This window comes from Natator depressus, chromosome 2 (genome assembly GCF_965152275.1).
Source record: "Natator depressus isolate rNatDep1 chromosome 2, rNatDep2.hap1, whole genome shotgun sequence".
Lineage (NCBI taxonomy): Eukaryota > Metazoa > Chordata > Testudines > Cheloniidae > Natator > Natator depressus.
Genome location: NC_134235.1, coordinates 82,954,168 through 84,082,121, shown reverse-complemented (window position 1 = coordinate 84,082,121; position 1,127,954 = coordinate 82,954,168). Strand labels below are relative to the sequence as shown.

Sequence of the window (1,127,954 nt, the reverse complement as noted above, 5' to 3'; positions counted from 1 at the left end):
TAGTTCACTCCTTATGCTGCAGACGATGCAAATATCCGGCACATTTCTAATCTTTTGCACAAAAATCATTTGTGAGCCTCAAAGATTCCTTTAATTTTGCCAATAATAAAAGAAAAGAACCCAGGGTATTATACAGCTGCCTAATTCTTCCTCCAGTTTTGCAAATTCATGTATGCTTAGATTTATAATAACTAATAGAATTAAAATAGCTAAAATATGTAAAGCTTTTGAATTTATGAAAATTCAGGAAGTTGAAAATACACTGAGAATAAATTTTGTGATTGAAGACATTTGTTTCCCAATTGCTGGGTCTAAAATGACTTCAACTATTTGCAATTTTAATATAGATTCACATTATATACATGTACACTAAAGTAACACTTTAAAAATGCCCTTAAATGCTAATACCAAATTGAGATAGAAGTGCACGAAGTCTACATGAAAGCCAAATTAATTCAACATAACTTTTTCACTTTGTGTTCAGCTGTTGAATTGTAGGTTGCATTCCGATACCAGTGGAGTGAAGATGCATTTTACACCAGGCAAGAAATGATCTTGCCTTTGCCTCAAATGAATTTCTATAATACTGGCCACAGTGAGCACAAGCTGTAGCACATCTATAAATATTTCACTTGGGGAAAGCAGATGCAGCGTCAGGAGTCTGTGAAGAGGGAGAAAAACTTTCCTAAATTCATTTGCTACTCAGTGAGACATTTCTCAGAGTATTCTTTCGATTTATAGATTAACTCGCTATTACTTGGTGCACCCTATTGCTAGTACTAAACTACTGCCAGTGCTAAACTTCAAGGTTCTTTCTCATGGGCTGAGGTTTAACTCCGTGATAACCACCCATCCTCTAATGTTCTGCTTTGTTTGATTGACTTCTATTGATCGATGCTGATTTAAACCAGATAATGATCTGGCCCAGTCCAAATCCAAATAATTCAGTTTTTCTTAACCCTTAAATCATGGAAAGCTGAACTGAACTGCAATGAAACATCCTCAGCTTACTCACATAGTTTTTAGTTTTTATTTAGTGAATTTCACTAATCAAAGACAGACAAAAACTAAGAGGAGGAAGAAGCTGTTGTGTTGTTGTTTTTCATGGTCATATGACAGATGGCTGATGGGAGGTATCAACCTTGAGCTGAGAGATGGCTCCTGTCTAAACAACCAGCATATCACTAGTTTCTCTGGAAAAGTAGATCGAGAGCAAGGTCCAATTCTGAGTTTGGCGGGCAGGAAAGGGCAATTTAGAATATGATGTTAGTTTGGAGTGACTCCATAGCTGGAGGCTGAGGATGCTTTTCAGCCACTGAAATTCTCACTTGGAGTGCAAAGGAAAGGAGATGCCCATCATCCCTTTAAGGATATTTTTTTCTGTTCATAGAAAACATCCCAGGTTATCCTTTTCCTTCCCAAAGTTGCTTCTAAATTGTCTTTTTAACCCAAACAATCTTGGCTTATATACATAAAAACCTTCAGTGCAGTTTCAAAACCCCTTTGAAATTCTGGTTCTCAAAACTAAAGTGCAGTGTGTGTGTCATGTTCCTCCTTAGCTTAGTGGCAATATGGCCTCTCAGAATTCTAGATCACTTTTCATTATGTTCAGTGCCTTAGCTATTCTTAACACTCTTTTCCACAGGTAAATCATGTCCACCAATTCCATTGTTATGACAGAAGTCTGAGTTCTGGGGAAAAGGGAAAAGAATTCATTCTTTGATCTAGCTGCTTAATTTTCAGATTGAAACTATTCAGGCCTAGGTCACATTAGATTAAAACTACAGATGGGGCATGGAGGAAGCATTGAAAACAATAGTTATCTAAATAGTATAGTTTCTCTCAGAAGTACAGTGTGGGTCTCATATCCATAGTATGTATCTGTAATACATATTGTACGCTTAGTCTCTTCTGTTGACAATGGGAGTTCCCATACATGGGTTGCACTCAGAATATGTAGTTATGATTTGCCCTGTGTGTAAGTGAGCAGCAGTGTAGCTCACGGAAGAAAATTTTACCCTATCTTAATGCATATTCAGTATGGTAAAGAAGCATAATCTGCTTCTTGGTATTTGGTAGGAAGATTATGTTTTTGGACAAAAATAACTGACTAGAAATTATTTCAGATAAAATGGAGGCCTGTTTACCAATACTCAAAAATGGCGGGTGGTGCACATCACTAATGGGTGGGTGTATATCAGCAGCGGCAGAAGAAAAGCTATCTTCACTAGACGCTCTCTCATAGTGCACAGATAGCAGATCATGGGGGAAGTTGAATGCAGTGTTCAACCCAAACACTCATCTTTTAACAGAGTTTGAGACAATCAAAATATTTAAAGTAAGATATAGAATAATTTCTCACACCACTTGAAGAAGAAATAAAAGGAGATATGAATAGATAGAAGTACTCATGTCAGCCAAAAACAAAAATGCTAAGTAAGACTGGGTTCTTTCGTGACTATCCCCAGCCATGCTTATTGATATCCTTCTTGTTAGGTTAACTTCTATAACTTATTTCCAGGTAACTGAGCTGCACTATATTTGTGATCAAACATTTCCTCTAAAGATTTTGGGAAAAATAGAAACAAAGCGTTGTGTCTAATTGCTTGTGCAATGTATGTCCATACTTTTCATCTATAATTTGGAAACACACTTATTTTAATTTTAGTGCATATGCATTTTATTTATGACTTAAATTAACATTGTTGCTAGAGTTCAAACATCTTGTATATCTGTTGGTAATATCACAAAAAGTGCATGCAACATTTTAATTACAGTTACTGTTCACCATTGTGTCTAACTGATTTTCCACTATCATTACAGCACCTGAGAATGGAAATTGTCAATAAGAATAAACATACAAAGCAGTTAAGAGAGCCTCTTACTGAAGGAACTTAACTGAAATATACAGATTGTCCTTTTTATATGTGACATGAAATACAAATGCTATTAAGTCGCTAGGTTTATATTAACAGAAGAAGGAAAAGAAATCTTGGATACACTAGATAATCTCTCATAGTGTACAAATAGGAGATGATGGGGGAAGATGCAGCATTCAACCCAAACACAATAAGAATAAAGCTCGTCTGTGCGGGAGAGAGAACCTTCTCTGGGGCTGGTCCAAGCCTATGGAATGAAATCACCCAAAAAATGACCATCACAAACTTCACTGCTTTTGACTTCCAGTGCAAGGTGCATTTCTTTCACCTGGTCTTATCAAAGTACATAGCAACAGATATATCTATTGAAAAACAACAACAGAACCCTACCAAAACAAGGCACTTTACTGCACGTGCTTCTTTAGCTGGGTGTTGGGGGGGAGGAGGGAACAAACAACAAATGTTAGTCACTGTGACTGGGGTCCCAGGAAGCCACGCTGAAGTCACTCAATTAAGGTGAACTGCAAAGAATGGGGCAATCCCCAGAGCTGGTGAATAGTCCAATACTTAGATTTACCAAACCAGCACAAAACAGCTTCTATAATACCTCACTGGTTACCCAGAATTCAGCAACACAATCCCCTTAAAGCAACCCAGCCTCAGGCCTCCACTGGACACCCAAGTCCAATATGAGGAGGATTAATGAAAATCTTATTCATCATATAAGAAAGTTCTATCAATCCCAAAGGATTGGACACATTACCTCCCAGGTTAATGAATATTCCAGATTTTACCCATATACATGTTTACAGCCAATTCTTATTAACTAAAAACTAAGATTTATTAAAAAAGAAAAGAGATAGGGTATTGGTTAAGAGATCAATATACATACAGACATGAGTACAGTTCTGAGAGCAGATTCATAGCAGAGATGGTGAGCTTTGTATTTGAAAAGAGTTCTCTCAGAATTAGTCCATAGATTATATTCCAATGTCCATATTCAGGGTGATCCAGACAGGACTCCGGCGATCTCAGCCTTATGGCTTAAGCTTCCCCTGCGTGAAGCGTCAAGCAGATCTGAGATAACAGGATCAGGACCCAAGGGGTTTTTATACAGTTCCAGGCCTTCTCTCAACAGCTCGGAGTCCTTAGGCGAACAATAGGCAATCATGGAGACTTTGAGGTAAACCTATTTCCTAAGGACACGTTTCAGAGTAACAGCCGTGTTAGTCTGTATTCGCAAAAAGAAAAGGAGGACTTGTGGCACCTTAGAGACTTAGTCTCTAAGGTGCCACAAGTCCTCCTTTTCTATTTCCTAAGCATCACCGGTACATAGCTACACAGATTAAAGTTTGTGACCAATGGATAAATTGCCTTATGTTAAAGAGACAGATAGACAATGACATTATTTCACCCAAGATTCATCTAAATGTTTATATTCCCTTTTGATCTTTGAATCAATAGCTATAGTGACAGACAGGAACTGTCTGTTTACATGGCTAACATCTAACAAGATACAAGTAAACCCATACAATTAGTATCACTAATTCTCTAACAATACAGGTTTGCACTTCAGAGTTCTAGCCTATCTAAGATGGACTGGCCCTAATTACCATTCATATACTTTTCTAACGTGTCTCTCAAGGTTAACTCTGGGTCATTTATCCTGCAGGTTGCTTAACCCTTTCTGGCCATGCATCATACTTTGTATAAGTTTCGTTGCAATTATATAACAGTGCTAGAAACAATGATTTGCATGGTCATATTTTAATCAGATAATGTCACAGTCACGTTGGTTAATGTGTAAGCAAAAGCCTAATGGGAAGAAATTGTCTCAAGTAAAATTATACTCCATTTTGCTAGCTTTGAATTAGTAAGAAGAAATTGTTCTGAGTTTATTCTTTACTGATTGTGTTAATAAGCGTTCTTAAAAGGATAGACGTTTTATGGCTGTAATTGCCTTATTTACTGTTCTGTGTGAGTAAAAAATGTATGGTAATTCGCTGAAAAAGGACAGCTGGGCCAGTTGGTCAAGAAGGGAGTGGAGGAGTCGAGAGGCGCCATCTTTCACCCGGGTGGCAGATTGATGACCCTAAAGCAAAGGCACATAGCCCAAGGACAAGATAAAGAGTGGAGCCAGAGGGACGAAATAAGAAACAGCTGCGGATAACTCCCAGTAACAATCCAAATAATGCTGATTGGAGCAATCTTGAACAGCTCCGATGTAACACAGCAAGGTCCAGAGACTTGTATGGGAACTTATTACTATAAAAAAAAGGGTGTAGTGTCACAGGACTTTGGGTTCATTCTGGAAGACAATGCGATACTACAGTGATGATTGTGGTATAAAAACCTATATAGAATAGCTCTGCTAAAGGAATATCTTTAAGGAGACTGACCTAGTTGATTTGGAACCATTGGGGATAAAAAAGCTATTCGAAAGGATATGGGACAGACCACATTCGATTGGTTACCCACTCGGGACCCATGAGAGGAAACCCCTTGGCCTTTGCACAGCCTCATGATCTCAACGGGGCCCTACAAGAGTGCAGGGGTCCACATGTGCACAACAGCTTGCAAGATCCTGTACTTAGTGGTTAAGAAGTGAGCCTATGGTAATATATTCTTCCTCACAGTAGTATGGGATTATCAAAAGCAGAGGTTTTACTCCTGTTGTACTCATTAATCAGGTAGAGGTTCTATTTTGCTTACTTAAAAAAATGTAAGGACATTATTCTCCTAGATCCTGCTTATTTTAGAATATTTCGCCCAGTGATTTATTTATTGGGGTTTGTGTATGGACCTGCTAGTCTTAAGACTTAAGAAATACTAATTCACTTATTTTTGCTTATTTTACTGACTAGCACTTCAGTGGAATTATAGGCTGTGCTATGATGTTGTGGGGATTTTTTTCCCCCATTCATCAAGTGTTTATTCAAGTCTAGCAACAGCAATAAATAATATTACAGAGGAAAGGAAGCATTTTTCAACTATCTTTAGCAGGTGATCTCTCAAAATACACTACACACTTCAGGACCTTCCAACTCTTTGTGTTTGTTTTGTAACTATATGATGGGAATGTGTCCTGTTTACGTACCGAAAGAGAGACATTTAAATTTTGTGTGAACATTAACCTAAAAAAGCCTCTGTCACATAGTGATGGGTGCTCAAAGGGGAGATAGATGTAATCCCACCTGTGACTAATCAGTGCTGTGGTGCTAGGGAGCAAGGGATAGCTTGAAGAGCAGCTGGTTCTCATGCAGGCCAGAAAGAGCTCAGATGAAAAGCTGTAAGAAGCAGATAGGCTTCTCTAGTATGTCTAGGGGAAAGAAACTGTTAGGTGATTCCAAGGCATTTGGTTTGGGGAATAAGAGCCATAGGGGACATAGAGTTAGAAGAGAGGTACCTGGAATAGAAACCAGAGCCTGGATGATGGTGCATTAAGGATGCATCCACTGAATTACAGTGTAGTCCCAGAACGAGGGGAAGTATTTTGTGAGTCTAGGCTCACTGGAGTGAGACCACAACCTGGATGTTGGTTATGGTTATGGGGAAGCCTACCTGAATGGCAACACAGCTCCAGGAAGAAGCCCTGGAATCAAGGGGAAAATGTCTGTGAGCTCAGGACTTTGAGGGGATCTTGTGAAAAGACTTCCTAGAGAGGCCAGGGGCTAGACAGGGACTGGCAGAGTGACCTGGATTGGAGGGCACTGGGGACAGCTGGAATCTGAAGTCTTGGAATAAGAGTGAGTTGGAGCCCAAAAAGGAAGGGCTTGGGGATGAAGGGGCAGAAGGTATTCTTTAAGAGCTTAATAAACTAACCCCCCAAGAGTGGGAGATGGCATAGTACTCTGGTTTACGAATGAATTATTGGAAGAAGCAGGAGGGAATTGAGTGCAAGGGGATCTACCATGACAGATGTACTTTGTGGCTACAGTGTCATGGTACGCGTGCCTGAGAAACAGCCTATTTTTCCAACTGTCATAACAGCAGTTGAGATTACCTGATGTAATTGAACTAATACTGACTAGACTTAAAAAATGGGGGGCTGGTGGCAGGATTTTGTTAGTTGCAGCACTTTAGCTCTGAAATGCCATTCCCACACCCATTCACAAAAGTCTGATACTCAGTCCCCTAGGTTTTTGCCTGAAAGGTGATTATATGGATTGGGTTCCGCTAAGTGGTGGATGAGAGGCTTCTAGCACTGAAGCTGAGTGAGGGAATGTAGTTTATCTGGTAGTATTGTTCAATAGCTCCAGACTACCTGATGGGAGGTTTTTTTATTATTTTATTTTAAAAATCAGGATTTTTTTAAAGTCCAGTTTGGATATGTTCAGCTCAGATCTATGGGCGTGTGCTTCTACCTAAACAAAGTGATTTAGGGAGAAATCAGGAATGGTAGATTGTAAATTGTCTGTCATTTACAGATCTGTAGGTATTACAATATTGAAACATAAAAAAATAGCTTCTGCTGTCTCACATTTTCTCTGAAATAGACATGGGAATTTATTTTTCTTATTGCATGGCCCTGTCACCTCCCACTTTTGCCAAAAACCCTTTCATTAAAAATATATTTAGGGTAAAGCAGGTATGTCATAACCAATATAAATTCTCTGTGAGGAATCATTCACTTCTCACGTGAAGAGAAATTGCTTGTAACTGAGGCTTGGAAGTACAGAAAGGGCTCTTGTGAAGAGGCAGACGAAGAAATAAGGCAGGATTGCAAAAAACCCTGACATAATCTAGCAATAGGCCACAGAAAGCCAAATGGCATCAAGCAGCATAATAGGAACACTGAAAAGTCCTGATTAATTAAACACTCCACCATCAACAGGAAATCAAAAAGCCATGGGCTGACTCTTAGAATCCTTATTCAGGCCAAACTTTCATCAAAGTCTCCAAGAGTTTTGAGAGAATAAGGACTGTACGCTCTGACTCAATACTTTAAACAGAGCTTCACATTTTAGGACCAAGTCAAGCTTTTATTCATAGAGAAGATCTTTGAAAACAATTGTCCAATTAATATTAATGTATTTTTCTAGAAAATGTGCATGATTTTTTTTTGAGGCACAAGGATCATGAAAATACAATAAACTAGGGCATTCTAAAATTGTTATTCATTCATTAATAGTCCCAGGTCCAAATTGTGTTCTTGCTTCCATAAGGTTCAGGGAAGGAAAAAGAATAATTGGTGCAACCTCATTCAAAGGAACAGAAGTCTGAGTGGAGAGGGTCTTCTACATCCTACCTTCTTTTCCAGCTAGTGGATGCAGACTCTCCATTACCACTCTAAAGTGAGACACTACATGTGAATGATATCGGGGCATGGATGAAGCTAGCTAGCTGAGACTCAATCCAGAGAAGACTGAGGTGATGTAAATTGGTTTGGAGAAAAAGCTGAAAGAAATGGCAGAGAACATCACAATCTATCATTGATAAGGTTTGCTCTACATATGTGGGGGAGGTGGAAAATCTTGGAGGCTAGTCGGACTGTAAGAGCAGGCAGCAGCTATGGCAACATCCATTTTTTTCTATTCGTACACAGCCAGAAGATTGCATTAGTTTCTTTTGGATGTAGATTTTGCGACTGTTATGCATGTCTTTGTTACCTCTGGAGTATACTGCTGCGGTGTACTCAATGGGACTACATCTCAAGGGGCTATCTGAAATTGAAGCAGTTGCAGAATTAAGAGGTTTGTTTGTTATACAATACCTCTTGCTGGGAGCACATGACACCAGTGCTTTTGGATATGTGCTAACTGCCCATTAAGTAGCTGGTAGACTTTAAAGGATTGGTTTTGGCCTTTAGAGCCCTAAATGGCCTGGGGACTACTGTCTGAAAGACCACAGCTTTCCAGACCATAGTGCCCCAGATGAGATCAGTGAGGGTGCCTGCATTAGCAAGTAGGAGTGAGCATACAAACCAGATCCCTGTTTGATTGCACATAGCTGCCTGCCAGTGAACTGTGCTGTACGATGAGGTGAAAGGACTCTACTGCTGAAAGTGCCCTTCACAGTGTAATTATCTAGTGAAGAAGGTTGGGTAGGCTATATAATGTAATGAATCAATTGTTTCATTCCTTTATAGCTCTAAGAAGAGTGATATTACTATCTAAAGCCAATCCAGCACAGAAAAGGACCTAAACACTCTGTCTGTCCGTGCCTTGGTTGTGGATCTTGGTACATAAAGTTCTGCTGAGCCAGCTTTCCCACAGAACCCTTAGAATCAGCTCCTCACTTATCGTGGTTACTTTCCAGATTATCCTCCGTGCAAATTTCCCCCGTCTGCCATTCTCCCAGCATCAATATGAACATTAACAGAGAGTTGTAATTATTGTACACCAGGCTCTTAACACAGCCTTTCCTGCACACCCACTGTGAGAGTCATGTATAAAACTATGACTGGGGAAAGAGTATCTCAGTAGTAATTCCAGTGACTCTCAGGGACTGGAGGTTCCTTCATATGCTATGAGTGTAATCCTGGCCTCACTGAAGTCACACCAGTGACTTTTGGGGAGCCAGGATTTCACTTAATGACTGTATCCATTATCTGGCCAGCAACTCTAGCTCTATTGATCTGTTAAGGATTGGGTTAATATCAGGGCCGACTCCAGGCACCAGCGTTCCAAGCAGGTGCCTGGGGCAGCAATCTTAAAGGGGCGGCAGTCCATGCATTGTTAGGGCGGCATGGGTTTTTTCACCACGGTGGCAATTCGGCATCAGCTTGTATCTTCGCAGTCCTGTGGCAGCAATTCGGCGGCAGCCCCCTTCTTCGGCTGCCCACGGCGGCAATTCAGTGGCAGCTTCCTTCTTCAGGCAGCAATTTGGCACGCTGCTTGGGGCAGTGAAAAGAATACCAGGGTTGGAAGGGACCTCAGGAGGTCATCTAATCCAACCCCCTGCTCAAAGCAGGACCAATCCCCAATTTGGGCCCCAGATCCCTAAATGGCCCCCGCAAGGATTGAGCTCACAACCCTGGGTTTAGCAGGCCAATGCTCAAACCACTGAGCTATCTCTCTCCCTGAAAAAGTGTAGAGCCGGCCCTGGTTAATATCCACTTTACCCTTTAACAAGTTAGCAAGCATTTGTGTTCATAGGAAAGCTTGCTTTACACATCCACCTGATGGAAGATTTGAATACTATTGGTACAGTGTGAACCCAGGAAATGTGTTTACAGGCTCAGAATTTGGATCCTAGAGAAGGATGACAGGGAGTGCATATGAAGACTTAGGCTTGATTGCATATCGCTCCTGGATCTGTCTGACCTGGAAAAATGCTGTAGGTAGATGTGCAGCAATACACAATTTTTAAGAGATCATGATGTCTCTGCCTGTCCAGGTCACTTGCAGCTTTCAGTGTGTAGCTAGTGATGCTGTCAGTACGTATCAGTCTTCAGTCTCCCAAAGGTCTGTCTCATTTCATTAGGACATAGGTAGGATATGTAGATTATTACATTGTGTTCCTCACCACAGAGGCCAGACAACAGACAAAAAATGGGTTCTGTGTAATTGCTCAGTTCTTTAATATTTTAAGATCACGTTATGTCACCCAATCGCTCCAATCTATAGAACAGAAATCCATAGCTCAAATTTTCAGATCATTTGTGATAAGAAATCTGTCATTACTCAGGAATATATCAAACATTCTGCACAGGGGCAAGGACACCATTAATTTTCAATATGTCTTTCTAGAAGGACAATGTACAAGTCTTGAATGATGATTTAGCATATGTCTCTATGTATCTACATCAAGCTACAAATTCAATTTTGTTTTGTGAGCACCATTTTGATTGTAAGATTGTACAATCCCTTCCCTGTTATCTTTTTGTCTCCAGCTTGGACTGAAAGTCCAAGAAGAGCTGACAAAGGGCAAACAATGCCAAACAATTAAGGATCATTAATACTGAATGACTTTGCCCTGGTAATACAATGCTAAAGAGTGTCCCAAATCTGCAAGAAACCACTTTTTCTGGTCTGGACTTCAGTTGGGTTGTAACAGATCACTTGACAGGGGACAGTGATCACCTGCGGGGTGGGTGGGGGGACTGTGAGGCTGACCAGATAAATCACATGGCAGAGGGGATTGGCCATAATAAAGGATCAGGTCTTCTCTTAGCTGGCACATCAACCAGAACAGAAGTCAAGACTGACCAAGAGAAGGAAGAATGGGGTCCAGGAGAGAGAATTTGGGACCCCTGAAAGCACTCCTGGAAACCCAAAGAACTCTTAAGAGTGGTGAGGACTCGGATGGAGGGAATTCAGTACAGATGTATGTTATTTTGTCTAGATTTATGTATCTCGTGTGATTGTCTATGACTAAGGCTAAGATTTTGTCATGGTTATTTTTAGTAAAAGTCATGGACAGGTCATGGGCAATGAACAAAAATTCACAGAAGCTGCAACCTGTCTGATTTTTGCTGCTGCAACTCCATCATTTCCCCCACCACTATGGTGGCTGGGAGCTGTGGGGTTCCTCCTCTGCCCACGGCAGCTGGAAGCTGCAGGGTGACTATATTTCCCATGTGAGGTTGTCGTGTGTCACTGGAACCCTGAGGAGGGCCCCTTCAGGAGTCTGTCATCTGTGGCTGGAACCTTGAAGGGGGGCCCCCCTGAGGATGCTGTCCCCTGTCGCTGCTGTCACCTGTGACTGGAACCCTGCCGGGCCCCACTGGCTGCAAGTTCCAGTCCCGCAGCCCCTGGAGCTGAAGCAGAAAATGTCACGGAGGTCTCTGGAAGTCATGGATTCCATGACCTCCATGACATAAATGTAGACTTACCTATGTGAAAAGTGTGTTTGGTTTAGAAGTCGCTCTGCAAAGTCTGTGCATTACTTGTGTCAACTGGTCCTGAAGGGTTAAAAACTAGAGTACCTGTGAGGGTGGAGCCCTTGGGTAGGTGTGTTTGAGGGACTGGCTTTTCTTGGGGGATTACTGCTGGTCCTGTGCCCTATGGCAGCTGAGCTGCAGCAATTCATTTCCTAGAAATGGCATCAGACAGAGAGAGCATGCCTAAAAGGCCAGGGTCAGCCATTGCAGATGGAACCTACCCAGACTCAGAGAAGCTTAAAAGCACCTGGATTCACAGCATGGGTCCAAACACAGCTACCTGGTGAGTATCCATAAGGGGAGCTGTGATAAATGAAAGGGGGGGGAGGGATAGCTCCCTTTTATAGACACCCAGCCAGTTAGCTATAAAATCCCTGTTAGTAGCTGTTCTCTACTTGCTTTACCTGTAAAGGGTTAAAAAAGAGTCCACAGTAAAGGAAGGGAGTGGGTACCTGACCAAAAGAGCCAATGGGAAGGCTAGAACTTTTTAAAATTGGGGGGAAAAAACTTTCCCTTTGTGTCTGTTGTTGTTCTCCAGGGAAGAGGGGAACAGGGCAGCAGTTATGCTATGAGAAGCTGAAGACCAGCTTTGAAAATCATTAGAATCATACCTAGAAATTGCTTATTTGGCAACCCAGATATGTAAGTAGATCAGAAATGTCTAGAAAGATGCAATTAGGTTTATTTCTTTTTTTCTGTGAGGCTTGTGGACTCCTCTGTGCTAACCCCAAATGCTTTTGTTTTGCTTGTAACCTTTAAGCTGGACCTCAAGAAGGTTATTCTTGATGTTTAATTTTTTGTAAGTGGGATTTTTAAATCGAGTAAAAGTCTAAGATCCAGATGTATTTTTTTCTTCTTTGTTTTTTAATAAAATTTACCCTTTAAGAACAGGATTTGGAGTGTCTTAAGAAGTTTGTGCACATAGTTTTTTTAATTATCTGGTGGCAACAGCTGATTTCTTTGTTTTCCTTTCTCAGCTCTTCCCCGGATCGGGGAGGGGTGAAAGGGCTAGAGGGTACCCCACAGGAAGGAATTCCCAAGTGCGCCTTCTTGTGTTCCAAGGTGTTTTGCATTTGAGTGGTGGCAGCATCTACCCAGCCAAGGTCAGAGGAAAAACTGTAACCTTGGGAGTTTAATACTGGCCACTCCAGGCTTGTGTTAATTTTTAGAGTCCTTGCAGGCCCCTACCTTCTGCACTCAAAACGCCAGAGTGGGGAATCAACCTTGACAGGAGCTCAGTGAGGACTGTGAACACCTTGCTTGCAGAAAGTAGATGGTTTGTGGATCAGACTAAGTTGCTCATTCAGTGTTGCCTGGTCATTTTTATTAAACCCCGAGGTATGTAAGGTCAGTCAATTTTTTTTTGTGAACACCTTGCAATAGGTGAAATCTGCTCTCTCTGAAGGGTAGTTGACCATATATGACATAACTGGCTATGATGGGATATACCAACCACACACGGGATCTGAGAGGGTTAAAAGGCAATATTGGGCCCAGGAAGCCCTGCCCCTCCAGAATTGCCAAGCATGCTCCGACTGGAGGAGTGGGTTAAAAGCTTTTGACATGGTCTCCCACAGTATTCTTGCCAGCAAGTTAAAGAAGTATGGGCTGGATGAATGGACTGCAAGGTGGCTAGATCGTTGGGCTCAACGGGTAGTGATCAATGGCTCCATGTCTAGTTGGCAGCCAGTATCAAGCGGAGTGCCCCAAGGGTCGGTCCTGGGGCCGGTTTTGTTCAATATCTTCATTAATGATCTGGAGGATGGCGTGGACTGCACCCTCAGCAAGTTTGCAGATGACACTAAACTGGGAGGAGTGGTAGATATGCTGGAGGGTAGGGATAGGATACAGAGGGACCTAGACAAAGGATTGGGCCAAAAGAAATCTGATGAGGTTCAACAAGGACAAGTGCAGAGTCCTGCACTTAGGACGGAAGAATCCCGTGCACCGCTACAGACTAGGGACCGAATGGCTAGGCAGCAGTTCTGCAGAAAAGGACCTAGGGGTTACAGTGGCGAGAAGCTGGATATGAGTCAACAGTGTGCCCTTGTTGCCAAGAAGGCCAATGGCATTTTGGGCTGTATAAGTAGGGGCATTGCCAGCAGATCTAGGGACGTGATCGTTCGCCTCTATTTTACATTGGTGAGGCCTCATCTGGAGTACTGTGTCCAGTTTTGGGCCCCACACTACAAGAAGGATGTGGAAAAAATTGGAAAACATCCAGCAGAGGGCAACAAAAATGATTAGGGGACTGGAACACATGACTTATGAGAAGAGGCTGAGGGAACTGGGATTGTTTAGTCTGCAGAAGAGAAGACTGATGGGGGATTTGATAGCTGCTTTCAACTACCTGAAAGGGGGTTCCAAAGAGGATGGATCTAGACTGTTCTCAGTGGTAGCAGATGACAGAACAAGAAGTAATGATCTCAAGTTGCAGTGGGGGAGGTTTAGGTTGGATATTATGAAAAACTTTTTCACTAGGAGAGTGGTGAAGCCCTGGAATGCGTTACCTAGGGAGGTGGTGGAATCTCCTTCCTTAGAAGTTTTTAAGGTCAGGCTTGACAAAGCCCTGGCTGGGATGATTTAGTTGGGGATTGGTCCTACTTTGAGCAGGGGGTTGGATTAGATGACCTCCTGATGTCCCTTCCTACCCTGATATTCTAAGAAAAGGAGTTCAGAAGACCAGGCAAAGGGTGGTGGACTAGCTGCAGGAGAGAAAAAGTGTTCTCCAGGAAGCCAGTCAGAAGGCTGAGCCTGAGAGGAGACCACCAGCTATGGCAACATCCATTTTTTCTGTTTGTACACAGCCAGAAGATTGCATTAGTTTCTTTTGGATGCAGACTTTGCAACTGTTATGCATGTCTTTGTCACCTCTGGATTATACTGCTGCAGCGTTTTCACCCTTTGAGAGCCACCTGGTCCTGCAGGACCCTTCTCCTTTTGACTCTTTTGTTATGTGATTGATGGTTTGGACTATAGGGGCCATGCCCCAAACTGAAGGGACATATAGGTAGGAAGTAGCATCAGGCAGCAAACTTCGACCCTAACCCTAGCCAAGGCTCAGATGTGGTTGGAGAGCTGAAGATTCCTAGCTTAGGGAGAAGAACAGGCACCTGTACTGGCCTGACAGAGAGGCAAGGGACCAGAAGTCATATATGTTATCCACTATGTCTGCTAGACCACCCAGCCCTCTGAGCACCCTATCACACTGACTCACAAATCCCATGATGCTTTGTGATTCAGACTAGATATCATTTGCCATTGTGGACATACATGGTAGAATGTCAAGACTGTTTCCATAATCTGTAACGGTTCATGGTATAAAGGCCTTATAGAATGTTCTCCTTGGAGGTAGGTGTTATACCTACCTGTTCTGCTGATGGGGCTTCTGCTGGTAGGGCTATTAAAAAATAAAGGCAGCTTTTCTTGTTTTGTGGTTAGAAGAAAACCATTATGCTATGAAGAAATGAAGAAATGAAAAATACCAAATTTTGACTGAAATTGCTAGGGAATTGTGGGAGGCAGAATGTATTTGATCTGAGTTTGGTACATTAGTAGGTCTAGTAATTGTTTTAGAAAAGCAAACATTTATTTGAGAACTGTAAACCTGAGTCTGTTTTGTTAACGCATACTAAAAATCCTTGATTCACAAGAAGTGCACTTCGGAACTAAATGTCCTACCTACAATCTTGCTATCCGTCATCCACAATGACCGTAAAATCTCATCCAAGCAGCTTTTGATTTCATATTCATCTTCATGAATACCTTCCAGAAACAATACAATGCTACGTAGCTGTCACTTTCTATCAAGGGGACTAAAGAGTTATAATAAATTATCTCTTTTTGGAGGCAAGTTGTACCTGTCCTTTTGCAAAAGGACAATCTGCTCAGCCATCCATGATGCAGTAGCCTGTATCAATCTAGACATACCAAAAAAGCCACAGGCACTGGCTGATGTTTAGATATCTGACACATTTAGGTTTTAAGTGTATTAGAAGTATCTGATGTCGCTGTCGGAAAGGCAACTGGCTGAGTACTGTCTCCAGTCCACTTCCCTTATGAAACCCACACTATGTCCATTTTTATTCCAGAAGATTTAATTAAATTGATTAATATTTTGAATAAGATGTAACAGTTTTTTCCACATGAAGAAAATCTTAGCCTAATATAGGACCTAGACAAAGTTAACGAATGAAATCCTAGCCCCACTGAAGTCACTGGCAAAATTTCCATTAACTTAAGTGGGGCCTGGATTTCACCCAATAAAACTTTTATCACTGACTTCAATGAAAGCAAAAATAACCCCTTAACCTAATAAAGCTGCTGCCTGCACACAACGCAAATCCTACTCTATATCTTGGCAGCAGAGGTATGCAGCAACGCAGAATGAGCTCAGCTTAATCTATGGGGGGCACATATGGACCTTGCTAAATTTATGTGGCATGACTAAGGTCAAAAGTTGTGAAAAAGGCTATCATCATTCTGGGTGTACTAATAGGAGTGTCATATGAAAGACACGGGAGCTAGTTGTCCTGCTCTACTCAGCACTGGTGAGGCCTCCGCTGGAGTAACGTATCCAGTTCTGGACATTTTAAGAAAGATGTGGACAAGCTGGATCGAGTTCAGAGGAGACCAAACAAATGATAACCTGACCTAAAAAAACCAGGCATTTTTAGTCTTGAGACAAGAAGACTGAGGGCAGACCTGATAACAGTCTTCACATATGTGAATGGCTGCTATAAAGAGGACTGTGATCGTTTCCATGTCCACTGGAGACAAGTAGTAATGGACTTAATCTGCAGCAAGGGACAGTTAGAATAGATATTAGGCAAAACTTTCTAACTATAAAGGGTAGTTAAGCTCTGGGATAGGCTTCCAAGGGTCCTCTCCCTGCCCCCCTGTGGAGACACCTGGGGCACAATGCTGGAGGAGCAGGCAGCTGGTGGGTTCTCCACCTTCCAGAGGGTGGTGGTACTCGGGCTTCAGCCCTGGGGTGGCAGGGTAGCAGGCTCCGGCCATGGGGCTTCAGGCTTTGGGCTCTGTCCATGGGCCCTGGCCATGGGGCTTCGGACTCTGGCTCCATCCTCTGGCCACAGGCTCCATCCTCTGGCCATCAGGCTTCATGCTATGGCCCAGGGACTTCAAGCTCCTTCCTGGGTCCCTGTCCCCTGGGCTTCGGGCTCCAGCTCTGGCTCCCCACTGCCTCCCCCATCCTTCAGTGCCCCTGGCCCCTGCTGCCTATCCAGTCACCTCCCCACCCAGGGCTTAATTTGTCACCGGGCTTGCTGGGGCTGAGTAAGTCTGTGGTGAAAAGTGATACTTGTATGTTTGTTAATATCACTTTTCACAGCAGACTTAGTACCTAGCTGGGAAGCTGTGAAAAATATTAACAAACATACAGATATCGCTTTTCACAGCAGCAGACTTACTAGCTAGCAATAAATAAATTTAAATGATTCTGATGTGCATATGTGCATATTTATTTGTTTTTCCTAAAGTTAATTAAGTATTTTAGGAAAAATTTTCAGAGTGGCCACCAGCAAGAGTTGGTGGCTGTACTCTGAGGCCACCAAAAAATTTGTCGTGAGACCCCCGATCTAGACCATATATTCCTAGTTTTCTTATGAGAATATCACGTGGGACTGTGCCAAAAGCCTGACTGAAATCAAGATATATTGTGTCTACTGCTTCCCCCATCCACCTGGCCAATATCCCTGTCAAAGAAGGAAATTAGGTTGGTTTGGCATGATTTGTTCTTGACAAATCCATGCTGGCTATTCCTTATAACCCTATTATCCTCTAGGTGCTTTCAAATTGATTGTTTAATAATTTGTTCCACTAAGTTAGCTTGACTGGTCTATTGTTCCAGGTCCTCTTTGTTCCTCTTTTTAAAGATAGGTGCTATGTTTGCTCTTCTCCAGCCCTGTGGAACCTCACCGATCCTCCATGATTCCTTGAAGATAATTGCCAACATAAATGGTTACATACATGAAACAGACAATCAATATCCCAAACAAACCTTGTGGAATTAAGTTAAACCTTTACTGAATTAAATTAAACATTATTGAATTAGGGATAAGTTCTTTGGAGTTCATTATATTACCAATGCAAATGTTTATGTACTATTGTGAGACTGTATGGAATTTCTTTAGTAGAAAGACTAGATTAATGCAATCTCTGGAAGGTATGAGAAAGTTCAAAGGTCTTTTTGGAACAATATGGGTAAAGTGGATTTACTTAGGAAATACCTTGAAGTGAGGGAAATGCAAATTCTCTCCCTCTGAATCCCATCTGTTGAAGATATGCCCTGGGGAGAGAGACCCTTTGTATATTGACTGCCTGCTTTTGGAAACTCCCTTTCAAAGACCCCTGAACCAAGGGCGCTGTAACAATTTTTATAGTGGGGGCGCTGAGAGCCTTGCACCAAACTGTAAACCCTGTATATGATGGAAACCACTTCAAGCCAGGGGTTGCAGCAGCATCCCTAGTTCCAGCACCTATGCTCTGAACTGTATAAAAAGAAACTGAACATGTTATGAGTGTGCTTGTTCTGAGTTGAATGTCTGATGAACTTGTAACCACAATGAGGCCCCCGGGGGGGGGGTATTAAAAGACTGCCCTTGCCAGAGCCCGTGTGACAGTTGGGATGAATTCTGGTAAACTTATTGGCATGCATGTAGGTTCTTTTATTGTTTTTAATATGTTTTTTCTGTAACGTTTTTTACCTTAAGAATAAAGTAGGTTTGCTAGAAAGAGCTGTGTGGTAGCTTATATCTGTAGCAACGACACTGTTATCCGTGTCTGAAGAGAAAGCAAGCAGGTGTCCTAGGAGAAACCTATCTGAGCTGGGAATGACACAATGAAGGCAGGGAACTGTCCAGCCTGGGAATATCCAGGTCAGAAGGGAGAGACACACATCTCCACCCAAGAGAGGTAACAGCTAGGGAGCTGAAAGACAAGAGTGGGTGCCCTTGCTGAACTAGTGAGGGGAAATACAGGTGCCGTTGCCCTGAACTGAAACAATACACACAGCCAAAATTGAAACTAAAACTAGTCTCTCTGAGTCACACAGTGTCTCCACTTAGGAGCTCAGCACCCCTGGCTCATTATTGGCCCAGAAAACTGCTTGCCCAAATTATCCTATGCAGAAGCCTCCTTATTGGTCCCAGCAGAAGTTTCTAGTTCATTCTGTCCCCACTCCTGACTCCAAGCATGCTGGGAAATGGTGTTAGGGGGTCTGGTAGCCATTACAGTTGTAGTCTTTTGTACAGTCTCAGTCTGGCACTCCACAAGCTAGCAAGGTCCAAGTGATGGTTTACACTTTTAGTTAGTATTTGTTAGCACGGATGTATCAGCTGGGGTCTTCCTGTGGTAATTGTTCAATGTTACAAACTTGCATGAGAATTTCAAATCCCAAGACTTTTGGGGCTCCAGGATTAGTCATTAGTTTTCTGTATTAAGATATGTTACTTGGTAGAGATGTAGAAAATCAATATTGTGAGGTTATGGTTATCCCTTTAGGTGTAAAATGGTTAGTAAGGAGAGTAAATTCCAGTTTTAATTAATTACTGGGATGAAAATAATCAACAGCTAAAGCCAGTTTGAGACCTGCAACTACCAATTTTTTATTTGGATGATGTCAACACCATGCCTCTTATAATTTTACTCACTGGTAGTGTGGTCTCCGATATAAAATCTATTGCTCTATAAGGGTGGGAGTAAGTCATGCTTCCCATTGGCTAGTGCTTATTCTCTGTTCTGTCTCTTTTCATGTGATAATTTATCTCAATTTCACCTTCATCCGCTTGATGAAGTTAGCTGAGCTCTTTTCAGTATCAAATTACGCAGAGCACATAGACTGATGATTTGGAGCCCTAAGCTCTCCTTCCCTATGTAAACCTCTTTAATAAAGATTTATTTCATTTGCCCATTGAAGCTAGTGAATTACTTTCCATTTGGAAATTTTGCTAAGGTTATTCCCTGGCAAAAAAGGGAAGCAAAATCAATCTAAGCCACTGAAAAAAAATTCTGATTTTGTCTGTAGCACGTAACCTTTAAAGAAATTTGATTGCAGTCAGGTTTCAGATTACCTGACTCAATATTATTATTTATTATTATAGTTTTAACACTGCTGCAGTTTGGTTTATTTTAGAGCTTGATGGTTCCTCTGATTCTGCCCTTTGGAAAGCTGAAAATGATTCTCTGAGTTTAAACATCTTGCTAGGATCTTTATGGATCCCAGCAAGATTTTAAATTGAGAATTTAGGCTTTGATGTTGTGAATCATCTTCACATGGTCATACTAATGGAAAACTTGATTTTAGTGTTGTTAGCAATATTGCACTGCAGTTGGTTATGGGCTGCAGTACTGTTCAAGCATCCACAGAAAATGACCATTGGCAACCAATATCCTGATAATAGACATCTGCCATAGGTTTCCACCCTCAGACCACTCTTGTTCATTTATAGGAATAACATTGTCTGGGAGGTAGGTTGTGGCAAAGTAATGTTCTCCATGGAGAAAGACCCCTCTGCGAAGCCTCATTGACTTTGTCCTTTAGGGTCTCTCTCTTACCTCTCCCTGCACTCACCTCCCACCCTATCATGGACTTTGTTCCAAGAATCCGACCCCTGTTTTTTCAGTTTTGAGGAGATCTGTTCACATCTTTCTAAATTCAAAAGTAATAATGAGTGTGGGAATCTCGTTCCCACTCCTAGCACTTACATCACAAAGCCACCCCACGATAGCCAGCTTTTGCTCATGACAGGAATAGTGCTGCATGCCATTATTGATGTGAATTAGCAGAGCTATGTGGGCAAGGCTTTCTCAGCATTATCCTGCATTATGTCCGCCTCCATCCAGTGCTATTAGTTTGTACCGTAAGTGCCTACAAAATTATTCCGATTTAGTTTTAGAAAAAAAAGTCTTATCTTTGCAAGGCATGGACCTGAGTCTCCTTTTCCTTGATTTTATAGAGTTTTCTGGACATTCTGATTTGGCTGTGTTTTATGCACACATTGCACAGATGTAAATGACTACACTGAGTGCAATGCAGTGGAGAATCAGACCCCATGTCTGTATCTATGTATGTTGAACTTAGTGTGGAACTTCATTTTTGCCAAGATGCATATAATCTCCAGTCTGTCTCTAACAAAACCCAGTCTGGATTTAACAAAACCCACTCAGATAGATAATTAAAATAAAATACTATCTATCTATCTCTAGTGGGGTGGTTACTCGCTCCTGCCCTGGGAGAGAGCCAGGGCTGAGGGCAAGAAAAGTTAGGCTGATTGGGGAAATGGCCGCAGCTGGGCCATGCCCCACTCAGGCTGCAGCTGGGCCTATAAAGGGGCTGCTAGGCTGAAACTTAGACTCTCTCTTTGTGTACAGAGAGGGAAGGGCCTGGCTGCAGAGACTTGAGGGAATACCTAGATTGGGGTAGGGCTGAGGGGGGAAGGCCAGGGGAGCTCCGGCCTGGAAACCCACAGGCTGCAAGGCCTAGATTAGAGCCTATTAGGTACTGGAGTTGCAAGGGGGTAGCCAGAGGCAGTAGGTCCAAACCCCTTCGCCTGTGATGAGTGGCTGATCCACTGCAGTCTGCCCCGGGGAGCGGAGCTAAGCAATGACTGGCAGTAGCCAAGACTGAGGCGAGGTGGGGGTAGTGGGTGGGGGTTCCCTGGGGAGGGGAGACCCTCAGGAATTGTTTAGATTTACTGCCAGGGGGCAGTACCCCAGTGGGAGGAGGCACTGGGTCCTGGGAGGGCCTGGGGCCGGCGGTAAGACGGATCATCAGACGGCAGAGGGCGCTCCAGAGGCTGATGAGCTAATTCCCAAGGACAACCAGCAGGAGGTGCTGCCGGGTGAGTCCGGCTCTATTACAAGGGGTGGAGAATGCGGGCATGTGTGGTCTCCCCCTGAGACAAGGAGCCAGGGCAAGGACAGCGGGATGGTTGCCTAGAGATGGTGGAGTGACACAGGGTGATGGATCCTGGGTACGTGGGGGTCTACTATGCAGAGGCCCCAGGGGCCATCCCTGGGTGGGGCCCAAAGGCAGCGCCCTGACAGAAGGGAGCCAAAGAGCTGCAGGGGTTCTGGGAAACACAACAGGGACTGTGAGAGGCACTATTGGCCCTCCAAGGACAGATGGCCCAGCTAGCGAAGGAGCAGCGGGCCCTAATGCGATTACTTCGGAGGGAGTTCAGGAGGAACCGCCGTGAGCCGGAGGAGAAGCTCGGGGCCAGGAGGCCCACGGTGGAACGCTGGAAGTGTTATACCTGCTGGAGGCAGGGACATTTAAAGCAGGACTGTCCCTACTGGGCCGGGTGCCTCACCGAGGGGAGAGACAGGGGCAAGCCCTGAGGACAGTTTGCCGGGTGGGGAAGCCCAGGCAGCTGCCCACTTGTTGGGCCTGTGGGCAGAAGGGCCACAGGAGGTGGACGTGTCCAGGTCTGTTGTGGAGGGTCCAGGATAGCCCCGGTAAGGGGACAGGACACCATGTGGATCACGAGATGCCCCGGGCAGCAAGGAGGCAGGGAGCCTGCTTTGGCTGCCAGGAGAGAAGCCACCTAAAGAAGGACTGCCCCCTTGGCGGCGGTCAAATGCAGAGGGAGATGCCTGCAAGCCTGGGTGGGCCAAAAGTGGCGGTGACACCTGAGGCGGAGGGAACCCCATGAGGAGCCGGGACCCAGACCGTCACCGGGCCTGTCGTCCACCAGGAGACCCAGATGGACTGGGCCCAGCAGGAGGCCGGGACCCAGGTGTGGGCGGAGAAGGTGGCTGTGGGAACCCAGACCCGAAGGGTAGAGGGCCTGGGGGACCCAGACCTGCAGGTCGAGCTAGAGGCTGCAGAGCAGGCCCGCAGACAGGCCAAGGCCCAGACCTGGGAGATGGCCCATGGCTGGGAGGCCTCAGAGGCAAGATGGGCGGCCCTGGAAGGGCGGCTCTGGGGGCCTGAAGACACGAGTTCCCCCTTCCCCCAAGCGGCGGGATCTTGGGGAGGGGTAGTGGGTGGTTACCCACTCCTGCCCTGTGGGGCTTAAAAGCCTGCCCTGGGAGAGAGCCAGGGCTGAGGGCAAGAAAAGTTAAGCTGATTGGGGAAATGGCCGCAGCTGGGCCATGCCCCAATCAGGCTGCAGCTGGGCCTACAAAGGGGCTGCTAGGCTGAAACTTAGTCTCTCTCTCTCTGTGTTCAGAGAGGGAAAGGCCTGGCTGCAGGGACCTGAGGGAATACCTAGATTGGGGCAGGGCTGAGGGGGAAAGGCCAATGGAGCTCCGGTCTGGAAACCCCTAGGCTGCAAGGCCTAGATTAGGGCCTATTAGGTACTGGGGTTGCAAAGGGGCAGCCCACCTGTAGCCAGAGGCAGCAGGTCCAAACCCCTTTGCCTGTGATGAGTGGCTGATCCACTGCAGTCTGCCCCAGGGAGCGCGGCTAAGCGATGACTGGCAGTAGCCAAGACTGAGGCGAGGTGGGGGTAGTAGGTGGGGGTTCCCCAGGGAGGGGAGATCCTCAGGGATTGTTGCGGTTTACTGCCAGGGGGGCAGCACCCCAGTGGGAGGGACTAGGGCGGCAGTAAGGCGGATCACCAGACGGCAGAGAGCGCTCCAGAGGCTGATGAGGTAATTCCCAAGGACAACCAGCAGGAGGCGCCGCTGGGTGAGTCCAGCTCTATTCCACTATCTGTTGATCCCTGATAGGCCCACTCACTGATTGAGCTTGTACAGGCAGCAGTAGTGGGATCTCAAGAGGCTGGTGGGGGATTTGGTTGCTGCTCAGGATTTGTCTATAACCAGTTTATTGCATCAAATGGTGAGTTTTGGCAGGAAGAGATAATTACACCCTGATTCTGCAGCTGCCTTTGTGCAGCCGTCCACATAGTTCAGTGGGGCACCACATAGCTGCAGAGGTCTGCAGTTGCAGGACTGGGCCTTTATTTGGGCAGGACAGACTGTCCCTGTATGTTTTAACCATCCCTGAGAAATCAATGAGCTGCTTAGGGGCCACACGGGAGTTCACTGGGGGATAGAGAGACAGTGGGAGGGAGGGAGTTCCTCAAGCTTCCCTAGCTCACAGGCGAGACAATAAGGGAAGAAGCCTGGAGGCCCAACTGATAGACAGCATGGAGAAGATCCTGCAAACCTTCCATCTCCTAATAGAGAATTTGCTAGACCTCCCTGAATATGCCAGAGGGGGAAACAAGCCTGCTATTCCTTCCTGAACAGGCTAGGGAATTGCAGACCATTTAACCTACCCACACTGACAGAAGAACATATGGAGATGGGGACTTTTTGAAGAAGAGGTGATCGCCTGGGGAGGGGACTCCATTGGTTCTGGCTGCTTAGTTGAATGCCTAAGAGTCAGCAGCCTTGAATTGTTCATATCAAAAGAATCTAAAATTCCATATGCGATTCCCCCTCCCACACTGGTCAGCCCTCAAAGTCTCAACTTCTTTTCAGAATCATTTCAGGAATTTAAAATGTTGACAACTATATGAATATTCCTCTTTTCTTGGAATATTTCTTGATTTCCTCTATGATTTACAGTTGTCATATATGTGTCATATATTATCTATAGGTTCTGTCTGTAAGCCTGCACATGATTTCAATGTATAGTGAGGAGAAGATCTCACTTAACATTAGATTTATTTTGACACTATTAAAATGATGATAAATGAGATTAGGGTCATAGATGACTAATATCAACTCTTTTCACTAAGATACACACTAGTTTCAGACAAAGATTAGAGCATATGGGTCAAACTAAAAATATTTTATAGTTTTACGTAAAAAAGAAGTGAACAAAATAAAATACTTCCTCAATATGGAAAAATGCTAGTACATAGCATCCTAATCCCACTTCTTCTCTTAATTAGTCATGATTTAATGTAAATTGAAGCTGCCAGCAGGAATAGTCCAGCAGCTACTCTGGTCAACCTTGCTTTAGGGTCCATAATCAATAAGAGTTTGCATGTTTTAGGCATACAAAATCAAAGCAGAAGTGTCCTAATACATGCATTTAACATTTGCAATATCAATACATGTTATCAGACATCAGTGTGGTGCTCCACTCTATCCAATGTTAATAACAGTCAGCTGCGTGCGTATGTTCCCTCAGTGTGCTGCCCTGGCACTGCAAATCGCTGATACAGCAGACCCCGAGAGAACCCCCAATGACTGCAGACTCCAATAAGGTATGAAGGCACCCAGCCAGGTTTATTGTCAAACAAAGCACATTAATAGTTTCCCGCAGACTCTACCGGATATACTACCAATATGTGCCCACGACAATGGATGCAGCTCAGTCAGTGGCGGGACTCTACGCTGCCCTGTAGGCTGGACAAAGACTCCCACTCAGGGATGCATACTTATATACAGGTATAAACAAGTTACACATCACTTCTGACACATCAAGGTACAACCCCCCTGCGTGTTGGGGTGGTGCCTCTCTCCTGGTATACGTTAGTTCAAACAAACAAGTCTATCCATCATATTCTTTTGACCCTGTCTTTTAGGATGGGTCAGCCTGTTCCTCATTATCTCTGTGGAACGTATTCATACCGGAATGTTCTGGTGCCATCCTGGCACTTGTTTATCCTATTAGTACTTGATACCCTTTAGATATGTATAAACATCCAGTTAGCCTTCTTCTTGCCAACTTTTGTGAGCAGGGCCTGCATCTGGCTCACAGCTTAACTTTGCTTTATGTTAGCAAAGTCTTGACCATTACTTTAGTTCAGGCCTCATACCAGGCCTCTGATACCAAGGGTTTATGTTTCAGGGCCTCATCTTACTACAGTACATATTTGAATAATAGGGGGGAGGAAGGGGATTGAGGGAGCTCCATTTTCATTTGATACAGTTACCAATTTTTAAGGTGAAAAATATTTAACACATTTGGAATATGTGTATATGTTCAACAGTTTATAATAACTTTTATCAAATACTACACTTTGGAATCGCTATAAATGATTACTAATGTTCTGTCTGATTCAAACTACAGCACACTGCCCAAATATATGAGAGAGAGACACTGCTTGTCATAGCTGTTTTCATCTGCAAATGTTAACGCTGATTTTGTTGGGTCATTGCAACACACCACACCTTCTGGGCATGCACAGAATATGGAATATGGTAGTTTGGCACTGTTAGAGCTACATCTCATAGATTTATAACATGCATCACTCTCACAAGACCACTTGATTAACTTCAAAGTATCTGCAGGTGCAAGCATATCACTGGCTGGTACAGGTTTTTGGAAACAGACTTGGCACTGTCGCACTTCTGTCCATGCTGAAGTGGATCAAAGGGTGGTGCAACGGGATCCAAATCACTTTTCCACATGTATGCCTGAAGACATGCTCACTGTACATTTTCTATAAATGCTTCAATTGTTAGTGGTAAGGAGTTGAGCTTTGATGTTGACATGGTACCTTTGCCAATTTTCACTGCCAATGATTTCTGCCGTGCTGCTGACACAGTAGCACAATATGATTATGTGTAGCATACAGTCATGAATTTGGTTGACTATTTAATGACATCAGGCACTGCTTCCTTGATCTCACCAAGCAGAGAGGGAGTATCCAACCCACAAAATCTTCAATGCAATGTTTTTGCAGAGGTTAAAATAGGAAGTTACTGTATCACAGCCTGAGACTACATGGACACCTAATAGTCCTGGTACAAAGTTCTGGTGTTTTTCTGCAGTTGCACAAATGTCTATTACAGCTCTCTTGCACTATGAATTCTCTAATCACTAAAGATGTTAGGCCCTATTCAAGGTAATGGTGCAATGGTAAGACAAGTATGTCAGTGTCAAATGATGATACTGCTATTCACACCTGTTTCTCTTTTACAACCATCATTTGTTGAACAAGGATATTGTCAGCTTCCTTATTCAAGGTGGCCATATTTTCTGTTGATCCTCACACCCTCTGGTTGATTTCAAGGGGTTTTGTCTCTGCCTGTGATGATTAGCTTGTGTTTTAGTATGTGTCGTTGGTGAAACTTCTTGTCTCGAATAAGTTCTGGACAAATGATGTCAGTCAACAGTTTCTGGCTTTAGTAACCATCAAGACTGTTCTGTCGAGGTAGCTGGATAGTTGTACTCATCGGATGCTTGCTTCTGTAGCTCTTCTGGCTCTTGTGATACTTTGTGCTGAAGTCTTTGTACTTGTCACAGACAAGGAATACATTACCTGGTGCTAGCTTGTGGTCAATTTCAGAGTCTACATTGAACACAAAGCCCTTGATGATACCACTTGCTAGTGTACTACCCGAAGAGCTGCAGAACCGTCAATGACTGCAGGTGATGTCTTCTGACATATGTCTAGTTTGACCCCTCTGCAACTGTATCTTTAGGGAAGACTTAGCCTTGGCAATCCTCATGTCACCAGAATCAGTTTACATTGCAGGAGTCGACTCGTGACAATATTCTTGATATCAGCCTCTCATTAACGTCCTTGGAGGTTTATCCATCACTCTTGAATAGATAAGGTTAGTGTCAAAGAACTATGCTGGACCAACTTATATATGCTTTTTTGTCACTGCCAGTGTCTCCAATATCTGTGGTACTGTGCCATAGAACCCTGGGGGCCAGCTGTGTCCAAATTCTTACTTTTGATTAATTCCAATTGTATGGGTGTCATCTACATTGATAGTGGTGCCAGTCTACCACTGACAATGTTTACTCTTCTTTATGGGTGTTTAGTGGGGTCTAAAGACCTATGCACTGCTCTAGCTTCTTATTAGTGGCTTTTCTGGCCACTGCATCTGCAGCAATCCTTCAATTCAGACATGACACAAGAGATCCACAAAGAATAAATGTGTGGTGTGTTTGGTTTATAATCTATTAATGTCTATAATTGTCCAATATTTGAAAATTAATTTTCATAAGTTAGTATGTAAGAATTTAAGTGACCATGCTCTGAGACTACAAGAAGCATGTCTTCGGTATGGCTCGGGGTGGAAGGGATAAGATGAACTAGCAAGGTATATTTGTATCAGCAGTATAACATATATACCTCCTAACTAATTATGTTCAGTAACAAAATATTAGTGTGACATTTTCACTGAAAAGTAACTGGAATTCAGTGTAAGTGGCTTCACTATCTCCAGACTTTCATGAATCAGGAGGCGGTGGTAATTGTTCATATTTCAAAATGCTCAACAGTGACAAGGTGCCATCAGGCAGTTTCCTTGAATGTAGGGACTTGAAATTCAGAAACCACAAAACAAATTGTATGGATACTGCCAAAAACGTGCATTTGACTACTGGACAAGAAGAGCTCTCTAAGGAAATGTGGCTTAGGAAGGGTATTGCTCATTAGGATGGGCAGGGCAGATGCTAGGGGCCCCTCACACTCCTGGATCCATACACCCTGTCCTATTTTTCACTTCAGATTACTGCAGGATAGCTCCAGAGAAAGTTAGGACCCAGCGGAGGACTACTTTGAGCCTGATTTACTTAAGATGTCTGCAATGCGTTTCTAAGAGAGGCACATAAGGAGTGGGCAGGTTCTAAAAAGGGAGCTGCCAGAAGGAAGGGTTTCCATTTTCCCAGAGGTGGTGCTAGTCCATAGGGTGCCTTAAACAGGATTATTTTTGCCTCCTTCCCCCCGCCCCCAACACACACAACACATAAGAAAAAGTAAATGTGGGGCCCTCTTGAGCTGCTCAGGACCCCTATGCAATTGTTTAGTCTGCTTATGCCTAGTGCTGGCTCTGCATTTTCCCCAGGAAGCTTGTGGAGTCTGTTTGGACAGCCCTCCATGGTATGTTGCCTGTTTGTGGATATTCTGCTTTTGTTTGAGTAGCTAACCCAAAAACACGGCACAAAGTTTAAATCTGACTTCCTTTTTTCTGGTGACTGTAAAAATAATGAATGTGGCCTCTGAGAAAGCGTGTTTCTCTTGTTCTTGCAAAAGAGGCACTGGTGAGGGCAGGGTTGGGCTCCAGACATATAATCTCGGCCAGCTTTGTAAGAAGATCTGACTGCATATGCAAGGGGCCAAATTGTAGCTATTAATTGCAGCCCTCTGTTGGGGATTGCTAGTGCTACAGGCTGCAGAAGGGCAAGGATAGTGGAGACTTGGTCCTGAGCTGCTTGCTGAAGAAGAAAGGAGATCTTGTCCAAGGCATCAAAAATTAGGGAGTGGTGAAGTAAGAGGATCAGAAATATGCAGAACAAGGAGAGACAGTAGTGCTAATCTTTTTAAAAAGACAAGGTACTTGAACTTGAATTAAATGTTGCTCTGGTATATTTACAATTTAATCAGATCTGACAGTGCAGATTTTTTTGATAGCCATAATCATAATACTTTTAAAAATGCAATTTACAAACTAATATAGAAAAAATGCTCTACTAATATTACTTGTCTATGTTAGAGTACTGTATTTGTCAAAGTGATGTTGTAGAATCTGGAGCGTGGGAAGGGAGGCCACCCATGAAAGGAACCTCCTAACTACTCTGCACTCTGAAAAAGTTTAAGACCTATAATGTACTCCCCATATGTGGGATTTGAACTTACCTTCACCTATAGCTGTCACGTATGTTTTTGCAGCACAACTTTGGATTTTGAGATCCTTACAAAGTTAACTCAGTAAAACAGGTGTTGTAAAAAAGCCACTTTGGGTAGCTTCATCTTGCATGATGGTCCATAACACAGCGGGTGATGCTGGGTTTAATACATTTTGGCAGCACTACAAGACAGTCTTCATATGAGCAAAAACTGTTCCAAAAAACTCATCAGTGTGTTAGACATGAACAAGCTGCTTCTCAAAATCCAGAACGCAGAGCTTCTTAGTCTTTATTTTTTTCCTCCATTGAATGCACATTTACTTTGAGTGGCATTTTCCTTACTGCGTCCAATCTATTTTAAGTTCCTCCGTTGCAAACCTACTAAGTCAGCGTAGTGATACTGTAGGTCTTGTTCCAAACTCATACCTTAAACAAATTGCTTTTTAAGCCATAACTGTCAGATAAGCAAGGCTTGGATAGTGAACTGTCCACTCTGTGATATAGCAGATAGGCAGACTATCCAGGTAAAATCCATTTTTTTTTTTTTTTTTTTTTTTTTACATCCTGTAGTAAGGCAGATTGGCCTCCCTCCAATACAGAGGGGGGTTAATTCCTGGGAGGGGGGCAGGGTGTGGTTGGTTGCACCCACCAGTGGGAAGTGCAGGGTTGGGGCAGGAAGTATAAGAATGCGGCTCGGCAGTTCATTTGCAGCCAGACCAGGGAAGGAGGCAAACGTTCCGCCCAGGAAGCTGAGCCCTCAGCAGAGCCCGCAACTGGCCGTGGGGGCAAAAAGGCAACCCAGGGCCCCGGGAAATGGAAGATTCCAGGGAGAGACTGGAGGAAGGGCCACCTGACCATGAGACTGAGAGCCGAGTCCCAGAGGCAATGGAACAGTGCCAGAAGGAGCCAATAGGAAGTAGCCCAGGGAAACAAGACTTTGGTCCAGTCGTGCTGCTGGGACGTGAGGCACTGACTGCACGTTTCTCTGCTGACCAAGAGGCAGGATCACCCGCCACTGTTAGGGCTCTGGGCTGGAGCAGGATGGGCCTGGGTCCTCCTATCCCTTAATCTCAACCCCAGACGTGGGGCTGACAGTGTGCTAACCCTTAGGCCAGAAGGCCAGCAATATAGACTGTTTAACTGCTCTGCGCACACCAGAGGGCCAGAGCCCTAGTCTATTGCTGTTGCCCCAGCTGGGAGGTGGAGGGCTACAGACTGAAGTGCTTCACCCACGCCCAGAGGGCCGGAGCCATAGACTCTGCTGTGCACCCCAGCCAGGAAGCCAAGGCTACCAGCTGATTGGTGCTGTGTTGAATTCTCCTTTTGGAAACTGGAACGAATATCTGGGTGATGGTTGTAGCCACAAGGTGGACCACCCAAACAGCTGAGGAACACTGACTCCCCGACACCACCTCCCTGACCTTGAGGGGGAGGATGGTTACGCATCCAAAAAGCACTGGATTTGATACCTTTTTTATTTAGTAGTTTCAGTCTAGTAATAGGTATAACAGAAGTTTAACAATTCTATACTTACAGACATCAACAGAGCAGGCTCTTAGCACTAATTCAGACTTGCCGACGACACTTAGGCAGAGTCAGGGTGGCCAAGCAGTGATCAGCATCGTGGGGCAATACTGGCATTGAAAGGTAACCCTGACAACACAGGTTGTTGGTGCAGCAGTCAGGAAGGGTCAGGGCTCAGGGTGATGTGGTCATATGTAGTGACATAACGCAAGGCACGACACTGGAGCCAAATTAGGTACACAAGGTACTGAACATCTCTCCCAATTAGAATAATAAATTCCAACCTGGGGGCACGATAGTGCTGGTAACAATAAATACTACAGACACCCAACCCACGTTGGGTTTTTAGGAGCATTTTGCCTGGGAAGCTGCTTAGAAAACTAGACACAACATGGTGCATTCTTTTCTACTCTGTGGTATCCGCTATTTCATTTGACCTTATCAAAACCGTTTTCTTGTGTATTGAATACCTTGCAATCTAAAAGGTCATGTTGACTAGTTTTTGAGGCAGCCTTCTGCCCCTGCTCTTGGCTGACAAGTGCTTTCATACAATAGCTGCTGCAGCAAAATCTTGAAGATTAGGGATTGAGAATGCATAGTGTGTGTACAACACAGAAAAAAATAGCTGCCAATAATCCAGTCATTAAAAAGTTCATAAAGTTTACAATTAATTGTAAAAAAAAAATTAAAAACACATGAGGTACTAGATGTCTCAGTCTGGTACAGATTTTTTTTGTCAATAATTCATATTTTATCTAGGGTGAAAATCCTGACAGGAGGGAGTTTATAGTGAGAAGAATGTGTACTGTCTCTTTATTAGCAGACAGTGGGTTGGTTTCAAGGTGAACAGTAGTTTTACTTCCTTTCTACTTCCAAAGGGCTTACCAATTCAAATTTCACACCAAGTTAGCATTGACAGAATATTTGAGTAATGCTCCCACAGCAGACACCTAGATGTGAACAGATCCAGACTCTGGAGGATTATAATATCTTAATCCAGCTCTAATTTTCTCAGCCCCTAGTTCTGTAATTGGCAAAATCCAAAACCCTGATCCACACACTTCAGAACTTTTGGGGTGGGGAAATGTAAAATCAGGTCTGGATTTTGCAGCTTTGGCCCTTTTCTAATCTATCAGAGCCTGGTCTATGAAAAGCAAGCTGTTGGTCTTAGCTTAGTGTAGATGTCCAGAGTGCAAATGGCACTAATTAACTCCCTTCTTTGCAGTTTCAGCTGACATTTGCTAATGCAAATTCTATCTGTCCGCCTCTTCCCAAAATTGAAGCAAACCACAGGTTTTTACTCACTTCTCAGACAGATATATCATCACTGGCAAGAAATCATTTGACTCGAACAGAGTGAATACATGATGCAAGACTTGCCAACAAGTGAGAAGAAAAGACCAGACCCATGTCTCCTCCTTGCTATCACTGCTGTAGTTTGATACCGCTCTACCTTTGCCAATAAGTGGTATTAACCCTTAGAGTGGTAGCTTGCTGTCTATGATGAAAATAACTAGGTTTTCTTACTTGGGTGTCTGTAACCACCTCTCATTCAGATATAAATGGGGAATGCCAGGTTGGAAGAGAGATGATGGATTGTTTTAAAGGAGGCACAGCAATCGGGAGCAATTCCAAACAACAAAAGAGGTGGCTTTATTTAAAATATAAACAAAAACAAATTGTTATCTGTAAACAATAACAGCCAATGGGATCAGATTTTCAGAAATGTTCAATGCCCAGTGGCATCTATTCTCAACAGAATTTAGTATAGTGGTTTCTTCTTATCACTGTAAAAAGAATTAAAAATAAATAAATCTCTGCACCATTTGATGTACAGAGAACATGCTCACATGTTCTCTCAAAAATGTGCCTGTTCAGGTGTGTTTCATATAAAATTTCAGCAGAATGAGAATTATGCTCAATTACCTTAAAAAAAAAAAATTGGCCCATTGAAGAAAGAATGGGTTCTGCGCTCTCTGAATTCTACATTTGATGACACTGATGAGAATTACCACGCTCTGTTACTGAGACTTTGACATGCTGCCTGTTCCTCTGCAGAGAAAAATGGCTTAATTAAACTTCATTTTAACAGTCTAGAATGAACATCATGTTGACAGGTGGATCAATATTGCCAGTCACAATTTGGTAACAAGAAATGGGTTGATCATAGATAAGCAGAAATCTGAGGATTTAAAGCAACTGGGAGAGAGTAAAAAAGTGTATTAAAGTCTCACATAGAGACCTAGGGACAAAGTCGGTAGAGAATACTGAATCAAATATTTATTAAGACAATTCAGCATCAACACAGTCTTTCTATTCCTTAGTATTGCATATATTTATCTTGGGATATTTCAAATCAACATTTTTCCTTTGGTCATATATTGATCACAGACTTTTAGTGCAGAATGTGATGTCTTTATTTTTAACATGTTTTATAGATGAAATACTTTTAAATCTGTTAATAATTGAATATGTGTTTCCCAAATGGAACATGAAAATGTCTGGGATAGATTTAACACAAAAAGCCGTTGCAGCAAGGGACTGATGTTGGCTTTGGCCTAACATTTTTTAACTACGATAGTTTGTCTCTCCACTGAACGTGATTGATGACTCATTTTGGAGATCAAGATCAAAATGTTCGGTCTCTTCTTCAAAGGAAATCTGAGTAGTCAGCTTGCTAGAAAGGTGGAGATTGGGGGAATCCATTAATGTTAAGAGCCAAAGGGACTCTTCTGTAACCAATGTAGATGTGCCCGGGTGCCCCTGCCAATAGCAAGAAAGAAAATTATAGCCCCTTTCGAATCAACCAAACCACTAAGAGTCCAGTCTACACAGGGACCAGAAGAGAAGCTGGCATTTCTAGCAGACATAAACAGTCCATCCAGAAGTGACCAAAGAAACATCTGATCTGAGGAACCCACACTGTTCAGCTAGGGTGTGTATTGAGGAGTCAACACCAGAGTTGATGCAAGTCAGTCAGTATCAGAGAAGCAACAGTGCAACTAGAGTCCATGGCAGGACCAGAGCAGAGTGAGCTGTGCTAAACCACAGTGCAGTGTCATGCAGCGTCTAGACCCTGTGCTGGCCTGACAAACAAGGGCTAATGCAGCAACCACCAGCCTGTGCTGATTGGCAGGGAGAATAAAAGAGCTGAGAAGTGGAGGGGCAAGGTCACAACTGCCAGAGGAGCAAGCAGGCTTCAGAAGGAAAGTCCTGCCAGCAAGCTGATGCGAAGACACCCCAGAGAAGGGACGACTAGACCTACAAGCTAGAGAAGCGTACAGAACCAAGGGAGGTAGGAAGGAGGTCAGGGCACAGTAGGAGTTGTTGTTGAGGCTTGATTCAGCCTGCCTGGTTTAAGGACCTTGAATTGGAACCCAGTGAATTGGGTGGACCCAAGTTCCCCTACGATCCCTCAGCAGAGACCTAAGAACCAAAGTGGTTTCCAGACCCCCTAAGGACTGCATCGCTTACACATTTATCTTGCCTAATTTTAATTCTATGCTCATTCACTTACTACTCAGGAGTTAGCACAGTTTTGTCACTTCAAATGTTTCTATTAAATAAGGCTGCATCTTCCCACTCTACTTGGTTCTGTTCAGAATGGTCTGTAGTTCTATGTCTTAAAGGCAGCCTTACATTCAAGAAAATTCTTATTTCTTTCATACTCACTATCTCCTAATATTGTTGGTGATAGATTTCCCTAATTCCACTTATGGCTCCGCTGGTCATGGCACTTACAAAGGAGTATTTTTGGAGCTTGTAACCAGCCTTTTATAACTTTTTCAAAATCTAACCTGAGACACCTTTTAAAACCACCTGATTTTCACAAAGCATTGAGTACCGGTCTGTTGAAAATCAAGCCCCTCTAGGGCATCTCCAGTAGAGTACCCATAATCACTAGCCACTTTTGAAAATCTTGGCCTAAATTTATACCACCAAAAAAACCAAAACACACAAAAAAACACCCTAAACAAACAGGGCAAGAGAGAAATACTAATGAAAAATAAATGCAGCCTATATACCAGCCTTGTTTCTTGTGGAAATTCTTCCATCCTTATTGTGCAGCATTGGCTGTCCTTTGGCTGCACAGTCTTCAGCCTAAATAGAATCACCACTGAAAAACCATAGTGAATGTTTTGAAACAGGGATGCTTAAAGGTGGGTTCCTAAATAAAAGTGAGATTGTTTGTTTGCAGAGAAGGTGAACGTCTTCAGCTCCTTTGGACGTCCAAGGAAGCTGTGAAAATCGGGTCAGCTTTAGGCATCTGACTTTGAAAGTTTGGGCTCATAGATTTAAATTACAAAGGTGTTGTGGGAAGTCATGTTGCAATCAAGACTTGACTAACCTGTATAAACCCTGAAACTATATCAAGGGTTTCCAAACATCTTGAATTCGTCAAGGTTCCTATTACACTAATATACTTATTAACCTGAACCTGTTTTATTATAATTCATTAAAAGAAGATTCATGAAGTGGGGGAGGTGCTTTTCAAACATTTGATTCATACTTAAGAATGGGAGATCTGAGGCGGTCATAGATGAGGGAAAAACTATATATATCATTACACAAAAAATCAAGGCAAAGTGCAAGGGCAATATTGTATTGAATAAGATAAATGTGAATGCACAGTTTGTGTACCGTAAATCCTTGCAGGGTTTGGGTGGAAGGTATGCTTCAGATAGGAATATGGAGAACAGTTCAAGTCACAATGCATCTGCATGTTGCTTGGTGTTGGGGAAATAGCCTGTATAAAACAATCAGTCTATTGTTGATTAGTACAGCATGACTGAACTGCCTTTTATGAGGCCCCTAGGCCAGGTTGCCAAATAAAGTTGGTCTGATATGCCATTTTAAGGTAATGTTGGTGAATGACTTCATTCCAGTTAGAAGATTACACTGAAAAAGTTTGAGCAGTTATAGTAGCTTCATGAGATAGGGTCGGATAACTTGATGCTTCACAGGACTCCCCATTCACACTGCATTCCTTCAGTTGACTAGGAATTCTCAAACCCTTACTATAATCTTCCAGCCAACAGTTTACCCTCTAGCACCCTCAAAGTGGTTAAGCACACAGAAAACCTTTGTAAATCCTCAGAAGATAACTATTATGTGGGTCAAAACAGAAGACCCCAATAAATTAAGTCATCCTGACAATACTTATTCACAGCAAAAAGGGAGCAGCGTCATTAATAACCAATTTCTCAAACGGAGCATCCATAAATAGCTTCAAATGATTCTTTGTCCACTTATTGTCCCTAAACAATAGACTGAACCCTATCTGGAAACAAATGATAGTTTTATTTCCTCATAGTAGATTATTAAATACTATTAATGCAACAGATCACTCCTCTGATGGTTATCTGAACAGTTAAGTTTTGGAATAGCCTTCCAAGGGAAGCAGTGGGGGCAAAAGATCTATCTGGCTTTAAGATTAAACTCGATAAGTTTATGGACGAGATGGTATGATGGGATAACATGGTTTTGGTAATTAAATATTCATGGTAAATAGGCCCAATGGCCTGTGATGGGATATTAGATGGGGTGGGATCCAAGTTACCCAGGAAAGAATTTTCTGTAGTATCTGGCTGATGAATCTTGCCCATATGCTCAGGGTTTAGCTGATCGCCATATTTGGGGTCGGGAAGGAATTTTCCTCCAGGGCAGATTGGAAGAGGCCCTGGAGGTTTTTTGCCTTCCTCTGTAGCATGGGGCACGGGTCACTTGCTGGAGGATTCTCTGCTCCTTGAAGTCTTTAAACTACTATTTGAGGACTTCAATAGCACAGATATAGGTGTGAGGTTTTTTGCAGGAGTGGGTGGGTGAAATTCTGTGGCCTGCGTTGTGCAGGAGGTCAGACTAGATGATCATAATGGTCCCTTCTGACCTAAATATCTATGAATCTATTGTTATACTGTGGAACCTGAATCGTCAAGGGTTATCTTCGTAAAATGCTATGTCTGTGGAACAAAACTTTGTTTTTCAGCCAATGCTAAGAGAGAGAGAGGTGATGGGGAAAGAAGAGGGAATGGAGGATTTCAACCTAAAAAAACAACAAGGTTGTCATTTAAGCTACTTAGAATAATTGGAAAGGGCATGGTGGGGAGGTGGAAAGAAAGAGAAGGAATAGTCATTCAGGCCTGATGCGGAGGCAAATGTTTGTACCTTAAAACATTGGTGACATTTTTAGAGTAGTTAATGATTAAATAAATATTCCCCCATAATGCAGCCAAGGGGACTTTAGGTTATCCACTATTTAAGTGCTATGACAGTTAAAGCTGTTTGCTTTTGTCCTAAGTAGTATTCAAATGAATATGTCCAACGAAGCAACTTTCCATCAAATTTTTCATGACAGATATGCCACCAAGCAGTAGTGGTAGTGTTCAGCCATAAGAGGCAGACTTTGAGGCAAAGGAAATGTGGTAGGGAAGGTACATTTCAGTCAAGTGATTTGCCCAGACTTATATAGAAAGACTATGGTAGAGATAATAATTTAAACCCATGTCTCCTGAATAGCAGTCCAATGAGTCATGTGAAAAACAATCCTTCCACTTTCCTTTGTTTCTCCTCTATAATGGAATCACCTGATTGTTTTTCCCAGCCAGAAGGAGAAAAGAGACTTCAGAGCTCAGTTCCCTCTAAGCTGTGTGGCCACATGGTTGTGCAGCAGCCTATTAAATACCGGGCAGGCGCTCAGTGCTACGGCAGGGAAAGAGGCCTCTCCCCCCTGCCCAGACCTGCCCCAGCAAGGAGAGCTGCTTCTCCCCACCGGCCCCAGCCCAGCCCCAGACCTGCCATGGCCAGGGAACAGGCGCCCCTCCCCCAGGCCCAACCTAGCCCCGGCCTGGACCTGCCATGGCCAGAGAGAGGCACCTCTGCCCACCAGCCCAGGTGCTGCTGTGGGGAGAGAGCTTGGGGGAGTCTTTTTTCCCTGTGGTAGCCCCAGGGCAGCCTGCACCCCAAACCTCTAAACCCTGGCCCCACTCCAGAGCCCACACCCCAGCCAGAGTCCTCACCCCACACACCCCAACCCTCTGCCGCAGCCCTGAGCCCCTTCCCACACTCCAAACCCCTCGGCCCCACCCCTGCCACATGCATTTTATTTGTGCACCAATATGGAGGTGATGTGTCACACATAACAAAATTCATTCTGCACATGCATGGGAAAAATTAGAGGGAACTCTGCTTCAGAATAGCTTTGACCAAATCTAGCTGTGGCTAAATTTCCTGGCAAAGTGATGTGAGGTGGGGGGGTCTGCTCTCAGAGATTTGGGTTGACCAAACACTTCACAAATTCATGTTGAATTTACTAAATTGTTTCAGTCGGGGGGAGGGACCAAAAAAACCAAAATGTTTTGTTTTGAAAATGTCAATTAAAACAACTTTTTGGTTTTGACATATATTTCAATTTTGTTTTGTAAAATAAATACAAAGCTCAAATGAAAGCTTTTGGGGTTGAACAAAACATTTTGTTTGTTTGGGGTCAAATATATCTTTACTTTTCCATTTGCAGCAAAATTTTCATTTTGGTTTAACCCAAAACCAATTTCTTTGTTCAGTCTGCTGGCCCTACCTCCACAATAATCAGTTATTCACATAGCTCTATCTGTAGGACTCTATTCCTGATATGGCACATGGAAAAGGTCACAGAACTGGCAAATCCCCTAGCTCATGGCAGAATTCTTTAATTCTCAAGAGTAGTATTAAAAGCAGAGTGTGATTTTGTGCAGTGATTGCAAGAGACACCATATAAAGCTTGCAGCCTAGAGGGAAGATGTGGGGCTTTTAATTCCTTTTTACATAGAGCAGCGGGGGAAAAATAAGTATATTTTGTGGAAAAAAATAAAAAATTTTAATTTGGTTTCAAAGTTTTCATGAAATGTTTCAGTGTGTTTATGACAAAATTCATTTAGGGGTAGGGAACTACTTTCTCTTTTTCTTCTTTCTTTCCCTCTTATGGAAAAAGGGAGGGCGAACATTTGTAAAAGTAGAGTGAGATTTTTTTTTTTCCCCACCAAAATGAAATGAAAAATGTCAACCATTTTTTATCAAGAAGGAAAAATCTTCATCCAGAATAAGAACAGAAATTTGGGTAAACAACTTTCTGTCTCCCTCTTCCCTCCACCAACTTTAAGATGGAAAAATATTTGACCAGCTTTCCCTTTGTGCCTTCCAGATTCTGGGCTGCTCTCAAGCCTGAGACTATTCAAGGTGTAACTTAGGGAGCACAAACTAAACTTCCTGTGGGTGGCAGCCCTGCCCAGAATCACCAGAGTGGCATCTGCAATGGCACCACTTCTGGCATACAGTCGGGCTTGCAGAATGGGACCCATAAAACTGTCTACAAGTGTCCTACTCATTTTCTGTTCCAGAGGACTTCTCTTCCAGCTAGACTGGGGGGGTGGGGGTGGGGGTTTCCACAGGCACTTTAGCTGTGGCCACAGCAAAAGGAAGCATCCTTCCCAGAGCTAGGTAAAAACCTCTGTATTCTGCAAATATCCATTCACATAGAAACCTGTACTTGTTTTGCACGTTTGATTTCTGTGAATACTCTAGCAAATGTACAGGCAGGAATGTTTGGAAAAACAGTGAATTTTGCATTTTTTAACGATTGCTTTTAAACAAGAATATTTGCATTACAAAACCTGTCAAGCTTCTCACCTCCACTGAGGAAACAGAAATCCTGCGGTGCCATGTGAAGAACTGCCAATACAGCATGAATTTTGAATATACAATTCTCACAATGTATAGACAAATATTTATTTGTGGAAATGATGTGCAAAATAATTTCCAATAACAAATCTAAGAGAATCATAAGATGCTCATGGGTGGCCTATGAACAAAAATAGAGGCCAAATCACCTGAATAAACTATTCACTATGAATTATTTAGTCATCTATAATTAAAAATGGAATGCAATGTACACATTTAACAAATTATGTTTACACTAATTATATTAAGAAAAAAGATAGTCTCCTGTGTTTTTTTCCGTGACTCATATGCATTTTAAAGTATATTTTATATAAAGAGCATTGGGAGGTAGACTATATAACATAAAAACAGAACAATTGTGCCACCTAATGCCCAGCAACAGAAATGTCAATCTGATTTTTCTTTTCCAAGGATCCTACATATCTTACAGCTATTACCATAAAATATTGCATCACTATATTTAATAATGCTATCACTCAATGCAACACAAGATTATTATTGCCTGTCCTTGTGATGACAGTAAATGACAACGTTAGAAGCAAAGCTCTTCATTTATAATCATTTGCATTTTTATTTTTAATAGAAAATTACAAATGATAAGAGAACAGTTTACAGTAGCCGTGGTTACGTGACCATAAGAATGAGAGAGGACAAAAGCAAAACACAAATGAACAAAGACAAGCTCTGTATCTCATTCAGTGTCCAGGAAGTTATCACCATTTGTTTATTGTAGTAAAAGAAAATTTTATGAGACCATAAAAGTTTTAGAACTATAATATCCTACTAATAAACTTGTTAGTTATCTAGTCTTATCAATTAGCCTGCTCCTTTAAGTTTTGAAATCTTTCTTTTCAATGTTCTTTCATAGGCTGATGTCCTGGGTGGGTGATCAGTTTTACTGATCTTTTGATGAGTGTGAAGTGCCCCGTCGGGCAGTAAAGGATTATTTGTTTTGCTATTTGTGCGTTTTGTAACACACACTCTTCTGGGTAGTTGATATTCACAATGGGTGGGAAGCTTGGAGCTGTGTGCCAGGTGTTTGCCCCCTGTCCCAGAATTGCTTCCTGGAATGTATGCATTTATTTATAGTGCAAAAATATACAAATAAAGTTATCTAGTTCACTTGTACTTTTTCAGTGTATTTGTTGATCTTCATGGCAACTTCTGCATTTCTGAAAGAGTAAATGTAGTCTAGGGAGCATCTTAAACAATTCCAGTGCAGTTAGGCATTATGTAGCTCCTTTTAGTATTAAATAGCTGTACTATAGTTGTATCACAGACTCCAAATGAGAGCCAGACCCCATCGTGCTAGGCGCTGTGCAGACACAGAGTACGAGAGAGTACCTGCCCTGAAGAATTTACAGTCTAAATAGACGAGACAGACACAGGGTGGAGGAGAAGTATTATTATCTTAATTTTACAGATAAGGAACAGAGGTGCAGAGATCAAGTGACTTGCCCAAGGTCAAAAAAGAAGTCTGTGGCAGAGCTGTGAACTGAGCTCAGTTTGTCTCCTGAGTCCCAGTCCAGTGCATTAACCACAAAACCGTCTGTCCTCTTTCTTTTGTCTTCTATTTATGTTAATTCCATTTGCTCAGGTAGTTCTTTTTGTCCCATTTTTAGTTCTAGCATCTATTTAATAGTTTACTGCTTCTCAATTGTTCCACAATCTCTCTCTATTAAATTTCTGCGTGTTGCCTAAAACTGTTCTCCATAATTGTTTCAAATATCTTAAATATTTTGTTAGTATAACCAGAGGGTAGAACCATTCAGTTGAGAGTTCTCTGCACATCAAGAACGGAGTTCTTGGTGTAAAAGAAAATCCCTTTTCTGTTGTATCTTATACAATTTGTGTTCAGGAGTAAGGGTATTAATTCATATTCTAAAATGTAAACAAACGGTACAATCCAATAATGTATAACTAAATATGTCTTTTCCTCATAAATTGCATCACTATTGTTTTGTGATGTTTTTTTGATTCAGACACTACATGATTGGGCTGAAGATACCAGAATATTAAATATGTATGTTTCATTCTGACAGTAACTTCTATTCCTGTCTTTTCTCTTCATACAAGGTGTTCAAGCTTGTACTTCAAGAAGGCAGTGCAGATGTGCTGTCTTAATACAGGATTCTTCTTCATTAGGAAACTTTAGGTAAAGCTGAGTAGTAGTTTTAACCTTCTTTCTCCAAAGAGCTAGACAAAACAAAGCCCCTTTGGTATTGAAACTTCCCAGGCCGGGTATAAGTATGAGGTAAACTAGGGGGAAAAATAGTTCCGTTGTAACATATGAGGGATGAAAATAAACCTCTCGACTATTCTGTTTGCATGTTTATGTCAAATATTTGGGAAGAGAGCCATTCATGTGCCGTGTCTTCCATCTCATTCCTGCCCTCCATTTCAGTCAAGCTCCCTTCACATCTAGAATGCCTGATATCACTGGCTATGGACAAATAACTATACAAAGCAGCTGAAGTGTTAGAGATTCAGAAATATCACACATACCATAATCTACATCTGGATTCTCCTATGCAATTACAGGGTTAAGGTACTGATGTAAACAGAACACTAAGCCATCAGCCTAGCACTAATGAGTTTAATTATGCATAAAATGACAACATTCTTTAAGCTCTCTCTTGCAGTTTGCATATTTCTGTGATTATATAAGTTACATAAGTAGGGAAAACCTCATCTACCCATCCATGTTTGACATGCCTAACATTCTGTACACTATGCTGGTTAGAATGGTATTTAACAAAACAAGCTATTCTGACATTAATCTATTTTCCATTTATCATGGATAAGGTTAAATTTTTGTCACGGATATTTTTAGTAAAAGTCAGGGACAGGTCACAGGAAATAAACAGAAATTCATGGAAGCCCATGACCTATCCCTGACTTTCACTAAGAAATATCCCTGACAAAAGGGGTAGGTGGGTTGGAGCTCCAGAGTTCCCGCTGCCCCTGGGGCTGGGTTGCTGCAGGGTCCCTTCGCCCTCGGGCAGCTGGTAGCTGCAGGGTCCCCCAGCCATTGGCTGCGACTGCAGCTGCGGCTGGGCAGCTGTGGGGAGTGCCTGCTCTGGCTGGGCAGATGCAAGGGGCTGTGAGGTCTGCAGCCCTGGTCCAGCAGCTCTGACTCCAGCAGCCTGTCAGCAACACACCACCCACACTCTGATTTCCACCACCCTACTACTTGCAGGGTGAGCCCCAACTGACTCCCAGGCCCAAATTTTTCCCGAAATGTGTGTTCTGCACTGTCCAGCCCTCTCCTGGACAGATTCGATATTATAGGTCCATTGCTGCTGTAAGGGGTCAATATCCAACAGCCTTTAAATGGAGTTACCAAACAGCTCAGTTTAAAAATTTGATTAAAATATAAAACAACTACAAAGAGGGATTTTAAGTGAGTACAAGTATAACATATTAAAGTCACAAATTATTACAAGAGAAATAAAGAGAAAATGCTTTGTGGGAGCTGAAACTTAAATTAGACTTGGTTCAAGGTAAAATCCTTACCACAGGTTCCCAGCAACATGGCTGACCAAATTTTCAGGTCAGGAATTCTCCCAAAGTCAAAGAGCTGGTTCTTTTGTCTTCTTGGGTAAAAGAGAGAGAAAGATAGATAACCTGGGGTATTTTTTGCTGCTCACTTTTACAGTCCAGTCAGCCTTTGAAATGCGTTTTCCTGAGGGTTACCCCTAGATAAAGTTCCTTCCTCCTGTGAGGATGGAGACATGGAGTCTCCCGGTGAAAGAGGTTCCATGTTGTGGATTTGCATTTTAGCAAGCAACCTGTTCCTGACCCCCTTCATTGCCAAAGAATGGCCACTTGACTGGGGTGATTAACACCAGACTAAGACAGCACCTTGTCCTTTGTCTAAGGCTATGGCTACACTGGCACTTTACAGCGCTGCAATTGTCTCGCTCAGGGGTGTGAAAAAACACCCCCCTGAGTGCAGCAAGTTACAGTGCTGTAAAGCGCCAGTGTAAACAGTGCCCCAGCACTCTAAGCTAATCCCCTCGTGGAGGTGGAGTACCGGGAGCGCTGGGAGAGCTCTCTCCCAACGCTGGCGTGTGACCACACTCACACTTCAAAGCACTACCGCAGCAGCACATCGAAGTTTTGAGTGTAGCCATGCCCTTTGTGAAACTGGTTTGCCCCGTCTTGCTGTCCCAAGAACCCTGTTTACTACTTATATGTAAATTAAGGTAAACACACATTTCTTTGTTTAAGACAGGCCTATTTAACAACTTCTGCCTAGTCAGGGCTATGTGGGTTTGAACACATGCCAACATCATCATACAGGGGCAATTAATAACTTTACACATAGTGTTGGTACATACATTTCACCATGATATAACTGACCAGTGAGTTATTAGTTTTCAAATGATCCCTCACAAGGCATAATTTGTACAAAGAGCATTACAATAGTGTTTAGGGTATTATTACAGGGTGCATTTGATCACATGAATGAACAGACAGCTGGATTGAGTAAGGAGGAGGATAGTAATGGGTTAAAAAAAAGAGAGAGAGAGAGGTTCCAATTAGAGTTCTAGAAGGATAAATAAAAATGTATTAGTTAAAAGGATGTGGGGTTAGTGTGTATGAAAATATACTTAAAACTACCTCATCCAGAAACAGTCTATTCTAATCATCTGCACCTGTTTGATGGTACAAGCCAAGGTATAAAGAATGAGTGTTTAACAACTGAGGGTGGGGGAGAATGCAGGACTTGCATCAGATCAGACTGACATGGATCGGATGATGATCAAAACAATCTGTCTGTACCCCAGGACTGTGTAATTGATCTTTACACTATCCTGCTCTATCGGCTTTATTTGCACTTTATGCTCATGTATAGTGGATTGTGCTTTTCACCCAACAGGTCTGTGGGAAGGAAACGTACCTGTGAGGTGAAGATATGGCCCTATGTCTGCAGAATAAGAAAATGATTGTTTGATTAGGGACGAGTCAGTCACTACAAATGCTGATACATACTGTATCTTAAAACAAATCTGAACTAAACCTTTGAGGGTCACAGGAACTTGGTTTGCTTTCCCTTCCACCTCATTTACTTGCTCATTTGCACTTGCAGGTGCAAGGTTGTGCTGAAAGCAACACTGCACCAATCACATGAGAAGGGCTGTTCTGGGGTTGACAAGAATGTGGATTGTGGGGAAAATGTATTTCTATAAATAATTAAATAAGAGGTAAAGGACGTGAAAATCCCACTATTGAAAAATATAGTTATTTACAAGATTGCATCATGTGCTTGCTACTACAGGAGAATTTTAGGTGACAGATTTCACAATGCAGTGTGCCTTCTTTTAGCCAGGAAAAAGCCAGGAATTCCTTAGGTTGTGGTTAGAGCAAAAGCCAGTCCCAGTTATATAAATGGACATCCTACAGAATGCAGATGCAGGGCCCAACAGGCATTAAAGCTCAAAAATATATAAATCATTGAGGCAAACATAGCCAGGAAAAGTAATTTAGCACACAGCTCCAAATGCCCTGTTGAATGCTTATTAATGGTCAGATTGTGACTGGCTGTAACAAAGTGCATATCGGGGGCTCACCACTTCTACTGTCTATGTAAGGGCCTGTCAAAATAGCAATCTATACACTCAGGGCAACGAAGGGCTGCTCCTTCTGTGCACTTCTTAGGAAACATAGCACCCCAAAAGGAGAAGGATAGAGCGCAGCCTGTTTAAGTCTGATTCAGAATATCTGGTGGTTTGGAGAGGGGTTGTGTCTGCCTCAGGCAAAACACCTCCCTAAGCTCTGGGCCAAGGGTCAGCAAATTAGGCCGTAAGAGAGGAGCCAGAGTGCATCATACAGTGTACATGTAAATCCAATGACCACAAAATGCCCCTCTGCTCTCTGTTTGGGCCAGCTTGTCAGATTTCCGTGCCACCTGCGATAGACCAGTGAAACTGCTTTTGGCTTTCACAGAGCTGCAGTGATTTACAGCAACTGAGGATCTGGCCCATTATAAACAATGGAGTTCTGTAGGGATACAGTTCCACTGGAAGAAAAGCCTAAGTGATTTATGTAATGACCAGAACTCCCTCAATAGAATAACAGCTACATAAAGCACAGTCACCCTTTTTATATGTAACACAGATAGCTGCATTCTATAGTCACTCACACCTTGTCTCAGCCACCGCTCCTTCCTTGCTGCTGCTGCTGCCTCTCCACACTTCTTCTCCATCCTCTTCCTAACCCTTACTCTGTTCACCTTCATAATGTTTCTCATTATTTCTTTTGACTCTTTCCAAATCCTATCCCACCCTGGCCCCATCCCGTCTGTTACACACCCCATACCTTTTCCATGTCAAGTCTAGCAGGTCTCAAAACCAGGCCTGTAGAGCTGCCAGGCAGCAAACAGCACCATATTGCCACCCAGCAGCAGCTGTAACCAACTCACTCTCCACTATCCATGACTCACTGCTCAAAGGGTCCAACAGACAGCAGTCTCGTGGCTCCTGCTTGCCTTCCCTCCCTACATAAACCTAAGGGGCATTCCAGGAAGTGTCCAGGCAACAGTGTGGATTTAGGGGAGCTGTCATGACTATGTCTGCTCTTGCACCCCTGGCTTTGACACATGCTTGATGTGGACCTCGCCTCCTGACCTAGGTCCTGGAGTTAGACTCTGGTACTGACCCCAGCCTGAAACTTGACTGTGAGCTTCTCTGCTATTCTTCTCAGATTTGACCCTGCTCTGACCCTTGGTCCTGACTGCTTTTGTCCGAATCCTAGTGCTGTGTTTCTCCCACCTTTCTTTCCCCATCTCACTGTTACACTGGCTCACTCTGACTGCTCTGTTACTCCAACCCCATCTTTTCCAGCAGAGTAGCCATCATCTACCACTCCCAACCTTCTGCCCAAGGGTTTAGTCTTGTAAAACAGGCTTAGCACTGTCAGGAACTGAGGATTCTTTTGCAAAGTTAAAACATTGCAATACAGCTGTTGCTATGTCCCTCTTTATCTCTGTCTAGAGAGTAGTCCCAATGGTTCCACTCACTCCCCCATTTTTGTTTCAAGTGGAGAAGATGGGAAAGGAGAGGAGGAGAAGGAAAAGTGAAGAGTGAGGAAGGGATTTCTTTTTGCTTGGTTGGTTGTGGCTTTTTTTTTAACCAACTGGTTATAATTTAGCCATATTAATGTTCATTAGGAAGTTGACTTCTTTGAAAACGAGAGAATAGCGAATTATTCAGATTTTCTGTCAGACATTTGTACAGCAAACTCTGTACCTGCAACTGAGTACACAAGTACAGTGAGTACTGCAGTATTTAGTTGGGAGAAAGATGGGTGTAGCTGTGATGAACCCTTTCCCTAGCATTTCCCAGGCCCTGAACTGTGGAGGGGTGACCTACTTCATGAGCATTAGGACTCAGGTTGTACCCTGCTGTCCTGTGCCATGTGGATTTTTGAAACAAATTAAATCCCAAGGACGAGCCAGCCCTGGGGGCCAAAGAAACTGAAGATGGCAGGAGCATATACAGAATCAGCCCTAACCAGTCCTACTGCAGGGACCATCTGGCACTGATGTCTGCAGTGTTTTTTACACCTCTGACTGGATAGTGTCTGCCTGGTGCTGTATCCTCTTACCCCCTCCCTCCATCTTTTCACCTGCTCTCTGTACACCCCTCCTTGCTTCCTTCCCTCTTCTCTACTCCCTCCCTCCAATGTCCCCTCTCTTCTTTTGTCTTTTTGCTTAGCTAACCTCCTCCTAACTAAACCCGAGCCCAAAATTTTAAAAAAATCCTTGACCTACCATGACATTTGCTGGCCCCCACTCTGTTCAGTCCCCTTCTCTGTTCTATCCCTTTCCCCTACCCTTTGTCTGATCTATCTCAGTTGTAAAGCTTTTGGAGGCAAGGACTGTCTACTACTTTAAATGATGCCTAGCACAATGGGGCTCTTCTGAATCTGTTTCTAGGCACTCCTGTAATAAAAAGAATAATGATGCTATTTTATTTATTTTCTAATTCATCATCATTTTCTTCTCTTTAGCGATAGTGTGGTTAATCAAGGTGCAGTCTGCAGTAAATTAATATACACAAAAGTACTCCTTGATTATGCTTTTAAATTACCTAAACAATACATGACTTTGAATTTCTCCTAATCTGTAAGAATGAGGCTTGTATCAAATTGGAGGAAGGAGAAACTCCTCAGGTTTAAGTATTTATGAAATTAATTAAATAAGGAAAAATCACAAAGGAAACTTCCACCTAAATGTTTGCTATTTGTGTTCTGGAAATGTGTAATTAGCACACTTGGCATGTAAGTGTAGAGTACTGATGTCCTTTTATTACAGGACACAATATATGGGTGAAATTCCCATTGAAGCCAATGGTGGCTGCTGATGTATATCAGAGGGCAAAAATTTTGGTATGTTAGTATTTTCATATTGTGCTCCTAGAAACATAGACATTGAAAAACACTGTTGTAGTTTTACTTAATTGTATACAATTACTATTTAACTATTTTTGATACCATTAGCCACATATATTAAGTTGAACCATCAGAATGAAAATAGTCGATAAGATGATTTTTTTTAATAATAGGATTTATATTGATTTTTTTCCAAGCTGAAAAATCAGCCCAATATAAAAAATGAAAGTACAGATTTTCTCTGGCTGGGTGAAATTAACATTCAGTATCTTACCCTCCCAAAGAATAAGCATTTTCTATTTTGTCTTCCAAAAATCACCTCCTGTATTTTAAAGGGTTTTTGGTGTCTGCTGTTAATTTGCTTTGGGATTTTGGGGGCTTTGTCACCCAAACATTGTTTCATTTTGAGAATTAATTGATGCCTTGCATCTTTCAGATAGAGCAGTCTTCTCAAATGTTAACGTCCTTGAACTTGTTAGTTCAAACTGTCTCCTCCAATACACCTGTGAAATCAGTGGGATTGAACAGGAATGTAACTGGGGAGGGGGGGGGGAAATCTGGCTATTGCAGCATGCTACAGGCTTTGGAAGATCATATGATGTCTCATAAAGTATGATTAAATATATGTTTGGGAACAACGTTGCTCCTATTATGTATTGTATGGATGATTCTTCTCTCTGATTTGCATACAACTCCCATTGATTTCAGCAGGAATTGTGCGCAAACATGTCAGGGAATAATCTTACAAGGGCTTTCTAGTTTCTTTTGTTTCTTTTTTTTTTATTGCTAGGGTCCTTTCCGTGACAATGACCTCTTTGTTTCTTAGTAAGTCATCTGCTCTTCCTGTTCATTCAGCACCGGACATTCTAATCCACTTTAAACACAAGTGTCTCCACATTACAATCAGTGACATCAGAAACAGGATTCTGACTTCAGGCATGGAATAAGCAGCAAGAGCAGCTGAAGCCCTAGATGTTGAAATGCTTTCTTTTTATGTAAATATTTTTTACAGTAAAAACAAGGAGGGGAAAAAATACTTCCAATGACACAGAAGCAGAATTGCCCCTGAATAGGATGATAATCAGTCATTGTTTTCAGAGTAACAGCGGTGTTAGTCTGTATTCGCAAAAAGAAAAGGAGTACTTGTGGCACCTTAAAGACTAACCAATTTATTTGAGCATGAGCTTTCGTGAGCTAGGAGATCCTCTACCTTGAAGTCAGTGGAAAGTCCTGTTTAAAAATCAATGGTACAATATGACTTTTGGAACTCATGGGTGCAGTGAAGGATCACAAAACATTTCAGAGAAGGGTTGGGATTAGTCTGTGGGCCAAATTCTGAGAGGAATTTTAGTGAATGTAATTTATGCCTTCTTCTGGACTCCCCTCAACATTTATATTACATATGAGGAAGAGTAAAGGGAGTTTAAATGAGTGTAATTTACATCTATTCTCCTCTGGAACTTGTCTGTGAAGTCTGTTTGCTTAATTCATAGGCCAGAGAGCAGGATGCAGTGAGAAAAGCAGTTAAACCAAGAGTGTAAATGACAGTAGGCTACCCAGACCTTGCAGCTTCTCAGCATGTAAATTACACAGATTTTTTTACACATCAGTGAATTGGTGTAAGCCAGTCAAACTTGCCAATTAATTCTTTGGCCCTGTGAATGCAAGGAGGGAAAGATTCTTTCCTCCCTTTGCCTCATCCCAAAGCTGTGCAGGACCTCATTGTGTGGATGAAGCTTCTGAATTTAGTAGCAAAAAACAATACATGATTGTGAACACTTGTGACAACAAAAGATTAATATAATATGGGCACAACCTCCACTCTGCAAGTTATTATTAATTCACATTTCCTCAGAGGGAAGATGCAGCTTTTGGCCAAACATAAGTCAGTTGGAGCCCCACGTACATATGAGGCAAGAAGTTAGCCCTTTTCACTTTTTAAAAAGTGACTTGCTAGTTCTGCTGAATAAATTCCAAGTGAAATTAATGATTCAGTTGTGATTTATACTTAGAATTAACCACTTTGTGGGCTTTGCTCAAAAGGTAATTATCATTTAAATTATACTGACCTGAAATGGTCTTTTTTTGTTTTTACTTCTATCACTTAGTGATGTACTTTATTTAATTAATGGATTTCTCAGTTGCTTTAGTCATTTGCATTTGTATTATCTCAGCAAATCAGTAATATACAAATGTGCTGGCCAGATTCAAAGTCCATTGAATTCAGTGACTTCACTGGACTTTCAATCTGACCTGTAATACACAAGAGAGAGTTGAATACGTATTACCTAATTTTGAATCCACTTGAACACTGTGCAAAACTATGGAATACTATTGCTATTACATATCTAATTGTTAAGGGCCCTGTTCTGATTCTGCCACCCTTACTCATATGGAATAGTAATTTACTCTGTGGATATTTTCATTGAAATCAGTAAGCTCTCATTGAATAATAAGGTACCTCTCAACATTGCAGTAGCAATGATTGCAGAATTGGATCCTAAATTACTCTACATAATCTTTTTATTAAGCTATTTTGAAATATAACATTTAACAAAATGCAAAGGATTGAAGTAATAAAAGATAACTTGGCACATAAATACGTTGTAATTTTACCTTTACTCAAAATGCTTCGGTTTGTAGGACTATTATTTGCTCTTTCTCTGTTCTTACGGGGGCTAGATATTTTTCATTAACCCAAAAATGTTGAGATTACTGATGGTGGCTAGAAGGACTTGGAAGAATGTGTAGACTTGGACATAATGGGTCAGATCCTCAGCTGGTATAAATTTGGCATAACTCCATTTACAGTACCTGAGGATCTGGTGCAATGGCATCATGGTTTATGGGTTTCCAACAGAGACTGTTACATATGTCCATATGTCATGCATATGTTGTGGCTTATCTTAAGCGTATGTCTTGAAGTCCCCATTTCTTAAACATTGTGCCATTATCTGCAATCTGACAGTGAGGGGAGAGATGATCTGGGATTATAAAAAGTATATCTGAGGAGAATCGAACAATAGGAGAAAATAAGGGGGAAGAAAATAATAGAGATTGGAGGAGGGGTTACAGTAGCCAGGTGCCCATGTATGTGGTCTTTTCATTCTATTATAGCCATAAGAATTAGAATAGTGTAGATAACCAGCAGAGAAGGTTGGGTAGGGCTTTAGAAAATAAGGCATAATTTAAAATAATTGTAATGAAGTGTGCTTAAATAGTACGGGCCGGATTGTGATATTCTTGCTCACATTGAGTAGCACTTTCTTCCACAAGCAGCCTGACTGAAGTGCATGGGACTATTTGTAGCGATTAGATTCTACTCCACATGAATAAAGGTATGAGAGCCTGATCCTAAATGGATTTGATCAAAAATTTTGGGTTTTTATTAAAATGTGTTATTACATTTTACAAATTTTGGGTTATTTTAATATCACTGCTTCTTTGGTCCTTGGAAAAGAGAAAATGAATGTGTCACGCCTGACAGGACATAGACACCAGTGTGAGGAAGGAGAGATCACTTAGCTTAGTCAATTACTATGAAAACTGGAGGAGCAGACAGATGACAAGAGAAATTAAACAAATACCATGTAATTAATTCTCACGATGCTGGCTAATGCTCCATGGCATGCCTTTCACTAACATTGTCAGAAACTATAAGTGAAACAGGGCTGGAATAATTTTCAGGCAACACTAGTACCACTGCATGGTGGAAGAATGCTATTCTAAAATGGTTGGCTCTGATCTTATACACAGCTCAGAGTATTTGTGAAGACATCGAATATTAACAAACTTAAGTTGTTCTATAATGATTTTCCTTTTTAAAATGACATTTCCTTTCCATCCAATAAATATATTTATTCCAGTTGACACACACAAATATTTTTTCTATATTACTTCCCTTGAGGACAAGCTGAAATTACAGTTTTCAATATATGCTTTTGGTGAGTTTCTTATTTTTACAACATTATGCTTCCTTCTATTCTAAGGGATTTATTCTCCCATTAATGCACATGAGATTGATGTAGGCAATTATACAAATTGATAGGAGAATAAATCCTACATTTTCCGATTCATTAAGCACAGCAGAATGCCCACCTCCCATCTTATCATACCTCCCAGGCAGATGTATATACGTAAAAATAATAATTAAAAATTAATGTGCATACGTTCCCCCTTTGTTCTGCCATATCTTCTGGATCTAGCGACAACAAAAACTTCTTTTGGGGAGGCAGTGCTGATTGAAATTATAGGTGGGCACTGGTAGCATCACTGATAGTTAAGGTTGCGTGACATTTTCCACTGTAAGCAAATGAAAACAGGTTCTTACAGCTTTGCCCAACTTTAAATGTTCTCACTGAAATTTTCCATGCCAGATGAGTGCTTCAGGCTGAATTATTTTGGACATCTTCAGCTAAAATTGGTTCAGCCACTTCTGAGAAAAAGGCTAGTGAAAAATGCATTGTTTTGTCCACATTAAAACAACTCTTACAACTTTGTTGAGAAGTTCTAGTGTTTCTATGCTTTGAAGCAAGGACTTGAAATTTGGCAAGGGGGCAGCCTTTGTGACAGGGATGTGCCTTTTGCCACCCCAATGAAAATTTAGTCCAAATTTGGTCAAGTTATAAGCCTTTGAAAAATCTTGGTTTACACAAGGTCAGTAGAGACTTGTAAGGCTTTGGCCGCTCTGGAGATTCTATCTATGCTGGGCATACTCTATCCCCTCACAGCTCCTCCGTGCCAATCAAACTGTGCATGCAGTAGCCTCCCAGAGTGGCTGAGCATTCTCCAGCCCAGGGGTGCGTGGACTGAGCACAAGTTTTCCTGCAATTGCTCATCACAGCTGCCAGGGGTGATGGGGGACAGAAACTGAAAACAGGGTGATTCTCTCTCCTGTGCTGCTGCTACCTAGTCAACAGGGAGAGGGTGGAAATGGCCTGAATTGAATGCAGAGGGCTGATCGGGAAGGTCTGGAGCTGAGGAGGAAGCAAAAAAAGACTGGCCATGGTGGGAGGAAGCAGAGGAAGAGTGGGACAGGAGCTGATGGGGGTGGAGTGGACAGGAGCGGAAAAAAGGGAGCAGGCAGTAGCTGAGTAGTATGTAGACGCAAAAAGGTAGGACTGCAAGAACTTGATCTGCTTGTCAAAGGTACAACATGGTACCACCAATGAAAGGCACAATGTATTGGAAGAACCAGTGTGAGGTAACATTGTAATGGTTGCTACAAAACCTCTGCTACTGTATTCAACTCCCCCCACCTGCCCTGAGAATCCAGGGAAATGCTTAACGTTACCGGAAAGGTTCAAACAGCAATTTGAACTATATATGAAAGCCACAGAGCAAAATAAACGGCAGGATGGGCAAAGAATTGTTCTGCTTTTAACAGGGGCAGCCACAGAAGCCTTAGATGTCTACAATGAATTCCATACAAATTGTGGCAGGGAAATAGAGAAAAATTGTGGAAATAATGAAAATGTTTGAGGATCATTGTTCCTAGAAAAAACATTACTTATGAAAGAGATGTATTTAGGATGAGAACACGGAATGAAAGAGAAATAATAGAGGAGTGTAGCGAGGGGGTATGACGTCCCTCCCAGATGAATGGTGGGACAGCCGTGATTGCCTCCTGATGGGCAGAGCCAGGACACCCAGCCAGCTGAAAGCAGAGAGACAGAATAGGAACTGGAAATATAAAAGGTAGGCCCTCCAGCTTAGCTGGAGAGGAACTTCCAGAGGAAAAGGACATCACCCATCCACTGCTGGAGCTTGGACCTGACTGCAGCCGCTACAGCACCTGAGACCCGGAGGGACTGCCGGAACTGCTGGTTACAGGTGACACCAAGGAGCTGTTGGGGCTGCCTTTAGCTGTTTATCCCAGCAAGATGAACAATGACCCCGCGACCCGGGTTACCCCCCCCACCCCGAATGGGAGTGTTGGAAGTAGCCCAGGGGATCCGAATATAGTTCGACTGCATTGCTGACTGACAGCCGACCAGTTTGTTGTGACTGGATTTCCCGCTGACCCAGTGGCCGACCGCTCCACCACTGTTAGGGCCCTGAGCTGGGACCTGGTAGATTCAGGTGGGCCCAGGTTGCCCTACCTCCTGCAACCCCACCCAAGGGTGGCAGGCTCCCCACTCTAAACCAAAAGGCCTGCGTTTGTCAGCTGTCTGCCAGAGCCAGGACCCCTGACTGTTTGGTGCCCCACCCTGTCTAAGGACCTGGGTTTATAGATGTTGCTGCCCTGCCGTACCTGAGGGCCTGGGCTTATAGATATTGCCGCTCCAGCCTGACTGCAGGCCAGAGCCCTCTAATTGTTTGGTGCTCCGCCCTCTCAGAGGAACGGGGCTCTGAGGTTACTAACTGCTCTACCCAGCTGAGTGGCGGGGGCCCCGCTGCTAATTCCCCCTGAACTGTGCCCCTCCAGAGGCCTTGTAGAGAGGGAGCTTGGCCTCCCTCCCAGAGGGACAGCCGCAACCGCCCTACAAGGAGTCTGTCACAGACTTAGAACTAAATAGAATATGGAATATTAAGATGCTCTCATTAAAGATTGCTCTGGGGTGTAACAGGAAAAAAAAAAGGCCATTAGTGGTTACTAAGGGAGGTGGATCTGAAACTAGAAATGATAAAATGTATACGTCATGCAGCAGAACAGCAAAACAAACACAGATAAAAACCCTAGAGCAGTGTTTACTAATGGTGCATCGTGGGGAGAGTCTAGGTGGGTTGCATGTCCTAGCCCCACCCACTCTAACTTCCCCGGGCAGCAGGCTGCAGCATCAGCATCATGGAGAAAGCACCTCCAGGGCACGTGCAAAGTGGGAACAGGATGCTGATGCTGCCCAGGGGAAGTGTGAGCACAGGAGGGAGTGCTTTTAGGACATGTGGGGGGGGGCACAGGAGGGGGGAGACAGGCTTCTGACTATCTGCTTGGTGGCTCTGGCTGTTTCCTTTGCGCCGCTCCTGCCTAGATCTCGCTCTCTCTTCCTCCAAGCAACAGGCAGTGGCAGTAGCAAGGAGCAAGTGGCTAGAGCCAGCAAGTGGACAGTCAGCAGCAGCCTTGTAGCAATGTGCAGCCTGGATAAAGGAGAGAGAGGCCAGCTGGGGCTTCAGGAAGGGGCAGGGCTGGGAGACTTGGAACAAGGGGGATGGGGCCTTGGGGACTGGGCTGGAAGGCTGAAGTGGGGACTGGGGGCTGGAAAGAGGAGGGAGAGCAGAGGGCTGAGAATGGGAGGAGGAGGAAGCAGAGGTAATGGTGGGTCCCCCCCAAAAAAGAAAATGCAGTCGGTGGGTCACCTTAGTAAAAAGTTTGGAAACCACTGATTTAAAGCATATTCTGACATCAGCTCCAGTGCTACATTTTTTTGACGCATTGAAAGATATCCAAACCCTCAAAAGGAGGGTTGGGAGCAGTACACTTATAGTGTCATGGAACTGATTGGTTGCCAGTCTCATGTGCATTGAGGACTCTGACAGAGAAGATATACTGTAGTGGGGTGGCTCCCCCACTCCTATCCTAGATGGGGCTGCAGCAGGCCAGGGAGGTGGTACAGGTGGGCGGCCAATCAGAGAAGGCCTGCTAGGGAGCCAATCAGAGGCTGAGTTAGAGACAGCCAATCAGAGCCAGACTCAGCCATATATAAAGGCTGCCCAGGAAGGGAGTAAGCAGTCTCTCCTTGGGAGTTAAGGGAGGAGGACGACTGACCCCTGAGCTGGAAGGTAGCACCTTGGACAGAGCAGTGCTGGGGAAGGCCAGAAGGAGCTGGGGAGCTCCAGCCAAGGAAAACCCCAGGCTGCCAGCTTAGGCCAGGCAGGTGCATAGGGCCAAAGGGGAAGTGGCCCAGGGACAATAGGGCAAGGGGAGAGAAGGAGGGCAGAGAGGCTGCTGCTAGAGGGTCCCTGGGTCAGGACCCAGAGTAGTGGGTGGGCCTGGGTCCCCCCCCCTTCCCCTTGCACTACACCTGGCTGAAGAGGAGCATGGCCTGATCCAGGCTGTGGCTGGTCCCTGCGGTAAGGTGCTAGACTTAGAGGCTGCAGCTGGCTGCTACAACAGGTGCAGATTGTGGACTGCTGATAACATCAAACCCCCGGAAGGGGGTGAGACTGGAGCAGGGGGTACTGCTGGAGGGCAGTGTCCTGTAGAGGACGATGCTGAGCAGGGAGTAATGAGGGTCCCTGAAGCAGCAGAGCAGATGAAGGGCAAGGCACCATGTGAAAAAGGTGCTCCATGACTGGACAGAGCTAATTCCTGGAGCAACCAGTGGGAGGTGCCAGCAGTGGTGAGTCCTAACCCCATCACATATACACATACAAACTGAAAAAGAGATGCAAGGTCTGGTGGATGGATGTACAACATTTCATGACTTTCTTGTAGTCATGACTACAAGACAGAAACTGATCACAAACCTCTGACTGCAATACACAGAAAGGGACTTGGAGAAACACCACCAAGAATACAGTGATTACATTTGAAAATGCAAAAGTATGATGTGACCCTGGAATTCTAATCTGGATGCCACTTTGTAATGGGAGATGCACTCTCAAGAACATACACTCTATCTGACAGTACACAGCCTGATGATCTGGAACAAGCAGATGAACATGGTAAATGCATTATGTGCTGTACCTCCAGACATATGGAATGAAGTGGAGACAGAACTAACTCAAGATGAAATGCTGAGATCTGCTATATAAACAATTCTATAAAGTGCGGTGAGGAAACACTTCCTACTTGCATAATGAGCTTTCAGTGATCTCAGGAGTACTTTTGAAGGGAACATAGACCGTGGTTCCCACAGTGATGAGAAGGAAAATATTAGAACAAATACAAGAAGAGTACATGGGAATGACCAAATCCAAAAGGAGAGTTAGAGAAGTTATATTCTGGACACAGAAGAATATTGATATCAAAGAAATGGTGAGCAGGTGTGGAGCATGTCAGAAGTACAGAGATGCCCAGCAGAAAGAACCAATGTTACCACCTGAATAACTCATAATTCTATGGGAGAAAGTTGAAATTTACCTCTTCAACTTGAGAAGATGTGACCTCCTGGCTATAATGGACTACTCGGTCCAGCTGTGCTGGCTGTCTGAGCAGAGCTGGGACAGCACATTGGGAGAACACACACGCAGAGCCAAACATCTGACCACAGTAGTCACACTTCAAAATATCACAGCAGCAACAGTTGAGGCACATTAAATCTGTATTTGCATGTAATGAAATTCCAAGAACAGTAATAACAGACCACAGTTTAAGAATAGGGAATTCCTGGACTCTGCTAAAATATGTCTTTCGTAACATCTAGTACCCTTGACATCTAGCCTCAAGCTAATAGATTAGCTGAATGTGGTACTCCTGGGGGAATTCTGCACCATTGCGCGCACACAGAATTAATGTGCCCCACAGACTTTTTTTTTTCCACCACAGAATATAGATTCTGCTGAAGAGGCACTGCAGTTACACCTTTTGCCAACCAGGGGCTTCTGTGGTGCCAGAAGAGCAGGCAGTCAGCTGGCAGAGTGAGGAATGCAGCCTCTTCCCTCTCACAGCAGAGCCAGGTGAGGAGGCGTGGGATGGAGAGAGCGGGGCACACAGGGCTGCTGGGGGTGGGGGTCACAGACTAGGGTTCAGAAGGGCTAGTGGTAGGGACAGACTGGGACTCAGGAGCTAGGGAGGTGACAGCACTGAGCCAGGGCCAAATTGGGATGGGGAGTGCAGGGCCAAATTGGGATGGGGAGTGCAGGGCCAAATTGGGATGGAAGGTGTGGAGACACACATGGGAATGGAAGGTGTGGAGACACACATGGGAACAGGGGCAGATGTGCCTGACTGAATGGGAGAGGCTAGGGGTCAACCAGGATCTGTATGGGAAAAGCTCCCTAACCCCTCCCCCCCCCCCCCCGCAAAAAACCCTGTTCCATACTTCTCCCTTCCACACCCAACCCAGAGGCTACTTCCCTCTCCCTCTTGTGTCCCCCCCAAGCCTTTGCACTGCTTCTGAGGAGTGCAGGAAATATGTTTCTGTATTATAGTTTAAATGAATTATTACTCAAAGTTCTTTATTAATATGCCTAGTAAGGAATCTATTTGACAAAAACACTTCCTGAATCTTTTTGTTTGTATTTTTACAGACAAACTTGCTGACAAGTATTTTGAAATAAATTACCAAAACAATTGAAACTGGCGTGATTATATTGTATTTTTTTGACAAATAAAACATGGAGAATTTTGCAGAGTGTTAAAATATTGTGAGCAAAATTTTTAATTTTTTTTGGCACAGAATTCCACCAGGCATAATGTGGAATAATTATAGTGAAGAACTTGCTCAGAAAAGCAATGGATGCAAAGAAGATCCATATTTAGCATCACTCAACTATAGAGCTACACCACTGTAATGTGGAAAGTCACCAGCTGAACTCCTCTTAATCAAGTATTTATACATGTTGACCATATATGGGACAAAAACAAAGGATGATTAAGGAGTCTGATAGCAAAGGAAAGACTGGGAAAATACAATCGGACAAAATGTTACACTAAAGGGAAAGACCTTTTCCACAGTTTAAAAATCAAAGACTTGGTGAGAATGGGGCAAAATTGGCACTGGCCAGTCAAAGCTACAGTAAGTGAAGAGTCACTTTTTCATACTCGGTGATCATCTGTGCAAAACTGTACAAAGGAATCGGAAGCATCTGCTCAAGATACCTGACAACTTGGCTGAGACAAGTGAAGTGAAAGCAATTCATGAACTGACCCTGTTATTGACTATGAGGCCAAACAGACTGTTACAGACAAGGATTTGCCTAAAGGGAGTCTGCAATCCTGCAAATCGGGAAGATTGCTGAAACATAGGCACTGACTCTGTGAGTGCTCCAGGGCTGGAGCACCCACAGGAAAAACACAGTGGGTGCTTCCCCCTCTCCCCACAGTGCCTCCCTTCTGCTGGCGGCCCCACCGCTCAACTCCTCCCTCTCTCTGCCCCCTCGCTCACCATGACTGTGGCATGCAGGAGGCACTGGGAGGAGCAGCGCCAGACACACTTGGGGGCAGAACTGGGTGGGAAGAGGCAAGGCAGGGGTGGGAAGGGGTCAGGTGGAGGCGGGACCTGTGTGCTGAAACACCCTCAGAGTGATCAAGACTTATTAAGGTTGTGTTTAAGCAATGTGAAGAGTTAAGTCAGTTATTGTAGTTGTACTAGTGCAAGGGTTTCATTTAATAGTGCTTCAGTTCAGTCAGGAAATTCTAAAAAAGAGAAAATGTGTAATAGAATAAGTCCTCCACAGAGTATAGAGCTGCCACACTTCCTGTACATTCTGGATGCTGTCTTTGGTTTCATGGAACACAGCCCGGTGTACTGTTGCCAGCATTGGTGATTTTTCATCAATTGGGCTACTTCTGAAAGGACTTGGAGACAAAAAATCTTCACTCTGTGACACATGGCTTTTTCAGCTAGGCATGTGATGAAATCTGGGCGATTCAGACACTACCTGTCTCACTGATTCACTTTCAGAATGTGCAGCTGGGCAGGGTATAAATCTGCAAGCGACCCACATGTATGAGTGGTGGCTGCTGCTGCGGCACCTCCATGGAAAGTACGGGTGCAGCAGCTCCTAGCATCTGTTGCTGACAGCACTTTTTGCCCATTCCCCCCTGAACTATTGCTGCCCCCACTCTGCCCTCACTCACCATTGCTGTGCTGCCCAGGGGGCAGGGAGGCACAATCAGCTGAGCGGGCCAAAGCCCCCAACCTCATTGGACTCTCCTGTTCTGTGATATCAGGCACTCTCTCTCGTCTGGCCCCTGGCAGGAAACAAAGCACCAGGCAGGCAGCGGAGAGAGGGTGGCAGGGGGATGCAGATGCTGCAGCCATATGTATGGGGAGGAGTAGGAGGCAGCAGCAGCCTAACCTAACTTCGGGGGGGAGGTGATGGGGCGTCTGCCTCACACTGGGCTCTAAGGGGTTAACAGAGCCCTTGGGAGGCTGTGCAGGAGGCAGTCAATCAGAGAGGGGCTGCAAGGAGCAGCCAATCAGGGCCAGCCTGGCCCTGATAAGAAGAACTGCAGCACAGAGCAACTTCAGTCACTCTGGAGCTTGAGGAGGGAGGTGGACTGGCTGCCTTGCAGGCTGAAGGTGGCAAGCACCCTAGATAGAGCAGTGCTACAGGCAGGGATGCGAGGAGCTAAATGCAACTCCTGGCAGGCTGTAGGGATTTGTAGGCTGAGGCCCTGAGGCACGGGAAAGGAGGGTCCTGGGGCCATGCGGAAGTGGCCCAGGGAGATCTACAGAGGCATTGGAGGAGAAGCAGCAAGTGGCAACCATCTACAGTGTTCTTGGGCCAAGACCCAGAGTAGTGGATGAGCTTGGGTCTCCTCCCCCCCCCACCCGCACTTTGCTGCTAAGGGAACTGGCTGGACTATAGGACTGCAGTACATTTTCCCCCCAGAAGAGGGGAGCACAGAGTGTGAGACAGCTGGAGGGCTGCTTCCTGAACAGTCCTTTGAGTGACATGGGTCCAGGAGCAGAGATGATGGTGGGTGAGACACCATCAGAAGAAGACGCACTGGGTAGCAGAGCTAATCTCCGGGACAGCCAGCAGGAGATGCTGCAGTGGTGAATGAACCTCCTGCTTTCTGAGTCAGGGAGAGTATTACTGTTTGGGGGCGGGGGGGAAGGGAATAGCATATTGCTTCTCCAGGGGCAGCAGGGGAAGAGGGTTACTGCTGGCGGGGAGGTGTGGAAGGAGCAATATTGCCAATCTCTGCAATTTTGAGGGTACTTTTTTGCAGATGATTGGCAAAAACCTCAAGCTATGAGGTTGGCAACACTTGCTGTGGGGCAGCAACAAAGAAGCCCAGGAAAAGATAGTCACAGGCTACAGCAACACAGAGTGATAGAAAGTTTTGTTAGCCGTACATGGTTCCTGTTCATAGTGTAGCGTTTATTTTGAAACCACACTGCTCATCAGAAAGATTGTTTCCTTTTCTGTTGTTCATAATCTCTCTAACTGCCAAAGCAGTCCAAGGAAGGCAGCTCCCTGCACAAAGTGTATACCATTGCTAGAGATTCACAATCTGTGCTAATTTTTGCTCTCACTTGCTCATTAAATCCCAATGTGTTTGAGACCAGAATTTGGCCTAGAAGCTTGAATTCCAGTCTTGGCAGGTTTAAAAGTCTTTTAATTCACTTTTATGGAATTCAACACAGAATTGGAATTTTTGACCCTATGCTAAACTTCCAGAAAGCAATTACATATTGTAAATTAAAAATTGATCTTCATGGCTGAGCATTTGTCAGTCATCCACTGACTATACGCACCTCGGCTGAGTTGAAGGTATGAATGCATAAAATGACTAATAAATGTGCACCTCTCTTTTGTGTAATGACGCTTAGACAATTTTTTCTTTAGAGTCAAAGCAGTTTTAAAATATTGCTCTACACAGACTTTTTTTTAAAAAAGATACATTTAATTCATTTCCCCCCCAATAGGATATCAGTCATTATCAGAAATAGAACTCAATACTTCTACAGTTGTCCCAGTAGCTAGAGTAGCAGTATTTAAGGCAATGTACTGAATTCTCAGCTATTAGAAACTGATCTAACTGCTTCTGAGCAAAAAGTGATATAATTACATTGGTTGAAGAGACTTGCAGTCTGCTAAGCTGATTTACTGTAGCTTAAAAAACCACTATCTATCAATCCAGTACCTGCTCCATGATTGGCAAATGCCAACACAATGGCTGGCTCTATTTGCTTTTCAGTGATAGTCGTTCATAAGGAAAACATTTGTATATCATTTGTTTGACTCCTTTGACATAAGCGTAACAAATCTTCAGAAGTCCCAGTGTCCAGATCTATGGGACAATTGAGTCTACTGGATATTTGAGTTGTAAATTGAGAGTATTGAGTCAGAGAATAGTGGAATCAGTTGAGAGATCAGAAATTGCTCACTATGTAAATTTTACAAGGCTATATAAATGTATCTTAAAATGTAAAATACAAAGCCTAGACTTTTATAATGGTCAATCATTACATAGTTTTGATGATAAAATTAGTGAATGGAACCTTTATCATGGGATCTGAGTCTGGAGGAATATATAACATTTTTGGAAAATACTCTTTTAAAATATTTGCCAAAAAGAGCTCGGGATATTTACAAGCTGATAGCACTGGGATGATTGTGTTGAAACGCATCCTTTTCTAGATCTATATAGGAATACGCTTATATTTTAGTGTTGTGCATGATATGTAATAGAATGAAGTACAGGAACAAAAAATGGCAGCAACAATAAATTGTGGAATGAGTCTGATTCTCCAGTCTGTAAAACCAGTTTTAAGCAGGGCTAACTCTAATTAAGTTAAATGGCCAAATTCTCAACTAGTGTAAGTTGACTTCATTGAGGTCCATCCTTGGAGCAGAACCAACTTACACCAGCAAAGAATTTGAGCCAATGATTAGAAAAGGCCCAGAGTAGACAAAGCAGTAGAAAATGTACTGTAGTGCATTCTCCTGCTAATGCAGGATGCTTTCTAACAGGTCATCTTCATGTCTGTCTATTAATAAAAACAGATACTGACCAGGCTGAAAATAATGCTATGGATTTCAGGGTGGATTTGATTTAAATCACAAGTCAGGAAGACTCGATTTAATCATGGATTTTTACATAAGTGCATTCTTGTTGGTTGTTATAACCTTAATACATATTCTTCACAACTTAGAGATAGATGTAGGTTTCATTTTTAGAAGGTACACACTATACATTTTTAAAGTGATTTATTTTGAAAACTTTTCAGATTTGTTTTACAGCTGTATCGGAAAATGAATGATTGGGTATTTCATTTACCAAAGGTAATTGAAGCAGATATTTATGAAGTCATTGGGAGGTGAACAAGTTAGTTCAACAGGTTAGTCATTAATATTTGGAGAATTTTCTAGCCATGCTGTATTAGGACGAGAACATTGTTTTATTTAACTGAAACTACAATGTTATCTATTCTGGATTTTTTTTGTTCAACAGCAAACATAATAATTTAACAAAACAAGCATTTGAATTTAGTTTAATATTAAAGTTTTTTAAAATAGGTTTGATTTTGTTAACTAAAATAGTTAAATGAGATTTTAAAAAAACAAAACAAAAACAAAAATTAAATCGACTATGTCAGCCAGGTCAACATGAGACACTTAAAATATTGTCTTCTGCAGCTAACTCAGTTGTCTTCACCTTCATTTTCCTGTTTGTTCATAATCTGGAAAAGAAAAACAAGCTTTCCTGCTTTTTCAGGTGCCAAACAAGCTTTCCTGCTTTTTCAGGTGCCAAACAATTTCTCAATTTGGAATGAATTAGTCCAAAGGAAGAAAATATTCTTTCTACACAGGTAGAAGAAGCTACTGCTCTTAAATGAGATTATGACTTCAACAGTCTCTGAATCCAAGTGCTTAAATGACTTCCACCAGTTCACTGGTGTGACTTTCCTTAAAACATAAGCAAACATATATTTCTTGAATGGCTCACCCTTAGCTCTGAAGTTTACTATAGTTGGCGTTATGGAGGGATGATTGCTGGATGTCCATGTCATAGCCAACTCCTCTTCTTCAGCAGTTAAGGTTTGACCCTGGTACCAAGTACTGAGAATATTTGCAAGAAAATGAGCTGGAGATAGTGCTTGTCCCATTCGTTTTTAGTGCTTGTAATTTAACTCTGTCGTTGCATATTTCTCTTTTTAAGATCTCGCTCAGTTCCTTCCAAACGTCAGCAATAAAACAGCTGTTTTCCTGCATTTTGTTCAAGGCTACAGAAATAGGCTTCAGGGTTCTCAGCATGTGTTCAACATTTCTCTTAAGCCCAATGTTGAGAACTTTGGCTATGACAGTGCCATCTATTTTTTCATGGTTTTGTTCACAAACTGTCATCAGATTAGGCCAGTTCTTGATATAGTACTCAAAACAGTCCACTACTGAGTTCCATCGCACGTCTTGTGGGAGAGTTAGCCTGGTTCCTCCCACTTTTTTTTTCAGAGCAGCTGCTGCAAAGTGGTTGTTACGGAAGTATTTTGCAATTTCAACAACATTAGCCTTTATTTCTGGAACACTGAAGTCTTTGGCTAGGAGGTGCATCAAATGAGCACTGCAACCGTATGTTATTAGCTTGGGACTCTCTCTTCTAAATTTCTTCTCATCTTGGATACATTTGCAGCATTGCCTTTGACCAAGCTGCGTACTAGACATCTGAATTTTTTTTTCACACTTTGTTATAGCTTTTACTGCTGCTACTTGTAAGTGTTCTGCTGTGTGTGCATTTCCTGGTGTATCGATTTGTTTCTGTAAGGAAGACATTCTCTTCTTCTTTTGTCACACAAGCACATACAACAGGATCATTGTGGACATTGCTCCACCCATCAAGACTCAGGTTAACAATTTACCCTCTCATCCTTTTGCACACTGCTTAATTTCTTTCATACACTTGATCCAGCAATTTGCCTGCAACATCTGCTCTGTTGAGTGGACTGTATCCTGGTCTTAATGACTGAACCATGTTAATGAAGCGTGGGTTCTCAATCATACGGAAAGGGGAGTTTGTTGCATAAACAAACCGGGCAATTTTTTCATCAATTACCTCTTTTTGTAATCTGCTGGTTCTTATCACAAACTTATCTATGGCTGTTTCTGGATGATGGAGATTTTTTTTTCTTTTTGCGTCATGTGATATACTGTGGCTATTTGACATACATGATGCGACTGAAACACTGTCATTGGCAGATAACTGTGAAACTATAGAAAATGATGGTGAACTTGAAAGTGGATAGTCTTCAGAATCTATATGTTGAGGATAGATTCTCCTAAACAAAATAAGTCAATGCAGTTGTTTAATTATTACCATACTGCTCATTTAGTATTACTCATTGCATTCACTGACACTCAGAACTACTTTAAAGGTGAAATTGTAAAAGGAAGATCTGCCTATTTCAGTTATTTTTTAATCACAACTCCATCCAAAATGATAGGACCATTGTGTAACAACTATATTTTTTGCTCAAACATGAGAATTCAAGAATAGTCCAGAAGGAAGACGGGCAATCCTTAAGAAAGAAGTATAAAATTTAAAAGTTTACCAACCTGAAGATCCTGCATGTTCATACATATTCCTTTCATCATCTTGTAGCCAGACAGCCAGCCCCCCCCCCCCTCTCAGACCAGCATTGCGGAAGCCAAAACAGGGCACTTAACATAAATTCCAGCACAGCCTTTGAAGCTGTGAAAAGCACAGGTGTGCTGCTACAATGTGCCTCTGGGAACATATACAACGATTAGGCTCACAGCAGGCAGAGGCACTGTGACAGACATGGCTCTTAGCCCCTACTAAATAGCATGATGCACACACACCAACATCCTAGGTGGGAAAATATTTACCCTAATAAAAGGAATGTCCGGTAGTCGAAACTTATTGTTTCTCTCCCTTGCAAGTGTGAACTACTCTTGCGAGAGCTGGCGTCACCCAGACAGACCAGCCCCAATTTGGCATAAGAAAGGAGAAAGAGAATAAAGGAGTACAGAGGTATAAGTAGGGGACCTACAGCACCATGATTTTTGAGTGCTTTTCACTATCTATCTGCTGGTCAGATAAGTGACAGCCTCCCAAGGCTTCTGCAGCTAAGAGGGTCCCTAAGCCTTGTCCCTTATTCGTCTTTCCGTGGAATTGAGTGACCGATCCTGGCTTGGCACCGCTGGAATCGAGAGATGCAAGGAGGGTAAGAAGCACCCACACCTGATCTCCTATCTTTAGTGTACACATATTTTGAAATAGAGCTCTATTCTTTGTTTTCTTTCTTTGGGATTGTAGCTTCAGTTTTGTAACTTGTTTGTGTGTGTAACATCTCTACATTTAAATAAGTAGGCACTAGCAATTTTGTAACCACATGATTAGAATCTAGTTTAATAAATTTTGGTAACCATTTGTGCATAAGCCTGACTTGTTTCTCTGGTTTACTGTAAAGCAGCCAACACAATTAAAGAACCTCAGCCGTTTTGGCTATAAAGCCTGGCCATTAGGTGAGAGTACTAAGAGCCTAGCGTTGAGTTGTGCCGCCTCCACGGGGCAAACTCTTGGGGCACCTGTCAGTCAATCCTGACTGCCCGCTGCGAAGGAGCTCTGAGCTCTAGCAGTTAAAGTCACGGGTGGTTAGGACCTTGGGGCATCCATCAGCCTAGCCCGGGCTGCCCGCCGCGAAGGGACAGTGCGTCCTAGTAGTTAAAGTCACGGATGGTATAAACGGGCATAGCTGGCACCTCACCAAACATCCCTGGCCATCGGCTAACACATCTTCAGCGCAGCTTCCTCCTGAGAAGCAACACTTGCCTGAATGAAACAACATCATGACAACCAGGCCTTGCATTTCTTTGTGGCACTTTTTGCATTTTGCACGCATGCCTGTCTTCCTGTACCTGTGGGTAACTTCATTAAACTATTCCCAAACTGGGTCTCTTTTATGGCCTGCTGCCATTATAGGTTTCCCGTTCTAGTGAGAGAATGGGTATGGTAGATTTCAAATTAATGAAGGCTACACTCAAAGACCTCAAGACTTCTGGAATATGCTGCTCAAACAGTTTCACTTTTGTTTCTACTGCCAGTTCCTTCCTTCTCACATTTATCTCCAGATTTCTTCTTCTTGTCCAGGTCTATTCCATCCCCAACAATCTTCTGTTCATTGAACTTTTTGAAACTTTGCACTTTTAGAGAGAGAGGTAAGGGATTGACTCTGTGTACACAAATTTGAGGAGGGACAATAGTGTTGAGGTCTGTTATTTTTCATCTCTTTTTATATTTATTTAAAAACATTTTTGCTGTTAACAAGCATGTTCTCTGGAGACACAAATCCACAGTTTGAGAACTGCAAAACTAAGCATTTCTGATGGTATCTTCTAAACTGAGCACTGAGTCCCATTGGGTAGATAGAAAGATTAACCTAAATAATCTATACAGAAGCCCCTGGGACTCCATAAGATTGGGCCCCTAATCCATGAACTATTGGAACTCATTTACAAAACTTTTCTTAAACATTACATGAATATATTGTCTCATACTATAGAATTAGAATTTATAATCTCTATTCCATGATGAGACATTATAGCTCAAAGATATAGCTTTAATTAAAGCTATATCTTTAGATAGGTTTTTTCCTCAAAAAGCATTTTATCAAAAAAAAATCTGATTTAAATTAAAAAATTGATTTTTATCCACCCTGATGGATTTCCTCCCTAATCCTCTACCATTGACTCCCTGCTGCTGTACTAGAGGAGGGGGAAAGAGACCAGCCTTTAGTGATCTACCATTCCTCCCTCTATCTCTTGAGACTGCCACTGCTCCCAAGAGAAGATGAACATAAAGGCCTGATTCTGTGAATTGCTGAACACCTTGTGGAAAGTGCTGACCACCCTCCTCTCCCACTGCAGCAGTGATAGTAAGGGTGCTTAGCACCTCACAAGATTTGGCTCTATGAGCATAGAGAGCTGCACTCCCCTCCAACATTACCTGTGCTACCTAGTCTCCAAATAGCTGCCACCTAGACCCCTAATCCGGCTGCTGCTGCCAGGAGAGAACAGAAGGGTGGAGGGAGTCAGGCCGTAAGTATTCCAGTAACGTGCCTTTTTTTGTTGTTGTTCTGGCAATATTTATTATTATTATTAAATCTAGTAAAATATTCTTTTCTCTTCTGATGACTCCAGAAAACCAAGAAAAATCACTATGGATATTTTTCAAGCAAAGAAAAGGCCACACATGGAAAATATATTTATCAAAAATGTTTCTGATTGAAACCCTCTTTAATGAAGGAACGTAGGGCATTTTACTGGCTTCTGTGTTAAAGAAGTTGCTGTGATTCAGACGTAGGAGTTTCTAAAGAAACAATTCTTTCCTCTGTCAAGTCTGAGGAAGTCCCATTAGGGGTTCTAGTTAAAGCACTGGTCTGCTCAGACCACAAATCAAACATGATACAATCTTCAGTAAACTGGCTAGGTGTTCAAGATAATGATCTACAATAAACCACAGCTCTTATCTCAGAAAATAAATGAGTTTTCAAAAAACAACCTTTCTTTTTATACACACAAACTAATTTCCAGCTTCTAGGTAGATTGGCTTGAGGAGGAAACTTGAGAGTTTAGAAAATATTCAGAGGAACCTTACATTTTGTTAATTTTCCTCTTATTAGGCCAGAGGAGTCCATTTTGGATATGAAGTCCTATTTATGGTAAATTATTAAACTGTACAGCAAAAAAGTTCCCACTGTTTATGTAGGATTTAATTTCTTCTTTCCACATAAGAACTTTTCTGAGTAGCAAATCAGGATAAACTTTTTGTTGTGAAGCATGGCAAAGATCTCGAATGAAATACAGCTCCATGGAAGTCAATGAAAAATATTTTGATTGATTTAAACAGAGCCAGGATGTCACTCCTAGATTTGGTGGATGATGTTGTTTCTATTTTTAGTTTCTGAGTGTTCAACAAAATCTACCTTGGAATCTGTAGTGCCATTCAGGTATCAGTTGCAAATAGCCATGTATTACTATATTTGCAGTGTTGCCAACTCATAGTTTTATGACCAGTGATATTTGGTGTTTTTTCATTAAAGCCATGCTCCTGATTATGTGAGAATCTTAGCTTTCATTTTAAATGCTATGCTATGAATATCATTTCTGGAGATGAATTTTGCCTGTTTTTCTGTCACTGGATTACCTATAAAGAGGTCACAATTTTCTCTAACATGTCAACATTTTTAAAATTATTTCACAAACATTTTTAACTATCTCTATGAATTCCAGATCAGAATGTCTGAGCTGCTTAGTTGTGATTGGTCATATAATTCACATGATATCGTTTGTGTTTCCCAAATGATGAGCATAAATCATCAGCTTTCTGTTGTAAATTCTTGCAGAAAGCAAATTTTCACAGAAAATGAATACATAAAGCTTGAGAACATGACTGATACAAATTGGTTTAGAAATTACAATGAATATTTAAGAAAGTTTTATTTTACAATGTTAACCCAGTTCTAGTGATAACTTATGATCCCGAGGCTTACAGCTACCTTAGAGCAGGTGCTGCACGATCTTGTGGGACACGCTTGTTACAAGTAGACTGCCAAAAGTTCAACCTACTTTTACCAGATATGTAAAGACCTGTAGTAATCACAGATCAATTTTTATAGGTTCTCCCCCTGCTTCTACCTCAAAGTGCTCACAGAAATCAATACTATAAATCTTTAAACTATTCTTAATTACATTCTAGTGTGAATTAGTTCCCCTTCTTTGCAAAAGCCTTTAATCCTCCTTTAAATTAATCAGAGCACGGAGCAGATTTTCACAAACTCCGGCAGAAGTCCAAAACGGGGAAATATTTTTTTTCTAAAATAGTTCATTGGCCCAAAGAGCCTGTATGTCAGGGACCCACAGCTGAAGCCAGACCCTGTGCATTGCCCTCAGCTGGTCAACTAATGAAGATTCCAGCAGGCACAGTCTTAAACCCTGCAGGGGTACTTGCTCCCTGGCTGCTCAATAGTGTTCTGTGGTGGCTACAGCTGTGTTTCTGGGCCTGTTACTTGCTCCTAGCCCTCGCTCCAGACCTCTGTTCCCACTTCCTGCTCCTTGTCCTTGGTTCTGCTCCCTGTTTCCGACTCCTGGTCCCTGCTCCGACTCTGACCCCTGATTCCTGGCTTTCAGCTCTAGCTTGCTCCCTGGACTTGATAACTTTGCTGCTGACTTGGCCGCTAGACCTGGCTACCTCCATTCCAACCATTAAGACAGCCTCTCACTGTGACCATTTGGAAAGGTTGCCCATGGCCTGGTTACTACTGTATTAATATTGAAGCCATTCATTTCTATCAGGTGTACTGTATATAATGCCTCCAGTATCTCCCCTGACTTGAGATAGCAAGAGTAAACTGTCAAAATGTTAAGAGGCAGATCTGTCTCTTTTGGAAAACAGACCAAACTGCTTGGGATTCTCCCTGGAAGAAAAAAATTGAGACTGGTGTGACAGGATCCCTGGGCTACAACCTGGAACTGGGGAACCGCGGTGCCCCCTTAACTCTCCAGCCGGGGCTGTCTCTCACAGTTCTTTGCTAATGACAAGAAGCAAATCGCTCCAGGTGCTGTTATCATTCAGTACAACAGCATATGAAGCCCCACACCCAGCCAGACTGCATGAATGTTCCCTGAGCCACTCATGAATCACCAGCCAGAAAGGTACCAGCCAATTCCACCCCCAGTTCCCCAGCCTTGCATCCCAGAACTGTACCGTCTTGCCCTAGTCAGAAGCCTGACCAGTGTAAGTTTATTACCCAGTCCACTCCTCCCATGTTATGGGAGGACATACAAAAGCTATTGCAAACTGAGCTGAGATTTCCCAAGCACTTTAATCAAAACACGCTGTTTTAGGTAAAATATAAACAGCTTTAACAATAAAAAGATTATAAGTGGTAGGCACAAAAGATCAGAAATAGTTACCAAAGAAAATAAAAGATAAGTGCACAGTCTAAGGGTATGTCTACCCTACGAAATTAGGTCAAATTTATAGAAGTCAGTTTTTTAGAAATCGTTTTTATATAGTCGATTGTGTGTGTCCGCACACAAAATGCTCTAGATGCATTAAGTGCATTAACTCGGCGGAGTGCTTCCACTGTACCGAGGCTAGCATTGACTTCCGGATCGTTGCATTGTGGGTAGCTATCCCACAGTTCCCACTTGCTTTCCCCTGCCCTGAAGTGTTAGAATACCAAGATGAGAGCAGCCCTCACAGTTGAGAAGCGAGTGGCAATAGCCCTGTAGAAGCTTGCAACGCCAGACAGCTACTGTCAGTCAGGAATCAATTTGGAGTGGGCAAATCTACTGCGGGGGCTGCTGTGATACAAGTAGCCAACGCAATCAAAGATCTGCTGATATCAAGGGTAGTGACTCTGGGAAATGTGCAGGTCATAGTGGATGGCTTTGCTGCAATGGGATTCCCTAACCGTGGTGGGGCCATAGATGGGAACCCATATCCCTATCTTGTCACCGGGGCACCAAGCCGGGGAGTACATAAACCGCAAGGGGTACTTTTCAATAGTGTTGCAAGCACTGGTGGATCACAAGGGACATTTCATCAACATCAACGTGGGATGATTGGGAAAGGTACATGACGCTCGCATCTTCAGGAACTCTGGTCTGTTTCAAAAGCTGCAGGAAGGGACTTTCTTCCCAGACCAGAAAATAACCATTGGGGATGTTGAAATGCCTATAGTTATCCTTGGGGACCCAGCCTACCCCTTAATGCTATGGCTCATGAAGCCATACACAGGCAGTCTGGACAGTAGTCAGGAGCCATTCAACTACATGCTGAGCAAGTGCAGAATGGTGGTAGAATGTGCATTTGGACATTTAAAAGTGCGCTGGCGCAGTTACTGACTTGCTTAGACCTCAGCAAAACCAATATTCCCGTTGTTATTACTGCTTGCTGTGCACTCCACAATATCTGTGAGAATAAGGGGGAGACGTTTATGGCGGGGTGGGAGGTTGAGGCAAATCGCCTGGCCATTGGTTATGCGCAGCCAGACACCAGGGTGGTTAGAAGAGCACAGGAGGGCGCAATGTGCATCAGAGAAGCTTTGAAAACCAGTTTCATGACTGGCCAGGCTACGGTGTGAAAGTTCTGTTTGTTTCTCCTTGATGAAACTCCCCGCCCCCCTTGGTTCACTTTACTTCCCTGTAAGCTAACCACCCTCCCCGCCTCCTTTCGATCACTGCTTGCAGAGGCAATAAAGTCGTTGCTTCACATTCATGCATTCTTTATTAATTCGTGACACAAATTGGGGGATAACTGCCAAGGTAGCCCGGGAGGGGTGGTGGAGGAGGGAAGGACAAGGCCACACAGCACTTTAAAAGTTTAAAACTTTAAAACTTATTGAATGCCAAGCTTCTGTTGCTTGGGCAATCCTCTGGGGTGGAGTGGCTGGGTGGCTGGAGGCCCCCACACCGCATTCTTGGGCGTCTGGGTGAGGAAGCTATGGAACCTGGGGAGGAGAGCGGTTGGTTACACAGGGGCTGTAGCAGCGGTCTGTGCTCCTGCCTTTCCTGCAGCTCAACCATATGCCAGAGCATATTAGTTTGATCCTCCAGCAGCCTCATCATTGAATCCTGCCTCTTCTTATCATGCTGCCGCCACCTATCAGCTTCAGCTCTCTCTTCAGCCCGCCACTTACTCTCTTCAGCCCGCCACCTCTCCTCCCGGTCATTTTTTGCTTTCCTGCACTCTGACATTGTCTGCCTCCAAGCATTCGTCTGTGCTCTGTCAGTGTGGGAGGACAGCATGAGCTCAGAGAACATTTCATCATGAGTGTGGTTTTTTTCACCTTCTAATCTTCACTAGCCTCTGGGAAGGAGAAGATCCTGTGATCCTTGAAACACATGCAGCTGGTGGAGGAAAAAAAAGGGACAGTGGTATTTAAAAAGACACATTTTATAGAACAATGGATACACTCTTTCACGGTAAACCTTGCTGTTAACATTACATACATAGCACGTGCTTTCATTCCAAGGTCTCATTTTGCCTCCCCCCACCGTGTGGCTCACCTCTCCCCCCTTCCCCTCCCCATGGCTAACAGCAGGGAACATTTCTATTCAGCCACAGGCAAACAGCCCAGCAGGAACAGGCACCTCTGAATGTCTCCTTAAGAAAAGCACCCTATTCCAACCAGGTGACCATGAATGATATCACTCTCCTGAGGATAACACAGAGAGATAAAGAACGGATGTTGTTTGAATGCCAGCAAACATATGCTGCAATGCTTTGTTCTGCAATGATTCCTGACTACGTGCTACTGGCCTGGCGTGTTAAAGTGTCCTACCATGGTGGATGGAATAAGGCTGCCCTCCCCAGAAACCTTTTGATAAGGCTTTGGGAGAGCTTTATGGAGATGTCCCTGGAGGATTTCCGCTCCATCCCCAGACATGTTAACAGACTTTTCCAGCAGCTGTACTGGCCGCGAATGCCAGGGCAAATTAATCATTAAACATGCTTGCTTTTAAACCATGTATACTATTTAAGAAGGTACACTCACCAGAGGTACCTTCTCCACCTGGCGGGTCTGGGAGGCAGCCTTGGGTGGGTTCGGGGGTACTGGCTCCAGGTCCAGGGTGAGAAACCGTTCTTGGCTGTTGGGAAAACCGGTTTCTCTGCTTGCTTGCTGTGAGCTATCTACAACCTCATCATCATCATCTTCCTCGTCCCCAAAACCTGATTCCGTGTTGCCTCCCTCTCCATTGAAGGAGTCAAAGCACACAGTTGGGGTAGTGGTGGCTGAATCCCCTAAAATGGCATGCAGCTCGTCATAGAAGCGGCATGTTTGGGGCTGTGACCCAGAGCAGCCGTTTGCCTCTCTGGTTTTCTGGTAGGCTTGCCCCAGCTCCTTAAGTTTCACGCAGCACTGTTTCGGGTCCCTGTTATGCCCTCTGTCCTTCATGCCCTGGGAGATTTTGACAAATGTTTTGGCATTTCAAAAACTGGAACGGAGTTCTGATAGCATGGATTCCTCTACCCATACAGCGATCAGATCCTGTACCTCCCGTTCGGTCCATGCTGGAGCTCTTTTGCGATTCTGGGACTCCATCATGGTCACCTCTGCTGATGAGCTCTGCACTCACCTGCAGCTTGCCATGCTGGCCAAACAGGAAATGCGATTCAAAAGTTCGTGGGCCTTTTTCTGTCTACCTGGCCAGTGCATCTGAGTTGAGAGTGCTGTCCAGAGTGGTGACAATGGAGCACTCTGGGATAGCTCCCGGAGGCCAATACCGTCGAATTGCGTCCACACTACCCCAAATTTGACCCAGCAAGGCCAATTTAAATGCTAATCCCCTTATCGGAGGTGGAGTAAAGAAAACGATTTTAAGAGCCCTTTAAGTAAAAAAAAAGGGCTTTGTTGTGTGGACGGGTGCAGGGTTAAATCAATTTAATGCTGCTAAATTTGACCTCAACTCCTAGTGTAGACCAGGGCTTAATCTTAAACCTTATCACACTAGGCAGTATTTGGACCAAGCAATTTTCTGGATGTTACTGATCTTAACACACAGGCTTCCCTTTTTAAGCCTGGGACCAGTCTCCTCAGTTGAAGTCTGTCTTCCCAGCATTCTTGTTGCTTCTAGCATAGGTGGGGGAGGAGAAAGGCAAAGACATAATGCCACTGTCCCTTATTATATACCCTCAGCCCATGTGCTTGGAAAATACTAGCCCAGACATGTCCTGGTGGGCTTTGCTGAGGCACAGAGTTGAGAAATCCCATGAGTGTGGTCTTGTGCAACGGAGTCATAGAGTTGAGCAGTCCCCATTGTGTGGTGCTTGTGCAACCATCATTGAATTGTTTATCACTTGTTTACAACTCCCTTACCGATTAATGGTCACTTAACACACTCCTGGGAATGGATCACTGCTTTTGTACTAGAGACTCTCAAACTTACAATATATATCACTAACAACCATACAGTAAAATCTCATAACTTCATACACACTAACAATATACATATTTGGACAGCACAATGGGCTTCAGCAGATCATGACCTTTCATATGATAGCTTACATGTCATGCTGTGTATGAAATATAGCATAATTATATGACAGGTGAATAGGGAGGTTCCAGAGTGCTGTTTTAAGGTGTGCTGCTGGTCAGCTAGAGAAGGATATCACAAATGAGCAACAGTATCAGAAGAATGCAGTTGGTCAGTTTTTGTCCCTCCGAAGGACAGATGAAGAACTGTTTGCTTTAAGCCTCAGAAATAGGTTTCTGATGGCATGACAAATGCCATTTCCAAATCCCAAGGTCCACAGCAAGGTTTGACATTCTCCATTCATGTTCTAATCTTTGACCTACTACTTCCAATTTACTGAGTTCATTGTTTAGCCAGAGTGCTCTAATGGAGGTTAGGCTGAAATGACTGCACAACTGTGTCACTGTGGCAATGACAGCAGAAAAAGAAGAATTAAAACAATTTACCAGGTTGTGAACACCCAGCAAATCACACTGCTACAATTCAGAACTCATTTAAAGGAGTAAATGACATTACCTGCTCCATAGGCAGCTCATGGGGTGGGCAATTCTCACCTTTCGAGGATGGATAAAGATCAATAAAATCATTGTATGATGTGACCGTAATATCACATTAAGAGTAATCTTGGTGACAAAGATTAAATTTAAACTTTATCTAATTTTGGCCCTAAAATTTAACAAATTACTAAATTAGAAGCCAAAGATAACTTTAAAGTCATCCAGTATCAAAACTTCAATAGCCAGAATTCTCAAATAGAAATCATTTCTGTTTTATGGGGGAAGGAAAATTTGTACCATTTAAAAATGAAGGACAAGTAGAAAATACTAGGATAATGCCATACTGTAAGGAAAGACAAATTAAAGAAAGTAACCAGTTCCCTCCCTCTGTGCTCTTTTTCAAAAAGAATGGGAACTATAGATTACTCACAGGAACAACATACTCTAAAAATTGCCTGACCTGGCTACTCTTACTATAAGTTCTCTTAAAGTCAAGAACAATATTTAACCAGGGGTTCATGTAACTTCTGCCACCAAAATCCTATGCACAGGGCATCAGTGGTAAAAAGTTTTACCACTGGAGGCTGGAAAATAGCCAGAACCTCCCCACCTATCCCTTAGGAGGCTGAGAGTCAGCAAAAACATGGTGGAAGCATAGCGAAGGTAAGTGGTAAGCCAATGCGTCCCCTCAGCAGCACTGAGCCATGACTGTCTCTCCTGCGAGTGCCCTGCCCGTAATGTAAAGCCACACTGCACTGCCACTGATCTCCTACTTCCCTGGGTTAAGCCATGCTGGGGTGCAGAATGCCAGGCAGACACAGAAAGGTGTAACATATAAGTTCAGTGAATCTGTCCAACATCATCATATTCTGGTTCTTATCTTGTTCCCATAACCATGGTATCTGAGCACCATCCAGTGGTCCATTAAATGACATGTCTTTCACTTGTGGCTCTTTCAATCTTTATTTTCTTCTCCAACCCAGGAGGAAAAATTACATGTGGATTTTAAAAACAAATTATTATTATTATTTATTATTTTATTTTTGTGCAGTGTGTGTTATTGACGGTAAGGTCTTGCACTTGAAATGGCAACTGATGAGGTTTGTGGTGATCTGTTTAACCTTGATAAATGTTTCACTTTTTGAAATGTTTTAATGTTGAACCGAGCCATATAGATAGAGCAGCACAGGGCAGGCTGGCACTTTAAGGGAGTTGGGCTCAGCCCCAGATGATGGGCATTGAGGCTTCCTACTTGAAGTCTGCTGTGGTTGGGCTGGAGGGTGATATTTGTAGGAAATTGAGAGAGAAGGAGACACACATACACAGACCTGTAGAGGAGTAGGAAGGCACTTGTGCAGTAAAGTCATATGGATGTTAGAAAGTGCTCTTAGGCAGTCTGTAGTGGGAAGAAACTGAGTGAGTGAAAGGCAAACATGCAGAAAGCCCTGGAAGGAAATGTGAAAAAGGCCTATAGACAGGCTGGGTTAGGAAGTGGTCCAGAGAGATGAAGCAAGTTGGACCTTTGTTTTCTACAGGACTGGAACCCAGAGTAAAGGAAAGGCTATAGGCCCACCAAGATCTGACACCAGATGGAGGGTGGCAGAACTGGTTAGCTTGGAGTTGGGCTGCAAGATTGTCTTTCATTGGACTTTTATCTGCAGAAGGGGTGGGCTTTGGTGAGTGATCCAGCAGCACTGGGACCTGGAGGAATATTGTGGGAAGACAGCAAATTGACCAGAGTAGGGAAACTGAGGCAGGTGTCTGCCTGGATGCCAAGAAAGCTAACGTGATTGTGACACAAAGACTTCTATGAAGTTTGTTCTGTGTATATATAAATGCTTTTTACATTATTTAATGCAAGAGAAATCTCTTAAACTGATCCAACTTTTGAAAAATGCTTCCCATTAATTTTACAGAAACATTTTGCTTATAGAGATTGTAATCTGAATCCTGATACTAAGACTAATAATTTGTCATAGTTATGCAAGGAGTTTTACAAGAGGCAAAAAGTCCCTATAATGAAAAAAATACACTCTGAAATAAAACTAGAATAGAAAGAGATAATGAAGTTGGTACTAGAGTGACTTCTACCCCCATCCAGGCCTGAGTGCAAAATCTGGCCCTTAGCATGTGACTTCTCTAACTCAATAAGAGAATAAAAAGTAAAATGTAAAAAAAATAGGCCAACAGTTGTGCAAGAAGCACAGTTTCCCTGCTGTATGCATTTGTTAGCAGCAAAAAGCATGCTGCTGAGAGACATGAATAGCATGTTACATTTTTAAAGAATAGTGTGCAGCAGGTAATCTGTGGTGGGGTTTTTTGAGTTCTATCATGTAGAACTATGCTATAGGAGGACGTGGGTGGCTTATAACATGTTATTTATATGCTTGAGAGCACTTGAAAAGAGACAGGTTTCCGAGTAGCAGCCATGCTAGTCTGTATTCGCAAAAAGAAAAGGAGGACTTGTGGCACCTTAGAGACTAACCAATTTATTTGAGCATAAGCTTTCGTGAGCTACAGCTCGCTTCATCGGATGCATTCAGTGGAAAATACAGTGGGATTTATATACACAGAGAACATGAAACAATGGGTGTTACCATGCACACTGTAACGAGAGTGATCACTTAAGGTGAGATATTACCAGCAGGGGGGTGGGGGGGAACCTTTTGTAGTGATAATCAAGGTTGATTATCAAGATTAAAAAAAATATTGCCGGAGTGCGGAGGAGCTGGAGCAGTATAGCAACCATGGCTTGCCAGCTGCCCTGCTCTGAAGGCAGCGCCCCCAACAGCAGCATGGAAGTAAGGTTGGCAATACCATGAGTATGTTTCTGTGAGTATGTACAGTAACTTGCTATCACTTTTCTTGCGGGGGTGGGGGGGGTTGTCATAACAGCCTGAACTATTTTCCCAGCAAAACAAAGTTTGAGAACCCCTGATCCAATGTGTTTAAAGGGGAAGCATAAGGAAAATAAACAGAAAAGTCTACTGAGAAGGGGCCTGACTTTTAGACATGTTGAACCCTTGCAGCTTCTGTTGACTTTATCTGGAGTCGTAGGTGTTCAGCACTTGATGATTAGCCAGCTGTCATTTTAATTGATTTCCAAACAGAGAAAGAAGGTGGCACAGGAAGGAAAAGCAACATTTTAACTCTGTTCGTTGTTTGGCAGTGTATATAGAATTAGAACGACTCTAGATTGTTTGTTTGTTTTTTATGTAGCTCTGTCATTTGTTTTATAAGATTTTAGAATTCAATATAAATAACCATTGATTTCTTGTTCAGAAGGGAGCACACTGCACACTTTTGTGCAGTCTCTTTTTTTTATTTAATGCAACCCAGGATGTTTTTACAGCCTGAAATCCACTTGCTCCAGTGTGTCTCTCTGACCTTGATTCCCCATTAATATGAGAGAGGAGAACATTTTAAAGCTTTTTGCTGCCATCCTATTATTTCCTTTTGTTTTCACTTTTTGACAAGTCCTTTTGCCTTCAGCAAAGAGCCACACTGCCTAACTGATTCATGCCAATGTCCACAGTGAATACTTAGGTTTCAAATTAAAGGAGTTCAGAACAGACCTACCAGCACATACATACTTCAATAGTCTTGCTACCTACAATGAACTGAAAGAAAAAAAAAATTAAAATTGTTCTTACTAGCTAAATTCCTTAGAGAAAACCCATGTTTGTAGTTAGATCCATCCTGGAATAAAAAACTAAACAGAAAATGATCTCAAGTAACCTGAACATAACTTGAAATCAATCAAACATTTTAATTCCCTTTCATTTGTTTACAATTAGATAGGCCTAAACTGCAGAATTTCAATCCAGATCTCGATTTCCAATTCCCTCTTCCCACCCAAAGTTAGATCCAGGGTTTTGGTTTTCCTCCATTTTTAGAAAGAAAGGGTCAGAGAGGTCAACCACAAAATTTTGATCTAGATTGAGAATACCACCAACTTTGTAAGAGGGGAACATACAGAGGTTTTGTTGTAGGACAGTCTCACGTTCAGATATAAGGGAGTGGCAGGAGTACCACATGCAGTAAGGCAAAATGTAATGGCTTTAGCACATATGTGTTACTTAACAGAAACGAAGGTAAATTCTTTCCTTTCAGATATCAACTGGTTTATCTGACAATCTGTAATTATAATCCAGATTTGCCCATAGGATTTGATATTGCCATACTGCAAGCATCATTGCTATAGTGGGGGGCGGAGTAGGGGGAGAAGGGGTTTCAGATAACACAACTCTTCTGCTGAGAGTTCATAGTGTACAGAAGCTTTCACTACACTATGAAGAGGTAACTGGTAGAATAGTTTTCTAGTTTGTGCCTGTGCAGAACGAAAGTATTGAAACTCACTTTTCAAAACTCTTGTCAATTTCATCAGTTTTTCCTTAGTTTTACCACTATTAATTATCACTTATGCAATTGGGCTCCCTGCTGACTTGCTAAAGTCTTGCTAAGTCTGAGCATCTCATACTTCCTTTCTTAGGCACTTCTGAAAACCGTACCCACAATCTAAGAGTATGTCTACACAACAGCTGGCAGGTGTGATTCCCAGTTTGGGTAGACGTCTGCGTGCTAGCTCTGCTTAAGCTAGTGCCTTAAAAATAGCTGTGTGGCCACAGTGGCACAGATGGTGGCTTGACCTAGCAACCCAAGTACAATCCTGCCTAACCTTCAGGGTACATACCTGGGTGGCTAGCCCAAGCTGCTGGCCAGGCCAGCATGGCCACACTGCTGGGTTTTTTTAGGAACTATCTCAGGCAAAGCTAGTACATGTATGTCTACCCAAGCTGGGAATCACACCTCCCAGCTCAAGGTTGATGGACCCTGAATCGAAGCTTCAGACATCACCTAGGCACTAGGTCTTTCCATTATGATGTTCCTCTTGTCTCAAAGTGCTGGGGGAACCTAGAACCTTGGGCCACCCTAGCATGGAAAGTATATCAAAGCCTACTTCTCTTTCCTGTTAGTAATGATAAACTCTGCAACACCATTTTTATGCCAATGTAACTCCATAAAAATTCATGGGAGTATCTCAGTATAAATAGATGTAAAAGAATGGAGAATCTGGTTCATTATATAAACGTTATGTAAAAAGAATGTTAAGGCTGCAGAGTTAAGCACTACAAAGAAGAAATGAGGCTTCTAACTTGGCCAAGTTTGGGCATATTTTCACAAAAGGGCATCCCTGACACTAGGAAGACCCTATTGCTAAATTTTCCCTACTATATTGCAAGTCCCTGCTCCAAACCACGGAGATGCTAGAGCTTCTCAACAAAACAGTTTTAACATGGGCAAAACAACATATATTTTATTCTTGGAAATGAACTGAAACACTTTAGGTGAAACTTCCTACAAATAAACTCAGCCTCAGACAGACCCAGCATGGGACTTTCATAGGGTTCTCCCCCAGCCAAATAAGAACAGAGTAAACGTTTCCGAATTTGGCCCTCTTTTTGGGTTTTTTTTGTCCTCTCTCTTTATCCTGGCCCTCTAAGTGCTTCATCCAATACTATGTTTGCTACCTTACTTCTGTCTGCTTTTTCTGTATCTGTTACACTCCTTCCTTTTCTAGTTGCCTCTTTGCTTTTCCTCTGTTTCTCAGATATGCACTCTTAGGACTACATTCCGCTCCCAAAGGCACATATAGTGGTCCCAGACCACACTGGAAATATTGTAACTGCTTATTCCAGTATCTTCTAACTGAAAACAGCGAGAATAGAAGCTATTGCAATATTTTCAGCAGAAGACAGATCAGTAATAAGGGCCTGATGTAAAGCTCATGGAAATCAGTGGAGGGAGCGGAGGTTCCATATTGGGCCTCTTTCAGTGAATTTTGTAAAATCTGGTACATTCTCCGATATGTAACAGATTATGCACACATACATAAAACACAGAGTGGCCTGATCCTTTAGCCCTTATTCATACAACTTCATTCCTAATGTGAATGCCCCCCTGGCTTCAATATGACTCCTCCATGAGTGGGGTTTGCAGGATCCAGCTCCAAACGATGTATGTGCAAATAAATGAGGTTTTCAGTGAAAAGACTCCTGTATCCCTTGCATAAATATACACAACTTTGAAAGTGAAAGACTTTGCTTAAAATTTTGTAAGTAGAGAGCAGTCTTTATTTCCTGGCTAACTAAATATATAACCCTGAATGTCAAGATGCCAATCTGAAACATCTAATGCAGTAGCATCTGATTTACAGTGAAGAATTGTTACCTTCTAGTTACATTAAAGTAAACTGCAAATAATTAACTGTAATGGCAGTGCACTCAAACAAATATTTGCACCATAAAAAAAGGGCAATCTACAAGTCAAAGCATGAGGGGGCATACAAATGTTTAGCATGTCTGGCACATAAATACTTTGCAGCACAGTCTACAACAATGTCAAGTGAATACCTGTTCTCACTTTCCGATAACACTGTAAATAAGAAGGGGGCAGCATTATTTTCCATAAATGTAAACAAACTTGTTTGTTTTTTAGCGATTGGCTGAGCAAGAAGTAGGACTGAGTGGTCTTGTAGGCTCAAGTTTTACATTGTTTTGGTTTTGGGTGCAGTTATGTGGAAAAAAAAATTCTACATTTATAAGTTGCCCTTGCATGATAAAGATATTGCACTATAGTACTTGTATGAGGTGAATTGAAAAATACTATTTTTTTCTATTTTACAGTGCAAATATTTGTAATAAAAATAATATAAAGTGAGCACTGTACACTTTTGTCATAAATTTAAAGGGAAGGGTAAACCCCTTTAAAATCCCTCCTGACCAGAGGAAAAATCCTCTCACCTGTAAAGGGTTAAGAAGCTAAAGGTAACCTTGCTGGCACCTGATCAAAATGACCAATGAGGAGTCAAGATACTTTCTAAAGCTGGGAGGAGGGAGAAAAACAAAGGATCTGTGTCTGTCTGTGTGATGCTTTTGCTGGAGACAGAACAGGAATGGAGTCGTAGAACTTAGTAAATAATCTAGCTAGGTATGTGTTAGATTATGATTTCTTTAAATGGCTGAGAAAATAGCTGTGCTGAATAGAATGAATATTCCTGTCTGTGTGTCTTTTTTGTAACTTAAGGTTTTGCCTAGAGGGATTCTCTATGTTTTGAATCTAATTACCCTGTAAGGTATTCACCATCCTGATTTTACAGAGGTGATTCTTTTTTTACTTCTATTAAAAGCCTTCTTGTAAGGAAACTGAATGCTTTTTCATTGTTCTAAGATCCAAGGGTTTGGGTCTGTGGTCACCTATGCAAATTGGTGAGGATTTTTACCAAACCTTCCCCAGGAAGTGGAGTGCAAGGGTTGGGAGGATTTTGGGGGGAAAGATGTTTCCAAACTATGTTTTTTCAGGAACCCCGATAAAGTTTTGTGGTGGTAGTGGAAGTCCAAGGGTAAAATAGTTTGTACCTTGGGGAAGTTTTAGCCTAAGCTGTTAAAAGTAAGCTTAGGAGGTTTTCATGTGGGTCCCCACATCTGTACCCTAGAGTTCAGAGTGGGGAAGGAACCTTGACAACTTTATAATCTGTTGTAATTGAAATCAACATACTTAAAAATGCAGAAAAATATCCAAAATATTTATAATTTAAATTGATATTCTCTTATTAACAGTGTGATTAAAACTGTGATTAAGTGTGACTATTTTTTAATCTAGTTAATTTGTTTTGTGTTATGCTTGAGTTAACTGATTAATTGACAGCCCTAGTTTCAAACCTTATTATTTAGGTTTTGAAGTCAAATGCCTGAAAGTTAGGACATGTAAAACTTAAGGTTGCCCATATAATCTTACATCCATTTTGTGATGGGGTGGAGTCCCCATACTAGCCCTGCAAGAGCTGAATTAAGACAGGTGGGCCCAATCAGCTAATTAGGCTGCAAGCAGAAGAGATTTAGGCTGGAGATAGCTAATTAAGGACAGGCTCACCTGTGCAGGAACAGACAGAGCCTGTACAAAGCCAGGTAGCTGGGTTGGTTGCAGAGAGGGGGGCTGCTTATTGGAAAGGCTGCAGGGAAGTAGGCTGTAGTCAGTCCCTGAGTAGATGGAATTGGAGGCTGGCTAAACCCAGAGCTGGGGGAAGCTAGATATATAGGAAGAAGCACAGGGAAACAACAACAACAACAGGTAGGACTGTGGCTGCTTGTTATAGGGTGCCTGGGTTAGAACTCAGGCAGGCCTGAGTTCCCCTATCCAGCCATTGGGGAGTGGCAAGGGTGTTGGAGGTGCTATCCAGACAGCAGGTCTGGACTTTGAATTCACCAGAAGGGGAGTACTTTAGTGACCTGGCTGGAGGACTATGCCACAGAGAGGAAGCTGCAGACCCAGGAGTGAGTGGGGCAGCAGAGCGAGACAAGACAGGAGAAGACAATACTGGAGGGAGAGCGCAAACTGGCAGAACTAGTCCCCAGGATTGCCAGCAGGTGGCACTCCTCACAGTGAGTGGATCCTAAGACAATTCCTTTTGTGCTTATGTATTCTGAAACTGTTTTAATTATATGATTGCATACTATATTTTTTCCATGGATCCCTTCCTCATTCAATGCACAGGATGAACATACAAAGGGGCAAATTTAAGGTTGCACTGGCAATATTATACCTGGCATTTCCTAAACTTTGAGTAGTTGAACTTGCAACCTACATAGCATTGCTTTAACCTACTTTTTAAAAAGAATCAGAATGGCTGGATGATAGTACAGCACAAGCTAATGTCAGTCTTCCACAAGGCTGTGGAGCTGATTTGGAAAAAAAAGAATCAAATCTAGAAAGGCCCTTTCCTGTCACTCATGTACATGAAGTGTTGGCCCTGGAGAGTGAAATCAAGTGTTTCCAACATGGATGGTTGAAAAGTCTTAATCTTTCGCTTAGTTCATGCTCTTGAAAAACTTTTATAGATATACTAGGTTTTTATTGATGCTTGCTAAAAATAGCAGTGAAGCTGTGGCAGCACAGTGGTGGCATTTGTAGCCACCTGAGTACATACCAGGGTCCCCAGTGGGCTTGTACTCAGGTGGGTAACCTGGGCTGCTGTGACTTAAGTGCTGGTTTGTAGCTCCAACAAAGCTAGCTCAGGTATGTCTCCATATGCTGCACTCCGACTTCCTAGTTGCCTGGTAGATGTCACCTTAGGAAGCATGTTCCTGCCTGTGTTCTACGGGTGGTGGTGGTGAACGATATGATTTATTGCAACCTCTTAAAAAAAGAGGCACTGAGGGAGGGGACCTTCTTTGAGGGCACTAGTAGAGCTAAGTTGGATGCTGCACTACAGTGCTCCTACCAACCAAACCCCTGATCCTGCAGACCCTTATACACAGCTGTAGGCCAATGAGTTGTCTGTCTCACTCACAAGTCAGTGGGACTTGTGTTCCTGTGTCACAGAGGTGCTTTGGGAAATCTCACACTTAAGATAGTCTTAGAACCCTACTTTTGGCCAGAAGTTTCAAAACCAGTAGGGACTACTCATGCATGTGCATCGCTTTGCATCAGTGATTGCAGGCTAGGGGCCAAGGGAGATCAATGACAGGCATAGGTAACAGCAGACTCAAACTAGCATATTTGCAGACTTTGATTATCTTTGTTTTAGAGAGGAGGGCAGAATTTAAAAAAAAAAAATTAAAAGCATCCCTCCACCCCCAGGACTTTGCCACATTTTAGGCAAGAGGTAGTAGCATGGTGTACTTGTGGGTTATTTTACATTGAAGTTATAAAACACTTGAGGGTTTATAAAGGATTGTCTCCTTCCTTCCAACAGAAGTGCTGCTTCCAACTGGTGCTCTAAAGATTTAAAAACAATAAACTGGTCCCGGAATATAATTTTAGGATTGATGTTAGATTCTCTGGGCATGTAGATCTAGACTATATGCCCCAATCTACCAAAGAGTGTATATTTGCATAGTTTCTACGTTAATTTTTAATTGGGTGCTAGTCAACACTGCAAATTGAACTGCAGTTGTTCAGCAGCCCTGTGATTTTTTTTTTTTTCTGTCCACCCTAATTAACAAACAGGTTCCTCCTTGAGTAGATTAAAGGAGGTAGTCCCATTACCCAAAGCTATTTCAGTCACGGTTATAATGCACCTCATCAGAGAAGTGTAAAGCAAGGCAGCATTTCAATTAGCTGTTATACAATATCTGCTTTTTAGTTTCTCAGCTATTTTTTAAAATGACTCTTAAGTCTCCTGACCTCTCTCCCCATGATCCCAATGTACGCAACAGAGAATGTCTCTCTCAAATGTCATTTCACCGTTAAAAGCAAAACTAAATGTGATCACAGTCTCACTGTTACCACAGAAAACTCTGAAGTGAAATTCAGTGCTATCCTGCTTAATGTACAGAAGAGGGGCCTCTGGGCTTCACTTTCCATCTAGCATCACCTGCACAAAGTGGGTGTAAATGCTACTACCTGATTAAAATGGCAGCTTACAATCACATCACACTGGTGTAAATGACTATACAAGGGGCAAGGCCATAGCAAATTGAGCTTCTTGTTTGTTCAGTTGCGCATGGCTTTGGCACATGAAAGCCTGACAAAGATGGCAGAACATAGCTTCCACATGGACCTGAGTACCTTCACCTGACATTGAATTTAGTCTTAAACACGGCGTTAAGTCCCAGTAGTAGTTTAATTTAAGTATATGCTTAGCTTAAGCAGCTACTTAAGTGGTTTGCTGAACTGTTTTCTAAACCAGTGGCTCTCAATCTTTCCAGACAACTGTACCCCTTTCAGGAGTCTGATTTGTCTTGCATACCCCTAAGTTTCACCTCATTTAAAATCTACTTGCTTACAAAATCAGACATAAATACAAGTGTCACAGTATGTTACTGAAAAAATGCTTACTTTCTCATTTTACCATATAACTATAGGATAAATTTATTGGAATATAAATATTGTACTTACATTTCAGTGTATAGTATATACAGCAGTATAAACAGTCACTGTATGAAATTTTAGTTTGTACTGATTTCACTAGGGCTTTTTATATAGCCTGTTGTAAAACAAAGCAAATATCTAGATGCGTTACTATACCTCCTTGAAGACCACTGCGTACTGCCAGGGTACACGTACCCCTGGCTGAGAACCACTGATCTGATTTCTCTGTGTTTAGATTTTCCAAAGCCTGCTTCTGTAAAAGAAATAAAAGTTAACTCCCATTTCAGCAAGTTGCTTCCAGCTGCAGCTTGTCATTGACAGAATCATATTTATCAGAATGCATGTGGCTCTGTATGTCCCCTACCCTATGGTTATACGCCCAGGTCTGTCTTAAAAAGAAGCCATTTTGGTTCAGGCCATTCAATAATCTTAAAGAATATACTCAACACACAAAAAGGACTTGTAGTGCTGGTGGACCTGAAAAGGAAAAGGGCTCAAGGACACAAGGGGGGGGGGGAGAGGAGGGGAGAGTGGATCTAGTGGAACAAATGCCAGAATTGTATTCTGTCCTATTCTATTAAAGTTCTCCTCTTCTACCTTATCCATCACCATAAGATCTGTACCAGTTGCCAACTTGGCAACAGGTATACTTATGGAAAGGTGTGAATTCTTCATGGGGAAACTGCAAACAGACTTTAGTTCTTGGTTTTTGGATGGGAAGCAGTTTGAGGATGGTGAGAAATTGATAGCTGATATGGCACTTCCTCCACAGTCAGCCCATGTATGAAGGTAAACTAGATATTAAGTAGTCCTATCAAAAGTCAGAACCTCTGTCTGTTAGCAAAGTGTAGATGTACCTGAGGAAGAAATATACTGTGGATCTCCTAATCACATTTCACTTTTTGTAGAAGTTGGAGTGTTAACTTTGATGTTTTGGACGCATTCAGATGGGGCAGTTTCATTCTGCCTATAGCATTAATTGTGTACAATACTCCTTTTCCTGCTCTGCAATGTTGAGTGGTGTGGCTGTTAGGCAGCTGCCACATTTCACCTCGGTGGCTGAATTTCTGTGATGGGTAAATGAGTACATTCACTATAGATCAATGACTTCCAAACTTGCTTTGGTTAAAGCCCCACTTTTTTATTTTTATTTATTGATGCCTTGGCTTTCATTACCACCTACCCTCTCCATTCCTCTGACTTTTCCTTTTTTCTCAGACCCTGGCATGGGTGCATGTATTGCACAGAGTCCATCTAAAATACCCACCTTTCGTGAGATTCAGAATTTTAAATAGGGGTGGTCAGAACCCATAGTTTCCTTTCCATGGGAAATACTGAATGGAAAAAAAAATTCATTCCACATCAGAACAAACCTCATTTAGAAATATCCCATCAAACAGGAATTCTGAAAGGTAAATTTGAAGTAAAAAGAAAATGTCATGTTGATATTTTCAAAATCCAATTTATGAGGCTCCCTCAGCTTGGGAGATCTGACAGCCCTGCATCCAGACTCCCAGCTGTAGACTGGGGAGGCTAGAAGCCCTGAGAATCCTGGTTCTAGCTGTTGTTTCCAGGCTATCGGCTCAGGAGCAGCCCACCAGGTGGGCTACCAGGCAGGAGGGAGACCTAGTAGGAAACCAGGCAGGTTTCCCTAGGCAACCTGCTTAGCTTCCATTGGAAGATGATTCATTGAAAGTGACATGCTCCCACAGAGCATTCTGATTTAATCAAATTGGCATTTTCCAACAGAAAAATGTTCCATTAGAAAATTTTCTGACTAGTTGAGTTTAAACAAACCCAGAAGATTCTGATGTGTCCCTTCCCACAGAGTGTAGAATGTCAATACATACATTTCACACAGATATTAATGACCAGTTTGTCACCAGCTTTTATATAATATCTTAAAGACACTTTCTGGTTACGTACTATGAAAATGATAGGCCTGACAAACTCACTACACCTGCTAAGAGTTGCTGACACAGAATAGTGAACTGCTGATGGGCCTCTGTCACAAAGGAGATTCTATCCAAGTTGGCTCACTTATCTCAAATAGAAAATCCCGTTCGGGGGGGGGTCTCAAACTGTGGGTCAAGACCCTAAAGTGGGTCACAACCCCTTTTTAATGTGGGTCACCAAGGCTGGCTTAGACTTGCTGGGACCCAGGGCCAAAGCCCAAACCCAAAGCCTGAGGGCTTCAGCCCTGGACGGCAGGGCTCGGGTTACAGGCCACCTGCCTGGGGCTGAAGCCCTTGGGCTTTGGTTTTGGGCTCCCCCATCTCCCCCCTCTTGAGGTTGTATAGTAATTTTTGTTGCCAGAAGGGGGTTGCAGTGCAATGAAGTTTGAGAACCCCTGCTGTACTTAACAGGGATTTGTGTGCTACACACTTGCCTTATTTATACTAGCAAACACTGTTTATGGTTGGAAGAAATGTCTTCCACAGAACTCTGAACAGCAATCATTTGGGGTTCACAAGAAAATGATCAAACTGAACTAGGAACCAGTATAAATAAATTCTAAAGTGAATTCTAATGTTCACTGAAGCATTTCAATTTCTGTCATCACTTATAGGTTAAGCAAAACATAAAGTAATTCTATAAATTGTATTCACTACTTCTAATCAGTTTATTTTATGGTTGAAAGGCCTATCTAAGGATGTAAAGCATAAAAATTCAAAAGTATGAAACAAGCAAGATTTCTCCTCACCAATTTCTTATTTTATCCTTAGAAGGTAGCTTACGTAAATTGCAACTAATAGAGATATACTCAGTATGTTTGAGTACTACTGATTGAGATTAACTTTGTTACACTCTAGTATGTTGTTTAATTTATAAAGTAAGTTTTCCTGAATGTATATATGGAGATTAGGTTCAAAGAGAAGGTTATTTTTTACTTAGATTCTGAGGACTGTAGAAGACTTAAAAGATGATATGGTATCTGTCCCAAGGCATGTAAATCTAGTTACACAGTAATGTAAAAATACACTGGCAGACCTAATCTGAGTGTTTGTCTTTAGTTTTAGTCTGGAAAGTGGCTTCCTATCATAGTTGTTGGATCAGGATTCATGCTGATTCAAATTTGACCTATGAACTTGGGACTTAATAAATAAGGGGATATTACCTTTGCAATGATTATACGATTCAACATTATTTCTTATAAACTCTGGCTATCTGTATAGTCTGCTCAACAGACATCCTCATTTTCATATGTGTTTACTTTTCACTATTGTATAGTTTTCCTATCAGCCAAATAGGGAGAGGCACCCAGGTCCCCTTACAGTTCAGTGGAGTTGAATGCCCTGAGTCTCCTTTGACAATCCCAGATTTAAAACATTAATTATCACCTGGCTTTTTAACTAGTCCTTCCACATTTTATGGAGGATGTGAAGAGTTGCCTAGGGGGTGGCTCTGCCTAGAGCTCAAGAAAGATAATCTATCTCTTGTTTCCCACAAGCTGAGGCTCTTTCATTTTCCCCCTTACCCACAGGCCCAATCCAGCTACCATCTATAAGAATTGTTCCAAAAGTGGAAGGATTCTCACTGACTTCCAAAGGGGTTGGATTGGGCACCAAATAAGGATAGTGTAAACTTTCCTTTTTAAAAACAACAAATGATGATTGGTCTCTGAATCAGCCATAACTTCATTAGTGAATATCATTCAAGTGCTGTTTACACCCTTTTCCAGAGCACTACTAATCTTAAAGAAGTCCGAACTGAACACAGTTACCTCCAGACCACAGTGAACACCTCACTTAACTCGATAATTTTCCACTCATTAGAGTGAAATGAGTGCAAGACATTTCATGGATTCCTGGAACTTTCTTACATCTGCAGTCAATAGAGAGCTCTCTATCCCCTTGTAATTTCACATATCTTGGCACTTACTCTAAAGAAAGCAATATAAAATCCATTACTCAAGGATATCATAAGAATTTTGATACTTTCTAGGGGACTATATAAAATATGACCTGACATAAAACAATGAAAAGATTACACTAAACCCTACATTTTTTTACATCTGTAATAGTTACAATATTGATCTTCATTTAACAAGCCATCCATATATAACTTAAGTTACTAACATAAGCTCTATTTTTAACTTCATTTAACTGTTGGAATGTTTATGGAAACATCTTTGGATTTCTTTATTAAAAAAAAAAACTACAGCTTTTGCATTTGTTCTAGGAAACCCTTCTTTTAAGTTTTCTGCAAAATTACTCAGTTAAGGTGAATACTTTCTCATAGTATCCATTGGGCACATCTTTATTTGGCTGTTTGCAACCATGCACCTGTGTGGAGAGCAGGTTACAGAAAAATATAGTATATTTAATTACAGCATTAAGACTTAGTATTAACGTGACTGACTAGTTTTAGTGAACATAGCTATGCTACCTGGACATGTACACAGCAGTACCTAAAACTCCTGAATCCTGTCTCGGCATGTACTGTGTCCAGTTTAAAATCTGTGAACTACTTGAGTGTTGTCCCTCTTTCTGTTCTGCAGGCCCAGCTTGTAATTTTGAAGGATCTGTTGTGCAGAGGCCTTGGATCAAAGTTGTCCAAGGTAACAAAGGTCCAACTCAGAATGTTTGTTTTTTATATAAAATTGCTTAGGAAAAGATGCAAAAGGGAAGTGGACCAAATTAGTTCAAACAGAAAGATCTACTGATACTGCCCAAGGAGTCTGATCATGTCTGGTAAACAAGAGGAGAATGGGACCAGAAATTAATGGGCCAAAATTGGAGTGGTGGAAGTTAGGATTAATTGGTGGTCAAAGTAATGAGGTGGTCAAAGTAATTCCACCCTTTATCCCCCTTTGAGGCCTTCAAAAAAGGCTTCAGGTGGGGATCAAAATGGCTGAGAGAGGGGTGGACTGAAAGGAGAAAACCTCATGGCTGCTACTGTCTCCTGGGATCCCAGGATCCATCATGACACTGGGGGTTTCATCATCCTGATCCTGAGAGAGATATCTTGACCAGGGCAAGGGATCCTGATGATATCACCACATCCACCAGCTTTGGCTAAATCCTGAACACCAGCTGGAATGTGAGACTTGGATTCCTGCTATCACCTCCTTCCTTGGGCATTCTCTTCCTCCACCCCCACCTTATTTCTTCTTTGTCCAAGCAGCAAGGTTCCAAGTAAAAATCAGCATCAGGGACAGACACTGCACTTGCTATCTTTGCTGTTATTGTCCCTCATTTTGTCTCCAAGGAAGCAGATAAAACTTCAACTCCAACCCCAGATCACTTTCTACTAATTTATTTTCTCTTCCCTAAAAAGGACAATTACTTCCATTTTTAATACCATCTAAATGACTGTCAAACAGGGAGATTCCTCATAAAAACTGTATAGGGAATAAGGGATATTGTTAAAATAAAAGCCTTATTTAATACTTTCAACTGTTTTTTCCTTTTTCTATATCTTTAATAAAAGTTTATTTAAAAAATTAATGGTGATTGCCATAGGACTGAATAGGCAAAGGTCTCTGTATTTGAAACCCTGAACCACATTTAACTCTAAGTGCTGTACAGGAACACAATGTTAACACCTGGAACACTCTGGGCCACTTGTTGCATCAAATGTAATGGTATAGGAAGATCTGTTGCATTAAAAGATAATGCTTTGCAGAGGAAATGCCTAATGTTCCATTGAAATGAACTAGACATTATTTGCATGGGGATTTTTTAAATGGAAGTATAGGAGTGCCCTTATTTTGATCAGTTTACAATGAGGACCAATCTGTGTTTCAGGGTTTGTATAATCATTTGTGGATCTCACTGCCATCGCTGGATGCTAAGCACATGCAGCTATGGGCAGAATTTTGTTTTTCTTTGAACTGCCATTCTCTGGGAGCTGCTACAATTTTGGATCTTTACAACTCCTTCTGTCCTGCAGGGGATTTGATACAGATGAAATTCAGTGAGTTCCTGACTTAAGGAAAATACAGTAACTCCTCACTTAAAGTCGTCCCAGTTAACGTTTCATTGAGTTGCTGATCAATTAGGGAACATGCTCGTTTAAAGTTGTGCAGTGTTCCCTTATAGTGTCGTTTGGCAGCTGCCTGCTTTGTCCACTGCTTGCAAGAAGAGCAGCCTGTTGGAGCTAGCTGGTGGGGGCTTGGAACCAGGGTGGACCGGCAGCCCCCCCATCAGCTCCCCTCTCCCCTAAGTTCCCTGTGCAGCAGCTGCCCAGCAGGCTACCAATTGCCGCAGTTCAGCTGTTCCTCCCGCAACTGCCATGTGCTGCTCCTGCCCCCTGCCTTGGAACTACTCCCAGGAGCCTCGTGCTTGCTGTGCAGGGGAGGGGGGGAAGAGGTGGACTAATGTCAGGATGTCCCCCTCCCCCTTACTCCTGCCCCCCGCTTACCCCTTCTCCATATAGAGCAGGGGGGAGACACAACAGGGCTCAGGAAGGAGAGAGCTGGCTGCGGCTGCTCTCTCAACTTCCTGCTCTTTTTAAAGGCAATGTACTTAGAATGTGGTGTTGGCATACTTAAAGGGGCAATGCACATCTCTTCCCCCACCCACCCCCACGCACAGAGGGTGTGTGTCTCTGTCTCTGTCTGCCATGCTGTCTCCCTTCTCTGTCCATTCGTGCTGCCTTGTAGAGTGAGGCTACATTAACAACGTGTTAGTCTTTGAGGGCTCAGCCGAATGCTACTTCATCATTTAGCTGTAGGGCATTCCCTGGGAAATATCCCACCCTCTAATTTCACCACCTCAACCAAGCTTCACAATCCTCATTGTTGTGTACAGTATTGAATTGTTTAAAACTTATACTGTGCGTATATATATACATACACACGTACGTGTGTGTGTGTGTGTGTCTGTGTTTTTTGTCTGATGGAAAAAAAATTCCCTGGAACCTAACCCCACATTTAAATTAATTCTTATGGGGAAATTGGATTTGCTTATCGTTTCACTTAGTCACATTTTTCAGGAACATAACTACAACGTTAAGCGAGGAGTTACTGTACACTTTTTTCCTGTAAGATGGTGCAACTTGAGGGCTTGAGGACTGTAGCTGTAGGAGAAACTCAGAATACAAGTGACATGGCCTGAATGGAACTGGGGGACTCTTATAAATGAATGGAGGTTTGATTTATTGAAGACCTCTTTCCTGCTATGCTTTGAAATGAAGAGATGACTGCTTGGAGGTACCCTATCTTCTCCTTTATGCAGGCCTACATCAGACATGCCAAACCTGTGGGGGAGGGACACGGAAATTGGGCTTGTTTTTTGTCTTGTAGCTTGTTGCTGCGTTTTTTTTATTGGCTCCTGGAAAGGGAGGCGGGGAGAGTCAGGGGTGCACAGCAGGCCCACCACAGACCCCCCGGGAGTGCAGTCTGGGAATCTAGTCACATAGAGTGTTGGGGTTCTTAGGGATTGGCTTGTTTTGAAATGGGATTAGCTTGGGTTTTTTGTTTTGTTTGTTGTTTTTGCTTATTTACCACATGAAAGTTGGCAACTGTGGCCTACATCCTGTTTTCTTTCCTTGTGTGAAGGAAATGGTGTTAGTTGATTGGGAAGAAACCCCAACAGTGAGCAAGTTAGCCCATAATTAACCATCCTGAGGTTTATGAATGTTCTTATGAATTAGAGAGAGGATGCTGGAGTAGGTGGACCCAGTGGTCCAATACAATATGGTAATTCTCATGTGCCTGCTCTTCCTTCTTATTACCAACTTCATCAATGCTGGTCACCTATAAAGTCCCGTTTCACTACCACTAAAGACTGGAAATGAGGTGTACAGTTTTAACAATGAGAATAATCATTGAAACAACTTACCAAAAGTCATGGTGGCGTCTCCATCTCTGGTGGCTTTTAAATCAAGATATGCTCAAATTCAAACAGGAATTTTTTTTTCAGGCATGTTCTATGGTGAGTATTATGCAAGAACTCAGACTAGATCATAGAGGTCCCTTATGGTATTAGAATCAATGAATCAGAATAAAAAATTAATGAGAGCAACAATTCATCCTTCTGAATATGCTTGGACAGTAAAAGTAGTGTACTGGTACAAAACTCAGCAGGCAGTCTTATGAAGTCAAAAAAATGACCTGGTGACATAAGACTCACATAGCTGCAGTCAAGTTCTTAGTAACTTTTCAAACTGAAAACCAAAGAATATATTCCTATTTATCTTAGTGCTATGGAAAGGAAATCCATGGCCTGTGTGTATGTGGTGGTCCAGTCTTTCATGACAACCCAACATCTTTTTGACCATGCACTGCTATTGATGTGCACACTACTCTCAGATGACCTCTGAAACTGGTCTCCTAGCACTTAGTCATTTCACTGGGAGAGCAGGAGACCAACTCTGAGATATCAATGGGACCTCTGTGTGGACTGAAGACACTATCTGATCCTCTTGTAGTTAAGAATTTATGATTTTGTTGAATCAGGGCAGGTAGCAAAGAATGATGTATGGTATGAAATGCAAAAGACCTATCCAGCAGATACAAACTGGCACTGCAATTTGTGTGGTGCTGCACCATTTGTCAACAGTGTGTGCTTAGTCAGAAACACAGTGAGCCAAGCCTACTACACCCAGAAGTCTCATGAAAGACACACAAGTCCTTTTTAATGCTTGTCACAGTAGAGCTTTTAAACCACATAAAGCTCTTCTGAAAAAGTTAACAGGTTCTCAAGTAGGAAGTAGCAGAATGTTCCTCATCTGCTGCCTTACAGGGGAGATCATATAGGGCCAGTGATTAGAAAAATTGAACTGACTCCTAGAAGAGCTGGAGAGGTAGAAATAGTTTTGGGTTTGGGGGGGGTTTTGTTGGTTTTTTTTTTTTTTAAGTTGTGGAAACTGTTACAAAAGTTCCTTCTTACCATTCTCTAGCTAAGTACTGATATGGCTCCCATCCTGGTAGGATCTGAGCACCTCACAATCCCCCAACAATTGTATCCTTGCATCTCTCCTCTGAGATGGGAAAGCACTATCATCTCTGTCTTACAGAAAGGAAACTGAGGTGCACAGAGATTGTTACCTGCCCTAGATCACACGGAGTCTGGGGCAGAGCTGGGAACTGGATCCAGTTCTCCAGAGCCCCAATCCACTATTAGTCATGGGGCCGCCTCCTACTCCAAGAATGATTTGGACAAGTGTATTTGGTTTCTCTCGCTGTCTGCAGCACAGAAGTGGTACTTAAACTACTATACCCCAAGTTAGACGGAGACCCATGTACAGACTTACCCAGTTTCCATAACCATTTAGGCCCATCTCGAACTAGCTTTGAGTTATTAGTGCTAGCCTGTGCTCAGGAAGACTAAACAAACCTGAACAAATTATCTCACAATAGGGGAAATTCCAGGTCTTTTCATTCATGGATGTAGCAAATGAGCACTACATATTTACAATGGAGCTACAGCTGAACAGTGACTAAAATCTGAAATATGAAGCAGAAAGAATAAGCTTCATTAATCAGTTTTGACCTCGACAGGCAGTTAACTTCAGCGTTAAAGTGACTAAGAAGCACCTATATTTCATGCCTGTATGCCACAGAAATAACCAATTAGGCACAACGTGCAAAGGCTAATTATAGAAATGATGATGGCTCAGTATGAAAGGCTGAACAGAACAGCTCACAGCTGGTATAATGGAATTCTTTACTCCTGAGATCTTGCTGATAGCTGTATCTTGCTATTGTTTTTTCTTCTTTCTTTTGACAAACACATACAAATATTTTTTCAGTATTACATAATAAATTGTTTCAGGGCAGGACCTAATCAAGTGTTCCCTGGTAAACACAGTGTGTGGTATTTACACAAATTAGGTTCTACAACTTATTAAACTGGGGCTGGGTTTCTTTTATTGCCTCTGAATAATTTTTTCTTTCCAATTTCCTAAAGGAATAAATGATCTGTGAATTTTAAAATGGAATAAAAGACCTATTACAACCGTATCTGCCACCAGCCTATCAGAGGGAAGTTAGTAAACCACTCAATTAGAACTGAGCTGTAGCAATCTTACAGCGGGAATGCCATTATGTTGTTTTATAAAGCACTCTTCATCCTGGGATTCCAAAGCACATTGTATAAACTGAATTGCTATGTAATCACTGAAGTACAGTACTTCAGAAGTGCTATATATATGGGGATTGCCATTGTGTGCTGTCACCCTATTAATGATTTAAAAGTTCTTGGAAGATGTTAATTCCCAGCACTTACGTAGCTGGGTGCTGGGCATGACCCACTATAATTAAAATCGCATAATATTTTTTTTATTCAAACTCCCCATTTTTCAGTCATTTGTAATGCTCTCATTTTTTTCGTCTTTTGGACCAATGTCTTCCAACAGCATGGCCTCAGACTGAAGACAATTTTACCCCAAAAAAGTTTGAAGATAAACTATTCAACCACTTTTGACTGAGAAGAGAACAAAAAGGGAATACTTTTCCCATCTGTTTGGAAGACACCCCACCACACACACACAACTGATGTTTGAAACCTGAAATTTGGCATAGCAATGACTTTGGGGAACTGTACACGAGCTTGTAATGAAAGAAACTGGCTTTGATTTCTCAGTCAGGAGTATCTGAAAAAATGCACTTTGAGCAGGTGTGCTGGACTTTCCCCACTGCACTCACTAAATGCTCAGGTAAGGAAAGCTGCCCTGCCTTTGCAGTCGGATCCACAGTAAACTAGTTTTGCCATCAAATGGCTCGTCACCTATTGCTAAATTCAGTAGGGAGAACTGAGGAAGAGAAGATGTTGTGCAGGACTTGAGGAACTTGGATGCAGCAGTGATGGGAGTTAAGCATTTACAGAGCAACAGGACAGGCAAGGGCTCCTAAAGCATCCTTGATTATGCCCCTGTACACCTTGTAATGTGTCCATGGGGTGAAGGAAGTATTCCACAGAGCTCCTAACACACGTGGGGGGGAATGTCTTTCCCTTCTTTTCCTAAAACCCATGTTTTCAGAAGCCCTTCCTATCTGCCTAATACCAGCTTCATAATGTATTTTACTATTTGACACAGTAAATCGTGTAATTAAGCTCTATCATATTGCACATGCAACCTCAGAGTTTGTTTCCTGAATTTCTAATGTTTAAGTGTGCAACAGTGATGTTCTGTTAATGTTTTTATTGGTGTAGTTTTTTGGCCATATGACCCCCTCAGCTGTGCAAATCGAATTGGGTGGAGCACTGTCAGAGATGCAATGAGAAATTACACCAGTACATTCTACTGTCTTTCACCGAGTGACAAGTCAGCGTTTACCATGTTAAGTGTGAAATTAAATATGCTCTAAAAAATGAAGTACACACTCACTGCAAGTCAGCAACAAAATATTACTGGTACTGTATGTAGTTAATGAGAGAGACAGACTTAAGACGCCACACTGTCATTTTTAAGTAAATTTTTTAAAAGGATCATTTATTTAATGCTATGGATTGTGGGACTGGCTCAATAGAGCACCAGTTGGGAGAAGGGGTGTTCTCAACCTAAGAAGACCTGAAAAGTTACTACTTGGGCTGCAGGGGAGAGTGGCCACCCAGATCCACCTGAAAACAATGAGAAGGAACAGAATGGACTCCCCTATTCCTGGAATGGAGCAGTTATTGTAGTCCTTGACAAAATCTGAAGTTCAGGGGTCCCAGAAGCCGACTAGAAGGGGTGGCTACAGAGAGACAGGTCGAAGTTGCTTGTGTAGACTGAAGTTTATGAACATTCTTGGAGCTAAGTCATGTTTGCCAATTGCATAAGAACCTGAACTCACCGAAATTTAGTCCTGTGATAACCAGGCACAGAGCTCTCCTGTGCACCCACCTTTGGTAAAATCTGGAGCGGAACTCTGAATTTGTTGAATTCAGCCTTCTAAATGCCATTCAGTAGGGTTACAATTCAGAGCTATCTGCACCTCTGACCCCTGTTCAGGCCTTTGAGTGCACCTGTTCTCCCCACTACCACTAGTAGAAGACCTCATGCTTGACCTACCTGGGGTAGAATCCCATGACTACCCTATTCTTAAAGGGGGTGAGACAGGTCTAATAGGACCACAACAGGTCCTACTGGTCTCAATACATGTGAATCTTCCCTTTAGAGAGCCACAAAGCAGTGGTGAATGCAGTGACCCAGAACAGCCTTCCTAAAACAAAGATTTGCCTTCTTCCTACTGTTAAGAACAAAGCATAAGAGGCTTTTTAAGCACACGGTCTAGGCAAGATATGTATGTGTATAAAGACTTAGGCAGACCTATCTTACTCTCTTGAAGTCCCGCTGTCCTTCAGGGACTGCCTTTTTAAATCCAGCTCAAGGTCTTTGTTCCCTGCTGTGTTTCCTGAGCCTGGTTAACCTAGTCTGGGCAGTGCAGCAGGAGGTCAGTGGTGGACTTCAAAGTAGATAGCTCTGCATTATCCCTGAAGTGTTTGCCAGGAGCTGGTTTTCATGTGGAGCCATTATCTCGCCTTCCTGCTTATGTGTAGTCAATGCCTGCTTGAAGTGACTCCCTACAACAGTCGGCTGAATAGACAGCATTCCTAAATTATTACAGAAACTCCAAATCTGTCATAAGTATCATAACATTTGTTTTTTACTGGGGAAGAGCCAGGCTGGAAAACATAAATATGAACCTGACAAGAACCAAAAGAAGGAAAATGACCAGGAGCAGGGGGCAAAAACAAAAGCTGAGAGCAGGTCTACACTATAAACATACAGCGGTATAACTACATCTCTCAGGGGTGTGAAATCCACACCCCATGTGACATAATTACACTGAGCCTAACCCCACTGTGTAAACAGGGCTCTGTCAATGGGAGGGCTTCTCCCACCTCCATAGCCGCCACCTCTGGGGAGGTAGAGTACCTACATGGGTGAGAGAAGCTCTCCTGTCAGCACAGGTAGCATCTACACTGAAGCCGTGTAGGGGCACAGCAGCACCAGTGCAGCTTCAGCGTTAAGTGTAGACCTGCTTTGAGTTTCCTTTCTACCGTTACCCCCTGCTCTGCCCTATCCCCTCAGTTCCCTGCCCATACACAGGCACGCCCACGTCCATCTACGGCCAAAAAGATTACACGCTGTACAAGTGGAAAAGCAAACAGCGGAGCTAGATGGTTCGGCCATAGGAGAAGCTAAAGATGAAGCTGTGAAACTGCAGTAACTTGTGAGAGGCAGAGACTAGCACCGCAGATCATCCTACTTCAGTCACAAGAGTCTCATTTCAGAAATCCATCCGCATCAATGCTGGGCTGTCCCTTTTTCTTCTATGAGTCTGCTGTGTAAATGACTGGAGTAAAAGAAGTAGGGAATTAAAGCCCATTAAGATACCTTGCATTAGCTGTTTCTGGTGGAGGATGCACTCCACATTTAGTACTCTGCTTTATGCCTCCTGGCTGTCTCAGCCCTTCTTTTTAACTTGCCATATTGGTGTACTGGATAATGCTGGAACTCCCTGGGGCAGTGCTGATGCTGCATCAGTGGAAAGATGCTTAAAATATAACTTGAGTGCTGAGTCAACAGTGATTCACTAATGGCTCCAGTGGTGTGGTTTCAGTTTTTATTTGGGGACATGGAGCCTGTCAGACTGTAGTTCTGATCCACTAGTGACAGAAAAGATGTTTCCTAACTTAGATACAGGGCGCCTAGGTGCTACCATGATAAGAGCATTAGAAATGCATCGGTATTTCAGATAATTGGACTGAAACCTCAGCCCGTACAAGGGCATTATAAGAGTACATTTGAGCGGTGGTGGTGGGGAGGGGGGTGTTTTAAGGGATGCTTGCTTATTGCAATTCTCCCTGCTCCGCTATAAGGGAAGCCTATTTAACATGACAAAAGGCCATCTTTTCCTGGGATTTTTGTGCAATTGACTGGTGGTAACACTTCAGTCAGTAGGCCAGATTCAGCTCTGATCAAAGCAGGCTTGATTCCACCTGAAGTCAGGGGAGTTATACCCAAGAGGAGTGAGGGAGAAGACCCAGCTTTGCAAGTGACCCATTACTGTAAGTCGACTAGTTGGTCTATCAGGGCTGAATAGTTCATAATGAAGAACAAAACTAAAACTTTTGAGTAAAAGTCCCAGTATTTTAGAAAAAAATCAGCATTTTAGGGCTTGTCTGGGTCATTAAAGTCAATGGAGAACAGGATCTGACCCTTCCTCACACTAAGATTTTGGTTAAATACCCTCCACCCCAAGTTTCTTACAAATCTACACAATCCTATCTACCTCACTTGTCTGTCTTATTTTTCTTTCCATTTCTACATAACCTCTATCAGGGTCATAGCTAAGTGCTACACAAAATTAAAGAATGCAAGTGCTCAGGAGGGACAATCGGTAAGACCGAAATAATAAGAACTTAAACCCTGCAGCCCCAGAGTAGTCATCCCTCGTGTAGTAGATCTTTGCAGGTAGATCATTAAAGTGTGAAGTCAATGAGGTTGCACAGGTGTAACAGAGCAGAAGATGGCCCAATGTGCCTTCAGTTCACAGCTCCATAGTGACAATTATATATACTTTAAAAAGTTATGCAATAGTGTGCTTGAGAAATGATGCCCACTATTCATCTACTTATCTCAGGTTAACAACCTGATATAATGGATCCTAACCACAGCTTTATGTTTAAGCACCAAGATATCACAAGCAATGCTTAGTACCACAGAGTTCTGTAATAAAAATGTTTTGCCAAAATGAGGGCAACAATAATATTAACCTGCAGAATTCGCTCTTTTCTCTGAATATAAATTGATACAAAAGTGGGTATGCTGGCAACTCCTCCCCTAAACTTCCAGCATAGGCATGTATGCTGAATGCATTTGGACAAATATTTCAACCTTCAAATGCTAATCCACCAACTACTCATTTGTGCTGTTATAAGCATTGTAGCCATTTGATATTTATTTGTTATGTTTCACCAGCCACCCTTCCCAATGGCGACAATTGCTTTTACATAGTCGCATACTCTCAACTCCGCCATAATGAACCTACTTCCATAGTATGACATATCCTCAAAACTCCTTTTCAATTGACTACCAAAGAACTGTTTGGCTTTATCTCTGCCTTATCTTCCTCTAGTAATTTTCCAGTCCAGGTAAGTGGAGATGGGCTATGATTGGGGCTTGCCAAACCCAGTTGTTTTTGGTTTTATAGGCACATACTCCACTTGTTTGTTTGTGGGGTTTTTTTATTTGAAGTTGACTTACAACTGAGGAAAATGTTTAAAAAAAACAAAAAAACCCCACAACCCTCCCCTTGTCATTCATGAGTACCTGCCGCTAAATACTTATGATTTAGTTACAAGGGGAATAAACTAAAAATATACACACCCCAGACTCAGCATGGCAAATCTAGATACTATATAGGAGCATGCAGTAAAACAACCTCCAGCATCCCCTGGTATTTTCGACATTCATATTAGAGAATGCAGTAAACCAATGCCGATTCTTGACCACATGTGCACAGACGCATCCACAAAACTAGCGTCCATCATTAGCAAACTTAAACCGAGGTTCACCCAGCAAATCAGTCCATTAACAAAAATCCAGCATAGTAGTAGCAAATGTACATCAGGGCATGGGATCAACCAGCCCTCACCTATGCACTTTTGCTTTGTGAATCAGAAGTACTGCATGCTTCAGTCTGATGCTCCAAACTGGGTGGCTTCAACATAGCAAAATGCAGATGTATGGAATAGTTCATTTTGTGCTCTTGTGTGCATTTTTGTTGAAGTTGCTTTCCTGCATGCTGTTCTGTGCCCTTTTATTAGGACATAGGCGGAAACCGCCTCAACATAGTCAAAATACATGAGTTCAAAAGTACACTGGCTCCTGTGTGTGAGCCTAGGGGTGGGAAATGTACTGGTGTTCATGTTTTCTTTAATTGGATCCAAATCCTACAAACCCATTTCTGGCTTTTTAATTTGTAAAGTCTAGTTCCTGATTGTATCCTCCAAAATGTAAGTTAGGATTCATTGTATTGCGTAGAGTCCTTTTTAATAGGGAAGAAATCAAGTTTGCATGCTTTAAAAGTGTATCCGCTGATTATTAGCCAAGTAAAGGAAGTTTCTTAGCAACCCTTTCTTCTGTGGTATGAATTATACAAATTGTTTAGTCAGTAGATTTGGCTAATGATACCCTGACTTGCCCCATCTATATAACAAAATGTATGAAATAGTACATTTGAAATTCCCCGTAGAAGATTATAAATAATCCATGTAATTCAGAATAAATGAATATTGGGGGGGGGTGTTACACTAATAAAAATGATACCAACAGGATCTTGTAAGAGGGACGAGGCAAATTGCCACGTTTATTGTAAATACAACAAAATATTCCTATATGCAATTTCTATATAGATCCATTCACACACAGGTTCAACATAAAGGTTGTTATAGTTACCAGCCTAGATGTTGCTCATGCCAAGTCACTGGCCAGGTGGCCTGGACATGAGAGTGAAGCCAAGTCGTTGTCAGATGCGCATCCGATGCTCCTGGAGGGTAGTCATAGAACCAGACTCAAAGAACACAGTCCCTGGACCCAATTTTTGTAGGTCTCTGGTTCAATACAAGTCTATGGAAGTTGCTTCATCATGCTGAATTTACAATTGAGATGACCATCAATCGGCTCAATCAGCAGGGGGTACATCCATGATGGCTAGGTGTTACCTTCTTGTTCTTCCTTGACGCGTTTTGGGTGGATTCCGGTTCGCCCTCCGGGGGTCATCCAGTTATCTCCACTTTGCATATTCTTCGGCCCATCGATATCAAGGTTGAAATTCTTAGGATTAGGCTGGCACCATTTACTAACCAATTATTTCCCTGCTTCAGGCTCTCAATTCCATGCACTCATCATTCATTCTTTTACTTAACAACACAATCTATGACGCTTGATTCATTTAACAAATTTTATCCCACTATCTATTTTTCCCTCTTTGGATACCAAGATTTACATAGGCATGACAAGGGGCCCCCGTGGGGGAAGAGCATCAGGGTGTTTTAAAGAACAGCATTGTTTCCTCAAAGTTCTTATCACTTTCCAACACAGACTCTTTGTCCTGTACCGGCCTGAAATAATTAGCACTTTGGCCTTGCATTTGTTACAGAGTGAAATTCAACAGCATGGAACTGATGTTCATACCTTTTTACAATACCTATATACTCTTTTGCCTATCTTTATTTCTACTACTACATAATTATAAATCTATCATACTTATATAACTTTGGCCTTCTCATTCCTTTTGTTGGGTCGCCCTCAAAGAAATCCAATGTAGGATGGAAGATTTTGTTTGAGCTGCTGCCAACCACAGCTGAACAGAGAAACCATGGGACGACTTCCTTCCATGTATTTGTTCCTCCTCTCTCTCTTTCCCCTTTAGGGTTGACTGCATACTAGAAGTGAGGTGCCATATTTTTCAGTGTGTGAAATATTCATATTCATGGGAGGAAAATAAATGCTTATGCAAGAACAGTGCATACACTGCATGCTTCACCTATGCCAAAGTGACAAGTGTGTTATATTGCATAACTGTCATCTGCTAACTGATTTTTCAAAAAGATGTGGTTACCACAGCAACTCCTCTATAGTTGTTGTTTACAGTATGCCACCATTTGAATATTGTACTGAGAAGATTCTCTTTGCACCAAAGGCTAATTTACATACTTTCTGTTCCACTTTAACTGTGGCTTTCGGCACTCACCAAAAAATAAACTGACCCTCAAATCTGACAGAAGATTTGCAGAAGAGAAGCAATTTGTACACTTCAGTTGAATTCTGTCCAGGTCAGGGTGTTCAGAGATTAACTTTGAATTAATGTCCTGACTTAAAGGTTCTGCAGTTGTACTGGTTCCATAGCTTTAACTAACTGAAGAACTGTAGCTGGTAGAGACCAATACGGCTAGCGCACTCCAGTGTTTTGCTTCCAGATGCAGAAGCAGGCAGATCAGATCAACAGCACACAGGATTCAAAGGAAAACTGTACTATCATGAGCAAGCTGGTCTGCTCCAGGTGAACTGCAAAGGATAGTCTCATTACAGCATTCTCTGCCTCTTCTTTTTTTAACATTCTCACAAGAAAGCATTGCATCACTACTGATGAATCTATATCAAACTTCTACCTGTTGGGGGGTGGTATGAACATGTTTTCATTAATGAATGTACATATCCATCGATCTGTCTGCCTACGTTATGTATTTATACATCCCTGTCATTGTGGTATCTTGGTATCTAGCTATGTTGGAGTAGTAAGTCCATGTAATGTAGGTTGTATCTAGACTGTTCTCAGTGGTAGCTGATGACAGAACAAGGAGTAATGGTCTCAAGTTGCAGTGGGGGAGGTTTAGGTTGGATATTAGGAAAAACTTTTTCACTAGAAGGGTGGTGAAGCACTGGAATGCGTTACCTAGGGAGATGGTGGAATCTTCTTCCTTAGATTATTTTTAAGGTCAGGCTTGACAAAGCCCTGGCTGGGATGATTTAGTTGGGGATTGGTCCTGCTTTGAGCAGGGGGTTGGACTAGATGACCTCCTGAGGTCCCTTTCAACTCTGATATTCTATGATTCTAAAAGTAATTAATGGTGGTTGCCCATTTTTCTTCAAACAAATGAGAATCTTGCATGCTGTGTGTCCTGACCTACTTCACTGTCAAGCTTTCCTTAATTAAACGGAGTCTCGGCTTCTGGTTTGGTCCCACAGACTCTACTGACTTTATCCAGAGCATTTATTTGCTGAGAAGCAATGTAGCCTGTTCTGTTAGTTGCATTTTGCTTGAAGACCTAAGATACCTAGAAGCAGTGAAATTATGGACTAGATTCTTCTCCATTGAGCCTTAGCAGACCTTGTGGGGGGAGGCAGGGACAGAGGAAAATAATCAGGAAGCCAGTTCTGAATCCCCTGTCCTGCACTGGTCAGACCAGTGGAAATTAAAGCTGTTAAGGAGTATACCAATGCAAGCTAAGCTGATTGAAGCAAACTGCTGCATTAAGCTCCATCAAAAAGGGCTAAACCAGTTTGAGTGGTTTAAAATCAATTTGTCTGTCTACACTACAAGCACTCCACTATAGACACTTCCTACAAGGATGTAAGGAGGATTTCCACCCTTTCAAGAGGTATAGCTAGAGCAACAAAAAGTCTTCCATAGAACTAGCAGTGTCTATATCTGATCTTAGAACAGCTTAGTTGCATCTCTGAGGGGTGTGGATTGATTGGCTGGCGGTGGTTCTGTTTTGCGCAGAATTAGCCACCAGTACTAAACATCTAGGGAGTACTCACGTACAGCACCAGTGTAACATTGTTACTATAGCATACATCTCCCAGGCTTACTTGTCTCATTACTGGTTTAGATTTCACATAAAATACTAATATGACAAGCTGCAGAGAAACCAGAGAACTTTTATATCACTCATATCTGCCAAGATATAAGAATCCAGGGAGAAATTACACTAATTTTGTGTGTCCTAAAGTTTAATAAATTCTGGCAGCTTTTCCCAAGTCTGCTTTGAAAAGCCTTAAGTCTTAAAGATAATGGTGATGAAATTGATGGAGAAAATTCCCACAAATTTAAGGGAGGGGAGAAAGCAATTGGCATTTTTCACTCTATAAATGCACACTGCCATGTACAAATATTACAAGATATTTATGTAATATTAATGCTTATGCAGCAGTTACGAATCATGAGCTCAAGGCAGATAATACAAGATAAAGCCAGTTCTTATGTACCTTAGATGGAAAATAGGTTGGTTTTTTGTCCTACTCCAAATCAATAGCTTCTTAAATATATTTCCCAATGCAGTAGGACAGTCTCTAGGAATGAGGTAAAAAGACAAGAGGAGAAAAAAATAAGTTATACCAATTGTTACAAGCGAAATGAAATGAATGAGCATTTTATTTTATTTTTTATTGCTCTGCCCTAGCTTCTGGCTTGTGCGGCTGACGTGTAGTATGTATAACCCACATAACGCCTGTTGTCTTCAATGGCGTTATGCTGGATTTAAACTGGTGCAAGTGAGATCAGAATCTGTCTGACTGATTTTGCTGGCATGATGAGATCCCTTCTTTGCACAAGAGTAGACTGCTTCTCCAATGTATTCAATATAAATAGGCTTAGGTCTTTTTTTTCACTTATTCTTTTAAAATGATGCTCTCAATTTAATTCAAGCCCAGTATTTTGGCTTTAAGAAAAAGACATTACAAAATCTGAAGTAAATGGGAAATATTTTCAGTATTTTTATTTATTTTTTATTTTATTTATTTTTAAAAAGAGCTCTCTCTACAGATTTTTGTAGTAAGTGGTCCCTGGCTACATTAACAGCCCACATACAACACCATTGTGCTAGGTATGGAAAAACAGAAGTTGAGTAGAAACAAAAATGAAACTGATCTATTGTCACTGACATTTGTGGGGAAAAATAATGAATTCAATAAATTGTGCAAAATAACTTAAGTAAATTTAAGTGGTGTGTGTGTGTATGTATTGTGTGTGTGTGTGTGTGTGTGTGTGTGTGTGTGTATGTATATATATATATATATATATAAAAAAGACTTGTCCTGGTCTCCTGGGTTGGATAAGTTTTCACACAAGGCTCTTAAAATAGTGTTGAGAGTTTTATATGGGATCTCTGCTCCAAGGAGAAATTTACACATTTCTGAAACACTCCACTGAGCAAAAACTTGTATCTTTATTATATGAAAAAGTAAGCTATAAAGTATTCTACATGTTCTTCTGATTTAAAAATCATCTTTTGAGCAAAATAATTTTTTTATTGCAGTGGAGACTACCACCATTTTTCTCCTCCGAAAAGATTATTTTGAATTTACAGTACCCTGGACTGTCTCTAGTGTAGTGCTTCAATATAGGTGTTTCTCTGTGTAAAAGTTTTAGACTGGGAAAGTACAGACCTGGTGTTTAGATTTGTTGCTAGTTCACTTAACCTTGATGCATGGGGACTGTGGTTTTTCCTGAACCTCTTTAATGTCCTAATTCTTGCCAACAGTAGATGGTTTTTCTTCAAGCATTAATGTACTTTAAGCTAAATCTCACTCATCAGGGTCCTGTGAAAAATGTTTGAAACTGTTAAATTTGATTAACACTGCATAACATCTTTTTCAGGTTGTCTGAAATGAATGTACAGTATGATGAGCCAAAGTCTGCCTTTACGTAGGTACATACATTTAAATTGCTAGGCGCAGAATGAATCTGAGGGCAGAATCTAGACCAAAGATTGTAGAAACTACATTTTTAGTAGTTCATAAATAAAACTATTAGGCCCAGATTCAGCAAGGTATTTAAGCCCGTGCATAATTTGCAGACCCATAGCCGTCTATGGGCTTACTCACATGCTTAAATTTATGAACATGCTTAAGTAACTTTGATGAATTGGGGCCTTCATTAGTAGTAGATGTGCAACTAATGTTAGCAATACCTGGAAAAGCAAGCTGTGTGTTTGTTTTTTACATCCTAAAGCTAGATGCATTATTGTGCTTTTTGTCATTATAAATTCTCCTTATAGGGAGATACTTGGTGCTCTCGGATTGTACCAGCCTTTTATTCTTAGATTTAATCTAGGTGTCAGTTTTAGATTTTGCCACAGCTGGTCTGTCCTATTTTCTTCCCGCTATCTTGTATCCGTTGAGGATCTGGCCCGATTTAGTATCGTGTTAATTAAGCTCTGTTGAAGTCAGTGTTACTCTGGCTGTGGATCTGGTTTATCCTCTGCACTTCAAAGTACCTGCCAGATGTTTGACACACAGTGTGTGGCAAGTCCATCTTTTTGTGCTGCAATTTATCCCTCCACAAAATGTCTATAATAACACTTACCTGCCTCACAGGCATGTTGAATGAATTTTAATTTTGTTAAGAATTTTAAAGAATCTCCGATGAAAGATACTGTGTAGTACACATGCACTTCATACTTCTGCAGGGTCCTGGGCCCCAGGCTCCAGCAGTGAAACAGCCCTGCAACCCAACCCCCATGAGCCAGAGTCCGCACGCACAGTCTAGCCTCAGATTGTTCTTGTCTGTGTAGACATAGAGTTGAAAAACAGTAAGTGCACAAATGCTGCAATACCAAGTGTCCAGCGGAGGCTGTGGTGAGTCAATCCTTGCAATCCTGGATTTGCTTTTCTGCCTTTGTTCAGTTTGGGGGTCAGTGAGGAAATTCTGATATGTGCTTTCAAACTGTGAGCAGTTTCATATCCTCAGTCTTGGTGCATCATGTGTACTTATGTCTTCAACATACCTGATAGACAATGTGTGGCCTGAAGAGCTCTGTGTAACTCTTAACACTTCTCTCTTTCACTGAGAGACTTGGTCTAATAAAAGATATATCATCTCATCCACCTTATCTGTCTAATATCCTGGGACTGACACAGCTACACCGCCACTGCATTCAACATACCTAATAGATGTTTGACACAAATCAAAGTTCTTGATTTTTTGTTGTTGATTATTTATCCAATGCAGAGAAATTGGGTCATATTCATATCTGGCTTAACTCCCTTGAAATCAGTGGAGCTACACCAGGAATAAATATCTCCTATGCTATTTTTATACATGCTTCTTCATTTGCCATTTTACACTTCAGGGGAGTTGCTTAATTTTCCTCCTCGGGGTTGTTTTGCCAAAATGCTTGTCAGCCCATGTTTGCTGCTTGGCAACAGAATGTGTCAGGTTAGCATGTCTTTGATGTGTCAATTATCCCTTTCCCGGCTGCTACAAAAACATCTGTTAACCCACCAAACGTAGTGAAACTATTGGGTAACTATCTTTCTTTCTTGCTGCTGAAGATTGTGCTAATGCACCTGCAATTTTCCAACTCCTAAAGAGTCTCTCTGGATTTGGCAGCACAGAAAGGTTAAAGGCGAAGTACTTTAAGTAGGCATGGAAACTACATTTTTCTCACAGATGCTGAACCATTGCTTTTGTTGTTTTTTTATTATGCAATGAGTTATAAAAACAAATAAGTGTAGTTTATATGACACCCAGCAATACAATACATTGGATTTAATGTACTATTAAATATAATACTTTGGAAAGGGATAAAGGAAAACACCACTCTCAGATAAATAGGAGGTAAAATACTCTTAGTGGTATCTGGAAACTACAGAGGCCACCATTATGCTTGACTGCTGTGTAGGGGGCAAAGAGGCTTCTTGCGCACCCTGGCTGTGGCCAAGTTCATCTCTGACAGCATGACTCCAGTGTATCCAGAACTAATGGGAAGGCATGGGGCAAAATATGGAGGTAGGTCCCGTGGCTAATTCTGGGGTAGGTGTGTGGCCGGTCCTTAGGCACTGATGGAGTGAGCCGGGAAACTGTGCGAGGATTGTGATGCAAGGACCTCTTGCTGACCATTGTGCATCTTACAATCAGATGCCCCATGCCCCCCAATAGTGGGGGAGACACAAAGTGAGGGAAGCTGCTTTCTTCAGCATTACTGAGCATGCTCCGTACAAGCCAAGCAGCAGATCCAGAGGGGCACATGACCCTGCATGCCGCCCTCCCACATGTTGCCTATGCTTACAATAAGTAATGAGTCATGCTAATTAAGAGATTGCAGGGAATTTAGAAGGAAAAATTAACAGGGAAGATAAACAATTGGGAGGGGGAGGACAGAAGAGCGGGTCTAATATACAGAGCGGCACAAAGTTGCCCTGGCATCCTTCATCATGGGAAGACAAGCTACCAGTGAGCTTGGGTTCATGAGAAGAAGGTTTCAGACTTTGGGGTATGCGGTATCTTATTAGACAATAGGGCACCTTGTGAGCTGAGTTTAGGCTCTAGAATGCATGTTGTGGTTTTTTTTATATGTAACCATTTGTTTCCAATATTTATTTGCTATCATTTGAATCTGTTCTTCAATAAATGAACATACACTTGCTTTCACTATAAACATATCCAAGTGTTGTTCATTAACCAGAGCTGTGTTCTATGGTGTAACTAGTAAGCTGTGGAGTATTGTTCCTCTAGGAACAGAGGATCTGGGAATCCTATGAGCCTCCAGTGGGTGAGGGGCTGGACACTACAGGGAGACACTAGGAGGTTGGAATGTGCCTATCTCTCACCTGTGTGAGGGACTGCGGAGCCCACATGGGCTGAGAGGGGAGTGCCTGTGTTGCCTGTGGCTGGGAGAGTCAGGGAGCTGATCCCTGAGTGTTACCCAGAGCTGTGATGAACCTAGCTATCCCCCATGAAACATCACAGGGTTCCTCACTTAGATTGCCTACCTCCGGGTGCCCTTGGTTCACCATTCCCTTAACTCTCCTTCTATTTCAGTTCTGATCAGCTGCTCCCACTGGCACTGAATTGTACCAAATGCTATAGTGTTTTTATGATGCATGTTAGAAACTTCTATCCTAAAAACAGAATGAGACCATGAATCTTGCTCATAAGTGAGCTGTGTTGAATTGAACCGAGGTCTAATATAGGGGAAATTTCTTATGTAATGGTGTATCTGTTTTTAAAGCTGCCATCTGGCCATAACTTAAAGATCCCACCATCAAGGATCAGTGATTAGTACGTGAACGGATGGAAAGCAGGCTGCTGGATCTCTGCTAATAAAATAACATTGGATCTGTTCCTGTGTGTGAATTGATTTTCCCCACTCCCTCCAACAAACTGTTTTTAATCGAAGAAGTTTCCTTCTGTCATTCACACTTCTTCTGAGTCACTGCATTGCAGACAAGATATTTAAAAATTAAAAACCTCCACCATACTGTACACCGTAATGTGAGCATTTGCAGTTTAGTTAGACATTTCAATTCCAACATTAAACCTGACAATCAAGAAGATGAGGAAAATGATCTTAGATAAAATTAAAATGCAGAGAGTGTGTGTGTGTGTGTGTGTGTGTGTGTACGTACCCAAGATTTCCAAAATTGAGAGACCTTCTTTAAAATGAAGCTGCATGTGGCCAATGTACTGAATCATGGGAAGGGAACCCCTGTGCTATCAAAACTAATCACTCTGCAGCCACACACCTGAGAGAGCCAAGTGTCATAGGTTTCTCTCAGGTGGTTATAGTCAGCACTCTGTTATTAGGATGCATTCAACTTGAGAAACCTGGGTCATGGACTGGGGGAGGTAACAGTACTTTCTGTGCATGGGAAAACTTTGCATAACCCAATTTTAGGAAAGATTATTTGATTCCTTTTGAACTTTGTTTTGTGAGAGTTGTGACTTAGCTGCAGATCCTCAAAGGTAATTAGGTGCCTAAATACTTTTGAGGATGTGGACCTTAGTGTTGATCATACAGATGCTGTATGCCCTGGGAGGGTGTGACAAAGTGCTGAGAGCCAGAAGCTGACCCAGCACTCTGGTCACTTCAAACTAACTAGTTTCCCCAGAGAAGCCCTGAATGTGGGGTGGAAGACTTAATTGGTCTGATTAGGTAATGAGCTAAGGGGCTAATTATCCCATTGGCTGAGAAGGTAGTTAAGGCACTGGGAGGACGCGCAAAAGGAGGAGTAAGGGACTAGCAGAGCTCTGTAGTCCCTCTTCCTGGTGAAAGGACTGAGCATTGAAGGACACTGTAGGTAGAAGTGTTGCATGGGGATTTTGATGGTGGCTTAGTGGTGGTACCATAAATGAAAATTCACAGAAGTGTGGACAACCAAAAGGTGTCCAAAATTGTGTGCCATCTCCTGGGGGAGAGTTGCCTGCCCGGTTACCGAGGGGTTATCTACTTTACAGCATTTTAAAACCTCTTTGGGGGGTTTTGTGGCACATCCTTATTTCCTGTTTTTTGTGGGGGGATTTTCCCCCTGTTTATTTCTATAAAAGTCCACAGCACAAAATGTCTTCTCCAGCCTTTTTCTGTGTGGCTAGATAAACTATATTTGTGTGATACTACCTATTTGAGGCCAGTGGGGAGCTGCAGGTGTCTCTGGTTGGGCACCTATCAACTGAAACACACACGTTCTTGGAAAACTTTTACTGAACTTTATGAAAGTAGACTAAATATGTAACTGCATCCTAGAGCTTTTAGTAGAGCTCTCAAGCACTATTCCACTTTGGTTACATGGGGGAGTTAAAGCTTTCAAATAGCAGCCTTGGAAGCTCTTTCTAACAACATGAACATAATGAGATTAATAAGTGCTTGACCTAACTTTGTGTTTCTGAGCATGGGTGCTGTTGTCAGTAAAGTCCATTGTAATGGCAAACATTGCCCTGTCACCTATCGGTTAACAATATGCACAACTTTTTTGTTGGATTTAATATTCCTTTGCAAACTGCACAGTGAATCTCCTTTTGTAGGGGAAATTTCTATGTGGTGTCTGTTTGTTACTGTATTGTTTGTCTGCTCTTCTTGTAGGCAAATACTCATTGGCAAAACATCTATCACCTTCCCATCCAGCAGCATTCTCCTGAGCTCCTTGAGTAGTTATACATTGAGCAATGTGAGGTCTTGCACTCAAGTCAATGGCAGGTTTGTCTTTTGCATGTGTCACCTAGAACCTTCCCTGAAGCTGATCAGCTATCAATGGGCATAACATTGACTGGTGAAAACTGGGAGGGGCCTAGCCCCCCCACCCACCTTGTCTCTCCCTCCCCACAGGAGCCTAGTGTGGCCGCAGTGCCCCCAGCCCTGGTGCTGTTGGCGCCGGGCAGCCAGCCCCGGTGTGCCTGGCAGGCAGTGCAGCACTGGCACCAGCCACCTCAAGACCCTGCAGGAGGCAGGCTGGCCAGCCAGCCCCTGGCAGCCTGGGCCAGGACAGAGCACTGGGAACTGCAGGAGCGGGCCTGGCCTGGGGGTGGAGCATGGGCAGGGCCATGCTAGGCTGTTTGGGGAGGCACAGCCTCCCCCTACTTATGATACCTGCCACCCATGTGGGGGGAGGAACAAAAGGGCACATGAGACACATACAACTCCTGCCAAATGGTTAGCAGAGCCAGTAGTTTCACCAGTGTCAGTCTGTCTAGCTCAAAGAAATGATTGAGGGCAGCCCCCCATGCTCTCTCTTCTCTCCCAGAAAATAAGAAATGGGAATGAGGGCACAAGGAACCCCTGCTGGGGGTTGTGGGGGCAATATGAGGAGAAGAATGCATGGGGCATACAGTTCCTGAAAGAGGTAAAGGAAGAGGGGTGGGGGGAGCCCACAGAGCCCTTGGCATATGGAGAAAATGGGGGACAATCCCAAGGCATGACAGAGGGGTGGGGGAGTTGCAGGGAGTCCCTGAACCATAGAGAGATGGGAGGGTGGAGCACAAGGAGCTTGTTGGGAGCAACTTGAGGGCCCCTGTTGTGTGTAATGTGCTTGGCTTACAGCCAGAGGTGAAACATGGGAGGCGGGCATGCAGGGTCACGGGGCCCCTCAGTTTGCTGCTTGGCTTGTACTGTGCATGCTCAGTAACACTCCTGAAGCCAGCTGCCCTCACTCAGCCCTCCCATCATCTCCAGGTAGGAGTTGTCTCTACCTACAGAAACAACTGGAGGCCCTGATTGCAATCAGGGCCCATTATGCTTGGTACTCCACAAAGTGGGCAAGAGTCCCTGAAGAACTAACAATTAAAACAGACAACGGGCAAAAGGGGAAACAGTCAATTAGAGACTATTTTCACTGTTTCTCCTACGTTGAGTCCTATCCACACCCACAACCCCTTCATGGGAGTGTGGAGATGCTTTTAACACAAGTTGGCTGGCCCATCGGGAAGTATTGGTTACAGCTTGAGGTAGCAACTGACAAGTTTGTGCTAACACAATCCCTCTGAGCAATAAAACAATTATTCTGTGCAGCTCAAGAGTTATTTTGCAGTACGGCTGCAAACTTTGAGAGGAGCTAACTCGGCAATGATTTGCCAGACATCACACACAAGCTCAGAGGTAGAGCCAGGAATAGAACCCACATGTCCTGACTCCCAGTCTAGTGTCCTACCTGGTATATGCTGCATTTAGTTCATTGGATCTAGCTGAATTGGTCCGTTTTTCTAGAACATATTTTCTTCATGTAAGATACCATCACTGATTCTGGGAGAATTTGTATTGCAGGGTTAGTGAGTTTTCACTATTTTACCATGCTCTGTAAAGTCAGACAACTCTTCCTCCTCTTAAATGCTTGAAAGCCCAGTCACTTCAAAGAGCTTGTATACCTATAATTGACATGCTGTGGCTTTCATAAATCTGTAAATTCTGCTATGTTTGTTTCTGACTCCTCCTGGAACTCTCAAAGCTTTGGCTTTGCTTTTGGCATAATGTGGTGGCTTTTGTTTTACACCGTTAGCATCCTTTTCACTAAAATGCCACACAAGCTTGCTTGATTTCTTTTGGTTTTTGGTCTATTTCTGTGAAGTTGTCAAATTTACCAGACATTTCTGGGTGCTCAAAAGATGGTATCCATAGAGGGCATTAGTTTCATTTTGTTCTGACATGCATCAGTGTATGCAGGAAGAAAACAGTTGTTACTCTAATTCACTTCCATCTGCTCATTATGACTCCAAATGGAAGATTTCCTCTGTATAAAAGAAGTCACTCCCTCCATAAGAGGCTGTAGTGCAAAGAAACAGAGATTAATGCAAATGACACAGCACATTCTGTTACAGGCTACAACTCTAGTTTAATTTAGAATGTCAGAAAACAGTCCTGCAAACCCTTCAAACTACCAAGTTTTTCTTAAAGGGAGGCAAAAACTCTTATGTCCAAAATAGTTACAGATTCTCAGATTTTTTGTTCAACTTTCTTGCATTGGGAACCTAAGACAACACTGTTTGTTGCTGATGCCATATGAGTTGCTCTGGTGAAGGTTATTAGAGGATGGTCAGAATTCTTCATAGAGGGTTGGTCTGAGTGTGAGGATTTACTAACTACAGGATAGTTTGGGGTGTCTGTCACCGGTGCCGGTCCACGAGCCATCGGCTGCTGGTCTGCGCGCACATTGCGGGGGAAAAATTGCCGGTCCCCCACATCAGATAGCTTGAGAAGCACTGGTGTAGATAACTGTGAAGGGTAAGAGAACTAGGGAATTCCTATCAAATCATTCTTTTAGTGTTCCTTTCCCTCCCATCTCTTCCCCCAACCTCTTGCCCTATGGAAGAGCTTTCTCTCCCTCTGTTGCTCAGGCCACCTTTTTCCCTTGCAGAAGATGCACTGCCATTACCAAACCACCTCTTTCGGTTATGGAGTGGTATTAGTAGAGGGGACTCTGGGGTAACAAATACTACCCTGAATACCATTAACACCTGCACAGATTCCTAATAAATCTGAGGCAACAGCAAGGAATAATGCCATAGAGCACTTTACTTAAGCTGGTCCCTTTGCTACGCCCCTCTAGTCCTACCTACAAAGTACTGCAGATCCCCAAACTATATGTGGAGATTTCAGAGTCCTAGAAAGGTGGCTAGTGTGGCTCGTGTCCTAGAAAGGTGGCTAGGTTGTCAGACCAGTGCATCGCGGTGCTCTCTACACTGAATGTATATTGCTGACTTTTTTCACATCCTTCCACCTGCAAACCAAGTGCCTTGGTTCCCTTACCACTAACCCAAGTGTACATGGCTCAAAATGAGGGTATAATTTGTAACTAATTTTTAGAAACTTCTGTACATCACCCAGAAATAGCTCTTCCATCCATGGTACATCTTAGAATGGCAATATCTCTGGATCTCCCAGAATTAGAAGCTAGAGTTATGTATTGCTGTGTAAACAGAGAAAAGGTTTATCAAATGTTACAACTTAACTGGGTTTTTTTAAAACTACAACTTGATGGTTCTCTTTCATTTATCCTATAAAAAGGTAGAGTGGAACTTTTAAAAGTTCTCAACTTCCATATACTGTGTTTTTTCTCTTGTGTAAAATCATCTAATGGAGGGAGGGAAGAAATGCTGGAAAGTATCTCAAATAGCATCCAATGTCCTTGTCTGGGGGGTGGGAGGGAGAGCTTTTAGAGACAGGCTCCTATTTTTGTGACACCTGTTTTGACAAATGCATACAAAGGCAACGAGAAAAGAACATAAAAGGAAAACAGAGCTGCATTTTTCTGGGTTACTGGAAGACAGCAGGAACAGTACACAACCCTATCGGCAACTTCTGGACTCTGGCTACAACAACTGACTTGCTCTGGCCGAGTTGCTCTGACTTTTGTGTGTCACCAGGTTGAGGAAGGCAAGGCACTTTTTTTATCAGGGTCAGGCGTCTAAAGCATAGTCTTCAATCCACCAAACTGATCACAGGAAAATGCTAAAGTTAAACTTGTCCTACAGTAACTCACAAAATTGGCCAGTTATTAGACCGGCCCAGAGAGAGGAAAGGACTGAAAATGAGAAAGTACTGAGTAAGAGAGCAGGAAGCTTAGTTTCATATTGCAAGAGGCTCAGAACAGTGGAAATAGCAACTCTTCTCATCGTCGGGCCTACCCAGAACAGATCCAATCCACTGTCCTCCAGGATCAGGAAATATGATAGTAAAAGCTGGTTCGTAGTATGGGATGGTAATGAGTGGTGCTGAAGATGGCAAATGTAGTGGTGTTGCCCCTGAAATTGCCAAGTCTTTCCAGAAAGATGTGCAAAAGGGGTGGCAACCTTAATCAAAGGATTGCATCAAAGTAAGCTTCTGCTAGTACTTTACTGTTGAAAGGCTTGAAATGTGAGGCTGTTAATCATGTTGGTGATCACTTACACAAGGAATCATACTTAAGTGAATGGGGCTACTCAGGAGGAATTGCCTGCACCATGTGTAAAGTCTCCATAAGCTGGCTCTGTTTGAACAGGAACTTGGCTTGTTACCATAATCACTTTTTTCTAATGAGAATATAGCAGTCTTGAAAACTCCTAATAAGCAACTCTTCTAGTGAAGACAAACACACTTCATGCCATTTCTCTGACCACCTACTGTTTCAGCCATTTTACATAAGGTCATTTGAAACCTCTGAATATTCCATCTACTTCAGCTCACATTTTTAACACCTAGCCTAACACAAGTGTTCACCAGAAAATGAAACTTCCCATTCGTAATGTTCTAAAGTTCCTAGTCCTAATGTTTTGCAGGATGTCTCACACTGAACCTGTCACTGTGTAGGACTGAGAGCTGGCTCTCCTGCAGCTCAGATTTGTGCATTGTTGGGGAAGGGAATTCTGCTGTGTGTGTATTTTGTTTGAGGGAGGCAGGGGAAGAAAAACAACTGTCTATACACACACAAAAGGCAGCTGTTTGAAGCTGCTTGGGGAGTTGGTGTGTTAAAAGTAGCCTCAGTAGAGACCAATTAGGGTTTAGGATACAGTTAGGGATGATGGCGGGAGGGTAGAAGGTACATGGCTAATGCAACTTGTCGCATGACTTTGCAATATCAACGCCACATACGTGGGATTTGTGTATGTAGGTTCCCCTCTTGGAGCAGGAAGAGGCTATTGCTTCTAGGAAAAAATATCCTGCCTTAACTAGTAGGGTAATAAACCATTGTATCTTTTTGTATTTTTAATTTCCTCAAACAGTGAATTCCTAACTAAGCTAGCACTAAAATATCAGGGGCTGGCTGTTATCACCATAGCAACCATACGTTCTGGATCCACACTGGAGATGTCTGACTCTTCTTGGATGTTAAAATATGACTCATTTATAAAACAATTTATAGCAGATTAGGTACATTTCTCTTCTTGCATATAAAGGAAAGATTTCTGTAAATCCTGTTGCAGAAAAAAGAGTGGATGTACTGTATATTGCAGTATAGTATGTATACCTTGGCTTAATTCCTAGATGGTCAAATGTGAATTGCAACAAGAGTATAAAATCTATCAAGATCAGGAAAACTGTACAGAAAAAATATTAATGCCAGACATGAGTTATTGCTTTCACAGGAAGAAATTATAACCCTAATCCAAAGATCACTAAAGTCAATGGGACTCTTTTTCTGTTGGCTTCAATAGTATTTGCATCAGGTCCTAAAGCTGGAACTATAAAACTGTTTTTACCACTGCTGTAAAATGGAATGAATATCTTGTTAAATTTCACAATGTGCACAGTGTTTGGTACATCTGTGGGCCTCTTCAACAACTGGAAAATGAAAACAAGCCAAAGTCTTAAATGACTTCTGGTTTTCCATTGAGGAAATTGCCCAAAAATCTGTGTGGAAAATGTCTGGACTAGATCAGCCTGGGGCAATTCAGCATGCCTGTTTATCAGCGGCTCTTATTTGACATTATGTTCTCCTCTATGAAAACAGCCAAACTGATTTTTTTTTTCTTACTGTATTTTAATAGCAGGCTAAATTACCAGGATTAAAATTTTTTTTATACATTGTAAATCCAAGCCTTAAATGGCATGCGGTTTGTCACTCTTAATCCGTTGCTTTTTTGTCTTGCAGAAAACACACCATTTTGCAAGATGACTTTCTTAAAAAAATTGGAGTTGGCGCCTTTTATAGCAGTTGGGTGCACTTGTATTGTATACATGCACTGTGGCCAGAATAATGTCCCCTCTTTCCCTTCTAAACAAAACTGGCACCTAAAATTTCCCCGTGGTCTTTATGAAGAAAGAGTAACTTTGATTAAGGCACAAGACTGCTTTTGGGACCTGACCGCATGCCATTTGTCCAAGCTTTTCAAAGTGGTTACTGATTTTTTGAGTGCACAACTCTGATACCTTGGACCTGATTTTCAGGGTTCTGTAACTTGTATTGATTGTTACAGGTGCTCTATGCTTCTGAAAACTAGGCAAATCTTGAGATGCCTAGGGCCCCTAAAGCCCCTAGTCAGCCTTGAAAATGTTGGTCTTAATCTTTCCCTCACTTCCTTGTTAATAAGGTAGGTAGCTATTATCCTTATCTAATCAGAAGAGGTGACCACAATAACTAATGTTCTGATGGAAACGTTATTTTGGTTTTCATATTGAAACATTAACAGACAGATATCTCTGCAGAGAGGAAAGAGAACCTACTAATCTATTATACACCTTTTCCACAACTGACTCGGGGTTTACAATGACTGGCTAGCTAATCACGCGTCCTAAATTGTAGGGTGTGAAATAGCATTCTGACATCACTTCTTTGTTAGCTGTGTTTTTTCCTTTTTTGAAGTCGCTGACAGCAAGAGGGGATTGAATCTGGCTAGACAAATTCAATCCTGGTGCAAGTGAGCATGACTCCTCTCTGGTAAGTAGGGTTATAGCAAAGCTTTCACCAACTCCTGCTAATGCACCTGCATAGTCAGCGTGTGTGGGAGTGGGGGGGGTTACATGTAGACTATATTAGAGATGTTATACCCAGGCAGTTCGCTTCACTTCCTGCCATGTTTTAGTGTGATTAAACGGGCAAGTTGTTGAATGTCATACCACTGCCTAATGTTTGTACTGACTCCACACTTGTTCTAGAGCTTTCCATGTGTAAATCTTCTAGATAACATGTAGAGAATGGTGAATCTGGAGATGGGATTTTGAGAGGGTGGGGGGAAGAGGAGGGGATATAATCCTTGACTACAACACACTCATTATTTGAACCTATTCAATGAAAAATGGCAAACTTAATATAACTTTTTTTTAATGCAATCAGCTGTACTGATTACCCTCGCAAAAACTGTTGTCTCCCTCCCTCCATGAATGGATTGGAAGCAGCTCCTTCTGCAGGAGTCTCACTCCTACCTGCTCACTCTCATGGGACAGTGAGGAGGGGCAGCCATGGACTAGGAGAGGCTATCGAGGGAGTACAGCCTGGGGAGGAGTGGGCAGGGTGGGGGGGAACTGCATCACAGAAAAGGACGTGTCCCCAACCTTTCATGATTTTGGCCCCTATTGCAGGCAATCCGGCAATGATGCAAAAATCGCTTGATGCCCCATAATTTTGGGAAAGCTAACTTGCAGAGTGTGAGGATTGCTCTTGCACATGACGACCTGTTGCCCCGATGAAGGTGCACTAAACTGCAAGCCTGCAAATCATGAGGTCTAATCCAAGCTCTTCTGCTGACTTATTAATATTTCTGTGCACTTCACAACCCTCATTCTGAGCCAAGGTTTCATAGTGCAATTTTCTTGGGGTATAGCCATCACTTGTCTCAGATAAGATAAGGGAGAGCTCACAGAAGGTCACTTCAAACAGGGCTGTTAATATCACAGAGCCAACTCTCATCTACTTTGTCACAATCTTTCAGAAGAAACATTACAAATCAGATCCTTCTGTAACCCATTGTGATAATGTGGATGTCTATTACCAAGAAAAAAAAAGAGCAGTGAGTCTGAGCCTGGGACTACAGCCTCAATTTCACACTACTGCACTAAAAACAGCACTGTAGACGTTTTCCCCCCTCAGGCTCTGAAACCTGCCCCCCTCACTGGATTTCAGAACCCAAGCTCAGCCTGAGCGGGAACAGCTACACCACTATTTTTAATGATAGGTTTCAGAGTAGCAGCCATGTTGGTCTGTATCTGCAAAAAGAACAGGAGTACTAGTGGCACCTTAGAGACTAACCAATTTATTTGAGCATAAGCTTTCGTGAGCTACAGCTCACTTCATCGGATGCATTTGCACAAGTCCTCCTTTACTATTCTTAATGTAGACCTGGGCTCTGAGACTTGCTGATACAGATGGGTGTCTTTGGTTTGGGATTGTTTTGGCTACATAGCTGTACCTAGCGTGGCTCTGTCACCTTTTACTAGTGCACACAGAGAGGTTTGTGATTCTGTTGCTGCATCCAAGCTAAGAGACCTGCTTCTGTAGCTCAGTGCTTTTACATCCAGTTCAGTCCTCATAGCTGACCCAAACATGGGAATTGTTTCATTTGGCAACGTCTGTAACCACTAGACCGCAATCTGCTCCCAGAACCAGTATTCTGATGCATAGTGTCCCACTGCTATCTCACAATACTTAACCCACTAACGATATGTGTTGTGTGAGCTGGCTTGCACTGAGAAGAACAGCATGTCCTGCTCTCTCCCAAATCAGTTATTCCAAGAACTCTAGTGGAAGAGGTCTGCTATGAATCTGAAGGTGTGGATGGAACACGCGTAAGTTCCCTAGTGTAATTGTTGGGATGTTTTATATGGCAAAACATTGCATTTGGCAACAACAACAAAACTTGTCAATAATTGTTTTTTACTGATAGTCATTGGAGGTAGCACAATCTGATGCTTATGATACAAGGTGAATCCTTGTGGGTTTTGCTGTGCAATGTTGGCAGTCTGCTTCTTTTTAAAACAAATAACCAACCAAAAGGAGAATTTAATAAAATTTATGTAGGATGTGTGGAAAGGTTAGAAAATATCTTTGAGAATGGAATATAGTTTATAAATGGAAAGAGATGTCTATTGCTTATAATTCCTGAGGACATTCTGCACCAAAATATTTAAAAATTCTGCACACTATTTTAAAATTTTACAAATTGTATTTGTCAAATGTGGAGGCTCAAGCATGGCATGGTGGAGCACAGGTCACTGGCTGCATAGAGGTGGGAGGGTCTGGGTATGAGGGAGTCTGGATGTGTGGGGGTTGGGAGGATGGGGGAGTAGCTCCCTGTACAGTGATCCTTCCCCTTGTAGCTGAGCAGTGATGGGTGCAGGAAGCCTGGGGGGTGGAGAGGGAGTTTGCAGAGCTTCCTACAGCCAGGGAGAAGTCTGGGGGTGGCCCCAGATGCCATGCATAGAAAGAGGAAGTCCTGTCCTCCCCAGCCCAGCCAGGACTAGCAGCTGAGCCCAGTGCAGGGTAGGAGCTGCCAGCCGGGTCTTTTTTCCCCCATCCCTCCTCATGCCCCATATTGAATTACCTCTCTGCCAGCTGCTCTGGGTACCTAAAACATACTGCTTAAGAGGGTCGCATGACTGCTCTTGTGGCTTCCCTTTGCTTCCCTGTCAGAAAGTCATTTTTCTGTGGGGAAGCAAAGAAATCTGCAGGGGACATAAATTCTGCACATTCGCAGTGGCACAGAATTCCCTTGGGAGTATTAGAATAGCCCCCCTCATGTTTCCACTCTTTCAAAATCTTCAGACTACTAAAGGATATTATGTAGTCTTGGCAGGGAATGATTGATCATCAACTGTTAATACTATTAAGCAGATGAAGAGGAAATTAGATCCTTTTAGGCATGCCTTCATGCCATCCAGCATCTTTTAGTCAACTGTTATGCAAGACAACAAATTGGCTTGTAGGTGGAATCACTTGTCCAAACAGATCCAGCTGATGCACGTCACATTTCGTTGAACATAACTAATCTTAGCTTCCTGAACATCCCTAAATAAGTGTTGATTGTCAGACAATAGTTCTTGTTGTTTGGTGCCTATAGTGTTAACAGCCTTTGGTGTTCTATGCACTACACAGATACATGAAGTCGTGTTCAGCATCCACAAAGAATTTATAATCTAAATAGACAATTAGGAGAAGGGGATAAAAGCTACATTGATCCAGTGCTGTGGCATGTTTTTTCACTTTTTGGGAAAATGCCCCAGCCACCCCTCCAATTTACCCTCTGTCCCTAATCTGCCCATTCCCCATTGTTAACTCATGTTAACAATACTCTTTCTCCATCTCTTGATTTCATGCTCCAGTAGTCTCTTTGCTCCCAATCCAGATAAAGAGATGTTAGCCCAGGACATGAGTAGGTTTATTGCCATCATATTTTCTAGTACATTTTTCAGTACCGCTACCAAGTGAATGCTACCTAATCTGTTACACTCATATGTGAACTATAAGAACACTCTGATGCATTACTGTACAGTGGAATATCTTTAAGGCAGGGCCTGTGAATCTTTCCTGAATCTCCAGAAGACTTTAATCATGTAGGCCAAGAATAAGTATTACTGGGTAGTAGGTAATACCCTTTTTGTAGTGTCTTTTTTCCAATCTGAAGCATTCTACATGTGGACAAAAAATCTGTTTTGTTTTTAAATAAACCTTTAATAGTGTATGTATGTGTAGGCTTAGTTTCAAGAGTGTGACAATAATGCTCTTGTTCAATCCTGAATTTAGATTTCAAATGCTATGTGTTGGTCACTAAACACATACTTTGGATTAAATGAGCCCTAGCAAAGTGGTTCAGGACATTAGTGGTGCATGCATTAGTGCTGATGGAGCCTCAAAAGGCCTAAGGGTTTGTCTTTTGGATAGATATTTGGATTAGAAAAAATGAAACCTCTTTGGTTGGGAAAATATTGTCAGAATAGACTTTTTTGATGGGGCCTGGTTCCCTGCAGCCTTACACCTGAATAGTCACTTTAAACTCATGGAAAGTGGGTCTGAAATGCTCTAAGGACAGAATAGGAGTTTATACTTTTGGAAAAGTTTGATTATTTTATCTGAACCAGTTACCACTATTCCCTGTACTGACTGAAGTCCTATGCTACAAGACATCTTAATGTTTGTTTAAAGAGAGAAGCTGCTGTTCATTGTATGCTCTCATGCATTTCTTTTCATAGTCTTCAGAAGAGAAGATTTAAGTCATACTTATTTTGGTATAACTACAGAAAAGACACTTACTCCAGCTCTTGTCACCATAACTAAAACAGCAACCACCCACCTAACATAATTAAGCCAGTCAACAAGTACATAATAAAACATCCCCACTTAGGCCAAATCAATAGACCTTTAGAGTATTTGTCCAAATGGGAGAAATCTCAAAGGCCAAACACTCACGAGGAGAGTCCTGGAAGCACCCATGTCCCCTATATATTTTTTTTAAAAAAGGAGGAAAAAAAAGGGGCAGGGGGACTCCTCCTGCTGGAGTACCTCTGTTGATCACCACAGTAGCAGTCTCCCACCAAGGGCAAAGGAGTCTCTTTCTAGTTTCTCTTCTGTGGAACAACGTTCTTAATAATGTTGTGGCTGATGTTATGTTCTTCACTGTACTGGCTTTCCCCAAAGCTCACAAGTTCTTTCGGGCTGATTAGAGCCTAACTCTGTGGTCATTGCTGAAAAGCCTCTGTCTGCAGCAGGAGTAGTTTTATCCAGGAGAATCCAAGATTGTCTCTCTAATAACAAGCGCATTGGAGTGCTTTGAGTCTAGCCCTGTCTCCATTTTTAGATGTCCTCTGACATTCCCCAGCTCGTTGAAGAGCTGTTGAACACAGCAGGCACCTGTGTCTTGCTGGGGCAATTTCCTCTTCAAAGGGCTATTCCTTTGCTGCAGCTATTCAATTCTGTGAAGGGAGCAGAAGCCATAGGCACTGTTGAGGTTTCATTATGTTGATGGCCAAATGTGAATCCTTCCCACACTGACCAATGTCTCTTAGGGCATGAATGAGGCTGTGCCATCCCTGTCTATCATGCTGCTTGCTGGCATGGCTACCTGGTTACTTCTATAACTAACTTGCTTGTTAATACTGGTTGTTGGCCTATCCCTCAGCCCCCAGTCTGGAGGGCCAGTGGACAGCTCTGCATCTGCATCCTACCTTGTAGGATGCCCCTACAAGGATTTAAAACTCCAACCAGCGTAGCTCTCAAGGTTGTTGGAACACACAAGCCTTCCTACTGAATCAAAGATTAGTCACCAGGAACGAGGTGGCCATAACTAGAAACCATTATAAGAGAGTTGCTGAAGATTCTCTCTACCCTCTCGGTCCTCATAATTTAGAACAATTATATAGGAACAAGGATTTTTTAAAATCTAGTTACTGTGTTGCAGAGTTGCATCAGTTAAAAAGGCTCCTATTCCCTACATAGAACCAAGCAGCCATGGCAACAATCTTTGTGAGGAGGTAGCTTTGTCAGTAATGGCAAGTCTCGACTACAAAATTAAATCAACCTAAGTTACATCGACATACAGCCAAAACAGTTATGGAATCTGTTTTACACGTCCACACTAAACTCACTGTGTTGGCAGTATGCATCCTCACCAGGAGCGCTTGAACTGCTTTAACTGCCAGTGTAGGGCATTGTTTTTGAAAGGCAGCAACAGTCAACGTCAGCAATGCAGTGTCTACACGGACACTGCATCAACCTAACTACATCAGTTGAAGCACTACACCTCTCGCAGAATTGGAATTAAGTCGGCGTAGTGGGCAAATTATGTCAGTGGGAACACCATTGTAGTGCAGACCCTTAGAGTTAAGTCGACGTAAGCTGACCTCACTCTGTAGCGTAGACCAGGCCTTAGTAAGTCCAAAACAATACTTTATTTATGTTGTGGACTCAAACTGTCCTAGAAGTGCCACAGAACAGCGGAGAATCTCTCAAGGGAGGGTCCAGACTTAAAACAGCCTGAGGAATTAACTAAAATGAGACTCCTGCCCTGAACACCCCCCTCAGACAAAAGCAGCCACAACTGGGGCTTTTTTCCAGCCCCAGAATTCCTGGGGAGTAGTGAGTGACTAAAGAGGGAAGAACACCTGTGTGGCGGGGGGCACTGTCTCTTTATTTTTCCTCCTGTTCTTTGAGGAATTTTAACTTCAAGACCTTTCTCCTGAGCGTCCTGTATTTCCCCATCCATTCTTTCCCTGCCCTAAAGTGATTAAAACATAGCTGGAATGAGAATACAGAAGAAAAATACTTCATAATAGTGTGTTCTGCTTGCTGAAGAAGCTGTATAATCCTGGCATTAACATCCATTGGGAAATATGATCTCGCTTGAAACTTCACACAGTTGTCATTCAAAGCCATTTCATAACTGTCCTAAGATTAACACTGACAGATTTACCAGGCTGGCTAGCCTCTGCTACAGCTAGCTCAGACTGCATAGCATACTCTATGTATACTATCTTTATGGCCCTTCATGTTTTGTTTCTGTGATTTAATTTTTGGGGGGAATTTATCAGTGTTTATTTCCACAACAGAAACTGCTGAAAACTGGTGCAAAATTACTAATTTTTCCTGTTAAACACTGGGGTTTATTTTGGTGTATGGAAGGACGAGGGAAAAACTATTCAGTAGATTAATGCTTTGATGAACAGCATTCAATGTGGTTTGCTGCAGAACAGCAACAGCACTCAAAACAAAATGTCACCTCTGAGTTCAAGAAAACAATATCTCTCTCTAAGATCCAAATAAAACTCTTCATTTGAATAAACAAATATTGTTGTAGACTTATAACTATTAGCCTATAAATATTTACATTTAATAATTGGGGCCCAATATTTTAAAATATTTATAAACACTCAGTCTTATGTGAAGTCCTTCAGCGTAATTTCCAAAAATCCTTCATAGCGTAGGCTCACAGCAATCTTTTAAAGGAGTCTTTTCGAAGGACCGTTCTCTGTTAACAGCTTGAAATGTGTGCGTGGTGGGAGGGAGATTCATCAGTACATTCAGATGTATGTGCACTACAGACCTTGTGTCCATGCCTATTTGCTGTGTGTATCTTTAAACTAATAGCCTTACTTCAACAGGTAGCTTTGCATATATACACATAGACTAATGTATCCTCATAATACATATATCTCATGCAATGTATTATATTTTCCTAATACGTTATTTTTTAATATATTTGAATGATAGAAAAGTAGAGGGGAAATTGGGGGGGGAGGGAGGAAGGAATAATACTACTTGTAAAACCTGGGATTTTTTTTCAGTAAATCAATTTTAAACTGAAAATGAAGGGGCTTAAATATCTTTTATACAGAAGTTGCTTCCTATTCTAAATATTGGGGAGGGGGGAATACTGCAGTGTCCCAATACCAAGGCTTGGTAAATGTTGGTGTTTTAATGGCAACCACTGTACTTTCTATTTTTGTCTTCAGCAGGTTTTTTTAATTGTATCTGTACTGATTTTTAAAAAATTGGAGCAAAAAGCAGTGTGCAATTTAGAATGCATAGCAACACTGGTGCACTAATTATAATTTTGCCATGAGGAATTGTCAAAATCATAAACTGCCAGTCTGTCTGGTTGTGGGCAGCATTCTATATCATAGACATCTGGCAGAATCAGCAGAGGATGATTGGCTTGCCAGACTACTGGCAGTGTGCAGGAACAAAAAAATTCACTGAGTTTTTGGGAAAACTAGTTGTACTCTGCAGCTGAAATGGTGCTCCCCACCCCTAATCACCACCTCATGAAGTGTCAATTGGCACTAGGCAAATGAATCTGACTGCCACCCCCACAGTGGCTGTTACAAATACTCTTGCTGCTCTCAAACTTCTCCTCCACTCTTTACAGAGGCTTGGAGTATTACTGTATTTGTCTAATAAAGCTTGGCACCTTTTTGTAATATACAAGGGCCAAAGAGCTTTGCTGCAAGACCCATGTATGTGGCACTGCCCTAGGAGAAGAGTGAGGAGCTGTTACATGTGGCCCATTGCATTGTCTTTTTGCATTATTTCTACAGAATATCAAATTAACCATTACAAAAATCAACAACCAGTTTAAATTGCTAAACCGCTTCTAATTGACTTTAGTAGATAAGGTCTTTGGGGGCAAGGATCATTTTGTTTAGGCGCTGTCTACACTGGCAAGTTCTGCACAGTAAAGCCGCTTTCTGCACAGTAACTCCCAAGGTGTACACACTGCCAAGCCACTTACTGCGCAGAAACTCTGCAGTTGTAGTGCTCTTTTAAAAAAAACCCACCCCAAAGAGAGGCGTACAGCTTTCTGCGCCCGGGCTACAGCGCTGCAGTGCTAGTGTAGACACCATGGCCATTACACCACTGCAATTGGCCTTCAGGAGGTGTTCCACAATGCCTGTTCTGACCTCTCTGGTCATCAGTTTGAACTCTTCTGCCCTACCCTCAGGTGACCAACTGGCATCCCCACCCCATACATTCCTTTGCAAATTTGAAAGTCCCCTTCCTGTTTGCTCGGTGATGCATGCAGTGGTCTCAGCGCATCTTTCCAGGTGGCCACGCCTGTTCCATGCACCAGGCAATCCCCTGCTTGGAGCAATGCCGAGCTGCTGGACCCCATCAGCATTTGGGGAGAGGAGGCTGTCCAGTCCCCGTTGTGCTCCAGCCGTGGGAATTATGATATCTACGGACAGATTTCATGATCCATGACAGAAAAGGGCCATGACTGGGACACACTGCAGTGTAGGGTGTTACGAATTACACCTGGTAGGACACGCACACATGTGCTACGAATTACACCTGGTAGGACACGCACACAAGTGCTACGGATTACACCTGGTAGGACACGCACACAAGTGCTACGGATTACACCTTGTTAGGACACGCACACAAGTGCTGCGAATTATACCTGATAGGACACGCACAGTTCGAATCTAGGCTGAGGCACAGAAATAAAGTCCACAACTGCAGAGTTTCCAAAAGGCACTAAGTTTATTACGCTCGAGCGTGGTGCCCCCCTGCTAGCCAGGAGGGGACCCTGAATACAGATTATACAAAGGTTATATACTTTTTAGCAAAGCATGTTGCCCTCGTGCATCGGAAACCTTAGCCAATAAACAAACCCTTGTCTTATCTACCACCTATCCCTGCTTGGTGCATTCCTCGTGCTATACCAGTATGTTAATTACACAGCATGGTTTTAAAGCCATGCATTAGTAACTTTTATTATCAGGATGGGAGGCCTCACATCAAGGCCAAGAGACAGGGAGTTAGAGACTAACAAAAACCAGATACTGGGAGTCAAGGCAGGCTGGAGACAAGGAGGAGGATTTTCACAGGGATTCAGTATCTAAGGATCACTCCTCCTGGTGTATGCTGTGCTGGCATTTAAACAATGGTGGGCCCCAAACCAAAATGGAGTCACATGTGCTAACTTTTCCTTAACAGTCCTCCCTTTCTTTTTGTACGTCAGTAAGCTATATTGGGGCTGAGTAACCGCGCTGCAGGGTTAGCAACTGCCGACAGCACATACTGCAGCATTGTAGGCATACAAAAAATAACACAAAAACAATAACAGTCAAAAAAAGTAAATACAAAGTACGCCGTTCCCAAGTCCCCACATCCGGTAGCCATGAGGTGAGCCAGTCCCAGACCCCCTGGAATCCGGCGCTGGTAGTGTCGAGGCTGACGTGATGGAATAGGGCTGCCTGTTGCTTGAGGATGTGGATGTCAGTTTCCACTCTATGGTGCTGATTTACAAATACACAACAGCTTGAGTTGACTAGAGCACAAACCCCGCCCTGATTTGCAAGGAGATAATCCAGGGCTAGGCGGTTTTGCAATGTGGTTTGGGATAGTTGGGTGACTTCAATTTGAAGGGCAGATAGAGCATCTGCAGTAGCATTTGCCATTAGTTCCAAAGCAGCTGAAATATTAACTATAGCTTTTTTCAGCTCGCTTACTCCCAACCATGGCAGAAACCAACGCACAAAGGAGTGAAAGCCTTTGGGCCGTTGAGAAAGGGGGATTAAAAGAATACTTCGTCGGTCCCTCCATACTAGATTGCGGATCTCTCCCCGGGTCAGGTTCTGGTGTACTGTCACGGCGGGTACTATAGCCCCTAAGGTACATGTACCACGCCATCCTGCTGGGAGAACTTTATAGGCTGTGTGATTGCATAACCAATACCAGCCAGACCCCTCGGGGACTGGCCACGGGGCCCCGGAGTAGGTGGAGGGGCCTCCCGCACCAGAGCTGATTTGGGTGGTGTTCTTGCACCCCACAAAATTCTCTACAAAAACTGTATTTTCTATGCCCTTACATTGTGACACACATAAAGCATAATTACCCTGAGCCACCATATCAATAGACCATATTTGGATTGTAACATTCCAGTTAAATGTAGTGTATGCCCATAGCTTAGCTTGGAGTGTTCGATTAAGGGGGATAGGTACCCCTACCAATGGGACCCCCTGACCTAAATATGTGGGGGTATGAATACCAATCCAACACTGCGTTCGATTTACACCCTGTTTGATAGCACGGGTTAAATTCAAGAAGCTATTGCCCTCCCATCCTTGTACTGGACTTGGGAATAGGGAGAGGACCCCCCAGGCAAACCATACCAATGTCGACATCCTCCCCTGTACCATACAAAAAACACTACCCCCAATGTAAGTCCAATACACAGGAACACAAAAAGTCCTGGTGGGCTGTGAAGGTCCCAGTAGCTGGAAAGCTCAGTCCATGGGTTGGTTGTAGTGTTCATTCGTGAAGTGGCTCGTCCAATGGCTTGTCAGGGTCAGGTGGGGGTCCCAGCGCCAACTTAACGTAGCTATGATGGATCCAGGAACCTTTACCTGCAAAGGAGTGGTGGCAGATGGTGGGAGTAATGTTTGTGGCTGTAAGGCGTTTTTGGTATTTATACTTGCTTACAAGCACAGGTTCCAGCCTCTGGAATAAACCCACCCCACCACTTCACTTCACATTCCCAAGAATACATCTTGCAACTTCCTCCCTGCCAATGTACAATGCTTCGTTTTTGCCATTAAGGCCAATTCTCAGTGTCTCTTGAAGTCAGGAATCCTTGGATTTTGGTGGTTTTAGCAGAGCAGGTGTTTTTTCTTTTTTTTTTTTGGAACAGTCATGGTTTTGCATTATACAGGGGAGAGGTTACTAGCACGTCACCCTGTAGTGCTTTGGTTTCTTTAGCAAATACTGAATGCAGGTTAGCTTTGTCAGTGGACAAGGGAGAGGTTACTAGCACTTCACCTTGTTTTTGTTTTGTTTCTTTTTTGCTGTTTAAAAGGAGGAAAGAAAAAAAAAAACCCAGAAGGAGGGACAGGCTGATCAGAAGTCGAAGTGAAGTCATCTCGAGGTGGAGGGGTCTTTTTGCAATAAGAAGCATGGGTCCAGGAAGTCAGTCTTTGGCACTTCACAGCGGTGTTGTTAGTTAGCAGGACTTAATAAGGGCCTTTCCAGCATGGGGCCAGAGTAGTCTTTTGTTGATGGACCTTTATTTAGACCCAGTCACCTGGTTTTAACAAATGGCAGGTTTGCTCAGGATTCTTGAAGCAGGACTTCTTTTACCTGTAAATACAGAGACCTAACACATTTCATTAATGTCTGGCAGTGTGTTGCAGATCTCACAGCTGCTTGGGCACATTTAAGCCCCCCTCTTTCTTGGCTGTTAGCCAAATCCTAGCTGTGAGTAGTGTCCTTGGGCAGGCCAGCGTCTTATCTTTGGACCGAGCCTGCCAGCTGCAGCGTTGAATTAGCTTGTCCTCCGTTTTATTTCTTTTCCCCTTCTTGGCTTTTATTAACCTGCAAAGGAAACTTTCACTTTCTACTTATACACCTTTGTTTAAAAAGGAACACATGTACATTGCCCATTATACAGCACTTTAGTTCTTATTGTTTAATGTATGCCACATACACCCTTTTAGGAAAATGACTTTTTTACAGAGCTTTGGAGCAACAAGCCAGGACAAGCACACCCACTTTTGAGGAGTCCACTTGGTACAACCTCTGGTGTCCAATAGCTTTCCTCTCTCCCCAGCCCTCTGGCTAGAAATATGAGGTAGCCAGAAGGATCTCATGTATAATATGGGGAGTGGGTTAACCTTTCATGTCCTTGCTTCCAAAGACTGTTGGTGTGCAAATTTTAACAACAATTTTTTTTAATTAAAAGATCTGGCCAATGAAATTTTTTTTTCTTTTTTTTTTTTTTTTAACTTAGGCAAATGTATTAAACTTTAGTATATCACATTTTTTGATATTATCCAAACACTTTGTATTTCAAGTTGAATAAAACAAGTATCTGCATTTTGATTTAACAGTTTTAAACTAAACTGTCCTATGAAAAATTAAACACAGCAATTCTGGCCACAAGACAAACACCACAAGACAGGACATAGAACACAGAACAGAATTCCTATTGTGCCAGTAAATTCATGAGATGTTGAATTGCTTTTCAGCTGGCATTAGTTTTTTCTGATTTTCTGAAAGACAAAAATAAAACACAGATCTACCCCTTTTGGGCAGTCAGTCATTGCTTAAAATATTTCTTTTTTATACAAATACCCTTGTTAATTGCAGGCAAAACAGAGGAATTACCCAGATTTTCTTGTATTTGTTTTATAGGCAGCCCAGGTTTCAGTGGCCTCTACCTTATCAGTTAGGTAATTTACATTAAAACAAATGCTTTCCGGCTTGCTTTTGGATCTACAGGTTAAAGATTTTTACTTTAAAAAGGGCACAATAAACTTTACCAGACTTTTGATTGCCTTTTACTTTTAACTCCTGCTGTCAAAGACACAGCGACCTGAAAAGGAAGACATCGCCTATTGTAGCCCCTTGGAGCCTAATAAGATATTAATTAAGTAGCACTGTATAATTGCATTTCTTTGGAAAAGGGCCCATTTTTTTCTAAAATGGCTGCAAAGAAACTAAGAATTTTTTTTTTTCTTTCCAGTATTTCACAAAGTTCAACTGCTTAATTCTTTCTAGCAACTAAAGAGTTAACTTCTTACTTTCCTTTCTTAAATCACTTGCTTATTTCTCAAAACGACACCCAATTAACTTAGATTTTACCATTTCAAGTATTATTCCGGGATTTACGTTTTCCATTCTTGTAATTCTTTACTCCTCTTTTTTCACTATGACCTTCAAGTTTTCAACCTGTTTTCCAATCTCTCTATCTGTTGCCTGCCCGCTTGGGCCCGATCCTGTTTTTTTTTCTCTGAACTGTTCCTTCCATGAGCACCAGCTTTGTTTCACTACCAAATTAACAAGGAGAGTGGGCTTCTTAACTAGCCCCCAGCCCTCCTGGTCTCTTTTCTTAAATATTTTTACTTATAAGGGCTACCCGAGTCCTCCCCCCATGAGGCTTGTCACCTGGACAGAAAGCACGGCTAGTTGGCAAGCAAGGAGGTGACGGGCATAAGTCAGAAAGTCGAGGGTAAGCCGGAGGAGGGGCAGAAACAGGCACAGCACAGAGCGGGGCTGGAGACCCCTGAGATGAATAAGAAAAGGAGGAGGAAAGAGGACGTCCTTTCGCACGCGCATAAGCCCAGTTGTCCCATACATACCAATAATCCATCTGGGCTGGAGCTTTGTTCTCCAGCCTCCTTCTAAGCACCGTTAATGTATCCCCAGCAAAAGACCCATCCGGTGGCCATTCAACAGAGGTCTGAGTTGTTAGTGCTGGCCACTCAACCTTACACAAAATAACAGCTTTTTTCCTACCTAACCCATGGGTTCCAGAAATATTTCCCCAATTCTCGAGAATTTCAGCCAAAGGGCTCCCCTTACTTATACTCTGCCCAGAACCCATAGTGGGCTACCAAAAGAACACAAAATGTGCCACCTTATCGCCTAAGCGACGGCTCACACCCCCCCCTCCTCGGAGTACTCAAAGGTGAACTCACCCTGTGCCGGCTGGAGCTGTCCGAGAGGAGGAGTGTAGTCTCGCTTGTTGGGGCGAGCCTAGAGTCCCTTCGTGGTCGCCAAAACTGTTACGAATTACACCTGGTAGGACACGCACACAAGTGCTACGGATTACACCTGGTAGGACACGCACACAAGTGCTACGGATTACACCTGGTAGGACACGCACAGTTCGAATCTAGGCTGAGGCACAGAAATAAAGTCCACAACTGCAGAGTTTCCAAAAGGCACTAAGTTTATTACGCTCGAGCGTGGTGCCCCCCTGCTAGCCAGGAGGGGACCCTGAATACAGATTATACAAAGGTTATATACTTTTTAGCAAAGCATGTTGCCCTCGTGCATCGGAAACCTTAGCCAATAAACAAACCCTTGTCTTATCTACCACCTATCCCTGCTTGGTGCATTCCTCGTGCTATACCAGTATGTTAATTACACAGCATGGTTTTAAAGCCATGCATTAGTAACTTTTATTATCAGGATGGGAGGCCTCACATCAAGGCCAAGAGACAGGGAGTTAGAGACTAACAAAAACCAGATACTGGGAGTCAAGGCAGGCTGGAGACAAGGAGGAGGATTTTCACAGGGATTCAGTATCTAAGGATCACTCCTCCTGGTGTATGCTGTGCTGGCATTTAAACAATGGTGGGCCCCAAACCAAAATGGAGTCACATGTGCTAACTTTTCCTTAACAAGGGTCAAAATGAAGGAGCTGTGGAATGCCTACCACAAGGTGCGGGATTTTGGGGAAGGGATGGAATGGGGGTGGGGCGATGGCAGTGCAGGGGCAGGAAGAGGCAGGGCCGGGGCGGGTGGAGTCAAGCACCCACCAGGCAGAGGGAAAGTCAGCGCCTATGAGCCCAATGGTCAACTTTCCCACTCTAAACTGGTTAGCGACCGATTGGTAGCAGTCTGGAGTAGCCAGCTTCCACAGTGCAATCACCACGCACTTCTCCAGTGACAGGGCAGCTCTCATTCTCATGTACTTGCGCCACAGGGCTGGGGCGAGCTCCTCACAGTCCCATGAATGTGGCTTTCCTCACACAAAAGTTCTGCAGCCACTGCTCGTCATCCCAGACACGCATCACTATGTGATCCCACCACTCACTGCTTGTTTCCCAAGCCCAAAAGCCGTGTTCCACTGTGGTCAGCACCTCCGTGAATGCCACAAGCAATCTCATGTGAGATCTCGCCACGCGTGGTAGGTACATGTCGCACTCCTGTTGCCTTTGTAGTTTAAGGAATAACTCCACTGCCACTTGTGATGTGTTGGTCAGAGCAAGCAGCATACTGGTCAGCAGTTCGGGATCCATTCCTAAAGCCCAAAAGAGGCAGGGCGCGCAGTACACAAACTGTTGAAAGATGGTGCCAAATGCGGACGGAAGCACTGGGATTGCTGGGACGCGAAGCAATGCATCACGGGCATTGGGACTGGACCCTGGATGCCCCGTGACCCTCTCCGCCTTCCCACAAGTATTAACAGCAAAAGAGAAAGAGGTGCTCTGTGGGATAGCTGCCCAGAGTGCACCGCTCCAAATACTGCCGCAAGTGTGAACGTGCTACTGCGCAGGCAGCTGTCAGTGTGAACACACAACCGCGGTTTTCCTTCTGCACTCTCTGAGCAGTGCTGTAATTTTGCCAGGGTAGACATGCCCTTACTCTGTACAGCTCCTATCCTAATGTTGCCCTGACCCTGTTTAAGGGCTTAACTACACTGGCAGCGCTTTAACATGGCTTGCGTGGTCATGGCAGAGCACTGGGAGAGCGCTCTGCAGCGCTCTCAAAAAAAAAAAAAAAAAACCACCTCCACGAGGGGCGTAGCACAGCTCCCAGGGCTGGTGCACTGTCTATACTGGCACGTTACAGCACTGAAATTTGCAGCGCTCGGGGGTGTTTTTTCACACCCCTGAGAGAAAGTTGTAGCACTGTAAAGTGCCAGTGTGTAGATAAGCCCTGAGGCATACTGGTGCTATTAATTAATTTTATTGGATTAATGCAATTTGCTAGTTGAAATGAATCCTTCAGTGCCCTCAAAGCAGTTCCCATTGCCATATGCTAAGTGTTGCACAACTCTGCATCAAGTGGGTTAAACTTTGTTTTTCCTCACAACTCAAGGTGGATCTTATGACGTTTACTCACCTGAACATCTATGCTAGCAATAAGTCAATTTTGTTCTTTCCTGGAGATGTGCCAAGGCAACAATATCTACTGCTATCAATGCTTAGTTGTGAGTAGGTGTAAAGACCTTTCCTCCTACAAATTTATTTTGCAGATAATTAACACTCTATCGGTGTGTGTATGTAAGTAATATAGAATATGGTATGCTAGAGATGTGTTTTCATAGCCCTGGTCTACACTATGAGTTTAGGTCGAATTTAGTAGCGTTAGATTGGTTTAACCCTATACCCATCCACACGAAGAAGCCATTTTTGTTGACTTAAAGGGCTCTTAAAATAGATTTCTGTACTCCTCCCCGACGAGGGGATTAGCACTGACGTCGACATCACCGGGTCGAATTTGGGGTAGTGTGGACGCAATTTGACGGTATTGGCCTCCGGGAGCTATCCCAGAGTGCTCCATTGTGACCGCTCTGGACAGCACTTTCAACTCAGATGCACTAGCCAGGTACACAGGAAAAGCACCGGGAACGTCTGAATTTCATTTCCTGTTTGGCCAGCGTGGCGAGCTGATCAGCAGAGGTGACCATGCCGAGCTCATCAGCACAGGTAACCATGCAGTCCCAGAATCACAAGAGTTCCAGCATGGACCGAACAGGAGGTACTGGATCTGATTGCTGTATGGGGAGATGAATCCATGCTATCAGAACTCCATTCCAAAAGACAAAATGCTAAAATATTTTTAAAAATCTCCAAGGGAATGATGGACAGCAGGATGCAATGCTGAGCCTACTGGGGGATCAAACTGATATGCACAGGCATCTGGTGGAGCTGCAGGAAAGGCAGGAGGAGCACAGACCATTGCTGCAGCCCCTGTCTAACCGCCCTCCCTCCTACCCAAGCTCCATAGCCTCCTCACCCAGATGCCCAAGAACACAGTGTGGCGGGGGCTCCAGGCACCCAACCACTCCACCCCAGAGGACTGCCCTCATCCCCCACCCCTCCCAGGCTACCTTGGCAGTTATCCCCCTATTTGTGTGACAAATTAATAAAGAATCTTTGATTTTTGAAACAACAATGACTTTATTGCCTCTGCAAGCAGAGATCGAAGGGGGGAGGGTGGTTGGCTTACAGAGAAGTAGAGTGAACCAAGGGGGCAGGTTTTCATCAAGGAGAAACAAACAGAACTGTCACACCATAGCCTGGCCAGTCATGAAACTGGTTTTCAAAGCTTCTTTGATGCGGAGCACACCCTGCTGCGCTCTTCTACGCGCAGCCAGACACCAGGGCGATTAATCAGCGGCCAGGCAATTTGCCTCAACCGCCCATCCTGCCATAAACATCTCCCCCTTACTCTCACAGATATTGTGGAGCACACACCAAGCAGCAATAACAATGGGAATATTGTTTTCGCTGAGATCTACCCGAGTCAGTAAACTGCACCAGCATGTTTTTAAACGTCCAAATGCACATTCTATCACCATTCTGCACTTGCTCGGCCTATAGTTGAACAGCTCCTTACTACTGTCCAGGGTGCCTGTGTACGGCTTCATAAGCCATGGCATTAAGGGGTAGGCTGGGTCCCCAAGGATAACTATAGGCATTTCAACATCCCCAACAGTTATTTTCTGGTCTGGGAAGTAAGTTCCTTCCTGCAGCTGTTCAAACAGATCAGAGTTCCTGAAGATGTGAGCATCATGTACCTTTCCCGGCCATCCCACGTTGATGTCAGTGAAACATCCCTTGTGATCCACCAGTGCTTGCAGCACCACTGAGAAGTACCCCTTGCGGTTTATGTACTGGCTGCCAAGGTGGTCAGGTGCCAAGATAGGGATATGGGTGCCGTCTATGGCCCCACCACAGTTAGGGAACTCCATTTCAGCAAAGCCATCCACCATGACCTGCACATTTCCCAGAGTCACTATCCTTGATAGCAGCAGCTCAGTGATTGTGTTGGCTACTTGGATCACAGCAGCCCCCACAGTAGATTTGCCCACTCCAAATTGATTCCCGACTGACCGGTAGCGGTCTGGCGTTGCAAGCTTCCACAGGGCTATTGCCACTCGCTTCTCAACTATGAGGGCTGCTCTCATCTTGGTATTCTTGTGCTTCAGGGCAGGGGAAAGCAAGTCACAAAGTTCCATGAAAGTGCCCTTATGCATGCGAAAATTTTGCAGCTACTGGGAATCATCCCAGACCCACAACACTATGCAGTCCCACCAGTCTGCGCTTGTTTCATGGGCCCAGAATCAGCGTTCCACGGCATGAGCCTGCCCCACTGCCACCAAGATGTCCAAACTACTGGGGCCCGTGCTTTGAGAGAAGTCTGTGTCCATGTCCTCATCACTCTCGTCACCACGCTGCCATCGCCACCTCGCCTGCTTTTGCAGGTTCTGCACATACTGCACGAGGTGTTTACAGTGCTCACAACAGCAGCGGTGAGCTGAGCAGGCTCCATGCTTGCCGTGGTATGGCGTCTGCAGGAGAGCAGAGTTGCAGCAGAAGCGGTGGATGACGATGAATGCTACGAGAATAGATATTTATACAGAACGATGAGAGGACCTGTGAGGTGGATTCATGGCACCAGGAGAGCGGAGTTGCAGTGGAAGCAGTGGATGAGGCCAACATGGAGAAATTTGCTATTGAGACTGAGCTCACTTACAAGAGCAGGAGAGCAGAGTTGCAGCGGATGACGACGGTTAGCAGTCATACTGCACCATCTGCTGACAGCAGCACCCAGGACACAACAGCAGCAGTGACGCTGAGCTGAGCGGGCTCCATGCTTGCCGTGCTGTGGTGTCTGTGCAGAAAAAAGGTGCAAAACAATTGTCTGACGTTGCTTTCATGGAGGGAGGGGCGACTGATGACATGTACCCAAAACCACCTGCGACAATGTTTTTGCCCAATCAGGCAGTGGGAGCTTAACCCAGAATTCCAATGGCCGGTGGAGACTGCGGGAACTGTGGGATAGCTACCCACAGTGCACCTCTCTGTAAGTTGATGCTAGCCATGGTAGTGAGGACGCACTCCGCCGACTTAATGTGCTTAGTGTGGACATACGCAATCGACTGTATAAAATCAATTTCTTAATCAACCTCTAAAAAATCGACCTAATTTCGTAGTGTAGACATACCCTTAGGCTATGGCTACACTAGAGCGCTTACAGCAGCTCAGCTGCACCGATGCAACTGTGCCACTGTAAGCTCTCTAGTGTAGTGGCTCTAAGCCAGGGGAGGGCAAAGTTAGTGGCCAGAGAGCTACATCGGGTTTCCAAAATTGTATGGAGGGCCGGTTAGGGGAGGCTGTGCCTCCCTAAAGAGCCAGGCATGGCCCAGCCCCTGACCCCATCCAACCCCCATACCCCCCTGCTTCTCACCCCCTGATGGGCCCCCCCCCAGGACTCCTGCCCCATCCACCACCTCCTGCTCCCTGTCCCCTGACCACCCCTGACTGCTCCTGCCGCCCCATCCAACCCCGCCTCTCCTTCCTGACTGCCCTCCCGGGACTCCTGCCCCCATTCAACCCCACCTGTTTCCCGCCCTCTGACTGCCCTGACCCCATTCCACACTTGAACTCCCCTGCCCTCTATCCAATCCCCCCTGCTCCCTACCTCCTTACTGCGCTGCCTGGAGCACCGCTGACTGGTGTGCTACAGTCGCGCAGCACAGTCAGTTCAAAGCAATTGTTACACAAAGTATCACGCCCAATAAAAATGGTCGTATAACCGCATATAATTGGTGACATTACAGAAGAGGCAAATCTCTTTAACATTCCAAAGCTAGTCTAGATGATGATGCTAAGGCTAGGGCATGCTATAAATGTGGTGGGGAGAGGAGGGGAGCAGAGTTATTGGTGGGTTTTGCTGTATTTTCTATTTTTTCTGGCATTGGGTGGTATAAAGAAATGCAATGAGACTTTGTGTCAGTCCGGTAATCTTCAGTGCAATGCCAGAGAATGCTTTGCCTGCAGTTGAGCACTGTGAATAGCAGGTAGAACAGGGCTGGCTTTAGACTACAGACCGACTAGGCTGTAAACCAAGGCAGAAAAAAATGGAGGGTGTAGATATTCCACTTTGCTGAGAGCTCTGATTATTTTGTAACCTGAATAAAAGGACTTGGGAGCTAAAACATCCTGATGATTTTCTGCTGCTTTTACCTGCTGTAATAGAACAGATTTTTTAAGGGCTTGTCTACTGCTAAAGTGCTACAGCAGAACAGCCGCACCACTGTACCACTTCAATGTAGCCGCTACTTGTGCTGATGGGAAGGATTGTCCCATTGGTATAGGCAGTCTACCTCCCTGAGAGGCAGTAGCTGGGTGGATGGAAGAATTCTTCCATCAGCCTACTACTGCATACACGGGTGCTTAGGTTGGCTTAACTACGCTGCTCGGGGGTGTTAATTTTTCACACCCTTGACTGACATTGTTAACCCAACCTAATTTGCTTGTGTAGATCAGCCTGAAGTATAAGACAATGGAGAGAGAAGCTCTTTGTGGTGCAGGACTGATTCCATTGTTGCCCTATCTGGGTTGCAGCAGTGGGGAAAGGGAAGCTTTGCAGGGCCAGGGAGAATCTTCATAAAAACTTCACCAGAGTGAGATTCTGAGAAGAGCGGCTGGAGCTGAACTGGTACATTCTGAATGAGTGGATTTTTTTTTAAACTGTGTTAGTGGTAGTGGTCTGGTCCCTTATGATAAGCCTCCTTCCCCCATACCAGGTAAATGGATTGCAGACTTTCTGCCACTGCAGCTTGATCCCCGTGGATACCTGCCAGGAGTTATGGTGAACGTGGCCTTGTGTCTGTGATCTCTCTTTAAAGCAGCATACTGAAAAGTGCATTATAAAGAGAGAGAGAGAGATGAATTTAATTCGGAAATTCTATTAAACATTGGCTTCCTGGAATGAAGTATTGCTTGGCATATCAAGTTCCAGCCTGAATAGAATTGTTATCCTGGAATGGTACAGTGCTGTTAGCTAATTCTAGATGGGTGTAAGCTATTCTTTATAATTGAAAAACATTGTATATTCATTCCTTCTCTCTCTCTCTATTTTGGTTTCTGTCTAGTTAGAGGAAGCTTTAAAAGTACCAAATTTGTTGCATTGATCAAACTGGCTTAAAAGCTAGTGACTATGCATTTTGATAGTCTTGTAAACTCACTTTTTTCTAGTCCTTTATTCTTTTAACTTCCTCTCTGATATTTTCAATCAGATTTGTCTTCTGACATTCTTTTTGCTCAGATTTGATAGTCAGATGTATGGGTAGAAATGTTTCAAGAGAACACACTGAGCACATATTGTATATTTGCCTTTAAAGTAATACGCTTAATTCTAAGTAAGCTATTTTCCTTACATTCTTTGTATGTTTAAAGATTAATGCTATTAACTTGCCTTCACAGGACCTCTGACTAAGAATTCAGAGTTATTTCAGTCAAGAACTAACTTTTTGCATCTTATTGCTACACAATCACAAGAGTTTCCCAGGGAGAAAAATCTCCTAAATGCCTTTCCCATTTAGTGTAGGGGGAAAAACTCTTATGGCCTAGTGCATATTGATGAAGGAGGATGTGAAGAAGACTTTAAGCATGCAATTTACACTGGAAAATATGAAAATTACAACTCCAGAGTCCGTCAATCTAGAGATTAAGCTAGCCACTAAAATAGTCTACCTACCATCGGGGAGGTTAGGGATTCTCATGATCCGGATACCCCAAGGGGAGAACAGGGGTTGAATCTCAAGGAATGAGTCAAATCAAGTGATTATATACAATGTTATTGGGCTGTTAAAATATGTTGAGGTTTAATATTGCGCTAAACTTAATCATTGAGATGTATCCAGGCTATAGTTAAGAATTTGTATAGTTCAGAATTGCGCTCTCAAACTTCAGCGTTACCTCACAGCAGGACAATGAGTGATCAGCCAGGCAGAAGCACTTCCCACACCCGGTGTTTACACAAAACCAGACTCAAGTTCTATTGTACAACCCAGGAAAAGATATATGATGGGACATGAGAGTTAATGGAAAGACATTAAGGGCAGGTCTACACTACGGGGCTAAGTCGACCCAAGTTATGCAACTCCAGCTACATGAATGTGGCTGTACTCGATGTACCTTAGGTCAATGTATTGCGGTGTCTGCACCGCACTGGGTCGATGGGAGAAACTCTCCTGTCGACTTACCTTATGCTTCTTGTTCCGGTGGAGTACCGGAGTCAACAGGAGAGCAATCGGCAGTCGATTTAGTGGGTCTTCACTAGACCCACTAAATTGATCCCTGGTGGATCTATCACCACGCATGGATCCCCTGGTAAGTGGAGACAAGCCCTAAGACAACTGGGAATTCTCACCACTCTGAATAACCATGAGTCACCGTGCCAGGAAAGGGGAGACAAAGTCTTTTAAAAGGAAGGCTGGAAATTGAAATTTTCATCCAGAAACTGAGGGACAGCACAGCCTCTAAGCAGGAACCCGGATTCCTCTCTACACACTGGATTCCCCCCTACAGTTTGAGGGTACAATGGTCAACTGTTCAGTGGCAATAGGTAACTTGTATTAGAAAGGCATTTTTTCTAACATAAAAGTGTAAAGCCTGAATATTCACTGTGTAACTTGTAGGTTTGCTCTCCCTCACTATTTCAGCTTTGAATCTGTAGTTTTTCTATTAAATAAACCTTTGTTTTTACCCCAAACTGGTTTCTGTTGTGTGGAGAGTGTGTGCATCAAAGTAACCTGAGGTCTAGAGAGCTGGTTTCACACCTTCAAGGTTGAAGAACCAGAAAAAGAGAAAAGTCAGAGTGCCTGGTAATTCAGAACTCCGAAGACAGATTTGGGGACACTCAGGACTGAAAGGGCTGTTGGTATCACCCTGCCAGGAATGACTAGGCTGCAGAGGCTTTGTGCCTGTGGGCAGGCTACCGGTGTCAGGCATCTGAGCCATAGCAGCACAGTATAAGATGCCTGAAGATTACAGGGCAGGCAGTGAAAGCCTCTTACTGGTCTAGGTGATCTTCAAAACATCAGAGGTGTCTGTATAGAATTATTTTGGTTAGTTGACACTAGAGAGGATTGTAAGAGACTTCAGAGGAGTTTAATAAAACTAGTTGACTGGGCAAAACAATGTAGATGAAAGTCAATGTAGACTCGTGCAAGGAAGGCACATTTGAAGGCACAATTGGAACAGCTCAGACACCTTGACAGGTTTTAAGTTAACGAGGGTGCGGGGGGAGAATTAGGCATTGTTGAGGACAACAATGAGAACATCTCAATGTGCAAAAGCTATACAGATTTTTAGACTGTATTATGAACTGGGTGAAACCTTGTTATGGATTAAGTTAAAACTGTGTGAGCACACCCTTCCCTTGAGAGAGTTGTTGGCCTGTGTATAGTAACACTGATACACAAACTCAACATTTTTGTACAATATCTCCTTAATAGGTCTTAACCCTAAATTATCTGGACCTGTTTCCAGTATAGGACATTTTAATCTTTTTATTTACAAAACTCTATGATATAGTTGGTGGGGGTGGTTTGTTTTGTTTTTTTTTACTTCAGTAAGCAGAACTTTTGGACAGAATTTTAATGGTTGGAGGTTTTGTAATGTTTTTCAATGGCTGCTTCACCGTTCAAAGTAGCTTTATTATTCATAATTAATAATCTGTTAAAAGAAAACAATTTGGATGGTACTTTTGAATAGGATTTTGGTGTTTGGGCTTTACTGTTGTTTACTGGTTTTGTTTGGATTTTTCCTTGATGCTGGGTTGGTTTTTGCTTTCAAAGCACGCAGCTATCTGAAAAAGAGAACACAACATATTGACTACTTTTTTCGAGCCCTTATAGGATTTTAATTAAGTAGCATGGCTTGTTTACTTTTTTACTGTACACATTGCATGTTGCATGGGAATGCACACTTTTCTGTATGTTTTACTGTTTATTTGCTGTAACATATTATCCATATGAATTTAATTATATAATACCTTTTTCAGCTATTGCTTTCTTACTGAAAAAGAGAACCAGGTATTTCCCAATATCCTGGTTTTGGTCACCCTTTTACTTCCTATTTTTATTTACTAATTTATGTTTAATGTTTAACTTAATTAAAAAAGTTAAACTTTGTAAAAGCACTGAGACATCCAAAAGGCTAACTAACAAAGTTAACACTGTATGCAGTATTGTGTAGCCATGCCAGTCCCAAGATACTAGAGAGAAAAGGTGGGTGAGGTAATATCTTTTATTGGACCTGTGATGTTGCACCCCATAATGCTTGATGGGAATATGCTTATGAATGTAAATATGACATAACTGGAATATGTTTTATGCTACATATGCCACGTAATATATCTCTGTAAAGGTTATGATCTACTGAATCTATTCATCCTATTTGTATGCATGTATCATTTTTGTATTCAAAGTTATGAATACGGGCTATGCACTTGTTTAATTTTAAGTAGCCTCAGTGAAGCAGTTGGTCAGCTTCCTGAGAAAAGACTATTCTCAGTAAGTGCCCAATCAAGAAACACTTAAGCCAACAATGAACTTGGAGACACCAATCCACATCTGAACTTTCCCAGGAATGTGGCCTAGCTGGTAAGGAACTGTCATTCATGGACATGTGACTTGCCCAGGTGACTCCAAAACTCCATCGTGGAGCTGATTTCTGGATAGGAGAGAGGAGGGGACCAGCCACGAGAGAGTCTATTTAAGCCCCTGGAAGCCCCTCCATTTTGTCTTCTGCTGGCTCAAGAGAGAGCCTCTCCACCCCCAAAGGTTACCTGAAAGAGACTGGAATGAAGGACAGTAACCACAGGGGTGGGAGTGATTGTTGGACCCCCAACTAGAAGGAGGCTAGTCTGTAAAAAACGCTTCGTGGAACATCTCTGCAGGTGAGATTTCATCTGCAATCACTTTCTTACTGTATTAGGCATAGACTTACGTGTTTTATTTTATTTTGTTTGGTAATTTACTTTGTTCTGTCTGTTACTACTTGGAACCACTTAAATCCTACTTTTTGTATTTAAAATCATTTTTTACTTGTTCATTAACCCAGAGTTTGTATTAATACCTGTGGGGCAAACAGCTGTGCATATCTCTCTATCACTGTTATAGAGGGTGAACAATTTATGAATTTTACCCTGTATAAAGCTTATACAGGATAAACGGATTTATTTGGGGTTTGGACCCCATTGGGAGTTGGGCATCTGAGTGTTAGACAGGAACACTACGTAAGCCATTTTCAGTTAAGCCTGCAGCTGTTGAATGTTGTTCAGACCTGGGGCTGTGTTTGCAGCAGGCAAGTGTCTGGCTCAAACCAGGCAGGGCATTGAAGTCCTAAGCTGGCAGGGAAAACAGACTCAGAGGTAGTCAAAGCACATCAGGTGGCAGTCCCAAGGGGGTTTCTGTGATCCAGCCTGTCACAGGACCAATTTCTGTTGGTGAGAGACAAGCTTTCAAGCTTACACAGAGCTGCTCTTCATGTCTATGTAAGTTCAAAAGCTTATCTCTCTCTCAAAAACAGAAATTGGTGCAATAAAAGATATCACCTCACTCACCTTGTCTCTCTAAACTTAATGTAAGATTGCTAGGAGATGTTGGCAGCTGCCCAAGGTGGGTGTGTCAGCTTTGCAACACTGATTGAAAGATTTGGGTGGATTTTTAGTGGAATCTTTTAAAGGCCAATTCATTTTACTCAGACGTTTCTTTGTAAATAGGTATTTTCTTAAATTCCGTGGTCCTTTGCTATGTTGTAAACAGTTCATTATGAGGGACCAAATAAACATTTTAAACTTGCTCAGCTTAGTCTTGCCAGCAAAGCCCGTGAACCACCTTCTTTCCTAAAATGGTTTTACCTCCTGAAGTTTTCCTTTTGTAAATTGTAAGCTATGAACAAGTGACACATTTAAGTTGCCTACATTTCTATACTGCAAACTCTTTTTATATTTAAGCCTTTGAATAAGGTCTTCAGAGGTGAGAACTTTTTGGCCTAGGCTCTGATAATTGCTGTATTTAGCAACATATTACTCTGCCTTTTTTGCTCCCTTATTTTTCTTCTGTATCTCAGCTGTCTGAGACTTTCCTAAGCTCACTGTTGTACTTAACTTTTTCTGACAGGCAGTTTCAGCTGCTGTTTCGCTTATTTTTTGCTTTAACTTAGCACTACAATTTATTACCTTCCTTTTCTGTGCCCAGGTGACAGCCCTGCTTGTACATTTGGAAGCAGTTAAGCCATACAGGGATTTTTATTTCCTTTAATGGTTTTAACTAAATTGTCCATAGTCAAACAATTTAAATCAGATTGTCCCTGTGCCTGCAGCAGCCAGCACAATTGATTTATGGATACATTCATTGGTAAGGTCCCAATTTCCTTTCACAATGGCTGTAAAGACTACTTGGGGGGCAGAGGAAAACATGCCACTTGACCTCCTATTTGCGTAATTTATTCAATTACTCAGGATTTCACCAAGCATGACTGTACCAAGTTACACTTCAATAACTGGGTTTTATTATCAAACCAAGCATTCACTTCTTTAACACTTTCACAACCCCCAACTGCTTAATTCCCTCTGAACTCTGAAGTATTCCTTTGTGCAAAAGTTCCTTTTAACTTCTAATTCTCTTTCCTTAAATCACTTATCTCCCAAAATAACACATTTTCTCCGCCAAGTTTTTTTGGCAGCTCTTAGTTTATGATGTTTTTTTCACTTATTTCTTAACTTAGTACACTGTGCCAGCAAAGCTGTACTCACTAAATACAGTCCTTGAAGGGTGGCCACTTTTTCTTTAGATTTATGCAAATAGATAACAGACACTGTTTTGGGTTTTTTTCCCTGACTTTTCAGGATTCTTTTCCATTTAGTTTGTTTCATATTCTACAACTTTGACGTGTTCTTTATGCTTTTTGCATTCATCCCCCAAAGTGGCACATTTCATTTGTAAAGTTTTAGTCACCAGACATAATCCTCATGAAACTGATGCCTTGATTTGGGCTTTCTTTGCCAGAGGATTAATAATAATAATTTATAATAAACTAGATACTAAATTTTCCATGGCTGTCAGTGGGTCTCATCTATAAAAAATTTCAGTGGCATTTAACAGACCTCTACTCTGCCAAGCATTCCTTTACACAGGTATCTAAAATACCTCTCTAATTTTGTCACAACTTTTATTTTGTTTCAAAAATGCCTGAGACTGTACCTTTTTATATCTCTTTGCTCTTCCATATCACTCTTTTTTTTTTCTTTTTCAATATTTCCCACATAACTGATTAACTCTCCTACTTCTCTACACAGAGGTCCTATTCCCAGGATTAGTCCTGCAATCGGAAGTGCTGGAACAGTTTGTATAAGGGGGGTGCTGAGCCATTGAACGAAACTGTAAACCCTGTATGTGATGGAAAACACTTCATGCCAGTACCCGTAGTTCCAGCACCTATGCCTGCAATAACTGGATTTTGGTTTGGGGTTTTTTTTATTATCTTTTTTGCATTTTTTTTTTAAATCCAGCACTATTCACTGGAGTTCCTTTTTCACCTAGTCCCAAGGTCACCCTAATACCTCTCTTGGGAATCCAAAAGGATCCACCCTTAAATTTAACCTACTTCTCCAGTGCCCTGGAAACCTCCTCAGAGTTAAGCCCTTCTAATGCCACTGCTACATTGCTAGACTGCGAATCTTGACAGATTCTAAGAGCAATATTCTACAATTCATGTGCCAACTTTGATTTTTCTTTAGGAATATTGACAGAGAAAATAGCATCAATTAAATAGAGGGAAGATGAAAGGTTTTAGTATGCAGGCAAAATAATCTAAGCATGACTCATACTCTTTGCCCTTTCCCTGAACAAGGGGACTGAGTGTGACCAAAGGAAAATAAGGTCACAAGCCATTTGTTCAAAGGGTTCCTGATACATAGCCCCCAACATAAATTGCTGATAACATTTTCAAATTCTTATTCTCTTCACCAAAAATTTATATGCATGGGGATTTCAGAGCAATGAGGGGGAAATATTTGGTGGTGGGAAGCAGTGTGGGGGTTGGAAGGCTGTCGATAGAGGAAGCAATGAAGGGAGTGTGGGGACTGGAAGGCTGTAGTGTCGGGGTTCTATCTATAACCATTTTTATTTAAAATGAATTTAGTAATTTTGTATTAAATTACCATGGGTTCAGCTCTTGTTACTACAATTTCAAGCTCCACAGAAGGAAAACTATCTCTGGTGTCTTTCTCAAATCTGGAGACACATTTGAGAAAACACACAAAGTCCAAAGATAATGCCCTCAGACAATTCATAGTCATTCATTACTGAACAATTCCCAGTAGCTATTACCAGCTACAGAGTTCAGTTGCCTTATGGGGGTGACAAGTACCTTAATTTTTGTGTTTCCTGGTTTTCAGAGGTTTGAGCACAGCTGAACTCATTGCTCTGGAAAGGCACAGTGAACCACTGAACAGCCTTAACTTTGTGTTAAGTTTGGGGCAGTTAAGAATTGATTTATTGAACTTACTGCCATAAGATATTGAGACAAAGACCTTACTTAGCTGGATTTAAAGAATTATTAGATGTTTATGGAATTTTGTCCAATGGCGATGCCAAACATAGGTCTTATTTACCACCTGAATCCTCAAAAATAATGCTGGCTCCTGGGCAATACTGAATTTCACTTTTCTATGAATAACAATGACTGCAGTTGCACTAGCTAGTATAAAAACTTAATAAAATATTTGTCCTCATGATTCAGGCTATATACCAATCACTAACTGCCTGGGACTAGGAAGAGCGGCGGAGATCCACAAATGCTATTTAGGCTCCTAACGTCCATTGATTTCAATGGACGTTAGGAGATTAAAAACCTGCATGCACCTGGGCCAAACTTCCTATTCCCCATCTCCCTCCTCCCTAGCATTTTGTTGCATATTTGTCCACTTCAGGATTCTGCCCTTTCCCCTAGGCTAAGGATCTGGTCCTGGTCCTGTCACAGACTAGATACATTACTTGTGTGCGCCAGCCTGGCCAGTTATACAGCCAATAGTAGGTTGGGTTTTTTTAATTATAGAGTAAATTCCTGAACGAGGATCTACTTTCAATAAAACAAACACTGTTTAGAGACGGACACGCTAATAAGAGAGTGATCTGTTCCCCTAGTATGAATAGACTATAGAACTCTTGTTAGTGAAAATGAGAGTGAATAGACCCCCACAGAGAATAACGTATTTACATTCCCTCTCACTTCAGAAATTTGATTAACAAAGGGTTGTTTTTTGTGGAGGGTATTAAAAAGTCCTGCTTTCAAATTACTGTTCAAATCAAAACTTAGACAAATTTTTCAAGAGTTTCAGGGGGAATCTATTTTCTAAAGTTTTTGAAAGCGAGGGCAGAGCTGAATTTAGTTTCTCCACTAGAAGGTCCCAAACTCCCCTGCTCCCTGGACCAATGTGTACTAAACTGACCCCTGAAAAATCCTTAGAGAGAGCCATTTTTAAAAGGTAGAATATATTTACTATTTCTCTTCTACATTTTTAGTCACCAGCTTTATGTAAAAGGAAATTTTAGCTGTTAAATCTTAGCACTGTTTTGGTGAGGTTTTTTTAATCCAAAAGATGGAGCTGATGATTTATGGTCTATAAATCCAGACTGAAGCACAAAAACTCCCTGAAAGCACAGTTTTGACCCCTACTTGTCTTGACTCAGCCTCTCATGCTTCTGTGGTAAATGAAATGAGCTGCAGTGAAGACTCTGCCTTTCTCAGGGGACTTGAAACAAAAAATTCTTGTTTTGCTTTCTGCAGAAAGAAAAGATCCAATGACTGCGATCAAAAATTTAGGGGTATGTCCTGGTTCCCTTTGCCAAGCTCCTCCTGTTGTCTTCCCCAAAAATCCTACCACAGAGGATTACAACCATCTGACTGACATAGTAATGACTATGTTTTAGCTCAGCAATTTTTTTTAGCTTTTTTCTGTTTGTGAATTGTCCCAAACACTCTGATGGTTATGAATATTAAAAATTACTCAATTTTGTGAACACATTTTAATCTCATGGATTGTTCATGCACTATTCATTTTGGCCCTACCTTCAGCTATTTGTTGTTTGTTCATGATAGAGGATTATTGCTCAGGTCACATGGTATAATTTTTGGTTCTGATTGGAAAACTGAAATGTTTATAAATAGTCAGAGAGAAATTGGAGACTTCAAGATGTCTACAAGCACTTTGGTGGAAATCTTAACTTGAATGCATTTGTGAAACCTTGTTTTCCTCAAAGATTCCTGTGAACAAAAGCAAATCATTCATATAAATGTGATTTAAAAGGAGCATAAATACCATTGCAGAAGATTTCAGTTATTACTTGAACAAATATTTAAATGTTTTTGTAGATTTTTGTCACAATCCATTATTTCATGAACTCTCTAACCCTCTATATTAAGTATTATGTGTTTAAAGAATCTGTGTTTTTTAAATGACTGGGGTTTTTTTCATTTTAAAATGAGAGAGAGTCAAAAACACTTTACTAAGTACTGTGTAAATGTCTTGCCAAATTATATGAAGGCATGTTGAGTAATATCTTTATTGCAATATAGCAGAGGTTCTCAAACTGTAGACCGTGGACCACTAGTGGTCCAAGAGTGCTATTCAGGTGGTCCGTGGATAATTCCTTTAAGGTGAGCACCTGGGCGGCCACACATGAGAGAATGAAGGGCCACCCACCTAATTAGTGGAGCTGTGCAGGCGTGGCTCCACTAATTAGGTGCCTGGACCCTGAAGAAGATGCACATTTAAGGTGAGGTGGTGGCCTTGGGGGGAATAGAGGGATAGGTGGGAGGGGTGAGAAGAGAGGGTGGGGGAGAATTTGGGATGTGTAGGACTGTGACGGCCAGAGAAAGAAGCGACCTTCCCCAGCTCCAGGGCTGCAGCTGCCAGGGAGAGACAGCCCTCATTCCCAGCCTCAGCTTCGTGGCTGCTGTGGTGGGGGAGAGACACCCCCCCCTTTCTTCCCAGCTCCAGCTCGGGGGCTGTCGCAGCAGGGGAGAGAGGGCACATCCATCGCATTAGAAAGGTAAGACTATTGATATTAAAAATATGAGTTGTGTGCTTTTATTTGTAGGAAAAAAAAGTTAAGTATTTTTTTTATATAGCGCTTTATCCACAGTGCTTTACAAACATTTGGAAAGAACATTAAGTGGTCTGCCGATACCCTCAGCAATTTTCAAGTGGTCCATGAAAAAAAAAGTTTGAGAACCACTGCAGTATGGGATACATGTAAATAGCATGTGTAAATAATGTGAGGATTCTTTAAAACATTGCATATCAGCAGAATCAACTAGTAGTGAAGTGACTAAAAGGTATGAGTGAAAACAGTTGCCAAAAAAGTGTTCTTAACAATGGTCTCTATAAACATAGCCTGTCTGTTATCATGAAGTCCAGTCCTATGGCACATGTGATTACCAAGCCTTTGTGTAAATTTAAAATCCTCTTTTGTACAGTAACATGTGGATTCTTTATAAGAGCTTAGATAGTAATTAGCTGAGGATTTTGGATTTATTGACTGCATACAACTAGAGCAGGGGGAGGGAAAGACTTGGGCAATTTTCTGTCCCATACTTTAGATCTAGTTTTCTCCAGCACATAGTAGCTCTAAGTGTAATTCCATCAGGTACTGATACTCCAATTGACTCTGTCAGTGATTCCTCTAATTCATCCTCTGCTTTTTAAGTACTAGTCCTATTATGGCTGTTGATTCTACTTACTATTAAGTTAGTGTCTAATGATGTGTCCACTGAGAATATGCCCTGTGTTTGTGTATGGCAGGTGAGACAGAGGGGAGGGGGTGATGCTCTGTGAAAACATGGTAGATAATCTGTGATTTTTTTTTATTATCTTAGTCTCACTTCTTATAGAGACCTTACTATGGCAGTTAAAACCTTCTCCCATTTTGCATTCAGTTATCACCTCTAATCCCCTTCTGATTAGTGGAGATGAATTCACTGAGTGAGCATTAACATGTACTACTGTATTAGCTCTTACTGCTTGTAAGATTTCCACATGCTTACCTGTTTAGCTGACAGCGATAAGATTCTGCATCACCCCACTGGCCTCTTAATACAATGTGATTCCTTTTTTAAAAATTTATTACCAGTGTTTGAAATGCTCTTCACACTCCTCAGTGGCATCAGTGATCTCTTCTAAAAGCTTTACATTACTTTGTTCTGCTTAAAGATTAATGCTATTGTATGTACTCTATCCACTGCACACAGCGTCTGTGTAAGTTCTTGGGTGATGATAATTTCACTCAGAAATAGCCTTCAATAGCAGACAGATTTTTGTGGGGAGGGTCTCCCTGGGGATGCACTACAAAGTGTAGGATGAGATGGAGTTCCAAGACAGCTGATATCTGTGCCATTTACAATGATCCTGATTCCCGCTTTGCTAAAAAGATAAAATTTGCTGGCAATGTTAGAAGCTTGGGCTCTTTCCCTTTGCCCTTTTATCAGTTGCAACCTATTCCTGCCTGTAGTGCAGCAAGAAAAGAGTCTTTTGGTTGGGGCTGGCCGTTTGGTGGAAATGAGGTTAATGTTTGAAATCTCCCGTCAGGTTTTTTCTTTCTTTGAACTGTAGCAGGGTAAGAAGAGAAAATCATATGCGGTAAAGTCAACATGACATTTGAAAAAATAGAAGCAAAAAGCATGGGATTTTCATTGCCCTGTCCAACAGCCTGCCATTTTGGATCAATGGGTTAAGAACATTATACTGAATGGAAGTCAGGGAAGAGAGAGAAGGCACAGAATGTTTTGATGGGGAGATTGGGGTCAAGTAAAGAAAGTGATCTCAGGAAAAACTGAGATTTTTGGTGGAAATGTGCGGGTTTAGGTAATCTAGGGAGGTTTATGAAGAAACATTTTGGCAGCTAGGGTGAATATTATGGTGGTGTTAATTACATTGGGTGTTAGTCAATACTAGAACACATTGCTAATATGTGTTGACGTTCTAATACCAAGGTTCCATCCTTCAATCTGATCCATGGGACTCAAGCTGGTCATGTTTTCATAGAAGTCAATGGGGCTGTACACAGGTACAGGGGTCACTTATGTGGATCAGGCTGCAGAGGATCTAATGGAGAAGATATCGAGCTGATAGGTGACTTGGATAGATGAAGTATTGCTGTTGAGCAGGAACAACGAAACTTCTACCGGTACATTGCTACTCTTTCCAGCTGACAGTATGCAGCAAGTATGACAAGGTTTCATAGTATGACAAAATGAAGGAAGCTTGTTAGTATCTAAGACTGTCTTTGTTTCCTCGTTTTAAATTGGATGGGGTCATCTCTTTGATTCTCAAACCACCAATTTATCTAGCACAGAGATTTCTTGGCATGCTTTTTCAGTCACTCAAATGAAACACAGGCCAGCTTTTGGTGGGGTAAGGAAGATACTGTCATAAAACAGCTGTAGAGACCCAGAGGTCAGCAAGAAGTAGGCTCTGGCAGGAAGCTTCTTTATTGAAGGCTTTTTGAATAAAAGGACAAATTCAGGCAATGGTGCACAATCAAATGTGTCACATCCTTTTATAGATCTTACAAAACAGCACAATAAATAGTTTTGCAAAGTTTTGAATTTGTTTTCATTTGAAATGGTCAAAAGAAGACTCACTATTTAGTTTTGGGGGGGAACTGTGGGAAGTTTATATTTTTAATTTTATTTTATCACATTGTTGAAATTATCATTTACATTTTATTTACCAAAACCTGGTTTTGGTTTTAAAAAATCAATATTTTTTGGTAAAAATTGAAGGAAGGTTTTTAAAAGCACAACCTTTTTGCAAAAAATGAAAAATTATGATGTAGACAACTTTTCAGTTTTTAAAAGGCCCCTTTTCCCCCCAACAATTTGTTCATTTTTTTCAACTTCTTCAAATAAAGTGGAGTGGCTCTAATCTAGAGCCAGAACTCCTACTCCCAGTTTACTTCAGTATCCTTCACTTAAGGCCCTGATCCTGCAAAGACTTAAATTTGTGTAATTTTATGTGTGTGACTAATCTTATTGACTCCAGTTCATATATAAATTTGTACACACGCTTAAATCAGTTTGGTGCCAATTTCAATCTTACTCTATATCAGACCGCACAATTCCTCCAGAGTATTAAAAGAGAACTGAAGTGATTTTTCACTACTTTCTTATACCCAAATCCTGTGACCACTACTGCACTTACTTAACTTCACTCAAATGAGTACTAATCCCATTAAGGCAATTAGACTATTTATGTGAGTAAAGTTAAAAATGTGTTGAAGTGTTTGCAGGATTGGGGCCTTAGAGAGCTACAGACTCTTTCACTCCACATGGCGATATATCAAAGAAACTGCTATCTAAAATATCTCAAGATGTTTCAGATATTCATTGATATGAATTAGGCAGCGGTGTATTCCCTGGGGGCTGTTGTTTTAATTATTCCAAGAGAAATCACAGCCTGATTACTCTTATCAAGATAAAAAGATCAAAGATGCTAGGAATAGCGGGAGAATTCCACAGCTTTCTAGATTAAAAATGTAAGTATGGTATGGATATGCATTCTCTCACTCGCCTGAAAAGAACCAATCTCCTGTTATTCCTGTGGCAACAGCACAAGGTCTCAAGCTACCCTAGAAGTGGGATTTGAATGGTGCATCGGTCTTTGACTGGTCGCTTGCAGAGGATCCTGTGTCTCTAGCTGCAGCTCCTCATGTTCATATGCTCATGCTGACAGTACGGTTGACTCCTGCTTGATATGCAAGGCATTGTAAAACAATAGTTATTAACAAATTAGGATCAGCCAACACTTATATGCATGAGTAATTTTGAAAAGGACTACTCTCATGCATAAATTTACTTACCTACATTAGTATGTGGTAACTGTGGTATGTAACCTGTCACTTAAATCAGCCTCTGCTAGATGACTGGAGGCTAGCTACAGTAACACCAATTTTTAAAGAAGGCTCCAGAGCTGATCCTGGGAATTACAGGCCAGTTGGTCTAACCTCAATACCAAGCAATCTGGATGAAACTATAGTAAAGAATAGATTTACCAGACACATAGATGAACACGATATATTGGTGAAGAGCCAGCACAGCTTTTGTAAAGGGAAAGCATGCCTTGCCAGTCTATTAGATCTCTTTGAGGGGATCAACAAACATGTGGACAAGGGTGATAGAGTTGATACAGTGCTTGGGCTTTCTGAAAGCCCTTGATAAGATTCCACACCAAAGTAAGCAGTCAAGGTATAAGAAGGAAGGTCCTCTCATGGATAGTAACAGGTTAAAAGATAAGAAACAAAGGGTAGGATTAAATAGTCAGTTTTCACAGTAGAGAGCGGTAAATAGAAGGGTCCTCCAAAGTGCTGTTCAACATATTCAGAAGTGATCTGGAAAAGGAAATGCATAGTGAAGTGGCAGAGTTTGCAGATGATACAAAATTGCTCAAGATAATTAAGTCCAAAGCTGAATGCAAAGAGTTACAAAGGGATCGCACAAAACTAGGTGACAGGGAAACAAAATGGCAGATGAAATTCAATGTTGGTAAGTACAATGGAAACACTAGAAAATATGATCCTAACTATCCATAAAAATGATTGGATTTAAAGTAGCTGTTTTCATTCAAGAAGGAGAATCTTGGAATTACTGTGGATAGTTCCCTGAAAACATCTGGTCAATGTGCATCAGCTGTCAAAAAACCTAACAATGTTAGGAACCATTAAGAAGAGGATATATAATAAGACAGAAAATATCATAATGTCACTATATAAAGCCATGATATACCCACACCTTGAATACTGCGTACACGTCTAGTCGCCCGATCTCAAAAAAGGAGATTTTTAGAACTGGAAAAAATACAGAGAAGAACAATAAAAATGATTATGGGTATGGAACAACTTCTGTATGAAACTAAATTAAGAAAAGTGGGACTGTTCATCTAGAAAAGAGAGGACTAAGGGGGGATATGATAGAGGTCTATAAAATCATGAATGGCATTGAGAAAGTGAATAAGGAAGTGTTATTTACCTTTTCACATAACACAAGAGTCCGGACTCACCCAATTAAATTAATAGTTAGCGCATATATATATAAAACAAACATAAGAAAGTACTTCTTCACACAATGCACAATCAACGTGAAGAACTCGTTGGGAGAAGATGCTGTGAAGACCAAAATATAAGGGGGCTCAAAAGAGAATTGGGTAAGGCTACGTTTTACTCACTGGTATTTTTAGTAAAAGTCATGGACAGGTCACGGGCAGTAAACAAAAATTCACAGCCCGTGACCTGTCTGACTTTTACTATATACCCCTGACTAAAACTTTGAGGGGTGGGGGGTGCTTGGGAAAGTGGCCTGGGGAAGTATGGCTGGGGGGGGGGGCACGCTGCGGGTGTTGGAGTGGGGGTTGCGGGGGCTGAGGCAGGCTCCCTACCCAGCTCTTGGGAAGTGGCGACCCCATCTCCTAGCGCCATGTGCCGCCTCCGCTCCACCCCAAGCCCCAGTTCTGCGGCTCCCATTGACTGAGAACCACAGCCAATGGGAGCTGTGGGGACAGTGCTTGCGGGTGGAGGCAGCATGTGGAGCTAGGAACTGAGGGAGGGGAGTTGCTGTCACGGGGAGTCCCCCCTGGTAAGCATTGCCCTGCATCCCAACCCCCATCCCTGAACCCCCCCCCGCCCAAACTCCTGCTGGTGGGAGGTAGGGGACCCAAGACTGCCCCAGCAATAGCCAGGGGCACCGTCTGGCCCGGGGGCTGCTCAAGGGGCCCCTGGGCCAGGCATACTGGCCACTGCAGAAGTCAGGGAGGTCATGGAATCAGTTACTGCCATGACCTACACAGAGCCTTATTCATGGAGGATAAGTCCATTTATGGCTATTAGGCAAAATGTTCAGAGATGCAACCCATGCTCTCACCATCCCTAAACTTCTGACTGCCAGAAGATGGGACTGGATGACAGAGGATGGCTTACTTGATAATTGCCCTGTTCATTCCCTCTGAAGCATCTAGCACTGGCCGCTGTCAGAAGACAGGATACTGTGCCGGATGGATCATTAGTCTGATCTGCATGGACATTCTTATGTTCTTATCCTTTATTTAAGTGCTAATACATTACTTCTCATTTCCAGTGCTCTGTATATTACAGCAACCTAACACAAACATTTATCCAACATATAACAAGCCTGATTCACTACTGCATTACTCCACCTTTGTGCCAGTGAAACTTAAATTGGGATAATGCAGGCCCAATATAACTACAGTGACCCCAACTATTGTTTTTTTTTCCTCATGAAGCTCGTTTTTCATTAAATTGCAAGCTCCTGGAGTCAAGTGATTATATCAGAATCTCAGCTTTCAGGTTTTTTTAGAAAAGTAAGCTTTTAGCCCTATTTGTTTCAGATAAAAGTTTGAAGACATGAAGTGAGTGCACCCTAAAGGCTCAAAAACCAGAAAGCAAATAAATATAACCACAATTTTATTATTTTTTTTAATTTCATGAGTGTGAGGGGCTTTATTTGAGTATTTTGAGTACTTGATGTTGGCATAAATTTTCATTTGAACATCTTAACTGTTACTGTTATCTCATCATACTCTTACATGGTATTATGAAAATTAGCAAGGCTTATTTTTAATTTTTCTAGGAATAAGAGTCACTGATGTTGTAAAATTGGTGGTGCTTTGTAAAAATAACTATAACATTTAAGTAATTTTGGTCACAAATATTTGGGAAAAAAATTCAAATAAAATTGCATCACACTGCAGGCAGGAAGTCTAGCTACTACAGAATCCTAGGAAGGGAATGATCAATAATGGCTAATTAACTTTGGTGTGAATGTGGGTGGAATAATTATTGTGTGGGAGGAATAATTATTGTAAAACATTGATGGGAGAGCAGATAGGGTTGACAGTTGAGCTCTGAAGATAGGATGGTGGAATAATTGCCTTGTGATAAGGAAATATGAACAAGCCTGGTATCCTGTGGATATTGTCTCTTAAAAAGACTATGATCCACCCATATTTTATTGTTGAGATAGGGGAAGATTGATACTGGAGTTCCAGTGGTTCTCTTCCCCTCCTCCTCTCACCCCCCGCCCAGGAATCAACAATGAGGTGAAATTTTTTTGTTTTATGGTTTTGTTTTATGCAATATTAATTTCAAATTTTAATTAGGAAATAAATGATCTTTACGCTTGTTTTTAATCTCCTCCCCCACCCCAAAATACCTCTGCAGGTATTTCCCATGTACTTAATACCTTTTGTGTTTGTGAAGAGAATTTGTGGGTTGCCTAAAATAACTTAAATCTGACTGAGACAAGTGAAGTGTAACCACAAAGTGACAGCTGCCAACTTGCAATTAAATCCTGGCTCTGACCAGCCATTCTGCCCAATTTCAGACTGAAAATGAAAACTGGCTTCTTGCCTCTAATTCCTTGTAAATGGCTCTGAAGAGCAGAGGGCATCAGTGGTTTCCACAGCCTGCTATACTGGGATGGGGGCAGATGACTATGTATGTGCTCTCTCCAGAGAACACCATGAAGAGCTGGTGATGCAATGCAGCGTGATGTACATACAGCATGTGATTGATGCCAAGCCTCAGTGCAGTACACTACAGTGGAAAAGCAGTACAACATCTCCAATATTCGCAGGACAGATGTCACAAGATTCACTCCCATGTGGCCGCAGCAGTACAAGCAAAACTCACCTCAATTTCCCCTTGCTGTCCCCACATGTCAACTGAGTTGCCCATCTTCCACACAATAGACCAAAAGGATGGTTCCCCTCCAGGGAAAAGAATGATGTCCTTTTCCAATTCAAGTCCATTTTCTGGGTATAATTTATTAGTACAATTCCAAGCCTCAGCAGATCCCTACAAGTAAATCAAATCACCACCCCGCAAAAGTAGAACAGCTAGAAAGGCAGTAGTGTTTCATCCCCACCCCAAGGACACTATCTTCAGGTCCCCCACCTGAGAATCTATAACCAGTCCACTTCCCATTTCCTCTATCCTTATTCCAGCACCCATTCTCCAGGCCATCTACCTGGGATGGAACCAACCCCATTCTGTAATTCCTGTGATTCTATTCCAGGCCTCTATTCTACAGCACTGGCCATTATTCATATTACTTATTACTGTTCCACCAAATCCTCAAGTCAGGGCTTCTACAATAGGGCTCTCCGCAGCATTCCGCTCCTCTGACACCATTACTGGTGAGTTCCACCACTGAAGAGCTCCTCTAGACACACTCTCTTGTTTGGGGGGGGCCTCCACATGAGCCTTTTACCCAGCAGCATTCCCCACCTCTGCCCAGTCCTGTACTACCAACTCTCTTCAGTTATTTCTCTATACCAGGTCTTCACTACTGCTCACTCTCTCTCCATCCATGCAGGTGCCGTCATTACCCCTCATCCCTGAGAATTCCAGTTAGTACCACTACTACTTCCCATTACTCTTTAGCGAGGCCCTTTGCCCTTTATCAGGAGGCACCTAATTAGTCACAGATGAAAGGGCCTTTTTAAAGAGGCCAATCACCCTGGATGGGATCCACAAAGGTACCTAAGTGCATAAGTCTGGGGTTTAAGAACCTAAGTCCCAGTTTGAGGCTCCACCGTGATTCACAAAACTCCTGCCAAAGCCAGAGGTGCCTAAATTCACTTGGTGTCTAAGTTTTCAGGATAGATGTTCTTTTGGTGTCTAAGTTTCTGCCTCTGGGCACGCACGCTGCTGCGTGCCTCCGTCCACACAAATATACAGAGGTCAATCAAGGATTTTTTTAATCCCTTCAGAATCATTTTAATTTTTGTAAATGAGTGAGATCAAATCTATCTTCAATGGCAGTAGAAGAAAATACATTTATAGTAGTTAGAAACAAACTCCCTTCCGCAGCTATGCAAATAAAGTAAACTCAAATGACTGTAACAGGCATGATCTAACCAGAAGAAATACTGTAGGCAAAAGAAACCTCAAAGATTTCTCCCCACCCTCACAGATCAGGAAATGCCCCCAAAAGCTTTTTTTTTTTTTAACAAAACTTTTCCTGACAGCATTGATCAGATAGAGGACCATCTGGTTGTTGGTATGTATTGTGACAGGGTTAGGCCAGATGGCTACAGGAGAGTGATCCTATTGGGATCCAGGAAGTACTAAAGGGTCCTGTCCTGTCCCCCAGCCTAAGGGGGGGATCCATAGGACCTGGAAGCCAAGTGATTTCAGGGGACAACTAATAAACTAACAGGAACAGGAGTGCGGTCAAAGGGTCAAACAAAGGGAACCTGATGGGGACACCCAGCAGAGAACCCCGGACAGCGCCCACTGCTCCTTGAAGGTGTAAAGGGAGTCAGTGGACGCTGCCCAGAGGAACTCTGTCTGGATACACGAATGGACGGAGGATCAAAAATAGGCCCCACAGTCACAGGAGACTCCATCGGCCAACCTCCTCACCCTTGTTTTATAGATGGCCATTTTAGCCAGGGCCAGGAAAAAGCTGACCAGGAGGTTCCGTGAATTTGTGGGGCCACGGATAGGGAGTGCATAAAGAAAAAGGTGAGGGGAAAAGTGCAACCAAAATCTTAACAAGATGTCTAAGAGGAGCCGGAATAGGGGCTCCAGCCTGGCGCACTCCAAATAAATGTGTGCCAGGATTTCCCTCACGCCACAAAATGGGCAGGTACCCGGGATAGGGGTAAACCGCACCAAGTACACACCCGTGCTCACGGCCCAGTGAAGGAGCCACCAACTGATATCCCCACCAGGCCTCAGAACCAGGGTGGAGTATAGGCTGGCCCACCGGGGCTCCTAACCCTCTAGAGGTGGCAGGAGGTCCCACCACTTTGTGGCAGGGCAGGACGTGAGGGTGAGGACGTGCGTTTATAGATGTTTTCTTGGTGTGGTCTGGAAACAGACTGGCTGCGGATCGTGCAGCTGGCTCATGGTGAAGGGGCAGGAGGGGGGCTGGTTGGGTCCACGGGGCAGGCGCCCAACAAAAAGGTCCGGAGGGCCTGGGGTGGAGGGTGGGTGGGGCGTGCCCTCTCACAGGACCCAGTCAAGGTAGGCCCGAGCAGCAGGCGGTAAAGCGACCCTCACCTCTTGAAGTACGTGTCAGGGAGCTACATGGAAGTGACAGAAGGTAGACATATTAGCCCCAGATTAAGCAGGTCCCTTTTCCCTGAGTAAGGTAATGGGCTGGTCCAGAACAATTAGGAAGTTGCTGGAACCAATTAAGGCAGACAGGCTAATTAGGACACCTGGAGCCAATTAAGAAGCTACCAGAATCAATTAGGACAGGCAAGCTAATCAGGGCACCTGGTTTAAAAAGGACCTCACTTCAGTTAGTAAGGAGCATGTGAGGAGCTGGGAGCAAGAGGCGTAAGAAGCTGAGGGTGAGTAGGCGTACTGCTGGAGGACTGCGAAGTACAAGCGTTACCAGACATCAGGAGGAAGGTCCTGTGGGGACGATAAAGAAGGTGTTGGGAGGAGGCTATGGGGAAGTAGCCCAGGGAGTTGTAGCTGTCACACAGCTGTTCCAGGAAACACTGTAGACAGTTGCAATCCACAGGACCCTGGGCTGGAACCCAGAGAAGAGGGTTGGCCCGGGTTCCCGCCATCCCCCTCAACTCCCTATTTGAGACAAGAGGAGGTGACTTAGACTGTGGGTCCCACCAGAGGGGAAGGTCCCTGGCCTATCCCCCGACCCACTAGGTGGGTCAGCAGAGACTGCAGGGATTGTTCTCCTCCTTTTTCCCCATGCTGGCCAGCGATGGGGTTAGCTGAGTGAACGGAAGGTTTGAGCCAGTAGCAAAAGTGGCCAAACTAAGGGCTGCCATGCATCTCTGAGGCGAGCAAATCCACCAGTAAGCGCAGGACCCACCAAGGCAGAGAAGGAACTTTGTCACAGTATGTAATAGTAATGAGTGTTATGCATTGAAGAGGCACTAGGCCTCACATATTAACTTTTTCCCATCTCCTCAGAAATGCACTGTGAACTTAGAAAACCAGGGTCTTGTTGTAACAATAGCTTTTTCTTAAACCCACATCTTAGTCAATAAGATGGAGAGATTTCAAAACTGTAGGGCTGCAGTCTCATATTAATATGTAGAGATGTATACTTGTCTCTCCCATTAGGACCCTATCCTGTAAATCCTTATGCATGTTCTAATTAAAATTTTGTATCCAGGAAATAACTAAAGTCTAATTACGATCACTCAAGTGTCAAACACTGTTATCAGTGTACAAGCACTATCCAGCTGATGCATTTACCTATTGCATTACTGGGATGTGGTGAATTACCACCTTGGCCACTTTATTTATGTTCTCCCCTTTGTCCATCTGTTTTTAGGCCCTATTGAGAATACACTGCATTTATGGATAAGGTATCTAGTATCTCGATCTAATCAGTTTATTAAACGTAGATAAATCAACACAAACAGAGAGATTTGTACTTTACCAATCTGGAAAACAGGCTTGCCGCAGTTAAATCTTCACTCTTTTCCAAACTGAGCTCAGTTTTGCTCATATTTATATTCCCCTTGTTCATAACAGATAGAAGATTCCACTGTATTACCACAGACCTTACATATTCCTTCTTATCCAGCACAAAGACATCTATACCATTTATCCCAAGCATCCGTACCCACAGTACCTAGCACACTGCCCATATTTGGCAATACTCAACAGAACGTACATCTTGTTTCTGACCGATTCAACACATGCAGAAGAAACAGATGTTACAATTGTTTAAATCCTAGTAAATTTCCACAAGAAACTTAGCGTGAATACAAAGCATTCTGGGAGTATAGTTCACAGTTCTACAAGTTAACATGACTTTAAACCATTCTGTAAATGTATGATATTGGCTAACAGCCCCAATTCTGCAACACGTAAACCATGTGTGATGGGATGTACAAACCCCACACTGGGCAAGAAGGGTTTAATAACAATCTGTGGGCTCAATCAGCCCCACCCAGCTACATCTGCAGTAGGTGTCAAACCTGAAATAAGGAGCTAAAAGGGTTGAAGCTGGGTCAGTAGAGGGAAGTAGAGCAGATCTCTGGCTCTTGCTCAGTGAGAGAAGCCTGGCTAGAGCTTGGTAGCTCAGTTGGATTCTGCTAGAGAGAGCCTCCGTGAGGGAAGGTAGGTCTGAACCATTGTTTAAGTTCCTTTCTAGTGTCTTGCCTGTTGGCCATGGGAGGGGTGACTGCCTGGCAAAGCCTTCCTGAGGGAACGTTGGCCTGAAGCAGGGAGCCCATGGTAGTTGTGGTGGAAAGCTGGGAGAAACTGAGTGCACTCAGGTTTCTTTGCTCTGGAGGAGAGGGCATCAAGGTCAGGGAGTGACCAGTGAAAATAGCGGAGAAAATGCTACTGCAGCAGAACCAAATGAGTGGCAGTAAGCACTAGATAGCTGATGCAGTGGACCTAGAGAGCCTCACAGGTACACCGTGAGCCCTGGAAGAGCTGTAGGAAAGGCCTAAAGACAGGCCAAGGTAGGAAGTGGCCCAGGGAGGAAGCATGGGGTCAGAGTAGAGCAGCAGTTCTCAAACTGTGGCTTGGGACCCCAAAGTGGGTCACAACCCCATTTTAATGGGGTCACCAGGGCTTGTGTTAGACTTTCTAGGGCCCAGGGCCAAAGCCCAATCCCCATTGCCCTGGTCTGAAGCTGAAGCCCATGCCTCACTGCACAGAACGAAAGCCCAAGGACTTCAGCCCTAAGTGACGAGGCTCAGGCTACATGCCCCCACCCCAGGTCTGAAGCGCTTTGGCTTTAGCCCACCCTGCCCAAGGTGGCAGGAATTGGGGTGGGCTCAGACTTCAGTCCCCGCTCCTGGTGTCATGTAGTAATTTTTGTTGTCCGAAGGGGGTCACGGTGCAATGAAGTTTGAGAACCCCTGGAGTAGAGGGACCCTGACTTCATGTTACAGTCTTTGGACTGGAACCTAGATAGCAGGAATCCTGGGTACCCCTGCAGGCCACCAAGGAAGGTTGCACAGAAACCCCCTGGTAAAAGGAGTATTGAGTCTGGAGTTGGTCTGGAGACCCAATGTGAGGTTGGCAGACTACTGTTTCTTGTATTCTTTGTCAAACCCAGAAGGTGTGAGACTATCTGTAATCAGGCCAGAAGGCTTAGTCAAAAGTGGCTCACCAGCAGGCCTGACTGACTATTGGGTGGGGGTGACTGAGGGGAAGGTCCTGCAATGCCAGGCCAGGCCACAAGGGGGTGCTCTGGTAGTGAGTCATATTTTTATACCATGCTTAGCACTACCCCATCCCCCATGCACACACATATTCTTCTTAATCTTTTTCCCAATCCACAATCAGAATTGGTTTTAAACAGAACGGGTTTTCAAAGTTGTATCACGAAGTAGCAGCTGTCTACTCAGCATAAACTCTTGGGAATGTTCTACCTGCCTCTCTCTCTAGCCAACTCACTGACTTTTTGGCTGTATGAATGTAATATGCATTTAAAAGCACTCAGCATACTCTTTCCACTGGCAAAAATGGTTGAGCTCTTAACCACGTGGGACCTGATTATTCAGTAATCGAAGTGTGTACTGATGTGAGCATATAAATTCTGATTCACGTGGGTATGGTTAGATGGATGCCTATCTGCGTGTGCATGCACAATAAATGCAAATATGCATATATATACATCCATTAGTGTATGTGAAAAATGTCTTCATTTGCCTAGTGCGATGCACAGAAAATCAAGCCCCTTATCTGGGAAGCAGTGTGGTCTAGCAGAAGATGTGAATGCAAGACAGGAGGCCTAGTTACTCTTCTCCACTCTGCTCCTGGCTTATTTGGATTTACCTCACATGTTTAAGTTTTTGTATACTTGTGTACTGCTTTGAGAACTGTAGATGAAAAGCCAAATAAATGCAGATAATTATGACTAGAGATGACTATTGTTTAAGTCAGTGGTTCTCAATACACAAGTATGTGTATTTCTGGGGGTATACAGAGGCCTTCCAGGGGATACGTCAACTCATCTAGATATTTGCCTAGGTTTACAACAAGCTTCATGAAAAGTACTAGCAAAGTCAGTACAAACTAAAATTTCATACAATGACTCCTTTATACTGCTCTATATACTACATCAGTGTTTCTCAACCTGCGGACTGCGATTTATTTTATAATTTGTATGGTAAAAATGAGAAAGTAAGCAATTTTTCAGTAATAGTGGCTGTGACACTTGTGTTTTTATGTCTGATTTTGTAAGTAAGTAGTTTTTAAGTGAGGTGAAACTTGGGGTATGCAAGACAAATCAGCCTCCTGAAAGGGGTACAATAGCCTGGAAAGGTTGAGAACTACTGATTTAAGGTAAAATGTTAAAAGCACTTGTATCAAACAGAAAAGGAGAAATTATGCAAATCATGGTGACTGTCTTAAATATTACACATATGCAGGGGAAAATAGTGTTTAAAATGTGAGAGTGACTGACAGTGGCTGCAAGGCATGAATTCACAACATTTTTTTCCTCCGTAAACACAGCCCTTCTGTTCCATGATGTCCATTCCTTTGTACGGGAGATTTCTAAGCCTTTTGTGAGTAATAAGCCACTTTTGTACAGTAACACATGTGGATTCTTCCTAAGAGCTTACATTGTAATTAGTGAGGCTTTTAGATTCATTGACTGGACACAATTGTAGCATGGAGAGAGAAACCCTGGCTGTCTTCTCTTTTTTTTTTTTTTTCCTGACCTTTACCTTAGATTGTCCCATTATATAGCATCAGCTACATTAAACATCATGAAGAAATGTGGTCTAGTGGGTAGAGCCTGGACTGGGACTCAGGAAACCTAGAGTCTATTCAGGGCTCTGTCACTGGCCTACTGGGTGATCTTGGGCAAGTCACTTCACCTTTCTGTGCCCCAATTTCCCAATCTGTAAAATGTGGACAATGATATATTAAGCATCATTAAAACTACCACTGACACCACATTCTATCTGGTGGGGTATTTGAGAGATTTCTCAAGGGAATACTACAAATCCTGTTTTTTAAAAAAAGATAAATACAGTGTAGTATTTTTAATGCCACCCACTATTTCTCCAGGACAGTGCCACATGGATCTAAAGCCAGAAAAGATTGATTAGCTCTCTAGGTTCTTCATAAATCAGTGTACACTTGTCTGGTACCACTCTTCCCTTATGGCCGTTTTAAATTGGTCTTCAATTCACTTTGTTCTTCACTCTGCTCCATTTTAAAAAACAAAACAAAACTCCTTCCATTTGACATTATTATCTCTAGGTCCCAGCAGAGTCTGCTGATCTATGGTGCTGAGTCCAGCCAATGTTTTACCTCTCCGAATTTTTCCGGTTTCCGCATGTCCTTAACTGTGATAAGATTTCTCACGGCTATTGATTCCTTGGTCCCTATGTTATTTCTCTTGGAATCTGAGGTAGTGAAACTCTGTTTGTGGTCCCTATTATTCTTCAACTGCATCTACGAGGAGTAAGGTAATGGAATAAAGGTACAATGAACATTTCTCTCAAAAAATCTGGTAAATGTCTAACTCTGATTAACCTTGTTCAGGTGAATGCAACTTTCTTGAACTGTTAATGATTGTCACAGAGTGATATTGCTCAGGGGGAGCAGGGCCAGTACACATGTGACTCATGAGTTTATCCTAAAAGAGGGCACCTGGACCTTAGAGGTGAGAGAAACCTGGTGAATCAGAACTGCTTGGTTCAGTGAGGAAAGGCCAGATGAGAGCTACCTGGGAGTCTGGAGACTGCAGGAGGACTTGGGGAAAGCTACAGAGAGCAGAAAGGTGGAAACAGGGACGCATTGTCAGGAAGGCAGTGGAGGGGCTGGCTTGCTGATCTTCCTGAGCCAGAGTGCTGTGGCCAGAGAAGGCTGGAAAGGGTTTAAGGCTCAGAGCAGCAGAGGGAGATGTGGTCAGAGAGGGCTGAAATCTAGAAGTGAGGAGGGGTGAAATATGGCAGAGCAATACATGTGTGGTGAGAGATGCTGAGTGTGGTCAGAGACAACAGGGCTGTCTGGTGGTGGATTGTTGGAGTATGTTTACACAGCAAAAAAAAAACAAACCAAAAACAAAAACATCCTGGTAGCAAGTTTCAGCATGTAGGTCAACTGACTCAGGCTGGTACTGTGAGCTAAAAATAACAGTGTAGATACTGGGGCTCGGGCTAGAGCCTGGGCTCTGAAAGATGGAGAAGGGGAGGATCTCAGAGCCTTACCTCTGGTCTAAGCCCAAACATCTACACTGCTATTTTTAGCCCCAGCGCACAAGCCTGAGTCAGTTGACCTGAGCTCTGAGACTTGCTGCTGTGTGCTTTTTTGCTATGTACCTGTACCCTTGGGGACTTGGTTATAATTTATGTACATATGGCTTTGAGGGAGAAAAATAATCCAAACACTGAGTTGCCCTGCAATCTGTCCTTGTGGCAGCGAGCTTAGTTACAAAGGGCCAAGATCGTGTCACTTAGGCAGAGCTGTGCGCTAGAGGTAGATCGACTCATGCAGTGTTTAAGGAGGCAAGTGTAGCGCCCCCTCTCCACCTGGTTACCGTCTTTAATGCCAATCCACTTCCAGGTTTTGATGGACAGGTCTGGGCTCTTTTGGATCCCACCCCCCATTGAGGGGGGTGTATCTTTTTTCTTTTTTTTCTATGAAATTATTTGGTGGTGCCTCCACCCTCCTTGCTCCTTCCTGGCAGGGTCACCAGGGCAGCTTGGGAGGAAAATTTTAACTACAGAGTAATCCCCCTTACTTGCCAGATAGTTGGAGACTTCCAAGAAATAACACAAACACATAAAAATATATTCAACACAATAATTATATTAAACAGGAGACAAATACAACATAACAGGGTAAAACACCATTTTTAGGGTCACCAGTGCCCACACTGCAAATACCCATGACTTGATATAGCAAATGTAAAATTAGTGTCCTGTTGGTAAGCGTACTTTGCTGGGGCCATTGATGACCTATAACCACAAAATTCTTCTCTGCAGTGGTTTAGCAGCGTGGCTGACTGGGTTCAGTACAGCCCAAAGGACGCACAAGTGGGAGAAGGTGGTAAATCCATCCACAGGTGTAATATGCAGCAGGTTATAAAATCCTCAAACCCTTACTCCCTGGCTTGAGGACACAATTCAGGGAGTTGGGGTCCCCAGAACAAATTCCCTGACTGACTGACCAACTAAACGATGATGCACTCTCAAACTCCATGAATGATCCTCAGGTTCGAAGGTGGCTTTGGACTCCGCAGTCACTGCAGAGGGGCTGTTCTCTGCTGGCAGGGATCCTCCTCAGGCAGGAATCAGGTTGCGTCAGTCTCAGGATTTCCCCTCACCACAAAGGGGTGCAAGGCTCAAGGTGTAGGTTACACAACTACACTAACATCCAAACTGTAGCCCCCTAGCCCAGCCTCCAGTCACACACTCAGCAGGCAGCTTCCCTGGACTAGCAGACAGAGCAGAGCTGACCATGTGGTGACTGGTCTCACCTAGGGAGCTGGAAGGCGAACTCAGCCTGGCTGGGAAGTTTCCCAGCAAACTCTACAAACTGAGAATCATCAGTGGGGAAGGAAAAAACCCAGCTGAGGGATCTGCTGTCAGGTCCCTAGAGGCCTGTTCTCAGGGGGAACCCTGCATGCAGGCCTAGGACTCACCAGCCCCCACACAGCCAATCCCACCCTTTTCCTGGCTGGCTCCAGACTGACTCCAAAATGGCTTCTCCCTGGGAGGGCCTCTCACTCCCTATTGGTTGCTGGGTGGACTCTGAATCTGCCTAGGCTCCCCCTCCCTACCAGGGACAGTGCGCCTCTCCCTGAGCTGCCAGCAGACAGCGTCCCAGGAATCTATGTAATCTCCTTGGGGGTTACACAAGGATCTGTCTTCTTTACGGGAGAGTGGGGAGGGGGAACAGTCCTTCCACTTTCCTGAGACCAGGGAGTATGGTTGCGCTAGGCCCTTCTTGCATGGGGGACTGAAGAAAGTTCCGTGCATACTCTCCCCAATCAGGCTGGTCCCAGTTTGTCCCAGAAATACTACATATTTCATTATATTTCCACTGAAGCTCTGAGACTGATAATGGATCTGTCAATGGTGCTTTTAAAAATTACTATTTAAGATGTGGCTTTTCTTCCCCTTCAGCAATAATGCTGGGGGGGGGGGGGGGGACAACTTAGCTTTGTCTGGGTTTTTTTGTTTTGTTTTTTTAAAGAAATGTAACTTTAGCACCCTCATGGCCAAGAGGGAGTCTGCTCTGCAGGCAGCTCTGGCCAAGAGACAGCATGCGCAGGAATGCAGCAGGAAAAATTCCTTCCACCCCAGGGGCACCTGTTCCAAACCCCCCAGAGTGAACACACACACCCACAGGAAAATACAATGGATATAACAAAGCGAGATATTTATTTACAGAGGGATGAGAGGAGAAAACCAACAAGGAGAAATGTAGGGGGAGCAGTAGAACAGGGTTGCATCCAAACCAAGGGCCCACGGGCCCAGCAGTAGCACAGTCTGAAAGGGCAGAACACTGAGCAATGTGTCTGCACACAGAGTTCAGGAGTCCTGAGCAAAGTTCCGGTCCGGTGCTGAGTCTTGGGCGTTCCTGGTCGTCTTCGGTGCCAGTGAACTTTCCCCAACAACCCCTCCGGTGCCCTCTTCTGCCGCTCTCTGCAAAGCCACACAGAGCGACCACCTCCCCACTTAACTAACTAGCAGCCTCCCTCCTTATTCCCAGTGCAGAGTCCCAGGCGCCACTACTCAGAGCCCCATGCAGCTCTGGTCAGCAGTGATACTGTGTCCAGCTCTGGCCTGTCCTTCTTGGGCAATTCCTCCCTGGCACAGTGTTCCTCCTGGCTCTTGTCCTGAGGTGTCTCCGATCGGCCGCCCTATCCTTCCCAGGCTTCAGGCAGGTTCTCTCTCCTTCACTTTGTCCAGGGCCTCCCAGCTGCAGCCCTTCTCTCCCGGGGCTCCAGAGCCACACCCCAAGTTTCCCTCCTTTCTCTCACTGCTCCCCCTCCCCAGTAGGAAAAAGATTTAAAGGGGCCATGCTCTCTAAACCCCAAGGGGTTACAGAAAGAAAAAAAGATTGGCATTCCAGTGGGATTTCCAAACTTCAGGGAACAATAATGAATGTAGCCCCACGTACAGGAAACTACCTTTCATATTTTTAACCTTTAAGGTGGGGATGTACCTTGGCAAATAACCAGAGACTTGTTAAACTACTGCCATTACCGGTGTATTTAGTATTCAGTACGGTATGCAGTTGATAAAATTGGAGGCAGAGATTAAAGAATAAAGGCACCAATTGTGCAGATTCGGAAGTATGTCCTTGAACTTCCAAATCTGAATAATCCCAATGAAATCAATGTGACTACTCATGTCAGTAAAGTTCTACATAAGTGTTTGCAGACTCAGGGCTCAAATACTTATAATCCAATCTCTAATGAAGTAATGGAAAATGAATTTCCTGTCTGAGGGCTCGGCTCCACTTACCAGGAGATTGATGCATGGTGATTGATCCACCGGGGGTCAATCTAGTGAAGACCCGCTAAATCGACCGCCAATCGCTCTCAGTCGACTCCGTTACTCCACCGGAACAAGAAGCATAAGGTAAATCAACGGGAGATTTTTCTCCCGTTGACCCAATGCGATGTAGACATCGCAATAAGTCGACCTAAGGTACGTCGACTCCAGCTATGTTATTCATGTAGCTGGAGTTGCGTAACTTAGGTCGACTTAGCCCCGTAGTGTAAACCTGCCCTGAGAATTTGGAAGGGAATTCTTTAATGAGATGAACTCTAAGTCCTTGTCCAGTAAGATATTTTAAATCAGGTCAGTGTTAGAGACCCTCTGTGTGCTTGCAACACAGTTGATCCAAAGTGTAATTATTTATAAAACAGGAGCAGGCTAAATGCAAATGTGTACAGAACTCCAAACTTTGAATTATTCACCTTGAACACATAGACGACTTCCCGTAGGAGAGGGTAAACGTTTTGCTGTCTGAAGGATCAGTTCACTCAGTTAATACAAGCTTTTGGTGATATCTGAAGGAAAATAAATCTGGTGACAAGCCTGAAGACATTTCTCTAGCTTCAAACTGCAAGAAACGAGACACATCTATTTACAAAAGGGATTGTTGAAGAAACAGATGAACTAATGCTTAGTCTTCAGTATCTCTCAGCTTGAAGTATAGTGAAGAATGGAATATCCCTGAAGCTAATCGGATCTCTTCATGAACACTGGTGACATGCTGAATCCTTTAAGAAAAGGAAAGGCAGTCATTAGGCTCTTCAATAATAGTACAGCTGTTAGGTGAGAGTCCTAACACCATCTGAAATATTAAAAAGTACACTTTCAACCTGCTGTCCTGATTAGCTTCTGAAGTGTACCTTTTGTAAAAGAAGGTAGCCTTCTAGGACTCTTCCATTGAGTCCACATGTACATAGCCTAGGAGGCATCTTGAAATGTGAAATTAATTCCTTTCTAATAGGCATGCTATAAGACTTGTGTATATATTAAGCAGAAGTCTGATGAGGAAGGCTGTAGTTTCTTTGCTGGGGACTTTGAGTTCTCTCTCAGTATATTGTACATCTTATGTGGGGGGGGGGTATTTTTGGTCTTACTAATGTGCATGTGCCTAGAGAAACTATAAACTACAAGAAATGTTTTTAACCTTTTTTTTTTACGACCTTTCAATTCAAATCAATGTATCTATCTGTTTGCAGTATAGTAGCCATGTTGGTCCCAGGAGAGTAGAGAGAGAAGGTGGGTGAAGACTTCTGTTGGTGAAAGAGACAAGGTTTTGAGCTTACACAAGTCTCATTTGAAAAGCTCTGTGTAAGCTCCAAAGCTTGTCTCTTTCACCAATGGAAGTTGGTCCAATAAAAACTTGGGGAGACCAGATGGATGAGGTAATGTCTGTTGGAGACCCAGTAAAAACTGAGCTAATGTTAGGATTGTGTGAGACAGAGAAACTTAGATCTAAAATGAGTGAAAGACCTTGTAGCAATGAATTGCAGTTGAGGGATATGCAGGCCATAGCTGAGAGATCCTCTATACAATATGTAGATATATTTTATTTAAAAATAGATTTTTTTGTGTGACTCGGATACTTCAGATGTCTTTTGATATGCATTAACTTTGAAAAATTCCTTTGATATAAACCAGAACTCTTTTCTATGCATCATCAGCGTGACTTATTTGCATGCTGTATTGTAAGATGTGAGGAAGGGGAAGATGACTGTTCTTTGACAAGCTGGAGCATTCTTTAAGTGTCTGTCTACAAACAACATCCGCACTGCAGTAGAATGAAAAACTGGTAAATTTTCCATAAGAAATGGGATCACCTTTCTCCCTTCTCCTGCAACTTGACTCCAATCCTCTGCATAAGAGAACTAGGTAAATTACCAGTCTTTAAACAAGTGTTGCCCTTGCACAAAAAGAACTTGAAGCATTTGCTCTATTGCTCTTCACTAAGAGCAAGTGTCAACTCTAGCTACTAAAAAGATTGGGGAGAGATATTTTTAAAATCAGATTCTCTGATACCAAAGGCCATGGAAACGGGGTGTGTGTGTGCGCAAACACAAACATATATATAAATACACTCCTGTGCTCCCCTCAGGTGGCTGTCCACTTCTCCCCTCTCCCCTGGGAAATAGTGCAGGTGGACAACTCTGTCCTAAAATGGAAGCTCTGTTTGGAGATGCAGTGAACAGGCATCTACCATTCCCTCCCTTTGTAGCCAGCATCAGCCAGCTTTAGATCCCTTGCAGGGGTTATGGGCATCTGACACTACTGTGTTCCTATTTCTTGTTGAGAGCGAGTAATAATTTCTACCAGTGAGGGAGTGAGAGACTTAAAGCCTGGGTTGCACTGCCTGGGAGTAAACTGGGCACCTCATCTTAAGGAATTAACCCATTTCTGATTAATTTAATGATGGAGCCTCTGAGACATCTGAACATCTGCTTTGTCAGATTCCATGTGAGGGTCAACTTGTTCAAGGGGGCACAGAGTCACCGTCTCTGTTTAAAGCTGGAAGCTGTCACTGACAGGCGAAGTAGACATCTTTATGCCAACACATTAAGAAAAATCTGCTGGCTTACATTTAAGCAAGCCTCTCAGCAGAGGAAGAAGAAACCCAAACAAATAAAGCTTTTACTATGGAGGATTCAGCTTTTCAGTCAGTACCAAGCATTGCTGCACCTGCATGTGAATGATTTGCTGTTTTACATATCCGACTGATTACTTTTCATGCCACCTTGGTTGCTCAGTGAACAAACTGACAATTTATCTATGGTTTGGTGTATTAGAAGTCACACACTTTCTCCTTCAGTAGGATTTAGTACTCATGTTTCAGATGTGAACATGATTAATAAAATAATTGTAGCAAACTGACCTGCTGTCCACACACCACCACCATATGCTCTACAGTTGAGAGATCTTGTTTACCTTGGATCCAAATTGTGTGTTTTAAAAACAGAACAAACTACTTTTGCTTACCATCTTGGTGCAGAGAGGACAAAGTGCATGGACCTCTGACTCTTCCTCCCTCCTTGATAGGCCCTGAGATCAAAAATCCTCGGGTTTGGAAGTGGAGGCACTTCTACCATGGTACTGCAAAAACTGAAAACTAAATGGAGATGTGCAAAATTGCTGTAGCTAGACCTATTTTGTTACGAAAGCAAAACTCTTTTAGGTTCCCAGACCTCAAAGAAGATTCTGCTGAGCAGTCCTCAAACAGGCTCTGGGATTCTACCTTGTGTTATGCAGTCCTCAGCTGGAGGAGTGTCACAGTGGCTTTGTCCTTCAGAGTGACCACCAGCTGGCCTCTGAATTTTCCCTCCACCCTTGAAGATTCATGAGCAGTGGTTCTCAACCCTCAGCCCCTAGGCCTCTTGCAGCCCAATCAGCACAGAGCTGAGGCCCATGTGCCATCTTCAGGGGCCATACAGGTAGTGTGTGTGTGTGTGTGTGTACATATTATATATTGTGTGTGGATTCAGCAACCCAGAGAGAACTGCATATGTGGGCCACAATGGTAAATAGGTTCAAGAGTGACTAGGTGAACTGGCCCATTGCTTTCACCCTCATTTCCCATGTTGCTTTTATATGGATTCTAACCTTCCATTTCCAGGAGGCAAGCAAGATGTGCCTGCTCCATTGCTTCTGTTCCTCACAGGAATGCCATTTGGAGTCATGTATTTTAGCCTCGGAAAGGAGTAAGAATAAAGCATGATGGCAGCTTGGAGACTGCCTACAGCTGTGTTTGTACTTTCAAACATAACGTATAAGAGACTTTTTTTTCCTCTCCCTTAGTCTGAGCTAACAACTTTAAGATAGTAGCTTTAACAGAGAACAGATCCAGATCATGGCCAGCTAGGAAGAAGCTCTTTATTAAAAGGCCATAAGAGGTGGGGATTTCCACTTGTGCTAAAAGTTATAAATATTTGTCTGAGCATGGATTTGGGTGGAATCAAATTCCGCAATTCCTTGAGCTGTGTTCCCACAGGAGGTGCATTAAGAGATCTTTTTTTTTCTTTTCTTTTTTTTTTTTTTTTTTTTTTTTGAAAATTTGATAGGTCCCAGAATGTGGATGTTTATCCATTTCTCTGCTCATGACATACTCCCTTCTTTGTCATTCTCCCACTCTAGGGATAAGCTCATCTAGTGCAAGGTTTTTCTTGGCCAGCTGATTGCCAATGGGGCCATTCCTTTGTTACTATAACATAGGGATGAGTCCCTGGATTTCAGATTATTTTACTGCAACAATAGGAAACCAAATGGGCTCCTCTCTCTATGGGAATGTGCTCCCAGAGCTCGGAGAAAAATCTCTTCTCCTTCTCTTATAATCTGTGTCTGCAATACTTGGATTCACTCTGCAAAATTATGATGTAGCCTGTTTGGGCAGACTTGGATTTCTGATCCAACTGTTTGCTTGACAATAGTCAAAATGCTGTAGCTACCAGAGTTTAAAGGGCTGCTGGGCAGAACAGAATTTTGATATATCAAAGTTATTTCACTGAACACTCTTGATGGGAATAAGTCACTTGTTCATTGAGATGCAAAATCAAGGTCTGTAATCTCTCTGCCTGGCCAATCATGTTTGAATGACAATACAAAGACAAATGCTATTTATAAAGATGACTAGAAAGAGTTAGCGGGCTGATTGGATAGCACAAATTTCAAAGGTGTAGATTAATCTCTGAATTACACAGCTCAGAAGAAATGCCCTTTGGTTAATGAAGTTGAGTGTAACGTATTAGTAGCAGGGGACATATATGTATGTTAGGCCTGATATCATTTTTTTTCTTTCCCCACTGCTTGGCACCTTGTGGATTCATTAACACTTATGAAAGGTGTTAAATGCTGCTGAATTGGGTGTAAAGCACCATTCCGCTTTCCACAGAGGTAAATAACTCCCCAGGGGGCAAGGCATATGGAAATTCCCCACACAGAAATGTTAAATGACAATAATGCAACCCTAAATACCCTGAAATGAAATTGCCTCCACCAACTGGAGTGCAGGGTTGCTGAATTGACCCACAGTTCTATAGTTAGTTCTCCGTTACAGAAGCCTGCGCTCTGAGGCCATGTCTCCACTACAGTACCACTTATATTGGCAAAACTTATGTCGCTCAGGGTTGGGGGAAAAACACACCCCTGAGAGCCATAAATTTCCCCGGCATAAGTGGCAGTGTGCATAGCACTATGTCAGCGGGAGAAGTTCTCCCGCTGACATTGCTACCGCCGCTTGTTGAGGTGGTTTTATTACGTCGACTGGAGATGTAATAAATCCCTTTTGGTAACTGAAGTCTCTCTCTCCCACTTCATCTTGATGTTACTGATTCCATACAGGAAGATACACAATGCTTGCTATACAGGATGATTTACCAACAAGAGTACCAGAGACAATAAACAGGATAGTTCTGCCAGGAAGGACTCATTAAACAGCTGTTTAAATTGCCAGACGACTTCACACAAGTCTGCCAGGTTTGGAAGTACATCTATCGTTCATAGGGACAGGATTCAGTCCTAAAACACAACCAGCAAAGTGAGAATGAAATGTCCTGACAGTAGAAATGTCATGTCTTATTTATAATTTGACCGTATTACTCTGAGTGATGGTTCAATCACAATCTTTTTTTTCAGTTTGAAATATGACTCATCAAAACTAAGGATCAACATCAGTGATGTACTTTCATTCAGGCTTATCTTTACTAAGGGGGTGAGACAATAGGATCTCATGCTAGGCAATGGCTAGAATTTATATGAGAGGGAACTTGTAATTATTAAAGCTGAAGGTGTCCGAGTGCCCTGTGTCTGCTATAGCTGAGCATTTCAAGTTAAAATGGGGCATTTTTTTATCCACCCCATACCCCTAAACCTGAGGAGGAACATTGTATCCAATCACCAATCCTGTGCTCCTTTTTCTCAAGCGGAGTATTTTGCTTCTATGTGGCCAGTTTGAAACCAGCTCAGATCTACAGTGATCAAAAGCTAACACCATCTGATACTGGTCAGCAGTCTGTGACATGAGTTAATAGAAGAACTGGGCGTAGAGTAGTGAACAAGTGCTCTTACCTTAACAATCAAACTTGATACACAAGTGTTTGTCCTCAAAAGCGTGTTCAAGGATTGAATGGATATGAGGACTGAATTACCTTTGGTATAGATTATTTAAATGTGGGGACACATCATTTTCTGCTGTGAAAAGGTTTACATTGCTAACTGTTCTGTGGATGGAGAAGTATGATCTTGAGGGCTAAGTCAGTAGCCTCAGTGTGCTACCCACCCATGTTTGATCACATTTTTCTGGTTGTCTGGATATTTGTGATGCGGAGCATCATGAGGCACATCTCGGGTGGAAGGTGCTGGAGGCACTTGTTGCTGCATAGCACTCACTGGAACAACAGTGGTATCAAGCTGTCTGGCCAGACTTTGGTTATTCAGGAATGTTTGAACCAGAACTTGACATTCCTTCACCATTCCCCTCCCACAAAAAGGCATTTGGGGATAATTCACTAACAGTCCAGTAGCAGTGAGCCCTAGTTCTTAGTACCTGGGGAACATTATCATCCCCCTCCCCTCCCCTCCTCCTCAGGCCAATCTCGTATACTGTGTATCTGTCAGGGGTAAAATTATCATGATAGACATTGGAGGCAGCAGGCTAGGAAATGTGGTCCTAGGATGACCAGAGGGTGAAAATCCTCCACCCATCAGCTATCACCTGACAGGAGCAGTCAGTCTGCTATAACAGCTGTTAGGGAATTCTCCTTGATTCTGATCCGGAAACCAGTGGGAGTTACAATAAAATCCTAGCATTTGACCCCCAGTTCATGCATACAGCTCTTAGGAATTGAGGAATTATCAGACAGAGCTTTAATCACTATGTAATGGGCTAGACTAGGCCCAGAGGTCCCTTGCTTGGGCTTCAGGGTCCTGCCACACCCATCCCCAGAAACGAGCAGTGGAGAGGCCCTCCAAGTGGGCCAGAGTGGTTGTAGGGATGCAGCCCATCAGAGAGGCTTCAGGGAGCAGCCAATGGGGCCTAGCAGGCTCATATAAAAGGGGCTGCAGGGGCAGACAGAATTAGTTCAGTCTGCTTGCAGGGACTGAGGAAGCAAGAGGTGCTCCTGGCTGGCTGTAGGGGCTAAGGCAGGCAGTTGCTGGCAGGGACTAGGGAAATGAGAGAATAGCTTCTGGTGCCATGACTCAATTCAGACAGGCTACAGTGAAGTGTCCCAGGGAAAAGCAGTTAGTTAAAGGGATGTGGCTGCTACTTAGAGGATCCTTGGGCTGGGACCCAGAGTAGTGGACAGGCCTGGGTTCTCCCTCCCTCCACCCACCAACAGCCATTGGGGAAGCGGCAGTGACCTGAGACAAAGGAGTTTAGACAGACCCAGGGAAGGGACTGTACGTGGACTTGTTCCCAAGAAGGGGGCTGAACTGAGATGGACCCAGCTGGAGAGCTGGGATTAGAGGTCTAAAGGGCAGGCAAAGAGCCTCCAGGGAGGAAGCCCTGGGGGGTGCTGCTCCATCCCAGAGCAAGAACCTTTGCACATAAGGTGGCCAAGTAGGTACTGAGATTGGTCCTTCATCTGACCAACCAGGCCTGAGCTCAGGGAAAGCTACAGAGATATTGCCAACAGAGGGGTACCATGATGGGCCCTGTTGGACTGTGAAGAGACTGAGCCCGGGGCGGGCTACAGGACATAGGCCCAGTTGAACAGCGTGCCCCAGAAGGGGTTTGTTTTGTTTAATTTTTACACATGGACAGAGTGTGACTCAGCTGGAGGGCTGAGTCACCAAAGACTGCCTGACAAGTGCAATGGCTGATGGGGCACCATGAGCTGAGAAAACTGCAGGCATGCACATTGTCAACCAGGAGCTGCTTGCAAGGGATGGGTTCCACCCTATTACACATGACTTCCACCACTGCAGAGCGTAGTGGGGCATCTTTCAAAGAGGGCAGAGTTAAAATGGCATGGATGTTGTTGTTTACCTTAACTCTGCCCTCTTTGAAAGATGTCCATAACATGCATACTCACTCTGCCTTTTCATTATAAAGGACAGTCACTATCTGCACTTGCCTTACACTCAAACAAGGAGCCTACAGCCCTGACAGAATACTATGCTTGTAAAATTTAACAACCACTTCATACCCTCTTACAATCCTTTTACACAGGATACCACCTAAACCCTGTACTTCCCCTACCCATGATTGGATCCAGACTGCTCTCATTTCCCCCCTCACTACTGACAATACCCATGGCACGAAGAGCCCTAAACAATTATGTACTGAAATGATGCAGGCTGGAACCTCAAGGTACAAATGCACCTCTTTCGAGAACACGCATGGGGGATCAGACCCAGATCTCCAATGCGACTCCAACTTGTTCCTCCACCATTCAATACAGCAGCACCTAACACAGTGATTACAGCTGGAGTGCATGTGACTAACTCCCAATGGTTAGAGCCAGCTCCCGGCAGGCAAAGTTAAAATTGCATGGGCATCTACCTTAACTCTGTAGTTCCTCGTTGTCAGAAGTGTGAGTTTTGCTGAACTTGATGTTCTGGAAGGCCACAAGCTATTACTGAGCAATCTTAACTCTGTGTTAACAAAGGTTTTGCCATTTAACTTCCTAGATATTTTTTTTAATAGAGAAATGTTTGTTGGTAGGCGCTAATGCTCATTTAGACAGTTGTCCTCACCTAGGTTTGCAGCTGATGGGCTGCTGCGGTAGGTGGTTAATCCAAAAAAAAAATCTACTTTTTTTTTAAAAACGCTTTTTATCAGATCTTAAACTCTACAGCATCCACATTTTACAGATGGGGAAAATGAGACACAAAGAGGTGAAGTGACTTGCCCAAGGTCACCTAGCTGGCTGGCAGCCAAGCTAGGAATAGTCCCAGTCTAGTGGCCTCTCCCCTAAGCCACCTTGTTGCTATGTGATTCCTCGGTGTTCTTCCCCATCCCCTGCTCTCCTGCACGCTTTATTATAGTGGTATGGGGATAATGGTTGTGCTTTGAAACATTTGCAATACATAGCTGTTAACAGGGCTGGTGGGAGAAATGTTATCCATGGTCTATGCCCCACAACCTTGGCAGTTGTATTACATACTTGTTACAGTAACTTTAAGTATAATAGAGAAGACTGGTGTGTGTCTCCTTCTCTACCTTCTGCCCCACCTTTTCCTGCAACATGTAGCCCACCTAGGGTGACCATATTTCCCAAAGGGAAAATGGGACACTGAGTGGGGCTCGCCCGAGTCCTCCCCCCCAAACCCCCACCCCATGCGGGGCTAGCTTGAGTCGCCCATCTGAGCCCTGCCTCCTCCTTGTGGGGGGCTGGCATCACCACTTGCCCCCTCACACATTCTTCTGCACCCCACTTTTTTGGCAAAAGTGGGCATTTGTCCCGTTTGCTCTTGGTAACTGATCAAGTTGGCAAGAGCAAATGGGACAAATTCTCTCTTTTGCCAAAAAAGTTGGGATGGCTGGGACAGAGCTTAAAAAAGGGCTCTACTGGCCAAAACAGGACGTAGGTCACCCTAACCCCACCCCGCTTTCAACTTTTCCAGCTCCCCTCTTCTTCCTGTTCCCTTAAGCCCGTGGTTGGCACTGTAGAAGACCCTAACTTGTAGGAAATTGCTCCTTTGCTGTCTCCTGCCCTGTGCTGCTGCATCCATGTCACAGATTGGACTACTGGAAGGCTGCATGCTATCTTGGTTACATAGCCTGAGCTGTGCACCAAACGCGGTCCCTCGTCCACCACCCACGCTCACCTGGACTCCTGCCCCTGCCTCAGCCAGGCTGCCCATGCCCACCCAGTCCACCCCTCCTCCAAACCAGCCCCTTCCCCACACACTCTGGCCAGCCCCCCTTCTTCCCCACATGGGTGACATCTTAAATATTCACATTTCTGGATTTCAGATGTTTAAATTCAGATGGTTACCTTCAGTACCCCCCGCCCCCAACCGCAAATCCCAGCTCACATGGAGACAGGCTCAGATACCCTGTGAAAGGCAAGCTGCTTCAGAACCTAGAGGGTCAGAGATGATAGAATCATAGAATATCAGGGTTGGAAGGGACCTCAGGAGGTCATCTAGTCCAACCCCCTGCTCAAGGCAGGACCAATCCCCAACTAAATCATCCCAGCCAGGGCTTTGTCAAGCCTGACCTTGAAAACCTCAAAGGAAGGAGATTCCACCACCTCCCTAGGTAACCCATTCCAGTGCTTCACCACCCTCCTAGTGAAAAAGTTTTTCCTAATATCCAACCTAAACCTCCCCCACTGCAACTTGAAACCACTAGTCCTTGTTCTGTCATCTGGTACCACTGAGAACAGTCTAGATCCATCCTCTTTGGAACCCCCTTTCAGGTAGTTGAAAGCAGCTATCAAATCCCCCCTCATTCTTCTCACTCACAGACTAAACAATCTCAGTTCCGTCAGCCTCTTCTCATAAGTCATGTGCTCCAGCTCCCTAATCATTTTTGTTGCCCTCCGCTGGACACTTTCCAATTTTTCCACATCCTTCCTGTGTGGGGCCCAAAACTAGACACAGTACTCCAGATGAGGCCTCACCAATGTCGAATGGAGGGGAACGATCACGTCCCTCGATCTGCTGGCAATGCCCCTACTTATACAGCCCAAAATGCTGTTAGCCTTCTTGGCAACAAGGGCACACTGTTGACTCATATCCAGCTTCTCGTCCACTGTAACCCCTAGGTCCTTTTCTGCAGACTGTTGCCGAGCCACTCGGTCCCTAGTCTGCAGCAGTGCATGGGATTCTTCCGTTCTAAGTGCAGAACTCTGCACTCGTCCTTGTTGAACCTCATCAGATTTCTTTTGGCCCAATCCTCTAATTTGTCTAGGTCCCTCTCTATCCTATCCCTACCCTCCAGTATATCTACCACACCTCCCAGTTTAGTGTCATCTGCAAACTTGCTGAGGGTGCAGTCCACGCCATCCTCCAGATCATTAATGAAGTTATTGAACAAATGGGGCAGTCAGAAGCCCTTACATGGGTAGAGGCCCTCCAGCTCCTGGCCCACGCATGGGAGGCAAGGCATGGGGCTCCGAAACTTGCCAAGGGCAGTAATCCCAGCTCACGTAGAGGTGTAGGGAGAGGGGCTCAGACCTTCAGATAGGCAAGCGCCCTCCAGAATTTAGCTCACATGAAGGACGGTCAGACCTCTGTAGATGGGGAAGCCTCTGTACTCTGGCTCCCACAGGGGAGGAATGTGGGCTTGACAGGTCCACCTGCCCCTATTTTCCCCCCAGTCCCTTTGTCACTCACCTCCATATCCCCCTTTCCAGGGTCTCACCACTCCCCCCTTATTCCCACCTACTCTTCCACCTCTACTCACCCTCCGCTCTTAGCGAGCATTTGCTGTGTAGCTTCATTCCAAAAAAATCGTTTCAGCCCCTTCTGAATATTCTGCTATACTTGGGGTGCATTTCCCCAAAATTCATTCTGCATTAAACTGAAACCCACTTTGCAAATATCAAAATGTCCCACAAACCAGAAATCCCACATTTCGGCCAGCATTAATCCTAACATGCTGGGAGCTTTTTTAATTGCAGCTGCACGTTAAATAGATCTTAACTGAGATGTCCACAATGACGCGCAGGTCCCTCTTCTGATCTGATACACATAATTTAGAACCTAGCAAGATGTAGGAGTAACATCCACCCACCCACAGGCACACACCTGACCCTGAAAAGCTAAGGGACCACTTTAAAATCCACTGCGGGAGGCTGATCCACTATTGCTGAGATCTCATTACACCCTAGGAGTCCTGCTGATGGTGACTGTAGGAGAAATATTCTCAATCAGGGCATTTTCCAGCTACTCTGTCCTGCTCTCTCCCAAGCCATCACCACCCAATGTTTGAGCTCTGCTACTCTTCCACTTGAATCACTAAAAGAGGGGAGACTATTCCGATGGAAGATGGTTACAATCCTACCCCTCTGTCTCTCACATGCACTCAACTTTCTGACCCCGGGGGTCTTTCTGAGGGTCTGCCATGATTAGGGTGACCAGATGACTTGATTTTATAGGGACAGTCCCAATATTTGGGGCTTTTTCTTATATAGGCTCCTATTACCTCCCACCCTCTGTCCCGATTTGTCACACTTGCTATCTGGTCACCCTAGCCATGATAGAAGCAGGCATAATGCCTGAATGAACTTACTCCTGTGTGGTTATGCTGTTGAATTAAAATTCTTGTGCTGCAAAGGACATCTGTTCTTAAGGCTTCCATCGCTAAGAACTCACCTCTTTGGGGGGAGGGGAGGAGATATGGTGAGAAACAGAGCGCTGACTCATCCCTAAGTTTTAAGGTGTGGAGTGTATTTTGTTTTCTAAACATTAAACTAGTTCATGCTATGCTGCCAGGTAAATGCTTTTCCTTATGACTCAGTTTGCACCTGATGAAACTCATGTGGCTTTTTCAAGAGGTTTGGGCAAAAAATTCATTATTACAAAATTGGCTGCGTCACTTGCAAAGTGGAATATTCTACCATCTTAAACATTCAGTTTTGGCATTAGTGTAGCCATAAAAGATTGAAAAGTAAACCAGGTTGTCTCAGCATGTGTGTCCAGATCATGGCAGGCAAAAAAGCAGATCTCTTGTTTTAGTAGCACCCCCGAGGACAGAGCAAATAAAATAAACCGGACTCATTTAAAAACTTTCTTTCTTAAGAGAGCATTTCTTCTAGCCAAAAACTGTCTGGATCAGCAGAGAGCTATTTGAGTAACTTTAAAAATAAGCAGCTTAGTACTACCTGTTTTGACAAGGTTTATATATTTTGTTGCAACCAGCTACACAGACTTCTGGGGTGGAAGGATAGCCACCACCAAGCTGCCCTGGACTCAGTTTCTTCTTTTTTTAAAGGGAAAATACACTGTGCATACACATACACCCAATTTCCAACTGGTTTTATGGGGCATTGGTTATACAAGAGCCCTCATTACAAGGCCTACTAAAAAAAATTACTATCACCTTTGTTCTAGCTTGTGATGGCTGTGACTACCTTGACAGACTTAACAGATACTAAGTGGTGTTTAAGCAGGTGACATTCTTCCCTCAGAGTTCATACTGAATTAATGTTCCAGCAAAGTGGAGCAAGTCAGAGCCCTAAATTTGCAAGTGGAGGAATTTCTCTGCCTGTAAATCTATACCTGGCCTGCATATGCAAGTTGGGTATATCAAACACTTCCATAATGCCATTTCCATAACTCTGCTTCCCTCCTGTAGCTTACCAGACCTCAGACTCTTCTCCAGTCTAGGGAATGTATGAAGAGAAATGTCACAGTGAACATGGGGAGAGGAAAAAGCATCCACTCTCCCAAATCCTGTGGGACCTCTGCTTGCTCAGCAGTTAATAATAAGCAACGAGGAGGCTCTTTGCACTCTGGGGGTTTCTTCACTGGAAGGGGGGCGGGGCAAAGGACATCTGCTAGCAGGGGAATGCCCTGTTGGCGTGGCTAGGAGATATGCTGATAGTGATACTCCTGGGGGAATTCTGCACCACTGCACATGCACAGAATTCATGTACCCTGCAGATTTCTTTGCTTCCTCTGCAGAAAATGATGGGGACAGGGCCCTGTGGTGTTTCTGGGGCAGGCCTGGCCCTTGTCAGGGGTTGAATGCAGTCTCACCACCATGTCCGGGGGCCGGGGAGGGGAGGGCTGCAGGATGATCTCCCACCTCCGTGCAGCCAGGGGCCTGTGCTCCTCACTGCTATGCTAGAGCCTCCACATTTATTTATTAACAAATAAAGTGTGCAGAATTTATTTTTTTGGGGTGCAGAATTCCCTCAGGAGCATAGTGATCCCGGGGAGAGCAGCAAGGGCCTAAAAGCACAGACATAGAGCACAAGGCAACTAAAGGTATGTCTACATGGCAAATAAAACCCTGTGGCTGGCCCATGCCACCTGGCTCAGGCTGCGGAGCTGTTTCATTGCTGTGTAGACTTCCGGGCTTGGGCTGGAGCCTCGTTTTAGGACCCTGTGGGGTGGGAGGGTCCCAGAGATCAGGCTCCAGCCCAAGTCTGGAGCGCTACACAGCAATGAAACACTCTTCAGCCTGAGTCTCACGAGGCCAAGTCCGCTGACTTGGGCCAGCTGCAGGTTTTTCTTTGCTGTGTAGACAAGCCCTAAGCCTCCAGCAAGCTCCCTTAGGTTTCTATAGGTCTTTGGGCTATTACAGGGTTGAAGGCCAGATTTACTGCATGTAGGAGAACAGCGGAGACCCCTGAACACAACAGAAGAATGTGGAAGAAACTTCCGTTTCTTTAGACCACCAGAGTACTGCACAAAGACTTGAGTTACGCACACAAGGAACAGTTACTCATTAATTTTCCCCTCTGTGGGAGGGGGTGTATTACAGATGGTGTTACCAGTTCTGCCTATTACTGTTGAGGATATCTGATGATTCCCCTTATAAACCCCTGTTTTCAGTTGCTGATAACTTCGACCAACTTTAACTATTTGGTCTGAAATCTTTCATACAAGATGTCTGCCTCACGGTGGGTTTTTTTGGGCTGGGGGGGGGAGCAGGCATTGGCACGCAGAGGGCTTAAGCTCCAAGAAATGGTTCAGCTGTTTCCAAGAACAAGATTAGGGGAAAAGACACAGTTTTGTCAATTGTTAAAAATTCTTACAACCTTTTGCTGAGAAGCTCTAGTGCCTCCTTGCTTTGGAGCAAAGGCCTGAAATTTGGTGTTAGGAGAGAGGGAGTTACCTTGGTATGAGTGAGGTGCCTTTTTCTGTTCCTGTCAAAAACCACTCAAAGGTCAAAAGCATTTGAAAACTATCTCAGTTCACACATGCTCAATATTATTATTGCCAATTCATTAGAATTTGACAGTTAAACTCTGATTCCATGTACACTGAGCATGCTTCTGTTTAAGGATGCAGGGACTGAGCAGGGCTTTCCTGGCAAATGTTGCTTTGGGCTGCTATGGCACCAGGCACCAGAAATGAGGCAGGAAAAAGTGGAGGGGGGGAAATTGTATGTCTTAATGCATCCAAATAAAGGGACTGAAATAAAGTTGTTTGTGTAACATTAATTTGGGCATTTCCTAACTGCTGAGTGGCTGACTTCGCAACCTTAATGTTCTTTTCATGTAGTTCTTTTAATGTAAAGTGTATATAATGTATAATTAGTATTGTGGGAAAGTTAAGTAGAAGTGAAATTTAATATTTTGTTCACTTTCTGATACTTCATGGAAGCAAGGTCTCTAGTGAGCTCTTTTGCACTCATGAGTTTTCCCACTGGTTCACAGTACCATCTATCCAGTGGAGTATGACTGTCCTATGAGAGCTTGCCCTTCAAGGCAGCTGGCATCAATCCTTTGACGATTAGGACAGAATTTCAACTTAGAGGAGTTTTGGGAACAAATTAATAAACTAAACAGTAATAAGTCACCAGGACCAGAGGGTATTACTATCATTTAAATCAGATTCTGTACCAAATGGTTGGAGGATAGCTAATGTGACACCAATTTTTAAAAAGGGCTCCAGAGGTGATCCCGGCAATTACAAGCCGGTAAGCCTGACTTCATTACTGGGCAAACTGGTTGAAACTATAGTAACGAATAAAATTATCAGACACAAAGATGAACATAATTTGTTGGGGAACTGTCAACATGGTTTTCATACAGGTAAATCATGCCTCACCGATCTACTAGAATTCTTTGAGGGGGTCAACAAGCATGTGGACCAAGGGGATCCAGCGGATATAGTGTACTTAGATTTTCAGAAAGCCTTTGACAAGGTCCCTCACCAAAGGCTCTTAAGCAAAGTAAGCTGTCATGGGATAAGAGGGAAGGTCCTCTTATGGATTGGTAACCGTTTAAAGGATAGGAAACAAAGGGTAGGAATAAATGGTCAGTTTTCACAGTGGAGAGCAGTAAACAGTGGGGTCCCCTAGGATCTGTAATGGGACCAGTGCTGTTCAACATATTCATAAATGATCTGGAAAAAAGGGTAAAAGGAAAAAAGGGTAAACACTGAGTTGGCAAAATTTGCAGATGATACAAAACTACTCAAGATAGTTAAGTCCTAAGCAGACTACTAAGAGCTACAAAAGGATCTCTCAAAACTGGGTCACTGGGCAACAAAAGGACAGATAAAATTCAGTGTTCATAAATGCAAAGTAATGCACTTTGGAAAACATAATCCCAACTATACATATAAAATGATGGGGTCTAAATTAGCTGTTCCCATTCAAGAAAGTGATCTTGGAGTCATTGTGGATAGTTCTCCTAAAACATCTACTCAATGTGCAGCTCAGTCAAAAAAGCAAACAGAATGTTGGGAATCTTTAAGAAAGGGATAGATGATAAGACAGAAAATATCATATTGCCTCTATATTAATCCATGGTACTCCCACATCTTGAATACTGCGTGCAGATGTGGTCAACCCATCTCAAAAAAGATATATTGGAATTGGAAAAGGTTCGGAAAAGGGCAACAAAAATTATTAGGGGAACGGCTTCTGTACGAGGAGAGATTAATAAGACTGGGACTTTTCAGCTTGGAAAAAAGACGACTAAGGGGGGACATGATTGAGGTTTATAAAATCATGACTGGTGTGGAGAATGTAAACAAAGAAGTGTTATTTACTCTCATAACACAAGAACTATGGTCACCAAATGAAATTAATAGGCAGCAGGTTTAAAACAAACAAAAGGAAGTATTTTTTCACACAATGTACAGTCAACATGTGGAACTCCTTGCCAGAGGATGTTGTGAAGGCCCAGACTATAACAGGGTTCAAAAAGAACTAGATAAGTTTATGGAGGATAGGTCCATCGATGGCTATTAGCCAGGATAGGCAGGGATGGTGTCCCTGGCCTCTGTTTGCCAGAAGCTGGGAATGGGCGACAGGAGATGGATCACATGATGATTACCTATTCTGTTCATTGAGTCTGGGGCACCTGGCATTGGCCACTGTTGGAAGACCGGATACTGGGCTAGATGGACTTTTGGTCTGACCCAGTATGGTGGTTCTTATGTTCTGACTTGATAGGCAATAAGAAGCCAGGGAACTGAGAGCTGTTATCCTAGTTGCTACCCTGTAAGTCAGTGGGGGAGCTCTCTCAATGTGAATGGCTTCATTCTTTGGTATAATGCATTTCAACGACCAAGCCGGGAAGAAATAAACACATGAGTCTCCTTGTGTCTTTTTCTTCTTGCTTTTCTGTCAGGGACTCAAATCTGACTCCTGTCTACAGAATATAATTGCTTTCAGCACTCTAAAACCTAAGAATCTGATCTCCACATACCTCAAGAAATTCATTAATCTCCATACCAGCTCCAGGAATTCCCTTTAAATCCCTGACAATGGATCCAGTAAATCTTTATTATGCAGCCAACTTCTCCTCTAAGTAGATTGTGAATGTCCTCCTCACTTGGGATTATATTACCTGCCATGTTTCAACATTCAGTTTTGGGTTGTGTTTGGGGGAAAGTGTAACGTCTATAAATTGGGACAGGGGGAGTGTGGGATAGGAGTACAGTAGCAGGATACTCCAGAATATTGAAAGGTAGCAACAAAGAAGCACTAGCAATTCTAAAATAGCAACCATATTCAGAACCTTTCCTTATAGTACTTACAACAGCTTCCCTTTTCCTCCCTTTTGTGAAGTTTTCAATCTCGTATACTGGTGAAGGTCAGTGGTGTAACATGGGTTACAGTGGAATCGTAATCAACCCATTTGTGTACATATAAGGCAAAACGATTTCCCGTTTTTTGTGGTAAAACAAGTCAAATTGATGTATTTATGTAATTTAGCAAAATGTATCCTATTTTGCAAAGACACAATTCTCATTTTAAAAGATTTTAGTCTGGGCCACTTCAAATTTGAGACTAGCAGCAAACTATAAATTAGGTATTAGGGGTCCAGTCTCTACTCCACTTGTTTGCTTTCAAACTGGCAGATGCAGCACACTGAGGCTATGTCTACATTACCATGGTAAGTTGACCTAAATTACACTACTCCAGCTACGTGAATAACTTACTGTGGTGTCTACACCATGCTGGGTCGACGGAAGACGCTCTCCCATCAACGTACCTTACTCCTCTCATCCTGGTGGAGTACCAGAGTCGACTGGAGAGTGCTCTGCCGTTGATATCACGGGTATTCACTAGACCAGCTAAATCAACGCCATGTGCATTGATCGCAGCAACGTCGAGATAGTGTAGACATAGCCTGAGCCCTGGAGGAAGAACTGGGAACTCATATTGCTCCTTAGGGTGTCCTCTGCCTGACTCAGGAATAGCACTAATAGTCTAGGAAAATGTTATTCTGATTGAATACCCTAGCACTAATTTAAAATGATGTTCAATCAGACTTGAAATGCACTTCTAGTTTTAGGGGTTTTGCCCTTCAGAGCTTTAACATTCAATTATATGTTGCCTAGAAGAACTTGTAAAATTTACAATCCTGCTTCTGGTCTGTATACAAATAAGATTTAGGTTGAGCATGGGAAGGACTGAGCCAAGTGAATTGTGGACTATAAGGTGGACAGAAAGCTGGAAAGATCATCTGGCTCAATGGGTAGTGATCAATGGCTCCATGTCTAGTTGGTAGCTGATAACAAGCGGAGTGCCCCAAGGGTCGGTCTTGGGGCCGGTTTTGTTCAATATCTTCATTAATGATCTGGAGGATGGCGTGGACTGCACCCTCAGCAAGGTTGCAGATGACACTAAACTGGGAGGCATGGTAGATACACTGGAGGGTAGGGATAGGATAGAGAGGGACCTAGACAAAATTAGAGGATTGGGCCAAAAGAAATCTGATGAGGTTCAACAAGGACAAGTGCAGAGTTCTGCACTTAGGACGGAAGAATCCCATGCACTGCTGCAGACTAGGGACCGAGTGACTAGGCAGCAGTCTGCAGAAAAGGACTTAGGGGTTACAGTGGACGAGAAGCTGAATATGTGTCAACAATGTGCCCTTGTTGCCAAGAAAGCTAACGGCATTTTTGGCTGTATAAGTAGGAGCATTGCCAGCAGATGGAGGGACATGATCATTCCCCTCTATTTGGCATTGGTGAGGCCTCATCTGGAGTACTGTGTCCAGTTTTGGGCCCCACACTACAAGAAGGGATGTGGAAAAATTGGAAAGAGTCCAGCGGAGGGCAACAAAAATTATTAGGGGGCTGGAGCACATGACTTATGAGAAGAGGCTGACAGAACTGGGATTATTTAGTCTGCAGAAGAGAAGAATGAGGGGGTAGTTGATAGCTGCTTTCAACTACCTGAAAGGGGGTTCCAAAGAGGATGGATCTAGGCTGTTCTCAGCGGTAGCAGATGACAGAACAAGGAGTAGTGGTCACAAGTTGCAGTGGGGGAGGTTTAGGTTGGATATTAGGAAAAACTTTTTCACTAGGAGCATGGTAAAGCACTGGAATGGGTTACCTAAGGAGGTGGTGGAATCTCCTCCCTTAGAGGTTTTTAAGGTGAGGCTTGACAAAGCCCTGGCTGGGATGATTTAGTTGGGGATTGGTCCTGCTTTGAGCAGGGGGTTGGACTAGATGACCTCCTGAGGTCCCTTCCAACCCTAATATTCTATGATTCTATGAATTGCAAAGACTTTTCAAAAGATTTGATTGTTTGGAGCCCTAATCCAAGAAGTGGTCAAAGAGCATGAGGCACATCTTCAAATCATGAGACTTCTACATGAGTAAATAACTGTTGACTCTTTATTTGCCTTCTGTTGTTGCTTTTTTATGGTTTAGGATGCTCTCAAGGTTTTCATATTTTCTCACTTTTCTCTGCACCATAAGGCCTAGAAACATACTGTAAAAAATAAATAAAAGCTGAGATTCTCACGTAATCATTTTAGAAATCTGGGTCTTATTTAATAAATAAATAAAGTACTGTGAGGCGTGCAATAAAATTCTGAGTTGTCAACAGTGCATCAGTAACTATGTAGGTTGAGATAAACAAAATTCTGCTTAAGTAGGTAATTGATATTCTTGAGGTTCCGAATAAGTTTCATAACAGGTAGCATTCACAAACTAGATTTATTTATACATTCTGTGTTTCACAGTTATGCGCCACATCTGCATAGCTCTTCCACATGAGCAAAAGAGAGCTCACTTCTCTGCTTGTGTGATTATCACCAGTAATGATGAGACTTAATTACTGGAAGAGGCTGTTTATAATTAAAATAACGCCTGTTTATTGACCTGTACATAATAGCCCAGGGACAAAAACTGCTCCCTCTTTAGTGCAGAGAGCTTCATACTCAGTGGAACAGGTGCAGTTTCATTGTGCAAGAGCCTAGGATTTAGGAGAGATGGGTAAAGGTGCATTACAAGGGATGGGATGAAATGGTTGATCTGCGGAGCTGCGGCTCCACCAACACTAAGATTGCAGTAATGGCCAGGCTGCCTGCATTTCTAGCATAGAGGCACAATGGCTGAAATAGCAGTTCCTCATCCTGGGCAGGGGTACAAAAGGTTCCCTCCCTCTGGGCTTCACAGAGATCACAAGCACACAGCCTGGTGCTTGACAGAAAATAGATAGAAATGCATACCTCTTGTAGACTTGCACCGGTCATACTTCCATTTTTAGTCTGACACCTTTGCCACTACTGGTATTGCATTCATTACATTTAAGATTTCTATCATACATGCTGAATCTAACCTATTCTTTCACCAGACCTTGTTCAAAGTCTTAGTGTAAGGTAACTTTAAAGTTTAGATGTCCAATGGAAAACTCTGCCCCTTAAGAAACAGCCTTTAAAATAGTAATGGATGCTATTTTTCCTTTTTAAAAAAGAAATTGTTAGCATATTATCTGATAGTGCCTAATTGGATTTAACTGTAAATCAGTTATACCACTTTAATTTAAGCTAATAACACTCTTTAAAATAACGCTGAAGTAATAAACATATTTGGTGTTGTTAATAGATTTCAAATAAGTTTACACTGTGCTTATATAAATGTTTATGCTTTGGGAGGACTTAAATATAAAACAGATTGGAGATGAACTTACTAATGAGGATCTTTGAAGACACAATTTCCTTGGGGGAGAATGCTTACATGCTAATATATTCTGAATAATATTCATGTAGTTATCATTCACTTTCAGGATTACAGTTAATGCTTGGATTAGGAGTAGGAAATGGTAAATCATGAACTGATTGGAAGTCAATACTAAGTTCTTGTACCTGTAGAGATCTCAGTTGTGTATCTGTGTTTACCCATTTAATGCTTCATATAGATATACAGTATTTTCCAGAAAAGATTGAATTACCTTAAATTATAGAATTCCAAACTGAATTAGGTTCATGGTCAAATTAACAAGAACAGTACAAAGCTGACATGTTTAATTTATAATTCCTGACATAGCTGACTGAATTCATGTGTGCATAACCTGTTTTGTTCATTTGTTTCCACTTCCTGGGTTAAAATGATCAAATGTGTTGGAGATATCACTTTATTTTGGCTTAGTTTCCTGTGATAGTAAATTTATCAAATCCTAATGTAAAAGTATGATGAAGGACTTTGGCCATGCAAATGTATTGGCATAAAGAGGAGAGATGTGTTGCTGTCATAAAAATAAAGGGAAGGGTAACCACCTTTCTGTATACAGTGCTATAAAATCCCTCCTGGCCAGAGGCAAGACCCTTTCACCTGTAAAGGGTTAAGAAGCTAAAATAACCCCACTCTGAACTCTAGGGTACAGATGTGGGGACCTGCATGAAAGACCCCCTAAGCTTATTCTTACCAGCTTAGGTTAAAAACTTCCCCAAGGTACAAACTTTGCCTTGTCCTTGAACCCTATGCTGCCACCACCAAGCATGTTAAACAAAGAACAGGGAAAGAGCCCACTTGGAGATGGCTTCCCCCAAAATACCCCCCTAAGCCCTACACCCCCTTTCCTGGGGAAGGCTTGATAAAAATCCTCACCAATTTGTACAGGTGAACACAGACCCAAACCCTTGGATCTTAAGAACAATGAAAAAGCAATCAGGTTCTTAAAAGAAGAATTTTAATTAAAGAAAAGGTAAAAGAATCACCTCTGTAAAATCAGGATGGTAAATACCTTGCACTGCTGACTTTTTTTCAAAAGGATTAAACTACGTTAATTCAAAGACAAAGAATGCAAGAGCCTACAGAAACTAGGATTTAAGAAGTCTAAAGATAGAAAAAGAGTAGTGTTCAAGAACTGAATGTAATGCAAGCAACATCACAGGATTCTAAATGTCAACAAAATAGTGGATTCCAGTGAATCCTCAAAAAAGAAATTTATTGTACAGAGATGTATAGACAAGAAAATGAGAAACTTTAATATAATCTTGCTGTTCATGCTTACCAGTTGATTATCAAGGCAAATGAAGTGATCTGTGTGTATCGTCTAAATACTGTATCATTATGTGAGGTGCACTGGGATATTTTGGAAAGGAAGATACTATAGAAATACAAGATAACCTTCTGGGTGTTCAGAAACTATTAACTAGCAATGCTAGGAACATGGTAACCATCTTCTCAAGTAAGCAGTGGGGTGATGCATACCCCACGTGTTGAATGGTGCATGAATATTGGGACTGTACTTGCAATATCTAGTTTGCCAAGGGTTTAAAAGAAAACACTGTACCACCAGTGTATAACAGGGTAGTTGAACCCTTAAATGAAATTGGGACCAGCTCTCCTCTTCTGGACTTAGTTTAGTGTAATGAGAGGGTGGGACTGTCCCTGGGAGCTATAAATGGGAGACAGTCCATAGGCAACAGGGTTCAGAACCCAGAGACCCGTTAGGGAGAGAGTCCAGAGTCCTGAGAGGGGAGAGATCAAAAAGAGGAGCTGGGCTGAGAGAGTTAGGGAGGGGATGCCTCTGAAGGAGGGAGAAGTGGGAGTTCCCAAGGGAGCAGGGTGCCAAATCAGGTGATGAAAGCAGAAGGCAGTTGGGGTGGGGATGTCACCTATGAACTGCCATGGCCAGAGGGCTGGAGAGAGCTGAAGGCTGAGAGCAGCAGAGGGAGATGCTTGGTGTCTCGAGCTAGACCACTGAGGCCAGAGGGCCAAAGAGGGCTCAGCGCTGAGGAATGATGGAGTGAGCTCACTGATGTCTCCAGGCACGATTTGGAGCCAGACCTGGAAAGGAAATAGGGTGGAGAAGTACCCCAGCTAAAGGGGCTTGGGTGAGGTGTGGCCCGATGGTGGAGCCCTACATGAGAGCTAGGGCATGGTGAGAGGCTGGTGCTGTACTTGCTGTGTTGATGAATGGTGGGACTTGAAGGATTGAACGTAGTGTTCAGACTGTACTGGGGAATGCTGGATTATGGTTGTGAGACCATTTGTAATAAACTAACACCCATAAAAAGCTATTGATACTCTGAAAGCATGCAGAGTATTACTGAGGTCTCCAAAAGAAAGGGGAAACTCAGGCAAGAGCACCAGTCATGTGACAGCCTGAATGAGGTCGGTGCCCAAGGTGGAGCTGCCTTTTCACAAGATGTTTAATGACTAAAGATCTCATAAGACCGACTGTAGTGGGGTGGCTGCCCCACTCGTATACTAGATGGGGCTTCAGCAGGCCAGAGAGACTGTGCGGGTGGGTGGCCAATCAGAGAAGGCCTGCTAGAGAGCCAATCAGAGGCTGAGTAAGAGGCAGCCAATCAGGACCAGGTTCAGCCCCATATAAAGGCTGCCCAGGAAGGGAGCAGGCAGTCTCTCCCAGGCCTTCAGAGTGTGTGTGTGTGTGTGTGTGTGTGTGTGTGTGTGTGTGTGTGTGTGTGTGTGTGTGTGTGTGTGTGTGTGTGTGTGTGTGTGTGGGGGGGGGGGGGGGGGGGGGGGGGGGAGGGGGAGGGGGAGAGAAAGAAAGAAAGAAAGAAAGAAACTAGCACCAGGGACAGCGCAGATGAGGGGAGCAGAAGGGATCTCCAGCCCAGTATCTGCCAGGCTGCAGGCCCTGAGGGAAGAGCCGGACCAGTGCAAAGGGGCCGAAGGGGAAGCAACCCAGGGAGAGAGGCGGACAAGAGGAGAGAAGGAGGGCAGGAAGGCTGCTGCCAAAGGGTCCCTGGGTTGGGACCCAGAGTAGAGGGTGGGCCTGGGTTCCCACCCATTGGATGTGGTGATAGCAGACTGCACAGACCCCTGGCACAAGGGGTTAGACTTTGGGGTGTGGTTGGCTGCTGTGGCTGGGTGAAAGTGAAAAGACTGCTGATAACCCCCCCCCAGAAGGGGGTGAGCAAGGACTAAGGGGTGTTGCTGGAGGGCAGTATCTTGAAGAGGATGCTGCAAGAAGGGAGCAACACGGGTCCAGGTGCCAAGAGAGGGTGAGAGACGGAAGGGACACCACCAGTGGAGGGTGTTCTACACTGGACTGAGCTAATTCCCTAATGAGTCAGCAGGAGACACTGTGGTGATGAGTCCCAACCCCGTCACACTGACTTTATAAAATGGACTTTAAAAAAAAACCGGCCTTTCTCTTATTTCCCAATTTGTCACAAATGCATACTTGTGTCATTACTGACATCCAGTCTCTTGGTGGTAGTAACATTCAGCTAGCAAAATGAGAAGCTATTATTCAAGTTGTTTTAATTTCCTGAGTGTAAATTTGTGCCCATAAAATCAAAAATTTGGGTTAAAGCCTGGCTTTAAAGCCAGGTCCTCAAATGATTGTTAAATGGCATTTATTGTACATGCTTGTGAATTATTTGAAAAAAAATAAAGGCATATTGGTCACACACAATTATCCCGGTATCCTTAAATGTAGCATATGGTGGCCAGTAATCTAGTTTAAAATAGCAGAGCTATTTATGTGGGTTTCACCATGATGGATATCAAATCTATAGAGTGTTTTTTTAGTAGTTTCCAAGGATATGAATACTGTTTCATAACAACAAAACTAGATAAAGTTCAACATACATCAATATGACTTCAGAAATAATAACTACATGCCACTAATTTAGCTAAAAGTAGTTGGGTTGCATTATTCAAACAAAACAAAGTTGTGTTGAAGTAGGAACATTATGGTATGCTTTAAAGAATTGAATTCTCAGTTTCCTTTTTCACTGTGTTAATTACAATGACTCATCATGACATCTGTTGAAATGAACTAATTAAGTGTTTAAACACCTTTATTTCCATATGTCAATATGGAGGTCGTCTTGCCCTTGCATTTGCTATTTATCGAATGCGTTTTTCCTAGTATACCCTTTTCTACTTCTCAAATTACAAATGACGGTTGTTGTTTTTCCCCCACAGCCTTGGCGATGTTACTATCAATTATCTGCACCGGCTTAGCAAAATATGTTAGCAACAATTAAATCTTGTTTATTTTGCAATTAAAATTCTCAGCCAGGCATGCATCATTCGCCAGCAGGTTGGCATTTTGTGTTGGTCATAACTTGGCCTGCTACCTATTTCTTATTATTTTACTCACCATTCTACTGTTTTTCTCCATGTGTTCAGCTGCATATAGATCACTTAAAAATACCAAAACTGGTTGACGTATGGCTAGGTTTTTCCCAGGTTATCCAAGGAGACAGATGTTGGCCTCTTCCATTCCATGTATTTGGAGAAGGGAAGAGTGTTTTCATTATGTATCCATGAACTCGCAGGGTCAGAGTTTAGGACAGATCTCAAATATTTTCATAGCGTGGACTACAACACAATAGCTTCATGGACCCCCTTTTTTTCCCCATTCACAACTGCATATAATCTCTGTAGCAACTACAGCAGTTGTTTACATGGGGAAGGTAACCTTAAAAGAATTTGTGTACTGAAGTCTTTAACCCTCCACCTGTCCTCTCAACCCAATCCCCTGTTGGCTACTAACCTTCTACACTCCCACTCCTCCTTTTTTCTCTCTTCAGTTCTGTTCCATTACAAATATAAAACATGCTCCAGTATCACCCTTCCCCCGCACTCCATTTTTATTGTTAACATACTGCCATCTCCCCATGTCTAGAATTGCTTTTGACTGCTTCCTCTTGAACACATTGTGTTCAAGTCTTGCCACATCTTCCTCAATGACACGTCTAAGATCATCCCCTTCTTTCTGGCTAAAACTCTCATACAGGCTCTCAAAACCATATTGAATACTGTAATTGCCTCTCTTCCTGTGCAAGGGGAAATATATTTACCAAATGGGGAGAGGAAAGGAAGCACAGTACCCTAGTAAGGTATGTCTATTCCTTCTGCTACCTTGATATGCTTGATTTTGCTGATTTCTCTCCCATTCTCCTAATTTGGTTCCTTTCTTTTACCAGTACTGGGTCATTCTACTGTGTGGGCATTATTAATCAATCAAATGAGAGATCAGGAAGTCAGAGCTGTATCAGGGGCTCTGGGGGTCTTCCTACTGGTATACCTGGGAACTAAATTCTAAAGTCAATATGTAAATTACTGAAGTCTTCTATTACAACTGGATTTTTTTACACCTCAGAACTGTTTATCTTCAAAAGATAAGCCTCATTTAGCTACACTGATATCAAGTATATTTTCCTATTTCTGTACTGCATTGGTACCTTGCTTGTTCTGTTCTGATGGCTCCCTACCCTCTTCCTTGGGACAGATACTATATTCTGTTGCTTTAGTTAACTGTTTTGAATTAGGACCCTGATATGGAGAATCCCATTCCACCATTTTTCTTTATCTTCCTGCACCATCAGATGCATACCAACAGTTTCTGCCATTTATTTGAGTCTTGTGCCAGACTGTTCAGGCCTCTGAGTGTCATGTTGATGGATTTGGCTTTCTTTATTCTGAGTAATGTTTCTCTAAGTCACCCTCTCTCTCCCCATGTGGTGTCCATATCATCATTTGACATGGAAGTCATGCTAATGGCATCCTTAAAGCATGTCCTGAATATGGCAATCGTCATCTTACCATGTGGGATACTTGAGGTTGGTTTGTTGTACTTAGAATTTCTGATGCTCCAAGAAACCCTCTAATGGACGCTGAAGATTTTCTGTAGGTATCTATTCTTTCCATCTACTCAAAATATTGATTCTGACTCCATAAGAAGCGGATATCTACTAACATGGGGCTGAGTCCTAAAGTCAAAGGTCAACATCCTCCTACACTTTTGCAGGTCAAAGACTGTGCTCTAGTTATGGGCAGACCCTAGGCACCTGCCTAGGGCAGCAGATTTCTGTAGATTTGCCCCCCATTCCCTCTATGGGTGGTGGCAGCAGATGAAGTGGAGGGGCTGCCTGGGGAGGGGACTCCGAGAAGCAGGAAGCAGCCCCTGACTGGGCTGCCAGAGGGGTGCTCCCACTGTTCTCCCCAGCTGCTCCCTGCCTCCAGTCCAGGTAAGATTGCAACCCTGGCTGTGGCTTAGGGCTGCTCTTGGTGGCACGGTTAGCACTGTTGTGGCTTTGGCCACAGCCACAAGTGTAGTGACTTGCCTGGCTCCTTGTCAGCATCCAGCCTGCACCTGCTGTTCCTCATCCAGCCCCTTTGGGCAACTCTGCTGCCCAGGCAGCCCTCGCTTCCACTGCTCTGGACTCACACTGCAGTTGCTGCTTCAACTCCACTGAGCCTGGGCTCTGAAGGCACTGCCAGGTAATGAGCCTGACAGCAAGGAACTCATCCAGAAAGGTGCTGGGATGGGTTGGGGGGACAGAGTGCAGGGGCTGAGTGTGGGGTTGGCCTTGGGGAGCCAGGAGTGTGGTGGCTGAGGTGTGAGAACTCCCACTCTAGCCAGTGGGAAGGCGCTTTCTGTCCCCTTGTGAGGGGGGATCAGTGCCCCCTGCTTGGATGGCTTAGTGTGGGGTGGGAGGATCTATGTTGTTGACTGGGTCCTACAGGCTGGGAGCTGCCCCCTGCTGGTGTCCAGGTCCTATTGCAGTGGAGTTGAGTCCCCTTTCAAGTTCTGGGCAACTGGTGCCAACCCACACAAAGGGCCACTAGGAGGAGCTTCCCAAGCTGCGGGGGAGGAGAGAGGAGGTATTTTCTATGCAGGGAGTGGGTTTTGGCCACTTATAGGGCTTCAGGCAGAGGCCAGAGGGACTTTCTGCCTGGCCTGGCCTACTTCAGCTTGCTTCAGTGTCACACTGTTCCCATCCCACAGGGTCTGTTACCGGGGCCCAGTGGTCTCTGCAGCCCCATCTGTCTCTGACACAGCTGCATGAGTTTTGGGGGTGGCAGCAGAGTGGGAGGGTCTACCATGAAATTCTAAGGAGGTAGGATGGTGGGGGGAGGGAAAATGAAGTTTTGAAGTATGGGGCAGCAGGTGGTCTGATGCAGGTAGAACTCTCTGGGTTGAGGGGCACCGAGGTGGGGGGAAGCTGGTTCTGAGTGTGCTTTCCCTGCCTGGGAAGCAACAGAATTTCCCTCCACAGGCTTACCAAGCATTTAGGATTTCTAATTATTGGGAGGGAGCAGATGTTTTACATGGCATGTTTTGCTAGAGAGGTGATGGACTTCCAGTTAGACGTTTGCATGAGAATTAATGGAAGTAATAGTGCTCCAAGCAGCTGTAACTCCCTCTCCATCCTGGCTTCCTGCAGTTGGCTCTCTTCTATTTAGAGAGTACTTAATACATAGTGGGGACTACCAGAAATAAATTATAAGAACTGCAGGATTTGGTCCACAGTGAAGATACTCCTGTTTTTTCAGTGTGAAATGCTGGCTGTGATAGTCTGTACACAGGATGCTTTCTTTCTTTATTGTATTATACAGTGATTTTTACAGCTGGCTGTAATATTTCTTTTAAAGATGTCTGGTTACTGTATCTCATTCCTTTATTATGCAATCCAGTAACACTTTAAGTATTCTAACAAGATTTTTTTCTACGTTAATGAAAATGTTTTATGTACCATAATTGTATTGCCATTGAGAGCTCTTTCCTCTCACTAGAGAGCTTATTTCAATACAAATATCGTCTTTTTTCCCCTTGAATGTTCCATTCATCACTTAAGGTTGCAGTAGTTAAGTGCCCGCACTTCTCAAAACACTTGTTCTAAAGTTTGATTTCACAATCAAATATGACTGAACTCTGCATAGTGAAGACCTCAGCTAAGCTGATTTCATTTTCCAGTCATGACACCAAGTTTTATCCATAGCTCTACATAAGCAGAATAAAAGATGACATGGGCATACATGACAAGTACTATAACAAATAAGTACTAGGGTTAGATTGCTGTTTTGATTAGGGTAATTCCACTTTGAACCTCAAAGCTACTTTGTAAACAGACTACAATTCTCTTCCTGCCCTGACATACAATACTAGTATGTTAGATAGTATGGGGGAATCTCAGATGAATCCAATCAATTCAAAAAATGAACAAAACAAAACTTCTAGTCTTTTGTTACAGATATAACATGCTAAAATATTTATTTATGCTGCTTCATATCTCAACTTTTCAAAAGAATTTTTCTTCAGAAAACTCATGGTCTCTATTTTTCCCTCTTGTGCAAAGGCTTGTATTGCACTTAATGGTGGTATTAGAGGGATGTACCAGGAAGGAAGAATGGCATCAAAAATGAGGCATTCTGGTTAAAAATATTCATTATGCACACACCAAGAGAATTGCTATAGTGACTAGGAGAGGGGACGTTTAAATAGGATTTGAGCTAGATGCATGCTCTAATATTAAATACTGGATAATGTCCAGTATGCAAGGGAAAACATTTGAGTACATGCAATAATTTGAAAGTAATTTTAATTAGGCTGTAATTTGTATTCAAAGCTAAGATTCCACTCACATAATGGTAAAGTTTTGAGACCCTGTGGGGGAGGCAGGGAGGTGTCTCAGAGCCCAGGCTCCAGCCCCAGTCCAAGCCCAAATCTCTATATTGCAACTTCATAGCCCTTCGGCCTGAGCCCCACACGCTTGAGTCAACTGATCCAGCCTCAGACTCTTTGCTGCAGGTTTATCACAGTGTAGATATGCCCAAAGGAGCTAAAACAGCTCCCATTTGAAGTATGTGGAATTTACACCATTGATTTCATTAAGAGCAGGTTGAATGCCAAAATAAATCCCAAATGGCACTACAGAAGATTTACAAATCTCCAAAAATCTAGAGGAGACATCCACAAATTCTGTGGTTTGGAATTTAATGACATTAAGTGCCATACTGAAATATGGCAAACATGCTTCAGATTTACAATGGACAATCCTGTTCTAATATGGGTGAATCTTAGCAGCTTATATTCAAACTGAGAAAATTAGAAACTAGAATCAGTGGGGCAAGATCCAAACTTTAGAGGTGCCTGAAATCTGAGATATGGGAGTTCTAGACAATATTTAGATTGTCTATTAAAAATTCTCAAACACTCATGAACCCTGGGGTATTAGGAAATCTAGATTTTTTTTACAACTTGAGCCCATTTCTTCTAGTAAGAGTTGTCACAGTTTCAGGCTCAACTGCATCTTTGACCCTACCCTGGTCTTTCTGGAAGGCACCATCTTAAGGCTTCAAGTGTCCAGTAGTCACCTCTCTGGCATCTAATCGGGAATCCAAAAGTAAACCAATTACCTGGTTTCAAATGAAAACAGTGACTGGAGGAAAGGTACCTGTTGGAAAATTGGACATCTGGAATTTGAGCAAGAAGTCTGGGTGGCTGAAATATTAGGTGAATTAATATTTGGTTTGGATTTTATTATGGCTAATAACTGTGTAATCAATGTCAGGAAAGATGTCTTACAAATTCAACTTCTGGAAATTTTCTTTAAAGATATGGCCCAGGTGAGAAAAATGGTTTGTAGGCAATTGGTTTTCCATGAACAAATTGTCCTGCCCCCAAGCAAGGGAGTGGTTGAAATCTATTTTGAAACTGAGGGTACTGCAGGAGAGAGAGGGGGGATATCTTAGCTGCTAAAGCTCTTATGGATCTAAAACAACCTGTTCACTTGTTGAATGCTGCTGACAAGCAGCAAATAGTAAAAAAGGAAACTGCAGTTTCAAAATGGATTTGGTGAATACTAGTATAGAGGAAAACTACAAGGGGAAAGGAGTGAAGTGAACTCCTTGAGTTTCTATTAGACTTGTTCTAATGCAATGTTGTACACTTAAACAAAGAACAGCAGAACACTCCAAGACTTTCTGGTTAGGAATCAGGAGTTGTTCTCCTGATGCAGCAAATATACAGGTTATACTGCACTAGTCTGGGAGAAGTTTGATAGTGGGGGAAACTAACTCATTAAATAGCCACTTCAGTAGATGCTAGAAGGAAGAAGCATTTATAGGCTATTAAGGAAATGTATCTGAAAGGCATAACTGAGCCTCCAACTAGTCTTTGGGACTCACCCATAGTTCTGGTTAAGAAAAAGATGGCACCACCAGATTCTGTGGACTACAGAAAATCAAGTGAAGTCGCAAAGGATTCTTATCCATTATCATGAATGGAAGATACCCCATATTATGTAACAGGTTCATCCTGTTTTTTCACACTTTATCTTAAAAGTGGGTATTGTCTTTTGGATCCTATGACGGGTTGGACTAGGCCCAGAGCCCTTCTGCTGGAGGCCTCAGGGTCCTGCCACACCCATCCCAGGAAAGGAGACATGGAGCTAGATCCTCCAAGTAACCTAAAGGATTGTGCAGGAAAGCAGCCAATCAGGAGTAGGTTGGAAGGGGCTAGCCAATCAGAGGGTTGCAGGATAGTATAAAAGAAGCTACAGCAGAGCTGCAGATTAGAGCTCAGGTCTCTGCCCAGAGGAGTGCAGAAGGTGCTCCTGGCTGGCTGAAGGGAAATGCAGCACCATGGACAGCTCACTGCTGTCAAAGACTCGGGGAGCAAGGAATGGCTCCCGGCTGGCTGTTGGGCTTGAACATAACAGTCCCCAGGTAAGGGTGAAGCATCACTGAAGGCTGGGGCTGTGGGGAAGTGGCCTAGAGAACTGAAAGCAGTTTTGTTAAAGGGACACAGTGGCACATTCTTAGGGTCCCTGGGCTGAGGAGGGAATTTCCACTCATAGAAACTTAAGGCTATACAGAGCTACTCCCCAGACACTTTCAGATTTGCAGTTTTATAGGGCTCTGCTCCTATTACAGAAGGTTCATTTGTGGGTTGGCCAATATTGCAAAACCACTCCATAGGCTAGATGAGAAAGGGAAACCATTTCAGTGGTCAGCAGAGCATGATATAGCATTTTCAGAGTTGAAAAGGGTTCTTGTAACTGCTCCTGTCTTGGCCTATGCATATTTCAAAACCACTTTCACACTGGGCACAGGTGCTAGTGCTTATGGTTTGGTGGCAGTATTGAGTCAAGAACATAGTTGAGAGGGTGGTAGCTTATTACAGCAAAAGTCTACGTTTTCCTGAGAGAAATCATGGACCCACCCAAAAGGAGCTCCTAGCAGTGGTTAAATCTAGATAACATTTTCATCACTATTTGTATAGGAGGAAATTTATGGTCGGTCCAGGCCACGCTTCCCTGAAATGTCTCTCTAGATTCAGGAATCCTAAGGGGCAATTTGCCTGGAAAAACTATAATGCTGGAAAAACTACAATGTTATGATGTCACAATTACACATGTGTGGCCACAAACATGGTAATGCTAATGCCTTGCTCAGACGGCCTGGTTGGGAGGCCAATTTCAAATGCTGCCCTAAGCAGGAGAGCAAGGAATTAGTTTCTCAAGGGATGGATGTGCTTCTTTCCCTCAAATTTGCTGAAGTTCCCATGTTCCTAATTCAACCCTGGAACAATGAGGGTGTAGGATTGCAGGAACAGGCTCCCACACAACTAAAACCTTCTTGAAAGAGAGGATCCTGATGTCAGGATAGTGTGGGTGATTGGAAAATAAACAGGCAAACACAGTCACCTTGGAATGTAGTGTCCCATCACAATATCCCAGTAAAAACTTTTTGACAGAGGGGGAAAGCTTGGTGTTTAAAAATGAAATATGGTATAGCAGATGGGAGACACCGGCAGGTGATTAGTACAGGTACCAGATGTGTGTACCTGATACATTAAAAAAGAAGGTTCAGAGGTTGTCATGATCTTAAAACTGCTGGACATTTTGGGGTTGCAAAGCCCTTAGTTAAGCTAAAAGAGAAGTCCTACTGGGTAAAATGCAGGCAGGATGTAGAAAATTGGTGCAGGAAATGTGGAGCTTGCATTGCAAAGAAGGCTCACCCTAAAACTGACAGCCCCTTTGCAGCAGTATCTCACCAGTGGAACATTTTGCCATTAACTTTCTTGGGCCCTTGCTGGTCTCAAGCAAGGGTAGCTATGGACTACTTCACAAAACAGCCTGAGGCTTAATCAATAAGAAATCAAGAGGCTTGATGGTAGCAGGGGTCCTTGCAAATGATTCTTCACCAGATTTGGGGTCCTGGGTGAGCTTCATACATAAAAAGGAGAAATTTTTAATCTTAAGTGTTGTAATATGCTTGTGAGATTCTAGGGATGCACAAAACTCAGCACTCCTGCACCACTACAATCTGATGGGATGGTGGAAAGGTTCAACAGGACTTTGGTGCTATCCTACAAAGGTAGCCACCTGAATCCCCAAAGGGAGTGGGAGCAGCATATCCCATTTCTTTTGATGGTTTATAGGACCGCATTCAAGGAGTACAAAGTGTACCCCCAGCACTCCTAATTTTGGGGCACGAGTTAAGGACCTCAGCGATCTTCTTGTATGGATTTCCTGAAGAGGAACAAAGGATTTTGAACCATGTGAATTAACAAGAAACCCTGTCATACAAAACTGAAAAAGTTCACACCTTTGAGGATAGCCTCTGATAAAATAAAGACTCTAGAGAAAGAAGGGTAGAAGCACTAAGATGGACCCTGTACAGTACTGACCCAAATAAACCTGGGTAAAGTTATGTCCCAGGATTAAGCCCAAAATCACCCATAATCATCCATCTAAGGAGGTATGGGGGACAGCATTTCATCGTGGCTTCCCCCCTGAAACTGAGAATGTAGCTGTGGAAGTTTGAGAGTGAATTCTATGTTTTAACTGAATTGGTGGGGACTGTCACCACTAGTAAGTACCACAGAAACAATGGACACAGCTCAGGAGCACACTGAAAGGAAATCCAGGGAGATAAAAAGCCCCAAAGAGATGTAGGTGGGAATAAAATTATGTTGGGTGGTGCTATGAAACTATCTTGACAGACACTGTATATATCTAGATTGCTATATTTGTATCACCTATTTATTAATTTATTGTTTTTCTTTCAGTTTGGGATTGGTTATTAGGTGTCATCATTTTAGCTTCATTGGAATGATGAGCAAAGCTGAGCGGGTGTTACAAACTGGGTGAAACCTTGTTATAAATTGAGTGAAAACCTCATTGAGATTAATAGGTGTGAACATACCCTTTAATTAAAATAAGTGGAAGGATAAATTGATCACAGCCCTTTTGTCTTGGGGAGGAGGGGGTTATGTGAACTTGCCCAGGAGTTTTGAACTGTGTGGGCAGAGGGGCTTTTGCCAAATATTTTGGGTAAGAGAGTATATTGTGTGTCTGGGAAGGCTGAACACAACATCAGATAGTGGCAGAGAACTTGGAGAAATCCAAACAGAAGCCTCTAAGCATGGTGTGTCCCTGGAAAAAGAGAGGGAGAATGCTTTTGGGCATGGTCTGGCGAACGAAGCTTTGGGCTGTAAGCTAAGAAACTTCTTCTTTTGCCTTTAGTTCCTTCTGCTTTCACAGAAAATTCCTTTTAAACAAACAAGATTCCATAAAAAAATTTTACCAGACTCCCTTCATCAATTTCTACTCCAGACTGGAACATTCACTGTAACTTTTGCCTAGCTGGTCAGTTCAAAATATTAACTCTCCAAAATTTAACAAGACTATATAGCCTTTTTTTTTTCCCCAGCTACATCACATTACTGACTCATTCAATTTGTGATCCACTATAGTCCCCAGATCCATTTCAGCAGCACTACTGCCTGGCCAGTTATTCCCCACTTTGTATTTGTGCATTTGACTTTTCCTTAAGTTCAGTATTTTGCACTTATCTTTAGTGAATTTCATCTGGTTGATTTCAGACCAATTCTCCAGTTTGTCAATGTCCTTTTGAATTCTAATCCTATTCTTCAAAGTGCTTGCAACTTCTTCCAGCGTGGTTTTCAAGACCTTCTAAACTTGGGAAACTTCAGCCATATTTTTCATGGACTGGGCCTTCCCAGACTTGGCATTGGCTTCACTGCCTTCCACCTCCCCATGGAGAGCTCTGGGCTCATAACATTTTTGCTAATTTCATTCTTCCCAGCAGAACAGAGGGGATGGAGTAAGTGGTCCAGTTGGGTGTTACCTGTATCACTTGGCCATCACAATAGATTTGTAAAGATGATTGCATTTGTGATAAGTCTCATTGAAATAAATTGTGAATTAATGTTATATTAATATAAAGATCCTGAATAATTTCAAATTGAAACCTCTTTTAAATTAATCTGTGTATGGAGGTTGGCAAAAAACATAGAAATCAGTTACAAATTTTTTTTTTTTTTAATTTTTGCTAATCTACAGTCTTAACTAATTTAAACTTTTCTTGGAAGGTAATTAAAGTTTCATCTGAGCTGAAAATCTATCTTTGGTTGTTTCAAAGACTTGTAACTCTGAATCTATTAAGTCTTGATTTATTTTTCCATCATAAACCTTAAACCCGGTAGTTAACGTAACATCATAAGAGAGGTAGGAGTGATCCTTAGAACCACACAAAGCAAGTAAAAAAAGGAGAGAACAGCTCTAAGTAAATACATTAGATATAAGGCAGTTTTTCTGTTCTTCCCCTTATATAGTATTGCTCTTCACTAATGGCTGTGGTAGCATTCATTTTTAAGAAGTAAGTACCACAAAAACCCTTGCCAAAGATAGAAGATGCTTTAATTTTGTGTCTGGATGGCAGGATCCAAAGTTCAATGATAATTGCTATGGATATGAACTGCTGACTTGGTGAGTGTCTAAAACTTGCATAGTAATGATCATCCAACTTAAATTTGCTCCTAAACATGGTGACTCACCTGGTTCCTGTATGAAGTCCTAAAAACAGGCTAGCCACTGGGATTTCCATGGCAGCTGGATGGAGGCAGGTAAGGGAAATGCACTCCCTGCTCCCATAGAGTGGCAATGGAGCTGATCTACAGTTGCTGTGGTACTGTGAATCCACCCATGCCTTTCCTCTTCTCACTCTCTCTTATCTGCCTCCAAAATCTGCCTTTGTATTGTCAGATGAAGTTGCATCTCTGGCACCTGAAAGGACAAAGCATCCTTGCTGCCTCCCACAACACAGCAGAAGTATATTCATTTCTCTTTATGCAGGTCTATCTCTAGCTATGGAATGACGATGGTGACATAGGAAAGTATTGCTGTTACATTTACATTATGAATTCTGTCAGTGATGCCTGATTGTGACATTGACTTTTAAATTTGGACTGATGAGAAAACTTGTCATTCTTGGATTATTACCAGAAAGACCCCTGACCCTGCAAACAGGTCATCATTTTAAAATGTATTTTTACTAACTGTGTTTATAGGCCGTAACTACTCAAAATAATGGATGTCCCAGCCACAAAAAATTGGTAAATTCTCTTCCTTGAACTTTGCCACCATCAACTATGTAGGTGCCTGGAAGAAATAAGGACGTGGAGCAGAAGACAACTGGTTCAAACAGCTCCCAAGGAAGGTGGAGATGGTGCTGGTAGGAAAGAGGGTGGGAATGCATTTTGAAGAACTAGCAGGAACTATATCCTCTTACTCCTGCTAGGAGCATGACTGCCAAAGTGGTGTGCGATCCGAGTTCTGTTATGCTAATCACTACTTCTAGTGATCCAAATGCCAATGATGATCAAAGATGCACTTTTCCCCATCTTTATTTTGCCAGAAGATTTCCTCCTAGATGTGGAGCTAGCTAGACTTATTCTTACTTAGCCTTCTTCAGACTAGACTGCTTCAATGCACTATACCTGTAGCTGACTATAAAGGCTGCATGGAAACTTCATTTGCTTCACCATGCAGTGGCCTACCTCCTAGGTAGGAAAGACTGATTGAGAGCACATCACACTAATGTCCTATCAAAATCAGCTTCCTCTTCAAGATGCTCATTCTTTTAACACATTTATGTTCATGGTACACAAACAGAAGTTAGATTTAGAAACATAAAATATCTTTGCTGGAAGATTTTGATGTGTGATAGGGCCTTCAGTGGCTGGGCAGTTTAGCAGCTAGATCATTGGTTAGGGGCTGGAGCGGGGGACCTGCCCTCCTTTCCCTCAGATCCTGGCTCAGAGTCCTGGGCCACTCACAGCCCAAGACAGGGGAGATGGATCTTGCTCCCAGCTGTGAGGGGTGGGGCACTCAGGACCTGTTGTCTGAGCTGCTCCATATGTAAATCCTTTAGTTTGGGGTGTGGCACTCCTAGTCCAGTTTCCCCACAGTTGGGGCTTGGTGGTAGATTCCCCTTGGCAGGGGAAGACTTACTTGCTTCCAGTGGCTGCATTGACAGGCAGACACACAAAGAGCTCCTGCCTCTATGCTAGTCTGCCCCTGACTGAGCGAGGCTCCCTTCTTTTCTCCCCCTTTAGGCTTGGCATTGCCTGCAGGTATAACAGGGTGGGGCTGGCTGAACCCACAGGTTTTCTTTAACCCCTGCTGTTCCTGGCAGCCGTCTCTCTGCTCCTTCGCATGATGTAACACTACTTTATTTCTTAAAATTCAGAATGATAACCCAAGAACACAAAACCAGACAAAGCAGACACCTAAAACAGAGGCACAACTTACCTCATCTTACTCTAGGCTGGCTTCCTGCAGAACTGACTCTAATCACATGCTCCCCTATAGAGCCCTCTAGGTTGCAAAGAGAACCAGGAAACCCCTTGCACTTTACGTGACACCTTGTAATTTTTTACAGTTTCAATACACCAGAACCTTCTCCTATCCACAATCCACATTGACAGCTACAATCAGCTTCAGTGCTGCAGCTGAGAGTCTTGATGGTGCAAACTTGAAACCCATGGGCATGGTAGTAGTTCCAAAGGTGGGGATTCCCTGTCTTCCAATGCAGCTGAACTCCTTTCAGTAACTCCTGTTTTTATAGATTGAATTTATTTTACACTTTCCATTTTCAGTATGCTGTGTATTTTCATCTTTGGGTTGTTAACTCTGAAACCTAGTTAGATGACTGGAGTAGTTCATACCTCTCAGTTATTGTTACAAGTTGTATGCAAATGCCTGAAGATATCTTGGTCTCAGTTTGCACTTTCTAAGTTTTTGTTCACAACTGAGGGCTAGAAACACACACATGTATTATTTAAATGGACACTGAAATGTACTGGAAAACAATTCTGTGCCTGCAGTGAATTTTGCAGTGGCAAATCCATGGCATACAAGGAGACTTGTCTGTCATTCCTAAGATTCAGTTTCATTCTCTTTGTAAAATGCTTTTTTATCATACACACTCAAACTTTTATTTTCTGCCATTGTCAGGACTTTTTTTTTTCTATTAGGCACTGTTAAATATTCTGGTGACAAATTGAAATAACCTCATATTTGGCTGCAGTGGAAAATACACACTGGGTAGAGCAAATTGTACATTTCTACTCATTCTGCAAAGAAGTATTGGCCAAATTTATTTCAGTTTGTTCCAGTTTAGCACAAATGCTAATGATATTTTTAATGGTATCTTGTGTATTATAAATATTAAGTTTGGGGAGTCTTGCAAGATTGCAGATGTATCTCAACTCCTGATAAGCCATAAAGCTCATTCACTTCTGATGTCTCACTTATAAATAACAGAGGAAATTAGTTTTAGGCAATTTCATACCTATTTTGCAGTTCTTCAGAGAAGCAGAGTATACTACTATCCTATGAATATTTAAATTTTATGTGTTTCCTCTTTATTTATTGCAAACATATATCTCTTATGTTTCTTGGGTAGTAAGATCCTAATAAACTACCTAAATCGTACTTTAATTCTTTTAAATCATATGATAGTTCTTTCTCATCTCCTCATGCACCTGCTCTATTTGCTATAGCACATGAACAGATTGCTGTGACATGTATTGTTGCTTGAATAGCAAAACTGGAAAATTCTGCTTTCTGGTAAACAAAAAGTCAAATATTCTAACTACAAGGTGGCAGTAAGGCTATTTTTTAATACATAAACACAAATCATACTTAATATACTGTCACAGCCTCTCTGTCAGCAGTTTAAAGAGTGCCACTTACGTACATCATTGAACAAACTCCTGGTCACTTTATTCTCACAGGTTTCAGAGTAGCAGCCATGTTAGTCTGTATCCGCAAAAAGAAAAGGAGTACTTGTGGCACCTTAGAGACTAACAAATTTATTTGAGCATAAGCTTTCGATGCATCGGATGCTATAGCTCACAAAAGCTTATGCTCAGATAAATTTGTTAGTCTCTAAGGTGCCACAGGTCCTCCTTTTCTTTTTATTCTCACAGGTCACTAGGACCACCACTGACACTTGGTGATTAGTGGAACAAAGAGCAACAGAAGGACCACGTGATATTATAAAGTTAACAAATCATAAGACATCCACACACATACCCATATCAAAGTTTACCGAATTTCTATGAAGGGTCATCGATGTCATCAACCATCTCAATCACAGAAACTGAAAAATAACACATTCTATTCTGTCTGCATGGAACTGTACTCACTGTTTGTGTGTTTTCTTAATTTCAGTTGCTTTACATAATTTTTGTCTAGAGTTTTGCATAATCATTTTAATACATGTACAGCATTTGCATTTAATTAGATTATTAATATCTGTATGCTAATGATACACAACTCTACATCTCCATTTCTGATCCATGTGTGTAGCGGAATGAATGATTCATTGTTTGAGATTGGAGGTGGATGGGAGTTATCTGGATTTAGCTTCAGCCAGTTAAGACTGAAATAACACCAATAGTTGGAGCAAGCAATTGAAAGAACTTCTGCAGATTATTATAAGTCCCCTGACTGAGGAGGGAGGTAACCCACCATTTGTAAAATAGCTACACAATTAGGTGTATGTTAAGATCTCAGAATGCTGCTTCGTAAGCAATAGCCAGGGATTCGTAGTTCGAGTTTTGGTATTCTTGCTTTAGCTCTCTTCCAGTGAAATTTGGTGATTCATACAATTGCCCCCTTTTCACCATCTGTAGGGCCTAGCCCTGCAAACTTATGCACCTGTAACACCTGTTGAAGTCAGTGGCAGTTATGTGAACACAGAAATGAAGGGTTTAATACTTCAGTGGCTTGAAACTTCTGGACTGGAGAGTAGGTTTTCTGCTTTTTTTCTCTTCAGGGCATGGCAATGTCACTCAAAAACTTTGATGACCTAAGTGACTTATTGCAGCTTGTTGAAGCAGATTTTTGGTTGGGGTTTTTGGTTTTTGGTTCTCTTAATGAGTTTTCGGGGAGAATTTTTAAAATTCCTTAACAAATTTCTGTAAATTGTTATCAACAATTTTGCCACTAAAAACAGGGATGAAAATAAGTGATTTTCACAGTGGAGATTATCTTGAGGCAGAATAGGAAAGACAGTAATGAAAAGCATGGATATCTGGAATTCTATCACCAAAAGGGGTGGGAATGACAGCTGTCGCAGGAATAACTTGATGCAGAGACTCCAAAGAGTATACAAAGCATGGCTGAGTTTTCAAAATTGATCTTTTGTATTGTTACCTCCTTGGAACCCCCATCATGGACCAGGCCCTCATTGTACTAGGCACTGTACAAACACAGAACAAAAATGACATTGTATCTTCTAAATGCAAAATGTGTAAGTGTGTTTATGTAATGAAATGAAATGTCTTGGTCACTGTTTTCATCTGGCTGCTTATTCTTCACCTGGTACTGTAACAGTCCTGAGACAAACAGTGACTGTTTGTGTGGTGTCAAAGATTAAGGCTGTCATTTCAGGGTAGGAACATGTAGGACCGAAGGGACTTCCATGCAAAACGCCTTTTCTTTCATAAATATTCTTATCAAAGAGAAAATAAAGGCAAGAAATACTAAGTAGAAAAGTTGATGTAGAAAAATTAATATCAGGGGGTAGTCGTGTTAGTCTGTATCCACAAAAACAACAAGGAGTCCGGTGGCACCTTAAAGACTAATTGATTTATTTGAGCATAAGCTTTCGTGGGTAAAAACCTCACTTCTTCAGATGCATGGAGTGAAAGTTAACTCCCAGGTAACTCCCTTCTCTTCATGTGTCAGTATATTTATTTATGTCTGCATCTGTAACTTTCACTCCATGCATCTGAAGAAGTGAGGTTTTTACGCACGAAAGCTTATGCTCAAATAAATCTGTTAGTCTTTAAGGTGCCACCGGACTCCTAAAAATTTATATATCTTTCATAATTCTCAGTGATGTGCCTGGTGAATTGTGTGTGAATAAAGGGGGACTTACATTTGAACATGGTAATATTAAAATAACCTGAAGAGGGTGTTGGATATCTAAGGGGACTGAGACTAAGACTCCAATCATGTAAATATTTAAGCCTGTGAATATCTTTACTCTCATGACTTCCACTGAACTGAGGGCTGAACTTGTGAGATTACAAAGTTACTTGTGCTTGGAGCCCAGAATGTCTATTGAAGTCAATGGGAGTTGAAAGCTCCACTTTGGCTGTTACAATTTCAGGTGGAGGATTTGATTCTGCTAGTTACTCCTGTATTTACAGCTGTATGAAAGTGGAATTTGGCTGAAAGGCTCCAAATAGAGATAAAATGCTCTCAAAGCTAGGAAATGCCAGAATTAAGGTTACTTGTGCCACCTTAATGTGGCCACCTTGCACATATGCATTACTGTACAATCTTTAATTACATGGTCACCAGGGATCCTAGATAGCCATTTGCCATGGAAAAATGTGGAATTTGTGGGGGGGGGGTATTTTTTTTACAGAGAATCTTTAGTTTTTACATTTTCTGAAAAAATAAAAACATTAGGGCTGTTGATTAATCAGTTAGCTCACATGCTTAACTAAAAAAAATTAATCACGATTAATCACACTGTTAAACAATAGAATACCAATTAAAATGTATTAAATATTTTGGATGTTTTTCTACATTTTCAAATATATCTATTTTAATTACAACACAGAATACAATGTGTACAATGCTCACTTTATAATATTTTTATTAGAAATACTTGCTCTGTAAAAAACAAAAGAAATAGTATTTTTTAATTCACCTCATACAAGTACTGTAGTGCAATTTCTTTGTCATGAGAGTGCAACTTACAACTTGTAGGGAGGGGGTTTGTTACATAACTGCACTCAAAAAAAAAAACAGTATAAAACTTTAGAGCGTACAAGTCCACTCAGTCCTACTTCTTGTTCAGCCAATCACTAAGAGAAATAATTGTTTACATTTACGGGAGATAATGCTGCCCACTTCTTAATTACAATGTCATCTGAAAGTGAGAACAGGCATTCCCATGGCACTGTTGTAGCTGGCATCGCAATATATTTATGTGCCAGATGCGCTAAAGATTCATATGCTTCTTCATGCTTCAGACATCGTTCCAGAGGACATGCTTCCATGCTAATGGAATAAAAATAATGCATTAATTAAATTTGTGACTGAACTCCTGGGGGGAGAATCGTATGTCTTCTGCTCTGTTTTACCTGCATTCTGCCATATATTTCATGTTATAGCAGTCTCGGGTGATGACTCAGCACATGTTGTTTTGTTTTAAGAACACTTTCATTGCAAATTTGACAAAATGCAAAGAAGATACCAATGTGAAGCTTCTAAAGATAGCTATAGCACTCGACCCAAGATTTAAGAATCTGAAGTGCCTTCCAAAAATCTGAGAGGGACGAGGTGTGGAGCATGCTTTCAGAAGTCTTAAAAAAGCAACACTCTGATGCAGAAACTACAGAACCCAAACCACCAAACAAGAAAATCAACCTTCTGCTGGTGGCATCTGACTCATGATGATGAAAATGAACGTGCGTCAGTCTACACTGCTTTGGATGGTTATCAAGCAGAACCTGTCATCAGCATGGACGCATGTCCCCTGGAATCGTGGTTGAAGCAAGAAGGGACATATGAATCTTTAGTGAATCTGGCATGTAAATATCTTGCGACACTAGCTACAACAGTGCCATGCAAATGCCTGTTCTCACTTTCAGGTGACATTGTAAAAAAGAAGCAGGCAGCATTATCTCCTGGAAATGTAAACAAACTTGTTTGTCTGAGCGATTGGCTGAACAAGAAGTAGGACTGATTGGACTTATAGGCTCTAAAGTTTTACACTGTTTTATTTTTGAATGCAGGGGGTTTTTGTACATAATTCTACATTTGTAAGTTCAACTTTCATGATAAAGAGATTGTACTACAATACTTGTATTATGTGAATTGAAAAATACCATTTATCTTGTTTTTTACAGTGCAAATATTCGCAATCAAAAATAAAGTGAGCATTGTATACTTTGCATTCTGTGTTGTCATTGAAATCAATATCTGAAAATGTAGAAACCGTCCAAAAATATTTAAGTAAATGGTATTCTATTATTGTTTAACAGTGCCATTAATCACAATTTCTTTAATCGCTTGACAGCCCTAAAAAACATATAAACTAAATTTTACTGAAAGTGACAGCGTCAATTTTTCAACGTGTGCAACTTTTGTGACGGGGCAAGGCCAGATGGCTATAGTAAAGTTGTGAGGACCAGGTATGTTAGCCCCAGGCTAAACAAATCCCTGGTACCATGGTAACCAAATGACAGTTGCTCCAGGTTAATCAAGACACCTGGGGCCAATTAAGATCCTTCTAGAAAGCAGTGGAGATAGCTAGGCTGATTGGGACACCTGAAGCCAATCAAGGGCTGGCTGGAACTAGTTAAAAGCCTCCCAGTTAGTCAGTGAGGCATGCGTGTCAGGAGCTGTAGGAGGAAGCCACGCTGTTGGAGGAACTAAGCAGTACAAATCCATATCAGGTGCAAGGAAGGAGGCCCTGAGGTAATGGTGAAGGAGATATTGAGTGGGGGCTACTGTGGGGAAGTGGCCCAGGGAATTGTACATGTCCTATTTCCAAAAAGTCAGCTACCATAGCTGCTACTATTAGGGTCCCTGGGCTGGAGCCCGGAGTAGAGGGCAGGCCCGGGCTCTACCCTTCCTTCCCTTATTAATCACTGAGACTGGGAGACAACAGAGACTGTGCGAGGGACGGTTGCTTCTCCTCACCTCCCTTGCTGGCTTATGATGAAAATGGCTCAGTAAGCTGTGACCCTTGCCTCTAGAGAGAGAAGGGCTACGTGGAGGGTCACAGTGAGCCTCTGAGGCTAGCAAAATCCTCCAGGAAATGCGGGACCCACGGAGACAAGGACAGAGCTTTGTCACACTTTCCACTCTTGTGGTTGATTTTTTTTGAATGCCTTTTAAATTTACAGCTAAACATACTCCAATCAACTGCTTCCAACATGTAAAGGTTCCTCAATGGAGTATAGGGGTTTGTCTTTTAAATGCACATCAAATTTCACTTCAGCACATCAAATTTCACTTCAGCCTCCAGAAGTGAGTAATTAAAGTTATGAAAAGATGCCAAAAACTTTAAAAATCACTCCGAAAGACTGTCACAAGTTTGGCAAGGACAAATTTCACGTTGATGCTAATGTTCCATACTGGACACAGCAAGGCTGTAGATCACATTTGAAGGCAGACACGTGTAGAACACAGGGAAAGCACTAAACAAACTGAATGAAAAGAAATGAAAACAAGAGGCTCAAACAGCAGGGCCATCGACAACAGTAAAGATTTGTGCAGGAAATGGCCCACCTTGATTATCATACACATTGTGAAGAGAGTGGTCACTTTGGATGGGCTATTACCAGCAGGAGAGTGAGTTTGGGGTGGGGGGCGGAGGGTGAGAAAACCTGGATTTGTGCTGGAAATGGCCCAACTTGATGATCACTTTAGATAAGCTATTACCAGCAGGAGAGTGGGGTGTGAGGAGGTATTGTTTCATGGTCTCTGTGTGTATATAATGTCTTCTGCAGCTTCCACAGTATGCATCCGATGAAGTGAGCTGTAGCTCACGAAAGCTCATGCTCAAATAAATTGGTTAGTCTCTAAGGTGCCACAAGTACTCCTTTTCTTTTTGCGAATACAGACTAACACGGCTATTACTCTGAAACCAGTAAAGAAATAATGTGCTGTGACTGGATCATTCCAGCATTTTGCAACTGCCAAACAACAGCATGAATCTGTCATTTCAGATTTTGTTCGAATGTGTGTAAAAGCAGACATTCCTCTGCATAAAATGGATTATCTGTTGTCAGATATTTTTTTTCAGCAAGCACTTAAAGTTGGTGTAATTCCCAAGTCAGATCAATTGTATTCCCATTACTTACCAACTCTTTTTGAAGAGGGAAAACAGCACCTTCTTCTGAAAGGAAACTCCATTGCCATGATTGCTGATTAAGCAACTGACTTCCAAAATAGACCAGTTTTCAGCATTTTATTTCATGTCCTCAAGGTAGATCCTCCTAAACATGCTGACACTACTGCACCACAGCTTGTAAAGACAGTGTACCTTGGAAAAGTTAATCATGCCACCATTTCACAACCCTTGATTTCCTGCATCGTGGAATTCAGCATCCCACTTGATTGAATATTAGCATTCGTAACAGACAGTACATGGCAAAGGCTTGGAATGATGTGCTTTGCAACCTGTGGTCAAACTGTGCCCACATTCATTGCTATGCACATATAGTCGCTCCGGCAGGAAATACTTGACGAGATAACTTAAAGCAAGCGGATCGCTTTCTTGCTTTCATGAAGTCACTTTTAGTAAAAGCTCCAGCTCATTGTGCATGGTTCTTGAGATACCTGAATAAACAGAGTGTTGATTTGCCAGTGCTTCTACCCGAGTCAATTGTTACTAGGTGGAATACATGGTTCAACTGTGTAATGATTGTGGCACTGGTAAGCATCAAACATGCTTAAAAATTGTAAAAATATCAGTAATACATTGTGTTCAACTGATACCTATCTATATATTGTGACTAGGGAAACTAAAGTTCAGCATTTCATTTTAATTGCAGAAAAATGCTGGGGGTTTTTAATTAGAGAATTTGGGGTTTTTTTATCATGGAAACTAGGATCCCTGATGATCACATACCATTTTTTTTTCCACAGGACCCCCATTTTATTGTGCTGAGGTTCTGGCATAATTACATGACTGCAGGAGCTGAGGTTTTAAGAAGAACACCAAATATCATGAGACTTAATTTAAATAGAATGATTACAACACTCACTCAAACACATCTACCCCTCTACTGATAGTGTTTCTTAGTTGCAGGGGGAACAAGAGAATGACATGGCTGGGGCTGGGAGGAGTTAGAGCAATTGATCCATGCAGCATGTTCCTCTTGAAATCTATTAGAATTGAAGATGCATTAAGAGTAAATTACTGCTACTTTCTGACCTGTGATCAACAACCTCTGAGGGACTGAACATGAGCATCCAGGAGAAGGAGCTGTATGGGTTCATCGTGTCCCACTGAGAGCAGGGCACTCACATTATTAAGGGCTGGTTTTCAGATAAAACAGAAATCTGCAATCCCTGCTAATCCCAGTTTCTATAAATATTTAACAGAAAATTCCCCACCCCAAATTTTCATCCCTACAGGTCTCCCCTTGCAGCAAGGATGATACTACAGAGGAGCAACGATCTGAGACACGGATCTCTTCTCCCCACCTTTGCTTTTTTTTTTAACCTAAAAAGGGAGAGATTTGGCTGTATATACCACTCCCTGTTTACTTTACACTTTGATTAATGTGATGTCTATAAGACCATGTGTGGATGTTAATTCTGATTAACTTAAATTGCACTGCCTGCACACCCTTAACTTTGTAAACTAATTGACCTTGTTCTTTATTATTCCTTTTGTAAAGGGTAACTGTCCAAGATTGTGGTGTGTAGTAGCTCTTAACCTTTCCAGAGCCATGGCTGCTGTACTGTTTTCAATAAAACTGACTGGTTGAGCCTTTCTTTCCCCACCCAACACTGCCTCTAGTTAATCTAAGGAAGTTCTCAGAGCCAAAAGCATGACAGATTTACACAATTGAACTTTTAATGTTTTGATTTAAATTAGAAGTTGAAAAGGCCATTCTCAGCCAAGGTAAGCATAACAATCTTGTGGGCAACACATAGTCTGTGTTTTAGTCATGAAGACAATAGAAAGTGAACACAAAGAACAAAGGAAGAAATATTAGCACACTTTTCTGGACCCTTGCTACGTCTCTTAGTGGAGATAGTAAGAATTTTATATTATGAGGTCCAGGATGATAAGAATGTCTGACCATCATCCAATGACAGTAGGAGATCATCCATCAGTGTCACTAAAGCTGTTTCCATCCTGTGTCCTGGCTTGAACACAGATTGTCCAAGGCCTAGGATTGGCTTTAGCTAGATCAGCTTGTTGTTGTTCTTTGGCTAGCTTCTCTGTGATCCTTCTGAGGAATTTAAGGTTTGATACTGGGTAGTAATTGGCTAGATCCAATGTATCTAGGGTGGGTTTTGTCGGTGTTTAGTTGGGTTAGTGTGTTTTCAAAGAGAGAAGATTCATCCCTGAATGACCTATTGGCTACTTCAATCATGGGATGACCAATTGCTCCAGACTTTCACCAATCAGTAGGGGTACTGGTAGGGGTCAGAATTGCAGGTGCTGGGATGAGACTCCTTCAGGTATTTATAGTACCTCTTCCAAACTGAATGGACTAATCTCAGGGAATGATGGTGGGCTGTTTGGCTGGTGTAGTCTGATCCCTTCTCAGAACAAAGTAAGATGATAACTTACTTTGGAAGAAGTAAGGAAGAAAAGCAAACTACTACATGTTCTGGGATGGAGTAACATCAAACCTCCTTTTCACACAATCCCAGATTATAATTTATTACCACCTTCTAAGGCTTCCTCCTTTATTTTAGGGTTATGGATTTATCATATAAATATGCATGCAAATCAATTCAAAGTCTCTCTTTTTGAATAGACCTATTAAGCTAATTAATTTACCACTTTGGCAGTGCTGGAATGTAGTCTCAACTGCTTTGTCCAAACAAATTTTTAATAATGAAGATATGAGGCTTTTACTACTTCCCTCAGGAGTCTTCCACAGACTAATATCAAATATGTATAGGCTAAATCTCAAGAAAAAGGTTGCAACAGTCTGTTTCATCCCTCTCACTCACACACACACACACTCTCTCTCTCTCCCTCCCTCCCCTAGAACCACATTGCACTGCAGTTATGGTCAGAAAACTTGCTATTTGATTTTAAAAGCACCACTTTCTTATTCAATGGTTTTTTTCTCTTTGTGTATATTTTGAATCACATCTGCTTAGCTTTCTGAAAAATATTAAGTTTTTACTAATTATACTCCTGTTAGCCCTGCAGAACCAATGCAGCAAAAGTGAATTTGATTTGTTTCTGCCCCAAACAACAGAATTATTAACCAAATTCCAATGTCAGAATCTTAATTATTAGTAATGTTCCCTGAGCCAGAAAGAATACAACATAACCTTCAGACTCCAGTTTGAATTGCAAGGATAGGAGTTTTTAAAGCCATCTTTCAACTTGCTATCTGAAAAATATGTGGTGAGACAAACATGGGACCTTACTGTGCCATTCCTAGTGACTTTTGAGAGTTTAACTACACTTTAAATGATTTGGCTCCTTCACTGTTTACATGCTTGTAAGTGGTTATCCTATTCCCCCTTGATTGTTTGTTGAAGCTTTATATATATACTTTACTTTACTTTTCTCACAAATCCAACCCTCCCTAGCCCATGAAACTATTCCTGTGTGTGTGCAGCCTAAAACTGCATTTGCTTTTTTGCTTCTACTTTCCCTCCATGGTAGTCAGTTAAGTCAGCTTTATGGCCCCTTTGTCACTGAAGCATTGTGAAAGAGTGTTAATGTTGCAGAGAATCTGGCTGCTGGGCATAAGTCATCATAGAATTACGGACTAACCTATACTGCAGTATTTTTCATAAGTGGGCAGTTTCACCTGGTAACACTGGCCAAACTTTTTTTCTTTCCCCTCAGTGTTGTCTAATAAGCTACATACTAATTTTCTAACTGATGCCCTCTACCCCAAAGATGGCTGTGGTGAAGTGATTTATTTATGTTAATTTGTTCCCCTTTACTGAATGCCTTTTTATATTAAAATAGATTTTAAATGTGTTTTTAAAAGACTAAAGACTATACACACCTGCTTGTATCACTGAAATATTTTAACCTGTATTATGGTTTTGGGTCAAAACCAAATCTTTTGTGATTCTCTGTTATACAAGGAATGGCATTTGGAATAGTGATTCATATGAAAATGCTGTCAATGTATTTTGTCTCTGCCTTCTGAAAATTGAGTAAAGTATACTGAGGACTTTTTTCATGTATCTGCAGTTTTCCAAGGCTGTACAAACTATGAAAGGTCATGGAAACTGGAAACTAGTTGCCTGATACTGGGGGAAATGGGCTTGCTGCTGCTTGCAAAACACGTGCACTCTGAATATCGGATTGTTGTCAAGAAATTTGGAGGGAAGAAGCTCATATAAACAAGGTTAGTCTCTAAGGTGCCACAAGTACTCCTTTTCTATAAACAAGGTCCTTATTTTCCTTCTTACAGGAGATATAAAAGTTCTGTGCTCCCTAACATCTTACAAATCTGTTGTTTTGGAGTTGTATAATCCGCCCCAGCTGTTTGGGATCAATAGTGACAGCATAATGTCTGAAGTACACTATATGGCTGCTACCAAGGGGAGAGGAGGCTATCAGAATCTGAGTAATGTCTGTGGCTCTGCAGACAGGGGAACTGCTATGGGCAAGTAGCAGCTGCTGATTTGCTGCTGGTAAGACAAGTATATTGAATCAATTGTCCCCTCTGCCTCCATGTGTTGAGAAAATGAATACCTGCAGATACCTCCCCTGGGGGCAACAGCAAAGTCAGCTGCCTTTTTGGCCTCACACACCTTATCTCCATGTCTTCCATGGGAGTATAATCCATGTGTCGGAAGGGAGAGGGTATAAAGGGGTGAATATGTAATTTCCTCTCCTCAGGCGATCAGCAAGATAGTCACTGAAAAAAGAATAGACTGTATTAACTTTACATGGCATGTTTCTCTGTGTTAGGGGGCTGCTAAGGGCAAAGGAAGCCCTATCAACTTGATTCCATGGTGGAAGGGAGAGAGCCACTGGAGGGTTAGGGAGCAGGGTGGAGATCAGAGGTTCCTGAATGGATGTTCTTGGCCTCTGGTGGATCATGAAGACCTGGAAATATTTGGAAGTTGGAACACTTTGTCCTTACACTGCGTGGAGCTAAAATGAACTAGAGGTGGTTGAAAATTTTCAAATCTCAAAGTTTTTCAACAAAACAGTGGGACATATTTTTCAAACATTTGTATGAAAAATTCATCCTCTTATTTCCAACTAGCTCTAGGAACAATCTTTTGGAACTCCATGAGGAGGTCCTTCGTGGAATCTTTTGTCCCTATCCCCTATATATTTTTTTCTGTTTGTCGGAAAAATCTAGACCTTCATTGTTGCTACCAAATTAATCCTGCACTATTTATATTGTTTATTAGTAACATACTTTACACTCTCTCTCTCTCTCTCTCTCTCTGCAGCATTAAGGAAGTATGGAATAAGCAATAGTTCATATTTTTAATAAGCAAGAGGTTGGGGCGGGGAGGGGGGCGGTCAACTTGCATAGCCCATTAAGCGATAGATTTTTGAAAGTGGTGTGCAAGAATTCTCCATGTGACTCCAGCTAACATCAAGAGGAGTATCATAGTCCCTAGATGTCACTTAAAGTTTTTTACCCATAGACTTTTTTTAAAAGGTTTTTTTGTTTGTTTGTTAAGAAAAAGAAAGGACTTCTGTGGGATGGCAGTAAGGGCAGAATTTGGCTCATGGAATTTAGACGCCTAGGAAGTTTAGGAGGGATCCAAGAAATGCTCACTTCTTAAATTCCTAACATGACTATTTATTATTTAACATTTACAATCTAAGTATGAGAGACTCCATTCAGTACCAGGGCCTTGTTGTCCTAGGAGGTGCTATATAAACATATCTCAAGACATGCTTACACTCTAAAATATGAAGTATATTTTCTTTTGCCCAGTTTCAAGTTTGTTTTATGGTAGAAGTACTAAATTGCTGTATGTTCTCATAAATTTTTCTTTAGTAGCTCAAATAAATTGTTCCTGTGCCTCTTGTGGTTTAACGACAGGTTCTGTAAGGAAGACTATCCTTAATTTTAGTGTTATTTTATTGAGGCATTTTATTTTTGTGTGAATGGTCACATAAATTAGGGCTGAAAAAGTAATGTATTTATTTCCAAATTGCCTGATCATGCTGCTATTAAAATTGATTTCAAAACTCCCATTGACTTCCATAGGAACAGGAAGAGACCTGAAATGTCATCTTATGTCAGTTATCAGTCTTTATTGCACCTTGAGATAATCCCTTTCCCAGGCTTGACTGACACGTTTACTGATGTAAGTCTTAATTATTGATTGGATTTGTAATTTAATTGTATTACAAGTTCCTGTTAAAAGCTTTCCTCAAAACTATCCTAAATGTGAGAGATCACCATATCTTCCTGCCGAGAAGCAGAGAGCAATTGACCATGTTATAAAAATGTGTTTTAATTTTGGATATGGGGCATCTTGATCGATTGGAAGCAATGTACTTAGGCAAGTGCTTGCCACTTGACTTATCAGGAATCATCTGTCCATGCAACAAGGACAAAGACTCACAGAAAGGTTCTTTCTTTTAACACTGGAGGAGGAACTTCAACAGAATAAAGACAACAGTTGTATCTCTACAGTATGTCTCTCTCTGCTTCATTGCAAAGCAGATATCTACTCCCCTCTTGCCTGACTCCCTGCTATTGGTTTAAAGAAAAGGCAGATTTCACATTTTTGCCCACTCTCCTTCTCTTTTCTATATAAACAGTTGTTAACAGGAATTAATATACAATCTGGATTAGGCATTGGTTCCACCACTTTTTCAAATCTAGTTACCTTCTGGACCTTAAGGAGAGTTTTGTCTGGTCAATTCATTTGGATAATCATCACGAAGTTGTCAGCTCCTGTTGAATAAGTTTAGGACACCTCTCAACACAATTATCTCCCTTCCGTAAGGTTGTAGCATGAGCACCTTTGCTATGAGGTTCACTCAATAATTCAACTGATTTAGAACAGCTGAAAAGGACAATCTTGTGGTTATGGCACTGGCATAGGCCACAGAAAATCTGAGTTCAATTCCTAGCTCTTCCACAAACATCTTTTGTGAGAACTATCTGCCATTCTTCTGTTTGACTTGTCTGTTTAGATTGTAAACTATTTAGGGTAAGACTGCCTCTGATTATATTTGTAACAGCAACTAGCACAATGATGGCCCAGTCTCAGTCAAGGATCTCTAAATGCTGCTTTAGTACAAGTAATAATGAAAATGCTATATTTTTCTTCTGTATCTCAATTGTATAGTATCTCTGGTGCAGTTATGTCCACTGACAACAGGGCCACTTAGGACAAATATTTATTTCTAAGGTTTGCAAAATTGTTCTGATCTGTCAGGGGAGTTTTGACAGCCCAGCTAAATGCCGAGGCCACTGCCAGTACTGGAATATTGATTATTATGCTTATTTCCAAAAGCAGCTGTAAAGCCTTTGTAGCAACCTTATTATAACTAGGCAGGCCAGGAGGGGAGGGAGAGTGACCATGAGAATTGAGCATGATTCTGCGCCATCCTGTCTTGCTTCTTTCAAACTGCTGAAGTATGTGGTTTTGGAAAGACTGGAAGTCTATCTATTTTTGACTTCTGATATGCATGTGTTGGGGCCCAGGAGACCGTAGACTCTGCAAAAACACATCTGTCTAACTGACTGCTTGAAACTTCTTGCTTAACAAGTTGCGTGCTCAGTGGTTATTGGTGATTGACAAGCTATGTGACATTTTGAGCATAAAAAGGGAAAGAGGTCTGAGTGATTTGGATTTGACCTTCTGGACATCTCTTGGAATCCCCAGCAACAGGCAGAGGGCTGGCCACCTGAACCTTGTCATTTGACCACTCGAGACCTCTCCAGATTGTGGGTAACTATAGGTTTGGGGAGCTCTAACCTTTTGCATATCTGTGTGTGCTGGAGCTCAAATACAACAGTAATTTTGCATAAAAGCACTTTGGGTTTGTGCCAATCTTTAATCAGACAGATGTGTTGTGTCCCTATTGATTTATTTCCTGAAACTGCCTCGCAAAGAGTAACGTTACCAAGAGCTTTGGGTTGAGAGAACCCTGGATAACATGTCAACCCTATAAGCAGCTAAACTGGGTCTCTGTAATTTTCTGGCTGTGTCATGTTCACCAATAGTTGCTGGTCTACATACAGGAGAAGGGCCTACAACTATTACCTGTTAAGAGTACTACTTAGCAATAATGGCAGAGGGCAGTGTTTTTTTGGATGCTGAAGATCCCACTGATGCCCAAGAGCAGTGGTGGCTCTAACCTCGCTCTGACTACTCTGTCATTTGCATGATCTCTTCTAGAGTTAGGTCAGACACTAACTGTAATTTTTCTGAAAGCTCCCTGTTTAAAACTCCAACTACTAGACAATCTTTTGTGTTCTTACTGATTCCCATGTGATGCTGTTCTGTTTGCTTGTATGAGTCCTAGTAAAACTTCCATGCTTTCTCCTGGCCTCTGCACCCTTGCGTAAAAGCCTATTTGTTCTTGTGTAGCATTCTGGCTTTGGAATTAAATTATGCAGTTATTTGCTCCTTTCTCAGTAAAGGTAAATGATTTATACAACTTGAACTTCATTCCCCACTGCATACATCTATGAGATGACTTATACTTCGTCACTCTCTCGGTTAAGTTTTGTTTTGGTTCAGACTCAGTAAAGGACTCTTTTTGCACTCGGGCCATTCCCTAGGTTTATCAGTGTGAAAGTCTCATAGAAGGCTGAATTTCAGCATTTTCTTTTCCTCCTTATTTATGCTTATTCAAAATTACTCTACTTTTGACACCATTGTCACATGACAATGGTAAAGATTCATGAAGAGTTGCTAACTTTGTATACTGAACAAGGAACTTTTATTAGAATAAGGAAAATAGTGTCATTCATAAAGCTGCTGTGGCTGTGTCTTGCTCTTTCTGTGGTTCGCTGTGGAGATTCTGCCTAGAACCCTCCCTAGCCCCCTTCTGCCAGGCTTCCTGTTACAGATCTCTGGCACTCAATAAGATATGTCTCTAGTAGCAAACTAAAACTGGGAAAGGGAGTTATAAATAGAGAATGTTTTTGAGATTTCTGCTACTACTCCTTGTCCAGGTAAGTTTGTGAGCAACATACATAAAACTGCAAGTCTGGCTTTGGATAACTCTTTTTAATAAACTAAAGGAAAAACAGATTGACCAAAGCAATTAATAAAGTCAGAGGCCAGTATAACAATGGAAAATGGCAGAGATCGGTTACCCTTCCATATCCTGCCATTTAATTTCTTTAGTATATTGTTTTAGATATTTGTTTCAGTTCACAGGCAGATTTCAATATAGGAAATACTGAAAAATTCATAGATATGGCATTTTTCCCCTCAGTGATTTACGTCTGACTAATAATCCAATCTCATCTCCCAGTCAGAGTTTCCTGGCCCTTCAAATCGTTGATAATACTTTTGCATTCTCTGTGCCCAAGTATTTCCTGGAGATTTGAGGATGGAAACAAGCCCTCGCCAGAGTGATAGATTCACTGGAATTGAATGTTCGTTTTATAGCCTACAGGGTCATAAGAATGATTTCTTTGACAAAATACTTAATTCTATTTGTGAATCAGAAAAGGAAGAAATGAGACAAGTGTGCGTAATCAGGTGCAGAACAAGGCTAAGCTTTTTCTAATGTGTCTGTATCTGGCAGTTGTGCTGAACTGGCATTGTATTTGGATTGCTCTACACCATATTTCAGCAACTCTTCTTCCTTACACAGCTGGGGACAAGGAAGAAATGTATTACAGTGTGTTTGTCAGATAACCAGGCACCATGACATGATCCAGCCTGAGAAGAGCAATATATGTAACTTTCTATGATGTGATCTGCTATAGAAGCTTCATGTGATGCAGTAAGAAGCAACAAGTAGCCTTATGATGGGCACAACTTTCTATTATGAGTCCTTTAGATTGCTAATTATAGGCAGAACTGGTAGTGCTGCCTGTAGCCCAACACGTCCCATTATCAGACATTTTTTCCAGGTGTTTATGGCTCTTATAACTGCCAAACTTTAACCATTTGGGCAAAAATTTCCTATGCCAGATGTCCTCTTTAGGCTATATTTTTTTAAAGTGACAGCTAAAATGATTCGGCCATTTCTAACAACCCGATTAGGGAGAAGAAAAGTTCTTTTGCCCGTTTTTTAAAAGAAAACAATAGACAGCCACTTAAGTAAGAAGCTCTAGCACCACTATGCCTTGGACCAAAGGCTTGAAATTTGGCAGGAGGCACGTGACATTGATGTCAGGGATATGCCTTATTGCTCTTCCCTGGAAAATTCGCCTAAATTTGGCCACCTTATTTAAAAAAAAAAAATCTCAGCACATGCTCAGTAGAGACTTATTAGAGTTTGGCCGCTAAATTATCTGAAGATTGTCTGTCTATGCTGGGCATGCTCGATCCCTTCACATGTCCTGTCTATGATCAGATTGTGCATGGACCATCCTGCAGAGCAACTGAGCATGCTTCAGCCCAGGAAGGCAGGAGCTGAGCTGAGCAGGACTTTTCCTGAAATTGTTCCTTCTGGCAGCCAGCGGTTGTACTGGTGCCAGGAAGACAGGAACTGAGAGCAGGGTGACTGTCTCTCCTGTGCTCTCAATGCTTGTGTTGCTGGCATTCAGGTAGCAGGGAGGAGAAGGAAGAAAGAGTCTGGACAAAATGCAGAAGGCTGAGAAATGTGGTCGGGGGGAGGATCTGGAAGGAGGTGGGGGGGTTGGATAGCAGCAGAGACGGAGGGCCTTCAGGCACACACCCAACATGGAAAATATCAACCCAAAAGGTTAAAATTTGGCAAAGTTATAAACAACTGAAAACAGGGCCTCATACTAGGAAAGGTTGAGTGACCTTAATAGGCAGCCCTACCAGTTCTACCTATAACTAATTATGCCAAAGAATTGGTAACAGACAGCTGTAAAATGTGCATCAGATGTATATAGCCTAAACTAACTTTAAACAAAATTCCTCCTTTCACTGAATTTTAATAATTGTGCATTGTAGATGGGTTTAACAGTAAAAATCCAATCTCTCTGGAGCAGAAACAAGGCTGATTCAGAGGAACAAGATCTAGTTTTGGAAAGCAACACGGGTATATACAAAGTTAGGAATTCATGCCAGTGAAGTAATACTGGTGCCAGGGAGTGAATTTAGACACATCTTTAGTTGAAAGTAATGGAAGAGATGTGTTTTGGGGCTTGTTTGCACAAACAGACTGTGGCAAGCTGGGGTGTGAATTTACCCTGCATTAGGCTGCCTCACTCTAACTATTTGTGTGCACCTTACAGATGCGCCTTAACAGTTCATTAGAGCGCTTTGAGGTAGGCCCGTTTAAAAGAGGACTAGATAAGAGCACTCTAATGAACTTCTAACATATGTAACGAGGGTGCATGTGAACAGTTAGATTGTGGAAGGCTAGGGTGGGGTATATTTACACCCCAGCTTGCCGTGGTCCGAGTGTTGGTGTAAACAAGCCCTAAATCTTCTCGATGGCTTTGAAAATCTCAAGTGTTCCTTAATAAAAGTCTTTGTGCGAACAGCCTTCTTAAAAGTATACTCATCCACTTATCAGGAACCATTACAGAGAGTAAGATTTACGATCAGCCAGTTGAATTCATATTGCAAAGAAAAACAAACTTATTACTACAGATACAGGCCAGCCCTTACTTCATGGTTGTAACCATGGGTTGAAGTCGGTCCTTCAGCTACACAAGAGAATCTTCAATAGCTATAGCAGTATTAAGGCTTATTATGACATATAATTAAACAGTTCTAACTTTCTACCCAGTAGAAGGCAATGGTACACAAAAACTGATTGTGTATTACAAAGTCTTGGTGCCTGCAGCTTGAATTGGTAAATGCTAGCATTTGGAAGGGCAGCATATGAGCATTATTGCAATCATTTGAATTTGCCTGTACTGAAAACCTGTATTAGGATCTTTCTGTGCATCAATCATGAGAGAAAACACTGCTTCCTAGAAGTAAGAGGGTGAGGTAAATTATAAAAAAAATACTCAAAATTGCAATTTAAAAATTGGGATTATTTAAAGAGATTAATAATTAAAATATCTTACCTACTGAGGCTCTTGTCAAGTCTAAGAGTCACTTTCCCATTTTCACTGTTCTTGATCTATACATGGTCTTCAGCATTCTGTCTTCTCCTTTTGCTCCTCTGACACCTATATTCTTCCCCGTGGGGTCTACTGCCAGTGCTGTTTCCATCCCTTCTTGAAATTCCCTCTTCATCCCAGTGAAGTATCTGTGCTCTCCTCTTTCACATCCCTCCTCAAGATAAACTTCTTTCAAGATAAGTATTACTCTGCCACTAAGCTGGGCGCTATTGTTTAATTTAAAAAACAATCACACATGCACAAAAAAATCTGCCTGGTTATGAGATGAATGTACCTCTTGAAGGAACAGAAAGCTCAGGCGTTCCTCCAGCCTAGCCCAGGAAACTGTATCAGGAAAGTACGGTTCCCACACCAAAATCCAGGAAGCATGGAGGAACTGAAAAATTGACCATTTTGCTGACAGATATGGACTACGTTGTTTACAAGAAACAGTGTAGTTCGGAGGTGCTGATAAGAAAAGACCATCACACAAGAATGGCTGTTTTCTCCTTTCAGCTCTCTCTAATCTTCAAAGTAAAGTGGAGCTACCTCTTTTCCTGGGACCCTTCATAAACTCAGCCTCTGCTGCCACATCATTCATGTCTTAAGGTGTTACTTGTTCCCTTTTACTAGTGTCCAATTCCATAGACTAGGCAGAATGCCGTTAACCCTTCTACTATATTTTTTTCAGGCTGACAAAGGTAACTCTGCTAAACCCTGAGTTACAACTTCATAGACGTACTGCTGGCAGGAGAAATCTTTACATAACTACATATGGAGGATTACATAAATTCTAGTATGAGGTCTTCACACTTTTTTCCTCAAAGTTTGAACAACAGAATTGTCAGGTTTGAAGCCAGCATTAAAATACAGTTTATTATGACTGGTCAAATAATTCTTACTAAGACACAGACCAATCAATTGAATACTGAAAGTACTAAACTGCTCTCTGTATAAGCAGAAAATAAAACAACAAATCCTCTACTATTTTTTTAACCTGTTTATCCAAATTAGCTCAGATCAGATTTAGCATCTGGTTTTCAGCTACAGGAGACTTGAAAGAGTTTTTGTAACTTTTGTGTGTGTGTGTGTGTGTGTATGTGTGCTCAGCTTTATGCTGTATAATGGCCTGAAAGGGTGTGGATTTTTGTTTTGCTTTAATTCTATTTTGTTTATTACCTAAGCAATATAAGGAATGTCATGTCTGGTCTTCCCTGGTTTTGTTAGAGGTCTCAAAGACATTTTATTCTGATTGCTAAATCTTAATTGGAGGGCTGAATCTCATCAAAACTTCCTTATTTAAAGAATGACACAAGTGTTAAAAACAAACATAAGTTTTAAACGGTCTGAGTAAAAACTCCTTTCATGTTCTTGGCTTTTGCGACATTACTATTCCAGGTTTCAGAGTAGCAGCCGTGTTCGCAAAAAGAAAAGGAGTACTTGTGTATTTTCCACGGAATGCATCCGACGAAGTGAGCTGTAGCTCACGAAAGCTTATGCTCAAATAAATTGGTTAGTCTCTAAGGTGCCACAAGTACTCCTTTTCTTATTACTATTCCACTAATTCAGCCGTCATCTAGTTTTCTAGCCCAAATGTGACCTGATTTTCTAATACTAAAAACCAAAAGGAAACTAAAAAAAAAACTTAAAAAAAAATCAGGCCACCTATGCACATCATAAAGAAGCAAAACAAACAACAACCACAAACACAATTTTTCTCCTTTGCAAGTTATTTTGTCTTTTTTTAACATAAACCCAGTTTTACAGCTGAATCACTACAAGTGTTACTGGTACAACTTTCTCATAGGGTGATACTCTGCCTTGTGTGAAAGGCCAGTGCCATGGCCCTTTCTACAACATAAGCCCGGTTATGAGGCTGCTCGAAGCCAAACAAAGCAGATTTCATGTGAGCATGTAGGTCACTTCCAGAAACATAGTGGAGTGCATATTGCCCAGCACTAGAGTTAGCCGGAAACAGTTTATTCATCAGATCTAGCCTTTCTTCCCTTTCCCTCCCCCCCACCCCACCCCCCAAGAATTGTCTGTGAATAGATCTCAATTTACATTAATGTATTCATTGATTGAATGCACTGTCTTTGATCTTATACATTTCCCAAGGACTCTTTGTAGCAAGTATTGCTTTAAGTACAGCATTTGAAATTTGTGTTTATTTGATTGGACATATAATTGCCACAACGTTTCTGTTCTCTGATTTGGATTAGCATAACCCTAAATCCGGTTTCCACTTTGAATACTTGCAAAAATAAATTCAAAACGTTATTTTCTGTGAATATTTTGCAGTGCTCACTCTAAATTTTGCCGTGAACACAAAAAGAGATGGAATGCAGTCAGGGCAAATTTGTTCAAAAATTCTAACAAATGTTCATCCATAACTTTTTGCGGTATTTACAGATCATTACCCAGGACTCTCCTGTCTGTGCTTTCTTGTAAAGCCATTCTGGCCAGCGTCAGCCCTACCGGGATGGTACAGGAATGATGATATCTCCCTACCCCTGTTCTTTGTGGGCCCTGTTGTCACTTATCCATGAGCGAAGAACCCCTTTCCATATCTCTTTGCACAAAGACCTCCAGAATTTACAGCCAGACATTATTACCATTGTTTATTATTTTGGCATAATAATCATAGGTCTGAAAGGGACCTCCAGAAGTCATCTAGTAGTCCAGTCCTTTGCACTCATGGCAGGACTAAATTATCTAGACCATTCCTGACAGGTGTTTGCCTAACCTGTTCTTAAAAATTTCCACTGACGGAGATTCCACAACTTCCCTAGACAATTTATTCCAGTGCTTAACTATCCTGACAGGAAGTTTTTCCTAATGTCCAACCTAAACTACCCTTGCTGCAATTTAAGCCCATTGCTTCTTGTTCTATCCTCAGAGGTTAATGAGATCAGTTGCCTCTAGTGCCGATAATGCTGGGTGAAATTTTTCAGACAAAATTTTTTTTACTGAAAAAAGCAGATTTGGTGACACGAAAACATTTTGCAAATTCATGTCAAATTTGCCTAATTGTTTTTGCTGGGAAAATCTAAATGTTTTGTTTTGATGTGTGTGTGTCTGTGTGTTTTATTTCTTTTTTGGTTCACTGAAAATTTCAAAAAAATTCATTGCGGTTTGACCTGAAACTATTTTTCCTGGTTTGGCCAGGGAGCTAAAAACCAGTTATTCGCACAGCTCTAATCTTGAGGCCCCAATCAGAATTCAGCTCCTCACTAGTCTAGGTGCAGTATAAACATGTAATAATAGGAGTCCCACCCCTGACTATGCTCTGTCTACATTGGCCAGGGCAAGGATGTTAGCACCTTCCTCGCAAGCGCCAGACTTAACCATGCTTTTTTGCTGTAGTCTGGCCGTTGTAGAGAAGGCCTAATGGAAGCAGTACAGACTGCTACAAAACTGCTGTGGGCTAATCTCTGCTGCCCAAGGAACCTTGTATTACATTTCTGGCAAGCCCTACGTGTAAACCATTTTCCCCTGTTCCTCCAATCTCCCCCCCTAGTCCCTCTGCCCCCGGCCTCTCCAGCTCACCGGCTGTCAGTGATTTCTTTAGTCCCCGGGTGTGTAGGTGGAGGGTCTTTCCTCTGCATGATCTCTCAGGGACTGGGGCGCCCCGGGCGGGTTTCTTTCCCCCTAACCCGAAGGGTCAAGGGGGAGGCAGGCTCGCCTGGGCACCCTGCGGCCAGCTCCTGGGGAGCCGCGGCGGGGCACCGCGCAGGCTGCATGCGGGTGCAGGGGCCAGCACCAGCGAGGGCTGCAGCGACCGCTGTGGTGGGTGGGCGAGGGAGCGCAGGGCTCCTCCCCTCTCCCCTCCTCCTCTTCTTTCTTCTCCTCCTCCCCCCAGCAGCACTAACGTGCGCACACGCGTGTGCAAGCGGCCAGTCTCCCTCCCCAGGCGCAGCCAGAGCCGCGCGCTGCAGGACTCCAGAGCAGCCGCCCGCGCCTGGCCGGGAGGGCTGCGCGCTGCCACGCGGGGCAAAGGCGCCCCGCACACGGCTGCTGCGGGAAGCCTGGCCACAAACAGGGGATTAGCTGCAGCTGCCTCCCTCTCCTCCCAGTTCCCGGCTCTGCCGCCAGCGCTGGACAGCCGGAGCGCGGGCACCCCAAGGTAAAGACGCGCTTCGGTGTTGTTTGCCGGCCGTGTAAACGGGCGGCATGCGGGGCGCTGCATTCTGCCCCTGGCAAGCGGGCGGGGCCCCCTCCGCCTGGCCTCGGGGGCGGCTGCTCCTGGGGGCTGTGGGACTCCCTTCCCGGGGAGAGGTGTCGCCCCCCAGCCCCGGCTCTGTGTGGAGGGGCTGGTGTGTGTGGTGCTTAGCAAACGCGGGCCCCGCTGCAGGCTGCTGCTGGCGGGGGGTGTGGGGCAGGAGAGGCGAGGTCTTGCCATTACTGCCAGGGAGGCGAGCATCACTAGTGGGGGGCTGGAGAGTGGCGAGGGAAGGCGCCTGTGTCGCCCCTCCCGCCCCCATTTGGTGCATCGTAGGGCTGGGGAGTTTGTGGCTGGCCCCGCGTTGTGGCTTGCCGCGGGTGTCTGGGCGGGAAGCAGGGAGCCCTCCCTCGCCTGTTGCCCCCCTGACTCGCCCGCTGCCCGCTCGCCCGCCGGGTGTCTCTCTCTCTGGTATTCTAGCAGATTTCCAGCCCCGATCCGCTTGGACTCATTCCTAGTTCACAACACCGTGGGGATGTAGTAACCATGTTAGCGATCGCTGCCCCCCCGTGCACCTAGCACAGAGACGCGCACACACACACAGGATGGTAGTACAGCAGAGGCTACTAAAATAGGTCCCTGGCTTGCCGTGTGGGCTTGACAGCTCGTTCGGCTTGCATCCTCCCTCCACCCCCCACTGGAAAAAGAAGTAGGGTGAGAATTGTGTGCTCTCCCAGCAAAGCCCCGAGCTGGGTATTCCCTGACACCGAGGGAAGACCCTGTATTCTGTAGCTCAGGGCGAGCAAATTGAGTAAAGCGGGCTAGGTTTAAAATCAAACAATGCCCGCTCCGCAGGGCTGGGGAGGGGGATAACAAATTACACTTTCATTTTCTGGGAGTGCAGCTGCTGGAGAAGCTTTCGAGGCAGAAAGGGGGAAGACATGAAGACTGCATTCCGGGAGTCTGCGCTGCTGTATTTAGGAAGTGGAAATCTCTCTCTGTGCGAGAGAGGGTGACTGAAAAGCCTGGGAAGGATGAATTGGTCATAGTTCCTTGTCAGTTTAAGCTAATGCGTTTGGTTTAGGTGATGCTAAAAGAGGTTCAGCACTGAAATGTCTGGAGGACCCTCGCTAATAAACCCAATGACTAGTTAAGGAACAGCAAACCTGGTCTGTGTGTTTGTATGAAGGGAATGAGTGGGGAGGTCAAGGCTTAGATGAACAAGAAGCTCATTGTCCCAACCCTTTTCATGGTAGAGAGGTGTTTCACTGTGGCATTTTTTCCTCAAAACATCTAACACAAATAAGCAGCCAAATGTAAACAACATATTGTAAAGATCCGTAAATGTTAACTGGACAGCTTCGGAAAAGTCAGGATTGTTTGTCTTCCCGCTCCAGGGGGTAAAATGGCCAGTATTCAATCTGGGCTAGGAGCTGAGGACCACAAGGTATTTGAAGTTGCTGTTAGGGACAGCTGGGAAAATATGACACTGAGAAGTCTCATTTATGCTATTTGATTAGGAATTTTGGTTCTTTAACTTGGGTTGGGTTTCGGGAAGGCATTTTTACTGCCCAAGATGCTACTCAGTGTTCATAATGGGGATTTTCGTTTGGTTTGCATTTTTGAGCAGGAATGGTGTACAGAAAGTAAAGGGTGTAAACATGGCCTCCCAGACAATCACCAGGAGTTTTTCTTCTTGTGTCTTGATTGGTAGTATAGGTGGGGATTAAAGGCATTTCAAAAGCAAATTTGGAGAACATATAAATCTTGCATGTTTGTCTTTTTAAAAATTATTTTCTAGATTTCTAAGAGGCAGAGTGGGAGAAATGGAACATATCTTGTTTTGGAGGATTACTCTTACCTACTGTGAACAGATTCAAATTTATATAAATCCCCCAGTGTCTTGAGGAAAAATATCACATTTAGCAAGGGCTATTATGTAATTGTTTTTATTTTTGTAATCTAGCTAAAGATAACAGCCAGAAAATATTGTACTGTGTTTATTTTTAAACAAGATTGATGTGCTTATTTAGTCTGGGGGGGAATGCTGAGAAATTAATGTTTATCAGGAACTGCTTTGATTCTACATGTGATTGATTTTTGGATAATATTACTTTATTCATATTTTTATATTTACTAGAATTATAGAAATACATTTTTATTTAAAAAGATATTACTACCAGCAATATTTATTGAAAAAAGTAGCTGACCTATGATAAAGACCGGAAAACACTGAGAATAGTTGTCTAACATTCTGATTATAACATCTATGCCCTTGATATTAATTTAGAAGTAGATCATCATAGATGACAGATGCTCTCCCTGTTGCATTGCATAATTATTAAACATATACTATATTAATGAACATATACTATTTTATATAGTGGTCAATTTTAAAAAAGCAACATTACCCTGCAAAGGTCTTTGAGATATAGTAGCACACTTCAAAAGTTTCTGCAGATTTGATAGATGTTACCTGTTCCACCAGTATTCCCCCTGTTAAGTACAGGGGTTATCCTGAAACAACTGGAGTATCTGATACCACTGTTAACTGTTGTTGAATACTCAGTGTTTGACAACCACTGTATTTCTTTATTTCCTCCTTCACTGTTTATACTTGTTTTCCTGTTATACTTCCGAATTATTGAAATCAGACGTCAGCTAGTGAAAACAAACATCATAAATGCTGTATTTGCTAGAGAGGTAATTAGGTAACTTCAAAAATAAAGTAACAATATTGCTTCGCTTTATATATTTTTCTGAATTAAAGGTTTTTTTCTCAACTAAACTGGCATTTTGATACTACATTTTGTAAATAGTGGCTTAATCAGAGACCGTTCTAATCTATTTAGTGTTGGATGGGACTTAATCAAAAAAATATAAAATGTGTGTGAGAGATTTTGTGAAGTTGTCCTTCCTATAATGATATTGCACCTGGGGCAACTGAATTAGTCATGTTAGCATCTGGGAAATACAAGATGTGTGCATATAGTTAATAAAATAGTATATTAGAACTCAATTCCTTAACAAATAGCTTTTGAAAATACCATCCACACAATTTCACACTGTGATTTTCATGCTGTGGTCTCAGAGTGTAAAACTTGATTCAAGATATTCTAACTGTAACAGACGGGCACAATGCCGTCAAATCTGTGGTGTCATTTTAAGAAGATAGAGCTTACGGCACTTAATCATGAGATATTGTATCCTATCCTTAATCTCTGTAACCAAAATTAATTTTTACAGCTTCTACGGTGTTATCTTTCAAGATTTAAGAAGGCTGTTTTTGTCAGGAATATATAATACATGTTGTGTGCCTCTGTTAATTCCAAATTCTGGACCTCTGCACAAAGTCCAGCCAAAGGAACCTGAGTAGGGGATCTCCATGGGAACTAGAAGAATGGAATCCTTTCCCTTACCTCAGGACAAGGATACAAGCATATCCATTCTATAGCTTCTAACAGCAGTCACTGGCACCATCCTCTTCTACATGGGATTGTTGTTGAGTGACTCTGCATAGCTGGGCCTTTGCTGCTCCCTAATGCTTCCTCTGTGCTATCTCAAACACAGCTGTGGTCATGCAGGAGGTGCACAGTATCCTTGCATGGTCTCTCCGAAGCTTGCAACATGCGCAGCAGTGCTGCAGTTGTTGCCCCACATTTTGTTTCTTCCATACCTGTAGGGTTGACCTTCATGAATACAGCTTTTTGCTCTTTGGAGAAAGCACTTTTTTTCTCTAAGGCAGTTGGTTTGAAGACCTGCCACGTGCTGGCCCTAACTATGTCTAAGAACTCACAGAACCTTATTTATTTAATTTCTTTTTTATTCTACTTCTGGAGGAATGATGGACCTTTCTTCTTTGTTATGTAGGGCTTTCTTGGACAAAGTTTCTTATGGTGTTATGACATGGCTTTGGATAATTTGAAAACATATGCTAGGGGCAGTGATTTTCTTTTTGTGTTGCTCTTTGATGTCCAGATTTCTATTTGGGTAAAGATATGTGTACTGATAAAATTGGGTAATTTGAAAACATCTGCTAGAGCAACCAGCCTTAATACAAATACTAGTATCACTTGAGGATCGGTAATTAGAAGGAAGATACTAATTCCAAGTCTAGCTCCTCAAACTACTCTTGGTGGCAAGTTGTTCAGGTCTATACACCCTCTAGAATGATTCAGGATGCTTTGGAATCATGGAACATATTTCTGCCCCAGGAACCCTCCACTTCCACCATGTTTCCATGGGAGCTACCTCGTTATCCCTTCTTTTTTAGAAAACTGTTCTCACTATCACATCAATACCAGCTCAAGAAGCCATCACTATATGCAAAACCAGATACCTTTGGAACATGATCTACTAAAGAGAACAGACGTTGCACCCCTTTTCACTGTTTTCTAGTATGTGGACAGCTGCATTTTATTTCTTTTAAGCTGAGGGAACAGTATTTGATCAGTGAGAAGCCATTTTCAAAGGGTTCTCTATAGTAGTGGTCTCCAAATTTTTTGGCTCACGCACCCCCCAGGGTAAAGACCAGATGACCTGCTGCCGCAGATGTACTGTCGACAGAAGAAGACCGGAAGACCTGCTGCCGCAGACGTGCCACTGGAGGGGAACACCAGCTGTGGACGTGCAGAGCTGCCGCTGAAGAAAAAAACTGGCGGAGTACCATCCGGCTGTGCTCCTTGTGCCGCGCACCCCCTGGGATCATCTCGCGCACCCCCTGGGGTGCACGCATCCTAGTTTGGAGACTACTGCTCTGTAGGCTGTCCGTTACCCTTCCCATATTAGACACTATCATTCCAATTCCACACCATGGTGTTTGTTCCTATATTATAAGAATTTCAGACCAGCATGCTGTCTCGCAGTTCCTTCCTTTCCAACCTCAAACCTATGTAAAAAGATTCTTATCCTTTCTGATTTCCCATGCACAAGAAAACTGGCGATCTGAGAACTGTGTGGGACCTCTGAATAAGTGTGTGAAGAAGAGTAAGCTACTAGATGCCAGTAGGTTGTCTTCCTTCAGGCTTTGATTCAGTTGTGACATTTTATCTCTGGCTCTCAAAGTTGTGTATTGCCAGTTTGTATTTGATTGTCCCACAGATTATGCCCAATGTTGTTCGGTCCAATAAATCTCCATTCTGTGCAGGACCTAGGTGAGGAGAAGAATGTGTTCCATCTTGTGCTTCCCAGGACTACTGAGAACCTGCTTGGACACTCTCTCTCTCTTCCAGGCTCAGTCTTAACTCCTAGCTAGAGCATACATGTAAAAAGTAACAGCGGCAGTTAACTGGTTTTAATGAGAATGCTCCAGGTTCTAAGGTGGGCTGGTAAAATGGCAGGCCCGTGTTTAATAAATAAATAAGCATCCCATAATAGAGAGTGGGGGTTTCTGTGGCAGCTGCCCTAAAAGTAACTTCTATAGCCAATTATTTGCTGGTATTCTGCAGCTGTACTGGGAGATGATAGTTTCATAGGCTGAGCATGTAAGTATCTCTCTGATTGGGATACTTTTTCTGACTATAATCTCAGTTTATGCAATGTTCATTACACTTGGAGGTTTAACATGTTGAGAACTGCTTTGTGTGATGTTCTCACCTTGTCTTACACACAGTTAAAGTGTTGAGAAATGAAAAAGAAACCTTGGTTTCCATTAGTTCATAATAGACTCAACTGTACCTTTTACCCACCACCTTAGTAAGGGGTTAGTGTGGAGATGCACTGCTCCAGCAGGAGCACTGGGGGAGGCATCATGTCTCCGAAAAACACAATGCCTCATGGAACTCCCGAGTACTCAGGGAGGTCATGCCTGGTGCTATGACTTCTTCAAGGGGTTGAGCATTCTCCCATGCCAATGGTACATCTCTGTGGTATACGGTGAGACAAGGCCCAGCTACTTCCTCTCCTTTTGCCGTGGGCCTAAGGGATGCTAGTAGTTTGAGGGGTCACTGAGGCTCCAACTGTGTCTAACGACTTCACAAGGAGGCTGAAAGAGGCTTTTTGTTCTTCCCAGGTCACACCCACTCTCTGCTTATGTACCTGTAGAGCAGCCGGGCATAATTTAGCCCAGTATTTGCTATTGTAGTTGATATTCCTCCTGTCAACTGTATTGCTGCCATACCTCTTTGTTTTAATCTTTTCTGCCACAGGACAATTCTGTAGAACTCAAGAAGACTGAATTCCTGTAGGTTCTTACAAAATGGGATTCTGTTGTAGCACATCAGCTACCCAACTGTTTGCCTCATCTCAGAGAGAGCAGGTCTCTTCCTCATGGAGTAAAGGCTTGTTTGATGAAGAGAGGAACTTAAACAAATGTTCTTAAACATATTTGGCAAATACCATTTTTTCTCCCAGTGACAAGAGGTGTATTACATGGCTGAGAAGCATATTAGAATAAACAGGGAAAAACTCACACAAAGGATAAATAGTGCAGGTAGACTTATTTTTATGAGTTCTTAGGCGGTAGCCACACTGGCTGTAAAAAATAAAATAAAATATTATAACCATTGTGATGTCAAAACAAATTAATTTAATCCAGATCCAAACAGGCTAATTGTATAGGTATGTTAGCTGGAAAACATTAGTATGATGTTATATTATAGTATAATATAGTATAATTCAATGCATAGCATACAATATTATTAAGCCATTTTCTATGGGAAAAATCATCCTGAATAGTTAGACATTTGTTTCTAGCATTTATAATTTTAATAAATGTATGCACTGTATGTTTGTTTATACACTGACTCAGCTAGCATTGACAAAAAGAAAAGGAGTACTTGTGGCACCTTAGAGACTAATAAATTTATTTGAGCATAGCTTCCGTGAGCTACAGCTCACTTCATCGGATGCATTCAGTGGAAAATACAGTGGGGAGATTTATATACACAGTTCTCTGTCTCCCCACTGTATTTTCCACTGAATGCATCCGATGAAGTGAGCTGTAGCTCACGGAAGCTTATGCTCAAATAAATTGGTTAGTCTCTAAGGTGCCACAAATACTCCTTTTCTTTTTGCAAATACAGACTAACACGGCAGCTACTCTGAAACCTAGCATTGACAGTTATTAGATCAGTAATTGTGTATCCAAAAAATATACTGTATAGAGTATTGTTGATTTTTCACAGATCATAGGGAAATGCTTAAATTTATTTGGGAAACAGTCATTCTTAGTGAGAAAAGGCATTATTTTTATTGATGCACTTATTTATGATAATATTTGGTCAAGAGATTAGATATCTGCTGCACTAAATAAACTCAAAATTGCACTATAGAGCCTTTGTTTCATGCCCTCCGAATTTTTTTCTTGCTGATAGAAGATTAATCTAAAAGTATTTGTAGTAGAGGTACTGATGTTAAAGTCAGTAGAGGCTAATGTGTGGTGAACAAACCAGTTGGCTGTTCACTTATCCAAGAGAGCAGTATTTGTAAATCTACCTGCTAAGATGCTATGAACTCATTTGTTTTATTGGTTCTTAGATTTCCATTTTTAAAACTGTAGTCTAAACCATACAGATATGACACAGACACAATCACTTGAAAGATGAGAGGGTTTTTGTTTGTTTTTCCCCCCAAGAAATTCTGCAGAGTTGTCATAAGGCCCGTATCAGTTTAACTACAGTACTTAATGTTTAATTGCAGATGAATAACAGTTAGTTTCTAATAGGTTAGTAACATAAGGCAAGATAGTACATGGTAATTAACATTTTCCTCTTAAAATCTGCAAATGTGTATGGTAGTTGTGATACCAATAAAGATCTCTTAGCATATATCAACAACAATGCTCTAATAGATTTCTGGGCTGCAGAATGTTCATGATGCTATTTTACTTCTCTGTAACTGAGGATGGTGTATGTTTGCCATCTGGGAATTTGAACGGTGTTTTATAATGGGAGATGTATGGCAAAATTATGTGTGAACACGGGTATTTGTGCATGAAAAGGAGTATTTTCTATTCTTTTGTCGTCTATTGCTAGTTAAGTGTTTCAGTCATCCAGTCAATAGACAGAAACAACATTGCATGGCTTATGTGACCAATTATACACCACAAATAAATAATGAATGGGCTAAGTGAACAGTACATTTACAACCCAGAGACAGTTCATTAGCGTAAAGTATTTGGCAGCTACTTGCAAGTTACAGGGTCAGTTTGCAAACAGAAAAAAAGGGATAAATGTAATCAGGTAACTTGTTTACAATCAGTAATTTGTCCAGTTCTATAAATAATATGCTGCTATTAACAATAATTACATCGGTAAATGGGGGATCTAGACAAGTATGAATATCCTTATGAAGACAAGCCTGGCCCCCCAAATTCATGTAAACAAAGACCCATTCATGTGAATGTTCAAAAATCGCAAATAATAAAGGGTAGAAACATGGACATGTTCTGCAATACAGTATTTGACTACCTTTAGTTACAAAGCACCAATAGTGTGCTAAGTACATATAAAACCAATGCAGCATGTTTTGAATTAATGTACACACTTTACCTTTTGCATAAATAAGAAATGGAGTTCCTACAAAAACACTTCAGTGTGTACCCTGGGCTTGATCCGGCACTCACTTTAATGGAGACCTGTTTGATCAGGGAATGCAAGACAAGCTCCTTGACCTATCAAAAGCGGATGAGTTTGTTATATGAACAGCAGGTAAGTGTTGTGTTACATTGGGGATGTTCCATTACTCAAATGCTGTACAGACACCTTAATTGATTATGCTTAGCCTACTACTTACCTGCTATTTTTTGTGTTACTTTTGGAGATGAACATATATAGTAAGGGATTCGATCATACCATCTTTTTAGAAGCCCAGACTTCTCTACAGAGTGTGGAAAAAGTGAACAAGGTACATGCATTGAATCAATAATACTCCCCTTATTCTAGGCCTAGATTGCCCTTGGGAAAACCTGTCTGTAGCAGCGGACCTTAGGAGGAGCAGGAGGACTCAGCATCATGTTTCAGTTTCTTCTGAACTCTTCAGTCACTGGGACAAGGTTTACACCCCTTGGAAGATGATGCAGGGACTTGGCTCTCTGCCTCCAAACCCACTCCCCTGGCAGATTTTCTATTTCTGTGGACACTGCAGGTTGGCTTATGCCATCCACCTCGCTCAGTATGTAAGCTCTTGAACTTTAGTATGGCCAGAAGAGAGTTGGACCTTCATATTAGGCTGGAGAACAGATGAATTTATGAAGAAAGTCTTTCCTCTAAAACTTAGACTGCTGCATATCTGATCTTTACTGTCACCTGGAGACCACGTACATATGTAAATCAGAGCTGCAAAAAATCTCAAACTATTGAAGTTAGTTATTTGTGTATAATGAGCTCATGTTAAACTGTTGTTGAAGAGCAGTGTATAATACAGTATGTTATTATTTAGGACTAAATCATGCAAGTCTTTCACACACAACTTCACATGGAGAATACTGGGAGAAGGTTTGCAGGGTCAGGCTCTTATTCTGTAAAACACAACATAGTTCAGAAAGACTTCTTATTGTAGTAAGACATAACAAATGGAGGATTCAGGATTGTGAACAGGTCCAATAGGACTGTGTGTTTTTACAGAACAGTTGTGACCCATTGGGAGCTCTGCTGCCCCATTTTAATCTTCTTTGCTTCCCTTACCATAGTAGAGGAGAATATAGGACTTTTATAAGTGGTTCAGAGATCGATTTAGACATGCTGGCCCGCTCAGGATATTTCATGTCAAATTCCTTCCCAACTATAATGCATTCAAAACTGACTATTATGTTGGTCCCAGGACTGTTTGAATAGACTAGCATTGCATTATCCCAGTTGTGTTGTATGAATTGGTCTTTTACAATGAAAGACAGATAAATCTATTGACATTGCATTAGCATTGGGCTGAAGCTTTACATGCAAACAGTTGGCCTTGTTCACTGCTCCTGTCTCCCAACTCCCAATGGTTGCTGGCCCTAAGTCAGCAACATGGATGCAAACCTGGAGTATATGCTGAGACCGAGGTTTCCTTCCTTTAGGTTTTGCATTTTTGTCTAGGCAGGATTGATCTTTTAGGATCTTGTCTTACTCAGCCAAGCAGGGAGGGAGTAAGATCCCTTAACCTCCATGACTTCTTAGTCTACCTGCAGTTTAGTTCTGCCCCTGGTCTCTAGAAACTCCCCACAGTGTGGAGAGAGCCTGGGAGTAGCTGGGCAAATGTAAGGGGGAAGTAAGTGGAATCCTTTCAGGAGGAATTTTGGCTGTGAATTTCTTCCTGGGGCTGCTTCTGTGGCAGGACACTTACTCTGGGCTAAACCTGAAAGCCCAATCCAGCCCTTAGTGATCAAACCCTTCATACTACCCTTGAAAACACACTTATAGTGTTGAGAATTAACACTCTGTGTTAGTTGAATACCACTGGCCATGTAATATCACCATGGATACAATCACAGTGGAATGGGAAAGTTTACCACTATAATAACCACAGCAGATTGATAATGGCAGAGCAAATAGTATTTTGAAAGAATTTTATATAAGCAGATGTGTGCCGTACACAAACTGTAAATAATCACTTCATTATTTAGTGTGCTGTGATATATGAATGAATTTTTAAAAAATTGACTATAGTACAGCTGTACTGTGAAGCCTAATATGATAAAGGTTTTCCTATCGCCAGTAGAGTCCAATAATTTATTACAACAATTTAGATTCATAGATGTGGTTCATTCTGTCTAACCAGATACAAACAAATTGGTTTTTATTTGTGTAGTAAGTTACTATTCAAAGCCATAGCTGAATGCATTCTTTCATATGATACAGGAATATTTAAAGGACCACTGAATTAACTATATTTCATATATATTTGAAACAAGTAACTTTTTGACCAAACAATTTTTGAAATGATTAGTAGCCTGTGTTTTAGTTTGAGTAATCAAGAGGCCAGTTCCTATGCCTAGTGAAATTAATTGTACATCTCCCATTGACATCACTTGGAGCAGGACTGGGCCGTATATTAGATACTGAAACATACAATGTACATTCTAAGACAGAGTCTGTTCTCAAAGGTTTCAGAGTAGCAGCCGTGTTAGTCTGTATTCGCAAAAAGAAAAGGAGACCTGTGCCACCTTAGAGACTAACCAATTTATCTGAGCATAAGCTTTCGTGAGCTACAGCTCACTTCATCGGATACGTCCGAAGTGAGCTGTAGCTCACGAAAAGTTATACAATGTTTGTAACCCAAGTAGTTGGTCATTTTCTGGTTTGTTCATCCTTGCTAAGTATTGTTTTAAGCTTAACTGCCTGCTGTGTGTTTTGCAGAAGACAAATTATAGCAAAGCCACAGTATAGTGAACAAAAATTTAAAATGAATTAATCAGTGTGTGGACTGCACACATTGAAATCCGTGAGAAATGGAGACCTAAAAAAAAAATCACGTTTTGGTGTCTGAATTTTCAGATTAGTCATGGATTATTGCCCTCAAACAATTTTACAGAACCTTTACGAATAATACTTCCTGTCTGCTAGGTTCCATTATTATCTTTACAATATTCTGCTAGTCACACTGAGTAAATTCATTGGATTTTCTCAGGGATAAATTTGAATAAATGCTGTAATCTATCAGCGTACTTACTTAAGTTTAGTACACATAGTTTCAAGGGTTGTTTTCCCACCCACTGTAAAAATCATAAGGAAAAATGCTGAAAACGTAGGATTAATTTGGCTGTATTTAGAGTTGGGTAAATACTCTTTTGGGGAAAAAAAAGGCAAAATTAATCATGACTTAGTCATTAACTGTTTTTACTAGTTCAGTTTGTATTTAATAAAAAATATGAAATCAAAAAAAATACTAAGGAAATAGTTCTGCCAAAGAACATTTTTTAGCCTTTTCATAATGTCAAAATAGGTCTGATCCTGTTTTCCTTGGGCACTCACTATCCATTGATTTCAGGTAAATTCCTACCTAGTGCTGCAAGGAAGCACAAATTACATTTTCATTATCCTATCTCTCAGGAGACATTAAGCACCAAAGGCCAGGTTCTTCTCTAGCATATCATCAATAAGTAAATGGAGTTATACCAGGGATGAATGTGACCCAATGCCAAATTCAAGTAGGTGTGAAACTAAGTACTTGGAGCCAAGTACATTATGTTGGTTGTTCTGGAATTCTAATTTTTGGAATATGATATGTACACATACTTAATTCTCTGATCTCATACAATACTTTTCTGAAGAAAAGTGACTGTTTGACAGGGGTATTGCATCACTGGCTAAAGAAATGGGAACAAATTCACCTGTGATATATATCTGTTAGATTATGTCAGGAAAGAATTTGTCTTTCATAGAATATCAGGGTTGGAAGGGACCTCAGGAGGTCATCTAGTCCAACCCTCTGCTCAAAGCAGGACCAGTCCCCACTTTCGTGACTTAATATTCTATAAGTGCCACATTAGGCATCACAGTAGACTGAGGTTAAGATAAACAAGCATGAAAAGTGCAAAGGAAAAGGCTTATTTTCTATGCAGTAATATTATAATTTGACAAATCATATGTATGAAGCTGAATACAGTAGCAAATAACTGAAAAAATATTTTTCTGCTTATAGCTTTAAAGAAATGTTCGCTATTCAGCTTAACTATATTGTCTGGAATTTGAAGCAAAGCTGTGCTTTGTAAAAGGAAAAGGATTTATATATAAATTATGACTTAAACCACAGAAGAAAGCTACATCAAACTGAAACAGTCTAAATAATTTCTGTGTTTTTATCTAGCTTAACTGTAAATAAGCACTTTGTTCAAGTGACCTTTGTCAAATCAAGTAATAAAAATGTACAGCAAAGCGTGAAAGTAACAAATCAGTCTCTTCGAGCTTTAAAATATTTAGGCCTGTATTTATGATGACAGTTTAGAAGTGAATTTCCCATTTCACAGATGGTAAATTAAATAGTTCATTTCTGCAAGTTCAGACCACTTACGTTAGTTAAATAAAAAAGGTTTTGTTACAAATACTTAATATAATACTACATTAATGTGAAAATGGTAAATTCATAAACAAATTACAGAGCTAAACAAACTGTAACAAATACCATTATTTTCCACATAATTGTCTGATACATGAAATTAGTAAGGGGTTAGAAGGAAAGCATGCTCCTATTTCTAAAAATCTATCATTAATCACAAAATTTAGTTTATCAAGAACCTGAATTGCAATCCATTCATATTAACTTCAATAAGGTATTCTCTAAGGTCAGACTGTATTAGAATTGTTGAGATACCGTCATAATTTATATACAGAGTAAAATCCTCCCGGCCATGTTGAAGACAATGGCAAAACCCCCATTGATGTAAATGGGGCCAGGATTTTACCCACTGAGTCTCATTGAGTTGTCCCCAAAAAAGTTTGTCACGAATCCTGACTGTAAAATGTACATCTAAAATATTTATCAATATAGAAATAACTTATGGTTTAGTATAAATGGAATAATCCATAGGACCTTGAACTGCTGTCCGTTTAAGTTAACAGACTACCATTGACTCCAATAAGCACTACATCAGGCCCTCTGTACATATTTTTTAAAATATCATCAGTGATTCATGTGTCACTACATAACACATATTTGTGAGAATTTTAGTGTTAGAACTAAAACAGTGTATTACTGAACAGCATAAACATCTATGATTCCTTTCTAAAGAAGCTGAACTAAGGCTACTTAAAATGAAACAAGTACACAGCCAATATTCATAACTTCGAATACAAAAATGATACATGTATACAAATAGGATGAATATATTCAGTAGATCATAACCTTTACAGAGATATGTTACACGGCATATGTAGCATAAAACATTTTTCAGTTATGTCATATATACATTCATAAGCATATTTCCATAAAACATTATGGGGTGCAACGTCACAATGTGTTTATATGAGTAGCCCAATGGAAGCCCAAACTCACATGGGACCACAAAGTGCTACTGTAATAGAAATAACAATAATGAATATGCAGAATGGGCAGAGTGTGCAGACTCAACTTTCCTTTTACTTGACTGTTGAGTGCTTAACTGATCAACTTTAATACTCTCTTAATGTAGGTTTTTTGTATGGAATGCTATTTTGGATAATGAGGCTCACATATTACTCTTTGTGCGCTGAGAACCAGCTATTCAAAAGTGCTCAGGGCACACAACTAGGGCCAGATTTTCAAAGGAGCTCATCACCCAGCAGCTTACTGTGTTCTCAACGGAAACTGCTGAGTGCAGAGCACTTCTGAAAATCGGCCTCTAAACATCATTCATTTTTTCTTCCTCATTTATTATTTCTAATACTGTAGCACCTTGCTGTCACCCCTTTTCCTTTGTATTCGTCTAGTACTTGTAAGCCCCTCAATACTTCTCTTACCTTCACTTGAACATATTGTGAGTCTATCAGTAAAGTCCATTGTGTCCCTTCAGTGTTGGCTTTCGTGTGTCTCTGTCTAATCTCGGGTGGAGTTCTAGTGATCTTTCTCTTGAGACTGAGTTTGCATCACTGTGTAACCAGGACATTCACCTATCCGACTTACTGGCATGTGTACTAGCATTTTAAAAGGCACAAATATTAAGGGAAAACAAACAGACCCATAATCCATGACCCTCCTGACATTCATGACATCACCTACTCATTAACAATATTATTTTCAACCTGAACTTCAGAGGCTAAATCTTTAAAGCTCTGTATCTGAGTTGAGCTTGCCATACACATGGACAATCTGGTACTTGTGCAAAATGTATATTTTTCATGTTGAAATATTGTGCATGTCTGCACCAATTTTTAGAATCCAGTTTAGGCTTAGCTTTGGAAAATATAGGCAAAGCAACAGAAAACATGAGAAAGAGAGAGCACGAGAGTGCAATTACATAGTATCCCAGTCCTAAAACAAGGTGAAATTAAAGTAAGATTTTAGGACTGAAGAGAAAGTGACTTGTGCTTGATTTTTAGGAATTAAGAAATGTTTTTAGAGTAGTGGGACCATTGGGGTATGTACTACCAGTACGCTGTGTTTCCTTCCTTGTGTACAGCTTAGTCCTGTGATCATGAAGCATCTGGTGCTGTTTTATGTAGCTGAGGTATCAGCCTTCTAACGTGACTCTGGGATCTACTGTTGATGGTGTGATGGATCTGCTATGCAGGGGACTACAGTGCCCATCAGCACTCTTCCTAGTGCACTTCCCTTTCCCCTGATGAGGTAAGGGAAAAGTCCTGAGCCAGGAAGTGCCGGCTCCCTTGGGGTGAGGTGGATGCACAGCAAAGTGGGAGCTGCAGGAGAAGGTGAAGCATGAGCCATGTGCTGAGAACCATGGGAGCTGAGGAGAAGCCCTAAGAACTGTACAGAGCTGCAAGTGGAACAGGCTGTGACTGCGGGTCTGCGTGGGACATATGGGAGAGCAGCAGTGACTGCAGGGAGCCAGTGCAGAGGGGCCCTGATGAGGGAGACTAACTGGGCCTGGCTTGGAAACCTGCAAGCACCTATTCACTCAGGTAGAGACTGGATTGGAGAGGGCAGCTCAGGCACTAGGCCTGACTCTCTATTATACTGTCCCAAGGACCCAGGCAAGAACTGCTGTTGACCACTTTGAACTGTAACTGTTCAAGCCTCTATACCTAGATATTTGCAGCCTTTCCCTTTCCTGCCAGGTCCATTAAAATTCCCTTTCCCTTAGCCATGTGCCTGAGTGGTTACTGGGACCCATCAAGCCTAGCAAGGCCTAGCTCCTGGAGCACCTATAGTGCTTGCCTCTGAGTTGCAGTACACCTTGCATGCTACTGGGGGTTTGGTGTCCTGGGCAGTCCCAGTAATTACAGTGCTGAAAATCTTGACACAAGGCCCAATAGGCAGCAGAAGAGGGGACTGTGTGCTGGGAGGTGCAGCACAGAAGAATATTGGAGGGAAGGCAGGGACTGCTCTTCAGAGCTACTGACTATGATCTTGGGGAAAGAATTCTATTCCCCATGGAACATCAGAGCCAAAACCCCATTTCCCTGGATTTATCATGTTTCTCAATAACTGAAGATCAGAAATATATTGTAATGGTTTTGGTCATGTATGCTTAGGTGGACCATATATTAAAGGCAAGCGAAGATTGCAGAGGTAAGCATTATAGTGCAGACGCAGCCCTTTTCTGTATAAGCACTATAACACAGCATGGGCAAGCTTAGTTCTGGTATCGCCTGGCTTTTCAATCCTACCATTCTTTTAGTGTGTGGGTGTGTATGTTATTGTAAAGTGCTAAATTTTTAAATAAAGAAAACTGAACCCCTCCTCCATCTGAAGTTCCATATTGTAGAATCACATAGTCATGAGGATTCAGCTGAGTTTTTACTCAGGGTGGCTAGCATGGTACTGCCCCTGTTTCTGTGGCCGCACTATTTTTAGTGCGCTAGCTCAAATCAGAACTAGCATGTGTATGTCTATGCAAGCTGGGAATCACACCTCCTAGCTCGTATTGTAGACCTAGCCATATAGGCATCCAGATATGATGGTCTGCAGTAGTGCCTATATTGTTGAGGGGCAATCTAGCGTGTCTACTTTTATGTAAAACCCTCTTCCAAAGCCTCCAGACTCTGGGGATATATCAGTTATGAATAGAGCTAGAGCTGTTAAGATCTGTTCAGATGCTGTAGCTTCCAAACTTCTTGTCTGTGTAATTCGAAGGAAACAATCCAATTAAAAACTGAAGTGTGTTGTCCTTGAGAATAACCAGAAATACTGTAGTTCAAAGTTTGAAATATTTCCTTTTTTGGTAAGCCCATTTACAGTTCAAGTTGCCTGTATCACCTTTTTAAACTTAGATGCACTGTAACTTGCTAAGACTCACGCTACAAGTGCTGCAACAGCACAGCTGTCGCACTGCAGCTATGCTGAGGTAGTGTAGACACTTTGGAGCGACAGAAGAGGTTTTTCCATCAGTAGTAAATCCATCCCCTGGAGAGAAGGTAGCTAGTTGATGGAAGAATTCCACAGCAATTGGGCTTATGTCGGCTTTACTACATCTCTCGGGTGTGGTTTTTTTCACACCTGCTGAGTGACATAGCTAGGTCCACCTAAATTTTAGGTGTAGACCAGGCCTTGGTCAGAATTTTACTGGCCTCATTTAAAAGATTAAAAGGTGCTGCTTATAAAATCTTTTAAATGAAGTACTTGCTATGTTTGTCTATGTATGTGTGTTTAACCCTCTCCTGCTTTTATTGGTGTTCAACCAAAAGCCTTATTGGTGTAATTACAGCTGCTGTTTCTACTTACTCTGAGTTGGTATGGAAACGTTCACAGATAAGGTGGCAGTAGAGGCTTGACTGACTGCAAACAAGTAGTTGCTATTTCAACACATTAAAGGGAGTGCAGGAAATTGTTATCCATGCTCAGTAGCTGTTTTGAAGGTGGTGTAAAATTTTTCATTAAGGGCAGATGTTCCTGCATGTGCACACTTCTCCCTTGGTTAGAAGTTGGAAGCTCCTGACAAATTACTAGTGAGGTCTCGCTGGGTAAAAAACTGGCAGCCATTTTGAGCACCAGTCAGATCCAGCCCAGCAGGGAGAAGATAGAGCTGCCAGGGGTAACCCAGACTGAACCTGTGGGTTGGATCTCAGTACAGTTTCCTACAATTTTATGGAAATCAGTGGCATGGAGAATGTGGAAACACCATGAAGGAGACATTGTAGGCTGGCAGCCAAATATCTTTGACCCAAGGACAATGTATGAGCATAATACCTACAGCAATTGTTAGGGGTGTTTAATTTGCAATTGTGCATGTGCTCAATATGTGGATGCCATAGTAATTGGTTATGTGGTAAAACTAAATGATTTTGTGTAATTATCAACATAATACCAAGGGTGAGCCTACATGAAAACAAAAGATCTCTGACTGTCAAAAGTCCTGATCTCTACTCATTTTGTGCGGTTTAAATATATACATTTTAGGGTTTAGGTGCTGTCATATTCATCTTAAAGGAAAATAATTCATCTCTAGTTAGTGGTGATAGTCTAGCTAGGGAATGTTATAACTGTTGTGCTGAAATGGTTTCTTTTGGGGTGTTCGGTAAGAGAAGAAAAACATGAGACTTAAACATGTTTGTGTGTGTGTAACTGGTAAAGACTGGTAGTGGATTCCTTTAAAAAAAGAAAAGTCAGTCCTAATATCATGTTCACCTTCTAGCATTTAGAGGTTTCCTATAGGAAAAACATTTTATACAACTGTAGAATAGAACTGTGGTATTTCATATACTGTGGTGGAGTCATCATCAAACACATGCAGTCTGCTGAGGACTGCTGCACCAACCAGAGTAACCACAGTTGATAAAATTGTAAAATGAAGTTCCCAGATTGGCACAATGCTGCTAATCCATAAATCTCAGGGGCGGCCTCACAGGCGAAGTCAGAGAGGTTAAGGCATGCACCCTTCACATGTCAATGGAGATCACAGTGTGCTGATGTGTTTTTGTCCATCCTGACAACATGGCTGAAGAGTATGCAAAGCCGCTTTTAACGCAGTGAGCGATTGGAGGAAGGACAGATCTCTGTAAGATTATGGCATATCACACACAGTTGAACCACTTTATGAACATAAGAATGGCCATACTGGGTCAGACCAAAGGTCCATCTAGCCCAGGATCCTGTTTTCCGACACTGGCCAATGCTGGGTGCCCCAGAGGGAATGAACAGAACAGGTAATCATCAAGTGATCCATCCCCTATCACCCATTCCCAGCTTCTGGAAAACAGAGGCTAGGGACACGATCCCTGCCCATCCTGGCTAATAGCCATTGATGGACGTATCCTCCATGAATTTATCTAGTCAAGGATTTGATATGTTCAGGATTTGGTGCTGACAGTGCATATGGAATGCCTCTAGCTATTCCAAGTCTGCTTGTAAGAGGGGCCAGCTTTCTGACTCATATAGCTGTACGCAGGTTTGACAGATCCTGAACTTTGTCTCAGTGCAGACATTTTTGTGCCCAAAAATGAGACATTGACTTCATGCAGGAGGTGGTTGGACCTACTTGTTCGAGTGCATCCTGTTTACAGTGACTGTTCGAACTGTGATTGCAGCATAAGCTGACGAAGTTGTCAACACTCTTCACAGTGCTTGACCCCCAACCTGCACCAGGGTTCTGGACTGTGGTCTTCTGCCATGAGTTGTTCAACCCCATAAAGCAGGCAAAATCTTGGAAACACCTGTAATGTGGTAGCTACTGCAGACTGTATACTTTTTTTAATGGCGGCCTGTCATAAATATAAAGGGAAGGTAAACACCTATAAATCCCTCCTGGCCAGAGGAAAAAGCCTTTCACCTTTAAATGGTTAAGAAGCTAAAATAATCTTGCTGACACCTGACCAAAATGACCAATGAGGAGACAAGATACTTTCAAAGCTGGAGGGGCGGGGGAGGGGTAAACAAAGGGTTCTCTCTGTCTGTGTGTTGTTTTTGCCGGTACCAGAGCAGGAATGCAGGTCAGAACTCCTGTAAAGGGCTAATAAGCAATCTAGTTAGATATGCGGTAGATTGTGTTTGGTTTAAATGGCTGATAAAATAAGTTGTGCTGAATGGAATGTATATTCCTGTTTTTGTGTCTTTTTTGTAACTTAAGGTTTTGCCTAGAGGGATTCTCTATGTTTTGAATCTGATTACCCTGTAAGGTATTTACCATCCTGATTGTACAGAGCTGATTCTTTTACTTTTTCTTCAATTAAAATTCTTCTTTTAAGAACCTGATTGCTTTTTCCTTGTTCTTAAGATCCAAGGGTTTGGGTCTGTGTTCACCTATGCAAATTGGTGAGGACTTTTATCAAGCCTTCCCCAGGAAAGGGGGTGTAGGGCTCGGGTGGATTTTGGGGGGACAGATGTTTCCAAGTGAGCTCTTTCCCTGTTATATTTGTTAGACACTTGGTGGTGGCAGCAATAAAGTCCAGGGACAAAAGGTAAAATAGTTTGTACCTTGGGGAATTTTTAACCTCAGCTGGTAAAAATAAGCTTAGGGGGTTTTTCATGCACGTCCCCACATCTGTACCCTAGAGTTCAGAGTGGGGAAGGAACCTTGACACGACCTCTTCCAGTATTATTCGTGTATATGAGATATCATAGTTTTACAGTGTATGCCTCTTATGTCTTTTGACACCCCAGAAAATACTAATGTTACTCAAAAAGGGTTTGAAGTAGCCCTTTTTATTTAGACTAAACTGTGCTTTCATTTTCCCTAATGCAGTGAATGGTATTGGCATTTCAGCTCAGTAGCAGAGAACCTGTTTGTTCAATAGTTGAACTATATGCTCCAAAGAGAACTAGTTGCTGTCTGATTAATTACAACTTTGTAATGTTTCATTTATTTAAGTACCTCACTGCGGCTGGTTGTTTCCCAGGGAACATAGAGGTTACCTGTTGGTTCAAGTCTGTTTTTAGTAACTGCATGTGACTGACTTATTTTTGTGGCAGAGGCCACATTTTTGTTTTCCTAACTGTTGAAATGTTACGTTAATAAGGTTGTTCATAACCAAATAATGTCTCTAAAATGCAGAGTTAGTGGATTAAGCTACACTCTTACTGAGAATAAATGCATTTTATGCTTCAACAATTAATGACATTTGACAGAAGCTAACATGAATTTCAAAATAGACCAAAATTAAGTATCTCTAGAATCATTTCAGTGGTTGCTTTGTGGCATTGATATTATTCCATAATTATATCTTTTGGGACGACTACAAGTAAGTCAGCATTATCCAGTTTACATAGACACAGGAAACTTTTTGAATATTTAATACTCTTCGAGTTCACACAGTAGTTGTGAGATATATCCATGGGCTGAAATGTCTGCAAAAAAGACGTGGTGAAAAATTTTGCAAATTGAACAAATGCTTAGAAATCATGTTCTCCTTGTGAATGATTTTTTTGGACCAGTACAGGGCTAAATTTGATGTGGAAACTGTCTGACTAAATAGACCTGTATAAACGATTTATAGTAAGCTAGTTGTATACAGGTGGGGTGGTAAATGATAGTGGAATACTTAAAAGATTGGGTGAGGATCCTGATTTGTCTAGCATCTGAGTTGGGGCCACACACAGTGACAAACTGATCTTGTTTCAGAGTAGCAGATGTGTTAGTCTGTATTCGCAAAAAGAAAAGGAGTACTTGTGGCACCTTAGAGACTAACCAATTTATTTGAGCATAAGCTTTCGTGAGCTACAGCTCACTTCATCGGATGTATAAAACTGCATTTTTTATGCATCCGATGAAGTGATCTTGTTTGACTCCTTGAGGTCTTGGGCTGCTTAAATGTGGGAGGAAGGATAATTGCTAGAGATTATATTCTGTTTTACTGAGTGGCCGAATCAGGAAGGATCGTTGTTGCAATACATAATGCAGGAAGGAATAAAATGATAGACTATATTAACAAGCATATATACCCTTACTACTATAGTAAACACACACATTCTCCTACACGTTTACGTGAGGGAAATACGTATGACTATACAACTTCATAGCTAAATGTACTTGGAATTAATTATACCTGCTTTCTTCTGTTTAGATCACCTGAACTTTATACTTTACTATGAGTGTGACACAGTAATAATGTAAATTTCTGTAGGTCACAGCAGACAATACAAAAATACATGAAAAGAGAGTCAGAAAATTCTACCTACATTGTGGGCCATTGTAGTCAGAATCCATAGGCCATTTAGAACATACCTGGAGTGGCACCTACAAATTCACTTGTCTCTACCCTCACTTTACAAGTATGAACAAAAATGCTTTCTTGCCAGACCAGAAGGAATTAACTAGAATGCTGTTCTTGTTCCTTCCAATTTTGTAATGCTTCATATTCTTAAAATATTCATTTGTACTCACCAATGTGACCTATCCTTAAGAGTCTTATCATTCAGACTTCACACAACTTCAGTTCTAGGAACATGTTAACGCTGTTGAAACAGAAGCTAATAGAATTTGTGTGGTAGAAAGGGAATACGTTCTAAGTAAAATAAAATCTTAATTAAACAGTGAAGTTTCTGTTTTGGGACCTCTGAATATTGGTGCTCTACTTTATCATAAAAAGAAAAGGGAAAAAAAAGTGATTGGGGTATGTGATCTGGGAGCCCCCAGTCATAGTTCCAGTTCTGATGATGACTCCCTTTGTGTTCCTGGGTATGTTACTTCGCTTGTCCTCTTTGCTACAGTCTTTCCCCCTGGATAATAGGAATAATTATACTTTCCTATTCTGATATATAGGTTGTGAATATCAATAGCTAAGCTATTGGAGTCTGTAAACATTTAATCTGTTTAGGTTTACAAAGAGAAGGTTAAGGGGTGACTTGATCACAGTTTATGGGTACCTACCTGGGGAACAAATATTTGATGAAGGGCTTTTCAGTTTAGCAGGCAAAGGTATAACATGGTCCAATGGCTTGAAGTTGAAGGACAAATTTAAAATGAAAATAAGGCCACAAAATTAACAGTGGAGGTAATTAACCATCGGAACAATTTACCAAGGGTTGTGGTGGATTCTGCATGACTAGCAATTTTAAATCAAGTATGGATGTTTTTCTAAAAGATATCCTCTAAAATCAAACAGGAATTAACTCAGGGACATTGTATAGAGTGTGTTATTCAGGGGGTCAGATCATAGTGGTCTTTTTAGACCTTACAGTCCAGGAATCTGTCACTTTGAAGAGAGCATGGTAAATATTAAAATGGCTCTGTATTTGTGAATATTTTGTTACAGTGAGCTGTAGTAAGCAGCAGTTCGCTATTCTTGTTTAGCAGCTTTCCTAATCTGTAGAGAGCCTTTCTTGTGTGGAAACATTGCCACTGGTGGTGGTTATTGCTTTGACAGTTCTTTTCTTCTAGATTACTTGGAAACGACACCCCTTAAGGGATGTAGTCTCCCCCTTATTCATATGGTTAACTTAGATAAAGGTAAAAAGAGTGTCTCATATGCATCAAGGGGAAGACAGTAGTTAACGCTAGAATGTCATTTGTTTTAATAAGGAAAAGTTAAAGGGTATTTGGATTTGGTAGCACACTACACACACAACCAAAGGATCTGGGAAGCAGGTATATTCTGAATGTTGTAAAGAGGTATTATTTAACAAGTCATTGTAATGAGGATTAGCAGAGTTGGGAGTTCAGGTATAGTAATTTTGTATAAGATTGCAGAACATTTTAGGAGGTGTTGAAATGCATTTATATAAAGTTGTTGTATTCCTGCCAAGTTCTGCATATGAATAACTACTTTAATAGTCTGTTTTACAGTTAAATCTTCAAGAACGCAACAGCTGTTAGAAATATAGGGACAAAATATATATCTAGCTGAATTTTCCTATTGCCCTTGTTAACCCTCTTCAGTAGTGCTCGTTAACTGCCCTGACTACTTAACCTGTTAATCACTCTCTTATCTTGTTGATGAATTTGGACAGCAGATACTTATGACTCTAGAGTTTGATCTTTATGCCAAGGCCACCCTTAAAACTACTATTTTGTCCTATTACTGAAGTGTTTTTGCAAATGTTGGGTGGCTTTCTGACTTTTTGTTTACTGCATGGAATGGTCCTCAGTGGCCTTCCAGTGAATGTGACTGTCATATCATGATTTATGACTAGAAACGTGACTCCTTATTCCCACTGTGGCATAATGCCAAAGATGGAGATAATGAATGGAGGCAGTTAGGGGAAGGATGGGATTCTGAAAGAAAGTATAAGGACCTGGTTGGTTTAAAATCCTAGCCCCCTTGAAGTCAATAAGTTTTTTCCAATTAATCTTTCTTTATTAACAGGTCCATTCTTTGATCAATTTTATGAAACTTGTTTTACAATTTAGAGATTAGCTTAGTAAACACAAAAATTGGCTTATGGCAGTCCCTGAAGCTGTTTTTGAGACCTGCTACCAGCCACTTTCTTCGACTTTGTGGTATTGATCATGTATTGTGGTTTATTCTTTTCTACTCCTCTTCTTCCTCTTTTATCTTGTCAGCTGGTAGTATCAGTTAGTCTTTCATTATCTTAGGTTTAAGTCCAAAGTTCTGGTTTTTTACATTTAGATGTGTAACCTGTTAATCGTTGTAATAGCAAAACTCTGTGATATTATGCTTTTCTCCTTTTCTGTCCTATGTATTTTCCTTATTTGAATATCTTAAATTGGAATTTAACTTTGAAGGGATTGCTCCCTTCCTTAGTATTTAAAAAAAAAAGTTTCTTTTTTCCTTCTCCCTGACTTAAGTGAAAATAACAATACAGAATTTAACCATCATGTGCCAACAGCTATTATAAGTTAGGACTGGTTCCCAAGCCCTAAACTATATAGAATATTTGTCCAGTAAATGTATAATTCCAGTAGGCATTCAGAAATTTAGCTTTAATTAGCTAATCAAGAGGATTTCTCTGTTTTGGTGTATGTGTAGGTTAATTTCCAATTGAATTTATTTAATCCAACCTCTATTAATCAAAGTTTATGATTACTAAGGGACAGATACTGCAGTTCTTAGGGAAAATGCACATTCATTTGAATGGGAGTTTTGATTGGATTAAATACTATGGGATTTGCCCCTAAATGCCATTGAATCTATAAATGTTGCAAGATGAAATAAATATTTCCAACTTTCCTTTTAAAGAGGGACTGCGACTGTAGAATAAATGTGTATATCAATTAACCCCTTTTCAAAAGAAGGCACTTCTATTGAAAAATAACATTAATTCACTTATTAAATCCAATTTCAATTAAACCTTGTAGCCATCCCTCCCACATAACACTGGAAAGTCTGAGGCAGGCAATATAGAATCTAGAAACATGCACAATAGCAGAAAACTTATCTGTACTTTTAGAAAGATTTTGTTAAGGTTTGTGCTTAAGTGATCTTAGTAAGAGTAAGGGTATGTCTACGCTGGCAGAGTTATACTGCTGGCAGTTACATCGCTGCTCAGACAGCGCTGAAGGGAAACTGCTGTTGTGTGTTCACACTGTCAGCTGTCTGCACAATAGCATGTTCACACTTGTGGCACTTGCATCCTTATTCAGAGCGGTGCATTCTGGGCAGCTATCCCACAGAGCATCTCCTCCTCTTCTGCTGCTAAGAGTTGTGGTAAGGCAGAGGGGGTTGCGGGGCATCCTGGGTCCTGTCCCAATGCCCTGTGATGCATTGCTTCACATCCCAGCAATCCCTGTGCTTCAGTCCACGTTTGGCGCCATCTTTCAACAGTTTCTGTACTGCGCACTCTGCCTCTTCAGTCTGCAGGAATGGATCCCGCACTGTTGACTACTATGCTGCTCGCTCTCACTAACACGTCACTAGTGGTAGTGGAGTTATTCCTTAAACTACAAAGGCAAGAGGAGTTCGACATTGATCTCGCCACGCATAGTAGCTATGACACAAGATTGCTTGTGGCATTCACGGAGGTGCTGGCCACAGTGAAATGCCGCTTTTGGGCTTGGGAAACAAGCACTGAGTGGTGGAATCACATCGTCCTGCATGTCTGGGATGATGAGCAGTGGCTGCAGAACTTTCGGATGAGGAAAGCCACATTCATGGGACTGTGTAATGAGCTCGCCCCACCCTGCAGCGGCAAGGACACGAGATTGAGAGCTGCCCTGTCATTAGAGGTGCGTGTGGTGATTGCAGTGTGGAAGCTGGCTACTCCAGACTACTACCGATCGGTCACTAACCAGTTCAGAGTGGGAAAGTCGACAATTGGACTTGTGTTGACGGAAGTGTGCAGGGCCATTAATTGCATCCTGCTTCGAAAGACCGTGACTCTGGGCAACGTGCGTGACATTACGGATGGCTTTGCACAAATGGGCTTCCCTAACTGCAGAGGGGCGATAGATGGCACACATATTCCAATTCTGGCATCAGACCACCTAGCCACAGAGAACATTTATAGAGGCTGGTCCGGACTCATGATGCATGCATCTTTTGGAGCACTGGCTTGATCAGGAAGCTGCAAGCAGGGACTTTCTTCCTGGACCAGAAGATCACTGTAGGGGAAGTTGAAATGTGATCCTGGGAGACCCCGCCTAGCCCTTAATGCCGTGGCTTATGAAGCCATACATGAGGAACCTTGACAGCAGCAAGGAGTAGTTCAACAACAGGCTGAGCAAGTGCAGAGTGACTGTTGAGTGTGCTTTTGGCCATTTAAAGGCCCGCTAGCTCTGCCTATATGGGAAGTTGGACCTGGCCAATGACAATATTCCTATGCTTATAGCCGCGTGCTGTACGCTCCATAATATTTGTGAAGGGAAGGGTGAAAGCTTCAATCAGGGCTGGACCATTGAGACTCGGTGCCTGGAGGCTGAATTGGAACTGCCAGAGACCAGGGCTATTAGAGGGGTACAGAGTGGGGCCATAAGGATCAGGGATGTCTTGTCAGCAGCAATTGGAAGCTGAAAGCCACTGATATTTGTTGCTATGCTCGGGATTGCAGTGCTTGTAATGCTAGGAGGTGATCGTGATTGGTGCAGATGATGCACTGTGAAGGTTTAAGAAAATTGCCTGTTGCTTTGCAGGGCTCTGTTTGCTTTCAATTAATGGAATAAAGATGGCTTTCAAACCAAACCAATTATTTTATTAGAAAAACATCAACCAGAAGAGAGAGACAAACAAAAAAACCCATCAGCATTGTGGGGGGAAGGTACAGTTCTTCAGCAGGGCTAAACTGCAGAGGGATGGGTGTTTGAGTGCAGTGGGTATTGGGAGTCCGCAGGGCTGGACGGAGAGGGGAGAGGAGTGGAATGCAACAGGTACAGACTGGAACCAGGAGGTTGATAAGAGTGTGTTGGTGGTGTCTGGGGGGTGCATGGGAAATAATTTTGTGACGGCAGCTGCAGGGGAGGGTGGGCGCAGAGCTGCTCAGTTGGCAGTGCTAATATCGCCTGGAGCGTGTCTGCTTGGCGCTCCATAATGTTTAAGAGCTGCTCTGTGGATTCATCCTGGCACGCTGCGTTCTCCTTTCGGTCCCTCTTCTCGTTGTCCCTCCACTCCTTCAGTTCTTGCTTTTCAGTGGCAGAGTGCATCATGACATCATGCAGAAAGTCCTGTTTAGTTTTTTGTGGCTGTTTTCTGACTTTACGCAGCTGTTCAGCAGGCGATAACAAAGAGGGAGGCTGGGTTCCCAAGGTCATATCTGTGAAGCCAAAATGGAACATTTTACAGAAGCGGTATTGTTTGCAGCACACAGACCACTGATTCAGTGATTTAAAACACAGCCCACTATTCACATACCTGTCACTAACTGGCTGACCCCAGGCAAGCACCATGAGCCACAAGACCCGCAAAATGGTGAATAACCACAAGGGAAATCAGTGTTCCAGGACCATACTGTACACTGGGCATGTGGCTTTTGGGGAGAGCACTGTGGCGGGGGGGGCCTTATAATCATTACAGTCCCCACATTTTCCACAGGCTGTGATCATTATAGAAGATATCTCGCTGCTGAGGGTGAACAGGAAGACTCCAAGACTGTGGCTCGCCTGTGTGCAGCTATGTCCTCCCCATCCCCATTGACAGCAAAGTGGCGCGGGAAAGTTACCCTTAATGAGACAAGAAACAAAGCAGCTCTGCCAAAAAACCTGCGGTAGTGGATTTCCCAGTATCTCCATGAGAGTTTTGTGGAGATCTCTGAGGCAGATTCCCAGGAAGGGAGCGAGTCAATCAACAGCCTGTTCTGCCGCGCAGACTAGGCATGTGGTGATACATGCATCGTACAGAGACAAGCCTGCGTTCTGCAGCAGTCCTGCCCCCAATAACTTACTTCAGTGATTCCCAAAATCAAAGACACTTACCAGGGGCCTCCTCTCCTGATTGCGCTTTGCCAAGATCCGACTGCTGTGACTGGCTAGCCTCCTCCAGGGTAGAGAAGAGCTCCTAGCTGCATGCATCTCTGACCTCCAAGTCATCCTCTACCTCTGGGTCCCCCTCTCCCTCCACGTTCTTGTCCAAGATTTCCTCCTCCTGGCTTGGTCCACTCTTGATTGGCACGTGAGCCACCAAAGTATCCACAGTGGCCTTCACAGTGGAGGTGGGATCACCGCCAAGAACTGCATCCAGCATTTTGTAGAACTGGCAGCTCATGGGCTCAGTACCAGAGCAGCAGTTTGCCTCCCACACCCTGTGGTAGGCGTTCTGCAGGTCCTTCGCTTTGACCCTGGACTGCAGGGTGTCCCGGTCATGGCCCCTTTCTGTCATGCACCGTGAAATCTATCCATAGGTATCATAATTCCTACGGTTGGAGTGCAGCTGGGACTGGACAGCGTCCTCTCCCCAAATGCTGATGAGGTCCAGCAGCTCGGCATTGCTCCAAGCGGGGGATCGCCTGGTACATGGAGCAGGCATGGCCACCTGGAAAGATGTGCTGAAACCATTGCATGCATCACCGAGCAAACAGGAAGGAGACTTTCAAAATTCCAAAGGAATGTGTGGGGTGGGGGTCACAGTTGGTCACCTGAGGGCAGGGCAGTAGAGTTCAAACCGATGACCAGAGAGGTGAGAACAGGCATTGTGGGACACCTCCCGGAGGCCAGTCGCAGCGCTGTAATTGACCAGGGTGTCTACACTGGCATTGCAGTGTTGTAGCCCCAGCGCAGAAAGCTGTTCGCCTCTCATCGGATTGGTTTTTTTTTTTCAGCGTTTCAACTGTGCACTTTCTGCGCAGTAAGTGGCTTGGCAGTGTGTACACCTCGGGAGTTACAGCGCAGAAAGCTGCTTTACTGCACAGAAACTTGCCTGTGTAGACAAGGCCTTAATGCTCATGGAACTGGAGTATACTACCAATAACAGCTTTTATGACTATCAGTTCTTTAGCGCTTAAGATGATGCAATAGCCAGTTTCTTCATGTAGTCTAAAGCCGCAAACATTCTCAATTTTTATTTAGCAAGCACCTGTTTCAACAGATCAGAGTAAATTATGCAAGAGTAGATTGAAAGCAGTCACATTAAAGCTCCACTCCAGCAAAACACCTATGGAGAATGTGTGTGATCTGATGGTTTGAGGCATAAATATGTAGTTCTTTACCCACTTAAAGGAAAGCTGATGTAATGTAGTATATCACTACATCTATAGTCACAGCTATAATCTCTGGGCCAGATAAACTGTGGTTGTACTAGCAGTAAGTCCACCATGAACAGGATGTAGCAAGTCCCTGCTTCATTTGCGGTTCTGGAACTGGCCAGTACTGATCTCAAAGTGGGTTGGCCTGTCTGGCTGGGGGCAGGGCCAAGTTCTCTGAGAAATGCATTATTAATTACTATTTTCCTGGGGAGCCTCCACCAGCACTTAGTTTCCCTCTTCCCAGCATTTATCCCACCAGTCAGAAAAATAAAGGGAATGCTAACCACCTTTAAATCCCTCCTGGCCAGAGGAAAAACCCTTTCACCTGTAAAGGGTTAAGAATCTAAAGATAACCTCGCTGGCACCTGACCAAAATGACCAATGAGGAGTCTTTTGTGAGCTGGAGTTTTCTCTACCTAAAGGCAAGGTAGTTAGCCTTCTGCAGGGAAATTCACAAGTCTTCACAGACCTGAAGAGGTGAGTTGTTTTTTACCTAAGAGCAACTAGAGGGGTTTTCTGTCTATTTGCCTGGAGACAAAGGTGTTAGTTGTTTTTTTTTAAGGATTTTTATGTAGCCAGACAATCACTGTCAGAGAACATACGTATCCGATTACAGCACAACCTATATATATATATTTTTTTTGACAAGCCAAGTTTTTGTTTGTTTGTTTTGTTGTTTTCTTTCTAACTCTCGGGTGTAAAGTTAGTTAAAAACAGAGAGCCTAACATGACAGAAACCAAGGCACAACACAAATTGGAGTTAACCAGACTGGAGGCAGTGAAAGAGGCAGAAAAAGCCCTAGAGGCTGCCCACAGGAGAGCTATGGAGGCAAAGGACAAAGAAATGGAGGCAACGGAAAAAGAACTGGAGGAGAAGGAAAAAGAGAGGAAGCATGCACTGAAGATGGAGAAGGTAAGGGCTGAGCGGAATCTACTGGATAACCCTAACAGTCCTTCCCCAACAATCCACAAATGGGAGCAACTATGTCCACAGTATGATAAATCCAATGATATTGCTGAATATTTTCTCACCTTTGAGAGACGGTGCACTCTCCATAAAATTCCTGAAGCTCACAAGATGACCACATTGGTCGCAAAATTGACTGGAAGAGCTCTGGACATATTCAATAAGATGCCTATTGATGAGGCTTCTGACTATAATAAGTTCAAGGATTTGGTTTTAAAGCAATTTCAAATTACATCTGAAACATATAGAGTAAAATTTCGAACCCTTAAGAGAGGGCCTGGACTAAGTAATGTGGCTTATCTAAACCAGATGAAGGATCTGTTAGATAAATGGGTCCAAAGAAGGGGTGTCACTAGCTTTGACGGAATGTGTGATTTGATAGCTCAGGAGCAATTCCTGAATATGTCCAAGGAGGAAATAAAGCAGTGTTTATGGTATAAGGAAATGGACTCAGCAAAAAGTCTTGCTTCTTATGCTGATCGATACAAGCAGTCCTAGACCACCAGAGAGGTGGGGCAAGCCGGAACAAAACGGGTGGAGGGAGGAGAGAGGAACAACCCTGGTTGCAGTTGGAGCGGATACCAGAAGGGACACCCTCAGACCACCCCCTACTACCGGGGGCAGCCCAAGGCCCCAACTACACACCAAGGAATACTTCAAACACCTTTATCATCCTGCTACACCGTTCTCCAGCACCCCACCTCGCCCCAGTGACCCGTCAGCTGGACGATGTTTTAAATGTAACGAGCCGGGGCATGTGAAGGCCAACTGTCCCAAGAACCCCAACTGATTACAGCTCACTGCTCCGGAATCACACCAGAGGTCCTCAGGCCCAGATACCTTCCTGATGCCCTCAGAGCGGAGGGAAACTGTGAGTGTGGGCAGCAAGAAGGTCACCGCGTGGAGGGACACCGGAAGGCAAGTGTCTGCTATCCATGCTTCCTTAGTGGACCCCAATTTAATCGACCCAGAGATCCAAGTGACAATTCAACCCTTCAAGTCCAACTCTTTCAATTTGCCTACAGCCAAGTTGCCTGTCCAGTACAAGGGCTGGTCAGGAACATGGACTTTTGCAGTCTATGATGATTATCCCATCCCCATGCTGTTGGGGGAAGACTTGGCCAATAATGTGAAGCGGGCCAAGAGGGTGGGAATGGTCACCCGCAGCCAGGCTAAGCAAGCTGTCATGCCTAGCTCTGTTCCGGAAACTTCTACCAGGACCCGGTCAGAGGTGATGGAACCGGACCCCATGCCAGCGTCTATAACAGCAGTAGTGGATCCAGTCACAGAGACCCAGACAGAGCCAGCCCCAGGACCGGAACCCGCGGAACAACCAGCACCAGACCCATTGCCAGCACTGAATCCAGTACTTGCAACCTCAACACCAGAGGGCCCCACCGAACTGGAACCGGCAGCAGCCAATAACCCTACACAAGAGGCTCAGCCGGAGCCTGAAACCCAACATAGTGCACCTGCAGAGAGTGGTTCACAGTCAACAGAAACAGCCCCATCCCCTACATTGCTTCCAGAGGGACCAAGCCTTGGTCCACACTCCAATGAGGAACTGATGTCTCCAGCATCAAGGGAGCAGTTCCAGACCGAACAGGAAGCAGATGAACGCCTCCAGAGAGCTTAGACGGCAGCACAGAGCAACCCACCGCCTCTCAGCTCTTCTAATCTATCCAGGTTTGTTGTAGAAAGAGGACTTTTATACAAGGAAACTCTTTCTGGTGGACACCAGGAAGACTGGCATGCTCAGACAGTTGGTAGTTCCAACTAAGTACCGGGTAAAGTTCTTGAGCTTAGCCCACGATCATCCTAGTGGCCATGCTGGGGTGAACAGGACCAAAGACCGTTTGGGGAGGTCATTCTAGTGGGAGGGAATGGGCAAGGATGTTTCTATCTATGTCCGGTCTTGTGAGGTATGCCAAAGAGTTGGAAAACCCCAAGACCAGGTCAAAGCCCCTCTCCAGCCACTCCCCATCATTGAAGTTCCATTTCAGCGAGTAGCTGTGGATATTCTGGGTCCTTTTCCGAAAAAGACACCCAGAGGAAAGCAGTACATACTGACTTTCATGGATTTTGCCACCCGATGGCCGGAAGCAGTAGCTCTAAGCAACACCACGGCTAAAAGTGTGTGCCAGGCACTAGCAGACATTTTTGCCAGGGTAGGTTGGCCCTCTGACATCCTCACAGATGCAGGAACTAATTTCCTGGCAGGAACTATGGAAAGCCTTTGGGAAGCTCATGGGGTGAATCACCTGGTTGCCACCCCTTACCATCATCAAACAAATGGCCTGGTGGAGAAATTTAATGGGACTTTGGGGGCCATGATACGTAAATTTGTAAATGAGCATTCCAGTGATTGGGACCTAGTGTTGCAGCAGTTGCTCTTTGCCTACACAACTGTACCACATCCCAGTTTAGGGTTTTCACCATTTGAACATGTATATGGCTGCGAGGTTAAGGGGCCATTACAGTTGGTGAAGCAGCAATGGGAGGGGTTTACACCTTCCCCAGGAACTAACATTCTGGACTTTGTAACCAACCTACAAAACACCCTCCGAACCTCTTTAGCCCTTGCTAAAGAAAACCTAAAGGATGCTCAAAAAGAGCAAAAAGCCTGGTATGATAAACATGCCAGAGAGCATTCCTTCAAAGTAGGGGACCAGGTCATGGTCTTAAAGGCGCTCCAGGCCCATAAAATGGAAGCGTTGTGGGAAGGGCCATTCACGGTCCAAGAGCGCCTGGGAGCTGTTAATTATCTCATAGCATTCCCCACCTCCAACCGAAAGCCAAACTTGTACCATATTAATTCTGCATTAAGTCCAAGGTAGAGATGAACTGGGGTACTGGCAGGTACCGCTAGATGAATCTGCCAAGGAAAGGTCAGCCTTCACCACACATGTCGGGCTGTATGAATTTAATGTACTCCCTTTCAGGCTGCGGAATGCACCCGCCACCTTCCAAAGACTTGTAGATGGTCTCCTAGTGGGATTAGGAGAATATGCAGTTGCCTACCTTGACGGTGTGGCCATATTTTTGGATTCCTGGGCAGAACACCTGGAACATCTACAGAAAGTCTTTGAGCGCATAAGGGAGGCAGGACTAACTGTTTAGGCTAAGAGGTGTCAAATAGGCCTCAACAGAGTGACTTACCTTGGACACCAGGTGGGTCAAGGAACTATCAACCCCCTACAGGCCAAAGTGGATGCTATCCAAAAGTGGCCTGTCCCAAAGTCAGAGAAACAGGTCCAATCCTTCTTAGGCTTGGCCTGATATTACAGGCGACTTGTACCGCAACACAGCCAAATTGCCGCCCCACTGACAGACCTAACCAAAAAGAAACAGCCAAATGCCGTTCAGTGGACCGAAGAGTGTCAGAAGGGCTTTAACCAGCTTAAAGCGACGCTCATGTCTGACCCTGTGCTAAGGGCCCCAGACTTTGACAAACCGTTCCTAGTAACCACAGATGCGTCCGAGCGTGGTGTGAGAGCAGTTTTAATGCAGGAAGGACTGGATCAAGAATTCCACCCTGTAGTGTTTCTCAGCAAGAAGCTGTCTGAGAGGGAAAGCAACTGATCAGTCAGTGAAAAAGAATGTTACGCAATTGTCTACTCTCTGGAGGAGCTACACCCATACGTTTGGGGACGGCGTTTCCACCTGCAAACTGACCATGCTGTGCTACAGTGGCTTCGTACCGCCACGGGAAATAACAAAAAAACTTATTCGGTGGAGTTTAGCTCTCCAAGATTTTGATTTCGACATCTAATACATCTCAGGAGCTTTTAACAAAGTGGCTGATGCACTCTCCCGTGAAAGTTTCCCAGAATCAACTGGTTAAAATTGTCCCTTGAGATGTGGAAAAATTGTCCCTTGAGATGTGGAAAAATTGTTAGTCTTTATATACTTGGTAGTATATTTAGAGGTGCATGTGTCTTATTAACTCTGTTTTCTCCTCAAGCTCCAGGAAGAAATCACAGCCAGCATTTCACCCTATCTGTGATTTTGGGGGTGTGTGTCATAAAAATAAAGGGAAGGCTAACCACCTTTAAATCCCTCCTGGCCAGAGGAAAACCCCTTTCACCTGTAAAGGGTTAAGAAGCTAAAGATAACCTCGCTGGCACCTGACCAAAATGACTAATGAGGAGACAAGATACTTTCAAAGCTGGAGGGGGGGGAACAAAGGGTTCTCTCTGTCTGTGTGTTGTTTTTGCCGGGACCAGAGCAGGTCAGAACTCCTGTAAAGGGTTAATAAGCAATCTACTTAGATATTCGGTAGCTTGTTTGGTTTAAATGGCTGATAAAATAAGTTGTGCTGAATGGAATGTATATTCCTGTTTTTGTGTCTTTTTGTAACTTAAGGTTTTGCCTAGAGGGATTCTCTATGTTTTGAATCTGATTACCCTGTAAGGTATTTACCATCCTGATTGTACAGAGCTGATTCTTTTACTTTTTCTTCAATTAAAATTCTTCTTTTAAGAACCTGATTGCTTTTTCCTTGTTCTTAAGATCCAAGGGTTTGGGTCTGTGTTCACCTATGCAAATTGGTGAGAATTTTTATCAAGCCTTCCTCAGGGAAGGGGGTGTAGGGCTTGGGTGGATTTTGGGGGGAAAGATGTTTCTAAGTGGGCTCTTTCCCTGTTATATTTGTTAGACGCTTGGTGGTGGCAGCAATAAAGTCCAGGGACAAAAGGTAAAATAGTTTGTTCCTTGGGGAAGTTTTAACCTCAGCTGGTAAAAATAAGTTTAGGGGTTTTTTCATGTACGTCCCCACATTTGTACCCTAGAGTTCAGAGTGGGGAAGGAACCTTGACACCACCCATGATGCAACTACCCTAGCAAAGGGTGCAATCTTCATTCCCTCTCCCCACCTGCACCCATTGAGGTTCTAAGGCCAGAAGGAACTGCGGTGATCATTCAGTCTGATCACCTGTATAACAAAAGCCATAGGTGTTCCCAAAATAACTCCTGCTTGAGCTAGAGCATATAATTTTAAGGGGAAAAAAATCTAATTTTTATTTTTAAATTGCCAGTCATGGAGAATGTGCCAGAAACCTTGCTAAGTTATTCCAATGGTTAATTACACTCATTGTTAAAAATTTGTGCCTTATTGCTAATGTGAATATGCCTAGCTTCAACTTCCAGCCATTGTATAGTGGTATACCTTTGCTAGATTGGAGAGCCCATTGTCAAATATTTGTTCCCTATGTAGGTACTTATAGGGTGTAACAAAATCACCCGTTAACCTTCTCTTTGTTAAGCTAAATAGACTGATGTACTGGACTCTATCCCTTTAAGGCATGTTCACTATAAGGTGAATCTGGTCCACTCGGCTGAAATATGAAGAAGGGTAAACTTTTAAAATATACCTAAGTTAGTAGATACCATAATACAATAAAAAGAATAATTTACAAACTGGCAAGAAGCTGTCCCCTTTTAAAGTCCTTGTTTCGTCATGAATTCAGACCATGAGCCATGTATCTCTTCTCTCAGATAATGTAATCAGGCTGGACCACTGAAAAGTATGAGTAAAATGGAAGCCACCAACTCCCTGGAGATATAGAAACAGTAACAGCTCAAGACATTCCATAGAAAACTAGGTTATTGGAGCAGAGTTGTTTTGAATTCACATTTTGATGGTGAGCTAATAGCTTTGGTGCTACAGTGTTGTTGTTCTGATTTCAGACTCTGTATTGTATGCTGCAGAATGAAGCACCAGAGGAGAAATTCTTGCTGCTTCTATAAAATAAGTAATTGACTGAATTAGGGAGCCTTTAGGATATGTGGGAAATGTTCATCTGATCCCATCCTATATAGGGATTGGTATTTGGTTGTGTCAAAGAAGCACTCATCACCAGTCAGGGGTGAATGTTAGAGCATGCACATGTGTGCAAAGATGATAAAACTCATGTTTGCCCTCCCCTAACATCTATATTTCTCTACTTTAAACTTCCTATGTCTGTATTAACTATGATGCTAATTTAGGCTCTGACCTTCAGGTCGTCAGTGTAGCATCTTTTCTGATCATTTTAGTGCTGGAGTTGGTATTATAGCTTCCAATCATAGCAAAAGCTACTATTGCCCAATGATGAAACTGTCTGATCATGCCCCTTTAGGTGCCTTTGGTAGCTTTGCCATTTTCTTCAGTGCAGCTGGCTCAAAAATTAGACTCATCACTTGTATATGGTTATTTTTAACTCTTGAGGAAACAGTATAAAGGTACGTGTTTTCAGTAAGGACTAGGCCATCTGATTTCACATGGTAAAATTGATTTATGTTGTGTTCTGTGAGCAAAATAATTGTTTTAAATGATGAAAGCATATACAGTACTTTCAACTTAAAAACTGTTGAAGAGAATTGTATTGTGTCTTTCCAAAAAAATTGTCTGAGCTGAGACCAAGCAGAGACAATATCCACCACAAAGGAGCATTTTTCAAAAAGTCTGAGATTGTGAACCAGGATATTAAAATAAGAGTACTGTACTGACACAACCTGAACTGTAACATGTTTTCAAGAGTAATGGGACTATCGTGAATCATAACAATAAAACCTTATACCACACCATAAATATTCTCTTTCCTGTGTCTCTGCTGAGTGACTCTGTGAGGTGTTGAGTCAGGGCTATCCTTACCCATACGCAAAGTATGCAGCTGCGTAGGGCACCAGGAAATTTGGGGCACCAAATTTCCTGATGCCCTGCGCAGCTGCGTGCTGCTCTAGCCCCTGCTCCGGCTCTTCCCGCCCCTGCTCTGCCCCGGCCCCACCCCCACTCCCCTGAGCTCTGCAGCATGGCCAGGCCTGCACTCACTGGCGATGGGAAATGCAGCGACCCGGCCCCAGCTGCGCTGCCGGTGAGTGCTGGGGGGTGGTTCCTCCCTGCCCCCCGTTGAGTGCCCTTCACTCTTGCTGGATCAGCCTCTAATAACAGAAGTGTGATGGGGTGTTTGAAATGCATACGTACTCTGTGTGTGTGTGTGTGTGTGTGTTTTCTAATATATGTAATATAATCTTAAATGAGCTTCAATAAGGTTTGCAGTCATTTTGCATGCCCAAATCACAATTAAATCAATAAGAGTAGGATCTGGTCTGGTGAATGCAATCTTATGTAAGCCTGAGTCGAAGGCTATGTCTACACTACAGCTTATATCGACATAATTTATGTTGCTCCGGGGTGTGAATAAAGCATCCCCCTGAGTGATGTAAGTTACACTGATGTCAGCGTTGTGTCAGTGGGAGAGTTTCTTCCACTGACACAGCTACTGCCTCTTGCGTAGGTGGCTTTAGGATGCCGACAGGAGAGCTCTCTCCCATCGGCATAGAGTGTCTTCACCAGCTGTGCTGCAGTGGTACAACTGCAGTGCTGTGTGTGTGTAGAACTGCCCGAAGTCTTTGGACCGAGATTTTCAAGGTTGCCTGTTAAAATTAACGGCAGTTGGGTATCCAGATCCCTTTGGAGAGCTTTGAAAATCACATCCTTTAATGTCTTGAAGATATTAAGAACAACTTTGGTAGTAAACAAGGTACAAACCATTAGGTGCAATATTACTGTGATATTATATGCAGTACTGACTGTCAAATGGAACCTAGTATAAACAATAGGGGATAGCAAATGTAGAAGACTTTATTTTCATATGAAATCAAATAATTTTGTGCATGTGCAAAATTGTTAGAAGTTGAGCAGCTGCTGAGTAACTACAACTCCCACTGCTTTTCTATTTCCCCATTTTATTAAATCTGAAAATTCTAAAGTACAATTTAAACTAAAAAAAGCACTAATGTACTGTATATTTTGTTTTAAATCTTCCTGCTATGTAAATTTGCCATATTTACGTTGTAGTTTAAATAATTTTAATGTTACAGAAAATAATTACTTCTATATCAGATCTATCTCTGAATATTATTCCCTAGGTAATATTTTCTCATATTTCATCTCCCCTGCCCCCAGCTATGTGAATCTCAGTAATTCCAAGGCATATACCATTTTGAGTGAGACGCTAAATAGCTGCAAGTTTAGTCTTAATTATGCAGATCATGTGTGTGTTTTTTTTTTAAAGGAAGTGTTAACAAAACACAATAGGAGAGACAGACACTGCTTTTTATTTCCTCATTGCCAAAGAGGGATGTTCTGCAAGCACTGAGAGCTGGGAAATAGCATATGACCAAAGCAAGAGGCCTGTTCTGCAACTGGATGGGTGCCCTCATTTCCCATGGAGATCAGTGAGAATTGAGAATTTTCAGAGCCTCCAGGGCCTGGCATCTCACATGTGGACCAAAGAAACCAGTAGGGCTGGAACCTTCATGAGGAAAGGTCAAACATTTATGCTAACATGTAGTCTGGGGTCAAAGTCATTCCTAGTGTTATCCCTGATGAAACTCTTGGAATTAATTTGACCATTGTTTCTGCGCAAGGGTTTAATTTTTATCCAAGCTGGGTTGCCCATAAAGGAGAGCATCATAGCATCAGGGAATCATAGCATCAGGGAACTTCTGAGTAGCTCTCTTTGCTTCTCTGTTGAAATACTATTACTGTTCTAGAGGAATTTCTAACAAATGTGCTCAGCAAAGTCCAGGGCAATTGTTCCTCCTCCCAGTCCTGACCAAAGGAGCAGGCAGTTGGCACTCTGATAGCAGTGACGTTGCTTGTTTAGAATGGCAAGATTCCTTGGGTCAGACTCACTCCTTCATACTGAGCTCCAGTTTTCAACCTGTAAAAGTAGCCTGCTCTCTAAAAATTCTGTTAAAGATGAATTGCAAAGAGGGGAACACCCCCACACCCCACCTACCCAAACAACAAAAAGCTTTATCTTTAATTATCTCTGTTTTGTCTAAAAAGTGCCTCAAAGGTGCGCTGTCTCTCTCTCTGATCTCTTAAAAAGCATGGATTATTTAGCAAAAATCTGTGGCTTCCTTCTGTACACACAAATCTACCTTTATGATGCCCCCTCATGCTTGGACACAGCATTGCAGCGGACTTAGCCTCTTGAATCCCCCCTGCTGGACACCTCCTTGGCCCCCGATGGCCAGTCCCAGCCAGCGTCTTCTCCTGACTCCCTCTCTGGGTCTTCTGTGGCTCTGCCCTCCAGCCAACTCAGGTAATGGTTCACTTCCCTTCCAGTGTAGCTAAAGGTCCAACTTAACATTTTTGTCAGTGTCCAGACTTATAGTTCTTGTGTCCTTCTCAGGCTCGACTGAAATCTTCTGTTTCCTGGCTCCTGCAGATTGTCTTGAACTGCTTCTTCCTCAGCGGGATTCCCCCACTGCTTCCCTTTAGCAGGGACTCCAGCAGTTTACCTCTGAGGCTCTCCTTGCAGGCCTTATCTCAGGACTTTCCTGCACATGAGCCTGTCCTACTCCCTGTGGGTGACTCAGGCTGACTTCCTCAGGCTTTTTCCAGAGGGGATGCCTACTTGTGCCTCTATCCAAGGTCTTCCCCCTCTGCTGAGTTCCCAGCTGTATTTAAGTAGTGCTCTCCTTGCTTATTAACCGCAGCTGGGGGTCAGTCTTTCTAATTATGCCCCGCTACGCCGAGCTGTGGTCATTAATTAGCCATTAAGTTGCCAACACATCAATTAGCCTGAGGGCTAGCTGCTAAGTCCTCAAAGGGCCAGTCCACCTGGGACATCTTGTCAGTGTATTTAATTATTTCCAGAATCTAAATGTTGTCACTTTTGCTTACCCATCATTTAATGTTGGAGAGGGACCTACATCAAAATCTTGGCTCCAAGTGTGGCTACTGTCATCTTGGCTAACAAACCAGGTATTGAACCAGGGATCTACAAAGCTAAAGCATAAGGCTACAGCTTGAGTAAGAGGTTTTGTAGCTGAACACTATGAATTGGTATAGAGGAGGAATGTAATGGTTCAGTGGGTTACATGGTACAAGTACCTCCAGTCTTTAGAAAAGAGAGGATCAAGATCTGAACTTTGGAGCTAGCTCCTGTTCCTATAATAGGCTGGACCAAACCCTTGGACCAAACCTCTGAACACACCCAAACTATTCATTCATTTGGATCTAGATCTAAACTTTGCATTTAGAACCCATCTTTCTCCAATAAAGTGATTATCTCAGAATATTTTTGTATACCTTGGGTTCAGTTTTCCCTTCTGTCTGCCTGCAGACACTTTAACCTCTGTTCATGATCATGGAAATTACTTGTGTAAATCCCCATGTCTTTTGTTTAGAAGAGACCCACTTATTTTTTCTGTATGATGCCGCACAGATATTATAAAGGGCAAATCTTACCCCAGCATCCATAGAAGGCCCCACATATAGCAGAATTCACAGCTAAATGGATCTGCCAGTTCTCCTCCTCCTGGGAAGGGACTCACTAGCATTGCAGGGTCTACTCTTAAATGTTTTTATAGTTTATTGTAGAATACAAGCAGCATATCCGTCTTTACCATGAAGTTATAGCTACTATGTTAATGTATTATGAAAATGTAAAGTAATTTCAGTGAATAACTGAACGTGAATTTAATTCAGAAACCCTTGGGGCTATAGTCTCATTTAATTGAGATGAGGTTTATCCTTTGAGAGGAGGTTTATACCAAGGCTTTGAGGGGACATGGGAATCTTCCCAAAAGCCCATTCAGATCAGGGATGAGGGCAGATGTGGGAAGCCAATACTCTCCCTTAATGAGAGTCTTAGGCATAACTCTCAGTGCACTGAGATGAGAATATGCCCAGCACTACTTGAACATGAAAGCTATGAACAATCTATTTAAAGCTTTTACAGGCAAAAGAGCGGGAATTAAAAAGTAACTAGTTAGTCCTTATTTGTATAAGAAAATTAGCTCAAATTTGAGTCTTGGAGGAAACTTCAAAGGACTGTGTGTCACTTCTATTCCGTGCTATCTGATCAAATTGGACATGAAGGCAAATGGTCTAATGTTTCTTGCTATATAAGTCTTGCAAAACATGCTTTATGAAATATAAATTGACTTTAAAAAAGCTTGTTTGTAAAGAAAATTGTTTCAAGTTGCATTTTTTCGCTAAGTGAAATTAGTCTTGATTATGAAATAAGAATGTTCCAAATGCTTTCCAATATATTAAATACAAGTTGTTAATGATTTTGCTTTGTTTCAATGAAATTTAGTGAGTTTGTCTTCTCAGATAAACTTTATATGTCAGACTCACAGTAAGATTTTTTTTTATGTGCCCTAGTTTGCTCTATAAAAAAGATACATATTAATATGGATATTCTTTGTGAAAGAATTACATCACTAGGTACAAAGCCCTCATCCTCTCAATAGGTAGGCCATGGGCAGGGGAGGTATTGGCTTCCCACCTCTGCCCTCATCCCTGATCTGAATGGGCTTTTGGGAAGATTCCCATGTCCCCTCAAAGCCTTGGTATCCCTGTTGAGACTGACAAGATGGGTGTCAATTGGTGTGGTGATTTTGTGATCTCAGCAATATCCATTGGAAACAAGACTGAGACTAGCGTCTTGTATTATACAGGCCTTTGGATATTTAAATAAACAGCCTTTGGATAATTAAAAAATTCCAGTTATGGCAGAACAGGGTAGATTTGAGCTAGTTATCTGGCAGTGAAAGCTCTTTATAATAGTGACCAATCCACCTAACTATCTAGTACATCCACTTACTGCTTCTCTTATTGCTTTTATATCACTTTTCCAGCTGAATTTCCATGTATAAATTTAAACTTTTTTTTCTGAATGTTGTCTGGGGTTAAAATGAACCATGTTCATGGGCTCCATTTCTTATCAGTGTTTAAGATATTGCTTTTTGAAGTTGTTCTAATCTCATTTTTTTCATGCAGTCAATGTACCAGAATTCTTTAGAGCCCCATATGGTGGGGGAACAGTGGAAAGAGACTTAGCCAGAAAAAAAACAGCCAACTAAACTTTTGCAAAATATTGTGGGATTGAGTTTTCACACACTAATTTTTTTCTTTGATGTTTTAGTCACAGTTAATTGGGTCCTCCAAAGATGAGGGAGAAAGTCTCTCACTCTGCAAGCTTCCTAGCTTGTTTAGAGGAGAGAAGGTCTCATTCTGTACTGCGGTTTAGCTTGTATTTCTTTTAGCAGTCTGTATCACCTAGTTAAACCTAAATGTAGAGCTGGTCAAACATTTTCAGACTGAATGTTTTTCTACATTCAGTCTGAATGTAGCTACAGCTGCATTAAAATTGAAATGTTCTATGGGAACATTTTGATTTTGACAGTTTTGTTTTGGGGAAACAAAAAGCATTTTGTTATGGTTTGTTTTTTGTTTAAAAATCACTTTGTTACAAATGATAAACATAAAATAGGAAATAAATTGTCTAACTCAAAACTTAAATGACTATTGACCCAAAATGATTTTTAAAATGTTTTTAATGGGAAATCTCAATTTCAGCTTTTTGTTACAATTTGGAATGAATTATTTTTAAATGTCAGAATTTCCCATTGAATGGAAATTGCAGTTCCTGAGCAGCTCTGCCTGAATGTTTTATTTTGATATAAAAGTATACATTTTAGCTGGTTTTGATGTAGAGGGTCATAGCCTACATTGCAGTCCATGTTGTGACTGTACGATCTGTCCTAAGTGAGTGCTATGTATGCAGCCCTCTCCCTCTCAGTACCTGGCACAGCTTTGCCCTCCCATGATGCAGGAAACTGGTGAAAGTGAGTAAGGGAGCACTTTACAGCTGTTTCTCCCTTCCAACCTGCAAAAGTTGGCTTGCGACTTGTCTGTAAATTCTAGTTCCTCTTCCTCGGAGATTTTTCTATAATTTACAGTTTATTTCTTAACCTTTCCTTTTAATCACAGCAGTTTATAATGCTGTAATAGAAGTACAGTTGTCTTATCTTTACTTAGTGAACAACTGTGTTTTTCACACTAATGGTGTTATTTCCCCACTCTGTAAAGGAGCAGTTTTATTGTTGCTTCAGAGTCCAGGTATTTTCCACTACAGAGAATAATACAGCTTCTGCAATTTATACTCAGTACTGTTAAGATTCATATAAAATTATTTTACAGTAATTAGTAAAGTTGCCCGTTACCAAAAAATGTAAGTTTTAATATGCTATTTTATTTAAATTATGCATTTTATTTAAAACTATTATCTGACATATTACCTGTGCTTTATACTGTTTTGGTAATGTGATGTCAGAGTTTACTGCCAAAAAGAATTAAAATCTGAAATGACTATGTCTAAATGATTATTCCTAAACTTGTCACCTTTTGAAACTAGGGCCCAAACCAAAGCCAGTGGGATTCTTTCGTTAACTTTGTGGGCTTTGTATCAGACTCTAGCTCCCCTTCCATTTAAATGAATAAATAAACCAAAATAGAAATTACTATACCCTCTTAAAAACATCATTAAAAAGGCAACAGATCTAAATCAACTTGGTCAAAATGATTACTGGTCATATTGGAGCTAGATTCTTATCTCCCATATATGGTGGAAGTCCAAAGGAACTCAGAAAGGATTCTGATACATGAAATTAATGGGGTTATTCTGGATTTGCACAGTAGCAACTGAGATCAGAATCTAGCCCTTTGATTATCAGTTTAATCAAAATTATAATCTATAGTGGAGGAAAGATTCAGCACAGGGGAAGAAAACATTTGAACTCAGCTCTATTTGTTCATGTACCAAGAAGCCATGTTCTACAGCAGAAGAATAGCCAGAATGAGCTAGTAGGAGAGAATGTATTTATGAAACAAGAGTATGTGCCAAAAATAACTATTGGCAATACTGGAAAAAATATTTTAGAATGTTATATAAGAGAGCTGGCTTAACAGCTGGTTATTGCCTGTGCCCACATGTGTTTAAAATAACTGCATTATATTCAGTGGGTTTATTTAGACTTCAGGTTGTTGAAAAGAGCTATTTCATGCCTTCCTATGGCTGTATGCAGTTTAAAGTTTTAGGTTTATACTGAGGTCAGGTCAGAAGATTTGATGTACAACTAAAAGCACCTTTTTCAATTATCCTTTGTATATTGTCCTATATGTGAGCATATTACATAAGTTTTCTGTCATTAAATACAAACACATTTCAGCTGTATCGACAGGCTACATGAAATATACGCTCTTAAAATATAGACAGTTAAGTAAATCTTGTTTAAAATTTTAATAGTTTATTAATAATAGCAGAATGTGTAATCATAGAATCATAGAATATCAGGGTTGGAAGGGACCTCAGAAGGTCATAATGTGTCCAAAGAATTGGAAAGATGTAAAATGTGGAATCTAGAACTGCAATGGAATAGTAGGATTTTAAAACAACAAGCAGAGATATCTTCCTTGTAATTAGAGACTGCATGTGGAAGTGTAAGCTCTCATAAAGAAGTAATGGGCAACAATGGCCTTGGTTTACAAAATGAGAGACGAAGGCTTTTAATTGAATTCTGCTGCTCTAATCACCTGGTCATTATAAACTCCATTTTCGCCCTACACCCTAGACATTCATACACATGGACAAAAGCATTCAGTATCATCTGACATGACGGTCTTTGGAAGATACTAACAGATATGGAGATTCCAAAACATCTCATTGACCTCATTGCAAATCTGTACTGCCAACGACAGACACAGGTGCACACAGCAGCAGGCAGTAGCGAATGGTCTTATACTAAGCAGGGTGTGAGACAAGGGTATATTCTGTCCCGAAGCCTTTTCAATATGTATGTAGAATTTATTATGAGACAAGCCTTGGAAGGTTTTGATAAAGTAAAAGGAATGGGATTTCCATTGGTGGACACTTCTTAACTGACCTGATGACATGACCCTCTTTTGCTGCAATCACTGATGGAATGCAACGAAAGTTGGTCTGTTGGAATCTGAAAAAAACATTAAGCATATGGAAAAATATGGACTATTCCTGCATATGTCAATGTACATGCATTTTATATTCACCATGATTAACAAAAAACAGGATGCAAGTGGAATCATGATTAATGGCCAAGTTTGTAGAGGCAATAAATGAATTCAGTTATCTGGGATTACGTTGTTCGTCCTTCACATTCAAAGATGACCATGGCATCACTGGTAGGTTTAGTGGCTTGTCAGGCCAATTTGAGCTTTGAACACGAGATCCCGCTCTGGGTTATTTGATTAACAGTGGACATGCTGCTATTGCGAGATTTATGCTGCTGGTGCTTCTGCTTTGCCTCAGCAGTTCTCCTCTGCTTATAGACTGTAGCTCCAGTATGGAAGAGACTTTGCCAAGTAGTTTGCTTTCCCTCCTTTAGCTCACCATAAAAAATGTTCTTTGGCAGTCGCTTATGTGACATTCTGGTGACATGGCCTGCCCATCTCATCTGTGATTTCATCAACAGAGTATGGATGCGTGGAATGCCTCCCCATATGAGAACCTCAGTATCTGGAACCTTGTTTTGCCATCTTACCCTCATCAGTTTCCTCAGATAGTCCGGTGAAGGTGATTCAGCCTCATAGCTTGATGTCTGTACCCCATACAGATTTCTCATGCATACATCAGAATTGGCAACATGGTGGCTTTGTAGACCTTCAGTTTGTTTGTTGAGTAATGCCTTTATGCTCCCACGCTGTCAAGGTTCCTTCCCCACTCTGAACTCTAGGGTACAGATGTGGGGACCTGCATGAAAACCTCCTAAGCTTACTTTTACCAGCTTAGGTTAAAACTTCCCCAAGGTACAAACTATTTTACCCTTTGCCCTTGGACTTCCACTGCCACCAGCAAACTTTATCTGGGTTCCCAAGAAAACATAGTTTGGAAACGTCTTTCCCACCAAAATCCTCCCAACCCTTGCACCCCACTTCCTGGGAAAGGTTTGGTAAAAATCCTCACCAATTTCCATAGGTGACCACAGACCCAAACCCTTGGATCTTAGGACAATGAAAAAGCATTCAGTTTTCTTACAAGAAGACTTCTAATAGAAGTAAAAAAGAATCACCTCTGTAAAATCAGGATGGGGAATACCTTACAGGGTAATTAGATTCAAAACATAGAGAATCCCTCTAGGCAAAACCTTAAGTTACAAAAAAGACACACAGACAGGAATATTCATTCTATTCAGCACAGCTATTTTCTCAGCCATTTAAAGAAATCATAATCTAACACATACCTAGCTAGATTACTTACTAAGTTCTAAGACTCCATTCCTGTTCTGTCTCCGGCAAAAGCATCACACAGACAGACACAGACCCTTTGTTTTTCTCCCTCCTCCCAGCTTTTGAAAGTATCTTGTGTCCTCATTGGTCATTTTGGTCAGGTGCCAGCGAGGTTACCTTTAGCTTCTTAACCCTTTACAGGTGAGAGGATTTTTCCTCTGGCCCGGAGGGATTTTAAAGGGGTTTACCCTTCTCTTTATATTTATGACATGCACGTTTACACATAGTCTGCCAAAGGCCATACTTGCATTGACAATTCTGGCATTGGTTTCATCATTGATGTGAACTGCACGTGACAGTGTACTGCCGAGGTAGGCGAACTTGTCCCCTGCGGGGAGGGTTTGGTCATTCACTGTGATAGTAGGCTCTATGTAAGGCAGGCTCTTTGTAGTTGGCTCTTTCCTGGTGCAGGCTAGTACATGACTTCTGTCTTCTTGACGTTAATTGTGAGACCAAAGTTGTCACAGTCTGAAGAGAAATAGTCCATATGCTGCTGCGTGTCAGACTCAGATTTGTCATTCAGGGGACAGTCATCAGCAAACAGAAGATCATGAACATTCACTTTCTGTACCTTCATCTTTGCCTGTAGTCTCCTCAAATTGAAGAGCTTTCTATCAGTCTGGTATCTAATGCCAATCCCAGTGTCTCAGTCACGAAAGACATCTGTAAGGATGGCAGAGAACATCCAATTGAAGAGGGTTGGGGCCAACACATAGCCCTGCTTGACTCCACTGGTGACTGGGAATGGTTCAGATGACTCTGTTGTCCACAACGCAAGCAAGCGTGCCATCAAGGAATTGCCGAATCATTGCGATTAATTTCTCCAGGCAACCAAATTTTGCCATGATCGTCCAAAGGCCCTCCCGACTGACAGTATCAAATGCTTTTGTCAGGTCAGTGAAAGTCATATACAGGTTGGAGTTCTGTTCCTGGCATTTCTCCTGAAGTTGATGAGCTGCAAACACCATGTCTGTAGTTCCATGTCTTCTCCTGAAGCCACACTGACTCTCAGGCAGGAGCCCTTGTTCAATGTGTAGCACAAGACAATTCAGCAGAATTCTGGTGAGAATTTTGCCTGCTGTTGACAACAGGGAAATACCCCAATAGTTGTTGCAGGATTGTCTGTTGCCTTTCCACTTGTACAAGTAGATGATGGATACATCCTTGTACTTTTGGGATATAGTTCCCCGAGTCCACATTGACTGGAAAAATTCAGCCAGTTTCAGAGCCATGTGCGAGCCTCTGGCTTGTAGACTTCTGCTAGTATAGCATCTGCTGCAGGTGTTTTACCATTTGGCAGCTTTCACAGTTTGTCAGTGTTGGAGAATCCGCAAGAGAGATATGGATATCGTTCTCGGGCAGTCGATCAGTTGCCTCCTCACAAATAGATGTTTTGTTGATTTGAGGATGTTGTTAAAATGCTCTACCCATCTTTTGCAGTATCTTTTCTTTATCAGTGAGCAGTGTGGTGCCATCAGCACTCACTATTGGAGATGTTCCTGATGACTGTGGCCTGTATATTGTCCTCAGAACATCAAAGAAGTTCTTCATGTCATTTCTGCCTGTGTAGGATTGAATTGCATCTGCCTTGTTTCTCAGCCATGAGTTTTGCATCTCTCAAATTTACGTTGGACAGTCCTCTTGATGTTGTTGAAAGCTGCCTCCTTAAATGTTGAAGTGCTGTCTCCTGAACAGGCCTTATGAAGCTGATGTTTCTCGTTCAATAGTCTCCCTATGTCAGTATTGTTTTTATCAAACCAATTTTGATGTTTCGGTGTGATGGGACCAAGGGTATTAGATGCAGCCAACTACACAGAGTCTCTAAAGGGTGCCCAATTTTCCTCAGTGTTGTTAGAGTTCGCTTAAATTGTTACAAGTTGGTTGCATGGTTCTTCAACAAAAGCCTGTTTCACATTCACCTGTATCAATTTGGAGACGTTAAGCTTTTTGGATGCTTTTAAACCTTGTGTCGCCTACTACGATGTATACAGATATTCAGCTTGGAGATTATAAGCCTGTGATAAGTCCAGCATTCTGTACTTCTCATGGCCTTTTGTCACTCTAACATCCTGTCTGTCTCTTCTGATGATGACGACGTCAGTGAGATGCCAGTGCTTGGAGTGCGGATTCATCCAAGACGTCTTGTTATGGTTTGACAGGCGGAAGACTGTGTTGGTGATGAGGCTGTGTTTGGTGCATTTCCCAAGGCCATTTTTTCTGATGTTGCCTGGCAATCTGCACCAACTCTATCATTGAAGTCACCAAGGATGGTGGGTTTGACTGTCTGCCTTCAGCACTCATGCGATAAGGGACCCCAAGTCTTCGTAAAATTTGTCCTTGATTACATCTGGGTTGGTCATGGCGGGTGCATAGGATGATATAATTGATAGTTTCACATCTTTTCCTGGACAGTGGGCATCTCATTAGCATGAATCTATCATTCACACCCTTTGGGAAATTTGTAAGCTTGCCAACTACCTGTGTTTTGATGGCAAACCCAGCACCAGCTTCATGTTGCTTTTCTTTACTACCACCACTCCAGAAGAAGGTATAGCCAGCTCTTTTTTCAGCGAGTTGTCCTTCTTCAGCTAGGCAAGTTTCATTCAGGGCCACTATCTGGATGTTGCATCTGGCCAGTTCTCAAACAACTCTAGATGGTATTCTCTCTGGTCCATCTACTGTTGTGCAGTCCATTAACGTGCGCATATTCCAAGCACCAATGGTGAGTGGTGATATAAGCTGGGCTTATACATATCCGAGAAAGGAAGTTGTTCCAAAGAAACTGAAAGATCATAAATGGCTTGTTCAGCCATGGCCTTCCTCACAAAAGTTTGAAAAAAACATGGCATCTTGAAATGTACAAAGGTTTAATTGTCTCAATAACAAAATATAGATATGAATCATGGGAAATTAATGCTGCTGAGAAGAAGAAAATTGAAGCCTTTAAGTTGTGGTTCTGTGTTTCTAGATCCTGGACATAAGAGGAGAATGTGTATACTAGAAGTGCTACTGGACAGAAGCAGACCTTGTTGTCAGAAATCAACAAACTTTTATCTACTTTTGGTCACATCAGGCATGGAGATGGAATAACCTTGAGAAAGTTATCATGGAAGGATTGGTAGCAGGTTGTCGTAGTAGGGGACCAGTAAGGTGATGGATAGATGGTTTGTGACAGATCACTGGGAGCCAGCTGCTGAGTGTTCGAAGTTACAGATGGATCAAGAAGCCTTCCAAAAATTCTTCTATGATATCACCAGTATTCAGACATGTATAAATGAGTTTTGTTTACTTACATTTAGTTAATAGCTGAATAGGCACCTTTAACTTGAAAATTCCATCTCAGGCAAAGGGAAGCTAAATATATTGTATTTCACAAATGCAGGTGAATAACTTTTATAAAGTATTTTCCATCTCCTTAGGTGGTAAAACTATTGACTTCAATGGGAGAAGAGTTCGATCAACACTTGTGAAAATTCCATCTAGGTTATATAAAGGAAAATATTGCTATGTCAAATACTCTTTACTACAAGTATTCCAAGAACTGTTTGCGAAGAAGAAATTAATAGTAGCTTTTCCACTTGGATCAGATTATCATAGTGTGTAATTTTTATAAAGTTTTTCTTCCTTACTGACTCGGGCTCTGATCATTCAAAGCATTTAAGAATTTTAACTAGTAGGGTGTTAAGTAGTTCCTTTGGTTTCAAACCATTGGGACTACTCACTTGCTTAAGTTAAGCATGTGCTTAAATACGCTGAAAGCTAAGGGCCTTATTAACAAGATCAGGCTTCCTGTGCCTGTTTAGGAGATGGAGGCCGTTGATGTACGAGCAGCATCAAAGAGAACTTGGGTTCTGCAAGTTTTTCCTTCCTGCTTCCCAGGTGAAGTGAAATGGCCGTGGTTCTGCAGTGGGTGAGAGGAGCGGCAAGAATATCAGGTGCCACCATAGGGGTTGTATGTGGCACTGAGCAGTATAGAATGTTGCCCTGAAAGGGCTCCATGTGAGCTGTTGTGTAGGGCATCAGTGACATTGTTGGCATATCTGCTCATATGTTTTCGTCAGCTATTGCAGTACAAAGCATTAGGGCTGTGGAGAGATCTAATGGAAATTTCCTTCATCCTTGCCCCAGGCAGGTTCCTAGCATCTTATCCAGCCCCTCAGTCTGGATGCTGGGAAGATGATTTGAGTGTGTGTGTGTGTATTTGCATTGGCCTTGTATAAGGAATTATTTATTATCTTGGGACCCAGTCGTAAGCCAGAATGTGGGGGAATTCCCATTGACTTTAGTGGGATTCTGTAGAGCGCTCTCGTAGGATGATGGAACTTATCAGAGTTACCATACCTGAAATTTTGTTCTGTGCTGTCAGCCAATACAGACATTTCATTTCAGCTCAAGGAAGGTTTTCTCTCTTTGAATCCTCTCTTCATATCACTTTAATGTTTTAACCCCCAGATAAGTCAGACATGAAGAAAGGGGGAGGGGAAGAATTTTTTTTAAATGCTTTCTTTTGTGCTCTAAATTCAAAAAACATTGAAGGCTGATCCAAAATCACTAAAGCAGAGCTTAAAACACTCTCTTAAAATAGTTTGCATGGTTCAATTATTGGACATGTAGAGGGCCAGTTTACACATGGGTCAAAGATCAGAATTTGTAGGTGAGAGCAAGCGGGTGGATTTCCCATTCTATTCTGAAAAGAATCGACGTGCTATATTTACGAATACTCCCTTGCTGGGGTTTCAGTTTTATTAACTCAAATACCCACAGCAAAACGTAAACCTTTGGCTATGCTTTCTCCCGAAACATAGCTTTCCTAGGGTTTCCCTGCAGAGTACTTCTTGACCTTGTCCCCAGTTTTCTCTCAAAGAGCCATTCACTTCTTATTTCCAGGACAGTGTTAATGAGCCATATCTGCAAACTGTGGGGTCATAACAGTTTTATGCATACCTGCCAGTGGGGTGAATGAGCAGAGAAGGCCAGTTACTACGTTACGTTACACTGGGTATAACAAAGTGCACAGGATGGGATTCTGAAATTGAGTAGAATACGTACAAAGTTCAAACACACTATTTTAATCCATAGATTTAACCAGGTGCAACTGTTATAACATCATCTTGTAATTTATTCTTGCTTCAGGTGTTGATGGCATAGAGCAGTGGTGTTGTTGCAGTCAAAAGTGCAGAACGTAATGCAAGACCTCTGAGACCAGGGTTCCATGGGGGGCCATACTGAGAGAGCTCAATTAGGGCAATCTGCAAAGAGTGGGGCAGGCGATCCCCCCAAACTGGTGGTTATTTCTAATTGTTAGATCAGTGGTTCTCAAACTGTGGGTCAGGACTCCAAAGTGGGTCGCAGCCCAGTTTTAATAGGGTCATCAGGGCTAGCTTAGACTTGCTGGGGCCAAGGGCCCAAGCCCAAGCCCAAGCCCCACCACGCAGGGCCAAAGCCTGAGGGCTTTAGCCCTTGGTGGTGGGGCTCAGGTTACAGGCCCTTGCCTGGGGCTGAAGCCCTTGGGTTTTGGCTTTGGCTGCCCTACCCAGGGCAGTGGGCCTCGGGCAGGCTCAGGCTTCAGTAACGCTCCTGGGGTCGTGTAGTATTTTTAGTTGTCAGAAGGGGGTCGCGGTGCAATGAGGTTTGAGAACCTCTGACTCTAGATTCACCAAGCCAGTAACAAAACAGTTTCTACAATACCTTAGTGGTTACCCAGAAGCCAAAACACAGTTCCCTTTAAGCAACCCAGTTTTGGGCTCCCACCCAGACAGTCGAGTCAGATATGATGAGGATTACTGAAAATCTTGTTCATCATATAAAAAGTTCCACCAATTTCAAAGGATTGGACACGTTGCCCACTAAATCAATGAATATTTCAGATCTTACCAAAATACACGCTTACAGTCAATTTTTATAAACTAAACTAAAGTTTATTAAAAGGCGGGGGGGGGAGAGCATTGGTTAAAAGATCATTATATATACAGATCTGAATAAAGTTCTTAGGTCAGTTTCATAGTAGAGATAGTGAGCTTTAGAGTTGCAAAGAATTATTTCGGAATTAGTTCCATAGGTCATACTTCAGTGTCCCCTGAGAGCCACACTGTCCAGGCAGAACTGAACCCAAATGACATAATTAAGCCCTAAGTAAGAACCTCTGGACTTCACCCAACGTGAATGTTTCAGTCAATGTCAAAAGAAAACCATTGCTCACATCTGTCTACCTGAAATACTTTGAGAGTGCCCATTACTGTAATAGCTAAGCCTTAAAGAGTACCCTGTAGTCACATGACTAGACCCTCTGTAACCCATAGAGGGAAAATGCCACCTGATATCAGGGCTAGGCACTGTACAGTCTCAGTCAGAGAGTCCCTGCACCAAAGAATTAACAGTCTAAATAGATGACAGAAAAAGAGTATGAGAAAGTAAGCTTTATTATCCCGGTCTTAGAGAGATCATTATAAAAATAAGTGGTTTGCCCTCATCTGGAATAATGTGTGCAATCCTGGTTTCCCCATTTCAAAAGAGTATATTACAGATTTAGGGGATAAGATAAGGCCATTGAAGATGTTTAGGCCCATAGAAAATGCTCATAGGATGAACGATTGAAAAGATTGGCATTTGTTTACCCTAGAAGTAAGACATAAGATGAGTCATGGTAAAAATATACAAAATAATGTACAGTATAAAGAAAAGAGATTGGAAGTTTCTATTCTGTTCTGATCCAGGATGACCATCCTTGTGTTTCTCTGGGGCACTGAGTGATGAAACGATTTGCCCAAGATGAGAGCATGTCATTGGCAGTTTTGAGAACTGAACCTAATTCTGTGGACTACAGTCCATTACATTAACCACAAGCCCATTCTTCCTTTCAGATGCAGAGCGTATGATGCTATTGATCATTTGGAAAACACTGCTAACATACACTAATAACATGGCTTTCCATGAACAGACTGGAGCCTGCCTTTGGTTACTGGCTCATGAAAAAGAACCACATTTGAGTTGAGACAACACCTAGTGCTTCTGTAATTATGCTGTGGAAGTTTTTCTAATGCATCTGTAAAGCTTTTCTTCTGGAGGTTTAGTTACAGACTGTATTACACATGTTCAGTGTTAAAATTAGTTTTCACTCAATGGTTTTCAAGTTGGTCTCTTATAAGTTGGGTCAGTGAAGAGAATGCATGTACACTTAACTAATACACTCCCTACAGGAAGCCCTGAAAGTTGTATCTCCATTATGAGGTCTTTTCCATTCTGCTTTCATTGGGTCAAAATTGAAGAGGATTCTTGCAGGGACGTTGGTAGGCATTTGGAGCATACCACTTAAGATATGTCCACACTACAAATAAACACCGGTGACTGGGCTGCGTTGACTGACTTGGACTTGGAGGGCTTGGGCTACAAGACTGTTTCATTGTGCTGGAGATGTTCAGACTCGGGCTGGAGACCGCGCTCTGGGACCCGCACCCTCGTGTGGTCAAAGAGCCCAGGCACCAGCCTGAGCCTGAATGTCTACATTGCAATTAAACAGCCCCATAGCTAGAGTCAGCTGACATGGGCCAGCTGCAGGTGTTTAATTGCAGTGTAGACATACCCTTAGAGAGCATTGAGCAACAGTGTGGGACCTATTTAGTTAAACTGATCTCTTTATTTGACTTAAATTCATACCATGTGATTTTTTCTATCATATGGAGTTGCTTCATCAGAATGGTGTCCAACCTCTTTTCATTCTTGACAGTGGGTGGCTGTGTTTCAGTCCTTTACGTCAGAATACTGATTACCAAAGTGTAATATATCTCCCCTTGTCTTTCTGCTTATCAGGGTCTCCAGTTTGCAAAAGGTGTTTTTGTTGAGACACCCATTTATTGTGAGACTACCAATAGGATTTGATGACGTTTGATGAAATATTTTGGAAAAGGGGGTAAGAGAAAATAATAAACAATAACATGTGCTTTGAACTTTATTTAAAATAAAAAAATACTTGAAGTTATATGACTTTTATAATGTCTTATGTAGCCACAACTATCTAATATTGGGATTGTTCTGGATATTTACTAATCAGCCTTCTTTAGAAGGCAGCTCTGATACAGAGTGACACAGTGACAAAAGATTGGCTGCCAGTGATATCAAAATGATTAGAAAACTCATAACAATTTAGTTCTATAAATGTTTAATCAATCATATTTAGTGACATTAATGGAAGTTGCACAAAGGCATTGAAGAAAAAATGTATCCCTTAGCTTTTAGATGCTAATGGTGCCTGTATTCAAAGAAAAGCTTCTTAATGGTATGGACATCAATAATGGCTAAATGTGAAAGACTGATAGTTGGAGTTGCTAGGGCAAAAACTAGAGTACACAGTACAAGACAGATAATGTTTAGGATGCAAATTTATGGCATCAGGTTGGTATGAAAAATTTTGTGACATTTAGTGGCTGCTGTAACTTCTGAATCACTTCAGCCTACTGAATTACTTTTTACATATTGTGACTGTGATGCAGAGCTATACTAGTCCACAGTGAAAAGATCTCTACTGTGTGTGTATGTATGTGATTAGTATATGCCCACATAGTATATACTTCTTTATTTATTGTACCATTTAAAAAATTCAGTTTCTTCTACATTCTTAAAAATACTTGATCTTTTCCATGAATGTGGGGGTTTCTAATAGTAGTGACATGGCTCAGGAGTGAAAATAAGTGTTTATGCATACAATTCTGCATAAACCAGTCAAAAATAGGCCCCAATCAAAACGCACTCATACTTAACGTATCTCAGAGGGACTATTCATGTATTTAAAGTTAAACATGTGCTTAAGGGCTTTCCTGAATTAAGGGCTTGCCTGATTATAGATCTTTAAGAGCAAATTTTAAAAAATGAACAAGATTCTTAAAGATAATACAGAAATGTATTCATTGAAATGCAGAGCTGGAGGAGACCTTGAGAGGTCATTTAGTCTGAGGTATAGCTAGACCATCACTGACAGGTGTTTGTCTAACCCGTTTTTAAAACATTCCATGATGGATGTTCCACAACCTCCCTTGGAAGCCTATTCCAGTGCTCAACTATCCTTAGAGTTACATTATTTTCCCTAATATCTAACAAGTCTCACTTGTTGCAGATTAAGTGCTTTGCTTTTTGTCCTACGTTTAGTGGATGTGGAGAACAATTGTCACCATCCTCTTCAAAACAGCCCTTAATGCATTTGAAGACCAGCAGTTCCCCCCTCAGTCATCTTTTTGCAAAACTAAACATGCCCAGTTCATTCAAACTTTCCTCAAAGGTCAGGTTTTCTGAACCTTTTATTATTTTTGTTGCTCTCCTCTGGACTCTCTGCAGTTTGTACACATCTTTCTTAAAGTGTGGTATTCAGAACTGGGCACAGTACTCCAGCTGAGGGCTCACCAGTGCCAAGGAGAGCAGGAAAATTACCTCCTATGTCTTGGCACAACACTCCTGTTAATACACTCCAGCATATTAGCCTTTTTTGCAACTGCATCAAATTGGTGACTCATTCAATTTGTGATCCACTGTTAACCCCTCTATCCTTTTCAGGAGTATGACCACCTAGCCAGTTATTCTCTACTTTGTAGTTGTGCATTTGATTTTTCCTTTCTAAGTGTAGTGGTTTGCACTTGTCTTTACTCTACTCTATATTTTGTTAATTTCAGACCAATCCTCTCCTTTGTCAAGGTTGTTTTGAATTCTAACCCTGTCCTCCAAATTTCTTGGGACCTCCTCTCCCCTCCCCCAACCTTGGTGTCATCTGCAAATTTTATAAGCACTCTATTATCCAAATAATTAATGAAAATATTGAATAGTACCAGATCGAGGCTACACCCCTGCAGGACCTCACTAGATACTTCCTCACCATTTGATAGCAAACTGTTGATAAGTATTCTTTGAGTACAGTCTTTCAACCAGTTTTGCATCCATCTTATAGTAATTTCATGTAGAGCATATTTCCATAATTAGTTTGAGAATGTCATGTGGGATTGTGTCAAATGCCTTACAAAGATTAAGATATAGCACATCTATAGCTTATATCCACTAGGCCAGTAATCCTGTCAAAGAAGGAAATTAGGTTGGTTTGGGATGTTTTTGTTTTGGCATGTTTGACAAATCCATGTTGGCTATTACTTATTAATACTATTATTCTCTAGGTGCTTACAAACTGATTGCTTAACAACTTGTTCCAGTATCTTTCCAATTATAAAAGCTAAGCTGACTGGTCTATAATTCCCTGGTTCCTCTTTGTTCCCCCTTTTAAAGATAAGCATTGTTTGCCTTTGTCCAGTCCCCTCTCCTCTGGGACATCACCCAATCATGAGTTCTCAAAGATAATTGCTAACAGTTTTGGGATAGCTTCAGCTATTTCCTCAGGTGAATTTTATCAGGTCTTCTTGACTTGACTACATCTAACTTACCTAATATTCTTTAGCCTGTTCTTTCCCTGTTTGGTTTTCATTCCACCCTGCCTCCCCCCATTACTAATACTAATTGTGTAAAGTATCTGGTCACAATTTACCTTTTCAGTTAAGACTGAAGCAAAATAGGCATTAAGCACATCAGCCTTCTTGATGTCATCCCTTATTAGCTCTCCTTCCCTGCTAAGTAGAGGGATCTACAGTTACCTTTCTTTCTCTTGCTGCTAATGTATTTATAGAAGCTCACACTCCTCTCCCACTCTCTGCCTGCAGGGGAAAAAAAATCAAGATTCCTAATAGTTTAATGGAAAGAGGTAAAAAGTATTGGAATAAGGTGGTGTTGGTTTTGGAATCCACACTTGCCAGCAATATTTGTGTGTAAAAGTAGGAGTGATCTTGAAGTCAATGTAAACTGAAACAGACAAATTTAAGAACAAAACTGGAAGACATTACAATGAGACTTTACAGCTATCTTTGAAATAGGGATTACAGATTTGGAGAACTGTTGCTGCACTAAACTCACCCGAAGAGGCAAGGTTGATCAAAATTAATATTGTTGCCTAAAAGAAATTTATAAAGGATGTGAGGAAAAAAACCCCACATATATTATGTAAACAACTGTGTAATAGAGTTAAATTAACAGTTTCCTTCATTTTCAAACTGTATCTATAAACAGTACAAAAGGAGTTCTAAGGTTTTCCTAAGTCAGCAGAAGAAGGGGTGTTTTAGAAAAAATCTGTGGTTGCCAAGAGACTTACACTAAGGCACTGAAAAAGCAAAAGTGTTCTGCATCTAGTTAAAGATGTGGTCTCAGAGCCTAAAGGTGTGAGATGCTAAGACACCCCCCCCATTAAAGATGCTGAGACCCCATTTAATTCCAATTAAAATTCTTTAGCATCTCTATAGGATCAACCCCATCGAAAAAGCTTCATTTTAGGTAATTTTTTTAAAACAAAAAGGCACTTGCTGTTGTCCTAGGCATATATACAATGAAATCATTAACAATTACTAAATACATCATGAATTCTTCTTTACTCCATTGTCTGTATAGAAATAACAAAATTCATTTCCTTTTAACCTATGCTCTTCTGAGAAGCCTTGCTCCCTGCTTCAAAGTCAGCAAGCTCAAGCCATGTCACAGCAAAGGAGGAAGCAAGTCCCATTGCTGACTGCCCCTCACTGAAAATTATCTATCAGCAGCCACCTCCTTTTAAAACCAATATATTGCCATCTTGAGTGCATCAGCTGATCTCAACTGTGGGCATATTATATATAATCAGAAAGTTTAGCCCCAAACTGCTAACATTTTTATTGCTTTGGCTTTTTTAAGCTTGAATTGCACTTGGAAATGAAATGAAGGCCAGTGTAGTTATTGGAATACAAATCAGAAAACTTCTATCAGAGTGTTGACAAAAAATGGGTGGAGAAGGGGAAGCTACATTCTCTCTCCCCTTCTCCCGCCCCCCCCCCCTTTCAACCAGCTCCAAACACAGGTGTTACTACTTTACTACAAGATGTGTGTTTAATTAAGTGGGCTGCCTCCTTCTGCACTAGGTGTTGCTTTTAAATGGTCCAAGCCCAAGCTCTGGGACCGTCCCACCTTGCAGGGTGCTGCAGCCTGAGACCTGAACGACTACACCACAGTTAAACAGCCCCTTAGCCTGAGTCCCATGAGCCTGAGTCAGTTGGCATGGGCCAGCCGAGGGTGTTTAACTGCAGTGTAGACATACCCATATACATTGCAGTAATCTAGGTTCAAAGTCTGAATAGATGGATAACGGCTGTGACGTCCAACTCTGAATTAAAGTTGAAAAGCACAGGTGGAGAAACAGTTGCTGTTCCTCATTGCTGATACCTGGCCACCCAGAGGCAACTGCTATCTCCAGAACGTCCAGGCTGTAGATGTATGTCACAAACACTGGGCATATCTCCCAATCACAGAAACTGAAATAAACTCTGCCAAATCCCCTCTTAGCTTTGCCAGGTTATGGGCCTTTGTCCATCATTTTATCCAGACTGAGTTTCACCCAGTTAGTTGTCATCCAGCCCCAATCTCTGAGGACTGCAGAAAGACTCTCTGAATAATTGTAATCATGGGCTTGCCATTTATGACCTAACTTGGAAATCCTTTCTGGATTTATATTGCGAATAAGTGCATATGGTTCTCCTCCCACTTGTTTTAGTCATATGTGTCCATATGTTGTGTGGTAACATTGAATGATTAACTTTTGTTTTTCTTTTTGAAGGGCAGTTGTTTTTCATCCTTTTTTTATTATGACATATAACTGTACCTTTCTTGAATTAACACCTTCTGTAACATCTTTAACTTAACAAAATTTACGGTAGTGAGCCTTTTTATGAAGCAGTATCAGACTGGGATTCACATTGGGAGCCCATTGGTGGAGACTATAGACTGACTGCTCAAAGAGACTGGGACTGGTATGAAGAGCCCAGAGGGGTTGACGCTGGGACTGGCTAGGTGAGAAGACTGAGATTGGAACTGGGATGAGAATCTGGGGAAGGGGGAAGAGACTGGGACAATGATGGGGCGGGGGGGCATGGAGAAGGGAGAGACAGGAGTAAGATGTGGACAGTGGCAGAAGGGTCTGTGGCCACTGGGGATGAATTAGGGTTGTGTAGTGAAGGATAACGTTGTCTGTAGGATCACTGCTTCATCTGTTGCAGAAGTTGGAAGGTTGTATTGAAGGAGATAGGAAAATGCAGGCAGAGAAATGAGGGTCTTACTGCTAAGGCATGCCCTGGACTCTTGGATTCTATCCCTACGTCTGCCACAGAATTCCTGTATGATGCTGGGCAAGTCACTTAAATCAAATTTTTCACAGGTTATCACTAATTGTGTGTTCCTCATTTTCTGGATTCCCAGAAATACCGTGAGGTCTGGTTATACAGAAGTATTGAGCACTCACAGCTGCAGTTGAAGTTATTGCATACAGGCAACCTTAATTCTGGTGTTTCCTAACTTTTCAGTGCTTGACTTTGCAACCTGAACGTTTTTAACATTGTTTTTTGGTAGTGTGTAATATTGTGACAGAATGCTGCAAGCTAGTAACTGACCTAGTACTCTGATCACTTAAGTATAAATTAGCTCCACCAGGAAAGGTCTGATGGAGGATGAGTACTTAATTGCCTAAGCAGAGTGGGGGGTTGATGAGCTACAGAGTTAATTATCCCACCAGCTGGGAAGGCTAGTTAAAAAGCACAGGAAGCACAAAGTGGGAGGAGGTTAGGGGAAGCTAGGTCTTTCTCTTGCCTCTCAATTGAAGAACATAGTGTCATTACATAGGATTGTGATGGTGGTGGAGGTATTGTAAAATAAAACTTGCAGAGATATCAATAGACTATGAGGCACCTAAAGACTGTGAGGGACCCCAGGGTGGGAAAGAAACCTGCCTTGTTACAAATATCTAAGTTAGTGACAAACAAAAGTGTTTACTGTGATTTATGTGGTGTTCTCAGAGTCAGCACAACTAAGGAAGTATGTGAACTGGAATCTTTTCTGTGTTTGTGCAAATCTATTGAAGACATATGGTCCACATGTGTGTATTGAGAGCATAATGCACCCTGCAGAACCTGCATTGCAGGCAGTGATGCACAACAAAGAGAGAACCTAGCTTGACTTTTAGACCCAAGATTGAGCTTACAGGACTGGCAGTTAGAGGAAACATCTTTTTTTTTTCTTAAAAATTGAATGTGTTTGACATATCAAAGATGGTGATCATGGATCCACAGACTGCCATCTTTACAGAGCTACATTTCAAACCAGAACTGCACTTTGAGATGGCCAAATGGCATAAAAACTGATTCGGGGCTGTGAACTGCTTTCAGGTGTAAGGGCAGGGTAACCAGTTAAACTTTTTAATTAACTGCCATACTAGCATCAGTTTCCCTGGCTTTACTCTAGAAAAGATGAAGTTTAAATGCTTTTTATTCTCTACATTATGTAATGTAAACTCTAACTCTTAAACTGGATTTTGTTTATGTGGCTATAATTGGATTTGACTGTTCATGCTGCAGAAGAGGTGCTGTCTGAATGTTCTAAAAGACAAGAAAATATTTATACTCAGCAGAGTATAGGAAAATGGGGAGTGTTAACAGTTTTAGAAATACACTGCCCTAGGAGATAAGCGAATCTAGGAGTGATTTGTGGTCTTTTTTTATAGAAATAGTACAGAGGGTAAAAAGGTGTCTGTACTGGCGTAAAGTAAAGCACTTAGCAGCTCCAGGGCATGGTTATCTTGATCAATTTAGTTGGGAGTGGTTGTATTCTGTCATACTTTTAGTCTTACCTTTAGTTAAAACTTGAATAGCAGTATATGAGACATTCGCATTTAGACAGTGCTGTGAATTTATCTCTTAATATTTACCCTCCATGTATTCATATTATATTATATGTTTGTATTTTTGCTGGAAAATAGATCTTAATTAAAAAGCAAAACAAACCCCCCCCCCCCCGCATTGGTAAGTCCGACAGTTCAAGTTCATGGAAAACATATACAGTATATGGGAGGAAATATTGTACCTACTGTATGTTATGAAGGTGATTAGTGTAACCAAATGTAATGCAGGGAGAGGCACTTGGTTGAAAGATGGCTGCACTGCTGTCATGTCCAGGAGTGTGGATGCATTTTTTTTTCTGTATGTGGCTGGATGGGAAATTAATTTTTTTGAAAGCATTGGTCACATGGTTTTAAAAATTTATCCCAAACTGAAATACATGCCACCCTTAATGCCAAATAATTGTTCTCGTTGCATATATTGTACCGTGCACATATAGATGTCTTTTCACCCATACAAAGCCAGATTGTAAAGCAGTTATGTAGTAGCTCAGTGGCCATGAATGCACCCTATAAATCTGCAACACACCCATGTGGGTGTTTTGGACAGGGGAACTGCGTAGACTATAGAGCTGCTCATGAGTCAGCTCTTAGAGGCAAGCCAGAAACACCTGCTGTGTTGCCCTGGTGAGAGACAATGGAACATTCTGCTCTGTGCCTGTGTATGTGATCTCTTTGCATAGCATCATCTTGCCCTTCTCTGCCCCACCCATGCAATATGGTCATGTACACCCAAACAAGGGGGGTGAGGAAGCGTTTGTCCCTTAAATGGGGTGTGTTTTGTGGGGAGGGTTTCAGTATTGCCATCAAATGTAAAAATCAAAATCAGGCCCCCCAAAACATGAGATTTTTTTTAAAAATAGCTTTTGGCGTCTTTATTTATCTTTCTTCAGGGAGTCACATTTTCAGGCTTTTTCTCCAAATCATGAAGGCTAGACCCTATATTTTATTTTAATGAAGAGTGAGATTCTCATGTAATCGCATGAATTCAGGTTTAAGGAGTTTTAAGGAAAGCACAAAATATTGTGAAATCCACAGTAAAATTGCAACAGTGTGGCAACTCTTTCCTGTATCTCTTTCCTTTGCATTTCCTTTCTTCTTATGCTCATGTGAAATAATCATTGGTGAGGCATGTAGGGCCAAATAATGTATCCTTTGAAGTCCATTTTAAGTATACTATGTTGTCACTAGGTTATTTGATTTGATCTTTTTAAATTGATGGACCTATTTGTTTTTTTCTTTAGTGTACTTTCAGAAGATTGTCATGGGGCCCCAGAGCACTGTATGTATGCTGTTCAATTTTAGAGTAGTAAAAATCCAAAGATATTCATTAAGTTGACATTTTAAAAGTGTCTCCCTAAATTGCACCTGCATAAACATGTGGGAAATGGCTAATTGTGCGAGCAAATCAGCATTCAGATATGCAAAAACAGATTAGTAAATTCAGTTTAGGCAGCAAATTTTAAAAAATTAATCTTAACGTTGACTTTTTGCTATTTAGAGTTGAAAATCAGTCATGGCCCTTTGAGGTAACCTGGGCTGGGAAATAGCATTTTTGTTGTATGTGGGTTTTTTGGGAAGGAGGAGTGGGTGAATGAGGTGGTGGTGGGGAATTCAGCCTGAGAGAGCAGTTCATTAAAGAGCCTGCCAATGCGTTCAAAGAAAATTGGATGCAAGAAGCTGACTCTGTCTGTAGGTGCTACTGTTATCCCAGAACTGAAAAAGGATGAACTTAACACTGGTAGAGAACACACATTCTAGGTATTCACAGTTGCTCCAGGTGGATGCTATTTATCCATAGGGATGAGTTGAGGGACAGATTGGATCTGTAGAATTGTCCATGGGTTTGTAAATTAGTTTGTCCTTTTTATGTAAGTTTTTTAAGAATTTGCATATTTGTGGGCAAAGTATATACAGTGGCAGCACAGATACTGTTGGATCATGGGGGTTCTTACGTAAGGCAAGCACTTCCACTCTGCATGTTTTCAGTTGCGTATAAATAGACGTACCAGTTAATGCAGAAAAATAAAGAAGTCCAGCTTTTGCTTGTATATCACGTGGGGCTTCTCTTCACTGGACTTTATCTCTAATGGGTAGTCAACCAGTTAGAGATAACTGAAGGTACTTATATGTATGTAAAGGCTGTGTGGATGTTCCCCACCTGTTTAATCCAGGCTACAATCATTGGTTCTTTATCCTAACCTGATTCCTAAATTAAGTATCTTGAGTTAATTGGCAATCAACTCAAGTAAAAAAAAAGTGCATTGAAAACGTACTATTAGTATTAGCTGCCAGTCATAACAGCTCTCTGGCAATAACTCCCAAGAACATTATTGTTAGTTTGACTTGATCAATTTTTGTCCTACAGTACATATCTGATTAAAAACCTAGTTAACCTTAACTCTAGTTTACACAGACCTATCACCAAACTTTTAAAAAAAATCCAATAACAAAAAAACCCACCAATTTTTTTCAAATAATTGTAATTCACAGTGCTTTAAAACAAAGAAAACATTGGAAATCATAGAATAATAAAGTTAAGGTCACCCAAGCAACCTTAACTTTGCTCCTGCACACACTCAGAGTCATGTATGTGCTCTCATATTCACTCAGTTGTTTGGATGGACTCATAGACTTTAAGGCCAGAAGGGACCATCATGATCATCTAATCAGAACTCCTGTACATGGCAGGCCACAGACCTCATCCACCCATTCCATAACCTCTGGATGAGTTACTGAAGTCCTCAAGTCTTGATTTAAAGACTTCAAGTTACAGCGAATTCACCATATACTCTAATTCAAACCAGCAAGTGACCTGTGCCCCAGGCTGCAGAGAGAGGCGAAAACCTCTCCTGGTCTCTGCTAATCTGGTATGGGGGAAATTTTCTTCCCAACCCCAAATATGGCAGTCAGACCCTGAACATGTGGGTGAGACATCCCCCGCCAGACACCTGGGAAAGAATTCTCTGTAGTAGCTCAGAGCCCTTCCCCTCTGGTATCCCATCTCTGTCCACTGGAGATATTTTCTAATAGCAGTCATAGATGGGCCATAGCCATTGTAGGCAACCTCATCATCCCATCCTCTCCACAAACTTATCAAGCTCTGTCTTGAAGCAAGTTCACCCCTACTACTCCCCTTAGAGGTTGTTCCAGAGCTTCACTCCTCTGATGGTTAGAAACCTTCATCTAATTTCAAGCCTAAACTTATTGATGGCTAGTTTTTATCCATTTGTTCTTGTGGTAGCCTTGGCCTGTAAAATAAGTAACTTCTCTCCCTCTCTCTCTCTCCCCCCCCCCCCGTGTTCATCCTTCTGATGTATTTTGAGAGAACAATCATATCTGCCCCATCCTTTGTTTTGTTATGCTAAATGACCCACGCTCCTTAAATCTCCTTTTCATAAGGAAGGTTCCCCTTCTTCCGATCATCCTAGTAGCCCTTCTCTGCACCTGTTCGAGTTGGAATTCATCCTTCTTAAACATGCAAGACAAGAATTGCACACAGTATTCCAGATGAGGTCTCACCTGTGCCTTGTATAATGGTGGTAATACTTCACTGTCTCGACAGGAAATGCCTCACCTGATGTATTCTAGGACTGCATTTGCCTTTTTCACAGTTGCATCGCATCGGCAGCTTGTAGGCGGCTTGTGATCAACCAGTACGCTCAGGTCTTTATTTGCCTTTGTCGCTTCAAGCTGGTACATTCCCAACCTTTAGCAAAATGTCTTTGTTGTCAGTCTCTAAAGGCATGATTTTTCATTATTAAATTTCATCCCATTTCTATTACTCCAGTTTTCAAGGCCTTGCACATCTTGTATTATATTCCAGTCCTCCTCTGTATTGACACTATTTCCCAGCTTTGTGTCAACTGCAGATTTTATTAGTACATACCCACTTTTATGCCAAGGTCATTAATGAAAATGTTTACACAGTCACTTGCTCACATAGGTTTTCACAAACTCTCTCAGTTTCACTGTTGTCTACATTGATTCTTCCACTTGCAGAATCACTCTTGTGCACACGCAGGCTCACAAGTGTACTCCCATTCGTAGTCTTGTGTGCTAGCACATGTGCATACCCAATTGGTCTCATGCATAGTATCTGTTCAGCCTGCTCTACGCATCCACATTCACAATTGCCCACCAGCCCACAGACATTCATCCTCCCTTTTTCCATTATCCCCAGCACGGGCTGACAATGGGGAAGTCAATTTATTTCCTGACCTTGCCTTTTATATAGACAGGTCCTTGAAAGTCTCCCACAACAAGCAGGATTTCCTTGTACTAAGGGAAAACATCAACTCTCCAATGAGTGGGCATATTCCTTTTACTGAGGAGGAAATCTTGCCTACATTTAGTGGGACCTTGCACCAACACTCTGTAGCAATTCTAAACATTGGAGTAGGAAGGTGACATTTTCCCATGTCCCTACTTGAGCTTTGTGGAAAGTGCTCACTCAAGGGTCTTTCATAGCCCTTCATTCTCAGGGTAGGTCCTGGCCCTGCTGACTAAGAAAAGGGCAGCAGTTCTTCCCTCTGAAGTACTCTGTGATGATGTGGACTTTAAAGCTAAAGTCAGATCACTGTGTGAGAAATAAGTAGAAGTGTCTAAGGCTAAACATGGTGTGTTCATGGTGGTTACTTACAGGTTCAGGATTCCACAATTATGAAGGTACTATAGCTCACAAAGACAAAAGACTTTATTTCCAACTCTTCAACTTAAAATGATCACTGGTAGAGAGTAAAATATGCTCTTGGTGTACAAGTGAGATACATTTTCATAGTCCCCTTTCCTTCTAAGATCAGGCGTGTCTGATTACAGTCAGATACAGTTTCTCCACTTGTATGTCTTATGTTTGAAGTATCTTAAAAACTGGAAAATTATCCATTTGTTATCCACATCTTTGTTACCAAAAATAAGACTGCGTGAAACAAATAAAACACCAACAATGGTGGTATAGAAGGCATAATAAAAGTAGTAATGAACAGTAACACTTCCTCAGCATGTTCATCTAGGATCTCAAAGCAATTTATCGAGTAAATCTCTCAATGTGATGTCAAGAATATAAGTTACAATATAAAAGAAATGATTATTGTTTGATTTAACTTCCATAAGGATGCACGTTGTAGAAGTGAAGCTATTTTCTGGGGATCCCGCTTTAAAGATAGAAATGATGAAGGCAAGTGTCTCAGTCGAAGGAAATGAAGACTTGTGTTAAACTACAGATTTAGTATTTCATCAAAAATATGCTGTCTGTCTCAGTGATCAGGATAGTTATAGATGTGATTTCCAATGCCACATGAATTTGTATAAATCTTCATACTAGTAAATCACGGGACCCCCTCCCCCCAAGTTGGTCAAATTTTATTTTGTGCTCTGTGGAGCACAGCTAGTGAGATAATGAAGATGGGTGACCCTTTACACAGTATGAGTTGCTAGCCGCTAGAAGCCGATGGCAGTGATTTAATCTGCAGCAAACAAGCTAACAATTGGTCAGTAGAATGGACTATGTAATTCCTTCTTAATAATCCTTCCTGTGGAACTTTCATCACTGTCAACCAGAACCGATAAAGGTAAAAGCACTGAGTATCTGCTGAGCCTGACTGAGCTAAATATAGGTTGTGTTTTTTTTAAGATTGATATGACTTCTTAAGATCTATGAAGAGCATTTTCTTTAGCATTAAACAGGTGTAAGGGTTCATCAGAAATCGGGTGATTGTATTTCCCTATGCTGAATACGGGATACCGTGTACAATTACTCATATTCAAGCAAGTTCAACAGCAATCAATCAGAACTATGCAGTACAAACGTTCAAATTAACATGAAGTTGACTGAGCCCCTGTTAAAAAGAAATACTGCGTAATTGGATTCTTTTTATTTACCTTCTTATCTTTTTATCTTTAAGGCTTTAGGGCTCACATGGGGAGGGGTGACACCCATGGGAAGAAGTCACACACACACACACACACTGTACACCTCTTTCACACAGGGGGTGTGACCGACTGACCCTCCTCTCCCTGCCTGCGACTCTCTGCCCTCCATGTCTGGTTGAACTCCTGGGACGGACCCTCCCCTCCTGAGGACCATGTCTTCCTGAGGCAACTTCCTGGGAGGGGGGGCAGGCAGGTTCACATTTACCCCCCCACCCCAGATTTCTGTCAGGGTTCACGCTGGGATGTGGCCAGCAGCAGCCTTTCAGCACTGTGCAGGAGGGAAGGGGCGGCAGCTGCTTCCAGCCGCAGGGGAGGAGGAGGGTGGGAAGGGACAACCTGGCCCGTGTCTTTGCAAGCTCATCTCTTCTCTCGTACCTCCCCCCACCCCCCGTGTCTGCAAGCAGCTTATCCCGCCTACCCACACAGTGTTGAAATGCAGCTAACACCTCCAGGCTGCTGCTGGCCACTGACATAACGCATCCGCCTCCTGTCCCCTGGCTACAACATGGGCAGGAAGGGGTTAAGCCCTAAGAATGCATTGTGCACCAGGGCCCAGGGAGCCTGACTGCGGGAGCTTCAGTGAACCCCACCAGAGAGGAGGCTAGGCAGGGGAGGTTGCCTATGGGACAGAGCAGCCCCGTGCTCCCTGGGGGCAGGACCTAGGGCAGGGGGCTGGGGGGGTGAAGAGGGTGCTAAGCTCCTGTGGGGGGGGGGGGGCTGCTGTGCAGTCTACAGGTTCGGGGCATGAACAGGCTGGAAATTGCTTCCCCCCGACCTCCCTGACACTCCGGAGCTTAGCTGAGGGGTGAAGAGGCTTCCCTGTGCTAGTGCTCTGCGGGGCTTTGGCACACGCAGGGCTCGGCTCCTCCTGGTCAGCGTCCCGGGCCGGAGGGTCTTGGGCTTTCCCAGGGCACCATCCCAGCCAGAGGCAGTGGGGGAAGGAAGGAGCCTGCTGGCCAGGCTGTTTGTGAGCTGAGTGCTCCTACCAGGCGCTGGTTCTCTGCACAGTGCTCGGAGAAGGATGTGTCCCACTGGGGGGAGATATGGAGGAGCAGCAGGGCTGTGGGGGGGGGAGGGAGGGGCGCGAGGAGGCAAAGCAGGGAGAGGACAGTGAGAAGGGGAGCGTGTAAAGGGTCTATGGGTGGGCAGCAGAGGCAACATGTAACCGGCTGCTGTCTGGCGCCTGCCTGCACTCGCTGGCCCCTGCAGATCACAGCGCACAGCCAGTGCCGGCTGGAAACAGGACAGGGGATGGGGCCCAGCTGGCCCAGAGGCGGCACTCAGCAGGGGCTGCGCTCACGGACCAGCAAAGGGAGTGGCCAGCCCCACGTGCTGCATCTTTCCCCCACCACCAGCCTTGCTCACCCACCCCCATCATCAGCCACTGGAACCCGACTCGCCGCTGGTGGGCAGACAGCTGGCGAGCTGGGATCTGTCCAGCAGCAGGATGTGCCAGTACTGATTGCAGGGCGGGGCAAGAGAAGATATGGGACAAATTGCCTGTTTTTAAGAAAAAGTCAGGACACCTGCAGGAGGGCTTAAATACCGGACTGTCCCTTTAAAAATGGGACGTCTGGTCACCCTAATCAGAAATGACCAGGATTTACAAGTGGTCAGTGAAATGTCTATATGTAGTATTGTTACCCCTTTAGACACAAACAGTTAGCCAACATTTGGGCTCTTGTTTCCATTAGGAGGAGAAATTGGTGGAGTCAGGTATTTCTTTGACGCAGTTCTATAATTACAAAGAATGTACATAAAGTCCTGTTTCCCTGAACACCGGAGGAATAAAACAGTAGGAAGCAGTTTCTTTGCTCAGTATTTCAACCCTCTTTTTCCACCCAACATTATATCCCAAAAGCGCTCTCAGCTTTCTCAGTGGGTCATGTTATAAGTGCTTTATCTAGGCTGGCTGTCTTGTTTCTCTCACATATATGCAGCTCCACCAAAAGCAATACCTAGCTTTCTTCATTTGTATTGAGGCCTTAGTGAAACGCCACCCTTCTGCATTTGTATTCAAGCCCCAGTGAAACACCACCATCCATATTGCTCAGTTCTGTTGCATTAATTTTGATGAAAGAAATGGGTCCAGAGAATCAAGCCTGTTAATCTGATCCTGTCAATGTACCAACATTAACAATTTAAATCAAGGCTAGGGGTTCCAAATATAGGGACCTCAGCTGGCTTAGTACCATTCAGAATCCTTTTAAATCTTTTATTAGAAATACAGAAAAGAAGGAAAAACAATTAAAGCACTTGAAATGTACCGAATCAAGGCTTCCATTTTAACATCCCGTAGTCCCCTTTTGTTTAGCTCTAAAGGTTGTAGAAAGGAAAAAAACCCTCAAAGTACAGTCCTCTTTTCCTAGAAGACAAAACAAGATATATGCACACACTAGAGGGGAGAGAAATGGATGGCAACGGTAGAAAGCGAAGCTTACGTCTTTGGTGCTGACTCTCTCACTTCCAACCTCATTGTTAAAGAAACAAAGGCACAAACACAAGGTCTTATCAGCCATTATGAGACCTCCAAACTCGTCCCAGCGTTGAGCTATTTAGGTCATTGCTTTAGCTACCTCTTTGGTCACAGGATTAAAGCAGTGTTGCAAAAGTTGCTCTCTTGGCTGACTAAGCCAGACTCTTATGAAACAGAAGGTAAAAGGAGAGAGACAGGAAAGAGAAGAAGAAATAAGGTGGGGAAGGAAAGGGACACATGGGGGTGAGGAAGTGGGGGCTGAAAGCAAGAGCCAAGTCTTAAATACACAGTGGTGTTTGGGGTTTAGACATAGCCAGTGGAGATGGTGATGTTATCTGGATCCCTCTCTGGCCTGGTCTGGTCAGGATTTTTTTATGATGACACAGACCTGACAGCGTAACAATTGATCCTAGGGTGGCAGTGATGATAGAGAAGCTTACTCCTGCTGAGCAACACCTCTCCTCGTTCGCTGTGGTTGTCGAACAGCCTGATTTTCCTTCTAAAGACATTTTGTTTAAGGATTCCCAAAAGGAGTGATGAGCAGAATAGCTTATCCCCTCCTTATTTTGTTCACCAGTTAGACCTAATGTCCAACACACCATTTTTTGCCCATTAATTTCCAGTCCTGTGTGTCTCTTGTTTATCAGACATGATCTTAACACTCTCTTATATCTGTAGGTGTTTCTGCTTGGATTAATTCTCCCTTGTTCATCTTTTCCCATCAATGTCAATTATTATAGGTCACTGACATTTTTTTTAACTGTTTCAGTTCTCATAGATGAGCTCATAATTAAGGTAAATTTGTAGTCCAAACTATTACAACAGCTCCTAGCTGACCTTGCACGTTTAGGGAACAGGCTCCTTATTTCTGCTGTGTTACTACAAAAGGAGCTTGGGTAGCTGTTACCCCCACCAGGTTTCACCCAATCCCCCAGTATAACAGTATTTTATCAGTTAGATTCACACTATGCATTTGTTTGCTGCTGACCTGTAGCCTGGTCCTGCTCTTATTGAAGTCAATGTCAGAAGTCCCCTTGGCTTGAATGGTGTTGGATCAGAAATGTTGGGCAGTTGTGGATCCAAGACATTGCTGAAGAGGGTTGTCCTAGGTACTCCTCATAAATCTGTTGTCAAAAGTGGTATGAGTCTCACCTACGTTAACTAATCTTCCAGTTTTCTTTCCAAAACCTCATGTTCACACCAAGAAACTAGGCTTCTTACTCTAGATGTTCAAAGGGCTTTGAATTTATACATGGCCGGAACTTAAGTCATTTAGGACTTCTCCAAAACTTTTTGTAGCCTTTGGAAATCAGTGCAAAGGAAATGCCATTTCCATGTAGTGATTCCCAAAGGGGATTAGATGATGTATTAAAGTTTTTGGAGCTCAGACTAGGACTAGAGTGGCCTCAGTGGCATACCTTCCTAAAGCTTCCATCACAGAACCATGCAGGGCTGCACCTGCATTTCTGTTTGCAAATTTAGGGCTTGTCTACTCTTAAAACGCTACAGCTGCACCCCAGGAGGGCTTCATAGCAAACTACCTATGCTGGCGGGAGGGGTTCTCCTGTTGGTATAGATAATCGTCCCCGATAGGCAGTAGCCAGGTTGACAGAAGGATTCTTCTGTCAACCTACAGCTGTCTATATGGGAATTTAGGTGGTCTTAACAATGCCATTCAGGGGGTGTGGATTTTTTTGCATCCCTGAGCTACATTAAACTGACCTAATTTTCTAGTGTAGATCCAGAATAGAGTGCTCTCACTTAGCATCTAGATCTGACACTCACTTTGGGAAGACAGTTCTACAATCTTTCTTTAACTAGTACACCTCACCTCACATTTCTTGTAGGTTGTACTGCTCACTAGATTTCCAAAAGGAAGAAAGGTTACTTACCAGTAACAGTAGTTTGACTGTTGCATCTGTGTAGTCACAATACCTGACTACCTTCCTCTCTGTCCTGGAGTTCTGCTCTCTTAGGTCTCTGGATGGGGATGGGTGAGGACCTTTTATAGCCTTGTTTCCAAACATTCAGTGTAGAGAATGGTGTGTCTGCTGCTCCAATGGGCACTGAACTGGTGTGTTTCCTGGCCAGTAGCAAGAACAGTCAAAACTTTTCCAACTTTCATTTATTTATTTTTCTGTTTAATTTCTATTTCTGTGGTAGAAAAGGAGGATTTAAAATCTGCATCTTCATATACTTTTAATTGCTCCTTGTACTTGATTAAAACCCTTTGGAATCTTTGCTTCAATGAAACTGAAAACGAATCTAGACAGCTTGAAGGTAAAAATACGGGCCCAGATCGTCATCTGATGTAAACTGGCAGAGCTTCATGCATGTAGCCCATAGTACAGTGTCTTCCTTAATTAAGTTAGCACAAAAATCTGAGATACATAATTGTGGATAACAGTAGAGCAAGGCACTACAGTAAATGTGGTACCACAAATGATATGTGCAATCTTTTGAATACTCATCAGGGAACTTTGGTACATATATGAAAACAAGTAGTGTATATTCCTTCCTTTTTTTCTTACTGGCTGAAAAATAGGGTTACGTGTCATATCTCACAATGTATGGCAAATGTTAATCACAGCAGAACAGACAGGTAATATTTCATTTGGCTTTACTTCAATCAAAAAGCATTAATTTCTTTTCATTGCACCGCTTGCTCTGGAAGAACTGAGCTGTGTGTAGCTGATTTCAATTCTTACCGACAGAAGTACAAAAGAAACACATGAATAAAACATTATTATAAATATGCTAACATCAAAGCTACCTTCTTAGAATATTATTTTACATTTGGCTGCGTAAAATAAGGCTATTTTCTTTGTTTTAAAAGCTGAGCATTATTTAAAGTACTACAGTTCATTTCAAAACTTGCTGTGTTCTCATATGAGGTACCAAATTCTGGATTACAGTTGAGAGAGCTTGTTTCCTTTTAACATTAAAAAATATGCAATAATACAGACTGAAATGGACAATGATTTGTTCACGAATTCAGATGTACATTAGGGTGCATGTCTCTTTTTGTGAAAATAAGGGATTGTGTGACTCCCCAAACCTGCAGAATAGCCCCAGCGTACAGGTGCACCTGGGCGAGTGTTTGAATCAGGATGAACTGAAAGGCAGCATGGTCTAGTGCAGGGGTTCTCAACCTTTTTCTTTCTGAGGTTCCCCCCCCCCCACAACATGCTATAAAAACTCCAGGGCCCAGTGGGGTGAGGGGTGGAGGAGGGTGAATTCGGGGCTCTTGGCTCCAGTGACTGAGACCCAGAAAAGCATAGAGGACTTGCCGTTTGTTGGTAGTCCCCAAAACTGATGAAACATTACCGTGTTTCAAAGACTCCCAGGCCACCTTACACTCACTGCAGATTTATACGCAGGCTGTAGAGACAGAATTTTGGGAACCATCAGCAGCAACAGTCTTGTCCTTAGTGATATTTCTGTCAGCCCTCCTACCCTCTGAGACAGCAAGGGGCATAAATCACGGAGGAGGAAACCATCTCGGTCTGCTTTTAGTGCGATGGCCTGTCCTCTTCCTTCTGTGGTAGACAGTCTGACTGGTGGTTCGAAAGCAGCCCTCAGTTGTTTATGTCCTATCTACACTCCAGCTATTTGTGGGCAAGCTGTCTTGCTTCTGCAGTGCTTGGGAGACAACAGCTATGGACAGATGGGTCCTAAGCTCTGTGGGATCAGGTTACATCATTCAGTTCCTATCCATTCCTCCCTTCTCATCCTGTCCCCACTACCCTGTCCCTCTTCAGGGACCCCCCTCAGCAGGTACAAACCTTATGTACTCCTGGGGCTATAGAGGAGATTCCTCATCTTTGCAGAAAGGGGTTTTACTCCTGGTGCTTCCTTATCCCCAAATCTAAGGGAGGAGTGAGACCCATCCTTGATCTCTGTGCTCTCAACAAGCACATCAAGTACGTGAGATTCTGCATGGTCACCTTGGTTACTGTTCTTCCTGCTCTGAATCATAACTGGTTTGCAGCTTTCAATCTCAAGGGTGCTTATTTTCACATGGCAATCTTCGCAGGCCCCCACCTACCAGTACATGGTTCTCCCCTTCAGCCGGTCACCAGTCCCACGTCTTTACCAAATGCATGATGATGGTGGCAGCGTTTCTCAGAAGGAGGGGAATTCATATCTTTCCATTTCTCAGCAAGTGGGTGTGACAGGTTACCCTCCCTCCCCTCTGTAGGGTGCCACCTGATATACTGGGGTCCCACTGAACCCACCTGTTCCACCAGCCTGGGCCCCCTCCTTGTCCTCCTGAGCCAAGCCCTCAAGCCTCCTCCAGCACATACACACAGGTAGGGACACACCCAGCTGCAGAAAGACATAGACACTGAGATCAGCTCCATGTGGGAAGACAGCTCGGGGATTGTCCAGCACTCAAGCGCACACCCCCTCTGGAGTGTAAACCCAAAATTGTATTGCACTGCACAGAAAGCTGTATAGCCTAAGCTCATGATATTTGCTCCCTCCCTCAGTGTGGAGGAAGATATGCACAGCTTTTTGGCTCTCCCCCCCCCCCCCAGTTATGAATTGCACAAACTGGGTTTTAGAAAACAAAACAAGTTTATTGACTACAAAGGTTAGATTTTAAGTGATTATAAGGGCTAGCAAACCGATCAAAGTAGATTACTGAGCAAATAAAGCAAACATGCAAGCTAAGCTTAATACACTAGAAACTGGCTACAAGTAGTAATTTCTCACCCTAAATGTTGTTTTAAGCAGGTTGCAGAGATTCTTGAAGACCAACTCTTTTGCTTGCAGCTTAGAATTCCAGATATTCCCTTTGCAGGCCAGACACCTTTTAGCTTGGGTCAAGCTCTTCCCCAGTTCAGTCTTAGGTGTTTTTAACAGTCATTTTGGGTGGGGATTCCGTGATGAATCATCTCTGATTAACTCACTTCCCATCCTTAAATAGGATTTACATATGGTGGGAATCCTTTGTTTCCCAGTTTGACCCCCACACCCTCCTCATGGAAAAATACCAGCAGTCCAAGATGGTGTCCAGTACCAGGTGACATGATCACATGATCCTACAGTGTCAAAGCAGCATCCCAGGAAGCTTCTCAAGAGGGATAGCTCAGTGGTTTGAGCATTGGCCTGCAATACAGGATTGTGAGTTCAATCCTTGAGGGGGCCATTTAGGGATCTGGGGCAAAAATTGGGGATTGGTCCTGCTTTGAGCAGGGGGTTGGACTAGATGACCTGCTGAGGTCCCTTCCAACCCTGATCTTCTATGACAGAAGACCTGTTGTTCTCCCTAATGGTTTATTGACTAACCCACCAGACTGATTGCATTTTGTCTGGTGGGCGTTCCCCAAGTGCGAACGCTTTTGCAATTGATACATAGTCAATATTCCTAACTTCAGATACAGAAATTATACATGCATACAAATAGGTTAATCACGTTCAGTAAATCATAACCTTTCCAATGATATCTCACATGACCCATCATGCGTAAAACATATCTTAGTTAAGCCATATTCATATAACAATATCTCAATGAAGAATACGGGCATAGTGCCACAGTGGGTACTGAGAAACTCATGCAGGGTTCTCTGTCATGTCAGGTTCACACTAGACCTTTGATTGACTGGGTCTGGTCTTAAACAATATCTTCGTCAGAATCTGTAGTTGAATCCTTTGACCATGATCCAGGTATGCTTGAACTTACTGGGCCATGCAACATGTGAAGTTGTGTCTTTGCCCTCTTCAGTGGTGGCTGAAGTTAATCTATCACCTGACTTGACAACTACTGGACACCCTTGTTCATGTGCCCCCAGAAATTCTGCACACTGTGTGTGTCAGGGTGTCCCCTTTGCCTGTCCTCCACTGACCAAACTAGTAGTTACTAATGCCTCCACAATAGGTTGGGGAGCACATATGAGATTGTTAAAAATTCAGGGTTTCTGGTCAGAAGAGGAAGCTTCCTGTCATATAACCCTGCTGGAACTTCAAGCAATATACAGTGCTTATCTGGCATTTCAGGATCACATTGGGGGAGGGACAGTGATTCATATTCTCATGGACAATACCACTGAAATATATTACATGAACAAGCTGCTTTGTCAGGAAGCAAGAAAGTTCTGGAACCTCTGCATTGAGGACGATATTCTACCAACAGCGGCTCATGTGCCAAGCTCTCAGAACCAACTGGCCGATTACCTCAGCAGTCTTTTTCAATCAACTATGAGAGGTTCCAAAAGAATTGTGTGCTAAGGTCCATTGTCTGGCATTGGGGCATCCCTGATTCATTTGAGACAAAGAACAACAGTAAATGTTGCAATTCTGTTCTCGAGCAGGACTCTGCCCAGGGTCTCTTACCGACACCTTCTATCTGAATTGGGGAGGGAACCTGAAGTTTCCTCCCTGCCCCCATTCCTGTGATCACTGTGCCATTGTGGGACCTTAGTATAGTCCTAGCAGTGCTGATTGGTCTGCCATTTGAGCCAATAGCGACATTTTCATGGGCTCTCCTCTGACTGCTGTTCTTGTGGCTATAGCATCTGCAAGAATTAGCAAGTTTCAGGCCTTAATGGTAGATCCTCTGTACACTTGCATCTTCAGGGATAAGGTGGCTTTAAGACCATATCCAAATTTTTTGTCCAAAGTGGTATCTGTTTCGCTTCAGATTATTTACTTATCTATATTTTTTCCCGAACCATATCCAATTGTGGAGGAACAGTGCCTACACAATGTAGATGTCATGGGATTTTATTTAGAAAGGACTAAGCTGTTTTGTTCATCACCTCAATTCTTTATCTCACATGCTGACCGGATGAAGAAACAACCAATCTACATTTCCAAGTGGATAACTGCCTGCATTATCATGGCTTATGAAGTAGCTCAGTTGATGCCTCCACAGTCATTTCAGGCTCATTCAGCAAATGATCTGGTGACATTGACATAAATTTCTTAGCAATGTCTCAGTAGTGGATATATGCATGGCTGCAAGATGGTCTTCTATGTGTACTTTTGATAGACATAATGCTATCACCCTGGCATCAGGGTCAGATGCGAATTCTGGGAAGGCAATTCTGAACTCACTGTTTATTTAGACCCTGAGCCAACTTCCTGCTGGAACAGCCAGTGAGTCACCTGAGTCGAATACATGTCTGCAACCACTCAAAGAATAGATGGTTAGTTACCTGTGTTGTAACTGTTGTTCTTCAAGATGTGGGTGCAGACATGTATTCCAAATCCCACCCATCTCTCTTCTGCATCAGTCTCCAGCTGGGGATTTTGGTGCGAAGGAACTGAGGGGGATTGGGATGACGCTGCCCTTATATTGCCAAGGAAAGGGCTATGAGGGGATGGAAGCGAGTGCCCCTCCGTGGGTACTGCTAGGCAAAATTCTCCAACTTTGGTGCACTGGGCATGCACAGACACGAGGGGAATACATGTTTGCACCCACATCTTGAAGAAGAATAGTTACAATCTAGGTAAGTAACAGTCTTCCAGTATTTTTCAAGCCAGTTTCGCTTCAAAACCAGTTCAGGACATGGCAGTTTTTCACAGTATTCCTCTGTGTTACTCTGCTTTTTCCTGTGTAAACCCTTAGATATCTCCTGCTACCATTTAGCCATTAATTTGGAAGACCATATGAATACTGATGTCAAAGCAAAATGCATCAACTAGTAACCAATATTTAACAAAACGTTAGTGTACCCAGGATGAAATGTTAAGTTCCAAGTTACTACTGACCTCTATTTTAAAATGTCTTACTTTTCAAAATTATAGCTACATTTGTAAATGCTGGGTTATTTTTAAAAAGGGTTGTAACATGGCTTAATCATAGGAATCTGCTATCTAATACATTTATACTTTGGATGGGTTGGAGTGGGAAAGCTTGCACAGCTGCTACCCATGCTGTACCTGTTGTCTGGATAAACAGAGAAATTCATTATCCAGTGCTGTCAATATAGCACTGTTAAACACTAAAATTCAGAAGGGAAAAAATGGCCATTAGATTTACATCAAAATTGCATACATTTATTTCCTAGCTGTTCTAACTTATACGGGTCAGGTTTATTGCTACATATAGCTGTAGAATTTTCACTTGGGGCATGATTCTCATTTGCATTGAGGCCCATTTATATTGCTCTGGTAGTAAAGGGGCCTTGATGTGGTTGTAAATTAGTTACACCAACTCTGAGCAGTGTAAAGGGGCCTTGAGCATTTGTTTTATGAAATGGTCATATTGCAAATGGACACCACCTTTTTGGTAAACTTTCTTTTATTTTGTTGCTGTCATACTACTCTTGTACTACTCCTCTCCTAGCACACACATCCCATTACAATTTTGATATTTTCTTGTGCTGTTATGCTGGTCAGAATGGTAAGAGTCTGTTTAATGTTGTGTAGCTGTAAAACATTACCCAATACTACCTGAGAATGCTTAAGAACTTTTGGTGGCTTCTCTGTTGTGCAACTTTTACATGAGGAGAAATACTGCTAGTAACAATGAAGCGCTAAAGCTGTTGACATTTACTGTCATTTCAGCTACGAATTGCATGGAAAGCATTCCACATAGATAAAAAGTTCCCTTGTTGCTAGTTCTGTATTTTTATAAACTTCTTTGAAAATGTGTTTGGTAATAAGTTATTCTAATCACAGTAAAATGTCAGGAATATGCCTCCTTCTGACATTATATTGTGGTTAAAGTTTGGTACAATATTAGGATTTTGGAAACATGTTAGTATCTGTATATCTCTTCCATTCGGTTGGTTGGACTCTCAACTTTGCACCATGCCACAGTGACATTTTCTGTGTACACATACACAAGCAAATGACTATCTCACATCTTGCTCAGTAAATAGGTCTAAATGTGAGTAATACATATTTTAATATGAAGTGAGATATCTGGGGGGAAAGAAATGTCTGAAATACAAGGAACGTTGTAGAGTTTACATATCTTTGTTTGAAAAGGACCACTTAAGAGTTCAGCCCATCTCCAGGCCCCTGTGGGTTGAACACCCTTACCTTTACAATGTCTCTATCCCCCATTATCTCGGGGAGAGAAGGGGTTTCTTCCCGCTTCATGAAAGGGTGATTGGTAGGAGAGTGTGGGCCCTCCCTGAGGTTGCCTCCCTGGGTGACCACTTATTTTCCCATTCTAGAGAATGGTCATAATCTCAAACAATCCAAGTGCATCCTTAAGGACAAGCTAGTCCCTCCTCTGGGACCCCAGGGATAGCTGCTGCTTGCAGACCCATGCTTTCCTGCAGCAAAGGGCCCCTGCTATATTCTTATTCAGGAGCTTTCGGGATAGCTCCATCTTTCTATCCTATATGCTATTTTCCCCTCTTACTGAGCTCATAGGCGCCGACTTCTGCTGGCGCTGGTGGGTGCTCGACCCGCCTCTGCCCCCAGCCCTTCCTCGACTCTGCCCCTGCCCCACCCCCTCCGGCTTCACCCCCATTCAAATCCCTTCCCCAAAGTCCCCGCCCCAACTCCGCCCCCTCCCTGCCCCTATTCCAACCTCTTCCCCGCCTCCTCTCCTGAGCGCGCCACATTCGTGCTCCTCCCCTCTCCCTCCCGGAGCTTGTTTTTACACCACGAAACAGCTGTTTTGAGGTGGCAAGCGCTGGGAGGAGAAGCAGGGATGCGGCACGCTCAGGGGAGGAGGTGGAGGCGGGGTGGGGAGGGCAGCTTGGCTGCCAGTGGGTGCAGAGCACCCACCAATTTTTCCCCATGGGTGCTCCAGCCCCGGAGCACCCACAGAGTCGGCACCTATGACGGAGCTGTCTGGGTCTCTTTTAAACTCCTCCTCCAGCTAGAACAGGCTTTACACATGCTGTCAAGCAGCACCAGTTGGGCCCAGAACTGCCTCATAATCCCTTCTATACTAGTGTGTGTGTGTGTGGGGGGGGGGAATTGTATAACCCCATCACAAAGACCAAAAGGGATTATTAGAGAAAATGAACTGAAAGATGCAGACAGCTGTGTACTTCTCCTCTTTGAGTCATGAGAGATTCATATAAGGAATGCCTTATTCAGAACACAATATCAACAAGGTAGGGTACTCATACTTGTATTTCACAGATATTTAAATGTCTTCCTCACCTCCCCACCCCCCTAAATTATAACATTCATCAATAGCAGTGCAATAGCACTGCATAGCCCAAAAGGAAAAACAACAATGATGCCAACAGTGCTATAAAGTACATAAAGAAAGAGACACAAATAGACTTTTGCCACTAGAGCTGGTTGAAGTTTTTTCCATTTGGAAAATGCTTCCTCAAGAAGGACAGGCAGGGAAAAAGGGAGGAGGTGTTGCCTTATATATTGAAAATGTATACACTTGGACTAAGGTTGAGATGGAAATAGGAGACAGACTTGTTGAAAGTCTCTGGGTAAGGATAAAGGGGTATAAAACAAGGGTGATGTCATGGTAGGGGTCTACTACCTAATTAGGAAGAAGAGGTGGATGAGGCTTCTTTAAAACAACTAACAAAATCATCCAAAGCACAGGACTTGGTGGTGTTGGGGGACTTCAACTACTCAGACATCTGTTGGAAAATAACACAGCTGGGCACAGATTATCCAAAAGGTTCTTGTAATGTATTGGAGACAGTTTTTTATTTCAGAAGGTGGAGAAAGCTACTGGGGAAAGGCTGTTCTAGATTTGATTTTGACAAATAGGAAGGAACTGGTTGAGAATTTGAAAGTGGGAGGCAGCTTAGGTGAAAGTGATCATGAAATGATAGAGTTTATGATTCTAAGGAATGGTACGAGAGAGAACAGCAAAATAAAGACTATGGATTTCAAGAAGGCAGACTTCAGCAAACTCAGGGAGTTGGTAGGTAAGATCCCATGGAAGCAAGTCTGAGGGAAAAACAATTGAAAACAGTTGGCAGTTTTTTTCAAAGAGACATTATTAAGGGCACAAGAGCAAACTATCCCACACGTAGGAAAGATAGGAAGTATGGCAAGAGACCACCTTGGCTTAACCAGGAGATTTTCAATGATCTAAAAATCAGAAGAGAGTCCTAGAAAAAGTGGAAACTAGGTCAGATCACTAGAGGTGATCCTGGCAATTACAGACCGGTAAGTCTAACATCAGTACCAGGCAAATTAGTTGCAACAATAGCAAAGAATAAAATTGTCAGACACATAGAAGAACATAAATTGTTGCGCAAAAGTCAACATGGCTTCTGTAAAGGGAGATTATGTTTTACTAATCTATTACAGTTCTTTGAGGGGGGCGACAAACTTGTGGACAAGTGGGATCCAGTGGACATAGTATACTTAGTGTACTTAGATTTCCAGAAAGCCTTTGACAAGGTCCCTCACCAAAGGCTCGTGCGTAAATTAAGTTGTCATGAGAGAAGAGGGAAGATCCTTTCATGGATTGAGAACTGGTTAAAAGGCAGGGAACAAAGGGTAGGAATAAACGGTAAATTTTCAGAATGGAGAGGGGTAATGAGTGGTGTTCCCCAAGGGTCAGTCCGAGGACCAATCCTATTCAACTTATTCATACGTGATCTGGAGAAAGGGGTAAACAGTGAGGTGGCAAAGTTTGCAGATGATACTAAACTGCTCAAGATAGTTAAGACCAAAGCAGACTATGAAGAACTTCAAAACGATCTCATAAAACCAAGTGATTGGGCAACAAAATGGCAAATGAAATGTAATGTGGATAAATGTGAAGTAATGCACATTGGGAAAAAAAATATGATGGGGGCTAATTTAGCTACAACTAATCAGGAGAAAGATCTTGGAGTCATCATGGATAGTTCTTTGAAGACGTCCATGCAGTGTGCAGTGGCAGTCAAAAAAGCAAATGGGATGTTAGGAATCATTAAAAAAGGGATAGAGAATAAGATGGAGAGTATCTTATTGCCCATATATAAATCCATGGTATGCCCACATCTTGAATACTGCAAACAGATGTGGTACCCTCATCTCAGAAAAGGGCAACTAAAATGATTAGGGGTTTGGAACTGGTCCCATATGAGGAGAGATTAAAGAGGCTAGGACTTTTCAGCTTGGAAAAGAGGAGATTAAGGGGGGATATGATAGAGGTATATAAAATCATGAGTGGTGTGGAGAAAGTGAATATGGAAAAGTTATTTACTTGTTCCCATAATATAAGAACTAGGGGCCACCAAATGAAATTAATGGGTAGCAGGTTTAAAACAAATAAAAGGAAGTTCTTCTTCACTCAGTGCACAGTCAACCTGTGGAACTCCTTGCCTGAGGAGGTTGTGAAGGCTAGGACTATAACAGGGTTTAAAAGAGAACTGGATAAATTCATGGAGGTTAAGTCCATTAATGGCTATTAGTCAGGATGGGTAAGGAATGGTGTCCCTCGCCTCTGTTTGTCAGAGGGTCGAGATGGATGGCAGGAGAGAGATCACTTGATCATTACCTGATAGGTGCCCCAGAGGGCGTGAACCTGGCATTGGCCACTGTCAGTAGACAGGATACTGGGCTGGATGGACCTTTGGTCTGACCCAGTATGGCCATTCTTATGTTCTAAATTACAAAGGATGAATATAAAAAAATAACAAAAGTATGTAGGGAGAAAATTCGAATGGCCAAGGCAGGAAACGAGATCAAACTAGCTAGGCACATAAAGGGTAACAAGAAAACATTCTACAAACACATTAGAAGCAAGAGGAAGACAAGGACAGAGTAGGCCCATTACTCAATGCGGGGTGCGGGGGGAGGGGAAATAACAGAAAATGTGGAAATGGCAGAGGTACTGTATGACTTCTTTGTTTCGGTTTTCACCAAGAAGGTTGTTGGTGATTGGACGTCGAACAGAGTGAATGCCAATGAAAATGAGGTCGGATCAGAGGCATAAATAGAAAAGACCAAGTTAAAAATTACTTAGCAAGTTAGATGTCTTCAAGTCACTAGGGCCTGATGAAATACATTCTAGAATACTCAAGGAGCTGACTCAGGAGATATCTGAGCCATTAGCGATTATCTTTGAAAAGTCATGGAAGACTGGAGACATTCCAGAAGACTGGAAAAGGTCAAATATAGTGCCCATCTATAAAAAGCGAAATAGGGACACCCCGGAAGATTACAGACCAGTCAGCTTAACTTCTGTACCCAGAAAGATAATGGAGCAAATAATTAAGTAATCAGTTTGCAAACATCTAGAAGATAATAAGGTGATAAGTAACAGTCAGCATGGATTTGTCAAGAACAAATTGTGTCAAACCAATCTGATAGCTTTCTTTGACAGGGTAATAAGCCTTGTGGATGGGGGGAAGCGGTAGATGTGGTATATCTTGACTTTAGTAAAGCTTTTGATACTGTCTCACATGAACTTCCCATAAACAAACAAGAAAAATACAACCTAGATGGAGCTACTATAAAGTGGGTGAAAAACTGGTTGGAAAACCATTCGCAGAGAGTAGTTATCAGTGGTTCACAGTCATGCTGGAAGGGCATAACAAGTGGGATCCTGTAGGGATCAGTTATGGGTCCGGTTCCGTTCAATATCTTCATAAATGATTTAGATAATGGCATAAGAGAGTACACTTATAAAGTTTGTGGATGATACCAAGCTGGGAGGGGTTGCAAGTGCTTTGAAGGATAGGATTAAAATTCAAAATGATCTGGAGAAATGGTCTGAAGTAAATAGGATGAAATTCAGTAAGGACAAATGCAAAGTACTCCATTAGGAAGGAACAATCAGTTGCACACATACAAAATGGGAAATGACTGCGTAGAAAAGAGTACTGTGGAAAGGGATCTGGGGGTGATAGTGGACCACAAGCTAAATATGAGTGAACAGTATACACCGTTGCAAAAAAAGCGAACGTCATTCTGGAATGTATTAGCGGGAGTGTTATAAGCAAGACACGAGAAGTAATTCTTCCACTCTACTCTGCGCTGATTAGGCCTCAACTGGAGTATTGTTCCAGTTCTGGGTGCCCCATTTAAGGAAAGATATGGACAAATTGGAGAAAGTCCAGAGAAAAGCAACAAAAATGATTAAAGGTCTAGAAAACATGGCCTATGAGGGCAGATTGAAAAAAATGGGTTTGTTTAGTCTGGAAAAGAGAAGACTGAGAGGGGACATAACAGTTTTCAAGTACATAAAAGGTTGTTATAAGGAGGAGGGAGAAAAATTGTTCTTCTTAACCTCTGAGGATAGGACAAGAATCAATGGGATTATATTGCAGCAAGAGAGATTTAGGTTGGACATTAGGAAAAACTTCCTAACTCTCAGGGTGGTTAAGCACTGGAATAAATTGCCTAGGAAGGTTGTGGAATCTCTATCATTGGAGATTTTTAAGAGTAGGTTAGACAAACACTTGTCAGGAATGGTCTAGATAATACTGCCATGAGTGCAGGGGACTGGACTAGATGACCTGTTGAGGTCCCTTCCAGTTCTTTGAATCTATGATTTGACAAAACGAAAAATTCCATGGGAACATATTTATTTAACACTGCAAATTTAGACATTCCATGGGAACAGATTCATGTAACACTGCAAATTTAAAACAGGGGTCTCAAACACGCGGCCCACGGGGTTATTTTTTGCGGCCCACCAGCTCCCCATAATGCCCCAGCGTTACCTAGAGCAGCTCAGGCCCGGCCTGCCCGCCCTGCCCCCGTGCTGCTCCGGGAAGCGGCCGGGACCTGGGGGAGGAGGGGCACAGGCTTCTGTGTGTTGCCCTGGCCACACCTCCAGGTACCTCCCCCGAAACTCCCATTGGCCGCTGTTCCCCATTCCCAGCCAATTTCGGGGAAGGGGTTGGAATGGGGGCAGGGAAGGGGTGGGAAGAGGTGGGGCGGGGCCTCATGGAAGGGGTGGAGTGGGGGCGGGGCCAGGGCAGCACAGGAGGGGTCACTGATGTGGCCCTGGGGCCAATGTACTAGTCCTCATGTGGCTCTCGTGTTCATTTGAGTTTGAGACCCCTGGTCTAAAACAAAGAATTTCAATAAGGTCAAAGTGTTTAATTTCAGTAAAGTCAAAACAGTATAATGTAATAAATTTCAATATAAAAAAAAAAAGTCAGTAAAGTCAAAATGAAATGTATCAACCTAATTGAAACCATCTACTCACACTGGCTTCATTGGGAGGTGAGTACACAGCACTATTAAAAGTCAAGACAATGCTAGGCTTATTTAAAAACAAAACAAATAAACTCACAGAACAAATCTGTACTAGTCCTCAAGATTAAAATATATATCAGCAATTGATCATATTCTGGTATCTTAACTATCCATGACAAATACATGCCAACTTGAAGAGGGAAGAGCATCTTTGCGAGCAGGCTGGCTAACCTAGTGAGGAGGGCTTTAAACTAGGTTCACCGGGGGAAGGAGACCTAAGCCCTGAGGTAAGTGGGAAAGCGGGATACCGGGAGGAAGCACAGGCAGGAATGTCTGTGAGGGGAGGGCTCCTGCCTCATACTGGGAATGAGGGGCGATCAACAGGTTATCTCAAGTGCTTATATACAAATGCACAAAGCCTTGGAAACAAGCAGGGAGAACTGGAGGTCCTGGTGATGTCAAGGAACTATGACGTGATTGGAATAACAGAGACTTGGTGGGATAACTCACATGACTGGAGTACAGTCATGGATGGTTATAAACTGTTCAGGAAGGACAGGCAGGGCAGAAAAGGTGGGGGAGTAGCACTGTATGTAAGGGAGCAGTATGACTGCTCAGAGCTCCGGTACGAAACTGTGGAAAAACCTGAGTGTCTCTGGATTAAGTTTAGAAGTGTGTGCAACAAGAGTGATGTAGTAGTGGGAGTCTGCTATAGACCACCAGACCAGGGGGATGAGGTGGATGAGGCTTTCTTCCGGCAACTCACGGAAGCTACTAGATCGCATGCCCTGATTCTCATGGGTGACTTTAATTTTCCTGATATCTGCTGGGAGAGCAATACAGCGGTGCATAGACAATCCAGGAAGTTTTTGGAAAGCGTAGGGGACAATTTCCTGGCGCAAGTGCTAGGGGAGCCAACTAGGGGGGGGCGCTTTTCTTGACCTGCTGCTCACAAACCGGGTAGAATTAGTGGGGGAAGCAAAAGTGGATGGGAATCTGGGAGGCAATGACCATGAGTTGGTTGAGTTCAGGATCCTGACGCAGGGAAGAAAGGTAAGCAGCAGGATACGGAACCTGGACTTCAGGAAAGCAGACTTCGACTCCCTCAGGGAACAGATGGCCAGGATCCCCTGGGGGACTAACATGAAGGGGAAAGGAGTCCAGGAGAGCTGGCTGTATTTCAAGGAATCCCTGTTGAGGTTACAGGGACAAATCATCCCGATGAGTCGAAAGAATAGTAAATATGGCAGGCGACCAGCTTGGCTTAATGGTGAAATCCTAGCGGATCTTAAACATAAAAAAGAAGCTTACAAGAAGTGGCAGGTTGGACATATGACCAGGGAAGAGTATAAAAATATTGCTCGGGCATGTAGGAAAGATATCAGGAGGGCCAAATCGCACCTGGAGCTGCAGCTAGCAAGAGATGTCAAGAGTAACAAGAAGGGTTTCTTCAGGTATGTTGGCAAAAAGAAGAAAGCCAAGGAAAGTGTGGGCCCCTTACTGAATGAGGGAGGCAACCTAGTGACAGAGGATGTGGAAAAAGCTAATGTACTCAATGCTTTTTTTGCCTCTGTTTTCACTAACAAGGTCAGCTCCCAGACTGCTGCGCTGGGCATCACAGAATGGGGAAGAGATGGCCAGCCCTCTGTGGAGATAGAGGTGGTTAGGGACTATTTAGAAAAGCTGGACGTGCACAAGTCCATGGGGCCGGACGAGTTGCATCCGAGAGTGCTGAAGGAATTGGCGGCTGTGATTGCAGAGCCATTGGCCATTATCTTTGAAAACTCGTGGCGAACGGGGGAAGTCCCAGATGACTGGAAAAAGGCTAATGTAGTGCCAATCTTTAAAAAAGGGAAGAAGGAGGATCCTGGGAACTACAGGCCAGTCAGCCTCACCTCAGTCCCTGGAAAAATCATGGAGCAGGTCCTCAAAGAATCAATCCTGAAGCACTTACATGAGAGGAAAGTGATCAGGAACAGTCAGCATGGATTCACCAAGGGAAGGTCATGCCTGACTAATCTAATCGCCTTTTATGATGAGATTACTGGTTCTGTGGATGAAGGGAAAGCAGTGGATGTATTGTTTCTTGACTTTAGCAAAGCTTTTGACACGGTCTCCCACAGTATTCTTGTCAGCAAGTTAAGGAAGTATGGGCTGGATGAATGCACTATAAGGTGGGTAGAAAGCTGGCTAGATTGTCGGGCTCAACGGGTAGTGATCAATGGCTCCATGTCTAGTTGGCAGCCGGTGTCAAGTGGAGTGCCCCAGGGGTCGGTCCTGGGGCCGGTTTTGTTCAATATCTTCATAAATGATCTGGAGGATGGTGTGGATTGCACTCTCAGCAAATTTGCGGATGATACTAAACTGGGAGGAGTGGTAGATACGCTGGAGGGGAGGGATAGGATACAGAAGGACCTAGACAAATTGGAGGATTGGGCCAAAAGAAATCTGATGAGGTTCAATAAGGATAAGTGCAGGGTCCTGCACTTAGGATGGAAGAATCCAATGCACCGCTACAGACTAGGGACCGAATGGCTAGGCAGCAGTTCTGCGGAAAAGGACCTAGGGGTGACAGTGGACGAGAAGCTGGATATGAGTCAGCAGTGTGCCCTTGTTGCCAAGAAGGCCAATGGCATTTTGGGATGTATAAGTAGGGGCATAGCGAGCAGATCGAGGGATGTGATCGTTCCCCTCTATTCGACACTGGTGAGGCCTCATCTGGAGTACTGTGTGCAGTTTTGGGCCCCACACTACAAGAAGGATGTGGATAAATTGGAGAGAGTCCAGCGAAGGGCAACAAAAATGATTAGGGGTCTAGAGCACATGACTTATGAGGAGAGGCTGAGGGAGCTGGGATTGTTTAGTCTGCGGAAGAGAAGAATGAGGGGGGATTTGATATCTGCTTTCAACTACCTGAAAGGGGGTTCCAAAGAGGATGGCTCTAGACTGTTCTCAATGGTAGCAGATGACAGAACGAGGAGTAATGGTCTCAAGTTGCAATGGGGGAGGTTTAGATTGGATATTAGGAAAAACTTTTTCACTAAGAGGGTGGTGAAGCACTGGAATGCGTTACCTAGGGAGGTGGTAGAATCTCCTTCCTTAGAGGTTTTTAAGGTCAGGCTTGACAAAGCCCTGGCTGGGATGATTTAACTGGGAATTGGTCCTGCTTCGAGCAGGGGGTTGGACTAGATGACCTTCTGGGGTCCCTTCCAACCCTGATATTCTATGATTCTATGAAGCAGTTTTATTGACATTTTGTTCACTTAGACAAATATAGTTAGCCAGGGATAATACTAAAGCAGGTTTTACAGTGATATAATCTTGTTTATTCAGATAATTTAATTTTAACATTGTCATAGTTATGGTATCTCAAACGAAATCCAGCTATTACAATGTCACAATAAGACTACTTTTTCCTTGTTCCTAATATTGAAGTAAGCCTTCTAAAAATTTTAAAAGCTTTTTTAAATAGACACAGATACTAAAATGATGAGCATGGTCAAAAACCTTACTGGAATAGAACACAATAATGCTAGCTTTTGGTAACAAGTCACCAATAGTGAATTAACTCATGACAAATACACAAAGTTTTCTAACTAAAGAATTCCTTTCTAATGCCCACAGTGCTTACTAATAAATGTAGACCCATTGACTTAAACTACACTTCACAGTATTTGCAGAACTTGCCTTTAACTCAGGAAACTGGCCTGGTTTTTGTTTCGGCTCTGAAGGCTTATAATTCAGATAAATTGTCACAATTAATTATATGAAAAAATCAGTGGGAAAAGGTCAAAAAGCACAAATAAAGATGATCAAAACTTTTCTAACTGAGTTTTGACCAAAAAAATGTTCAAATTCAGTTTTCAAGCAAAAAATCCGGGACATTTTCTATGATTTTTTTTCTGGATTTTGAACTGGCTACAGAGCTGGGCAAAACCTTTGAGTAATTGAAAAGCTGTATATATGTTGACATTTTCAAAATTAAAACAAACAAACAGTTAAACTTCCAAAAAACCTCTATGATTTTGTATGTATATAAGTAAAACTGGTGCTAGTTACAAATACATTGTAAAAATGCCAGTAGTCATTTGTGTCTTGAAAATACATTTTCTTTTGCAATAAAAACTGTTTTAAGTCTTTTGATAATATTTAAAGAGTTAAAAGCCATTTCAAACTGCTGTCCCAGTGCTTGATGACTCAGCTCTGCAGGAAGGTGGGTGAATCTCAGAGACACTTCAGTCTCCTCTTCAACTCTGCTTCCCTCCATCAGCCTCTGCAAAAGCAGCAACATTGTGCAGTTGATCCATAAACCAGCAATATCATCTCAAACTGTCACTCACATGCTCTTGGAACCTAAAACCACTCCCTTTCTTCCATATCCCACCAAGGAATCTGTGACAAACTACTAGTCTTAACTGTGACTGGTGACTATTTATTAGGGCTTTTCTATGCAGTGCATTAGTTACACCCAGTGCGGTGTAAATTCTAGTCCGCACCAGCGTGCTGTGCATTAACTGAATCATGTGGACCCTGCTGGTGCACAATAAACATTTCCTAGTGTGCGTTAACATAGTCCCATTTCAAACAGTACTACTAACGCCTCCTAGGATAGTTTTAGTGCATGCCAACAGGGTCCACGTGAACCAGTTAGTGCAAGAGATGCTAGTGCTCACTAGAATTTAAACACCACTGGGGCAGACTAATACACTGTCACCTGGTCTACACTGTGGGGGGATCGATCTAAGTTATGCAACTGCAGCTACGTGAATAATGTAGCTGAAGTCGACGTACTTAGATTGACTTACCGTGGTGTCTTCACTGTGGTGAGTCAACTGCTGCCACTCCCCCGTCGACTCTGCCTGCGCCTTTCACCGAGCTGGAGTACAGGAGTCGATGGGAGAGCACTCGGGGGGGGTCGATTTATCGCATCTAGATTAGATGCGATAAATTAACCGCCGCTGGATCGATTGCTGCCTGCCAATCTGGCGGGTGGTGAAGACATACCCTGTGTAGACAAGCCCTTGGCCTCCACCATGGCACAGGCTGCAGACTGGCAGCTCTCAAGACTTTCCTCAGTCTTCATTCAACATTCAAATATATTAATATCACACCAACTTGCAAAAGTCTCAAATATTCAAAAGTCATAGATATTTAAAAAACAAACATGAATTCACAGAATCCGCAACAGCTGTGACAATTGTATCCTTACTCATAATAAATTGTGGCAACAGAAGGACTTCAGTGAGAGTCCAGAAAAAGTAAATGTTACTTTTCTGTAATTGACGCAAATTCTTATTGACAAGCTGTTCAGTCTCACTACCCTTTCCATGCACGTCACTCCATCAAAGGGTTATTTTTTTAACCCACTCAAACAAGGATTTGTATCAGGACAAATGCCATATCCTCCGGGTGCACAGAGTTTGAGACAGAAAATATCAGATGGAAAAGACCTAACAGGTCTTCTTGTTTAAACCCCTATCAGTTACAGTGCATTCCCTACAGTCTATTCAAAAGCCCTTTTTTGCTTTATGGACTCCTCCCCCATAATCAATAAGTTTTAAATAATCTTACATTTTTTTTCTATTATAAACAATTTAAAGGGTTAATAGCAAATCTTACATATTACTATGCAACTGTATGTCAGATGTTTACAGGCATATTTCTAGTTCTCCTTTCTAATCTTTAAAATGTATGGTATGATGGTTTAGTAATTCATACAATCTGATAAGCATTTTCCAGGATCTTTCCACATACTACTTCAGAGGGTCCCATCACCAGCACTCCTAACAGATGTATAGTCATTGCCAGTGCAAAGTGGAGTTGCACTACAATACTCTGCCTACATAATTATCCATGCACCTTGAGGAAGCAGAATATCTGCCTTAGAGATGCAAGAGGTAAATGATGCCTGCAGTTTTCAAATTCCCAGGAAGAAATAAAAATAAAATCCTATCTACTGGCTAAAGCTATTTATTGTTATTTTAATTATTTTTTTCTATTCTTCCCTTGTGTTTGAAAAATTTGCCTGTATACTTTTTTTATATTTTCATCGGTTATTGAGCCACAGATTAACCTCACATGCCCAGCACTGAGTGTTTGAGTACATGGTGAAACAGGGGGCATCCTGGATAACACCTTAGCTTGCTAGCACTATCCAATCTGACCTAAAAATCTGACAGACATTCAGGGAGAGACTGGGATCTTCACTCCGTCTCCTTGGTCCACATAGTGGACTGGAACTACTGAATCAGTGAAGTAACATTAGTTTTCACCAAGAGTGCCCAGAATAAACCACCTGAAAGCTAATTTATGAAATGGCCTTGGTGAAGGTTGAACTGAGTTATGTGTCTGCCTTTCACAGTATCACTGTGGGGAAAAATGTGATTAAAAGAAGAAATGGGCATGAGCTACAAAGTTCCAGTCTGGTGTAGAGTCAGCTCATTAGAGAGAGAAGAGCTGGCTACAGATTTTGGATATGGGTTTGAACCAAAGGTTTCAGAGAGCCAGGTTCTCCAGCTGGGTCTGTAACTATGACATAAATAGCAATGGATTAAACTAATTCTAGTCATTTCCATGTTTATAAAGAGAAGCTGAATAAAATGGGGGAGAACCATGCAGTGTATGAAAGAGAAACATACATGCACTGAAATACATTTAAAGGATTTAGAGTAATGAGAACATGGCACTACAGTAACTGTAAATCAATGTCAATAACAAATGAAGTGGAAATATTTAAAGTACTCTGCAAGTCTGATACCACTGGCAAAGTCAAGAAATTCAGAGTTATGACTGACATTTTCACCTTTCAGTGAATGGGGGGGGAGAAAAGTCATGAGATACCTCAAAACTTGATTAATGTCCCAATTTTTACCTATTTGTCTTGAAAACTTGTCACCATATAAATTTGAGATTGGCTGAAGCACTGTGGTTTGGATCTAAATCTGATGTACCCTGAAGTCCAAAGGTATTCAGATCTGGTGTTCTGACCAGTTTGGACCAATTACTGATAGGCCTGAATTTAGATCTGGATCCAAACTTTGCCAAAGTTGAGATCGAATGTTCTGGTCCATGCTCTTGTGCAATTTAAAAGTGAGTTCTAAAAGAACAATTAGAAATTGCATGGAAGAAGTGAGCATGAACTTCCAATCACATGGAGTTTAAAAAAGTGTGGGAAAAACTGGCTTAAGTCCATAGAACTTGGGTCATCCACGTAGAACACCTGTTTTCACAAAAGACTTTAACAGCTACACTGGCAGCAGATCTGGTTCAGTAGCCATGCTCTTATTTAACCTTATCCTAACTGCGGTCTCCTGTTTACTCCATTGTGAGCAATTCTTGGACTTCATTGCCCCAGAAGTGGGCAGACTCAACTGGTGAACTGGCTAGAGGGCAGAGTCACTGCCTATCAGAAGAGGGACTGCCACAGTGCTAGAGTGTGATTGCTGGCAAGGGATGCCGAAGACGGGAAGAGCTGGGACCCAGTGATCTAACCACTGGGCTGTACAACCGGTACCCCCAGCCTGGAACAGTCCTCTCAAGCATATTTCCTGAGTGCTTTCTTTGGGACTGATTTTGAGAAGCAGCCTCTTATTTTGCACCAGAAAATTGGTAGATGTAATTTTGTACTTGTTTATGGGCACAATTTATCACTAGTTTTCTACCTACCCGATTGCACCTGAAGAGTACTAGATAGCTAAAAGTCAAAACTTGCACTTGAAGATAGTTACCAATGTGAAATGTATGCCTTCTTTTGCTGTGGCTCCTAAACTTGGAACACACTCCTAACTGACACTAATTAGGCTCCTCCCCACTCTTCTGTCAAATTACTAAAAAGCCTCCTGTTCTGTGAAATCTTCTGTCTACAATGGTGGCATATCTCTCTGTGTTTGCCTGTATACTAGTCCCCCCCTGCCCTCCATTGCACCCACTCATGCCTCTAGACTGTGAGCTGTTTATATCAGAGAGTCTGTTCTTTTTCTGGCAGATTTGACCTATATTCAAGGGCCATGCATACTTAATAGAACAACATGAATAATAGAAATATTACACCCAAACCGTACAGTTCACTGAAGAAAAAGAAATGCAACCAGTATCCTTTTTTATAAGTGGTTACGAAAGGAAAGTAGTAGTTTACAAAAATAGTTTTTGATAGATTGCTAGTAGTAAGAGGGTCAGCTTGTATTGGTGGTAGTCCAGTAAATATGCTATAGATCTTTCAATTTTTGAGTGAAATATCCTCTGTTTCAGTTGGGAGGGGGGCACAGATCGTGGGTTGGGTTCTGAATTTCTAGTTTGAAATAGGTAACTTAAATCTCCATGGTTTATTTTGTGTTCTTTGCGGGCATCCCATTTTCTGCTATCTGTGTTGAACTCCAGACCCAAGAACAGGTTCAGTTTGTCCAGATAAAAGCCAACAGCTATTCTGCACAGCCCACCATCAGTCCCTCTTCTGTAAATCACCTGAGCCAAGTTGCGGGTTAAACTTGAAATCAAGGAATTACAGTAGTTGTTCACAGCTGAAATAGCTTCAAAACCAGGCTGCAAATATGGCAAAGAAAAGGAATGTGACTTAATTATACATGTTCCAATCTGTTTCTAACAGAGGCTTGTAACATTTTTTTAAACTATCCACTGTGACATTTTATAATCCTGGTATCTTTATGAAGTGTGGTTTGTAGACAGCATTTATGATTTTTTGTAATGAAAAGTCCACAAAAATATGTTTTAATAAATATTTCCCTGTTGAAGTTACTACTTTTTGAGAAGCAACTCTTAAGTAGTTGAATACAAAGAAATAGTTCAAAGTACTCTGTTCAGTGGGAAACCTTTTTTAGTTGTAAACCCCTATTAGTTTTAATAAAAAACTGAGCAGAATTCAAAATACCTCCTGGAACTCCCTTTGTTAGAAACTATAAAAGGGACAATATAAGTTGAGTTTTTTATATGCGTCATGCAAATGAGCAACTGATTTTTTTGTTTGTTTTTCCAGCATTTTAAACAAGAACTCTGTAACAGAACTTTCACCAGGTGTCGAGATATAATTAATGAACAGTTTGGGCAGGCTTTTCAAGGAAAAATGGCATAATGCTTGTCAGACTGTCTTGAGTAGCCAACCTCTGGGCAGACTGTCAAGGAACAGGGCACAAACCCCAAACTGGTTGTATCTTCTATAATCAGATTTCACCAACCAAGAAACAAGAGTGAACTCTGAAATGGAGTCACAGACAGTCCCCTTGGGCACTCTGGTCTATTTTGCCATTGAAGCAAGCCTGCTTTTGTGATAATTGGTCCCTTACACCAAAAATCACAATAATATTCAGATTACTTCTAGTCCCAAAGGACCAGTCACTTACCTCAGATCAGTTGTATGCTAGATCTCTCACCAAAGTCAACACTTATAGCCAATCCTGTAATAAACTAACTAAAGACTTATTAACTAGGAAAAATAAATGAGTGATATAAGGTTAAAGCGGATAAATATACACACACAAATGAGATACAGTCTTACGTTCCAAAAGGTAATACTAGCTGCTATAATGTGCAAGCTGTATATGTCCTTTAGGGCTAACCCAAAACAAGCAGCTTGGGGAACCCTTGCTTATGCTTTAGAATATTGTCCTTTCCAAATTCCAAGCAGCATATTAACAGGGATTTTTATTCCCTTCTGTTGTAGTAGCCAGGCAAGATACTAACAAATTTCAACAGGACTTTATTTTTTAAAGTGAAAACCTCTTTTCCAAGCTGCTGCTGCACCTTCAGTGGCTCTCCCTCAGCCTCTTCAACTCCTCCCACCTCCTTCCTGTTTCCTGTCCTTTCAGACTCCCAACAGCAGGTGCTCCCAGTTCTAATAATTACAAGCAACGTCTAAACACCACACCTTCCCCCAGTGTTCAGGGTATGATGGGACGAAGGTAGGCAATAAACCAAGTCTTTTGGTCATTGATATTCTACAGTGACTTGTTTGATGTCAATAGGCCTTCTTTTGTTGCAGAGGAGATGACATCTCTTGTGGTAAACTAGTATTTGACACTTGGCAATGCTTCTCCCCTGGCTGTGGGGATTTACTGTTTTGGCAAACACTTTTATAGATACAGAGCAAACGATTAAATATTACCATTAACATGAGATACAGATATAAGTGATATTAATACATGCAGCATCCTACAAAGATTTCATAAAGTCTAAACACTAAACACAATCTTATAATTCTAATATCTCTTTTTAATAATACTAACACACAGGCGAGCTAGACTGGCTTCCAGCTATGTGTTTGTCAGTGTTCAGTGAGGCCCAGGGGTCTTGGCACCTCATCTGCCAGCATCACACCAGTTTCCTGAGAAAATTTACATTAAATTGTTGTTTTGTTTTTTATTTTATTACGTTCAACCCTGGTTACTCATTGGTTTTCTCTATCTCAGGTTACTCATTCTGGGTCATATTCTGATCTCAGTTACGGAAGAATAAATCTCTAGGATCTGTTTCTCCTTTATATAGGGCCCCTTTGCACCACAACTGGCAGTATAAAGAGAGTGTCACTATACACATGAATGAGAATCAGGCCCGTGGATTTAATTGGGTACTGAGGAAAGCATCCTAAAAGATGTTGCAGTGTGTGCACTCCCACAGTGTTCTTGGAGCGCTTCTGTGGGGGTGGGTAGGTGGGGCGGACATGCCTTCTTCCCAACACAGGGCTGTGTCTAATCTTTCAATCTGGTGTGCTGTCTGTGTGCATATATAAATATTTATATACACCCATTCAAAAAGCCCTAATTTCATGGGATATCAGAATTTAGCTTAAACCAGTTCTGTATTTTACTCTTTTTTTTCCCCCCCCTCATTGATTTCACTAAGGGGAGCTCTGTGCTTTATGCTATGCTGATGAATGTATTGATTCATGGATTGCCTAAATGTATCTGCTAACAGAACTCTCAAGGCTACATCTAGGATAGCTTATTCCAAGCCCTATGGAAGAAAGAGGACCCAATTCACGAACTTATTTTTCTGGGAAACGTATTATAGGACTTAAGGAATGTATACACTGCAGGTGTGGCTTGGGTGGTATTTAGGCTAGAAGGTGCAGCCATGTGATTTTTTTTTATGGGAAATGGGAGTGCACTTAATTTGCCTGGGTTGACCCTAGCAGTTCAAGTCGGAGCTACAGTATCCCTCATAATGGGAGATCATACTAAATCCTCATTGGCCTCCAGATTTGGCAGCTAAATTCTAACACTGGGTCTTTACCAGCACTGTGCAAATAACGTGTCTTGAACCACAAAATTACACATACTTAGTCTCAGTTCTCTGAATTGCATCCACAAACCAATAATGGTTTGCTCAAATTTTGTTTGTATCTGTGATGTGTCCATAAAATTATTGTGAAAACATCTTTTGAATCATCTGGCTACCTGCACATTTTTTCAGGCTGTGCTTCAGGATCTGTTTCCATCTAAAGCCTGATTTGTTAGGATAGATGACGTGGTACAAGCTGCAAGGCAATTTGCCTGTGTCTGACTGAGCCTATCTTGTGTTCAGGAAGTTTGAGCCCTGCTCAGCAGAAGCCACTTTGGACTGGATTCTCAGAGGGAGACTTTGCATTTTTTTTACTGAGCTTTTCTGAGTCATCTATAATAATGTGTGTGTCTGGGGGTGGGGTGGGGTGGGGGGACACAAAAACAAAACAATTCTTCTGGGAGAAAAAGTTGCCTGTATTATTTACTCTGCACAAATGACCCCCATATTAGCTTTGCAAAGTTCCTTTCTGACAATGTATGCTATAATTACAAGGTGTGCTTCTTACTGGTGTACAGTATTTGCACAGTGAGCTCCCTTACATCCAAGAGAACATATTTTCAGGGAGTTTGTTCATATACAGAGAAAGGTAGGATGGTGTTGCACGAGAAGGTCTCTCTGCAGCCCTTATTTCTTTTCTGCTGTAGAATAAGCAGAACATTAGCGATGCTAAAAATATATCACCCTTTTGAGTTTCTATGGATGTCATGGGTTTCCATGGATGTTGAGGTATTAAGTGTTAAGGACATCTTTAATTGTTTGAGTGAGGGGGCAAAAATGGAACTACATAATCGGCTTCGATTGTATTTACAGGAGGGAAGTGGGGAACACTGAAAAAGCAATATGAATTTCACATTCACCAAATCATTCATTCTCTGCCTGCATTTACCTCCTACTCATTTTTCACTCCTTTTCTGAATTGCGTAAGAGGAGCGGGATGTAGTGTGGGGGTGTCTGAGAGAAGAGAAAGGAAAAGAAAGTGAGATAGAATGACAGCTAAGACTCCTGAGAAGAATTGGGGAATATCCTATATAATTCCATTAAAGCCCACTGCCTATTTCAGGATGTGAGTAGTTTTATCGAAGCCATTCTATATTAGGTTGCTATTCTGAATGCGATCTTAGATGACTGAAATAGGTAATGTTCTTATCAAATTGGCACATGCCTTTTTGGCGGAATAGTGATGTCACTCTCTTCCAGTACTACTTGCTAAAGAAAAGGAAGTAGGCAGGAATAAATATGGAGGTGAAAGGGAAGATAATCACCTTCATTATTGTCTCCAAACAACTTTGATTGTGTCCTGTTTTATTCAGGACCATATTTTCCCCTCTGCTGCCAGGCATAGTTGGAATTAAGCTACAGTAAATATCAGCCATATCTGGCTAGTAAAGGTGGGAGAGAGGGAACAGAAGCTGTGAGGCATTCTGTCTCTCTCCTCTGAGATGGCAGATGCCCCTTCATACTAACACAGTATGTTTGGGGTTTTCTGGGTTTTCTTGGGGGAAAGTGGCCAGCTGGAGAGGGGATGAGCCCAAGATGAGCTGCCAATATTTTTAACAACGGACTCACAATTCTTTTCCTCCTTAGTCTAGAATAAAGCTTGGCAAAGTGAAAGATTGGAAATCTATTCATTTACCTTTTCATTTAAAAAAACCAGAAAAACACATTCTTATCATAACCAAAGGAGTTAACAATTATGGGGCACCATGACTTACTACTCAAAGTGATATTAAGCAGTGTACTGTAGGAAATGTTCATACTTTGTTCCTAAAAAATGAGTATATGAATATTATAGTACTGTTGAGCCCATGTAACTTGACATGAGAGTTAAGACTTTATTTTCTGGTGAGTCTGGGTTTATCCTCTTCCAGAACATTTTTTTTTAAACAAATGCCTGTCATTTGGTGCAATCTGGCCCAATCGGCTTACAAAATATTTCCAACAGGAATTAATAAATACTCTGAGCAGCTTCTTTCAAGGCTTCTGCCTCTCTTTGGGAAGTATAATGTGCACCTGCAGTTGGACCACCGAAGGCTGCATAGCTCCTAAAGTGGCACATGCTGCCAGTGGTAAGGGACCAAGGGACAGTGTGGCGGTGCTGGCTCTATCCCCAGAAGCCTCAAGATCTACAAATTGCCCTTTGGACCTTGGAGCATCTGTACGGTCAGAGGGTCCAGCCCCTACCCCGTCTGCATTGCTACAAACCATTTCCCTGGAGTGAATGATCTGTTGAAAACTTTCAGAGCTTTCAGTGCAACTTTCTTCTCCTGGAAGCGATGAAAAGACCTTTAGGTACAAACCCGGGAAAAGAACTGGGAGGAGGATCGGAGGAGGGGGAACCAGGGCAGGAGTCGGGCAGACAGGATGTGGGGCGAGTGGACGGACAGGAGCTGGGCATAGGAACAGAAGAGGACAGGGAGAAGAGGCTGGAAGGGACAAGGACAGAAAGATCTATAAAGTGAACATTCCCCTACAGACCCTAGAATTTGAACCCGTTATTCTTGAGTGTCAACATTCCTTTGCTCTCAAGCAAATAATGATCAAACCTAATAGTGAAGTGTCTTACCATCCCTTTATAGTGGCATAGTCCACATACAAGATAACAGCTAGCTGTCTGCTGCTGCTGTTAGCTGAAGTGGTAGCACTAAAGATCTCAGAACTCCTGATGGCCCATGTTGAGTGGCGTGGTCAATGTGGTTCATAAGACAATTTTTGTTTTTTTCAATTTAAGTATGTAGGAAACTACATCCCAAAAAGCTATGTTAAAAGAACACAAAAATTAAGAAACGTCAGAAATAAAGTTGTTTTGTTTAACTTTCTTGGGTAGCTCTTATGTGCAAACAGCTGAGGGCAAAATAGACAATCATAATTTTTCGGGTAGAACTGGTGAATATAGGTGCTCATTTCTTCTTTCAATACTTCGGTATTGGAGTATTGCACCAAATGTGTAGTACATACTTTCACCATGCAGAGTGTTAGGAAGGGCTGGTTGATTGCCTTTTAATGCTTAGCACTCTGGAGTGTCCTGCTTAGTATTGTGTTTTTTACCAGTGGTTCATGTCTGCAAAGAAATAGGCCTATGCGTTTTATAATCATACATTTGATTTTTAACTACATCCTGTTTGTTTGAAATGTACTTAATAAATATTTCAAATACCTCTGTTGACTTGCTAACTTGTTTTTAATTAAATGCTTGTTAAATTGATTGACTTAATTGAATTGAGTGTTAACACCCTGATGAGAACTGGGTTATTTTGAATCTAAGTTAGCCTTCAAATGAAGGTTTTTGTTTTGTTTTTTCTGTAGCATAATTGCAAGTGAGGTTACATTATTATGTGCATAATATGTGACCTCTCATCTCATGCAGGGTAAAGAAATGATCTGAGCTATTTACAGTACGAACATAAAGTACATGGGTTTTAAGATAAGGTATAATTTTTACTGTTTAGCACCTAAAAAAGCACCGTTGCTCAGATAGAAACATTATTTATGAAGTGTAGAAAGGGCCCCAGGCAGGCCAGGGCTCCATTGAGCTAGGTGCTGTACAAAGAGAGAAGAGAATAGTCTGATTCAACCTCTGACTCAGTTTTGATTTTTTCGGAAGGAAGCTTATGGTTTTTAGGTTGCTTACAAGCTGGATTTGTCATGTCATGAATAAAATGCATCCACTTCAGAATTACTTTATTATTTTCCTGCCATCAGGCTTGTAAATAATACACAGTGCAAAAACAATTGAAAGCCTCAGTGACTAGTGTATATAGGTCTCAAATGCAGAATCCTTCCCATCAAGGTTTCTATTGTTTTTTAAGGATCCTACTCATTGGGAATGCTTCAGATAGGTGTTTTTTTGTTTGTTTTTTTTCCTTTAGTCAGGAATCTGTATGCTGTTATTTCAGTTAAATAGTGAATACAATGGGATACAATACTGTTGGTTTTTAATGACTTGAGGCACATCAGGTATGTAGAAGGAATAACAATGAAGAATATAATTATGCCTTAATTGACAGCATCTCCATAATAGGAAGCATCCTAAGAGCTGCCATTGTGGGTCAGACCATGGTCCATCTTGCCCAGTATCCTGTCTGACAGTGGCCCATACCAGAGCTTCAGAAAGACCATATGAAATGGCAGTTATGGAGTGATCCTCCCCTGTCTTCCACTGCCTGACTTCTGGTAGTCAGAGATTCAGGGTTTCTCTGAGCATGGGGCTACATCCCTGACCATTTTGGCTAATAGCCATTGATGAACCATGAACGTATCTAGTTCTTTTTTGAGCTTTTTTGGTCATCACAAAATCCCATGGCAATGAGTTCCATAGGTTAGTTGCGTGTTGTGTGGAAAAAGTACTTCCTCTTGTTTGTATTAAACATGCTGCCTGTTAATTTCATCGGGTAACTCTAGTCACTTTTTCCACACCATTAATGATTTTATAGATCTCTGTCATGTTTCCCCTTATATGTGTCTTCTAAGCTGAACAGCCCTTTTCTTTCATATGTTTAACAGCAAGGTGACAATCCCCCCTACACACACTCTAATTAACTGCTATTTTCACCCCTCTTTCCTAATGAAGTTTTCATTGTGGGCTGACATTAAGTGTTAAGAAATCATTCAAAGTCAGATTATTCAAAGACGCCTGAGATGCTACTTTGAGGTGCTGATTAGCTCATAAAATGACAAAGTCCATAAATGATAGTCTGTCTAAAGGATTTAATAAGACGTCACAACTAATAATTTCATAAGATTTAAAAAACCCACATTTTTTTGGTTGATGTGGTACATTTCTAAAAATCTGGCCCAGACTGTCAGCAATGAATCATTGGTCTCCTTTCATATCTTATTTGTTCCATTTTTATTACTTGGATTTGCAAAATATACTGAAAACAAAGATATTTTTTTTTAAAGGGAATGGCAAGAGTTCTGTGTCTTATACGGTGCATCTTATCAAAATAAAACTAACACTGATCCAAGTGACAGGTAATTCATAACGAAAGAGGCAGAATTCAGAATTATAAATGAGCCTGCAGTAATAGTGGAGTGTACAGGAACACATACAATGAAAAAAGCACGTAATGAGAATAGTTTTCTTGTGAAGTGTCTAAGGGGGATAGGCAATTGTCTTAAAGATATTGTAGGCCCACTTACACCAGTGCAACTCCATTGAGTTCAGTGGACTTACACCCATCTATAATTGTGTAAATGAAAGCAGGATCAGGGCCTAGGTAATTAGGCAGAGATGAGGGAGGATTGAAACCTGAAGTATCTGAATATAGTGAGAGTTAGATCCATTTTCTTGGATATGAACTCATCCTTTCAATTTTGGGTCTAGTGAAGATCCAAATCCAAAAAGTGTGTGTTTTCTGGATCCTGTTTAGATGTAGCCCGAGATGGCAGAAATTTCACAACTAGTTGTGAGAGTTTGGTGCCCTTGAATTCAAACCCAAAATTTAGCTCTAGTTCATCCTTAGATCCAAAGTCTTAAGCTTGCCCTACATCTAATCTTGATCAGAACGATGCTACTTATGCTCATCTTTGATTTCTGGCTACTCCTTGCCAACAAACTTGTTTTTGCCTAATTTCAATATCATAAGTTTTGAATGGCTGGTTTGAAGCCAGCCATTGTCACAATCTATAAAACTATCTCCGTATCCTCCTTAAAATTCCCCTTTAAAACTTACCTCTGCTGTGATGCCTACAGAATACTGCCATCCGGTAAAGGTTATGCGGGTGGCAAGATGTGATTACTGCTCCTGATTAGTTTATTATAACTATGAATTGTACACAGAGCTAATCACTGCTAAAACATTTTACTATTAACTCATCCTTTCTCTACATCTTCCTCCAACTGCTTTTTTTCCCTTTCAGCCTGTTTTCTTTTTTGGATTATAATCTCTTGTGAAAAGGAAAAGTCACTTGCAGAATGTTTGTACAGTGCCTAGCACAGTGGAATCCTGACCTGGTTTAGGCTTGTAGATTAGGGATGGGCAAACTACGGCCCACGGGCCACATCTGGCTCACCAGCTGATTTAATCTGGCCCTCAAGCTCCCGCTGAGGAGCGGGGTCCGGGGCTGCTCCGTGCACACGTGCTGAGGGTCTGCGTAGCTCCCGGAAGCAGTGGCATGTCCCCACTCCAGCTTCTACACGTAGGGGCAGTGAGGGGGCTCTGCACGCTGCCCCTGCAGCCCCCATTGGCCAGGAACTGTGCCTGTTGATGGGGCAGTGCACAGAGCCGCCTGGCCGCGGCTCCGCATAGGAGCCGTAGGGGAGACATGCCGCTGCTTCTGGGAGTTGCTTGAGGTAAGTGCCGCCCAGAGCCTGCACCCCTGAGCCCCTCCCATGCCCCAACCCCCTGCCCCAGCCCTGATCCTGCTCCCACCCTCCGAACCCCTCAGTCCCAGCTCGGAGCACCCTCCTGTACCCCAAACCCCTCATCCCCAGCCCCATCCCAGAGCCCTCACCCCTCCCACACCCCCCCCCGTGCCCCAATCCCTTGTTCCAGCCCAGAGCCCCCTCCCACACGCCAAACCCCTTGGTCCCCAGCTTGGAGTACTCTCCTACACCCCAAACCCCTCATCCTCAGCCCCACCCCATAGCCTGCACCCCAGCCAGAGCCCAAGCCCCAACCCCAGCCCTAGCTGGGAGCCCCCTCCTGCACCCTGAACTCCTAATTTCTGGCCCCACCCCAGAGCCTGAACCCCCCAGCCAGAGCCTGAACCCCCTCCTGCACCCCAACCCCAATTTTGTGAGCATCATGGCCCGCCATACAATTTCCATATCCAGATGTGGCCCTCGGGCCAAAAAGTTTACCCACCCCTGTTCTAGGTGCTACTACAATGTAAAATATAGTGACTACAAATTATTACCATTTGACTGCTGTTCAGTGGCCTTTGTGAATTGCATTTGCAGAACATCACAATATCACGACCACAAGCATAATTAGCATGCTTGGTAGCATTTTTAGGAGAGGTGAGAGCTGAAAGTGTAGGGCCCTACCAAATTCATGGCTGTGAAAAACATGTCACGGACTGTGAAATCTGAACTTTTGTGTACTTCTACCCTGACCTTCAGAGCTGGGCAGCCGGAGAGTGGCGGCTGCTGTCTGGGCATCTAACTCTGAAGGCTACGTCCCCTCCCCCCGCCACCAGCAGCAACGCAGAAGTAAGGGTGGCGACACTGCTGCCCGCATATCATGCCACCCTTATCTCTGTGCTGCTGCTGCTGGTGGGGGGTGGGGGGGTGGGGCGGGGGGGCGGGGCGTGGGCGTGTAGCCTTCAGAGTTAGGTGCCCGGACAGCAGCCTCCACTCTCCGGCTGCCCAGCTCTGAAGACAGCACAGAACTAAGGGTGGCAATACCGTGACCCCGCTAAATAGTTTTGCCAGCCCCTTTTGGGTTGCCCCCCCCCACACAGTTTGAGAAATGCTGAGTCTTAAGGGCTTTACATGTTTATATTTTGTTTTTTAAAAAATACATACTCCTGGTTGTTACAACACTGACATTTAAGATTTTTAAAATGCTATGACTGTGAAATTTACAAAAATGGACCATGAATGTGGTAGGGCTCTATGAATTTGCATGGAGATTGAATTGCCCTGTCCAGAGGAAATCCTCCTAGGTTAGGGATGAGACACAGGATGTGGGTGATTTAGTAAAGCTTATACTGCCATTTTCTGTGCTGTAATGGTCGGCGATCCCTCGAGGTCGAGGATGATCTCTTTCACAGGTTTTATTTTTCATGGGTCCTTTGGTGACTGAAGAATCCCATTCTTGAGCCACAGGCTCGTTGGCAGACATTGCAGGTGGTGTTGGAAGACAGAGCTGGGCCGCAATTGCTGCATGACTGTTATCTTTCCTTTCTTTTCTGGCGTTTTTCTGCGACCAGGGCAAGGCGATTTTCCTCAAAAGTGGATGTTCCCTCTCTGAAAAGTCTTCACCAGTTATCCCTATCCTGGGCTGCTGTCTCCTGGTATGCTGTAATCATTGTGCAGATAAATAGAGGACACTTGTCTCCATGGCAGTCAATCCAGTACTGTAAATAAGCACTAATTTAATTTAAAAAATTAAAAAACCCAACTACAGTATTTAATAAAACCTGCTTTCTTGTTATTATGCATGCTAGATGATAGCAATTATGGTGGGATGCAAAGTCATTTTCGGAAAAACAAAATCTTGTTTAAAAACAAATAATAAATGAAATACTAACAAAATATTAAAGTTAATTTGTAAATATCTTACGCCATATCTCAGCTGAATATGTATGACTTTCAAGTGTCCCAATAAAGGGATATATTATTTTAATTCCTCTGCAGTTGCCAATATATTAAAGTATTATACCTGTCAGTCTGCCCTTGGTCTTTCTAAAGGGCTCTTATTTAAGTTTTCTTGATGCTTAATAATTTGGTTCTACTTGGCTGCAGCTCTGAAGAAGTGAAATTTATTTTCTCTGGAAAAATATATGAACGTTTCCCTAGCTTGAGGCCTTGATATATTTCTTAACTGGAGCATTATACTGTACATATACTGTAAGGGATCAATTCAGTATTGGTAGGGAGATGGATTGATAATTGTTGGGTTGTGGATAGATAATGAACTATAAGCAAAATAGTCAGTAAAGGCATTCATTAAAATATATAGGTGGCCCTCAAGATAGTAGGTAGCAGTCTAAAAAGTCACCAACAACAATTTATATTGAAACAGAAAAATGAAGTTTCAAGATTTGTCAAGTCACTTAAACTGATTCTGATTTTTAAAAGTGCATCAAGTCTAATGTTTATAGATCTTGAATAAAATCCTGCTCCCATAGAAGCCAGTTGGAGTTTTACCGTTGACTTCAATGGGGTCAAAACTTCACCCTTGATTCTTTCTCTGAGATGTGCACTCCACTGTTCCGAACTGAATCTTTCTTTAAACCACTCAGTTACACCCATACATCACCCTCTATTCACAGTAAGGGGAGGAATACAAATGACTCTTCCTCACTTTGCTCCCATTCTCCATATCTGCATAGTGCAGGAGGAGATCAAGCATGCTATTTAAGTGGGGAAACTGCCATCAATATAAATAGATACAGCAAGGCCTTTTTGCTCAAGAGTTTAGCACAAGTGTATTGTACTCTGACATAATAGCAAAGCCACATGATAATAGCCTTTAAAATCAGTGTGTAATCTATATATTTCATTTTCTAGCGTGTTCATTATCTTAGTATCTGAGCACAAGGTTTGAGCCTCTTTCTGGACTCTAACATCAAGAGTAAATAAACCCTCATGCGCCATTTTTTAACAGCCAGTGTTCTCTGACTAAGGGGAGGGTTCAGAGACTGTGAGACCAGGAGGGACCATTATGATAATTTAGTCTGACCTCCTGTATAACATATGTCAAAGAATTTCACCCAGTAATTTCTGCCTCAAGCCTGATTGAAGCTAGAATATATTTTTAGACATCTAATTTTGATGTAAAGACTTCAAGTGATAGCAAATCCACCACTTTCCTTAGTAAGTTTTAGTGGTTAATTTATCCTCACTCTTAAAAGTGTGTACCTTATCTCTAGCTTCAGCTTCCAGACATTGGCTCTTACTATGCCCTTGTCTGCTAGATTAAAGAGCTCTCTACTGTCGGAAATCTTCTCCCCATGTAGGTACTTATAGACGTATCAAATTGCTTATTAACCTTCTCTTTGGTAATCTAAATAGACTTCGCTTCTTAATTGTTTCACTGTAAGGCAAGTTTTCCAGACTGCAAATCATTCTTAGTTTTTTCCTGAACTCTTCCAATTTCTCAATGTTCTTGTGTTGTTTTGAAGTGTGAACCCCAGAACTACTTCAGTTATTGTCTTACCAATGTTATATATAGAGATAGTATCACCACCTTGCTCCTCCTTAATATCGCCCTGCTTATGCATCCAAGAATTGTATTTAACGTTCTTAGCAACAGCATCACCCTGGGAACTCCATGTTCAGTTGGTTATCCACCGTAACCCCTACGTCATTTTCAAAGTCATTTCTTTCCAGGATACATTCCCCCATCCTGTAAGTATGACCTACGTTCTTCGATGCCAAATGTATGACCTAGAATGTTGTTCAAATGAGCCCTGCTTACTAAGCAATCCAGATCTAGATGTTCACCATCCCTCTTTCTCTCAATCCTTTTGTCAATTTTAATGCACAAAAATATATAATAAAATAAGATGCAAGAAGCACTTAAAAAACAAAACCAAACCCCACAGATTACTTTCTTCCTTTTAAGTCAGAGGTTTAGGGGGAAAACTGACACAGAACTACTTTGGATCCTAAAATGGCCCAGCTGGGTCTTAGGTGGAAGCTGGTATACTTGCAAAGATAATGAAACAAGAAGTTTGGAGAGCTGTTAGCCAGTGGAAATAAAATAATAGTATAATAAAACCCCATTACTTCACAGAATTCACACTAGGGCTGATAATTCATCCTCATATTTAATTCTCTTTAGATCCTCCAGAGAGAGAAAAGAGGGGGGTAGCTGTCTCTTTATTGCAATGCCCCATAATACCATAAAATGGGGAACATGAAGTTTCTCCCTTTTGTTTTCAGAAGTTCCCCTTCTCAGAAGAAAGAAACACTTGAAGATCTACAATGAGTGTATTCCTTTGAAGACTTCTGTGGCAATTGATATAGCTATACAAATTTCTTCTCCCAGAAGCCCCGACTTACAGGGAGCCCAAGTCCCACAATGACCATTCAGGGCTGAGTTCTGTAGTTTATTTTTTTTTAAGTGAATGGTTGCATATTGTTGTAAATGAGCTATCTTTATTTAATTCAGTGTGCAATGTAACAGTGGGATGACTTTGCACTGAAATAAGCACAGACTTCCAAGACATTCACCATTTTCTGTGTGCATGTACTGTACATTTGTCCGTAATACAGTGTTATTTCTCTCCTTATCTATGTATATTAAAAAGAAATGGAAGGCTTCCTGTTGGCCAAAGTCCGATGAGGAGACAAGTATCACACAAGTAGGGAGGGTTACTCCCCAATAAAAGAGTTTACAACTTGCAGTACCTTACAAATTGGTGTATATGTAATGCACAGTTTAGTACTATATATTTTTTTTCCATTCAGCTATTTATTTTTTGTGGTGAGAAAGAAGAAATAATGTTTGGCACTTCTATCCATAATTTGTTTTTTTAAAAATGCACATGCGCATGTGTGCATCTACGCGCGCGCACACACACACAACTATCAGTCTTAAAATAGGTTGGGTCTGAGATTTGGCTTTCTCTGGATACTAGAGCAAATCAGTTACACAGCTGGGACAGTGTCAGAAACTGCAGCCCCTGAGCAATAGGAAGCTGAACCGACTGAGACACTTTAATCTAGATCATTCATGAACATTCCTGCTTTACCTCTGGTGTGTGGTAGTGGACGGCCGATATAATAGAAATAATAGGCTTTGGAATTATTGCTTCCATTAGGTTATTTTTATTCAAGCGGTCTATTGCATAATCTAAACTGGATTTAGAAGATTTTAAATGTTCCAGAAAGAAAACCAAGACAGAGAAGCTTTATTTTATTTATTTCAGCTTAAAATAATACATATTAGCTATGCCAGGCTTTAGGCAAGGTGTCTAGGTGCCACAAATTAATAATACTGCCACATAAAAGATTGAAGGAGCCGCTGCTCGTTACCCCAAAACCAAATGAGGAAAATACCGGTAAGTCTAAATAAATACCCCATCATACCATGAGCGCTCACCTTTATCATGTCCTTCCCTGGGTAAGTAGATAGGTATTGTGGAGTTCCCAGAAGGCCAGATCTGGGATGCTTTTCTTGTGCACTTGTCACTGAGGCTAAGATTTTTGTCATGGGTATTTTTAGTAAAAGTCATGGACAGGACTCAGGCAATAAACAATAAATCACAGAAGCCCCAGCCGCCTGGGGCTGACAGCTGGAGCCCCAAGCCATGTGCAGGGCTGAAGCCGAAGCTGTCACAGAGACCTGTTAAAATCACGGAATCCACGACCTCTGTGACCAAACTGTATCCTTAGTCATAAGTCTGCATTTATGCCACTGTCTTCTGAAACTAAAGAAATGTGCAAACTTTTTGCACCCCATAGAAAGGTTTCATGTTCACTAAGTAGCAATGATACAACAGTAACAAGAGTCAAAGCCAATTAATGCTTATCTCTGCAGTCTCACTGCTGTAGTATAACAGGTTGCCAGATTTAATTTATTTTAAATTTTTCAAACGCATGCTGCTGCCTTATCCAAATAGTCTAGTAGAGCCTTCTATTGGCTTATTTTACAAAAGCATCTCACCCTTCCATGGAGGGTATGAGAATAAGGCAGCCAAAAATTACTGTTTGAAATAAGTTTTTAAAATATTAACATAATAGGTTTATTACTTCCTAACGTGGCAGCGGTTACTCCTCCATAGTTGATTCAAGCTAGCTTCTCATTTCAAATCCCAGCTTCAGTACCCACCTTGGTCCCTACAATACCTTAACATGATATCTCATCCCAGGGTACAGTTTTTATGGAAAGTTTGGAAAAAACAGGTGTTTAAAAGTTTTTTTAAAATGGTCCCATCACTGACTTTCTGAACATTTCATTAATTTTTTTTTGGATGGTCATACCTTCAGAATGGCTTGGCCTATAAACTCCAAATTTCATGTTCTTATTTGGACTTGAAGAATAAAAGTGCTCTTTAATGTTTCTGCTACTCTCCTATCACCATATTCCCTAAACAGACAAAGTTTTGGTAAATGTGCCCATTCTCCATATTAAAAAAACAGGACACAGGAGGAGCTGGCAGCTCTCCCCTAAAGTACGGGTGACCATCTAGTTTGGTATTAGAAGCCAACAAAATAGCAATGTCAGAGAAAGCGGAACATAATGACAGGACTATTTTCTTTTCAAAATCTTTATTTGTCATTAGAATGGCAGCATGGTCCAATTGATAGGGCACAGGCCAGGAACCCAAGAGAATCTAAATTCTATTTTTGGCTTTGTCATTGGCCTACTCTTTGACCTTGGGCAAGTCACTTCAGGTCTGTCTGTTTCTCAGTCCATCTTTTGTCTGTCTTATCTATTTAGATTGCTCAAGCTTTTGGGGGCAAAGCCTGCTCCTCACCGTGTGTTTCTACAGAACATATCGCAATGGCCCCAAAATACTCTATTTTGGGGCCTCTAGTACTGTTATGATACAAATAATTTAAGAAAATATATAAAAGCAACAGTATACATTTGATAACGCATTGTCTCTACAGAACAAAGGGGAAAGTTCTGGATAAATCCATTTTACTACAATAGAACTTTGAGGATTTACCCCAACTTCAGATGTGGCCCACTGTGTCTATAACTAATCTTTTGTATCCCTGCGCTTATACCCATCTGGTTAAATGGCATTCTGCTCCTTCACACTGTTCATGTTACTTCTCCAAGGATAGATGCCAAGTGATCCTGCAGGAAGTTTCTCCACTGTGACAGCATTGCCACACTGGTGACATATTTCCCTTTACACCTGCTGGGACTTGTGTGTCAAAAAACCCCAACAACCTGCACAGGTGCAGGAACTAGGGTATGCTGGGGGTGCTGCTGCACCTTTTGGCTTGAAGTGGTTTCCATCATATATAGGGTTTACAGTTTCATCCAATGGCTCTCAGCACCCCCACTATAAAAATTGTTCCAGCATCCCTGACAATGGTGAAATAAAAAACAGTGTTCATGGATGCTTATGGCTGCCAAAAAGATAGGTTGTACTGCAGCTGAAGGTTGGGAAACCATTTGAACTACATGGGGGTCAAAACCTAAGTAAAGTGAGTGTATAACCTACAGGCACTCAGAGAGAAGGCAAGTCTCATGCAGGCAACAGGGACACGTTACAAAGGAGTGAATTTGATGAAAGATAACTGCAAAGTAAATATTTATAAAATGACAATATGGGAATCGCTCTGCCTGTGCACTAAACATTCCATTCACAGTCCCTGTAGGTATGGCATAGTCAGTTAAATTATTAACAGCATATATTACTTAGTGTTTATATGGGGCTTTGCATTTTTAAGGAATTGTACAAATATTAACTAAGTATTATTAATACTGGTGTTCTATATCGCTGCTCTTCTCACTGCCCTCCCTCCCCCCAGCCCTTGGAATACCCTCCTTCAACAATACAAGGGACTGGTTAGGGGGAAAGGAAAACTCTGCAAGAGATCCCTTATGTTGTTATGTGTACATAGGTACCCAACTAAGATCTGGGCTACATTGAGCTAAATGTGATACATCCACAGAAGGTTTGCCTACACTGTGTTTTTGTCTACACTGGATGGGTGTGAATTTTAGTGCGTGCTAAAGTGCTGCTCACCAACTGGCCTGTGTGGACCCTATTGGCGCACACTAAAAGTTCCTTAGTGCATGTAATGTAGTCCTGTTTCAAACTAGGGAACAGTTTGTGTGTCCCAGCAAGGGACCACGCTGGCCAGTTAGTGCAAAACACACTAGAGTGGGCTAAAATTCACTTCCCGGTGCTGTGGACTAAAATACTGTGCAGACAAGCCTGAGTAAGAAACAATCCCTGTCCCAAAGAATGTACAGTGTAGATACACAAGGCTGACAAAGGATTATTATCGCCTATTAAATAAGGGGAACCAAGGCACAGAGAGATTACGTGATTCGCCCAAGGTCACCCAGGAAGCTTCTGGCAGAACTGAGATATGTATCCAGATCTTCTGCATGCCAATCCAATGCGTTAGCCACAAGACCATCCATCCTTCCTGAAAACGAACCATTGGCCAAATCCTGTAGATCCGCCAGGAGGCCAGAGCCATCCGTGTGTCTGTATGTTTCTGTCACCCTATGCAGCTTCCTGGCTGTTGCTCCTCTGACGTTGGACAGTCATAGACTCTCTGGCTGCGGTGCAACCTGTGACCCTCCTTAATTGGGAGGTCCCTAGTGTGGAGCTGGAGATTGGAAAGGGTAATGCACCCTCAGCTTTTATTACCTTTCCTGCCTAATCTTCCCAGGGCTAGTGGGAGCTGATGGGTAGATCATGAAAGTTTGATGTGGCCTATTTATTCATTTTATTTATACTAGGCAAAATCCACTTTATTTGAAAGACATGGTTAAAATGTTTTCTCGCCTGTTTATTTTTTCCCTCCTCATCCCTTTTGTTCCTCATCATTTAGTTTGCATGTGTTGACTCCTTTTGTCAGTGTTCTGGCTGTAAAACTGAAACTATACATTTATGGTTGGCACTACAAATAGGCAGGGTGGATGAAAAAGAATGAGAAATTTGAAATCCATTATGCTGGAACCCAGCTTTTCCTTTTCCTTTGGAATTTTTGAAAGGTCAATAAATACAAAGTGTAAGGAACATTTTAACAGTTTCGTGTCTTTGAGCATTAATCAAGTTGGGTGTTACTGTGGAACTGTCAGAGCATATAATTTTTTTAATATATGGTTTCCAGAGGAACATTTTGATGGTGCACACCATGGAACAGTAAATTGATCTCATGGCACTATATAAGTAATGGAGGTAAGTATAACTTTTTTTGAGCACCTGTGAGTGCTCCATGTTGTGTACATGTGCGTATGCACCTTTATGCGTTCAGCTGGAGATTTTTCTTCAGTAGTATCTGTGGGTCCATGCCTGCATGCTACACATCCTCATACTCTGGATTGAGGGTGTATAGGGAGAGGCAGACCTGCTGCCATTCCAGTTCCTTCTCAGCTGCCTGTGCCTAGAGATGGAGTGTTGTGTCCCCTACTTACCTGATATCTTTACCTTCTTTGTTCTGTATGCTACTTAAATATTTTAGTTTTAGTTTTTCACCTCAGCACTGGTTTTCAGTTTCCTTCTGCCGTTGGAGGGACACCACTCCTCCATTCTTTTTTGGCCAAGGCTAGGACCTCCAGCCCTGGGCCTTTTTTCTTCAGCTGGGATTTATTCCAGGCCACATTCATACGCCAAAAACTCTGGGCTTCAAACCCTGCCAGACCTGCCACAGGTCTTTCACCCTCAGCAAAGGGTGCTCCAGTCACCTATGCTGCCTTGAAAGGTCTCATATCTCATTTCAACGCAAGATCTGTGTTGGATTTTAAAAGCCAGTCTCACAAGCTGAGGGAAGATTGAAGTTTTTTCTCATTGAATGAGACCATGGGCTGATTCTCTCCTCCCCTTCATCATACATCAGTATGTCTCTCAGAGTGTACTGGTGGCCTCTCTTACCTTTGCTCCCTAGAGCCGAAGTCAGAGGTCTCTGGGAGAGATCTCCCCAAAAATTGGGGTCTAAGGAGACCTCATGCCAAGCTCTAGGTACCTGCTTCTTCCAGCACCCATGGTCTAGTAGTGTCAAAGAGATCTTCCACCACTGCACCCAAGGAAAAGTCACTAGGCTAGCAGCCACATTCAACACCATCCTCGATACCCCCGGAGGCCTCTGGATGCAGGGACTCAAAGAAGCCGCTGTCCTTGACTTTGGCACCATCTGTGGGCCATGGCCCTAGGGAGAATGCAGACCGCTCATCCCTACCATCTGGTACTGCTTGACCTGCTTCAGCTGGAGGAGTACTGCCCCAGATCACCAGTATCAACTTCATTCCTCTCCCATGAGGACCTCCAGGTGACAAGAGATCCCCTCTCCTGAGAGTTGCAGTTGAGGAAACCTTTCTTGGTATCTACACACCTCGTGGCTCCAACTTACCCATCGGCACTGCGACATCCCATCTCAAAAAGCTGGATGCTGATATTGACTTGGATCCCATCTCCCTTCAGCCACTCATACCTATCCAACTGCCGATACCAAATCATCTGCCCGTACCACTGTCCTTGGCTTCTCTATTGGACATGGGATGATGCATCTTCTGAATCGGACATCTCTGTCCGGGATTCAGCCACCTTTCCATTCCACTCCTCCATTCCCTTCACCATACCCAGAAGAGGAAACTCAAGGGTCTGGCCAAAAAGAAAAGGAGTACTTGTGGCACCTTAGAGACTAACCAATTTATTTGAGCATAAGCTTTCGTGAGCTACAGCTCACTTCATCGGATGCATACACCCTCCCTGCCAATCTTAGCAGGAGCATTCCTGAGGTCCTCCTGCCTTTTATTCTGCCTTGCCCCATTAGGCATTTTGGAACCCTTGGGCCCCTTGGGTGACCAGTTTTACAGGGTGCCATAAATGGACCCACAAAATCTCTTCCCCGGGAAGACCCCTATACTAAGGAGGACTTCAAGGAGCAGCAGTGTCTAAGAACTGAGGAGGAAACACCTCCTTCCAACAAATCTTCATCATCTCCTGACTTTACAGATCCCCCTGGAGGAGGTGCAGGAACCCTAGCATTCCCTGTTGGAAAGCATCCATACTATATCACAAGGCAAGCTACTGCTGCCTGTTAATGATGCACTGTTGTCACCTGCCTGTAACATCTGGCAGACCCCTGCAACAGTTCCACCTATGTGCAAGACAGCTGACAAAAAATACTGTGTTCCAGCAAAGAGTTCTGAGTAGCTGTTCTTGCATCCCACCTCCTCGTTAGTAGATATGGGCAATGGAGGAGCAGCCAGCACCAGCAGAGATCTGTTCTGCACAACGAAGAACTTACGTTCCTCGGCTGCAATCACTGCTCCTCCGTAACATTACAATATTCAGAGTCGTAAATTATCTTGCCCTGCTAGCAAAATATGATCACACCAGCTACTCAAAGTTCTCTCCATTTATTGATTATGTGTCGCAGGACCAGAGGGACTAATTTCAGGCCCTCATTTCTGAAGATCAGACCGTTGCTCAGGCACATTTACAAGTGTCCCTTGATGCAGTTGACACAGCAGGTTGCTCTGCGGCCACCGATGTGGTTATGTGGCGAGCTTTATGGCTGCAGTCTTCCTCAAAGTGTAGCTAACCACAGAAGACATACCCTTTGAAGGGCCTGAGCTCTTCAGCAACACGAAAGACAAGTCCCTGCATTCTCTCGTGGACTCCTGGGTGGCTCTGGGTATTTATGTTCCTGCAACCAAGAGGAAAGTTAGTACATTTCAGGTGGACCTATGATCTCACCTGGACCAACGATCTCACCTGGCTCACTTTTATATTTTATCCCCTTTGAGCTTATGGGAAGTTGCTCTCTCTTCTCTGCTGACCCTTTTAAGACAGTGTTCCTCCTACCCATTACCTCAACCAGATAAATAAGCGACCTGGGAACGCTTAGTGCTGACCCATCTTTACACGGTGTTCTACTGTGACAAGGTGACTCTTGGTCCTCAACTTTGCTTCCTGTGGAAAGTCACTTTGGATTTTCACATCAATCAGGATATCCAGCTACTGGTCTTTTAACACAAATCTCATTCCTTCCACCAGGGAAGAGGCTAGCCTACATGCTGAGAAGGGCCCTCACTTTCTGTCTCGATAGGACCTTATCTTTCAGATTTTCACTTAAACACTTCATCTCTATTGCTCATGCAAGACCGAGACATCTGCATGAACTCTGTCCAGCCTGGCATGCTTTGAAATGACCCAAGTTACACCTTCCATCTAGGGTGGTGGCCATTCTATAAGAACTCAACCTCAGTAGCCCTGCTCAAGAATGTACCCATTGCTGATATTTGTAAAGCTGCTACCTTGTTATCAGTGCGTACATTCACTCAGCACTATGCCTTCATCTGTGCTTCCAGATCCAGCACAGCCTTTGGTGAGGCCGTTCTCCATACTGTTAGGGATTCATCTCCTTAGTGCCCTCCTCCATATTGAAATACTGCTCCGGTGCCACACAAAGCGGAGACCCGTAGGGACATGTACTCGAAGAAGGATAGGCTTTTCTCCTGTAAAGTAATTGGAGTTCTTTTGAGATGTTATGTCCCTATGGGTTCTCTACCACCTGCCTTCCTTTCTGCTCTGCTTCAGAGTCTTTGCCTTTGGACTTCAGAGTTAAGAAGGAACTGGGGTACCAGCAGGTATGTCCTTCCCTGTTTACCATCAGTCTGGAGCGTGAAGATTATTTAGGGCGCAAGTGCAGACCCGTGGACACTGCTGAAGAAAAATTTCGGATTGAAGATATGCATACTCAAACAATATGGAACATAACATCTGAAAGAACTCCAGTACCTGCACAGGTAAATAACCTCTCCTTATCTCCGTTGTATAGAAGGGGAACCCGAGGCACAGAATAGTGAAGAGACTTGCTTAAGGTCATACAGCAGGTTAGTGGCAAAGCTAGAGGTCTCTTGACTCCCAGGCCAGTGCTCTATCCTGTGAACCACTCCTCTCTCCCTGTTCTGTGGGGTAATATTTTATCTTTTTTATGTTTACTGTAATATATGGTGGTAATAATTTATTCAACAAATCATAACATAAGTAATCGAAACAGATTTTAAATATATATATTTATGTACAGTAACTGTGAACTATTATGATCACAAGCAAATAATATTCTCTGTTAACAAAGATTTCTCCATCCTTATTCCTCCACTTCAGCGGCATTATTTAACAGAAAAAGAGAGAGAAGTGAACCTAAAAATATTTTAATTACAACTTGATGGTTCTGACACAAACCAGTGAAAGCTAGGAGATTCAAAGATAAGGCTTATACACTTGGGGTATGTCTACACTGCAATTAGACACCCGTGGCTGGCTTTGCCAGCTGACTTGGGCTCGTGGGGCTTGGGCTGCATGCAGGGCTGTTTAATTGCAGTTTTGACTCTCCGGGAGCTAGAAGTCTACACTGCAGTTAAACAGCCCTGCAGGCTGAGCCCCACAAGCCCAAGTCAGCTGGCACAACCAGCCTCGGGTGTCTAATTGCAGTGTAGACATACCTTTGCTTTCATTAACATTTGTGGGTTTTTTCCTCTGTTTCTTCCCAACGGTCAAAGTTAAAGATGCATTGTTAATCTTCAGTATTCTTGGTTTTTCCAGTTTAGTTCCATGTGTTATGATTTAAATGTTTTGTAGGACTTTAAGCAATAATAAAACACTTATTTCATAAGTGTGGGAATGTTGATGAATGGTTAGAGACAGGGACTAGTTGCTATGACTCCCTGGTTCTCTTCCTAGTTCTGTTACTGACTCGCTGTCTGATCTTGGTCAAGTCAGTTAAACTCTCTAGGTGAAATCTTGGCCTCACTCAAGTTGATGAGTAAATTCCTATTGACTTTGGTGGGGCCAGCATTTCACCCTTGGTGGCTCAATTTATTTGCCCATAAAATGAGGTTCATGATACCTACCTCATATGGGTTTTGTGAGGCTTATTTAAGATTTGTAAAGAGTTTTGAAATCCATGGATGAAAGGTCCTAAATAAATGAACAATATTTGCTTTTCCTTTGAAATGTTTGACTGTTGTCTCTTTGCTATACGATAGTTATTCGTAGCTGATATAACCAGCAACCAAAGCCATGATTATAACATGATTAAACAGTATATACACGTGCATGTAGTTTTGCTCAATGGGTGTGAAATCCAATTAATATTTTAGCTAGAACAAAGCTTTCCTTCAGTTCTAACGCAGGGATTATAACCTGTATTGTTGCCTTTAGTGTTCACACAGGCATTAAGCTTTGTTGAGTTAGCAAAGGTAGAGGCATTAAAAAGTAATCTGATGTCTGTGAAAATGCACTGGTCTTTTTGGCAGGTATATTGGACAACCTATGAGCTGTTTGCGTCAGAAAAGCCCATTCACTGATGTAATTCACAGCTGACTGAGGAGGATAAGAAATCATGCCTGCAGTGTGAGTGGCAGTAGCAAGCAGTGGTGATTCATTCTCTTGATGCTGAAATTGCCAGCATCCAGACAGAAACTATTAGTTTTTGAGCAAGAAATATTTTATCCAACAGAGAATGTAGGCATTATAAACTATTAATCAGGACATCTGTCCTGAAAGAGTTTTTAATTTGCAGATTTAGTGGAGAGGGAATCTCAGATTAGTCTATGAAGTGACTGAAAGCGGTAGATTGAACTGCAGATTTTTAGGACCTCCTCAAATTGCACCTGAGGAAGTTTCAGTCTGTAAATGCTAATGAAACGTTTCCTATTTGTGTGGCTTAATGTTTTCTTGGAGTGACATCTCTCCAGTACAGATATAAAACAGCCAGTTTAATTTGCTACGTTTTTTCTACAGAAATAGCACCTGAGGCTGTTACTTTGCTAAATCTCATCCATTAAGCAGGGTCCACCCTAGTTGCTAGTTAGATGAGAGACCTTAAAGGAAAACACAGATGCTGCAGGTAATTGTGTTGGTGATTCAGCTGGTAGTATTCTTTCCTCTGAATCACTACTGAACCATTCCCAAACTAGGTGTTAGGGACATTACAGCTATCATCTGGATGAGCCATAAAGCTGATTTCCTGTTCACTTATGGTCATTACATAATAATTCAAATGGTAGGAGGCCCCTTACTTCCTGGCTCAGTTCAAATTCCGGATATCTAAATTTCTCCTAAATACTCTTTACTATTGCTTCTGAACTATGGCGTGTGGTACTGCTGCGTGTTAATAAACTGCTCCTGCCTTCCACCTTATAGGAGGGCTGCATTTCAATGACAGGCGCCATGAGCCTTGAATAGATTTTTGTCAATCAATTTGTGGCATTTTCAGGTGGGTTGGAATTGTTGTGCCTACATAAGTCTTGTCACTGTCGTGACTTTTTCTGAATTACGTTTTGACACTGAGTCACAATTGCAAATGAAATGCTGCCTCAGCCCTGATATTGTCATGAGCTCGGGAACGGTGTACCCCCACTGAAGTTAATGCGGTTCCATGCAGGCTCAGGGGTCTGTTCAGATGGAGTTTATTGCAGGTGTAGGACCTTGATTGCTAGGAGGAGAGAGAGAGAGATAGATAGAGTCCCAAAAGTTCTTCGCAAAGTAGCCATAAACAGTGGCATCTGTGCTGCACAGAATGGAATGCACTGGAAACAGCTCTTTAAATTGGTATCATGAGCGATGAGGATATAGGCAAAAAAGAACTGTAGAAATACAGAAACACATTTTTAAAGTGTGGATATTATGAACGAGCTTTTAAACACTACAGAAACGTAACCTTAAAACTCACAACTATAATTGCTGCTGTGCTATTGCAGGTTATGACACATTGTACTGTGTCCGTTGCAGTTCTTAAATATAGATATATACAGTAGGGGGCTGATTTGCTGCTGCCTTGTGTCTTGTGTAGTTACACCTGGGCAAAGAGGTATAAGATGTTACCAATCTGATTTTGGTAGCGTTTTGCACCAACTCTAGACAAGCATGTATGTGTATATGCATGTCCAAGGAAAGAATCGGTCTCAAATCTACGCATAAACTGATACCATGGCGCAAGTATTTTCATCATATTCATTAATGTTGAAAATATAAATCTGTGTGTGGTAGCTGCTCGCCTCTCCTCTGTTTACTCTTGTTAAACAATTTGCAGAACAGCCTCAAAGTTTTCGAGTTTACCACTCTGTGAGTCATAAACTAACAAATTATTTACTGCCAAGCTGTTACAAATATGCTCAGAGTAGGCTTTCTGTGTGCTCTTTATGGATTGTTATGTGATTAGATAATCTGTTTTATCACAAAATTAACCCAGCCTCCCATTGACTTTTGACTTCGTTCCTATGGATATGTGTTTTGGTTCTAGTATTATTATGGAGATTCATATCTTCATAGTGACTGATTTAGCAAGAGAAATACAATCAAGAAGTGACAAATAACTACAGCTGTATGGTATTCTGTTCAAATAGATTGTTTTTCTATTATGTATGTAAAATAGAACTTGAATCTGTAGCTGTGTTTTTACTGGAAAATTCATAACGCATTTTCTGCGAGAATAGAATGAAAAGACAAATGCTATATAACCCAAAGTTGAATTTTCACTTGTCTCAGACTGGGGTGCTTGCTTTGTGTGTTCAGAATTTTTCTGACAAAGTCCTTAAATTCTCCCAAACATCTGAATATAACTGATTCAGAAATAGCTGTGTGATTTAAGGAAATGTATGCCTGCTGCCCAGACAGTACATAGTATGTGCAGTTGTGTAATTATTTCTGCATCCTTCCTTCAATGGAGATTCCATCTATGATCATGGTGTAGTGCTTGCTGCATCTGCCACTGATTGCAGGAAAGCCACATATGTCATTTAAATAATTAGATCAGACTTTGTTGTTCCATTTAGGCAGAACCTGGAGCTATGAACTGTGCAGAGTCCTCCCTTCCCAGAAAGAACGAAGTGTCAGAAAATTTCTCCTGGTGCTAACTGGTATGCAGAGGACACACATTCACCGCCACAGTTCTTCAGAAGGTGTAGCATACTCCCTCAGCACAACTGGCCAGCTCAGCTGGGTGAATTGTGGAAAAGGCAGTGACGTGGCCAAACCCTTCCCTTTGGGTTTTTTGGTCCCCAGAAGATGCATGGAGGGAACAATCTCTATGCTCTAGGGAGGCCAGGAGGCCCAACTGCTATACAGAGACACAAGAAAAAGGAACTCCTGACCCCTCTAGCCTCAATTGTACATTCACAAAGAAGACTTACGCAGTCTAGCCCATCAGTACTCTCTACATGTGGCCCAGTCTGTTGGATGAAACAGGAGTGCTCCCTCAAGATGTTTTTATGTTGAATGAAATCTCATCGGGGACTGCTTTTAAAGATAAAGGGTGAAATCCTGCCTCATTGGAGTGGATGGGAACTGTTCTATTGACTTCACTGGGGCCAGGATGTCACTAAGCTCCTTATGTCCATAGAAAAGTCCCGTATCTCATGAATTGCTTTTATGGGTCTGTTGTTCATGATTTGTGGTACTGTAGCTTATGTTAAGAACAAAACTCCAAAGTGAAATTCAACTTTATTTGCTTAAGTTTTACACTCAGCAGTAGCATCTTTGCTGATCAAGTTCACTTTGCTGATGTGCTTCCAGGCAGTTTCACAACTAGAAATGTGCAGCGAGCTGAAATACTTGTGATTGACTGAAAATTCCTGTTAACTTCTGTCAAGGTTCCTTCCCCACTCTGAACTCTAGGGTACAGATGTGGGGACCTGCATGAAAATCTCCTAAGCTTACTTTTACCAGCTTAGGTTAAAACTTCCCCAAAGTACAAACTATTTTACCTTTTGCCCTTGTACTTTATCGCTGCCACCACCAAACGTCTAACCGGTATATTACTGGGAAAGAGTCCATTTGGAAACGTCTTTCCCACCAAAATCCTCCGAACCCTTACACTCCCTTTCCTGGGGAAGGTTTGATAAAAATCCTCACCAATTTGCATAGGTGAACACAGACCCAAACCCTTGGATCTTAAGAACAATGAAAAAGCAATCAGGTTCTTAAAAGAGAATTTTAATGGAAGAAAAAGTAAAAGAATCACCTCTGTAAAATCAGGATGGTAAATACCTTACAGGGTAATTAGATTCAAAACATAGAGACTCCCTCTAGGCAAAACCTTAAGTTACAAAAAGACACAAAAACAGGAATCTACATTCCATTCAGCACAGCTTATTTTCTCAGCCATTTAAAGGAATCAGAATCTAGCGCATATCTAGCTAGATTACTTACTAAGTTCTAAGACTCCATTCCTGTTCTGTCCCCGGCAACAGCATCACACAGACACAGAGAGAGAGGCTTTGTTTCTCCCTCCCCCCAGCTTTTGAAAGTATCTTGTCTCCTCATTGGTCATTTTGGTCAGGTGCCAGCGAGGTTATCTTAGCTTCTTAACCCCTAGAGGTGAAAGGGTTTTTCCTCTGGCCAGGAGGGATTTTTAAAGGCGTTTACCCTTCCCTTTATATTTATGACAACTTCATTTTTGGGTTGTTTATTCAGAAAACTTTTAAAAATGCACTTTTGGAAACAGTGCAATGCTGCCATGTTTGCTGTTAAAACAACAAATAAAAAAACCTCCACCTTTGCCTCTGGTGTAAATGGAAATGGGACACTTGATCATTTGATCGGAAGAAATTCACGTGTGTGAAAACTGTGTAACTCCCTTTTATTTTTATGGGATGAGCAAAAGTGTATGGAGATGGAGAGCACAGGTGTATCTGTGAAGCAATAAAAAGTTTAGGAATATTGCCTTTCATTGAAAATGAATGTGGTGAATTATTATTTTCTTTTTTTGAAGGAGACAGGAGAGTAGCTGTAAGAGATACCTTTACCAGAAATGTCAGGTTTCTTTGATAATCCAAATACACAATGTATCTATGTAAAAATCAGAGAAGGTGGTTATGAGGGTAAAACTAAGCAGCCCAGAATATAGTAGGGAGAGGTTCTCAAACTATGGTTTGTGGAGTACTTGGTGGTGGTTTACAGAGAGGTGGCTGGTCATATGGTCCTGATTCTTCTTTCAAGCCACTAAGTCATATAAAAGACAGATAAATACACACTTACTACTTTCCTGATATTATTTTTCCATGTAAGCAACTACTGTAGTTGCCTTAAGGACATTATATGTGGGAAAGGAGATGATTTGTGGCCCTATCTTTGGTTCATGCTATGAAATATTTAAGAACTCTTGTAGTTATGGATGAAAATGTCATGAGTTCTGCCTGGACTAGTTCAAAGTTTAGAGATTCTGAAGCAAGGGCTCTCTTTGGCTACAATCTTTTTGGCGCAGGGAGATGGGTGAGGAAATCGTATTGTACGAGCCTTCTCTCTCACACGCTGATATGAATTGCTAGTTTCTTTGTGCCTCTTGATATTGGGTCTGTTTTAATTAACTTTCCTTTCATATTTACATTGTTTCTATTTATGTCCTCTTATCTAAGTTGGACCAAGAACAGGAAACTGCCATGGATTATCCATGCCATTAGGAAGAATTTTAAATGCTATAATTATTCTTCTTTTATCAAAGCCCATTACTTTGAGTTGCTGGATGCTGCAGCTAAAAACTTATCCAAATTGCTCTTTGTTTCTTCCATTCCTGCAGTGATTATTAGCAATTTTAAAAAATCTGACAGGAAACCTAAATATCTATATTATATGGTTGTTTAAAATGTGTTGAGTATGCCATCAGCAAAGGAAGAAATATCCCAACTAATGAATGAAGTATGAAAGAAAGAAATTTATCCACTGCAGTCAGCTGCTGTCAGTGTGGAATGTGTAATACAGATTGAGCAATGAATAGACTGGAGAAAGAGGGAATGATTTTTGGAAGGGGAGGGAGGGAGGGCTAGCTGTTCTTTAGAAGACAGAATTATTACAGACAAACTATCCCTTTTTATGTGCAGCTTCAGTTAATCAAATGCTTTGCAGCATCTGCTGATTTTAACAACTTGGGTGGTCAATGATGGATAGCTGATTCGTTTCACTGTGGTTTTCCTACCCTACCTGCTGTCTGCTTTGCTGTGTATTGAACTCAGTTTATGGATGTTCTTGGCAATACCATATGATTTTGGCAGTATTCAATGGTGTCTAACAGTAATGTGCTACCTCGCTCTTCCTAGTTTTTCAGGAGCCTTTGTACAAAGTTATTAGTTGCAGTTCTAGAGATGTGCACCTGCTAATCTCTTCCTTTTCAATGAAAGGCATTATTCCTAATCTTTCTGTTGCTTCATAGATACACCTGTCGTCTCCATCTCCATACCGTTCACTAAGAATCCTACCACCTTTTTTATTATTTGTAAGGGTAACAAATAAGGGCTTTGTTAGTGAAATGGCTAGATACCATATGATGCGTATAATATAAACACCTAGATATAGTCAAATAGATTCTTAATGTCAGCCGGGAATGAAAGTGTACGATTAAGTGCATCATTCAACTTTCACAAGTGTCTCCTGCTTTGCTAGTTAATTAGAAAGTCTTAATTACTTTTCAAGAAATATTCTTCTGTAATGAGGAATTATATATATCTCCAGGGCTTCTTTTCACAGTTTCAAATAAGATTTTATTAACCTAAAATCTGTAGCTCTTCAGTTGACTTATATTTGTTTGTCTTTTTTCTTTTATTCCTTTGGCAGACAAAGTTCCTAGGAAATCGCAAGAGTCATATTGTTCAGGATTTCAAAGAGCCATCATTTATCTTTGTGGATACAAGTAATCAACAATGGTGCCCCAACAATCAGTTCAAGCTTCTTAAAAAAAGGCTTCTGTACAAACGGCATGAAAGGTAACCCAATTGCAGCAGGAGCCCTGGTGTACATCAGCTCTGCTTAACATTTTTCTCCCCCACCCTTCTTCCTCATTCCCAATTCTCACTCTGAGGAGTAGTTAATCAGACTGGCTAATTCCAGGATTCTAACTAAAAAAGGATTGTTTCTGCTCTCTGATATTTTTCTAGGTAGAAAACAGCTCTTGAAGGCAAATGGTAGATGCCTCATATTTGTGCTCCTTGCAGTGGAAGGCTGTTGGCTTTAGTCAGTGTTTTTCAAGAGGTATAGAGTAGTAAGCAAACAGAGAGTGGTGAGCAGTGGTTGGAGATGTACTCTTCTGAATCTCTGTCTGCTAGGGAACCATCGTACTTTGACTTGGCCAGTCCTAAGGCATCTGAACAGTTTCACAGAGATCGAAGTCTTTGACAAAGGAGCCGTTACAGAAGCTGTTGCTTTGACAAAGATCTTCTGAAATGAAACGTGAATGCCCAGGATTAGAAAAACCCATTGCCTTGCATTGAGTTAATCCCCACCTTTCAGATGCTGGGAATGTTATCGGAGTCCTATAACAAAAAAGAATCTTGCACCCCCCCCCAAACTGTTCTGCATTGCCAGGTCAATGAACAGAAGTAGTCAACATAAACCACGTTTTCTGGTGGCTACCTACAACATGTAAGGATTCAGTTATAATGAATAATGCTAACAATATTTTGATAATGAGCAAAAAAGTCTTACCCTCTGACAGACTTCCGAATTCTCACAATGTACAATTTTTAAAATTCCAACAGTTTGTATTTTTACGCTAGTATAACCCAAGTAGTTATGAGACTCTGAATGTGATCTTTTTTAAGGCTAATTTTAATTTATTAGAATTTGGAAACTAATTAAGAGGTTTGCTTGAAAATAGTTCAGTTTCTTTAAAAAACAATCAAGCGTTACTCAGGGTTTCTGCACCAGATTTACACTTTTCCCCCCATAGGAAACAAAGAGGTTGAACATCTGCTTTAAATGCAAAATGGAGCCTAACATTCAGTGGTGTTGTTCCTGATGCAATTTTACCCTTAAAGAACTCTGAGCAGATCTACCTCTGAGAGATAGTTTTAAAAAATCCAGAAGAGGTGGAATATGACAGATTTCAGAATGTTTTATATAACTTTCAACAAGAGGCAATTTATAGCAACCTTAGATTTATGTAACTTCTAACTCTGATTTTTAGTGGCATAATTTAGAGACGCTATAGTGCTTTCACTATAATTTTAAGAAATATGTAATCAGTCTATCTAATCTATTTTAAGCATTTCTAAGGACTACATCACTATAGTTTCTAGGTGCTAAATCTGAATACAACTGACAGCTTGCCATACACTTGTATTATACAGAATACCAAAAAGGAAAATATGTGTGTTTGTTTTTGAAGACAGTCTGCTTACTGCAATCCCGGGTTCCAGAATTGTGCCATTAGCAAAGCCTATATTAAGGAATCTGCATTCATTGTGAATCTCACTCTTTGGTCTGGGGGAAACTCAATTTGTCCTGGAAAAGTGATGCTTTTGGTTTCTGTAGGCCAGGTACTTATTGTCGTAGTCATACAATACTCAGGAGTGTCCAAAACATCAAACAAGGGTGATTTCATATCATCTCAGCTGAAAAGTGATCTGCATGCATGCATCCAATTGCAGTGGCCTGGATTTGGAACATAATGAACAATACGAAATTTTCAAATGAAGAATAAAATATATCTAGGAGAAACCTGCAGTATGGCCTAGTACCTTTTGTATGCATATAGCTGGAAGTAGTTGAACAATCTTGAATAATTTATTCATTGAATTTTCTGATATTATTCAAATAAATTATTCAGATATTTTGCTCATTATTTTCTCGGCTTATAGAGATGGGTGAATAATTCATGAACATTTTCATTGAATGGTTTAATCAGGGAAGCTTCTTAATAAATATTTTCATTATTCGTTCTGTTCTACCTATAGCAGCGTCTGCCCAAACCCCTCTCTTAGACATGCAATAAATACACACTACATTGCAATTGTAGGAATTTTGTTATATGCTGTATGGTAGGGTACACTAGCTGTCTGGGTCTTGGGAGAGGCAGGAGATCGGTGGCAGTTTGAAAGCTGTGGGGCTCCAGGCCGGTGAGGCAAGGGCTAACAGCTGGAACATGAAACACCTGAACCCTGTGGGCCTTTCAGGAGGCCAGTTGGAGCATATAAGAGGAAGCGCAAGCTAAGAGCATTGGACTGGGAGTGGTTAAAAGAACAGCAGCTGGTCTGCGTCTCCAGGAGTCAACACTGCTAGTGTCACTGGAAGCCTGTTTTGTTTAGAGTGCATATATTTTCAGCCTGTTTTCTCCCCCATGACATGACCGAAAGTGTGAATAGTTGTGACCTATGGTAATGAATAGAGCTGAGTGGACACATCATAGCAAATCGTATACTTGAGAGTTCAGCGTCTCTTTCTGCTTGTCACTTATTTGAATGTATTTGTTCAGATTTTACTGAAAGGTTATTTTGGGCCAGATGGTGCACTGGTCCTACTCTTCCTCACAAGGGAACAGGAAGAAGTAGGCACTTCACCCTCAGGGCCCCCCTCCTTGCACAGTTTGCATTAGGCTTCCTAGATTGCTGCTCTTTGGAGCATCGAGGCTGTGCCAGAGATGTGCCTCTCTTCCCGCCAGGAGCAAGTCGCCAGGAGGGCCAGGGAGTAGTGGCCATATAAACATACCAATAGTAACATTCCATTTACTGGTGTGTAATTGTCTGCCATTACTGCAGCCTTGGACACAGTGTAGTTGTGAGTGTACAGTACATCCTCATTGCAAAAGCTGCAGTCAGACCCTTTCTGATTCATGTAACTGCTTCTTGGCCATGGTCAGAGGTTTTGAGAAAAAAAGCTGAGATACTCCCCTAATGACGTGATTCTAGATGGTGGAGGTTTCAGAAAATGTCATAAGACTCATGGTGAAATTGCAAGAGTTGGGAACACTGCTTCTGATCAGCACATAATAAGGTGTAATGGTAGCAAAGGAAGGAAATATGTCAGTTTGACCAGGCATGTTTAGGCCTAAACAACAAGGGCCTAGTAATCAAATTAGTACCAGAATTAAATTGTCTTCACCACCAAGACCTTCATCTAGTCAGAGGCCAGAACATTCTGCTGCAGAGCAATGTTAGATATTTTTGTTCTCTTTGAAAAGGGTGGGGGAGGCCTACCTTTTGAGTTCAGAAGATGTATATGTTGTGTGGTTAGAGAGAGCTGTCAGTTTGCTATTATCTGGAGCAGAAGGGTCATCTGCGGATGAAAGGGGATACATAAGGATGCTGCCACATTGCTCAAAATAATTTACATCATGGGGAGTATTTAAAGGAAAGTATCACTAGAATTCGGCAGGAAAGAACAGCACAGTATTTTGAGTGAACACATTTCCACTCTGTCACAGACTTCCTGCGTGACCTCAGATGCATGTAAAATTTATTCTGATTGACTCTCTCTCTCTCTCTCTCTCTCTGATTAAGATAGTTTATTCTTATGGATTAGTCTCCCATAAAGAAACTATTATTTCGGTGCTAAAACATTATTTATGGCCCTTTTTTGTTTTATATTTTAAAAAAACTATTATACACAACCTCAGTGAATCTAGACAAGTAGGAAATTCCCAGGGTGTTTGGGGGAGGGGAGGGGAAGTGCAAACAGCCATGTGTGATTATTAAAGTATGGTAGTTGACAGATTTTTAAATAGTGTAAATTAAAATACAGGAGAGAGACAATGTTATACAAAGAGTGAGCAGATAAGATTGCCTATTTACCACGTTCCAACAAATAAATACTTCCTTGAGTCCTTTAGTGTGACTTCTGTTGTTTCATTTCTCTTATTTAATATATGTTGACATCTGGTGTGAAACATTGCCTCTGTTAGAAAAATTTCTGATTTTTCTCAGCTTTGGAAAAAGCTGTGCGGGAAGAAGTTGTCTTTTAATCCCGCATTTTGACTACATAATATCTTTATTGTAAGTCTCCCTGTATGAAGTTGTATATATTTAAAAATGGGGAAAATGCTCATTTTATGTGTAACAAGTGTAGGCCAGTACCTGCCAAGTCTGACAGTGGATAGTATAAAAAGGTAGCGTGCTAATACCTTAATACCAAAGTGATGTTACATGTCTGAATATCAAAATTAAAATGAGAGGCTCATTTTGTGAATAAAAGATAATTTAGGAAAGATTTACATCATGTTGTTACAGCCATTAGAATATCAATATTATTGGCTTGGCCAGCCAGCCTTAAAATGAGGATTTAATTTCTGTTCATCTTTGCTGTAGGGTTGTTACAGAGTTTGGTTTGTACCTTTTTAGTTGAAGAGCAGAACTTTTTCATATGACAAACAAATTAGCGCAAGTGATGCCAACCATTGGTTGTAAGTGGAATGACAAAGTTTGCAGACTTTACCAGCAATTTTAAAGAAGTTATTAAAGTAAGATATTTCTTGGAACGATTTTGTTTCCTATCTGACTGATGTGTAGCCCCTGGCTTTTCTTGAGAATGTGATAGATATAAATAGTACCTTTCCTGTGAAATAAATAAGGAGGATTTATTCTAAAATTTCACTGATAAAAAACTGTGCAGACAGGTGCTCTTTGCTTGTTTCAAGAAGATATTCGGTGTTCACTTTCAAGCTGCAACAGTTTAACTGGGAAATGTGAAACAGATCTCCTATTCTACTTAGCGCTTGGAGGAGGTAGTCCCTCACCCCAAAGAGTATTAATTTGTCGGGTGTTGATTCTTGTTAAAGAAGCAGCTTTTTTTTTAATGTCCTTGTGACAGGGCTCAGCTGGACTACACTAATCAAGCTATTCAGGATTTCTGGTAATTGTTCTTTGAGGGTTTGCATATGTCTGTAGAGGTGTGTGAACAAAAAACATATCCACGCGATGGCACTGTAGAGATGTGTGAACAAAAAGTGTATCACCCACATGCTTTACCTAGTGGTACTTTTTTTAGTCGCTTGATGCTTACATTTTTTATTCTCTTCCTTTATTTTTTATTTTATTTCAAACTTTAGTTCTTAGTAGTATTTTCCAGCCAGGAGGGTCATTGTGCCCCACCCAGTACTGGGGGATCCTGACTACGGTCCCCAGATTTCAAATTTACTCAGGCTGCAGAGAGACTGTGCCAGTCAGTGGCCCTCAGTTGCACTGTCTCAAGTGCTTGTGTGAAGGTTGTGTAAGATCAGTTTGTCCATTAGCCTAGTTGTCATGGAAACAAGACCAGGAGAAGGAAGTTGAGGGAGGAGCGTCTCCGTTACATCTTGGTTGAGACTGCCCTTAGGCTGGAGTTTGAACCCCATTGGTTATCCATGGGAGGTTCTTTGATTCCTTCCCGAAGTGCTTCGCCCAGCTTTTCTGCAGACAGGAGATGTGGGAGATCCCTGTCACTGGCACTGTCTTCTTTGAGGCCCAAGACTTCAGAACAGTCCTGGCCCCAGAAACACAAGAAGAAGGTGGCATTGGGCTCTTCAGAGTCCAGAATGCAAGACTCCTCTACAGAAGATTGTTCAGGTACTGATGGTAGCGCAAGCCCTTTGGCTTGCTGCTCCCTGGTACAGGCTCATACAGAGACACCTGAGACATCAGTGCATCAGTCCTCCCAAGGACTGGCAAGACTGGCTACCTCTTCAGCCGCAGTGGAGCAGTCATCCCAAATCACTGCGGGACAGCCACCCATATCTGTACTGACTATGCCAGAGGTTTTTGCTGTGCCCAGGGACTTGTTATGCAATCACTATTGCTTCAGGTCAAAGACTCTCGGCGGCACAGATACTGAGATCATCTGCACAGGAACACTCTATTCTGGGTTCACCAGCTTTGGGCTTGGTACCACCTCCTTCCATTTCTTCTGGTCCAGAACCAGTTCCTCCACACTGCATGTGACTGGTGGCTAGGAAGCTGCCCATACTTTCTCTAGTGCCACATCCCTGTTGCAGATCTAGATCTCAGTCACTGAGGTCCCCTTCCAGTACTGCACCACCATAGATCTCAGAATACTCTGTGTCTTCATCAGACTCTGAGGTAGGCTGGTGAGTATCTCAATACTGGGAGTCTAGAGTTTCCTCCCAATCCACTTCCCACACTTATCAGCATGGGTTTGAGAAGAGCTTAACCAGGGATTGGGATGCTTGGGCCAGATATTCCTGGGGTCCCGGTACTGTTCTAGCCCCATCAATGGCCCTGTTGGTTGCCCTTTAGGATGCCTCCAGCATCCAGCTCTATATTGCCAATAGCTCATATGAGTTGATCCCCCAGAAGGGAGCTATCTCCTGCCAGTACCAGGAGACTGTGATGGTTGATACCAATCAGCCTTCAGAACCTCAAGCTCAGGATTTACCTGCTCTGCTCTGGAGTTGCAACCTGCCCTGTTACCACAAGAACAGCCTTGAGAGCTAACTCCTTTGCCTCCCCCTTATGCATCCTCCTCATCATGCATCTCTGACTTTAAGGCATTTCAGAAGCTCTTCAGGAGAATGGCAGCTTCTCTGGGCATTCAAGTGGGGCTAGTGATGGAGAATACTGACAAGCTGACTGACAGTCTTCATCCTGTCGTGGTAGGAGTGGTAGCCCTGCCTATCAATGAGGCCCTTATGCAGCCAGCCAAAACACTGTGGCAAAATCCTTCCTCCATTCCACCTATGGCCAGATGAATGGAACATAAATACCAGCTTCTGTCCCAAGGGTTTGAGCAGTTTTATTTACATCCCACACCTAGCTTATTAGTAGTGGCCATGGTGAATGAGAGGAGTTGGCAGGGCTACCCCCAAAAATAAAGATTCCCAAAAGCTCAAACGTTTGGTAGAAAAAAATATTCTGCAGTAAGATTACAACTCCGGATCACCAACTATAATACTCTGTTGTCTCAAGGTCTGACCTCTCTAACTGGGAGGCAATGTCTCATTGCAAGCAAGCTGCCAGAGGGTTCCGGAGAACAACTGCAATCACTCATCACCCAGGGCTGCCTCGTGTCTCAGTCAGCTCTGCAGGCTTTTTTGGATGCCACGGATTCCACAGCCAGGTTTGTGGACTGCCCATGAGGGCAAGTTACACATAAATGTATTTGAGTTGCATGCAATATTCCAGGCATGTTGGCTGTTCCTTCTTTACATTCAGAGCAAAACTGTCCAATTATTTGCTGACAACATCACAGCATTGTCTTATGTGAACAAGCAAGAGGGTACCAGGTCAGACAGTCTCCGTCAGGAGGCAGTCAAGTTGCAGAATTTGTGCATTCAGAGGTCGGTCACACTCAGGTTATCTCACTTGCTGGGGTTCAAAATGACCTGGTGGACTGTCTGAGCAGATCCTTCAATTTAAACACATACATGGGGGGTTTTCTATTATTGGTGGATCTGTTTGCAGCTGGGCAGTACAGGAAATGTTCCTGGATCTGTTCCAGGGCTGCTTGGACCTTGGACCAATATCAGATGCTTTTCTATTGCCATGGGACTACGGTCTGCTGTATGTATACTTATCAGTATCCCTCATTCCCAGGGTCATCCTCAAGCTCAAACAAGACTGGCAGAATGATCCTTTATAGCTCCAGCCTGGCCAAGGCAGACTTGGTATTCAGTTCTGTAAAAATTATCCACTCGATCCCTTGTTGTTACCAGTAACCAGAGACTTCATGACATAGAGCCAGGATCCTGTGCTGCACCTGAATCCTCAAGTGCTGCATCTCACATCATGATTGATCAATGGTTGAATGCAAAGGTATATTGTGTTCAGTAGCAGTCAAGAATGCTCTCCTTAATAGCAGAAAACCTTCCACAAGAGCTACTTGCCTGAGTAAGTGGAAGCATTTCTCTATCTGGGCAACTTCCCATAATGTGTCCTTGGCTCAGATTAAGAGTCAAACAATCTTGGGTGATCTGTTGCACCTTGAGGAATCAGATCTAGCCATCAGCTCTATTCGGGTGCATCTCAGCGTTTCACCCTATAGATGGGTAGACTGTGTTCATTAACCCTATTATGACCAGATTCTTGAAAGTTCTAGATAGATATCCAACTTCTTCTTGGGATTTGAATTTAGTGTTGTACGTTCTTATGGATCTTCCTCTTGAGGCCCCAGCACCATGCTTGCTCCTACATCTGTCAGTGAAGGTAGCTTTCTGAGTGGCCATCGCCTACTCTCCTAGGAGAATAGAGAACTGAATGCATTGGTCACTGATAACCATATACAGTTTTCTTCAAGGACAAGTTTCAGCTTAGACCACACCCTAAATTTCTCTTAAAAAGAGACTTCCACCTGAATCAGTCTGTATATCTGAGTTTCTTCCCAGATCTTTATTTCTTATGCCAAACATCTGAGAGACAAACCAGTCATGACTCAGAGATTCTTGAAATGGATCACCATCTCCATCACAATATGTTAGACTGTCAAAGGGGTAACGCCTCCTGGCAAATTCACAGCATGCTCAAGTAGAGCACATTCAGCCTGCGCAGTGTTTGTGGCACAAAATGCCCTGATTATGGGCAGCAACGTGGTCTTCTCTTCCAACATTCACTAGAAGTTATGCACTATCTCCTGCACTGCAGGAAGAGGCAAATGTAGGTAAAGTGGTTCTACAACCCCTCCTCCAGTGTGGACTGACCACTGGGGATAACAGCTTGAGAGTCACAACTAAATGAATTTGTCTGGTCTAACTGCAGTGGTATCCAGGGAGATAAGAGCTTTATGAGCTATAATTCTATAGTGTAAGTTAAAATGGAGAGAAGGTTTGCAATGTGATATATCACATTTGGAAATCAGAAAATGTAAGCCTTGAGTCAGTGGTCAGCTTGTATCATGCAGCCTGTGACAGAATGCAGGTAAGCAAACAGGTAAGTTTGCACTCTCACATCTGAGTGATCAGTTCCCCTTGAGAAAGCTGATGGGGGGTCATTAGACAATCAGGCTGGCCGGCTGGATGGTCTAAAAAAGTCAATTACCCCATCAGTCCAAGGCTGATAAAGGGGTAGGAAGGAAGTGCCAGGAGGAGAGGGAGGGCAGACCAGGACTAGTTGAGTTCAGAAACACGGAGGCCTCAAGGGAGGGAGACCTCACTTCCCCTCAAGAGTGCTGTTGGTGCTGTACATAGACTGTTGTACGGGGATTGTTGTAGAAATGGCAGAGGGAACTTAAAATAAAAGAATAAAGTGAAAGCACAACCACTGCAGTCCTTGCAGTTTCTGTGGGGAGAAGGCGGGAGAGGAGCTACGCCCTGTGGCACAACTATTTCTGTGTGTGTATTTAACATGTACTGGTAATATTTAATATTATCATTGTTTAAATAGCATTCAGAGTAACAATAGCATTCAGAGCATGTATTAACAGTCCCATGGAAGGTGTAAAAATAATGGAATTGGGTTAGAGATCGCCTACGGTATGTCTACACTGCAAGATAAGGTGTGATTGTAGTACAGGTAGGCATACGTGTGCAAGCTTTAATTTAGCTAGCCTGGGTAACAATAGTAGTGTAGATGTGGCAGCATGGCTAACAAACTGAGTAACAGGCTCCTTAGTAGCTTATACTCTGGTGGCTATACCATGGTGAGCTACATGCTGCCATATCAACATTACTGTTATCCGTACTAGCTAAATTAAAGCTTCCATGTGTCTACAATCATAACTTCACTTGAGACATACCCTCAAGGGCTTTCAGAGGGTTATGGAGTCTCCATTTCTGGGGCACTGGATTAAAGCGACACAATGTTGGTAATAAAGCAAGACAATGTTGGTATCATGTGCAGGTAGCCTGAATAAAATGAGTTGATGGTTTGACTCCATTAGTTGTTGGACAGTTATTCACATCAGAAAATATGTCTATCACAATTGGCTCCTTTCCCAGCACAGTGGGCAGGCATTGAACACTCATAAAAATTAGCCTACCTTCTTGTTCGGAGCTGGTCAAGTTTGAGGTACATTGGTGGGATGTTTTATGAAAGTTTGCACTGTTGCTGCCCATGGTATACCTGTCTGAGGGAAAACAGAGAGTGTCAGTCTCTAGGATTGCCAATCTGCCAGTCTCTCGGATTGTCTTTTAAATCAAAGAGTGGTGGTAAGTAAATATCACTTTACTAATTTTTACCCCAAAAGTGCTAAGCACTCCACAGGACCAGCTTTCAGAAGGCACCCTGAAATAAGAACAATTCCAGTTTAAGATCTTTGGGGTTGCCATTGTTTAGGATGATCTTGTTCAGGCCTTCCCCCCCCCCCCCATCCCCTCACTCGACACCCCTGAAAGGGAAGTGTGCAATCTCTGATACACCAGTCTAGATCTATTGGGTCCTAAGCTTGTATCATATAAATCACAGGAAGAGATACCAATAGAACTACACCGAAGATTATTACACTGTGGACTCTTGTTTTTCTTTGATGTAACGATCAGTTCTCATCCTCCCTCTCTGAGCTGATCGCAAAGCATACCCTGCCACATTGTTACTTAAGCAAAGCTTTTTTCAAAAACAAGTTAAAAAGAAACCAAGAAAAAGAGTGAACAAGGATTTTGAAGTGTCAGGACATTAGTTAGTATTTACTTCTTTTTGCTTCCTACAAATGTTCAGGTGGGAAGATATCAGTTTTCTAAAACCTTTTTTTTTTTTTTTTGGGGGGGGGGGTGTCAAATAACAATTTGTGTTGACTAAACAGTCTGGATAAAGAAAACTGACTTAGTTTCAGCAGAATGAATAAAGGGGTAATATATAAACAATGATACTGAAATAGGTCCTTCTGGTCTTACCCATATTATCAAAATAGTTATTTATTTTTTGTAATAGTAGTATTTTTAATTGCTGTGCTCAACATAAGCCATTTAAAGGGAATTAAATTGTAAGGTGCATTGGCTATATTTAGCCATTTGTTTCATCTATAATTACGTTATTGAGGTTGCTTTGTAATCTGTTGTCGCCACTAAACATATCAAAACAAAATATACATCTGGTGAAGCGTTAAGCACTGAGATCATATAGCCCATTATGTATTAGTGAATTATAAGTAATGGAAAAAACCTCCAATCATTGGTCCTACTACAGGATTACCTCAGTGAAAGGCATTTAATAAACTAATGAAGATCTAATTTGTGCAGTTCTTCTTTGTACAGCACCTTTCTTGTAATTAATAATTAAATCACCCCCATTTACTCCCTCTGTATTAATGAAACACGGTGTAGCAAAGTAGTTGGAAATTGAAGTTGGAGGGGATATAATGAGATAACATTAATTGAAAAGCATATTAACAACTCTATTTGTACTGCAGTTCAGCACAGTGATACAATAGCCTCTTGAACAATTTTTTTTTCTTTTTACTCCTTTATTCCAAACAAATACTCCTCCAGCCTGACCTTTGAAAGCAGCCCAGATTCTCTAGAAATGAATTCTATCAGAGCTAGTCAGATAGTGTAAAACCTTATTCACAAACAATTAAATGAATTTGAAACTTGGTTGTGATTTAGCCCATTTATAACACTTGATGGCCTGAAAGACAATTTCATTTCCATGCAGAATTTTGAGGGGACCCCAAACTGAGAAGAAAAGCCAAAACCTTGAAAACTTTCTCAAAAATGAAATTTCTGCAATATTTTGCTTTAGAAACGTTCCCTCAGCAGGAATGTTTTGGTGTTTCTGAAACAACATTCCTGGGAGCCCCAGCTCCACAGTAGCCCACCAGGCAAACTGTCGAGGAACCAGAGAGCTTGGGGAGTCCAGCACCCAAAATCCCTGACTGGAAGGTTGCTGAGCAGCCAGCAAAGCAAGTGGGTAGGTAAGTGTCAGGAAACCAGGCAGGTTTCTGTCAGAAACCTTCGTGCTTTCCTTCAAACGATTCATCAAAATCCCCACAGAAATGTTTCTCTTTCAATAAATCAACATTTTCTGCCCAGCTCTATTCCTGAATCTTCATAATACCTAGGTTTAGTTGGCAAACATTTGTGCCAGTAGTAAATTTTGGGGCCATATCCAAAATATTGCTCATCCAGGTACAAAAATTGTTTCATGATGCAACTAAGTTTGTTTCAGTGGAAATATGGTTTAAAACTTTGTCATCTAATCAAGGAATGGGAACAGCACTACATGATTTAAGTGACCAATCAGAAAGATTGAGTAATAAATTCCTTGCAAATATTGAATCACTGACTGAATACTCACTACAAATATTTTTTGACCAATCCAGAGTTCTAATTTATTTGTAAAATGTACTCTGACAATTTCAGACAACAAGTACATTTGTAAAAATCGTGATTTGTGGACAATTTGTACTCAGAAAATATAGGGGAAAACTTGTAATGCCATACTGAGCCCACGGACGGCAATGGCAGAAATCCCATTGGCTTCAAAGAGGTCAGGATTTCACCCTTGGTGAATCAATTGTACTCAGTAAATAGTAAGACCAGCTCAAACCAGTATCTCATTTAACAAAATATTTTTTCCTCTGTAATACTGGTCAAAAAAGTTAGAAAATTAGAAATTTCTACCAAAAATTTTATTTTGGAAAATTTGTGAAACATCTATGGAAAAATTTCTGTTACCTGGTGAGGAACATAAAGGAGTGTATGACCTGGTGAGAAGTGGGGGAACTTGAAAGGTGTAGTTGGGATAACCTTTGTTGTGGTAAGGGGAGGCCAGGTCGAAGGGGATTGAAATTCAGTGTAGATGCTTCCTACAGTGACAGAAGGGATTTTTCTATTGTTGTAGCAACTCCACCTTCCTGAGCGACAGTGGCTAGGTTGACTGAAACATTCTTCTGTTGACCTCGCTGCGCCTACACTGGGGGTTAGATCTGCCTAGCAACAGCACTCCATGGTGTGATAAACTTACATACCATAGCAGTGTAGTGATGTCAACGTAACTTTTAAGTGTAGACCAGTCCAACAACCAGATGAGATGCATCAAATTTTTTTTTTTAAGGCCAAAAGGAGCCATTATGGTCATCTAGTCTGATCTCCTGCATAACACAAGCCATAGGACTTCCCTGAATTAATTCCTGCTTCATAGCTGTGGTTGAACTAGAACTAAGGTGGCCACTCTCAAATTCCAGGAATACCAAACATTCTGGTATTTCTGGAAATGGTATGGCCTTGCCTTGCTGGTGTGTTTCCCCTCCTCTGCCTCCCCCGAGCATGACCTCGCATGCATGGTGTGTGCGAGGTCACAGTGCATGCAAATTGATGCTGCATGGAGAGGCACAGTTTTGGAGAGTATGCCACACCCCCTCAGCTAGCAAGACTTTATGCGCACGGTGTGTGCAAGGTCACTCTAGCAGACAGAGTGGTGCATGCTTCATATGGCACCCACCCATCTGATAACAGACAAGACCACTTCTGGTTGTTTCTCAGTTCTGGAAGAGCGCCAAGCATTAGAAAAACAGGACTATCCAGTTTAAAACTGGACTAAGGCAATCTTTAGAAAAATATCCAATCTTGATTTAAACATTTCTAGTGATAGAGAATCCAGCACAATCCTTAGTGAATTGTTCCAATGGTTAATTATTCTCACTGTTAAGAAATTGCACTTTATTTCTAGTTTGAATGTGTCTAGTCTCAACTTCCAGCCATCGGACCTTGTTATCTTTGTCTGCTCCCTTGAACAGCCCATTATCTAGTGTTTGCTCCCCAGGCAGGTAGTTACAGACTGTGTTCAAGACACCTCTTCACCTTCTCTTTGTTAAGATAAATAGATTGAGCTCCTGCAGTTTTGCATTATAAGGCATGCTTTCCAATCTTCAGTCATTCCTGTGGTTCTTCTCTCAACCCTTCCCAATTTTTTAACATCCTTCTTGAAGGCTGGCAAATGGGAACCAGGGCAGTCTACCCTGCTGCTCCCCCATTATTGGCAAGTCTACCCCAGACCATGGTCCTGATCCAGCAAAGTACTTAAACATGTGTAAAACTTGAAGCATCTTAGCAGGGGTTCTGGAACAATGTGTATGGTGGGGGTGCTGAGAGCCATGGAACCAAACTGTAAACCCCGTCTACGATGGAAATAATTTGAAGCTATGGGGTGCAGCAGCATCCCTAGTTCCAGCACCTATGCATGTGAGTAGTCCCATTGACTTTAATGTTGTTGTTGTTGTTTATGGTGGTTTTGAATTACAGCTGCTTCTGTAAGCCCCATTCAGAGACTGAAGCCCCCATTGTGCTAGATGCTGTACAGGCACAGAGCCGGAGATGTTCCCTGCACTTAAGAATTTACATTATAAATAGACAAGTCACACAATATTTTTACCTCTGTGTTTGGCACTGGTGCAACCTCTGCTGGTATATTGTGTCTAGTTATGGTCCCCACAATTTAGGGAGGATGTTGATTTATTGGAGCGGGTTCAGAGAAGAGCCATGAGAATGATTTTTTTAACCATTAGAAAACGTGCTTCATAGTGATAGATACAAGGAGCTCAGTCTATTTAGCTTAACAAGGAGAAGGTGAAGGGGTGGCTGGATCAAAGTCTAAAAGTACCTATTCAGAGAAGGAATATTTGGTAATGGGCACTTCAGTTTAGCAGACAAAGATATAACAAGATTTGATGGCTGGAAGTTGAAGCATGATAAATTCAGACTGGAAATAAATGTAAATTTTTAACAGTGAGGGGTAATGAATCATTAGAACAATTTACTAAGGGTTGTGGTGGATTCTCAATCACTGGCAGTTTTTAAATCAAGATGGATAATTTTTTTAATGATACGCTCTAATACAAAAGGAATTATTTTATGGAAATTATTTGGCCTGTTACACAGGAGGTCAGACTAGATGATCACAGAGGTCCCTTACGACCTTGCAGTCTTGGAATCTGTTAATCTATGAATCTATAATAAACAGATGGCATACAAACAAAATGTTAAGTACAAAACTTGGTGGTATATTTTATTGTTTAATTCCCCTAAACTAGTCCTTTATCCCCTTTACCCTGTGTACGAGAGTTCCAGTGCTGATCCATAGAGTCCTTTCTTCAGACTGCCCACATCTATCTTACTTAAGCACTTTGCAGGACTGGGTCCTTTGTGCCTACTTCAGCCCCATGCTAGCCTTTGAGCAAGTGTTCCCTATTGTCAGCATTCACTGAGAATTCTTTGACATTTGAAAATTACTCTATGGATAGGCACAATGGGAATGTACCTTTACCTGTGCTGGTTCTCTGTTAGGAAGAAAGTTAAAATTATATGATGTCTGTTTTATATTCATGTCTTTATTGGATTTGCTGTTACCCTTCATAACTGGACTCTTCCAGTAGCTTGCTGACTGAGATCTTTCAAAAGACCACAATGAAGTAAGCTTTAATTTTAGAGCTCAAATCCTTTCTATGAATGTGATGAAAATGTTCAATATCTCGTAAAGGATTTCTTTCTAGTTAGAATTTTTGCAGTTATTGTAGCTGTCCAACTTTCTCAACTTGGTCTTTGTAAATTCTGTTTCAGAAATGATTGCTGAGCTACCAACTATATTTCTGCAAAAACTTCTGTGGTTGACTCCATTCCAGTAACAGTAAAATATTGTAGAAGAAAAGGAGAGTGGTTATCACATAATCCAGACATTTTCAGATTCTGTGATGCTGTTATTGCAAAAATGGTTATACAGAGAGCTGGGACCAAAACTGATTTATACTGAAAATAAAATAACCATTTTACAATAATGTGAAGATTCTTGAGTGGAAATAGGCAAAACCCTGGATTCAAATACCTACAAACTTTAGGATCTTTGAAATCTAGATCTTAAACTTTGCAGCTTAAAGGCCATCTTTATTTCTGAGTGACTAAAACCAACAAAAGCTAGGAAATTCAGCTTGCTGACTCTTCGTCCTTAATACTGCAGTGGGTTTGGAAAATTTGTGTTTTTTTCCTTATATCTATAGAACAGTGGAACTACTTAACTTCTGCTTTCTTTTTTATGGCATATGAGAATATATGCTATTTTCTTGTTGTCATAAGCTTTTTTGATCCTGTATATCCTTGGCATAGTTCTTGCTAGATGTCTGATGTTTGTGTATATTGTAGGATTTTGCATAAACTGTAACTATTTGCTTTTATTTTCTCAGCAGCAGCATCATGGTGGCAAGAGATTTAAAACACAAAGGACATGCCTCCCATTGATTGTTAATTGTAAAGGAAATTATTTTAGCTGTGCACTTGTGTGTTGTGTTGAAATACACCAAATTTGAAGGTGTATTAAGGATAGCTCTGATGTTATGTCCAAAGGAACGTGTGTAACAAGGATACCTGAGGCTCCTGAGAACATTTTTGATACGCAATAAACACAATGTGTAATGTGCATGTTTATGTCAAATCCATACTATGGAGATATTAATATGTGGGACGTAGTTCCAGCTTTGTAGTAGTGTAAAGGAAGTTATTTCAAGATCCATTGATTAGTATTTAAGCACATGTTTAAGTCAAAGGACTTAAAATGAGGTGTATGCTTTGGTGATTTGGGGCCTTAATACATATGGTCATATCTTTGTAAAATGTCTTACAGAGAGTGGGTGGCGGGGGTTGGTTTTTTTCAGGAACTTAGGTGAATTCCATTAAAAAAAACATTAAGTGGAATTGATCACCTTAAGTGGACAAGAACTGTGTTATAAATAATTTAAAAACTATTAGTTGTAAATTGGATATTTCAGTTTTTTAAAATATACATAGTCAAGTAAGGAATAACTGTCTGAAATGGCTTAAATGTTAAATATCAGCTTTTTCTCCCTTTTGTTAAAATATGACACAAACTACTTACAAAAGAGAAAAACATATCTTAATGGTGCTGCTAATGAATAAAAATCAGATCCTGTGTTGACAAGCATGTACACCAAGTTTCAGTAAAAATGAATTCAAGTAGCTTCCTGTGTGTTTTAGACTAGATGACTGAGGATGTTCCATGCAACCATGTCAGCTGTGATTTTGTGATATATACTAGAAATGCTGATAGAGACTTAGCTGTACCAGACCATTCCTGATTGTGACTAGAATTAAGTAATAAAGCATGACAGAGAGAGCAATTCTAGGCAATTTTTGTTTGTTTGAGGTGGTTTTACAAGACAGAATGCAAAAAAATCAAGAGTCTAATTCTGCCAGCCTTAGGACATGGCTACACTTGCAGATGTAGAGTGCTTTGAGTTCAACCAGCCTTCGTAGAGCGCAGTAGGGAAAAGCGCTGCAGCCTGTCCACACTGACAGGCTACAAGCGGACTGGCATGGTCACATTAGCAGCTCTTGCAACGGCCACAGAGAGCAGTGCATTGTGGTAGCTATCCCAGCATGTAAGTGGCTACAACGTGCTTTTCAAATGGGCGGGGGGGGGGTGGAGTGTGACAGGAAGTGTGTTGTGTGTGTGGGGGGGAAGAGAGAGTAGGTTTTTGAGGGCATGTCAGCATGCTGTCTTGTAAGCTCAGACAGCAGCAGACCGCCCCCTCCCCCCCCAGCCTCCCTCACTCTCTCACACACACACAGCATTCCACACTAATGGTTGCTTTGTCTCAGAGCAGATAAGCATGCCGGCTGTCAGAAACGGAGCTTTCAAAGGGCATATCGGCATTCCTACAGCGAGTTCAAAACAATGAGAAGAGTGGCCACTTGACTTAAGGGGATTATGGGACGTTTCTGGAGGCTGATCAGAGTGCACTAATGCAACACCTCGTTCACACTGATGCCCGGGCGTTTCAGCCAAGGCACAACAAGCGTTAATCTTCTCGCCGAGGTGGAGTACCAGGAGCGCTCTAGCCGTGGAGTCAGAGCACTCTACGTGCCTTGCAGTGTGGACGGATAGTGAGCTCGGGCACCCGGGCTGCTTTAATGCACTCTAACTCGCAAGTGTAGCCAAGCCCTTAGTAGTTCAATCAATCAATGTGGGACTATTTACATAATAAAGCACGGTTATTCACTGTGAATAACCTGACAGAATTGGGTCCCGGGTGATTTGAAACTTGAGAATTACTTGACCACCTGAGAATTTTTGTTCTATTAGTATTATAAAGTGGAACTAACGCATAATAATAATAATAATGAAAAGAGATCTCTGTATTCATTAAGTTTTAGTGTATGATATTATTGACAGCCAGCCAGAAATCTCTGCTGATATATAATGTAATAGTCATTCTTTCTGGCACCAAATCCTTTTGCATTTTAAAGTAATTAGTCACAGGTAAGGTTGCTAGATTAAGTATACCAAAATGTGGGGGTGTGTGCTGATACTCTCCAAAGGGAGAGATCCCCCTAAGGAATTTTTCAGTCCTTCCAGATAACTTGTCAGCATTGAAAATGGAAGCTGCAACCCTGATTCCTCAGGAAAATAATGACTGTAGAATGAATGTTTCCACTGCATTGCCTGCAGCATCTTCTGCATTGCTTGTTCTAAGTAGGAAAGCAGTGAGCATGAAGAATGTGAAATACCACATCAAAAATCTGGAGTTCCTCTACAAATTCTGGATATTTTTTGACTACCTTCTTCAGACACATGCCTATGTACTAGTAAAATTCAGCTAAAAAATTCTACCGTTGATTTGTTGTTTGATTTTTCTCTTTTGTTGTGCACAGACATACGTTCTGTATAATATTTATGTCAGGACATCTCTGTCCTTTGGAACTATACTGCATATAAAATCTATTCTGGCATTTTCACATTTTGAATGATGCATGATCTTCTACAGCAACTAACTTTATTGGCTGATTTTTATTCACTTTACTAGAAGCCTTTAAAATATTCTTAGCAAAAAACACAGAAATAATTTTTAATCAAATTATCTCAGAGATAGATAATCTTTCAAAGAGAGGGCTAGAAAGAGAGTTAAAGTTGAAATCCTCAAATCCACTATGATAGTGTGAAAACGTTATGGAATGGTCTTATTTATCATGTCTAACAAATTACGATCTATTACAAGCTTTTAGTGATGCTGTCTGATGCCTCAGCTGAGCCTGCTTTATAGCAGTAGTATTTCTTTGCTTTTTATTGTGCATCCGCAGAACTAGTGAGTGATCATAAAATCCTTACATTTACTGAAGTGCTTCTGCCAAAAAGACTAGCAAAGCATGTTATAACCATATGCATGCAGCACATAGCTAGCTTGGAGGGTGGGCAACCAATCAACAAAACGGCATAGTGAACAACAATGGAAGGAGGGGAAATTTTTCCCAAGGACACCAGGAAAAAATCCAGTTCTTAAAATGGGATTGTGGTATTTTTAATGTCCTTGGACCAGATGTATTTCAGCTGCTAAGGTCTTATGTGAATCTGAGTCTGCTGGAGTAGAGTTATCCCTTTAAAAACCATTGAATGATGAACATTTATTAGTTGTTGTATTTTGCCAGACGCCTATTGGCTGCCTGTGCAGTTGTCAGCCTTGTAAAGAAGTTACTTTCTCAACCTAGAGATATGGCAAAATCCTCCCATCTGGTCCATGGACGAGATCTGGGATAAGTAGGGGAAAAGGATTTCAGAAAAGAAAAGCCTTCCTATTAAAAGGTGTACAAAACACAGTCCAACCTCATCTGCGCAAACGCATGGGCTTTTTTGTTAAAGTAATTTTTTACCATGACTAGGGGACCTCTTCGTTGTTGTGAGTCTACATGGCACAGAGTGCATGTCCTGGTTCTAGATAAATATGTCTATATGGGGCCAAATCTTCAAGACCAGCCATTTTTTCACCCGCTGTAGTTTACGGGGAGTGCATAAAGGGTTATGCCAGCAGAGGTGCATACAGGGGAGTGTCAGTTCCCTGAGCTGGGGCTGCAAAACACTAGTCTAATTCCAAATTAAATTTGAGAGGAGCCTTGGCCTGCTCTAAATTGACAGCCCCAAAGGGCCATTCTGTCACGTGGGAACAGACATCTATCGTGATTCCCCAGTGATGGAGACATAAGAGGTGACATAGGGCTACTTCAGCAGCCCTATGCCATATAGTGATTTCCCCCAGGATATGGGAATTCCTGAATATCATCTTAGAATGACTTTCAAGTTGTCTGTGCTGCTAGATCAGCACTGAGGAGCCTCTACAGTCCTGGGAATCTGGCCCATATCATTTCTCATGTGAAAGAGAATGAATGGAGTTGTACAATATCTTTACCATCAGTGTTTCTCACACAGATACAAACTGTCCTAAACTCCTGAGAAAATATTGCATGAGGAGTAACAGCTCCTGGAATTTGCTAGTAGAGTAATCAGGCTATTCAGAAACACTAATGATGCATGGTGGCTAGGTGTTTCCCTGTTGAGTGTACCTCTGATCTGGGCCATGCATCATTTACATACTCTACAGTATTGCTTAGATTGTTCTTATGAGAAAAAAGAAGAATAAAAATATACTGTAGTTTTTATTAGTACCAATAATGTATGCAGATCTAGACTTATGCAAACCTGAAGGTTCACAAGAGAAAAGAGGAAATTGTTTTGACAGCAAATTCTGAGCATAACTGTAGTGAAAAGTAGCTCACTTCATGATGCATGATTTTGAAGTATTGAGTGTGAGGACTCCATCAGAGTTTCATCAGTGCTTGAATGAGGTGCTAGGTGCTCATTCATAGGCAACCACAGTGCAGCAAGCAAAGGTCTGAAGTCATATCACTGCAAATCTAACAAATTGATTCTTGCAGCATTTAATAGATAACACCTTTGAAGCAAAATTCAAAGTTAGGAAATAATTTTTATTACAGCAAATGTAGCATATGCTCTGGATGCTGAGATTGTCAGGGGGAGGGAAAGAGAGATATCACAAACACCCCAGGGGAATATTTTTACATTTCTCTAGGGGATGGCTTTATTATCTTGGCTAGCAATATAAAGCATAGCTGATTGTTTCCATAAAGAAAAGCTCTCTAGTGCTGTTTTTCAGATGAGAATTTCATTTCCCACATTTCCGAAGCATTTTTGTCCCTTAATGATAATGGAAGCAGGATTGTACCTCAGCTTCCAATTTGCAACTTCTATGTGTATACAAAGCATTTGCCCTTCTGCTTCAGCTGAGTGCATCTCTGGACACTAATGCTTCTAACTTCAAGAGAGTCATCTTTTATGATTGACTATATTGCATTATATAATCTATATTACTAGGTTTTGGTTCTCCCACCGCTATTGTACTTATCCTGAGTTATTTTCACTTTAAAAGAGATATTCCATCTTCATCTTTCTTTCCAGCCTTTCTGACTTAATGATTGCAACTTGATTACAATATATACCTCAGTGAACATGGTTCTGTTGAATGTTTCCCAGCAGAAGGTGATTGTGGCTTTCCCCCCGCATAGCAATATTTTCTTTTATAATCAACATGCCATGTGTAAGCGGGGGAATAGTCCCGCTATTGTGCGGAACTTTCCTGATTTCTGCATTACCCCGGTGAAGCGGGCTAGCGAAAGGATCTGAGTCCTTGCTCCCACTTCCTTTACCCAGTAGCCTCCCTGCCCTTGAGGACTTCCTTTCCACTCTCCTGTCTGACAGAGTCCTTGTAACCCCAACAAGGCTGGGCCCAGGATTCCTGGGGGGATTGACCCCCCAACCCTGCTGTAGTCACCTAGAACCATTACATACAAATTAAAGCAAATGCAAGTCATTTAATCAACAATTAATTTAAAAAAGAATAAGGAAAAATGGGAAAGGTTAAAGGAAACACATCAACCCGCTCTGTGGCAGGGAACATCACAAACAGTGTCTCTGGAATGTCAGGGCAGTTCACAGTCTGTTCCTTGTAAGTCCCAGGCCTTCTTCTCAGGCCCTGGCTGTGCTGCAGGGATGCTGTGGGTCGGACACTTGCTCTGGTGGTGGCCACCCGCTCTCAGGCTCTAAGTGGTAGGACCCTTCTTCCCAATGTCGCTCCCGCCCTGCCGGGGTTACGATCCAAGCCTGGCCCGCAGAGCCTCTTGGCTGAGGCATCTCCCTGTGCTGGGCCCGCTGCCCAGGGTCCCCCTCGCTCTTCCCAGCTGCTCACCGCACCCAGCTCCTGACTGCTCCAGCCCCAGCTCCACCACTGGGTCTCAGCGCTGCTGCTGCTCTGCCTCCAGCTCCCTGGGCTGCTTCTTTGGCCTCTCTGGCTCTGGTTGCTACAGCTCTGCTCTGCAGGCTGCTTCTGTGACTCTGCTCCCAGCACTGACCTGCTTCCTGGGGCTGCTTTTCTGGCCCCTCTGGCTCTGGTTGCTGCAGCTCTGCTCTCGGGGCAAGTCTGCTCTCTCTGAGCTGTGCCTCTGGCTTTGGGGCTGCAGCTCTGCTCCCAGGACAGGGTCTGCTCTCTCTGGGCTGCTTTTCTGGTCCCTCTGGATCTGGCATAGCTCTGCTCCCCAGCTTAGTTGGGGCCCCTGCTTGCTCCTTAGCTCGGCCCCACTCTGTCTGACCCAGGCAAATCCAGCTCACACGGAGGAGGGGACCTCCCTGGCCTCCTGACTCCCTGATTAGCCTGCCTGCCCTGTCATTCAGGCTGACCTAGAGCATTGGCCTCTCCCTATTGTTCCTGGGGGCTGTCAGTCTCAGGATACTGGTTTCCCATACACCCTTCCCCTTTTTAGTACTGGGAGTACTGTTTTAGCAACTAAAACACCCCCACTGAATGTTAGTAAGGGGGCAACAGTCCCCTTACACATGTATTGCTAGACAGTTGTCTTTCAGATCTTTACAGTTAGTCTTTGAAACTCAACAATAAGGGCTTATTTAGAGAAAATCTCACGCTCAGTATTTCAGTTGTGTTATATTCTCCACCAGTGGGTTTTCTGTACAAAATCCTTAGCATTTTTATGTGTTTCTCTTCTTGCTTTTTTTTTTTTTATGACTAGTGAATAAAACTTAAAAAATGAAGAGGGGCAGAGGCTGAAGGGAGAAAGAAGCATGCCCTAAGGTGTGGCTGAGTATACTTTGGCAGAGTACAGATATTTATAGAATGACACAATTACTTTCAGTGCTAAGATTTATCAGTAATCTGAAAGTAAGAATAGCTTCATGTAGGCCTCAACTGGGGAGGATCAGTGCATGTACTTTATATTTAAAGCAGGTGGTGATCTTCATGCAATGTCTAGTATCTGAGCCAAAGGAGGATTTTTACTGCTCAAGTCAAAGGAAATAAATCTTATGTCTGCATTGTTTGAGGAGAACTAGTTTGTAATTATATTTATTGTAATTTTTTGCAATCGTTTTGTAACAAGTCTATCAATTTACTGCCATAGATAATTTTCACTTGTTTCTATGGTCCCACTAAATGGAGTCCTAAATGAAATAGACAGCACTGTGATACTGCACAGCGGGATACGAGGAAGGTGCCTTTTTTAATTCTTTTCATACTGACAATGCCTAGTTTGTGGCTCCATGCAAATAATGAGGAAAATTAGTATCAAACATCATTTTTCGTAATGAAATTCAGCTTGTGAATGTCATTAGAATGCCATGAGCCACTCTCTTCCTGAAGATTCAGCTCATAGTTTTTTTCTTTTGAGAATAGTATGTTTTGTTTTTTATGAGATCTTGAAAATACAGGGGCATCTACATTCCTGATACAAATTCTTTGCATGTAAGACAGATAAGGAGTTTGTAATTAATTAATTGGATAAACAGCATGTACTTTAAATAACCCAGTTTCATTATCAGCAATACTAATAACACTAGAAATGGTTAGAGTGGAAAGTATAAAAAGCAAATTTATTTTCCAGGTTTTTTTTCAGTTCTTGCACTGATCTATGGCAGTGACAATATACTGGTTGGTTGCACTTTCTGGTGGATATGGGTTTTTGACACTTCTGGGAATATTTTCTTTTTTAAAAAAATATTTTTAAAAAAAAGTACCTGAAAATATTTGTAGTAGGTTTTTAATTCTTACCTCTGTTTTTAAGATAACTGAAATGTTGTACCTGAACAATGTGACAGTGTCCCTTTAAACTGCAAAAGTCTTTGACTGAATAAAGTAAAGGAGTAAATATTTTAGAAAGATGCACAGCCCAAGTGCATGTAAACATGAAGTTATGCACCCATTTGGTGTGAATTAACTTACTGTTTTCCTTCAGGTGATGCTTAAGAAGGGGTAATTTGCACACATAAAGACAAAACAGACTTTGTGTGAGGACCACTGTGGGAGTTTGTAGGAGGAAGACCTCCCACAGCTTAGGGTATGGCGAAGTATCAGTGCAACCAGGAGGCAGCTGCTCAGTTTGTATGAAGCGAATCCACTCTTTATGCAGACCTCTTGGCCCCATCTACCACTCCCCATGCCTGACCGTCTCCTCACATGCTGACACTTAGAGACCTACAGCAGAGCTCAGCTCTGTAGAGCACAGGAAGATGTGGAGTCCCTTGTCCGGCCTCTCTACTCCCTCTCTTTCCTCATGGGTCTGAATCATAGTGTCTCTGGTGTATTTTGGGGCTTCCACACTTTGAGATCCCTGGCGGACGTTTCGGAGCTAGTTGGATTATTTTATAGCAAAGAAATTAGCTGGATGTAGCCCTTTATGATCATGAATAACTTGCGAACTGATGCAGATGTATTTGTTCACAAGTGTTCACCAAATAGTTTGAACAAGCAGTTTTTGACTGTGGAGTTTTCATTAACTGTTCAGTTCAGCTTTTCATTATTTATTGTTCATGGCATGGTGATTGGCCGCTTAAATCATGTGGTATTATTTCTGCTTCCTTATATGGATCCCTGAAAGATTTTTAAACTGATGAATAATGATGATTAGAAAATGTAGAAGAGTGAATACTCATGTTCATGCATAAATTCCCTTGTGGTCACAATGATACTAGTATTGAAACAGGGTTTTCACTGTTTTCATCCCCATACCGAGGACCTGCACGAGACCTGCCCTCTGCTTAGCCTCTTAAATGGGATTAACTGTTACATAGGCTTCCTTCTGGTTGTCTGTGCAGAGGTGAATTAATCCATTAAAAAAAAAGTTATTCCCCAAGCAGACATGATAACAAAACCCCACACTTGTGGCTATTAACAAATAAAAAGGGCACAAACATGGGAAACAAGGTCAGCCATGCGGAATATGCACACATTTTTGCAAACTCTGTTGTAGTTATTTGACAGTGTTTCTAAATTAGTACAAAATAGGTAGGTCAGCTACAAGATAAAAGTCTTTTCCCCCTCTGCTTTCTCCCCCCATCCAGTTGCACTTGCAATGCAGGGGTGAAAGTTGTACATATTTTCCTACAAATAAAATTTACAGAGTGGAATATTTAATTGAAATATATTTAGAAATTGTGTTTTCCTTGTTGCTTTATATGTTCTCTCTGGGACAAAGTGTTCCTTAGTTAAGAATCAATCACAAAATCCTACAACCTACAGTAGGAAAAATACACAAAGCAAAGCTTATTTAAAAAAAGGGGGGGGGGCTAACTTGTAATCTTGACTGCACAATCATAAAGAGGTGTGTGAAGGGACATTTATAATTTCCTTAAACTATTACACAGGCTACCCTGATCTTGAGTCTAGGCATGCAAGCATAAGAGGTGCTGTGTACACACTTACCCGCTTACCTTTGTAGAGGGCTGGGGAAGGGAGAGGAATGGAGTTGGCCTGCCCCTACTCATGAGTATGTCAGAGGAGCTGAGCCAGCAAGATTCAGTAGTTTTCTGCTGCTATTAGGCCAGCAGCAAATTACTGTCTCTCAGAAGTAAGAGGGAACAGGAAATGAATTGTGGCCTGCTTCTGGACTATGTTCTTGGGATACAGTCTTAAGCAATCGACAGGGGGAAACTGTAACATATGTACTCATAGCCAACAAGTACAGTTGTAATGGGACTATGGTGATGAGAAATATATGTGCTGTATTAATAAAATTCTTATAACTGTCTGATTCAATAATAGATGCTTAATCAGATGGTACAGTTTAGAGCCTCACATCTTATGTAAAATACACAATTAGATTTCAAGTACCTATGGAAAGGCTGCCAAATCTGCCTGTATAAATCTAGCCAAATCTGTTTTAGTAACTCCAGACAATCTTGCATGTTTTCAGCAGGCACTGGAAAAATTGACAGAGGTAACAAGGTGTTTTCACTCTACTAGTAGAGTGTGATAGTGTGCAGGAGTGATCCTGCATTGTGCATTGACTGATCCTTCCTGAACCAAGGGGCTGGCCTCACCTCAAGTTTCCTCCCCTCCCCTTTACACAGGTGCTCAGGAGAAGGATTATAATAGGGCTATGCTGATTTGCACCAGCTGAAGATCTGTTTAGAGGGTGGAAAGTGTTAGTCCTATTGGGATCCAGGAAGTGGGCGGGCAAAGCTCGCCCACTGCTAAAGGATCCCCCCCAGCCTAAGGGGGGGATCCACAGGACCTAGAAACCAAATGATTACGTGGGACAACTAATGAAGAACAGGAACGGGAGTGCGGTCAAAGGGTCAAAAAAAAGGGAACCGGACGGGGACACCGAGCAGAGGACCCCGGACAGCGCCCACCGCTCCTCAAAGGCGTCAAGGGAGTCGGTGGACGCCGCCCAGAGGAACTCTGCCCGGGGGCGTGAACGGATTGAGGATCGGAAATAGGCCCCGCAGTCGCAGGAGACTCCATCGGCCAACCTCCTCACCCTGGTTTTATAGATGGCCACTTTAGCCAGGGCCAGGAGGAGGTTGACCAGGAGGTCCCGCGACTTAGTGGGGCCACGGACAGGGAGTGCGTAAATAAGAAGGTGAGGAGAAAAGTGCAACCAAAACTTTAATAAAATATTGGTGAGGAGCCGGAATAGGGGCTGCAACCTGGCGCACTCCAGGTAGACGTGCGCCAGGGTTTCCCTCACGCCGCAAAAGGGGCAGGTGTCCGGGATTGGGGTAAACCGCGCCAAGTACACGCCCGTGCTCACGGCCCCGTGTAGGAGCCGCCAACTGATATCCCCGGCGGGCCTCGGGACTAAAGTGGAATAGAGGCTGGCCCACCGGGGCTCCTCACCCTCTAGAGGTGGCAGGAGATCCCGCCACTTTGTGTCAGGGCGGGACGCGAGGGTGAGGACATGAAGGGTGTGGAGCACGAGCGTGTAGAGGTGTTGTTTTGGCGCGGTCTGGAACCGGACCGGCTGCAGCTCGTGCAGCCGGCTCACGGTGAAGGGGCGGGGGGGTCGGTCGGGTCCACGGGGCAGGGGCCCGATGAAAAGGTCTGGAGGGCCTGGGGTGGAGGGTGGGCGGGGCGCGCCCTCTCGCAGGACCCGGTCGAGGTAAACCCGAGCAGCGGGCGGCAAAGCGGCCCTCACCTCCTGAAGTACGCGCAGGGCAGTACGAGGTCTGGAGAGCCCCATGCGCTGAGCGAGCGTCAGGGGATCCAGCCAGTCTCCCCGGTCGTAGTCCAGGAGGTCTCCGACTTTGGTGACTTCTGCCAGGACCAACCGCTGGCGCACCGAGGGGGACTCCGCCGCCTGCACACGCAGGTAGGGGTTGTGTAGCAGGGGCTCCGCGAGGAGGTCTTCCCCCGCGGAGGCCGCCACGGACCTGGTCGCTGCAAAGAGTTTCCAGGTCCGGAGGAGGTCCTGGTAGAAGACCGGCAGCCCGGAGAGGTCTCGCGGAAGACCCCTCGGATGGAGATAAAGGAGCTGCCGGTCATATCGGAGCCCTCGGAGGCGGCGCAGGAAGGCGTGCGCCAATATGCTCCATGCCGGACTACCTGCACCATAAAGGAGCCTCTGCAGGGCCTGGAGGCGGAAGACATGGACCTGAGTGCGGAGACACTTCAGGCCCTGCCCTCCCTCCTCCAGGGGCAGATGGAGAACCCCTGCAGAGACCCAGTGCAGTCCTGACCAAAAGAACTCCAGAATCAATTTCCGGAGGTTGGCCAGGAAATCCGGGGCCGGCACCAGGGTGTTGAGCCGGTACCAGAGCATGGACAGGACTAGCTGATTGAGCACCAGTGCCCGCCCTCGAAAGGACAGACACCGGAGCAGTCCCGTCCATCTCCGGAGCCGCTTTGTCACCCTGCCCTCTAAACCTTGCCAGTTCTCCGGCGGAGACGGATGCGTGGCAGAAAGGTAAATGCCGAGATAGAGCAGAGGACCCGCGCTCCACCGGATGGCTTGAAGCGCGGGTGGGAGGGAGCTCGCCTGCCGCCAGTCCCCTACCACCAAGCCAGAGCTCTTGACCCAGTTGACCCGGGCGGAGGAGGCTGCCGAGTACACAGCCTGGCAAGCCTCCACCCGCGCCAAGTCGCCCGGGTCCTGGACCACGAGGAGTACATCGTCGGCGTATGCCGACAGGACCAGCCGCAGCTCCGGCTCCCGTAGCGCCAACCCCGTCAACCTCCTGCGGAGGAGACAGAGGAAGGGCTCGATCGCCAGAGCGTACAGCTGGCCCGAGAGGGGGCACCCCTGCCGTACTCCTCGCCCGAAGCTGACCGGTTCGGTCAGGGTCCAGTTGAGCCGGACCAGACACTCTGCGGAGGCGTACAGCACCTGGAGAAAACCCACAAACTGGGGACCCAAGCCAAACGCTCGCAGAGTGCCCAGGAGATACCCGTGATCCACTCTGTCGAACGCCTTCTCCTGATCCAGGGACAGGAGGGCGAACGACAGACCGTCCCTACACCCGAGTTCCAAAAGGTCCCGGACCAGATATAGGTTGTCGAAGATGGTGCGGCCCGGGGCGGTGTAGGTCTGGTCTGGGTGGATCACGTCCGCCAGCACGGACCCTAGCCGCAGCGAGATGGCTTTCGCTACGACCTTATAGTCCGTGCTGAGGAGCGAGACGGGACGCCAATTTCGTAAATCGCGAAGGTCCCCCTTCTTCGGCAATAAGGCGAGCACGGCTCGCCTGCACGAAAGAGGGAGGACCACGCTCTGCAGAGACTCGGCCCAGACAGTAACTAAGTCTGGGCCGAGGACGTCCCAGAACGCGCGGTAGAACTCCACGGTCAGCCCGTCCATGCCCGGAGTTTTATTGGTGGGCATGCGGCGGAGGGCTTCCGAGAACTCGGCCAGAGTGAGAGGCAGCTCTAGCCGGTCTCGGTCGCCCGCGCTGACCGTCGGGAGTTCGTCCCAGAGCACTCTGCAAGCGTTAGGATCGGTGGGATCCGCGGAGAAAAGGCCTGCGTAGAAGGCCCTGGCCCTCCCGCACATCTCCACCGGATCCGTGAGGGGGTGCCGTCCTCTGCGAGGAGGCAAGTGACGTGCTTCTTGGCCCCCCTCTTTTTCTCCAGGGCGTAGAAGAAGCGGGAGCCGCAATCCATCTCCCGAAGGAGGCGGATGCGGGATCGAACAAAAGCACCCCGGGCCCGAAGGTCCTCGAGGGCCCGGAGCTCCTCCCGCTTCTCCCGGCACGCTCCGCAGAGGGATGGATCCTCGGGGCTGGCGGCCAGACGCCTCTCCAGCTCTAAGACCTCCCGTTCCAACTGCCCTATCGCCGCATCCCTCCGTCGGCTGGCGCCCCGGGTGTAGTCACGGCAGAAGAGCCGGGCGCGCACCTTCCCTAGGTCCCACCACCGCCGTGCCGAGGGAAAGGCACGTCGCTGCCCTCGCCAGGCCAACCAGAACTCCCGGAAGGATGCCACGAAGCCCACGTCCTCCAATAAGCTGTTATTAAAATGCCAATAGGCCAGCCCGGGCCTCTCTGCACAGAGAGAGACCGTCACCGTGGCCAGGTGATGATCGGAGAATGGGGCCGGCCGGATGCTGGAGGAGTGGGCCTGTGAAAGATGGAAACGTGAGAGATAGATGCGGTCCAACCGGGAGTAGCGCGACCGACGGGCCTCCACCCGGACAAAGATGAACATCGAGGCGTCGTCCGGGTGGTGGTCGCGCCAGACGTCCACCAGGGAGTGATGGTCCACTATCTCCTGGAGGACGTCCGCGGCGGCCGGGCACTGCTCGGTCCCCGAGCGGTCCCGCTCCTCAAGGGTTGTATTGAAGTCCCCGCCCAGGACCAGGCACTCTTGAGGATCCAAAGTGCCGAGGAAGGCGGACGCCTGCTGAAAGAAACGGAGCCGCTCCGGGCCCGATGTCGGGGCATAGATGTTGACAAGATTGACCACGAGCCCCTCCAAACGGACCCGGAGGTGCAGCAGGCGGCCCGGCACAGCCTCGGCGACCCCCAGCACCTCGGGCCGTAGGTCGGGGGAGAACAGGGTCGCCACTCCAGCCGTACGAACTGTGAGATGGCTAAAGTAGACCCTGTCCCCCCATTCCAGCCGCCAGCTAGCTACGGCGGCCGGATCTGTATGGGTCTCCTGCAGGAAAATCACAGAGTACCCCCCTTCCTGAAGGAAGGAGAGCACCTGGCACCTGCGGAGACCCATCCTACAGCCCCGGGTGTTTAACGTGACGATGGTAAGGGGTTCCATGAGGAGGGCTGGGGGGGATCCTCACCGGCAGGGACGCTCGCGGTTCCCGACGGGCCGTGCAACAATCCGTGACCTACCCCGTAGGTAATTAGGGAGTCACGGAAGAGGCGGACCCGCTGGTAAGTCGCGGCAGCCTGCTTCCTGGTCCTTTTACCCTCCCCCATGAGGGCCCTTGCGGCCCGGAGGATGAGATGGAAATCCCCCCATCGCTGCAGGGCGAGCTGCACCTTATTACGGGAGCCCCGGACGTCCTCAAGGAACTGCCGCAGCTCCTCCCGCAGCGTATGGGGGGCCGGGGCCACTAGCCCCCGGCTGTCCTCCGGAAGGATTGCCGACACAGCCCCGTGGCCCACCGAAACGGGCAGACAAGGGGCAGACCCCCGACGTGGCGCCTGATGGGCTGGCGCCACGCAGCCCCCCGCAAACCCTGGCTCGAGTGGGGGCGGCGGAGGGAAGGTGGCAGCCCCTAGTGAGTCGGGACTGGGGAATACAGAAGCCGCTCCCTGGGGGCTATCCTCGAGGAGCGAGGAGATGACGGCCCCAGGGGCGGCAATGATAGCACGGGAAGTGGGGGGAACAGGGGCGGGGTTGACGTCAGGGGCAGGGCAGGGATCCGGAGTAAGGGCAAGGCAAGGGTTGGGTGCAGAGCCAGGGAGAGGGGCAAAGGTGGAATCCAGGGCCCTAGGAGGCAAGCCACTGGAAAAAGGCCCCTCTCGATCAGGCTCTGGGGGGTGGGGGTGGGGCAGGGGACCCTCTATGCTGCTGGGCTCCGGCGCCGTGGCCGGCATAATGGTCCCAGCACCGTCAGCGGGGTCCTCGCCCGGGGAAGAGATCGGTCGCCCCACGCCCTCGAGGGGCAACCCGTGGGGCTCGGGTCCCAGCCGCAGCGCACCAGTGGTAGCCTCGGTGGGCTCGGCGGCTAACAGCGTGGTGCCACCCACGGCCGGGCAGATGGAGGAGCCCTGGGAACCCTCGGAGGCGGGAGCAAAGGTAGCGGTTAGGGGAAGGGGACATGGGGAAGGCGGGGCCGGGGTGAGGTCGCTCAGATCGAGGCCCGCTAGCAGAGGGTCGTCCTCCCCCTGGGTGACTGGGGTCGGACCCAGTTAGTGGAAGGCAGGATTCCACACCTCAGGGTCACAGAACTGAGCTGAACCTCATCTGGGGAATTTCTGGTCACTCTTTTTCTTTTGGGTAACTTGTTTTGATTTCTTGTTATAAATATGATCCCTTGAAGAAAAAGCCTTGCTGACTGCACCTACATTGTGTTTGTGCCAAGTCATTCCACCAGGTTACAGGGAGAATGCAGGCAAAAGGTTAGTTTTTCTAACTCTTTCAGAGGAGTGAGTATTTCAGAAGGTGTGTAGGTGTGACAAACTGAAATGACAGGTTTCAGAGTAACAGCCGTGTTAGTCTGTATTCGCAAAAAGAAAAGGAGTACTTGTGGCACCTTAGAGACGAACCAATTTATTTGAGCATAAGCTTTCGTGAGCTACAGCTCACTTCATCGGATTCATTGGTTCGTCTCTAAGGTGCCACAAGTCCTCCTTTTTCTTTAAACTGAAATGAGTAACTCTAGGGAATGAAGAGAAAATAAGTTTTCATGTTTCAAGTAATACTCTTACAAATTTGTCACTGCGAAAGCTCTTCTTGGTTACAAAGATATGTACATACATTGTTTATTTGAATAACCACTAAGAAGGAAATGGTTGTTTATATTGTGCAAATGAGAGCACCTCTCTCCAGGTAAGGATGTTGATTACAATGTGATTTTGAGCACAAAAACATGCCTCTGAGTTGTTTGTAAATTGGAGAAATATGTGCATATGCTTAGATGCATGATCAAAGCTTTAAATTCTGCACTGCTTAAAATGCCTCATATTTACCAAGTTAGGTATGTACATACTAAGGGCCAAATTCTGTCTTTGGATGCAGCTGCTATTGAATTCAATAGGAGTCCGTTGTGTGTGTGTGTGTGTGTGTGTGTGTGTGTGTGTTTGGGCAACAGCTGGAGCTGAAAGGCTATTAGAATGCTATCAAACTAGAATGCACTGTGATAATGCAGATACCTTGAATGTACAAGCAGTACCAAAAAAAAAAAATCTTATTGCTAGAAATTTTCAATTATTTAAACTTACTGCTCCTGGACAGTACCCTATCTGAAAACAGAACATGGTGGTTCTAATTTCTCCTGTTTTCCTTTTTAAATTACCATTGTGCGCACAGAGTATATAAGCATTTATACCCAAAGCATCCTGCTGGAAAGTAAGAAAGATTTGTTTCCTACTTTTTGCTCCAAGCAACCGAAGTAAGTAAATAAGACATTTGTTGTAAGGCTACGACTCTCTGTTTAGTTTCATCTTAGAGCAAAAACTTGTGGTCCTGAAAATAAGGGATTTTCATGGGAGCATTAACAAAACCTTAAGTGTAGTGGTATGAAGGTCAATAATATTCTCTCTGGCCATAAAAATGAAATCTCTTTGGGGGAGGGGGGGATTACATAATATGCTCCTAGTTCAGAAATGACATGTTTAACAGTTCCACCTGTGGTGATGCTTTAGGGCAACCTCTAAGCCTTAATGCTGAACTCTAATTAGTGTGGACAGGATCACAGTGCTGGCTTTTTGAGGAAACACAAGATAACATGCAGACAACATAAATTACCAATGAAGTAACATGACTGGTTTTGACACTGTGATCAGTTCATTTATAAAAATACATCTGTCCACTATTCTATTTTGTAATAATTTGGCAATAGCTACCAAAACACTTTGCATCCTGGTGCTGTTGGGAACCAGACTTCCAGATAAGTATAGAAGTAGCTATGTAGCTGGAGGGTTTATGGTAATTCTGTAAGCAGTAAAGTGTCTCTGCAAGGGAGAGATAAACAGCTAGTAATCCTCATAATTCCCCACTGATAGCCTATCCATCTCTGCTATAAATTAGAAAGCCTAGAGATTAGGAAAGCTAGGCTGGGTGTAGCTCACAGCATTAATCACAGATTTAGGACAGCAGTGTGCTGAAATACTATGTCCATGGAGCTGGTATTTTACTCCAGGTTAAATTAGTACATAATGTAGTTTGGCATAAATATAGAGGGAGACTGATTTTTTTTGTTTAACTTTTACAGAGATAGTTTTGCAAAAGACACTATTATCTCATAAATTCTTTAAAACTAAAAGATCAGCTACATTATTATAGATAACAGTACATTAAGTTTGTTATGAAAACGTGCTGTTCTGAAATTCTTTCATTCCTCTAAATTATTAAGAATTTTTCTTCTATTTTTGTTTACATTTATTTTATATGCACTTAAGGTGAAATTGACTTCAGAGCTAGTGAGTGTTTTTGTTTGCATGGGGTGGACAAAGTGGGTGAGGTAATATCTTTTATTGGACCAACTTCTGTTGGTGAGAAAGACATGTTACTTTGTGCTTTCAGAATCTGTATTTGTTTATGCAAATTGGGCTATTAGACATGCAGTCACTTGATTTTTCATGTGCAAATTTCCATTTCAGCATGCAAAATTTACATGGGCTCTTCAATGGCTAGAAGCAAATGGTTGAAACAAATGTTCTTCTATTAGTGCAGAAGTTACTTTAAAATGGTAGCAATCATTTCATAGATAACATCGCCGACTCACTTTATTCAGCTCCATAATGAGGAAATAATGAATCATTCCTGACAGCAGAATAAAGAAATAATTTACTCAGTAGAAAAGTCTGATATCCATATGTTTGGATGATGCTAATTCAAAGGCAACCAGGTTAGATGACCAACTTGTGACAAACAGAATGAATATACTTTAAAAGACCATTTCATTTTCTAAAGTTGGTTAACTTTTTTATTTTGCTTTGTTACATATCACATTCGTACCATGATGTTTTATATTCCAAACCCAATATAAAATGTTTTAATACATATAGTTCTAAAATTGGATATCTTATAGTATGTCGGAGTCTAGAATTTTATATCAGATTCTTCTGTCAAACATTCAAATCTCTTAAAATCTGGAATTTATGTTCAGGGGTTATTTAAAGCTTTTACAGTAGCAGTTAACCTGGAAACTATATTTTTCTATGCACTTTATTTAAATCTTTGAAAGTGTATGCTTGACTGCAGCCTGAACATTTTTAGATAGTATCAAATTCAATGAACTATTGCTTAAATGGTGAACATGGATATACGCACCAAAAACCTCATTTAATGGGTTTTTATGTACTGTAACTACGTGTGAGGTCTAAGATACAGTGAAGATGTTTCCACCATGTTATCTATGGCTGCATCGCTTGTTTTTGTTTTCAAGCTTCCTCTATACATTTTCCAAGTTTAGAAAGAGTTGGCTGTGGTGACGGTGCTAACTGTGCCTGAAAGGATAGGCAGACAGTTAACTGTCAGACAAACTTTTTAACAATTACAGTATTTTATGAAAATCTCAATCCAACGTACGTGGGCGGGCGGGCCGGGGGGGGGGGGGGTTACTGTGGTGAATCAGTGGGGGTGGGAGATTATATATATAAAAGTGTGCGTGTGTTGTGTTCCCCTTGCAAGCCTCCCGTTTCTTTCGTATCTCCACTCCCACCATTCCCCAACAGCATGCATGCCCCATCCTCGCACCTAATGATGTCTCCCTCCAATTTTGCTCCAGAGTATGTTGTCAATCTACCTGCTTGTTACAAGTGCCAGTCTGAGGAACTAGTTGTCAGTGATCCACAGGTGGCTCTCTAGGGAAATATCTCAGCACCTGAGACGACATCAGCTGATCTCCCCTCTCACTGCCCTCTCCCAACAAAATGGAGCATGGAGGGAATAAAAGGAAGGTAGGAGCTGAAGATTTCTCAAGAAAAAAAGCTGTAAGCTCTGCATCCTAGTAAACCGTGGCAGAGTCCTGTGGCACCTTATAGACTAACAGACGTATTGGAGCATAAGCTTTTGTGGGTGAATACCCACTGCGTCGTCATACATCTGACGAAGTGGGTATTCACCCACGAAAGCTTATGCTCCAATATGTCTGTTAGTCTATAAGGTGCCACAGGACTCTTAGTCTGGATCTGAAAAGCGGCAAACACGGCTACACCTCTGATACTAGTAAACCTTGTGCATTCTGTGCAGTATGGCATATGTGATTAAATTTGCCTGCTTTTCCTGGTGTCCTTAGTTTCATGTTAGGGAAAATTGTCTCTCTTTAATGACCAGATGCTTCTTGATTAGTATGAGGATAGTGCTTTCAGGTAAGAAAATACCTAGTGAGCTCCTTGTGTGCTTTGAGATCAGGGAGAGGAATCTTGGATTAGCATAAATCTATCCCTAAATATTGGAGTAACTGTTGGGCAAACACTATGTTTCTAAAACTTAGCTATGAAATCCCTCCCACGCCAATTTCCTCAACATTAGATCAGAGTTTGATAAAGAGCATAATCAGGTACAGGTCTAGAGCCCCCATGATGTATACCTGTTGTTGGATCATATTAAAGAAGTTCTGTATTAAAATCACAAATGAGTTTGATTCCCCATAGTTTAAATTCCAGGGTATTACTAATTAAGAGGTCTCTTGGTTTTTGGTACTGTTTCTCTCCCTCTATGTGTGCAACTTGCAAGCTGCTAATTGTGTTAGTACATTCTAAGACAGAGTCTGTTCTCAAAGGTTTCAGAGTAACAGCCGTGTTAGTCTGTATTCGCAAAAAGAAAAGGAGGACTTGTGGCACCTTAGAGACTAACCAATTTATTTGAGCATAAGCTTTCGTGAGCTACAGCTCACTTCATCGGATGCATGAAGTGAGCTGTAGCTCACGAAATCTTATGCTCAAATAAATTGGTTAGTCTCTAAGGTGCCACAAGTCCTCCTTTTCTTTCTGTTCTCAAAGCAATTCACAGAGAGAGAGACTCAAAGCAATACTCTAACAACAGAAACAGCACCCAGAGACTCCCCGCCCTTTTGTTGTATTAACAATTGTGATTAAAATAGAGAGAGAGGATGTATGTGGATGGATGCTTGGTGTGGATAATAACTGAATGATCAGGGAGGTGCCAGCCTAAGAATCCAGTGTCCATCAGCTGAAGAAGGCGTCAAGTGGAAATAACCAGAGGACCCCCGGAGGGCAGACTGGAATCCACCCAACAGCCTCAAGAATGGGAGAACCAAAGAACAAGATAACATCTAGCAGCACAGAGCCATCAGGAATGTGCTATCTGCTGATTGATTCAGCAACAGCATGATGAAGCAATTCCCATAGACTGGCATAGGAAGAAATTCCTATAAAAATAGACTCTAAAAAGTGAGAACTTTGGGGTCTGATTCTGCAAACCAACTTCCAGGAGCATCAGATGAGCATCTGACAAGGCCCTGCTCCCTCCTCTTGTCCAGGCCACCTGGCCAGTGGCTTGGCATGAGCAACTCTAAGGCTGGTAACTATGATAACAACCTTGCAGAACCTGTGTGTGTGTGTTTGTATGAATGAATGTGTGAATAAATATGAGATTGAATGGAATGTTATAGCTATAACTAACTGCTTACTCTGATTCTTTCTGTATTCACAATAGATGTGGTATTTTGCCTTTTTCCCTTTAATAAGATCCTGCTGGTTTTTCATGTATTGGTATAACATTGTTACAAGAATATGAAACTGATCATAAATCACGTGAAAGCACATCTAGGAAAACCCCCACTCTTGTCTTTTACCACGTAGAATCCCATGTCTGACACTGAGGTTGCATAGCTAGATGGTGGCTAGATTCTCCAGTGCAGTGCCGCTGCACAGTGACATAAAATATAAGTAGCCTTGAGGGACGTTGGGAACCATGTCACAGGAAAAGTGGCTATATAAATATACATCTGAAATAAAGTATAATTGATTAAATGACTGAAAAGTATTTTGAAATATGTTGGCCATACATATGTAAAATTATTTCCAATTGTCATAGAGTAGTTACAGTTGCTAAAAAGAGGGATACATGGATGGATAGATTTACTCCTAACGGAATGACTATGCTGATCAGATTTTGCAATTTGAGCATGCTAATGATATGTTAATGGCTGTGATATGATGCTGAGCATGCTCAGTAGGAACATAAGACTGAAAGTATATGGAGTCAAGAGCTCATCACTCAGAAGTATTGTGAATTCGCTTCTGACTAACCTGCTTGTTGAGGATTTGCTAACAGTTCGGTATATCTGATGATGTTTCCCTTATGGAGAAACTGTTAGATTAAAAATCGTGGGCCAAAGTCTGCTATTAATCTATTTATTTTTTCAATGACATCTTAAGTTACTAAACTAGAAAAAATTTTAAAAATCTAAAACTTTTCACAGTATACTCTTTTATTTTTTACGTTTTGCACTTTGTTCACCTTGGATGATGATGATTTCTATGAAAATAGAGCCATGTTCACATTCATGTTATAATACCCTACCAGGAAATTACAATGTTTGGATTACAAACAAAGCCCCTGTTCTTGTTGAACAAGCACAGATTTTTTTTCCAAAAGTGATTTGGCCTGAATATTAATGGCTTACTATTAGACCCCTAAAATTAATATTGTCCTAATGAAGGGCAGGGCTAACTTTCATCAAGTTAGCTTTTTTTTTCTTTGTTTTCTCTAACAGTTTGCCATGTTGGAATTATACTATAATAATGGATTCCTGGATTAAAGTTATTAACAGATGCCAGAGAATTGAACTTGCCTGATTGAGCAAGATAATGCAGCAGATAAAAGCTATAACAGATTTTTTTATTGTTTGTATAGTATACGTTTTGTCATCTTATACATTGCCATATATGACATGATATATACATAGATGAACACCATTTGTTAGAGAAAAGCAACATGACTTTTGTAAAATGAAATTATTCCTCACCAATTTATTAGAATTCTTTGAAGGGTTAACAAAAATGTGGACAAGTGTGATCCAGTGGATATAGGGCTCTTGGACTTTCAGAAAGCCTTTGACAAGGTCCATCACCACAGGCTTGTGATGGGTTGGACCCCTTGGGAAGCCACCTGATGTGCTGAGATACCACTGAGTCTACCTGTTCTGCCAGCATGGGCCCCCTTTAACCTGTCTTGCTGAGCCAAGCTCTTAAAACCTCTACTAACCCCCACACACAGGCAGGGCCACACCCAGCTGCAGATCAGCTCTGGGAAGACTCCACTTAAGGGACTTGCTCCAGCACTCCAGATGTCCACCTCCCTTGGAGTACAGACCCAAAGATATATTATGAAATTCGCCCCCTCCCTCAGTGTGGAGAGAGATGTTCACACTTCTCCTCCTCCCCCCCCAAATGACAGAAACTGGGTTTAAGACCACCTGACTCTGTAGCATCCATAAGTCAGGGCTTGTCTACACTGGAACTTTACAGCGCTGCAGCTTTCTTGCACAGGGTGTGAGCGAGAGAGTTGAACCCCCATGAACGCTGCAACTTTCAGCGCTGTAAAGTGCCAGCGTAGACAGTGCGCCAGGGTGGGGAGCCACGCCCCCCGTGGAGGTGGGGTTTTTTAGAGCGCTGCTATACTGTGACTACACAAGCCACATTGACATTGCCCGTGAAGACAAGCCCTAAGTGGCAGTATGGAGCGTTCACAGGAAGGCCAGGCTTTTCACAGTCCATTGTCCTCACTGATGGGCCATCCGCCCTGTCTGGTTTTCCATTGTTGTAGCTGAAGTGTTAGCAGTGGGCATCACCTAAAGTAGCATAGTTGAAATACAGATACATAGGGCTTGGCTACACTTGTGAGTTACAGCACAATAAAGGAGCCCCGGGCACACTGGCAAGGCACAAAGCGCTCTGACTCCATGGCTAGAGTGCTCCTGGTACTCCACCTCGGCGAGAAGATTAACGCTTGTTGTGCCTTGGCTGAAACGCCCGGGCATCAGTGTGAACGAGGTGTTGCATTACTGCACTCTGATCAGCCTCCAGAAACGTCCCATAATCCCCTTAAGTCAAGTGGCCACTCTGCTCATTGTTTTGAACTCGCTGTAGGAATGCGGATATGCCCTTTGAAAGCTCCGTTTCTGACAGCCGGCATGCTTATCTGCTCTGAGACAAAGCAGCCATTAGTGTGGAATGCTGTGTGTGTGTGAGAGAGAGAGGGAGGCTGGGGGGGAGGGGGCGGTCTGCTGCTGAATTTACAAGACAGCATGCTGACATGCTCTCAGCCCCGCAAAAACCCACTCTCTCCCCCCCCCACATACACACAACACACTCCCTGTCACACTCCACCCCACCTCCCCCATTTGAAAAGCACGTTGCAGTCACTTGCATGCTGGGATAGCTGCCCACAATGCACCGCTCCCAATGCTGCTGCAAGTGCCACAAATGTGGCCACGCCAGTGTGCTTGAAGCTGTCAATGTGGACAGACTGCAGCGCTTTCCCTACTGTGCTCTCTGAAGGCTGGTTTAACTCAAAGCGCTCTACATCTGCAAGTGTAACCATGCCCATAGTCAATATTCCTAACTTCAGATACAGAAATGATACAGGCATACAAATTGGATAATCACATTCAATAAATCATAACCTTTCCAATGATATCTCACATAAGCCATCTTGCATAAAGTATATCTGTTATGTCATATTCATATGATAAGCACATTTTCATAAAGAATATGGAATGACATGTCACAAGGCTCTTAAGCAAAGTAAATTGTCATGGGATGAGAGGGAAGGTCCTCTCCTTAGATCACTAACTGGTTAAAAGATAGGAAACAAAGTGTAGGGGGAAAATGGTCAGTTTTCACAATGGAGAGGGGTAAATAGTGGTGTTCCACAGGGATCTGTATTGGGACCAGTCCTATTCAACATATTCATAAATGATCTGGAGAAATTGATCAACTGTGAAGTGGCAAAATTTGCAGATGATATAAAATTACTTAAGATAGTTAAGTCCAAAGCAGACTGCAAAGAGATACAAAGGGATCTCACAGAACGGGGTGACCAGGCAACAAAATGGCAGATAAAATGTTCAGTGTTGATAAATGCAAAGTAATGCATGTAGGAAAACATCCCAACTAAAGATACAAAATGATGGGATCTGAATTATCTGTTACCACTCAACAAAGAGATTTTTGAGTCACTGTGGATAATTCTTTGAAAACGTCTGATCAATGTGCAGTGGCAGTCAAAAAAGCTAACGGAACATTAGGAATCATTAGGAAAGGGATAGATATAAGACAGAAAATATAATGCCACTATGATATGGCCACACCTTGAATACAGAGAAGGGTAACAAGTGTGATTAGTGGTATGGAACATCTTCCCTAGGAGGATAGATTTAAAAAAGACCAGGACTGTTCAGCTTAGAAAAGAGATGGCTATGGGGGGATATGACAGAGGTCTATAAAATCTTGACTGGTGTGGAGAAAATGAATACAGAAGTGTTATTTACTCCTTCACATAACACAAGAACCAGGGGTTATCCAATTAAATTAATAGGCAACAAGTTTAAAACAAATAAAAGGAAGCACTTCTTCCACACAACACACAATCAGTCTCTGGAACTCATTGCCAGGGGATGTTATGAAGGCCAAAACTATAATGGGGTTCAAAAAAGAATTAGATAAGTTCATGGAGAATAGGTCCAGCAGGATGGTCAGGGATGCAACACCATGCTCTGGGTGTCTCTAGCCTCTGAGTCCCAGAAGCTGGGAGTGGATGACAGGGGATGGATGATTCAGTGATTGCCTGTTCTGTTCATTGCCTCGGAAGCATCTGGCACTGGCTGCTGTCGGAAGACAGGATACTGGGCTAGTTGGACCATTGATCTGACCCAGTATGACTGTTCTCATGACATATTTCAATGATTGAAGCATGTGTTGCTTACTGCCACTTCAAAAGGGAGCTCTCTGCTTCTGTAGTTCCACCATCGGGGGAGAAGGAGAAAATACTGTAAGACCAAAGAGTCTAGAGATGGCTGCCAGACAGGCAGATCTCTGTGTATGCTGCTTTTTTCAAGCCTGAGTCCTTTTTCTGACCTTCAGAGACTTTGTGTGAGCTTCTGCATGAATGAGGTTGGATCTGGTGTTCATTTATATGTATATGGAGGTGGGTGTGACTTGCATTTGTCTTCTGGGGCTATTGCCATTATGAGATCATCTGTTTATCTCACTATCCTGGTCATCTCAGAATTTTCATTATTATTTATGCAATGTAGCTTAGACATGTTAAGAAGACATGCTGGTAATGACAATCAAGCCTTGGCTGCCCTTGAAGTATTACATTATGTCATTGCAAAAAAAGAGAAGAAACTCTCCCTTTCTTCCCATAATTCTAATGTTTTGGCTGTATTCTTTTTCCTTTAGGGCTGAGAAAGTCACACAGTTATGTCTTATTTTTCAGACATTTAAATTTCTCACAAATGCAGCAGCTGTAAGTGATAGGTGATAAACTTTAATGGGTATGAGAAAAAGGGTAATAGATAGAATGTGGCTTCAAATGAACAAATAGACGTATCTATCAGGAGAAAAGAGTGTCTTGAATATATGCATGTATTTCAGTGATGTTCTGGCTACGTGGTCATTGTAGTCTACATTTTAAAGAGGATTTTATTTTTTAGACTTCTTAAGTATGTAAATAGCTGCAATTGATATCTTGGAGAACTTTCTCAGGGCAGAATCCTACCCAGGTTTGTATGTATGTGGTTCCCACTGAAATAAAAAAGAGTTGCACACAGAATTTGGCCCTTACGTTGCTGGCCTTGATTTAGTCAGCGTCATAGCAAATAATACTGGGACTTCAGGCATGAAAATGTGAATGCTTAATGTTGGAGACAAACATTGTTCAGTTGGTTGGGCCTAAAATCTGAGCTACAAGTTTTTCTCCTTATAACTGTTTTCAGGAGGAAAAGAACACAAATCCTGAGTCTGGCAGCCCTGTAATAACAAGATAGGGCGAGCTTGTGCTGGAATAAAAGAAGATAAAAGACATATTTAGGGATAAATCATGGCTCTTCAGTCACAGTCCTCTAACAGAGGGGTACAGAGATGGGGGTACTATGGGTAAATCAAGTACCGTGCTTCTGGGAGTGCAGACCAGTGACTCCACTGCTGTACTTGCTACACCCTCTCAGAATGTGTCCTCCCACATATTCCATTCCAGTTCTGCTGGCTGATGTGAAAGATGGGAAGAGAGGACAGAATCCTGCCCTTTCTTCTTTGGGGAATCTAAGGTCACTTTTGGCACTTGACTCATAAATTCTTTACTCTCCTGGGGCACAAGGACCATGATTGTGCTTGGCTTGTTACACAGGAGTTCAAGAAGTTGAGACAGATTCTGGTACTTCTTCCTGTGCATCCACATATTATTATTATTTATTTATTATTAATTGTGAAAAATAAAGTGATCCTGTGTTAATGATTTTCACCTCCAGATCTGGGAAAAGGTACAGTAGCTGATTACTATTCCTGGTCCCAGTCTCTTGATCAGCAGGCTGGCAAGTGCTGGCAGTGCTATAAAATAAACCCATTAGAACCTTTGCATAAATAAGTGCCTTACATAACTGGACAATGATATCTTCCGCCAATAATGGAGAAATCTTGAGGAACTGAAAAAGAGGAAGTCCCTCCCAATTTCTCTGTATCAGAAGGGTGTGGCTGTGACATTATTATAGGGTTCTGAAGTTGGGAATGTAGAGTGAGAAAAATGGAAACCTATAAATGGAACCTAAAAATGAAGCCTTGAGAAAATAATTCTGAATACAGTCATTTTAGCTGCGTAGTCTGATTTTCCCATATAAAAGGCAGAAAACATTTTGTGAAAAATGTCAGGAAATGTTTTCATGGGAAAATGTCTTGTCAGAAAATAATGCTACAAAATATTATGTTTTACTGGTGCTGACTACCTTTGAGAGATTTGGATGGTAAATCTAGCACTGGAGGGTGTTTTAACAATAATACTGAATATTGCTCTAGTTTTATTGGTTTTTGATGTTTACAACATTTTATATTTTACTGCGGGGAGACAGACCTTTCTTCTTAGTAGACCAGTTCTGAGCACTTTCCTTTAAAAATCTATTTATTTTCCTAGTGATTGCACTCAAAATTCCCAGTCTTCTCTCTCCCGTCCCTATCATAGAATATCAGGATTGGAATGGACCACAGGAGGTCATCTAGTCCAACCCCCTGCTCAAAGCAGGACCAATCCTCAATTTTTGGCCCAGATCCCTAGATGGCCCCCTCAGGGATTGAACTCACAACCCTGGGTTTAGCAGGCCAATGCTCAAACCACTGAGCTATCCCTCCCCCAGTTACTCTGTTTTGGTGGCCTTTCCTCCAGGGAGGGTGGATGGCTGTGCATCCCTTCAGAGCCTGCCAGTGAAATCCCTTCAATCATCCATAAGTGACTGCTGGAGAGTGATGAAACACCCACACTCCACTCAGAGAGTGAATGTGTTGCCTCTATAGTATTCTGAGACCATGCCAATCTGAGGATGAGAAACTGAAGTAGGAAGCCATATTAGATCTCCCACTCTGCAATGTGATGCTGGAGATCTCTCCTAAGTACAAAACACATATATTTATTTGTTGAAATATCTCCAGTTCTAATTTTTTTCCTGCCTTACTTTAGCAATATACAGATATTTTATTATCTTTTTAGTATTGAGGTAAGACTTAATTATTTTTACAAAATGTATTGACCATATATTTATTATGCACATTATGAAGCATCATCATAAATAATTAATGTTAAGCTACACAGTGGGCAGACTGGAAAAAATAGGTGATGGTATTCACCAGAGTAACTATAATTCAAGTTCTGCCCACTCGTGGTGCCTCAGTAAGATGCTATTCATAAGAAGATTATTCTTCAGAAAATAATATCTCACTTTTTGGTAAGCTTGGATCAGTATAAGAAACTTTCTCACTACTTTCTTCACCTCCTGTGTTAGGGGCCAGACGCAGTCATGGTCCTTGTGCTCAGGAAGTGTAAGGGAACTTATGAGATAAGTGCTCAAAGTGACATTAGTGAGCAAACATTTCTCCCTGTTATAGCCTTCCGAGTCACCAGCCCCTTGAAATGAACAGGAGCAGCTTGCACCATTCTGAGAGTTGTTGTTTCAGGCTCTCTGCAAATGCAGACAGATATGAAAGCGATATAAACTGATTGGTTTTTGAAGGTTCTGTTCACAATCATATGAACTAGAGACTTATTTTAGAGAGACAGAACTTATTTTGTATTTGATAAAAGTTAGAAAATTACCACTTTGCTGAACTGCTGAGAGTAAGTGCAATCCATCTGCTTTAAACTATCACTGAAAAACCCAAATAAACAGAGTACATTTTGTGAGGCTTTATGCTTGCTTTTAGTTGTCTATTCTCTAAGCATCCATTCCTGCAAAATATATGCCTCCGCGTGCTGAACATACACAACTCTCATTAACTTCCTTGGGAATTGAGGATCCTCACACATCTCATGACTTAATCCCATATACGTTACATTTGCAATGAGTCTCCCAACTGAGAGAGGTTCTCCATAACTATAGATTTTGAGACAACCTTTCCCTAATTATGCTGTAAGAACAAATAGATTATTTATTGCCAAAGGTCATCGAGTCACTTGCTTAAATTGATTTTGCACTGAGGACCCTCCTTTCTGCAAAAGCTATTGCACTAGACTGGTTCCCTACTATTAAATAATCATGTATATTCAGCCATGAAAATATAGTGAGTTAATTGTAGCAGCTCGTTTCTTTGGGGAGTGTTTTGGGGCCTAATCCTGCTCCCATTGAAGGATATCATTGATATTAGAGGGAACATTGTTTAAATCATCTGAGAGAAAAACCACAAGTGCCTTGGGGAAAAAAAAGGTAGGAATACCAAATCTGCTTAACATAAATTAATTTTTTGAAAAGATATAAACATCTATAACTGTTACTATTGCAATGTTAACTGTGTACAAACTGAAACTGAAAAGGTTTAATTTATATTTATTTTCGTCTGAAAAATATGGCAAATAGTATCGCTATTAAAGAAATGCAAATGAATTCAAAATCTTCTGAATATGTATGCCTCATATGAATTACTCAGCCTTCTGTAAGTGAAAGAATTGTGTCATCAGTTTGGCCAGATGACAAGGCATATGGCAGACTCTTTTATGATGCCTTTGATCTGTAATAGCTGTATGTGTAGCTGTACCATTTACTGAGTGAGGATAGAACAGTAGTGCAGCACACGCTGCTAAATGGAGCAAACTGCTTTTATCGAGGACAAAAAAAACCCCAAAGAGCAACACTTCAGAAAGAGGAAGGAAAAAGAAAAGCAATGCAATCACCCAAGGGAACTGCTATAGAAGCAGTAATCTCAAGCATCCAGGCATGTTGCCAAGAGCTCCAGTACGTTGGGTTAATCAAAACTTCCAAGTTTCCTGCCAATCTGTGGTGCTGCTTTTTGGACAGCTCTGTGCGTCAGAGGGAAAAAGAGCCTCAAATGGTAGTATATGTGCATGGGGTTAATGTATATTTTAATTGTCTGTTAATTTGCATTCTTACCCTGCAGATTTTTCTTTTTTGTTCCTCTAAAGAGATTTCCCCAGTATTAGATTTTTTAACAGAAGTCATGTATTTTTTTACAGATACAGGATAAATTCAAATACTCTCAGACAATAAATGCATGTTCTTTATTAATTATAGTTAATAATATCCTAATGGTAACATACTATACATTTGATGCTTCCTAGAAATAGAAAAAGAAATAGTGCTGGGAAATTTAAATATGTGCATATATATATGACACATACACTTTAATTTTGATAAAATGAAAAGGAGTACTTTGTGGCACCTTAGAGACTAACAAATTTATTTGAGCATAAGCTTTCGTGAGCTACAGCTCACTTCATCGGATGCATGCAGTGGAAAACACATGGGATTCATGTTTGTATGTATTATATATTATTACTTCAGATATCTATATAGATAATTTTACTGGGTATTTTCATTTTAGTTATTAAATTAACTATTTTTAAGTAAATAAAAATAAATGTTATAAATTTCCTGTTTATTTAGGTAGTTGTTTTTGTTAAATACTATCAGACCTCAGTGATGTTACATTTTTAAATTGACTTTGATGAGCCTTGTGTCTAGAAAATCTACCATAGGAACAGTCTTACATTTGTAGAGGGACAAATTATGATTTTAAGACCATTAGTCAGGCATGAGATGCATTTTTCCCTCTACCCCCTGAGCAGAAAGGAGCAGGAATCAGATGGATGCAAAAGGAAAAAATGTTCTGTAGTTTGATTTTTCTCCCCGCCTGTCCTATGGTTACCACCAGAACTGCCCCAGGGGGAACCGGCTGCACAAGGTGGGGAAGCAGTCTAGGGGTATGTCTACACTATGAAATGAGGTCGATTTTATAGAAGTCGATTTTTAGAAATCGATTTGTATACAGTCGATTGTGTATGTCCTCAATTAGCGCATTAAGTCGGCGGAGTGCGTCCTCACTACCATGGCTAGCATTGACGCACAGAGCAGTGCACTGTAGGAAGCTATCCCACAGTTCCCGCAGTCTCCACTGCCCATTGGAATTCTGGGTTAAGCTCCCAATGCCTGATGGGGCAAAAACATTGTCGCGGGTGGTTTTGGGTACATATCGTCAGTCTCCCCTCCCTCCCTCCATGAAAGCAACTGCAGACAGTCATTTCATGCCTTTTTTCCTGGCTTACCCGTGCAGATACCATAGCAGGGCAAGCATGGAGCCTGCTCAGCTCACTGCTGCTGTTGTGAGCATTGTAAACAGCTCACGCATTATACTGCAGTATGTGCAGAACCTGGCTAAGAGACGGGAGGACGATTGCGAGGAGGACGTGGACACAGATGTTCCTGAAAGCATGGGATGTGGCAATTGGGACATCATCGCGGCAGTGGGGCTGGTTGATTACAGTGGAATGCCAATTTTGGGCCTGGCAAACAAGCACAGACTGGTGGGACCGCATAGTCTTGCAGGTATGGGATGATTCCCAGTGGCTGCGAAAGTTTTGCATGTGTAAGGCCACTTTCCTGGAGCTCTTTGATTTCATAGAATATCAGGGTTGGAAGGGACCTCAGGAGGTCATCTAGTCCAACCCCCTGCTCAAAGCAGGACCAATCCCCAACTAAAACATCCCAGCCAGGCCTTTGTCAAGCCTCAAAGGAAGGAGATTCCACCACCTCCTTAGGTAACGTATTCCAGTGATTCACCACCCTCCTGGTGAAAAAGGTTTTCCTAATATCCAACCTAAACCTCCCCCACTGCAACTTGAGACCATTACTCCTTGTTCTGTCATCTGCTACCACTGAGAACAGTCTAGATCCATCCTCTTTGGAACCCCCTTTCAGGTAGTTGAAAGCAGATATCAAATCCCCGCTCAGTCTTCTCTTCTGCAGACTAAACAATCCCAGTTCCCTCAGCCTCTTCTCATAAGGCATGTGCTCCAGTCCCCTAATCATTTTTGTTGCCCTCCGCTGGACACTTTTCAATTTTTCCACATCCTTCTTGTAGTGTTGGGCCCAAAACTGGACACAGTACTCCAGATGAGGTCTCACCAATGTCGAATAGAGAGGAACGATCACGTCCCTCATTCTTCTGGCAATGCCCCTACTTATGCAGCCCAAAATGCCACTGGCCTTCTTGGCATCAAGGGCACACTGTTGACTCATATTCAGCTTCTCTTCCACTGTAACCCCTAGGTCCTTTTCTGCAGAACTGCAGCTGAGCCATTCGGTCCCTAGTCTGTAGCGGTGCATGGGATTCTTCTGTCCTAAGTGAAGGACTCTGCACTTGTCCTTGTCGAACCTCAACAGATTTCTTTTGGCCCAATCCTCTAATTTGTCTAGGTCCCTCTGTATCCTATCCCTACCCTCCAGCGTATCTACCTCTCCTCCGAGTTTAGTGTCATCTGCAAACTTGCTGAGGGTGTAATCCACGCCATCCTCCAGATCATTAATGAAGATGTTGAACAAAACCGGCCTCAGGACCGACCCTTGGGGCACTCTGCTTGATACTGGCTGCCAACTAGACATGGAGCCATTGATCACTACCCGTTGAGCCCAATGATCTAGCAAGCTTTCTATCCACATTCATCTAGTCCATTCATCCAGCCCATACTTCTTTAATTTGCTGGTAAGAATACTGTGGGAGACCGTGTCAAAAGCTTTGCTAAAGTCAAGGAATAACACGTCCACTGCTTTCCCCTCATCCACAGTTATCTCATCATAGAAGGCAATTAGATTAGTCAGGCATGACGTGCCCTTGGTGAATCCATGCTGACTGTTCCTGATCCCTTTCCTCTCCTTTAAGTGCTTCAGAATTCATTCCTTGAGGACCTGCTCCATGATTTTTTCAGGGATTGAGGTGAGGCTGATTGGCCTGTAGTTCCCCGTATCCTCCTCCTTCCCTTTTTTAAAGATGGGCACTACATTTAGCCTTTTTCCAGTCATCTGGGACCTCCCCCGATCGCCATGAGTTTTCAAAGATAATGGCCAATGGCTCTACAGTCACATCCGCCAACTCCTTTAGCACTCTCGGATTCAGCGCATCCGGCCCCATGGTCTTGTGCTTGTCCAGCTTTTCTAAATAGTCCTGAACCACTTCTTTCTCCACAGAGGGCTGGTCACCTCCTCCCCATGCTGTGCTGCCCAGTGCAGTAGTCTGGGAGCTGACCTTGTTCGTGAAGACAGAGGCAAAAAAAGCACTGAGTACATTATCTTTTTCCACACCCTCTGTCACTAGGTTGCCTCCCTCATTCAGTAAGGGGCCCAACTATAAGCTGAGTAAGTGCAGAATGGTGGTAGAATGTGCCTTTGGAAGCTTAAAAGCTCGCTTGCGCCATTTGCTGACTAGGTTAGACCTCCGCACAACCAATAGTCCCATTGTTATTACTGCTTGCTCTGTGCTCCATAATATCTGTGACAGTAAAGGGGAGATGTTTATGGTGGGGTGGGAGGTTGAGGCAAATTGCTTGGCTGCCGATTTTGAACAGCCAGACACCAGGGTGATTAGAAGAGCACAGGAAGGCATGCTGCGCATCAGAGTGGCTTTGAAAACTAGTTTCATGACTGTCCAGGCTATGGTGTGACAGAGGTGTGTGTGTGTGTGTGTGTGTGTGTGTGTGTGTTTCTCCTTGATGCAAATCCACCCCCTTTGTTGATTTTAATTCCCTGTAAGCCAACCACCCTCCCCCACGTTCGATCACAGCTTGCAAAGGAAATAAAGTCACTATTCTTTTGAAACCATGCATTCTTTCTTTCTTAATTAAAAAAAAAAGGGGAGATAACTGATAAGGTAGCCAGGGTGGAGTGTGGGAGGAGGGAAGGACAAGGGCACATTGCTTATTGTAGCCACACTACAAATCAAAACTGTTTGAATGACAGCCTTCTGTTGCTTGGGCCATCCTCTGGAGTGGAGTGGCTGGGTGCCCAGAGGGCTCCCCCGACCCCGCGTTCTTGGGCGTCTGGGTGAGGAGGATATGGAACTTGGGGAGGAGGGCAGGTGGTTGTACAGTGGATGCAGTGGCGGTCTGTGCTCTTGTTGGCTTTCCTGCAGCTCCACCAGATGCCTGAGCATGTCCCTTTTCTCCCCCATTAGCCTCAGCATTGCATCCTGCCTCTTCTCATTGCGCTCACTTAATGCTTTCCTGGACTCTGTCACTGAATGCCTCCATGCATTCAGCTGTGCCCTATCAGTGCGGGAGGACTGCATGAGCTCGGAAAACATGTCATCACAAGTGTGTTTTTTTTTCTGCCTTCTAATCTGCAATAACCTCAGGGACAGAGATGATGGGGGAGCATAGAAACATTTGCACCTGCAGGGGGATAAAAAGGGAGAGTAAAATTTAAGGTGATACATTCTGAGAGGAAAAGGGAGACTCTTTCACAGTGAATCAAGCAGTTCACAGCAGACAGCACATATACTTTAGGTACAAGGTCACATTTTGCCTTTTAGATTGAGTGCCTGCTGGTATGGTGACACATCACACATGGCTGGGCAACAGAATTCGGTTTCCAGGCAGCCATGATAAGCCAAGGGGTACATGGGGTTGGCTTCTAACGCCTTCATAACATGTGGGAATGTTTTCAAACTGCAGCATCCTCCTTTCCCATAGCAAGCAATGCCGGTTGGGTTTGCCATTTAAAAGGAGGGGCTGCAGTTTTCGGGTGGATGTGCAGCACACGCCTCCCGCCTCCCCCCACCCCTCCGCGTGGATGATCCCTTCCCCCCTTCCCCTGCCGCATGGCTATGGGATGATCCATTTTAGCCAAGTGCAAACAGCCCAGCATGAACGGGGTCCTTTTACTGTTCCCTTACAAAAATTCCCCTATTTCAACCAGGTGACCATGAATATCACCATTCTCCTGAGGCTAAGACAGAAAGATAAAGACCGAATGTTGCTTGAATGCGACCAAAACCTAAGACCATTTGCTGCCATGCTTTGTGCTGCAGTGATTCCAGAAATATTTGCTACTGGCTTGGCATGGTAAAGTGTCCTACCCTGGAGGACGAAATAAGGCAGCCCTCCCCAGAAACCTTCTGCAAAGACTTTCAGAGTACCTCCAGAAGAGGTCCATGGAGATGTCCCTGGAGGATTCCCGCACCATCCCCAGACACATTAACAGACTTTTCCAGTAGCTGTACTGGCCGCAAATGCATCCAAAGTCTTCAAGGCAAATCAAACATTGCAGTACAGGGTTTAAAAGCAATAATGTTTAGTTACAAATGTGCACTCACCAGAGGTGCCTTCTCACCTTCAGGGTCAGGGATCCCGCCTTGGGAGGGTATTGGCTCCAGGGTGATGAAAAGGTCCTGGCTGCCAGGGAGAATGGATTCACAGCTTGCCTGCTGCACATTCTCCTCCTCCTCTTCCTCATCCACAAAATCCTCCTCCGTGTTGCGTGAGACTCCCCCCTTGCAGGTGTCCACGGACAGTGGTGGGGTAGTGGTAGGGTCTTCCCCCCCCCCAGAATGCCATGCAGCTGATCATAGAAGTGGCACGTATGGGGCTCTGACCCAGAGCGACTGGTTGCCTCCTTTGTCTTTTGGTAGGCTTGCCTGAACGACTTGACTTTCACACGGCACTGCTGTGTGTCCCTGTTGTAGACTCTGTCCATCATGCCCTGTGTGATTTTTGGAATATATATTAGCATTTCTCTTTTTGATCGGAGTTCTGCCTGTACAGATGCTTCTCCCCGTACAGCAGTCAGATCCAGTGTCTCCCATTCGCTCCATGCTAGAGCTCATTTGCGATTCTGGGGAGATTGCATAAGTTCTGCATGTGCTGCTGAGCGCGCCACGCTGACCAAACAGGAAATGAAATTCAAAAGTTCCCGGGGCTTTTCCTGTGTGCCTGGCTAGTGCATCGGAGTTGAAAGCACTGTCCAGAGCGGTCACATTGAAGCACTCTGTGATAGCTCCCGGAGGCCAATAACGTCGATTTGTGTCTGCACTGCCCCAAATTTGACCCACCAAGGTCAATTTTAGTACTACTCTCCTCGCCGGGAAAGAGTACAGAAGTCGATTTTAAGAGCCCTTCAGGTCGACGGAACAGGGTTGCTTGTGTAGACACATTCATTATAAGATCGACCTAACGCGGCTAAATTTGACCTAACCCTGTAGTGTAGACCAGGGCTAGGAGTTAGAAGGAATGGAGTGTGGCCTCCATCACTTCTCTCAAACCCCACTGCAATCTCCACACAAAAAACAATCATGAGGTCAATGTTAGCTTACATGGTATGGTACACTTTAAAGTGAAATCCCGCCGCCTCCCCAAGGAGACTGGACAGGTGCATGTAGTGAAGGCTCAGAACCATACTGCCATAGAAACTGAGGGGCTACACAGCGGTATTGGTTCTTCATGTGCATAGCCCTGGCCCTGGGAGAGGTATGCATTTATGGGTCTGACACTCTGGTCATTTCCATGGGGTTGGTAATTCGTCCTTTCCCAGTACCCCCGTGACAGGCTGTATAAACCCTGCAACAGTGGCAAAGGGATTAAAGGCTGGCCCACTCCTTTGGCCCTGTCAATTATGTCAGGGTCGAATAAGGTTTTAAAAGCAGGAAGTTCCAGACAGTTGCTGGGTGGCTCTGGGAGAGAATAGACAGTAGTGCTACAGCTCCCACGAGGAACTCCTGTAGAACTTCAGGGAAACTACCCTCAAGAAGCTCATTCACTGATTCCCTGCACCTACAAGGAGGCAGCTGGCCACAGTGTACTGGCTGGACAGGATAGGTTCAGCAAAGCCCCAGGGTGAGCCGTTATGCATTCTGTGCTGCCACCCTTACACAGGTTTCAGAGTAACAGCCGTGTTAGTCTGTATTCGCAAAAAGAAAAGGAGTACTTGTGGCACCTTAGAGACTAACCAATTTATCTGAGCATAAGCTTTCGTGAGCTTCAGCTCACTTCATCAGATGCATACTGTGGAAAGTACAGAAGATCTTTTTATACACACAAACCATGAAAAAATGGGTGTTTACCACTACAAAAGGTTTTCTTTCCCCCCACACCCCACTCTCCTGCTGGTAATAGCTTATCTAAAGTGATCACTCTCCTTACAATGTGTATGATAATCAAGGTGGGCCATTTCCAGCACAAATCCAGGGTTTAACAAGAACGTCTGGGGGGGAGGGGGGGTTAGGAAAAAACAAGGGGAAATAGGTTACCTTGCATAATGACTTAGCCACTCCCAGTCTCTATTCAAGCCTAAGTTAATTGTATCCAATTTGCAAATGAATTCCAATTCAACAGTCTCTCGCTGGAGTCTGGTTTTGAAGTTTTTCTGTTGTAATATCGCAACTTTCATGTCTGTAATCGCGTGACCAGAGAGATTGAAGTATTCTCCGACTGGTTTATGAATGTTATAATTCTTGACATCTGATTTGTGTCCATTTATTCTTTTACGTAGAGACTGTCCAGTTTGACCAATGTACACGGCAGAGGGGCATTGCTGGTACATGATGGCATATATCACATTGGTGGATGATCGGGTGAACGAGCCTCTGATAGCGTGGCTGATGTTATTAGGCCCTGTGATGGTGTCCCCGAATAGATATGTGGGCACAGTTGGCAACGGGCTTTGTTGCAAGGATAGTTCCTGGGTTAGTGGTTCTGTTGTGTGGTATGTGGTTGCTGGTGAGTATTTGCTTCAGGTTGGGGGGCTGTCTGTAGGCAAGGACTGGCCTGTCTCCCAAGATTTGTGAGAGTGATGGGTCATCCTTCAGGATAGGTTGTAGATCCTTAATAATGCGCTGGAGGGGTTTTAGTTGGGGGCTAAAGGTGAAGGCTAGTGGCGTTCTGTTATTTTCTTTGTTAGGCCTGTCCTGTAGTAGGTGACTTCTGGGAACTCTTCTTGCTCTATCAATCTGTTTCTTCACTTCCGCAGGTGGGTATTGTAGTTGTAAGAATGCTTGATAGAGATCTTGTAGGTGAATGGGGGACTCTACTGAAAGGACTTGAGTGGGGAGCCCGGAATCCCCATCTCCATCAAATGCAGACACTTTGGCTTAATTTAGTATAGAGAAGACTCACATTTTTGCAAGCAGGGACGCCCTATGGATTTAGCAAATGCCCGGGCATCAGAAGGCTCCTGTCAGTGACCCAAGGAGAGTGACACTTCCCCTTCCACATCTACCCCTCCCGCAACAGGAGAATTTTGAAGGAAATCCTTGAGTCTAAAGTACTAGAGTTCCCACTGCTCATTGGTGTGACCAACATATTTTTAATGGTGGCAAAATATACCCAGAGAACTAGATGTGGAACTAGGACTTCATATTTTCCAGAACATAACTCTAGTTTAACTTTATTTTAAATTTACCCCCTGAAGTTTCCCACTCACTATGATTTCAAATATATCAGTGAGCAATCGGCCTAGTGATATGACAACTTTGGGGCACTGTTGTAGCTCAGTCTTCATCTCTCTTACCCTCATTCTTTTTTCTTGTAAAGAAGGCCAGAAAATAGCTGCGCTGTGGATCAAATTTAGACAAAACTGGATTCTGATTTTTTTTTTTTTTATTCAGGACAGACCATGTATTATAACCTTAATCTCAAAATTTACAATCAGCCACCTGACAAACTATATTATAATCATATTGATGGTAGTGGCAGTCCATTTGCACAAAAGTAGATAATTTATTTGCTTTTCTCAAATATTTTGGCCTTTCGAAATTGACATCTAGAATAAGATTCTTTGCACACCAATTATGTTTCAAATGTCTGTATTACATAAGATGGTTTGTTTAAAATGTCACAGACTGCCATTTCCTAGTATCCAGAGAGACAATTTTCAAAAGAATATGAAAAAGACAGAGACACTTTAAGTCAGTTAGATATTTTAGGTATTACAGGTCTGGATTGGTACGTTATATGTAGGGTGACCAGACAGCAAATGTGAAAAATCGGGACAGGGTGTGGGGGGTAATAGGAGCCTATATAAGAGAGAGACCCAAAAATCAGGATTGTCCCTATAAAATCAGGACATGTGTTCACCCTAATTATATGCTATTACTACATGAAAAAACCCTATACATGTACACATTTTATGGAGAGAGAACAGTCAGCTGCAAAGCTGTACCATTTTAGTGATGACTTGCTAGACATTCAAATATTTAACTATTATTCAAATAACAGAAAACCGTTCTAAAATGTCATTGCCATAAGAGGAGTTTTGCCTTTACAGTGGAGGTGTATAAATACTGTGAACTTTAAATGTAATTTCAGTTGCTTATTGCTTATTGTTTCTTTTCATAGGACAAAGATTAGTAATTTGTTTGTAAATTTTACACAATCAGTTCTTCTATATACAGCCACTTAACATAAATCTCACCTTGGCAATCAAATTATGTCAGTTTTCTTATTGCAGGTGGCCAGGCTGCGTTCCATCACACTGCAGCTGATTTGATGTTAACAAGAAGGCCCTAAAATTGGGCCACCCGGGATAAGCTGAGATCCACAGGACTGAAGCTGTGCAGGAGGCACTTTCCTTTAAAATCACAAGTGATTAGTTTTTATAACCGTCCCTGCTGTAGCACCATGACTCATCAAATCCGAAAGGCAGCTTTACAATTACTATACCGCATTTAGAGGGGGAGTGCCTAGGGAGTGCAAGGATCATCACTCTGGATCACTCATTCCCCTCCAATAATGTTCTTAGTTCTGCTATGGGAATGTTAAAAAAAAAAAAAAATACTGCCAATCTGATCCTCGAGTCATAGAAGGGCCAAATTTGGCTCTGAGATACAAGCACAATCGCCACTGTCTCATGAAATACAGTTGGGATTTATAATACTGTACACATCTTTCCATCCTTTCTACTGACAAGAAAAAGGGTCTCTTCCCTGAACTGCATTTAATATATCTCTGCTAATTTGCACATTCAGCCCACATGCTGCTACATCTGCATAAGACCAGGCTTGTTTTCTTTTTTTAATCAGACACTCCATTTAAACCCTACATGCATAAAAAATCTGCATCAAAATTAACACCCCCATAAGAATTTTTCTCCATGAATCAGTCCCATTTAAAGGAAGCTCCTTCACATATTATGTAAACTCTGAAGCTTCCTTCCCATTGTACAGCTGGCAATAATAGATGATTCGTCCAAAGAAGCCACATTTCCCCCCGAGTTCAAATAAAATATGAGTCCCTGCTCCATAAGTGTCGTGAGTATTTACTGGTTTCTGGGGTAGTAAGGAACCATCAGAGATTTTTAATGTAATATAAAGGGATTGCCTTTTTATTGGGTCTCAACCAGAGGAAGCTGAGAAAAATGTCAGCTGTTTAATTATTAACACTGAGTCTAAATCAATAACGAAATAATTTTTTTCAGTCTAGTTTCCTATTTTTCCCTTTCTGTTCTATCTGGCAACCTCTCATACCATCTCTTTATATTTAGTATCTATATTTTAATTCATTCATTCTCAGGAGATTAGAGAATGGGTACAAGGAAAGTCTATTCAGTTGCAAGAATGGTGTGGTTAACAGGTTTCCTGTCTTGCCTGTTCTGGGTTATATTACACTCTTGAGAGAAGCTGTAGAAATTCTGAGTTTCCTCAGACTTACCGAGTAGTCTGAGGAAAGTCCGAAGAAACCCTGCTGTTAGACTTTGACTTTTTAACTCTCTCAGACCCCTGTTCTTTCTTTTCTAAAAGACCTTGGTACTGGCAATTCTTACATAACAATGGCAATGCCCTACATCAACAGGCAAGGAGGGGCCTGATCATCGCACTCTGCCAAGAAACCATGAGTCTATGGTTGTGGAGTGTTTTGCACCAGTCACCCTGGAGCTCTGTCTCCTAGGTCTTCAGAAAACCCTGGTGGACTAGCTCAGCAGAGACTTCTCCAAGAGCCATGAGTGGTCACGCCAGCCCTTGGTCCTTCAAGACAGTCTTTCACAGATGGGGTTACCTGATGATAGACCGGTGTGTGACATTTATACAGTTACAATTACCAAATGCCAGAGGTGGTGCTCCAGAGGAGATGAGAATCCAGAATCCCTCACCAATGCTTTTCTCATGGGGTCCAGACCTCCTGTATGGGCTTCCATAGATACCCAGGATCTCCAGTGTCCTGTGGAAACTCAGTTAGGACGCCGGGACTATAATCCTGATAGCCTCAGCTTAGTGTGGCCTAGGAATCTCTTGGTACCAACCGGCAGATGGTATAGGGGTGCATAGGGTTACAGGGATCCCCTGGATCTGGTCTCTACATAATAGTTTGTCAAAGGAGGGTGGCCTCTACTGAAAGTTTGTCTCACACAGATCACATAGTCATTGCAAAATGGATGTGCATAAGGAGTTGTGTGTGTATATTGAAAATTATGCTCTTAAAGTCTATGAGTTGGGGCTGATTGCCAGAGGGTGATAAGTTTCTTTCAGACAGGAGATGCCTATTTGTAAATTGACTATTGTATATTTCACAATGAACACCTATTTTTCAGTCTGAGCAGAATGTTAATCAAGTGACTGCAAAGTCTCCAGGAGAGGTTCTACACAGGAAAAGACAAGCAGCAGGTGTTATCCTGTTTACAAGTGAAGACAATAGATGGTTTGAACTGTATATCTGGGAGTGCAGAGGTACACTCAGGTATCCTTCACCTAGGGGACAAGTTGCCAGCTGGCTTGTCTTATGAATGGACGATCACAGCCAGTATGGCAGTTTAAATCTGGGAGAAAAACTTTGGGTGAACTAACCCCTGAGATGGGAGAACGAGTTGTTTAGTTAAGTTTAGGCTCTAGAAAGTGTGTTATTTTATTTTATATGTAACCATTTGTTGCCACTAATTCTACTTGCTTCTTCTTGAATGTCTGTCCATTGTTAAATAATCTTGTACTTGATTTCATTATACAAATCTACGTGCTGTGTTTTAAGTGGAGTGGGGATCCTGAGGTGTAACTGATAAGGTGGAGCGTACTGTTCCTTTGGAAGTTGTAGATCTGTGAGTGTCCAGTGGAGCAGAGGCTAGACAGTCCAGAGGGATGCTTGTAGCGCTCAGGGGTTAGAGTGTGACTATTGCTTACCTGCAGAGGGACAGTGGAGCATGAGAGGGCAGTTCTTGTACTGCCTGTGGCTAGGAGAGTCAGGGAGCTGACCCATGAGAGGCACAGACAAGGCTTCCTCACTCTAAGGCAGATGACAACAAGGTGCCTTGCAACCCTGGGTACCCCAGGCAAGCATCACATTGGGCAAGACTGTTTTGGTACTCAGATATGATGGGACTGTCAATCTGCAGCTGTTCCTGAGCCTGCCTGACTTGCTGCCTCAGAAGAGCGGCTAGGGCTTACCTCCCTGATGCAGCAACTCCTGCAGATGTAGAGCCTAGATGCTGGTTGGCTGACACCCACTGAGAGGAGTTACTCAGTATCTGTCCTGGACGTCGCCTTCCAGAGCAGGAAATTGTCCATGAAACAATCTAGCCAACCTAAATGGAGGCAATTTTCCATTTGGTCTGAACAATAGTATGTGACATCCCTACAGGGGTTGCTTCTGGGTGTTCAGGACTGTTGCTCTCACTGAAACAATTGTGGCTATCACTCAGCTTTATTAAGGGCCGTCTGGCCACCAAATTGGCTCACCATCCCCCAGTACAGGGCTACTCAATATTTTCTTTCCCTTCCGTGACAGGATTCCTTAAGGGACCCATACCTTTCAACTAACCAGAGAACCCCCTCCTCGTTGTCCTTTTACTTGGATAGGACCTGTCTGAGGCGGTTTATGGCATTCATAAAATGGACAAGGGGTCAGCCAGTATCCTCACAAAGACTGTACAAGTAGTTTCAGAATGGTATTTACCTGCCATATTCTTGTGAAGAAAAATCTACCTGAATGTATTAGAGCTCATTAGACTAGAACTCAAATCACTTCTGTCACCTCTTTCAACTGACCTCCCTGAACTCCCTGAGGGAGATTTGTAGGGCAGCAACATGGAGTTTGATCTATACATTCCCCACTCACTGTGTGTTGCTGCAGGCCTTTAAATCAGATGCAAGCTTTGATAGAGCAGTCCAGTCAGTATTACAGTAGGACTCTTTACCCATCTTCAAGAAAGGATACTGCCTACAAGTCACCAAGAGTGGAATCTGTGTGGACAGTCACTTAAAGAAGAAAATACGGTTACTTACCCTACTGTAACTGTAGTTATTTGATTCCACAACCCACCCTCGATCCCTGCTAATAGGAGTCATGAGACATGGGATTCTTATGGGTGGAGGAACTGAGCTGCGGTTGATGATTCTCCACCACGTCTACCCTCAGCTGTGGAAGTCACAAAGGCTCCCAGGGTGCAGTCTGATCTCACATGCATGGAGTGCATGCACACCAAGAGTGGAATCTGTGTGGACTACACATCTTTGAAGAACTAGAGCAGCGGTTCTCAAACTGGGGGTCGGGACCCCTCAGGGGGTTCCGAGGTTATTACTTGGGGGCTTGTGAGTTGTCAGCCTCCACCCAAAACCCCGCTTTGCCTCCAGAATTTATAATGGTGTTCAGTATATAAAAAAGTGTTTTTAATTTATAAGGGGGGGAGTCGCACTTAGAGGCTTGCTATGTGAAAGGGGTCACCAGTACAAAAATTTGAGAACCATTGAACTAGAGTTACTGTAGGATAAGTATTTTATAAGGTCTTCTTTAAAACCTACTTTTTCCCTCTTAAAATGATAGATTCGTCCTAGATATTGATGTTGTATTCATGAAAGAACCCAAATTGATGAAGCAGGTTCAGATCTGTGAACTTCGGAAAAAATCAGGTAAAAATGACTTCATAACAACTGATGTAATGATATCCGGTAATCCAGAAAGAAAATTCCTTATTCTGTTTTACAGTATGAGGTTGGTGTACTTAGATGCATGGTAAGGTAAATGACCGTACAAAACCACAACCTATATGCTCTGAATTACCAATATATGGGGAAAACCCAACCATTTTTGGCATGTTCAGTAAATGATGCTTTCACCTTCTCTGTCTCCAAATAGCTCCTAAAGGATATATGATTCAATAATGAACCAGACCAATTAATTCAATAATAGTGTGTTATGCATAATTGCTAGTGGAATTATATTTCATAACCCAAAACATTACATTTGAATTACCACAAGTATTTAAGGAAAGAAATTATGTTCATATCATTAAATATTTTCCAGTTTGAGACTCAACCAGTTATCATTTGGATCTTCTCTGTATCCTAGAATTGATCGAATTAATGCAAATTATTCTATCTCACAGTTGCAAGTTCAAATCTTATGGGAACTTGTTCTCTGTAGAAAGCATCTCTAAATTTTTGCTGTTAAATAGACTTCTTGCCTGAAAGTTACGGTATGATTTTTGCAGCATATGTGAAGAATGATTTTATACGTTGATTTCTAAGATGCTTGCAAATATCAACAGTAGAGTGTGTCATACCTTTAGGTACACTTACTCCCTTCCTCTGTGGGCTCTGGGAATGTCTAGAAATTTATATATGTATGGATCAGTTTGTTCCCAGGTGATCTGGTCTCTTGAATCTCGTAAGGACATAGCATCTGCTAATCCAAATCCAGGTATCTTTGTAACTGGTGAATCCAGTCACCTTATTTGTATTTTGTTAAATATTAGTCAGTCTAATTTTTCATAGTCATGGAGTTCAGTCATTTAAATCAGGCATAGTAGAAATTGATTTGCCAATGCAGATTTTCTTAGTGGATTTTATTTGCCTGTCTGGATTCTGAGTTTCTACACTGCATCCATTTTTTTACAAGGTGTGGAACTAATTAGGCATGAACTTGCCCCACGTATGAAGATTCTTGTGTGTCTATGTACTTGTGCTGAGGCTTGAAAATAGAGCTGAGTGTGGTATACCTACATGTTACTTTCTGGTATGCAATATTGTGAATAGTTAGCTCATCATGTACACTGGCCAAACTGTAGTACATGTCATCTCTTCTGTAGAGCCCACAATAAGTAATTCAATATTTTTTATAGATTCAAAATTATTGATTAGGGTATATATTAAAATAACTAACCACCTGACCCACCAAGATGTGCGCCTGTCTATACCCTAAAAAGAAAAAAGAAAAGGAGTACTTGTGGCACCTTAGAGACTAACCAGTTTATTTGAGCAATGCATCCGATGAAGTGAGCTGTAGCTCACGAAAGCTCATGCTCAAATAAACTGGTTAGTCTCTAAGGTGCCACAAGTACTCCTTTTCTTTTTTCTTTTTACGAATACAGACTAACACGGCTGTTACTCTGAAACCTGTCTATACCCTGTTGCCACATGATCATGCTGCTGTAGACCATGTCTATCTTTACCCTTTCCCCACCTACTGTTTGTCACCATTGTTTGTTGTGTCAGGAGTGTAATTTAGACGGCAAGCTCTTTGAATACTCTCTTGTTTTTTTGTTATTTTCTCTGAAGTGCATGCTACCTTTTTGGATGCTGTAAAATAATGAATAATAGCAACTGTTTGCAGTGGGAGAATCAGATTTGTTGGCATAGACAGGCTGTGTGGAGGATATATTTTGCATTCAGTGCTATGGAAACAATCTCTTCTTGTCCACTTCTTTCTAACAGATGGTGCTTCTTTGTTAATTAATAAAATGTAAAGTGATCCACTTATGGCCGCAGTCCTGCAGACAATTCACATACAGTATGTATATATTTAAACATGCAAGTAGTGCCATTGAAATCAATAGAATTATTCATGTGCTTAAAGTTAAATCATGCACTGAAATGTTTTCAGGACTGGCACCTAACTTGAGATTGTTCTGTTTAAAATATACTCAAATGTGGTTAGGCAAGTCCTCATGCAGAAAATGTGAGACACAGATACTTATTTTGATGTTCTGTGTGGTGATATGCAAGCTGCATATCCTTTTGCCATACAGAGAAGTTGCTTGCACATCAAGATCCATCTCCATAACTCACCTGGGGAAGACTTGGAAGTTAATGACAGGTTTCAGAGTAGCAGCTGTGTTAGTCTGTATCCGCAAAAAGAACAGGAGTACTTGTGGCACCTTAGAGATGAACAAATTTATTTGAGCATAAGCTTTCGTGGGCTGGCTGTAGCCCACGAAAGCTTATGCTCAAATAAATTTGTTCGTCTCTAAGGTGCCACAAGTACTCCTGGGTTTTTTTTTGAATTTAATGTCCTTTAAAATATGTGCTCCTTAAACTTTAATATTCACGTTGTGTCTTCCTGCCAAGCAAGTTTTTAGAAAAGTATGACAGCCAAAGATGATGATATAGTGGAGGTCAAGGCTTCTGAGCATGTTGATTATTCTTTCTAACTAATTGCCTCTTACCATTGCTGAAATTGTGTAAATCCTGATCACTGCATGCAACTAGTCCTCAACTGATTAAATTACTAGGAATTGGCAGTGTTGTCGTCATCATCAGGGTCAGTTCTTATCTTTGAAATACATGGAAAGCTCTTTGCAAAATTATCTTTTACTTACTCATTTCAAAGCTCATATCCTTTCAGCCAATTTGGTGGGTAAACCTACCATCTCACTGTGTGAAGGCTGGTTCTAAGTATCTTAGTTTGAGTTCCCAGTCTGCCCTGGTGGTCTGAGGCATACCTTTCCATTTATTTTCCCCTCTGTGCTTGATATATGTAAAATACTGTTTAACATCAGTTATTTTAGTAAATATTTTCCCCATTTCTTGTAGCCTACGTTAGCTTTTCATTCTGCTGTTTTAAAATTTTTATACCCTATATTAAGAGAGACTGCAAATCATACTAAAATATTTCCATAAAATTCTTGGCCAAAATTTTCAAACATCTATATTTAGACACCTAACAAGAGGTCTGATTTTTTTTTAAGAGGTGCTGTTTACACACAACTCCTTTTGATATCATTAGGAGCTGCAAAGGCAAGCATCTCAGAAAACTTTTTTTTATGTACGTAAATAAAGATATATATTCCTAACTTTATGTACCCTTGTTTGAAAATTTTGATCCTTAGGTATGTTTTTTCAACATGCTATAGCAGTGGTCCAGAAACTGTGGGATGTACCCACCTAGAGGGGTGCAGAGGAACATTTGGGGAGGTATGTGGTGGGGCCCAGGACAGCCCCTATGGGAGTGGGGAGGGAGAACCACCTAGCCCCGCTCTGCCCCCAGCCGCAGCTCCGCTCTGCCCCCAGCCGCAGCTCCACTCTGCCCCCTGCTCCAGCCCCAGCAGCAGCTCCGCTCTGCCACCAGGGCAGCTCCAGCCCCAGCTCCTCCCCCATTCCCAGCTCTGCCTCTAGCCCCAGCTCCTCCCCCATTCCCAGTTCTGCCTCCAGCTCTGCCTTCAGACCAAGCTCCTCTGTTGACAAAGCCTTAGCTGTGCAGAAATGGAGGGTGTGTGTGGACAGATTCCATTACTGGTAAGGGGGTGTGTGAGTGACACCGGAAAAGTTTGGGTACTACTGTGCTATAGTTATTACTCTGTCCAACAGAAAGCCATATATTTTTAGGTTAAGGTTACAAAGTCAAACACTCAAAAGTTAGGAAATGCCATAATTAAGTTTGCCAATGTAACCCTAATACTGCCCCCTTGTATGTATGCGTTATGATACCGGTTGCCTCATTCAGTGCATCTCCTCACCTCTGCCCTACTTTCCCCAGCATCCAAGTCAGTCTGGTTGTTCCTTCTTCTCCATGGGCACCTGTTGTGGGACCACTGAGAGCGCAGGAGAGACATCCTCCATGCTCTCTGTTTTGTGTCACAACTCCACAGCAGCCCCTGGCAACTAGGAGGAGCAATTGCAGGGATTTTCCCTGCAGCCCTGCACTGGATCATGCCCAGTGCCGAAAGACTCTTTGGAGGATTTAGCTGCCAAACACTAACCGACAGAGCACAGGAAAACTGATTATTTTTTGGAGGGCTAACTTTTGGTGGATTTTGTTAGGGATGGCAAAAGGCACATCTCTGATGCCAGGACAGTTTCCCCACCAAATTTCAAGACCCTGCTTTAAAGGATGGAGCCACCAGAGATTCTTAATGAAACATTTTTAAGAATTGTTTAACATGGGTAAAACAATGAATTTTTCTCTTGCCTCATTCTCGGAAATAGCTGGATCATTTTAGCCCCTACCTTGAATAGGATCAGATGCCTTACAGTATTTGAGTTTTTCACAAACATTAGGTTTCACACTACCCCCTGTAAAGTGAGTGGGGGTATTATCCACATTTTGCGCATAGCAAAGTGAGGCACAGATAGGTCAAAAGTGTCCTGTAAATTTTGTGTGCCCAACTTTAGATATCTAGGGCCTTATTTTTGTATAGTGTGCTTAATTTTGTATCATACTTTTTATATTTGAAGCACAGCTACCATTGACTTCAGTTGCAGCTCTGAGTGCTTAGTGAATGCTAGAGGCCTTTTTCTCATTCTCCTCGATTTTGCTTAGAATTCTTTACAGATTTCTCAGGTGGCATGCTTGATTCTTTGTCCTCAGTGAGATGAACAAAGTAAATCCCATCAGGGAATGGAATTTATTTTTTCCAAGTCTTGTAAAGTGCACTTGACGTAGACATAGAGTAGATCCTAGTAGAACCCCTAGAACGTATCAGATGCTTATCGCTCAGCAACTGAATGGGAAAGTTAGATGTTGTTGTTTTTATGTGAACTATCTCCATGTCCTCTCCATAAGTTCCCACCCATTTTCATAGCAGTAAAGAGGTTTTTACTACATTCCATGTTGCATAGCAGAGGGGAGCATATAGGTCGCCCTTCAGACAGCGCTATCTGGTAAGTTAATAGACTACCCAGGCTTGAACAGGCACAGCCACAGGCATCATTTCTGTTTTCCACAAGTCTGTCTGATGGACTGAGAAGCAGAACCAGTTTCTGGGTATCTCTTGGCACACATACTTTCTTGAGAAGTATCTCTTTATGGGACCACTGCCCCTGAGCTAACTAGTCTCTTTTCCCGGTGCGTCTGTGGTGGTGGGAGTGATGTGGCTTTTCCTGTCTCATGTCTCTGCCAACCACATTTCTTGATGTCTCCCTACCATGTCTAGAACCAGAATAAGGGAATTCCTGGCTCCTGGCCCTTTGTGGCAAGTCTGCTTGTACTTATTATTCTGGGCTTCCTTTTAACTTCCTTTTCATTCATTTTCTCATGTGTTAAGAGAATACAGTGACACATTTTGTCTCTGGAGTCCAAAGGGCAAGATAAAGTATATTGTATGGTTGTACAGCATGTGCATTATGCCATTTTGTCACTTCTTTGATGTAATTTTATATTGTTTTTATAATGTGTTTGTCTCTTGGCTGTTTGGTTCTTTCACTCTCTCTGTGTTTGTAAATACAGGACTAAAATCACCCAGAGCCTATTGTGGGAATGATTGGCATAGGGCCTCTTGTAAAACATCTACTGGAAATTAAATAAAATATTTTCCCTGCTTATTAAAAAACAAAAATTGGAAAGTGTCCTAAGGTGAATGTTTCTCGTCTTTGGGAAGTCACAGTAAGAATCTAGGGGGCAGGGAGGATAAATACACACTGATATTTCCTCTCTGGTGGCTTCTGTTCAGCCTTGCAAGTGGGATACAATTTGGTAGTGTCTGCCTAATGGATGGTTGTTCATAATACTATAGGTTTCAGAGTAGCAGCCGTGTTCGTCTGTATTCGCAAAAAGAAAAGGAGTACTCCTTTTCTTTTCACAATACTATAGACATTAGTGTCAGTTTCTGTATGGAGCGGGCTTGGGCTGGAAGACTTTGACATTTCTAAAACTGTGGTTTTATTATCAGAACCCTAACATGGAATGCCTTTGTACTATGTTTCATACTTGTATTTCTTAGAGTTCTGTTAAAATGTTGGTACTTCATATATGTTGATGTTCTGTATTCAGAAAGGCATGTGTCACTTCTCTACTTTTTTTAAAATTCCTTTTAATGTTGACAGTTGGCCTTTAGGAATCTTCAGAGATCATACGTAGTATTTTGTATAGGTTTGCTTGTGACAGAACAGCTGCACTGAGTAATATGGAACAATTCAGATGTCCATAAATCCACACAACAGCAAGACTTTTTTTTTTTTTTGCAAACGTGTAACAATTAATTGTTTCTTCCTGATTTTGTGATCGCTTGAGGTTCTGTTGTATCTTTAGTTTTTCCCATAATAGCTATTGTTTAGGATGTGGAATTCAAAAAATAGACTTATTTGAATTTCTAGGTCATTTATTATCTCTGGATATTTGGTATATAGCTGAGCGCACGCTGTACAGTATCTAGTGGAGAAATTGTTTTGAGGTATTATTTTTACCACCAGTGTTGTAAAAGCTGTGAGACTGAATAATATTCTCTCTTTTTAATCTTGAACTGTATAATCATAGCTGCTATATCATAGCCATAGGGACAGATTTTAAAGTAGCTCAGTTTTGCTACAGGATTGCAGCCCTATCTTGTCTAAAAGTTAAAAATGAACACAATTTCGTCTCAAATAACTAGCAATAGTAAAGATATTGGTAATTAAAGTCAGTGTTCCACTTCCCCTAAACTCAAAGAAAATAAAATTTTAATCAACCGGATTAAAAATTAGAGCTATGAAAACGCTGGTTGCCTTGTGTTAGCTTATATGTTACCTTTGGAGAAAGGTTTCAGAGTAGCAGCCGTGTTACTCTGTATTTGCAAAAAGAAAAGGAGTACTAGCTACTACTCTGAAACCTGTCATTATGCAAGGCACTGCATTTAGCCGTATGGAGTGGAAATCTATTCTAAGGTGCCACTAGTATTCCTTTTCTCTTTGGAGAAAGGTAAGTAAGGTATGTTTGTGGGAATGAAAAATTCTGAACACTAAAACAATTCTCATTGCAACATAAGGGCCTAATCCTGCTTCCACTGGATTCAGTGATAAGACTGCTGGATCCTCAGCTGATGTAAATCAATATAGCGGATCCAATGAAGTGAGCTGTAGCTCACGAAAGCTTATGCTCAAATAAATTTGTTAGTCTCTAAGGTGCCACAAGTACTCCTTTTCTTTTTGGGAATATATTTCCAGCTTCCTTTCTTTAAAAAAAGACACCCAACTCTTTTTAATATTTCACTACAAAGCTGCAGTATCATTATGACAGCAGCAAAACTGCTTCTCAAAATTGTGCTACTGACATCCAAATGGTCAAACAAACATTACACTTCAGAATGCTTTAAAAAAATCAAAGACTTACAATGAACATAAAATTAAGGCAGAGTAAGGAAGTGAGATATTTGTGGGTTTGTATTTGATTTCTAATGCAAAATTACTCCTATTTGGGGGAAATAAATCTCTGGCAAAAAATTATTTCTCTCTCTCTCTCTCTCTCTCTCTCTCTCTCAGTACTATTGGGCATTTGTTCGGAAATGTTTATTAACATTCAGACACAAAAGAGTAACAATAGCTCCCCACAGTGAGGAACACACATGAAAATGCAGCAGAAAAAAGGATGCTCCCTCGGTTAATTGAATGGTTAGGAGCTCAGTAGGGACACATTTTATGCTGGAACCTGTGGACACTTAGGGACCTAACTTTACTAATGTGAGTTGTCCTACTGAAAAAAAACTCAACTCATATGAGAAAAGTCACTCATATGCATAAGTATTTGCAGGATTGGGCTTTTGATTGCATAACTTTTTTAGCTGTTGTATACTAAAACATTAAACTTTCCATTTACATCTCAGGGGCACTTTATTCCAATTAGTTTAATATGGTCTGTCTTGTGAGTTTTACTAAAATAGTTTCAGAAACCAAATTTAAAAGCTTGTATGACTTTTTGAAATATGGAGTGTCATGGCTATTAAATGGTGAATGACAAGCTGCTATTTTAGCTGGTGTCAAATGGAAATTGAAATTAAATTTAGCAGGGCTTCTTAGGTATTACCACACTAAAGAGCTCTCCATCAGCAGTAAGTATACAGAAAGTGTCATGCCCAATTTAAACAAAAGCTGAGCTCTGACTGTACAAATTGCTGTCTTTAGCATGCTCTCGATGAACCATTCCAATTCCTTGTCAGGTTAACTGGCTGCTACTCACCTAGTAGCACAGTTCTATTAAGGCTCGTTTGGAGTTACTATCATGGTTCCATGTTTTAGTACCGTTTCTGTTCCTTACAGAACCTGGCTCCATATCCATTGTGCTAGAAAGCATTATTTGAAGGGGGTGACCTTTTTGTAACAAACCCCAAAATCACATGAAACTTGGCTGGTTTCTAATTTCATTACAGACTTAAAACTTGGCCCAGTTTCACTAAGGTTTGTGACCTGGATCAAATTTTGAGCAATCCATCTCTATCCATGAGTTAAAGGAGTGATTTATGAAAATATATTAAACTCTGCAATTCAACTGTGGCCATAGATGCCCTGCTTTCGTTGTGAAACCTGTCTTCCTGCTTCCTTAATGAAGTAGTCTCCTGCTTTAGGAACATCATGAAATAGAAACATTTTTTAACTGGGTATTTAAAAATCTGGTAAAAGTGATGTGTTAAATTGTTTCTGGAAGTGTGTCTTACAGGGCCAGCAGTAATAGAAAATCACAAACGTGTCTTAATAAAGATTAAAAAATCCTTCTTACTTTCTATAGCAAACTAGGAGCATTATACCATTTGATTATTTGCTATATTATGTCTTCCTTGTCCGATGCTCCCAAATGAGGTACACTTGTCTTCTTTAATAATGCCCAGAGGGTCTTCCTTTGGGCATCTGTCACTGTGGATCAGTGCAATGGAGTACCTATATATGTGTTTTTATTACAGTGGTAAGCATTACATTGGCAACATTTTTCCTAATTACCATATAATACACCATATAGGTACATTTCCCAGACCCAAAGAAGAGTTCTGTGTAAGCTCAAAATCTTGTCCCTAAAAAAAAATATTAACTCGCCCACCTTGCCTCTCTAAGATAGTGGTATCTGAAATACCTTTATAATGTTCAAAGTACAAAGGAAATTACTATGTTTCCTGAGTGACAGCTGTGAGGTATGTGTGTACATAGATGTTAGCTAAGATTTTCAAAAGTGATAAGGGACTTCGAGTGACTCACATTGGCCATCCTGAAACCAAGTTACCTTTTAAAGGTTGGGGTATTCAGAGGATGGCTGAAAGTCAGGCCTCCTTAAAGTACATCAGGTTGGGCACCCTAGACACTTTTTTGAAAATCTTGGCTGTTGACTATCTATAATGGCTACTAGCAAGTGAAATTTTTAGAATTTGGATGAAGGAGATCTTGGTTTTTTTTCTAGAAGCTGTGTAGCACTTCTAGATACTTTCTTTGTCACTTTTAAGCAACAGAATGTGCTAGTTGCTTAGTGGCTGTTAAAACTGATAGAAGTGGTTTGGCAAAGTAGTTTCCCAAAAGCAGTTACTTTTGGTTTAAGAGCAAATCATCCTCTTTACTGTGACAACTTAGAGGCTGCTGAAAATGTGAGTGAAGGGAGTCCTCTTGGCACCAGTATTCAGAGTATTTACATTTTCTTTTCTTTTACTTAAGAGAATTAAGTAAACCGTTTTGATCTCCCTTTCTCAGGTGAGCTCAGTTCCAGCACTTGAATAGTGCCAGAAAAGAAAATCAAACTAACAGATTCACTAAAGCAGAAAAGTCTCATTAGTGGAGTGAGCTATGATGCCCACTCTGGAGTGGCATTTGATCACTCAGCTGTAGTGATTCAATCATTCCACACAGCTAATTTAGTATGTTTCTCAACTCACGTCACGGGAGATTATGTGACGGTTCTGGCCGTTGTTTGCCTCTGTTGGCAGACTGAGATAATCTGTGTTCCTGTGTGCAAGGAGGAAGATATTGGATCATAAACAAAGTTATTAGGCACTAATATGTTTTGTTTTTACAGTCCTAGATGTAATAGTAATAGTGAAGCAGTTATCAGCTACAGTTTTAAAGTTGAGAGGCTTGTTAAGAATACAAAGAAATTGAGGTTGTACTCTTAGTTACAGCAAGACAATTCAGGTATGAGTGAAAATACGTGATAGCTCAGATGGGGTTCGGATTCTACTCTTTTTCTAGACTATCAATGTCACCAATATTTATATATTCCCACACTTCAGAGAGAAACAAGAACCATTGATTGCAAATAGATTTCAGAGAGAAATCATCCAAGGCAATTTAGGATTCCTTAATCTGCTTTTGGAGAGCCAGTTCAACTGAATTACTCTCTAGTTTACTAATATGCTACTGTGATGAATATATATACTTAATGGTAAATAGTTGAGGGATAAAATATCATTCTCTTGGGGCAGAATTCAAGGTCATTTATACAATGCACAACAGAAACAAACACTAGTGTAAGAGATGAAGTGGTAGAATATGGCTTTCTTTGCATACTGAAAGGTAGGCAAGGAATGACCGCTGTGCAGTACTGCCTGCTTCTTGACTCTGAGCAGATCTCCTCATGTTATTTTTCCTCCACTCCCCATAGTCTCAATGTCTCTTTCTTGCATCTGTCTCTCACATGCATTTCATGCCTTTTTCCATATTACCATTCACACTTCACTCTTCCCAAACCTATTTGCCAACAATCTCTCTCCTCACCACATTCAGATCCCTCCTAAAAATGCCCTTTTCTCTTCCACTTCCTCTGTTATCCGTGAGAAGCTAGAGGGGGCATAGGTAAGTAACCAAAAATAAGTGCCTGATGCATACATGCTCTCCTGACTAATTTTATGACCTGATTACTGCTACCTTTGCCGACCCTCTTCTCTTTCTCACAGTCTTTTTTATCAGGTTACAACTCACTAGATGTGTCACGATGAAGTTAGAGTACCTGTTCTTCAGTCCATGGACCACGCCTCCTTCCTATTTTTGAGGCATGTAGCACATCTTCCAGTGTTTGAGCTATAAGTCCTATTACGTTCTATTTTTTCATTTGAGTTGAGAGAGGCTAGTCCACAGCTGAAGTCATTGTTAATATTCTTTCCTAGTCCTTTTAAGAAAACAAACAAACACTCTCCCCCCCAAATTTTATTTAACAGTTTTCAGTAGACGCTGAATTTCTGTATTAAGACAACAACATTACAGGGGTTTGAGGAAGGGCTATTGCTCTTAGTAAAAGAGCTTGGTTTCCAGCTGGTAAATCTTGTTTGCCTATTGAATGAAGGCAGATTATGGTAAGGCGTACCTTCTGCATATCCATGTGTCCTCTCAAAGGGGTAAATACTATATTGAGAAGAAAGAAAACACTTTTGTTGATCCCATATTATGCTGTGACTTCAGTCGGAGTTGTTGACGCTCAGCACTTTCAAAAATCAGGCTGTTGCTTAGTTACCCAATATGGGACATGGGAACCTAACTTTAGGCACCTGATTTTGAAAATGTTGGCTACTTGTGGGCATGGATAGTAGTGAGCATGAGTAATGGTACCAGAAACTTGCACAGAGCCACTGAACCTGAAATGCCTGAACCCAAAGAGAAAATCATCTGACATAGAAACAGAACTGAATGTAAAAACTCTGCTATCTTCCTCTGACATTCAGCCACATCTCCTGCAACTAAATCCCCAAAAGAACCATTTAAATGCATTATTGAATAAATTAACAGAAAATTTCAAAGCATACATGCTACAGTTGCCGTCATGGCTGGAGGATTGGATTCTGTGAGGCAAAGTATAATAACATTGGGTAGATGTGGTCAACAACAAAACCTTCAAAGCGGACAATGACTATTTTTAAAAAAAGGGGATTAGAAAATGGATTTTTTTTATCTCAAACTGTTAGTGCACTTACAAAGGAGAATAAAATCCTTAGCCACAAAGTAGAGCCCAACACAGACTAAAAATATTAGATTACTTGGGCTTTTAGATAGTGAAGATGATTTGAAATTGTTTATGGAGCTGCTGGTTTCTGAATTATTAGATTTAAATCTAACAAGACCCTATTCAACTTGAAAAGCTTATCCTGTCACAACAGTAGTACCAATAATAGGACCAATTTTGAATTAATGGATAGAAAAACAATTATTTTTAAAGTTGCTGAGCTATAAGGTAAAGGTAGAATCTTACTGAGACCTAGACAAATGAAAAAAATGCTCTATAAAAATACACAGTGGATTTTGCTTTTTTCAGACTTGAGTCCAAGCCCTCAGACAAAAAGAAGATTGCTCACACTAATTTAAAAGGTTTTTAATGAGGAGCAAGTTGAAGCTGCACTTTTTGTCCCCCTCCCGTGCAAAACCCTGGAAGACTCAAATTAACCTTTAGTGAGGATGGCTGGGTCAGATCGCAGCATGTATGAAGGGTGCCTGTGAAACCACTATGCTGAAAGGATCTCTGTCAGCTCTACCTAGGCCAGCATGGAAACTGGGCTGTGGTGGAGCCATATCCACACTGATGTGGATCCAGTGTTCTCATTTCTTGACAAACACTAGTCTAGTGTTCCATGCTGATCTGGAAGCTGTATGTTATCTCTGGTCTTCCAGTACAAAGTTTCATAACGGTTCCACTTGTTTGTCCTAAAATGAGATTTGTCAACATGACCCGCCATAAAGCACTTTTGTACCCTGAAACATAAATATGTAACAATGCAGTATCATAACAGGTCTGCTCTTTTGAGAATTTGGGTTCATGCTTACTCTAAGGACAAAAATTAATTCTTGCTGCTTTTTACTCCTATTAGTACTTAAAAGCCTACACCATGTGGAGAGAGTGAGCTGGATTCTATTCCTTCACGTACAGATGTGTACTGAGGTCTGCTCAGCTACATTTAAGCAAACTGACTGAATGAAATTGGGTTGCATAGGTGTGGCTGAGTGAATAGTTTGGCCTGCAAGGCTGGTGACGGACCAGATGAAGAGTCCAACTTGATCTGAATTTCCATGGCTGGTTTGCAGGGCTGGTGGCTGAGGGGAAAACCCATGCTTTTTTTAACTTCTAACCTTAGCGAATTTGAAATGGAAATCCTTATGTGACAATAAATGTTGAACTTCACTATGCTGCTTCTAGTGCCACTTTTCAGATTAGAGCTGCACTTAATGGCAATACATAGTTGGCTCCCCAAGAGGTTTCTGCAAAATGTGAAACCATTTTCTCATCATAGCAACAAATTTATGGATAACAAAAGGGGGCATGCAAGTTTAATGAAATAAAGCATAAGAGGTGAATTTGGACAGAATGGCCCATAGACATTATTGTTATATGAAATAATTTAAATAAATACGCTTATGTCAAATAACTCTTACTGTAAGTAAAATACATGAAAACCATATAATAGACCCGACGAGAAACACATTCATTGTACCATTAATGAAATGTTGCAGTTTTATAATAGGATAAAATTATATAAAATTCTTTGTTTCAGCCAAGCAGACACTAACATAGTCACATCAGTTCATCCCTGTGCTTTTATTGAGGTACCAATCTTCTGTTTGGTGGAAGTTTTTTTCTTTTTTCCTAACCAGTAATTATCTGCAAATAAAAGACAAACATCTAGCAAGCTAATTGGATCACACAGAGTTCATTGCTATCAGTTTAAATTAAATAAGCTTTAGAGAGAGTTAGAATTGACACACATTTCTGAGGGGGGAAAAAGGCTGATTTTTAGTTAGAAAATGGTTTCCCATGGAAGGCCTGCCCAAGATGGTAAACACGGAAGAATGCACTCCTCATAACACCACTAACGTCTGCCTTTTCCTCTCTTGTCGAATCTGAGCATACCCTGGAAGATGTGAATTTGCTCAAAACTGTGGTGGGTTTGCAGAAATTTTTTTCTCTATCAGTGCTAGCTTATAGTCATTGCTGAAAAATGACAATGCTGTAGATCAGTGTGCACCTATGAAGTTGTTTCAAAATTAGTAAGGATTGAGGAAACGGCTTGATGTGCTTGCAGTGTGCTGCTGATAGGTAGCTTTTCTCTGTATTATCCAGTGCAGAAGATACAGGTATCTGTCTTAGTGTCTGAGCAAAACTGAGGCATAAACGATAGCAAGTTTGATCTGAGGCTCAGTCCAGCCAAGATTGAGGAGCTGATGGGAAATTGGGGAAAGCATGCTCCATCACCTAGAGCTGGAGGAATCTTTGTTCTTTCTGGAACCTTACCACTGCTTTGGTGTTTGAAAGTCTAAATTCTCTGGCAAAGGTAAGCAACTGTCTAAGTCAAAATTAATTAAAATTGTTATCAGTGATATTAAACAACATAATTCTGTTTAGTTTTATATCTTCAGCATCCATTTTTGGCAATGGAATTCAAGTAGGCTCAGCTTTGTATCCTAAAAACCATTAGAAACTTGGCGATGTCCCTTTTACTCCAAACTGAGAAATTATCAGGATAAGACTTTATTCCATCTCATTTATAAGACTGTCTAGTACCAAATTTCATAGAAAATTGCTATCCAGAAAAGTTTTGAGGTTAACTAATAGTCTGATGAAAGGAATATGTAAACATTATCTTAAAAGTTGTTTCATGAATGGCTCTGATTCTTATATTTTCTTCTCATGTCTGTTGTTGCATAGCCAGGCACCTGAACGATGATGTAGAGAGAAGTGAATTGTTGGTACACCTCTACCTCTACCTACACCTCTATAACCCGGTCCTCAGGAGCCAAAAATATCTTACTGCGTTATAGGTGAAACCGTGTTATATTGAACTTGCTTTGGCCTTGAACATTTCTGTTAATAGTCACTTCCTGCCTCCGGACTGACCCCTCAGAACCCCTGACCCATCCAAACCCCCTACTCTTTGTCCCCTGACAACCTCCTCCAGAGACCCCCCCGCCCCTAACCACCCCTCCCAAAACCCCATCCGCTATCTAAGCCCCCCTGCTCCTTGTCCCCTGACCGCCCCCTCAAGAGACCCCCCATCCCTAATCACCCCCAGGACCACACCGAACCCCCCGTCCTCTGACTGCCTCGACCCCTATCCACACCCCTGCCCCCCGACAGGCCTCCCAGGACTCCCACACCCTATCCAACACCCCCGTCCCCTGACTGCCCCACTCCCAGAACCACCGAACCATCCAAACCCCACTGACCATCCCCCCAAGACCCTCTGCCCCTTATCCAACCTCTTGGCCTCGGCCCGGCACCCTTAACATGCAGCAGCATGTCGGAGCCAGACACGCTAACGCGCTGATCCGCTGGAACATGCAGCCCCACCCCCCAGAGTGCTGCTTTACTGTGTTATATCCGAATTTGTGTTATATTGGGTCGCGTTATATCGGGTTGCATTATATCGGGGTAGAGGTGTATCTGTGTGGGATTTTTTTTTTAGTATTTTTTTCTTTTGACACTTCTGTCGTCCCTTGTTTTTCACATATCCTTAACTGCAGAATTGTCTGTGAACCATAAACTTAAGATAATTGTATCAACAACAATAAGAGCTTTTTTGAAAAAGTCTTTCATTCTACCTATCCCGATGTGTTTTACCAGTGATATACATGCAGGAAACACTTTATTACTGAAATGTATCCAAGTCTTCAATGGAAGACAGCTGTCAAGGAAACCATCAGCATTTCACAATAGTAGGAAGAGGGGTAAACCTCCAATTATATGCAGTCTTTTCAATCAGTTTGCCATGAAGTGGAGCCAGAGGTCCATTTACATTTGTGCAGTTCCGATGCATTTGTATATGTTTTCCATGACTGAATGTAGTTTTGCCACTTAGAAATGTAAATGGCTCATGCAAGTACCAGATTTGCAAGCACAGTCACAGCAGTTGTATTCAAAAATGCATTTGGAGCTTGAACTACATATCATGAAAATCAACATATAGGAGTCTGTTTTTAGGAGCTGCCCAAAAGACCAACCTGTAAACTAGATATTATTCATCTTAGCTTGGAAGGAAAGATGATGAGCTGAGTTAAACCTGTTGGGATTTGAACTTGTAGTTCAAGAGAATCTAGGTGTTTCAGATCTGTTATAAGACTACTAAACCATCTTTTGACATTTATAAATTAGGAGTCATTGCTTTGGCAGGCTAAGTTTTTTTTTTTTTTTCTTTAGAAAGTGTGATACCTATGGAATGGAATGGAAGCACATTAGCTTGGGATTTTCAAAGGCATTTCAGGGAACTAGACCCAATTTTGTCATTGCTGTGATAAAGAACATTGAAGAGAGATTATCTCTAATTGCTTCTTGTTTTTAGCTGACAATTTAAATAGTTAATCTTATTTTGAAATGGCTGGGGGGTTTTATATTTATTACAAAAGAGAGCTACGCTAAGTGTTAAGGTTACAAAGGCAAGCAATCCAGTTAGGAAATGCCAGAATTAAGGTTTCCCAGCAACCTTAAGTTGGCCCCCTTGAACATATGCATTGTGATAGGATGTGTTCATGGAATTAAAAATGCTGTCTTTTTCCACAGGACCTCTGCCTCATTCGTGCACAGGATGAACAGTTCTCAAGGAATGAATGTGAAGTTATTTAGTGACTAAGACTACTGTCTTTAGGACCCAGGCTTCATTTGTTGCACAAATTGAAAGATGTGTAGTGACTAAGCCAGGGGAATGCAGGACGACAAAAATGGTTGTGCAGTTAAGGCAGTTGAATGTTGTCTGGGGAAGTGGAATCCATCCCTGCCTCTGCCATGGAGTTTCCTGTGTAATGCTGGGCAAGTCACTTCAACCAACCTTTTCAAGTTGTCTTCTGTGTTCCTCATTTTCTGGGTGACCAATTTAAGACATCTGGAGCCTGATTTTCAGAAAAGCTGAATGTTCATAACTGCAGCTGTAGTCAGTGGGAGCTGTGCTTTGAACATATAAAGTGCTACAAACATACTAGGTAAAAGGACCTCAGCATCTCAAGATGGTGACCCAAAATTAGTGGACAGTTTTGACAATTACGGACTTAATTTTTCTGTGTCCCATCTGTAAAATGGGGGTAATAATCTGTAAATGGAGTTCTGGGGTTCAGAGGTTCTGGGGTTCTTCACAGGGATGGTGTGAAGATATTTTCATATTTGTTGTGCATTCTCATAGTACAGTGACAAGCACCCTAAAAGATTGAGGAAATTAATAATTCTGCTTTAAGTCCAGGGTTTGGATGGTGTGCAGTAAATAAGGTCTAGAGCCACATGTTGAATGATGAAGATAAAAAAAAAATTGAATAACTACCTATTCAGAGAACACCATCCATCTTGTGCAATCAATGAGGCAGGCGTCTTGTGGAAAAACAGTATATGATCATGCATACTTTTAAAACTTAAAAAGCAGTGAAGTGGAGCAGTTGAAACAGTGGAATTGTATTATTTAAAAAAAAAGTGAATGTTAGTATTCAAGAAAGGTTAGTATTCAAGAAAGGTGACTGGCAACCAGTACTGGACACTAAATTATCTGGAGAGGACACTATTAGGCATGAGAAGGTAGGTCAGTCTTCATGCCTATTCAGAGCTTGCCCTTCTTGCTGAGAGTGTTGACAGTTTGTAGTGGTGTCATCACGAAAACACTCACCATCTCAACAGCTATCAGATGGTCAGAACCAACCTAAGCTGAATTTGAGCCACTAAGAAAGAGGTAAAAGGGAAGTCCTTCTCATTGTTTGACTGCACAGGAAAAGCTACAGACTTGCTTCAAGATAATTTCCAGTATTTATTGTTTTTTTTTTAAAGTAACTTTGGTTTAACAAAAGCAGTGTATTTGCTGCATACATTTTGTACACATTTAATAGGGTGGCAGATTGTAAGACCCTGCATAGCAATGTGTTACTCTTCTGTTGGGTAACCCTAGGCTCAGATGGAAAAACCCTGCGTTAAGTTTCAGGGCAATTACTGCAGAGTTAGGCTGGCAGGAAGAATATACCATAAAAATGGTGAGAGGATCTGTTTGGGTCAAGGAGGAAATTCTAGAAACAGTCCAGCTTGATGTGGAAGCTTATGTTGAGGTTTATGCTGGGTGTTTTTTTTTTGTGGGGGGATTATAATAAAGCCAAATCCCAGAAAGGAGGTGAGATATTTAGGCAATTAAAGGTGCAGATCAGTGTCTATTGAAATTTTCAAAAGCACCCAAGCAGATTCCCCCGTTGGCTTCAAGGGGAGTTAAATGGAATTTAGGTCCCTACCTGCTTAGGCTCTTTTGAAAGTCCCCCATGGTGTCTAAATACTAGGGCTGTCAAACAATTTAAAAAATCAATCGTGATTAATCACGCGATTAAACAACAATAGAATACCATTTATTTTAAATATTTTTGGATGTTTACTACATTTGCAAATATATTAATTTCAATTACAACACAGAATACAAAGTGTACAGTGCTCACTTTATATTTATTTTTATTACAAATATTTGCACTGTAAAAAACAAAAAAAAATTATTTTTCAATTCACCTCATACAAGTATTGTAGAGCAATCTCTTTATCATGAAAGTTGAACTTACAAATGTAGACTTATGTACAAAAAAAACTGAATTCAAAAATAAAACAATGCAAAACTTTAGAGCCACCGAGTCCACTCAGTCCTACTTCTTGGTCAGCCAATCACTCAGACAAACAAGGTTGGTTACAATTTGCAGGAGATAATTGTGACACTCTGTACCTTGGGGGAACACCCTACACCCCATGTTCATCTTTATAAAATGACTGTGTGGTATCCAGTGCAAAGTTTGTTATGTTGAGTGTTTATGTTATGTTTGTGTTATGTTGTTTAATTTGGAACGCTCATGATGCACTGAGCATGGTTGTTATAGTGATGTTATAGTAAGGTTATAGGTTATAATTTCATGTATGTAGTTATGAGGCTGAAAATGTATCCTCATGGCTTAAAGCAAGCCCATGCAAAAACTCTCCAAGAACAGAGAAGCAGTTCACACGACGTTGGGGCATGGATGGGACAAACCAAGCCCAGCCTCACAGGAACGATGGACACTGGCTTAGGCAGCAACAAAAGAATCTGTTAGCGTCTCGAGGGAGTCAACCCCTTCCTTTGGGCAGTTTGAAACTGTGAGGTAATGCTCACCTGACTCTGAAGGGCGGGGGGGGACAAAGCCAAGAGGAAAGAAAGGACATGATAAAAGGGAGAGACATTTTGCCATGCTCTTTCTCTTCCACCTACATATACAGACACCACCACCACCACCACCAAGCGACTGAAGTGCTGATCAAAGGAGAGAGCCTGACTGAAGAGTAACCAGCCAGCCTGTGGTGAGAAGCATCTAAGTTTGTAAGGACATTGAAAGTGTTAAGATCAGCTTAGAATGCATTTTGTTTTTATTTCATTTGATCAAATCTGACTTGTAAGAACATAAGAATGGCCATACTGGGTCAGACCAAAGGTTCATCCGGCCCAGTATCCTGTCTACTGACAGTGGCAAATGCCAGGTGCCCCAGAGGGAGTGAACCTAACAGGTAATGATCTAGTGATCTCTCTCCTGCCATCCATCTCCATCCTCTGACAAACAGAGGCTAGGGACACCATTCCTTACCCATCCTGGCTAATAACCATTAATGGACTTAACCACCATGAATTTATCCAGTTCTCTTTTAAACCCTGTTATAGTCCTAGCCTTCACAACCTCCTCAGGCAAGGAGTCCCACAGGTCAACTGTGCGCTGAGTGAAGAAGAACTTCCTTTTATTTGTTTTAAACCTGCTACCTATTAATTTCATTTGGTGGCCCCTAGTTCTTATATTATGGGAACAAGTAAATAACTTTTCCTTATTCACTTTCTCCACACCATTCATGATTTTATGTACCTCTATCATATCCCCCCTTAATCTCCTCTTTTTCAAGCTGAAAAGTCCTAGCCTCTTTAATCTCTTCTCATATGGGACCCGTTCCAAACCCCTAATCATTTTAGTTGCCCTTTTCTGAACCTTTTCTAATGCCAGTATATCTTTTTTGAGATGAGGGGACCACATCTGTAGGCGATATTCAAGATGTGGGCATACCATGGATTTATATAAGGGCAATAAGATATTCTCCGTCTTACTCTCTATCCCTTTTTTAATGATTCCTAACATCCCATTTGCTTTTTTGACTGCCGCTGCACACTGTGTGGACGTCTTCAGAGAACTATCCACAATGACTCCAAGATCTTTCTCCTGATTAGTTGTCGCTAAATTAGCCCCCATCATATTGTATGTATAGTTGGGGTTATTTTTTCCAGTGTATATTACTTTACATTTATCCACATTAACTTTCATTTGCCATTTTGTTGCCCAATCACTTAGTTTTGTGAGATCTTTTTGAAGTTCTTCACAGTCTGCTTTGGTCTTAACTGTCTTGAGCAGTTTAGTATCATCTGCAATCTTTGCGACCTCACTGTTTACCCCTTTCTCCAAATCATTTATGAATAAATTGAATAGGATTGGTCCTGGGACTGACCTTTGGGGAACACCACTATTACCCCTCTCCATTCTGAAAATTTACTATTTATTCCTCCCCTTTTTTCCTTGTCTTTTAACCAGTTCTCATTCTATGAAAGGATCTTCCCTCTTATCCCAGGACAATTTAATTTACGTAAGAGCCCTTGGTGATGGACCTTGTCAAAGGCTTTCTGGAAATCTAAGTACACTATGTCCACTAGATGCTCCTTGTCCACATGTTTGTTGACCCCCTCAAAGAACTCTAATAGATTAGTAAGACATGATCTCCCTTTACAGAAACCATGTTGACTTTTGCGCAGCAATTATGTTATACTTTGTCTTATAATCACTTAAAATCTATCTTTATAGCTAATAAATTTGTTTGTTTGTTCTACCTGAAGCAGTGCGTTTGGTTTGAAGTGTATCAGAGGCTCCCGTTGGGATAACAAGCCTGGTACATATCAATTTTTTTGTTAAATTGACAAACTCATATTTGCAGCGTCCAGTGGGCATAACTGGACACTGCAAGATGGCGGTTCCTAGGGTTGTTTCTGGGACCGGAGATATTGGCTAGTGTCATTTGCTTGCAATTAGCTGGGAGCAATTTACGTGCCAGAGGCGGTGTGTGAACAGCCCAGGAGTGGGGGTTCTCACAGCAGAGCAGGGTAAGGCTGGTTCGCAGAGCCAAGGATTGGAGAGGCCTAGCAGATCACCGGTCCAGATAACACCAGAGGGGAACGTCGCATCCGATGAAGTGAGCTGTAGCTCACGAAAGCTTATGCTCAGATAAATTGGTTAATCTCTAAGGTGCCACAAGTCCTCCTTTTCTTTTTGCGAATACAGACTAACACGGCTGTTACAATAATGCTGCGTGCTTCTTGCTTACAATGTCACCTGAAAGTGAGAACAGGCATTTGTATAGCACTGTTGTAGCTGGCTTGGCAAGATATTTACATGCCAGATGTGCTAAAGATTCATATCCCTTCGTGCTTCAACCACCATTGTAGAGAACATGCTTCCATGCTGATGATGGATTCTGCTTGATAATGATCCAAAGCAGTGCGGAATGATGCATGTTCATTTTCATCATCTGAGTCAGATGCCACCAGCAGAAGGTTGATTTTCTTTTTTGGTGGTTTGGGTTCTGTAGTTTCCACATCAGAGTGTCCCTCGCAGATTTTGGATGGCACTTTAGATTCTTAAATCTTGGGTGGAGTGCTGTAGCTATTTTTTAGAAATCTCACATCAGTACCTTTGTGTTTTGTCAAAAATGGTGTGAAAGTGTTCTTAAAACGAACATGTGCTGGGTCATCATCTGAGACTGCTATAACATGAAATATACTGAGAATTTAGGCAAAAGAGAGCAGGAGACATACGATTCTTCCCCCAAGGAGTACAGTCACAAATTTAATTGAGGCATTTTTATTAATGAGCATCATCAGCATGGAAGAATGTTCTATGGAACGGTGGCTGAAGCATGAAGGGGCATACGAATGTTTAGTATATCTGGCATGTAAATACCTGGCAACGCTGGCTACAAAAGTGCCATGCGAATGCCTGTTCTCACTTTCAGGTTACATTGTAAATAAGAAGCAGGCAGCAGTATCTCCCATCAATGTAAACAAACTTGCTTGTCTTAGCGATTGGCAGAATAAGAAGTAGGACTGAGTGGACTTGTAGGCTCTAAAGTTTTACACTGTTTTGTTTTTGAGAGCAGTTATGTAACCAAAAAAATCTACATTTGTATGTTACACTTTCACGATAAAGAGAGTGCACTTCAGTACTTGTATGAGGTGAATTGGAAAAATACTGTTTCTTTTCAGAGTAGCAGCCGTGTTAGTCTGTATTCGCAAAAAGAAAAGGAGTACTTATGGCACCTTAGAGGCTAACAAATCATTAAGTGAGCTGTAGCTCACGAAAGCTTATGCTCAAATAAATTTGTTAGTCTCTGAGGTGCCACAAGTACTCCTGTTCTTTTTACTATTTCTTTTATCATTTTTACAGTGCATATATTGTAATTATTGTAATAAAAAATATCATCAAATGAGCACTGTACACTTTGTATTCTGTGTTGTAATTGAAATCAATATTGAAAATGTAGAAAAACATTCAAAAATATTTAATACATTTCAATTGGTATTCTATTGTCATAAGTGCGATTAATTGCGATTATTTTTTTTGAATTAATCGCGTGAGTTAACTGCGATTAATTGGCAGCCCTACTAAATACCTTTGAAAATCTGCCCGTACCGGCCTGTGTGCTGTGTTGTAACTGGGTAGGGATTCAGCCTGTCCACTTGCCTTAAATTGTGGATTTATCGTGGAGATCTATGCCAACTTTCTTTCAGTAGGAATGATGAAACTGAGGTGCATCAGAACATTGGCTCTCAGTTATAGAGATATTAAAATGTTGAGGAAATACAATATCTGCCTAAGTATTAAAAACTAATCAATGCTTACTTCAGACCAAGGCATAGAGTGCCTAAGAAGTACAGCGTCCAATGATCTTGAAAAATAGATTCCACAATATTGATCTGGATCTAATGGAATGCTGCAACTTTTAGTGACCTTGTTACATGAAATGTATTTTAATGAGAAACTCTCTCTCTCTCTCCTTACCCAGTAGCAAACTTATCCAATTCAGTCCTTCTCATTAGTTCTTTGGCCATAACACACCAAACTGGGACTCTCAACTAGCCCCCACAGCAGTCAAGACTGACCTCTTCCAACCCATCTCTATTTCAAGCAAAAGTATTGCACTCCAATGAGAGAGCACCTCACTCTAAAATTAAAGCCCATCCTTCCCCTTTGTTTCCAAAAACATACTTTGTATCCTGGCCGTGTTCCCTGTTACGTCTGTATCCTGAATTAGGATACAAGCTTTAGTCATGTTCATGTGCCACTATCACAGTAGACTCCTGCCCCTCTAAAGCTGCTGTTAGTGTTTACTTCTTATATTCTGGCAGTGCCTAGGAACCCCAAATCAAGGCACTGTATAGACAGGTAATAAAAAAAAATAGCACTGCTCTTCCCACAGATTGCTCACAGTTGGCATGTCAGACAGGTGTAAGAAAAACCAAAAAGGCATATCTGCCATACCTGACAAAAATAAGAGCTTTGAGCATGTCATTGTTATATCCACAAACCAGCAAGTTCAGCAGCAGTCACAGAATACTTGGAGAAAGGGACTAAATAAATAAAATATCTAGTTGCATTTGCCTGTTGGCAACAAGAAGAAAAACTACCCATCCTGACTCTTAAATGTGTGGTTATCTGAAGCTCAGAGTAAGTGAGTCGCTGCACCATTAAACCATATGATAGGTTTGCAAATGCTGTTTGGGAAAACAAAAACTAATCGGGAAAGAGAGAGAGCAATAGAGCTCTCAGTCACTCTTGGGAGCAAGAATGAATTTCCTACGGCAGTGATAGGATACAAACCCCACTCAGCTTTAAAGGGTCTCTCAAATCCTGGAGGAGCCAGTTCTGTTTCTTATCCCAGTGAGCCCTTCCAAAGCACTACCCTCCATCAAGAAAAGGGGTAGGCATATGCACAGTTGGAACCTTGCTTTTCTGATCTTGGAGGTATTATGAATGCAAGCACATGACTGACTTAAAAAATGAGAATATCTTTCTTTGACATATAAACAAGCGCATGCTGTGTGGAGTACAAATGGTGGCAATTGAGAAAAATGTAGTGTGTGCAGACTCTTTGCAAAACATAAGAAATATGTTGTTCCTGGAAGTGATTCAGAGGAAGTGTGAATTCTGCAATTCAGATTTAAATAAGGAGAGCCAGTGTACCATCTGGTGGTGAAAAAAGTACAACTTGGTACTCTTCTGCATTAGAAGATCAGGTGAAGGCTACTTTATGAACATTGTAGAATACGCCTTTTAAAAAAAATGTAAGTTGATTCTTTACATGATTGGTATTCGGAGTCTTTGCTGTATTTGATAATCTATGTTCTAGTTTAGTTGTATATTGTTTAACTTTGTCAAAATGGTTGCATAATATAAATAAACATAAAGTTCTGATGTTAGCATGGACAAGGGTGCAACAGAAGCTCCTTTTATACCTTTCTTTGCACATCAAAAATAAATCCTTAAATGCAGTTTAACTTCTATCAATGTACCACAAAGATGCTGTACTTGCTAGATGTGATGTTGCATGCCTTATGACATAAGCTATTTGGCCATGAATTGTCCTATCAATATCATCCTCATTATATTGTTAATCATACCTCCAGCTTTTGAGTGCTATGTTCTCAGTAGCTTCCACTTCAATACTAAAGCTAAAATTGCCAGCTAATGCATTTCAGCGGCATCTCAGTATGCGTATTGTGTTAATGAGCAGGTTTAAGAATAAGTGTAATGCCAGTTTAATATCTTTCGTGGAAAGCCCTCTGTTATGGGGTAGACTTGATCTTTTGTATTCTAACAAGTATGATCTCAAGATCCTGTTATTTCAGTAGTTCTCTGACCATTTCAAGTAAGAATGTGGAGTTGTTCCCAATATATTTCCTTTTTGCACTCTTAAATGAAATTGTGCTAAGTACCCATATACTGAGATAAATGGAGATATTGAAAAGGAGATATTTAGTTTAGAGAGGAGGCAAATAAGAGGGGACATAAGAGGCATACAAAATAATGACTGCCATAGAGATGGTAAATTGGGTGATCCTCTACCAGAATAAGATGCCATTCAAGGAAAAACATTTGTACACAACTCATAATTAACCTGAGAATTCGTTGAAGCCAAGTAGAATTTAAAAAAACAAAACAAAGCCTAAACATTTTTATAGATAATGAGAACAGCCACAGTTACATTAGATAGGACTTTTTGAAAGGGGATATAAATACCCTCATGCTCCAGGGAATAAGCCAACAATTCTCTAACTGATTTGTTTAGGAGGAAAATCCACTGTGGGCTTTCCTGTGCCACCTTCTGAACTTTGACACTGATCATTGTAAGAGATGTGATGCTGGGGTGGATGGGCCACTGATCTAGTCTGTTATGGCAATTCCTATGGAACATCTCGTCTTAGAATAATTCTTCTGGTCCTTGATCCAGGTCCCAGTGCACAAGGAAATGGCCAGTATTACATATAAGATGCAAAGTTTATTATAGAGAGTTGAATTATTTGAAAAGACTGTAGACTATTGCAATCAGGGTTGGTAAATCACTGTAATTTGAGTTAGTGTCATTAGCAGCCAGCACTTTTTGAGGGTGTGATACATGGAAGATACTCTAGTACTAAACTAGTTTAGAGAGTATTGTGGTCAGGTTTTGTAAGATGGAAATAAATAAGTTGTTACAAACTATGTCTTCGTATATTTATATTAAAGGTTTTCTTAGCATATTTGCAGCCCCGCAGAAATGTTTTTTCTGGTGGAACCCTTGTTTGTGCTAGTGAACTCCAATTTTTGAGGCTTGACTAGATAGATACTCCATTTCCTATTTGGATACTTAATGCTTTCATAGTTACTGAAACAGGGATGTAATCGAAGGACTAGTTTAGAAAGTTAGTTAATGCTACTGCTAATGTGGTACAAAAAAAATTAAAGTTCAGGAGAGACTATACAATAAAAAAGTTATATTTAATTGTTCTTTGAGTAATATATATGCTTAGCACTATTTGTAAAATAACATCTTCACTGTAATAATGTTGGATACTGTGAGGACCCTTTCTGAGGGTTACAAGAGGAGAAAAATCTGTTGCGGAAGTGTCTGAGAGCTCAAGAAAAGACTGAAATCTGCACTATTTACTTTTAAATGAAGTACAGAAATACAAAATAAGCTAGTCTTGTCACACAAATAAAACCCAGAATTAGAGAAGTTTTTCACCTAGTGCAAGAGGTACTTATCATAGAGTCTTTTATATTAAGTGTAGGACTCTTACATTCAAATTTTGTTCACTGTGACAAGATTTGCCAAATTATAGTTTGAAATTATAGGTGCATATGTCAGCTTACATTATAGCCCCCTTTTCTAAATAAAATAACTTGATAATTGTTAGTGATTTTTTTTGGGTAGAATACCTATAGGAGCTAATTTCTGTGCACAGATGGTCCGCAGAACTTCAGCTGAAAAAAACGCAAGCTGCTTTTTTAATTATAGAAAGGCACAAAACGGCATTTGATTCAAGTAACAGCTTTTTTTGTGACACAAATCATCATCTGAATCATTTTATAACTCATTTCTGGTGAGATGTCATTATACCAAATTTTAGTCTAAATCAAATGGCTGCAGTATAGGTGGTCCTATTATTAATGTCAATTGTAATGTCATAACAATACTACTGTGTCTTATATAAGGATTGTAATAAGCAGGACATGTCACTACGAATTTGATTCAAAATGTGACAGGCAGGTTGATTCCCTGCTTCAATACTTTAAGCCAATCAGAGAAATTTATTTGATAGGAAAATATTTTTAAAAAATTATTTGAATTCCTACAGATTCTTTGGCCAAAACACTATATATCTTTTGTGGTTATCCTGCAAAAACCAGCATTGGGCCAGAAATATGATGCCAAATTAGTGTGGTGCAATATTCAAACTAGAAATTGTGGAAAAGGAGTCTCTTACTCTTCACTCACCATTCTGGTGAGTCTTTTTGAAATATTCAGGTGGGAAAAACTCACCCATCATCTATTGGATCAAAGTAACCTGTATCCATTGAAATGATTCATCCTACAATATGCTTTCTTTGCAAATATAAAATTGCAGGCTACCTTTTATGGCTGCACTGTTTCAACACTAGCGTATGACTGCAATGGGGTGGAGAAGCTCCCTGTGCAGCATAGTTAGGAGGAAAATATAGAACTCCCTGTTCATATTTCTGTCAGACATGAGAGCCAGCTCTTTTTAATACCTGAGCAATCATGCTGTGTAAGCAGTCTTATATGGTCATAAATAAAATGTATTTAATTCAGGCAGTGTATTGCATATGTAATATTAACGTATGTACTTTGCTAATATAACAGGAAGTTACTTGGGATGCTACAGCACTGTCAGTATTGTGTAATGCCAGCGTTTTATATTCACTAATCTGAATAATTTCTTATATGAAGCCGCCTACTACAGCAGAACTAGCAAATAAATGCCAATGATCAAATTCACCAGCATAGTGAGAACATGTATAGAATAAGCATATTAAGACAACTGAGTCTACACTATGTAGAGCTAGTGCCAGAGGCATTAATTGCATATTTTCCCAGTACATTATTAATCTTTTCCTCAGCATTTGATGAGAAACCCCCCCCCGGAATTATCCATCTCTAAAAACATGGTTGAGCAAGCACACTTTTAAATAGCATGCTTTCAGAGAACCACTGTGGCTAAGATGAGAGCCTGATAGGATGGTAGTGAATCTCCAGAACAACATTCCAGTTAGGCAAGGATTTTCTTGTAGGGAAATGAAACTTCTTGCATGTGTTACATGTGAGGGAATAAGAGAAGCCCCTTCACCCATTAAGAAAGTTTGCTGAAGAGGAGTTGTTCATAGTGAGGTTGGATACCGCTGTCAGTTTCTTCTTCTTCTTCTTCTTCTTTCTTTTTTTTTTAAATGCCTAAAGAACAGCAAGAGGCAGGAGCTGTCTTAAGAAAGAGGTGGTGATGTTACTGAAAGCCGGGAAGGAAAAAAATTGTTCTCAAAACCTGTTGTTTGCCATGGAAAAGATATTGCCAGGTAGATTTGTCAAGTCTCCGGCTGACACATCTAGGGGATTGAGGATTATGCTAGAAAACCTTCACTTGGATTGTGAATTACTGTGCCACTCGTCAATAAACAGTCATTACACGGTTATGTTGTCTTCCATAGCATATCATGGAGTTTTTACTGTGGTGGATATTTTCTGAATTCTGTTGGGCTCCTACTAAACATGCTAGACCTGATATTCCACTTTCTTGCACCTTGTGTAATCATCTACCCTTGGGTAAAGTAGATGGAAAATGCTACTGTTATGATTGGTAGCACTTGACAGACATTTGGCTCTTACTTTGCACAGGTGTAAATCACCACACAAGGTGTGGAGCAGTGGAGAATCAGGCCTATTGTATTTACCTTAGTTCTCTTTCTTCATAAACCGTTAATACGTGCTCTGCCTAGTGATATTTTTCTTTAGGTGGCTGTGTTTAGGTGAAGAAAACATGGTTTTTGGACTTTGTCAAGATGGCAACAGAAACTCTGTTCTTTAAAAACACATTGATTTTCCACTAAACAGCCCTCTTTATATGCAATGGGAAGCTATTTACAAAGTTGGCAGGGACTACAAGGATTTGCCAATGTACATATAACAGATTTTTAAATGGAGTAGTAGATATAGGCATATTTTTGCCATTAAGTTTTAGCTAACGTCAGTAGAGATTAGTTTGACTAATTAAATAAATGAGAAACAAAAAAGAAGATTCCCATTGTTCATATCCAAATGCATAAGAGAGAAATTAGCAGAGAGAAGGACCAGATCATCACCTCCCATAAATTGGTGTAACTGCATTGACTTAATTGAAGTTTACATCAGTTTACACCACTTGAGGATCTGGCCCAGAATTTCAGCTAACTTAGCTAAATGCTTTTAGTTTCTTAGTCTCCTGATATTTAGTGGCATTTTTCGTATGAACACTTTTGTTTTAAAACTGCTTTTATCAGGAGGAATCAGACGCGTAAACGCTGACTCTGCGGGTGCTCTGGGGCTGGAGTACCCACGGAAAAAAATATAGTGAGTTCTCAACACTCACCAGCAGCCCCACCAATCAGCTTCTCCCCCACACATGCCGCTATTTGCACTGTTTGGACACTGGGCCTTCGGATCCCAGCACAACCACAGGAGTAACTGATATCCTCTATGTTGGATCAGCCACTAGAGGGGAGAGTTGTGTAACCCAAAATGTGTTTCAGCTACTTTGCTAGACAGCAGTAGAATATTAGCGATCAGGTACCCTGGGTTCCATCTCTGGCTCTGGCCTGTTCCGTCTGAAAGGTGCTGTGGCTGAGCAAGTAAGCTTGGGTCGGCTACATTGGCAATTCTGCCGGAAGCAGGGCTAAAAAGTGAGGGGAGGGAGAGTGTTTCACAGTCTCTGTCCACAAGCTAAGCTCCATACACTTGAAATGTAAAAATGAGCTGCCACTCGCAGCAGATTTTGTTTATATTCAAAATATGATTATCCGGGGTCTGCTGGGCTCCTGTTCAATGCCATTCAGATACATTGTAGGCCCCAGTGTCACGTAATGATGTCAGAATCTCAGCTTTCATTTAAAAAAAAAAAGTCTAGTGCTCATGATTATGAAGAAAACTTAAAAATATGACCTGAGTATAATGGATGGAGTGAAATATGACTGAGTCTGCAGACAGCCTCCAACAGATGGAGGAACATCAGCCACTGGAGCCAACCTGGTCTTTCACCCACCAGCCTGCCACTAGAGCACACCCGGCCTACGCTGCTCTAATGGTGCCAAGAGGAGACTACCTAGTTGTGGGTTTGAATGCTGTACTGAACTCTGGGACTGGCTAATTCTTGATTGTCATCTACGGTTCAGGGGGTGAGGTCTTGGTTGGTAGTAAGAGCTGTGACTAGCATAAAATGTAAACAGTTGTCAGTAGAGATTTGAGCTCATGATCCCCTGGCTCCCAGCACAGTGCATTTTCCCTTAGGCTGCAGGATATTGGATGAAGGAGTTCCCTGTGTCCTCCCCCCATCCCTGGCCAATGCAAAATGGAATGGGCATAGAAGAGTGGTCTTTCTCCCTGGGACGGGGGTGTGTGTGTGTGAGTTTGTCCCATTAATGTTAATCGGGGTAGGGTTTGTGTATATTGAAGGAAAAATAATCTATCAAGATTTTCCTAAAATCCACAGACATAGTGTCATAGCCTTGCTCTATGATGCATGTTAAAGTTCTGTTGAGGAGAGCAAAAGGATAGCTACTTCTTTCAAAACATTAAAACTGTCTGACCACCCTGATGTCCTCTGGAAAATAACCTATTACAGCAAGGGGCCCCTAAAGAGACTTATCCATGTTTGCTCTGATGGCTTCAGAATTACCAGTAGATGCCATTAACATAAAGTATAGTAATTCTTCTCAAATAACCATAAAAAAATCTCAGTAACAAATATTCACAGAAAGCAAAGCAAAAGGAGCACACATATGGCCAAGGCAAACTCATTTAAAAATTCAAATGAATATTAAGACGCTTCTTGCTCTATTCACTCAGCTCTGATGATGATGATACTTTAACTCTGCAGAAGTCTGCCTTTCAGGATGGGCATCCAGTAGAGTATCTAGCCTTCTCTGTATACACAGCAGCTTAAAGTAATTTCTAATATAGTGTGTTGTACACTTGGCTGCATTTACTTGGTTTTTCTAAAGCCTCTCTGCAGATCATTTTCATATTTCAGAGAGCTAGAGAAAAAGAAACATTAAAAAACCCCTCCCTATGAATATGTTTACAATTTACCCCATATATATTTCAAAACTTGTTCAGTATTAACTATTGTGGAAATAATTTTGATATAAGAATATAAATGTTCTGTCTTATGATTATGGAGAAATTGATTTGACTTGTCATGTCCTCTTCCTTAAACTTTTTCACTTTTATGTTCTTAGGAGGTTTTTACTTTTTACCTATGAAATTAAACTACAATATTTCAGAAGGGTTTAGTTCTACTTGCAAAACATTTCTATCTTTTTGTATCTTACCATAATGAATTTGTGACATTTGTTGTAAATTATTTAGGATATTTTCTTTCTCATCTGTATTCTTCAAGTGTTTCCATAGTCCTCAAAGAAACTTTTACTTTTAAAGCAATGCATCTTTATCTGTTTTCTGCGTTCTCCATGCTTCATATACCTTGTCCATTTCTCCCACTTTTTTTTTTTTTTTACCATCAGTGAACAGTCTGTTCAGCTGGCTTCATCCATTTATGCATGATCTTAGACTTGGTAAAAGTGATAAATATCCTGTCGTCCCTTTACTACTCAGCTCCTAAGTCATTGTGACAGCAGTAACCAATGTTCCAGTTAGAATGGGTTCGTCAGGTCCTCACAAGTGCCTACAAAAGCACCTTCACAGGTCCAAGCTCACTGCCTTAAATATTGTTATATCACATCACCTAATTCATGAGTCCAAGACTATGTCCAGCAAAGCTCATAATAAAATATAGAACTACCCTGTCTCCCTGGATGATGGAATTATTACTCCTAGTTTGCAATCCAGTGGCACTGTCACTTTTCTCTGCTATTTCGCTTCATTTCCTCCATATGTTCTCCTCAGTGTGAACACTCGGGGAACTTTTTTACATATCATTCATTCACATCATCTTCTGTCTCTTACAGTGAAATCTACTTCATGCAGTGTCTTCCTCTCATTTGCTAACAATGACTGTTTCCTAGTCCTTTTTTGCCCCCTGAAGCTAGTTCCTCAACTAATATAAGCCAGTTTCTTCACTGGCTTTTTATATTTATATTTATATTTATAGTATTTATATTTATAGTTTTTTATTATTCACTCACCAATTGCGACTGCACTTAAATGTTACCTAAATAATACTATTAATTTGCACTTATACTGCTTTACATTTTCTAAGCACTGCACAAACTAATCAAGCAGTTAATAAACTAATTAATCAAGCAACAGCAGCAAGCAATTGTACTGCATCTTGAAAAACTGGTAGAATCAGGAACCTCTTGCACACTGGTACACTATAAAGTCTAATCAAGAATAGCATGTATAGACGAGATACCTAATTAGGAGATTTAGTCAGTTTTCTTAAATGAGACTTCTTAATATAATTGCATATATAATTAAAATAATCTGATTACATAATGAGAGGGGATTTTCTGAAGCTGTCATAATTGGCCTGACTCTGCTTCCATTGAAATCAGTGGCAAAATTCCCATTGTCTTCAATGGGATCAGAGATAGGCAAACCCTAAAATCCTATGCTTAAGATTCAAGAAGCAGTGCCATCTTGAACTCAGAATGCCTCTTGCTTATGCGTAAGGGCTAACAAGAGAAAACTGTGGACTGACCTCCTACCATGACAAGGGTAGAATGCCTGCTCTTTGTGGAATAAAGGGCTGCTAAAATGCTTGCTGATGCCGTGTTTCACAGCTAGCAAAATTTAGTTATTAAAAAATAAATCCATCTGCTGTTTCACTTTTCAAAAAGTTTGAATCAAGTTTTTCAGTTTATAACTAATAAAGCACAAATCTAATTCTTTTGAGTAGTAGTGATATAACTTAATCTTTTGACATTTGGAGATGTACAGTGAGATTCTGTTTCCGCCGATATATACAATAGAATGATGATATAATTGTCAGTATATTATTTGCAAACAGCTGTCTTGAGAAGACTGTCATAAACCTGAGAAATCTAGGTAACGTTTGTCTGGGTCTTTCATCCTCAATCTGATTAAGATGACTCAATCTTGTTATAGCTTCTCCAGAGGATGAAAAACATAATGTATTCCACTATTAAGGGTATACTGTAATCCTGCAGTATATAACAACATCTAATCCTTACTGCTCCTTGTCTCACTAGGACAGTTGAGAATGGTGGGGTTAAGGTGATGCCCCATTCCAGGGTGTGAACCTGAGTAACTGAGGAGCCATGTCCTTTTCCATCAGAAGCCTGCTTTTTGGAATTTCTCATCTTTGACCTTTTGCTACTGTAGATCCCGGTCATCTTTCAGACAAGGCTTTAAGACATTAATTTATTTATTCATTTTATTTTTGTTCTTCATTTTAATGTGCTTGTTTGCATGTCACCCAGTCCCATTCTGAATAGCAATTAAGATTTTTTGCTGGAGTGATGTAACTTTGTTTTTAATTTAAAATAGCTAGAAAACTTTGGGTATTTTGGTGCAAAATACCCTGATCCAAAAATCTTCATCTTCATCTTAATGTCTGGGGATTTTTGTGGGGACTTTTTTGTCCTCCACAAAAAGGCACCTATTTTCTAACTATAAAACCGTTGGTCCTTAAAGTAGTATTATGCTTTTCTTTTCTTGCTCTAGAGGTTCCGTGCGACAAGCTATCAGAATTGTCCTTGCAATGGATTTTAATGGGTAACAGTAAAGGAGCGTCAAAAAGAAGAGATTATGATAAGCTTCAAATACCTCATTGAAATACTGTATTTGCACAAAACAAACTAACAAAAACCCCCAAGGCTTGAAATCTTTCTAGCAATTTTTCTTTCCCACTAATCTAATTCTCTTTTTTTGATTTAAATTATCTTGACAGTCATTGCTGTGTTTTTCTTTAAATTCATTTGCTGTGAGGTCAAATCATCACACAAAAATTCTTTTTTGTGCCTATAATCTTCAAATACATTTATTAATTGCTATAAGTTATAATGTTAAAGAATCCAAAATGCTATACACATTTTCATTTGGGCAGTGAATTTTCTCCAATATTTTCTACCAGCCAGTGTTCTATGCATGAAGGGTTCTTCAAAGACTTAACGAAGCTCCTGTTAGCAACCTTTTTTTCTCTTGACATAATGTGGTATCCAGAATATCGTGCAGCATTTCTCAGGTTTGATTTGGGGTACCTTTACTGAATGAAGAGTGAGTGTATTTTATATGTCTGGTCTATGGAGATTATCCATCAGTTTTCCACAGAGTAAAATGTCAGCTCTGTCCAGATGCAGTTCCAACTGCAGGCATACTCAGAGAGCAACATTTGAGTTTGGTCCACAGAAGAGGTTATAATATGGAAATACAAGCACCTGACAAGGGAAGCGCAAGAAGACTTTCAACAGGGAATAGTAAAGAAAACTAAACAAGAAACGACTTTGCCTAGTTACAGTCAAACATATAAATATGCTCCTATGTGCTGTGGAATATAGTCTGATATATTATTTCATGAATTACTTATTACAGATTGTCTTGACAGGATAAGTAGAATATCCCCTAGCTGACTGATGTATACTTCTATTGCACAGGTAGAATGTTATTGCATTTGCTCTTCTTCACCTCTCTAGTGTGTTTTTCAACCAACTGTGAAATCAAAAATTCTACTCTGCTGACAGCTGGATGCAGTTTGTTAGTTTGTATGTTATCAAAAACGGTTTAAATGCATCTCAAGTGCTATTTCAGCTATAATTGAAAGCAGGCTTTCAAAGTTTTAGAGTGAAGTACATTTCAGTGATTACACAACTCCACCACCATAAGTAAAGGCAAGGATTCTAGTCCATTGCAGGAAATAACATGGGTTCTATTTTCTATTGTCTGTTGGCCTCATCTCCCTACTTACTGAAACACAGTCATGATACTGATGTGATAAGTGGTCATTGTTGGCCAACACGGGTAAGAAAATCTGTCCTATAAATAAATTTAGCAAGTAAAGTTAAAGTATCCAAAAAGAAATGTGTCCCTCTTCCATATAATGTAATCTTATATCTAAGTTTCTGTTTTACTTTAATAAGATAGAAAGTTAATTATACCTCATTTCCTAAAGGGACACTAGCAACCCTCTTAACTAGTTTTTTTTTAAATGACCAGATTTTGAATCTTTTTCAAAGTGTACAACTGAGATTCACAATTCCAAAGAGAGTAATTAAAAGTTAAAATGCGCAAAGAGTAATTCAAAACAAATGTTAAAATAAATCCAGCCACAGTGTTCTTTGTCTACACATACATTCTGCTACAACATTTAAAGGATCATGTAACTGTATTTACAAATGATAAGAGAACAGTAAAGTAATGTCATAGATTTTTAACACCAGATAGGGCAACTATGATCATCTAGTCTCACATCCTGCTTAACTCAGACAATAGAATTTCAACCAATAATTCCTGCAGTGGAGGGAATTGTTCTTCCCTGCCAGATAGATAAATACTATCAAGCCCAGTCACTTGTGATTGAACTGTAGCACATCTAATCTCAATTTAAAGACTCTAAGTGATGATGAACTTACCACTTTACTTGGTAAACTATTTGAATGGTTACTTACCCTCACTATTAAAAAGTTAAAACTTATTTTAGGGTTCAGTTTTTCTAATTTAGCTTCCAGCAGTTGGTTCTTGTTATGCTTTTGGGTGTTAAATTAAAAAGCCCAGTAGCGTCAGATACATTCTCCCTGTGTAAGCACTTGCAAACTGTGATCAAGTTACCTCTCAACTTTCTCACTGATAAACTGGTGATGAAATAGACCTTACAGTTGTAGCTGCATTGTAGCTTTATATGATATTCATGCAACTTATTTGGAGTACATTTTCAAGGTATTTGGTACTTACTTAATGACCTGTAAGAGTATGCCTTGCCCCAGGGCTGAAGAGCCTGGGGCTAATCCAGCTCTGATTACAGGATGAGTCACATCTGGGTTAAATGAAGTGATCCCAGGATAAAAAGAGCAGGAAGTTACAGTAAAGGGGGGAAGTCAGGGAAACTGCAGATCTCTGTAGACACGCCAGGGAGCAAGAAGGCTTCTGCAGAGTATGTCACTCTGTCTGGAGTGGTTCATGAGAATGAGTGACGACCTCAAAGCAGAATGTCAAAAATCAGGGCAGACACCCCAAACTGGTGATATGTTCTATAATTAGGTTTCACCAACCCAGTAACCAGTGTGAACTCCTGAAGCACTAAAACACCCTTACCCTGGAGTCACAGGCAGTCCCCTTGGGCATTCCAGTCTATCTTGCCACCCAGGCAAGCTGGACTTAGTGATAGTAGTTGTTATACATCAAAGATCACACAAGATTCAGGTTGTTTCCAGTACCAAGAGACCAGTCACTTACCCCAGGTCACTTTGTACCTAAGATTTCACACCAAAGACAACCCCTGTAGCCAATTCTGTAGCAAACTAGCTACGAATTTATTAACTAGAAAAAATAAATGAGTTTTTTTACAGGTTATAGCAGGCAGCATAAATACACAAATGAGTTACAGTGTGTGGTTCCAAAAGGTGATAGAGTGGTGGTAATCTGTCAGCACTGAATGTCTTTTAGGGCTAATGCAGGTTGACCCTGGGGATCTCTGCTTCTTTTTCCTAGCTCCAGTCCTGTGAGAGTCCAGAGAGCAGAGAGAAAAAATATTCATGTCAGCTGTCTTTATTTCCTTCTTCCAGAATTCAAGATGATGGGACAAGTTTTTTTGCATGTAGTACCTTCAGGGGTCTGAGAGGCCATCAACCAAGTCTTTGTATTGTCATGTTCCCAATGGCCCATTTAGTTTTGATAGTCCTTCTTGATGGGCAGGGGAACCAATCCTCCTGCCTGGGTTCACAAGTTCAGAGCAAGCATTTTACAGTTACAAAGCAAAACTTCCATATTCCCGTATAGCATGGGATAGAGACATTACAAGTAAGATTAATGCATGCAGCAATTCTAGTTTCCAGCTATGAATTTTTCAGTGCTCTGCTTATGCCTACAGCATTGGCAGGAACTGGCACCTGGTCTACCAGTGCTGCAGGGAAAACTGCTGAAAGAGCGGGAGAGAAATCTCCAGGAAGACACTGGGAGACACTGTAAAGGGCAGCTGGGATGAAGGCTGTATGAGTTTGTGTGTTGATTTGATTTTATTTTGGGGTAAGCAGGAAAGACAGTGAACTGCTTGGGGCCTACAGGGCCTGTATGTATTAGAGGCCCAAATAAATGGGATCTCTTATGGGGATTTTTCTGAACCACCTTCAAACTGTGAGTTCTTAAAGGGCCCTGAAGAGGCAGAAACAGAGGCTGAGTGGTGCAGACTGACTGCTGGCCATGAGGGGGTCCTTGGGAGCTGGCTGCATGGTATTACAGATCCTTAATGAAAACTGAAGGCACTGTATTACTCAGGGTAAGGCTTTTATTTTGTTATGATGATAGATGTGTAAGCAGTTTTAATTTTACTTTCAGCATGTTGAGGTATGGGAGGGGTGTCTGTATTTGATTCATTAAACTATGTCTGTCACTATCGTTTTTTAAAAATGAGGACAGAGCCATGAGTTTACATTAGCGCTCATGAGAACTCACTGCAACTAAGTACAGTTTCTAGACACTGACAACAAAAATAAAAAAACAACAACAAAAAAACCCCAGAAATAATTTAGGGCCAGTTACACAATTGATGTAAATTAGATTATTATTGCTCTGTTGAAATTAAATTGTCCTATAGCATCTAGAGATAACTATTTGATCCCAGACGTCGTCTCATTGAAAATAAAGGTTAAAGCAAAAGTTCACATTTTATTGTAGCTTAATATGAAATAATCAGATATCAGTGAGTAGGGCCAGGTCTTTCTGTGGTGGACACACTGGCTTAGCCTTTAAAAATGGTAAAAAATTGAGACTTCAGGTAAAAACCCCTTTGAGATAAATGGTGTATTATTTGGCTGAGGGGGAAACAAGACTGATTACAGATGAGATAGAAACATTTAATATGAATGCTTGGAGAGTATACTAACATTTAAAATGGATTCTGGAGAGTATACTAACATTTGTGAAAAGCAGAAAACTCTTGAATCCACAGTTTTTTCTGCTTCCTCTGCTTTTTATTATCCCCTTTCATTAATGTGTAGGAAAAGAGAGAGGGGGATGAAAACTGAGTGTATATATAAATATACAATAACTCATGAGACGATGTAGTCCGGGCCTGAAGGGTACAGAAGAGAGAGTAAAATGGAGGTTTAAAGTCTGCATGGGCATAAGATTAGGTGACCTCAACATTCAATATAGAGGCAGAGCTACTACATTATATGATATTCCAGACGAGTGCCAGTAATACTCTAAGGCCTGGGCTACACGGGGGGGGGAGGGTCAATCTAAGATACGCATCGAAGTATCTTAGTTCGACTTACCTGGCCATCCTTACGGCGGCGAGTCGACCGCAGCGGCTCCTCCGTCGACTCTGCTTACTCCTCCTCCCAAGGTGGAGTACAGGCGTCGATTCGGGGATCGATTTATCGCGTCTAGATGAGACGATAGATCGATCACTACCCGCCGATCCAGAGGAAGACGTACCCTAGTGAAGTGAAGACGTACGTAGTGTAGACGTACCCTAACCATACCATCATGTATCCTGTACAACTTACATAAATCACAGGAAATTACTGAAACTTTCTAAAACATTTCTAAACATATTTTCTAGTGGGAATATTTTTGTATCTGTACACCAAGATGTCATCATACATGTCTCCCTCTATAGGCTTCTGAGGGTGAGGGCAGGGAAATTAACTACTAAGCACTAAAAAGAACTTACTCTTCATAAAAATATGACAATTAAAGTCTGATAGTTTGGAACATTTCCTTTTCTAATGATATAAGGATGGGTCATGAGATATTAGATCATAAATCTGTCACTAGTCCAGGGCTGAAAATTGCCTGACCTGGGCCTCAGGCCAGAGTAATTTGGAGGACAAATTCTACTTTGGGGGAGGTATTTTTTACCCCCAGGCAGGTTAATTTTTTTTTTTAAATGACAGAGGTTTGAAATGTTAGAAGTAGTTCCAGCATGGATGAGTTTTAGGCAGAGAATAGGCCAAATGAACAAAGGTGTATGATAGATAAAATTTGTAACATGAGCTCTGCAATATGTTACTTGATTCTGCAATTATCAGATTGATATCACCACTACACCTGCAATGTGAATATTTTATAGCTTGCCTAATAAATATTTTAAAGTAATAATTATATTTAAAATATCTGATTCTTTTCTCCTATTCTTTTGCTTTATATTTAAGAAAACTCTCATATATGATTTACATGGAATATACATTTCTTGAGACTAATTGTTCGATTATTCTTTTGTACAGTAATGACTATTGCTATCGGCACTGTTGCCATTGGAGATAGTTTTGACTATATGCCAGATCACTATATCCTAAGTCAACAGGACACTTTTAAACTTAAAAATGTAATTTCATTTGTTTGGTGAGCTCACTGTTGTTCATCTATATTTAGAGGGTTTCACATCACTAGGGGTATGTCTACATTACGAAATCAGGTCGAATTTATAGAAGTCGGTTTTTTAGAAATCGGTTTTATATATTCGAGTGTGTGTGTCCCCACAGAAAATGGTCTAAGTGCATTAACTCGGCGGAGTGCTTCCACAGTACCGAGGCTAGAGTCGACTTCCGGAGTGTTGCACTGTGGATAGCTATTCCACAGTTCCCGCAGTCTCCGCTGCCCATTGGAATTCTGGGTTGAGATCCCAATGCCTGATGGGGCTAAAACATTGTTGCGGGTGGTTCTGGGTACATATCGTCAGGCCCCCGTTCCCTCCCTCCCTCCGGGAAAGCAAGGGCAGACAATCGTTTTGCGCCTTTTTTCCTGACTTACCTGTGCAGACGCCATACCACGGCAAGCATGGAACCCGCTCAGCTCACTGTCACCGTATGTCTCCTGGGTGCTGGCAGACGCGGTACTGCATTGCTACACAGCAGCAGCAACCCATTGCCTTGTGGCAGCAGACGGTGCAATAGGACTGGTAGCCGTCGTCATCATCATGTCCGAGGTGCTCCTGGCCACGTCGGCCAGGAGCACCTGGGCAGACATGGGCGCAGGGACTAAATTTGGAGTGACTTGATCAAGTCATTCTCTTTAGTCCTGGAGTCAGTCCTATTGAACCATCTTATGGTGAGCAGGCAGGCAATATGGATTGCTAGCAGTCGTATTGTACCATCTTCTGCCGAGCAGCCCTGAGATGTGGATGGCATGCAGTCCTTCTGCACCGTCTGCTGCCAGCCAAAAATGTAAAAGATAGATGGAGTGGATCAAAACAAGAAATAGACCAGATTTGTTTTGTACTCATTTGCCTCCTCCCCCATCTAGGGGACTCATTTCTCTAGGTCACACTGCAGTCACTCACAGAGAAGGTGCAGCGAGGTAAATCTAGCCATGTATCAATCAGAGGCCAGGCTAACCTCCTTGTTCCAATAAGAACAATAACTTAGGTGCACCATTTCTTATTGGAACCCTCTGTGAAGTCCTGCCTGAACTACTCCTTGATGTAAAGCCACCCCCTTTGTTGATTTTAGCTCCCTGAAGCCAACCCTGTAAGCCGTGTCGTCAGTCGCCCCTCCCTCCGTCAGAGCAACGGCAGACAATCATTCCGCGCCTTTTTTCTGTGCGGACGCCATACCAAGGCAAGCATGGAGGCCGCTCAGCTCACTTTGGCAATTAGGAGCACATTAAACACCACACGCATTATCCAGCAGTATATGCAGCACCAGAACCTGGCAAAGCGATACCGGGCGAGGAGGCGACGTCAGCGCGGTCACGTGAGTGATCAGGACATGGACACAGATTTCTCTGAAAGCACGGGCCCTGCCAATGCATGCACCATGGTGCTAATGGGGCAGGTTCATGCTGTGGAACGCCGATTCTGGGCTCGGGAAACAAGCACAGACTGGTGGGACCGCATAGTGTTGCAGGTCTGGGACGATTCCCAGTGGCTGCGAAACTTTCGCATGCGTAAGGGCACTTTCATGGAACTTTGTGACTTGCTTTCCCCTGCCCTGAAGCGCATGAATACCAAGATGAGAGCAGCCCTCACAGTTGAGAAGCGAGTGGCGATAGCCCTGTGGAAGCTTGCAACGTCAGACAGCTACCGGTCAGTTGGGAATCAATTTGGAGTGGGCAAATCTACTGTTGGGGCTGCTGTGATGCAAGTAGCCCGCGCAATCAAAGATCTGCTGATATCAAGGGTAGTGACCCTGGGAAATGTGCAGGTCATAGTGGATGGCTTTGCTGCAATGGGATTCCCTAACTGTGGTGGGGCCATAGACGGAACCCATATCCCTATCTTGGCACCGGAGCACCAAGCCGGCGAGTACATAAACCGCAAGGGGTACTTTTCAATAGTGCTGCAAGCTCTGGTGGATCACAAGGGACGTTTCACCAACATCAACGTGGGATGGCCGGGAAAGGTACATGACGCTCGCATCTTCAGGAACTCTGGTCTGTTTCAAAAGCTTCAAGAAGGGACTTTATTCCCAGACCAGAAAATAACTGTTGGGGATGTTGAAATGCCTATATGTATCCTTGGGGACCCAGCCTACCCCTTAATGCCATGGCTCATGAAGCCGTACACAGGCAGCCTGGACAGTAGTCAGGAGCTGTTCAACTACAGGCTGAGCAAATGCAGAATGGTGGTAGAATGTGCATTTGGACGTTTAAAGGCGCGCTGGCGCAGTTTACTGACTCGCTTAGACCTCAGCGAAACCAATATTCCCACTGTTATTACTGCTTGCTGTGTGCTCCACAATATCTGTGAGAGTAAGGGGGAGATGTTTATGGCAGGGTGGGAGGTTGAGGCAAATCGCCTGGCTGCTGGTTAAGCGCAGCCAGACACCAGGGCGGTTAGAAGAACACAGGAGGGCGTGGTACGCATCAGAGAGGCTTTGAAAACCAGTTTCATGACTGGCCAGGCTACGGTGTAAAAGTTCTGTTTGTTTCTCCTTGATGAAACCCCCCGCCCCTTGGTTCACTCTACTTCCCTGTAAGCTAACCACCCTCTTCTCCTCCCTTCGATCACCGCTTGCAGAGGCAATAAAGTCATTGTTGCTTCACATTCATGCATTCTTTATTCATTCATCACACAAATAGGGGGATGACTACCAAGGTAGCCCAGGAGGGGTGGTGGAGGAGGGAAGGAAAATGCCACACAGCACTTTAAAAGTTTACAACTTTAAAATTTATTGAATGACAGCCTTCTTTTTTTGGGGCAATCCTCTGTGGCGGAGTGGCTGGTTGGCCGGTGGCCCCCCCACCGCGTTCTTGGGCGTCTGGGTGTGGAGGCTATGGAACTTGGGGAGGAGGGCGGTTGGTTACACAGGGGCTGTAGTGGCAGTCTGTGCTCCAGCTGCCTTTGCTGCAGCTCAACCATACACTGGAGCATACTGGTTTGGTCCTCCAGCAGCCTCAGTATTGAATCCTGCCTCCTCTCATCACGCTGCCGCCACATTCGAGCTTCAGCCCTCTCTTCAGCCCGCCACTTACTCTCTTCAGCCCGCCACCTCTCCTCCTGGTCATTTTGTGCTTTCCTGCACTCTGACATTATTTGCCTCCACGCATTCGTCTGTGCTCTGTCAGTGTGGGAGGACAGCATGAGCTCGGAGAACATTTCATCTCGAGTGCATTTTTTTTTCTTTCTAATCTTCACTAGCCTCTGGGAAGGAGAAGATCCTGTGATCATTGAAACACATGCAGCTGGTGGAGAAAAAAAAAGGAACAGCGGTATTTAAAAAGACACATTTTATAAAACACTGGCTACACTCTTTCAGGGTAAACCTTGCTGTTAACATTACATACATAGCACATGTGCTTTTGTTACAAGGTTGCATTTTGCCTCCCCCCACCGCGTGGCTACCCCCTCAACCCTCCCCCCTCCCTGTGGCTAACAGCGGGGAACATTTCTGTTCAGCCGCAGGCAAACAGCCCAGCAGGAATGGGCTCCTCTGAGTGTCCCCTGAAGAAAAGCACCCTATTTCAACCAGGTGACCATGGATCAGATCTCACTCTCCTGAGGATAACACAGAGAGATAAAGAACGGATGTTGTTTGAACGCCAGCAAACATACACTGCAATGCTTTGTTGTACAATGATTCCCGAGTACGTGTTACTGGCCTGGAGTGGTAAAGTGTCCTACCATGAAGGACGCAATAAGTCTGCCCTCCCCAGAAACCTTTTGCAAAGGCTTTGGGAGTATATCCAGGAGAGCCGTGAATGCCAGGGCAAAGTAATCCTTTCACATGCTTGCTTTTAAACCATGTATAGAATTTTAAAAGGTACACTCACCGGAGGTCCCTTCTCCTCCTGCTGGGTCCAGGAGGCAGCCTTGGGTGGGTTCGGGGGGTACTGGCTCCAGGTCCAGGGTGAGAAACAGTTCCTGGCTGTCGGGAAAACCGGTTTCTCCGCTTGCTTGCTGTGAGCTATCTACAACCTCATCATCATCATCAAACCTGCTTCCGTATTGCCTCCATCTCCATTGAAGGAGTCAAACAACACGGCTGGGGTAGTGGTGGCTGAACCCCCTAAAATGGCATGCAGCTCATCATAGAAGCGGCATGTTTGGGGCTCTGACCCGGAGCGGCCGTTCGCCTCTCTGGTTTTCTGGTAGGCTTGCCTCAGCTCCTTCAGTTTCACGTGGCACTGCTTCGGGTCCCTGTTATGGCCTCTGTCCTTCATGCCCTGGGAGATTTTGACAAAGGTTTTGGCATTTCGAAAACTGGAACGGAGTTCTGATAGCACGGATTCCTCTCCCCATACAGCGATCAGATCCCGTACCTCCCGTTCGGTCCATGCTGGAGCTCTTTTGCGATTCTGAGACTCCATCATGGTCACCTCTGCTGTTGAGCTCTGCATGGTCACCTGCAGCTTGCCACGCTGGCCAAACAGGAAATGAGATTCAAAAGTTCGCGGTTCTTTTCCTGTCTACCTGGCCAGTGCATCTGAGTTGAGAGTGCTGTCCAGAGCGGTCAAAACGGAGCACTCTGGGATAGCTCCCGGAGGCCAATACCGTCGAATTGTGTCCACAGTACCCCAAATTCGACCCGGCAAGGCCGATTTAAGCGCTAATCCACTTGTCAGGGGTGGAGTGAGGAAATCGATTTTAAGAGCCCTTTAAGTCGAAATAAAGGGCTTCATCGTGTGGACGGGTGCAGGTTTACATCGATTTAATGCTGCTAAATTCGACCTAAAGTCCTAGTGTAGACCAGGGCTAGGAATACTTATGTTCACCCCGTGATGTTAAGCATAATGAGAGAATGAAATCACACTGTTAAGATGGTTATATTTAAGATATAAATGTTGTATAGGACCTCTCCTTTCTTAGTTTCTCACAAGTTCCTCTCTTCTCCTCCATAATCTCCGTTAGGCTTCTCATGGCCTCCCTCCAGATTAATGGTGATTTTTTTTTCTTCAAATCTTTTATGTGAGCCCATCTGAGGTTTCTGACTTATGGCTTCCCATCTCACATCCTTCTGTCTTTAATGAGCCATAGTGAGGAAAAATGGCTGTGTTCTTATGTATAGCGTGGTAGTGTCTACTGTGAGCTGCATTCGGCTGAAGTACTTCTCTGTTATGGTCCCAGTGTGGAGATAATGGAGCAAGTGGAGCTTTGCGGAGTCTGTAATTATTTGTTACTGCATACCTACAGATATGACCATTGTAAGCTAACCTGCTCGTGTGGTGCATCAGGGCTAACATTTGTAACCTTTCGAGTCTCCAATAATACTATTTTTAGCATAATTATATAAATGATAATGTGTTTCAGAGGCCAGTTACTCCACAATGGACAAAAGAGTCACAAACATTTGGGTAGCTTTAGTGCCATGACAGTAGAATGATATCCTCCAGTAGAATTTACTCCCCATAGTTAAGGCAATGCTAACCCCACTGCAGAGTATCTGGAGTTCAATAAGAGTCAGTACCATGGACAGCCACAGAAAAGGACATCAGCTAAATTTCAGTTATGTAGAATGGGGAATATCATTCAGGGCATTCTGCCATTAAAAATTGATATTTATTGCACTATATTCTGCACTTTGAGTGCAAATACTGCAGTGTTTTCAAATATTGCAGATGATAAATGTCCACTTTTAATGGCTCTTCCTCCTGGATGTACTTTCCCATACATGAGCTATGGGGAAAAAACTCACCCTTTTACCCCAGCTGTTACATGAAGTTGCAGAAATAATTCCCAAATAAATAGGAAGAAGAGACCTTGGTGAGTATGTTATGCTTATAAGAAGCACACAAGATCTTTTATAGGGGAGAAGGCAGCATGCCACATTTATTGAGAATACAAGTTAGCATAAGCTTTTCAGTCTCTCTCTCCACTCGATGTTTATAGTTACCAGTACAGAGTCTGGATCAATCTAGTGGCCAGCCAGATTGATTGCAGAGGGGAGCCGGGCTTTGTCGGTCGCAATCCAATGCTCCTGGAGTTGGTGGCAAGACAAACCCAAAGCCCCATGGCCAAGCACCCTGTTCTTATAGTCTTTTTTCTCTGTTGAAGTCTATGAATTTTGCTGTGTCAGTTTGTGACCGATTATTCCTTAATTGGTTTCATCTTTTGATGTTAACGTTCCAAAACACCTCCAAGAGGGTCATCCTGTCCTGGTTTTGATTTATCTTGTCTTTAGGGGTGCCAGCCTCCATCTCAGGGTCGTCAATCTTCCCTTCCTCAGTTTGGATGCGCGTTGATGGTTCTCCGGTGTCGTTAAGTTTCTTCACTCCTCCTACCATGACCATGTGACTTTAACAATGGCCTTCACACCTTATCTTTTCCTGATGCATGCATTCCTCATTCACACAAACAGTCTTTTACAGAGACCTTCAAAGGTATGCAGCAGTTTTTATGTTGAGCAAGAAAGGCATTGTAAATTAAACCTTACTAAATCTTGTAATCAAAACAGTTCACATTGTGGCCCGGGCCTTCAACATTCTTCTAATCTCATTAACATAGACACAATACAAGATCCTGTCTCTTACTAACTAAATCTTAAAACAAAGAAATGTATATTTAACTAAAGGGCCTAATTTGTAATGCATATATAGGAAACAAGACCCCATAGTCCCAGAGGGTCATTCCTGTCTGCTATTCAAAAAAGGTGGCTGGCAGGATGATCAAATCATACATTAATACTTTTAATACATACTACATTATTATAACTGTCAATCATTATAACCTCTAATACAAATATAAAATCCTACTCCTACAAGTATCCAAGTAAACTTTTTCAAGGAGACTGTTAAGGTTGCTAAAATGTTGCTGTTAGGGTTTTAAAAGTTTTGAGTTTTGAATTTTTTTGATGGACGACGCATTTTTTTCTGAAAACTTTTCGCCAAAAAATCTTCCCCCCTTCTTTTTTTGACCAGTTCTTGTTGTTAGGCTGATTTGGTTATTTTCCAAACTAGAGCTCAGGCACTCCTTCAGACAGGCCTAATAACGAACAATAAGAATCTAATGGTGCAACATTCTCATATGAATTGGCCACCTGAGGATGGAGCAATCTCATTTGAAAATGTTTTAGAAATATTGAGACTTAAAACTTGATTCTTTCCATTGCATAAAAGAGTGAACTGGTAGGGGCCAAGTTCTGCAGCTAATCAGCAGAGATCATCCGTTGTTATGCAGAACTTCCCAGTGGTTTTAACTGAATATTTTGTAGGGAATTTCCACTTACAGGCTGATAGCTGGATAAAGACCTATGTTTGGTTTTTTCCATTATGTTATGTGTAGACTAACCACTCAGTTTCATAAGCAATTAATACTTAAGGTCAGATTGAGAATAATACAGTTGAAGTGGAACAGCGAGAATAAAGCATCTGCCATTCACATGCTGCTATAATGTAATAAATACATATTTTAATCGTGAATAAGTGAAATCAGATTTAGTCTATCTGTGTAAACAGATACCAGTCTATATCATCACTAGAATATATTGTTAGCAAGTGACATGAGCTGTCAGCATGATTTTAGACACTTCTCATTTCTTGCAGAGTGCACAGCTGAAGTCTTGTGATTCAGAGATTTAAAATGCCTCTTCATTTTTGTGCTAGACACTGATATCAGTACTTTTTCTTAAGATGTGAATAATTTCTGCTTCAGGTACAGGAAGAAGTGATTGTCTATAATGATTGTCTGTTGACTTCCTAAAATAGCATAATTAAAAACCGTGCTTTGTAGATCACTTTAATCTGCATTCATTTTTTATCCTTTATTGTTAAATAGCTTTAGGGTGTCTCCTTTTCAGTTTAGATTAAAATATAGTCTTATGTGTGTGTATAATTGGTGGCAAATACAATGAGGCTAAATGTTGCAGTGTGACAGAAGATACTTACAGCTCAGTATTGCTGTAATGCGTTTCCACAGTTGTCATGGGAAAAATAATCAGTATGTTTTGACTTAGAGCAAAATCTATGTGCATTATTATTACCATACGTCAGTGATTGAGCTGTAGAAAATAAAGTATTGCATTAATATTTGCTGTGCGTGAATTAGTTGAATTGGTTGACTTGGTAGAAGGCTTAAGTAGAAACGTGGGCTTTCATATTAATTATATTTGTAATTTATTGTGGCTCAGCATGCAGCATGATTTCTAATTGTCAGAGGGAGACGGTTAATTTTACAGATGAAGTGGAGTGGGAGGAAACAGTATGTATTGTGGCTGTAGGAGGAAGTTTGTTTCTTTTTGTGTGTTTGTGTCTAGGTTATTTCTCTTACTGCCAAAGTAGGGTGGTTGATGATGATGATTGTCATAAATATAAAGGGAAGGGTAAACCCCTTTAAAATCCCTCCTGGCCAGAGGAAATCTCCTCTCACCTGTAAAGGGTTAAGAAGCTAAAGGTAACCTCGCTGGCACCTGACCAAAATGACCAATGAGGAGACAAGATACTTTCAAAAGCTGGGAGGAGGGAGAGAAACAAAGGGTATGTGTGTCTGTCTATATTCTGTCTTTGCCGGGGATAGACCAGGAATGAAGCCTTAGAACTTTTAGTAAGTAATCTAGCTAGGTACGTGTTAGATTATGATTTCTTTAAATGGCTGAGAAAAGAATTGTGCTGAATAGAATAACTATTTCTGTCTGTGTATCTTTTTTGTAACTTAAGGTTTTTGCCTAGAGGGGTTCTCTATGTTTTGAATCTAATTACCCTGTAAGGTATCTACCATCCTGACTTTACAGGGGGGATTTTTTTTTATTTCTATTTACTTCTATTTCTATTAAAAGTCTTTTTGTAAGAAAACTGAATGCTTTTTCATTGTTCTCAGATCCAAGGGTTTGGGTCTGTGGTCACCTATGCAAATTGGTGAGGCTTTTTATCCAACATTTCCCTGGAAAGGGGGGGTGCAAGTGTTGGGAGGATTGTTCATTGTTCTTAAGATCCAAGGGTCTGGGTCTGTAGTCACCTAGGCAAATTGGTGAGGCTTTTTACCAAACCTTGTCCAGGAAGTGGGGTGCAAGGTTTTGGGAAGTATTTTGGGGGGAAAGACGTGTCCAAACAGCTCTTCCCCAGTAACCAGTATTTGTTTGGTGGTGGTAGCAGCCAATCCAAGGACAAAAGGGTGGAATATTTTGTACCTTGGGGAAGTTTTGACCTAAGCTGGTAAAGATAAGTTTAGGAGGTTTTTCATGCAGGTCCCCACATCTGTACCCTAGAGTTCAGAGTCGGGGAGGAACCTTGACAATGATGATAAAAAAAATCCTCATTTGCCAATAGTTACCACACAATAGTTCTTGTATCTGAGGTTACGGCAGTTTTCTCTGTATTTAAGATAGCAAATATCTGACTTACCTATCTGGTACCTAAGGGTTAGCAAATATTTACTTTAATGGCTGGCCTTTCTGAACATATGTGGATATCTGCTGTGTGCAATGCAATGACTTTAATGGCTTATTAAAATTGTGTGAGGCCCCTCTGATTACATATTTGGTTTTGCTGTGGTTGATGTCATGCTTTTCCAAACACAAAGAACAACCATGTACATTCACAATGAATTATTTTTATTTTATATTAAGAAAAACAACAAAATAACCGTGGACAAAGGCGCTTGTCTCTAATTGAAGTGTTAATGTCACCTCTATACAATGCCCTGTCAACTCAAAATGGCAGAAAACAACAGACTTGAGAAAATAAGCTACACAGTCAATTGTCTAACGCAGTTCAGGGCCCTGAACTCTGAACTGGATTTTTTCACTGAAACTTATATTAATGCTTATGGGAGCACTGTGAACTGAAGACTGTTATTAATCCACATAATAGGTACAGCTGAGGTGAGGGTATTTATCTTCCTTGTGCTTCCCTTCAGATCAAAACTACAGGAGCCACAGATAGAGGTGATAGGTAGTGGCCACTTGTCACCTAAGAACTGGTTTTTAATAATCTACTTTCTGTAAATAGGCTATCAAACAATTGTCAACCGGTGTGAAAGATTTTGGTCCCCACCATGTGCTGAAATTGAGCCAATGACTCATTTGTTGTAAGATGTCTACCTTTTATATAGGGGTTAGATAAAGTTTTGACTTTTACATTAGCTGAATTTTGAGTGAATCTGTTATGTAAAAAGGTACATACAGTCTGTGAAGCAGTTTCAGGTTTAGGTTTTTGCAGTGAAGAGAATTCATAAATATACAGTGAAGTATTAATCCTGTTATTTCACTAAAGCACTGTGATCTGACATTGACCAAACCATAAATCTCTAGTGTTCCAGTTAAGGATGCAAGTCAATCATTATTCAAAGGAGCATAAATAACTTATAAAGGCTTTAGTTTTAGGAACTTTTGTCTTATAACCATTATATCACAAGTATAGCTTACCTTCTGTTCAATCAGAATTCCAATTCATCTGGCTAACAGAATGAAGAGTTGGTGTGGCAGCAGTTTAACTACTGCAATGAGATCTATTCTAGCCATACAGTAATGGTAGACCTCTGATAAAATCTTCAGGTAAAAGTTGTGCAAGTGTGTGAGAGAGAAGGGCAGAGAGTGAATGTATGTTGTGAGTAGAAAAATAACTGGATGAAGAATTGAAAATAACATTTTAAAGGCCCAAACCAATGTAGGCTATTGACTTCAATAGTATCTGCAAGTCCTGTGCATGATGGGGGAGAAAATCCAGCCCACAGCTGAGCATGCAAAAAAATTAGGCACAGAAAATTAGAGATCACCTCTAAAAAGTGGGTTGCATGTATTTACAATACATTTATTTTTTTCAGGAAATTCTTCTGATAGCTGATGAAAAACACTAAGCAAAATTTAATTTGTGTATTGGGCTTTTTCAGTGGTTTAGCACTCAGTGCTTTACACAGCCATGTGGGTGACATCTCTTCCGTTCCTGGCTCCAACTTCTTGTATCCTAGGGAGGTGGTGGTGTTTGCAGAGGTAACTCATTCAGCCTGTAAGGTTCTGCTGGCCAGCAGCAATTCCTTTTTAAGCCTCAATTCAGGAAGGTACTTAAGCACTTGAGTTTTAATGGGACAATTCACATACTTAAAATTAGGCACTTGCTTAAATGCCTTGCTGATTTGGGGTCTTAAAGAACAACTTTGACAGCTTCCAAAGGGAATCCTCAAAAAGAAAAGGAGTACTTGTGGCACCTTAGAGACTAACCAATTTATTTGAGCATAAGCTTTCGTGAGCTACAGCTCACTTCATCGGATGCAGTGAGCTGTAGCTCACGAAAGCTTATGCTCAAATAAATTGGTTAGTCTCTAAGGTGCCACAAGTACTCCTTTTCTTTTTGCGAATACAGACTAACACGGCTGTTACTCTAAAAGGGAATCCTGTGTATCTGGGGAAATGCAGAGCCTTACGGTTGTGGTTAGGGAAAAACAACGGAAAAACATGGAACCAAAACAAAGTCCCGTTGAGGCTTACTTTCAGAGGTATTGTTGAACTCAACAGAAAGTGCAGATACTCAGCACATCTGAAAATTAAAGCCTCTGGTGTATATCTTTGGATGAATTTCATCTTTGATTTAATTTTAAAGTGAATATAGTACAGGTAGATATTTTAAAAAATTATGATTTTAAAAAAAGGACTTGCAGCAATATTACATTCCAGTAATGAAATATAAAAATTTATGGTAAAGTTAGTATTGTCATTAAATTAATGTCTTTTCCTTAAAGAGACACCCTCAATTTGAAATCTACTAAATTTCAAAATATGAGTTAAAAGGGGTATCTAGCACTACACCTCCACATATGTCTTCCTGCCAATTGTTGTGGTTTTAGAATCACTATTTATTTTATTTTTATTAAATTCTTCTCCCATGAAAGACCCACACAAACACAGTAAAAGTGGCTAACAAATTGACCACACAATGTTGTACACAAAGTGCTGTCAACTGCGCTGTTAATGAGATGACTTTCTATCCTTGCTTCTGTAGGGTACACAGACCCTGAATCAGTGTTGAAACTCACCCCTTAATGGAAGTTTGGATTTATTACTCATGCATAAAACAATAATCTAACATAAACTGCAGCCTCCTTGAGTATGGTCATTCCTACACTTCCCCTCCAAGGCCTTCTCTGTCCTACCTTCCCAGTTTTCTCCTCAGATATTCCTTCTTCCATATCTTGTGTGTAATGTTAAGAAGCTGTACCTGCTATAATGTGCTGTTCAAGGGACTTTAATAGTGAATGTTTTCCTAGACTATATACTCTAGTACAAACAGGAATTAATTCAGCGAAGTTCCGTGGCCTGTGTAATGCAAAGGGTCAGACTAGATGATCACAGTGGTCCCTTCTGGCCTTGGAATCTCTGAATCTGTGACACCATCAAGTTTAAAAAATAATGCTTTGTCACAGTTAGTGTAAAGATGCTTCCTCTGTAATATGGTAACAAACTGTTAAACAGAGAGTTCTGATGATTATATTACTGTGTAATGTTTCTGTAAACAAAAGCTCACTATTGTAATGATTACTGTTTTGTTTCTGATATTTATCGGGCAAGGATTTGTAAACCATTAAAACTTCCGAAACAAATAAATAGTTTAAAAACACCCCACAGACTTTGCTCTGAAATGTTTTACCTGCTATTGTTACAAGTAACCCCTGAGGTTAGTAAAACTAAAAGAAATTTAAAACATACCATTTCATTCTCATTCTTTCAGTTTGCTTACTCTGTGGATAAACAGGTTGGCAGGGCTCTCTTCTTGATCAGCCCTGTTAGCAGAGGCTGGAACCTGGGAAAAAGGTTTTTGAAGTTGGTCTAAATCACCATTGTGTATCGTCCACATGAAAAACTGCAATAGAATGTGAATGAACAAACCTGTACTTGATGAGATGTATAATAAATTTGGAGTGATGAGATGATTCATCTCACTTGCTTAACAATGAGAAGACATTTATTTACTTTATTCTCAACACACAGTTTTGATTCCACTAGAGGGGAAAGATAATCTATATCATTTTAAAGTGTTGAAAATAATGGAACTTTTCATACAGAGAGAGAGGCTGGCTTGAAAAGAAATATTTTTCAATTACCTTAAACAATTTTTAAATGCACCTTTTATATATAATTAATATGTATATGATTTGCTGTCAGGATTTCAACAGTTACTTGTTGGATGTTGGTGGGGGAGGTGCCTCAGGTTGAGCTACCTTCTGCTGGTTGAGTTATTTTGACATTTCTCCACCTTGTCCGTCATCCTTTTACAGTTGGCTTGTGAGAAAAAGGCTGTAGGAGAAGGGGGTTGGGAGCTTGGTGGAAGAAGTGGTGAGAGGAAAGAAAATTAAGTATGTCAAGTGTGGCAGAACTATCAAAGTCTAACATATACATACATAGATTGGCTTGGTAAGGGAACAAACAGTGTGCTTGTATGTTGTTTGGAAAAAAGTCAAGTGAGTACCAGGAATGTGGCTTTATAAATGCTTCAGTTTTCTATTTTTTTTTCCTTGCACACAAAAAAATGTAGAATGTGGCACCAAGTAGCTTTGGTTTCAAAATCTCTCATCACTGTGATTAATTTTAATGGCTGAATAAGTAGTTGCTTTTGAGACTGTTGTTAGATTTTATCTTGTTTCAGGCTAGTTGTTTACCTATTGCATTTTTATTATATTTCAGAACAGTCAAGCATCACATATCGCAACTGACATCTGCATTAAAGACTGTGCAAAATTCTCCTCCCTCTTTAAGCCTTGAAACAAACCAAAATGGAAAACTGATTAAAGGAGGTGAGCCCTTTTTTCTTAGTCTGATTTTTTTTTTTCCCAGTCTGCCTCTGCATTTGTTCTTTCGGACGTTTCTCTATAGCGCTGAACATTTTGGGTAAGCAGCCTTAAAAATATATTGACCCCAAATTGGTTGCCTCCTTAATGAAAATGTATATAAATCTGGTGACTTGGTATCTTTCATTTGGAAAAGTATCTGTACTTGGTGCCTGTATCTGTAGACATCAACGCTTGCAGGTTTTAAATAGCATTAACATGGTTAGTCTTCTGTGAACATTATTTCATCTCAGTAAACTATTTTCATGGGACTTGCATGAACAGAAAAATGTAATATATAAATGTAACTGTTGGGTAAAGCCCCAAAGGGCTGCACGTACTGTAACTGTAGAGCCAGATTAGAGAGCATGAGAGAGAGGATTGGTTTGGCCTGAAGGAGTGGGGCAGGGAGGGGGAGAGGCAGATCAGAACAGAAAAGGAGCACAGAAAAAGCATGGGGGAAGGGCTGCAGCATCTTGGAAGGAACATTGGAATGGCCTAGAGGAGTTCTGAGAGTGAAAGAACTGCTCTCTCCACAGCTTCCTTACAGTGAAAGCTGCAGAAAAACAGGACCTTATGGATCTCATACACACATATTGAAGATAAATAAGCCTCTAGCAACTCCACCCTATTGAGGGCAATTGGTATGATGGTGAAATGTGGCCCAGTTTGATTTACATCAACATATTTTTTCTCTTACTTGTAAAACTTTTATCCCAATCTTAAAAACACTGGCATCTGCACTCCGGAAAAAAAAAATTAGTATGTAATTTAGCGGAAATGAAAGAATGACATTAGAATGCATACTACTCATTATGCAAACCTAGATACATCCTATCTAGACATAGAAAAAAGAGAGAGAAATTGTATTTCCCAATGTTAATTTAATGGAGCCAATAGAAAATTAAATGGTATAGAATCTGGCCTTTAGCATTAGCACACAACTGGCCTGACAAGCCACATAATAGGAGAAGGAAACTTTGTGGGGGTTTTAAAGAAAGGTTTCCTTTCAGAACATTAGTTATGCTGTTATAAAACTGTAGTTATTTTGTAAAATAACTCTCAGCACTTGCTTTTAGTGCACCTCTGAAAAATCAAGGACATTTAATTTTGTAGCATATTGTAGCTGTGACCAATAGAACATCAAAATTAGATCTATACCATGCTTATATTGCACCTGTTAGATTTCCCTGAGTTAGCTGAGCTTGATTTATCAAACCCAGTGTTTTGCAGTCTCTGGAACATTTTTATACCAGAGATTTTCTTCCCCTATTTGGTTATTAGGTTTAATATACTCTCTGTTGATTGCAAAAGTAACTGCTTATCAATAGGTATGTTAATGTGTATTTTTAAGAGTTACCGGTAATTTGTTCCTTTTAAATAAAGATAGTGTCTGCAATGGCAAATACATTGCATTTTAGTGTATTTGGTGGAAATAAAGTATCAGTGCTGTTGGCAATATTTCTGAAACTGCCAGACCATGTCCTTGATTAATTGTCCTGTGTGCATATATTAAAGGAAGTATTGACTGCTGGTTAGGACTTGGAACCAGGATGTCGCTGTCCTTTTCCTGGCTGTGCCATTGGCTTTTGTCAGTTCAACTCTCTCTGCCTCTGTTTTACCCTTCTGTAAAACTGCTATAATACTTACTTGAAGGGATGATGAGAGTTAATGCTTGTAAACGGCTTTGACTCTCCCCAGTAAAAGCTACTATATAAAAGAGCAATACATTCAATAATACATTAATTGATTGCTTATATTTTTGGCATCAATAGTAGTACAAATTGAAATCTAAAAAGTCTCTTCCTGTGTGTGTGCACATTATATTCAATGAAGCCTATGTTATAGATAGCATTGCCTCAGACGGTTATAAGACCCATTTTCAGTTGCTTATAACTTTATCAGACTTCAACCATTTGTGCTGAAATTTTCCATTCTGGGTGCCTGCTTGAGGTGTGGGTTTTTTTTTGTTTTTGTTTTGTTTTTATTTTGGTTTTTGTCGTTTGTTTTGTTTTGTTTTGCAAAACTGCAGCCATTTCTCACAATGAGGCTAAAGAAAATGTATTTTGCCCAAGTTTTTAAAAAAATATTCTTACAACCGTTCTATTGAGAAGCTGTAGCACTCCATTTTTTGGAGCAATGACTTGAAATGTGGTGTTTGTGGGGGCATGAGTTGGTGTTACAGATGTGCCTTTTGCTCTTCCTGTGAAAGTCCACCCATATTTGGCCAACTTGAGTCTCTTGAATCTCATTTCACACATGCTCAGTAGACACTTATTAGAATTTGGTGGCTAGATTCTGTCTGCACTGGGCATGCTCCAGTTCTCTCATACCTGGACTGAGCATGTGCACAGAGCAACAGAGCATGCTTCAGCCCCAGGTATAGGTGCTGGAACTACGGGTGCTGAGGGTGCTGCCGCACCCCCTGGCTTGAAGTGGTTTCCATCATAATACAGGGTTTGCAGTTTGGTTCAGTGGCTCTCAAAACCCCCACTATACAAATTGTTCCAGCACCCCTGACCCCAGGCCTCAGGTGCTTCACAGGATTTTCCCTGCAGTTGTAGCCTGTGACAGCTAACAACTGTCATGGCACCAGGTATACTAAAGGGTAGCAGGGAGACTGTCTCCTATGTTATCAGTTTTCCTGCTTCTGGCACTGACTAGGAAAAGGAGGAAGCCTGGCTGGAACACAGAGGAGTGAGGAGCCAGCCCTGGGGGACTGGTGAGGGAGAAGATTATGACAAGCGGTCAGGAATGGAGTCGGAGGGAGGGAAGGGTGGAATGTGACTAGGTTGAGTAGCTAAAGGGGAGGGAGTGGCGTGAAGGGATGGGAGACGACTAGGACATAGAGCTGGGGGCAGAACTGTGATGAGAAAATGGGGGGGGGGCGGGAGGGAATGTGAGATGGAGCTGAGGGTAAGGACTGAGGTGAGGTGCTGGGGATGGTCACAATAGAGACTGGAATAAAGACAGGCTGGAAGACCCAGGGGCATCCTTTTCCACTGGGCATCTCAGTTCTATTATTGGTGATAATTGAGTGGAATAAGTTTCCTCTTTAATGATTGATTAAGAGGTTAGCCTTTGGAATTAGTAATATTGTTTGCTTTAGAAGCTCAATCATGGGCTAGGTGTAAAGGGACCTATATGTGCAGATGAGCATTTCCCTCTTTAATATCATAGCCCTCTGCCTAAGCACTAGAAGCACAAGCAAGGCCTCTTGGAGTGTGGACAAGAGACTACTTCATTAGAAACTCATGGTATAGAATGCCACAGAGGAGGCCTGTCAATATGGCAGAATATTTGGGGAACTGGGGATGGAGCTGAAAGAGAGAACAGGTGCCGTAGGCACCGACTCCATAGGTGCTCCAGGGCTGGAGCACCCACTGGGAAGAAATCGTGGGTGCTGAGCACCCACTGGCAGCCCCCCTATCAGAACTTCCCCCCCAGTGCCTCCTGCCTGCTGGTGGGTCCTGCCAATCAGCGCCTACCCCTCCCTGCTGTTTTGTGGGGTTCAGGAGGCTCTGGGGGGGAGGAGCGAGGATGTGGCACGCTCTGGGGAGGAGGTGGAATGTGGGTTTAAGAGGCAAGGCGGGAAGGGGCTGGGTGGGGCCTGGGGCAATTCCAGGGGTCGAGAACCCCCAGGCACTTTGGAAAGTCGGCACTTGTGCAAGCAACAGATACATTCACAATAAAAATAGGTTTCAGAGTAGCAGCTGTGTTAGTCTGTATCCGCAAAAAGAAAAGGAGTACTTGTGGCACCTTAGAGACTCACAAATTTATTTGAGCATAAGCTTTTGTGAGTGACAGCTCACTTCATCGGATGCATTCAGTGGAAAATACAGTGGGGAGATTTATATACATAGAGAACATGAAACAATGGGTGTTACCATACACACTGTAACAAGAGTGATCAGGTAAGGTGAGCTATTACCAGCAGGTACAATTGTACCAGCAGATACAAGATAACTTAGGTTTGAATAAAGACTGGGAGTGGATGAGTCATTACACAAAGTAAAACTATTTCCGCATGTTTATGCCCCCCGCCCCACCCCCCACTGTTCCTCAGACATTCTTGTCAACTGCTGGAAATGGCCCACCTTGATTATCACTGCAAAAGGTCCCCCCCCCCTGCTCTCCTGCTGATAATAGCTCACCTTAAGTGATCACTCTTGTTACAGTGTGTATGTAACACCTATTGTTTCATGTTCATGTATATAAATCTCCCCACTGTATTTTCCACTGAATGCATCCGATGAAGTGAGCTGTAGCTCACGAAAGCTTATGCTCAAATAAATTTGTGAGTCGCTAAGATGCCACAAGTACTCCTTTTCTTTTTACAATAAAAATAGTGTATCAAATTGTTAGAGAAGGAATTGAAAGATAATGTAAGGAAGTAACACATAGAACTCTTACAGAGCATAATAATTCTCATTAAAATAGCATTAATGTAACCAAAACGTTATGGGGATGCCATTAATTAATTGCACAACACACAATGTGATCTTGGTCTCTGACTGAGGCTCTGAGGTGCTATGGTAATGAAAACAATAAGTAATAATCTAATGCACAGGGCTTAAATCAACTTGTGAAGTGACAGAGGGTCATGACTGAACTAATATGATCCCATCACAAATTAGTCATTTGTAAAAAGGCTCACAGTTTTCAAAGGCTTATAAAAGTCTACTAGTGTATGGCTGCTTTCGATAGGAGTTCGTTTCCTGGGCCAAAACAAAATGGAGGGAGGTAACAAATATCTTGATGTGATGAATGTGGGAATTTTGGTAACATTTTTATGATTCATATATGCGCTTCAGTTTCCTTCTGTGCTTTGTACTGCTATTCACTGAGAGTAAAGGGAAGGGACCAGGTGTTTGACTCACATAGCCACCTGGTGGACACTAGAATAATTAAGTTAATAGAGCCTACACATGTGAATGGAGGATCTGGAAGAGACAATGGAAACTCCAATGGCTGGGACATTTACACCTAAGGACCAACAGCCAAGTGGAAAAGGATTCCCTCCACATACACCTCTGCAGGGGTTCAGAGCAAAGGCCCTGAGCTGGAGAACAAAGGGGGAAGGTGTCAGATGTCTGGGTTAAGAGCAGGGTACACGGTCACAGAAGGAACTCTCTTGAACTGGAAGACAGAAGAGGAGCAAGGCATGGCAGAACCCAGGCTTCCACCACCAGAAACAATATCATAAGCCTGCTTCTCTCATGCCAACCTACTGACTTCACTATTCTGTGTCCCAGGTGACTAATAAGTGGTTACCTTGTTTTTAAAAGGCTGTGTGGTGTCACTGCAGATACTTCCTCAGAGCATTACACCCTGGTAGTGTAGGAACAAGTCTCCTGCAGGAGTCTGGCTTGGCTAGACTTGCTGCAGGAAGTCGCGGAGAGAAACAAGGATTGTTGGCACCCAAAGACCCAGTTTCAGAGCTGTGGAGGCTGCGGGCCACCTGCCCTGTGGAGCTGTGTGGATCCTTGGGCTCAAGTTCACCAAAGGGATACTCTTAGGAGACTGGTGACAGGCCATGGCATAGACCAGACCCTGTGAATCTGTGACACTTGTGAAAAGCACTACAACTTGAGACCTTGTGTAGTGAAAAGCAAGGAGAGAGATCTTTTAACTCACTAATGAGGAAAGAAGTGATATGCTTCCTTTATGTTTGAAAAATGGGACTTAATTAATTCACCCTATTTTGCCACTTTTGCATAAGCAAATATAATTAGAGGGGAATATAAATAAATTTGAAACAGGAAAGGCCTCATGGCAGAAGAGAAGAAAGTGTTTATGAAGGTTTGTGGGAAATTGACTATTAGGTATGTGGAGGGAGCTGAGTCATTCTGACCCCCAATTTCTCTGTGTGAGGATGGGTATCACTGTAATTTCTCCCTCTCTTAATTTCTTCCTCTTGCTGTTAGAGCCAATATTGGACATCTGATATAGTTTGATCATGCTACAGTCTTAGTCTTTCTAATCAATTGGGCCCGTGGAAAAAGGGCAAAAGACCTAGAGGACAATTAATCACCAGTTGAAAGATGTGAGGTCTTTAGATGGCATAGAAAAGGAAACCTAGGTTCTTCGACTAATGATGGCTAAGGTGGAGGTTGTAGCTTATACTATAATGAGGGGCAAACTCATAAGTAGAGCCTCAGCTTTAATTCACAGAAGAAGTGTAGATGTCTAGATGAAATAAAGATAGTGGAACAACAATGGAAAGAAACATGTTTTAAAGAAATCTTGAAAAAGCTCAGAGCTCTCAGGGGCTAACTGAACATGATACTTTTTTAGAAAAAATAGTAGATTTTATTATGGCTTGAGCAACATTTCTATGAACAGAGAAACAAATCCCATGAATTCCTAGCATACAAGCTTAGAATGCGGGGGAGGGGAAAGACAAATATTTTGACCATGAGAAGAAACAGGGAATTTGAAATAAAAGTAGTACTTGAATTGTTTCAAAAATTCTATTCTCAGTTCTACACATGTGAAAATACAGCCTCAAAAGAAAGATCAGGGAATAAATCTTTCAAGCAAAAATGCCCAGACACACAAACAATATAAAGGACGAGACCTAATAAGACTGAGGATATTCAAAAGGTGATTAAGGGTCTTTCTGAAGGCATGAATCCCTGTCACCAACTCTGCAGGATAAGAAGTGCTGCAGTCTTCTGGCTAGTCATAGTTGGAAGAGGAGACCACTTTTTACAGCTGTCACTCTGTGTCCAGAAGCAGTGAGGAGTCCTAGAAGACTCCTACGCAATGCACCAATTTGACACTCTTAAATGAAGATTCCTTTGATGGAGGGTGAGATGATAGTTGGAGAGCCTAAGTTAAAGTAACCCCCCTACCAAACTCATGCCTCTTGTTCAAAATCCTACTTAAGTTTCCTCAGGAAAATGACAGGACTACCTAAGTGAGTATGGATATTTGTTCTTAAACGGATGGCTTGATCGTTAAATGTATGTATCTGTCAGTTTTCCCCTTACTTTATTTGAAAAGTATGTAAATAAATTCTAGGTAGATGTGTGTGTGTATGTATGTGAATGTTTTGTGTAAGTAGTGCCAAGAGACCCCCAACTTAGTTTTGTGAATCTACTGTGCTAGGCATTGTGCAAACACAGTCCATGACCTGAAGAGCTTACAATTTAAATAGACAAGACTGAGTGTGAAGAAAGTGGGAGATATCTGTATTATTTTTGAAATAAATATGTGTACCTCTGTCTTTTTGATTAACATCAGATGTGTTCTATACCGGTACAAAGAGTAAACACAGTCCTGGGCAGTTGGTTCTCTGCAGGTAGGCAAATAAGCATTGGCAATTGAGTTAGTAGTAGTAATGGGCAATATAGTGAATCCATGGCTGGAAATCTACCTCCGACCCCTCCATTGAGATGCATAAACCAAATCAGCTAGGTTCAAGGGTCCTAGGACAATGGAACTTTGAAATGAATTAAAAAGTCAGCGGTGAACTCAGAGGGATAGATGCTGACTGATGGTCAGACAGACAGAGGCAGCTGCTGCGGGGGTAGAGGCTGCCTTGCTCAGCTCCAATGTTGTAGCAGCGGGAGACAAGTGGGACTTATCTAAACATTACCTTACCTAGCAAGGGGTGCCCACAGAGAGACTGAGGAGTCAAAGGTACAGCTCACTCTGGCACCGTAACACTGGGAAAGGAAATGGACACAGAGGTAAAGTGAGACTACTCAGGTGAGTAATCTCACACGGATGGGAACACAGGTTATGCTGTATTCTGTTGGAATAAGATTATTATTATTATTATTAATGATGATGATGAAAGCATTAACTCCAGCGTATATTCGATTCAAGTAGACCTCTTTAATTCAGTCTTAAGTATCCAAACTGCTGTATAAATAATGAAAAGAGAAATCTGTGCCATTACTGAAGAGCAGATGTCAGGCCTAGTATAAACGGAAACGTACTTCAAAGGTGTTAGGTAATATAAAGTTATGGTGGCATGGAGGTGCTAATTTGGTCATTTGTGGATTTATTAAAAAAAAGGCCCCATACCTTTCTCTCTCCCATCTGTTTGTTCTCTTAATCTATATCTGCAAGGTTGTTCTATCTCTGGGATACCATTACATCAACTCAAATTATCTTTTAATTTCATTCCTATCTCCTTCAATTTGTTGTTACTTTCTTCTACGTATTCTGGCCAAGGTTTTCAAAAATGGATTCTGGTGGGGGCTTGTCTACACTTACTGGGGGATTGACGAGTGGCGATCGATGCATCGACTTTCGATTGAGTGAGTGTAGTGAAGACCCACTAAATTGACCGCAGATTGCTCTCACGTCGACTCCTGTACTCCACCAGATCAAGAAGAGTAGGGGGAGTTGACGGAAGACCATCTCCTGTTGACATCGCGTAGTGTGGACCCCATGGTAAGTAGATCTAAGCTATGTTGATTTGAGTTACGCTATTCATGTAACTCAAATTACGTAGTTAAGATCGAATTTCCCCTGTTGTGTAGACAAGGCCTGAGTACCTCTATTTTGGATGTCCAAATGGAGACACTTTAAAGGAGCCTAATTGAAAAGGATGGGTGTTCATTATTTAATTAAAAACAAGGCCCTTAAGAGGGTATTCAGAATCACAAGTCACTTGGCCACTTGGTGTGTTTCTAGGATCCAAAGGAAAAAAAAGTCAAGGAAAAGGACTTGACTTAAAGTGGTGTGCAGCAAAATATATTTTGTCTTCTGTAATTATAAAACTTGCAGCAATCATGTTTTCTTCTCAGATCACATATTAAGCAAGAATTTGTCTGAGGCCTTTATTGAAGCTTCAGGGGGGTGGAAATTTCTTCTTAATATCTTTGTCCTTTATATGTTTTAAAGAGGGAGAAAACATGTAAATATTTTAAATTTAGCAGTTAGAATAATTTGCACCCAAAAGTTTTCAAAAGAATGAGCCAAGAAACTTTCAGGAACATTGATGTTAGATTTTAATAAATCTTGGGAAACTGTGGAAATTCCAGTGAACTGGAAGAAACTATAAAGTAACTGTGATAAAATTTTGGATGTGACACAAAGATTGTTAGTGGTAAATACTGATGAGGTTGGGTTGTTTAAACAGAACTATTTGGATGACTTCATAAAGTGGATACTGTCAGAGTCATACAGCCAGTTACAGGATTATACGTTTAGGAATTTTTAAAAAATGAAGGCCATTTTACAAGATGGGGAAAATTCTTTCCTGTAAAAGTAACTCTCAAAATATTGTAGGGGTCAGGCTGAATCACCAACTGAATACGATCTCCTAGACTGATGCTTTAGCTTGGTCCAATAGGTCCAGTGTGATCATTGGACATGTGAATATTACTTCTGTGTCCAGCATTGGTAATACCACTACTGGACTATTGTGTCCAGTTTTGGTGTCATTGCTTTAAAAAAGGATGTTTAAAAACAGGAGAGGGTTTAAAAAAGAGCTACAAGAATGATTGGGGATTGGAAAGTACATCTTGTATTGAGAGACTAAAGGAGCTAAATCTATTCATTTATTAAATTGCGAGTTAAGTGGCTTCATCACAGGTAACCTCACAGGGAAAAGACAACGAATATTATAGGGCGTTTTGAATGTAACAGACAAAGGCACAACAAGATCCAATGGCTAGAAGTAGTATCTACAAAACTCAAATGAGAAATAAGGTGTACATTTTTAAGTTATGGTAAATAACCATGGGAACCAATTTATTAGGGGATGTGATTGATTCTCTATCCCTTGAAGGCTTTCAGTCAAGATTAGGGCTAGGATTTTCAGAGATTCCAAGGCCAGAAGGGACTACTGTGATCTTCTAGTTTGACCTTCTGTATAACACAGGCCACAGATCTTTCCCCAAATAATTCCTAGAGCAGATCTTTTAGAAAAACAGCCAGTCATGATTTTTAAAATTGTCAGTGATGGAGAATCCACTGCAACTCTTGTTAGATTGTTCCAGTGGTTAATTACCCTCACTGTTACAAAATTATTCCTTACTTCCAGTCTGAATATGTCTAGATTCAACTTCCAGCCACTGAATCATGTTATACCTTTCTCTGCTAGATTGAAGAGGCCATTATTAAATATTTGTTTCCTCATGTAGATAGCCATAGACTGTGATCCGGTCATCCCCAAACCTTCTTCGTTAAGCTAAATAGATATAAGGTATGTTTTCTAATCCTTTAATTATTCTTGTGGCTCTTCTTTGAACACTTTCCAGTTTATCAACATCATCTCGATGTATGGAGACCAGAACTGGACACAGTATTCCACACCAATGCCAAATAGAGAGGTAAAACAACCTCTCTATGCCTACTAGAGATTCACTTGTTCATGCATCCCAAGATTACATGCTATGGCCAAGAGTGCTAATCACATTGGAAACTCATGTTCAGCTGGTACCAAATCTTTTCCAGAGTCACTGCTTCCCAGGATAGATTCCTCCATCATTCAGGTATGGCCTACGTTCTTTGTTCCTAGATGTAAACATTTACATTTAAATGTATTAAAACACAAACTGTTTGCTTGTGCCCAGTTTATCAAGCGATGTAACTTGCTCTGCACTAGTGACTTGTCCTCTTTATTTACCATTCCCTCAATCTGTATACTTACCAGTGATGACTTTGTTCTCTTCCAAGTCATTGATAAAACTATTGAATAGTATAGGACCAAGAACCGATCCTTGGGGGACCATGCTAGAAACACACCTACTCTGTGATGTTAGTCATCCATGTTAACCTGGTTTGCGAAAGACACCACTCTATTTCAGTTGGAATTAAATTGAATTAGTGGCAATGTGGACATAATATATGTATGATCAGCCAAGACTAGCACAAATAGTTGTCCCACTACTAACATACTCTCCATCTGCTACTCCATTTTGTTTACTTTTCTGGATTCTGATGTCCTGGGGTCAGAATGGCTAGAAGTGCCCATTTTGTTAAATAGTTCTGATAGTCCCACATAGGTCCTGTTTGCAAGCTATTTTCGGTGTGTAGATCATTTCTCAGACATGCAACTGAGTAAAGGTGGCCAGAGAAAATGAAGCAGAGGTCATATACACTGAATTTCATGCATTCTTGAATCAGGTTTAGAATTAGGCAATGGTGAAGCTTCTGACTTTTGTAAGAGCTTTGGAACTCTGAATTTTCACAAATAGCCTGTCTATAAATGTAGAGGAATAATATGAAATGAATAATAAAACAGTCTATTGGCCTTATCCTGAGAGAATTCTTCAGCACAAACTCAGGAACCGGCTATACATTTACAATATGGAAACAGAACAGAAAATAGGATAATCTGCTATACACATTATATACTTTCAAATTCTGTGTCTTGCCATTCCTATATAATTCTAAAATGGTGTTTATATATATATATATACAGAAACGTGCTTTTGTGAGCGCAGTGTTTTAAATTCAAAATATAAATAAATTGTACATTTTATACGTCTGATTCCCTGTTTGATCTGTTGTGGATATTTTGGAACCTGATTATACAAGACATCTGTTTGACAACTAAGATCTAATTGTAGATTGTTGCGGTAATATCAGTGCTATAGAGGCTACTTGTGATCTTCAAGAACCATACATCATTATCAGAATAAAAATTATACTGATGAGATTGCTGCAGTTCTCATTGTGATTGTGTAGATGCTCTGCATGGACCATCAAGTCCAACAAGGAGTTGAAGCAATATATATTTGAGACAAATTGCTACTGACAACTACTGTATATTCTTTGGAAGGTTTATAAAAGTAGGAGCTATGAGCAAGCACTGAAAGGATGTTTAGGCTATATGATGCAACTATGACTCTGCAAAACAAATAATTTAGTTAAAGTGATTTTAAAAAGTTATGACTAGGGCTGTCAATTAATCGCAGTTAACTCACGTGATTAACTCAAAAAATTAATCTCGATTAATCGCAGTTTTAATCGCACTGTTAAATAAAAGAATACCAATTGAAATGTATTAAATATTTTGGATGTTTTTCAACATTTTCATATATTGTATTCTGTATTGTAACTGTAATCAAAGTGTATATTATTTTTATTATAAATACTTGCCCTGTAAAAATGATAAACAAAAGAAATAGTATTTTTAAATTCACCTCATACAAGTACTGTGGTGCAATCTCTTTGTCATGAAAGTGCAACTTACAAATGTAGATTTTTTTTGTTACATAACTGCACTCAAAAACAAAAGAATGTAAAACTTCAGACCCTACAAGTCCACTCAGTCCTACTTCTTCTTGTTTGTCTTAGTCATGGGTTGAACAAGTTTGTTTATATTTACAGGAGATAATGCTGCCCTCTTCTTATTTACAGTGTCACCAGAAAGTGAGAATAGGTATTTGCATGGCACTTTTGTAGCCGGCATTGCAAGGTATATACGTGCCAGATATGCTAAGCATTCGTATGCCCCTTCATGCTTCAGTCACCTTTCCAGAGGACATGGTTTCTGTGCTGATGATGCTTGTTAAAAAAAAAATTTAATTAATTTTGTGAATGAACTCTTTGGGGGAGAATTGTATATCTCCTGCTCTGTTTTACCTGTATTGTGCCATATATTTCATGTTATAGCTGTCTCGGATGATGACCCAACAAATGTTGTTCATTTTAAGAACACTTTCACTGCAGATTTGACAAAACACAAAGAAGGTACCAATGTGAGATTTCTAAAGATAGCTACGGCATTCAACCCAAGATTTAAGAATCTGAAGACCCTTCCAAAATCTGAGAGGGATGAGATGTGGAGCATGCTTTCAGAAGTCTTAAAACAACAACACTCTGATGCAGAAAATACAGAACCCACACTACCAAAAAAGAAAATCCGCTTTCTGCTGGTGGCATCTGACTAATGATAATGAACATGCATCGGTCTGCACTGCTTTGGAGTGTTATCGAGTGGAACTCGTCATCAGCATGGATGCATGTCCCCTGGAATGGTAGGTGAAGTATGAAGGGACATATGAATCTTTAGCGCATTTAACAGATAAATATCTTGTGACACCAGCTGTAACAATGCCATGAAAACACCTGTTCTCACTTTCAGATGACATTGTAAACAAGAAGCGGGCAGCATTATCTCCTGCAAGTGTAAACAAACTTGTGTGTCTGAGCGATTAGCTGAATGAGATGTAGGACTGAGTGGACTTGCAGACTCTAAAATTTTACATTGTTTTATTTTTGAATGTAGGTGTGTTTTTTTACGTACTTCTACATTTGTATGTTCAACTTTCATGATAAAGGGATTGCACTACAGTACTTATATTAGGTGAATTGAAAAATATTATTTCTTTTGTTTTTTTACAGTGCAAATACTTGTAATAAAAACCAAGCCCCTGCCTTGAGCCCCCTTCTGCACCCAAACTCCCTCTCACAGCCTGTGCCCCAGCCCTGAGCCCTATCCTGTACCCCAACTCCCTTCCTCTTAGTTCCCAGCGTTCCAGGTAACAAAGCTTTTACTGTATATGCAACTGGTAAATTGTGCAGTATGAAATGAGGCAACCCATCCTTCCTGAAGGTACAAATTTGTACTGATTAGGTCAAAACATATTTTCTTTAATATGGTATGGAGTTTGCCCTCAAGCTGAATAATCCCAGGGCAGGACTGAAGACAATCTGCAAACATGACATCAGGAGGGAAATTACACCACTGGGTTGGAGCGTTCCTTTAAATAACATCTGTAGAGCTACTTTGGGTTTAAGATCAAGAGAGTGCACAGATACCACACCTCCTGGAAGCTGTTTAAGATGTATCTTATTATGTGATATATAAGCTGGGTACAATACCAGAACAGGCACCTTTTACCCCGGGGCTATTGATCTACCCTCGGGTCATTCGTTTTTGGAGGAAAGTTACAAGAAGCATCAGCTTAGTCCTGCAGCAGAATTTCTAATATAACTTTGAGTCAATGTTTGGTGACACCGGTCAGTCAGATTTAATAAGGAATCATGAACAGAGCTATTTTCTTAGCGCCACAATGACTCCAAGAAGTTCATGCTTTGGGAAAAGTATGACAGACCCAGATATATCTGCAGTGCAGTTTTAGAAATTGCCAAGTTTGGGAGAACACCATTTTTAAGGTTGGACAGACTAATACACTGGGACTACTTGCATGATGAATTTGGGCCATACTGAGATCTGTGACTTGAATGGATGAGATAATAGAAAATCATTAATGATCAAGTATCCTGATACCCCGGGGACAGCCAGAATTTATTTATCTAGTGTTGACTATCTGCTGTTTCCTTGAATAAACTTGATAGTTTAAATAGAAGGTTTTCATTCTGAATTACTAAATTCTCTCTCTCCTGTAGTGAAGTACACATAAAACCCAAGGTTGTGTGTGTTGTGATATGTCCTGTCAAGTAAGTGGTTAGGAGACAACATGTAAGGCGAATCAAAGATAGCTGTATTAATATACAAAACTTGTTTATGAAGTCAGTGTGGTACACATTAACTGGGCTTTAAATGTATATTTTTGTCTACCTATCTTTTATTTGCTTTTTGTTTTTTAATTTTTTTTGCATTTAAACAAAACCTAACGACATTTTTAAAACTATTTTTCTTTTCCTCTTTACAATGTGTTTCTACCATGTGAATAAAAATTGGAAAAATATCTGGCATGAGGTCAGACTTTCTGGTTTCAGTTAAAATTGACTAATCCTGCTGATTTGTGTTTCACAGCAAACACTGGAGCAAATTCTGGATGGCATAATGTAGTTATTTAGTTTACGTTTATTACTACTTTCTTGAATCAGAGCTGTCCTGTCCATTCCAAGTACCATATAGTGATCAGGTACAAAATTTTGTGATATTGTGATACTTTGTAATAGACCAGATACCTTCTCAGAGATACTTCTTGGCTAGAGCTAGATAGATGGAATCCTGTTCATTACAGTTACCAACAGTTCATGCTCTTTAGGTAGTCTTATGATAGGTCTAACACAAGCTTTATTCCACCATGCATTCTTGAATTGATTTAAATTTCAATGTTCACTCTCTATGGAAATGTGCAATAGTTTCTAACTTTGTGAAGTGGAAGCTTCCAGTTTTGTGAAATATCTGCAGTGTTGATCAAATTTTGACCTCTGCAAAACATTTTTTGACATTCTAAAGTATTTTATAGTCATTATTTTCAAGGAAGGTTAATAGCTAGTAGACTTATTTATAGCAATAAAGTCTCAAAAACAAAAGAAGCTGTACCAGGTATGACTATCATATTGTACTCATCCAAGGAAATATCACTGATGGCATATTTGATTAACTTAGGTTATTTATATATCAAACATTAGCTTTAAAAAAAATCTAGATTAAACTAATGTGAATTGCCTTCTTGTACTCAGTTTTCTCCTGCTGTCTTAATGATTGTTCGGAGTCTGACAATTATAAAACTGGGATTTTCAAATCCCAGCTTAAATAAATACTTTCATAGCCAAAGATGTCTCAATTTTCATCCAGTGCAGACATTTTTCTTAAAACAGACTTTTTGCATTGAAATTATTTATCTCATTTATAGAGGTGGTGTGGGTACTCTACATCTTGATGAAATGAAGAAGGAACAACTGAACTGAAAGTATTTACTCTGTTAATTGGCTTTTATATGGCTCATTGTCACAGTTCACAGAAACTGCAGCTGTATTCACCATGAATGGTCCAACAAGGGCTCCCGGCTTCGCAGCTGTCACCTCTCTTGGGCAGAGACCTGCATTTCTCTCTCTCCTGACCAGGTTTTTCCAGACTGCACAGTTCCCTGCCTACATTGTGAGTTCCCCAACAAGTAAGACTGCCTAAGCAGTCCTGCTTTGCTTTCTTCTCAGAAGAGATATAAGCAGTGTAATTGTTAACAGTTATAAATTACCACTCAGCCCTTTCTTAGCAAGCAAGTTTATTCTTAAGGTACAAAGTATTATAGAGAAAACATTAAAAATAAAAGAACTTACATGCGTGCTAATAAGTTCACTAGACATCACCCAAACTGCAACAGGGGCTCTGGCAGGTGATCAATCCTTCAACCTCACCAAGGGGTTTTTCTGTGGATACAAGTTCATTAACAGCTATTATCTCAGAACAAGCACACCCAGAATTTTGAGGTCTCCTGTTATGTAATTTGGGCCTCTGATCTTGGGACCCTGGGAACAGGTAATCAGCAGTCACCCTCTCCTTAGGGCATAGCTTCAGAGGGCTTGGCTTTTGCTTAACTGGAGGCAAAGGGTAAATGGATGTGGGTGCATTGGTGTGGGAGGGACCGTTTGCATTTGCCTCCTGCTACATATTTCTCAGGAAATCCACTTCACCCATATTGTCCCAAAAGTTCATTCTTGTCTGCCACAATAATACATAACTTTTTTGCATTTAATGCAATAGACTCCAAAGATACTTAAACTAAATCAATAAGATTTCCCATAGATATTACAGGAGCTTGGCATATCTGTCAACATCCTCACCATAGTATCAGAGCTCCTCACCTACATAATTAATTGATTCTTTCCACCCTGTGAGGTAGCAAAGTAGTGAGCTGGAGAGGGTATACCAAAGAGAAAGCCACTCTTCAGTGGGAGGCATGTGGGTATCTCAAGGAAAGGCAACATTTTTTGAGATGATAGGGCCTCCTGCCCAAATGTGAAGAAGTGTCTCTTTCTTAGGTGGGAGGAGGGCAGGCTTGGAATTTGAAATTGAATGGGAAAACAGTTTCAAATTTGTGTCAGTAGCTCTTTGTTGGAAAAGTGGAATGTCATAGACTTCCACCGCTCCCCAGGATCCTGTCAGTTCCAGGTATTTGGAGAGACCCACCTTCCATAAATATCTCTGCTGTCGCTGAGTTTGGTGGCATATGTGCATCTTGTTTTGCGCTGGGGAACTTGCTGCTGCTGATTTTCAGTAAGACTTGACATGCTACATTCAATACAAGTTAAATAATCCTGGAAGATGAGGCATGTCCATTGACTATGTTGCTGAGCACAATTAGCTTTCACCCATCAGCAGCACCAAAAATGGCAAATAGTTTATGCAGGCACTGACAATTATAATTTTATCCTAAATATTAATTGATGAGCTCCTGCTGAAGGTACCAGAAATTAAGGGCTGGCAGCAGGGTGTTTTTAGTGAGGAGGTTAGATGGCTCTGGAGCTAGTGTCCAGAGACTCTTAGGACAAAATGCATGTCAGTTAGCTATCAGCATGTTCAGTGTGTGAAGTGGCTTAGGAAGGCAGTGTGGCCTTGTAATTAGAGTATTGAACTGAGACCTGGGTTCTATTCCTGGCTGGGCAACGGGTCTGCTAGGTGAGCCGCAAATCACTTCTCCTATCTGTGTCTGCTTCCCCATCTCTAAAGCGGCCATGGTAATAATGACCTCCTTTGTAAAGCAGTTTGAGATCTACTCCATGAGAAGCAGCACCATATAAGGACTAGATGATATTATTTATTAGAGAAGGCAGCAAAGTGGTTGGTGAAAGTTACTGCCTATAGCATAGTATAATTTGTTTTGTTTAAATTATATAAATAAAATACACCCAGAGGCATAATAGATCTCTACAAATACATACTTTTCTTTCTTTACAGCAAATAGTTCTTTGCTGTTCCTGAAAAAATGGTGATTTTGCATAAAAGATAATGAATAATTTTCTGTGAAGCTAATTAGTTGATTGCTATAAATTGCATTAGTGCTTTAGTGTAAATTTAGCCGCTTACTATCCACTTACAATTTCATTTGACAGGGTCATAGATGTTCATGAGTAAACACATCATATTTTGCCTCCCATTCTCAAAAGTTGTTTAAAGCACAAAGTGGCAGACCTCAGGCAGCTAAATGTTTTAAAGTGTGCTGGTTTAGTGAAGAGGCTGTTTGAGTAACAGAGGAAGAAAGGGAGATTCAGATTAGTTGGTAGACTGTAAATAATTTTAGTTGCATGTGGTTGTCCATAATAAGGTGACATCTTACCATTCTATCTGCCTTGATATACACTAATTAACAAGTTTAGTGACATACGAGGTTGTCGAAAAGTGATACTCCCAGCAAGGGAAATTTACCTTGAATTCCCTTCAGTTGCTGCAACACTATACTCTGCAGGCCTGTCACACACATTAGATGACCTTGTGTATATTTAGTCACTTTAGAAAGGAAAGTGAATCTGGATTGCTTTTCACAATCTTCCACTATGCACATAAAGTTACAGTAACAGAGTACGAATGCATGTTTTTAGCGAGGAAACAGAGTGGTCTTCAATGTACAGTACCAAAATCCAGGAGACTGAATCCAAGATTGAATCCAGGAGGCTTCTCCTCAGCTGCTTGGAATTTTTTAAAAGTTTCTATTTTCTCTGGGAGTTTTAAACCATAGTGTTCCCCACACAGGTTAAGTAACAAGCACTGCTGCTACACTGCTGCAGCGTAGATGCTTCCTATGTTGATGAAAGGGATTTTTCTGTCAATGTAGCTAATCCACCTTTCTACCATTACAGGTAGGTCAATGGAAGAATTCTTTCGTCAATTTAGCTACATCTACACTGGGATTAGTTTGACGCCACTCGGAACGTAAAATGTTTCATAGCACGGAACGACATCACTAGGTCAATCTAATTTCTAAGTATAGACCAGGCCTTAAATATTAACAGTTGCCTCTCCGTGCAGGAGAGGGCTATCTTGAACTGCTTGTGGCTAGCTAGAAATGCTCTCTTTTACAGGCCACTGCGGAGATGCCACAGCTCACAATCTCACCCCAGCAGTATGATGATTCTGCCCTCAGGAAAAGAACTAATGGGATTGGCATGTTTTTCTTTAGGATAACCAGTCATAAAATGACAGTGAGGCAGATCATGTGGATTGACTAAGGAGACATATGAGTTGGGTATCTAGGAGTTCAGAGTAGTTGCCATAGACCTGCCTGTAATCATTACAGAATTCAAGGCTGCTCATTACACTGGGAAACAGTTTGACAGACAGAAAATGCAATTTTCCACTTTAAAGCATGGGAAAGTTTTTGTAAATTGTTGTAAAGACACTTCTGTGCGTTAAAAAAAACTAGTAAGTGTATTGATTTTTCATTTTCTTCGAAGAATTTACCTTCTAAATCTGCCAATCTGTGCTTTTCTTGGGCTTTAGAGTGATGAACTGCTTCCTCTTTCCTAACCTAGATCATGAAAAATGTTAAATTTTTGGCATGATTTAAACCTATTTTCTTTACTCAGTTACATATTATGATGTTTCAGTTAATGGCAGAGTGAACTGTTTCATAATTTTTCTTCATAATTCACTGATTCAGTATTCCCTCATAATTTGTGATTAATTTGTGGGCAGCAGATTGTTTTCATTTTTTAATTGCAAATATTACAATCAAATACACATTTTGGGTTTTGTTCTGTAAATTATGTAACACTGTAAAAATCAAACAGCATATCTGACTAACAGTCAAGATAGAGCTAGTGTTTTATAGTCTTATTCTGGCTCTGTGCATGAGAATGACTTTCACCCAGTTTGCACTGAGTTGTTTCATGTTTTGCTAGTATTCAGTTAAGCAAAACTCAAGCAATTTGAATTAGCCATGGAAAGTGAACATGTTAGAGAGGTGTTAGCATGATCAGAGCAGTTCACTTTTAGATTTGGAAAAAAAATCATATCCACTGTTCACTCAGCTGAATTTAGAATACAGTATACTGTAATTTTCTAGTAGTGACTCTTCTGTTTTTGTTGTCTACTGCCTTCTCAGACCAAAGAGCTTGCTTAAGGCTACTATTTGTGCAGCAGTGTAAAAATAAAAACCTAACCAATATCTTATCAGCTACAGATATTGTAGTGACTTGATTAAAAACAGCAAGAACAGCCCATAATTTGTTTCTAAAAATTACCTTAGTGGGCCATCACAGCAGTTGTGTATTCTCTAACTGCAGATGTACTGTAATTCTTTTGACAAGTCAGCCAGTAATAATAATTTTTACATGGTTTAAGTCACTGGGACTGCAGAAGGGTTTGGCCGGAGCTCATCCCTCTTCGGGGCGGTGGGGAACCACACCGCCTTGCTACGTCCATTTGGTTCTGTTGGGGAACTAGTCTGGCTGCAGGGTCTCATGCAGCGGTAGAGGCAAAACAAGGGCTACGCACACCCGGTTGGCGGGCAGTAGTGAGCCCCATGATCCGATCCTTGGACAGGGACAGAGCAAACCGTTAAGCAATAAGCCAAGGCCCTGGGCTAGGGTGGGCGGCAGAGAGTCCGTGGCTCAGGCCCTCAGGCAGGGGCCGAGCAAACAGTTAAGTTCAACAAGCCCAAGTCCTGGCTCTGAAGGGCCTGGGAGAGGGGGAGACTGCCACCGACACACTGGGCAACAGGGGGGACACAGGCCCACCCACTCCACTGTGTCCCAGCCCGGGGCCCTCGTAGCGGCAGAAGGCCTGCTCTTTTGTCAGTGGGGATCCTGGCCACAACACCCTGACATCGGCTCTGGGTGTGCTGCAGCCAGACTAGGGTCTGCTGCCCCCAGGCTACTTCCTACCTCCCCCTTTAGTCTAGAGGTACCTGCATCGGGACGGTGTCCTCCAAGGAATCAAGTACCATGGGCTCCTCAGGGTACCCGGCGAGCAGTAGGCTTGGCAGCTCCTCCGGGTAACTTGCCACAGGCAGGCTTAACAGCTTCTCCAGGGTCTGGTTGGCATCAGGCCTCAGCTGGTCTGGCCAGTCCTCGGGTCGGTTGCTAGTTGCAGGAGTCTCCCAACTGGGAGGTGTCTGGTTTCTCCAGCAGCTGGGGCCCTAGTGAGCTCTGGGGTGGGGCTTTTGTACTTCCTGTCCTGTGCCTTGACCTCTCGGGGGTGGGAGCAGGCTCCTCTGGCTCCGCCCACTTTGGTGTCCGGAGGGGCTTATCCCTCTCCGGGGCAGCAGGGAACCACACCGCCTCACTACAGGGACATATACCTTTTTCTTTCTTAGCTGTCTGCATTTCTTCCCGTCCCACTCACCCCCAACACAGGCTGGTCGTAAAAACACCCTAACTCTGGCAGGAAGGGCATGAGAGAAAACTTGATTTATGGGGAAATAAGGTGCTGCTTAAATCACTGCATCTGTTAACCTCCAGGCCTTTCTCTCCTTTCCATCTTTGATAATGTCCTGGGGTAGATGCCAAGTGCCACACTTAGACAACATACCTCACTCCTTTCATACCTTTCATAAGCCTTTCATAAGCACTAAATTATTGTAACAGGTTTTTTAATTAATTTAATTTTAAAAGATTCAAATGTAAATAAAGTTGTAGGTAACTACTGTGAAAGTGCTGTGCCTGATCCAAACACAGCCTTTTCATATTGACTTTCTGTCGGGTGAAGGATTAAACTCATGACCTTTATTGTTTGGCTGTTCCATTTACAATGAGGATAAGAATCCATTTCTAACTGTTTTACCCAATCAATTACACTATTTGATGGCCTGTAACAATTTAATTGGGCAGCTTGATAATATTTACTGGCAGGGTAGAGCTTTTTGACAGTAGTGAAGAAAATGCCAGCTAAACCATTGGCCTTGTTTTGTCAGCATTCTTCAGAAGTAATGAATCCTTTAAAGCTCTCTTGATGATAAAGTGCATTTTAATTGTCAGTGGTTACTTTACAGACTTGGTAAACATGCATTCTCTCTCTATTGTATGTTTTTGAGGGAAACGTTCAATCAAATCGTGGGCTGTAATTCATTGCACCCCTTTCCTCCTCCCCTCCCCCAATTCAGGCAGCTGTAAAACAGTTCATTGTCAAGGACTTCAACTTTGCTTTTAATGATTTTTTTCACAGGGTTTCAAGGGACCATTAAAATTCAGTCACTGAATCATGCAGATCAAGAATGTTTTAGCATGTGTCATGCAAGTTAATAAGCAAGAAAATTTATACAGCCAAGAGATATCTTGTTTCATAAGCAAGTAATCTGAGAGCATTTTCAAAGCATGCTACATTGTCCTACTTCATAGTAGATCTTTCATTGTGATGGGTTGTGAAATATTCTATTAAGTAATAACTTCTTAGGTAAGAATTAAATGAATGATGATGTTACATCACAGCTAGATCATTTCAAGTTAGTGCCTGTAGGGAAGAATAACGCAGAACACTTAATGGGAGTAGAACGGGGGGAACAATGTACTTCACCGCCATCTAGGCCAGTAGGGGAAAGCGAATCCCTGGCCCAGTTCATAAATTACCCCCAGCTTTTTTCTCCCTGCCTCGTTAGGCACTCAGCTGAATTTTGGATGGGGGATCCTATGCCGATTGGTGGGATGGATTGGTATACTGTAAGCCTATTGGCTCACACACACACAAGGGTGGGGGGAGAGTGTTCATAAGCCTTCACCCTGCCTACAATGCCATTCTGCACCTGGAAGCAACAGCACCCATTCTCCCTGCCTTGGGGTTAGAGTAGTTCTGGGTTTTTGAGCCTTACTGTGGTCATATTGCGAGTTGTCTTTTTGTGGCTGGGAAAGAATTTTTCCATCACTGTCAGATTAGCCTTGGGGAGGTGGGGACGCCATCCTTTCAGCAGCCAAGGTATGCTGAAAACTGCTTAAAATTATAAGCTACCACTTTATGTTCTCAGGGGTTTTCCTGGTCCTGTTTACTGGCCAGGGGGCTCAGTAGGGAAGCATGCATTCTGAGTCTTTCCTCGGTCAGTGTGCAAAGAGCTGCCCTAGTGGAAGATGGGAATGAGTTATGTCTCTCTGCCTTAGGGAGTAGCCTGCTCTCTCTCTCTGATTCTTGTGTGGTAAGATTCTGGATTTTAAGAAATAAAGTCCTGTTACAGTGCAACATTCTAGAACAGGGGTGGGCAAACTATGGCCCGTGGGCCACATCCAGCCCACCAACTGATTTAATCTGGCCTTTGAGTGTCCGCTGGGGAGTAGGGTCAGGGGCCACTCCGCACACACATGCCGCAGCTCTGCGTGGTTCCCGAAAGCAGCAGTATGTCTCCTCTCCAGCTCCTAGGTGTGGGGGCAGCCATGGGGCTCCACATGCTGCATTTGCCCCAAGTGCCGCCTCTGCAGCTCCCATTGGCTGGGAACTGTGGCCAGTGGGAGCTGCAAGGGCAGTGCCTGCTGGCGGGGCAGCGCGCAGAGCCATGGTCTTAACATAATTTAACATCAGAATTCTCTTCTAAATGGCCCTGTGCAAGACGTTGTGTTCTAATAGAAACATTTTTGAGGCAATTTTTCTTGGTTCCAGGGTACACGTTTGTACTATGTAGCTGGGTATTGATTGTATGGTTGTTCTCTATGGGCAATGATATGGTCTCTGGGTATTGTTTTTAATAAACAAGTTATCTTGCTTTTATTTTTGTTTTCTAAACTTATTCTGATTTTTTTTATTATAAAACTCCAGTGGACCCAGTATAACTTGCAGAGTTAGGCAGTGCCAATTAGGTAAAGCAGGCTCTTTAACTGTATTTTCACATGGCTTAGTGAACTGGAAGTTCAAGACAATTGTATTTAGTTTAGGAAGGTATTGGTAGCAAGAGTGTGACTACAAAAAAGTAGTCTTGTCAACTGAACACTGTTCACTTGAGTCCCCCATTCTTGGGTTCCTTAATATTCATTCCCCTTTCCTCTTATGATTTGAAAGTCGCCATTTTGCTTGTATGGATCAGTCAGTCTGGAATGACCTCTCACTCCTACTGAAGCATTGACCCAGTTCATCTTTTTAGTTCTCCTCTTGCATTCCTTTTCTCTTTAGCATGTCACTGGTACTGTCTGTATATCTTTTTGATACTATGTATAAGGAGGCAATATGAAAAAATTGATTTTATTGACATTTTTATAAATATCCTTAAGACAGTATGTATTGAAAAACTTGCATGGTAAAATATAAACAGAGATGGTAAAATATAAACAAACTAGTGAGTATAATAAAGAGAAACTATTCTGCTCCTATCAAAAAACCCACATTAAGATAACGATTGTGTGTATTTTAAGGGTAGGTGCCATAAACTTCAATCTAGAATCATGGTGTCTGTACCTGCACTTGTAATGTAAGTAGTAATGCTAGAATTAAACTCTTACTGAAACATAAGCCTGTTGAACACATTTCTACATTCTATATCCTGACAACCCATTCACCGAAAAATCAGCAACAGCACAGAAATGTTGTTGTTCATTTTACTGTCATGGGATTTCTTTGTAAGGGCTAGATTATGCCATTCTTACTCTTGGTAAAAGTATCTTGCTCTACAAGTAAACCCATTGAAGTCAATGGGACCATTTGTGGAGTAGGGTGCTGCTCCCAATGAGTAAAGGTATCAGAATCTGGCCCAAAATGAAGAGAGGATTCCGGTAGAATACTTCAGTTTATGCTCCTGCGTATCTCTTCACTTGCCTCATATAGTTTACCCAAACCTGCCTGTCCTGGCTGTTTGATCTGGAGTTTGGGTTCTTAAGCATTCTAAAGTTCTGTTGCTGATACTTTGCTTCTTGATTCTGTAACACTAGGCTGGAAATCTTGTGAGAGTAAGTTTTCTCGTGGGAATTTTTTTACTTCTGTTTCTGGCCGGAAATACACAAATTCAAGCTTTCTAGAGATATTTTGGTTTATGTGGTCCTGCCCAAAACCAAGATGTACAAAATAAAAAAATATTATTTAAGAATGATCATTTAAGAATTCAAAAGGTTTGTTACAAGTTCTTTTCTAAAAAATAGATAAAGGTTCTGACCTTCTCTGAGTTGGTTAGCCCATCAGATGTTTTGAACTCAACCCCCAGGATGAAATCTTACATTGCCCAAGGTGGGTGAAAAGTTAGAGAAAGGGCATTGTAACCTCTAAACCTGTAGATAAAATTTCTGTTGAAAGAGCAGAACAGAGTAAAAAAAAAAGATGCAAACTAAAAGAACTGTTGCTGAGGGGTGAAAGGAAGTGTCTATATATGAAAGATCAGAAATGTGTTTTGACTGGATAATTTTGATGGAACAAGGTTGCCACTCTTTTTTGATATTTCTTTTTTGAAGAGCATTTGTCAGCTTACACTGCTCCAGTGTGTCTGGAAAGTGTAAAAAGAATCCTTATCAGCTTTTGCCATCATGGTTATGACCATGACCACATGCTGGGACACAGATTTGCCTTATTCTTGATTTGCAAATTGTTCTAACCAGACCCAGTGAGGAGAGGGAACCAGATAATATCAACACATTCACAGCTCTGTTCTGAGCAGCTCCTGAGGTGTGAACCTAAGGATCCTGTTTGCAGCCACATTTTATTCCTCTTCTCTTTTGTTGTCTATACAATGAGAATCTGGATTAGCCAACCAAGGCAAACCTAAATTTGTATTGCTGTGACCAATTTGGCAAGCAAAAAACAATTCCTGATCATAGTGAAAATGTTGATCTCCCACAGACTAGCAAGATGACAATAAAAAGTATATTACCCAAATGTTTTTCATGGTGGCAAAATAAAGCTAATTGGGTCGTGTGTTGTGCTTCAAATTTTCCAGTAGCTCAGCTACAATCCAAAGGTAACAGCTGCATTTTCCTGTCGTTTGCAATATTTACTTCACTTCCCCATTGTTTGTCTTTTCTTAAGACTTGAGCAAAACAACCTGAGGACCACCTAATGACTTTTTTCCCCAAACAAGGTCATTTGCCATCATTTGAGAGACCGTCGAGCACAGGTTTTCCCTTTTGAAAGACTCTATTGAGTAGAGAGAAGAACTGAAGGAGATATTAAAAATGAAAAATTACTTGATACTTTGAATGTCGGTGTTTTAAACTCTTTTGTTGTGTGATTATGAAGTTTGGGGTGGTACAATGAGCCCTTCTAATAGAAGTCCAAATTCAAATTATTGTTCATGTTCTGGCAAATAAATACTGTTGCCCCTTGGTCTGGGCAATTTAGCCAATATTTATGGCTTTGCAGGGTAGTTTCCCTTAACAGGAGAAACTGATTATAGGAGCCAGGTATTTCTGGTACACTATTCTTTATGTACAAAGAATGTACCTAATGTCCTGTTTCCCTGCACACACTAGGACCAAACAGGAGGTAGTTTACTTGCTTACAATTTCCAAGCCTGCCTTTCCAGTTAGACCTGTGCCCCAAGGAGCTCTGTCTCTGCTCCCTGCCACGGCCATGCTAGTCTGGCTTTCTCTGGCCTTCTGCCTCTGACACACATAGCTCCAAGCAATCAATGCTGCAGCCCAAGTGTTTGCAACCAGTCCCCAGGGAAGCCCCTTGCATGCATGGCTTAACATCTGCTGATCAGCCTGGTATGCAGCCTAGTGCCTTGACTTCCATTACCTTCAGCTAGCTGACTCCATAAAGGAGCTTAATTGCCTCTTCCCTTTAGCCTGAATGAAGGGCAGCTAGCATGCCGAACAGATTTAACAATGCCTGTGATTGCCTATAAATCAGAGAGACACTTGTTGGCAGCCATTAATACCTTCCAGCATAACAGTGCCAAACAGATAGAATTAAAAATGACATCTTACAAACCCAAAGCTCATCCCTACTTATAATTATGCCCAGTTGCTTAAAAGGCTGTATGCTATTATAAAAGTTGGGGAAGTGTTTCTATTAGATTAGAAATGCCAAGGAAACATGGTTTCATACTAGTGATTCCTATGGTGGACCTGAATAGTTTGAGGTTAACTACTTGAAGTTTACTGAAGTGTCAGCTATGTAAATAAGTTTCATAAATTGTTCCTCTCTGTCATTAGCTTAGGCTGGTGTTTGCTCTTGTTTCAGTTCATGCAGTGTTATACCCTTATATTTTCTATTCCTTGCTGTATTGATACAGCCATTTCTTGAGGTCATTTCTTAGACACGGGCTACACTGGGGGGAGAGGAGGAGGAGGGGGAGAATTCAAACTAAGCTACGCAACTTCCGCTACGCCATTCGCCTGGCCGTCCTCATGGCGGCAAGTCGACCGCGGCGGATCCCCCGTTGACTCTGCTTACTCCTCCTGCCAAGGTGGAGTACAGGTGTCAATTCAGGGATCGATTTGTCACGTCTAGACGAGACACAATAAATCGATCCCTGATAGATCAATCACTACCCGCGGAGCTAGCAGGTAGTGAAGACGTACCCTTAATCTCTTCTTTGCTAAAGAAATGCAGACCTACATTTTCTATCAAAGCTTTTAGAAAAGCAGAGATTTTTGTTTCAGTGTGAGCCTGGTTGTCCTACACTGTAACACTCTTCTCTATATTCCTCTTTTTATAATGTGACTAGAACACTGAAATCCAAATATTGCTTGCCTACTGCCTTTTGCTGCCCATATAATCCAAAAAAATCTATTCTGATCATGAAATTGTTTCCTCCTTGTAACAGAGTTTTGAGTATTTCAGTTTTTAGAGAAAGATGTGTGATGTATGAGCAAGGTGGAAAGAGAACAAAATAACCCTGTTAAATTGCATGAAAATAAAAATGTGTAAGTGTGTGTGGGTGAGAGGGGGGAGGATTATATTATAAGGACCCCAGAAAACTGTCAGATTTTTGTAAAGCAACTCTTGGGAAATGTTGAAGTTATCCAAAGGAAGTGCTTCAGTGCCGGGATTAAAGATGACTCTCTTGCTCCTCATTACAAATGGAGATTAAGTATGCATTCTGAGGTGCTAGGAAGAAATTTCATATAAATTTGAGCTATTGTCTTGTTGTATCAACCAGGCAAGTACTAAGAAGCTTCAACAGGACTTTATTTTCAAAGTGGAAACCTCTTTACCAAGATGCTGCTGCACCCTCTGTAGCTTGCTCCCAGCCTCTCAACTCCTCCCCCCTCCTTCCTGTTTCTTGTCCTTTCAGACTCCCAACAGCCAGTGCTCCCAATTCTAATAATTACAAGCAACATCTAAACACCATGTATATCACCCCTTAATCTTTGTAGAATTTGTAAACCACTTCTAGACAGACATCACAGTGCAGTTTGTTGTAATTAAAAAGTTATTCTATTTTTCATTATTATTTAAAGGCTTTTTTAATATTAGTACTAGTCTAAATATAAATTGGCAGTCTAATTCCAGTAGGTGAGGCAAAGTTAATGGTTTGTACTGTGATGGAGAGGGGAAGAAAAGCCTTATAATACAGCATGAGATGATGTAACTGTGCTGATGTAAATAGGGAAGTGCATAGTCTTCAATGGAGATAAAGCTATTAATTAACATATAACTGAATTGCATGTTGATAAAGAGAATCACTGCTATGGGTTAGATAATAAAACCCCAAATTCCAAAGCCCCTCGCCACCTCTGCCTTTTTAGGAGACCTACGTCTGTGCAATAAATAGTTTCTTTTTTTAAAAAAAAGCTGACACGTAAAAAGACTCTAACTAGTATATGTAGTTTATTTTTTCTTCAGAGGAAGTTCCAAGTTTTCCATTTACTCATTTAGTCTTTCACTCCATTATACTCACAGGGCAAAGCATGCATCAATAATTTTGTACAGAATACAGAGAAGGAACAAATAAATGACTGAAGTCACAAAATTTCATATGCAAGTAGGTGTTTCCTACTTTCCCTGTACACTTTTGAATTAGACTGCAGATTTCTTGAATGGATTGTAATAAATATATTTCCATACTGAGTTTTATAAATGTGTCCATAGAAGTTGATATTTGCTTCATGGTTTGAAATAAGGGTCTTAAAAGAATTCACTATATATATAACAGCTATTATATAACGGCTTCAGAGATACTAGATTCAATGCACATTTCAAAAAACTAGAAAATCAGGACTGATCTTGTGAGATTATTTTCTAGTAAATGTATAGCACTACCTTCTAATATTCAGTACAATGAAATAGGGCAGTTGTTCTCAACCAGGGGTACATATACCCTTGGGGGTTCATGAACTCCTGGGGGTACGCAGAGGGCTTCCAGGGGGTACATCAACTCATCTAGATATTTGTCTAGTTTACAACAGGCTACATAAAAAGCACTAGCGAAGTCAGTATAAATTAAAATTTAATACAAACAATTACTTGTTTATACAGCTCTATATACTATACACTGAAATGTAAGTACAATATTTATGTTCCAATTGATTTAGTTTATAATTATGTAGTAAAAATGAGAGCAATTTTTCAGTAATAGTGTGCTGTGACATTTCTGTATTTTTATATCTGATTTCATAAGCAAGTAGTTTTTAAGTGAGGTGAAACTTGGGGGCACACAAGACAAATCAGACTCCTGAAAGGGGTACAAAGTAGTCTACACTGAAATAGAAAATGAAGAAATTGTCTCAGAACTTTGACTTATGAAAGACTTAAAAAAATTAGCTAAGCAAGGAAGTACAATATGCTGGTATTTTTAGAGGTTAAAAACAGAGTTTGGATTTGTTTGTTGGCTCACTTCACATTCCTGGTAAACAAGAACATAAGCTCTTTCACTAGATGCTATACAGCATTTTTAATGGAAGAATAAAATCTTACATGACAAACATTTTTAGTAGAATGCCAAGCTATCAAAAATAGGTCTCAGGCTGTCTGTGATACTAAAATTACTTTTCACTCTTGTTTTCTGCCCAGTCTGACAAACAGGAATTTGATGAACACACACTATATTAATAACATGAATGAAATAAACTAAAAAAAGGAAATGGTGCTAATTAAAAAAGTATGGATGAAGTGCAGTTTACTAGAGAAAAGATTATAAGGAGTTATCATGGGATAGTCTAAAACCATATGCAGTAACCAGTCTAGATTCATAACACTGGGCTTGCTTTTAAGGGTCTACTTGTACCAATGTCACAGCAATGTATTGATCCCTTGTTCTGTCCCGAACAGGCAAGGTGTTTTCTTGTTAGGTTACTTGCATGTGTTTCTGAAATAAAACAAGAATTGTATATTCAGTTTCAGAATAATTATAGGATATATATAATATCTGTCTAATGAAAAATTATATTTTTGAGGAAAAATATTTAGTAGAGTTGAGCCAAACTGAAAATTTGGAACTGGATTTTTAATAGTGGTCAAAATTTAGGTGAATCCAGTGTTTTGGTTGGGCCTATTATGAAGAATTACGTCATTTGTAAAACATGGGTCAGGGTTTGGTTTTTGAGGTTTTTGTTTTGGTCCATCTCTTGTACTGATATTACAGTTTGATATTCGGTTTGCTAGGATAAACTATGTTTACAATTCCACATTTATGACGAATTTCTTGGCTACATTAGCTGGTTATCCAGTCTAAGAGTCAGTAAAGCTCAAGGTATCTCTGTTCCTGAGCAAAGTGACATCAATAGTAAATTATTATTATGGCCAGATTTTCAAGATCTCAGCACCTAGCGGCTGCCCTTTGACCGTTTTTGACAGGCAGCCTGTCACGGCTTACCTGAAGTGTTCTTAAGTCCACCTTTCTGGCTCTTAGTGCTATGCTTTTTAGGTCTCTTTGTGCCTGACACACCACAAGAGTGTATGCTGATGTCTCTGAGGCAGATATTACCATACATCTTTCATGCCCTGTCATATATTTTCCAGTCATTCACTATTGTACTTGCTGCTTTGGATAAACATTTAAATTCTCGTTATTTTTTTGGTCTTCACCTTTCACATTCTTATTCCCAGATAAATTTACTCACTTCCAGGCCTCTTTGCCCTTTATTCTAGACTAGGGAACCATACTGCTGCATGTTGGTTTTCCTGGCTGGAGGTCTCAGCCAGAAGCCTGCTCAGAGTTCCTTGCATTAGTGGTTAAAGGCATAGGGCCCATATAATTTTTATAATTGTATCTGGGTGAAATTCAGGGCTTAATTGGCGTCAAAGTGGCTTCATGCTGACCCTCTGCAGAAGGGTGAATTTTACCCTCTTGGCATTAATTCAGCTCTATATCAAACATGAATTATTGACAGATTAATGCTGTTTTAGCATTTAGAACTAACAATAGAGGCTTCAGCCAATTCCCCCAGCTCCCCAGTCTAGGACCACGGGGCTGTACAGTCCTGCCCTGGTCAGAAGCCTGACCAGTGTAAGTTTATAACCCAGTCTGCCCCTCCCTCAATGTGGAGAGGACATATCCCAGATTTTGTTCCTGAGCAGATTTCCCAAGCACTTCAGCCAAAATGTACTGTTTTAAACAGGTTTATTAACTACAGAAAGATAAATTTTAAGTGACTATAAGTGGTAGTCTTAAAGGATACAGATGGTTACCAAAGAAAATAAAAATAAGCACACAATTTAAGTTCTATAAGCACGATTTGAATCAAGCAGTGTCTTACCCTGATAGTGCAAACAAGTCACAGATCTTCAATATGCAGGCTGGAACTCTCCTTCAGCCTGGGACCACCTCCCTAGTTCAGTCTTTGTTCTCCAGACATGTTTCCAGGTGTTGAGTTGTGCGGAGAGTGAGGCCAAGTGGTGATGTCACTTCTCTTTTATAGCTTCTTCCAGCTTGCTGGAAAGAGCCTTTCTTATAATGTGGTTCAAGCAGTCTCCATTGTCTATGTGCTAGCTCTGAGAAGTCTCCATTGTATACAGTTCCTGGGATAGTCCTTGGATTGCCTTTAATGGGCCATTGGTGTGTCTGGCTCCTCCATTGTTGTACCTGAAAGGCTGGTTGTGGGGGTTCCCAACCCCACAACATATTTCAGTAACTCACACATAGCAAAAATTTGTAGCTTCACATACAATGATAGCATATACAATCCAACAGGTTATAAAGGTTCAGCAGACCAAGACATTTAAAATGGTACTTCACAGGACATACCTTGTACAAAACATATCATAATTATATGATCATAGTGAATATGGGGGTTCCAAGGTGCTGCTTTGAGGCACAGCATGCCACACATCCTTTTTACAAAACTATAATGGATTTTGTACAAAGTATGCCTTGTGAGATATCATTTGAAAATTCATAACTGATCATTATTGTCCTGGGGTAAAATATGTGTGGCAACGTTGTTGACATTGCTGAGACATGCTCCAAATTTAGAAAAGCAGGCACAGACCAATTTCTCAGTCACAAAAGGCAAACTGACGTCACAGCCAGGTGTCAACAAAATCAAATGGACTATCGCCTGGTTAAGCGGCCATTCTTTGGTAGGAAGAAGGATGAGTGAGAAATTTACATCTTGGGAAACAGAGTTGCTGTTGCTTGAACCCCAGCTGGAAATGATTCTCAAAGAAGAGAAATCCTATAAGAAAGGAGAACAGAGGACACAAATCCTCTCTCCCCTCATCTCTATTCGTGACATCAACAACATTTGAACGACAAAAAAAGCATCACTGAACTGGGAGAGGGGTACTACCTGAAATATCCAGCCAGACTACTGTGAGCATGTGGTGAGAAAAACCTTTTTGCTCTGAATTCTCTTCGTTTGATAAATTAGGTGTTAGTTTGCATTTTACCTTTTATGTTTTGTAACCAATTCTGACTTTTATGTCTTATTACTTGTAATTGCTTTAAGTGTGTCTGCAGTTAATAAACTTGTTTGTTTTATCTAAACCAGAATGTGTTTGGATTGAATTGTTTGGAACCTCCATTTGAGAACAGGATTTGTGCATATGATTTTCTGTTAATGAAATGGCGGACTTTCTATGAGCTTGTATTGTCCAGAAGGGGACTGGGCAGTACAAGACTCACATTTCTAGGGACAAGGCTGGGACTTGGAATTTGCTGATGTCACTCTGCAATATAATTCAGGAGTGACTGGCTAGGAGCACTCGTATAACTCAGCTGGGAGTAATTTACACGCTAGAAGCTGTGTGTGAGAAGGCCAGGAGTGGTTGTTCTCACAGCAAAGCAGTGTAAAAGGCACCCCAGGTTGGAGAATTGAGAGGACACAGCTGTCAATCAGTCCAGATTGTATCCTGGGGAACGTCACACAAACATACCCCAGTGGGACAGAACTTTCAGCTTCTTATGGCTAGTGCTGCCTTTTGAAACCGAAAATCCTAGAAACCCTTGAGCAGTTACTAGGAAACATTTGCCTTCCATTGTGTTATAACAGCTTTCAATTGGTCAGTGGTTTTTTTTTGGGGGGGGGGGGGGGGTTACGTGTGTGATTCTGAATGCATAGAACCCTATGCTATGAGTACCTAACTAAACTATTAGATTTGTGAGAAACTACATAATTTATGTGTTAATTGCTTCTGAATATTAGTACTGTTAGAAAAAATAAATTCCAGCTTGATTGATTAGACTACAGTAAAAGTGAATAAGTGTCAGTGTCTTTAGCAGGATATGAGGAGGATTTCAGATGTATGTATTCGGGGTGAATGATAGACCAACCTCATCTTATTTTAGACCTTGAAATAAGGTTTTTTGACACATTTTGTGCTGTTGGGATGCAAACATAAATGCTGTGCAAACTGGAAATAATTCAAGGTTACTTTTCAAAACATCTAATGGAAATATATAACTCTGCATTGTGTTTGACATGTGCTGCTGCAGAATTCATTAACGTTTTATTTAATATGATTATTAATTCTTATATTCCAGATTTTTAGAGTTGGATCTTGGTGCTGTTTTTCTAGCATCATTAGGCTAGAAATAACATGTTTACTTTGTTGCTTTGTTAAATGAGGATCTTGTAACTCATTTAATAGTTGGACCTTGGCAACAGTATATCTGTGAATGAAAGGACAAAACCAAAGCTGATGTCAGGTACAAAAAGTGGGGAACATGATTAATATGAGCTGACATATAAAATGGGGGATCTGTTGAATATGATTTGTTAGAAGTACCTGAGAAGTATTAGCCAATTTCTCCTCCACTTACACCAATTTATTTAGGATTTGAATGGGGAGAGAGGAGAAAGTTAGCAGTGGAGACTTGAAAGCTTGAAATAAACATTCATAATTAAAATGTTTGAAGAAGATTTTCAGTTACTGAGTGCTGAGAAGTGATTGCATGCTTTGTGTGGGTGTGTTTGTTTAAAATATCTAGGAAAAAGGCATTTAACATAAGGTGGTTGGTGCTGCTGTGCACATATATAATAGCAGTTGGTTTGGTCATGTTACAGTCAGCAAAAATAGCAGGACAAAGAGAAGCTAGTGTTGACTTGAAGGTTCTGGAAGGAATGCTACAGAAGAAAGAAAGACAGCAGGCAGGAGGGGACTTATACAGCTTAAATTAATATTGCTGCATAAACGACCCAGTGACATATCTTAAAATTGAACTGGTGAGCCAGGTATAATGATTGGGAGCATGAAATGGAGGAAAAAGGAAAAAAAGCTGAATGATCTTATTTTGCAATGATGAAGCACAACTGTCAGTGACAAAACAAAACCAAGCCACACCTGAAAGTGTCTCCAGCAGCTCGACAGAAGCATGTCGGTACAAAATTATGTTAATTGTGATTAATAATATCTGTATTTTATTACTTTATTAAATGTGAACAATGACTGTCACTGTGTTATAGACTGTTAATGCATTGTTGCAAACCACATTTATGAAACAGTCAGTACCTTTGATGTATGAATTTCTGTGAAGAGCTGCAGATGGTCATATTCTCTTAAACTGTTTTAAGAGTCAGTATTTGATGTATACATGTGGAACACATATAGCAGTGGGGAAGGGTTCGTAGATTGGACTCTTCCCCATCCATTCACTCCTGTTCCCCCTCCCCCCCCATTAGGATCCCATGCCTCTGGATCAGCCACAGCAGGAAGGGTTCCCACCATCTCCCATGGGAAAGGCAAGGTCAAATCAAGGTGGCTACAGCAGTGAGGGAAGAATATATTTTCAAAGACTTGGGAGCCTTCTCCTCTGTTATCAGCAGTTTTGTTCATATTGTAGAAGGAAGGGGGCTTTCTTTGAGGTCAGTAGGAAGTACAGAGGACAGACTTGTTCAACAGTGGTAGCGCAGTTTGGATCACAGACATGGGGGGGGGGGTTGTTGGAGGAACTAAGGAATTAAAAAAAAAAATCTTGGAATTCATTTCTAGATCAAACCCTGTATATCCCTATGTATTGAAAAGATGGACCCTATTGTTTTTGCCCTCTACTACTCATACACACAAACAAAACCCTCATATTGAGGTGAGGTGGTAGTGTGCTTGTGCAAAAGGATTGTCATTTAAAATGAAGTCTAAGCATTCAAAGAAACCATGGCAGTAAATTTTTTTTTGTAGTTACAGTAACTACTTTAAAGGATCTTATTTTCCCAGCAACTGAACTGAAAGTTGCCCTAGTAAAAAGCAAATACTATTTTTATGATCAAGTTACTATGTTAAAAATTGTATGATGAATAGACTAATGTCTTTCTGTCTTAGTGGTGAGGGAGGGTGTTTGGACAGGCAGGGGAATGGCTACCCATTGTCGTCCTGCTGGGAGGGGTTAGGGCATGCCCTCTACCAGTAGGGTCCCTCTCCCTTCCCTCTCTTCCCCACCCAGAATGTGTGTGGATGTGGGGCTGAGGCTAGAGAGAGTTAAGGAATGGTTCGTTTGCCTTAGCCAGCCCTCAGTCCTGTATGAGGGGGCGAAGAATGCAACTGGTTCCCTTGTGCACCCTGGAACACTTAAACACAACAGCCCTTCTTGCTGCTGAAAGCTGCCCCACCCACCCTGCCCTGTGGGTGCTGTGGCTGTCAAAGCTGTATTTCGAGGCTTGCTTTGGGTCTAACCCAAGTACCTTTTTGGGGTGAGGAAGGAATCTTTCCCTCCGTACAACTTGGCAAGGTGTCCAGAGTGTTTTTGCATTCCTCACAACACCCTGGCGGCCTGGTAAGTTGGGGACAATAAGAATTGGTGAGAGTACTTTTTTAAAAAAGGAGGGGAAAAGAGGTATAAAAATATCAAATTGTCACAGCTTGTAGCCGATATCACGTGCGGGTAAGAACCTCCAGGGGGCCATCTCCTGCAATAACTGGAGCATATGACCTGGGAGAGACTTAGGGAGCCTCTTGGGATCCCAGAATAGGCTGAATCAGAACTTGAGTAGTGGGGGGTTGAGTAAGAAACCAACCCTTATTCCCTGGTTGTATGGCATGAAGCCATTCAACCCACACTGGCCACTATTAATGCCCAGTAGTTTGAAGTGGGGGTCAGCTTCTCCTTTAACATTAAAATTAATAAAGTTGCAGCCTCCCTCTTTAAAACCATTCACGTGTCTAAGTCATCATTCTCCTGCATGTCCTGATCAAGTGATATATGGAATATAGAGTAAACATTCCATTTAAATATTCTGATATGATTGAATGTTATGAAGGAAATTTCCAAAAGTACGTAAGGGATTTTAGGCAGCTTGTGTGCTGAGACCACAGCCTATTATGCTGATCTCATTGTTATAGTCTCATTGTTTCTTTGTACTCCTCTCTCGATTTGTCTGCATCCCGCTATTGTCTTAGATTGTAAGCTCTTTGGGGCAGGGTTTGTTGTTGTTTTGTTCTGTATTTGTACAGCACCTAGCACAATTAAGTCATAGTCCATGATTGGGGCTCCAAGGTGTTATGAAAGTACAAATAAATACTAGTGATAATATTGAACATCACTAGTATTTGTTCATCAGTCTCCCTAAGGAACTGTTAAAAATCCCTCCCTCTCTCTAAGTATAAGATTAAATTGGCTTATTTATATACTCAAAATTAGAACTATCATTGTAGTGGTCGTAAAAGGGAAAAAAGGAAGATTTCCTTTTGCTCACCACTGCATTTTCATCGTTTGCAGTGCTGGGAAACCCTCTGTTAATCCTTTTAGGTATTATAGCACCTTTAGATCATGAAGTATAGCTGGAGCAGCAAAGGCTATATTGTGGCATCATTTCAGCATGTTGTCATCTGATTTTGATAATACTGTAGCTGTTGCAGTGAGTTTAGTTTGTTGCAACAAATGGTTTCCAGTTAGTATTTTGAGATCTTAATTTGGAAATTCTACAGGAATTCATCCAAACTGTGATATTATTTCTGATTTATAGTAGAGTACTTGCTGGTGGGCGGCTGTCATTTGCTGACAGATCTTACAATTGCATAACATCAGTGTACGTGTAAAAGCATCTCTCAATTAGCGCGATTGAACACTTGGCAGTTACATTGTCAAGGGGAAGTGATTTGTAGGAAATGGTCATCATGTTCCTTTGCATAAAGAACCTTTTGTTCTTTATTTTTCTGTCTCATTCGTAATAGATTGTCTTGCATTATATCATGTTCTGTACCATAATATGGAAGTACATTTCTGTCTCGAGTCTAACTGCACACTGTTCTGGTATTACAACAATCACCATTGAACAGTGAACATTTACCAGCAGTAATCATGTTACCGTGTTACCTCAGCACTTGATTACACTTAGACTGTGGACTCTTCAGTACCACAATGTGGTAATTTTTGGTGCATTTCACTTTGTAATGATGACCCTCCACACCTGAACGTGAAATTCACATTATGAAGATATAAAGTTCTTTGGTGAAAGTTGCTATCAAATCCATCTTGAATTTGTACTACTACTGTACAAGACAGAAGATAGCTACATACAGTGTTCCATTTTCTGAGATCTGAGTCTTTTGGGCATCTTTCATGGTAGAAATACAGATTTCTGTGCTTGAAGTCATTGAATAAACTAATTTCTCTGCCTTTTTGGGATTGACACAGGTGGAAAATATTCTGCAAAGGAAGTCTGAAGTAGTGTCAGGGAGATGGAAGACTTTGTGCATCCCCTGAAAATACTTAATTTGCTAAAAACATCTAACCTTTTTTAATGAATTTTGTACTTTTTTCTACTTTTGCTAGATTCATTTTTAAATGTATGGAGCCTGAAGTCTCTTATTTAGCCACAGAACATGTGTAACAGTGTAAGTTTCCTCAGACTGCCTTACAATTGTACATCAGCTGTGGTCTGGAAGGAACACCTTTTCAGGTGATGGAAGGTAATCCTTGCCCATTCAATCCTTGGCTTTTCTGCTGTTGATACCAACAAATTTGTCAGGGTTTTTTTGTGTGTGAAGTGTTTACGTGTCTGCTGTGATCTGTCTTATTGTACATAGGCCAACAAACACCTATGGCAAAGACACGTGGTCACCATATATTACCAGTTCCTGGAAAAATGCAGTCTCCTTATGCAATATCTCACCTGTGAGGGAACGGATAAATCTCAGAATGTAGTTTCCTGTGTTTGCTGAATTGATTCTAGGAAAGTAGCAATATTCATCTCGCGTGCAGGTTCATGAACTTTAGCTGTGAATATCTGAGGTCTAGGGAATGTGGGCCAACTTTGACTGGGCCTGGATAACTTTATTTGATCAAATGCTAAATGAAGTTTAGTATTAAGGAATGTGAAAGCGTCTGATTTTAGGTGAAAAAATAGAGTAGGCCAGGCATTCACCCTGGACTTGGCCCCCCTAAGATACCCTTTTCCCTTGTCATGCTTACTATCACAAGGAATTAATGGAAATGTGTGAAAGGGTAATTGAGGATGAACCTTTAACTATATTTACCAAAGTAAGAATGGGCCTTATCCATTAGATGGCAGTCTGTTGCCGACTCCTCCTCACACAGGCCTTTCACATGTCCTGCTTACAAAGAGGACATCTACTTGTTATCACCAATTGATTGTGCAAGAAAATGTCCATCTTAGACTGGATTCTTCAACTATGACCTTAGATCGAGATATCAAATTATTGGTCCCTGTTGAGCTATAGCCAACGTACTTGAATCTCTAATGGGACAAGGATGGTCCCCAAGATGGAGCAAGGGGACACTGAACCCTACAAAAGCCTCTAATCAGGCAGAAAGAAGTGGGGACTCTTTTCCACCAACAATGACACCCAAAAATGTATCCTGTTCTCTTCCCTGAACCAGTCAGCTAGAGAAGGAGAATTGAAGGATGCTGACCATCAGCTAAACCAAATCTAGAGTCTACAAGTAAGAGAAAGAAAAGATCAATCACCTCTGCATGTGAAATGAGCTCAAGTCATTTACAATACCAGAATTAGTTCTCAAAGAAGACCGACCACATGAGTTAGACTCTAACAATAACATGAGGTGTTTGTATAGAATCCATGGACATCTGAATCTCCAACATTTCATTAGAGAGAAAGTGTGTGTTTTTTTGAGAGTCACTAACCATTTTCCCAGGCAGATACTGAAAATCCAAGTCTGTTATTTAATTAGTAAGAAAATATTTTGGGTTAAAAGCATGTTGTTCCAAAAAGTGCAAAGTACCTGATTTTTAAGAATCACTTCTGCATCTCTATATAAGAGTGCCAGAAAGATACAGACATTGTATTTGAGAAGGAGAATAACCTCAGTAAAACCTGTTGGACTGTATATTCAGAGAAACTTAAGTGGAACACCAAAGTGGGAAACTATAAAGCCAGATTTCTCAACCAATGGGTCAGGATTGAAAATTGGGTCACCAGAATGTTTCAGAGAGTCATGTGGCAGCTCCTGTGGCTCCTGTTCCACAGGACTGGCTGGGCTCACCTCCCTGCTCCAGGCACTGCAACCTCTGGGATCCCAGTGCCACTCAGGTTTGGCCCAGCTGTCATGATGACAGGAGTCCAGGTAGGCCAAATTTGAGTGAGTGCCACTGCAACCGCATGAGCTAGGTCACAACTCCACTCTTACAAATTTGGTCCAGTCAGAGGAAGTGCCAAACCTGAATGGCGCTGCAACCCCAGAGGTTGTAATGCCTGAAGCAGAGAGCCAAGCCCAGCTGGCCCCGTAGCGCAGGAGCTGCCACTCTGGAGTGATTGCCAAGCAGGACCTCCACTGCCCCCAGGCAGGGCATCCATCCCCAGACTATTTACTGGGCCACAACAGGCCATACCCATTTACAAATGGGCCCTGAGCCCAAAAATATTGAGAACCACTGCTATAAAGGAATAATTCCAGGAGTTGTCTTCCTTGAAACAGAGTTGAGAGTCAGAATCTGTTTTTTTAACAGACTCTGAGACCAACTGATTAGTTTAAAAGAAAAGCTTTCTTCTTTAACTTTCCTGTTGAAGTGTTTCTTGTGTTAACCTTATAAATTGATGTAATTATTCATCGTAGTAATTTAGTGAGCCAGATAAATTGAACCATTAATCTATTGATTGAATTTCAATTGTAACCTTAATTTGATCATGACATTCTGTTATATTTGATTAGTTTAGGGAAATTAGAAGTAAATTAGTGACATATTTGCTTAGCTTCATATTTGTTTGCTTTTTCTTTTGATGAATCCATAAAAGCATACTAGACTGGTTCTTCTCTCAACTTTAATATGGGGGAAAATCTTAGAGGTAAAGGTATTACATTGAGTAGCTTCTGGACCTGTATTTTGATTAAATTTGTATTTGATTAAAATTCTACTACCACAGCAGAGGGGAAAGTTGAAAACAGGAGCTGGTATTAATGTTTCTGACTCAAGCAACACTTAGCCCCGTATTTTGAAATATGGCCATCTCCGTTCTGTCTGCAATATATGTCTGCTCAGCTGCGATGTGTGCAGCAACCACATTTGCAGATGTGGACAGATATTTGTGTATGCAGATTGGGTAATTGTATGTGTAATGAGTACGTAGGCATGTGTTTGCACGATTTGTATATGTAATATACCTGCAGTTTAGAAGTATAACTTAGGCACTGACATTTGAAAACGTTCCCTTTATGCCTGTTATACTAAAAATAAAATACATTTTGTAAAAGGTATAATTGGATGATAGTGGGTTGCCCTTACACTTTATGATACAATAATCCCAATAATAAATCAATATTATTAAAATATTTTTGTTTTGTATATGATAGAGGGTAGGCAGTTTTCTTCCAGAAATGATTTTACTTGAACTATCCTAAAATCTCAGTATAGTGTCTTCTTTAAGTATAACTATTTAAATATTTCAGTATTTGCAGATACAATAGGATGTATGTGCAATTGTGCTTGCAGTATCAAAAGTTTATTAAAGTACATGGAGAAGTGGAAGTGACTAGAAAAGAAATTAATAAGTACACTAATGAATAATATTCTTGCTTGTTCTAAGTAATCTAATTAGCTTTTAGTAGATGGCCACTTCCTCCGTGGCTGTCACCTCGAACAGTTCCTGAGGTAGAAGGCACTTTGAGTTAACACTGAAGGTCTCACTTCACCTAGAGGTAGTGCTGACTGTTTGCGTGACTGTCACTTCCAACATGGACCACTCTTGTAACCATATATGCCTCTGTGGGTCTTGTTCCTGCTTGCACAGTCATATGACAATTTCTAGAATTTTCTAAAAGGTTCTGTGCCAGGGAGGCACAAATCCAAGTTGGGATTCCAACCTGCAGTGGGTGACTTACCCTTGACTTCCCACTCCTGCCAGCTCTTGTCCTCTACTTTAGCTCAGGAAGTAACAATATGCAGCAGAGTCCATAGATGGGAAGCTTTAGGTTCCATGCCAAAAAGTTGGCTCCCTTGCAGAAGGGAGGAGTGAAGCTGTCTGGTCTGTATGGGGTAGTGACTCTGTCAATGCCCATAGCAACGGGAATTACTAGAGGTTTTTGGGTGGTGTGTTTGGGCAGGGATTTCATTTTGAAGAGTGGAAGGAGGAGTAAGCTGTATAGGAAAAGTGGAGTGGCTGCTGGGTTGGAAGTGTGTTGGAAGCTATCCAATCAGCTGTTCTCACCCCTCATTGCAATATGTTGTGAATGAGTAACTCATCTTCAGGATCCCAAAGGTAGGTGCAGTACAACTGCCTAAACTGTGTTTAGCAATGATTGATAAATAGAAAATGACTTTTATTCCCCTGACTTCCAAGAGCAAGCTAAAATTGACCATATGGCTTTCTGATAGCCTTTTTAATGTTTCATTCAGTCCATCCCAGTCTTCTGTAATGTTTGTGGCTTGACTTTCTGAATTGCTCTCCCTCTCACCTGCTTATTAGGTAGTCCCATAAACACTAGAACAAAAAGATGGGACTTTTTCATCTTGATAGGAGAACTTCAAGCTTTTGCACGTTATGGAAGTTCCTTGTAGCATTTGTCATAGTGAATACATAGGAACCAGAAACCATCCCTTTTGGGGGCTTGCTACCTCCTGCTCTTGGACTTCTCTACCCAGGAGACACGTAAGTGCGGTTGGGATTTTTTACATGCAGTGGAGTGAATCATGTTGATAACAGTATAAAAGTACAAACAGGGCAAATCTAAGATTAGTAAACAGAACTCGAAGAAAGGATTTTGGTAACTTTTTGGCTGCTTTATGAAAAAGAGAAATTGTAATGTTCAAGAGACTGCTGGTTATTTGCGTATAGATGAGTGGGAGTTTGGTGAACAGGGGGATGTAGGTTTCACTTCAGCTTTTTTGTCTGAATATTGCTTTTTATGGTCCAAGCCTAGAGATATTTGCTTATCAAATTTTGATGAATCACAAACTTTTAAAATCCTTTTGTTAGTATATTATGAGCCCATTTTCAGGATTAATTCTGAACCTCGGAGGTCTTTGACCACTGAAGTTCAAATGGAACACAGGTGAAGGATCATTGGAGACATGTTTCAGCTGCTATCAGCAAAGTAAAACACTATGCACAATGTGCCCTGATGTAGTAGACTATCATGTATGATGAGGGTAGTGAAAAGGGAAACAAGGGCTAAAGAAGAAATGTAGGAGCAGAACATGGACAACTAGAAAGGGAGGATAAAACAAGTTTTAAAAGGAAGGTACGCTGAAAAGGGGGAGGAAGAGCAACCAGGGAGGGCAGAGAGGTAGGATAGCAGTTTCTAAAAACTGTGTAGGGGGAAGAAGGAATGAGTTTCTGAGAGGAACAGAATTCTGTGACCAACATTATTTTTTAATGTTTCATATTTTTAAGGCCTAAATGGCCCTTTACATTTAATTTTAAGAATTAATGCTGCACATTTAACCAGCAGTTCAAATGAGAAGCAAGTGAACAATCTGATGTTTCAAACTGTATGGGAGTCTTTATTATTTTTGGCATATTGCTTTAATCAGTTTTGCGGTTCGCAGTTGCCAAGCACTTGGTCTATAGCTAACGCTTAGGGAGATTCACATTTGACATATGCAGCTAAGCTGCCAATTTTCAGCAAAGGAGCCTGACAGGCCATGTTTCCAGTGCTAATTTATATTTGGCATCTCATTTAAACCCAGGAAAGGTTGATAAAATACAAGTAATGCCAGTGCAGCAAGATTCTGAAAAGGAGATGCTGTTGACCTTCTTTCCATGGAATTATTGAATAAATGTATGTGGTATAAGAGAACTACAGAGTTAATGAAAAATAACTCTAAAAAGCAGGAAAAGCCAGAACTGATTTGAGAAATCTATACAGTACCTATAGAAAAACATAATACAATGTATTTTGGTGGAGGTGATGTCTCAATAGACCATTCATTCAAAGAAACTATTGTACCTCAGCCATTAAATGTGTTTCAGTGACACTTTACAATCTTATTTTACTAAATTTGTGTGAGGCATTTAAAATGACTAAGTTTGTGCAGACATAGACCAGGAAGGTATTTAAATAGCTTTTCAGTGAGAGATGGGACTTACTGATCTTAAAGTGTACTTGTTGTTGTATTGGAACAAGTGTACTTATAAAACACAGTGGGCCAGGATCTCAGCTGGTGTAAATTGGTGTGAATCCTTTGGATCTTTCTCAGTATATGAAGCTTGGGGCTTTATTCTGGTGGACAAAATCTAATATAGCGACGTGCGCACGAAGTAGTAGATGGACAACGTCCCCTCCTGCTGCAGTCCTACAGATTTGGCAAATTTACAGCCTCTCTATTTTGGCCTCCACAGAGGAAAATAGGGGCAGGAAATAGTGCACACTCATGTAAACAGTAATGTAACCACTTTCAATCAGAATACTCAGGTATGCTAATTTAAATATAATTTCTGTGAATACTCATAAATCAACTTTGAAATTTTGCTGTCTGCAAGTATTCATGAGAGTAAAATTGTATAGCTCTTATTGTTTGAAGAAAATTCATACAGCAAAGGTACAAATATCTTCAAATAAAATGCTTTAAATTTCAGAGAACATTCATAGAAAATATTTTGCAGTATTAAATTCAAACTACAAATTTTAAAATTACCCTCCCCTTCCCAATATTTAACAATATAAGTGTCCTTTTGGAACTAAAGGTGGATGACTGTTGCTCTGTTCAACCCTCCCAAATGCTTTGGGGTACATCTTTGTACAGCTGTCATGCCATATTTTACAAAACTAGTAACTCTGATGTTTTGGCAGTCCCATGGGGCCACCAAATGCAAGGTCTTCAGGAGCCTCAGCTGGTGTAAATCGATGTACCTCCAATGAAGTTGATGGAACAATGCTGACTTACCCCAGGTTCTGGACCACAGTGGGTATATGAGAAGGTATCAGGGTACGATATTGGCAGGACTCTCCGTAATAGTACAACCGTTAAGAAGGCCATGGAATCTGGGTACAAGTGCAGAATTCCCCTCCCATTGTGAATCCCACCAGTGGTCTCTTCAGCTTGCATGGAAAGCTTGGGAGGGAGTAGATAGACTACAGTTGCATTGATTTTTATTCTAATGGGGGAAAAAAAGAGCTAAGAACATTAGTACCCTCAGTATGTGGGCACCAAGAAAAAATTTGTCTTCACTATATTCAACTGTTTAATAGCTACAGCAATATTTGGTAGTTCCTCATTCTACATAAAGAATCTTGCAAATACTGTGAATACCATAAACAGTAAAACCTTCTGTTATAGTTTCCAAGCAGTGAGAATGAACATTGTCATTTGTTCTAAAAACTGATGAAGACGTCATCTGTAAAAGTACTACTTTGCCCCTTCGACTTGAGTCCTTCTTGTGCTTACTGGAAGGTCATGATCCAACCAGTGGACCAAATTTGATGATGAAACCTGGTCACATGCCACCTGAGGCACATTGTGCATACACTAAGAAGACTGAAAATGGAAACTCCCAGGCATCATAATACATGTACATTTTCCAAGCAGCTAATTCTTAGAGGCTGTTCGGGATAATTGCAATGGCCTTGCTCCTACTCCAATTTAAATAAATGACAAAGTCAATACTGCAAACTCCAAGTGTTCAAAAAGATGTGCCAGTCTCCCAAAAGATCATGATTTTGACTAAAAAAGCATGAGGCTTTATGTAAAAATATACAGGATTCTTTCTATTTGCCTTCTTGGCTTTTAGGGTACACTTGGTTCACATTTTCACGTGTTTCTATGCAATAATTATGACGAGAGAAACTTACTTTATTTGTAATGTAAGGAGATTTTTACCTATTCACATGCTTCTCAGAGATGGGGCTCAAAGAAAATTCTGATATTTCAGATGAAACCATGAGCCTTGACAACACTGCAAAGTTCTCAGTGGTTTCAGTGAGAGTCAGGGCCATTGTCTTTCCCCGAAGAGAAAAGAAAAGAAATAAGGTCTTACGTAAAGTCTTAATAATTTTGGTAAACCAGAAGTACTGTAAAATATAACTACACCACTAATGCAACCTCGGTTCCTCTGAAGAACCTCCATTACTCTTGTCAAAGGTCACAGGTCTTTTTAATCTTTAGACAAGCTGAACATGTTTTACAGCTAACTTAATTTGTCCAAAGATGTCCTGACCTGCTGGCTTGACTCATGAAGTGATGATATGATACCCAATATTGGTAAGTTTGAGAATGGTTCTTTTGGAAGGTAAAGTTGATTAGGGCTTATTTACAGTGCTTTAGTATGTACCAGAGGGGTGTAAATTTTAGTCTGCACAAGTGTGTCATGCACTAACTGGCTTGTGTGACTCTGCTGGTGTGTACTCAAAGTACCCTAGTGTATGTTAATGTCCCATTTCAAACTTTTGTTTCAAACAGGACTATGTTTATGCGCACTAGGGAACTTTTAGCATGCACCAGCAGCGTCAGTGCAAGCTAATTACTGCACAGCATGCTGGTGCAGACTAAAATTTACACCCTGGTTGTATGGACTAAAGCACTGTGTAGACAAGCCCTTACTCTCCCTATATAAGGCCATTTTTTTGTCAAGCTCTTGAGAGAAAAATGCCATTTTAAAAAGTTCAGACCACAAATCAACCAAGAAAAGCTTAGCAGACTCGTATTAGTATATTCATAGTCCCATCCTCTCATTAAAACCGGTGGCATACTAGAAGACCAGTAAATCTTTTCATTTATCCAGCAAAAGCTGCTGAAACCTACAGAAGAATGACTTTTATTCAGTTGTGAAGGGAACCAAAAGTCTAACCACAGGAACTACTTAATGTACAAAATTACTCCTCTCCAACACGTATGTATACAACAGGTGTGGATATCTCTAGAGCTAGGTGTGCTTCTGTCAAACGGAGAGAGAGATTTGTGAGAGGGTGTGATTATATATGTTGCCAAATAACACAATGAACTTTTCAGATATCAGAAGAAAATATTTTTGATTACAAGGATTATTGCAAAAATTAGACCTTCGGTTCCAAAGTCAGACCTGAGGGTCTGAAATAGAGCTGCTGACCCTTAAAATTACAGGGAATAGTCTGGTTTTCATTCTTTTAGAAAAGTTTTCTCCAATCCCCTTTGAAGACATTAGTCTAGTGATATGATCTGTTTCCTTCCCTGTCAGGCACCATAATGACACTCCCTGGGAACTTTATCAGCATTGAACGAGATTATCATATAGCTTACACAAGGGTGGCTCCCTTTAATTCAGTGGAGTTACTCCTAATTCACGCTGGTGTAAAGGAGAGGAGAATTCAGGCCATTTTCCTGATGAAACCCTTAAGAGTACACAAAATCTAAGGGGGGAAGATCAGGAGATTTCTCCATAGCTGATGACAAGATTTTATCACTTTGATGTATTTAAAAATACCCTAAGAAACTGACAGGTCAAAGTCCAGTTCAGATTTTTCTGTGCTTCTAGTTTCTGGTATTAAACATCACTGCTGACTGTTAAAGGACAGAATCCACATATATTAATGCTTCTTAACTAATATCTAATGAGATTCACTTATAGTTTAAGCTTTTATATAAACTATAATTGAAATATTGTGACAATAAAACATATAGTTTTGTCTTGATAGACTATTAGTTGAGACATTCTAGTGGAAAACAAAACTGATTAAGACATTATTTCTACAGATGTTCCAATACCATGAAGGATTTATGCAAATACCTTAAAGTCTAATTCTTCTCTGAAAAGTAACTGTAAAAATAGCATTGTGGGGCTCCATGTTTATTATCCCTCATAACAGTTAATATTTAGGTAAATCAGATGGTTTTCAAGTCAGTAAGGGCCTGACAGAATTCACCCTGGGGTAGTTAAGAAACTAGCTGAAGTACTCTTGGAACCATTAGTGATTATTAAGGTTGCATGTCTGTCACAGAGGTCACGAAGTCACGGATTCCGTGACTTTTGCGCCGCCGCCCACCCCCTCCCGGCACTTGCAAGGGTCCTGGGCTGCTGCCCGCCTTCCCCTCAGCACCAGCGGGGGTCTGGGATCACCACCCCCAGGCACCCGTGGCCCCCCCAGACTGCCTCCCCCAGAGCACCCCCGGCCTCCCAGCCCAAGTTTTTGTTAAGGGTATATAGTACAGGTCATGGGCAATGAATTTTTGTTTACTGCCCATGTCCTGTCCATGACTTTTACTAAAAATACCCATGACTAAAACGTAGCCTTAGTGATTATCTTCAAGAACTCATGGAGGACACGTGAGGTCCCAGAGGACTGGTGAAGGGCTAACATAGTGCTTATCTTTATAAGGGGGAGTGAAGAGGACCCAGGGAATTATAGACCAGTTAACCTAACTTCAATACTTAGAAAGATACTGGAACAAATTACTAAGCAATCAGTTTGTAAACATCTAGAGGATAATATGTGGTATGTAATAGCCAACATGGATTTGTCAAGAACAGACCATGCCAAACCAACCTAATTTCCTTCTTTGACAGGATTCCTGGCCTATTGGATATGGGGAAAGCAGTAGAAGTGATATATATCCTGATTTTAGTAATGATTTTCAGACAGTACCACATGACATTCTCATAACCAAACTAAGGAGTTGTGGTCTAGATGAAATTATTAGAAGATGGCTGCAAAATGGTTTGAAAAAAACCATACTCAAAGAGAAGTTATCAATCGTTTGCTGTCAAATTGGGAGGATATCATAGAATCATAGAATATCAGAGTTGGAAGGGACCTCTGGAGGTCATCTAGTACAACCCCCTGCCCAGAGCAGGACCAATCCCCAACTAAATCATCCCAGCCAGGGCTTTGTCAAGCCTGAGCTTAAAAACCCCTAAGGAAGGAGATTCCACCGCCTCCCTAGGTAACGCATTCCAGTGTTTCACCACCCTCCTAGTGAAAATGTTTTTCCTAATATCCAACCTAAACCTCCCCCACTGCAACTTGAGACCATTACTCCTTGTTCTGTCATCTGCTACCACTGAGAACAGTCTAGCTCCATCCTCTTTGGAACCCCCTTTCAGGTAGTTGAAAGCAGCTATCAAATCCCCTCTCATTCTTGTCTTCCGCAGACTGAACAATCCCAGTTCCCTCAGCCTCTCCTCATAAGTCATGTGTTCCAGACCCCTAATCATTTTTGTTGCCCTTCGCTGGACTCTCTCCAATTTTTCCACATCCTTCTTGTAGTGTAGGGAAGTGGGGAGAGAGAGAGCTCTCTGCAATGTGAATCAGGCTGATCAGGGACTTGAAGTTGGATCTTCCTTATTCCTGGTGAGTGCCTTAACCAGTGGTTTATGGAGTCAGTCGCTCGCGCTCTCTCTCTCTTGTTGGAGCTGTTCCACTTTGTATAAATAAATAAATATTCTTTAGGCCCAAGAAAGACTGACTTCGTCTACGATGTAGCAGTTAGGGCATTCAACTGGGGTGTATGAGACCATATTCAAGTAAAGCACTACCTGATTCAAAGCAAGGACTTAAACCTCTGTCTCCAGCATCCCAGGTGAGTGAGCAAAGAACTAGGCTATTAACTATTCTGGAGAGGATCTCACCCTATGTTTTTCCCAAAGAAATTCAAAAGGTCTAGCTTTCATTCCCATGCAGGATGAAAACAAATGCTGAAACGTCAAAATTAACACATGCTTAGGCACTCTTCAAACCCATGTATTATTGAAAAGACAATAAAACCCTGGGTTAATCTGTATTTGGCTACTTCAGTGTTTTCATAATGCAGGTGATAACAGCACTGAAGAGCTTGTTCACACAATATTGTTTCATTATGTTAGCCTGTAATATGGAGATGTTCTGATCTTAATACAGATAAGCACATTAAAAACAATTAGGAAAAAAGTGAAAGTGTCTACACAATAACAGAATGATGTTCAGACGTTGGGTTCTGCTATTAAATGATTGATTGTAATTAATTGACTGTAATTTCAATTGAATTCTGTGCTGCATTATACACCCATTGACTTAGCTGGTGTTGCATGGAGTGTAGGTTGGCGTGGAACTTGACCTAAGGTCTAAAGTGTGTGTATGGGGGGAATCAAACACACAGGCAAAAAGGGGTATATTCTATATAGACAGATACAAGAAGATCCTCACATTTTTTCCCTTAGATTGGTTTAACCTAGTACACTGCCACATTTTGCAACAGATACAGCATTTCTTCACCATACGTTCCTATTGCTATTGCTACAAAGTCCTACCTTCCATGTGTACCTGTGTGTGATGGGAAAAGCGAATGGTGCATTGGATATCTGACCTGATGCTGCATTATTTACTTCAAAAGGCTGTTTAGTTCCTTTACTTCCAGGGAGGAAGAAAAAAGTAGATGTTGCACTTCTAAGGCTGGATCCACTTTGCCATTACTATTCAGCCCAGCACAGAACTACATCAGCAGCATGTTTTCAAAGATGCTTTGTTGTTAGCTAGCATAACAACATAACCATAACCAAGCTGCAGAAAATACATGTCGACATTAAGGTAAACAACCCTTCATTCTCCCTAAGCACACCTGTCAGCAGAGGATGTTTAAAGGATTCTGCCTTGGAATGTAGGGCTTGTATATTTGGCGAGTTGTCACAAAAGTAAGTCTGCTTTCCAAAACAGTAGATTCTTCCTTGAATTTCGGCTGCAAACATTTTTCTGCTGTGAATATAATTGGCTGCAACCCTAGGTTTGTTTGGATTTGAGTCCCATTACAGATATTAGGTCTAATCCAAACAAGATGGGTCCTGAAACTACAGAATCATGTATTGCACTGTTGGCATTTCTTAGCGTTGTTCGTGACAGTGACGTGATGAAAGGTTTTCTGTTCAATAGTCGGAATGTAAACAAATTGTAGGAATGCTTTTTAAATCTTGGATAACATTTATATGGGGGTTTTGTGAAATGGACTCTGCAAAAATAAAGGGCCATGCAATGAAACTAAATAAAACCTGAGTCTTTGCCACTAATAACTAAGATTGAAATGAAGCTAACTTTCCAATGTGTTCTGAAAACCTCTACTAAGAGGTGTGGGAGAGACCCAGGTGAGAATTAGCTGTTCCATGTGTTGTGCAGGACAGTATATTTGACACCTTAGAAAAGGTGCATGTGGAAAAGCAATTGGTACCCAGGGATATCATGAGATTGTGCCTCATTTACGTGGCATTTTTCTTTTGCATGTTTGTTTAATTGCTTCATAAAGAGGGAAACCTGAAGAACATAGTATAAGGAAATGTCATTTTTAATATGCACTTTTCTTAAACTTGGTTCTCCACATTGATTTATTTTTTATTTTATTCTTTTGAAAATATATTACATTTTGTTTGTAAAATACTGGTGACTTTAGGGGCATGGTTGTCCAGGTCTCCATTGTGCACGGAAAATCAGAGAAATCATCCCAGTCTTGGCCTCAACAAAGTCTATTTATGGTAATAGTGGTTAGGAGCTTAGAATGAGCTTCATTTCTACAAGTTTTAGCCATGGTGGTTAGGGCACTAATGTTTCTTTCCTTCGATAGCAATCAGTTGTCCCACTTAAAGCCTTTTGCATTGGGCTACTCGTGACATGTTGGCTTTGCTGCCTTCTACTATCCCAGGACACAAGCAGATTCAGAAAGATGAAGGAGGTTTAGCTCATTTTCTAATACCTTAGCCTTAAACCTCATCCAGTTTCAGGGATGCTTGCCCTAATGCCTGGCCTGCTTGTAGGTTTCAGTTGTTGATAGTAGGACCATTCTGCTGCTAAGGACTAAAGCTCTGCTGCATTTCTAATGTTTTCCTTGGTAAAGGAAAACTCAGGCTATTACATGGGTCAGGTGTTAAGGCCCTTGTGGAAATAGATTTCCTCTTTGTTTCAGGTAGAGCCCCATAAAATAGCCAGCCAGTGACTTCCTATCTCTAGCCTTGAGGTTGGAAGCCATTGGGAACTTTTTGGGAATAACTTCTCTGCTTTATTTTTGGCTTTATAAATCCTGGCTGAAGCCCTTAAGATGGGTGTGAGATGAAGAAAGTGATGGTGCTCAGTTCATCTGGAACCCGCTAGTATAGGTGACTGACATCTGATGCTACATGTGCTAGCTTTTCATTTTCATTGTCTCTTAAAAAATCTAAACTGAGTTTATAATACTGTGTGTTCATCATAACAAATTCTCATTTCATACAAAGTACCGTAAGTGATAAATAGTGGACCTGCGTCTTGCATACTGGTTTTACTCTGGTATAACAAACGCCATGGGCTTGCGTGGCATTACTACTTGTTTACCAGTGTGATCCAAATCAAGCAAACAAACCTGTAGAAGCCTCTTGTTTAAAAACATGTTGCTCATTTCCTGTTACATGCATTAACAAACAGATAGTATTACAAGCTTGAGAGGAAGGTTGGTCTTGTGGCTAAAGCACTGTACCTGGACTCTGCTGCAGATTTCCTGTTTGACTTGGGCAAGTCTTTTCACATCTCTGTGCCTTAGTTCCAGGGGTAAAAGTAACTTAAAGGACTTACCGGTATGCCGGAGTCCTGAGCAGGGACGGGGCCTCAACCGGAAGGGGCATGGCCTCAATCGGGAGAGGCAGGGCCTTTGGAGCCCCAGGCCCTTTAAATTGAGATGTAAAGGCCCCTGGGCTCCAGCTACTGTAGCTGCGGTTGGGAGCCCTGGGTCCTTTAAATCACTGCCGGAGCCATTTAAAGGGCCCAGGGCTCCAGCTTCAGCTACTACACTGGAGCCCCAGGCCCTTTAAATCACCATCTGGGCCCTGCTTTCGGAGCCCTGGGGTAGCGGCGGTGGGGCTCCAGTGGTGATTTAAAGGGCCCGGGGCTCCCAACCGCCGCTACCACAGCGGAGCCCCGGGCCCTTTAAATCACCGCTGGAGCCCCAGGGGTCCCGGCCACTTCTGCTACATGGTGGCTCCGGCAGCGGGGCTCTGGTGGCAACTTAAAGGGCCCGGGGCTCCAGCTGCTGCTGGGAGCCCCAGGCCCTTTAAATTGCCGCCTGGGGAAGCCAGTCTGGTCCAGTGTACCGGCTCTTGCCGCTATGCTGTACCGCTGTGTACCGACGTACTTTCACCTCTGCTCAGTTCCCTTTCTGTAAATGGTAATAGACTTCCTTTCTCCTCCCCTTTGTTTGTCTTGTCAAGCTGTTTGCCATGTCTTCTTAAATTATACACTCTCTTCATGGCAGAGAATGTCTGTCTCTACTATGTACAGTCACAGCACCTTGCACAGTGTGGCCCTCATCTTGGTTGGGATCTCTAGGTGCTAATGTAATACAGATAATTAATAATAATGCCAAGGAAAGCTGATTAACAGTGGAGGAAAGGAGCTTTAGGCTCTCTCTATGATACTTGAATCCTACAGGTTTCAAACTCCCCTAAGCCTATAATCAGTGGCAGGGTGTGTAGTAATTATGGGCAATAATTGATACTCGGTGCCATTTGGAACAGTAAATCAATGATGTTTAGGTGGGAAATGGTTTTATGACCATTGCTGTTAAAGAATCGTGCTTTTACTTAATACAAAATGATTTGGTTCAGGAGAAAATATTCTACAAAGGGTAACTTTTCATTATTCAAAGAGTGTAAAGTGTACTGAACTATATTGTACATTTTGGCCAGTCATTGAAAATATTAGATTTTTTTGATCCCTCTGAGAGGGTAGCAGATTTAGGCAGAGGAAAATGTTTAGAAAGTTAATAGGTCTGGTTTATTTGAGTAGTAATTAATTGGCTATGGCTTTATGTGCAATCTGTTGTCGGACTGGAGAAACTACAAAAGGAACACTCTCTGTGCTAGCTTGACAAAGATCCTTTTTTAAGCATAATGTTAAAGGATATTTTTATCAGTCTTGCAATGTTGTCATGACACTTTTCCAGCCACATACAAAATCTTTTTGCAGACATTTATTATGATGCTTGATGAAAATTACTTCCCTTTATGCTTTATGCTTCAGCCTACTCCATTGTAAAATGGGCCTAATAATGGTTGCTTATTTCACAGGGGTTTTGAGGCTAAATCGATCAATATCAATGAAGCACTTTAACGTCTTTGGATGGAAGATGCTAAAGTTATCCCCTTAATTATTGCCAGTAGTATTACCAATAAGATCTTGAAGTCATAACTCAAATCCAAGGTTACAAAATGCTAATCATCTCTGTCAGCCATTGGTTTAGATTTCATTTGCTATTAATTTACAATAGTAAACTAAGTAGAAATTGTTAATTCCTTACCTTGAATAATAGCACTCAGAGATAATGCTTTATTTGTTCAAACAGTTTTATCTATGTAATATAGGCATTTTTAATATTCTTTGGTAACTAATGAATACCCTGGTTCATTGCAACCCCAGTTCAGCAAAGTCTTTGAACATCTACTTTATTTTAAGCATGTGTTCCAGCCTCTTTAGGCCAAGTAAAAGGGACAAGGCATAAAAGGGCCCTAAAATCACCATTTCAGCCATTGGAGGATTCCTCAGTTGTAGGAACTGAGGAAGACAGCCAGAAAAGCCTGCCCTCTGATGACCCCCTCACAAGCCCTGGCAGAGGGGGCTGGAGGCTGGAAAGGTATTATGGAGGCAGGGCCACAGAATTGTTGCTCACAGAGCAGCCCAGGGAGGCTGCTGTAACTTAGACTGGCCCTCATGGCTGGCTGTCATACTGGGGGCCACTTCAGGCCTTCACCAATCCAGAATCAAGAGGATGAACAGGTGGCTTAAAGACACCTTAGTGGCCTGCCCCACTCCTTCCCTGGGCTACAAGTTCTGTTCTGCTACTCTTATTAGCACAGACTCTCACCCTTGCTATTTTCAAATGTACACAACAAGAGAGGAGACACTGCAGACAATTTCTGTCCTAGCACATCATAATGTGGTATGCCTTAAATGAGACTGTTTCTTTAATACTGTATGGTGCAAGTTCTTGGCGTTCTATTTTTACCTGTCTTTTGTTTGATCATGTCTGTTTCTATAAAGGTCCTTACACTGACATACAATGTTCCTTGCAGCATACTTTGTGTGTGGCCTCCTTCATGCAGCAATATCTCACTGAGCTAATGAAAGTTTTTTTTTTCTGGAAGACCATGGCAACATAACTGTTCTTTCTGTAATTAAACAGGTTCATTTCATTGTGTTCGGGAAATTTCTGAAAAAATGGAGATGCTGTCAAAGATGTCTGATTGTGGGGACCTTAACAACTAAGCGTATCATTTAGTAAACAACCTGTAGGCCATAAATAGGTATGTGATATATTTCCCTACCATAAAAGAATTTCAAATTAATTCAAAATTGCCAGAGGAAGTCATTCATTATTTGCGCTGTAACAAATTTCTAAGTAGTTTTTCTCCTAGGGGCAAATCCAGCCATTCCTTCTACGGACATTGTGGTTCCACTGAGTCATGGGAGTGTCCGATTTGGGTCTCCATGCAGAGTTGTTTTTTCCAGCTCCATGGTGGGTTCATTCTACACCAGAGAATGAGTTAAAGTTGGGGCAAAGCGGGGGCAGGCGTGGTGGATCTGCAAATATTCAGATCCTACTGCCATTCTGTGACCTACTGAGGAGAAGATTCTATTTTTCCCACTGTCCATAACCCTGATACCAAACCCGCTCATATGAAGACTAAGGCTTTGCCCTTTGGTAAATAAATGGGACAAAATCAAATCTTTAGCCATAGCCAATAGCACCTTTTTTAGTGTCAAGTGAGTCAGTGGTATGATGGCAATATGACAGCTATAAGCATGTGAGAATATCCTGTAGCTGCAAGTCCAGTAGAACTGTATGTAGAACCTGCTCTAAGGGTTAAAGCCTAGATGGAAATAATATAGTGTGGGATGACTCATTTCTTCATATGTGATCAGATGTAAGCATCCCTGGCAGATAATCTGGTCTCGCATTGTACAGATTACAAAAACTATCCATTTTTGTTAATATCCCTGTACTACAGCGTACACTCAGACATGTGTTTCAGCCTTGTAGGACAAATTTATTTGCATTTTTAATTCAGAGGGATCTCATGTCTTTATCCCTAAGACTCAGAAGCTAAAACACATAGAGTCTTGTTAGACTTGTAATTTTAACAGGCATTATTTTTACTGTTCTTTCAAAGGGGATTGAATTGAATGGAAGAGATTTTGTTGAGGAAGCCCATCCATGCAGCTAAAATAAAATGGGAATGACCCTATATTTTGTCACCATATATTTTTCAGTCTAGACCTTGGCAGGAGAATAACTTTGTTTTATGAGAGTAGCTTATTAAATGTAAATATCTTCAGCCTTCTCTGTCTATGCAAGAGCAGCATATCAGAAAGCAGTTAATGAACAGAGAAAACTTAATTAGACAAAAGGAGACAAGAATGACATTGGGAATGTCATTGAAATGTCAATATGTTCTGGCACTTGTTAGTGGTTAGTAGGAAGCCAGTATATTTCAGAGCCTAGTAAACCCTGACATGAGGGGAGCTGCAAGCTGTTGGTTCAGACTAGTTCAAATATTAAGGCCTGCAGAGAATTGAGTGGTCGTATTAAAGCTTCTATTGGTTATTGGAGGATGGTGTGTTAGATTCATAACCATTCAGATAACCAATCTGTGTAATCATAGAATCATAGAAATGTACGGCTGGAAGAGATCTCAAAAGGTCATCTTATCCACCTCCTGTGCTAAGGCAGGGCTAAGTATATCTACTAGATAGGGTGATCAGGCATCCCGATTTTATAGGGACACTCCTGATATTTGGGGCTTTGTCTTATATAGGCACCTATTGCTCCCCATCCTGATTTTTCACACTTACTCTCTGGTTACCCTACTAGACCATCCTTGACAGGCATTTGTCTAACCTGTTCTTAAAAACCTCCAATGACAGAGATTCCACAATCTTCATTGGAAGCATATTCCAGATCTTAACTACCCCTACAGTTAGAAAGCTTTTCCTAATATTTAATCCTAAATCTGCCTTCCTGCAGATTAAGTCAACTACTTTTCCTATTTTCAGTTGACATGGAGAATAATAATCACTGTTTTCTTTATAACAGCCCTTAACATATTTGAAAACTTATCATGTGCCCCCTAAATCTTCTCTTCTCAAGACTAAACATGCCCAGTTTTTGAACCTTTCCTCGTAGGTCAGGTTTTCTAAAACTTTCAGCATTTTTGTTGCTCTCCTTTGGACTCTTGGCAATTTCTCCACATCTTTCTTAAAGTGTGTAGCCCAGAACTGGACATAGGACTCCAGCTGAGGCCTCACTAGAGCCAAATAGAGTGGGACACTTACCTTCCACCCCTCCACCCTGTCCTACATACAATACTCTTGTTAAGTATCCCAGAATGATATTTGCCTTTTTTTGCAGCAGTATCGTACTGTTGACTCTTATTCAATTTGTCATCCACTATAACCCCGAGATCCTTTTTTGCAGTACTATCACCTAGCCAGTTATTCCCTAATCTTTATTTGTGCATTTAACCTTTTTCTTCCTAAGTGTAGTGCTTTGTCTTTATTGAATTTTATGTTGTTGATTTCAGACCAATTCTCCAATTTGTCAAGATCTTTTAGAATTCTAATCCTGTCCTCCAAAGTGCTCTAGCAACCTTGCCCAGCTCGGTGTCATCTACAAAATTTATAAGCATCCAAGTCTTCAGTGAAAATTATTGAATACCTGTAGTACTAAACCCAAGACAGTACCTGCAGGACCCCACCAGATATATCCCCCCACTCTGATGGTATACCATTAATAACTACTTTTTTGAGTATTGTCTTTAAACCAGTTTTGTACCTATCTTCTAGGAATTTCATCTTAACCACATTTCCCTAGTTTGCATATGAGAATGGCACACGGGGCTGTGTCAAAATCTATATATGTCACATTTACTGCTTTCTCCTTATCCGCTAGGCCAGAAACCCTGTTACAAAGGTTGAATTTGATGGCATGGGAGTGCCCATCAGATTTAGATATTGTCCCCCCACCACCAAATTAATATCTTTTTCAAGATATCAAGAGTAATCTCGTCCATTCTTGGCATGCTTGAATAAATTGGTAAATAGGCCTAATGGCCTGTGATGGGATGTTAGATGGGGTGGGATCTGAGTTACCCAGGAAAGAATTTTCAGTAGTATCTGGCTGGTGAATCTTGCCCATATGCTCAGGGTTTAGCTGATCTCCATATTTGGGGTCGGGAAGGAATTTTCCTCCAGGGCAGATTGGAAGAGACCCTGGAGGTTTTTCGCCTTCCTCTGTAGCATGGGGCACGGGTCACTTGCTGGAGGATTCTCTGCTCCTTGAAGTCTTTAAACCATGATTTGAGGACTTCAATAGCTCAGACATAGGTGAGGTTTTTTGCAGGAGTGGGTGGGTGAAATTCTGTGGCCTGCGTTGTGCAGGAGGTCAGACTAGATGATCATAATGGTCCCTTCTGACCTTAGTATCTATGAATCTGTCTATGAATCTATCTAAATGTGATTTACAGATCACAGCTAGATGTCTAATAGTATAATTGCAGGGAACTTCTCAGATTCTAAATAAAGCTGTCCTTTCTGATAGCAACTGGTTATTGAAAAATACTGGGGCATTTTTCTGAAGGCAATCAGTCTTATTTTTCTTTGTTTTATCAATGTTTTGCTTGAGGACACTTTTTTATATTAAGTGCTGTGTATCAGAAGAATAGATAACTATATAGCATGTCTCAGTAAAAGAGAATAAAGTTGAAAACACAACTGTGAGCTGCATAATAGGATAGTGTTTTTTAAACTACGGTACATGTGATTTGTATTTTCTGGACTCAGATCCATCTTTATGATGCAAAGTTTGGAAAATTCTTATGTGGCTTTTCCAAATATATTTGTGTAATGAGTGATTCTTCTCTGAAAAATGGTCCTCTCAAAAAGACAATGAGGTTCCATTATGTATTGTTCCTTGCTGACCTCCAGTTTACAAGAGGACTTTTAGAAATGTTAGACCTGCAAACTCTGCCTGGGTTCTGGAAGTCAAGTTCTGTTCTTTTTTTCTTGTGCTTCATCATTTTCTTCAGATTTATGCCTTTAATCACACCAGGGGAAGTCCACTGAGTCAGATTCTCCATTCCTTCTTTCCTACACTGAGGCCAGGGAAGAAGAGGGGAAAAGATAGCTTTATGCCATTTTTTTAACCTGGCCCTGGCCCCCTGTGCCAGCTTGTAACAGCTCTTTATCAGCTGTGATGCTGGCATAGACAGCAGAGTGCCAAGTACTCCAGCCACATACCCTCCTTTTCCCCAGCCTACCCCAAAATAGCCCTTTCACCGGGGACCAGACATAGAGCTATTTAGGTGGGTATACACTGAGTATTCTGTAGGTGCTATTTACATTCCCATTGAACTAATGGAATGATTTTCACCAGTTACAAAGTGTTCCTTGCCAAGGTGCTTGAACACTGCACAGTTAAGTCAAAACTATGACAGAACCTCAAGGTCTGTTTGGTCCACTTTGTGATCACATTGGTATTCACATGCATTTCCATGCCACTATTGTAGAGGAAGAGCACAGCCACTTTTGTGCCTTTGAGACCCAGGTAGTCTTGAAGTAACTTAATAGCAGAAATCCCATTGACTTTCAATGTAATGTGTGTACTAAAGGCTTGTCTACACTCATTGCTGCAGTGATTATAGCGCTTAGTGAAGACACTGCCGACGCTGATGGGAGTTTAACCGTGTCACTCAGGAGTGTGGAAAATCCCCAGTTATACTGACCTAAGTTTGGTATAGGCAAAGCCTTTAGGCAGGGCAAAGTCTCTTAAACAGGCCCTTTGGAAAATCCCAGTCCCCTCTCTATCTTTCATTAGAGCCCAATTCATTTTAGATGGGACCAAAGTAATACTTAAAGGCAGTTCTCACAATAGAAAGATAAAGGCAGTTCTCACAATAGAAAATAAAAGTTAGTTTAAAATGTATGTCTTCATATGGGGTTTAAGACAAAATCCTGAGAGTGGGCTATAGAACATGAATTATACAAGATGGTAGAGGAAATCAGATTATTATCAAAGAGTTGTTCTTGGCATTGCCTATCAACCTATTCATAAATGATCTGGAGAAAGGGGTAAACAGTGAGATGGCAAAGTTTGCAGACGATACTAAACTGCTCAAGATAAGACCAAAGAGACTGTGAAGAACTTCAAAAAGATCTCACAAAACTAAGTGATTGGGCAACAAAATGGCAAATGAAATTTAATATGGATAAATGTAAAGTAACACACATTGGAAAAAATAACCCCAACTATACATACAATATGATGGGGGCTAATTTAGCGACAACTAATCAGGAGAAAGATCTTGGAGTCATCATGGATAGTTCTCTAAAGACGTCCACGCAGTGTGCAGCAGCTGTCAAAGCAAATGGGATGTTAGGAATCATTTAAAAAGGGATAGAAAATAAGATGGAGAATATCTTATTGCCCTTATATAAATCCATGGTATGCCCACATCTTGAATATCGCCTACAAATGTGGTCCCCTCATCTCAAAAAAGATATACTGGCATTAGAAAAGGTTCAGAAAAGGGCAACTAAAATGATTAGGGGTTTGGAACAGGTCCCATATGAGGAGAGATTATTAGGACTTTTCAGCTTGGAAAAGAGGAGACTAAGGGGGGATATGATAGAGGTATATAAAATCATGAGTGGTGTGGAGAAAGTGAATAAGGAAAAGTTATTTACTTGTTCCCATAATATAAGAACTAGGAGCCACCAAATGAAATTAATGGGTAGCAGGTTTAAAACAAATAAAAGGAAGTTCTTCTTCACGCAGCGCACAGTCAACCTGTGGAACTCCTTGCCTGAGGAGGTTGTGAAGGCTAGGACTATAACAGGGTTTTAAAAAGAACTGGATAAATTCATGAAGGTTAAGTCTATTAATGGCTATTAGTCAGGATGGGTAAGGAATGGTATCCCTAGTCTGTCAGAGGGTCGAGATGGATGGCAGGAGAGAGATCACTTGATCATTACCTGTTAGGTTCATTCCCTCTCGGGCACCTGGCATTGGCCACTGTTGGCAGACAGGATACTGGGCTGGATGGACCTTTGGTCTGACCCAGTATGGCCATTCTTATGTTCTAAGTTTCTGATTAAACATCCTCCTCTTTTGTAGCTCTAAATAAACCTAATTATGAACATTTGTTATAAAAATGTATTGACATTTGATAGGGGAAACAAAATACTGTATCCTTCATCTGCATTGATGTCATTGTGTGTTTCCAAGGAAGCTTGTCAAAAGGCTTTTCTTTACATAGACCACAGGGAACTTCCACACTTGAAATAAAGGAAACAAGATCTTTACATATTTTCTAATTAACCCCCCTTTTATCTTTCTAATAAGTGCATCAGCACCTTTCTAGTAGCAGAACTTAATTAGCACCTCACTCAGTTTTACTCAAGGTGGTTTAGTCTTGTATGTAATAGCACACTCCTGAATAACAGATTAATACTGAATACCACATTAGAAATGACCTATAACTGTGTTTTTCAATCTTTTTTCAGTTGTGGACCCTTAAATTACAAATGGAGGTGCAGATGCCTTTGGAAATCTTAGACATAGTCTGTGGACTCCCAGGGATCTGCAGACCACAGGCTGAAAACCACTCATCTATAAAACTGCATCAAATAAAATTAATATTCTACAAATTGGTCACATTTATTACACTAACCAAAAGCCATTAAAATTACAAGAAAGATAATACATACTCAGAAGAGAAGTTTGAAAAGCGATCCCAGCATCACTTTAAAAAGGCAGGAGGATCATAAACAGGGAGCACTAATGATAACACCAAGAAAATTCTGACAATGTAAGGGGAAAAACTCTCAATTTCTTTTCTTGATGATTAACTTCTTCAGTACCTGGAAAGATAATGGAGCAAATAATTAAGCAATCAATTTACAAACACCTAGAAGATTATAAGTAAGAGCATGGATTTGTTAAGAACAAATCGTGTCAAACCAACCTAATAGCTTCTTTGACAGGGTAACAAGCCTTGTGGATAAGGGGGGAAGTGGTAGATGTAGTATATCTTGACTTTAGTTAGGCTTTTAATATTGTCTTGCATGACCTTCTCATAAACAAACTAGGAAAATAGAACCAAGATGGAACTACGATAAGGTGAGTGGAAAACTGGTTGGAAAACTGTTCTCAGAGAGTAGTTATCAGTGGCTCACAGTCAAGCTAGAAGGGCATATCAAGTGTGGTCCCACAGGGATCAGTTCTGGTTCTGTTCAATATCTTCAATGATTTAGATAGTGGCATGGAGAGTACACTTATAAAGTTTGTGGACGATACCAAGCTAGGAGCGGTTGCTTTGGAGGATAAGACTAAAATTCAAAATGATCTGGACAAATTGGAGAAATGGTCTGAAGTAAATAGAATGAAATTAAATAAGGACAAATGCAAAGTACTCCAATTAGGAAGGATTAATCAGTTGCACACATACAAAATGGGAAATGACTAGGAAGGAGTACTGCAAAAAGGGATCTGGGGTTCATAGTGGATAACAAGCTAAATATGAGTCAACATTGTAACAATGTTGCAAAAAAAGCAAATGTCATTCTGGGATGTATTAGTAGGAGTGTTGTAAGCAAGATATGAGAAGTAATTCTTCTGCTCTACTCAGCACTGATTAGATCTCAACTGGAGTATTGTGTCCAGTTCTGGGGGCCACATTTCAGGAAAGATGTGGACAAATTGGAGAAAGTCCAGAGAATAGCAACAAAAGTGATTAAAGGTCTAGAAAACATGACGTGACAGGGCAAGGCCAGATGGCTATAGAAAAGTAGTGGGAGATAGATATATTAGCTCCAGGCTAAACAAATCCCTGGTACCAGGATAAGCGAAATGGCAGCTGCTCCAGGTCCATTAAGACACCTGGGGCCAATTAAGAACTTTCCAGAGGGTAGGGAGAAGACTAGGTTGATTGGGACACCTGAAGCCAATCAGGGGCTGGCTGAAACTAGTTAAAAGCCTCCCAGTTAGTCAGGTGGGTGTGCATGTCAGGAGCTGTGGGAGGAAGTTGCGCTGTTGGAGAGACTGAGTAGTACACACTATATCAGGCACAAGGAAGGAGGCCCTGAGGTAAGGGTGAAGTGGAGCTTGAGGAAGTGAGGGCTGCTGTGGAGGAAGTAGCCCAGGGAATTGTACGTCATGTTTCTAAAAGGTCAGCTACCATAGCTGATACTATTAGGGTCCGTGGGCTGGAGCCCGGAGTAGAGGGTGGGCCCAGGCTCCCCCGCCCACCTCCTGATTAATCACTGAGACTGGGAGACAACAGAGACTGTGCAAGGAAGTATAACTCCTCCTCGCCTCCCTCGCTGGCTTATGATGAAAATGGCTCAGTAGACTGTGACCCTTGTCTCTAGAGAGAGAAGGGTTACGTGGAGGGTCACAGTGAGCCTCTGAGGCTAGCAAAATCCGCCAGGAAATGCGGGACCCACGGAGGCAAGGACAGCGCTTTGTCACAGGGAAGATTGGAGAAAAAAAATGGCTTTGTTTAGTTTGGAGAGGAGAAGACCGAGGGGGGACATAAGTTTTCAAGTACATAAATGATTGTTACAAGGAGGAGGGAGAAAAAAAATTCTCTTTAACCTCTGAGGATAGGACAAAAAGCAATGGGCTTAAATTGCAGCAAGGGTGGTTTAGGTTGGACATTAGGAAAAACTTCCTAACTGTCAGGGTAGTTAAGCACTGGAATAAATTGCCTAGGGAGGTTGTGGAATCTCCATCAATGGAGATTTTTAAGAGCAGGTTAGACAAACACCTGTCAGGGATGGTCTAGATAACACTTAGACTTGCCTTGAGTGCAGGGGACTGGACTAGAAGACCTCTCAGTCCTAAGATTCTGTGATGGGCAAATCTTAAGCACACTGTAGAAAGTGTGACGTAAGAAAATAATGTTGCTTTTGCCTATAGAGGAAAGAAAAAACAAATGAGTACGGTCAAGCAATATAAGAATAAAGATGGTGAGCATACAGAATGTGCCCTTGTCTCAGACACATCAGTCATTCTTCAAATTCTTTAATCGTGGAGGACAATTCATTTCATTTTGTAGGATTACATTCCAAAATACTGCAGTTGCTAGTCCCTATAGCCTCTGATATCTCCTAATTACCAGGATTTTATATTTTACTTTTTTGTCCAAACAGTTTTCAGAATCTGGTGATTTTAATAGATCAACACATACCTGAATAGTGAGATTAAACTATGGATAACCCTCTGATGGAAAGCACTAAAGTAATTGTTGCTTTCAACATGATTTGTAGATGAGGTTTGAGGAAGTTAATTTCATGTGCTTGATACTTTTCCTTGAAATATTAACTAATCATACCCACATAAATAGAAACGTCCCATATAGTTGTGTATCTGCCTATGCCAATTCAAGTGATGTGTGGTGTTTATGAAACTATCCAATGTGATGAGGCCATAACATACCACTTACAGAAAAGTGAAGGTAGCTACTGGAGATTTTATAATGTGCACCTCACTACTTTTTCCTCAGTTTCTTCCTATTTTATTCCATTTTCCAGAGTTGCTCCCCAGAGTATCTGAATTTGTTTCTCTGAGAGTGAAATGACTTTTTTTTTTATTGAGATAAATAAGAATGCAGCCAGTTGACTCTCCAAGAATGTTGTTTGAGTTATTTTCTTGCCATGCTCTTTGCAACTCAAGCAAAATCAGCATGAGCCTAAAAGCAAGAAAAAAGTGTCTTTAAAGAATATGATTCCAGTCTATGTAAATTGGAACTGAATTGTTTTGTTCTTTCAGTACCCTACTTACCCTGCACAAAAGTCCAGAGCCTTAATCTCTTGCTTTGTATCAATCTAGCAGCATAAAACAGGTTTAACTGTCTGGTTGAGGTTTTCTTTAGCATTGGGGAATCCCCAAGTGGACTAGAGCCAGCAAAGTCAGGTGTAGGTCGCTCCCTCTCCTTATCCCAGCTCCCATACAGGATGCATGTTGGGGGAGGGCAGTGTTAGGGGGCTTATTCCTTCACCCACTTACTTCCCTGGTTCTTCTCGCATGAACAGAGAGCAACAATACCCGAAGTCCAAAGGTGCAAACAATTCGATGTTTATTGGGGTGAACTTCCAGCAAGCATGATTCCAGTTTCCTTCCTTAGTATCCTCCTTCCCAGCTCTGACACCACAGAGCCTTACACCTGTGTCCCTGTTCCCATTTCTCCCTTTAGCCAAACAGGATTCCAGTTTCCTTACTCCCATTCCCTGTTCCCATTTCCCCCTTTAGCAAAACATGGTTCCAATTTCCTTACCCTCATTCCCTGTTCCCATTTCCCCCTTTAACAAAACATGGTTCCAATTTCTCCACCCCCATACCCTGTTCCCATCTCTCCCTCCCACACACACACCCACCCCTTCCCATCAAGGCCCACTCACTTCCTCATTGACTACAGATTATATAGTAAAACTTCAGTTCGGCTTAGCTATACCTTAACCAATCATTTTCCTGAAATTTAACTAACCAATCCTAACATATTGTAACATGATTACGTAACCAATTATATCCCACCACCTTAATTAGTTTACACCCAGCAAAATTAATTATACAGCAGACAAGAACAATCACAGAACCAGACAGAGATTATACAGACAAACAATAGCAAAGTGGGAACTATAATGACAAAACAATACAGAAGTGAGGATTTCACATCCCAGTATTGATAAGTGAGTTCTTGCCAGACAGGATGCTGTTTCCTTTTTACATTTTCTAGGCACTTCCCTTTCTCTGGAGGCGATAGGCATTATCAGGACAGGATTGTATTCCTAACAGCCCAATAGCACCTTCTTTCAATGTGACTAGTTTGGAATGTGAGGATGTGACCTGTCGCTTCCTAGCTTATGGCTGCCTCTGCTGCTTAGCCAAAGGCCTTAGCCTAAGCACAGGGCCTCAGACTGTCACAGTAAGAGAAGGCCCTTACACCAGCAGACAGTGATTTTGATTCTTTCTTTTATACTTCTAGAACTAGCCAAGTGATAAGAATACACCTAAATTCTTAGAGTACAGGCCTTTACAGACAGGCCTGAATATCTATATCCTAACAGGCAGCAAAGCCACAGTGCTGTTGCAATCCTTGGTTTGTATCATATTCTTATTGGGTTCATGACTATCTGGTGCAATTTAGAGCTCCTGGCCTGCCTCATGGAGTGGGAGCAGAGGCAGGGAGTAAAGGTCTAAAGTTACCTTTGCTTTCCCTCACCTCAGTTGTACCAAGACCATTGATTTATACAGAAAGCTATAATCTGTACTAAGCATCAGAAGATTCAGAACATTGCAACTGCAATCTTTCATTTGGCATATCTGTATGTTAGGATATTGAGAAAATTCCCCCTGTTGGACTGACAGGATGTTCCTACCCCGATGTATAGTGTTCCTAATAATGGATGAACGTCTCTAAAGATATTCTATACTGGGACAAATGCTGTGCTGGATTATACGCAGATCTGACAGCACTCACATTCAAGCCACTTGGAATAAAATTTGAACAATTTAAAATATAAAATACTGGTAGTGTGAGGTACAAAGCATGCGACACATCACCAACAACTGCCCTATTTATGCTAACAGGATCCACCTATCTAGTCTAGAAGCATTAGGATCAGGTATAGCAACTGGGAGATGAAAGCCAGGGAGGAAAGTACTGTGATGCCTCATATTGCCCTAACCTCAGATGTCTTTTCCAGTTGTGTACATTTGGGGATGAAATGAGGCTTAGCCACGGGTGAGCTGCAAACTCTTGGCCGTCCGGGATTCACAAGGAGAGAGGTTCAGCATAGCTTGCTCACACTTACTCTTTATACGAGTTGTGGAGAGAGACTGAGGAGCAAGCAAGAACTCTCTCTGCTTCCCAGTGGGGTCCTCCCAACCCAAGGAAACACCTGTGACTGAAGCCCTGCATCCTTTTAAGATTGATGGTGGGCTGCCGTAAATAGGAAATGATAAATGAACTGAAAAATCTTCCTGTGCTAAGTGCACAGCTACTGCTTTGCAATCGGAGTTTATTTGTGCCTATGTTAATCTTAGGCACAGAACTCGCCAAGCACTGGAGGGGGAAAAACAAGATTTATAGGATAATTTTCCTTTCTTCTGGTCATGAACCCTTCCCCTACTCCCAGTTAGGCAGCTGTCTGCAGAGAAGGCCCAGTCCAAAATCCACTGAATTCAGTGGAAAGACCATTGATAATGAAAATAATAGGTGCTATACAAATTGACTAGAAAGAGAATTGTAATAAATCTCAAATGGCCTTTGAATGGTTATTTCCAAGCTCTGAGTAGTTTTTCAGATGGCCCTTTTTGTTTTGAAATTGTCAGTAAAAGTATGTGAATATTTTCAGTATGGAATACTGTAGTTTTGTAAGAGTTGGGCTTGGGCAGGTGAGCTTTGGTTTTGGCAAAACCCTCAGTTGTTTTACTTTTGCCTTTCCAGTGACAACTAAAACTACTCATGGTTTTGCTTCAGAATTTGTGATCTCTGATAATATCTGTTTTACACTTTCCAAATTTCCCTTGATCATTTGCCACATTATCACGCTAAACTGATCATCTCTTTTCCCCTTTTGATAATTCCTGTTCTGCTCGTAGGACAATGAGATTAATGAAGTGTATCAACCCTTTCTCTTGTGCCACTTCTACCTCTTTCCCCATTCCTTATCCACCCTTGTCTCTATTTCTCTTGTCCTGCTACTATTACTCCTTTCCCCATCACCTCCTCTTCCCCAATGTTGCCAATTCCCTCATATTTACTCCCTTGTTTTAATTTCCTTCTACTCTGGTATTTCTGTGTATCCCACCCTGGTTTCATCCCTTCTCTGCCCATGATGTCTTGATCTTCCACCTTTGTTTTCATTCCTTCCATCTTTTGTTTCCTGGGTCCTGGGAAATAGGTTGTTGGGAACTACAGGTGATGTTCTTAACCTCCTACCTGAGGCACTGGGAGGGGCACCTGTCGGAGGAGCAGACTTTCTCTCTATCCCCTTTGAGTAAGTCACTGAGAAGGAGTTATGCAGAGTAAAGGTAACTTTTCATCTTCCTCTGAGGTACTGGCATGTGGGGCCTGAGGACTAAGCCGTTGGCGTCTTATTTTGCTAGGCCTGAGCAAGACCCAACTTTCACTGTGTCTGTCACTCTTGGTTCATAGAAGAAAAGTGATAGTATCAAGCATATTTAATCTATCATGCAGATTTACTTCAATATCTGAATCTTTTCTAGAATCTTTTCTGAGTTTGGGTATAAGGAGAAAGAACCAAGAACAGTGTTATGAGTCCCAGATATGGGGTTTCCATTTTGAAAAAACCCAACTCTAATTTTTTTTGCTGGTGGTGAGTTAGCATCCAGGGATATGTGTGATCCCGCTTAGATGATGGCCTTCCATTTCTGGATTAAAAAGCCCCAGATCCAAGCCTTTTTAACAGATTTTCTCTTTTCTTTCTTTTCTTTGTGATGACTCATGGCCATTCCGAGGAGGGGAAACTCCCTTTTTCAGTTTTCCAACACTGGGGTGTTCTTTTCAGATTCAATGTCTTTTCATTAACTTTAATGATCCACCATTGTCTCTGCCTTGCTAGACAATGGATGGGTATTTGAATTTAAGTTTTGGGAGACAACTGGCTTGGGAGAGCCTCCCTGCTGTGATGTGTACTTAAAATTGTAGCTTGCTAAATGTGTTTGGTTTACAGCGTTGTGTTTTGAGGGAAGTTATTAAAAGTGCTGAAATGAATTGGAAAACGATTAGCTGCATATAATTAAGAGCTTGATTCAACTATGTGAACAGCTATGAAAGCCAATTCCAGCCGGGATCAGTTTTCAGAGAACTCCCCCTGCACACTCTTACTAGGACACTGAATGACAGCTTATTCAACCAATAAAACAAAAGAAAAACATTATAGCAGAGCATACTGTCATTTGCTAATTAGACCTCTGCAGGCAGGAGGCTGTTAACTATGGAGGGCTAATTAGCCATTTCATGTGTAGAATACATCACAAAAATAACTAACTCATGAGTTTTAGCTCACTTTAAAATACTTTTTTTTTTTAGCAATTTTAAAATGTTTTTCTGCACAGTGCTTCTGATGGGTCCATTGGTCATTTGACAGCACATATACACCATGGAATTTTATTCCCAATCAAATATTCCCCTTAAAACCTATGAAATAAAAAAAAATTATATATTGGAATGTTTGGAGGAGAACCAGCAAGGTCAATAATAATAAAGAAGAAGAAGAAATAACATGAAATAATAGCACTTTATATGGTTGGGTAAGCATTATTATCTCAATATTAAAGATGAGGAAACTGAGGCAAGACAAGGGACTTGCTCAAAGTCATACAGTGAGTCAGTAGTAGAGCTAGGAATGAATCACTGTTTCTCTAATTCCAATTCAGTGTTCTATCCATGGACCATGCTGCCAGATAATGTAAGAGAGGGTGTTCTACCATTATCTGTCAGGCTGCCACCAAAATAGGTGAAGTCCGTGAAGGAATAAGATGGAAGCAAGATAAGCAGGATAAAGGTAACCTTGCATAAATTTAACTTTATTTAGAATGGAAAGGATATTTGATCATTCAAAAACCCAATACAGGCTCTGAGATATCCTTCTAATCTATTCTTGTCTGTATCTTTCCACCTCAATGGGGCCCACCATCACCTCTCTCCATTCCCCCTCCACTAACAAGATGGTTGCCTTAATCTGATATACTGAAACCCTGTGTATTATTATGTTTTGTATATTTTACTTTACTCTTGGTTAGGGGTGTGGAAGTTAAAAAATGAAGAAAAAGAAATCAGCCTTGGTAATGTGCTAGATAAAATTCTGTCACTGCCCCCTTCCCTACATTTGAGGGACACTCTAATTTTGAAAATGATTTAGGCCTTGTCTACACATGAAAGTTATATTGGTTTAACATGAAATCAGTACAATCTCTGACCTACAATGTTTCACATAAGAATAAAAGATTTATACAGAGGGCTTAGGTACTGTAGTGTTAGGAGCATTAAAAATGCATATGTAGTAGATACCCATTAGTAAACTCACTCAAAGTAGAGTGATAAAGGTAAGCATAGTGTCTTTGCGCTTAAGAGACCGAGGAGGGTACACAAATGCAATGAACCATTAATAAAAGTGAAAGACACCTAACGGTCAAAAGGAAATTAACAGAATAGAACAGCACAAATCTAAAAACAGATGGGAGTACAATTTAATATCATAGCCTTATATACTGAGGGACTGAATAATCCAATCAAAATGTTAAACCTCTTGGCAAAACAGCATTGGTCCATAGGCATGCTCTGAGAAACACAGTTACAATAAAAGAGCAGGAAAAACTCCAAACCCTCCCACACTGAATCCAAAGTAAGTAAAAGAAGTAACCATTCTCATGCCCACACATATCTTCCTCCCTCTGTCCCCCCACGTCCTAGTAGATGACTCAGACAGTAGAATGTTAGTATTAGGAGAAATTAAGAAGACAGCTCTGCCTCCTAAATATTTTATTTCTTTTTGATTTATAAAAATATGCCTAGATACAAATAACAGTGCTTTAAAATACATACATAATATACAACCTGAAATAGTGTTACCGTTAGAATATGTTAACTCATCAGCTCTTACGTAATTCTCCAATTTTTTTTGTTTTTTTATGTATAGAATTTAATTATTACAGAGTTCCACCGAGAGCTCCACAAAAGTACTGGGTTTTATTCACCACCCCAGTACTCCAGTTTTACATCAGCATCACTCATTTGAAATCAACGAAGTGCCCCGACATAAAACTGGAATAACAGTGTAGTGATTCCAGACTATTATATCCATTTCTATATCTGCACATCAAGAAGCAAAAATTTTGCTCCTGTTTAAGATGCACTTGGTGTCCCGTCTGAAAAGATTTGGGTAAGATTTTCTTTAATTCCATATTTTTTCAGAAAAATAGTGTGAGTTGGTTCATGGAGGGGGGATCAGCAGCTGTTTGCCTTTCATGTCCAGAGGTATCTAAATCACCTGTGAAGTAGTTTTGCACATACTGTGTCTGTTGGATTGTTTACTGAGCAAGTATTGTTACAAAACTGACTTTTGGATTATAAGGTTAAATCATCATCTTGATTTTAGTATGCTGTCTGAGGAACTGTTTGTAGACAGTAACTCCTGTATGTTATGAAGAGGGGTTTGAAAACTATGTTGAAAATGTTCTTCTTTGTCACACCTTTTTAAAGTCATTTCCCCTTTTGTACTACTGTTGTACAATTGCAGTGATGTTCTAGATTAGAACGGTAATACATTAGAATGGCAAACTAGAACATTCCCATACTGTCAAGCGATTATTCATGTCTTGGTGTGGATGACTCTCAATTAGAATTATTTATCTCAAAATTAATATATTTCCAAATTCAGCTGTTGACAGCATTCTTTTTTTTATTCTGATCCAGACAATTGTTGGTGATATCTATGCTTCTGAAAACCATACGTCAGCACCACTTTTCCACTCAGGAATTATTCATCCATCCGTTTGTGTGGGTGATGATGCACACAATAAAAGTAAGCTAGAATACCTCACCTTCAGCAAAGCTCTTTCAGTAGATTCTGTCAAGCTTCTAGTTTCTATATATTCATCATAAGCACTATATATTGTTTTTCAACGATGTGGTGAACATTTTGCGGGGGATGGGGGGAGATCTTTTTAAGGAAACTTGCCTTGGGTAAGCAGACCTGCTATACAAATTAAAAGCCATGCTGTTTCCCTGCTTTCTCCTGCCACTCTTAACTGTCTGCTCTGCTCAGCACTGCTTTGATGCAGCATTATCAAAACCCACACAATCGCAGCCAAAAGAGCGAAAGGTACACAGAGTCCATGCTTTGTGCAACTGTAACGGTACATGTGTTTTTCCATATGTTGTATTCATGAAACCAGCCTGCATCTTGTATCTAGTCCTGGGCAGCTTAGTGTCAGAAAGATATCAAGAAGTTGGATGGAATTCAGAGAAGAGCAACAAAAGTGATTAAATGGATCTAGTCATTGAGAGAACTAAATATAACTATGGGAGGGCTAATGAGAGAGAGGATGATCTTGTAGTCAAGCAGACCTTAGTTCCATTCCTTGCTTTACAATTGATTTCCTGTGTGACCTTGGGCAAGTCACTTAATCTTTTTTTTTTTCCTTCAGTCCTCTGGATATGAAATGAGGATAATACTTCCCTGCCTCACCATGTGGTTGTAAAGATAAATGAATTCACGTTTGTGGGGCACTCTGAGGTCTATATAATCACCAGGTAGATAGGACTAGAATGGTTTATGATAACTGACTGACAGTATTTGAAGGATATAAATCCTAGGGAGTTAGAATACTTGTTTGGGATGCACAGGGATATTAAGAGGGGATGAAAATATAGGTTGAATATTGGGTAAATGTTCCTGATATTTGGAAATTATTTCGGGTCTAGAATAATCTCCAAATTCCTACTATCCACATCAATTATAAGAACTGAATTTGGCAAAATACTCAAGAATATTCTTTTTAAGGAACAATACTGCCTTGTCAGAGGAATGAGTAAGTGATATAGCACATTTTTTCTCTCTCATGTCAGTTGGACCAAATTTAAAAGCCTGTTACTCAGATTTTGACAAAAAAAATCCTTTCATTCTCTTTATAAAGGTGCTTATCTTTTTTTATCAGAGAGATTAGCAGTCTTGCATAGAGTTCTCTCATTAAAACTACTATTCTGTTGTCTGAGGAATGCCCCTAGATCAGTGGTTCCCAAACTTGTTCCGCCGCTTGTGCAGGGAAAGCCCCTGGAGGGCCGGGCCAGTTTGTTTACCTGCCAATACGTCCCTCGGCCCGCGCCACTTCCAGCAGCTCCCATTGGCCTGGAGCAGCGAACCGCGGCCACTGGGAGCCACGATCGGCCGAACCTGCGGACGCGGCAGGTAAACAAACCGGCCCGGCCTGTCAGGGGCTTTCCCTGCACAAGGGACGGAACATGTTTGGGAACCACTGCCCTAGACATCTTTTGGAAAGAGTGAAATGAGCATACAGGATTTAAATAGTACCTGAATTGCTACCTGAATTTTCTTTTTGTGTGGAAGGGAAATTGCCAAAGTGATGGTTACGGCTAAATGCAATTCATTTCAGTTAATTTAAAGTTTCCATTCCAGGGAAGAATGAAACCAGAAATGCAGCTGTGGTGACCGTTTGATCATCTTTTAATATCGAGAGCAGATGCAGCTACAGTAAGCATCGTAGGTAAACAAAAATATTGCAGTTCCTTCTAAAAAGTATTTAATTAGAGCCATGAGCATTGAGATGGAATGACATTTCATCAAAATGAATATTTCAAGGAGAATAGTGTTCCTGATGGTTTGTTTAATCATTAGAAATAAAGTTTATAAGCACCCTAAAATGTGTGCAAGAATGAGACCAAACAATACAGCCTAATTAAAAACATGGGCAGACACCAATTGCAGAAAAAAATCAAATTCCTGAATGCATGAATGATTCATTTGAAAGTGCTGATAGGAAGCCACATGCATTATACTGTTTATAAATAGTAGGACTAAGCACAAGTATTTGCTCATTCAAATAAATATAATTGAAGGACATTTAGGGAGGGTTATGCTGTGTTAGGCCCTGATGCAGCAACACACCAAAGAATTTAAACACATACTTAACTTTTAGGTATGTGAGTAGCCTTGTTGAATGCAGTAGGTTTAATTAACAAATCATAAAACACAGTATCTGATAAATAAAGAAAGAGAATTTATAAAGGGATTCTACTTGAAGGATGAAATTAAATGATAGGGCAATTATAATCATGCCTGATATCCCATGCCAATGATTTCTATTAGGTTTTTCCTTTCTATCCCAACTAAATTTGCCTTACAGACTATCCATACCAGTGTTTTAGCTTTTTGAATAGTATTTTCCCTCTTTAAGGTGCTTCACAACTGTAACTAGTTGATCCTCATAAAACCACTTGAAGTGTTAGTATCTCAGTTTTAAAGAAGGCAAAAATAAGAGAATCAATAGAGGTTAAGGCCAAATTGTCAAAAGTATCCACTCTCAGTTCCCACAGGAGGCTCTGAGTGTCATAAATTGCAAACCAAAAATTGAGGCACATAACATTAGTGGACACTTTTGAAAGTGTTGGCTTAAGTGAGTTGCCCGAAGACACAAGGAAACTCAGTGACAGACCTGAAAGCCGCAAGTGGTCAATGGGGGTCACAAGTAGAACTAAGGAGCTCCAGACTCTTCTTAGTCTTGTGCTCATCTGTCTCCCTCTGCTGCCTTCTCTCTCTTGAAGAGATTTTTCTTGTCTGCTGAAAGTGTTAATCCTCAGACCTTGTCCAGAGAGGATTTGTGACGAAGGACTTTCCCTCCTCTTCTCTCCCATCGCACCAGTGATTTTATTTATTTATTTATATCAGACTCGCCCCATCTCATTTACAACATGATTACTTCAAAAGCTCCTTCTGATTGACCTATTTAAGTGTCTGCTGATGAAAGCTGACAATCTGATCTTTTTAATCATTTAATGTCACATCACATATCTATAATTAAGGGAGATATGAAACCCTTATGAATGACTCATGTTTTTTCCTGATGTGACTCGCAAGCTTGCTTGTTACTATATGTGCTGCGTTCTCTGGCAAACTGTTCCCTTGCTCTCTTCTCGATTGACAGGTATGATGGTGACCTCAATTTATCCTAGAACTTCCTCTTTCCCTCTCCTCCCTTCACTTTACTCTTGTTCTTCCAGATTCTTGGGAACAGGTTCATAAATCATATTGTGTGTTTCTGTGTACTTATAATGGATTTTTCACTTTCATTCTTTAAATCCTGTGGAAAATCCATGCACTGAAAACTACAGCAATGAATTTTAATGAAGTAGCTGCCAATACTTTGAATGTACTAGGTGATACAGTATTATTTGCTTTCACCTGGGATTAAGTTTGCAAAATGTGATGTTCTGAATAATCTAAAACATACATTTTTTGCATTCAGCCATACATTCCTCCACACTCCCAATAAAACCCCAAACCTCAAAACAAGAAAGGACAATTTAATCATGTGCTTCTGGCCATATTCCAGAGTTTCTAAAGAAAAGTCTATATTTCTAGTCACTGTGGTGTCTGTCATTGTTAAAATTATTTCTAATTTAGATTGCAGTGGTTCCTAAAGCTCTCAACGAGGCCGGGATCCCATTGTAGTTCATACTGTATGAACATACAATAAATGACAGTCCGTGGCCCAAAGAGCTTACAGTCTAAAATACAAGACATAACAATCAATCAGGGAGGAAAGAGTTACAAATATTACAGGATGGGTTCACATGAATTAGCTGTGTGAACAATTCATAGCCAATCAGTAGTAGTGATCACAAAATTACAGCTCAACGCTGTCATGATTTTACATTGTAGCCATTGTATTCAGATAGCCCTAGAAATTGCTGTTCATGAACGCTTGCTCATAGATTTGGAGTGGTTTTCTTCAGCTATCTAGCATCTCAAGTAATGTTAGAGTGTAAAATTTAAGGCTACTTCACCTATTTTAGTAGAGTCAAAAATAGTACACAGTTGCCAACTTTCACGAGGTAAATAAGCACCCCGACTTTCACAATAAGGCAAAAATCAAGCTAGTCACATTTCAAAACAAGCCAATCCCTAAGAACCCCAACACTTTATGTGACTAGATCCCCCCCGGTGTGCAGTCTGGGACTGCGGTGGGCCCACTGTGCACCTCTGACTGTCTCTCCCTCCTCCCCCCTGCTTGCCCCCCCTTACTCCCGCTTGCTGGGAGCCAATCAAAAGAAAGAAGCAACGAGCTACAAGCCAAAAACTAACCAACAAGCAACTCACAAGCCAATTAAGCCAAAAACAAGCTCCATTTCTGTGTTTTTTCTGCGGGTTTGTCATGTCTGAAATAGTATGGTGACATTAAATATCAAATCTTACTCAGTCTTCTGTATTTGGCTTTTTTTCTAAATCTTCTTTGCTGTGACAAAGTTCCTGTGAATTATTCCTGAATCTCTGCCTTGTGTCTTTTGTGAAACACGTTTGGTCAATGCAGTTTTAGCATTAAAAGAACAGAACACTGGGAGATCAGTTCTTGAACACTTTTCATTCCAGGTGGTTGTCCCCAATATAATTATTTTAAGAGGTCATCCTGGGTTTCAGATGTCACAGTGACTGTAGATATTAGATATAAGCCTATGATTGCACCACCTGTATCAATAGGTGGGGGTGGAGAGAAAAGAATCTGCTCCCAGGCATGGGTGTTTGTGTGAGATCTTTATTCTCGTGGGCTGAACAAGATTTTTCTACTTGTGTCTCTTTTTTTTTTAAGCATCTGCCTGATATTTGGCAGGTATATGCATTTAACACAAAATCTATGCAGAAATATTAAAGCTAGGAATTTAATAGAAATTTACTTTGAAGAACTTCACTCAAATACTGATCATTTTCAGATATTTTCAGTTCACTTTTGTGCCTCACTAATAATAGCATATTGATATTGATTTCAATAGAGTAAGTAATGTGTGTACAGCTGTAACAGCCTCCGGGCCAACATGGCTGTCTATGAAGTCTTAATATTACAGCCTTCTTATACTCATACTGAATCCTGCCAATCTGAGGAAGAATTCTTAGGGTTTAAACAGGTCATGAGGACAATTTGACAAGGCACAGCCAAATGTGGCATTTGAAAGGTACTAGATATTTCTGCTCTGACACAGGGGTTTTTTTTGTTTTTATTTTTGTTTTGTTTTTTCATTTATAAGATTCAGTGACAAGCTGTTTCTATTATTCATGGGTTTGGGACTCCTGAACTTCATAAATAACAAGTGCTGAACTATTTAGGATGGAATAAGATAGGGGAGAGGGAATTGTAAAGAATAATATGGTGGCACTAATACAGGGAAAATTTAGGCTGAATGTCAAAAGAATCTTCTTGATATTGAAATTTATTAGACTGTGGAATAATCTGCTGTAAGAAATGGCTGAAGTCCCCTTGTTTCTCATCAAACACTAGACTGGACAATATACTATAAAGTGTACAGTAGGTCAAAACCTGCACCAGCAGATTGACTAAATGACCACCACTAATTGGCCTTTTTCATCTTCTATGTCTTTGCTCATATAGCATTTGGGAACAAGCGAAAACAACCATTACATGCAGAGATAAAAAAAGTAATGCAAAAAAGATTGTTGATACAGGGTAACATTTTCTAAATCTACTAAATTTAGAATCCCAAATCCCCTTTTCAAGTGCTCTGACCACAGGATTATTGAGTCAGTATCTATCTTTCTCTTTGGCCCAATGACTATTTAAATGACTTCAGTACTTAGGAGCCGAGTCTTGTTGAAAATAAAATGGTAAATTCCATTTTAAAAAGTGATTTCGGTATTAGGAAACTGAAACACAAATGTAATGATGAAATTTAAAGCAAAAGTCTACAACTTTATGAACTTTTAACTTTATTTTTGTAATTTATTGCACACTCAAGTCTGATTTTCAGATTGAAAGTCCGTGTGCATTTCTGTGGCTTTGTGCACACAGAACACTATATAGTCATCTGTAAATTAGGTCAGATAAGCAAACAACTATGTGCAGACTTTTGACTGAAATTCAGACCCTCAGTAAAATGTACTGCATGACTGTCTTAATCTTACCTATAGCATTGCAACATTATATTATAGTATCTTCTCTGTTTTATATCCCAGTCTGGAACTAAAAATAAACCTTCATTTCACACCGGCAAGGATTTATTTTCAAATCTCTTGACTGATTTGTTTGATTTTCGGCTGCATGTCTCTCTAAGTAACTTGTACACAGAAGTTCAAGGTGACTTAGATTCAGTTTGGGACTCCTTTCCTGAAGATAGAGGACAGATCTAGTTATCTTTGTGTCCTTTCTACAGAATCACCTTGAATCACAGTTTCTGGTGTCCCACTTTCCTTCCAGCTGCTGCTCCCACTCTCTTCTTCCTCCAAAGGGAGTGAGACCATCCCAACTCTATAGCCACACTCATAGCCTCCTCCACATACAAAATGGGCCTGATCCAAAGCCCATTTAAGTATTTTCATTATCTTCAGTGAGCTCTGAATCCGGCACAATGTGGGTGTCAGAACATCCGCTTCCCAATAAGCCAATGGCCTCATAATGCCTGCTTGCCTCATCTTGGGTGCTGGGCCTGTATCTCTCTGAGATTCCATTCCAGTTCTTTTGCCATCTGCAGTCCAGTCTCCTGACAGGAACTACCCAACCTGAGGGAAGTGTCAGGAACTGACAGCAAGGGGATAAGGTGCTTCATCTGGTGTTTATCGTTTGTCCAGTCAGAGGATTATGAGGAGTATATATGATGTGGGACTTTATCCTAGCCTGCTTTGCTTCCCATTGGCCAGAAAATCTCCCTCCTTCTCAATACTACACCCGTTATTTTGCATGGTTGTGACATGACTTTAAATCCATCCTAAGAATTAATCAGATTGACTTTGGGGGTTGAAAAATAAACACTATCACTTTCAGTCACTTTTGATACTTTACTACACCCTGTTCCTGGGGGAATTCTGTGCCACTGCGCACGTGCAGAATTCATGTCCCCTGCAGGTTCTTTTTTTCTCCGCAGAAAATACATTCCCCTGGAGAGGTGCTGCAGTTACACCTTTTGCCCACCAGGGGCTGCTGTGGTGCCAGAACACAGAGCAGTTGGCTCACCAGCAGTAGCAGCCATTAGCCGGCTCTGTTCCTCATAGCGTCCTGCCCACTGGTCCAGGTTAGGAGATACGGGATATGGATGGGGGATAGGCAGAGTGGGCACACGAGCTGCTGGGGGATCACACAGACTGGGGTTCAGAAGGGATAGTGTGGGGGACAGACTGGGGTAAGGGCTGAATAGGAATGGGGGTACAGGGCCACATGGAGATGGTGAGCAGGGGGTGACTCAGTGGAGGTGCAGGGACACAGGGGAAAGGCGGTGCAGGGAGGTTTGGGTACAGGGGCAGATGTGCCTGACTGAATGAGAGAGACTAGGGGCCAGCTAGGGTCTACATGGGGGAGGCTTCCCAAATCCCTAACAATGCCCCCTCTCCAAAAAAACTTGTTCCATACTTCTCCCACCCACACCCAACAATCCTCCAGGTTTATTCCCAGGTTCCTTCCCTCTTCATCAGCTCCTCTGTAACCCCTGGCTCCTCCCAAGCCTTTGCACTGCTTCTGAGGGGTGCAGGAAATACATTTCTGTATTGTAGTTTAAATGAATTATTACTCAGAGTTCTGTATTAATATGCCTGGTAAGGAATCTATTTGTCAAAAAAACATTTCCTGAATCTTTTTTGTTGTCTTTATTGCTACAGACATATTTGCTGACAGGTATTTTGAAATAAATTACCAAAATAATTGAAACTGGTGTGATTAGACTGTGTGTTACTTTGACCAAATAAAATTTGGAGAATTTTGTAGAATTTTTAAATTTTTTTTGGCAGAATTTTTAGGTTTTTGGTGTAGAATCCCACAGGAGTAACACCCCCCAGCCATCATGTCTTGCGGGAATCCTCTCTCCATCCCCCTCTCATTTTCTTCATTCTCTTTTCTAATACCTTCTCTCTCTCTCTCTCTCTCTCTTCTTTAGCCCAAATCAATCCCTTCTTCATAATCAAATAAAACTCAAGTACTTAATCCTTACCTGATACCACTGAGGACTCTCCCCAGGTATTCCTGTACCAGGTCTGCTCTTGACGTGCTTGTCTAATTAGCACTTTGCATGTGCTATAGCTAGAACAGGAAGTGGAAAGCTGATTAGACACACACTTGACTTCAGGAGAAGACCTGACATAGGAAGAGTCAGCTTTTCATGCAGGGGCCCCTGCAACAGCCCGGTGGTAATGAAAGGGAATTTGGGTATTTAAAAGGTGGAGTACAAATATCCCTTATAAAATCATGAGGCTTGCGGTTGAATTAGGGGTATTGTCAAGGATGAGAGACATATCAGGTGAATGATGCAGTTTATTTTTCGAATGAACAGATGGTACCTGCAGGTTTTAATAACAAATTGTGTCCTATGAATTCTTTGTTCATACTGCACCTGAATTATTGTACTAAATACTGTTTCAATTTATGGTGTCTTGTTTCATGATGAGACAAAATTCATTGTAGTATATTATCAATTTTTGTAAACGGAAGACTGAAAAGACTGTATTACAAACCGGGTTCCTTAAAATGATTAATTCTGAGTGGCAGTACAGACTGGATCAAGAAGTCTCTTGCCCATCCATTCCTGTTATTTCCTTTCATGAAATGGAAGCTTTGAGTAGTCATGCACATCTCATTAAGGGGTGGAAAAGCCAGTATGACCTTGATTTTTATTTTTTTCATAGGTGCCCAGAACCCACAATTCAAATTGAAGTCAGTGAGAGCTGTGAAACTCAGCTCCTCTGAAAATCAAGCTCCAAAAGTGAAAAACATTCTGATTGATTTAATCTTGTGCTGCCTTTTGGCCAGATTTCAATGTATTGTGGAAGTGGGTATGTAGATAGACCACTGAATTTATGAACCATCAGTAAAGCAGAAGTGTTTAATTGTTTGTAACTCCAAGACTCAACGATTGAAGCACTGATAAAGAAAGGAAATGAAAAAAACTACTGCCAGAGGTTCAGCTCATCGGAAAAAAGATGGCTCTGGGCTGGTGGTGATTTATGGAAGAAAGTGGAGGAATATCAGTGACTATTCTAAAATAATGTAGAATAGTTCCTAACAACTGTTCTAATTGTCACATATAAAACAACATTACAAATATAAATGATTACCAGAATATTGTATCTTTGCAAAACCAGGTACAAAAAAGTGGCTGACCTGATAATCTTTCTTTATTGAAGACTGGTTTAAAAAACAAAATTAAAATAATGCGAATGCTGTTGACAAGTTCACTTTTAAAGCCCTTCACTTTGGTCTATCCCCATTTGACAGTGATTTATTGTATGAATAACTTTCAGTGGAGACTGCTATCTTAGTAATATTGTAGACCCAATAAATTGTGAATGGCTTAAATACACCTCCCAGTTTATGGAACAAAAAATGTGCATTAGGATTAGAAAGAGGATTAGAAACCTAATTAAATCAGATCAGAATGCTTCCAAGTGTGTGATCTCTCTCTCACCTCTGTCAATACTGTAATTTTGTTTATCAACTGAAACCTAGAAGTACTGATAGCAGTAAAGGTTCTGAGAAGAAGACAACAGGCAAATATATTTTTCTATGTTAATTCAGTCTGCTTGATTTTTATTGAAAAACCCAGAAGTCCAGTAATTTAAGCAGAGGACTTAAAGTCAGACCTCCAGGGTTCTATCCCAACACTACCACTGATTCATATTGGTCCATATTTACAGGGATATTTAGATGCCTAAAGATGCAGATAGGATTTATGAAAGCACCTAAGGAAGTTACCATTTAAATCAGTCTTTCTGCATCTTTAGGTGCTTAAATATCATTGTGGCCTGTTGTGACTTTGTAAGAGGAGTGTAAGGGAGTGAGGTGCCCAAATCCTACTGACTTCCAAAGGTGCCTTCCTTTGACAATCGCAGCCTAAAACTCTCACCTTTCAATTTGCTAATCTGAAAACTAGCTTTCATACAATCCTGGAGCCTTAAACTGCCACCTGTCATGCAGGAATTCAGTGTTGTTAAATGGAAATCACCCCATGAGATAGGGGAGTAAAAACCTCCAATTCTATATTCTCTATTTGAAAGAGATGTTGTGGAATTCAACATTTTTAAACTGTTGTGAAATCCTTCAATGAAAAGTATCCTGTAAATGTAAATTATTATTAACCTTGCCTGTTATATATGGTGATAGAAATTAAACTACCATGTGGTACTTTTCATAGAAGTGAAAGCCGTTTTTTTCCAGCAGAAGAAGTAGCTAGTAATGTAATTTACACTTCCAGAAGAGGGTAATGGCAGCAATATAATCCTCATTTGGGGCTCTGGATAGGATAGTGATTATAATGAGTAAGAAGATCCATCTGTAATAATGGAAAGTTTATAAGTTTAAATAGCTCTGTCAAATTTAGAGGTAGCTGAAACTCTCTATTTAATGGCTCTGATAGTGTGTGAAATAAAAATTGCATATTACAGTTTTACTGTGTATAATTCAAAGGCAGAAGAGCAGACTAGAAAAACACCAAGATATCTAACAGGAATTCTGAGAGGTGAGGTCGAAATCCATTTGTTTAGGTCCACAAAGAAGGATTTGTCTGCCATAGATGTGGAGCAGCACTCTAATAATTTAGAATACTATATATTGACTAGGTATTTAGGATGTTTACTGTTGGTTTAGTTTAATAGTGTGCTATAAGGAAAAAGCAGGCAGGAAGGAAACAGTGGCTCCAGATAAGTCACTTCTTGGTGCATACTTAAGAGTTGCTGTAAGAGACAGTGCCTGACTATTAGCTGTGAAGATATTACCTCCGAGCTCCAGCTGTCTTACCACACTGCCTTGGTCCAAAAGGCCAAAAGCTCAGGAACTGACAAGAATAAAGGCATTCTGGTTGGGGTAGAAGGACTCCCACTCCCTCTCCCCAGAGATTGGGAAGCTGTCCAGGCTGACACAGGCACCCACTGGAGTGTTAGAAGAAGCTCAGGCTGCTTAGGCTACTGTTAAGGGACCGTATAACCCTTTGGGTAAGAAACATGCTTGATGTTTTAAAATATTTTTTCTTTGTTCCTACTGTTGAAATTAATCTAATTTTTGTCACGCTCCCCAGGATACACAGGGTTGTGTGTCACCTCGCTATTACTTGTTCTTAGCATGAAACAGCCTTGGCTGACCCTACTATGGATCAGCTCCCTGAATCCAGCAACCTCTCCAACACAAGCACTACCTTCTAGACCTCCTCCAGACCTTGGTGTCTCTATAAAGGTAGCAATAGGCACACACCAACCGCCGAGGTCTCAGGGTGTTCCCTGCAGTGTTCAGCCCTTTATCTGCTGAACACTCAAAGAATTACAAGGTCTGTTGTCCCCAAATGGACAGTATACACATCAGCTTCTAAGATTCAATTCAGGACCAGCACTTTGCTTAACACCACAGCACTGAGATATATTTATAGTGAAAACAAGAATAAGTTTATCATCCAAGACTAGAGATTCAGGAAATAGTGAGTAAGGATGTTGGAAACAAATGCTTACATATAAAACAAAATCATAATATGCTTTCTAGAGACTAAACTTAACTAACAGGTGAACCTCCTGTCGAAAGAAACTTCTCACCCAAAGTCCTTTTCAGCATTTTCAACCAATGTTGTCTGGGACCCTGTTTTCATGAATGTAAATGCATTGTCCATTTACTTCCTAGATGCAGGATGATAGGTTGTCGTCTTTGCTTTCCAGAAATACCCCTGAACTTCACTGTCTTTACTCATAGACAGGATGATCTCTTGTGGCATGTTTTTTCCTGTGTGCCCCTTTCCCCTTGATTCCATATCTTTAACATTTGCCTTTGTATGCAAATGGGTATCCATTGTGTTGGCGTACAATGCTTACATCCCCACAAAGAGATAGGTGAATAAACATCTGTTGTCTGACGGAAAACCTGTTTTTCACCTCTGCTGGTGAGTAGTACCTTGATTCGGACTCGCAGAACATATTTTCAGTGTGTGTATATACATAACTCCCTATGTAGTATCTGTACATAAATTTCACAATAATAATTATAACCAGTGTGACACCAGCTTTCATTTGGGACCCCCTGGCTTGAAGTGGTTTCCATCATATATGGGGTTTACAGTTTGATTCAATGGCTCTGAGCACCCCCACTATACAAATTGTTCCAGCATCTCTTCACATAACATTTTTGGTGACCCAAAATATTCATACCAGAATCTGAATATTCCTGTAACCCTCTTGCCAGTTGGCATTAAAAGGTTCTTGGATCACCGCTCTGGTTTCAAGAAGACTGCTTGGTCACTGTGTGTTAACCATTGGCAACAGACTCATGGAAGGAAGGACCACAGATGCCCAAACTCAGCTAGACATGCTGGGTAAGCCCATTTGATACACAGGGTTCTGTAGTGCAAGGCTCTGTCTAAAAGTGTGTTTTCACTTGGAACTGGGGGTGTGATTCCCAGCTCACAATCATGGTTGCTCTAGCTAGCCCTCTAAAAATAGTAGTGTGGCCACAGTAGCATGGGCAGTGGTGTGCACTGGGAGGGGCTAGCAGCCGCAAGTACAAACCCATCTGGAACCCATGGGTAAGTATTCAGGCAGCTAGCCCCTCTCGCCGTTGCCTGTGCTACTTTGACTGCACTACTATTTTTATCATGCTAGCTCGATGAGAGCTAGTGTGAGTATGTCTCCTCAAATGGGGAGTCATAACCCTAGCTTGTAGTGTAGGCATCCCATTAAATTTGGGGAATTGCAGAATTCTACCCCAGGAGAAGTAAAGGCATGAGGCCTGACACTGGGTGGATGCACTCGGAGAGATCAAAAAGGGGGCAGAGGTGCAGCTAACCCTGTGACCATGCAAATGTCATCCTCATAAAGTATTATCCACTTTCATGCCAGAGATATCATGACAATGCCTAGCAAAAGGTTCAATATAGTGTAAGTGGGGGAGAAAGAGGAGAAAGCCGGCAGGCACATCTCATGCCACTTAGCGGGGGAATGGATCAGCGATTTTGTTGTTTTAAATGTATCCTCTAGGAATGGCTACCACTTAACTTTAGCTTGAAACCCGAGTCTGTATCATATATTTTTTATTAAATTGAACAAAATTCCCATTCAAATCCACTGAAGGCGTTCTTTTTTTCTTCAAGAAAAGCACATGTTGTTGGTCCTGACACCAGATTTCATGAACAATATAAATCATTATCCTTACATAAAAAGGCCATCTGTTTTCAAATAAACCTAACTGGATCTATCTTTCCTAACAACTTTTTAATCTAACTGTTCATGTGACAATAATAATTGTTATCAGAACAAAGGACAACAGCGGCTATGTCTACACAGCAAAGAAAAGCCCACAGCTGGCCTGAGCCCGCCCACTTGGGGTCATGGGGCTTGGACTGCAGGGCTGTTCCATTGCTGTGTAGACTTCTGGGCTCGGGCTGCCGCCCAAGCTCTAGCACCCTGCACAGTGGGAGATTTCCAGAGGTTGGGCTCCAACCGAAGCCCAGAAGTCTACACAGCAATGAAACAACCACTCAGCCCAAGCCCTGCAAGTCTGAGTCGGCTGGCATGGGCCAGCCATGAGTTTTTCTTTGCTGTGTAGACATAGCCGGTGTTATCCTTAAAGTTGTATCAGTGCACATATTTAACCAAAAACAGTATAACCTGCATGAGCCAGTTTTATTTGTCATGTTCAGTCTCACCACCTACCGAACTATGAATTACTGTGCGCCTTTCAGCCTGTAACCTCAGGATTGTTTGTAATAGCCACTGGGAACTGGGTCAGTTTACTGACCTCTACTATTTACTACTAATGGCAAGTCTGCTCCATTTCAAGTGTGCAGAAAAGCTCCTCTACTTCATTCTACTGCCTGTTGCAGGATGTTCATTTAATTGTATGATTTAAAATGAAGAACATTTGGCTAACTAGCAGGCAGCTGTTCACTTAGGTGAATGACTCATACAGAGATATTTATGGTGCACAACTATTTTTCAAGCCTGTAGAAACTTAAAAAGAAAAATGAAGACAGAAAAGGAGATGTTTTTGCTACTGTCCATGAAAAATGTTGAAGACTGAACCCTGTTCTTATTTAACAGCTTATCTTTCAAAACTGAATGATAAGTAGGTAAATCTGAATCTTAACAAGAATTTCTTAGAGAATAATAGTGTAATGTAGCACTGCAAAAGAAATTACTCTGTTTTGGATATACTTTATTTAACATAGAATGACTGATTTGCAACCAATTACAGCATGAGGTGGCATAAAATGTACTATAGTTGGGACCAATTAGCTGAGGACCAAAGGAGTCGTCTTTAATCTTTTCTTCTTATGAGATGCTGTATAAATATGGTTCAAATGCAAAAAGAATAAATAGAGAAAAACATTTTAATATGCCTTATACATTGCATATATTCCATTTTGACATACCATTATTGCAAGATTTCAGAAGTACCGTATTCATATAATTGTAAGAGCCAATCCTCAGCTGGTGTCAGTCAACTATACTGATCGATATCAACTAGGATTTGGACTTTGAGTCTGTTATGGATGATATAGACAGTAGTGTTTGGAATTGTAAATTTATGGGATTCTTTCACTGAATCTGTGTTTCCTCATGTTTTGGTGCATTTCTTTTGGTTATTTGTTAGCTAGCTGAGCACTGCAAGGCATCTTCTAGATTTCTTTTAACCACTCTGCTGTCCCCAGCTGTGAAACAGACAAAATGTGTGTCTCCTGCTCTCAGTTACTCCTCATCAGTTCTTTTCTCTCTCTCTCTCTCTCCTGTCTAGATTAGCACAAACTCTTCTGAGTGTTAGATTGGTGGCCTGTACCCGGGAGACATAGACTATAAAAATAACAGGGAAATATATTCAGATCAAAGGAGAAAATTGAAGAGGAATATTTTTTGTTGCTTTTGTTCTCTGTCTCTTTTTCTTCAATTTTGTCTCTTCGCATATTTGAAATTGTGTAGTGCAACAATGCCTGCTGCTTTAAGATTTGTAGGACCTTTAGTGCCACTTTGTGCAAAGAGGATTAGGCAGCTGAGCAGTTCTCACTAAGCCCTGGTCTACACTAGGAGTTGAGGTTGAATTTAGCAGCGTTAAATTGATTTAACCCTGCACCAGTCCACACGACGAAGCCCTTTTTTTCGACTTAAAGGGCTCTTAAAATCGATTTCCTTACTCCACCCCCAACAACGGGATTAGCGCTGAAATCGGCCTTGCTGGGTCGAATTTCGGGTACTGTGGACCAATTCGTCGGTATTGGCCTCCGAGAGCTATCCCAGAGTGCTCCATTGTGACCGCTCTGGACAGCACTCTCAACTCGGATGCACTGCCAGGTAGACAGGAAAAGGCCTGCGAACTTTTGAATTTCAATTTCCTGTTTGGCCAGCATGGCAAGCTGCAGGTGAGTGCAGAGCTCATCCGCAGAGGTGACCATGCAGAGCTCATCAGCAGAGGTGACCATGATGGAGTCCCAGAATCGCAAAAGAGCTCCAGTATGGACCAAATGGGAGGCACAGAATCTGATCACTGTGTGGGCAGAGGAATCCGTGCTATCAGAACTCCATTCCAGTTTTCGAAATGCCAAAACCTTTGTCAAAATCTCCCAGGGCATGAAGGACAGAGGCCATAACAGGGACCCGAAGCAGTGCCGCGTGAAACTTAAGGAGCTGAGGCAAGCCTACCAGAAAACCAGAGAGGCAAATGGCCGCTCCGGGTCAGAGCCCCAAACATGCCACCTCTATGATGAGCTGCATGCCATTTTAGGGGGTTCAGCCACCACTATCCCAGCCGTGTTGTTTGACTCCTTCAGTGGAGATGGAGGCAACAAGGAAACAGGTTTTGGGGACGAGGAAGATGATGATGATGATGATGATGAAGAAGTTGTAGATAGTTCACAGCAAGCAAGCGGAGAAACCGGTTTTCACAACAGCCAGGAACTGTTTTTCACCATGGACCTGGAGCCAGTACCCCCCGAATCCACCCAAGGCTGCCTCCTGGACCCGCCAGGCGGAGAAAGGACCTCTGGTGAGTCTACCTTTTAAAATAGTATACATGGTTTAAAGCAAGCATGTTAAATTATTAATTTGCCCTGGCATTTGCGGCTCTCCTGGATGTACTCCCAAAGCCTTTGCAAAAGGTTTCTGGGGAGGGCAGCCTTATTCCGTCCACCATGGTAGGACACTTTACCAAACCAGGCCAGTAGTACGTACTTGGGAATCATGTAGAACAAAGCATTGCAGTGTATGTTTGCTGCCATTCAAACAACATCCGTTCTTTATCTCTCTGTGTTATCATTCATGGTCACCTGGTTGAAATAGGGTACTTTTCTTAAGGAGACATTCAGAGGTGCCCATTCCTGCTGGGCTGTTTGCCTGTGGCTGAACAGAAATGTTGCCCGCTGTTAGCCACGGGGAGGGGTGAGGGGCTAGCCACGTGGTGGGGGGAGGCAAAATGTGACCTTGGAACGAAAGCACATGTGCTGTGTATGTAATGTTAACAGCAAGGTTTACCGTGAAAGAGTGTGCCCATTGTTCTATAAAATGTGTCTTTTTAAATACCACTGTCCCTTTTTTTTTTCTCCACCAGCTGCATGTGTTTCAAGGATCACAGGATCTTCTCTTTCCCAGAGGCTAGTGAAGATTAGAAGGTGAAAAAAACGCACTCACAATGAAATGTTCTCTGAGCTCATGCTGTCCTCCCACACTGACAGAGCACAGACGAATGTGTGGAGGCAGACAATGTCAGAGTGCAGGAAAGCACAAAATGACCGGGAGGAGAGGTGGTGGGCTGAAGAGAGTAAGTGGCGGGCTGAAGAGAGGGCTGAAGCTGAAAGGTGGCAGCAGCGTGATGAGAGGAGGCAGGATTCAATGCTGAGGCTGCTGGAGGATCAAACTAATAGGCTCCAGCGTATGGTTGAGCTGCAGGAAAGGCAGGTGGAGCACAGACCGCTGCTACAACCCCTGTGTAACCAACTGCCCTCCTCCCCAAGTTCCATAGCCTCCTCACCCAGAAACCCAAGAACGCGGTGGGGGGGGGCCTCCGGCTACCCAGCCACTCCACCCCAGAAGATTGCCCAAGCAACAGAAGACTGGCATTCAATAAATTTTAAAGTTTTAAACTTTTAAAGTGCTGTGTGTCCTTGTCCTTCCCTCCTCCAGCACCCCTCCCGGTGCTTCTCTCCTCCACCACCCCTCCCGGGCTACCTTGGCAGTTCTCCTCCTATTTGTATGATGAATTAATAAAGAATGCATGAATGTGAAGCAACAATGACTTTATTGCCTCTGCAAGCGGTGATCAAAGGGAGGAGGGGAGGGTGGTTAGCTTACAGGGAAGTAGAGTGAACCAAGGGCGACGGGGGGTTTCATCAAGGAGAAACAATCAGAACTTTCACCCAGTAGCCTGGCCAGTCATGAAACTGGTTTTCAAAGCTTCTCTGATGCACACCGCGCCCTCCTGTGCTCTTCTAACCGCCCTGGTGTCTGGCTGCACATAACCAGCAGCCAGGCGATTTGCCTCAATCTCCCACCCCGCCATAAACATCTCCCCCTTACTCTCACAGATATTGTGGAGCGCACAGCAAGCAGTAATAACAGTGGGACTATTGGTTTCGCTGAGGTCTAACTGAGTCAGTCAACTGTGCCAGCGCGCTTTTTTTTGTCCAAATGCACATTCTACCACCATTCTGCATTTGCTCAGCCTGTAGTTGAATGGCTCCTGACTACTGTCCAGGCTGGCTGTGTACGGCTTCATGAGCCATGGCATTAAGGGATAGGCTGGGTCCACAAGGATAACTATAGGCATTTCAACATCCCCCAATGGTTATTTTCTGGTATGGGAATCAAGTCCCTTCCTGCAGCTTTTGAAACAGACCAGAGTTCCTGAAGATGCGAGCATCATGTACCTTTCCCGGCCATCCCACGTTGATGTTGGTGAAATGTCCCTTGTGATCCACCAGTGCTTGCAGCACTATTGAAAAGTACCCCTTGCGGTTTATGTACTCGCCGGCTTGGTGCTCTGGTGCCAAGATAGGGATATGGGTTCCGTCTATGGCCCCACCACAGTTAGGGAATCCCATTGCAGCAAAGCCATCCACTATGACCTGCACATTTCCCAGGGTCACTACCCTTGATATCAGCAGATCTTTGATTGCGTTGGCTACTTGCATCACAGCAGCCCCCACTGTAGATTTTCCCACTCCAAATTGATTCCCGACTGACCGGTAGCTGTCTGACGTTGCAAGCTTCCACAGGGCTATTGCAACTCGCTTCTCAACTGTGAGGGCTGCTCTCATCTTGGTATTCATGTGCTTCAGGGCAGGGGAAAGCAAGTCACAAAGTTCCATGAAAGTGCCATTAGGCATGCGAAAGTTTCAGAGCCACTGGGAATCGTCCGAGACCTGCAACACTATGCGGTCCCACCAGTCTGTGCTTGTTTCCTGGGCCCAGAATCGGCGTTCCAAGGCATGAACATGCCCCATTAGCACCATGATGCCCGCATTGCTAGGGCCCGTGCTTTGAGAGAAGTCTGTGTCCATGTCCTCATCACTCTCGTCACCGTGCTGACGTCGCCTACTCGCCCGGTTTCGCTTTGTCAGATTCTGGTGCTGTATATACTGCTGGATAATGCGCATGGTGTTTAATGTGCTCCTAATTGCCAAAGTGATCTGAGCGGACTCCATGCTTGCCGTGGTATGGCGTCTGCGCTGAAAAAAGGCGCAGAACGATTGTCTGCCGTTGCTCTGACAGAGGGAGGGGCGACTGACGACATGGCTTACAGGGTTGGTTTCCAGGGAATTAAAATCAACAAAGGGGGTGGCTTTACATCAAGGAGAAACAAAAACAACTGTCACACAGAATGGCCTCCTCAAGGATTGAACTCAAAACCCTGGGTTTAGCAGGCCAATGCTCAACCCACTAAGCTATTCCTCACTATGGTATTTCAGGCAGGACTTCAGGGAGGGAGGGAGGGGGAGCAAATGAATTCAAAACAAATCTGGTCTATTTCTTGTTTTGATCCACTCCATCTGTCTTTTACATCTTTGGCTGGCAGCAGACAGTGCAATAGGACTGCTAGCCATCAACATCTCCTGCCTGCCCGGCAGAAGATGGTACAATAGGGCTGCCTGCAGGACTAAAGAGAATGACCTGGTCGAGTCACTCCTAATTTAGTCCCTGCACCCATATCTGCCGAGGCGCTCCTGACCGACCTTACCGAGGCAGCCAGGAGCACCTCGGACATGATGAGGATGGTTTTCAGGCCTGTTGTACCGGTCTGCTGCTACAAGGCAATGGGTTGCTGCTGCTGTGTAGCAATGCAGTACCGCGTCTGCCAGCACCCAGGAGACATACGGTGACAGTGAGCTGAGCGGGCTCCGTGCTTGCCGTGGTATGGCGTCTGCACAGGTAACTCAGGAAAAAAGGCATGAAACGATTGTCTGCAATTGCTTTCACAGAGCGAGGGAGGGAAGGAGGGCCTGAGGACATGTAGCCAGAACCACCCGCGACAATGTTTCTGCCCCATCAGGTATTGGGATCTCAACCCAGAATTCCAATGAGCAGCGGAGACTGCGGGAACTGTGGGATAGCTACCCACAGTGCAACACTCCGGAAGTCGACGCTAGCCTCGGTACTGTGGAAGCACTCTGCCGAGTTAATGCACTTAATGCACTTAGAGCATTTTGTGTGGGGACACACACAATCGACTATATAAAAACGATTTCTAAAAAACCAACTTCTATAAATTCGACCTAATTTCGTAGTGTAGACATACCCTAATTCTGCACTCATCATATTCAAGAATCCTGCTTTCAACTTGCTTTTAGAATATTTCTAAAAGCTGTTGTTTAAAATATGTCACCTTTAAATGTTTCAAGTGCTACAACAGCTGTTTCCAGTAAGTAGCTGAAAGGACCCAGGTTTCTCTTTCATGTAAATATGGTAACTTTATGTTCAGAAGAAATTACATGAATACATTCTACCACTGCCTGCTATTTTTCTCTTTATCGGTGTAGAGAGCAGATAAGGGCTTTTCTGTTAAATAATCAGAACACAATTTAAAGTCTTAAAAATACCCTTGAATGGAAGGAGAGCAGAGTCATTTATATAACACAGTTACTGTTATTAGATAATATTCAGATGCTTAAACAGAAATACTGAGATGAATTGGTGTCTTGTCACTAATAGAAAAACTATGCACAGATGGAGATGACCAGACCTAGTACAGTTTATAAGGTTATTCATAAAGAATGACTTTGGGATAGATTTTCAGCTGGGCTGAGAATCACTCAGTACAACAGAGGATGGGACCCATCAGTGGACTGTAACCCGCTCCTGATTCTCTGCCTGATCTTGGAATCAGTGTAGGTTAAAGACTGTGGTGCTGCTGTAAATTGTGCCAGCTGTAAATGCTTTCCAACGGACTATCTGGGGCTGGCAAAGGGACAGCACACTCCAGCCACACCTCTGTAGGCCCCTATTCCAGGGGCCATTGCATGGTCATGTACAAACCAACTGCACCAGCTGTAAACTCACAGAGAGTTCCCTCAGACCAGGAGATTGCCTCTTATAGAGGGGTGTACAGTTTCCATTCTTTTACACTGCCTGAACTACATGAGAGAGAGAAGTGGGGCTGTGAATTTGGCCTTCTATTATTTTTTTTTGTAAATACTTTTAACTGATAGGCTGAGAAAAGAGAATAGAAGATCAAGTTCAGTGAAATAAACACAGACACACACACACACACACACACACACTTTTTAAAACTACTATTTGAATTTAACTGGAATTGTCAGGTGAAATGTCAGTTCTTTTCAGCATAAATTGCACTCCTCATTCATATACTACAGTAGGTTATAACTTCCGAAGAGGTGAACTGAACACATATTCATTGCAAATCCATGTGCTTTAAAGGAAAAATAAATAAATAGACCAGGAGTGGGGAAAGTGAGAGAAAAGTACTGTAGTCCTAGGATAAGTGTTATGCTTTGTTCTATTTTGAACATATTCCTGCTCCTATTGGAGTCAATGGGAATTTTGCCTGACTGAAATGGGAACAAAAGCAGGCTCTTTATCTATTTTTTTTAAATCTGTTCACGCTTTACTGTAGCTCTGTATGCTGTGCAATTCTCTGAATCGTGAGTAAATTACACTTAAGATTGCCACATCATGAGGTGCTTACAATATACATTTAAAAATAGAGATAACAGGCTGGTTTGGGAAAATGGGCACATCCACAAACATGGAGCAATATAGAGGTTTGTTACTACTTGACTGCCTAGGGGTATACACTGGGGGTATACACTATCTACCCACTGACCTAATTCTCTATTATTTGGTTTGAGTCCCCATTTTAGAGATCCAGTTACTGTATCACGCCATGTCATACTTAGTTACCCTGGGCCTATAGGCAAATTACCCTGATAATCAAAATAAAAGGGGAAAAGGCCACCAGAGGCTGAAAAAATATTGGTGGAAAGTCTGTACTGTATTTAGGATATAAAATATATATTCTATATCAGCAAGATTTCACCTGCGTAAAAAAATGGATAACCGAGCTAAAGGACAATTGCAGCTACTTGTAAAATAAAAAATTGAATTTGCCTAGCTTGCAGTAGCTGGCCATCTCCAGCTAATATTAGTTGATTTAGAGAATTACTCCAGGTGAAACAGTATTCAAATTGGAAGGTCCAGGAATAAAATATTTTAATTAGAATATGTTTAGGTGAGTTGCTGGATCTAATTAATCTTTTCTTTCCTTAACAATTCAGGTAGACTCCATCATACTCTGGAGCATGCCAGCAGTAGAGGATTTCCTCTGGCACAGTATAGCCCATCTTGTCAATTTGTAAAGAGAACAAAACTCTCTGTACTAGGAAAAAAAGAGGAAGTTGGCAGACAGACAATTTAACTAAAATCACTGTAACTCTGTTTCACGCAGATAACAAACAACAGTAACAAGATACTTAAACTATCCAAGTTACAAAGCAACTGAAAGTTCTCCACACCCCCTGTGGGATACTACACCAGCAAATTACTAAGCAGAATAAATAGGGGAAGTAAAATTCTTCTTCTGATCTGCAATGAAAATAATATGCATTTTATAAAGGTGTGTCCTGCTCTTGTTGTAGTGTCAAAGGAATTAAGAGCAACCAAAGAGCACAAATACAGCACAGGAGTTCTAAGGGAGTTAAAAAGAATTTTGAATACCGTATTTGCATTGCATATCAGTCTCCTAAAGTGTTATCTCAATAAAGATGTGGAGTGGATAAACATCTACATAGACAGAGTTATCTTTTTATTAATATTTATTTTTGAATACATCATCTCTTTGTAGTCTCTGAATATGAGAGTGTGTAATACATATGCTGTGTTAATGTAATTTTCAGAAATGTGAGTTTACTAATTCTGAGAAGTGTCCTTGAGCCTTGAAATTGTCTATCAACCAGACCAGCATGGGCAATGGCAGTACAAGTTCCCCACAATGTCTTGCTGACATGCCTTAAAGGTGCCAAGAAATTTGTCAGCTGAGGTCATGGCTTTCTGATGTGAACATCTCTGCTGTAACTGTACTGAAGACCAATATGCTCATTTTACATCGGCCACAAGATGGTCACCAGAGGTTAACAACTTTGTCACTACAAAATTTGGCAGAATTTGAAATGGTAAAGAGGTGAGAGGTTCTATAACACATTGCTTTTTCCTTAAACATCTCCTCTGTTTTCCTGTGATGTCAATAAAATGTAAGTATTTTTGTTTTCTGCTATCTGTTTAATTGGGGTCATACAAGCTAAAACTCAATTGTAATTGAATCTTGCTCAGCTAAACATTGCTAATTTAAAAAGAGAATATATTACTAGCTGACCAATGCCTTACATGGGTAAAACACTGGCTAAAAGAACACCAGTCTCCCAATAATTCTTTAAAATGTGTGTCGCTAAACCTATCTTTCAGGTGGATGAAAGGGTCTGACTTGTGATACTGCTGGAAAAGTGTATTGTGGACTGCAAACCTATGCCAATTGTGAGCTGTTGTACTCAGCCTTAAAATCTTTCCAATGTTGACTTAAATGACGAGGTAGCATTCCTTCATAATTGACAGTATTTTTATATTGAGGTGATATTAATTAGTTATCTGAGTCACTGAAATGTTTTTTAACAATGACCGTTCTGTGTCTGCTGATTCTTATCAGACACATTAATAAATGTTGCCAACTTCCTGGCATGCACTGACTATTATTAGTGGAAATGTTTAAATCTCTAAGATTTAATATTGAATAAGTCTTAATAATCCAAAACCATAATCTTCTATTAATAATTTCTGACAATGGGTATTAGTAATCCTTTTCTTAGAGGTTCAGAGGATAAATCATCCAGAAGAGAGAGAATATTATTTTTCCAAAAAGAAAAGGAGTACTTGTGGCACCTTAGAGACTAACCAATTTATTTGAGCATAAGCTTTTCCATCTTAGTTAATTATGTGAAATTGACCTGCCTGTTTTCCTGTGGGAATTCATTCAATGAGCTAGCCAAATAGAGTGCTTGGGTTGGTCCCTCTCATTTTACTTTGTGTTATTAATGAAAATAGATTGGATTTGGGAAAGAGGGCATCTTGAACTATGGAGACCCAGTATATCTTCAGTTGGTGCCTGATAAAATTTATGTAATTTTTTTTCATCATGTAAAACTTGTATTTTAAGGAAAATTCTTCTTCTGGTTCATTATTTTAGCCTTTTGTAGGAGGCATGATGATGATTACTCTTCAACTTCGCAACTGATGTTATTGCTGCTATTTTTGTTAGAAATCAAATTCACGCTTACTCACACAAAATCAAAGAGGAAGATAAATTTAACAGGAAAAACAAGGATATGTTTGAGATAAGGAAAAATCAGTGGCTTCTGTTTTCATAGATGGTATAAAATATAATTAGCGCACTTTGTCAAGGTGGATTTGAATCCAGACAAATAATGTATAATCAGATGTAACCCAGGGATCTAGATATGTGGAACATAAGATTAGAAAATGGCAAACCTGGTTGACTGAGAAAGAAAAGAATGAAAATTATTTGACCAATTAGTGGGGAAATGAAGTGTAAAAAACTGCTTTAAAAGTAAACCTGGGGCTCTAAAAATATAAATTATCTAAATGCATTTAAATTAAAATCAAGAAATGATGCTTGCAAGTTGCATGGTTTGATCACAAAAGTCTGAGCTTCTATTACTTTAATCATACAATTGTAATGAGAATAAGAGGGTGTGTGGGGGGAGGTGTCTAACATACTTGGTTCTCATAGTTAAAACTTAAAAACAAGTTAAAGATCCAGATCTGAAAAGTTCCTAAGTAAAATGGGAGATGGGCTCTGGGTTTCTTATCCAAGGGACATGTGGTGCACCTGAAGAGTTTGAGGGAAGGGGATTGGTAAAATATTTATTTTAAGAAAGATCAGATCTGGGCCCATGATTTTCCATTATCCTCCCCCACAATCTCATTATTTTCATTGCTATTACAGGCTTCTAGACCTTTGGTTCCAAAAACCACAAGCCTCTGTCACTTGAGTTAGAGGACAATCTCTGTTAATTGTAGTATTATTAAGGCTTATTATTAATAAGCCTTATTACCAAGTAACTAACTTTATTAAACTTATTCTTAATATTATAACACTGTAAGACAAGCAGTAGAGAGCAACATAGTCACAAACATTGGTGCAGGTCTGACATTTTAAGCAATAAAGGTAGGCTTGGAAGGATTATTTCCTGGTGCAGGTGCTGGAGGAACCAACTAGGGGCAGAGCTCTTCTTGACCTGCTGCTCACAAACTGAGAAGAATTAGTAGGGGAAGCAAAAGTGGATGTGAACCTGGGAGGCAGTGACGATGAGATGGTCAAGTTCAGGATCCTGACACAAAGAAGAAAGGAGAGCAACAGAATACGGACCCTGGACTTCAGAAAAGCAGACTTTGACTCCTTCGGGGAACTGATGAGCAGGATCCCCTGGGAGAATAACATGAGGGGGAAAGGAGTCCCGGAGAGCTGGCTGTATTTTAAAGAATCCTTATTGAGGTTACAGGAACAAACCATCCCAATGTGTAGAAAGAATTGTAAATATGGCAGGCAACCAGCTTGGCTTAACAGTGAAATCCTTGATGATCTTAAACACAAAAAAGAAGCTTACAAGAAGTGGAAGATTGGACAAATGACTAGGTAGGAGTATAAAAATATTGCTCAGGCATGCAGGAGTGAAATCAGGAAGGCCAAATAACAGTTGGAGTTGCAGCTAGCAAGAAATATTAAGAGTAACAAGAAGGGTTTCTTCAGGTATGTTAGCAACAAGAAGAAAGCCAAGGAAAGTGTGGGCTCCTTACTGAATGAGGGAGGCAACCTAGTGTCAGGGGATGTAGAAAAAGCTAATGTACTCAATGCTTTTTTTTGCCTCTGTCTTCATGAGCAAGGTCAGCTCCCAGACTGCTGCACTGGGCAGCACAGCATGGGGAGAAGGTGACCAGCCCTCTGTGGAGAAAGAAGTGGTTCGGGACTATTTAGAAAAGCTGGACGAGCACAAGCCCATGGGACCAGATACACTACATCCGAGGGTGCTAAAGGAGTTGGCGGATGTGATTGCAGAATCATTGGCCATTATCTTTGAAAACTCATGGCTATTGGGAGAGAACCCGGAAGACTGGAAAAAGGCTAATGTAGTACCCATCTTTAAAAAAGGGAAGAACAAGGATCTGGTGAACTACAAGCCAGTCAGCCTCACCTCAGTCCCTGGAAAAATCATGGAGCAGGTCCTCAAGGAATCAATTCTGAAGCACTTAGACGAGAGCAAAGGGATCAGGAACAGTCAGCATGGATTCACCAAGGGCACGTCATGCCTGACTAATCTAATTGCCTTCTATGACGAGATAACTGGCTCTGTGGATGAGGGGAAAGCAGTGGATGTCTTCTTCCTTGACTTTAGCAAAGCTTTTGACACGGTCTCCCACAGTATTCTTGCCAGCAAGTTAAAGAAGTATGGGCTGGATGAATGGACTATAAGGTGGATAGAAAGCTGGCTAGATCATCGGGTTCAACGGGTAGCGATCAATGTCTAGTTGGCAGCCAGTATCAAGCGGAGTGCCCCAAGTGTCGGTCCTGGGGCCGGTTTTGTTCAATATCTTCATTAATGATCTGGAGGATGGCATGGATTGCACCCTCAGCAAGTTTGCAGATGACACTAAACTGGGAAGAGTGGTAGATACGCTGGAAGGTAGGGATAGGATACAGAGGGACTAGACAGAGGATTGAGCCAAAAGAAATCTGAGGTTCAAGAAGGACAAGTGCAGAGTCCTTCACTTAGGACGGAAGAATCCCATGCACATACAGACTAATGACTGAGCAGCTAAGCAGCAGTTCTGCAGAAAAAGACCTAGGGGTTACAGTGGACGAAACGCTGGATATGAGTCAACAGTGTGCCCTTGTTGCCAAGAAGGCTAACAGCATTTGGGGCTGTATAAGTAGGGGCATTGCCAACAGATCAAGGGACGTGATCATTCCCCTCTATTGGACATCGGTGAGGCCTCATCTGTGTCCAGTTTTGGGCCTCAAACCACAAGAAGGATGTGGAAAAATTGGAAAGAGTCCAGCAGAGGACAACAAAAATGGTTAGGGGACTGGAGCACATGACTTATGAGGAGAGGCTGAGGGAACTGGGATTATTTAGTTTGCAGAAGAGAAGAATGAGGGGGGATTTGATAGCTGCTTTCAACCACCCGAAGTGGGGTTCCAAAGAGGATGGATCTAGACTGTTCTCAGTGGTAGCAGATGACAGAACAAGGAGTAATGGTCTCAAGTTGCAGTGGGGGAGGTTTAGGTTGGATGTTAGGAAAACCTTTTTCACTAGGAGGGTGGTGAAGCACTGGAATGGGTTACATAGGGAGGTGATGGAATCTCCTTCCTTAGAGGTTTTCAAGGTCAGGCTTGACAAAGCCCTGGCTGGGATGTTTTAGTTGGGGATTGGTCCTGCTTTGAGCAGGGGATTGGACTAGATGACCTCCTGAGGTCCCTTCCAACCCTGATATTCTATGATTCTATGATTAGATTTTTATAGATAAATATTGATTTCACAAACAGGCAAAAAATATTCCCATCAATAATAGTTGAAATTTACAGACAGGCAAATTAAGAAAAATGCTACTTGAGAATGTATTTGAGTTTGATATAAGGATATTTACTTTGTATATTTTGTATGGGATGTTGACAACTTGTGTTTTAATAGTTATAAAGCTTTAATGACAAGACACGTTGAGATTCTAAAAGTTAAATAATTATTGTCTGACACTCCTCCCATTGCCTGACCACCCACTCATAGTTTCCCACAACCGCAAAAATTTAAATAAAAATAGAAAAAAAGCCCCCAATATTTTACACAATTGAAAATTAGCATCAATATCGGTTGAAATTATAAAAAATAAAAACTGGATTTGCCAAACCTATATAAAGGGCAGCAGTACATATATACAGTGCATTATGTCAGCTTTAAATGAGTTACCCATTCTAATGAACTGAATATCTTTTTGAATAAATGTAATCTGTATGACACAGTCTCAAAACAGTACAAAACACTTTTAGGAAGAGGTGTTAAATCTCTTCCAAAACTCTGCATAGATGGAAAACAACAGATTTAGGTGAGCCGTGGAGGAAATTTTGCAAAACACTTAAAGCTTTGCTAATGCAGCCTGCATAATTTAGACTGCATAATTTATCGTTAATAAAAAGAATTTCTAAGAATCCATTTCAACAGTGCTAATTACCTATAGAGAATCCTACTGAATGTGGATCAGAGAGTTAAATTTAGCCTGGGTTTACACCGACAACAGGGCTTTGGCAGCAGAAAAGGATCTAAAGGAAGGTTATTGCAGTAGAAAGCAGCTGCAGTTTCCCATCTCTGAGAGAGAGGTTATAGATGTCCAGCAGTTGCCCAGAAATTGCTGTGTTGGCCAGGAAGAGTGGGATGGCCAAGGTATACATTGAATCAACTCATCCTTTCAATAACCTTATTTAGCAGGGTTACTTTAGAGATTTGACAGCAACCTAAAACTGCTCTCTGCTAGGATCAATCCCATTGAGTGAGCGGGTGCATGGAGGTGCAATGGCTCTTCCCTGCATCAGCTTGAATGAAGCTGACCTACAGATTTTTTTATAATTATTTTTATTTGACATGATCTTCAAGGTACTGACTAAAGTTCTACAAAATGATTTTTTTAAAAATCTATAAAGCATATAATTCACCTTAACCAACATTATTCTAAAGCCAAATCTGTGTCAATAATTTCCTTTAATGAATGTCCTTAAACACAATGTTCTGAGTTGTAAAAGTGGTGCAGAGGGATTTAGCTGTCTGATCCCCAGCAGTTGAATAATAATTGAATGGCTATATTTCTCTCCCTCTTCCCTATTCCTCTCCACTGTATCTCCCATTCTGAAGATGGAAAAATTACACCCATAGGTTTCCATTACGCCGTTCCATTGCAACATCACTTGATGCAGGAAAATCTGGTGACTTGGTGGACTAGGAATATTGAACGTATTCTTCATGCTAAGTAAACTTTTACCAGTGACATTAACATCAGAAACTGGAACATAGTATTTGCCGTGATGCATCAGACAGTTGTCCGTAAAGTATGAAAAGCTGGTTCTAGAAGCATCCATTATCTGATATCTCAGATGGGGGATTATAAAAAGGCCACAGTACACCAGGTGGTCAGTTTACATCTCAAAGCCCAAGTTTTAATTTGGTTGTAATATTCTGCCCTTTTTAAAAAATGTAGCCACAGTGTTTGATTTAGCCTGCTGAAATGGTTATTTCTACAGATTCTCATTTTCTTTTATTTATTCTAAGTTTTGCTGCCATTGAATTACTGATCAGTTTTCACTAGAGATGAGCCCACATCACCAAAATTTGATCTGGACTTCAAATACACAAATCTCAAGGGTTTAAATCTGTAGTATTCTTCTGCCCAATAAAAATGGGGCCAGCAGCAAGAATTGGATCCAAATCAAGGTTTAGATTCCAGCACACTCTTATGCCCTCACAGCACGTATGTCATATTCACGGTACTTTTCTGAGTGTGTCACACTCAAGTTATTTTCCTCTTTCCAAGCTGAATATTCCCAGTTTTTGCAATCTCTTGTTAAATAAGCCTCAGCCTTACCATGTCTTTAGACTTCTTCCTTGGACACCCTTAGGACTGAAACTGCCGGTCTTGGAAGAAGTTAAAAAGGGGTTATACTAATTGTCAGCAATGTGTAATACGTCCCTCCGTATTGCAAAATTCCTTCTCCCCATGGTGAGTTGCACAGAAAAATGATATTAACGAAAGTTAGATTTTAGAACTGCAGTAATTCTTGATTCAAGGGCATGTGGTGAGACGTGAGGTTTGAAACAATCCTGAACAGTAACGGTTAAGAATGCAAAATGAGCTCTTCAGAGATTCCATAACTTACAATTGTGGATGAGTTACTTATTTTATAAGGGGGTGGTAAGGCAGGGGAGGATTTTGATGACAAGCTGACCTTTCTGCTGGATAGGCCAGATTCCCACCGAGCCAGGATGTGCAGCAGAGAAGGTCATAAGTATTTTCAGCTAGATGGGGCCCTTAGGACATGTATACACATCTCATTCTTTGTTAGTCAGATTCTATGAATATGTGTTGTTATCCACAAACACCATTTCAAGAAGAAAAATACATATTTTTAACTGAGAAAGAATACAAACCTTACTTATAAGATTTTTATGTAAAATAACATCCAACAACAGACAAGTAAGTAGCCCTTGCTAACCAAATTCACAACTCTAAAAATACCAATAAACAGATGCATTTGGGGAACTTTACTAAGGCCTAACTGTTATATAGACTATATATAGACATTATTTTATCATGTGTAAATTCAGGTGCTTTAGAGCTTTGTAAGTGGCATGTGTCTTAGTGTTTCTGTGTTTATAATTGTTTGCTGAAGCTTTACAAGCAATGCTTCTAAAGGCAGGAGGGGAAACGTGCAGGGATTGAACCAGGGAAATCCAGAGTAGAAAGTATCAGTCTTTACAGTTTGAGATGAAGAACCAGGCTTTGTGGCAGTGGGCTATAATTGCCACGTGATGGAGGGACAGGTAAAACACACTGACCATAGCTTACACATATACCCAATAGTGCACTTGAAATAGAGTTTTGTGGATGCACATTTTCCACACCTGGCTGTTTTTGCAGACCTTTGAAAACACCTTTGTAATTACCAAGAAGAGAAGTCCTGTTAAGGTGTAATGGCCACTGACTTAAGGCCATAGCATGTGACTGCTTAGGGCCATAGCGTGTGACTGACTTTCCTTCGTGTTGCATATGTTATCTGAGAAGGATGACATTCCTATTCATTTCAAAATTTAGATGGTGGCAGTATTATCCCACCACTGATTTTTTTTTCTTAACTGAATTTTGAAATGTCATCTTTGCCATCTGAGAAAGAAATACTTAAGGACCTGACCCAGTGCCCACTGAAGTCAGTTGTAAAGCTCGACATTGGATTAAATTGACTTCACAAAAGCAGAGATATGATCTCCGTCAATGTTGAGTTAGATACAGGAGGAAACATTTGAGCTTTTAATACCCTGTTTAAGAACTAAAATGGCAAGATTTCTTTTTATTGTTACACTGATTAAATTAATCATTTCAAAGATGCACCATTGTTTCATACATACATTCATATGTATGTTTGCGTAAGGTCAATACTAGTGTCTGCAGTGGACTTCCAATATGATGGGGGAGGAAGGGAGCAGTTAAAAACCTCTGTTTCAGCCTTGTAAATGTCCCCCGGTTCCATTTCATGCCTTAAGATTCCACACAAGTCCTGGTGGGTAAAAAGTCCTTGAAAATGAAGGTTGCTTCTTGACAAGTTGCCCAGTTACCAATCTGCAGTCAATTTCTTATTAGAAAGTGAAGAAAATAAAGCAACCTGTCCATTCATGCAGTTTAATACCAAGCTCGTCTCCAAATGCCATTAGGTGGCAACTGGATCTTTATTTCTGACTCCTATTTTTACACTCTGGATTTTCTGAAATGTGCATTTGGGATTTCCTTTTTCCTTCTCGTATTTGTGTATTTATGTATTTATGGACAGGTGGCTTACACAGTCTGGCTGTTTTATGTTCATCATAGTAACTGAATTGTTTGATAGAAAATTTTCTTTTGGAGTATTGAAGTTCTCTCTTCAAGAAGCATTCTCTAAACATTTTTGCAAATTTCACATCGCTTAATTGTGCAAATGGGTGGTCAATTTAAAAAATGTCTTTTGGATGCACTTGTTATTAAAAATGCCTTAGTGATTTTTGCCAGAGTAAGAGTATTAGCACTGGTAACCTAGCCAAATTCAAATTGTGTGATTGTTGTCTGCCTACCTAAATTCTCTTGTTAGAAATACTCATTCTGATGGGTTATTCTTTGTTTTCTAGAACTGTTGCATATTATCACTTTCAAAAAACAAAAATTAGAATAGGAAGCCAAATATTACGAACCCTCAAAAATGTTCCTTTTACATTTTCAGTGAATCTTAAGGTCTTTTCTTATTTTTCTGAACCAGTTAACCCATCTCCATAGTATATATTCAGCATCCCAATACTGGTGCAATAGTTGCTATTGGGATGGGTTGATGCTTTCATTCCAATTCCCTATTCCAGTGCCTCTTAACTTTAACTTAGTTTAAACAATGACTGTGGAGACTTAGTTTTCTTATGATTCATCTGATCCCAGGAATTATGTTTAAAGATATTTTATAACTGGTCATTTTTAGATATCCAATTGTTTTTTTATTGAGTATTATTTATCATCTTGGTGCTATGTAAATCCTAGCAAGTTTATAAGTAAGTTGGGCAGAACTCAATTTTTATAATTTTGGTGGATAATATTCATTATTTTTAGCATTTTTTCTGATTTTTAGCATGTTTAATGTTTATAGGTGTGCAAAATTATGTGTTTAAATCCTCTGTTTTCTATTTTTATTGATTTTAAATATTCACAGTTATGGAAATTACAGGAGGGGAGTCTGACAGTTATTAAATGATAGATGTTGATATTCAAAAAGTTAAAGGTTAGTAACCATTAAAACACAAATTGTCAACATCACATGTCACACTATGCAAACTAAATATCCTTAGTTTGATTTAAGTTTTCAAGCAGCGTTTTTCTTTGTTTGTCCATCTGTCAGTTTTGATTCTTATTGCTGGAAATATTTTATTCTCAGTTTGTGTGGGTGCGGCGAAATCGACATTCACCGCTAAAAATCTAATCCTCCTAAGCCTATTTATATGTTGTTTTAAGCCACAGCCAATAATAAGGCAAGCTGTAGAAAAACATCCCCTGCAAGAGCTTCTACAGTCATTCTGCCTGACTGCCAGTGTTACAGAAATGCAGCTGCTTCTACTCCTCTCTTGCTCCTCCTCTATATTGGTGCAAAAGGGTAGGAAAGCACCCATCTCCACCATCCTTAGTGGGCTGGACACAAACTGACTGAGAGGAAGACATGATCCATGTCCCAAGGAACGTGCATCTAAATTAAATATTAACTTGATAGAACGTATTTGAGGAGCCCTCTTTACAACTGAATAACTAAAAAAACACAAATGTACAAACATTTGTTTTAAAATTTCTAATTTCACACACTTGCATGTGTCAGAGAGGACAACTGGGATTTGTTTGAACAAAGGTATATATACATCTCTGTCTTTGCACAAAAATGATACACCTAATGATACACCTGGAAGTTCATGCACAGAATGAAAGTAGATTGACTCTTAGATTCCAAATGAAATATATAGTTGATAGGAAATATATCATTTTCCTTATCTTCATAGAGTCCTGCAGCAATTCAGTGCTGTGCTTTAGCTCTGATTTCCCTGGCTTCGATATAACATTTTGTTACAAGTTTTTAACTATTCAGTAATCCAGAGAATGTGTTTTTGTATGATTGTAAAATGATTTAAGTGGCATTAAAAGGTATCACTTGAACTCACTTTTCTCACCACCAGTGGATGATATTTTTTTAAGAAAAGGGTAATTTATTATGCAGATACATATTAATTTTATTTAACACTTTTTAGTTGGCAAGATGTTTGTCATCTTGAACATGTTTTCATGTAAATTATTAAATCTCTTCCACCTGGAAAAGAAAATTGCATATTTGGAATAAGCAGTGTTGTTTTTTTCCTAATGGTATTTTTTATGTCTTGCGTATTAATGGGTGTCTGTGTATAACCACTTCCAAGATTGCTTTGAGCCAGGTTTAATAATTTGTATACCACCAAGCTTAAACGCTTGGCTGAATTCTGCCCCCACTGTAGTCAATAGCAAAATTCCCACTAACCTTCAGTAGGGCCAGAATTTGTCCTTTGTGTGGGCCAGAAGGTAGGACTCATTAGGAATGGAAAATAAAGGTTGTCCCATTATATCTACCCTCTCCAGAAATTCAGACTGCTCTGATATTTTATATACTACAGTACCTATGGAGTTAAGACCTGATCCCAAATCTTTCAAAGTCAGTTGGTCTTTTTTCTTAATGAATGGAAACTGTTACATTTAATATAAGAAAACTATGGTATCAGTATTCTGTAACATTGGGGTGTGCGTGTGTGTGTGTGTAACTTTAAGTCCCAGGTTTTTGTAAGTATGAAGAATGTCTTAAGCTTCCAGGAATATGGGGTGCATGTTTTTATTGACTTTATAAGAGAGGCTTTTGAGGCTTATATATTGCTTATATAGAGTAGTTTAATTATTTCAAGTACTCCTCTATTAGTGTTTTCCACTGTCTCTTAAGAACTGTAAAGATAAAAAGGCAATATTATTAAATACTGATGACTGGAACTGGAAATAGAACAACACTTTTAATTATTCATTTGAGTACATTTCATTTCAAATTAAAATGAGGCACCCAGTCTCCATTATGTTGGAATAATGTCATCTCTTGAAGTCAGTCTGTGGGTTTGGCTGGAGGGGGAATTGGAAATGAGGGGTGAGAAATCTGTGCAGTGGAGGGGTGACCTCAGTGGTAGCAGACTGGATCAGACAGTTTTGGAATTGGTGAGATTGTCCAGCTCTGAGTTGTCTGCAGGGTAAAAGCTCCTTTCAACACAGTTTTCTTCTATCCTGCAGGTCAGTTTAGCTGGAAGCTTATCATGCTTAGGAAGCATTAGCTGGCTAGGGTGTGAAACTGTTATGCAAGTCTGTCTGCCCGCTGTCCTTACTATTCTTGAACTGGCCAAGACACTCCTGCTTGATGACAGTTTCTTTGTCATAGTTGTTTCCACAAACCCAATGTCTACATCCAGTGTTTTTAAACACAGTATCTACAATAGACTGTGGTATTTGCAAATAAGCATATTTTGTTTGTGCTCCTTACTAGAATACTAGGACTATAAATAGCCAGAGCCATCGTAAGAATATCTGTTATGCACTTTGAGAATTAACAAAAGTGCAAGTGTTGATATATAAAGATACAGCTCGTGTGTACTTATAGTGACCTGCCACTTGCTTTCATGCAAACTACTTGGCCCCATTGTGTTCCCAAATTAGAGAGGAGAAACAAAACAATGGAGTGGTTGATTAGACACCTATGAAATGGGAGCAGGATTCTCCTCCACTCATCCTTTGGGGTATTTAAGACCCACAGGAGCAGAAGCAGAATTGGATCAGTTAAGATGTGCATTGGATACAGCTATTATAAAGATCCAGGTGGCGAGAGGAATTTTTTTGCCCCTTAAGGGAGCCTCGGCCCATTGACTTTCCATGCTTCCACCCCTGGCTTCTGTTATAGAAGTAACACAACATACTCTAACACAAATATATAGAATTCTGATCGTTAAAATCTCTGTACACTGCAGGGTCAGTGTAAGGCTGCACTTACGTGACCACCCCCCCCCCCCCGAGGCGTAGTATCTGAGGAAGGCACAGTGCCTTCAGTCATCCAGCTTTGCTGGCTGATGCAGAGAAGGGGCAGGACCATCGCCTTTACCCATTTATTTCCTACCCACTCTGGGAAGTCTAGTGCCAGATTCCTCCAGTCCTTGAGCACCAGGGGCCTTGATCCAAAGTCCACTGATGTCAGTGGAAAGACTCCCATTGACTTCAGTGGGCTTTGGATCAGACCCTAGGAGCACAAGGACTAGGACTGTGTTTAGCCTGTGTGGCAGGTGGGAAGACTTCTTGCTCTAAAACTCCCGCAATCCATCCCTCCCACCCCTCACTGTTCAATTCTAGAAAAAGTCTATTCTGTTCTATTTAGATTCATCTTCCATACCCATCACCATTGTATGTGAAGACCTAACCTGTTACTCTGTGCACAGTTTTACAACTTTTGGCTTTGTTGTTAGGCTGAAAAGAATAGAGCAATTAATTAAAAAGAGAGAATTAAATATTCAAAAGGATGTGCTTGTGCTGCAGGATTAAATGTGATCATAAACTGTGCCTGAAAATCCATTCTGAGATTAAAAGTGGGTTGTGCAGTGAAATGAGATCACAGAAGGACTAGGGTGTGGAGAAGAGCTGGATGCTGATTTTGCAGTGCAGTAACAGGTTCAACTTTCCCCAGCTGTGGTTTGTCAACTGATTGCACATCCAAACATAGCTGATGGATTTTCATGTAAATTTAATTATGATTTAGGTAAAAGCACTATGTTTGTGGTACTCTGTGTTCCATTTCATACATTGCTAATTGCTGAGGATGAGATTCAGTTGTTGAAATGCTTGTTATGAAAATTTTTGAAAAATGTTTTCATTAGCTGTACCTTTTAAAAAGTGGTGAAAAGGTGTTTTCAACAAAAATTTTCATGAAAAAAGTCTGCTTTCCTTGGAAATTTTTGATCTTTTGACAAAAAATGAACATTCAAAAACTGAAAAGGTTTTGATTTTCAGCTGACATATTTTAGCCAAAACCCAAAATATTTCAGTTCACATATGCTGCCATGAAGGCCTCATGGGAATTGTAGTTTGGGTGCCTCATGTCCCAGTTCTTCACTGTGGGACAGGTTCCCCAGCCAAACTACATATTCCATAATGTACCAAAGCCAGGGACTCCCATGATGCATCACCTTCCCTCACCAAGAGGTGATACCATAGTGCATCATGGGAGATAGAGTCCAACTTATAGAGGCGAATGGAAGCATGAAGAACCAAAAGTACAACTCCCATGAGGCCCTGTGGTGGCACTTCCAATTCAAGGCATTTTGATTTATGGCCAAAATGTTTGGGGTTTTTTTCCAAAAAAAAATTCAATAGAAAATTTTGACTTTTTTTTTCCTTTTTGACATCTTCTGTCGGAGAAAATAAATTTTCCAACCAGCTGTAGTTTTAGAGTAGTGGCTAATGTTACAGTAAATGTTTTGAATAAAACCTTTATTAATTCAGGGAATTCTTCAAATATTCTAAAATATTGGGTGAAACCCTGGTCCCATTGAAGTAAATGGGAGTTTTGCCATTGACTTCATTGGGCCAGGATTTCATCTGTTGTTTCTGGAGTAAGTAATCTTACCTGTTGGTCTAAACAGAATACTGTCAATTAGGAGTTTGAGAAACTTTGAGGGTGCAGATACCCACTAAACATGGAATTCAACAAATGTGAACATATTGGGCCAGATCCTCAGCACATGTAAATCAGTACAGCTCTACTGAAGTCTATGAAGCTGCTGTCAGAATCCTGGGCAAAGATAGGCAGGACTAGAGATCAGATCCAGTATCAAGTTCAGGAGTCAAGCTGCGGGTCAAGCCAGAGTCAGAGTCAGGAGTTGAGCCAAGAGTCAGAGGCAGGAATCAGGCCGAGGGTCAGTACCAGGTGTCAGGGTTCTTGTTGGAGTTCCAGGGGTGAATCAGAAGTCAGAATCCAAGTCAGAGTGGAGGTCAGTACCAGGAGTTCAGGAGCAGAGAAATAGTACACTCATGGCAGCTAGCTAGGAGCCACATCATTGCCTGGACACTTCCTGGTATGCCCCGTGGGTTTATATAGGGCCAAGGAGCTTATCAGGGATCACTAAGACCACTGTCAGTCTGGTCACTTTAGGTGGAACTTCCTGTGCCATTGAACCTCTGCAAATTGTGAGTCACAAGGAGTGACCAGCTTATAGCTGCTGCTCGGTGGCAATATGAGGATGTTGGTTTCCTGGTAGCTCTGCAGGCCCAGGTTCTAGTCTCACTGATCCTTACAGCTATGCATATATAATGCTACTGAGGATCTGTCCTACTGTTTTCTCCACATTTTTTACTAAAAAAACAAGCTGCTTGATCATGTTTGCAGGGGACCATTCAGACTGGTCCCCATATGACTGACTGGATAAAAAAGAAAGCTGAGTGAGGTATGGAAAGCTTATTTCTACTCTACCTTGATTGATCCTGTGTTTATTTTCTAGGCCAAAGGTAAAGCAATCTTACACTGTGGGCAGAAATGCTGAGGCAGGCATATATTGTTGTTTACACTCAAACCGAGAGTCTAGCAGTTTTCCCTGAAGTTTTGTTCTGTCTGAATAGCTGGTTTTGTGAGAAATGAGTTATCTCTGAATAAATGAAAATACAGTTCAGCCTCAATTTTTCCCAAATGCCATTTTATTAAAGGCAGTGGTTGTATTAAATCTGAATTCCTAACAGGGCTAGATTCTGAAATGGGCTTCCTTTGAGTCGATTCAAATTGAACTGAAGGCAGCATGTACTAAAAATGTACTGGAGGGCCAGTCCAGCACTGGCAAGGGAACGAACAACTTGAAAAGTTGTGTGACGTTCAGCACTTTTGCTTCATAGGGGAGCATAGGCATATATTCTTTGGTTTCAGTCTGGATGGGCTCACCATTGTTGCAGGTTTCACTTGCAGTTTCAAATCTGTGCAAAGCCAGAAAAATCAAAGCAAAATTTGGACAAAACAAGCCAATATCACTTAATAGGAATAGTATTTGAAAGGGTGCAGTTCAGGAGTTGGGAGATAGTTGTTTATACATCTGGTCTTCTAATAGGTTGCCTCCTGGATTGAGCTATCCTCAGCTGTCTAAGGCACAGATAACCATGGCACAGGTATCGTATCAGGTGCACTGTAAACTTAAACCCTAAAGGCTTGAAAAACAGAAGGCAAATAAAAAGCACACACAATGTGTTGATTTTTAAAATCTCATCATTTCTTTGGGAGGGACCTGAGCCATGCTGTTCGAACATTTGAGGCTGGTAATACTGCAGTTCTTCTCTGATTGCTTAACACTGTCATTCCTGGCAATGAGCCAACATACTCTAACACTACAAAAATTACAGTGTGAAGAAGAGGCAAGGATCATTCCTCACAAAATATTCCTAATCCCTCTCGGGGGTTACCCTTCAGTAGCTTTCTGACTGGAAGGTATTCTGACAACAGTTTTCATATGAAAACAAAAGAGACTTCCTAGCTTTTAGAATCATAGAATATCAGGGTTGGAATGGACCTCAGGAGGTCATCTAGTCCAAACCCCTGCTCAAAGCAGGACGACCCCCAACTAAATCATCCCAGCCAGGGCTTTGTCAAGCCGGGCCTTAAAAACCTCTAAGGAAGGAGATTCCACCACCTCCCTATGTAACCCATTCCAGTGCTTCACCACCTTCCTAGTGAAAAAGTTTTTCCTAATATCCAACCCAAACCTCCCCCACTGCAACTTGAGACCATTACTCCTTGTTCTGTCATCTGCTACCACTGAGAACAGTCTAGATCCATCCTCTTTGGAACCCCCTTTCAGGTAGTTGAAAGCAGCTATCAAATCCTCCCTCAGTCTTCTCTTCTGCAAACTAAATAATCCCAGTTCCCTCCACCTCTCCTCATAAGTCATGTGCTACAGACCCCTAATCATTTTTGTTGCCCTCCGCTGGACTCTTTCCAATTTTTCCACATCCTTCTTGTAATGTGGGGCCCAAAACTGGACACAGTACTCCAGATGAGGCCTCACCAATGTCGAATAGAGGGGAATGATCACGTCCCTCAATCTGCTGGCAATGCTCCTATTTATACAGCCCAAAATGCTGTTAGCCTTCTTGGCAACAAGGGCACACCGTTGACTCATATCCAGCTTCTCGTCCACTGTAACCCCAAGTCCTTTTCTGCAGAGCTGCTGCCTAGCCACTCGGTCCCTAGTCTGTAGCAGTGCATGGGATTCTTCCGTCCTAAGTGCAGGACTCTGCACTTGTCCTTGTTGAACCTCATCAGATTTCTTTTGGCCCAATCCTCTAATCTGTCTAGTCCCTCTGTATCCTATCCTTACCCTCCAGCATATCTACCACTCCTCCCAGTTTAGTGTCATCTGCAAACTTGCTGAGGGTGCAATCCATGCCATCCTCCAGATCATTAATGAAGATATTGAACAAAACCGGCCCCAAGACCGACCCTTGGGCCACTCCGCTTGATACCGGCTGCCAACTAGACATGGAGCCATTGATCACTACCCATTGAGCCTGGTGGTCTAGCCAGCTTTCTATCCACCTTATAGTCCATTCATCTAGCCCATACTTCTTTAACTTGCTGGCAAGAATACTGTGGGAGACCGTATCAAAAGCTTTGCTAAAGTCAAGAAATAACACGTCCACTGCTTTTCCCTCATCCACAGAGTCAGTTATCTTGTCATAGAAGGCATTTAGGTTAGTCAGGCATGACGTGCTTTTGGTGAATCCATGCTGACTGTTCCTGATCCCTTTCCTCTCCTCTAAGTGCTTCAAAATTGATTCCTTGAGAACTACTCCATGATTTTTCCAGGGACTGAGGTGAGCCTGTAGTTCACCAGATCCTCCTTCTTCCCTTTTTTAAAGATGAGCACTACATTAGCTTTTTTCCAGTCATCTGGGACCTCCCACAATCGCCATGAGTTTTCAAAGATAATGGCCAATGGCTCTACAATCACATCCGCCGACTCTTTTAGCACCCTCGGATGCAGCGCACCCGGCCCCATGGAATTGTGCTTGTCCAGCTTTTCTAAATAGTCCTGAACCACCTCTTTCTCCACAGAGGACTGGTCACCTCCTCCCCATGCTGTGCTGCCCAGTGCAGTCGTCTGGGAGCTGACCTTGTTCGTGAAGACAGAGGCAAAAAAAGCATTGAGTACATTAGCTTTTTCCACATCCTCTGTCACTAGGTTGCCTCCCCCATTCTGTAAGGGGCCCACACTTTCCTTAACCTTCTTCTTGTTGCTAACATACCCGTAGAAACCTTTCTTGTTATTCTTAACATCCCTTGCTAGCTGCAACTCCCATTGTGATTTGGCCTTCCTGATTTCCCTCCTGCATACCTGAGCAATATTTTTATACTCCTTGCTGGTCATTTGTTCAATCTTGTTTAAGATTATCAAGGATTTCACTGTTAAGCCAAGCTGGTCGCCTGCCATATTTACTATTCTTTCTCCATATCAGGATGGCTTGTTCCTGCCACCTCAATAAGGATTCTTTAAAATACAGCCAGCTCTCCTGAACTCCTTTCCCCCTCATGTTATTCTCCCAGGGGATCCTGCCCATCAGTTCACTGAGGAAGTCAAAGTCTCCTATTCTGAAGTCCAGGGTCCGTATTCTGCTGCTCTCCTTTCTTCCTTGTGTTAGGATCCTGTTTTGGGCCTGTTTTAGTCCTGAAAAAGGTAGGAAATCTGAATTATTTTATGGTTTTGCCCTCTCATATGTCTGATTTTTTGCATTCAAGAATATAGAAGCTGTTTTTAAAAAAAAGAATGAAGCTAGAGAAGACTAGAGTAAACTGAAAGCAAAAATGGCATTTACTGTGTATGAAGTCCGTCTGTCACATAGCAAAGTCCTGAACCTAAGCTGGGCACAGTAAGCTTCGTGGAGGAATCTTTGCCTGACCCCAAAAGGATCACTAACTACAGTGATTTCATTTAGAATAGAAGTACCAAGAAATGAAATACAATGTCTGGATTGCAATTAAGTCTTGCTTGTTACTGTGTTAAGCTACCATGTAACTTGAAATTTCAAGTGTGCAGAGGCTTCCTGTCTGTTGCAACTTTAAGACAAAGTGGCTATGTCCTATGCTAAACACTAGAGGTTTATTTTTTCCTGTCTGTCCTTTGATATCGTGTGAGTAGCACTTTAAAATGTGTCAAAAGTTGTTTTACCTCAGGAGTGGGCGCTGACCGAGAAATCCAGTGATAATAGCAACTTTATAAATTTCAACAGAATAGCACGTTCTTTTCATATGAAATTCTACCTCCATTCCACTTCTTGGCATGGGTTTTCTTCATTTTGGTGTGCTTTAAAGCACTTAATGTTTCTCCTTTGGGAAAAGCATAATCTATTATTTATCTGTAGCCTCAAGCGGCTTCTTTACATGTTTCTTTCTAATGCAGCCTGCACTGTTTCAGCAAGAGAGCAAGTTTTATAAAACATAAGGGTGTTCATTAAGATGTTGTGAAAATGACATTCGTCTTTTTGTACGGGTTTACTACAGATCGTTATTTTTCTAGCACTTGATTCTCATTTTACTTTGCATATAGTAAAACCAGTATACAGTGATTTAAGAGTGCAAATTTGGAAATGCTTTCTCATGTTTTCATTAGAGTGCTTGTTTCCCTCCCTCATACTTGTAAAATGAAGCAACCACATCTCATATGACTTGTAATGAATTGGGAAGGCCCTGGCAATGATGAGCACATAGAAAAGAGTTTTAGCTGCACTATAAGCTTGTCACATCGTAGCCTGGAATTAACATTTTGTAGGAAGGATTTTCTTTCTGTTTTAACAGAGGCCTCAAACGAAAAACATGCCAGTACTGCAGTATATCTGTTGTATTAGGCCAGGGGTGGCCAACCTGAGCCTGAGAAGGAGCCAGAATTTACCAACGTACATTGCCAAAGAGCCACAGTAATATGTCAGCAGCCCCCCATCAGCTCCCCCGCTCCCAGCGCCTCCCACCCACTGGCAGCCCCGTCGATCAGTGCCTCCCCTTCCCTCCCCACACCTCCTGATCAGTTGTTTCGTGGAGTGCAGGAGACTCTGGAGGAGAGGGGGAGGAGCGAGGGTACGGCAGGCTCAGGAGAGGGGGCAGGAAGGGGTGGAGTGGGGCAGGGCCTGTGGCAGAGCCAGGGGTTGAGCAGTGAGCACCCCCCAGGACATTGGAAAGTTGGCGCCTGTAGCTCCAGCCCCGGAGTTGGTGCCTATACAAGGAGCCGCATATTAACTTCTGAAGAGCCGCATGTGGCTCCAGAGCCGCAGGTTGGCCACCCCTGTATTAGGCAACGTTTGTATGAAACATCCCACCCTGTGTGCAGGTGTTGGTCCTGCTGGGGAAAAAAGTTGTTGGTTCTATTGACTCAGGCTTGATCTACACTACAGAGTTAGGTCAATGTAAGGCAGCTTAAGTCGACCTACTTATTTCAGTGTACACACAATCGCCTCCCCCCCACCGATGTAAGAGCCCCACTACACCGACCTCCTAACTCCATCTCCACAAGAGGCGTAAGGCTTATGTCGGTGTAGTTAGGGCAACGCGGTGTCCATGTAGACACTGCATTACTTACTTTGGCTGTATCTGGGTGGCGTAATGAGCGTAATGTTGGCTGTAATTTTTGTCAATTTCATGGCTCCATGCTAGGCTCCACCAAAAGAAGGAGGATAGTGTTGTAAGTTGACCTAATATAGGTCGACTTATCTTTCTACTGTAGACATGCCCTCAGTGAGGCAAGAGGCTTATTATGCCACCCAGATACAAAGGAAAGTGGGGATGGCTGTCTAGATGGAGAGGATCTAGACTGTGGGCTGAGCAGTTAAGAGGTAGGAACACTAAGAACAGCTAATCCTGAAGAAAAGGCAAGTAGACTTGGCAGGCAACTAGCTATTTTTTTATTTCTTAAAAATGGGTAATATAATTATAATATAAAATATACTATACATCATATATAATAATATACACACATCTGGTGTGGTGATAGGCATATGACCATCATGGACCTTTGACTGCATAACTTGTACTCGACTCGCTAATCCATCTCTACTGGGTCTGCTTCCAATTTTCCAAAACTGAATAGCTTCAGATAGCCACCATTTCTTTGCTAGAGAAATATTTCCTCCTTCCTCCTCGTGTATGAATTTTCTACCCAAATTAACACAGACTCAAAGTCCAGAATGGGTCATAGTCAGTCTAGCATGATTGACAGCTTTAACATCTGCTATCTTGTGCTGCTTCAGCATGGGTAATGAGATCTCTGTCCTTGTAAAGATGAGATTTATAGTTTGAAAAGCACTTGCTTCCAGACGTGGAAGCTTCTTAGATATCAGACTTTAAAGTTGGGACATTTTTAGGAGGTTTCAAAAGTTATATTTACTTACTTTCCCCTTCCTCTCGGTATTGTACAGTTGAACTTGTACTAAGGCACCTAGGTTTACAGGTGGAGGGACACAACAAAAGAGTCTCAATAAAATTATTTTAAATCTAAAAGAATTTCTGAAATAGTTTCCCCCCCTGTAAAATGCATTGCATACACCAGGGATGATGGCTGGTGTAGTATAAAAGATTTTGTAAGGAACTGAGTACATACAGTTTGGAAGAGAGGAGATTAAGTGGCGACATGTAGCGGTCTTCAAATACTTGAAATGTTGCTATTAAAAAGATGGAGAAAAGTTGTTCTCTCTTGCCACATAGAGCAGAACAAGAGGCAGTGGGTTCAAACGACTGCATAGCAGATTTAGATTAAATCTCAGCAAAAACCTCCTAACTGTAAGAACAGTAGGACAATGGAACAGACTGCCTCAGGAGGTTGTCGAAGTGCCTTCACTGGAGGTTTTCAAAAGGAGGCTGGGTAACCACCTGCCTTGGATGGTTTTGACACAACAAATCCTGCATCTTAGCAGGGGGCTAGACTCTATGACCCTTGCAGTCTTTTCTAACCCTGTGGTTCCATGATTCTATGATTTGGTCCACGCTTGTTTGGAGTGAGCTTACATAATTCACTCATGGTTTTGCTGCACATGAGCAAGTATAATGCAAACTTTTCAAAGTTTATTAATAAAGCCACACCACAGTCTCATGCATTCCCTGTCTCACTCACACATATAGACAGACACAAACATACACTGCATTTTATATATGAGAAATTATTGTGGCTATACACCCGTCCCCCCCCCCACGCATCTACACAAAATATCTAAAAATGAAAGTCCATTTTGCCATTACAAATTTAGTTCCTGTTGCACTGATAACGTGCTTTAAAATGTTACATTGTCAGAAATGTATCTCAGTTCGGTAAGGAGAATAAAATTTTGAATGAACTAAATGAGAAATTATTGTGACCTTTTTAAAAATATATCCTTAAAACTATGAAAATGTTTATATCATTTTGCTCTGAGCTATTTAGAAAATAATGCTTTCTTTGTTTTACAAATATGTTTGTATGCTTTTCTTTAAAGTGTGCAACAGTGTTAAGTCAACTATGCGTCAACTATAGTTAAGTCAACTATAAGCCAGCTAAATCAACTATCTGTAATGCATCTTTTTGTTTTAATGATATTTTAATTGAGGGTACATTTTCAATGCCAGTGAAATGTTTGTCTTTCTGGCAGCTTCTAGCTCAATACATGGATTCATCATGTGGACAAAGTATCATTTAGTTAAAGTGCACTTTAGTGCCAGAACCAAGAATTATTTCCCATCAGCTTCCATTCTAATTGGGTTTTAGTGTTATAAAACAATGTGCAATCCAATTAAATTATTCTGTAACAGGTGTTAGAAGGGTGCTGCTTCAAGACCTACAGTAAATGTAGGCAGATGTTCAGTGATTAAGGAGCTCAGCTTTCATCCAGTCAAATATTTTGATGTTTTTGTGTGTGCACATACCCGTTGGAAATGCAGAACTACAGTCTCAGAGAGATCCATCAGTAAGATAATATATTATGACAGTAACATTGTGCAAGATAAAATAAGTTTGTAAACGTAGATGACTAAAGTCCTTGCTGCTAATCATGGGGATTTTGTCTGTTCCCGCCCCCCCGCGCTCGTTCTTCAAAGAACCCTCAGAGAATTTGGCAGATTCAGAACCTTGGACAGAGAGGAGAGAGAGACGCTGTAATAAACAGTGTTGCAAAAGAAAGATGCCCAGAAGCAACACACAGCCTCTGCTAAAATAGTAGGCAGAGGATTCAGCCTTAATAAGATGAGGGATTCTATGAGCGCTAAAGGATTTGTGAGCAGTGGATGGTGTGCAGTAATTGCCGCAAATTGATAAGCAATGTTCAGCTCTGTTGTTTGTTTGGTTGAGAGATTTAGAGTGCATATCATTCATTCCAAAGTACTGATGCTCTTTAGATATTGAAACTGACTGTTCAAAAGATGCTTTCAAAATTATTAATTTTCCAGTTAAGGGGGAAATTTCCCAGCAACTCTCTATTAGTTGGTGAAGGCCCACTGCTGCTTTTCAGTAAATTCTTTGGCATGGAATAAAAATTAAAAGTTAAATACTGCATTAGGTTTTCAAGCAGATCTTGATAGGGTTATTTTCAGAATTGATGCTTAATTTTGGTGACTTTCGGCGTTCACGAAAGTGAGACCTAATGACTGTCATGTATTTTAAATCTGTGTAAATAAGTATGTGTTTATGTGTAAATAAGTAACATTTCAAGAGTAGCTAAGTGACTTAGGCACATAAGTCCCATTGATTTTTCACTGGGTTTTAGGCTCCTGTGTCACTCAAGTGCTTCTGAAAACGTTATCTCCCCTCCCCCCCCAAATTGCCTATATTACAGATATAGCACCGATTCCCATTTGCCTTCTAACTTGCTAATATTTCCACTATATGTATTGTTATGGCAGGCGTCACCATGAGATGGTGCTACACAGAGTGTTCCGAAGTCTTTTTCTTTGCATGTGAGCAATTGTACAGTCTTGGGGAGACGTGTTGTGGCTAGTTTTGTTACGTAAGGTGCTGGGTAGAGGAAGCTTTGGCTTGGCACAGGGGAGACAGCATTTGATTATGTTTTCATTAATCATTTTTAAATTTTTGGCATGATTGTGCCTTGTCCTGCATGCCCATGCAGGGAATAAGGGGCTGTAAGGTGCCTCCTTACTCTCCGGCAGCTCTGCAGAAATTGTATTGTAGGTAACAGTGTAAAGAAATAAGCAGCCTCTGCAGAGCTGCTGCTTCCCCTCCCGCGCTGGTGAATGGGAAGAGAGAAGGTGGGAGTGGGGACAGGTGGAGCCTTAGGCTATCTCTGGGGTCATCTCCCACCACCAAGGGAAGGAGGAACTGGGAGACAGATTGACTGTGAGTCACAGTTTCCTTCCCAGGCTGTTCCTGATGCAGCACAACAATGCCACAATTCAGCCCTTTATTTAAAATTGAATTTATCCTGATGTAAAGCTAGAAATGGGCCTGAGCTGCAAAGTTGGGAAATGAAGATGAGCGTTCCCCAAAGTTGCAGAGGTATTTGGACCTGAGGTTTTGATTGGGGCCCATCTCGAGTAGAAACACTAAAGGCATAAAGGAAACTGGAAAATCTTAGCTTTTGTAGCTGCTTTTCGAAACTGAGGTGCTCTAGATATGCCCACAGGCTTGGAAATTGATACACCTGTACTAATAATTCTTTATTCTTAACATAAATAACATTCTCACACCGATCAGTATTTATACAATGAAATGCTTTACATCCCTGCCTTGCAGATCAGTCCTGGGAGGTGCTACGCCCCATTACCTGGCAAACTGAAGTTGTTGTGGGTAAAGGTGCTCACTACTCCCAATCACATCAGTGTGAGAGTTGCCGGGGCTCAGTAATGCCAGCATCAGGGCTTTAGCTGAAATGTGAAGGTTAATACATACACACACTAAAGAGAGTGAAAGGTAGGTTTCAGAGAGTGACTTGCATAAAAATAATTTTCTGCTGCAACTCAAATGCAAACGCTACAGGCAGATTCAGAGCACAGGAGTTACAAAGTTTTTGGGAACTACAGCCATGCAATGCACATTTGTTGGTGCAGTTGAATTTAATATTGTGCTCGAGGAATGTTGGTGGCTACTAATAAACATGTCTTTGATCTATAGGCAAACACAGACATCCCTGAAACTGATAGGCACACTAGCCACCTTTCATTGAGATCAAATCAAAGAAGCGTTTGAGCTTATTTATGGAGCAAGGTAACTGAAGCAATAGAGAAGCCGCTGCCCAAGGCACAGAGACACATGAGAAGGCAGGAGCGAGAACTCACTCAGGGACAATAAGAGCGGTTTCCTTGGGACTGATGGGAAAAGCAAGGGCTGCAGCATTGACTGGTAGGGCTGTGTGTGTCAGAAGTGAAAGTGAGCAGAGAGTGAGAGTTGGCCCTGGGAGGAAGCCAAGAGAGAGCTTCTTTTGAGAGTGATGGTTGGAGAGTGATGGTAGAGTGATGGTTGGAGAGGCAGGCATGGAAACTGTGAGCAAGCAAACTACCTGCTGTTGTTTTTCCCTGGAGTGAAACAGGATTCCAGGTACATTGTATGTAAATAAACAGGATTGCACCACAGAAATATCTGACTCTATCATCAGTGTCTCTTCCTAACAGAAACAAACCAGCAAGGCCTTGAATATTGCCTAACCACTCTGGCAACAATATGCAGCCGTTCTAAAGTCTATAAGGCTTGATTCTCATTTATACTAATGCACTATACTGGTCTGACAATAGGTAGGGGGTCGTAAAATAGATATACTGCCAGAGGGGTATAAAGGGACCTTAGCATAAATGAGAATCACACCCTATAGTGCTACAATATTAAGTTACAGTGAATTTAAAAAACAGAAAACAGTACTAGTTTTCTGCCCTTTTACTGATTTATTGCTATTAGACAGCTAATTGCAATCTGGCTGAGTCCTAACCTGTGTGGATATAGTTTGATATCTTCAGGACTCATTAGCTTATCATATTCTAAATGATTTTACATTCCCAATTCTACCATTATGGCCATTCAGTCTCCTGAGTGATCTAACTGCCTAAAAATCCATTCAGCAAAAGCACCTTGCAGAGTGCCTGTATGTTGTGAGTCACAAGCCTGTAACCGCTGTAGGGGCCCAAACACTCCTCCTGAGTGAAAAACTTGCTGGAAGGAATCCTCTGAGAAGAAAACTCCATGAGTGCCTCCCAATTGTTTGTGTGTGCGGTGGAAAGATGATATGTCCCTTTAGAACAACCAAGGAGTTCTGCTCTAAGAAACTATGAATCCCTTTCTGAGGACCATTTACACCAGCTCTGTGGCCAACTGTCCTGTCTCTGGCACTCAGCCAGGGCTTTCTCTACCAGCTACTGTGCCTGTCCAGGAAGTCAGGTGGGAAATATGCAGTGCAAAAATGTGAAAGCTAACACAGCCGTAGACTGCTGGATTGTGTGTGCGTGTGTGTGTGTATTCTGCACAGCACTGGATGGAAAATTCCCTTCTGGACTTGCCCATACTTCCTCTGGTGCCCCAGCCTGCCCCTTTCTCTAACCACAGATCCCTGACCGAAGAGTGTTTAGTGTCATGTAAATAGCTAACACTCCTCCTTGAGCAAAGAATGAGATTCATATATGGGTGGTTCCCTCTATGCATCTCAGGGGAACGATCAGGTCCAAAAAGTGAGCCTATATTCATGTATAATTTGATTTCTCGAAAAATAGTTCTGCTTTTAGGAAAAGGAGTTTAATCTGATAACTAGCCTAGAAAACTCACTGGCCATTCAGATTCCTTGTTTTATCCTTCCAGTTTAAAAAGGAAATTTAGATTAATGTATTTTAGGGATATATACCAGATTAGTGCAGTTAGCCAATAAGCCTTATGTACTGCCATCAAGTCACCACCAAGAGCTCCCCTAATCAAAAATCCAGCTTCAGACCCGCACGAGTACGGCTGGGTGGCTAATGCATACCAGAGAATCTATCAGACAAATCTCGCCTTTCTTCGTGAAGGACAGTTTGTGAATTTCTGAAACATATTCTTTGTTCAACAAATAATTTCTGTAGCTAACTCTTTGTCTTTAGATTATTTGTGAATAGTTTGTTGTGTGTATCTGATCAAAAAAACATGCCAGTTCACATTTCCTTTAGATTTGAGTTTCAACTGATTTAATGGCTCATCCTGGGATAGAGTGGCTAAGAAAGGGAATCTGATATCTTTTCTTGAAGCAATGCAAACATTAATTTATGGACTGAATCTGTGTGCATGTGGGAGGGGAAGCAGTTTCTTCAGGTCAAGAGCACAATCAACAGCCATTTTAACCAACTTGTATAAATACAGTGGTTTCAAGCATTTTTTCAAAATGTTTACAATAAACTAATGAAAAATGCATGAAACAGATTTGCATGAGTAAAGGCTGAAAGCATCATAAAGAAAGTTTTGTGCCCAAACATTCAAGGATAGAATGATCACTCCAATAAAGAACTCCCAGAGTGCAATACAGAGACAACCATTGCGAGAGAGCAGCGGACACAGAGAAGAGTTTATATCTCCTTCCATTCCAAGTTCAGATGACTTAGAAAAAAACAACATATGATTTGTGGGTTTTATCAGTTACCATCTGTGTTTTGGATTTTAAGTGAATTTGTTTCCCTGAACAAAAGAAAACAAAACATTTGTTGCCCAAATATGAGTAGACAGGTGGTCTTCAAAAAAGATATTTTTCACATTGTGATTTGCACCACCATTTAGTCTAATTGTCCCTATCATCTCACTCTTCATATTGTGATTTTTTTCAAAGGAAAGCAAATATCAGCATTTATCTTCAAGAAAAAAGAACTAAGTTGGAAATGATACAAAAAGCAGCACTGGCCGTTGGTACACTTACAAAAACTTGTTGGCAACAAAATAAAAGACATAAAGAGACACTTAAAATCTAGTCAATTTGGAAAAAAACTAACTCAATTTTCAGGTTCTACTCCTGTCTCTGATCCTACTGCCAATTCATATGAGCTTTTTGTGAACATTTGTGCGAGCAATCTGATAAGAATTTACACTCACCTAGTCAGGGAAAAGAATGATGATGAGGATGAAGTTGCTTTTGTTTTTTCCTACTCAGAAATAAGATATGCAACTCAGCTTTCAAACAGCAAAGCAAAAAATAAACTACCTTCCTGAAAAATTTTGTCAAATGCTTTCATGTTGTGAATAGATTCAAGACAATCACAATCTGTCTGTGGACCTTCCAAGAACAAAAAAAAGGTGAAATTATTCATATAAATGGTTTGTTATAAATTACACATCCGTCTCTAATAACTAAGCATGTACTTTGGTATCAAACATTGTACAAGTCAAATAGAAATATAGTGTCTGGCTCAAGAAGTTTACATGTGAAAGATAGACAATCTATGCTGGGAGACCCTGAGAACTGTTAAAAGGTTTTGTTTTTCTTTTTAATTCAGATGGTCTTGTTTGGTGGTTTTTTTAAAATTATGATGGCCCATATGGGGTGGTGGTTGTTATAGAAGGAGTGGATTTTCAGGATGGGTAACAAGGAAGAAAGTAGGATGCCTCCGGGGCACTGAGCTAAGAAAGTTTGTTGGGGGAGTGGCACTATATGTGAAAGAAAGCATAGAGTCAAATATAGTAAAAATCTTAAATGAATCAGACTTTACCATAGAATCTCTTTGGATTGATATTCCATGCTTAAATAATAAGAATATGGCCATCGGAATATACTACTGACCACCTGCACAGGATGGTGGCATTGATTGTGAAATACTCAGAGAGAGAAAAGAGGCTACGAAAACAGAAAGCCCAGTAATAATGGGGGATTTCAACTATCCTCATGTTGACTAGCTATATGTCACATCAGGATGGGATGCAGAGTGGAAATTTCTAGACACCATTAATGGCTACTTCTTGGAGCAGCTAGTCCTGGAACCCACAAGGGGAGAAGCAGTTCTTGATTTAGTCCTAAGTAGAGCACAGGATCTAGTCCAAGAGGTGAATACAGCTAAACTGCTAGGTAAGAGTGATCATAATATAATTAAATTTATGATCCCTTGATGTGGGGGAAATACCAAAGAAGACCACCAAAGTAGCATTTAACGTCAAAAGAGGAATTACACAAAAATGAGGTTGCTAGTTAAATGGAAGTTTAAAAGAAATAGTGGCAATGGAGAAATGCCTGCAAGCTGCATGGAAACTCTTTAAAAACACCATAATAGAGGCTCAAACTAAATGTATAACCCAAATAAAAACAAAAACGAAAGCGTAAGAGGACCAGAAAAATGCCACAATGGCTAAACAGAGTAAAAGAGGTGATTAGAGACAAAAATTGGAAGTCAAATCTTACTGAAGAAAATAGAAAGGAACAAAAGCTCTGGCAAGTCAAGTGTAAAAGTATAATTTAGGGAGGCCAAATAAGAATTTGTAGAGTAACTAGCAAAAGACCCAAAAAACTAAGCAAAATTTATTTTAAGTACATCAGAAGCAGGAAGCCTGCCAAACAATCAGTGTGGCCACTTGACAATCGATGTGCGAAAGGAACATTTAAGAAAGACAAGGCTGTAGCAGAGGAGATAAAAGAATTCTTTGCATCCGTCTTCACTGCAAAGGATGTGAGGAAGACTCCCACTCCTGAGCCATTCTTTTTAGGTGACGGAGCTAAGGAACTGTCTCAGACTGAGATATCAATAAAGGTGTTTTGGAACAGATTGATAAATTAAACAGTAATAAGTCACCAAAACCAGAGGGTATTCACCCAAGAGTTCTGAAAGAAAACAAATACAAAATGCGGAACTACTAATTATGGTATGTAAATCACTTAAATCAGTCTCTGTACCAGATGACTGGAGGATGGATAATGTGATGCCAGTTTTTAAAAAAGGCTCCAGAGGTGATCCGAGCAATTACAGGCCAATAGGCCTAACTTCAGTACCAGGCAAATTGGTTGAAACTATAGTAAAGACCAGAATGATCTGACACATAGATGAACATGATTTGTTGGAGAAGAATCAACCTGGCTTTTGTAAAGTGAAATCATGCCTCACCAATCTATTAAAATTCTTTGAGGGTGTCAACAAGCATATGGAAAGGGTAATCCAGTGGATATAGTGTAGTTAGACTTTCAGAAAGCCTTTGACAATATCTCACACCAAAGGCTCTTAAGCAAAGTAAGCAGCCATGGGATAAGAGCGAAGGTCCACTCATGGGTCAATAACTGGTTAAAAGATAGGAAACAAAGGGTAGGAATAAATGGTCAGTTTTCACAGTGGAGAGAAGTAAATAGCAGGATCCCCAAGAGATCTGTTTTAGGACCAGCGCTGTTCAACATATTGATAAATGATCTTGAAAAAAAGTAAACAGTGAAGAGGCAAAGTTCACAGATAACACAAAGTTACTCAAGATAGTTAAGTCCAAAGCAGACTTCAAAGAGTCACAAAGGGATCTCACAAAACTTGGTGACCACGCAACAAAATGGCAGATGAAATTAATTGTTGATCATTGCAAAGTAATGCATGTAGGAAACATAATCCCAACTATGCATACCAAAGGATGGGGGTCTAAATTAGCTGTTACCACTCAAGAAAGAGATCTTGGAATCATTATGATTAGTTGTCTGAAAACATCTGCTCAATGTGCAGCTGCAGTCAAAAAAGCTAACAATGTTAGGATCCATTAGGAAAGGGATAGATAGTAAGACGGGAAATATAATGCCATTATATAAATCCATGGTATACCCACACCTTAAATACTGCATGCAGTTCTTGTCACCCTATCTCAAAAAAGATACATTAGAAATGGAAAATGTACAGAGAAAGGCAAACAAAAATGATTAGGGGTCTGGAACAGCTTCAATATGAGGAGAGATTAAAAAGACTGGGACTGTTCATCTTGGAAAAGAGACTAGGGGGATATGATAGAGATCTGTAAAATCATGACTCGTGTGGAGAAAGTGCATAAGGGATCACCCTATGAAATTAATAGGCATCAATGTAAAACAAACAAAAAGAAGTATTTCTTCACACAATGCACAGTCAGCCCAAGGCCAAAACTATAACTGGGTTCAAAAAAGAATTAGGTACATTCATGGAAGATAGGTTCATCAATGGCTGTTGGCCAAGATGTCCAGGGATGCAAACCCATGCTCTGGGTGTCCCTAAGCCTCTGACTGCCAGATGCTGGGTCTGGATGACAGGGATGGATCTCTTGATAATTATCCTGTTCTGTTCATTCCCTTTGATGTGTCTGGCATTGGCCACTGTCGGAAGACAGGATACTGGTGTAGATGAACCTTTGCTCTGACCTAGTATGACCATTCTTATGTACTTATAAATTAAGGAAGAAAACATGGCACAGCAATTCTGGTCACAGTACAATCAGTCTCAGTAGTGCACTGGTGGACATCTGCTTTAGTCCATATGCTTTGCAAAATATCAATGATCTATTGCAAAGAACATAGGAAGGGGTAGTATATGAGAGAGACGCTTCCATTATGGGCTTGATATTGAGTCCTTATAGTAAGTAACTAAAAATAATAATAATTAATTACAAAGAATCCAAACTTCCTTTGATTATGGATTATGAACAGGGATTTGAATTTAATTAAGTAGAGGCCAAATTACCAGCCCAGTTCAAACCAGCCCTTCACATTTGCAGGTACAGATAATGGTGGATGCAAAATTGCACCCCAAATCACTTATTCGTGACTGCAGTATGCAGCTGCAAAAATGGGTATGAGTAGCAGAGAATCTCAGCCTAAGCACAACTGTCCTGTGAACAGACCGATTAGTAGTTTTATATTTCTCAGATACATTTTATTTAGCTGATGTTACAAAAAAAATGTTGACTAATGATTTCATTAGTTTTTCATCTCCATCAAATTTGGCAAGCTTCAGAATATGTGGAACAGATGATATTTCTGGAGATGAAAGTATCTGTGCAAGTATCTGAAGAAAGAAGATAGTGAACTAAATAAACAGGAGGAGGTAGTGAAAATGATGGGAGAGAAGTCAGAAAAAGAGTCAGTGCATGCACTTCCATTCTGTGATTCAGTTTCATGGTGGTGGTGTTTTTGTTTGTTTGTTTGTTTCCTTAAATGTGTTGGGAAACTATGCTAGATTGCCTGCAAGTTTGATCCACACATCTTGTGGCTGGTAAAAGAACAGCTGGGAAGTTTGGGGCTAATTATTAATGAGATTGAGTAAATACTTCTCTTGGTGAATGCAAGGTGCCAGCTGCCTGTAAGCAAATAGTGGAAAGGCCCATAATCCAAGAAACCATTCTGGGGTATTGATAACTTGAAGGAAGTGTGTCCTAGTGGATAGAGCAATGGACTGTAACTCAGGAGACTGGGATTCTAGTCCCATCTCACCCACTGGCCTATGAGTGATGCTGGGCAAGTCAAGTCACCACTCTGTGGCTCAGTTTCCCCATTTTTGTTATCTGTGTGTGATGATTTATTCCTAATAATGGAAACAAGTAAAATGCTTCTTCTGGATTTGTCAGATTGCTGATACTGTTGACCATATAGTTTTGTTTATACACTTTGAAGTCTTGTGGGAGTGGATGGAAAAAGCACTCAGAAGATTTGTTCCTGCCATTGAGAGGTTCTTGAGGATAGTAATGAGCACTTCCTGCTCCTTTTCTCATCTCTGGCAAGAATTTTTACAGGTTTTCATGTTTCAGCCTTCCTGTTTATTATGTACTATTCAGTGTGTATTCACAACCACTAAAGGAGATGTTGGTTTGCGGCATCACTCATGGCTAGCACTCAGGTCTACATCTCCTTTTCGCTGAGCGTCGTTACTGCAGTTTCTGTGCTTTCCAAGTGTTGACAGAGATGGATGGAAAAAGCACTCAAGAGATTTGTTCCTGCCATTGAGAGGTTCTTGAGGATAGTAATGAGCACTTCCTGCTCCTTTCCTCAGCTCTGGCAAGAATTTTTACAGGTTTCCATGTCTCAGCCCTCCTGATTACTATGTACTATTCAGTGTGTATTCACATCCACTAAAGGAGATGTTGGTTTGCAGCATCACTCATGGCTAGCACTCAGGTCTACATCTCCTTTTCGCTGAGCATAGTTACTGCAGTTTCTGTGCTTTCCAAGTGTTGACAGAGATGGGGAAGTAGATGAGAGCATACTGACCACATAAGATGGAGGCGCAATGCTCAAAGGCAAGGGAAAGCATGGACAAAGATATGGGCAAGGCTATTACTGTGCTTTCTCTTGGGGTACATTCCTAGTGCAGTTGTCCATTTTGGATCTATCACTGCTCCTAGATTTTCACATGACAGCTGTTGTATATAGTAGCTTTTTCTGTTAATAGTCAGCCAGGAAGCGGAGATCTTTCCTTCTTGAAGTCATTCAGTTACAAAGGATCCAGGACTTTACCTCCAGCCTTTATTATTGCAATGCTCTCCACTTGGGGCTACCCTTGAAAAGGATTTGAATGATTAATTTACACAGAATGCAGCAGTTCATTTCTTGAGAGGGGTGAGCCACAATCTCCACTTAACTCAAGTACTCTGTGATCTGCACTCCTTATTAGAGCTGTGCCAATCGCTGATTTTTTTGGTTTACTGGTAGTACCAAGAAATTTGAAAAAATATCATTTGAGGTCAGATGAAATGCTTCATTTGACCCGAGATGAAACGTTTTATTTCAGGAATTTTTAACTTTTTTTTCTAATGAAAAGTAAACAAAATTTGAGACGAAAGGGCTAGATTCACAAGGGGACTCAGGTGCCATTCACAGAATGGAGGTGGTGCCACCCCCTTTATGCCAGATAGCCTGGTAGCTAGAGCACTCATCCAGGATGTAGGAGACCCAGGTTCAAATCCACACTTCAGAGCAGAGACTTGAACCCAGGTGTTTCCCCCTCTTAACTGAGTGCCCTGACCACAAGGTGATTGGATAGTCTGTGCTTGGGCTTTCTCAACCTCTCCTGTTGAAGCTGTTCCGCTTTGTATAAATTAAATATTCACTGGCGCAGGGACTGTAATGTGGGTGTCCCCTCCCAGATGAGTGCCCTAAGGTGTCCACCAGGGATCTATACTGGGCCCAGTCCTATTTAACATATTCATAAACAATCTGGAAAACGGGATAAACAGTGAGGTGGCAAAATTTGCAGATGATACAAAACTACTCAAGATAGTTAAGTCCCAGGCAGAGTGCGAAGAGCTACAAAAGGATCTCTCAAAACTGGGCAACAAAATGGCAGATGAAATTTAATGTTGATAAATGCAAAGTAATGCACATTGGAAAACATAATCCCAACTATACATATACAATGATGGGGTCTAAATTAGCTGTTACCACTCAAGAAAGAGATCTTGAAGTCATTGTGGATAGTTCTCTGAAATTATCCACTCAATGTGCAGCGGCAGTCAAAAAAGCAAACAGAATGTTGGGAATCATCAAGAAAGGGATAGACAAGACAGAAAATATCATATTGCCTCTATATAAATCCATGGTATGGCCACATCTTGAATACTGCGTGCAGATGTGGTTGCCCCATCTCAAAAAAGATGTATTGGAATTGGAAAAGGTTCAGAAAAGGGCAACAAAAATGATTAGGAGTATAGAACGGCTTCTGTACGAGGAGAGATTAATAAGAATGGGACTTTTCAGCTTGGAAAAGAGACAACTGAGGGGGGATATGATAGAGGTCTATAAAATCATGAGTGGTATAGAGAAAGTAAATAAAGGAAGTGTTATTTACTCCTTCTCATAATACAAGAACAAGGGGCCACAAATGAAATTAATAGGTAGCAGGTTTAAAACAAACACAAGAGAGCATTTTTTTCACGCAACACACTGTCAACCTCTGGAACTCCTTGCCAGAGGGTGTTGTGAAGGCCAATACTATAACGGGGTTCAAAAGGGAGCTAGATAGATTCTTGGAAGATAGGTCCATGAATGGCTATTAGCCAGGATGGGCAGGAATTGTGACCCTAGTCTCTGTTTGTCAGAAGCTAGGATTGGGTGACAGGGCATGGATCACTTGATGATAACATGTCTGTTCATTCCCTTTGGGGCACCTGCCATTGGCCACTGTCAGAGGACAGGATACTGGGCTTGATGGACGTTTGGTCTGACCCAGTATGGCTGTTCTTATGTTCTTCTTAAGTAACAAACTTTCCATTCTTTTAAACTCTTTTGAAACTTGGTTATGATTTTTCCAACTCTCAGCTGGGTCTTTATTCACTGTTTGCTCCAAATTCAGTAAGGCAGGCTATTTTATATTTTTTCTTTCAGTGTCTAGCTGTGACTGTTTATTTATCAGCAGTAATAGAGAGTACTCCTTCATTTACCCCTGTGCTTTTCTGTAATGTGCGTTGCAAAAATCTCATCTATGTCCTTAAAAACATTTTGTTCTGCTTGTATATTCCCCGGTTTCAGGAGGCAGGAGGTGTGTGTTTATGTCAAATTATTAGATCAGTTTACCCCCAGCAAAATGTGATCATTTTGGTTATAACAAATCAAGTGGAACCCATTGTGCTGGAGGGGAGGCAGCTTTGTGCTTGTGAAATAAAACAAGGTCAGGAATCAGAATACAGCACCACTTGTCGTGTGCTCAGTTTTTATGATAGTATTGTCATAGTCAAGGTCATACATCCTGACCATAGACAAAAAGTATTTTAGCACCTCACCTTTCCAAAGTACAGTAATCACAGTGTTGGGCTCAATACACACACTTCACTTATATTTTAGTTATTTCATTTACCCTCACATCACTAACTGTTAATGCACACACTGAAAATATTTACAGAATTGTGCGGGCTGGGTAGCTTCCTGGAAGCTGGTATACAGTAGCATGCTTATCGTTCCTACTCCCATCAAGGTGGAATTTCTGAGTCCTGTCAGGACTGATGGGAATATTTTTAATGGAATTTCTCATTCATTTTTCCTAATTTTTTTATATTGCTTCAAAACTGGAGATAGTGGGGGGGGTTTCTTTAAAAAATATTTTCATTTCATTATAATACTGTTTTAATTAGTCATCTTGTAATTCCACAGTACCGAGGCTAGCGTCAACTTCCGGAGTGTTGCACTGTGGGTAGCTATCCCACAGTTCCCGCAGTCTCCGCTGCCCATTGGAATTCTGGGTTGAGATCCCAATGCCTGATGGGGCAAAAAACATTGTCGCGGGTGGTTCTGAGTACATGTCATCAGGCCCTCCTTCCCTCCCTCCCTCTGTGAAAGCAACGGCAGACAATCGTTTAGCGCCTTTTTTCCTGAGTTACCTGTGCAGACGCCATACCACGGCAAGCATGGAGCCTGCTCAGCTCACTGTCACCGTATGTCTCCCGGGTGCTGGCAGACGCAGTACTACGTTGCTACACAGCAGCAGCAACCCATTGCCTTGTGGCAGCAGACAGTACAATAGGACTGGTAGCCGTCATAGTCATGTCCGAGGTGCTCCTGGCCGCGTCGGTCAGGAGCACCTGGGCAGACATGGGTGCAGGGACTACATTAGGAGTGATTTGACCAGGTCACTCTCTTTAGTCCTGCAGGCAGTCCTATTGTACCATCTTATGGTGAGCAGGCAGGAGATGAGGATGGCTAGCAGTCCTATTGTACCATCTTCTGCCGAGCAGCCAAGAGATGTGCATGGCTTGCCGTCCTTCTGCACCGTCTGCTGCCAGCCAAAGATGTAAAAGATAGATAGAGTGGATCAAAACAAGAAATAGACCAGATTTGTTTTGTATTCATTTGCCCCCCCCCGTCCCTCCGTGAAGTCCTGCCTGAAATACCAGAGGGAGGGATAGCTTAGTGGGTTGAGCATTGGCCTGCTAAACCCAGGGTTTTGAGTTCAATCCTTGAGGAGGCCATTCTGTGTGACAGTTGTTTTTGTTTCTCCTTGATGTAAAGCCACCCCCTTTGTTGATTTTAATTCCCTGTAAGCCATGTCGTCAGTCGCCCCTCCCTCTGTCAGAGCAACGGCAGACAATCGTTCTGCGCCTTTTTTTCTGTGCAGACGCCATACCACGGCAAGCATGGAGCCCGCTCAGATCACTTTGGCAATTAGGAGCACATTAAACACCACACGCATTATCCAGCAGTATATGCAGCACCAGAACCTGGCAATACGATACCAGGCGAGTAGGCGACGTCAGCGTGGTGACGAGAGTGATGAGGACATGGACACAGACTTATCTCAAAGCACGGGCCCTAGCAATGCGGGCATCATGGTGCTAATGGGGCAGGTTCATGCTGTGGAACGCCGATTCTGGGCCCAGGAAACAAGCACAGACTGGTGGGACCTCATAGTGTTGCAGGTCTGGGACGATTCCCAGTGGCTGAGAAACTTTCTCATGCCTAAGGGCACTTTCATGGAACTTTGTGACTTGCTTTCCCCTGCCCTGAAGCACATGAATACCAAGATGAGAGCAGCCCTCACAGTTGAGAAGCAAGTGGCAATAGCCCTGTGGAAGCTTGCAATGCCAGACAGCTACCGGTCAGTCGGGAATGAATTTGGAGTGGGCAAATCTACTGTGGGGGCTGCTGTGATACAAGTAGCCAACGCAATCAAAGATCTGCTGATATCAAGGGTAGTGACCCTGGGAAATGTGCAGGTCATAGTGGATGGCTTTGCTGCAATGGAGTCCCAAAATGTGGTGGGGCCAGAGACGGAACCCATATCCCGATCTTGGCACCGGAGCACCAAGCCATCAAGTACATAAACCGCAAGGGGTACTTTTCAATAGTGCTGTAAGCACTGGTGGATCACAAGGGACGTTTCACCAACATCAACGTGGGATGGCCGGGAAAGGTACATGACGCTCGCATCTTCAGGAACTCTGGTCTGTTTCAAAAGCTGCAGGAAGGGACTTGATTCCCAGACCAGAAAATAACCGTGGGGGATGTTGACATGCCTATAGTTATCCTTGGGGACCCAGCCTATCCCTTAATGCCATGGCTCATGAAGCCGTACACAGGCAGCCTGGACAGTAGTCAGGAGCTTTTCAACTACATGCTGAGGAAGTGCAGAATGGTGGTAGAATGTGCATTTGGACGTTTAAAAGCACGCTGGCCCAGTTTACTGACTCGGTTAGACCTCAGCGAAACCAGTATTCCCACTGTTATTACTGCTTGCTGTGCGCTCCACAATATCTGTGAGAATAAGGGGGAGACGTTTATGGTGGGGTGGGAGGTTGAGGCAAATCGCCTGGCTGCTGGTTACGCGCAGCCCGACACCAGGGCGATTAGAAGAGCACAGGAGGGCGCGGTGCGCATCAGAGAAGCTTTGAAGACCAGTTTCATGACTGGCCAGGCTACGGTGTGAAAGTTCTGTTTGTTTCTCCTTGATGAAACCTCCCACCCCTTGGTTTACTCTACTTCTCTGTAAGCTAAGCACCCTCCCCATCTCCCTTCGATCACCACTTGCAGAGGCAATAAAGTCATTGTTGCTTCACATTCATGCATTCTTTATTCATTCATCACACAAATAGGGGGATAACTGCCAGGGTAGCCTGGGAGGGGTGCTGGAGTAGAGAAGCACCGGGAGCGATGGTGGAGGAGGGAAGGACAAGGACACACAGCACTTTAAAAGTTTAAAACTTTAAAACTTATTGAATGCCAGCCTTTTGTTGCTTGGGCAATTCTCTGGGGTGGAGTTGCTGGTTGGCCGGAGGCCCCCCCACCGCATTCTTGGGCGTCTGGGTGAGGAGGCTATGGAACTTGGAGGGAGGGCGGTTGGTTACACAGGGGCTGTAGTGGCAGTCTGTGCTCCTGCTGCCTTTCCTGCAGCTCAGCCATATGCTGGAGTGCATTAGTTTGATCCTCCAGCAGCTTCAGCATTGAATCCTGCCTCCTCTCATCACGCTGCCGCCACCTTTCAGCTTCAGCCCTCTCTTCAGCCCGCCACCTCTCCTCGCGGTCATTTTGTGCTTTCCTGCACTCTGAGATTGTCTGCCTCCAAGCATTCGTCTGTGCTCTGTCAGTGTGGGAGGACAGCGTGAGCTCAGAGAACATTTCATTGTGAGTGCATTTTTTTCGCCTTCTAATCTTCACTAGCCTCTGGGAAGGAGAAGATCCTGTGATCCTTGAAACACATGCAGCTGGTGGAGAAAAAAAAAAGGGACTGTGATATTTAAAAAGACACATTTTATAGAACAATGGGTACACTCTTTCACGGTAAACCTTGCTGTTAACATTACATACACAGCACATGTGCTTTCGTTCCAAGGTCGCATTTTGCTCCCCCTTCCCCGTGGCTAACAGCAGGGAACATTTCTGTTCAGCCACAGGCAAACAGCCCAGCAGGAACGGGCACCTCTGAATGTCCCCTTAAGAAAAGCACCCTATTTCAACCAGGTGACCATGAATGATATCACTCTCCTGAGGATAACACAGAGAGATAAAGAACGGATGTTGTTTGAATGACAGCAAACATACACTGCAATGCTTTGTTCTACAGTGATTCCCGAGTACATGCTACTGGCCTGGTTTGGTAAAGTGTCCTACCATGGTGGACGGAATAAGGCTGCCCTCCCCAGAAACCTTTTGCAAAGGCTTTGGGAGTACATCCAGGAGAGCCGCAAATGCCAGGGCAAATTAATCATTAAACATGCTTGCTTTTAAACCATGTATACTATTTTAAAAGGTAGACTCACCAGAGGTCCTTTCTCCACCTGGCGGGTCCGGGAGGCAGCCTTGGGTGGATTCGGGGGGTACTGGCTCCAGGTCCAGGGTGAGAAACAGTTCCTGGCTGTCGGGAAAACCGGTTTCTCCGCTTGCTTGCTGTGAGTTATCTACAACTTCATCATCATCATCTTCCTCGTCCCCAAAACCTGTTTCCTTGTTGCCTCCATCTCCACTGAAGGAGTCAAACAACACGGCTGGGGTAGTGGTGTCTGAACCCCCTAAAATGGCATGCAGCTCATCATAGAGGCGGCATGTTTGGGGCTCTGACCCGGAGTGGCCATTTGCCTCTCTGGTTTTCTGGTAGGCTTGCCTCAGCTCCTTAAGTTTCACGCGGCACTGCTTCGGGTCCCTGTTATGGCCTCTGTCCTTCATGCCCTGGGAGATTTTGACAAATGTTTTGGCATTTCGAAAACTGGAATGGAGTTCTGATAGCACGGATTCCTCTCCCCAATCAGCGATCAGATCCTGTACCTCCCGTTCGGTCCATGCTGGAGCTCTTTCGTGATTCTGGGACTCCATCATGGTCACCTCTGCTGATGAGCTCTGGCCCGCGTGGCAAGCTGCAGGTGACCATGCAAACAGGAAATTGAAATTCAAAAGTTTGCGGGCCTTTTCCTGTCTACCTGGCCAGTGCATCTGAGTTGAGAGTGCTGTCCAGAGCGGTCACAATAGAGCACTCTGGGATAGCTCCCGGAGGCCAATACCGTCTAATTGTGTCCACAGTACACCAAATTCGACCCGACAAGGCTGATTTAAGCGCTAATCCCCTTGTCGGGGGTGGAATAAAGAAATCGATTTTAAGAGCCCTTTAAGTTGAAAAAAGGGCTTCATCGTGTGGATGGGTGCAGGGTTAAATCAATTTAATGCTGCTAAATTCAACCTCAATTCCTAGTATAGACCAGGGCCTAGTCAAAAGTTAAGTACTAAATCAAGAGCCGGGAGGAGGGGATGTATATGTGTGAGAAAGGAATTCAGAGAATGGACAGTGTGAAAAAATCTGGTAAATTATTTTTTGCCTGTCTTGCATCCTAAGCCACAGTCTCATTATACTTGGGCATTCCTTTGCATGCCCCCTATCGGTGAAGGGAGAGGGCACTGTAGAGATTATTCTGGAAACAGAGCAGGAACTAATAGAAAGTAGAACAGGGTGCTATTAGAAGAGAATCCTTGTTTTAAAAAGGAATGCTCATCATTGTGCTATACTGAGGGCCATACCCCAACGACAGCCATCAGTTGGCAGCCACTATTTTAGCTGCACCAGTGCAATACCCAGCATAGAGAGGCAAAACTACTATTACACTAGTGGACTTTACCCCAGTTTCAAGTACAGATAAGATCAATTGGTTCAAATAGCAGCTTTGCCTGTTGGTGCTACAGATTTGTACCAAGGGCTGTATTTGGGGCAAATCCCCAGTGTAGACAATGCCAAGCTGTCAATCATCTACTCGAAGTAACTTTAAATTTGAGCATAGGGACTAATCCAAAACCCACTAAAGTTGATTGAAAAATGAGACTACTAAAGAACAGCTGAATTTACATTTTGTCCCGATTTAGTGTAGCACCATTCCGTCGTTAGGCTTATAAACAGTCCTCAACTTGCATGTTGTCAGGCAGGTAGGCATTTCCCAAATTCCTGAACAAAGACATAATTTATCACTGAGAAAATAATGTATTTGATGAAATTGTGTTTTCTTCTCACAGAATATCCCTCAACAGTTTGTTTTTATTATTAGAATGTATTCAGAAAAAATATTTTCAGTATTTTATTCTATGAAATGACTGTGAATATTGGACTTTTGAACTGTGTTGCTTAGTGGTGATTAGCTAGATATGTCACCTGGCATCGTTTTGTTTCCTGACTGGATGAGAAGGGAAAAGTACTTCCCACACAAATAATTGTGTATGCCAATTTAAAATTCAGTTTCTATGAATACTTACATGCAATTATAAAATTTGCTTTCAATAAGTTTGCCAGTAAAATTTGATAGCTTTCTTTGACCATATGAGCAAACACAAAAGGTATAGAAACCGTAACCCAGTGAATTTATTTAAAAATGAAAACCAAATATTTGCAGAAAATGTTTTGCATTATTCAACCAATATCAATTTAATGTTTAGATATATTAGATACAGTATTTAACAGAATTAAAATCAATTGAAATAATATTTGATGACATACAAAATGCAACTATTTTTAATAAGATTTGTTTAAAATATTAAGAAAGGAAATGGGTACAGTAGATGCTTCCATTTGGGGAAACAGTCTTTGCAGTATGGGGTAGTCTACTCTGGGAAATTACAGTATGTTACAGCACAACTCTGAGATGACATGATGACTAACCTAATGTTAAATGCTCAGGACCCAATTCTTATTTATATCACAGTTCAGGGGAACTGCACCTGTATTTCCCCTTAGTGGTCCAGCGTGGGCAAACCACTCTTAGGCCTGGTCTACACTACGAGTTTGTTGAATTTAGCAGCGTTAAATCGAATTAACCCTGCACCCATCCACACAACGAAGCCATTTTTTCGACATAAAGGGCTCTTAAAATCGATTTCTGTATTCCTCCCCGATGAGGGGATTAGCGCTGAAATTGACATCGCCATTTCCAATTAGGGTTAGTGTGGATGCAATTTGATGGTATTGGCCTCCGGGAGCTGTCCCACAGTGCACCACTGTGACCGCTCTGGACAGCACTCTGAACTTGGAGGCACTGGCCAGGTGTACAGGAAAAGCCCTGGGAACTTTTGAATCTCATTTCCTGTTTGGCCAGGCGAGCTCATCAGCACAGGTGACCATGCAGAGCTCATCAGCACAGGTGACCATGCAGTCCCAGAATCAAAAAAGAGCTCCAGCATGGACCGAACGGGAGGTACTGGATCTGATCACTGTATGGGGAGAGGAATCCATGCTATCAGAACTACGTTCCAAAAAACAAAATGCCAAAACATTTCAAAAAACCTCCGAGGCCATGAGGGACAGAGGCTACAGCAGGGACGCAACACAGTGCCGCATGAAACTTAAGGAGCTCAGACAAGCGTACCAGTAAACCAAAGGATCAAATGGATGCTCTGGGACAGAGCCCCAGACATGCCGCTTCTACGCTGAGCTGCATGCAATTCTAGGGGGGGCTGCCACCACTACCCCATCCCTGTCCGTGGACTCCAATGATGGGGTAGTCTCCGCCATGCCTGAGGATTTTGTGGACGGGGAAGATGAGGAGGAGGATGAGCTTGAGGAGAGCACGCAGCACACTGTTCTCCCCGACAGCCAGGATCTTTTTATCACCCTGACTGAAATACCCTCCCAACCCAACGAAGCCGGAGAAGGGACCTCTGGTGAGTGTACCTTTTTAAATATAATACACGTTTTAAAAGCAAGAGTTTTTTAATGATTAATTTGCCCTGAGGACTTGGGATGCGTTCATGGCCAGTACAGCTACTGGAAAAGTCTGTTAACTTGTCTGGGGATGGAGGCAAAATCCTCTTGGGACATCTCCATGAAGCTCTCCTGGAGGTACTCCAAAAGCCTTTGCAGAAGGTTTCTGGGGAGAGCAGCCTTACTCCATTCTCCATGGTAGGACACTTTACCACGCCATGCTAGTAGCATGTAACCTGGTATCATTGCATGGCAAAGCCTGGCAGTGTATGGTGCCGGTGTTTGCTGGCATTCAAGCAACATCCATTCTTTATCTCTCTGTGTTATCCTCAGGAGAGTGATATCGTTCATGGTAACCTGGTTGAAATAGGGAAATATGATTAAGGGGACATTCAGAGGTGGCCGTTCCTACTGGGCTGTTTGTCTGTGGCTGAAAAGAAATCCTTCCCGCGGTTAGCCACGCGGTTGTGCGGGGGGCATTGGCACTGAGCTGTTCACGTTTGGCTAACAGGGATCTTCCCGCAGTTAGCCATGCGGAGGGGGGAGGGGTAAAGCGATCATCCCAGAGAATTGGATGGGGGGTGGGGGATTGTTTGGTTTCTGCTGCTGCATGTTAACACGAAAACCACAGCACTAAATGGCCAACTCAACGGGCTTTGCTTGGTATGGGAAAGGAGGGCGCTGCTGTTATGAAGGTAGCAGAAGCCGAAAGACTATGACTTACCATGGCCACCTGCAAGCTGAATTCTGCTGCCCGGCACTGTGTGTGTGATCTCTAACACCAAAGCTGCAGGCACTCAATATAAGATGCAAAATGCGACGTTGTACCAAAATCACATGTGCTATGTAATGTGAATAGTGTTGTTCACCGTGAAAGAGTATAGCCGTTGTTCTGTAAAATGTATCTTTTAAAATACTTCACTCCCTTTTTTTTCTCCTGCAGCTGCAAATGTTTCAAGCCTCCCTCCTCCGTTCCAAAGGCTATCTCAGATAAGGCGGTGAAAAAAAAACGCATGTGCAATGAAATGTTCTCTGAGCTCATGCAGTCGTCCGGCACTGACAGAGCTCAGCAGAATGTGTGGAGGGACACAGTAGCACAGTACAGGAAAGCAGCCAATGAACGTGAGGACAGGAGGGACGATCAAGATGAGAGGTGGCAGTAGGAAGATCAGAGGAGGCAGGATGCAACGCTGGGGCTACTGTGGGATCAAACGTACATGCTCCAGCATCTGGTGGAGGTTCAGGAACGGCAGCAGGATCACAGACTGCTGCTGCAGCTCCTGTTTAACTGCCCTCCCTCCTCCCCAAGTTCCATAGTCTTCTCACCCAGACGCCCAAAAACGTGGTGGGGGAGGCTCCGGGCACCCAACCACTCCACCCCAGTGGACAGCCCAAGCAACAGAAGGCTGTCATTCAACAGGTTTTGAAGTGGCCTTTTCCTTCCCTCCTACCCTCCTCCCACACCCCACCCAGGCTACCTTGTGAGTTATCTCCCTATTTTTATAATCAATTAATAAAGAATACATTGTTTTTAAACGATAGTGACTTTATTTCCTTTGCAAGCAAGCTGTGATTGAAGTGGGGGGGGGTGGGTGGCTTAAAGGGAATTAGAGTCAACCAAGGGGGCTGGTTTTCATCACGGAGAAACAAACAGAAGTGTCACACAGTACCCTGGCCAGTCATGAAACTAGTTTTCAAAGCTTCTCTGATGTGCAGCGCTTCCTGCTGTGCTCTTCTAATCGCCCTGGTGTCTGGCTGCGTGTAATCGGCAGCCAGGCGATTTGCCTCAACCTCCCACCCTGTCATAAATGTATCCCCCTTACTCTCACAGATATTGTGGAGCACACAGCAAGGAGCAATAACAATGGGAATATTGGTTTTGCTGAGGTCTGAGCAAGTCAGTAAACTGCGCCAGCACACTCCAAATGCACACTCTACCACCATTCTGCACTTGCTCAGCCTATAGTTGAACAGCTCCTGACTACTGTCCAGTGTGCCTGTGTACGGCTTCATGAGCCATGGCATTAAGGGGTAGGCTGGGTCCCCAAGGATAACTATGGGCATTTCAACATCCCCAACAGTTATTTTCTGGTCTGGGAAGTAAATCCCTTCCTGCAGCTGTTTAAACAGACCAGAGTTCCTGAAGACGCAAGCGTCATGAACCTTTCCCGACCATCCCACGTTGATGTTGGTGAAACGTCCCTTGTGATCCACCAGAGCTTGCAGCACTATTGAAAAGTACCCTTTGCAGTTTATATACTCGCCAGCTTGGTGCTCCGGTTCCAAGATAGGGATATGGGTTCCGTCTATGGCCCCACCACAGTTAGGGAATCCCATTGCAGCAAAGCCATCCACTATGACCTGCACATTTCCCAGAGTCACTACCCTTGATATCAGTAGATATTTGATAGCGTTGGCTACTTGTATCACAGCAGCCCCCACGGTAGATTTGCCCACTCCAAATTCATTCCCGACTGACCGGTAGCTGTCTGGCATTGCAAGCTTCCACAGGGCCATTGCCACTCACTTCTCAACTGTGAGGGCTGCTCTCATCTTGGTATTCTAGCGCTTCAGGGCAGGGGAAAGCAAGTCACAAAGTTCCATGAAAGTGCCCTTATGCATGCAAAAGTTTCAGAGCCACTGAGAATCATCCCAAACCTGCAACGCTATGCGGTCCCACCAGTCTGTGCTTGTTTCCCTGGCCCAGAATCTGCATTCCATAGCATGAGCCTGCCCCATTATCACCATGATCTCCAAATTGCTGGGGACTGCGGTTTTAGAGAAATCTGTGTCCATGTCCTCATCACTCTCGTCACTGCACTGCCGTCGCCTCCTTGCCTGGTTTTTCAGGTTCTGGTTCTGCATATGCTGCACCATAATGCGCAAGGTGTTTACAATGGTCATAACTGCTGCGGTGAGCTGAACGGGCTCCATGCCTGCCGTGCTACGGCGTCTGCTTGGGCAATCCAGGGAAAAGGGCGCGAAATGATTGTCTGCCGTTGCTTTCACGGAGGGAGGGTTGACTGACGACATTTACCCATAACCACCCGCAACAAATTTTTGGCGCCATCAGGCATTGGGAGCTCATCCCAGAATTCCAATGGGCAGCGGGAACTGTGGGATAGCTACCCACAGTGCACCGCTCGGAATGTCGACGCTTGCCACGGTACTGTGGACGCACCCTGCCAAATTAATGTGCTTGGTGTGGATGCATGCACTCGACTTTATACAATCTGTTCCCAAAAATCGACTTCTGTAAAATCTGAGTAATTTCGTAGCGTAGACATACCCTTAGGTTTCCCACTCCCTAGCTGTTGCCTCTCTTGAGTGGAGGCCTGGATCACTCTCCCTTCTGACAGGGGTATTTCCAGGCTGTACCGTTCCCTGCCTTCACTGTGTATTTCCCAACAAAGACAGTCTGCCTTAGCAGACCTGCTTGCTTTCTCTTCAGAGACTGAGAAGAGTGATTGCTACAGATATGCTACCACTATTTTATTCTTCAGGTAAAAGCGTTACAGAGAAAACATACTAAAACAGTAAAAGAATCTTCATTCATGCTAATAAGCTTGCCAGAGTTCACCTCAACTCTAACACAGATTCTGGCAGAAGCAACCCTGCCTGGTGAGTCCTTGTGGTTACCAGTTCATCTCAACTTCAGCTCAGAACAAGCACACTCATGAAAAAGTTTAGTCCATCCTTTATACAGATGAGAGGTCTTTGATCTGGAGTTTCCAGAAGCAGGTAGGTAATACACAATGGGTCTCTCTCCCCCAGGCATATCTTTAAAAGGTTGGCTTCAGAGGGGAGAATTCGCATTCCCTTCACCTCAAATTATTTCCTAAGGAAATTCACTTCACACATATTGTTTCAAAAAGATCTTTGAACTTCCTCATCCCTTCCAGAGATTGTATTAATGTTTTTTTCCTGCTTAAGAAGTTCCATACAATCTCCCAATAATACATAAACATTTGTATTTGTAATACAATGAACTCCAAAGATGCTAAACTCAATTAAGTAAAGTTTAATTTAATTCAATAAGGTTTGGCCAGGATGGAACAATTTACACTAAAGGCCTTTTTGCACCACTTTGACAATGTGAAGAAACCTGAAAGAGGTGAGAAGGTGTAATTTGTGTCCTCTCTAAGGCCCATTTATACTGCCAGAGCAGTATAAAAGTGCCTTAGTGTAAATGAGAATAAGGTCCTCAAAGTAGATGAGAACTGTTCATAAGAAGAATTTTTCAGAATGTTATGAGCATGTAAAAGGTTACAATAAACTCTTGTTATAATATTTACCAAACAAACATGACTGTCCTGACTACTCTTTTATTTATAGAATATAACCATATTGGCATAACAGACTTGGAATACATGAACCAGATTTTCAAAACTGGTGTCTGATTTGTACCCATAAAAATTGCATGTATATATTTTGCAAAATTTATGCTTAAAGATTTCTGTGCACACAGAATGGGTAATAGTGCATATATGCACCTGTTTGTGCAAGCCATTACTAATGGGGTTTTACAAGCAATGGTGCATGTGCAAATTTTGAAAGCACAGTTTGGGTTCCCATATTTGAAATTTTAGCCTCACATAATTATTTACCTGGTCCATAGATGATAAAAGGAATGTTTCCTGATATATGTTTTATTTTACTTACCTGCATTACTTAGATTGTATGAAATTATTCATGTTCCATTTTTAGTTAAATTTAAACCTAGTAAATGCATTAATCTAAGGTGCAGGAGATCCATTTAATAATTGTAGGTGAATCTCTGTGTATATTCTTTTAATGAAAACATATGGCAAGTGTTTAAGTGTTGGCCTATTGAAACGCAATGAATGGTTTTCCACTTTAACCTAACACAATACATTTGTAGTTTCAAAGGAACATATGAAACATATATAAAACCACTTAGATAAGTCAGATATGAAGAATAGTGAGAAACTTACTATATTTAGTGGAACCAACGAAGAGAAGACAGAGGGTGAGCAGTGCTCCTTTATTAAAGATAGATGTGCCATAGATGATCAGAGATAAAGAGTAATGCTGACTCAAGAGTATTTCTTTATATTTATTGAAAAGGTACCTAATTTAAGATAGGAAAGAACATATTTGGCTCATAGTGTTTTCACTGTTACAGTGCTGCTCACTTAAGCATCAGGAAAATAAGTAATGCATCTATGTTGTAGCTGGCAAGATTCTGTTTTTCAAGACACCTCCACCTGATTATTAATATTTAAAGAGTTCTTGATCAAATCCTCCTTGCACACTGTATGTCAGTCAGTGCAAAGGAAACTGAATTAAAATGCTGAAAAATGGAATACAGAGGCTAAAAATGTATTCTCAAACACTTCCGTATTCAGTTGCAAGGCTGTTATGAACATTTTGGCCCCAATCCTACACACATTTAAGCATATGCATGACTATTCTGATGTGAGTAGTTCCATTAGCTTCTATGAGACTACTTGTGTGTGTAAATTATTCATGTGTAAGTGTTTGCAGGATTGGAGCATGGTAGAGGAATATATGGCTCTATGGCTAACAACGAGTAATGAATTGAACTTGTACCATTTTATATTTTTGTACTTCTTATTTGTAATGGACCAAGATATTTCATTAATATCATAACTGCATAATTGCCACCAAAATATCAGATGGATTGTCAGCTAGCAACCGTTCCTAGAAATCCCAAAAATGTTATGGATCAGACACTAAATTACAGGGTCAGATGCATAGGAAGGAAATTTTTCTATATTATTTTTTTCGTTTAAAAACAATCTTCCCCTAAACAAATATAGGAAACTGTACCAAATGGTCGTTTTGTGATGTGGATAATGTAATTGAAGAACAAGTTGGGATTTATTTCTTGAGAGGTGAAAGACTAGGCCATTTATCCACTGTGCCATCCCCCTTCATGGTTCTTATACAGACCTGGGAATAATATTTTGCCAAGGAAATTGAACTTCGAAGCGTGCTGGTAACAATTCCACAGTGTTTTATTTTTCCCTTCCAAGACGTGCATATGCAGCTTCCTGTTAAGGGTTCTGGTAATGTCTTTCCTTTACTAAGGAGTACTCCAACTGCCTGTACAGATAATTGAAAGCGCTGTGTGCACATATTACTACATCACAGCCTGCATTAATTGTGGTAAAAATAAACCTCTCCGCAATGTTGGCTCTACGCAGGGTCTGTGCAGCACTGTCAGTATTATTCATTCTACAGAAGGCAAGGATTTCCTGCTTCACACATCGTTTCATCATCTCAGATGTGCACTCATGTGTCACATGTACAGCACTTCTCACAGGGAAGCACTGAAGAAACACTCTGATGCACTAGATAGCAATCTGTAGTGGAGGACAGCAGTTTTTACTAGAGTTGCCAGAGTGCAAGACCCTTCTTACTTGAGTCCAGTAAGCCAATCGCAATGGAGATATTTTTCCACTGACACAGATCCAGATTGTATTTGCATGAACCATGCTTCCTCACTGTAGGTTGATGGCATAAAGCTATCCATATGCTCATGTGTGCTCTGGAATTGCAGAGGCATGGTGACAAACTGGCAATTGCTACTGTTCCTGTGGGCGTCACTGAGATATTGCAGTTTCCTTCATCTTTCATATCACATGATATTCTGGGAAGCTGTGCACATTCTGTTTCTTCGTGCTGCACAGGGAGCTGAACTCCAAGAAGTTAAGAAATATAGCCCATGTCCCTTGAGATGTAATTGACCTGTACATGAAACATTTTAATAGTAGGAAAAGGTTTTCTAGGTTTTTAACATTGCCATACAATGCTCCTGAGCACCAGCATGAGTTTCCAGGTTCACTATTATATTGCAGAGGCAGCCAATACTACTGGCCATGTAGCTATTACTATTTGACTCCCCACCCCTTTACAGGATTCCTTAGTATACTTTGTTTCCTCTCCTCTTCCTCCTTGGGTGTTCCTAAAATTCATAATGCTGTCATAGATACCCTGGGATATATTTTTAGGGGCAAATCATGTTCATAGCACCAAGGAGCAGAGCTACATGCTGAAGATCTCTGGAGGAAAGAAATCCTTCCTCAGGTCACAAAGAAAGAGGTAAGCCTTCCTCTGGCTACTGCTTCAGCCTTAATTCTAGAATCTCTTTTCAGCAATTTTCAGAGTAGCAGCCGTGTTAGTCTGTATTGGCAAAAAGAAAAGGAGTACTTGTGGCACCTTAGAGACTAACCAATTTATTTGAGCATAAGCTTTCGTGAGCTACAGCTCACTTCATCGGATGCATTCAGTGGAAAATACAGTGGGGAGATTTATATACATAGAGAACGTGAAACAATGGGTGTTACCATACCGTAACCAGAGTGATCACTTAAGGTGAGCTATTACCAGCAGGAGAGCCGGGGGGGGGGGTGCGGGGGAACCTTTTGTAGTGATAATCAAGGTGGGCCATTTCCAGTAGTTGACAAGAACGTGTGAGGAACAGTGGGGGGATGGGGATAAACATGGGGAAATAGTTTTACTTTGTGTAATGACCCATCCACTCCCAGTCTCTATTCAAGCCTAAGTTAATTGTATCCAGTTTGCAAATTAATTCCAATTCAGCAGTTTCTCGTTGGAGTCTGTTTTTGAAGTTTTTTTTATTGAAGAATTGCCACTTTTAGGTCTGTAATCGAGTGACCAGAGAGACTGAAGTGTTCTCCAACTGGTTTTTGAATGTTATAATTCTTGATGTCTGATTTGTGTCCATTTATTCTTTTACATAGAGACTGTCCAGTTTGACCAATGTACATGGCAGAGGGGCATTGCTGGCACATGATGGCATATATCACATTGGTAGATGTGCAGGTGAACGAACCTCTGATATTGTGGCTGATGTGATTAGGCCCTATGATGGTGTCCCCTGAATAGATATGTGGACACAGTTGGCAACGGGCTTTGTTGCAAGGATAGGTTCCTAGGTTAGTGTTTCTGTTGTGTGGTGTGTGGTTGCTGGTGAGTATTTGCTTCAGGTTGGGGGGCTGTCTCCCAAGATGTGTGAGAGTGATGGGTCGTCCCTCAGGATAGGTTGTAGATCCTTGATGATGTGTTGGAGAGGTTTTAGTTGGGGGCTGAAGGTGATGGCTAGTGGCGTTCTGTTATTATCTTTGTTGGGTCTGTCCTGTAGTAGGTGACTTCTGGGAACTCTTCTTGCTCTATCAATCTGTTTCTTCACTTCCGCAGGTGGGTATTGTAGTTGTAAGAATGCTTGATAGAGATCTTGTAGGTGTCTGTCTCTGTCTGAGGGGTTGGAGCAAATGCGGTTGTATCGTAGAGCTTGGCTGTAGACAATGGATTGTGTGGTGTGGTCTGAATGAAAGCTGGAGTCATGTAGGTAGGAATAACGGTCAGTAGGTTTCTGGTATAGGGTGGTGTTTATGTGACCATCGCTTATTAGCACCGTAGTGTCCAGGAAGTGGATCTCTTGTGTGGATTGGTCCAGGCTGAGGTTGATGGTGGGATGGAAATTGTTGAAATCATGGTGGAATTCCTCAAGGGCTTCTTTTCCACGGGTCCAGATGATGAAGATGTCATCAATGTAGCACAAGTAGAGTAGGGGCATTAGGGGACGAGAGCTGAGGAAGCGTTGTTCTAAGTCAGCCATAAAAACGTTGGCATGCTGTGGGGCCATGCGGGTACCCATAGCAGTGCCGCTGATTTGAAGGAATACATTGTCCCCAAATGTGAAATAGTTATGGGTGAGGACAAAGTCAAAGTTCAGCCACCAAGTTTGCCGTGACATTATCGGGGATACTGTTCCTGACGGTTTGTAGTCCATCTTTATGTGGAATGTTGGTGTAGAGGGCTTCTACATCCATAGTGGCCAGGATGGTGTTTTCAGGAAGATCACCGATGTATTGTAGTTTCCTCAGGAAGTCAGTGGTGTCTCAAAGATAGCTGGGAGTGCTATTAGCATAGGGCCTGAGGAGAGAGTCTACATAGCCAGACAATCCTGCTGTCAGGGTGCCAATGCCTGAGATGATGGGGCGTCCAGGATTTCCAGGTTTATGGATCTTGGGTAGCAGATAGAATACCCCTGGTCGGGGTTCCAGGGATGTGTTTGTGCAGATTTGTTCTTGTGCTTTTTCAGGGAGTTGCTTGAGCAAATGCTGTAGTTTCTATTGGTAACCCTCAGTGGGATCAGAGGGTAATGGCTTGTAGAAAGTGGTGTTGGAGAGCTGCTTAGCAGCCTCTTGTTCATATTCCGACCTATTCATGCTGACGACAGCACCTCCTTTGTCAGCCTTTTTGATTATGATGTCAGAGTTGTTTCTGAGGCTGTGGATGGCATTGTGTTCTGCACGGCTGAGGTTATGGGGCAAGTGACGCTGCTTTTCCACAATTTCAGCCTGTGCACGTCGGCAGAAGCACTCTATGTAGAAGTCCGGTCTGTTGTTTCGACCTTCAGGAGGAGTCCACCCAGAATCCTTCTTTTTGTAGTCTTGGTAGGAAACTCTCTGTGGGTTAGTATGTTGTTCAGAGGTAGGCTTGAATAGAGACTGGGAGTGGATGGGTCATTACACAAAGTAAAACTATTTCCCCTGTTTATCCCCTCCCCCCCCGCCCTCCCCGTTCCTCAGACGTTCTTGTCAACTGCTGGAAATGGCCCACCTTGATTATCACTACAAAAGGTTTCTCCCCCCGCCCCCCGCCCCGCTCTCCTGCTGGTAATAGCTCACCTTAAGTGATCACTCTGGTTACAGTGTGTATGGTAACACCCATTGTTTCATGTTCTCTATGTATATAAATCTCCCCACTGTATTTTCCACTGAATGCATCCGATGAAGTGAGCTGTAGCTCACGAAAGCTTATGCTCAAATAAATTTGTTACTCTAAGGTGCCACAAGTACGCCTTCTCTTTTTTCAGCAATTGTGTGCCTCTTTACAGTCACTCAGTAGCAAGTAATTCCACACAGCTACCAATCCCCTAGCCTTGCTTCTGCATGGGCATCAATGTAACTCACTGTGGAATGTCTTTGCCTAACTAGTGCGTAAGTGTTGGAAGCATTTGTTGTTACCAGATATGCCCATTACTTTGGGGTATGCTCATTTATTAGGGTTACTCTTCTGGGATTGGGGGGGTCTGTAATTCTGTTAATGTACTGCTTATATCACTTGTGTGTTCATATGGAGCTCTACTCCTTCCTTAGAATCATAGAATATCAGGGTTGGAAGGGACCTCAGGAGGTCATCTAGTCCAACCCCCTGCTCAAAGCAGGACCAATCCCCAATCAAATCATCCCAGCCAAGGCTTTGTCAAGCCTGACCTTAAAAACTTCCAAGGAAGGAGATTCTACCACCTCCCTAGTAATGCATTCCAGTGTTTCACCACCCTCCTAGTGAAAAAGTTTTTCCTAATATCCAACCTAAACCTCCCCCACTGCAACTTGAGACCATTACTCCTTGTCCTGTCCTCTTCTACCACTGAGAATAGTCTAGAACCATCCTCTCTGGAACCACCTCTCAGGTAGTTGAAAGCAGCTATCAAATCCCCCCTCATTCTTCTCTTCTGCAGACTAAACAATCCCAGTTCCCTCAGCCTCTCCTCATAAGTCATGTGTTCCAGACCCCTAATAATTTTTGTTGCCCTTCGCTGGACTCTCTCCAATTTATCCACATCCTTCTTGTAGTGTGGGGCCCAAAACTGGACACAGTACTCCAGATGAGGCCTCACCAATGTCGAATAGAGGGGAACGATCACGTCCCTCGATCTGCTCGCTGTGCCCCTACTTATACATCCCAAAATGCCATTGGCCTTCTTGGCAACAAGGGCACACTGTTGACTCATATCCAGCTTCTCGTCCACTGTAACCCCTAGGTCCTTTTCCGCAGAACTGCTGCCTAGCCATTCGGTCCCTAGTCTGTAGCTGTGCATTGGGTTCTTCCGTCCTAAGTGCAGGACCCTGCACTTATCCTTATTGAACCTCATCAGGTTTCTTTTGGCCCAATCCTCCAATTTGTCTAGGTCCCTCTGTATCCTATCTCTGCCCTCCAGCGTATCTACCACTTCTCCCAGTTTAGTATCATCCACAAATTTGCTGAGAGTGCAATCCACACCATCCTCCAGATCATTTATGAAGATATTGAACAAAACCGGCCCCAGGACCGACCCCTGGGGCACTCCACTTGACACCGGCTGCCAACTAGACATGGAGCCATTGATCACTACCCATTGAGCCTGACAATCTAGCCAACTTTCTACCCACCTTATAGTACATTCATCCAGCCCATACTTCTTTAACTTGCTGACAAGAATACTGTGGGAGACCGTGTCAAAAGCTTTGCTAAAGTCAAGAAACAATACATCCACTGCTTTCCCTTCATCCACAGAATCAGTAATCTCATCATAGAAGGCGATTAGATTAGTCAGGCATGACCTTCCCTTGGTGAATCCATGCTGACTGTTCCTGATCACTTTCCTCTCGTGTAAGTGCTTCAGGATTGATTCCTTGAGGACCTGCTCCATGATTTTTCCGGGGACTGAGGTGAGGCTGACTGGCCTGTAGTTCCCAGAATCCTCCTCCTTCCCTTTTTTAAAGATTGGCACTACGTTAGCCTTTTTCCAGTCATCTGGGACTTCCCCCGTTCGCCACAAGTTTTCAAAGATAATGGCCAATGGCTCTGCAATCACATCCGCCAATTCCTTTAGCACTCTCGGATGCAACTCGTCCGGCCCCATGGACTTGTGCACGTCCAGCTTTTCTAAATAGTCCCTAACCACCTCTTTCTCCACAGAGGGCTGGCCATCTACTCCCCATGTTGCGATGCCCAGTGCAGTAGTCTGGGAGCTGTCCTTGTTAGTGAAGACAGAGGCAAAAAAAGCATTGAGCACATTAGCTTTTTCCACATCCTCTGTCACTAGGTTGCCTCCCTCATTCAGTAAGGGGCCCACACTTTCCTTGGCTTTCTTCTTGTTGCCAACATACCTGAAGAAACCCTTCTTGTTACTCTTGACATCTCTTGCTAGCTGCAGCTCCAGGTGCGATTTGGCCCTCCTGATTTCATTCCTACATGCCCGAGCAATATTTTTATACTCTTCCCTGGTCATATGTCCAACCTTCCACTTCTTGTAAGCTTCTTTTTTATGTTTAAGATCCGCTAGGATTTCACCATTAAGCCAAGCTGGTCGCCTGCCATATTTACTATTCTTTTGACTCATGGGGATGGTTTGTCCCTGTAACCTCAACAGGGATTCCTTGAAATACAGCCAGCTCTCCTGGACTCCTTTCCCCTTCATGTTAGTCCCCCAGGGGATCCTACCCATCCGCTCCCTGAGGGAGTCGAAGTCTGCTTTCCTGAAGTCCAGGGTCCGTATCCTGCTGCTTACCTTTCTTCCCTGTGTCAGGATCCTGAACTCGACCATCTCATGGTCACTGCCTCCCAGATTCCCATCCACTTTTGCTTCCCCCACTAATTCTTCCCGGTTTGTGAGCAGCAGGTCAAGAAAAGCTCCCCCCCTAGTTGGCTCCTCTAGCACTTGCACCAGGAAATTGTCCCCTACACTTTCCAAAAACTTCCTGGATTGTCTATGCACCGCTTTATTGCTCTCCCAGCAAATATCAGGAAAATTAAAGTCACCCATGAGAACCAGGGCGTGCGATCTAGTAGCTTCTGCGAGTTGCCGGAAGAAAGCCTCATCCACCTTATCCCCCTGGTCCGGTGGTCTATAGCAGACTCCCACCACTACATCACTCTTGTTACTCACACTTCTAAACTTAATCCAGAGACACTCAGGTTTTTCTGCAGTTTCGTACCAGAGCTCTGAGCAGTCATACTGCTCCCTTACATACAGTGCTACTCCCCCACCTTTTCTGCCCTGCCTGTCCTTCCTGAACAGTTTATAACCATCCATGACAGTACTCCAGTCATGTGAGTTATCCCACCAAGTCTCTGTTATTCCAATCACGTCATAATTCCCTGACATCACCAGGACCTCCAGTTCTCCCTGCTTGTTTCCAAGGCTTTGTGCATTCGTATATAAGCACTTGAGATAACCTGCTGATCGCCCCTCATTCTCAGTGTGAGGCAGGAGCCCTCCCCTCACAGACGTTCCTGCCTGTGCTTCCTCCCGGTATCCCATTTTCCCACTTACCTCAGGGCTTTGGTCTCCTTCCCCCGGTGAACCTAGTTTAAAGCCCTCCTTACTAGGTTAGCCAGCCTGCTCGCAAAGATGCTCTTCCCTCTCTTCGTAAGATGGAGCCCGTCTCTGCCCAGCACTCCTCCTTCATGGAACACCATCCCGTGGTCAAAGAATCCAAAGCCTTCTCTCCGACACCACCTGCGTAGCCATTCGTTGACTTCCACGATTCGACGGTCCCTGCCCTGGCCTTTTCCTTCCACGGGGAGGATGGACAAGACCACCACTTGCGCCTCAAACTCCTTTATCCTTCTTCCCAGAGCCACGTAGTCCGCAGTGATCCGCTCAAGGTCATTCTTGGCAGTATCATTGGTGCCCACGTGGAGAAGCAGGAAGGGGTAGCGATCCGAGGGCTTGATGAGTCTCGGCAGTCTCTCCGTCACATCACGAATCTTAGCCCCTGGCAAGCAGCAGACTTCTTGGTTTTCCCGGTCAGGGCGGCAGATAGATGACTCATTCCCCCGGAGGAGAGAGTCCCCGACCACCACCACCCGCCTGGAGTGGTGGTCGTGGAACCCCCCATCTCAGGACAGTGCATCTCATGCCTTCCAACCAGCGGAGTCTCCTTCTGCTCCCTTCCCTCAGACGTATCATCTGGTCCACTCTCCGCATTAGTACCTGTGGAAAGAACATGAAAGCGGTTAGTTACCTGTGTCCGTGTTGCTGAAGCCCGGACATTCCCCCTTCTTCTTCTGAAGGTCACATGTTGCCAAGCTTCTTCACTGCCCTCTTGGCTCCACTGTGCAACCTGCTCTAAATCTTTAGAGCTTTGTGCCCGTAGAAGCATAACCTGACTTTTGTCCAGGAAATCCTCAGTTTCTCGTATGCAACGCAGGATCGTTATCTGTTGCTCCAGACCTTCAATCTTCTCTTCCAATATGGAGACCAGCTTGCACTTTGTACAGACAAAGTTGCTTCTATCCTGTGGAAGAAAGACAAACATGGCACATCCAGTGCAGGTCACAACAGCTGAACCGCCCCCCTTCCATATCACCTTCCTACTATGAGGTTCCTCAGAGGAGTTGGCAAGATGTAAGCCTCGCTGGGCTCACTCCAGGCGAACTCCCAGGCAAACTCCTGCTGTGTGCTGCTCTGCTGTCCCCCGCTGCTCAGCTGGTTCGCGAAGCTCTGGCTATTTTTAAACAGCCAGGCTTCCCTGAAACAAACAAGCAGACAGCCCCAATGCCCGCCCCCTGCAGGCTACCAGCCAATCAGGCACTCGCTCAGGCTCTCACACTGCCCTCCCAGCAAACACACACACACTCAGATACTTACTCAGCAAACAAGCACTCGGATACTCACCAATCCCAGGCAAACTCCTGCTGTGTGCTGCTCTGCTGTCCCCCTCTGCTCAGCTGGTTCGCCGCCGCTCTTCTGCAAGTTCCCTCCCAATAGAGCTATTCTGCAGGACCTTGATTCCCCAGGACTGGGTTCCTCCAGCCCTAGAACCAGATGAACACGCACACGCCCGCACACACACACTCTAACAGAGCAAGTCTGAGCAGATTGGGTCAATCAGCACTCTCAAGCTGACCCCCTTCTATCCCTGTACTCAATGGGCTGGATCAAGCAGCTCTTTCAAGCTGTCACCCTTATATGCCCCTGGTCTCAATAGGCTGGGCCAAGAAGCTCTTTCAGCTCCCACCCTTATACGCCACAGGTTTAACACATCCCTATCCCCATTTTCTCGTCACAGTTGTACTGGTAGTAACCCACTTGATGAGCAAACCCCACAGTATTTTGGGCACTGCAGGGATCTTTAGCTTACGTAAAAGAAGTAGTGCTGCAGAGTAAATGGGGGAACCTAAAAACACAAAAGAGTAAAGTTCAGAGAGAGAGAGAGAGAAACAACCAGCTTAACCATAAAAGTTATTTATTGAATAATAGTGATAACTACACAAGGAGAGCCTAAACCAACATAACAGTTACATTATTAACTGTTAATACCTGAGGTAAAAAAGAAAACAGAGAGAGAGAGAGAGAGATCTCACCCACTCCATGGAGCTTGAACTGGTCGTGATTCCCAGGTGATGGTGGTAGCTCAAGGTCCTAAATGCTGGAGACAGGCAGAGCCCCCAGCACGATCAGTCAGGAGAAGATGAAATCCTAGTGGAACTGATACAGAGTTTGGGTCCATGCATCAGAACCCTTACGTGAACATAGGTAGGGGTTTTTATAGAGAAACAACAATGGTTCAAGGGAGAACACTAGATTTGTTTATGGGTAAACTGATGACTCAAGGGTTTTCTTTAGGCTAGACAGTAGGAGCTGATCACTCTTGGCTATGGGTGGTGTTTTCTTCCAGGGAGCTCACAATGCAACTAGGCTGCTTCAGTATTTTGGATATCCATCAAGGACTCAGTACTAGAATTGGTCTGATAACTGCTGAGCTGCCTGTGTGCAGGTGTAGGTTCATTAACATCTGGAGCAGAGATCCCCCATGATGCAGTGTTTCCCTGCTTTTCTGGTCCCAGAGTTCAGTGCGGTTCTCTGTTTTCCATTCTGTATGCTAATGAGATGTCTTAATCTTGTCACCCTTGTCAGGAGGGGTCTAGGTGTGTCTCCCAATGCCCTTCATTACTCTCTGCAAGCCTTTTTTCTGGTTGGTTTTGGTTCAAGCAGAGACTGGTGGGGGGTGGGGTGTCTTTCATGAGCCAAACAGGCTAGATACTGCACCCTGGTTCCCCAAAAACACAGAGCTGACTAGTATCATTGGGGGATCCAAGCCTTACCTAGAAAACTTGAAACACATTTAAAGTTCCCACTTTCAAAAATAATAGCCAAAAACATCTATTTGTTGTGGTATTATGATTCTTTGGCTTTATAATTTATACCAATTTTGACCAATAAAAAATATACAGTTGAGCTTTTCAAATCGGTGCAGGGGAACTTAGCCACCCATCTTTCCATTACAGATAATGGGACATGTGTGGCTAAAGCCACTGCACTGCTTTGAAAAATCTTACCCTATGTGGAAAACATATATTAATCACCATTTAATGTGCTTTCGAAAATACATTGGGTGCTTTTGAAAATCTCCCTCTTAACTGTTGGCAGATTTTAATATTTAGCACACTGCCATGTCTGAGGTTCCACAGCTATTTCCTGTTCTTAGCAGAGGGAAATAGCGGCAGTACCTCAGATACTATGTACTGTGGTGTCTTTACTATTGGTAAACACTGTCTTCATAATGGGGATCTTTTTTTGGGGGGGGGGGGTAGTTCTTCATGTCTGTCTGTAAAGTACCTACTGCTCTTTCAGCAGTATGTAAATATTTAATAATAATACAAAATAACTCATAATTTAAGAGTGTTTAAATCCAGAAGGGACCATTAGATCATCTAGTCTAACCTCCTGTATCTCCCAGGTCATTATTTTTCATCCAGATACCCCTATATTAACCCCAAATATTTTAGTTAGTCTAAAGCATTTTAATCCTCAGGAAACTAAACTGTGTGCCATGGGGAGAGAACAGGAAAGACTGAGGTACCCCCTAGTGCTCACAGTGTGACAAATTTCTGTTACCAATCTTCCTGAAGCGTCAGGTGATCAGTCTGAGGCCACAGGATCATTAAGGGAGGAGATGACGTAACACACCAAGTGTCTACATTTTAAAGCTTTATTGATTAAAATAATAAAATAACAGCGGAGAGTGATGGGTGCTTCCCACGTCACTCAGAGGAAGGAAGAATGCGTTTGTGCCGCAAGTCCTAACCCACTTTCATACTCTCACACGCTGTACCCGAGGCTGGCCAAGCCTGGGTGTAACGTAAGCAAAAGAGGGGGAAGGGTGGATGGGAGTTCTGTCCTGGGCCCAGGTCGTCCGAGGATCCGCTGTGATCTCCAAGTTGCTCCAGCTCTCAGGAGGGTTTTAAGTGTGGGGTTCCTTGCAGGAGTGCTTCGTTCAGGGACCTCTGCTCCTGGTGTCCTCTGTGCCAGTCCAAACCGGCTTTCCATGGTGTCTTCAGCTTTCTCAAAACGCAAGGCTCAGCTCCCCCTCTTGCTGTCTCGCCGGAGTTTTCAATCTCTGCAGTCCTAGACCTTTTTCTTGACTGTTTTCTTCTTTGCTGGCCTAGACTGTTTTCTTCTTTGCTGGCCTCGCTGCCTTGCAGGTCTATGCAGTTGGGTTTTTCTTTCTCACAGCTGCTCGGGCACATTCACGCCCCCGTCACTCTCGGCTGTCAGCCAAGTCTCGGCTGTGAGCAGCGTCCTTGGGCTGGGGCCAGTGTCTTATAGTTGGACTGAGCTTGCTAGCTACAGTGTTGAGTTAACCTGTTCTCTGCTTTCTTTCTCCTTCCCCATTTGGCCTCTTGCAGCCTGCAAAAGAATCTTCCATTCCACACTCACTCACATCTTTGACCCTTCCCAAAATATCCTGCAATGCTTGCAATAGCATTAGCAATATACAATGCTGATCTGCCTTCCCCAGGGGACCCCTTGAGGGAGGGGGCCATCGGGGTGTGACAACAGCCTCTACAATGGCAGGGAATGGATTAGGTGAGATATGCCCAGATGATTTTAGCAGTCGAATCATGCCAGAGGAAGGGGAAAAAACACCAATATACCAGCCAGTGTGACCTGGGGAAAAATTCCTTCCCAAACCCAAACCTGTTGATCAGTGTGTCCCTGAGCATGTGAGTAAGATGCTCCAGCCAGGCATCTAGAAAGAGGATTAATAATAAATGGTATTAAAAAGCTATAATTTTCCTGTTGATATAGGTAATAATAATACTTTGCAATCTGTAGCATATTTCATCCCATTTTTCGTGCCTAATTCATCTTCATACCTGTTTACATTCAAACACTGTTGAATTTTGCATTATTCAAAAATAAATAGGCAAATTGACAGACAGATTTTAATGGCTGAGATTATCGTTGGAGACTAAAGATTGTGCCAAATATATTCATGGTATGATCATATGATAATTTCTACCTCTTTAAAAAAAAAAGTCCAGCACATTCTAATTCAGTAATAGAGAACTAGGTTTTAGTTATTCATCCCTTTGGCAGCTCAAAATACAGTAGGATTCAGTAAGGACTGTGAAAAGGTTGTTTATTTTAAATCCTGTTGAATATTTCATATTAGAGCTATCAATAGGCTTACTGGACAGCAGAGTCAGAGTAGTCTTGCTAGCCTGGATGATTTGTCCAGACAGACGCTGAGAAAATCATACATTGTGGAGTTTAGTTAGTTCTGAAAACTAGCCTGTCACCAAAAATTTGAGAGAAATCTTCAATGAATAATTTGTAAGGAAAGTCAGGTAATTGTCCTAATTCTGCCAGTTGTTCTAACTAGTCATTAGAAGGGGCTTAAAATAGAGATCTAATACCAAATTTATCTCTGATGTTTCCATTGAAGTCACTGGAGTTATGTCATGGATGGCCCATAGTCTCTTTATTGTAATAATACTGTTCAGTGCATGTTTATTTTGACTGCATGGGAAATGAATCTCCGTTTTGGCTGTTAGTACAATTTTAAAAATTGATTTTAGATAGTGGTCCAGATTCTGCTCTCTGATATGCATGTACATACCACCCAGGAGGGGAATAGTCTTTTTTTGCCAGAGGCACCAAACTATAAAAAGGGGAAAATATATTACTGCGTTTTGCTTACATTTAAAAACCTTTGGGCAGAGGCCAAACTTGATACATTTGAGCTCCAAAATGAAGATTGGTATGAGAGTGTGAAAATATCATTTATAAACAAACATGAAAATGACCTCTTCATGGAAACTGTTTTGTAATCTTTATACAACGGATGCTACCTATACTTGCTATAATAGCTAAGCGTTCATTTAAGTTAGTGGGAGTCTTTCCATTGACTTCACTGGGTTTTAGATCAGGCCCTTAAACATCTTATCAAAGGAAATCAAATTTCAAAGCTTCTTAATACAGTACATTCTACTCTGTGATGTTTTCGTATTTACAAAATAAATACACAGAAAGAAAATGTAAGCACTTGGGAACAGCTGATATTCCCACAGTGCCATTGGGAGACCATGCAGAGGCACAGCCAGGAAGCCTAAAAAGAGTGGTTTCAGAGTAGCAGCCGTGTTAGTCTGTATCCGCAAAAAGAAAAGGAGTACTTGTGGCACCTTAGAGACTAACCAATTTATTTAAATGCATCCGATGAAGTGAGCTGTAGCTCACGAAAGCTTATGCTCAAATAAATTTGTTAGTCTCTAAGGTGCCACAAGTACTCCTGTTCTTTTGTCTAAAAAGAGTAGGCGCTGCAGGAAGTACCACCCAAGAGGCCCAAGTGACAGTACCCTGTGACACTCTGCCAAGCACTCTTTTTAACCTTGGGTTTCTCTAGGAAGTTGTCTGGGCAACCACGCAGACTTCAGCCTTGCTGCCAAGCCAGACTTTGCTGGATCTCTTGCTTTCTGGTCTCCAACTCCAGCCTGCCTCTGATCCTGATGCCTGCCTCTCAGTTCTAGCCTGGTACTGCCTCTGATCTCTGGTCTCCAACCCCAGCCTGACTCCGACCCTGATTCTTGCTTATGGAACCTGACTCTTGAGCTTCCTAGGGTTGCCAACCCTCTCGGTTTCACTGGCAGTCTCCCGGAATCAGGCTCTATCTCCCAGAGGCTACTGAAAGTCTGGCAGCGCAGCGAGGCTAAGGCAGGCTCCCTGCCTGCCCGGGCTCCGCACCACTCCCGGAACCATCCAGCACATCCCTGTGGCTCTGGGGGGTGCGGGGGGTCTCCACGCACTGCCCCCGTCCCAAGCGCCGACTCCGCAGCTCCCATTGGCCAGGAACTGCAGCCAATAGGAGCTGCAGGGGCAGCGCACAGAGAGCCCCTTGCCCCCCCCCAGAGCCACTACCAGAGGGATGTGCCGGTCGCTTTCAGGAGCTGCCCGAGGTAAGTGCCGCCCGGCCTGAGCCTGCACCCTTCAACCCCTGGCACACCCAAACCCCTGCCCCAGCCCAGAGCCTGCACCCCACGTGCAAAGTCCCTCCCAGAGCCTGCATCATCTCCTGCACTCTAACCACCTGCCCCAGCCTGGTGAAAGTGAGAGGGGAGAGCAAGCAAGGGAGGGGGGATGGAGTGAGCGGGGCCTCAGAGAAGGGGTGGGACAGGGTGTGGCCTCAAGGCAGGGGGCGGGGCAAGGATGTTTGGGTTTGTGTGATTAGACAGTTGGCAACCCTACCGCCAACTCATGCTCAGTGACTGTGGTCTCTGGTGGGCAGACCTCAGCCCAGCTGTGACTTCTAAGCCAGACAGCCTACGCCCTGATCCCTGACAGAAAGAGACATAGATATAATTTGTTTATAATTGTTATAATACAACAGAAATTTTCCTTCCAATTTATTATTTCATCTAATGACACACTCAGCAATGCCGCATGTTACCGAGCCAGGTCAAGAGCAGCAGTCACTAGATACATTTCTGGTTTAAGATAACTTATTGTTTGTTCCTTTAGACTAGTTGATATCAGCATCCAGTCCTCCTGTCATTGATGTATTGATTTAAAGACTTGTCATAAGGCAGAATACAAAAACATTACAGATAATAACACAAGTCTATTTATTGTCATAACATAAAATAATACTTAACACATCTTTTTTTATTATCAGGAATCTCGTTGGTAGTTTCAAAGACTTTTTGGTAATGGTCTGAGATCACCCTCATCACTATTATGTTAAGACCATAAAAGCCTCTTTTAGACCACAGTGTAATGGAATTAAACCAACATTAAGGGTCTCAAAAGAGTTTTCTTCTGTCTACTTATTCTGGCAGAAATCAGTAATCCTTTTCTTTTGACAACAGCTCTTTCCCAGATTCTGTCCCAAACCTCCTGCCCAGATGCTGTCAAGGTTCCTCCCCCACTCTGAACTCTAGGGTACAGATGTGGGGACCTGCATGAAAACCTCCTAAGCTTACTTTTACCAGCTTAGGTTAAAACTTCCCCAAGGTACAAATTAATTTTATCCTTTGTCCTTGGAATAACCACTGCCACCACCAAACTCTAACTGGGTTTACTGGGAAACGTAGTTTGGACACGTCTTTCCCCCCAAAATCCTCCCAACCCTTGCACCCCACTTCCTGGGAAAGGTTTGGTAAAAATCCTCACCAATTTGCATAGGTGACCACAGACCCAAACCCTTGGATCTGAGAACAATGAAAAAGCATTCAGTTTTCTTACAAGAAGACTTTTAATAGAAATAGAAGTAAATAGGAGTAAAGGAATCACCCCTGTAAAATCAGGATGGTAAGTACCTTACAGGGTAATTAGATTCAAAACACAGAGAATCCCTCTAGGCAAAACCTTAAGTTACAAAAAAGACACACAGACAGAAATAGTCATTCTATTCAGCACAATTCTTTTCTCAGCCATTTAAAGAAATCATAATCTAACGCATACCTAGCTAGATTACTTACTAAAAGTTCTAAGACTCCATTCCTGTTCTATCCCCAGCAAAAGCAGCATATAGACAGACACACAGACCCTTTGTTTCTCTCCCTCCTCCCAGCTTTTGAAAGTACCTTGTCTCCTCATTGGTCATTTTGGTCAGGTGCCAGCGAGTTACCTTTAGCTTCTTAACCCTTTACAGGTGAGAGGATTTTTCCTCTGGCCAGGAGGGATTTTAAAGGGGTTTACCCTTCCCTTTATATTTATGACAGATGCCCTTGACCTATCAGTCACTTTTCAGCTGGGAGAGGTGTAACCCTTCTGCCTGTCAGAGTTGGCAGCAACAAGGGCTGGTTCAGTATCTAGGGGTTCCATGCCAATAACACAATGCAAAACCGGCTCGAGCCCCCACCCAGTGACCTGGGACAAATATATACCACCCCCGCTGGGCACCTCCAAGAGACAATACTTCCCCTCTCGCAAGCACATAATCTGAGTGTAGCAAAAAAAAAAAAGCCTTTTAATAACAGAGAGAAACAATGTGGCATTATGTTGGGGAAACACCACCAACAGGATTCATAACACAACCCATGAGCAAAACCCACCCCAAGCAAATTGAGGTATGTCCTTTCCCTTTGGTTCTTGAGTCCAGCAACCCAAAATCACCCAAAGTCCCAAAAGTCCAAGTCCTTGGTCAGGGCAGCCCCAGAATTCAAAAGTTTATCTGCAGAGTTTTACATCCCAACCTGGGTGGAAATTGGGGGGGGGGGGGGTGTAAGGGGCACCTTACATGGTCCAACGCTGATGGCCCCACCTCTCCATGGGGCTCCGCTCCGCCAGCCGCTCCGCTCGCCGTCCCGCAAACTGCTCTGCTCCACCAGCCGCTCCGCGCCGCTCGCCATCCCGCAAACTGCTCTGCTCCACCAGCTGCTCCGCGCCACGCAAACTGCAATGCTCTGCCAGCCGCTCCACTCGCCATCCCGCAAACTGCTCTACCATATAGCTTCAGGCTCCCCCACTACTTAACACAACACTCAGTGATTTCAGCTCTTAGTAAGTTTAGCTCTTTTGTGATTTCAGCTTGTAGTAAGGGAGCCTCAGTGCTGGTGCACCATTAGCCCAAAGTGAATTCAGCTCAGCAGCCTGTAACTAGACTCCTAAAGGAATCAAAATTAGCTCTGATATTCCACAGTGGAGAGAGGAGGAAATGCAATCAGCATGTAAGGTTCTCACCAGGGGACCCATGCCACTAAGTATTAATACCTGTCCCCAGCCTCTCTCAATTCACAGAGTTTTGGAACCCATGTCCCTTGCCTAGCGAGTGCTACTTAGTTGATGGTGAGTCCCTCCATCATAATAAAAGGCCAAATACAGTTCCACTGTCCTTGATTCCCATAATCAGGGTAATAACAATTTATTCTTCCTGCCCCAATAACAGAGACACTGGGGATTCCACAGCAGCCAAAGGTGTGACCATAGGTGGGTGTGCCTATGCAAATGAGATCGGCCCCTGAAGTTCTTTTCCACAACTTGCCACACCTCACCACCAGAGGTCAGGGTGGAGCTCATCCTGACTCTGCTTACAGAGGAGATGAATGATTTTTTTTGAAAGCTATTATGAACACGACTGAGTAATCATCCGGCAATGAATGCAGCCTAAAAAAATCCTATAATCTCCTATCTTCCTTAGGGAGACTGGAGTCACCCCTTCTTAGCATTGTACATCTCCACTAATATAAAAAATACCAGGATAGACTGACGCTACTTATGTGTTCTGATTTAAGGCAACATTTTCAATAGCTTATATGATGCATGTGACTTTGTGTATTTTAAATTTCCCTATGCACGGTACTTTACAGAACTCTCTAATGGATATTGTGAGGTAAAATAATAGGCCTTTGCCCCACCCTACCTCTCAGCTATATTTCTCTCTGAATCTGTATTCTGAACCCGAAGCATAAAGGAAGGACGAGAGCTGATAAAAGATATACAAGTGAGAGGCTTAGTACAGTCAAACTGAGCAAGAAATATAGGAACTCTGAGTGCAGTGGCCGAATTCTCTTCTGCTGTTATTGCTTCAGCTCCATTGAAGTCAATGGAATTGTGTCAGTTTATACCACTAGAGATTTTGTTCCATTATGTCTTTCCTTCATTTCTTTCTATGGCTATTTTTATATTCACCTAATTCAGACTAGCACGGGGCGGGAGGGGTGGTTTAATCATGAGTAGAAATAAATTCTGGCTTACTTTCATTGTTTCTGAGAATGGCAGGCACTTAAACCCAGCTCCCTAAATAGATATCATATGAATAATGTAACCAGAATTCTTCCTGGGAGACTGTGATGGTTCTGGGGGCACCCGGGACTGTGAGTTACCTTGTTACTCCCTGCCTCTAGCATGAGGGAGTCTTGCCTTTGCTTGGCTAGGTGTCTGCTCCCTAACCACCAGCCACTCAACTACTCTTCTCTGGGCTATGCCAGCCCTCACTTCACCTTGCAACCCAGTCCCCGAGACCCTTTGAATCATTGCCCTGTGATATCTAGCCAATGACACTGGCTACTCACAGAAATCCCAGCTCCTCTGCCCTCAAAGGGAAGTGTGCCCCATTTCATTAGTTTTACCTTGTATCGCCACTCCTGTGAAATCACAGCGCACTTATGACTGCTTGTAATAAAACAAAAGAATAAAGTTTTAACCTAGAAACAAGAGAGAGTGGTGGACAAAAATGGTTATGACACAAAACAAAATCATAAGTTGTGAACCTGGGTCTGCACTTCTTAGCAGTTAATTTTTCTATCTAATAAAGTAGGTTCCCCTCTCCCCCAAAGTTCAGTCTGTTGCAGTGCTGTCTGGCTTCACAGGAAGCAGGGTTCAATTTTTAATGAGAACATCTTGCTCCTCAAGATGTCTTCAAGAGGTTTTGATTGATTGTAGTTGTCTCTGATGATTTTCCATTGAAAGTCTTGGAATTGAGCAAAGCTAAACAACTGAGCTTTGCATTACATCACCAGCTAAACTGGATGGGGTCAGGTGACAACTTCCTTCTATCTGAATGGGTCATCACTGAAACATCATATCCCCTGGTGACTACTTTCTACTCCAAGACCATAAAGCATACTTTCAGTATAAATACATTATCCCTTAAATATTACCCATACATGTATCTCACAATGATTATGAATCTTGATAAGTTACGAGCTTTCTGTAGATATTTTACATGTTACTCTTTATGGATAAATATCCTGTACAACACGTTTGGTGTAGTGAGTTTGTCAGGTTTGGGTGAGCGTTGTTTGCAAAGAATAGGGGACCCTTTGCCTCGGAACTTCTGTGTCACATAGACAAATGAGGTGAAACAAACAGAAACTGATCCATTTACTTATATTCTTGTTGTAGTTTTTACCTTAACTTAAAGAACATTCTCTTTTTAAAATGTGTAAAATTTTTAGTGAATTTAATGCTCTTAAAGTGTCAGATTGACACTTACAGAAACAGGTGCCCTCCATTTATCCACTGAACAGATAACTACTAAATCCAGGCTCTAAAACAACAAATTTGCCCAGGTTCCTTCTGTAGGCCTTTGGTTGTTTGGGTTTTTGATGCAAGGTGGGGCTCAGCTACAGTGTTCAGATTTCATAACTCTAGTGTAAATGTTTCCAAGTTATCTTGGCTTATTGAGGGGACATGGGTGATTTAGGGATGCTTAATGGAGGGGACAGAGCCATTACAGTTTGGCACCAGTTCAAAATCTGATCCAGATGGTAGTGACCAAACCTACGTAATATTTGTGAAATTAGTTTTCTTTAATTATTTTTTGATTTATTGTATTGTGGTAGCACTGAAGCCTCATTCAGGTGTGGGAACCCCTGCAGAGACACATGAGAAGACGTGATCCCTGCTTTGCAGAGTTCACGATCTGAGCTCACTCTAGTTCTTAATGGACAGTTCACCACATCAGAAGTACTATCCATCTGTGCTTATTTTGATACAACCACTGGTAGAAGTTATGCTTGTAAATCCCCACTTCAATAATGGGAGAATAGCCAACAGCTGTAAATTATAGATTTTTGTAAATGGTGTTTATGTATATAAATAGACGAGTTAATAGTTTAATTGTTTGGGGAAGTGATATATGCTTGTATGATTGTCATACTGTTTCCTTGGGCTCGCTTTTAAAACTGACAGGATTTCTGGTGGCACATTTGTATATTTTATATTTGCGATACCCCTGATTGATACATACAAAATTGATTTAAGGTCTGGGTGAAATAGGATCTTACAGGAATGATCTGAAGTCTAGATAACCTGTTTTACTATGAGAGACTAAGAAGCTCCATCCATTTAGCTAATGAAGGGAATCTTAAGAGGTGACTTTATAATAGTCTAGAAGTGCTACTTGCTGAGAAGATTTCTGATGACAGAGGAGACAAAAGCATAAAGAGATCAAATAGCTAGAAGCTGAAACTAGATAAAATAAGACAGAAAATAAGATATAGATATTTAAAAGTCAGGATAATTAACCATTAGAACATCTTTCCAAGGGATGTGGTCTCCATTGTTTGAAGTATTTAAATCAAAAGTGGATGTCTTTCTAAAAGATCAAGGAGTCCAGTGGCACCTTAAAGACTAACACATTTATTTGGGCATAAGCTTTCGTGGGTAAAAACCACTTCTTTCATCCTTGTTGTTTTTGTGGATACAGACTAACACGGTTACCCCCGATACTTTCTAAAAGATGAGATGTAGGTCAACCAGGAGATGTGGACCTGATGCAGGAATTAAAGGACAAATTTCTATGGTTTGTGTTATGTAGGAGGTCAACTAGATGGTGCTTATGGTCCCTTCTACGTTTAAAAATTGATTATTCTGGTATTCAATTGAGTATATGCCCAATGTTTTGAATGGAAAGGCAGGATTTCTGCTGAATAGCAAAGACATAATAATCAAAGTGAAGATATTGCTTGACAACGTCTGTGTATACTTTAAGTTGGGTTTTTCCCTGCTCGTAGTTTCTGTGAAATGCATAGTTTGAGGGATTAATACAAAACAGTGGTATGAACTTCATTTTCTTTACCCCCAAAATAAAATGTGATGGAGACAGGGAAAGATGGATGGAAAAAATTTACCATGGTGTTTTTGTGTGCTAATTTGAATTCTATAGTTTTCTCATTTTGAAGGTTTTAGTACTTCTTAACAATCATAGTTCCTCTGAAGCATTTTGAGTGCTTTGCAACTGCTTAGTACAGATATTGTTAGAACTGCAAACAGTTTTTACAGATCACAGTGTAAATTTAGCTTGTATCTTTTAAAACATTCAGGTCAAGCCATTTTGCAGCAGGACATACAAATAAGAACGTAAGAATGACCATGCTGGGTCAGATCAATGGTCCACCTAGCACAGTAACCTGTCTTCCAACAGTGGCCTGTACCAGATGCTTCAGAGGGAATTAACAGAAGAGGGCAATTATTGATTGATCAACCACCTGTTGATCAAGTTTCTGAAAGTTGGAGATTTGGGGACACCTGGAGCATAGGGTTGCATCTCTGACCATTTTGGCTAATTAATCATTGATGATTAATCCTCCATGAATTTATCTAACTCTTTTTTGAACCGATATGGATATGGACCGACCATCAACAAATTTAGGCTCAAAATTAGGTGAAGGTTTCTAACCATCAGAAGAGTGAAGTTCTGGAACAACCTGCCAAAGGGAACAGTGGGGAGCAAAAAACCTAACTAGCTTCAAGACTGAGTTTGATAAATTTATGGAGGCCGTGGTATGGTGAGATTGCCTACAATGGCATGTTGCCCATTGATGACTGCCAGTAGCAAAATCCTCAACAGCTGGAGACTGGACACTAGATGGGGAGGGCTCTGAGTTACTACAGAGAATTCTTTCCTAGGCATCTGCCTGGCAGGTCTTGCCCACATGCTCAGAGTCTAACTGATCACCATATTTGGGGTTGGGAAGGAATTTTTTCCCAGGTCTGATTGACAGAGACCCTGGGGGATTTTTGCCTTCCTTTGAGCATGGGGCAAGGGTCACTTGTAGGTTTAAACTAGTATAAATGGTGGATACTCTGTAGCTTGAAGTCTTTAAACCATGACTTGAGGACTCACTCCAGTAACTCCCCCCCTAATAGGTTAGGGGTCTATTTCAGGAGTGGGTGACATTCTGTGGCCTGCAATGTGCAGGAGGTTACACTAGATGATCATGATGGTCCCTTCTGACCTTAAAGTCTCTGAGTCTATAAATTCCCTGTTTGCCTGAGAATGCTTCCAAGCAGGAAAGCTCAAGTGAATTGGAAATATTCTTGAATATATTCTGTTTCTACTTATAACTATTAATAATTATAATTTCTTATTATGTTTGGTGCTAGCAGTGCGTTAGGCACTCTCCAGAGAGAAAGAAAAACAAGGAACACACACTGGTGCCTTTGTGCCCAATCTGCAGCTGCCTCGCAGACTGTGCATCTACATTGTCTGGCTATACCAGGAGGAGGACAGGAGACCCTGGATATAGTTTAATTAGACAGCAACTTTATTATTAGCTCTCTGGGAGTACCCAGCAGATAGAACTGTACAGTGTAGGTAGCTCCATGATCATTTCAGTATCTACCGGGGGGAGGGGGAGCCTTTCATCGCCCCCCCCCATTTCCATCCTAGTGCCCAGCCAATGCTGCTGGGATCATACCATCTCCCCGCAAATTAGGGTTAAAGGTGGGCTATAAAGGGGGGGGTTGGCTCCCTGTCGTGCAAATCATAAGAGCCCTTCACACAGCCTCACCCCCATGTTTCCGCTCCTGTAACAAACATATCCTTTAAATCCTTTACCAAACCTTTCATCTGATCGCTGTATCCTTTCCCGATGGAGTACCTGCACTGGTCATCCGCCCCTCACTTATGTAATGAGTTGCGACATCATAGCCTAACTCTCATTCCCTGCTCACTCTAACTAAGCCCTCCCCCAAACCTGCTGAGGGGCAGGCAAAATAACCCCTACTCTGACTTGGCCAGTCTGGCAGTGACGGAAAAAATTCCTTCCCAGCCCCTGAGAAGGAGTGGCTAGCACAGTGCCCACAGCAGATCCTGAGCAAACCTGGTCTTTCGCTACTTGTGAGGTTGTGGGGTGCTCTGCCTGGTCTGGAGAACAAGGGTTATCTCCTGCCGGGCTCACCGTTTATCAAATTCTGTTATGGTCCCCGAGCATTGTCATGCTGACCCACTCTTCATCTGCAGCTATGTCCATGCCTCTCTATCCCCCTCCTTAAAGCCTCCTGGCAAATGTGACAAGTCCACACACACACACACACACACACACACACCCCACTTAAGGTACAGTGCAGTCATTGTTCCTGTCCTATAGAGCTAAATAGACAACATACAGTAATGGGGCTGGAGATGTGACAAAGTCAGGCATCCTTCAGTAATAACATGCCCATTTACCTTTTGATATTATTTCACCTCTGCTGTTTGTGATGCATTTCTAGAGAGAACATATGCAGTGACTGAGACTACATGGCTTGAATTCTGTTTGCCATGTATACAGGAACAAGAAGTACATCTAATAATCCTCCAGCGGGGGCTCCGTCTTTTTCTTTTGAGAACCAAAGCTTCAGAATTAACCATCTGTGACCTCACTAATTTGATGAAAAATCAGTCCCAGACTATGCAAATAAAGGTCAGTCAATCAACTACACATGGAACTCTAGAGCTGGCCAGTTCAATCCAGGATATCAGAGCGTGTATTCATTATTTCTTTTGAGCTAAACAATGTTAGTCAAGTTCCTACATCCCTATTTTTACAAAACTGAGCGAATAACTTGTAGCAAATAACTGATCCAATGGATTTTGCCTCCTCGTTTGCTAATTGTCCACAAGCAATTTCTGAATTTCTCATACTTGTTCAATATTTTAAATTATTAATTGAATAGTTTCTGTGAGTAATTTTTAGTTGTGTTATTTGCAAGTCGTTCACTGCAAGTATTGAAAATCCAGTGGTTGAGCTATGTTAGTTTTGAGTTTACCCATGGAATACACAGCATTCTTTTCTGCTACTTAACTGGATGAGATAACTCTTAAAATCAGGTTCTTTTTGTGACTACGGAAGTTCAAAACTTGCTTTTCATTAATATTCTATGCTGCTGTCTTAAAATTAATGGTTTACATACACATTCAGGTCACTGAACCAAGTCACTGAAATATTCATGAAAAATGAACACAAAAAGGCCATGAACATAGCTGAAGCAAATTACATTTTTTGTTTGGACAAATATTAGTGGAAATACTTTGAGGTATTCAACCAAATCTTCAATTTTGGCTGATAGCCAAAAGAGAATCCAAAATTGTGATTGTAGAGGGAACCTCTTTTAAAAGCCTTTAAACTATATTTATTTAAAATATATGTATTAAGTGCTTCCATAGTTAAGGTGGAGTTGAACTGATCTTTACATATGAATACAGATTAACTTCCTTAAAACTACAGCACTTACAGTTTGAGCACCGAATGCATTTTCTAAGAATTTATAAGTAAATCAATTAGTTTAAGTTAAAATTAATTTTAAAATGGTCCCTAACTGTGCATTTTCACACCTTAACATGTTTGGATTTCTTTTGAATTTATAATGCTACTTTTGGTGGTAATTGTAACATCCCTGTTTTATTTTACCCTTATATTTGATATTTACTCAATTTTAGTGCATTTTGCTGCAGTGTTTTTGTTTGTTTTTGTTTTAATTTGGGAATATATTTAGATGTATTAAACTTGTAAATTATGCAACAAACCAATCAAGCAATACAGTGTCAACAAAAACTAATGTGGTAAGTTTTGGCAGTTCGGTAAAGTGAATTAGAAATCCTTTCATGAATTATAGGAGAGCTTTAAGTTTCTTTTTTTTAATTGTCTGTTTAAACAACATGATACATTTACCAGTACCAATACCTTTCTTTAAAGGTATTTGCTCAGATAATCCTTTTATGTGGGTCAACTGAATCTCAAGAGTCCACCATATTAACATTTTTTTAATAAAAGGGTGTCTGGAAATTAGCTCAGGAAAAATCCAAGCTCCTTCTGATTTTGCGATTTAGATGAAAGTGAGATGAACTGAGCATTAATTATTTTGGGTCCTGTTGCTTCTAGAATGAGGAGTTTGTAGAAGTTGATTTTGAAGAGCATTCTAAAAAGTATTTCCAGTTTTGAGCTAAGCAAAGGTATTTTGTTTCTATCTTATCAACTGTCTTTGCCACTGTCCGAGGTGGTATATATAAGATAGTTCAAAAAGTTCCTTAGGGTAGTTCCTTAAGCATATTTCCTGCAGCAGTTGGTAGGCCCTTAATATAAGTGAAACTTCCTCACATCTGTACCTCTTGCCTGGTTTCTTGGTGTCCCATTGAAGAGATGTGGTCTGGGCAGATAACTGGTAGGAATCAGAGCTCTGAGAGGAATCATCAGGATCCCCCCTAATTTCTCCAAAGCATTCACAACACTCTCACTAAGCCCCACCTTACAAATAATTTTTTTCCCCAAGAACTAAAAACCCATTAGCACCACATCGTCGTCTGTGAAGAGCAATTTCATGGATAGTTTTCTGATCCAAGGACAGAACTTCTTCCACAGCACCCTCATGCCTTGCTAGCCTTTAGGGAGCAGGAGAGCCTGGATCATGACAGTGCAAGGTAACCACACTGGCAAAATTCTGAATATGTTCAAGGCTGCATAATACCTAGCCTGACTGTGAAATGGGTTCCCCTAATAATATTTTCAGGGGTATTTTTATGGTTCCTTACAATTGGTTGTCCAGTGACACTCTGGTGGACTTGTGGTGGCAGCGTATGGAATTCCCAGCTACTAAGGCCAATGGTCTCATCTTTCTTGTCATGTCACTAAGCCCTTCCAAGTTCTTACGTGGCCCTGGCTGTTCCATTAGAGACTCAATTATATTTATTTGGAATGTGGGGGGTAGGCAACAAACCTTCAGGAAAAGCCTCATCAGAATTGAGGTTGTTGGTATTATTCCACCACTAGTTCCAGCAGCTGACAACCTGGTCCAGGACAAGAGGCAAATGGAAAGCTTACAGAATGTGATATTGACATCCTTTATGGAATATAATGTTGCTTGGATTTAGAGGCATACCCTGTAAAAAGTAAAGAGTCACTGGCAGGGGGTAGTAGTGAAAGGACACAAAGAATCCTATATTTCTGTTTAAGTAGATCGAGGCCTACAAGCACTCCATGCTGAAAGCAAGAGCAATGGAAGGTGCCTCATAAAACTATATTTTATTATGTTCAAGAAAGCCTGGTGGTCTCAGCTGAGGGGGAGAAAAAAATGAAGAAGCATTTTATTTAAAACAATGTTCAGTTTGATATTTAAATAATAAGAAATATGAATCTAAAAACAAGAGCCATTTTAGTAAATGAATTTCTGAATTTAATATATCACTATTTGAAAGCATATAAAGTCACATACACACAGACTCCCATCACCATAAAAACTTAGGCGTAATGGTATGTGTTGTGCATGGGGTGGACCCCTGCACATGGGACTAAGAAAAGCCAGGCACCTGACGTGAATCTGAATACTGTGATTTCTGGATAGCGTACAAGAATCCTCTTAGAACCAAACAAGACTCTTTGGACAAACGCGCATGGGTCCACGTCCCCTCCCTCCCCCCCTGGACTGCCCACCCCACAGTTTGCCCCTATTACCTGACCCCAACTCCTGTTTCCCTCCCCTGTCCAGTCCGACCCATTTGGCCCCCCCCGCCTGCAGCCCAACAGGGAGAAGTGGTTAATCTATTTCCCCCTCCTCCTTCTGGTGTCTCCCCGTCTCTCCCTGCTCACGATGGCGGGGAATGAGATGGGTGAGGCCCCTCTAACAACCTCAGTTGCCCCTCCCCCACCTACCCCCCTGCCCAACTCCCAAGCCTCCCCCCCCACCACTGCTGCCAATACACCTGCCACCGCCCCCGCTGGGGCATCGGCAGCCAGAGGCACCGGGGCGACTATTGCCGCTGCTATGCCCACCTCCCCCCCAGATTCTAGGAAAGCCCCCCCGGTTAGCCGGAAAGGCCAGGGTGCGAAGAAGGGGAAGGGCCCCGCCACAACCACCAAGCCCTCCATGGCAGAGGCTGCCCCCACCGCTGTGGCCTCGTCATCGACCATGGCATCCCTCCCCGCTGTTCCCTCCACCAGCTCTGCGAGCGTCCCTCCCCCGGCCCCCAGGGTGTATGCCCAGGCAGTGGCAGCCCCCCCCGCCTGCCGCCTCATCATCTCGCCCACCCACCGCCTCCGCTATCATCAATAGCGGCCGGGGCCCCTTTCCCACCATGACCAGGAAGCATGGCGTCCGTTGCCTCCTGGTGCCCACCTCACCCCACGTGGAGACATACGTGCAGGCGTTGGCGAGGGTGGTAGGACCCACGGCTATTGTGGCGGCCTCCAAAATGTACGGGAAGGTCGTCTTTTTCTTAGCATCGGAGGCTGCCGCCCAGGAGGCGCTGGAGAAGGTCCTGGCGGGGGGGGGGGGTGTTTGTCCCCCTGGAGCCGCTAGAAGACCTGGGCGTCCGCCTATTCCTGACCTCCATCCCTCCTTTTCTACCCGATGCTGCCCTGTTACTCGCTCTCTCCACCCTGGGGAAACCCGTTTCTGTCATCAGCCCTCTCCCGTTGGGCTGCAAGGACCCCACCCTCCGTCACGTCCTTTCGTTCCACCGGCAAGTGCAGCTTCTACCGCCGCCGCCGGCGCGTGATGGAGAGGCGCTTGAGGGGTCCTTCCTAGTCCCCTACCAGGGAGCCCGCTATTGGGTCTACTGTTCCACGGGAGAGGCCCGGTGCTACCTCTGCCGATCAGCGGGGCATGTCCGAAGAGACTGCCCCTTGGCCTGGCGGGGAGAGGCACCCGAGACCGCCAAGACCTGGCAGGACATCGGCTCCGTCGTTGCCGACGCTCCTGGCCGCCCGACATCTGAAACCACCTCTCCACCTGCTCGATCCACCGCTGCTCCTGCCCGGGCCCAAGAGACACCTCCCCTACAACACCCAGACGAGCGAGGGAGCCCTGCCCTTGCTGTTAACAATCCAGCAGAGCCTATGGAGGAGGGTGCAGCAAAGATATTACCGGGCATAGGAGAGGGCCCGCCCCAAGGAGAACCGCCCCCCCCCATGCTGCCTCACCGTTACCCCCCCCCGAGCCCCTGAACCATCGCCTCTGCCCCCCACACGACCCCTGCTAACCAGACCCCAGATGATGCTATGGAGGGCTGGACCCTAGTCCAGGGAAAGCAAGGCAAGCGGAAGGCTCGAGCTCCGCTGCACCCATCTGATGCGGAGGCCCCCCGGAAGACCAGGAAGGGAGGCACTGACACTGGGCCTTCCGCTATGCCCACGAGTGAGATCCATCCGCTGGTGTCAGGAGGGGAAGACAAAATAGCACTGGAAGGTAGAATCTCCCCTCCACAGGAGACCCTCCCCTCTGAGACCCCTGAGGAAGCCCCTTCTGCCCGAATATCACCCGAACCCCCCGCGAACCCTGAAGCGACCGTCGTAGCGGGCGCCAGAGGGGAGACCCCCAGGGTGGCAGAAGATGACCTCTCCTCCCAGTATGAGGAGATCGAGGCCCTAGGTTTGACCCCGGTCACCCAGGGAGAGAATGACCTACTGCCGGCTGGCCTCGATCTGGGCAACCCCCTTTCCCCATGCTCCCTCCCCCTAACCGCCTTCCCGGGCGAGCACCTTGCAGAAGGTGGTCCACCACCTGATGCCATGGCTGCCAAATCCACCACAGAGCCTGCGCCTAGCATCACTGGGAGCCCTCTCCCCACCCCCTTAACCCTCATATCTGTTCGGGAGGTACCACCTCTCAGCTGCTTGCCTCCTGAAGCCCAGAGCCTCGCCTCTGCCCCCACCCCCACCCCTGTCCCTGCCCAATCCACCTCCTCCTGCAATGCTATTGCCGCCCCTGGGGTTATTTCTTTCCTGTTTTTTGCGGATCCTCCCCAAGGAGCAGCCTTTGCATTTTCCTGCCGCGACCCATTAGGAGCTGCAATTATCCCTCCGCCATCCTCTTCTACCCCAAGGCTTGAGACGGACCTAATAACTTTAGCCTGTCAGACGCCCCGTCGGTGGTCTGCACCCTGCCTGCCCGCCTCAGCGGACCACGAGGCTGCACCAAGAGCCCCACCAGGGAATAACCCGGAAATCGCAACCCCACCCCCCCATGAGCTGCGAAAAGCATTGCGAGAGTTTTTAGAAGACATCTGTGGCTCCCGCAACAGGGTACAGCTAGCTCTCCAGCTATGAGGGGACTTTGATCAAATCCTCCAGGCCAAAGGGCCCTTATAAAGGAGGGTAAAGGAAAAGGAAGGCACGGTGCTGCGGCCTACGGGCGGGCCCACAGCTTCCGTGACGATTTACTCACGGGATGGGTCACGGATTGTTGCGCAACCCGCCGGGGGCTGCAAACACCCCCGCCAACAAGGAACCCCCACCCATCCAGCCCTCCGCATGACGCCCCTCATTATTGCAACTTTGAACACCAGGGGCTGTAGGATGGCTCTCCGCAGGTCCCAGGTGCTCTCTTACCTTCGGGAAGGGGGGTACTCTGTGGTTTTCCTGCAGGAGACCCATACGGATCCGACCGCCGAGGACAGCTGGCGGCTGGAGTGGGGGGGCAGGGTCTACTTCAGCCACTTCACGATTCAACAAGCTGGAGTGGCGACCCTGTTCTCCCCCAACCTACGGCCCGAGGTGCTAGGGGGTCACTGAGGCCATGCTGGGCCACCTGCTGCATCTCCGAGTCCGTATGGAGGGGCTCGTGGTCAACCTCATTAACATCTATGCCCCGACAACGAGCCCGAAGCGGCTGCAATTCTATCAGCGGGTGTCCGACTTCCTCAGCACCCTAGATTCTCACAAGTGCTTAGTCCTGGGAGGGGACTTTAACACCACCCTCGAGGAACAGGACCGCTCAGGGGCCGAGCTGAGCCCGGCCGCTGTGAACATTCTCCGAGAAATAGTCGAACATTACTCCCTAGTAGACGTCTGGCATGACCACCACCCAGATGACACTTCCACGTTCACCTTTGTCCGGGTGGAGTCCCATCGGTCACACCACTCTCGGTTGGACCGTATTTACTTATCCCGTTTCCATCTTTCACAGGCCCACTCCTCCAACATTCGGCCGGCCCCATTTTCCGACCATCATCTAGCCACCATAACAGCCTCCCTCCGTGCACAGAGGCCGGGGCCGGCCTATTGGCACTTTAACAACAGCCTGTTGGAGGATGAGGGCTTCGTGACGTCCTTCCGGGAGTTTTGGCTGGCCTGGCGAGAGCAGCGGCGTGCCTTTCCCTCGGCGTGGCGATGGTGGGATCTCGGGAAGGTGTGCGCCAAGCTTTTCTGCCGTGACTACACTCGGGGCACCAGCCGACGGAGAAATGCAGCAATAGAGCAGTTGGAACGGGAGGTCTTAGAGATGGAGAAGCGTTTGGCCGCCAGCCCCGAGGACCCGTTCCTCTGCGGAGCGTGCCGGGAGAAGCGGGAGGAGCTCCGGGCCCTCGAGGACCATCGGGCCCGAGGTGCCTTTGTTCGATCCCGCATCCACCTCCTTCGGGAGATGGATCGCGGCTCCCGTTTCTTCTACGCCCTGGAGAAAACGAGGGGGGCCAAGAAAAACGTCACCTGCCTTCTAGCAGAAGACGGCGCCCCCCTCACGGATCCAGTGGAGATGTGTGGGAGGGCCCATGACTTCTACACCAGCCTTTTCTCCCCGGATCCGACCGATCCTGGTGCTTGTAGGGTGCTCTGGGAGGAACTCCCCACAGTCAGCGTGGGCGACCAAGACCGACTAGAGCTGCCTCTCACCCTGGCCGAGTTCTCGGAAGCCCTCCGTCGCATGCCCACCAATAAATCTCCGGGCATGGACGGGCTGACCATGGAGTTCTACCGCGCGTTCTGGGACATCCTTGGCCCAGACCTAGCCACTGTCTGGGCTGAGTCTTTGCAGGGCGGGGTCTTCCCTCTTTCGTGCAGACGAGTAGTGTTCGCCTTGTTGCTGAAGAAGGGGGACCTCCGTGATTTACGAAACTGCCGTCCCGTCTCGCTCCTTAGCACAGACTACAAAATCGTAGCAAAAGCAATCTCGCTGCAGCTAGGGTCCGTGATGGCGGACGTGATCCACCCAGACCAGACCTATGCTGTTCCGGGTCGCAGCATTTTTGACAACCTATTTCTAGTCCGAGATCTTTTGGAACTCGGGCGTAGAGACGGTCTGTCGTTCACCCTCCTGTCTCTTGATCAGGAGAAGGCATTCGATAGAGTGGACCATGGGTACCTTCTGGGCACTCTGCAGGCGTTTGGATTCAGACCTCAGTTTGTGAGTTTTCTCCAGGTGCTGTACGCTTCCGCGGAGTGTCTGGTTAGGCTCAACTGGACCCTGACCGAATCGGTCAGCTTCGGGCGAGGAGTACAGCAGGGGTGCCCCCTCTCGGGCCAGCTGTATGCTCTAGCGATCGAGCCCTTCCTCTGTCTCCTCCGCAGGAGGTTGACGGGGTTGGTGCTGTGGGAGCTGGAGCTGCGGCTGGTCCTGTCAGCGTACGCCGATGACGTGCTCCTCGTGGTCCAGGACCCGGGCGACTTGGCGCGGGTGGAGGCTTGCTAGGCCATCTATTTGGCAGCCTCCTCTGCCCGAGTCAACTGGGTCAAGAGCTCTGGCTTGGTGGTGGGGGACTGGCAGCAGGTGAGCTCCCTCCCACCCGCGCTTCAGACCATCCAGTGGAGCGCGGGTCCACTGCTCTACCTAGGCGTTTACCTTTCTGCCACGCACCCTTCTCCGCTGGAGAACTGGCAAAATTTAGAAGGCGGGGTGATAGAGCGGCTCCGGAAATGGACGAGGCTACTCCGATGTCTCCCCCTCCCAGGGAGAGCACTGGTCCTTAACCAACTAGTCCTGTCCACGTTCTGGTACCGGCTCAACACCCTGGTCCCGGCCCCGGGTTTCCTGACCAACCTCCGGACATCGATTCAAGAGTTCTTTGGTCAGGAATGCACTGGGCCCCTGTTGGGGTTCTTCATCTACCCCTGAAGGAAGGAGGGCAGGGCCTGAAGTGTCGGCACACTCAGGTCCGTGTCTTCCACCTCCAGGCCCTGCAGAGGCTCCTTTATAGTGCAGGTAGTTCGACGTGGAGCATATTGGCGCACGCCTTCCTGTGCCGCTTCCAAGGGCTCCGATACGACCGGCAGCTCTTTTATCTTTGTCCGAGAGGTTTTCCGCGAGACCTCTTGGGGCTGCCGGTCTTCTACCAGGACCTCCTCCGGACCTGGAAACTGTTTTCAATGACCAGGTCCGTGGCGGCCACCGTGGGAGCAGATCTCCTCACGGAGCCCCTGCTACACAGCCCCCAGCTCCATGTGCAGGCGGCGGAGTCCCGCTCGGTGCGCCAGAGTTTGTTCCTGGCGGAAGTCACGAGAGTCGGAGACCTCCTAGACTACGACCGGGGAGACTGGCTGGATCCCCTGACGCTCGCTCGGCGCATGGGGCTCTCCAGACATCGTACCCCCCGGCGCATACTTCAGGAGGTGAAGGCCGCCTTGACACCTGCTGCTCGGGCTTATCTCAACCGAGCCCTGCGCGAGGGCGCACCCCACCCACCCTCTACCCCAGGCCCACCGGACCTTTCAATTGGGCCCTTACCCCGTAGAGCCCAACAAACCCCTCACCCTTTCACTGCGAGCCGGCTGCATGAACTGCAGCCGGTCAGCTTCCAAATCGCGCCACGGAAATATCTATACACACTCACGCTTCACACCCTTCACGCCCACACCTGGTGTCCCGCCCCGATACAAAGTGGCGGGACCTCCTGCCACCTTTGGAGGGTGAGCAACCCCGGTGGGCCAGCCTGTATTCCACCTTGGTCCCGAGGCCTGTCGGGGACATTAGTTAGCGGCTCCTTCACGGAGCTGTGAGCACGGGCGTGTTTTTGACACGGTTCACCCCCATCCCGGATACTTGCCCTTTTTGCAATGTGAGGGAAACCCTGGCGCACGTATATTTAGAGTGTGCCAGGCTGCAGCCCCTTTTTCGGCTCCTCACGAATAATTTATTAAGCTTTTGGTTACACTTTTCCCCTCACCTTTTTATCTACACACTCCCCATCCGTGGCCCCACAAAATCGCGAGATCTCCTGGTTAACCTCCTCCTAGCCCGAGCTAAAACAGCCATTTATAAAACCAGAGAGGGGAGATTGGCTAATGAAGCGTCCTGCGATTGTAGGGCCATTTTCCGATCCTCAGTACATTCACGTATCCGGGCGGAGTTCCTCTGGGCGGCGTCCACCGACTCCCTTGACGCCTTTGAGGAGCGGTGGGTGCTGTCCGAGGTTCTCTGCTCGGTGACCCCGTCCGGTTCCCTCCGTCTGACCCTTTGATTGAGGGTAAGAGCGAGAGACCCCAGCCCCAGCCGTTGCCACTGTGGATACCATCATCACTGTCACCTAGGAGGGGTCCTATCACATGTGGTGTGCATTCCCCCCCACCCCCAAACCGCCCACCCCGCAGCCGTGCCCATTTTGTCGGGCACTCTCAGGAGAGGAATAATCGGTGACACTGGGCGTGGCACTAGGTAACTCGAGGAGGTGGAAGATCATGAGTGTCAAGGAAGCCCCCCCGCTCTAGGCCACCAGGTAACTCAGGAGGGTGGAAGACCATGAGTGTCGAGGAAGCCCCCCGGCTCTGGGCCCAGGCTAGCCTGAACACTTCTCCCTCCTGAAGGCTGCTGTGTTATACCTTGTGTTTGCTTTTGTTTTGTTGCATAGTTTTGCTTTATCCTTTTTGGTGACTCCTTGTAAGTGTTACACAAATAAAATTCTTTTCTGCTTTAAAAAAAAAACACACTCTCCTGCTGCCCTCTGGCCATGCTGTATCACACTGACTTTTACAAGAATAGTATTGTACATTACATGTATTGTATGTAGGTTTTATCTGTTGAGCATCGCATTCTGATTGAAAACACAAGCCTTCAACAGTTTGTAAGTGAATAATGTATACAAAATGAATCATTTCATATCTCTGCATGTAAGTTCTTAATGTAGCACTTCTTGTGGCAGTACTTCCATGTTCACAAGACCTTCAGTGTTGTTGGGATGTCCTGGGTATATTCTGGTACTTGCCACTACTGAGAATTCAAGACAGGTTCCTTCTCTGTGTGATCCTGAGCAGTTCCAATCATTTGAATGCTATGAGACCAGCATGCAATGATCCAGATTCTCCTTTCGCTTTATGACATCTAGCTGTGAAATAATACAGGATCACTGTGCCACTACAATAAGTGAAAGATCTTTAGAATTCCCAACCAAAACAGGTACTCTGCAGATCCTTAGGTTTGAAGCGAGGTAAATGACACAAGCCAGCTAAGTGGTATATAACCATATAGTTCCAAATTATGGTATTTTGCTTTTCTTCTCCTCAAATATCCCTCTTGAACTTTCATGTAACACTGTTAACAGAATGCTAAGGTAGCATTCAAAAGTCAGAAAATAGAATTAGAGTTTCATATGCAACTTTAAACTGATCTCCTTATACATATACTTTTACAATATAGTCTTTAAATGTATGTTCACATAGTGTTTCCCAAATAATATAATTTAATATATTTTCCTAGACACACTATACGCATCCTTGTGTGTGTGTGTGTGTATACATACACATTTCTAGTAATTTAAGAATTTGATTATGTAACAATAGTAAAAGATTCATAACAAGACAAGCCCTCCAATTATAATATAATAATGTGTGTAACATAATATATTGCTCATCTAGACATTTTAATGTATCAAAAGCAGCTGGGTCATTTTCCTCCTGAAAGGCAAGAATAGAAAATGGCAATTATGAATCTGTGATAGGACCTACAGTACCACAAATTCTACATACAATTACTGCACCCTACCCTGAGAGACAGATTCTGTACTGAAGTACCACAGAAAATGCATGACTACAAGCAGTCTAATTACATAGCATATCATTATTTATCATAATGGACCTGACTTAGAAACATATAAAGGATCAATTGTGTGTGTGTGTGTGAATGAGGTAAGTGGGAGTGAAAATTATCACTGTGTGCCATTTTTATATGCAGTTCCCAGATTTGTGCATGCAATCCAAATAATTGCACACCTAACATGATTAAAATTCAGTCTCAATATGTCAAAATGTTGCAGACATGTATCACTGTTGCAGCTTTTGCAGACTTTGTAATAGTATTTGAATGTGACTCACAGATTAATTATGTGTTAGAAGGTTCTTGCAGTGACTACAATCTTAGTGACACACTCAGAGAATTCATTTATTATTAGCCATAGAGACAAAAAACTACCAGAAGCAGATAACATGGTAAGCTTGGACTTCAATACTGTCTCACCTCAAACACCCATTTTAGTGAAAATCTGGTTCCTATGTGGATATAACATTTAGAACCCCCAAAGTGTATGCTTAGCTGTTTCCATTAGGTGTATCTAATGCAGTGGGTCATTTGTGATCACATTCTAGGGTATATAAGTATTGGGCACCCTTCACCACAGTCATTTGTGAACTTAAAAATGTTGGGGTGTGATAACGCAGACAGGAAAAGTAGACAATAACAAAAAAAGGTGTTTTTGTTGTAATCCATCCATTCTAATCACATCATCCTGTTGTTTCTCTCTGTTGTGAGTTTTCCTTCACTACTATGCCAATTTCAGTACACTCCTCAAAGATCAACCAGAGTGTGATCGTTTTCTTCAAGATACTCCCATTTGTTGATCTGTCTGTTGGAACAAGCAGAACCTTTCTCTTGAGGATTCCCTTCTGCTGTTCAAAGCTGTCATTATAATTTAAACGTCATTTGTCTGGTCTGACTGCTCAGCATGGCACCAAAATCTACGCATTCTTTTGAGACTTTTACCCTAAACACATTTCAGCGCAGGACATGTGCCAAAAAGGATTGGGAAAACTTAATGTGGCATCTTATTTTCCTTTTGTTGGACTCTGGATACCTTTAACAAAGTACATGGGCACATTTTTTTACATACGTAGCCTTGTATTTATTTATATATAATACAATTAATTTATTTTATTGTGATGTAACACTGACATTATTAAAGCCAATAGAAAGGCCAGCCCAGAATAACTGGTTGTAAAATATCGAGACCGTGGGTGGGTGAGATTCTGTGGCCTGCACTGTGCAGGAGGTCAGACTAGATGATCATAATGGTCCCTTCTGACCTTAATATCTATGAGTCTATGAGACCTGGGAGGTCAGTGCTCTGTGTTATGTCTGAGGAGTCTATGGCAGTTTGATGTATTTTTCCTGTGTTTGTAAGGGGTTAGAACTCTTGAGGTAGCATTTTCAATCCCTGGTATTCTCTGTTAACAGCTATTCTTTTTGGTGACACACATTAAGTATATGGATGAAATCCTCAGGATTTAGTATGAGTATAAGGAGAATTTCCTCCATTTGTCCAGGATGGATACAATAGGATCAGATGCAAGAACTTATAGATGACAACATTAAAAAGCATATGGGTGCGGGGGGGGAATGTGTTCATAGGTTCCAAATAGCCACACACAATACCTTTTGGAAAGACGATCCTGTTTTTAGACACAGAGGTCCCAATTCAGGACAGCATCCCTATACAGGAAGGGTGTGTAAGTGCTTTCCTGAATCAGAGCCATAGTTTTAGTCTGACCCTGTCTGAAAATGAGATTTTTAAAATCAGGCTGTGACTCACTGAATGATATTTCAAAAGAATTATGTTCACTGCACAAAGAAAATTCAACCTCCATAGGAGTCTGGCCCTCATTTTCTCAACAGATGTGTACTGCAGGGATTACATAATGTGGCTTAGGTGACTTTTACCCGTAAGTAGGAAATCATACATTTCATACAAAGTAATTATTTGGTCTTAATATTGTATATTGCTAATACAGTTTTCATGTTCACTTGTTGCTCATAAAATTCTCAATTCCTTGGAGTTTTTCTATATTTAAAATATGCAATATATAAATACAAATATAATTATGTGGTGATTCCTTCAAATGCCCTCTGTAAGTATCAGTTGTACTTCTATATATTATGGAGTTTGTCTCATTATGAATCTTATTGTTGCATAATCAAATTCTGAATTTACTAGAAAAATAATCAGTATTTACTACATATAATATATTGTCCACGTGAAAGAAACATCTAACCTATAATGCAGTATTTTGTAAGACACTAACTATAACAGCAGCAAAGAGTCCTGTGGCACCTTATAGACTAACAGACGTATTGGAGCATAAGCTTTCGTGAGTGAATACCCACTTCGTTGGATGCACGTCTGTTAGTCTATAAGGTGCCACAGGACTCTTTGCCACTTTTACAGATCCAGACTAACACAGCTACCCCTCTGATACTAACTATAACCTATTTCTGAAAACATAAGAATACACATATGTTAACTCTACATTCTATATTCACTGCTCTACTCTGCCGTATGGACAGGTCATGGGCAATAAACATAAATTCACGGCCCCTGACCTGTCCATGACTTTTACTACAAATACCCCTGACTAAATTTTAGGTGCTCTAGGGGGGCCCAGGCGCTGCTGCTGCTGGGGGTGAGACTCTGGGGGCCCTGCAGTTAGCTCTGGCACCCCCTGAGCAGCTGGCCCCCGGGTTGGGTCCAGCTAGGGTGACCAGATGTCCCAATTTTATAGGGACAGTCCCGATATTTGGGGCTTTTTCTTACATAGGCTCTTATTGCCCCCCAGCCGCTGTCCCGATTTTTCACACTTGCTATCTGGTCACCCTAGGTCCAGCAGCAGCCAGTGTGGCTCGCCCCAGGGCCACCCCAGCTGCTTGGTTAGCCCTGGGGTTATCCGCATCGACTGCTGCAGATGTCATGGAGATCCTGGAAAGTCACGGAATCCATGATCTCCGTGACAGACTCGCAGCCTTATCTATAAATATTATTTGCACAGGACTGTAGCTAAAGAATTTTGCTACCTAATAGTTTCTTCATGTTTTTTTATGAAACACAGGTAACGTAGTTGTGTGATTTTCTCAGATAAAGTTGGAGAGGCTATGCTACATATCCCTAAATCTTTTTAAAAGGGTGAGGTTTCCACAGATATATAAAACAGGAAACAGGTCTCTGGAAAGCATTGCACATTAATAAACACAGAATATAGATGATTTGTATATCATTTAATACAAATAAACACCATAATAGAGTGTATGTGCATAGAATACTTGAAAGCTTGTAAAACTTGTATATTCAGGTTCTGATGTTTTGTATGCCACTTTGATTCCAAACCATGCTAGTGGCATATGAATAATTTAGGGCACAATGTTCCAGCACATTAAATCATTCCAACATATAACTGATATATGTACTGTGTACTGTAATATGTGTGGTCATACTGTGTCAGAAATAAGTATGAATAGGTTTTTATCCCCTTCGCTCACTTAAAATAACAGTGGCAAACATAATACTGATTCTGAATAAGATTAGACTTCTCCAGCCTTACAAGATAATGTTTTATTTCTCTATTATGTCATCCATCACTATGCTATCTAGCAGTCTTTTGTTCTTCTAGTTACAGAGCTGCGATTTCCATTGTTTATAAATCTGTAAGATCTTCAGAAAGGATCCTTTATTATTTTTATGATTGATTAAACAGTCTTGGTTTGGCAAAGATATAACAATACAGCACAAACTCAATTTTCCTCATCTCAGCTACTCGTGTTATGATCAGATTCTCCATTGGCTATTAATGACACTGAAAAATTCCTTGATAGGTTTAACCAATTCTGTTATGTAAAATCATATTAAATCATTTTCCAGATGGGATGAGGGCATGCAGTTGTTTAATATCGTTTGTCAGTGTTTCAAGTATTTTCTGAATGGAGTTTATATAGTAATGAAAACAAATGTGCTTTTTACTGTTCATAAGGATAGTCCTTTAAATATGTAGTAGAAGCACTATAAACCTCTGTAATCTAGGGAAAATATATGACCAGTATGCTTTATTCAATGTAATGTACATTAGCGCACCAACTTAGCCTGATACTTTTCTGTTTTTGTATGATCCTCCTATAGTAGCAGAATAATTAAAGTACAGTGGGACATATCTTTGTTAATTAGATATTTGATATATGATAAAAGAATGGTGCTCTTTTCTGGGTAGATATTTTCAGCATTATCATTTTCACAACAGTCAATGCAATGTAAGGACCTCTATAATTTAATATAATAGCAGCCTAAGGGTTAAGAATAAAAAAAATTCTACTCTACTTTACATTATATAGAATACATTTCTGGCCTTTACTCTGTCTGTATCTTTAGATACTGCTGATCACTCCCTTCTCCATGGCAGCCTGTTTTTTCTTGGCTCTGCCCTCTTTTGGTTCTCCTGCCATTGTGAGATCTTCAGCACTGTTTTAGGTGTTTCTTTTCCTCCCCAATACCTTCTTTGTAGTGGTTCTGCCAGGCCTTATTCTTAGCCCCTCCTCTTCATTGTAACCCTGCATACACTTGTGAGTGGTGAAGCTTATCTTCTTCATGGCAGTGACTTTCAAATCTTTTCTCTCACTCTTGGTCCAGTCCATTTTCTCCTTTGTGTCCAACATTTTCTCCTGGATGATTCATTGACAACACTGACTTAATATGGATATAAAACTGAACTCTAACTTTCCTCCTAAGCCTTTCCACCATCCAGTCGTCCAAGACCACAACCTGTCCATTAGTAAAATTATTCTCCTCTTCCATCAGTCAAACCACATCTTCTATTTCTTTGAAGCCCTCCACCTTGCACACCGCATCTAGTTTAAACTTTTCATCTTTGCCTTCTAGTTCCCACACAGCTCTGCTGCAGCCTACAAATCAGACCTTTCCTCTTTTGGTGCTCTTGCTCCTTCCCACAACCACTCCACCCCACCAGTGACACCAGTCTGTATATGCCATTCATTTCCGTCCCTCACTCTCATCTCCATGACTTCTTCCATGCTGCCTTATGCATGGAATGGCCTCCTGTCAAGTCTTCAAACTCTTACACCACAGCCACCCCTTCTCAGTCAAATTTCTCCTGTGCAAAATTGCTTCTTTCACAATACCCACAAGTTGGGAATTCATAATAACATGAATAATTAAAAAATAAAAGTTGCTCACTCACCATTCTGAATTTTTCTACTCCACCCCATCTCCTTTAGGTCTATGTTTTAGATTGTAAGATCTTTGGGAGTGGAATTGTGATCATTTTCTTGTGTGGTGAACTTGTATTTTGTTAAGATTACATAATAATAATAATTATTTTAGCGCTAAGGCTCACAATATGATAATGAAGGGATTTTTGTCAACATTATTACATGGTTGAAGCCCCCATTTGCCAAGCTTTATTGTGTGAACCTATATTCATAGATATTAAAGAATGAGGGAGACTTATTTGGTCATCAGGTCCATTTTGCAGAACTGTTCTTGACAGTATATTCTTTGTCAAGTTGCATTTTAAATGACTCAAGTAATGGTGCTACTACCATTTCCCTTGGGAATCGTGGCTGTTCCACAGCCTAATAGATCATATTTGTAAAGGAATTGGTAAAGCTGTAAAGTGTTCTTTAGAATTGCTGGATACTTTAAGTACTGTGTAGTTGATAAGACCTGAGCTCTGAACATAGTCTCTTTTAGTGCTTTTAAAAGTACTTTAGATCATGTCTCTATTTGAGTAAACCAGTGAGCTCATCTTGTTTGAATATTTCAAATGCCATTTGTGATATTTTGAAAACTTTTTAGCATTCAAGGTCTCCGGACAATGAACATTTTCTGCATTGCACAGAGGTGGTATAGAAGATTGAAATGCAGCACATCCACATCAGATCTGTAGCATATTGAGAAACATTTTTGGCTTGCTAGAGATTCAGAGGAAAATATAAAATATGTTCTGGTTAATGCAAAACAGGCTTTGCTAGATCAAGACCAATTTAATGCTATTTCAGAAAGTCTCTTTGTGGTTGATTTTCTGGTAAATGTTATGTCTACATCTCATTAAAACATAAACACTTACCTGATGAAAATACCTTACAGTTGCCACTCCAGTTGCTACACAAGTCTTTCCACATTCCCAAGAAAGACTCAGACTGAAATAGTGTTCCAAGAGATACAATGCATTATAAGCCCCAATGGAAACAATAGTGAAGGTGAAAAAGTTCCAGTTTACTTATGTTAAAAGAAACTGCAAAGAGACTGCACAACAAGAATGCCCCCGAAAAGCCCAATGTTGCTGCATCTCCCTTCTACGCACCAGCTCCTTAGACATTGCTATGAATTATTTTGCAACATTAGCAATTCATACATTAGCGGTGTAGATGTTGCAGCAACATTACTCCAACTGGTCCTTTGGACTGCTAAATTTGCCACTGGTGAGATATGAACTGGGGACTTGAAGGGTTATAGTTATTGAATCACTTGAGCTAAAGGAATATATCTGGTTGCTAGTGGTAGTACTGTAACCTTTGAAAGTTACTCTGAGGCCAAATGTTTCCAATCCACTCCAGTAATATAGTCTTTTACATTTGGAAAAGCCATTTAAAAGATTTGGTTGTACAAATCCCATTGACTTTAGAGGGAGAGGTGATACTCAAACACTTTAGTTCTTTGAAAATTTATGAGAATAAGTCTGAATAGCAAAATACCAGTCCGCTCTAAGTCTAAACTATTTCTGGTAAAGAGTAGGAGTGAGTCAGTAGGTACGTAATGGTCCCAAAGGTGTGTACTGTAAAACTGTTAGAGTTGGGGTATGTTTTCATGGAGTCAGCAACCTTTATTATTATTATTGATTTGATATTGTGCTTATGTACTGGGGATGGGGGAAGGGATGGAGTGCTCAGACAATATACTGTATAAATCTATGACAGTCCCCTTCTTCCTGCACCTCAGCTTTATTCCTTGCTCAAGCACAGGCCAGGGTTCTGTCTTTTCAGGACTTTTCAGAAAGCATTACACAGAATTAAACCTCAGGCTATTGTATGTAAACCCCATATAAATGAATGTTAATAGTTCCCAGTCAATTTCAAAGAGCGCATACCATACTCTTACTAAAAACAAACATTTAATGTGCGCAAAAACACCTTGTAAACAGTATTTGGAGTGCTATGAATAACTTTTGAACAAAAGCTATTAAGCAGTAAATTTACGGTGGTTTATGTAAATTTATGGTGTTCTCATACAGAGTTTCCTCCTGTCCTGTGTCAATTAACTGCTGGGTCTGCTGGGCTGTATTGAACTTTTTTGTTTGTAACCTTCCCCCTCCCACAGACCACCTTGCTCTCTGATTGAGTCAGCTCTCAGAGGATGACTAGGTTATCACCTGCCAGGCGAGTTGCCCACAATGAAAACATCATATAGAGCCTTAGAACACCTACTAACCATATCTGGTAACTACCACACCATGTTCTGGAAGTTTCTGGGTCTTTCTAACTGTGTTACCCTGACCTTTTCTCTGCACTTGTGCAAAGACACAGACTATCCAACTCAGATGCATGTCTCCCACACTGCTTCTCTCCCCTGAAGAAATAAAGTCTCATGCTGAAATATAAATCATGCGAGTTATTCTTGGTGTAGTATAAGAAGGAAAAGATGCTTACAATCTGAGTAGAGAAAAGACATAAACTGAATGGAAAGTACACTTGGAACCCAATCCAATATCCAGTGAATTCAGTGGAGAGACTCCCATTGACTTCTCTGTGCTTTGCATTGGGCCATAAGTAACCCAGAAAATGTTCTGAAAGAGCATGATTTTGCTTAATGAATTCAGGCCTGATCCTGCAAATATGCATGTGAGTAATTTGGGACCCACTGAATATACATATAAGGATTTGCACACATGTGTAAGTGTTTGTAGGATTGGGGCCTTAGAGGCTAGATGACAGCATTTTTACTGCAGTTAGTTAGCAATGGTGGGTTTTACAGAAGAAAATCTTCCCTTGTCTAGTTTTCACTAGGTTTTCCGGTGAAACAAGTTCACTTTTTGTAATTTGTTAAGCTATCCTTTCTGTGATAATGTAAGGCCATGCATAAGGAGTGACCAATTGTCTAACAAAGGGGTGTGAGAAAGGATTTTGTGTGTAAGATTTCTGATATTAAAGGCAATTTATATGAAAAATATGCATGTTAATTACTGCAGTGGCTTAAATATCTCACATCTTCTGTTGTTTTCCATTCTTCTAGGCCTTTCTCTGAGATCTGTCTCTAACGTAACTATACATATTAGATGACTTTGGGACACTCTTTACATCAATAATGAAAGGATTATCCAGCAACCGCAGTCATCATCATGGGATTACCTGTGACCCTCCATGTGACAATCTGCCACATCACCCAGACAGGCAGCCATATTTGTTAAATCCAGTGGACCCTCACCCTGCCGATCACCCTTATTATACTCAGAGGAACTCTTTTCAGGCAGAATGCATGGTACCTTATAACGATCAAATTGCCAGCAGCACATTTCCTCGGCGACATTACAGTTCCCACCATGAACTTAAAGACGAGTGTGCTCTTGTTCCCCATGGAACAGCTAACAAAACTAATCGCATTCCTGCCAATCTTTTGGACCAGTTTGAAAGGCAGTTGCCTCTTAATCGAGATGGCTACCATACCTTACAATACAAACGGACTGCTGTGGAACATCGCAGTGACAGTCCAGGGAGGATCCGCCACTTAGTTCACTCTGTTCAAAAGCTCTTCACAAAGTCTCATTCTCTTGAAGGACCATCAAAGGGAAGTGTGAATGGTGGCAAAGCAAGCCCAGAGGAGACACAGACTATGAGGTATGGGAAGCGTAGCAAGAGTAAAGAAAGGAGGTTAGAAGGCAAGTCCAGATCCAATGCACCAGGATGGTGGAGTTCAGATGACAACTTGGATAATGATGTTTGCATTTATCATGCTCCCAGTGGGGTTATGACTATGGGAAGGTGCCCCGATCGTTCCACTTCTCAGTACTTTCTGGAAGCCTATAATACTGTAAGTCAACATACTGTGAAGTCATCCAAAAGCAATAATGATGTCAAATGCTCTACTTGTGCAAACCTGCCCGTGAATTTGGATCCCCAGTTAATGAAGAAAAGCTCTTGGTCCTCTACACTGACAGTGAGCAGAGCCCGCGAGGTTTACCAGAAAGCTTCAGTTAATATGGATCAGACACTAGTGAAGTCAGAGACATGTCAACAGGAGCGGTCTTGTCAATACCTTCAGGTATAGTATGTAGCATTGACTGCTGTTTACTGAATTGTTCTTTTTGCAGATGGTTTTTCACTCTGATATTTCAGATTTCAGAGTAGCAGCCCTGTTAGTCTGTATTCGCAAAAAGAAAAGGAGTACTTGTGGCACCTTAGAGACTAACCAATTTTAAACTTATGCTCAAATAAATTGGTTAGTCTCTAAGGTGCCACAAGTACTCCTGTTCTTTTTGTGATATTTCAGAGGTCATCGTCTGTCATGTTTTGAGAGGTCATTGGGCGTAGAAAAGAGAAAGGGTAATCCAGATCAAATTTAAAATAAATGTGCATTTTAATGCTAGAAGTCAGTGTTTCAAATGAACTTTTCCAGGGGGCAACAGGCTGATGGTTTTTTTTCCCATATGGGAAGACTTTTGGGGGGCTGGATTCCAAAGCCAGTCGCAGAAGGGACATAGGGAGTTGGAGGTTGCTTTGCTTCTATTTAGGATTACAGTGTCACTCAACAGGATGTTATCAGCAGAGGTGCTGGAACAGTTTTTCTAGTGCTGGTGCTCAGAGCCATTGAACCAAACTGTAAACCCTGTATATATAATGGAAACCACTTCAAGCTTGGGGGTGCTGCAGCACCCCCCACCCCATTAGTTCCAGCACTGATGGTTACCAGTATACAAATTCTTTTGTTTCTGTAGTTTCAGGGTTTGCCTTCATTAGTTCTTATTTTATTATGAAAATTAGAGACCCTTTGGAAACTTTGAGATGTCTTAATCCTTTAGACACCAGGAAAAAAAACTGCTAGCTGAAAAGATGAAATAGTTATTGTAAAGTATCCAGATTTGTATCTCTGGCTATTTCTCTTTCTTATGGCATTGATTCAAAAATATAAAATTGAAAGGCTGTAATGAGTGCTTGTTCTGATTATGCACTTTAAGAGTACATCACCTACTCCCTCACAAGCTGTTTGCAGTTAATAAGGCGTCACTATTTTTCACCAGTATTGTATCTTTAAATGTCAAGAATCAGATGTCTGCTCTTGGAGCTATCATACTGCCGGTGAATGTGTGTGGCAGAAACATGGATCAGAAAATACTAAAACTGTTTCATTCTTAGTTGAGCTCTGGATAGCTTTTATGCATTTTAAACGAAGCAGTTATGGCACATCTAAGTGTATGTGTAAAATGGAATAACGTTACACAGAGAAGAGAGAAGACAATGAGGAAAAAAGAGGTTTGAGAAGAGAACTATGTTTTGCTTTAGAATAATGGAACTCTTGCATGTTTAAATGTATACAGCAGCCCGTTTTTCTAATGTGGTTACCTTTATGGGACATACGGTTTGCACATTTTGTTGCTCAAGTCATTACTCAGATAAAGGGCAGGATTCAGATGTCCTATTAAGGCACCCACATTTTAAAATTGAGCTGTATAGGTTAAATGGCATATAAAATCACTTAGAATACTAAGCTTTGAAACTCTCAGTTTACAATGTAAAAAAAGGATGTGTATATTTTCCATTAATTTATAGCAACATGGGGAAAGGGGAAATGGAGAAAGTATGTGTGCTCAGAGTGTGTGTATAGATGCGCGTATGGAGTGGGGAGGGACTTTAGGGCTGAGTTACAACATTTTAAAGGTTTGATACAGTAGTTTTCTTCAATCTGAGTTTTGGGAGCTAGAAGAAATTTTAATTTTGGAGTTGAATGTCTTGGTTATTTTGGATTTGAAGTTTTTTGTTGTTGATGTGTTTGTTTACTCATTCAGTTTTAAGGCAGGTATTGATAGAATAGCCGACAATTCAGTGTGTAACCAGATGGATAGAAAAAGAGTAAAAAAACTATGCCAACATCAGCTTCAAATAAGCACTTCCATAGGGACTTTTAGATAATATTTAATTGACAGGAATAGGCTTATAAGTGGAATTAGAGGACACTATCTGTATCTTCATGGAAATATGTCCAGCAATCCTTTAGTGCAGGAATTAGAACGACTGAACGTTCTCTCATACATATGCCATGCTATTTATGTCCAGATGTTATTTTTGGTTTGTTTTTCTTGATTATTATATACTTGCTTTAAAAAAAACAGTAAAATGTAAGTGTTTGGAAGTTGCTAAAAAGCAGAGGAAAATCTTAATCAAGCCCTAATTTACATTGCTAGCATTATAAGACATCAGTCAGGTAATAATTGCTAGTGTAAGAGGCAGTCTGAGACAACTGAAACTTACTCTTATCTATTGACAATTTTAAAAAATAGCAAGTGTATATGTTAGTAAAAAAATGGTGCATATTCAACTGCTTCCCATTCCCTTCCCCTTCAGTCATCTGAGACTAGAAGCCCTTTAAGGCATGTACAATATTTCCTTTGTGTTTGTACTGCTCCTAGAACACTGGGGCCTGTAAACTCTACTGCAATATAAATATTATAAATAAAAATAATCAGTATCCTTCTGTCAATAAGATGTAGATATGTTTCAACTGTTTTTTATGTTTCCTGTTGAAACATAGGTAGGCTGGTTTCCTGTGTTAGGACAATCTGAAATGTACTAATTGAGATAAAACTACTTAATTACAAAGCCATGGTAGTGTTGGACAACTCTGATAATGACTTTGACTAATGTGGTATTTCTTTGCTGCTTTTTTTAACATGTTAACCAGATTACTAGATGCTCGTCTCAACTCACTTGTAATTTAAGTTGCTATTGATGACCCAGCAAGTGGACTACATGATCCTCGGATGAGCCTAGTTTTTTATTTATGTAAACTGTCCTTGTGATATAAGTGTCTGAATACAATGGATAAGTGACTTTTTTATTCTACTGAATATTCAGTATGATTTTTTTTTCTGTGACGCTACAGGCTTGAGCCCGGCATAGGTCACAAGTGAAATAGTTATCTCAGCCCTTCCCCCCGCCCCATCTACATGCCTGCCTGTTTTTATGGACTCTATTACTGTAGTATCGCAACACCTCATTATTTAGACATAGAAATGACAAGCAATAACAATCTCACTCTGTAGAAGAAATAACTTAAGTTTGATCATTTCAACATAGTCCTCAATTGGCATTTGTCCATATTAGAGATGGCTTAATCTCTGAAGATTTGGAGTGTGGATTCAGAGCAAACCTAAGGTTGCTATCCAAACCTATGGATGTTCCTCAAGGACCCATTCTTTCCTCTTAACACAATCTTTCCTCTCTCCAGTAGGCTCCATTAGCTGTAGGAAAGCTAAGTGTCCAAGGAGGAAGTGGCAAGTAGGACCCCCTCCCAATTCCATTTTCTATACAAGTAGCTGCGAGTTCCCCTGTGCTGTTTTAGGGGGATGGCTGATAGACCACCTCTCTTCTCACCTGCTTTTCTGAGATGGAGGTGTCTTGCCTGCTGCCTCTGCCGCTTCCTATGGGATGGTGTTTCAGGGAGACCTGCTCCGATAAAGTCCCAAGCGAAATATTATCGGGGGCTGGGAAACTTGCCATCCCACCATTTCTACAGTAGTGAAAGGCAGAAGCTCACTGTTAGGTTCTGCTACACCTGCTCCTTTAAATCTCACAGTATTCTTAGGCTGATATTTCTGTGCTTCTGCAGGATACCTGTGGATGGAGACTGTGCACAGGCGCTTGCATTAATGTGGACTTTGGGAGAGAATAGATTATTCTTTTATGTGGGCATAGGGTAAATTAGAACTACCCCATCTCTTCTCTGGGATGTAGGTATGTGTTGGTGGGAGGGAAGGGAATGGGGTACAGTCTGTATTGAACTTTTCCTTACCTCGAGAAAATATTCTGATTTGATTCAGCTCTAGGAATGGTCCAAACAGTGGAGGGCAGGAGATGGTAAGGAGCATTCTTATTTTATCCATGATAGTTCCCCATGCCTTGACAGTGGATGTTAGGTAGTGGAACAGTTTCCCAAGGCTTATGGTAGGCAGTCCTTTGGAGTATTCTAAGTTAGACATATCACTAGAATTTGTAATGTAGGAAGCAATACTTCCCTGGCCAAGAAACGGGTCTAAATGCATAGATATTTTACAATTCTTAATTTTATGGATCTATGGAAGTTTATGCACCAGCACTACCACACTACGCAGTTAGTCTCTAATGATGTATTTACTGCTGGATATTCTCCACAATTGTTTTCCTAGCCTTTGCCTATCCGTAAAGAGAGAAAAAATTCACAGATTATTTTTCATATTTTCCCCCATTTTTTTTTATTTGGGTCAGTCATGTGTTTTTTCATGACACACTGTAATCATTTGTATCAAGACACACAGGATAGGGAAAGCAAGCTATTTATTTCCTGGCTTTACTTGGCATTCACTAAGCTCCTTGAAGCAAAAACTATCTTTTTCTTATGTATTTGTACAGTGCCTAGCACAGTGAAGGCCTTGGCTGGGGGCCCCTAGGCACTACCGCAGTATAAATAATAATTTTATATTCTTGGCACAGGACAGAAAAAGTAGAACTTTGTTGCTGGTAGCTACAGTTCAAGAAAGACTTAGCAGTAGAATAGTGGCAGGGTGGGTGTGAAAGTGAGGTATCAGGTAGGTGAGGAAGCCTATGCAGCTATCACCATGCCATACTTTATCCAGCAGCCCATGAACAAGCAACATGGGGGAAAAAATCTATAAAACTTTAAACCAAAAGGCTTGGGTATTATATGCATATTTTCTAGTTCATTGTAGTTTGGATCTGGTAAAGAAGGGCCTGATTTGTCCCAGAGCCTATGTCTTACTTTCCCTTATGGCTTAGACGCTGGTGGACGCCATCAACAATGTCCATAATCTACTCCAGTGTAAAGAAAGTCTTCTGCTTCAGTAAATCCTGCTTTCTTATCTTAGGACCAGGCACCTTCTTTGTAAGATGATTCAGTGAGTATCCCATAGCTTCCCTGGCCCCATTGTCTGGGTACACCGCAAGAAGGACAGGAGACTTGCCATGGGTTTTAATCAGGCCGCAACTTTATTATATAGATGTCTGGGACTACCCGGCAGATAAAGTGCACAGTGCAGGCAAATCTATGCTTATTCAAATCAATTGTCCAGGGCTTCCACCAGCCCCCCTTTGTTTCCATTCAGGTCCCCCAGCCAACCCATGGCTTGGACCTTACCATCCACCAGCCTTGTAAGAAGGTTAAGGAGAGCTATGAGAACAGGGCGGGTTGGCTCCCTGCCATACCAATCATAGGAGTCCCTGAACCCCCTCCCCCATTCTGTTCCTTTATCCACTACCTCCTTTTAAGTCCTTTACCAGGCCATTTATGTGGTCGCTGGCTGCCCTCCCTATGGAGTACCTGCACTGAACATCCGCCCAATATTACAAAATAAGTTGCGACATATGGCCTACCACCTTTTCTATTCACCAGAAAAGGTCCATCCACACACCGCTGTGGGGAAGGTGAAAAAACCACACTCCACTGAAGCCAATTCTGGTGGTCTGGGAAAAATTCCTTCCCAGCCTCCCTTTAAATGGGGCGACTAGTGTAATGCCCACAGCAGGTCCTAACCCAGCCTGCCATTCGCCTCCACTATGGGAAGGAGGGTGGGTGCTGGCTTCCTTGCTGCTTGGACATATTTATTGGATATATTGCCCCACCTAGGTTTTGTACCTTTATGCACATGCCTGGTGTGGAGGGGGGGGGGGGGGACATTGCCTCAAAGCTGACCACCAAGCACCTTTTACAGCAGTTTTTGCCTTCTTCCTCTTCTCCTCCCACACCAAAACCACAAAGTAGAGCTGCCCTTCTTTTGGATAAGCCCAGACAAATTCTGCCTCCCTTTAGTTGTGATGCAGTCATTTCTTCATAAGGCTAAATGGACTTTATTGCTTAACTTCCTGGTGCTATTCTGTATAGTGAGCTATCATATTATTTGATCATTTAGTCTATTAAATCACCTGGTAAATTGTTTATTCTTCTGGGATAATAATTTGTTTAAAATCTGTTTTGCTGGGTTTATCTGTGCACATTCATCTGAATTTGCAATCATTTTCTACTTGTTTTTCTTGTGAACTTTGTTTGCATTTCTGTCACGGTGAAGTGATTACTAAATTAATCTACTCAATGTGTCCTTGTCTTGCATACATATGTAGGGAAGGTGCTATCAGTTCTCCACTGCAGTCTACATATCTAGGACTTGATTCTCCACTCCTTTCTTCCACTCAATGGTAAATCTGTCCTTTACAGCTGCAATTTTCTTATCAGCTCTGCAAAACGGCTAAAGTTGAAGCCTCCTATTATCATTTTATCCTGATCTCTACTTCATACTTCTTAATAAAGCTGGTGAAATAATTGAAAAGAAAAATATACAAATATACTTGCAAATAAAACACCAAATATAATAATGGGATTATATTATTCTCAAGTATTTCCAGGTATTCATGAAAAAGTTTGTGAATCCCAAAAGTTTCTTGAACTGTAGCATAACTGGTTATTTATCTCACATTTCATACCTGAAAAACATAATTCACCCAAAAGTAGTTTTTCAACCATGAAAATTGTTCATCCAACCTGTTGGTGAATGCTTATGAATAATGAGTAGATCTGTAGAAATTGGGATGGGTTTGTAAACGATTCACAAATGGGAGCTACATTTGCAACAAATATATTCATAATGAATAATTCAACCAGATCTACTTCTTAGGCATACATAGTCTTCAGCCTAATTCTCTATCTATCCAAGACACCTTTGGATATGCTGTGAAAAATCTTTCCTATGAAAATAACCCGTAAATGTAGCAGAACATTTCTAGGTAATCCTGTCTTCCCCTCGCAACCTCTTTTCAAATTTACCCTACAATAACTTTCCATCACCTTAGTTATTACAATTGATGAGAATGACATCACTGTATATTTCACTTTAACAACCACCATTTTCTCATACAATTAGTTAAAGGCTGGTCTTTGGCATAGCTGTCCCATCTTAGTTGCTCAGTACCCCACTGATGGAGGTCCTGTAAATACCTAGCTAGATCTTCTATGACAATGTCCGTTCTTTAATGATTATGACTGCAATTTTATCTGCCATTGTACTTGAGATTGTTGTTTCCCATCTACTGTTCCATTACTTCTCAGTGTCGGTGACTGTACACAAATACACAATACATTGTTCTAGTTTGACTTTCAGTACCACTGTCCAGCTTGCTTGAACATCCTTTCATTCCAACGGCATGTTTACCGCTCTGTATAAAATTCTGTCACTTGGATCTATGCCTCCTCTCAACTGTGTGATGCTAGTATATAGTATAAAGGGGCCATTAAATACAGCAGTTTGAGTTATCCCATCATAAATTACCTTAGAAGCTGTGAGATGTGTTTGTGGAAACTGTATCTAAGACATTAAAGTTGATGCCTGGTAACAACTCCAACTCCAGAGAGGAAACATAGACTAGATGTGGTCTTATCTCAGAACCCTGAATCTGATACCTTCCTGTCACCATGAACACTGGGGATGTTCGAATCTGAATTTTGTGGATTGGGTCTTTCTATAATGGGCCCAAACCAAACCCTGTTCTGGACAACCCCATCCTCCGTGACAGTTTGGATCCAGATCTAAATCTGGTCTGAACTCTACAACGTTGGCCCATTTCTAATGGAGATATGTACAGTAGTTTGGAGATGAATGTTGAAAGTGATGCTTCTCTTTTTCAGGGTGAGGAGTAAGGAATATTTCTGCTATTTTAAATTAAGCTTCTTGTTCCCAGATTGAAGTAGAGATCAAAAAGCACCACAACTGCATTACCCCAGTGCGGGCAGACTGGTCTAAGCTAAGAACAGTTTGACTCAGTCTTGTTGGTCTTGGCTGTTCGGAACTTAATAACAGTTTCTCCCCATGTAAAGATGCATGCAAATATTTCAGTCAAATGAACTGATTTTAAAATAGAACCTGATTGCTAAAATCCCACAAGTTGAAACAAATGTTGGCAAGGATATTGCAGATATTTGATTTTCTCTAAATGGAAATAACCTATATATCTGCTTTTCTGAAAACTGCTGAAGGTTATTTTTAAATACAGTAAAAAATATAGTGTTAATTATATCTTAAGTCCTCCTTTTTTGCATATTTCACTGACTCCTAAAAAAAAATGCACATGGAAAGGATGCTGTGATATTCATTTTTATTGTTCTAAGAATTCAGTATTTATGATTGCCAAGAATAGACCAAGAAAGTGGAAGAGGGCAATTGAATTTTCTCTAACATACAAAATAGCCATAATAACTGCTAAGAGAACCAAATTGCATGGGTTTGAAAATCTGCACTGAGCAATCATTAAGTATTGTTCTTAGTTGTGTGATTTCATTTCATTAAGTATTTGCATACTAATAGAAAGCTAAAGTTTCGAGTCTACTGTTGAGTGATGGCCAGCCACTCCCCTCTAGCTTTTGTGTTTACTTCCAGTCACCCACTTTGCATTGGCAAAGCACAGGGAGAAGCTTAATGCTCTCAGCTGCAGTAAACCAAATCAAAATTGAGATGAATAATGAACTTAATTTGCCAAAAAGACAGTCTGTTTGATATTTCATCTAATAAGGTAAGTTAACAAACATTCTAGGCAACAGAAAGGAAAATATTCTTTTTTTATTGTTTAAAGCCTGAATAAAATCCATATTTTTATCCTCACATGCTGGAGTTTATTTCAAATTTCATTCAATGTGTGAATTAGAGATGAATAATCTAGCACTTGAGTGCCACTATATACCTGTCTTTTGTTTATTTGGGGACCCAGAAATATACATAAGGAAAATCCTGCTTTTTGCACAAAAAGAATACGAAAAGAAATTTACCAGTCACCGCAAGCTTGCTAATGATAAATTTAGTCTCTTTCAGAGCAAAGTAAATTTAGATAAAGATCAGAGCACGTAAATGGCACAGCAAATGCAACTGAAACCAATGAAGGGATTGGCTATTGACTGTATGTGTTTTGTATGGTCTCTTTATGTACAGTAAATCTAATAGCTGATGTTTGAGCAGAAAGAAAGAAACCATGGTCAATATTATTTTTCATACTTGTAAGGAACATTATATTTCTACATGATTACTTATAATGGAAGTGGTGTGTTTCATTAGCTGACCCAGTTCTGAGGCCTCTGTTAGGTGCTATTTTTCTTCCTTACATTTGTTTTCTATTTGATCAGACTTCTTTGTTTAATTAAAGCACATTCTTCATTATTAGTTCTGTAAAGAATGAAGAATCACTATGAAAGATCGCACTTTAAATTTATTAAAGCCCACTTGCAAAATAAAATGCCTGTAGTCTCCATATTATGTTAACAGCTTGATAATAAAAATGAGATTTTAATTAAAGAGGGGACGTTCTTTGGATTTGGCTTTTATTTTCCACTGTTCTCTCTATATTTCTATCTCTGTCCCTCCTTCTCCCCCTCTCTTCTGGAAGTAAAAATATTCTGTATGATGCAGGCTGGTTTAATTTAGTTAGGCTGTAGTATAATATTCCTAATGCTGGAAAAAATTATACTGTTGAGGCAATTGGAAATTACAGTATGCTTAAACATTAAAGAGAAGCGAAGGTGCTGACTTTCTAAGATATATAGATCTTATTCCCCTGCATCTTCAAAGACAACAGCCACTATCTACACATACTTACGTGCAGCATAGTATTTCACCTTGCAAGATACATGCTGGCCATCAAAAGTTGCAAGAGCTGAGCAAACCTCCCAATCAGAAAATATGATCTGAAAACTCACATAGCCACCTTTCCTCAACATTTCCCCAGTACTTTTGGGTGCACAGCACTGTAATATGTGACACTGTATCTGAGAATGTAATAATAAGGCGCTTGGAAATATTACTGTTTTATATTTGGTTATGTATAGTCAATTTTATTTTTAGTTCTCTAAGTACTCAATATATATGTTTTTTCCCCAGAATCTGAAACATTTTTCTCTGACAGCAGATGATATCAGTCTGCTAAGCCCCAGAAGCTTTTTGCTTTAAGAGCCTAGAGGCAATAAGTAAAAAACAAAACCGGGCATGGATTTGAAATACTTTTCATAAATTACTGTTTATATTAAAAAGATGTGTAGAAGTGGCAATACAAGAAATACATATAATGTTGTTGAGTTCTTAAAATAAGGATCTGATATGTAGTAGGAGTTTTGTCTAGTAGGACAGAGCACTGGGACTCAGCTGGACTCCTGGGTTCTATTTCCACTCTGCCACAAACTCATTTTTTAAGACTATGCTTATATCGCTTCTACCAAAATTACCAGATTTGGATGCCTAAACTTAACGTGTAAATATATACTAAATCAGCCATAATGGGGACTCTCTAAATGAGCTCTGAAAATTAGGTCACTTACTTTAGAGCTTAGGTATCTGAATCAACACAATACTTAACTTTATACGAAGTATGAAAATATTGGCCTACATGCTCTGTGCCTCAATTTACCCATCAGCAAAGGGGGAATAATAATAATGTCTAGCATGTAAGGGGATTGTGTGGTTTAATTTATTAATGTTTGTGAAGCACTTTGAGATCCTTTCATATAAGGTGTTATAGAGACATAGCTAATAATAAATTAAATGTCAACTACTTTATCAGCATTTTTTCCCCTTTCAAATGCTCTGATTCATCACTGTGATACAGTTTTACCCTTACAGGTTTCAGAGTGGTAGCCGTGTTAGTCTGTATCAGCAAAAACAACAAGGTGTCCTTGTGGCACCTTAGAGACTAACAAATTTATTTGGGCATAAGCCCAAATCACTTTTGTAGTGCTAATGAGGCCAATGCAATCAAGGTGGCCCATTTCAAGCAGTTGACAAGAACATGTGAGTATCAGCAGGGGGAAATTACTTTTTGTAGTGACCCATCCACTCGGAGTCTTTATTCAAGCCTAATTTGATGGTGTCCAGTTTGCAAATTAATTCCAGTTCTGCAGTTTCTCGTTGGAGTCTGTTTTTGAAGTTTTTTGTTGAAGAATTGCCACTTTTAAGTCTGTTATTGAGTGTCCGGGGAGATTGAAGTGTTCTCCGACCGGTTTTTGAATGTTATAATTCTTGATGTCTGATTTGTGTCCATTTATTCTTTTGCGTAGAGACTGTCCAGTTTGGCCAATGTACATGGCAGAGGGGCATTGCTAGCACATGATGGCATATATCACTTTGGTAGATGTGCAGGTGAATGAGCCCCTGATGGTGTGGCTGATGTGGTTAGGTCCTATGATGGTGTCCCTTGAATAGATATGCGGATAAAGTTGGCAATGGGGTTTGTTGCAGGGATTGGTTCCTGGGTTAGTGTTTTTGTTGTGTGGTGTGTAGTTGCTGGTGAGTATTTGCTTCAGGTTGGGGGCTGTCTGTAAGCAAAGACTGGCCCATCTCCCAAGGTCTGTGAGAGTGAGGGATCATCCTTCAGGATAGGTTGTAGATCCCTCATGATGTGATGGAGAGGTTTTAGTTGGGGGCTGTAGGTGATGGTTAGTGGCGTTCTGTTACTTTCTTTGTTGGGCCTGTCCTGTAGTAGGTGACAGAGCCAGAAGGGTACTGGCTCTGTCAATCTGTTTCATCACTTCACTAGGTCAGTATTGTAGTTTTAAGAATGCTTGATAGAGATCCTATAGGTGTTTGTCTCTCTCTGAGGGATTGGAGCAAATGTGGTTGTATCTTTGTGTCACTACAAAAAGTAATTTCCCTCTGCTGATGCTCAAACCTTCTTGTCTACTGTTTGAAATGGGCCACCTTGATTGCATTGGCCTCATTAGCGCTACAAAAGTGTTTTCTCCCTCCCCTGGTATTAACCCCTTCTTGTCAACTGTTGAGAAAAGGCCACTTCCATCTTAATTGAATTGGCTCGTTAGCACTGACCCCCCCACTTGGTAAGGCAACTCCCACCTGTTCATGTGCTGTGTATTTAATACCTGCCTACTGTATTTTCCACTCCATGCGTCTGATGAAGTGGATTTTGGCCCATGAAAGCTTATGCCCAAATAAATTTGTTAGTCTCTATGGTGCCACAAGGACTCCTCGTTAGTTTTACCCTGGTGTAACATGATTAAAATCAATAGAATTACTCCATCATAAAACTGGAGTAAGGCGGTAGCGAATCAGGTCCTGCATAATATAATATTATAATATTCTCTTAGAAAATTGATACCTGCAAAGCAAAAATGAAAATTGGCTTAAATGGATTTCTGCAAGCAAGCTAAGCAAACGATATAGCATTCAGCACAGAAAAAAAAAGTTGTAACTAGTACCACCCCTTTTTAATGAATGGTTATTTTTGTGAAATTGTCTTTGTACTTCCTTGTTCACTGACGCTTGAACAGTATGTATCATAACCTGACTTCACAAATGCCACGAATTGAAATTTGACTTCTCTTTGTGGTACTGCATTCTGAGTTATCACATAACTCTGTGTTTAGCTCAGTTTTTTCCCTTACCATATTGTCAGGGGTGCTGGAACAATTTGTATAGTGGGATGATGAGAACCATTGAACCAAACTGCAAACCCTGTATATGAGGGAAAACACTTCAAGCCAGGGGGTGCTGCAGCACTCCCAGCACCCCTAGTTTCAGCACCTATGTGTATTGTCATTTTCTTTGTCAAATATGGACTTTCCCTACCAGCCTCAGTGTAGCAATGGTACTAGAAATTTTCTACCTCCATATTTCACACCAGCAAGTTCCCCCCATTCTGGAATTGTTCAGACAGCAGCAACCAGTTGTCTGTGATGCCTGCTGAATTCTCAGTCTGTACCTTCACATCTCAGTAGTTCTGCAACAGCAAAGCGGATGTTAACAAGATTGTTTGTTGCGTTTCACTAAATGAACCTGTGTCACTGAGCTAGGAGAGCCTAGACTTCTGAATTATGATCTGATGCATTATGTTCACATGCACACACGCAGCTAAATTTTCAAAGCTGGACAGGATCCGCATTTGTGCATATGTAAGTATAAGCTTATGTGGCAAACCCATTCCAACCAGTTTCGGAAACTTGTTCAGTAGTATCTAAACCACTTGGATAATCTTTGTTACAAAAGGCACTGTCTGCATTAAGACATTGAATTTCTTAAGTTGTGTTGTTAGAGTAATGGTTCCCACAACACTATGTCTCATCTATATTACGGCTAAATACTAAAACATTACATCCAACAATACATACAGTATTGCAAAAACTACAGGCGCTCCACTTGGCTGAAATATGGGTGATGTGTATTAACTTCGAATTCCCAAACTTTTAATCAATTAAAAGTCTGAGCCTTAATGTTGCATTAACATAGGTTTTTAATTTAATTCAGTATAATTTGTTTTTAATTAATTTAGTATAACAAGGTAAACATAGATACTAAAATCAAACATAATGAATGGAAATTAAACAGAAGAGATTTATGAGGTAAATGTTCCCTCAGAGCATTCAGATGTACTGGACATAATAAGACTTTAAATAATCTTTATCCTAAGGGTGACTAGAAATCTGTTTTTCTTGAGCTTTTCTTATTTGTTGTAAAGTTCTTGTGAGGTGTCCCAACTTTTCATTCACGATGTCAGCAAGCCCTGATTTTACTAATCTTGTGTCAACTTCTTTATGAACAATTTGGAAACTCAACTCTTTATTCCCAACACAGGAGGTAACGGGAGGGGGTGATTTTGCATGCTCCTAGGTGTATTTGAGAAATGCTAAGGGTATGGACTGCATGCATTTTATTTTATTTACCCTGGAAACAGTGCAAGAATCTAAGCAGAGAAGGAGATTTGTGTGTGTGTGTGTGTGTGTGTGTGTGTGTGTGTGTGTGACAAGTGTATTGGTGAAAAAGTCTAAAATACTCCCTATTTCTATAGGCTCTGGATCCAAAGTCAAAGCCAATATCAAAAGATATGTACATGTACAAATGTACACATACAAGAAGTGGGCATGAACTGGAACTCCAAATTTGGAGTTAGGTGTATCATGTTCAGGGCATCAGCTCTAAATCAGTCCCTGGAGTGTTAATATGAAACCAAAGCTGGATTTGGGCCTAATTTACGGTTCTTGTTTGGTTTCTTAACTCCTGATCTCCAGGTGGCCCACCTTCCCTTTAGCAGGTACTTCCTGCTGAAAATACCTTCCTCTCAAGTCCCCCACCAGTTATTCAGAAGGAGAGGGGTGGAAGAGAGATTTATTTAAATGTGTGGGGGGGGTTTCATATGGCAATGTAAATATATGTGGGATTGTTTAATAGGTGAACTAGGCCCAACCCAAAATATGTCTCTTCTCTGAAGAGCTTAAATTCCTGAGGCATTAATAGGTACAATAGAGTGCAACACAATACAAAACAAACTCAGTGTGCTGTGTGGTCATTTGAATTGTAAAGCTTCACAGAACTAGAGTTTTCAGGACAGTAACTGGGAATTATTTCAAGGATATAGATGGGTGTAAAAGAAGGCATGAAGAAAGAAGCGTGCAAAGGAGTAAGGAGCAGTCAGGAAAGATGCTTGAGTGGTAAAAAGAAATTATGGGAGAGATATAGGCAAGAGTAGACTTATGGGGTGAAATCCTGTCTCCATTGAAATCAATAGCAAAGCTCCCATTGACTTCTGTAGGGCCAGGATTTGCACCCATGGGGTACTTTGGAAGAGAAACAGAAGCTTAATACAGAAGAGGAGGAGGATCCAGTGCAGAAATTGCAGTAAGGTGATGACACAGTAATAGTAGCAGAGAAGGATGATGAACTGGAGGAAGAAGAGATGAGAAAGGAGGAATTAAAAAAGAAAAAAGCTGCAATAGTCAGCATAAAGTTACCAAAAAAGAAATATTGTCATGGCAGTAGGGAGGGAAGAAGGAATGAATTTTGGAAATGTTGTGAAAAAAGGATTCAGGATTTAATGAGGTCCTGGATGAGACAGGAAAAAAAATAAAGGAACCAAAAACTACACCAGTTTGCAACTAGCTTGGGTGGCTAATTATAATCATTTGGGGTCTGTGGAATACTTTTTTCTTCGTTTGGTGCAGTGTTTTGTTGAGTTATGTTTTATAGCAACATTGCCAGAGTTTGTATGCCATAAAGCTTGACCTGCATTGGCTGTAGTTACATTTGAAAGGGCTTATCTGCCTTCAGGACTTGTCATGTTCCTGGTTGTGGGAAGTCAGCAACTGAACGTTAATTTAAATTTAACAAACAACTAGGTAAATGTTTGAGTTTTCATTATGACAGGTTAAACGAACTGCTGCATGAGTGCTATAAGAGGAGACAGTATATAAGAAGCAATGCACACTCAGTAAGCTGCACTGAAAGTTGTGTGTTGTGGGATCACATTTAACAATTTATATAGCACCAATTTCCACATGAAAAGGGACTACAGATTGTAATCCCTATTAGGGGGGCACTACTATTCAAATGTTGTAGATCAAATTTTGACCCCTAAAATTTGACCGTGTCCGTTTAGTATAACATATAATGATCACTGTGTGAGCCATATAAATTGCCTTTATATGTTGATCTCAGTACAGGGAAGGAGAAAAGAATAGGTGGGAAAACTAAAGATTACAGGTGCTTTATTTCTTTAAAATGTTGCCTACTTGCTTTTTTGATTTTGGAGAGTGTACTCAAATTACACCACTCTGGGAAACCTGGAGTGCTTCATTAAAGAACTGACTGCAGGACCCTTCCTGCAGTAACCCTGTTCCACTTCACATCTGCTCTCGTCCCTGCTGCTGCTGTTATTCAGGCACGTGTTTTCTCCACTTCCCCGGGCCAAGATGATGTCCAGTAACCCCAGGACAACAGCAATGGGAGGCAAGGCATGGACAAGGCAGCTGTTCTCATGGAATTTCCAAAATTGTCTGAAAACACATTCTCATTGTTATGGTTTTCTATAAACAAGGGGAAAATATAATGTTTGGACAATTTTTATTTTAATTTCAAGGAAATAACAAGGAGAAAGAACAAATATAAAGTCACCATAAGAGAGAGAGGGGTGGATAGGTGTGATTTTGAACACACAGCCATTTTGAACTTCTGAAACTCAGAGGGAGCATCCCTGCAGGCAGACTGTTGGGTTCTCTTTACTATAAAAGGTGCAGTACATAGAAAACAGCCTTAGAGTCACACAGCTATATATGCTGCTTCATTACATTTAACATGCATCTAAACTGGATATGGAAAGTAAGGCCTTCTGGTGTGGAATATATCCTGAACCAAAACCCTAGGTTTGGGTTCAGATCAGAACGCATACACACCGCGTTTGAAGAGATTCTGATTCACAAATCTAGATTTGTCCCCTCTGTACCATGCAAAGGGCTGACCCTTTTCTTTCCTGCAAATATGTTAACTGTACTGGAGCCACTGGGCTTTACTTAGAAAACCAAAATCAGAGTCATATATCCTTTCAATGAAAGCTCAGCTGCAATTTACTGTTTTCTAATCTTACTGTTGCTACAGAAGAAGATATACTGAATATGTGAATTGTGTTTATTACTCTAGGTTCCCCAAGATGAATGGACCGGGTATGCTCCGCGAGGCAAAGATGACGAGATTCCATGCCGGCGGATGCGCAGTGGCAGTTACATTAAAGCCATGGGGGACGATGATAGTGGGGACTCAGACACCAGCCCAAAGCCATCGCCAAAGATTGCAGCACGAAGGGAGAGCTATCTCAAGGCCACCCAACCCTCACTTACGGAACTCACCACCCTCAAGTAAGACATTGTCGGAATGAACCACTGATCCTCAGAGAAACACATTTCTGTTCCTCTCTCCTTTCTCCACTTTCTGGGCCCCAAATAAGGAAAGCGCTTAAGCATGTATTAAAGTCCCAATTGAGTCCTCATAAATGATTTCCTGAATGGGGTGAATTTTAACACATGTTTAAGTGCTTTCCTGAACTGGGGCACTAATGTTCAGGATTCAAACCAACAAAGCACCTAAAATCACTCATTTCTGTGAGACTGCTCACATGCTCAAAATTACATACATTCTTTAAACCCCTTGTTGAATTAGAACCTTAAGTGCCATATTCCACAAGCCTTACTCAACTGTGTACGTATTTATGCAAGGGTGAGTAAAATTTAACATGAGCGAGGCATGTGAAATTAGCCCTAAATCAGTCTTTGTAAATCCTCAAAGAGGGTTTTGACATTAAGCCCTGAAGAGTGAGCATCAGAAAATAGAGAAGTCCATATCTTCAACCCCCCAATCCAAAATTACATTATTATTTAATTGAGAACTATGACCAAAAAATTAAGACTGAGAATTGCTTTAAAAAGACCTCAATAAAAAAATTACAAAGTGACACAGAGAATCTAAAATCATCATTTTTCACAAAGGCTAAAGTCCCTAAGGAGTTTCAGATAATGGAGAAGCAAAGTGTCAATATACTGGAGGAGGTAGTAGCTTGTGGATAGAGCTTTGCTAGATGAAACAACTTTGGAGATATGTTAAGTTGCTTGGAATGTGTTTTTTGAGTTAAAAGCAGCACTCAAAATAGATTGTGTTTTTAAGACCAAAGAAAACATTCAGTGTATAATTTAAAAAACTCAAATAGTATAACATATATTTAATCTACATTTGTGCTGGGTCAGAACACAAAACAACAATGAAAGAACAAGAGCCCACTGCTTCTGCCACTGAAATCAGTGGCAAAACTTCAACTGATTTACATCAAAGCAGGATTTGACCCAAACTAACTAAAAATCAAATAGGTTTATCTAACTAGAGCTGGCTAATGTTTCAAACATTCATTCTGAAGATTCTTTGTGAGAATGTCATAACATTTTGTAAAATATTTTAACAGCTGGGACCCAAAGTAAAAATTCATAATAATGCAAATTCACTATTTGAAAAATGTTGTTATTGTGGAAATTGAGGGAACATGTTACTGATTACTATGCAGTACACTATGAAAGAGGGGGAAAGGAACAGTACCCAAGCAACAACTCAGACAGGAGAGTGAGCCAAAGCATTTAATAAGGAGACTGAAAACATGTGTACACGTCATAATTTTGGGAGGCATTGAGATACCAAGGTGACAATCGCTTAGCAGAATATGATCGACCAGATTATGTTAAATTAGGTTAGATTAAGTTAAATGTGTCCAGTTGAAGGGAGTCACTGTGAACTGGTGGCAGTAGCCAGAAAACTCTAGTGTAACTTTTCCCTAGATTTACATTAGGTGAAAAGAGTTTCTAATGAATTATTATTTCCAGATTCTAATTCAGAATTTATGGCTATAGCAGTGGAGCAGAACTGTTGTTAGCAATACTAGGAAATCATTAAATGTTTTCCGAGTGTAGGCAGGGCAATTCAGCAGCATCCAGGATCAGCGTCTGTCATTCCCTGTCCTTTGGCTTCTTCTTTCCTGGAACTCTAGATAGTGTTCATAGTCTGTGGCCTTGTGTTCAGGTTTCAGAAGCCTTAGTTTGCAGAATTTGTTACTGAACTTTTTTTTCCCCTTGTGACAGCAAAGCCATGTTCTGGCCTGGGGCTGCATGGCCTAATCTAAATGGATTCCAGTTACTCTCTTGCTTCTTAATTTTATTGGTCTCAATATTACAAAATGCTGAGCACTCTGGCCCTGATCCAGTAAAGCATTTAAGCACTATGCTTAATAAGCATACGAATAGTCCCACTGAAGTCAGTCATGCTACCAAAATGATAGACATGGAAGAACAGTTGGGAGCAAAGAGTGAACAAACTACATATTAGAAAATACAGAAATCTATTACTCCTCTCCCCGCCTTCCCCCCCCACTCCCCGGCCATTCCCCAGTAAATGGATGGCAAAGCTACAAATAGAACCTAGTTTGTTAACTGTCACTTTTGTTCTGTGGGTTCATCCGAGAGGCCATGAATCAACTAAGCATAGATTTCACTGGTGTTTTTGGCTCGCTAGCAACACCAAGATTGATCAACTTCTGTCTGTCTGTATCCTGTCAGAGTATTACAGTGCCATTGTGATATTGTCCAGGTAATTACATTGTTAACTGAATTAACTGAGCACTAGATTGTACGTAGCTGTCATATACCAATGCAGAGGAGTAGGGGTGAAGACGTAAGGATCTTGAGTCCAAGCCCTGTTCAGAGAGTGGTTGCTACTCCCATGCATAAAGTGACTGGGACCAGGGAAAAAAGGGGCAGGGAGCAGGCAGGCTCTGCCCCAATATGCCAGCCCACACAGCTGGACAGACTGGGGAAAGTAACCTGCACCCTCGTCACGGCTGCAGTAAATTACCCTCCTTTTGGGATAAGAAGGGTGCCCTGTGAGGAATTTTGACACTCAGAGTCACAAATCCACCCTGATTATACCCAGGGCCACTCCTGGAGTTAGTTATGAATAAGACTACGTTTATGTCATAGAGGTCATAGAAGTCAGGAAATCCATGGCTTCCAGGACTCTCGAGCTGACAGCCAGTGGGGCCCTGGCAGGGTTCCGGCGACAGGCCACAGCAGCGACAAGTGACGGGCAACAGCCTCTTGTGGTGGCAGGGGGATGCCTCAGGTGAGCAGCTGGGGTGTCCCAATTTCTCTTTGGGAAATTTGATCACCCTGCAGCTCCCAGCTGCCACAGCGGAGAGGGAACCCCACAGCTCCCAGCCACCATGGTGGTGGGGGAAACCATGGAGCTGCAGCAGCAAAAGTCACAGACAGGTCACGGCTTCCCTGAATTTTTGTTTATTGCCCATGACCTGTCCATGACTTTTACTAAGAAAATCATGACAAAATCTTAGCCTTAGGTATGAATATTTACAGCCAAAATCTCCGTAATCTCTACATGCAGTTTATGCCGTATCTCTTACTCAGGGCTTCATTGGACTTCAATACCACCAACCCCAAGTGTGCAAGAAAAACTCATCTGATGGGCTTTAATACATGTTGGGATTTTTACAATTTGACTTTGGAGATGTTAAAAATAATAAAATATAGGTTCATTTTAGTTGCCTTTGTTGCAGCTTTTAGGGTTCACATTTTCAAACACTTTTCTCTGCAGCCAAGAGAGCGAGAAACCTCTTTTTAAAAATGAAAGCTGAGATCAGTCAGGATCTAGGGCTCTAAGAAAAACTCCAAATGTCATGAGAGTCACAGGAAAATTGTAGAGATGGCAGCACTGGTACATGTATAGTAAAGTGATTCTAGATTGGTGAATTGACATAAATCTGTAAAAGAAATGCTGTTCCATAAAAGAGAATGGTGTACTTAGAGTCTTACTTGCCTGAGATTTAAGCTAACAATTGTTTCTCCCTGTTCTCTGCAGAACCTCACAGCTGTAATAGTGAATCATAACCTACTGAACCAAAAAAATAACCTAAAATTAGTAAAAGATGCCTAGGGCTACAGCTTTTAATTTTTTTAACTTATGTCTCCTCTGTTGTCTGTGATTAGTGACAAAAGTATCCTTCTGAATTTCCCTCATTAATTTCCCCTCATTCCTTGTCCTCCTGTCCTGCACTTGTCTCGGACACCTCATCTGAGATGGTGGTCATTGGTTATTATTAACAATGTCATATTCTTGACCATAGTAATGAATAGACAGGAGGACAAATTCAGACCCTCTGGCACAAGCAGATGCTAACTGTGCCTTTCCATACCAGCCTGATCCACTCTGACCCAGGGGAAGCCAGGTGTTGTTTCCGTTACTGTCGTTACCTGGTGTCCATTGGGGAGGGCAGCTTTAATTTCTGCAGGGAGTTTCATAGGCTCAGTGATGACTGCTCAAAGCTACAGTGAATCAGCACATCCCGCCGCAGCTCTTGCCACATCCTCTCTTAGGCCAAAATTTTCCACTTATGGGGGGCAGTACCTGCTTAGTACCTGTCAGAAAGTGGACCTAAACACCTTGCACCACCACAAACCCCACACTCAGGTGGATTTTATGCTGAGACACTACCAGGACTGGTGCTGACTTCTTCTGATGGAGCCCTTTGAATATATCGGACCCAAAGTCCATTGTTAGTTCCAAGAACACTAAAACTCACAATAGAAATGCTGTTTGGTGGGAGGTTAAAATATTCCACATCAAGTATGCTCCCTCTTGGACATAGGAGAGGCAAGATTAGTAAAAATGCATGGAATTAATTAAAAAATAAAAACACAAGTTCTCCACACCACTTAAAAATGGTTTTAGTGAAATCTAAGGTGCGAAGCAGCAGAAATGTATGTGGTAGCCAGAGATTTTAAAAAAGGGGAGGGCAGGAGCTTTGTTTTCATTATGGCCTCAGTTTAGAAAAGTACTTAAACCTATGCTTAACTTTAAGTAAGTTCTTCTTAAGTCCTTTTCTATTCAGGAAAGCATTTAAGCACATGCTTAATTTTAAGCACCTTTAAGTCCCATTGATGTCATAAACTTACGGGCTTTGATGAAGCAGTACCTAAGTCACTAACATGGAAAAAATGGAAGAATTCTTTTTCCTTATTATCTACTTTTCAATATGAAATAATGTTAAATAGAATCATTTTCTGACAGTCCAGATTGACATTTTGTGTGAGATCATGCCCACACCGTTCCCGGGGTCTTAATGCGTGAAACGTACTTCTACAATATTTTTTTTAATGTGAATTTTTGTGAAAAGTATCCAAGTAATCTCTGGGAACTCAAGTATGCTCCAGAAAACAAGCCCCAACCAGCCCAGTCAGTGGCAGTGCAAGTTTCTTCTCACTGCTCTATTAATATGACTCAACCTTGACCTAAAGGAGACCATCTCAGGGAGGTTGAGGATAGTTTATTTTCTGTGTGTGTTCATTCCTCGGCTTCCCTGATCAGTGGGTCGGTGAGGTTCTGTGGCCTGCAGTGTGCAGGAGGTCAGACTAGGTGATCACGATGGTCCCTTCTGACCTTTAAAGTCTATGAGTTTGAGTCTTCCAACCCTACAGTTTTGATGGAAATAAGGCATATTTTTTAATGCTGAGAGTAATTAACCATTAGAACAACTTACTAAGAGTCATGGTGGATTCTCCATCACTGACTATTTTTAAATCAAGATTGGATGTTTTCTAAAGGATCTGCTCTGGGAATTATTTTGGAGGAAGTTCTGTGGCATGTGCTTTACAGGAGATAAAGACTAGGTGATCACTATGATCCCTTCTGGCCTTGGAATATATGAATCTATAGTTTCGATTTTGTGATCATGTCTGCTGGGATCTGCACTAAAGCCCCTAAATCATTTCACATAGGCTACCTAGCAATGGTGAGATACGTAACAAATTGCTTCCTTTGGTCACTGTTGACTCAGGCTATATCTGTACACAAATAAAAGACTTTATGGGAATGATCGAAAATCCATTCAAGTCAATGGAGACTCTCTTATTGACTTCAGTGGGCTTTGGATCAGACCCTAAATTCCAATTCCAATACGCTGCAGCTGAGTTCCTCTCTCCTCCCCAATCTTGTCTTTTCTAACTGTGAAGAAGAGAAAGTGGTGGATGCGAAAGGAGTTGTTATAAAGAGACAGCCGTGGTAATGTTTCAGGGACTTTTAGCAGTCCTTTCTGCTTGTCTCATCTCTTCCCCCACCATCCTGTGTATGAACTCCTGTGTGACATCTAGTTGGTCTTAACTTTATCTTTGGGAGAAAAATGGGCCTGGTAACTTAAAACCATCTCCTCTTTTGCTTTCATTGTTTTTTCATTATGTGGGATTTTTTTCTCTCCAAATGTACTTTGCCTCACACAGCCCACACACTCCCTCCCACCTACCTACCATTGCTCATTCTCCTTCTCTTCCAAGGAAAGAAATGTTTTTCATTATCTGTGTTTCTTTTTCTATAAGTAACAACCTTTTAAAAGCATAACTGTGTCATATCTCCTTTATGTCATATGAAATTTATTTTCTGTTTTCTGCTGATTTTTATTGTTATACCATACAATCTCCCTCCTACAATCTTCCTCTCATGCCATGGTTCCCATGTGGTTACAGAACATGTTTCAAATGCTATGGGTAAAATTCTGAATAAAGCACAGCTTGCTGTGATCTCGAAATCCACACCTCCTCTGCTGCACTCCCATTATCCTACCAGGAAGGGAGAAGCTTTTTCTTTTCATTGCTGGCAATATCCCCCTGGATTTTAATAATTAACAAACTCGTAAAATCTGGCCCTACAGAAAAGGTGACATTTTTCTGCCTAGTACTGAAAAGTGGTAAATAGTTTGACTATCTTTTGTTGTTGAACAGATAGAAACAGGATTTATTAATCTGACTTTTAAAGAATGTGCACAAAACAGGTGACTGATGTTCCTGGTGCATCTATCCTGAACCAGCACCTTTCCCTTTATTATGTGCAGTCATCTTTAAATTATTTTAGTTATGGTAAGAAAAGTAGTATAAAAGTATAAGGTATAAGGCAATCTTTATCCCCATCCATGTCTATCTGATCTAATGTGTAGGTAAAATATTCAGCGAAAAGTGCATATGTTCTCCTGATACCTGGAATCAAAGGAAGTTTTCTCTCTGCCTCCCTCCTATGCACACTATTCCCCTTCTGCCCTTCTGACAGACTGGCAATATCCTGTAATATACTGAACATACCTTATGATATTAAGATAAGCTTTATTGAGTTACTTTAAACCTTATTGACTTAGGGTTAATGCCTTTGGAGTGCAATTACAAATGCAACTGTTTATATGTTGTTGTGACACTGTACGTACCCTCTCTAGCAGGGACGGGGGTGTGGGGGGATGCGTATGTACTTCCTCCATTAGACACCTCCTTAGGAAGATATGCATATACTAGTTCAAACTGGATTCTCCTGGGACCAACAGACAAAGAAGATTTTTGGATAAAAGTCTGGGGTTTAATGTGCCTCAGGGCCTTCTTCCTGTTCCAGCAAACAGACAGGACCCCTGGTTCATGGCCCCAGTCCTGTGGGGAAGAATGGAGGGACTTGGCTTATTAGAGTCTCATAAGACTGTGTTCTTGTTGTGAGCTGAAGCTGTGATGAACTTGTGTAACCACAAGGATGCTCCCAGAGTGGGAATTAAAAGACTGCACTTGCCAGAGCTCATGTGAGAGTTGGGATGAATTCTGGTAAATGTATTAGCTAAGGCTGTCCATTAATCACAGTTAACTCACGCGATTAACTCAAAAAAAATTAATCACAATTAATCGCACTGCTCAACAATAGAATACAAATTGAAATGTATTAAATATTTTTGATTTTCTATATTTTCAAATATATTGATTTCAATTACAACACAGAATATAAAGTGTACTGTGCTCACTTTATATTATTTTATTACAAATATTTGCACTATAAAAATTATAAACAAAAGAAACAGTATTTTTCAATTCACCTCATACAGGTACTGTAGTGCAATGTCTTTATCATGAAAGTGCAACTTCCAAATGTAGTTTTTTTGTTACATAACTGCACTCAAACACAAAACAATGTAAAACTTGACAGCATACAAGTCCACTTAGTCCTACTTCTTGTTCAGCCAATTGCTAAGAGAAACAAGTTTGTTTACATTTACGGGAGATAATGCTGCCCACTTCTTAATTACAATGTTACCTGAAAGTGAGAACAGGCATTCACATGGCACTGTTGTAGCTGGCGTCGCAAGGTATTTACGTGCCCGATGCACTAAGGATTCATGTGCCTCTTCATGCTTCAGCCATTGTTCCAGAGGACATGCTTCCATGCTGATGAAGCTCGTTAAAAAAATAATGTGTTAATTAAATTTGTGACTGAACTCCTTGGGGGAGAATTGTATGTCTCCTGCTCTGTTTTACTTGCATTCTGCCATATATTTCATGTTATAGCAGTCTCGGATGATTACCCAGCACATGTTGTTCGTTTTAAGAGCACTTTCACTGCAAATTTGACAAAATGCAAAGATACCAATGTGAAATTTCTAAAGATAGCTACAGCACTCAACCCAGAATTTAAGAATCTGAAGTGCCTTCCAAAATCTGAGAGGGATGAGGTGTGGAGCATGCTTTTTGAGGTCTTAAAAGAGCAACACTCTGATGTGGAAACTACAGAATCCTAACCACCAAAAAAGAAAATTAACCTTCTGCTGGTGGCATCTGACTCAGATTATGAAAATGAACATGCGTCAGTCCGCACTGCTTTGGATTGTTATCGAGCAGAACCCATCATCGGCATGGACACACATCCTGTGGAATGGTGGTTGAAGCATCAAGGGATATATGAATCTTTAGCGCATCTGGCATGTAAATATCTTGCGATGCAGGCTACAACATTGTCATGTAAATGCCTGTTCTCACTTTCAGGTGACATTGTAAACAAAAAGCGGGCAGCATTATCTACTGCAAATGATAAAGAGATTGCAATACAGTACTTGTATTAGGTGAATTGAAAAATACTATTTCTTTTGTTTTTTACAGTGCAAATATTTGTAATCAAAAATAAATATAAAGTGATCACTGTACACTTTGTATTCTGTGTTGTAATTGAAATCAATATATTTGAAAATGTAGAAAACATCCAAAAATATTTAAATAAATGGTATTCTATTATTGTTGAACAGCACAATTAATTGCGATTAAAAAATTTTAATCACCTGACAGTACATTAGCATGTGTGTAGATTTTTATAGTTTTTAATATGTTTTCTCTGTAACGCTTTGTACCTTAAAAATAAAGAAGGCTTGCTTAGAAAGAGCTGTCTGGTAATTTACAGCTATGGCAATTACACAGTTATCCATCTCTGAAGAGAAAGCGAGCAGGTGTCCTAGGGCAACATCTCTGTGCTAGGAATGACTCAGTGAAGGAAAGAGAGACGAGCTTACACAGAACTCTTCTTCTACAGCAGGGGTAGGCAACCTATGGCACACGTGCCAAAGGCGGCACGCGAGCTGATTTTCAGTGGCACTCACACTGCCTGGGTCCTGGCCACTGGTCCGGGGGCTCTGCATTTTAATTTAATTTTAAATGAAGCTTCTTAAACATTTTAAAAACCTTATTTACTTTACATACAACAATAGTTTAGTTATATATTATAGACTTATAGAAACAGACCTTCTAAAAACGTTAAAATGTATTACTGGCACACGAAACCTTAAATTAGAGTGAATAAATGAAGACTCGGCACACCACTTCTGAAAGGTTGCTGACCCCTGTTCTACAGCAACACTATATGCAACAGTAAAGGAAAGGCAGCTGTCCAGCCTGGGAATAGCCTGGTCAGAAGGGACAGAGACACATCTCCACCCAAGACAGGCAACAGCTCAGGAGCTGGAAGCTGAGTGGCTGCCTGTGCTGGACCACTGAGGGGATATACAGGTGCAGTGGCCCTGAACTGTGACAGCTCCAGCATACAAACTCCCTATTTAAAACAGGGGTTCTGACTGTGCTTGCCAGATTCAACATCCTTACTGGTTTGGGGGGGCATAGGGTTAGTGAAGTTTTTGGGATTTTAGAATATGTTTTTAAAATATCACAATCAATGTGGATACATTTCCAGCCATTTGCTCTACATTTTGGATTATATCTGATCAAAGCATTGTTGCTTTGATCTCATGTTTGATCATGTACATGTTGTGGAAGAAAGTCCAACTCGATCACCAATGCATTTACTTCACCAGTCTTATAAAGGAGAACTTACAAAGAGATGAGTAAGAGGAAATTCACACTCACAAATCCATACTTTTTTCAATATACCATTTTATGGATAAGTTAGTTTTATGCATCCCAGTTGTATATACAGCATTACTGATCTGTACCCTACACAATTAGTTGCATCAGTAATGATGAGAAAGTAACACACAGGAGAAGTAGCATATGTCTGGGGAAAGCATTAGGAAGGATTTATAATTTACAGAATTCTGTTATGTAACTTATTTCATCAATGTGTCTCTTCCTGTGGCCTCCCACTTACCAATATAAATAGTACTTTATAAATAAGATGAGCCAACACTCCCTTCTACTAATCATAGGCTGGAAGCAATACATTAAAATTTATATACTGAGAAATACTTATTATATGCTTATATTGTGTGTGTGTGCGCGTGTGTGCGCATGCGCGTGCGCTTATATAATGTGTGTGTGTGTGTTAGGATATAATCTCAAAACAAAATGAGATGAGACTGAGAATCTCTGTGTTCTGTCTTCTAAGAACCTATACAACCGCCTCAAAGAATAACGATAAATTGATACAGAAAGAGTGAGAGATCACACCCCCAATAATGGCAGTGGCAACAGTAGACTTGTAGCAGAGATTAGCCTGGTCTTTTTCCCCCGATGTCCCAAACCCACTGTTTCAGTGTACAGTGAGCTACAGTGAATATTCATTGACAGAATATTCATTATAAAATTGCAATAATAATATGAACCCAAAGAAAATAATGGGGGCTCTCCCATGCACCTCCCCAAAATGTAATATTTATATGTTTTTTTTAAAATGGGCAGCTGATTACAAATCATGGAATTAAGTCTCCCAGCACCTATTCAAAGGTTGGTCCTGGATCTGACCTGGAGAACCAAACTGCAAGAGTCAGATCAAACCTTGCGGGGTCGCATGTACAATATAGCGTGCAGGCTGCTAGTGGCCTGGGTTGCGGAAAAGGGCCAGACACTTGAGGAAACCCTGTTTCCTTTAGAAGCTCGTCCCTGGCTGCTTCTTCCCATGGTTATTACTCTTCTACCACCTGGACTCCCAGAGGGCAAGCTTTGTATTGCAACATGTTGACATTTGCATCAGGACCCAGGTTGGGTTCCCATTTGGGGTACATTAAACTTTACAGGTAGAAAGCAAACCCTTTGGGATAATCCACCCCCTTTATTATAAAATATAACCAAATAAACATACTATTTATTATTAGGCTGAAAAAAGCCACTGGAGATAAAAGGGCAGAGAGATACCATGATCACTGGTACGTGGAGCTGTAACATCAGAACATCCCACATAATCTACACAGGTCTCAGAGAGTTTGCTCCAGAGTTAATTTGTGGAGGGAAGAGTTGGGATGGCAGGTGCACACACGCTCAGCCCACACCTGGGAGGAAGTGTGCTGCATTTGCATGATAAGGACCACCATTGTAATGCAACAGCAACAGAATTATTTCTATATTAGCACATGAAACATATTTTGACATTTGGGATGCTGCCCAATGAAAGGAGGGAAAAAGAGTGCCAAAAAGATGATTGCATTGAAAATGTAGTAAGAGGCATTGTTGTGTGAGCTTTCATATCTGGGATTCTGTTTTGGCATTATGCTCAATATTTCAGGAGAAAGGGGTACAAATAAGATAATGAAATTCATGATTTTTGCATTGTTCTCTGTTTTTCCTAAACTGATGTGGGAGGAAGGAAGGCCTGGCATTTAAACAGTAGCAGTGGGATGGAGAGGAAGAAAAGGAAGGAAAAGAAAGATGTGGGAAGCCACAGTAGAACCAAATGGAAATAAGGAGAAGAGAAATGGAAGAGGGTAAACAGAAAATAAAAAAATTCAGGAGAAGATTAACTAAATAAGGAAGGGACAGGGAAGAAAAATAAAGAACAATACATTTTGCAGAATTTGTCAGACCTACTGTAGAATGGAGGGAGAAATTTGTACAGCTTGGAAAAAACCTTCCTGCAAGTGCCCTGCGTGGTAGAGTGAGGTTCTCCCACCTTGTCGGCTGTAGTACAGAGGGGGAGAGTTTAATGGGATTTGTTTTCCTCTCTCCCTCAGGCACTTTTGCAAATATCTCCTAAAACGTCTCAGGCCTAATGCAAACAAGCGGTTTCAAAAATGGAGAGTGAAATACTGGCCCCATTGAAGTTAATGACAAATATCTAATTGCCTTCAGTAGCCAGGATTTCAGCCAGGGGTGAGGAGAGGCAGAATGCAGGGAGCAAAGGTCTTCATCTTCACTCTGGATGTGTTTCTCAACACCAACAGGGCAGCCTGTTCATTTTGCTTTCTTGTTGGGTGATTTTCAGTTAGGGCTCGGTACAAGTGGAATATTTCATTGAGTAGTTAGTATTAGTAAGATTTAATACTAGGCTTCAGTTTCGACAAGTCTTTAGTAAATGAGAGAGAGAGAGAAATATTTTGTTCTCGTTTTCCTTGGGTTTGTTTGGGCCTCACAAGAAAGAGAATGTGGTCTCCCCAAGAAGGCCAGATCCCAATTTAAGAAACAAAGTTGGTTTGCAATAACCTTCCCAGCCCCAGTCACAGTAATTCATTTACTGTCCTTATTACTTTGTTACTCATCGCAACCCCCTCTTCTCTCTGTAAGGTAGAGCTCAGCCTGTTTTCAAGCGTTTTCTCTATTCAGACCCAGGAGCCTAGAGAGAGCTCAGTTAGGGTTAATAGCTAAGAACATAAGAACAGCCATACTGGGTCAGATCAATGGTCCATCTAACCCAGTATCCTGTCTTCCGACAGTGACTGGTGCCAGATGCTTCAGAGGGAATGAACAGAACAGTGCAGTTATTGAGGGATCCATTCCCTGTCATCCAGTCCCAGCTTCTGGCAAATTTATAAGTGAAAAGAAAATGGAAGACAAGACACATTGGGTGAAAAAAGTACTAGGTGCTGAAAGCAGTTGTGGAGCAGTGGTTTCTTGATGGCAGCTCTCATCAGCTTTGTATATGGGATACGATATATTTAAGGGTTAGAGAATATTGATTTATTGTGGGAACTTAGAATGAGACAGCCTTGGCAATAGGAGACCAACTGTTGTAACTTTCCACTGGCAGCAGAACGCAATTATTCTAGCTGTAAAGCATGTTTGGTCATTTAATCCTTCCTTTTACTAACAGGAATGTCAGGAACACTGCTCCTCTCTTGCAGGCTCTGTCTTCACTGGCACTGATGGGTTGGGTTTTTTCGAACAATGAGATAGCTGGAAAGTCCTACTGGAGACAAGGCACTTGTAGTGTTTACTGTAAGGTAGCGAGGTGAGGTCAGCACTATATCCTTCCCTACCCTTGGCCTCGTTTACCCCTCAGGTTTTTACAGTGGGATAGCTATCACGTGTTAGTTGTCCCATAGTAAAAAAAAATCCTTTTTTGAGAGTGAAGATGTAGCCCTAATCTCTCCTTTGTTCAGCCATTATTGTTGCTTCTATGCAAATACACTCAGAGTTATGTTTCTCCCTCATTAACTTAAGACTTATGGTTGGGGTTTATTTTATTTTTTGCTTACAAGTTTGGCAATATTATGATTGATGCCTCACCCCAGATTTTATTCATTCATGTTTCACTCAGGAGAGTAACTGCAGTTAAGTGGCACAAGGGTGTTATGAGTTTCATGTTAAGGAATTTGCTTTTTTTTTTTTAAGTGTTGTGAATGAATTTTTTAATATTTGTGAAAGATATAGACTGACATCCTTGGAAACTGAAGTCCTTTGTTTATCCTTAGAAGAGGTTCAGCGTAGGCAAGCTTCCCCTACAATGCTCTACCACAGTGGCTCAGTCCCGACCTGGGAGAACCACGTTATGGATATGTCTGCACTAGACCTGGAAGTTGAAAATTCTTGCTTGGAGACATAACTGTGCTAGCGTGCATTCAAAATAGAAGTGTAGCTATGGTTGCACGATAGCAGGAGGGGTGAGGTCCTACATAGAATCATAGATTATCAGGGTTGGAAGGGACCTCAGGAGGTCATCTAGTCCAACCCCCTGCTCAAAGCAGGACCAATCCCCAACTAAATCATCCCAGCCAGGGCTTTGTCAAGCCTGACCTTAAAAACTTCTAAGGAAGGAGATTCCACCACCTCCCTAGGTAACGCATTCCAGTGTTTCACCACCCTCCTAGTGAAAAAGGTTTTCCTAATATCCAATCTAAACCTCTCCCACTGCAACTTGAGACCATTACTCCTCGTTCTGTCATCTGGTACCACTGAGAACAATCTAGATCCATCCTCTTTGGAACCCCCTTTCAGGTAGTTGAAAGCAGCTATCAAATCCCCCCTCAGTCTTCTCTTCTGCAGACTCAACAATCCCAGTTCCCTCAGACTCTCCTCATAAGTCATGTGTTCCAGTCCCCTAATCATTTTTGTTGCCCTCCGCTGGACGCTTTCCAATTTTTCCACATCCTTCTTGTAGTGTGGGGCCCAAAACTGGACACAGTACTCCAGATGAGGCCTCACCTATGTCGAATAGAGGGGAACAATCACGTCCCTCGATCTGCTGGCAATGCCCCTACTTATACATCCCAAAATGCCATTGGCCTTCTTGGCAACAAGGGCACACTTTTGACGCATATCCAGCTTCTCATCGACTGTAACCCCTACGCCCTTTTCTGCTAGAACTGGTGCCTAGCCAATCGGTCCCTAGTCTGTAGCAGTGCATGGGATTCTTCCGTCCTAAGTGCAGGACTCTGCACTTGTCCTTGTTGAACCTCATCAGATTTCTTTTGGCCCAATCCTCTAATTTGTCTAGGTCCCCCTGTATCCTATCCCTACCCTCCAGTGTATCTACCTCTCCTCCCAGTTTAGTGTCATCTGCAAACTTGCTGAGGGTGCAATCCACACCATCCTCCAGATCATTTATGAAGATATTGAACAAAACCAGCCCGAGGACCGACCCTTGGGGCACTCCACTTGATACCGGCTGCCAACTAGACATGGAGCCATTGATCACTACCCGTTGAGCCCGACAATCTAGGCAACTTTCTATCCACTTTATAGTCCATTCATCTAGCCCATACTTCTTTAACTTCTGTAGAATTTTCTGTAGTATCTGGCTGGTGAATCTTGCCCATATGCTCAGGGTTTAGCTGATCTCCATATTTGGGGTCGGGAAGGAATTTTCCTCCAGGGCAGATTGGAAGAGGCCCTGGAGGTTTTTCGCCTTCCTCTGTAGCATGGGGCATGGGTCACTTGCTGGAGGATTCTTTGCTCTTTGAAGTCTTTAAACCACGATTTGAGGACTTCAATAGCTCAGACATAGGTGAGAGGTTTTTCGCAGGAGTGATGGGTGAAATTCTGTGGCCTGCATTGTGCAGGAGTTCAGACTAGATGATCATAATGGTCCTTTCTGACCTAAATATCTATGAATCTATCTATGAATCTATGAAACTTGCTGGCAAGAATACTGTGGGAGACCGTGTCAAAAGCTTTGCTAAAGTCAAGGAACAACATGTCCACTGCTTTCCCCTCATCCACAGAGCCAGTTATCTCGTCATAGAAGGCAGTTAGATTAGTCAGGCATGACTTGCCCTTGGTGAATCCATGCTGACTGTTCCTGATCCCTTTCCTCTCCTCTAAGTGCTTCAGAATTGATTCCTTGAGGAGCTGCTCCATGATTTTTCCAGGGACTGAGGTGAGGCTGACTGGCCTGTAGTTCCCAGGATCTTTCTTCTTCTCTTTTTTAAAGATGGGCACTACATTAGCCTTTTTCTAGTCAGCCGGGACTTCCCCTGATCACCATGAGTTTTCAAAGATAATGGCCAATGGTTCTGCAATCACATCCACCAACTCCTTTAGCACTCTCGGATGCAGCGCATCCGGTCCCATGGACTTGTGCTTGTCCAGCTTTTCTAAATAGTCCTGAACCACTTCTTTCTCCACAGAGGACTGGTCACCTCCTCCCCATGCTGTGCTGCCCAGTACAGTGTCTAGGAGCTGACCTTGTTCGTGAAGACAGAGGCAAAAAAAGCATTGAGTACATTAGCTTTTTCCACATCCTCTGTCACTAGGTTGCCTCCCTCATTCAGTAAGGGGCCCACACTTTCCTTGACTTCCTTCTTGTTGCCAACATACCTGAAGAAACCCTTCTTGTTACTCTTAACCTCTCTTGCTAGCTGCAACTCCAGGTGTGATTTGGCCTTCCTGATTTCACTCCTGCATGCCCGAGCAATATTTTTATACTCCTCCCTGGTCATTTGTCATACATACTTGGAACAGCTAGCCCTTCCCCACCTTGCACTTGCACTACCTTGGCTACACTTCTATTTGTTAGCATGCTAGCTCAGTGAGAGCTAGGGTGTGTTTGTGTCCTCAACACCTTCCAGCTGCAAGGTAGATGTACCCTCAGGCTGTGTCTACACTGTGAGCGATGCGTGAGATTCCCAGCTTGTGGGCACATCCTGGCACAAGCCTGCTGAGAGCTAGTGCCAGTATAAATAGTAGCATAGCCACAGGAGCACAGGCGGCACTGGCACAGCTTAGCTGTGCAGAGCACGTACCCAGGGGATTCGGATGGGTTTGTTCTCAGCCCGGCTGAGCTGAGCTGCTGCTGCCCAGGCTACACTGCTGAGCACGTGTCGCCCCCCTAGCTCGGAGTGTAGGCAGAGGAGCAGAGGCGGGGTTAGTTCAGTCTCCATGTCCATTCACTTTCTGTATCTCAGCCTCTTGCTGAATCTGCCAAAAGGCAGCTGAGGCTACTAGCGGGGGGTGTTTTGTGAACTGGCAATGTGAATCCTTAAGGACTGGAGTGATGTCACCAAATATCCATCCAATTTCTTTTGGTCATTTTACACGTTGTCGGGATTTGAACCAATAGGGGATTCCTTGTCAGTTGGTTAAAGTGACTTCTTGATTTCGTAACTAATATCACTATCTACGTCAGTATTAGTGTTAGATGAATACTGTAAAATAATTCCCATCGATATCAAGTCGAATTTTCAATGAATTCATTTCTCCATTTCCATTTCCATTTGCTTTCTGTGAACACTCCAACCATCATGACTTACTGACACAAATTCGGAGAGCACATTTGCACACAAGTGCTAATATTTGTGGAAACTGAATTTTAAATGTGTGTATAAGTATTTACAGTATAAGTACTTGCACAGTAGTGCAATTTGGGAACAGAAACAATACCATGCAACTTATGTGACCAATCATAACAAAGCAGGGCAGTTCACATTTTAAATAATTAACATCAAATGCTTGCAATAGAATGTTTTTGATTAATTCCGAGAATGAAAAGAAAAATTGTCAAATAAATTTGAATAATACATACTTTCAAAAAAAATCATAAACCTCTTGCAAATAACCCATGAGCAGAAAAAGAGGTTAAAACATTTGAATAAATTATTTGTGATACTATTCACTCAACTGTAGAGCAGCAGCAAGAGCTACCTCTTTTGGAGGAAATGTTTTCTCTTAACAATGTCACTTAATTGACATTTATTCATTGCTTAATAAGACCAATATATAAATAATTCTCTTTTGCAGGGGGACCTGTTTGACTTTTCTCAAAATGTGCTTGCTTTCTAATTAAATGGATGCTGCAAAGTCATGGAACCATTGTGTCTGATCGTTAACATGATCATTGGTTGTTGTGTTTATTCATGTAAGAAAAGGTGCTTATTGAAGATACCACAAAGTCATTGGCTTATTTAAGAAATTTCCGTTGTCACATCTTCTAAGTTTTACAGTAATTTCCAGCTACTATGCAGAAAGATTATGATACCTGATAAGACTATACTTCTGCTGCCCAAAGCCTGGCCTGTGGCAAGACCGCAGAGTCTAGCCAGCCCTAATTGACTTTGTCATCTCTGAGTGCCAGCAGCTGCATCTAGAACACTCAAATCCTTTTCTTTTCTTTTAATGAAGCAGGAGTGGCAACCATGGTTTGTTTGTTTTTTGGTTTTGGTTTTTTATCTGTGCATGTCTGCAATGTGACAGTGATGTATCATGCTGAAAGCAGGTTCAGGAGCTTTCAGGGTGAACACATAAATCTCTCCCATTTCATATCTGACAACTGGTGTTGCAGATCTGCACGCTTCAAAGGAAATATTGAAAAACTCCCATGGAAAGACACTCATTTTTCAGCAGGGCTCGTCCCCAAAAATGTTGTACTCTGGTCCCAGGAATTTATGGTTTTGTCATACAAGTGCAGGGATAATGCAGTCAGTAAATTAGACAGGAGCCTGTCAAAATTCTCTCCTTATAATAATACCCAGTATTATTCATCATTCCATTCACTATCTGCCTGACAATATTTGAGACATGTAATCAGCTGCAAAATGACATTAAGAATCTGACTGCATCTGGTTTGTGTTTGGGTTTTTTTTAACTTAAGAATTGCTGTATTGCTTTTTTATCACATTTACCGAAATAATTTATTTCTGGACTGAGATTTGCTTTGCCATGTTTTAGTCAAGAATATACTTGTATTAAGACCTGCAAACGGGTGTAAGTAATGCACAAAGACTATAAACACCCAGGGTTAAATTCTGGCACCATTGATTTCAGGGGAGCCAAGATTTCATCCCATAAATGGTGCTGCTATAATAACAGGGATTTTGGACAAAAAAAAATCTGTATTTACAGTGATGTTTATTCAAAATTTAAATCCGTACCTGTTTGAATTTCAAGGGAGGGGATGGTAACTCAGCTTCTAAAACTGAAGGAGTATTATTTTCTGGTGGGAATGCAGCTAGAATATCACAAGAATGGCCATTCTTACGAGATTTCGGTCCAAAGTGTTGGAAATCGCTTAGTGTTTTGGCACTGTCTGCTCGGAGCCCTAGATCTGATTTTACCTCAAACCTGAACCTCCACTAAGACTGATCCAGATCCAGAGCCACTTTGACTCATGTACTGTCAACTCTAGACTCTAGAGTCAAATAGAACTCAGGGACATAGGCTCCGTACTTTGGAAAGAGTCAGGTACTTGCTCAGATTTTGTTGAAATTCTGCGGAGGCAGATTATTCCATCACAGCTGTTCAGTCCTTTGCTATTGAATAGAACATAATTTCTCACATAGCAATAACTCTGTCTTTTTCTCTGTTACATACATTATGTCTTGTGTGAAGTAGGGCAAGGGTTAATTGCCATTTACTTTCTTCAAACAGTGGCATTTGACTTGAAGGGGTACGCATTATACCATATTATAGTAACACATTAAAGCCTTAATTTGACACTTTGAGCTCACTCCTTATGTGCACTGTGGTCTCTCTGTGCCATTGTGATGGTGTAAAATCAGTAAAAAGCGTTTCAAGCATGCAGCATGAGATTTCTCAGCATCTGTTGTTCTACTCTTGTTCTTTCTTTTATTAAAAATGAATATTTTTATTATCTTATGAAGGAAAAGAGAATATAACTGAAAAACATTCTGAAATATTGCAAAACATTCCAAAATATTGCAAAACAGCACAGGAATATGTATAATATACATAGTGTGTGTGTATATATATATAAATAAATAAATTAACATCTAACACAAACAAAATACAAGAAAGCAGGTTACAAATCCCATCAATTTTCTTACTCAGCCATGCACATTGTCCCAAGAAATGTGTCCACAGCTCCCGCAATTTCTGAAGTCAGTTGTTTATTTGGAAAGAGCTTTACCAAGTTTCAGTCCTGCCATATTGATTTTTTTTAGCCAATTTTAAACTCAGGCCAAGATCCATGCCTCCAGCCAAGGAACACAGTACAGTATTCAGGAGTGGCTGAAAAGGTGGCTTTTTGTTAGCCTGATTTAGTGCATGTTGTATCCTAGGGGGCCATCCCCTGCCCAAAGTTGCACCAACTGCCATCAGTCCCACGCAGCTGATATAGCAGCTAGGGATCAGCAAAGCATAGGAAAGTCCTGGCCATTTACCACCTTTCCCTGTGCTGGCACCAAGGAGGTGGGTGGGGGGTTTACGAAGCACTGGACCTGCTGTCAGTGAAGGCTCAGTCTCCAGGAGGATAATTCTCCCATGGCCAGCTACACTGGGTTTAGGTCCACAATCCTCCAGCAGTGCACCCCAAGGAGCTGGGCTTCCATCTCTTAGGAGTCATACAAGCCTATAATAGAAAAGCCTCATGTTCCCAAATTTTAAGCACTTGAGTCATCCCATTGAATTCGAGGAAAAATCATATACTTAAAATTAAGCATATGCATCTTTGCAGGATCAAGCCCTCACTTTTCTAACTTCTCCCAAAGCCCATCTACATTCCTAGCTTCCCTTTTCTGAATTTTTTACTAATTCTCCACTATTCTTTCATGAACACAGTGCCAAGATTTGTGCTTGGAAAACCCCTGGTATTGTGGTCTCACTATCCCTATACATATTCACACACCCCAGTTATCAGTTTTGTTTTCTATTTTATTTAGTTTTGTTTAAATAAATTTGTTGTTGTGCAAATGATGACTGAATAGCATTTGGGTAGAGTCAAGCATAATTCCCAAAGGTGGTGTTTAAGATCTTCTTAATTCCTTTCTTTACTGAAGCAAGATATTGTGCTGATTATCTGTTTGGGGGTGTTTTGTGGTAGGTCCTATCTTCAGGGTTGTTAAGGTATAATGTGAACAACACCAAATCTAATATTGATCTCTGTGGACCTCTGCTTCCCACCTCCCTCCGTGATCTGTACCCATTTATGAATACCCTGTTCTTAAGCAGTTGTTTATCCTATTATCCACTATCAGTAACATCCTTATTAACCTTATATACTACTTTGAATGTTGTATTGTGTCAAATACCTGCTTGAAGTCCAAAGTATGTGGCTTTATTCCTGTTAACTCTCATTGTCTCTTCCTCAATCACATTTATGTAGCAGATTTATCCTTTATGTATCCAGGGTGACTTCCTTTTTCCAGTATGTGCTTGTCCATGTGTTCTGCTTTGTCCATAATATAAACAACTCTTCATTTTCTTGTCCGTATTGAAGTTAGGTGTATGTCTGTTGTCTTCAAGCTGCTCTTTCTTCTGTACTCAAATCACTAAGTCCATATGATAATACAGATAATTCTTTAATTTATGCTATTTCATATAAAGGCAACAGCCTAATCACTGTTTAAAAAAAGTCAACTCAACATTTATATAAATCAACAAAAATAAATCTTTTCCATAACAGACTAGTTAACTAATTTGTTCCTAGTCTCTTGAGAATTTTTTATCTATTTATACATTTTGAGGTTAGATGTTATTTAAATGAGTTGTACTTTATACATATGGTTTACAAAGGAGGATCAATCATTTCTACAAGTATTCTATCTTTAAAGAAATAGGAACAAACATAATTTCCATGTAAAATACTACTTAAAGCATCCATTTCAGAACTTTTTGGAACTTACTGACAGTGCATTTGAAAAAAAATGTTTTAAATTATCAACATGAATAATATAGCTTAATTTTTTTCTGTAGAAGGTCATTTAAGCAAATTACATATACTATCCAGAGATGGGCCAAGAAGGTAGGGGAAGGATTAGATTTAGGTTAACACTTAAAATTCAGTTCCAGAGTGGACGAGGGCTATGGTTCATATTTGATTAGGCTGAAATCTTGCAAGCTATTCCCCCGGTGCTTCTGCAATTTTGTGTTGTATTGAAACCAGATTAGGAAGACTGGCCTCCTTCGAGTTTGGATGTGGGGATTTGAGGGCAAACCCTCTGCCTCCTTCCCCCCACAAAAAGATGAGGGTAGAAATCAGATTTGACGTTCCATTTGGACCTGTCCCTGATAATATAATTCAAACAACTTTTTTTTTAAACAATTGTGTACACAATATATACCTCTATATGGAATATAAATAAAAAATTCCAATGCACTCTCAAGAGAAAAACTCTTGGATATTGCACTTTTGTATATATGGTTTTATTTGGATTTTAATTGTATAACAGCCATGTTGTCACACCTATGCACATTTCCATGCCAGTATATGCAGTCCACCAAAACCAATGTTATATAGATATCTTTCCGTTCTAATTCATTTGAATTAATAATGATAAAGAAAAACTAGTGTCAAGCTGTGGATCCTATCCTGTCCTGAAGTCCTTGGGAACTTCAGAGCAAGCAGGATCTGGACCCTCTGTCCTTCATCTACAAGGTATTGCTTATTAGTTGCATCATCTATAGTATTTAAAATTGCAAGTTGGTTTTCTGGGCGGGGGAGGGTATCGACAAAACAGATTTGAATTTTAAAATGTCAACTCCCCCTCCCCCACCATATAAATACAGTTGCTTTAAGCAGAGGACAACATCTACTGTGAATAAACCAAATTGCTTGTAAAAACAGCATTTTGCTGCTATTCTTCTAGGCTCTTCAGCATAGACAAATCTAAAAGCTTCTTCTTCCATAAAATGATACACTAAGGTTAATTATAGTGCAGGAGCACCACAAGGTATGATTTGTCTTCTCAGCATCTGTCACATTCAAACAGAACATGATGGGTGCACCTGGAATGAGAATACTTGGATCACAACATTAAAGTAGGGAAGGGAAAGGACAGTCTAGTGATTAAAGCAAAGAACTGGGAGTCAGGAGATGGTTCTATTCTCAGTGCTACCACAAGCTTCATGGGTGCCCTTGGGTATGTTGTTAAACCTGTCAGTGCCTCTGTCTCCCAGCAGTAAAACGGGGATAGTACTTACCTGCTTCACATCGGGGATGTTAGGAGAATCGATTAATTAATGGTAGTACTGCAATCTGAGAACCGTGTATAGAGGAGATTACAGAAGTACAACCCGTTGTTGTTGTTAGTTATGTACTATACTCTTAGCCCTGGATTTTTATTCCTAAAGGAATACTTGCAATTATATTCCTTTATGTTGACCAAGATGTAAGAAAACTCCCCTGTATATTTCACATGCAGCTGATGCATGACTTTAGGAAGAGGTGAAATCCTCCACATGCACCTCTCTTGGATGTAGAGTGGTTAGGGTTGAAGAATCACCAGGGGGTAGGGCCCTTCAAATGAAGGTAGGCAGAGGATCCAGGGGCCAAAAGAGGCCAGTTCCTGTATTTGTTAGTCATCTTCCCACATGCGTCATGCTGCCATTGGCTGCCTTCCCATCCACTGTACGTACTCCCTCCCTCCATGATGTCTAACAGCCACAGAAGGGAGGATTAGCACTGCTTGGAGCGGCAGTATTTTATGCTGCATTTTACAAGCATGTCTCCCCTTCCTTGACCCCTTCTGCCCACACCCAGCACTGACATATGTCACAGAGAGCCCACAGATGGATCCATGGTGGGGGAGAGAAGGTATGATCAGTAGACTCTGTTCCCTTCAGTGCAATTCCCCTACCCCATTAGCTACAGATTTTCTTTGAAGTTGTTCTCCTCCACACTGCAGCAGATGGGTTACATGGACTTATTTTATAACAGGAAAAGTAAAGCCTCTATAGGTAGCACAAGATGTTTTAAAATATTTTGCCAAGACCCTGCCTCCTGGCATGTGTGTGGCAGAGGGGCGCGAACGCACACACTGTAACACGAAGGGTCACAGTTTGGATGGTAGGGGAGTCGCCATGTTATCCTGTATGAATTGTGTTCTCATGGGAAATTTATGTTGCTTTTAGCAGAAGTAATTTTCAAAGGAGACTCTGTCAGAAAATCCACAGGTTTCCAAACTGTGGCTTTTACCCTTTTTGAAAGGTAGAACGCAGCCGCCATGACAAGGTGCCAGTAGTAAACTATCGATGAGTTGACCATGCTGATTGGGAAAGGGCATCCAGAATAGCTTGTGGAAGGAAAGGTGTTTTGTGCAGCTGCCCCAGGATCCCCAGGGAATTTCTAACAGGCTATCAGGCTCAGCCAAGTTCCCTTACCCTCCTTGACACAGTCACTCTTTATTACTGTTATTGGCCCGTTTCCTCAGCCAAATGCCCGCTGACCCTAAACCTGCTCTCATTGAAGTCAGTGGGGGCAGGATTGGTCCCATTCATTTCAGCGACAATTGTCTGAGTCACGATTGAATAATAACTGGGAATGGTATTTTGCCATCCATTTTAAAACTGATTTCTCCATTGACAGACTCTGTCAAGAACTCAGGATTTGATCCATTATCAATAATTGAAACTGTGTATCTGATTCCTCTTATAGGTCAGTGTCGCCCCTGTATTATGTATTTGGATTTTATAGCTGCAGATACTGCATAAAACTAAAAAGTTATTTTTGTCATCCAGTTCTCGTATATTTTCAAGTGCTGAGTAGCTGCTACACAAGGATGATTAGTGAAGAAGTGTACATGAAAAATCCTGCCTATGTGTATCCAGATTGCCATACCTACAAATGGACATTTAGCATTCCTATCTCTATGCAAACAAATGATAGGAAATATAGATATTGTCATCATAAGTGTATTATTACATTGGGCTCTGTCCATTTTCCGCTTCCATGGAGCTTCACTGCTCAGCCGTGTGCAGATTACCATGTTAACAGGTCTGCTAGCTTCTGGAGAAGAAAGTCTATTCCTTTTTTCATCAGCAACATTTCCTTGTTGACCAAAACAAATAGAATAAATATAAAATAACTGAAGTGTAGTTTTTGTGAAGAGTACATAAAAATCTTTTAACTCTGCAGCTATTTAACACTGTATAGTAAATGCTACTGCTGCACATGGGCTTTGTGTGTGATCATCAGCATTGCCAGCCCTAGATGTTCAGGAGTCATGCTTCAAAATACCAAAAATTGCATAAAAGTCAGAATATATTTTTAAATAATTTTGGAGGTTTTGTTGTTTGCCTTCTGCTTTTAGAGTCCTTAGGGTTCGTGTGTCCAAGGGTTTTTTTTACAACTATAAGGGCTAGAAACTTTTTTTTAAATGAAAGTTGAGAATCTAATGCCTCCAGGAGCTGGGTCTTTAAGAAAAACGTAAACTAAGACAAGACTCACTACAAAATTGCAAGAGTTGGTAACAATGGATTATTTCTCCCTCTGATGGCTGACTAGTCCTGATGAGCATAATACCAGCTACTTATTGACATCTAACAGAGTTACTACTTTAGCTCAGTTACTGAGGGGTTGTGCTTTTGATACTAAAGTTCTCTGGTTCAGGGCCTGCTTGGGAACCCATATTGTTTATGTATATGGCCATGTCTTCATTACACTGCTTTCATCTTTATCAGGCTACCTGTGCTAAAGTGCTGCTGGATTTCGGCATTAATTTAATTTAACTATATTACAAACTCTATAGGCTTCTAATATTAGAGGTGCTGAGAAGAGCACTTTATCAGTCTGCTTCTGTTACATTTCTGACAGGTTTCAGAGTAGCAGCCGTGTTAGTCTGTATTCGCAAAAAGAAAAGGAGTACTTGTGGCACCTTAGAGACTAACCAATTTATTTGAGCATAAGCTTTCGTGAGCTACAGCTCACTTCATCGGATGCATACTGTGGAAAATACAGAAGATGTTTGTTTTTATACACGCAAATCATGAAAAAATGGGTGTTTATCACTACAAAAGGTTTTCTCTCCCCCCACCCCACTCTCCTGCTGGTAATAGCTTATCTAAAGTGATCGCTCTCCTTACAATGTGTATGATAATCAAGGTGGGCCATTTCCAGCACAAATCCAGGTTTTCTTCCTCCCCCCTCTTTTTCACCCCCCCCCACCAAAAATGGGTGTTAAACAGAAGATGTTTGTTTTTATACACGCAAATCATGAAAAAATGGGTGTTTATCACTACAAAAGGTTTTCTCTCCCCCCCCCCCTCCTGTTGGAAATAGCTTATCTAAAGTGATCACTCTCCTTACAATGTGTATGATAATAAACCCTGGATTTGTGCTGGAAATGGCCCACCTTGATTATCATACACATTGTAAGGAGAGTGATCACTTTAGATAAGCTATTACCAGCAGGAGAGTGGGGTGGGGGGAGAGAAAACCTTTTGTAGTGATAAACACCCATTTTTTCATGATTTGTGTGTATGAAAACAAACATCTTATGTATTTTCCACAGTATGCATCCGATGAAGTGAGCTGTAGCTCACGAAAGCTTATGCTCAAATAAATTGGTTAGTCTCTAAGGTGCCACAAGTCCTCCTTTTCTTATTACATTTCTGAGATTCTGCAGTATATTATACTTTGGCTAATTTAACATACGACATAATTAAATACAAGGAGTCTGTATCTGTACAGCACGTTGTGCAGATGATTTTAAACTTAATATGTGGTGGATTTGGGCTGGGTGGATTGTCTAGAAGCCTCCAGCTATAAACACCTTCTGGAACTGCATGGGTAAATTAATAGTGGAAAGAGCTCCTTGAGCCCTTTCCCACTTCATCACATCCACTTAGCATAGGTCAGCATTGACCCTTAGGTGGCATAAAAGGGATCAAACTCATCCCTTCAGTGCTGGGACAGGAGAGATTAGATGTGCTGTAGAGTGGCATGCTTGGCCCTCTATAAGAGGGAGAACCTAATTTTGTTTTGTAATAACCTCCTGCTGGTTACGAGCAGAATTAATGGGTTCAAGAAGGAGGTACATATAGTCCTCTTTGGCCTGCAGCATAGTGGGCATACCCCAGGGCCTTAAGGCAAAATGCTCAGGGTTTGGAACTGAGCTTGGAAGAGCCATCTCCCACATAAACACAAGGAAGTCTCCGTATTCAGATGTCATCAGACATGTCTTCAGTCTGTGGTTCATGCCAAGGGGAAATGGATTAATACATTGTCATGACTGTTACTTTTATTTTCTTGCGTAGAAAAATAAGTGGTAAGTGATGACAAACAGTTGACAAAGACAAAAGCAGCCAAGTAAGGAAAAGAAAAGGTCAACTGTACAAAGATGTGATATCTATCTATAAGTTGGATGAGAATAAGGCATTTACAGCCCTCAGTTAAAGAAAACAAAGGGTAAAACTGTATGCCCCCTGTAAGGTTCAGAAATCCATATGTGAGCTCAGAAGCTTTGGGAAGCAATGTAGACTTTATTGTAATTTGTTTAAAGTGTGTAATTTCAGTGTTTTACTCTTTCGTGACTTCTCTCTAGGGCTGTGTAACTTTTGATTGATTGACTGATTGATTGGTTCACTGGCCAAATTGAAAACATTAAAAAATTGTTTCCAAAACAAAATTTCAGTTTTCTCAGGGGAAAAAAACCCCAGTGTCCTCCCCACCAAAATAATCCACCATAATTCATTTGGGGTCAGTTAAAAGGTTTTATTTTCTGGTATTTAGGAAATGCCATTCACAACACTGTAAGAGGAGGTGGGGGAGCCCAGGTCCTCCTTTTACCATATAGACCAGTGGTTTGAGTCCTTGCTCCAATTAACAGTTAATATTCAGAGCACTGATCTGCATGTGGGAGACCCAAGTTCCAGTCCGTGTTCTGAATCACGCAGAGTGGGGACTTGAACCTGCTTCTTCCGCAAACCAGGTCAGTGCTCTGTCCACAGGGCATTAGGATAAAGGCGGGGGTGGGGGAGGGAAATCCTGGCCACCTCTTCCTCCTCAAGTAGTGCCTAAGTGAATCTTGCTGGAAAAGAAATTTGTCAAAAAATATTCAGTGAATTTATGTCAAATTCACAAATATTTTCAGTCAACCCAAACCCGCATACCTGGCCAAAAAATTTTTCCCAGCTCTACCTACCATAACTTTTCTAAAACACCACGTCTTTATTCAGCTGACCTTTTCAAGGAAGATAATCCAAACATCAACAAAAATACTGAACAAAACAGTTCCATAAATCAGCACTTCTGTAGTTAGTGTTTTTAATCTAAGAGAGAGATTTATTTTTCCTAAGGCAGCTTTTGACCATGGTTTGACCCTGGTACCGAGTATTGAGAATATTTGCAAGAAAATGAGCTGGAGATAGTGCTTGTCCAATTCGTTTTTTTAATGCTTGTAATTTAACTCTGTCATTGCATATTTCTCTTTTTAAGATCTCGCTCAGTTCCTTCCAAATGTCAACAGCGTCAGCAATAAAACAGCTGTTTCCCTGCATTTTGTTCAAGGCTACAGAAATAGGCTTCAGGGTACTCGGCATGTGTTCAACATTTCTCTTAAGCCCAATGTTGAGAACTTTGGCTGTGACAGTGCCATCTATTTTTTCACGGTTTTGTTCACAAACTGTCATCAGATTGGGCCAGTTCTTGATACAGTGCTCAAACCAGTCCACTACTGAGTTCCATCGCACGTCTTGTGGGAAAGTTAGCTTGGTTCCTCCCACTTTTTTCAGAGCAGTTGCTGCAAAGTGGTTGTTACGGAAGTATTTTGCAATTTCAACAACATTAGCCTTTATTTCTGGAACACTGAAGTCTTTGGCTAGGAGGTGCATCAAATGAGCACTGCAACCGTATGTTATTAGCTTGGAACTCTCTTCTAAATTTCTTCTCATCTTGGATACATTGGCAGCATTGTCTGTGACCAAGCTGCGTACTAGACATTTGAATTTTTTTTCACAGTTTGTTATAGCTTTTACTGCTGCTACTTGTAAGTGTTCTGCTGTGTGTGCATTTCCTGGTGTATCGATTGTTTCTGTAAGGAAGACGTTCCCTTCTTCTTTTGTCACACAAGCACATACAACAGGATCATTGTGGACATTGCTCCACCCATCAAGACTCAGGTTAACAATTTCACCCTCTAGACCTTTTGCACACTGCTCCATTTCTTTTTCATACGCTTTATCCAGCAATTTGCTTGCGACATCTGCTCTGTTGGGTGGACTGTATCCTGGTCTTAATGACTGAACCATGTTAATGAAGTGTGGATTCTCAATCATATGGAAAGGAGAGTTGTTTGCATAAACAAACCAGACAATTTTTTTTACCAATTACCTCTTTTTGTAATCTGCTGGTTCTTATCACAAACTTATCTATGGCTGTTTCTGGATGATGGAGATTTTTTTTTCTTTTTGCTACCGGTGATATACTGTGGCTATGTGACGTACATGATGTGACTGAAACACTGTCATTGGCAGGTAACTATGAAACTATGGAAAATGATGGTGATCTTGAAGGTGAATAGTCTTCAGAATCCTGTATGTTGAGGATGGATTCTCCGAAACAAAATAAGTCAATGCAGTTATTTAATTATTATTACCATACTGCTCATTTAGAATTACTCATTGCATTCACTGACACTCAGAACTACTTTAAAGGTGAAATTGTAAAAGGAAGATCTGCCTATATCAGCTATTTATTTTTTATCACAACTGTATCTAAAATGATAGGACCATTGTGTAACAACTATATTTTTTGCTCAAACATGAGAATTCAAGAATAATCCAGAAGGAAGACAGGCAGTCCTTAAGAAAGAAGTATAAAATTTAAAAGTTTACCAACCTGAAGATCCTGCATGTTCAGACATATTCCTTTCATCATCGTCAACGCAGCTTCCTCCTGAGAAGGAACACTTCTCATGATGTTGTTTCATTCAGGCAACCAGGCCTTGCATTTCTTTGTGGCACTTTTTGCATTTTGCACGTGTGCCCGTCTTATCCACAGGTAGAGGAACTTCATTAAACTATTCCCAAACTGGGTCTCTTTTATGGCCTTCTACCATTATAGGTTTTCCGTTCTAGTGAGAGAATGGTATGGTAGATCTCAAATCAATAAAGGCTACACTCAGAAAGACCTCAAGACTTCTAGAATATGCTGCTCAAACAGTTTCACTTTTGTTTCTACTGCTTGTCCCTCCCTTCTCACATTTATCTCCAGACTTCTTCTCCTTGTCCAGATCTATTCTGCCCCCAACAATCTTCTGTTCATTGAACTTTTTTAAACTTTGCACTTTTAGAGAGAGGGAAGGGATTGACTCTGTGTACACAAATTTGCAGAGGGACAAGAGGATTGAGGTCTGTTATTTCTCACCTCTATATTTTTGTTTGTTTATGTATTTATTTTAAAAAAAATTGCTGTTAACAAGCATGTTATCTCTGGAGACACAAATCCACAGTTTGAGAACTGCAAAACTAAGCATATCTGATGGTATCTTCTAGACTGAGCACTGAGTCCCATTGGGTAGATAGAAAGATTAACCTAAATAATCTATACAGAGCCCCTGGAACCCCATAAAATTGGGTCCCTAATCCATGAACTATTGGAACTCATTTATAAAACTTTTCTTAAACATTACATGAATATAGTCTCATACTATAGAATTAGAATTTATAATCCCTATTCCATGATGAGATATCTTTGAGCTGTAATGTATCTAAATTAAAACTATCTTTAGGTAGGTTTTTTTCCCTCAAAAAGCATTTTATCAAAAAAATCTGATTTAAATAAAAAAATCCGATTTATTTTATTTTTTTTTAATCATCGATTTTTATCCACCCTGCTTGGAATTTCCTCTGACTTTTCATTTTAAATAGACAATGTGTAGACTATGGCAAAGCACATAGTCACATTCAATGCTTAATCGCATAATTAATTTTAAGCATGATGCCTAAGTCCCACTGAAGGTTAGGCAAGTATGACTGAATGCCTTTCCTGAATTCCTTTATTGGGAGTTGAGGATGCTCATCCCCTCATACCAGATGCTCACCACTTTGCAGGATCCCAGTCTTGAAGGGTTTTCACATTCATTTTTAGCCCTGCACTACTTGAGTCTCTAGCAGCCCAATGACATTTTCCCTGGTTCTTAAAAATTCACCCCTTTATTCCCAAGCTCAAATGAGTGTTTCAGTCTGTTTCACTTTCACAAGATTACAAACCATGTACTTTAAGTGATTGCAAGAGAGAGTGGTTAAGTCTATAGCTGGCATTGGCAGTTTTAGGCAAGCTTGCAAACTATTTTTTTGCTGTACTCCCTCTCACTCAAAAATGTAACCAATTCCTGTCTGCCATGAATGACTATGCACAGGGCTGGCCTGAAGACAGCCTATAGCACAAAAAGTATCTGGATTTTTTTTTAAATAAAAATGTTTTGTCTGAGTGCAATTCTGAGTCTTTTTGAGCATGTTCAGATTTTGAAGAAGAGTTTGCAAAGTGAAAATAAGCTCTACATTCTACCTTAGGCTGTTTAACAGTTTAACATTGCCTTCGCAGGTACCTAATGAATTATCCAGGCAACACTAGATTTCACACGGATCTGAAATAACAGGTTACCACTCTCTTGAATCCTCACTATATCTGATAAATCCCCGATAGCTTCCATAAAGCAAAGCTGTAAAGAGAAGAGGGCAGGAAATTGTGAAACACACACAGACAACTGGGTATCTGGAATTATCTGGATTTCTTTCAATAGAGAAAAAGCTGAAAGAAAAGCAATGGATCTGCTACTCGAACAATAGCTATGGTTAGGGAGATTCTTTGGGTGGCACAGAGGGGAACCTCTGTGCTCCAGGGATATTGCCTTTATGACCGCCTAGGTCACTTGAAAAGAAAATGGTCCTTAAAGTAATAAAGAATTGGGCCGTGAGTGACTTGGCAGGAACCAAAGGGTCTCTCTAATTTTCATAGCTACTTAGATGCTGGATTTATTTTTATCACAAATAAATGCACACAACACTGTATTTTTGTATTTCTATCTTCCTTGATATATAAGTACAAGTTGCTGCTGCTTTCTCTTAGCCAACAGTAAACTCAATTGAACGGCTTTACATTGGTCTTGCAGCTGCAGGGAGAAGCTGGATCCGGGTCATATTTGAGCTTCAAGCTACCCTTTTTAAGACACAGCTAGAGAAACTAGATATAATGACATCCAGTAGGCACTGGTCCTTGCTCCCAACATGTTCTCAATTCACACACAGTAGGCAGCTGCAGCAGCTCTATCCTTATTAAACTCAACAGCTCACAGGTGTTCAAAGGAAAAGAAAATTTACCAAATCCAAACCACTTGCTTAAAAAAAGTACCCTGCAAAGAAGAAAAGCAGACTCCTCGGCAGGCCTTTTGAATAGTTTAGAGTTCTTAAAATACAAAACAAGCTAAAATGGAGGACGTTGAAATAACCACTTAGTAAAAGTGTACACTCCAAATTATGCCATGAGGGGGAAAGTGAAGAAAAATAGCTCAGCACAACTCCACAGTTTGCAGGTGTTAACCAGAAAATGCATACTCAAAGTTGAGAACTAGTCAAACTATTTGTTACAAATAATACTCATTACGAGTCTAGGCTCTCCTCCTTCAAACGTTTACCTGATGTCAATGGAACCACTTGCAGTGGTAAGTACTACTGCACCCAGGAGTAGCTGGCTATGTGTGTTGTGTGGTTAGTTACATAAGTCACATGGTATTGATTCTGCTCCTTCACTGGATGACTGAAATGTTTTAAACTGGGGGAAAACAAATAGGAACTAACAAGCAGTGCACTTCTGCTGTAAATTTTCACATAAACAAACATTCACTCTACCATTTGTGAAACTTAGGGTAGTGCTCTTGATTGGTGAAACCAAGAAATGCTCTTAAACTTACCTACTTCGAGCTAGACAGACCAAACTAAGATATTTAGAAATTTTCTCCCCTATAAAAAAGCTAAATGAAAAACAAAAATACTGGCATGTCCTGTAGTCTAATCTCCCTGAATTTACGGTATCCAGGTTTGATCCCAAGTTTCCCAGGCCACGTGGGGCTGAGAGTGCTATGCAGGAAGTATGCCAAGGCTCTCAGAAGAGGAAGCTTTTTGCTTTATTCTTAAGTAATCATGGCACTCAATACTAGATTGTGGGTTTGTTTATTTTTTTTAATATTATAGTCTGCACCTAGCAAACGTTGTTTGTATGCCTTTACCAGTATAAGTAAAGGCAAAATATGCTGTATACTGACCAACATCATATAGTGCCATCACACTGCCCCCATTGGTGGAAAGTCAGCCCAAAAGATGTTTTTTGTTGCAAAGAACCATTCTATCCCCGCTCCACAGTGGAGTCCAGAGCCGACCAATGCTGTCTCACAAATGGGAGGCACTGGCCAAAGAGGGGTGTTGTAAGGCTAACTGAGAGAACTCCCAGGGAGTGCAGCAATGCAAATACCATCTGCTGCTCTCTCAGGTGACATTCCTGACAAGTAGCAGCCTTTACTGATGCAGTTGGCAGGAAGTTGCCGTTTTCTCCTCCCTCTCCTAGCAGAGGTAAATCAGTCCCCTAGATTGTAAAGTTGAAAAATTATAAATTAAATGTAAGCAGCTTGAGACGAACAGTGAAGATGCTGGACTATCTAATTTAGGAATTATCTAAATTAGTAAACGAAGTTGAAATTAGGACCACCTTGACCAGCTAAATTGAGGTAAAATGTGTTACTCTGCATCTAGACTAGGGGAACGGTGGAGGGTTAGTAAACTTCAGTCTCTTTACCTATCTAGTAATTAAGCAAGCCGGGGGCAGTTGGGGACTGCTCTGATTGGTACAGCCGGGAGCCAACCCCCACCCCCCCATCATTATAGTCCACCTTAATCCCTCCTGCGAGGGGGGGTGGTCAGTAAAGTCCGGGCAAGGGAATTGCTGGAGGGACCTGGATGAAAAGGGGAGGGGGAGCTGGTGGAAGCCCCGCCACCCGCCCCCCGCTGCCAAAATTGGCTCTAATTGGTAAGGTCCCAGCAGTGGATCTGCTGGTGGGACATAAATTTTGCACCTGCACTGCACATTTTATCCACCGGGTTAGTCTCAGACATCTGTCTAATAATAAAGTTGCAGCCTGATAAACCCATATCTAATGTCTCCTGTCATTCTTTCAGCACAGCCAGACAAATGACCAGAGCAAACATGAAATCTTCTTAGAGGGTCACAGGCTATGCTAGTGGATCCTCTGTAGTATGTACTGAGAGGAAAGTTTTAATACACCTCAAGAAGTGAAGTTGGGCACCTTCAGGCATGTCTGTGGTACGAGTGCTACTGCGGCAGCACTGCAGCTGTGCCACTGAATCACTGTAGTGTAGACACTTGCTACAGCAAAGGAATTGGTTTTCCATCTCTGCAAGTAAATCCACCCCCTTGAGAGGCAGTAGCTACGACAACAGAATAAGTCTTCCATCAACCTTAGCATTGTCTACACCAGGGTTTAGATTGGCTTAACCATGTCTCCCGGGGTGAATTTTTCACTCCCCTGAGTGATGTTGCTAGGTCGACCAAAGTTTTAGTTGCAGACCAGGCCTTACCAATCTTGTTATATCTTGCCAGACTGAGTCTGACTAAACAGGATGGGTTTCTTTTCTGAGAGGAATGAAAAATACTGCAATATTCTATCGTAATGCCCTACACACCACCATAATAATACTACTGGAAACCGCAGAGTACTGCATTGCAGTATTTCTTTTATCAGCTCTCAGACTGTATGTAAAAGACACAGCATCATCACACCACTTTTAACAAGATTACAGGGGTTAATTCCAGTATCTGGGCAAGATTTTGGTTAAGAAAATGATATCATGCCTATCTAGATTTTCCCCTGTAGATTCAATTCAATATCGTATTCTGCTTCGTTTGTCCATAACTATTGTGTAGCTTTGCTGTGCACTGTTAAACACTGCTGCATTTCACCCTAAGAGCAACTGCATTCCAGCAGTGGGTGAAAGCATCCCTAATTATCTGGCCTATTCTTTTGTTTGTATATGGTGTTTTGGGATCCTTTGGGATGAAAAGCACTATGTACATATATGGCTTTACTGAAGATGCCATTGATTTTGGCCCATGGTTCTTACAGCACAACCTCAGAAACAAAGACCATCGTGAGACTACTATCTAGGACCACAGCTAGTTGTAGAAGAATGGTTTCTAGATTGAGTCTGAGCTGACTGGCAGTGACTTCCTGGCCAGCCAGTCACAGGTAGCTTTAAAGAAATGGTGCTTTTGAAAAATGTTTATAAATATAAATTGATCAAGGTCCTCTCGTCCTTTATCTATCAAACAAATAAGGGCTCTCTGGCAGGACACCATGTGCTTATACAGAAAAACAGCACATTTTGCCAGCTGGAGATAGACACATCAGAAAGCTGTGTGGCATTTAACTGAGCTGAGTTTTGGATTACTTTTTAAGTGATATCTTGTTCAATCATATTAGAGTCTGTAATATCAGGCAGAGAGACAAATATATTGAAAAAACACTGAAGTCACCTCCCCTTCTCACCCTGTCTCTTTCTGGCATCTGATCCACCTCAAAAGGACGTGTAAGGTATTATTAATAAAATAATGCATACCCCACATGATTAATGGGGATGAATGCCAGTTGGTGTGTGTGATTTATAATCCAATTAATGGAGTCAGAATCAAAAGGGAAACAGCTGCCACTTTTGTACAATTGCTGTTGAATTTCTGCTCAGCAAGTAAGATATTCTGGTTATGTGCAAGTTTTTGTTTTTCTTTCTCATGGCTGGCTCCATAACAACTGTACCGTGACATGTACTGAGATTTTATCTTCAAAGTGTGAAACCCTTAGCAAGACAATCGTATTATTTTAAAAAATATGGGAAAGGAGGTTTTTCAAAATGTGGCAAACTTCTAGTGAGAACAAATGCACAAAGTAGTTGATATTCTGCCCTTGCCAATTTCTGTAACGTGACAGCCTTGTACACTGTGCAGTGAAAAGTTAACACAACATAATGCAAGTGCAACAGCGACAAAATTACCCATCTGATGACCCATGTCCTGACTGGGGAATAAGATGAATACACTTGAATGACTTTGTTCTGTGCATGTTCTTCATTGCTTTTACTTAGCATCAGACAGCAGATGATTTTTCCCTTAAAGCAAAAGCTAACATGAAAATATAGTTAAACACAGAACTATGTGCTGGGTGCTCCCACCAGACGGGTTGAAGGGAGGGGGCACTTTCAGCACAGAAATAATTAGCTCCATGGGAACTATGCTATCAGGGATAGCCTAGAAAAATGAATTCTGGGATGTTTAACCAGCAAGAGGCAAAGATTTTTTTTTTAAAGATGCGTTAAAATATATTTCTACACTGGCTGCTCCTCACAGCCTGACAAGTGGAGGTATTCATTACATACTTCTGGACACAGCACCATTTCCTTTTGTCTTGTACAGCTATGACTCTTTATATTGAGATGACAAGAAACCCATGTGGTACAACACTCTGTTTTGTGCTATGAATTTGCACATTGAAATGCAGAAGACCGTCTAATTATATTTTTTTAGGGATATCTTATTTAATTGTCAGAGCGTTCCCAAAAAAATCAGTCAGTCACTGCCAACACATTCTCCCGACTCTGCACTCCTTTTCATGCACAAGTGAAACATTGTAATACTTGCTTACAGAAATCAAAGCATTTATTGGAACGCTGCAACTACCAACCCCAGCACACACAGGCAGGACTGAACATCCTCCTAGTGCCTCTGCCCCACCCTACCCCAAACCAAGACAACAACATAATATCAAAGTACACAACAACACTAAGCCCTGGTCTACACTAGGACTTTAGGTCGAATTTAGCAGCATTAAATTGATGTAAACCAGCACCCGTCCACACGATGAAGCCCTTTATTTCGACTTAAAGGGCTCTTAAAATCGATTTCCTTACTCCACCCCTGACAAGTGGATTAGCGCTTAAATCGGCCTTGCCGGGTCGAATTTGGGGTACTGTGGACACAATTCGACGGTATTGGCCTCCGGGAGCTATCCCAGAGTGCTCCATTTTGACCGCTCTGGACAGCACTCTCAACTCAGATGCACTGGCCAGGTAGACAGGAAAAGAACCGCGAACTTTTGAATCTCATTTCCTGTTTGGCCAGCGTGGCAAGCTGCAGGTGACCATGCAGAGCTCATCAGCAGAGGTGACCATGATGGAGTCTGAGAATCGCAAAAGAGCTCCAGCATGGACCGAACGGGAGGTACGGGATCTGATCGCTGTATGGGGAGAGGAATCCGTGCTATCAGAACTCCGTTCCAGTTTTCGAAATGCCAAAACATTTGTCAAAATCTCCCAGGGCATGAAGGACAGAGGCCATAACAGGGACCCGAAGCAGTGCCGCGTGAAACTGAAGGAGCTGAGGCAAGCCTACCAGAAAACCAGAGAGGCGAACGGCCGCTCCGGGTCAGAGCCCCAAACATGCCGCTTCTATGATGAGCTGCATGCCATTTTAGGGGGTTCAGCCACCACTACCCCAGCCGTGTTGTTTGACTCCTTCAATGGAGATGGAGGCAATACGGAAGCAGGTTTTGGGGACGAAGAAGATGATGATGATGACGAGGTTGTAGATAGCTCACAGCAAGCAAGCGGAGAAACCGGTTTTCCCGACAGCCAGGAACTGTTTCTCACCCTGGACCTGGAGCCAGTACCCCCTGAACCCACCCAAGACTGCCTCCTGGACCCAGCAGGCGGAGAAGGGACTTCCGGTGAGTGTACCTTTTAAAATACTATACATGGTTTAAAAGCAAGCATGTGAAAGGATTACTTTGCCCTGGCATTCGCGGCTCTCCTGGATATACTCCCAAAGCCTTTGCAAAAGGTTTCTGGGGAGGGCAGACTTATTGCGTCCTTCATGGTAGGACACTTTACCACTCCAGGCCAGTAACATGTACTCGGGAATCATTGTACAACAAAGCATTGCAGTGTATGTTTGCTGGCGTTCAAGCAACATCCGTTCATGTGTTATCCTCAGGAGAGTGACATATAATCCATGGTCACCTGGTTGAAATAGGGTGCTTTTCTTCAGGGGACACTCAGAGGAGCCCATTCCTGCTGGGCTGTTTGCCTGCGGCTGAACAGAAATGTTCCCCGCTGTTAGCCACAGGGAGGGGGGAGGGTTGAGGGGGTAGCCACGCGGTGGGGGGAGGCAAAATGCGACCTTGTAACGAAAGCACATGTGCTACGTATGTAATGTTAACAGCAAGGTTTACCCTGAAAGAGTGTAGCCAGTGTTTTATAAAATGTGTCTTTTTAAATACCGCTGTCCCTTTTCTTTTCTCCACCAGCTGCATGTGTTTCAATGATCACAGGATCTTCTCCTTCCCAGAGGCTAGTGAAGATTAGAAAGAAAAAAAAAACGCACTCGAGATGAAATGTTCTCCGAGCTCATGCTGTCCTCCCACACTGACAGAGCACAGACGAATGCGTGGAGGCAAATAATGTCAGAGTGCAGGAAAGCACAAAATGACCAGGAGGAGAGGTGGCGGGCTGAAGAGAGTAAGTGGCGGGCTGAAGAGAGTAAGTGGCGGGCTGAAGAGAGGGCTGAAGCTGAAACGTGGCGGCAGCGTGATGAGAGGAGGCAGGATTCAGTGATAAGGCTGCTGGAGGATCAAACTAATGCACTCCAGCATATGGTTGAGCTGCAGCAAAGGCAGCTGGAGCACAGACTGCCACTACAGCCCCTGTGTAACCAACCGCCCTCCTCCCCAAGTTCCATAGCTTCCACACCCAGATGCCCAAGAACGCGGTGGGGGGGCCTCCGGCCAACCAGCCACTCCACCACAGAGGATTGCCCAAAAAAAAGAAGGCTGTCATTCAATAAATTTTAAAGTTGTAAACTTTTAAAGTGCTGTGTGGCATTTTCCTTCCCTCCTCCACCACCCTTCCTGGGCTACCTTGGTAGTCATCCCCCTATTTGTGTGATGAATGAATAAAGAATGCATGAATGTGAAGCAACAATGACTTTATTGCCTCTGCAAGCGGTGATCAAAGGGAGGAGGGGAGGGTGGTTAGCTTACAGGGAAGTAGAGTGAACCAAGGGGCGGGGGGTTTCATCAAGGAGAAACAAACAGAACTTTCACACCGTAGCCTGGCCAGTCATGAAACTGGTTTTCAAAGCCTCTCTGATGCGTACCACACCCACCAGGCTCTTCTAACCGCCCTGGTGTCTGGCTGCGCGTAACCAGCAGCCAGGCGATTTGCCTCAACCTCCCACCCCACCATAAACGTCTCCCCCTTACTCTCACAGATATTGTGGAGCACACAGCAAGCAGTAATAACAGTGGGAATATTGGTTTTGCTGAGGTCTAAGCGAGTCAGTAAACTGCGCCAGCGCGCCTTTAAACGTCCAAATGCACATTCTACCACCATTCTGCACTTGCTCAGCCTGTAGTTGACAGCTCCTGACTACTGTCCAGGCTGCCTGTGTACGGCTTCATGAGCCATGGCATTAAGGGGTAGGCTGGGTCCCCAAGGATACATATAGGCATTTCAACATCACCAACAGTTATTTTCTGGTCTGGGAATAAAGTCCCTTCTTGAAGCTTTTGAAACAGACCAGAGTTCCTGAAGATGCGAGCGTCATGTACCTTTCCCGGCCATCCCACGTTGATGTTGGTGAAACGTCCCTTGTGATCCACCAGAGCTTGCAGCACTATTGAAAAGTACCCCTTGCGGTTTATGTACTCGGCGGCTTGGTGCTCCGGTGCCAAGATAGGGATATGGGTTCCGTCTATGGCCCCACCACAGTTAGGGAATCCCATTGCAGCAAAGCCATCCACTATGACCTGCACATTTCCCAGGGTCACTACCCTTGATATCAGCAGATCTTTGATTGCGTGGGCTACTTGCATCACAGCAGCCCCCACAGTAGATGTGCCCACTCCAAATTGATTCCCAACTGACCGGTAGCTGTCTGGCGTTGCAAGCTTCCACAGGGCTATCGCCACTCGCTTCTCAACTATGAGGGCTGCTGTCATCTTGGTATTCATGCGCTTCAGGGCAGGGGAAAGCAAGTCACAAAGTTCCATGAAAGTGCCCTTACGCATGCGAAAGTTTCGCAGCCACTGGGAATCGTCCCAGACCTGCAACACTATGCGGTCCCACCAGTCTGTGCTTGTTTCCCGAGCCCAGAATCGGCGTTCCACAGCATGAACCTGCCCCATTAGCACCATGATGCATGCATTGGCAGGGCCCATGCTTTCAGAGAAATCTGTGTCCATGTCCTGATCACTCACATGACCGCGCTGATGTCGCCTCCTCGCCCGGTAGCGCTTTGCCAGGTTCTGGTGCTGCATATACTGCTGGATAATGCGTGTGGTGTTTAATGTGCTCCTAATTGCCAAAGTGAGCTGAGCGGACTCCATGCTTGCCTTGGTATGGCGTCCTCACAGAAAAAAGGCGCAGAATGATTGTCTGCCGTTGCTCTGACAGAGGGAGGGGCGACTGACGACACGGCTTACAGGGTTGGCTTCAGGGGGCTAAAATCCACAAAGGGGGTGGCTTTACATCAAGGAGTAGTTCAGGCAGGACTTCACGGAGGGTTCCAATAAGAAATGGTGCACCTAAGTTATTGTTCTTATTGGAACAAGGAGGTTAGCCTGGCCTCTGATTGATACATGGCTAGATCTACCTCGCTGCACCTTCTCTGTGAGTGACTGCAGTGTGACCTAGAGGAATGAGTCCCCTAGACAGGGGAGAAGGCAAATGAGTACAAAACAAATCTGGTCTATTTCTTGTTTTGATCCACTCCATCTATCTTTTACATCTTTGGCTGGCAGCAGACGGTGCAGAAGGGCATATTGCCTGCCTGCTCACCATAAGACAGTTCAATAGGACTGACTGCCGGACTTAAGAGAATGACCTGGTCAAGTCACTAAAAATTTAGTCCCTGCGCCCATGTCTGCCCAGGCGCTCCTGATCGACCTCACACAGGCGACCAGGAGTACCTCGGACATGACGAGGACGGCTACCAGTCGTATTGTACCGTCTGCTGCCACAAGGCAATGGGTTGCTGCTACTATGTAGCAATGCCGTACCGCGTCTGCCAGCACCCAGGAGACATACGGTGACGGTTACCTGAGCGGGCTCCATGCTTGCGGTGGTATGGCGTCCGCACAGGTAACTCAGGAAAAAAGGCGCGAAACGATTGTCTGCCCTTGCTTTCACGGAGGGAGGGAGGGAGGGAAGGGGGGACTGACGATATGTACCCAGAACCACCCGCGACAATGTTTCAGCCCCATCAGGCATTGGGATCTCAACCCAGAATTCCAATGGGCAGCGGAGACTGCGGGAACTGTGGGATAGCTACCCACAGTGCAACGCTCTGGAAGTCGACTCTAGCCTCGGTACTGTGGAAGCACTCCGCCGAGTTAATGCACTTAATGCACTTCTGTGGGGACACACACACTCGAATATATAAAACCGATTTCTAAAAAACCGACTTCTATAAATTCGACCTTATTCCGTAGTGTAGACATACCCTAAGAAAAAAAATACTGCGCCACCTATTGGTGGAGGTGCTGCCTGCACTGATAACACGATCATCTAATACATTTGCCATAGACAGCACAAGTACAATTTTTCCCAATCTCTCAAAAATAAAAGGAAATATTCCTACCATCAGATTTTCCCTGTTCCTGTAAACAGAAAAATCCTTCTTGTCCATCTTACCTTTTCCATCTCAGAGTCAATTTGAAGATACACTGGCTTTTCCTGTAAAACATTCAGAAGCACTCCATTCAGACGGAATCCTGCTAACATAGTTTTACCCCGTAAGTGTATTTGAATAAAAGTCAGAGGCCAACTCAGGTAGGCCAATATGCGCAGAGCACTAGTCACAAAGTGGTGTGCAAAGGGAGCTAAAAGTTTTCCTTTGCACTGTTCTGATCCTCAGTTATCTTATGGTTTAGACACTGGACTAGAATTCACTTGTTGCCTTTGCCACAGGCTTCCTGTGTGACATTAGGAAAATCATTTAGGGCGAGATTCTCCCACACTTACTCATATTGAGCAGTACCTTACCCTGCGAGTAGTCCCATTGAAATGAATAAGGCAAATGAATGGGGCACACTGTGTGCTGTGTGAGTAAGGGTAGCAGCACCAGGCCCTACATCTTCCTTGCCTCGGTTCTACATCTGGGGCTAATAATACTTCCCTGTCTCACAGCAGTTTGGTAAGGATCAATTCAGTACTGTTTGTATGGTGCTTAGATAAAAGTTGTCCTCTTTGTACTGTGTTAAAGCTGCCTGAAGACTTCTCTAAATTACACCATCATGTAATGGCCACAAGGGATCAAAACACAGATCAAGATAAGTTTAAGGCCACCCCAACTACACCTTTATCTTTCCATTCTACTACTCACAAGGGGTCTGGTGGTGTACAAGCCCTGTATAAGTAAGCTCTTTACCTCTCCCTTCAGGGCCACTCTTGTACTTAAGTGATCATCCCTGAGTAATGGAGACAGGCATTGCAATGCAAAGAGGATGCAACACACCTGAGGAGCTGGTTCCAGGATCTTTGAGTTCATCTTCTCGTGCTGCTAATCATTGTATGCACTGAAGTCAGTGGGGCTAGCTAAGCCATTTCACTTCAGCTGTAGATCTTGCCCATAGTCAATCCTTTGTGAATCATAGTTGGTTGAAGTCTCTGATAATAAACTAAGGAAGTGAGAACTTGAAACTATGCAGACTTATTCCTAAACAGAATGTTTTTCAAAGTTTTCTGTGGCGTTTCAGCTACTCTTTAAAGACTATTGTATAGTTATTGTGGTATATGATGATGATAATGATTTATTACACATTTATAAAGTGCCAATCCTGAACAGGTATGGAGCTGTTAAATAATTCTTTTGCTATATAAGGGATGCATTCAACAACAATTTAACTACCTGTATTTACTCCTTGCCTGTATTTTAAACCTTAGTTATTTTTTCCACCGTTTTTAAACATAGTGAAACCTGTGAATATGGTCATCAGTGAGCAACAGTCACCTCCTCTAGTGGCTGCCAAAATCTCAGTCCCTGCGTGACTCCCCGTCTGTCATGTAAACCAGTGATGTGATAAGTAGCCACCTGTGAAACACATTTCTAAACACCTGCTGAACTGGTCAGTTGTATAGTTAAGGACCAACTATCTGACCAAAATAAGTCAGAAAAAGAACCTATTTGCTTCAGCCACCGACATCCAGAAACAATAAGAAGCATATACCATGGCAAAGAAATTAGGTGATTTTGTATAGAACTGGGAAAATACTGCAAAAAAGTGTGCAAACAAATGCTCAGATTTTCACATGGATTCATGCTTCTTTTGTATTTGTTTTCTATGAACATTCAAGCAATCAAATTTTAGTGGTGCCTAGTGCACATGATCATGTCTCCATCTGATGGCAGGTCCCTCTGACTAGAACACCTTGCACTTATAGCCATGGAGAAATCTCCTTTAGCTCAAGCGGGTGAGGCCTTTGTTTTTGGTACCAAATATCCCAAGTTTGTTCCTTGTTGATGACTAAGGTATCTGTATGACTCGTTACAGTGGACCAGACATTTGCAGAAAGCAAATTTCAAAGATGCATGCATGAGTATTTACAAAAAACAATTTTTAATTTGTTTATACTTGTGCACTGAGTTTTGTGATTTGTTTTATTCAGTGTTTGCATGCTCATCCAATCAGTGAACAGAAACAACACCAGGTGACTTATTTGATTAATTTGTAAATAATCAACACAGTTTGAATTTTTTATAACAAATATTGAATATGGGCAGCAAACTGCTTACAATCAATCCATAAAATAAAACAAAAAATGAATTAATTTGATTAACAAATATATTTGAGGACCTTCTGATCTGCTTGCAGCTCTACAGAGAGCAGGAATATAATTTGTATTCATCTGATAAATTTTTTGTAATGAATTATTCATTTAACTTGGATTTTATGCATATTCTCAGTGCTCCAAGTAAATGACATACAAGGAATTACTTTCAAGAGATCTACTGATCAGGTTTTGGTAAATTGTTATTAAAGGTTCTGCCAGCCACAAATAGAGGTGATAGCTAGGTCAATCATTTTATTTTTAGTGTTCTGTGTGTGTGTGTGTGTGTGGTGTTGTGTTTGAGCACTGCTGGAGAGTATCCTCAATGAAATTCCAGATTCCATTTGGAAATCTGGAATTATTGCCCCAAGAGTAATCTGAACATTTTTTATATCTAGTCCATCCAATTACTGACTCACTGATTGAAGAAGGCAAATGAATGACCAGTCTTCAAGTGGTGACAGAATTCTGTAATAATAATTATCTGATAGTAAACAGTTCAAATTCATTTTTATTAGATCATCCAGAGAACATGGCATTCCAATTGTGGCCCTTACTAATAGGTTTTGCAGTATTGTCATAATTACACCTGGGGTCTAACCATTAAACTCAAATATGTAATACTAGTTATTTGTACGTGCAGTTTTCCAACTGCACATACAAATAACTAGTATTACATATTTGAGTGCACAATATCTGTAATTGCTTGCAGAAATTAAACACAGAATGGCACACAGGTTCTCTTTAAATCAGCCTCGTGTGTGTATTTCTTATGACTAATTTTATTTTTCTGTCTCTCATTCATTCATACACAGACATACACAGACAGTAGTGAGGTTTCCATTTCAAAATGGAAAACTGACTTGTTCAATATTGTGACCAAGCCATCTTTGTAAGGAACTGAGGGCATCCCCCCAGGAAAAAAAAATCATGTTTGATGTAGAAGAGCTGTTCCTTTCAACATTTACTACACTCTGTGCTCTTTTAAAAAAAAAAATCTCTAAAGCTGTTTGTTTAAGTGGAAGGCCATGATGGAGACCACTTTGCTGTGTAGCTGCCATCCTCTTTATATGGTGATACAGCCTGTGGAGACCATACTGTGCTATCTTTATCTAAGTAGAAAGTTGCTCAGATGGAGAATTTCATATAGGGACTTGTAGCTTTGAATGGCTGAGGCAGCAATTTCTTCAATTTTGGGCAAAAGAATTTGTGGCCCTGCTGTGCCTAGTAAGGTTCAACTGTTGTCAGCCACCGGTAATATAAAATTTGGACACCCCTGCAGTAAATGAGTCTGCAATGGATAACAGAAATACAGTTGGCTACAAACTCCAGTTTTCTTAAAAGGGAAAATCAGTACCCTAAATGGACCATACAAAAGCAAATATTCCTCTTAAAGGAGAGAGAGAGAGAGAAAAATCAAAGGATGAACTGAATTTATAATTGTTTTTCCAACTGCCTTAAAAGTACCAAAACGCCTCATTATTGAAGATAACTTATTTTAGTTTCCGCACGTTTTTCTTTCCTTTCAAGAAATTCTTCAGTGTCAAGCCTCAACAAAACATCAAATGAGTTGCAAGTCTAAAAACGATTCCCTCATGCCCAGAATACGGGACCCCCTCTGACCTGTCCCAAAACAGCATCTCTGAAATGTTTTACTAACAGAAATATTTGAAATGTGCATGATCAGATAACTATGATGAACAAGGCAGGGCAATAACTTTAAATAGCATTTGTCCTGTAAAACAGAAATTATTTTCTTTGCTACAATTTCAGTATACGAAATCACAACCAGAGAGTCACTGTTGACACTGGAATCCATACAAAGTATTATTCCCACTTATGATGACAATATTATTGCTTTGGGTCAAATAACACATCAGTTAAGGAAATGTTTTTATCGTTGGTCTCTCTGGCCCAGTGTGATGAAAGAGGGCCTTCAGCTTCTAGCTGGTTCCCCATTTTTCTAATGATGTGTTCATTATAGATGGAAAAACAGACATGGACTTTTCAAACTTTTGAATTTAAATGAATGTGCATTTACAAGCTACTTAATGCGTTTCCTGAAAATGGAAAATAGCTGTTTGATGTGAAAAATGCCTACCAATCTGGCAGCTATTGTCACTATCCAAAACAACTATTGAATGTAACCAAATTACACCCATGTAGCAGTATATTCTTGGAATGATTTACTATAAGGTTAGTGTTAGGTTGTCCAATCACTCCAGCTGCATTTTGTGTACATTATATGTAATTGATTTACAGTTAGCGGCCCTTATCTCCTAGAATTTCCTAGGAAGCAAGCTGTCAAGTCTAACTGGAATATGCTGTAAAATACATACATAGATAGGATATCAAATGTATATTTCAAAAGATTAGCACCAGGTTACCTCTCTATGAGACAAACCCTAAGAGGAACGGAGCACCTACAACTCCCACTGATTTCAGTGTGAACAGTGGATGCTCAGCAGCTCTGTGCTTGATGAACCAGTCAACTGTATGGCTTTCCAGTAGGCCTTGTCTTCTACCCTTTGGTCCTCGTGACTTATTACTGTTTAATTTATCAATTTGTTCCAAAACCTCCTCTTATGACACTTCAGTCTGCGACAGTTCCTCAGATTTGTCACCTAAAAATCATGGCTCAGGTGTGGCAACCTACCTCATATCCTCTGCACTGAAGACTATTGCAAATAATTCATTTACCTTCTCAACAATGGCTTTATCTTCCTCAAGTGCTCCTTTAGCACCTCGATTGTCCAGTAGCCCCACTGATTGTTTAGAAAGCTTCCTACTTCTGGTGTACTTAACAAAAAATGCTGTTCGTTTACGAGCCTTTGGCTAATTGCACTTCAAATGCTTTTTTGGCCTTATATTGATATAATAGGGATCACATTAACTTGTTGGAATGATGATAATCAATGGGACATAGTAATACCAGGGTACAAAATATATACCAATGACAGAATAGGTCATGCTGGTGGGGGAGTGGCACTATATGTGAAAGAAAGCGTAGAGTCAAATATAATAAAAATCTTAAATGACCCAAATTGTACCTTTGGCCTGTAATTATGCCTTTTCACTTGACTTGCCAGAGTGTATGTTCCTTTCTGTTTTCCTCAGTAGGATTCTTTGTTTCTAAAGGATGCCTTTTTGCCTCTAACCACTTCATTACTTTGTTGTTTAGCCATGGTGGCACTTTTTTGGTCCTCTTACTATATTTTTAATTTAGGGTATACATTTAATTTGAGCTTCTATTGTGGTGTTTTTAAAAAGTGTCCATGCATCTTGCAGGCATTTCACTTTTGAGACTGTACGTTTTAATTTCTCTTTAACTAGCTTCCTATTTTTGTGTAATTCCCCTTTTGGAAGTTAAATGATACTGCGGTGGGCTTCTTTGGGTGTCTCTCCCCCACCCCCACCCCCCCGAGGGATGTTAAATTTAATTGTATAATGGTTAAGGCTAAGATTATGTCACGGGGTCGTGGGGGGGCTGTGGGTGGCAGGACCCCCTGCAACTGACCACCTGGCACCGTAGTTGGCGATCCCTGAGCTGCCCAGCCGCCACCGCTGGCAGGGTCTCCCCTGCAGCAGCTCAGCTGCTACAAGCAGCCAGGGCCCCACCGCAGCTCCCAGTCACCAGCGGTGGCGGCAGAGGGATCCTGGAGCTGCTCAGTGACCGCGGGCAGGGGCCCCCTGCAGCTCGCAGACGCCGAAGCTGCTCAGCGCTGGGGGCAAGGGCTCCCCACAGTTCCCCAGCCTCCGCCACTAGCACGCCCCACCCTGCAGCTCCCCTATTGCCACGAGCAACAGGGGTCACACTCCCCACGCAGATCCCAGTCCTGCAGGGTAGTGGGGGTCCCCCCAGCTCCAGTCCCGCAGGGCGGCAGGGGGACCCCTCCCTGCCACTGGGCAATGTGGTCCCTGCAGCTCCCAGCCACTGTGGGGGTGGGGGACAGGGTGCTGGACCCTCCTCCCTCCGCATTTGGTTTGGGATATTTTTAGTAAAAGTCAGGGACAGGTCACGTCTTCCATGATTTTTTGTTTTTTGTCCGTGACCTGTCCCTGACTTTTACTAAAAATATCCATGACAAAGTCGTAGCCTCAGTTATGGTCGCTATTATCAAGTGTTTCAGCTCTTGGACTAGAGCCTGTGCTCCACTTAGGACAAAATCAGGAATTGCCTTTGCTCTTTTGGGTTCCAGGACTAGCTGCTCCAAGAAGCAGTCATTTATGGTGTCAAGAAACTTTATCTCTGCATCCCATCCTGAGGTGATATGTATCCAGTTAGTATGGGAATAGTTGAAATCCCCCATTACAGTTGAGTTTTCTGTTTTTATAGCCTCTCTAATTTCCCTGAGCATTTCCCATCACCATCCTGATCAGAGGCGCATGAAATTTCTGTCCCTAGAGATTCTATGGTACAGTTTGGTTCATTTAAGATTTTTATTATATTTGACTCTATGGTTTCTTTCACATATAGTGCCACTTCCCCACCAGCATGACCTGTTCTCTCCTTCCAATATATTTTGTACCCTGGTATTACTGTGTCCCATTGATTATTATCATTCCACCAAGTTTATGTGATGCCTATTATATCAATATTCTTATTTAATACCAGGTACTCAAGTTCACCCATCTTAGTAGTTAGACTTCTAGCATGTGTATAAAATCACTTCTAAAATTTGTACTTATAAACAAACTGGAACTGGTGATTTGCTGTACTGTACTGAATGTATAAATGCCCCAGGGTTACATAATTTCTGGTTTTAGTCTTACTTTCCTGTAGAACAATTTACTGTCATTCCCAGTCACAGTTAAGCTATTTGGATTTGATGAAATGTCTCTTTCCCACTGTTTCCTTCAAGGATATCCAGCGAACACTCTCCAAAACTTCAAATCCGGAGCCACAGTTACTTGAGGGCAGTGAGTGAAGTCTCAATCAACAGGAGTTTGGACAGTCTGGACCCTGCAAGTCTGTTAACTTCTCCTAAATTCCGTTCCCGGAATGAGAGCTACATGAGAGCCATGAGCACGATTAGTCAGGTGGGTGGCAAGGATGCATGGCTAAGAACAAGATCAAAATCAATCCCCAGCCACTTCAGCTGTATGTGCAATGTGTAGAACCAGAAACCCTTTTTGGTTGTGCAGTGAAGTCAGACATGTAACAAATTACATATTTTCAAAAGCATTTAAATTTTAAAAGGACTTATGGGGATGTTTTTCATGTACATTTTTGTGAAGGACTAAGATTTGAAAATGTCATAGTCTAAATTCTGAAAATTGTTTGGTGATTTTGGTTGCACAACGTGAAATGTCTTAAAGGGGCCTGATTTTTAGTGGACAGGTGCTCAGCACTCCCTCTAAGAAGTTTCGGGTTTAGCATACAAAATAACGAGTCACTTCTAAAAATGTAGGACTTGGATTCCTAGTGAGAATGAGTTTTCCTTTAAGGAGTGAGGACCATAAAATGTTTGAGGGGGGAAGAGAATAAGGGTTACTGGTATTTTATATTCCACAATTGTTGTTTTGACATTAATTCAATATTTTGAAAAGGTTTATTACTCCTTTTACACATTATTTTTAATTCTGATAGAGCTTTGACTTTACGATGTACATGGTACATATGTGTTTGGTTCACATATTAATTATGAAGATGTGCATTATTTTCCTGAAAAATCATAACATCCTCTTCTGTGCCAGCTACAGTCTGTCAGTTGAATACTGTGTACTTTGGGGCATTTTAAATTGTGAGTGTTGACACAGTGGAATATCCTACTCCTGTATAAAATATGCATTTGGAGTCATCATGCTGTCACATCTGTCTAGCTGCCATGCATGCAAAATAGGATCCAGGTCAGGGATGTGTTGAGTGCCCTCAACTTTGCTTAAAAACAGTGGGAGCAAAGGATACTCAGTACTTCACAAAATTGGGCCCTAAAATGGTGCTCAAATAGAAGGTAATTTTCTTTGGGAAAACTTGAATGAATATGCACATTAAAACATCATAGTCAGATACATTATTCTGCAAGGGTATTCTCACATGTTGTGTATTTTTTGCCAACTAGTGCAGGGCACTGCATTTCATTTGGTGTTGTATGCTCTAAATCACTGGTAATAACTCATGCTGTAGATGACGCTGTCACAATTTTGAACCGCCAATTTATGCCTGCAAAAGTAAAGGCCAATTTAACTGGATAGTACATTTTAAGTGGAGATTTCCTTTTTGGACTTAGATCAATTTTCATTTTAAAGTATTCATGGCATAAAAATAATGCTGTCTCTGTGTTCATGTAATATAAATATCAAGGCATTCTAAAAGTGTCACTGGTTGGACTTAAGAAATCCTGGCCCAATTAATTCACTGAGTCTTTGCCACTGACTTTAGTCGGGCCAGGATTTCACCCCTGGACTTTTATGCAGGATAAATGGGCTAGAGGAGTGACTTCGGTCCAAGATGAAGTCTACACTGCTCAGGCAGGGATTGCTGAATGTGGACGTTCGAAGGAGTCATCTGCTTATTATACACTGTAGGGGTCTATAGCACTAGCACAAAATATAAGCAGATGCTGTAGAAACTGAGTTATGAAGGAAGCCAGCAGAAACCAGCAAACTGAAATTGTAAGTGTGGGATAAAACTATTTGACTCCAGTTTAGACTGATGGATTTGTGAGACGGTTGAAGCTATCTATGCTCCGAAGAGTGTAGGCTTCCTTGCCAATAAAAATAGGAAGCTTAAAAGAAATCCTAGAAGTGAGCTCTGGGAGACACCTGTCTGATAATCTAGTTTATCCACTGCCAATGTAAGATTGTTCTTTAAAGCAATCAATCTCTTTCCACTAGTTCCCATGGAAAGTTATTCCACAGTCTAATAGATTTCACTTTTTAGAAGTATGGCCTGAATCTCAGCCTCTTTTTTCTTAAAATTCATCCCAGTCTAGCATCTTTCATATCTTCCTCGACCACCCACATCTTCCCTTGGTCTCTGTGCCTTTGGAATGCCTGAAAAATAGTGAAATCATGGTATATATTATTGTCTCAGATTTGCATTTTCCCTATCGTGATTATTATAATTTTAATACCAGTCTCAAGGCTCAATCCTGAGTTTAGAAATGTGGGTGCCCATTGCCATATAAGCACAGGCAAATGGTTGCAGCGTTTGTAAGATACCCGGCAAGGCCATGTGGTTTTGAGTGTCATTCAAGCTAGGAGAGTCTGGCTCTTTGTTTCTCTCTGGGAGCTGGTTCTCAAAAAGGGTTAAATAGTCTGTTATAGCTGCCAGCCAAGGGAGTTAGTCCTTTCATTAAAATTGGAGAGGCTCAGACTCTTAATCCTAGAAGTCCCAGATTTAATCCCTGCTGTTGGCCCAAATAGGGTTAGTTACATGAGATTGGGACTGAGCCCTCAATGTCCACAGCTCTGTTTTCTTCACTCTGAATATGCACATCTTATATTTTACTTGGAGAATTGTTACTGCGTTAAAAAAAAAAGATTTAAAGTGTAAATCATTTACTGTTCAAAGGGAACTTTTAATGGAAATTTTAGGTATTGTTCCATCTTTGTTTGTAAATGTTATTACAGGATAGATTGATCTAATGGGATATAATTACAGGAAACTACCTGTTCTTGGCCTGCAGGTGAGTGAGATGGAAGTAAATGGTCAGTTTGAATCGGTCTGTGAGTCAGTGTTCAGCGAACTAGAGTCTCAGGCCGTCGAGGCCCTGGATCTGCCAGTGCCAGGCTGCTTCCGCATGAGGAGCCACAGCTATGTGAGAGCAATTGAGAAGGGCTGTTCCCAAGATGATGAATGCGTGTCGCTGAGGTCCTCATCTCCCCCACGCACGGCCACTACAGTGAGGACCATTCAGAGCAGTACTGGTGAGTAACAAAGAGGGAATTCAGGAGGGGGCAAAAGAAGGGCACCACTTGGCACAATATATATTACACTAGGGGTCAAATGCTTGCTCCAAATCCTTGCTAGGCATGAAATGCACTGGAGATGCTAAGTTTCTTCTGCATGTGTGGATCAGACTGGGAAACCTGCATATCCCCACATACCATAGAACCGTGCTCTTCCTGGGAGCAGGAGAGTCAATAGTGTAAGGAGAGACATGCAGATCCACTGACTCAAAAACACAGGGGTGGGGAGAACAAAGTGGTCAAATCTGCTACTCTTTCTCTTCCCAGGAATGCAGCTACAGCTAGGCTGTGCAGGAGCTACACATTCTGGCCCTTGTTGAAATGGATCTTTATTGGCCCACAGCTGGGCAGATGGTTATTGGTACCAGTGAAAATTCAGATTCAATTTGCTCAATGCACAGCAGTTTATTGGAGAAAGAATTACACAGTCAATAAAAGGTTATATAATACGTCTCCTTAATAAAAAAAGAACAGGAGTACTTGTGGCACCTTAGAGACTAACAAATTTATTTGAGCATAAGCTTTCGTGAGCTATAGCCAATGAAGTGAGCTGTAGCTCTCGAAAGCATAAGCTCAAATAAACTGGTTAGTCTCTAAGGTGCCACAAGTACTCCTTTTCTTTTTGCGAATACAGACTTAACACGGCTGCTACTCTGAAACCTCCCTAATAAGCCTCTGTTCCCCAAGCATAAACCCTCAGTAACTATGTTGGCCTTACACAGTATCCTGATTGACAAACAAAGCAGGTATAGCTACCAGTCCTAGATAGAGACTTCTTTTTCTTCTCTTCTCTTTTTTTTCTTTCAAATGTCCCCCAAAGCAGGGTCTTGGTTATCCCGAGGCCCTCTGATTCAAAAGTCCTACAAAATCCCTCATAGCAGGGTGTTGGCTACCCTGAGACCCTCTGTCTTACAGCATCACAGAACTCTTCAGATGTTAATTGGGGAACTAAGAACTGTACATATGATATTCTTAACATTTATACCCTCGGCTCTCAAAGGAGTCACATGTCCTCAAAATATGCCCTGTGGACGTTTCATTACTTGTTTTTCCTAATTAATATTTTAAAAGGAACTGCAAAACAGAGACCAAAGATCAGTTGATATTTACCCTCTCATCAGTTGTTCACTTGAGCTCTTAGTGTGGTGCCATCCAAAAGGGTCATTTTGACCCTGGTCAGCCTGTGCCAAGCTCATTGATTGCGTGTTTTTGTGTTTTCTCTACTTGGTGAGCAGGCCATCAGCTGATATGTTCCAAAGTTCCATGTTGAAACACACACACAGATAGAGCCTCCGATCACTCTCAGTAAATTTCCATACCAAGTGTCTGATGCTAAGAGAACCCTGCTCCCAGAATCCTCTAGCAAATTCAGACGTATCAAGCCATACCAAAATCATGTTTGTCACATTCATTCATATCAATCACAATAATTCCTAATAATTTAACACCATCCTAACAGCCCTCACCTGTTGTAAATCAATGCACTCAGTGGAACTATGCTGATTTATACAAGCTGAGGATTTGGCCCTCTACTTGCAAATGAGTTGAGAGGATCCTCTTGCATAATAAAACCTGCATAAAGTCCTCCTCCTAGCGGTGGTGTGAGCACATTTTAAAAATTGGAGGGGACGAGAGGTGGTAATGAATTACTCCTTCAGCCACTTTGCTTAAATAGGATAGCAAAAAGTGGGGAAGGGGCATGTCCGTCTCACTCCCCTGCCCATCCTCCTAATGGGGTTCAGGCTTTGTAACAGAAACCAGAAGATATGAGGGTGATGATTTTTTCAAATCTTTTAAATTATTTATGGTTGCTTAAAAAAAAAAAGAAAAAGAAAGAAAAAAAGAAACTCTTGCTGTTTGACGTGCAAAGATAACCATGACTGTATCCATTCTACTGCCTCACGCAAGCACCACTTCATTCTACATTCAGGTCGCTAGAAGCCATTTCATATTCCACCTACCATTTTTCCCATGTTCTGTTAATTCTACAGTCTTTCCTAATTTTTTCCCTTTTGTGTGTGTTATCTCACACTTGCAGTTGCTTGAGTTCCTTGTCTCTGATCCCTTTTCCTCTACAAGGCCACTTTTTCAACTGGTTTTCATCATCAAAAGGCTTTTTCGGTCCTTTTATCAAAAATGTGCCGCTTAATTTATACCATTTAAAATATCAAGTGTAAGCATTATTGGATGAATGTTGGCAACGCATCATAAACTTCAAAACATCTTGAACAATTGTGATAGCACAATTCTCTTCTAAACCAATGACTAGAAAGAAACGACTTCCAAACTACAGTGTTATGAATGTGAAAGGTCATTTTTCTGTGTGCACGATTTATCCATGTAATTTGCACCCAATCGCAGCTGAGGGATTTACATAAAATGTGTGTTGTTTCATCATACAGTAATAGTTCATTTCCAATGCTTTGGGAGGCTTGCAGCTGAAGGCAGAGAGCCTGCAGTACGTAGGTGCCATTATTAGCCTGTAATGGATGCCTGGAAGTGAGAGATATCTTTTCAATAAATTGATTTTTTCTTAAGAATGAGAAAAGCTATGTTAAAATGTTTCCTGTTTTAAAATAACTCTAAGCATCAACCCACATAAGAAGAATATCCATTCTTTTTGTACTTGAAAGGAAGTTTTTGTGCTTTAGAAAAAATTTGGGTGGGGTAGGGTATGAGTAAGAGAATGAAAGATGATTGTAGATGATCTCAGAGGACTGAGGAGAGAATGTGGGTTGGAGAATATGGCCCTAAAACTATAATCTAAAGAAACAAATCTTTAGTCATTTGCTACTCCTTTTCCAGGTGCCTCTTTAAAGTCCGGAGAGGGGAGCACCTGCAGCCCTATATTGGACATTGCAGAAGGATTTAAAAGACTGCTGCATGTTTCCATTCTTTCTCCTGTGTTTTAGGAATTACTGGGTTATTCTGCCTTTTATTTTGTCTTTCCAGGCTCTTCAGGGTCACATTTTGTCCTTTATTACCACTTTAACCATACCTTTTGTGGGGTTCACAACCTCAACTGGTAGTTTAATTCCATCCTAGGGCATCCATGTAATCTCCTTTGCCCTTGCCTCAGGCTGATTCACAGAGAGGCAGTAATGCAATAGTCAGCCTAGGTAGAAAAAAGAAGATCCTTTTTGACCCATGCAGTTAGCCAGAAATTCAGGGGTTTTGCACGTTCTTCCAGTTAGGAGGAGAAATTGATGATGGAGTTAGGTAATTTTGATGCAATCTTGTGTACATTCTTTGTAAATAAACAAGTCCTGTTTCTGTGAACACAGGAGGAATTGAACAACAGGAGTGAGGTTTTCTTGCTCACAGCTCCAAACCCTTTCAGCCAGCACTCGGCTCAAAAAGTGCTCTTTCTCTAGACTTTTCTCAAGGCCACATTCCTAGTTTTTATTCAAGCTGTGTCGGGTGTTTCCTTGCTGCCTTCTCTCTAAACTTCTCTGTACCTTTTTCCTCGCTTTCACAGATGCAGTCTTTTACAAAATAATAGACACCAAAACCCCTCTGCCCACATGTGCCTTGCATGTACCTTTGTTTTGGGTGGTGATGTGGCTGGGGTTGGGGTGGAGACCCCTATTGTTTCAGCTATCTGGTTCTATAAAGGAATTTAACCATTTCTTACCACCATCTTACATGATGGGTGGTGGTAATTCCCACCCCGTAACAACAGATAGTAGGTCTGTTAGATGGATACAGAAGGAGGGGAAAGGAGTGTCGGGTACATCTCCCTAAAGGTGGTATAACAGATATATTTGCTGCAGACATTAGACACAGTTACAACAAGTACTCCTTTTCTTTTTAATAAAATCTACATGCACTTAATAGTCCAGGACTAGAAACCTGTTCCACCTACTCCAGAAATACTGGCCTCTATTAATTCACACTTTCACTGTCAGTAATAGGCAGCTAATGAGGAAAATAGGAAGGAGCAAAACCTCTGGCAAATAAATTGTAAAAGTATCATTAGGCAGGCCAAGAAAGAATTTGAGAAGCAACTTGCTAAAGAGGTAAAAACTAACGGTATATTTTAAGTACATCAGAAGCAGGAAACCTGCCTAAAAGGCAGTGGGGTCACTAGGTGACAAAGCACTCAAGGAAGACAAGGCCATTGCAAAAAAGCTGACCAAATTCTTTGCATCAGTCTTCACTGCAGAGGATGTTAGGGAGATACTCACATCAGAGCTATTTTTGGATGCAAATCTGAAGTACTATCCCAAACTGAAGTGTCAATAGAGGAGGTTTTGGAACATATTGATAAGTTAAACAGTAATGAGTCACCAGGACCAGATGATATTTACTCAAGAGTGCTGAAGGAACTCAAAAATGAAATTGCAGAACTACTATAGTATGTAACCTATTGATGAAATCAGCCTCCTTACCAGATGATTAGAAGGTAGCTAATGGACTATGGATTTTAAAAAGTTCTCCAGAGGGAATCCTGGCATTTACAGGATGGTGAGTGTTACCTTCGTGCTGGGGAAATTGACTGAAACTATAGTAAAGAACAGAATTATCAGACATATAGGTAAACATAATTTGTTGGAGGAAGAGTCAACACAGCTTTTGTAAAGGGAAATCATGCCTCTCCAATCTATTAGAATTCTTTGAGGGAGTCCACAAGCACATGGATAAGGGTACTCAGTTGATATAGTGTCCATGGATTTTCAGAAAGCCTTTGACAAGGTCCCTCACCAAAGACTCTTAAGAAAGACGTGTAGCCATGGGTTAAGAAGGAAGGTCCTCTCCTGGATCAGTAACTGGTTGAAAGATAGGACTCAAAGGGTAGTAATAAATGGCAAGTTTTCACAATGGAGAGAGGTGAACAGTGAGATCCCCCAAGGATCTGTACTGGAACCTGTGCTGTTCAACTTATTCGTAAGTGATCTGGAAAAGGGAGTGAACAGTGAAGTGGCAAAGTTTGCAGACGATAAAAAATTATTCAAGATAGTTAAGTACAAAACATACTGCAAAGAATACAGAGGGATCTCACAAAACTGGATGACGGGGCAACAAAATGCCAGATGAAACTCAACGTTAAGTGCCAAGTAATGCACATTGGAAAAAACAATCACAACTATACATATACAATGATGAGTTCTAAATTAGCTTGTTACCACCCAAGAAAGAGATCTTGGAGTCACCATCATCATGGATAGTTCTCTGAAAACTTCCAATCATTGCACAGCAGTGGTCAAAAAGGCTAACAGTATGCTAAGAACTATTAGGAATGGGATATAAAATAAGGCAGAAAATATCATAATGCTACTATATAAATCCATGGTGTGCCCATGCCTAGAATACTATGTGCAGTTCTGGTCACCCCATCTTAAAAAGGATATAATGGAACTGGAAAAGGTTCAGAGAAGGGCAATAAAAATGATTGGGGTATGGAACAGCTTCCATATGAAGAGAGATTAAAAAGACTAGGATTTTTCAGCTTGGAAAAGAGATGACTAAGTGGGGATATGATAGAAGTCTATAAAATCATGAGTGGTATAGAAAAAGTGAATAGAGAAGCGTTATTTACCCTTTCACCCAATACAAAAACCAGGGCTCACCAGATGAAATTAATAGGCAGCAGGTTTAATACAAACAAGAGGAAGTACTTTTTCACACAGTGCACAACTAACTTGTGGAACTCATTGGCATGGGATATTGTGATGGCCAAAAGTATAACTGAGTTCAAGAAAAAACTGGATAAGTTTATTGAGGATAGGTCCATCAATGGCTAAGATAGTCAGGGACACTGTACTTGGGGCATCTCTAAATCTCTGACTACCAGAAGCCAGGAGTGGAAGACAGGGCTGGATCACTCAATAATTACCCTGTTCTGTACACTCCCCCTGAATTTCTTGTATGGGTCACTGAAGGAGAAAGGATACCAGGCAAAAAGGACCATGGTCTGACCCAGTATGGCAGCTCTTACGTTCTTATCCTCTAAGTGGGCCTGCCACTCACTCACTCATAGACACACAGCCATGATTGTACATTGCAGCAAAGACTGTCTTAACTGCTTGTGGCCTGGGGATATACCAGATTAAGTTACATGAGGTACTAGGACCAAGAAAAGGAAAAAGAAAAAGGAGAGTTCCTACCCAGTCACTTGCTACAAACTCCTCTTCTTAGAGACCCAAAATAAACAGATTTACTATAGACTGAGTATAGATATCCATGGCCTCAGTTATCACAGGTTTTACTTGTCATCAGTTTCCTGAGGAGAGCCTTCCTTTTAACTTGGTACAGAATTTTATCTGATCACCTCTCTCTCACTTAATGGGTGATGACAGCACATTCTTACATGGCCTGGTCTACACCTAAAACTTAAGTCAACCTTGCTACGTTGCTCAGGGATGTGACAAATTCACAGACCTAATTAAGTCCTGGTGTAGACACTGCTAGGTCAACAGAAGAATTCTTCCATCAACCTAGCAACTGCTTCTCAAGAGGGTGGATTTAAATCAACATTGCTGTAGTAAGTGTCTACACTACTGCAGTGTAGCTGCAGCGCTACTGTAGCACTTGTAGTGTAGACATACCCCAGAGGACTCAGTCCCTTATAAATGCATACTCCACTGACATCTGGCCGTGACAATATTATCCAAAGCTTTTGGTCCCTGTGCTGGTCAGCATTGGTCATCAAAGCCTATAGTGGACAGGAGAACTATTATTGGATGGGGGCAGGATTCTTCCTTTTTTTCTTTTCTTTCAGTGAAACCAAATGAATCTGAAATAATCAGAGAACTGATAGGATATAACAACTCTGTCAGGACCGCTCAAATGTGACCTCCGTGGGGTTTCATGTAAAATCATAATTCAGTTCACTTTCCAAAACAAAAACCTCACAAAACAAAAAAGCCTTGTATCCCAGCCAAAGCTGTGCGACAACTGATGTACTCGCAAAAAGAAAAGGAGGACTTGTGGCACCTTAGAGACTAACCAATTTATTTGAGCATAAGCTTTCGTGAGCTACAGCTCACTTCATCGGATGCATACTGTGGAAAGTATGGAAGATCTTTTTATATACACAAAGCATGAAAAAATGGGTGTTTACCACTACAAAAGGTTTTCTCTCCCTCCTGCTGGTAATAGCTTATCTAAAGTGATCACTCTCCTTACAATGTGTATGATAATCAAGTTGGGCCATTTCCAGCACAAATCCAGGTTTTCTCCCTCCCCCCTCCCCCCCCCGGATTTGTGCTGGTAGTTAAGCGGCCATCTCCCCCACTCTCTGGTTTGATGGCCTTGTTTACCTTTTATGTATATGTATTTCTTTTGTTTCTCTTTGCTCAATTTACATTAGAGACACATTCAAGCAGGCAGGACCACATTTCTTCAATTAAGGCGGGGTGAGTTAAGCTCTACCTGCAAACACATTTTAAGAGCATATTTCCAGCACATATTTAGAATTTTTCATATATCACCCGTATACACACACAGCACAATAATAATGATGACCAGCACTTACCCGTTCTCATATGACACCTTACATGACACCTTTTAGATACAGCTTATAACAACAGTGAGCTGGGATGCACTGAGCTGGTCAGGCCAACTGAGACTCACTGCTACATAGCAGGGAGCCCCTTGCCTTCTGGCATTGGGGTGCTTTTACAGTCACAACATGCTTATGTGAAATTTATATGCATCATTGTGTGATCAAAGGTGCCAAACCCATTTTGCGCAGATTCAGGAATCAGATTTGGTGCGATATAGGCTTTTTCATCAGAACAGGAGTGTGTGAGTTCACATGCGCCAAAATTTGCCCAGTGTGATTATTTATTACAGCTGCACCCAGATCCCCAGTGAGACTGAGATCCCATTGCGCTGAGTGCTGAGCAAAGACACCATGAGAGACAGTCTGTGACCTAACAGTTTTACAGTCTGAGGCCTCAATCCTACAAACACTTATGCACGTTATTAACTTTACTCATGCGAATAGTCTCACTGACCTCAGTAGCACTAATCAAATGATTGAAGTTAAATATATGCATAGTGTTTTACCGGCTCAGGGCCTAAATTGAGACAAAATGCAACAAGCTGATATAAGAAACAAGTAGAGGGAGTGGAGGAGGTGTGATGAGTGTAACAGTGACTGAAAGGTGGTTCCGTCACCTGGCCCTGGGCACATGTTGCAGGCTTGAGAGTTAGTTATTGGTTATTTTGTTAAAGATATCAATACATTTGAAATTTTAATGATGTCAGTGGTCCCCTGGGTAAATATTGTTTCAAATCAATAACTGGAGGCTGGCGTCAACATATTTTCAACCAACTTCTTTGGTTGCCTGAACTATGAGTGGGTCTAGGCATCAGTTCTGATACAAGAAGAGAATTCTGATCTCAAGGAAACAAATTTTCTCTGCTAATCTGGGCTAAAATCATGGGTGGCAAGTATCGTAGGTGGGGGGGGCTGTGCCTCCCCAAACAGCCTAGTGCGACCCCGCCCATGCTCCACCCCCAGGCCAGGCCCCCTCCTGCAGTTCCCAGCGCTGGCTGGCTGGGGCTGGCTGGCCTGCCTCCTGCAGGGACTCAGGTCGATTGGTGCTGGGGCCATGCTGCCCGCCCAGCACTCAGACCATGCTGCCCAGCGCATCAGGGCTGGGGACACTGCAGCCGTGCTACCCGGTACTCTGGGTTGGCCGCCCGGTACACCAGGGCTGGGGCCGGGGGCCACGGTGAGGGTGCTCTGGGTGGAGGGGAGCAGAAAAGGAGGGGGAGCAGAAGGGGAGGGGTGAGGCCTTGGACATAAGGGAAGGGGCCGGGAGCTAGCCTTCCCCAACAGCTGGGTCACTGGCTGCCCATGGCTAAAATTGTTGTGTGACCCAAAATATAAAATAAAAATGAGACAGTTTCCACTTACTAGATGAATTATGAAAGGACTATATAGCCCTTGTCAAGAAGACTGTATGCAAATTAGTCCTCAGTTCCAATGAAACAAGAGAATTCTGGTTCATATTTTGCCCTGTAGAGATGCCACTTACAGCTGAGCAGAAAATCATTCAAATTTTACCTTATATGGAAGTCTTACTAAGCTTCTAATTATTTTTGTTGACCTTCTCTATTTCTGCTGCATCCTTTTTGAGATGGGAGTGACCAAACTGTCTTCAAGATGAAGATATACCGCAGATTTGTATAGTGGCATTACATTTTCAGTATTATTCTCTGTCCCCTTTTTAATACAGTCTAACATCTTGTTCACTTTTTTAAATATAGCTGTGCATTTAGCAGATGATTTCACTGAGCCATCTACAAGGGCTTCTAGGTCTTGTTCCTGAGTGGTTACAGTTAATTTAGAATCCATCAATGTGTAAGAATAATTCATGTTGTTCCTTCCATTGTGTATTACCAGGTGCCTTTCTACACTCATTTTCAACTGCCAATGTGTTACCCAATCACTTAGTTTTAAATCCTTCTGAAGTTTCACATAATCCTCTTTAGACTTCACTAACCTGAATAATTTTATGTCATCCACAGATAATAATTTTAGCACATTGAGATACTATTGGATTTTGCAAGCACTCACAAACAGGTTTCTTTGGTTTTTTGAAACAACTGAGTCATTTTGTTTTTAATCAGAAGCTTTGTAAGAATTTTTAATAAGTGGATTTAATGAGCACAGCTCCTGCAGGGTCTCTCTACTACCAAACAACTCCTTTGGAGCCATTACACTTCATCATGTCAATAATCCCATTTCAAAGCTCCCATATTGGATATTTATTTACGTGCTCCAATACATATTATATATTTTCAAACCTCCTAAATATGTATTTATACAACAGTTCATAACAGTAATTGGCTTTTGGAAGCGGCTGTGGACTATTGGCACATACATTATTAAGCAGTTCTCAAACCAAATATTCTATTGTTTTTTAAAAAACCATAAAGGAGAAACCCAAAGGAAATGAAGCAGCAACAATAAGCATACATTTAGTAAGTGATAAGGACATGACATATACATCCAAATGTAATTTACCTTCTTATGCCTTGGTATTGCAGTATGTCTGCACTCATCTCATTTCAGTGCTCCTCACTGATTTCAGATGCTTGCAATAACAAGGCACAATATGACTTAAAAATACATTGATGTAAAAAAGTCTAATGTTGTTATTTGTAAAGAGAGAAAATTTAGCTGTCTTATTAGAGCCTGGTATCTGCTTGATCAAAGACATTACAGGCAGGTGCTGGTATTTGATCCTAATGCTCCTCCAACCATTGTTCTCCCTAGAGCTCGTCTAGATGGAATAAATGGATATTCTGGTCTTCAGAAATTACTTTCCCTATTGACAGGTTTCAGAGTAGCAGCCGTGTTAGTCTGTATTCGCAAAAAGAAAAGGAGTACTTGTGGCACCTTAGGGACATCCGATGAAGTGAGCTGTAGCTCACGAAAGCTTATGCTCAAATAAATTTGTGAGTCTCTAAGGTGCCACAAGTACTTCTTTTCTTTTTCCCTATTGAATTTGGCTTTGGTCAGCTGGGAGTGCCCTAAAATTGCATTCTCCTTAAAATTTAGTAAACTGTCTAAAAATAATTCCTAGTCACTCTGATCACGGTTGGATTTGAGCTACACTATCAAAGGAGAAAGACAAATAAATAATCCTGCAGATCCCTCTAGTAGGACATATCTTCTGTTTGTTCTGCTGCAAAAGACTTCCAATTTTTGTCCTGAAGCTTTTCATCAGTACGGCCAAGGGAACAGTGAAACTCAACTTAATAATCGCATTCTTTTTGTCGTAATGATTCTCCAATAAGCTGCCTGTTTATTTAAAATAAAACTTAGGTTGGAAAGTTTGAGAGAAAAGTCAAAGATTCTTGCAATATTATAACAAAATAGATGATGATTATGATACACTTTCTTTAAAGTAAGTTAGGACTTTTTGGCTTTAAAAGTTGTAGCTTTCTTCTTGGCTTCCTTCAATTAAGTTAGCACAGTGTGTTACCTTGTTACTTTGTAAACTGCCAGATAAAATGAACTATGTCAGAAACAGTATCATTAATACTGTGTTATTTTAGAAATGCTTTCAGCAGGTCAGAAATTAACGAACTGTGCATAAAACTGAGGCAGCCCAGGCATTATAAAAATAATCTGGCTGTCTCAAAATGCCTTTAGAAAATCTCACTCCCTGGACCCAGTGTAGTGTATGAAAAATAATTTACACCTGTCACATTGATATCGCACTTTTAAAGAGGTGTTACCTCACTCGGCTCTATGAATGCTTACTTGGCATTTTACCTGCAAGTCAAAGATATCTAAAGTTTAGCACTATAAAAAATGGTTCTAAGAATAAAATGTGTAATACTACGTTGCACTTCACTTTCTGTATGGGTGTTCTGTTTTAACATGCTCTCTTCAATAAGGCCACTGCACCGTGGTACTCACCTTTGTTAAATTCCCATTCATGTTATTCTCACTGTGGGTCTGACCTAACTCCCATTAAAGTCAATGGATGTCTTACTATTTACTTCAATGAGAAGTGGATTAAACCCAATAATACAATCTTTTTGCAATGCTCAACATGCTTGTTTCCTTGGGATGTTGTTATAAGGAGGGTGCAGCATAATCACCATTCCCCATACACAGAGAGTTGAGTTTCCCTTAAAACGTTAATGCACAACTCATTTTATTCTCTGGAAAAGACAAATTAATCACAGTGTTAAGGGCAAGAAGTTAGCTATTAAGCTTCCACTGTCAACCTTACCACTGTGCTTCTTAGCTTTGCTCCACGTTTCACTGAGGCCTGATTTACATGTGAGAATTGTATCATGTTAGAACATGTGTTAATGACGGTGAATTCATTATAAACGAACACTTGTGTTTATCATGTCGTCTGGTCATGGAGACAATGTTAAAAAGGACTGTCTTTGTCTACACTGAGTGTTTAACATCATGTTAATTAACACCTGTTCTAATACAATGTAATTTCTCAATCTAGACAAGGCCTGAAACCCCCCCTGTAACTCTAACTATCCTCACAACTCTCATGCCTTCCAGCCTTCAGGTACAGGCTACCAGACTCCCTTTAACCTCCCCTCCATTTTTCCAGTACTGGGATGGGACTATATCCTTTCCTTGTGGAGGATCTGAGAAAGTTAGGAGGAGTGCAAAGATTAGCAGTGTGTCCTGTAAGCGTGGGTGGGACTGTTGGATGACAATTTTAGGAGATGCTGAGCTCACATAATGAAAGTTCATGTGTGTATAAAGGAATAGGCGTTTATACAGTTCTAGGTTTTTAATATTCTAACCAAGAATTGTTCATAGTATTCCAAGGAACATGTCCTCCTCGAGGGGCAACTGGTTTGATGGTGTAAAAATAAGCTATTTTTGAGTTATCAGATGACCAAGAAAGGTTGGACTCATTTTATAATACAGAAATGTGCTCCATCCCACAAAAATAGCTTGCTCCAAAAATGTAGTTCTCAGTTATGCCTGATCCTACAGGGAGGAATGGGTGAACAATGTTTTAATGTTACTTACTCCCCCTTAACTCCAGCACACCCTTTCACAGCTGTGCAGAGCAGAGCTGGATGAAACATTTTGGACAAATTGTTTATACAGTGAAAAATGCCGTTTCAGTTTGACCAATAGTATTTGCAAATTTTACATGAATTTGTAGAACAGTTTTGGACAAAAAAAATGATCTAAATTCATGAGGGGACTTAGGAGCCATTCACAAAATCAGAGGAGGCGGTGGCAGCAGCAGCAGTAGCCTTATACCCAATAGCCAATGGTTAGGCGTTCACCTGGGATGGGAGTGACTTGGGTCTCTCACCTGCTACAGAGTGGGGATTTGTACCTAGATCTTATACATCCCAGGTGAAGTGCCCTTAGCACTGGCTTACGGGATATGAGGGGACACCTCCACCACCTCCCCTGTCATTCTAGACCTTCATTTCCTTTGCTTTTATTTATTTAGTTTTTAATATAAATGCCTAGAAACAAAATATTTTGTCTGACCCAAAACAAAAATGTTGTCAACTTTTTTGATTTGCTGGAAAGCCTGAAGAGTTTTGGTTTTGGTTCAGGAAGAACGGACTTTTTCTTTTCCATTTTTCAGCACTGTCCGTGAACCAAAACATCACTTATTCACCCAGCTCTAGTGCAGTGACATACGAGGGCGTCTCTTTCTCCGTCCAAGATCCCCATGGGCCGTGTCTAGGGTAGGAAAAGAAGATGCACTTAAAAACGTGTTAGCTAATATGTTGTAACTAACACATGTTTAAAAATGTGTTTGCTGGGTTCCCTCCTAGTGAGCAGATACACACAAGGTGCTTGGTAGGCATAAAAAATAATGCCTTCTTCAAAGGTCTCCTCATCGCTTTAATAAGACAGACTCAAATAGTGAATGGAAAATATTAAACATGACAGATAATGGGTGAGGAGCAGTAAACTTAAATGGATTTGGAAATTTGTGGGGACTGCAGCAGCAAAGCAATTAAATTTCATTATATAAGGTGCAGAGTTATTTGTTGTCTCTCTCCCCCCCGCCCCCGCCCCACGCCCGGTCACACTTGCTCTTTCCCCAGTAAGTTTACTACATTTTTAAGCGTAAAATTGCAACCCAGTGCACTCTGTCATGCTGTAAAAGTGAGCTATATTTTTCTTTTAGAATTTATATGGCAAGTTTTGCTGTTTTATGGCCTAATAGCGTGAGATGCTGTGTATCCTCAACTGCCAGCACCACAGGATTGGTCCATAATTTCCATATGCCTGATGTCACAGAAGCATCTCATTCATCTCCTTTGCTGCAGAGGGTTTTACGATGAGAAGAGACTGGGTCTGGGGAATAAATGTGTGGGAAGCCAGCTTACAATGTCTTTTGAAAAATATAAACCTAGCTTTTATGGTTCTTGTTCTGATGAAAGCTTCAATCTCAGAGGCAAGCTTTAAGCTTTTACCTGTCTCCCTGTGAGAAAAGCTCCCTAAGCAGTGATTTTAAAAAAGATTCCTATCACTCCCAATCTATGAGAGTCTCTAAAAGCCTTCTTTTTTCCATTGTTCTCTTCCCTCTGGAAAATAGGAGTGATGTAAAGCATGATTTGTAAATCATAATTTCTGGACAATCTCTTCAAATGGAATTGTTTGTTACTAGATAACAAATCTTGGGGAATGTAGAACCTTCTATTGCTTACTTGTCTTGGAAAGCAATCATGCCACAACATACACACAGCAAGGGCCACTTACTTTTGAGCAATGGCTAGATCATCCCCTTTGCTTACATGAATAAATGAGACCCAAAATCTGTTGGGGGGACAAAAATTGTGGGAAGGGCAAATTGATGGGGTATAATATGAAAAGACTCCGAGCTTGTAAAACTAAACTGGCTCTTTATTAAGAGAACTATTTCCAGACATGCTGTAACTGCAACTAGCATTCCTAGCCATTTGCACACACAGACTGGCCTTCTGGTGTCTCCTGCAAACTCTTCCCTCCTTCAACCTGTGCTCCTCCCTCCAAATCCCCTGCAGATTGCTACATCTTTCCTTGTACTAACTTTTGTTGTGTAACTTTTTGTTTTGTTGTTGTTGTGTATTTTGTACAAGTTTGCTGATTTCTTGGGGCCAGAGGTACTAGTATATAGTCCACTGTAGGAACACAGCCTTTAGTACCATCCCATTGCAGTGTATTAGGCCTCATAATTTGTAATTGTATTCCAATCCATTCAAAATGACAAACTGGAGAAATGGTCTGAAGTAAATAGGATTAAATTCAATAAGGACAAATGCAAAGTACTCCACACAGGAAGGAACAATCAGTTGCACACATACAAAATGGGAAATGACTGCCTAGGAAGGAGTATTGTGGAAAGGGATCTGGGGGCATAGTGGATCACAAGCTAAATATGAGTGTAACACTGTTGCCAAAAAAACCAATGTTACTCTGGAATGTATTAGCAGGAGAGTTGTAAGCAAGACACACGAAGTAATTCTTCTGCTTTACTCAATGCTGATTAGGCCTAACTGGAGTATTGTGTCCAGTTCTGGGTGCCACATTTCAAGAAAAATGTGGACAAATTGGAGAAAGTCCAGAGAAGAGCAACAAAAAATATTAAAGGCCTGGAAAGCATGACCTATGAGGGAAGATTGAAAAGATTGGGTTTGTTTAGTCTGGAGAAGAGAAGACTGAGGGGGCACATGATAACAGTTTTCAAGTATATAAAAGGTTGTTACAAGGAGGAGGGAGAAAAATTGTTCTCCTTAACCTCTAAGGATAGGACATGAAGCAATAGGCTTAAATTGTAGCAAGGGCGGTTTAGGTTGGACATTAGGAAAAACTTCCTGTCAGGTTAGTTAAGCACTGAAATAAATTGCCCAGGGAGGTTGTGGAATCACTGTCATTGGAGATTTTTTAACAGCAGGTTAGATAAACACCCATCAGAGATGGTCTAGATAATACTTAGTCCTGCCATGAGTGCCTCTCGAGGTCGCTTCCCGTTCTATGGCTCTATGATAATCCATCAAGTATGATGGTTTTCAAACCAGTCTCCCATTTCTTGTTTGTTATTATTGTTGGTGGGGGACGTGCTTCCACCCTGTTGCCATCTTCTTTCTGTTGAGTGGTGCCCTGTTGGTCCTCTGTCTTGCTTATAAATCTTGTTTATGGCTCTCCTATGTCAAGCTAGCTGATGGCTGAGGCTCCTTCTATGTCCTCCTGGACCTGGCTTTCTGTCACTCCTCAGCAGTTGTCTTTGGTTTTTTCTCCACCGCTCTCCTGAGTGTGTATCTACCACCTATGATTTGTGTCCCAGTGTAGCTTGGACAGTTGCCTTTTGCCATTGCATTTTGCGGCTATTCGATGATTGGATCCAGACCTTCTGCCCTGTGCATAGTGGCCTCCGATCCAGAGCTCCTTTGTTGTAGCAGGCTGTCCCCCCTGCTTAGCTTAACTGCTTCTGTGTACTGTCTGTAGGTTCTCCGCTAGGCTTCAGTATACTGTCCGTCATGAGAAGCAGAGTCTTGGTGCTCCAGCCCATCGATCTTTGTGCTGGGCTACTACTTAGTTCCTGGGAGGGTGTGTTGCAATGGTTCAACAGTGTCAGGAAGAGATCCTTTCCTGTCTGTTTTGCCTTTGCCAGCAGTCTCTTGGCTGTCTTTTGTGCTGACTCTGCCTTCCCTTGCCTTGTGGATACCTAAAGAAATACCTCTTGTGCTTAAATTCCCATTTGGCACTGAATTGTTTGTATCTTGCAAAATGGACCTTCATTTTTTTTATCACAGTTCTTGCCTGAGTATCCTCCAGGCAGTCTGCCCTCCCACAAAAAATTGGAGTAGTAATTTAGTGTGACGATGTAATTCCTGTCATTAAAAATGAACAAACCTACACCTTTACCGAGGCTGGGATTTCATGTGGCTGTTGACTCTTGTGTTGTCAATCCTTATACGCTTTGCACACCTCCCCTCTCAGTTTGGCATTCATGCCTGACCAATAGTTACACTTCCTGGCTCATCTCAGGCATGCCTCTGTTCCCAGGTATGAAGCATGTATCCATCTCATGAAGTTAGCTTTTAAATCGGCTGGGATTACTATTAGACCCCTTTTAATGAAATCCAGGTTTGCACCCACAGCTCGTCCCTCACGCAGGAGTAACGAGTAACCTCCGGTGGCTAACCCTGGAGCATGAGCTTTTTGCTACCTGCAGCAACCCCATCCTGTTCAGGGCTGTGTTGGGTTGCCCGGAGCATCCCATCAAAGACACGAAGATATTGTAGCATGCTGATAGACTCGATTTTCTGCTCCACCGAACTGTCTGTGTTTTACTTTGTAAGGTATATCCTGCTCATTGTATCTGCCACCAAGAGTGACTTTCCTGGGCAGTACCTTGTCTTCACCTCGTAGTGCTGGAGTCTCAATAGCATGAATTGTGGGTGCTGGGGTACACTCAGCAGTGACTTCTTCATGATGTTTTCTAATGGCTTGTAATCAAAATGCACATCCACCTTGTGCCCACAGGTTAGCGTGACCAGATGTCCCGATTTTATAGGGACAGGCCCAATATTTGGGGCTTTTTCTTATATAGGCACCTATTACTCCCCATCCCCTGTCCTGATTTTTCACACTTGCTATCTGGTCACCCAACCACAGGTGCACTGATGGAATCTGTCTATCTGAGCATATCCCCCATAGCTATGTAACATAAGTATCTATTCCCTCTTCTGCTTCTTGGATTCAAGTTTGTAACAGCGTGCTCAGAGGGCTGGGCGGCCCAGTGATAGGCATGCCTGACTTCTGGCCTCTTTCTTCCCTGGCAGAGGTGCCACAGTCCTTAAGGAAGGGTGGTGTGGATCACAGGCCCTTCTTTTCCGCTAGATCCCAGCCCAGGGCCCTGTGTGAAGCAACACCAACAGGGTCCTCCCAGCAGAAAGTCTAAATCCACTGGCCTGGGCTATTTTCTATCTCAGTCTTTTCAGTTTGGCACGTGGCCTCTATATTCTAAACAGTCTGTAGTGGCTCAACTCAAGTGAAACTTTTGTGGTGCCCTGCTGCAGTCTCAGGTCCCTCTGGGCAGGGTGGCTGTAAGATTGGTGGGGCACAATGTCTCTATAGTTAACTCACATTGTTCACTTACAGCTGGGTGCTCCTCGGTGCTTCTTCCCTGGTGGCTATCCTGGCTTTCCGGCTCCTAGTGATGCTCCCCTCATGTAGGGAAGCAACTTGCTCCTGCCTCTTTGCCAGTCAGCCCTGAACTGGGACACATTCCCTCCTTTTCTTCTCCCCTCAGGCCTGGCATTGACTGCAAGTACAGCTGGGCCCATAGGCTCTCTTTAATCCTTTCTGTGCTGGTGTGAGGTTTCTCAGCTTCATCACAAAGTTAAAAAATAAACAGTATCTCTCTATAGCCTGATTCTGTCTGTGGTCACAATGCTCACCAACCCCTTTATCAGTAGTTCCAGTGTTTCAGGTATTATTCCTGGCAACTGTCACTCACTTCTCATCCTTTTTACCTATGAGATAGTAAAAAAGCTCTATCTCCATTTTCTCCTCTTTATCCTCCATGGTCAGCTCTTTATACAGACTCATTCTTTCTCCCAAGGTTTTTTGTCTGGAAACCCAGCACTCCCAGTGGACTGAGTCCCTCCATGCTGTTTATTTGTTCTAGTCTAGATACTGCCTTGTTTTCCTGTTGTTCACACTGTGTTACTTGCCGTGGGTCTCACTAGACTGATCACTGCCACCATGTTTCATGTACTACATTCTGGGTAATAACATGAAAGGACTCCATGCTTGTAAAACTTAACTGGCTCTTTATTAAGAGAACTATTTTCAGAGATTCTCCTGCTGTATCCTAGCCATATGCACATAGAGATTAACTTCCTGGTGCCTCCTCCAAACTCTTCCCTCCTACAGTCTGTGATCCTCACAAGTTCAGTGCAGACATGGGACATGACCCTTTACTTTTACCACCATTGAAGAGGTTGCAAGAAGGTACTTTGCTGACCACTGTCTCCAACCTCACCTGCCACCTCTCCAGAACCTAGCAGCCATGGAGAGGGAGCAAGGACGACACATCCAGTATGTATTCTGGCCAATATCTTCTGCAGAACCACAAGGAAGGATTGAAGCTTCTTGTTCCAGGACAGAATCTGGCCCTGTATAAGTAATAATAACTAACAATCTCTGTGGATGTATCAGAACATACAGTGTGTCTCTAGGCCTATACAAATGCAACCATTCTGGCTATATGGCATGAATCACTGAAAGGATTAATCATGAGAACAGTATTAGACATCCACTACTTTTCCTGGGCTTCCAGAATGTCTATGTCACTATTTCAAAAATATGCACCAAAAGCTTTCCTCTTTCTTTCTTTAATTGCTTGGCAATGTGATAATTATTTCAATTGGCCCTGAGGCCTTGACTACTTTGTCAGTTTCTGATGTTGTACCACACTGACATCATCTGGCATAGTTTTTACAACTAATTTTTCCTCCTGAAAAATGTGTTATTGTCATTGGAGCATGACTTTTGTTTCTTTAGGAGAAAAAGAAGCCAAGGGAAATTATTAATTCAGGCTGTCAGTGATATCTAGCTCATTTGTATTGTTGTGGGAAACATTTTACATGTAAACTAAAATTGGGGCATATTTACCTGTTGGCAATTGAGCAAAAAATACATGGGTGGGATGAGGCAGACCTTTTCACTGGGGCAGTTTGCAGCTGAAAAATGAACATTTTGCAAAACTTACATTTGCGCAAAGCCTCCCCCAAACTATTAATAAGTCACAAAATGACAGGTTTTCCTAGGAAAAGTTTAGAATTTGTGAAATTAGATTAAATTAGGAAAATCTTTAGCCCAACAAAAACTGTTTGATGTCAGTGCATTCATTCTATGAAACAAAAACCGATAATGTTTCATACATTGCAGGTGTGCAAGTCATCTGCCACTCAGTTCTCCTTTATTCATTTCAACTGCTCCACTGAGTCCTGTCTGATTATTTACTTCATATATGTCTATCTACCGAGCCAGGTCCCCCTTTTTTAAAATGGGAACTGAGGACATTATGACGAAGTCAATCTGGTTCTGAGTCCACAAATCAGGCAATGTCCAAGTCCATTGCCTTGATGGTTTATGCTTGAACAAGGTATTCATTAATACTAAGTGGTTTTCAGTTACCAATTGCATGAGTTTCAATCCTCTGCTGTTTGCCTTGCTTTGCCATTCCCAAACACAGCTGCACCATTCTGGGTAACTCTTGGGACCAATATGTGCATTCCAGTTACCTTGTACAATTAAGATGTATTGACACTGCTAACTTCTTATTGATGTTACCATAGAATTTTTCAGCCTCAGTCACGAGTCGCTGGAAAACCAGTTACATTACAGGAATGAGCTGCCAATCCGATGATCATCAGCCCCAGTTTGATGGCCATCACATAGGGGCTGATCTGCTTCCTGATCAGCAGCACAACTGCATGCTGCCTTTTTTCTGCCGCCCCCACTTCAGATTAGCATGTTTCTTTCCGCAGTAATCATCATTCCATTCCCAGTGCATCTGGAGTCTCACAGACCAATCAAACTCCACTTATAGGACAAGAGCTCATTTTGTATTAGTTGGGGGTAACCTGCTTTCAAGGTACAAACTTTCCATCTGCCAGTGGAGAACATTTGCTTAGCCAGTTTAATTTGCTTGAAATCCAGTTGCCCTTTCTCAAATGCATCACTGGAATTATCCAGTGCAAACATGTCAGTTCCCCCCCAATATTGTATCTAACGTATCGTCTCCGCTGAAGTGTCATCATAGCATTGTAAGCAATTATGGACAGTAATTATGGTGGTGTCCATCTCCTCTCCAGTATCCACTGCTGATGTCTTCCTCCACTTTGAGGAGCGTGGCATCCCTGGTTTGAACTTGGAGTTTTCCTTCTTCTAGGCAGCTGCCTGCCAAGGCTGAAGATCCCCACCTAGCCTGAACAGTCTGGTTTCTTTTAAAAGGCACCAGACACTCACCTTTTAAAAGAAAGTTTGGCTGACGGGGGTGGTGGTTTTGCTGGCCATTTGGGGCATTTAATAGAAGTTGGACGCTCGTTCCCAGCCTCACGATGGCCATAACAGCCCTTGTTAGAGGTCTCTAAGTCTTGCTTACGTGTGAATTTTGCTGCTTTGTTGTACAGCAAGCTTCTCAGAATTGCATCATTAATCGTATTTTATTTCTATGAAAAAGGAGCTAGACATGCAGCAGAGCTCAGGGTAGGGAAATATTCTTCTTTAAGAAGAATACAGAACATACACATTTAAAATGTCATACAGCAGGTAAAATTCCCGTTGGATAATCCAGAGACCTCTCTGCCAGGGTCACGGTCCCACCACTCAAAATTGTGTGATCATAGGGTGGGAGCAGAGAGAGAGTAGGCGAGGTGATGGGTTATTCAGCCAAACAAGGGAGGAGAGGGTGCTACTTCTAATGTCACATTTCCACCACCTGGTCCTTGTTTTGCATAGAATAGGTCAAACATACAGATTGTGTGTGTTTTCCTTTCATTTCATGAGGCACACAGAATTCAATCATAAAATAATAGGTTATACCTCACCCTTAGTATAATTATACCAAGTTTAGCAGAGAGACAATTTTCCTTTATAACCATTTTCTCTTTATCTAATCATACGTAGCAGGAGGCTTCATAAGTAATTTGTCTGGCTCCATTCCAACTTATGATTTGCCTTCACTGAAATCCATTTTTAACAAGGTGTTATAAATATAGTATAATTAAATATGTTGCATTCTTTCAACTGGTAGAATAGAAAATGTGAGTATAAGGTAGATGGAATTGGGAAAATAGAAGCTGTGTTACATTTCAAATCCATATCCTGTGTGGCCAAGGATGGGAGTGCTTTTGTATGTGCATACAGAAGTGCTAAGGTGGATTTGTCTCATCTCTTTTGATTGCCTGAAGGGAATTTCATTATATGTCAAAACTCATCACAAGGATCGAGTTCAACATAGAGGTGCACATCTGTTAACTCTATTTAAACTAAATAAAACTGCCTAATCTTTAATGTATGGATTGATTCATAGTCAGGGCCACCTATGAATTATGTACAGTACTGATGGTCTGAAAAGTCCTGGGTTAACTCCCCCTTTTCTGTTGTACACACATTCTGAGTGAAGTACAATAATATCCCTTGCTAAGTACAAAAGGCAGCAGTGTCTCTCATAGGTGGAATGGATTTGTCATTGAAATAAAGGGAACCCAGATAATCCTTCTGAAATAGTAGAAGGGAATGCTATTGCGTCATGTCTTCTGAAATCTGTGAGGATATCTGTGAAATCAAAACAAAATCGGGCAAGCACCGCTCATCTTAGCACCTTCTTCTTAGCATATGTGCAACGTGCCTCAGGTGGCACGTGACCAGGATACATGAATTTGGTCCCCTGGTTGGATCATTAACTTCCCCGGCCCGGGCTGGGTACTGACAGGGAGTGCGACATGAACACTGATCCATGCCTCCCAATGTAATATGAGTGTTGAACAGACTGTGAGGCACAGTTGTACAAGACGTTTGGGTTTGCCACAGCCAAGATATAATTCGGAACTTCACAGGTAACAGTAAATGTTGAGGTTCCAGAGTATAGAGTTGGTCTAGAATTAAAATGGTGAAATATTTTAACAGATGCACTCCTACTTCCAGTTCTGGGAAAGAATATGCATTGTACAGGTAGAAGAATTTACTGTTATGCAACGATAATTTTGTTGTTTTGTTAATGTGTTTCTATCCTATTAACTTTTAGCCAGTCTATCATTTTTGTTTCTTCTTGACAAGAATTGTAAGGGTTTGCATTTGAAGTTGTCCTCTGGCTTTTTACATCCTTTGAGCCAAAGTATTTCATTTGCATCTGCCTTTAAATTAGTGTAGAGATTAGGTCCAAGCCAAAAAGTTCAGATCTGAATCCTAAATTCTCAAAGTATAATTCATTTGTGGTTTTGGTAAAGGCTTATTACTAATGTAAAGGGGGGAATGAACTATCTTAGAGGCAACTGCAAAATCCATAACTATAGAGGTCCTACCACAATAAACAAAATCCCATAGTGTTGCCCACTCTTCTGAAACTAGTGTCCCACGGCCGATATCGGGGTCCTCTTTCTGCCAAGTGGTCAGATTCTATGGTTTTGTAGGTTGGCTTCCCAGTGAACGAGAAATTAGTGATGCAGAGTCTATGTATAGTCTGAAAATATGTCTACACTACGAGTTAAGGGTGTAATTCCCCTGCTATTGTATACATACTTGTGCTAACGGTTATCGAGCTAGCGTGAGTGTAAATCGCAGTGTAGTGGCAGCAGAACCATGCTGAGTATACACCCACTGGTTTCAGATGGGTTCATACTTGGCGTGGCTCAGACACGCCTCCAGTGCTACCGTGGCTATTCTGCTCTTCATACGCCTGCTAGTTCGATGAGAGCTGGCGCCAGTATGTCTCCACCAGCAGGGGAATCAGACCCCTCGCTCGTAGAGTAGATGTAACCTAAGCATAACTCATATTTACACATGTACACCGATCCTGGAAGAGAGCAGTCACAAAGCATGCGGGCACTCCCCTCTCCCAGAAATCACAGCCCATGGACCAGTGCATAGTTCCCAGGAAGTTACTCTGTCCCAAGAATTGCCCTCCATATAGAGAATAAAGCAGACAGCAAAATGATTGCTGTCTGCCCCAGCTTCTCTCAAAGGAGTAGTGTATATTGACTCTCACAGCCCTTTAAACTAGGATTATATGTTTTTCTGAGATAGTGGATCTTTCTATTCTATCCTATATTAGGCTCCTATACCATGTTCATCACTCAAGTGTGTGAGTGCCAGTAAGAGTTAAACAATGTGACTAAAGTCTGTCATGTGGTGTGTGTTCTCTCAACCTCTCTCCAGGGGAAGAAGTGTGCAATGGAGTGTATTGTTTTGGTAGGGCTGTTTTGTTTACTGTTGCTGGGGTTTTTTTGTTTGTTTGTTTGTTTGTTTTTGTTTTTAACATACCTATGTATTTGTGTTAGAGAAGGTAAGATCAAAGAAATGCGCAGTGCACCTGGAGATAAAGGTGCTGAGGTCTGTGATTGTCCTTAGTTCCTGAGTGAGTTCATTCCACTATCTCGGATTGTCCCGCAAGAAAGTTCTTTCTCCCACAAAGATGAGCTTTACCCTTATTGTACAGCTTTCCATTGTGCCAAAGGAGCAGAGTTATCAACCATGGTCTTCATCTTAGAGGGGATACACTCATCTGGCCACTGACTAGGTATTCTAATGAGTCAACGTTCTGTTGATCAGGATCTCCACTGTAATTCTCTTATGGTATAATTTGATTGTATTTGGTGTTTTAGTTGCCCAGCTTTTAATCTGAGTGGCATTTGTTTGGATGAATTCATTTTCATAGTTTAAATCCAAAAATTAATTATATTTGTAAGTGTTTTTACAAAACTTAATGTTAAAAAAGTATCTTCATGAAAGCATGCAGAAACCTAGCTGAAATTGGTGATTGACAGTGTGTAAATAAGTAGTAAGTGTCCTTATATATATAGTATAAACAGGATATTGATAAAGTTCATGTTAAATACAATGTTTGTTTTACATTTTGCAGCTGCTGATTAATATAAGGAGTAACAAGTTTCATCTAACTGTAATGCTTTAACGGAGGAGATTTTCAGGACTACACTGTTAAGTGGTTGCTTCTCTGTTTCTCGCTTTTTTCTCTTCTACATTTCTCATTATGTGTTCTTCAAGCTGTCATTGATCTGTTTATAATGTTTTAAAGGTGAACTTGTCCAGGATTTTGAGACAGAGCTCTCACTAATTTCTGCCACTCTGAGACTATCAATTGCACACAGTAGTAGTATTAAATCAGCTTCTCTTCCTTTTTAGAGCTACACACAGACCAAGACTGTTCAGTGAAAAGTACAGTATTTTCCTGCTGACCTGCATGAAAGTATGTAGCGGGCAGATTTTGATTATGTAGATTTTAATAGAGTTGATTGATTATGACAGGATTTACAGAATTATTGAAGAATTTCTCTTTCCTAAGCAACACGAGTATTTTATTCGCTTGGTGTTTCCCAAACAATCTCATATGCCATCTCATATTCTGTTCTGGGGAGTCATTAGAGGGCAAAATAAACTAATCTAGTACAACTATATTTTAATCTCATTTAGGAAACAAATTTATTCAAGAATTAAAATTGAAGCATCAATTTGAAATGTGTTGTACTACCTATTTACAGAATAATATGAAATATTACAATATACTTTATAAATTAGAATTGGCACTAAATCCAGTAGATCGCAGAGGCCATGCTGTTATTTCCATATTATAGGATCAGATGCTGTTAATATTTATTTTATATTCAAATCAGGGGGGAAAAGGAAGATAAATAGAATCTTTGGAAAATACTGACTTTCAAAGGCTGTGGCAACCCAAAGAAATAACTAAGGAGAGGAATATCTTTCACCTAAAGCAAAGAGGTCACCTAAAAGCAGTCAGGGAAACAAAAATAATAGATGTTTCTTTAGGTGAGTTACAGAAGACAAAAAGGGTGTTGGAATTTTTCACCCAATAACTTGTGCATCAAGAAATAAAGTTGATTTTCTCTTATTAACCTCTTTGCTGCAGGAAAATACACCTATACATAAGACCGTTTTTAATTAATTGTTTTTTAATCACCGATGTTTCTGTGTTCATTGTAGGTGGAGTTGGTAGCACTACCAGTTACTAAGGTTGCCTGGCACTTCCCATTCTATGACCCTGTTTTCAGTTGCTTGTAACTTTTCCAAAGTTCAACTTTCCGGTTCAAATTTTCCCTGTCAGGTATCTGCCTCAGGCCGTTTTTTTTTTAAATTTCAGCCGAAATGGTTCAGGCATTTGGAGCAGGGACTTGAAATTTGATGAAGTGGAGGTCTTTGTGTAAAGGATACCTCTTTTGATGTCCCCATGAAAATCCCCCCAAATTTGGTGAACTTTTAAGCCTGTGAATACAGTTCACACATGCTCAGTAGAAACTTGCTAAATTCCCCAAAGATTCTGTCTGCAATGGGCATGCTCCCATCTGGCTCTGAACAGGAATTTCCCTTCAATTTTTGGTGTAGGCTGGGGCCAGATCTGGGCACCAGAACTGAAAGCAGGGAGTCTGTCTCTCCTATGCTCTCAATGTCCCTTTTGCTAACACCCAGGCACTGAGAAGGAGTAGGCTGCCTGATTCTAATGCAGATGGGACAAGAACAGCACCTGAGGTGTTTATAGGAGTAGATTGGGACAAGGAGCCTGGGGATGGGGAAATGGGAACTGGAGGGTGTCAGGGAAGAAAGGGAAACTGTGCCTGGGGTGGAGGGAGACTGGGGCTGACTTGAGCCAGGGGACATAGGAAACCGGAGCTGGTTAGGCAAGAAGACCAGGACTGGAAGCCAATGTGAGAGGGAGACTGGGACTGGCAATCTGTGAGATGGAAGTCCAGAGGAAGAGGAGACACATCTGACAAGGAACCAGGGTGCAGGAGAGACTGTTATTGAATGAGGAGCAAAGTGACTAGGACAAGGAACCAGCGAGTAGGCCACAAGGATTGGAGAAGGGTGCTGGGAGGAAGACTGGGACTGGAAGACCCTGGGGATGGAAAGCAGGAAAGGAGACGAGGGACAGATCGATGGACAAAGAGAGATGGGACTGCTGAGGCATAACTGGAACTGGGACTGGGACAAGAAGCCTGAGGAGTGGAGACTGGAACTGGCTAGATGAGGAGAATGAGACTGGAATGAGGAGTGAGGGGTGGGGAAGAGACGGGACTAGGACAAGGAGATGTTGGAGAGGACAGGGCAGAAAGGGTCAAGCGTGGGGGGAATGGTCAGAGGAGTCTGGGCCCACGAAAGCACACTCGCCTTCAATGCCTGCAATGGAACCCAGAATTTCTGAGTCTCACCATGCCTCTGTTGTAAGCAAATATCTGTGAGACACACTGGCAGAAGGTGTGTCTCATCCCCCTTTAATACTGGTCTTTATAGAGGATGAAAACTACTATTGCTATCAGTTACTCTGTTAGCTCAAGTGGCACAGGTCTGCGCAGTGGATCTAAAGGTTTCAATTCTGCTAATAACCCATATGGGTGTCAATATGGTGCCAAGTGATGGAATTTCTTCTGGGTTTTTTTTCAGTTTGCTTTTTAAAAAACCAGGAAATGACACACAAAAAACTACAGTAAGAGAACGTTATTAAGTTTGCATAGTCAAACATTCCAAAGTTAGGAAACATCAGCATTCAGGTTGCCAGGGCAACCTTATTCTGGTCCCCTTGTATATATATGCATTAAGATTCAGTCTTTAGTTACATAATCACACACTATTTTTCCCACAGAACCCCTGTCTCATTCAGCGTGCCAGGATGGAACTGCTGTGGGAATTAATCAAGGTGTGTAGTGAAGAAGGCTGTTGTCTGTAGGACCCTTGCTTCATATGTTGTGGAAGTTGGAAGATGTGTAGTGAATGAGGCAGGGGATTGCAGGAAGAGAAAGCAGGGTGTCATGGTGAAAGCAGCTGAATGCTGCCCTGGGAGAGTTGGATTCTATCTAGAGCTGCAAAAAAAATTTCAGATGAAACTTTTTTTTGACAAATAAAGCAAATTCAATAACACTGAAATCTTTCATGAATCTGTGTTGTTTTGCTGAATTGTTTGTCTCGAAAAATTGGAAAAAGTTGAAAACATTTTCTAAATGAAATATTTTGATTTTGGGGTTGAAACAATGTTTCATTTTGGAATTTCCTTCAAATTTATATTGAAAGTGTAATGCAAATGCAAAAATGTTTTTAAAAACACTAAAGAACAACATTTCAAGTCAAACAAAGCATTTTGTTCAACCCAAAAGTAATTTCTTCTCTTTTCTTTATTTTTAATTTGCCACAAATTCAGAAAAAAAAATCTTTTTCAGTTGACCTGCACCGACTTTTTTTTTTCAACAGCTTGCAAACCAAAAAATTAATTATTTTCACAGAACTAATTCTATCCGTGCCTCTGCAACAGAGTTCCTGGGTGAACCAAACATTTCTTAGGTTGTCACTAACTGCGTGTTCCTCATTTTATAAGTGCCTGACTAGAGACTCTTCATTCTGATTTGCTGAAGAGCTCAGCACTCAGAGCTGCAACTGACATCAGTGGGTGCTGTACTTGGAACATATAAACTACTAATATAATGCTAAATGTTCAGGTCCTAGATATTTCAAATTGGGCACCCAAAATTAGTGGTATTTTTTACCTTAGTGTCTCTGTGCCTCCGTTATTCATCTGTAAAATGGGGGGAAATATCACCCATTACTTCCCAGGGGTGTTGTGAAAATACATTAATGTTTATATAAATAAACATTGTATACATAAAATAACTCATATTATAATGATGAGCAACCATAGAAAAGTCACTAATGAAGTTAATAATTCTATTTGAATACTGTGCAGTAAATAAAGCTGGAGCGACACATTGAACAGTGAAAACAAAATATTGAATAGCTGCTGATTAAGCGAGAATCATAGGGTTAGAAGGGACCGCAAGGGTCATCTAGTCTTACTCCCCAGAATTGTCCATCCTGTGCCTTGAATGAGGCAGGGCTCCTGTAGAAAAAAAATAGTACTCCTTTTCTTTTTGCGGATACAAACTAACACGGCTGCTACTCTGAAACCTAGTTAAAGACTGTATCATAATGCATATGCACAAGGGGGGAGATTAAGTTGTAAGGTTCGGAGTTTCCTAAATTCTTAGTACTTGATTTTGCGACATTAATAATGTTCTTTTAATAGTTTTTAATTTATATTATATAAATAGATATCAATAACAAATACATAAATATGGTGTATGGGGAGGGGAGGGGTAATGTCCAAATATATATTATATGTATGTATGTGTGATACTTAATTTTCAGACCTTTGACCGTTACTTTGCAAATTCAGTTTGGGTTTCAGCCGAATGCTATGTCTGCATGAGCACTTTTGTCAGCAAAACTTTTGTTGGTCAGGGGTGTAAAAAAACATTCCCCCACCAACATAGGTTTCACCAACAAAAGCGCCGGCGTGAACAATGCTACGTCGCCGGAAGACGCTCTCCTGCCGACGTAGCTCAGCTGCCCCTCATTAGTGGTAGTTTAATTATGCTAACAGGAGAGCTGTCTCCAGTCAGCATAGAGCGGCTACATGGGAGACCTTAAAGCAGCACAGCTTTGTAAGGTCTGTAGTGTAGACATAGCCTAAATGTGTGTATTTTTCCATCTAGAAGTTCCTGTAAATCTTATTCTAACAGGTCAGTCTGCTAATGAGCAACACTCTATTTATTCCTAGTCTTTTTAGCAGTCCCACAGTATTCCTCTGAGATGCAAAGAGAGATCAGCACCACTAGAGGTCCTCTGTTACCAATTCTGCTCTTACAAAGTATTTCACCCAGCTTTTGAACACTTTCAGAGCACACAGCTTGGGCAATAACGTCAGACGTAAAATATTTTTGTAAAACCAGCTGTGCAATATGTAAGGGCCTACAGTGTGTTTCAGAAGCAATTGATCATAACATAAGGCTTCAAATAAACAGACAACAAAGCTAGCTATTAAAGATATATTGGCAAATGAAAGTGAAAGGTGCTGGAGCAACATAGCACTGATGGGTTTCAGGGTGGTAGCCGTGTTAGTCTGTATCAGCAAAAACAACGAGGAGTCCTTGTGGCACCGTAGAGACTAACAAATTTATTTGGGCATAAGCTTTTGGTTTTAGCCCACAAAAGCTTATGCCCAAATAAATGTGTAAGTCTCTAAGGTGCCACAAGGACTCCTCGTTGTTATAGCACTGATGAATGCACTGGTGCTTTGCCTTTGGCATATAACCATTTGTCTCACACAGATGCATTAAAATGTGCTGTAAACAAGTATAAAAAACAGAAGTTGAAGAAAAGGTGATTACCTTGAGGTAAATGGTTAAGCGGAATATGCTTATTTTAGTATTCCAGACATCTAAGCAACTTCAAACAGTTGCCATTTTTAAAATTAATGTCTTCCAAAAGTGTTTCCTCCTTCTCCCCGAAACGTGGAAAAATTCTTCCTTCTCCCTTCAAAATACTATCCCTGCCAGAGGCCCATGGCAGCTAGTGACAGCTTAACAATGTGGTTTTCTTGGTGTAGTGTGCTTGAACTTTGACTGTCTTTTTTGGGAAGGAGGCAGTACCAATGTTTATAATGGTGCCAGTGGCACCTGGAGCTGGGTCCATGCTCAGAAGGGGCCCTGGCCTGTTCTGTTTGCACTGCAGCCCAAGACCCCGCCAGCCCACTGGCTGCCCCCTGCCCACCACTTGCTCCTCTCGGCCTGCCCACCGGTCAGCCAAGGGCTCCTCTCCGCGCCCTGGCTCCACCCACTAGCTCCTCTCTGCCCCCTGGCTGGACCCCAGTGCACCTCCAGCTCTGGACAGTTTCTGCTTCCCACCACCTGTGTTGCCCCGCCTGTCTCCCCGGAGCTGAGCCGCCTGGGACTGGTAAAGAAGCCTGGCCAGTCTTGGCCCGTTCGGCGGAGCAGGCCCTGGCCTGGCTGATCACACCATTCTGGAGGGACCGGAGTGATTCCCCGCCCGGGGATCAGCCCTGGCTGTGCTGCCGGCTCAATCTAGCAGGCACAGTCGCATCCCAGCAGGGCCAGTGAGTGCGGCCAGGAGGCAGGGTATGGGGGAGTGGGTCTCTGGGGGTGGGATTGCTGGGTTGTGACGGGGCGAGGAAGATTTGTGAGTGTTGGGGTGCTGGGTAGTTGTGGTGGGGCTGTGGGCAGGAGGCGCAGGGCAGGGGCAGTGTTGTGCTGGGCGCTGTGCATTTGTGGAGGGGGCGCTGGGCTTAGCGGGTCCGGAGGGGCTCCAGCCATAGGGAATTGGGGGTTAGGGTTGCAGAGGCGCCCACTTTCTGATTTCCCCAGGGGTGCTTGACCCCCCCCACTCTGTGCTAGACCCCACCCCCACTCCACCCCTTCCCCCAAGGCCCCACCCCTGCTCTTCCTGCCCCTGCTCCTTCCCCTCCCCCCCAGCACCTCCTGCCAGCCGCTGAACAGCTGATCAGTGGGAGGTGCTGGGGGGGGGAGGAGCTGATCGGCGGCGCCGCCAGTGGGCGCTGAGCACAGACTATGTTTTTTTCTGTGGGTGCTCCAGCCCCGGAGCACCCACAGAGTCAGCACATTGGGCGGGGGGCTGGGTGGCATGGCATGGACCCACTCCCAAGGGGAAGGGGCATGCTGGCTGGGAGGGCCGCTGCATTTGGCAACTGCCAGTTTGTAAATAGTGCCTCGCACTGGGCTGGGCAGAGTGGGGCCGCCACTGCCATGCCCCATTACCCCTGGCCAGGCTCTCGCTCTGGGGACTGACCTCCCTGCGCCATGCTCCATTGCCTCCATGGGGGCCCACAAATATGGTTGGCACCGGGCCCACAAAAGGTTAATCCAGCCCTGGAAGTAGGGGAGAATTCTGTTAATTTTCACAAAGCAGCATCATATTCATTCTATCAGCAGCTATCTGGTTAACATGACCTTTCAACAGGAAGTTTTGTTGAGATTCGGAACAATAAAGTTAAAGACCAGATCCTCCTGTTGGGTATAGCATTGCAATCCCAATTTGGCAAATGAGCAGAGTCCTGAAAAATGCAGTGTAAAGAAGAAATAATAACCAAATAAGTAGTGTCAGTAATGTGAAAAGGGGACTGGATTTAACAAAGGGGTGTAAATTAGCAATACAGAGATACTGATTTACACCAGCTGAGGATCTGGCCTAGAATTTATAAAGCTTTTAATTTTATTGTTGTTTGTTGTTCTACTGACCTGTTAGTGAAACGGTAACAAGGAAATTGTGAATACTGTATGCCCTACCCAGGTCTAAAGCATTGATTTGTGCTTAGATTACTTTCAGTATATTCAGAAGACTTATTTGCCTGCAGTAATTATACAATTTATCGTTTTGTTTTGCTATGATTTTTCGTGTAGGGTTAATTTTTTCCATTTAAAAAATAAATGACTCATAGTTTTCTTTCCAGTATCACTGACTTTTTAAAAATACATGTTTAGCTACAAAGTTCTTTATTAATTCTGTCTTCCTCTTTTTTATTCATTGACCCACTCTTTGGGGTTACACTGTACCTAGATCAACAAAGAGCTGAGTGTATGATTGATTTAAATGTGAACAGTTTCTGCATAAACCATCTTAGACTGGACCTCGGAATGGAATGTCAACAAATGTCAGTAAATGCAATATGGCACTTCCTGAAACCTTCCAGTTTCCAAGATAAAACAAACACATTTTTCCCTAATCACACTTTATTATTCCCTGCTGGATTCAGTGCCCAGCGTTTGAAGTTGTAAATTCGTTACATTTCTGTACATGACTATGATTTTATCCAGAATTTTTAAAACTAATCACTCATAATGATAATACTCAACGTTACCTAGCACTTTTCATCTCTAAGGTACTTTACAAACAAATGAATCCTTGACAGAATTCTGTGAACTAGCTAAATGAGTATTATTAGTCCCTTTTCACAGATGAGGAAGCTGTAACAGAAAGGGAATCAGAGCTTTAATTTGAACATCCTGGCTCACAGTCTAATGTTGATACCACTAGACTTCTCATTTGTATATGGTAAGATACCTCTTCCTCATTTTAGTGACCTATATGCAGCATGTTTACTTCGGCTTCTGTTCTAATCGCTTTCCATTTCATCTCCTTACTATATTTCAGAAGTCAGATGTGTTATGAAACAATAATAACAATAATAGCTCTTATATAATGCTTTCCTTCAATAGATTGCAAAGCACGTTACAAAGATAAGTTTCATTATCCCCATTTTACAGATGGGGAGGGAATCTGTGGCAAAGTGTGTTACAATACAAAATTTGTCTTTTTTTTTTTTTTTTAAGATATACTACATCAGATGTTTGGTAACATATTTATTTTGTTAATTATTAATATTTAGCAAGCAGCCAGGGTTTTTACTCTTTGCCTCAAGGCCAGAACTGGAAAGGAAGGATGTTATGATTTGGCTTCGAGGTGTGCAGGCCTTCTGGCTTTCAATAATTTGGATCACGAAACTGAAACTGATTCATTTTAAGTTTTTTAGTAGCTACAAAGATATATTTGCCGCTGAATTTTAGAATCTAGAAATGTTAACTGCATACAAAGAGTCAAGATATTTAATGTCACAACATTTAAAGTCTTCCTGTTTGGGGTATTTTTGAGGGTGGGGGGAAGTTGGAGGGGCTATATTTGTATGACATTCACACATTTAATATAAGCATTAACATTTTCTCTATTTCTTGCTCGTTTTGTACATACAACTATATGTGTGTGTGCTTGTGTGTATGTCTCTGTGCACACGTACTCATATTGCGCAGGCACAGCTTAGATGCCTATATTTGATAAGTACCCTTATTTGTTACTTGACTTGTCTTTTTTGCCAAATGAACGTTTGCACTCATGAGAAAATTCAGATGACTTACTTAGTTGAAATGTAGGAAATAAATGTTGGAACAGCTGTAAGGAAACTAATATATGCCAAGTTTACTTGCAGTGCAGTGGATTTCTTAATGAGCAAGAGTGTCTTTCTCCTAGGGCCATTAATTTTGCTGATTATTGTGAACATTAGAATGGCATAAGAGGGCCAATTTTTATATTCCTCTCCCCTTGCAAGAGATAATATGGGCTAATTCCCACATGCTAGACAGGAGTATATGGTTGTGAGTGTTTATCAGTGCTGTACATCACTGCTGTTATGCTCAGGTTGCAGTCTTTAGCATAGGAGTCTGTGTATGACCAGCATACTATTCACTGTTATGATTAGAGACAGACTTGCCCAGTGGAATAGGTCCAAATTCCCTTGAACTTTAGGCAAAGTTCAGATCTGGATCTTTGCAGTTGGGCCTGTCTCTAGAATAGCCTGAACCAAAACACATCCGCCAAACTCCTTCAGATTTGCGGACGTTCACGTTCAACTTTGTCCAGCTGTCATTATGATATAAATCTATATAATATATTATGATATAAATCTATATAATATAAATATCCTTTTGTACTTATTTCCTGAATTTTAAGGCCTGAACCTTCATAAACGAATCATCAAGGTAGAAGCACTGAATGTGAGGAGTATGTATGAAGGGAAGGTTGGCATAGTGACCAAAGAATTGGAAAGATGTAAGATGCACACTCATTATGGCAGCATGTGGAGTGCATACACTGCACTCCTCCTTAGCATGAGTATAAATAAATAAAGATAAGACCTTTGGCAGGTCTACAGCATCTGGACTTGTACAAAATCAACGAAAACTATATGACTTCTTTACAGAACAGTTAGGGTCATTGTCACAGGTGAAAGAGGAGACCACCCAAACAAACTTTGGAATAAAATGAAAACTGTTATGATCAAAAGCACACATTGAGAAAATATCGGTAAATATGCGTATCGGACCGCACCATGGTTGTTAATGAAGACAATAAAAAACGATGCAGAGTAAAAGCATCTTAGAGGCTGAAGATCACAGGAGGGAATACAAGAAATTGAGGAAACTGATTCAAACTAGATGAGACAAGAGTGAACACACCAGGCAAAATGCGAGGAACTTGAGAATTATAAAGAGAGTAATAATACACAAGTATATTCACAGTTGTCAGACTTCTTACCACAGAGCTTTCCCACGACCGAGCATTATAAAAGATCATGATATCAAACGCAGGTGGAGAGATTACTCTGCCAATCTGTATGCCTCTTTAGAGCCATATCAATACAGCATGACAGAAAAGAGAGTACAGAGCCATCAATTCTGTGAGAGAAGTGGTGCATACTGTTATGAAAATGAAGAGAAATGCCTGAGAAAGCACCAGAGATAGATAATATATCAGCAGAATTGCTAAAAGTGATTATTGACCACAATATTGATCTTGTGGAAAATTTGCAACAATGTATGGATGACTAGAAATTGGCTTGACGACTGGATGAAGGGAGGCTTTCTGCCCTTACCAAAGAAAGGATATATAACAAAATACAGTAACTATCATACCGTTTCCATGATACTGCAATCAAATAAAGTGCCGCTCTATATAATTCAGGATCTCATGAAATGAATGATAGAGGCAAAACTCCAACCACAACAGACTAGTTTCAGAGAGGGATGAGGCACACTGGATCAAATTGTGAATATCTGTCATATCACTGAAAAATGCAGAAAGTACCATCAGCCATTGATCATGGATTCCACTGAGTATTCAAAGTATTCAATACCATGCAATGCAATATGACCATCTCTGCAGAAGATTGGCAAACATGGGGATTCCAAAACATCTTCTTGGACTTATTTCAAGTCTGTGCTATCAACAACAGATCATGGTGAGAACAGCAGCCGGCAGCAGCATATGGTTTTCCATTGGGCAGAGTATTAAACAAGGCCTCCAAGTCTGCCTTTGAGATGTGGTGCTGCTGAAGACTTTTGCGAATATCCTGGGTGGAAAAGAATGCTTAAGTTAGAAATATTATTGGAGAGAAGTGGACTCGGCCCTCAGAAATCAACAAGCGAAAACTTACGTACTTTGGTTGCATCAGGTGTAGAGATGGAAATAACCTGGAGAAACTATCATAGAAGGAATGGTAGCAGGTCATTGTAGCAGGGGACGACCAGCGAGAGATGGATAGGTGGTGTGCAACAGATCACTAGGAAGTCAACTGTTGAGTGTGTAAAGTTAGCCATGGATTGAGAAGGCTTCTGAAAATTCTGCTATGATGTCACCAGTTCTCAATTATAAATAAATGGACTTGACGACGACTACCATTACTAATTTCATTCATATTATAGTTTCATGGGTCTTCAGAAGACAGCTTTAAGCCTCCTTGTCACAAAATCAAACAACCCACATTATGACGCATAAGTAGGGATGAACAAATCAAACAATTTGCCAGATAGCTGTGCCATTTAGCACAACAATATTTGTTTATCCACCCTGAGAGCTGCTGGCATGAGCCAGCAGCAGACCCAAAGTTTCTAGATGATTCTTTCACCCTGTCTGGTTTACTGGGCCAGAGGGAGAAGAGAGAGCATTGATACAGACCCAGTGGGACAAAAAGGAGACAACAAGATCGTGATGCAGCCTCTACTTTCCTAAGCAGACCACTGTCATTTAACAGCCAACTTTTGGTGAGGTGCACTCAGAGTTTTTACATGAGAAGTATTGCAACATCTGCAAATCTGAAATATCATAATAAGGAAACCTAGAGCAGTCACAAACTTTTTAATTTCTGCTAGTGGCCAGCAGTTAACATGGGGCACTCCCTATCCCTCCCCTATTCCAGTGGTCCAAGAAAGGAGAGAGGAATGGTGGGTTTTTTTGTCATTCTGAAGAACTTTTTTCCTCTGAATCTTTCCTCCCTAATTGTCCTTTTCGTACCATGTACCTTCTAAAGTGTCATGTTTCAGTGCTTCCTTTGTCCCAGTCTTGACTCTATAGCCATCTCCAGCCACCAGGCCTAGAGCCTGATTCCAATTCTCCCAGAAACGTAATGTCCCAGTTTTGACAGCTCAAAAAGTGATGTTATATTCTTAGCAACAGAAAACTGCTAAATTGATCTAGTTCCAGCCAAGTATCAAATCCAGCACAGTTTCATTCATTTTAAAAATTCTAATTATAATGGTCAAGTAAGGAAAAAAGTGTGTTCCCTAGCAGCCGGTAGCTAACAGCCAGAAAACTGCATATGAAAAATTTATGATGAAAGAGCTTGAAAGAGCATATGTGATTTTAGGAGGATTACCATATACAAAGATTATTATTTGAGAGACAAAGAGAGTCACAGATTACAGGTCATTTGAGTAATTTTACATACAGAGGTATACTGTACACACTGTACTAGGCTCTTGGCAGTGGAAGCCTCTGCAGTTGGGTTATTTTTAAAACAGAGAACTGTGCCAGACAGCTAGAATTTAGTAGAAGCTTTGAGAACAGAAAGCATTTTAACTTTTGTTTCTGTGTTTTTAGCTTTATACATCAGCATTTGAAGCAAGCAAACTGCAAGCTATTTGCATTCGGAGGTGCATCAACAACAAAAAATAATCTTCTTACAGATTCCTGGCCTCTGGTGTGTTAAAAAAACAAAATCCAGAAATTTAGGTCAAATGTTAAAAGCCTTTCCATTGGTGGATGAAGAATATCCAATGGAAAAAAATAATTGCACTGCTCTTTCTAGAAACAGTCATTATTGGTCTGCCCAACAAATGGCCTCTCCTGGTTTTTGACATGGTTAGATCACAAACATCGGAATTTCTCTTAATTTTTCATGTAAATTTGTTTCCTGACTGATCCTTGCAACTACTTGAAAAGTTAGATTACAACAAAATTGCTAATTACCATTTTAATAGCACAAAATAAATGGGTGTCAGTGCAAACTGGGGCAATGAGTATTTCAGAGAGCAGGATTCTCATACGTTTCATTTTGCTACCTGGGTCCACAGATACAACTTAAAAATATAACTTGTAGATCAAATTCTAGGCCAGGAAGCTGTGATAATGTCCCTAGGAGCGTTGTGAAGTTGCATGATAGTTCATTGACTCCCTGAACTGTTGTCCAGTTATTTGACATATCCCTGTGCGTATGCTGGGTCCCCCTGGAAATGGGAGTGTAGAGTTAAGTTCTAGAGGTGCATCAAACAAAGAGTGATGCCGCATTTTAAACAACATTAATCTATTACCCTGTTTTCTTACTAACGACATGCTTCACCAGTTTTGAAATCATCAGGAAATGTAGAGCTCTTATTTTCAAAAACCTAGTACAATACTCATTTGTCTTTTTGAATGATTTAACGCAGAACCGCTGGGAGGCCTCTTGAAAAGTTTCCATCGCTTAGGATACACCGACACAGCATCTGGGAGGTATAATTCCCAGCTCAGGTAGACATACATGTGCTAGCTCTGTTTGAGCTGGCACCTAAAAACAGCAGTGTAACCATGCCACCATGGGCGACAGCACAGGCTAGGAGCCTGAGTATAACCCCCCCTTAACCCTATGTGTGCATACTCGGATAGCTAGCTCAAGCTGCCACCCACGTAGCCAGAGACACACCACTATTTTTAGGCACTAGCTCAAGCAGACTAATTCCCAAACTGGGAATTAAACCTCCCAGCTGCTGTGCAGATGTACCCATAGAGCTAAAAACACGGTTAATAATCTGGATCTGAATTCTCAAAGAGTTCAAGGAAGTTAATTTCTTGTATTTGGAATGACCTTCAGCCATAAAGTTAAAAGGGGGACACAGTTCTAGGGGTCTGGATCCAATCTGTCCTGGTTCCAAAATTCTTATTCAACATGTGAGGAGGATCACATCCAATATTCTGATTCAGGCTCATCCCATCTCTGATAATAACCTAAGCTTTATATAGAGCTGGTTGGAATTTTTTGTGCAAAAAAGTGTTTTAGTCAACAAAGGTTTTGATGTGAAAATGAAACTTTTTTTTTCTGTTTTTCAGGAAATTATCCGCAGCATTTTGTTGAAATTGTTTTCAGAATTATTATTTATTCAGTTTTTAGTAAACAAATGCAGTGTTTGCTAAATTTCAATAAAAATTTTCTGAAAAATTGATCCATTTCATGCCCTGTGAAATTGAAACAACTCTGAAACTTCAGAAATTTTCATTTATTGGTTTCCCCGTTTTTCAGCTAAGTCTAGCTTAATAGCTAAAGGTGTTTAGGTATTAGTAAACAGCGCATGTAATACTAAAGATCATAATATGGTGGTGAAAGCAGGGATATTCAAGTGGAAAACAAGTCTGTAGTTTTTTAACTTGCTTGTTTAATGTGGCTCGCTACAGAACACCAGATTAATTTCAAGAGTGTGATCCTCATCCTTAAGAGCCTGATCCTGCTCCACTGAAATCTTTGAGAGCTTTGCCATTAAATTTAACGGTATTGGATCAAGATCTTCCTTGACAGTTACACACCTTGAGAACATGAAGCCATAGATGCTGGAACTGGAGGTGCTGCCAACCCCCCTTTCCCCCCCCCCCCCGGTTTGAAGTGGTTTCCATCATATACAGTAAAAACAACAAGGAGTCTTATGGCACCTTAAAGACTAACAAATTTATTCAAGCATAAGCTTTCGTGGGCTATGACCCACTTTCATAGCCCACGAAAGTTTATGCTCTAATAAATTTGTTAGTCTTTAAGGTGCCACAAGACTCCTCGTTGTTTTTGCTGAAACAGACTAACATGGCTACCCCTCTGAAACTTGTCATCATATACAGTGTTTACAGTTTGGTTTAATGGCTCCTAGCACACCCACTATAAAAATTGTTCCAGTACCCCTGCATTAAGCTGTCAACATCAAGGGTCAGATTCATGAATCTGAGGACAGAGCTTTCTCAGTCATTGGCTCAAAATTCTGTAACTCCCTTCTGGACCACAGACCACACCAGCTTTATATAAAAGGGAAGACTCACTTGTGTAGCCTAGCTTTCTCTCAACAATAGTTAAGAAAAGGTAGACGGGGAGGAAAACAAGAGCATATGTGCACACCCTGAAAGAAGGGAGTGTGCAGAAGAAATTCCAGCAACCTCTTAGGAAGGAGGTAAAAATATAGTCCCCAGTTTGGGCCGTGTCTGGTGTTATTTTTGTTATGGGTGGAGGTTGGATACTACAGAGATGGGTGCCCAATACTAATGCAAATATATATATTGTGAAAGTCTACAAGGTGCTGGCCTTCTGACAATGTAGTGGGTTCTGTTATGCTTGGCACTTGGATCATTCATACAATGAGATCATCATAGCAAAAGTAAATAGTTGTATTTTTGTTTGCATCCAGAAACATTACTATTAGCTGAACAGTTGTATAATTAAATAAATCCAGACAGCGGATTATGATTCATTGGCAAGGAGAACTGTTCAGAATGGTAGGAGCAGTTTTCCCATGAAAATTTGGCAACTGACTTTTCAGTCTAGAATGGTGTTCACCTGAATCTGAGTGTGTTTGGGATGGGTGTCTACCTGATATGTGCACAAGTCGTCTTTCCCGTGTTCAGTGAAGGGTCCAGTATACAGTCAGAAGGTGTAGTAAAAAGAAAAGGAGTACTTGTGGCACCTTAGAGACTAACCAATTTATTTGAGCATAAGCTTTTGTCGGATGCATACTGTGGAAAGTGTAGAAGATCTTTTTATACACACAAAGCATGAAAAAATGGGTGTTTACCACTACAAAAGGTTTTCTCTCCCTCCACCCCACTCTCCTGCTGGTAATAGCAGGTGTAGTGTTCATTTTTATAATACATAAATTATCTCTCAGCATTTTCCGTTGCTGTGGATGAAGAAGTAACAACATCAGGCAAACACCAGAGGGAGTTGTAGTTCTACTGACGAATTATAAAAGGACAGACTTAGGGTCTGATTTGAACTCTGTCTCTGCCTGAAGAAAAAAATCTGTGAGGAAGGAGCTCTGCTTTCACTGTTTGTCATTCGCATTCTTTTGATTGCTCTGTGGAGATTAACAGAGGTTACGTTCTGCATAATTTTTCAGTTTGAGGGGGAGAGTAGGGCTGTAATGTACTGCTTGTTTTATATGATGGTACTATGGCTCTAAGGTATTTTTGCAATATTAGAATAATGACACTTTAGCATCAGAGCCAGATAAATAGGAAATAAGAAACAACCTTTCTTGCTTGTTTATTTAAATAAGACTGTTGTTGAACTATTCTAATGCATCCTCCCTCTATACATGATGATGCTGTCCAGTCCCCCAGGCATTTAGGTGCAAGTCTTATACCTGGCTGTAATCAGTGAACACGGTAGACTGAGGCCTTAATATTTTCCCAATTCTTTCATTCTAGACACATATTGTTGTCCCTTACACTCTCTTCTCACCCCACTCACCCACACAAATCTTCTCCCTTTACATTGCCACAGATATAGACCCAGGTCATCTTCTTACTGTCCACATGTGGAGCACTTTCCTTGCTGGTGAAGGAGTTCTGCCTCTGTGGCACTGTTCCACAAATGAGCCAGATCCTCTCCTACACCAAGATGAACTTGGCCCGAGAGGCGTGGAGCTGTGAGCTAAGGCTCCCTAACTCTCTGGGTCTGGTGATTACTAAAGTGCATTGTGCTTCAGCCTCGCTACGGACATGCCTCTTTCCACTCCCAATCTCACCCCTTAGGCTGAGACCAACATAGGGGCTGGCTATGTTGTCTCTGTGCCAGCTTAATGCCAGTCTCCCTCATGCAAAGGGAGATGTCCAGATCCAGGAAAAGCGAGCCATTGTGCTCTTTGTATATTTATTGGTGCTATCTATATGATTTTCCACTAATGGTTAAGCAGATGTCAAAGCACCAAGAAAATCCAAAGATGAATCTGTGCATTTATTAGAAGGACGTTTCAATGTACAAACAGATTCAACTCCACAGCCATTTGCACAACACCAGTTCTGAAGGAGGGCTTCTGATCGTTCCATTTGAACTTCCAAGACAATAATAATATAAATGTAGACTCTCTCTGACTCACCCACTTGAAATTGCTGCTTTTTTACTCTGGCTGTTAGGTTCTATTATTTACAAGGTACTTAGCATTCCATAGCCATAGAATTGAGTTTCACCTGTACAAAGTAAAAACATAAAGCAGCTCATTACAGAAACAATCTGCCTTTTCAAAAGGGAGGACCTCAAAGTGCAGCTCTAGTCTGAAATGGGAATTTTGTAAAAGTGGCATTATGGGGTTTCATGTTTAGGGTCTCTCAATGGCTTTCATAACAAATTTACTCCTTTACAAGTAGCAAGATAATGTTCCTAAGAGCCAACCTGGGGTCTGAAAGTCAAGCTGTTTTCTTTCTGGCTGACATGTCACCACTTCAAAAAAATATTCTGCATTTGGTTAACAATTCCGTTGGCATTGTGTGGTATACAATAGAACCTAGCGCTCGCACTCTTTCAACTGTGTTAGCTCTATGGGGCTAATTAGCAATAAAAAGTAGTCAAATCATAGTTTTGTGACTAATAGAGCAGAGAAGAATTTTTAATACACTCAGGAAGCAAATCTAGTGAGGAAGAAGGTAACATTTTTCTAGTTGATCTTCAGAAAAAAAAAAACTTTTTTATAATCTATGGGAACATCATCAGATGTCAATTTAATTGTTGACCTCAGACAATCAGATCCATGCACAAAATATCCATACCATAAATCTTTCTTTCAATACATAAAAAATCAGAGAGATCTAGGACCAGATTCTCATCTCAGTTACACCAATTTAAATACAAAGTAGGGGCCAGATTTACAAGATACTAAAGATGCAGACAGGTGCCAAATGGAATATATAAAAACGTCTAAGCTGGTTAAGTGCTTAACTCCCTGCTTAGGTGTTTTTGAAAACCCCACTAGGCACCTGTCTGCGTCTTTAGGTGCTCAAGTACCTTTGTAAATCTGGCCCTAAATCCATTTATTAAAAGCCAATTGAGTTATTCCTGATTTACTTAGATATAATTGAGATCAGAATCAGAAGATTGGCCCTAGTCTTCCATCACTGTGCAGGGCACCTACTTGTAATTTTCATAAGCTTTAATAGGGATCGTTTTCATCACTACCTTGTAGGTTAAGAGTTACCTATGTGAATTGCATACATAACCAGTGGGAGCATAGACCCTAAAAGTATTTTAAAAGTATACAAATAAGGTTATGTATCCGGCAGGTGGGAGTGCTACCATGTTGTTTGACAATACTGATGGTGGAAGGAAACCGTGTAAATCAAGTTTTATACTGAATGCTGCTGGTGTCCTGGAAGAATATGACGTGGCAGGATGTGAAATGCATGCATATGAGGCAGAGTAGGCTTGCTGTCGATCACATGTTTAGAAATGTTGAATTAATCTGTCAAACAGGATGCCAGTGGATATAAGCCATGCTGGCACTGAGCATTTTTCAGTGCCGGCACATTTAACTGTTGGAATAATATTTGTACAAACCCATATAATTACCAACAGTTTCAAAAATAGGATACTGCCACTTAGCAAAGCCAGGAATGTGTTATGCTTTGAAGTCGCTGTTGTACATTCTCTCATCGTGCAAAGCACTGTACAGTCACATCACAATAAACACTAAACACAACACCTGGGGTCATTGGCCAGCAGTCTTCCTCCCTGTTTCATGGTCTTCACACAGCCTTGAGAAGCCATACCAAATCTCATTCAGTCAGCCACATCATTGATCCACGCTCGCAGCAGGCGCCCCTGGCACTTGGCACCAGCCCCTGAAAAACTTGCTTTGGCAATCTTCTTATGCTCATCCAACCCACCTTTTCCACAAACTCAAGTTTTCTTTGTCTGATCATGTTGATGATATCCAGTTTCACTCCAGTTATGCTGTAAATTTGGGCAAGTACCTCCTTGTTAGTCACATGTGAGGTACAACTAATGCACAGCAATCACCTGTAGCGTTTCAATTTGAAGGCAGAAAGCCTTAAATGTCCACTTTCCTTAGAGTCCATGGCTTGCATGCATATACCAAGATGCTGAAGACATGAGACTACAGCAAATTTATTTCACGCTTCATGGTAATTCCTCCTCCAGAAGTGGCTGAATGTCACCAAAGCAGCAGTCACAAGTCAAATTCTGACGGGTTTCAGAGTAGCAGCCGTGTTAGTTGGTATCCGCAAAAAGAAAAGGAGGACTTGTGGCACCTTAGAGACTCACAAATTTATATGAGCATAAGCTTTCATGAGCTACAGCTCACTTCATCAGATGCATGCAGTGGAAAATACAGTGGGGAGATTTACATACACAGAGAACATGAAACAATGGGTGTTACCATACACACTGTAACAAGAGTGATCAGGTAAGGTGAGCTATTACCAGCAGGAGAGTGGGGGGGGGGGGGAACCTTTTGCAGTGATAATCAAGGTGGGCTATTTCCAGAAGTTAACAAGAACGTGTGAGGAACAGTATGGGGGGTGGATAAACATGGGGAATAGCTTTACTTTGTGTAATGACACATCCACTCCCAGTCTTTATTCAAGCCTAAGTTAATTGTATCCAGTTTGCAAATTAATTCCAATTCAGCAGTCTCTCGCTGGAGTCTGTTTTTGAAGCTTTTTTGTTGACGAATTGCCACTTTTAGGTCTGTAATCGAGTGACCAAAGAGATTGAAGTGTTCTCCGACTGGTTTTTGAATGTTATAATTCTTGACGTCTGATTTGTGTCCATTTATTCTTTTACGTAGAGACTGTCCAGTTTGACCAATGTACACGGCAGAGGGGCATTGCTAGCACATGATGGCATATATCACATTGGTAGATGTGCAGGTGAACGAGCCTCTGATAGTGTGGCTGATGTGATTAGGCCCTATGATGGTGTCCCCTGAATAGATATGTGGACACAGTTGGCAATGGGCTTTGTTGCAAGGATAGGTTCCTGGGTTAGTGGTTTTGTTGTGTGGTGTGTGGTTGCTGCTGAGTATTTGCTTCAGGTTTGGGGGGCTGTCTGTAGGCAAGGACTGGCCTGTCTCCCAAGATCTGTGAGAGTGATGAGTCGTCCTTCAGGATAGGTTGTAGATCCTTAATGATGCGTTGGAGAGGTTTTAGTTGGGGGCTGAAGGTGATGGCTAGTGGCGTTCTGTTATTTTCTTTGTTGGGTCTGTCCTGTAGAAGGTAACTTCTGGGTACTCTTCTGGCTTTGTCAATCTGTTTCTTCACTGCAGCAGGTGGGTATTGTAGTTGTAAGAATGCTTGATAGAGATCTTGTAGGTGTTTGTCTCTGTCTGAGGGGTTGGAGCAAATGCAGTTGTATCGTAGAGATTGGCTATAGACAATGGATCGGGTGGTGTGGTCTGAATGAAAGCTGGAGGCATGTAGGTAGGCATAGTGGTCAGTAGGTTTCCGGTATAGGGTGGTGTTTATGTGACCATCGCTTATTAGCACCGTAGTGTCCAGGAAGTGGATCTCTTGTGTGGACTGGTCCAGGCTGAGGTTGATGGTGGGATGGAAATTGTTGAAATCATGGTGGAATTCCTCAAGGGCTTCTTTTCCATGGGCCCAGATGATGAAGACATCATCAGTGTAGCACAAGTAGAGTAGGGGCATTAGGGGACGAGAGCTGAGGAAGCGTTGTTCTAAGTCAGCCATAAAAATGTTGGCATACTGTGGGGCCATGCGGGTACCCATAGCAGTGCCTCTGATTTGAAGGTATACATTGTCCCCAAATGTGAAATAGTTACGGGTGAGGACAAGGTCACAAAGTTCAGCCATCAGGTTTGCTGTGACATTATAGGGGATACTGTTCCTTACGGCTTGTAGTCCATCTTTATGCGGAATGTTGGTGTAGAGGGCTTCTACATCCAAAGTGGCCAGGATGGTGTTTTCAGGAAGATCACCGATGGATTGTAGTTTCCTCAGGAAGTCAGTGGTGTCTTGAAGATAGCTGGGAGTGCTGGTAGCGTAGGGCCTCAGGAGGGAGTTTACATAGCCAGACAATCCTGCTGTCAGGGTGCCAATGCCTGAAATGATGGGGCGTTCAGGATTTCCAGGTTTATGGATCTTGGTAGCAGATAGAATACCCCTGGTCGGGGTTCCAGGAGTGTGTCTGTGAGGATTTGTTCTTGTGCTTTTTCAGGGAGTTTCTTGAGCAAATGCTGTAGTTTCTTTTGGTAACCCTCAGTGGGATCAGAGGGTAATGGCTTGTAGAAAGTGGTGTTGGAGAGCTGCCTAGCAGCCTCTTGTTCATATTCCGACCTATTCATGCTGACGACAGCACCTCCTTTGTCAGCCTTTTTGATTATGATGTCAGAGTTGTTTCTGAGGCTGTGGATGGCATTGTGTTCTGCACGGCTGAGGTTATGGGGCAAGTGATGCTGCTTTTCCAAATTTCAGCCTGTGCACGTCTGTTGTTTCGACCTTCAGGAGGAGTCCACCCAGAATCCTTCTTTTTGTAGTCTTGGTAGGAAGGTCTCTGTGGGTTAGTATGTTGTTCAGAGAGTGTTGGAAATGTGTTGGAAATATTCCTTGAGTCGGAGACATCGAAAATAGATTCTAGGTCACCACAGAACTGTATCATGTTCATAGGGGTGGAGGGGCAGAAGAAGAGGCCCTGAGATAGGACAGATTCTTCTGCTGGACTAAGAGTATAGTTGGATAGATTAACAATATTGCTGGGTGGGTTAAGGGAACCACTGTTGTGGCCCCTTGTGTCATGTAGTAGTTTAGATAGTTTAGTGTCCTTTTTCTTTTGTAGAGAAGCAAAGTGTGTGTTGTAAATGGCTTGTCTAGTTTTTGTAAAGTCCAGCCACGAGGAGGTTTGTGTGGAAGGTTGTTTTTTTATGAGAGTATCCAGTTTTGAGAGCTCATTCTTAATCTTTCCCTGTTTGCTGTAGAGGATGTTGATCAGGGTGGTACCGCAGTTTCTTTGAGAGTGTGCGGCACAAGCTGTCAGCATAGTCTGTGTGGTAAAAGAATAAATGGACACAAATCAGACGTCAAGAATTATAACATTCAAAAACCAGTCGGAGAACACTTCAATCTCTTTGGTCACTCGATTACAGACCTAACAGTGGCAATTCTTCAACAAAAAAACTTCAAAAACAGACTCCAAGGAGAGACTGCTGAATTGGAATTAATTTGCAAACTGGATACAATTAATTTAGGCTTGAATAAAGACTGGGAGCAGATGTGTCATTACACAAAGTAAAACTATTTCCCCATGTTTATTCCCCCCCACACACACATACACTGTTCCTCACACGTTCTTGTCAACTGCTGGAAATGGCCCACCTTGATTATCACTACAAAAGTCCTCCCCCTCCCCCCCCACTCTCCTGCTGGTAATAGCTCACCTTACTTGATCACTCTCGTTACAGTGTGTAGGGTAACACCCATTGTTTCATGTTCTCTGTGTATATAAATCTCCCCACTGTATTTTCCACTGCATGCATCCGATGAAGTGAGCTGTAGCTCACGAAAGCTTATGCTCAAATAAATTTGTGAGTCTCTAAGGTGCCACAAGTACTCCTTTTCTTCAAGTCAAATTCTGTGTCAGATCACTAAGTGATGTCTCACATCCCTTGTAGTCATACCACCCAGGCATTTGAAGTGCCTTATGCATTCCAATGCCTCCTCAGATTTGGATTGAAATATCTTCTCCTTTTCAACAGACTTAGATGTCATCATTGTCTAAGCTGCTGTAGTATTACAATAAAGCCTCAGGATCTTTTGCCGTGCAGCATGTGTGGGCAGTCTGTAAAATGAGGACCTTCTAAATTTAAAGAGCCCTCCTTCTCTACAATTCCTTCAGAGGCTTCCACTGTGAAAAGAAACCTCATGTCTGAGGAGAAAAAAGAAAAGAAAAAAAAGATTAGCTCACCTTTTGGAGCGTATAGTTTGTAAAATGATACAGTATCTAATATATTTTTAAAATCTGTGTATATGTGCCTATGTTGAAAATCACCTGACAGAAGTAAGAGGGCCGCTTTCATTAAGGCAAATCTCGTATCATGAGATGTCACCCAGTCGCTTCCACAAACCCTCAACATAGTTCGGACTGTAGAAAGACCAGGAGTTAGACAAGAAGCCCAGGCCTGGGGGCAATAATCCTAGCAACAAAATAAAACCAGATCTTCAAAAGTGAACTCCCAACCTGGGCACACAAGTCAGAGTTTGGATGAGTGTGCTATGTGACTCCTTTCTTGTTAATGTCTAAAGTCTTTGCACCAGGTAGTTAGGGCACTTAATTTGTGTGTGCGTTCACTTTTCAAAATTTAGTTCTTATAAATGTCCTATTTATGCCTCGCCTGCCTGCGATACCAGCCTGTTGAACGGTTGGTTAGAACCCCAGTTTTACAAGCTCTGAGTCAGGCTACATCTATATTTGGAGCTGGGGGTATGATTCTCACATAGCCACACTCACGCTAATTCTCATCAAACTAGTGTGCTAAAAACAGTAATGTAGCTGCAGTCGCAGGTGCAGGGGTAAGCAGCAGCACAGGCTAGCTAGCCCAAGTGCAAACCCGCCTGGCCCCCGTGGATACGTGGCTAACCCGTGCAACCGCTACCACTGCCCGTGCTTACATGGACACACTACTGTTTTTAGTGCACTAGCTCAATGAGAGTTAGGGTGAGTATGTCTATGCAAGCTGAGAATCAAACCCCTAGCTCCAAGTGTAGACACAGCCTCAGATTCAGACACCCTTACTGGAATAGTACCTTACTCTACAAATAGTCCTGTTGAAGTAAGGGTGGAAGAATCTTGCTGCCTGATTTTCCAAAACTCAAAAAGCCTTCATATCTCCCAGATTGATGGTAAATTAGGGCATGTGCCCCAAAGTTTTTGAAAGCACGGATTTACCAACATTTAGTTTACCTGTATTACTACTGTGCCTAGCCAGTTAGGTTTAGTCAACAAGTATCTTTTATCAATGATTGGCAGATAAATTATCATTATCCCCATCATCAGATCTTATTTGTTTCATTTATACAGCACCTTTCCCTTGACAAAGCTACATTGGAATCGACTCTGGATTTTCTGTCTCTTTTCTGCTTGAGGCAGGCAGATTCTTTCAGAGGCTGCTAACTGAGAGCATTTTCAGGGTAGCTGAGAACATCCCCAGAGAGTGTTACGCTTTCTCTGCCATGTCCAACCTAATCTGTCACACTTTGAGACCTGAATCAGCGTTGAGTCATTGCAGGGCCCCAAAATGTGTCCAATATACTTTGCAACATTTAAAGAAACTGAGGTCTAACCAACAAATCTATGTGAATCTAATTTACCTTCTCACACCAGGGACCTGATCATAGGGGTTTATTTCTCTTTCTATCTCTGATGTGGACCAGTTTAAAGAACAAAGTGCAAACAGTACATAAGTTAATAAGTCTGAGTAACTCTTTTGCATTAAAGCAACAGGAGAATGCAGTAAGAATGTGCATTTCACCTCATCTTTGTTTCTTGTACCCTTAAAAACAACAGCACAAAACACCCACTCTTAAATTAGTCCATGATTCATGTTAAAGCCTACCCTAGACCAAGCCTGTACTAAACCATTTTGATATGTTGTAAGCAGAGGATTATTTTAGAGGTGAAAATACGCCAAGCCTGAAGCTTTTTGTGTACACAGATGTATATTTTGGGGCTAGCAGTTCTCTGCCTGACCTCAGAGAGACATGATGAAACACAGCAGCAGCAGATGAACTGATCAAGCAATTTGAGCTAATAAGCATGGCATGTCCTGTGATGTGGTTTGCCTACAAACCTATTGGTTTCTTTTGAAAATCCAAAATACCAGAAATGACATCAACTGTACCTTCCTTTTAAAAGCCTAGGCAAGACAGTGAGACTGTTTCATTTCTTAAAATGGTTGCAGATGTTTGTGTGAAGGCTACAAAATGTAGCCTTTTGAAATGTGCAGGTGTGGGAGATGAGATAGGTGTCCTATACAAACATGAGCATATCTCTCACTCATTACAGCAGACGACGTTTCTGAGTGGCCAGCATAAATTATATGTTCAAAAATAAGTGAAAAATATGCTAATAGCAATGTTTTTGAGAGTGTTTTTTATTTCTGATTATATACATTTACCTTCTTTTGTCTGATGCCAGCCACAGCCTGGACCTACAGAACTATCACTAGTCGGAAGTAGGGACTCAGAAGACAGGCTGGTGGTTTTCATTACAGCCACATTGCTAAAACAGACATCCATCTCTGGTTCAGGATTCCCATCTGAGCGAGCCTCACCTCTACATTCTGGGAACGTATTGTGCTTACTAAGGCCAAGTTACGCCATTTATGATCTTCCCTAAGTAGGGGACCTTCTGTTAGTGTCAGGAAAGCATCCCTGTTCAGGATAGCACTTAACCACATGTTTAAGTACTATGCTGAATTGGCCTGGACTGAACACATGCTTAAGTGCTTTATCAAATCAGGGCCTGAGTCTCCCATACACCATGCACTCTGTAAAGCCCCTGTGAACGTTGTGTGTTCATTTTTATTACAAATGATTTTTTAAAACTGTCATTTCTTCTTTGATATTTCGTCCAGCTGATATGCCAACAAGGTTCTGGGATTTCTGAGTTACTAACCTACATACACGAGCATTGTACCCAGAAAAGAAGAAGAATTATTAAGCTAAGTCTTCGAGTGAAAAGGGTTTGACTGTTGTATTTTCCCTGTTACTCTGCAGAGATATCTCTATATTCGTGTTAAGTTCATATAAACCCTGCTGACAGTTTTACAGCTCTCATGTTTATTACAGATGGCAAATTAAAACTGAAGTTTCAAGCATTTGTGCAACACAAAACCTTATCTCTTTTACATCTTATAAAATAAAAGTGGCAGCTACTTTTTCAGAGCTGTTTCTTTTTAACAATCTTTCTGTGTCTTGTAATATGAACAGTTAGAAGCTGGAAACTATCTTTCACTATCCATTTTATCCTTTTCCATTTGGCAAACACTTTATTTTGTCGTATTTCTGGTCCTGCAAATGTCTCCCATTTGTTTATGTTTCTGTCTTTACATCAGTCAGTGATGTTAGCAGTAATGTGAATAATCCAGGAACAAAAGAGCAATGAGGGGAGAACACAGATGGCATTTTGGTCTGATCATACTGTTATCCCTTTTGACCCAAGAGGCTAGTCAAAGTTCAGGGTCTTGAGGGTGTTCCAGTTGGAAGGAGAAATTGATGATGGAGTCTGGATTTTGTTTTGTTTTGAATGCAGTTTTGTTTATTTTCAAGGAATGTACAAAGTCCTGTTTCCTTAAACACAGAAGAAACTTAACAGGGGACAGTGTCCCTGCTCATAGCCCTCAAAGCACTCTTTTCAGCCAGCACCCCAAAAGCTCGCTTTCTAGGCTTTTTCCAGCAGTGAGTTGCCAGCTGCTTGTTCATTGTGTCTCTCTTTCTCGTCTCTCCTTCATCTTGTCTCTCTCACACACACATCCCATACCATGGGTAGTCACCTGATGGACCGTGGGCTAAATATGGACTGCCAGACACTTTTAAATGGATTGCAAAATCTTTTTTTTATTTATTTATTATTATCATTATTGTTATTGAGGTGTGAAAAATGTTTCTCTGGAGTCTGGACCTTGATTCTACCTTGGCCAAGAAATTTGGATCTTGACAAAAAATAGACTACCCCTGCCCCATACCACACACATCACTCTAGTTAGACAATACCCAGTGGAACCCTCCATCCACATTATGCTAATTTCTGGACTGGCTCACATACCCTTTGTCTTAGGTGGGGGCTTGTGATTCACGTATTTTAAATGAAGGGTCACGGTTAAGCTTGAACAGTACCAAAATAATAGTAAATTAATTGTTCATTGACGGTGAGGAAGAAGATTCACTATGTTTATATACACATATATAGGTATACAGCCTGTAAAATACATGTTTAATTACTTAGGTGCTCAAATATCATGGTAATGAGCAAAGAAACTCATTAGATTTGACCAAAATGGTCATTGTCAGCATGGATGGACTCCAAATATGAGCTTCTCTAAATATATAGGTTTTCCTTGCAAGTAGGTCCACATCGGGAAGTGTCACAAGTGTTAAAAAATTCAGAGCATTTCATGTTTAAAATTGTGCAGTAAACACTTTGGGCCAGATACTGCCTTCAGGTGCATGTACACAGATTCAATTGAATCAATGGGAGTTGGGTGCATGTATCAGAAGGTAGAATTTGGCCTTGTGATTTCAAAACTATTGTTGCTCCTGTTTTGTGGCTTGGTCTCCTTGTTAGTACTTATGCTGTCAGCGAGAACTGGTACTCGTTGTCTTATTGAAAACAGAAGCTTTTAAAGCACAGGGCTAGTAACACAAATTATGCTGTAGTATGGGGGAGAAATTCCACTGTTTTTGTCTGATTTTTCTACAGATTTTTACTGGCTACTGAGTGTGTTTACGAGTATTTATTAGATGGTCAGTTCCATCAATTAATAACTGTATTTTTGAAGGCTCTCCTCATGTCATACATTTTAATGCCAGATATTATTGTAAAAGTAAATCAAAAAACAAAAAAGCAAACCCTCTAGAGAATCTGCCCAAATGAAAGGCAGCAACACAGGGCATTACCTGTAAGAATGTCCCCAAATTCCATTGAAGTCAATGTGGCACATCCTCAGATGGTATACATTGGTTTAGTTCCATTGACTTCCTTTGATGATTTATGCCAGCTGAGAAACTGTCCCAGTGAAAGACTCCTATTGACTTCAATGGGTTTTAGATTGGGCCTTAAAGCTGTGAAAGTAGCATGCCCAGTGGAATGATAATTGAGTCCCCCTGTGCAGGGCTACCCCTCTGAATAAGGAAAAGATGTTGGACATGAGGAACATTTTCCCAGGCGCCTCTTGAGAGAACCTGCCGCTACTCTCAGAGAAACTTTCACAGGGAGAGGCCAAGATCTCTTCGAGTGAGGGAGTGGGAAGATACTGTGCCTGAAGAGAAGATCTGGATCGACTTAAGAGAAACATCCAAACTTCTGGAGCCAATGTATAAATTATATCCTATTCTTCAGCAGTCTCAGCATACATGGTAACCATCAACGTCCATGTAACCATGTGAAATAACAACCCAAACACTTCTTAGGAAGAATGAATCTAACACCTTTCCAACATTTAAACCTCTCAGTCTCACAAAATAGACCCTGTTTCTGGGCTGTGATATAGGGCCAGCTCCCATTGCTTGCTCTAGTAAACTCAGGCAGATCCTCCCTACCAGGAATTCCCACAGTGCAGGTGTGGCATAAGCTCCGTTGCCCCCACATAGCCCGCAGCGTAGAAGTATATTGATGGGTGACAGGGGATTCTCTTCTCCAGCTATTTTGGACTGAAAGACAGCCTCATAGGGAGCCACGGGGGACACCATAAATTAGAGCAACTCATGGGGTTGATTTATGCTGCAGCCACACTGGCCCACCAGACGTGTCCAAAATTTGGGAGGCACAAAGGGTGGTGCACTTGCCCTCCCCATTCTTGGGCTGTGCGCCTATGCAATGCTGCTAAGGAAATGCAGTACAGAATTGGGCCCATAGTCTCACTTTATGTATCTAAAATTGCTGAGAGTTCTCTTGAAACAGCCCATAAGGTATAAGGTTAAAGTAATTGCTTGATTACATGGTTTTATGTATAGACCTGGAAGTAACAGCCTGTTCAAAACACCCATAACAACAGTTAAGATTTACCTGAAAAAGCAGCTTCCCTTTACCATGCCAAGGTACTTATCCAGCAACAGTGCTGCAGTTGTGGATTTGGTTTAATTCACTGGTATGTCTGAGGGTTGTCGGTTTTTTGTTAATGAGGCTCCCCAAAATGAAATCCAGAGCACTTTATGATACTTTTTCCTATGAATGAGAAAATGATTTCAGGTACTTCGGGGGGTTTATAGCACATGTTTTCTGCTGCGATGGCAGAAACAGAAGAAAAATTTCAGTGAAGTCCCAGTCCAAGGTACGTCACTTGTTTTTTGACCAGGCGGTAGGAGAGGAACTGGTGAGGAAGTGCGCTGCCACGGGTGGAGAAAGGATATAGCTCCTGGCTGCAAGCCCAGGCCTGTTCAGTAGATCAAAGACTCTTCCCTTGGCCCTCATTGCAGCTGGAAAAGCAGCTGCTCCGTAGCCTGTCAGCATCCCTAGCCCCTTTCCTTCCCTGCCCCTCCCCCGCCCCAGTATTGTGTTTGTACCTTTCTTCCTTCAGTGCCCTTCCTAACTAGGTCCTTAGCAGTGGAGGATATTTTTACTTACTACTACAGTGTCACAAGATCATCTGTGCGGCAATACTGAATGCTTCACCCCTCACTGATCACAGTACTACCCCAGCCCCTGCCTCCTGTTAAGGGGGCAGGGGCACCGGAACAAGGGGGGTAGGGAGTCATGACCCCACCACTTTTTACCAGCCATAAGGGCGAGTGACGGGGGGAGGAGGTGGAGAGAGTGAGGGGGGACTCAGCAGGGAAGGGGCAACACGGGATGGGGCCATGGTTCAGGCTCCCATGACCCTCCCACTTTTAGGAAGCTTCTCGCCACTCCTGAGAGGAGGCAGGGGCTAAAAGAACAAAACAAGGTTATAGAACTACATTTTCATTTGAGTTTTGTTTTATAACCAACTAGGGACTTGCTCCAAAGGAGGATTCCATGCTGGAAAGGTGCTTTCATGACAAACCAGCATAAAATCCATACTTGAATAGCTCTTTCACACACACACACCCTCACCCCAAAAAACGTTGGTTTTTTTCGTGACTTTTTTGTTTTTGAAATATATAAATGGCTTTCTCCAAAGATGCTGCTTGTCAGTTCTATGACCTAAATTGGTTGACTGTGTCCTTTTAATGATTTCTGTCTTTATATTTGTCCTGCATGAAAGTCAAGTCGACCTGTCTGAAAACAGAGTATAGTCTGAAATAAGGTGCTTTGTTCATAATTCTCATTTACAGTGGTGTTATAAGGGATGGTTATTTTTTAAAACTCTCTGTACACTAAAGAGGAGATTTCCAAAGGCACAAATGGCAGTTGTACCCAACACCCACTGAAGATCAGTAACTGCCATTTGTGCCTTTTGAAAATCTCCCACTAATATCTTTTCTTGGTGATATTCAGACATGCACACTCCAGCTTAAAATTGCAGCTGGAGCAGCAGGCACTGGGTTTTTACATTATACTGAAACCTGCAGGTTGTTTCTGCATGGAAATAACAGAGGGCCTAAAGTATATACCACTATTCAAATTACTATAAGAGCATTGTCTCAAGATCACTGTTACCAGTGCGAGCTGCTCCGGGCTATTTAGACCAAAACCTCTTTGGGGCAGTGAGGTGGGAAACACTCATCCTTAGAGCACCCTTCCACCCACATGTAACATCACTGGTATCCTCAGCTACAGCGCCTCCTGCAGGCCATCTGCCTCTCACCTGGTCTTCTGTGACTCAGTGCTCCAGCCAAGTCACATGAAGTTCACACCTCTTCCGGAGTATCACAAATAAGTCCAAAAGAAAGTCCAAACAAATCTGAATAATTCTTCTGCTCTTTTGGGCTACTGAAGTCTTCTACTTCCACTTACAAATCCACAGGCACTTACTCTTCTCCCTGTGGGTCTCTTCCACCTGTTGTAAGCTGTAACACAGGGCTTCCCCACAGGAGCCTACTCTGTTCCCTGTGGGTTTCTCTCTGTAGAAGAGTCCTGCTTCCATTGCAATCTCTGCCTGGATTTTCTCCCTTTCCAGGGCCCATCATAGGGATCAATTCTCTCCACGTGCCTTCCTCAATCTTCCTACCCCAGACCCTTTCCAGAGAGAGCAGGAAAGAACTCCCTACCTCCTCTCTTCTGGAACTTCTTTCTTCAACTGAGCTTCCTCAGCTCAACGGTGTCTAGCTGTATCTCCTCTGGCCAGGGATAAAGGGATATATGGCATATAAGGAATAAAGGAAAAATTAGTTATCTTTCATTGTGTTGTTCATTGTAACTTACACTGTTAAACACAGTAGAACTTAATTATCTTTCATACAAATATCTCACATCATACAGCAATGTTACCGTAAAAGAAATTAGAGAAAATGAAGACAATGGACTAAGAGATTATTAATACCAGTTATAGATATTGCTGTTCTTTATCGCAGTGTGTCTCTGATGAGGTGCAGTTGTACATGGTGTTTTTGCATGTCCATGTTAATTTTTTCTCCGTCTGTTGTCCTTTGTGGGCTCTCGTCTCTCTCTTTATTATTTGTACTGCGGTAGCACCTAGGAGCTCCAGTTATGGACCAGGACCCCATTGTAGTACACACTGTGCAAACACAGAACAAAAACACAGTCTCCTAAGAGCATACAATCGCTTTCTTTTTTCTTCCCAGCTGTCTTTTCTCTGTGCCTCACTCTCCCCTTCCCAGCCCAAGTCTCTGCAGTTAATATATTTTTGCATTTACAATGCATGAAATCATTTATTATCATAAATTAATATAAAAGGAGCAACACATCAGTCTTAAGTGTTTTGTTTTCAAGAAAAATGTAATTTGTTTTAAAATATTGCACCAACAATGATTGTTTCAGCAACTTTAAAGTTAAAAAAAATCTCCTATGCTATGTACATCTGTATTTGTGTAGGTCCGAATCAAGAGCATTTAAGAATGTGATTATAGGAGTGCTGTCTAGAGTTCCCAGCCATGCTTTTAAATAGGCTTTAGAATTCAGGCATATTAATCATTACAAGAAGCTTTGAATGGGCTTCAAGGGGGTGTGGGTGTGAGGGGCTGAGTTGGTCTGAGAAGCCAACTCTAATCTTCTTGCTCTTATTATTGTCCTGATAAATCATTTATTGGGACAGCTTGTTACCAAACTCCCTTAAAGACCTATAAAATGTATTTAGCACAAAATATGGTTCTCCTAGCAATAATATTCCAGTCTGTGCTTACGCTTCTCAATACCTAAGTAATAGGTTGTGAGCGTCAGGATGTTACAGGGTACTAGGGAATGGAGTGAGGGTAGGTAGTGGTTTCTTCCCTGAAAATTTCTGTAAGAGTAAATTGTTTGTAACTTTAAGGCCCCTCATTTCTCATTTGACCTGACAAAAGAGTGCTTTTGTTTGTATGTTTTCTTGTTTTGATAGTCAATGCAAAATTCCATATAGGAGTTGCAAGACATAGGAAAATGCTACATTTTAACTTTGAGAGAATATAATGTTTTTATTTTGTCCTATCAAACTTTTTATTTGATTTTTGCTGAGTTTGGAGTAGATGTGGGGGTTGAAAGGTCTAGATTTTAAAATACTGTCTACAGAGGTTTTGTTCCCATCCGAAGATAACTATGAGCAACTCCCAGCAAAATCAAAAGGAGCTACACATACTTTTCGAAAGTCTGAATTTGGCCCTATTTTTATAGAATGTGAGCTTTTTCCCTTGCCAAAAATCCTACACTGTACAGAACCAGTTGTACATGGCACACAGTAGTATTGTTAGCCCAAATCTTCAAATACCATGGATCCGGCATCCAAAAATTTAAGAGTTATTTAAAAATCAAGAAATTAAAAAACAGTACATTCAGGGTTCTTCATATTTGCCGTCTGTTTTCTAAGCCTTTAGGATCACATTTAGGGTAATATTTTTCTCTCAACCATGAGGGCTAAAAACCTTACCTTTATTTTTTTTTTATTATTTTTTTTGAGAAAGCTGAGGTTCTCATATATTAACATAACTCCAGAAGGTCAGGGTTTAATAAAGACACCAAATATCACCATGGAAACATAGAATCATAGAAGATTAGGGTTGGAAGAGACCTCAGGAGGTCATCTAGTCCAACCCCCTTCTCAAAACAGGACCAACCCCAACAAAATCGTCCCAGACAGGGCTTTGTCAAGCCTGGCCTTAAAAACCTCTAAGAATGGAGATTCCACCACCTCCCTAGGTAACCCATTCCAGGGGTTCACCACCCTCCAAGTGAAATCATTTTTCCTAATATCCAACCCAAACCTCCCGCACTGCAACTTGAGACCATTGCTCATTGTTCTGTCATCTGCCACCACTGAGAACAGCCAAGCTCCATCCTCTTTGGAACCCCGCTTCAGGTAGTTGAAGTCTGCTATCGAATCCCCCCTCACTCTTCTCTTCTGCAGACCAAGTAAGCCCAGTTCCCTCAGTCTCTCCTCGTAAGTCATGTGCTCCAGCCCCCTAATCATTTTCATTGCCCTCCGCTGGACTCTCTCCAACTTGTCCACATCCTTTCTGTAGTGCGGGGCCAAAAAATACGCAGTACTCCAGATGTGGCCTCACCAGTGCCGAATAGAGGGGAATAATCACTTCCCTCAATCTGCTGGTAGTGCTCCTACTAATGCCGCCCAATATGCCTTTAGCCTTCTTGGCAACCAGGGCACACTTCTGACTCATATCCAGCTTCTCGTCCACTGTAATCCCCCAGTCCTTTTCCACAGAACTGCTGCTTAGCCAGTCGGTCCCCAGCCTGTAGCGGTACATGGGATTTTTCCGTCCTAAGTGCAGGACTCTGCACTTGTCCTTGTTGAACCTCATCGGATTTCTTTTGGCTCAATCCTCCAATTTGTCTAGGTCCCTCTGGACCCTATCCCTACCCTCCAGCATATCTACCTCTTCCCCCCCCCCCCCCAGCTCAGTGTCATCTGCGACCCTGCTGAGGCTGCAATCCCTTTCATCATCCAGATAATTAATGAAGACAATGTTGAACAAAACTGGCCCCAGGATCAATCCCATGGGGCACTCCGCTTGATACCGGCTGCCAACTAGATATCAAGCCGTTGATCAGTCCCTATTGTGCCCGACGATCTAGCTAGCTTTCTATCCACCTTATAGTCCTTTCATACAATCCATAATTTTTTAGCGTGCTGGCAAGAATACTGTGGGAGACTGTAGCAAAAGCTTTGCTAAAGTCAAGGTATATCACGTCCACTGCTTTCCCCATATCCGCAGAGCCAGTTATCTCATCATAGAAGGCAATCAGGTTGGTCAGGCATGACTTGCCCTTGGTGAATTCATGATGACTGTTCCTGATCACCTTCCTCTCCTCCCAGTGCTTCAAAATGGATTCCTTCAGGACCTGCTCCATGATTTTTCCAGGGACTGAGGTGAGGCTGTAGTTCCCCAGATTCTCCTTATTCCCTTTTTTAAAATGGGCAGTATATTTGCCTTTTTCCAATCATCCAGGACCTCCCCCAATCGCCACAAGTTTTCAAAGATAATGGCCAATGGCTCTGCAATCACATCAGCCAACTCCCTCAGCACCCTCAGATGCATTAGATCCAGACCCATGGACTTGTGCATGTCCAGCTTTTCTAAATAGTCCTTAACCTGTTCTTTCACCAGTGAGGGCTGCTCACCTCCTCCCCATACTGTGCTGCCCAGTGCAGCAGTCTGTGAGCTGACCTTGTCTGTGAAGACAGAGGCAAAAAAAGCATTGAGTACTTCAGCTTTTTCCACATCATCTGTCAGGAGGTTGCCTCCCCCATTCAGTAAGGAATTAAGAATGTTAGGAAGCATGGATGAATTCTACTATGTTTCCTATAATGTCATGTCTATTTATAGTAATTTGATCTAGTATGTAGTCCACACTGAGGAGAAGGGTCACAACAAGCTTTGTGTAGTTGGTGTGTAACATTGTCATGAAGCAAGTTTCATATTGAAACAGACAGGTCCTGGCAAATGGTTAGATAAATGCAAAAGTATACATAGAGAAATCAAAATATACATTTAGAGGGCATATACCTTTAATTTGCACATATCATCAACAGCTGGATTATGTGAAGCACCTGTATCTAGTGTATATTATTTAGTGTATCTAGTGTATATAATTTAGTGATTTTTTTTTCTGTACTTTCAGACAGCAACAACAAATGAGATTATGGTAGAAAATTGACATCACATCACATTGACACATAACTGGGCAAATATTGCAAAAAGTATTTGCAAACATTTATTTAAATATAAACCTTATAAACGTGACAGCTGCACCTGCACAGTAAAGGTTGAATTTTTTCACTTCAAGCAGGGATTCAACATCTTTGTTCTATGGATGAAAAATACAGCATATCCTCCCAACATTACAGCGCTTTCCGTTTAGAACAAATTTTCAGATAATTTACAAGTAAATCTGTTAATTAGTTTAGGAATTAAAATTAATTTTAAAATGGGTCCTTTAAGAAATTAAGCACTTGGTCACCGACCATTTTTGTTGTCCTGAGTTATCTTAACAGAATAATACGAATGCTGCAGACTTCCCATATAGTTTAAACCAACTGAAATATTATTCATAGGCTACATTTGAAGGGTCTTTTTAGGTTTAACGTTAATTTTCTCATGTTCTTAGTATTGCCAACTCCCCAAAACTTCAAAATTCATAAGTCAGCCTCCCCTCCCCTCATACACACACACACACACACACACACACACAGGAAAACAGTATTTTTTGTCTGTCTTTTAATATTTGAATTCCCCTGCCCATCCCCACTGCAGGAGCTCTTGCTGGAAGATCCAACTGAAATCCAATTATAAAGATTTGTATATAATGTTGCCTTTTGGTGCGAAGCTTCTGGCTTCCCACCAAACCCCAAAATACTAATTAATTCATTCTGCTCACATCTGTTTTCCCTCAGCAACTAATTATGCACCCTCCAGCAACTTCTCCCCCCCGCCCCCCCCCCCACAATTCTCACATCAGCCCCAGGTCTGCCCCTTGCCCCCAACACACCTGTGCTCCTCCTGCAGCTCCAGGGGTTCTTCTCCCTCCTGCCCCCCGCCCCCTTTGCAGGCCTGGAATTGCAGTAATGAAGAGGGGAGGAACAGAGAGACCCATTTTTCACAGTAGGGGATGGGTGAGGAGGGGAAAAGAACCATTCTGACATGTGGAGCCCTTTCTTCTCCCTCCTTTGCCTTGCCTGCTCATGAAAATGGTATTGGCTGCTCCCTCCTCTATCCCAAAACTCCTCTGGCTTCTGATGGGAGGGGGCAGAGCTCTGTCTGCCTCTGCAGCAGCTCTGATTGGCTGCTCTTCCCCCGGAGGTGGGGAAGGGAGGAAGGTGGCCAGTCAGAGGGTATTTCTATGATTGGGAGAGTGGCTTCAGCAGGGCTTGAAATCACATTTTGTAGAGTTGGTGACGCAGAATCTCTCCGCAAAGGTTGACGCATAATCTTCAACTACAGAGGATGCCATGAAGAGCTGCCATTTTCAGAAAGAGCTTCCATCCCATTGCTCTCAATAGGCCAGGAGTCTCAGGTGGCCCTTTTAAGAAAGGTACCTATCTCCCATTATTCTCAATGGGACTGACTGGTGAGCTCTACCTCCTGACAACATGTGAGCTCAACAAGTGAGGGCAGCTTGGCTTCACTGTCACTGGGAGGCAGTGGCCAAGTCCCCTTGAGAACCTTGGGAGACAGCAGTTACTTTGAATGACAGCAATTCTTCGTGAGTTGCTTGGAAGGCAGTGACTTTATGCACCAGCCACTGCTGACAGATAAACTATCACTTTTCAAAAATGACGGTGAAAAATGACCATTCATCCTAAAAATATTTTTATTAACTACTCACTGCACAAGATCTACTCAAAAGGAAGCAAAGATATGTGAGTGTGTGCAAGTGGAATATGATGGAGGGAGAAACTGGTGTATACACAGAGGAATGTAAGGAGGTGCAAGGGGCACAGAGTAAGAGTGGGAGGCAGGCGAGAAAAAATCTAACGTGTCTTTAAAATCTGTTCAATCTAATCTGGGTCCACAAGCATTAAAATGCCATCATGACAAGAACATGGCTATTGCATGGTGTCACTGCAGGGTAGAGGTTAGGTTATTTGGTGCCCACCAGTGCCTTCCATTCCTTAACATATTTGGATTTATTTTAGGTTTTAGCGTTAACTTTGAATTTCCTGAGGTTTATAATGCTTGGTTTGGGGATAATTACAATGTGTTTTACCCTAAATCACTGATATGCCCTCTCAGCCTTAACTCTTCCTTAGCGTACGTTTTATCTGGGAATTAATAAAAAGGATGAATTTGTTTGACAGTATTTCTGACCTGTCATGTATTTTCCACAAATGTTTGTTTAAGTATAAGCTGGTTCTCAGAAAGCCAAAATGTCTCACAACAACTTGAGGGGAATGTGTGTTCATGCTAGGGCTGTTCTTGCAGCCATTTTGAAGCCGAAACAGTCCCATGTAATAAAGAGGACCAGTCACACACCACAAATACTCAATACTCCAAGATATAACTAAAGTGAATAGTTTGAGAACAACCTCTAATCTGAAATAGCTCCACACAAAGTGTACATGGAATGATTCTGAATAACAAACACAAATATCTAAGTATTTTTGCTCATAATTTGTAAAAAAAAAAAAAAATTAACAAATTATTTGTTTACGAAAAGTTTTCCCAGCTATACACTTAATGTAGTTTTACTGCCATGCACAGCCTTCCAAGTTCCAACAAATATTGTTGCTCATCGTTTTTCCGTGCTTTTAAAAATGACAAAAGGAAACTGTAGAACCTCAAAAGTGCTGTAGTGCACACATTCATTAAATCCTTAAAATGTGTGGCCTTATATTGTATATTTAAAGTGTTAAAGTTCTTATGATTATCTTTACAGAGGGCACATGGCTAAAAGACTCTGAATCTTGTATAGATATAATGCTGTATTTGAACTCACTTAGATTCATAGTTTGTATTAATTAGTCCCACAAGTTGTCCTACACAGTCCAAATTTTTAACAGCTCGTGGGGTTTGTTCACTCCCTGAAATATCAAACAGTTTATATCCTCCATCTGAAATACTCACTCTTTTGTTTTTCAACTAGTGATAACTAGTAGCTGGTATTGCTCACTTCTGAAACAAATTAAAGGTAGGGAATATAGTGAACCAGAGAAAAATGCATTAGGTGGTGGTGTGGGGCAGAATGCTTTGCATTTTGTGCGATGTATCCTTTGCAACCTGGGACTGTTCATTATTATTTTTCAGTGTATTGAGAGGGGAGTGTATTTAGGTAGCTATTTGAACAAATGTCTCAGAGGAGAAATGGTAATAAAATAATGATCTCACCATGCTAGCAGTGAAGAGGTGACTTATGTGCTAACATATTGAATTTTTTTTTTGAGAAAGCTTCAGTTATTGCCATTTTCATGACACTCATGACTTCTAGGGAATGTGGTTTTTAGAGGATACTGTTGAAAACCAGACATAAACTGCAGGACCCAATAGTACAACTTCTCAAGGGCCTGCAGAAACAATGATGTCTTGCTCTACAAGCTGTCTGTCGTTTGCCAAGTGTAATTCAAACTCTTACTTTGCACATTCTGACCACGTCTACAATCCAGGGGCTACAGCACTGCAGCTATGCTGTCACAGCACCATAGTGCAGATGCTTCCGACCTAGACAGAAGGGGATTTTCCATCAATGTAGGTAATCCACCTTTGTAGCAAGGTTGCCAGAAGAATTCTTCCATTGACCTAGCTGCGTCTACACTGAGTTAGCTTAAGTCCAGTGCTCAGGGGGTGTGAATTTTTCACACCCCCGAACAACATAGCTAGTTTTAAATTTTAAGCATAGCTCTAAATTTAAAGTGTAGAGCAGGGGTTTGAAACGTAAGATGGGACAGAAATGAGATGCTGGCAGACCGGAGGGGCAAGCAGCCCCTTCACTGACCCATCTGACTCCCCCAAGTACTCTAACACATTTTCCCCTCCGAATAGCCTGGTGACACTCTGGAAACCAGATAGCATAGTAACACATTCACCTGTTTAGATTGTAAGCCCTTCCAGCAGGGAACTCTCTTTTTGATATTTGTACAGTACTCAGCACAATAGAGCCCGGTTCCTGATTGGGACTTCAGGCACTATCATAGTACAAATATTTACTTCTATTAATAATAATAAAACACATAGTTACACACCACTTCCAGTGACCCGTCACCAAAATACCCCATTCCATTTCCCAGTTATGTTTCCCCAGAGTAGCCCTTTCCACTCCATGGTAAGCCTTGCTTAAATCAGCTCCTCTGGACATCAATAATAATCATCCCAATTTCCAAACCCTCCTATGCTCTACTATAACCCACCTCCACACACACCTTTCACTGATGTAACTTTAAGAAAGACGTCAGTTTATAGGGGGCAAATGTTTGGTCATTTTAGGTACAGGACCTACAATTTTGGTTTTGTTGTTTGTAGGTTACATGTTGATTATTTACTAAATGTGGAGCTGGTACACTGGGTTATTTCTTCACTCAAGTTTTGTGGTTCTTTAGGCACGTTGCCTTGTTTGATTGAAACATATTTTTAGTTATCCTCTGTAAAGATGCCCAGATGCTTTGGGGCATGTGTTCCTATAATAAATAGTAGTATTATCATAATGAACTATTATTCCCATTGGAGAACATAAATACTGTAGACCAAGTTTAAGTGCATACCCACTTTCTCATTAGAGTCTTTATATTTCCATGCGGCACAGATTTAAGTCCGTGAAATGACCACTGTCTTTATGTTAAAAAACTAATGAGAGTCCACTACATTATACACGCTGGGCCTGATTCTGATCTTCTATGCTTAATTTACACTGGTGTAATTCCACTGATTTCAGTTGATTTATTCCTAGTGTACATGAGATCAAAGCCAGGCCTACTGCTCTTGATTCGTTTTACTGAAAGAGCCTAATTTTGATCACATGTACACGAGGAATAAATCAGCGGAATTACACCAATGCAAATTAAGTATAAGGAGATCAGAATCAAGATGAGTTTAATAGCACTAGTGTACTAGCACACTAGTATTAGTGTACTAAAGGAAATGCAGAACTGCTAGGAGAAATTACTTGGCAGAAGTTGAAGCACCAGACATACAGAAATGTTTGCTCTGAAATTCCAGAGACTTAACCGTCCCTTTGGTTTTCTGGAATGCTTTGATTTAGTCATGTGGGGTGGAAATAGTCTGTAACATCAAAAGGGTACTTGGAATAATACCTCTTGTGCAGTTACAGGATATGTGAAATGAATTAAGTGTCAGTGAACTTCAGCGTGACAGCAAATGTGTATATATAGTATTAAAGACAGTTAGGAAAAGTTTGGTTATCTCCAAATGTGGAAGTATTTATAATCAACATATCTTTATATAGCACCTTTCCTCCAAAGCATTTTACAAAATCTATAATCTCTAGGTGCATAATATAGAATATAGGCTATATTGGAGAATCTATTACAGGCACACATCGGAGTAGTTTCACTTCCTCTACCTGGGTGCAACGGCAAACCAGGCAGTTATAGTTTTCTGAGTGCAAAGTTAACATGCAAAAAAGACTTGTTCTTAGTGCAGCCAAATTAAAGTACTGGTATTATTAATTTTAAAAATAAATAATACAAGACTTCTTTGCAGGTGCAATTTCGACTCCCAAAACTTGCATATACAAAATGAATGGTACACAAATTTGAGGGTACTGTTTTTGTATATTTAACTGTCTGACCCACCATGACTCATAAATTAGTCCTGTTATCTGACTCTGATTTACTGACACTGGTGACAGCTATTTCAGTTTGTTTTCCACTATGAGGCTGACACTGTTGTTTCTAGGATGATGACTAAGAATAAAAATCACAGAAAAAGTGCACTGCTTAGAAGCTTTAAAATTGAGTGCTACAAAGGTAGAATAAAAACTGAGTAATCCCCAGAAATATGTGCTAAACATCCCAACTCCCGACTAACTAGGCTGCAGAGGGTATTCAGTGGGTATTTCCTTCTTGCAAAAATGGCATAGGCACCTAACTCCCAAGAGAGGGTTTGCAGCTAAGAATCTCAAGCAGACAGAGGGAGGCACCTCCAGGCAGCCCAAATTTAGGTACCAAACTCCCTCCGAAGATTGATAAGTCACACCGTGCGTAAATTTCTTTGTGAATCTCTATGGGACCCAATCTCCCCTTGATACATGCACATTAATGCTAGTACTTACATTTTCTCTCATTTCTACAGCACTTTTCATCCTGAAGGATCCCAAAACTCTGTAAAAATTTAGTAAACGAATAAACTCCAAAGAGGAACAATCTGACTCCGCACTGCAATGCAGTCATTTATATTACAAAATGGAAATTGGCAGTAACTGAGCCCAGTGTCAGCTGAAATTATAATATTGGTGGTAGTGGTGATTTGCAGAAGGACAGGAAGACGACTTCTGGCCAATATTTTCAAAAGTGTGTAAGGATTTGGGGTGACCCATTTGTTGAGTGCTCAACTTGACACACATTAAATGGGCCTGCCTTTGCCCCTTTAAGAGGTCTCCAGTCCGGCACCCTAAAACTGAGGTACCCCAAATCATTAGCCGCTTCTGAAAATCTTGGCATTTGGGCTTTGACACTTCGGATGGACTAAAAAAGTGTGAAATGGGAATTAGAGGGGGAAGTTGCAGTAGTCTTTAGGCTTGGAAAAAAGGTCAAGCAAAGCTTGGGAAAAAAGGTCGTAGCTGGAAAAAAAAAAGGTAAGTTGTAAAGAAAGAATACTGGGATTTGGTACATGCTAGATCTATTGGTACATGCTAGATCTACATGGAGGAGAGCCTGGGTGGCTGAGATAATAGTGGCTTTGTCAACATCAATGGCCATATTGATGGAGGAGGAGAAAGAATCTAGGAGGAAAGATTAGGAGATCAATGTTAGCCATATTAAATGTCAGAAAGCAGTGGAGATCCGGGAAGAAACGTTGGAAAGAAATGAAGTGATGCAAGCCTGGACAGAGAGGGAGAAGTCAGGACAGGAGAGGTGCATTTGAAAGTCATTGATGTAAAGGCGATAGCAGCAGTCATGGGAGAGGATGTAGTGCATGTGATCTCTAAGAACAGACAGACTGTGACACTGAGTTATGAGGGTTTAGTTTCTGTTGTAGCCCAAATATGGTCTTTTTGTTTGCTTAAAACCTTGTTAGAGTGGGGAAACCAGAGTCCTGGCAATAACAGTCAGGAGAAAAGGGGTGTGGGTGTGTCATATTTTTGTAGCTGGAGCCTACTGACAGATTTTGACAGTTTGCAGACACATACTATCTAACAAAAACTACAAGGAAATATTTCTTTAACCACAATTTCTTCTAAACATCTCTGGATGTAACTTACAGAAAGTGTTATTAATTAAATAATAGTCTTTTACAAATTATTTTCAATGTAGTAGGGGGTAGTCTGTCAAATAATAAACACTCCTGTGTCATGAAACATGTCAAAAAGAAACCTACAGCTTCCTTTGTACCTCTCTGTTAGTCTTTTTAACATTTCTTTATTGAGTAGAGTATACAAGGAGTGGCTTAGAGATTACAACTGCATGTAGCAGGAAATAAATTTTACAAACATAAGCCACAAACTACAAAGGCTCCTTGTGGATATAAGACTCTCCCAGTTCAGAGTCCCAATGACTTTAGTGGAACTCTGCACAGGCAAATCCTTACTTCTGCCTAGAGCCCTTGGCAGGACCAAAGCAATGTGCGGAATAGTCTATTTGATATCATTATATCTAGACAAGAATTAAAATGCTTTTGAAAGTCAAACCCGCTTTTCCTTGATAACACACTTCTGAACTCTATTTATAAACCATTGAGGCCTTTTCTGATTTGTGTTGCTGTACGAGACATAAAATTGCACAAGAAGAAACAGAAAATTCTCAATATAATTTAGTCCAAAATAATATTAATCTCATAACTCATCATATGACCAGATTCACCTACATCAGGGGTTCTCAAACTGGAGGTTGGGACTCCTCAGGGAGGGGGTCGGGAGGCTATTACATGGGGGGGGGGGAGGGGTCGCAAACTGTCAGCCTCCACCCTGAGCCCTGCTTTGCCTCCAGCATTTATAATGGTATTAAATATAAAAAAGTGTTTTTAATTTATAAGTGGGGTCACACTCAGAGGCTTGCTGTGTGAAATGGAAACCAGTACAAAAGTTTGAGAACCACTGATCTACATGCTCTGTCTGCTTTGTGTTGCTCCAGCAACATAAGCAGCTGTAAACCCAGTTTAACCTACCAGTTTATTTAGGTGGGGTTGTGGCTACGTTACAGCAGTAGGTGCATACCAGTGATCTGGCCCTTACCTTTTTAAAAGTTAATATAATAGATTATTAATAGAACCCCTCTTCTCATCATGTATTTATCACACAAAAACTAGAAGTGGGCTTCAACCAAAACCTCAGATCCAAACTCCCTTAAATGTTGGCAGTGTTTCAAATTAGAAGCTGTTACGTTTTTCTGTATGCAAAGAGCAGATATTTTACCCTTAGTGAAAATGACCTTTTTTAGATTTAGAAAAAGACAAAACTAAAACCTCCAAGACTTGTGTGTGTCTCCCCTTTAACTTTCTGCACCAAAGTGAACACAAAATGACCGCTTGTCTCTCTGCAGACACCAGAGTTCTTAGCGAATTAAAGGTCATCAAGCACTCACTAAACCATAGAACTGAGGTCTGAATCTGAATGCCAATTCTGCAAATGACAGCCCTCTTTAAAGTGAGCCAGAATAAAATCCCAGTCTAAACACACTCTAACTTTTGGAATTTTAAAATTGGGGTTTTAGTGATCTCTAAGAAAAATCAACCAAGTTGCAAAGGACTTCCTTCAGGGATATTTTTCCTTTTGACCGATGAATAGTCTGAAAGACAAAGAAAATTCTCTTTGAGTAACTGAATCTACCTCATACTTATATCAAACATTCCACCACTTTGGCATCCTGTGGAAATGGTAATCGTGCCACTGAATTAGTATTCAGTACTGGAAAGCTTGTAGTCCACCACTCAAGGGGGAGTCAGGGAACGTGGACAATGGTCAAGAATACTGTAATTGTGGAGTTGGGATAGAATAAGTGGTGAGGTAATGTGTATCTAGACCTGAACTTTTTTTGTCACAGTAAGCAGGTTCCATGTGTAACTGAGATGCAGCTTTTGTTTGTGTTGTCGCACCCAGGCCAGTAAAACACAGGAAAGGGCTCACCCATCTGGTGGTGGTAACTAAAATTCCCTGTTCCAAATGCATCAAAGATCTTATCATTTCTCAGACCCCAATCACTTACTCTCCTCCTACCCCCCCGCCCCCCAAAAAAATAATGCAACACATTTTCATTTATCTTAAACCTGAAAGAGACTGTATGTTCATTGGCATGTTACTAGCTTACATCAGCTGCAACCAGATGGATTTTCTGTATGGAGAAGCAGAAACATTGCTGCAGCTGTTATTTTCATATCATTTTTAATTAAGACATTTCATGTATCTTTTCATAATGTGGTTTTGGTGTGTTTCTTTCCAGATTAATAACATATTTATATTAGTGCCTTTCTTCCTGAAGAACTTTGAAAACTATATACAGTACCAGACATACAAAAAGCAGCCACTCTGGGTTAGAAGATTACAGCCAGAGAATTGTGTCAATTTTGGACATGGACAACATCAGGGAAAACCTCTACTCTTACAAAGCTACCAAGGGCTATTTAATACCTACCCAGAGTAGACAGGATGTTGGGGTTTTTTAAGGTTTCATTCAAAGGGACCCATAGACAGTAAGACAACCCTGCTGGGATTTGATCCTCTGACCACAGAATTGCTAGGTATTCTAGGCCTCATGCGTTACATCAGTAAACCATGCCTCTGCTGTTGTCTTCTCTTCCATGTTGTCTTAAATACTTCAGAACAAAATTAAATTTCCTACAAATTTTCCCATTTGTATTTAGCAATGTTTTTCCTTGTCTGAAATTAAAACTGATATTGACAACTTTCTCTTCCTTTTTGTGTTGGTCTTAGTTAATTGCTGTTTTGTGCAGTAGCAGCATTATGGCAGAACTGCTGAGTGATTAAGATGCATTAGTTAAACTTGTGCTCCCTCTTGCCCTCTGTGACAGACAAGCTGTCTGGCTCTCCAGAAAATAAAACATCAAGGGCCAGATTTTAAAGAAATAAGGGGCAAATCAAATTGGCCAAGCAGCTAGAGTAACACACACGCATTTCTATGTGACAGGAGAAAATTGTCTTTTTTTCAAAGATTTAATGATTTTTGAAGACCTCTCCTTATGCCCATTCTGGGAGGATGTGAAATGTCAGGAACTTGCAGGGGGAGGCAGTTGTATTCTTCTGAGTCATACTGGTTTTTGCCTGGAAGGCAGGTCTGACTAGCTCCAATCTATGGTACAGAAGGGTCCATGTGTTTAAGAGGGGAAGGGTGGAACTAGGGGCAGAAATACAGATGGGCCTTGGTGGGAGAAACCCAAAGGACAAAGTCAAGCTCAGGAGAAAACATACACTGCAGTTGCAGTTTAGGGAAAAGACAAAACTCAGGAAGAGGTTCATTTTGAATACTGGGGGGTGGCGCGTGCATGCACATATGCACACAAGCACTCATGTTGAAAGAGTGATCTGTAGACTCTGCCTGTTCACTGTACGTATACTTGCAGTGCCCCACCAGGCCTGCGGTCATATATACTGTATATTGTATAGTGAGTTTTTCCTACTATATTTCAAAGAGTGATATTGCACGGAGAGCTACCCAAACTGTTGTGATTAGAAAATCATATTTACACAGTAACAATCATCACTCAGTTCTGTCTCCGCATAATCAGCAGAAATGCAGAAAAAATTGCACAGATAGGCATGTGTCTTAATTATGCACAGATTTGAACATGTCATGCAGGCCTAATATCCCCCATGGCAGGCTGTGCATTCACATGGGTTTTCAATTCTCAGTTGACGTGGGTAAATGGCATGCAACATTTTGAAAAGCTAGGTTCTATGTAAAGAGTAGCTTTTTAAAAATTAGCAGCAGATTTATATAAAACAAAAAAAACCAAGATGATACTGGGCCTGATTCTCCTAAGTGATACCACTGTAATTCCATTGACCTCAGTGGATTTTATTCCTGATTTATACTGGCATACATGAGGAAAATTAAGCCCTTGGAATCTGCAGACCATTCCACAGCAGATTATAGTATACAAAAATATCTGACTATAACAACAACATATATATACAGAAATGTAGTGCCTTCCATCTTGAAAATGTAAAACATTTTACAGATGTGGGCCTCTTCTGAAGTCCTCAGGGATCATCCATTTACCACCAGCATTTGTTAAAGGATACCCTCTTTCAGGATATTTCATATGATTTTTAAAATAACATTTTTCATTGTGGTTTATATAAAAAAAGATTTTAAACCCTTGGAAGCTCATTTCTGCCATCTTTGTGCATGCACACTGATTTATCACTGCGAAGTAGCTCATGAGTACTGGACTGCTAACATTTATTTATTCTTTTAAGAGTCAAACACTCACTGAATATATTTTTAAAAGCACATATAAAGAAATAGCTGTGCTTTGCACAGAAGTAAAATAAAGGTTATAGCGCTCAGCCCTTCCAACTTCAGTGTCTATTTTTAAATAAAGTAAAGAAACTTTTCTTCTTCAAGTGATTGCATATGTCCTTTACACTAGGTGTGTGCGAATCTCATACTCCAATACTGGAGAGTTTTCTTTAGCTGTACTCGTAGGGGCAGCCATACCTGTGCCCAGGTGCCTCTGATGCTCTGAGCAGAGAGTATAAAGGGTAGAGAAGTAGTTCTCAACCTGCGGCCCATGGGCTGCTTGCGGCCCAATCAGTGCACATGTGCGGCCCATGTGACATCCTCAGGGCCATATAGATAGAATCATAGAAATTTAGGGTTGGAAGAGATCTCAGGAGGTCATCTAGTCCAACCCCCTGCTCAAAGCAGGACCAACACCAACTAAATCATCCCAGCCGGGGCTTTGTCAAGCCGGGCCTTAAAAACCAATAAGGATGGAGATTCCACCACCTCCCTAGGTAACCCATTCCAGTGCTTCACCACTCTCCTAGTGAAATAGTGTTTCCTAATATCCAACCTAGACCTCCCCCACTGCAACTTGAGAGCATTGCTCCTTGTTCTGTCTGTGACGGGTTCAGTCACAGAGACTTCCTTGGGACTGTCACCTGATGTGTTGGAATTACCTCTGAGCCCATTTTCCCTGCCAGCTTGGGACTCCAGAACCCTGCCTTGTTGAGCCAGACATGCTAGCCTGCTGCAACACAGACCCAGGTCTGGTCCATGTCCCCAAAGCTGCAGACTTTAACTAACAACTGCTCAGTAGGTTACTTGCTTCCAGCACCCAGACACCCAGCTCCCAATGGAATCCAAGCCCCCAAATAAATCTGTTTTATTCTGTATAAAGCTTATACAGGGTAAACTCATAAATTGTCCGCCCTCTATAGCACTGATAGAGAGATATGCAAAGCTGTTTGCTCCCCCAGGTATTAATCACTTACTCTGGGTTCATTAATAAACAAAAGTGATTTTATTAAGTATAAAAAGTAGGATGTAAGTGGTTTCAAGTAATAACAGACAGAACAAATTAAGTAACTAAGCAAAATAAAGCAAAAACATGCAAGTCTAAGCCTAATACATTAAGAAACTGATTATAGGTAATATCTCACCCTCAGAGATGTTCCAATAAGCTTCTTTCACAGACTAGACTCCTTCTTAGTCTGGGCCCGATCCATTCCCCTAGTACAGTCCTTGTTAGTTCCAGCAGACATCATAGGTGTTAAGCAGGGGCTTTCTCATGACTGGCCACCCCCTTTGTCCTGTTCCAACCCCTTTTATAGCTTTGGCACAAGGCGGGAATCTTTTGTCTCTCTGAGTCCCCACCCCTCCTTCTAAATGGAAAAGTACCAGATTTAAGGTGGATTTCATTATCAGGTGACACAGTCACATGTCCCTGTGAAACCTCATTCTTCATTACCCACAGGCTTGCCCACATGTACATAGGAAGGCTTGCAGATGAATAAGCCATTTACAACCAATTGTCCTAGTCAATGGGAGCCATCAAGATTCCAAACCACCATTAATGGCCCACACTTTGTATAATTACAATAGGACCTCAAAGTTATACTTGATATTTCTAGCTTCAGATACAAGAATATACATGCATACAAATAGGATGAACACACTCAGTATTATAAGCTTTGTAATGAAACCTTACCAGAGACCTTTTGCATAAAGCATATTCCAGTTACATTATATTCACATTCGTAAGCATATTTTCATAAAGCATATGGAGTGCAATGTCACACTGTCATCTGCCACCACTGAGAACAACCGAGCTCCATCCTCTTTGGACTCCCCCTTCACTCTTCTCTTCTGCAGACTAAACAAGCCCAGTTCCCTCAGCCTCTCCTCCGTAAGTCATGTGTCCCAGCCCCCTGATCATTTTCGTTGCCACTCTCTCCAGATGTCCACATCCTTTCTGTAGTGGGGGGCCAAAAACTGGAAGCAGTTCTCCAGATGTGGCCTTACCAGTGCTGAATAGAGGAGAATAATCACTTCCCTCGATCTGCTGGCAGTGCTCCTACTAATGCAGCCCAATATGCCATTAGCCTCCTTGACAACAAGGGCACACTGCTGACTCATATCCAGCTTCTCATCCACTGTAATCCCCAGGTACTCTTCTGCAGAACTGCTGCTTAGCCAGTCGATCCCCAGCCCGTAGCGGTGCATGGGATTCTTGCTTCCTAAGTCCAGGACTCTGCACTTCTCCTTGTTGAACTGTGGGAGACTGTAGCAAAAGCTTTGCTAAAGTCAAGATATATCACATCCACTGCTTTCCCCATATCCACAGAGCCAGTTATCTCATCATAGAGGGCAGTCAGGTTGACTTGCCCTTGATGAATCCATGTTGACTGTTCCTGATCATGTTGACTGTTCCTTCCTCTCCTCCACGTGCTTCAAAATGGTTTCCTTGAGGACCTGCTCCATGATTTTTCCAGGGACTATATTATTATATACAGTATATATATATAGATAGTATATATATTGTCTAGATGTGGCCCACATAACACACAGAGACCACCCCATCCTCCCTTCAGTTCCTCTTTACCATCCCTGGTCAGTGGCGGCCATGTGCTGTCAGTTGTTCCTCTGTGAACATGCAGTTAGTGATTTTGGCTAGGTTTCAGAGTAGCAGCCATGTTAGTCTGTATCCGCAAAAAGAAAAGGAGTACTTGTGAAAGCTTATGATCAGATAAATTTGTTAGTCTCTAAGGTGCCACAAGTACTCCTTTTCTTAATGCCAAGGATGTTACTCCTCCAGAAAAATTGTCAACCAGAGCTCACTCAGCATCCATGACGTTTATGAGTAAGGTCCTGATGGTAGACATTTGCAGAGCAGCAATGTAGTCCACAGTCCATACTGTTGCTAGACTTTATGCACTTACTCACACATCAAGGGAAGATGCTAATGTAGGGAAAGCAGTTCTCCCATTCCTCTTCCAGTGAGACTCCTAGCCCCACTTTCACTGGAAACTGCTTTTGAATCACCTAATTTAATGGACATATGCAATCACTCAAAAAAGAAAGAACACTTACCTTTCTTAACTGTTGTTCTTTGAGATATGTTGCATACATCCATGACACGACCCCCCCTATTTCCCCCAAAGCACCAGAGTCTTTCATTTAAGGATCCAGTATGAAGGAACTGAGAAGGGATGGGGGGCTCCCTACCTTTATACCCTCATCTTGGAGCACAAGGAGCAGCAGGGTGCAGGCATGCCACCCATATGATACCATTAGGCAAAACTTCCTGGCATCAGTGCATGAAACATACATACACATCTAGTGTCATGGACATGTGCATCACATTTGGAAGAACAATGGTTACAAACAGGGTCAGCTAAGTTCAAACTCTATAAAACAAGAGGGGGAAAGGTTTTGTCCTACAATGCTTTTATATTTTAGTCTGGCTCTGTAGTTCAGTGTTTTTTTTTAAAAAAAGATTGATCAGAAATGGGAAAAATAGGAAGGAAATTTTTAAAACAGTCTTGTCCTTTTGAGATGACGTTTTTGATGAACAGGTCAAATCAGCAGGTTCCCAATCTTAGAGAAAGCAGCTGCAGTGGCCTAGTTGGTTGCTAATATACCTCACGTTCTTATCATGTATAGAAAAGTCAACTAAATGGGATAAAGTGGGATATCGTCAGAAAACATGCTCTTCTAAAAATATTTGCTTCTGTTATATTAGTAAATTTCACTTCTCAAATGAAATGAATTTCACTCCTGAAATTCACTACATTAATTAAACACCAGTGTTGTACACACAAAGATTCCATTACTGTGACAAACTACTTTTGAATTGTGTGACTATCTAATTGTTTTATGTTGAGGGGTTTTAATAATTCTGTTCCCTGATAATTCTAGGATGGGACTGATTTCATCTACACCGTTCCTGTGTTCCAAAAGCCTGCCTGACCCAAATTTAGGCCAAACCATCTTGAGTCATTGCTCTTATCAGATCTCAAAAGCTAAACAAAGTTAAGCTGGTTAGCACTTTGATGGGAGATCTCTACAAAACAAAGGTAGCAGCAGGAAGTTGGGTTGGTGATTCACTAAGTTGCACTCTTCCCTCTGCATCAATTAAGCATGTCTGCACTTGGAAATTTACTGAAATAGCTATAGAATAAGTGGCTGTATGAACACTTATTCCAGAATAAGAGTTCCTTTTCCATTTTGAAAGTGATAATTATTCTGGAATAACTATTTAAGTAAATTTCCAACTGTAGACAAGCCCTAATGAACCAGTGCTTCAGTGTGGTGCCCAAGCGAGACTGCATTTGAGCAGTGGGCGACACTAATGTGATTTTTAGATATATGTGGTGTGTATATCCTTTCAGATCCTTTATGATAAAAGGTGCTAGACAAATGTAAATTATATGATCATTATTACTAACCTGAGCTGGTTGAATTACTCATTGTGACTAACATTCATTGCAAATTTATCCCTTTTCCCTGATTGCAGATGCTTCATTGATTTTTATAAATCTATTTGTTGTTCATAATTAGTCCACAAGCAGTTTATCAAACAAATTTTAGTCTGTGGATTATTCATGAACTGTTCGCTATTTGTCCTTTGTGTTCTGTGATTGGTCATCTACCAATGGTAATGTTTGCTCTCCGTGATTGGATGAGAATAACAAATAGTGAATAAACTCATGCCAGAGTTGGCATGCACATATAGGTGTCAATCTGTAAAACAGCCATTCCCAAAACATTAATGCAAACAAAAATTCAAGTCACACAAATGTTTGCAAATGGCAAACAACAAAAGGTGTTGTTGAGCATGGTCAACTAGAACAGCTGTTTCAAATCTGAATCAATGGTGGCTGGCACTGTTTTGTAGTATTCTACCAGCTCTCTCAATATTCTGCTGTAATCTCTGTTTTATAATTTCTGTAGGAAAGTAAAAAGAAATGTTGAATTATGTGATTAGTTATGGCTAACTGATTTGGACACAGGATCCAGACTTGAAGGTAGAGGATGTTTTCTCTTTTAAATTCCATGTGTTCTACCTTCCTCAGCCAGCATCAAAGGTTGTCTTCTGGGGCAGCACTGGCCAGTGAAGTCCCAGAATATGAAATATTGACTGCAGAAGAGACACCAGACCTAGAGAAAGAATACATTTGTGTAGATAGTGGGATCTGTTAGAGGTGGGACTCAGGAAGAGGAAGCAAAGAGCCAGTGCTGAAAGTTGTGGGGAGAGAAAGGAAAAATGGGAGAAAAAAAAGGTGTTTTATTTGAAAATCTGATTCAGTCTTCCTCTCACCTTAGTTTGAGTTTTTCGAGAATGTGTTACAAGCATTTGTGGGATTCTATGAATTTGTGGGATTAATTTTGCAGGAGTTTGCAAAGATTTTATGTGAGTTTGTGATCTCCGAAAGTGTTTCCATAGGTTAAAAATGGTCTAAATAGTTCAAATTGTCAACGTCCAATGTATTTTTATTTGGGGGTGAGGGGTGTCCTCTTTTAACTGATGGCCCAGCCTTAACTTTCAATTATGCAAGCATAAAAATGTATCTTTAGGTTCCCATATTCATGTAAATTTCAGAAATCCTGAAACAATTGTGTTGGGTAGGGGTGAATGAGGGATAGTGCCTAAATCTTTGCTTTAGATAAGTTGCAGTTGAATCTTGTGGGGCAAATTGGGTTGGGGCGGGGGGGAATGAAGAGAGAGAAATATATAATCAAATCATCAACAGTCTCTCTACTATAATGGTGCTACTTTGTAATGCTGGGAACTATGGTAAGTATACCTTGGGTTTTGCCACTGGAATGACATGAGATACATTCAAACTTCGGGGCAGCATGTTCATCATCTTGACAAAATTTAAAATTCCTTTGTTGTGAAATTGACATTATTTTTTAAAAATTATGAAGGTAGATAAAGTGTAGCTGGCAGCCCATTATCACAGGCAGCTGATGCTGAGTATGTAGCCTGCACAGAAGTTACAAGATTTTATGTCTGAAGTCTCTTACATGCAGTGGATTCGAATTTCCTCAGGGACCCCAGTCCCCCACTCCCCCCCCATTGCATAACCCATTTGACATGCATTTCTTCAGGGATATTGTTGGGGTTAGGGGGGAAAAAGGAAAATGTCTTTCACTCAGCTCTTGTTGAGGCTGGTTTTACCCTTTCTCTTTTCATGTTTCCCAGGATCCCAATCCTTCCTTGTCTAAATCTTTTACTTTCTGAAACAACAGGGAGTGGCTACTGCCCTTGTGTTAGCCCAGGATTCCAGACAGTAGGTGATTTCTGAGCTGTGAGTTATTGAAATGGTCTTATCTGTTTCCTGGGGTGATAGTAAATGAGATGTCAATATAACCTCTTTTGTGCTGATGACATTCAATCTGATGACTAGGAATTTTTCACGCTGGGCTAGTATTTTAAACTGATTTGTTGGCATATTAACTAGGACTCTTCCCAAATTTTTTGTATGTAAAAATAAAATGAGATCACTCACGGTGACTTCAACTATCCTACTTAATGAGGTGGTAACTAATTAATGTACATTTAGAATGTGAAGATCATTGCCGCCTTTTTTAGATGTTCAGATGCATAAATTTGCAGTTGCTTGTTCTTGTATCTGTGGAATAAACATATCACACAGAGTGCTCCATTGTCAGAAAGACAATTCTGTTTTCCCAGTTCTGGACAAAGTTAATTTTCCTCAATCTTGATAAAAGTTTGCTATTTTTCTCAAAATCAAAGCAATGAAAACAGATATATTTTCTTGCCTTATGCTTCTTTTCTAGTTTTCCTCCTCTTTGTAAATGACTACATTTAACTGCGATCTGACCAACTACTCCCTTGGCTGATAAAGGAACTGCCCCAGACAGGTGACTGAGGATGGCAAACTGTGCTTTTAACTGATTCATTGATAAGTTTATCGGTAACTGCAAAGAGACTGAACCTTTGAGCTGTGTCAGATTTCTCCCAGTCTCTGGTGCCAATGTCTGGTTCCTCCCCCGTCCCGCCAAAAACCACATAGTTCACTTCCAATTTGTCGTCTTCTCTTTCTTTTCCCTACTGCAGGCAGACTTCACGTTTCATTTTCTCCTGGGAAAAATGAACACATAAAATGCTTGTTTTAGACATTTCTGATCACTGTATGGAACACCCCAAAAATGACAGACATACTGAACAAACATGAAACAAGTCAATACTTCTCTGTTTGAATGAACACTATTTACACAATACACATGTGATAGTTGCTTTCCAAAATGCTGCTCGCTATATTTTGTTTTTACTATCATTCCTATTAATTCTAAGAAAAATAAACAGAGCATATTTACTTGACCCAACTCATACTAAACTTCCAATAAAATACATAGAAATGGATCCTCAGTTGGTATAAATCGGCTTCAATGTAACTATGTTGATTTGCACCGGCTGACAACCTATCTGAACTACTGTTATCAACTGTTTTCTTCTTAATTTATGTTAGCATTATTTTCTTGTCTTTGGCATTTGGAGAATTTTCTTCCAGAATACTTCTGATTAGAAAATGGTAGTCCTTCCTCATCCTGGCATCTAAGTAACTCTTTTTTAAATGATGACAAACCTATTAATAAATTCTTCCATATGAAGCATTATAAAATAAAATTCCCAAACCAAACAGAAATGGAGATCCTCACACATGCTACTCAGCTCACTGAGGGCTTGATCCTGTAAGGTGCTGAGCACTGTAGCTCTGATCCAGCAAAGCACTTAAGCATGTGACTAGACCCATTCGCTTCAAGAGGATTACTCATATGCTTAAAGTTAAGCAGGTGCTTTAGTGCTTTGCTGGATCAGGGCCAAAGTGCTCAGCACTGTGAAGAAGCCCTAGGAAAACTCTCTTTCAACATAATCAAGTAGTTTGCTAAAGAATAATATAGGCAGCTACTTAAAATATTAAACTTCATCTTACATACTTTGTGCTAAATAACTTGTTTATTAAGTTTATCTAACCAAAAAAACAACAACAACGAGGAGTCCTTGTGGCACCTTACAGACTAACAAATTTATTTGGGCATAATCTTTCGTGGGCTAAAACCCACTTTATCAGATGCATGGAGTGGAAAATAAAATACGCAGGTATAAATACACAGCACATGAAAAGACGGGAGGTGGGGGGGGTCAGTGCTAATGAGGCCAATTCAATCATGGTAGATATGGTCCATTCCCAGCAGTTGTCAAGAAGGTGTGAGTATCAACAGAGGGAAAATTAATTTTTTTAGTGACCCAGCCACTCCCAGTCTTTATTTGGGCCTAATTTGATGGTGTCAAATTTGCAAATTAATTCCAGTTCTGCAGTTTCTCACTGAAGTCTGTTTTTGAAGTTCTTTTGTTGAAGAATGGCCACTTCTAAGTCTGTTATTGAGTGTCCAGGGAGATTGAAGTGCTCTCCTACTGGTTTTGAATGTTACAATTCTTGATGTCTGATTTGTGTCAATTTATTCGTTTATGTAGAGACTGTCCAGTTTGTCCAATGTACATAGCAGAGGGGCACTGCTGGCACATGATGGCATATATCTGAACAACCTCAATGCTGACAAACATACAATTCTTGTGGAACAATACACACTCCTGAGTTCACTACATGTATCTAAATATATCTATCACATGTATAACTTCTCTAAGATGAGGTTCTACTCTGAAAAGCAAATTTGTAAAAATGGCCTCATTTTTATTGTGTTTCAGAGATTTCTGGATCAAAGGTGTTCAGTTTACAGGTAAAAAATATGCCAGTTCTGCAAACTCAGCCTGGGATCTAAAAGTGAAGCTGGGTTCTTTCCATTCCATGCATTGTCATCAGTAATAAAAGTTCATTTACACCTGTACAGACTTCAGTGGGGTAGCACAGGGATAATTTATTAGAATTTAGGGCTTGTCAACACACAAAAGTTGTACCAATGTAGGTAAGTCTGTTTCGAAACCAATAAACTGAGTTCAGTTGGGGTCAATTTCTTGTGTGGACACTTTTATTTCAGCCGTATTTTGATTTAGTTTAATTTTTAATAGCCTAATCCAGAATAAAATTATCCATGCAAGAGGTTGGTTTGGACCAATTTAACCTAATTGGTTTCTAAATCAGTTTACTTAAATTGGTGCTCAGACATTGGATAGACCATCCACTTGAAACAATTCTGTTCATGATGCACACAATAAAATAGAATCATGCTCATTCCATCATAATTGAATTGGCTTTGCAGGGCTATTGGGAGTAAAAAAACGGTAAAAATTTGTGTTTTGTTGCTAACGTCAGCAGTAATTACTCTGAATTCACAAATGGAGCTGTTCTTTTGAGGAGGAGGAAGGAGCAGTTGTTATATTTACATTCAGCGAAGAATCAGCAGTGGTTACCAACCGGTAGATCACAATTGATTGGTTGATCCTGGAGCCTCTGACAGTCGATCACGATCTCTGGCCACTAAAAGTCCAACAGCACAGCAGGGCTAAGGCAGACTCCCTGCCTGCCCTGGCCCGATGCTGCTCCTGGTAGCTGTTGTCACATCCCTGCAGCCACGTGGCCCTGGAGGGGGGGGAGGGTGCAGGGAGTCTCCACATGTTGTTCCTGTCTGCAGGCACCGCCCCCGCAGCTCCCATTGGCCGGAATGGGGAACTGTGGCCAATGGGAGCTGCGGGTCGGTGCCTTGAGCCACACTGCCCACTCCCCAGGGGCCGCAGCGACCTGCTGGCTGCTTCTAGGAGTGATGCGGGGCCAGGGCAGACAGGGAGCCTGCCTTAGCCCCGCTGCACTGCTGCCTGGGAGCCACCTGAGGTAAGCGCTGCCCAGAGGGAGTCTGCACCCCTCTCACACCCCAACCACCTGCCCCAGCCCTGAGTCCCCTCCCAGAGCCAGCACCCCAAACACCCTCCTGCACCCTAACCCCCTGCCCCAGCCCAGAGCCCACTCCTGCACCCAAACTCCCTCCCAGAGCTTGCACCCCTCATCCTCTCCTGCACCCCAACCCCCTGCCCCAGGCTCAGCCCGGAGCCCGCTCCCACACTCCGAACTCCTCAACCCCAGCCCAGAGCCTGCACCCCAAACCACTGCCCCAGCCTGGTGAAAGTGAGTGAGGGTGGGGGAGAGCGAGCGATGGTGGGAGGGGGGCTGGAGGGAGCAGGGTGGGGCCTCAGGGAAGGGGCGGGATAGATTCTGGATTGCGCTTAAATTCAAAAAGTGATTTTGTGTGTAAAAAGGTTGGAGACCACTGCTTTAAACTGTCAATAGTCCAGTTAAAGATGGTTGTTGTGAAGTGGTTAAAGCAGTCCATGCTTGCAGTGAAGTAGTTAAAACACAGATGGACAGATATGTTAATATCCAACCCGATTATCTGTGAGTAATTTGATCATATGGTGTCTAATTGGCTAAATCAAGTAATCTAGTACCTGAAAGACACATGAATTCCTGTGACTGTATGCAAAGACATTACCTATAGATTTTTCAGCGGTTCCCAAATGTTTGTACCATTGACTGACCCCTTCCACACTGCAAGCCTCTGAGTACAACATCCCCTCCCTTCTAAATTAAAACACATTTTATAAAAACACTATTATAAATGCTGGAAGTGAAGCGGGGTTTGGGGGTGGAGGCTGACAGCTCGCTAGCCCCATGTAATAACCTCACGACCCCCTGAGGGGTCATGACTGCCAGTTTGAGAACCCCATTCTAGTCTGACCTCCTATATAAATAACATAGGCCATAGAATAGTAATTCCTGCATCGAGGCCAATTACTGCTGGTAGAGCTAGCTATTTCTAAAATGACTGGCTGAAATTGCAACTTTGATTGTTTCATCAGCATTCATCAGGTAGAGAGGAGATAACAGAAGAGCAGCAAGAACAAAAAATTGCTCCTTAGTTGAACTGTGAAGAAGGTCGTGACCTGCAGTGCTTTCTTTTATGAGAAGTTTAGTAAACGATGAGCCTGATTCTGAGCTCACTTACAGGACTATTAATCAGTTTCACTGAACTTAGTTCTGATTTACATTGGCTATCCGTATGTTGACTGTGGCCCCTTATACATTTTAAGTATTCTTTCCAGTTGTGTGTAAATGGGGGCATGGGTGAAAATGGCTAATGCCATAATCTTTTCATGCACATATTGAATAAAAATGTTTAAAATGGCACCTAAGTTGCACCTGCAAAAAATATAGACGTATACAATAAAGTAACTGCACTTAGTATCCGCATTGGCATGTTCAGAATGGGTATTGTGGCATAGAAACAGGTGCTTGTGTGTGCTAGATTTCAAAAGTGCTCAGCCACCACAGTTGGGGTCAGATTTTTGACAGGGTTCTGCTCCCATTTAGGCATCTAAATAAGATTTAATGTCAAATGCTCAGCACCCAAATATCTCCCATTGTGACACACACGGCCAGATTTTCATAAAAGTGTAGCGCTCAACGTGCTAGGTCACCATCAGGGCCCAGTTTTCAAAAGAGCTCAGCTCTTATTTAGGCGTCAACATAAGCGACCAGATTTTCAAAACCAGTTTGGGTGCTGAGCAGTTTTGAAAATCTGGCCCTAATTGTGGGTGCTGAGCACTTGAAAAAAAGTCCAGCCCCAGGGTTGCCACCTCCAGGATGCAGAAAAACCAGCTGCTGGCCACCCCCACCAACAAAAAGAGTCCTAGTGTCAACTATGGCTAATTTCCCCTCGAAGAGTCCCTGTCTCCCCTCCCGTTCCTTATCCCTGCTGCTGGTGAGCATCGGGTCCATCCTACTTCCCAGCCCCCAGTGCCTAAGGAGCCACAACAGTTTCAGCAGGTTGAGGACCTGGCCCAGAGAGGGAGACCCAGGTGCTGTCCATGTTCCTACCATGTGACATGCATAGCAGTTACAAGCCTGCTGTGTAGATGCACAGCTTACAGGGAACGTTGGTCCCAAGTGAGGGGGAAAAGGGTCATTAAAGCTTTTCACCAGAAAGTGGCAAAGCAGTACAAAAACTGGTAATCTTATCCAAAGCTGAGTTATTCTGAAAGTGGGCCCGTGGTGTATGCATATGCAGGTTTTTGACACTCAAATACCTGTTTGTGCATACTTTGAAAATTTAGCCCATTTCAATTTATTGACAATATTACCTGATAGAAAGTGCTGGGAACTCTTTCGTGTTTATGTGCATTGTAGTAAAACATAACACAAAAAAATACCAGTGTCCAATAAAGGGTTTTGCTGGAGACATGCAGCTCCTAGAAGATGTATAGGAAAAGGACCTGATCTCTTTAAAAAGCAGGTTATTACATTCATCAACTGCAGTGTTATTAACTCCCATTTTTAATATAGTTTCTTCTCTTCACTCTAAAAGCTTTTTTTATCGAACAAATTTATGGTATTCAAAAAAGTTTTTCAATTTCTTACTGCAATGTTTGTGACCACGTTTAAGTTCTGTAGCATAATGTACTTTTCAAGGACTCTTTTTCATCTAATATTTCATATATTGCTCTTGTCTTCTTCAAATAAATCAATGGGGTTTGAGGAGGAATTTAAGTTCAGAAAGAATTAAGAAAGCTCACTGGACTAAGCTATAGCTCAAACGGCGTTTCCCTGATTAGCTCAGTTTAACACTGTAAAGTTGAAAAGAGAGGGTAAATAATTTACAGACTGACTAAACAGGACAGTAATGATGGATTCCACACACACAACCCCCTGTTGCAGCCTTGTGTAATGATTTCATACCTTATGTCAACTAACAGAAATAACAGTCTTCTGTTTTTTCTTCCCTTCCCAACACACCCTGATTTCACTGAGCATAGAGGTTTGTTTTTTATTGTGTATAACCTGCCACAGTGGTTTTAAACCAGTTTCCTTTCGAGAGAATCTGTCTGGAAGAGTGCCACATTATTGTTTTATAGTGGTTCTGTGATTCTGCTGTTCTCAACTTCTTTTTTCCCAGGTGGTTTACCAGCAGCCAAAGGTTAATGAGAAGTCATCAGCCTGAGTGAATTCCCATTCAGTTGTCCATTGATGTATGTAGGTTACTGGCTGATTTGATGTTATCCATAGAGTCCTTGTGTAAAGTAGAAACTCTCTCTCTCTCTCTCTCTCTAAATAGTTTAATATTCCTTAGACAATTACTGGCTGGCACAGGTCAAAGCAGAGGCGAGTGCCATTCATTTGCTTTGTTACTTCACTAGACAGTATGTTAACGCAAATGCGCTCATTTTCATTCACTGAGATGAATTCTGGATTTGACCATGCACAGTATACAGATCTATTTTATCTATGTCCTTCAGATAAGAGAAAATCAAAGTCGTAACTACTTGAAACCCTTAAAGATTACATTGCATTTTTTTCATGAGTAAGGTGTTATACTCTGTTCTAGCCGAGTCGTAATTTAGATAATTACATTCAGTCTACATAAAACTCCCCCTACAGTTTCAATTGTGTATGGGTTTCTTTACTTCCCCAACAGCTGTTGTGTAATGTCTGCTGTGTACTGTTAACCTTCTGCTCTGTTTCAGCACAAGGGGGCTAAATTTCAGTTACAAGTGAATGACGTGTGCATATAATTCCTTATATGTAATTATTAGATGGTAGCAATATCCATGTAATAAATTGCACATAGACTCCTTTCGTGGCCTCACCTGCACTCCGCACACTAATTTATCTCTGCAGGGACAGTGATTACATTTCTGAACATCACAGCAGCTTCAAACAGCTAAGGGGGGAAAAGAAAAAAACATGCCAGGGAAATATTTTCATCTTTTCTGCTCAGTACAGTTTGAGTTGCAGGGTAGCCTTATTCAGCCCTATAGTTGTGACAAGTTTCTGGTCTCATTTCTTGCTTCACTGCAGGGCTAGAAATTGCTGCTCTGTGTGACATGTAAGCATATCCAGAATACATGATGGCTTTACTGGCTCTCATTTGGGATGATACCCATAACTGACACTGATACGCTCACAGTCAATTTAGAACGTCTTATGGAAGGCTTTATTTCAGTTTCCTTTTTAATTATAAAGCTTTGCTGCCTCAGCAGCCGTCTGCCATTCAGAAATAAGGAAGTTTTTTTTATTAAGAAAGCATAAACATTGAATGTGTACTAACAAAAGTATATAAAATATGTGCCCAAACCAAAATTCCAGTTCCTGGCACTCCCCCACACTCAGATGGAACAGGGTAGAGTGTGGATAGGAGGGAAGGAGGTTGACATCTTAGTTGTAATCCACATTTCGTGTCTGGGTCCTATCTCTGTAACAGGCCAAATCAAAACCCTAAGCCCAAACACCTTGGAATTTGGGGAGTTTTCGAATCTGAATTACAACTCTCAGGCTGGTTTCTTAGTTTGTAAGATCTTTACCAATGGGTCCCTGTCTACCCACGTGCTGTACAGCATCTGGGTGGGATATATGGGCACTACGTAATACAGTACAGATATTTAACAATAGCTAAATGAGAAAAGTGGCCACTATCTATAGGTTATGTGGCCAAGTAACTATGTTTACCTTATAGTTTAATAATTTGTGTTATATAAGTACTGATTAACCCTTTTACTGCACCCTGTAAATTGTGGACTTAATTGCTCCCCCCCCCTCCTCCCCGCCATGAGACAGTGACTATTAGTTACTTAACTTTAAATCTGCATTCACTTATTCTTCCTTTTGCTAACCATGCTTATGTGAAATTGTCAGATTAGACAGGGAATTGCATGGCTTACATGTCTTCTCATTTGCACTGTCCAAAATACTGTGTGAAACTGATCCCATTGCACAGCTCGATCTGTCTGCCTGCGGGTTTAGTAAAGCACCCATCACTGGTTTATACAACAAGCCTGTGATTGCATGCTCGTGTTTGTTCCCTAGCATTCATCTCCCTAGTGAGCTTGTTTAAACAACAGAAGTGCTCTTACAATGAAAAGTTTGAATTCAAGTCTTGATATTAAGCAAGCCTGGGGTTTTTTTTAAACCATTGGACTTCCTTCTGGGCAGGGCGGTTGACACTCCTTGTTGCAAATTCCTGTCCTGTGAGTTAGTACTTCGGAAACATTAGCTAGTAAAAGAAACACTCTCACTTTTTTTCCACCTTGGAAAAAATTCTGTCCCACCAGGTATTTGGGATCAAAATATCACAAGTAGTCATGCCACAAAAATAGGAAAAGAGCAAAAATAATGATTAGGACATTTTTCGTTAGTCCATTAATACAAATGGGAATGATGGGCCTGATCCAAACCTCACTGAAGTCGGTAGGAATCTTTGCAGTGACTTCACTGGTTGGATCAGGTCCTACGTATGCCCCGGAAGGAAAGAATAGACTCTTTTGCAGACTCTAGGCCTTATACGATAATATGACAGCTTTGTATCTAGAAAACCATAGTAATGTTCTGGGTTTGGGTGAAGGATTTCCTGTCTTTGTCACTCATCCACCAGGTGCAACCTTCTCCCTCAAAGCCCACCTTCCTAGTGGTCTTTTCTGGCAGAGAAGAGCAGGGTGGGATTCTCTTTGGCCCCCACTGACACAGCTCCTGGCATAGCCAGGAGATCAACGTGATGCTCTCCCACACTGACTGACCACTCAGTCCCAATTGGGCTAGGCAGAGTGCCAGGTTTTTTAGTATTTTTAAACACCTTTTTAATATTCAAATGTGGTAGCAAACATAAAAGCCAAATGCCTTTTTAGACCCTACTGGTTGCCATATCACAAGTTGCCAGGTTCTTGAAAGTGATTGGGAAGAACAATGAGGAACAAAGTCCATTTGCTTGTTATGTTGCAGACTTTTGAAGGGCTCAGTCAGCTCTGACATTTAGAGAGCAGCTGCTACAGATTGCAGGTTTTGCATTGTTTTGTTGTAGTTTCAGCAAAGGAGTGGCAGCAGCTTACATCATTTCCAGTAATGAAGTGCCTGGGGCTTTTTTATGACTTGCACTCTGCCTGGATTTGCTCAGTATGTGCCATGTGACTCCAGGAAAATAAGGCTATGTATTGACTTGTTAAAACAACTTTGTCTTTTTCTTCTTCTGTTTCTTTTTACAATTTCAGCATATGACTTCTTGATTCTTTGCTCCTCTCGAGAACAGTGCTGTGTTTAACTAGATGCAGGCATGTTTCCTCACAGTGTGAACTGTTTTCCCCATGGGATGCATTGAGCAGTGGAATAAAATACTTCTAAACCAGATGCTTACGTGCTCTCAGGAAGTGCCAGACTGCTGGTAGATACCACCATATAGTAGATATTGTTTATTGGCTTCTTTTTTTAGGGTGAGGTGACCAGTGATGAGGCAGCTTGTGTTATTAGTGCTTCCCTTCTATTTTGGAGGATCTTACCCCATTTGAGACCTCTCCTCAAGGTTTTTCATGGTTTCTCCATCTGTTAAATAGGGAAAATTACATGTACCTTGCTGGGGTATTATGAGAATTAATTATTTAATGGGCCAAATTCACTCCCTCTGATACAGGGAAGTGCAAATTGCTGTGCCTCCAGGGGGGATCATCCAAAGTACTGCCACTAATACTTCAAGAAAAAAGAACAGGAGTACTTGTGGCACCTTAGAGACTAACAAATTTATTTGAGCATAAGCTTTCGTGAACTCAAATAAATTTGTTAGTCTCTAAGGTGCCACAAGTCCTCCTTTTCTTTTTGCGAATACAGACTAACACGGCTGCTACTCTGAAACCTAACACTCCAAGGACATTCTCCTGGCCATTAAGCAGCTCAGTCACTTCTGGTGCAGATGTGTTTCATCAGCACACAAACCACATTCTCTATTATTCTTTTTAAGTCCATCTGCATGTGCTTCATCAACAGCTGTTAACTCTCCTGAACATCAGTAGATTTTGCATCACAAATGCGGTGCTGCTTTTGGCTGCTCCAGAACTGGTCAAGAGTTATATAATATTCAGTCCTGTTCGGAAATTACCACCTTTTCTTTAGCACCACCAACTTGTCCTTTCAAGGGCTGTTTAAACCAGACCTTAGTTCACATAGAAAACTACTAACTGCACCGTTTTTAAAATATTAGGAGCTTGTTTTTATCCATTCCCCCCACACTACCTCCATCCCACAAAGAATTTGTAGTTTCTGGTGGATACATCACAAATCAGGGCTTGTCTTGACTACGGGGGTCAGTCGACCTAAGTTACGTTACTCCAGCTATGTGAATAAGCTCCACTCCAGCTGGAGTCGACGTAGCTTAGGTTGACTTATCCCAGTGTCTTCACTGCGCTGCTTCGACGGGAGACGCTCTCTGGTCAACTTCCCTTACTCTTCTCGGAGAGCTGGATGGCGTTGACCAGAGAGCGTTCTGCCATTGATTTAGCGGGTCTTCACTAGCTCCACTTGATCGATCCCTGCTTCATCGACTGCAGCAGCGTTGAACTCCCTGTAGTGAAGACCAGCCCCAATCACAGTTTGCTTTATTACACTTTCAAAACCCTAACTACTACAGTGAGCTTTTCTTTTTCCATCCTTGTTTCACATGCTTGATGAATCCACTGATGGAGAATTTTATATTTGCAGACATATTACCAGAAATACTGGAATTCTTTAAAAAATAAAATAAAAAAAAATCCATATGTGATTTCATGACCTGGTGATGCCTTTTACTCCACAGCAAAGAAAATGCATTCAGACAGCCATCAAAAAGATATCAGTTGTGTGGATCTGGGTTAGCCAAATTAATGCCATAATGGCTTCTGGCTCAACAAGCATATAGTTCAAACCAGCAGCAGAACAGCTGTAGTGCAGTTACCTTTTATGTGGGTGGCACAGATATCTGCCAGTTAAGAGGCTCTGATAAGTCATTTCTTGTCTTGGGATTGTTGTTAATAATAATGTGTACGAACATGTTTGCATCTGAACTATGCACAGATTAGTGCCTGTATTTATTTTCTTTAAAATAAAATATGGCTTCACTGGGTTTTGGTTCCTAATAATCTTTTTTCTCATTTTAGAGCATTCCAGGATTTCACTAACACAGAGCAGCCAAATGGCCTTTGAGGATAGATTTTTATTTATTTCTTTAATTTCGTATGCACAGGCCAAAATTCTCAAACCTGGGGGAACCTAAAGTTAGGCTTCCAAATTCATATTCAGGCACCTGAATAAAAGTGGTCTGACCTTCTGACAAGCAGGGCACCACAATCCCAATGAACGATGGTCTTTTTTTATAGGCCCCAGTACAGCAAACACTGATAGAACTACTCACAGTGTGTAAAATTAAAGAGTGCATAAACCTTTGCAAAATTGGGGCCGTCATTAGCACAGGAGAAATCTGTGATAATGGTTGGCAATATGTTTGGTTTTTTTTAAGTGGCTTTTACAGTGATTTTTCATGTTTAATAAATATTTCAAAGAGACCTGAGGACCCACGGCAAAGAATGAGAACATCTATTGTATTCAGATGCATAGACATAGGTTTACATATAATTAGTGATAACAGACTTTAACTTAGATGCTCTTTGATTTTCTTAGGCCAAGTCTATACTACGGGGACTGTACTGGCATTGCTATGGCCCCGTATTTATGCTGACATAACCCCATACAGTGGTTGCAGCCTACAGCGATGGAAAGAGTTTTTCCATCACTGTAAAAACACCACCTCCCTGAGAAACAGTAGCTGTGCTGATCTAAATCTTAAATGCAGACGAGGCCTCAAATGCAGTAGCTGCAGCTCCCGTCTTCACTGTCCAAAGACCTGTGTTTAAAAATTCTGCCTAAACATGGGTCTAACCTTGTATACTGATACCACTGTGATAAGTACCGTAAAAATACCTAGAGAGAGACAAAACCTGGCTGCAGTAAAACATTGCATATGATACAGGTTAGCCAGAGTGAGTGTCTGGAGGCCAATCTCTGTTAATCTTGTTTAAAAACCATGACATTTGGGGGGAAGCCCTATTGCTTGACTCATTTAAAAACTGGACTGACACAAATTAATAGAAAAATCCAGTGAAGGAAATAATAAACTGGCAGAGGAGGGACGAGATGTCTGTCTTTACCATCCCCTGTATTGATAATCATGTGATTCACATCTGAATGAGTAAAACTATTAAGTAGGGTCATGCAGCTCTCTAACTGGAGCCTACTGCAGCTTGTTGACGTACAGGACCTTCCTCACCTTCACCCCACCCATACAGATTGACCTTTGCATGGTTGGAATCCATTCTTTTCCTACTCAAATGTGAAAACTGAAATGTAAGTCAGAGTCTTTCTTCCTCTTTCCAGTGTCATCCTGCATTACCACGTATAAGAAGACACCTCCTCCTGTTCCACCAAGAACCACCACAAAACCTTTTATTTCTATCACAGCCCAGAGCAGCACAGAGTCTGCCCAAGATGCATACATGGATGGGCAGGGACAAAGGGGAGATATCATCAGTCAGTCTGGACTTAGTAACTCTACAGAAAGCTTGGACAGTATGAAGGCCTTAACTGCTGCGATTGAGGCTGCTAATGCACAGATCCATGGCCCTGCAAGTCAACATATAGGCAACAATACTGCAACTGTCACCACAACCACCACCATTGCCACTGTTGCTGTAGAAGACAGAAAGAAGGATCACTTCAAGAAAAACAGATGTTTATCCATTGGAATACAGGTAAAGTATAGGTTTTTGAGTAGCAGATAAGTGTCTGTTTTTGTTGGTGTGGGTTTCTACATTACTTATGGAATGGTCCATTTTTTTCTCTTTTGAATCCCTTTTTGGTTAGTTACCCATTTCTGTCAGGTGACTGTAGAGATTTCAGTAGTGTTTAATTATTCTCAGTGTTGCTGGTGATGTTTTCCTAATTAATCTTAAATATATCAAATGTAAGGATTTCTTGAGTCTTTTTGCTACTTATTATTCAGCTCTGCTAAACTGCACACATGCACAAACTGATGAATCATATCACATCAGGGGTCAATGAAATCATTGAAAGAGAATCTGTAAAACAATGATTTACACTACACTATCACCAGAAAAATATTTTCAGGCAGCTTAGCTGAATTGTCACTGCTTATTCATGCATTTGGAAACAACTGTTAGTCATTTGAATGAGGCAGCATTGTTCTACTTAGCTGTTATCTCAGCCACAAGAGCACAGGATAAGATCCCTCTGATTAGCCCTTGTTTAAAATAAATTAAACTTCATTACCTCTACTGAAATGAAACAAGAAAACTAATCCAACCACACTCAGCTGAGGCTTAGGGAAAAGGGAAATGTAAATAAACTATGTATTTCCATTTTAGATTTGATCTAACTTTTTTTATTAATCTCTCTCATGCATCCCTTAAATAATTACTGTAGAAGTATGACATACTCATAATTACTTACTATCTACTTGCTCATTCATGCTGTTAGAACAACATAGTCTGGGTTGGAGTCAACTAAGACTCAGCTTTGGTTTTTGCAGGGAAAATGAATCTCAAGCAAATAGGGGAGTGTCCTCAAACTGACCAACCCTCCTCCCCCAGGAAAAAGTGGTTAGTCTTTTCCCAAAGATGAAGTTTGCACGTGAATGGTCTCTCACAGATTTCCACTATGTTGGTCTTATTAGGTTTATCTAATTACTATGGGCTAGGCTGAGACTTTAGGCTGCATGTGGTGTGGAATTGGAAGCAGTCCCTGGATTGAATTGTGACTGAAACCATGTCTACACTTCTGGTGGTACAGTGGCACACGTTCAGCATTGAAGCTATGCCACTGTAGTGCCATAGTGTATACGCTTCCTACAGTGACAGAAAAGGTTTTTCTGTTGATCATAGAAATCATAGAATCACAGAACTGGAAAGGACCTCGAGAGGACATCTACTCCAGTCACCTGCACTCAAGGCAGGACTAAATATTATCTAGACCATCCCTGACAGGTGTTTGTCCAACTTGCTCTTAAAAATCCCCAATGATGGAGATTCCACCACCTCCCTAGGCAATTTATTCCAGTGCTTAACCACTCTGACAGGAAGTTTTTCCTAATGTCCAACCTAAACTCCCTTGCTGCAATTTAAGCCCATTGCTTCTTGTCCTATCCTCAGAGGTTAAGAAGAACAATTTTTATCCTTCCTCCTTGTAACAACCTTTTATGTACTTGAAGACTGTTATCATGTCCCCCCTCAGTCTTCTCCTCTCCAGACTAAACAAACCCAATTTTTTCAATCTTTCCTCATAGGTCATGTTTTCTAGACCTTTAATCATTTTTGTTGCTCTTCCCTGGACTTTCTCCAATTTGTCCACATCTTTCCTGAAATGTGGCACCCAGAACTGGAACAATACTCCAGTTGAGGCCTAATCAGCGCGGAGTAGAGCGAAAGAATTACATCTTGTGTCTTGCTTACAATACTCCTGATAATACATCCCAGACAGATGTTTGCTTTTTTTGCAACAGTGTTACACTGTTGACTCAGATTTAGCTTGTGATCCACTATGACCCTCAGATCCCTTTCTGCTGTACTCCTTCCAAGGCAGTCATTTCCTATTTTGCATGTGTGCAACTGATTGCTCCTTCCTAAGTGGAGTACTTGGCATTTGTCCTTATTGAATTTCATCCTACGTACTTCAGACAACTTCTCCAGTTTGTCCAGGTCATCTTGAATTTTAATCCGATCCTCCAAAGCACTTGCAACCCCTCCCAGCTTGGTATCATCCTCAAACTTTATAAGTATATTCTCTATGCCATTATCTAAATCATTGACGAAGATATTGAAAAGAACCAGACCCAGAACCAATCCCTGCGGGACCTCACTCGTTATGCCCTTCCAACATGACTGTGAACCACTGATAACTACTCTTTGGGAACAATTTTCCAACCAGTTATGCACCTACATTATAGTAGCTCCATCTAGGTTGTATTTCCCTAGTTTGTTTATGAGAAGGTCATGCGAGACAGTATCAAAAGCCTTACAAAAGTCAAGATATACCACATCTACCACTTCCCCCCTATCCACAAGGCTTGTTACCCTGTCAAAGAAAGCTATCAAGTTGGTTTGACACGATTTGTTCTTGACAAATCCATGCCGACTGTTATTTATCACCTTATTATCTTCTAGGTGTTTGCAAATTGATTTCTTAATTATTTGCTCCATTATCTTTCTGGGTACAGATGTTAAGCTGATTGGTCTGTAATTTCCCGGGTTGTCCTTATTTCCCTTTTTATGGATGGGCACTATATTTGCCCTTTTCCAGTCTTCTGGAATGTCTTCCATGACTTTTCAAAGATAATTGCTAATGGCTCAGATATCTCCTCAGTCACCTCCTTGAGTATTCTAGGATGCATTTCATCAGGCCCTTGTGATTTGAAGATCTTTAACTTGTCTAAGTAATTTTTGACTTGTTCTTTCCCTATTTTAGACTCTGATTCTACCTCATTTTCATTGACATTCACTTCTTGGTGAAAACTGAAACAAAGAAGTCTTTAAGCACCTCTGCCATTTCCACATTTTCTGTTATTGTCTTTCCCCCCTCATTGAGTAATGGGCTTACTCTGTCCTTGGTCTTCCTCTTGCTTCTAATGTGTTCGTAGAATGTTTTCTTGTTTCCTTTTATGTCCCTAGCTAGGTTGATCTCGTTTTGTGCCTTGGCTTTTCTAATTTTGTCCCTACATACTTGTGTTATTTGTTTATATTCATCCTTTTTAATTTGACAGTTTCCATTTTTTGTCGGACTCTTTTTTGAGTTTTAGATCATTGAAGATCTCCAGGGTGGTCTCTTGCCATACTTCCTATCTTTTCTACAGAGTGGGATAGTTTGCTCCTAATGCCCTTAATAATGTCTCTTTGAAAAACTGCCAACTGTCTTCAATTGTTTTTCCTGTTAGACTTGCTTCCCATGGGATTTTACCTACCAACTCCCTGAGTTTGCTAAAGTCTGCCAAAGTCTGCCTTCCTGAAATCCATTGTCTTTATTGTGCTGTTCTCCCTCCGACCATTCCTTAGAATCATGAACTCTACCATTTCATGAATCAATCAATCATAGAATATCAGGGTTGGAAGGGACCTCAGGAGGTTATCTAGTCCAACCCCCTGCTCAAAGCAGGACCAATCCCCAATTAAATCACCCCAGCCAGGGCTTTGTCAAGCCTGACCTTAAAAACTTCTAAGGAAGGGGATTCCACCACCTCCCTAGGTAACGCATTCCAGTGTTTCACCACCCTCCTAGTGAAAAAGGTTTTCCTAATATCCAACCTAAACCTCCCCCACTGCAACTTGAGACCATTACTCCTTGTTCTGTCATCTGCTAACACTGAGAACAGTCTAGAGCCATCCTCTTTGGAACCCCCTTTCAGATAGTTGAAAGCAGCTATCAAATCCCCCCTCATTCTTTTCTTCCGTAGACTAAAGATCCCCAGTTCCCTCAGCCTCTCCTCATAACTCATGTGTTCCAGTCCCCTAATCATTTTTGTTGCCCTCCACTGGACTCTTTCCAATTTTTCCACATCCTTCTTGTAGTATGGGGTCCAAAACTGGACACAGTACTCCAGATGAGGCCTCACCAGTGTCGAATAGAGGGGAACGATCACGTCCCTCAATCTGCTGGCAATGCCCCTACTTATACATCCCAAAATGCCATTGACCTTCTTGGCAACAAGGGCACACTGTTGACTCATATCCAGCTTCTCGTCCACTGTAACCCCTAGGTCCTTTTCTGCAGAACACTCACCCAAGTTGCCTTGATGTAGGTAAACCACCTCCCCTAGCTGCATCTATATTGGGGTGCTCACTGTGAGGAACCAGGGTGTAAGCAATCAGTCCTAGAGGTCAGAGCTGGAGTCAGGGCCTAGGAAACGGAACCAAGGGTCAGAACCAGAACAGATGCCAGAACAAAGGATCAAACTAGAGTCAGAAATAGAGTCAGAGGCCAAATGCCCAAGCCATGCGTCAAACCTGAGTCAGAGCTAAGAGTCAGAACTGGGGTACTTGGAGTCAGGGAAGGCAGGAGCAGAGCTGGAGCCGACACAGGAGAAAGGCTGGGACAGGGCTGGAATAAAGAGAGGAAACAGGGACTAGGAACAAGATGTGGAAGCAGGCAAGAATAAGGCAGGGTCTATCTTAGCAGCAGGCCTGGGGTTTGCCTTGTTGTACAAACAGCTTCCTGGAACTCCCTCCATGCTCAAATAGTGCATATGGACCGATCAGCAGCCATAGGGGTTGCTGCCAATTGGGTCCGCCATGGGCAGTACTTGCTGTGGTGCCTCATCTCCCAGGGTTTACAGCATATTGCTCATGGCTCTGCCATGGCTGCCGGGTAGCAGCATGGAAGCATCACCCAGAGCCCTGCACACTCAGGCTTTAGCTCACCAGATCTTTACATCATTCCCGCTTCGGGTCCCCTGGGTCATTGATGCTAGGCCAGGCTTATCTGGGTGTTTCCTGTGAAAATTCTCAAAACCTGTTCAGGGGTGTAGCAAGCTCCCAGGACTGTTCTTTGGGACCATAGCTGTCCCATTCTATGAGGTACCGCAGCCTGCCTAATTTCAATCTGGAATCCAATATGGCATGGAATTCACATTCTTCATGGTCTTGAACCAGAACTGGCAGGACCGTGGCTGCGTCTGGTTGGGGAATGGGTTTTCAATATATGGCTTTAGGAGGGAAATATGAAAGACAGGGTGCAGGTTGAGAGACCTAGGTAAGTGGAGCTTGTAAGTAACAGGATTGATTTTCTGACAAATTTGATACGGTCTGAGGAATTGATGGTCTAGTTTGTGAGATGGCCTGTTTGTGTAGAGATTTTTGAAAGATAGCCAAACCTTTTGGCCTACTGGAAAGGTTGGTGCTTCCTGTCTTTGGTGGTTTGTGTGCCATTTTAGGCCTCCTTAGCATCCTCAAGGCCCTTTACATCTTTCTGACAGTGGTGAATCTGCCGAACCAAGTCTGCCCCTTCCAGCTTCAGGGAGGCTGTCAGTAGCACGGGGTAGAATTGGAGGTGGAAACCACTGGCACAGTTTAGGGAAACTGCATCTGTATGTCCTCTCAGGGGTTCAGCAAGAGTACCCACTCTTGGCTTTCAGATCCCCATCTGTTGCCTCTCTTGGATAGAGACAGTGTCTCTCTTCTGACCCAGATATATCCAGGCTAGATAGTTACCTTGTCTTCACTGTATAATTCCCCTCAAAGACAGGTTGCCCAAGGATACCTGTGTGCTTTCTCTTGAGAGATGAATAACAGTGCAGCTGCTACAGCTGTAAGTTACCCCACAGCTCTTTCTAGGCAAGCCTACTTTATTCTTAAGGTACAAAGCTTTACAGAGAAAACATATTAAAAAAATAGAAGGACCTAAACCCATTCTAATAAACTTACCAGAGACCATTCCAACTCTCACATGGTCTCTGGCAAGTGCACTCTTTTAATACCCCACCCTAGGGAATTTCTTGTGGTTAAAAGTTCATCATAACTTCAGCTCAGAACAGGCACACTCATAACATGTTCAGTTTCCTTTTTTGTACAGTTCAGGGGTCTTTGAACTGGAGTTTCCAGAAGCAGTTAGTTTACAAAGGGTCTCTCTCCCCAGGCCATATCTTAGCAAAAGTTTCGCTCTACAGGGAGAGAATTTGCATTCCTTTCATCTCAAGGTATTTCCTAAGGAAAATCCCATATTCACCCATATTGTTCCAAAACGACCTTTGAACTTCCAGAAATTGCATTAATCTTGTTTTCGTTCTAAAGAAGTTCCATACAATCTTACAATAGTACATAAACATTTGCATTTGTAATACAGTGAACTCCAAAGATATTAACCCTAGTTCAGTAAGTTTTAACTTCATTCACTAAAGTTTAACTTAATTCTATAAAGTTCAGGATTTTACAGGATATTGTCAATCCATCACACCTGTAATTGCAAAAAAAGGGGCTTTGCCCAGTGAAGGCATGGTCGGTGTTGTATGCAAATTCATCATAGAGGCAGGAGGTGGACCAGTCCTCTTGGTGATAGTTAACTAAACATCATAGATATTGCTAGGTTTCAGAGTAACAGCCGTGTTAGTCTGTATTCGCAAAAAGAAAAGGAGTACTTGTGGCACCTTAGAGACTAACCAATTTATTTGAGCATAAGCTTTATACTTGATTCACCTTCTCTGTCTGGCCAGTCATCTGGAGATGATACACAAAGGAGTGGACATTTAGTAACCGGAAGGCCTTGCACCTTCAGCGCAAGATGAACTGTGGTCCTTGATCTGATTTGATGCAATCAGGAAACCCATGGAGACGAATGATATGCATTTCTAGGAACTGAGCGGTCATCTTGGCTGAGGGCAAGTGGTCACAGGGGACAAAATGTGCCATCTTGGTCCATTGATACTGCCATGTAGCTGTTGGATTCAGGGGGTTCTACAATGACGTCCATGGTGACAGCGGCCCAGAGCCTGGATGGGGTTTCTGGTGTCACAGGGGTGCCAAGCAGCTTAGTAGGTGGTACCTTAGTATGGGTACACAGGTCGCAAGAGTGAATATAAGCTCCAATGTCAGCCCACATTCAGGGCCACCAAAATAAGCAGGAGGCTGGACAATGGGTTTTGAGGCACCCAAAATGGCCTGCTAGGGGGGTTATTGTGATACAGTTACAGGACCTCCAACTGCAGAACGTATATGCAACCATCAATATAAATTATTCTGTCCTGCATGAAATGTTGTCTCTTGGTCCTGATTCTTGATCAGTCTGGGGGGTCCATTCTAAAGCCTTCTGGGGAGAGGATGTACGCTCAAATAAATTTGTTAGTCTCTAAGGTGCCACAAGTACTCCTTTTCTTTTTGTGGATGCAGAGTAACACGGCTGCTACTCTGAAACCTGTCATTATTAACAAAGTGTTCAAAGGTTGCAGATGCATTAGTTATTCTGAATGGCACTACCAAGTATTCAAAGTGCCATAACGAGTCCAGAAGGTGGTCTTCCACTTGTACCCATCTGGATATGCACTAGGTCGAGTGTGGTGAATAATCCACACAGGTTGCTCATGATCCAATAGATCTGAGATTATCTGGGAATATCGGTTTTGGTTCAACACACAGTAATCAACACGTTGCATAAATTCAGTCATAACGGACCTTCACCCTGGGCTTCTGGTCAATGGGGCAGTTATAATCCCAATACAGAGGTAGTGTGTCTACATTTCTTTTTTGAAAAATGTCATCATAATATTGGTATTTATCAGGAATGTGTGAGGCCGAAGCTGGGGTGGTCCCCACTTGCCAGCTGCCGCAATCTGGGATTCGTTGAAGGGAGGGATTGATGCTGCCTGGGATGGTCTCCCAGATCCAATAATTCATTGCTGCCGATGCATAGGCAGATCTGTTGGCAATGCTCAGAAAATATGCTGAATTTCTGTTCCTGACAGAGACTGTGGGGCTTGTGCCATGCCAACCAGGTGACCCCCCAAGGATTAGTGAGGAAGTGTGGGGAACAAATCGCATTGAACTGTATCACCTCTCAGTGGCCCTTGATTACAGCGTGCAGGGCACAGTCTCCTGAGTCATCGGCCCCAAGGATAAGAAGGTTCCAGCTGTAGTTTCCATGAAATCTGGTCTAGGCTTCTGCTGGATGGGGATTCTCAGGGCCTGGAGAGTCTTCGATCCACACGGTTGTCAGTTGCATCACTATCGATGAACACAGACTGTGGTGGGATCCACATGACCTTGCCTGGAATGCGTAGCTGGATCTGCACTTGAAGATGCAGCAAGGACCCAAGTGAGCCTGGATGGGGTCCCATCAGGAACTGGGGGATCATTCCAAAGTATAGTTTCACATTTGTACCCATGCCTGGTCCCCGACAGGGCCTGGGCACATTCATTTCCCAATTATCTCCTGGCGGGCATCTGCAATGGGTACAAAGCATGTTTCTACTGTGGCAAGCCAGAGCATACACATAGGTTGTTGCACCAATGTCATTCCTTTTCCTTGGTGGTTAAGTGCCAGTGTGTCAAGGCCAACCTGCGTGGGTCCAGGGAGTCGAGCCCAGGGATACTGTCTCAGGACATGGTCAAGGTGATGGCATAACTCCCCTCTTTTCTTCTCTCAACTTGCGCAATCGATTGTCAACAGGGAAGGATAGCATCAGGTTGATAAAGGCATCCAGGTTTGCAGGAGTTGGCATGTGGGCTAGCTTGTCCTTAACCTCCTTGCTGAGTCCTAATCAAAATTGGTGCAGCTGGACCACCTCGTTCCACTTGGCGTCCACTGTAAACTGTCAAAAGTGTTCAGCATACGAGGCAGCCGGCCCCTGTCCTTGTCGGAGCCTTATCAGGGTGTCTTCAGTTGGCCACCTGTGATGGGAGATCACCAAAAATCACAGAAAAAGCCCAAAGGAAGGTGTTCCAGTCAACCCAAATGTTGGACTATTTCACTTGAACAGGGAGAGACCCAGTCCAGTGCCTCACCAGTCAACAAACTGATTACTAGTCCGATCTTGGCCTGCTTGGTGGGGATGACGCATAAAAAGTAGATGGCACCAGTTAAGGAATCCCTTGAATTTTTGGCGGTTTCCATCCAGGCGTTTGAGTCAAGGCACGCCAGGCCCCTGTTTGAGTGGTTGAGCCACCATTCATGCCTGGAGTGTAACATTCTTCTCTTGCAAGCAGCTCACTAATTCGCAGGGGGCTTGGTTTTCTGCCAAAAGTTGCATCACCTGAGCCCACAGAGCATGAACCTCAGTCTGGAGACAGACGACCTGCTTCTGTGGATCTGGTGCCCTGTGTGGTGTGCTAGGCAGCAGGAGGCCCATCCCTTCCATCTTACTACTGGGGCATCGTCTGATCAGAGGCAGTCTGTGCAATCTATTACAAACTGGGTTATGGGCAGTCAGGCTAGCGGTCAAAGCAGGAGTCAGGGACTGGGAAACAGAATCAAGGATTGGAACCAGACTCAGAGACCGAATTCAAACCCGAGTCAGAACCAGGAATTGGAACCAGATTACCTGGAGTGAAGGAAGGCAAGAGCAGAGCTGGGTTTAAGGCAGGAGCAAAGCTGGGACAGATCTGGAACAAGGCGAGGAAAGAGGGACAAAAAGAAGACGGCAGTGAAGCAAGAACAAAGCAGGGTCTGTACCAGCAGCAGGTCAGGGATTGGCCTTGTTGCACACACAGCTTCCTGGGACTCCCTCCATGCTTAAATAGTAGCGCCTGAACCAATCAGCATCACAGGGGGTGCTGCCATTCAGGTTTTCCATGGCTGGCACATCCTGTGGTGCCTCGTCTCCCAGGATTTACAGTGCAGTGATCTTGGCTGTGCTGTGGCTGCCAGGTGGTGGCATGGAAGTGTCAGTCACCTGGAACCCTGGACACCTAGGTTCTAGCCCACCAGGTCCGTACGCTCAGGGGTGTGGAGAGTAAGGACATGTCTACACTTACCGGTAGAGCAGCACAGCTGCAATGGATGCAGTGAGTGTCAATTTAGCGGGTCTGGTGGAGACACGCTAAATCGATGGGAGAGCACTCTCCCATCCATTTGTGTACTCCACCTCCCCAAGAAGCATAAGGGAAGTCGACAGGAGATCTTCTCCCATCGACACAGCGCAGTGTAGCCACCGTGGTAAGTGGATCTAACTACGTTGACTTCGGTTACATTATTCACATAACTGAAGTTGCGTAGGTTAGATCAATTTACCCTGGAGGTGTAGACTAGCCTTAAATTTCTGCAGCCCTTGAAAGGATGCAGCTTATTGCTTTCCTTGTACCCTTAGTTCCTCCCTACCCACTTGCTTGCAGGAGGAAGTATCCAGATATCTGGGCCTGTGCTCAGCACTAGACTTGAAACCAAGATCCAGATAGGCTGAGCAAGCTGGGGAGCCCTTAATTCTTCTTACTTTCCTAATCAGTCATATAAGGTGTAACGATGCTGGTTCTGGCGGGACCCAACTGAGAGTGCCAATTTAGGACAAATTGCTTCAAGCAGGGCAGTTACAGCCCAAGGCTGGGGTTTTTCCACTTTTAAGGCAAACCAAACCAGCCAAACAGAGCAGACTTTGGTCTTGCCCCACTGGCTAACCACAAGTCACAAAAGCAATTCCCTTAGACACTTCAGTTTCCCAGTATCACCACCGGTGCCACTTGTTATGGGGACAAATGGTTATGAAAACCAATACCCCAGTAAAAGAAAAAAGGTTTTCTTGATCCCAAAGGACCAATCCCCAGACCCAGGTCAATATACAAACCAGATCTTACCCACAACTCACGCTGTTGCCAATCCTTTAGAATTTAAAATCTAAAGGTTTATTTATAAAAGGAAAAAGATATAGATGAGAGCAAGAGTTGGTTAAATGGAATCAATTACATACAGTAATGGCAAAGTTTTTGGTTCAGGCTTGCAGCAGTGATAGAATAAACTGCAGGTTCAAATCAAGTCTCTGGAGTACATCCACAGCTGGGATGGGTCTTTCAGTCCTTGGTTCAAAGCTTCAGTGTAGCAAAGTTCCTCCAGAGGTATGAAGCAGGATTGAAGACAAGATGGAGATGAAGACAAGACGACAAGATGAGGCATCAGCCTTTTATAGTCTTTTCCAGGTGTAAGGACACCTCTTTGTTCTTACTGTGGAAAATTACAGCAAAATGTAGGTTGGAGTCACATGGGCAAGTCCCTGCATACTTTGCTGAGTCACAAGGCGTATCTGCCTTCTCTCAATGGGTCAGTTGTATAGCTGATGGTCCTTAATGGGCCATCAAGAACGCTAGGCTCAGCTGACACCAACTTGTCTGGGGTGTTACCCAGAAGCATAGCATAAATTTGAAATACAGACAGTATAGAGCCAATATTTATAACTTTAACTACAAAAATAATACATACATATAGATAGCATAATCATAACCAGCAAACCATAACCTTGTCTTAGACACCTTATTTGACCCCCTTTATAGAAGATTTGGTGCCACTACAGGACCTTGGTTGCAACAATGATCTATAAAGTCCCAGATTATGTCAATAACATCACATAAAGCAATGGCACAATCTAGCCCTGTGTCCCTCATTTCAGTGAACAACTTTACTGCTGACAAAACATCCTACAGGGGAAAAAATTACAAAGCTAGAAGTAAAATTCTTGGAATAAAAAAAAAAAATCTGTGTGGATCACATTGGAGGAAACCTGAATTGACAACAGTATTGTAACCCTTAATCTAAAAAGACTGTCTAGGGGTCTCTCAATCCATTCTTAAAATAACTGTTGCTGTAAGTAAAATCCGTTTGAACTTAACACTGTGTTGCAGTAGCCATTAAGGGGAAATTTTCAAAGGCACAACTGGCAGTTGTTGTTTGTGCCTTTGAAATTTTCCCCTAAAATGTTGACCTATACTGATTGCAAGTAATTATATTCCTTATCCAAAGTGTGAAAGGCATATTGAAAATACCGCGGGAATGTTAGTTACTTGTAAACCATAACAGTGTCCAGTGAATTTGTCTGTCTCAAGCAACAGTGTTGAGATGCTCCCTTAAACGTTTTGCGAGATACTGCACCTTAAACCTTTCACTGATCCAGGTCTACTACTCACCCAAATCTCAAATAATAGTAACTTTAGAGGGAAATTCAACCATTGTCAGAAAGAAGGAAACATTTTTGTGGCAGGTCTCTTTAATTTTGTTGTTATTTTTCTTGCTGTTGTTAACCAGACCTTTGAAGCAGAGCTATGAAATGTCAGCAGTCCTGGTGTAGACAGTAGAATTTCTATTACATATATTTGTGCACATTGAGCAGTCCTTTACATCGTGAGTAATCCCACTAATTACAGTGGCACTAATTCCAGAGGAAGATTCTTCTCAACATGAGAAGACACACAGAGAAAGATGTTCGCTGCCCAATCCCATAAGAGTTTACAATCCTGCTGGGTCAATGGAAAATCTCCTGTGATTGAATTTTAACTTCAATTTACTTTGTAAAGTAAGCCTAGCTAAACTAGAAAAGTCATATGAAGTCACTGAATGTCTGCATGCATGAATATGGAGAGCAACAAACTAACACCATCAATAAAGAGCAGTTGATAGTTCTTTGAGTGCTCTGCATATTCCCATTTCTGGGTAATGCACTGACTGGTGCAGCGTCATCTCAAAGAACTTGGGTTACAAGTAAGTAACCTTAATTGTCTTTTAAATCTTGTATCTATAATAGTCAGTTCCAGAACCCTAACATTTAAATAAAACAAATTCCTTTAAAAATTTAATTTTAACATCACTTCACATTCATGTTAATTAAAGTGTGTTGTAGAATAACCAGCATCTGTAATACACTGGATAAACTTCATCTGCATTTTGAGAGTCCATCATTGACTTCATAAAAAAAATTAGCACAAAATACTGTTATCTGAATAACATTATAAATGTGCATACCATTTGGCACACAAACTATCTGAGTAGATGAATGTAGTTATGGTACCAGCCATGTGTGTATGTCCTTGGTAATTAAGACAATAATAGTTAAAGTGATTCAGCTGCCTTACTATCTTTCTTAAAAATACCTTCTATTTATATCTGGTTATTTCTTCAGGTTGATGACGCTGAAGAATCCACCAAACCAGGTGAAAATAAAGCAACCAGTAAGTTCCAATCGATAGGTGTTCAAGTAGAGGAGGAGAAGTGGTGAGTAAACATTCATTTGATCTTCTGAATGCACATGTACAATATTCTCTTTCATGCCTTAATAAAAATATCTCAAAGCAAAATCACACCAGTGAGACCAAATATCCAAGAGCCTGGCATGCAAACAGCATCCTTTTGAGTTTTTATGACATTTCGTATTTTAAAAAGTAGATATGAACAAAGGTCCCTGAAGGTAAAGCGTGTACATCTTTCCACAATTCATTATGTTCCTGTTTTACAATTACATTAAAAGTGATGCATGTTCATTAGGAATGTCATATTTTAAAAGGTATAAAAACATTTTCAAAATCTTTTCTAAAAGAATAAACAAACAAACAAAATCTCACTTAAAAATAATATGAATCTTGCCATAGGAGACCATTTCTGTTGATATTATCTCTCTCAGTAAAACACTGTAGTCTGAAATCATAGGTGAATGGCAGCTGAGCAGAGATGTGTGATCGTGGTCTGAACTCAGGACTGGGAATTAGGCTGGCCTGTGTTCAAATGTTGGATTTGAGACTGATCTCTGGAGGGATTTTGACAAGTCAATTAATTTGTCTGCCTCAGTTTCCTTATCTGTAAAAGATGGATAGTAATATTTTCTTGCCTATACTGTGAGGACTAATTATAAAGTAATATCTGTGTTATTGCTCTGTTGACCAATACAGTGACAATACGTATTGCTAGTATTGAAGCTGGTAGTCTAGAATTAAATGCACCATCTTGACGTTTGTGGGTACATGAGTACAAGCAAGAAGCTGGCTTCTTGTACATTTCATCCCCCTACTTGTTCACAAGAGGGCAACAGATAGGTAATATGCAGTGTTGTTGTAGCCATGTCAATCCCAGGATATTAGAGAGATAAGGTGGTGAGAGAGACAGAAGTTGGTCCAGTAAAAGATATTATCTCACCTGCCTTGTCTCTCTAACAAATAGGTTAAGCAGGGGATGGAGCTGAAGTGCATGAGTGCCTGCAATCATGATAAAATTCACCTCCTGGATTGGCTGTTGTTGGGTTGCTGTGCTGGAAAGTTGAGTATGATTCAGTGTTGTGTCTCGCTGATTTTTCAGGAATGGTAGGAGAGTTAAATGAAAAACATTATATACTTCAGAGAGCCATAAAATTGAGTAATTATCGTTCATTGAGATTTTTTGTAACCCATTGTTTTGCGACACCTAAAGTAAAATGTCAGTTTATAAAACCTGAATCTCTTCTAGAGTTGTTTATTAAATTAGTGCTTGAAATAAAAATAAAGAAACCCACCTCTGGCATTTATGCTTCCCCCCCCCCCACCGCCTGGAGTGCACTTCATCTCTGCCAAATTGCCAAAGTGACTTTTACCTTGTACATTTAATCTATGACCAACCAAACACGTAGGGCAAATCCTGATCCCTGCACAAACCTGACTCAATGGGTTTCATATGAGGGTTGGGTGAGGGGCAGAATTTTCTCCTTCCTCTCAGGACATGGAGCACCAGCGGAGGTGCTCTACTGCCACGGCTGCAGAGGTGGACACAGTCCCTGTGATCCCCTTTCAGTGGGGAGTTTTGGTTGGTTCCGTGGGCCACTCTGCCCAAAAGCCACTGGGCAGTAACAAAGAGCACTGTGAAGAACTGCTTCATTCCAGGCAGTGGGAGAATAGTCCCCCTGTGCAGACTCTCCCTGATGGGGAACCCTCTCCCCCCAGCAAATATTTGGTCCTGCTTTGAGCAGGGGGTTGGACTAGATGACCTCCAGAGGTCCCTTCCAACCCTGATAGTCTATGATTCTATGAACCACTTCCAGCTGGGGCCTGGCACTTTCCTATAGTCTGCAGGATTTGGCCCATTGACAGTAGTAGAGAGTGGGTCAGAAAAGTATTTAGCACTAATTTTCTATATTTGACTGTTGCACATTTGCTAAGATGATAACCAAATCACCTACATTATTGTTAAATAGACCAGAATGTCATTATCTTCTACCTGAGCATTTCTGTTGTGGTTCTAAAAGGTTAAGGGGACTTCAGGGGGGAAACGTGAACTGTAGTGACCTTGTTATGCTGTTGCTAAGCAAGATCCTCATTAACTGTTAAAACATCTCTTTCTGGAAGACATTCCTTTATATACGCATCCTGAGCCTCCACCCCCCACTGCTTTTCTAGTGTTAAGTAAATTAGCGCATTTAAATAGGTGATGACAGCCACCCTACTCCTCCCGAAGCACAAAAGAAATAAGTGTCCAAAATAAGCCAACCACTGATAGTAAATACCTTACTTAAGCAGTATTCTTTCTGTTGCTGTTTTTATTGTTCTAGAGAGCAAAATCAAGAGATAGGATTTGCCTGTCAAGGTCTATACTGAGATAGCATTATTTCTGCATTACCTAAGGACAGCTGTGTTTTGGGATTTCTTGCTGATAAAGTTGAAGCTGCTGCTGTTTTGAGCAAAATGGCAAATAGTAATCCATCATGTACTTCCAGAAATGAACTGACTGATAAAAGACAGCAACCTAATAGTCAGAAAATGAGTGCACTTAAGACACAAAGGGCTTATCATCACAATTTGGATTCCTATGCCTTTTGTTAACACAGGGGAGGACTTTTAATGAATATCTCTTAAAGGAATAGACTTGTAAATGGAGTGCATTCTTCCTGGCCCCAAACCACAACATCTATAGAAACACAGAGAACTCATTTCAGATGGATACATGACAAAGAAATAAACCTGTTAAAGAAATCATCTTCCAGGGCACTGAAAGAAAAAGTACAGTAGAAGACTGACTCTAAAAGGATAGATATATTAATCGAATCATTAATCAACGTATGTTGTGAAGCAACAAAATTGCACCAGCCAAATCAACATATGTCATGAAGCAACAAAATTGGCCTCCCTCTACATCAAGAGCCCTCCCCTATGGCATTCTACAAGGTCCATAATTTCTCAACCCTCTCTTTCATTCTATCTTACTGCGTGCTACCCTCAATCTTCACCACCATTCCATGCTGATGAAACTCATCTCTACATGTCTTTCTATTTCCTTAATGACTCCTCCTTCTTCACCTTCTGTGTCTGGACCAAGGAAACAGGAGGGTTTGTCTCAGTTTCTCCATCTCAATGTCTCAAAAAACAGAAGTGCTTCTTTTATACCAGGGGAGCATCCTCAACACACAGCTCTATCCCTTCCATCTTCCTCCTCTTGTAGTGTCTACACTATAGTGTCACAGCTGCAGCACCATAGTGCAGATGCTTCCTACATCAACTGAAGGGGTTTTTCTCCTTGATGTAATAAATCCATCTCTCCAAGAGACAATCTTCCGTTGACATAGCTGCATCTACACCAAGAGTTAGGTTGACCTAACTATTCAATTCACCTAACTACTCATGGCATGAAATTTTTCACAGCCATGAGTGATGTAGGTTGTTCTAATTTTTAACTGTAGAAGTGGCCTCAGACTTCCATTCGCCTCCACTATATGTGACCTTTAATGCATCTTTTACTTATAGCTCTCTTCCTACACTACCTGTGTTTATAAATTTCCTCATCATTATCTCTGCAACGTTGTCCATATTCAAAAATGCCTTGGGTCAAAATCTGTTATGCTTTTTATTCAACCCTGTGTCCTCTTTCCCCTTTATTATCATAACTCTTTCATACTGGCTCCCAAGCCCCAGCTCTGCAATGTCACTCAAATATAGATGCCTTGTCCACCTTTTCACATGTCCAAAGATCACGTGTAACCTTATGAACTGGTTGCAGTTACTCACCTACCCCTCACCCTTTCCCACCCATCATTGCTAACTACATCCCCCCAATCCTCAGATGACCCACTCATTTAAGGGGAAATTTCAAAATTGCTGTCTTCATTTTTATAGGCTGGATCAGGTTCATGGAGACTTATTTTGTGGTCTTTCATTTTCTCTACTCCTCTCCTGATCTTTCCGTTCACCTGTGACTCAATCTTCACCTGAAGGGACCACCTCTAAGGCTTTGTCTACACCAGATACTTGAATTGTTTGGGCTTCAACTACTTGTATCAAACCAATTAAAGCACAAGCTATTCAGTGCACCCACACTAGCCATTCTGAATTGGTTTAAGCGTTGTTCCACATCCTCACTAGTACTGTTCTAGACTGATTCAACTGCAGTGCCCTCACCTGTTGCACTGCTCAATGGTAATTCCCTGTCTCTGCGACCCTCACATTGTCCCCTCCAGCCCGATCTAGGCCTCCATGGTATCCCCTCCCTATCTTTATCCCTATGGTATGCCATTGCCATACCTCTCATTCACATTCTAAGTTGATAACTATAATTGGTTCGCTGGATGTAAGCCTGTCATAAATGGTTTATTAGAAAGAGACATGCAGCCAGTGAAATAACCATAGTTCGTTGACCAAGAATACTGTCCTGGGGCAAAACAGGGGTGTTAAACACCCACATAAGTGCCTTCCCACCTTTCCAGGCCAGGGAAAGGTGCCCTCTTCCCCTGGATACACTTCTGCTCTGTCTAGTACATTAGATTTTATCTACTATGTACACTGAGACTCTTTCACATTAAGGAATAGTATCTCAGTTTTGGTTTTGGGGGTTTTAACCTACTAAAATAGAACAATAACATATTCTAAGAGGCTAAATTACAGAGCAAAATGTTTTCAGCAAAATGTGAAAAATCGACCAAGACTTCTACAATTGCTTTAAATGCTATGAGAAGAAAAGAAAGAGAGCCCTCTTTTTACTCTGGCTTTGTGAGTTTGTGGAGCACAATACTTCCTATGCTGCCTTTTTCACTTAGTATCTAATTTAGCTTAGATGCTGTTGCATTAACATTAAAACAAACTTACATGGGTTCCTTCTTGTGTTGCTTTAACCCAAAAATTAATCTGCCAGCAAATTATTGGATTTTATTGTTTTATGTTTGTAGTCTGTTGTTCCTCTGTTGCAAGTCAAACTTCTCAAATCTTAGATCTTTAGGTGAGGAATCTCCATCTGTACTTCAGCTAAGGTGCTAGGATTCATATTGACTTGGTTCTGATCTGAAGCATTGTCTGTCCCCACTTATTCTGTCAGTGGAAAACATTTCATTGAACAATTCTAAAAGATCATAATAACATAGAACAACAATAGAGGAGTAGAAGAAAGATAGTTACAAACAAAAGATTCCATAACCTGATAGCCCCGTTAGTCTATTACCTATATATGACATGAATCTTGAAGATATATGGTTCGGGATCCTGCCATTACAAGACACACATGTCAATGATATTGAATCTGCTAGCCTTTTCCACAACTTGCTTTGTTTAATTAGCATCACCATAACCTTGGCAGACCAGCACAATACAAGAAACAACAGAACCGATATGTACGTAAAGAAGCCAGTTGAAATTATTAGAAGTGCCTTTGTGAGTTGCCATCTGTAAGATGCTTTGGAACCTCTTGCAGTAGAAATGTAAACATGTTTCTCAAAAGGAACACAAAGAAGCAGCAGAGAGATGAATACTAACGAGTGACCCTGCTGTTGCTGTTCAGAACAGACACTGTATTGTGCCCCAGACCGGTTTATCCAGTCTGCGGTTTCATGGTTTTCTGCACTTAGGCCAGATATCTGTTGTTCTCCAAAGTTGTAATTATTACACCTTATGCCTGCAGGGCACAAACGAGCATGAAAGCACTGAATCTAAAAGCAGGGGAAGAGGCAAGTCCATGAGTTCATGTTTTTAGATCCTTACTCTAACAGTCAGCAATTTACGAAAGCTTTTTTTTCCAGACTTAACTAGTTGTGAATGCTCTGTATGCGTAAAGACATTGTAAACTTTGCACATTAGCTGTAGAAACTCTCCTGCATTATTGTTGTTGTTGTTATATTATTATTATTTATTTGTATTACTGTAGTGCAGTCATGTATGCAGCATGGAATTTTAATTGACATAAGCAGAGAGGTTCTGGATTCAGATAGTAGTTTGTAAGAATAGAACATCTTAGAAATGGGTGGAGGACAGACGTTACTTTCAGGAATAAACAAATATTAGCTGAGGCAGTTTGTATAGGTATGCTCTGGGCACAAAGGCAATGCCTTCCATCTACAGCCTTTTTCGTTGCAATTAATTTGTATTTCTTTGGGACAGGTGTATGCTAAGAAGTTAGGTCAACCCAGCTACATCGCTTAGGGGTGTGAAAAATCCACACCCTTGAGCGACATAGTTAAGCTCACCTAACTCCTGGTGTAGACAGCACTAGGGTGGATGACAGAAGCGCTAGTGACGGACCAGTTCTTCCATTGACCTAGTTAATGCCTCTCAGGAAGATGGATTAACTATGGCAAAAGAGGGAGAACCCCTCCCATTGCTGTAGTGAGTGTGGCAGTTTAAGCATAGACATAACCTTTGAGTTATTTAATTCTAACCTGATGCTGTATTCTGTTGACAAGTCATTTTTCTTCTGAAGGCAGACACCTTTACTCAGTCCAGTGCCAAGAATAGTCTGTTAGGCAAGCATATAGCATTGTTTTTCTTAGATAAAAACAAAGGCAAGCAAAACTAGGCCATTCTCTTTTATATGTTGAGCGGAGTCTGTGTTTGGTGGCACCAGCTCATATTGAAAACATGAAGGATGTACTCCTGAAAGTTTTAAAATGTGGTGCCTCTGGCAATATATCGTCCTGGTAAGCAGAGCTTGATGTTTTCACACGTGGGATTTGTTGTATATTGGAAAGCCAGACTGTTAACTGCAGTTCCAAAAGTCATTCAGTTCGCACAGACGCTAAGGAAGAAGCATATCAGCATCTGACTCGAGCTTGGTCTACACTACCAACTTACGTCAGTATAACTACGTCGATCAGCATAGATATACCAACCTTTACCCCTCGTGTAGACAGTGCTATGTCAATGGGAGGGCTTCTCCTGTTGACATAGCTATGGCCTCTTGGGGAGGGGGAGTACCTACGCTGATGGGAGAAGCTCTCCTGTTGGCATAGTAGCATCTGCACTAAGCACTATAGTGGCACAGCGACACCCATGCAGCGCTGTAAGTGTAGACAAGCCCTAAGACACACAAACTGTGGTGAAGTCACAAGAGACCTCCTGAGGGGCCTGGGGAAGATGTGCTGTCCATATTAAAGGAATTGCTTTCCCCCATGATTGCTGTCCCAGGATATTAATTATCATTAGAAGAGGAATGCTTTTTAAAAAAAAATTTTCTTGCTATCTGTGGATCCTGACTGAACAACTAAAAGGGGACTCTGAGTGTGTGTGTTTGTATATGTTGGTGGCCACTCCAGGAAGAGGGGAGTAATAAGAAATATAAAGTGAGAAAATGTGAAGAAAGAGTTTTGCTTATTAAAGAATAAATAAATACCTAAAACTGAAGAGATCTGTCTACATCATATTTTGTAGTTTGTCAGTGCAAATGGAGCCTATCGTAAAACTTTAATTGGATAACTGACTTTTGCACCACCTAACAACCTTTTTCAAAACAAGTGCACAAAAGCAGCTGCTTCATTAAAAACATTATGTTGTATGATGTAAAAAAAAGTCTCTATAATAAGCTTGACAGATGCAGATAACACCAATCTGTTTTACTGAGAACAAAACAGGTACCATTAACAATTTCCTGCAGACCCTGTGTCTTGTTTTAGTATTGAGGAGCCCCTCCCAACTCCCATTTTGCCTTGTTGTGCCTCTCTCAAAGCTTCATATCAATAGCCATTCTTCTTCTGCTCCAGTAGGATTAAAGAGGATTCTCTTCTAAGTCTGTCAGTGAGGCTCCTTCCCTGGATGATCACTATTAAATGATGCAAGATTCTCCCTCACCATCCTCCCATCCATCACTCCACCAGGGATTAAATACACTTGACCAGATTTTGCTCTCAGTTACATATGGTAAATCTGGACTCACTCTTCAGTGGAGTAATAAGAAGAGAATGAAAATGAGAACAAATGAAAATGAGGTCTGAGTCCAGCCTAGTGCCTCTCCTGTATTCCCACCTGTTAGAAGGCTAGGCCTGAAAATAGAGCCATGGTCTTCGAAAGGTAGGGTTCAAACTGGGCTAGCTGACAGTAGCTTGGAAAGCAGATACTTTCTTTGAAAGGGAGGGAGGAGCAGGAGGCAATTGCCGTCTTGTACTCCAGAATCTATGTTTACATTAAACAATTAAGGGCTGGATTCCCCAGTACACTATTGCTGCTTTGCACTTCTCCCACAATAGAGCAGCTGTACACCTGGCTTAACTTTGGCTAATTAAGGGGGACAGGGCTCTATGGCTACTTTGTATCACTGGAGCTGTGCAAAAGGATTTATGGCTGCAGAGATTATTGTCAGATTGTGAACCAAGTGTAAACTAATGCAGATTCAGACAGACACTATTGCAGACAGCCTGAATTAGCAGTGTGGAGAGGTATGAACTATCTCTAATCATTGCAGGTGGACGTTCACTCTGAAGCCTAATTATATTAATTTAAATGTTATCCTTTTTACTTATTTCATCATTCTATCTCTCTCTGTTCTCCTCCCTAAAGAGGTAGGCTAGACAGCTGCCCCGGTTACTTTCTTCCTCTGTGCTCCCACACAGGTCTCCAGACCTCACTTACTCACAACATTCACTTGACCCCTATATTTCCCTCCATTTCTCTTCACAATCTACAACCCCTCATATTCACCATCTCTGCCATGCCACATTCTCCTGCAACACACTCAGTTGCCTCCTGCAACCCTTCAGTCTGCCTCCTGCCCCTTACACTCCTCTTTGCCCCCTTCAGTTTGCCTCTTCCCCCCACATTCTCCTGTACCCTCTCTGTCTGCTTCCTGTCTCTCACGCGCTCCTGCTGCATCCCCTTTCAAGGTATGTCTACACTGCATGCTTCTTTTGGGAGCGCGGCGCATACATATGCACAGGCCCCCCTAGCATGGGTATAAATAGCAGTGTACCCAGTGAGGCACGGCTTAGGCAAGTAAAGACGTGCCTGAGAAGGCTGTGGGTATGTACTCAAGTACATAGCCTACACAGCTCTCTGCTCGCCCAAGCGGTGCCTCCCTCTCTACACTGTTATTTTCAGCTGCGTAGTGTCCCACTGCCTCCCTCCTGCTGGAGTCTTTCCCCGCCACAGGAAAAAACTCTGGCAAAGAGGCAGCAGGGGAAGGCTCACCAGCTTTCTCTGGTGCCCTTCCCTGCAGCAGGGAAGGACTCTGGCAGCAGTAAAAGGCTCTAGCAGTGGTGTTTCCCCACTTCCTTCCCCTGCCAGACCCTTTTCCTCCCCGCAGTGAAAGGCTCTCACGGCAGAGAGCTGCTGAAGCCTTTCTCCGCTACCTCCAGGCTGCTAGAGTCTTTCACTGACCCATGTAGCTACACACTGCAGTGTGAACACAGCCTGTTTTTCACTGCAGCGTGTAGCTACATGTACCATACCTCATCAACAGTAGTAGGTAGTATAGACTTAGCCTCAGTCTGCCTCCTGCCCTGGCCTTTCTCTGATTCCCCATAGTTTCCTGTACTATTTCCTCAACACACTCCCCGTTCCTCCTCCCCCAACAGTCCCATTCCTGGTATCTCCATATTCTCCCATCTCCCTTACATGCTGACTAAAGGGCTGCTTTCTTCCCTCAGAGGAACCTGGCTTCAGCCCTATTAGAAACAATAGGAGACGAAGGCCATATTTGCTGAGGGAAGCTTCATTGTCATCTACAATCTTAGGACATGGTGATCATCTTGCAGAGGGTAGCCTGTGGCTTTAGTCCAGCTGACAGTAGTGGGAGATGGTGGCCATTATGGATATGGGCAGAAGATTGTGATATTGAGGGAGGAAATTAGAAAATCCCAGAATCCCTTAAAAAAACAATATTGTGAGAAGAAAAGAAGGACTTGTGGCACCTTAGAGACTAACCAATTTATTTGAGCATGAGCTTTCGTGAGCTACAGCTCACTTCATCCGATGAAGTGAGCTGTAGCTCACGAAAGCTCATGCTCAGATAAATTGGTTAGTCTCTAAGGTGCCACAAGTCCTTCTTTTCTTTTTGCGAAATACAGACTAACACGGCTGTTACTCTGAATATTGTGAGACTTGCAATACAATTATGAGAGTTGGCAATAATGACTTTTTGTGAAGTAAATTAACCTATTCATGATTGAGATACATTAGAAATTAACATATAGAATATTTATGCTGAAAAGACTTTTCCTTACCTGTGCCTTCATAAAAATGCTTTATGTTATTAATTTGACGGTCATAGCTTATTGGCAATCTCAGCAGAGAGGCAAGGACTGAATGTACATGGACACTGAACTACCCTGGCATCTACAGGTGATAATATTGACCGGTGAAGCATGGTTTCTCACTTCTCCGGCTGTGCCTGCTTAGTGCATAGAGAACTTCAGGTCAAGATTTTCAGAAGTGACTAATAATTTTGGCTGCCTCAGTTTTTGGGAGCCCACTTAAGACATCTTAAAGGAAGTCTTAGTCAGAGAATGGAAGTTCAACACTTCCTGAAAATCAGGTTCCTTTAAAGTGTCTAGTCTAATTGGACACCCAAAGTCGATAGTTATCTCTGAAAATCTTGGCCTAGTCTCCAGGCCTGTCAATCCAAAAACCATCACAAACGCTAACTTCAAATCATAATGGGGGGGGGGGGAGGGTGGGAAATGTTTGTTTTAAGAAAAAAATCTATGCTGATAAATATTATGAAAAAGAGAAATCGGTCTTTCTATTTAAAATCTATAGCAGGGACTGCCATTCCCTCAGTCCTTGCAAAGAGAGGCAGAATCTTAGAATATCATCTTTTATTGTATTTCCAGTTTATCATTGGGATTATTTATCTAGGAAAATATCTTTAACACTAAGCATTTTGTTTTTATGTTCTTTGAAGCTTCCGCAGGTTTACGCGATCTAATAGTGTAACAGCAGCTGTGCAAGCAGACCTGGACTTCCATGAGAATTTTGAAATATCAGTGGACCCTCAGGAGGACAGTACATTCACTGGGCAAATATCAAGACAATATTCCCGAGATGCAAGCACCTCCACTGTTAGCATACAGGGGTCAGGAAACCATTATCATGCATGTGCAGTAGATGACGACTTTGATACAGATTTTGATCCTTCAATTTTACCCCCTCCGGATCCCTGGATTGATTCTATAACTGAAGATACTCTGGAGGCTGTTCAAAGGTCAGTTTGTCACAGAGATGGGCACTGGTTTCTGAAGCTTCTTCAGGCAGAAAGAGATCGTATGGAAGGCTGGTGCCAACAGATGGAGAGGGAAGAACAGGAAAGCAACTTACCTGAAGACAGTAAGTAACTGAATACAATAATATCACTGCTAGAAATAGTCATTTCAGACCTGATCCAAAGCCTGTTGAAGTCAGCAGGAGTCTTTCCATTGAATCCTATGAGGTCTGATAAGGCCATTTGCCATTTATCTGCACAATAATCAGATGATAGGCCTGTTAGCAGCAGTGCCCAGTACCTGCAACTCCATTTGAAGTTGGGACAGCTCTGGAAGTCAGGCCATAATAGTTTCCTTGGATACCATGTTCCTAAGAGGTCGTGGATGGAAATTAAGCTGTCTTGTGTACATCTGTATAGATGACAAATATGGGCCTTATTTAGATAAACATCCACAGTGTATGGATTGGCATATGAAATAATTTTTCTGCGCTATTCTATATGTGATGCTGTGAAGAGTCACGGCTAAATGCTCCTCTTTATATGATAAGCTTTAGATTAAATGGGAGTTGCACAGCTAATTTCCTGCCACTGAGCTGGTCCTCTGGATATTGCAGGCTCCCCATATTCTGTGACCCTCACTAGGTATATATAATGTGGCCTCTAATTTTGCACATGCAAATATTACACAACATTGTGAGTTCAAGGCACACAACACAGATTTGGCACACTCATACTACAACCTATTTATTTTTCCCTAGCCTCATTCCCAGAAATGGCTGAACTATTGTTACTGAAACTATTCAACCCAATGTAGAAACCCACCGTGGAGAATTTCAGACCAAATGGTTATAATTTGGCAAGGTAAACAACTGAAAATGGGTTTATAAAAAAAGTGTTACCAAAACCTTAACGATAGGATATAACTACCCATTCCACCAATCCAAAAAACTGGAGCCCATACCACAACTTCCAGCGGCAGATCCAAACTTCCCAAATTTGAGGTGTGTTTGGATTCAGGGTTTCGGTTGGGTTTCATCTTTAATGTATATTATCAGTGTTTATTTGCACAGGAGACATGCCACAATGGAACAATTACCCCCTGTAGGTATGCAGATGATAAAACCCATGAACTGGGCTGTGGGGTTATATCGAAAAGTGTGTGCACACATACGTATGTGGGAAAAATGAATATCAGTCCAATCACAAAATATACTTGCCTGCTTGTTACCATAATGACTGATGATAATGGAAAAACCTAATGATATTTTACTTGCCCATCAAAACAATTACTCATGTAGGGCAAGTGGGGAAATAGAATTTATTAAGGCTAATTTATACACAGCTTTTAATGAGAACTTTGTTGATGTGTTTCATTGTCTTTTTAGTTATAACATCTTAAAACTTTTAGCAATCAGTGGAAAAAATTCTAATTTAGGGCGAGTAAGGTAAGAGTTATGTAGGCTCTACTATTGCCTCCATGTAAAATTACATTTTACATATCCTGCAGATTATTTATCTACCTCTTTATTAACTGTCACTTCCTGGTTTTGGTGGAGGTTACAGGGGGTAAAGGGGTCAACCTTGTTTAACAATCATTAGTGAGTTACTGGCTTCTTTGTGATGTCATCTACGATTCTTGAATGTGACAGCTGCTTCCTGAGGACATTGTGTTTGACATTCCACTGCAGGACAGAGTTTCCTATTCTACCTGAAGCCAAATAAAAGCATATGGTGGGGGCCACAGTAGCCGGCTCACTCGTGCTGAGAACAAAAGCTTGTTGTTGGAAACTCAGAAGCAAATCATGTCTTTTTCATACACACACACAAACACACACACACAAACGCTGCAGAGAAGGAGGGGATTTGTAATTCATAAAATGTAAGTAGAACAAGGAATGCATCTCTTGTTTTCAACCTTCAACTTGGACAGTCTGCAGTGTGTTTTTGGCCTGATAACAAAATAATGAAAATCTGCAGTGAGCGAGGTTTCTTCAATGCCATGGCAGCTGACAGAATGCTTGTTCCCTCAGCACTTGAAGTAAAATGATACAAGCTTCTCTCAGACAATGCAGCCCTTGTGTGAAACAGCTGTCTCTGGGAGACGGCTCGCTGCTATTTGACAGTAGCTTGTATGTTACATAGATACGTTTGGTATTATCTAACTGGGAATGAATCTACCAGATGGGACTGAATGTTTCTAGCTAGGAATGCAGTCTACTGCTGTGTATAAAAACATAGGTTAGGGTTTCAGTCATTCAAGGGAGAAATACCAGTATACATAAATATGTCTTTGCTCCACTTTCTTGTCGTAGACTACTTATTGTATGAAATTTGCTGGTTTTATCTGAAGACATTTCTTCACAAAACTGTAGCATATGTAGTAGGCAGATTAATATCACTTTATCGTTGTATACTCACTCTTTCAGTCAGGACACCAGATACTCCTTCACCATATTTTACTATTTTGTGAATTCAGCAATGATTCTAGAGCTTTCTCTTTATGAAAGGAAAGAGTTGGAAGTAAGCATGCAAACCTAAGCATGTATTAAGGACCTGATTCAAAGCCTACTGAAGTCAATGGGATTCTTTCCATTTATTTTAATTGACTCTGTATCAGGCCTTTAACTGACCCTACCACACAACAAACTCTGACAAACCTTATATAAATGGGCCAGATTCTCCTCTCACACTGGTATTAATCAATAGAAATATGATCTCAAGGCACATTTGCAGCTGGTTGTGGGTACAAACAAAAGCATTCCTACAATCCTTGGGCCAGATACTGAATTCACGTAGAGTTTCAAAAATTAATTTGATTTCATTAATCTTAAGAAACATCTCCATTCATCTTTGTGAAGTAGTGTAGCTTATTGACTCAAACTTTCAGATGACTGTCCAAAGCAAACAGTGGGTCTGATGTGTAATACTGGTGTAATGGAGAGATGAATCAGACCCAACAAATGAAAGACTAAAAGAAAACAAAGCAATTTAACAAAATTTGTGCCCATCATCAATATTGTACCCCTTTGGGCTTGTTTAGACATAAAAGTTGACCTCAAATCTGTAGTAACCCTGTATTCAAATCTAGGGTTTCTGCTAAGCAAAGGCAACAAACTGTGACAAATTAATGTGGGGCTTTCAAAGTTTTAGTAGTTTGTTTTAAACGAAGTATGAAATTGGAAGCTCAGGAACAAAAGGGAGGAAAGTTTGGAGAGAGATAGGAGTGACTCTTCTTTCTGCAAGTGATTATGCATGAGAAAATAAAACTAAACACTGATTTCTCTTTGTCCCTCAGATGTATTCCTGTAGTCCTAATTATGAGCAAATAAAATAATCAGTTATTCTTACAGCTCCCTGGCTCTTCTGTGTCCTCTGCTTTTCTATAACTCTTCTCCCCGACTAGTTCCCTCTACACCAGCCCATTTCCCAAAGCCTCAGAAGAGCCAGGTACCAGATGTTATCCTTGCCAGTGTACAAAGATTTAAAGAAAAGAGAAATATCCATGGGCTACAAAATACTATAACTAGAAAACTTGTCAGTCACACTAAAAAAACAGGTAAATCAAAGGACCGAAGGCCTGATTCTGGAATGCTTATTCATATTGAGTGGCACTTACTCATCCAGATAGTGCCATTAATCTCCAATGAGATCACTCACAATAATAAATGCTACTCAGTATAAGGTTGTAGAATCAGTCCTTAGCTTGTTTCATTCCGCTTCTTTTCTCCTTAATAGCTGACTAAGGACACGAGTGTTAGCATTAACTTCGAATTTCCTGGCTTTTGTCATGCTCTGAGTTATTTAAATGCAAGTCTGTTGACACAAATAGGCTACATATTGGTCCATCCTGGCTGGGAAATGGATTGTACCATCTCTATGGCAGGGTTCTTTCATATGCACAGTGCACAGCTAACATCTGCAACACCAACCTCAGTCTTGGTCCATTTTATTTTCTGCCACTGTTCCCTCCCCTTATTCCTGATGCTCAGCCTTGCAGTCAGCCAGTCTCCTCTGTTATCCAGCTTGTTCCCCCTGACTAACTGTCAGGTGTTAGAGAGAAAGTAATATATTTTATTTGGGCCAACTTCTGTTGGTGCAAGAGGCAAGCTTTCCTCTCTCACCAACAGAAGATGGCCCAGTAAAAGATGTTACCTCACCCACCTTGTTTCTTTAATATCCTGGGACCAACAGGACTACAACAACGCTGTAAACCTCAGGTGTTCATTCTTTATGTGGCATTTTATAACCACAGTCCCAAAGTGGTTTCTTTGTTAGACCCTGAGGTCCATCATAATCAAAGTGCAAAGAGTTTGGCTGGTGTTTAGAGGTCAAATAATATTTTTGAAAAACCCTCATCATATTATGACTTTTCACATCACCTCAATTTTACTTCTTTATCACTTTTTTCTATTTCTTGTTACTCTTTGATACATATGCAGGCAAACTCCTTTCAAGATGTACCAAACTCCACTTTTTGTCTTATTGGGTGGGGGAAGGGGGTTGCATTTTCACTCCTCTACCCCTGCATTTATTTATGTATCATCCAAAATGTGTACTTGGCACCATTAGAAGTGGTGGTCCTTGCTCCAAAGAGTTTATAATCTGTGTGGCTATAAATAATACCTAGGTATTTTCATCAGTAGATCTCAAAGCGCTTTACAAAGGAGGTCAGCATCATTATTCACATTTTACAGAGAGAGAAATTGAGGCACAGAGGGGTGAAGTGACTTGCCCAAGGTCACCCAGCCGCCAATGGCCAAGATGGAAATAAAACTTAGGTCTCCAGAATCCCTACCCAGTGCTCGATGTACTAGACCACTTTGAAAATATACCAGATTAAGAGCATGTCTGGGAAATTGACCAGTTTAGCTATTCCAGATTAAATATTTCACTATAGCTATTGCACAATAACTCTCCCATATGGACACTTTATTCTGGAAGAGAAGTAAATGGTTGCTAGGGTCTGTTATGACTGCATCTTGATGGATTTAATGAACAGGAGGGATTTTTTGTTTGCTTGCTTTGTAAATTTTGTTTGTAGCATTATGAACTAAAGTAGTCAATTTTAATGTTTTTATATATACTACCTTCCTCCTACACTCACCTCCCCATGCTGCTTAAGACTCCATCAGTCGTTTTCTGATATATTGTCACTTCCTCTTATTCACTTAGTATTTGTCCCCAAACTTGTGTTCAAGAATGGAGCCGCTCAGGATTTTAGCCAGATAAGTGCATCAGTGTGTTTTTATTTCTTTTACCACAGTACACCTTAACCCTTCCATTCCTGGCACTAGAGATTTTGACTGAGTCAGAGGAGTAGGCACGCTGCCTTGAAAACTAAAAGCAACAAGTATTGTAAGTTAGTATTTAGCTATTGAGGAAAATTTTTTGCCTTCTGGGGAGATTCCTTTCAGTCTATCACCTGCTTTGTTTGAAGTCTTTTTTTTAAACTTCTGTGACAGGGTTGGTCTTGTTGACTGGTAACATGTTAATGGACTGCTTGTTTTCGAGGGGTAGGAAAATCAATGACACTTGACTAGATACAGCAGGAGCTACAGCAGAAGTGGTTACAGTGGAGAACATCAGCATGCATCTCACAATCAGCTGGGGTGAAGGTTTTAAACAACTAGCCAGTCCTTTCCCCCCAGTTCTATCGAATGATATTTTAGAATATTAAACATATTAAGTAGTCTTTAAAAACAAAAAGAAAGGGGTTCATGTCCATCCCCATCCCCCACCAAAAAGTGAATTTTAAATTCACTTATAAACAGACTTTCAACATTACCTCCATGCAATCAATGTATATTTCGTATAAAGTTCTATCTTAACTTTTTACTGAAAAGTTGAGGGACCATTTTCCCCCTCTCAACTCCCAGGCTGTGTTGTGAAGCATCAGATGGCCAAGCTCCAGATGAGGCAGCTGTTCTGAAATACACACAGTGGGAAGAGTTTTCATAACAATGGGAACCACATGAAAGCTCTCAAAGTAGCTCCTCCCCACCATTGAAAGTTCCTTTCAGTTGAGTGGTTTGCACACTGGGTTGCATAAATGACTAGACACTGCAAGGGGTGCATTTGCAGCACAGTGCGCAGGGAATTAGACACGCAACCTTTACTAACAATAATGACAGTTGTAAGTAGAATTCCCGGTGCAACGTGCTGAAAATATTCCACTTAGTGAATCTTCTAGTTCAGAGCTATTTCCTGGCAGTGCTGAGCTCTGGGAGCAAAGTGAAAGGCTTGGACTGTGCTTGTGTATGCATGGCATTCTTTTCTGTAGGGCTCTGAAGGAAGAATCATAAAAGGCTTCCCTCCCCCTCCCCCCCCGACTATTTTACCCTTCTTCCTTTTACAGTGTATTCTATGTCCAACTTTACTTCCACTCGGCTAAGTTGTTGTGCTACATTAATCAGCCCTAAAAGGGTAAAACGTGGAGCTGTGATTGTATACCTGGCTTCAGTTAAGCCTACTTCAGTTCATAACTTAGTTTTGTCCCTACTTGCTTGATGTCTTCGTGTTTGTGAATACCCAGAAGAGTCTTTCAGTTTTAAATGATTTTGTGGCAGTGCCTCTGGTAGCCACCTATAAAGTCTGGCCTGTGGGTGGGCTGAGTTCTTTACTGTGGATTTTACAACCCCAAAGTGTTGAAGGCATTTTCCCCCTTTGAGCTCTCCTCAACACTGTGTTTGAATTTATAGGGGTTTAGCATGGTCCATAGACATGGCATTGGCTTGGGAGTCAGGAGACTGGGATCTATTCTGGGTTCTGCCACTGACCTGCCGGGTGACCTCGGGCCAGTCACTTCACCTCTCTGTGCCTCAGTTCTCCCTACTTCACACTGTTTGTCTTGTCTATTTAGACTATAAGCTCTTCACGGACTGCCTCTATGTGCTTGTACACTGCCTAGCACAATGGGGCCCTATCTTAGTTGCAGCCTCTGGGCGCTACAATAATTATTTTTAATTATAATGGTTCAGATCAAAGCAGAACAAATGTCTTTCATTAGTAAAGTGGTAAATACCAATTTAAGTCCATCCAGACTGTTGTAAAACCGTATACTATGGGCCAGGGTCTACTCTAACTCATTGCACCACTCTTATGGTGCAAAGAGACCATAAAGCTGATTTAACTGACCAGTGTGCAGGAATTGCCAAGAGGTGCAAAGCTGCCATAGTGACCCTTTGCTGCCTTCCTCCGGGCCACCAGTGTAGTGGACGCAGCTGGGGGAAACATGACATGGAGCACCGTTATGCTCTGGTGAGTGTTGGCTACTGAAATGGCCAGTTAGGACCATAGGTGGCTGGGGACAATTGAGAGCAGCCCTGAAGCTGCTCAAAGTTGCAGTGGTGACTGAAAAAGCCTCTGGATGGCCCTAGGATCAGGGTGGAGGTTGTAAGTGTGACATAGAGCCACTGTTTCCTCCTCCTGGGACCAGCACCAGCCAGCAGTCAACCAGACCCAAGAACTGGGCCCTCTGTTTCTGAGGGAAAGAGCAGAGGTTTTGGTAAAAGCTGTGTTTCCCCAATATGGCACATGATTAGTTCCACATTTGTAACACTTTCTGAAAGCTCTTTACTGTTCTGCATGTGAGGTCAGGTCTACGTTAGAAACTTTGGCAGATATAACAGTGTCAGAAAGGGGGTGATTTTTCACAACATTTCTATATCAGCAAAAGCTACCATGTAGATGTGGTTATACCAGCATAGAAGTGTGCTTATTAATTCAAACAAAAAACTCACCAGATAACACAAACCAAAGCTATTCCCCTGACCAACACAGGCTTCACTCTACACCTCTCTGCTCCAGGGACCATCACAAGAGCCAACCTCTGTCCTGCAGCTCCCCACAACTGAGTGCTCTCAGCCCTTTATAAGTATCACCTGGCTCCTTCCCAACTGGGTCTGATAATCAAACAGGTTTGGCTGATCACCAGCCCACCCCCCGTCCTTTAAAAGGGCAGATCATCCTGTTTCACCAATGTTTTCATTTGGGGATCCTGTATAAGCTATACCAGCAAAAGAGGTAAAATGAAAGATGTTTACTCCATAACTTCCTCATTGGTGTATCTGGTTCAATCACTACAGAAAGGCACCAGTGTCTACCTGGTGCTGACTTATGTTTGCTTTCCTGTCAGTTCTAGGGAAAATTCGAACTGCAGTGGGCAGTGCCCAGCTTCTCATGGCCCAGAAATTTTACCAGTTCAGAGAACTGTGTGAAGAAAACCTGGTATGTAATGTTTATTATAGATATGATTGTGCTTCTATTATTGCTAAGGAATTTATTCTGTGAGTCACTATGCCTTAAATTGTCTAAAGCTTTTTCTAGATTAGAATATCTCCAATTTATTCCAATAAAGGGCTTGATTCATCCAACCAATGTAAATCCATTGAATTTAATGGAGTTATACCAGTGTAAAAACAGTGGGAGATCGCTGTGAGGCCCATAATAATTTAAAAAGAGAGAAACTGAAAAGGCTTAGGATGAAATTCAATAGGAGCTTTGCCAATAACTTCTACAGAGGCAGGATTTCACACTTGGAATTTGGATTCTTTTCAGATAAGCACCCAAAGGTTTGGAAGCTTTTCAAAACTGAGTGAACCTCTTGAGTTTTCAAAATTGGATTGGAAATCTTGTGGGATGACACTTTCTCATGGGATTTCCAGTGCTGCTTGCTTTCAGTTGGACAGATGTACCGTAAATCAGTATCTATTGTGGAATTTTGGCCCATCTGCCTCCAAACCAAGGAAGTGTACCATTTTGCAAAAATGAAAAATAATGAATAATTTAAGCTAATCAAACTCTTCCAAATCTCCAAAAAAGGCAAAAGAAAGTTCTTAATTTCTCAGAATCAGTTTGCTTATCCCTAATAATGCACAATACATTGTATACCACATACCTAAAATGATGATAATACTTTGCATTTATCAAAGATTTCAAACCATGTTTTAAACTAATTCATAGATTTTAAGGCCAGAAGGGACCACGGTTGTCATCCAGTGTGACCTTCCAGTACAACACAGGCCATAGAACTTCCCTAAATTAATTCCTGTTTCAGCTATAGCATATGTTTTAGAAAAATGGCCAATCTTGATTTAAAAATTTCTAGTGAAGGAGAATCCACCACGACCCTTAATAAGTGGTTCCAATAGCTAATTACCCTCACTATTAAACATTTTCATCTTATTTTTAGTCTGAATTTATTTAGTTTCAACTTCAACTTGTTATACCTTTGTCTGCTAAACAGAAGAGCCCTCGGTTATCAAATGTTTAATGATTCACCATTGCCGAGTAGATAAGCACAATTACCCCCAATTTACTCATGAGGAATCTGAAGCACAGAAAGGTCAGGGCAGAGCAGAGAATGGACCGCAGAACTCATTGCTTTCCTTCCTCTGCACTAACCATCCTGTTATTAAGCTCTCTTCTTAAAACATCCAATCAGGCTGAGATAAGACTGCCATGGCTCCAAATTACAGATAAACTGATTTTGTTTTGAATTGTTACAAAAACACTTTTTGAACTATGCCAAGTTGACATTATGGGATAGTGTATATTTTAATGTGATATTTTCTTTCAGCACCTGACCCAGTTCTCATCCAAGTCATTATGAGTCTCTCAAAGAGAGCTGGATCAGGGCCTTAAAGAGAAAAATATAACTGTAAAAACTCCATACTGAACTCTACTTTGGAATCAGAGGCTCAATCCTGTGGCAAAGTACTGAGGGCCTTCAGCTCTCACTGAAGGCAAAGCACCTCAGAGGATCAGGGCCTAAATTAGAAATCTGCCTAAATTGCAAGACACAGTGGAAATCAGTTCTGTATGAGTTAGTCCTTCTCTTTTTACCATGAAGAATGAAAAAGTATTTTGTTCCCATATCTGTGTATGTAAAAGTTACTATTTCAGTTTGCCTACCTAATAATGTCAATGGTCAAGAACTAAGAATCCTGTTATAACCTGTATCCTTTCTATGCAGAAAAGTGACTTCTTCTTTTTCCACAGTCACTGCTTTGGTGGGATAGGCATCACGCTTCTCTCATAGTGGGACAGGCATCCCACTATGAAAAAAATACAGTGGTAGAAATTTCTTAAGGGAAACAGGTTTCAGAGTAACAGCCGTGTTAGTCTGTATTCGTAAAAAGAAAAAAGAAAAGGAGTACTTGTGGCACCTTAGAGACTAACCAGTTTATTTGAGCATGAGCTTTCGTGAGCTACAGCTCACTTCATCGGATGCATGCATCCGATGAAGTGAGCTGTAGCTCACGAAAGCTCATGCTCAAATAAACTGGTTAGTCTCTAAGGTGCCACAAGTACTCCTTTTCTTTTTTCTTTTTAAGGGAAACAGTTTCACAACCAGCACCTGCTTTTGCTGGAGAAAGATATGTTAACACAATGTGAGATAAAGCCATAATCTCAACTGAGCCAGCTATCATATAGAATTGTTGGGTGTCAGGACAGGTCTGATTTGAAGAGGCGCTGAGCACCCATAAAGCCCATTACCTCAAGTGAAGTTGTGGATGTTCAGCACTTCTGAAAAATCAAGCTGTAAACCCATGTATCCAACAGTCTATTTGATATAAATCATTTAAAGAGATCCTTTAGACAGACTTCACCACAGCAGTGTGTATCATTTGACTGGAAGGTCAAAATCTTACGAGCCAGTGGCACAAGTAAAGTTTTAACGGTCAGATTCTGGTTCAACATATAACTCTCCCCAAAAGAGTGCCCTGCAAAAGTAGGGTTAATGTGCATCCATATTCTCTTTCCCCATATATTTCCCTCTGCCCAGATTATTTTTGCCAGGAATATAAATAATCTGTCCAGGGTACATTTATTTAAAATGTAGTATTTTCATAGTCCTTAATATAATTGAAGCACTGTACAAATGTGAATTCATGCCCTGTTGAATCAGTAGATGCACATGCAGAAATGTGGGATGAAATCCTGACAGCAGTGAAGTCAACAGGAGTCTTGCCATTGACTTCAGTGCAGCCAGGATTTTACCCAGGGTAGACCCCTTGGCTGTGCCAAAGAGTGCCACCCTGCTGCTCCTGTTACAGAAGGACGGAGAAGCAACCTTTCCCTATGTTTTGATGGGTAGCCAGAATTGAGGCCACTGACTTCAGGGGAAACCACAGGTTTTCTGGAGCACACCTGTCAGAATTTAGCTCTAAATCTTTATAAGTAAAAATACTAGTAAAAAGTGTTCTTTCTCATTTCTATTAACTTCTTCTAAGTATCTCATTGATCAATTTGAATCGAAGTAAACTGCTTTACTGTGAAGTGCATAGCCGTTTGCACAAATGCTTTATATTAAAAGATACTAAAGCCAAAATATTTTTTTCTTCTGTTGTACAGAATCCTAATGCACATCCAAGGCCGACCTCCCAGGATTTAGCAGGGTTTTGGGATATGCTCCAGTTGTCCATAGAAAATATTAGTATGAAATTTGATGAACTTCATCAGTTAAAGGCCAATAATTGGAAACAGATGGATCCTCATGACAAGAAGGTAGAACAATGTAGATTTTGTATGCTTCATTTAAAACCCTGCACAAATACTGGACAAATTAAATAGTCCTCTGCGTACAGATGTTAAAAATGTGCAATGAAGCTCATATCAGATTCATTTCACTGTAACAACAATGTTTACATAACAATCATCTGGGATATTATCTGTAATATGTTTCAGGCATATTTTAAAACCAAATCTGTCTTTGTGAATTGGATAATGGGAATGTAGTACTTTGTTAAACTTTACATTTAATCATACTAGTTTATCAGTCGTTGGAAGGAACTGCCATATATATTGATTCTTAAATTTAAATAAATCACATTTATGGTGCATATTATTGCATATAGCAAGAATTCAGTTTACTTGCACACTATAGGCTTTGTTACTGAGAAAACTAGAAATCATCACTGACTTTGGTAACCAGATCATAAGTACAGTGATAAACCAACTGCCGTCATACAGAGCTAAAACCAAACTTCCTACAAGTTGCATGGTAATCTTTCCATGCCATTTTTTTTTGTTTGCTTTCTTTTGTTTTTTAAATGGAAATTCTTGTAATTGGGTTCATTTTGCTGGTAATGTTATTTTTGCGAGAGAGCCCAAAAATCATTTGTAGCACTGGTAATTATTTTTAACAGAGTTTTCCGTTGTTGCCATAAAGAGACTACCAGGTTTCCAAGTGTGAACCACGTTCCTTTTTTCATTCTGGTTTGGCACATATCCTTATTTTTAATCCTCACCATCAGGACAGCTGATCAGCTGGTCAAACAGCACCTTGGGTGAGCCACAATACAGTTCTCCAAAACTATTGTTATCATAATTGTTTATTTTATAGAACCCATAAGTGAGTTAGAAACTTCACAGAAAACACTTAAAGCCAGATCTGTGTCCAGAGGAATGTACAATCTAATGCTATGCTCCTGCTGCCATCTAACGCTACAGCTGGGTTTCCATTAGCCTCATTAGACTCAGAAATGGGCATTGGCTGATGACATATCCCTACCTATGTGTCATAAACATACACCAAAAAGGCAAGGGAGCAAGGAGTGCACCATTTGCAGACCAAGTATTATACCCTTTTTCAAGTAATATGTACGCCTGGGTAACCCAAACTGATGTCTGGATTAACTGCCCTAAAAATAGCTCTGATCCATCTTGTTGCGGACAAGCAAAGTGGCATTTTCTTTTGGACAAATAATAACACAGATTTCCACAAATCTTCCAGCAGATTTCCACAGAACACAAGTTTCCACAGAACTTCCAAATACAGTTCTGTTAGAATCCTGTTCCCACCAAACAAGACTAAAAAATCATGCCCTTTGTTTCTGAATTAGGAGAGCCAAATTCCAGGTTAATCCCAAACCATCAGAGGAATACCATTAGTGTTTTATTTGGGGGTGGCCCTTGTTTGTTTTCTGAGGCTACAATACAGAAGTCAGGTAATTACTTTTTAATATGTCTTTCTTGAGAAGGAGCTGTAAAACTGCAAACACACATGCGCGCACATGCTAATGTACGATTTTTCATTAGCTTCTAATGCAAAAGAATGTGTCCAGTCTTCAGCATGAAGAAAAGAGAGTTTTACTAAAAATGTCCCTTTCATTTTCCTTGAAAACATTTCAAGGAAGACTATAAGGAAGACTATAAAGGGTTAAAAGAAGTTAAGCAGTAATGAAGAAAGGATCGTATGTATTTACAATCTGCAGTAGGAAGGTAGAGGTTATGCACTTTAAAGAATTACACTGACTCTGTTCCTGTTTCATTTGACTGTGATTTTAAATTAAACTGTTCATCTCCTATTTTAAAAGGAAAAAAAGATTGAAAACTTTCTGTGGAATTGATATTTGCATTTGCCTCTGTCTCCTGCTCCCCTGCCCCCGCCCCCCCTTGGGCCCGTGTTAAACAGCATAGATTAATCTTTAGATGTAGAGGAAAAAGCAAAGTGTGAACAATAAGTGCAACTAGGCAGCTTTATATTTCAAGTAATAAAGGCTGTTGTGATCAACATGAGAGCAAACTAAAGGCTAGAATGGAATCTTTGTAGTAATAAAATCCCTACTCTCAGAAACCATGTTCACATTTGGAAGGGGATGTAATTTAAAAGACCATCTAAATTGACATGACAAAAACTTTATAGCTGCCTGAAATTCAGAACTGAATACACACTTTTTCTAAAGCCATCCTTATAGATATAAAAATATATAAATTACGTCTTTGTTAACCATGTATCTTTGGCTGCTCAAGTGACGATTAGTGTATGTTCTCTCAGTGATTTTTTTTTTAAAATTCCTACCCATTTTTCAGTGTGTAGGTTATTGTAATTCCTCACGCTCATTCAGCATAGTGCTAAATTTAAAGAATTTTTATAGTGAGACATGAAAAGTGTGGATTATTTGAGCTATTACCAAGATCAGCCACCACTAAGCACACGTTTTTTATTCTAACTGTATAGCCAACTCCAAGCTGCTAGTTTACATTACATTTACTGTGTGATATATATCCATTGAATCTCAGTGTTGTAAGCCCATCTAGTGCTATGTATGTACTGTGTGTAAGGGACAAGGTCATTTGTGCTTTTCACTTCTGTAACACAGATTGCTGCTATAGTAAATTAATTTTATTGACAAACCCAAAGAGTTTGATAGGAGTTGGGTTTTTTTAATTCCGTAGTAGAATTTAAACATTAGGTTTATGAAACTGTATTAGCTTAAATAGTGCTACAAAGTTCTGTTTAAGATGCTCTCCTTTCTAATCCCTGGCACCAGGACGAGGAGTCTGGATTCCCCAATGGGAACCGCATTAATTGGTTAGCTGTGGGAGCTTCGGCCCTTTCAGCGCCAGGCGTTTAATACACACCGTACCTGTGGAGAACTAGCACTGCTATCAATACTATCCTTTGCTTTAAGCTTACATTATTTTTATGAACCCTTGAATACAAAAGCCAGTTCAATGAAGAAAAAAATGCAGATAAGAACTAACAAACCTTAGGTAAAATGTGTGTTCTAACTACTGACCTATCCTAGTTTTTTCCAAGCTTTCCCTGAGAAGCTGTATAATGTCATTAACCTTCTGCTTTGATCAGGAGAGAAGGGTCCCTCCTCCAGTGCCAAAGAAGCCAGCGAAAGGTCAGGTGCCACTCTTACGGGAACGTTCTCTGGAAAGCTCACAGCGTCAAGAGGCCCGGAAACGGCTGATGGCTGCCAAACGAGCCACATCTGTCCGCCAGAATTCAGCCACTGAGAGCGCTGAAAGCATTGAGATTTACATCCCCGAAGCCCAGACGAGGCTATGAAGGGATCCCAGCAGGAGGACTCTCACTGGCAAGACAAGTCTCTTGTATTATCTGCTCCTCTAGGTCCCTATTCAGAGCCACCATTAAGTATTTGTATTCCCCTCTTTCTTTCTTTCTTTCTTTCTCTCTCTCCCTCCCTCCATAATCCCAATGATCCCAATGAAATCCACTTTTGTGGTGTAGTTGTCGATCATCCAAGAGGTGTCCTCTAATAACCATTGCTTTCTAAAGGTTTGCCCATGTCATTATAATGCTTTGTCACATGTATTAATGCTCCCACCTTGCCTCATGTAAGAGAGTACAATCCTTCTTTCTGTTTAAGAACTAAATACAGAACTCACGTACACACAGACACACACGCACCTGTATAGTAAACGCACCATTTAACTCATTCATGATCTTTAGTTTATCTAAAGTTAGTCTGTTACCTGGTGTACAGCAATATAAAACTATAGAGTATTTTGGAAATTCAGTAATGCAGGGTGATCCTTTGGGACTCTGCCGTCTTCCTCATTAAAGATTAAAGGAGCTATGGCTCAGATTTCCCTTCTTTTTATTACTATTATTTTTTAAGCAGATGGCGCACTTTATTCTAAACCTCAGAATCATATCTCACCTGAATTTAAGACGTCACAAAGGGCGAGGTAAGGGGAGAGATAGCTGTGTTGTGGTGAAAAGGAGGGAGAAGTAAATTGTGCAGGTGAGATGGTGAGGGACAGAAAAGATCCTGTGAAAAGATACCTGCACACTCTCACAGCTGCACAAACTGCCTCATTTGTATTTCATCAATCACTACTTAAACATTTTGATCAGCAGAAGATTGTAAATTCAATCTTCCAGGGAAATCATCTATTTTGAAAGGCAATAAAAAGGCAAAAGGAAAGGAGATAAGAAGAAATGATGGTTGAAGATAATATAAAAAGGGACTTTTTTGTCAAAGTATTAAGAATTTTTAAAACTGTACTGTATTGTCATTTCTTATCGTATTGTATTGTATGAATTATATTGGATTTAAAAAAGAAGAAAAAAAAAAGAAAAAACAGCTTGGTTTTGTTGATGTCTTAATCTTGGTGAAATGATCAGATTTCACACCCATCCACCCCTTGTTACTGAAATACTGTAAATGGAATCCATGATGTTTTTCAAAGCAAGACTTTGTTTTGTTTTATACACAGCTGGTTGTAAGCTTCAGGTCAGACTGCTTCCATCAGATGGTTCATAGCTGGGAGTAAGTTTCTCCTTTAGTCTCTTTTTTTAATAATATAAAATACCCCATTTTTCAAAAGTGAGGATTTTTCAGACACAGTGGGACCATAATGAGCCTATATTTGTTCACTAACTAGCTTTTGAAATCATGAACAATATGCATTCCCTAGTCTTCAGCAATTTACTTGATACTTAAGGTAAAATCTTGTCCTTGCTGCTTGGAGTTGCACTGATGGAGGAAGGTGTTGGGTGTGCATTAGTGACACTAGCCATTGTGCCAACACAGGATAGGAGGTCTTGGGTATGTCACTGAAAATGAGCAGCCTGCACATGCTGCAGAAGGCAACATTGGTGCTAGTTGGCCGGGCCCACCTGGCTATGCCCCCTTGTCAGCAGACCATGCCCTTTTGTGTCTTCTGGCATAGTAGCCATTCCCCATTGTTAGTGTTCTCTTGAGCTCTAGGTTAGAATCCTGCCCTGCTCAGGGTGGTTCTTATCGTCTCTTCTCCCACTTGGACATCCATATAGCAGGGTGTGACCCTTACAAGAAAGGAAGATCTTTTCTCTCTAACCTGGAAATAGTATAGTGACAGAGTCCACTGAGTGGTGGCTAATGTGTACTTTGCATCCAACCAAAGTTGGCTGTAAATGCCCTCCTTATTTAAACAGTGTGAACATTCCACCTGTGAAAATTCCAGTGCATGGTAGCCTTAACTGTGTAGCTCCCATCTAAAACATTTGAAATTCCCACCAGAAAGTTAAGCGCTTTCTAAAAATATACATCTAAGATCATGCCAGACAGCTTCTTTTAATGTAACATAGCCAGGTGCTAATTTAATTTCATTCAAGAAGTTAGGAGAGGTAATAGGTTTTGGCACCAAATAGTTTCATGAAAACATTGTAAAGCCACTAGAGAATTTGCTACCTCTCAAAGCCATTGGTATCTGAGCTATGTATTTATAAACAGGGCACAAATATTTACTGCTGTGGTTTACAAGATAAGGGCTAATAATTTAATATTTAAAAGACTTTTAACTACAGTGATCAGAAATCCAGTGTAACCCCACTGCGTGCTTCACGTTAAGGGAGCTTTGAAAGGTTGGCCCTATAAGCATTTGAATACCAGTGTATTTGCTAGTTTTGAAAAGAACCCACTTCATTTAACTTTTAGCAGCAATGAAAAATCACAGTGTTTGCAGTATATATAGTGCCAACTGCCACTTTTGGTCATATAGTCATGTTAAGTATTAAAAATTATTTGGAACTCATTTGTACTAAGATGTACAAAGCAGCATTCAGGTGAAGATGCACGTTCATAAGTACGTTTCAGCTGATTTGAAGTTTTCTGAAAGAAGAGTTAAGACTTAGATTGAGAAGTGGCTACAGACATTTATACAAAGGTTATGCCATAGTGAATTCCGAAAAATGGAAAATGGAAGACTTTTTAGTCTTGTAGATTATGAATTGTATTTGTACATTATATGATATTTTTGGAATGTATTTTAAATTGATTCTTAGTTGAATGCCTGCTGGTTCCTAACACCTGTGGACAGGCCATTATAACTTTTGCCTAGCTTTACAGCAAAATTTGAAGTGTACACCCAATTTAGAAATTGGTAAATACAGGACAGAAACTACTTCTGCCCCCTACAATGCCACTAGTTAGCCACTTGACTTATTACATATCACCACAGACATCTGTTACATCATTTATTTTAGTGTAAGTTGTAATTATTTATTTTTTATTCTTATCTGTTCAAATATAAACTAAAAATTACTATATTCCGTTTAACTTGGTATAAAATTGTTGCTTTTTTTCCCTTGGGGGAAAATTTAAAAGACAAAAAGGTTGTTTTTGTCTCCTGCATTGAAAGTTTTAAAAGAAGTATTTATTATATTTTTCGCAGATGTTTCCATAAAATTCTCATAATCTTTTTGTAAAGAATGATGAAGAAATGGAGTAAAGATTTTTAATATTTGAAAAGGTAAATAGAAATAACTTATTTGTAATATATTTCAGTTTATTTATTGGTGTTCCCTTAATGTTCTGATGTGCACTATCACTTTAATTTAAATTTTATCTTTGTGAATTTATTGTTTCTTTTTTTAAAAAATGTTTAAATGCATATTTTAAATAATAACTGGAATGTAAATCACTGGCTTACCTGCATTCCCAAATGTGATTTTTAAAAGTGTTTTTGGTTTGGAAAAAAAGGAACAAAATTGAAAGCCGTTAGAAGGAGGGGTAGAGAGCATTTTTATGGCTTTATGAATTGGGTTTTCATAGGATTATCTATCTAGTTTGTGTGTGGAGAGAAAAATGTAAATAGACAAACGTTTCCCATAATGTAAAAAAAGAGCAAATTAATAAAATAATTAATGCACTGTTTGTAAGAGCTGTGGGTTTTCAATGCAAATTCACAATTCCATAACAGTAAAAATGATTCATTTGATGTGGTCAAGTATAAAAGCATAACCACCAGAAAGCTACCGTTAAGTATTCAGAGGTTTAGATTCTGATCTTCCGAAAACTTTGCATGAGTAACTCAACTCACATGAAGAGTCCCATTGAACTCACTGGAAATATTCATATGAATAAAGTTACTCACATATGTAAGTGTTACCAGGATCAAGGTCTGGCTCCTTAGAAATATTTTCAAAGGCAAAGCTACATGGGGTTAAGCCCCACAAAGACAACAGAAGTTCTGCAATTGACTTCAGTGAAGTGAGGACAAGCCCTGTGTCTGTATATTTTTCACCACACTGGGTCCCTTCATGCTGTAATTACCTTCAGTTGTGGCTAAAACGTGGTGAGACAAATTGGCATAAGGAAGTACAGCTGAATTCCTTTCAGTGGAATTCTGTCCACCTACACCAGAATTAACTTTGTCCAGTATGTGTGACAAAGACATTCTGTAATTCTTAAAGCAATGTCCATCTGAATTCTAAGCCTGTCATCTCTATTTCATAACAACACAAATGAATGCCAACATTATAAAATAAATCAGGCTGTGGAGTCAGTATATTAAGGATAGTTATTTTAATTTCATGCCTGTACTCCACAATGTACCATACCTTATGCTAGTTAAGCCAATTACATTTGAATTTGTCACCCTCACACAATATAACCACACTAACCTCTTGTGTTCTATAAGAGACAGAGTCTAAGCACAGGAAGACTACAGTGGAGGCTTGTGTCAGTGATGTGATAGATGGAGACCCATTGTTAAAGCTTTACCACCCACCAGATGGAGAGAATTTCCCTTTCTTTGACAGAATTCAGTCCTCTCTGGATACAATTAAACTGTCTCTACTAGAGGTGATATCCCTGAGGTTCATTAAAAAGCCTTCTGAAGACTTTTTTTGCATTCAGAATGGACCAGAATGCACCAAATAACAGATATTTTCAAACTGTTTTCCAGAGAGAGAATGTACAAAGCCCTTGTGCAAGGTCTTTACCTCCACCCGACCCTCATGATTAATCAAGGTGAACACTATCTGTGCTAGCAATATACTTGGTCTATTTTTCAAGACCAAATTATGATTACTTCCTGCAAGTGTGATTTAATATCAGGTTATTTGCCACGCATTGTTGGTTTGTGCTTAACTGTTTGGAGCAGTCAGACTTTTCACTCAGAAAAAAGTGACGTGCAATCAAGGCGAATTCCTGTAGTTTTTGTGTTTTATGACTAATTGGGCACTGTGGCACACTATAAATACGAACAACGTTGGGTGAAAACTGGCACCTGTAGCTTCCTTGTATATTGTAACTAAGCTAGGTGGTGTTCAGTCAACACAATGCAGCCTCCTGTTCTTCCTCTTCAAGATATTTGAAAGAAAAGTGACAAGGAACAACCCCTGGCAAAGAGAAAATTCTTTTAACTGGCACACCAAGCCATGAGTTAATGCAGCTGTTCAGCTAGTCAATAAAAATGCACCTTTACTAGGAAAATCTTTGCTTCACGTGCTACACAAATAGAGCTAGGCTCACCAGCATGTCATGAGAAAGTTGTGTTACAAAAAACTTACATTTCCCCAAGTACACATTAAAAAGACTTAGTGTGTCTGTGCATGCGCGCGCTGCATCAAGTTAAAAAAAAATCTGTCCTTCCATGCACACCATGCACCTGCCGGTGACACAAACACATTCTCTCTCTCTCTCTCTCTCTCTTTAAGATGCTTTTGTGCGTACAGAGGTGGCTTCACAGTTCCCTTCGGTGTTCTTGCTCGGATATTGTGTATAGCAAAAAGGTAGATGCTATTATTTTATTCCACAGGATTTGTTTGGATTTCAGCTACTAATCATGATGTGATTGGCATGTTCAGCGAACAGTCAGACTTTCCCACGCGTAAGACTGATCTTCATTCAACAGTCTCTCACTAGTGCAAATTAATATAGCAGGTCTTGTATTTCTCTGTGAGACACATGTACAGTCTGCACAAAGACAAAGAAACAAGGAAAGGAACGGGGCTTCCTGGTAATTGTATTTTTCATAGTTCTCTTCATTGATCCAGTAACAATATAATCATAGAAATTAGAGACAGAAAAGCTTTATTAGGTCATTGTGTTAATCCCTCTGCCAATGCAAGATTGTTATCTATTGTGCTGCTGTGTCAGGTAAATCCTGACTTTAGTGAGTGAGCTCCACCGAGCAAAACCAGGTGGGAAAATTGAGCTGTGGCACTGACATAAGCTGCTCTGCGTGACTCATAGTGAGGCCTCCATCTTCTCACCCAGGAGGGAACAATCCCCATGGCTGGGTGCCTTTTTCATCCAAACAGAAAGGAAGCAATTATGGGCTTTGCCGGCTCCATTGAGAGAGAAATATCTGAGAGTTTTAGAGCCTCTCGAGGATTCAGACAATACGGCCTCTCAGAGCTTCTCATGGGGGCTGCCATTCTGTGGAAGGTACATTTAAGAACTGTCAAATGTTCAGGGAAAGGAATGGGCCTTGAGCGGAAGAAAAAGGATCAGGCCAGAAATGCAAAGAATAGGCTGAGTGTATCATATGTAAAACCACACAGAGTAAGAAAAGTCACTTGGGTAAAATCTCTGCTGAAGTAAAAACCTATTCTAGGGCTTATAACAGTATAACAAAGGAGACTGAATGGTAAATACTTAATAAGGAGGAACGCCTTATACAGTCTGTCTTCACATACTATAGCTTGCTATACGATAACTTATTTTTACTAGGGAAGTATTAACTTTACCAGTTCCTTCTCTCATTGAACTCTGGAGAGAGACCTGGAGGGGGGTCCTGTATCAATATTTTGGCTTTGAACTAATGTGCCCTCCTTTTTACAATTTTATTGTTAGTGGGGCTCAGGCTGCCTGAGGTAACCGCATGAGAATGCGATCATTCTTGGACTACTGAAGCTCTTGAAATACAGCTGAAACCATTCCTTTTTTATTTTATAAAACCTATGCAAACAAATGAAATAAAGCCCAGTGCACAGTGGAAGGTTTAGACCAGGGCTCGGCAGCCTTTGGCACATGACCCATTAGGGAAATCCACTAGCGGGCTGGGACGGTTTGTTTACCTGCAGCGTCCGCAGGTTCAGCCGAGAGCAGCTCCCACTGGCTGCAGTTCGCTGTTCCAGGCCAATAGGGGCTACGGGAAGCAGCAGCCAGCACATCCCTCAGCCCGCGCCACTTCCCGCAGCCCCCATCGGCCTGGAATGGTGAACCACGGCCAGTGGGAGCTGTGATCAGCTGACCCTGCGGACACTGCAGGTAAACAAACCGTCCCAGCCCGCCAGCGGATTTCCTTGACGGGCTACATGCCAAAGATTGCCAATGATTTAGACCATTCATAAAGTTCTTCTCTAATACCATTTTCATTCGATTTTTTTTTTTTAATGATCTTCACTGTAACCGAGTACACAACAGTTCCTGGGATATCTTAGGCAGAAAAGTTTTCCACCTTTTAGAAAACAATATTGAGTCATTTGTTAGTCTATAGATAATAATGGCAAGTGATTGCCCAGCTTTTCATGTATCCTAGATTTACAGTAGTTGATATGCCCGAGGATGGGATGCCTAATCCCGCTATTGAGTAATTGACATTGGACGGGGAAACTGGTACCAGTGATGGACCATAAATTATATACTGAAGGGGTATGATGCAACAAGGCCTGGTTGCATGGCTAGCACCAGGAGAGAAACGGGCACCTGACATTGCAGGAAGTGATGCCTTTGGTATGAGCAGCCTAAGGTGAGAGTTTCCAATGACAGATTTGGGAAGGGAGCAGCATAGTGATAGGGGAAAGAGAGAGACACTGGAAGGCAGAGAATGGATAACAACAGTACTATTAAGTTTGGCACTGGAGAATTGCATCAATTTCATTTGTGACCCAAATGTTTGCCACCACTGCTCTAGAACCTCAACTGAAGGCAGGTAGCCCTTAAGCTCCTTGAGCCTTGTACCCAGGGATGGAATGTTCTGTTTCACCCATTTCCCAAGAACTTGTTTCTTTGCCATCAAAAATAGTTTCTAAACATGCTACTCTGCTGAAGAAATTTCAACTTTCCAAAACATCAATGTCATTGTAATGCTTATAGTTTTGTTGGTTGATTGATAAGGCGCCTTTTGCAAGCCTCAAAGTGCATCAGAAGTGCTGAGCACCCAAAAATCCCCTTGAAGTCAATGGGATCTGCAAATGTTCAGCATGTTTGCAAATCTGTGTAGGCTTCTACTACATAGAGAGTTCATCCCACGCTACTGAAGTGCAGCTGCCTTTGGGATGAAATGTGACAGCTGTTAAACACAAGTAACAATACACATCAGTTTTAGGCCAAGAAGAGAAGAATAGTGCTATAGCCAACCAAAACTGCAGCAGAGATTCAGGTAGACCAGTGGTTCTCAACCTATTTACTATTGTGCAGCTCTTTGTGCGTTATGCGGGCCTCATCCACACAATATATACACTACCTATAGGGCCCTGAGGATGTCACATGGGCCGCAACTATGTGCTGATTGGGCCGCAAGTGGCCCGCGGGCCCTGGGTTGAGAACCACTGAGGTAGACCGAATGGGTCTCATTCACATCTCACACCAGTTTAAATCCAGTTTCACTCCAATATTTGACTACTGAAGGGAAAGGAGAACTCCTGTGTAATTACCTTTTTGATTTTGCTATAACAATGGTGGTGCATATTAGCTCCTCCAATGGAAAAGGTGCATTCATCAATTTCCAAGTGAACCAGAATCACTTTTTCTAAAGGTCTCAGAGTAGCAGCCATGTTAGTCTGTATTTGCAAAAAGAAAAGGAGGACTTGTGGCACCTTAGAGACTAACCAATTTTTTAGAGCATAAGCTTTCGTGAGCTACAGCTCACTTCATCGGATCATGAAAGCTTATGCTCAGATAAATTTGTTAGTCTCTAAGGTGCCACAAGTAGTCCTTTTCTTTTTCTAAAGTACCTGTATCTCAGGCCACAATCATATGCAAGGGAACAAGGTCACTGTCCTTATTCTCCTCTTAGTAAATAGTATGAAGATAAAAAATGGTTTGTGTCATTAAGGGCTTGTACCACTCCAAAAAACTCTATTAGCTACAATTTAATATGGTTTCTCTAATCTTACGTGTCAGCTGACAAAGCAACTTCCTTTAGTTTCCATCTTTCTTTGGAAAAGCCTCATGACAGCAGCAGTGATGTCTGCAGAAATGTACGTAGAGCTAGGAACTCAGCCATATGTTAGCAAACTGCTGTGCACTGCGTACAGATGAAAAATGCAATGTAAGTGAATAGTGATGTTCCTGATTTTTATTATTATTCTCAATTCGTTTCTCCCAGCAAGAGCTTAGGCAGCCACCAGATCCTGTATATTTGACTGTAACTGCCAAAATAAAAATAACAAACAATTTTCAGTGACAAAGGGCTGAACTTTTAAAATAAAATGGCTGTCAAAATGTAGATGACATTTCTCATTAGATTCTAAGAATTACAAAGTAGATTTTGATCATAAACACGTGCACGTGTCAGTTTGAAGCTGAGCAGTAAAGGTTTCAAACTGAAAATGTGAGTGTTATGTGCTAAATACCCAATCAATAGGGCATGTAAGTTAAAATTAACGTTCAGTGGCCTCATGCCGTGAATGGCAAACATGATCTGAAGATCCAGCATCCACCTGAGGGCACAAAACAGGTGCCACAAAGCTCATGTGCTAAGTATTGGACTTTCCTAGTACAATCATAGCCACAAAGCTGGGTAGTCCCAACTCTATCCAGCTAACCAACAACTGAGAGTCTGCTATTTCAGAACCTCCCTTTATGTCCCCTTTCCTGTTCACATACCAGTAAGCCATGGCAACAGAAAACCTACATGTCTTAGCCTATGTCCTCTTGTCATGCTAACTCAGAAATTGCTGAAAGTGAAGTGCAAGTGAAGCACTAACTATACACTTCCAGGTAGCAATAATTCAACACAGGTGGGACCAGAAATTACTGAGCCTGAATAAGGATGTCATACCTTAGGTCCTGAGCCAAATGCCATTCAAGCAGCTTCCTATCTTTGAGGTGGCCCCATAGATTTCCAGCAAGTGGCTTGGAAACCTGCTTTCAGCTACACCTCTGTGAAGGGGGATTATTCCATTTACCCACCATTTAAGAACTGAGAATCTGGCTAAGTTCTTCTCCCTGCTCCACTAGTGTAAGTCCAGAGGTCAACATGGCAAATGACATTTTTAACATTCCTCCCCCACCCCTTTTGGATGCAGAATACTTGGAACCTTCTGTAGCATCTTATACAGCTTTAATTTCTGCATGTCCTCCTCTCTTGGTACCATCTAGTTCTGATGAGTTTATTCCTATCAATAGCATCTGAAATCCAGTCACCCCTTTATGAGTGTGATAAGAAGAACATGACCAGACCAGGGTCTTAATATAATCAAAACTTTGTTTCATCACACTGATGCATTATTGCACCAGAACATTATTTTCAACAGTAGAGAATTAAAATTCCACAGTATTCCATTCAAGTAAACACAGAATTAAAAACAAACTTGCAAATAGTGTATGTGGAAAGTATTTATATTACAGTAGTGCTATGTGCTTAGGGCACTAACTTAGGACACAGGTGACCATGAGGCAATTCCCTGCTCTGCCACAAACTTCCTGTACAACCTTGAGTAAGTCACTTAGCGCCCACCTCAGTGCCCCATGTATCGTACTGGGATAGTAATAGCTCCCTACCGCACAGGTAAAGATATATCTATTAGAGAGTGTGAAGTGCTTTAAGATCTACTGATGCAAAAAGATGCAAAAAAGAGCTGCATATTATTATTTGAAGTCCCAATAATTAGTCCTCTTTAATGTATTACTAGTCTAGCACTAACAGTGTTCTAGACACTTACGGAGAGGTATAAAGACAAAGCTCTATGCATGAACAAATTTACAATCTAAATAAAATGTTACCGTTTAGATAGACAATCTTGAGCTAGTCCTTTGGCAGAGGCTGTGGGCAAACAAAAATATCTTACGCCAAGTGAAGCACTAATGACCAAAAAGGATTTTGCTATTCCAGAACAAGAATAGTGTGTGACATTGTGCAATTTAAGGAAGCTAAGCTCAGCTGTTCCTCCATTAATGGAGGGACTAATTCCTAAACAGCCCTTCTAGTGAGGCAGGCTTAGTTAGTAGCCGCTGAGAAAGCTAAAAGTGGGACTCAGGTGAGTTAATGCTTTTAGAGATGGTATACGTGCAGGTAGTATAGGAACCCGAGGAGACATTTATGGCCCGCGACCAAGGAGCTGAGTGTAAGCAGAATCTGAGAGCCTCACTGAAGGTGTGAGTGTTCGTAAAGGGAATGACAATTTTTACAGCTGTGAGTGTCTGTGGTTATGTACATGTTGGCTCCTCTCCAGCTGGGCAGAAAACATTTGCAGTGATATCTGGGCACTGCATTACCCATCTGAACACTGCCATATATCAGCTAAACACAACGGTTGCAAGGTTGCAAAAGACTTGTTTTCCCAAATGTGCCCCTAAGATTTATATACTGTCACCTACGCTGTTTACTGGTTTTGAAAAGCTGTGTAATTCGAGCTCAAGGAGTAGTAAGATGATTACAACATCCCTGCATTCAGCAGTGTTTGGTGGTTTGCTGTATCTTTGTTCCTGATCTCTGGGAGCTCAGGTTTGTTTAAAAAGCGTGCGCGGGGGGGGGGGGGGGGAGGAGCGGGGGTTTAAAAGGGTGAGTTTTCCACATGGAGGTGAGCTAAGTTTATTAAAGCAGGGGCACACGTAAAAAAAGAAAACCCACAAAATCAGATATAGTATGTGCCTATGATTTCTATGAGCCAAAAGCCAGAATCTCTGACTCAGGAGACTCTCCACTTCTGACAGATCTCCTGCTGCTCTTTACTGGCAAGAACAAACCTTTTAATTACTGCTGTTTGTACAGCACACCAGACACTTTTATGTACCACCATAAGTAGTTCCGGCTGCATTATGCAAACACTGCTGTGCCCTTTCCACACACAGTAATATGACGATTCGTATTCCCTATTTGCAAAAGTGCTGCTGAGGACATGAAGCAGCAACTACAGACAATTTCCCAAGGTCTGGTTAATGTTTCAGCCCCTAACCATCACGGGCACGTACTTTGATCTTACACACAGCACATTACTGGTTATAGGTTTGTTTCCACCACTTCCCTTTAGGGAAACCAGAGACGAGGGATCTCATCCAAAAGTGCTGATCTCTGCCAGCTTTGTCCTTCATGGATAACCAAAAACATTGCAATGTTGTCAAACACAGACATAACTTTGATTTCTATATACGCACTTTGGTATCTTTACACAGGAGAGGCGAGTGAGTCACAGCTGAAAATTTGGAATATAGTTTCATGTCAGCATATGACAATGCAAAGGTCTTGTTTCTTTTGTAGTGAAAAGCTCTATCCCAGACTTGTTTTAGTTATTACGTTTTTAATTATTGTGGGATAGCAGACGGTAGTAATGTACATCAGACATAGATTAATGATTAACAGGGAAATAAAAAAATCCAGAAGAACAAAGAAAAGCCTGTACTCAGTTTAGTGGCTGCTTCTATGTATAATGAATGGTGTCTACATTTCTGCATAGTCCAGGCAGGTAACAAATAATTAGCTAATGAAGGATCCATAGGACCAACCAACAATGTGTCCCTCAGACACAAAAGGGCTGGGAAGAGGCATTATGACTAAATGAGTAAGAATGTATTCTGGTTAGCATTAGTCGTCTAACAAGATTCATAGGATGGTTAAAATGCAAATTTAAAAAAATGAACAGTCCTGTGTCATGCACATGGGTTTGTACACCAAATAACTTATTTTTTTCCCCAGTTTTAGTGCTAATTGGAGCTGTCCTTGAGATAGAGAGTAACTGCCGTTTTGACTACAGCAGTGGTCACATTGACCATCATAACCCCAACCCCGCCCGCCACATTTTTAACAGTCTTACTTTTAAAACACTGGGGAAGGCGAAATCTCATAACTCTCAGGGGAACTAAAGCCCTCAAAGCTCTCTGACCTGGGTCTGTGCTGCTAGGGTGTTGTTGCTGAGCTGCTGCCCTCTTTCAATCTTCCATGCAGCCTTGGCAGCTCTCAAGGTTCTCAGTGAAATTGTTTCGTCTGTTACCATCACATCCACCCACCCAATAGCAAAAATCGCCAAATGTCAAAAGTCATGGGGATTTAAACACAAACATGAAACCGGCAGTGCCTGTGACTCCCAGGACAAAAATGCAGCCAAAGGGCCAAAATGCACAAGCCTTACTCTGGGAGCAATCCCACTGCAGTCAACTGAATTACTCCTGTCGGTGCTCACCAACTTGAGGAATGGTTGCACAATTAGACTGTGTATCATTATGTTCATCAGCATTAAGAAAAATAACAGAAACAATGGGAACTCAGTCACAATATTATTATCTTTGCTATAATGTGAAAATCCAAACCATTTAGCTGCAAGCTATTAGTATGTGGTTTCAAGAATTGATATTACCTACTTACTTTTGCACTAGAGGATTTTTGTCACGTTTCATATGTATACATTTGGTTAAATGTATAGTAATTCAGATCAGTAGTATGGCAGTGAGACGCTAAATGATCAAGGTCAAGTTATGATGGTAGCATAATAGCTCCTTTTTTACATGTACGTTTTTTTTCATGTAACTTCTAAGTGTTGCCTAAGTTTTGACATTTCTTAAGGATGTAAATTTAAATGAGTGGTACCGGTGACTAAGCAGTTTTTCTTGGGTAGATAGTTTAATTTGTTTACATTTAAATTTTTTAATAAAACTGCCTAAAAATGCACCTCCCCATCACACACACACATTGTAGTGTTATCCCTTTCGGCCTGGGCAGTTAGCCAATCTTGCTAGTTGCTACCCCTAGAAGGCGAAATTGATGATGGAGTCAGGTATCTTTGATGCAGTCCTGTTTACAAAGACTGCGAAGTCCTGTTTCCCTGAACTCAGGAGGGATCCAACAAACAGGAGCTAGTTTCTTTACTCAGAGCTCCAATGCCCTTACAGCCAGCACTCAGCTCAAAAGAGCTATCTCTAGGCTTTTCTCAGGGACACACACACCGTGCTTGTTCATGCTCTGTTTGGCTTTCAGGTCCTTCACGGTGTCTATTTCTGGGATATTCTGTCTGCTTCTCTCGCACGTACACACGTGCGCACACGCACACACACGTCCCTCTACTGGAAGAACTATCCAGCCAATCCCCTCTCCCATAGAGTTCAGATTCTTGAACAGTCTCACATATGCCCTTTTTTTGTGTGGTGACATGCCTAAGTTCAGAGTGGAGGCCACTATTGCTTCATAAAGAAGCTTAACTATTTCTTACAGCTATCTTAAATGAAGGGCGGCAGTTACACCCATCAGCTTCAATGACATTTCTCCCAACCCACAACAGCTTTTATTGAAGCAGTAATTACTGGCTGTAGTTTAAAGGACTGAAACCCACAAGGTAAGTCCCCCAGGTTAATTTTTATCATTAAGTATGCCTGTTAAAATGTTTATTTTCCATGTGGATGAGATACAACAGGGCCTTCCCTAGCAATTGCAAAAACTAAGCAATGCACCAAAGACTAAATTTCTGCTGGTGCTCTGGTATGGAAATGACCATGTTTGATTCCCAGGCTGCACCTACGCTAGGGGGCTATGCCAGAAAAGTTCAAGGATAGACTTAGGCGTGGTCTGCTCTTAAAAGGTAGTTAAAAAATTCACAGCCCTGAGCACCATAGTTAAGCTGACCTAACCTCCAATGTAGACATGGCTAAATAGATGGAAGACTTCTTCCGTTGACAAAGCTACCACCTCTGAGGGAGGTGGATTACCCCTACATTTACAGAAAAAACCCTTCCGTTGCTGTAGGAAAAATCTGCACTACAGCACCATACCTGTAGCTGTATCGCTGTAGCAACCAATACCATAGTGTAGGCCTCTGGTATTAAACTGGACAGTCCTGCTTTTCAAGGGTTTACTGAGACAGAATTGGACAGGGTTTCGTCCAGTATTGGACAGGGGAGACTATTTTGAATCGTGTGCTTCCAGTTGCTCAGCAGGCATCCCAGTGTCATCCAATCACAGCAAGCAATAGCCTTGACTTGGCACAGAAGTTGGCCAAGGAGGATGCTCGAGGTTGCCAAAGAAGAAGGCATCTGGCCCAAAGCAATCTTTTTCAAAAAGCTGAGTGGAGAAGGAACACTGACCAATGGAAATAGGAAGGGGGCAGTGCTTTGGGGGAGCCTGCCCAATGGGTGTAAGGCATGGCGGAACTGAGGAGTAGGCCTAATAAGCTATTTTGGGGGCAGTACCTGATAGCAGCACTGGCCAATGGGCAACAGGTATGCAGTGTAGGGGAACCATTGGCTGGAGGCGGAAGACGACATAGCTCAGGAATACAGATGAGGGTAAGGGGATGGTCTCTTAAAAATGGCATCACCCATGTGGCATGACCTCAAACATACCGTGTGTGTGAGGTCATACTGGTGTGGGGGCGGTCCAACGTTGTTCCCAGAAATACTGGAACATCCGGTATTCTGGGAATGTCCATGAGTAGCATGCACATTACCTCAGGCCAGGTCTATGTTACCTGAAATTGGGCCAGCTAGTAAGCTTAGGGAGGACTAATGACCCACCAGAGTCTGGCAGAAAGCAGCACATTTATTATACTGATAGCTAAGCTCAAGAGAAGCGGGGGAAGGGGGGGTGTCACACTCACACTCGCACTCGCATACTCACGCTCCCAGGACAGGCACGGCACTGGAGATGTCAGGATTCTTCAAGGTAAGTGTCCCACAGTGCAGCAATGGACGGTGTGATGAAGGTAAGTCTTCCCGAGGCACGATGAAATGCAACGTGGCGAACAACTGGCCAGGCAGTCAGGGCGAAGGGCCTTCACAGGAGGTACAATCTTGTGAGTGCACTCCTGACCACATGGCCCCTTCCCCTTTTAAGGACCTTCTCATGGCCGCATCTGGTTGGTCACACTCCACCTCGAGCATTGTCTGTGCAGCGTCCATGCATTGGGAGTGTGATTGCTGCCTAATCAGAGTGCCAGACACCTTGTCTACCTGGGAATTCTTCTGATCTTCCAGCTGCTCAAGTAGCCCATTCATCCCACAAGCATTCCAGGAGGGACGAGATGGGGTAAAGTCACTTCACAGGTATTCAAAGAGGGAGAGGAGACAATAAACGGCGGGGAAGGTGTAAGAGACCTTTTGGACCTACAGGTTATATAAAGCATACAGATCACGGCTGCTCCTACAACACTCTACACTAACAAGTTAGATCGACCAAGCTATATCACTCAGGGATGTGAAAAATCCACTCCCTTGTGGTTTACACAGCACTAGTTTGACAGAAGAATTCTTCTGTCCATCTACATTAATCTTCTTCTTAGTGTATGCACAAAGTGCCTCAGGTGGCACGTGACCAGGATTCATCACCAAATTTGGTCCCCTGGTTGGATCATTAGCTTCCCCGGCTCAGGCGTGCGACATGAACACTAACTACGGTGCCAGGAAAACCCCTCCTGTTGCTGTAGTGTGTATCTACATTGAAGCACTACAGTGCTGCTTCTGAGCCACTGTAGCTGTCATAGGCGTTGACTCTGTGGGTGCTCTGGAGCTCACACACCCACCAAAACACACCCACCAAAAGCGGTTTATGTGTAGTCTCATTTCCCAGGCCAGCTGGAAGGGCTAGAGAAGTAATTAGTCCCCAGGTGAAGAGAATGCCTCCAACTGCTCTACAGCAACCCCACTGACCATTTAAGAAGCAGTGCTAATGAGCTTTGAAAGGAAGCTCTTACAGTCTTTGTCAGCTCAATGAGCGTGGTGGGGTGTAGTGCTGGGAATAAAAGGAGATTCTCAAGGGAAGTGAGAGAGATGCTGAGCTCTGTTCCTCAGGAATTTAAACAAGAATAGTCTGAGTTACCCTTGTGTTGTTTTGTGCCCCAAGAAAATCTCTCATGGAATCACTAAGAAAGCCTGACAAACGTCAACGTGCCAGATGAAAATCCCTTGTTACCAGAGCCATCTTTTTGTCCCTGTAGAGAATCTTAGCTTTCATTTAAATAAATGAAGACGTTTCTAGCCCTTTTCATGCTAAAGCTAGCTTTGAAAATTGATGCAAAGTGATTGCAAAGACTAAAAGGAATATGCAGCAAGATGGGCCAAAATGCCCCCCTCTCCACTTCCATAGATACTATTTATTTAAATTAGTGAGTTACTGGTTGTGGAGCAGCCAAAAGAAGCATCTCGCTAATCCTTCCCTTCGGCTGGCTCTGTGCATCCATGGTATGATAACCGGAAAGAGGGAACTATTACAAAAGGGGGTGGCAGCACTGCTCTGTTTTGCAGCCCACCCAAAAGCGGGCCGACTTTGCTTGTTAACATTTGCAGCCTTCTCTGAGTGCAGTGACTCTGGCAGCTGCTGCAAGAGGAACTCTCTTCTCGTCTTCCCTCACCAGAGCCTCTAGGCACGTGCACTGATGTAAACACGGCCAGGAATGAGAACAAACCAAGGGACGGATTTGAAGTGGCAGGCCGCAACTTTACCAAACTTAACACAGGGAGGGGGCTACCTGCCCTGTCACCCATGCCTATTAGGCATTTTAAGTGGTTCCAGTGTGGGGATTCCAGGGCTTCTACCATATAACCCATAATTTGAGGTAGACTCACCTCAGCCTACTCCGAGGATTCAGCTCACTCTTTTGAGTCCTGCCACCCCATGCGGGGGACAGAGGGTACTAAAAGCAGGGCCTGCAAAGGCCGCACGATCTTGCCCTATCCCATGAGTATAAGGCCCACCAGTAATATCCCAGGGCTTTTACTTCTGGGAATCTTTCCTTTGAACTGCACTGCAAACCAGCCACAAGTTGCAATGAACCAACATCCTTACCAAGTACTATCACTAATTATTAATCCTGTTCATATTTAACTTCACTGCATCTCCAGGACACTGCAAGGAAAGCGGAAAAACTCCCCTGGCCGCTACCAATTTGGGCTATAAGAAGAAAAATTCCTTCTGACCCCAAAAAAGGAGATTGGTCAGATCTGCAGCCTCTGCAAAACACAACTCCAACTAAGGCTACCAGCACAGGATAGGACAGCTGGGGCTGTGCAAAAAGAGGCTCCCTGAGCCAGGCTAGGGTTTAAATTAAAGAAAGGAGCTGGCAAGGAGTCAATCAGCTCCCTTCCTCCTCAAGCTAGCCAATGAGTGGCTAGAGACCCCAAAGGGGAGGGGCACTCCTGCATCCCCTCAGTGTACTGTTCTCCTCCCCATGTTTAACTGGGCCTATCCCAATCACCACCAGCCCCCCTCTTCAAGTTTCCCATTTGTTGAGGTGGGTGGGTAGCATTGTCCACACCAGCCACTGCCACTCCAGTCGCACATGCAGTACATGGAGCAAGATGCCGTTGCACTGAGTAGGCAGTCCTGTATCTATTGCCACTACTGCAGCTGGAGTCTGCATGCTCACCCAACCTCAGTCCAGAGTCCAAAGAGCCCTGGTCCCCCTCTCCGGGGGAGGGGAGAAGCTGGGCCTTCCTCTCCCACCCCCCAGCTCAGCGAGAGCTTCAGAAGTCAAAGGAGGCCTACCCAATTAAATAACCAACGGGGACTTATTCCCTGACTGACCACCCATGTCACCACCAAAGCGGATGCACTCCCTGTCTAACCCCAAGGCCAGACATTGCATAATGGTCCATCTACTGCCACTGTAGTTGCTGCTCTTCTGAGGAACTGCTAGGAGTAGCGGCTCTCTAGGGAGGAGCTACTCATGAAGGGGCAGTACAGTGGGTCAAGAGGAACTGGGCTGAAGGAGGTAGTGAAAGGATTGCTAGATCGGTCAGTAGGAAGAGGGTGGGGATTGGGATGGAATAAATGGACATTTCTGATAGTGGTGAAGTATTTTACCCATCAAATGTCGCATGTATAACTATGGAACTTTTTGAGGGAGCCCTTTGTTAAAATTAGACAGCACATCACTCAAAACACTTCAGCTGAATAAAAACTGGCTGTACTTAAAATGAACCATGAATTACAGCAGCACCTACCTGCTGACATCAGTAGCGTGAACCTGAACTAACCTTTGAGTCAGGCTTGGCGCTGGTATTTCTACTGCATACCTTATTTGGGGGAGTTAATATCTGGCTGTTGCAAATCACAACAGAGTAAAAATTTGGCATGCAGTTCAGCAGTCCAGATGAAGAATTTTTTTTATTGAAACTAAAGATGCCACAAACCAGCTTTTAAACAGTTGACTGATCAAAATAAAAGTTGGCAGTTTTTGAGTGCATTTTTACCAGTCCTAGCGCTTCTTAATGCATTCGCTTTTAAACTGTGCCTTGTTGTAGCACTAAAGCAGAAATTAGAAAAAGCTACACTTGTCACATGTTTAAGAACAGCACATTGGTGTCCCTGTATAATCTCCTTTCATACCATACGGGTACTATGTTTGCTTCCTGGCAAAGTAGGGATTGGCTGTTTTTTGTTAGTGAGAACACAAGGATTAGATGACTTTCAAAACAACACAAATATAGTCAAAATAACCGCTAAACTAGTTAATTAGACTACATGTAATATTATGTAAGCACTCTAAAATAACACAGAAGAGAGACACAATAGGGGGAAGTATTCAACCACATGACGATATTAGACATACAAAAGGAAAAAATAAGAGCTGCTTAACACAAGGTCAGACAATCAGAACACTGTGGGCTAGAAAGGGAAGTGAAATAACAAGGACTGGCAAAATAGCTGAATGCTTACTCAATGAAATAACACAACAATTGCCATCTTGACAGTGAATGTGTGTCTAGTGTCCACAACTTCGAAACCAGCCAGACGAATTTACAAAGCAAGCGGAAATGTGTCAAATAAAACAAATTTTTCCTAGCCTAGCAATAGACGGAATTCAACCATGAGCTTTAATTATAATACTAAATATATCATGGTTGAAAAAAATCCAGTAGTTCTTGGAATTACCATAAAGATTTCTCTTCTCTCCCACAACTTTCAGACTGCTGAAGTCCTGTACCCAACGCATTAAAGGTTCAGTCACCAAACAAACAGGGAACCAGTTTTGCATCTGTAACTTACAACAGAATGAGGCTACAAATGAGGTTAAGAGCAAAGGGATGACCAAATTTTATGGTCCATAAATCACATGAATCAAAGACTAATCAGATGGTGAGGGTTCATCCTCTAGTACCGCACTCCTCACTCTGTGGGTGATCATGCTTCCAAGGATATATATATATAGAGAGAGCTAGCTAGCTAGATATAGATATATAAAAGCATCAGGACCTGTATGGGCACAGTTCCCCATGTGGCTGCAGCCCCACCCGGGACTCTGCAGCCAACCCTTTGCAGATAGGAAGATCCACTTGTGGGAGAGAGGTGGGGGCAAGCTTAGCCACTCACCCGCCACCCCATCTGTAATTCCAGGATTATAAGTACTTCAGGGAAGGGAGCACAGCTTCATATTTTTTATTAGTATATGTATTGTGGTGGCACATATAGGCCCCAATCAGAGATCGTTGACCCTCCTTTGTAATAGTTGTGTGAAATACCCAGAACAAGGGGTGCTAATGTAATACAAATATTAAATAATAACGTTAACAATGTTATTGTAACCCCTGGGGTTTCTGTGATCCAAGTACGCAGGGCCATTAATTGTCTTCTGCTAAGAAGGGTTGTGATTCTGGACAATGTGCAGGAGATACTGGATCATTTTACTACAGTGGGATAACTGCAGTGGGGCAATAGATGGCACGCATATCCCTATCCTGGCACCACACCAGATTGCCAAAGAGTACGTAAACAGAAAGGGACACTTTTCTCTGGTGTTGCAAGCGCTGGTGGATCATTGGGGGCATTTTACCAGTATCAATATGGGAAGGTGCATGACACATGCATCTTTAAGAACACAGACCTATTCAGAAAACTGCAAGCAGGGACTTCTTTCCGGATCACAAAATCACGTTGAAATGCCAGTAGTGATACTGCAAGACCCACCCTACCCCTTACTCCCAGGGCTCATGAAGCCATACAACAGACACCTGGATAGCAGCAAGGAGCAGTTCAACAATAGGCTGAGCAAGTGCAGAATGGTGGTTGAATGTGCCTTTGGCTGTTTGAAGGGTCGCTGGCGCAGTTTGCTCACTAGTTAGACCTCAGTGACAAAAATAGCCCCATGTTTATAGCTGCCTGTTGTGTGCTTCATAATATCTGTGAAGCAAAGGGAGAGAAGTTTCCAGAGAGGTAGGGCATAGAGGTGGATAGGCTGTCTGCTGATTTTGAGCAGCCATATACCAGGGCTATAAGACAAGCTCAGTGTGGAGCAATGCGTCTCAGGGAGGCTTTGAAAAGTCCATTTTAGTAATGACCCACAGTAATGTGCTCTGCTTTTCTGTATTGTGCCTTCCCATAGTCTGAATGTTGCTGTGAGTGCTTCGTTTCTTTCTTGTGCACATTCCTCCCTCCCCTTGAAATTGAATATTCACCAGAGGTTCCTTCCTGGCATCGCACTTGGCCATGCTGCTGTGCTGCAACTGGCTGGCCTGCTCTGGGGCAGCTCCTGGCTCTCCAGGACAATGGATCTCCTGCTCGCCTGTCTCCCATTCTTCTCCTCCTGTGCTGGCCAGGGATTCTGACTCCTCAGAGGTATCCACACTGCTCTTGGGGGGTGGGGGGGAATCACCTCTGAGAATTGCATCCAGCTCCTTGTAAAAGGGGCATATCTGCGGTGCTGCACCAGAGTGACTGTTCGCCTCCTTTGCCTTCTGCAGCATCTTAATTTTCACATGGCACAGCTGTGTCCCCCTGGTGTAGCACTTCTCCTCCAGTCCCCATGCTATCTGCACGTAGATTTGTACACTTCTACAGCTGGATCAGAGCTGTGCCTGCATAGCCTCTTCTCCCCACAGACCCAGAAGCTCCACCACCTCCTGTGTACTCCAGGTGCGTGGAGAAGGCATGATCAGTTGGAAAAAAACAGGAAATGGAAATTCAAGACTCCCCGGTCTCTTAATAGGGAAGGAGCTGTTTCCTGTGTACCTGGCTGCTGGGCAGCAGAGTTGAGAACAGTGTCCAGAGTGCTTACAGTGGAGCATTGCAGGACACCTCCTGGAGGCCAGTTAAGTCAATATAAACCATGCAGTGTCTACACTGCCACTACTGCAACCTAACTATGTTGAATTAAGTGCTACGCCTCTCTTGGAGGTGGAGTAATTAAGTCGACGGAGCAGGCAAGTTGCATCGGCAGAAGTGACCTGGTAGTGTAGACACAGACATTATTAGGTCAACGTAAGGCAGCTTATGTCACCCTAACTGTGTAGTTTAGACCAAGCCTGAGTTGCTTACATGTGATATATGGCCAGATTCAGACCATGTTCATACTGGACTCCACTGGCATAAACCCAGGGACAAGACCCCGCCCCGCACTGATGGAAAGCCTTTGGACAAATGCTGGGAGGTTGCTGTGGTCAAAAGCAGCATCAGCATCCTTGGGAAAGGACCAGCCAAGGGTCAGAGGCAGCCCCAAATGGATATGGGGGCATGGCCAGAACAGCCAGTGATGCCCTAATTCAACCCATCCGCTCAGAAACCAATCACCACGGTTCTCCTGTGGAATCACTGAGAGAAACTTTACACATGTGAGTAGTCCCCTGTTCCCCAAGATAAGCATGTGTGTTAGTATTTGCAGGATCTGGGTCTAGAGCTATTTCTTTCTGGGTGGAAACACTAAAGAAGGGTGGCAGCAACTCTGCCCACTCTCCAAGCATGGGATTAGCTGGTGAGACAAGTCTGATTTACACAGTAAATCTGATCCATACTGTGTGAGCCTTTTAATCAAGGCTCACCATGGCAGGCTGCTGTATACGTATAACCTAACTGTAGAGCTGTGCAACCCTGCACTTTTATGTCACAGGAGTTCATACAAACTCCCGCCTCAAGTTTATATCCTCATTGGTTTGCAACCAAGTGCTGAAAACTCTCATGAGTGGTTGGTAAATCTTGCAATATTTTCCTTAAGCCCTAGTTCCTGGAGTCATGTGATTGCAAGAATTGCTTCCTTCTAAAGAACAAAGCAAGCCTTTAGTTCTTATGGGTGTGGAGAAAAGCTTGAACATGTGGTCCAGCTACACCCTAAAGGCTCAAAAAACAGAAGGCAAATGAAAAAGGCAGAATCCATTTAAAAAAAAAAAGATTTAATGATTCTTAAGCCAATCTCATGACTTGCGGGGGGGGGGGGGCGCGGAAATTGGCTCCTGACTTTTGAATGCTTGGAGATGGCAAAAGTGCAACCCTGCCAATGAATTCCAAATCTCAAAGTGTACGTCAAGCGAAATGGCTGATTGACATCTAATTTCCAATTGAAACACCATGAAATACTGAATTTCATGTGAGTCTGGTACAAACCATTGTGAGCCTTTGGATACAGCTGGTCTGAGTTTTGAGTTTGCAACATAACCAGCAGTATTTTGTGTAATACTGGAAGTCAATATGTTGCACAACTGTGAGGAAATCCCAGTCATGACATGGAACGGATTATTCAAGTGGACAGTGGAGACTATACAGCACGCATGAATGTAATTATTATGTCAAGAATGGGGCCAGGATTAAGTGACATTGCACTAGACTGTAGATAATCTAACCTCTTTCATTTTAATCTAAATACTGGAGCTACAGGCAAAGATCCAGCTAAACCAGTGAAACAGGATGAAGACATAAGAACCCAGTAAACAGACTTAAAACAAGTAACATTCTGCACCAGCAACATTTGCTATGTTTGTGGACTTGCCATCTGGCAACAAGGAGAAAAGGTTAACAAACGTAATACACACTGGATTGAAACAGTCATTGGCATGGAGAAAAAATTGAAATGGATCTTAAAAGAATTGCACGCTAATATCGAAATATGTTTATAGCATTTGCAGAAAGCCAGCACAGAATGCTGAAACATGCAGACCAATAATCTGAACAATACAAACTTTTGAGTTATACAACTTGCTGTTAACTGTAAATGACATAAACACAATAGGTATAACTAATACTCAGTATGTTCATCGTGCACATACAACATAGGCAGTACATCCCCACATCATTTGGTTACAGACTTTGGGTATTCTTTCCCTCTCTCCAGGCCATACATATTCCTGTTATGCTCTCCACTGGTGCTCCCTCCAGATCCCAAGTTCTGCTTCCTTTCTCCTTCAAACCTCTTCCCATTCAGCACGGTACCAACTCCACCCTTACTTCTCACTCTTCCGGTTCAATTCATGCTCTGCTGGTGCACATGCAGCACTCCAGAAGTTGAGTCAGTGCCACCCAGGTGCCTGTAAACAAGCTGCTCTGACTTCAAGTGAGTTAGACCAGTCTCTAGCTCCACCCCTCCTTGCGGCTTGTTAGAAGGGCAGGATGGTGAAAGTGGGATGAGAATGGCCCCTAGCACGAGCAAGAAAGTGCAGTGCTGGCAGTGAGACTATTCCCTTCAGCACACGAAGCTGGCTGCTATGCTTTCAAGCTCCCAGGCCTCTGCACTGAACTAAACTTAAGAATACAGCAGCAGCTGTGATACCACCAGCCCTAGTCTGAAGATTCCTGAGTCGAGTTTCATCATTTCTGCACAGTAGACAGAGACTGTCTCTATCGTCACTCAAGCTATAGATATTCAGCAACATAGTTTTCTTGGCTTTTGATCAATTTGTGAGTTAGCTGTTTTTATTGGCATAGGTCTGTCATGCCTCTCTGGTCACTTACTCTGTTCCAGTGGAGGATACGTTATTGCTCTCTATTCAAATGTGGTAAACAACTGTGTCATGTCCTCTCCTCCTCTACTTGGGTTCTGCGAGTGGTGCTAAATGTCAATCTGGTTGTGCCTCTTGAATTTAGGTAGTGGTCAGTACTTGACAGTTTTGTTTTAATTAGCTATAGCACCAGTTATCCCAGCAGCAAAAACTGTCAGAGCTGCTTCTGTCGTCTCATTGTTTCTTTTCTTTTTCTTTTTTTTTTGAATATTTTTTAAACACCGTTTCCTGAAATAAACTTTGCTTTTGTTCTTTCAAGGCCGAGTGGCTGGCAGGCACGCTTCTCCCAGCCTTACTCATTAGCTACATGGCCTCATGTTCAGTTTTGAGCTCTAGCTCCATCTGATACCCTAAATTTATCGCCACGGTTTTGTTCTGAAGTCATCTTAGTTCCTTTGCTGGCTAGTACCGCAGTGACTGCGTCGCCACTGTTCCAATCTGTTGAGAAGTCTTCCCAGAGCTTACCAGGACTAATTTACAGCAAACAGTAAATAAAACTCTCTTTTGAGATTATTTTGGTAGACACTTCGACATGAGTCACATTTTTTACCTCCAAATTAAATAAACTCCTCAGAGCAGGAAGAGTCCTTACTCTATGGTTAAGTAGCACCCAGCACAAAGGGCTTCTACTCTTGAGTAGGGCGTCTAGCTGCTGCTTTAATACAAATAATAAAGTTTGGCCCCAAATAAAATAGGTTGTAAATTCAAGAAGTCCCCAGAATGGTACCTGTACCATTCAGTAGAGATTATTAGCTTGATCCCATGACATATGGGTAAATGAAAATCAGGCCTACAGCCCACCGTTCTTATTTCACAGCTAAGACTATTTTAGCTATGAGCAACAGCAGCTTTCTCCCTCATCCTGCTGCACCTTCATGCTGGTTGCTATTCTAGTGGAACTGCAGAAGTCAGCAAGTGAATCTCTTAATATTTTTCAATCTGCTGAGTAAACTTCCCATTTAAAAGGATAAGGAATGAAAAAAAGATCTCAGAAAAGACTGCCTTTTTATGGCCTTGTTTCCTTCCATTTTTCACCCCTCCCCCGACTCATAACACCCTAGCAGCAGCCAGAAGTAATCTGTAACATAGGGGAAAGCTATGTGAATGGGTGCTTGTTTACACACTTCAGAAAACATTTAGCTTAATTTTTGCTTAAGGTCAGTTTCCCCTTAACCCAATGCCTGGGGTGTGTGAGTCAGGATAGTTAGCAGCAAACTCCATCTCCCTCTTGTATGTTACATAAAACTTCAAAGCAAAGATCATCAAAGTAATTAGCCTCTAGCATCATTTCAGACAATACCCATACCACAGGAGAATGTAAAACAATTCCTCCCTTATTGATTTGGGGGTCCTGGTGGCTGAACATGAGGTAATGCAATTCTAGGATGCATAAACAGGGGAATCTCAAGTAGGAGTAGAGAGGATATTTTACCTCAATATTTGGCACTAGTGCAACCACTACTGCAATACTGGTTTCAGAGTAGCAGCCGTGTTAGTCTGTATCTGCCAAAAGAACAGGAGTACTTGTGGCACCTTAGAGACTAACAAATTTATTTGAACATAAGCTTTCGTGAGCTACAGCTCACTTCATCGGATGCATTCAGTGGAATACTGTAATACTGTGTCCAGTTCTGGTGCCCACAATTCAAGAAGGATGTTGCTAAATTGGAGAGGGTTCAGAAAAAGCCAAGAGAATGGTTAAAGGATTAGACTACATGCCTTATAGAGATAGATTGAGCTCTTTGAGTCTATATATCTTAAAAAAGAGAAGGTTAAGGAGTGACTTGATTACAATCTGTAAGTACCTACACAGGGAACAAATATATAATAATGGACTCATTGATCTAGCAGAGAAATGGTGGGGTGTTGATGCTAGACAAATTCAGACTGGAAATAAAGGTGTACTTTTTTTAAAGAGAGAGGATAATTAACCATTGGAATTTACCAAGCATTGTGGTGGATTCTCCATCACTGCCTATTTTTAAATCAAGATTGGATGTTTTTCCAAAAGATACGTCCTAGAAATTATTTCAGGGAAGTTCTATGACCTATGTTATACAGGAGGTCAGATTACATGATCACTCCTCTGGCCTTACAATCTATGACCAGATTTTTCCTTCTGAGAGTCAACCTCACACTTATGAAGAAGTATACTTATGATATATATTTACAGGTAGTTATAAAACTGGAATTAAACATTTTGTATAGGTATTCCAATAAAAACAGCACAAAGGAGAAAGAACTGTGTCTAGACAGGCTGGGAAATAACAACAGTGTAGAAAGTTTCTGAACCTGAAAATGCTTCTTCTGTGAAAACAAGGTACATTCTCCCTGGTGCCTACAGCTATGTCTGCCTATGCTCAAAAAAAGTTACAAGTTTTACCTATATACAAAATACTTCTATTTTCCTTCAAATATAGTTAGTATTTTCTAAATATACAACATACGAGATGACCTTGGAGTGTCATATTTTCAACCAAAAGAGTCGCCTGACCACTGAATTTGTTTTTAAAAAGTGCAGCACATGTAACCCCTAACATGGAAGTGAATGGAGAGCAAGAGATGGGCAGAATAAATAAATCTAAAGCAGCAATGAAGTTTAAATCTTTTAAGAGTTCCAGACTTCCAGCCAAAGAATACTCAGGAGGATATAGACCTGTCTATTATCTCCAAAGGATTGAAGTCTACTGCAATGCACCAAAAGAAAAAAAAATTGTTTTTACTTATATAAAGATGTCCTGAATGACCCTCCCCTTGACATACCCCCAAAACACTGTAAAATCATTAGGGAACTGATTTTTCAGAGGAAGGCGGGGGTTGATTTTGTAGCTGGAGGACTGGAGTTGGGTAGCGACATTCAAATAGACTGAAATCCAAGCTGCAGCTCTTAGGGTAAATTTTTTTTAGAAACGGGTAAGTGATTTAGAAGCTTAAGGCCCATTTTCAGAAGTGACTTCAGACATATTTTCAAAGATATTTAGGCACCTTGTGTGATTTTACAAAAGATCCTAAGTTCCTCACTCACTTAAGAGCTTTCGTAAATTCTACTAAGCACCTAAGCAGAAAGGTGCCTCAGCACGAGCCCATAGCCTCGGACTTTTTGAAAATTTTATCCCTCATATCTCACTTCCAGGCTGGGAAAATTGCACGTCAGATTTCAACTTATTGTGATGTCTATCCCACTCCAGTCTACCAGAAAAAACAGGCAAATCAACCCCCTGACATTACTGGTGTAAGAAAAGAAGCAGGAAAAAAATTCTGAGGCCTTCTCCGTACATCACAAAAGACCAGTGAAGAGCCCAAAGGCAACTGGTCTACTCTTTTCAGTTCACCGTCAAGACAATGTTCTCCCCTGAGCTGTCAATGTACATCAATTCAGTAATATTTAAGGAATGAGGCTGGGATTTTTAAGGGATTTCTAAGGAAGAGAGAGGTGCCCAAATCTCACTGAAAGTCAATGGGAGTTGGGCACATAACTCCCTTTGGCTCCTTTGAAAAGCTCAGCCCAAGAGGACACTGTCAGGTAGCTCTGGTCCACCTCATCCCTGTAAACATCCTTTTTACAACAACTTTGTAATTTGCTAGTGCAGGTCTCTGATCGACACAGAGAGAAGGCATCCTTTTCAAGCTCATGCTGGCTTCTTTCTATTTTGGTTATATTTGGAGCACAACTTGGTGTCCCCTGTGAAGCTCCTGTTCAACAAAACACACTGTATGCATCCATTTTTAAAGAAAATATTTTATTACATCGTGGAAAAAAAGCATAATCATCCAGATTCATATTGTTTAAAAAAATTGAACATTTGTTTTAGACAGCATGTCGGTATATTCTGTTCCACACAGGAATGATAAGAAGTCTACATCATTACTAGATATTGCACAGTCTGAAAGAAACGAAAACAAAAATCACATGATCTTGGGAACCATCTCACATTATGAAAAACCTACTAAGAAACATAAAAACAAACAAACAAACAAAAACACCCTTTGTTTCTACAGTAGCTTTAAGTTTATAATTCTTGGAATGACCATATTTCACTGAAGACCACCTCAGTGACAGGAAGCTTCATTTCAGCAATCCCTTGTGCAAATAAGATTAATAATAATAATAAAAAATGCAGTTAGTCTTTTGATATCACATGGGCAGCAATAATCACATATTTGTTAAATTCCTGCCTGAAAAAAAAAGGGGGAATTAGGCCATGAGTTTTGCCTGCAACTCCATCTCTGCTGCCCTTTTCAGTGCAACATCCACCAGAAGCTGAAATCCACTAAAATCTTGGTTGAGGTCTGGTGGGGTAGGAGGAGGAGTGTTGAAAAGGCCACTTTGTGTATTTGTACTAGGTCCCAGTTTAGAAGCATCCTCGTGGTATGCAAGAGAGTTGTCTGTGAATCTGCTAGCTGATGTCTGCTGCAGGTCGGTGGTCGGGCCTACACCAGTTGACTGGCACAAAAGGAAAGGGGCATCTTTCAATGCAGTTACAGTGGTATGGCAAATCACTGAAGGTCGAGCCAAAACAGATCCTGGGGAAGAAGGTTTAGAAGAGACAGCCTTGTTTAGTCCTGTGGTACCAGAAAGAAATGAGTTCTCTTCTAACAGTGGAATGTAGTTTTTTGTGCCTGTGGAAGACTCCACTGGGTTGCCTTCAGAAATCTTGGTCCCTCTTCGTGAGATAGTGAATTGATTTGGATCCTTGCCATCCTTCCTCAGCATGTCAGGTAAAAGCCTGCGGCGTGCATTGATAAACCAGTTGCAGACCTGGGAACATAATGATATCTTAATTTCTACCTTCATTCACTTCCGCACTACATGCCAGTAGAGTCTTTCAATTAGATTAATGAATCCCTCCAAGCAGTTTCCTTAACTCTACAACAAAAGAGACTGATCGACAAGTTCTGACACATCTAGTAAAAACCTCTCTCTTCTTTCTTCTTCTACCCCCAACTCCTCTCTCCCTTGCAAAAAAAAAAAAAAAAAAAAAAGAAGACTGCTAGCCTGAAGTGAAAGGTTTAGCTTTTAACTCTGAACATATATTAACCTATTACCTATTGTTCTCTGCATTTAGGTTAATTAACAACAGGAAAACCTTTTCTCTATTAAAAGAGCCACTCCTCCCACAAACAGTTACTGATTTTTCCTGCTCAACTGACTGTGTCAACAGACATAACATGAATTACCTCATTGAAATGCATCCTTGTTTAAATATCAAACCAGTTTCCTGGGCAATAACAGATGACTTAACGTCTTTTTTTTTTTTTAAGTACTTCTATATAAAGTAGTTTTTCCTCACAATGTTATATTAAAGAAATTTTACTTGCCTAATTGCAACATTTATATCAAAATACTGCTCTATAAAGATAAAAAAAATAAAATTTACCACTAATAATAATACTTTGCAATCCTACATGACCTTCCATCCAAAGATTTTAAAATGCACAAGCATTCATGCACTAAGGGCTTGTCTAGACTCTCTCTTTTGTTGGTATAACTTATGTCGCTCAGGGCTGTGAAAAAACACCCCGGAGTGACGTAAGTTACACCAACAGAAGCACCGGTGTGGACAGCGCTCTCCTGGCAGGAGACAGGCTACATTAGCGATTTTACAGTGGTGCAGCTGCATCAGTACAGTTGTGCCACTGTAAACTCGCTAATGTAGACAAGCCCTAAAGTCTCTCAGCTTTCCTATGAGGTTATGCCCATATTACAATGGAGGAAAGAGAGGCACAGAAAGGCTAAGTGAAATGCCCAGAGTCACACATGTTTCAGTGGTGGAATAAAACCCAAATTTCCTGACTCACAATTCCCAAATAAGGGCTTCATCCTGCAAACACTCATGCATATGAATAGCTTTACCCATGTGAATTGTCCCACTGACTTTATGAATCATGAAGACTCATATAAATAAAAGTTACATATACTCAAGTGTAGGATTAGGCCCAAAGTCACCATTTGAATAGCGTAAAGAAAATTATACTGCTTATACATGTGCTTATCACCCTGATCACTTTGCTTGTACGCAAAGTGTCTTTTAGATCCTAATCCTAGAAAGACTAATGCGCATGCTTAACTTCATGCACTGTCTGTAGACCCACTGAAGTCACTTTAGTCACAATGTGCAAAATTAAGCATGTATCAGGGACATCATCTGTAAGATTGTGTTCATACACTACCTAGAACAACAGGGTCCTAATCCTAGTCAGTGCCTGTGGGTGCTACCACAACACAAACAGCAACAACATATAAAGAAAATGACATCTGTAATATGGACATTTTTAGAGAGACTAGAGAGTGGGTAACTTCAGAAGTGAAAACAAAGGCTCATTTTTATTTTAATTGGAGCTTTTAAAAATACCTGTAGTGTAGAAAGGTGTGTTTGTCGGGACAACACTGCTTTTTCTTGTTCTGATGGATAGGCATTGTATCGGTGCTCATACAGCCAGTCCCGAAGAATCTGCACTGACTCCTTGGGCAGGTTACCACGTCTCCTCCGTTTGCCTGACGCAGTGGAAGAGGAAAGATCCAGTGGGACATCCATGGTGTCATCATCTTCCGTCTCACTGCCAGATATTGCAGCTACACCTACAGTAATAAAAAGGTGAGAATAGTCACTTCAATTCAATACACTTCTTATTGCAGCATTTTTCACTTCAACACCTCTCTCTCTGCTTCCTAATTTAAAAATATATAATTATATGTAAACAAATAAATTATTTTTTAATTTATGAAGCATTAACAAGTGGACAATTCCTTGCCAGTTCAGATGTCGTGTGCCTTTATTGTGAGTCAAACCAGGCCTCATGTTTAGAGGATGTATACTGTAACAAAAGTAGCACCAACTACCTATTCCTAGGGGACACTTCTCCACACAACCTCATTTACTGGTTCCCTTAGCAACCTTTTATTTGGTCATATGCAGTAAGCAACTTCCATCTGATGCCAATATCATGCCAAATGTTGGTCAGCAAAGGGTGCTACTGTGGTATGCCTCCAACAATCTTTTTTCTTCAAGGCTGTTCATGGCTAGGCAAAAAGCCAATAGAAAAGAATTTCAAAACATACACCCAACCTAAACCTTGGCTGTATTGAATTACAATTTAACATGCTGGTGCTTCTCCTTCTGATTAAGGATAGCTTTATAGGTTTAAAATGTTAACAGCGCTTTCCAGAATTATTAATACAAATGAATGGCACAGGAAAAGAACAGAAAGCAAGTTGTGGCTGGTTCTTCTAAAGTGACACAAAATTCACTCACTGAGGAAAAAGTGTACAGCAAGGTAACAGTAAGTGCCTAAATAGTGCCACAAGGTAGTATAGAATTGCTATCATTTATTTTTCTGAAGAACATGCCACACTTCAACTTTGCCCTAATTACCTATGCTTTGAACCTTATAGTTTTCCTCACACTTCAAGTAGTGTACTTATTCAGATTTTGACATATGTTTACTGCAAGGACTCTAGATTTACAGTTTTACTGCACATTTTTCTCCCACAGAGAAGGAATTTATTTCAATATCTCATTTAGTCCCTGTCTTCTATAATTAATGCAGTAAACCATATTACTAATAATTTGGAACTACAATATGTGAACAATCAAATACTTCATATTCTGTGGCTGAACAACGGGCTGCAATTCTGCTCTTTTAGTAAAGTGTACAGTGTGACCGAGGAAACAAAACAAATAGCACTGAAGTCCACAAAGGAAACTTTGCTTTGGCTTTAAGTACTTTAATCCCACCAGAAATTTTAGGAATCTTACAAACCATATATAAATCTAAATCACAGATACCATTAGATTCAGCTAGCACAGTTCAGAAGTTTTTTTGATTCACAGTAGGTTTCAAAAGCATTTTCTAGAAATGACAAAAGGAAAATGAGGCCCTAAATCACTTTTAAGTTAGTTTGAACATCCATTTCATTTAAAAATGAGAAGAAACTTTCACTTTTGTAATAGCAAGCAAAGTTAAACACCAGGCAGAAAGGCTTCATATGGGCAGCTGTCCAAATTTCAAAACTAATACTTAAACTAGAAAAAAAGATCAGTTCTATTAAAATGGAAGCTATGCCTGTGAAAAAATACAACTATGAAACTCTACATTTATGGTCATACTTAAAGATTTAATGGGAATTGATGTCAGACCCAAAAGAGAGAACTAATTGTGAGTTTTTGCATAGTACTTTCACAGATACCTATGAAATGCACAAATGCAGTGTGACAGAGTTAAGCATTTGAAGTTTTGCCTTATCTCTAGTCATGAGCAACTCACAGTATTCTTGAATTTGTCATTTGCAATTATTCAGATTTATCCAGGGAATTTTTTTGTTAATACTCTGTGAATATTCACAATTCAGTCTGTGGTGGTTACTTAAGTAACTTGTGGGGTAATGTTTCTGTTTCCTGTCTGGATGATTTATGTAACTAACCAACACTCTGAATGTTACAGTTGAATATACAATTTGCCCTATGATGCTTAGTTACATAAGTTATCCAGTCAGGGAACAAAAACAATGACAGGCAATTTAAATAACCAACTCACGATAAATTCTGAATTGTATATTTGATTTAGTTCTTAGTGCATGTATGTGGTATTTTCAAGGGCGGCGGGGTGGAAATCTATCAGGACCCTAGTAGCTTTACATTAAAATATTACTTTGCTTGAAAAGTACGTTATGATGGCTCAACACAGCAGTTCACTAACTGTAAAGTAGACATATGACTAGCTAAAATTAGTTTACAGAATTCAGAGAAAGGTATAGCACAATTCCATGACTTGAAGTTGAAGCTACACAAATTCAGACTGGAAATAAGGCGTTTTTAAATGTTTAACAGTGAGAGTATTAACCATTGGCGCAATTTACCAAGGGTTGTGGTGGATTCTCCATCCCCTGACAATTTTTAAATCAAGATTGGATGCTTTTCTAAAAGATCTGCTCTAGGAATTATTTTGGGGGAAGTTTTATGGCCTGTGCTATGCAGAAGGTCTGAACAGATGATCATAATAGTCCCTTTTGGCCTTGGAATCTATGAATTTACCTAATGTTCCAAACATTGCTGTCTTTGCTTGGGGCAGATTAAAAATGTTGCTGCACTGATTTTTTTAAGAGGATAATAAAACATTAGACTACAGAGCCACTTATCAAAACAGAGACCTTGGGAGACAGAAAAGACAATAGTGAAAAGCAGAAATGAAGGAGCTGAAGGCACAGCTATGGAAAGTAGGAACCAAGGAGTTGCAGCCAGTGTTCCTCCTCACAAGAGTAAATTTACATTCATAAGTGCGGTTATATAAAAATCATTTGAGATTAAACTCTCTAGGTTAAGTAAACATTCCATGCAAAGCTTCTTTCTAAACAGTAAGACCAGAGCTCTGCTTTGATAACAAAGATTTAGGTTTGGAACCATTGTTCTTTACCCCGCTGCTAAAATTTGACATAAAGATTTACCCAAAAAACCAACCACCAAAAATATTTGTTGCAAATGCAATCTTTCTGAGATCACATTTCTTTTTTAAAAAAAATAATAAAATAAAGATGCCCTTCAAACAACTGTTAAGTTTCCTAACTGTAACGCAGCAATGAAAAAAGATATGAAACAACACTGGAGTCTGCCCTTTGAGCTGCTTCCTTAGTGTGCCGTGTTCCCTCAATTTTATGACACAAAACAGGTTTTGGTTAAACAGGAACAAACGGCATTGCAGCTTCTCATTCAAATGAGCTCATTTAAATAAAAGAGCCCCAGACCTCTGAACCTTTAACAAACATCTCCAACGGCATGTGCAGAAGCTGTAGCAACAGGAAGTTAAGGCTGTAGATCTCATACAACCTCAGCTGATACTCTACTAGAGCAGAAGCCACGTTGTTGCTGTCAAACCTCTGTTTTCATTAGAACATTCACGCTGATTGCAACTCAGCTTTGTTTTTCCTTCTTGTTAGTAATCAGACTATATGCTTTTGGTTTCCTCTTTAGCAGGGCACAGTTGAAAGGCTTCCCACCTAAGCTCCATGTCTGGACCATTTACTGTTATTTACAACTCCAGAATAAGGGCTTCTCTACATGCAGAATACCTCCATTTTATTTTTAAGTTGTGAATTTTAAACTGATTCTGTTATACTGGTATAAAAGGCTTTGTGGACACTTATTTCTGTTTAAATCAGGCTTTTACAAGTTAGCTTCAGTTGATTATATGTTTAAACTAAAATAAGCCCCTCTTAAACTAATGCAAGAATGTCTACAGAGTGTTTTGCACTACTTAAACTGAACTGATGCACTGTATGTAAACTGGACCTAAGAAGTGACCCTGACTCTAATTCTATAAGCTTTACTCAGATAAGCAGTCCTTATTCATACAAAAATAGTTTCACTGATTTCAGTGAGGACTATTCCTAAAGGTTGTAGGATCAGCAGGCCCCCTCTCTTTTCTATAATGTGAATTGATTTACCTGCACCCAACTTCTAGTCTTGCAGCATGTAGAGAATTTAACATACTGTGTTGCATCACATCACAGGCCAAAGAGTTCCTAGGTCCCTTTCTTGTTCACTGCTAGGGAGATCATGCCTTGAACACTGCATAAAATTCTGAGCACCTCAATATCTGGATGATACTAAATAACAGGAAAGAATTCAGTTAAAGCTTCCTGGTTTAAAGGCCTGGAGGCATAAATCTGATGAGGGAAAAATAATTATGTGCATAGTTTTGCAAAATGATAACTAAAGTTGATATGGAAAAAACTATCAGTACTTATAACGTATGAACACAAAAAAGGAGAAAGAATTATTTGGGATGGATTGGGGCCTTAACTAGGAGAAATGGAATGAAGTTAAGAAAATTAAAATTTAGGCTGAATATCAGTAAAAATATCCTCTTGTATTATGGCAGAGCTTCACAAGAGAACTGGTAGAAACCAATTGTTTGAATCACTTGAAACTGAACAAGTATACTGCAAGGCACAGTCTCCTTTGGCAGAAGGAATAGATTAGATCAGCTCATGGATAATCTAGCTCAATTTTTATGTTTCTGTGAATTTCTTTGGTTGGGTTTTACATGTATATATCTAGATATTATTTCCAATCTAAAAAGCCCCCAATCTTCCTGTAATTGACTTCACTAGGACTACACATGCATAATCTTCAACAGGGCTATATCTTTGCAGGATTGGAGACTACAATAGCTAACTAGCAAGCATAGCCTATAGGGGCTAGCCTGCCTGCTAATATATTTTTTCTTATGGGTTTGATTATTTGTTTTATAATAGGATTATAAATTTGTATTAAGAGTATTTCTGGCTGTAATGCAAGGAACCTGCAGGCCACATCCTGGATGCTGAGCTAATACAAGTTAGCATACATATGTTTGAGACTGTTAGCCTAGATAGGTGATGATGAGCTAAAACAAAGTATATATATATGTATGTATGTTTGTGACCTTTAATAAAGATAAGTGAGGATGGTTAAAAGGAAGCTAGTATAGGTAGGGGCTACCTAACTTCATATAGTCTTTAGGACTTAACAGGTACACCACAAAGAACATGGAAATAACTGGCTAGGCCAGAAATAACAGATGGTATGAATATGTCATTAATATGTAAAAACATACCAGCCTATAGAGTAAGTGTACCCTGATAATTTTTATTATTTAAGAAATAAACTTTTGCCACCCACGGAAGAGGTTTAAGGGATTTAACTTAAGATATACCAATTTGGAAAAGAACTTTAGTTAAAGGTTTGTGAATCTTTTTTTTTAAAAATCAGGTTAAATAGTATTGATAATTAACCAGATCAGACACAGGAGCTATGGGGATGTGTAAGGGAATTTTCCATAGCAGAAAATTAGAAAAGTTTTCCTTTTTCTTTAAATGTGATTTTACAAGTGGAAGAACCAGTTTTCTTTCCTCTGAGTTGCTTGAGCTTTACTGGTTTCACAGAGTAGGCAAACTTGGCTGTAACTATAGAAAACAAATTTTAATTTTTTTTAGACAAGAAAGAAATCTGAAATCAGGTCATGCTCTGAAACTTGAGTATCAAAATACAGGCCACAAATGCAAACTGCAAGCCCAACCTTTAATTAAAAAAAAACCAACAGAAATCATTGTCCTAACTTCCTTGAAAAGTTTCCATGCATCTGTAAGTTTCTTCTCACTTCCTAATTTCTGCCACATAAACTCTAAACCAATGGTCTTCTGTCTCAAAGGTTTGCCTTCCCACATGCCGCCTTTCATTGTTGCAGTGCAGAACTCCCAAATCACAAGGCAGATTACACACTGAGAGAAATACATAGGCAGACATGGTAACCTCGTCAGCATTTTTCACACATATTTAGTTTGGAGGGAGATGACAATAAGAGTTGGAAGTGTGTGAAGTTGGTATTTAGACAACCAGTAGCTGCCCTCCGGGAGAGGAATCTGAACAATGGAAGCAGCAGCAGACAGGAAGCCAACTCATCACCACTACTGTGCAAATAGGGAGCACAGGAATGTTCTAAAAATAACTAGTCTAAATAATTCAGTAAAACCATATACCTCCAGTAACCGTAACAATCTGAACAAATCTACAAAAATGGGAAAATCTAGAGTCAAGGCTGTAACTGTCTCTAGGTACAGAGGGCTGGGCTTGGTATGCAACACGTGTTGTTATCTAAAATCACTCCAGTTAGGAGAACACTGAAATATTTGGCAGGGAGGGTGGGTTATATAAATACAAAGTTTCGGTTTTAACTCTGAATTCCTTGCTTTTTTGAGAGTGTAAACAGGACCCGCACTGATTGTTGTCTAAACTTTGCCTTTGGGGCTGAATTTCCTTTGTATGTTTTGTTTTAAATCAGTATAGTCCAAGATTACTTATGAGAACTACAAACTATATTAGAGCACATCTTAAATTATACACCAAGAATTCAGAAGGTGCTTAATAGGTGTATATAAACACATACTCTGATGGCTCCAGGAACATTAACAATGAAGTAGATTTCTGTACTCTTGAACCACAAGAGCCTGTAGTAGGAAAAACACCACTGCTCTAGAGTAGTAAACATGCGCAGTGCTCCTTTTTAAACTCTCAGTATCTTGGGTATTTTAAAGGTCTTTAAATAGAAAAAAATCATTAATCTACATGACTGATTAGCCCTTAAAAATGAGAAGAGGGGGAACTGACGAGGAAACAAACATCCGAAATGTTTTTTTTAACAGCAGCCACGTTTTTAAAATGAAAAGGAGTACTTGTGGCACCTTGGAGACTAACAAATTTTTAAAATGTTTTCCAATTCTTCGCAGCCACGTTTAAGTTTTCAAGATACTCAGAGGACTACAGATGGAAATACTGACAATCCCTTGATTATAAAGTCTGTCCAAGTGGTAATTACGTAAGTAACACCAATGAAAAGTTTTTCAAACGTCTTTTTTGCTGCTTCCCCGCCACGTGGTGGGTAAGTTTTTAAATCACTTTACTTTTAGTCTTTTCCAAAAAAGAAAGAAAGAAAGAAAAGTCTTTGATCAAAAGGCTGCAGATAAATTTGCAGATCGATTAAAAAAACTCACTTTAAATTCTCCTACAGCCCCTCGCTTTTGTCCCCTTTCCCCACGCTAACTCGCAAACAAAGAGCTCCTGCCACCCCGTTGTTCAGACTGCATTGCTCAGAGAGTTGTATTTGGGTTGGGATTTGTTTTTTAAAGTTGTGAAAACAATTCCAGTCCCGTCCTTGGGGACCGGACTGGGGAAATTAGAGTGAGGAGGAAAGAGGGAAGAAAAAGGCTGTTAAAAAAAAAAAGCGAAAATAAAACTTTGTTGGGGACAAAGCAGGCAGGCAGTTGACCAGGTTTTTGACAGGGAGCCAAGCAGCATGGAAAGAAAGCAGCGTCCAAACAGCCCCTCGTGTTTTGTCTGGAAGTGAAACATTATCAACTGCCATTTCAGACATGAGCTCAACAAAGAGGAAAGGGACCAGCTTAGAAAGAAAAAAAGCGGGGGGGTGAGAGAAGAAAACCGGTTCCACTTTATTTAATAAGCCAAATCAAACTGCAGTGAAGTTTAAACCACACGCCTGTTATTTCCAAATGGCGAAAGCAACATGCTTTTCACTTTCCCATCCAGGTTTCGCCACAGCACGCTGAGGAATCAGATCACTCTGTCTCTCTCACCCTCGTACGCACGCACCCCTCCCTACCTTTTTTACTTTTCATCGTGGTCTCGAGCCGCGGACCGCACCAGCTGGCGAGGCTTGCTACCCAACGGGCACCGCACGCACAAATCAAGTTGCCTTTTCCTGCGTGCGGAGCAATCCCCGCTTTGCAACTTGGAAGGCGGGCAGAGGGCTCCCTTCCCAGCCGTGGCTGCTAACCAGGGCGCTTCAATGGGCTGTGTGTTGTGTCACCGCCAGCTGACAGCTTCCTTCTGCCTGGGATGTTTGGTCCGGATTTAGTGCTTTCCCTCCTCTTCTGTCTTTGTTCTTCCCCCCCCCTCCGGTGCTGGGCCCCAGCTTGTCAACGTGAGAAAAGGCACCAGGGGGAAAGGTACCCTCCGCCCACCTTTCAGCAATGAGTAAGTGAGAGAGTAACAGAGCAATAGCCGCTTTGCCTCCTCCTCCTCCCTGGCTGCGGAGACGGTTGTCAGCGGAGGGGAGGGAGAGAGGGGATACTCTCACACACTCACAACAGAGCGTGTGATGTGACAGTGCAGGGCAGAGCCTCTGCGCCTCCTGGTTCCTGCCTTTCTTCCCAGCCAGGCGTTTGATCATTAAACTGGGAAGGGGGCGGGGGAGGAGGATTTTGACAGCTGCCCCTGACTTAGCCTCCTCCTGTTGCTGCCGGATGAGCCACCCACTCCTTAGGGTGAAGAGAATGGAGAAGAAAGAAAAGCAGTGTAGAGCAAGAAAAGAGCGCTTAAAAGATTAGCATAGCACTGAACAAGCCCTGCTCTTCCTCCCCACCCCCACGGACTAGTTTCAGACCAAAAAAGGGGGGGAACCACCCCCCCCCAAGACGCCAAGAGGCTCTTTTGCTCCTTCTTCTGCTCGGGGGTTGTTATGGTTGGAGCCGCCTTGTTATGATGCTGATGGGCTTGCGGGGCAGTTTCGAAATTCCTGGCACGCCGCAGCCCGAGACACACTGTCATTCTCACATGCTTTCAAACTTCTCAATCACGGGGCGCGCCGCAGCGTGGCGTGCTCTGATTCAGCGCGCCGCAGTTCGCTCGTCCCAGCCAGCCCCAGCTGTGGCTGCCTTTACTGGAAGCGGGGCGACGTGTCTTTAGCAGCTCATCCGGTAAATAATCCAGACCCTTGGCCCCTACGGATTTGGTGGCCTCGGGGTTGTTTCTCCCTCTCTTCCCCCCAATCCATCCTACTATTTTTTGAGGAACAAACACAACACAGAAAGTCCCCCTTCGTTCGGGTTTGTCAGTGAAAGAAGATTCTCTCCTGCTGGGGTTATTTTAAACCGGTTTTTAAAGGTGTTTTTTGTTTTTTTTTTCACTTTTTTTTTTTGATGGGCTTTGCTGTGCGTTTCAACGAGACACGCTCGCTCGTGGGTTTTTAAAAACCAGCTCGACTCATTCCTCTTTAAGTAATCACGTGGTCCAGCAACAGTTTATTTTGCTCTGAGTCTGACTCTGAGATGAGACATGCTGCAATTGGAGCTAGTTGTTCCTGTAGGGCTCGATCCATTCCCCCACCGCCAGGTCTTTCTATTGACTGAAATGGGAGCTGGCTCCAGCTCCTAAAATAGCAAAGGCTGCTTTCCCGGAGTTCCTTTGTGCTCTTCCTTCAGCGGTTCCAAAATTGGATTTTGTTTGATCAGGACAAATAAAAGCATTCGCATAAAACATGTGAGACGAGGAATTCAAGAGGCTCATCTCTGCTTGAACTTTAGCAGGGAAAGCAAGCCAGCCCCTGTGCACTCACTCTCAACACCGTGTAATAGTGTTTGAATTAAGGAGGGGGCGTTCCTCGTGGTTTAGGTTGTAAAAGTAAACCTGGTTTTAAATTACACAAAGAAACAGACCAGGAACCGTGGCTTTACTTTAGGTCCAACAGCCTCTAGTGATAGATATATATATATATCTGCACAAAAGCCCATTCGTATCTGACGCAGGAAGGGAAGCAATAGTATTTTTTAAATGCCCTCAAACACCTCGTAGCTGTTTTTCGGGGGAGTAATTACCCTGCCATCGCTGAAGATAAAACAGCTGGGTCGTTCTGAATGAGGGCCATATGCGGAATGGGGCGGGTGGCTTTGGAGCAATTTAAGTTAACAAGGCACTAGTGTTTGCTGCTGCCTTCTTAGTGGTTCTCTTTTATGTAACTTAGGGCAGTTTGGCACAGGGATTGGTAGCTCATATCCGGTGTGTCTGTATGAAAGCGATTGAGCAACGAGTGAGTGAGTGGGGAAGGGCCTAGCGACAGCCAGACATACTGACTCACGGAGGCTTAGGCCAGTGTAGTGAGAGTAGGGGAGGAGACAAGCAGCGCAGATTAGAGCATAGGTTGGGGAGGGAATGCTGTGTAACTCTGTTGAAAGCAACAACAGAGTGGGTTACCTTTTGCAAAGCCGAAATTAGAAAAGGAGGACTTGTGGCACCTTGGAGACTAACAAATTTATTTGAGCATAAGCTTTTCTGAGCTACAGCTCACTTCATCGGATGCATGTAGCTCACGAAAGCTTATGCTCAAATAAATTTGTTAGTCTCTAAGGTGCCACAAGTACTCCTTTTCTTTTTGCGGATACAGACTAACACAGCTGCTACTCAAAACTCTCCTGGTGTTACTAGATGGGTTGGGCAGCTCCAGCTGGGGAGAGGGGGTGAGGGAATGTAGCTCCTTTTCCAACCAGCTGTGTAGATTTTTTTTTTTTTAAAGCTTTTTTGCCACAGGGGGTGGGTGGGTGGCTTTAAAAAAAAATACTAATTGACTAATTCTGTGGCTCAGGTGAGGGAGGTATAAGTGTGTAGCTAAAGTTCAAGATGCTTTATAAGCGTTCATGTCTCAGTTAGTTATCCCCCTCTAAGAGCTTGAAAGAAAAAGACCCAGTGAAGGGTGGGTATTTTTAACTTGAAATGAAATAACACAGCTTCTGAGGCACTGGTGATGACTCATGGGATTTTTTTTGTTTGATGTTTTTCTGCTCCCAGATGTCAGATTTGAGTTTACAACTGGGGTTTTGCACATCTTTTGCCACATAATCCTAAAATATAATTAAGGGGGTTTGCAGAGGTCTTCTGGGGGTGCATCAACTCCTCTAGATATTTGCCTAGTTTTACAACAGGCTACATAAAAAGCACTAGCAAAGTTAACTAAAATTTAATACAGACAATGATTTGTTTATATTGCTCTATACGCTATATATATTGAAATAGATTTATTTTTATAATTGTAGTAAAAATGAGAAAGTAAGAATTTTTTTTTTGTAATAGTGGGCTGTGACACTTGTATTTTTATGTCTGATTTTGTAAGCAAGTAGTATTTGAGTGAGGTGAAACTTGAGCTATGCAAGACAAATTAGACTCCTCAAAGGGGTGTGGTAATTTGGAAAGGTTGAGACCCCCTGCTTTAGAAGGTGCTACATAACAGCCAGGCCAGTTCTCACTCACTAGTTTCTTATTGGCTTTGCAATTACTTACATGTTAATAGTTTAAATCTTAATTTGTACATTTTGAGTATTTGAAAAACAAGTAGAGCCACTTGGTGAGGATAAATTAGGGTTGTGTATCTATCATGGTTACTGAGATGCCCCGTCTCCTTTGTTGTAGAAGTTAGAGGGTTGTAGGTGCTTTCGGCCACCCAACTAAAGGCCTGCTCCCTCAACTAAGCACAGATTACCAGTGATTTCTGGGGACAATAAATGAGGAAAACACGGACAGGAGTGGCGGTCAGGGTAAAAATCAGATAATGAGAGGCGACCCTGAGCAGAGAATTACTAATGGTGCCTAGTGCTGCTCAGAAGCATCTAAGGAGTCAGCGGACGCTGTCCAGGAAAAACTCGGCTGGGAGTAGGGTTGCAAACTTTCTGATTTCAGAAAACCAAACACCCTTGCCTTGCCTTGCCTTGCCCTGCCCCGCCGCTTCTATGAGGCCCCACCCGCACTCACTCCATCTCCTCTCCCTCTGTCACTCGCTGACTCCCACCCTCACTCATTTTCACCAGGCTGGGGTTTGGGGTGTGGGAGGAGGCTCAAGGCGGAGGCAGGGGGTTGTGGGGTGAGGGCTCTGAGGTGGGGCAGGGAATGAGGGGTTTGGAGTGCAGGAGGGGGCTCTGGGATGGAGGGTGTGGCCAAGGAGTTCGGAATCTGGGAGGGGGCTCTGGGCTGGGGCAGGGGGGCTGAGGGCTCTGGCTAGAGGTGTGGGCTCTGGTGATGAGGGGTTCGGGGTGCAGGAGGTGGCTTGGGGCTGAGGGGTTTGGAGTGTGGGAAGAGGTGCAGCGTGGGGGCTCTGGGATGGAGTTTGGGTGCAGGAGGGGGTTCTGAGCTGGGGCAGGGGTTGGGGTGTGTATGCAGGGGTAATGGCTCCGGCTGGGGATGCAGGCTCTGGTGTGTGGGGCTGGGGATGAGTAGTTTGGGGTGCAGCAGGGGGCTCCAAGCTGGGGATGAGGGGTTCACAGTGCGGAAAGTGGTGTGGACTCTGGGAGGGTGTTTGGGTGTGGGAAGGAGCTCAGGGCTGGGGCAGGCGGTTGGGGCACGGGAGCGGGTGCGGGCTGCATGCGGCTCTTACCTCAAGTGGCTCCCGGAAGCGGCCAGTATGTCCCTGCAGGTTCCTAGGTGGAGGCACAGCCAGGAATCTCTGTGCGCTGCCCCTGGCCGCTCGGGGGCGGGGGCAGTGCGTGGAGCCTCCCTGGCTGCCCCTGAGCCTAGGGGGCACAGGGACATGCTGTCCGCTTTTGGGAGCCATGTGGAGCCAGGGCAGGCAGGTAGCCTGCCGTCGCCCTGCTGCACCACTGACTGGACTTTTAGCGATGCAGACTGGAGCAGCCAGGGTCCCTTTTCGACCCATGTTCTGGTCAAAAACCGGATGCCTGACAACCCTAGCTGGGAGGCATAACTGAACAGGGGAACAGAAATAAGATTCACAGTCATAGAGTTTCACTCCCCCTCATCTAGCTTGCTCCTCCTGGTATAATGGATGGCTGTGCTGGCCAGTGCCATCAGGTAACAGTTAGTTTAGATCCCATCATTTTGTATGTATAGTTGGGATTCTTTTCCAATATGCATTACTTTGCATTTATCAGCATTGAATTTCACCTGCCATTATGTTGCCCAGTCACCCACTTTAGTGAGATTTCTTTATAATGCTTCACAGTCTGCTTTGGGCTTAACTATCTTGAGTTATTTTGTATTGTCTGCAAATTTTGCCAGCTCATTGTTTACCCCTTTTTCCAGATCGTATTAATATGTTGAACAGCATGGGTTCTAGTACAGGTAACTGGGGGACACCACTATTTACCTCTCTCCATTCTGAGAACTGACTGACTATTCCTACCCTTTGCTTCCTGTCTTTTAACCAGTTACTGATCCAGGAGAGATCCTTCCCTCTTATCCTATGACTGCTTTCTTTGCTTAAGAACCTTTCATGAGGGACCTTGTCAAAGACATTCTGAAAGTCCAAGTACACTATATCTACTCAATTACTCTTGTCCACAAGTTTGTTGACCTCCCCCACAGAATTATAATAGATTGTCGAGTCATGATTTCCTTTTACAAAAGCCATGTTGACTCTTCCCTGACCAATTATGTTCATCTATGTATCTGACAATTCTGTTCTTTACTATAGTTTCAACCAATTTGCCTAGTACTAAAATTCGCCTTACTGGCCTGTAATTGTCAGGATCCCATCTGGAACCTTTTTAAAAAAATTGGTGTCACATTCACTATCCTCCAGTCATCTGGTATAAAAGTTGATTTAAATGATAGGTTACATACCACAGTATAGTTTTGCAATTTCATATTTGAGTTTGAACCTTGCATGGATACCATCTGGTCCTGGTGACACATTACTGTTTAATTTGTTTGTTCCAAAATCTCCTCTATTGACATCTCAATCTGGGAAAGTTCCTCAGATTTGTCACCTAAAAAGAATGGCTCAGGTGTGGGAATCTCCTTGCATCCCCTGCATTGAAGACTGATGCAAAGACTTCATTTAGCTTCTCCGCCGTGGCCTTACCTTCCTTGAGTGCTCCTTCAGCATTTCAATAATCCAGTGGCCCCACTGATTGGCACGCTCCCTGTTTCTGATGTACTGAAAAAATTTTACTGCAAGGTGAATGAGTAGTTTAAAATTTTTCCTCTGGGTTCTACTTTGTATTTTTCGACACTGAATTTCATTTTCCAGGGTGTTCAGCTAGCTTGTTTAGGTCTCTCTAGAGTTCCTCATAGTCCTCTCATCCTAACTAATCCTAAGTAACTTTTCCTCATCTGTGAATTACTACTTGCCCCTCTTCTAGATCTTTAATGTATTAAGTAACAGAAGACCTAGTAAGGAATCTTGATGAAAATTAACCTTTTAATGAAATCCTCCTTTTTGTTTTCTGGGTTTTAGCCAGTTCTTGGTCTATGAAAATACTTTGCCTCCCACCCACCATGACTATTTAGCTTCTTTATTAGCCTCTTGTGTGGGATCTTGTCAAAGGCTTTTTGGAAGTCTAAATAATTTAAATCAACCAGTTATGAACATAGTATTTATTTACAGAAAGATTTACATAAACCTCCCACATAGATGCCATGGGGGAGGTTTATGAAATGTAATTTCTCCACTGAAATCTTGTTAGATTTGTGTGAAATTTAAAAATGTTGAGTGAATTATAGGTCTAATCTCATTTAGGATAATTAACTGTACTAGATGGTGTTCATTTTCAGGAATTAGAAATAAATAAAATGTGGTCAGGGATACCTCAGGAAATATGGAACCTATCATCTCTGCATCTGTATTTAGTGACAATTTTTGTCCACTACTGACAAGTCTCTCAGCTGTTTTGTGTTCTGTGTGTAACCTGTTGGTGGTTTAAAATCCACTTTGTATTGTAATGGAACACAGGTGTCTATATCAACACCACCATAATAACTGGAATCCTTGTTGACAGTTTTTCACCATAGTTCAAGAATTTGTAGGCAAGCAACAAACACCACAATCTGGTTGATTTAGTGTACCCTCTCTATTTACATCCACACACACATAATATACATCATTTGAAAGCTTATGTCTGCTTTAAGAGGAGGCATGATCTGGTGCTGTCAAGTGGTGATGTTACCACAGAAATGAGGATAGACAATGACATAGAATCATAGAACTGGAAGGGACCTCAAGAGGTCATCTCGTCCAGTCCCCTGCACTCAAGGCAGGATGAAGTATTATCTAGCCCATCCCTGACAGGTATTTGTCCAGCCTGCTCTTAAAAATCCCCAATGATGGTGTCAAGATTCCTTCCCCACTCTGAAATCTAGGGTACAGATGTGGGGACCTGCATGAAAAACCCCCTAAGCTTATTTTTACCAGCTTAGGTTAAAACTTCCCCAAGGTACAAACTATTTTACCTTTTGCCCTTGGACTTTATTGCTGCCACCACCAAGCATCTAACAAATATATAAAAGGGTAAGAGCCCACTTGGAAATGTCTATCTCCCCCAAAATCCTCCCAAACCCTACACCCCCTTTCCTGGGGAAGGCTTGGTAAAAATCCTCACCAATTTGCATAGGTGAACACAGACCCAAACCCTTGGATCTTAAGAACAAGGAAAAAACAATCAGGTTCTTAAAAGAAGAATTTTAATTACAGAAAAAGTAAAAGAATCAGCTCTGTAAAATCAGGATGGTAAATACCTTACAGGGTAATCAGATTCAAAACATAGAGCATCCCTCTAGGCAAAACCTTAAGTTACAAAAAGACACAAAAACAGGAATATATATTCCATTCAGCACAACTTATTTTATCAGCCATTTAAACAAAACAGAATCTAATGCATATCTAACTAGATTGCTTATTAGCCCTTTACAGGAGTTCTGACCTGCATTCCTACTCTGGTCCAGGCAAAAGCAACACACAGACCGAGAGAACCTTTGTTTCTCCCCCCCTCTAGCTTTGAAAGCATCTTGTCTCCTCATTGGTCATTTTGGTCAGGTGCCAGCGAGGTTATCCTAGCTTCTTAATCCTTTACAGGTGAAACGGTTTTTCCTCTGGCCAGGCGGGATTTAAAGGTGTTTACCCTTCCCTTTATATTTATGACAGATGGAGATTCCACAATCTCCCTAGGCAATTTATTCCAGTGCTTAACAATTCTGACAGTTAAGAAATTTTTCCTAATGTCCAACCTAAACCGTCCTTGCTGCAATTTAAGCCCATTGCTTCTTGACCTATCCTCAGAGGTTAAGAAGAACACTTTTTCTCCCTCCTCTTTGTAACAACTTTTTATGTACTTGAAAACTGTTATGTCCCCTCTCAGTCCTCTCTTCTCCAGATGAAACAAACCCAATTTCTTCATGTTTTCTAGACCTTCAGTAATTTTTGTTGTTGTTCTCTGGCCTTTCTCCAATTTGTCCACATCTTTCCTGAAATGTGGTGCCCAAAAACTGGACACAATATTGCAGTTGAGGCCTAATCAGCGTGAAGTAGAGTGGAAGAATTATTTCTCATGTCTTGCTTACAGTATTCCTGCTAGTACATCCCAGAATGATGTTTGCTTTTTTTGCAACAGTGTTACTGACTCATATTTAGCTTGTGATCCACTATGATCCCCAGAACCCTTTCCGCAGTATGCCTTCCTACGGAGTCATTTCCCATTTTGTATGTGTGCAACTGATTTGTTCCTTCCTAAGTGGAGTACTATACTTTGCATTTGTCCTTAGTGAATTTCATCCTATTTACTTCAGACCATTTATCCAGTTTGTCCAGATCATTTTGAATTTTAATCCTATCCTTCAAAGCACTTGCAACCCCTCCCAGCTTGGTATTGTCCTCAAACTTTATAAGTGTACTCTCTATGCCATTATCTAAATAACTGATGAAGATATTGAACAGAAATGGACCCAGAACCGATCCCTGCAGGATCCCGCTTGTTATGCCCTTCCAGCATGACTGTGAGCCATTGATAACTACTCTCTGGAAACTATTTTCCAACCAGTTATGCACCCTCCTTATAGTAGCTCCATCTAGGTTGTATTTCCCTAGTTTGTTTATGAGAAGGTCACACGAGACCGTATCGAAAGCTTTACTAAAGTCAAGATATACTACATCTACCGCTTCCCCCCTATCCACAAGGCTTGTTACCCTGTCAAAGAAAGCTATCAGGTTGGTTTGACACGCTTTGTTCTTGACAATTCCATGCTGACTGTTACTTATCACCTCATTATCTTCTAAGTGTTTGAAAATTCATTTCTTAATTATATGCTCCATTATCTTTCCGGGTACAGAAGTTAAGCTGACTAGTCTGTAATTTCCCAGGTTGTCCTTATTTCCCTTTTTATGGATGGGCACTATATTTGCGCTTTTCCAGTCTTCTGGAATGTCTCCCGTCTTCCATTACTTTTCAAAGATAATTGCTAATAGCTAGGGTATCTCTTCAGTCAGCTCCTTGAGTATTCTAGGATGCATTTCATCAGGCCCTGGTGATTTGAAGACCTCTAACTTGTCTAAGTACTTTTTGACTTGTTCTTTCCCTATTTTAGACTCTGATTCTACCTCATTTTCACTTGCATTCACTATGTTAGACTGCCAATCGCCACCGACCTTCTTGGTGAAAATCAAAACAAAGAAGTCATTAAGCACCTCTGCCGTTTTCACGTCTTTTGTTATTGTCTTTCCCCCCTCATTGAGTAATAGGTTTATTCTGTCCTTTCTTCTCTTTCTTCTAATGTATTTGTAGAGTGTTTTCTTGTTACCTTTATGTCCCTAGCTAGTTTGATGTTTGATCTTGTTTTGTGTCTTGGCCTTTCTAGTTTTGTCCCTATGTACTTGTGTTATTTGTTTATATTAATCCTTTGTAATTTGACTGAGTTTCTACTTTTTGTAGGACTCTTTTTTTGAGCTTTAGATCATTGAAGATCTCCTGGTTAAGCCCGGGTGGTCTCTTGCCATACTTCCTGTCTTTCAATAGCATGTTAAAATGACCACTTGCATTCATTTCTGCAAGTTTAATTACTCTATGTATTATTTCGAGACATAAAATGGTATTTCTTTGTGACCTCAAAGTATCACAACAACAATCAAAAAGGCTTCTTAAAAAAACTCTAATAATTTGTACAGGTATCATTAAAATGTAATAGCACTGGTGACATTTCTAGTCAACATCATTATCATCATTTTTGTTGATCTCTGAGTGTGTGGTTTGCCACAGTCTTCATTGCCTTGTGCATGTACGTAGTTCTGTGCAGAGAACATTGTTCTGCATACACACACAGTTGATTTTCTCAAGTACTTTTTCATGATGAGTCTGTTCTGGATGTGTTCTACATTTTTTTTCCTTTCTCCCAAATGCTGTTCACTGCATAAGAGACTCTGATTGCCCAGGGGGAGTGAGTGACTTCATAAAATCTCAAGAGGTCATCTAGTCCAGTCCCCTGCACTCATGGCAGGACTAAGTACTATCTAGACCAGTAGTTCTCAAACTTTTGTACTGGTGACCCCTTTCACATAGCAAGCGTCTGAGTGTGACCCTTTCACACAGACACACACATTATCTCCCCATATGTCTGTATTTACATATATATTGGTAAAGGTCAACAATGTAATCAAGCCGTCCCTGTCTATGCTGTATTCTATTAATTCAGAGATCAAAAGGACATCTTAACAATTAAATGAACTGCAAACGTAGGATATGGCTGTATTCATCGCTCTTTGAAATGTATAGCAAATCATCTGCGAATGGTAGAAAAACAGGCAATTGCCTTATGTTAATCTGTGTGAATAATAACCTGCAATGCTTAGGAAATGGGGCCACTTCAAAGTCCTTATGAGTGCCTATTGTTCGCCGAAGGACTCCAAGCTGTCAAAGAAGGCCTGAAACTGTATAAACAATGGCTTGGGTCCTGATTCTGTCATCTCAGATCTGCTTGAGGTTTCATGCAGGGGAAACCCAAGTCATAAGGACTGAGATCCCAGTTCTGACTGGACCACCCTGAATATAGACATTGGACTATAATTTATGGACTCTGAAAGAACTCTTTGCATCTACAAAGCTCACCATCTCTACTATGAATCTGAATCTCAAGATTGTATTTATGTCTGTATGTATACTGATCTTTTAACCAATGCGCTCTTTTCTTTTTTAATAAATTTTAGTTTAGTTAATAAGAATTGGCTGTAAGCGTGTATTTGGGTAAGGTCTGAAATATTCATTAACCTGGGAGGTAATGTGTCTGATCCTTTGAGATTAGTAGAACCTTTTTGATATGATGAATAAGATTTTCAGTGATCCTCATCATATTTGACTGGCGTGCCTAGATGGAGGCCTGAGGCTGGGTTACTTTAAGGGAACTATATTGTTGGCTTCTGGGTAACCAGTGAGGTATTATAGAAGCTGTTTTGTGCTTGTTTGGTAAATCTAAGTATTGGAATATCTACCAGCTTTGGGAATTGTCTGCCCCATTCTTTGCAGTTCACCCTAATTGAGTGACCTTAGTTGGCTCCCCTGGGACTCTGGTCACATCATGTTTTCTAGCCCTTTAATAATTTTTGTTGCTCCTCTCTGGACATTCTCCAATTTGTCCACATCTTTCCTGAAATGTGGTGCCCAGACCTGGAAACAATGCTCAAGTTGAGGCCTAATCAGTGCAGAGTGGATTTGGAAGAAAGACCCAAGAAGTAATTTTTACAATATTCCTGCTAATACATCCCAGAATTATGTTTGTGGGGCTTTTTTTTTTTGTTTTAACTTTCGCACACTTCAGTGATCTTTCTTGTGATCCTGGACTATGTGCAGATTGTTCTTGTAATACCACTCTAGCTAATGAATGGAAGGTATTCTTTCCATCAGTGGTCTATATGTTGTCTACATTATCCTCTCCTTCATGGATGAGATTTCCACCAGCATGAAGTGGTAAAATTTCTTCTGGAATGAACACACTAAAGAGTCTTTCTATTCCAGTTTTTGCAGCATTAGTGTTGAACCGCCTCAGCTCATCATAATTGATGCAGAATCCATGAAAGTGTAGTATGTCAGTTAAGTGTGGGACCCAAACTTTTGGTGTAGCTATGCAGCAAGACTTATGTACAATAGTGTGATAACTTTGGAACTGTTAAATACTATTCACTCTGAGGCACCTTCTTTGAATGTCTTCTGAAGGATGACACTCATTGCTGGGTGAATTGTATGCCTCTTTATCTGTCAACCAAACGACAAACTCCTGCATAGGCGCCAACCTTTCCCGGCGCCGGTGGGTGCTCGATCCAGCCCCGCCCCAACTCCACCCCTGCCCTGCCCCCATTCCAACCCCTTCCCCAAAGTCCCCACCCCAACTCCGCCCCCTCCCTGCCCCTATTGGACTGCTTCCCCAAATCCCCGGCCCCGCCTCTTCCCCAAGCGCGCCACGTTCCCCCTCTTCCCCCCTCCCTCCCAGCATTCGCCTCTGCGAAACAGCTGTTTCACAGCGGGAAGCGCTGGGAGCTAGGGGGAGAAGTGGGGAAGGTGCGCTCAGGGGAGGAGGCAGAGCGGAGATGGAGGTGAGCTGGGGGGGAGGGGCGGGGAGCTGCTGGTGGGTGCAGAGCACCCCCCAATTTTTTCCCGTGCGTGCTCCAGCCCCAGAGCACCCACGGAGTCGGCACCTATGAACTCCTGCACACAAAAGACCTCTGTAAAATACAATTGCCTGGCTTTTGATGATGATCTGATGCTTTCATTTTGGCTATTTCAGAGTGAAGGATTGAAGCGGCATTATACAAAACAACTTGTTCATTTGAAAGCTGTTCGTCGAGCTCACTCACAAGGAGTGAGCTCGACGAAACATTTACATGACTGTAAATCACAAACATCGAACATCACAAAACATTTAGATGACTTAAGTTCCTGCCTCAGATTACTAGCAGTTTGGATAACATCAGCTGATGTTGTTGTGCAGCATAGAATAATGGTAGACTTGCCTTATCCATGCTGTGCATGGAATGAAATTTCAGAACCACAGTATTTTTCTAATCTTGCATGTAATTTACTATTGGCACAGCTTGCCATTTCTACTTCTGAGGGTAGTAGGGCTTTAGAACTTGTAGCAGCTTGGACAGGAGAAGAACCTATTTTATATACAAGATCTCTCTCTCTCTCTCTCTCTCTCTTCAATCAGCTGATAAAATGCAATATCATAAGGTGATTACATTGCTGCAGTGTAACAGGTGGCTTTGCTTTAAGATTTGATTTACTCAAGTAGGAAGAAAGGCATGTTGAGTGATTAAACTGCATCCTTAGCAATCAAGTCTTCCACAGATATTCTGTGCAATGTGTGATCATCTCCTCTTTTGAAGTGCCCCTCCCTTAAATTGGTTGCTCTCCAGTGTTACTATTGTGTGAAGTTTCTTTGTGTGTGTGTGTGTGTGTGTGTTTTTTTTTTCCCCTCAAGCAAACAATTCAACAGGACCAATTGCTGGAGGGCATGCTTGCTCTGGTGGATACAGAAGCAGGTGAACATGATAGACTCTGAATCTGATCAGAGAGTATTTTCTTTCCTTGGTTCAATACAACTCTGACAAGTGCCAAGTTTGACTTGCTTGATTATTTCTGAAAGCACCCTCTGTGATAGAGTATTGGTGGCACATTTTCTGAACTAGAAAACTCATCTCATAGCTGCCAGTATAACTCATCTCTCCTGGCTTCTACTGCAAGCATCACAGAATTCTGTCCAGTACTGGTGTCTTTTGACAGTATGAATTCTTTTAATTTCCTGACAAATAACATTTTTCACAGTTTCTGGAGAGTCTTCCTCTTTTGATGTAAGCTCGAAGGGGCTTGTTTCCTCTGTGTCTTCGTATGCTGTAATTCCCTGTGGAGTAAAATACCCAAAGTATATCTTTAGCATTACTGACAGGTTTCAGAGTAGCAGCCGTGTTAGTCTGTATCCGCAAAAAGAAAAGGAGTACTTGGTAAAAAGGTGCCAAAAGTACTCTTTTTCTGTTAGCATTACTGTGATGCTCTGTACCTCAAAGTAGCACCCTGGAACCCCCATATTCACCACTGTCATAAAATTATATGTTTTATGCAAAGTATGCCTCCAGGTATAATTTTAAAAGTCTTGATTTGCTGAACATTAATATCCTGTTGGATGGGTATGCTATCATTGTATGAAGTTATGAAGCATTGCTATAAATGTAACTGGAAATATGTTGAGCTGTCCACAGTCTACCTTTCAATTGCAACAAAGGACCAGACAGACATTCTGATGCGAGAGTAGAGTCCCATTAATGGGCCAGCAGCCATCCCAGAGACTTCTCGGAGTACGTAAAGCAATGGAGACGGCTTGACCAATGGGGACTGCCTGATCCCCATGTCACAGCAAAGATCTTTCCAGCAAGAAGAAAATATAAAAGAGGGGAATTGACATCACTTGGCCCCTTCTCTTCTCTCCCCCCACTCCCGTCAACACCTGGAAGAACATCTGGAGGACACAGACTTTGAACTGGAGAAGGGTGATCCCAGGCTGGATCTGAAATCTGCTTGTACCATCATTCAGAGTGAGGCATTGCTTGATTCAAATCCTGTTTCGTTTGTAGAACTTACACTGCAAATTTATTTGTATTTCTTATGTAACCAACTTTGATCTCTACTCTTGCTGCATAAAACCAGATCTACACTGTGGTTTGACTAGTTTTAAAATAGCTTGAGCTGAACCAGTATTCAAATTGATTAGAAAATTTCCCTAGTAGAGATAGACCATTTGTGCTTCAAACATAAATACTGAACAGTAATACAGAGAAGTATAAAGCTCCCATATTTATCATAATGACTTCTCTCCAAAACCTAATTGTGATGGGGTGTACTCCCCACACTGGCCCTGAGAGGCTAAATTAGGCCAAATTAACTGCCCAGGCTCCAGTTGGAGGAGCAGCTGGGGAGCAGGGGTTGACTAAATGAGGCTTGGCTAGGCAAGAACAAGAGGGGCCTGTGTAAAGCCCAGGAGCAGAGAGCAAAAGGTGGCTGCAGAAAGGTAGGTTGTAGTCACTCCCTGGGAGGAGGGAGGTGTGTTGGGACTATAGAGGGTAGTCCACAGTTGCTCCCTGGGAGGAGGGAATTGAGAGGCTGGCAAACCCAAAGAGCAGCCGGGAAGATAGAAGAAGGCTCAGCAGCAAGAAACAGTGCAGGCCTTGGCTGCTAACCAGAGGGCCCCTGAGCTGGAGCCTGGAATAGAGGGAGGGCCCAGGTTCCCCTATCGGTCTCTGGTGATTTGGCAAGTACCAGGCAGAGGAGAGCGGACTGCCTGGGGCAACTTGGTCTGGGAAGGGGGAACCACGTTGTGACCTGCCTTGTGGGATGCGTCATAAAAAGGAGGCTGCAGTTCCTGGAATGAGAGGGGGTGTCACAGGATGAGAGGACAGTGTGGGAGTGACAGCCAGAGGAAGGTGCAATGCCTGGCCAGAGCTAATTCTCAGGATGGCCAGCAGGAGGCACCACCATGGTGAGTGCACCTTGTGACACTGATTAGGAGTATTTAAATGCAGACATCCTTAAAGGCTCCCTGGCACTTCTCATAACGGGGAAAATAAAGCTAATGCACGTATTCGGTGTACTTTGTGTGTCCTAACGTTTCACTTATTTGAAAAGAAATTACATGGGCTTTGTCTTCACTGCCAAGAAAGGTGTGTGTTTTACCACAGGAGAACTAACACTGGTTAGTTGTCCTGCTGTCAGTCTTCGTGGGGACAAAGCCCTGTACTCTTGATTGTAGTGTAGTTAGGCAAAGTCAACACTATACTCCTGCCCTTACTTATTTACCTAATGGTAAAAACTACACTGCCTTGTCTCCACTAGGATTTTACAGCAGGATAGTAACACTGTATTAGTTAACCTATAGTTAAAACTGCCACCTTTTTGGAAGTGGAGACAAAGCCACAGAAGTGAAGCTGCAAGTTTTATTTATTTATTTTATTTTATTTTATTTTTATTTATATAGATAGTCATATCTAGCATTCATAATTTGAATAATCCAAAGGATCTGTGAGCAGTGCTTATGCATGTCCTTAAAGTGGTGTTTGTTGTGTCAATCAAAAAATGTTGGACTTCCAGGTGTTGTTTTAAAGATTCTGTGGGTTTTATCTAGAACTTGGGGTAGCAGCACTAGTAGTTCATTTTAAAACGTAGGGCCTAAATCTGATCGCAGATAAGGATTACATACAAGACAGTGCATTCATTGCCTGGTAATGAATCAGTGTGTTATTTAATATGTTACCAAACAGGAATTTCAAAGTAAATTTGCTGTTTAAAAGGGGTATACTTCTCACTCTTACTACAAAGTAGAATAGACCATTTTAGAATAGTTCTAAACTCCAAAGGTTAAAATTCGGACACATGTAATTTGTACTGAACAAGGATGTTAAAGTGTTCAAAAGATGATAGGTGATGTAAGATTCCTAACAAAGATAGTTAACATACTACTAAGGTGAGAAGCTTGTTTTCTTCTGTGTTTTATTAATGTTATCTTAACATGCTATGAAACAGCATAGGATGAATCTTACCTTACAGTAAAACTATGTGGGTGTACACTGAAGAATAGCAATAGCAAAACATACAATACACTGACCAAAAAAGAGTTGGGTTTTTTTGTGGTAAATCCTGCCACTCTAGGGAAAGAGTAACTAATACATAGAGTGCATGTGTATTGTCAGTTTCATTGCAACAGTGTGTTGGTACAGCTATCACCATAGACTGTTGATCAGTGTACTTTATATTTACAAATGAATACCTGAATTTAAAACAACACTTGTTCATAGGAAGAATTACTTTTTGTTGGTCTTTGCAGGGTATTTTGAGAGGTCCACATAGGAATAGGTTCTATAATGATGGCAAGTGTATGCTTTCTGGCTAGTGTGTTGAGACATAGAAAACATAATTGTAAATTACCATAAGCGTATTAGTGATGATAGTGATTTGTTAGGTCCTAATCCTGCAAAGACTTAAGCACATGCTTAATTTTATACGCTGTGAGTAATTCTGCTGAACACAATGGCACTACTCAGTGTATAAAGTTAAGCATGTATACTTTGTCCACTTTGGCAGTCTTTACCCACCCCCAAATCTTTATTCATGGGAGTAGGACTCAGAAGGACTATTTACATGATTGAGGGTGATTAGTCAATGAATAAGGATTGCAGGAGGTGCTTAGGTGGTGAGCATCCTAGAAGTTCTTGGATAAACAGAGAAGATCATATCCTTAAGTTGCATGTACAGAAATGTATAACGTGTGTGTATATGTATAATGTGTGTGTGTGTGTGTATGACAACGTTATAACTTTGTAATAGAAAACAGACTCTTGAGGATAGTTTCATCACTGTTCATTGCTGTCTTATTATAATAATTAATATGTAGCCAAGAAGATTTTCAGAGGATATTATTTTGAATGCATGTATAAATAACACTATTGACTTTTTACAAAATTTAAATAAAAATGGAATGGTCAAAAGTAATGAACTTCATGTTGTACATGTGTTGCACTGACCTCTGCTGGAGAACGATGGACCTCTGTATATCAGTTGCCTATGGGAGGGTTTATGCTGGGAAAATGAACCAGGCTGATTTCAGAATTGAGGTGCTAGTGAAAATGAGTTAAGTGCTGGTCTAGAGTAGACAAAACTGGTTTATTACTATTTCATATGGTATGATAACCCTATTAGGAATGTATGTTACAGTTTACAAGGGGAAAAAACGATGCAGACAGGCAGGGCCAGATTAACTTTTTGTGGGCATGGCGCCAAACGTATTTGTGGGCCCCCCTGGGGAATGATTGTAAAAGGGGCTGGGGGCAAAAGCACAGTGGGGCAGGAGCTAGGGTTGGTCCCTGGTGCAAGGGGGTAAACTGCAAGTGCAGCAGGGCTGGGGAGGAGGTAAACAAGATGCCCCCGCCCCTGCCCATATAGAGCGGGTACCTACCTGGTTCTAGCCCATTCTCTTCATCTTCCTCTGCATTGAGCTTCCCCTCCTCCCGCAGCAGCAGGACAGGTTCTCTTCCAGCCCTCTGGGATGAGTGTTGGGAGTGGGAGGAGCACAAGCTAATGTGGTTACTCCTATAACCGGACTTTTAGTTTCCAGTCAGCACAGCTAACCGGACACCCAAGCCCATTTTCCACTGGAGTTTCCAGTCTAAAACTGGATACCTGGCAAGAGGGCAGCCAGAAAAGCCTGAGGTGGAGGGGCAAGCAGTCATTTTTAAAAGTGAGAGGGCTAAGCCTTAAGCGGGAGGGGAGGGGGGGAAGCAAGTGGTGGGTGGGCTAGGGAGTGGAGAGGAGCTCGTGGGCAGGGCCATGTCTGCTGTCCTGCTCAGGTAGGTTGGAGACTGGGGATCAGCTGACACAGTATCCCCAGCTAAGGTGATGTGACAGCCAGTGGTGAATTTAGAGTTAGTGGGGCCCCCCGGCCCGGTGCTCAGCTTCAATTTTGGGGCCCCTCCTTGGGGCCCAGCCAAGAAAAAGAACATTCTCTCTTATTTCCCCCCGCCACTGTTTTTCATTCTTTTTTTTCTTCCTCCTCCTTCTATAAGTAATAGCAAGTAAATGAAAATAAAGTGAGGTACCTTGATCGTTCTTGTAGTCTAACTTATTTTTCCACAAACCACTTGAAAATCGCGGTGGGTCTCGACAGACACTTAATGATCTTTCCAAATATTGTAAAAAAATGTTGGGGGGAGGTGGGTGCGAGGTCTGGCCAGGAGCTAGGGTGCGGGAGGGGGCTCAGGGCTGGGGCAGGAGGTTGGGGTGTGGAGCGCTTACCTGGGGCAGCTCCTGTTTGGTGCAAGGGGTGCAGGTGGGAATGGATGGGTGTGCAGGATCTCCCATTTGGTGCTCAGGTTGGGGTGGGGATGGGGGGGGGTGCAGGAGTCAGGGCTTGGGGTGTGGGAGGTGCAGGGGTCAGGGCAGGGGGCTGGGGAGGTGTGAGTGGGTGCAGGGGTGAGGGTGGGCAGAGGGCTGGGGGGCTGGACTGGGGTCATGGGGGTGCTCACGGCAGGGGGCTGGAGGGGGTATGCCCCGATTCCAGCCCCTTCCCCAAGGCCCTGCCCCTGCCCCTGCCTCCACCCCCGAGCGGCGAGCGTGCTGAGGTTCCACTCTTCCCCCTCCCTCCTGCCGGCAAACAGTTGATTAGCGGCAGGGAGAGGGGGAGGGGCGGGAACGCAGCATGCTGGGGGAAGAGGCGGGGGAGGAGGAGCGTGGCTGCTGGCAGAGCCTGCCCTGCTGCAGTAGGAGCCAGCAGCATTGAGCTTCAGCAGTCTGCTTCCAGACCGCGCCAAGGAAACATCTATACACGCTCGTGCTCTACACCCTTCACATCCTCACCCTTGCGTCCCACCCCAATACAAAATGGCAGGACCTCCTGCCACCTCTGGAGGGTGAGGAGCCCCAGTGGGCCAGCCTATATTCCACCTTGGTCCCGAGGCCCACTGGGGATATCAGTTGGCGACTCCTTCATGGAGCTGTGAGCACGGGCATGTACTTGGCGCGGTTTACCCCCATCCCAGACACCTGCCCTTTTTGCGGCGTGAGGGAAACCCTGGCACACATATACTTGTAGTGTGCCAGGCTGCAGCCCCTATTCTGGCTCCTCACGAATATTTTGTTACGTTTTTGGTTGCACTTTTCCCCTCACCTTCTTATTTATGCACTCCCTATCCATGGCCCCACAAAGTCATGGGACCTCCTGGTCAACCTCCTCCTGGCCCTGGCTAAAATGGCCATCTATAAAACCAGAGCGAGGAGGTTGGCCGATGGAGTCTCCTGTGTCTGTGGGGCCTATTTCCGATCCTCCGTCCGTTCACGTATCCGGGCAGAGTTCCTCTGGGCAGCATCCACTGATTCCCTTGACGCCTTTGAGGAGCAGTGGGCACTATCTGGGGTTCTCTGCTCGATGTCCCCGTCCGGTTCCCTTTGTCTGACCCTTTGACCACACTCCTGTCCCTGTTATTTTATTAGTTGTCCCCCGTATTTATTTGGTTTCCAGGTCCTGTGGATCCCCCTCTTAGGCTTGGGGGGGATGCTTTAGCAGTGGGTGGGCAAAGCAAAGCCCGCCCACTTCCCGGATCCCAATAGGATCAAGCTTCTGCCCTGACAGGAGAGAGTGGGGTGGGCGTGTAGAGAAGAGTGGGCCGGGGCCCCTTTGGACTGTGGGCCTGGTGCCAAGGCGCTGTGGTAAATCCGGTACTGCAGACAGGTCTAGTTACTTGGACACAGTGTTAGAAATGGTATTAGAATCCTGGGTGAAATCCTGGCCCAGTTAAAGTTAATGGCAAAACTGCCATTGACTTCAGTCAGTGGGGCAAGATTCCAAGACTTCTAGTCCTGTGCTCATACAAATAGTTTGACCTTCTCGTTAAATTAGTTTCCCTAGTCTGGATGGATCTCATCAGCAGATTGATAAAATGTAACTGTTTGGCAGGATAGAAAAAAGATATAAAAGATGACTGATATATTAGAGAGGAAAATTCTGAGCTGTGCTGGGGAAGAGAAAGAGAGGATGTCCAAGAATACATGGGGATGGAATACTATGCTTCATTTTCAGCCTGTAGGCTCATCTACAATTTACAAACTGCAGACATAGGACCCAATTACCAGAGTTATCCCTTGATGTCATGGAAAAAACATGGTTCTGTCTTGCAGTGCAGATGAGACATAACCTAGTCTTGTGCAGTTCTGCAACGTTGGTAGAATACTGTCATGTCACTGCAAAATAGAACACTTTTTTTTTAATCCATGTCAGGAGACAACCATCTTGTAACTTGATTACCCCAAAGCAGGTCTTTTTATAGAGTTGATGGGCCATGTGTACACAAGCCTCAATTGTGCTGCTTTGCTGTTAAGGTATATTTGTGTAAAGATTAACTGTAGGAATTCTACAGCTGTAATGCAGATGATCGTAATTTATTAACACTATGTCTGGTGTTGACTCATTTTCCCTCCCAAAAGAAATAAGCTTTTTTTTTGGCAGTGAAATAACAGGCTTTTGATTTCTGTACAACACCGTTAGGAACTCTACCTCAACTTGTTTTGATCCTACCCTTGTCAAAATGTGGGAGAACTTGTTTGAAGAAATTGATAATGCCTGTATTCACTTTTAAATTATAACAGACCAGGAAGTTTACAAAACAAAGATGACAGATAACGGATGACAAGCCATTTATTTCAGCCTCCCATTTCTAATGATGTCATCTTTGGTAATAGAGAACTGCTTGTGTAAAGAGGCTCTATTCATACAAAGATCAAAGAGTATATTGTTTGTTTTAATATATTTCATAATTATTTATTTCTAGCATCTAAGGGAGAGGTTATTTATAACCTCTTGCTGCCAGCAGTTTGGGAGCTCCCAAAGCTATATGCTATTGCATTTTTGTTTTAGTGCTCGGCACGCAGGAAATTTTCCCCAAGAGTGCCAACGGGTAGAAGAATATTGGCATCTTTTAAAGTAAATAAAAGTTAATGTTTACAAGCTGATTAGGACATCCAGCTTCTCCTGCTGTTTCACAAAAAACAAGGGGTTATTTTAGGCATCTTTATGTGATTCTACCAAGTTGTGGTTTCCAGATATTTAATGTTTGGGACTTAACAGAGCAGCGACCCATCTCTGAGCTCCAAACTCTCAAATCCATATTACTCTCCATCACGTACTTTTGAGTGTATTTTAAGAGGTTTTTTAACACGACTATGATCATAGTGCCATAGTTTGAAAAGAGTACAGTAGAACCTCAGAGTTACAAACACTTTGGAAATGGAGGTTATTCGTAACTCTGAAATGTTGATAAGTCTGATCAAAACGTTATGTTGTTCTTTCAAAAGTTTACAGCTGAACATTGACTTTTTGAAACTTTACTGTGCAGAAGAAAAATGCTGTTTTTAACCATCTTAATTTAAATGAAACAAGCACAGAAATAGTTTCCTTACATTGTCAAATCTTTTTTAAACTGTCCCTTTATTTTTTTAGTCATTTGTTGAACACATATTGTACTATACGGTATTTGCTTTTTTGGGCGGGTCTGCTGCCTGATTGTGTACTTCCAGTTCCAAATGAGGTGTGTGGTTGACTGGTCAGTTCAGAACTCTGAGGTTCTTCTGTGTGTCCAACCACAAGAGTATGATATAATCCTCTGACAGATTACATTGGTATCTGGGATTCAGTTCAGATCAACTTAATCTTAGGCCTTTATTTGGTATTTACAATATTACTTGCAATAGTCATGTTGGCAGCAATTTTCAGAATAAAGCCTCAAACATTTGAATGTGTGTAAACATGTGTGAAGTATGGTCTAGTGGTTAGGAGACTAGGAATTCTGTTCCTGCCACTAATTCACCTTGGACAAGTCCCTATATCTTTCCATGCCTGTTTCCCTGGCTGAAAAGCCATGTCCACACCAGTCACTGGGGCTGGGCAAATAATGGGGAAACATTTTCCTGTGAATGTTTTCCCACCAAATGTGCCTCAAACATGACCAGGACCACTTTTAGGTATGAAAATAGTTCATTCTGCAAGTCATTTCAGTCTGCTGGCCTCTCTGCACCTAGGCATTGGATGCATAACCACTGTTGGAACAGCATCACCTGGGAAAATAATAGAGGAAGCTGTAGTGTGGGAAAGACTCAGGTTTTTCACCCATATGTCATCTCGCCATGCTCTGAGCAAGACATGGTGGTAGACATGCCTAGATGCCATGGCAAGAATGGTTTAACCTGTTCAATAGCTTCCATCACTGTTACCATTGATGGAACTGCACTAGTGGTGAATTACCTCTGAATTTTGCCAGGGTTGGCCCAGTTTCTAAGACTGGGGGAAAAAAAGAAAAAGCATGCCAAAGATGGTGAGTTTTGCGATGCCGCGTATACAGCAAGAACTGTACTAAGACCAATTAAAAAAAAAAACACACCACCTCTCCTCACCCCCAAAAAAAAATCTAGTAAGAGAACCAAAAAAGTGCTACCGTGGCCAAACAACCAAGTAAAAGAAGTAGTAAGCGGCAAAAAGGCATCCTTTCAAAAGCGAATTAATCCTAGTGAGGAAAATAAAAAGGAGCATAAATTCTGGCAAATGCAGTGTAAAAATATAATTAGGAAGGCCAAAAAAGAATGTGAAGAACAGCTAGTCAAAGACTCAAAAAGTAATAGCAAAAAATTTTTTTAAGTACATCAGAAGCAGGAAGCCTGCTAAACAACCAGTGGGGCCACTGGATGATCGAGATGCTAAAGGAGCACTCAGGGACGATAAGGCTATTGCGGAGAAACTAAATGAATTCTTTGCATCGGTCTTCATGGCTGAGGATGTGAGGGAGATTCCCAAACCCAAGCCGTTCTTTTTAGGTGACGGATCTGAGGAACTGTCCCAAATTGAGATGTCATTAGAGGTGGTTTGGGAACAAATTGATAAACTAAACAGTAATAAGTCACCAGGACTAGATGGTATTCACCCAAGAGTTCTGAAGGAACTTGAATGTGAAATTGCAGAACTACTGACTGTAGTCTGTAACCTGTCATTTAAATCAGCTTCCGTACCAGAAGACTGGAGGATAGCTAATGTGATGCCAATTTTTAAAAAGGGCTCCAGAGGTGACTCTGGCAATTACAGGTGACTTCAGAACTGGGCAAACTGGTTAAAACTACAGTAAAGAACAAAATTGTCAGATACGTAGATGAACATAATTTATTGGGGGAAGAGTCAACATGGTTTTTGTAAAGGGAAATCATGCCTCACCAATCTACTGGAATTCAATGAGGGGGGTCGACAAGCATGTGTACAAGGGGGGGCCCAGTGGATATAGTGTACTTAGATTTTCAGAAAGCCTTTGACAAGGTCCCTCACCAATGGCTCTTAAGCAAAGTTAGCTGTCATGGGATAAGAGGGAAGGTTCTCATGGATTGGTAACTTGTTAAAAGATAGGAAACAAAGGGTAGGAATAAATGGTCAGTTTTCAGAATGGGGACTGGAACCAGTCCTATTCAACATATTCATAAATGATCTGGAAAAAGGGGTAAACAGTGAGGTGGCAAAATTTGCAGATGATACTGTGATGGGTTGGACCCCCTGGGAAGCCACCTGATATGCTGAGATACCACAGAGTCCACCTGTTCTGCCAGCATGGGCCCCCTTTAACATGTCTTGCTGAGCCAAGTTCTTAAAACCTCCTCTAACACACACACAGGCAGGGCCACACCCAGCTGCAGATCAGCTCTGGGAAGACTCAGTTTAAGGGACCTGCTCAAGCATTCAGATGTCCACCTCCCTTAGAGTGCAGACCCAAGATATATTATGAAATTTGCCCCCTCCCTCAATGTGGAGAGAGATGTGCACACGTCTCCCCCCGCTCCCTCCCATTAGAAATTACAGAAACTGGATTTAATAATCAACAAAACAAATTTTATTAACTATAAAAGGCAGATTTCAAGTGGTAAAAGGGGTAACAAACAGAACAAAGCAGATTACTAAGCAAATGAAATCAAACATGCAAATTAAGCTAGTTTCACTAGAGAAATTGGTTACAAATAGTATTTCTCACCCTAGATATTGTTGCAGGCAGTTTGCAAAGTTTACAGAGTTCCAGTTATATTCCTTTTCAGACTGGACCCCTGTCTCAGTCTGGACTCCCCCCTTGCCTTCAATCTTTCTTTTTGGGCAGACAGGCCAAGGAGAGGAGGAGTCCTGTTTGCCTTCCTCCCCACCCTTAAATAGGATTTACATAAGGCAGGAATCCTTTGTTTCCCAAACTTAACCCCCCTTCCCTTACAGTGGAAAGTTACAAGAAGTCCCAGATAATGTTTCAGTATCAGGTGACAAGACCACCTGACTCTGTAGGCTCACAGCGTCCATGAGTCAGTGGCAGTATGGAACATCCACAGGAAGGCCAAGCTTTTCACAGTCCATTGTCCTTGCTGATGGGCCATCCATCCTGTCTGGCTTTTCCATTGTTGTACCTGAAGTGTTAGCAGTGGGCATCACCCAAAGTAGCATAGTTGAAATACAGATACATAGTCAATATTCCTAACTTCAGATACAGAAGTGATACAGGAATACAAATTGGATAATTGCATTCAGTAAATCATAACCTTTCCCATGATATCTCACATGAGCCATCTGTCCTAAAGTATATCTTATATCATATTCATATCATAAGCATATTTTCATAAAGAATATGGAATAATACATCAGACACAAAACTACTCAAGATAGTTAAGTCCCAGGCAGATTGCAAAGAGCTACAAAAGGATCTCTCAAAACTAGGTGACTGGGCAACAAAATGGCAGATGAAATTCAGTGTTGATAAATTCAAAGTAATGCACATTGGAAAACAACCCCAACTATACATATAAAATGATGGCGTCTAAATTAGCTGTTACCACTCAAGAAAGAGATCTTGGGGGCATTGTGGATAGTTCTCTGAAAACATTCACTCAGTGTGCAGCAGCAGTCAAAAAAGTGAACAGAATGTTGGGAATAATTAAGAAAGGGATAGGTAATAAAACAGAAAATATCATATTGCCTTCATATAATTCCATGGTACTCCCACATCTTGAATACTGCATGGAGATATGGTCACCCCATCTCAAAAAAGATGTATTGGAATAGGAAAAGGTTCAGAAGAGGGCACCAAAAATGATTAGTGGTATGGAGGGGCTTCTGTATGAGAAGAGATTACGAGAAGAGCGAAATGACTGGGACTTTTCAGCTTGGAAAAGAAACGACTAAGAGGGGATGTGATTGAGGTCTATAAAATCATGACTGGTGTGGAGAAAGTGAATAAAGAAGTGTTATTTACTACTTCTCATAACACAAGAACTAGGGGTCACCAAATGAAATTAATAGGCAGCAGGTTTAAAACAAAACAAAAGGAAGTATTTATTCACACAGTGCAGTCAACCTGTGGAGGATGTGAAGGCCAAGACTGCAACAGCGTTCGAAAAAGAACTAGATACATTCATGGAGGATAGGTCCATCAGTGGCTATTCGCCAGGATGGGCAGGGACAGTGTCCCTAGCCTCTGTTTGCCAGAAGCTGGGAATGGGTGACAGAGGATAGATCACTTGATGATTACCTGTTCTGTTCATTCCCTCTGGGGCACCTGGCATTGGCCACTGTCAGAAGACAGGATACTGGGCTAGATGGACCTTTGGTCTGACCCGGTATGGCCATTTTTATGTTCTATGTAATACCTTGTTCCATATAAAATATTCATCAACCTTTTTGCATCATTGACCTGTTACCAATTTTTACATTTTAATGTTGTTTATTGAACATGGCTAGGAAGCCAGGGCCGTTCTAGTTTGATATAACCTCAGTTTGGTATTTGGGTCAGAAACATTGGGCAAGATGCTTTGGCCCACATTGCTGACATAATGTGACCCTAAAGTAAATTAGTCTGACCCAGTGTAAAGGTGATCTTCTTGTGGTTTAGAGCTGACAAAAGGACTTTATACACTACTCACCTGCACTTCTCAGCCCCTTTCTTCCCCTGCACTCCACCATGCTGCCAGAATAGTAGGGGGAAATGGGTGTGTTTTGGCAGGGGGCATGATGGAAGGGAAAAGGCTGTGGCAAGGATTCTCATGTGCTACATTGATCCTTGGCTGCATTTTCAAACCCTTATAGCTGTTGCAGCCCAGTGTTAATTCCAATAGCCTTTGGGCTGCTCTAACACAGCATGGAGAAGCAGAGAGTACAGAGCTACAGCAGGATCAGGAAGGTATAAAGGTGAGATTTTTAAATCACCTTTGTAGGTGTGCACATCCACATGCTTTGAGATTATTTAAAATGTAAAAATGCTCCTTTTTGAAAAGATTAAGTGGTTTTTAAAGGATTAAGTACCCGGACAGATAGACACACATAGGTATAGCAGGAAAACTGCAATGGCTTCAATAAATTGCAGTCTGCAGTAAAACCTGCTAATTAAAACTTCATTGAAATTTTATATAGAGCAAATTACATACATGGTCCATGTTGTGTATGAAGTTACTCATGTACATAAGTATTGGTAGGATTAGGGACTAAGCAAAGAACAAACATAGAATACAGGCTATGATATTGTAGAACTTACTTAACCTTCATTCAACCCATCCCCCCCCCCCCAAATATTTATTTATAAAATATCTTTGTGGTCAGGAACAAAAGTGTTTCATTGATGAAGTATCATGGTATGAAAAGAATGTGTTAAAATGGTTAAAATAATATTGATTTCATAGCTTCTTTTAAAATATCAACTTGCTTATCATGCAGTTGGGAAGTATGGTCCATCCTAAGCATGTGCCATTTCCCCACTGCTGAAATTCCAGGGCTAAGTGATCACAGAAATCTTTTTCATTTTCCTTTTTCTCTTCACTTAGCTTTCATTGGCTTTGAAGTGCCGTTCAGGTCAGAACACACATACACTCTTTAAAGCATCTGAAGTGGTCACCTCAGCTTCTGCTTTAGATCCTGAACACTTGCACTTTTGTTCTAAGGCAACTGTAATTCAGCTCTTGAAAGCTAATCGCCAGGATTATTAGAGGCAATGGGGGATTTATTTTTAATGAAAATGTGGACCTGCCTATATTCAGTTTCTTCCAAGACATTGCTAGGATCTATTTTGGACAGAAAAACTCTTGATTTTTCTCTGCAACTGTCATTGATAAATCTGAACTACAGCCAGGAAGACAGAGGCCCCTGCAAGCCTACCCAGTCGCTGAGAACAATTAGTACTTTTTCACTTGTGGTTGTCCCAGGTAAAATCTGTACCATTGACGTTTCCTCCCAAGCGAAAAAGGATTCTAGTCTACATTATTGTTTCTCTGTCCCTTGTGGCAGTGTTACTCCAGTGCAACAAATGGGAGTCAAATGCAACTAAATCTCAGAATGGCAAAAATTTGCACTCACTTTGCAGTGGTGTAAACTGCACAAGGGGCAAGGAAACAAAATCTATCCGTCGGTTGACTAGGTTTTCATCATAATCTCTCTCACATTTTGAATTCCTTTTAGCTTTGTAACCTCCATTTTGTATTAGGACCTGAATTTAGTCTTATGTACTAAACACATCTAACCTTGCCTAGGGAAAGGCTTACTGTAATACATGCCAGACAGGTGCCCTGCCCAGGAAAGAGGCTAGGACTGTCACTGAGGAATCATCACAGAACAGTCTAGGGCCATTGTCTTTGATTGTGTCACAACTGCTGGCCCAACCCCATGGAACAATATCTGCACCTGCTCAATCTGAGCACATGGCAACAAAAGAGAACCTATATTTAAGGTTTTTTTTCTCTGAGCGGGGGACCGTTCACTGCTACTTATAACCAGGACTAGCTAGTGAGAGAGAGAGCAGGAGGGACTCTGCAGAGATTGAAACGCTGATAAATCTTGGACTCTCAGAAGGGGTAAGATCAGGGGTGCCTCAGAACTTTTGTTATTCAAAGATCTGTAGCTCTCTGGTGCTTTCTAAGAGTAAAGAGACTGTGGCTAAGTAATTCCTTTGCTTAGCCTGTGTTCCTTGCTTTCCTCCCATATTGTTTCTGAAGGGATTAAACTAGAAGCCCAGCATGACCACAGGCTAAGTGGGATTCTGAGGGAGCACATGTAAGTGACTAGGGGTGTTGAGAGGCCTGAGGCACTGGTTCCAGAGTCTGGCGTGCTGCACTGCTGAGTCCCACATTGCAAGAAAGGGTTCAGACAATATGTCTGAACCTGGGAGCATGTAGGGTGACCAGAAGTCCCGATTTTATAGGGACAGTACTGATATTTGGAGCTTTTTCTTATATAGTCACCAATTACCCCCCACTACCTGTCCCGATTTTTCATACTTGCTATCTGGTCACCCTAGGAGCATGTGTCACAGACCCAGAGCTAGGAACAGTGATCTGGCTCTGCCCAGATCCAGTCTGCTTGGAAGCATGTTGGACCCTGCCGTTGAGTCCACTTGCAACTGATTGGTGAAAGGGGTAGTGGGATAGGCTGTAACAGAGATTGGTAGTGTTTCATATAGATGGTCACTCTCTGGACTTGCCTGATCTCCTCAGGAAGATTGTTCTATAGCTAGAGCTCCTTAACTGAGAATCTGGCCGTTGGTTTAACAAAAAGTGAATATAGTTTTATTTTGAAGAATAATTTTGAAACCTTTTGATCCTTGACTCACATGAGTAATCCTGATTGGACCCTAGGTTTGTCAGTTTCTTAATATTCTTTTATCTTTTGAGTAGCTCTGGTCTGGTGGTGGATTGCTTTGAGTAGCAATGGGCTGGGAATCAAGAGGTTCTGTTTCTGGCCATGCTTACTGCATGACATTGGGCAAGTCACTATCCCCATTTCACAGACCGGAAAACAGGCACAGAGGCAAACAATGGTTAAAGTTAAGTATCTAAATTCATATTTACTTTCCCACAAACACTCTGTGGAGCGGAGCTTAGTGAGACAGGACACATTTGTATCTTGTATTTTTCTGTTGTGGACATAGTGGGCCTGATTCTGATTGCACACCATTTTTAAACTCGATTGACTTCAATTATTATTCCCAATTAACACTCACAAATGAGGGGAGAATAAGGGTCCTTTAGGTACACGCTATCCCATAACTCTGGTGATGCTGCCGCAATGATGGTCCCCTCGCATCTCCTTTTCTCTGATGTTTGTGGCTACACCCATCAGTGACAGGGCTGAGACACTTCAGGAGCTTAATTACAGTGAAGCTCTGCCAATATCTCCCAGTAGGATAGTGGATAAGCTGCAACAGTCGTCCTGGTGTGTTCAGAATCCCTCCTCTTCCTCTGCTCCAAAGAGCAATCACTGTAATTAATCTACTGCTTTCAAAGGCACATACCAACCTATAAGAATCAGTGCTACCATCCTTAGGACATGGAGCCAGATTCTCAATGGTGTAAATCTGCATAGCTCCATTGACTTGAATGGTGCTACATCAGTTTGCAACAACTGAGAATTTTGCCCGTGAACAATTGTTTTACTTTTTTTAAATGGTTGGGAGAACCTTTATTGACAGGAATGAAATGTGGGCTTTTTGGAAAGGCTGAAAATCACACTGAGAACATTAATTAGGAAAAGTGCTGTGTCTGCTGCACGTCATGCTGAAAAACGACATGGAAACAGTACCTTAAGGAATTAAAAATAAGGTATCGGATTCTAATTTACACCGGTTTTACAGAGTTATTTCTGATTTACCCTATAAGTATAAGTGAGAAGAGAGAGAGAATATAAGTATAAGTGAGAGAAGATTCAGGCCCAGGAAAGGTAGGGGCCTGCCAGTGAACTGAAATGGCGCTGCACTTTAAAGAGCAGTAAAAATGCCTCTGCAGAGTTTGTTTGGAGCAGTATCGCTCGTTTTCAGGACTGCATATTTTAGTACTTACCAGTGACTGAATTAAATGAAAAAGTTTTAAATTGCATTTAATTACCCCCATTTGGATAGGCTGAATTATACAATTCTAAAAAGTGTCCTTTCCGGACCTGTAATTGGAGCTCTTTGTGGAGGCAGTGCTGGTAGGTACTTACCTCCTCCACGGAAGCATGAGTTCTGTCCATGCAAGTGTCCTTTTGTAAGGCAGGATCCTGAAATGCTCTGAACAATCCTCAACACCTTGGCTCTGCACAGGAGGCTGGGGAAGCCACCAATGCCATGACTGATTCAGGCCTTATCTGCACCAGGGAACTGTAGCACCAAAAAAACCCCACAACCAAACCATGAATGGGGATTTTTTTTTTAAATTACTGCCAGACGGGGGCGATGGATTCTTCCTAAAAGTGGGGGGGCATGAGGCTCTGCCCCTCCTCTTCCCCCCGTTCTCCCCCGAGTCCCCAGCCTCCAGCCAAGCTGGAACTGGGCCAGGGAGCCCCGGCTCCTCCACCTGCCTGGGGGTGCCCAAGAACAGCCCCTGGCCTGTGTCCCTGCCCCCCAGATCCCCTGCCCAGGGCAGGTGGTGGGTTCGTGGCTCCCCACAGCTGCCTGCGCGGCTCTTTCACCAACCCAGCTCCAGCTTCCAGCCTGGTCTGGGGGTGGGGCGTTGGGGGCCAAAGAGCCGCAGCTGGGCTATGGTAAGAGCTACCTGGGCAGCTGTGGGGAGCTGCAGACCCTCCACCTGCCCGGGACAGGGACATGGAATGGGGACTGCTCTTGGGGTGGGGCACCCCAGGCAGGTGGAGGATCTGTGGCTGTCTGCAGCGGCCCAGGCTCCCCGAGCCACTCTTACCCTGACCGGGCTCCAGCTTCTGGCCTGGCCAGGGGGCGGGCCTTGGGAGGAAGTGGAGGGGCAGGGGGCCGGGCCCGTGGTGAAAAGCGACAGGCCAGGCCCATTCACTTTCAAAAGTGGGAGGGCCATGGCCCCTTGGCCGCCCCCATTCTGACGCCCCAGTTGCCAGAACTGTGCAGCTCCCTTATACAGAGCCTTGGTTGGACTGGTAGGGAAATGAGGTCTTCTGTAAGGATCAATCTTTACTGATACCACTGTGCCAAGCATGGCTTTCTGGGTGGCTTCCTGTCTTCCTAGCAGAAGGCAGGGGAGAATCATAGAATATCAGGGTTGGAAGGGACCTCAGGAGGTCATCTAGTCCAACCCCCTGCTCAAAGCAGGACCAATCCCCAATTAAATCATCCCAGCCAGGGCTTTGTCAAGCCTGACCTTAAAAACTTCTAAGGAAGGAGATTCTACCACCTCCCTAGGTAACACATTCCAGTGTTTCACCACCCTCTTGGTGAAAAAGTTTTTCCTAATATCTAACCTAAACCTCCCCCACTGCAACTTGAGACCATTACTCCTTGTCCTGTCCTCTTCTACCACTGAGAATAGTCTAGAACCATCCTCTCTGGAACCACCTCTCAGGTAGTTGAAAGTAGCTATCAAATCCCCCCTCATTCTTTTCTTCTGCAGACTAAACAATCCCAGTTCCCTCAGCCTCTCCTCATAAGTCATGTGTTCCAGACCCCTAATCATTTTTGTTGCCCTTCGCTGGACTCTCTCCAATTTATCCACATCCTTCTTGTAGTGTGGGGCCCAAAACTGGACACAGTACTCCAGATGAGGCCTCACCAATGTCGAATAGAGGGGAACGATCACGTCCCTCTATCTGCTCACTATGCCCCTACTTATACATCCCAAAATGCCATTGGCCTTCTTGGCAACAAGGGCACACTGCTGACTCATATCCAGCTTCTCGTCCACTGTCACCCCTAGGTCCTTTTCCGCAGAACTGCTGCCTAGCCATTCGGTCCCTAGTCTGTAGCGGTGCATTGGGTTCTTCCGTCCTAAGTGCAGGACCCTGCACTTATCCTTATTGAACCTCATCAGATTTCTTTTGGCCCAATCCTCCAATTTGTCTAGGTCCCTCTGTATCCTATCCCTGCCCTCCAGCGTATCTACCACTCCTCCTAGTTTAGTATCATCCGCAAATTTGCTGAGGGTGCAATCCACACCATCCTCCAGATCATTTATGAAGATATTGAACAAAACCGGCCCCAGGACCGACCCCTGGGGCACTCCACTTGACACCGGCTGCCAACTAGACATGGAGCCATTGATCACTATCCGTTGAGCCTGACAATCTAGCCAACTTTCTACCCACCTTATAGTACATTCATCCAGCCCATAATACTTTAACTTGCTGACAAGAATACTGCGGGAGACCGTGTCAAAAGCTTTGCTAAAGTCAAGAAACAATACAGCCACTGCTTTCCCTTCATCCTAGATGAATACTACTGAGATGCTACTACAATGATCTGCCCCCCAAAGATTGCTGCTTCAGGGGTGGCTACCACACAGAATCCTCTGTTTGCGTCGTGGCAATGAGAGCTTCTCTCCCCCAGACCTCTGCTGGAGTGGCAGGAGTGCTACCTTAGTTTCCTGTGCAAACTTAATTCAGCCCCCTTTAATTCCTTGATCACGTGCTATTTTTCCCACAGGACCACTGTTTCATTCAGTGCACAGGCTGGACCTGCCCTGGCGATGTGTAGTAAAGGAGGCTGTTGTCTGTAGGACCCATACCTCATTTGTTGTAGAAGTCGGATGGTGTGTAGTGAATGAGGCAGGGGACTGCAGGAAAAGAAAGGAGAGTCTCATGGTTAATACACTTGAATGCCACCATGGAGAATTAGATTCTATTCCTGTCTATGCCACAGAGTTCCTGTGCAATGCTAGGCAAGTAATTTAAAGCAAAATACTCACAGGTAGTCGTTAATTGTATGTTCCTCATTTTTGTGGGTGCACAGTGAGACACACCTGGGATGTGATTAGCAGAAGAATTTAGCAATCACAGTTGCAACTGAAGTTGATAGGAGCTGTGCTTTGGATGTATTAAGTGCTGTAAAAATGCTAAATATTTTGAAAAATGAGGCCCTAGGCATCTCAAGTTGGGCACCCATAATTAAGGTTGCGAGTCTGTCACGGAGGTCACAGATTCTGTGACTTTCCGGGACCTCCGTGACTTCTGTAACTGGCAGGTACAACTGACCCCCAGGCTGCCGGAGCAGCTTGGGTAGCCCTGGGGCCAGCTGCACCGGACCCCCACAACAGCGGCGGTCCTGGGCCACCCTCCCGCCCCAGCAGTGGTGGCCCCGGGGCTGTTCCCCCACCCATCACCAGCAGACGCCCCAGAGGCCCCCCTCCAGAGCAGCAGCTGTGCCCCCAGAGTCCCCCAGAATACCCAAGATTTAGTCAGGGGTATATAGTACAAGTCAGGGACAGATCACGGGCCCATGAAGTTTTGTTTATTGCCTGTGACCTGTCCACAGGGGTGAAAGAAGTTAGAGGACTTACCGGTACGCTGGAGTCCTGAGCAGGGGGTGTGGCCTCAACTGGAAAAGGCGTGGCCTTCACCAGAAGAGGCAGGGCCTTAAATCCCCAGGCCCTTTAAATCTTAAAGGGCCAGGGCTCCAGTTGCGGTAGTGGCGGCTGGGAGCCCCAGGCCCTTTAAATCACCCCCGAGCTACCAGCTGCAGAGGCGGCTGGGAACCCCGGGGCTTGGGGGCGATTTAAAGGGCCCAGGGCTCCAGCTGCTGCTACCGCAGTGGAGCCCCAGGCCCTTTAAATCACTGAGGAGCCCTGGGGGCTTCTGGCTGCCACTGCTACCCCGGGCTCTGGGCTCTGGCAGAGTTTTAAAGGGCCTGGGGCTCTGCTGTGGTAGCGGCTGCCGGAGCCCCGAGCCCTTTAAATCCCCGCCTGAGCCCTGCTGCCCGAGCCCTGGGGTAGCGGTGGCCGGGCTCCATCGGGGATTTAAAGGGCCCCGGGGCTCCAGCCGCTGCTACCGCCCCGGCCCTTTAAATCCCCTCCAGAGCCCCGCTGCTGCTACCGCAGGGCTCAGGCAGCAGGGCTCCGGCAGGGATTTAAAGGCCCAGGGCAGTAGTGGCGGCAGGAGCTCCGGTGCCCTTTAAATCCCCACCAGAGCCCCCCTCCCCCCCTCCCCTACCCCAGGGCTCGGGCAGCAGGGCTCAGGCGGGGATTTAAAGGGCCCTGGGGTGGTAGTGGCAGCTGGAGCTCCAGGGTCCTTTAAATCCCTGCCGCAGCCCCACCACTGCTACCTCAGGGCTTTAAATTGCCGTCTGGGAAAGCTGGTCCTGGTACGGCACACCGGCTCTTACCGGTACACTGTACCGGGGCGTACCAGCTTACTTTCACCTCTGCCTGTCCATGACTTTGACTACAATTACTCATGACTAAATCTTAGCCTTACCCCTAATTAGTGGATACCTTTGGCAATGCTGGTCTTAATCTCTCTCTGCCTCAATTCCCCCACTGTAATTAAAAGGTAATATCATCACCTATTCTCCTGGGAGATAGTGAAAATAAATTAATGTTTGTGAAGCACCAAGTACCATGGAAATGTTAATGGGAAAATGAACACATTTGCATTCAGTGCAGGGTTTGGATGGTGTGTGTTAAGTAAGACCTGGTGCCACCCACTGAATGTGGAGGATAAAAAAGAAATACGGAATAACTACTAATTCACTGAAAGGGGCAGGACTCCTGTATTAAAAATAGGATATAAACATGAAATTAAAGACTGTATCATAATGCATATGCACAAAAGGGCTGAATTAATGCTGCATGAATAACCCAAATTTTGGCATTTCCTAACTTTTGAGTGCTTGACTTTGCAGCCTCAATAGTCTTTTAACGTCAATATAATGTTGCAGTTGTATACTTTTAAAAAATGACCAGAACCCTGCTTCTTCCGCTATTTCACATTCTCACTGTGGTCACGAGACCACAATATGTTTACATTCTACTTGCTAGGTACAGTCCCCATATGTTCACCATTATGAAGCATTCCACTTCAAGGAGTTCAATTGCCAAGGCAACAGAGCTGGTACAGTCATATCTACCCAGTTTACTCTCCATACAGAATGCACATACCACTATCAGTATCTTAATTCTCCGCAGTCTGAGATCTAGCATCCATAAATCAGCTCTCAACGCTGACCCCATCCACTGACCAAATAATAACCATAAGCCACAGAGTATCTCAATCTCCTAATGAATTCAGCAGGCTCTGACTTTAGCTAGATTGACAAAATATTGAAAGTTATTTGTGATAGTTCTGAATGCGAGAAATCCATGGTGTGGACTCTGCACCATATGACACAATAAAGGGACAAGGCAGAGTTAGGAGATTTCCAAACCTTCATATTTAAAAAAAATCTTTAAACTTAGACTTTCCTGGCTTTCATGCATTTTATTTTATAATAATGTATTTTCTTCAAGTAATCCATCTCTAGAACTTTATCTTAACTTTTTGGGGTGTGGTGGGTGGCAGGGAGGGGGCTGGGATCCAGTTTTGGGTTTGTCTTTATATACAGATCAGGGACTTTTAGGGAGATGCATCCCTTGCCGCCATGCTATTGTACTTTTTTAGGTCTCAGTCAGGATCCTCAGCTGTGTGGCCAAGACATCTACAAGTGAGTGGTTTTACTCTCTAGTTCTTCCACTCTGAATCTCTCTTGAAAATAGGGCTGTTCTTTAGATTTACAATATTATTTAGAATGATTGCACAAATAGGATAGATAAAGAGTGACTGTAGTTTCTAGTATCACTGGGATTTTTCAAAGCCTACGTAAAGTCCCAGCTATTACACTACTTCTTCTATAGTTAGGACACTTTTTTTTAAACTAAAAACTTTAATCTTGCCAGTCATTCAGATTCAATAAAAATAAGTCACTAGGTAGGACAAGCTTCTGCTATTTAGCTATCAAAGGAATGGGCTAGCCAATGGAGAATGCAACTTGTCTCAGCAGAGGGGGAGTAGTCAGCTGGCTAGCAAGGGAGGGATGAAGCAGACGTGTCTCTTGCTTACGAAGGGAAGCCAGCCCATTGGGAAGGGAAGCTGTGTGAGTGAACTGGCTTTTCAGAGAGAGAGAGCCAGATTGTCAGCAGATAAAATGGGTGACTCAGCAGTAACGTGCCCACATTGCCTGACTCTTGGCTGAAATCCTAAACAGGGTCAATTAGCCATTTATACTGTGAGTTCCATTTCAAAATCCATCTGAAAAGTGGCTGCCGTGCCATAACTTTGATTATTACAGTAAATTGTCTGAAGGCTTGTGGTTAGGGTTGCCAACTTTCTAATTGCACAAAACCGAACACCTTTGCCCCACCCCTTCCATCACCCCCTTTGCCCCCCTCACTCCATCCCTGCCTTTCTTTGTAGCTCGCTCTCCCCCACCCTCCCTCGTTTTCACCAGGCTGGGGCAGGCGGTTGGGGTGCAAGAGGGGGCAAGGGCTTTGGCTGGGGGTACGGGCTCTGGGTTGGGGCCGGGGCAGAGGGTTTGGGGTGCAGGATTGGGTTCCAAGCTGGGGCAGGGGATTGGGACCAGGTGGGGTGGGGGTGGACTTCGGGAGGGAGTTTTTGTATGGGAGGGGGCTCAGGGCTGGGGCAGGGGGTTGGGGTGTGCGGTCTGGGAGGGAGTTTAGGTGTGGAAGGGGGCTCACGGCTGGGGTTTGGGGTGTGGGAGTTGATGAGGGGTGCGGGCTCCAGGTGACACTCATCTCCGAGGGCTCCCCGCAGGCGGTGACACGTCCCTTGGCTCCTATGCTGAGGTGCGGCCAGGCGGCTCTGTGCACTGCCTCCACCCGCAGGTGCCGCCCCCACAGCTCCCATTGGCTGCGGTTTCTGGCCAGTGGGAGCTGCGGAGCTGGCAGTCGGGGCCAGGGCAGCACATGGAGCTCCCGCGGCCGCACGTCCCTAGGAGCTGAGGGACATGTTGCTGCTTGCGGGGAGCCTCACAGAGCCAGGTAGGGAGCCTGCCAGACCTGCGCCAACCGGACTTTTAACAGCCTGGTCAGTGAACTGCCAAGGTCCCAGGGTTGAAAACCTGTCACCTGGCAACCCTACTTGTGATCTGTGTTACTCTGGTTGTGATTAAAGGAGGCCGGAAAAGAAAGGGGTAGGAGTTGGCTCAAAGTGTCAGTCACATCAAGGCCAACCCCTTAGGCACCATTATTATTTTTTTTAAAAGATGCTAGTCACACTAGTCTCTTTAAAGGTACTGTAAATTGCTGAACAGGGACAAAAGGGTTAGAAACATATCCCAGAGACACCATTTTAGAAATAAAAAAAGCACATGTGAGTGAAACAAGAAATACAAAGTGGTCCCTGAAGCATCTAGAAGGATCCTGTCTCCTTCATGGGGAAAATAGAGCAGGATAACATGTTTGATTTTTGGTGTTGACACTCATTCATAAAAAGCAGCACCTATCCTTTTTCTCTAGGTGCTCCTTGACCTATTTTTAAAATATATTTATATAGTCCAACCCAGTGACTGCCTTTCAGCCAATAATTCTCATACAGCTCACTTCACCTTAATCACACGGGTCTCTGCTCCCCCTGCTGTAATGTTCAGTAGGAATGTCTGTGGATGTGAAATCATCTTGATATCTCAGCTATGCTAGATGGGTGTGTCTTTGGTATTTTTGGCCGGCAATGTTGCTTTCTGTTGTTGGAGACAATAGAAGAGATGGGGAGAATGAGAGCAGGAAATCACAGTGCTAAATATGCTCAGCACAATAATGGCATGCTATTACACTCTGGTCTCACCCTCTCACTGAGCAGACACTGGGCTGTTGTGAATCAACCCTACCTTTGGACCCCACATGCTATTGAGCTCCCCCACCACTACCCAGATCTGGGCAGTGACTAGTTCTAGCTCTAAGATGCCACAAGTACTCCTTTTCTTTTTGCGAATACAGACTAACACGGCTGCTTCTCTGAAACCTAGTTCACTGTCCCTAATTCTGGATGTCTCAAGCACACCCCCCAGATGCAGACCCGGTGTCTGATGGCTTTCTGGGCAGTGGGACCTTGCAGCCTGGCTGCCTTAGACCCTGGAAGCAGTGCTTCATCCCTCCTGAGCCCTCAGTTGCTTAGCCCTGTTCCCCCACAGAGTCCACCTGGTTGCGGGAGCTCTTGTTTCTAGTTAAACCCTTTAGGGGCAATGTGGCAGGCAAGCAAGGAAAACAGGTTTAGCAAAGAAATTTCTTAACCACAGGCACTTTACTTTTCAAAGCACACTAGAGATACAGATCTTTGAAAAAATAACAAAATCCTGAATGCAATCCCCTGGAGTCTGAGCTCATTCCTTCTGTGAGTCTTGGGCTTGGTCAGCATCCTTAGGTCTGCCTTTTTGGCCTGGTCTCCTTGCATGTGGCGGTGGTTAGTCACTTAATTTTGCATTTAAATTTCTATGATCCTTTTTAAAGAAACAGGCAAGAGGTTCCTTTTCCCCCCCTAAGGCCTCAATCCTGAATCAGGATCTGCTAGTGATAACTTTGTTTGGACTCTGCCTGAACAACACGTTCCATGTTAGCAGATCCTGAATCAGAATCAGGGGCCTTAAATATTCATTGTGCTATTGATTCCACTTCCACAGCTTTATCAGAGTTGAAAGCACTATGTACTTGTATGAAATGCCACATAGCACAGAAGAACCTAGGTAACTCTCAAACCTCACAATTATATGCATAGAGTCCTGAACCGAAACCCCAGATTTGAAACCTCTGATCTGAACTCCAGATCTAGATCCAAACTTAATGGTCTGGATCCTTGTCTGTGGTCACAGAGTGGTTGATGTAACTCCAAGGGGGAGTGGGTGTGTCATAAATATAAAGGGAAGTGTAAACACCTTTAAATCCCTCCTGGCCAGAGGAAAAAACCCTTTCACCTGTAAAGGGTTAAGAAGCTAAAAACAACCTCGCTGGCACCTGACCAAAATGACCAATGAGGAGACAAGATACTTGCAAAGCTGGGGGGATGGGACGGGGACAAAGGGTTCTCTCTGTCTGTGTGTCTTTTGCCAGGACCAGAGCAGGAATGCAGGTCAGAACTCCTGTAAAGGGCTAATAAGCAATCTAGTTAGATATGTGTTAGATTCTGTTTTGTTTAAATGGCTGATAAAATAAGCTGTGCTGAATGGAATGTATATTCCTGTTTTTGTGTCTTTTTGTAACTTAAGGTTTTGCCTAGAGGGATTCTCTATGATTTGAATCTGATTACCCTGTAAGGTATTTACCATCCTGATTTTACAGAGCTGATTCTTTTACTTTTTCTGTAATTAAAATTCTTCTTTTAAGAACCTGAATGCTTTTTCATTGTTCTTAAGATCCAAGGATTTGGGTCTGTGTTCACCTATGCAAATTGGTGAGGATTTTTATCAAGCCTTCCCCAGGAAAGGGGGTGTAGGGCTTGGGGGGATTTTGGGGGGGAAAGACGTTTCCAAGTGGGCTCTTTCCCAGATATATTTGTTAGACGCTTGGTGGTGGCAGCAATAAAGTCCAAGGGCAAAAGGTAAAATAGTTTGTACCTTGGGGAAGTTTTAACCTAAGCTGGTAAAAATAAGCTTAGGGGGTTTTTCATGCAGGTCCCCACATCTGTACCCTAGAGTTCAGAGTGGGGAAGGAACCTTGACAGGGTGCACAAAGGTGGCTTTCAGTCAACTATGCACTGCCCCAATCCAGAGACATGCGGAGAATCTGTCCACATATCTCTCCAATGAGCAGAACCAAAATCTTGTATGTGAACAGTTTTGAATTTGGAGTAATTTTCAAACTCCACATCTGAGTTTTTTCTAGGGTGACCAGACATCCCAATTTTATAGGGACAATCCCGATACTGAGGGCTTTTTCTTAGGTGCCTTAATATAGGTGCCTATTTACCATCCCCCCATCCCAATTTTTCACACTTGCAATCTGGTCACCCTAGTTTTTCCACATTTTGGGGTGTTCAGCTGAGGCCCCTTTAAGAGGGAGAGGTTCAAGCTATGAAGCTGGATCTGAACCCAGATCCAGAGTTTGGATCCACTTTTTTGTTCAGCCCTCTCTCTAGTTTACAGCAGTCCATAATCACGTAGGTAATATCATCATTCTACACTTAGCACAAAATTTGTTCTATGTGGCCACAAAAGTCCATAGCTAAAAAAATTAAATACCTAAAGATCTGTAAGAAAAGAGTTTTTAGGTAAAAGGGAAAAAGATTCCTCTTTTGGGCAAACGCCAAACACAGAATGCTTCTGCCTAAAAGCAGACTTTTTGAGAAAGTCATATGAAAGCAGGAGTTATAAGAGATGTCTGTAACTAACCTTAACTATACAGCATTCACTACCCATGAATTTTGTCACAGAACGTACTGTAGTAATAGGACTGTAGCATAATTACATGCTAAAATAACTTTTCCCATCTCAGTTCCTGCGCCTCACTTCCCTTTCATCAATTTAATCTTTAAGGTTCCTTTTATCTGTTGCTAAAGGGATGGCTGTAATGACAAAAGAAAAAGATATTGGCTTAATAGTGTGAATAAATGGGAGTAAGTGATTGATGAAGTTTCTTTTCAGACATGAGTCTTAATATTCGAGTGAGAAGTTTTAGAAGAGAGAGAGGAGGTTTAGGAGATGAATGGACTAATACTGAAATGTCATTTTATTCTTTGTGTAAGCGGACAAGGTTATTTTAAGTTTTAGGGAGTTTAAATACAGAAACTATTTCACTGCTACTGCTCCATTCAGGCAAACTTTCAAACTGTAATATCTGATCAAAACCACATTAATCATCGAGCCTGTCCTTCCACTGTTCTCTCCAAAGATATTTCTGTGTAAATCAACCATTCTCCTTTCTACTCAGAAACAGTGTGCTATTTACTAGCTGTCGCTACCTGGGCCATGAAGCCAGGAACTGCTGAATTCTAATCGCAGCTCCTCATGGAATCAATCTGCAGCTTTCTGTTTTGTTTCCCCACGTGTACAATGGGGATAAGACCTACCTACCTATTTACCTCTGATGGATGTTGTCAGCGTTGATTTGTTAGAGCCTGTCCTTAAACCCTTATATTGAGTAGCACTAAGGCTCTGTCTACACTATGAAATTAAGTCGACTTATGTTACACCAACGGACAGCCACTGCTGTTGCATGTCCACACTGTGCTCCTTGTGTCAGCAGAGTGCATCCACAGTAGCAGCTCTTGCGTTGACACAGAGAGCAGTGCCTGGTGGGTAGCTATCCCACTGTGCAGCTGGCCGCAGGGAGTTTTGGGAAGGGTTTGCAATGCCTCATGGGGGCAGGTTCAGCATCACGACTCTCAATTCCATCACTCCATGGGCATCCTACTTGGTTTCCAGCTGCTTTTCAACTGCCCTGGTAACCTGCAAGCCAGCCATCTGTGTCAGAAAGCATGGATCCTGCACTGCTCTTCAGTCTTGTGCTGTGCATTATGAACACAAGAGGAGCCCAACGGGGGGTGGGAGGAAATGACTATTCATCACCATCCTGACCCCAGTTCCCTCTTCGTGGAAGTGGCATGTCTGCGGCTCCGCACCAGAGGTGACTATTTGCCTCCCTTGCCTTTTGCTATGCCTGCTGCAGCTCTGATTTTTGCACAGCACAGCTGCATGTCTCTATGTGGCCCTTCTCCTCCATGCCCTGACCAAGTTCCGGCAGCTGGAGCGGAGCTGTGCCTGCACAGCGTCCTCTTCCCACAGACCCATTAGATCCGCCACTTCCTGTGGACTCCATTTAGGAGCCAGCATGCTCAGCTGGGCAGCTGCTAAGTCAGAGGTGGGCAAACTACGGCCCGGGGGACACATCCGGCCCTTCAGATGTTTTAATCCAGCCCTCAAGCTCCAGCCGGGGAGCGGGGTCGGGGACTTGCCCCGCTCTGCGCGTGCTATGACTCTGCGCAGCTCCCAGAAGCAGTGGCATGTCCCCCCTCCAGCTCCTACATGTAGGGGCAGCCAGGGGGCTTCACACACTGCTCCTGCCCCAAGCGCTGCCTCCGCACCTCCCATTGGCTGGGAACCATGGCCAATGAGAGCTGCAGGGGCAGCACCCGTGGTTGGGGCACTATGCAGTGCCGCCTGGCCGTACCTCTGCATAGAAGACAGAGGGGGGACATGCTGCTGTTTCCAGGAGCTGCTTGAGGTACGTGCCATCTGGAGTCTGCACCCCAACCCTCTCATCCCCTCCTACCCTCTGAACCCCTTGGTCCCAGCCCGGAGCACCCTCCACTACAGGTATGTTAGCAACAAGAAGGTGATCAGGGAAAGTGTGGGACCCTTACTGAATGGGGGAGGCAACATAGTGACAGAGGATGTGAAAAAAGCTAATGTACTCAATGCTTTTTTTGCCTCAGTCTTCATAGACAAGGTCAGCTCCCAGACTGCTGCACTGGGCAACACAGTATGGGGAGGAGGTGAGCAGCCTTTAGTAGTGAAAGAACGTGTTAAGGACTATTTAGAAAAGCTGGACATGCACAAGTCCATGGGTCCAGATCTAATGCATCCAAGGGTGCTGAGGGAGTTGGCTGCTGTGATTGCAGAGCCATTGACCATTATCTTTGAAAATTCGTGGCGATCGGGGAGGTCCGAGATGATTGGAAAAAGGCAAATATACTGTCCATATTTAAAAAAGGGAAGAAAGAGAACATGGGGAACTACAGACTTGTCAGCTTCACTTCAGTCCCCAGCAAAATCATGGAGCAGGTTCTCAAGGAATCCCTTTTGAAGCACTTGGAGGAGAGGAAGGTGATCAGGAACAGTCAACATGGATTCACTGAGGGCAAGTCATGCCTGACCAACCTGATTGCCTTCTATGATGAGATAACTGGCTTTGTGGATATGGGGAAAGTGGTGGATGTGATATATCTTGACTTTAGCAAAGCTTTTGATACGGTCTCCCACAGTATTCTTGCCAGCAAGTTAAAGAAGTATGGGCTGGATGAATGGACTATAAGGTGGATAGAAAGCTGGTTAGATTGTCGGACTCAGTGGGTAGTGATCAACGGCTTGATGTCTCGTTGGCAGCTGGTATCAAGCGAAGTTCCCCAGGGGTCAGTCCTGGGGCCGGTTTTGTTCATCATCTCTATTAATGATCTGGATGATGGGATGAATTGCACCCTCAGCAAGTTCACAGATGACACTAGGCTGCGAGGGGGGTGGGGGGAGAGGGAGAGAAGGTAGACACGCTGGAGGGTAGAGATAGGGTCAGGGTCCAGAGTGACCTAGACTAATTGGAGGATTGGGCCAAAAGAAATCTGATGAGGTTCAACAAGGGCAAGTGCAGAGTCCTGCACTTAGGAAGGAAGAATCCCATGAACGCTACAGGCGGGGGACCGACTGGCTAAGCAGCAGTTCTGCAGAAAAGGACCTGGGGATTACAGTGGACAAGAAGCTGGATATGAGTCAGCAGTGTGCCCTTGTTGTCAAGAAGGCCAATGGCATATTGGGCTGTATTAGTAGGAGCATTGCCAGCAGATCGAGGGAAGTGATTATTCCCCTCTATTTGGCAGTGGTGAGGCCACACCTGCCTCAGTATTGTGTCCAGTTTTGGTCCCCCCACTACAGAAGGGATATGGACAAATTGGAGAAAGTCCAGCAGAGAGCAACGAATATGATTGGGGGCTGGGACACATGACTTACGAGGAGACGCTGACGGAACTGGGACTATTTAGTCTGCAGTAGAGAAGAGTGAGGGGAGATTTGATAGCAGCTTTCAACTACCTGAAGGGAGGTTCCAAAGAGGATGGAGCTTGGCTGTTCTCTGTAGTGGCAAATGACAGAACAAAAAGCAATGGTCTCAAGTTGCATTGTTGGATATTAGGAAACACTATTTCACTAGGAGGGTGGTGAAGCACTGGAATGGGTTACCTTGGAAGGTGGTGGAATCTCCATCCTTAGAGGTTTTTAGGGCCTGGCTAGACAAAGCCTTGGCTGGGATGATTTAGTTGGTGTTGGTCCTGCTTTGAGCAGGGGATTGGACTAGATGACCTCATGAGTGTTGTAGGAGCAGCAGTGATCCGTATGACTGTGCTATGTATAACCTGTATGCTCAAAAGGTCTGTTACACTTTTCCCCCATTTTGTCTCCTCTCCCACTTTGAATACCTGTGAAGTGGCTTTCCCCCTCCCACTCCCTCCTGGAATGCTTGTGGGATGAATGGGCTGGTTGAACAGCTGGAAGATCAGAAGAGCTCCCAGGTAGACAAGGTGTCTGGGACTCTAATTAGGCAGCGATCACACGCCCAATGCATGGACACTGCCTGAGGTGGAGTGTGACCAACCAGACATGGCCAAGTCATCTCTAGTCGTAGGCCATGAGGAGCAGGTCCTTAAAATGGGAAGAGGCCATGTGCTCAGGAGTACTCACAAGCTTGTACCTCCCGTGAAGGCCCTTCATCCGGACCGCCTGGCCAGTGGTTCGCCACATTGCATTCCATCGTGCCTCGGGAAGACTTGCCTTCATACGCTTACCTTGAAGAATCCTGACATCTCCAGTGTTGTGCCTGTCCTGGGAACATGAGTATGGGAGTGTGAATGTGACACCCCCCCCCCTTCCTTTTAGCTTAGCTATCAATATAATAAATGACCCACCAGAGTTTGGCAGAAAGCAGCACATTAGTCCTCCCTAAGCTTACTAGCTGGCCCAATTTCGAGTAACACTGAGGTCTCTTCCAACCCTAATATTCTAGGATTCCTGCACCGCCAACCCTTCATCCCCAGCCCCACCCCAGAGCCCGCACCCCCAGCCAGAGCCCACACACTCCAACCCCATGCCCCAGCCCAGAGTTCCCTCCTGCACCCTGAACTCCTCATTTCTGGCCCCACCTCAGAGCCCACACTCCCAGCCAGAACCCTCATCCCCTCCCACACCCCAACCCCCAATTTTGTGAGCATTCATGGCTCACCACACAATTTCCATACCCAGATGTGGCCCTCGAGCCAAAAAGTTTGCCCACCCCTGTGCCGAGTGAACTCTTCACACGGAGCAAACAGGAAGACCAAGTTCAACACTTCCTGGGGCTTTAGCAGCAAAGGAGAGGTCACCTGTGTTTCTGGCTGCAGGGCAACAGAGTTCAAAACAGTGACCAGTGTGGTCATGGTGGGCATTGTGGGAATACCTCCTAGAGGTCACTTAGGGCAACTTGGGCAACACAGTGTTTACAGTGACACTGCGTCACTCTAACTACATCGCCCTATGCTCTACGACTCTCACTGAGGTGGTTTTATTATGTTGGCATAGCAGGCGAGTTAAAGTGGCAGGAAGAGCATTGCAGTGGGTACACCTCCATAGTTAGGTCCATGTAAGCTGCCTTATGTTGACAAATCTGTGTAGGGTACACATGGCTTAAGTGTGTCGCAGATAAGAGCCACTGAGATGCATGGGATCCTTCAACACTTGTCAGGAGTGGAGGAAGTACTGTTCCTGTCTAGGCCATGGTGCACCGGGGGGTTTGCTGAGCAGCAGCATCACTGTTAAGAATGTCTCCCCAGCGTGGACCTGCAGGAATTAGCTGGTTCTCTTGGTTCATATCCACAATCCCTCTTTAGGATTTTCAGCACCAGTGGTGCTACTAGCCCTCTGGGAGTGGGTGAAGATGTTTTATAGTTGCCTCCCGCATAGCTGTGCTGCAAGAGTAGGAGTCCCTGCCTCCAGCAAGCCCCTGCAGGACACCATAATTTAGTCCTAAATATCCTGCTCTCCTTCCTTATTCATGTAAGGAACCTACCACCAAGAAGCTACTTGTCATGAGACACAAATTAATCACTTAGATCTAGATTCTACCATCCTTCCTCACGTGGACTAGTCCCTTGCCCTGTGAGTTATACCATTTGAGTTCAAATCAGTGGGACTATTTTCAGAGTAAGGGGTTACTCCATGAGTAAGGGACAGTGATGTGTCTCTAAATGACATGGGGGAGGGGAAAAGAGGGGTGATTAGAAAGAAAGGAAAGAGCTATTATACACACACACACACACACACACTTTGTTAATTAGCAAAGCCAAGGGAGAAAGAAAAACAGTACTTGACAATTTAATATAGCTTTGGTGCAATATTAATTTTATTTTTAATTTGTTCCTTGTGTGTCAGTCTTATTAATGCTCTAGTGTTGAAATGGATGACACCAGTAATTCATGCAGTGCTCCTGTTCTTTAGCTATTTAAACGTCTGATTGATTGCCAACCTGTCGCCTACATCTGCCCTATCAAAGGTTGTCAGATTTTTAATGCTAAGCAGCTAAAACTGGCTGCAAAACACCAAAGTAAAAATAACTCTTAACCGTTTGGCAAATCTCTCAATGAACCAAATCAACTAATTGAAACTCAGTATGATATGATCTTGTGTCTCCATTCTTGGCTTCTTTAGTCTCACTCAGTATGTACTCTCTCTCACCCCATTCAAATTGTTTGAGGCCATGCCCTTAATTTCATCACTGATCATTCCCTGCTGAGCTCCCTATGCTGCTAATGCTCTCACCCCTGCCCACTTCTCAGTTATATCTGAGCATTCTCTCACCACTCAGAAAATTACCATCTATCTCACTGTCCTCTCAAAAACTTTGATCCCATTAGACACCCTAGCCTAATTTGCTCTCTTGATCGGCTGTAACCTAATTTCTGTTGTTCATTGATTTCAGAAGTTGCTGACAATCTTTGTTCCCTTTTCCAATACCATTACTATGGTAATACAAATAATAAAATAATAAACTCTTATCTCTCCACCACATTCACCTTCTCCCTCCCAGCCTTTACCTTTAGGCACATGCAAAGAATTTGCTTCCTTATTCAATCTAAATTTCACCCCCCTCTTCAAACACCTCATCCTATTGTGTCCCACCAGTTTCTATTACTATTTCCCCTCCCTCTGACTCATATCAGAACTTCCTTATACTAGCCGGGACCTTGGACACCCCCCCAGTTTCCCTCCCCACATGCTCTCTTTACATTTGGTCTGGTCTTCCCATCATCATCTATCATTATTTTTCCTTCTTTAGCTGTTTAACAGTTGCTTCTTTACAATCCCTTCTACTGAATATTCTTTTGAGGTTGACATTCTAAGTACTTACCGCTGCATCTCAACGCTGTCCCTTTCACAGCAAAGGGATTGAGAAAGTATCCTTGTTTTGTTCCTCCAGTGACTGTTCATAAAACAATACAGGTATATTCCAAACTGATTTCAACCCTTAGCAATCTGGCTGTAGCCCAGAAACCACGCTCCCTGATGTTGCTAACAACTTCCTTTCTACTGATTAGTTTCTTCTCTCTGTACATTCTGTTTGACCTCAATATAGCCTTCAACACTGAGCACCACTCCATCCTTCTAAATCACCTCCATAGTAATACAGCATTCCCCTATTACTTCCCATGGTAGTTCTGCCTCTACCTATCTGCCCTGCAATGATTTCTCTTTTCAACCCTGGCCCCACCTTTATGGCATCCCAAAAGGTTCACTTTGCTCTTTTCTACATACCTTCTTCCTCATCACCATATCTCAACTTTAGGTCTTAATTGCTGCTCTAAAGATGGGCATGCTCAGTTGTACATATTTTGACATTACTTTGGAGGCAAGACAACATTGAGACCAGGATTGGGAGTTGAGAACTGGCAATCTTGGACCATCCTAAAGACACGCACGACTGTGATGGGGATGGGGAGCTACAAGTGGGAAGGCTTGGTGCATTGCACACAGTGCTAAACTTGGACTGGAGAGCCAAGATCAGGCAGGCTCAAAGCATAGCACAGAAACACAGCCTTGAGAATGGGAAGGGGAGCTGAGAGTAGATGTTTTCAGTGCTATACACCGACCACAAGGGCGGGGAGCTGCAAATGGGCTTTGCAAATGGCAAAGATATGGTACAGAAACTGAGCTGGAGATTTGAGAATGGGCATGGGAATGGTGCGCAGCCCACACATAGGTGCTGAGACTGTGTTGTGAAGCTGCACCAGTTCCTCCTCCTCCTCCTCCAGTGGCTGCATTTTGTGCAGGGCCCAATCACGCCAACTGGATTGGGCATCACAAGCAGGATAGGTGGAGGAATGTTTGAGGGACTAGTTTGAAGATCCTGTTGGGGCTTAGGTATGAGCTAGGTGCTGAGTGGGTTGGTGGTGTCAGGACTTAAGTAGCTTTGCACATGCCCACCAACAGCAATTTTGGGGACTTCAGCAGTGGAGGGTTAGGTGGCAACTGAGCAGTGGTTTTGACTAAATTTTGAATTTAGGTCCCTAATTCCTTTTGTGGATCTAGCCTTAAGATTCTGGAGAACAAGATGGCATCCTCAAAAGGTATCAGGTTTCTGACCCAGCATGACCTGGCCCAATTCAGTCCATGAGGAGATGGTAGTTGCAGGGTGTGAGGAGTGCCCAGGAAGCCCCAAAAGCTGTTCTTCAATCATGGCCCCTGCATTACTTCAACTACTTTCTCAAAACCAAGGGAAATTCATGAACAAAACCATGGAGGTGGATGGCGCACAGCACTACCTTCATCTCCTCATACCCTTCCAGAACACGGGACTTCAAAACCATGAACTCTAGAAAAGCAGGAAATGCAGAGCCAGCACAACACAACTTAACTCTTCCCTCATGGGTATGACAACGGGAGCTGGGGATATAACAGATTGTGACAGGGTGTGTATACCCCACACGAAGCAGGAAAGGGTTAATCCCACACTATGGGCAGAGGAAGTCCCACCCCTCAGACTGTGCTGGGCATGCTCCAACTGCTATGCTAGTATAAAGGAAAGCAGCCCAACCCTAAGGAGGAAGGATGCTTAGTGAAAGCTCCAGCCCAGGAGCTGTTACAGCCCTTGCCTGTGGGAGCCAGAGATCGTGAGACCCAGACTGGAGACCTGTTGCCTACAGCTGACCAGCTAGAGGGAGTTACCTGTGCTGAGGAGCCCGGCGACCTTGATGTCATATGGACTACTGCTTCAGGAAGCCAGGTAGGAAGTGACTCAGAGAAGTGGAGTGAGTGGTACCATCTACCTGTGTAAGGTCAGTATGTTGCAGTTGGATTCCTTGCTGACTCAGTAGTGGACCACTCTGCCACTGTTAGGGCCCTGGGTCAGGACCCAGTGGACTTGAGTGAGCCCAAGTCCCCCTACCCTGGCCATCACCCCCTTTGGTGGTGGCCCCCAGAACTGGCTGCTAGGCCATGCCTCCCAGCGCTTGAGGGCCGCCCTATGGACTCGGGCTGCTAGGCCATGCCGCCCTGTGCTTGAGGGCCACCCTATTTTCTCAGGCCATTGGGCTGGATTGTTGAGGCCCAGGACAATCTGGTAGACTGTAACTGTTGTCAGTGCATCCCTGATCCAGGCCATAGGGGTATGGGGTGTGCATACACTGCCACACAGGTCCTTACCTGCCCCTAACAAAACTTAACATTCTTTGTGCCCAGCATAACTCCATACGAGCATGCCTTTTCATACCCATCCATGCATCATTACAGTCTTCTGTGCAGCAGTTACCTGGGGAATACTTGCAGCTGGTTGCCAAAGATCACTGCCACCTCACTAGGCTCACATTTGCTTCTATGCAAATCAGAAGACTTGGATCCAGGCTGGGAGACTACCAGGAAGTGGGAACATAAATCTGTACTACAGGATTATGCTTGCATAGCTACGCCAACATAGCTATGCCACTGCAGTCTCCATAGTCTAGGCCTGGTCTACGCCTAAAAGTTAGACTGACATAGCTATGGCACTTAAGGGCATTAAAAATTCACACCCCTGAACACCAGTTTAGCTGACCTAACCCCAGGTGTAGATGCAGCTAGCATGAGGGAAGAATTCTTCCTTCCCCACGTGGCAGGTTGAGGGGATTATTTACTTTGAAGGAAAAACCCCTTCTGTTGATGTAGGAACTGTCTATACTAGAGATCAGTGGTTCTCAACTGATTTATCACTGTGAGCTGCATATGCAGCTAACAATGTGTTACATGGGCTGCAAATTGAGAACCACAGTTCCCCCCCCCCGAAACCTCCTAAAATCCCCTATGCCCAGCGCCCCTTGCCCAAAGTCTCCTCCACAGAGCAGGGCCAGGAGCAGAGCCCTGGGCGCGAGGCTGGGCAGCTGGGAGCCCAGTCCCTGCCACGCCACCCGGCCAGGAGCAGAGCACCCAATGTAAGCTGGTAGCCAGGACCCGAGGCATGGGGCCAGGAGTGGAGCCCCACCTAAAACCTGGGGGTGCTGCAACACCCCTGCAAGCCCCTGGTTCCCAGCACCACCACCCTGTCACTGCCTAGAGACCCACTCTCCTGTCCCCTGCAACACACCAGCCCCCTGCTGGCAGGAGTGCTCCTGCAGACTGCCAGATGCTATCCCCCCTCAGCCAGCTACGCCTTCTGCCGGACCAGAGCACTAGTGCCAAATTTTGAATTTTTTTTAGCATAGAGCTGGGCCGCAGCTGTGTGCTAATTGGGCCACATGCAGGCTGCAGGCTGGGAACCGCTCTCTAGACACTACAGCTTTACTGACATAGCTGTAGTGTTGTAGCACCTGTGGTACAGGCATAGCCACAGGCTTAGTATTGGATAAGAGTGTCCACACACAGACTAAGTGAGGAACAGCTATTAAGAACATATGGACTTTCACACCCCAGCTTATTTAGAATAGTTTTCCTGTGTACAAAAGCCCTAACTCATTCTAACACCAGGATTGGAAACAGCATCGTGACAGATTTGAGAGAGAGACTGGCTGAAGCTTTTCCAATACAGATACCTTATTACTTCCTTTGAGGTATTACGTCGTCTTTCTGTTACGGCACTGTCTAAAAGCCCCATTGTCTTCCTCTGCGTCTGTAGCATCTAGCACAATCACTGCCCCAAGGATCTTACAGTCTGGAGTTCTGAAAGCAGAGCTGCATGTGTGAACTGTGAGTGCTCCCACTGCCTTTGCTGTCAGCCCACCTTGATTCAAGGTAATAATGGGGGCTAAGTGCAGACTATTCCTCGTATAAAAACTACTAAAGCAAATCATCGTCAATCTATCTCCTCTCTTTGCCAGTAAAGAAATAACCCACTTCAGGAGTTCAAAAAATGTCTCAAATGTTCAAAAATTTTTTTCATAAGACCTCTCTTTGGTTCTACTTAAGTTCCGGTATCACCCTCATCCCCGTAGTATCTGGGAAGGAAAACGTGAAATAAGTCTGAGAATTATTTAAGCATGCAGATAGCTATAATAGCCTTCTTGCGTCAGCTATATGTAAGAGATTTGTACTCCGTGATTCTCAAGTGCCACACAGAGAGACAGATGGGCAAACTGTGTAGGAATGTCAATAAATACACTATTGACTAAAGGCTGGAACTCAGCCAGCTGACCATTTATTTTTTGGATAATAGATACTGTCTAGAATGGTGAAGGCAGGAATGAGAAGGAATTATACTGGCACTGTAAAGATAAATATGGGAAATGAACACAGATTACTGAAGTGCCCCTTTGAGAGTAGTCCTTAAGCAGACCCCACTGACTTTGGAAGGAAAGTGCCTGAATAAGCATTGCAGGATAGGGCTGTTAAGCTGGTTTCGGAGGAAGAAAAAAAATTAAAACCCCAATCATTACCCTTAATATTGATAATGATGTGATCTCTCACGTGTCTTGAACTTTTCAAGCAGGTAAACAATGCTTTTAAAGTCATGCATGGATGACAAAATATTCTTGCTTAGGGTGAGTGTGAATAAAATGAAGTAAGGTGGGAGGAGAGGGGGGTGTCCCATGCAGCTGTGCAAATTCAGCATGGAATCTCCTTTCCAGACATCATCATGGGGTGATCCTAATTCCCCCCTCCAACCTGCTGGCTCTCACCACAGTATGCAGACAGGGCCACCCTCACGCTGGCCTGGGAGCTGCCAAATAGCCTGCTCCAACCTGGGGTGTGATAAAGAAGAGGTCAGGCCAGGGCCCACCCTAATAAAATCACAGCGATAAAAGTCACTATCTGTGACACAAATGCTATGACAAACCTAAAATAGCTTTAATTACATTTAATCAAGAAATAGGAACTGCCATCCTGTATTATACCCATTGTTCCTCTAGTCCAGTAGGCTGCCTCAGACAGGGAACAGCATCAGATGCTCCAAAGGAAGATTCAAGAAATCCCACAGTAGGCAGCTGTGAGATCATTTATTCCCACCTGGTATAGGTCTTGTCCTTACTAGTCCGAGATTAACCATATCTCTAGAATGCTTCAAGATTTAAAATATGAGAGTAGATAAGGAAAGTTTTTCAAAGGTATTTAGGCCCCTAAACCTGCACATGAGCACCTAGTGAGATTCTTCAAAAGCATTAAGCTTAGATGCTTTTAAAAAAATCCCATTATGCACCCTAAACACCTTTCAGAAATCTGGCCCTTAGCAAACATAACAAATACACACACTGCATAACAGCATACAAGTGAACTGTGTCATTACTTTAACACTTTCTACTCCCCTAAAGACTAAACTTAGAGCGAACTTTCAGTGCATGCCAAGAAATCCTGATGTTAGTTTTGCTGTATATGGTCTCTGCCCCAAGGAATTTCCAAATCTTTCTCTGTGTTGTCCAGCACTAAGTAAGGTAATGACTATATTGTACAGCTAAGTTAGTACTAGGAATGGTAGTGCCACCTAGTGATAGTTTTTAAATGTTGTTCCAAGTCAAAAATAATACTTGTTTTAAACGAAAATGAGGGTGCTAGAACATTCAAACCGTAGAGGGTATGTAGTGAGTGTGAACTTTCTGTAATGAATCAGGTGGTAAGATTCAGATGATAGCCAAATTTCATAGGTTTTTTTTAAATGAAAGAATTAACCTAGACTTTTTATCCTTTCCATTTTCTAGAGTCTTCCTCCTGTGTATTAGTACACGTCTCATTCACTACTATTTTCAGCTTTTTTCTATTACTTCACTCCCCCTCCCTTTCTTTTGAGACATTTTAGTTGCAGATTTTTTTCTACCTTTCCCTCTCCTGCTCCATCTCCCCTCCTGCCTGCTCTTCTGGGGACAGTTCTGGAGCAGGAGCAGCTCTCCTGCATTACTTCCAAATGTAGGTAATAAGAATAAGCAACAAAATGACCATGCAGCTGTCACACTCCAAAAGAAGGGAAGAGCCCTGGGACATTTCACTGGCAATTGAAGGCCACTGAAGAGTTTTTCATCCTGCAAGAATGCACTCAAAATAGCATTTATTTCCTAATACAATAAAACATTCAACATTATTTTTCCACGGGCTCATCTATTGTTCGTATAATGGGATTAATAAATGAAACGGTCAATAAAAATGTTGGCTGGGACACTGATGCTACAGGTGATGTCTCATAGGAAATCACTAATTGTGTGGTATGAATTTCAAGCATGTGAGATTAATAAATATTTTGGTTTAATTTTTTCTTTACACTAGGAATGAAACAAATCTCCATGTCTAGGTCACGATCATGTTGCTTAGACATCTTAAAAATCACAGTGGGGACTTGTGATTTTAGAGACATTATCCTTCTGTTGCAGCTCTGCGGGGGGTTCTATGAATTACCATGAGTGAGAGGGAGTGTTAGTTTACCCTGGCCACCGCTATCTTTTCCACTGTACTGTCTAACCCTAGTCTAGCTAAACTAGACAACATGCTAGTAAAAAAAAACCAACGACGCCACAGCAGCCAGTCTACATCAGTGGCCATACTTGTGAAGCTTACACACAGGCTAGAATCAGGTGGGGGAATATGTCAAAAACCCTCAAAGACAAGACCTTCAATTACAGCATTTTCCACCATAGTAAGTTCACAACATTCTAGCATCAGAGGGGTAGCCGTGTTAATCTTTAAAGTGCCACCGGATTCCTCATTGTTTTTGTGAATACAGACTAACAGATTTATTTGAGCATAAGCTTTCATGGGTAAAAAAAAACAAAAAACCCTACTTCAGATGCACCTGCATTTTACCCACAAAAACTTATGCCCAAATAAATCTGTTAGTATTTAAGGTGCCACCGGACTCTTAGTTAACATTCCAGCACTATGCCTTTTTTGGCAAACATGGGACAGCAGTTGCACTATAAACTGGTCAACTTTCAAACCAGTAGAAAGCTTATGAGATGCTTCCTATATGAAACATCAACAGAACCAGTAACAGTAAAACAAGTAGAAATTTCTTAAGACTACTCACTGTAGGCAGCTTCTCTATTACTCCATCTCAATATACTAATGTATCAAATGCAAAAGAAACCAAGACAACACATCCTAGGATGAATGCTTTATAGGACTCAGCCCCTTTATATTTACTGTTTTTGCTAATACCAAGCTCAAAATAAATTAATTTGCATTATAAAGTTCTTATTTTCACTGAGCTTTGGAACCTAAGACAGTTCGGTTAGAATGCCACAAACTTACCTCTAAACAAAACTAGTTATATTTCCATCTTATGGATCTTTTCCCAAAATTCGGTTCAACACAGCAATCTTTCTAGAACCAGCAAAACAGTCTCAGTCAATGTCAACTGGTCAGTTCTGTAACCTCACTTCCAGAAGTATAACCAATAACTGTAAAACAAGTGGAAATTTGGTAAATAAAGCAGGGCGTCCATTCTCATAGGTATCCTAGACTGTAAAATTGAACCTCAAGAAATCTGGAAGAGATGGGTGGGGATATTTTGTTGAATCTGCTATTACTGTTATGCATATTACAACAAAAGGGCATACAATCTAAATAAGACTTGTATACATATTGCAAAATTCATACCTGGACCTTCCCTCAAAAGTTGAGGAGTATTCAGTTCAGTAGTTTGGTCCAGCCAGAAAGGGCAGCACTTTCCATCCTAGATTCAGATACTGAATTTCCCCCACTCACCAATCCCCCACATTTGGAGGGATCCAGTTGCAAGGTTTCACATAAGGTTCCTAATTTTAAGGCACAAAGCTCATGAGCAAAAGTTATATTATAGTAGCTTCCAAGCAAACATATTAAAGAGCACTTTGTTTGTCCTAACATAGTAACATTGGAATGCTACAATCCAACCTTCTACACAAAGGCCAGGCTGTACCAACAAACTGCAGCCAACAAGCAGCTAAATCCCAAGGCAACAGTCTAATACACAAGTTGTGGCCTATAAGTGCGCAGAATAATGGATAAAACGATTATATATACCCTACACTGTGGCACAAGAACAAACATACATTAGCGCCATGGTAGACTAATTATTTCATTAAGTTGCTTTGGATAAAGAATTGTTATAAATACCCCACTCCCCACTTTTTATTTTTTTTTTTTTTTAATAAAGAAAAGGATTAAAGAATCAAGTTTACTGGACCTGTGTACTGAAATTCTAGGAACTTTTAATAGAATCTTTGTGGGTAGAAAATTTACCCCTCAAACTGTTAAAATGTACAGAAGGCCTAGGATCAAATACAAAGCTATGAATAAATCCAACCCCATGTCATATTTTTTCCATAATTGTACCTTTTATTTATTTATTTTTTAAGTTTCCTACCCTGCAAGTGGGCAGAAGCTCTCTCTTCAAAACAAACAACTTTCATTCTGAAAGCAAAATGTATATGTTCCCAGTTGCCCCAAAGAGGCAGAAATAACATTGTAAAAACAGAGAGAGAGAAACATTAGGTTAAGTTCACACTTTCTGTCCAGCCCCAAAGCCAAAACGCTTAATTCTGAGAGAGAATGGCAAGAGGAGAGGAAAAGGAGAAAACATTTTTCATCAACTAAAAAGAAACCTAGTACCACCACAGGTCTGAGATTTGCCAGAAGGCTCACTCCTGCAGATGTTGTAAGGAACATGAAACCGGTGTTCTGGTCATGTCTAGCCAAAATCTTCCATTTACAGAATATTTTCCCTTTGGAAAAGCCTAACATATTCCACAAAAAACTAAGTTACCAGAATATTAAATGCTGTACAGTTAACACTGGGCACAACTCCAGGATTTTTTCATAACACCAAGCAAATGACTTCCAAGACTAGAAACATTCCTTTGCTCTGTACCAGAGTTTTACATAAAGGAGGTTCCTCACCATGTTACACAAAATGTAATGTCACTGCCCAACTTAAGTGCAAGAACGGTAACATTTAAATGAAGACTTGTAGGTTACCGTTGTACAAGTTGTAAACCCACTGCTTAGCATTTTAATTCTGAACTAAAATGTCAAAAGTTGATATAACCATCAAATTGGGAAAAGGCTTCCACCTATTGTTAGAAAGGCCTCTTTACAAGAACAGGTTTAATGAGGTATTTTATTTATATAACAATCTTTATTTCAAAATGATATTTATTATAAAAATGTAAAAATCCAGAAATAGGTCTTTTTCCCTTGGCCTTCACATTCACTGATCTTTATCCCCAAATACTTTTAACTACAATAAAATCCCCCACTTCCAGTTTGATTACAGAGGTGCAAGTGTGCCATAATGGCCTGAAATTCATAAATTCATGGAGAAAGGCAAAAGCTGTGAAGCTAAACTGCATGCAACAGGTTCTACCAGCAAACCCCCCCCGCCCAAAAAAAAAAAAAAAACCAACCCTGAGAAATAAACATGAGTGAAAACAAGAAGTTATCTGCAGATGTCTGCAGTTTTGTTCAATCATCTTTGTCTTTTGCACCATGTTTAAGGATGCGTGTAAATTCCATGTAATTGAAATTGCCCTTTTTGTCAATTGGTGCCTCTCTGTATAGCTCATCTACTTCTTCATCTGTAAACCTGTCTCCCATTGTTGTCAGCAACTCTCTCAGGTAATCTTCTTGAATGACCCCTAGAATGCAATATACACAAGGAATCAGGATAGAGATAATTTTTTACTTCTTCATATGCAAAGATGTGTCAACAATAGGATAAACAGTCACGCCAACAGCAATAGATATATATCTGCCTATTATAGCATACAATAAATGAGTGTACTTGCACCAAGAGACCAGAATGGCTCTTCATGACATTATTAAAACTTCCATAAACTAATCTTCTCAAATTCCAGAGAGGCAGTTGTTCTGATACAATTTACAAGGATTCATGAAAAGAGGGACTGTTTTACAGAGATATAGTACACAGAAGTACAGGCACTTGAAAGAGATTTTAAAATGGAAGAACAAAGACGTTGCTAACTGAGGCAGGAATAAATAAGGACACTGCTGCTCTATTGTGCAATTTGCTTCTTAACTTTACCTTACAGTGGATGCACAAATACACCTAGTAGTTTCCTCTGCTGACTAAATAGCAGCCGTTTGCCTTTGTCATTGCTGTCAAGTTCTGTTGCTAGAGGGAGTTTCATTTGGATACTGAAAATACGTGGCACATGTCCAGGAGGAGGCTTATAACTGAGGAGACCTGCAGATAGCCTGAGCAAATTAAATCAGGAGGCAGGAAAGCTTGCTATGAGGAGTTGGAGGAAGGTGGGACAACTGAAGCTACTTATTTTATGATAAACAGAGATTAGCAGAAGAACACAAGGAAATTATTAACACAGGGATAAAATAAGAAGTTAAGATGACTTGGATACGGAAAAGCAAGTTAAGTTAGCTTATCAATAGATATTACTAGAGCCACTGGTTGACAAATAATCCCAGAGAAATTTAGAAAGTACAAAGAAGTGGAGTGTGGGGAAAAACTGGCAGCAGCAGCTGAGTTCAAAGGATGGGCCACATCCTGATGTCAAGATAAGTAACCTACATTGCCTCAAATGCACAGTAGTTGCCCTGTTAAAGGAAAAAGTATAAGCTCTAGCTGGAGACAAACCACTCAAACAAACTAGCTGACAGACTGCTACAAGAAGGACTATGCAAGACAGGTGTACACCACAAATGGACACCACAACGATTAAGGACCAGCATGTCAAAAAACAGGTTCTGCAGAGACTGATGCTTTACAAAGGGACTAGATAACCTCAGTGAGCAGAGATCATCAAAGAAGACCAGAGGACAGAAAGCCAGACAAGCAGAGTGAACCAAAAGACAGACAACCAGTGAGTGATGGACAAGCCTTTGTATGGTGTCTCAATGTTAAAGAGGTTAAACCAGTATTCTACGTTAAGAACAGTAGGAGAGAACCTTTCAATTATCCACATCCATATTAACAGGGCCAGAGGCTCTCAGGATGGGATCATAGCACTTCACAGACCTGGATCAACAACTGAAGGAGATGACTAAACAGATTAGCATCCCAGAACTGGTAGAATATTTAGAGATAAATGAGTGACAGGAGATGGTGTAGGGATTATTTGTCACAAGAGTGCAGGACTTTTTGGTGGTGAAATTCATCTACATCGATCCGAATTCCTCCATCTGAATAGTTCTGTACTGGATTAAAACCCTGAACAGCGCTACCAAACTAGGAAAAGTTTGCGAAGGTAACAGGACTCAATTAGATACTGACTGTATACCATAAAGTAGCCTCACTAAGGCAGATGGAATAAAAGAATCAAAACAACTAATTTAGAATTGATCTTGGGGCATACTGTCAGAGACAAAGCAGATATTGGGGAGAACTAAGAGTAGAGGAACAAACTTTACCCATACAACTAGATTGTCCGAATAGCACCGGGAACCAGATATGGAGAAGTAGTATATACAACTACAATATAGAAGGATATGACATGTTTTTTAGAGGGAGACAGAAAAACAAATGGGGAAGAAGATGTGCTATATCAAGTCAGCCTGGGTCACAACTGCATTACTCTAGTTTCACACCACTAAAAACTCCATTCCTTTGTATACTTTCTTGGCATTATTCACCACATGGAGTTACACTGACATAGAACTGAGATAACAGTAGTTAGTCGACCCAGAACACATACATATGCATGCGGATGGAGACAACTGATAAATGCTGAAAATGGTTCAAGATAACTATAAGTTTCTTAATGACTGGTTTCAGAGTAACAGCCGTGTTAGTCTGTATTTGTAAAAAGAAAAGGATTACTGTGGAACCACAGTATGCATCCAATGAAGTGAGCTGTAGCTCACAAAAGCTTATGCTCAAATAAATTGGTTAGTCTCTAAGGTGCCACAATTACTCCTTTTCTTTTTATAAGTTTCTTAATAACACATTGTTCAAAGTAACAGATCTCAGGAAAAAACAAGTCAAAGGCAACAACACAGTGGTCAAAAATGTATGAAGGAATATTATAAAGAACATTTATATATCTTAGTCAGTCAATAAAGAAAAAATAGGCACAACTTTCAGCAGGAAAGGTGTGTTAAATGTCAAGAAAAATGAAGTATGCAATTAGGCAATGGAGCAAAATGCTAAAGGAGACTGTGGAATCAATTCAAGATGAGACTAAAACTGTGTCTCACGAAAGCTTATGCTCAAATAAATTGGTTAGTCTCTAAGGTGCCACTAGTACTCCTTTTCTTTTTGCGAATACAGATTAACACGGCTGCTACTCTGAAACCTTTACAGATAATGATTGTTACTAGCTGGGAGGGGGACTGAACCAGAGGCACCTTTCAAGCCAATTGATAATAAATAAATAAATAAATAAAGATAGAAAGCATGACATTAACTATACTTCTAAGTAAGAATTTTCTTTATGTCCTTAATGATATGCTCTCTTTTTTGACATACATACTAAACTGTAAGCATAGTGAATCAGAAAGACTACCTGTGGAGAGAAAATAATTCATCTAGGAACAGACTTCCTCTTTTAGACGAGGATTGAGATATTTCCCTAGGGAGGGAGGGAAGTCAATTAACATCTGAAAAGACCTTAGCAAAGAAGGGCTGTTTATCTAGGCTCCAGCAGGAAGGGGTTATCCCTTGAAAAGGCAAAAAGTGCTAAAAATACAATTTCAAAATAGGTGTTTGAAATGGGACAATACACTTTGAAAGGCTCAGACTGCACATCCACAGATGAGATTAAAAATGCTACAGCAGACAATTGTGAGATAAGGTAATATGTAATGACATCGGTGGTATGAAACTGATGTAATTTCAAAACATGCTAATGAAGGCTTGACCCCAGTTTCCAAAGGGCTTAAAGGACTATATTTGCTGAATATAGTGAGTGCTGTTGAATTCACCCCTTTCTGCTGGATTGTGCTCCAGAATCTCAACTTTCATTAAAAAAAAAAAAAGTTTCTAAACTTGCAGTTTCAAAGATAACTTTGAAACATGAAGAGACTGCAAACCAATACAATGGCATCTGCCTGAGTCAGCAGAAATCTTGAAAAAGTAGCTGAGAGGTGTGACCACCTCATTTCTCTCAACCTGGGTCCCATGGATTTGTGATTCTGCAACAACAGAAATGACCTTTTTCCAAGACACCAGAAAATTCACAGTCGGGGTGATGTAGTCAGAGTGACAAACCAGGAAAAGTGACATTTTGTGGGGACTTAAAGAGGGGACAATGTGGTTGGCACCAAGACTAGAGAAGAGATTACAGTAGTTAAGATGCAACAGGAGGGCCTGAACAAGAGCCTTGGATACTGTGTTGATGTATGGGTCTGGAGAGCGGGCCAAGTCAGTTACTTTCAAAAACTAACCGCCTCCCATCTCAGTTACATTTTAAAAGCCACAGAAATTGACGTTTGCCCATCCAACCTGCTACTTTGGTTGAATTCCTCCTCCTCAGGCAGTTATCTCTCATACTCCATTTTGGGGAGTTTGCATATTGCCTAGTTACATGTTCTTCCTTGAAGTCCCATTGTAGGAGACAAATACTGGTATGCAAATACTCATACAGAAACAGACAAGGGGACAATCTTCATCTTCACCCTAACTTTGATATATCAGTTTCTTATCACTTGATAGGACATGAAAGTTAGGACACCTGTCCCTGTGTCATACCACATTTTATCAAGATACCAAAATGAGCCTGTTTTATCAAGATACCAAACAGATCCTCATCTATGTATCAAATTTAGATTATACTGTTAGGCTTGAACAACAGTGGAAAAACCAGAAATCCCAAGAGAGCTGTTTCATCCGCTTACCTGTTGCCTCTTCGTCAAAACAAGCAAAAGCATTTCTGATGACATCTTCTGGATCTGTGCCATTTAGTTTTTCTCCAAACATTGTAAGGAACATAGTGAAGTTAATGGGGCCTGGAGCCTCATTCATCATGGCATCTAGGTATGCATCAGTGGGATCCTTACCTACAAGTAAATAAGTCACTTCTTAAAATTAAAGAGCACTGTATGAATTTAGAAGTTAGTCATCTTTCACAACACAGTTCTCACATATTGAAGTTTTAACAAATTCATACTACTAGACTTATTTGAGACAATGGTTTACAAGAAAGTAATAATTTTGTAACTGGAGAACATTACCAAGGGAAGCGAGCATATCATGCAGGTCTTCTTTATCGATGAAGCCATCTCTGTTCTGATCAATCATGTTGAAGGCCTCTTTGAATTCTTGAATCTGTGACTGATCGAACATTGCAAACACATTGGAGGTTGCACGCTGAGGGCGCTTCTTGGCGGTCTTTGTCTTTGCCCTTTTGCTAGACATGTTGATTATTGGATTCTGGGGGGAGGGGGAAGTAAATACATTGACTAAAATACGAACTTAGAACTTATATAACAGCTGTAATGATGATTTACAGCTAAAGTTTATAGCTAGCTGATTAAAAAAAAATGTTTACCATTCCCCTATTCCTCATCACCAGAACCCTTTTTCTTAATCAGGAATGAAGGGAGAGAAAGAAAAGAAAAATACAAGAAAACAGAACAACAGCCAGATTTCGAACCAAAAAAAGTCATTAAAAGACTTCAGTTTGAAAATGAAAAAATATCATGCTTGCTTTATGAGAGGAGTCAACATTTTGGGTTTTTTTTGGTTTAAGTTGTACAGTCTGGAAATGATGTGCTAAGTAATTTAAGCAGTTCCCCAATGCCGTATAATCATTCACAAGTCACTATCACCTCAATATGTTTACAACACAAACCCAACCATAACTCTGTTCTCGTTTTGTTCTGAAATAAAAATATGCTGTAGAATGTATCCTATCCAAGATTATTAAATGTACAATGACAATACTGAAGGAATATATTTCCAAGGTGCATCAGTTATAATGGAGCTCAATGGCTTCTAATATGATGGCAGGTTGGTGGAATAGAATAATATTTTTACAAACTGAATAATTGGTTTGATGTTAGAAAACAACCCTGTTTTAGAGTAAGTAGAGTTTGTAAACTCTGAAAACGTTAAGGTTAAAGTTGGATGAGCATGGTAAATAAAGGTGGAGTGAGATCAGAGGTGAAAGGAAGCCACTATGCCCCTGTACGGCTTACCGGCAAGCAGCAGAGGCGAGTTATATGGGCTCATGGCTCCAGCAATATTGAGGGCCCGGAGGCCCAGCTCCACCAATGTTCAGGGCCGGGTCTCCCAGCCTGGTCCCACCTGCTGCCCCCTCACATCTCCCCCGGCTCCCCCTTGCTGCCCCCGCGTGCCGGAGCAGAGCATGCCTGTCTCTCTCCTGCAGCACCATGCTGCCTCCCTGCATACACTGCCGCCGCAGGGTCCTAGCGCTCCACATCCACTAGTGGCATGGCAGGCTGCCCTCCCCCCTCAGACCCTTTCATTTTCCGGTGGGACCCTCCTCTAGTACAGCCGCCCCCACTGCCTGCAGTCACTGCACCTGCCCCACGATGGGCAAGGGCCAGCCCCATCCCCCACTCCCAGTGAGGCTACAGTGAGGGGAAGCAGTAGGGAACGAGGTGCACATGTGATGGCAGCCCCCACCCCCAGCACCCACCACAGGGGAGGCGAGGGAGATTCCTGGACCTGAGAGGGGCCCTAGGAGCACCTGCAGTGACAGTGGTGGGGATGAGTGTGCTGCCGGAGGGGGGGCCCCTACCCCAGAGCTCGCCGCTGCCGGTGGGGAGAGGGCTGGGGGGAGTCCTCCTCTCTGGCTCCAGTCCCAGGGCAGCCTACCTGCACCCCAAGCTCATCCCCAGCCCTGCCCCACCCCAGAGCCCATACCCCCAACCACAGCCCTCATCCCCCCACACCCCAACCCTCTGCCCTAGCCATCCAATACCCCAAACCCCTCATCTGCAGCCCCAGCCAGAGCCCTCATCCCCCCTGCACCCTAACTCTCTGCCTCAGCCCTGAGCCCCCTTCCACACCCCAAACCCCTCATCCCCAGCCACACCCCAAATCCATCCCCAGCCTCACCCCACAGCTCTCACCCCTGCACCCCCTCCCATCCCCAAACTCCCTCCCAGAGCCTGCACTCCAATCCCCTGCCCCAGCCCAGGGCCTTCACCCCAGACCTCCTCCCCAACCCAAACTCCCTCCCAGAGCCTTGGGCAGGTAGGGGGTAGAGTTTGGGGGTGGGGGGGGGCAGAGGCAGGTTCTGGGCACCACCAAAATTTCTACAAACCTGCCACCCCTGCCGGCAAGAGCCGGTGCGCCATACCAGGGCAGACTGGCTTCCCCAGGCAGCAGTTTAAAGGGCTTGGGGCTCCCAGCAGTGGCGGGAGGCCCAGGCCCTTTAAACCGCCGCCAGAGCCCTGCTGCCGGAGCCCTGGGGTAGTGGCAGCGGGGGCTGGGTGGCGATTTAAAGGGCCCAGGGCTCCTGCCGCCGCTACCACCCCAGGCCCTTTAAATTGCCGCTGTAGCCCCGCTGCTGCTACCTCAGAGCTCCGGGGTTGATTTAAAGGGCCCGGGGCAGTAGAGGCAGTGATAGCCCAGGCCCTTTAAATAGACCTCGGAGCCTCCCGGAGTCCTGGGGTAGTGGTGGAGAGGCTCCGGCGGCCTCTACCACACCGGGCCCTTTAAATAGCTGCCGGAGCCCGCCGCTGCTACCCCAGAGCTCCAGCAACAGGGCTCCGGGGACGATTTAAAGGGTCCTGGAGGGCAGCGGCACCCTGAGCCCCGGGCCCTGCTGCTGGACCCCCGGGGCTCCATTGGCAATTTAAAGGATCCAAGGCTCTGCTGCGGTAGCGGCAGCTAGAGCTCCGGGCCCCTTAAATCACCGCCGAGCCTCAGGACTCACAGCCACCTCTGCAGCTGGGAGCTCAGGGGGTGATTTAAAGGGCCCCAGGCTCCCAGCTGCTGCTTCCACAGCCCTAGCCCTGGGCCTTTAAATCCTGATTTAAAGGGCCTGGGGATTTAAAGGCCCCTGCCCCCTCCTCAGGAATCCGAGTACCAGCAAGTTCTTTAAATTAATTTCACCCCTGGATGAGATTAAGGATAAATAAGGAATTGGCTGGATAGAATAACTGACAGGTTCCAGATCTAACATTTGGAGGTTTTTTTGAAGTTGCAGTATTATTAAAAAGCACATTTTTGGGAGGGAGGAGTAAGTGTAAACTGAATTCCACTGAAACACTTTCAAGCTATTTTTGTTTAGAATTCTCTCTTCCATGCATGTCCTTAAGTAAGATGCGTTCCAAAGTTTAACTGGGGTGCTATATGGATCTGCAGAAAGGAAGCTCTGCTCCGATAGACCTTGAGGCCCATCAAAATGAGGGCTTGTCTACAGTGGCTCTTTACTGCACTGCAACCTTCTCGCTCAGGAGTGTGAAAAAACACCCCCCTGAGCGCAGCAAGTTTCAACGCTGTAAAGCACCAGTGTAAACAGTGCACCAGCTGTTTGACAATTTCCCATTGTCTAATTAGGGGCTATATCTAAAATGAAAGATAGCACAAAAAGGCACAAGGGGAAGCAGTTAAAAATAGTAAATATCTGCGTGCACACCCATTTCTTCTTCCCCATCATGTAACGTTGGCTTGGATTTTCACATGGCTCTATAAAACCCAGTGGCTCTCAAGATAGCTAGGTCCACGTGCTTGCACAGTCTGAATGAGGAGTGGGTCTGTGGTCTGCATTTTACTCACTATCTGAGACTAGGTGGAGCAAACAGAGCACTGATCAGTAGTCTGCCTCTTAAAACGCTCAGCAACTGAACTCCACAGTTCCACAGCAAATAGTAATTTGTGGTGCTACATGAATACATTACTCAAGTTTAAAACCAGTCAGATCCTAAAAAAAAACAACACTCAGTTTGGTCGCTGTATTTACATCAATAAAGTGGCACACTAAACCCTATAATAAAAAGGACAGTTCCATTTCAGAAGCAGGTCAAAGTATGCCAATGTCCCACTAATGCCAAAGAACAGAAGAGCTATGTAAGTGCCCCATATTCTGTCCCTTACCTTTGAGTAATCTCACCCTGTGGTACAACTTCCTAATGCTTGAATTAACTTCTTCTGGAATCAATGCTTCAGTTCAATGACTAGACCAGGGGTCGGCAACCTTTGAGAAGTGGTGTGCCAAGTCTTCATTAATTTAAGGTTTCGCGTGCCAGTAATAAATTTTACATTTACAGGGGGCCCCCCCGACAGAACCCCAGACGGGCAGTGAGCTGAGATGTGCCAGCGGCCGGGACCCCGGCTGGCAGGGGCCGGCGGCCAGAACCCCAGACCGGCAGTAGATGGAACCCCAGACCAGCAGCAGGCTGAGAGGCTCAGCCCGCTGCTGGCCTGGGCTCTGTCTGCTGGCCCCTGCCAGGCGGGGTCCCGGTCACTGGCCCGCTCAGCCCGCTGCCAGCGCGGGGTTCCGTCCATCCAGGCCGGCAGCGGGCTGAGCGGGGCTGGCGGCCGGGAACCTGGCTGGCAGCAGAGTGACACTAAAAATCAGCTTGTGCCACAGGCTGCTGACCCCTGAACTAGACCCACCACTTTGAATGGGATACTTGTTTTTCCTTTCCTTGTCTTACCTCTTCTATTTTCCGCTCTCTTTTATTCCATTATTTCCCTTCCATCACTGCTCTCTCACTCTTGTCACACCACATTCCCCTACAGCTGCACTGCAGTGTGACGAGCGTAGCAAACTCCTGGGTATGTAGACACAGTTTATGCAGCCTATTCGGATCCTTCCAGATTGAAAAATGCTACATAACCGAGGCGCAGTGCGAGCGGTTGCACAGCTCAGCATCGCACCAGCGGGGATGGGGATGGGGGGGCGGCTCCCTGCCATGACTTTCTGCAGCTGTTTCCTGCCAGTCCCTTTCCCGGCACGCACAGGCCGGAGCTCCCGGGCGCTGACCCGTCTCTCAGACACTGAGGGGGCTGGCAAGCAGTTTCCCTCCGCCCCCTCCCGGCGGTGCCGCAGCTGAAGGGGCAACGGCGCAGGCCGGGATGGAAGCGGCCCCCACTGCGGGCTGTCCGGGCCCCCAGGGGGTGGGCGGCCAGGGCGGGTCGGCCCGAGACGTTTGCGCAGGGCCCCGGGTAACGCCCGCCCCGCGGTTCCCAGCGACAGTCGGCGCAGCAGCGCGTGCCAGGGCCTGGTCCCCGGAAGGAGGGACCCGTGGGCCTCCCCTGGGCGAGGCGGGGCCCGGCCCGGCCCGGCCCGGGGGTGCGGCGCGGAGACCGGCCCTGAGCTGCTCTCCGCTCCCGGGCGGGGCCCGCCAGAGCCTTAGGCAGGGACCCCTCGCCCCGCCCGGGCCCTGCGCTGTCACCGGGGCCGCGCGACGCGGCCTCACCTGGCGGCTGCCGTAGAAACTCGGGTCCAATCGGAACTGACAGAAACTAGGGGCGCTTCTAACTGCCCCAACACTTCCGGAGAGCACGGTCCCGGAGCGAACCACCGCCCGGCCAGCGGGGGGCGACGGGGGACACAGGGGCTAAACCATCAACGAGGAGAGGGCGTCAGAAGGGCCCGGGACGCAGCCGCGCCGCACACTGTAGAGAGGGGAGCGTGACTGCTCCGCAGTGACTCTGCTGCTCACGACCCCCGCCCGGCAGAGATGGTTCGAACCTTTACTCCCCCCCCCTCGCTGATGTGATGGTGCAGTCCTGTGCGCTCACTGCGTTGCACGGGGCGGGGCTAGCGAGGACTCGTACACAGGTAACCCCACCCTATAGCGCGCTTGCGCACAACCCCATATAGTCCGCGCAGGAAGGGGGCGGAGCTGTGCTGCCCTGCCGGGCGCGGTAGCGGCCGCACGGGGGCGATGGAGTTCCCCGCTTGCTCTGGCGCCCCCTGCAGTTGCAGGGCGGGTGTTGTTGCCAACCTCACCTGTTTGAAACAGAATCATAGAAATGTAAGCCTAGAAGGGGGCTCTATAAATCATTGAGTCTGCCCCCTGCACTGGGGCAGGTTTAAGTATTAAGATTACTGGTGAGAGGCGTTTGTCTAACCTGTTCTTAAAACCCTCCGGTGACAGAGATACCACAACCTCCCTAGGCAATTTGTTCCAGTTAGGCAGTTTTTCCTAATGTCTAACCTAAATCTCCCTTGCTGCAATTTAAGCCCATAAATTCTTGTCCTGTTCTCAGTGGTTAAGGAGAACAATTTATCACACTCCTCCTTACAGCAACCTTTTACATGCATGAAGGCGATGTCATGTCATGAGTCAGCCCTCCCTGCCAAATCAGGAGACTGGCTTAAAACCATGAGGGTTGTTTTTTTTTTTAATAAAGGGAATGGTGGGGGTCTCTTGTTTGCCCATTTGGAGCCCAAGAGCTGCGCTCAGGTCACATTTTCAAGCTCAGCTCTGTAACTGCGAGGGGCAGCAGCTGACTCTGTAAGGAAAGTAGTGGAGCTGTTTGGCTACCCAGGCACTCCCAGGAGCTGCACTCTCAGGAACACACCCACCACAGTTGGCCACGCAAGGGATGGGTTGGCTCCCACATGGGGTAGTTTCCTACCCTGTAGCTGCCCCACTCCCCCTGGGGGTCCTGGTGGGTGAGGTGACACCAGGGCACACCCTGAACACAGCCAGGCCTCACAGGCTGTACTGGGGGCTGTCCACAGAACCCTGGGGTGCTGCATGCCCCAGCTGCCCTGCTGCTCGGGGCTTGCACCAGCGCCCTTCCTAGGGTTGCCAACTTTCTATTTGCAGAAAACTGAACACCCTAACATGGCCCCACCCCTTCCCTGAGGCCCCACCCCCACTCACTCCATTCCTCCACCCTCCATTGCTTGCTCTCCCCCACCCTTGCTCAGTCATTCATTTTCATCGGGTTGGGGTAAGGGGTTGGGGTGTGAGAGGGCGTGAGGGCTCTGGAGTGGGGCTGGAGATGAGGGGAGTTTAGGTGCAGGATGGGGCTCCAGGCTGAAGGTTGGGGCCAAGGAGATTGGAGTGTGGGAGGGATCTCCAGACTGGGGCAGAGGGTTAGGGTATGGGAGGGGGTACAGGCTCCGGACAGGGGGTGCAGGCTCCAGAGTGGGGCTAGAAATGATGGGTTCAGGGTGCTAGAGGGGGCTCCGGGCTGGGGTATGGGAGGGGGTGACAGCTCCAGATGGGGCTGCAGGCTCTGTGGTGGTGCCGGGGATGAGGGTTTGGGGTGCAGGAGGGGGCTCAGGGCTGGGGGTTAGAGTGTGGGAGGGAGTGCGGCATTCAGGCTTTAGGCAGTGCTGACCTCAGGCGGTTCCCAGGAAGCTGCCAGTATCTTCCTCCGGCTCCTAGGCAGACGCAAGGCCAGGTGGCTCTAAGCCAGGGGTCAGCAACCTATGGCACGCGTGCTAAAGTTGGCATGCAAGCTGATTTTCAGTGGCACACTGCTGCCAGCCTGGGGTTCCGTCCGCCTGCCCCCTGCCAACGAGGGTTCCATCTGCTGGCACCGCTCAGCCCGCTGCTGGCCTGGGGTACCGGCCACCGGCCTGGGGCTATGCTCCTTGCCTCGGCCTGGCGCTCTGCAGCTGCCCGCAGCTGTGGCCCGCTGTCCCCAGCCTGGGGCAGTGATGGGTGCAGACAGGGGCAAGAGGGGGTGCAGTGCAGCACCCCCACCTTAAAAATTGTTCCAGCGCCACTGGGATATTTTTAAGTCCTGATTTGCTGCTTATACCATGCCATGTGGGAACAGCGCACTATGTTTGACGTTGTGGTTGCCATCTGTCGAGATTATTTTTTTCCACTGTGAGTTGAGGGGTACATTTGACAAAATGCCAGCTCCTAAGAAAGCAAAGTTAGATGTCTGTTCATTTCAGCCTTCTTGGACAGACACATTTGGATTTATTCAAAAGAAGGACCTCTTTTGTTTGTGCTTTCTGTTGTGAAAGTGTTTGTTGCACATCAAGTGTTCGACGACATTTTGAAACAAAGGATGAGAAAACCTTTCTTGATGAAGCAGTCAAGACTGAATCGATCAAAAAGGCAGTGGCAGGATATGAGAAGCAAAGCAATGTTTTTAAATGCTCAAGTGTAAGTAAAAATCAAGCTACAGAAGGAAGTTACAAGATTGCACAGTGCACTGCAAAAAACGGAAACCCGTTTATATATTGGGAATATATAAAAAGTTTTTCTCAGCAGTTTGGAGTTATTGTTCAATGATTTGCCAAATAAAGATACGATTGTATCTGGAATAAGAGAACGGCCTCTCTCTGCCAGAACAGTTGAGAGACGCATAAGCGAAATGGCAGAAAACATTAATGAAAAGCAGACGACTGCATTAAAAGACTCATAGACTCATAGATATTAAGGTCAGAAGGGACCATTATGATCATCTAGTCTGACCTCCTGCACAATGGAGGCCACAGAATCTCACCCACCCATTCCTGCAATAAACCTCTCACCTATGTCTGAGCTATTGAAGTCCTCAAATCATGGTTTAAAGACTTCAAGGGGCAGAGAATCCTCCAGCAAGTGACCTTTGCCCCAGGAAAGAATTCTCTGTAGTAACTCAGATCCCACCACATCTAACATCCCATCACAGGCCATTGGGCCTATTTACCATGAATAGTTAAAGATCAGTTAATTGCCAAAATCATGTTATCCCATCATACCATCTCCTCCATAAACTTATCAAGTTTAATCTTGAAGCCAGATAGGTCTTTTGCCCCCACTGCTTCCCTTTGAAGGCTATTCCAGAACTTCACTCCTCTGATGGTTAGAAACCTTCATCTAATTGCAAGTCTAAACTTCCCGATGGCCAGTTTATATCCATTTGTTCTTGTGTCCACATTGGTACTGAGCTAAAATAATTCCTCTCCCTCTCCAGTATTTATCCCTCTGATATATTTATAGAGAGCAATCATATCTCCCCTCAACCTTCTTTTGGTTAGGCTAAACAAGCCAAGCTCCTTGAGTCTCCTTTCATAAGACAGGTTTTCCATTCCTCGGATCATCCTAGTAGCCCTTCTCTGTACCTGTTCCAGTTTGAATTCATCCACAGCAGTGTTTAGCATTGCAGCTGATGACAGCGTGGATATAAACGACTTTCCACGTTTGGCAGTTGTTGCAAGATATTGTGCTTCCGATGAAATCCAAGAGGAACTTTGTTGCCTAAAACCCCTGCATGGCACAACAAAAGGGGAAGATATAGTGGAAAGTTTTGTAAACCATTCTGAAGAACGAGGAGTTGACATCAGAAAAATATTGTGTGACAACAGATGGTGCGCCTTCCACGGTCGGAAAACAGAAGGGATTGGTAAAGTTACTTGAAGATCAAATTGGCCGCCCGACAGTCAAATTTGACTATATCATCCATCAAGAAAACCTGTGTGCTAAAATTTCTAATTCAGAGCTTAATAATGTGATGAATACAGTGGTGCAAATTGTGAATTTCCTTGTTGCTCGATCTGCTTTGACTCACAGACCATTTCAAGCACTGCTAGAAGAGATGGACAGTGCTTTTAACGACATTCCACTTCACAGCAACATTCAGTGGCTAAGTCGTGGCAAGGTTTTGTTGTGCTTTGTAAACTGTTTTGATGCAATCAAGGCCTTTTTGTTGGAGAAAGCACAAAACTACCCCAAACTGGATGATGACAAATGGGTGTGTAAGCTCATGTTGCTAACTGGCATCACCGCTCACCGAAACGAACTCAACCTCTGTCTCCAGGCTGCTGGGCAAACGGTTCTGGATCCTTATGAAGCCTGGAAGGCATTTGTTGTAAAATTAGCAGTTTTTTCTCAGGATATTTGAACTTCGACTTTCCGCTACTTCCAACACATAAAAGAGCTATAGACACGTTGCACTGTCAGTGTCGATGAGATTGGAATGTACATGCAAGAGCTGGAATCAGAATTTTCTGACAGATTACAAGCTTTCCAGCAATTTGGCCCAATGCTTTCTTTTCTAATTAAACCTGAAAAATTCAACAAAAGCGACTTGGATTTGTCTGTATTTCAGTGGATGGGTGTTGAAGATTTCAAAATGCAGCTCATTCAGTTAAAAAGCTCAGAATTGTGGGCATCAAAGTTTTTGGAGATCTGTGGAGTGCACTTGAAGATACCAAGAGAGATCATGGGGCCTCTATTCTGACCTGCTGGACGTTCCTGCCAGTGAAATTTAACTGTTTGAAGAAAATTGCATTTGCAGTGCTTTCAGCATTTGGATCCACATACCTGTGCGAACAGGTATTTTCACACATGAAATCTGTCCTCTGTCCCTCTTGGAGCTGGTTAACAACTGATCACTCAGAAGCCTGTGTGCAGCTTAAAGTATCCAAATACGTGCCAGACATTGGAAAACTCAGCAAGGAAAAGCAAGGGCAAGGATCACACTAAACTGATAAGATCTGCATTTTAATTTAATTTTAAATGAAACTTCTTAAACATTTTAAAAACCTTATTTACTTTACATACAACAATAGTTTAGTTATATAATATAGACTTATAGAGAGAGACCTTCTAAACGTTAAAATGTATTACTGGCACGTGAAACCTTAAATTACAGTGAATAAATGAAGACTTGTCACACCACTTCTGAAAGGTTGCTAACCCCCGCTCTAAGCGCTGTCCCCGGCCACAGGCGCCACCTCTGTAGCTCCCATTGGCCGCAGTTCCCAGCCAATGGCAGCTGTGGAGTCGGCAGTCTGGGCAGGAGCAGCATGCAGAGCCCCCGTGGCAGCCACTATGCCTAGGAGCTGGAGGGAGATGCTGGCAGCTTCCCAGGAGCCACATGGAAGTAGGGCAGACAGGGAGCTTGCCATAGCCCCGCGGTGGGTGACCGACTAGACTTTTAACGGCTCAGACTTATAACGGAGTCATCAGGGTCCCTTTCTGACTGTGTGTTCCGGTCAGAAACCGGATGCCTGGCAACCCTATCTAGGCCTGCTCTCAGCCTCACACCCTCCGCACAGCAGCCTGAGTGAAGTGACTCAAAGGAGTGCTTGCTGTGATGCGCATGGCCAAATGACCACCCGCTGGTGATGCCAAATGAAAACCTTATAGAAAACTAAGGGAGCCAGATTTTAGTGGTTGGAGGCCAAAACTGAAGTTCAGCAGGATTTACAATTGACCTGCAGAAGAAAAAAAGTGGGGCTGTAACCTTTTTTTGGTTTTATATGTTGTTTAAATGAAGGTTTCCTCAAAAAAATTATGTTTTTCTGTTTTTTTGTTTTACGTTAAAAATTCAGGTCTTATCTACCCTGTTTTTCCTGGAAGTCTTTATGGATGATTAGAGAACTAGCAGATTTATGACATCACAGATACTAGGATAATGAAACCTGATTAGCTGAGAGGACAAGTGGTTTTTATTGTTATTTGGGGTTGTTTGTTTGTTTGTTTTGTTGGTATGGAAGATAAGACCTCTTTGTTAAAGTCTTTGATAAAGAGTCAACCCTTCCTCCCTCTTTTCAATTTAAGTGCTGAGGATGATCCAAGTTCACATCTCTGGGTCTCCCAACAGTGATCCGCAGCATAAACAAGATGATGTTCCTAATATTTCTAAAGTAAAAAATAAGCAGAAACCCCCTTTTTAGGCTAGCTTTATACATCATAAAAGTAACTAACAAAAAGGGCACAAATTCATTTCCCCCCCCCTCTGCAATTGCCTTTATGGAGTTCATGATCCCATTAATGCAGCCCCTTGAAGAAGTGGTAGGATTGGTTCAAATGTAACTACCCTCCTGAGGCTGAGGACTGAAATGTGGTCAGGGGAAGTTATTAGTCTGGGACCCAAATGCTTCTGGATTTTTGGAATTTTTCTAATGTGCTCGAGGGCTGGATTAATTTACATTTTACATATTCAAGTCACAGAGTGTGAGGAGTCTGGGTTTGAGGAAGTTGTAGATGGTTTACAATGTTGAAAATAGGAATAATAAAAAAATGAATTCTGAACCATTGTTATTTTAGAAAAATACATCGCCAGTACCTTGTTATCAGATCTCATTTCCTGCATCTTCTTTCATTTTCATCAGTTGCATTATTAAACTTTTCTCATGACTATATATGACAGCCTATTAAAGTGATAGCTGTAATGGCAGGAAAGGAAGCCTGACTTAATTGTATGGATAAACAGGAAAAGATGATCCATGAATGATTGATAAAGATTCTTTTCATAAATCAGTGTCTTGATATACAATAAAAGGAAAAAATGTAAACGGAATGGATTATTACTAAAATGTCCATTTACATCTCTGATTAGGTAAAAATTATTTAAGTTGTAGCAACTCTACATACTGAAAATGTTGGCACTCACACACTGTAGAGCACTATATAGTTTCTGGGGAATAAGGTCTCTTCTTTCCCCTTCAAGTACAATCTTAATTTCAGCACCCCAGCATCATAAACCTTTCCATTGTTTCCCACGTTGGTATTCATGAGTACCTACTCTGTGGTCCATTAATCTTTGCAGAACAAGTCAACAGTAATCTTTTTGGTTCCCATAGTCATTCACCCCTTTTTGTCAGCAAAGTATAGGGATGTGGGGGCCATTGATGGCTCCTGTGCAGTTCGGAAAACCCATCTTCTGAAATCTAGCTATTATTTCTGGAACTTTGCTTATGGAAACCACCCATGACTTTTAAGTTGGTTTCCCCATAATTTCTATCCTTTAATGTTTCTATTTTGTATAATTTATTATGGTGCCGGTTGAGCCATGACTCCATTTATTGTTTTTCTGCCTCAGTTTTTTGCAATCAAATCTTTTGCCTATTACACCTTTTTCATACCAGTATTAAAGGTAAATATGGATAAAATCTGTGGTCTTAAAAATCTTATAGAAGTAAACAAGTGTATATTGATAAGGACAGGTGTAGCTTAAAGAAGAAACTTAGGCCCTAATCCTGCAAACACTTATGCACATACTTAACTTTTTCTATTATGAAGTAAAAGTTAAGCACATGCACGAATGTTTGCAGATCATGGCCTATCCTTGTGTCTTGAATCAGTGTTCATACATATTTGATATTATATATCCAAACAACAGGCAAGAAAACAAAAATTTGGTTGGAGCCAATAGGACTGAAATTTTTTTTTTTTTGTTTAAACAATAAAAAGTAAAAAATACTGTAGGGTTTTCATTTAGATTTTCAGGATAAAGATTAGACTATTTTGTTCAATATTTATTGTGAAATGGTGCCCATGAAGCTTTGTTGGTTGGGGGGGCCATTTCAAAATCACACCACTTGTGGGGTGATATAGTGTTGACATTACAAAACATATACTTCATAAATGATTAGCTCACAAACTGGAAGACGTTTCTTATGCTTGCTGTTTCTTTACCTGACTGTTAATTTGCTTTTGTATTTTTACTTAATACATTTGTCTTTCTTTCCCACTTAACTGCTCCATTTTTACCATTAGAGAAAGCAAAAGTTGTAAGATAAAAATGGATAATGATGTGGTGTCTGATTAAGTGTTCCTCTCTGGATTTACCTCATCATAGGTTTCTGGCAACACTAAAAGAGAATGCTGCAGGCCAGTTTCAGCCTCCCAAAACGGCACACTGAATCAGGTGTAAACAGGAATAGCACCATTGATTTCAGTGTTGAGGATCTGGCCTGTTAGTCACATTTTCTCCTTTTAATTTATGGTGCTAATTTATGAACCCAGCCATCTGAAAGCAACCTAGAACTAATCCTCAGATCTGCAGTAAAACAGATTTCCTCCTCCTTCACTGTATATACAAAACACAAGTACCTCAAAATAATGCTATCACTTCTATGACATCAGTAACTTGTTATAGTGTATTATGATGGATTTAATGTTTGTCAAATATTTTAATGTTGTAAGCACTATATGTATGAATATATTATTAATTCAGGTTCAAAATTAGTAGCAGGAGCAGATGTAGCCTTAAGGAACAAAGATCTTGTGTTCATGCACATAGTCCCAGTAATAATCAGAGAGAAAGAAATACAGGAAATATTTATCAGCAGTATTATCTTTAAACAGAACGCTTTTCAGATTTTTCCATGAAGCTTTACTGGCTCTTTGAATAGATTGACCTTCATAGATGTAAAGACTCAGGGTAAATCTGTCATATAAAATAAATCACTGCACTTTTCAACAGGACTTCATGGAGAACGGATATGTCAGTGCAGATTTAAGACTCTCCTAAATAAAATGTGTGTCAGCTTGCAAAAGACCGGAACAACCATTCAGCAGAAACTTAGTTTGGTGTGGAATATGTAGACCATTATATAGGAGCACTATGGGAGAATTCAAAGTAGGTTAAGCTGGTATCTTCCAAGTTTTTTGACTCCTTACACAATGCTAAACCCAAATTGTCAGTGTTTCAAACTCTGCTTCAGGGACTGAACAAGTTATTTTTTATTTTTGGAAGTGGATTAGTAATGACATCCTCATGACCCCAGGAATCCAACTTCAGCTGTTTAGACATTCCTGGCTAGCTTGCTACAAATGCATCTGATGCTCTTATATGGTCTCTTCGCTGCCTATGTTGATAACCTTGCTTTGGGATGGTATTGTGCCTGCTTGCAGGCTGGTCAGTCTCTTTCATTACAGCATGGGTGCTAGGCAAACTTTAACTCAGAAGGGAAGCATGAGTAGTACAGCAACATCTTTGGAAGTTCCTCATCAGTGACAAATGTCTTCCTCATGAGATGCTTACAGATTGCATATACAAAATTTTATGAACACTGTAAGAAAGGGAGGCATAAAAGGCATAAGCAACAAAACCATTGTTTTGCAATGGGCTCCAGAAAATTCAGAGCAGCAGTTTGTCGAAATGCAGGTTGTATGAGAACATTGGCTACCAGGCCTTTATATTAAGAAGACCCATGATAGAGAATGGTATCAGAGGAATATTCATCACAGCACAAGAGAACCTACAGCACAAGTTCTGCTCTTTATGAAGTGGGCAAACATACCAGGTGGAGGTGGATGATGTGCTTTTCAGTTTGATATAAAGAACCTTGACAGATACTAATTCTAAGGCAGTGGTTTCCAAAATCTTGGTTGATAGAATGAGATAAATCCATAGGCTCCTTACCTACTTGTTGCCAAATGGAACATATCAGGAGCTAAGGTGTAGAATAAATATGAAATTAAAGAATTAGAGTTAGCTGAAGTTTGGTTAAGGAAATATATGTGTTGTAAAGAAAGGCTATTGCTAGCAAGTAGATGGAAGGCCTTGAAAATAATGTTATAAGGCCAGAAGGAATGGAGTAGGGAGGATGTCTGGTTCAAAGAATAATTAATGAGATAAGGAAAATTTTAAAAAGGCCTCTGACTGCTAGCAGTGACTGTAGCTGGTTTTAAATAAGAAAAAAATCTGTCTTAAAAGGAGCCACCATGGATCTTCCCACCCATATTATCTTAAAAGTAAAGCCTACGTGAACGCAAATGCAATGAAAAAGCTGTTGGTCAGCAAGAAGGGAAAGAGATCAGAAAGGAAGGCCTTGGAGAAGGGAAAGTAGCAAGGATAAGTTGCTTTGGACTGGATTTCTGCTAAAGCTTGGAAGTTAGCAAAGGGTATAGAACTATGACTTTGAAGGTTCTTTGAGAGACCCAACCCGATCATGCTGGAGCACACCAGAATGAGATCTTTTCCTAGGTCTGGCCTATTTGTAAGTATACTGATCACATGCTTATGAATATTTTGTTACTGTATTGGGTATAGTGACTGCTTATTTTTAGACTATGAGCATGTTTAGCGCAATTGTATGAAATACTATTTAGCCTTTGGAATTCATGGTTAAATTCGTGTGTGATGGTCTCCCAAATTAATAGTTTCTAATATTAATTCAAACATAAGGTGTGAGGGATTTAGATATTGGGAGGTCTATCATATGACTAGTTTTAAGACCCACTGCTAAGACAGACACCCATTATTATATGTGGCCGAGAAAAGTCACGTAGAAGAAAACAGATGTGGATCTCAACTCACTTTTCTCATAGAATATCAGGATTGGAAGGGACCTCAGGAGGTCATCTCATCCAACCCCCTGCTCAAAGCAGGATCAATCCCTAATTTTTGCCCCAAATCCCTAAATGGCCCCCTCAAGGATTGAACTCAGAACCCTGGGTTTAGCAGGCCAATGCTCAAACCACTGAGCTATCCCTCCCCCGTAGGGTGAGCCTCCACATCCACGAACAACCGAAAGCATAATGAAGTCTACAATTTGTGAAGTTATATGCATTATATATTTATTTACACACAGACAGTTGTTTAAATTTGAAAGGATGATGCCCTAGTCAAGGTTGTTGGGTTTTTATTATTTAGTTTTAATGTTACAAAACACTTTTTAAATGTGTTTTCTGCTGTTGTTTCTTAAAGGTCCAAGTGATTGTTTCCCCTAATTGCAACATCCCTGTCAGGGTGTTGTAGGAAAGAATTTATTGCATATTTGGCAAATGTGTTGCTACTGAGGTCTTACTGATATTCCAACAGGGCGTGCCATAGCAGCCACGCGGAGCAGCGCTGGGACAATTGGAAACCAGCTACTGGGGAGGAGGAGTTGGCTGGATGGTCTGGAACGGCAACATTGTTGTTAAAGGACAGACTATCCAGCTAGGTAGGAAACACCAAACCAAACCCAGAACAATCAAGAAAAGCAATGAATACGGGCAGACTGCCAGTTACAACTTGGATAAAAATACACTAGGAAATGTAGAAATAACTGGTTTTAATCAAAGCATAGAGGGGGGAAAAGACCACCCAGAAAAATTGAGGCAAAACTGTTGAATGTTATTTTAAACTACGTATTTTACAAAAAAGAAACAGATCATCTCCAGGAATTGCCATGCTAGAAACACCAACAATATTAGAGAAAGGAATCTCTACATTATATGAAACAGCAACTGTGGACATACATTATTTCACAGTGCCATGCTCATCTTAAAACGTTCCCTCTTCCCCACTTAAAAACCCTTAGCAAGAATAAGGCTTTAGAGCAGTAGTTCTCAAACTTCTGTACTGGTGACCCTTTCACATAGGAAGCCTCTGAGTGTGACCCCCCCCCCCAAAATTAAACACTTTTTAAATATATTTAACACCATTATAAATGCTGGAGGCAAAGCAGGGTTTGGGGTGGAGACTGACAGCTCATGACCCCCAATGTAATAACCTTGCAACCCCCTGAGGGGTCCCAATCCCCATTTGAGAACCCCTGCTTTAGAGGAAGTGGAATACCAAGAAGAGTAAGTACTTCTGTCCAGAGCTCCTGCAAGTAGTAAGAGGGCAGTACTATACTTCTACACTCCACAAGTGCCCCACCCTGCCTCAGACATGAGAGGCCAGCAGTGGAAAGAAAACCTATTGACACTAAGGATTTCACCCGTCACAGACTTGAGGAGGTAGGCAGAAGCGTACTGGCTCCCATGCATACAAGGAGCGGAGTGGGAAAGACAAGAGACTAGTCTGCAGCGGAAAGAAAAATCTTCCACCTTCCGGAATTAAGAGTAGAAGCAGAGTTTTTGGGCCTTGCTGTGAGCATCATGTGTCCCCCTTTTTGGGGAATGGGAAGGAATTTCTCTCTCAGTGCCAGGTTGGGCTGGGTAGATAGGCGTTTTCAGCTTCCCCTTAGCTGCCCCATGAGTCAGTGGATAGATTAGGTTGTAAAAATATTTTATTGCAACTTGGTAGGTGACCTGTGCACATAAGCATTCAATAGGAGTCTGGTTCACAGATAAATCAGAATTGGAAGTGGATTAGGAGAATGAAGACATCTACTACAGGAACTGAAAAAAGGTGTTGGGGTTCCTAATGTCTGACATCAAGGAGACAACCCCATCATTCCCACTCCCCTAACCCTCATACAAGGGGAGTGCAATGGGATTCCACAAACAGTCCTGGGACCAGGTTAATGAAGTAGGGGACTGGCAGCAGATTGAAATCCATTCCAACTGGTGGCTAAGGAAAGATGACCTGCAAGAAGGTGGGGGCTGTGCACGGGCAAGAAATGTAATAAATGATTAACTATTTGCATCCTACTTTTTAGAACATGACAGCAGCACACGTACTTAATTGATAAGGGTCATCCTTAAAATTCATCACATAACATTAGCACAATTGTTTAAGAATGTGTAGCTGAAGAAAAAGTGAGTTCTGATCATGCTGCAGCTGTACATGAAATCAAGGGGCCTGTATAGCAATATATCGTTTTTAAAATGCAGTCATTCAGTAGTGGTAGTGTAGACACTGCAGTCTAGAACAAGTTATTGGCGGCGGGAGAGGAGGAAGGTAGGCACAATGAAAATATAAATATGTCCCCTCCTACTTGAATCATCAGCATCATGCTTGTCTTATCTTCTGTATTCCTGTTCTCCAAGTTACAATTTTCCAAACGCTCTCACCCTTGTAGTAAAGGAAAATAAATAAGGGCTAATCAGCATGCACACACAAAAATCATGAAAGCTGTTTACATCAGCAGCACAATTCAGGGAAGAAAGAATTGGTTGCTGCCCAACTGCAATAGTCTTCCCCACCCATTCTGCTTACGCCTACACCAGCCAGACTCCCCTTCAGAGACTAAAGCCATTAGTTGTGAGTGTTAAAATTTAGTTACCAGTACTTTTCACAATATTATAAAATTGAATATCCCTGCTCACTTAAGTGTGAAGAGACAGTACTTAATGCAAATGTTTTATAAACTGTAAACTCACTAACATCTTGAGTCTTACCCAGATATCAAGAGTAGGTACATATGCTTTTAAAAATTAAGACATTTAGTAATAAGAAAATGTTACTTCACAAAACAGTTTGAGGTATTTTATTTATATATTGCAATCTTTATTTCAAAAGGACATTTTTATTACAAAAATGTAAAAATCCAGCTAAACCAGAAACATTGAGACTTTTTCCTGGGCCTTCAAATTCATTGATCTTTGTCCCCAGATTCTTTTCACTACAATATCATCCCCCACATCCAGTCTGATTACACAGGTGCAAATATGCCAGAATGGCCTGGAATAGATAAATATACTGAGAAAGGCAAAAGCTTCAAAAAGGTAGATGCATGCAACAGGTTCTACCAGGAAAAAACCCTCAAAAATAAACACAAGTGAAAACTAGAGCTAGCTGCAGGTGTCTGATATTTTGTTCAATCATCCTTGTCTTTTGCTCCATGTTTAAGGATGCGTGTGAATTCAATGTAATTGAAATTTCCCTTTTTGTCAATTGGTGCCTCTCTGTACAGCTCATCTACTTCTTCATCTGTAAATCTATCTCCCATTGTCGTCAGCAGCTCTCTCAGATAATCTTCTTGAATGAACCCTGGAATATAATGTGTACAGTGAATCAGGATAAACCAAAAAGAGTTTTCTTACTGGATCTTCAAAGAGAAAGAATTTGTAGTTTGGAGTTAAGTAATCACACCAGTATATAAATAAGCATCACACATGTATTGCTTAAGAAAGACAGAATAAATATTTACAAGCCCATTTAAGCATTAACTCCAGGGAGAAGCAAGACACAAAGCTGTCAATATAAGACTGCAGGAGGCCAAAGTTAAATACTGTGGCTGCATTTAATAACAGGGCTGGATTATTTTAATTGCCAAAGATAAAGTGTTTAGTTATGCAAGACAAGATTATATCCAAGTCTTATGCTTCAGAGTCACACTGAAGTGCTACAACAGGATTATGAGAGCCTCTACACCTTCCAACTCCCTCTGACACTTAAGGTAATGGCCACCATAAGACTTGGATGAATAGCCTGATCTGGTACATTCTGCGTGACAACCTCTCATAGCTTTTTCCACACAATAATCCCAGAACTTCAATGGCAAGAACTGACCTCAAATTGCATCAAAACAGTCTGTCTGGAAAGACGTTAAGTTTATATTTTGGTTGAAACAAATAGATTTAAGACAGTCTTAAACAAACATTTCTACATGGAAGTTTGTTTTCACTGATTGTACTCACTTGTCTTAAACATTTTTTACTTAAAACTGCTCAGCATACAATCCAGCTCATATTGAATGGGAGCTGAATCTAGCCTAACTTAAATGTCAACGCTAAAGACGTGAAGAAATCTTAATATTTCAGATATATTTGTATGTTAGTATCAATTCAATGGCAAATTCTAATCCAGAGGTTCCCAAACTTTGACACAGCATGGACTACAGCCTCCCACAACAGGATATGTGAGCCATTTCTTCCCCTCCTATTGGTGATAAACATTGCTATAGCAACAACTTTTTCTTACATAAAAAAATTAGGTATTTTATACATCTTTTAGTTTTCTTTTAAATACAGTTTAACAGGAAGAAATGAGGAGCCAGCAAGTGTTAGAAGTCAACTCTGCAGATCACCAGCAAGTCTTTTGTGGGCAACTGGTGTTCCATTAACCAGTTAAAACCTACTGTTCTAAGCTTTTAAATTTCCTATAATTTTAAGACAGCTCCCAATCACCACATATTTGTTTTTAAATGGCTCTTTCAGTATTTTGGGTTCTGATAGATGGATTTTAAGCAACTGGATAGGTTTAACAGTCTTTACGCCCAATATTTCACCATTTCTGCCGCAGAGATGATAAAATTACATTAAGTGTTTTTGACACTTGCAAAATAAAAAAAAATTAAGTGATGATTATCAGAAAATTGTATACTGGGTATATTCACGGCTTGTCTACACCAGCAAGGGTGTAAATTCTAGCGTGCATCAGTGTGTTGTGCACTAACTGGCTCATATGGACCTGCTGATGTGCACTAAAAGTTCCCTAGTCCACATTAATGTAGTCCAGCAGCACTACATTAAATGTGCACAAATGGACATTTATTACACACCAGAGTTTGCATGGGTCAGTTAATGCACAACAAAGGGGTGTGCATTGGGATTTACATCTCTCCAGACATGCACTAAGGCACCATGTAGACAAGTCCTTAGAAGCCCATAATAACCTCAAATGATCTAATTAAATTCATTATATATTTACAGTCATGGCTGAATAAAAGAAATCCTTTTAATAAAGATTCAAAAGCAGAAAACCCAGCATTGATATTTCACCTACTTACCTGTTGCTTCTTCATCAAAGCAAGCAAAAGCATTTCTGATTACATCTTCTGGATCTGTGCCATTTAGTTTTTCTCCAAACATTGTAAGGAACATAGTGAAGTTTATGGGGCCTGGAGCTTCATTCATCATAGCATCTAGGTATTCATCAGTTGGATTCTTTCCTATAATTAAAGTATTCATATTTTTGATAGTCATTATAATATGTTTATTCATCCACCCAATTATATTTGCTAATTTTAAACAGACTAACCCCTTTCATAAAGCAGCTCAAAAATGTATAAAAAGTTAACAGCCATGCTCTTGTGATAATTGCAACAGGCACATAGCCATTTTATAATGCTCAGTTAATACAATGATGGGGGCCACAAGTATCAGATAAATAGACATCTGGAGAAATAAACATTACCAAGGGAAGCGAGCATATCATGCAAGTCTTCTTTGTCGATGAAGCCATCTCTGTTCTGATCAATCATGTTGAAGGCCTCTTTGAATTCTTGAATCTGTGACTGATCGAACATCGCAAATACATTGGAGGTTGCACGCTGAGGGCGCTTCTTAGTGGTCTTTGTCTTTGCTCTTTTACTAGACATGATGGCTGTTGGATTCTAGGGGAGAAAAACAGTGACTAAAGTATAGGAAATTAAATTTAAAACAACAGATGTGTAAGAATTAGAGTTGTATATTAAACTACATCACAGTTCCTTGAAAAAAAAGTTTGAATTCTGGATAATGTGCAAAGGTACGTCGATCCACAAATTTACCATCCACCTTTTGTTGTATTTTCTTTTATTAGAAGCTTAACTGCGATGATGTCTACTGGCCCTTTGGGGTTCAGAGGAAAACTCTCCTGGGCTGACAGCAGTCTGCATCAAGCTGGTCCTTGAAAAGATGCCCCCAATACCCATGTCTCTGTACTTCAGCATATATTTGCCTTGCTAACCTGGCAGTTAGAATTATAGTTGGCTTATCTTGCCTGAGTAGGGCCAAGGCGCTCACAAGCTTAGATACCTGGAAAAGGTGATTCTCTTTTACTTTGTTATATTAGTTGAAGAACATAAAGACTCAGTCAGTCTGAGACCAGAGATAGAGTGGCTCTTAAGTTTTTGTTTGGTTTAGGCAGTTGAGAACAAAAAACACAGCATCCCAGGAAAGTTGTGTGTGTGTTAAAGTCCTTTCAGCATCATCAGCTAGAGGGTCTGGTGTGTGTTGTGGGGGGGTGGGAAGAGGAGGAGTCTGGGCTTAGTTACAAAACAAACAATGCACTGCAGTTTTGTTAGGTAACCAAGAAGTCTGAACTAATATAGCATACCAATAGGTGCATTCTAAACTATGAAATTACTCCATTAAAGGGACACAATCTAGTGCATATTGAAAAGCAAGGTAGTTTCAGGTACTACACAAGTCTGTGGATTTACAATATGCTTTAAAAAAAGTCAACCATATTGCAAGTGTGAAATGGGAAACTGATAAAATTGGGGAAACAGTGAAATTGACTACACAAAGTATTTTCAAATGTGCAAGTAAACAAAGAATAACCTCAGGTGTTACAACTAACACTTAGTAAGTAAAATAATTCAGACAGAAGAGAAGCTTTAAAGTTTATGGTATCCATTCAGTTGTGATTTAAATATTTACCTTTTAAGCCAGTTTAACAACAACACTAGAACTGATCCACTAGATTGAAATTTAAATACTAAGGTCTCAGTTCTACAACTGGATCTGCATGGATGGACTTTTGTGCCCATAGGGTATCCTGTTGATTTCAGGCCTGCCCATGCAGCTCTGTCCTCAGAATCAGGGCCTTACTGATTAGTTAAAATGTAAGAATTGTGGGTAAAGAAGATTACATATTTAAAGAAACATCTGTCAAATTAAAAAAAAATTACACTTAGTTGTAACACCTATTATAACAGAGTAACTACCCTTTTCCAGATTATTTACTTTGGGCATTGCATAGCTAGCACTCTGTATAGTCAATTTCCCTGTTTGCCCCTATGTAGTTAGTTTCATCCATCACACAGCAATAGGGTAAAGAAACATTTTGGCAACGAACAAAATGATTGTAAAGCCACCAAAATTAGCAGATAAACTCAAGAGTAGGTATATCCTAAAGCTATTTTTAACTCGGCTCATTTAAAAAAAATAATTTCAAGATGACAGTGTCTCATTAACCTATATTACTGTTCATATCAACCCAGATTTGGATTTAATAACTTTATCTCTCACAAAAACTTAAGATATCTTAACAGTGAACTACAAGGTGCTAACTTAGTGTGCCACAGAATTCTGCATCATACCCAGACTGGGTTTTGATACATGCCATAAATTTATTTGCTCCTTGATTATGAGCTTCAGGCTAAATACCTGCAATTTAAGAGTCCAAGAAGCCATTACCACTAGCCTATGTTTACATTCAAAACATCCCAGTTTGGCTAATTTACAATATCATCAAATGCTGATCTTTAAAACAAGCTACCTCTAAAAGTTAATTGCACCTCTGAAACGAGGTGATCAATGAGTCACAGAAAATAGTCTCTCAGTGACTCCTTAAACAGATTGCTTGTAAAGTGATCTGGGAGATGTCAGTCTATCCAAAATAAAATAAAAAGCAATTAAAGGAAGGGTGCAATTTTAGTTCATTTTAAAAGTGAACTGAAGTTAACCAAATACAGCTAAATAACTGCAAAAGGCGAGCAATCAACATTAAAGTACGCAATTAAGAACCCAGTTAAATCTAAAAGGTCACAACTCTTTGTCAATTAAGAAGTATTTTACCTTGCTTTATATCCAAGAGAGCGAGCGCTTTACCAAGCCTCCAGATGATAAAGAGAGGCCACTGCATAGGTTATAGTCTTCCCAGTATATCTACAAATAGCATTACTGATTTCACCCACTGATTAATTCTCCACTTTTAAAACTTACGTTCCACATACAACATTCTTCTGACACATGAAAAACAAACTGCTATGCCCTGAACTAAAAATAACCAACAAAGCTCAACTGCAAGTAACCCAGCAACGCTCTTCATTACACTTTCACAAAACAATCTCCCTAAAACAAAAGTTTCAGATTTAAAGTCAGGAAATCCATTTTATTTCTGAGGTAACACAGCTCACCATAAACCATTAAGCTAATAAGCTAACAATCTGCCTTTGAGACACAAGACTTAAAATCTTAAATTGGACACACTTCAGGTAGCAAGCCAACAACAACTCATCCTTATAATCTGAACCTCTACACAGATTCACAGCTAACCAGAACAGGGTAATGTCCTCAACACTTGTTATAATGACAATCCCCTTAATTATCTGAAGTTCTTCATTGTGCTCTGATAATTGAGACTATACTATAAAGGTAAAGGGCCATCCAAATCAAACATACAGAAGAAGTGACTCCTTGCCAATCTCTCTCCTACAATTCTATTCTTTCGTGCATGTAGAAAAAACAGATTACTGCAGAGATTAGAGGTAAATCCATGGAGAAAAAACACAAACCACAAATACAGTTCAATTTGGAAAAAATTTACTTCACAATCTTCTATATCTTAATGGGTGGAGGGACAGGAGTAGATTCAATGACAGTAAGGAACCAGGAAATTTGCTACAGGAGATTTAGAGGTGATAGTGGACAGTACATTCAATATGAATTTGCAATCACATATGGCAGTGGTTTTCAAACTTTTTTTTCCCCACAGACCACTTGAAAATTGCTGAGGGTCTCGGCAGACCACTTAATGATCTTTCCAAATGTTAACAAGGAGTCTGGTGGCACCTTAAAGACTAACAGATTTGTGGGCATAAGCTTCTGTGGGTAAAACACCACTTCTTCAGATGCATTACCAATTTGGTAATTTTCACTCCATGCATCTGAAGAAGTGGTGTTTTACCCACAGAAGCTTATGCCCACAAATCTGTTAGTCTTTAAGGTGCCACCAGACTCCTTGTTGTTTTTGTGGATATAGCTTTCGTCCAGACCACACCACACGATCCATTGTCTACAGCCAAGCTCTAAGATACAACCGCATTTGCTCCAATCCCTCAGACAGGGACAAACACCTACAAGATCTCTATCAAGCATTCTTAAAATTACAATACCCACCTGCTGAAGTGAAAAAATAGACTGACAGAGCCAGAAGAGTACCCAGAAGTCACCTGCTACAGGACAGGCCCAACAAAGAAAATAACAGAACGCCACTCACTAGCTGTCATCTTCAGCCCCCAACTAAAACCTCTCCAGCGCATCAAAGATTTACAACCTATCCTGAAAAATGATCCCTCACACTCTCAGATCTTGGGAGACAGGCCAGTCCTCGCTTACAGACAGCCCCCCAACCTGAAGCAAATACTCTCCAGCAACCACACACCACACAACAAAAACACTAACTCAGGAACCTATCCTTGCAACAAAGCCCGATGCCAACTCTGTCCACATATTTATTCAAGTGACACCATCATAGGACCTAATCACATTAGCCATGCCATCGGGCTCGTTCACCTGCACATCTACCAATGTGATATATGCCATCATGTGCTAGCAATGCCCCTTTGCCATGTACATTGGCCAAACCGGACAGTCTCTCCACAAAAAACTAAATGGACACAAATCTGACATCAGGAATCATAACATTCAAAAGCCGGTAGGAGAACACTTCAACCTCTCTGGCCACTCAGTAAAAGATTTAAGGGTGGCAATTTTGCAACAGAAAAGCTTCAAAAACAGACTCCAACAAAAAACTGCTGAGCTTGAATTAATATGCAAACTAGGTACCATTAACCTGGGTTTGAATAGAGACTGGGAGAGGCTGGGTCATTACACATATTGAATCTATTTCCCTAAGTTAAGTATCCTCACACCTTCTTGTCAACTGTCTAAATGGGCCATCTTGATCATCACTACAGAAGTTTTTTTCTCCTGCTGATAATAGCTCATCTTAACTAATTAGCCTCTTACAGTTTGTATGGAAACTTCCACCTTCTCTGTATGTATATTTATCTTCTTACTATATGTTCCAGTCTATGCATCCGATGAAGTGAGCTGTAGCCTGCGAAAGCTTATGCTCTAATAAATTTGTTAGTCTCTAAGGTGCCACAAGTCCTCCTTTTCTCTTTGTAGATAGTTTAGGACATGGGTGGGCAAACTTTTTGGCCTGAGGGCCACATTGAGGTTCTGAAACTGTACAGAGGGCTGGCTGTGCCTCCCCAAACAGCCTGGCCCCCACCCCCTATCCACCCCCGACTGCCCCCCCTCAGAACCCCTGACCCATCCATCCTCACTCCTCCTTGTCCCCTGACCGCCCCTTCCCAGGACTCCCTGCCCCTAACTGGCCCCCCAGGACCCCACCCCCTATCCACACCCCTACCCCCGACAGGCCCCCTGGGGCTCCCACGCCTATCCAACCCCTCCATTTCCCATCCCCTGACTACGCCCCCCGCCAGAACCTTCACCCCATCCAACCACCCTCTGCTCCCCGACTACCCCCAGGGATCCCCTGCCCCTTATCACACTGGCGGTACGGCGAGCTGAGGCTGCGGGGCAGTGGGGACAGCAGGGTAGGGGCCATGGGCTAGCCTCCCCAGCCAGGAGCTCAAGGGCCAGCCAGGACAGTCCTGTGGGCTGGATGTGGCCCCCAGGCCATAGTTTGCCCACCCCTGGTTTAGGAGACTGGGAATAAGTTTTTCATTTCTATAGAACTGGTACGAATCAAGGAGTACCAAAAGTTACTGCCTTCTGTTTGAATGCTATATTTTAATATGCTCATCACCGTAGTATTTGGGAACACTACTAAATTAAGATATTATCCTCTCCCATTACTTTCTCAGTGATCAACTTTCAAAACAGTCCTGTTGTTGTGGCCTTGTTCACTGAACTCTTACTCATGTGGGTATTCACACTGAGATCAGTTTGTTTTATTTCAGAAATTTAAAGAGGATGTTTGTCACATTTATTTTGTACAGCCTCCAGTATGTTTAAGAATGGCTCATTAAAAATGTGGAGTCAATGGGAACAGGATCTGACTCAATTTCTTAGGTCAACATAGAGGATCACAGATTGATTATCTGACCATATATTGGTCTAAAAATTAAGACACCAGTTTAAATATTTGAGAGCAGAAGAATGGTCTGGCAGTAAGGGCACTAGGTTTAGAGCTTGGAAGACCAGGTTCAATTCCCCATTCCACCATGGACTTCCTGTGTGACCCTGAGCAAGTGATTTAGCCTCTCTGTGCCTCAGTTCCCTGTTTTACAGATAGTAATAGATAACAGTAATTTTCTGCCTCACAGCAGTGTTGTGAGGATAAATACGTTAAAGATTGTGAAGCACACAGACAGTACTGTGATGGGGGCCATATAAGTGCCTTAGCTCAAGATAATAGCTGGATACTGTGTGTTAACTATTCAGAAACATAACACCACACCTCTTCTAAACTTATTTAGCTCTTCTGATTGTTTGACAATGTGGCTGTCCACATGCTAGAAAGTGGAAGTCACAATTAAAATCTCATTATACTGGAGCTTTTCTTTAAGATGAATTGTGATCAAGGATGCACTGCTAAAATATGACCTACAGAACAATCAACTAATATATGTGCTCTTAATCTGAGCACACATCCCGCATTTTCACCATTAGCTATTTTGTCAGCTACTCTGGCAATCTTTATACATTTTCCATTGATGAAAAACACAGTATTTCAACCTTGCAATATCACAGGAGAATCATCATCCCAGGCATAAAGTCTACTCACTCACCGAGTGCCATGATAACTGAAATGAGAAAAACTACTTGACTCAGCTTCCAAAAAAAGAGAACAAGACTCACCCCAAGCAAGTTTTGCAAGGCGGATGTATTAAGGCAACTTATGTAGTAAGGTTTAGGTGTCTGCACCTCTTTCCACCCAAGCTATTTCGTGAGTTTCCAAACTGTGTAAATTTCTTATATTGAGAAGTCCAAAGGTAGCCGGGATCATGTCACAGGATACCAGGGACAGGGTAAAATCTATCCTGTTTGCAGAGGCTGCGGAGCACAAGTTGATAATTTCTCAGCCACCAAACAGTGCGAGCGATTGCAGAGCTCAGCATTACACCAGCCGGGGGTGGCTCCCTGCCATGGCTTTCTGCAGCTGTTTCCTACCAGTCCCTTTCCCTGGGCACTGCCCAGCTTGGACCCGTCTCTCGCCAGACTCCTTACAGCTACGGAACTGCCCAGGGTTCCGCTTCCTCCCAGCGCACTGGCCACCTCGGCCAAAGGCCGTGACCCTGAGCTGCACCGAGAGCCCCCAGGTGCAGTCCCAGTGCAAGGTGCTGCTGTAAAGGCTGTAGTGCAGGGGTGTCAAACACGCAGCCCGCAGGGCTATTTTCTGCGGCCTGCCAGCTCCCTGCGGCACCCCTGCCCCCCCCCAGCATTTACCTGGGTGGAAGGGGAGCAGGGGCAGACTCTCTGCCTGCCTGCCCCTGCGCCGCTCCAGGAACCGGCCAGGACCTGGGGGGCAGGGGCCACAGGGGTCTGTGTTGCCCTGGCCGCTCCTCCACCTACCTCCCCCTAAGCTCCCATTGGCTACAGCTCCCCATTCCCGGCAATGGGAGCTTTGGGGGAGATACCTGGAAGAGCAGCCAGGGCAACACACAGACTCCTGTACCCTCCCCCAGGTCCCGGCAGCTTCCCGGAGCAGCATGGGGGCAGGCAGGCAGCCTGCCCTGCCACTGGTGCGCACCGGGCTGGACCCCCTACCCTGTGCCCCCTGCTGAACCCCAACCCCCTACCCCCTACTGAACCCCACACACTTCCTACATCCCAACTCCCTGCCCTGAGCCACCTGCCACACCCTGACCCAAACCCCCTAACATACCATGCACCCCCTCCTGCACCCCCTAGGGGCGGGGGGGGGCAGTGTTGGGGTGGGGATTTCAGGGAAGGGGTGGGAAGAGGCAGGGTAGGGCCTCACGGAAGGGGTGGAGTGGGGGCCAGGGCAGCAGGGGGTGGTGGTCAGTGGTGCAGCCCTTGGGTCAATGGACCAGTCCTCATGTGGCCCTCGTGCTCGTTTGAGACCCCTGCTCTAGTGAAACCAGCCCCAGCCTCAGAACCGCCTGACACACATCGCCCGGGCCCGTCAGCGGGGCGGCCCTTCCCATCCACGCCCACCGGGCGGGGCAGCTCCGGCAGCCTCCTCCCCGCGCAGGAGGGGCCGCTCAGCCCGGCTGCGACCCACCCACCAGCCGCCACCCCACATAGGGGCATCAACTCTGCCCCCCACCCCTCCTCGCCCCAGCCTGGGGTAGCGGGACCCAGCCCTACCCCTCACTAACAGCCCCCTGCCAGCCAATGCCCACAGGGGCGGCCGGACACGGGCCGGGCCGGCCTCCCGCCCAGCGCGAGCACTTGGACACTAGACCCAGGAGACCCCAAACCCAGCCCCTCCCCCCGGCCCGCGCCACGCGGCCTCACCTGGCGCCGGCTGTAGTAGAGACTCAGATCGGAACGGGACTGGGAGAAAGCGGCGGCTGCTCCAGCTGCCTTGGTACTTCCGGAGAGCACGATCTAGACCGAACCACCGCCCGGCCCGCAAGGGGGGGGAGAGGGGACCCGGGCTACACCATCGGCGGGGAGAACGCGCCAGTCAGGCCCCGGGCGCCGCCGCAGCACAGATACCGGGGAGGAGAGTGCGGCTGCTCCGCAGTGAGCCTGCTGCTCACGACCCCCGCCCGAAAGAGTTGGTTCGGACTACACCCCCCCGCCCTCGAGATGTGATGGTGCAGTCCGGTGCGCTCACCGCATTCCACCGGGCGGGGCGGAGCGGGGTAGGGGAGAGGGAGCTGCTGATGCCCTTGTAAGGGAAGCGCAGGGCGTTTCCTGTTTGCCGCTGTTACAACACGCGCTTCGTACGAGTCCCGGCTGAGGCGGAAGCGTCCTCACCCTGAGCCGCCGCGTATGCCCGCCCCTCCGGCTCGAGAAACAGGCAACGGTCTGGGGCGCTTGCGCGATATGCGGCCCACCAGGGTGGGGGCTCCTCGCCCAATTCTCATGGCCGCGCAGTCCGAACCCGGACTGCCGTGTCTAAGGGGCCCGAGTCGCAACTGGCTCGGAAACGCAGGGTCCCCGGATCCTGGCTACCAGGGACCCCCCTCACACCTGTCACCCAGCCACAGAGTGTCCCCGGATCCTGGCTACCAGGGACCCCCCTCACACCTGTCACCCAGCCACAGACTGTCCCCGGATCCTAGCTACCAGGGACCCCCCACACCTGTCACCCAGCCACAGAGTGTCCCCGGATCCTGGCTACCAGGGACCCCCCTCACACCTGTCACCCAGCCACAGACTGTCCCCGGATCCTGGCTACCAGGGACCCCCCTCACACCTGTCACCCAGCCACAGACTGTCCCCGGATCCTAGCTACCAGGGACCCCCCACATCTGTCACCCAACCACAGAGTGTCCCCCAATCCTGGCTACCAGGGACCCCCCACACCTGTCACTGAACCACAGAGGGTCCCAGAATCCCAGGTGCTAGGAACTCCCACAGCTGTCACCCAACTGCAGAGTGTTCCAGGAGCCCAACTGCTTGAGACCCTCCAACTGCACCAATCCCCATCTGCCATTGGTAACTGGCTGAGGATCACAACTGTCATGCACAGCTCAGTATTTTCTTGGAGTCTTGCTCAAAGTTTCATTAATTTGTTTCACTCACGCTGCTTCTCCCCCTCATTCTGGGGTTCTTTCTGCGAATGTGTCCCCAAGGCATTCTTAAAGGCATATACACTGTTAGGAAATTAATTTCAAAGTGTGCATCCATGGAGTTTAACATTTTCATGCACCAGGTATTCGTGCCAGAAGTGCCTGGAGCAGACCCAACACCACATGACTTGCCTGATCACTCAAAGTAATCAATAGTGATCGAGTGTCAATTCATAGAGTGAAAACCATTTCACCAAGTTGAAATTTTTCACTTCTGATTACTTACATTACAGTAATGCCTGGATGCGGCAGTCCATCTTGGGGCCCCACTGGATTAGGCATTGTTCATGCACACAGTAATGGGCTTGTCTACCTGGGAAGTTATAGGAGTATACGGACAGTAAGGTGTGAATTTAAACCAATAGTTATGCTAGTGTAGCTCCCTGTGTGGACATGTTATTCTGGAATGAGTGCCTTTTACTGATTTAGGGTAGGTGGCTTTGAAAGCAAGTTAAAATAAACCAGAAAAGGCCACTTATTCTATACTAAGAGTGTTTGTAAGAGGAGTTATACCTATAGCAGTTTAACTATAAAGATATAAATATACTGGTATAACTTTTCATGTAGACAAGTCCTATTAATGCCTTCCTCAGAGAGCTTATACAGTGGACTCACATCTTACGTGGGGGTTAGGTTCTAAAGTCAGCGCGTAAGGCGAAAATCGCGTATAGTCAAAATTACCCTTGAAAATCCCTTAAATTGCCCATAAAGTACAGTATATTATACCTGGTTTTGTGTATACAACCCTGTACAGTAATATGTATAAATGTATAATGTATAAGTAATGTACAGTATATAATAAAGAGTACATATGACAAATATAATTTTACAGTACTGTATTTTTAATTTTAATTACAGGGGGGTAATTACAGGGGGTCGTCAGGGCTTGATGTCGATCCAGGAGACGGAGGTGACAGAGAACTTGAGTGACGGAGAGCGAGTTGTAGATGAAGTGGTTGGCTCTGGTTCAGCTCGAGAAGTTGATTGCGTAGGCTTATCTGCTGCTGATTGTTTTTCCTTGAAAAACATGGTCACTGGCAACTGTCACTGTTGTCTCTTGAGCTGTTCAAACATTTCTTGATATGGTCTCAAATCATCTGTAATACTACGTGTGATTTTATTTAGAAATTAAATCATTCAAGTGTTTCGCTGCTTGGAACACTTCAGCAAATTTATGAAGATTCCAACTTGCTGGCTCTTCCTGTTTGTCGTCATCATCTTCGTCTTCTATAGACGATTATCAGTTCCTCTAACTCTTCGTTAGTCAATGTTTCTCTATGGCTCTCAATTAATTCTTCAATTTCTTCCTCAAGGATGTCAACAATCCCATCGCCACCCACTTGCCTGGCCACCTGAACAATGCGTTTCACTTCTTTGTCAATGGTCGGGAAATCCTTAAAATCATTCACACGTTCTTTCCATAGGTTTTGCCAACATGCATTGACTGTTTCAGGCTTGATTGCATCCATTGCCTGTTTAATATAAGTGATGCAAGCGGCAATACTGAAGGACTTCCACACTCCATCACATTAAGATTGGGATCAGCATCCATAGCGCTATGTATCTGTGAGAACATAAGCCTCATGTACATGGCCTTGAAACAGCGAATCACGCCTTGGTCGAGAGGTTGGAGGATGGAGGTGGTATTGGGGGGGCGAGAAAGACGACTTCAACATCATGATGCACAAACTGGAATTCTGCAGGGTGGCCAGGAGCATTGTCTACGATCAGCAACACTTTAAAGTCAAGTCCTTTCTCTTTGAGGTACCGCTTGACCTACGGAATGAAACACTTGTGGAACCAATCCAGAAATAATGCTGCTGTCACCCAAGCCTTTTTATTTGATTGCCAGAACACAGGCAGGAGATTTTTGTTCTTACCTTTTAGGGCATGGGGTTTTGCAGCCCTGTAGAGCAAGCCCGGCATTTAAATGCCCAGCTGCATTGCCACAAAACAACACAGTCACATGGTCTTTAGCTGCTTTGAAGCCAGGGGCTTGTCTTTCTAATTTCAAAATGTAAGTGCTGTTGTGCATTTTTTTCCAGAATTTTCAGCATTAAAAACTGGTTCCGGAAGATAGCCCTTTTCTTCTATGATTTTCTTTAATTGTTTGGGGTAGGCTTTTGCTGCCTCTTCATTGGCAGATGCAGCTTCACCAGTAGTCTGCATGTTTTTGAGGTTGAAGCGGTTCCTAAAACTGTTTAGCCAACCTTGGCCAGCTTTGAATTCCTTCTCATCAGAAGGCTGTCCCTCTTCGGCGGGAGCTTTGAACAGCGCGTAGAGGCTAAGAGCCTTTTCTCGCAACGTGTTGCCATCGATAGGCACACGATTACGGTTCATGTCTTCCAGCCATAAGTTTAATGCCTTTTCAGTCTTCACTAAAGTCTTATCACACACCTGGCTCGTCACCTTAGCAGTTATTGGAGCACTTGATGCCACAGCTTGACGAATTTCTCTCTCTCGAATCTTGATGGCACAGATGCTAGATTTGTTGTGGCCATATTTATGTGCCACATTGGAGACCGACATACCGTCTCTCAATAAGTCCAACACAGCCAGTTTTTCCTCCAGCATTGGAACAGATCGCTGATTCTTCGGTTGAGCACTAGATGAAGTAGTTGGCTTGCATTTAGAGGCCATGTTGTACAAAAAATACATATCTTTAAACAGTAGAATCACACTCAGCATGGCGAGATGCTCACACTATGAGAAGCACGCGGGAACTGAGACCAACTGAGGGAACAGCAGATTCATGTCTCCCATCTCACGCTTACGCCGGGGCATACGCTCATTGAGTGGAATGGTGGGCGGAATTGCCCGCACTATTTACAGGTATCTTGGTATTTTTCTTTTTTTTTTTTACTGAGCGTGTATAGTTGAATTTGTGTAAGTTAAATGTGCATATGATGCGACGCACCTGTAGTCTAAATAGACAACACAGACAAAGCAGGGTTTACATTCAGTTGGAGCCCACCGGAGCAGAGCTCTGGTAAATATTTTCAAGCCCATGGAAGGAAGCTAGGGCTGAGGGCTTCAGCACTGTGGTGTGTTCCTGGGCCTCGTGGCTTCAGCCCTGTGGGAGGCACCAGGGCTCAGAGCTTCAGCCCTGGTGCGTGCTGTGAGGACTGAAGCTCTGAGCCCTGGCATCCCCCCCCCTCCTTGCAGGCTAAAGCCCCAAATGGGGGAGGTTCTGGGAAATAATCATTGGGATTTTAAGCCCTGAGACAAAGGATGAAAGAAGGAAGTATTATTCACATTTTAGCAATAGAGAACTGTGGCCGGAGGATATTAAGTGACCTGCCCAGGGTCATGCAGAAACTTTGTGGCAGAGCTGGGAATTGTACCCAAAAAACAATAAACACATTCAAGGAAATTCTGATCAACTCACAGATATTCCACATGCAGAAAGAGACTGAATTCATTGGCTGTTGAGTTTGGTTTGTTGACTCCTATTTACTTAACAATTCACATTTGTCATGAGCACCTAGATGTCATTCCCTGCTGCAACAGAACATAACTATCTTTTCCATCTCCCATAAAACCACAGTTGTCATGAAACTCTCATTCCCAACTGCCAACAGAACCACAACTGTTATTTCCAAACATCATCTTCATCTGTTACAGAGCTGCAACTGTCTTTCAAGTGTCATGGAATGTCAACTGTCATTCCCAAATGTCAAGGAACAACAAATACCTTCTCAGCTATCATGGAACCTTCGGAATTGTGACACACTGCAGTCCAATGTATAAGCCCATTTCCCGTTACAATTTAAATTTTAAAACAATATTCTTCATTTTCTGTCTTGAACTATTTTATCATTAAACAGCTGCTGGGTTTCAGTCGTGAGTGAAGCAGCCCCTAATACATTTTTATACCTCAAAGGACTCTTCAGAAGCTTAATTATTCAATGTTTGTTAAATGTTTTGATACCATAGTTTTAAAATACATGATTGTATTTATACATAAAAACTTACATACACCATGCCACAAGCAGTGCTGTTGACAAGATTATTTATTGTATTGGTGGTGAAACCTGATTATAGCTCTCACAAGTCCTTTTTGTGTATACCAGAGGGAGTGTTTGAGATTTCTGTAGATCTGCCATGTCTCACACATTGGAAAAATACTTCATTTTGGAGTAATTGTAAGGAGACTTTTAAAGGGAGCTGTCCTATGAAGAAGCATTTTGTTATTTGTTTCAATAAGACGTTAAAGGTATTTCTCTCTGATTTTGAAATCTCTATTCCAGTTGTCATAGTTTGTAACCTCCCGCCTTGTTGTGAACCTGGAAACCCACCCCTTCCCCATGCCATCTGTGATGCTGTATGGTTGAAATATATCACTAACACAACTGCAACAAATATTATACAAAGTATGTCATTTAAAGTATCAATGGAAAAGTTACAATCTATCAAATATGATTATCCTATTTGTATGGATGTATCATTTTTGTCTCTAAAGTTATGACTACTGACTGTGAACCAGTATTTCAAATGTGTTTGATCCTGGGGTAACACCCACCTGGTCAAAATCTACATAGAAGCCAGACAGCTTTGTGTTGATAACCCATCAAAGGCAATTAACTCTCACAGTGGGCCATAGAAAAAACTCATTCTGGCCAGATGGCTCTTCCTGCAGATGCGTTAGCCTCTTGTGCCTGTACTTTTCCACAAACTGTTCTGGAGGCTTTGTTTGGGACAGTAAAATTCCATCCACATAAGAGAGGATATAAAAGACCCTGGAAACATCTTCACTTCCTGCTTCATTTTTCTAGACTTCTAATAAGGAAGGTTTCAGAGTAGCAGCCATGTTAGTCTGTATTCGCAAAAAGAAAAGGAGTACTAGTGGCACCTTAGAGACTAACCAATTTATTTGAGCATAAGCTTTCGTGAGCTACAGCTCACTTCATCGGATGCATCCTTTTTTCTAATGAGGAAGGAAGCTCTTAACAAGGACTGATAACCCCCAAGGTGTTTGGGTAATTTCCAGAGAAGACTTTTTCAAACTAGCAGTTTATTTCATCACTGCTTCAAAACTGATACAAGAACTTTGCAATGTGTCTGTGTGTGTGTATGTCTAGCAATAGAATAACCGCCAGTTTGGGGTGAGTCTGCGCTATTTCTCAGCATATTCTAAATGCTATCCTCACACAAAAAAATCTGTCAAACTGAATTCAGTGGTGTTTTAAGTATGTCCCTACTTCTATGACCATTTCTAAAATCTTTAATTTGTTAGCATCTCCAAAATTATATTTATTAACATTTTATGATTAAAGATAAAATGGTAATAATCTGTACATGAAAAGACATATCAGTAAGGCTGTAATCTGTGTACAAAATGTACTAGATATGAGTGGCTGTCCCACCTTTATTTTTAACATGATGTGTAATTCTAGTTAGATCAACTACAGAGATGTTAGCCTACTGTTGGGGAACAATTGATTATTAAGGCTCTAACAAACATTACCCTTCAAAAATGCCATGGGTAAAATTACTGAGTAGGCCTTTTAATAATTTACAAACCTGATGGGGTGATGGTAAGCTTTGAGAAAAATTCTCCTGAAAAACCTGTGTTTGAAAAGGACAATAACATGCTGAGATTAAGGGCATGGTAACCCCCATAATGTTCCTATTAAATAAAATGTAAAGGTTATATAAATGATTAATTTAGGATGATCTGTATGTACATATATACTAAAATATGAGGAAAATTGCTGAATGGTAGAAAATAAGGACTATGTATTTTTAATTTAATACTGATTTACTGATTTATAAAGACAGAATGGAAAATGAAAAAATTATTAAAGTTTCGTACATGGATAACTGGGTATCTGTAATGTTAAACAATGTGGATTGGTGGAAAGCTAATGAATATGGAAAGGTATAAAATCTAGTTGACAGAGGGGCTGAAGTCAGATAAATACTGAACCAGAAACTAAAGGAATGAGACTGAAATGCTAGAGACTGACACCATGAAGTGCAGGAGGGCTTCCTAGTGCCCCAGAACTCGGTAATTTGAGCCTTTACCTGTTTGTTTATTATCTGGCATAAGTGTATATTCAGAAACCATAAGTGACAATAATTCCGTTTGAAAATTTCTAAATGTGAAAATTGATTAAGCCTAAATTGGGTGGACTCATGACTCAGTTTCCCACCTTACATTTCTTGAAATATACTTGACTTTAGTGCAGAGAAGTTTGCCTCATTGCCAATTACCTTTTGGTAAAAATGATTCATATTAACTATGTGAATTCAGATATTAAAAAATATATATTTTGTCGGGAGAAAAGGGAATTTATTTTATTTAGTGTCATTTAAAAGGACATTCAGGCTTTATACGTGATCCCAGGTATCCTTAGGAAATGCAGAAGGCAACAGGATAGATCCACAAATCCTACCCTTCTGTTCATAATAAATAATACCACCTAGTTCTTATATACCATTTTCCATCAGTAGATCTCCAGGTACTTTACAAAGTAGGTAAGAATCATTGTTCCCATTTTACAGTTGGGGAAACTGAGGCAAAAGCACATAAGCAAATTAGGGGCTATTGCTTTCAATGGGAGTTATGTGGTTAATCTGTTTAGGCATTTTTGAAAATCCCCATTTGGCACCTATCTTAATGCACCTAAACACCTTTGAAAATCTAGCCCAAAATGTCTTGCCAAAATCACCCAGCAGGCTAGTGGCAGAGCCAGGTATCCTGAGTCAAGTCTAATGTTCTGTCAACTAGACCACAGCAGCATGATACCTGAAGAAGTTTGTTCAAGACTTTGTAAATCATTGTTAAATACATAACAGCCTGCAGCAGGCCCTGAGCCTGCAAAGAGTTCTGCATGTGTTTAACTTTACACATCTGAGTAGCTCCATTGATGCAGAGACAGTATTGCTGACACAGCTGACTTACCCACTTTGTGCAGGATGGGGGCAATTTGAATGGAAGTCCCTTATGTATTGGTTTGTTTGGGGAAAACAATCTGGCTTCCTGGCCTTACACAATCAAGAGTACTTGTTGTGCAATATATTCTCAACAAGTTTCTGCATCCTCCACTATAAAGTTATCTTCACCAGGTTACCATTACTTTCCTTATGGTCTCAGTGGGCCACATGGCAATACCTTTTCTCAAATTGATTGTTATCTTATTTCATCAGTAGTCCCATTGAAGTAAATGGCACCTTATGTAGAGCAGTGTTTCTCAACCTATTTACCATTGTGAATGGCATATGCAGCTCTAAGTGTTATGTAGGCCACATCCACACAATATATTTACTATCTGTATGGCCCTGAGGAGATCACATGGGCTGCAGCTGTGTGCTTATGTTGAGAACCACTGATGTAGAGTTGTTTCAGAGTGAGATGCTACTCAGCATGAGCAAAATTATTACAGTATGGCCCAACAGTAGCATTAAGTTAATCATCCAAATTTACAGAGAAAATCTGTTGCTGGCATGTGGCCTTTCGGGTGAAATCCTGGCCCTATTCAAGTCAATGGCCAGCATTTCACATCCTATCATGAACATGTCCTTTCTAAAAGAATTTTAGCTTATAACTGTTACTATAGGTCCAGACATTTCAAGTCGCACTCATTGGGTGTGACACTCACACATTCCTAAGCTTATCTCACTCATTTTGAGTAAATATACAAAGATTTAAAATAGCGGTAGTCAGGCACTGAAAGAGACAATAGTACAACTGGGGCCTCAGAACTGGGGCATAGGACTTGGAAAACCACTTTCCAAGCTTGTATACTGTGGTAACCATGGAGATTACAGGCCTCTGTTCAATACCCTGGGAAAGGAGAGAGGAAGCTATGGCGGTGTCAATGCTTGACAGTCAAAAAATATGTGTTTGCCCAAAAAACAAGCATGTCTTGATTGAAAGTTTGCAGGTTCTGCAAAATACTGCTCAAAATTTAAACCACACTGGACAAACTCATGGCCCTTCATTGTTCTAGTAGCAGCCAAGACTTTTTTTTTTTTTTTTAAATGTGGCCTTCTCAATTTCTCATTGCTGTCCAGAGTTGCCGGGCTTGTCTTAGTGTTACTCCACTCAAATGCAGGAGAAGAAAGTGTTTAGTTTGTTTGAAAGGATAAGACACCATTCAGACCAAACCTTGGACTAGATGAGACACTGTCCTCTATTATCCCAGTGAAGCTGGCAAATCCTGAGCTACCAAAAAAAAAAAGTATAAAACCAACAAAGGGGGCCTGTCATAAAAATAAAGGGACGGGTAACCAACTTTCTGTATACAGTGCTATAAAATCCCTCCTGGGCAGAGGCAAAACCCTTTCACCTGTAAAGGGTTAAGAAGCTAAGACAACCTCGCTGGCACCTGACCAAAATGACCAATGAGGAGACAAGATAATTTCAAAGCTTGGGGGGTGGAAACAAAGGGTCTGTCTGTCTGTCTGTGTGATGCTTTTGCTGGGAACAGATCAGGAATGCAGCCTTACAGCTGTTAGTTAGTAAGTAATCTAGCTAGAAATGCATTAGATTTCCTTTTGTTTAATGGCTGGTAAAATAAGATGTGCTGAATGGAATGTATATTCCTGTTTTTGTGTCTTTTTGTAATTTAAGATTTTTGCCTAGAGGGATTCTCTATGTTTTGAATCAGATTACCCTGTAAGGTATTTACCATCCTGATTTTATAGAGGTGATTCTTTTACCTTTTCTTTAATTAAAATTCTTCTTCTAAGAACCAGATTGATTTTTCATTGTTCTTAAGATCCAAGGGTTTGGGTCTGTGTTCACCTTTACAAATTGGTGAGGATTTTTATCAAGCCTTCCCCAGGAAAGGGGGTGTAGGGCTTGGGGGGCTATTTTGGGGGAAGATGTCTCCAAGTGGGCTCTTTCCCTGTTCTTTGTTTAACACGCTTGGTGGTGGCAGCATAGGGTTCAAGGACAAGGCAAAGTTTGTACCTTGAGGAAGTTTTTAACCTAAGCTGGTAAGAATAAGCTTGGGGATCTTTCATGCAGGTCCCCCCATCTGTATCCTAGAGTTCAGAGTGGGGAAGGAACCTTGACAGGGTCACATGGCACTATACCAAAGCACAAGAATGATATTAAAAGAAACATGGAATCTGAATCCTTTAAATTGAATTAATTTGAAGTTAACAAATCATACATAATTACTTTATTTTTGCATTCATTTCATGTATCTTTGCCTCTGTTTTTAATTATTTCACTTTTATTTTGGAATCTGATTACTTTAGTTTGCTGAAAATGTAGTATGAGCAATAATATACAAACCAAATTATATTTGTACTGTAAAGTGTTTTTCAAAATGGATGATTACTATGACAAGATGATATGCAAAATAAACATATTATTGTATTGATAAAACCATTTGTTAGGTTTATATAAAACAGTTTATTTTTGAATATTTCTCTTGTTCTGTCTGCTGACTTTGTGCCTACACCAGGGGTTATTAACTCTGGTCCTCAGGGATGTCCAACCATCCAGGTTTTTGTTCTAACCAGCAAATAATTGTTTTTATTGAAATCCACTGGTTTACACTGCATATGGAATTTTCATGTGCCCTAGAGTTTAGTATGAATTAGGACATTTAAGTGTTTCATATGCAATATTAAGCAGTGCACATTTTAAAAACAAACAATTACATGCTGGTTGGATTAAAAACCTGGACTATTGGGTGTCAAATATGAGAATTCCTGTCTTAAGCAATGATCTAACACACCCCCTGGAAAGTCTCACTCTCTGGGGCTGTAAATCTCATATTTAAGGACAGCCAATCCTTGGCATCTCTGTCGGTCACATTTACCCATGTATTCAAAGTTTTATCTCTTTTTAGTTCATAAGTAAACAGAAAAACAGACTATTTAACAGTTTTAAAAAATAATTTAATTACATTTGCAGCAAAATACAACAACATATAAAGAGTTGGGCTGCACACAGTGCTGTAAAGTATTTAGTTATTTAAACAGTATGTACAATCCATCAGGATATTGCTACACTAGTGATCAAATTCTGAAAAAAAATAAACCAAAAAAGCCACATGATGGATATATTGTAGAAACAGCCTAGAGACAGGAAGGGTGGGGTTTGTAACAGCTCGGAGCAAAATCCAGCAGTAAACACACTTATCTCTTCTAAATTACACTGACTGGTCTCAGAGTAGCAGCCGTGTTAGTCTGTATTTGCAAAAAGAAAAGGAGTACTTGTGGCACCTTAGAGACTAACAAATTTATTTGAGCAAAAGCTTTCGTGAGCTACAGCTCACTTGATCGGATGCATTCAGTGGAAAATACAGTGGGGAGATTTAAATACACAGAGAACATGAAACAATGGGTTTTATCATACACACTGTAAGGAGATTGATCACTTAAGATGAGCTAATACCAGCAGGAGAGCGGGGGGAGGGGGTGAAAAAACCTTTTGTAGTGATAATCAAGGTGGGCCATTTTCAGCAGTTGACAAGAACGTCTGAGGAACAGTGTGTGTGTGTGTGGGGGGGGGGGATAAACATGGGGAAATAGTTTTACTTTGTGTAATGACGCATCCACTCCCAGTCTCTATTCAAGCCTAAGTTAATTGTATCCAGTTTGCAAATTAATTCCAATTCAGCAGTCTCTCGTTGGAGTCTGTTTTTGAAGTATTTTTGTTGTAATATGACGACTTTTAGGTCTAATTGAGTGACCAGAGAGATTGAAGTGTTCTCCGACTGGTTTATGAATGTTATAATTCTTGACAGCTGATTTGTGTCCATTTATTCTTTTACGTAGAGACTGTCCAGTTTGACCAATGTACATGGCAAAGGGGCATTGCTGGCACATGATGGCATATATCACATGGGTAGATGTGCAGGTGAACGAGCCTCTGATAGTGTGGCTGATGTGATTTGGCCACTGATCCAAATTCTGCTATCACTCACATGGTGCAACACCATCTGAAATCAATAAGTGGCACTCACGTAACTGAGATCACAATCTGGCCCCGTCATTCCTAAGGCATTCCAGTAGTAAAATGAATATACAGGCACTCCACCCACACAGATTAATGGAGATCTGACTACAAGGTCCACAGAGTTGCTGCTCCCAAGTGCCTCTTTCCTTCTTTTTTGCTTCCTTATACACTTCCTAGCAGAAGGTGTGACAGATTTTCATTACCAATCTGCCTGGGGCATCAGTTGATCAGGCTGATGCCTCAAGAGCGTTTGGGGAGGAGGTACGGAACACATCAAGTGTTTAAGTTTTAAAGCTTTATTAATAAAACAGCAGAGAGTGCTGGCAACACTCCCACGTCACTCAGGGGAAGAAAGAAAGCTTTAGTGTCCCAAGCCCTAACCCACTTTCATACTCATACACGCACTACCCGAGACTGGCCAGGCCTGGGTGTAATGTCAGAGGAAGATGGGCGGGGGGGGGGAAGGGTGGACGGGAGTGGTGTCCTGGGCCCAGGTCGTCAGAGGATCCGCTGTTGATCTCCAATTTGCTCCAGCTCTCAGGAGGGTTTTAAGTCCTGGGCTTCTTTGGGGGTGTTCCATTCCATGACCTCTGTTCCTGGTGCTCTCTGTGCCAGTCCAAACTGGCTTTCTGTGGTCTCTTTCCCCATCCCAAAACACCTCGGCTTCAGGGATGCCTGGCTCAGCTTCCCCTCTTGTTGTCTCATCTGTGTTTTCAGACTCTGCAGCCCTGGGCTTTTCTTTCTTCTTCTCTGGCCTTGGTGTCTTGAGGTGCTTGTCTGTGCAGTTGGATTTTCTCTCTCATGGCTGCTCGGGCAACTTTCAAGCCCCCGTCTTTCTTGGCTTGCAGCCAAACATTGGCTGTGAGCTGCGACCTTGGGCTGGCTGGGGACAGTGTCTTATCTTCGGATTGAGCTAGCTGAAGTATTGAATTAACTCATTCTCTGCTCTTTTCTTCTCTCCCTCCCCCCCTTCTCAGCCTCTCGTACCCTGTAAAGAAAACTTCCACTCCGCACTCACACACCTTTGACCCTCCCCAAAATGCTTTGCAATGCTTGCAACAGCATTAGCAATATACAGTGCTGATCTGCCTTCCCAGGGGACTCCCTGACGGGAGGGGGCCATTGGGTTGTGACAAGGGGAATATGGAGTCCCAGGCTAATTCTCTCTCCTGAATGAGAATGTATGAATTAAAAAAAAATATATTGAAAATGCATGGTAACTTCAATACATTTGTTAAAAACAGTTCAGTACCAGTATTCTGGACAATGCAGTGGTATATAGCACATGCAAGAAGGAACTACAACCAAAGTGTCTGAAACTTGACAGAGAACTTGTGAGTTGGGCATGTTGGCTGGAAAACCATGTGTACATTAGGGTTGTACCCTGCTGAGACCGACATTGCAGAACTGCAAATAACAATAATTTTAATATATCCCCTCCCTTGGTTATGCTATGTTGCATTATTCCAGTCCCTATATTTACCTTCCTGGTTTCCTCCAAACTGATACATACATACACAACTAACATAAACTACTATGTTGTAGTTTTTCAAATTATGATCAACTCACATTTTTAGTATGGACAGTACTGTATAATTTCTTTTTAACCTTGTGAGTGTGTGTGTTTTCTGTTGCTTCACACATTTACACTTCATTGAAGTTAGGTTTTCACCTTCATTTAAGGGCAAAACCTGGTCCTAGTATACAACTCAAATAATCAAGCCAGTAAAAGGAATATTCCCCCCCATCCTTGCTGCCTTGTGGTCACTACTAAAGCCCAGAATCATAGAATCATAGAATATCAGGGTTGGAAGGGACCTCAGGAGGTCATCTAGTCCAACCCCCTGCTCAAAGCAGGACCAATCCCCAATTAAATCATCCCAGCCAGGGCTTTGTCAAGCCTGACCTTAAAAACTTCTAAGGAAGGAGATTCTACAACCTCCTAGGTAACGCATTTCAGTGTTTCACCACCCTCCTAGTGAAAAAGTTTTTCCTAATATCCAACCTAAACCTCCCCCACTGCAACTTGAGACCATTACTCCTTGTTCTGTCATCAGCTACCACTGAGAACAGTCTAGATCCATCCTCTTTAGAATGCCCTTTCAGGTAGTTGAAAGCAGCTATCAAATCCCCCCTCATTCTTCTCTTCTGCAGACTAAACAATCCCAGTTCCCTCAGCCTCTCCTCATAAGTCATGTGTTCCAGACCCCTAATCATTTTTGTTGCCCTTTGCTGGACTCTCTCCAATTTCTCCACATCCTTCTTGTAGTGTGGGGCCCAAAACTGGACACAGTACTCCAGATGAGGCCTCACCAATGTCGAATAGAGGGGAATGATCACATCCCTCGATCTGCTCGCTATGCCCCTACTTATACATCCCAAAATGCCATTGGCCTTCTTGGCAACAAGGGCACACTGCTGACTCATATCCAGCTTCTCGTCCACTGTAACCCCTAGGTCCTTTTCCACAGAACTGCTGCCTAGCCATTCCGTCCCTAGTCTGTAGCTGTGCATTGGGTTCTTCCGTCCTAAGTGCAGGACCCTGCACTTATCCTTATTGAACCTCATCAGATTTCTTTTGGCCCAATCCTCCAATTGTCTAGGTCCCTCTGTATCCTATCCCTGCCCTCCAGCGTATCTACCACTCCTCCCAGTTTAGTATCATCCGCAAATTTGCTGAGAGTGCAATCCACACCATCCTCCAGATCATTTATGAAGATATTGAACAAAACCGGCCCCAGGACCGACCCCTGGGGCACTCCACTTGACACCGGCTGCCAACTAGATGCAGATGAAGATGCAGTGTAGCCTTTATAGTCCCTGCATCTCTATTTCCCTGGGGAAAGAACATTGTTTCTACATAGTAGCAAATATACTAACAGTGTATCTGGACCTTCTCTATCCATCCTTTAAATATTCCATGCATGCTGGGACACAGAGATTCCCTCTGTGCTCTATAATGCACATGGTGTATGGAATCCTCCTGCGGAGTCCTAACATTTTACTCCCCATTCCCTTAGCCCACCGCTTCTACTACTGTCAGGGTTGCCAGAAGATCTAGAAGGGATGGAGCAGAAATGTAATTTTAGCATCTTTCAGGCCTTGAGTATTGACTTAAATTCACCATTAGGCATGTTTTTTCATCTGGGTGAGGTTCATGCATATTATACGAGGCACAGAAAATGTGAAATGTTCTAAAGGAAATGAGCTCTGCACACATAATTAAGGCTACGATTTAGTCATAGGGGCAGGTCAGGGGCCGTGATTTTTGTTTATTGCCCCGACCTGTCCATGACTTATACTAAAAATACCTGTGATTAAATCTTGAGGGCACTGCTGGGGGAAGATCCAGGGGGCCACTGCTGGCGGAGGGGCTGCTGCTGGGGGCTGTGGCTGCTTTGGTCGGAGATCACTGCTGGGGCCAGTGGACCATGACTGCTTTGCCAGGGGACCGCTGCTGGGGCCAGTGGACCACAGGTGCTCTGGCCAGACAGCTGCCTGAGGCTGCATGCTGCAGTTGCTCCGGTTTCCCAGATGGGGACCACTGCTGAGGCCAGTGGACTGCGACTGCTTCGGCCGGCCTCCCAGGGACCACTGCCGTGGCCAATGAATCGTGGCTGCTCCGGCTGCCCACCCGGGCACCGCTTCCAGGGCCGGTGTACTGTGGCTGCTCAGGCTGCCCTGGAACCGCTGCCTGGGGCCACTGGAGCAGCGGCTGCCGTGGCTGTTCCCAGGGCCACACCAGCAGTGACTGGTGTGGCTATCCTGGGGGCTACCTGTGCAGCTGACCCCAGAGCCAGCTGCTTTGTCAGCCCCTGGGGTCAGCCACACTGGCCCCTGCAGTAGTCATGGAATCCATGACAGACACGGAACCCTACACATAATTCATCCTACTATTGTTAACTGTCAGCAAATAGTTAGCCACAAGTTCTATGTAATTTATATCAGTCATAACCAGCAGGAGGAGCTCTTCACTTTGTTTTTAAAAAAAACAAGAGAATATATATCTAGGTATAGGAATTGGCTGAGCTGATATTGTTTGATTAAACCTACACTGATATTGGGCTAAGTCCTGCTCCGGTCTATAAAGGAAAGGATAACAAGGATCTGTCCTATAGAAGTCCTACAGGTTAAGGTGGGTTTGAGGGATGGGATATAGAACACACTTGGACTCTTCAAGAGATTAAGTACATTATTGCTATAAAAACATTTATCATTATGTTTATATGTCTATCAAATATGAACTGTTGGACAATTTTCAGACAGTGTAAGGTCCATTTTACTACAGTAGCCTTCTTCACCCTTCAATATTGATAGTTCCCTACTTTCTGGCGCCAGGAATTTTAGATATGCAGCTTTACTATCTCTAATTGTGGCAGATGCTTGTCTGAGAATTCTGTTTCAATGGTTATCACTAAAGCTACATTTTAGTCATGGGTATTTTTAGGAAAAGTCATGGACAGGTCATGGGCAGTAAACAAAAATTCACGGTCCATGACTTGTACTATATACCTCATACTAAATCTTTGGTGTGGCGTGGCCCAGGGGTGCTGTGGGTGCTTGGAGCAGGGTTGGCCCGGGGGGTGCTGTGGGTGCTCTGAGGGGAGCAGCCCAGGACCCCCGCTGGTGCTGGGGAGAGAGGATGGGTGGCAGCCCACTGCCTGGGACCCCCACTGGTGCTGCCAGGGGTAGCGGGGCTGGCAGGCTCCCCAGAAGTGGTGACATGTCCCTCCCTCAGCTCCTAGGTGAAGGCGCAGCCAGGCAGCTCTGTGCACTGCCTCTGCCCCAACAGCCGGCTCCGCAGCTCCCATTGGCCAGGAGCCACAGCCATTGGGAGCTGTGGGGGTGGTGCCTGTGGGCAGAGACAGCGCACAGAGCCATCTGGCTGTGCCTCTGCCCAGTAGCCAAGGGAGGGACATGTCATTGCTTCCGGGGAGCCCCCCTGAGGTAAGCGTCACCCAGAGTCCTCACCCCCTCCCGTGCTTCAATCCCCAGCCCTGAGTCCCCCTCCTACACGGGGGGGTGGGGTGGGCGTGGTGGCCTGAGACTGCCCCAGCAGCAGACGGTGCAGCTGGCCCAGGGCTGTCTCAGCTGTTCAAGCAGTCCCCGGGCCAGCGGCACCAGCCGCTGCAGAAGTCACGGAGGTCTCGGGAAGTCACGGAATCTGTGACTTCTGTGACCTCCATGACAAACTCGCAGCCTTAGTTATCACTACAGCTGTGTGATACTTACATAACAAAGCTTGAAACTTGAAAGAACTCGGTTGGTTTCATTACAAACCTAGAGCCAATGCATGCTCATTGGGGCAGGGCTCAAGTCTTCATGTGTGAATGGAAGCATTCATCACACATTGCATGTCACCACAATCTAAACAAATTATTATGAATAGTTATAATTATGTTCTCTTAATACAAGTTGTCCCTATTCAATGGTAGTACTCAGGTGAATAAGGGGATCATGATCCCCTGTATTCAATGGTAGTACTCAGGTGAATAAGGGGATCATGATTTTATCAGCTGACAGTGGAAACCCCAGCAGGAGTGCTGGAACCTCCACTACCCTGCCTCTCCCTGAGGCCCCACCCCTGCCCCACCTTTTCCCCTGAGGCCCTACACCTATCCACTCCTCTTCTCCTCTCCCCCCGCCCCATCACTTGCTACTTTCCCCTCCCACCCCAACCCCACCCAGCTCAGGACAGACTTGCCTGCAGAGTTGGGGCTGGGAGCTGCAGCTGCCTGACAAAGGTAGGAGGCAGCCCTGGCTGAGTAAGGGCTGGAGAAGGTAATGACCCGGGACCTCCCCCACTTGCAGTAACTGGACTTTGGGTGTTGTAGCGAGGTGACGACTCACCGGTGCAATGCCTCCTGCTGGTCATCTGGAAATTAGCTCTTTCCAGCTCCAAAGCACCCTCTGCAGGCTGGTGTCTCACCTGCCACTAGCCCCATGTCCCTCCCAGACCCCAGTGCTCTTTACCCTGGGGTTCTGCCCCAGCAGTACTCCCACACTCTGAGTCTCCCCTCCCAGGGGAACCCCCAACCCTCTAAACCCACCTTGCCTCAGTGGCTACTGCCAGTCATCATCTAGCCCCGCTCACTGGGGCAGACTGCCACATTGTGGAGATGTGAGCTGCACAGGACAAGCAACAGCAGCAGCAAGACTCACTGTGGGAGGAGGACAATGAGGAGGACAGTGAAGAGATCTCCCTGAACAGCTCAGATCTCTTTGGAATTCAGTACCCAGAGGGTGACCCTGGAGGCAGCAAGCCCGATTCAGAGCCGCAAACTCAGTCCACAGCACAGGAGCAAGATCTTACGTATCTGATTGAGGGGACCTCGCTGTGTAAGCATGTATCTTCTATTATTGCAATTTATTATTATGCTATACAAACACAGCTGCACATTTCTCAGGCCCCAGACTCAAAGTAAGAATAAAAGGCATCCCTGACAGCATTGCCCTGGAAGTTTACACTTTCTAGTGGATGCCTTGACGCTACTGAGCAAGTCTCTGCACCTCAGCCTCCCACCTATTGTTCAGACTTTCTCTCTTCCTCTCACAAATATAGTGCCTTTTATCCTAGGCAAGTTTTGTTCTGTAGCTTCTAACCTAGCCATTAGACAGTGCCTTCTAGCTTCGAGATGGCCAAATGCACATTCAACTATCATTCTGCATGGTGCCTGAGTCCTAAAAATAGAAGTGCTGGAACTCACTTCTCTGTTGGAGCCCTGGGTTGACTTGCTCACAGGCAGCAAAAGGAGGGGGGGTGTCACTCTATGCCTGCCAGGACCTTTTGGCAAGTGCAGCAGTAAAAGCTTTTTCCCATTTTTGGGGAAGATGGGGGTGCCTACAGCACTGACCATAGGTAAGGCAGGAAAAGAAGAGCGGGGGACATGCTGAAGTTCTGAAATGTGCCATGTCTGGGCCCCCGGTGCTATGGCAGGACGCAACCCGGACAACGCAGGGGGAAGTACCATGTAGCCCTGTGGGCCCCCAGAACTCCTGCTCCCTATGGAAAGCCCCGGCATCTGGGCTGCAACCCCTTCCTTGCTGCTGCCTCATCCAGGGCAGGGAGTTTGGGGAAGTGCCAGTGCTGGAAAGCTAGCAGGGGCTCCCCCGCTGGGTGGGATGTGGACAGCTCAGTCCATTATCCCCTGCATAGGTGGTGTGTCCCTGGACGCAGGGCTGCCCCGCACTGCTGTCTTGTGTATGGCTGGGAGGGGAGATGGTGGCAGCTGAGTCTCCACTCAGAGCCAGCCAACGGGGGAGGCCTGTGCTCCCTACCCCTCCTATTCATTGCGCCCCTGTCAGAAGTACTGGAACACCATTCCAGCTCTCAAAAAGAGCTCCAGAATCCCATTCTGGAGCATTCCAGCACCACGCCACGCACTGCTGACTCTGAAACTACTGAGGCGATAGTTAAACATTTAGTTTCTTATGTCCAATTGACCTGTAAATTTGTTAGCCAGGGAAGCTAGAATTAGCTAGGTGTTCTGGAGTAACTGGATCAATATCCACATCATTGATGTCCCTAGTGATCCTCGGGGCAAGCTTTCCATTATTCACTGAGGTAAACAAGTGTGTGTTCTGAAAGATCCTAGCATTGTGGGCCTTTCCATACTTCCCTACATGTATGTTTATAAACCTGCCATTGTGGTCGACCAGGCATTAGAGCACGAAGGAGAAATCCCCCTTTCTGCTGTAGGAGTCTCTGTGGTAGTCACATCTTTTGCTCAGTGGTGGGTCAGTTGGCTTCCAAAACCAAATTCACCCAGCACCCAGAGCTCATGTAAAGCGCAAAGAACCTCTGCTTGTTCACACCTGCCAGCATGGTAGCACAGAGCTTTCTTGCATCCATGCTTGCCGATAGCAATTTGAAAGTGATGCTTGTCCACCCAGAAAGAAAGAAAGCAAGCTTGAGGTGGAGGGAGTGGAATCATGGGATTTTGGAGTTTGACTGCTAAGTCCCAGAATTCCACTGACTTCCATCTGGTTTCTGCTGTGCATCCCACAACGCACCGCAAGAAAAGTCCCAGAATGCACACAGCTCAACAGTGAAGCAGAGGATCGTGCAATACCCACCTGATATGCCATATGCATAGTGCGCCCCAAGCCCTTGCCATGTGATAGAAGGCACAGCTGCCCTGTTTGCATGCTATTAGTGTAGCTTATATATTGAGCACAAACTCGTGCACATCATCTCAATGCAAACAAAGCCCCTGCATGTAGACAAGCCCCAAGAGGGCCATTGCAAACTGGAGTAGCTTAGACCAGGTGTATAGGACGGCAGAGAATCAGCCCCAGTATTGGGATCCAAAGCTCTTTGCTTACTGGGTGTAGCTGAGGATTCAGCCTTTTATGATCATTGTTAGACCTGTGCAACCCTTTCATAATAAAGCCACAAACAGATCTCATTCATGTTCTTAAGAGAAATTTTCAAACCTCTATGCAATGTAAACATATTGTAGTAGAATTAATAATCATGCTATTTTTTCCATAGGCAAAATTAGTGACATTTGAGCTAAACTGGAAATTTTTCTTTTATTTTAATGGATTTTTCAAATCTGCAAAAATAGATGTACAAAAAGTAATTTCAGGTTTTCCTGTACTAGGCTTGGTGACTGCTCACGTTTCATTACACAAAACACTGATAATTATAAAGAAAACAGTGGCATAAATCTTAAGGAATAATATACGTCTTTAGTCCCAAAATCTTGGCAATCTTCCCTAACATGGACCAGCTGCAGTGAGTTTCCACAGAAATCCAGTTAAAGCTGGATTTCATTATTAAACATAAACATGGATAAACATTATTCAGGAATTTTAACCTCTCCAAGGAATTAGCCAACATGAAGCTTTAATTAAGGAAACCACAGAATGTGAAAATAGGCTTGTGAACAATTCATTTCAGTCTCTGCTTTGTGGTTAACTTTTGGTATTTTGGCATCTGACCAGAGCTAAACTGATGCTTTAGTTAAGGGCATCTCATTGCAAATACAAATACAGTAACAATGGCTAAGCTTCAAAGAGCTGCCATTAGGTGACAAATGGTGGACAGATGGGTTCAAATTTGAGCCATCTAATAGAAAATAAAACATATATCGTATGATCAAATTTTTCCTCTCCATTTTTTGCCTGTGACTATAAATAGTGAAGAAGATTCACATGCCATGTTTCTCACATACGCTGCACGTATATTTCTTTGTTGGAGTGTTAACTTTAGAACTCAATATCATTCTTAATATAACAAAAGCAGGTTCCACATTTTTAACATTTTTAAAAACTTTGTTTTATAACTTATAAAGTGCTACCTGTCCTAGTCACTGATCTAATTACTCTCTATGAAAAATTATACTGTTAACTACCAGAATTCTTTCAATTGAACTAATCTAAACAGTGTGTCTAGTTACAAATAATAAATCTGGAAAACATCTCATTGTTAACGTCATTAATTGTGTCAATTAGGTTTAAAATGTAGTGGGTCATGTACATGAATATCTTTTGTGATAAAGAGATTGTGTTCCAGTTATGCTGTTAGGTATTCTGGGATTGTGTATATGCATGCCTATCAATGCAGAATAGATTCCTCTGTGTGTAATTCCCGGGAATTTAAATTACTTGTGCAGCTCTTTTTCATGTGTAGCGTGCAAGGTTTTGAGGACCTGATAGAATAAACAGCACAAAAGTGGGAAATAACTAGTTTTGGCAGAATTCAATTTTAATTTTTTATAATTTTGATAGATAATATCACTTTTTATTTTAAAGCACTTTTTAAGATTTGTATCAATTTAAATGTTCACAGTTGCATGAAATTATTAGTTTTAAGCATTTTTTCAGTTTTTATCAATTTAAATTTTTACAGTTATGGAAAATTATGGGGTCAGATGATGATTTTATTACAGTAGCCAGTGAGATTTAAAAAGTTGAAGCCTTATAAATTGTTAACACAAATTATCAACATCACATGTCAAAATATACAAAGTAAATATCCTTAAAATCAAAAAATCAGACCTGTTCTTACTATTCATTCACTAGTCCATTTGTAGCAAGCCTAATTCCAAAGTCTAAATCACTGGATTTTGACATTAGTAAGTTCTCAAGCAGCATTTTTCTTTCTTTGTCTACCTATATATTTCGATTTTTAGTGATAGAATTTTTTGTCCGTTTGTGTGTGTACAGTGAAATTGATGTTTGCTGATATCTTCTGATAAATATCTAATAACCAGCAAGAAGAGACTTGTTCATCCAGTTGCCAAAAACTTCACCAACAACACCGAGAAAAATTTAGAGAGGTGGAAATTATCCTTTGTTACGTGGACAAATGCATGTAACCTATGCTTTATCAAAACTGCCAGTTTAGAGACTCAAGGGCAGAAGGACAAAAATCTTGGTGCCAGTATCCAGCACACTTCTTGAATCAAAGACGGCTAACCCTAAATAGTCACAAAAGAAGTGTGTGCAAGGAAACTAGAGCAGAAGGAATTCTGTGATAAGAATGACAAATTGTTACCCCCATTACAAGTGGTTGACTTGCTGCCAGTGTAACAGCTCTACCAGCTGCACTAAAGTCATACATCCTCATAATCTCCAAAGGTCAGTCCTAAAGGAGGAACAGAAGACATCTAAACAAACCAAGGGGGACACTGGCTCTTTGCTCGTTGTGGACATCTAGAATGCTGCCAGCTGAAGTAACACATGCCCACTCAGTCGGGGTAAATGAAAAAGACTAGCTGAAGAAAATACTGACTCCAGTCGAGAACACAGCAGAAGGAATTCTTCTGAGAACAAGAAGTGGCTAAGTGATAAGAAACCCATTTTGGTTCAGAGACTGTAAATACTGACAGATTATTTTGCAATTTTTATTTTTGGCTGGTGGTATGTTTTTGTTTTTCATTTGATTTAAAAAAATGGAACAATAAAATCTGACCTAGCTAGGATGACCATATTTTCCCAAAGGGAAAATGAGACACTGCATGGGGCTGGCCCGAGGCCCCCCCCGCTACCCAAGCAACCCCCCCCCCCGAGCCCTCTCTGCCTCCTGCCTGCAGGGCTGGCCCGAGTCTCCCTGTTGCCCGCCCGCGCAGGGCTGGCCCAGCCCAAGCCACTCTCCCTAGTCCTCCCTCCTGCTCAGGGCTGGCATTGCTACTCCCCCACCCCCGCACATTCCTCTGTGCCCTGCTATGGGTTGCACCCCACTTTTTATGCAAAACTGGGCATTTGGCCCATTTGCTATTGCTAACTGATCATCAGCTGGCAAGAGTAAATGGGACAAATGCCCAGTTTTGCCAAAAAATTTAGGACGGCCAGGACAGGGCTTAAAAAAGGTCCTGTCCCAGCCAAAACAGGACAGATGGTCACCCTAGACCTAGCTCACGTGACTAGGGTCAGACAATAAAGTTTCAGGGCTGGATTCTCTGGTGTGCTAAGGCCACTTTGCACCACATTTGCCTCCTATGCCAGTTGCCTCCTCCTTACTCACCAACATGAGAAAAGGTGGCAGCAAGGTGCAGGGAGGGAAGAGGTGTGAGAAAGTGCCACTTCTGCTTTCTACTATGTGCACACACAGCTAGGACATAGCAGGGAATTAGGGCTTCATCCAGTTCCTTATCAGCACTCATTTGTGTCCAATCCTTATTACACCGGGCAGGCCATTGATTACTTGCATATGCAGCTCACTAGATAAGCTATTATTTACAAACATCTTTGATATAATGGACTATATCTTGAAAAAACCCATTACTGTGTAGCCTACTCACTTGAAGGCATAGGATGCTTGGAAGGTTTATTTTCCGCACAGCTGCCACTTCTAGCAAAAGCTATTTTAATCCAAAACTAAATTTGACAGCAACATTGAAAAAATTGTTTTTATTTTTGCTTATAGAACTGAAGCTAAGGAAGAGCTGAATGGCTTTTAATTTCAAGGACTCTTCCTGTTAGCTCATTATTTTAAACTAATTTTACGCTCATATCTGACACTTGAAAATAAACATTACTGAACAAAGAAAGCGTTCCGATGTTTACTGAAGATCTCAGATATTGCAGTATTGCCACCAGCATTTCTCACTGAGACATGGTAATATGTGTGAAAGATGGATTAGCTCGTTTTAGCTTGTACCTTTTAATTACAGGCATAATTTGAAAACATGGGCCACTTTGCAGATTAACATTGTTCAATTTCTAACCATCTAGTATGTTCTGTGTTTGAAGTGGCTTTCATTTTGACTAGAGCTGTCGATTAATCGCAGTTAACTCGCGCGATTAACTAAAAATAATTAATTGCAATTAAAAATATTAATCACAGTTTTAATAGCACTGTTATACAATAGAATACCAATTGAAATGTATTAAATATTTTTGGATGTTTTTCTACATTTTCAAATATATTGATTTCAATTACAACGCAGAATACAAAGTGTACAGTGCTCACTTTATATTATTATTTTTTATTACAAATATTTGCACTGTAAAAATGATAAAATAAATAGTATTTTTCAATTCACGTCATATAAGTACTGTACTGCAATCTCTTTATCGTGAAAGTGCAATTTACAAAATGTAGATTTTTTTTGTTACATAACCGCACTCAGGAACAAAACAATGTAAAACTTCAGAGCCTAAAAGTCCACTCAGTCCTACTTCTTGTTCAGCCAATTGCTAAGAGAAATAAGTTTGTTTACATTTACAGGAGATAATGCTGCCTGCTTCTTATTTACGTCACCTGAAAGTGAGAACAGGCACTTGCATGGCACTTTTGTAGCCGGCACTGCAAGATATTTACATGCCAGATATGCTAAACATTTTTATGCCTCTTCATGCTTTGCCAACTATTCCAGAGGGCATGCTTCCATGCTGACGACACTTGTTAAAAAAATTGCATTAATTAAATTTATGACTGAACTCCTTTGGGGAGAATTGTATGTTTCCTGCTGTTTTACCTGCATTCTGCATATATTTCATGTTGCAGCAGTCTCGGATAATGACCCAGCACATGTTGTTCATTTTAGGAACGCTTTCACTGCAGATTTGACAAAACGCAAAGAAGGTACCAATGTGAGATTTCTAAAGATAGCTACAGCATTCAACCCAAGGTTTAAGAATCTGAAGTGCCTTCCAAAATCTGAGAGGGATGAGGTGTGGAGCATGCAAAACTCTGATGTGGAAACTACAGAACCTGAACCACCATAAAGGAAAATCAACCTTCTGCTGGTGGCATCTGACTCAGAGGATGAAAATGAACACGCGTCGGTCCGCACTGCTTTGGATCATTATCAACCATACCATCTCCATTGAATCTTCCCTGGCAGCAGCTGAATCTAGTGACATTACCCTTCCTCTCTGGGAATTATTAGGTCCTCAGAGCTGCAATGGCTGCTGTGGGGCAGCATAGCAGCTGCTCCATAGCCTGGGGGAAGATTCCTTTCATGTTCAACTGCTCAGGCTGGGTGCTGGGCTAAAGATCCATCTGTCACTGTGAATCCGTATTTATGGTAAGGTTGCCCCGTGGCTGGGTTTTTTTCACTTGGGACGTGGTAGAATGCCCTACAATTCACGCCCCCATAGTCCAGACTGTGTTAGGATAAAGTAAGTAAAAAAAAATGATAAAATAAAAAAATACAATTAAAGTGTCTGTGTGTGTGTGTGTGCGTGTGTGTGTGTAGGGTGGTATAAAATAGTTCTTTAAAACATTTTAGTAATAATTAGCCATAGTCAGCAGCACTAGGACCATTTTTGTTGCTGGGGATGGGAGTGACCATTCGCTGTTTATTCTGCATTTCAGAGGTGGCAACCCTATAATATGTGCTCTGTTTAAATATTTGCAGTGTTGAGTAATGCAATTTCAGCCCCTGCTGGAGCTAGGCTCCCACAAGGAGAGAAGTTCCAGCATCCAGTAATTTTCAGCCTGCTCCAGGGGAAAACTCCCTCTGACTAGCTGCCTTCCCCACCTCCATGACAATGCCATTTTCATAGGAGGGAAGGGGGAAGGAAGGAGCAGCCTCTCTGCTACCCTTTATGAAAAATGGATCCGTTTGCACACCCTCCTCTCTTGCTCCCTGCAACACCAGAGCCAGGAAGGGGGAGGGGGAAAAACTGCCCCTCCCCCACAGGCCTGAGAAGGGGACCCTCCTGCAGCTGCCCCCAGACCTGGGAGGGCATTGAAGCACTCACTGAGTGCAGGAGGTGCACTGAGGGGTGAGGGGCAGATATGGGTTCTCCAGGGCAGAATTGATGAGAGAGGTGGGGGAACATAGGCACAGGCCTAATTAATTAATTAGTATTTAGAGACTTGGGAAGAAGCTAAAAGCTCTGTGCCATCAGGCAGCCAGCAAGAGTTCCTGCAGTGGCAGCCAGAGCCTCCTTACTCTATGCATTTGGGAAAGTAGACACTGTAATTGGCCCACCAATACTGGGCTGGACTGGGGGGAATTCAAAAAACAAGATAGACCAGAAAACATTATAGTTAGTTTAGACCAGTGGTTTTCAACCTGTGGTCCACGGAGCCCTGAGGGTCCACAGACTATGTCTAAGATTTCCAGAGGGGTCCGTACCTCCATTCAAAATATTTTAGGGGCCCGCACATGAAAAAAGGTTGAAAGCCACTCTTTTAGACAAACCTAATAATAGGCCAGACTTACGATTTTTGAACATTATGGGGTGGCAATGTTGCCTATATGGAAAGCATATTGTGAAACTGTATATTAAGGTTGCTCTACAAATGTATATATAATTGCATTTTAGCAGTAAGAACAATTTTTAGTTACTGTATAATGAATTTAAAGTATGCTTTTGGTTCTTTAAGGTTTGGAAAATAATATGCATATTAAAGCAAATGTAAGGCTAGGAAGGCAGAAATAATGGCAAAAAAAACTCTATCAGTAAATTAACAGGCATCTTGTCTTCTGATTGTCTAGCATTGGCATCCCATCATCCTAAACACCTAGTGCCAATTTCTGCAGTCTTTATTCAAGCAAAATTCCCGTTGATTTCAGAGGGAGTTTTGCCTTAATAAACAATGGAGGATTTGACCTATATTGACTACATGAAAATTCAACAATAAGCAGCTTCTGAAATAGCAATTGATAAATCTTGCACAGAGCATACAGATCCAGTCTTTCTTTGTGCAAGACATTTATTTCCCTATATTTTCAGTCTGTGATAACTTTCTTTATAATTGAAGTATTACTCCAAACTTCCTATTTCTTGAAATGTACAAATAAAATCCAACACAGGTAACAACCATTTTTTATTTCAGTTCAGACCTGTAGGTTATGGGTAATAATGGTAGCTCAGAATACTTGGGTTATACTGCTGTATACTCTTCTGCTTCATAAGGGACAAGTTTGATTGAAAACCACAAGTGAAGTGGCATTGGATTTAGATATTTTGCCAGTGGTGCATCATTCGAAATAGTAATTCCCTGTGGGGTATGGAAAATTTAGAAAGAGCTCCAAGCAATCAAGCACTGTTTTGATACTGTGAACAGCAAAATATGAAAGACAGAAAGAGAGTGGACTATTACACCTGACCTCCTCCCCACCCCTAAAAAGCACAGAATAATAAAGTAAAATCTTTGTAAAAGAAATATGAACCAAACAGAGTCCTATCTATGGCAGCAAATGAATACATTGGAATAACATAGGGATAGACTGGGTAAACTGCCCAAATTCTCTCACTTTGATGGTGAGAGCCGTGCTGAAGAGAGACATTTTGCCAATTAAATAGTGGTGTTTACTGTTTTGCCAGCAGAAATTAAGTGAATTTACTTGTATAGAAACAAGCAAAAACTGGAAATGAACCTAGAAAATGTGATTAAATTTTTTTCTGGTGAGAACATTTTTGTATTGGTCTAACAGTAACAGTGGACAACTGATTATCAACACTAGATACCAGCATAGTTCCTCTGAATCATGTTTATTTGGTGCTTTAGAATCTGCAGTGCCTCTGGGAGCAGGATTCAGTCATGACAGAGTCAATTTTTCCTCTTGCAAGCTCTTTTTTTCCATGATGCTTGAAGTCAGTCACTGAGCTTTTGTCCAGACTCCAAATCAAATCTTTATTTTCTTTCACTACCAGGCTGATCTCTTTAAGAACAAAAGTCATTTGCTTAAAAGAATACTTATATTTTAATTTATGCTCACATAAGTATTTTAATCTTCCTGACTAGTTTCCAATATGATAAAAAATAATTGTTCATAGTTCAATCTTTCTAGTTTTTCAACTACACAATCATAAAATGGGGAAAATAAAGTGAGTGATAAATCAGTGAAACTCCTGAACTAACTTTCCAAATGAAAAGAGATATAACATGAAACACAAATGGAAATTAAATATGCCCAGAGAAGGACAAGCTAGATCAGGGATAGATAGCCCTGATTTTACTACAGTGAAAGGTCTAGATAGAGTCTATGATATATAGTAAATGAGAACCGAGCAGAAAACAAAAGCCAAAAAGAAATAAAGAACTGAATAAAATAACCACTTAATACAAAACAAAGTGGCAGATGGGAGAGACAGTACTATATAAAATGGCACCTCTTGTAAAAGTACAGTAGACAAGATACTTTCAAAGCTGGAGGGGGGAGGGAAAACAAAGGGTTCTCTCTGTCTGTTTTTGCCCGGACCAGAGCAGGAATGCAGGTCAGAACGCCTGTAAAGAGTTAATAAGCAATCTAGTTAGATATGCATTAGATTCTGTTTTGTTTAAATGGCTGATAAAATAAGTTGTGCTGAATGGAATGTATATTCCTGTTTTTGAGTCTTTTTGTAACTTAGGGTTTTGCCTAGAGGGATTCTCTATGTTTTGAATCTGATTACCCTGTAAGGTATTTACCATCCTGATTTTACAGAGCTGATTCTTTTACCTTTTCTGTAATTAAAATTCTTCTTTTAAGAACCTGATTGCTTTTTCCTTGTTTTTAAGATCCAAGGGTTTGGGGCTGTGTTCACCTATGCAAATTGGTGAGGATTTTTATCAAGCCTTCCCCAGGAAAGGGGCGGGAGTGTAGGGTTTGGGAGGATTTTGGGGGGGGGGGAAAGACATTTCCAAGCGGGCTCTTTCCCTGTTATATATTTGTTAGATGCTTGGTGGTGGCAGCAATAAAGTCCAAGGGCAAAAGGTAAAATAGTTTGTACCTTGGGGAAGTTTTAACCTAAGCTGGTAAAAATAAGTTTAGGGGGTTTTTCATGCAGGTCCCCACATCTGTATCCTAGAGTTCAGAGTGGGGAAGGAACCTTGACATGGTGGCAGAGCGGTGGGATTAACTTGAAATCATTTTGAGATCAATTTGAAATTTTTTGAACCAGAAGCACAGATTTTTTAAAAGGAAATTTTTTTTTCCTTTGGGCTGCTGGAAAGCAGGTTTTAAGTTGAAAGCAGTTAGAGGGGTTTTTTTGTCTCTGCTTGGGGGCCAGAGCAGAGACAAAAGGGAATTGTCTTTTGTGAGCTGGAGTTCTCTACCTAAAGGCAGGGTAGTTAACCTCCTGAGGGAAATTCACAAGTCTTCACAGACCTGAAGTTGTTTTTTACCTAAGAGCAACTAGAGGGGTTTTCTGTCTATTTGCCTGGAGACAAAGGTATTAGTTTTGGGGGGTTTTTTTAGGATTTTTTCTGTAGGCTGACTATCACTATCAGAGAACATAGGTATCCGGTAACAGCACAGCAAAATTTTACAAGCCAAGTTTTTTGTTTTTTTTTTAACTCTCAGGTGCAAAGTTAGTTAAAAACGGAGAGGCAAACATGACAGAGCCCAAGGCAGAAACAGCCAAAGAGGCTGCTCACAGGAGAGCTATGGAGGCAAGGGAAAAAGAGAGTAAGCATGAACTGGAGTTGGAGAAGTTCTGGATTGGGGGAGTGCAGAGTTGACTGAAAGCCACCTTTGTGCACCCTGTCAAGGTTCCTTCCCCACTCTGAATTCTAGAGTACAGATGTGGGGAATCTGCATGAAAAATCCCCTAAGCTTATTTTTACTAGCTTAGGTTAAAACTTCCCCAAGGTACAAATTATTTTACCTTTTGCCCTTGGACTTTATTGCTGCCACCACCAAGCGTCTAACAAATATATAACAGTGAAAGAGCCCGCTTGGAAACATCGTTCCCCCCCAAATCCTCCCAACCCCCACCCCTTTCCTGGGGAAGGCTTGATAAAAATCCTCAGCAATTTGCATAGGTGAACACAGACCCAAACCCTTGGATCTTAAGAACAAGGAAAAAGCATTCAGGTTCTTAAAAGAAGAATTTTAATTACAGAAAAAGTAAAAGAATCAGCTCTGTAAAATCAGGATGGTAAATACCTTACAGGGTAATCAGATTCAAAACATAGAGAATCCCTCTAGGCAAAACCTTAAGTTACAAAAAGACACAAAAACAGGAATATACATTCCATTCAGCACAACTTATTTTATCAGCCATTTAAACAAAACAGAATCTAATGCATATCTAACTAGATTACTTATTAGCCCTTTACAGGAGTTCTGACCTGCATTCCTGCTCTGGTCCTGGCAAAAGACACACAGACAGAGAGAACCCTTTGTTTTCCCTCCCCCCTCCACTTTGCAAGTATCTTGTCTCCTCATTGGTCATTTTGGTCAGGTGCCAGCGAGGTTGTCTTTAGGTTCTTAACCCTTTACAGGTGAAAGGGTTTTTTCCTCTGGCCAGGAGGGATTTAAAGATGGTTAGCCTTCCCTTTATAGTTATGATACAGTACTATGTAAAATGGCACCTCTTGTAAAAGCACAGTAGCATATAAACCTCCAATGACTACTGATTCTACTGAGGATATTTGCTATTACTCTTAAGGAAAGTCCTTATAATGTCTTCCTCTCCTTCATAGTTAGCTTTGATTTATGGCTAGACAGTAGTAGCCATGACCTAGGAAAAAAATTGGGGGAATGTTAGAATATTTCTGTTTTCCAATTTACATGTTCCCATAAATTTGCACTGAATATTCCTGTCAAATTTCAGGCAAATAAAAGTCTCCACAGAATTCCCAGTTGTGGAGATTCAGTAGGGGTGTCTGAGTCAAGGAGACGCAGAATAGTTAGTGTAACAGAGCACAGAGATTTTTAAAGAATGATTTTTAGTGCCAATGGACTACTACATCTGCCCTCCCCACTGCCCCTAAAAATAACTGAAGCGCTAAAGTAGAAATGAGGCAGATGAGAAACTCAGTCCACAGAATAGGGCCTAAATTGTGCACTCAGCAAAAATGGGCAGTATATCGGTTGTTGATGCATGCAGCAACCTGCCAAATTATGATATATCCCAGCCATTTAAGACCTTGGTTGAGGCTGGTAAGCCCCAGGAACAGGGTTTCCTTGTCTGACAGCATGTAGATTGGTAACCTGATGTATGAGGCAAAAAATACTTGTGCTTTAGTGCTTTGTTCTTTATGCCAGATTTTGCATGCCAAATTTCATGATGCAAGTTCTTATGCCAAATCTTGTCCAGCAACAACAGCTTACAAAATGGTGATTGAAAATGGAAAGTAGAAGATTCAAAATAAACAAGATATATATTCTAAGAATTGCACAGCAAAGTACAGACTAAGAGCAGGTGGTGAACAATTTGGTCACCTTAGCAAAAACCTTTTCTGTACAGTGAAAAAAATATTATGTGATCATGTAATTAAAGACTGTATCATAGTGCAAGGGACAGAATTAAGGTTGAATATGCAACCCTAATTCTGGCATTTCCTAATTTTTAAATGCTTGGCAAACTTAACATTCTTTTAACTTAGTTTGAATGTAATTTCCTTTTTTAAAAAGGCAAACAAACTATGATGTACAATTGTAACAGTCCCTTGTCACACATCATCATCATGGTTTGAAAGAGGTGCCTTCAGCACATAATCTTAGGCCTCATCACTAGAGCTAAGAGTAGTTTAGCTGACAATAGGAGAAGGCTGTTATCTTATGCAAACGAGCCACTCATTTGGACGTATAGGTTGCAGCAGACTGAAACAGTGGGTTACATTTGCAAATATCTACAAATGTATTTGTCCTCAGCCTGTTTAGCTGGGTATGTAATTGGTGTATTAATTTTTTCATAACAACAACGTCCCATATTTTTGAATCATTCCTCTGCAGTTGGACTATTTTTGTTTTTCCGGGCTATCAGTAGAATTCTTAACGCCAGTCATGAGAAGGACTGAGTCTAGAATTCATTGTTTCTTAACCCTGTGCTCCTTCCCGTATTTGGCGAAAAGGTGGAGCCATTTTTTCTGTGTCCCATCCAGAAGGTTACTGCTGTGCGGCTCCCTGAGTGTGGTACATGTGCAGTGTTAATAGAACATTGACAGTTTTTGGTAGCAAGCCAGGAACAAGCTACAGTGAGAAAAACCAGATGGAAATGGTGATTTTTGACAATATGTAATTTAGCCAAATTCAAGTGGATTTTCAAGGGGACAGACAAAAGGCACCTACTTTAGCTCAGAACTATCACCATGCCAAATTTCAAAGTCTTACTGTAAATCATGGGATCACAGAGCTCGTCAAAAATAATTTTTATAAAGGAAAGTGGTAGGCAATCTCAGTATAGGTCACTACCACTCCTCCTATACTATGCATAAACTATAAAGCCTTATGCTTCAGGTCTTAAGCCAGTCCTACATGTGGTTGTGGAGAAGGCGTACAAACCATGGAACATCTAGTGAACTGTTGCCCAAGAGGGGCAGCCTTGATTCATGCCATGCCACCAGGAGGGCCGGCTCTACCGTTTTTGCCGCCCCAAGCACTGAAAAAACCTGCCGCCGCCAAATTGCCACCATGGATGGCAGGAGAGAGAGAAGCTGCTGCCTAATTGCTGCCGCGGCCAGCAGAACGGAGAAGCTGCCGCCTAATTGCCGCCGCCGCAGAAACTCTGCCACCCCTTTCTGACTGCCGCCCCAAGCACCTGCTTGGAGCTGGCCCTGGTCACCAGAAGCCATAGAGTGGATGACAAACTTGGATATCAATCTTTCGTGTTGCTTTTCAAGTTTCCATATGAAAGAAGAATGACAGATGTTAGGGCAGGTTCCTCTATGGGCAGGTTATTTCATAATTGTCCATTATGCGGTTTCTTGCACCTTTCTCTTAAGCATCTGGTACTGTCCACTGTCAATCAGGACACTGGACTGATCCAATATGGCAATTCCTATGTTCCTATCGACTCTTCTCCTGTATTTCTCTTGTAAGCCTTTGCCTCCTTTAATCTTGACTGATTCAGTTCTTTTTTTTACTGTCTCCTAAGTTGGTTCAAAATGTAGAGATTTGTCTCACTATCTGTACTGACAAGTGGGAACACAAAACCTTCATCACCTAAAATTTCCAGTGGCTTCCTGTCCATTTCAGAATTTAGTACAAAGCCTCCCACATAGTCATCAGAATCCCCTGTGGACTTATGCTCCCTCCTTTCATATCTCTTCAATCTTATTCCTCCCTATTCTCAAGAGTATTCCTTACGCTCTTCAAATACCAGATTTCAGTGCATCTCCCACCTTCTTTTCTCAGTGAGTGATAGAGCCTTCTTCCAAAGTGTCCTCCGCTTCTGAAACAGTCTCTCTGTATTTCATTGACTCCCTGACATTTCAAATCTCTAATAAAAACCCTTTTTGGCCTTCTTCAATAAAACAATCCAAAGATTTCCAGGTTTCCTTGGCTCATTTTCTCTGAAGCTTTGGTCAGTGTTGTCTTCATATCCCCTTCCTACTGCTCTACATAACTCCTTTTGTATATAACTGCATAATTTACTTGTTTTTGACTGCCAAGCCTCCTGTGATAAGAACAAACAATAAATTATTTCATTAAATGGAAGGAGGGGTGGAAACAGTAGAACTTTAAGTTTTACACGCTTAGTATATTCTGGAGTAACAGTGAGGAATGAATGAATGATTATACCAGAAACCATGTCATAGAAGGTGCAGTGGTTAAAATTAATAATTTATTCTTTTTTAATTTCTGCCCTAAAATATTACATATTGTTGGAACTAGTAAGTGGCTACCACTCCACTGCACTCCAGAAGTAGCTGCGCTTTGGTGCTACAAAAGTGATCCATAACATGATTTGAGGTCTTTTTGACTGAAAGTGCAATATAAATGTAAGTTGTGATTACATGCTGTGTAGTGGAATTGTATCAGTCAGCCACATCTGCTTTACTAGGTTGCAGTGGCTTGAATTGGTGCCAGATGATAGCTACGGTCTGGTTTTTGTGTCATGAAAGAGTGCAACCAAGAAGATTTTTGGTGACATGAATTGGAGAGAGAGGCCGAGAGCAGTGTCAGTACCTGAGGCAATGATAGCTAAATTGTACAATGATGAATGATTTGACAGAAGATGAATACCATGGGATAATATCCAGGCCAAATTGCTTAATTCAGGCTTCAAAGTAACTCAGCTGCTTCCAAAGGCTATGAAATAGAGAGAGTACATTAATTTCCCCAATGTGGCAATATATCAGCTCCCAGTCTTTTTCATCAGACATGTTGTTTAGTCTCTGGCTTTGAGCTATCTCAATCTGAGAAGTCGGCTGATCCTATGGCAGTCACTTGTCAAGAGGTTGCTGACTGCACAGAACAAGGTTTTCTGAAATGATTAATGATACTTCAGAAACTTCTGATCCAGGGAGAAAGTCTGTTGCTGCTGCTACTGGTAGACAGCTGTTTAAAGGGAGCAGTAAGAGAAGCCCCATTAACATATTAGTATGATAAAAGTTGTGGCCTGGGCTGGCATCAGTTAACTGCAGATATCTTCCATAACCAACCATTGGTGGTTAAATAGAAGTAATTTTTACTCTTATTGGCTCCTTGGTTACCAAGCAAACACAGACACATCACCTGAAAATATGGACATGTCGATATTTTTGGATAAAAATCCCACTTTTGAAATGCAGGAATGATTCTGGAGAGGAAAATAAGGCAGAAGTATGTCATCAAGACCGTTAAGAAGATATTCCTTTACAACACAGCTCTAATGTATATACTCAGCTGAACCTTTTGCATATACTGGGATAGGTGGATCTAGGCCTGCCCAAAATTAAAGATCCAGCCTCTCAACCAAGGGGAAAGGCTGGCCACAGGCCTCATACAGTGACTAATATACTCAGCAGTAATGCACAACATCTGAAGTGCTGTTTAGTGTTAACCACTTGCGGCAGCCTGTCATGTATCTCAAGCATTTGGAATCTTGGCTGAGCCTGGTTAAACCTGCACAAAGATAAGAGGGGCTGCTTCTCAACTGCCTTCCATTCTATGTAGTCATTCACACCTATGTAAAGAGGGTGTGCATTTGATGTAAAATGAGGTGTTGTTAAACCCACTTTGTCATGGCTTTACACAAAAGGGCAAATGTCATAAGGTGCAAGGCAATGGGGAATCAGGTCCAAAGCTTCTATGTCTTAGGAGGCAGTGAGACTGCTACCTTTGGGTGTGCAGTAACAACACCTGAAAGTTTTAGTGACCTCTGCCGGTGCTTTGAGTATGCGTGACAAACTTGCCGTGACAACAAGAAGTCAGAAGCAATATATATGGCAGGTTAAGCCATGTACTGTGGCCAGAAATTGTTAGGCAAAATGTCCTTGGACTGCTGTCTGATTGAAAAATCAGTTAAAAGCTACCAGACTATTGGCTTAGTCATTGCATAAGCTCACTACTGCTCTTTTCTGAATGATAGGTCTTTTGACGAGCTCAGAGAGAAGAACCATTATGCAATTTGCCATTACCTCCCTCTCAATAGTTGGTATAAAGGCAAATGGCTGGCAAAAGACCAACAGCAAATTTGGGCAGTAATCCCTTTATTCTTCTGCTGTGTGGTTATGAGGTAGAACCTGCCCCTGCATTTGCCTATGTAGGGACCACTTGATCTTGTTCAGTGAGGTCCCTGACAACACTCTCAAGAGCCTGGCATTATATGGTAATTGTCATGAGTGGAATCTGGGACTCTACCACAGGGAAATGGGAGTGCAGAATACTTTATGAGGCATTCCACATCCAGCAAAAGAAGAGAAGATTGCCTCTACAACAGCAATTTTCAACCTGTGGTTTTCACAGAGGTCCACACCTCCATTCAAAATTTTTTAGGGGTCTGCAAATGAAAAAAGGTTGAAATCCACTACTCTACAACGTAAAAATTAGTATCCACAACTGCAGAGTAGAAGGCCTGTGGAACTGTCATGAGCTAGTAGCCTGGGAAGCTTTTTATGCCAAATCACACTCTAAATGTGGTTTCGAGTTTTCCCATTCAGAAAATTATGTTGGTGTCTGTCACTTTGTAATTCTAATTAGCAGGAGACTGAGTTAAAATTCCAATGATTATGATCTCCCAATGTCTAGGTAACTAAATACACGTTGACACATTGTCACAGGAGTTTTTATACCTTAAATGCTCTGTGATTTGCACTGTGGATTTAGATGTCTAGATGGAAGTTAAATGGTTTGAAATTAGCACCTGAATAGCATCGCTTCGTATAGCCTGAAACAGATTATATACCCCTGAAAGGTCTAAATTTAACTGCCAGGTATAATGAAGGAACCCAGAGGAATTTACTCTTAATACCCTGTATGTATTGTGACAGGGTCAGGCCAGATGGCTATAGGAGCGTAATAGAAGGCAGATATATTAGCCCCAGGCTAAGTAGGTCCCTTTTCCCTGGGGAAGGTTCCAGAACAATCAGGAACCTTCTAGAGACAATTAAGACAGGCTGATTAGAACACCTGCAGCCAATCAAGAAGCTGCTAGAATCAATTAAGGAAGGCTAATCAGGGCACCTGGGTTTTAAAAAGGAGCTCACTTCAGTTTGTGGTGTGCATGTGAGGAGCTGGGAGCAAGAGGCACTAGAAGCTGAGAGTGAGAACGCGGACTGTTGGAGGACTGAGGTGTTTATCAGACAAGCATTATCAGACACCAGGAGGAAGGTCCTGTGGTGAGGATAAAGAAGGTGTTGGGAGGAGGCCATGGGGAAGTAGCCCAGGGAGTTGTAGCTGTCACACAGCTGTTCCAGAAGGCACTCTAGACAGCTGCATTCCACAGGGCCCTGGGCTGGAACCCAGAGTAGAGGGCGGGCCCGGGTTCCCCCCAAATCCTCCCAACTCCTGGTCAGACACAGGAGGAGTCAACCTGGACTGTGAATTCAGAAAAACGGCCAAGCTGAGGGCTGCCGTGAAGCTCCAAGGTGAGCAAATCCGCCAATAAGCGCAAGACCCATCAAGGTAGAGCAGGAACTTTGTCACCGTATCTTATTTACAATGTAAGCCATTCACGACAGGGATCCTCTTTCCTTATATATCTATAAAGCACCATGCATGGTAGTGGCATTTTGTAATAATAAATAATAGTAATATAATCTTTTGCAGATTTTAATATCTGATCTGTCATATAGGCAATTTATGGTATAATAAAAGTAAATTAATAAATACTATTAATATTTTGCACTTCTTTACTGTCTTTCATTGAAAGATTCCAATGTCCAAAGATTGCACATAAGATCTAGTCTGCACTTGAAAGTGTTTCTAATTAAGGAAGGGTGTGAATGTAAAGTGCAATGGCTGTTCCTGAATAGCTCCATGTGTAAACACTGTTATTCTGTTCCCATTTAGCTTTGAAAGTGATTTTGGCTAATGGGAACAAGGCACTCTTACTCTGGAATAAGTGTGTCCGCATGTGAAATTAAATGGGAACAACTTCATATGTCAACAAGCCCTAACTAAGCCTCATAAAATATTTCTACCTAGTATTGTACCTATTTTACAGATGGTTAAACTGAGGAACCAAATTTGGGAATCAAAAGCAGACCCCAGAAGTCCTGACACTCAATTTCCTACCTTATCTAAATTAACATATATTATGGCTCAGATTTTCTGGCCTAGTTGCAGCTGGGGAGGCACAGGACTGAGGATCAGGAGAAAAGGTGACTTGACAGCATCAACTTTGCATTCCCGCAGTCCTGGAGCCAACGGAGGGTTGGACCAATCCCTGAAGCCCAGCTGCTAACAGCTCCAAGGGGTAATTCCAGTGGCCAAATATAGCTACGGAAGAGGGATGACTCAGCAGTGCTCCTTTTTACTGGCCATGCCCTCTTTGCTGGGGAGCAGGTGACAAAAAGCCACTTTGCTGGATCTAATCTACACCACCCAGGGATTTCACCTAGGAAAGAGGTCTCCTAAGGAGGGAGTTTTCAGCAGACTTTTCAACTGTTTTGCACTGTTTGGATGATTCAAAACCATCATAGTGGACCTATGAGTTAGGGCCTGTATGTATATAAATCTACATGCACAAAATAAAATAATCTAATAGATTGTATCTTAAATAAAATGCACGGTGCTAGAGAAAATACTTGTTTGCTGTAAAGTCACCATACATTCAACATATTATACACAGATATTTCCAAGTTACAGAGATTCATCTGTTGTTATATTCAGCCATATTAATTGCATATAATGTCTGTGTCAAGTTTCTGTGACTTAAATGAAGGAAGAAGAAAACCTCATTTAATTATCTCTAGACTAAAGATAAAGGAAGTTTTCCCTTACCATAGCTTAGTAGAGATAATACTCTTATTAATTTAGAAAAAATCTTGGCTCTTAGAATTATGGTGTTTATATCTAGTTAAATGGCTGGCATGAGGTTATGTCCTTAATTTAGAATCTTATCTTAAATATGAATATAAAAAATGTGGCAGCTTGTCAACAGACCAGAGAAATATGTTTTCTGTTTAACTGAAACTCACTGCTTGACCTTATGGACACTAGCCATTAATTACCTCTCTGAATTCTCTTTCATTTAGTTGGAATCTGTTCTGTACATAACATGTATAGCTATGCTAATTAAAATCATGTAGTGTAGTTTGGACATAAAAAAAATCCAAGAAGTCCATATAAAATTCAGATTACTGTACACTGGCTTCTGCAAGTATGGAGACTTATCTTTTCTACTTTTGAATCATGCTACAGAACATTCTCTTCCTTTTTCTAAATCTAATTGCATTAGTGAGGATACTTAAAAGAGAGAACTCTTAGCTTGAAGCTACTGTCATCATGTGTTTGCATAGAGATAGCTCCCTGTATCTGTCTCTGTCTCTCTCCCTGTTTGCTTCTATATTTATCAGCCTTCCTGGCCATAAAAGGTCTGGACTGTGGCTCTGACATTCCACTGACTACAGGCATTATTTTTGTTCTGGACCTTGGAGTCCAGTTCTTAGCCCTGGTCTTGACACCTCTTTGCTGGATTCAACTTTGCCGGATTTTTCTCTCTATCATTCATCCACTTCAGGACTTTTATATTTGTCATTGTTCATTTGGCTACTGGTAAGTGTTCCATTTAGACAGGAATTTTTTCTAACTTGTAAGCTCTCTTTATTTTGAATCTGTACACTGGATTCATGGTAGCTCCCTTTAATTTTCTGAGCTCTGCAGTTAGTTGAGGGAGATGTGGTAACAGGTTGGAGAAATCTGAAAGTGTAGCTGCAGAGACAAAGCCAATCAGGACAGGGACTCAGTTATTATAAGCTCAGCTATCCGAACAGATAGCTATAGGACTTTTCAAATGATGCATGAGTTATTAGAGATACAGGAGACTTTTGTTGTGACTCTTGAATGAGAGAAAGTGTAAATAATCTTCTAAATATTTTCTAATTGTATGGGATATATGGTGAATTCTGAAGCAGATGAAGTGACACTGAATAAGCTCAGAGGAAAATCTGATATTTTTTCCTCTGTCAACATTTTCGTTTTTCTATTTCAATATTTTTTTTAAAATGATTTTGAGTAGGTTTTTTTAAAAGCACAAACTATTCATACTTGCCCCTTGCTCAATGGATAGGTTACAAATAAAATTTTTCTGTAGTATATTTATATTGTACAAATAAGTACAGAATATATGGACCCTAAAGCTGTACCTGTGGGTACCTATGACATGGACCATTGGCCACCCATGTCTAGGCTAGGTTCTGCAGTAACAAACGCATATACAAATTCCAAAGGGAAAATGCTACCCTCACACATAGCTGGGTACCGTCAGGATGTACTGAGCATGTTATAAAAATTAAGACATAGGACTCAATCCTACCCCACTGAAGCCAAAGACAACACTCCCATTGATTTCAATGGGGACAGGATGCAGCGATAAAATCCTTACAAAGGTCCCAGATTTTCTTGTGGGGTTTCAAAGGAACATAGGAATTGCCATATCAGATCAGACTAATGGTTCCTCTTGTACGGTAGGTAACCTGTTCCTGAACCAGTGGTCATTACCAGATTCTCAGAGGAAAGTGTAAAACCCTTATAATGGACAAATATGCAATAACATGACTAACATTCGTTTCTAGCTAATGTCAGGCAATTAGAAGTTGGCTTATGTCCTGCACCATGAGGTTTGATATCTCATGTAAGTTTGTATACTAGTTAGTAACTATGCATATTTGTATCTATATAAATGTATAATCTTTCTAAGAATCCTACTGAGCTCTTTGCTACAGTGATTTCTTGTGGCAGTGAGGTTCATAAGTTAATTAAGTATTGCAGAAAAAAGCGTTTTCTTTTAAAAATGTTAAATATGCTGACTTTAAATTCACTAACTGTTCTCTTGGTCTTATATTCTGAGAATGTACATGGGAATGCCTGATTTAACTTCTCTCTCCTATGCATTTTATGCAGTATTTTATACTCTTCCATCATATCTCCTCTTATTTTGTCTTGTTCTCTAAATTAAACAGTTCTAGTCTTTTTAATCTCTCCTCCTAAGGAAGTCTGTCTAATCCTCTAATCATTTTAATTCTCCTGCTCTGGACCTTCTCTTTTTGTTTCATATCCTTTTTTGAGATGGGTTGACCAGAACTCAATGCTGAAATATTCAAGATGAGGGTGTACCATAAGCAACAGGAACAATGCAACTGCTAGTATCCAGAAAGAAGCTTGCCAGTGCTGGAGACAAAGCTGGTGAAGATGAATGGGGATCAGCTGTAGCACTCTCTATAACAGGAAATCAGAGCATCTTGCTTCTTTTTAATGTTAGAGCAGACTCATCTCTTTGCACTAGCCTGTCTTCTGTGGATTATGGATTCACTCTGGCTGGCAAGCCCTATCCCTATCTTTGTGTGGGTGAATGAAGATGATGAAGGTGTAGAAGAAGAAAAGAATAGGACTTATACTACAGTGATTAGTGCTATATGAATAAGAAGATATATAGTTTACACCAGTGGTTCTCAAAGAGGGTCGTGACCCCATTTCAATGGGGTCCCCAGGGTTGACGTTAGACTTGCTGGGGCAGGGGGCTAAAGCCAAAGCCCGAGCCCCACTGCCAGGGGCCAGAGCCAAAACCCAAGGGCTTCAGCTCAGGTTATGGGGCTCAGGTTACAGGCCCTGCTGCCTGGGATTGAAGCCCTTGGGCTTGGGTTTTGACCTCCCCAGCCTGGGGTGGTCAGGCTTGGGCTTTGACCCCAAGATGGTGGGGCTCAGGTGAGTTCAGGTTTTGGTCCCCCATCCTGGGGTCGTGCAGTAATTTTTGTTGTCAGAAGGGGGTTGTGGTGCAATGAAGTTTGAGAACCCCTGGTTTGCACATATCAACCTCCTCCTTGTTGAAAATTGAGTTTATTCCTAGTCTTTATTTTCTTTCTTATAACAAGTTCCAACTTCAAGACAGAAGTTAATCTCTCACCCCATAACTAATTATTTAATTGCCTCTTATGAAGGACTTCATCAAATATTTTTTGAAAGTCCAAATAAAATATAGCTACTGGTTTTCTTTTATACACTACTATAACTCATTGGGTCCTTCATGGAATTCTAACAGATTAGAGAGGCATGATTTTCCTTTACAGAAACCATCTGGTTTGTTCCTATTCTATCATACTCATCTAGCTATTTAATAACTCTGTCCTTCATTTTTTGGTTACCTGGTGTCCAGTTTACCTTGTACTGGCTAGCTCTTTGGTCTATCATTTACAGGATCACATATAGCACCTTTTTAAAAGATAAGTACAATATTGGCTACCCTCGAGCCCTTTGATATAGCAGTTTATTTTTTTAATGATAGTTGAGAACTCTTCAATGAATATTCCACAGTGCTGCTATATAATTGCAATTTAAATGATCATTTTGGTTCTAACACCTCTTCTTTTGATACCTCAGAGACCCATAACAGAAGATAAACTATAACTGTAAAAATGTCTGATGAAATTAGGAAGGTTAAGAGGAACTATGAAGAGCAAATTGCCAAAGACATAAAAATGAATAAAAAAACTTTTAAGGTATATTAGAAGTGGGGATCCTACAAAAGAGTTAGTGGGATCACTAGATTTCCAGGGGTAAAAAGAGCAGTCAAGAAAAATAAGGACATTGGAGAGAAGCTAAGTGATTTGTTTCCATCAGTTTTCATCAAAGAGGACAATAGGCAGGTGTCTCCCCAGTGCTACATTTTGAAGGTAAAAATGAAAATGGGAGTGAAATTCTGGCCCCAGTGAAATCAATAGCAGCACTGTTATTGACTTTAGTGGGACAGGTTTTCACTCAGATATTTAATGACAGTTGAGAACTTTTGAAAGAATACTCTACAATGCTGTTGACTTTGCCATTGAAATTATCAGTTTTGTTATCAGGACAATGTAGCTGTGACACTTTGGCTAATTGTATCCGTGAGCATAGCAACATTGAAACTCTATTCTTTTTTCATAGTTTGATTTAGTTCTGGGGAGTACTTGGTTGACTCCAGATCAGAACAGGATTTCTGAACCCTATGAATGACTTGTGAGTTTCCTGAACCCTAAGAAAATTGTATGAAGATTATCCTAAGTGTATTGATTTGACTTAAGGAAAAGTTTTAGGTTTTATATTATTTGTTAATTCAGAGGTTTCCCTGATTTGAGTTTTCATCTGTTTAATCTATTCTTATTCAGAGGTTTCCCTGATTTGAGTTTTCATCTGTTTAATCTATTCTTTTTCAGACGTTGCACACCTTAGCATTTCCAGGCAGAAAAGTGCAGTGGACAGTGAGTTAGGAGGCACCATGATGGCTTTACCTTTCTACCAGAAACATCACCAACACTATGACCGTGCGTACCGCCACAAAGAGCTGGAATCCACTCTGAGCCAGTACCAAAAAGAGGAGAAGCGTAAATCGGCTGTCTACAGTCATGGGTCTACAGCCTATGCTCATGGATCTGCAGCCTACCGCCATGGGTCTGCAGCAGCCTATGGTCACGAGTCTGCAGCCTACAGTCACGGATCAGCAGCCTATGGTCACGAGTCTGCAGCCTACAGTCATGGATCTGCAGCCTATGGTCACGAGTCTGCAGCCTACAGTCATGGATCTGCAGCCTATGATCATGAATCTGCAGCTCACAGTAGGAGGTCTGCAGCCTATAGTCTTGGATCAGAATCCCTCAGTAAGAGGTCTGCAGCCTACAGTCTTGGATCTGAAGCCTACAGTCACGGGTAGGGCAAAACACAGCCATATTTTGGGGGCAATGGTGGGGAAAACTGTTTGCCAAACCTGTCCCCCTTAGATCCGTGTCAACACTCCCATTGACTTCAACAGGAGAAGCCACTGTAATGTTAATATATTTTCCATACTTACTGCTTTCAATTAGTTCTGGGGAGGTGGAAGAAATTTAGTCCTCTTGCTGGAAGTACTGTGGTGACTGGCCCACTATAAGAAGAACATAGGTAACTAGATAGCTCTTCTTAGGTGCAATGGCTGTGTTTTTACATTATATGCACAGTTCATATTACTGTTCAACTTGTCACACTGTAAATTGGTTGAGAAGTTTGGTATTTTCAAAGCAGAAACAACATGAAGTTTTTGTCAGGTGCAAGAAGAGCATGTCATAATTGGCATTGAAATAATATAATAAAACACTGTCTAAACAATTAGATTAGTGGAATGTGCTAGATTTCCTGGCCTCAGGAACCTCAGTGATAATAAAAGCAGCTAGGGTAGTATTAAAGCAAGATTAGTACTCCAGTTAGCAATAGAAGAAATGATCATCAAGTCATAGCAGAAAACATCTACTCTCAATTATATCAGTTCAAACTCATTAAAGTCACCAGTGTGCTTGAGAGGAGAATTTGATCTGTTAGGCCAAATTCATCCTTGGTGAAACTCTTCTGATATCAGTGGAGTTACACCAGGGATGAATTCTACACTCAGGTCAATAGAGTTACATTAGAGATAATGAATTTGGCCTAATGCATTTAACAATTTTCTTACAGAAGCATAACCTTAATACGTTTCCAGTTATTCTGAAGTTTTCATATGAGTAAATAGATTTCATTTTTATTTTAAGACATATATTTTATCACGGCTTCCAGGCTGTTTTATTTTACATCAGTTACCAACAGCTTTCAAAAGCCATTCTTACCCCCAAATCCAAACCCAAATATGGATCTAGATCAGAAATTTTTAAATATCCCCCATTTTTATAACGGGCTGATGAATGACACTGGATTCTAAATACAAATCTAGATTTTAATTGTGTAGCTTAAGCCTATCTTGGGCAAAAAATATGCCTTTGAATTTTGAGCTAAATTCATGGAAGATAGGTCCATCAATGGTTATTAGCCAAGATAGTCAGGGATGCATCCCCATGCTCTGGGTGTCCTTAAGACTCTCACTGCCAGAAGTGGGGACTGGCTGATGGGGTAATTGCCCTGTTCTGTTCATTCCCTCTGAAGCATCCAGCGCCCACCACTGTCAGAAGACAGGATACTGGGTTAGATGGACCATCGGTCTGACTCAGTATGGCCGTTCTTATGAAGTTATGCTTGCATCAGTTCTTATTTTATCCAAACTGGATTCATTAGACTCTGTCATACTCAGGTTTCAGAGTAGCAGCCGTGTTAGTCTGTATTCACAAAAAGAACAGGAGTACTTTTGGCACCTTAGAGACTAACAAATTTATTTGAGCATAAGCTTTCGTGAGCTATAGCTCACGCATCCGATGAAGTGAAATTTGTTAGTCTCTAAGGTGCCACAAGTACTCCTTTTCTTTTTGTGTCATACTCAGTGGTGCAAGTAAAATCCATCTCTTGCTGGTACGGGGTGTGTGGGAGGGATGGACACGACACTAGCTAAGGGGGGCATGTGACCTCTCCAAGTGACCATCCATGTGACTCCTCCCCACCCTGCCCCCAGCCCAGTTCTCCCAGGAACTGCAGCGGGGAAAGGAGCAGAACCCCTAGCCCTACCCCCTGCCCTTCCACGGAGCTGCAGCTCCATCCTCTGTCCTCATACTACAGCAGCAGCCATGCCAGAGGACAGGGCGGGGCGGGGGGCGGCGGTGGCGGCGCAGAGCTGGGGGGCGGTACACCCGCCAGAGGAGCTACCATCGTTCTGCTCCTTTCCCCGCTGCCCCTCCCTGTGGGGAAAGGAGCAGAACACCCAGCCCCACCCCCTGTCCTTCCACAGAGCTGCGTCTCCCTCTGTACAGCAGCAGCCCCACTGGTGGACAGAGCTGGGGGTGCGGGGCTGGGGGTTCTGCTCCTTTCCCCACAGGGGGGAGGGGGCAGCGGGGAAAGGAGCAGAATGTCGGCAGCTCCTCTGGCGGCTGTACTGCCCCCAGCTCCGCCGCGCCCCCCTCCCCCCCCAGCCCTGTCCTCTGGTGGGGCTGCTGCTGTACAGATGGAGCTGGAGGAGAGGCAGTTCTGTGAAAGGGCAGGGGGTGGGGCTGGGGATAGTACAGCCACACCGGAGGAGGTGTGGGGCTGTTGGCTCTTCATGTGTCTTTCCTCACAGATTCTCACCCCTCCTGTGGCTTCTTTACACAGCCTCAGTAGCACAAAGCAGCCATATTAGAATTGGAAAAGGTACAGAGAAGGGCAATGAAAATGATTAGGGGTATGAAACCGCTTCCACGTAAGGAGAAAGTAAAAAGACTATGTTCAGCTTAGAAAAGAGATGACTAAGGTAGGGATATGATAGAGGTCTGTAAAATCATGAATGGTGTGGGAGAAAGTGAATAAGGGAAGTGTTATTTACCCATTCACATAACACAAGAACCAGGGGTCACCCAATGAAATTAACAGGCAGCAGGTTTAAAACAAATATAAGGAAGTACTTCTTCACAGAACACACAGTCAACTTCTGGAACTTATTGCCAGGGAGTTGTGAGGGCCAAAACTATAACTCGGCTACAAAAGAATTAGACAAGTTTCATGGAGGATAGGTTCATCAATGGCCATTAGAAAAGATGATCAGAAATGCAACCAAGGCTCTGGGTGTCCCGAAATCTCTGACTGCCAGAAGCTGGGATTGGATGACAGGGGATGGATCACTTGATAATTGCCCTGGTTCATTCCCTCTGAAGCATCTGGCACTGGCCACTGTTGAAAGACAAGGATACTGGGCCAGATGGACCACTGATCTGACCCAGGATGGCCATTACGTTCCCATGTTCAGAAAGCATTACTACTTGGGCAGCCAAGGATTCCTTGCTAGACAGTCTATGCTACCTGCGTTCCTCACTTTGTGTAGGGGATGTGTCAGGAAAGGTATGCTGAGATGCAGAGTGGATTGCACAACATTTGACCTGATCCCCAGATGGCCTGTTATGTAGGACAGTGGTTTTTAACCTTTTTTCATTTACGGACCCCCTAACAAATTTTAAATGGAGATGCGGACACCTTTGGAAATCTTAAACATAGACTGCAGACCCCCAGAGGTCCATAGACCACAGGCTGAAAACTACGGATGTAGGAGGCTCAGTGGTGCAGAAAGCATTCTCAGTGCATTTGGCATATACTGTAGAGAGTTTTGTGGGGTTGGATCATGCTCAGTGTAGATGGAATGCTTGTCAGTTTTAGCAGCACGCTTCTAACAAGCTCTGCTGAGTATGGAGAAATGACAATTTTCAGAGGCTTATTGACAGGGACCAGATCAGCTAGGACCAACTGCTGGCCTGCTCCCTGACTAATTTCACTGCTAGAGAGCCATGAGCCAATCTGCACTGCCTGGGAACTGACAGTGGCCACAGCCCCGCCTGGCTGCTGGTTTAGAAGCCCTGCTTATAATCCTGCCCCCCCCAGCAGATCAGCAGCTCCTCAATGCATATCATGCCTGCAGCTGTGCTTGTCCTTGTTCCAGTCCCTGCTCCCCTCTGGCTTCAGACTCTGGCTTCAATCCCCAGCTCTGCATGACTTACAACTCTGGTTGACCCTCCATTCCGGCATTCGGCTTTTGCCTATCCAGTACTGAACCCTGGCTCCACCTCTGGGTTACCCAGCTCTGGCATTTGGCTTCTGTCCCTTCAGTACTGGCTCTTGGCCTGTTTCCTGGACTTTACCCATCCTGGACTCAGCTCTAACTGGTAGGCTGAACTCTTGCTTCCACCTCTAGGCCTGACCACCCATGGCCCAGTCAGCTATAGTTTGAGCAGCCCCAATACAAAGGCTAGGGACCCACATCACTGGCATGGACCCCACTCAGGCCAGTTTTTCCCTGGCGGAACTGGTGGGGGGGCCATACAGAACTTGCAGGTGCACAATGCGGCCCTACAAGCTCAAGAGGCTTCACTAGCAACCCTGGCTCTTGCCCACCAGGAGCTGAAGGTCCCACTCCCAGACAAGTTTAGTGGTGATTGTAGTCGGTTTTGAGGTTTCCTATCAATTCAGGTTCCTCTTCTTGTTACACCGCCAACTGTTCCCCACAGAGCAGGCCTGAGTAGGGCTCATCATTAGTCTGCTCCCTGGGGAAACCTTGGCCTGGACCTCCCCACTCTTGGAACAGTACAGCCCCGTCCTTGGAGTCAGTTGGAGCAGTTCATTCAGGCCATGTTGGTTCTCTTCAGTGACTCCCCACCACTCCCAAACTGCTGAAGCTGTGCCACAAGCACTACAATAAGGGCGTCAATCAGCCGCCAATATGCTGCCAGATTCCATCGCCTTTCCATGAACACCATGTGGAATGAGACCGCGCAGCGTCATCCATTTCAGATTGGGCTGAACCATGATATAAAGGATGCACTGATGTGGGTTGAGCTGCCATCCCGTCTCGCAACTTGATCAACCTATGTATCAGAATTGACAGCTGCCTTCCTGAGCAGTGCTGTGAACGTGGCCCAGCCCCGTGAGCCCTGACAACACCCAGGCCTTCCACCCCTCACCAATGCACCTGCTCCAGAACCCATGGATGATGACTAGGCCCACTGAGGAAGTTTCTGAAACTCAGGACTCGCTTCCCCAGCTAGAGGAAGTATGTAACCCATACCTGCTTGGTGTGGTGCTCTGTCCTCCTCTAGTGGCACCTAGTCCAGCTAGTGATTCATGAGTCTGCTACAGCCTTGGCTAAGAGTCATGTGGCTTTTAGGTCATGCAATAGATCCTCATTCAATAACTCCAAGCCCCCACTTGTAACGCTGACAGACCCTGGTTGTCAGTGGGCGGGATTGAACCTGGGACCTCTGGAGCCATTCTTATGTTCTAATGCCATGGAACGGATAGAATGGCCACAGCTCTTGATTGGCTGTTGGATTGGTAGTCCTGTTTATAAGCCTGCCTCCACCCTGACCCCACAGCAGCTCAGTGGCTGCTCGATGAATACCACACTCACAGCTCTGCTTGCCCTTGTTCCAGTCCCTGTTCCAGCCTGCTTACAGTTCCTGCTCCCTTCAGACTTAGAGCTTTGATCCCTGGCTCTGCCTCTGATTTATAACTCTGGTTGACCTTTTGGTTCTGGCATTTGGCTTCTGTTTCCAATACTGATCCCTGGCTCTGCCTCTGGCTTATGACTCTGGTTTACCCTTCAGCACTGGCATTTGGCTTCTGTCCCTCCAATACTGACCTTCATTTCCTATACTCTGCCCACCCTGGATCCAACTGTAACTGGTTGGCTGAACTCTTGTCTCCACCCCTACGCCTGACCACACAGAGCACAGTAAGTTACACTTTTAACTCAGTCAAATCTGGGTAGATTTTCAGGGGGACCAAAAAAAAAAGGCATCTCCCTGACACCCGGGTAACACCTCAAACACCACCAAATTACGTTTCCTTGATCCAAAGCATGGACGTACTAGAGCTCTTTGAAGAAATGAAGAGGAAAAAATTAACATTGGAAGAACTGCCAGTTGTTTGTTAGCATCGTTTTTGGAAATGATTGAATCATTTTCATTGAAACTATCCAAAGATATTCAGCCTCAGGCAGGGAGCAAGTATGGAGAATTTCAGCCTCAATTGTTACAGCTTGTCCGAATTATAAGCACTAAAATCCAAGGTTTAGAATGGAAAGTGTTATGCAACTTTACCAATAGGCATCACCACCAGCTCTGCCCCTTACATCTGTACAATGGCAGAGCTAGACTAATCCCACTTATTTTCTTAGGTTGAAGGATTAATCATTCAAATTTGTGTGCAAGATTTCAGTGGTTTTTCATGTGTATTCTTCATGGCTGACAACATTTTTTGCTGACAGCAGCTAATAATCCAGTGCAAAGGAAGTTGTGCTGTAGGCTGGTTAATCACCACAGCATGGGTCAGAGATTTACTTAAAGAGAAAATACAAAATATTTGGCAAGGCTTGAGCTTAAAACATGTTCCCTTATTTGCAGAAAAAATGTGATCATGAGGACATGACTGAGACAAACCAAACAAACAGAAAAACAGGGTGTTTTCTTCAGTCGGTGCAATTAATGCTTCTGCGAACAACAAATAAATGTTGTCATCAGCAAAGTAATGAAGCTAGGATCAGTGCAGAGTTGAGTAACTAATATGCATTAGTATCTGTGAGAAACACAAGAAGATAAATGAGTAATCTTGAAATCTGTATTGGCACTGCCCCCATCCATTAGCTTATTATTGGTGAGGATTAGAAAGAGCTAGCTTAAAAAAGTGACAGGCAGAGCCAGAAAATGTTTTCGTGAGACCTGCTTCATGAAAGCATTTCCCTCTTAAACTGTTGCTGATGCGCGCAGTGTGTGCAAACAATATAGCCACTGACCAGCAGTGTGGCTTGGCCGCATGATGGATGTGTCAAGAAGCTAAACTGAATATAGTGAAACGAGTGCTTCTCACCCATCTGGAGGAGTCTGGCTCTCACATGTGTCTGACGAGGCTTCATGTTTTTTTTTTTTTAGTCTACAGCCAGTTTTCTAGCCTAGGTCCTCTTTGCTCCATGTAAATTTAAACACTGCAAAGTGGACGACTTTGACTCCCTCAGGGAACTGATGGGCAGGATCCCCTGGGAGAATAACATGAGGGGGAAAGGAATCCAGGAGAGCTGGCTGCATTTTAAAGAATCCTTATTGAGGTTGCAGGAACAAGCCATCCCAATGTGGAGAAGGAATAGTAAATATGGCAGGCGACCAGCTTGGCTTAACAGTGAAATCGTTGCTGATCTTAAACACAAAAAAGAAGCTTCCAAGAAGTGGAAGACTGGACAAATGACCAGGGAGGAGTATAGAAATATCGCTCAGGCATGCAGAAGTGAAATCAGGAAGGCCAAATCACACTTGGAGTTGCAGCTAGCAAGAGATGTTAAGAGTAACAAGAAGGGTTTCTTCAGGTATGTTAGCAACAAGAAGAAAGTCAAGGAAAGTGTGGGCCCCTTACTGAATGGGGGAGGCAACCTAGAGACAGAGGATGTGGAAAAAGCTAATGCACTCAATGCTTTTTTTGCCTCTGTCTTCACGAACAAAGTCAGCTCCCAGACTACTGTACTGGGCAGCACAGCATGGGGAGGAGGTGACCAGCCCTCTGTAGAGAAAGAAGCGGTTCAGGACTATTTAGAGAAGCTGGACGAGCACAAGTCCATGGGGCCGGATGCACTGCATCCAAGAGTGCTAAAAGAGTTGGCAGATGTGATTGCAGAGCCATTGGCCATTATCTTTGAAAACTCATGGCGATCGGGGGAGGTCCGGGATGACTGGAAAAAGGCTAATGTAGCGCCCATCTTTAAAAAAGAGAAGAAGGAGGATCCAGGGAACTACAGGCCAGTCAGCCTCACCTCAGTCCCTGGAAGAATCATGAAGCAGGTCCTCAAGGAATCAATTTTGAAGCACTTAGAGGAGAGGAAAGTGATCAGGAACAGTCAGCATGGATTCACGAAGGGCAAGTCATGCCTGACTAACCTAATTGCCTTCTATGATGAGATAACGGGTTCGGTGGATGAGAGGAAAACAGTGGACGTGTTATTCCTTAACTTTAGCAAAGCTTTTGACACGGTCTCCCACAGTATTCTTGCCAGCAAGTTAAAGAAGTATGGGCTGGACGAATGACTATAAGGTGGCTAGAAAGCTGGCTAGATCATCGGGCTCAATGGGTAGTGATCAATGGCTCCATGTCTAGCTGGCAGCCGGTATCAAGCGGAGTGCCCCAAGGGTCGGTCCTGGTGTACAGTTTTGTACAATATCTCATTAATGATCTGGAGGATGGTGTGGATTGCACCCGCAGCAAGTTTGCAGATGACATTAAACTGGAAAGAGTGGTAGATACACTGGAGGGTAGGGATAGGATACAGAGGGACCTTGACAAATTAGAGGATTGGGCCAAAAGAAATCTGATGAGGTTCAACAAGGACAAGTGCAGAGTCCTGCACTTAGGACAAAAGAATCCCATGCACTGCTACAGACTAGGGACCGAGCAGCTAAGCAGCAGTTCTGCAGAAAAGGACCTAGGGGTTATGGTGGACAAGAAGCTGGATATGAGTCAATGGTGTGCCCTTGTTGCCAAGAAGGCTAAGGGCATTTTGGGCTGTATAAGTAGGAGCATTGCCAGCAGATTGAGGGATGTGATCATTCCCCTCTATTAGGCATTGGCGAAGCCTCATCTGGAGTACTGTGTCCAGTTTTGGGCCCCACAGTACAAGAAGGATGTGGAAAAATTGGAAAGAGTCCAGTGGAGGGGAACAAAAATTATTAGGGGGGTGGAGCACATCATTTATGAGGAGAGGCTGAGGGAACTGGGATTATTTAGTCTGCAGAAGAGAAGAATGAGGGGGGATTTGATAGCTGCTTTCAACTATCTGAAAGGGGGTTCCAAAGAGGATGGATCTAGGCCAGTGGTTCCCAAACTGGTGTTCGAGAAATGTTACAGGGGGTTCTCGGGGAAAAATTCCTTAATGGCGGACAGAGCGGTCCCTAGTGACCTCAGGCAGCACGGGGCCAGCAGTCCGGAGCCCCTGGATTTCCAAAAGCTAAGCAGATGAAAGCAAGCATATCTAGCACACTGAGGAGTTTTAAACTTCAAGACTTCTTATAAGAAAGGGAGGTGGATATTTTTTGCTGTTTTTAAAATTAAATACGCAGCTAGTATTTTAAAAATTATGATGAAGAACAAGTTTAAGTTTTGTTGTACTGGACTGCTCAAGACCTGAATGCTTGTGTAGGAGGAACTCTTTGAGTTGGCTTCTTAAATACCTTCATGCTGTTTCACATCTAATACTCCTTGATGAAACACAGGAGCCTTGTCTTATAACAGGCTTATTCAAAGTGATATAAGCTACGAAAGTGAGATCTTGGAAGAGTGTTGCTGTTTTCATAACGTAATAAAAATACTGTAATGATAAATAATTAATAATAAATAGTGTGTAATAAGCATGTCATAAAAACAAATTTTATATTTCCAAGATCACTGCTTTTATAATTTATACTCAGGTAGAGGAGAAAATCCCTGGAAATATTCATTTTTAGGAGGGGGTTGAAATTTAGTGAAAGGGATTCACAGGTTGTTAAAGTTTGGGAACCACTGATCTAGGCTGTTCTCAGTGGTAGCAGATGACAGAATGAGGAGTAATGGTCTCAAGTTGCAGTGGGGGAGGTTTAGGTTGGATATTAGGAAAAACTTTTTCACTCGGAGGGCGATGAAGCACTGGAATGGGTTACCTAGGGAGGTGGTGGAATCTCCTTCCTTAGAGGTTTTTAAGGTCAGGCTTGACAAAGCCCTGGCTGGGATGATTTAGTTGGGGATTGGTCCTGCTTTGAGCAGGGGGTTGGACTAGATGACCTCCTGAGGTCCCTTCCAACCCTGGTATTCTATGATTCTATGACTTAAAAGAGGCTGGAGATGGCCAAGAAGAATTTCCCTTGCACAGGGGAACTCTGCTAGCAGAGGTGGCTCTGCTATCTCCTATACCAGATGCGCTCCCCACCCTTGGTATAAGGGGAGGGAAGGGGTGTTCTGGGGGCATGCTAGGGATAGGGTGTCTGATTCTCCCCTGGTGTAAGGTCAAGTTAGAGTTGCTCCCCTGCTCTAACTTGTGTTGGGGCTGGTGACTTAGGATCAGGGAGCTGCAGTCAGTTACCTGAGCTCTCCGACCACCATTGTACCCAGGCTTCACTTGGGTGGAATGGAAAATCTGCCCCTACAAGCCCAGAAACAATGACAAGACAAATCACATAGGGTAGATTTACATTTACCTGGGGGAAAGATACCAAAGCAAAGCCACAGCTTGGGGTACAAAGGCACTATGCAATGATCTCATATTGGGCTTCTATTATGAGAGAACTGGATAAAAGTTCACATCCTGTTTTTACATCCATACAGGATTACATCTGGGTTTACATCTTTAGGGACAACTCTAGTTCTGCTCCCATTTCACTGGTAAATTCAGTGAATCTGAGCAACCGAGAAACACAGGAATTAATATTATAAACACACTGAAAATTTTGAAAACTATATCCAGAAATGAGGACAGTAAACTCAGGTCACTACCCTGATAAAGGACTACAGATAGGTCTGACTTGGATAAAATATACATATATTAGTTTGGGAGATCAAATTAGGCTGAGAGCTATTCAAAGGTCATGGTAGTGTTCCTCTGTGAAATCAGAGAGCAATGTTGGTCCTCTAGGTTCTCCTCCAGGGAGATTCTGTTGCACGTATCAAGTAAAAGCTTTGGTCACAACTTATTGAAAGAAAGGGCAAGATTTTTGGAATCTGTTTTTAAGACAGTACAGGCCTCTTTCTTAGGCCAGCTAAATGGCGACTATAGACAGAATTTACTTCTTATAGAGCACTAGAAGGATTGTGAATAACCAAAAAGGCACCAGGAGGTGCAGTGATACCAGATTTGTCTTCATATGCAAACAGCTCAATTTGAATGTGCTCCTATGTTAGTCCTTCATATAGCCCACTTTGCATGGAAGTTAATGATATGAAGATTAGGAAAGAAAATGAAGTCCAGTTCTGGGTTTTCTTGCCCAGAAAGCCTCAGTGAAAGCCTGAAACATGTTTATTCAGCTCTTCAGTACAGTTCCTTTGCTGTTTGAAGCTTTTCAATACTGTAAAGGGACAGACTAGATCCCACAGGAACAGGCCTGTGCTGGGGAAGGTGAAGAGCTGCACTGGTCCAAGTAGAGCAAAAGGAGGCATTGTGAGGAGCCACTTTGGGATGGCAAGCACCCCTAGTGCATGCACGACAGTCAGTCTTTCTATGACTGTTTACTCCAGGCCAGGTTTAGGAAGTGCAGATTGTTAAAGTAGTTAGTCTGTGAATAACAAAAGCCAGAAAGACTTATAGGGTCGGTGTGGGTCCAGCAGCTGGACTAAGGAATCACACTGGTATTCTCTACAATAGAGTGGTGTCTCTTATCTGCCACAAGAAACACTTCATCAGGAAGCAGTTTCTGCACTCCAGAGAGCACAGGGACTGCAACTGTAGCTGGCCCTTAGACAGGGGGCACAAGAAAGGTGACGGCTCCAGTGCTTTTCTGATTCTCACAGAGGCAGACCATAGTCTGGTCAAAAGGATACAGGGAATAATCACAGCTTTCTGTAGCAAAAGAGAGACAAGGTGCGTGAGATATTGGACCAACCAGCGAAAGATACTCCTCACCCATCTTGTCTCTAATATCCTGGGACTGGCACAGCTACCACTATACTGAATGCTACCTTTCGCAAAAGAGACTGGAGGAGGTAGCTCTCACAGGAGAGTCAGCTCAGTAGATTTAGTCAAGGCAGTGAGCGGGAAATTTAAGGCAGAGCAGGGGTATGTGTAATATTTTTATCATATGCAATGGCTCTCAATGAAACTCTCAGGTCCATGCCTGCTGGCCAGGACTACACATTGTAGTGGAAGTTCCAGCGTGAATCTGCAGTACCTGAGGGGCCTGCAGGAATGGAAATGTCCTTTTCAGTAATACCAGTTGTAGAGAAAATAAGAGGGGATATTCAGCTGCAAATATTTCAAGGCACACTTAGGTCACTTGATAGGAAATGGAGTATGCAATTTATTTTATCTTTGCAAACTCATTTTATTTTAGAGAGTTACAGTTAGGGAAGACAAAGACACTTGGAAAAAGAAATCATAAGTAAAGCAAAAGGAAGAACAGTGGTAGTCTCAAATACAGGTAATTTTTATCCCTTTTAAATATAAATTTATTTTATTCATTCTCCATATGTTGGGGTTTTTTTCTGCCTATCTGACAATCACTATATTCCATTTGGCAAAGTGCTTTGAGCCATAGATTAGTGGGCCCTGTATTTTTACTATAGCGCTAAAGCCTTTTGTGAGCCTTTTTATACTGTTATATATGTGTTACATTACTTTCCCTTCTACACCAAGGCTCCACAAAGGACCATCCCCACTCACTTTATGGGAAGAGGAGTAACAGCCCCTTGGTGCTTTTTCTCCCAACAGCATTGTGACATGTGATGTGAATAACCTGCACAGGGAAGTAAGGGGGCTCTTTATGCTCCCACCTCCTGAATTCCTTGTGTGGGTGTATAGTCTGGCTTGTAGTCTGGTGCACAGTCTGATTTGAGAAAAAAATTGACTGGAACTAGACATGAGCCAAGGAAGTGAGGTTCAGTTCTGAATCAAGGTTAGGTTTAGGTTAGGTGTGACAGGACTCCACTCGCCATGCTGGCGCCTCCTGCTGGCTGTCTTGGGGATTAGCTCCGCAGGTTGGTACACCCTCTACAGAAGGTGCCTTGCTTGCTGTCACCTGCTCCTGGACCCATGTCACTCCACGGACTGCGGCATCCTCTTCATTACTCAGCCCTCTGGCTGTGTCAAAATCTGTGCTCCCCCATTCTACGGGTAAGTGCTGCAGTCCAACTGTCTGCCATTTCCACAGTGGGAACTGCAGCCAGTGGTCTGGCCACTTCCCCGTGGCTGCAGCACCCTTTCTGTTCTTGTCTCAGGGCCTCTAACTGCAAATCCCAGCAGCCAGCCAGGAGCTCTCTCTAGCTCCCCAGGTCCCTGCTAGCAGCACTGTTCTGTCCAGGGTGCTAGCTTCTTTCTCCTTGCCAGGCACCCAGTCCTCCTTCTTAAGCTCCAGGGAGTAACTGACTGCTCTGCCCTGCAGCTCTTCTTATATGAGTCTACCAGGCCCTGAAGGGATGTTCCTTTCAGTCCCTCTCTAATTGGCTGCCTCCTGCACAGCCTTCCTAGAACTCTATTAACTTCTTTGAGGCCAGTGTTGGGCCAACTCCCCATCACACTACGGTTCTGGGTTTGTGGTTCAGGAAGAATCAAGAGTGGAAAAGGCCTGGGTTGGATTTAATGGTGCTGAAAAATTGAGTGAACTGAGATTTCTACCACTTTGGGCCTGACATCTAATGAAAACAGATATTCCCTTATGTTTCAGTTAAATTTAAATGAGAATTCAAAATTGGTCTCTCTAGATTTGGAAACAACCAGGAATCAAAAGGCAGGTTCAGGTCCAGGTTTTCAAACCTGAATCCCAGGAAATTTGAAAGGGTTCAAATTCAAGATGCCCGTTTTATACCATTTTTTAAATAATACATGAATAAGACTTTTGGGTGGGTAAAGAACTTAGTTTTCCTTTTGAGCAGCACTCATTTATGAACAGTAACTAACATGCTTTGGGTTTGATGTAATATTTTTACCACTTGTTTGATGACTTGTCACAGTGCATTTGTGGTTGGCTGCAATGCTCATATTCTATCATCCACAAATCCTAAAGATGAGTACATTATCTAACATTATACTACTGCACATCTTGTTTCACTCTCTCTCATGCTCTGTGTTGATTTGTCTAGATTGTTGGTACACTCTGTTTATGCCTGGATTTTGGTGCAGAAGGTTATAAAACTTGGCGTTTCTAATGGATTTGCTCTGTGGCAGCTGCTGAGCAGTGCAGGCAAATCCAGCCAATGCCACTACAGCTCCTGAAGGAGCCATACTGCCACAGGGCATGGGGCCTAGTGGAGCAGAAACCATCCCCTAAATGTCTCTGATCTGAGGTAATGGTATTGGGAAAATTCTACGAAGGGAATTTTTCTCCCCACTCTTAGCCCTCTTTGGGCTTTTCTGCTGCAGAGAGTGATTTCATGCAATAAATCCACTTCGTGTGTATGAATATGGGAGAAACACTAGGAGAAGTCCAGACATAGTGTAATAGTGGAAGGAGTATAAATGCAATGGTCAAAGATGCAGCAAAGATGCAGTCAGTCCTATTTAGCATATGGATATCTGCCACATTATAGGCAGAGCTTCTCGCACTGCCTATTATTCAGGTTGCCCAAAGCATGTGATCATGTAATTAAAGACTGTCTCATAATGCAGACATGCACGGGGGCAAATTAATGTTGCAGAGGGACAATCTTAATTCTGGCATTTTCTAACTTTTGAGTGCTTGACTTTGCAACTTTAATAAAGTTCTTTTAATAGATATTTGTGTGGTATATATCCATCCATTTAGACACAACTGTAGATATGAGGTGTAATTCATAGTTTATCATATAGGTATCATCCTTTCCAGGATGATACAGAGTGGCCAGGAGCGATGTATTGTGAGATACAATTTGCTAGAACTCCAAGCAGAAACAATTGACACGACCACCATTTGTTGGTTAATGTGTGCAGTTTGTAGCAACGGACATGCTCGTGTTTGCCCTGAAGATAGGGATGAGATGTACATCTCTGCCTGCACTTTCTTGAGCACTATGGAGAGATTCTGCCTGGCAACCAAACCTGGAACAATGCTGCTTGTTCCAAGTTTGTGCGAGCCTGTAATTTTTTCTCTCCCTTCTGGACTATCGCAAGTGAGGGTGGGATTTAGCATATATTTTGGAATATCAGGAAGTTCCTTCTTGGAATATAAATTATGGTACTGGCATCTCTAAAGTATGTTACCTTCTAGACTCAGGCTTCAGCCTACAGACTACATAAGCCCATAGATGCCTGAATATTTCATGTATTAGCACTAACAGTATAGATTTGGAGATCATCTTGTGTTTCATCCAAAGGTTCCAATACCAAATACCTGGACTTAAGATGTGACTGATAACTATGGTCAAGTCCTTTCACGCTGCCCATTTATAGCTGGTGTTAACATGGATCTTGGCGACATACAGTCTGAAAACCGGATATCCTTGGATTTCTTGTGGCATGTTGTGATTGCAAGTGGGTAGACAAGCCAAGGATTTAGAAAAGGCTGATGCCTTTTGAAAACTTTTGAAAGGCATTTTGAAAACTTGCTAATTGAAACATCATAATTGGTTGCTAAGAAAGCATACGGGAGCTTACATTATTATAAAATGCCTAGTATTTCTTCTAGTTTTCTGAATGTTTTTTTTCAACAGTTTCCCAATTTTCTTTGTGAGTCTAATAATGTGGCTTTTATTTCAGACTAAAAGATTCCAATACAATGGTAGAAGATCGATCCTATAAATTGAGTCCCAAAGCAAAGAGGGCAAAGCAGAGTTTATTCTCTGAAGAGAAAGAAAATAAAGCCATTGACTATGTAGTACCAATGTTCACAGGACGGTATGTTTGTTTTCCTTTCTCTTTTTCTTGGTGTCCTTGTTTATTTATCAAATATTCCTTATGATAATAATGAATAATCCATCTCTTTTTTTATCTATCAACCTCAAAATGCTTTTAAAAAGGTGGGTTAGTTTTCCCTACTATACGTATGGGGAAACACACAGAAGTTAAGTGTCTTGCCCGCGGTCACTGAATGTGTCAGTGAAAAAGCCAGGAAGGAAACTCAGGTATTCTGATTTAATTTTGTGCCCTTGTTATTTGCACTGTGCACACCTTATTTCCTATGAGAAGGAAAGAGAGTTATGGACATTTAGCCATGAAAACTGGGCCTGATTCAAGAATTACTGGGTAAATTTCTATGCAATAGGTCAGACTAGATCATCATAATGGTTTTTCTGGCTTTTCACATCTGTGAATCTGTGGTGAATTTGAAGGGTCATGCACCCCACCTCCTAGCAATCTGAGAAACAAGTTTGTGTACACAATTTTGTTGGCTTTTCTGGTTTAAATTCTAGAGAAAAATCTTTAAACGTCTCTTATTAAGTCAGTGTTAAATATGGCAAAATTGAAAAAACTTGGTCATGTTTTGCCCTGGCAGAGGAAAAAATGTTAATGATAAAACTAATTAAGATCTCAAGTCCAACATAATCAACTCTAATGCTCCCAGGTAGGGGTGGTATTTATATCATGTCTGCTATTGACGTGATAAATTTCTGCTGCAACAATGTCCTAAGTAAATCTGAATGTGAACTTTACATAGTAGCCAAAACCAAGGCAAACATGGAGACTTTCCTGGGATATGGCATAATGATTTATTATGAGATAATGACAGTCCAGGCATAGTCATTTGTTCAGGTTAATTCATACCAGGGCAAGTCATGGAAAACTAACTCGTGATTGGAGATCAGGAGAAAAGCCCATTTGCTGTCAAATACACACCTCTGTTTATGTCTCCTGTGAAGCTGTGTTTTTCACATGACATTTATGGAGTGTGAGAGACAAGGTAGATGAAGTAATATCTTTTATTGGACCAACTTCTGTTGGTGGAAGGGACAAGCTTTTGAGTTTCACAAGCTCTTCTTCAGGTCTGGAGAAGGAAACTAGAGTGTCCAAGCTAAATACAAGGTGGGACAAATTGTTAAGCATAAGGGGTTCACAAATGTTGTAGGAGGCCACTTAAAATGAAGCAATTCATACTTCTATGGTTGTAGGACATTGGAGGGTCAGTGGGCAGCAGCATGTGTTGCAAGTTGTTGCAAAGGGCCATAAAACCAATGTCTCTGTTAAATCTATGTTATTGTCCAATGGAGTTATGAATTTAAGTTCCCAGGCTCATCTGTTGAAGGTGTTGTGCAGGTTTCCTTTGAGGATGAGGACTGAGAGGTCAGATGTGGAGTGGTTGCTATGTGAAAAGTGGGTGAAGGTATGGAATTCAATGGTATCATGGGCTACTGCTGAATTTACACTTGTAAATTGTAGCACTTCTACTTTGTATGTAACCTCATGCTTTTGTGTGGAATTCAGATTTTCATCTCATCAGTGGGACACATTTGCTTTTGCCTTTTTAATACCCTGTTTTTGAGATAAGGAATCTCTAGCCCAGAGGTTTTCTTTCTTGTTCTGTCCCTTCCCATCTCTGAATCTACCCTTCCCACTCTTTTTACCCTTCCCACTCCTCCATGCCAGAGATTCACTGCTCTTTAGTTCAACCAAGATACAAAGACATATGCACCCTACATTTTCAAAGCACTACTTTAGAGTTTTAAGTATGTCTCCCATGATGGAAATAGATACATTTAATATTTCATGCACGGTCTGCAATAAATCTCCTTTAAGTCTACTTACAATTTATGGCACTATGTGATTTAGGGCAGGTCTACACTAGAAGTGCTACATCAGTGCAGCTGCACCACTGTAGCATGTCTGGTGAAGACGCTCTAAGCCGCTGGGAGAGTGCTCTCCCGTTGGCATAATTATTCCACCTCCACAAGAGGTGGAAACTATGTAGGCAGGAGAGTGTCTCCTGCCAACATAGTGCCGATGTGGACAGCGCTTAAGTTGCTGTAACTTGCGTCACTGAGGGGGTGTCTTTTTCATACCCCTGAGCAATGCTTGTTAGATTGACTTCAGTAGTAGTGTAAACCTGTAAACCTCAGCTAACTGGGGTGTTTTAAAGAGTGTTGCATTTGCAATTTTCCATTAGCTACTTCCCCTTCTCTCCAAGACAAACGTGTCTCCTTTTAGGTGTGCCTAACATTTACAAATACAGGATTTATTCCTCCTTTTGGAAGGAAGTATTGTCCAGCAACTGGATGACATTACTCCTGATTTGCTTTGCTTTGCTTCACTATTGGATTGTGATTTGGGGCAAGTCACGACCACTCTGTGCTACATTTTACTTGTTTGTAAAATTAATATAATAGTACCTAACTCAGAAAGGAGTTGTGAAGCTTAATTCATTTCTGTCTGTACAGCACCTGGAAATCCTAAAATAAAAGGTGCTATAGAATTCCAAAATATTATCATCAGTACAATGATTATGCATTATACTACTACCTATTGTCAACCCTATTTCCTGCACATGACAACTCAAAATGTTGTGAATGCTTTTGGGCCATTTTATTGGCCCACACTGTGATTTTGAATTAGTTTAAGGGTTTTAAAAGGCACATGATGGTCATTAAGTGTCCAAGTAGGCATTTTATCATGTGTTTTGTTTTTGTGAATTTGTTGGCATCATATTGACGTCTGTGTGCCAGGACTGTGGAAGTGATATGTTGCATCAGTGTCAAGTATTTATTCTTGTTTGAAGAATAATAGCCCAGACTCATTGAACCATGTGCATGCTATAAATCAGACCTAAATTCTCCTGTGAAACCAATGCACAGTTTCCCATGCACAGATAGTTTGTACAAGGAATAGGTACTTTAAAAGGTCAGCATTCTAGCCATTCTACAGTGCTATTATATTGGCTGTGGTACTGTTTCAATAATGTTTCCATTATAACCCTCTGTTTTCAGGGGTTTCAAATTCTGCTGTAAACATTCACTCACCTGGAAAACAAATACTCAACTCATTATTATTTATTCTTATACACGGACAGAGTCAACATCAGCTTCTGTGGGATTGCAGGGTATAAGTCAATGCAGAATTTGGTCCATGGAGGATAAAATTAGGGAAAACCTGTTGCTGTTCTAGCATATAAAGCACCGAGTGCCAGATCCAACTACCACTGAAGCCAATGAGATAATTTCCACTAAAGTTAATTGAAACAGAATCTGGTTCATAGGCAGGAACTCTGCACCCAACAACACATGTAAGCTGAAAACTTGTGGGTGCCATACATCAAGAACTGTTTTCCTGAAGAATTTTAAATATATCATTTTAGGCTTGAACCTGCAGTCTATACCCAGGTAAAGTTCCCACTTATGTCAGTGTGATTTTTGACTTTATAAGGAATGTGGAATCAGGCCTTAAATGCTCTGTTGTGTTTGCTGTGATTCACCCTTGCAGGGAACATTGAATCCTGATCTTTGGCCTTGGCAGATAAAGAAAGGAAGAAATTAGTTTCTCTTTTGTTTTAAAATTGAATTATTTATAAGCTGTAGATCTACACACTTGAGGCTCAATCCTGCAAGGTGCTAAGCCCCTGTTTGGAGCTGAGGATGCTTATTATCTCGCAGAAGCTGCTCAGCGGCTTGAGGGTCAAATCCAAGTTCCATTAACATTTTGGTATCTTAAACATTTGTAGGGCGCTACCAAATTCATGGTCCATTTTGATCAATTTCATGGCCAGAGGGTTTTAAAATTGTCAGTTTCACATTTTCATCTGTTTACATCTGAAATCTCATGGTGTTGTAACCTTGGGCATCCCAACCCAAAAGGTACCTGGAAATGGGTCTGATCTCCCCACTCCCAGAGCTGCCATGCAAGGGAAGGACAAGTTCTGTCCCTCCCCAGCCCAGCAGGGATTCACAGCTAGGAGCCACCTGGCTGGGGCACTCCCAGTAGCAGGGGGAGATTGGACCCATCTCCACAAGTCTCCTCCAGCTGCAGGAACCTCCGGTGCTGGGCAGAGAGCTTCTTGCAGCAGGGGGAAGCACTTGGAGGTGGGTCTGATCTCCACACCCCACAGCTGCCATGCAAGGGAAGGACAAGTCCTTTCCCTCCCTAGCCCAGTGGGGACTTGCAGCTAGGAGCCCTGTGGCTGGGGCACTCCCAACAGTAAGGGGGAGATCATATTTCCTGGGGAAGGGCTGATTTCACTGTCCGTGACACATTTTTCATGGCCGTGAAATTGGTAGGGCCCTAACCATTTGTAAAGAAAAAGAAAATGAGGTCAGCTCGCCTTTAAAATAAAAATGTCCTTGATTCAGCCAAAGTGAATTTAGATAGCTACATTTATATTTATTGGATTAGCACAGATCTACATTTAAAAAGCTGCACTGGTGCAGCTGCACTTCTGTATTGCTCAGTGAAGATGCTACTATGTCAATGGGAGAGCTTCTCCTGTCAGCGTAGTTAATCCACCTCCGAGAGAGGCAGTAGCTATCTTGACCGGAGAAGCCCACCCATTGACACAGGACTTTCTGCACTGGAGGTTAGATTGGAATAATTGTGTTGCTCAGGGGCATGGATTTTTCACATCCTGAGCGACATAATTATACCAATGTAAGTTCATAGTGTAGACCTGGTCCGAGATATGAGTTTTTAAAACAATTTTGAGAAATCTCCATCACAGTTTCTGTAGCTTCAAATGGTGATTGTGAATGCTGTTGCCACCACTGAGGTAGAGAAGCCATTTTACTGGTACTTCCCAGGAGGTCCTATCTGCCAAAGTAGCTCAAAACACCAAAAGCTGACGTCAGAATTTGAATATACAAGAAAGACAGGAGACAGTCAATGTTGTCATATAAGTTGCCTCAGTACTTTCAGGATTTTATGTGTGTGCTTAATGTAACTGTTCATTCCAATGCTGAGTTGCATTGCTTCTCTTTAATGACACTGACACCAAACTGTAAAGGTGGCAGCTTGGGCAGTTATTTATGGTTTTATTTAGAGGTGGCCCCAAATAATTCCCCAGATTCAAACTCCCTGAACTTCAGGGGTTTCAGTCAGAATTCCTCTTTAATCTAGTCATTGGAAAAAAAAGAGTTAAAAGTAGTTTCAATAACTTCTCTGTCCCTGGTTATCCCTGACAGTTATTCTTGGTTTACATTTAAGTTTTCTTTTTCAAAATGTTTTCCTCTAACCTGTTGCTGTGTGGAAGGCCCACACAAACAACAGGGACAACTGATTAAGTAACAGAGTATACAGGCGAAACAGTGAAAATGACATTACAAAAGTGCTGTCTAATGCACAACACTGGCAAATTTAGTAAACAAGGAATTTCTCCCCTCTAATCTCTTTCAGTTATAATAGGTGAAAGGAAGCTCTAGCCGTGTATCCAAACATCAGATTGGGCCCTTTGCTCAGCTTCATGAGTATATAATGATACATATAGTGTGAGACTGAAAAAGCTGTCAGTTTTACCTAAAATTAATGGTTACTGCAGAATCTGCAGTAGAACACCAAGCAAGTTTTAAAGTAAAACCATTTATTTTGCTAAACCAAAAGTTGTGCAGTAGCTGTATTCACCAGAAACACAGTAATGCCCCCCCCCTCATCAGGGAACCCTCACTGCACACTGAAACAGCTCTGAAGCTCTGACAATTCTAAAGTAAAAAGGCTGCAATAGTGTTCCCACATGTGAATCTGAAGGCAGAACTTGACATGGTGATATTTGTGACCAAAAGCACACCTGTATTCACACCCTACACATTGTTCTATTAAATCTTTATACAAAATATGCCTTGTGAGGCAATATTTGAAAACTAATAACTCTCTGATCAATAATATCCTGGCGAAATGTATATAGTAACATTATATGTAAAGTTATGATTTCTCCCTCTATGGTGTTACCTGTTCAAAACTAGACAGCCCTGCCTAGGCAAAAGTTGTTAACAAGGTCTACCCTAAACAAAGGAATGTGTGTTTACTTTAATTTACATATAAGTAGTAAACAGGGTCATCAAAACAGCAGGGGGAGGAGATAGCAGGGAACAGAACAATTTGCATTTCAGCAAACACAAGTGGGGAAAAAATGAGTATGGGGCTTCCTTCATTACCAGATTCCATGTTGCCTTCCTCATTGATTAAATAAACTTTGAGGGGTAACCTTCAGAAGAACCCACTTCAACGATTCACTGGACTATAAAAGAAAGGATCAGAGAACCCTAAATTGACTCTTTGACCTCAGAAGACAAAGGCGCAGCACCTTTGGGCCTCTGGGCAAGATCCTGATCAAGGAGAGGGACATTCACCATCTTGCTAGGAGACTGTGGATGAGAAAGGCCATCTTGAACAATGCCTTGAACCAAACCTTGAAAGATTAAGATTTAGATGTTTAGATGTGTGTTTTCACTTTCATTTGCTGGTATCCATTTCTAACTTTAACCCTTATACTTGAATTCACTTAAATCCTATCTCCTTTTGTTAATAAACCTGTTTTATTTTTAATCTGAACCAATCTAGTGCTATGTTTAAACTGAACTGGTTGATAACTCCAGTAAAAGTAGCAAATTGTTGAATATTACCTCCTTAGAGGGGCAACAAACCATAATATCGCTCTGATTTTTCCAGGACAGGGCGGGCTATTTCAGAACACATATTTCTGGGAAAATTCAGGGCTGGGGAAAGTGTGGAGTCACCATACCAGTTGTTAACCAAGGCTGGTGGAAATCTGTGGTATTGCAGGCAGGCTCCAGGATCCAAAGCATTGGAGCAGGGCTGCCCAGTACATAGACAGAGTGTATGCTTGTTGCTGACTGTGGGCATCCCAGGAAGTGAGCTAGGAGCAAGGCATTGTGAGCACTTGGGGTTACAAGGTAAGAGGTGACACAGTGCTTCACTAGTCTGGATTGCACACCTGAACGTGACCATATTACTAGAGCTGATGTTGATTGTATCCTCCATTGTTGAATGCATAAGGAGGATGCTAAAAAGAGAATAAAGTGTTCATGAAACACTAATAATCTTTTTAAAAACATTTTAAAGAACAAATGACTTTACCGACATTAAAGAATAAAGTGCTCGTTTGATTGCAGAGAGCTTTTTGTAGTGCCTGGGACTGTGCTTTTTCATATAAATCAGAAGTGAGAACTTTGTTATACTGCTGCTGTCATCTCCACTTTGTGGTGTTATTGTAAGTGCCACTGCTACAAATCACTATTTAAAGTGTTATTGTGATAGTTCTGTGGGTATGTCTTACACTGTTCTTTATAGCCATGGAAACGGGAAAGCACAACAGGAAACGTATTAAAATGAAAACCTGCATGACACACTTGTCATAGAGAAATGCACGGAAAATGGTAATGACCTTAGATAGCCTGATATACTCAGTCATTCAGCTGTACCCTTCTGTGTATCTGTTGTTATATGATATGAAATTGTTTACTAAGTAATGATCCTTAAAGTAGAAATGCATTCTGAAGAGTCTAAGGCCCTTTATTAAATGGAGAGGGCCAAGCTAAAATGAAGTGTTATAAATGAAATGTTTTCTCACCACTTTCCAGTGTGATTGTGCTTTTTTAATTCCTTCAGTCAAGTGTATGTCAGCGGGATTACAGATACAGAAGAGGAAAGAATTAAGGAAAGTGCTGCGTACGTTGCCAGAAGGAACCTTTTTGCTACAGGCGAGGGAATTAGTGCAACTAGAGTGGCCACTTCATCCTCTATGGAAGAGCAGCATGAAAAGAAGTCAAGGAAAGTAGCAATACGAGAGTCAGCTGAACGTCTGGCCCTGAAGAAAACGGTAATAAAACACAAATGAATCCACGGAGTGTAAGAACTTTGGGCCTGGGATTGTCTTTTTTCATTTTTTGTTTGTACAGTGTCTCGCACAATGGGCATGTCATGGCTGTCTAGCCAGCACCCAGCTCCCACTCTGCATGCTTGCATCATGCCAGGGGCAGACAACAGTCAATGGAGAAGCAGCCTCTTAGTCCCACCCCTAAATCCTTCCAAGTGTCATGCAACTTTCCAACAGTTGAGCCTTTCACCAAGGTTCCCCCCAGCCCTGGGACCTGGCCCTGCCCACAGACCAGCGTCCCCCAGTGCTGGGACCTGGCCCTGTCCACAGACCAGACCTGCCTCCCGTGGCACCTGACCCGACCCACAAATGGCTGATTTTTTTGTGCCTTGGAGGTGACATCCCTAGTAGTTTTAGAAAACCATCTTGAAGCTGAAGAATATTGTCTGTTTGTCTAAGTAAGAAGGATATATTAAGTATAATAATCTGGATTTTAAAATAAAAATAGCATTCTGCATATTGCCCTAGAAAAAGCCCTAAAACTTTCTTGGGGTGTGGAGCAGTAGTATATGTAAATGGTGAATTTTCTTATGAAATATTTCTCTTCTAGTTAGAAGAGACTGAGGAATTTCACAGAAAGCTGAATGAAGATAAACTTTTACACGCTCCTGAGTTTGTTATCAAGCCTCGTTCCCATACCGTCTGGGAGAAACAGAATGTTAAATTACACTGTACTGTGACTGGCTGGCCAGAACCCCGTCTTACATGGTAGGCTTGTATCTTCATCAGCAATACTGTTCTTGATTGCGAATATGCATTCTGAATTTGTAAATTCTCAGGAAATCTATGTGGATGAGACTGAGGAAAGCGCAATGTAGCTATGTGATCAATGCAGAGCAGTGGTGAAAAAAGCAAAGGCATTCATGAGACGCAGGAGAGAATGTCATACACCTTTATTCACAATGAGTTGCTCCTTACTCCATGAGTGATCCCACTGATTTTAATACTTAGCAAATTTTATATTAAGCTGAGGGAGCTCATAATGAACATACTCTGAGACTTCCCAGAAGTCTTCCAAAAAACAAGGGAAGAATGGAGTTGACATTTTTTATATTTCTAAGATAAAAAATAAGCAGAGGCCATCCTCCCAGCCCCCCTTCCCTTTAAAAAAACACACTTTTCAGGCCACCTTTATAATGAAAGAAGCATAAAGGTTACAAACAAGCTCAATAAACAAATCCTTTGCAGGTCATCTTTAAGGTGCAAAACTGCTGTTTTTATAAAAAGTCCCTACTAACAAAAAGAAAAAAAACCAAGAAGAAAAAAATGGAAATAAAATCATTGCCATCTCAAAGGGAATGTATTTCTTTGAGGCATCAGAGAGTCTTTATTGTCTCTGGAGCATTAACGGCTGCTGTGGTTAAAAGCAGCTGCTTAGCTGCTGATTCAGTTACAGTTTCTCTCCATGCGAGGACTCAAGCATGTTCTTGGAGGTCACATCAGAATTATTTAAGTTATATGCTATAAATTTAGGGCCTGACGCAAAGTCCATTAAACTCAGTGGGAATCTTTCCTTTCACTTCAGTGGGCTTTGGATCAAGGCCTTAGTCTAAGGGCTTGTCTCCACTTACCATGGATCGATGCTCCGGCGATCGATCCATCGGGGGTCGATTTAGGGGGTTTAGGGAAGACCCACTAAATCAACTGTCAATTGCTCTCCCATCGACTCCAGTACTCCACAAGAACGAGAAGCATAAGGTAAGTTGACAGAAGAGTTTCTCCCGTTGACCCACTACGGTGTAGACACCGCAATAAGTCGACCTAAGGTATGTCGACTCCAGCTATGTTATTCACGTAGTTGGAGTTGCGTAACTTAGGTCAACTTAACCCTGTAGTGTAGACCTGCCCTACGAGGTCCCAAAGTATTCTCTTACAGATGGGTGGGGCATAGATGAAAGTCTAAGTCTCTTGGATTGTCTTCCTGACTGGAATTTAATTTATGCTTAATTAGTGCTGAGCTGTGGAGCCTTTCTGTCTCATCACCTATTGAGGTGATTTTTTTTAATCTGGCCTGGGCTATACAGAAATACAATCAAGTTATTGAAACAATTAGATGGGACTTACTGGTGTTTTTTCAGACTTTAAGTGGAATTTGATACTTGCTTTTATCTCATACGATACTTTGAGACTGTGTCTATCAAGCCATAAATGTTTACAACTAAGAGCTGACAGAAAATTAATTTATGTTCAGTACTAAACATTAAAGATATCAATGAACTAGAACTGAAACTGTATTTGTGGAGGCGTTAGAAAAACTGCCCTCAGATGAGTATTGTAAATATTTAAAACATTTTTGGGTTTGTTGCCTGAATTATTTAGCATCCTACAGGAACTCTGCTATATTTGTCATTTTATTTACTATCTATATCTCCTTAGCATTGTGCCTTTAGACAAATAGCTCATTACCAAAAACTTACCTATGGGCCTGATCCAAAGTCCACTGAAGTTAATGGGAGTCTTTCCACTGAATTCAGATCAAGTGCTCTGTGGACAAATTGTTTCAGTTGTGTACAAATTTTATATTTTAGGTACATTTATTCTAGAGATAATCTAAAACCAGTATGTCAGATCTGACCCCTTTCTAACATAGGAAAATATCCAGTTTTGGATCAAAATTTGTAGCTGGAGCCTAGCCCTAGAAGATGGATCCAAACCAAAACACCAGTTTTGAACCCTTTTTAACTTCAGCTCAGATCCATCTTTAATTTATTCCAAAAGATTGACATATTTATTTAGGGCTAAATGAAGCTTTCAGATATATGCCCTTGCCTCTCATTGAAGTCAATGAGTGTATCCCACATGCATGCAAGGACAAATTGGCTCTTGAATTAAATTTAAACCGCAATAAATTTGGGTGATGGAATTTAATACATTATTTTACTTCAAAAAGTCTGTATTTGGCCCTTGGTTACCAATGGAAAGAATGAATTCAGAGCCCTTACAGCAGGTGGTTTTGCTCAGACATAAGATCACTGAACTGTATCTGATAGGATTCATTCGGCATTTGTTAACCAAATATCATTCACATATTCCAAGACGTCATTCATTATATGAACAATGAAGAATTTTGAATGACGTGGGTGACAAACTGAAAAGCTTCAGGGGCTTTCATTCTAGAAATCCTTACAGTGTGATGCAGGTTCATTAACTGATGCAGTTTTATTGGCTCCATTGGAAAGAAGATATGGAAAACCAAGGATATTTGGGACTTGCAGTAGAAAGTAAAAGTTATTAGTGCATAATGTAGTGGGCTGGTTGAGATCCAACATTTGCTAATGATGTGGCTGTTCTGGAATTTATTTGACTTTCCAGAAATAACAAGTGGTCCTTCAAAAGTGTGAGGCAGACAAATATAAACCTGCCAAAAATGTAATCATTTATTTTTCACTGACATGATTATGAAAAGAAAAGGAGTGCAAGGATTCTAAAAACTGGTATAACTCATTTAGGGTTTGATCCTGCACAGTGCTGAGCACTGAATGACCTCAATTTCTACAAACTTCAGTGGGTGCTCAGAACCTTGCCACAGTGTTTGGTAGCTTGCTGGGTCAAGTCCCCCATTTCGTGTGTTACTATCGGGGGAGCCAGTGCATGTGGTCAGAGATGCACATCCCCATGCCAACAGATTCCCTGCACATCCCCATGCAATTGTAAGCAGGGGAATAGTCCCGCTACTGTGGGGAACTTTCCTGGCTTCTGCACTACCCTGGTGAAGTGGGCTAGCGAAAGGATCCGAGTCCTCGCTCCCACTTCCTTTACCCAGTGGCCTCCCTGCCCTTGAGGACTCCCCTCTCACTCTCCTGTCTGGCAGAGTCCTCCTAACCCCAACAAGGCTGGGCCCAGGATTCCTGGGGGGCTCGACCCCCAATCCTGCTGTGGTCACCTAGGACGGGGCTAGGGTGTCCCCACTCTGGGGTACTCTCTCTGCACTGGGCACTTCTCTGACCATTACATACAATTTAAAGCAAATGCAAGTTATTTAATCAACAATTAATTTTAAAAAGAATAAGGAAAAATGGGAAAGGTTAAGGGAAACACATCACCCCGCTCTGTGGCAGGGAACATCACAAACAGTGTCTCTGGAATGTCAGGGCAGTTCACAGTCTGTTCCTTGTAAGTCCCAGGCCTTCTTCTCAGGCCCTGGCTGTGCTGCAGGGATGCTGTGGGTTGAACACTTGCTCTGGTGGTGGCCACCAGCTCTCAGGCTCTAAGTGGTAGGACCCTTCTTCCCAATGTTGCCCCCGCCCTGCCGGGGTTACGATCCAAGCCTGACCTGCAGAGCCTCTTGGCTGAGGTGTCTCCCTGTGCTGGGCCCGCTGCCCAGGGTCCCCCTCGCTCTCCCCAGCTGCTCACCGCACCCAGCTCCGGACTGCTCCAGCCCCAGCTCCACCACTGGGTCTCAGCACTGCTGCTGCTGCTGCTCTGCCTCCAGCTCCCTGGGCTGCTTCTTTGGCCCCTCTGGCTCTGGTTGCTCAGCTCTGCTCCCAGGACAGGTCTGCTCTGCAGGCTGCTTCTGTGACTCTGCTCCCAGCACTGACCTGCTTCCTGGGCTGCTTTTCTGGCCCCTCTGGCTCTGGTTGCTGCAGCTTTGCTCCCAGGGCAAGTCTGCTCTCTCTGGGCCGTGCCTCTAGCTTTGGGGCTGCAGCTCTGCTCCCAGGACAGGGTCTGCTCTCTCTGGGCTGCTTTTCTGGTCCCTTTGGATCTGGCACAGCTCTGATACCCAGCTTAGCCCCTGCTTTCTCCTTAGCTCATCTCCATTCTGCCTGACCCAGGCAAATCCAGCTCACACGGAGGAGGGGACCTCCCTGGCCTCTTGACTCCCTGATTAGCCTGCCTGCCCTGTCATTCAGGCTGACCTGGAGCACTAGCTTCTCCCCATTGTTCCTGGGAGCTGTCAGTCTCAGGGTCCTGATTCCCCATTGACCCTTCCCCCTTTTTAGTACTGGGAGCTAGCAACTAAGACACCCCCACTGAATGTTAGTAAGGGGGCAACAGTCCCCTTCCACAATATAGTTGGGAAGCACCACTAGCTAGTCCAGGGAAGAAGTGGTGGCCGGTGGATCCACTGTTATGTAGATCTTCTGATCATTGTTCCCTGTAAGACAGGATACTAGAATAGCAGGGCAACAGTGCCCATCAAACAACTCTGGTCTTGCACACAATCTGAGAGATAGGACTCCTTCACCCCCGATCCCTGTGGAATGCCCTTTGCACCAAACCCATCTCCTTAGACTTTGCACTGAGAGGAAGATCAGACTGAAAATTAATGGGACTTGTGATGGTAACTCACTTAAGCATTTTTGAAAACCCCCCACTTACCCTTTGTCCATAGGTTTGCTGGTGTGGGTAATGTCTGTTATTCCAAACAGTAGGAAGACTTGAAAGGCAACTTTCAATATAAGGGTTGATTAGCAGAGATAGCTTTGGCTTGATCTGTTTCAAAAGTGATTTAAAAACACTATTATACTGGTTTCCCAAATGAAATAAGCTATACTGGAAGAAGGGCTTTTTTGTGGGTATAACCGAGTCTACCTGGGGGTTAATACCAGCATAGATTGGTAACATAAGTTTTAAGTGTAGTCTAGGCTTTAGACTGAATATATGGTGGTGTAGGGAGCCACAGAGTTGTTATTGTCATTGATATATAGAGGTCTGAAATATCTCACTTGTGGCTCTGCTACTCATTAATAATATGGTATAGATTGTAACCAATACCAAGCATTTGCCCTTTTATTGTAAATGATTTACACTTCAGATTACTATATTCTATCTTTTTGTTCCATAGGTACAAGAACAATGTGCCCATCAATGTGCATACTCACCCTGGCAAGTATATCATTGAAAGTCGATATGGGATGCACTCACTGGAGATTAACAAGTAAGGGAGTACCAGATAATTAAATGATTTCAGTAAAAATGTTACTGTTGATTTACCACTGCCTAGTGTGTGTGTGTGTGTGTGTGTGTGTGTGTCTCTTGGGAGTCGAGGGATAAGAGCCACCAAATTGGTACAGTTGAGCAGAATAGTGTCTCCTAAAAATGCAAGAAGCTCTGGTTTTCATCTATCAAGGATAAGCAGTCTTCCTAAGTGAGTTATAGCTGGATTGTAGTTCAATTTATAGTTGAGTCATAAATACTTGGGCTACTTTTGATAACCTCTGCCACCTTCTTCTCCTCCCATTTACAGTATAAACATGATAAATAATATTGTGCAGGCTTACAGTTGTGACAAGTACAATATTTGATGATTTATTTAGCTCTATTTTCAAATACAAATCTTGGGCGTTAGTCTTAGAGAAACGAACAGCATTGGGCGCCACGCACACAGACATAAGAAGGGTTTTAGCAATATTCCTCATCCAAATAGGAAATTTTTTGCAGTTGCCTGTATTCAAGAAAAATTGAAACATGGAGATCTCTTTGTAATGTGAGCTCCTTGAGTGATCAGTTCTGCCTTCAGCATTCAAGTGCCTACTTTAGGTGCCTAAGTGCTGACTGGAGCATACAGATGTGAGATTTGGACATCCTAGTAAGATTCTCACATTTGAAAATGGAGTTTACAGAGTTCACCAAACAGTTCTCATAGGTCCCACATTAGATCTCTCTGCGGGATATTATAACATGGACAACATCCCTGGGATAATAATAAGTACCTTTGTTTTTTTTTCTACTTCTTCTATTCATTGATTCTCATCCTGAACTTCAAAGAGACATTTTAAAATAATTATTCCTCCAGTAGATAGGATTTGAGTCCTGGAGAAACTTAATATTTACTAACAATACCAGTTAGAAATACTTATCTCTTCAACATTATGTTCCCAACGGTTTTAACCTGTTTATATATTTAATTCAGCTTTATTTCTTGCGCTAGCTTATTTGAATCTTAAACAATTGTTTGAACATCTAGGCAAGGTTTTTTATTTGTTTATCTTTACTTTCCATATCCACATAATGGAGAAAAGTATTAGTATGTTAATTAAATAAAGAAACACGCACACACTCCTTGCACATCGTACCAGGTGAAATTCAGAGAATTTGCTCAAATGAATAAAAGTGAACCTTCCCTGGGCTCTTTGGCATCTGTAAAACATCTGGGAAGATGCTGAGCTCCTCCCAATGAAAGCTGAAAGTATTTAGCACGTCACAGTATCAAACCATTTGTAAGGAATACTGGATCTGATTCTTCTCTTATTATATCAGGAGTGAATCAGTTTGGTTAAATGGTGTTGTATTGATGTAAAAACTAGTGAGGGGAGAATCAAGCACCTTCTTCACAATAATCAAGGGCTTGATCTTGTTTCCATTGAAGTCAATGGGAGTTCATGAGTATGGACTAAGTAAAAGTGGATAGGAAGGGGAATAAGTAGCTCAGCATTTGGCCCAGTGTGAGTATGGGCTGAGTGAGTACTAACCAAATACTAGGTAAGGACCTCAGGATTGCATCCCAAAACTTTTCAGACTACAATTTAGTAGATTCTTTACTGAGATGCTTTGACTGGCAAAACAAAATTGTGCTTAACTGTAGTGAAGTTCTACTGTGAAGAAAAATGTCAGCAAGGTACAGTTTTAGTTAGGAAATTTAATTAGGAGCCTGCGGAAAGGTTTAAAGAATTAAGAAACAAAGAAACCCTATAAAGACCACTTTTCTTCAATAACCACTCAGCCTCTTCCCTGTCCCCACCATTCAGTTAATTCCCTGAATCCTTTTAAATTCCCTGCTGCTCTCCAATCGCTCTGGAAGAGTTTCTGCTGGCCTCTGGCCTCTACTGAATTCTACTTTGTGCTCTCTGGACTAAGTGCTCCAGAGAGTTTGACATTTGAATTCAGCACAGACAAGGACAAAACAGATGGAATATGATTGGTGTTTGGACATGATCAGTAAAGTTGTGTGAAGGGTGAACTGGGGAACTAATTGGATGTTTGCATGGACGGAATAGGTGCTACTGAAGGGTTTGAAGAAGGGAAAGAGGAATGGGGATCTAATAAGAAGTTATAGGTAAGACTCCGTGTTTGTCACAGAGATCACAGAAGTCATGGATTCTGTGACTTCTGCAGAGGCCCATGTGGATGGCCCAGGAGAGGCCTGAGCAGTTCGGGCAGCCCCTGGGCCAGTTGCACTGGCTGCTGCTGGGGCAGTCTCGGGGCCCCCGCAGCAGTAGGAGTTTGGGTGTGGGGGGGGGGCTCAGAGCTGGGGGTTGGGGTGCGGGACGGTGCTTACCTGGGAGGGAGGGGCCTCCCCGGAAGGGCGACAGGAGCTTTGCTCACTCAGCTCCTAGCTCCACATGCTGCCTCCGCCCACAGGCACCGCCCCTGCAGCTCACATTGGCAGTGGTTCCCAACCAATGGGAGCGGCAGAACTGGGACTTGGGGCGGAGCAGAGGCAGCACATGGAGCTAGGAGCTGGAGGTCGCTGCTTCTCAGGAGGTAGGTAGGAAGCCTGCTCCAGCTCCACCAACACCCCCCCTCCAGCACCTGCGGGGTCTCCGGGCCACCTCCCCTAGCACCTGTGGTGCCCCCCAAACAGCCCCCTCACCCCAAATTTTAGTACAGAGTATATAGTAAAAATCATGGTCAGGTCACGGGCCGTGAATTTCTGTTTACTGCCCAGGATCTCTCCATTACTTTTACTAAAAATACCCATGACTAAAACGTAGCCTTAGTTATAGGTAAGAAAGCACAGCCATGCTGGTTGCTGAAGAGAATGAAGGAGGGAGATAAGCAAGTCATACAAGTGAATCCAAGCATAATGAACATTTAAGTTCAAGTCATTATGGAGGATGGGTAAAGGTTCAAGCAAATTTACTTTTAAGACCAATTCACTTCTTCTAGTTAATGAGTAAAGGAGGCTTGTGCTTTCAAAAAATCTCATAAGGACCCATCCTGCACTCCTCACTCATGGCCTGCTTCAAAATCCATTTAAATCAATGACCTTCTAAGTTTAATCGGGTGTAATTTATATTGACTTCAATCGGAATTTTACCTGAGTAAGGTTTAGGTCCCTTGTTAACTGAATCAGAGAGAAAAGCATTTAAATCAACACTGAGTAACCATTTGCTATATTACGTTGTGAAAATAATGTTTAGAAAATGATGTTTTGATATCAGACATAGATCCTAGAAATGTCAAAGAGTACTAGGTGCCCTGCCTAATCATTTGCATCATTTCAGATGTGATTTTGAAGACACCGCTCAGTATCGAGCTTCTGCCATGAATGTTAAAGGAGAACTTTCAGCTTATGCTTCCCTTGTGGTAAAGAGTAGGTTTGCAGGACATATTTCCTTTGATTTTTCTTTGAGGGGGCACATTAAAAATTCTGTTTACATGGCTCAAAGTGCTGATTACTTCTAGGCAATTGGTGACTAGAGTTGTTCTCTTTTTTATAGGATATAAGGGAGAGTTTGATGAAAGTTATTTTCATGCTGGAACTTTTACCATGCCTCTCAGCTGTAAGTTCAAAAAATGTGTTTGCCTGACCTAATCCTTTTAAAATTGTGACATTGTGACAAAACAACCGAGGAGATTATTTGGTGACACTGTTTAGAAACAAAATGGGTCTGATTTTCAGAAGCTCTGAGCAGCCGCAACTTCAGTTGAAGTTAGTGAGAGCAGCAGATGCTCAGCACCTCTGAAAATCAGACCCTGTAAGATATAAACTGGTTATCTCTTGGTGTCCACAGCAATTTCTGTTTATTTTACAACTGTCTACTGTACTTATCAGTTGGAATAGTGAGATAGATACTGATACATACTTTGTGTTTATACCTTTGGCATTACACTTAGATCTGGAATATAAACGATCAAAGAAAGAGGAGGAAGCCTCATCCTTGAAATCTGTAAGACTCGACTGGATAAAACATTAGAGGACAGTCTTGCATTGGCTTCATGGGAGGGACTGGATGACTTGATAGCTTTTGTTCATCTCTAACTTCTGAGATTTCATGATTTCAGGAGGACAAGTAATAGAGATCAAATAGTCAGAACCCGAAGTTAAGTATTCTAGGTATAAGTAATCAGTGGGACAGATCCTCAGCTGGTATCCAACTAGCTCTACCAAAACTGATGGGGATATGCTGATTTACACCAGCTGAGGATCTGGCCTTACATTGAGAATTACTTTAAAGGTTTACATAAGTACATTGAAGTTTGAGGAGTTGTAGCAATGCTGCTCACCTAAATAATGTATATTGGACCTGCTTTTGCAAGGTGCTGGGAGCTCTGTATTTGGAAGATTTGAAAGAGGGATTTGGGGTGTTTTTATTATTATTATTGTGACAATGTAGTAATAATGTGCGGGATCTGCTATAAAAATATAGAAGGTGCCATTTATATACAGTAGCTTTTGCTGGTTTTTGTCATTTATCCCTACAAAAGGATAAAAAATTAAATAATCAGACAATTTTCTTTACACAGTTGGTGTTAGCCCCCATGGCTATGCTTCCAAGTTTGAAATCCACTTTGTTGACAAGTTTGAGGTATCCTTTGGGAGAGAAGGAGAGACAATGAGTCTGGGTTGTACGGTTATCATTCATCCCGACATTAAGCGCTTCCACCCAGAGATCCAGTGGTATAGGAATGGTAAGCACATATTACAAGATGAATTTTAAACTTGTCTGACAGAGAGCTTCATTCCCTTTCATATCCAATTGAAGAATGAAAAGAGGAAATATAAGGGTACATTATAGCTGTAAGATATGGTATAAAAACGAGAGGGAAATGTTAATGATTTTTTTTCAAAATTTTCCCTTTTTAAAATTTTTTTTAAAAATGGCAACATTTTGAAATGCAAAAAATTTCAATTAGCTCTACAGTTGGTCAAAAATGAGGGGAAAAGTTTGGGAAAATATTTTTGAATTTTTCCCATTTCTTTTCAATATTTTTAAATCTGAAACATTTCAACCAGCTGTAGTATTTATATAGCCATTCAGTGCTTGTGACTTTTGTTATTCATTGATATGCTGAAATCTCTCTTTACTGATCACTCCAGAGACTGAGAAAAATCAGTTGCTTAATGGAATTAGATCACTAAAGTCAGTGTAAAATTGGTATGAGAGAAGAATTAAGGATACTTTTGTGATTTTCTTTTAGGACAAAAAGAAAAGGAGTACTTGTGGCACCTTAGAGACTAACCAATTTATTTGAGCATGAGCTTTCGTGAGCTACAGCTCACTTCATCGGATGCATACTGTGGAAACTGCAGAAGACATTATATACACAGAGACCATGAAACAATACCTCCTCCCACCCCACTCTCCTGCTGGTAATAGCTTATCTAAAGTGATCATCAAGTTGGGCCATTTCCAGCACAAATCCAGGTTTTCTCACCCGAGAAATAAATTGGTTAGTCTCTAAGGTGCCACAAGTACTCCTTTTCTTTTTGCGAATACAGACTAACACGGCTGTTACTCTGAAACCTGTCTTTTAGGACAGGAAGTTGTCTAGTAAGGATGATCTCTTGTACAGGTTTCATTGTATTTAGGAATAGATTCAATTCAGTCATCTCTCATTATAGAACTCTCTAATTTCTAGGTGTTCTTATTACACCATCCAAGTGGGTCCAGATGCATTGGAGTGGGGAGCGGGCTACGTTAACCCTTGCTCATGCTAACAAGGAGGATGAGGGTCTTTACACTCTTCGTGTGATCATGGGGGACTACTATGAACAATACAGTGCTTATGTCTTTGTTCAAGGTAAGATCTGGTGATGTTACCCTATGAAGAAAGCAGGATAACTAAAAAAAGCGAGGAGAAGTCAATCTCATTAATTGCAGCTTTTTTTTTTTCAAATGAAAACAGTGTAACTATTGAAAACTGTGAGATGCTTTTAAAGAGCTGGTTAATAAACATGGACAAAATGCTGTGACACTGAAGAAATGTCAGTTGTTTAGCATTATAATTTCCCATTATTGTCGTATGGAAAACTTGATAAGATTCCTCATATCTGGGTGGTACCGCCGTGTATTTGAGGGTCTTTGGACCCTCCTGGTAGCACAGGGGCAGGCAAACTTTTTGGCCTGAGGGCCACATTGGGTTTCCAAAATTTTGTGGAGGGACAGTTAGGGGAGGCTGTGTCTCCCCAGAGAGCCAGGCGTGGCCTGGTCCCCACCTTCTATCTGACCCCCCAACTTCTCACTCCCTGACAGCTCCCCCGGGACTCCTGCCCCATCCAACCCCCCCTGTTCCCTGTCCTGTGATGGCCCCCCCGGGACTCGTGCCCCATCCACCACCCCCTCCTCCCTGTCCCCTGACCACCCCCGGACCCCCCACCCCTGACTGCGCACTGCCACCCCATCCAACCCCCCCCCATTCCTGACTGCCCCCCGGGGCCCCTGCCCCTGTTCCTCGCCCTCTGACCGCCCCAACCCCATCCACACCCCCACCTCCTGACCACCACCCCGAACTCCCCTTCCCCCTATCCAACCCCCCACTGCTCCCTGCCCCCTTACCGTGCTGCCTGGAGCACTGATGACTGGTGGCGCTACAGCCGTGCCGCCCAGAGCACCGGGTCAGGCTGCGGCTCTGCAACGGTGCTGCCCGGCTGCCCAGAGCATTGCTCCAGCGACGCAGCATGCTGAGGCTGCGGGGGAGGGGGAACAACAGGGGAGAGGGGCCAGGGGCTAGCCTCCCGGGCCAGGAGCTCAGGGGCAGGAGGGTCCCGCAGGCCAGATGTGGCCTGCAGGCCATAGTTTGCCCACCTCTGTGATAGCACCGTTATTCATATGAAGAAATTCACTGATGCAGTTATACAACCCTTTGACCATAGTAGCCTGTGAACAGTGATGAGCACTAATGATAAAGAGGAGAAACCCATGTTACAAATTATGAATGTATTATTTTGGCCATTTTGTTGCTAACTACAGCCCATTGTTTTGACTAAGATGCTGTACAATAACTCTCTGGCTCTCTTTAACAGACAGTGTAATAAGTTAATGTACATTAGCAAGTTTAGGAGGCAAGTAAAGTGTAGAAGTTTATTTAAAATTCAAAACCCACTAAAAGATTAGTTTTCTGTCTTGGTTTTATATTCTTGTACATTGATAAACTTCCTAGATTTTCTCTTAGAGAGAATGTCCCTTTAAAAAGAGCCTTGATTATCAAATTTCACTGGTCCATGCACTGATTCTATATCTGTCTCAGCTGCTGAAGGCAGCTGAAGTGTGTAATGCTAATCCTAAAGGCTCTGGAAATTCTTGGCTCTCTGAACATGCCCAGAATGGCGCCACTTTGCCAAATATAGCAGAACCTGGCGATATGCAGATTACAGCCTGCTTGGAGATCATGACTAAAGCAGTCGTGCTCACAAATTGTAGAAAGAAGCCATCAAAATGTTTGTTTGTGACCTCACAACAAAGTAGAAAGGTGGGAACAGACATATCAAAAGTTGTGTTGGTATATACATAAATTATCATTTTTGTTACTATTGCATCTCTTGGATGAGACAGAGAATTTAGGTCTTAACCAATTGTGACCATTAAAGGTCACATAGCACTTTTTGCAAGAGTATGGATGTAGCTTTGGTATCTTGGCAAATTCAAATTAGGTGAATTACAGTCTCGCTTATTTAAATTCCCCCTACAGTTTCAATTGGATAATACATACTTCACTTCCTGTCCTAAACAGTTGTGTAATGATGCTACATACAGTTCATCAGCTGCCGTATTTACTCTGAAGTGGTTGCCCTTATAAAAATCCCCATCTAGAGGCCCCCAACTTGTGAGGGTCAGGCCTCTATTGTAAGTGCATTAGTAAAGGTTCTGAAGTGTTTTGTGAGCCTTCTATACTACTGTACAGTGGTCACCATTAACAAGTCAGCATTTGCTAACAGGCAGTCGGGTTCAAATTCTGGCCCCATTGAAATCAGTGGGAGTTTTACCACAGTTATTTCCTCATCTAACTACTGGAGAGGAAGTGTCGTACTTCAGATACCACTATTTGTAGGGCCCTACCAAATTCAAGGTCCATTTTTGTAAATTTCATGGTCGTAGCATTTTAAAAATCTTGAATTTCATGGTTTCAGATATTTAAATCTTAAATTTCACGGTGTTGTAACAACCAGGAGTATGTATTTTTAAAACCAGCAAAATATAAACATGTAAAGCGCTTAAGACTCAGTTGTTTCTCAGACTGGGGGTCCCAACCAAAAAGGAGGTTGCAAAGCTATTGTAGGGGGGCAGTGGTATTGCCACCCTTTCTTCTGCACTGCCTTCAGAGCTCAGTGCCAAAGAGCGGCGGCTGCCGGCCCAGTGCCTAGCTCTGAAGGATGCACCCCATCAGCAGCAGCACAGAGGTAAGGGTGGCATGTTATGGTGGCAGCCGTACTGCCATCCTTACTTCTGCGCTGCTGGTGGTGGCGCTGCCTTCAGACCTGGGCGCCTGACCAGCAGCTTCTGCTCTCCAGCTGCCCAGCTCTGAAGGGTAGGGCAAAAGTACACAAAAGTCCAGATTTCACGGGGTGAGACCAGATTTCATGGTCTGTGACACGTTTTTCATGGCTGTGAATTTGGCAGTGCCCTATGTGTAAATATTGGCAATTAAAGGCTTTTAAATGTTGACCGCTAGACGTACATTGAAGATTTACTATTATTGCTATTAATAATTTTTATTATTGAGTTATATTTAATGGATTATGTATTGTGTAAATAGTAGTTTTTAAAGATAACACCAATGCTGTGATAGAACAGGAAAAAAGTCATATAGAAGCCAGGCTCAGTAACACTGGCATAGTTCCAAAACCTCCCGAATTGCAAGGAATACCTTCAAGGAAATACAGTGTAATATCGTCTTTTCCAAAGCTTTAATTTAGAGTGCTGAATAATCTTTTTGTGTTGTTGTTTTGGAGCTAGAAAGAATAAGGGTTGGAAACTTATTATAAATAAGATCATTATAATGAATGATATAAAATGCTATAATACCCTCGGATCCAGCAGTTTTAAAACTTTTGACTCTAGATAGTGTAAAAAATGTTTACTTAGCAGAGATGTACTGTTTTCCTTCAAGTGTGAGGCTCCTTTTTGTCTAGCCCTAACCCATGCCCCTGTCCTGTGAAGTAGATCACAACAGGACTGGTAAAATGCCAGGAGTAATTGGACAAGTTGATGTTGATCTAGAAAGAAACAATGCCTCTTCTATGAAAACCTGTCACATGGACTTCTTGGAAAGGTTACAAAATGTTTATTTTCCCCACAAATATGCTAATAAACATACAGCTACACAAACAAGTCATGTCCCACAAATGAGGATACAGTTGCATAAACAATTTCAGCCCCCCTATACCTAGCACTGCACTTCAGCATTTAAAGTTTTAGATAAGGTTTTCCTAAAAACAGACTCCACAGAATCAAAATCAGGGCTCCTCTGACACATAGGCCCAGACTTGTAACAAACATTTGACAGGAAGTACATATATACCCTTCAATTTATTTTCCAAAATGAGTCTGTCTAAAGTACTAATAGATAGACCTCAAAGGGTCTTTCTTGATAAGCATCCTTGTGATTATCTGAATTCCTTGTGCCTAAATGTCCTCCCATTTATTCTGGATTTGCACTGTTGACTTCAGTGTATTTACTCCTGATTCACACCAGTGGAAGTGAGACCAGAATCAAACCCCTTCAGTCAGTTCGGGGTTTACAATGGCACCAAAGGCACAGGGGCGCCAGGTCCATACTGGGAAGGGACCCATTACAGACCTGTCTAACCCATCCACATGGCTGGGTCTGGCCCCTTGCCCAGGGCAGTCTAGCACCCAGGTCTTGCTGCCCAGCACCCAGGCTCTGCCATGTGGGCTGGGCAGGGCTGCTGGCTGGTGGGCGTGGCCAGGCCAGGTGAGCTCTCAGGAGTTACGTCCCAGGGGTCTACCTAGCTCCCCAGTGCGGCTCCAGCTCCGAGCTGTCTCTGCTATCCACCACCTGTGGGGCACCACCTGCCCACCTGGGACCGGTGCAGAGGCTGGTCTGGTCTCTGCCGGCTGGGGGAGTAGCACGGGGGGGGCTTGGCTGGGCTCTGTCAGGCAAGTGGGTTGCCCATCCTGGACAGGCCCACTCCTGTTGCGGCCTGGCTGATCGCACTGCTCCTGAGGGGCCAGAACGCTCCCCGCCCCGGGACGGGCCCTGGCTGCACTGCTGATTCAGCCCAGCAGACTCGGTCACCTCCCAGCAGGGCCGGTGAGTGCGGCCAGGGGGCAGGGCACAGGAGAGTGGGTCTCTGGGGCCTGTGGCTGGGCAGCGGATGGATGCAGGAGGTTTGTGTATTTTGGGACACTAGGTAGTGGGGAGTCTGTGAGGGGGGCGTGGGCAGTGGGGGATGGTTGTGTGTTTTGGGGTGCAGGGCATAGGGGGACCTGTGGGGGGGGTGCTGGGCAGTGGGAGGTGGGGGAGGTCTGTGTGTTTTGTGACACTGGGCTGTGGGGGAGTCTATGTTGGGTGCTGTGCAGTTGTGGTGGTGGGGCTGTGGGTGGGGTACTGGGGGGGTCTGTGGATGGGGAGATGCTGGGCGTGGTGGTGGAGGTTTGCAAGGTGCTGTGCAGTTGTGCTGGAGGGGTCTGTGGGGAGGGGGTCTCTGGTGGGGGGGCACCGGATATAGGGGCTTGTTGGGTGGATCTGGGTATGTGGGCACTGGGCATAGGGGGCAGGGAGGCACTGGGCAGGGATGCAATGTGGTATGTGGCACAAGCCCACCCCTGAGGGAAAGGGGCGCACTGGCAGCACAGGCCCAGCCCACATGGCACAGGGCCAGGCAGGCCAGTGTGCGTCTGGTGGCTGCCAGTTTGTAAACGGTGCCCTCATGCTGGGCTGGGCCCAATTGTCCCCAACCGGCCCTTCACTCCGGGGACTGACCCCTCCCGTCTCCCCACGCCATGCCTCATTGCCGCCATGGGGGCCCACAAATATGTTTGACACTGGGCCCACAAAAGGTTTATCCGGCCCTGCCTTCAGTCTGAAAAAATTGGGCTGGAAAGCTCAAGAGAATAAGTTTCTTATGCCAGGCCCAGTGATTCCTGCCTCTTAGTGGACTGAATATCCTACAAGAATAGCTTTTCTTCCAAGCCCAGCTAGATCAAGGAATGAAGGGAGGGTGCGGGGGGGTTTGAAAATGAGAAAGGAAATAAGAAATTGCCATTTATATTCACTTTTTGAATGAAAAAGTTTTCATTCAGAAGTTTTCAAATTTCAAAGAATGGCTTGGACTGAGTTTGGGATTGGTTTCTGGTTATTTATTTTATCCAGCCTTCTTATGGAATCCATCAATGTTTCTGTTATCCTTCCTAGATAACACACCACAGTTCATCCATCTAAAATAGAGTTGTGTGTCCTAACAAAATACATCCTCTCCCGCACCCCACAAATTCAGGAGTCTAGCAAACAAGCATTTCATGAAGATGATTGTTTCCAGGGGCGGCCTGGTTAAAACCATACCTTTTAAGGGGGGCACTCTGTCTACCCAGCTGTAGCTGGGGTTGGGGGTGGGGTGGGGGGTCTGAGACCTAATAACATTTCATCAACTTGTAATTTCATCATAAAACATGTCAGTGAGCTCATAAAAGTGTACTGTATCACTTTTTGTCCTTGAAAACTACAACACTCTAGATCCAAACAACATTGCCTGAGCTACTGTCCAGTGCTAAGAGAATAGAGTTTGATATTTTACTTCAATAAAGCAACAGGATGACATTTAATCACTCAATAGGTTTCACTTGAAGTATGGCAGCATCTTAATCAAGATGCAAGATTCCTGATTTGGTTTGTTTTAGAGGGCCTCGATCACTGGGTGTTAGTAAATATTGATAAAAGAAAAAGAAATCTATAATAATAAGGAAGACATAGGACCCAATCCTGGTCCCACTGAAGTGAGTGGTAAAACTTTCATTGGTTTCAATGGGAACAAAGTTTGGCTCTTAAAGAGTAACCAGTGAGCTGTAGCTCACAAAAGCTTATGCTCAAATAAATTTGTTAGTCTCTAAGGTGCCACAAGTACTCCTTTTTTTTTTTGCGGATACAGACTAACACGGCTGCTACTCTGAAACTTGAAAAAACTGTGACTCAGATTTAAAAACGTAAATCTCCATCTTCATAGATGCAGATGCTGAAATGCCAGGAGCCCCAGCTTCACCACTGGATGTGGAGTGCTTGGATGCTAACAAAGATTATGTCATCGTCTCCTGGAAACAACCTGCTGTTGATGGAGGAAGTCCCATCCTTGGATACTTTATTGATAAGTCAGTATTTATGTCAAACTATACCTACTACTGTATTGCTGATCATTGTTATTCAACAGCCTAATAATAATTTAGTGGCATAAAATGTGATATCGTCATTTGTAGCTCTTCTTGATAGCTGCAAATGCTGCTTTTCTATTTCAGATTCAGACTCCTAGGGCCTAATTTTATTTCCACTAAGTTTAGTGGGAGTTGGATTGGGCCCTTAATTATTTAGGAAATAATCTTGTGAGTTGCTCCTTACCCTGTATTCCCCCTGATTTCAGTGGGAGTCGAGTCCTCAGTACCATGCAGACAGTCCTGGGTAATTTGCAGAATCAGGCCCTTAATGTGTCAGCCTGGGATTCCTTCTGCAGTATTGCCAACCCCAAGTATTCAAAAATCATGTCAAGCACCAAAAAATCATTATATTGGCTTTCAGATAATACATGCTGAGTTCTTTGTATTTGCCTCTTGGTTTCTGAACCTTTGGGGTGCGCTCAGACCATGTTGCCAATCTTTTCTCTGCAAATTACTTTTTAAAAGAATGAAAGCTGAGATGCTCACATTATGTGATGAGTCATTTCTGAGTTACCCCAGAGCCTGTTTAAACCTAAGTCATCCCTGATCCAGAGAGCGTGATGAGTCATCAGAGGCAATTTGCTGCAGGTCTTGTGATAGGGCCCATGCCATTCGACCAGGGTTCAGCCAATCCACAGTGAGGACCTACCCACGTGATCCCAAAGCAGGTACATAAGCTCCTAAGCGAGGCAGTCTCGCCACTCTGTTCAACATTATTACCTGGCTAGGAGCATTCTCATGGCCTAGTAGTTCTGACAGCCTGCCTATGCTCCTGCTGTAGCTCGTCCCTGTTTCCACACTAGCCAGTCCCTGCTTCAACCTGTGTCTGCTTCTGCCTCACCCAGCCACCCAGCTATTCTGACATGTAATCACAGGATTCCAGGAGTAGGGCTTTACGGAATACACCAAATATTGTAAGACTCCTGATAAAATCATGAGAGTTGGCAACACTAATCAGTGATTGAATGTTGCTTATTCAGAAGTGTGTATAAGGATTTATAATGAGAGACCTAGACTGTGGGGCAGGTCTAAGTATATCAATAAGTTCAATTCAATCACATATTCTTTTGGTTATTTCAGAGGCAACAAAAATGTTAATGGAGCTGCTAGTTTATCTTCTTATTTATCATGTTCCTAGAAACTGGGAGGCCAGTGAAGATAGAGCTTTGTCTTGTTATATATCATGAGTACAGATGGGCTGGCTACAGCAGTGACAGATAAGACAAAATGAACCTGCATTGCTGGGTTTCTAATGAGACAAACTGGCTTTTCCATAACTGATTCCTCACAAGGAAAAAAGCTTCCTTCAGCCCATAGTTCAAGAATGAGAGAAGTGCAGAGTTTCTTTCAGCTTTAATGTGCATAGCAGGAAACAAATTAATTAGATCACCAGCCTGGCTTCCAAAAATCCTCAGCCTCTCCTGAACGCCTTCCCTGCTGTGAATTACATTTCTCTTCCCCAGAGACTCAGGTTATTGCTGCCTGGTAGGCTCACCAGCATTTTGCCATGGAACTATTGCTGGACAACTAAGCCTTGCTATGCACTGCTTGCAGTCACTGCCTCCCTTGATAATCCTGGCAGCACTCAATGTGCTGTCATGTCTGACTATATGCTAGAGGGTTTTTTACCCTATCCCATCTAGGTGCTGTGTGGGGTCCATCCACCTTGTCACAGAACACACAGCATATGTTTTTATGTCCCATGAAGCCAATTATATTTGCTGGCTGTTCAGTAGAGGATGTAAATTTTCAGTGCAAAGGCGGAGGAGTTCATCGCCTATAAACAGGAAGGGGAGTTGTGTGTTTCATTTCCCATGCTGAATCTGAAACTCTCATTGAAAATCCTGAGGCACACTTTAAAGTGTTTAATCAGTGAATAGCGTTACGTTTCTTTTTCTCTATCTCAGGAAAGAAGCAATGCAGCTGCAGGGGATTTAGTGCCAGCATTCACATAAGGCACTTGAGCCCTTAGCGCTTTGTGAGGGTGTTTTTATGTTGGCAAGATGTGAAGCTGCTAGGCAGGCTGGTAGGATCAACAATGTACATGAACAGCTGTTTGGAGTATTAGGGGTGTGTGCTCAGAGTTCTCTTTCTCTTTCCCTCTTCAGTACTTCTTGAAATGTTTGTTTTTTCAGATGTGAGGTTGGCACCACTCACTGGTCCCAGTGCAATGAGACTCCGGTGAAGTTTGCTCGTTTTCCTGTCACCGGTTTGATAGAAGGTCGCTCCTATATATTTCGAGTCCGGGCTGTGAATAAAGCTGGAATTAGCATACCGTCCCGGGTTTCTGAGCCTGTGGCAGCTCTGGATCCTGCCGACAGAGCTAGGCTTAGAAGTAAGAGTTTTTCAATATATTCCCTAAGACAACTAGGGGTACGCATATCGCTGGGGGCATGCAGAGGTCTTCCATGGGGTAGATCAACTCATCTAGATATCTGCCTAGTTTTACAACAGGCTACATAAAAAGCACTAGCGAAGTCAATACAAACTAAAATTTCATATAGACAATTACTTGTTTATATTGCTCAATATACTATACATGGAAATGCAAGTACTATATTTATATTCCAAATGATAAAAATGAGAAAGTAAGCAATTTTTTGGTAATAGTGCACTGTGACACTTTCAAATTTTTATGTCTTTTATGTATTTTTGTAAGCAAGTAGTTTTTAAGTGAGGTGAAACTTGGGGTACGCAAAACAAATCAGACTCCTAAAAAGGGTACATTAATCTGGAAAGGTTAAGAGCCACTGCCCTAAGAGGCTTAAGAAATTTTATCTCCTGCAAGAATATATGCACATTTGTTTTGTAAGCCCTCAAAGTTTCCACAAGAGGGAGCAATGCAAAAACAAAATATGTTTTGTAAACTTGGATTTACCAAGAAACCCCCCCAAGCTTGAAGGCTGAATCTTCTCACCAAAGCTTGTCTTCTGTTATCTGAAGTACAAAGCTGTGTACTTACAGGAAATTGAAAAAAGGAGCAGAGCAGTTGCCTGGAGAGTGCTGCTTTGGTTTTATTGGCAGATTCCATTCTCTTGCTGTGTAGCAGGTAAGGGGGCCTAATTCCATCAAAGCCATGGAGTCACACCCGCATAAAACGAGTAGGCCAGTGGATAATCAAGCTCAAACTCTTTACTTGAAAGTTAATGTTTTGTGAGTCACAGTCTTTATCCTGTGGACTGCCAGTTTTGCTCTTTCAGTGACAAAAAGCACTGATGGTAGATTTTTATTTAAATGTTTATTTTTACTTCCAAGTATCCACCCCATGCTGAAACACAAGCCTAAAGTCCAGTTCTTCCCACTCCACTCTGAAGTTTTTGTAATTAAAACAAGTCAGGGTGAGGGAAATACTGTACTGAACCCTGTTTTCAGTTGTTCAAATGGCATGCAGAGCCACAGGAGTGATGCCACAGGGGTTGCCAGCCAGTGCTGTAGTCAGATGATCAAAATACCCCACTTGAAATTTAAAAAAGGAAATGTTAGAGAAAGGCTCGGGCTCTAAAGGCCCAGGAAAGTTAATTGCCACCTTGCTCAGAGAGGAGTTCATAGAAATGATAGAATCATAGAATAACAGAGTTGGAAGGGACCTCTGGAGGCCATCTAGTCCAACCCCCTGCCCAGAGCAGGACCAATCCCATCTAAATCATCCCAGCCAGGGCTTTGTCAAGCCTGACCTTAAAAACTTCTAAGGAAGGGGATTCCACCACCTCCCTAGGTAACGCATTCCAGTGTTTCACCACGCTCCTAGTGAAAAAGTTTTTCCTAATATCCAACCTAAACCTCCCCCACTGCAACTTGAGACCATTACTCCTTGTCCTGTCATCTGCTATCACTGAGAATAGTCTAGATCCATCATCTTTGGATCCACCTTTCAGGTAGTTAAAAGCAGCTATCAAATCCCCCCTCATTCTTCTCTTCCGTAGACTAAACAATCCCAGTTCCCTCAGCCTCTCCTCATAAGTCATGTGTTCCAGTCCCCTAATCATTTTTGTTGCCCTTCGCTGGACTCTCTCCAATTTCTCCACATCCTTCTTGTAGTGTGGGGCCCAAAACTGGACACAGTACTCCAGATGAGGCCTCACCAATGTCGAATAGAGGGGAACGATCACGTCCCTTGATCTGCTGGCAATGCCCCTACTTATACACCCCAAAATGCCATTGGCCTTCTTGGCAACAAGGGCACACTGTTGACTCATATCCAGCTTCTCGTCCACTGTCACCCCTAGGTCCTTCTCTGCAGAACTGCTGCCTAGCCATTCGGTCCCTAGTCTGTAGCGGTGCATTGGATTCTTCCGTCCTAAGTGCAGGACTCTGCACTTGTCCTTATTGAACCTCATCAGATTTCTTTTGGCCCAATCCTCTAATTTGTCTCGGTCCCTCTGTATCCTATCTCTACCCTCCAGCATATCTACCTCTCCTCCCAGTTTAGTGTCATCCGCAAACTTGCTGAGGGTACAATCCACACCATCCTCCAGATCATTAAGGAAGATATTGAACAAAACCGGCCCCGGGACCGACCCTTGGGGCACTCCGCTAGATACCGGCTGCCAACTAGACATGGAGCCATTGATCACTACCCGTTGAGCCCGACAATCTAGCCAACTTTCTACCCACCTTGTAGTGCATCCATCCAGCCCACACTTCTTTAACTTGCTGACAAGAATACTGTGGGAGACTGTGTCAAAAGCCTTGCTAAAGTCGAGGAATAACACGTCCACTGCTTTCCCTTCATCCACAGAACCAGTTATCTCATCATAGAAGGCAATTAGATTAGTCAGGCATGACTTTCCCTTGGTGAATCTATGCTGACTGTTCCTGATCACTTTCCTCTCGTCTAAGTGCTTCAGAATTGATTCCTTGAGGACATGCTCCATGATTTTTCTGGGGACTGAGGTGAAGCTGACTGGCCTGTAGTTCCCAGGATCATCCTTCTTCCCTTTTTTAAAGATGGGCACTACATTAGCCTTTTTCCAATCTTCCGGGACTTCCCCCGATCGCCATGAGTTTTCAAAGATAATGGACAATGGCTCAGCAATCACATCCGCCAATTCCTTTAGCACTCTCGGATGCAACGCATCTGGCCCCATGGACTTGTGCACGTCCAGTTTTTCTAATTAGTCCCGAACCACTTCCACCTTCACAGAGGGCTGGCCACCTCCTCCCCATGCTGTGCTGCCCAGTGCAGTAGTCTGGGAGCTGACCTTGTTCGTGAAGACAGAGGCAAAAAAAGCATTGAGTTCATTAGCTTTTTCCACATCCTCTGTCACTAGGTTGCCTCCCTCATTTAGTAAGGGGCCCACACTTTCCTTGGCTTTCTTCTTATTGCCAACATACCTGAAGAAACCCTTCTTGTTACTCTTAACATCCCTCGCTAGCTGCAACTCCAGGTGTGATTTAGCCTTCCTGATTCCATTCCTACATGCCTGAGCAATATTTATATACTCATCCCTGGTCATTTGTCCAATCTTCCACTTCTTGTAAGCCTCTTTTTTGTGTTTAAGATCAGCAAGGATTTCACTGTTAAGCCAAGCTGGTCGCCTGCCATATTTACTATTCTTTCTACACATAGGGATGGTTTGTCCCTGTAACCTCAATAAGGATTCTTTAAAATACAGCCAGCTCACCTGGACTCCTTTCCCCCTCATGTTATTCTCCCAGGGGATCCTGCCCATCAGTTCCCTGAGGGAGTCAAAGTCTGCTTTTCTGAAGTCCAGGGTCCGTATTCTGCTGCTTTCCTTTCTTCCTTGTGTCAGGATCCTGAACTCGACCATCTCATGGTCACTGCCTCCCAGGTTCCCATCCACTTTTGCTTCCCCTACTAGTTCTTCCCGGTTTGTGAGCAGCAGGTCAAGAAGAGCTCCACCCCTGGTTGGTTCCTCCAGCACTTGCACCAGGAAATTGTCCCCTACAGTTTCCAAAAACTTCCTGGATTGTCTGTGCACCGCTGTATTGCTCTCCCAGCAGATATCAGGATGATTGAAGTCGCCCATGAGAACCAGGGCATGCGATCTAGTAGCTTCTGCGACTTGCCGGAAGAAAGCCTCGTCCACCTCATCCCCCTGGTCCGGTGGTCTATAGCAGACTCCCACCACGACATCACCCTTGTTGCTCAGGCTTCTAAACTTAATCCAGAGACTCTCAGGTTTTTCTGCAGTTTCATACTTGAGCTCTGAGCAGTCATACAACCTGGGACTTGGGAGGCATTGTTCTATTGTTTTCTTGCTGGGGAGAGTGGAAAGGCAAGACTTTAAATGAGTGAGGAGTTTGTCCATGAGTAGGAAGCCAGGTCTACATAACATACTCCCCTCCTCTTTGTTGCCTCTCCCCTTCCTCACCTCCATGCTTCCCCTCGCTTAGTCTATCTTACTCCTGGATGATCTTCTCTTCAATCCCCTTCTTTTCTTCCCTCCCTTCTACCTTTCATGGCCCTGACAGCAATTCAGAAAAGTAATTCAGCAGATCTGACTTTCATCTGTGAGGAGATCTGCTACTCCAAGGTGAAAGTGCATTGAGCAGTTTAATAGTCTAACAGGCAGAACAATGCACTGGACTGGCAGTGAGAAAATCTGGGAGGCTTTCCCAGTTCCTGGGTCAATCTAAAACCATTGCAGGATTTCTGCCAGTTAGAATAAAATGTCTTCAACCAGTCCATCTGCTGGATAATGGACTCAAGCTTCCGATCTGGCCTTCTGTTAATATAGTCCATTTTCATTATTGAAACCTTGCTGGCACAGTTTAGTTTTCTTGGTACAAATAAAGGAGGCTTACAGTGCTGCTAATGGATTGCAGTGCACTACCAGATGTGTCCAGGATTTCTTAAATACTATGTGTATGGTTTTTATTGTTGGTTTTTAAACTGACATTTGAATAATTACTCTAAAATCATTTTTTAAAAGTTTTGTCCAGAACATTCAATATCTTAGATGGAGATTACATAAATCTCATGTAATTCCAACCATTTGCTCTGAATAATAAATGAACGAAAAGGAGTACTTGTGGCACCTTAGAGACCAACACATTTATTTGAGCATAAGCTTTCGTGAGCTACAGTTCACTTCACCGGATACTCTGAAATAATAAATGAGTTACTTTTTCATTATTTTCAAAACAGTTTCTGATCTGTCTCACTCCTATGATAACTCCACTCTCTATTTCAGGTCATCCTTCTGCTCCCTGGACAGGACAGATTATTGTCACTGAGGAAGAACCTGCAGGTAAACACGTACCTTCTCTTAAAAAGGTCTGACGTGATGCTGATTGAAGTCAGTGGAAAGACTCTCACTGACTTCAATGGGCTTTGGATCAGGCCCAAAGTCCTTTACAGTTAAAATCTCTGTAGCTTAAAATACCTCTGAATTTAGCTGTCATGATTTATGTTCTTCAGGTCCAAATAAATAAACATGAAAACAATTTACGCAAATTCAGAAATGGTATTTAGATATTTTTAACTCTGCTATTTTTTAAAGAAATCAGACTCCAAAACAGTGGGATCTGCATGAGATACTTGATGTATGCTTTCATCAGGATAATCATTCAGAAATTCAAGTAAGTCAGTGCACATTTTGAGGAATTTTAAAAATCACTCAGCTTTGAAATTGTCTGACCTGACAGAAATAAATCTATTGATATTTTCTCAGGAGCACCTGGGGGCAGGGCGAGGGACTCGGCTAGCCTACCTACCTGATTCAAACATAAACTTCCTTCTCTTCTGTCATGTTCTACAGAGGGTGTTGTTCCTGGCCCGCCTTCAGACCTCCATGTTATTGAAGCCACCAAGAACTATGTTGTGCTCAGCTGGAAACCCCCTGGAGAACGGGGTCATGAGGGTGTCATGTACTTTGTGGAAAAGGTAAAATCGCAGCATCAAAGTAAAGTGAAGTGTCTTCTTCTTCTTAAAAGTTTGCTCTGCCATCTTGTCTAATCTTCCCAAGCTACTTTACACTGAGACCTTCAGACTATTGTCTTTTCCATATTCAAAAAGCAAAACATGTGCACTCAGTCTAGATGACTTTTACTGTTGATTTAAGGAAAACCCCAGAGAAAAAAAGAACAAAGATAAAATCTCCACTAAAGTTAAAGCAGAGTGTGCCTCTCGCTTGAACTACATCATGGGCCCACCTTCTAGCAGATAGGCAGATAGACTTTCTACATAAGGGTGCAGTACAGGGAAAGCAGAATCATACAGATACCACACCTGTGTAAATAAGGCTAGTCTTGTGGGAGGTATGGGTTCACACTGTGGCTGGAGATGTTCCTCAAGAGGGCCATTTGGCATCAACTCTTCTTTTCCTTTTTCATCTGTATCCTCATATTCATCCTCTATAGTAACATTTTCATTGACTACTTCTTCAAGCTGATAACAAGCACAACACATTTCTTTTGCAGTCATACACAATCATCAGTCTTAATTTTAGTGCCCTCTCTTTTTTTAATCTTTATGTTGTACCTGCTGGCCAATGTAATTCTTAATGTTCTCCCCTTTTAGCTCTTCCAGGTCGGTTGCTGCTCCCCCAAACCCTTCTGACAATGCTTGTTTTCCCTACTTTGTTCCCTTACTGGTCTAGGCGTAAAATCATGGAGACATACCTTGTGGGTTCTCTACTCTGTGTTGTTTCTCATTCAGCTTGTGAAATCTGGTAAATCAAATCTAATTAGCAAAGTACATTTAAAGAATGATGAATTTTCTGTACAGCGGACTGTGGTATACATGACAGAAGAAAATCTGCAACACAGCATGGCAGGGTTCTCCCTCCATTTTTCACCTTCGTGCCCTTTAAGTGTCTGCAAAAGAAAGTGTTGTGTTAGCCCATTGAATACAGGGTGATAGGCAGCAGATGTGATGTGTGATACTGATGTTTTTCTGAGGAATATTTGAAATTCCTCAAACAAATTGAGAACCTTTAGGTAATCCACATGGAGAGAACATATTCTTTATTTTCTCAATAATATTGGCAGCAGAAGTGTTCATCATATGCAGTACTTCTGGCCACCTGGAACAAGCATCAGCCACAAATACAATGCACTTGCTTTTTTTTTTCCCCCCTAAAAAATCAAGGCCAGATGGTGGCTGATCATGACCTAGTACGTAGGGGAAGGGAGAAAGTGCAAGGAACCACCTCTGCTTTGCAGCCCCTCACAGCAGCCTCCAACAATCACATTCTCTGCATTTAGAAGAACGCAGGGACTGCACATTGCTAATGCATTCTATACTGCAGTCCACCCTCAAAGGATGCTCTGGAGTGGCCAGTGCTCCAAGAAGCACTGTGGTGATGTTACTGCTTTGCCCCTCTGATGGTACTGGAGTCCTTTCTGGGAAAGATGCTTCTTTTCCCCTCCTGAAAATTCTACAGCCAGAGCAAGGACTGGAGCACTGGATATGATGCAGAATTGGTCCTAGCAGTGGCAGTACTTCCTACACACAAAGAATTCTAGGATGTATCAGCTATGACATAGTGAAAACAGGAAGCCTCTAGGAATAGGTGATCACTTGGAGAACTCATGAGGTGGGAAGTCTATTTATTCATTCTGAGGCCTGGCCAAGAAGAATGTAGCTCCACATCTTCCATAATAGCTGTGGGGTTGGCAGTCAGATGGAACTTCTTGGCAGTCTAGATTGTCTACTAAGTTCTGTGCATTGAATAGCTCTGTCCTAATGGCTGTTTCTTGTTTTGAATGCAGTGTATTGCAGGCACAGAGAACTGGCAGAGAGTGAACACTGAAATCCCTGTAAAGTCTCCTCGCTTTGCTGTTTTTGACTTGGCTGAAGGGAAATCTTATCGTTTCCGTGTTCGCTGTTGTAATTCCGCTGGCGTTGGTGAGCCCTCAGAAGCAACTGAAGCTACGGTGGTGGGTGACAAACTTGGTAAGTGTATAGTCAGACATATCCTGTGTCTGTGGCTACCCTTTAAGAGCATCCAGTAATTATTTTGCTTGAAGCAGACACATGGATGCTCCATAACTGACACAACTGTGAACGGTAGACAGTGATTTGTTCTTTTTTTTTATTGTTCATTCTGACTTGAATTGTGGATCCTTTTGTATATATTGAGGTGGCAGATGCTGACCGAGGGCATCAATGACTTCAAATAATCATGCAAATAACTGCAAAGACCACAAATAATAATAAAAAATGGGCAATTTTTTTGGATAAAAAATGTTTTATTTCATTTGAAATTTTTCACAGAAAAGAATTTCCAAATTTGACCAGCCCTAGTTGTTTTTATTTTATCAAATTTTGCAATCTAAAACAAAACTAAATCTTATACTTCTAAAGTTGATACAGGGACTTCTTCTTGTGGAGGAAAATCCAAGATAGTAGCCAAAATAGAGTAACCTTGGCTACTTTAGAAGCTTTAAAAGTTGAGGGCTGAATTCTACTCAGAGTTACACTAGTGTAAATCTGGAGTACAGAAACTCAGATGAAGTCACTGGAGTTGCTTGGATTCACACTTTCATAATCAAGAGCACAATGTGATCCTTATTTTTATGTTGGTAAATTTTACCCTTATTAGTTACTAATTTATTTTTGTTTGTCCCCCCAGATATTCCCAAAGTCCCTGGCCGTATTATACCAACCAGGAATACAGATACTTCAGTGGTTGTCACTTGGACAGAATCTAAAGATGCCAAGGAGTTGGTTGGGTATTACATAGAAGCAAGCATAGCTGGATCTGGCCATTGGGAACCAAGCAATAACAATCCAGTGAAAGGCACAAGGTAGTGGATATAATAACATGGAAGGCAGGTTTGCTGGTCCCCAAGCATGGCAAGTTTGTTTGCTGGTTTACATACTTTATGGCTATAACAATAATAGTAGTACTAGTATTGTGGTAGCAAACTAAGGTCTGAATCAAGATTGGGGCCACATTGCACTCGGTGCTATACAAACATATATTAAATCATGGTCTCTGACCCCAAGAAACTTACAATCTAATTTTAATTCAGAGGCAACAAGTAAGTGTAACTAACAAAAAGGGAAGTGGCAGCAAGCAAGGCAAGAACAAGAGTAACAAATGGGCTAGCTATTGTACAATAGTACAAAATAGTAAGATAAAGAATGAGTGATCTTGCAAACTTAGAAAACTAGATTGCATAATGTTAGGGAGCAAAGCTCTCCATTTTGAAGGGCAATGGTAAATATTTCTAGAACTGTATAACTAATATGACACCAGGATGTGTCTGCTTTCCCTCCAACTGCCCTTCCTGTCACTGATGTTTCACTTTCATCATCAAAGAGACTCATGAGCACATTAGAAAATTTCATGCTACATTGCAAATGTACTAATTCCTTTCATACAGAACTCACATCCTTTATTCATACTAAATTCATTCTGTCAATCAATGAAGTTACTCCAGATTTACACCTTCATAAATTAAACCAAAATTTGGCTCAATAGGAATTTTGCCTGTGTAAGAATCTAAGAATCAGGCCCTTAATTAGCAAATTCTGATCTGATCCTGGTTACACTGCTGTAAATCCAGAGAAATTCCATTGAATTCAAAGGAGTTATTGAATATTTATGTTGTAATTGAAAGCCAGGTCTGGATTATTATGACTTATAATAGTACCTGATTAACATTGCTAACTTTACAATCATTAGCCACCATGATAGAGAATTATTATTAGAGTGCCTAGGTTACAGTCAGCATTGAGGTGCCTTCGTTGTATTGAGGACTTTAGAGAGACAGAGTAAAAGATGTTCCCTGCCATGAAGTGCTTACAACCAATGCTATTTATTATCCTATAGTGTAATGAAGATGTTGCATGGGTAAAAATGTACATCAACCTTCTGTCCACTACTGACTCCTCTATTTAAACGTTAAGGAGGTTACTGTGTGATGTTTAGAAGCAAGAAATTGAAGTTGAAATTCTGACATCTTTTTTCCGCTCTTATTCTCTATATTTACTGTAACTTTCATGGTTTATGGTAATTTTTCAAGTATGGCTGAAGACAAATTATAGCAGAAACTCATACTAACCACATAACGTTACACCTAGCATTATAAGCATGGCACTGAAGCAGACATAGGTCTAGGTCCTACAAATCTTTGTGATGTACCCGTTGGAAAGTACAAGCATGAGCAGAGGCTACATGTGGGTGCAGTTAAGGCCTGGTCTACACTGGGGGTGGGTGGGGGCAAGCTAAGTGTGTCTAAGTTACGCAACTTCAGCTACGAAAATAGCGTAGCTGAAGTCGACATACTTAGAGCTACTTACCGTGGTGTCTTCACTGTGGTAGGTCGACTGCTGCAGCTTCCCCATCGACTCCACCTGTACTTATCACTCGGGTGGAGTACTGGAGTCGACGGGAGAGTGCTCAGCAGTCAATTTATCGCGTCTTCGCTAGACGCGATTAATCGACCCCCGCTGGATTGATCGCTCGGGAGGTAAGTGTAGACATGCCCTTATGAGCAGAAGGAAGCTACCCCCTGACACAGCAACTCCCATGCTCTCATGAGCTCATGGAAAAAAGTGTTAGGTGATGGCAGAGAATGGGCATGTCTCAGGAGACATGAGTGCGATCCTTGTTATGCAAATGAGGTGCTTAGCTGTGCCCTTTGTTCTTTGACCTTTCTCCTGCTAGTAGGCAGAGGTAATTGATTGCTTACTGAGAAGTGCTCCTTATCCTGCCCATCACATTATACCTTGTACTTATCCCTGCCCTGCCATCTATATCTGGGCTGTGCAAGATCAATCCCATAGGATTGGGTTAATATGGCAAGTAAATGAATATTTCATTTTTAAAAGGAGAAATTATCATTAACTTCTTCACAAAAAGCAACATGCTCATTTTATTTTTCCATATTTCACCTCTGTTTGCACATTTCCATAAGCCTCACTTTTATGAGACAGAACCCTTAAATTAGCATAAGAACTGCTCACATACAGATTGGTTTGACAGTCATTTCCAGACATTACTATTGAAACATACCTATTTGCTTCCTTGAAATAGAATTTCATATCAGCCTTCCTGCTGATATCCAAGTCTCCTTTGTATGTTGTCTCACTGCAATACAGATACTACAGGGGTAAAATCCTGGCCCCACTCAGGTCAATGGCAAACTCCCATTCACTACAGCGGGGTAGGGGTTTTCTAAGTGTTCCTTTACTGTTTTGCTTTAGATTCATTTGCCATGGACTCCTCACTGGTGAGAACTACATTTTCCGAGTCAGAGCTGTTAATGCGGCTGGACTCAGTGAATATTCACAGGAATCAGAGGCTATTGAAGTCAAAGCAGCCATTGGTAAGCTATGTTCCATTGCCGTGGTCAATAGTAAACAAAAATTTGAATGATTCCAGAAAGTTTTTTTCAGCAATTATTTGTAACTAATTATATTGTTTTACAGTACTGTCCACAGATAATGATTTTTCCCATTGGTCATATCATGTGTAATGCTTCACAGCCGTACTTTTGCAGTCACTCAGTCACTGCGCACGTGTAGATTGTTCATCTTCACCATCCAGGCTTCCTCAGATGTTATTCATGAACCACTGTATGAAAACGCTGTTAAGTTCACGTCATAGTTCACTGAAAAATGGAATGCCAGTCTAATTTCATAGTGTGATATAAATCACCTCTAATACACATCATCCTGCGTAAAGTCAGTTCCTATATCTAACGGCTTGATTTATTTTCATACCTGAACCTACTAATAATGCTGTCGTTCTCTTCTGTAAACCTCCTAAAACCCTGTGCATCCGCCATACTGTTGATGAGCTATTTCTGTTTTGCCACTGCCTGAACTAACATAAGGAGACTAATGAACTCACTGAACCAGAATAAATTGTATGTTTTCAACATTCTAACTCTATTTGTATCAAACTGACATACCTCCCAACCTCAGAAGACAAGTGTGGCACAGAGGCACTTCTAAAGATGAGCTGAAACGATCATAGATATGGTTTAAAGGGTCTAATCTTAAAAGAAGTGTGGCAAGTGACAATCACTTTACTTCTATTAGCTTTCCAGATTATGGACTGTCACATCTGTGCTGTAAAATATATACCATTAAAAAAAGAGTTACTTGTAATGAGAAGGTTGGGAGGTACTCTATGCTTTTCACATTTCTCGTGAGTCGAAGCATATCATAATGTCTGCAAAAATCATGTTTGTTCATGTCCTGCCTGTGTTCTTTGTGGCCATTTCTTCATTCTGTTGAATAAATGAAGAAAAAGGAATGATGTCTAATTCAAAATGTCTGTTATTTTCTGGCAATTACAGGGGGAGGATTGCTTCATGGTGTGTGTCCTGAACTGAGTGGTAAAGCTGGTGGACTAACAGACTACACTACCTCCTGGGAAGGCATGCATGAGTCCTTCCAGCCTATCTTTGACACAGATGCTTTGCTAAAATGCAATGCTAAATTTAATAGACACGTGCTACCCAGTAGCTCTGATAAACTGGGGAGTACAGGAGTCAGTGAAGTAAGAGAAACGGTTAAGAATGTTCCTACACCTTCACCACAGAAGGGAGCTGCTAAGCAGGCAAGTAAGACTCAACCTGGGGATCCTTTGGCATTGGAGAAAATGAAAGAGAAGGAAGATATAGGTGAGAGCTCATAAACAGATTTCACCATTTCAGCACATTCATCTCAGACAATTTTCATCTCTTATCATCCAAGTCACAATGGACATTCTCACCGATGATGCATCTTCCATCAGATCCATTTACATACTCAGCTTTTCATTAAGGGTCATTATGGATGGAATGGTATGGGGGACCATTTCCCATACATTGTGTCTGTTGACAGCAAAACATTTAAAATCATTTACTAATTTAATAGCTTGCTTTACTTTATATATTACACTTATGTATCCAAAAATATCATGAATTCTAAATCACTTTGGTGGTATTTCTGGGGATAGCAACAAAGCTTGTATTCGCAAAAGAAAAGGAGTACTTGTGGCACCTTAGAGACTAACAAAGTACTCCTTTTCTTTTGCGAATACAGACTAACATGGCTGCTACTCTGAAAGCTTGTATTGCATAGTCAGAGGGATTTTTAACACCTGCCAGCAGTTCATTCTCTATAAGGAGTGTGGATATTCAGACTCTAGATTATATACAAAGGAAACAAAATCCCGTGAGTTAATTGTTACATGTGTAACCCTTCTGCCTGTCAGAGTTGGCAGCAACAAGGGCCGGGTTCAGTATCTAGGGGTTCCATTCCAATAACACAATGCAAAACCGGCTCGAGCCCCACCCAGTGACCTGGGACAAATATATACCACCCCCGCTGGGCGCCTCCAAGAGGCAATACCTCCCCTCTCGCAAGCACAGAGTCTGAGTGTAACAAAAAGCCTTTTAATAACAGAGAGAAACAATGTGGCATTATGTTGGGGAAACACCACCAACAAGATTCATAACACAACCCATGAGCAAAAACCCACCCCAAGCAAATTGGGGCATGCCCTTTCCCTTTGGTTCTTGAGTCCAGCAACCCCAAATCACCCAAAGTCCTAAAAGTCCAATGACCCAAAAGTCTCTGTCCCTGGTCAGGGCAGCCCCAGAGTTCGAAAGTTTATCTGCAGAGCTTTACCTCCCAACCTGGGTGGAGATGGGGGGCGGGGGAAGAGAGAGGTATGGGGCACCTTACATGATCTGAAGCTGACCACCCCGCAGCTCCATAGGGCTTCACTCTGCTCCACTCCACCAGCCGCCCCACAAACTGCTTCGCTTAGCTCCGCGGCCCACGAGCAGCTCCTGCCGTCCCATGAACTGCTCCACAATATATCTTCAGGCTCCCCCACTACTTAACACAACACTCAGTGATTTCAGCTCTTAGTCAGTTCAGCTCTTTTGTGAATTCAGCTTGTAGTAGGGGAGCCTCAGTGGTGGTGCACCACTAGCCCAAAGTGAGCTCAGCAGCCTTTAACTAGACTCCTAACGGAATCAAAATTAGTTCTGATATTCCACAGTGGAGAGAGGAGGAAGTGCAATTAGCATGTAAGGCCCTCACCAGGGGGCCCATGCCACCAAGTATTAACACCTGTTCCCAGCCTTTCTCAATTCACAGAGTTTTGGAACCCATGACCCTTGCCTAGCGAATGCTACTTAGTTGATGGCGAGTCCCTCCATCATAACAAAAGGCCAAGTACAGTTCCAAGCACAGTTCCCATAATCAGGGTAATAACAATTTATTCTTCCTGCCCCAATAACAGAGACACTGGGGATCCCACAGCAGCCAAAGTGACCATTTGGGCAGCTATGGCCTCATTCTAGGTGGGGTGGGTGTGCCTATGCAAATGAGATCAGCCCCTGAAGTTCTTTTCCACAATTTGCCACACCTCACCACCAGGTGTCAGGGTGGAGCTCATCTTGACTCTGCTTACACATGATAGTGAGTAGGAACACCTCTGCTGTTTTTAGATATATTGAGTTCCTTTGTGGATTTATGCTTAGACTTCTTATACTTTAAGGCATAGTGCTAGTGAATATTATATATTGTATTTGTCAGTTGACAGTAATAGTTTAATGGAGAAAACCCATCAAGTTTGTAAGTGCACATACAGCAGTTATATGCAACCAACACTTTAGCATCCACCATACTTAAGGACACTTGGCTAGATCTTCAGCTGGTATAAACTGGTTACTTCAGTAGAGCTATGCTGACACCAGCTGATATAGTCTGTTAAACAGGACAATAAGAAAACAGGGGAAATAACTGTAATATGTACACAATTAGACTTTTCTTATACATCATCCAGCAATACATGCCCATCGTTGTGGTATCTGAGCACCTGTCTAAATGTATACCTACATACAGTTGAATACACTTCAGCAACAGCTTCCTGCATAATATATTAAATTAAATGTAGTTAATTAGTGATAGTTATCCTTGATTTCAAAGGCAGTAGGTTTTTTTTCTGCAGGTTTTCTTTACTAATTAAAATAAAGTTTTTGCTGACTGGATGATGTGTTATTCTGAAAGAACATTCAGCAGATGAGGTCCTTCAAAATTCTGAGCTACATCCAAAGTGAGACTAAGAGTTCCTAAGTATTGCCAACAGCTGACCAGTGGTAAATACTCTGTGTACAAATATTCCACCAGGATGTATGTAAGATATATTGTAAGGAAGTGGGTGCAGTTGTTGGACTGAAGTTTCATGCTTTCTACGTTGGTTTAAAAAAAAAATTGTGCTCCAGATATTTTTAAAGTAAGCTCCAGAAACAGGCCTCTTCTATTTCTGATCATACAGCTGCGTCTATGACTGTGCTTTCCTTCAGTAAGGTAAGTTTACCCAAAGGGTGCAATGATATCATTATAACATTAAGACACCAAAAATGAGGAAGTAGGTGGTGCTGCATTACCTCTGTTCTCATCAGGGAAGCGTGGGGTAAAAAAAGGAACTAAAGAAAAAATTGAGTGTGGGAAAAAGTTGGTTTCAGCAAAAGAAAACAAATCATTGCATCTCCAAAATTTTGCAAGTCTGCTATGGTGTTAGTTTTAGTTTTTCATCTTTCACTGTATTGAAAATGAAACCTGCTCACTTATATGAGAGCTGCAGTTGCGACACACACTTTCACTGTGTATCAGCTTGTTTCTCAAATATCAAACACTGCTGTATAGCTAATGCTTATGTAGCTTAGTTTTTTATTGGGCTTATGGAGGCCTTCATCCTGCATTCCTTACACCAGCAAAATTTCCATTGACTACAAATGGAGATTTTCCTGACTAAGAAGTACAAGATGAGAAAGCCAGACAAATGCTCGTTTGACTAGTAGAAGGATTACTGCCTACTCATATTATGTTCATGTTGACACAGCTGCCCCATCTCCACCTTATGACATCACTGTACTTGAAAGTGTTCATGACTCAATGGTGCTAGGATGGAAACAGCCCAAAATCATTGGCGGAGCTGAAATTACTGGCTACTATGTGAACTATCGTGAAGTGATTGATGGAGTTCCTGGAAAATGGAACGAGGCCAACATTAAACCAATTAGTGAGAGGGCCTACAGGGTAAGAGGTTAATTTTCATATTGCTGAGCATGCATCAGAAGTATATATGTAACAAGACAGATTAGGAAAAACAGCTTCTAACTAATTGTTTCCAGTGGATTGGGATGTTTATGTCAGAGATACTCCATAGTAAACAAATGTATTCTAATATTTTCTTGGTTTGCTCATTCTTTAATGCCACAGATATAATAAGAGTTATGCTGTCCTTTTTTGGAAGTATTTTGGGTTCCTTGATAAAATGGTGCTATATAAGTGAAAAAGTATTATTACTCTATTAAATGTGACTCAGAAACCTGGTCTACAATTTAATAGAGGGTATTCAGCCTTTTAAAAGCTGTTTCATGTCTTAGATGGTTAATATGTTGTTCACAATGATTTGTGATTCTACATCAGGTGTGTATTAGGATGAAAAGTAAAACAATGTATTCTTCTAGTCCTTTGCTTCTTGTCAGTGTTTATTTCTAAAGCACAATAAGAATCACCAGTTAACACGTCTCGGATGCAGAGGGTTTGTATATAAATGTTTAGTGCCATCCCCTGCCCTCTGCTTTGTGGGTGGGAGTAGAGTAGGGTATGCTTTTTCCTATGGCTGTGTTTACACTACACACTTTGAGCGCTAAAACTTTAGTCGTTCAGGGGTGTGAAGAAACACACCCCAGAGTGACAGTTTTAGTGCTGAAAAGCGCCCGTATAGACAGTGCTCCCGGCGCTAACGCTACCATCCCTCGTTGTTTTTTATCGCCGGGAGAGCTCTCCCGTGGCGGTAAAGCGTGACTACGCTGCCCGTTTCACAGTGCTGCCGCGGCTGCGCTGTAACGTGGGCAGCGTAGACATACCCTGAGTGTACTCCTCAATCTACACACTTAGCTACTGAACGAGCTACTTTCAGCCTGACACCCATCACCATAGTATCTAAGAACTCATGTCACCAATAGAAGCTACACGTGCCCAGCATCTTTGAAAATGAGGCCATTTTCACACTTAATAGAGTACTAGGGGGTTGAGCCACTGCTGTGCTGACTGGCTGTGGCCTAAAGAAGTCACGATCTGCAGCTCGATCCTGATCCAGCTTGCAAGTATGCTACCATCTGCAGCACATAATTGTCATGAGTGCATACGGCTGCTTTTTAAATGAGTTCCGGCGTACACCTCACTGCAGGGACATCTCCTACATCAGCAGGCTGAATTATGTTATTAACGCGTGGCTGGTGACACTCTGCTCCCTACCTACCTAGCACAATGTCTAACAGTAAAGATAGGTTGGGGTTTTTTTGTTTGTTTGTTTTATTACAGTTTATGCACATTTAGAAAATTCATAGGCTAGGTCTACACTACAGACCTATATTGGTATAATGATGTCGCTCAGCGGTGTGAAAAATCCACCCCCCGAGCAATGTAGTTATACCAACCTAACCCCCTGGGTAGACAGCCCTATGTTGATGGGAGAGCTTCTCCCCCAACATAGCTTCCCTCTCCGGGGGTGCATTAACTATGCTGATGGGAGAAGCTCTCCTGTCAGGTGTTGTAGTGTCTTCACTAAAGACCTAGAACAGTGCAACTGCACCACTGTAGTGCTGTACACAAAGACAAGCCCATAGTCTCAAACCTTTCTCAGTTTGCTCAGAAGTGGCTGTTTATAGAAGGTATTGGCCAGACACCAGTGCACAACGGTAGCTTTTGTGGTGCCTTTTCTTTCTTAAATCTTTGAAAAGAAATGAAAGTATACATAACTGATTTTTAATATTGCTTTCACCTGTTCATTTTACAGGCTTTATAAAGAGGATTTGTATCCTCGAGTTTTCATATGTGACATAGTCATCAGTGCAACCTCCTCCTACAACTTTAAAGCAAGGTTAATGGGTATAGTTTTATTAATCCTGCAGATTCACAATTTGAAGGAAAACATGGTGTACCAATTCCAAGTGGCTGCTGCTAACCTAGCTGGGGTCGGCACTCCCTCCCCCCCTACTCGATCCTTCAAATGTGAAGAATGGACCATTGCTGTTCCAGGTAAAAATCTAAACAGAACATCAAAGCTCAACATCATTGAGTGGAGAATACTAAACCCACACTCTACACCAAATGAGAGAGGAATGCTGCTGTCTAGAACAGTGTTCTGTTCTTATTCTCAGCAGGATGCATCCTGAGGTCTGCCATGGGTTTGCTGCTACACCTGCTGTGTGCTCTCAGTTCCAATAGAAATCAATGGAAGTAAAGTTGCTCAGCACATAAGGCTTGACTCTCCACTGCTTTGCAGTCATTTACACCTGTGCAAAGTGGGTGTTAAACATTGCTCTTCTGATTTGATAGCATTGAATACCCACATTGCAGCTAATTGTTTATTTCTTTTCTATTTAATAGGTTCCTATACTACATCTATGCCTGGTGTAAATGTCTACACAAGGTGCAAGGCAGTGAAGAAACAGGCCCTTTAGCCCTGTCCTGAACATGTCCGTTCAGGGCCAGATCCAATACCCACTAAAGTTAATGAAAAGACTCCCATTGACGTCAATGGGCATTAGATCAGGCTCTCAACAAATGAATGAGTTTAATAATTAACTTCTCTCCCTGTCATTTGATGAGACTGGTCATTTATGTTTGATTGAGACATTGTAGGATAGAAAAAAGGGAAATTGGATCATTTTGGGAGCTAGTTCATTTTTGGGACTGTATAAGTTCACAGGTACAATGAAGTTGTATCTACTTACACCCACTCTGAATTTAGTCCACAGTCTTTTTGAGATGGTACATTTTTCATTTGTTTTATGCAATGGCCTGCTTGTGGCTTTATTTAATGCACAAGATTTCAACTTTTTTTCTATCCTTTAGGACCACCCCATGATCTCTTATACACTGAAGTTAGAAAAGACTCTTTGGTTTTACTGTGGAAACCACCAGTGTATATTGGCCGCAATCCCGTAACTGGTTACTATGTTGATGTGAAGGAAACAGAAGCAACAGACGAACATTGGAGGAGTGTCAATGAGAAGCCAATTGCAAATAAATTCTTAAAGGTAATCCGTTTTGGAACCAAATTCAATTACACCAGTGCAACTTCTGTGAAGTCAGTTCTAGGTATGCCATTCTATTTTGGTAGTGCTTCCTTACAGTTTTAGCTTATCAAGCTATGTTGTGCCCTCAGTTACACCCATGTAATGCTAGCAGAGTCACATAGGGGTTTAACTTGGAAGAAAATTTGTCCCAATAAGTCTAAAAATAAAAGAATGCACTACCAAAGTGAAATGGCGTTCCTAAAATAGTGTTATAACACAGATGTAGCCTCTGTATTTCCTGACTCAAAGGTGAACACAAGTGGCAAATCACTGAGGTGTGTGCTGTGAAAATACGACAGGATGGCTGCTTTTAACATAATATACCCTGTCATCTAATTTTTTGTGAGTTTGTAATTTAGATGGCTATGCTATTATGGTACATAATTTCATGGTGCAATTTCTAAATATAAGATTAACTGTATCTTGATTCTAAACATTCTTCCAGGAGTGTACAAATGTATAGATACATTTGAAATTTGTATATTTCAAAGGTCATTTAAAAAAAACCCTCACTTTAAAATGTGATCTTTGCTTGTGTATTTTTAAAGGGACATTGGAATGTAGTGTAGCCTCAAACTGGATGTTAAAATCATTATAATCCAATAGAGAATGACCTCCAGATTCTAAATATCTATGGTTTGAATTATCCACTCTGACTACAATTTTTTTTAAAAGCCAGAATTGACCTGCAGTATTTTTGGTCTGCAGCTGCAGAGGCAGATAGACTGCACAAGAATTAAAAACATCCTGTTCCCAGAAATGTGCTAACATCATTGATGACACCATCAAAAATGCTGGCTAGACACAAGTAGCAAACAAACATAAGTTACAGTCACGTTAGCCTGGATGGGAGGGACATGAGGAAAGTGGAAGTTGCCAAGAGGAAAAGGAGAAAAACAAAAGAGGAAGTTAAATTATTGTTAAGCCTCCAAACTAATGTTATAGATATGGAAGAGTAAAATGAACTACTCAGTAGTGTACCTTGCTTCTCTATTTGCTTTTTCTAGGTCAGTGGCCTAAAGGAAGGTGTCAGCTATCTGTTCCGGGTGCGAGCAACAAATCAAGCTGGTGTCGGGAAACCTTCTGATACCACTGACCCTGTCATAGCAGAAACACGACCAGGTTCGTTTGTTGTTTTGCATCTGCATTAATACAGGTTCATATTTATCAGACATGCTCATAAGCAGAGAATACACACAAAGGAATTGAACCCATCTGTCCTTCAATGTATTACCAATGCACCAACCCCTTTTCCTATAAATGATATCAGTTGAGTGTGACTCTTTACCTCCTTTACAAAATAAATTTTCTGAAAACGCTTGGATGCCCATACCATACATACACACAAATACTGGAACACACAAATATGGTAAAATAATATTTGTATGCAAATGCAGATAAATACATAAATAGAGGGTCCAATTGTTCCCCTAGATCAGTGCATGGAGTGTAACTTCCACACTTAGGTAAGGGAGATCAGCTGCAGCTGCCACTGCAGCTCGTATCCCTTCAGTCCCTTGACTCACAGAGAGTACCTGGGGAGGAGACAGGCTGTGAATGGGCCAAGGAGAATGTTCTTTTTCTCCCTTGACACCAGCAGTAAATCCTTCCACAAGTTAACACAGACACCATCTGTGCTGTGGAGACTACCTTTACATGGAGATCCCAGGGCAGCTGCTAACTGGAGAAATGCTTTCAGCATGGCTCCACTGAATCCACAATGCTAGAAAGGTGTGGAGAGAAACAGGGAACCCAAGAATCAGTGTGGAGGCACAGAATCCCCACACAGCTGGACCCAGAACTCCAGTGGATCCATGGGTTTCATATAGGTATCTGAGTATCTGTGGTTTTGGACTCTGGACCCCTGCTATTTCCACAGGGGACATAGCCCTTAATAAAACAGAAGAACATGAAGGAATCCCTGTGAGCTTCATATAGCTTTCCTCCCTCCAGACCCTTTCCATTGGTATTTCCATAGGAAGAGGCGTTGGGCCCATAGATTTTTAATCTACTCATAGGAGGTAGTACTGTTGTTAGAACTGACACACAATATATGAAACTAATAAAAACAAACACAAAAGTAAAACATCTAAGACTCTGAAGCTCATGCAGGTATATTTTTTGTGCTGTAAACCAAAAGGTACAAGATGAAAAATGTACCCCCAAAATCTCCTTTAGATACATAATTAGTAACAATTTAGTATAAGATAAACACATCTAAGGCTGCAGCCTCGTTCTAGGAGCTCCTTGACCCATTGGGACTTTTTGCCAGTCACCAATGAGAGTAGGACAGGGCCTGTAGGATATGTCTACCCTTCAATAAAACATCCCATGTCAGCTGAGTCGGGCTTGTGGGGCTCAGGCTATGGGGCTATAAAATGGCAGTGTAGACGTTTGGGCTCACACTTGGAGCCCCGATTTTGGGATCCCATGAGCGGGGAGGGTTCCAGAGCCCAGGCTCCCGTTAGTGCCTGATGTCTATTCTGCAACTTTAGAGCCCCACAGCCTGAGCCCTGTGATCCCAAGTCAGTTGACATGGACCGGCTGTGGGTGTTTTATTGAAGTGTAGACCTACCCATAGAGTCCTATTGTTCTGACATTGGGTTATTCACAATGAAAATAGAAAAACTCATGAAATAAGAATCAGATGAACATTTGCCCCAAAGTTTCCGCTTCCCTTTGAGGATTAATGCTTAGCCTTCAGACTGATAACACAAGCTTGTCATGCAATAGCAACCCCCACACATATCAAATAAGGAACCTCTCATATAATTTCAGTTCCAACAGAAAGAGAATATAAGCAGTCATTCAGAGCTGGGGACACTTTTTTAACACCTGCAAGGAGATTTAGCCATGTAACTCCCATTAAGATCTATGATAGCTGTAGTAAGGTGTGTGTCTAGAGTCATAGGGCCAAACTCAGCAGAGAACGCCCACAGCCCTTAACTGCAGAGCTGCACCCTGGCTGTTACCCATATAGGATTCTTGTCTCAGGATTTCATTATTGCTCAGGGGCACAGAGCTGGGGTCGGATTCCAAGTCCACAAAGTAGGAGAGTCAAGATTTGGCCCAACAAAGTTCTCAGGGAAGCTCAGGGCCAATTTATCTTGTAGTGACTTTGTTGTTGACCCATACTTTTAGCTCAGATCTGTAAATATGGTCTCTGCCAAACTACACTTCTTATGAAGGGTTAAGAAAAGACAAAACAAATCCCTCAAAAAGGCAAAAATCTGGTTAAAAATGCTTTCTCACTCAAACCATACAAATCTCAGGCATGATCATGATATTTTTAAAAACTGGTCTCAGATCTTCTGGAAAGGTAGTTTCCTAACTAAAGTTGGCATTATTAAGATCGTGGATAGATGCAAAATGTTATTTTGGTCACATAAGTCTGGAGGATTCCTGCATTTTGCAAATAGAATTGCAATGTTACTTTTGATGAATAAGTCAGAAATATCAGCGGGAGAGCAAGATCTCTAACCCAAGAGGAATAGAAACTTAAATAAATATACTGAAAGGAATTATTTCTGTCAGTAGGACTGGAGGCAATCTCCTGTTTCTAGCATGTGTGGGTAATATGGTCAAATATTTTGTATTTTTTGTTTCTATTTGCCAACTATGTACACTTTTTCCTTATAATGTTTTAAAAGATAAAATAAAATAAAACAAAGCAATTGGCCCAAACAAACAGCAAACCCCCAAACAAACCTATATCTTTAGCTATAACTTAGTCTTGATTTCATCAAAGTGATTTCATTGTGTGTTTTCTCCATAGAAAATCCCAGGGCTCTGAGGAGTATGCTTTAACCCTTTTTTCAAATCCCATTGTGCCAGCCCGTAGCTCTGGTGCTGCTCACTGCAAAGCAGAATTAGGTCCTGATCCTGCAAAATCATCTGTGTGGGCAGACCATTGCACCTGCATGAAGCACCATTAACTATAGTAGGACTCTGCCCAGACATAAAGGTCTACCCACAGGTATCAGATTGCAGGATCAGGGCCTTAAATCTCACCTATGTCTCCAGCTGAGGATTCTCCTTATGTAGAGCCAACACAGGGGCATATTGGAAGAGTGGCTTTTAGATGAGGTCTGAATGCTAGCATCTAGAGTGCTGCTGTGCTCTGGCAATCTTCAGCTGCTGGAACAACTATTTGAGAGCTGTTGCAGCTAGGAGTAACTTAGAACAGGCTGCTCCAAGTTACACCAGAACTGGGGATCGAGTGAGGGTGAACTGACCCACAGGCAACCCCAGGATCAAGGGCGCATAGAAGTAGCATAAAGTTGCTATTTCTCCCATACCACCTCAGTCCCTACAATAAGCCCAGCTTTGCCAGACTCAAGAACTGAGCCCACTGTGGCAGTACATTTCTGCTGTTTCACCCTAGTCACACGCTATTATCCAGCCCAGTCATTGCAGCTGATCAATGGGCAATTTCCAACTGGACAGGAAGATTTTTGTCTGCATTGAGAGCTTTAAAGCCAAGTTTCAGAAATTTAATTAAAGTGCCCTGTTCACCCATTCCTCTGTCCAGCTCATTTTGAAATGATTTCAGATACTCTAATCTTTCCAAATTGCCCACCTTATCAACAAGTTCAGTGTAATGAAACTCTCAGAGAAATGGGGATAATTAATGTTTGATATCAGAGTCTCTGTCTTTATTATAATCCAAATTTTTTCCCCTATGGGGCCTTTAACTGAGACTCAAAATGAGATGTTGAAACCACCATGCTATTAGGACAAGGGAAATTTGCCTGATATTGTTATGTCTACCTCTCCAATTTCTTTTTGGAGATTTGGTGAATACCTCTGATAGATAAAAAGAAAAGGAGTACTTGTGGCACCTTAGAGACTAACCAATTTATTTGAGCATAAGCTTTCGTGAGCTACAAGCTTATGCTCAAATAAATTGGTTAGTCTCTAAGGTGCCACAAGTACTCCTTTTCTTTTTGCGAATACAGACTAACACGGCTGTTACTCTGAAATCTGATAGATAAGACCAATAATCTAGAAACATGCTTTAGTTTCTTAGTGACCTGTTTAAGTATTTATGGAGGAGATGGTATGATGGGATAACATGATTTTGGCAATTAATTGATCTTTAACTATTCATGGTAAATAGGCCCAATGGCCTGTGATGGGATGTTAGATGGGGTGGGATCTGAGTTACTACAGAGAATTCTTTCCTGGGTATCGGGCTGGTGAATCTTGCCCCCATGCTCAGGGTTCAGCTGATTGCTGTATTTGGGGTTGGGAAGGAATTTTCCTCCAGGGCAGATTGGAAGAGGCCCTGGGGTTTTTTCACCTTCCTCTATAGCATGGGGCACGGATTCTCTGCACCTGGAGGATCCTCTGCTGGAGGATTCTCTGCACCTTGAAGTCTTTAAACCATGATTTGAGGACTTCAATAGCTCAGACATAGGTGAGAGGTTTATTGCAGGAGTGGGTGAGTGAGATTCTGTGGCCTGCATTGTGCAGGAGGTCAGTCTAGATGATCATAATGGTCCCTTCTGACCTTAATGTCTATGAGTCTATTTATGGTAGAGGTAAAGCAAAATGAGAAAAAATTAACTCATAAAAATGCACCCTGCGTTGTATAAACACCACCATTGCCAGATATAAATGCTGAGAGGTAGTAGTAATATATAGTGAACGCAAGCTAATGAAGTGTCAAGCATATTGCCTTTTGAATCACACTTATAGCAGAATTTTTGCACGTTACCTACACTTTCAGCAGAAGATTCATACGCTAACAATCTGCAGTGGAAACAAACACTAATGACGTGTCAAATGGTGAATTTCCATGTAGTGGTTTACATTGGTAAATTTACAAACATGTTACTGCCCAGTAAGAGATATGTAGACCTCAGACTACATTTATCATTCACAGGTACTTTACATGTATCTCTGAACTGCATATTGCATTACAGAAAGGGCTGATAAATGATAATACTGGTATAGCAACAAATACTGACCTCTCCTTTTATTAAACATTTATGGCAAGCTATAAGCACTAAGACAGTCAGCTACATGTTCACGAGCTACGTCATTACAAAGGAACGTGCTGCGTCTCACAGTCGTGGAGAAGCCATGTATAGTATTAGGATTGTGGGAACAAGGCTCAAGAAATGTGCTGGAAAGAAAGCATTTATTACTCATTTATTATTAATTTCTGGGTATTCTGATGGATTTTTGTGAATGAGGCCCTTTTCTTTAAGATATAACATTTTAGGGGGGAAAGTGTGTCGTTGACATTTTAGGCAGTTCAAGACACTCTCAAACTGAATATTATAACATCAGAGTCCTTTTTAAAGGATAAGGTCCAGTTCAGTTCAGAGCTGTGCAAAAACACAATGGATATTCTCCAAGTCCCCTTGAATGAACAGTGCTTCCAGTGACGATACCAAACAAGTTGTTAGAGAAAAATTACCTCCATATTTGACACAGGGGTAAAGAGCCAACTCTGCACCCATACAGAAAATGCAGTTCTCTTGGCTGCACAGGTATGCATGAAGAACAGATCCTAGGTATATTCTGGCCCTGGACTTGTTATTCCCCATTCAGTGCCCTTCCAGTGCATGCTGGATGGCCTTACCCTTACCAAGGCCTGCAGGAGTAGCAGGCAGTATTCCAAACCAGCTCTTGGTTTGAACCAAGGTGTTGTACTTGGCTGCCCAATCACAAATACACTCCCTACTGGTGTGCACAGGATGCATTTCATAGGCCATTTCTGGGTAATATGTCAGACTCGATTAATCCAACATCTGTACGTGTGAATGAGCTGCTGTGTATAACACCATTAGATGCACAAGTGAGTGCTGCTATGATGATTCATTTGTGAAATTAATATGAACTCTTAATTTCCTATTCACCCCTCCACCTTTCCCAAGTATACTCTTGTGTACATGGCATGAACTTGTATTTTACTAGAAAATTAGAAGTTTTCCCTATGTAAAGAATACAATGAATATCTCTTACTGTCTAAAGTATTACTTTTACAATATTTTCAACATTTAATCATAGAATCATAGAATATCAGGGTTGGAAGGGACCTCAGGAGGTCATCTAGTCCAACCCCCTGCTCAAAGCAGGAGCATTTTAATGGACTTGCATTTGTTTCTGTTCAGTTTTTCCAGTGCATTTAATTTTATTTTTAAGCCTGAGATCAGGCTTCTTTCAGCCCAGGGCTCAATGCTGCAATCTTCATGTATGCATAGTCCTTAATCATGTGCAAGTAATCTCATTGCCCTATGTACCCTTTTTAATTTGTTCATTACTTCAGTGGAATTACGCACCTAGATAAAGACTCTTCTCATGAGTAAAGGATCAAGGACACTGGCCTGTTGCAGCAGCTTATGTATGAGCAGAAGGAAGGAAAGGGCTTTGCTTAATTTACCCTGTGAATGATATGCATGCAAATAATTTGTGCTGCTTTCTGTTAAAAAGTAGACATGCTTTGTTTTGATCTTCCAGGAACTAAAGAAGTGGAAGTAGATGTGGATGATAATGGAGTCATTTCCCTGAACTTTGAATGTGACCAGATGTCTTCAGACTCTAAGTTTGTCTGGTCCAAGAATTATGAACCAATTGAGGATGAATCTCGATTAGCCTTTGACACCAAAGGCGGAAAGTAAGGAACCTTGCTTATAGAAACTCTGTTATGTTTATAAATCCTAGGAATCACAGAAATCCATCCCTTTGGAGGTGGACCTCACCAAGATTATTCATGCCCTTGTCACTGGAAGGTTAGATTATTACAGTGCTGTCTACATGGGAGGCCACCTTCAGACTATTCAGAAATTGCAGCACACACAATGATGCATCCCACTTGTTTAAGCAGTGCTTCACATGAAGAGCACATTACACTTGTGCTCTCTGACCTGCACTGGCGACCAGATTTGCAGGTGCAATTTAGGTTAAATATGTTAAAAAATACTAAATTGTTTTGGTCCTCACTGCTTCAAAAACTTTCCCATATTATACTGCACTAGTTGCAGACTTTTGAGGTGCTGGAGCAAACAACACTCTGGTTTGATCAGGAGGGAGCTGGTGGTGGGGCATTCTCAGTGAATATTGGAACATTTTTGTTCACCTGACCCCAGATTTGGTGACTTTCAGGATGATCTGGATCACCGGTTTCCCCAGCTTTTTCTAGGGAGGAAGGAGATGCCAATGTACAGGTGCAAAAGTAACATATATGGGAGAAGAAGTAGATGTATGAGCCCTGCCAACTGTAGCACCTCAGAAACCATGTGACATCCCCCTCCCTGTTTATAGCCATCTGTAACACATCCCTTACATCTCACATGAAAACGAAATCCAGAGAGATGTTTCCTAGAACCAGCCTGTATTTACCATACTGCCAGCAATGCAGTGGTATCCATGTGAACCCTTTCTGGCATCTTTATTCCATGTCTTATACACTCTACCCTGCAGGCTCCCATTTCACTTCCTGCAGGACTAAGCTGGACTTATTCAGATCTTTCATGTACCAGATACACAGTCTGTGGGGTTCAACATGTATGGTAAACACCATGGGATATACCCACTGTGACAGGGTCAGGCCAGATGGCTACAAGAGAGTGTCTGAAGGTAGATACATTAGTTCCAGGTTAAGCAGGTCCCTTTTACCTGGGGAAGATAACAGGGACTATTCCAGAACACTCAGGAACTTTCTAGAACTAATTAAGGCAGGCAGGCTAATTAGGACACCTGTAGCCAATTGGGAAGCTGCTAGAATTAATTAAGGCTAATCAGGACACCTGGTTTAAAAAGGCTGTCATTCCAGTTAGTGAGGTGTGTGCGTAAGGAGCTGGGAGTGAGAGGATGTGCTGCTGGAGGATAGAGGAGTACAAGTGTTGACAGACATCAGGAGGGAAGGTCCTATGGTGAGGATAAAGAAGGTGTTGGGAGGAGGCCATGGGGAAGTAGCCCAGGGAGTTGTAGCTGTTGCACAGCTGTTCCAGGAGGCACTCTAGACAGCTGCAGTCCACAGGGCCCTGGGCTGGAACCTGGGGTAGAGGGTGGGCCCGGGTTTCCCCCAAATCTCCCAACTCTGGACCCAACACAGGAGGTTCCACCAGAGAGGAAGGTCCCTGAGCTATTCCCTGACCCACATGGTGGATCAGAAGAAACTGTGGGGATTGTTCTTACTCTTTTTTTCCCATGCTGGCCAGTGATGAGGTTATCTGAGTGAATGGCAGGTTTGAGCCACGAAAGTGGCAAAACTGAGGGCTACTGTGAATCTCTGAGGTAAGCAAAATCCGCCAATAAGCGCAGGACCCACCAAGGTAGAGGAGGAACTTTGTCACACCACTTTTTCACTAGTTATGCCCCATACTCTCCTGCTCAGCCAGAGCCACAGCACTCACTGGTAGGGCCAAAAGGGAGGTGTTCTGATTCAGGGTTCTGGTTAAGGCTTTTAATCAAAATGTTTTTGTCTGAAGGTCAAAAGCTGCTTTTAAAGATCTTGGGGAAGATGATTTGGGCATTTACTCTTGTGCTGTCACAGACACTGATGGAGTTTCATCAAGCTACACAATAGATGAGGAAGGTAAGGACAAAACCTATTTCTTACGATGCCTTCTTTATTGTTCACATCTCACTACTTCTTCTGCACTACATGAAAAAGTATGAGAATCTGTGATCATTATAACTGGTAAAACAGAAATGCAAACATAACATTTCTTTTTAAAATGTTTGTAGAGATGAAACGCCTGCTCGCTCTCAGCCATGAGCGCAAATTCCCAAGTAAGTAAAATGAGCATGCTCATAGAAGAGATACTGGCATGCAGTGTGAAGAGTTCTGGGATGTATATTACAGAGTCCCTGCCAGCATCAGCTAGGGGAGCTGCTCTGCTGGTTCACAAGAAAAGCATGCAGTGTGTGAAGCTGAGGTCATGGTTTCTACTAGTCAGTCTTTCAATTATTCCCAGTATATTAATGTATTAATTGATGCCTTTGCTGCTTATTTAGATGCTGCTCTCTAGCTGTACAGTATAGTCCATATACTGGATGTGTAGTAAGCATCCCAATGGATCTGTTTTTTCTGGAGCACTGAACTTTACACTTACTCAGATCCCTATGAGTTGCCAAGCCAGTGTGAGAGTTTATAATTTTCTGCCCCTTTAACTTTAGCTGGCAACATGACTGCAATGTAAGTTAAGACCAAATTCGAGGGAAACAAAACATCACAGCAAGTCCAGCTAGAATGCGCCATCTGCATAGGAGTTTTCCTTCTGAACTTCCCCACCTTCTTCTTTTTCTGTTACTGTAGACAACCTGACCATTCTTCCTGTTACCCAGGTTTGTACCTTGGGGGCTATATTTGATGATTCCCTCTCCTTCTAGCCACAGGTTTTATTTATCACTATACTACTCCAATTTTAAGCTGGTGCAATACCACTGTTTTAAACAGAGTCACAATGGCGTATAACAGGAGTAACACAATGGTGAATCCAGTCCCATATATCCAGGTCATGTCTAAATCTTGCCATATCTTCCTCCACTACATTTCTAAGCTCTGACTATTCCTCTCAATCCCAGTAGCTAAAGTTCTTGTCCATCACCTCCTATCTCTATCTCAGCTACTGAAACATCCACCCCTCCTGCTTTGTACCCACATTTTTTTGCATCCCTCCAGTCCATCCAAACCATGACCGCTAAAATGGTCTTCTTTGCCTATCAGTCTGACCACATCTCTCATTCTGAATCCCTCCACTGCCTTTCTTTTCTCCACCACTTCAAGGCCCTACACAACTCTACTCTGGTCTACATATCCGACATGGTCTCTTATTGTGTCACCCACTGGCCTTTTCTGATCCAGTGAGCTCAACCTCGATGTCCCACTTGTTTGTTTCTTCCCCAACAACCTCCATGACTTTTTCTATGCCATTCCCTGCACATGGAATGACTTCCCAAACCCCACAATCTGCTACCTTCTCATCATTAAAATCTCTTTTTAAGACTTCTTCCATGATGTCACCAAAAGCAAGTCAACCATATTATTAATTTATAATAAAATCAGCAACAAAAATAAACTCCTAATTGCACCTTCATACCCAAAGTTAGTAACCACACAATCGTATTCCATCACCCTTTGCCCTTCTTCACCCCATACCTTCTCTATTGATTGTCCCGCCCAACAGTGTCATGTTCCATATAAGAGTGTGAATTCTTCAAGGCAGAGACCCCGTCTTTCCCTTTGTATTGTCAGGTACCCACCATATTTCTAGGCACTGTAAAATATGAAATAACAATAAGATGAGTTGTATCTGCAAATGCTGAAGACGAGAGAAAACAGTAATGAGACCCCCCTCGGGTATATGAGGAGCTTCACTCTCATCTCTCGATAAACTATTTTTACAAGCACTAACAAAGTTAGTAATGTACATGAAAATTAATCACTAGAACTTGCATGTTCAGCTTAAACACTTGCATGTTAGTTCATTTAAACATGCTTAGTGCTTACTTTTAACACATTTAACTTGTGTTCAGAAACAACTACAGCTGGCAAGTTTATTGGTAAGTGGGCTGCTTAAGTACTCCGCACAAAAGGTATGTCTACACAGCAAAGAAAAACCCGTGGCTGGTCCATGCCAACTGACTTGGGCTCACATGGCTCAGGCTGCAGGCCCATTTCATTGCTCTGTAGATTTCTGGGCTTGGTCTGGAGCCTGGCTTTTAGGACCCTGCAGGGTGGGAGGTCCCAGAGCTTGGGTTCCAGCCCAAGCCTGGAAGTCTAGACAGCAGCGAAACAGTCCCTCAGCCCAGGCCCATGAGCCTGAGTCGGCTGGCACAGGCCAGCCACGGGTTTTTCTTTGCTTTGTGGACATACCCTTACTGAACATAGACAACGTGTGAGTGTAGTAGCTGCACAGGGCCAAGGAGAAGGATGGGAAAGTCCCCTGTATTGCTGCTCTTCAACTTGGTAACTGCTAAAGGAGGTTTAATCAGGTGCTTGTGATCAGTTGAGACACTAAACAGAATAGGCAGTAAAACTCAGAAGCAGGATTGCTAGAAGTTTCCAATACAGCTGCCAGTTAGTGCTTCATAATACGGACACATTTTTAAATGAACACTTTTGTTGGCAAGCACAATGACTCAGTCTTGTTAGTCTTGTGGACTGGGGAGTGACTTCTTTTCACAAAAGAAGATGCCTTTAGCTTATTTTAGTCCTTTACAGAACAGCCTCTGGGAAGCTTTGTTTTTTTCTTTCCATTTTAGGCTAAGATATTCATAGTTAATTACATACAAATCAAGTTAAGAGTTTAAAATTGCCACAAACCTGACAGTAAAATAAAAGCAGCACAGCCTAATTTCTTAATTTACACCCACTTCCTGTTGCAAACCCTGGTACATCTGGCATTTCTCTCCTTTTGTTTTTAGAGATTAAGTAAGATCCAAGCTACCTCTCATTTCTCATAGTAAGTGAGGAAGCTTTTTACAGCACCATTGCACTAACATGCAGGAGTCAAAATGAGGGGAAGGTGGTGGTGCTCTGCTCGTGTCCCAGTTGCCATAGCCAATCCCCAATTACTCCATTTCTGCCACCTTCCCCTTTTCCTGCTAGCTACTGCCCATCCTCCTTCCCCTTTTGGCTATTCCCTCATTTCCCTACCTATCAGATGTCTTCTGGTGGGGGAGAAAGGAAAAGCGTTCCCTGCTACTCAGGACAAGGGTGTGTGTGCGAGAGAGAGAGAGAGAGAGACGACAGACAGAGCACTCTCATGTGCAGAGTGAAGCCTCCACATGTGCTTCACAGCCTGATTCAGAGCAGGCTGGGAGGGCTGGGAGGCAGTCGCTTTCATGCATGTTGCCTGCTCCAGAAGGTGCACTAGGGGTCTGGGAGGAGCAAGCAAGTGAAGAGGTGAAAATCTTTAAAGGAGCCATTTCCACGTGTGAGAAGTGGGAAGAAAAGTGAAAATGATTTGTCAGTTTCACTCTCTGCTGCTGGCAAGTGGAGCTGAGCAATGCAGAGGACGAAGGAAAAATGCCAGACTAGCCCTGCTATAAATCAGGTTAATATGCCTTGCAGTGCAGCCTTGTATCTGAAACAGTTTCACAACCCAGAGTTGTGCTGTTCATACTTTGGGTATTCTGTTTTACAGTATAGTATGCATAGTCCCACTTTATTGTTGTTGAGTCCTTTGTTGTTGAGACCTCTACCAATATCTATATGGTAGGAGAGTTTCACATTTAGTTCTACAGCCATTACCAGACCATATAAACAAATGAAAAGACTCTCCCTCTGATTGTCTCACAAAGATGTTTGTAGATCCATCTCAGTAGCTCTGGGACAATGTCACACCCTTCCATGAATACACTTTACAGTATTCTGACAGATGAAAAACAATGACTCACTAATTCAGACTATAAATCTGACATGTCCTTATTATATTTCGGGAGTTCCTCATATACTTATGCTTGTATATGCTGTATACCTATACGAGGGTAGAGAAGTGTTCATATACTGTTTGCATAGCTCTGTGAGTCTAGGTAAAAATCAGTGGGAGCTAGTTAGATATTCAACACCTTTGAAAAATCAGCCCCTATATGACCAGGGCTAATTGATTGTGTTTTCCAAGTAAGCTAAAGCCTAAGGAAAAGTTAGAATGAAAATAAGATGAAGACTTGAACTTGTCAATAATGGGAAAACTAAAACCACGGCTAAATGTCCTGTGACGTAAATGGCTACAATACCATTCAGTGGAGTTGACCCTGCTTACATCAGCAATGAATGTGGCTCATAATGTCAGTGTTTCTCTTTGACAACTGAGTGTACTGCTGAAATTTTTGGCATGATGTGACACACATGATCAATTCTAGGAATGAAGGACCAACGTGGGGTTCAGCTGTTTACTTTCTGATTACCTTTGAAGGCAAGACCTTGCAGGCTGTTTTTTTCTGCTGAGTCATTTTGACATTTTATTATAACATTACAGAGTGAGTCATAGAGCATGGTTCTTTCTGGGCCATACACACTCACTTCATGCTGCAGAGATATGTTCAGTTTACCTTTGAGACAGATTTTTCTTTGAGTTAGAATGGAGCAGCATCAAATGTAACTCAAATGCTGAATATTTCTAGCTCTACACAGCCCTAGTGACCCTGAACAATAGAACAACTACACAGAGGGTGGGGGAAGACATACACTTCCATAAATTCTACACATATCAATGAGTGTATTTTTAACAATGGAAAAGAACAGCTGTGAAACATAGGAAAGATTCCCTTCAGTCTTTTCTTTCCTTTTCGTAGCTGTCCCACTTAAGTCTGAGCTGGCAGCTGAACTTCTGGAGAAGGGACAAGTGCGATTCTGGCTGCAGGCTGAAAAGTTGTCTGGCAATGCAAAGGTCAACTTTGTATTTAATGACAAGGAAATTGTTAATGGAGAGGTATGACTTTTATTGCTTATGGTTTTCTGACTTTTATAAGCAATGAGTATCAATGTTCCAGCTAAGCACTTTGAATATAATCAGACCTCACTACTCTAATGCATTTACATGGAAAATATAACATGTGATTGAAAACATCAGTATAAAGATTCTGCCCACATTCTGAGCTGTGGTTGAGCACTGCTGGATGCAGTTCAGGAGGTGCACTCAGTGTGGCTTTCTGCCACCTGAAGAGACAATACATAACTGTGGATAGTGGGGGAGGGCACAACTAAACAGTTCTGTGGGGGCACGTGACCGCCCCATGTGTTACCTCTACCTCCACTCCCTGAAACTTGGTATGTATGTAGACAACATACACTAGCAAGTACCTCTTCCCCCTCCTGCTCTCTGTCCTGTGAGTGTTCAGCCCCCTGCAGAGCTTGCAGGCATTCCTCCCTACCTGTGTTCAAAACAAGACCAACAAAAGGAGCAACACAGTTGGGAGGCACAGGCCCCCACGTGCCATTAGGGTGGGATGGTCTCAGTGAACAAGAAGTTGGAGAATTATCAGTCACTTTTTGTTGGCGGGAGGAATATGACACCCCCAAATTGCCTTCTCCTTGATAGGCACATTGAAGGCTACTGTTGTTTCAGTGCACCCCCAGGAGCAGAAAGCTGCTGCTGGGAGTGCATTGGAGCAGCAAGCAGCAGCAACAGCAGGGTTCACCCCTCTATCCCACTCTGCCCCCCAGCCTTCTCTCCTCACTCACCTGCAAGGCTCTTGGGCTGGATGGGGCGCCACCTGAGCTGCCTGGCGCTGAGCACCATGTCACAGTTCCTCTTCCCGATCTCGAAGATGTCCCCCTCACTTACCTCAGTGGGCAGTCTGCAAAGCAGGCAGCAGGAAGCACTGGGACTCCAGCAGCAGGGAAGAAGAAGCAGCCCCATGTAGCAACGGGGAGCTCAGCCCACAGCCAGCACAGTGCCCTGCTGCTTCCTCCCTCTCCACACTGTATGGACACATGGTGAGTGCCACCACCAGCGGGAGCCACTGTTGGGCATCCTGGCGAGAGACAGCCCAAGAAATCTGGTGAGGCCCATGACCCCACATGTGTGACAGATATTTGTTACCAATCTGCTTGGGGTGATCAGGCTGAAGCCGCAGGATCATTTGGGGAGGAGATGACAAAACACACCAAGTGTTTGAATTTTAAACCTTTATTGATAAAATAATAAAGTAATAGTGGAGAGTGATGGGTGCTTCCCACGTTACTTAGAGGAAAGAAGAAAGCGTTAATGCCCCAAGCCCTAACCTACTTACATCCACACTACCCAAGGCTGGCCAGGCCTGGGTGTAACGTAAGAAGAAGAGGGGGAGGGGTGGACGGGAGTTCTGTCCTGTGCGCACAGGTTGTCCAGGGTTCGCTGGCAATCTCCGAATTGCTTCAGCTCTCAGGAGGGTTTTAAGTTTTGGGCTTCTTTGGGGGTGTTCCATTCCGTGACCTCTGTTCCTGGTGCTTTTTGTGCCAGTTTAAACCGCCTTTTTGTGGGTTTTTTTGCTTTTCCAAAACACAATGGCTTCAGGGATGCGAAGCTCTGCTCCCCTCTCGTCATCTCGCCTGTGTTTTTCATCTCTGTGGCCCTGGTTTTCTCATGGCTGGCTATGGCTGGGTGAGGGAAACTTCTCGTCTAGCGCTGTGACCTTGTACTGGGGCCAGCATCTTATCATTAAACTAAGCTTGCTAGCTGCAGTGTTAAATTAACCTGTTCTCTGCTCTCTTTCTCCTTCCCCCTTTGGCCTCTTGCAGCCTGCAAAAGAATCTTCCACTCCCCGCTCACAACTTTGACCCTCCCCAAAATGCTTTGCAATGCTTGCAACAGCGTTAGCAACATGCAGCGCTGATTTGCCTTCCCCAGGTAACCCCTGAGGTTGTAACACATGTCCCCCCACCCTAATCACCTCTGGCCACCTTTGTGGGCATCCAAATTCTGTAAGCAGCTAGGGAGCATTCCAGTCCTCAGAATAAGGCAGTCCTGTAATTTAGCTACCATCCATATCCCTCTGTAGGCCATTCCAGGAGACCAAAATTCACAGAGCGCAGTGCATTCAAACCACATCCCCACATTTCTTCATCCATGTCCCCACCCCCTGAATTCTGACTACACCACTGACCAAAGTTCTGCATTTAACCCCAAATCAGGGCCTATGTTATGTGCAAGTTCCCATAAGCAACAGGCAGAGAACTATTTTTTAACCCCAAAACATATGAAGTCTTTAGCATTCTACTACATTGGTTAAAAGGCATGGACAGGGCATTCTATAGAAGTAAGATATAAAAGCATCATCTTGGGGAAAGTATTGTTTTGAAAAGTTGTGCAATAGTTTTCATATATTTTAAAAAATCCTTTCTAATGAAACAGAACGTGATGCTCAGTACAGAACCGATATAAAGCATTATGATAATAATAAATATGCTTATATCATATTTGATTAACATATTTTATGTATATGTTTGGTTATGTGCATACAGCCTGGGACAGACACAATGAACAAATCTGAATTTAAAAAAATAAAGAATTTTATTAAGAGTACTATAGAATCTGGCCAGATAGATGGGTCTTTTCTGATTCTGAAGAAGACCATTAGTCTGACTTTTCTTTTTGTTCCTGAAGAAATATAAGATGAAGGTGGACCATAATACTGGCCTTGTTGAAATGATCATGGATAAACTTGAGGACAGTGATGAAGGGACTTATACCTTCCAACTTCAGGATGGAAAAGCAACGAACCAATCCAGTCTTGTCCTTATTGGTGACGGTAAGCTCATCTAGAACTTCACTTTCACAACTAGTGCAGTGCGATGAACTAAGGAGCCAGTGACTCTGGAGTATTGATCTGTGCTCTTACGCTAATTTCTTTATATCGATTGTGTCCTTGAGCAAGTCACTTAACGTCTCTGCTTCAGTTTACCTACCTGTAGAATGGGGATAATAACACCTACTAAATCTGGTCACGTTTCAGATTTTTTTTAAATGGGGGAAAAAAGGAAATTTTTCCATTATAATCTTTAGGAAAAATGTGAACATTTTCCAACCATCTCTGTTACTTATGTGCCTCACAGGGGCATTGTGTGGATTAATTAATTTTGAAGAGTGCTTGGAAGATGGCAGGTGCCATATACTACCTATAATGTCTCTCTCACATCTGTCTAGCTAGCTTTCCTATATCTACAATTGCAATGTTCCACAATGCTAATTTGATACAAATATTGCTGGAGATACTTGGGACTGTTCTCCTATTTCAAGTTAGATATTCAGATATACCTGCAGCTGTCTACATTTCAACTGCTTGATGATTCTGCTGCCATTCTTGTTTTCCTTACTCCGAGGATCAAATGTGATTAGATGACTGACACTAAATGTCTTCTCCTTTTGGTGGCATATATTCAGATATATTTACAATTCATACTTTTCTCTTTGATCTTTTCTCTTACATAAATTAAATATTACTCATTGTAGCATTACATTGACATTTACTATAACAAATGAGTTTAAGAGGGTCCTCAAGTGCTGAATGAACCACCATCATCAATAACATACATTTGCTCAAAAGGGTTGGATACATGTGAAAGGTTTAATGTCTGTGGGTGGCTAGGAGAGCCTGGATCAGCTGTAATAACATTGTGACAACTGAAATACTTAACACATGAAATATTTACTATCAGCGACCTGGGGTGAAAATCTGGCCCCATTGAAGTTAATAGCAAAACTCCCATTGACTTCAGCAGGGACAGGATTTCACCTCTGCAATACAATAATATCCCATTTCCTACTAATGAGATATTCTCTCTAGAAGGCTCACATTTGTTTTCCTGACTGTTTTTGATCCCTAGTGTTCAAGAAGCTACAAGACGAAGCAGACTTTCAGAGGCAAGAGTGGTTCAGGAAACAAGGTAATGAACAGCATAATCATATGCAAATGAAAGGAGTTCAGTCATCTTTTGGCTGATTAAATGTAGGAGCAGAGTAAATATGGTATTTTGAAATACAAATTGCTATTTAATTATAATTAATTGCTTACCTCATTTTTTACATAAAGAATAAAATCTGAAGAATAAAAGCCTATATTTCTGACATTATAAAAATAACAGTATATCTAGCAAGAAAAGTTCTTTTAACTTGTCTTTTGTATTGTGATTATTGCTCATGTGATTTTGTAAAAACTCATTTTAAACAGGTCCTCATTTTGTTGAGTATCTGGGATGGGAAGTTACCGCTGATTGCAATGTGTTGTTGAAATGCAAGGTAAGAGTTGGCTGGTTTTCAACACTGTTCAGGTAGTTATAAAAGCAAGAGATATACTGGACCAGATTGTGGCCAGCCACTGCACAGTGTGCAAGGTGTGGAAGAGTGCAAAGAGGTTTCCTTTCCCTTTGTATTCCCCCAATGACATCTGAACACAGTCACAGATTCTGCGCTGTCTTGAGCACAAACTGCTTTCTTCTTAATGCTCCCAAAGGGTGATCTGTGGGGAGGCAGCAGGGACACACAAAGTGGAGCAGGTCAGAAGAAGGGAACACATACCACATGCCATTAAGGGGTGTCACAGACAGGCATGCTCCATCTGCAAATTGGATAGTGCCATGAGGAACTGAGCCTCTGACTGTTGGACTTGGGTGATTTGGAATTTAAGGTTGACTTAGTCACTGTACTTGCCTCCTTCTGTTTTGGGCTCCATAGTGCTCCCACTGGGATGGTTTAACTCCATACCCCCCTTGCCTAACTCCATACCCCCCTTTCCTTACTTGATCCAGGAGTGGATAAAAGGGCTTCGCTCTCCAGCACTGTCAACCATCCTTCAGTCCAGGAGGAACAAGCAAGTTGTGTGTGGGGGTGGGGGGGGTGGGATATCTCTCAGAATGCTTTGAAGCCTTTTTCTGCTTCCTATTCTGTGCTCTGATTTGGGCAGAGTTCCTCTGGGTGGTGTCCGCTGACTCCTTCTCAGAGCAGTGGAGATTGTTCAGGGTTCCCTGCTCTGTGTTTCCCCTGGATCTCTCATTTGACCCTGGGACCTGCAGCACTCTCCCTGTTTTTCATTTTTTATCCCCTGTAATCAGTTAAGTTCTGGATTCTGTGTCCCCTTTCTCATCTGAGGGGTTGCATCTTTCACTGTTCTTGTGGGTGATCCCAGAATTCACATAGGCTGACACACCTAGCACTCAATTCACTATATAAAAATAATAGGATAATACTGATGTGCTTTTCATACATTTTAGGTGGCTAATATTAAGAAGGAAACACACATTGTTTGGTACAAAGATGGGAGGGAGATAATGGTGGATGAGGAGCATGACTTTAAGGATGGCGTATGTACTCTGCTGATATCAGAGGTGAGTGACTCCTGGCTTTTTGATGTACAGATCTATGGTATTCACTTCAGTTCATAGATGTGATCTAATCTGATATTCCAACATATCCACTATAGATAGGAACTGGGATATAGTTTTTAAAGAAAAAGCTCACCTTGCATTTATTTTTTGGCTGCAGCAAATTTCTGTTTAAATCCTTGTGAATTCAGATTTTCAGGAAACCATGAGAAAGAGCTTCACATTTCCTTTTAAATCAGTTTAAAGAGCTGGAGGATTACATCAGACTGCTGTGCTGATTACATTAGAAAAGGGTTAAACAGTAATGTGCTCCTATTAATCAGTGAGAGGAACGCTGGTCTTGTGGTGAAGACACTAGACTAAAATTAATGAGATATTGGTTCAATTCCTAGTTCTGCTACAGGTTTCATGTGTGCTCTAGGACAAGCCACTTAGTCTCTCTGTGCCTTAGTTCCCAAACTGTAAAAAGAACAAAATTAATTCTAGTGAGGAAGAGTATATAGATAAAAGGTTAAATTTGGTGTCCATATATTTTTTTTCCAGCCACATAAATCACTAGAACAGAAACAATATTGCTCTCTGAAATAACTTGTTTTGAATGCTACTGTTTGTTGTTCTTGCTTTACAGTTTTCCAAGAAAGATGCTGGTATTTATGAAGTAATACTGAAGGATGACAGAGGAAAGGACAAAAGTAAACTGAAGCTTGTGGAAGCAGGTCAGGGCAACATTCTGAATGGTTTATCCCATACTGGGTCATAAGTAACTGAAGTGGCAGTGTTTCTTTGTCTGCACAAGAGTTTTGTATAGGCAAATTGCGGTATCTTTTTCAAGTGGTTTTTGCTTCTCCTGCATATTAAACAGACTCCTAAACCAAAAGTTATCACAGATGCCATGAGACCATCCTGATGGTGACTTTTCAGTAACAGAGCATTCCAATATACTTTTGTTAATTAGATTATTTGTAATATTTCCTCAGGATACCCCAGTTGAGGGTATTCACAATGATAACAGTTTTCAAATTGGGTGCTCACTATACTAAAAGTAATTCCATTGATGTAGAAGAATGTTGTGGATCTAGATCATTTTATGAACATGATATAATTTAGGTTCCTGTGAGGATGCACTTTCGGACTTTTTAATTAATCTGTTTTGCCAATAATTTATTTAAGGGTACTTCTAGTCTTAGAACGCTGTATATTTTAAAGATTTCATTGCTACTTACTGTGTCCAGTACATGGAGCAAAATTCATACTCCGTATATAATACATTGATATGAAAGGGCCAAAATTCCAGTTGAATACAGTCACCTTTAGAAAAAAGAATGTTGCCCTGTTCAGCAGTGAAGGGCTTAAACATGGTGCTGAAACCATGGAATAGACAGCCAAGCTCCCTGAAAACAGTGCTTAGCTTTATTGTGCTTGAAACTAAGGGTCTGATACATTTTAAAATGCAAATCAGATTTCTGTTAGGAACTCTTTAGAGGGAATGCTTTAGAGTCATAACACTGCATGCCAATTTTTAACCTATTACTGAGCATGTTTGCATGGACACTGAGTCTCAGCCTATGGATTTTGTTTCCACAGCTTTTGCAGATCTGATGAATGAAGTATGCAGAAAGATTGGTAAGTATTTAATTCCTCCTTCAGATGAGTGACTCGTGCTTCTTCATGAATGGCAGTAGGGTTGCATAAAACATGTGCTCTTCTTTCAGCTGTATCTGCAACAGAACTGAAAATCCAGAGCACAGCAGAGGGTATCAGATTATTCTCTTTTGTTAATTATTACTTGGAAGATCTGAGAGTGAGCTGGTTACACAAGTAAGTGTATGAAAGTTTGCTAGCAGTCTACAAATTCTTTGGTTTTACACATTCAACAGGAAGTGATATACTAAAATATTGGTCCCAGTTCTCCTTTCATTCACTCCCACATAATCATTTGTTGCTCCATTGAAGTCAATGGAATTATATCAGTCTGTCAGAGGGGTATTGGACCCATTAATTTTTAGCAGCCTGGAGGAAGAACATGAGTAAAGTGTTTATGACCAGAAGGTCCATGAATCTGAAGAACATTTGGAGTTCAGAAATGTTTAGCTCAAGGTCAGCCAGTCTGTCTCCCTGGATTGCACTTTTTTACAAAATTGCAGTTACAGTACAGATACAGAACGAACAGGTGCAATATATATCTCTTGATAGGTGGATTCATCCTGAAAAGACCCCTTATCTATTAAACTCCAACATGTGCCTGAGGCAGAAACCCCCAACCTCCCCCCCCCCCCCCCGCACAAAACACAGACAGTCTCTATCTTGGAGAGCTTACAACCAAAACAAGATAGAGAATGAGATTTTCAAACCCCATTTAAATTAATGGCACTTGAGCATCAGAATCCCTTTGGCAGCTTTGAAATCTCAGCCAGAGTAGGCCGGATGCACTGGGAAATCCAGAGGAATGAATTATTAGGATTATTTTAAACATACTTAGTACCATCTCTACTTTCAACTTTGCATTCCCAGGAGTCCCTACACATTTGAAAACTGGAAGCTAATATCAAATGCTGCAGATTTGTTGCTCACTCCCTTTCGTGTTTCATTTTTAGAAACTAATTTTATGTTAGAATGATCACATTAATTCACCAAGTGTTAGTAAATTGCTCCCTGGCCCTCTGTTACATTCCAAGGCATTTGTTTAAGGATAAAAAGAAATTGAGCGACTGATTTGGCAAAGAGCTTCCTCCCTTGTTTAGGGTAATTAACTCTTTGATTAGAAAGCTGGGAAATGGATATTTTTGTGGGAAGAGATATACTAACGTATGCATGTATTTACCTGAAGGACCAAATTCTGGCACTGTGCCAAATTGCCCCCTAAATGGACATATACTGTTGCTACAAAAGTAGTTTTGTTGTCTATTCATGTCCTGGCCATTCATAGCACCTTTTCACCTCATTCAGGAGCAACATGTGCTGAGGTAGAGATATGAATGTGGGATGCATTCTTGGGTTATATACTGAAATGCATGGATCTCCGCCACTGATCCTTGGGTCTTGACCTCTGCAGCTCTGGTCATGGAGGGCACATGCCACAGCCTCTCTGTGGGCTGTGAGGAGAGCTAGAATTGGAACAGAAAAATTCCATTCTGTGCCCCATTTTGGTCCTCAGCTTTCCTGGTATGGCAGAGTCTCTAGCCAGAATTTGGTTTAAAAACTTTGACATTTTGAATTCATAGCGTAGCACCACAGGAACCATTTGCAAAAATTCTCTAGTGCAGACATGGCCAGTGAGGCCACAAAGGTCCTTCACATTTATAATATGATAAAAAGGAAGGGCTAATGTTGCTTTTTATTTTTCAGTGATGCCAAGATTAAGTATACAGACAGAGTTAAGACTGGTGTTACTGGGGAGCAGATCTGGTTACAGATCAATGAGCCAACTCCACACGACAAGGGCAAATATATAATGGAGCTCTTTGATGGTAAAACTACACATACAAGGATGCTGGATCTTTCTGGACAAGGTAGAGTTGTCACACTATAAATACCTAATTCTTCAGAGTTGTCAGTGACAATATCTTTCACCAGCATTCAGAACAGGGGTAAAAGGTGTAGAGAGAAAGCTAATGGTGTTTGGATTAATTCTGGGATAGATTTCCACCCAGAAGGCTCTTGAGTCCTAAGGACACCGTGTGCCAGAAACAGGCTGCTCCCAAGGTCCAACCTTTCCTTTCACAGCCATTTCAACCCACAAAGCCCAAACTCCACATTGTGTTTGTGGGCTCCAGGTGATGGGGGAATCATTTAGTGAAATAATTGTTTCCATTCTGTACCCTTTGCACAGTTTCTGGCAAAGTTTTTTCCCTTCTTCTCACTCAAGGAGAGAAAGGGTTTGTCAACATCAACATATGGAGAGGCTACAACAAGACTAAATCTTGCTGTTCAGTTGGTTACCTGGACATCAATGTGAAACTTCGCAGTGGGCACGAAAATACTTGTTAAAAATGGATTTTTTTAAATCCTGAAAGCTATAATTAATTTGGAAACTGCAGTTTTGTTCCTGAGGTGTCTTTAGTGAGATAATCTTAGCCTCTCTCTCTCTGTGTTAAAGACTGATGTTTTTTATTATTATCACATTCAGGCCTCAGTTACCTACAGACCAACTTCATTTAATTAAACCTTTAGTCGTTTTAATTCTTGTATGGTATCAAAGCAGAGACTGCAAAGGTTAAACTTTTTTACACTGATTACATTTTAATCTACATCTTAAAATGTAAATTACCTTCTTGTGATGCCTGTTCTGTGAAAACTACCTTTAACATCAGTTTTTCTCTTTTAAAAGCCTTTGATGAAGCCTTTACTGAATTCCAAAGATTAAAGTAAGTATTACTCATGGCAAGTATTATTTTGAATACAATATGCTGCTAATAAAGAAAGAAACTGTACTCATGTTCACTTTGTTTAACACTAAAAAAAATCCTTTGAGCCAAATCCTGGTCCCACTGAAGTCAATGAGAGATTTGCCATTGACTTCTATGGGATGAGGATTTGAGTCTTTGTTAATAAGGAAAAAGTAGGATTATCAAGTGATGTACTGTGCAGAAAGATTTTCCTTAAGTGATTTAAAGCAGTCTCAAAGATTAGCCATTTGTTAGTCATCCTAAATTAATCTTAACTAAAACTGAATTTTCTTTTTGTTTCCCGCAACTACAGACAAGCTGCTATTGCAGAAAGAAGTAAGTGAGCTTTCTTTTACAATGATCTCCATAAACTGGTTATGAAGTTTCTTTTATCCTTATGACTATGGGTGTGCATTTGATAAAACTAGTTTATCCTGACACCAAGGAGAAACAGGAAAAGTGACCTGTTTGATAGCTAATATTATAACAATCAGCTAGTGACAGTATAATTATGGCTGTGTTAACTTTTTCCAGTCTTAGCTTCTGTTTTCACAGCCAAATAACTTTCCCTAAAAATTACCTTTTGAGCTGAAATTTCTCATGCCTGCTCTCAACACAAAAGTGACTTTGTTTTTGAAAGTCTGAAGAAAATTGAGTTGTTTTTGAATTATCCTACATGGTAAATGGCTTCACACCACAAGCACTGATGAAAAATATTACATATGGATAAATGGGCCAAGTCACAAGTACTCTGGGAACCAGAGGTTTGAGCTTTCTGACATCTGTGCATTTAAAAATCTCAATCATAGCATTATATTGAAGACACAAAACACAGAATAATTTAAAAAGAGGAAAAAAAGTATTTAATCATTAGCTTAATGAACAAAGCAATTATAAATTAACTACAAAGATTAAGCTCTACATGCTTTCCCTTCTATTTAAAAGTGCATGGGTGGAACAGATTAATGCAACATCTCAGCAAAGTCTCCCCTCTCTATGTGTTTGGGACTAGCATAGAAATATAGTGTAGGCAAAGATGGAGTCTGAAAAGGCAGTGCAGAGGAATTGGTATGCAGCATTCGGGGTCCCTAACCCTAAAGATCCTGGCCAGTTCCTCCAAACTCTGCTGCAACCCCCACCACCACACACACCCAAACCAGTATGACAGGACCAGTAAATATGCTGCCCCTAGATGTTCCTCAGCTGTACTTTGACTCTGACTTTGGGTGGTCATGGATAGTGGGGAGAAGGCACACCCCTGGGTATAGGTTAGCTCCCCACTCCTGCTCCTTCCACTTCTGGCTTCAACAAATTTCTCCATAAAGTCCCTATTTTACAGAGGGGGAAGAGCACCTATGTTGAAGGGGAGAGTATTCCATGTAGCCACTTTCTGCCTCTTGATGGCTCCCCCAGTACTAACAAAGACTGAATTCCACTTCCTGGAATAGCTGCAGCAGAGAATGTGCCTGCTAGGGTCACCTTACTTATATTGGATTGTGGTAGGATTTTGAAACTAAACACAAATGGCTAGATTCTGATTTTGTTTACACCAGGATAAATCCAGAGGAATTCCACTGAAGTCAATGGAATTATTCCAGATTTTACACTGGTGTAACTGAGATCAGAATTTGTGTTTTTTATTTAGATCAGAAGCCTAAACTTCACTGGTTTCTGAGTCTCTTCTATAGGCTGCAACTCATCTCTTTTCATAAACTCTGAATTGCTAGACTTTTACCTTGGAAACTTAGAAACATCGGGCCCAATTCTACATTCTTTGTGCACTCAAAACTCAAACTGAATTCAGTGGCGGTAAGGGTAAGGCCCATACTTTAATTTCACTGAGGAGGTGATTGACAGTAGGATATTAAGATATCTGCTTTTTGCAGCAGAGTGACATGATTTTACATGTACAAATGGTGTGCTAGGAATACTGAATAACTCTTTTCATTTGCCTATACAGAGACTTGTACAAAAATAAGATAAAAGAACAGCGCTAGAGGGGAAATGAAATCTGGGACAGAGTTATTTTTGCAGACATTAAAGGAAACTTCACTCATGTATTTTCAGATCGTGCCCGGATACTTGGAGGTTTGCCTGACGTTGTCACCATCCAGGAAGGCAAGGTACAGTAAATGAACTATAGCTTTATACTGTAGCTGAGCAGCTTCTATATCTTGCAGAGAAGGGGAAAACATAAGAATTATTTCAAAGGTTCCATTTTAAAAATCTGCTGCATTATTTATTTATTCATTCTCTATCGTCTGTATACAATTTGAATTTCTTGGACAGATAGCTTTATGTATTTGGGGCAGTTTCATTTGTTAAGCATAAGATAAAAGTGAGATGACAATGCCAGTCAGGACTAAAATGTGAACAGTGTACTTCTTAGGAAATTCAGCTGCAACCATATCTTTAAAAATTTACATTATGCACAGAGATTTCACAGTTGCATTTTTCTATGGGATATTGGGTAATGCTGAATTCCTTACACCCAAGACAGCCAATCAATCTGGTTGGATGATGGTAGTCCCTTAAGGCATGGCACCCATCAGATCTGGAGAGTTGGGGAGTAAAGTGTGGTAGAAACCTACACAACCTCCTACCGCACCATCCTAAGAGACAAAGGAGAAATTCTTCTCTGTTACACTAGGGTAAATTTGAGATAAAGCAAATTAAGTCAATGGAATTACTCTGGATTTATATTGATGATGATGACAATAAATCTACTGTTGAGTTTGATGGATGAGCTACAGTCACTTATTGTGGGTCCTTAGATGAGACCAAAGACCAATTTCAGACCTGTAACCCTGTCTGCAGGTGCCACAGGTGAGGACAAATGTAGATAAATGTGCCCTGCTTTTAGCTTTATGCCTCGCACATCTCTCCTTGATTGCAGCAGTCCATGAGCTCTCAAAGTCTTTCAGTCCAAGGTGGCAGAGCTGCCGCCATCGAGTCTTGTCATGGGCTAAGAGCTCCCAGGTGTTGAGGTCAACATTGCAAGATTGGACTTTGGCTTTGAGAGCGTCTTTGTAACGTTCTCTTGATCTGCCCTTAAAATGAGTTCCAGTGCAATTCTCCATAAAAGTCGGCCTTTGGTATCCTACTCTCAGATATATGGACCACATGACTGCACAATCTCAGCAATACTCTCACTATAAAAGCTTTGATGCCTGTGATGCTGTAGCTCTCAAGCACTCGTGTTTGGAACCAAATCTTGCCATTTAATTCCCACTGTCTGCCAGAGACATCATAGGTGGAATTGGTACAAGTATTTTATGTGGTGTTGATTAATAGTTGAAGGGAATGCTATAGTAATTAGACATTCTCACAGAGAATTCTTGCAACTGAACAGGGTGGGGAAGAAGGCAGGAGGAAAGTATGTGAATTTGCCAATTTTCAGCTGAAATAGTTGCTTTTGCTAAGAGATGAGTCTGATATGCGTTTGTGGTGGAAAAACTTGGGTGGTTATAGCAGTTGAGAATTCTCTGCCAGAACAGAGTTGAAATGAAACAATACAGATAAGTATGAGCTTTCAGAAGCAAAATGCAGTGATATAGAAAGAGAGATTGGTTGGAATTATACAAAGTAAGGTGTAAAGGCTTCCTAGTGCATTCATTACTCAAAATCACAAGGATATTTGAGATGCTGCGAATAGAGGAAGGCTGGATGATACTAAAAACTCAGAACACTCAAGGTGAGTATCTTAGGCCCAACAACTATGGATTCATTAGGATGTTAAGAGACCTTGTTTTATTCATGAGAAGTGTAGACAGAGTTGTAAAGTCTTTTACAATTAATATAGTACAGGATTTGTGTAGAATCATCTAAATTGGTGGACTGGGTCCAGAAACAAGAGGAAAGTCTCTGCCCAAGTCTTGTTCAAAAGTTTTGACATAAAACAAAGGCTCAGTTCGGGCTACAGCCCTCTAGCAAATGGGTGTGGTACTTTGCCTCCTCAGAAAACTCTCACCTTCTCTTGCCTAGGTAGCTGTGTTTGTTGTTTGCTGAGTTCAGACACCTGTCCTGCTGCATTACTGCATCCTGTACACCTGCATGAGATCTAGATAGGGAACACAGAAAGCTTGCTGGTCATGAACTGGAGCCTCTGTGCTCTGTCAGTGAAGGAAGGAATTGGTGTTAGAGCAGGGCAATGGGAGGTTCACCCAGAGATCAAGGGGACAATACAGATTTTATGTAGTAACTAAACTTTTATTTATTCCTGTGTTTCTTATTCTGCAGCAACTGCCAACTCTTAAGAGCTTTACTCCTACCCCTTAGCTTGTTCCATCCACTACAATGATCAGTCAATGCTGACATTTAATGTCATTACTGGGCTTTAAAGCTGACACATAAACCATTAATAGGGGGCAGAGGAGTTCATCCTGCTAACTCATTGTTTCAAGTTCTCTTTAGACTCGGGCAGACATGCCATTGGTTTATGTTTAGTTCACATTTGGAAGGTTATCTCTTCAGTCACAAGGGCTAGACATTTACTCTCTCTTTTTTTTTTTTTTTAAAGAAAAGCTTAGTTTCTGTACAATCTGAGTGTGTCATGAGGTCACAACAATACATCATGTGGTCTGGATCCAGCCCAGGGCCTGTTTGTTTGACACTGCTGTAGTGCAATATATTCTTTCCCCATGTTAGATCAGTGCTGGTAGTTGATACCATAGTTTTGCTCTCAGCCCATCTCTGTAGAGTATCTACTAATACTTTTGAGCATAAGCTTTCGTGAGCTACAGCTCACTTCATCGGATGCATACTGTGGTCCACAGTATGCATCCGATGAAGTGAGCTGTAGCTCACGAAAGCTTATGCTCAAATAAATTGGTTAGTCTCTAAGGTGCCACAAGTTATCCTTTTCTTTTTGCGAATACAGACTAACACGGCTGCTACTCTGAAACCTGTCTACTAATACTATCGCTGCTAGAGTTCCCTGGTGCTTGTGAGCCACAAATACACAGACTGGGGTTGATTCTGACCTCTGCAAAAGGGCAGAATAGGGAGGCTCATGTCATTCTCTCACCCTAGCCTCCTCATACAGAGCTAGCCATAATCTAGTCCTATAGGCTCATGATATAATTCAGCCTGTCCCAGCACATACATAATGAAACAATGGTCTCAATATTGTATGAATGGGTAATAAAAATTCACTCTGGGTTGAATCTTGGTATTCAAGATCAGACAGAGATCTATTCTTCTATTAAACACAATTATACAAATACACATTGTCCTGACCATTTTGAAATAAAGATAGTGTAAAAAATTTTTACTAACACTTGATGCATGATTGTAATTATATAACTGCAATAAAGACTTGTTTAAAAAATATAATTTTGCTAGTCAACATCCTATAACATGAGCCAGGAACTTTTAAAATGAAAAATAAAATAAAACCCACCAAAATAAAATTATATACATTGAAGGCATTCTAATCTACCATATACAGTGAAGTTACAATAACTGCTTACTTCCATATTGATAGAATTGTCTACTGAATAAATAGTACTTGTAAAGGTGGGAGTGACTCATTTATCCCCAGTGTTTGTGTGTATTCTGGAGAGATGGGAGCATCTGTTTACACCTGGTTTGTAATTCATGCAACTCTCATGCAATCCTCAATGACATTTTAAAATGTAAAGTGAGGTAATGCAGGGTGTAGCAGTTACAAGGAGCCGTTTGATGTTCTTTTATCACAGTATACATAAGAGCTGCTACATCTAGTGCAATCATACAAACTGAGGGGAGCAGATTTTTCATCCTTGACTTTGAATTTCCAGGTGTATGCAGATTTGGCCCTTTAATTTAAAAACATAACCATAATGTTATTTACATGCATTTTTTGTATTGAATTGTGTGTAGTGGAATATATGAATTGATGTTTGTTTTTAACAGCATTTGATAATGTTCCAGATGGCCAAAGATGTTTGCACTGATATTCATAAATGGTTTTTCAGTTTTGTAATGTAATCTGAAAAGCCCAAGTATCAAATCACAGCACACCAGGTGAAGATTTGAATTGACAGTGGGTATTACTGTAAGTTATATTATATATACGGCAGGGGACCAAATTCTGAAATTCTCATTCTGTTTTTACTCGCGCAAAACTTCCAGTGATTTACATGGGTATGTTAACTGAGTCAGGAGTGACTTTTTAAAAACAAAAGTGTTCATCCTGTTTTGTAATCTGAGTTTCTGTTAGGAGCTCTGCTAATGTGGAATATAGGTCACCTGGTCTCCTTGAGGGTGTGCAAATCTCCTGCCAACTATCCAGAGGGGGTTTCTAGTCCTTTCCTTCTTCCCCCTCATTGCGCCAAGCATGAGTGATGGAAAGTTCCCCTGAAGAAAGGGAATGATCCTTGGAGGGGGAAGCTGCCCTCCCCAACAGGAGCAGGCCAGAGTGTTTTGCAGCTTGTACTAGAAAAAAGACCTCAGGATTTGACCTGTATTATATTCTGGGATTTCTATAATGCCATAGGTGTGCATAGTGTTTTACCAACACGTATGTTGATAAGGTCCCTGTCCCAAGGGCGAAAATGTCTAAAACAGATAGATGCAATGCTAGATACAAAGGATCAGGCCTTGGCAGCAGGCCCACAGTAATGCAACTCCCACCCAGAAGATTTTAAAATGACCAGGGATTTTACCATCTTCATACTGAAATATAAGAATTATCTTTCCACTTAAATAGGCAGAACACAAACAATAAAGAAGTGGGTGCATCAGAGTGGGAACACACAGCACCAGTAATCAGATCAGTGATGTAAGGCTAAGCAAAAGGGGAAGTTATTTTAAGAAACAATTTGATGGAGAAAAGGGTTATTGGCACTGCCGTTTCTCTCAGTTAGGGAAAAATTGGCACAACTCTAGACTGTTAGGGTTTGAGTGATGCATCCAGTATAACTCTCTGCGTCACTGACAGTAACTCATTAGGACCTTGCAATGACAATAGGGACAATTCAATACGGATCCCTTAGCTTTCAAAGAATGCGGACACAAAATAGAACATGGTTTTCAAACTTTTTGTATTGGTGACCCCTTTCACACAGCAAGTCTCTGAGTGTGACCTCCCCATATAAATTAAAATGGGGGGATTTAATTTAATGGGGGCTTGGGGCTGTCAGCCCCAGGGAGCTGACAGCTCATGACCCCCATGTAACCACCTTGTGACCACCTGAGAGGACACGACCCCCCCATTTGAGAACCCCTGATATAGAAGCACTGAATAGAGAATGAAACTATAGACTCTTCACTGGCTGCAGTGTCCAGGTGTGGCTGAGCTGTTCATATTCAGAGTCCTTGAATAGCCAGGAATAATATGTTTTTTTTCCCCCATTCCTTCAGCTTTTTAAACATCTCTGCAATCAAAAACATGATTATTTAATACCAGAGGACTCCAAGAGAACAGGTTTAAGAGCCCCACTTACTCTCCAACCATGGCTCCTGCTGGAGACCAGATAGGGTCTCCATTTCAACAGGCTTTGACCACCTGGCACCCAGAGTCTACCTTTTCTCTGTTCTCACCAAGTTACATATTTTTTGGAGGAGGAGGGATATTTTTCTTCCTCTTGTTCCCTTTTTAATCTCTTGGGTATTTTGTTTATTGTTCCTGGGAATCCCCTGAAGTGAGGTCCACCATGAAGAAGTACTTTAGGTTTGAGGAGATATTATTTTTTCTGTCTCCCCCTTTTCTTGATTTTATGGGTGGATGTCTTTTTTCACCTTTCACCATTATTCCTGAGGCAGGAAGGGAAAGAGGGAGGTTTACTGGATATTTTTTACCATTGATCTTTCCATGACTAACTCAGGCTAACAACATGGGGCAGGAATATTTTCAGTCCCTTCCATAGACACCGTTAGATGAATCTGCATTAGAAGCAGGTAATTTAGAGATTTGGCTCTCAACCAGAGGTATGCGTTCCCCCAGGGGTACGCAAAGGTCTTCCGGGGGTACATCAACTCATCTAGATATTTGCCTAGTTTTACAACAGGCTACATAAAAAGCACCAGCGAAGTCCGTACAAACCAAAATTTTGTACAGACAATGACTTGTTTATGCTGCTGTATATACTAAACACTGAAATGTAAGTACATTTATATTCCAATTGATGTGTTTTATAATTATATGGTAAAAATGCGAAAGTAAGCAATTCTTCAGTAATAGGGTCCTGTGACACTTCTGTATTTTTATGCCTGATTTAGTAAACAAGTAGATTTTAAGTGCAGTGAAACTTGGGGGTACTCAAGACAAATCAGACTCCTGAAAGGGGTACAGTAGTCTGAAAAAGTTGAGAGCCACTGAATTAGAGGAACAGAATGCTGATTCCGTTTTTTCACTACATTCCACCCCTATCATCTCACAGGAGATGATTTTCTCTGGAATAAAACCCTTCAAACTAAATTTGAAACAGACTGTTTTAAATCATATCTTACATTGCAAGCAGTATATTACAGATGTAGGAAAAGAAACAGTGAGACTGATATTAAACTGATGGATTTTTCTGTTCAGAATGTTAGGGCTGAAGCTCTGCCTGGAAGGCTCAGCATCATAGAGATGAAATTCCCTTCAGTGCAGAGTGCCAGCATAAGGCCTGCACACCATTTAAGTCCCACTTAAACCATACTTCTCTACACTTGACTGTCTCTGAAGTGTTCATTTCTATGGACTTTTCAAACAAGATTTGATGGACTTTATTTTTATATTTTCTTATATGTGATCTATTATTTGATTCCTGCATATTGTCTTTTGAAAGAATTTGTACTGTAATTGTTTACAAGCGAATTATTTTAAAAAATGGAAAAGGAGAGGAGGAAATGTTTAACCCCAGGAAACGGACATTACCCACGGCCTGACTCCCAGCTCAACATACACATCCAGGGTATGCAGAATTAAAGCTAACACTGGAGCTCGAGATGTTAGCCTTTGAAGGGACTATCTTGAACATAAGCACCAGTTAACTACTTTTCACAACATTTTAGTGAGCTGAATTCCATACTTTGGCTCAAGAGAAGGGGCAATATTTGCACACAGTGGAAAACCTAAGCAAAGAAGAAAAAATTAGACATGTTCTGAATCCTAGCCCCAGCAGTGTTTCTATACTCACCTGCGTCTGACTGGGGGGACTAGGGATGTAGAGAGACAAGTCATTAATTCACACAGAATAATTGATTTGACTTATTTAGCTTTTCTTTCTGCTTGCGGAATGTTGGTGAGCAAATGTATTCGTTATTTGAATTTACTCAATGAGAGATCATTTTGCAAGTTTTTTTCCTACTATTAATTGATTCCCGACAATCTGCTGTGAATATTTATTGCTGTATTTATTAGTTGCAGTTGATCACATAAGTCACATGGCATTGTGATTGGAAGAACGAAACTTACAATTAGGAGTAGGGCTTGAAAAAGCCACCAGGGCTTTGAATCTCTTGGGAGAAGTAACAGCTAACTTAAGCAGGATGACATTTTTAGGACACATTAGGCCTCCTTTCTAGGCAACTGCTCTCACTTAAGGCAACATTCTGAGACAAATAAGGTTCAACTCCTGGAGATCCTATATGTCCCTAAAGGGAAGGGTTGGGATATGCCCCAGCTGTGAGAGCCTTCATTCTTTTAGTAACTGTATCTTAATTTTATTTTAACTTTGTACTTTCTTTAATAAATAAGGACCAGTTTCATCCTTTGTATTGAAGTGAATGGCATACTACACATTTACATGTCTAAATATCTTCCCTGTGGGTATTTCTGGGTTGGCATTGAGAGAGAAAAATTAAAGGAGCTCTGACTACTGGTGTATGAGATAGATTTGCAAATCTGCAGCAGCTATTAAACTGTCAGGGTGGTCTTTCTAACAACTGGCCCTCTGCTAATGAAGTAACTGCCTTAATGTTAGGACCAAATTCAGCACGCACGCAGATTTAGCTCCGATTAACTTCAAAGGGAAATACATGTGTGAGCATCCAAGGGCAGAAATTGGCCCTGAAAACTGTACTGATTTCAGATAAAAATAGTCGCCATTAGATGTTATGCAGTTTTGTGGGAGTCTGTAAAACAACTCGATCTGTTTGTGAAATTGTCAGGATGTAATTTAGGGCATTCTTAAACTTGAGATTAATTCATGGTCATTTAATGGTTAAGCATTTATCATATTTAGGGAGATTTGCCTTTATTTTTGTGGTACTCTTATAGAATTAACCTGAACAAATCCATCCAATTTGAAGATAGTTCTTCAAATTCTCATTTAAGGCCTAACATTCAGATGCTGCTAATGTCTAATTTTTGTATTAAACAATGCAGAGGGGGTTGTGGTAATGGTCATGAGGGAAGAGGGTCCATAAAATACTGAAGGCTTAAATGGAGCTTTTTAATTAGTTGTGTTCATTCTCTTCCTTCATGATGGATCAGACTACATCAGAAATTATTGATCTTGGATGCTTAAGGGGAATCCATTATCTAATAGCAGGAATCTAAGAGGGGACTTTCAGGGAATTATTCATCCAAATGGATGCAAAAAAATAAATTAACAACTGTTATTTATATCCCATTTGTACATTTTTTGTAGGCGCTTAATCTTACTTGTAATGTCTGGGGAGATCCTGTCCCAGAGGTCACGTGGCTGAAGAATGAGAAACCGTTGACTGCAGATGCCCACTGCATCCTGAAATATGAATCTGGAAAAAGCGCCAGCTTCACTATGACTGGCGTCAACACAATCGACTCTGGGAGATACGGCATTTTGGTGAAAAACAAATATGGCACAGAAACCAGTGATTTCACTGTAAGTGTGTTCATACCTGAGGGAGAAGATGAAGTATCTCAGCCTGAGCCCAGTAAAGGAGATAAAAAGAGAGTATGAATTTGAGACGAGGAAACAGAAGTATGGGGGAGAGATTGAATGATATACTGGCATAATTCATGTGTGTAAATTGTTTTATGCATAGCAAATAGCCTTGGATCCTTCCACTCACTTCATTTGTGTTTTTATTACACGTATTTACACCAAGCAAAATAGTGCCTTTACTAATGTATATTTAAAGACCATTCTCTTATAGCTAACCCTGCAAATCTTAAATCAGCCAAATTCCTACTGAATGCAGCATCAGGTCCAAAATTTGACCCTCTTCCTCCATACAATACAAACAAGCAGAGTGAGGGAGAGTTTCAAGGGAGGTAATTAATGAGGTGGCTGAAAGGATCAAGGCTTAAAGGAGATGTTTTTCTGAGCAGCAATTTAGATTTGGTCAGACTTTGGTAAAGTAGCATATATGGAGTGTACTATAGCTATTAGAAACAGAGGTCCTGATTCTCATTTACACTAAGGCCCTTTTACACAGTTTTGGCAGTATAAAGAAAGGTCCTTAAAATGGGACTAAATGTAATTTACAACCACTTTAAGGCTTGTTTATACTGTCTGAGTAGTGTAAAGGGGCTGTAGTATAAATAAGAATGAGCCCCAGGATGCTAAATCAACAAATATCTCTTATGTGTTGCTATAATATTAATGTGCACTCATGTCAACAACAGTGTATGATTCCTCCTCAATGGTCACAAATAAATGGAACACATTTCTTTCATCTCTGCTTCTACCTTGTTTCACTGTCTTGTTTTGTTGGTCACTGGTCTGGTAGTTGTTCACAGCACCTTCCAGTTAACTTCTTCACCATTGCAACTTCCTGGAGTGGCCCTTTTGACTGTGGTAATCTTCACTTTGGTCTTTACTATAAAACACAGAGTGAAATCACTGAAACCTCCACATATTTCAATTCTGATCTTCACCAACTTCAGACCCTAGTTCAACAAGGCACGTAAGCACATTCACGAGTAGTTCCATTGACTTTGACAGTTCTACTCATATACCTAAAGTTAAGCATGTGCTTAAGTATTTTGCTTAATTGAGGCCATAGAAAATCTCTTTCTTAAAGTTCAGCATATTAACATCTGTTATTGGACATTAACACCACAGAAAACTAGCAATGAGTATTTGAAGTAACATAAGCTGATAAATAGTACATTCAATATTGTCTTTTTATACATTTATTTCCAAGGGATATAAGCTCTGGTGACTGAAATTTTTTCTGAATTACATCATGTAGAGTAGAAGCAGCATTTTCTGGTGAACTAAGCATGTTGATAGGACCCAGGAACTCCTAAATTCTTAATCTCAGTTCTACCATTGATTTGCTGGCCAAATTTAACCCTATTGTGACTCTAATGAAGTGGACTTAACCAAGTCTCTTAAATTCTCTGTTTTTGTTTTCCCCTACATAAAATTAGGACAGTACTATTTACTTAACCGACTATTAATTATTTTTGTTTGAAGATGAAATGTTATATAAGTGCCAAGCCCTGTTATTGATGCAGGGAACTTAATGACTTCTGAAAAGCGGTCACTGGGCCAGATATAGCCTAACAGGTACAGAGAGGCATAGCTTACATTACACTGTGATAACAAGGCCTACTCCATTCTAGGAGGAGATTCACCCATGGAGAAGGGCAGGTAATCTTTCCCTCACTGCCCTTCCTGGGGTTTGCCCAAGGAAAGATCAGGATAAGTTTCTGTTGGAGCCAGGACCAGAAGTGTGCCAGTGGACACTGCAGTGTGGATGTGCCGGATCAGCACATCACCCAGCTCCGCTGAACCACACACTTAAACCCCCATGCCACCCGTGTGAGAGGCTCTGATGGTTCCTATGGGCCTCTGGTAGAAGGGACGTTGTGGCAGCCTTGTTCTGCAACAATCTTCCTCCAGCAGACTTTCTGCTCCCAAGAACTTTGTATCCTGTCTTTTACTGGCCATTGTGGGTGAAAACCAGGAATGAATTGGTAATGTATTCATTGAACTTTATTGTTACCTACAGCTTTTCCTGTTATTATTCCTATTATTATTTTGTAATAAAGTAGAGAAAGAGTAGAAGCCGTAGAATATGTAGCTCCAATAAAGTCAGTTCACTTCTTAAAATTCAGTTAGTTACACTGTCTCAATCTTCACAGACGTGAGCAATAACAGATTAACGATACTTTTTTTAATTCATAGTCTCTGCAGTTTTTCCCATTGTTCTTATGAAGGTTACAAAGTAGGTATTCATCAAATCCTAAACAAACTATTTTTCAGCTGAAAGCTTTATATAACCACTAATCCAAATCTTTGATCCTTTGCAACAACTGCCTTCTGTGGTGGCAGTGGTAATACTGTATATTTGTCAGTGATTTACAAAAGTGCCTTTGCTCATTATTAAATGAGCTGGAGCAATGGAATTCATGTGTATTTCCAGCATCTTAGGTCATGATCAACTCAGTCTCTAATTTTGAGAGAAAAACTTATCTTAATATCATGTGGAATACACCATGTTATTTTTTTTTCAGAATAGATCTCACAGCAGCATGATTTGTCACATCAAAATCTGTAGAACTAACATATTTTCAGCATTTTATTTAAGCATGATCTGTGCTCACCTTTTCACACACTTTTATCTCCTATAACATCTCAACTATTGTGAATCCACAAATTCTGCAGTTTCCCTTGCTGTAGTAATGGCAGCTCCGTGAGAATCAAAAAGGTAAGTGCTGATGGTAATTAAATCCTTTGGGGTTTAGTGTGTAGCCCTTATTCATGTGAGGAGTCCATTGGATGCAGGATTGACCCCAGAAGTCTTATATATGAAAAAGTAACAGTGTACTTTGATAGCTTTAAAATTTGAGAAATTTCTTTTTCTAAAAGTAAGAACACTATAAAACATTCAGCAAGAAACACAAAACCATGCAACATTTGCCCAGTTTGGGTTTTTTTTGTTATAAATCTGAAGCTGAGCTCAGCTTATCTCCAAAAGATTCATGACCTTGACAAACATTTTGAATTAACCTAGGCTGACTTCTGTTTTAAATCCTGCAGAACTTGCAGTTTCTAATAGATTGCTAAGAAATCAACTGAAAAGTGACACTCAAGGGGCACAAATCCCCTTTAGATCAAAACTGAAGAGAAAGGATTGTGCAGACCTTTGTGAACTGAAATTACTAAATTCTGTATGGCTCAGGTAACAGGACAAATTTTAACGCATTTATCAACATTGATGTAGGTCATTTTTGCACTGGAATAGTAAGATCTTGACTAATTTCTAAGAAAGGTTGAAGATTTTGAATTTATACATCCAAAGCAAAACCTGTCTATGTTTATGCAGTAACTGACTTCAACTGCAACACTTACATAAGTAAGGCAAGCAAGATTTGTCTCGCAGGTCTGATCCACCAAAGCATTTAAGTATGTGCTTAACTTTAAGCACAGGTAGTCCTGTGGTTTCAATGGAACAACTAACAAGCTTAAAGTTTAAGCAGATGCATAAATGCTTTGGATGAAGGCTTAAGGAATTAAAAAGATCAACTGGAACTTTGTTTACACAGAATTTCTATATCTTAAACAAAGTAAAAGTGCTCCTTACTTTTTATTTTCAAAATGAAAGCAGGGAAAGTAGTCTCATTGTTTAATATGCCATAATTAACCTTCTGAAATTTAAATATAAATGTTGCCAATGAATTTGATACTTTCACTTAATATGATATGAAGCAAATTGAAAGCTGATAATTAGATCATTCCATTTTGGGCCCAGAACTTACACTGTAATTATAAAGCACAATTGACTAAACCTGCTCCAAGTTACACTTTTGCATCATCAGTGAAATCAATAGGATTTCAGAGGTGTAGCTCAGAGCATAGTTTGGCCATTTCTTATTGGAGTAGTAGATTAACTAATCTTTCTTGCAAGTATAGTTTTAATACAGTTTCATTTTTCTAGCAGAATTTTGTTTTCTCTCCAAAAATCTGTCCCCATCATTCCTCCGTGTATTTGACACAGCTACAGGGGAATATTCCCATTATGAATGGTGTAATGGAGAGCATTAATTAGATACACTGATCATCTACTAAATAATGGGCCAAATTCTGTGCCTCTTCACTTCAACAGGCATTATGTATATGTATATCTGGATGAAGAATTTAGACTGATACCTATTTCTAAATATATTGATTATAGGGGTTCTATCGCTGCTGTTTAAAAGAGAATTTCTGATGCATCTGCATTTCTTGCTTGTGCATTCTTTGTTCTTTCTTTGGTACAGGTGATTGTGACTCCTGTGATGGCACAGATTGGCATGGTTATGCATGATGCTGATGTGCAGGGACCTAATCTAAATACAATAACTATAGCTAAAAGGAAAAAAGCAACTGCCACAAGTAATTGTCACAATGAAGGGGAGAAAGAAGGTAAGAACTCCTTCATTAAAATGGGTGCAGCTCCAAGAAGAAAAATAAGTCTGACATTATGCCCTTAGAAGTCCATGCAGATCATTACTTCCTAGATATGAGTTCTTAAACCACATACATATAATGGGCAAGATTTTCAAAAGTGACAAGTGTTTAACGTGCCTAACTTGAGATGCCTGGTTTTCAGAGGGCTGGGTGCTCCAGACTTTCGGAAAATCAGGCCCCTTTTGGTGTCTGAAGTTGAGCACCCAAAATCACTAGTCACTTTAGAAAATCTTGGCCAATGTTCTTATGTGAGTAAATGTTTGCCAGTTCTGTCCCTTAGTATACAAACTCTTTAAGCATGGACCTGTTTCCTTACATGTCCGTAAAGGCACTAGCTCACTTTAGGCTCTCTATATAAAATTACAACATGAGTTCTAGTGCAGAACCTCCTTAAATAGGTGTGGGAAGAGGGAAAGGAAGAGAAAAAAGGTCATAAACAAAGCTAAAATAAATCAACACTCTACGTGCCTTTGTGTTATGTCAAGCAGAGTAAATATGTGAGAATCTGTATTACTTCTCCTAAATCAGATTTTGTTAAGCCACATGTAGAAGAGATTATTGCTACAGAAGAGACACCTGATCCAAATGAAACCCTGATTGTGGAAGAGGGAGATGATCGAGAAGGTAGCTGGCAAGCTGCAAAGGAGAGTGATGTGAAGTCTACAGTACCAGAAATAATTCTTCATCCCACAGGAAGCTTGATTAGACAGGGAGAGAAATCAGTGGAAACAAACACCTGAATAAAACTATGATGTTACTGTATGTGTGTAATGATTTTATTATGAAATAGATATTGATCTTGTGTTGAACTTTCATAGGATTTAGCATCTCCATAATATATTTACAGAAAGACCTCCTAATTCTGCTTATTACCCTTTTAACGGCTTCACAACACACAATGGGTTGTTGGTTTTTTTTTTGTTACATTCACATCTTAATGTCATTGATTAAATACATTGCAGTTGCTTCTAAATATTCTTTAAAATGTATCTGGCTGGCCAGTGAGTCAGGCTTTGATAAGGTGATTCTATGCACTGGAACAATCATAGGTGTGATTAGAAGACCTTATGATATATCCTGTCAAGAAGCATCATATTTACTACTCTGAAAAAGGGGCTGAAAAAAAGCATTGATATTGTACAGAGCTATGTAGAAGGGTTAGACCAATTCATACTAATCATCATGCTTTACAGCATTACAATATTCATACATAAGTCAGTGATTCAAGTTTGTGCTAAGGAGTTCCATATCTCTGGCCACTTAGATACCTTTGCATAAAAATGGCAGAAGTTGAAAAGTGGATGCCTAGAAGCAAGGTGAAAAGAACAATAATGAGTTCAAAATGTCTTTTGTTGATTTACAACACAAACTTAAACTTTTTTTACTTTTTTTTTTTTTTTTTTGGTGGTTACTGGTATTTGGATAACTCATAGCTTTGAATTTTGTACATTTCTAGGGAATGTTTTTAAATTGATTTTAAGACTCTCAAGGCCAAATTCTGCTTGCTTTACCCAGGCGAGAAGTGGTTTTCTCTGATAGTTCAGAGGATTATTATCCAATTAGAAGAATTAGGCTCATAACATATTTCCAGGGTATAAGCTCTATGACAAATTTTGGAACATTGAAAAACATAAACACTGGCCATTTTTAATGAACTTGTACAGAAATATATTCAAGAAAGAAAAGTTTAGAATTTTTAAATCATTTGCTGATACTTTGATGCTTCTTATTGAACAGGGATCCAATGGCCCCATGCAGCTCCCATTAAAAACAGTGGAAAGACTCCCAGTGATTTAAATGGTAGTTAAATTGGGCCCTGTTTGGAGGCAATTTGAGTAAGTTTTCACTCTGGCAATGCTAACAACTTTCCTGGTGGATGTCACCAGACAAACCAGAACTTGAACAATTTAGGATGACCCATGCAGAATGATTCATTCTGAGAGACAGCAAGTTGCTAGCAGATGCTAAATAACACATAGCAAAATATGGATTAAGCAAGAAATTCAGAAAACAAAACAACCCCTAAGAATGCATACATCTCAGACTGAGCTATTGCTAAGACTGTTCCCACCAGCTACAGTTACTGTTTGACACATAGGGCCTGGTTCACTAATGTATTACTTCTGTTTTACATCATTGTAACTCCATTCAAATCAATAGAAACCTGGAGTAGCACAGGGGCAAATCAGGCTGACAAGTCATATATGCTAGTGTAGCACTGGTTTGATACAGAAACACTGAAGCGAGTGATTCTACACTATGAGATTTTTTTTAAATGGCAATTCAAATGATACAAATGTTGTTAGCCATGTATTGGCTTTTGACTGCAGCAGAAACATGGTAACTAGTCCAGAGGAGAAATAATGACTGTATCATATCACTGAGTGAGAGAGCAGCAGCTAGAGGAACTCTGCCCTTTAAAAATGTCACTGCTGTGCAAATATTGTCATTTGCTGCTTGTTTTGTATGCTTCTTAACTGTTTACTGTTGTGATTATTTGAAACTTGCATAATCTCATCAATCTTTCTTTAAAGCTCTTCAGGGCAGGGAATCTGTCTTTGCCTGCATCAAAGAATCATGAATATCTACGGTGATAAATATAACAATGAGGCAGGTTTTTGCCGTTCAGTGCCTGATCCATCTCTTATTCAAGTCAGTAGGGGCCTTTCCATTGACTTGAATGTTCTTTCAAGGCCTGATTTAATGGCCATTCTCAAGTAGCGGAAGGCTCAAATTTAGGCTATGGATATCAATGACAGAATTCTGTATTAACTTCAATTGAAGCAGGATTGGGCCTGTAAGTTTCAGTTTAAAACAAAATAGCTTGTTGCTGTTTTTATCAAAGTGCACGGTGAATAGAAAATGAGGATTTTTTTTTTTTTTGCTTTGTCACTGAAAATACATCAGGATTTCTGTTTTGTTTTGTTTTTAATTCCTCTACAAAGCTCAGAACACAGACACAAGAGTATTCTGTTAGGGCATACTCACTAACCGGTATAGTGTCATTATTAGAGGTGAGTGAAATGCAAAAGGTAAACATACAGCAAAAATGGTGATAATTAAATAAAATCTTTAAAATTATCATTTTAATTACTAACTTGGTGTCATTCACATAGGCAAGAAAGTGCTTTTAAAAATGAATTCTCTTTTTATCTTGTTTCTGTAAAACTGATTGCATGACCCTAAACTACTTACAATACAACTCAAATAAAAGAACTGTTGAGTGTACTCAATTTACGATGGTATTGAATAGATATTTTTCTTGTGTTTTGAATCTTTAATGTGAGAGCTCATTATATGCTCCATTACCCATGACAAAGCATGGAATTTTGTTCTTTTGTCCTCAGTCCATTATATGGTGACAGAATGTGAATTATTTCTATATCCTGCAGTCAGACAGGTACAGACGTTTGTGACTAGGGTTGCCACCTTTCTAATTGCTGGTAACCAGACCCCCGAGGCTCCACCCCTTGCCCCACCCCTTCCCCTAAGGACTCACCCCCTTTTTCACCTCTTCCCCTGAGGTCCCGGTCCTGTCACTCGCTCCACCACCCTCTGCCCCCCCACCCCCACCTAACCTCCCTCTGCTCTGGGGATGTCACAGGAGCTGCTGCAGCCTGCAGGTAGGAGTCAGCCCTGGCTGAGCAGGTAAGAGTTGGCACCTGGCACCTACCCTCACCTCATGGTAACCGGACTTTTGGTATCAGTACATCTGACAGGACACAGCCAGATCCCCTTTTTTATCAGACTTTTCAGTCGAAACTGGACACCTGGCAACCCTAAATGGCACCCAGACACAGAAGCCAAAAACCAAATTGGATAAAACCTGGATGGGTGGCAACCCTATTTGTGACTGTATTTTGAAAACACATCCTGGTCATTATATGCTTTTGGATGCCTTTTATCATCTAAATATCTCTTTCCTGCACACATTGTTCTTCATATTCTAGTTTACAATCCTATCATAAACTCATCTCCCGATGGTCTAACAACTGGATTCAACAACATAGGCACGGAGTAGTTCAGATACAAAAAGTGAGAATGTTGGACATCTGTGGTATACGATCACCTCCCAAAACTTTAAAGTGTACATTTTAAAGATCAGAAGAGAGGAGGCATGAAGAATTTCTCTTTTCTATGGTCCAGTCAGGAGGGTCTGGTCCTTGCTTATATGCATACAAATAAGTATTTATATTTGGGGTGTTATTGTGGGAAGTCTAGACTGTAGAACTGGGTTTTGCATTTCACTCCAGTGACGACTCTGTGGTTTTTGGTTTTCCTGATGTCTCGTGGGAATGAGTTCCAGATTTGTTGACCAGTCATTGAGAAAGCTCTGGCTATGGACTCTGACTAGTAAAACCGAATTTCATAATACAAAAAAGCCTATTGTTTGTGTCAGCCAGCTGCAAATTGAGGAACAGTACTTAAACTAATTAACATAAATCAGAGTTTCACCTTGAATCCCTGAACAACAGCTATAAACTAAATACACAAATGATACTCCATTTAAGCTACATTTCTATTTATTTAGAATGGCTGGAAAAAAATCTCCACACAGATTTCCCTACGGTGGAGAACTGAGGCAAAGTGATGTTTACGACTGTAGAAAGGAGCAAAGAGCAAAAGAAAACAAAGAGGAAAATGTTCATGAAGAAACTGGTTCTTTTCAGGTTCTTACACAGCTAAGAATTAAGAGAACAAGGAATGTGGGAGGCTGTTTGGAATAGAGATACATAAAGGAGTGGAAGAGAGACATCAACAGAAATACTTCCTTAGGGTGACTTTTTCCTTTGGTTTCAATTATGTCTGTCTTGTCCCCTTTACTCATTCTTCCTCTTGCACCTTTCACATGCCATTCTTTTCCCTCTAGTCCCTCTTCTCCCTTCTTTATCCTCTTTCCTTCTCCCTTTCCCCCATCTCCTGTCTTCTCCACTGATTCCCCAGTATGTCTCTACTCACACAATTACTCCAATTGAGTGAAATTCATTTTAAAATCTCCATCTTTAAAGGTTTTTGCACTCAAAATCATCTTACAAAATCTATTTATAGCTAGATTATAGATATGAATAAAAGCAGAGTGGGGAAGAACCAGCACAAGGTTAAGATGAGAAAGGGGAAAGTGACAAGGGAGTGGAAAGTTTCAGCCTTTTTCCTGTTGTAAGCATACCAGTGTTTGAAAATCCTGAGTGTGAGGATCCTATTAAGACTTATGGTTTTATCATTACTTCAAATGTTTTATTGGGGAAAATGCTGGGTGATGAATTCAAGAAGAATGTTGACTCCTCTTACCAGGCAATCTGGAACACTGCCCCCTTCTCTTTCTGTTCCATTGTGGACCAATATTTAAATAAGTCACTAGGCCAGTGAGAATCACTCTGTTGCCCAGTGTTAGGGTACCCACCTGAGAGACAGAGTACCCTGGGTCTCTAGTCCAACTGCTCCAGCCATTCTTTCATTATTTATCCACAATGCAACAACTT

The 1,127,954-nt window shown here is 42.1% G+C and overlaps 6 protein-coding genes and 5 long non-coding RNA genes across 17 annotated transcripts in view; 3 read left to right on the top strand and 8 right to left on the bottom strand.

Moving 5' to 3' along the window:
- Positions 1 to 127,890: 127,890 nt before the first annotated feature.
- Positions 127,891 to 133,453, bottom strand: LOC141982470 (uncharacterized). Of its 2 annotated transcripts, none has more exons than XR_012638096.1 (3): positions 132,922 to 133,453; positions 132,750 to 132,885; positions 127,891 to 130,644 (listed from the first exon to the last, which is right to left on the bottom strand). It is a non-coding gene; the product is annotated as an uncharacterized LOC141982470 (long non-coding RNA). The 2 variants fall into 2 exon arrangements; XR_012638095.1 differs by having other exon boundaries at positions 127,895 to 130,644; positions 132,750 to 132,849.
- An 85,832-nt stretch (positions 133,454 to 219,285) lies between these two features.
- Positions 219,286 to 230,216, bottom strand: LOC141981456 (uncharacterized). The gene is made up of 3 exons (XR_012637783.1): positions 230,144 to 230,216; positions 226,559 to 226,821; positions 219,286 to 219,310 (listed from the first exon to the last, which is right to left on the bottom strand). It is a non-coding gene; the product is annotated as an uncharacterized LOC141981456 (long non-coding RNA).
- Positions 230,217 to 230,443: 227 nt separating this feature from the next.
- DLGAP1 (DLG associated protein 1) lies at positions 230,444 to 851,293 on the top strand. 4 transcript variants are annotated; one of them, XM_074944554.1, is made up of 13 exons: positions 230,444 to 230,720; positions 353,221 to 353,369; positions 465,693 to 465,802; positions 650,368 to 651,393; positions 667,781 to 667,995; positions 716,037 to 716,214; positions 718,806 to 719,046; positions 808,497 to 808,870; positions 821,707 to 821,798; positions 832,629 to 833,050; positions 841,063 to 841,154; positions 844,284 to 844,436; positions 847,522 to 851,293. In XM_074944554.1, the coding sequence occupies exons 4-13, from the start codon at positions 650,440 to 650,442 to the stop codon at positions 847,729 to 847,731; spliced, it is 2,931 nt and encodes a 976-aa protein (XP_074800655.1). In that variant the 5' UTR covers positions 230,444 to 230,720; positions 353,221 to 353,369; positions 465,693 to 465,802; positions 650,368 to 650,439; the 3' UTR covers positions 847,732 to 851,293. The 4 variants fall into 4 exon arrangements, with proteins under 4 accessions (XP_074800655.1, XP_074800656.1, XP_074800657.1 ...); XM_074944555.1 differs by lacking the exon at positions 353,221 to 353,369; XM_074944556.1 differs by lacking the exons at positions 230,444 to 230,720; positions 353,221 to 353,369; positions 465,693 to 465,802; positions 650,368 to 651,393 and adding an exon at positions 652,471 to 652,601.
- LOC141982468 (myb/SANT-like DNA-binding domain-containing protein 7) lies at positions 704,443 to 705,874 on the top strand. The gene is made up of 2 exons (XM_074944558.1): positions 704,443 to 705,074; positions 705,654 to 705,874. The coding sequence occupies exons 1-2, from the start codon at positions 704,492 to 704,494 to the stop codon at positions 705,737 to 705,739; spliced, it is 669 nt and encodes a 222-aa protein (XP_074800659.1). The 5' UTR covers positions 704,443 to 704,491; the 3' UTR covers positions 705,740 to 705,874.
- LOC141982469 (uncharacterized) lies at positions 774,201 to 838,728 on the bottom strand. The gene is made up of 3 exons (XR_012638094.1): positions 838,714 to 838,728; positions 796,263 to 796,408; positions 774,201 to 774,297 (listed from the first exon to the last, which is right to left on the bottom strand). It is a non-coding gene; the product is annotated as an uncharacterized LOC141982469 (long non-coding RNA).
- Positions 851,294 to 875,999: 24,706 nt separating the features above from the next.
- On the bottom strand, positions 876,000 to 886,992 carry TGIF1 (TGFB induced factor homeobox 1). The gene is made up of 3 exons (XM_074943127.1): positions 886,397 to 886,992; positions 878,599 to 878,825; positions 876,000 to 877,004 (listed from the first exon to the last, which is right to left on the bottom strand). Exons 1-3 carry the CDS (start codon positions 886,410 to 886,412, stop codon positions 876,441 to 876,443), a joined length of 807 nt encoding a protein of 268 aa, XP_074799228.1. The 5' UTR covers positions 886,413 to 886,992; the 3' UTR covers positions 876,000 to 876,440.
- Positions 886,993 to 915,538: 28,546 nt separating this feature from the next.
- LOC141981454 (uncharacterized) lies at positions 915,539 to 941,632 on the bottom strand. The gene is made up of 6 exons (XR_012637782.1): positions 941,273 to 941,632; positions 940,925 to 941,073; positions 930,941 to 931,081; positions 924,116 to 924,247; positions 919,308 to 919,355; positions 915,539 to 916,085 (listed from the first exon to the last, which is right to left on the bottom strand). It is a non-coding gene; the product is annotated as an uncharacterized LOC141981454 (long non-coding RNA).
- Positions 941,633 to 941,965: 333 nt separating this feature from the next.
- On the bottom strand, positions 941,966 to 953,120 carry LOC141982466 (myosin regulatory light chain 12B-like). Its single transcript, XM_074944552.1, has 4 exons — positions 952,967 to 953,120; positions 947,801 to 947,999; positions 947,465 to 947,626; positions 941,966 to 943,290 (listed from the first exon to the last, which is right to left on the bottom strand). Exons 2-4 carry the CDS (start codon positions 947,982 to 947,984, stop codon positions 943,118 to 943,120), a joined length of 519 nt encoding a protein of 172 aa, XP_074800653.1. The 5' UTR covers positions 947,985 to 947,999; positions 952,967 to 953,120; the 3' UTR covers positions 941,966 to 943,117.
- Positions 953,121 to 966,451: 13,331 nt separating this feature from the next.
- Positions 966,452 to 977,171, bottom strand: LOC141981453 (myosin regulatory light chain 2, smooth muscle minor isoform). The gene is made up of 4 exons (XM_074943125.1): positions 977,015 to 977,171; positions 968,982 to 969,180; positions 968,575 to 968,736; positions 966,452 to 966,833 (listed from the first exon to the last, which is right to left on the bottom strand). The coding sequence occupies exons 2-4, from the start codon at positions 969,163 to 969,165 to the stop codon at positions 966,661 to 966,663; spliced, it is 519 nt and encodes a 172-aa protein (XP_074799226.1). The 5' UTR covers positions 969,166 to 969,180; positions 977,015 to 977,171; the 3' UTR covers positions 966,452 to 966,660.
- A 39,163-nt stretch (positions 977,172 to 1,016,334) lies between these two features.
- MYOM1 (myomesin 1) lies at positions 1,016,335 to 1,123,900 on the top strand. 2 transcript variants are annotated; one of them, XM_074944548.1, is made up of 40 exons: positions 1,016,335 to 1,016,487; positions 1,020,120 to 1,020,609; positions 1,035,698 to 1,035,835; positions 1,043,477 to 1,043,687; positions 1,044,295 to 1,044,452; positions 1,049,530 to 1,049,622; positions 1,052,912 to 1,053,000; positions 1,053,128 to 1,053,190; positions 1,054,155 to 1,054,319; positions 1,055,271 to 1,055,432; positions 1,061,812 to 1,061,953; positions 1,064,149 to 1,064,348; positions 1,069,171 to 1,069,227; positions 1,069,738 to 1,069,862; positions 1,071,692 to 1,071,875; positions 1,072,555 to 1,072,729; positions 1,075,137 to 1,075,258; positions 1,076,237 to 1,076,254; positions 1,079,782 to 1,079,978; positions 1,081,862 to 1,081,988; positions 1,082,808 to 1,082,992; positions 1,084,039 to 1,084,153; positions 1,090,502 to 1,090,658; positions 1,092,475 to 1,092,581; positions 1,092,734 to 1,092,778; positions 1,097,288 to 1,097,424; positions 1,100,080 to 1,100,224; positions 1,101,300 to 1,101,359; positions 1,101,644 to 1,101,711; positions 1,102,683 to 1,102,796; positions 1,103,422 to 1,103,509; positions 1,104,378 to 1,104,416; positions 1,104,506 to 1,104,611; positions 1,106,139 to 1,106,302; positions 1,107,121 to 1,107,157; positions 1,107,492 to 1,107,514; positions 1,109,246 to 1,109,301; positions 1,117,738 to 1,117,953; positions 1,122,285 to 1,122,429; positions 1,123,003 to 1,123,900. In XM_074944548.1, exons 2-40 carry the CDS (start codon positions 1,020,182 to 1,020,184, stop codon positions 1,123,212 to 1,123,214), a joined length of 5,073 nt encoding a protein of 1,690 aa, XP_074800649.1. In that variant the 5' UTR covers positions 1,016,335 to 1,016,487; positions 1,020,120 to 1,020,181; the 3' UTR covers positions 1,123,215 to 1,123,900. The 2 variants fall into 2 exon arrangements, with proteins under 2 accessions (XP_074800649.1, XP_074800648.1); XM_074944547.1 differs by having other exon boundaries at positions 1,076,237 to 1,076,563.
- The window catches only part of LOC141982465 (uncharacterized), a 23,816-nt gene continuing 3,973 nt past the window's right edge, over positions 1,108,112 to 1,127,954 (bottom strand). Inside the window, exons 2-4 of one of the 2 annotated variants that reach the window (XR_012638092.1) lie at positions 1,118,763 to 1,118,893; positions 1,111,149 to 1,111,238; positions 1,108,112 to 1,109,351 (exon numbers count right to left, since the gene is read on the bottom strand). This is a non-coding gene — a long non-coding RNA (uncharacterized LOC141982465). The remainder of the gene's footprint in view (positions 1,109,352 to 1,111,148; positions 1,111,239 to 1,118,762; positions 1,118,894 to 1,127,954) is intronic. The other variant, XR_012638093.1, reaches the window with a different exon arrangement.

Excerpts from the sequence above, each read along its gene's own strand:
- TGIF1 (XM_074943127.1), bottom strand. Across the intron at positions 877,005-878,598 it reads CACACCTTTCTACACTACAG|GTCTGCAACTGGTTTATCAA; the intron begins GTATTTTTAAAA and ends TTATGTTCCCAG.
- DLGAP1 (XM_074944555.1), top strand. The coding sequence starts at position 650,440 with ATGAAAGGATTATCCAGCAACCGCAGTCATCATCATGGGATTACCTGT. Across the intron at positions 716,215-718,805 it reads CCATGAGCACGATTAGTCAG|GTGAGTGAGATGGAAGTAAA; the intron begins GTGGGTGGCAAG and ends CTTGGCCTGCAG. Across the intron at positions 844,437-847,521 it reads TGGATCCTCATGACAAGAAG|GAGAGAAGGGTCCCTCCTCC; the intron begins GTAGAACAATGT and ends TGCTTTGATCAG.
- LOC141981453 (XM_074943125.1), bottom strand. The coding sequence starts at position 969,165 with ATGTCTAGTAAAAGAGCAAAGACAAAGACCACTAAGAAGCGCCCTCAG. Across the intron at positions 968,737-968,981 it reads TGATATGCTCGCTTCCCTTG|GAAAGAATCCAACTGATGAA; the intron begins GTAATGTTTATT and ends CTTTAATTATAG. Across the intron at positions 966,834-968,574 it reads CTTTGATGAAGAAGCAACAG|GGTTCATTCAAGAAGATTAT; the intron begins GTAAGTAGGTGA and ends ATTATATTCCAG.
- LOC141982468 (XM_074944558.1), top strand. The coding sequence starts at position 704,492 with ATGCAGAGCTCATCAGCAGAGGTGACCATGATGGAGTCTGAGAATCGC. Across the intron at positions 705,075-705,653 it reads AGGCGGAGAAGGGACTTCCG|CTGCATGTGTTTCAATGATC; the intron begins GTGAGTGTACCT and ends TTTCTCCACCAG.
- MYOM1 (XM_074944547.1), top strand. The coding sequence starts at position 1,020,182 with ATGATGGCTTTACCTTTCTACCAGAAACATCACCAACACTATGACCGT. Across the intron at positions 1,020,610-1,035,697 it reads TCTGAAGCCTACAGTCACGG|ACTAAAAGATTCCAATACAA; the intron begins GTAGGGCAAAAC and ends CTTTTATTTCAG. Across the intron at positions 1,076,564-1,079,781 it reads GAAAGAGAAGGAAGATATAG|CTGCCCCATCTCCACCTTAT; the intron begins GTGAGAGCTCAT and ends ATGTTGACACAG.
- LOC141982466 (XM_074944552.1), bottom strand. The coding sequence starts at position 947,984 with ATGTCTAGCAAAAGGGCAAAGACAAAGACCGCCAAGAAGCGCCCTCAG. Across the intron at positions 947,627-947,800 it reads TGATATGCTCGCTTCCCTTG|GTAAGGATCCCACTGATGCA; the intron begins GTAATGTTCTCC and ends ATTTACTTGTAG. Across the intron at positions 943,291-947,464 it reads TTTTGACGAAGAGGCAACAG|GGGTCATTCAAGAAGATTAC; the intron begins GTAAGCGGATGA and ends ATTGCATTCTAG.